The sequence below is a fragment of the Pleurodeles waltl genome, chromosome 6 (genome assembly GCF_031143425.1).
Source record: "Pleurodeles waltl isolate 20211129_DDA chromosome 6, aPleWal1.hap1.20221129, whole genome shotgun sequence".
NCBI classification, from domain to species: Eukaryota; Metazoa; Chordata; class Amphibia; order Caudata; family Salamandridae; genus Pleurodeles; species Pleurodeles waltl.
The window spans coordinates 232,496,113-233,647,426 of record NC_090445.1 but is presented as its reverse complement, the minus strand read 5'-3'; the positions used below and the strand labels follow the sequence as shown (position 1 = coordinate 233,647,426).

Sequence of the window (1,151,314 nt, the reverse complement as noted above, 5' to 3'; positions counted from 1 at the left end):
AATCTTAATAAAAAATAAATGTTTAATATTTATGATTTTTCTCATATTTATAATAACTCCACAGCATAAAGAAGATTCATGAATTACAGGCAAAACACTGTATAAATATCTACTCTACATCGGTATCATTATATTCAAGCACTGTAGAGTCTATAGCGCATAAAGGTGAAACCACGGGTTAACGTTTCACACAACTATGCCAGGTGCTCCACACGAATATGCCAAGTGCTTTACACAATTAACCATGACCACTTGGCATAGTCTATCTCACCCCACCCTCGTGCCAGCGTCCAGGCATCTGTGACCATCAGGTAAGTCTCCACTATTAATACTCAAAATGTTGTGTCCTGCCCTTCCCTTGTTCAGCAGTCTCCCATGGCAGAGCAGTTACAACTTTACCTAGGTTTCCATTGCAACCAAGACTTAAAATGCAATATCCTTTAAGCAGAATGCCAGACTTACCAAGGGCAATCACATCAGTTATAGAACAGGTACTGGTTACAATCAACAATCAATTCTAGAGCATGCTAGACTTAAAATGGAAGGTCATGTTTTATTTTCCTGCTTAAATTTTACTTACTTCTCTGTGATACAGTGATTAGCCTGACTGTGACCCACATATCCATTCGGTACCACCCCCGCCTTAATTTATTAAGGTAAGTCAAAAACAGTGGCTCCCTCGTAGTAAATGATCTTGAGGAGGGAATCAGAATTAGTAAACTGACAGCCCCTGGGACAGAACACCAGTGCTGTAATTATCAATTAGATTAGGTTGAGTTAAGATAGATTTTATCTGTTGATTGTCATAATTGTGAGAGGGGTTGCTACCTCATTTTGTCCCAATGAAGTCTCTGCTCAAGAATCATAATATAAGGGGTTGAAACAATGACTTACATATGTTTTGGCTGTATTAGCAAAATGCACAATTTTCAATCCCAAACTCAATTCTGCGTATTGTGAATTTCCACTGCTCTGCAGTCAACTATTGTTTTTTACAATCACAGCGAACTTCTTGTCACGAATGTCACTAATCACTATCAATCGCCGTTTTGTGGAGCACCTACTTCTTTGTGCATAGATTTGGATGTCATTGTCATAGCAGTGATTAAATAACATTTTATCCAATGCATGTGTTTCCAATTTACTTATGTGCTTTAGTATATTAGTTAAATTATTACTAGAAGGGGTGGGGGGCACTGTTTTTTACTTACATTACTCACCCAGGTTCCTAGGAATACCTGGAAAATTGATTCCTCTCCTTTAACTTATTAAGGATCAGCATCTATCATTGACTACTTGAGACAAAATGTTTCAGTGACTATATGCAGAAGAATAAGTGGTTCCGTCCATAGGGCGAACAAGAAGGAACTCAATCTTGCCCAGTTCCACACCAAATACTGAATAACTACAGTATAGTGCTGGTGGTTTTCTGTAGATAAAGATTTCTCCTGTCTGTTAGCAATATCTACAGCTGTTATGAAATCAAGCACATACCAATTTACATTGCTCATGAAACCCTAGTGTGGTAATAGTGGCATTCAAATTCTTGCTCAATGCTAAATTAATGCTACCAAGAGGTGGCCATCTCACACACATAAAGCCTCACTGTCATACCTTGCACCATAGAAGGGAGTTCTGGAATAGCTTGCTCTCTTCTGAAAAGTTTATATTTTTGTATCAATTTGAAGGTCCAAAGTGTTTTCTCATGATTCAAATTTCTGTATCGACACAGCAATTTTGTTTTGACTTCGTCTCATAATCTTCATTGGAAATGGGTAAGAAACATTTATGTTTGCATTCTGTAAATGTGTTGAAGTTTTCATGCTCACTGTGTGGACTGGGATTCCTTTGTCATTCAGCTCTGTCATTCACAGATTATTTTTCTTTTTGTTAATAACCAATTTCAGACTTGGAATTTGGCATGTGTGCAGATTTCTTTCATTGTGCTTTTCACCAATAGTCTGTGCCAATATATTGGAGAGCCCTTTACTGAAGATAGTGGAATTTATTCATTAAATGTATGGGCCAGTGTAGAAGCTGATTTAAATAAACACAGATGAATGTCAAATTTCATTGGCAGCGTTATACGTGAATTCGCAGGGCAATGCATATACAAACGTCTGGTAAGAGGAACAGTCATCAGGTCTTGAATGCATGATAACCACAGAGGCATGAAAATACATCATCCAATCATGAAACAGAAAAAAGGTGATTTCTTCATTGTAATAGGCAAATACTTGGTGTGATGTTGGTCAGAAGCTACAAAGATTATACTACCATTAACTATATAACCAATAAAAGACAAATGACATGTGACAAGTGTGTTAGCAGGGTGATACAAAATGGCATTGGGTATGATGTCCACATGCCCAAGGGCTGGGACTTTCCAAATTATTGATAAAACAATTTCTTCACAACCACTGTACAATCAAACTTGGCTTTGATCTATGTGGACATCCAGCTACCTGGCTGTTGCTGGGAGAAAGAACCAACGTTTGTCATGTGCGGTGTCTTTTGAGCAAGCCTTGTGTTACGAGCGATTCAGCGGGGTGCACAGGCTTATTTGCGGCGATCCCAATTCTGCACACACTATGCAGGTCTTTGTTATCATTGAATATCACAAAACGTGAACAAGACAGGATGGATTCCACATAAGATAAAACATGCTTTCACACTCGTACGTGTAACATTGTTTTAGATTTTCCCCAAAATTTTGAAATATTGCATGTTTGTGGTATTTAATTATCCCTTGTGTATGCTGAAAGTGTGTGTTTAATGCCAGCTTTTAATCACTAACAAAGTTCATCACATAAACTATTGGCTCCACAAGAAGTTCTTAAATTATGCATTTTTAACTTTAGTTGTGATAATACCACAAGTAAACCACCTTCATTTAAAATGGACCCAGAATGTACCTCTTTTTCATCTTAGACTTCTTTGCAAATAGATTTATTTGTATTGATCTTATTATAAGCTCCCCTTTGTTTGCCCTTAAATGCTTATCTTTTACTAATGTAATCACTCATATTATACATATCATACATAGCTTGATTCAGATTTTTTATTTGATTAGTTTCTTCTACCCAAAATACTGTGGCTTTGGCGGATTCACCCATGATTTTAATTCTTTTTTAACCAGATTTTTTTGTGTAGGATGCATTCATAACAGGGCAATACTCCTCTTGCCTTGAGTGCATCCCGTTGTTAGTCTTGAATTTTTCATGTATGTGTGGGAGCTTTTCACTTCACTGCTTTTCATAAATTTGGCCACAATACAACCTCATTCGGAAGGGGCGGGGGCTAACATATCAGATAATTTTACAACTTAATGGAGCACAGATGAGTTACCCGACCAACACCAAACATGACAATTTTCCACAATCCTCCCTTTTATTAAAAAGAGTTGATTTGAGTGAAATGGCTATGACTTTGAGATTGAAAGGTAAACGCTCACTTAAATTTATTCTTCAACCATATGTTGATAAGGTTGCAATCAAAAATCATGCCTTGAATTCCTATCCTAATATTTCCTACGTAAAACGGATTGTAGAGGTCTGCAGATGATGACCATAGACAAGATCTTGTGACAAAGAATAGCTACAGAAGAGGATATTGCACCCAGAGGTGGCCTGTCTTAAAGGGCGCAGGGGCCCCGCCCACCCCACAACCCCTACTTTTTGGCGGACATGACTAGTGTCTGTGGGACTGAGCAAAGGTATGGTATGTTCAGGTAGGGTAACCCTGGCCTCAGTCCTGGCTTCAATTTTAACCCTGAAGTGCCAGAGCCAAGTGTATAAGAGTGACGCCTTGTCACAGAGTCACCGACCCCATACCACTTTGTCATGAGTGAGGGGCTGCCTATGGTCAGCCAATGAGAGGAGGCAGCAGTCTCAACCTTTCTGAAACCACCACTGATTCCCTCCCCGAGAACCTGCAGCAAGTACGTTTTGTTTTTTTAATATTTGGTGCTTGCTTGCGTGTGTGTATGTGTGAGTGTGTGTTTATTTATGAGTGTGTGCTGTGAATGGGTGTGTGTGTGCATTGTGTGCATGTGAATGTATAGGTGTGAGTGTGAGTTAGTGTGTACGTGTTCGTCTGTCCCGTCTTCCCCTCCAATTACCTCCCGCCACTGATTGCAGCTGAGCCTGATAAGAATGATTTCAGATGTTCCAAATCACCAAAAGGCATAAAACAAAAGGGGGCACTGAGTTGTAGTTGAAGAGGAAACTGCAAGAGTCAGCCCAGCTACAGTTGATGTTTTTTGGGATTTTCAAGATTTTGCTGTTTCCAGCAATCTATTTTTAAAGATCAAAATGAAACAAGAATTGGCAAATTGAAAAGGTGTGAGTTGTAATACCAGATGCTGACTTGATAGGTTTGCCCCTGTTTATTTTCCCACATGACCACCAAGTACATACCTGAAAGACAGCCATCTTGTGTTTTTTTTTCTTATGTGTTGCAAAATCTTTACATGATGACTGCCATGCATCAGTGTGTGAACTCAGAGGGCATCTTAGATTTTTTTATGCTTCATGAATGCTTCACACATGATCAGGGATCATCTTTGAATGTTTTTATATAACAAAAGAAAAAAAAATCAGAGTATGGCCATCATGTCTGCGCACATACGCTTGGCAGCCATATTGGGATTCTCGTTTTTATTAATCTCGATAACTAAACAATATTATTGGCTTTACCAATGCTTGTGACATAAATCACCAAGTAATGGCAAAGCCAAAAGCATGGACAGCAGTGGGTAGCAATAGGTAGTTGCGGGACTCAGACCTGCTGTGGGAGTACCAAAGTTCTAATCATAATTAATAGAGGTGGGCGATAAATTCTGCTTCGTCTGAGGAGTTGGCTGCATTTTGGCCACTCTGTGTTATGCTTGTAACACAGAGTTTTTTCTCATGTGCGGCTCACATAAGTTGGTGAGCGCAAGCAAGAATTGATGTCCCCTACTGTAATTTTAAGGTACTAGGAGTGCACCCTGCAAGATTTTCTGAATGTGGGTGGTCACAGGCGGTCACAACCATTCATGTTGGAAAAGTTGCAGCGCAAGTAAAAAATCTACATGGGCAGCAGCAAAATTAACTTGTGCAGCAGCGCTCTCAGGCGCGCCACGTGGTGCCGTTCTTGCTGATTTTTCAGCGCAGAAAGAGCTCCCGCAGCTAAAAACCAGTGGGAGCAGCGTGACATGATAATTTCTATCCATTTGTGGAACTCTATTAAGTCTTGCAGAGGATTCATGCAACTCAGTGTAATTCCACAGATTAAAACTCCGTGAGTTGCGCCCATCCCTAATAATTAATCATTTTTAGAATAAACACATCTGAAATTATATGGGATTATTCAGGCACAAGACACCTTTGAGTCAACCACCCTTATGACTGCTACTCACTCGATTGTGTCAAGGTGTTAGATTATCTTGGTGCCAGCTTCTCTGACAACTCCAAATGTGCAGCCATATTGATAACTGTTACTTCTTCTATGTCAATGTTAAGACGAGTATGTCCCCTTCATAGTATACAGACATGTATCCTCTGCTCAGACTGACCCAACTGCATGTGAAATTGGTATCTTGAATATTTTTTGGCTCTGCACACATGCTTATGGAGCGTGTGCCCTCAGCTAGTTCTTGAAAATGCCTTGGGACAGACACTTTTCTATGATTTGCAAGCACCCCAAGTGTGCCCTCGGAATTCAACATAGGACATAGGACATAGGACTACTATCCGTGTCATGGGTTGGTCACATTAAGTGGCAGCGGCAGTCTACTGAATTTTGTGAGTTAGTAGTCCTGACCAGACCTTTTTCCGGTGCCAGTAATGAGTGTGTTCTACTGCCCACACTCGTGTGCCCCCCAGATTGAACTGCAATTCTGTGTGCATGTGGGGAGCCTGTGTATATAGTATATGTGAAGGTCATGCCTGACAGTGAGACTGTGTGCTTTGTGAATATGAGTGCTGGATTCTATGGTATCCATTTTGGATGGCCCCTGATTTAGCATGGCACAAGACTGAAACTGGGAACAGCTATCCCAGATAGTGGAAGTGTACTCTTTGTATTCCTGTGGCTGTTGAATACTCTTGCTTGGAGCAGTATCATCAGTACTTGCTGATGGAAATAACACCTTGGACAAACATTCTGTCTGAACTATAGCTAGAAAATGTCTTTGAAATTGAACTACCTAAACCGGTTCCAGGACCTTAGAAGAGGGTTAATTTATTTCCCCTGTCAGGAAAATGAGTATAAAAGTGGGACTCAAGCTACCCCACTCTGTTCCAGTTCTAACTACTTCTTGACCAAAGACGTGAGTGCTTCACAGACTACTTGAAGAGCTGCTGTATGACCAGAGCCGGTGTCTGCATGAAAGCCAGTCTCCAGAGGTGAAGGTACACCACCTCCATTCTGCAGTGAAACTAACGATGTGCCCAGCACTTAGACACCTGTCTGCCTGCTCAGAGAAGGAAGGAGAGCGCCTTGCCCTGCAGGAAGGGAGACTATTCAGGAGGAGAGGCCCAGGCATAAGGAACACCCAGAAGCAGCTGACTGCTATCAGAGTGAAGACATATCCTTCCTGTGTTGTGAGGATTCTCCCAGCTTCAGCATGCCGTTAGCTAGGCAGACCGCATGTAGAAATAAAGCCTTCCAACCTTCCTGCTGCATACCCAAGGACTGGTGCTGCTGCTTCCCGACGTTTGATGCAACTGATGAGGGAGCTGTCATCGAAGCCAAAGTGGAAGCCCTGCTTTGACCCAGAGGCTGCAACAACCATAGACAAATGCCCGTCAGATACCAAGTACTGTGTCACCGGAGCCAACTCTGAAGGTACAAACCAATTGGTGCACATGCCGGTGCCACACAAACTAAGGCGGTCATTCTGACCGCGGCGGGCGACAGTAGCCGCCCGCCATGCGGTCACCGCCATTTGGCCGCTCCGCGGTCGAAAGACCGCGGAGGCAATTCTGGCTTTCCCGCTGGGCCGGCGGGCGCCCGCCAAAGGAGCGCCCGCCGGCCCAGCGGGAAAGGCCCTGCAACACAGAGGCCGGCTCCGAATGGAGCCGGCGGTGTTGCAGGGGTGCAACGGGTGCAGTTGCACCCGTCGCGATTTTCACTGTCTGCTATGCAGACAGTGAAAATCATGCTGGGGCCCTGTTAGGGGGCCCCTGCACTGCCCATGCATGTGGCAGTGCAGGGGGCCCCCAGGAGCCCCACGACACCCGTTCCCGCCATCCTGTTCCTGGCGGTAAAAACCGCCAGAAACAGGATGGCGGGAAGGGGGTCGGAATCCCCATGGCGGCGCTGCTTGCAGCGCCGCCATGGAGGTTCAGCCCTGCCAGGGGTATTCCGGCGGGAAACCGCCGGATCCCCTTTTCTGACCGCGGCTTTACCACTGCGGTCAGAATGGGCACTGAAGCACCGCCAGCCTGTTGGCGGTGCTTCCGTTGCCCGCGGCCCTGGCGGTTTAGGACCACCAGGGTCGGAATGAGGCCCTAAGTCTCCATGAGCAGGTAAAGCTAGCCCTGGGAGTGTGAAACTGAATGCTGAAGTGAGCAAACAGAGGTACATCTGAAGCAAGAACACTAACACTTTTAGCAACTATTTGAGCTGATCTACAAATTGTCTCCACAGGGTACACGGGGTAATCACTAGTAAAATGCACCTGGACTACTACATACCTATGCCTGCACTTTTGTATAGGTCACCATAGACATTAGGATAGCCTCCTAGAATGGGGAGGACTCACCATAGTTGGTGTAATACTTGACGCACCGACCTGTAGCAGAGCCCTCTTCAACTGTGCTAATATTTAATTTTGATGTGGTAATTAAAGTACTTTGTTTCTGCTAATATAAGCATTCAGCTGGACAAAATATTACTGTTTCTGTCTGTTGAATGACTGTTGTGTTCTGATCTGTTGCCCCACACGCTACCAACCCTGAAAAGTCTTTGCCTGCTAGGTGTTGCTATCTTGACAGTCAGGGAAGGGGTTACTTGGCCCAGTTTGGAGAGCCACACTAGGACAGATATCATGACACCAGTAGCAAATGACCCGCAAACCACCTCAATTGCAGCTCAATAGCCCCTGTCTTCCTCCCTTTTCCACCCACCCCTGAAGGGGGTCTGACACTCATCATCAGCTAGACCTAACGAACAACTTGGTGTGAAGTCATAGGTCCTTCCTAGGAGGTTTACCTGCTTTACGCAGTGGCAGCAGAATGTGATATTGTAGAGGTTTAATATTACCCGCATTCCTATGAAGGAAGCAGTATTTTGACATCATTGCTAAAAATGATAGGCCTGCTCTCAAGATTCCATTGAGGATGACATTTTGTGTGTGCAGTAATGAGGATGGAATTGGGTGCGTGTGACAGTAAGAATGGAATTGGGTGTCTGAGGTAAAGAGTACTGAGAATGGAATCAGGTGTGCGTGGTACCCAGGATGGAATTCGGTGTGTGAGAGATGGATTTAGGATGAAAATGGGTCTGCATGGTCATAAAAATTGAATTGGGTGATCCTTTTGCAGATGATGGAATTCGGTTTGTGTGGTCCTGAGGATGGAACTGGGTGTGCATGTTTTGAGATGCAATTGGGTGTGCCTAATATGAGAATGGAAATGGGTGTGCCTGGTCCTGAAGGTGGAACTGGGTGTGCAAGATACTGAGGATGGAATCAGGTGTGCATGGTACTAAGGATGGAATTGACTGTGCATTGGACTGATGATAAAAATGTGTGTGTGTGAATTGGGTAATTGTTGTTTAGAATATAAAATTAGCTGTGTGCAGTTTTAAGAATGGAGGTGGGTGTGCTTGGTACTGAAGATAGAAGAGAAATGAAGAGGAAATGGTTGTGGGTTTTACTAACAATGGAATTGGATATGTGTGGTAATCATGATGTAATTGTGTGTGCATGGTCCTGAAGATGGAAGTGATTGAGCATGTACTGAGGATGGAATTGGATATGTTTAGTATTTCTCAGTAAGTGGATCCACTGTATCTAAAAGCTTGTTGTGGCAGGAGACCCAGACCTACTCAATACTATTCTTTGGTTCACAGGAACAAATTGCCTTTTATTTGTTTAGTTGAATCTTGAAGCAGTTTGCAATGAAATAGACAAATGACCATAAAGATGCATGCTCTTGAACTCTTAATCTTCAGACTGAGAGTCTTACCCCTTAATCTTTAGGTCACATGTGACACCTCTACTTTTGGTGACAAATGTAAACTTACTAGGATCTAATACAGCGATAGAGGTAATTGGGGTGCTGAATAGGATAGGGATCAAACATAGGCTTAACCTTGTCATCAGAAAGACTGGCACTGGTCCTGGGATACTCTTGCATTTAGGGGCAGGGGCAATAGACATCTTGACTTTTGATAGGTCTGGCCCAAAACAGAAAATATTAAAATCATTTACTTTTCCTTGTCTGAATCAATAAGTAGTATAATTAGCAGAATTGTAATTTTGTACATTCTTTAGAACAACACAATTAGGTTATTTATTTGTCTTACATTCTTCCTTTACACATAAGGGTCAAATGATTGAGTAAGTGTTGTTATCTGTGGGTGTTTGAGAACCTCTAATCACAGTAGCAACAAAGTCAGAGATACATTTGTATAGAAGGTTCTTGGCCCTTATGAGAATGCACATGTTTCGTTTTAGAGAAAATGTATCTATTTTGGGTATAGTTTGAATTTCTCTGGTTACTAACACAGACTCTTAAAAGACTGCACACCTTCAAAGTGGGATGTGTGAGTCTGCTGCTACCAGCAGGTGGGGGTCAGGTTTTCACAAACTTCACAAGTCCGAAGCGAATATTCTTAGCCATGAAGTTTAACAGAGAAATATTGAAGAAAGAATATATGTTCTTTTTTTATCAATTCGTCCTCTTCAAATTCAGAATCATATGAAATATACCAGGCCGTTTATAACTATTGCCATCTTCATAATCTCAAAAAGCAACCACAGCGTTATTCATACAAATATACATGTGGAAATCCAAGTTCTAGAAATCAGAAGGGTCACACTCAGATAAGCTATAATTTTCATTTTTACTTTTAAGCAGAACACCAATCTGACTTCTATATGCACAATACTGCCCCCTTCAAATGCTTTTGTCAGTGCTGCCTCAGAAACACGTGAACAGATGTCACAGGTACAAGCATGCGGGCAGTCATGGGACCTCTAATTAGTAAATTGCTCTCATGCTGAAGCTATTCTCCAACAGCAATACATGCAGATCATTGTGGTGTCCATGTCATGTCTGTAAACAAACTGTCAGTGCGTGAAATATACTGTGCCAGTACAGGGAACCCAAGTAGCAGGAAAGGAAAACACTGCCCAAAAATCAATCCAAATGTATAGAAAGAAAGCAGATGGGAAGCATTACAGTCAGAAAGCCAGCCCAACATGCTACCAGATACACAACAGCAAACACCTTTCACACAAATGTGTACAGCAGAATACAAAAAGGTGAGACTTTGAGTACTTAACTCGTAGCTGAGCAGCAAGAAAAGAGGCGTTTTTCTTCCTGGTGTTGTATATACTAAGATCATGACTGATTGGTAGTTTCGCTTCTGCTCAACCTGTAGTTTGGGACCCAGGGTTTGCTGGGAAGTATAGTTTTTAGTGATTCGTGACTGCTATAAAAACATAGCAAGTTGCAAAAGCATAATATGAGCCTCCAATCTTGTAATAAAACTAACCAGAAAAAAAACAAAGCGTTTACCAGCTACCTATAAGTTATGTCTTCTGTCTACCAATCTGTGTAATCGATTCATGCCGCCCAAGCCTAGATCCAGACCGGACACTTAACCATTCTGGCATTTTGCTAGTGGGCTGCATAGTAGGGGGGCTGCTTTCAGAGCAAGGTGGGCTGCCATTATCGAACCATTAAAGTCCCCATAGCACCATTCTAGTTACAACCTATTGCTGCTTGGTGCTGGTGTGAACATTTTCACCATGGCTGATTTTGGTTTCCAGCCTGGCCCTCTCCAAGCCCCAAACCTCTCCAAGTCCTGTCCCCCATTTCGTAATCTTGCTTTTGATCATGTCATCCCAAATGTTCTATCGCTCTATGATGTCGTATAGTTTTAGGCACCATGTTCCATGGGCTTGTGGGGCTTGGGCCCCGCCAATAATTTAACTTAAGAGCTGAAGGTACCGATCAGGGTTTTTCACACTGTTTAGACAGACAAGGTGTAAAATGGAGATATCAGTATCTCTAAAGGGGCAGGAGATTCGATGACATAAGGCTGTAGGTCCAAGCCATCTCTCACTTGTAGCATCCTCACCGACTCAGCATCAAAACATTCAACACAGGATGCCTGCTCACCTTGATGAAAAAATGCCCCATTTAAAGAAATCCCGCAAACTTCCCTTTGGTTTGTTTTAAAATGTAATAGGCTTGAGTCATTTATAAAGCCGGCTACATCTTACTATTTGTAAATATGGATCTGGTTTAAAATAGGTAAAATAAATGTTAAAAATTATTTTCACATTTCCTTTTGTGCAAATAGCTGGCTTGTTTGCACAGTGCTCAAAATCGGGAACTCTCTTTAGGGCAATTGTAAAAAAAAAACATAACAAGGTCATGAAAATTGAAGATCGCTGGGAGCAGTTTATATATAAAAATAGAAATTGTAAACATGTCACACTCCTCCATAATATACACAGCAAAGCATTTACCTGAACTATGACTGGAAGAAAAAGGTTGCAGCAGCTCTTCCTGGGCTGATGCGACATTTTTGCGCATTGTGGCCCCTATTTATACTTTGTGCCAGCGCTGGTTTGCATCAAAAAAATGTATGCACCATGCGGGCGCCTTATTTAAGGAATGATGTTAGCTGGCGCTGCGGACTGGTCAGAGTAAAAAAAAATTACTCAAACCAGGCAGCGCCGGCGTAGGGGAAAATGGGGGTTGTGCGTCAAAAAATGGTGCAAGTCAGGTTTGAGGCAAAAATCATGCCTCAAACCGGACTTGTGCCATTTTATGACACACAACCCCCATTGAAATGACTCCTGTCTTAGCAAAGACAGGAGGCATGCCCCCTTGCCCAATGGCCATGGCCAGGGGACTTCTGTCCCCTGAGCATGGTCATTGGGCACAGAGGCATGTAGGGGGGCCCAAATTAGGCCCCCCTATTCCACTTTAAAAACATTTTTTTAAATACCTCAACTTACCTGTACTTACATGGGATGGGTCCCCCCCATCATGGGTGTCCTCCAGGGGTGGGCGAGGGTGGCAGGAGGTGTCCCTGGGGGCAGGGAAGGGCACCTCTGGACTCCTTCCATGGTCTGAGACCATGGAAGTGAGCCCACAGGTCCCTTAACGCCTGCCCTGACCCATGCATTAAAAAACAGCGCACATCAGGCTGTGCGCCATTTTTTAAGGCCAGTCATCTCCTGTGCGTCCAAACGACGCAGGAGTATAAATAAGGCGCACAGGCCTTAAAGTCATTTTTTGGGCGGGAACGCCTACCTTGCATGTCATTAACGCAAGGCAGTTTCCCGCATCCCAAAAATGACTCACACAGAGGAATTTTGACGTCCGCGGGCTCGGGCATCAAAGTTTAAATATGGTGCACGGTTTGCGCTGAATGTGCATCCAAATTTTTGACGCACATTCGGCGCAAACAGAGTATAAATATGCCCCTGTCTGTGCTAATTGTTCCCTCATCTGCGTGGTTTTAGTGTTTGATCCCTGCTTTCAGAGTTCAAGGGAGTGCAGCGTGGGTGTCCAGTGCTTGTTGTTTAGCACAGAATAAGACGAATAACTACATGGAGTATTCATGGTCCTGGGGTCTAACAGCGCTTGTTCATTCCAGTGTCTTGAGCGTGGGTTCTCACATATGTAGATAAGTAACACTGTGGTCCACGCTTGACATCGTTCTTTGAAGAAGCTGCTCGTATGATCTGAGCCCCACTATTAATCCAGTGAAACTGGCTCCCCGGGCTGCAGTCTCTACTCAGCGGCGGTGTGTGGACGTGTTTGCTGAAGGTAATCCCAGCACTGCCCCCTTGTGGCACCACAAGGAAGTGCACTTCCAGCACAACTGCCTTATCTCATGGAAGGTTTATCCATGTCTTGGAAGCGCTGTTTCCTCGTGCAAGGTCAGCGAGAGGCGCGCGCTCTCATTTAACACTGACATCCCCTGAAGGGCCTTTGCCTTCAGTGTTAACGAGTACTGATATAATGAGCGATAATAGGGCTGAAAGAAGGCGAAAACATGATCAGCATTGTATTCTTTGCATGTGCCTTGAGCCAATTCAGTTAGCAGTATGAGATATATGTAAGCCCCCTTTAGTATTACTAAGAGCCCCCACGTTATTCTCTATTTTCCTGTCCTAATTTCTGTACCAATATTGTCTGCACTGACTTCCTGAGTAGTGTCAAACAGCCTTCTGACAGCGTGTGGCGGTATATAGATAAATGTTCATTGTTAGCACTTGTTCTGCATTAACATTTTAATATAAGACATTAGTGAAATAACTATTGTTAACCAAGAAGACATCGTACGAGCCCCGCCTTCCTCATTTTTCGCTACCATTTTCCCAGTGTAATTTGTATATAACTTAGGCGCTATATAACCCACACTCACACAACACAGAACACACACACACGTTTACAAAGGGCTGTCCCTGTAGAACATGGATATTATTTGTCGATGCAACTGAACTTACTTTATCGACCTTAGAAGAAGGAAAGTCTGAGCCTGCCCCCTCCTGATTACATCCCGGGCGCATGAACCCGGCAGCACGTGGTCAACCATCTGAGTGTTACTATTACATAATTACAACAAGATTCCGGAGAGCCGGTTTGCCCAGAGCCTTCTCTATAGGGTTTCTAGTCATGCGGGGTAACTTTTTTTTAGGTGGATATCTTGTGGCCCCAGTGCCAGCAGGTTGCGGGGGAGTAACACAGGCCACTGCAGCCCCTGCGCCCCAAAGGCCCCCAAATCTTCAGGGGGCCCTAATCCCACAGGAGGCCTCTATCCCTACCCTCTAACCCCCATCCTGGCCAAGGCCTATGAATATCTGAGAAACGGAAGGTTGTGGGGGGGCACTTCACATTCTCGGGGGAGGAGGGGCATCATTTTACGTCACGCCATTGTCTGGCTGCTATATAGCTATGAGCGCCCCAAGGACAAACAGGCCTGTGCCCGTACACTGATGGTGCGGGGGGGGCAGGTAGCGCGACTCTTTATTGTTAATTGACCTCATAGCGTATAAACCGACATTTGTATGGCATCGCCGTGCGTTTATTGCTTTTTAAACGTTGTCTTCGCAGACGAGGTATGATTATTTTTTTTATGGCGGTGTGCAGTTATTGTGGTGTGTAGTTAGGGGGGGAGGGTAAGATTCATTTTTTTTTTGTGGAGGTGTGCAAGTATTGGGGTGGGTAGTAAACGTGGAGGGGTACCCCACAGCTCGGTGCATCTCAGGATCTGTGCATCTCAGACACCTAAAGCTTTGCCGACAGGCCTTTCGCCAGTAAAGACCGTCGGGGCTGGACCCCAGGCATCTGGACGTCAGGCCCCTAAAAGCAGGCGTGGGGTTCATAACGTGTCCATTTGTGCATGCATGACAATAAATAAATGAATGAATGAATGAATGAATGAATGAATGAATGCTGCTAAGAAGCAGGTGGGTTGTGGCGGAGCCAGTCACAGGTCAGGCTGTGCCTCTGCGAGTCCTCTGGGAGTCGGAGAGCGACAGTCACATCCCAGGATATGAGAGGCCGCTCTCTGCACTGTGCCTGGGGAAGACGGAGCCACATCAGACAGAGTCTTGTGACACGCTGCCTGGTGTTTGACTGACCCTGTCCCATCCTTACCTGCCTTTATGAGGCATGGACCTGTCTGAAAACCCCCCACTTCTTCGTAGTCCCAGACCCAAGTCTGCCGCCGCCATGAATATCTGAGCAATAGGTTGCAACCATTTTACAACGAAACCAGGGGTCAAGCGTGATATGGCCTGGGGTCTCCCTGTTGCAGCGGGGTCCCCTTGCCCACTGCCTCTCACTTGCTGCTCCCAGTCATAAAGAGAAGAAAAGAAAAGTTGTCGGGGAGGGAGGGGTGCTGCGCAGGGGGAGGGGTGGGCCTGTCATTAGCTCTGACTGTAAGATGCATCTCTTACCTTAGGCCATGCCTTCCCATTGGCTGGCAGCTGTCTCCCAAACCTTCTCCTGAACACGAGCTCCTCTGTGATCAGTGCAGAGAAACAGAGGCAAAAAATTACATTCACACCCCGGCCCCCTCCCTCGCCCAAAAAAATCTTCCCGAGACATCCCCTCCTAGAAGTCTAGAGACAGTAAGCGCTCCAACCTGACAGGACTCGCTCGCCTCCTGCCCTTCACTGCTTCTCACAGCGCCTGGGATTTTTGGAGGTTTTTCGGGTTTTTTGAGGGGTGCCTCTGGTGTTTTTTCTCCTCCTTGGATGCTCGTCAGCCGGGCTTCGTGAATTTCGTTCCCCCGCCCGGGAGCCCCCATCCCAGGACTGATGGATATCCTGTACCTGCTGGGAATATTGGTCTCCTGCGTGGGGGGCGGCACCCGGGTGCTGGCCGGGTACCCCATCTGGTGGTGAGTTCCCCCGTGCTGGGTCTTGGATGTGGGTTTTGGGTGGCGGGGGGAAAGGGTTCTTTGTCCCGTTTTCCGTTGTTGAATGATTGAGTGTGTAGACATGCATAGACCTGCGAACTGCAGCGCCTCGAGGCGGATTGTCTTTAAGTGAGTAGGCGCACAGAGTTCACAGGGGGTATTTTTGAAGGACTCTCCCAGCTTGGATGTATTTTTTTATATAGCCAGTATTCATGGCCAGTAAAGGTGCTGCCTTTTTTCAGCCACGGGGCACACTAGGATTTGCAGGGAAATCTGAGGTTGGACAAACTGAGGGTTTCATTTTGTGGAGGTATCATTTCGGAAGTGAGTCGTAAGTGTAAAGCGTGTGAGTACCAGCGCATGTGAGGTACTGTGCATGAAGGGTGTAGGTACTTGACAGTGTGTGAGTGTCCGATTAGGAGTGAGTGCCCTGCTGTGAAAGAGTGAGTATCTTCGTGCATGAGTGACTGTGAGCGTGTGTGGTATGATAGTAAGAGAGTGAATGACTGTGTGGACATGAGTGAGAGAGCATGGGTGCAAGAGTGAGTACACCAATGAAGTATGTTGGCGTGCTTGGGTGTGTGAGTGAGTGGCTGAGTGCATGCGCGTGGGAGTGAGTGCGTGAGTACGTAGTTGAACATGAGCGCGTGTAAGCCAGTGACTGCCTCCGTCCACGTACTGTTTGTTGTGACAGGCGGCTTTCTTCGAAGCGCTGAGAAGCAGACGAGGATCAGACTGGCGCTAAGTCCAGCGTTCACCATACTGCCCAAGGCCTCAGTGTTCAGGAGGAGAAATGGGAATATTCGGGGGGGGGGGGGGGGGGAGGACTGGTCTTCTCAGGCGGTTCCTTTCAGAATATTACTTATTTATATGGGGAATGTCCCCTGTGGGCCACCATTCGCCTCAACTATCGATTAACGGGTAAAGCTTTGAAGAAAATGGACTTTTCAAGATGATTGTCTTTATGAAGGATTAGTTACACCAGGGAGGGCGACGCCAACCTGGGCAAAGATAGATCCTTACGTTTGTCGAGTTGTGTAGCGCTCACTACAGTGCGCAGTGTTTTTGAGGCGCTGGCTGGAGGAGAGGTTTGAGATCCTATGCACATTGATTACATTGACAGTCTGTGACGAGGGTCACTGGAATTATGCGATTCTCCGCTGTCGCGTGTTATGTAGAATTATAGATTTGATGCATTTATCACATAATCCATCACCTGCATAATTTGCAGATTTCAACGAAAACAGTTTATAGCTCAAACGGATCAAAAGTTACTAAAGAAAGACCCTCTGCAAATGCAAACAAGTCAATGTTAATGGATAATTTCTGTATTTCCGTGTTCCCCTGGTAGTAATAAGGTGGACTCTTTACCTACACAGTATAAATGTGTGTTAAAATGACAAAATAGTGGAATAATATTGCTACATAACGTGCTGCTTTGTACTGTATAATTTGCCCTTTCTGCCAATTACCTTAGCTAGCGCTGCCGCATAATTTGGTGCTTCACTGCTTCATAACTTCAGTGAATCTGTGTATGAACTAATGGGAGCAGCATAGTGTTCGCTTGGTAGGCAGTGTTCCACCCTAAATAAACGGTGTTTACATCAGATGGCGCGCAGGAGGTTGTGGGACATTGATCCTGCGTAGTGGTTGCAGAGACATTGACAGCCTTGGTTCCATTAACATACTAGGTCCTACTGAATGTGGCATAAAGGGCATTTACTTGGTAGGCATTACGGGGGGGGGGCGTAGCAGGTTGGGTGGCATTGATCCTACATTGCTGGGAGTGATAGCAGAGACATTAACAGCCTTGGTTAAACTAACTCCTTATCACCAAACGAAAGCAGCATAAGTGGTGTTTTCATGATAGGCATTAAGTGGGGTGGACCACAGTAGGTTGGGTGGCATTGATACTGTATGGCTAAGGGCAGCAGTGAAGACACTGACAGCCTTGGATACACTGATTGCTCTAGCACAAGCCACCCTATTATTTGAGTGTGGAGAAGCTCATAGGTTTGCAGGTAGACCTTCATTCTCGAAACAGTGACTGTGGGTGTTATTGAGAGTTTGGCAGATGGGATACTCCTTCACAAACGCCATGGATTACAAACTGCATTACAAGGGTGTTACAGTGTATGGAACTTGCAATACATGGATGGAATAGTCCTCTCATTTTGACAGAATATCCTGGCTGCCGCACTCTGAAAAAGGCTCGTAGTTAAACTGTGACATATGCGAGCAAGTATTTCAGACTCTCAACACTTCATGCTGTGGAACAACCATTCCTTCCATAGGGAGATGAACATGGTGGCTTTGAAAAGTTATTTTAATTACAGGAATTTTCATACAACAGTAAATGCTAGAAAATAGAATTAAGCCCTTGTATCCATGCAATGCAACTAGACCACTTATTCCCACCCGGAGGAAATGGGAAATATTTACGGCATTGTAAGGGAAAGTGTCAGAAGGAAATTTGTCAGTATCCCATGTTCCCAGAAGTGGAAAGCTCTAGGATTTTGGACTAAAAGATTTTAGAAAAGGGACATTTCTTGCAGTGTAAATTATAATTTCTCTATAGAGGGCATTTTCAAAGCTATTATATGAGAGATATGCTACTATGTAATATGCAAGATAAAGCACTGAGACAGGAAACGGTTTAACAGGAAGAGAGTCTACAACACTCTTCAACTGAAGGAAAATGATGTTATGAGGACAACTTCTTCTGTGGGGAGGGACGAAGAGACACTCAAAACGAGTTGTCATTTTGGAATTATTCTTAAAGTGCGGTCAAAGCCGTAGGGCTGCGATTGATGATCTTCAGAAAATGGTCTTAAAGCATACATTTCATAGTGTGGGATGGTGCAGAATCCTTCTAGAATTCCTTTGTGAGAGACTGTACCCAAAACAGGAATAAATTACATAAAGCGAGAGGGTGGGGAGTTTGAAACAACGTTCTTAAGATTGCAACTTTTTCCTCTGAGAAGGATGATGCAGGGCAATAAAATCTGGGCTCATTTTGAACATCACAGTAAAAATTGATTATTTTAATGTGGAATGATATGGTGGGACTATTGAGGTTCAGTCCTAGGAAATGTTCTCGATGCACAGTTTATTTCCTTAAGGATGGATGTTGGGAGCTGCCAATGATGTTAGCATTAAAGGAAAATTCTGGAAATATTAATTATTTTCCCAAGGATAGACAGTGAGGGAATATAAATGAGGTTGATATGAGGACAAGTATTATCAATTTTCACAGTGAAGTGTCCTTGAGGGCAATAAATGATGTTCGAACTAAGGGACTTTTCAGAAAATCAGAATTATTATTGCAGAGTCAGGCGGTAAAGTTATAAAGGATGTTCTTGAAATCAAAACGGCTAAAGAGCGTGTTATTGGGGGAGACGTACTCATGTCAGATGTCACTTGTATGTGGGGCCATGGTGGATTTACGAAAAAAGGTTCTTTCCGAGTTTATAATTTTTAAGCAGCAGAAACTCCAGTTGCAAATAAAATGAATGAGTGTAAGGAGATCTTTTGAGGTAATCTAATGAACAGCTTTCCTTCCAGAGGCAGGGGCGTGTTAGCGTGAGTGGAATGGTGACATGAATGTTCATTAAGCAGGAATAGTTTCACCAGAAAGGACAAGCAGGGGCTGGCAGGTTCGTTAGGAGAAGAATGCTGTTTTAAAGAAACAACAACGTCCCTGAGATGTGATACCTGGAGACTGTGAGGGTGCAGTGGGAATGTAGCACCATGAGTAGGACTTTTTCACAAGGTGGCAGAAGTTTACGGCATTGCAGTCAGCAATATCTCAGACAGGTCTTGTAATTCACAGATGTTCATTCACCCATCTGTCTGGTGAGCATGACCGCGCGAGGCAAGTGTTTTTGGTGCCCTTGGCAAAGATGCATTATGTCTTGGCCCGTCACTGGCAATGGAGCCATATTTGATGCATTGTGCAGTCTGGCGTGCCAGGTTGCCAGGACTCTATGCGGCTGCCTAGAACATTCTCGTCTTGCCTCAGCTCCAGGAGCCATTGAGGGAGTCAGGCCTACCTGATGATGATGCAGCTAGTAGGAGTGGCCTACACTTGAAGAGTAAGGTCATAGAGCAGAGGGCTGCCATACTCACGGGACATGGTTACCCCCAGTGTCCGCTCGTCACTTGTGTTGGAAGGAAGTTTCTCTTTGAGTCAGTGCTTAATTTGTAAATAACAACATGCCGGTGCTCAAAGCCCTCCTCTTAAACATGCGGCTGCTGCAATCAAATGTGCGGGCAATGAATACTGAGCAGCATAATCCTGAAGCCATCTTGGGCCTCTTTAATCCATTTACAGCCACTCCGTGCCCCTCCAGCTCACTCTTGCAGCTTTCTTCTTTCTCCCATTGTGACGCTTTTTCGTTTTTCTCTTCCTCCGTCTTTCCCATATGTGTCTTTTGCTCACAGCAAATGCTTGGAGCAGAAGAATAAGCACCGGCTCTCAAAAATAAGTGCCTGCGGTCAGTACCAGAAACAACAAGCACAAATTAAGCACTGCTTTGAGTATTATTTGTCCGCCTGTATGCTTATCTCAGTACCTCGACCGCACAGCTTTGTCATATCGTTACTTCCACCTGGCCATTACTCCGACTGTCCACTACTCTGAATGGACACTAGTACAACGGACCATTGATAGTTGATTGATAAAACATTTGTTTAACCTGACCACTACTTTGGCTAATTATTATTGTTACCTGACCACCACCCCGCCCAGCTGTTACTGTGGCCTGACCCTTTTTGACCTGGCGTGGACTTTGTCAGACCATTTCTTCGACGCCCATTCACTGCCATTACCAGTAGCTGATATTATTGCTCAATGAATTGCTCCTGTTTTATGGCCCTGGGAAGAATCAACTTCTGATCAGGTCCTGCCACCATTCAAACCTATAACACCTGTGTGAAACACTGATCTCTGCCGCAGGCGCTCAACTTCTTGAGCTACACCCTAGCTGTCTAATATGCCAAGGGGTGCAGTATTAGTTAAACCAAGATGTCTTATATCTTATGTTTTTTGTCTTATATTTATCGTTATTTATTATTAACTACAATTAGCACAATATTGTCAACATTAAAAACAGTGACATCTTCGAGAACGGTGCAGTGTGCCAGAAAACTGAAGCACTGACGTTTTTTGTTCATTTCTGAGCCTCTGCATGCGAATCCCGGCTATGCCCACATCCTTGCTCATAGGAGTGATGTAGGTCGTTGAGAGAGCAAAGCGCTGCAAAGTGATGCAAAGCATTCAGCGGCGGCTCTTCCGCTAAGGCGGAGGAGCGTCGTCCCACCGCTTTCAAGAGAAGGAAAAATAAAATGATAATAACTGAATGTTATCATTTTATTTTTATCTGAGAGCAAGGTTAGGGTGGGTTTGAAGGGGCTGGAGGAGGAGTGGCATGTGATTCATTAGTGCTTATGTCTGTTAGGCCGGCCGTGTTAGGCTGAACAAACAGACATGCGCACTTATCATTTAATCTCCTGGTTTTATTACACAGCTGGGAGGAGAAAGTGCTCAGAGTCCAACTCTCTGTGTGAGCCCAGAACCAGGCCAATCACACCAATCACAACGCTGCTGTCATGCTGGTGACAGCAGCATCATGATTGGCTGAGGGGAGTGTGGGAGCCCGTGTACTACCTGGAAGAGGACAAGGCTACTCAGGATGAGGACAGAGGAGATCAACCCATCTCCTGACGGAGCAAGTAAGTGTTTTTTTTAGTTATTAAATTTTTTTCATTTTCTTTATCCGCCTCACCTGGCCACCACAGTTCAGTGGCAGCCGCCATTAAAAGCATTATATGATCTACTTGTCATGGAAAGGCCTGCGCGAGTGCACATGCAAACCTTAGCAAATCTAGACCAGTGTGTTTGTAGGCTGAGCCTCTTCTCAGAAAGACAAATGCGTCTAATACCGTGAGTGACTCCATCAGTGACTTCACTCCACAGAGCTGGGACCACTGGGAGATGATGCTTCCTGGGCACTAGTCTGTTAATGGCAAGTCATCTTAGTGTAAGGACGAACAGAGAGCTGGAGACTAAGCAGAGTATGCATTCTGGGACTTGTAATCCTGGCTTTACAATGGAATAAACGAAGAACCCAAATTTAAAGAAAAAACTTGGACTGGAGCAGCTTGTCACGCATGGACCTGGGAAACTTGGCAGCCTTGTCAGAGAATGCAGGCAAATGAGCACTGCTTAGACATTCTGCAGTGAGCTGTCATCTTCTGACAATTTAAGAGCACTAACGGTAGCGATAATAGCAAGTAGAAACAGGTAATAAATGGGTCATTAGAGTTCAGCCGGATGAGGTGAGCGCCATGCTTCGACCTGCTAAGATCCTGATATGCAGGACAAGGGCTTCATGCAAATGACTATTTGAAAAGCAGAGTATTAAGAAGTTTGCTCAATCAGAGGTGGTTTGGCTCTGCTCTCAGTCTGAGATCCAGGGTGCTGCAGGGTTTAGGACCGGTAGTGCCAGATTACACCCACCATTCTTGTACCATTTGTAAGAGCTTTGTAGCGCCAGATGATGCAGTGCTGAGAGAAGGCGCCTTGATGGGAAATTGGGTGGTTTCAGCTTTTACAAATATACTGGGTCGTTCCTCCGGGAGGCTTTGTGGCTAACGCAGAGCGGCCACAATTTGGTCACCTCTTGAGGATCATCTGTCCGGAATATCAACTCTGTGTTAGAGAATGTCTCTCACGGGAACGACCCTTGACCTCTCTTAGTACATCCAGTGTTAAAATATGTACAGACAGCAAACACTGCAACAAATTACCTATACCATACATTTCAATAGGGGTTCATACGTACGTGATACAACTTGTTGTGGGGGTAACTGAGAATTATATTTCCATATGCATGCACATGAATGTGTATTCCTCTGTTTTTTCTGATTATTGTACCACCACTTCCTTGGCCAGGAGCAGCCTAGATGCAATGCAATTAAAAACACTGTGCCATTGAAATCTTTCTTACTCCCTCTCTCAATCAGTACTCTGCATTTTTAGGTTCGGGACCATAGGCCACCCATAGGTGTGAGAGGCAACAATCCTACCACATAAAGGTTTGTCCAGAAGTCACCTATGTCTTGGTGCGAAAAGGCCACAGAAAAGTAAGAAACTGTGGTACAGAAGAAGCTGAAACTACAGTGACACCCTTTGACAAGGAGGAAAACTGCATGCACCTCTGTTATCTCAGTGCTTGCTATGCATGGACAGGCCAATAGGTGTCACTTGAGTTTCTGCAATATGCCTGGGACTCTTCCTATCGTACCAGACTGTTGGAGAATGCCAAAGCACTCCTCTATCGAAAAGCTAAAATCCAACGAGACCTCAACACAACTAAAAAGGCAGGCAAGACGCAAATGATCAGCTGTCTAGCGAGGAACACTGGTCCATGGAACAGCCATTCGCTTGTTGCTAGAGATTAAGTGCAAGCACTGTGAGTTTAACTATGAATTCCATCCACACTAGGCAAGAGTGGTACATAAAAAACCTAATACAATATACATATTTGTGGAATGCACATTCACCTCGTGGAGTAGCTTGACTGTATTGAGAAATAATCTATGTTAATTTTTACAAAGGTCCATTGTAGTGATTTTATTGCCCTTAGAAAGATGAAAGGCTGAACCCCTGTCTACGGGTCACACACAGATACCTGCAATTGACGCATAAGTCCATTGAGCCACCTGAGCCAGGGAATGGCCATGCCTGTTCCTTTGTCCAGTACTAAAAGGATGCCAAAATATATTAAAGGGCGAAAGGACAGTGGTCTTCAAAAAGTGGGGCATAGACAAGGAAAACAAGGAGTCAGTGTGAGGGACAAGATGAGGATAGTAGGTGATAGATGGACAAGACACCTTAGGAGGAGGAAAGACTGGATAATGGAACACTGAGTTAAGGACACAAAGCAGCACTCATCATGGATGACTGAGCAGGATAGGCAAACAGTGGCCAGCAAGATAGAAAGAAGAGACACTTGGTGTCTGAGGGAGGAAGAAGCAAAAAGGAACTTAGGAAAAGTGAGAAAGGACAAACTCTCCACAGTGAAAGAGGGGAGAACGCAGCACCTGGGCCGATGATAGAATGAGGCCAGAAAAATGACAAAGCACCCCAAGGTAAAAGGGAGGATAGAAATGTGAGACCCAGGCAAGGAGAGAGGAAAGAGCTAACTGGGGGTGAAGGAGATAGGAAGGGCAAGCGGGGGAGAGAAAAGAGCTTGCTTGGGGTGAAGGAGAACAGAAGGGGAAAATAAGAATGGAGGCAATGTTGAGGCACGCATGCCTGATGCTGTGGAAAGTGATAACAGTACCCAGAGCGAGAGAGGAGATGCATAATGGGGTCAAGGAGGCAGGACAATGGTACTGAGGAAGGGTGAGACAGAAAAGCCTCTCCGGGGATGAGAAGGTAGAACCAGGGATGGCCAGTGCAGAAGACAAAGACGAGGAGGGGTGAGAGTAACGGGCTCCAATTTCCCCTGGAAACAAAGATTGAGACAGAGGCAGAAGGAATCCTATCAAGTGGACGTGAAAGGGACTCGAGGCAGATTTTCATTAGAACTTTTAGAAATGTGTTTAATTACCTGAAACTAGTCCCTTGAACCCCTGGCTGAGCAGCCCCACCCCTGATAAGAGAAAATTACTAGGCCTAAGATTAATTTTGATTATGTTCTATTGCATGTAGTGCTATTTCTTAGCGCAAAATGCATTCTCGCGCTCATTTTGGATGCAAGGGGACATTTTGTGCTAAGAAAATTATGCTAAAAGCAAAATTACCCTTCTCACCTAACTCCTTCTAATCTCAGAGGCTTTGTATGTATTATGTAAATTCTTCCTACCCCTGTGAGTAGCTACTCAGTCCTTCTTGGCTGATATCTGTATTTTGAGCAGTGTGTAGCCCCCCGTCGCAGCCCCAGAGACCTCAAACTTGAAGTGCGGCTCATTAAACTGGAACTAATGGCCTCTCACTCTCGCTCCCCATTTTATTCACTCGCTCCTTGTACAGCGCTTCAGTGCACTATAGTGTGTGCTGAAAAATGTTTTGGGGAAAAGTACTGGCACAAAAACGTGTCATAATTGTAGCATACTTTTAGTGTATGTAACCTATTGCTCGTGTTTATAATAAATTTGCTTTTTAGCATGTTGAATAAATTAAAGAATTGCAAATGGACTTTTTTGATAATAACAGGTTAAAGTGTTAAGACAAAGGCTTTGTTTAATGGTCAGGGTCTGCCTTGAAGTTAGGATAAGAGATGGCTTTAAAGTTAGGGGTGGGGCTAGGATGAGGTTTGGGACTAAGGTAAGGCATATGGCTAGTACAAGAGGAAGGGATGGTGTAAGGGCCGGGGTTCAGTTGGGTTGAGGAAGGGTAGAGTAAGGCACACGGTAGGGTTAGGGTTGGGGTTTCTGTTAGGGCATGGGATTAACTTGCGATCAAAGAGCATAGGAGGTAAATTGTCGTTTTTACCTCAACATTTTGTATTTCATTTTTAGGGGCGAGCGCAAACACGCCGTCCCTCTTCTAATCTCTCTTTAGGGAGATTTTAACCACACCCATGTTATGTCAGTCACTTTCATTGGTTCGTGGGCTTGCCTTTTAAAATCTTTTAAAATCCGCTTGTTTTCATTCGTAAAAGGCATGCATACGTCATGCCTTTTCCGGTGTTTAGCCCTCCTCAAAAGCACTGGTAAACTACTGGAAACACTCAAGGCTCCATGTTTTCCGTATGGTTTCCGGACTACTTTTTCTCTTTATTTTACGTAGCTCAATCACGCTCGCTTTTGTTTTTTTCATTTAATGTGGCAAGGAAAGTCAGTTTAGGAGTTTACAACGCTAATAGCTCTAGCTCGATGTAATGCGAGGCCCGGTGCATTGCAAATGCTTGTTAAATACATGTAAACCACAACATTTTTGTCATAACTCTCTAACGTTTTCATTATTAACCAGATCTTCCTTTTTAGACTTTTATCACACGCAATCCCAGCTTTGTGCTATCTCAGTAAACGTGTACATACATACACACGCTATAAAAGGCTTTTCTGGACTCTGCTCATTTACGTTTGAAAGACAAGAAGAGCCACACTGTCCATCCCAAACTGCTGTCTAGAGGTGGTGGAGACACAAAAGCGTTGGCTGCCATGTGAGAAGATGAGGGCCGGACTGGCCTTTGTTCCTCCGGGCATTTGCCTGGTGGGCTAAAGCCCTTGGAGGCCAGTAATGAGAGCCAAGGACCTCCTGGTGCCTCTGTAACTTTCTCCCGCTCCCTAAGGTAAACTGCAGCAGACACAGGAGGTTTCAGGAGAGACACAGGCCGGGAGGGAGGAGGAAGGCAGTGAGAAAGCGAGAGTGGAGAGAAGGAGAATGGATGGAATAAGAGGGAGCACATGAGGAGAGGAAGGGAGAGAGGCTGGTTTGATAATTTCTACCCCAGCTGCTTTTGCTTCCCCAGTGCAGCCCGGGAGGAGATGAGGCTTCTCAATCCATGGTGCCCACTTGCAACATTATAGCCACGAAATTTTCCTCCCTTTGTCCTGATCCACTTTTATGACAGGCAGCACTAATAACTCTGTAAAAAAAAAGGGAAAATTATACTTCTTTTTAAAAAATAATTCAGCTTACATCACATTTCAGACTGCTGTGTGTGTGGTGGGGGGCGGGGGGGAGTTTGTATTGGACCAAAAGACAATTGAATGAATGTTTACTAAAAAAAAAAAAACTGTTGTGAATTGCGATTTTGACCCATTTCGAGACAAAAAAGGACCAGCAAAAATGTCAAATATCAATAAGCCCCAAAATAGTGTTCATTCTTTAAAAAAATGCTTCAGGGAAGGATTACTCACTGAAAAAAACAGTTTGTGCCAAAATAACATCGGTTTAAAACTAATATTTTTTACTTATTAATAGAAATAGCATCTCGTGATTTAAAAGTATAATCTCATGGAGAAATTCGTACTCTGACAATTCAGTACATTTTCTGGGGGAGCAGGGGGGCCTTGTTCACTGTAAGCAGACAGAACTGAAATATGAAATCCCCCCCTCCCAGGCTTGGTTGTTTGTCCATGCGGTGTCATAATTTTGTGTATAATCGATACAATTCTAAATTAAAGGGCCTTGGAAAAGTAGCTATCAGGCTGTTTAACATAGTCTAAATTGAGCCCACCAGACTGAAATGCCTGCAATTCCACATGAAGACACAGAAAGTGTGTGAAACAGTAGATAAGCAGCTGGATGAGCTAGTACCAGGTATCCATCCATCCATGTGTGAAATTCATGTCATCAGATGACTTCATTAATGGCTGATTCAGTTTTCCATCCTTTCAGCTTCGTAAACTGAGTACAAGTAGCCCTTCATTCCTTGTCCTGTCCGGCACTCCACTGGAGTGCCTGTGTCTTCTTGCTCTGTTCCCCATTCCCTGTGTACTGTTTTCTCCTTCTCGCCTTTACGCCCTCACACTTTTCTACCCCTGGCTTGTTGTTGCATCCCCAAACGCTCCGAAGAACAACCAAGGAATAATACTCCACCTCCCCAAATTAATAAAGCATAGGTACATAGTGATTTAACATTATCAAAATATTCTTTCAATAAGCACAACTCTAATGGAGTCCGCTACATATATCAAAACTTGATTACTTTTCATTTATTATGACCAAATGTCATTACTTCAAACAAAACACATTTTATGTGAACATGATTCTTTAGTTACATATGTTCATTTCTTCAACAAATAAATTTAAACACAAAATACAAATTCATTGAATCCCCCTCACAGCATACTCAGCTGGCCACCTCATAAAATAGACATTCTCATTCATAGTTCACACATCCCCATAGACACCTTACCATAACATTTCTGTATATCAATTACAACAGTGTCCAACAATTTTTAACCTAAATTCTAATTTACTGTGTATGCTATACAAATACAATTTTTTTTTTTTTTTCTTGATGGTTCATTCCCATCCAGCATATTGGTATACTCCATTCTTGCTTAGTCCTTTCCACACATTATCTGGAACCTGCTGTACCATTTCTTGGCATCCTGTAGTGGTCCTATAACGGCTTCATTCTTGTGCCAACACTCTGCGCTCAGTTTTTTTTCCATTACCCCTAACCTCCGTCACTTCCCCACAGCTCCCTGCTCACTGTCTGTGTTGCTTTGGCTCCCATTATCCTAATGAGGCTGCTGGATTCGGGCAGCAACATCACCTGAATTCTGGGTAACTGAGTTGAATCCCACACCTCCCGACAACTGTCACCCTAATCTGTTTTCGGCTAGCTAATAGCGCCTCATCTCCACCCAAGAGCAGGGATGATTTGTGACAACAGGGCGCATGACGTAATGACTTTTCAGGGAAATCGTGGGGAATCAGATTTCATCCTTTCTTTCAGTTACATTAGTCTCACACATGCTAAGGCAAACAGAGGCAGAAAATGGTTCAATAAGATTTATTGAATCAGTTGCATCTTAGATAAAATGGCATGAAATGCAAAAATTAGAATGATGAAACATAACAGAAGCCAAATGGTGTCAAGAAAAGTGAAACACAGGAAAAGACTCACCATACTGTCACTATACATAATATATGCTATTCCTACCTAAGCTATGTTGGAGCACAGCATGATAAGCCCTTTTCTGCCCTTCAAAATTCCCCACGGGAAGACATCTTCCCCCAAACATGAGCTAGGAAGCTTGTTGTCTATAGAGACACCATCCCCTTGTAGGCCAGGGAACCGGTGGTCTCCGCAAGCAGCTGCAGCAAAGTCAATCAGCATGCTGTCATGGTCATCTGGCTGGAATCTCCTTCTAACATGCATGGGACAGAGAAGTGTTTTGATAATAATACAACTGATGCTCTGAGAAAATGTCCCTACGTAGGATGTGTGCGTTTCTGTGAACGTTAGAGATGCTGTGTACCACTTATGCTGGCAACCCTATCTCGCTGCAGCTTTGAGGAAAGCACAAAGTGAAAAGAATGTCTTGCTAAGAAACGCAATGCTTTCGTAGGCAAAAGAACAACTAAACAAAGCAAAGTAAATAACACCACAAATGTGGCTGATTGTGAAATAATAGAAATGAAGCAGAATAAAATGTTACTAGGCTAAAGGGCACAAGCAGCAGGCCTAGTTGCTAAAATAAAGTGCTCAGAGAAATCACTAAAAGGCTATACAACACCTGTCAACATTGTTAACTTGCTCCCCAATTCCCTCTTGTCCCCATTGGCCCCCCTGGCCCTGTGCTGCTCAATGTTTGCTGGCAAAGTTTACTTGCTCCTCCACCCCTCCCGCTTCTCTGTTGGTATCCCATCTGTTTGCTTTATTGTTATTATTTTTTCACTTTGTAGGACACCCTAGTAACTGCAGTTTGCTATAGAGACACTCCTTTTGTAAAATACACTTTCAAACACCTTTTTTTTTTTTTTTTTTTTAAATTTATCACTACAAGGACGTCCTCTATCTTGGAATGGTAATTTAAAAAAACAAAACAAAATGGGCACAGGATACAGACACATGCCTGAGTGGTAGCACCTGCTCCTGTAAGTGATCACACTGGGTCACCATAGCCTCATGATGCACATTTGTGCATGCACGATGATGGATCCATGGCTATAAAACATTAGACTTCTTTTTTTTGCCAGTGATATTGAGCATCAGCAATAATGTTTTTTCATTTTGCTTGTGTTGAACAGCATCGTCAAAAACCATCAGCACAGCCAATAGCTCTGAAATGGCAGACAAAAAGTGAGATCAATTGACTTTGCCAATGGTTGTTTTCGTATATCACTTCATATGCATAGCAGCAGGGTGGCATGTAGAGCTATACAAACCACATTATAATTATTAATATAAAACAGTAGCAAATAGAAATATTATGGGAGGCCTCCAAGGAATGTTGTGGGATGCCTACTGTAACATAATTGTCTAGATGAGTCCTTTAAAGGCACCAGTAAATAGAAAAAAACAACTTTATCCAATCCTGCATTGCTAACAATCAATAAGGATTCCAGAATGTCTTTTTGTTTCACCATCTCTGTTGTGTTTCAAAAGCTATCCTAATTTTATTTACCAGATTACTTCTTTAAAAGGGCCATCTAAGGAAAATAAAAAGATGATTATTGCCAAGCAAGCTGGTACTACCAGCTGTCAATAGGAATAATGATTTCAATATGTCCCTCTGTTCGATAGACTGTATTGGGTATGGAGACTTTTTGTGACATCGTTCACTAGATCGGCCTCGTACCCTTCTTGATGGCATCAGCAGGGAATCTGCCAGCACAATTTGTGAGAGTTAAAAACCTAAATGTAGGCAAGGCTGTTCCTTCATTGCTGTTTCCTGGGGGCATTTTATAAGCATGATAATAAATTGCTGGGCGTGTGGCAGAGCCTCTACCTGCACCTTGCAGCTGCCGAGGCGCGAGGCCAACAGACCAGGCGCAGATGTGCATTAAAGCCCTTAATCACATGCCCTGGCTTGTACTGCTCTTTACACCTTCTTGGCTGTGTCTGAAGCTTGGCTTGTTCTTCAGAGGATGAGCAGTTTGGCACACTTGATGCGTGCCAGTCATGGTGTTACGATATGGGATGGCATTGCCACAAGGAGTACGACGTTAACGAAAAATCCAGTTAGCCAGTTACAAATGGCATGGGATTACCAAATATAAACACAATTCCGGTTAATTCCAGAAGAGCGTTGGCATTGGTTACTTGTGTTCAATGATTGCCAGTACTTTAAATGGGCTGATACTGTTCAGTACTGAGTACCGGCACTTTTTTATTTTGAGGGGGGAGAGTACCTACACTTCTCAAGAAAAACGTAATACTTTCAATTGGGGAGTAGGGGCACTTCTCAGAAACAAGCAGGTAAATTTGTAAATTCGAAGTGGTCTTTTATGTTTTTCCCTTTCTGAGGGAGAATTGGATTCCATTCTGAAACATTCAGTCGTCAACCCTCCTTCACCTACCATGGATGCAAATAACAATAGTGCGAGCTTTGTAATCATTCTGATTGGCTGAGTATTCAATATAACAGTGCTAATACACATTGAATGCCCCTTTAAGTAATTCATTCACTAAGATATTTATGTATTTAATGAATTAATTATTTGTTTGTTTGTTGTAGTTTTATATAGCACCAACTTGGCCCAAGGGCATTAGACAACTTTCCATGACAACCCAACTACATTACATGTTTTTTAATTTCTTTCTTTTTTCAGTGGCTGGGTCATTAAGGGATTTCCCCAGAATCAAAGGGTGTTGAACTGAGGCCGGGATTTGGGCCCTGTTTCCCAGTTCCAAAGTCGGGAGCTCTGGCCTTTAGACCACAACTCCACTTCGAGCACAGCAAACTTTAACCTGCTGCCAAAACATGTCTCAGCCTGCCAGTGCTCCAAAGCGACCTTGACAAGGAGTGCACTATACAAAGCACCATAATAAACAAATAGGTATTAAGAGGAGGACAGTACTTAAGATTTATAGGTGGGAGTAAAGGGCACCATGCCACAGGCACAGTCCCTTTTTAATTTATTTTCTCTCCCTCTCTTCTTTGAGCCACCTACTAATGTATACAGTATTTCTAGAATGATGCAATTGGGAACTGCATCGAATGTGGTTGACAAGTCGAGTAAAAGGCCAGTCATCTTCATGCTTTGCTTGCTCTGTCATCTTTATCAAGGGTGACTCCGTTCACCTGCCTGGTGAAATTTTTACTGTCTGTCACTCTGTAGATCCAACACCTCAGTTAGGCAGTGACCACTTTTATATCATAATTGTGGAAGAGAATGGGATTCTTGCTGATGGTCTACAGCTGGATTGTCCAACATTGGTCAACAAGGGCTGGAGCCAGGCCAGATTTTCAGAACAATCATTAAGTAATTTCTTCTCGTTAAGATTTACCACACATAAATGTATTTTATGTGTATATCCCGAAATTCGGACATGTATCTATATACTTGATGCTTTGGGGGTTATTACATAGGTGCGGGTTTGGGTGCAGTGTTATACCCTTAGTTAGGGTTGGGTTTAGTGTTATTTCGTTGACTTGTATTGTGACTGGGGTTATACCTTAAGTTGTGTTTGATGTTGTCCCCTCAGTTTGGGTTCGTTATTGTGTTGTTCTTTTAGCTTATGTTAAATTTGCTTTTATACTCTAGGTTTAATGTGGTATTTACCCTAAACTTTGGGTTAGTGTTGTACAATAGAGATGGTGTTATATGATTGGTGTGTTCTAGGTTGGAAGTTAGCTTTTAGCTTTAGATGGATTTGATGTTACTTCTTTAGTTTCTATTTTGTTGGGTGTTTACCCTAAGTTAGTGTTTGTGTTTATCGCCTTGATTTGGATTGGGTTTAGTGTTATGCCCTTGGCATGTGTTGGATTAGTTTTTAGATTTTACCTTAAGTTTGAGGTTGGTGTTGTGCCCTAGATTTGGGTTGTATTTGGTGTTATACCCTTGGTTTGTGTTGCATTTGGTGTTGTATTTTTACCTTACGTTTGGGGTTGGGGTTGTACACTAGATTTGGGTTGGGTTTGGTATTTTACTCTTGGTTTGCGCTGGGTTTAAAGTTATACTTTTGTTTGTTGTTTTTCCTTAGTTTGTATTATGCTATGAGTTGTACCATAAATTTGTGTTTAGTATTATCTTGTTGGGTTAGGTTTGGTGTTATATCCTTGGCTTTTGTTGGATTTGATTTTATACATTAAATATGGTTGGTATTTAATGTTCTACCATGTGTATAGTCCCCAGGCTTTGATTACATATTCCATGTAGCATTTAGTCGTTCTTCTAATCCTATATGTATGTCATATTTGAAATGGAAAAAAAACAATTTGTTTCTAGATTCTCCTGCTGTGGCTGCTTTTTTTAATGGTATATTGGTGCTGTATTTTGAATAGCTGACTAGAGCAGTCGTTAGCACCACTGGGAATGGAGCTTTCTAAGTAGATGGTATCACCTATGGGAAATGCTCTACAATTCCTCCAAGTACCTCCTTTTGTGGTCTTGAATTCCCCTCACTTTTAAAAGTTATTACTGCATAACAGTTTCACAGATTTTGCATTGTGGATCAATTTATTTTAGAAGTGTCTTAATTCATTCACTTTGAATTGCTTTGGACAACTTACCTGGCACGGAAATAGAGCCATTGACCAGGTCTGTTGCTTGGGCCCCAATTTTCTCCTCAAGGTTCACTACTGGAGAATAATGCGCGCTACACACCTTATTTTCGAATAGACTTCTCAGTGTTCACTAGAAAAGGAATAATCTTACAAATTCTGGGAAACACTGGTACCCAAAGACCATTTCAAAGTAAAATGTTTTTGCAAAATACTGTACATTGGATATTCCAAGTGCATTATATCCTTTGTAATAAGGAGGACAGGATAACTGTCACATCACAGAGTCACCCATCTGCAAAACTCTAAATCAGGTCCTCGCTCTCCATGTTTATAGTTCTTTTTGTTTATGAATCTTTTTCGTACTATTCAGCCCAGGCATAAGGAGCAGAAGTAGCATGAGATGAGCAGGTGGTCACTGGCTGTAGGTGGGGTGGAACAGGAACGTCTACAGTCCTCTCCGCTGCGTCATGCATTCTGTAAGGGAAGGGAAAAGGGGAGGAGTTCCAGGGGGCGGAGCTTTGACCGAGCAGGGGTCTACCCTTAACGCAAAGGGGTAGGTTGCTATTTTTTCTGCCCATTTGATAGAATTAGAAGAGTATGTCAAGATATGAAGTAGGTTGTATTTAGCACAATGCAGATGAGTGAATTACTCTTCTTGCGCTAGAAAACACTCAAAACAAGGTGGCTCTGACCTTGTGTATTTTACTCATGTAAAGCCCTCTAAAGCTCTTGGGCTAAGTTTGTGCTATATAAAGCTGAAAAACATAAATAAAATAGGAGTTTGAAGTCAGACCACTCCTGTTATGGGAGGCAGTGAAAGCTTCAGAGGTGGGTTAATGGGACCAGCTCTTTCCATGTTAAAGATGAGCCGGGCTCATGGCTTTGTACTCTTTGCAGTTCGCTTGTTGCCTGGAGGGGAGTTCCACGCAAAAGCATGAACCATGAGGCAAAAAAATTAGGGACAAGATACCCCAGGAGACAGTTTTCCATGCCCTGATGCAACTACCACCCTGTCGCTGTGTAGCAACAAGTGTGTAGACCGTGATACAGTGTGTACTTCCTAGACCTGTTTCATTTTGTCAGTGAATGCTGTGGTATCAGTAAATTCCTGCCCAGTTATAGGTGTCTCTTTTTCCAGCATCACGGTCTTTCTGCCTCGATTACCATGAAGGTGATAGATTACAAGCATTGGCAAAGCCAATAGGTTTAGCCTTTCTGACCAATTGGCTTTGCTAATGGTTTTTAGCTACACTGCACAGCATCCCCGAAGCAGGAGGGTGATGAGGAAACAACATGAGGGTTGAGGAAAGTAACACGGAGGCGCAGGTGGGGAGAAGCAACAACGAAGAGCAAGAAAAAGGGCACAGGTAGGGGAAGCAATGGGGAGGAGCACCCGGGTGAACGCAACTGGAAGGAGGATAGGGGAAGGCATACAGGTGATTGGGAAGATCGCGGAGTGCAGGTTAGAGAAGTACACAAGGGAGACAACTCAAAAGTGCATGCACTCTCATGGAGTGCCTAACACATAAGAAAAAAATAATTATTGAAAAGCAGGCAGTGGAAGCAGAGATGCAAGCCAAACATGAGATTGTAAAGAGGTAATGCTGCATGGAAGGAACAAGCACAAGAATGACACTGAGACACGGATTTGAAGCACGCAAACGAGAGTGACAAGAAAACCAACCAATGATAAGCAATGGGTGGGATCCATGCCCCTCTTCTTTCTTGGTACAACAATATGTCTTGCAAAAGACTGTCTAGTAATCTCAACCTAAAAATCGATAGAATGGATGTACGTTGGAAGGGTTCCAATGTGTGTCCACCATGTTCTAAGTGTGCTCATCTCCCTGACCCAAAAAGTGTCTCTCTGTCCTAGTATGAGAGAATTCTCTGTTGCAGTGTGTGTATTTCCTGTTTCAGCTAAATAGTTTAATTGTGGCCACTGTGACCTCTGAACTCAGGTCATCTGCAGTAAGAGGTAAATGCAAGTATTCCCAGACAAAACCTCTGGGCCACACAAGGAAGTGACCAGCACGTACATGTGAAAAGACAGATTTGTAGACGTGGTATTTATGACAGGGAGACAATAAGACAAAGGCAGAGGAACGGAGGAGACAGAGAGAGACAGAGGACAGACGAGAGAGAGAGTGGGGCATTGAGGCTTAAAGCAAGAAGACGCGAGTCGGAGTGAGAAGGGTGAGCCTGAGGGAGAGAGACCGTGGAGAGAGGCTTGCGTGGGTGAAAGACAAGGAACGAGAGAGTAAACGAGACAGGTGTGTGGGGTGAGTAACGGGAGAGGGGAGATGAACAAGGTGATGGTGAGAGAGAGAAGACACGAACATAACAGAGACATTCTGGCGACGAGGAAGAGGGGGTGGGAAGAGCCTGTGTATTGTGTTGGGTGTCTGCGCGTGCAGAGTGCAGCGGAGCTTAGAGACGTTTGTAGAGTGTATTAGAGGGAAGGGACACAGTCAATAAATGAGGCGGGGCCTATAAAACCAAGCCCCCCAGAGCAGAGCGCGAGAGCTGCGCGATTGGACGGCGGAGAGAGACAATGGCAGAGACGGGGAGTCTCAACACAGGACCGAGTCAAAAGTTCACATTCCATGAACCTGGAGCCGGCCTGAGAGCTCCGCAGGCCCCACTCCCACCTCTGAGAACAAAGACCTCATTTCCAAACGGGACGGGCCACTGAGGGCTCCCGTGGATGATGGCGGGCCGGAGGGCAGCTCTGGAAACACCCCACCCGCCTCACTGCACGGCTGCTTCACAGGTCTGGATACGGTACACTCAATCGCTGTGTGTCAGGGCCTTACAACCAGCCGCAGCTGAAGCGCAAGGGGGTCAGGGGTGTGGCTTCAGTTGGTGCAACAGGTGCAGTGGCACCGGGGCCCAGAGGCCTGACGGGCCCACTGAACCCCGAGAAGAGGCAGAGGACGGAACATATCCTTTCCTTGGACTTGGGCCCATGGCGCAGCGGGTACGCTACTGGTGGAGGGAGGAGCATTTGGCGAGGATCACGGAAGGTGGCAGTAGAAGCTAGGACTCTTAACAGGAGAACTCACACATTTATTTAAACAACGACTTGCATAGGAACCAGTTTCACCAAATTATTGATGGGACTCAGGTTATATGAGCAGTTCCACGGGGAGGCGAGATGACACCTTTGCAATGACGATGGTCCATGGAGTGAAAGCATCTACCCTGAGTCCATTACATAAGCAACATATTTATTTAGCTTGTGTAACTCCAGTCAAGCAGTGGTGGATGCCCAAGCTTGGCCTCCCTGAACCCCGAAAGCAGGGATCAAGTCCCAATAAAAACAGGGGGGGGGTAGAGCAGTCCATGTGAATAAACTGTAATTACAATAGCATTATGTAGCTCTTACTACCACTGACAAGGTGTTGAAAAAAAGTGTCACCTCATCAAAAAAGGGCCACCACAATTAGCAACATGTATTATATATGCATGTAAATATAAGAGTCACAGTGCATAAGTTCATGTATAAATCACATGCCGGAATCTAGGAGGTTTGGTTCCATGTTTTGTTTTTCTGGAGCCCAAAAGGGGTCCCGTGACTGTTAGAAAATGTGAAAATAACATTTAGGTTATTTTACTAGTGTAAATCAAATACATACTTTCCACGTATTGATGAGCTGACCTTATGAATGAGCAAAAATGACATTTTAAAACAACGGGTACAATTACTTGGTCCATTTAAAAAGGGTTGTTTTTTAAACAAATAAATGTTCGGACTCAAAGATGTGATGCTTGGCTGCTAAGGGTATGAAAAATGATGGATGGCTTTGAAATGGAGCCTTACATCTCTGATACCCCACCACCTCTTTCATGCCTTGTCTTCCTGAAACAAGGTGCCAGGCACTACATGGGTCTCAGGCACGCTCAGCCAGAGCCAGAAAAAGGCAAAAAGCCATCGATCAACCCTCGGGCACTTATCAAAAATTATTAGAGGTCCAACTTCCACAAGCTCTTATAACCTAGTGCTTTATCCAGACTCGGCATAGTGGCGGGGCAGGGTGGGAGGCAAAACAAAAATACAAATATATATATATATATATATATATATATATATATATATATATATATATATTTATAGAAAATCTACTTACCTCGTCGGCATGGCGACTAGATTGTTCCTGAAACCTGCGAGCTCACACACACTTAATAACAACATGAGGCTACATGAAGCCAGCACTCTTCACTGGCTCCCGGTGGGTGCAGGTAACAAGTTAAAGTCCTTTGCCCCTTTATTGTGCAACATTTCAGTGAAGCACTAATATACCTGCAGACACTAATACCACTCTTTGAACCTAACAAGGATCAATGACTTTGCACCTAATCACCCAATGAGTCATCAAGCAGGTGAAACGCGCACCAATGACTCCTTACATCTGAACTATTTTGGCTCGCCTGCAAGGTAATTTCAAGCAAACTGCACTGAATCCAAACTTGAGGTTAGAGCCAAAAATGTGCCTCAGGAAAAGTCTAATTCTGAACTATTCCCGGACGCCTAAAAGAATGTGTCTCTGGGATATCAAGGTAGACTCTACCTCTGTATCAGAAGGTAAGAAGGGATGCATTTTCTTTACCTGTGTAAAGGTTCTATCCACCTTGAAAAGATAGATAGATAGATAGATAGATAGATAGATAGATAGATAGATAGATAGATAGATAGATAGATAGATCATTTATAGAAGCATGGGCTCTGGAAGTAAGTGTGGGGGGTGCTGCAGCACCCCCAAAACAATCATGCTGTAGTTCAGTAAGTGAATGAGCAACAAAGATGCATTTCAATCTTGTTTTTATTTTGTCATCTCTGCTGTGCATTGAGAGACAGAGGTCAAATGTCAGACTGTCTTCTGAGGAATTGCTGCATATTCCTTTTAACGTAAAGACTGCAAAGGTTGAGGATTTTGTAAAGTGAACTGTCTGACAATCTTGCTGGAGTACACAATGATTGTGAAAGAAAAGGCTGCAGGGTGTCGGTTTCTTCTTAATACCCAACAACATTTAAATGCCTATAAACAAACTGAACAAATATTTCAACATAGATCAGTATTTAGGAAAGGACAAATAAAGTATGTTTCTTTTGTAATTCTGAAGTGTGATGAATATTTGCTCTCACCTGATTTTCACACATTTGTGCGCTGTATAGTTTTAGCAGTAAAACTGCATATCAGAGCAAATTATGTGGCCATTTGAATGGAAAATGTGCTGTCAGTAAGTGGCAGTGTCCTACTACGTCACGCTTTACCAATATATTTGTGGAAGTGTGCTCCAAAATTCACCATTGGCTACATACCACACCATTACCACTTTCCTGCTGAATAGGTGTGTCTCAATTGCTGAACTTGGGCCTGTGTGAAGTTTGTATTTTTATTAGATATGTATTAGTAGTTGAGTGACTTAACATTGTTGGCACCACCCCCACTGTGAAAACTGTTCCAGCACCACTGATAGAAGGGAGCAAGAACCCCAGACACATAGTCAAGTATACTTAAAAAAACACTTAAAAAACTAACAAGGGGTGTGTTACAAAAAGGCTGCCATCTAAACAATCAAATGCTTTTATAACTAAACAGAGATTGTATGATTGGGACAAGAATAATATCTTTAAGCACAGCAAGAACAAGGGCCAATGTTTTGGTCTCTCAATGTCATTTGTACACAAAACCCAACAAAAGCCAGTTAACCTGTATTCCAATTACAAACTTCATCCAATGTGTATATGATAACACCTTTTTCTGGAGTGATAAAATCACGAACTGTTTGGTGCCCTCTTGACTGACTTTTGGATTCCTGGTCATTTGAAAGACCACTTTGTACTATGCTTTGTGTATTGGGTCCTATTTTTTGTATTTCAATGGATAGTTCCTAGATGATTAATAGTTGCTCTATTGGGTATTTAAACTGAGTAAGGATGTCACGTTTGTCCTGAGGAGCTTCTTGTGTACAGATGACAATGAAAGACCGAAATCTTGAGAGAATCACAGAAATGGCAGACAGGTGCCATTTAATTCCTGGGATGTAATTCTGTTAGCCTCAGCAGGTACGCTGACACTATGTCGCCATGATTAACAGGTGCCCAGAAACGTCCATGGGTTTCTTTGGTAGATCAGGATATGGACTGTGATAACCATGACCACTACTGACAACTATACGGGAACGTATCTCAGCCGTCACTAATGGTTACCAAGAAAGGCTTCACCCAGGGAATAATGGACATATATACATTATGTAACACAGCTGTCTTTTCTATGCGTTGCTGCCCATGACTAAGCTATGGCAACGGGATATCATGAAGGATACGGCAGGATTTAACGAAATGCCCAAACGTGATATCTTGAAATAATAATCCCAGGGTTGTCCTAATATAATGACTTGAGGAACTTGCATCATGTAGTGTCTTGTGCAAATGCCACATATTGCACCACACTGTTGATCATAGCACTTTGTATTATGCTTTATTTTTGATCGGTAACAAGATTACGCTTTAGTGAGACAAGTAGCTGATAGATAACCGAACAAATTGGTTAGATGATTATGCTTCTTTGCTGTTGTACAAAACATTAGAGCCCATATTTATACTTTTTTAGCGCCGCATTTGCGTCGTTTTTTGACGCAAAATCGGCGCAAACTTCCAAAATGCAATTGCATTTTGGAAGTTTGCGTCGATTTTGCGTCAAAAAACGACGCAAATGCGGCGCTAAAAAAGTATAAATACGGTTAATGTCAAGTAAAAAGCCCCTACACACTTTTTTTGTGTACCGATTTTTATGAAGCACTTCAGGCATATACAATGACAAGTAATGTAGTCAGATCTTCTTAGTTACATGAGCACTGCATTCTGAATTTTCGAATCGTGTGTATGTATACACAGAATATCTGAGCATCGGTTCTTTTTAGAACTTGAACAGTGATAACAAAGTGCGGAAGTCAGAATAGTTACATCGTCTTAGAGATAACAATTTGTACAAGGTACCACAATTGTTGCTTTCATCACCGTCATTGCAGCCACCCATCCCCCAATGACATTTCTAAGGGGCTACGGTATATGTTAACAGTGAAATGACCCAGGTCTTTGGACTACTCCACCAGGGGGTCAGTACGAGCTGAGGGACCCGAGAGGTTCCTGGCTGAGGGGGCACCATAGAGGGAATAACCAACAAGAGGACCATGAGCTAATCTGGGAGCTCCTCTTTCTAAACTCGCAGATCATGTAGTAACACCTCTCAGTCTACCTCAGTGGGAATGCTACTCAAGCACCGCGCCTCCTCCTGCCTGAGCACCACAGTTTTGGCCTTCCCCCATGCCAACAGTGCCGCTCACCAATAGAGCATGCCCGAGAAAGTGTGGGCCTTCCAATGCACGGCAGTGGTTCTACAGCCCATCAGCAAAGCAAGAGCTATAAAGCAGTTGGACGCCTTTGCTCCTTTTGGATGTTTACGGAGGCCGAGCAAGTTGCCCTCAGTGGTGCATCTACTGGTCCACTCCATTAACTCTGTGATGTCTCCAGCAATATAATTCCAAAAGCGCTCCACCACTGAACAGGTCCAAAACATATGGGCCAGGCCAGCGGCGGGGTCCTGGCATCGGGGACACGTTGGAGAGGAGCCAAACATTTTATGTAGGGACTCTGACATAGGCCCTTTGCAATATGTTGTGCTGTATGTACTGAAATTTCACGTTTCATGATACTTTCCTGGGATACATTAGTACTTTTTCCCCACTCCTTATTCAAGAGTTCCCTACAATTATCTAGTTCCCAGCACCTGCAAGTCGGTAGTAAGGGGTCACGGACAGTGTGTGCTAGGGCTCGGGTAAACCAAGTGAGGGCCACTGAATATAGCGTGGAGCTTGTGTACTAAGGGGTGATGTTCCAGTTCTGTATCTGGAATGTGCCATAATTGTGTTAAGGCAGCTAGAAGACGACTATGTGCTAGGAAATGTCAGGTTGGTATGTGCCAGTCTGTGCGCAGTTGGTCAAAGGGTATGGTTGTCTCATTTTGAAACAGAGCTCCTCGAGTGCTTACCCCAGCCGGCTCCCCGTGTTGGAGGCCCTCTCTTCCCAGCACTGCACGAAAAGGGTTAACGAAGGCTAGCCTAATTTTGGGAGAATATTGTGGGATGGGAGGGATTATTCTGAGGCTCCGCCTAGAACTGTCATATGTGACCATTAGTAAGGTATTGGAGTGGCTTGGGGGAGGAATGTTTCTTGTGCCACCAGTCGAGTGCAAGTAAGCGAGGTCTGTCCCAACCCTTCCAGTAGGCATCCTGCAAGCCAGCGGGCAGGCCACTGAAGCTCAGCAGCCAGGTAGTAATGTTCAAAATTGGGGCCCTCTTTTTCTACTGGTAGTTGAAGTTTGTGTAGTGCAACACGGCATCTCCCTTTGTTACAGATAAAACTACCCAATGTGGCTTGGGCATGTGAAAGACACTCCTAGGGGTATGCATTAGAAGATTATGGAAATAGTATAGTAAGCAAGGGAGCAAAACAATTTTAGACAAGGAGATTCTCTCCTGGACCGTACCCGTGGGCATGCCGCAAAAGGCCATCTGGGGCAGAAGGAATCAATGGCTCTGGTTAGGCTGCCATCTATGAGGTCCTCAGTGTTATGGTAGATGTGTATCTCTAAATTGTGGAAGGTGCAGGGCTCCCAGCACAGCACATGAGTGTCCACTAGTAAATGCTGTGGCGGGCAATCGGAATGTAGGGGGAACAGCCAAGATCTGGTGCAGCTGACCCCCAGGCCTGAAGCTGCTCGGAATTCAGAGAGGATGGTAAAGCCTCTGTACACTCAATTGTACCAAATGTGGCATGAAGGGAGGATGAAAGGTTGAGTCTTCCCCTCGGGAATTGAACCTGTGAAGGCACATTTTCTATGGAAGAGGCTGAAAGAGATTTTAGCAGCAGGAAGAAGATATGGATTGAGATCCTGGTATACACACAAATGCAAAGTGGCCACGTAGCAAGTGAACCTTTCGTTACTTTAACCATATCCATTTCATTCATCTATAAAGGGAATTTGTGGGAATGAAGAGATAGCACCACAGTTTGGAATAAAGTGTTGTAACAAAAATGATCCGGGTAGAAAGATATATGTAGATCTTCCATGATGAAGTTAAATTAGAAGGTACACATCCCACAAGGTACCAGCTGGGTGCACCATGTGTAGAGCATGTCTCTCAACCTCACATACCTCACCCACCACCTCCCATACAGGCCTAACTTCAACCAACAACATATATCAACTGTGCACTCAGAAAGGGCACTTAGAATCCAATATGGATCGGAGAGCTGTGCAACCCCATTAGGGGTGTCAACTTCTTTATAAATGCGACAATACAAAACAGTACCACCACCAGCTGAAGGGCCCATAGAACACAGACTATTAACTCGTGCCACGATATGCACTCTCAAAGGCACAGCATAAATACACACTACGAAAGGACAAGATACTACAAATCAGGCATAGCATTGCGACCCTTTGATTTTTTTAAAGAGCAGATCATGATGCTGGAGACATTTATAGAGCCAAAGGGAAGACAATCAAGATTAAGAATAAAAAAGAGGCAACGGCATTTAATCCTCTAAGGAACTGTAGTAGCAATTTAAGCACACTTGAAGCTTTACAAAAGACCAACAGTCTTAAAAAGCTCTCACAATGGCTGGATGTCAGAATATATTTAGCAAAAAAATGGTCTGAGAAATATCATGTCCTAAACATTGTTTACAAAAATATCAGTCCACTGAGTTTAAATTGTTTATAGCTAACTTCAATGGGGCGATATTTAGAACACAATAGTTCTGTCAGATGATATTTTTTTATGATGATCTTGTGTCAAACCTCTAATACTAATATTATCAATGACCTTTGACCCAATACAGGAATCCACACTCTTCCCAAATGCATTGGTATTCTATGGTTATACGTAAAATCTTTGATTTGTGTATTGATTTACTGATTCATTTATTTTGGAGTTTTAGGTAGCGTTACATGTCACCTAGGCCAGGCCAGACTGCGGAGACAAAAAATATACTGTAATCAGACAACAGTGCACTGAAAATGCGGTATTTTTGATTGGCTCTTAGCTCGTTGATATCTACGCAGGCAATTCATAGCTAGTACCTGAAAGCCTCATTACAGTTTCAACCCAGATAACACCCCCCCTTCATCCCACAACTGCTGCCTTTGAACATCACATAGAAAAAAGAAACAGAATGTTCACCTGGCTCCCCAAATGAGCCTACATTGGGAGAGATGATGCCCAAATGAGCCTACATTGGGAGAGATGATGCTGGAGAACGCTGCTTTAGAATCATTCACTTTCCTGTGCAGAAGGCTGAATAAGTACAGAAAAATGTTTGTTCCCTCTGCCAATGCTTGTTTATTCCTGGAATAAATGAGTCCCTAAAATCACTCCTTTCCGTTTGTTAGTATCACACATTTAATTTGTTCAGTCTGTGAAACGTCTGTAATTCATGACATGTTTCACAGTGTTTGAAAGTAAGTCTCATTTTTCTGTCTGATTTATGGGATTTATTTAAAATGTTTTAATTATACAGGCCAACATTTTTGTAGATAAGAAATATACATTTTAAATGTGTTTGATCATTTGCTTTTATTTAACTCACAAAACATTTTGAAGCCATTGTATATTTGTGAATGGAGATGCAGGTACTTACAAGAAGAAGTGTGAAAAAACAAAAAAGAAAAATAATAATGTCCAAACAGTAGCTAATTTAAGGATCTTATCGCTCACTGGAGCGCAAATCTATTTATTTTAAATAGATTCCTGAATTGCTAAAAAAAAATCTGCACACATATATTTCAATGGAAGATTAAAAACACAATGTTACTATTTCAAAATTGATGAAGTGTTAAGCCACCAGGAGGATAGGTAAACAGATGTGGAAAGAGGTTACTGGGCCTAGGTAAGGATTTCTCTCATTAACTATTTTTAACCCCTTTAAAATATGTTATGCCACTAATGACTGAAAAACTATACTTCCACTCTCTTTTTTTTTTAAATCAGCTTCTTTCATGTCTGTTTAACACCTCAATGCTCATTTACTTCAACTTGCTCAATTTCGTCTAAAGCTCCTATAACACGACATTCGGTGTGATACACTCTGTTATGAATACAGAATGTTACAGCTTTAGCTGTTCTATAGGACGCTGTGGGGGGCTTCAGAAGAACCCCGAGGAGTCAATAATTGACAGGCTGCTGGTGTTGTTAGAAGTACAAGGTTCATTCAGGACAGCAGACATATATATCATGATGATGGAGAAGATATGTCTAAATTTATAGAAAATGTCCTCTCATTTTAGCTTCCGGAGCACCTTCCCTAATTTCCCTGAAATTATTAGAGAAAACTGTTATCGCTTAAACACGACTCATCAAATCCTGGCACAGGATCAGTCTTTTTCACAGGTTAAAATTACTTTGGAGCGCACCACAATTCCTAAAATTACTATGGCAACACCAGCAAATTATTTATATTGTAACTAAACTTTGCAATTACCCTTTCTTTGTGCCCCTTTTTGTGCCCCCAGACCCAGGCATTCATAACAATGCATTTCAATAGGACAGAATGGTGGAACCTTATCCCAAACAAAATCGAGCAGGTATTGTTCTTGTAACCTTCCACCTAAATAGTGCCATGAAAAAAGACAAACAATTTTCAAAATTTCACCTCAAATTTTAGGGGTATGATTCACAATAGCAATATTATCCTGTGGACGGCGCATTCCTGGATGTTTTCTGACTCCATCTCAGTCTATAACTACCTGGAAATAGCCTCAATGATTAATTGCTTTGCTTAAACAATGAGAACTCCAAAGTGCCTGAGAGTTTTAGCTGGGTCCTTTAAATGAGCTACATTTTCCATTTTCACTCCCATAGAGACAATAGATTGAGTTAAAAGCCTGTTTGTAAAGTGTAGTTTTTAAGAGTTTGCTGTGCTGGAGGTAGTCAGCTTCTGTCCAGAGACAGGGCTAAGATTATCCCCTGGTTTCAAACCTGGTGAAAAATAAATCTGCAGTTTCCACATAAGTTATCCTGCGTTTTGACTTTTTGGTGAATATTTTCCACCCCAGAAGCAGCTAAATCTAAACTTGGTGGGCAGTCTGCAAAAGTGTGTGGGGGGTGGGGGGGTGATGGTGGAACCGCTGCCACCTCAGTGGTTTATCGACCCAACCTCCAAAGAATGAATGATGCTGTTAGCCAGGTATCCCCCAAGGTACCACCTGGTTCCCTGTTACTCAGATCAGGAACTACTGCAAGAGGGAGAAAAAGGCGGGTACTGAGATGCTTAAAAACAGATACATCTGTTTTGTAAAAGAATGCTGTTAGGGTCTTATTTATTTTACAAAATGTGTAGCCACACCCGGAATTCACAAACCTTTGTGAGAGTGCTTTGGGAAACCTGCGAAAGTGATATGATACCAGGAGTACACTTGAAAAGATTATTATTACTCCTTATGTGTATGTTTAATTGTATATCATATTCAACTGTGCAGTGAAAAGGCGTTCACAAAAGTACAATGTTGCCAGAGGCCTTTCCCCCTACTTTTATATCCATAAGAAACATACCTCATATGAAAACCCATCCCCTGTGGCCCCCACCATTTCGGTGGGGTTCCCTGCCCTGCCACGGGATGTTCCTGCATTGACAGAGGTAAATTGCCCACTCTTTTCCAGATAGCAGTGGGTCCAAAAAAAGTTTGTGAGTACCCTTAAGCAAATACTTTTGGGGCATGTACAAAGGTGCACGGCATTCCCACCCTGAAACACTGACCGCCTTACTGGTGTATATTTACTCATATAAAATCTTTCTCATAACATTTTGAGAGTGTACGACCTCGGTTTGTGAAAGTCTCAAGTAGTTTTGCACTTGTAAAAAGGTTATCTGCTTGTAAAGCTTACATATGCAAATAGTTATGTAAATCTGACCCCAGAGAGGGTCATCCAGACCCCAGAAGGAGGTCTGACAGCCTGTGGGGTAGAGGATAATCCAACCACCCTCCCTACACCCTCCCACGACCTGCAGCAGGCCGGGCCATAGTTTGAGTTCTCTGCCTCTCTAGCAGTCCTTCCTTGACGAAAATAATGATGGGCAGCCTTTCATGGCATCCCACTGGATCATGGAGTTTTCTCCCTGACAGTAGGGGACATTGCTTTATTTTCCTTCCGGGTCAGTCATACCTCTCATGACAGTCTTGGTCAGGAGGTTAATACAGAACACCCACCCTACGTACGGTGGGCCTCCCAGCATTCATTAGACGCCAACCCTGTGGCGAAAGGGCAACCATTGAACGTCCTGACACAGCGCTGCCTGCCAGGAGACAGTAGTTACCCCTCCTCTAACAAAGGGGGGATGGCCTCGGCTTTGGAACAGATGGCGCACTGCCAGGGTATAGTGAGGTTTCCATCCCACCCATCCTTACATGAGGCCCTGCATCAGTCACCAAGAGTACTTTGGCAATACCTCAGAGGTGTACCAGGAGCGTCACGGGCCCCGATGTATGGACGAAAAACGGGGCACGGGGGGAGGGGGGCTATTCCCTGCTCGAGCAGTAAAAGCTATAATTGGACCTCAGTGCGAACCTCACACCTCTGTGCACAGGTACCACTGTACCTGCTGCACAGTTGGTAGCCACGCCCCTCAACGGCTGGTGGCTCAAACATGAAGCTGTGTCACTTTGTTACAGCACAGGTTTTACGGATTTTGAAGCTGTGTGACCCGTATCATTGGCATGGGATTATGTAAGAAAAATTGAAAATAGCACCAGGTGACTCAGTTGACTGACCTGATAGATTTTATTAAATAATATTACATTTGGATTGTCTGGTATGAAACGAGAGGTATCGCTACAAAGGTAATAACACTGATCATTGTGAAACAGGTTGTTTTGTTACGTGCACTGGGACGGTTCATTTTCACCTTTCCTAGGGCCCTTTAATGCTTGGGGTATCATGCCATCTTTCGTGGTCCTAGTCTGCTGAAGCTGTGTTTGGTTGTGTATAGAGGCGACTCATATCAGAGTGTGGCCAGAAAGATCACAAGCCACTAACAGAAATGGATTATATTGGCTAATGGTCAATAATTATTATTTTTGTTGTTTTATACAGCGCCAAGTGCACTAGAGCATGTTACATAAGAACTAGATTAAGTTACACCTTTTAATTTATGTTACACATTCAAATTCTAGGATTCGCACTGGCCAGTGTTTATGTGGTCTGATGAAGTTGTGGTTCATGGTGTTTAGAGGTGAATTCTATCAGATAGTGTCGTGCAAGTTCAATAGAAATTGATTATATTGGCGAGTGTCTGGTTACATCCTGTTCTGGACTTGTGTAGTGCGTGACGTGTATGGATGTGAATGCCAATGTTGCCTGATTAGCAATGTGAATATAATGTAACAAGCTGTATATCCCATGCATATGTATCTATTATGTACCACAGTTTTAGTAACATGCTAAATACTCTATAACAGACCAGATCATTTTAATCATTTTTTCGTTAGAAATCCAATACTAAACAATATACTGATCATTCCATTACGAACAGAACGTTGTGTAGCAATTACTTCTTGTTAGGTGAAAGGAATGTTACATATATCTTTTGGGGAGCTTGGAATGCACCATATTACATTTGATTGCAGTAAAACGTTCCCGGTTCGGTTATTTTTAACGAGATTGTATTAGCGTCCCTCATCAACTTACGTCTCAGTGGACCCCCTGGTGCCTGGTGATGTTGGGCACTGGATGTTGATGATTTTATTTGCGCTCTTGTGTGATGTTCTTCCGTTCCGGTTCCAGTCTTTATTCCTTCAGACTTGTCTTTGATTCGTGACATATCACCAGACAAGTAGGCTCGAGATGGCTCACTGCGGAATTGACTCAGTAGCCCGCACCTGCAAGTTACAACCCGGGCTTCCTCCTTGCTCCCTCACAACTAGTACATAAGTGGATGTGGTTTAATTGGGGTTGTTGAAAAAGCAGGAAGTAAGAAAAGAAACAGGAAAATAGAGCGGAGTAGCTCGGCGGGAGCCAACATGTGCTTTAAATCAGATCCGAAGCATGGTAATGCCCACGAAAGTGATCTGTGTGTAAATCTTCTGTTGATCCTTCCTAATCCACCCGATCAGGAATATTGTTTCGTATCATCCCCAAACAATGCCAAACCCGTAGAAAGCACTCAGGGCCATATTTATACTCCGTTTGCGCCGAAATTGCGTCGTTTTTTTTGACGCAATTTCGACGCAAAACTAACGCCAACTAACGCCATATTTATACTATGGCGTTAGAGGCGAATAGCGCCAAAGTTCCCGGAATGTGCGTCATTTTTTAGCGTGAACCCCTTCCTTGCGTTAATGATATGCAAGGGAGGCGTTCCCGTCTAAAAAATGACTCCCAGGCCTTTACGTGGTATTTATACTCCCGGGCAAAAGAGACGCCCGGGAGTTGGCGTGGCTAAAAACGGCGCATTTGCGCCACTTTTTAACGCCTGCTCAGGGCAGGCGTTAAGGGGCCTGTGGGCTCAAAATGAGCCCACAGGTGCCCTCCCATGCCCCCAGGGACCCCCCCTGCCACCCTTGCCCACCCCAGGAGGACCCCCAAGGATGGAGGGACCCACCCCAGGGACATTCAGGTAAGTTCAGGTAAGTATAATTTTTTATTTTTTATATTTTTTTTTGGTGGCATAGGGGGGCCTTATTTGTGCCCCCCTACATGCCACTATGCCCAATGACCATGCCCAGGGGACAGAAGTCCCCTGGGCATGGCCATTGGGCAAGGGGGCATGACTCCTATCTTTACAATGATAGGAGTCATGTTGATGGGGGATGGGCGTCGAAAATAAATGGCGCAAGTCGGGTTAAGACGATTTTTTCGACGTAACCTGACTTGCCCCATTTTAAGACGCCCATGCGCCATTTTCCCCCTACGCCGGCGCTGTCTGGTCTATGTGGTTTTTTCCCACGCAAACCAGGCAGCGCCGGTCTGATTGCGCCGTCTAACGCCATTCCATAAATACGGCGCCCGCATGGCGCTTCAGAATGGCGTTAGACGGCGCAAAACTTTTTGACGCTAAACTGCGTTAGCGCAGTTTAGCGTCAAAAAGTATAAATATGGGCCTCAGTGCTACAAAAGGCTGTGTTTGATAGTGGCTGGTAAAGTACAGTTATACAGTTGTACCACTTCATAGCTCTAAAAGCTCGCTTCACTGTTATTCAACAGGCGCTAACCTTACCGACTTAGGAAGGATAAAAATCCAAGCATGTCCCACTTATAATCAAACATGTATCAGAATGTATAAAGCATTTTATCAGGGAGCTTCAGACCACTTAGAGGGACATGTAGCTTTATTCCCTTTGTAATATATCCAGGTGTTTGACTGCCATTATTCCCTTTGCAATATACTCAGGTGTTTTGCTGTCCTTATTCCTTTGTAATGTATCCAGGTGTTTGCCTTTCCTCATTCCTTTGTAACTTATTCAGGTGTTTGACCGTCCTTATTCCCTTTGTAGTGTATCCAGGTGTTTGCCTTTCCTTATTCCTTTGTAACATATTCAGGCGTTTGGCTGACCTTATTCCCTTTGTAATGTATCCAGGTGTCTGCTTTTCCTCATTCCTTTGTAATATATTCAAGTGTTTGGATGTCCTTATTCCTTTGTAATATATTCAGGTGTTTGACTGCCCTTATTCCTTTGTAATATATTCAGGTGTTTGTTTTTCCTAATTCCTTTGTAATATAGTCAAGTGTTTAGCTTCCCTTATTCCTTTGTAATATATTCAGGTGTTCTGCTGTCATTATTCCCTTTGTAATATATACAGGTGTTTGCCTTTCCTTATTCCTTTTTAATATATTCAGGTCTTTGGCTGTCCTTATTCCATTTGTGATATAGTAAGGTGTTTTGCTGCACTTATTCCTTTGTAATATATTCCGGTGTTTGCCTTTCCTTATTCCTTTGTAATATATTCAGTTTTTTGGCTGTCTTGATTCCTTATAATAAATGCAGGTGTTTGACTGTCTTTATTCCCTTTGTAATATATTCAGGGGTTTGGCTGTCTTTATTCCTTTGTAAAATATTCAGGTGTTTTGATGTCATTATTCCCTTTGTAATATATTCAGGTGTTTGCATTTCCTGATTCCTTTTTAATATATTCAGGTGTTTGGCTGTCCTTATTCCCTTTGTAATATAGTCAGGTGTTTGGCTACCCTTATTCCTTTGTTATATAGTAAGCTATTTGCATTTCCTTATTCCTTTGTAATATATTCAGGTGTTTGGCTGTCCTTATTCCCTTTGTAATATATTCAGCTGTTTGGCTGTCCTTATTCCCTTTGCGATATATTCAAGTGTTTGGCTTTCCTTATTCCCTTTGTAATATAATCAGGTGTTTGACTGTCCTTATTCCCTTTGTAATATATTCAGGTGTTTGGCTGTCCTTATTCCCTTTGTAATATATTCAGGTGTTTGGCTTTCCTTATTCTTTTGTAATATATTCTGGTGTTTGGCTTTCCTTATTCCTTTGTAATATATTCAGGTTTTTGCCTTTCCTTATTCCTTTTTAATATAGTCAGGTGTTTGGCTTTCCTTATTCCTTTGTAATATAGCCAGGTGCTTGGCTGTCCTTATTCCCTTTGTAATATATTCAGGCGTGTGGCTGTCCGGATTCCTTTGTAATATAGTCAGGTGCTTGGCTGTCCTTATTCCCTTTGTAATATATTCAGGTGTTTGGCTGTCCTTATTCCTTTGCAGTATAGTCAGGTGTTTGGCTGTCCTTAATGCTTTGTAATATATTCAGATGTTTGTCTGTCCTTATGCCCTTTGTAATAAATTCAGGTGTTTGGCTGTCCTTATTCCTTTGTAACATATTCGGGTATTTAGCTGTCCCTATTCCCTTTGCAATATATTCTGGTGTTTGGCTGTCCTTATTCCTTTGTAATATATTCTGGTGTTTGGCTGTCCTTATTTCTTTGTAATATAGTCAGGTATTTGGCTGTCCTTATTCCCTTTGCGATATATATTCAAGTGTTTGGCTTACCTTATTCCCTTTGTAATATAATCAGGTGTTTGACTGTCCTTATTCCCTTTGTAATATATTCAGGTGTTTGGCTGTGCTTATTCCCTTTGTGATATATTCAGGTGTTTGGCTGTCCTTACCGCCCTGGTAATATATTCAGGTGTTTGGCTTTCCTTATTCCCTTTGTAATATATTCAGGTGTTTGGCTGTCCTTATTCTTTTGTAATATATTCTGGTGTTTCGCTTTCCTTATTCCTTTGTAATATATTCGGGTGTTTGGCTTTCCTTATTCCTTTGTAATATATTCAGGTGTTTGGCTGTCCTTACTGCCCTGGTAATACATTCAGGTGTTTGGCTGACCTTATTCTCTTTGTAATATATGCTGGTGTTTGACTGTCCTTATTCCTTTTGTATTATATATTCAGGTGTTTGGCTTTCCTTATTCCTTTCTAATATATTCAGGTGTTTGGTTGTCCTTATTTCTTTGTTATATTTTCAGGTGATGGGCTGTCCTTATTTTTTTTGTATTATAATCAGGTGTTTGGTTGTCCTTATTCCCTTTGTAATATATTCAGCTGTTTGGCTGTCCTTATTCGTTTGTATTTTATTCATGTGTTTGGCTGTCCTTATTCCTTTGTACTATAATCAGGTGTTTGTTTGTCCTTATTCCCTTTGTCATATATTCAGGTACTCGGCTGTTCACCGAGTTGCTCGTGGTATTTAGCAGTTCAAATCAGATTTACTTTCTCGTTTCCAACCAACAAAGGCGATGAAGTGATGATGGTATTGTTTACTGGTAGGAGTCTCCCTGTGATCCCTGCAGCAGGCGCTATACCCGCTGAGATGTAATGCACTCGGTTTTATTTTAACCAAACTGTTATCAAACAACCCGATTAGAAACCCCGACACAGTGCGCGCAGCGCAACGGGACAAAACGATACACCAGATCTGGCGGGCTGAGGCTGGCGGGCTGACGCGGCCGTTTACACTAGTGCACGGAGAGGAGCCGTGACAAAGATAGGGTCGGGACGGGACCCTCCTTCTGTTTGTGTCAGTCCGGGGTACACCTGTCAACACCTCCCGGGCAAGGACTTGGAGGGGTCACGTTTGTACTAGAGAACACGCTTGATGGCATCCAGCACTGTAGCGTTGCTTTTGGGTAAGGCGCCGTGACGCACCACAAAGTGACTCTAGCGCTGCACGAAACGCTAAACCAAAAACTCCAGATAGTGCAAGAATGACCGTTTATACATGTTTTCACAATTTCGCGCCAATCAGCGCTATATAGTCGTTTTGATGAGCTGCTTGACAGTGCCCTGACTTATTTTGCGTAGCGCCTTCTTATACACGTGTTCTCGGGGAGCTATGAGTGATTGGTGAAGGCACCTGCCTACTGATCAGCTGACAACACTTGAACCATCACTTCACTCCAGTAATGTCAACATATGCACGGTTCATCCATCCCGAATACACACGCGAACCCACAAAAGTAGTGTTGTAAGTAAACCCCAGATTCATTTCCCGGATATCGCACAACTTGCTCCAGTTCAAGTTGCAAATTACTTTCTACACCCTAATAAGTCAAACGCGATCAAGTTATTTTTCGGCCCCTAGCACCATTATTTTTTTAAATTATATGTCGATGTCTGACTTGATAGAACTAGCAGCTCGTCTATTAAGCGCTTTACGATTTTCAGATGCAATAGGTGCTACAGACTGGATCTGAGTGAAGTAGACGCTACTCCATGAGATGAGAAGGGCACGAGCAGACGAAAGAAACATTGCAAACACCCTGCACCCTCGCCGCGGTGCAAAACAGTGCAAAAAAGACAAGCACTTTGCGTTTTCCTGCATTATTAATTGTCGGCACCTTCGCTTGCTATTTTGATGTTGAGGTGCGGTGGACGAATGGCACCCGACCAAAGGCGAACTATCTGTCATTCAGACAGCGACATTCTTTGTCCACAATTTGCGAACCCCGCGCCCACGTCCCACCCCCCACTCTGTCCTACCAACCATCCGGCCTCTCCACCTGCCCAAACTGCCCAACTCGAGAAAGGAACCCTTTCCGAACGGATCTGTGACATAAAAACGAAACGATTCCGTAAAATGCGAACTCCGTTTCTATAGATAATTGAGCGAAAAACGCGTTTCGCGAAAGCACATTCAATTTTCGAATAAATAATGCAAATTGAATAAAAATAAATCGATCGTGAAAAAAAGTGTTTGCACATCTACACCCTGCGGCAAATCGGCATTAAATAACAGCGTGGCAGACCGGGTCATTTTGATATTTTCAGTCAGAGTGGCGGCTTCCAGATGAGAAAAAATGTCCTTCTACCCGGAAAGGGCACTTCAAGTATTGTGCCCTGGTGTCCGGCACTTGCGTGATAAAGAACTGAAGTTCGCGTTGTGAACCCAGCTGGCAACAAAATGTCATCTTCGGGACGAACAAACTCTGTGACAGCATTAATGGCGTTTGTGTCGCCTACCCATAGATGGTCACTCAGTTTTTGCGCCTTTAACAATTAAGGATCCCGGTTTAATGATAGTTTTATCAGTGTTACTTAATTATATAATTTTTTATTTTTTTATTTTACACATATTTGTGTTTTGTTCAAGCACAAATTAAGCCCCGTCTGATATATTCCCAGATCTATTTAACTAACAAATACTGGGTAGACACTGATGTCTGTATAATTTTGCAATTACTAGCCCCATAAATTACTTGCCTAAAACATTAATGTTCTGACACCACCTCAGTTGTCTCTCTGCAGCCTTGTACCCATCATTAGAGTTCACATCCCTTTAAGTCCATGGGCTGTCAGTGTGCGACGTTATTGGACAGTATTGCACGACAGCATGGCGAGGCACTGAAAAGAAAATCTAGTTTCCATTCCAAATAAATCAATTCAAACAAGGAGACTTATTGCTTTCTATCGTTATTTATATGTAAAAAATGTATAAACGGGAAACTGGGAGCCTTAATAATTGACAATGGTATAGGACATGCTGAAAGAAAATTACTTGCTTTTTTTCATAAATTATACAACGCTAGCTTCGGGTGGAAGCCGGTTCACAGAGGCGTGGAGGTTACTGGAAGCTGGTGAGAATCCCTGCCGCAACCAGCCTCCCACAGACCTCGGAGGCGACCAGGAATAGCCGGATCTGAGCATTATAGCAAGTGCTGCTTGGCTGAAACTGAATTCATTGTCTTTCGTGGTCATATTTCACAGCTGACTCAGAAATGATTGCAGTCAGAGGTGGCCACTGAAGGGTTCCAAGTGATCTGCAGGTTTCAAGAAAAGCTCTGGAGCGGGAACTTAACCCACTGAGCTTTTCAGAAGTGTATCTGTGCTTTCATGCCTAACTCCCAGGCCCTCATTATGAGTGACCTGCTTCATTGCAATAAGTGCAGTAACTGCTGTTATCACACAGATCGCAATTATGAGTTTTATAAGAAATATTAGCAGTTTCAGTATGACAATATTAATTGTGGGGAAATGCCCGGTATTCACTGGAACATGTGGAATTTGATGCACAAAGATTCTGCAGATGTTGTAACCCACTGTTTCTACACATAACATCATTTCGTGCTGCTCCGACAAACCTCCCTGACAGCCGGCTCTCAGGTCTGGTGGGGGGCAGAGAGGGCAGCTTCAGAGTGGGCGGTGGATCACGGAGGGCGGTGGGTTCAGTAGAAAGCAGGGGCAGATGATGTAGGGGGTCATACATTACATTATACTGGGTCAAAATGGAATAACTGGAATGGTTTCCATTCAGGGTTCTAAGAGACATCATAGGTCAACATTTTCTTTCATTTTTTAGTTGATGTCACACTCTTTATGCAGCCTTCTTGCTGCAAAAGTGACGTTTGGGTGTTTTTACTGCACAAAATGCACAAAAACCTATTTCTCAGGGAAATTTGAAATATGGGACATATTTTAGAGTTTCCTCTGAATACAGGTTTCATCAGCACAATAAGAGATAAACAATTCTACAGAGCTTTGCCTTTGTCACAGCCACTAGTATTAAGGGGTAAGGTTATTTAAAGTATGAGGAAAGGTTATCTAAATTATTTGTCCAAAAAGCTAAATTATGTGGCCCATTCTTTGTTAGTATTATTATTACCCATTTTAGTTCAATATAACTTTTTCTATGAGATAAGTAAATTATGTGGCAAATGTAATTAAACATAATTATCTGATAAAGGCTGCAGCCAAAAGAAATTATAAATCATTTGGCCCTCTCAATTTTCATTGTTTTATCAACAATTTACCTAGGGGAAAAAAGGTAAACATTTTAATTCCAATCAGTGGCCTTTGTTAGCAACCCTTTCAAGAAAACTGTTTTTCGAGCTAACTGCCCACAAATAAACATTTAATATAAAAATGCATAAGAAGCAACTTAAATTAAATGGCTAAAATACTTAGGTAAATACATTTTGTACCACATTTGCAAAGTGTAATATTGTATTTATTACCACTGATGAGGAAGGGATGGAGCATCATGATTTACTTAAGGTTTCACCTCTCATACGTAATGTCCCTTCCCATTCCCAACACTTAACAATAGGAATAAATAGCATATTACACTCTGCACATCTGCATATATACTGTGTGTGTATTCATGTTATGTACTGTTCAAAAGTTCAGATACAAATGAAAAGTTCACAAAAATGTATTTCAAATGATTTAATAATATTTAAATACAGACATTATAAAATTATGTCAAACTAGACTTTCACTGTGCAGATAAAAGTTCCTATAGCGTAGGCTGTATCAATCTATGCTATTTCACTAAAAAGTTCCTATTTCACTAAAAAAGTTCCTTAGCTGCTGTGTGGGTTAAACAGTTATATTTTGGAGAACAAAATACATGAAATGAACCCATTATATTTACAAACAAACCACAGCCCAATACAATGTGAGTCCATGCAAATGAATTATTTAAAAAATGAATTTGCTAGATTTAATTAATAGTCGACATGCAACCTACCTATTGCCACTTTAAATTAACCCCTATTGTTAATCTACGAAGGGCATTTCTTATGAGTGAGTCTGTGGAAAACATCATCTACTTTACAGTGTTTAGTAAACCTAGGCAATCTTGTGTCACAGATGATTTCTCATTTAATTACAAGTGATCTAGACTTAAGCTTCATAAAGATGCAGATTTTTTAAATCTATTTTCTCCTTAAAGTAATGGTCATCCCTGAATGTAAAGTTAGCTAATCAGAACAAAGGCACATGTTTAATATGCTGGACCAGTGTCTCAGCAAGAGCCATCTGTGATGTCCTAAAACAAATCTTAGAAAGCTTTGTCTAATCAAATTCCTTTATGTTTGTTAGAAACTTTAGTACTCAATATTTTGGTGATATATTCTAAGAGCATAATTCCAGCTCTATTCCAATAGTTTGCAGCACGGTACAGCTTTGAAGGTATGGGGCTGTTCTTACCACCATGGCTTCAACTTCAGAATAATATGATGCCCATTCTGCTATACATTTCACAGACATTCTTCATATGGTATCATATGTAATTGCAATTGATTTCACAAGAGCGCTGGACCAAAAGCCTATCCAAGTTATCGAAATGAGCTAGGACTGCGAAGGTGAGAGAAACCCTTGACTTTGTTTTACACCAGTGTGATCTTCCTGATGAAGTGGAGATGCAAGCTGAGCCCAAGATTATGGTATTCTTTCATCATCTCCAATTTCGTTCCTGCTAGCTACCACAAGTGTACAATATTTTATTGACAGAAACACATAATTTTTGTTTGTCAGCTCTGCTTCCCAGTTTATTGATATCACAGCAGGCTTTTAGAGCATCAACTCATCTAAGGAGTCCTACTAAATTTGAACAAGATCATCAGCAAACAAGAGGGAACTAGAATGAGAGCTTCCAATTTTGGGTGAAAGAAATGTGATTTAGTCAGTAAAACTGGAAGTTCAGACAAAAGTAGACAGGACAGCGTAAGAGTCAACAAACAACCCTGCCTTCAGCCTTTTCTGATCATTATTTTGTATATTAATATCCCATTTAATATGACTTCTATTCTATCCAGTTGGATTGAAGCAGGAGTAGTTGATTTAGGCTTGACAGCAATCAACTGAATAAAAGTAGCTTTGAACTTTGAATGTAGACTACACTTGGGTGTAATAAATCTCTGAGCCACATCCCAAAGCACAACACATTGGTCCATTTATAGACTGCCAGGTTGGAAACAAGCTTGTTTTGGAGATGAAGCATTCATTTATAGATAAATTATGAAGTCTCTCCAAAACAAATTTTGGAAAGATATTTTGGCCATATCCATTAATGAGATAAAATGATAAAATGCAGGGTCATTTCTACTACCTATTAAAAATGTTTAATTATGGGTCCTTTTCAGGAAAGGGAATTATGTCATTAAAAATGATCCATTTGTTGAGTGAGTATACATTTTTGCCTACCAATCAGGATTTCCCATGCAAACAAATGCCAGAATACAATAAGGTCCAGCTGCCCTGAAGAAGTTGATTGACTTGATAGTTTTAACAATCACTTCCATCAACCCCAGAAGCGCGTCATGAAGACTATAGGGAAACATCTAACAAAGGGACTCCAAAGTCCCATCAACAGAAAACATTTGAATCAAGAACATTTTGTTATATGACACTCCAGAGACTGGCAGTATGTGCCTACTCATATCTGTCCTCAGCTAAAGCAGATGAAGATCGCCTGACAGTTATATTCAGCATCTCTTCTAATTTCAGTAAATTCTGATTTTTCTCCTTTGTAGTCTTGAGGTACAGCTGTTTTTGTCCCTTAAAGGATCTTATGCTCAAATCACTGTTTTCTCTTCTCAATAATCTCAGGCTTGTTTTTTTACCCCGTTTTAAAGCTTTGCACTCTTTATCAAATGATGTTTTACAACTTTTAACTTAAGTGTTTGCCCTGGTGTGGTCAACTTGAAGGCTATTCAAGTGTATCTGAAAATAGTCTTTGAGCTGCATTATTGTATTGTCATATGAGCAAAGAGGGTCCATTTCCCAGTCATCTGGTTTTATTTCAACCAGGTTCTGGGGTATAACCAGTTTGTTTAGGGCAGATTCACAATATTGTGTTCTATGAGGTTTTCGGTATTCAGAGCTAAATCCGGAACATACACTTTCTTGATACTGAGATGAATAGATGGTCACTATCATTATAGTCAATTAAATGAAAAGTTCTACAAAATTAAAAAAGATCAGGAGAAACAAATACAAAATCATTCAGAATCCGGCGCTTTCTGTTTTAAATGTTTCTCCTGCATGGTGGTCACCTGGAGAGTGGCAATTTGTACTCACCAGACGGAGATTTAAGAAAAGATCTAAGCTCACTAGATGGTATTTTCCCTTGAGGATATAATAGGCTGCCATTAATTAGCAGATCTTAGATTCTCAAGTTCCTGAAGGTCTAATTTTGCATTCAGATCATCCTCAGGAGCCAATGTGCATTTTGGTATTTAGATCTCAAAAACAGCAAATTAGGTTTCAAAAGTTTCAATTAATCTTCAAAGTTATTCTTTGTAGCATTTTGATAAATATTACACCAAATCAGTTGCTTATAAATAATACTCAGATAACTAATATCAATCGAGAGCCCGTGGTTACTTAGGGCATCATTTGCAAGCCCCTTGTGCTGCTGCATCATTTTGTTGATGCAGTGCTAGCAGTGCTCTACACTGCTCCATATGTACAAACTGATGCATTTGGCCCAATGCATCAGATTGTAAAATCCATTTCTCACATTATACCTGCGCCAAGTATAATGTATGCTGGGTAGGCGTTCCCACAGAAAAAGCTACGTGGAACTGACAGATTGAAATTTACAACTTTTCACTGCATCACTTTATGACTTCACTGCATCAAACTTTTACAGCTTGCTCAGATCATGCATGAAATTGACAGAGGGCTTTTTCCAGTGGGACTCTCCTCGCATTTCTGGAGTTGGATTAGTTTAACAACGCAACTTCAGCAATGCGTCACTTTAGCGCCAACAGATACATCAGAATTTCTGACGCATCTGTGAAAACGTGCACCAGGGAGCTCTGTATTTTAAATACAGTGCATTCTTAGTGCCGTTAGGAGTTTGCAGCAGGCACAAGAAATCTGACGCATCAATGATGATGCATCAGTTTTTGTAAATGAGGCCATTAGTTTTCAGTTTCTTCATCTTTGCATTTAATTTAGTGGAAAACCAATATCCCCAACCCTCCTAAATGTCTGCGATCATTTATGTTGTTTGGCTTATTGATTACCTTTCTTCCCCAATTTAATTCTACGCCATTACTAAAAGTTATTTTAGCTATAAACACCGGTATCTCCTTAGATGAGGCCAGATTTGAAAATCTCACATGGAGTGATTGCTTCATGCTTACAATGGAATCATTGCACATTTTTGCCTCATCAAACACTCTTCCCAATTGAGGTCCTGACAATCCAGAACATTTCCATTCCTAATTTCTTTTGTATACTCAGAAACCAGCAGCTCATCAGAATGAATAATTTGTGATCCATTAAAACCAAATTGTCAGCAGCTTTGTGATATTTTGTGGATTTCAAGATTGAGTATCGAGTACAGCACTACTTTTGTTATTTCTCTAGCGGACTTAGGGTCTGATTTACAGTTCAGAAGATGGGTTACTCTGCCACAAACATGATGTAAATCCCATCCACTGGATATAATGAACTTGTAATACTAGACTGTAGGATTAGATTTATTCAAGCAAAAATTTACATTATTTATGTTGGTTCGAATATCTGACAATAGTGTATTCTCATTTCTTTGTTGGATATTTACCGACTGGAGGGATTCTAGGATCTCTTTGTGGGTAGATTGTGTCAACATCAGGCAGTGTAGAACAGGAGTAGTTGTATTTAACTTCCATGCAGTTTCTATTAAGACCCTGGCCGTCCTTCATTGACCATATGATTTTGCAGGGAATCTTTACAAGGGGCTTGGGGTGGAGGAGAACCAAACCATCTTCCTGTGTCCTCCAATAGGACGAGTGAGAAGCCAGCTTGAAGTGTGCCTGTTTCACTTCATCACAAGCTGGAAATGGACAACTCACAGAAGCTGTTGATGCTGAGGACTTCAACTTACAACTTCTTCCTAGACTTACATTTGAATGCTTTTTGAGCCATTGGATTTTCATCCCAGAAAAAAGTGTTTTCACACAAAATTGCACATCGACACCACCAAGAAGAAAAGTTTTCTTGCTGCTCCTGTGTTCCTCTACCAACGTGTCCAAGGGTCTCCTGATTTTAAGCACAAACCATATACCCAGTAGTGGATCAGCTCCTTGGGCCACGGCCACAAACCATGGCAGAGGGAGCCATGGAAATGGTGTCTGTGGCAATGACAGCAGCAATCAGGCCGGGCGCTGAATTGGATTGGCCTGGATAGCACACTCCGCGGAAAAAAAACCTGGTGTTTGTTGTAGTGGTGGGGCATTGCGGTGTGATGGCTGGAAGTGATAGAAAGATGGGAGGAGGGCAGGCTTTGATTGAATGCGAACAATCATGCTGAGGAGCAATAAGGGCTGACTGCAAAGTTTTGAATGGGACCCGAGTGAGACCAAGTGGGATGGATGAGCTGCTGTTTGGATAAAATTAAGTCAGGCAGCTCCCTGCTGCACCCTCGGAATATTGGCACCCCGGGCTTGGGCCCAGCTCGCCCAATCCCAAGACCGGCCCTGGCGGCCACACACACAGACGCCGTCGGGATGACTGGCAGCTTCTGCGGTCTCTACGCCACACTGTCACAGCGTCACACGAAGGAGGAGGAGAAGCAGCAACAATGTATATGTGAGAAAGTGTCTGGGCTTCGCCTACCTCAAAGGGAGAACACAATAATATATAATGCCAAACACAATACTCAATATACAATAAGGGTTCAATGAGGCAGGGATCCTGCGGTGAGAAAGATCCATCTCTAGACATGTAAGTGCGTACAATGACAGCAGTAGTTAACACAGACAGTTATAAAACCAGCACCCTAGGCTAAACCATTATAACATGCAAAGAAGGCTCTAATGTTCTCTGAGCTTCAAGGTGCACAAGCTCTAATAAGGGCAGTAGACCATCCTGTACACAGAAAAGACAGAGCAGTAATGAAATGCAGTACTGATACTGTATCCAGAGTTACTAAAATGGATGGGTAGCGTTTGTGATGCTCTAATGATAACTGTTAAGGAAACTGGAAATTCGTAAAACTTCCAAAAAATGGCATACTTTGTGTCACTTCAGGTACATAAAATTACTTACAAACCGGTCTGTGAAGCTTGGATTAAGGCAACAAACAGCAAATGTAATAACAACAACAGTGTCAAAAGTACCTGCAAAGCGAGGGGACAGTGTCTCGGATTCCGTATTTGGATGGTGGACTACAATGGCGGTATGCTGGCACCGGCGCAGCGCTTAATTTGTAAATAAAAAGGTGTCGGTGCCGAAAGCCCTCTGCTGCAATTAAATGTATGAACACGGAATACTGAGGCAGCGGAATACTGAGGCAGCATAATGCTGAAGCCGTCTCGGGCCTCTTCAATCCATTTAAACCCACTCCCTGTCCCTTCAGCTCACTTTTGCAGCTTTCTGCATTTTCCCATTGTGACGCTTTTTTCGTTTTCTCTTCCTCCCTCTTTCCCGTATGTGTCTCTCGCTCGCAGTAAATGCTTGAGGCAGAAAAATAGGTGCCGGTGCTCCGCACCGGAAACAACAAGCACAAATTAAGCACTGCCCCGGCGGTGCCACTGGCACACAGAGGCAACTGCCCAAGCGCACACGGACAATTGCGAGGACCCCAAGGTTTCCTGCATTAAGCCAGCTGACTAGTCAACGAGATGCTAAAATAAAGAATGGCGGGAACTTTATTTATATAACATGCCTCAAAGGTACAACACAGCAAGTGCCTCGTGTTTCCAAAAATAGAAGAAAAAAAAATCACAAATGCTACCGGTTCCGAGCGAGCTTCTTGTGCCACAAAAAGGGCTCTAACCATAGTTTAACTTTAATTGGGAGAGCAAATTTGTAGTGCATTCGCTTCAGAAATAAATCCAAGCCACCACATATCTGTGCGCCCCTGTACACGTGTGTGTAATTAAGTGTGTGCGTAATGGATAGTCCATAGAGTGGTACTATGCCTCTGGCTTTAGAGTAATGTGGGGAAGAAGAGGGCACCATATGGACTATTTTATAATAAATGAATCAAATAGCAAAACCACTTCTAGCTGGCTTCTAAATGCTGAAAGCAGCCACCCTTTGTGTGTGTGCGCTTCGTCGTGGTTGCACTTTAGTGGTATTTAGTTCAGGGTTACTTGCACGTGACAAGTTATGTTGAGTGAATGAATAAATAAATGAATGAATGAATAGGTTAACCGAGCTTTGCTGTGTTGCATTAATATTGCCTTGAGGTGTAGCTTGGTCAGTAAGGTTGGGGGGTGGTGGGAGGGGGGGCTTCAGATTTTCCAGCAATCACCCTGGTATATAATGTTAAAATACATTATAAAACAAGCAGGGCATATAGAGGGGCTTAAGGAGCAGTGGAAAGGGAGGCGGATTGGTAGGACTACTAAGTGAGAGAAAACAATATTTTGCAAAATAGCCAACATTGTTTTTAAGACTTTCAAAACAGAGAGGGAGACAGTGCATGTGCGTTTTTGTTGTCTGTGTGTATGTAAAGATTCCTGGTGAAATCCAACAGATATCTCACATACCTGACTGGAAGCACTCTTACCCAACTATTTACTAGAAGATACATTTATTAGGGGGGTGTAAGAACCAAAACACCCCTCTCTGAAGCTACACCCCTGCTGTTGGGTAATGCTAGCAGACTTCGGGCCTGCTTTAGAGTTTGGCAGATGGGGTTACTCCACCACAAACGTGACAGATATCCTGTCCGCCATATTACGATCCCATTATATCCTATGGGAAACATAATAGAGTGGAGTGGATATCCGTCACATTTGTGACGGAGTAACCCGTCTGCCAAGCTCTAAATTAGGCCCTTTGTTTTCTATTTGAGTAGATCCCCAGTAGTGTGGGTGCAGTTCTCTGCCCATATACACGTGTGCTTGTAGGTGTGTTGTAATGGCTAGTGTTCTTTGGAGTGTCTAGCCAGAGATCCTTCTGAGTTTTACCAGTCTGCCACCTGAAGGATTGCTGTGTGAACTGTCCGGCTTCAGATAGGTGTATGAGATGATTGATTAGTCAGTCTAGTGATAGAGTGTTAGATTTGTGTTGTTGGTTCAGTGTTTTATGAGTTTTCTTAGAGTCGTTCCGTGTTTTGTGAGGACCTGGGTACTGTAGGACTTATCTAATCGCTTATATGTTTTCTATTTTTTCTTCATAGCTGACTGAATTTATTCGAATGGTGGGAGAACCTGCCCAGTGGAAGGCATCACAAGTGTGCCTGGCTTTTTTATTATTCCATCTCTGGTACAAAACAAAAAAACAGGGCAGATATCATTCTAAACAAATTCCATTCTAAAGTGCCCCAATGTTGTGTAAATGTCAGATTATGTGCTATACAAATGGCTGTTACGTAACCCATGTGTCTTAGGGGCTAAATTATTGCAAATAGGACCAGCAGACACACAGCACAGCCCATTCTGTTTTTACTAGAGTTGGTACACCACTCCATGTCACCAGGGCACCAAGTTTCCAGCATAATCTTGGAGTTGTATTTTTTTTTGCTTCATTTTAGGAGAATATCCTGATTACAGTGGTATGTGAAAACATCTCATGACTTCCACAGTAGCACCATAATAACATCAAGCCAACTGGTGACACTGGGCCTTATTTCCCTTATCTGCCAAAAGTGAGAGTGCTTTGAACATGATAACATTTAATAATAGGGTTGATTTGATTTCATATAATCAACTATAAGGCTTCCCCAGGAACCTATCACACTGACTTCAGAGTTGTTTTCATTCATAATTCAAATTGTCCTGTCGATGCTGCTGTTTATGGCACATGTTCTGTGTATAAGATAGGCGGCAGATTTAAGAAAAGTGGCACTGCACCCAGTGCAGCAACATTTTTATTGCGCCCCTTAGCGCCTCCCTACCCCCACCATGTGTGCGCTGTATTTAAAATACGGCGCACCATATAGCAGGGTAAGGGGCAATAGCGTCAAATTTTTGATGCTATTGACGTACTGTTAACCCTGAACAGAACATAAGGGCCCATTGTAACCAATGGTGTGTCGCCTTTTAAAGCCTGCTCAGAGCAGGCGTTAAAAGTAGCCGCAAAAAAATGACACAGTGGAATCTCTTAGATGCCACAGTGCGGCAGTGTTGCGGTCGCCCTAACGAGGAAATGCCTCCTTTGCATAAATTATGCATGGCGCAAGCATAATGTGGCGCAAAGGGTTACAAGGTGGCGCCACTTTGTAAATATGGCGTGGCGTTTTTGCCATAATATCGCCACATTAGCATTAAAAAAATTATGCTAGTGTGGCGATATATGGTGCTAGGGGCTTTTAAATTTGCCCCATAGTTTTCAAGCAAGCATATAAAAAATGAACACGAAAAGAAAGCAGAGAAAAAGAGAAGCTTAGAAAATAAATGTGTGGAAAACCCTGAGCTGTGACTCAACGAGGATGTTGATAGAAAACCGAGTATTAGAAAAGACAGCAGATAAATGCGAGCAGAAACAACGATTTCTAGACAAAAAGTGAATTTAAGATATAATTATAACCTAAGCTGTCTGCATACTAGACACACGCCTGAAGATTAGCAGGAAGCCTGCAGCGCAATTCTTTGGAACAGCCTGACTCATTCCTCTGTCACTTTTGATAAACTGAAGTCCAAGTACAAGTTTTTATTGAAACATTTCTGAGGAAAACTTTGAGTGGGGATCAATGTTCATTCGTGGTGGCTAAGAACGAAATGGCATTTTATTGTATACCTTTCACTTAAAAGTGAAAGCTCTGACTTTTTATTTTTTAAATGTGAAATTACATGTGAGTTTGACCTTGCCACTGTAGGGTGTGCAATTCTTCTTGAAATATTAGTAGCCTGAGCACCACAATCAACCATCAGCAAAGCCAGTAGGCCTGATTTTAACGTGCTAAGGCATGTAAGCACAGGCATGCACACATGCACAGAGCGTTTGTGCTGTGTTTCATCCCTTTCTGCAACTTGTATTGGCTCCTGTGTGTTTACCTGTTTTTTTAATTCCCCCAAGTTTGCTTGGTGTAATAAGTTGTTGTCCAGCAGGAAGAATTTGAGGGGCGATTTGTGGGTGTCTCCACCTTTTATCTACTGGAGGTTGAAAGTTACAAGGATGTATTCTCAAGATTATCCATTTGATCGGTGCTATAAAAAAAAATATATCGAGAAAATCTCTTTTTGCTGCAAGATGGGCGATATAAGATGTTCCCCCTCAGAGAGTTTGGTGTTGTGTTTTTAGCCTTCTCAGTGGGGCATCCGAACAAGAAGGAGTTTCTTGAGTTTGCACTCACTCCAGATAAAAGCAACTCCCCACCAGCTTATATTTTTCTACTAAGGTCAGGGATATGTATCCTAATGGTAAAAGTGTGAAAAGGTGAACCTACATTTCAGGAGAATAGTAGGTGTGATATGTAGGAGATGGGTCACTGAGTTGAGAGGAGGTTATCCAGACAGAGGTCTGTTTATCAAAGAGATGATGAGTGTGGTTTGCAGACTTTTGATCACTTAATGTCAGTGATCAAGCTTCAATCTGATATAATACAAAAAACAAAGTGGTTAATGCCAAAGAGTTCGCACATCCAATTCAAATCAAGTGAACAGTTGTAAGAAAATTTCACTTATAAATACCTAGATGAGAAGGGGGGGGGTGCCAGCCTGGTGTGACACCCAACCACCAGGAGTGTCAGAGCACTGATCGGAGAGCCAATCAGACCTAAGCAATGTTAGTATAAGCCAGTGTACACCAATGTAGTCCCACGCGCAAAAACAAGGATTACAATCCTCTCTCTCACAAGCGCTTAATTAATAATTATTTTTTTCTGCCATGACTAACCGTTGTTTTTTTGGTTTTTTTGGTCTCCGCCTCCGTCGGACTCTCTTATTTCTGGCTACCACCGCCGTCGTTCTCGTTTATTCTCAGCATCTCGATAACAATAATAAATGCTTAGCTAATGCTCCTGGGTATTTCCGTAGACTTAGGTCACCAAACCTTTGACCAAGACGAGGATTACAATGCTCTCTTTTATAAATACTTATTCTCTTCTCCTACACTAGTCATTGTTTTATTGGCCTCCGCTTTTTTCGGACTAAAGAAATATTTTTTTGTCCTTGTTTTGGCCACTGCGCCGTCACTCATTGTCACTTACAACCTTTCAAGAGCGACTCACACACCAACTAATGCTCCCGGTCATATCGAGAGAAACCGGTCACTCAGTTATTTGATTTTTACTCCTCTACATCTCTTTTATCACAAGTTTCCACCCCGCTTTTTTTTTGTGAATTTTCTTTAGATTAACCTTTACCTGATATTACCTATTTTTACCTTACATTTTTCATTTTTCAGATGTATAGTCCAGCTTCTCTGCATTTCAGTTTTTTCGCTAATTAGGTTACTCCCCCGTACCTACCTGTGTATTTTTATATAAACACCCCCTTACCAACGTAAATACTATATAAATACTACATTTATACACCACCATGCATGTGAAATCCGGCAACTTTTAGACCTCTCCTCTCTCATTCCCAAAAAAACATTAAACTTTTTTCTTTCTAGGCTTATCATGGTCACAGTCTATAGAATCACTCTACTAAAAGACAACTTACAGTCGGCTTTTGTAACTACAGCAATCATTTGCTACGGACCAACTTTTCTTTTCCGACGGTAAACGGGAACTTATTTGACTATTCCTTTGCCTGAATTTTTTGTTCCAAACAACATGTCCTTAGGTATGTTTACTATAGTCCTTAACTGTTTTTTTAACTCTTCACTTGGGTTTTGGTGGCACCAATAACACAACAACCTTTTTAAATAATACATGCACGTTTAGTGATTATATCACATCCACTTTGGCATTTTCTATGATCTTCTAATTTATACTGGTCTATACCTCACACGGAAGTTTCACAATGTTATCATCTTTCACATTGGTACTTCCCTTTCTATTAGAGGACATGATTTTCATCAACGTCTCTCGCTTTATTTCATTTCCTCTTTTTATTTTAATTTTATTTTTACAAAAAATTGCCTGTTATCCTCTTTCAAAGATTCTTATTATCAATATCGGTCTTTGCTTACTTGAGCTACAGCCTTGAGAAAGTCAATGTGACGAAACGTGTCGGCTGTTTGTTGGATACACTACCTATTGAAAGGAATAAACATCGATCAATCAAATACCAGCGTTTTTGGACTTTGATTTTACTTCTCCACTTGGATTTACACGTTTGGACTACATCAGTGTGCCCTGGCTTATACTAACAAAGCTTCAATTTGATGTCAAGTTGTTACTTTTGGCCCGTGGACAAGAGATTTGTGCTGTGATCAGAAGTAAGCAGTTGTAGTAAATATGCTGTAACTAATCACATCTCTCATGAGAAGCATGTGTCGTAGAGTCGTTCTGTGAAGAGTCAGTTTGGGTGCTGCTGTTTTGGTGCAAATTGACTTATTGAGAATTTGGTTTGCTTGGAACCCCTTCATAGACACCACTGCGATCAATAATCCTGGAAAATTCAAGATGAGAGCGGTGCAGTGGTGTGTCAACATCTGGAGGTATAGGTGGAGGAAGAGTACATTAATGGTCACTTGGTTGATCTGCTGAGAATGATGTTCAAAGGCAAAATGAATATTTAGGCCTTGACAGGCAGCCCACAGTCCCACCAGAGGGGAGAGGTTATAACGTGGATTTCCAAGCAATGATCTCCATGGGGTGAAGAGAGGCTTCCCAATAGAGAAGTGTATTTTACTACAGGGAAGTTTGCTGAGCACACACCATGTTCAATGATCCTACTCTGCAAACTTTTTTGTGCAGGATAAAAGAAACTCCTGATCAAAATGTAAATGGCTCTGACATGCAACGAGCCTTTTCACTGCATGTGGGGTTCCATTAAAAAAATTTCTTACCCATTTCTGCCACACATCACTGAGTCAGAAGTTCTTTGATGGACAGACTACTGCTTCAAGGAGTACCACCAAAAGAACCAGGGGAAGCTCCACCAATGGTAATCCAGAGGTTCTAAGGCTCTAAGTAGCGTGGCAACTGTGGGGGTTTGGTGGGATGGGGGGACCTCCAGTTTAGGATGTTCCTCCTGCACGCCAAACCATAAATAAGGCCCTAAGTCTGCAAATGAGCTAGTTAGTACTTGGGCTCTATTGTGAGCCCATGAAATAGAAACACCACAGGGTCGCTGGCACTGAGCAGTATCTCACGATGAGATGCATTTATGCAGAAACATTATAGACCTCTTTATTGTTGTACATGTGGAAGTCATCCCATGACTATTTCACCACGGCCTAGATCCCCAGATATTCTGATTACGATCCGTGTGGTGCCCACGTACATAGGACATTTGTGTAGTTCATTGTGTTCTGTAAAATTGTTGTCTACAGTTTTTGCAAATCTCACAGTTCTTTTTGGTAAAGTCTCATTTTTTGATGTAATCACTGTCTCACTTCAGAATAGGAGCGGGCACTTATTTAGCACAGACAAACTGTATTGCCTTTGGCGATTAAATAACTGATCTTAAACTGAACAAGAGTCAGCCCTGTCGAGATTCCAATTTGTGGCATGAAGATCAGACACGATATCTGCAGCAGACTACCAGGGAACACGTTTTCCTCCTGATGGGAATCCCTCTTCCTTCTCTTCTTTCATTTTACTGATTATTATCTATAGGCGCTGGAAGTAGGGATGTGGGAGCTGCTGCAGCACCCTCAGATAGTCGGGAAAAAGTTCAGGGACAAAGTAGGTAGGAAAGTGGCATTCCATTTGTTTTTTTTCTAGGAACATTTGCTGCATGTTTAAAATAGTCTATTAGAGGGTTGGGCAGTTATTTCTGGCAAAAGACGCAGGCCTTCATTACGACTTCAGTGGTCTTTTTAAAAGACCGCCAAAGCTGCTGCAGCCAGCATACCGCCAGTGCGCCTACTAGGAAAACAGCATTTCTGCCCGCTGGCCCAGCGGAAAACTCACCCCAACATTGACACTGGCTTGTAATTAAGCCGGCAGCAATGTTGTGGTGCATAGAGAAAAAAAAGAACAAAATGTGCTTATGCGCAAGGGTTCCATTCACCCGTGCAGGCTTCTCCACTATGAAGCACTGCACACAAGAGGAATCGCAGACCTTTTAAAAGGCCTTTTGAAGTCCTTGGTAGTATGTCTGGAAACCAATGCCTAGTGCAGCTTTCCAGGTACACTCCACGGTTTGTCAGTGAATATCAACTAAACAGAGAAGTAAGCCTAGTTGGAGGTGTACATCTCTGCCCACACTTTTCCATCTATTTTCATGAATCGAGATCATTGTATTTTGCGACATAGCAGGCAAGGGTATTATGTCATTCCGCTCCCTTTTTCTGTTTGGGGCTTGGCGCCAACCAAGAAGACCTTTTTGTTTTGGTAAACTGTTTTATAAAAACAGACATAAGGGGGTTTTCAGCCAGGCCTTTTCAGCCATTGGTCTGTTCAGTTGTCATTCACCTTCTGTTTCCGTCCACTGCAGCTTACAACATGGCCAATGGATCACTCCACTTGAGCCATTGGTTCTTTTCTTTGTAAGAAATGGCAGCCTGCTGAAGCAAAATGTTGTCACCAACATATAAAGTATTCCCTTTCAGTACCAGGGCCTTGTGGGTCAGTGTAGGGTTTTGGATTTTTTTAAAAAGTATTTTACCCGTTCTGAGGGTATGGCAAATCACAAACACTGCTACTGGCAGTGCTTTAGTAGGCATGTTTTATAATGGGCCTTCTATCTATGCCACAGGACCGTCTCTGAGTAGGTATGCATGTGCACACATGGACAGCCATCTTTGAATGGGCTTTCAAGCCATTCCAAAATAGCTAACCTTGCCTGTGCACACCTACACACATAATTGTGGCTATCTTTGAATGTTTTTGTCAAACTGCATTTACAAATACATTCAAAGACATCAGCTTGTGTGTGCACTGCCATCTTTTAATGTCTTTAGAAAACTTTATTACAAAAATGTTAAAAAATAATTACCTGTACGTGGGCATATGTATGGTGCGCACAGGCTTCCCAGTCATTGGCAAAGTCAGAAGGGTGGTAGCCAGTAACAGAAGGATTTCTTTGTCAATGCTTGTTACACGTTTACACTTAATTTATGTGCTGAGCAAGTGATAAATATGTGCCAAACGCCACTTTCCCCCCCACGTTTCACACCAAAGCTGCCTATGTGATGCTGCTTTATAGCATTAGCAATACAAAAAACATACCCTTTTACCACCATCAAAACATTGGTGTTCAATACACAGGCAGACATATGAAACATGCACTTGCCACACTTGGGATTGCAATACTTTTTTGTTAAGAACTGGTGTGTGTCAATAGCAAGGTGAACTAATCAGTATTTCCTTCAACCTAGCAAGACACAGGCATATCTTTAAATAAATGTTATTGCTAATTACTTTGTGGCCAATATGTCAGTGGGCAGAGTAAGTTAATGAAATTGCATATGTGGAGGACAAAATATCCTGGACATTGCAAACATTCACGAATTTAGTGCATCTCTGAACTTTTCAACGTTATAACTGAGGCAAGTAAAAAGTACTTGACCAGCGTTAATGCAGCTCTATTGAAACCAAAGTGCCATTCTGCTTGAAAGATGCACTTACTTTGCATCTCCACCACTGATGTGTAGTAAGCACATGAATGTACGTATGTGGTATTTCCATAGTACTAACCTAACCAAGAGGCAGTGGATCACTGTACATGGTCAAAGTCCAGCATAAAGTCAGAGTGATAGGAGACATAGGTTGTTTATGGACTGTTAATACATTCTGATTTAGTTTTCTTTAAAGAGCTGATTTTCCAACTCTTTCCAAAATTGGAGCAACTTTTAGTCACCTCTGAATGTTGTTCTAGATCCCCGGTGCATAAACAGAAAAGTCCTTCTGCTTTGCTTTTTTTTTTTACACACTTCTTAGTCTGCAGTCTGATGGTGTTCTATATAAGGGTGTGTTGAGAATAACCAGAGAGGGTGAGCTGGCCTAGAAGAAAAGTGGGGGTGCTGGTCATGATGACTTTGCCAATTATGCAGCTAGTTTTGAAGGTGGTGCAAGTCAGCGAGGGAGCCAATGGAGTTCCATCGGCATTGGGGTTATGTGATCATATGCCTGCAGGCCCTGGATGAGACATGCTGTGGTGTGTAGGCTGCCCTCAAGGGTGTCAGTATTTGGTGCGTGACAGGTTATGGAATAGTGTGTTACCACCATCCAGATGCAAAAGTACAAGGGCCTAAACAAGTTCTGAAGTCACTTTCGGAACAAAAATGGTTTAACATTCCTTAGAAGAGACAGATGGTACGAAGCTATCTTTGTTTTTTGGCAATATGTTCCTTGAGGATGAGGTTGGTGTCCAGGGTGAATCCAAGTCACTTGACTTTCAGTGATAATTGGTTCAAAGCCATTAAGGTTCATCTCATTAAGGCAGGTTTGTACTGTTAATTGTTTGCTGTTTTTGGAAAATAAAATGAATTGTGTTTTAGATGGGTTGAACTTCAGGTAGAGGTTGAACATCCAGGTCTGGATGATGTGCAGGCAGTGTTCTAGGCATTGCATATCTGAAGCAGAGAAGACTTTCAAGTGGAGTAGTGTACCACCCACTTATTCGTGAATCTTGATGTTGTTATATGTGAGAACAGCACCAAGCAGCACCTGTGCAAAAAAGATATGCTATCAAAAAACAACAAAAAATGCTAACACGGACACACTCAATACTCCATAAGATGGAATTGAGAACAATTAGTGCAAAGATAGGCACAGGGGGCCTTTGCGGGTGTGTCCTTTTTCTTATACGGTTGATGGTATTCTGTCAATATGTGGCAATGCTGCAGTCCCAAGTATACACTATGGGATGGTATTTCGTATTGGCCATACTCTAAGAAGCACATTTTCTCATACAGTATACACTGAGATATATTTCTCAATTGAATTGCAGCATTCATGGGACATTATTAATACAGGCACAGTAATCTGTATGGCGTGCTTGAAATAAAAACAGACTTGTCCTGATGAACGCACCAGGGCTGGCTCCTCCATTAGAGCGGGGAAGCATTGCCCCCTCGTCCCCCGCCAGCAGCGGCAGCTGCAAACCTTTAAAAGGAAATTATGATAAATAATGTTTATTATTGTTTCCTTATAAAGGGGAGGGGCCATGGGGGTGACAAGAAGTGAGGGGGAGAGCACGGCACTCCCCCTCACTGTGCATGTATGTTTGGCCGGCCGTCCATCTCGGGCCAGCCAAACACACATGCGCAGTAGGCTCTCTCCAGCCCAGCAACACAATTGCCAGGCTGGAGAGAGCCTGCACAGGCTCCCAGCCAATCCTGACACGCTGCTCTGAGCAGCATCAGGATTGGACGCAAGGCAGGCTGGGAGCCTGTGCCTGCAGCAGAGAAGAGGTGGATGGAGTGGTGCAGCGAACAAGGTGTTTGCTTATTTATTTATTTTGTATTTTAATTTTTATTACCACCGAACCCCCCCACCCTTGTGCGGCCCGCCCAACCCCTTCTGCACAGGGCGAGCCGCAATTGGAACACACCTGACCATTTGGGGCACTGAGTGTAGAAACATGCAGACCGCTGGAATACAAAGAATTAATCTAAGAATTCTTGGTGTTTTTAATCATGTGATAGATTTAGTGATAACCATAAAGTGTTTACATTTTTTTTTAGTTTAGTGCGGTTCGTTAGGTTTATGCTTGACGTCAGGAAACAGCAGTATTAGTTAAATCAAGACATAAGATGTCTATATATCTAACATAGGTGGTGCATGGTTGACTTAGATGTTGTTTTGCCCATGCTAGCTGGGGGAACTCCATAAGAAAGCATGCCACACTATGTGACTGAATGATCTACCTCTTGGGTGAATAAGAGCACCCAAGCAGTAGCATATCACCTTGAAATAGGGTTTCACACCACAAGTGGCCTGTTTAAGATGGGAGGTCACAACAAATGAGTTTATTGGGAGATTAGGATAGGGACTGTTCATCTGGAGTAGTAGGTTTGTAAAAAAGTGTCCATTTGTGTTGTCTTGTTTTAAAAACAAAGAACAGTAAGTTGTGAAAAGTAATTAAGACCTCACTCTTCCTCAATCAAAACTGAGTTTGTTTTTCAGGTTCTGTTTCTTATGATGCATTTTAGTTAAGAAAGTACTCCCCATAAAAGAATTAACCCAAACACATTTTTACCATATATTTTTAATTAAGGCTCCCAGTTTTATGGTATTTATTTTATTGACATTTCCGTCTGTATTTACCCATATTTATTTATTTTTACTATTTTTTTCTGTATATATCTATTTTTGTTTTGTATTAACTGTAGAAATTAAGTTGCAACTGGTGTGTTTCCACATTTATTTAACTGATAAATGTATACTTGTGCTTGAATGTCCAAAAGGTTTCAGTGGTATTACGTGCAATAACATTATCTGAAAACACTTGTATTGTAGTATAGCATATATAACTGCAGATCTGCACTTAATTAAGCTTATATAGGAAATTTATTGTCTTCTTTTTATCTGCCCACCTCTCAGTCTGTACCCCCTACTGGCCCGGCATTTATAATTGACAGTATAGATAATCATCCGTATTTTTCAAGATTTAAAAACAAATATAGACAAGAAAATAAATAGTTTTCTCTCTGTATTTATCTGTAAAAATCACTAAAAACGGAAAACTGGAGCCCTATTTGTAATATGTTCTCCAAAATGTACCTCTTGTACTTTAAGTAGTTTTGCAGCCTGTGAGACTTTAGTATTGTGAAGTCAATGGCCAGCAGTCACAGTCTGAAAATTGTTCCAGCAGCACTGTTCTCATCCTCCATTTCCTTGTAGGATCTGAATGTTTTCTGAAATACAGAAAACAGGTGAACCATTTGCCAGAGTCCTGTCACATCTTATCAGATCTGCCCGGAGCAAAAGCACAGGAGATGGGAGGTGAACTCATTGCCTGCAGGGGGAAGGGGCTGGGCATCCCAAAACATGCCAGACTAAAAATCCCCATCCAAAACAAAGCCTGCTTCAGAAAGTAGTGATGTGGTGTTCCAAAACAGGGAAACCCTGCCCAAACCAGACTGCTCTAGGAAGCAGATACGCAAGACCATGCCCAAGAACTAAAAAAGCTGCATACTTAGCATGTCCTACTCCAAGAATAAAGAAGTCTATTAGAACCCTGTCTCATTTCGAGAATAAGTAAAACTAAGCCATATCTCAAACCAAGTGCTATAATAAGAATGTTAAAAAAGAAAGGTAAGGTCTGTCCCTAGTTAAGGTCCAGATGTACTAAGGTTCTGGTTTCAAAAACTGGTCACAATTAGCGATCAGTCTTTATGCAACCCGAAACTCATCTTGCAACACAAACTATTTTCTTAAAGGTCGGTTCACCAAATAAGGATTCGGATTGTGTTACAATTTATGTAAATACTAATTAATTAATGTTATTAATTAATATTCTTAGTCTAATTGGTCACTATTGCAATAGTGAGTGGCCTGCAAGGATAGCAGACAACCGCATTTGTGATTGTATTTAAATAAAGTAAACTTTTGGGGGTAAAAGCCATTCAACTTCTATAAAGGAAACAGGCTGGTTTGAAAAATGAAATATACTTTATTTAAATACCTAACGCTTTTTACCCTAACTCACACAGATAAGGGGTCCAAAGGGTTCCCCTTCTCTTTTGTAAATAGGATCCCAGCTAAAATAGAGAGTCAGAAACATTTTGTTGATTTGTAACTAGTTGCAAACCATTGATACATAGGGTACCAGTTCGTAATTTGAAAGGGACATCCACAGCATGCCCCCTACAATTTGGTAACTATTTGTAATCTTATTTTTGAATTTGGTAAAAGTTTATTGACTCCTAAAATGGGATCTATACATAGAAATGCCTATTTTGTGGTTGCAAGCACTCGTGGGATGAGTTAGTACATCTGGCCCTAGGTTCTGTAGAAAAGACCAGCAATCCCTCATTGTGAACCTCGGACTATGTTTTTTTTAAATAAACTTTGGTTTCCACATTTATACAGAAAAGTACAAACCAGTTTCCTAGTAGAAAGTAATTCAAGTTAACACAGAGTTAATATTGAATAATGGCATTGTGGTGAAAACAGCAGCATAACACAGGGAGCAAGATGCGTGGAGCTCTTACATCCAAGCATGAGCCTGTGAGGTAGCAAGCAATGAAAGGTACAGGAAGCAGATATAAGGTGCCCCCATTGTGCTGGTCTTCTCACAGTCTGCAAGTAATCATCCATATGCTCGTGGGTTGCCAGGGACGCGCTCTCCTGCATTCCGCTCCAAGTCCTTCTGTTGATTGAGCAGGTATGACTTCTAAGGCTGCCATAAATCTCTAGGCCTGGAGGCAGGAGGCAACAGTTCTGCACATACATCTAATTGTTCATTATAGTACATGAGATCAGAGAGCTACTGCTTAAACATAGGGGTCCTCTTTCTAACCTATCTGCAAGCCACCACTCTCAAAAGAGCTAGTTCTACAAATGTCCTATGCACTGATGTTCGATCTTTAACATTGCCCAAAAGGGCCACCAGAGGCTCCAACTGTATCACTTCATCTATTATTTGGTATATGGCTCTGATTACCTCCTCCAAGTAGGCATACCCACTGGGACAGCCATGCTCATGGTAGAGGTACCCTGCCCCAGGCATCACACATCTAATGCAGTGGTCATCTTTGCACGGGTGCAGAATTTCATAATGTATAATCCTGAAATGACTGCTGGGTGAAGTCAGGCCCATCTAGGTGCATCAAAATCAACAATGTTCTTTGGAGATCTCGTGCCCCAACTCCTTTTCCTATTCTAGTCTGTCCCCTTGGGGCCATGACAGCACTTTATCCTAAGCTACCCTGTAAAGTGTTGGGATTAGGTGTTTGGTGGACGTAGCAACCAATAATCTAACGCAGCTAAGGTATGGGGGTCCTTTGGAAAACTCGGGAATGCAAGCCTACAGCTGCCACGAGTCGACAGTATGCAAAGGTATCTATTGGGGGAATTCTCTAAAAACTCCGCCACGGAGTGAAAGACACCCTGCCGATAGAGGTCACCCCATGTGAGCAGAGCCTTCAACCCGAAGGCAGGATATGCCTCTCATGCATAGCCGGCAGCAGGGAGTGAAAAGCTAGCAGAAGTCTGGGGGAGTACAACAGCTCTATCCCCGCCTTTTCACCCAGTCATTGACATGCTCTTGTCATGCATCCCACCACGGATAGATCAACTGTAGTTTTGCTGGCTGGTGTCCCTTTAAAAGAGGGCGGGTCACCAGGAACCTCTTGGCCTTTTTTGGGATGCACAAAACTCCTATTCCTATCTCTGCCCTGCTCCATCCCAAATAATTCAATGGATAGAGGTAGGTGTATCCATCCAGGACATATGCCACTAAACCAACAATCCTTGTGCGAAATGAGGGCCTACTCCCAGACACTGAACAGTCCTCACATAAACCACAGCCTGTACCAATACACAATAGAGGCCTAATGCAAACCATGCAATGCCCAGTGAGTAGAAAAGCACTATTCCATATTCTGCTTGGCACCACCAAGCAGAAAGCATTCTCCAAGCACAAGGTTTGTTGAATGAAGCAAGATGTCCTATCTGTAATGAGTATCTGTTTCAAAAAGCAAGATATTCCTTCTTGGAACCAGGATCTTCTCCAAGAAGCATGAAAGACCTCTCTACAATCAGTCACTGCATGACGAAGCAATAAAGCCATCTTTGTTCTGAGGGAAGAAAAACAAATCCCTCCATTCTAGGGTCAGCTCAAGAACAGTGGTGGCCGGTACCCTAAACATTTGGTGGAGCAACCAACCAAATTTTTAGGTTACCACCTGCATGCGGAACCGCAACTGACAGCTCTGGCGCTGAGGCTGATCACAACATAAACATGGAAAATGAAAAATGAAAATCCACTTACTTCCACTGGCTCACCTCCTCCAGTCCTTGTGAGTCCCTCAGCGCTCTGACTGCAGCAATGGAATTCTCTACACCAATCCAGACACTGTTCTCATGCTGCTGATAATGTTCAGCAGCGTGAGAGCAGTGCCAGGATTGGCTGGAGCAGGCTGCCTCGACGCTCCTGGAGGCATTGGGGGCCTGTGCCTACTCTCCACCTAGATGTCTTAGACAGCTGGGTTAAGAGGTTTACATTGCACATGTCAGGCTGGTCGCTGCAAGACATGGGGCCAAAATGACAGGCGCAGTGTAAGCCGGTGGAGTGAGCACCACTTCCCTGCTGACCGTCAGCAGCAGTGCCCCTCCAACCACAGCTCGGCTGGGGAAAGGGACAAATAAAATGGTAATAAACATATTTTATTACCATTTTATTCTTCACCTTTGCGGAGGCGATGGCAGCAGGGGGGCAACGCCTCTCTGCTCTAATGGAGGGGCTGCCGCTGCTCAAGAAAACTCTATTTGGAACCAGTATTTGGTCCCAGAAGAAGAAAAAGCCCTCCATAGAACCAAGAAAGCAACAGAGTAATCACTGAAACCAGGATCTACTTTACAAAGCAAAATCTCTCTTGTTGAATCCAGCAGGAATTGAGGAAGTGTAAAAGGCCCATTTATAATCAGAGTCCACCATCTATGAAACCAGGAAAGCAAGAAAGTCCTCTCTGAAATCAGGATCTTCTCTGGCAAACAACAGACCACCCTCAAAACCCAGTGCATGCTCTAATAAATAAGAGTGATTTCTGGAAATAGTGTCTCTGAAAGCAGGGATTTTCTACAAAGTAAGAAATCCATCTCTGGAACTAGAGTCTCTGAAAACAGGGCCTGTTCCATGAAGCAATCAAGCACTTTCTGGAACTATGATATGCCTAGGAAACCAAGAACATCCTCTCTGGAACTCGTGTCTGCTCTAGGAAGCATGAACATACCAGCTGGAATTAGGTTCTACTCAGGGAAGCAACCCCACACTTCATGAAACCACAATATACTCCAGGAAGAAGGAAGATCTGTGTTATGGAGAGACAACAGCAGCCGGAATTACTTAAAATAAATGTTCTTTTATTTAACAGTATAATAATAAATAAGGCCCACAAGCAATGGTACTGCAGAAAAATCCAGCTTCTCTGACAAAGTCACTCTCCAACTCCAACTGTCACTTTTGCTGATGCAATTGACTGTGAGTGAACTTATTTTTCCTTTTGTGTCTCTCCTCCTTGCTCATGACAGCTGTGGCGCTTTGAATCGGCTTGCTTATGTGAAACTGTTTTACTTTTCATTTTCAATGTATGTGGGAAGAAAAGTCCAGTTAGGAATTTACAACAATAGTTCTAACTTGAGCAAACGCCAGACCCACCGAATTGCAAATGGTGTTTCCTTTCTGGATCATATTTCTTTCCATCAGTTGCCACCAAATGCACTGTGGCAGTATTTCCATTTCATTGCTGGCTTTCCTGGATTGTTCAAGGACAAAGCTAGTCGGTTTTTGCATAATCTTGTGCCATAATGCTCAGCAAAATAATTATCAATATATTTTAAAACAAATGTGTTTCTTTACATTGACTAGAATACCTCGTTTCCTTTTGTATAGGTGTTTCTGTCAAATAAATAACTGCTGAAAGTAAGAGTACTTCAAGTGCAATATAATAAAATGTTTTTCTTTGCCTACGGTATCCAGAGATCCGTGTTTCCTTTATGAAGTCAGTTTCTGCCAAATAAACGATTGCCGTTGGTGGCGGTACCTCAACTACGCAATCGCGCTACAAACAATGTACTTCCTTCAAAATATAACTGCACTACTGGGGTTACGAATTACATGCATTTTTTGTTAAGGATTGATTTATGTTCAGATTCAATATGAGGCACATTTATCCCACGTTGCGTGACCTAGGTCACGTTGCGTAATCCACATACAATGCATCACAATATCACTCTGTCCTCCTGACGCCATGACAGTGAGTAGCTCCCGCCAATCCGACCCGAGCGTCATCTCGAGTGGTAAACGCGAGCGGGCTCCTTCACACCCAACGGGAAGCACGAACAGCTCAGTTGCACTCTTGAATACCTTAACGCCGTTGAGCATCCACTCTACCATCCATAAGTCCGTGCACTTAAAAAGGCTGCACATTCACTCTGCCGCAAGCTTTAAAACAAAGTATACTTGCTGTGAATTTGCAGTCTCCGTTTGTAATCCCGATTTATTTTTTTCCTTTCAAATCCAAAGGTTCTTGCAGCTAGTTGTCGTTGCAGTCGACCTACCAAATGCCATCCTCGTTGCCAATTGGTTATGGAGAGACAACAGCAGCCAGGGTTACTTAAAATAATTTTCCTTTTATTTAAAAGATATAATTATGGATAAGGCCAACAAGCAACGGTACTGGCGAAACATCAAGCATCTCCCACAAGTCAATCTCCAACTCCACCTCTACATTCTGTGAACATATTATAAATACCTCCTCAACGTTCTACATTCTTCATGCTTACATCATCCCTTGTAAAATTTTTATCAATATTTTAATGTATGTGTATGAATGAATATGTAAATGTATGAGTGCCATGTATACATGATTGTATGAGTGCAATGTGTATGTGTGTGAAGTATGAAAATGTGTTTGTGTTCATTCCAACTGTATCAAACAACCTTTTGTGTAGGAAGGGCTTCAGGAACCAGAGTCTTCTCCAGGAAGAATGAAAGCAGAAAATACGAACGACAAGGCCCAACCAGTTGCAGTCAGAGTTTAGTGGCTCCCTAGGTAGCATTTCTTAAAATTGTGTCCAATTACAAATGCATGTGAATATGTGTGTATGTGCGTGTATACATGTGTTTACATCTGTGAATATGTTTACATGGGACCTAGAGGTAGCTTCAATATGAACACGTACATAAGAATTGGGAAAATTCGGCAAATTCGTTTACAAGAGGCATCATTCAGTTAGGATGAATTTGTTCTCATCCTCCTAACAAAGGTAAGCATGCCAGAGCAGTGGGGAGGGAGAAGACAGGGAAGGAAGAGTAAGAGACGAGAAAGGAAAATTTAAACAAGCATTTGCAATGCAACGGGTGTCGCATTACTCAAGTTAGAGCTATTAGCGTTGTAAACTCCTAACCAGAATTTTCTTGCCACATTAAATTTAAAAAAACAAAAAAAAAAACGATTATGCTGTGTAATAATACACAGTGCGATCATGCTGCGAAATAAAGAGAAAAAGTAGACCGCAAACTATACGGAAAACATGGAGCCTCATATGTTTCCAGTAGTTGGTCGGTGCACTGCAGGAGGGCTAAACACTGGAAAAGCATGACGTATGCATGCCTTTCATTAATGAAAGCAAGTGGATTTTAAAAGGCAAGCCCACAAGTCAATATAAGGGACTGGCGTGATAGGGGCGTGGTTAGAAGCCCAAAGAGAGATTACATCAGGGGACTGAGCGCTTTGCGCTCACCCCTAAAAATAAATGTGACCTGTGCTGTGAAAGTTAAAACATGTTTTTATTATGGGACATATAAAGTTTGGCAGTGCTAACATATGATCATCTATACACTTCTATGAATTGGAACTTGAAAGAAGGGTCAAATAACATCCATCTTTGTTCTGTCTTCGCATATCTCCCAGAAGGTCTCCAAGTATTCAGTCAATGTGGCTAAATCAAATTTTAGGGACCTTTCGTGCAGTTTCGTCTTCAGCAAAGGAAGACAGCAATAATATCCTGCGTCACATCATACCCAATCTAAAGAATGGCCAGAACAAAAAAAACAAACATATCCAGGGATAATGTACGCTCTTGACAGCGCTACATTGGAATATCCAAATAACAAGACTACCACCATGATATCCACTCCCAAAATATCCCATGAAGAATGTTGTATTATGAACTGTGCATTAATTCTCAGTCATTAAAGTCATGGCCAGCCATAATGCACTTAAACCAAACATGTGGCCATTGCTGCTATAAAGGAGGATAAGCCAACATTTGTACAGCACCACCTGGTGGGGGTGCCAAATTACTACAAAACACAAAAACATACCTTTTCCATGTATTGCAAGCACTCCACCAGGCAAAATCCTACTGTGCCTAGAGCTCTGAAAATCTCCAAACACTTCCAGGTCAAATAGCAAAAACACAGTAATATTCAGTACTAGAGTACTGCACCTTGAATGATTTTTCAGAAGTACCAGTGTATTTATGTAAACATCATCTTTGGAATACCTCAGGACAAAATAATCATGCTTGCCCATTTACTAGCATTATAAAATATTCCCAATGTAATACACCGTCAGTGCATCTAGCACCAGGTGCTGTCATAAGGCTCATATAGGTATTACCCTCCATAGAGTACCTCAACCCACAGCCTAGAATGTAATGTCAGTGGGCTGGGGCATGAAAAGGACTAGGACCTCCCACCACCAGTCCTGACCATCTGATAGCAATGAGCAGTAGGTAAAACTAGTTGGCACTGTACCTCCTCAAATGGGAGCAAGTTTAGAATACAGTATAGTTCTGAGGAAGAGGACCGCCCTAGGCAGCGATTAACTATGGGATTGCATAGGACAACTAATTTGGCCTATGGACTCTTTCAACCCTGCGCCAGATTATTGCTCCAGGTTTCGGGGAGCAGGGGGTAGCGAGGCAGTATGGCCTGCTATGGTAGAATCCCAATAGGCTAGATGCGAAGTTCTGATGTTCTTTAATTTTAGGCATAATACCCAGCTTCCATGAGCTAAACCTTTGGAGGCAGAAAAAGCAGGGCCACGTGTGCAGAAGTAAATCTAAGACTAAAAAACTTCTTTTTAAAGAAGGACTCCCTCATGCACCTGGCATTATTAGAAAAACACAGCTCTAGCCAAAATATGTTTGCTGTTTGTGGACCATGCTTACGAAGGGTGCTTGATCAGAAGTTGTGGTTGTAAAAGAAATTGATGTGCCTAATATTGTCTGATAAGGGAGATTTAAAGATCTTTTAAAAGGTTTGTTTCAAATAAAGTCTGAAATGTATGCAGTAGCTTTTAGGGATTATTTAAAATGCCCACTTTTTATGAATAACTGCTGACCCACTGAGCCATTAAAATTAAAAATGTGTATTTTTAGTGAGAGGCATCTGGTTGGGCAAATTTCATGACATTAAGAAAGGATCAGCTAAAACTGAGGTAAATGGGCTGGGCTACACAGAAATGAGGTGAAGTGTTCCCCTTGTGAGAATAATGCACAATAATATAACGATAATTGTTTGCCATGTACGGGCCTGGTCAGAAAGACATTTTGAAGTGGCCGCAAACATTTAAAATTGGAACCTTTAGGGAATATTTCTATCCTATTACTACAAATAGAAAGGATTGTTCCCTCTTTGCACTTTTACTAGGAAAGTCGGACGTTTCAGAGCCATGTCAAAAGAGCATGTAAGAGTGAGTAACAGAGTACTCCTGCACAAATACTTTCCATACTCATAAATGCTTTTGTGAATTGACCCCATCATGTTGACCTGCCCACAGCTTTTTCAAATAGGTGAGTGTTTCTTGGATGCTGCTGGAGAGCTAACTAGAGCTCGCTCCTGGAAAGCCGTACTGTCACTATTCTATGGAAATTTGTTAGTTTAATGTGACTTTCAATACGCAGCAATTATACATGACAACGGGTGATATGGTATTTTTTGTAAAACATTCGTATGACAACTTGTTTGTTAAACAACCTTTTAATGTGTGAAAATAAACAAACGACTAAACTTAAAAGTCAGAATGTGGAATTACCCATCACTTCCTAATGTATCTCAGCCTCTCTAAAGGGGATATTACCGAACAATGGCCTTCATTACAGTATCAAACACACGAAGAAGGGAATTTAAAAGGCCCACAGTAAAGCCAAATGGACATCGCGAATCGTAAACGGTTTGTGGCTAGAAAGACTTAAAGCCCCTCTGATCTCTGCATCCGACCCACAAAGCCAGAGAGTTGAGGGCTCAGGCAGTGCCTCTCAAAGGGCCATGAAGTGACTTTGAGATGCACAAAGATATTTGGGTTTGTATGTTTAGTTAAAGTATGAAATTAACAAAATATGGTTTTACACTCATAAATATTTACTCACACGTAGTTTTTCATGTGGATAAATCTTCTACAAGGGGAGGAGAGTGGGTTTCCAAGGTGCATTTGAGCTGAAAGCTTGGGAACACTCAAGTCCAAATGTTTTTGTGAGTTTAAAACATTTTCCTCTACCAGTTTCCACCATGGGAACAGCTGGAGATTTGCTCATGTCAAAGACAGGGTTATATCCCTTTCCAGGATGGGAATAGGCACCGAACACCCCCAAAAGTGATGAGGGTGCTGGTCAAGGTGTTCTACATGGAAGAAAAATGCTTTTGTTGTATATCCGACCAGAGTACTATAGTCGTAATACATCAGTGAAGGTCAGTCCAATGCACTTGATCCAGAGTGATACGGGGGTAATGCCACTGTGATATAAAGACCAGTGTATCCAGCACTAAGTTTATAATGGTAATACCGCTGACAAAATTCAGGTTCAGTGTATCCAAACCATAATGTTATAGTGGTAATATCGTTACAATATCCAGGCTAATGCATTCAGTCCTGAGTGATACAGTGGTAATACCACTGTGATATCCAGTCAGGTGTGTCCAACGAAAAGTGTTACAATGGTAATACATCTGAAATATACAGGCCCATTATATCCAACGATAATATTATAGTGGTAATATCATATTATACAGACCAATGTGTTCAATCCAGAGGGATATGGTGGTATACCACGGTGATAGTATTATCTGTTATTTACAACACATAGACTGGGCAGAATGCATTATGAGGCACTATATAATGATTAAAAAATATAACAATATTAGTAATGATTATTAATATCATTAATATATTAAAAAACATATATAGTATACTGTATATAATATGATATATGCACATACATATATATATGTGTGTGTGTGTGTGTGTGTGTGTATACACATATATATGCATGTGTGTGTATAGATGGATAGATAGACAGATAGATAGATAAGGACTTAAAGCCCTTTCTGACCTCTGCATCCGACCCACAAAGCCAGAGAGTTGAGGGCTCAGGCAGTACCTCTCAAAGGGCCATGAAGTGACTTTGAGATGCACAAAGATATATATATATATATATTTCTATAGTATAGTTGTTAGTGTGTATAGAGGTTGATGGAGACTTGTCTCATGGTCTTCTCGTCCTTTATTTCTGGATAGGGATTGGACTTGGATGGGGTGTGTGTTCCCTGGGTAAAGATGACGGAGTGAAAAACCAATGTTTATAGGTGATGCAACAAGTCTCCAAAATGATGTATACTTGCAGTGGAGGCCAGTGTGGCTTGAACTGGCAGGAGGTGATGTGTTTCGCTTACCTTTTCTAGGCTGGCACATGTCGTAGGGGTGGCCACAGAACTAGCCAAAGAATTCCACAGTAATACAAAACCACTGCCTTGCAGCAGACAGCCACAGTTCAGTGACAAGTTCTGCTGCCAGTAACTACTTGGTTTTTCTACGAATAGCTGCAGGTGATACGAGATTTGGAGCAGGAAGTCAGGACTGCCAGTAACTCATAAATTAAAAGGTAGGAGGGAGGCAGGAGGAGAGGTGGGAAACTGTCTGCTGATATCAGCAGGTCAGTACTTGCAGCATCTCAACCAGCAGACAATCACTTCCAGTCCAAAACGATGCACTGTGAACAGAAGGAGCATCATTTTCTTAAAATAAAACAAGCAAAAATACAATATGTTGTTTTTACTAGAAGTACCCAATTTGCACCACCACATCAGCTGCATTTACATTCCACAACTCCAGTTTCACACAGTGAGCAAGCCTGTACAAAGTAAACTAGGATGAGGTTAGCAGTTTGCTAGATATGTATCTATAGCTATATGTTTATATCTATATATTACACAGTAGCAGTCACCACTGAGCAGTTATAGTGAGGGCAGGCTTTCCATAGGAGCAACTTTTTTTGCTTTGCTATGAACTTTGGTGCCATTTGACGCATTTGCACAAAACTTTAGTAAAAAGAAATGTTCATCAACCTCATCTTCTTTCTGGAAAGTTTTGGGATGATCCATCAAGCGGGGGTGGGGCGCGGGGGTGGAGTCAAGAAAACCGAGAAAAAGAAAGGGTCCCAAAACACCATCTCCCCATGCAATTTCCACAAGGAACTTTGAACAGCACTACAGCCAAAATTGCTGAACTGAATTACCCCAAATTTGTCAGACAGCTAAATTATTACACTGAATCAGTACAGTAAAGTACAGTAGTTCAGTAGTTTGGGGAACATTAAGGTTCAAAATGTATAGGAATCTGAAGGGTTGGGCTCGCAGGAGTCCCACAGGAGTCCAGCGGGCATGCAAATTCATCAAAATGAAGCATTATGGTAGACAGGGAGCTCTCTTTTGTTATGTCAGTTCTCATGGGAGCTCGCACTCTGTTGCACGCTGATTGGCTGGACGCATCCTAAATACAAATGTTGCTGCTGCCATTACAGGACTTGGGGACTCCTGAAAATAAATAAAAAAAGGTTTAAGAGGGAGCAGAGTAGGGGTACCTGACCATCTGAACCTTGTTTTATAGTCACATTACTTTTGAAACGTTTTTTGGGGAGGAAGGAGCGATCCCACTGGAGTTCCAATTTCCACAGGAGCAGGTGTTGGCCCCTAGACCCCTGTGGGAGTCCCATGGGAGCCAGCACGGTCCTCTGGACTCCTGTCGGGACTCCCAGGACAGCAATTTAAAAAAGGGGTGGGTGTATGTTAGAGTTGGGAAGGCTGACTGGTAAGGTGGTGGAGGGTTGATGTGCGCAGCAGGGGTTGGCATAGTTAGGTATGGAAATATAATCTTACTTTATGTTGGGGGGAAAACCCTTGTAATTCGCTGAAAAAAAACAAAGGTTATAGTGGTGTTATAAGTAGGTATGTTAATAATATCTTACTTTACATTAAAGACCCCTCAGAAATTCACTGAAATAAACAATGGTTAAAGTGATGTTAAAGCGAAGTGAAAATGTCAGTTAAAACATAACTTTAAAAACTAAAATAACACGAAAATTCACCAGTTTTAGTTAAATTAAGTAACTGTTTTTTGTGCAGCCGCCGTGCACTGCGTATGACCTCACATATTACAACACTCATGATGTTCTATGACATCACTGATGACAGCTGACATTACATTGTTGATGACATCACTGTGCACAAGTTAACTATAACTGGTGAATTTCAATGTTTTTTTTTTTAGTTTAAAGTGTTATGTTTTCACCTATAGTTATAGTTTTCACCTTACTATATTGTCACTTTAACTTTTGTTTTTTTCAGTTAATTTCTAAGGGTTTTTAATGTAAAGTAAGATATTATTAACTTTAACATAAACTGCATTGGTGTTTGATCTGATTTTATTTAGTGTTTCTGTATCTGAACTGTTCCTAAAGTGCAACATAAACCCAAATGCATCATAGGCCTCCACCATAAAATACACACACCAAAGGTGGAGACATCAGTTGATTTCATGAAGAAGGCTGATACCCACCGAGATCTGTATCAACCTGAAAATATTTTTATTTTAAAGACTTCATTGCATGGCACCTTCACAGTTTATATTGTGCTATGATTTTAAAGCATGGCTGTCATTTCCATGTTTTTTGTTAATCTAAAATGGGCATGAATGTTTGATTCGCACGTGGTGATTGAGGCATTTGCAGTGGCCTCACCTATAAAAGTTTTGATAATGATAAGACACTATTGCGTACATTGGGGTTTGCCCTTACAACAATATTTCTATGCTAAGGCCCTGGATTTGGAACACAGACTATGAATGAATGCCATAGCTAAATGAAATGCTGACAATTGTGTATCTTTTTAACTAATCAGACTACCTTTACAATAAGGCTACACTATGACTGTGGTACCCATATGTTAATGTTTAAACTTTTAGAGGAATTTATTGTCTACTAGAAATGCCTGCAGTATCCCTGTGAGGTGGCATTACAGTGGGGTTTCTGTGATAATGGCTGCAATGTGTACACTGCAATTTAATATCACTCATGAGTGGTTATGCTTCAATGGACACTATTATGCTCAGGTTTATCTAACTTAACATTCCTGACTTATGTTGGATCTGTTATTTTGCAACTACATAATTGTAAGGGACTTCAGCAGTAATCCAAAGGATTGGTCAATGTATGAATGTATGATATTGTCGGCCTCAGACGATAGTACTCTAGATTAGGAAGAGTACAATGGCTAGGGTAACATTATTACAATGATTATGATCTAGGTGTGGTGCATTACAAGAGGATATTACACTGGTGCCTGTATGACAATTATCTTGACTTGCTGCATGGACCAGCTGCTACTCATCAGTAGCCTTTGCCCATGTATTGTTACTGTCTGTAATTCCCGATTAGACGGGCAATAAATCAGGAATTAAAAAGTATGCTTTGAAACCCTACGAGCATTATTTTTTACCTGCAAATATTTCAATGGAGTAATCCTGGCAAAATGTGACTGGTAAAAACAGCCCTGGAACTGTGCTAAACATGGGGGTATTGGTATGCAAATAGTGATTTCTGCTAATATTCCAGATTTTGAGGTTTAAAATTCATAATCCCTCAAGATTTTTTACAGGGGAGATACCACAATGATCTTCAGAGAATCCTTCCAGGGCCAGATACTCTGAGTCTGCTTTGCAAAAAAACTCATAAGAAGGACCTATGACTGTATGTTACTGTTTTATAGAATTATTCAAGAATAGGACAGGTCTTCATTTAATCAAAGGGTCATCATGTTGTATGGCTTGAGTTCCCTGCCTTCTGATACATAATTAATAAATTATTCAAACACTGGAAATAGGAGTTGAGGCGAATCAGGCCACACATTTACATTCAAATTATGTTATAAGCTAAGTCAGTGTGCCCGAATCTAGAAGGCCCACCCCTTCGCCTTCTTATGAGGGAAACCCGATATAAATTCTATACAGGATTCAGCCAGCACACAATAATGTTATTATTAAATTCCAAATAGAAAGGATAATCATGTTATTGTTAGATCCATATAGCAAGGATGATCATCGACATTAAATTGTCTTATTTCAGTGTATCCAAATCCGAAACACTAGAGCCATAGGTGATGTTCAAAATCAGCAATTCTTTATTCATTAATCTTGATGGTTCTCATTGATATAGGAATAGCCAACACGTTTCGTCCTGCTGGACTTCATCAGGGCTAAAAACATACAAAATATTTCACAAATTAATAACCATCACCTACCATCACCAATTAGTGTATATACATACAGTCAAAAACCATTATCCTATTTCCACACCAAATAACTACATTTGATTACTAGACTAACATTATTGTATCTTAATTCGTCTAGAGGCATGCAAAAAAATGTTGTCCAACCATGGAGCCTCAATCATTAAATAAGGGAAGAAAAAACATTGTTATTACACCATATTACCATTCCAAGTTAAAAACTTGTTATTCTCATTTTTATTTTTGGCCCGTTTTCCTCTTAATGCCATATAAACCTCCCAACCTCTAAATTATCTCTATCATTGCTATTTGATTCAAGTTTTCTTGTCAGACTTAATATACACAGACAGGGCGTCTTTTTCTCTATTGATCTCCACTAACTGATACTATTCATAATTGCTAGATGTCATAAAGCTCTGATGTTTCGATACAAAATCACTACCACATTATTTTCATGTATATTGTGGCAGCCATATTATGTCTACGTTTATTATCTCGAATAGAGTATCAGCTAGTGGAGATCAATAGAGAAAAAGACGCTCTGTCTGTGTATATTAAGTCTGACAATAAAACTTGAATCAAATAACAATGATAGAGATAATTTAGAGGTTGGGAGGTTTATATGGCATTAAAAGTAAAAAAGGGCCAATAAAAATGAGAATAACAAGTTTTTAACTTGGAATTGTAATATGGTGGAATAACAATGTTTTTTCTTCCCTTATTTAATGATTGAGGCTCCATGGTTTGACAATTTTTTTTTGAATACCTCTAGACGGATTAAGATACAATAATGTTAGTCCAGTAATCAAATATAGTTATTTGGTATGGAAACAGGATGAGGGTTTTTGATTGTATGTATATACACTAATTGGTGATGGTAGGTGATGGTTATTAACATGTGGAATATTTTCTATGTTTTTAGCCCTGATGAAGTCCAGCAGGACGAAACGCGTTGGCTATTCCTAGATCGATGAGAACCATCAAGATTAATTAATAAAGAATTGCTTATTTTGAACATGACCTATGGCTCGAGTGTTTCGGATTTGGATACACTGAAATAAGACAATTTAATGTTGATGATCACCCTTGCTATATGGAACAATAATATGATTATCCTTGCTATATGGAATCTAATAATAACATTATTGTGTGCTGAATCCTGTATAGAATAATTAATAAATTAGTTTTAATAATCAACTAGTATTGCTCCTTCTTGTCTCACTTCTCTGCTCGCCTTATTTGCTTCTTTTTATCTCATTTCTCTGCTTGTCGTACAAATGCCTTCACATATCCTTTCGCTTACTGGATGAAAAAAGGACTCTAAAAAAGAAAGAAAAAACACAAACAGCAGGAAAAGTGAAAAATAACAGACCAAAAAATACATTGCATAAAATCCACGAATTGCTTCAAATCCATGCATAATCCAAGACCAATGGATTCCAAATATATCTCCTATGAAAAGTATCCTCATTTCAAACTGCTTCCACAGGGCAGCCTAAAACAACCTGGGGCTTTGAGTTCCTAGGTAATTTTTGTTAGGTTTGAAATGTTAATTTTAATAAAAAATAAAAAAACTTATTTGGAAATGCGTATTAGTAAATTTTTTCAACTAAAGCTACCTTTCATTATCTAATATGAATTGCGTGCAACCCTCAAGCCATCTAGTAACCCGGTAAGGGATCAAACAGGTATTTCCTCTAAAGAGTATCCATGCAAGTCAAATTGCTGCAAAAATATCCATAAAGAAGCAAGGCATTTTATGTCTTAAATTATGTTTGTGCAAATAATAAATGTTCAGTTTGATTCCAAAAATAGCTTCCAATTCTTAACACAGAATTCAAGAAACATGAAATCGCATATTAAACATAATTTTAACAGTTACGTTGTAGTAAGTTACTTGATTTTTTTTAGCATAATAAATATATAATATTTTCTTTTTTGTGTCTTTAATGTTATGAGTTTATATTTTAGATGGGATAGCTTTACGATGGACCAACTTTAGAAGTGTTATTTGAAGTACAAACATATGGATAGGAAAGCACCTCGTTGGATCTGAAGATGATGTGTCACATGTTATAAGCATTTATAGAGTCCCAATCGCCCTGATTTGATATTTGCAAGATGTACTAATTCCGTGTTAGGAGTCAGAAATGTTTTTTCTAGCTGCTAAAATGGGATTGTGAATGCAAATCAATCCAGTATCTAGAAAGGGTATGCTGCAGGCATCTCTTCCAAATAAGAAATTGGTATGCTTATGCTTCTATGTTCTACAAATGAAATCCAGTTGCAGAACATTGTAAAGTTACTGAGACCTCAAAGGAGGTAGTAACCCATTTGCAAAATCAATGGGGTCGGGGTCCCTTCCCCTCTTTAAATTATAAAAAAAGTTTGTTGGTGAGTATTCAGTGGTCCACTGCCAACTCTAAAATAAACAAAAACAAAAAAAAAACAGCTTTTCTTTTTAAACACAGCCATTTCCTTCTAGGAATTCATTCATTCGTTTATGAGATAGATCTGACTGCGACCCAATAGGATTCAGAATTTTATAAAGCAACCTTTAATACATATGTCAGTTTGTAAAATACTTTAATGTTCACATTTTCCAATTAGTATTTTTTTTAACTTCGCTTATTGCCGTTTATCAGCAAGGTACACACAATACATCAACGTGAAGCTTGTCAGCTGCAAAGAGAACATTCACAGGCTGTGGTGGTTAATACATCAACGTGAAGCTTGTCAGCTGCAAAGAGAACATTCACAGGCTGTGGTGGTTAATACATCAACGTGAAGCTTGTCAGTTGCAAAGAGAACATTCACAGGCTGTAGTGGTTAATGAAACTGTAAGACCTTAGGATACCAGAAAACATGTGTACCTAATCAGAGTTACTCTGTAGTTCGTGTTTTTTTTTTAGCTGTGAAGGAGTGGTTGAAAAGTGGTTTTCGGATTTTAGAGCATTTCTAACAGTCTTGGTCAAATGTCATCTGCGTACCAAGTTTGTTATATGGCCCTAGCACTAATATTTGGAAACAAAGTACATTTTTTAAAATGTACTGGCTACTCAAAGAAAGCTTTCTATAGATGTTCAAAATTGAAGGCATCATTCTGCCACGAGATAGAGTCATGTTCTCAAAACTCAGACACTTTAGGGCTTCTCCTACAATAACAATTGACAAGGTGTCTGATTTCATGAATCTGGAGTATGTCTTCTGGAACATGTAAATTCTACCTATTCCATTTTTCTTATGTATTTCTATAGGGACTTATGCTTTTGACACGAGATAGAGTAACTAAATAAAACGATAATAAAACAATAATATTATAAACTTTAATCAGTCCATCAAAAGTCAATAGCAAGACACCTGTCCCAAATGTCTTTTCGGTAAATTCATTTTTTAAACATAAAAGAAATAGATAGTAATTCAGACCAGAAAACTAAAAGGGGGCAGAAGAAATGCGTGCAGTAAAAATCCCAATAAATTAATATACGTTCATTTAAGTGTATTCGGCCTCTCTTAAAAACCAAACTGGCAATCAGAAATAATATTTTATAAGGTGCTTGCTATCCCACCTTATACTATTGTGAAACGCTGTCAATCATCCATCTCTCTGGTACTCCGTCTAAGAGTTTGAAAATGATGAAATGCTTAGTCGGGGCCCGCTTGGATGTCGAACCTGTGGCGAACATGTAACAAAGAGAATTCAGTAGCAAGGAGGTAAATCACTGAGCTGTCTTAACCTGCGTCAGTTTTTTATCCTTTTTTTATTTATTTTTTGCTAGACAACATAAACGTTGCCGTGGAAATAGGCATCCTTTTTGACTCTTGTTCATTCCATGTTCAACTTAGCTCGTGGCTGTGAAAACAGATTCTCTACAAAACATTTTAAACGTGAGAGTGCAAATGTCAGTTTAAAAATGTAACAAAATGGAAACATAAGGAATATTTTTCAGCTATTCATTAAAGGATACCTGTCAGGCATACGTGATATTACTATTGTATAACTGTATGTTGAATCCTGTGTAAGGATGCGGAGTGGGTAGAATTCCCAGCTCGGCCTGTTTTTCCCATCCTGGCCAGTGTTTTTTCTGAGGCGGCCAATAAAAAAAGGAGGCAGTCCTAGTATTGAAAGGGTCAATGTGTACAAAATGAAAGTTTATGAATGTTCACACTCCGGTGAGTTTGGTGGCATTCACAAACACATCACCGACCCCCTCCCATCGAAACAGTCCTAGATTTACTCCAGCACATAGCTGGGAAGGCAAACAAAGTCCCCTTACCTTCATGAGTGCAGGTAAAGGGGCCTCTCACTTCGGGAAAATGTTTTCCGCTGCCTTTACCCAATGACGAGATATAACCTGCACATAACTGCTCATTGTGGAAATAGCAAGTCATTAGACATTTTAGCTGAAGCAGAGGTTGATCAATCAATCAATCATAGCATTTGTAAAGCGCACTATTCACCGTGAGGGCCTCAAGGCGCTGGGGGGGGGGGGGGGGCTGCTACTGCTCGAACAGCCAGGTCTTGAGGTGTCTCCTGAAGGTTAGTAGGTCCTGTGTCTGTCGCAGGTGGATATGAATGGTGTTCATTGGATGCGTGGAACGGTGGCGAGGGCAAGGTCAGCGGAGCAAAGCTGGTGGGTTGGGGTGTAGAAGGTGAGCCATCTGTTGAGGTATCCTGGTCCGGCGTTGTGCAGTGCTTTGTGAGCGTGGGTGAGAAGCTTGAACGTGATTCTTTTGTTGACGGGGAGCAAGTGCAGGTCTCTCAGGTGGGTTGTGATGTGGCTGTGGCGGGGTATGTCCAGGATGAGGCGTGCAGTGGCGTTCTGTATGCGTTGCAATCTTTTCTGGAGCTTGGCCGTGGTTCCTACGTGGAGGGCGTTGCCGTAGTCCAGTTTACTGCTTACGAGGGCTTGAGTGACCATCCTGGTTCCAGTGGGGATCCATCTGAAGATCTTCCGAAGCATGCAGATGGTATTGAAGCAGGAGGAAGAGATGGCATTAACTTGCTGGGTCATTGATAGCAATGAGTCCAGGATGAACCCCAGGTTGCGTGCGTGGTCGGTGGGTGTCAGTGCGGTTCCCAGTGTGGCAGGACACCAGGAGTTGTCTCAAGCGGAGGGGGTGGAGCCGAGGATGAGGACCTCAGTCTTGTCGGAGGGCAGCTGTTCTTCATCCATTCGGTGATGGCCTTGATTCCTTCGTGGAGGTTGGGTTTGGCAGTGGTGGGAGGCGGACTCTGTGGGTTCTGCCGGTGAGGAAGGAGGTGATCCAGTGCAGGGCTCTGTCGCGGATCCCTGCGTCGTTGAGGTGTGTGCGTAGGGTGTGGTGTCAGACGGTGTCAAAGGCGGCCAAGAGGTCCAGGAGGGTGAGGGCCACAGTTTTGCCGTTGTCAAGTAGGGTCCTGATGTAGTCAGTGGCGGCGATGAGGGAGGTTTCAATGCTGTGGTTGCTGCAGAATCCAGATTAGGATGAGTCCAGAGTATTGTTCTCCTCGAGGAAGCAGGTCAGTTGTCTGTTGACAATCTTCTCTATGACTTTAGACAGGAAGGGGAGCAGGGAAATGGGCCAGAAGTTCTTGAGGTCCTTTGAGTCCGCCCTGGGTTTCTTGAGGAGAGCGTTGATCTCAGTGTGTTTCCAGCTCTCTGAGAAGGTGGCGGTCCCGAAGGTGCCGTTGATAATCTTCCGTAGTTGGGGTGCGATGACGGAGCTCACTTTGTTGAAGCTGTGGTGAGGGCAGAGGTTGGATGGTGAGTCGGAGTGGATGGTGTTCTTAATTTTAATGGTGTCGTCGTCGTTGACGTGTGTCCAGGAGAGAAGGAGGTTGGTGTGGCTGGGGGGCGGTGAGTCTGTGGTGTCAGTGGTTGACAGGAGGTCTGGGTATTGAAGCGGTCATAGATGTCGGCGATCTTACAGTAGAAGAAAGTGGCTAGGGAGTCGCAGAGGTCATGCGATGGCGGGATGTTATTGGAGTTGGAACCGGGGTTGGAGAGTTCCTTCACGATGTTGAAGAGCTCCTTATAGCTGTGTGCGTTGTTGTCGATGTGTTCTTTGAAGGAGGTTCTTTTGGCGGTTTGCTTGGATTATTGGAGGTTGGCGATGAACCAGATGGCCTTTCTGTTGGTGCGTCAGTTTGAAGGTTTCTTGATCGGGGCTGAATGTTGGCACAGTCATCAATCCATTTCCTGAGATTGCGGGCGGCTGTGTCGGTGGTGTCGATTGGTGGGTTCCGGGAGAGGGTGGTGATCAGCTGGTCTTCGGTGACCTTGTTCCAGCTGCAGTGGGGAATCCGCTGCAGGTGGTGGTGCATTGTGGGTTTCTTGAAGTTGAAGTGGATGCAGCAGTGGTCGGTCCAGTGGAGTTCGGTGGTGTGGCTGAAGGAGACGTGTTTGCTGGCGGAGAAGATGGGGTCGAGCGTGTGTCCTGCAGAGTGGGTGTCGTGACAAGCTGCTTGAGTCTGAGGTTGGCGAGGTTGTCGAGCAGGGTGGTGGAGTTGTTGTCGGTGTTCTCGAGGTGGAAGTTCAGGTCCCCAAGGAGTATGTAGTCTGTGGATACGAGGGCGTGCGTGCTGACGACGTTGGTGATGGAGTCGCTGAACTGCTGTTGGGGTCCGGGTGGTCTGTAGACAAGGGTCCCTCTGAGGGTAGTGTTTGGATCGGTGTGGATCTGGAGCGGGCGGGGAAAATGGCATGAAAAAAATGGGGCGGGCCGCGGGGGCAGCAGCGGCGGGGATACAGTGTGAGAGAGAGGAGAGGGCGGTACCGCAGGGCAGCAACGGCGGGGGAGAGCGAGGTGAGAGAGCGGAGTGAGAGGAGAAAGAAACGGGGAGGAGAGAGTGAAACGCAGAAAGCGAAAGACAAAAGGAACACAAAAAAGGACAGAACACCGAAGGAAAAGCACACAGAGTGAAACAGAGGCAAAAGAGGAATAAATGTATGCGGGTGCAGCAACACTGACCAAGCCCTCTCACCTAAATATTTCAGCTTAGTCCCACCTGTTCCGAGATTTGAGCTCGTCAAGAGTTAGTTCTCCAGGGACCCCAGACAAAGCCTAGTTTAACTGACTAGTCTCTAGTTACTCACCTCTGAACGTTTACCAGCAGCCACAACCGTTAAGGAGACTGGACCATGACATGGCTATAACACAGGCCCCTTCAGGCTGTGGGACAGTACGAGCCCCTGTGCTTCAGATGGCCCAAACATTGGCATTCCCCAGCAGTGCCTTACAGCCCCGGGAGCCGGAAGAAGGACATGGCCCTTTCATTTTCAATCTTCTAAATAAGGCATTCATCTCTGAATGGTAAAATGTTTTTGTGGCGCAATCGACATCTGTAAATAGCAGGGTATTTTTTTAAAGTGTACTATTTAAGCTATGTTATATTTTGAGGGGTAGTATGTGTAGCCTATAAATAAGCCTCAAACTTGTGTTGACGTCCTTACCCATCCGAAACCCCTCGAGCCACTGTAAAGGTTGAAACACTTGCCCATTTTGGGTATGTTTTGATGCACTCTCATCGCCTTTCCTTACCACAACCTCGAACTGTAAATTTGTAAATCGAGGTAAATTTATTTTAGGGCAGCGGGTGAACTATTTAACTTATCACAGGCAACTGGTGGGGGACGGTTTGCCCCTTTCTGAACATCTATAACTCTCAGTGTGTATCTGCGGCATTATATGGAGCCGGGATATGAGGTTATCAGGACCTTACCACCTTGCAGGTGGAGGAAAACCCTATTTGCAGACAGCCCTGGTGCCTGCCCCCAGCGAGCTCGCATGTTATTACGCATTCAGAGCTCAGAGCCTAATCTGCAATAATCTCTGATAAACTCAAATTAGCGCCGCTTACTTTGGGTATGGCTGTGGGGTTAATACCGATCCAGGTCCAAACAGAGATATTATTAGCGCCTGCCTCAAACTGGACAAGGGGTTTTCTATTCCCTGGCTGGCTTATGTGTAGAATAACCTTAAAGAAATAAATCTACCACATGTTTTTGATGCACCTCGCACTTTGAAAAGGCGGTGAAGCGCCGCATTTTAGACTTTTGACACTCCCAGAGGGTAGAAACTGAGTCAAGGAAAAGTACTGTTAAGGATGATCTCGGCCTCTGCTCCTGCGGGGCCGGTACGTTACTCTGCAGTCCGCTCTGCCCCTGGGAGATAGCCTTGTCATTGCACTTTAGGGCTGGTACGCTGCAGGGGCGTTTGGATTTTCCAGCCAGTTGTGGTTTTTCCTGCACTTTGTTTTCTTTTTTTAAATTTTATAAAATGCATTTTATTTATTTATTAAGCCAATTTTAAAATTCTTATGGTTTCGCAAGTGCAGGGATGCTCTATTTTTTCTGCAGTCTCTACAGGGTTATGAGATCTGTTAACGTGTTTGAGCCTCTCTTAAAGCTGCGGTGAGCTGTAAACAATCCATGGGTGGCTCGGTGCAATAGGAATCGCTCAGTTTCATTGTGATACTGATTACGGGCAGTGCTTCGAGGCGGCTGTGTTTTCTCAAGGAGGATCGTGGTAAAACATGTAGCAGTCTAGTGCAGCAGATGGATTAGCATTGGTGGCTTTTATGCTGTTCTGTAATTTTAAATATTTTATATGATACATCATATGAACATTTTTTTTATCTCAGTATCTTTTATGGCCACCTTTTGTGCTGAATAAAGAATTATATATTGAATATTGTCTGTTCTAGTCAATTCGATTGTTCAGGTGTCTACTTACAGTTTTAAACGAACTGTGAAGATCATTGGGTGCACATGTTCCTGTGTGCGTGTGTGTGTGTGTGTGTATGTATATATATATATATATATATATATATATATATGTATATATATATATATATATAATATTTGCTTTAAGGACTAGTCTTAACAATTACCCACTTAAAAGTGATATGAGCACGATTTTAGGCAGTGCCCATCCAAACCTCTGCCCCATAGTACAGCGATTACCACCAGAGGTAAGGGAACAGATCGGCTCAATGTCCCTTTAGCTTTGACTGTTTTATTTCTCGAAAAATCACTTCCATATAAAATATAAAATGTTATGTCTCATTGGACATCAAGGGCCCCATTCATAAAGCCATTCGTCACCGTAAGTTTACACTGGTGGTCAAAAATTGCTCCATTTACCCCTGATGGCAATCCAGAACAGGATAAATGTCATATGGAAATGGTTTTACTACTGTGTAATAGTACACTACAAATGGGTACAGTTATGTAGTAGTAAACCCTAGGCAAAGAGCGCTGAGTAGGAAGTTCAAGGTGTGGTTTCCTTTGGACTCGTTTGGAGTATCTGACCACCCACAAACCTGTGAACTTACAGCCTTGGAAATGGTCAGCGATTTACTCCAGCACAGTCCTGGAGTGACTTTTTTCCCCACGGTGGAAATGCTTTCCACGTGGAGGTAAAAAACAAAAATACAATGAAAGAGAAATACGTGTGCATTTGCATGGTAGTCTACATTTCCCCAGTTCTAACATATACCCTGGATACAGCGCAACATTGCGGAACTAGAAGATGCCATTTAACATAACCAGACTGCTTGAAGAAGTTCGAGAGATCACTGTTCCTGGCTATGACTACAGGCTCAGGACTCCTATTTATGGATGCCACCTAGGGGCACGTATTGTCTCTTCACCATGTCAATGATGACAACGCCTGTGTTAGCCACCATTGCTCAGATAACCTAGTTGCGACAGTACAATGTTAACATTCATGTTAAATCTTTTTTTTGGAGCCCAGGATAAATTATTTTTTGACGTTCTGGCACTTTCATTTCCCTCGCAATAATGTCTTTTTGGGCCATTTGTGCAAATCTGGAAGTATCTTGTGGGCATTTGTGCCAGAGGCCCACAGTGGTCTTACTATAGCATCAGAACTGATCAGGATGGATTTTCTCTGAGCATGCAGTAATTATGTTTCCAGACTGCTGTGTAGTGCCCTTGGTGGAATTACAGCTGAGCACTAACGACTGACTTACTGCACATCCTGGCCCATCTGTATGAAGCCTTTGCATAGTCCTTCCATCACAGAGCCATACAAGGCCTGGTCTGTGTGGCCTTGCATCGCTTTGTAAAAAAAATGTAACACAAGGCAGTTGCTTGTGCTACGTTATGTTACATTTCTACTTGGGAGGCGTTCCGTGAGTGGTCCATGGGCGATCCCATGCATCCAAACATGAATTTTACATATTTCCATTTACAAGGACGTGTAAACCTGGGGAAATATATTTTTCTCTTTGTTATTTCCTCCTTCCATGTGTGCTACACACACATAGGAAGAGGAAAATGCCTCTAATGATTGTTTTGGGGTAGGAAAGAGTCCCTCCCTGCTCATAAACAGTCCTGCCCATTACACAGACACCCTCGCACTGTGGTGTAAGTGTGACTGTGTTGGCACTAGGCTGGACACAGTGCGTCAGCAACTTTGCTGGCTGCCCTGCGTTGCGTGAACGTTTAGTAAATGTGTGACATTAATGCTAGTTCATGACCAGTCCCTTATGACGAGCCTAGAGTAGAGAGGAGGAGCCTCTCTTCCGGTGGTAGGCAGGGAGGAGGAGGGACATGGAATGTCTCATTTACCTTTAGGGCCTTTCAGTTTCAAAGAACGCCGGTGAGAGGTTGTCAATCTTTAAAAACAGGTAGTGTGAAGACAATGGGTGATGCATAGACTAAGGGAAAGGGTGGATGAGACGGCTCGAGGGTGGGGGCTGGATGAAGGGAGGCAGAGATCTGGGAGGAGCCGCCCACGTGCTCTAATCAACCCAGCATCCGATGAGTCCGGCCAAAGTCACGGAAGAGTTAAAACAACATATATCCTGGTTCCTATGTCTCAGAAATAGAGGAGTGAAACAGCTACCTCTCCGTGCAGTGACCACACATGTCACATTACAATTACTTCTAAAAAGAAAGACATTTTTTTCACTTGCAATATCCTTTCATAGCATCTCCTCGAAGGCTTTTATCTCAGGGATTATTTCCTGGTCAGGGCAAGGCTCATTTTTAATGTGTTTTTTTAACATTAGTTTCCATTTTACTAATCGCGAATTCCATTTCTGATTCTCATCATTATTTAATACATTTTTGTATTTTGGGGTTTAGTTGTCCTTTTTGTATTCATTTTTTTCATTTTCATAAATTACCATTATTATTTTTTGCTTCAATTTAATTGATTTATTAGGATTCTGAGGGAACCCCCTGAATCACCCTAGTCCTGAGCCACCATACCCATTTTTAATACAATACCCTCATTATCATTGTTACCAATTAGATTATTGCTAAAATACAATCCGCACGAAATATTTTTTTTAATTAATGGATTGATACCATTATTTTAATTAATATAATTACTAGCATGTACATCGGTATATATTTATAATGTAATACTTTAAGCATGTTCAAGAACGAGGAAATGGGGGAGGAGGTACTGGTATCCCACGTGGAAAAAGCCATGAGGGTTCAGCTGTACAAAGAGGCAGATGTTTGGATGGGAATTGCCTAAAATCGTGCTCATATCACTTTTGAGTAAGTTAATGTTAAAACTAGTCCTTAAAGCAAATACCATACGTACACACACACACACAGACACACACACGCAAGAGCTCACACTCAAGCACACACACGTGGGCACATGGCAGGAAGAGGAAAAGTCTGCGAGGAAATGGTAGGTGCCTTGTACTACAGCAAGGCGTTCTTGGGATTGTAGTCCTAGTAAAGTTCAAATAAACTAATTAGATCACAGTTCTATATTGCCGTGTGTTGTAAAAGAAAAACTGGACTGCAGTTGGATATGGGAGTCACGTGGTACCCACGGGTATCATGTAAAGATGGCAACTGCTACTCTGGGGTGAATCTTTGCTTCTCATGTGATTGATGGCTTATTAGAGTCAGAACACATTTAGCATTCTATAGCTTTAGTGCCTGCTTTTCATTGTGTGTATCATCAATACCTGTGTAAGGGTTGTTTTAGGCAGAAGTCTTGTGATATCAGTTGCTGCAAACTTATCAGGAGTCAAAAGTTAATGTGCTTCTGCCATTTTTAGGTCAAAGCCTACCAGACAGCACAGCTGCCTGGTTTGCTAACAACGTCTTGGGGACATTTAGAATGTTTTCCTGGGAATGCATCCACCCATTGCTTACCATTAGCTTTGTGTTTTTTAACTCACATTTGCTTGCTTTTTATTTACTGGCTTTGTTTTAGGCTGTCTAGCTTAAGTTTATCCCTCCCGTAGCCCATACTCTAGTTAGGGTATCCTTCAAACAGTGCTCAATTTTTGTAAACATGCCTTTAAATCTTTTTTTTATCTTGTGCCATTTGCTGTGGATTCAAAGACAGGTCGATTCCAGGATATTTCTTCCAAGGGAGCTTGGTGTTTACTTTTCTTTTTCTGACTTCAAAGTAAGAAGATTTATGTGACAACCATGCTGTCTACTGGGGGTGTGCTTGACTAAAGGCTGTATGATGTTACTTTTTTCTATCACCTAACAAAATGTAAGTGCCTGTAAATGAACTGTGCAGACATTTCAGAAGATTTCAGAATTAGGGAAGCAAAAATGTAGTACATTTTTGGTAATTCTGAAGTGTGGTGGAAACAAATATAAAATCCAATTAAAAAAAAAAAATCAATACAATAGATGATGACAGTTCCACACATTATCGTTTGTGCGTTGTATACTTTTATCATAAAAACTTTATGTCTGTGAAAATGTAATGGTCATTTCAATTGAAGATGTGTTGTCTGTAAACCATGCTTACTCCACTTATACCACCTCACTCTACTCTACACCACTCCACACCACTGTACTCTACTCTGCACCCCTCCACACTATGCCACTGGACTGTACTGCACCACTCTACCCCATGCCAATGCACTCTACCTCACTCTACTACTTACCATTGCACTCATCACACACTCTACACCTCTGCAGTCTAGGCCACTCTACTCTACGCCACTCCACTCTACTCTGCAACACTGCACTCTAGGCCACTGAACCCTATTCCAATGCACTCTACTCTTTCACTCCACACCAGTGCACTCTATGCCACTCTACTCTGCACCACTGCACTCAGCACTACTGCCCTCTATGCCACTGCATTCTACCCTGCATCACTACACTCTGTTGCACACCACTCCATTCTACGCCACTTCACTCTGCTCTACTCAAACAATCTACTCTGCGCCACTCCACTCTCTACCGCTCTAATCTAGGCCACTCGACTCTACTCCGCACCACTGTACTCTATGCCACTGCCCTTTACTCTACCCACTGCACTCTAAGCCACTGAGCTCCACGTCAATGCATTCTACACCACTTTACTCAAAACCAGTGTGCTATGTGCTACTGCACTCTATGCCATTCTACTCTGCACCATTGCACTCTATGCCACTGCATTCTACTCTGCACCACTCTCCTGCACTATATGCTAATGCACTCTATGCCTCTACATTACTCTACTCTATGCCAATGCACCCTACCATTCTCTACTTTACTACGCAACACTGCATTCTCTGCCACTGCATTCTAGGCCAATGCATTGTACACTGTACCACTCCACTCCACTGCACTCTGCACACTACTCTATGCCATTGCACTCTACCCTGCACCACTCCATGCCACTTCACTGTACTATGAAACAATCTACTGTACGCCAGTGCACTTTATGCCACTACACTGTACTCTACACCACTCTGCACCACTGAACCCTACACCACTGCACTCTATGCTCCACTCTACTTTGCACTATTCTACTCTACACCACTGCACTCCATGCCACTCTACTCTAAACCAATGCACTCTACACCACTTTACTGTATGCCACTGCACTCTATGCCAACTACTATGCACCCCGGGACTCCACGCTACTGTACTCTACAACACTCTATGCCATGGCACACTACGCTACTTTACACCATTGCAGTCCACATCACTGCACTCTACGCCACTCTGTTCTACTCTACACCATTGCGCTCTACACCACTCTACTCTGCAAGACTGCAGTCTCCGCCATTGAAGTCTATGGCGCTCGTCTGTACTCTGTACCAATGCACTCTATGCCACTACACTCTACTCCTCTTTACTCTGCATCACTCCACTCACTCTAATCTACAGGGTAGCACTGCACTCCTCTGCACTATACGCCACTGACTCTACACCTCTGCACTCTACCCTGCACCACCACACCCTGCACAATCCACGCCACTTAATTTGCCACTTCACTCTACTCTGAAACAATCTACTCTACACCATTGCACTCTATGCACTCTGCGCCACTGCACTCTACGCTGCGGAACTCCACTCTGTGCCACTTCACTCTACACCACTCTGCACCACTGCACTCTGTACCACTCTATTCTCCGTCATTGAACTCAATGCCAATGCGCTCTACACCACTTTACTCAAAATCAATGCACTCTATGCCCCTGCACTCTACACAAATCTTCTCTGTACTTTATGCATACTTCACTCTAGGACACTCCACTCTATGATACTCCACTCTGTAACACTCTGCGCTATTAAACTGTACTTTACTCTGACACTGTACTCCACTCTAGGCCACTCTACTCCACTCTATAGTACAACACTACTCCACTATCATGCTCTATGCAACTCCCTGACCACTTTATTCCACTCTATTCTATGACACACTACGCCACTTTATGCTACTCTCCTCTACACAACTGCACTCTGGCACTATATGCCACTCCACTCTACAACACTCTACTTCACTGTATGCCATTCTACTCTACTACACTACTTCACTCTGCCACTCCACTCTACGACAATCTACTCCACTCAAACACTCTACTCCACTCTGCAACACTCTACTCCACTCTATGCAACACCATCTATGCCGCTCGACTCTGCTCTACTCACTCCGCTCTATGCCACTGCACTCTCTGCCACTGCACTCTAGGCTAGTTCACTCTACACTGTACCAGTCCATGCCAGTTCACTTTGCACACTACTCCATGCCATTGCTCTCTACCCTGCACTTCTACATGCAACACCACTTCACTGTAATCTGAAACAATCCACTGTATGCCAGTGAACTCTATGCCACTGCATTCTACACTACTCTACCCACTCTGCACCAATCTCTATGCCACTGCACTCTATGCAGCTCCACTGTACTCTACATTGCACCATTCTACTCTACACCACTGCACTCTATGCCACTCTACTCTAAACCATGGCACTCTCTGCCAATGCACTCTACACCACTTTTCTGTATGCCACTGCACTATGCCAACTACTATGTACCACTGCACTCTGCAACACTCTGTGCCACAGCATGCTATGCCACTCTACACCATTGCAGTCTACATCACTGCACTCTACGCCACTTTGTTCTACTCTGCACCGCTGTACTCTACACCATTGCTCTCTACACCACCCTACAAGACTGCACTCTCTGCCACTGAACTCTGTCACTACACTCTACTCTGCACCACTCAACTTTACACCACTCTACTGCACTCAATGCCAATGCACTCTATGCCACTCCTCTCTAATGTGCATCACTCCACTCACTCTAAACTACAGCACTGCACTCCACAGCACTCCGCTCTACTCTACACTCTACCCTGAACCCCTCCACTCTATCCTGCACCACTCCACTCTATACCACTTCATTTGCTACTTAAAAATACTCTGAAACAATCTACCCTATGCCACTGCACTTTACGCTACTCTACTCAGTACCACTGCACTCTAAGTTGCAGCACTTCACTCTGTAACACTTCACTCTACACCACTCTACGCCACTGCACTCTGTGCCACTCTTCTTTCTGTCACTGCACTCTACTTTAATGCGCTTTATGCCACTTTACTCAAAACTAATGCACTCTTTGCCCCTGCACTCTATACCAATCTTCTCTGTACTTTATGCCACTTTATTCTAGGCTACTCTACTCTATGATACTACACTCTATAATACTCTACCCCATTAAACTCAATGCCACTTTGACACTGTACTCCACTCTAGGCCACTGCACAACACTATTCCATCTATGCTACTCTACAACACTACTTCCCTCTATCACGCTTTAGGCAACTCTCTATACACCACTCCATGCCATTTTACTTCACTCTTTTCTATGACACACCACTCCAATCTACACTATTCCACTGCCCTTTGACATTCTTTGCCACTCTAGTACACTACTTCACTGTATGCCACTCCACTCTACAGCAATCTACTCCGCTCTAAAACACTCAACCCTGCAACACTCTACTCCACTTTAGGTTACACTCTCTGCGCCACTCCACTTTGCTCTACGCCACTCCACTCTATAAAACTCCACTCTGATACTCTCCTCCACTCACTTCTACAGCACTCTACTCCACCCCCTTCCACTCTGTGACACTCTACGTCCTTCATATCACTCCATAACACTACGCTACCCCATGCCACTCAACTCTACTCTATGCCACTCCACTCAACTCTACACCACTCCACTCCATAACACTCCACTCTACTCTACTTCATGGCACTCCACTTTATGACACTCCATTCCACTCTCCATTACACCACTAACTTTTAGCCGTGCTCAAGAGCAGCCACGCTGGTGAACAAAAGGCTAAAACATATTGGTAAAGCCAATAGCTCTTGTATAGGCAAGACCTATTGGCTTTGTCAGTGCTTGTTATATAATGACTCCACTGTTCTCAAGCTATCTTGTTTACATATTAACATTAGAAAATCAGTTTATGCAATACACAGACCTCATGAGTTTCATACAGAGAAATACTGAAAGTGATCCGCATTTGCAAACGTTTAGGGCAAAACATATATTTTAAATGTTCATAATGCCGGGGAATAAAAAAACTGCATAAATGAAAACAGAAGGATATGGAATTGTGATAATTAATTTCATGTGGAAAGACACGGACTATACTGTTGCAAGGGGATGCTTACGACACGATGAGATGAAGGGGCCTGTGGCCCATAAGGTTCTGCAACACTGAAAATATTTTATACTGACATATCTTTTTATAGTGCCAAAACACTATGAGTCTGTAGCAAGTGTTGTGTGAATGCTTCATGTCATTTGAGGTGCTGTGCACTCAAAGGGTGGGACAGTGAGTGTTCACTCTTACTCCCCCAAGTAAGGCTCAGAGTCTTGTTATGGAAGTCTGTTTTCACTCTCATTTAGAGTTAATTGTACCACACCAGAAGCAGTGCTTAATTTAAGCCAGTGGTTTCCAATGCTCAGCACTGGCACTTGAGACAGTCTGCCACAAGGTGACACTGTCTGAATAATTGAGAGATGAATACAACAACAGTTAATTATTAATTCAATATACCTTAAAATGACTTACCTGCCTTCCAAGCCATTCTTATAGCTTTGAGGGGCTGGGAGTTTGAATTTTATTACCCATTTCCTGCTAACTCAAGTCTGCGTGATACCAAACAGTTTTTAATTAGATATTAAACTTTAACTGGATCTCGCAAAAAAAGTTGAAATATGTTTTACCCATGACCCCATGAATTCCTAAAATGAGCCAGCTTAGAGAGACAAGAGGTAGAGATAGGCATAGCGATAGGAAGGATTAGTTAAAGAGATACGACAGACAGAGATGAAAGAGAAAAATGTCACTTTCCCGGGGGACCTCTTTGAAGGTGGGGGCCCTGGACAATTTCCCACTTTGCCTCTGCCTTAAAATGTCTCTGGAACAGTTTGGTATTCATAGACATCTTTTTTAAACACAGTACATACATACTTTGCATTCTCAACCTTTTTCACACTACTTTCAAGCTTGTTTTGTTTTAGTTTATTCACAGAAATACACAGAGTAATTTATTATATTAAAAACCTAGAAATTATCCAAAGACGCTATGTCGATTTATCAGAGGATCCTATCAGTCAGTGTGTGTGTAAAGAGCAATCGGTCCATGCTGGTAAAGAGGATGTTTTGTTCTATCCAGGAAGAGCTCTCTAACATGGATGATCTGTGATTTGAGCAAGCAAGGCCTGAACAGGTCCCCATTCCCTGGGCCGAGGGGCATTGAGCTCAAGTAATCTCTACACATTGTGTCCTCCCAGATTATCCTCCACAATTGTCTCTGGATGTGGATGGGGAGCGACGAGATGAGATTTTAAGCTCTTTCTAATGAGGTTGTCCTAGAGAGAAGCAGGCCTGGAGCAGCAATGCATGGCGCATATCCGCTCGTCTTTAGAGCGTCTTCAGAAGGGGCTGCGCGAGGAAGGCTGTAATCCTTGGAGGGAGGTGGTCCGGCCATTGTTGGCTAAGCCTTCCTCAAAGACCCTCCAGTGTATTGAAGGCCTAAAGTTCTCAGATCGGAAGAGTGGTTTGTAACCAGGCACTACCACCACGAGACACAAAGACTTTTGGAAAGACCGCCATACAAGGGGTCGCGTCCCAACGTAACGGAAAGACAGAAGTGGTGTTAGCACCTTCTACCTCATTGGTAAGGCCTATTCTGGAGGCCTATAAGGTAAAATATCTGAAGACAGGGAAGAGGGAAGCTCCCTAGAAGAACCTTCTCTGACATTGATAGTGAACCTCAAGCTCCTCCCAGTCTGTGGCCCAAACCATATACAGACCCACTTCCCTCTCCCTACCTTTATATTATGTACAGCGCTTCATTGCTGGAAGACTGGTTAGCGCTATATAAGTCTCAGTGTATATACAATACAAGGTGGTGCAAGGTCTGAGCTAGAAATTGTTTCAAGAATGACTGTACAGTCTGGGAGAGGGGAGCTATAAAAGAGTTTGCTCTACATCCCAGAGGTATAAAGTTCATGTGCGGTTCTAGAACAAAGTGGCGATGAAATAAGAAGTACTGTAGAGGGGCTGCCATGGTTAGCAAGTCACCGCTGCTCTTTTCCCAAAGGTGTGAGTCAAGCACAAGCGAATACACCCCAAAAACGATGCGACAGCCACGGGAACCTTTGTTGAGACTAAAGTGAAAAACGTATTTTTTTTTAAGTCTACTAGGTGACTGAATTCTCCCAGATCGAATCACGTTTTAAGACCATAGATTTCACTGCTTCGCTCAGAGTGGTGCTTAAAATCACGTACAGAAAATGCAGCGTTTCATCCAGATAGTGCCTGAATTAATGAAATGGCTCATGCAAAACCCAGCATTGAACGCAAATTGCATGAACCATGTAATGGGTGCTAAATGCGCCCAACTTCACCCTCGGGGCCAGATTAACAAAACTGTCATGCAACGCAGCACAGCATCCAAAGTTCCTGTGCTGCGCTGCGTGAGCAGGAGAGAGGACAGCGCTATATCTACAGAGATATGTATGGCACTATCCTGCTCCCTCCCGAGCAACGGTGCAGAATTATGCTACAGAGTGCCACGCACACACCTTTGAGCCATAGTGCAATGGAGTCTGCGATAGTCTAGCTCAGTTTTTGTACTGTAAAGCTACTGTGCTGTACAGTGCACACACATGCAAAGTCATAAAAGAAAGGAGAAATGAAAGTATTTCTCATTTTAACGCCTGCTTTCTTTCAGTGCGTTAATTTATGCACAAAACCCTGTCCACTACTGTTAGTAGATAGAATTTTGCGTCAAAAAACATGGGTAGTAGCACAGAAACACCCATGTCCCACCCATGGAACGCCCCCTTGACACAAAGAAATGATTTGCACAGCTTTGTGTTACTTTTTCTTACAATCCAACGCAAATACCAATTTGCATTGGTTTGTAAATCCCAAAAAAGATTTAGTGTCAGGACTGTGTTAAAAAAAATAGTAATGCAAACCCGATGCAAAACCTCTGTAATCGTGGGCCTCAGTACTTTTGACTTTTCTACATTACAGAAGGCAACTAAGCCCCTACATCCTTACTTCGCATCCACCCCCCACTCTCGAATTTAACATTGTGCCTTTCCTTACTGGCTGCTACATAGAAAGACTGGGTTCTCCATGTCTTAAGATGGCTTCAGTCAATTAACTGCTGTTGCTTTCATTTTTATCACTTGTTTTCTAGCTTTTAATTATAGACTCAGCCATATGGGATGATCATACTATGAGAGTAAAGGCAGAGCTGGCCCAGATATCTGGTAACTCCACACACTGAGTTACCAATATCAGTAACTCCAGGAACTGAGTTACCAAGTATAACACATGGTATTGGATTATGAATTACCAGGAAATCGGTAATTTCAGTTTTGATTTCCTAAATTATTCCTCAGTTACCCATCGTTTTTTTATGCAAAGACGCTAATTGCTTTTATTAGTTGGAGTGTCCTGATAAAAGACACCAGATCTGCAGTGACCATGGATCTTCTGATCTCTCGTAGGAATGTTAACTCCCTGTAATTTGTTTAACTGTGCCTCTTGATTTCAGATTTTTTTTATTTAACCAGTACAATTTCAATTGTGTTATTCACTGGGCATATATAGTTAAATGTTCGAAAAATTATAGGCAGCTGGATCCAGGTGAAAGCGCTGATACTGGTCAACTGGATTTACAAGCAACCAGTCCCTGTTCCTTCCAGCAGTAGGAGCTGTGGCAGTCTTCGGGTCATAGAGAGAAATTTTGACTTGTGACTCCTTCCTGCAAGAAGCACGGTGGCAGACAACAGACCTTGGTGGCGGTGGGTGGCAAGACACATTCTATTTAATAAAATGAAGTATTGTCACAAACTTAAGACCTGCGTAGCGAAAACTACGTCTTCTGTAGGTTATTCCATCAGGAAGTACTGTCTGCCCTCTGTTTGCTCCCTCCTATCAGCAGGCACCGTTATAGACCTCAGCCTGAGTAACCAGGCCATGTCCTCTCTGCTCTATCATGAGGCACAATGACCATCTTCAGTCCTGGGGAGAGAGAGTGTTCTTTCTTTATTCCTTCCGAGCTCCAGGTTAGGATAGAGCTGAAGACGCACCTCTTTGAAGAACACCACATCACGATGCAGTATCAGTCGATGTCTGCTCCCAGAACCCAGCTTCTATCACTGAATCTTTGCCTTTCACCGTGTACAGCACTCTACTGCCTTTTTACTGGGTTTCTGCTATTAAGGTACAATATACATGCATACCTGCATACATACATACTTTGTCCAGCGGAAGGCACTGTGACAATCTTCAGCTCAGACCTGTGGCCACAGACCTTCCAGTAGGAGGCTTCAGACCTGAGGGAAAGAGGCCATGCTGTCTCTTCTCCGTCCAGCAGGAGGCGCTGTGACAGTCTGCTGACCTGGGGAGAGAGGCCATAGCTGTCTCACCTCCTTGCAACAGGTGGCATTGTGACCATCTTCTGCTATAGGGCGACCTTGGTTTCTTTACACCTTCCAGTAGGAGGCATTGTGACAGCCTTCAGACCTGGGGAGTAAGACCATGTTTTTCTTCTCCATCCAGCAACAGTCACTGTCACTGTCCTTGGACCAGGGGATTGAGACCATGCTGGCTCTTCTCCATCCAGCAGGAGGCACCGAGACCATTTTCTGTTTGGGGAAAGAGACCATGCGTTCTTTACTCCTTTCCACAGGAGGTACAGCACTGTGACAATGAGACCATCAGAAGTGGCCAGTGAAACCATACGGTTTCTTCTTCATCCAGCAGGAGGCAGTGCGACAGGCTGCAGACCTGGGGAGTGAGGCTGTCTTCTGTACTCCTTCCAGCAAGAGGCACTGCCAGCGTCTTCACTCTGGGGAGAAACCATACCTACTGTTTGAAGCCAGAAGTACTGAGGCATCTTCATACCTTGGGAACAAGACCATTTCTGTCCTATCAGCTCATGGCGCTGTGGTAGTCTTTAGTAATAACTGAGACTGTGCCGTCTCGATCTTACCCTTTAGGAAGCACTCTAGTTGCCTTCAGACCCAAGGAGAGAGGCCATGCTTTCTTTCCTCCTTCTGTTAAAAGGCACCGTGACAGCCTTCAGACCCAGGATGCGACACCGTCATTTAGGCTTTGACACTCCCGGCGGCTTAAGAAAGGTGCTATAAGCCTCGGTGCACACAAAGAAAATGGCACCAGTCACCTGGTTTTGTAGTAAACAAATATTTTTAGTTCAGTGGGCCCCTTAGACACCTGGTGTCACTGCACCTGCTGCACTATAGATAGCTTCGCTCCTAGACATTCCACAAGACATCAGATCTGGGGAACTAGACAGTGCCTTCTGTCCTGTTTCCAATAGGAGACGCTGTGGCAGCCTTGAGATCGGGGGAGGGACCATTTCTTCCCTGCAGTCACCTTTACATGCAGTGCTGGGAGGGGCGGCGGGCCAGTCGTACAGATCTGTAAGTAACCCGAAGGGTTTGCGGCGTGTACGGTTGCTAAACACGTCCCACTGGTTCTCGCGAGGGTGCCTGGGTGTGTTTACAGGTAACTGGAGACATGTGAGCGAGACTGAGTGCCCTGGAGGAATGTCTTCTCCAGGACATTCCATCCCGCTCCCAGCCCTCCGCGGCGCTCCTCTGGCCCAGGGACACAATTAACACGAGGCTAAACATTTACCACCAGCCAGAAGATCACTACTGTCGACATGCACGAAGATCACATGGGGCGCCTGCCCCCGCGGAGGTGGTTTCTCCGATTTCACAGCGATCTGCTGGGTACGAATGGGATAAGATACCACCTTCTTCGCCGAGGCTCGAGTTTCTCCTTGACTCACTTGACTCACTCTTGTCATTGGCTGTGTTTCTCTTCTTTCAGTTGCTGTTGTCCCATCGCCCCTTTCCTCCTTCTCCGCCCTCTCTTACCCGAATGTATTTTCTCTAACTCGTCTTCATTATCTCTCGTTCTTCCTTGTTCCCGCTCTTTTATCATGTCAATTTCATTTAATTCTTCTATTTTTGTCTCCTGTCCTTGGTCCTCTCTTTTCCCCGTCCCTCCCGCTCTGTTCCATATTTCCTGCCTCTTTGCTACCCCTTTTCCTTTACTCCCATTCTTTATCGATTTTAATTCTTTCTTACCTTCTACCCCCTTGCATTATCCAGTTTTGTCCCTCACTTTACATTTGTCATTCTGTCCCCATTTTCAATTTTCACACCTTCATTCACTTCCATAATATAGTACCTTTCATTTAGGTATTTCTCCATCCTGCTTGATCATGCTTCCATCTCATCCCTTCCTCTCCCTCTTCCCTTCCAGGAAGGGATTCCCTAGGAAATGATGGGGCGTGACAAGGTCACTGAGGATGTGAAACATCTTAGAATCTCCCTATAAGCTACCACTACACATGTGAAAACAGATTCCATTGTAGACAGGTAAAACTTTCAAGAGCTTTTTATAATGTAGCATGAGCAAATTATATTCATTTCCAGGATTCCTTCTGTAAGGTGTAAACCTTTGCAAACAATTGTAAGATCAAACTAAAGGTGCTTTTATCATTTATGCATTCATAATACACAGGATCCCGCAGTCCCTGTATAAAAGCGTGTCTCTAATTTCCTCAGTACAGGGGATTTATCACACACCTCATAGTCCGAGATGCAGAAATTACGTATCTGCTCAACTGTAACAACTTATTACAGTTGAGTTCTGACATCACAGTACCTGCTGCGTTAGCTAACAGAGGTCGGTAAAGGTAGGTCAACAAGCATAATTAAAGGTGCAGTTTCAACAAGCATTATCAAAGCCAATAGGTCTTGCCTATAGGACCTTTTGGCTTTGTCAATGCATTTTAGACAAGCTGCAGAGTCCTGAGGCTGCTGCGCAGTGTGGCCAAAAAAACAACCTCTCGACCAAAAATGTGATGAGATGGCCGCTGCCTTGTTTTGTAGGCATGCTTATTCATTCAACACACGTGCATGTCTACGAAAGGTCGCAGGGTTTTTTTTTTTAAACGACAGATAAATGGGCTGCAGGATCGGGCTACGGATGGAGAGGGGGTGAAGCAATATGGTGGTTGGGTGGAGTAACATGACAGGATGGGGTGAAGCAACATGGAAAAGGAATACTATATTATAGTTTGCAGGCCTAATTGCATAATTTTGGCTAACACAACTGCACTCACATTACATCACCTTGTTTATGAAAAACAAAACCGCTAAAGTAATAAATATAAGACAAATCAAAGTGAATGCGTCAGTATTGCATCTCAACTCACACTACACTAATGGGAATGTTAAATACCAACCAGATTTTCGATAAAAATAAAATAAAAAATAAAAACACAAAAGATGAAAAGAAGTTTATAATTTGGAAAAAAAGAGGAATTTAAGTTGATAATTGATTAATGTTAGTGCTAGATGCCAGTTTACCAAAAATATATCATATATCTGCACAATGTATCTGTGGTGATATTTTTCATTAAACACAACATGATGCATGAAATTCTAAGTGCCATTTAGACCCACGCGGGCAGTTCAATCGCCCATAGGTCATCAGAGGGTTTGCCCTCTGCTCCTACGGTGGAGGACCTCTGTGCCTTTAGTGGACCCATCGAAGGAACTGAACATTGCTGAGCAGCTGCCATGCTTGTTGCATCAACTCGGAAAATAATGTTTTCAAGAAACAACCTCCCAAAGTATGAGTTTGTTTCTTGATAACAAAAAAAGACTCAAATGCATTGAGTCATTGCTTAATTACTCTGCCCCGAGCCGCCATTCTTCGAATGATTGTCCAGGATATGGTCATGTAGAGCTGACCAGAGGTAGGGAGACGTGGCCGTAGGAGTGACCATCACTGTGACCTGAAGGCTGAGTGGCTGACAGGCCACAGGCTCCGATGTTTATACAGAGCCAGCGGAGGTCCTAATGCTGGAAGCCCATTGTTTTCTTCACTCTAAATGAGCTTGTAGCTCACTTAAGTCTAAATGATGTCACTACCAGTATTTATCAAGCAGTAATCATATTTGTTGGGTCGCTGAATGATATACTATTTCTCCGATGCAGATTGCAACCCCGAGAGGAACTCACACAATGGATGACTAATGGCTTTCAGTTTCTGCCACAGTCCCAGATAAGAACACTCGAGAAAATACACACAGCGCATTAGACACAGCAACTGCCACAAAATCGATCTGCACAGTGTGCAAAAGCATAGGAGAAATGGACAGTCAAGAACAACGGCCACAACTTCTACACAGGGATAACTCGTTTCAGACACATCCATACACACGCAGTCACACATCTTCTCCTGCAGAGACACATGTGAATGGAGGGTAACAGCAAGGTGGCGAGGGGGGTGTTGAAGGTGGGAAGAATGTGAATGGCATGAGTGATGAAGGAGAAAGTGTCTAACAGAGGGAACAGCAGTGGGAGGAAGAGAGGGATAAGCAGTCGGCGAGATATAAATAAATACATTCCTATGTAAAATGTATAAAGCGCATTATGTCACCAAAGCTGGTATCCTGGCGCTATATTCCAAGTACTATCTTGCCATGAGTGCACATTCCAACTTCCGACAGCAGTTACAATTACTTCAAGAAGAGCCAGGTCTTCAATGCCTTTCTAAAAAGCAGCAGCTCAGATGAGGCCCTCAATGAGTGCGGAGGATCGTTCTATAATGGAGCACCTTGAACTGAGAAGGCCCTGCCCCCGCCTTGATCTTCGGTAGGTATGAGTGCCGAACAAGTCTGTGGATTGTATCCTTTAAATCCACCTTGCACAGCCACAGGGCCTTTTCCTTGTAGGGCCTTGAAAATAATGCACATGGCCTTAAACATAATCCTCTGCTTCAGAGGGAGCCAGTGTAATTCCTTCAAGGTAACACTGGCCAAGGATCTGCAGGGTCTATTCAGTGCCAGTTTAGCCGCACCTACTTGTGCTCTATAGAGTCGCTGGACCGGGTGGTCGGGTGCTCCGAGTAGTAGGGCGTTGCAATAGTCCAGTCTGCTAAGAATTACACTCCAGACCACCATGGCTCTCGATTGGGAGGTCAGCAGAGGAATCACCTTCCTTAACACACGTAATAGTGGGTAACACGTGCCTGCCACTTTAGTCATGTGGTTCTCCAGAGACAATTTATTGTCAAATGCAACCCCAAGTTTACGGACTGTGTCTGATGGCAATGGCGTCTCGTCAGATGAGAAAGGCCAAGAATTGTAGGGAAATGTCATAGGGGGTTCTACCTGGTGAACAGCATAGGAACTCAGTTTTTATTCCCATTTCATTTCAATGAGTTGACCTTCATGCACTCACTAATTTTTGTCATGGCTCTCTAGAAAGCTGTTTTTGTCCTCTCCTGATTGTTGGTCAGAGATAGAACCAATTGAATGTCTGCATAACTGACCAACTTTAAACCATGCTCCTTTATAAGGGTAATGAGGGGTTTCATATAAAACAACAGATAGAGCAGGTCTGAGAGACGATCCCTGCAGCACCCCCTGATGCAAATGTTTGTATTCAGAGCAATAAGGAGGTAGGGCGACTTCCTGGCATCGATCTGCTAACTAGGATTCCATCCTTTTCAACACTGTACCATGCACTCCAGTTGCAGCTAGTCTACCCAGGGGGATTGTGTGGCAGATCATTGTCAAAAGCAGCCAACAGATCACGTATTATTAAGACTGCTGGCTGTCCACCATCCTCCCTCATCTGCAGCTCATCAAGGGTAGTAATCAAGGCCGACGCGGAACCATGACCAGGTCGGAACCTGAACTCCTCATCCTCAAGAAGAGAGTGGGATTCCAGGAAGTAGGATAGCTCCCTACTCACATATTCCTCCACTATCTTCACTGAGAAAGGAAGGTGCAATATGGGTCTGTGGTTACTTGGAATTAGCAGATCCACAGAAGGTTTTTTAAAAGGGGTGACTAGCACCTTCTTCCATGCAGATGGTACTGTCCCAGAATCCAAGGACTGATTACACAACTGCAAAGTAGGGAGAGCCAAATCAGATTCATACTCTTTCCATAATCTAGGAGGTAAAGGATCTAGTGGTAATCCTGAGGTTATAGGCCTAGCTATGAGTAGAAAACATTTAATTGAGATAGGTTCGAAAAAGAAAAAAAAAATCAAGCCTATTGACCCGACACTCCATTACTTGTACTCTATTCTGAGCCTAAATTGATGTAGTTTGTGTAGGAGAACCTATCATCCAATATCCTGCTAATCTTCTTATCAAAGAAGTTAGACAGATTATCGCAAAGCTCCTGTGATGGAATGACTACATGTTTAGTACAGTCAGGATTAGATACTTCCCGAAGGATATCGAAGAGAAGAAGTAGTGATGGAAAGATGCGAGGAGCAAGGGAAGAAGGAGAGGGTGGGGGGAAAGAGTATAATTTCACCCAGTTTCAAATTGTGCCCCTCAAATGAGTTCCAGTGAGGAGAGGTAATATGGGGAAATAGAAGACGTTAGGGGTAGATGGGAAGGGGGAGTAGCGAGGAAAGGACATGCGTGCCACAGTGAGTCTGGGGGTGGGGAGGGGATCGGGAAACAAAGGTCAAGAGAGGGTCTGTAAGTGAGGGGTAAAAGCCCCAATGGTGAGCGTTAGCAAATGGAGGGCGAGTGACTGGGGTGAAAAGAGAAGCGCTGAGTGAGGGGCGAATTGAGGGACCAGCTAAGGGGTCAGTACAAGGAGGGTGATCCAATAACAGATAAAGTACGGTGTCAGGTAACGAAAGGAACTAATTGAGGGGTTAGGACAAGTATGGTGAGTCAGTAGCAAATAAGGTGAGGGGTACTGAGTGGGAGTGGAGAGAGGGATGATGTGAGAGGTGAAGAGGTGGGTGGTGAAAGGGTGAGGATAGGCTCTGATAAAGTTGTAATGAAAGGGTCTGTGAATGAGAAGAGGCTGTGGAAGGGCTGCAAACGCAGATGGGCAGAGAAGCAGCAAGTGAGGGTGAAGCAGGAGCGAAGAGTGAAGGAAGTGGGTGAGACAACTAAAGACTGGTGAGGAGAACGACAATGAATGAAAGGTACTAAGAAAGGGGGAGAGAAAAAGGGGGAGAGAAAAAGCGGGGAGAAATAAATCAAGAGGCAGGAGAGAGATAATAAGAACAAGCATTTGTAATGCAACGGGTCTCACATTTGCTCGAGATAGAGCTATTAGTGTTGTAAACTCCTAATCAGACTTTTCTTGCCACATAAATTGAAAATTAAAAGTAAAACTGTTTCACATAAGTGAGCCGATTCACAGCGCAATGGCCGCCATGAGCATCAGCGTTGAAGATATGCACAAAAGTAAAAAGAAGTTCGTTCGCAGTCAAACTTATAGGCAAAAGTGCAATTACCCAGTGGGTCGCAAATTGCGACCTACCTCACTAATAATGATGAGGTCGGTCTATTTGCGACCCACCAGGAATCTCAAAATAAACTCAATGGAGTTTATTACATTTGGAATTTCTATTTCCTAATTGCGATTCGCATGGAATCGCAATGAGGAAATCACAATTCCAAATATTAGTACATGTGGCCCTTAGTCTCCTCTAGCCTAGAAAACAAAAAAATAAATGTGTAATGTAACTGGTGCTACTGTAAAGTGCTGACATTGGTGCTAGAAGAAAAAAAAGCCCAAAAAAAAGAAAGAAAAAAAAAAAGCAGTTCATCAATCGCAGTGGATCGACACTAATTAACTTCAATAAATCTGTACTTGGTCCATGCCACACACACACTAAAGAAAGTGGTAAGCAGTGGGCGGGCTAAAAGCTCTTTTTTTTTTTTTAGACACGAGATCATCACCATAGCGACAGCGCATGTATGCTGCCTGCAGGTTCAAACTAAAAACTAAAAGTGGCTTTTCTTCCTTCTTCTCATTTTGTTTAGATGAGCAGCAATAAACTAGAAGGAGATGGTTATAGCAACATGTTTATTTTTTGCACGCCTTAGGTAATTCTATAATGTTTCTACACATTCCAAGTTACAGTGCTTAGATTTTAGTCTGACTAGTACGAAATTGATTCTAATATCTTTTGCAGCAAACATCTAGCTGATTTTTTGTAGTATTTATTTTCCACTAGAAATTCCACTTATATTCTTCATGTTTGCAAATATGCTATATCTCTCATGTGAAAGAGCAATGTACAAAGGATTTAAGTGGTTATGGGATAGGTGATGGTGTGACCATATATTATAAGGAAGAAAGCACCTCCTGAATATTTCAAGACACCTTTGAGTTTCATGACTTTACAGAGGAACTTGGCCTTCAGCCTTGGTCATCGTTATGATCATGGAACTTCTCTGTGATCAGCAAAGTGTACTTTATTCCATATCTAATGCATTTTGCTAACATGACATACCAAAAGCCACTATTCAACAGAACCCTCTTTGCATCACTAGCTTTATGCAAAAATCAGATTTCACACAGACACGCCCCCACACACACACACAAACAGGCAGGGGTGCACTATTTATTACCATTGCTGAGTGCAGGGCGGGCTCATGATGCACCCCTTCAACAATAGTAATAAATAATATATAACAATTTTCATGTCTCTATACATAGTTTATGCCATTACATTTTTTCATGTATACTTGGTTTGACAAAAAGGGGTTTAATGAAAACCCAGATGACATGGGTTAAATCTGCGCAGTAACGTAATACCATTCTAAAGATACCTCATAATTTTTAGGAGAGTTGTTTTCCTCTGTAATTTTTACATGCCATCTAAGAGGCAGCAAACAGCGTTTTTCTCTTGTCGATTTGCCATACTCTAGTAAGAAACCTAAATATGATCTTTGCACTGTCATAATAAATGTATCAATGTACAATTATTAGTACAATTGCTCTAAATAACGTGTTATTGGTAGCATATATGTTCACTGCCATCACATAAAAATATTTCATATATTTTCACAGAAAAAAACAAATTTAAAAATTGAGATACTTTTTTGTCTCAAATGTGTAAAACCACAGAATTCACCATTTACGGTTATGAAAGCACACAACACATGCCTAAATTCACGTCTCACCATGTTGTTCTCCCATTAAACTTGTGTATCTGTGCCGTTAGCAAATAGGTGTTTCGTGCATGGCCAACACCCTAGGTTATGGTATGTGGTATGGGCTTTCATGACAAGTGAAGTTGAGTGGTGTTACACATTTGAGCCAGAACCAAAACTCAGTTTTTAGTAGATATTTTTTTCAGTGAATGTAATTTTTTATTATGTATTTAATTTGCAACTGTTTCTGCGCACAACTTTCTACTATGCGCAGTGGGGTTTTGGTGTCGGACCTGGCCTGTCATCAGTGGCTTTGAGGGAGTTGAAGTTGTTGCTGCGGCCTTTAAGAGACACCTTTCAAAGATAGCGGTTGTGCACCAGAGGGGAGTGGGAGCCAGAAGAGAAGCAGGAAAAGCCACACACACCTCAACTAAAGATTAAAAATTGGCAACACATATGCTAATGGACTCTGTATATTATCTGAGAAACGGGGTCTGCAACCACAAACATAAAATATGGGACTAATATGTAGAGAAGAAAGGACTAGATGGCTTCTATGTGCAATAAGCCCTTAAGAAACAAGGTCTTCTTCACCTGTGGGATAGGCTAGGGTGTTACAGAGTGACTAGATACATAATGCTTTTCACCGGTTTAGCTTCTGATAGAGACCAACTTAAGGAAGCGAAAGTGGCTCACTATTTTGTATGGACGATAGGCCCTCCTCTTACATACACGGACGACACTTTCACCAACGCACTATTATCAGTTCAAAAGCAAATTAGACATTAAGTTGGTCTGGAAGACGTGCAGTGCTCTAGAACAGTGATTCTTAACCTGTGGTCTGTGACACCAACTCAGGATGTCCATAACTGATTAGATAATCAAATATTAGCAGTTTAATAAAGTATAGATAAATAAGAAACCAAATGTACAATTGGACATTCAAGAACGTTATGTAAACATGAAGTCATTTGATATTGCAGACTAAAAGTTACATTGATATCTTTAGGCTTGTGGAAGTAGCACAAGTACAGCAAACTGAATACCCTCTGCCTCTTAACCACCATTGAGACGCTGAACCAGCCAACCATCACTGTACACCTACACTTCCAAATTCAGACCAACCCCAACACCTCTGTTCGTGGCACGCTCAGCTACAGACCACCCGGACCACGGCCCCAGTTCAGTGAAAACTTTCACTGACCTCATCACCCCCCCACCACCCCCATGCACTCGCCTCCATTAACTACATCCTATTCGGCAACCTCAGCTTCCACCTTGAAAACCGCAACAACACCAACACCTCATCCCTCCTGGACAACCTCACCACTCTCGATCTCAAGCAACTTGTTAACCTCCCCAACCACTCAGCAGACCACACCCTCGACCCCATCTTCTCAGCTGGAAACAACATCACCATCTCGCACACCTCTGAACACCATTGGACAGACGACCGATGTGTCCACTTCACCTTTACGAAGACCACTGCATGCCATCACGTCCCCGCCACCCGCCACCAGGCAGAAACTAGAGGAATGTCACTGGAAACCCAGCTTACTGGTGCCCTCAACCACTCCCCACCCCCTCCCCACTGGACGCCACAAACGACTCAGCACACAACCTGCACTGCTGGATTACAGAATGCGCCAACAACATGGCCCCAATCAGGAAACACACCTGAAACCAGCACCAGAGGAAACCAAACTGGTTCACAACAGAACTCCAAGAATCCAAACACAACTGCAGACGACTGGAACAAAAATGGAGGAATAGCAAAGCACCCGCAGATCGCACAGCCTACAAAGATACAATCACCATGCACCACCAGCGCATCCGAGCCTCCAAGAAAGCTGCCATTCAAGAACATGTCAGCACCAATGCACACAACAGCAAGGAGCTATACACCATATTCAAGGAGTTCACGAACCCCGGATCAGACACCTTAGACATCCCCCCTCAAGACCTCTGCAACAACCTTGCCACCTTTTTTCACCGTAAAATCCAGGACATATATGAAGGATTCAAGAACCAAAAGCAGCCCCACCGCCCACCAGCATCACCAAGGACCCCACGCCACAGACCCTGAATCTCTGTACCCCTGTCCCCACAAAAGACACCTGGAAACTCATGAACTCCATCCATTCAGGGGCACCCTTGGACCTGTGCCCACATCACATCTTTAACCTGGCCAGTGCCACCATCGCACCAGAGCTCTACTGGATGATCAACCACTCCATCAAAACCACCACCTTCCCATCCAACTGGAAACACGCAGAAATCAACCTGCTCCCGACTCAAGGGAGATGAAAAATGACAGATCCATCTCGCTGCTCCACGTCCTAGCCAAATTAACAGAAAAGGCCATCAACATGCAACTGATGGAGTTTCTCTAATCAAACTACATTCTGGACCCCTAACAGTCTGGATTCAGAAACAACCACAGCACCGAGACAGCCCTTCTCGCAGTCACAGACGACATCTGCGTCATAATGAACCACGAAGACACTGCCGCCCTCATGTTCCTCTACCTCTTCATCGCATTCAACACAGTCTGTCACTCCACCCTCTGCACCACACTCCATGACGCCGGCATCTGTTGCAAGCCACTGCAATGGATTTGATCCTTCCTGACCAGAAGAACCCAGAGTGTCAGACTCCCACCATACACTTCGGCACACAAAGAAACATGCTGTAGAGTACCCCAGGGATCCTCACTAAGCATGACCCTCTTCCACATCTACATAGCCTGCTCGCGAAGATCGTCAGACAGCACGGACTAAACATTGTCTCCTAAGCTGATGACAACCCAGCTGATCTTCTCCCTGACCGACGACCCATCAACAGCCAAGGGAAACTTCCTCAATAGTATGAGAGCAGTCGCCCCCTGGATGGAAGCCAGTTGCCTCAGGCTCAACATGGACAAGACAGAGATCCTTGTACTCGGGTCCACCCCTCCACCTGGGACGACTCCTAGTGGCCAGCCGCCCTAGGAAACGCTACCACCGACCACGCACACAACCTGGGCATCATCCTGGACTCAACAATCTCTAAGTCAACGCCATCTCTTCTGCCTGCTTCCACACCTTGTGTCTCCTTCGAAAGATCTTCAAGTGGATCCCCACTGAGACTAGGACGGTCACCCACGCCCTGTTCAGCAGCAAATTGGACTACGGAAATGCACTCTACGCCAGCATCACAAAGAAGCTACAAGCAAGACTACAGAGAATCCAGAACGCAGCAGCCAGACTCATCCTGGACATCCCCCACCACAGCCACTCATCCGCCCATATCAGAGACCTCCACTGGCTCCCGGTTGACAAATGCGTCACCTTCAAGGTATTGACTCACAACTATAAGGCACTTCACAACATCAGACCAGACTATCTCAATCACCGCCTGACCTTCTACACCTCTGCCAGGCAACTCCGATCCTCCCATCTTGGCCTCTCCGCCATCACTAGAATGAAGAAAAGCACAGCTGGAGGAAGATCCTTCTCCTACCTCGCAGCCCGGACATGGAATACACTCCCTCTCAAACTCAGACAGGCAGCAATATTGAAGCAATTCAGGAAGGATCTCAAGACCTGGCTCTTTGAATGATCAGCATGTCCACCACAGCGCCTTGAGACCCCACGGGTGATAAGCTGTGCTTTACAAGTACTGATTGATTAATTGAATGAACGATAATTTGCATCGATTTTAGCATAGAGAAAACCAGATCATGCACTAGACCCGAAAAAAGAAAGTGATATGCTGGAGTCTACTATATTGCTTCTTCTTTTAATATTAATATTTACTACATTTATACAGTGCACTCAATGATTTGCCTGGTCACTACGTGCTGATAACATGTGCTAATTATGTCTGAACTCACTAGTACTGATTTCATCAACCTCAGATAAATGAAAGACATGGTGGACCTGCCAGGATTCAAATCTATGACTTTTAGGTTAAAAACAGATTGCAGCAATGTATGCATTAGTCCACTGAGCTATCATGCCCGGAGAGAAGCATGACCTGCTTTTTGAGTTCTGGGATAGAGGTGCTCCTGAGGTGCCTCTGCTACAGATGGAGGACCTAGTGCAGCAGGAGAGTCTTCTTGAGCTCCAGGGTAAAGGTCTTCATAAGGAGCCTCTGCTGGAGAACGTGAACATGCTCCTTGAGTTCTGGAGTGGAGGTCGCTGTGAGTGGCACCTGCTAGGGAGCATCTACTCCCTGAGTTCTGCGGTACAGCTAGGCTTGTAGGGCCTCTGCTGGAGGACAGGGCCTGTTTCTTGTGACCTGTGGTAAAAGTAATTTTGAGGAGGCCATGCTAGAGCAGGAAGACATGCTCTTGTGTTCTGTGGTGGCGGTATTGTTTAGGAGCCTCTGCTGGTACATGAGACTTTCCTTGAGTTCTGGGGCATGAGGGTATTTTCCCGAGTTCTGAGGTATTAGTCTTGTTAAGGAGCTTCTACTAGAGCAAGAGGACCTGCTTCTTCAGTTTTGGTGTAGAGTTACTTTTGAGGAGCTGCTAGAGCACGAAGACATGCTCTTGATTTCTGTGGGAGAGGTATTTTTAAGAAGCCTCTGGTAGAGCAGAAAGACATGCTCCTGAGCCCTTGGTAGAGGTCTTCTTGAGGATGCTTTGCTAGAGCAGGAAGACATGCTCTTGAGTTCTGTGCTTGAGGTATTTTTGAGGAGGCTTTGGCAGAACAGGAAGACATGCTGTTGAGTTATGTGGTAGAAGTAATCTTAAGGAGCCTTTGTTAAAGCAGGAGGGCATGCAGTGGTTGAGGTGAGTTCTGTGATGGAGGTATTTTTGAGGAGGCTTTGCTAGAGCAGGAAGACAGGCTCTTGAGTTTTGTGGTGGAGGTATTTTTGAGGAGGCTGCTAGAGACAGAAGACATGCTCTTGAGCTCTGTGGTACAGGTCTTCTTGAGGAGCCTCTGCTAGAGCAGGAGACATGCACTTGAGTTCTGTGATAGAGGTATTTTTGAGGTGTCTCTATTAGAGCAGGAAGACATGCTCTTGAGTTCTGTGGTGGAGGCATTCTTGAGGAGACTCTGCGAGAGCAGGAAGACACGCTCTTGAGTTCTGTGTAGAGGTATTTTTCAGGAGGCTTTGCTAGAGCAGGAAGTCATGCTTTTGAGTTATGTTGTAGTGGTTTTCATGAGGCGCTACTGCTGGAATAGGAGGGCATTTTCCTGAGGTCTGAGGTGGATGTCTTCTTTAAGAGTTTCCTAGAAGAGGGCCTGCTTCGTCAGCTCTGCGATAGATGTTTTTTTGAGAGGCTCAAGCAGAAAGAACTGTTTCCCGAGTTTGCTGCAGTTGCGGTTACCTGGCTCTTACACATTACCATAAGACATGTTTATTGTTTCGGTGCAGGGAGGCCTAGTAGTGATTTGCCAATAATATATAATTTTCAGTCAATCGCCGAACCTAGAATTAGAATCCAGGGAGCAGGTCAGCAACTTGGCCTCCAACCCACTGCTCCTAATGTGATTGGCTATCTTTCCGAGAAGCATTCATAAAAACTGCTCAACATGAATGGAGTGCTTGATGCATGGGCACAGTGGTCGCGTCACGTTTGCCTGCATAGCTCTTATACAGACAGTGCTTTAAATGGGCGGGTACGGTCCGGTACGGAGTACCTGCACTTCCTTAATTTGAAAGGTGGAGTACCTGCACTTCTCAGCACTGCTCCAAAACATTTAATGGGAGAGTACTGACAGTTCTCTAGAGTAAACAGGTACTCCACAGGGTGAGTACCGGCGCTTCTGTTTTTCCCTTTAAACCACTTCTTATACTGCTATAACTCTCCTGCAAAGAGAGGGGCAGCTGCACAGCTTCGCACTGACAAAGATAGGAACAACTAGCGCGCGGAAATGGAGAACACCATGACTGAACCTCGTTTTATTGCTCTCGCGGTTCTCCTCGCCCCTCCTCCTTCGTTAACTCCTCACCCCTCAAACTCCCACTCATTGACATCACAAAGGGCGCAGAAAGCACCACACTGGCGAAAGTGAAAACACTCACCGCCCTCCTGTCTTGGGACGCATTGACTAACGCGCACCACAAACACGTGTTTCACAATGGCTGCCTCAGAGGGGAAGCGAAGGTCACGAGAGATCACCGGAGACAGACAGGAAGCAAGCTTTTGCGATGCTCTCAAGGCGCTGTCGTGGCCCACAAGCACTTACCTTCTGAAATAATCTACAAAACCAAAGCACTGTTCCTGTGCCCCACCATTTGAAACTGGCTTTCCCTGGAATCTACTCCCCCCTATCTTTTTCTAGATTGTTACCTTACGCGTTTCTATATGGAGCAATCAAGAGCTCTATGGTTCGTATGCGATCCAGTCCGGCGTTTGACGTGCATTCTGGGACTTGTAGTTCTATTTTATCCCATTATAAAATATGGCTATAGATACCACAATGAAAAGAATAAAATTGGGTGATACAAACGACTCACACATGGCCCTGGGAAAGTTGAGAGCCCTGGCAATCATCTGCTATTTGCAACGCCCATTGGTGTTTGAAAATCTAGCAGTGGGCTGTACCAACTGGAGGAAAGGGGTGCTTATGTCTCTCTACCTTTAACCCAACGTATTCATGCAAGCCTCATTGTTTACGCACTATTTTTATTGAGGGCCGCATCGCCATTATGCAAGTGTAACAGTATATGGAATAAAAACCCTCTGCTCTACATTATAAGGATATTGCAAGACACCAGGTGCTCCATGACCATAGAGATAAATGAAGCCAAAAGCTGAGTTCCTTTATAAGATCATGGAACACTGAGGTGATTTGCAATATCGTTTTAACATATGGCAAAGGGTATATTATTCCTTATAACACATGGTCGCACCCTTACCCACCTGCAAACCACTTAAATCCTTGCTGCCTTGAACTTTCATCTAAAATAGTTTTTGTGTTTTCAGATGTGAAGAATAAAAATCTAATATGTAATGCATAATAAACACGCAAAACTTTTATTAATTTGCTGCAAAGGATACTAGAATCAAATTAAAAAAATGCTGTAGTGCAAAATGTATAGAAACATGGAAAGGTTATACCATTCCTGTACCAAAAAAATAAACATGTCACAACATCGTTCGCAAGCATGACATCATCATCACCTCCTACGCCGCGAACACCCAACTTATACTCTCCCTCACCAAGGACCCCGCCAGCGCCAAGACCAACCTACAAGAGGGTATGAAGGACGTCGCAGATTGGATGAGGCTCAGCCGCCTAAAGCTGAACTCTGAAAAAACGGAAGTCCTCATCCTCGGCAACACCCCGTCCGCCTGGGACGACTCCTGGTGGCCCACGGCCCTCGGCACCGCACCGACCCCCACAGACCACGCCCGCAACCTCAGCTTCATCTTGGACCCTCTTCTCACCATGACCAAGCAAGTCAACGCCGTGTCCTCCGCCTGCTTCCTCACCCTCCGCATGCTCCGCAAGATCTTCCGCTGGATCCCCGCCGACACTAGAAAAACCGTGACCCACGCCCTCGTCACAAGCCGCCTGGACTACGGCAACACCCTCTACGCCGGGACCACAGCCAAACTCCAAAATCGCTTGCAACGCATTCAAAACGCATCGGCACGCCTCATCCTCGACGTACCCGCAACAGCCACATCTCCGCACACCTGAGACACCTGCATTGGCTCCCAGTCAGCAAAAGGATCACCTTTCGACTTCTCACCCACGCACATAAAGCCCTCCACAACAAGGGACCGGAATACCTCAACCGACGCCTCATCTTCTACGTCCCCACCCGCCTCTTCCGTTCCTCTGGTCTCGCACTCGCTGCCGTCCCTCGCATCCACCGCTCCACGGTGGGTGGGAGATCTTTTTCCTTCCTGGCGGCCAAGACCTGGAACTCCCTCCCCACCAGCCTCAGGACCACCCAGGACCACCCCGCTTTCCGGAGACTCCTAAAAACCTGGCTATTCGAGCAGCAGTAACCCCCCCTTTCCCCTAGCGCCTTGAGACCCGCACGGGTGAGTAGCGCGCTTTATAAATGTTAATGATTTGATTTGATTTGATAAATATCTGGTTTCTGCTTATCAATCTGCCTTTTAGAAAAACAGATTAGAAAAAGGAAAAGTAATTTCACTTTTTCTTTGCTTAAAGTGCAACTGTGACACACCTTGGCTGTTGGCACTGGCAGGAGGTAGTATGAGATCTGAACTCAACGGTAATAAATTATTATAGTTGTACCAGAGATATCACAAATTCCCTGTAATAAGGATACTGGAAACAAATTTTTTAATAGTATTGGAGACGCCCTTGTATTATATAGCATTATTTTCCACAGCCAAGAACAATACTGGTTGTTAAAGGGCCTCTGGCTGAAGTGTAGGACAGCAGTATGGGTAGAATCAATGGAAATATCTCTTAACAATCGTCCTAGATGGGAGCAGAAGGCCTCTAATGTTATTAAAACATTCCACACACTCTGGGTAAATTGTACACAGGGAATCAGAAGGATAAGCATTCAAATGTTAGAGAAGGCCTATAGTGCCATTTTTTGTCCTCATCCACTCCCCTGTCTGCAAAACTGCATTATATTAATGCTGGTAACTGTAATCCATGCGGGTAGAAGCACAACTGGAAGAGGTGAAGACATCCAATGGGACCCTTTTTGGAGTATCTCACTTACTTGTGATCTTCCAGTGCACAGTTTTCTGTATTTCCTACATTTATGTACATTTTGTATAAAATATGAATTCCTCTTAACCTGTCTTGCCTCGTGGACCAAGTTGTGAAGGTGTCACCTTATCTCTCTGAAGTTTATTTTTTAAACTGTGCAAAGTTAAAACAAAAACAAAACAAAAAAAACAATAAAACGCTAAAACGTTTTTAATGGAAAACTTTGTAGCATGGGGATTTTTTTGCTGGACAGTTTTGCGTGAAAATTGCAAATGGAAGGTGAAATGACAAGAGGCACCAGCACAGTGTTTGGTGGGCATGAGAGGCAGGTGCCAAAGAGTCCTCGATGATGTGAATAGCAGGCGGAGGGAGAAATCACGACAGGCCCCCCGTTACAGTGTTCGATGAGAGTGAATGGCAGATGAGATGACAAGCTTCACCAGCACAATGTTTCATGGGCATGAATGGCAGAGGGGCTGAAATTGTGTGAGGCCCCAGCACATGTTCAATGAGTGTGAATTGCGGATGGAGGTTGAGCTGACAAGAGTCACCCGCACAGTGCTCAGGCATGAATGCAGGAGTGAGGGAAATAACAAGAGGCACTAGAAATTACAAGAGCCACAATGTTGGATGGATGGGAATGATGGGAGGAGAATTAAATAACAGGACGTCCCAGCACACTTCTTGATGGGTATGATTGGTGGATATGTGACATGGTTCCTATTTTGGGAATAGGACTGCATAGTTTAGGGTGACAGCACCACCCATTGTGGGCGACTGAGTTAATCTCACACCATCTGGAAGCTGTCGGCCCGACTTCTGGCTAGCTTGCAGTGCCTCATCCAAACCTAAAGGGTGACGATGATTTGTAGCAACCTAAACATGACACTCGGGGAAACTCAAGGTGAACAGATCATACCCATTTCTCTCAGTTACACAAAGACTCACACATACCAAGGAAAACAAAGAGATGCAAAACAAGTTTCAATATATTTATTGAAGCAACTGCATCCGATTATAAAAAAGCATGGGCTGCAATAATTAGGCAGATGAAACATAATGTAGTGATTATTAAAATCAGATTGAAGAAGATAAACACCCCCACCAATGTCAAAAACCTGAGGGCACAGAGGTGGTAAACATTCTGCCTATCCCAATCTATGGGAAGGACTCCGGTCCCATCTGCCTGATGTCTGCTGGCAATCCTCGTGGTTGGCTGAAGAGTCAGTGCCAGGATCAGCAAAGCTCTCAATGGGATGGTGTATGTCGCAGGATGGTCATGACTGGAATGCCCTCTGCCCCCCTTAGGCCTATGCAGTGTTTATATAACAAATGCTGCAGTGTTCTAAAAACAGGCCTGACGTAATAATATGTCTGAAAAATGGGGACTGTCTCCTAAACTCCTGGAGTGGCAAATTGGAATATCATGTACCCAACATGACAGAATTAAGCAGGGCATAAAGTGAAATGTGTGCAAAGGGCTGATAAAATGTGAGCGCTAACAACTATCTCTTGTCAGAAGCAGATGATTAAAATATAAAAACAATGGGCTAAAAGCTGGCTGCTAAAAAATATGAAATTAATATAAACATGTCTAATTTTTAAAGATACAGACTACATGCCTAAGGCTAAAATAAGGGATTCCAACCCAGGCACTAATGTGAACCCACAACAGATGAAGGGTAAAGTTCAAGCGGCGCCAGTGCAGAGTTTGATGGGTATGAATGGAGGATGGCAGTTGAAATGGCAAAAGGCACCTGCACAGTGTTTGTTGGGCACAAATACAAGTGGGATGAGATAAACAAAGACACCAGAATGGTGGGTGGCAGGGAAATTGCAAGAGGTTGAATGGATGTGAATCATGAATGGAGGGTGAAATAACAAGAAAATCCAACACAGTGTTGGACGGGCATGAATCGAGGATGGAGCATGAAATGACAAGAAGCACCAGCACAGTGTTTGGTGGGCATGCACTCGGGCGAGGGTGAAATAACAAGAGGCACCAGAATGCTGGATCGTGGGTGAAATGACAAGAGGCACCGGCAAAGTCTTGGATCGACGTGAATAGACGATTGAGGGTGAAATAACAAGAGACAGCAGCACAGTGTTTGATGGACCTGAATGAAGCATGGATGACGAGAGGCACCAGCACGGTGTTTGATGGGCATGAATCCAGCTGAGGTGAAATAACAACAGCCAAAATACTGGCAGATGTTGCGTGAAACAACCAGAGGCACTAGCAGAGTGGTGGATGAATGTGCAGGGTCGATCGAGGGTGCAATAAGAAGACAGCAGCACAGTGTTTGTTGGGCATCAATAGAGGATGAGTGGCGCCAGAAGAGTGTTTCATGGGCGTGAGTGGCTGATTTCGGGTGAAATAACAAGAGTAGCTAGCACAGAGTTTGATGGGCATGAATGGAGGAAGGTGAACGGAAGGCACAAGCACATTGCTGGATGGTTATGACTGCAAAAGAACAGACATAAAAATGAATTTCTTACACGGAATAGGATCAACATCACCAAACATTCTGAAATACTTATTGTTGGTGATTGCTCGTCCTGCCAGATTGGGTTAACAGACATTTTGGGATTTGTTTTTCCTTTTCATGGGTTGGACCCTCCAGGTCATGCCAGGGTGTTCATATGATGCTCGTCACAATGAATTACCCAGACATAACAGGCAGCCTTGTACTTTCGGAATGTCTGATGGTCTAGGAAAAAAAAAAAGTGTTAAATGCTGAAATGTAGCACCTTGATCATGCGCGATGGCCATCTAGCGCTAGTGGGCAAGGACATGTGAGGGACACGCACACTCGGCTTCACTCTGAGATATTACTGTGGATGTTGCACATGTGAAGGGCTTACTTTGCAAGCAGTGAAAGCTGCGGGCCTCTCTCCCTCGTCTGCAGATCCAATGCGGACCAGGCAAAGCAGATGTCACCCAAAATGAAGAGTCTTCAGTGAGCAGCCTGCGCCTGCTCTGAGGCTACCGTTCCCGGGGAGTCAGAAGAGATCTCAGGCCTCGTGCCCATCGTATCGTAGGGTATTTTCTGGGAAAGAAGGGGAGCTTAGGCCTGATACCTGCTGAGTCCCTCCCTGCCACAGCTACGGATAAGTTAGCAGTATGCACCCATTTCTTTACTGGACTCTCACCAGTGTGTGGCATCCCCAGATCACTCCTAAGGATGAGATGGGGGCCGAGATCAGACTGTGGACTTCCAGCGGAACAGAACCTGTGCGCGTGACCAGGTAGTTCAGATACATGTGCTAACAGTCCTTCGCCTCTCACTGAAGCAGTACTCTAAGTGTTAGTATGGGGCTGGTTACGTGTATACTCAGTGCTTGTTCTGTTGCTGGAGTGGTAAGTCTGTGTGCCAGTGGGTAGTTGGTTACATGCATGGTCTGCAATCACTCTAAAGGAGGAAAGGGAAATACAGCCCTGCTGTCTACTGGGCCTTTTTCCTAGGACTGGAGAGACGACCTGTAAGTGTCAGAGAAAGGGAGTCTGTCTTTAGTGTCCATTCACTCCTTGGTTTGCGCTGTAGTGAGCACCATTAGTGTCTACTGTTGGAGAGGTTACCTCTATGTCTTAATTTAGGTGCACTCTGCATCATTGGTTTATCTCCCTAATGAGTGGCCTTATGAAGCAGTTAACAGGGTCATCTCACTGTTGCAAATCCCAGTCACAGAAGGGTCACATTAAGGATGACAAGGGGTCAATTCTCGTGCTCTTAAGTTTATGGTCTGGCTCAGTAGGGATTACATCGGTCAACATTTTGTGTTTACCTTCTAGAGGTCAAGGGGAACGTCATGTGATAAATCAATTTGCTATACATGGTAACTGGAGCTATAATTACTGTATGGTTGGTATATTACCACAATTAGGGAAATTAGTGTCTGTGACAGATGCCAAAACTCACTGGCCAAGTTCTGTGTGTGACTAATAAAAATGATTATGTTTCTGCATGTGTGATTATATTGATGGCCAGCACTGTACTCCAGTACCGAAAGTCTAGGCAGTCTTGTCAAATGTCCAAAGATTTTCAATATCTCTACATGAGATTAAAATGTTCATATAATTATTTACGTTGTAGTTATCTTGGTAAATTGGCCTGGGGCTTGCCCTGTTGACCAACGGTGGGAAGCTTTGCTCTATCCTGTCTCTGGAAGACTTTATATTCCTAGGTCAGCACTGAACCACCCAATCCAGAATAATGTTACTCCTAGAAGGTTAAAAATTACATATAGTCCATGGGATTATGCTTACCTCTATGGTTTCTCACGAAGTGGTGAAATTACTCAGATGAAGGTTTGATTGCCTCTTGAAGTTAGAATGTGTGTAGAGAAGCACCCCACCATTAAATTCTCCAACCTCTAATATTTCAAGATAGAGGACGATGTTGGATGCTAACAAATTGTGTTTCTTGTTCCATTAGGTCTCTTGCCCTGGGACAACAGTATACTTCACTTGGGTCGCAACCCATCCTCTGTGGCTCGATTCCCGGACTCGTCCCCAAGCAACTCCGCTTTTGCCGGAACTATATTGAGATCATGCCCAGTGTTGCTGAGGGGGTGAAGCTGGGCATCCAGGAATGCCAGCACCAGTTCCGCGGAAGGCGGTGGAACTGCACGACCATCGATGATAGCCTCGCGATCTTCGGGCCTGTTCTAGATAAAGGTAGGAGGCATCACTGGTCGGGTATGGTTGTTTTCCAGGAAGAAGTGGTGAGTGCTGTAGGGCAGAAGGCTCTACTCTTGTACATTTACGTACATACTCTTCAGCAGCCCTGAACATGCGCCATACCTGCTTGTGGGATGGATTGTCCCACTTGTTCTTTATTCTGTTGCTCTTTCCATATAGTCTTGGACAAAATCTGCACTTTAAATGTGTACTTGAAAGAAACAAACACGCATCACCCTTGCTGAAGAACTCTCATGCTCGGGGAAATCATACTTTATACATCAATCTCATGTAGAGCCCTATTAGAGGTGAGTACAGGAGTCATTACATGAAGCAACTTTTTAGTATTAAAGACAACCTGAGGTTAATCTTCCATTAGCCCAACCCTTTCCAGAGAAAAACCAAAATTAACTTTAACATTCTACTAACTCCCAACAACTCTAATCTAAAAAAAAATGTGAAAACTTAAATTAAATACAACTTTGCATTTTAACAAATGCAGCACTATTGATAAACAAAGCAATCTCTTTGGAAAAATACAACCCTAACCTTCCACAAACTCAGCACAGACTTTCGACAAGATGAGCAATAACTTTCAATAAACTGCATCCTAACTTTCAGGAGCCTAAAACTAAAGTTAGAGAAACTCAGTCAACCTGCATCCTCAAACCTAAAACTAATTCTAGACCCAACCATAACCTACCATATACCCGTTGTTACTATTCAACTATAACCTTACAGAAAAACGACATAAAACTTTGAATATCTCACCCAATCACACAAGCCCATCCTCAGCCAAACATTTCACAAACTCTCTTCAGCCCTTGCTATTCCTCCAGGCCACCCAAATCCTACCTTTCTAAAACTCCGCCTGAGTCATATCCTACAAATTCACACTGACTTCATCTTTCTCAGAATAGCTTCTGTGGTCCCTTTGCTTCATCTAAATCTAAGCTTGCGATTTTTACTTTGTCTGTTTCTGAGCAATCGTGACACGGAATTGCCCGGTCCAAGCACCCCTCTAGCGGCTAGCCTGACTCTAACTGACCCTCCTGCCTGATATGATAATGCTTGGTCCGAGAGCTGGTGTAACTGTGACATGGCTGTGGCTGGCCCTTCTGCCCAAGCATGTTGGCTGTGTTTCACTAGGGTAGATTTCCTTCCTCTCATTGACCCATGTAAAATGCCTTCCTGCTTGACGTGGCTTTCTGGATCATTCGTGGGCTGGAACATACCAAGTGACCAATCAGGGTGACTAAAAGAGCAGATTCTGCACGGGGTGTTTGGTTGCTGCCCCACACCAGAATCTTCTGTATTTGAAACAGGGGGTTTGGGGAGATTAGCGCCATCTTAAAACGTGCTCACGAAGCCTAAAGAGAGAGAAGAGGAGGCATAGAATGAGCTTAGCTCCATGAAAGGGGGCTAAGCCTTCTCCCCCACTGTGAGGCGCGGCCACAGCGATCTTCCCAGAGCCCTGGTTATTTCAATCCACGACGCCATTCACACGCCCTTTACTCAGATTTTGCTCCGAAAGAAGAAAAAAAGGCCCATGGACGGGGATTTCCCACCGGGCGCTGCGCGGGCTAGGAGGGGACAGTGGGGCAGGCCGGGAGCTGCCCGTTGCCACGGTTAGGCAGGGAATGCCAGCCCTTCGGACTGGTCGCGGTGGCCCCAGGAAACGTCGTGCATTGTTGTAGTAATGCAGTGTGACACAGAGGGAACAAAGGCAGATTGAGTGCCCCAGCAGGTAACTGAGCGCTGGAGGGGGACAACCGCACTACTGTCAAGCAACTGAGTCAAGACTAATCCCCCTCCACACCACTTTCACTTCCAAGCCACTATCCCTCTGATAGCAATCACCCCACCTCCCCCCACACACACACCACCACACCACGCACGCGCACACGGCTTTCTATGTACACCTCTGTGGTGCTGTAGGCTTCAGTCACCATGAATGATTGGTGGCCTCTGCAGGGGATATCGGAGCTCAGTGGCCTGGCACCATAGGAACAGCCATGATCGTTACTCCTCTCGCTCCCCTGCGCTTCTTGGCCTCTTATGATCTGTGTTTCTCAGCTAGTGACTCCAGGTCATTTTGCACGTACACCACACACGCACGCCTAATTACGTGCATGCTTTCGTTGGCTTTGTTCCTTTGCATTTGAGTTTTTGAAACGTTAAAGTAGAACTTTGGTAGAAATTCCAAGAGACCTCTCACAGATATGTTATAATTCGTCGAAATATCCGAGTTAATTATAGTTGCATGTTTGAACTGGTTCATGTGTATCTGTTCGTCCCACTTGTATTTTGTGCCAGTTTAGCTTCTTTTATTTATTTATTTATTTTTTGCTGTTTTATATAGCGTGAGCTCGACCCGAGGGTATTGGAGCGCTTTACATGAGCACCAGTTACATTACACAGGGGGACATTCACTTTTGGTAGGCGCAGGAAGATTTAAGTCAGTGGTTCCCAACCTTTTGACTTCTGTGGACCCCCACTTTATCAGTACTGGAACCCGGGGACCCCCACTGAATCATTATTGGAATCTGGGGACCCTCTAGTGAGTCATTACTGAAAGCTGGGTACATAGGGGGTCATTCCAATGTTGGCGGAGGCCGCCCGCCAGAATTCCCCCCTCCGAAATACCGCGCCGCGGTCAAAAGACCGCGGCGGGTATTACAAGTTTTCCCCTGGGCTGGCGGGCGGTTGCTGAAAAACCGCCCGCCAGCCCAGGGGAAAACGACCTTCCCACGAGGATGCCGGCTCGTAATCGAGCCGGCGGAGTGGGAAGGTGCGACGGGTGCAGTGGCACCCGTCGCGTATTTCAGTGTCTGCAAGGCAGACACTGAAATACTTTGCGGGGCCCTCTTACGGGGGCCCCTGCCGTGCCCATGCCATTGGCATGGGCATGGCAGGGGCCCCCAGGGGCCCCACGACCCCCCCTACCGCCATCCTGTTCATGGCGGCTTTCCCGCCATGAACAGGATGGCGGTATGGGGGGTCGGAATCCTCATGGCTGCGGAGCGCGCTCCGCAGCCATGGAGGATTCACACGAGCAGCGGAAAGTCGGCGGGAGGCCGCTGACTTTCCGCTTCTGACCGCGGCTGAACCGCCGCGGTCAGAATGCTCGTTGGAGCACCGCCAGCCTGTTGGCGGTGCTCCCGTGGTGGCCGCCAGGGGTCAGAATGACCCTCATAATCTGTTCATATTTTTTTATTTTCTGAACAGCCGCGGACCCTCTGAGGAGGCTTCGCGGACCATCAGGGGTCCCCGGACCACAGGTTGGGAACCACTGATTTAAGTGATTGGCCCAGAGTCATGGTATGTTGAGCCGATCGAACTGGTTCCCCAGCTCCAAAGTCAGCAGCTCTGGCCATTACGCCACATCCTCTCCCCAATTTTTCACTCTGTCGGTCAACCAGAAATTGATCAGCTTGAACTTCCACCATGGGATTTACAGAAGTGCAGGTAGACTTTCCAGATATATCATGCTCTGCTTCCTGTGGAACCACTCCAAAGCAAAGGAAAATACATTTTTTTTAAATCACAGTCTTATTCCATAAATCAGAACCAAGAAACACCCCCACCATGCACTCTCATCACGCCCATGGACGTCATTTAGGGGTTGCAGCTGCGACCCCCAGCTTGCCACGTGCAACCCCTGGCACTGCCTTTGCGACCCCTGGCCTCGGAGGTGGCATAATCAGTACCTGGAACACAGGGAAACTTGTTCAATGTTGCTTGGGCTTTCACTTACTTGTTTTCAATCAGTTTTTTATAAAATTTCACTAATAGTGAATAATATATTATTCACTATTTCACTATTAGTGTAATTAAAAAAGGAGTACAGTTAGCTGGAATATGACCTCTTTGCTAGCTGAGGTAAGTAAAGAACACTTTTAAGTGTATGTTGTGTGCATGCTGACGGGTGAGAGTGTACTAAAGAGAGAGTGTGTATGAGTGTGTATGTGTGTTTGTGTAAGCATATGTGTTTGAGTGAAAGTGAAGATGAAATGGCGTATGATGTCACTTCTGCTACCCCTGGCGTATTGGTGAATTGACTTCCATGAACACGTCTCTAATAAAATAAGCATTGGTAATGCGCTCGCTTAGGCTCTAGTACACGGAAACGGTTTCCACCAAATGTCAAAAACAAGCAGTGTAGGCATAGTTTGGGCAGGAGCAGTGCAAGCTTCCCTGACACCAACAACAGGCAGAGGGCAAGGGATAACAGCAGCAATGCAAGCCTCCCTCACGCACACAGAACAGGTCCAACACTGGTCTCAGCATCCTTGACAACAGTGCACACTTCTTCTCACACACACAGAACAGGCACAGCAAGGACAGAAGCAGTGCAAGCTTCCCTGACATAAACAACAGGCACAGGGCAGATGACAGCAGGATCAATACAAGGCTCCCTCATGCACACAGAAGAGGTCCAACACTGGTCTCAGCATCACTGGCAGCGGTGCACACTTCCATAACACACGTAGAACAGGCATAGCATGGGGAGCAGCAGGGCAAGCGTCCCTGACACCAAAAACAGGCACAGGGCAGGTGACAGTGGTAGCAACGCAAGGCATCCGTGCACACAGAACAGGTCCAACACTGGTCTCAGCATCCCCAGCAGCGGTGCACACTTCCTCTCACATACACACAGCAGACACAGCAGGGGCAGAAGCAATGCAAGCTTCCCTGACACCAATAACAGGCACAGGGCAGGTGACCGCAGCAGGAATGCAAGTCTCCCTCATGCACAAAGAACAGGTCCAGAACAGGTCTCACCAGTGCATGGTTCCTCACACTGGCAGGCTGGGTCCCAGACACGTAATTTCTGATCGTGCAGAAGGTGCAGTGGCACCAGGCCTTGGGGGTCCGCTGAATCCTGATTATTGCTGATTATTGATTGATATTGATTATTTTATAATTCAAACAGCAGCCGGGGACCCACTTCCTTCCTTGCACTATGACACCCGAGCCATCGGCTATGCTTCTGCCTGGCATATCATGTAAACCTGCAGTCGAAGTACATCCCTGGCAGCAGTGCACAATTTCTGTTACACACACAAAACAGGTACAGCATGTGCAGCAGCAGTGTAATAAGCTTTCAGAGAGCTCGTTTGTGCGCCAGTGCCTCAGTGTACTTATGGGGTGTTGAAAAGAATGAGTGATTTAATGAACCAGAAAGGAGGGGTGAATGGGAAAATGGCAAGGAGTGGCAGACTAGATGAAAGGACTCAGAAAACTGATGAAGAAAGTGCGGCTATGTATTGATTTTAGCCCTGGATTCAGGAGCTAGCTTTGATTTGCCGTGACTATGGGTGAGTTTTCTGATGCATTTAGGGAGACGCAGCCTAAATTGGTTCGCCTTGTGGCCACAAGTAATGGACACCGGAAAGAGTCCCTTATCTTAGCCCGGTTTTGTCATAGGAAACCGAAGCACTCTCTTATCTTAACCTTGATGCCCAAGGGTGGCCAGGACATTTTGGCAAATAACTGTTTGGATTCAAGGCACTGGGCACCAAAAACGCCTCTCCGTTGGAGTTAGAATTTCATTATGCCTCTGTGATTCATCGGCTTGTGGTTCCTGGAAGGTAAAACTGTGAATCACTGAAAAACAAACCAGGCCTTATCAAGGTATCTGCAAGTCACAGTAGAGAGACTTAGATTTCCCAGTCACAGTAGGGAGACTTAGATTTCCCAGTCACAGTAGGGAGACTTAGATTTCCCTAAGTCTTGGTAGTCCTGGAAAGGCTGTAGCTCTGTCCTGGATATTTGCCTTCCGGATGTTCTTGTGCTTGGTGGTCTTTGCAGCCTCTGGCATCTGCGGCCGCTTATCTGTGGCCTTTGAAGGTCATCTGGCGATCGGCTGTTCATAACTACTGGTCTCACTGCAAGTACAGCAAACACTGGCAAAGCCAGTAGGGCTTGCCTTTTAAATGCAGAGCAAAGTTACTGGCTTTATCAATGGTTGTTGGTTCTGACGTCGTTTATGGCCAAAACCATTTCAAGTTCGCTATTTTGAGTGCACAATTCTGCAGACACAAGTTGACATCTTGAATTTGTTTGGAAAAGTATAACACGTGATTCAAAGACTAACACCAGTGCAGATGACGATCATCGTGGAATTTTTTTTACCCCTTCCATTTTGAAATGGTGAATTAAGAAAACAGGCTGCAAGAAGATACTGTGTAAAAAGAAAAAAGCAAGCTGCATGGTAACAGTCTTGCAGAAAAGAAAAGAAAAGAAAAGAAACATAGTAAAGAGGGGAAGTGTGGTAGAGGCAAAGAGAATGTGAGTGAAGAAAGCAATGTACTCCTATGGGGGTGCTGAAAAGAAAAAAAATAGTCTCCTCACACCAACAGTGGAAATATACTATTTATCCATTCAGACCAATGTAAAGAAGAAATGCTCCAGAGACAGGACAAACACAAGAATAAGGAAGAAAGCCATCAAACAAGGAGCATGATGATTGCATTGTAGATAGCAGGTCTTCAGCAATAGACAGCCATAGATATCTGTTGTTGAAAACCTAAAATCACTGGTGATGGACCTCAACACAGCCTGGTGGACGTCAAAAGTGAAAAGGTAGTGAGCATCAAACAAACACAGTACTCTAGGGTCATCGATTTGTTCTGAGACTGGAGGTTCCAGCAAGGTTTCCTTCCTTTGAAGATGAGGGTTAGGGCTTTGAATTAATAGACCTGTTGCTGTGAGTGTGCCTACCAGAGTGGGTCACCACTTAGACCTGTCATCTACACTTATCCCCAATGATTGGGATTCTGCTGGTCAGCTTATTAGGCCCACTCAGTGCTTAATTTGTGCTTGTTGTAGCCGGTGCTAAGCACCGGCACTTATTTTTGAGGGCCGGGGCTTATTTTTCTGCCTCAAGCATTTACTGCGAGCAAAAAAAACATATGGGAAAGAAGGAGGAAGAGAAACACGAAAAAGCTTCACAATGGGAGAAAGCAGAAAGCTGCAAGAGTGAGCTGAAGGGGCAGGGAGGGGCTTTAAATGGATTGAAAAGGCCCGAGATGGCTTCAGGATTACGCTGCCTCAGTATTCCATGTTCGCAGATTTTATTGCAGCAGCCGCATGTTTATGAGGAGGGCTTTGAGCACCGGCACGTTTTTATTTACAAATTAAGCACTGGACCCACTGCAAGATTATCTAAAGACCTGTGGAATAAATATGTGCAGGAGGCTTAGTCTTCAACTACACAAACATTGGTACCAGGGATCCTTGTCTGCACCATCCATGAGTTGTGCTTTCATATTGCACACAGTGCTTATTTGTCACTCAAAAAACAAGTCTGTTATGAAGTGGAATGCTCTCATGTCTACATGTGCTCATCCATACGCTCATTGCCAGATTACCCAAAAAAAAAAAATCGCCTGCCGTCCCAGTGCAGGCGCAAACTAGCTCCTGCACTTTGGACAGTACAACAGTGAAAGTCATCCATAAAATGTGGATTAGTGGTTTCAAACCACAAGGTGTCTTTCAGTGGATCTGTCTGATTTTAAACAGGGATCGTGTACCCCACTCCAGAGGCAAGTTACATGCAAGATGGATGTCTGTGGGAACTTTAGATCCCGATAGACCCTCAGCCAGGCACCTTCAGGATATGTTGGTTGCCACTTCATTGGATGAGCATTGTTGGAGTGTTTGCCATTACAGCCATGTTGCTAATTCAGCGTGGACACAGGGGCCAATACACTCCCTCATTTGGTGTGGGCCCTAACTCCATGTAAATGAGGGAAGCTCCCTTGTCATCACGTGGGTGCAAAATGTACTCTTATTACAGAAGAGACCATGCAAATGTCTGTAACCCGTTCTGTAACACAGAAGTGCTCCAGAGGTCCAAAAAACATGAACAAATACCCATTGTGGAACCAGGGCCTTTTCTGTAATTGGCACCAGGTCAGGACCGGGCTGGCATCAAAGAGCTGTGTGCAGGACAGTGCAGGTGAAACTTGTTATTCAGCAGCGAGTGCAAACAATTAGAAAGCCCATTTCAGCATGAGTTCTGCCGAGGTGATGGGTTTAACGATGACATATCAGTAGTCCTCCAGGTCAGGACTGTGGTGCAGAGGAGGGGCTGTGAAATAAGGGTATCCATGAAGTATTGGGGTGTGGTATGTGGTCTGAGGGAAGGTTGGCATGGTGCACTTCACAGCTCATCTGTGTCTACATGATGATCTCAGTCCTGGAATGTCAGTAGTACTCGAGGTGAAGACTGGAGCCTTGCTAGAGTTGTGCACTAGAGGCATCAGTGATGCTTAAAGTGCAGGTTCAGCGTTTGATACAAGTGTTGTGTAATATGACATCCACTAATAGCACTATATATGTATGCATGTGGTACTTCTATAGCACAAAGCTAAACCAATGGACAGTGAAGCACTGTATTAGGTCAAAGACAAGCCTAAAGTCAGCAAGTGAGAGGAGAGGTAGCTGGTTTGTTGACAATGTTTTGTGATGTAGCATTTTTGAAAGAGGTTTATGCTTTAATTCAGATTTCTGGTAGGGATGTTATGTCGCGCATCCACAGAAGTGTTGATTAAAATAGATCTCTTAAGTGAAACCGTCAATGACATGTCCATGGTATGTTGCGTGGTTAAGTAAATGTAAAGTTGGCTAGCCATGCGGCAGTCTGATGGGAGAGCTAAATCAGTGCGCCTCATTCATCCACCAGTCTGTTTGTGCCACATTGTCCAACATCCCTGCACTCTCCTACCCCAGGGGCCAATCAGCTTCTAACCGTACATGTGATAAAAGGTTTTCAAAGTTTTTGTGGCTTGAGCGGTGCCCTGAGGGCAGCACTTTCGGCAGTGCAAAATACTACTTTTCAATCTTTCCTAAATTTCTGTGACCTATGGGCAATGCTAAATTGTAGTTCTACACTATGTTTGTGGAACGTCCCAGTATTTGATTTTCAAAATGTGGTCACCCTACAATTTGTGGCTGTGAATGAGGATTGTCCTTTGTGCCATTCAGTGCCGGCTCATCCTGGCCCACTAATACGTACCTTAGTTCGACCTCAGTTGACAGTTCACAGATGTCGTAAACGTTTGTATTTCAGCAAGGGTGATTTTGTAACTTTGTATCATCATGGCTCCATGCCAGGGCTTTCCTATTACAAATCATCGTAGTATGGAACTGTAGTCCATACGGTCCACTTGTGTACCAGAACCACAAACCCCAGAATGCAATAGTTATTGAATAAAAGCCAAGTGTGGAGAAAATTGCCCTGTTACATGATGCCATATACTTATTCATTTGAGGTAGGGTGACCAGTCGTCCCGGATTTGCCAGGAGAGTCTCTATTTTTCGCCAACTGCCGTGGCAAATTTGATTCAGGTCCAGGTTGTCAGAAAGGGTCAACTGAAAACAGTGGGGGACACGTTTGTGTGTTCCAAAGCAGGACTAGATATCAGATCTTATTAGAAAACAATTTAATTAACAGCTATGATACTGGGGTTAAAAACTGCTTATTTCCTTTAGTGCCTCGCCTGTGTGTCTGTGTTACTGAGCGCTGTCATTCTGTGCCCCTTGGTTGATGTATCATTATACTATTTTAGCAGAATGTCTAATTTTTTTATATTCAAAATCTGGTCACTCTAATTTAAGGTATTATTTGATTATTAAATGTAGTCAGTTTTCACTGCCAAATGCCAGTTCCCATTGAAACAACAAAGGACCCTTAAAAGAGTCAAATCCCAACCAACCATTCTTTTCTCTATTTCCGCCTTGAATTCAGCCACTCGGGAGTCAGCCTTTGTGCACGCCATTGCGTCAGCGGGGGTGGCGTTCGCCGTCACCCGATCCTGTGCCGAAGGTACATCCACCATCTGCGGCTGCGACTCGCACCACAAGGGCCCTCCGGGAGAGGGCTGGAAATGGGGCGGCTGCAGTGAAGATGCTGAGTTTGGCGTGCTGGTGTCCAGAGAGTTCGCCGATGCCCGGGAGAACCGCCCAGATGCCCGCTCCGCTATGAACCGGCACAACAACGAGGCAGGCAGAACGGTGAGTGGATGCCTTATATATAATCTCATATATTGCATTTATTGATATATGTATAATGTTTTTTTTGTGTTTAGAAATCTGAGAAGTTAATATTTCATAGTAATTTTCATATATGGCCATAATTTGATTTATTGTTTCTCTATTTAACACAGTTTGTATATTGACATGTACTTCTCAATAAACATATACAAAAAAAAAAAAAACGGTGAGTGGGCTTCAACCCGCATTCATGGTCCTCCAGTCTAATGTCTGTTTATGGACCTTGGTTTGAAGGATTGCATGGCCTCCAGTCTAATGGAAGCACGTGCGCAATCTTGTCTAGTAAGTAAGTGGCAATCACTGATTCAAGACAGGAGCAAAATGTGATAAAGCCTTTAAGCTAAGGGAAAAAAATTTTCTTTTTTTTTTTTTTTACAAATGGGCCACCGTGTGTCATGCAACATCGGCTCTATAGTCACACACTCTTTTATATTATGTTGTGTGTATTTGTAAGGCACACTGTCACCTGTGAAGGAATCTTGCCGCTGAGCAAGTGTGTGTGTGTGTGTGTGCCTAAACTTGGCTAAGGAGGGGGAGGAGGGGAAGCATTAATCCACAAACAGGTCTTCAACTTCTTGCAGAACTCAAGAAGAGAGGTGGAGGCTCTGAAGTGTATTGGCAGGTCATTCCACACTTTAACAGCAATGTACCAGCAGGCCCTGCCTCTGGATCTGTTTCTGTGTATTTGTGGGATGTGGGGGAGTCCAGCAGAGCTCTGGGGGTTGGTCAGAAGAGATGTGATTGTTCAGATAGTTAGCGCCTGTGTTGTGTAGGGCCCCAAATGTGTGAGGAGTTTGAACTGCACAAGTTTGTGTATCGTGAGCCAGTGAAGTTCTCTGAGGTTTGGTGTGATATGTGTTCTGCGTGGGAGGCTGAGGATTCTGAGTTCTGGATAAATGTAGACTTCTGGTGAGTTACTTGATGATTACGGTATAGCAGATGTTCCCATAACCCAGCTTACTGCTAAGGAGGGCGTGGATGATAGCTTATCTAGTGTTGCATGGCAGACATTTGCAGACTTTCCTCACTACCTTTAGGGTGTGGAAGCAGGTTGCTGTGACTGTGTTGACTTGCGTGGTCATGTCCAGTTTGCAATCAGTGATGATGCCGAGGTTCCTGGCATGATGGTTGGGAATGGGTCCAAAGTTGGGAGGCCACCCAGTTGGAGTCCCATGCTGAGATGTTCTTGCCAAAAATCGCTCCTTCTGTCTTGTCACTGTAGAGCTTCAGACAATTGGACTTAATTCAATTGACAACATTGGTCATGCAGGCAATGACTTGGGTCCTTGTGTTGGGGTCTTGTCCGAGAGGGGGAGTATGAGTTGCATGTTGTCAGTGTAGGTGAGGATGTTAATATTGTGTGCATACATGACACTAGCCAGAATGCTCATGTATTTGTTGAAGAGAATACGGCTGAGTGACAAACATTGAGGTACTCCAAAGATGAGCTTGCGGACTTGCAAGGAGTATGGTGCCAGGCTGAAGACTTAAGTGCCATCTGTCAAGCAGTGGCAGATATAGCCGAGAGCAGGCCCTTGGATGCCAAGCACATGTAGGCGTCTGATGAGGACTGAGTGGGAGACCATCTCGAATGGGATGAGGGCCTCCATATCACCTCTGGCAAGGATCATTTGGATGTTGTCTTTGGCAACCATGAGGGCTGTTTCTGTACTTTTGGTTGGTCTGAAGCCAGACTGCGTGGCATCGAGGACCTGGTGGTTGCTGATGTCATCAGTGAGGCATCTGTTGATGAGTTTTTTCTATAAACTTTGCCAGGCACAATAGGCAGGATCGGTCTGTAGTTGGAGAGCATGGCTAGCTCCGTGGAGCGTGTCTTGAGCAGGAGAGTGACAGTGATGTGTTTCCAAGCATCCAGGAAGGTGGCAAAGATGATGGAAGCATTCAGGCGGTGTGTCAGAGCTTCACTGATAAGTAGGAGTCCTTTACTGAAGGTGTGATGGGGTCAAGTGTCTCACTGGGACCCAGAGTGGATGTCCTTCATGATAGCCGCCACAAGGTCAGGGACAGTTTGTCAGCCGAAATTGGAAGATGCATTATGAGGGAATGGGGTCTGGGTGAGGGTCGAAGTTGCCATAAATGGAGGTGATCTTGTTGCAGAAGAATTTTGAAAGAGCATATTGCTGAGTTCCTTTGAGGAGGGATGCTGTTGGAGGCGGCTGCAGGTATGGTGAACTATTTAATAATGGCAAAGCTTTCTGTGCTTCTGAAGGTTCAGAAGTCAATGCGGTCCGCGAGTACTGTGTGCTTGGTCTTCCAGATCTGTTGTTGGTGTCATTTCAGAATGGATTTGAAGACGTCTTTGTCTATGGTGTTGTGGCTTACTCTTCGCTTGTGCTCCAATTGCTTGCAGTGACACTTCATCAACCTGAATTCCTCTGTGTACCAGCTGATGTGTAGTGGTGTTCTTGCCATTTTGTTGTGCTGCGGGGAGCAAGAGTGTTGGCACTTATGGTGATCAGCTGTTAAAGTTCTTAATGACTTCTGGCAGGTTGCGGACGTGTTTGGGCCGGTGGGCAGAGAGTGCTGAATTCCAGTCTTTCTCTGTGATGTTTTACCAGCTATGGCAGGCAGTTCTGGTGGGTCTGTGGTGGTGCAGGACGGGGATGCTGAAACTCATAAGGGTGTGATCTGTCCAGCTGATTGGTGGTGGCTTGTTGACTGTGACCCAAGTGAGGAATCAATATCACACGATGAGCACAGTGCAAGCAAAAAACGGTGCCGTAGCAAGGGTGCCATTGGCCTAGTGTAAGCAAGTATGATGGGCCTCCTGACTGCCGTGTAAGTAATCAAAAACAGCAAGAATTATGGCTGAGTGGGGCCCTATGGCCTTTGGATCCCAGTGCTATTGCATCTCCTGCACAATTGGCAGCTATGCCCCTGGCTGAAAATCCTTACACAGAGTAGGTTTCCAGCTTGCTTGTTGAAGGCTCTGCAGGATTAAAACCCATTGTGCATTTTAGAACTTCCTGTGGTTTCCGAAGGCTTAGCTTCTTGTATTGCGGTAGGGTAGGGAAAGACTTCTAAGACCAATATGGCCCTAAGCCCCGCCCCATGTCTACTGCCCTGCCCCCTCAAGGGTTTTAAAGTACTGATGACCCAAAAGAAACACCCCCTCTCACAAGCTCCACAAGGCAAAGGGCTTAAAATGATCAAATCAAGATGGTCATAATGTTAAATGACACACCTGACTGGAGGAACTGGTTGTGCAAGTTGATTTAAGATGGAACCTGTGATCAGCAAAAAAATATTAGACCTTTTTATGAGCATTTCTTAACAATACCAAAGAGCTAAGTGCTGGTATTACGTCCTCTGCCATTGTCTTGTGCATCCAACATCAAATTCAACTCAAAGTTCATCAGTAGAGGGCATCATCACTAGCTGTGTATTGTTTTTTGGAACAGCCGGTTTGCACATGTATGGCCTTTTAGAGCAGATGTACGCCCATGCTGGTATTGTGGCTGCTTCTGAGTTCACCCACTTAGTATAGTACTTTCCGGCTCCCTACATGTTTCTTGGATTTTGTTTGCTAAATATTCAATCAGATGAGCGGTTCCACTTCCAGATGAAATGCATCTGGTCTGGTGGTTGTGTGGTCTGAAGTGCCCACTCAAAGGATCTATGTCGGAACTGGTCACAGGTTCAAATTCTGGTGGGTCCACTCAACTTATTATCCTTCTGAGGTTGATAAAATGAGCACCACTGAGATAGGTAGAAATAAAAAACTTCTATTCGGAACCCAGATAGCCCAAAGGGTGGCCATGCGTCTGTCTTGCAGACCGTTCACTCCAGCAGTGTGGTTCACTAGTCATGATCAAGAGACCGAAGAGACGTGTACACTACACACAAGCGAGTTTAGGACTGGTGTAGGAAGGGGATCATCACGCATGTCTTAGTGCAACACTTTTCAGGGACACGATGGAGAGGTAGGCTGGTGGCCTTTTTGGAAGCCTGCTTGTTTTCTATACTTGGGCCATTAACTTACTCCAGCAACATATGGTCTGCAGTGCCACCTGGGTGCTTGGTGCCTGTTACAAAAATCCACTCAACACTGATTAAGGTGAAGGTGTCAATAAAGCACCACAAGACACGTAGGGGCCAATTCACAGAGGCATCTATGAGTATGTGAAGTAGTACTACAGAGTAGTACCTTGCATACTCATGAATGCCCTTGTGAATTGGGCCCCAATGATGAACACCCTTTTGGTAAAAGTGCAAAGAGGGCACCGTGCTTTCTATTTGTACTTATTCCATTAAAAATGAAATGTTTACTGAATGTTCCCTTTTTAGATGTTTAGCGCCAATTCACAAAGACATTTAATAATAAATCCCAGAATGCATTACATTGTTAAATAAAAGCCGAAGACTCTTAACATGAAGTACTACTTCATATAGCTTTGTGAACTCCCCCCTTAGTGTGACATCCGGTCTGGTTAGAAACAGCTCACGTGATTTCATGCTGAGCCCACTCACATAAAATACTTTGATTTGGACCATCTTTGCATATCATTTTCTCACAATTAAAATGTTAAACATTGTGATCAAGCTAAAGCAATTAAGTGAGGATTGAGAGCATTTCTTCAAGAGCTGCTGGCAAACTAATATTGAATGGTGTTTTCCAATTTATCACAATAGTTATGAGTGAACAACTTTATAAATGCACAAAACATTTTAAGGGCGAGCAGAAGAGGACACCTGCAATCAGGCCTGAGAGAAACTTTTCTAGGGTCCAAGTCAGTAACCTACATCATGTGGAACACCTCGTTCAAAATAAAAAATAAAAAAATGCCTATATATATATATGCACTAAAAAAATGCCTATATATATATATGCACTGCAAGAGAGGAGAAGCTGCATGCACCATATATATATATGTATGGTGCATGCAGCTTCTCCTCTCTTGCAGTGCATATATATATATAGGCATTTTTTTAGTGCATATATATATATAGGCATTTTTGTATTTTTTATTTTGAACGAGGTGCTATATATATATATATATATATATATATGGTGCATGCAGCTTCTCCTCTCTTGCAGTGGCCTTTCTCGTTTTCTCGTACAATAAATTCAGCATGTAAAATAAAAATAAAAATGTGGAACTCGAGGGACCCAAACCGTCCACAGGGGTAGATTTATGGTTCGGGAAATTTAGGGAAACACAATCATGTGTTCCTTATATTTGTGCATAATAGTATCTGACATTTCAAACATTACAATGTTCAGCTCCGCCTGTAAAAAAAACATTTTGACAGTTACATTGGAAGAACGATGCTATATTTTTTAGAGAAACGTGTAAAGAGACAGAAGAGACTTCAGGTATTCTCCCAGGATACTACCCCCTCCCTGGCCGTCTGTTTGAAGGTCCCACTCCATAGTTCAAGACAACTGGGCCGTAGTAAGATGTTAATTACAAAAACATCAAGCTCCAAAAATATGTCAGTGTAAGACTAGTGTATAAAATTCGATGAAAATCGTGTGCATTACACTTTTGGTAGTCAATTGTGGCTTGCTGGTATCTCGCATGACTTTTTTATGTGAGTCTGCACCTCGTGTAAATTAAAAGAAAAAGTGTTGCGAGATGCCAGAGGGAAGCTGAAATAAAGCAGCGCAACATCAAGGAATGTGAGATTTTGCATAACACGAAATTCAGGGATTTCACCTGTGTAATTAATATTTGTCCAACCCGAGTCCGTGTTGAATGAATGTGGCTGATTTCAATATGCCTGTTTTTGTGTCTCCCAATAGACAATCTTGGATCACCTGCATTTAAAGTGCAAATGTCACGGCCTCTCTGGGAGCTGTGAGGTGAAAACCTGCTGGTGGGCGCAACCCGACTTCCGGACGATTGGCGACTACCTCAAGGACAAGTATGACAGCGCTTCAGAGATGGCGGTGGAAAAGCACCGAGAGTCCCGCGGATGGGTGGAGACTCTCCGGGCGAGGTATGCCCTCTACAAACCTCCAACCGAGCGAGACTTGGTCTACTACGAAGTTTCTCCCAACTTCTGTGAGCCCAACCCGGAAACAGGGTCATTCGGGACCAAGGACAGGACGTGCAACGTGACCTCGCATGGAATCGATGGTTGCGACCTGCTCTGCTGCGGGCGGGGACACAACACGAGAACGGAGAAGCGCAAAGAGAAGTGCCGCTGCATCTTCCACTGGTGCTGCTACGTCAGCTGCCAGGAGTGCGTGCGGGTCTACGACGTCCATACCTGCAAGTAGATTGGGTACGTTAAGCTTCACGCCTGGTTCCTTCCATCAGGTTTCAGCCTCAATGTGTCTAATGCGGGGCAGAATATTCAGGGCAACTTCCGGTTTTCTTCATTGATGTTCTCGGCAACAGATGCAGCTTTATGCTGCTTCGAACGTTTAGCCAAGGCCAATTGGTATGCTGGGACTTACGCATACTATTTGTATGCTGCAGTTTCGCTTTTGTAGTATAGGTTCAGCAGTGCTTTAAATGGGCCGGTACTGTCCGGTACTTAGTACCAGCACTTTTTTTTTTTCAGAGGGAGAGTACATGCAGTTCTAAAAAAAAAAAAAAAAAAAAGTAATACTTTTAATTGGAGAGTACCGGCATTTCTCGGATACAAGCAGGTACTCTTGTTCAGAGTACTTGCACTTCTATTTTTCCATTTCAAGCACTGAGGTTCAGGCAAACATGGCCAGTTGGTAACTCTGCATCAGTTTGCTTGTTTATATGTTAAGACATCGCGTGACCTTGTCAAGGAAATGTACAGCTATGCAATACTTATTTCTCGACTGACCACATAATAGAGCAAGCCATACACAGAAACTACAAACATTCCAAACTGATAAATTCCAAAACAGGTTTAGAGCTTCGAAGTTAGAAATAAGGGTTCTTCCTTAACGAGACCAGATGTTACATGTAGAAGTCATGTCACTAAACTAATGATTCAGGCCAAATCATACATCCCAGCCTAAGAAAACAAAGGTTTTTGCAACAAAGCCAGAAAGCGTAAGATCATGAATTCCAAAGTCAACCATGTTGCAGTCAACAGTGCTACTAACTGCTAGAAGGAATAGTGCCACAACTTGTGAAAATATAGCTTAGATTCAACCTAATGCCATAATCACATGATCCCTGTTAGGGTGACCCACTTACTTTGCAGAAAAGCTGTGGCTCTTGGTACGTGGAGGGAAAGGAAGTCGAGACAGATCAGCAGCAGGGAAGTGAGTAGAGACAAGTCTTACCAAGATTCCGCCACTCAAAGCATTGTGCTTAAGCCTTCTCCGCAGCAGCTCCTCTGGCTTGTAATGCCCTTGCAGGCATGCTTGTCTCTGTTCAGCACTTACTAACTTTCGTAAGCATGTAAGATCACAAAGCCATCCACCTTGGAGGGATGTACTGAAACAATGAACTCGACCTGGAGGGCTCATACGATAAATGACTGATCCTGGATGCATCTCCTGTGCAAAATAGTTCTTCACATCACTAGAATGCAGATCGCAAGATGGGGCTTGAGAGTGAAACAGCCCACATCACACAAAGACAAGAATGCTTTAACAAAAGTATTAAAGCCCCAGCATTCTAACCACTTTTCACATTATTTCACATGCCAAATTATTGATCATATACTTCTCCAATTCCCAACTGTGCTATCATTTGATGACTATTACAAACAGCTAGGGGGAAATTATAGATCATACATTTCTCCAATCCCCCAACGGGGCTATTATTTGGTGACTATTACAAACAGCTAGGGCTTCCCTTATCAGCACTGAACCCGGGTATATTGGCAAAGCTTCAGTTTTAGCCAATTAATTAGAGCAAAATGGAATTTATATAGGGCTCTCCAAGGATATTGATTGCTTTCTTGTCCACTTGAAAAAAGTTGACGTTTCAAACCCTAACGATTATTACATCTGTGGGTCAGCATTAGGGTGCATAAGTAACTGGTGAGCATCTGCAGGAAAATAAAGGGGGAAAGTTGCTCAAATCATGTCCCAAAACAGGTATGGGTGGGAAGAGGTAAGTGGGCTTACAGAAGCATTTAAGTCATTTCAAAAGAGCATGGCCATATAGGATGGGGCATGCTAGCAGTGTGAGCAGATACACCAACCTGAAGCTGAATCATGACCTACACATAATGGGTCTTTAACCAGTGCTGTCTTTATTACGGGTTCCAGCAGTGAGGCTGGAGAAACAGAGGTTCAGACAGAGTTCTTTCAGAGCAATTAAGTCTCAGGAGCAGCAGTTCACCTGATCTGTCTCCTCAAAGAAATATACACAATACTCAGAACTTCAGTATCACAGCATCCTGAGATGGCACCCATTGCTTCAGCCTCAGAAGAGACACACCTTTGAGGACCAGCAGGCAAAGCGGTGGACCTTGTGTCTTTTTTTGCCCAATTTGATGAGTCCTTGCCTGAGAATGACTCACTTGGCTAGATGGTGCCTTAAGGGGTGCCCAGAGACATTGTTGAGGCACCGATCCTCTACCTAGGATCCCTGCCAACAGGAGCAGCGCACCACAGGAAACTGAAGGCATTTGCTGCACAGACCATGGGACCTCAGGTGTAGCCTTTACTTATACCACAGGGGTTTAATGAGAGGAAGACTGTAACGCTAGCCACACACCTGCTCAGGCATTGCAGACTCCAACCCGTAATTGATTAAATGAGAAATACAACAATCGGGACTTGCTCTCCCTCCACAAGAAACCTTCCTAGTATGGGCTTAGATCGAAATAGACAGGGGTCCCTGATATAGTCTACACTTCTGCTCTGGATGCCAGTGGCAACTAAGGAAGGACTGGTGACTAGCCTCGGACATTGTGATCCTCGATCTATCAGAAGTGCCTGAACACTGTCAATTTGAAAGTTCACTAATCTTTACACTGCAAAACTCAAGAACTCTTTGAATGTGCTCCCTTTGGAAATGGCTCATGTCATTGTCCTGGAAGAAATCCCAGGCCTCCAAAGAAGTAGACACAATAATGAGGGGGATTCATGGTTGAAGCTTTGTCGTCATGGTCACACCTCGCACACAACGCTAAAGCTCAAACATAGTTTGGGACCCAGCTGTGAAGCACCATACATCAACACCAGCCGCTGTGTCTGTGCTTATGAAGGAGCTGCTCTTCGCCCTACAACTCTTTTAGAATTTAGTCTTTGAGGAGATAAAATGATCGGACCTATGGCCTGCAGGAGCTAAACTCTGACCTTGCTGAGAAGATAGACACTCTAAAGTCAGACACAACCTTGGTGGACGAGAGGGTATGGAGATGAAGGGGAAAATCACCTGGAGGAAGCCAGAATGACAAGAGATAAATCTGGACACCCTATATGCACAGGAAGGGTTCATGATGTTTCACTGTGAAGACCTAGAGAATTGCTCCAAGGAAGGATAACATCCAGGTTACAGGCCAGGAGGAGGGAGTGGACAAAATTGATTTATATACTTCATGGAGTGGGGGTGTCCTTTTTATTGCTGGGAGATGATTACTGAGACATACATCCGGAAAGGGTCCACGGGGTTGGCCAGGAGCAAACAAAAGATACTTGGTGCAAAGACATCCTGGTGTCAAGGTGAACACTCAATTGCCTTTTAAAAGTATGAATGCTCTCTCTTCTAGGATATCACACCCATCACCCTTTATCCCAGAAAGTACTTCCATCCATTCACAGAGAAGTGACAAAAAGTCAAGATCATCAGAGAATGATGGATAGAAGTGGAGGAGCGGGGACAGAGGGCAAGGTCCTCAGGAGGGGACACTACGAGTGACCTGGGATTTACTCTAAAGACGATACAATGCATTCATGGTCAAAGACTAGGTCTCAGTGCAAGCGAGAAGCCAGGATGAAGGCTAGAACCTGATTTGGAGAAGCCTAACTCTTTGTTACTTTCTAAACCTGGTAATACCTGATAAAATGAGAGTGAACTATGGGTGAAGGCATTGTTAGTTCAACGATTATCTAGGATGGACTGTGATTATTTAGGACGGAATTAGCAGAGGCCCAAGGGATTACATTTGAGAATGGTGGCTTAGTCTTTTATTTCTTTGCAGGTAGCAGACAACGCATGACAGGGCCAAGAGGAGTCTGCTATCAAAGAACCAATATTCTGGCACGAAGGAGCAAACTTGGTTGCACTTCCCAGGGGACCCCTGTTAGGATTGTTTACTATGTTCCACATTAATATGTGGCACATTTAGGTTGGCATTGTAATATTTTACTTTTTTGGTTTGGATAGGAGAAAGAAGTTTTGTTGGGCGTTTTGTTAGTCTCCAAAATAAGATCACATGTTTTCTTGTACCAAGGGTCACATTTCCGATGGGCAAGAGAAATAACCCTACTGGAGATACAGGACACGCACAATTAAGATGAATGTGCTTCTATATATCAGGTTCTCCCTGTACAAGTAGACCAGAATGTATTTTTTAAAATGTATTCATGTTTTTTTAAAGGAGGGTCGACACCAGACAGCATACAAGGTGCTGAAACACCCACGGTTGAGGGTGGGAGGGCAATCAGCTCTTCTGATTTATAATTACATTGCAGAGGAGCACATTTAAGAATGCTTGGTTCTTAGAGCAGTCTGGCCAGACATCGAAAGAGTGGACACTGCTGAGACTCTCTAAGATTTAACATGGATACCAAACCCTGATAGACCCCGCAGTGTTTGTCTTAGCAATCCTACACATGCGACCCTCGCAGCCTGGGATACAATTAATACACAGATGGGCCTTACCATGTTCCCAACACTGTACACGAATACACTCCAATCTCTCTGTCACCCCTGCCTGAGGACCCTTTGATAGCATGGGATGAAACGTTGGGTCACAATTGTGTACTTGTTTGATAAATACAGAGTTAGATGATTCAGATGCTGAAAGGAGCCCTAACATTCTAAATTCTTACCAATAAATGTCTTAACATTTTTTCCACCCATACACGTTATGATCTATAGTGAGTGGCTTTTAGTGCCCTTTACTTTTCCCTCAAGTGCTCCCCAGTCACTTGTTAGCCCAGATCATGATAGCGAACTTATTATCCAACGTTGACTGTTTCCAAGTGAACCTAAGAGCAGTCAATGTCCTTGAAGGACCCCATTTTAAAGATATCAGAAAAAAAACAACCCGCTTCATTCAGTTTCTTTTCTCAACAGTTCTATCTCAATTGCTTGATGCTGCCCTATTGTGTTAGCATTCCACCCTGCATTACAGACCGACCTGAGCACTGCCTCATAATCTGAGAATTGATCAAATTATCTGTTGGAAAAATTGGAACACACGACTGTCTCTCCCTATTGTACATAATTTTTATTTCGTATTCATTGATTAAAAAGGAAATGCAGTTTATTTATTCACTCATGTATACACCCTTTGTGGTGGTATATTGTCCAGATAAACCATTGTTCTTTGTAATGGTATTTAATGAGTAGTTGTCTTTAGAACTTCTTGTTATTCACTGCTGCTTTTTGTTTTTTCCAGAAGTCCTTTGGGAGAAAGTAACCTGAGTGGACGGGAACAATTATGACAACCCCGCTGGGATTTTAAAACCTGCCTCATGGGCTTGAGAGATTTTGGCTGCAAATTTAGCAGGATAAATATTTGAAGTCTAATGTAGAACGTCAGCTGGACTTTTCCTGTTCAGTAGGAGCTTCTTCCAACGTGGTGTCCTTTTGGCTCTCAAATCACACACACTTTACCACCCGTTGGTTGGATTGCTTGTTGGGAACTGCTTTTGGAAAAGGAAAGAAGTCCTGTTGAACAGGATCTTTTAGGATGGTATCAAAGAGTTTACCAACATTCTCCACACATATTTAAAGATGTTATGAACCAAAAACTGTCTTGGAAAAATTGGGCTGGGGATGGCTGAGCATGGAATCCACTGGTTCATATGATGGGGGTTCTCTTCTGTTCAGAAATCTTTATTAGTCTCCAGTAATCCGTTTCCCTTGACAAACATTGGATAATAGCAATTGTGCACTGACCACATAAATCCCTTTAAGGCTCATAATGTGGACATTCGTAGTGCAAGGGGTTAGAGCAACAGTTTGAGCAAGAAACCATGAGCGGAGCAGTGATAGAGGCCCAGAGAACAAAATGCGTTCAGTTATCCATATAACTTGGTCATCACGAGGAGCAATGCTTTGATAAACCCATGAGATTTCCATGCCTTCATTTCACATGGTAAAAACCATTGCCATGATTTTATATCCTTGTTAAGAGGAATCTTCGGCTAAGATCTCAAGGTTTGGCTAGTTAACTGTTAATAATGGACATTGCTTTATACCCGAATAGAAACCTCAATGAAAAGTTTGGGACCTGTCTCGTATATTGTACCATGCACATCTTCACCACTTCTGCTCGCAGTGTCCCAACAAATAAATGTTCACCCATTGTTGAGTATTAAGACCATCTATAATAGAGGCTGGGCATCAAGGTGTGCATCTGGATCACTACTGGATTACTGGGGCACATACACCAGAGGTCCTCAAGTTTAGACCAAGAACCACAAAGCTATCACTGAACAAAGTGCCAGCTGTGCCAGCTGCACCAGCTTCTTAATACATGGATTGATTTTCTGTGAACTTGAACCCTGTCCCACCGAAACAACAACTAAAGCGCTTAAGAACACCTTCAAATTGCTACAATTTATGTGTGACAATTGTCTAGCAGGCGGCCTGTTCGATAAATATATACCACTGAAAATACACATCAATGTCCTCTTGGCTTAGGGTTAAAGTCTCACAGCTGATGGAAGAGACAGAAATTTTAAGACTGAAACCAGGCTACGTGGTACTGCAAGAGATTTTTTCTGGCAAATGATCACTTGTACATTGTGAGCAGTGGATGACGAGGGCCCCAATATGTCAATGGAATGACGAGGGCCCTAATCTATATAGGTATGGAAGCAACAAGTACATTAATGTGACGAATTGACCGGTTCTTTAATGTTGCTTTTTTTTTTGTTGTGCACCATATACCTTCCCATTCTTTTCCCAAGTAGACTTTGTGGTCATTGTCCACTTCTTCGGTACATGCATCAACATGGCACTGGTCTTTCATCCTGCAGTTCTCTTACCGGTAGGCTGATAAGTTAGCACTGAGGGGTCCCCCTTCACAGACATTCTGCATCCAAAGCTTTGTACAGAACCTGTAGAGGCTGTTCATCCTTCCTTATTATTATATATTCATAAATGGCTCGTTTTTATAAATATTATTTATTATACTATGTATATACCTTGGAGAGTAAACTGAGATGATATATTATATAAAAATATATATATTATATATATATGTATGTATTTGAAAGAAAAATGGTCCTACATTTTTCGTTTTCTGCTAAATTATTAAAGAGAAAGTATCTTTCGGTCTTAAGATGTGTATTGTATGTTTATCATTTTCATTTTGTATTGTTAACATTGCGCTTAAAAATTCCCGACAACTATGCATGCCTTTTAGGAGTACATTAATTTGCCCTGAAGGAGAAGACTGAAAACACACTTAGTAGCCGAAATCAGAAATTTCGCCTATAAAAAAATCTGACCTAGGTTGCAAGAAGGAGAGTCTGATTGGGTTATGGAGCTGCCCAGTACTTTCCCCAGAGTTTAATGTAGACTATTTTTAATTGTTAAATGGTTAACCTTGCATTGTGACACCAGTGGATGAAGAAAATCTGCTAGTCAGGTAGACTGTGAATTTGTTGGTTTTCAAGCAATCAGCAAATTCTATCCTACAAGTTTTAATCAACATCTTTAAAAAAACATTTATTTCCATTTCTAACCCAAACTACGTGTGGGTGTATTGTACTGGGAGAAAACTAAGCGCTCTGGGTAGCAAGGTGAATATCAACAAAGAATGTCGCATCTCGAAATGGTGCACTCTTGAAAGACCACACCCAAAAGGTCTTGATAGATGCTAAAAGCACTATTGCAAATATAAAGTACAAGAGGCACTCATTATAACATGAAAAATAATAGTACTCATGAGTCAGTATACATAGGCAATGTTTTGTCATATATTTCTGAAAATTAATAGGATTATTTCCAACATAATCCCCAATTACAGTATCACTGTCTAAATCCAAATAGTAGAATTAATTGATCTGTTGTTCCAAGATTACTATGATCCAAAGTCCAAGTCCAGATTTCTCTAATCAAAGTTCAATCATATTCTTCAAAAGATGATGTAGCTTATTATTTAAACTTTAGCAGCCGCATCCAAATTGATAGCCTGTCCAGATTTTCTCAAATCAAGGTTCAATCATATTCTTCAAAGGATGATATAGCTTATTATTTAAATTTTAGCAGCCGCATCCAAATTGATAGCCAACACATGTTTCGTCCGGGAGTTTCCCAATGACTTCATCAGGGCTAAACATATATGTAGATGCGTCCTATATCATAAGTATTCCTTACAAGCGAATCCCAGAATAATTCCATTAAGCAACTTATCTGCTGATATCAGTTATATCAATCCACCTTCCAATGAGTCAAAAACGTCAACCCAGTTGAGGGCTAGTGACTAGGTTGGCTCCAAAATGACCTTTATTATACCCTTACAGCTTCCGTAGCAGGTTATACCAGCCATTAAAGGGTTTTATGTATCGCATTAGGATTGTTTAATATGAGGCTGTTTCAAAATTCTGCCGTAACAGGACAGAATGGTCTAAATAAAACAAAAGTCTTTCAGGACCCACATGGGGTTTAAACTCCCCCAGACCCCCACGCCTCCGTGGGGGTCTAAAATTCAGAAGAATGTATGATGGAACAACGAATGCTGGAACCACACATGCCTGAACAACGCAGTCGGAACAACAACTGTGTTGTTACCGCAAATGCCTTTACAATGATTTTTCATTCTAGTAAAGGCATGTGTGGGAACGGCATTCGTGGTTCTAGCACGCAACCCCCAACCTGTCCTAAGGTCCAGAAGTACCCCACCGCTAATACTACAACTACCCGACCCCACACCCCTAAAACAAAACTACCCCGGATACCTCCCGCCCACGCTGAGCCCTAAACCCTTCCCGACCTCACACACCCGCCTTAAAAACAACCAACCCCGCCCCTAAAAACAAAACTACCCCAATCTCCCACCCCCAAAAACCAATCTACCCCGACCTCCCACCCCCAAAAACCAAACTACCCTGACCCCCACCCCCAAAAACACTAGCTATCCCGATCCATCCCACCCCCAAAAAACAAACTACCCCCACCCCCGAAAACCTAACTACTCTGATCCTCCAACCCCAAAAAACAGACAACCCCCACCCCAAAAACAAAACTACCCCGGATAATTAGCCCTAAACCCAGCCCGACCTCACACACCCGCCTTAAAAACAACCAACCCACCCTTGAAAACAAACCTACTCCGATGCCCCACCCCCAAAGACCAATCTATCCGACCTCCCACCCCCAAAAACCAAACTACCCTAATCCCCACCCCCAAAAACACTAACTATCCTGATCCACCCCACCCCCAAAAAACAAACTACCCGCACCCCCAAAAACCTAACTACCCTGATCCCCCAACCCCAAAAACAGACTACACTGACCCCCACCCCACCCCTAAAACAAAACTACCCCGACCCCCCACCACCAAAACAAAACTACCCTGACCCCCCACCTCGCCCCTAAAAAAGCAAACTACCCCGACCTCCCCCACCACAAGCCTTTAATCCACACCCATTCCTAAAAACGACCCCAACCCTGCTCTAGCCCCACTTACCTGACCACATCCTCTCCCGATGCACTCTCCCTTTTTCTCAGCCTTAACCACACATGTGCATTGTTCAGCACATGCGTGGGTAAGGCAGAGAAAAAGGGAGTCGTCGTTAACGCAATTGTGGTTCTGTTTGCATTAACAACGTAGTCGTTGTTCCGGATGTTCCCCAACTCAGAACCTTTGTTTCAAAGCTCCTGCTGTGTATGGTTAACAGTTACTGCCATGCAGGTCCATGATAGTAACTGACAAATACGAAATACGAAAATACGAAATAAAATGGCCTTTTTTTGTATGTACAAACCACAAATTGCGATTCTGTAACTCCCTACCGAATCGTATTTTGGGTATGTGACCAAAGTCTCACTCTTCTGCTAAACTGAGACACAGGAGAAGAATTCCCCCTTCCCTCCTTCGCCAGCTTCAGTGATGCTTTGAACCTCTCTAGGACAGATCCCCCCTTCCACAGCCTCTGCCTCGCTCACTCTCATGTGCATTCCACTTATCCTGGACAAGCAGAGGCGCGGGAGGCAGAGGCTGTAGATTAGAACATTTAAAAGTTACAGGGGCAGGCCCATAGCAGTGATTGTTGCCTGATGATACTCTACTGCCTAGGTGAAAGAAGAAACAAACTGACCCTTTCATATTTTGTAAAGTGTCTCTTTTCGTAGGGTATATCAGACCCCGAGTACTGTTTCCATTTGACATCCTTACCCATAGTCCTACTTCCATAAAACGTGTAATGTTAATCTGCCCTAGAACCAGCCTTTTATCTTCAACTCTGCCACATCATCAAAATAACAAACACAAAATAAATGCTAAATCAACCACTATCCCCCTTTCACACTGCCAAGTGTCTAATCAGTGCAGCACTCATGAGAAAAATATACTAGTGTAACACCCTCCCAGTCAGTCCTCTGCAGTAGCTGCTTGTACCCAGAACAAAAATGTCACAGGAGCCCTTTTTAACATCCAAGTACAAACACCATCCAATTTTGCATACAGGCTTGGTGGCGTTCCGCAAAACCCTGGAAACTATGGACCAGATATGCAAAGCCTTTTTTTCTGTAGAAAACGGCCTGATTCCCAGAATCGATCCATTTACAATGGCGAAAAATGTCCTTTTTTGTATGTACAAACCACAAATTGTGATTCTGTCATTCCCTACCGAATCGCATTATGGGTATGTGACCATGTGTTCTTCAGTCACATGGACATAAGAGAGATAATCAACAGACACATTCGATTTTCCTGATATGTGTTGTAATTTGAATTGGTATTCCAGTAGCTTGCAAACCAATTTTGCAATTCTTGGAGAAATCATGCCTGAACCAGCACCTTAAACAATAGTAAGCAAAGGCTTTTGGTGGGTGCAGATAAACTTCTTACATTTTCTAACAGCCCATACACAAGCCATCAACTCTCACTTAATAACTGAGTACTTTGCTTCTACCACTCTGAACCTGCGTGAGGGAAGAGCAATAGTTCCGTCTCCATCTTCTGACATTTGACTGAGAACTACTCCAGGGCCCACCTGACTAGCGTCAGTGGTAACAATGTATCTTAATTTTTCATATAAAGATTGCAAGGAAGATATCCTCTCTATCATTTCAATACACACTTGCCTCACATTCTGCATTCCATGAAAACTCAACGTTTCCCTTAACCAATTTACGCATAGGCTCAACTTCTCTGCATAACATTTGATGAACCTGGCCTGGAATTCACACACACCAAGGAAGAATGTGTTCTTATTACTCAGTGTTGATGACCTGGAGATGCTTGTGGTAAGTGACGGTTTGGGCTGTACACCATCTTTCTCAATAACGTTCCCCCAATATTCAACACTAGCTTTGGAAATTTACACATTTTGTTTTGCAAAGTGAACACACACTTCCGATGTCTGCACACAACTTGTTTAATCAGGGAAACAAGCTCATCGAGGGCCCCGCTTCCTTCAGATCTTCTGTTCATCATCCACTACATCCTGCAGAAATAATATTCCCCTTCAGGAGTGATGAAAGTGGTGTACTACCTAGAATACCCATGGAAAAGTATCTGTAAGCAGAACTGAAATCTAGTTGTGTAAACATTTGAGATTTTCCTAATGCCATGCTCAACTCATTCATTGGAGGCAAGGAGTGACAGTCTGCTTCAACATTTCAATTGAGTTGGAGTAGGTCAGTACATAGGTTGATACTGCTGCTTTTCATTTTAGCTCAGACAGCAATAGACAACCACTTGGCAGTGCCACCTGGTTCAATGACCCCATTCTTGCACCACTCATCAACATCTGCCTGTACTTCAGATCCTGCTGATATAGGTACATTGCAAACTTTCTGTCTGACAGGAAGAGCATTGTCCATTAAGATGATGCAATGTTTAAAATGATTCAAACACCACAAGTTGTTGCTAAAAACATCCTTATATTCATCACGTGCTAAATAAAGTAATATCAAACTCCTGTACACTAAAAATTAAATATGGTATGCATGGATTTATTAACATCTTAAGTTTCTACTGTTCTGTTTACCCCAAAATGTTGATGTTGTTGTCCACAACACATACCCTCAATGTGATGTTCCTTTCTTTCAAGGCAGGCCGTGCTTGAAATACCCTTCTGAACTGATTCTGTGGCCACCTTTGGCCTCGGGTATGCCGTGAAGTAAAATAGTTTTTGTTGTTGAGTCGCTGGTATGTTTCCTTAGATATTATGGAGATTCTTGAACCAGTATCAACTAGGACCTCCACTTATCACCACTGATTGACACGGGAAGCTTTGTAGGATGTAGGTGGTTCCAACTCCTTTCAACATGCACTTAAAGGAACTCATTGGAGTGGGTATGCACCATAATGTAGGAGTGGTAAGCGCACGGCCCACCTCAGACTTCAGCACCTCAAAAAGAGCGCGTTCACCAGACTGTTGGCAAACCCACACAAATGCAGTGGGTATAGGTAGGGATGGTTTCAGATGCCTATCCTTAATGCAAAAATGGCATGTAGTAGTGCGGGAGACAGAATTGGAGAACAGTGATAGTTCAGAAATATATGTTTATTCACCAAAAAGGAGCTCTAACTACTGCCACTCCAACAGACATCATTCCTACTATGCATGAGGAAACATGCACATATGCAGAAGAGGAAACGGGGTAGGAGATAATGGCCTGCAACATAGAATATGAATACAATTGGATATAAATGAGAGCAATTAAAGGGTTTAACATTGTACACACTGCTCCTCTGATTTAATGTGTGGCTCTCACTGCAAGTGTTTTGGCGACAAGCAACAGTGATTTACCTGTAGTTGATCTTCAATCCATTATGTGATGTTGAGCTCACATATCTGACTGTGTTGAGGTGTCAAGCACCAAGAGTGCAACACATCCCGTCATGTTAGCCATTAGCCATGTTATACACCAGAGTAGCTGCTGTTCAGCATGGCTTAAAGCTAGTGGCATAGTGGTGTGGAGTAGAGTAGCATAGGAGCAGTGGCGTAGAGCCCAGTGGTGCAAAGTACAGTGCAGTGGGGTACAGTGCAGTTGTTTAGAGTGCGTTAGCGTAGAGTGCAGTGGCATGGAGTGGCATGGGACAGAGTAGAGTGGCATAGAGTGCAGTGGAGTAGTGGCATACAATAGAGTGGCAGAGAGAGCAGTAGTGTAGAGTGGTGCAGTGGCATAGATTGCAGAGTAGACTCACGTTGCAGGGAGTGCAGTGGTGTAGTGTAGAGTGGTGCAGAGTAGGGCAAAGTGCTATAGAGTGGAGTGATGCAGAGTAGAGTGGCATAGACTGCAGTGACATAGAATGCAGTAGTACATAGTACATTGGTGTATAGTACGGTGGTGGAGAGTGCAACACTGCAGAGTAGAGTGTCAGTGCAGTGATGTTGTGTGGAGTAGAGTGGCACAGAGCAGTGGCGTAGAGTACAGTGGTACAGAGTAGAGGGCAGTGGCGTACAGTGCAGTTGTTTAGAGTGCATTGGCGCAGAGTGCAGTGGCATAGAGTGGCATGGGGTAGAGTTCCATAGAGTGCAGTGGAGTGGAGTAGAGTGGCATACAATAGAGTAGCAGAGAGTGCAGTAATGCAGAGTGGTGCAGTGTCAGAGTGCAGAGTAGACTCATGTGGCATAGAGTGTAGTGGTGCAGAGTGGAGTATTGTAGAGTGGTGTAGAGTAGAGTATAGTGCCTAGAGTGCAGTGGCATAGAGTAGAGTGGTGTAGAGTGCAGAGTTGCAGAGTAGAGTGTCAGTGCAGTGGTGTAGAGTGGTACAGAGAACAGTGGCATAGAGTACAGTGGTGCAGAGTAAAGGGCAGTGCAGTTGTTTAGAGTGCACTGGTGTAGAGTGCAGTTGCATAGAGTGGCATTGAGCAGAGTAGAGTGGCATAGAATGCAGTGGAATAGAGTATATTGGTGCAAAATGCAGTAGTACAGAGCAGAGTGGTGTAGAGTATAGTGGCAGCCATAGCAGTGTTGCAGAGTGTCAGCTGGCAGTGGTGTAGAGTGCATTGAACTAGAGTGCAGTGGTCAGAGTGGTATAGAGTACAGTGGCGTAGAATATATTGTTTCAGAGTAGAGTAGAGTGCAGTTGCATAGAGTGTAGAGGTGCAGGGTAGAGTGCAGTGGCATAGAATGCAGTGGCACAGAGTGCAGTGGCATAAAGTAGATTATTTCACAGTAGAGTGAGGTGGCTTAGAGTGGAGAAGTGCAGGTTAGAGTGGAGTTGCATAAAGTGGCATAGAGTGTGATGGCATAGAGTAAAGTAGTGTAGAGTGCTGTGGCATAGAGTGCAGAGTAGATTAGAATGATGTACAGTGTATTGATGTAGAGTGCAGGGGCATAGAGTTGAGTGTTACAGAGTAAAGTGCATTAGCATAGAGTGTATTAGCTTAGAGTGCAGTGGCGTACAGTGCAGCGTTGCAGTGGCAGACAGTGGAGTTGTGCGGATTAGATTGGTGTTGCCTAGACTGGAGTGGTATGGCGTGCAGACGAGCAGAGCGCAGTGGTGTAGAGAGGCGTAAAGTGCAGTGGCTTAGAGTAGAGTAGTACAGAGTAGAGTAGAGAGGCATAGTGTGAAGTAGCATAGAGAGCAGTGGCATAATGTGGAGTGGTTCCGAATGGAGAAGAGTGCAGTGGCATGGAGTGGCGTAAAGTGGAGTGATACAGAGTAGGGTGCAGTGGTGTGGAGTGGTGCAGAGCAGAGGGGAGTGGAGCATGCATGGTGTGGTAACACACTGCCATTACAGACAACACATTTTTGATTGAAATGACCATTACATTTGCACAGATATACAGTTTTTCAAATCAAACTATATTGTGCACAGACGATGATGTGTAGAAATTGCATCACCTAATGCAATGATTTGTTTTAATCATGTAAAGGTATTTGTTTCCAGCACAGTTCAGAATTAACAAAAATGTGCTTGATTTGTACTTCTAATTCTGATATTTTCTGAAGTCTATTTAAATGTTGTCATGCGATAGAAAAAACTCTTTCCTAACCCCAGTATCCAGCAAGATTGTCGCATAAATCCTCTCACTTTGAAGTCAGAGAAAGGAAAGTCAACACTAAGGGCCAGATGTAGGTACAAAAAAATTAGCGACTCGCAATTTGCGAGCATGTGCGACTCGCAAATTGCGTGTCGCTAATAGGAAGGCAGGTACAATTTCCATGGACAAATTGCGACTCGCACCCGGAGTCGCAACGCAGATAGCGAGTCCACTGTCTGCGAGGTCGCTGATTGCGACCGCGCAAAAAACGGACTCGCAATTTGCGAGTGGGTGTCGCAAATTGCGAGTACCATGTAAATTGATTGCAGGTGCTGCAGAACACTCCAGAAACCACTCCAGAACACTCTGGAAACCCTTCCTGGCACATGATGATGACATCACAGCCAGGAAGTTTACTAATACACCTGGGAGGAGGGAGGACCACACCCATTTTAAACTGCTGAACAGCTAACAGGAGGAACAGCAGCTACAAGGCCAGAAACACCCAGAAAGAGGAAATTAAAATTTTCTGAGAAGGAGCTGGAGGTGCTGACAGAAGAATGCTGTCAGCACTATGATGATCTTTTTGGGAAGGCAGCCCTCAATGTGCCAGACTCAACAAAAAAACAACTCTGGTTGGAAATTCAGGAAAAAGTGAACTCCCTGGGGGTCAGCCACAGGAGTGTGGATGAGATCAAGAAGAGGTGGTGTGACCTCCGCTCCCGGACCAAGGAGAGGGTGGCAGAAAGGCTCCGGGAGATGAGAGGCACAGGAGGGGGACCATCATCCGTACCACCACCCACACCCCTGGAGGAAAGGGTGGAGGAGACCCTGGAGCAGGAGGTAGTTACAGGATTCGGAGATCTGGACACCTCTGAGCCCACAACATCAACCGGTGAGTACCATGTGATATGCCTGTACCCCCATCAATGCCATACCCCCACCCAACATGTACACAGGGGCATGCACAACCAAGATAGCTCCATTTCAGGGTAGCAAACACCAGAATGATGCATTATGGGCAATGTAGTCAAGTAGGCAGTCAATAGGCAAATGTTTATTAGGAAGTGTGCAACAGAAAGTAGACACTGACAGTCTGTTCCCCATGTCCCACAGGTCTCCCACAAGACACCACCACAAGCCACAGCAGCCAGGTGCCAACAGTCAGCCAGCCCCATGAGGAAAGCACAGGAGCTGCCACCACTCCCACCTGCACCACCAACACCATCCCCTTGATGACTACACCTGCTGCAACAGTGGTTCCGGAGGCTGCGCCAGCAACAGCCAGGAGTGCCACGGTACAGCTCACAGGGCATCCACCGCTGCGCAGGCGACGCAGGTTGAGGAGAGCAGGGCGGCAGGCTGAGTCCGGGCGTCCATCGACCACCATGACCGAGGCACAACTGCTACGTGGTCAGCGCCTGCAGAACCAAATGTTAGGGAGAATTAGTGGGGTTCTGTACCGCTTTGTAAGGAGCAACGAGACCAGCATGCAGCAGCTCCATGCACAATTGGACGTCATAGGCACAAACACTGGGGACCTAGCCCTGTCCATGCGGGAACTGGTGGCTGGACTACTGTCACAGAGCGAGGGTGGGCGGCGCAGGGACCGCCAGCTGCTCCAGAGGCTGGACAGGATGGCCTCATCAATTGGCAGACTGGCAGTCAACACCACTGGCCTGTCAAGAAGGACAGTCGGCCTCCAAGTGGAAATGGGCCACTTTGCAGGGGATGTGGCAAGAGGCCTGGGCCAGATCACCCATGTGATCGATCTAATGGAGGCACGGCATGTGTCCAGGGGTACAGGGGACACCCCCCAGGACAGCGAAGAGGGCTCCACTGTAAGCAGTGTCTCTGCTGGTGACACTAGGGTGCTCCGGAGTGGGAGTACCAGGCAGAGCACTGCAGAACAACCTGGGACCAGCCAGGCTGGCAGAGGCCGCCATAGGTCATAGACTAAACCCTGTCCCTGATGTTGGGGCACATGACGGCAATGTGCCCCATGCATGGTTGGCTTTTTGAAGTCCCTGAACAGTTTGTCATTGTAAATAGTTCAATTTCTGCACATATTAAATAGTTTTTTTGTTCCACTTAACAAATGGAGTTTTTGGTCAGTATGTGAGTATGGTTGAAGTTGACACATACCTTCCAAAGTATTGTGTTGCGATGTGTCCCCGTCTCAGTCTGCCTTGATTTGCGATGCTCCTATCCCCATGATGGCGATGTGGTTGCTCCTGCTCTTCATCCTCGGAATCTGGGTCTGCAGGGGTGAGAGGTAGCCCACGTCGGGTGGCAATATTGTGCAGGATGGCGCATGCGACAACAATTTTGAATGCTGTAATGGGGGTATACTGGAGGGCACCTCCACTGCGGTGGAGGCATCTGAACCTTGCTTTCAGCAATCCGAAGGTGCGTTCAATCAGGTTCCTGGTCCTCTTATGTGCACTGTTGTATCGCCTCTCGCATTCATTGCTGGGTGTTAAGAACGGAGTCATTATCCATGGCCGTAGTGCATATGCACTGTCACCTGTTGGGCACAAACAGTACACTGTTAGAAAGTCCTGGTTGGTGTGCACATTGATCTGTGTGTATGTCTACAAGGTGTATGCAGCTCTACCTAGGAGGTATCCGTCTCCAAACTCCCCACGTTCCAGGCGTTGGTGTATCCCACTGTGCCTAAAAATGTAGGAGTCATGGGTACTGCCTGGAAATTTTGCGACAATGTCAGTGATGACATAATGGGCGTCACAAACAACCTGAATATTGAGTGAGTGGGTACACTTTCTGTTGCGGAAAAGATATTCCAGGTTTGCAGGAGGGCATATTTGAATATGTGTCCCATCTACACACCCTATGACATGGGGAAAGTTGGCAATCCGGTAAAAGTCCAGCTTGGTGCTGTTAATTTCTGCCTCATTCCTGGGTAGGTATATGAAGTGAGACGTGTGTGAGTAAGGCATCTAGGAATGCCCTGAGGAACCTTGATAGTGCACTTTGAGATACCCCACCTGCTACAGTAATGACCCCCTGATAGCTCCCCGAGGCCAAGAGGTGCAGTGAGCATAGCACTTGCACATGCGTAGGGATGGCGCAGCCGCGCAGTGTCTGGCGTTCTAGCTGTGGTTTGAGTAATTCAATTAATTCAAGTATAGCTGCGCTGCTAAGTCGGTATTTGTCGTAGATTTCCTCCTCAGTTTGCTGAAAAAGAGTCTGCCTTGTTCTGTAAATCTTCTCCTGTCTCTGGCTCCTCCTCCTCCTCTGCTGGGCTGCGTGGGCTCTCCTCCTCACTGCTATCAGGTATATCTCCGCCATCTTGAGTAACCCAGATGCCTTCTGGGTCTCCTTTTATACTTTGGTAATGATTACCACCTGCTCTGAGTTAGTGGTAAATGGGACATGCAAACTGGGCATTTTACGACTAGTCGCAATTTGCGAGTTGCAATTGCATATGGTTTGCGACTCGCAAATTGCGACTTCCTATTTGCGGGTCGCAAAATGGGGTCGCACATTTTGCGAGTCGGTAACGGCTCGCATCGCTTTTTGCGAGTCGGAAATGGGATTTTTGCATCCTATTTTGCGCAGTCGCAAATAGCGATTCGGGCAATTTGCGACTCGCAAACCTTTGCTACATCTGGCCCTAAGTTCCCACCAAAGACAGAGCCTGACATTTGACTTTGTTCTTTGAATGCACAGCAAATATGATAAGATAAGAACAAGATTTACAGGCCTGTTTACAGAAAGGGAGCACTCGGCAGGATACTGTAAATAAGGTTTTGGCAAGGGAAGGGACGAATTCAAGCTGCATAGCCTAAAACAAATAAAGCCAGCAATTTGAAAGCAACAAATTGTGAGTTACAAACCACAAGGCCAACGGCAAGCAACGGGCAGAATGCATTCACAAGGAAGCACTATGAATTTACTTAAAGTGACAGCTGTGGGATACTTTGTGGGGAAAGTCCAGTATTTTAGTCCATATCTTGCAGAGGTTTGGCTACATCAATCACCCAGGTAGTATGACAAGAAGACCTGGAGTGGTTTCCATATTGCAGGATAGGTCTGTACACCCATTCCATCAGTTTGCCACCATTTCCTATGATACAGAGCTTCTGGCACACCTCTTGTAGGGTTAGTGCTATGTAGCAGACATGAAATAGGGCATTTAATGATTATTTAAGGTGGTTGTAAGTAAGGAGTTGACCGGGGTGAAGATGGTAGTCTGCCACAAGGGTTTGGAAATTTAGTAGCTCACTGTTCAGAAACAAAGTCCCCAATTTTAAGACACCTGCAACATGCCACTGATGGAGTTGCTCTGAGCAAAGCCATCCTGTGTGAGTGGGAAGGCTTAGCAAAGGTAGTGCAGGAGCATAGGGTTTCTTCGTGTCAGTGAGTTTACAGGTTCTGGCAAGGCAAGAGAAAGCCATGCATGATAACCCCTGATGGTGATCCATAGAATGGTCAGTAGGAAACGATGAGTAGTGCATTAAGCCTTCCTAAAAAGTCTTTACTGGTAAACCCCATCTCATGCAGGGAGGGGGGCAGAAAGCCAGTGAGAAACCCATTGGACATCTGCAGCTGAATAAAAGCATTCTAAGTCCAGAAGATCTAATCCACCCGCAGTCACAGTTCGCTTTAGAGTGGAAAGAGCTCCCGATGGGGCAGCAGCGACCAAATCAGATGTGTGGCCTGTCTGAAGAAGGAATGAAGGACGAGCAGGGGAAGGTTTGCAAAATAATACTATCATTGGGGTAGCACACCATCTTCGCTAGTGCCACATGGCCTCTACAGAAAGCAGAAGAGAAGACCAAAAAGTATACTGGGCTTGGAGGGACCGTTCGCTCTGCAGAGATTTTCATCCTGGAAATCAGTGTAAGAATGGTAGATATTAATCACTAGGTAGGCCATCTGAACTACCGTCAGAATCTTTTCTGTATGGGGAAAAACGCTGTTCTGCATTGGAACATAAATGTGATTTATATGCTATGGGTACCGTGTCACCCTCATTGAAGGTGACATAAGTAAAGCCAATGGCACCAGCAATTATTCTGATGACCAAATTTGTTTTATTGTCACGTGTGTGCAAGTGTTTAGCTTCTAGCATGTTCTGTTGCATCTCCCTAAGGATGCGTGTGTGTTCAACCGTCCAGTGTCTGCTAGAAAAATTGGCCTGAACCAAGTCATAAAGTGGCTTGATACGTTGTGCATAATCTGGAATGTACGTTCTGCCAAAATTAAAGAAACCGAGTAATGACTGTAGTTTCTTAAGTGTGTTAGGAGGGTGCAGTTGAGCACATTTCTCCAGAAAGTGCGGGCCAGGCTCTTTCCCTCGTTTGATAGCTCATATCCCAGGAATAATACACTGAGAAAGGCGATCTTGCTTTTCTTAAAGTTGAATTTGTAACCGAGGTCTGCAAATCCCAAAATGATCTGATCGACCCTTGCAAGATGAATGTCGAGGTCGTCGTCTGTGAGATATATGTCATCCACATAGGATAACGCCTCGGAACCAATATCATGTAATATTGATGTTACACGGGCTGAAAATAGCCCCGGGCTATTTTTATAGCCTTGAGATAAACGACAAAAGCGTTTCTGAGAGCTAAATGAGAATGCACTCAGGTCCCGACTTTCATGTGCTAAATTCTGGCAGAAAAAGCCATTAGATATGTCTAATGTTGTTTTATATTTTTTACGCACTATATTGTTTATTAGTGCTGTGCTGTGTGACTTTTGTATAGAATATGTGTGTGTATGACTATTTAAATGTCTATAATCAATGACTATTCTATATGAATGGTCCGGCTTTGCAACGGGGAATAACGGATTATTCATTGCAGATGTACAGGGCTCAATTACTCCCCGGTACTCAAGCTGGGTAAGGATTTCCCTCACCGGAGCTTTCGCTTCATTTTTGACAGGATATTGTGGCTGAGGTTGGGGTGTAGACCTAACGGGAATAACATGGCAAGGAGACTCCTTGTCCCAACCTACATGATTGCGATACAGCGCTAAAGCCCATTCAGCATCATAGACTTATTTTTCTGCTTCCGGAACAAGATCGGAGAAAGAAGGCAAAATGGCATTTTCCCCATGCGGGAGCTTACGGATGTGTTCAGGTGGCCAATCTCTTTCGGCTGGTAGGATATCACTAGTAAGTTCATCCCAAAATATGACACTAATGGTGCGCTCCACTTCTCCCTCTATCTGAATTTTTAAATCATAAACCCTGTCGGGGGGAGAACGCGGCCGTCCGCTGTTTCAACTGCGATTAAATCACTAGTTGCTGTCGCATCCAGATGATCTTTCAGACTCTGGCGACATATCGTGACCTCTGCTGCGCTGTCTAACAGAGTCACTGCCCACGTCTTGTTCCTCAACAGTGTTCTCAAGTATACTGGCATCTTTTGCTGTCAGTGCTGCCACCTTTTTCTTTTTAAACTGTGGCTTTTGCTGAGGAGTCTTTTCTTCTTTTTTAATGGTAGACTGCTGCAAGTCTTTCTTTTCTTTCACGTATTCAGGACGTCAATCTGGACGGCCCCCTCTCTCGATACGTCTATCCGGCGCTTCCTGAAAGGAACGAGAGGGATGTGAATCAGTATATCTGTCAGGAGTTTTCTATTCTCCCTATTTCTGAGATTGTCTCTCCTTTCGGAGTTCGCTGGGTGTGGAGAATCAGCTCTCTTATTTCTTCTATCTTTGAAATCTTTTTGTTTGTCCCAGCGCATCTTAGGGCCCTCTTGTGCCTGCTTAGTACCTTCCTTATGGGTGGTACCTTGTAACTCCAATTTCTTTGGCTTGGCTCCCAAACTATCCCGCCCTATACTAGTATAGGTATCGGAAATAATTTTCGGTAACTGTCTCTCTTGTTCCTGGTGTGGAGTTTCCGGGAGACGCTGGAGTATCGCCAGCGCTACAGCTTCCCCTTTAATATTACTGAGTATTATTGAGGAAACCGCGTCAAAGTTACGCATTAAGTTTATCCCCAAATCCAAGGCCGGTGCAGCCCTGTTCTCATTTTGTATTTGTTTTTAACACTTCCAGTAAATTGTCAGGTGTCGGGGTACCATCTGTGGTAGTGTATATCGCAGCGAAGACTGTACCCCATGTGGCACAGTCATCCACCGAGGGAACCATCCCAAAGTGCAGGCACATAGTGAGGGGTCCATGCTTTTCCTGTGGTCCCATATGGGGACACACAGCTTCCAGCTGATTAGTTTTCTGGGCAATCCAGAACGGTATTTTTTCCCGTTCCGCTGGAACTTTACCCATGATAGTGTGCACTGTTTGTGGATTAATCCCAGTAGCCAATTGTTAACCACCAGGTGCTGGCAGTGCTGGACGCGCTGGTGTTGTGTTCAATGTTCGCATTACGAACTGAACTAATCTTCTATATAATGTCACAAATTCATTATATAGATCTCGCAGATCTGCTATTGGCATATTTTGAATGGCTGGGTGAGGTGCGTATGTGGCAAACATAGGCCATTTTGGCCAGTCATTACTTAAGGGACCTAGCCTCACTCTTTGTAATACATGTGGTAGGGCACCTTCAAACCAGTTCTGATGCTCTTGATAGGTGAGCGATATTTCATGATACCGGTATGCTCAGTACCGTAAAGGTACGTTTGCAATTTCATACAGGGAGTGCAGAATTATTAGGCAAATGAGTATTTTGACCACATCATCCTCTTTATGCATGTTGTCTTACTCCAAGCTGTATAGGCTCGAAAGCCTACTACTAATTAAGCATATTAGGTGATGTGCATCTCTGTAATGAGAAGGGGTGTGGGCTAATGACATCAACACCCTATATCAGGTGTGCATAATTATTAGGCAACTTCCTTTCCTTTGGCAAAATGGGTCAAAAGAAGGACTTGACAGGCTCAGAAAAGTCAAAAATAGTGAGATATCTTGCAGAGGGATGCAGCACTCTTAAAATTGCAAAGCTTCTGAAGCGTGATCATCGAACAATCAAGCGTTTCATTCAAAATAGTCAACAGGGTCGCAAGAAGCGTGTGGAAAAACCAAGGCGCAAAATAACTGCCCATGAACTGAGAAAAGTCAAGCGTGCAGCTGCCACGATGCCACTTGCCACCAGTTTGGCCATATTTCAGAGCTGCAACATCACTGGAGTGCCCAAAAGCACAAGGTGTGCAATACTCAGAGACATGGCCAAGGTAAGAAAGGCTGAAAGACGACCACCACTGAACAAGACACACAAGCTGAAACGTCAAGACTGGGCCAAGAAATATCTCAAGACTGATTTTTCTAAGGTTTTATGGACTGATGAAATGAGAGTGAGTCTTGATGGGCCAGATGGATGGGCCCGTGGCTGGATTGGTAAAGGGCAGAGAGCTCCAGTCCGACTCAGACGCCAGCAAGGTGGAGGTGGAGTACTGGTTTGGGCTGGTATCATCAAAGATGAGCTTGTGGGGCCTTTTCGGGTTGAGGATGGAGTCAAGCTCAACTCCCAGTCCTACTGCCAGTTCCTGGAAGACACCTTCTTCAAGCAGTGGTGCAGGAAGAAGTCTGCATCCTTCAAGAAAAACATGATTTTCATGCAGGACAATGCTCCATCACACGCGTCCAAGTACTCCACAGCGTGGCTGGCAAGAAAGGGTATAAAAGAAGGAAATCTAATGACATGGCCTCCTTGTTCACCTGATCTGAACCCCATTGAGAACCTGTGGTCCATCATCAAATGTGAGATTTACAAGGAGGGAAAACAGTACACCTCTCTGAACAGTGTCTGGGAGGCTGTGGTTGCTGCTGCACGCAATGTTGATGGTGAACAGATCAAAACACTGACAGAATCCATGGATGGCAGGCTTTTGAGTGTCCTTGCAAAGAAAGGTGGCTATATTGGTCACTGATTTGTTTTTGTTTTGTTTTTGAATGTCAGAAATGTATATTTGTGAATGTTGAGATGTTATATTGGTTTCACTGGTAATGATAAATAATAGAAATGGGTATATATATTTTTTTGTTAAGTTGCCTAATAATTATGCACAGTGATAGTCACCTGCACACACAGATATCCCCCTAACATAGCTAAAACTAAAAACAAACTAAAAACTACTTCCAAAAATATTCAGTTTTGATATTAATGAGTTTTTTGGGTTCATTGAGAACATGGTTGTTGTTCAATAATAAAATTAATCCTCAAAAATACAACTTGCCTAATAATTCTGCACTCCCTGTATGTGTGGAATGTATGTGTTCTTTGGTCTACCTCAGGAAAGGTGACCCAACAGTAAAATGTTTCTGTTTGGTATGCCTCATTAGCTTCTGTTATAAGAGTAACATCCCGCCCTTATCTGTAAGGCCATGCGTTAATAATTGTTGTGTTAGTGCATGTCTAGCATTTTCAGGAATGTCTATGGCAGCAGCCATTTTTGTTTGGGAAAAAAACGGAACACCAAAATGGGGAGTATTAATACTTTTATGAGTTCGAGCTCGAACAACCTACAGCTTAATTAGGTGATACCTTTTCAGCTGAGGAGGATTTTCCCAAAGACCACGGATGTCTCCGTAGAATGGTACTTAGGGTACCTGTTGTCTGTGAGACAGTGATAGTCGAGGTATCCGTAAATTAGTGCCTAAACACCATCGTTGGTGGCGCCATGTCGTAGTTTGGACTCTTGCTTTAAACAAGACTGCTGGTTAAAGGATGACAGTACTTTTCCTTGTAGGCGACTATGCCTATCCTACAACAAGTCACAACTGTTGTCCCAACCTTACCGGCTCACTAGCAGCACCTCACCAGAAACACAATAGGAAAAGGTGATTTGTGGCAGCCTGTACGCATGGACTCGAGAATAAGACATCTCAGGGAGTGTCGTGGTTAAACGGAGATTACCCCTTTCTCAGAGATATATCATGTCTCATACAAACACAGGCAATGACAAAGATTCAGTAGAGTATCAATAGTTTTTATTTAACATAACTGCAATTTGCGATAAGTTGCATGGGCTGCAATGATCAGGATAATGAATAATGCAAGAAACAGAATTGTGAAGACGAGAGTCATTATTAGAAAGACCCCCACCATCTTGCAATGGATAGAAAAGACATACACAATGTAATATGCCCTAATATCCTAATGTGAGAGGCCTAGCCTCCAACCTAAAGGAGAGCTGGGTTTGCTAAACCTAATCTGCCAATACCATGTCCATGAGAGGAGCCTCCAACCCTTGCTACCTTGGAATGAGGTCTCTATCTCAGACTCCGCAAGGACACGAAGACTGGGTCAGCGTCAAGACGACTGCAGCATCGGTATCAGTGATGGTAGCGATGCCCTCTGGCTGGAATCCCTCTGATTATGTCTAAAATGCGATGTATTTATACAGATCTACCAGGACCCCTGACGTAGGTGTGTTCCCAAACAATAGATAACAGACATGCTTGGGACGGCAATTAATATAAACAATCCCTCGAAAGTATAGAGAGGGAAAATCTCGAAGTGTGAACACCTACTGTTTGTTTGTCTTTGTTGCTTGATCTTGACGCCTTAGCACGGTGGCACTGATAATGCAAAGCATAACAAGTGGCATAACTATAAACAAGGCAGCCATCTTAGAAGAATTAAATAATTAAATGGGCTAAGACAGAGCAATCTAAGTCGGTTAAAAGTCAATAGGTGACGGGGGCACGAGTCTGCAAGCCAGAGGCTAAGCTAACTCCTGTTATCCCATTAAAACGAACTAGGATTCACTACACTACCACCAGTGGGTGCTGGTGGTGGGGGAAGCAGCGATGTCGGACCCGGCGCCAGAGGAGGTCGACTGTGGGACTGGTGTCAGTCCGGATCCGCTATCCGATCCTGGGATCCCCAATGGCACCGAAGCCGCCGCCGTCTAATCCTATGGGGCCCCTGCTGACCCTGTGGGGCCCAAAGACCCACCTGAGGGTGCAGCATGCCCAAGAACAAGGGGCATGGCCTCGTAAAACTCTTATTTGAGTGGGGGTTGCTCCGGTCCCCGGAAAAGGGGGAAGACGGGGAGTCAGCCCTGGTGACGGCTCCGCAGAACCGCACTCGGAATGTCGATGTTTCCTAGACGCCTCGTCTGCCAACGGGCGTAGCAAAGTCAAAGTCCGCTTGGACTTCTTCTTCTTGTGCCTCTTACCTGAATGATTGGATGACCTCGAATGCGAGGAGGAGGACTTGGGGCTCCGGGAGCAGTGCTGCGACCTCCTCCTGCTGCGGGACCGGGACCGTGACCTCCTCAGAGTCGCACCAACCGAAGACGGCTGTCGGTCCGCTAGAAGTTTGAGGGATCTCTCCCTCAAGGCCTTCGGAGCCATGGCCCGACAGTCGGAACACAAAGTTGAGTGGTGATCCTTCTCCAAGCACCAAAGACACACTCTGGGTGGATCCATAACCGACATGGTGCTATGACATGCACCACATGGTTTGAACCCAGTCTTTCTAGAAGACATGTTCAAACAATCAAGCCGAAAAACTTCGACAACCGTCGAAGAAAAAGGGTAGCTTTTTCTGGATCTGTGCTTAACCGGCGCGGAAGGAAAAGAACTGACTGTACACTCGCCGGGGTGGTGCGTATATAGAAGATCGTGATGTCACAGACAGCTCCGACGCCGATGACGCCACGCGGAGCCGGACGACACACGCGGATCTGAACGACGCCACCTGACGGTGCACGCAGGGTACTGCTCAGCAGAAAAATTCCGGATTCGAAGCTGACGCCAGGGAATTCTAAGTTAAGAAATCTGCAGCTAGAAGTCTCTATCAGATCAATTTATTCAGGGATAGTATATCTCTAAACAAATTGATATATTTAAGTCTGGGCTGTCTATCCCAGGCTGCCTGACTCAGCTCGCTCTGAAGCAGGAGACGGAAGCTAGGCAGTAAATTTACTTTCTGCAATGTGCCACATGTCGCAGGGCTTACCTTTCTAAAAAACTTCATTGCCATTGTAGTCAATGGTGGTATCCAATATAGCCCAGTGACACTGTCAGCATCACAGTATTGGGCGTCGGAGTCTACAACCCTGCTTGAGGTCAGGTGTCCGCCATTCAGGATATGGATCCCATCCTTTCCCATTCATCACAAGGTTGGACTGGATGCAAGCATGTGTCATTTGGTGCCTTGTCCTCTGTAATAGTAAGTGTTATAATGTTAATCTTTTGTTTTGTATATTGTGCTGAGATCCCTGGTCATGCTAACCTTTTCCTCTGGGGAATCTAAGGCCCCTGCTGCAGGTTGATGACCCTCTAGAAGTGGAGCTGCTGTATTTTGTTCCCCGTGAAATTGATCCAAAAGGTGAGCAGGATTTTTGTTCCCTTGCAAAGCTGATCCAAATGTCCGAGTTAAGTGCAAAGGGAAATATATGTGCTAATAGCAAAGACAGGTCTGTATGGCGCTAAACTCACCCTATCTTCAAGCCTTTAACATTAATGCTAAAAACAAAAAAGATTGAAAAAAAAGTTAAGGTAATGCATGTCAGCGATTCAGTTAGTCCTTTATTTCACGTTTTACTTAATCTTAAATTTCCCAAGAGTATTAGCTATTTCATCATGACGTCTTTCAGTATTTTTTCGTGCATCTTATTACTCATGTATAGTGCCTACCTTGAGCTCTGCCAGATGTTTATGGGGGGCTTTGATACAGAGCTCTGGCACTGAGGCTGAAGGAAAAGCAAAGTGCTTATCAGTTGAATGGTCTCTCTGCAGAGCACACAGTACAGTTCTCTACTCTCATTCTACCTGGAACCGGAGTCCAGTTGCAATTGTAATTTTGTGTAAATGTGTGTGAAGGGGTAGACAGATGTCGAAATATTTACAAGGCAAAAATAAAAAAAAACATGCTTAAATGTAAGTGAGTGCAGTGTATTTTGGTGGTGGTGAAGTGAGGGAGATGCGAGGAAGTGCCTTCAAGGGAGAGTGAAAAGAGGGTGCTGAAGAGGAAAGATATGAGGACGAAGGTGTGCAGATGGACAAGATGCACAGAGAAAAAGGGCAAAAAGATCTAACATAAAGAGGACATAAATGAAGGTCAATACTCCCTCCACAGGCCTCAATATTATTCAATTCACAGTCTCACTATTTCAGAATGTAAGCATTTCTACTGTTAATTATTTATAACAATCATTGTTGTTACTCGTGTATCTTAAACAACCACTGACAAAGTCAATAGTATTGGCAGGTTTTAGGTGTAAGTCAGTTATTTTGTTATATACCTGGATGCAATATTATTTCAGAGAGAAACCAAAATACTGGTAGGATGTCACAGTATGGGAATCACAGAAATGTATTTTAAATGTTCCCTTTTAGAGAGCCCCCACTTTTTTCATCCCACTTAAAGACCTGTCTGCACATATTTCCATCTGACTGATTGCAGCCAGCAGCTGTGGGTGCTTCTCAAAGTATGGTTAGAGCATTTTCTTCTAAAGTAGATGCTGCATCAAATGCAAGACACTGGGCAAGCACAAACCTTAAAGGGGCTGAAGTTGTTGCGCTGTACAATTTGTGCAGTAACTGTTGAATATATTATTGCAGGAAGATATTGAGCAGTTTCAAGAGTATACGTTCCCACTGTTTTATAAACCTTGCTTTCTCACTAAATTAATTTGCTTTAAAATGCACAATTTGTCACTCTTTTTTCATTTTTTTTCTCAAGAAGAGGACACTCCCAATAACCCCCAGACCACACATTTGTCCATTGAGCTTTCTCTCTTTACTCGCTACATAAAAGTCATACCCAACTTTTTCGCCCCACCATTTTCAAATGGCACCAACCGCCATTGCGTATATATTTATCTAGAGATAAAGTAGAATCATGTGTCCACAGGATTGCACAGGAAAAAAGGCAGTTGGTAACAGTGTCTTACACAGCGATAGTTATTGTTCTGGCCTAAAAGGAGGCGCCCCTTATGGGGAATCAAGGGTCATAAGAAACTGATCAGACAACACCCTATTCTCAGCAGAAGAATGGAAGTGTTCAATAGACTTAAGAGGGTTTCCCCTAGAAAGGTACTAAATGAAGCAAAATTGAAAGCAAAACAAAGAGATAGAGATGATATCTCATTTAACACTAAAAAAGAAATATACATCAAAGACAACCAAGTAAGGTTTATCGCTCATTTTTGTAAGAAGTCACACACTTTGAGATCACTAGGTAACAAACACTGGAATATTCTTAAATCTGACACAATTTTGGGATCCATTATTGGCACACATGTTTCCACCAACTATGGGAAAGCTGAAGCTCTCCAAGACATGATGGTTCATAGACACTTTGAAACCCCTGAACAACAAGCATGGTAAGAAACATCCAGAGGTTTTTTATTCATGTGGAAATTGGAAAGGTTGAAGAAATAGCATCATCTGACATATTCGCTACCTACAGGCAGAACCAAAACAATTTAAAATGTATCACATGTGCCTCAGACTTTTCACCACTATGCAGGTATCTCCAAAGCCTTTGGTAACGACTCTCCTTGAGCCACCTTTTTTTGACCAATCAACCCCAACTATGCCAAATGTGGCAGTATAATGTCCCCAGCAGAAATGTTTGCATGTACAGATTTTCATACCAGTTGATGTCAGCATATTGGATAACATAATCATTCTGACATCATAGTAGTTGTTATCAGAATCTGTTCCAAATTTAAAGTCTAGATCCTACCACGTGGTAAGGGCAAGGTATCAGAGTCAGTGGGATTCCCATGAGATTGCACAGGTTGGTGCAAAGTGAAACTTTGGTCGGGGTCAAGGCCCTCATCAGGTGTTGATGATGTCAGTGTTGATGGAATTGGGACCAGTGCAGGGAATGGCACTGGGGCCAAAATGGGCACTGGAGTCGGCGCTGAACTCAATTTGGGGCCAAGGGGCACAGAGGATGGACCTTTCCGGCAGAATTCTGATTGGAGGCCCCTAGACTAGAGGGAGCTGGAAAAGTGCTGAAGATTTGCAGCATAGCCTCTTTGAATGCTTCTATTTGTTGCAACGTCGCCAACGGACCTGGAAAGTCAGGATGCATTGGTACCAGAGTTGGAATCAGTTCTGATGGAGATCAGAACGAGATAGAGTGGCAAGTTGAGATCCTTGTGCCCACTTTTCATGCATGGATTTCCTATGTTTCTTCTTTGACTTACCCAAAGACTTTGACCGTGACAAGGACTTGTTGCTGGAATGAATTTGGGAGTGGGACGAGACCTTACTTTTGACACTGGTCTGCTTGGCAACATAAGAGTTTGGTTTTGCCTTCCTGTAGAGCTTTTGGTTTCATCTAGGTGCAGTTGCCACGGGCTTTGGAGTCATGGTCCGACCCCAAGCACTACAAACTGACTTTGTGTAGGTCCATCACAGACATTTGTTTGCAACAGCCCCTGCATGGTTTGACCCATTTGGATTTATTGGGTGATACTTGCCTTGCACATTGGATACATTTTGATAAAGTGTGGTCAAAGACCAGGGAAAAGCTCAGGATACACATCTGGAGGTGTGGAAAGAAAGGAAGTGATATCAGCTCACAGGGATCGAGCCTATATGCAGCTATGCTCATCACTTTTGAAGTGGAACAATCTGGCAGAGCCGCATGATGCCATCTGGCGGTGCAGAGGAGAAATATTCTGAAAGTTTCCAAATCCAGTCTGGCCAAAGGGATTATATACAAGGTGAGGAATCTGTGGTCAGAAGTATCCATCAGAAGTGGCTCTACAGCGTAGCAGTAAAATCTTATGCATGTTGTATTTGGTGGTCCAGGAGTAGCCTTAAGTAAATGAATGAGAACCTTGGGGGAGGGCGACTCCTCGTGTGACTCCTCTGGGACTGGAGATACCATTAAGCATTCTTGCCTTCTTCTGTCAGTATGGAAATGAGGACGGGATCTAGCAGAGAGAAATGCCAGACACACAGCCATGCTCAGAGGAAAACCCTATAGGTACGCACAATGATGACGATACACCACTGAGTCTTGTTATGAAGCTGAACCAAGAGCAATTAAGCACAACCAAACAGTCTATCCAACTGGGGGCACTGAGCAGGCATATATATTTCACAGAAATCCACAATACAGTCACCTGAGTCCATGTATCTGTTCCTCATTCTTTTATTGCAACCAATCAGCTGCAGTAATCCAGATCATATGTATACATATTTCAGAATAGCTTTGGACCAAAATACAATAAAAAGGTTTACATCATGATATCCAAAGAGATAAATTAATACAATTTTGTGTTGCATTCTGTGTTGGTGTCACTTTAGCAAAACGGGAAAGGACTTTGCATATACAAACACAAATGAGGAAAGAACAAGAGCACTAGCCACTTAAAATACAATGCACGTCACTTACAACATCAACAAAAATCCTTCCAAAATGGTACAAAGGAGGCTCTAAGCAGAGTTGTGACACATCAGCTCAACAAGCCTGGCAAAAACAGGAGCAGCTTTTGTGTTTTTGGGCTGAAAGGAGGGGGAGCATTCGCCAATGGGGCTCCCATCAGCCAGTGGCTCCGAGTTCATGGAGATGGCTTTAGCTCCCCTCGGGCAGGAGGTGATCAGGAGGCTTGGAAGGTGGAGGCTTATGCGAGGGGTATTGCAGCAAATAAAGTGAGCTGGGTTAGCAGGTAAGCAACATTCACACTTGGTTACTAGCAGCAAGGAACACATTCCCTTCTTCTAGGGATTCTGTTCCACAGAATTTGAAAAAGTGTGTGCACATGTGCAGGATATGCGGATCTGTTGAGCAGAACAGTAGCTATGCTCTTCTAAATGAAAGCCACGCCATGTGCGATTGTCCTTACTGAGCATGTCAAGTACATCTTCAGAAAGAGAACACTGAAGCTAAAGCGGAGCAGAGCACTGGAGTTTAGCTGTTGTTCAGTTCTCCAGCTCTCATTAGTCGCAAGCTGTAACTATATTTGTCAGCAGATCAAAAGTGTGGGCCAAGCTACACTTACAACCACTATCTACACAGAAATTAAGTACCTGCTACTATAAAAGGTATACTCTAAGCTAAATCCATGCTTGTTAACAATGGGGCGACCTACGATTCTATGTTGCACTAAGTGATTAAAGGGCTTAAGTAGCGGATTTCATATATGTGATCTTTTCTTAGTAAAACGCATTGTTGCAAGACTATTCGCAGGCGTGATGGATGATTCTAATCTGTAGCAAAACATACTTGCAATGTTTAATAAACCCTGAATGCTTCCTATCCAGTTTTTTAATACCCTGTTATAGACAGCTAATGTAACTGTTCACTGCTATAAACCAACTCATTCAAAATAAAGCTGACATGTAAAGCGTGTGATGGAAATTAGATTTACAAAGAATAAGAAAGAAATGCTAGAAATCCATTGAGTTCATCGCAATCAGACCATGCGACAACAGCCAGGAGAGTTTGCATTAATAAAAGTAAGGAATGCAAGAAAGGAGAGATTACCCAAACTATTCGTGCAACTTCAAATTAAACTACAGCTGTGTAACGACGCTGATAACAGAACGACTAAAATCAAAGAGGAATAATACATACACAAAGGATGGCATCTCGTGCTATATTGTTGGGGAGGTAATTACCTAGGAGTGTCTAAATGGGGCGCTAAGCCGGCAGATTGCATCCTGAGGACGACGCCAGGTATTTCAGTTCCCGAGCCTGTGGATAGCAGGGAAGGAAGAAATAAGAGATCCAAAACAATATACCCGCGCCAAAAGCCGCTTTCAAGCTCCCCTAGGTAATGCCGGCTTCTTCCACGGTTTGATAATCTTCATAACTAGCCGTTTTGGGCTGGAGTCTGCACTGCCGCTGGTCTGCCTGTTTATTGGACATGCGGTGCGTTACAAGCAATATATACATAACGAACGGAATAATACAATGGGCTCCTCTCGCACCACACAAACACCACACACTGTGGAGCATTACAGAACAACCCCACGACAGCACTACGTCTCGACTGTAGCCGCAGATCACGGAATAACCTACAGGACCCCTTCAATGAAGCACTGCCCATGCCACACAAGCCTGGAGAGAAGAAATGAACACACAACATAACCTTTATTTTACTGTATAAAATCTAGCAAAGGACACGACTAGTGTAAACTTCATTGGCGTGGACATTACTCTTGGAGATAAAAAGAAACAGATAAGCAACGATTAAAAGCAGCCGACACCAACACTGTTCTTCTGCACGATTTGTATTTCGAATACGAGGCCCTGGAAAGAAGCTGCCCCCTGCTCATATCCGAAAGAAATCTACACAGCCTTAAGTCCGCAAACACAATTACCCCAGGGAAAAAGACGTGTAGAGCAGCATTTGATTGAAACCTTCTAAGGGATAGAGAGTGGATGATGGGAATGTATACGAGCTGTGTGTGTCCGGCCGCCACCAAGCCTTGGGGCAGACTGGTATCTGGCATTGCTCAGGACACTGCATGCGACTGTCAACCTACACAAGAGGAGGCAAAGCACGGCATGTTTCCTCCCGGCCAAGTGAGGGTGCGAAGATGTCTCTGCTGCAAGAGAAGGGGCCACTGTTGGTTTAGGAGAAGCCTTCAGGTGAGGTATGAGACCGCCCCCCTCCCCCAAAAAAACTTGCTTCAAGTCATCGTCAGGATGAAAGGGTTCCCTTATCCTTTACCAAACTGTAACCAAATGAGAATGTCCATTACGTGCCAAACAAGCAAACATTTTTACAGCAGAACATCTGCCAGACAACACCAGAATATTACAGACATGAGTAAACGAGGGGCTGGGCTATTGCACTAAACATGCACAAGTCCGAGTGCTTGTTAAAGGTAGATGAGCATTTCGCTTTGTCCTCCGAGGGGCGCCCACAGGCAAAGATCCTCCCACGTTCTGCGCCTCAGTTACCACCTCCTTCTGCCACTGGGGGGCTCCCAACTATGGCAGCAATGGCTTTACACTCAATCATATCCACGGCGACTCCTGAGAAGATAAAAAAGAAAGTGAGACTAAGGCTGGCAACACCTCTTTATGCTTCAAACAATGTGATAGGTCCAACAGAAGCAAAGGATAGTACAATACAATCAAATATAATGTCAGATGAAATGGTACGTGCATTAGGATGTGTCCTAAGCCCTGCCACATTGAGGCTTTGGTTTTAAAGATTACACATGAAAGTCTTGCCTTCTAAAAGCATTAAAAAAATAATATCAAACGAAATTTGCACACGTCATAAGAATACAAGTGACAACACATGATTCTTTACTTAAGGATATGGTACTTACTTTCGGTAGCACTCTTTCTGAGATGGAATCTATCTAGTCGCAGAGTCCTGATCTTCTGAATATGCTCCAGGTGTCAGACTGGATCCAGAAACTTTTCAGCAGTACCTCTGTGCTGATGAGCCTATATGGGTGTCACTCCTGTATGTGGATGTCAGTTGCATTCAAGACTGTCTGAGCCCTCAGACGTAGAGCTTGGTAAGACCAGAGTGCAGATGGAATCCACTCACAGAAGGGGAAGGATGGGCATGTCAGTGAGGCATCTGGGGCTAGAGAGAGTCTTGACCAGAAAGTGTTATTGAAGGTAAGTAACTTGTTCTACTGATGGAGACTTCTAGCCGCAGATTTCACACCTTTTGAATAGATACTATTCCAGTACCTATTTGGAGGTGGCTCTGTGAATAGACTCAAAGCAGAAGGTCCTGCAGTACAGAGTGGGAAAAATACCCTTTTTGGTGAACTGACCTCCAGATAATAGCGCTTTGTGACCATATGTAGGGACACCCATGTAGTCGCCTGACATGTCTAGGACATGGACTCCATGTCGTAACGCACTTGTAGCGGCGTTGGCCCTGGTAGAATGAGCACGTACACCTCCCGGAGACTGCTTTTGAGTCAATGCATACCATATCTTGATGCAGAGCACAAACAAGCAGGAGATGCCTCTCTTCTGCACAGCCTTTCCTTTTTTTGCTCCAGCGAACCCCACTAAGAGCGGATTGTGTATCTGGTGGTCTTTGGTAGGATATATATATATATATACGCTCAGTGCTCTCTTAGGATCCAAGCCAAGGAGACTCTCCTACTCCTCAGAGGGATGAGGCAGACTGAAGAACGCTGGCAAGGTGTTGTACTGATCAATGTGGAGCGGTGTCACAATCTTAGGCAAGAAAGATGCCCGTGTCCACAAAACAAGTTAGTCTGGGAAGAAAGTGGTGTACAGTGGGTTAACACAGAGAGCTTGAAGATCACTTGCACGCAGCACAATGTTATCGCAATGAGGAATACTGTGAGGGTGAGAAGCTGCAAAGAGCTATGAAGCAGCTGAAATGAAGTTCACATAAGTAAAGTGAGGACCAAGATAAGGTCTCTCTGGGGCATGACAAAGGGAGAGGGAGGAAACAAATGCTTAAACTGTTTCAAAAATCGCATAACAGCTGGAGACTTAAATAAAGAGGGCTGATCCGGAAACTGCAAAAAGGCTGAAAGAGCCGAAAGGTACCCTTTTACTGTGCCCAAAGCAGGGCTTTGCTGGGCTAGGAATAAAATAAACAACAAAACGCCAGATAACTTGGCCTGAAGGCGGGTCACTCTGTCATGTGCAGTCCCATTGACAGGTGAACATAGTTTGTGTCAAGGGACTCCTGGCTGTCAAGATGACATGAACCACCTCCAGAGGAAGGTTGGAGGTGTTCAGCTGTTTCTGCTCAATCTCCAGGCATGAAGGTGGACATTGTGAAGGCCTGAGTGCAGAATGCTGACCTGCTGCTGCCACAGCATATCCTCCAGGAGAGGCATCCTTGGACACCCAAACATGCAGAATTCCTTCTTGGTTCTTCTTGATCCAGCTCCTTCCAGAGGTGCAAGGCCTCCTGGCACAGGGTTCGTGACCCTGCCCTGTTTGCTGCAATACCACATAGCGGAGGTCGGTGAGCACTTATACCAGCCTTCCTTTGATGGACGGAAGGAAGGCCTTCAGCATCAAGCGGATGGGCCTCATCTCCAAAAGTTGATATGGAGCCGGGACTCCGCTGGAGACCAGAGAGCTCTGAACTCCACCTCTCCCTGATGGCCGCCCCACCCTAGCAGCGATGCATCAGTCATCACTGTCAGATGTGGGTAGAGAAAGGAGAGCAATCTTCCACTGACTCAGTCATGGTCCAGTAACCACCAATGCAGGTTTTTGCAGTTTCCTCCGAAATATGGATGTGGTTGGAGAAGTCCCCTTGATGTTGGGCCTGCAGGCTTTATGGCATGCTCGACCAGCAGGACTCAGGAGGTCGTCAGTTCCTACAGCCTCCAAGTCGATCTTACTGAAATCCAGGACTGAGGCTGGAAGATCAGAATGATAGCCTAAATATCCTGCATTCTTTCTCATGGGAAAGGCACAAAAACAAACCATGTCCAGATTAGCTCAGATGAAGATGAACGTCTGAGAAGGTGTCAGGTGTGACTCGTTAATAGTGAACCCTAAAGATGGCAGAAGACTCACCACAGTCTGAAGGGGGCTGACGACTGACTTGGGCAAGCTCATCTTCAACAGTCAGTAGTCAAGGTAGGGGAAGACTGGCCCTCCTAAGCAGCTAAGCATGACGGTGAATGATAAGACTAAAGTTAATAGCCAATCGGATGGAATCAGTGGGACCCAAGCCACAATGAATTGTGATTTGGTTGCGTCCCGACCATCCTGGATGGCCTGTACAAGGACATGCCCGGTGTAGGAAAGTACCATCTTGCCTGGCATGTTACCCCCATTTTTCACTGTATATATGTTGTTTTAGTCTATGTGTCACTGGGACCCTGCCAGGCAGGGCCCCAGTGCTCATAAGTATGTGCCCTGTATGTGTTCCCTGTGTGATGCCTAACTGTCTCACTGAGGCTCTGCTATCCAGAACCTCAGTGGTTATGCTCTCTCTGCTTTCCAAATGTGTCACTAACAGGCTAATGACTAAATTTACCAATTCACATTGGCATACTGGTACACCCATATAATTGCCTAGTATATGGTACTGAGGTACCCAGGGTATTGGGGTTCCAGGAGATCCCTATGGGCTGCAGCATTTCTTTTGCCACCCATAGGGAGCTCTGACAATTCTTACACAGGCCTGCCACTGCAGCCTGAGTGAAATAATGTCCACGTTATTTCACAGCCATTTACCACTGCACTTAAGTAACGTATAAATCACCTATATGTCTAACCTTCACCTGGTGAAGGTTGGGTGCAAAGTTACTTAGTGTGTGGACACCCTGGCACAAGCCAAGGTGCCCCCACATCGTTCAGGGCAAATTCCCCAGACTTTGTGAGTGCGGGGACAAAATTACACGTGTGCACTATACATAGGTCACTACCTATGTATAGCGTCACAATGGTAACTCCGAACATGGCCATGTAACATGTCTAAGATCATGGAATTGTCACCCCAATTCCATTCTGGCATTGGGGGGACAATTCCATGATCCCCCAGGTCTCTAGCATAGAACCCGGGTACTGCCAAACTGCCTTTCCGGGGTCTCCACTGCAGCTGCTGCCAACCCCTCAGACAGATTTCTGCCCTCCTGTGGTTCAGGCAGCCCTGCCCCGGGAAGGCAGAACAAAGGACTACCTCTGAGAGAGAGTGTAACACTCTCTCCCTTTGGAAATAGGTGTGAGGGCTGGGGAGGAGTAGCCTCCCCCAGCCTCTGGAAATGCTTTGATGGGCACAGATGGTGCCCATCTCTGCATAAGCCAGTCTACACCGGTTCAGGGATCCCCCAGCCCTGCTCTGGTGCGAAACTGGACAAAGGAAAGGGGAGTGACCACTCCCCTGACCTGCACCTCCCAAGGGAGGTGCCCAGAGCTCCTCCAGTGTGTCCCAGACCTCTGCCATCTTGGAAACCGAGGTGTTGGGGGCACACTGGACTGCTCTGAGTGGCCAGTGCCAGCAGGTGACATCAGAGGCTCCTTCTGATAGGCTCTCACCTCTCTTGGTAGCCAATCCTCCTTCCTAGGTAGCCAAACCTCCTTTTCTGGCTATTTAGGGTCTCTGCTTTGAGGAATTCTTTAGATAACGAATGCAAGAGCTCACCAGAGTTCCTCTGCATCTCCCTCTTCACCTTCTACCAAAGGATCGACCGCTGACTGCTCAGGATGCCTGCAAAACCGCAACAAAGTAGCAAGATGACTACTAGCAACCTTGTGTCGCCTCCTCCTGCCGGATTTCTCGAATGTTTCCAGGTGGTGCATGCTCTGGGGATAGCCTGCCTCCTCCCTGCACCAGGAGCTCTGAAGAAATCTCCCGTGGGTCGACGGAATCTTCCCCCTGTTAACGCAGGCACCAAAAGACTGCATCACTGGTCCTGTGGGTCCCCTCTCAGCCTGACGAGCGTGGTCCCTGGAACTCAGCAACTCTGTCCAAGTGACTCCCACAGTCCAGTGACTCTTCAGTCCAAGTTTGGTGGAGGTAAGTCCTTGCCTCTCCACGCTAGACTGCATTGCTGGGTACCGCGTGATTTGCAGCTGCTCCGGCTCCTGTGCACTCTTCCAGGATTTCCTTCGTGCACAGCCAAGCCTGGGTCCCCGACACTCTATCCTGCAGTGCACAACCTTCTGAGTTGTCCTCCGGCGTCGTGGGACTCCCTTTTGTGACTTCGCGTGGACTCCGGTTCACCTTCCTTCCAAGTGCCTGTTCAGGTACTTTTGCGGGTGCTGCCTGCTTCTGTAAGGGCTCCCTGAGTTGCTGGGCGCCCCCTCTGTCGCCTCCTCCAAGTGGCGACATCCTGGTCCCTCCTGGGCCCCAGCAGCACACAAAAACCTTTATCGCGACCCTTGCAGCTAGCAAGGCTTGTTTGCAGTCTTTCTGCGTGGGAACACTTCTGCAAGCTTCATCGCGACGTAGGACATCCGTCTTCCAAAGGAGAAGTCCCTAGCTCTCTTCTTTCTTGCAGAACTCCAAGCTTCTTCCAACCGGTGGCAGCTTCCTAGCACCCTCAGCTGGCATTTCCTGGGCTCCTGCCCACTCTCGACACTGTTGCGACTATTGGACTTGGTCCCCTTGTCTTACAGGTACTCAGGTCCGGAAATCCACAGTTGTTGCATTGCTGGTGTTAGTTCTTCCTGAAGAATCCTCCTATCATGACTTATGTGCTCTCTGGGGGTAGTAGGTGCACTTTACACCTACCTTTCAGGGTCTTGGGGTGGGCTATTTTTCTCACCCTCACTGTTTTCTTACAGTCCCGGCGACCCTCTACAAGCTCACATAGGTTTGGGGTCCATTCGTGGTTCGCATTCCACTTTTGGAGTATATGGTTTGTGTTGCCCCTATACCTATGTGCTCCTATTGCAATCTATTGTAATTCTACACTGTTTGCATTACTTTTCTGGCTATTACTTACCTAAATTTGGTTTGTGTACATATACCTTGTGTATATAACTTATCCTCATATACTGAGGGTAGTCACTGAGATACTTTTAGCATATTGTCATAAAAATAAAGTACCTTTATTTTTAGTACTTCTGTGTATTGTGTTTTCTTATGATATTGTGCATATGACACCAGTGGTATAGTAGGAGCTTTATATGTCTCCTAGTTCAGCCAAAGCTGCTTTGCCATAGCTACCTTCTATCAGCCTAAGCTGCTAGAAACACCTCTTCTACACTAATAAGGGATAACTGGACCTGGCACAAGGTGTAAGTACCTCTGGTACCCACTACAACCCAGGCCAGCCTTCTACACCCGGGATTTATTGGGACACCAGGGAGGACAAGAGCCAATGGGTGTGAGAGTAGTAGCCCAGGAGACAACTGGCATTCACTAAATGGAGAGTCTGGCTGGTTGAAAAGAAAATGTTCTTCTTAAAAGGCTCCACTTGCTTGGATTATTTATCGAGGGAGTAGTCAGGAAAGTGTTGGGGTTAGATATTCTTATGGAGAATTGCACAACTTAACATTGGGGGAAGGTTCTTGAGACAGGAATGCAGAGTCCCCGGGGTAGGGCAGTGATTTCCATTGACTGGGGAGGTCACAGCAAGGCTTAGCCAGCTGCCCAACATGGTATCTGTTAGTGCCTCATTAAAAGGCAGAGAAGATGTCTGCCCCGGCTAGAGGTACATCCATATTATCCTCCAAGGCGGGGAGCTGAGGGTCAAGGACCTCAGAATCCCTATCAATCACCATGGCACAGGAGGAGAATTCTTCAGTTGGTGATCCAGGTGGTGAAAGAAGACCTGATTCAGGGGCAGTGTCGAGACTACTGGCCTTCTACAAGTCATCATACCAACTGTTCTCAGTTTTCGGCTGAGAAACTCATCACCAGCATCATAGTCACTGTCCAGGTCTGTGCTGAAAAGGGACTGCAAGGTGTTTGTTCTCCCTTGTTGAAGTAGCAAATCAAGCGTGGAGAGCATCGCCTCGACAGCAGGTGGGCATGGCCATGACCGAGGTCAGACTGGTGCAGACTTGGAGTTAGAGAGTACTATAGGTATCTCTTTGTCTAGTGTCAAAGTTCCAGAAAAACCAGCGTGAAATGCGGTGCTGGAAGTAGGGTCGGAACCAAAGCTAGAGGTGTCATGATGAGCAAGGAGGGTCCCATTGGTGCCAAGGTCAAACCAGCCAGTAGTACTCCAGAGGTAAGACCTCTTGGCTTGCTGGGGCCCGAAGGTGGGCTAGAAGGAGTTAGCAAAGATCCGGGATCAGTTCAGGGATTGGCTCCGAAACTGACGGACTCCGGAAGCAAGATTTAGAGCCACGTGTCCCCCACCAAATGCCTTCTCAGAAAAATGCAAGAGGCTAGAGGGGGCCAAGCCCCGCTTCAATTTTTTATGTTTCTTTTTGAACTTATCAGACCTGCCAGGTGATGAACCAACAGGATTATGCCCTGATATTCCAGCCATATCCAGAGACGCAGGGCTTCTTGACCAAGGTTTATAACTGAATTAAGATGCACTGTCACAAAAGAACAGACTACATTCCACCAATTAGGGTAGAGGTCTTTTCAGTCACCACATCCATTAGTCTTACAGGAACAGTAGCCCTCACTACCATTGGGTGACATGCTTCATCATCGGGCCATGCTCCTTGTCAGGCCAGCACTGCAATACCTGACGGGCCCTACTAGAGGGCTCTTTGCCGGAGATCTTTTAAAAAAAGAATGTTGGTAATGTTGGTAGTGAGTGGATGTGAGAGGGGCTGGGAAAACGGCTAACATTGGCTAAAGAAGCCCAAGAAAACTATCTTTGATACAACCTGGCACCCCTGGCAAGGTTAAAAACAAAAAAAGGGGGAAGTACAGAAAACAATGATCTGGTTCCCTACCAAAAACTAAATGTATGTCTACTACTCTGATTAGAGATTTAGAAATTATGCGACTGTGTGTGTGTGTGTGTATTCCCTACACTACAGAACTACTAGTCATTGTCAACACGTTTCTCTCCTAATACAGTCACACGGATCAGGTGGCGATTCTTCAGAACATGTTGTTGTGCCTAACCCTAACTAAGAGAGCAAAAAACTCTACTCCTGTTGCCTATGTAAAAAAACACTGAAATCTTACATTGGAATCATAAACTTCTGAATGTGGAGACCTCCTAAGTCAGGTACATGGGCCCCTTGAGGATCGCATGGATGCTGGCCACTCTTCTATCAAGACAATTTAATCGAAGAGCACCATGGTCAATCTGACCTACTCCATCGTTAAACCTCCCCAGAAGGGCCCCTTTTCATATTGTGGTGGTGAAGTGGGCCGCAGCCCCTGAGCGTTTGTTTAACGCTTTTAAAGGTGCACAATCCTAGGACGATTAATATAGAAGCCCAGAATATGGGATATCCCGGGAACAAAGAAAAGAAAATTGTATGGAGACGATCATATACGTTAATACTCAAGTCTAAAAATATTTATGCCCTGAAGAAGTCTACATCAAGTAGACGAAACACGTTGGCTGGTTGTATCCATTTGTCATATGAATTGGAAATCTGATGTGAGGAACACAAATAAAAGAGAACAATTAAATATATTGGACATTTGTGATTGTTATATTGTAGATGGTGCATTGCCATTTCTGACTTTATGACGTGTCATCTTTACACCCACTGGGCAGCAAGTGTATGTGGCAGTAATACATTGGGACTTCTAATGTGCAAGTTACACTTGGGACAGGGTGGGGTGCTGGCATTGGCCCACTGCTCTCTTTTTTTTTTTATTGATTGCTTTCTTATCACAAGGAATGTACATGTTCATTGGAATAATAAACTACAATGTATATGCCTTGAAAAAGACCAGAGGACAAAGACGTGTTGGCTATTAAGTACATTTATGGTGATTTCAGACTGGAATTTCAAGGAAAAGAACTAAAAAAAAAAAAAAGCATTTTATTTTGATTTTCCTGTACACACTTACATTTTGAGGACAGAAAACCTTTAAGTATTTTTGAAATGTAATTGTGTAACTAATTCTGGACACAGCCTAACTGATGTAATTTCTTGTGGTGTTGTCAAAGTGAACTGCAATAAGATTTAATTTCCCATATTGTTAATGGAAGTCAAACAGCATGAGAGTCCACTTCAATTACAGGTATATCTTAGGTGGAATATTCCCAATGAAAACAAGTGTAAAAGGGTACACAGGGAAAATAGTGCTGAGTGCCCTCACAATCCACTAGTTATGTTATGAGTATTTGTATGGCACGCATATCACCCAGGAAGATATCCTGGCACATAAAGGAGAGTGCCCTGAAGGGAGGCTATTGGAAAAGCCAGGTTAGGTTACCCTCTCTGGTGTACCACACAGTATACAAAAGTCATTCTGGAGGAACCAAACACATTTGAGTAATAGTACATCAGTCTATTAAATTTATTTCCTTAAGAACCATTTACGTGTGTATGTTTAGTACTTTGTACAATATCCATCATGTCAAGTAGAACAGAAGGATGTACTGTTTTTTATCCATGATAAATTCTACATCACAAAATAAATTAAATATCATATATCATTCATGGACTAATATCCACGTTCTGGTGCCTTCAAAAAGCCTTTTTGTATAAGTATAAGAGGGCGGCCAGTCACTACAGCCTGCAATGAGGCAGTGAAAAAGTAAACTTATAGTGGTTGCTGTCAGGAGGAGTGGTTTACGTGGTGATACAAGGGTCTTCTATGTATTGTTGTAAATGGCTCTGAGCTTTAAAATGTTTAAGTACTCCTTGCATACTATTGTATCATCCAAGATATTTTGAAATAAGAACCAGGTATGCAATGAAAGGAAGAGCAGAACAAGTTGTTCATCTACAAAGGCAAGATATCATTGAGACACTGAACGCTAGGGTGCTGCATCTTCTATGAAGTTAAACAATACAATATACTGAAACCAAAGATAATGATTCTAAAATACACAAATACCATTCCATGACTGAAGTTCACTTTTACTTGGGCATCATAATTCTATGTCAGGACCAGAGGCAAGGATTACGCTGTTCTTTCTTCACTTTATTCATACAGCAGCCATTAGCATGTCAGACCCTGTGTCGTGGTTACCTTCACCCAAACTGGCATCATTGTCTGGGGTAGGTGGAGTGGCAGAGGGACACCATGGCCTACCGGGCTCTGTGCCCCCGTCCAAGGTTGTAAGAGACTCTTCCCCATCCAAGGCAACAGTTAACTGGTAATATTTAGCTTGTTAGGTAACTAAATCAGTAACAGTTAATAGGCAATATTTAGATAAAGAAATTATGGCATGAAGGCCTAGAACACTTAACTGAAGACTGCTGGAACAGCAAAGAAAGAAGAGGCCAGGAGCACCTTCAGGGGTTCTGAAAGGACAATACTGAATTTTGATTGGATCAACTGATTTTCCTTTTCCCAGGGTTTCATGGGAAATGTAGGTTTGTTTTTATTATTATTGTTGTTTCTAATGGCTGCTGTATGAATAAAGTGAAGAAAGAACAATGTAATCCTTGCCTCTGTGTCCTTAATAGAAATGAATTTTTCTATCCGGTAGCTAGGAAATTTTTCATTCTGCTCTTTTCTTTTTGCTCGTTGGAGTTTGACACACAAGTTAGTCACCTAGAGTGCACACACTACTAAAATAAATTAATATTGCTACTTACGCTCCCTCTTCTTTCAGTAGTGCCAGGAACTTGCTCACACGATAATCAGGATCCATCTAAAGACAAGAGTGAATGTTAGTATCTCTGCTGCAAACAGCCATTTAATCTGAACATGCAAGTATTAAAAGGCAGAACATGTTTTGGGAAACATGACCCGGCCTGGAAGATGAAAAATATATGAAAGTCTTACATTTATTATTGTTTTGAATAACTTACCATTAGGTGCAAACTGGAGGATTCTCCTCAGGATGTGCAGTCCACACCATGAAACAGCATTGTGTTGCATAAGGAGGAGTAAATCATTTCCTTCGCACCCCTTTGTTCACACTGAGGAGATGGGATATTGAATTCTTTTATGGGATGGGACATGAGTGCCCTCTCTACCATATCTTCATTTAATACTTTACCATCATCAGATGAATCATTAAAAATAGTTAGAATGGAGAAGGTAGGTGTGTCCTACAAAAGCACTGGGAGGCCTGTGCAAAAGGACAACATTATAAACTCGCTATAGTGAGTAAAATAAACTTCCTCACACATCCTTAGCCACAGGTCCTGCCTTGACATAAGCAGATTCAGAAGGATGAGAAACTAAACATTGATTTGGCTGCTTTCAAAGCCAAAACAAATATTCAGCTGAGAGGGCTGAATTATTCATCATGAAGCTAACAATCATCAGTAGTCACTTTGTAAAGAGCAGTGTTAATATATCAGTTGGCCAGAGTGCATGCCACAAAAAGGGGGGAGTAGATTGTGCAAGAGTATATCAGTGTAATGGGAAAACGGAGAGGTGCCTGCCATGCCTATGTAATCCAATGAGCTATGCCTTGCCTCAAAACCAGTTGTGTTTTGCAGGAGTTTCTTAAGGGGATAAACAAGTGGCCTGATTATGTAAAATCCTAAGATTTGTCTATTAAGAATTTTAAACAACGTTTGACATCCAAAGAGCTTAATCTTGTGCAAGGTTCTGGAAAAAATGTTGGTAGATGCATTTGTCTGTTAAGGAAGAAACGTAGACGTCTTTGGTAAAAAATACGGGAGGGTTCCAAGTCAAACTCTGTCCTTGTAGAACTTGTTCTTTGATGACGAATGCTCTAGCTCTCCAATTCATCTTGCTGAGGAGATGGCTAATGTGAGAGGTGTCTTCCAAGAGAGCAATTAAGATTAATGCCTTGGGATAAATTCAGTTTTCATCAGGACTACAACATGGTTTTCAGATATGCCATCGGCAGAAACGTTTGAAATAAACCAATAACAAATTCTTTCAAGAAAATGTTGGAAAAAATCCATTGTTTTTCAGAAAGTCTTGTATATCTAGAGACTGCTGCTAGACCCACTGCAAGTGAAGATTACTTCAAGTTGAACTTAGAGGATGGAGCAATAAAGGCAATATCTCTTGAGGAGCAAATGTAATGCGTTGACAAAATATAGATTCTTCGCCATTCAAAGTACTGGTCTGTTATTTTGCAGATTTCTCTCTAAACCACTCTGATGATCTGTTGCCCTTGGGAATGTTCAGAGAACCGTATTAAAAGTTTTCATCAGTCAGCGTTTTAATTGCAGGGATTATGAACACAATCCCTGTGGTCTACAGTTATTAAATGGCCATTAACATTGAATCGTATTAGAGTCTCTGTGGTCAAGTTCCACAGGTCCAAATACCAGAATTGTCTGGCCCAAGAAGTTGCTACCAGAATAATCTTGAGTAAAAGCCTGAAAATGTCTTTCTGAAGAGCACTGAGGCATTGGTGATGCTCCTTCTTTTGTGCCCTGGTATGTCGTTTCTTTATGAATTTCACTGCATGACTGACCATATCTCACAATATACAGGATCCAGTTGTTAGATGTAGTGGTTTGCCAAGCTGGAACATGTATTTAAATATTAACATTTGATTGACACAAAACTGATGGTGGGATTCCTGAGAGAAGTCACGGTCATCTGGTCTGTTTCTGAGACCTGCTGGGTGGGGTATGCCTCTCTTTCTGCTTTGGTGTGCCTTCGTGTTGTCTGAGGCTTATTACAGGAGTATGGTTTGGTCTGCTTCTCTGTTGTCTCTGAAGCATGTTTTACTGGGGAGCAGGGCTCAGTGGATCTGTATGCGCCATACTGTCTGAACGAATGAAAACTCTGTTTCATACTGACACCCTCTTCTCAGATAGAAGTAAACACTTCAGTATGTGGAGTAAGATGTACGACTGTGGAGCACTGCAAGACGATGCTGTTACTGTCAGTTTTTATTCACTGTAAAGTGTTAATATTGTGTTTTCTGAAGAGGATTTTTCTGTTAAAAGGCAGTTTTTCATACAGGATTGTGACAGGAAACAAACTGGGAGATTCAGTTTCAGTGTGGGCAATTGGTTACCAGAAAATAATTAGTGCCTGATTTAGAGTTTGGCGGACGGGTTACTCAGTCACAAACGTGATGAATATCCCGTTCGTCATGTTATGATCCCCATAGGCTATAAAGGGATTGTAATATGGCAGACGAGACATCCATCACGTTTGTGACAGAGTAACACCCCCCTCTACCAAACTCTAAATCCGACCCTAAGTTACTCACCTTCAGTAATGGTCTTTCTGGTAGAGACTCTATATAGCTACATATTCCTCACCTTGTAATTCGCCAGGTATCAGACTGGATATGGAAACTTTTTTATAGTACCTCTGCGCGTTGGAGGGTGGCACCTTGCGGTTCCACACTGATGCCATACTGCCCCAGAAATGACGTGTTGGGTCTATATAGGTGACATTCCTGCACGCTGACATCAGTTGCTTTCAAGACTGCTCATGACCGAGACATGAAGGCCCAAATGCAAAATGATAAACCAGAGTGCCGATTCCTAGACTTTGGATCTTATTAATTGACAGCATCCAAACACAGAACGACGAGGATGGGAGTGTCAGTGAGGACCAGCCAGAGTCTCTACCAGAAACACTGTCACCAAAGGTAAGTAACTTGTTCTTTTGACAGAAACTTCTAGCCACAGATTCCTCACCTTGTGAATAGATACCAAAGCAGTACTGAATAAGAGGTGGGTTGTGAATGGACTCAAATCAGAAAGTGCTGCAGGACTGAAAAGGCTAAGTGCCCTTCTTGACCGACTTTACTGTCCAGGCAGTAGTGCTGAGTAAACATATGGAGGGATACTCACGTAGCCACCTTACAGAGGTAGCAGCTTTGGCCCTTGTAGAATGTGTGAGCAGACTTTCCAGAGACTGCTTTTTGGCCACTGCATAGCACATCGTAACTCAGAACCCGATCCAGCGTTAGATGGCCTTCCCTTTTTTCACTGAGGTGAATCCACTTAGTGGTCTTTGGTATGATTTATGTAGAAGCTGATCGTTCTCTTGAGGTCCAAGCCATTAAGTCTCTCCTCCTCCTTAGAGGGGTGAGGTAGAACATAGAACACTAGCAGGAGGTGTGGGTGGTTACACTGGAAGTACATATAGATAACTCATGTGATGAGCTGATGTAATCGAAAAGAGGAACACCATCTTCAAGGTCAAGAGAGGCAGCAAGCAACTATGCATAATCCCGAAAGGCGTACACATGAGGAATGTCAACACCAAGTTACTGTCCACTGTAGCATCATAACTGGTTTGGGCGGGAACATTTGTCAAACCTTTAATAAACCTCATCAGAACACATGATTTAAACAAGGATGGTTAGTGTGGTAAATGTAGAAATGTCCAACAGATAACCTTTTACATTGTTCATTCCAAAGCCTTGCTGGGCTATAAATAGTGACCTTGAGGGAACTCTAATGTGCAAAATTATGGACACTGCTCATTCTCAGTGGTGGTGAAAAGCTCTAGCCAGGAGTGTCCACAATGAACAGCCACTCGTGATCTGCCATACAATGTCTGCTCAGTTTGTCTGCTCTGGCACCCAGGGACCCACGTCAGGTGGTTGGTGACCAGGAAGATGTCCTGGGTATCCAGCCACCACCAGTGATACAAAGCCTCTTGTCACTGGATCTAGGACCCCACACTGGCCTTCTTGTTTCAGTGCATGGCAGTGATGTCTGTGAGAACCCACACCAGCTTCTGATGGAGGCCAGGAAAGCCTTCAAGGTTAAACAGCTTGTAGCTTCAAACAGGCTGATGTGGAACGGCCCTCCACTGCAGACCAAAGGCCTCTGATCTCCACCTCCCCCAGGTGATTCCCCTTCCCAGCCCTGTAGTGATGCTTCCATCACCACTGTTGAGCCCTAGCTGGAGAAGGGAGAGTGGACTGCAGGACATATTGTGATGAGTCAGCCACCACTTCAGTACATGAGCCACCTTCACCAAGACCTGGTCAGTGTCAGAAAGGTAGCCTTGATGCTGGACCATTGTAGGGCTTGAATGTGCCATCTAGCGTAGTTGACAAGAAGGATGCATGAGGCTAACAGACCAAGAAGCCTCAGAGCCACCCTCACCTAAATCCATGATTGAGCCTGAAACATCAGTATCATAGTCCAAATGTTCTAGACTGGTTGCAGTGGATGAAAAGCCCTGAAATCCACCATGTCCAGGATGGCCCCAATGAATGGAAGCCACTGTGGAAGAGTCAGATCAGACTACGGTTCATTAGTGGTAACCCCAATGATCTAAGGAGTTCCACCACCGTCCAAAGTTGACCCATGACTGACTGAGGTGAGCTCCCCTTTAGCAGCCCATCACTGATATACTAGAATACATGAACATCCAACCACAGAAGATGGGCAGCAACCTCTGCCATCACTTTCGTGAACACCCAAGAAGCCCGGATGAGACTGAAGGGGAGCTTGGCAAAATAAAAATGTTTCAGGCTCATCTTTCTCTGCAGAAAACACCCGTGGGATGGCAGGACGGATATATGAAAATACATGCTCTGTAAGTCCAGAGACATCACCCAGTTTCTCTTGGTCAAGGGCAGAAAGGATCTGAGCCAATGTGTGCAATTAGATTTTTCCCTTCTGCAGAGAGGCATCCAAAGCTTGAAAGTCAAAGAAGGCGTTAGGTCCATGTCTTTTTTTGGGCTCAGTAAATTGTATGAAAGTGCCTCTTTTGACATGGTCACCCCTGCACTTTTTGCCTGGTTTCTAGTGCAATTTCGACTGAAAGTGCACTGGGTCCCTATTAAACAGGTCCCCAGTGCCAGATCTTTTTCCCCAAAACTGCAGTCGTTTTTCCCAAATGGCAAATCTTTAGCTACCACTGGAAGTCCCTAGTAAATGGTACCCTGGTACTGAGGGCATGGGGTAGTAATGGAAGGCCCCTGAGGGCTGCAGCACGAATTGTGCCACCCTCAGGGACCCTTTCACTAAATGCAACCAGTGCTGCTTTCACAGGCTGCATGTCTTGGTGCTGAACTAAAATGAAACACGACATGGCACACAGCCTGCATACCCCGTCCCCTTTACACTGCAGGCATAGTGTAAGTCGCCTCTCTAACAGGTCTTCCAGCCCTAAAGGCAGGGTGCATTATTTTAGGCCTGCTATGTCTCTGTCGATTATCAGACATATTAAGTGAACGGAGAAGACATTTTATGTACATGTGCTGGACACTGGTAATTACGAGTTCCCCAGCTACATGATGGCTTCACTGAAAATAGGGATGTTTGGTATCAAACATCTCATATTAATAAAAACTCACCGAATCCAGTGAAGGATTTATTAATACATGCACTTAGAGAGCACCTTAGAGGTATCCTCTGAAAGCCTACCAAATCCTTGAGTAGGCACTGACTAGTCAAAACCAGTGCAGCAACTTTAGACAGAGCTGTGGCACCCTAAGGGGAGAGCCAATGCTCTTGAGGGCTCAGAACAAAGGCCTGCTCTGGGCAGAGGTGTGAACTCCTCTCCAGGCAGGATGGACATTCAAGGGAGGGGAGCTTCAAAGGCCTTGCCGTCTTTGCAATGAGACCCGGGTCTCTCAAGATGGTGGGAGATGACCAACCCCCCTGTCCTGACCCCACTTCTGGCAGCAGCACATGAGAGAAAATTTGTTAAATTAAGAACAGTGTCCACTTTATGCCAGTCCCACCCCTAAGGGAGATGAGTTGAAGTGGACACTACTTTTTAAATTCCTCAATCTCGCATGGAAGAAATTAGGCCAAAAGGGTTAGGGCTATGCTCACTTCATAAAGGAAGTGTTCATAAGAAGGGTGCAGTCACCTTAAAAGTGAGTAGCCCATTAACTACCACCTGGCACTCCAAGAACGCCCCAAATGGAGTATTTAGGTGGCACCCAAAAACCCTAGAACTCAGATACCTGTCAACCTAAGAAGAGCTGGATACCAAGAAGTTGCACCAGCAAAGAAGACTGAAGACATCAACTGACTTGGTCTCAGCCCTATCAGCCTGTCTGCAGCCCTCGAAGAACATGCACTCAAAAGATGACTTGTCCTGAAGCCCAGCGACTGCCAAAGCCCTGGGAGGACTGCCTGCCTACATAAAGATGAAGAACTCCCATGGACAGCGGACATGTCTAAAAGAAATCAACTTCCAAGAAGGAGAAGTCTGCCTGAGGAACTGCAAAATCGCCTCTGGAACCACCTCTGCACTAGACGCCCACAGCCCGAGTCCCAGTGGCCCACCAGACCTGTGAAGGTTCCCCAGAGCTTCTGAGCAAGAGTCCACTGTGGGCTGACCTTTGCCGGACTCCACAGCAGCGCCTGCAGCCTAAGTCTGAGGACTCCCCCTGACTGCAACCTGCCCGGTAAGCTGTTTCTGATGTCAAAAGACACCTCTGCACCCGGTGTCCCTACGACCCCTGGCATCTTTACTTACCTGGGCAGTTGTGGGTTGTCCGTGCCCGGCCTCCTGGCCAGAGCCTGCAGCCTGTTTCTGAAACTGATCTCCTCCGTTAGATAACATTGGGCACCCAACCCTGTGTTGCCACTCTGCACCCGGCCACCCCTGTAGCGCTGAGGGTGTAAGTTTGGTGCCCTTGTGTCCCCCTTTATACTTACCTCAACTCCAGGAGATCGACCCCCATACCCTGCCTTACTCACCTGTGAGCAGCGCTTAATCATTTACCCCCTGTCTCCATTGGTTAACATTGGGAGCCCAAAGCTGTGTAGCACTCCACACGCGGCTGCCTTATGCCCCACCCAGTGCTTACCTCAATCCCAGGAGACCAGCCTCTGACACTGCTTTTACTTACCTGTAAGCAGTGCATCGTCATTCACCCCCAGTCTCCATTGATTAACATTTGGGCACCCTACTCAGAAATTGACCTCTGCACCCCGCCGCCACTGCGGGTGCACTCTTGGTACCAATTTGAACCTTGTCTGGTGTTGACCTAAAACTCTGAAGGCTGTATTTGTAAGTTGTGCACTTACCTGCAAAACTGCATTCCTGTTTTCCTCCCATAGGTTAACATTGAAGACTCTGAAAATTGCTTTGTTGATTTTTGAAACTGAAAAATATTTTGAATTTAAAACTGCTTACCATATCACGAAATTCTTTGGTTTAAAGCCTATATAAAAGCAACTACTATTGTTTTTAATTGGCCCTCTATATGGTGCACTAAAAAGAAGTACACCATGCAGAGTCCAGTGGGTTCCCAATTGGTTTACAGAGGCAAAAGTAGATATACTAACTCTCCCTTTTGAGGTAGTGTAGGCAAGCAGTTAGGATTATCAGAGGGCAGTGCTAAGCATCTGTTGTACTCACAGAGGCAATTAATGAGACACACACTCAAAGAATAAATCTGGGACCAAATTAACACTTCTTTAAATATATATTTTGAAACCAAAAACTTTGCTCACAAGCAAGTACTGTTTATGTTATGAATTTTCATTTTCACAGTTAAGTTAAACGTTCAAACCTGCGCCTTTACGCACAATGCAATCCTAAGGAAGAAAAGTCAGAGATGCATAAAGATAAACAGTCGGTTTCTGGGGTTCACCTTCAGGGTTTAGGATCATAGTGCACCAAGGTCCAAAGTGCAACCAGTAGTTTGTCAGGACATGCCCAGATTTCACCAGGGGCAGACTGCTGGTGAGGTTGTAGCTGGGAGCACTACAGTGAAGGGAAACAGGTTGCACAGGGAGACTGGGGGACAGGTCAGAGAGTTCCCAAACAGGGGCTTGAGTTGCAAGGGATATTGGAGGAGGGGGCACAGCTGGTTCTTCAGGACCCGGGCCAGACGGCTCGGGTGCAGAGTGGTTAGAGTGGCTGGGCTGGTGCGCAAAGATGCACCTCACAGTTAGGAGCCAACAGCTGGCAGGTGCAAAACAGAGACTGGTGGGTCACTCACCAAGTGGGTTTCATTGGTGCAGACTTCCCTCGATGGCTGCTTGGTCCTGGTGCAGTGGGAATCTGGAATGGACTCTCACTGTTGATGCTTAGTGCAGGGTGTATGGTACCCCAAGGGTTGATGCTGCACAGCTCTGTATGGCTCTGGTGTCTCCACACTTGTTGGGGGGACATATCTGGTCCTCCACAGCATGAGTACTTTCTCCTGGTTGTCTGCGGAGTCGGCCGGGAAGCTGCAAGGCAGTGGACCGGACTCTGTTTCTCAGTTCATGTGGCCCGCAGGGAAGTAGCTCCTCTGATCCAAAGGAGAAAGGAGGCAATTTTTGAAGTGCTGGCAGAATATCAGAGCCTTTGGTAGTTTTACAGCTTGCAGGACAAGATATGCTGTAACGACTGTCGAGAGAGTTGTGAGCAGCTCTGCTGTTCTCGCCAGTCAGTGTTTCTTCTTTGTCCTTCTCTTGATCTTGGGTTCTGGGGTGCCACCGAAATACTCAATTTAGAGGCGTTAAGGGGAGTGCTAGGTACCAGCCAATGGGTTGCCTACATTTAGGGTTACTACACCCTCTATATGGCCACTTCCAGTGGGAAGTGGGCATAACCCTGACCCTAGAAAGCTAATTCCATCCAAATCAAGATGGAGGAATTTAGAAAATTAGTAAAATTAGGAAGTGTGCCCACATCAGCTAGTCCAAATTTGGGTGGGACTAGCATGATGTGGGCACACTTCCTAATTTTACTAATTTTCTCACCTGTCTTGCCGCCAAGAAGGAAGGTCAGAACAGGGGGGTGGTCATCTCCGCCATCTGGCGAGACCTGGGTAGCATAACAAAATGCATCTTGGTCTTAGAACCTTTCCGCCCTGGAATGCACATCCTGCATGAAGGAGGCATCAACACCTCCGCCCAGAACAAGCTTTGTTCCAGGTCTCCGAGAGCGTAAGCTCTCACCTCAGGAGGTCAGAAAAGTGTCTATGATGGCTGAACTGGTTGAGACCAGTAGGTCATCACACTATCAGTAGGTAGGATTTTCAGGAGGCACCGCTAAGTTGCTCTCCAGGAGCACGTATTAAATCCATCACTGGAATCGGTGAGGGTTTATTAATGAGATGTTTTGATACCAAATATCCCTATGTTCAGAGAAACCATCATGTAGCTGGGGAACTCGTATTGACCAATGTCCAGCATATGTATTTAAAATGGCTTTCCTGTCCACTTACTATGTCTAAGAATCGACAAAGACATAGCAGGGGCATTTCTGCTGTGATATAATACACCCTTGCCTTAGGGCTGTAAGGCCTTCTCTAAGGGTGACTTACAAATATCAGTGGTGCAGTGGTAGGAGACAAGTCGTGTTTTTACTTTTGTTTGCACCAAGACACGCAGTCTGCAATGGCAGCACTATTTGTGTTTGGTGAGGGGTCCCTTAGGGTGGCACAGTTCATGCGGCAGCACTTAGGAACCTTCTTTAGTACCCAGGCACCAGGGATACCATTTACTAGGGACTTACAGAGGTTGCTAAAGGTTACGCCAACTGGGGGAACTAACTGTAACATTTTGGGAAAGATCTGGCACTGGGGACCTGGTTAGCAGGATCCCAATGCCCTTTCAGTCAAAATCACACCATGTACCAGGCGGAAAGTGGGGGTAACCAGGCCAAAAAGGGACACTTTCCTACAGATGCTCTTCCAAAATGTGATCTGGTGTGGCAAAGCTACTGAGTGGGAAGGAGATTAAATGTACAATTTGCAAGACTCATCTGTCAGGCATGAGGAATCGCCAACTGGGATGAAGTGCTGATTTATAACCCCTTGACCCTCTGGTTGGGTATGCATCAATCAGAGCCAACTAAGGTTGTTTGTTGGCCTTAGGAGCAAGGTAAGAAGAGTGGAAGGGCAGGTGTGCCTGTTCACTGTCTGGCGATTCCACATTCATGGCCCATAATGACTGGGATTTCTGCTGCAACACTGAAAAGGCAGGTTGTATCTACCAATATGCCAGCCCCCTTGAATGGCCCCTCAACTTTCAGAGCTGGTGATGAAATTGTTTTGCAGGGGTCAACAGCCAAGGTACGTGCTGTAGTTCAGCTATCTTTAAAGAATTCCAAAGCAAAGTCAGTCTTCCTCCATCAAAGGGCATTTCCATTAGGGATGCTGACCAACGCTAGGAAATCTGGTTGATCTCATCAAAGCATGTCTGAGAAGACTGATTCAGTCCCTGGTACCCAAGCCTGTGCAAGTGACATACTTGGCTATGTCATGTGCATTATGGATCGTGTGAGCCAAAAAGGCCCAAAGATCCTCTGGGGCTGCCAGCAAGATCTCGCTGCCATGTCTCAAAGGGCATATGTATAGTTCTCAATAGACACAACTGCTTTTAAGGACTTCAGTGCCAGGCTGGCAGCAAGAAAGCAACCATTTCTCAACTCCTGTCATCGCTCAATCTCCATGCATGAAGGTGGAGGGTGTGCAGGTTCAGGTGTAGGACCCTGTCATGTTGCTGCAATGGATAATACTCCCGAAGAGGCAGCCTGAGCGGAGGACCAATGCTTGTATTCAGGAGTTAAGGATACTATACTTTCCATGCCTAATCCGATGCCACTAGGATGACTTGGGCCCTGTCGGTCCAGATCTTCTTGAGAACTCTGGACAGGAGTGGTACTGGTGAAAAGGCATACAAGTCCTATATTCCACTTAAGGAGTAATGAGTCTCAAAGCAAGAGATGCTTTTGAAACTCCAGCGTGCAGACGTGCTGACATTGTGAGTTCTCGGCGGTGGCGAACAAATCAAGCCAGAGTTCTCTCCGTTCTTGGAAGAGACCCCGTGCCACCTCTGAATGTAGTCACCATCCGTGATCTCAAAGGCATCTACGGCTGAGTTTGCCCATCATGGCATTCAATGAGCCTGTGCTGCACGATGAGGAAGATGTTCTGGCGCTCCAGCAAAGTTCAGAGGCTTAGAGCCTTGTGGCTCATGGTCTATGACGCCACGCCATACTGTCTGTTGCAATACCAAATGGCAGTGGTGTTGTCTGAACACCTGAACCAGCCTTCCCTTGATGGACTGTAGGAAGGCATTCAATGTAAAGCGTATTGTTCTCAGCTCTAGAAGGTTGAGGTGGAGCTAAGATTCTGCCAGGGACCAGATTCCTCTGATCTCCACCTCTCCCAGGTGGCTGCACCAGCCCAGAAGTGACACGTGTTACCAAGGTCAGCTCTCGCTGGGGAAGAGAGAGGGGCCGGCCTAGGACCCAATAACAGTCTTTTAGCCATTGTTGCAGATCTTTTGGAGCCTCCTACGAAATCTGGGCCTGGGCGGAGAGATTCCGATGGTGCTGTGCCCACTGGGACTTCAGATCACATTGCATAGCCCCCATATGGCATCTGCTGTGCTTCACCAGCAGGATGGGGGAGGCCATCAGACCGAGTAGCCTTGGAGTCAGTGACACTGAAATTCAGGATTGAGGCTGAAACATTGGGAGTGTTGCCCTAATATCCTGGACTTTATTTTCGAAGGCCGGATGTGGAACTGCCCTATATTCAGACTGGCTCATGAAGGAAAATGTTTGAGAAGGCGCAGCTTTTGCAGATTGACAGTAAACCCCAGCGAGTACAAACGGTTCGTCATAGTCTGGAGGTGAGGGACAAATGCTGGGGTGATCCAGTCTTCAACAGCCAGTTGCTGAGGTGGGGGAAGGCCGGAACCCCTGCCCTCTGAAGAGAAGATGCAACCACTGCCCTCGCTTTTGTGAACACCCGGGGGGCACTGGTGAGGCTGAAGAGAGCACAGCAAACAATGTGCTCATGGCCCACCATAAATCGCAGGTAACACTTGTGGGCTTACAGGACGGCGATGTGAAAATAAGTGTCCTGCAAGTGCAATGCAACCATCCAGTCTCTAGGGTCCATGGCAGACAAGACCTAAGCTAACGTGAGCATCTTAAATTTCTATTTCCGTAGAAAGACATTAAGAGAGAGTGCAGACCTAGAATAGGACAAAGACCTTTGTCCATTTTCTGCACCAGAAAGTAGTGGCAATAGCAACAACAGTTTGCTCTGGACGCAGGCTCCCTCCTGATGAGGCCAGAAGAACCTGCTCTTCCTGACAGAACAAAGAGACATGGTTCTTCATCAGCCATTCTTAGGATAGCAGCAAAGGCGGAGTGGATTCCCTGAATGGAAGGGCGTACCCCTTGTGCAAAATTTGAAGCACCCACTTATCACAAGTAATAGCAGAACATTGGGTGAGATGGTGCATGATCCTACCTGCAACAGGGTGGCTGTGCTGGATGGAGGGCACACTAAAGCGGCTTAGAGGCTGCAGCAGCCAGAGGGGTGAGGGGCAGAACAGCTAGTGTGGGTCTGGCTCCCACGTCCTTGTTGGGCTCTGCAACCTCATCCACAAAAGGACGGAGCAAGCTACTGGACTGCCGGGTATGACTGGTATTGCAGAAGCCCATATGTGCCCCGACCACGGCAGGAGCAAAAGGACTATTGTGGAGACGGGGCAGTCAAGGAAAGCCTGAGAGACCTAGCGATGACATGGCTCTCCTAAAGTGCTTGAGTGCTATGTCTGCCTTGTCACCAAATAGGCAGGAGCCAATGAATGGCACGTCATTCAGGGACGACTCAACATCCTCCAAGAACCCAGCCAGCTGTGACCAGGTGAGGCAGCAGTCTCACTGTAGAGGCCATGGCTCTACCAAGGGAGTCCATGGAATCTGTCCGACTCCAGATAGCAAATTTCACTGCATCCCAACTGCCCACTAGCACTCGCTTGAAGATGGCTCAACCCTCCCAGTGAAGAAGATGTGTAACTGAACCACACAATGCATGGGAATACTGGCCCAAGTGGCATGCGGTGTTCACTGTGTGCAAGACAAGGCTGGTGGAGGTGAAAATATGCTTTCCAAAGTGTCCAGCCTCTTGGATTCCTTGTTCGGTGGGGTGGGAAGAAATGCATTTGGGTAGATATTTGCTCTGGAGGCCTGCACAACCAGGGTCTCATGTAAGGGGTACTGGGAGAGGAAGGCTAAGTCTTGTGGGACAGGGTGGTGGCGTTGCGCTATTATTCGTTGCACAGGAGTCCCTATGCAAGGTATGGCCCAGGCCTCGGGAGAACGTTGGTGAGAGCTTTTCTGAAAGGGAGCACCAGTTCAGCTGAACCAAACTTTGAGTGAAGCACCTCTGTCAAGATGTTGGTCTAGACCTCAATAGCTGGCACCTGAAGGTTAAAGGCCTCTGCTTTCCTGGGTAGCACAGTGGTGAAGGATGTGCCTTCCTCTGAAACAGGGCCCAGAGAGGAAAGAATGCCAGAGTCTGGTAAAGTGTCCAGACCACTTGCATCACCCAAGCTCCTCATATCAGTTCTCTTCAGGATCAGGGTCCTCCTCTAGGGCACCAAATCCTTCCCTGTCATCTCCCCCCACAGGAAGGAAGTATCTATCTAGGGGCGGTAAGTCCAGGGGTAGGTATGACCTATAGCATCAACATCAAACAACACCAGCTCGGAATAAGGAATGATGATGAAGTTGTTGTTAAGCAGTGCCAGAGGCCAACACGGGTATGGAAGTAGCTGAATTTGAAGGAAGGCACTGTGATAGCTTTGGTCCACATCTGAGGGAGGATCCAGAGGGCCCAGCTGACTGGCCGGAAGTAACCCAGCAGAGGCACCTCTCGGTTCTGTGGGGCCTGAAGGCATGCCAGAAAGTCGAAGGCCCAAAGAAGGCATGCATGGAGTCATAAAATTCTTTAAGTCTGCCTAGCGTGGGGAATGGATGGGGAAGTCGAAGAGTGATTTTACTTTTTCTTCTTGTGCCTGGAGATCTACCCTGGGAAAGGGAACGATGCAGAGTCTTCTGTCGTGCCAGCCACAACGCCAGCTCACAAATAGCTTAAAAGTCAACCTGCACTTGACACAGGGCTTGTGGCACCAGAGACAGACTGAGTCGGGAACAGACACCAACATCTGTCTGTGACATTCGCCGCAATGTTTAAACCCTGTAGGTTTTGTACGGGACATGTCCCTAGCACACTGGGCGCAATAGCGTCAACAAAAAGGTTGAAAAAAGTTGGTCAAAAAATGACCGAGGTAAATCTCTGGATCCAGGCTATTGGCGCAGAAAGAAAGGAAGTGATGTCAGAGGGGTGGTACATATATGGCCAGCATGATGTCACTTCTGACATGGAGCTGATCGATGCCATCTACTGGACTGCGGAGGTACTGCTCACGATTATCCAGATCCAGTCTGATGCCTGGGGAATATTCCAAGATGAAGGAATCTGCAGTTAGAAGTATTTTTCAGAATGAGGCTCTGTTCAGTTCTGTGGTCTCCCTCTGGGCGAAAACCACCATGGCAGACATGAGCAGCAAGAAAGGACCTCCCCCCCCCCCACACCCGTACAGGCCTTCGTGGCCCCCTCTGCCCTCCCTATCACGCAGGACTATATGGAGAAATTCTTGGCAGACATCCGTCAGGAGATTGTCTCTTAGAAAACTGACTTTAAGAGCTGAATTAATAACTTCTGCTGGAACGTGGCGGTGGTGGGAGACAGGGTGGACGACCTGGAACGCGCTGTTGACTCTCATGCAGCAGACCAGAAGGAGCTTTGGAGAAGAGTCAACATGCTGGAAGAGCAACACTCCGAGCTCAAGGCCAAACAGGAGGACATGGCGAATCGGGGTTGGCACAAAAACCTGCACATCCGAGACATCCCCTGTGGGGCAGAGGGAGAGGATATCATGTCCATCACCAGGGACCTCCTGAGGGCCATCCAAGGCGACTGGTCGGGCCTGGTCCTCAACAAGGCACGCCCGGTGGCGGCCATGCTGGGACGGCCCGACACACCCCCGGACATTCTCACCAGGGTCCACTTTTTCTAAGACAAGGAGGCAGTGCTCAAGGCTGCAAAGGGGGAAAGCTGACATTGTGTTTCGTGGTCCCACCGTGCATATTCTCCAAGACCTCTCTCCTCTGACTATGATGAAAAGACATGACTTCAAACCTGTGAGAGAGCACTTGCGCACCCAGGTAAATCAAATATAATTGGGCCCATCATTTTGGCCTGCTCTTCACCTGGAATGGAAAACAACGCATGGTCTGCTCCCTTGCTGGGGCCAAGACAGTTCTCTGTTTCCCAGGGGACTCCCCAGCAGAGATGCCTCGCCCTCCCTTTCTGCAAGCCTGGACGCTTGGCAGCCCAGATGGCAAACAGTTCAACAGCACAGCCACAACTGCAATAACAAGGCTGCACAAGCTTCCCACACGGCGAAAGCAGACATCACGCACCTCTAAAAGATGAATAAGGAGACCTCACACTCCTTGGCTGAGGAGAACTCATGAATGTGGAGCAAGCGCTCACCCTGCTCTTGGCTTGCCTCTGACACCCGCCAATCCATCGAACCTCATCACATGCAGCAGGACCCCGGGCCTGGCGACTGGACTCTTAAGGCTTGTTTCTCACCCACTGATCTTTCTTCTTACCTTTACAGTGTTGTTTCACTCTACAAACTGCGTCCTTGTACCTTTTCTGGCCTCTCACCCCTCATACTGGGCTTTCTTCCGTTGAGGGCGACACCTCCACAGGGTCGGTAAATCCTTTGTTGATCCTGCATGGAGTGGTTCACTAGGTTGGGCCTCTTTGGCCCCTTTAGTTACCCCTTACGCCACCCCATAACCATATGATCCTCGACCGGTCTTCATGCTGCTCCCACACTCTTAGATGGAGCTTTTGCGACGGAGGGGTGCACTCCCCCTCAATCTGCTGCTCATGGGGTGGTTGGGCCCTGCTTTCGATGCACGCTGCCCATCTTGATTCTGACATGGGTTCTACACATGATTTGAAGATATTGTTCCTTAACGTCCGTGGGCTCGACTCCCCCAGCAAACGGCAATAGGACTGGTGCTACTTTAATCAACACAACCTCAGTGTTATTTACCTGCAGGTAATGCACCTGCTCAGAACTGACTGCCACCGCACGGTGCACCCTAGATACCCTCTCCAGCACTGGCCATACACCGACTTCCAGATGCTAGGCGTCGCCATCCTTTCCAAAAGGGGCTTCTACACAAAAGCTACCAAGATGACTAGAGACTTTGGCAGACGGTTCCTCACCTTGACGATCGAGAGGGACAGAGACACACTGATTATCCTCAAACTCTATGCTCCGAACCAAGCACAGGATATATTCATTTGCCAGACACTTACAGAACACCTGAAATCAGTCAAGTGTGACATCATTGTGGGGGAGGGGAGGTGTGTGACTTCAATCTGGTCTGTGATTCCGATGAAAACAAACACTACACACATACAGGGTACAGGAGGCATGTCCGGGCTACTTAAAGCACTCACAGACACAGGTCGGGTCGACTTCTGGCACTATTTCCACCAGAATGCAAAAGATTACTCCTTCTACTCACAGGTGTACTTATCCTATTCTCACATCGGCTACCTGTTTGTCACCTCTTCCTTAGTGAGAAATTTAACATTGGTGCGGATTTCTATCACCAATCATGCACATGTGGAGCTAACATGGATACCGCATGGGGGTGTTTCACATGCTCACCTGCGATGGCCACCCCCCCAACTCTTCCGATGATCCGGTAGATAAAACGGCCATAAAAGATGCTATTTCTGAAAACTTTATACTTAACTCCCTTTTTGACATCTCCTCCATACCTTTTGGGATGGGATTAAAGCCACCATACGTGGATTAATAACCTCCATTTCCCTAGCCAGGTCTCGGAGGTACGCCTGCTCAATGCAAAACTTACGGCGAACATCCTCTCCCTACAACGCTCTGACAAACAGCACCCCACACAGAGGGCCAAGCAGCAGCTGACCATACTGCGTGGACAGCCATGGGCACAAAGCGTTAGAAAAGCAGAGTGCTCTCTTCTAGCACTCAAAGAAAAGTACTATGTGGGAAGCGATAAGGTGGGTTCCCTCGAAGGCCGCGCCAGCAACATGCTATATCCCACATCGCTAAACTCAAAACCGAGTACTCTGAATGGGCTATCGGGGAGTCAGATAAACAGAAGGCCTTCCAAGCCTTCTATCAGCACCTATACTCCCCAGGGGGAGAAGACCAAACTAAGATAGTCACCTACCTCCAGAACTGTCCTTGTCAGCTGCTTGACCCCTCATTAGCTTGTGAACTGGAGGAACCGCTTCCCTGACCGAGCTCTGCAGTGCCCCAAAGGCTAATTCCCAGGCCCAGACGGCCTTACCACAGCCTTTTAAATGGTCTTCCTGCTGCAACTCCAAGACCAGCTGGTCAAGATTTACAACTGCTTTATACAACAAAGGGCAGGGGTCGGACAATATTTGACACCTTACCCATCTGGTCAAAAAGGCACACCGACATGCCCTTCTCTCCCTCAATGCTGAGAAGGTTTTTGACAGAGTGAGTTGGGCCTTCCTCAGAGCGGTCCACAAAAAAACAAGACTGTGACCAGTCATGGTCAACAGGATCACAGCCTCATACTCTGCGCCCACTGCCTTCATCTGACTTAATGGCCAGACAAACCGCTCTTTTCCACTGTCAAGAGGCACTCAGCAGGGCTGCCCCTTGTCACCCTATTGTTTGCTCTTGTGGTAGAGCCCCATGTCATTTACCTTCAACAATCCTCTAATATTAGAGGCATCCCCTTTGGGGTGCAAGGCCACAAAGTAATACTGTATGCAGATGACCTTCTTCTTGCCCTGACAGAGCCAGACACCTCCCTCCTAGCCGTGGTCCAAGCTCTCCAAATTTATGAGCAGATATCTGGGTATAAGGTTAATCTGGCCAAGATACAAGTGCTGAAACTGATGCTCCCGCTGTAACACCTCCACTGCCTACAGGCACAGACCCCCTTTCAGTGATCTTCGCATTCCATTCAGCACCTAGGCTTCACTATCACAAGCTCTCTAATCACCTGGACATGGGCTAATTGGCCACGCTATCGTTAAGCAATACTTGAAGACCGTCGGTGCTTGAGGCCACTCCAAATACCATGGTAAGGCCGCATCAGTGTGGTAAAAAATAACATTCTTCCTTGGCTCCTATATCTTTTCCAACTGTTGCCTATTTCCATCCCCTTAGGCGACATTAAACATAAATGTCCACATGTATCCACCGCATTTCTCATGCTTTCAAGAAACCGGGGAGGGCTCACCTGTCCAAACATCCAAGATTGGGCTGCCCACCTACGCTTCATCTCCGAGTGGGTCGTACGACAGACAGAACACTGGGTACATATGGATTGGGCCATCGCCTGTTGATCGCTCTGGGACCTTGCTTGGCTTCCAAAGCAGCTCTGTCCTCGTAGTGGTTACATTGCCACCGCGCCAGGCACAGTGCTGGAGAGATGGGGCAAATTAGCTCTTGGGAGGGACCTAACCACATTCTTGTCTCCACACACTCCGATTGCGTGGAACCCAGATTTTTTTCCTACCCTCCTTCACAATTCAATCCCAGACTGGGTCATGGGTGAGTGCAGAATCCTGAAGGACTTATTTCATTGTTCGACCAGTGCAAAACAGAATTCCACGTCTCCGATTCTGCCCGTCATCAATGTTTTCAGCTACAGCATTAGGCTCTCCATCCTCCCAATGCACTGGCAGCTACCCGCTTCTTCACCCCTTTTGAAAAACTTGTTTGCAGCTTCGAAGGGACTTGTGGCTTGGTGTCCTAGACGTACGTCTTACAACAATCACGCCTCCTCCCTCGACACCAGTACCAGTGGAAATGGGCCCCGGACAATACTCCTGGACACTACCCAGAAACAGTGGGAGCTGCTCTGGAGAGAGATCCCACAAACACATAGAAGAATTCCTCAGCAAGAGACAGCCTATAAGGTAATGGTCCAGTGGTATTATACTCCAGCTTGCTTAGGTTTTTATCTGTCCCACGGTCAAAGCCTTGTGCTGGTGCTGTGGAGCACAGGTGGGCGATTTCCACCACATATGGTGAGTATGACCCTCTCTTACTACCTTCTAGAAGGATATTTTAAGCCATAAAAAGGGAACACTGGGATATCCTATCCCTGCACACTATCATGCAATTGTACTGAGAATACGCCCTACTTCGCTAGAAGCAATGACTCACGCAGATTGGTATCTTGTACGCCACATTATTGGCACTGCCAAACAGCTCATAGCTCGAGTCTGGATGTCCTCTTCTGCTCCTCCAGCAGTGTCCTGGTTTAAACAACTGTGGCACACAATTACATTGGAGCAGATGATGCATAAATTATCTTTCACAAATAAATAAATTCCTCTGCTAATGATCAACTCTTATTGACTACATGTCCCGCTTAGAATATTCATGCTTCCAACCCCCCAGGCTTCACACCCTTCACATGTTTGACTCGCTGGAGTAAGGGAGAACCTTCCTCCCTGACCCGTCCGAGGGCCTGCAGCAACGGGACCACTTCACGCTTAGAGCCCCTCTCCCCCACACACACTTCTACTGCTAAGGGTATCCAGCTGAAGACCCCTCAAGCATTTTCGGCTTCACCCATTTCCACCTCCCTCCCTACCCCCATTTGTTATTCTGTTAGACCTTTTGCTTGGGCACACACTGACACCGGAACAATACACTACATCTTCTCCTAGGACTTCAGGACTTTGTGAATATGCCACCAACTGGCATACTAAAGGCCCTCTACCCCGTGGTCTGGGATGGCTTCAAAGTACTCTACATATTTCTCTCCATGTTCTGCTAATGCTATGCAAATGCCTACCTGTGCTCTTATTCTATAAACTGCAAATATGTTGTAATATAGTTAAAAATTAAAAAAAAAAAAGGCTGAGGAAAAAAACAATATTTTGACAAACAGTTATAACCACTCTAGACGAGTTAGTGATTATTTTCTAACCAACCTTTTCAAACGAAAATGTGCACATGGTACCTCCACTCCCCATTTGATCATGTGTGTCTTTTTAGATTGAATGTAAGTGTAGGACCTCTTGTGTACTTTTAAGTACAAGTCTTCTGGAGGCTTAAAGCCATTTTATTTGTTTGTTTCAGTGTCATTTAAAAATCCTTGTTTGCTAGTGCTCAGTCATGCTTGTTTGCCCCTCCTTTTTAGGGTCGAGCCTGCTTTGCATGCGCTCGTGCATGCGTATAGCAGGGAGACTCTTTAGTATTTAGAAAAGGGCTCCGAGCCCTGTCAACTTCACGTCAGTGCTTTTTTATTGGTTCGTGGGCTTCCCTAATTAAATCGGCTTGCTTTCATTAGTCGAAGGCACACGCATAGGTCATGCCTTTTCCGGTGGCTAGCCCTCCTCGAGCGCAGCGACCAAGTACAGAAAACATGCGAGGCTCGCTGTTTTCCATCGGGCTGGTGGACTTTTTTTTAAACTAATTTACGAGCCCGATCTCGCTTGGCAGAAGTCGAGCGCTTTACCTACTTGATTTCACTTTTTCGGGTTACGTGCATAAATGCACTTTTGCCCGATAGGTGAAAAGTCGGGTTAGGAGTTTACAACGCGATCGGCTCTAACACGAGCAAACGCGAGGCCCGATGCATTGTAAATGCTTGTTCTCTTTGGGAGCACAGCCCAACTACTGTATAATTACGCTTTGTTCTGTTTATCTGTACTTCTGAGCCTTTCCTGCCCATGTCTAGCAAAGCTTACCTTTTCATTTGCAAAGCATTCTTGCTCTCAGCTTAGTTACACTACAATGCTGCTTCAGCAAACAGAGCTGTAAATTAGGTTGTTATTTTGGTCACACTTGCTGAGCATTCAAACTGAGATCATAAAACAAATGTCCTTGTTGCTGCTTGTTTCATTTGTATTGATTTTCCTCTGCATTAGCATCCTTTTACACTGCTCATTTAAACTGAAGCTTTTTATGTTTTTTTTGCGATGTCCCTAAGTTTAGCTTTTTCGAGGGGAGACGTGTTGGATCAATTTTCTATCGCTGCCCTTCCTTCAGAATGAAAACGTTCTCTTTCAGGGAGGGTTTACTAATTTTGTTTATGGCAACAACCCACTTGAAGGAAGCAATTGGGAATAAATTAGGACGTGTATGTAACAAAGTTGTTTTATGAACAAAGGTTCCCGCTGGAACATATTAAAATGCATACGTGATGACGCTGTATAATCAGCACACAATGTTTTGGGGGTCCGTGGGAGCAGAGGCACACACGATTGTGCTACAATATTTTTAGCGTTCATCAATGACTTGTTATGTGTTACAAGCAGATCTACTCACCCTGTCCTGAGGAGACTGGAAGACAGATGGGATAGGACGCCGCTGACGGTTCTCATCGGCAGGAAGGTGGAAGTTCCTGCGGGCCAAGGCTCTGCATATTGCATCCGCGGAAGATTAGTTTGTGACACCTTGTCAACATAGTAGTAATGGAACAAGCTGGGCTGGTGCGCTTACTCATTTTGGATCCGGAAATAACAGAATTGTGTGGTTTGTCGGTCTGGATATCCTCCTGCAAGGGAACCCCTCCTACCTAACCCATGCAGCCAATGAAAACCATGCGTAACCTCGTTGGCCGCTGTGATACAATACATGTTGCTTTGATCACGTGATCAGATCCTGCTTTGTATAACATATCGAGCAAATGTGGACAGGGGTTTTCGTTTCAAGGATTTGTTTACTACAAATTAGCGTACCATTTTTTACTGTGTAGTGCACAAAATATGTGGTTGCTCTACTGTTTGCTTTAATAGCTGAAATGGCCAATTCTTTTTTACGTTGTACATTGGATTAGCTGGTTCTTTCTTTATTACAACTTGAAATGCAACCTCTAGTGTTAAATACAATGAGAATTGTAAACATACCATTGACCCTTTTTCGCCGTTACACCTCAAACTGGATTTGCTTTTGGTAAAATTCATATTATTATCCCACTCAAAGGCATTCATGTTGTACGTATCAACAAGGTGAAAGGTGGAGTCAGCCAGGGCAGTGATTTACTGCCACTGCCAAGTTGTGCACAGCCTTGGCTAAAGTTGCACACCTTTGGCCATGTGCTGCAAAATATAGTCTTGCAAGCCCATTGCCATCATAAGCTCTATGTACCATTCATCTCTCTTTCACTGCACATTTTAAGTCAACATGCACACCTACTTTTTGCAGTCTGCGAGCAACAAAGGGCAGTATTGCGCATCCTTATTCATACTATTCGCTGGCCATGCCCAGGTGGTTGCCCTGCAGCGGCCTCCGCTCCTGTTATTAGTTTAGCAGATGGGAGCTGGAAGGGAATATATGCGGAAGCACAGGAGCCAGTGCGGCTAGCAGCTCAGTAGCCTATGGGCCCAGGTCTCTTGATGATGGTGAACCCTGTAATATCAGGGATAATTCAAATGTGTGCCCTTCTGGCTCTTTTATGAGGTTCCACCTTCGTGGCTTCTGTGTGGAGAGATATACAGTATAGCAGTACATCTTGTTAAGTTCGGTTCGAGTCATCCCTGGGAGGGAGGATGCACTCCACTGTACGGTGTCATGTGCATGAGGTGTAATAACACGAGTTTGCAGTTTTCAAGGGGTTTCCTTGGGACGGAGGGACGAGGGGTGGTTGGCGAGGCGGGATGGGGTTTTGTCAGCTACTCTTCACACTTATCTCACCCTAATGGCGAACTCACACTTTAAAGCACTAATCATCCTTATAGGCAAAATCATTGCTGTGCTTAAACTGACACATCGTTAAATGGGTTTAGGACCAGAATATCGTAAACTAGATATCATCTGCAAGAACTCTCTTATTCTAAATGTGCTTTGCAAAAATATCACTTCATTCACTGTTAATGGCACTAAATGTTTGTAATCGATATTTAGGGCACAGTATGTCTGTCTGACGTTATTCTTGGTCCATAACATCTGTGCCAATAACTTAAAAGAATGAAAGGTTCAATTTTTTTAGTGCATTACATTCATCCCGTGTGCCAGCCAAACATGATTTCAGTGATGGAAATGTTATGTTCGGCTGTATCAGTACCACCCAATACTATGCAAACCTAATTCCCTAGATTCAGAGAAGATTCTGCATTTCTGTCCTACAGGTTTAAGTAATAGTAGTACCCTGGAGAGATTTCCCACTTGAAAAGGAAGAAGCAGACAACACGTGCACTACCTATATTCTAATCTTTGTTGTTTGAAATGGAAACAAAAAACACACTTTGGCCAATTCGCTGCTATGTGTTATATCGTCCCAGGAAAACGCTATATCGCACTGAAGAGACATAACCAGCCCGAAACCTATCTCGGGTTGTTTGTGGCTCTTCCTGCAGTTCAGGAAAAGCTTTTGCTACGAGGAGCAGGGTCCGTACTGATTTGCAAATGACAGGCCCCTCTCTGGAGTGGACAGTGAGTAAACAACAGGGGGTTGGAATTCTACCAAAAGTTATTGCCAGTGCTTTTGACTATTTTCTAGCATTCATTCACCTTTTGTATACTTGCTACCAAAATTTGATCTTGACTTTATTCTACTTTGATCTTCCATTCTAGTTGGTAGAGTTTAGCACAATCCCACTAAAACAAAATTGCCTTTACTTCTATCCACACACAATGAGAAATGAAGTAAACGTGGCAGCTGTGTCCTTTTATTAAAAAGCCACACTTGCGTAGCCATGACACACTAAGAATTTGGTGACACACACCCCTAATCCAAGAGACAGCCTGATGCACAATCCAGAGTACGCCTCCATGGCTATTAGTCTGGTAGCAGCAGTGTTTTCTATTAACACAATAATTAAACATGTAAGCACTGGAGGCCAGGAGGAACGCAGTGCAGAGGGCTATCACTCTACCCATCCTGGTACCGGCGGGACTGGCAACTTTAGAAACAACTTTTTCCACATAAAGGACAGTGAAAGCATGAAGCACCATCTTGTGTTAAACTGGTATTGCTGTTGTTGAATAGCTTTTGTGTAGTGCCCAGTCCACCATTTGTATGGCATCCCAGTGCCTTTTGTTAGTCTGTGGTGTAATTTTCCAAGCATTTCAATTGCTGGCTGGTGCAGTTTTCTCAAGATGTGAGGTCAAGATAATGACTGTCATTTTAATGGGTTGTACTTTTTTTCGTCGGGTGTGACCAGAGGACTGCACCAGATTGCTTACAATTTATCTCTGTTGGCACTGGTGCCTATTGTTGGGCAACTGTACGTATGTGGGAAGTATCTGATGATGAGACTGGTGCTGGAAGCCTAAATATCCAGTTAATTATATGTTCAGGCTGTGTGTGGGGGGACAAAATAATGATATATAAAAGATAATGAATAATGGCAATAGCTTACATTTTTGCTGCAGATAGAGGAAGAAGGCAAATGGAAGTGATTTAGTTATATGCAGGGTCACTGGAATTATGTGGCAGAAAGGACCAAATTATGTGGCAGCGTTGACAAATGTATGAGACAATAAAAGTCAAGTTATGCATTTACAACGCCAATAGCTCTAACTCAAGCAAATGCGACACTTATTGCATCGCCAATGCTTGTTACACTTCTGACCCCTTTACCACCCACCGTTCTATTTATCTCGGGGTATGCGGCCCCGCCCCCTGCTCACGTTTATTTTTTAATATTTTCAGTGTCCTCCGCCCTTGCGCTCTCCTTCAGTCTGACTTTCCGCTTTCTTTCCCCCTCTGCTGCTTCTCTTATTCTACAGTTGCCCTCTTGCCTCTCTCTCTGCTTCAGCGTGTTTTCGGTTAATGCAGAAAGAAGACTGCAAGCTTCACCGTAACCTGCTTGCCTCTGGCCTTTTAATCTCAAAAGCAACTCATCAGCATAACAAACGCTGACAGAATCACATCTAAACACTTCAAAGAGACACTCACACTGTAAAAAACACACCGTGACTGGAACACCACAAGGCAAATCAAATCCTCACCTCTACCACGAACACATACCACACACCATTACAACACACTGCAAAAGGATTACCAGGCACGGAGTACACGCACACAGAAAAAAACAATCTAGACATCACACAGATCATTTAAAACCAGCACCTGCAGCATGCATCCAACATACACAACATGTACAGACATGACATTCACCTGACTTACATTACAAACAGCTAACTAAATTACACGATCAGAACAAAAAAACAGCCTGGCAGTACTGCAAAAATGTTTTGACATAAAACAAACAATAGCATAGCATGCACACGTGACAATAACAGAATCTCTGCGCTCCCACAAGTGCATTGAAGCAAAGAGACTGGACACAAACACACAGGCAGAAACATAAAAATATAAATCCTTCAAAACAATGACACGCACACACACACACACGCATATATTAAACAGAACTCAAAGCCATCACTCATAAAACACACATCAACGATCCCTCAGAAGTACAACCCCAAATGACAAAGATCTATTGAGACCGAAAAGCCTCTTCAGTTGCTTTATCATGTTTGGGTAAGGTTGTGGCCTATTAGTTTGGGGCAACACTTTGTTGATTTGCACAAAATGTGGTCTCCTATAATATTATAGAAGGGCTACAAAACAATGGAAAATACAGTTGAATAAACTCTCAGTGGTCTGGAAACACTAGGTGATGCTTTACATCACAGTCTTCTCCATCGGTAGACTATCTTGCTTGTACTTGGTAACAACCTAAACTGAATTGCCTTTGGACCCTTCTAGACTGTGGAAACACTTGCAGAAAAATTGATACAACCACAAAGCAGCTTTGAGCAGACAGCAAACAGTTGTTTATATGTAAGTACGACCGAAGCAAAAAGGCAGCAACGTGCAGTACAGTGTAAAAGTCATGCATAAAGGCAACAAGAGATACAAGAGGTATATGGGTTGTAGATGGTTAATGCACTGTGATGTAATTTTCTTTTAAAAAGTGAGTCTTCAACTCTTTCTTAAATTGGAGCAGCGGTGTGGCTGTCCTGATGGATTAGGAGATGTGTTAGATTCTTGGTCTGCCGGGTCTGGTGGCTTAGTGGACTAATGCGTCCACTATAGGGGCCTGTGTTTGACCTCATGGTCACAGGTTCAAATCCCGGCAGGTTCACTCAGCCTTTCATCCAAAATTCTGAGGTCGATAAAATGAGTACCATTGAGTTGGGTAACAATAAACATCTGTTATTCAGCGCCAAGATGCCTGCGGGTGAACGTGCGCTTTACAAATACACATGTTATGTTATGTTATGTTGGTGCACAGATTGAAAGGCCTGCTTCCTTTTTATTTTTTTTGAAACTCTGCTAAGACTGCAATCTGCTGTGGTCATGTCTGCAAGTGTGCCAAGAATCACCAGAGATGGTGAGCTTATCTGCAAGACAAGCAGGGGTGCTTGTTGTGATGGCTTAGTAAATGATGCAGCTGGTTTTGACGAAGGAGTAGGCTGCCAATTGGACAAGTAACTTACTTTCGGTAATGCCTTATCTGGTAGAGACAATATCTAGTTGCAGATTCCTTACCTTCCAATTTCCCCAGGCATAAGCCTGGATATGGAGATTTTTCTTGAGCAGTACCCCTGTGCACCGTTAGGTGGCATTGATCAGCTCTGCGTCCGTCATCTGCTCTGGATGTGACGTTGCGGGTCCTATATAGGTACCATCCCAGCATGCTGACATTTTCTTTTCATGACGTTCCACGCAAGAAGAACACCGACCACCTGTGTGTCAAAACTAGGGCCCTGAAAAGGTTGTCCCTATCCCTAGAAATCAGTTCGCAGAGCGGGAAGGATGGGTGGGTCAGTAAGGAATCTGCAAGTAGATATTGTCTCTACCAGATAAGGCATTACCGAAGGTAAGTAACTTGTCCATCTGATAGAGACATCTAGTTGCATATTCAATACCTTAGAATAGACACTCAAGAAATACAACCCCTGAGGTGAGTATGCGAACTAAGATCATACTGGAAAGTCCTGCAGGACCGAACGGGCAGAGTGCCCATCCCTTCGGACCTGACTGTCTAGGCATCAATGTTTAGTAAACGTGTGCAGAGATGCCCACGTTGCAGCCTGACCGATATCAAGACTGGTACTCCGTGTGCTAATGCAGTGGTCGCATCTTTTGAGCACACAAACGCTCCAGGGGCTGCTTTATGGCCAGTGCATAGGAGATCTCAATGCAGAGGACAACCCACTTGGAGATAGTCCATTTCTGAAATGCTCAACCTTTCTTCACACCCACATAACGGACAAAGAGTTGATCATCCATTCAAAACACTTCGGTACAATCAAGGTAGAACGCCAATGCTCTTTTTGGGTCCAGGTGGGGGAGTCACTTCTCTTCCTTAGAAGGATGTGGGGGTGCGTAAAAGTAGGCAAGGTGATGAACTGGCCCACATAAAAGGGTGTAACCACTTTTATCAAAATGGAATCCCTAGTTCGAAGCAACACTTTGTCAGGATAGAGGGAAAGGTATGGAGACATGTCAATGCCTGCAGCTCACTCACCCTGTGGGCAGAGGTAATGGCCAAAAGAAAGGGTGTTTTCAAAGTGAGACGACTAAGAGGACAATTGTGGGGCGGCTAGAAAGGAGCCCACATCAGAGATCTCAAAACTAAATTCAAATCCCATTGAGGCATAATGAATGCGGAAGGAGTAAACATCTGTGTAAGACCTTTGAGGAACCTATTTACAATAGGAGACTTAAACAAAGAAGGTTGATCAGGCAACCTAAAAATAAGCTGAAAATGCAGGCAAATAACCTTTGAGAGTGCCCGTAGCAGAGCCCTGCTGGACCAAAGAGAGCATAAACAACAGAACCTCAGAAAGAGGGGAAGACAAGAGGTCAACAGATTTGTCTGTGCACTATGCCTCCAATTTCTTACAATGACAGGTGTAGATTGTTTGGGTGGAGCGACGCCTGGCTGCCAAGATTGCGTTACAGGCGGAATGTCAAAAGCTGTCAACTGCTGCCGCTCAATCTTCATGCAAGGCGGCGGAGAGTAGACACGTTCAGGTGGAGAACCCTCCCCTGCTGCTGCAACAGAAGATCCTTCCGAAGGGGCAGTCTGATCGGAGGATCGCTGGCTATGCTCAATAGCTATGGATACCAAACTCTCCGTGCCCAGTCCGGAGCCACAAGGATTACTCGGGCCCGGTTGTTTTTGATCTTCTTGACAACTTTGGGCAGAAGTGGTATGGGTGGAAAGGTGTACGGGAGGCCTGAGTTCACTCGAGGCGGAAAAGGTCTCCGAGCAATTGTCACCTTGGAAACTCCAACGGGCAATGGACAAGTTACTTACCTTCGGTAACGCCTTATCTGGTAGAGACACAGACTAGCCACAGATTCCTTATCTTAGAATTCACCCCCAAGCGTCAGACTAGATCCAGAAATGTTTCCTCAGCAGTACCTCTGCATGTCGGTAGAGGGCATCGAGTGACTCCACAGCGACGTCGTCCACGGACATGACGTCAGCGGAGTCCATATATTTCCTCCTCTGACGTGCTGATATCAGTTTCTTTGGTGACTTGAAGCTGCAGAAAAATGCGGAGCTACAGAGAAAATGACAATGGAATAGAAAAACAGTGCAATAATGTATATGCCAACAACAAAACACCTAAAACCACCGTAAGCAAGACTGAAAAGTACACAGTTCACAAGTGGGAAGGATGGGTGGGTCGATAAGGAATCTGCGGCTAGTCTGTGTCTCTATTAGATATGGCGTTTCTAAAGTTAAGTAACTTGTCCATCTGATAGAAACAACTAACTGCAGATTCCTTATCTTAGAATAAGATACCCAAGCAATCCCAACCCATGCAGAGGGACATGAATGGACTACACCAGTCTCGCAAGAACAACCCGGTACACAGAGGAAAAACCAGGCTCGAGACAGAGTGGGTGAGAGAAAAACATAAGTGACTTAGACAAGACAAGTGAACTGCCTTGTCTCCAGGGAAAAGATAAGTCATGGTTGGGAAGGAAAAACCTCCGCTGGAGGGCAGGCAGCAACCACCCCCCTAGGGGAGGTACACTGTGAATAAACCAGCAGGATGAGGAAACTGAGCCCTGTAAGGGGCATCATAAGAGACACACACACACACACGAAATAAAAAGTGTAAAAGAGGCAAGTAGAAAGACTAGCGTAACTGTGACATACAACAATCTCACAGGCAGAAGGAGACAGTCCAGTCAGAGAAGCAAATGAGGACTGGATGGTGGGCTCAGACGGAGCAGAGAAACAGCACCAGGCCAAAAAAGGGCAATAAATTGGGAAAGACCAGTAAGGCCTTGCACAGTGCAAAGTGTATAGACATACAATAGGCAGGGTAAAGATAGAAGAGGAAATAGAGCACTGAATGAGAACCAGAACGACAAGATAAAAGGAGCAGACGTTCCAGTATGAACTCAGAGCAAAAATGGATGCCAGAAAATCAGCTGACGGGAAACTGGGGGTTGAATTATCAAGTCAAAGAACTGTGCAATAGGAAGCACAGATTACAATGGAAGTAGTCTAGTAAAAAAGTAAGAGGGTTGGCGAGATGCGAAGCCCTGGAGAGGGATAGCCTGCTATACCAAAACAGCAGACCTATCCACCAAGCTAGAGCTCCTTAAAATTACAAAGACACCAATTTATGGCACCCTGTAAGGAATATGAAGGGAGGAAGATATGGCATCTGAGACCTGTGAAGGGACAAAAGTCCAAAAAGAGTGAGGGTCTGAGAACAGGTCACAAAGGACGGAAAAAGACATTGAAAGACAACCATGGCCCATGCCAAGGAAGAAAGATAGGAAACATGCAAGGTGTCAAGAACACCAGCAGTAAGAAACAACTACAGAACTATCCTGGAGGTAGAAGGATAGAGGGTTTAGGAGAGAATGACAGGAGTAATGGCAAGTAATAATGACCAAATAGGGAAGAAACCCTAGAAGCATGCCCAGAAGGAGACCAACTCATGTGGTCCATCGAAATACCAAACAATGGAAGTAATAACGACAACAGGACCGAAAAGGTATTACACCTCCCAGGCCATCCCTATGAACAATGAAGGCGAGGGACTAAAAGGGCACCAAGCAAGTCGTAAAACTAGCAGAAGCCAGTAGTGGAAGTAGCACCACACCCTACCTTTGGAAATGGGGGCAGGGGGAAGGGGGAGTAGAAAGTGTTGCCAGGAATGAAATAAAAGAATAAAGGATACCTCTGAGAAGGCAAAAAAGAGGAACCGCACAGCCTCAAGAAGAGGGAGTATGAGAAAAGAATCCACAACATCCTGTGGAAAAGAAAGCAAGAAGTCGGGAAAAAATGCATGGGGAGGACCCAGCTCAGGATGTGGACAGAGGAAAAAACCCATAGTGAAGGGTACAGTAGTACTACAGTATAAAAGCAAAATGCTAGATATTTTGTTTCCACTTTTTTTTCAAGGCAACCTAAAGGCACCTTGATGGCATAGGAGGGATATGAACCCTTGATCTATAGGTGTCTATGACAGCAAAAGCAAAAGACTTGCCCCTGAGCTCAGCTCCTGGCTGAGACTGGGAGCCAGGGCCTCAAAAGGCAGAAAGCACAATCATCGAGCGAGATCGGAATGGACCTTGAAGAAATGTGAACAGTGAACACCAAATTTCTGCAGCCCCTGACAGCAGTGGTGGGAAGTGAACCCCTGTCCTGGGGAGTCTGCCAGAGGCAGAAGACCTTGCCGAGCCATAGATCCCATAAGGAGTGGACTCTGCAACAAGCACAACATGAGCCCGTAACAGAGGAAAAGCAGAACATGAAAAAGAAACCTTCCTAGGTTGGGATCCAGAGACAAAGACCCTACCAAAAGTAGGCAAGAATTGGCTCCCGAAGAAGTACAACAATATATGTCCACATGGGGAATAGAACAAGACAAATGCTTAAAACAGCATCCATTACCAAAAGCTCAAAGAGCGAATGTCAAACTCAGTCTCTTAGTAACAGAGATGAATGACAAAATGCTCAGGGTAAATCAAAGGAGGCAATGTACGCCCAACAGAAAGTAACCCACGAATCAAGGTAGAAAAAGACCAAGCGAAGGCGGACTTACCACCAGGAAGCAGGCCAAACGAAAAGAGGGCAGACTGCCCATCCCAAAAGTAGAGACATAACAATCATGGCGAAGCCTCGCCTTGGGTAACAAAAGGGAGAGTTGAAACTCACCAAGAAACTATAGAGGACCATGCTGTTATGGCTGAGGAAAGAACCCCCTGTACAAAGGCGGCTGCACCAGCCGAGGCACAAGATATGCTCCGGAACCACTGCTATGCTAAAAGGAGCAGTAGAATAGAAAAGCGCTGTGTGCGCTAAAGGGAGCGTAAAAAGATCCAACGGGAGCGACCAAAGCACAATCAAAATAGGAGTCTGAAACGACTCAACTAACATAACAAACACCAGCACAATAGAGAAGGGGTGAGAATGCTCACACCTGAGAGGAACATGACAGTTCACAAGAAGTCGCAATAGACGAGGACGAGTGCTAGAAGAGGAAGGACACTAGTCCCCACCATGGGAATCACGGAAACGACAAGGCAGAACCTGCATGCGCCCCAAAAAGCGACTTGCCATCAAATGGCATATCAAGGAGAGCATCTTGCACTGGAGATGAGAAGTTGGAAGCCGCTAACCAAGCCCTGCAACTTATGGCAACAGAAGCTGCCATGATCCATCCAGCGGAATCAGCAGAATCAGTAGAATCCATACTGGATCGAACTGCAAGTCGAGCAGCCTGTTGACCATCACTGATCAAAGACATCAGAGCAGGGTGAACATCATCAGAAAGCGATGGTAGTAAATGTTCCACAGAGTCCCAAAGAGCATGGGAAAAGTGAGCCAACACACAGGAAGTGTTGATGGAACGAAGAGCGGCACTAGAAGAGGCGAAAATGCACCTGCCAGCAACATCTAGTTCCTGAGAGTCCCTGTACGGCAGAGTAGGTGGAACCTGTTCCAGAGCAGGAACTCCCAAAGCAGTTCGAGTAACAAACCCTTGAGGGTTAGGGTGATGGCAAAGACACTAGGGGTCTACCTGTGCAGGCAGATGCCTGTGTGAAACAGAACGATCCACCAAAAGACCAGAGACAGGCTGAGTCCAGACACCTAGAAAGATGTTGTAAAGAGCCTTGCAAAATAGCAGAATTGATTCGGCGTCAGACTGATCCAGGTTAAAAGACAGCAACGGATCAATAGACAATTGCACCATAGAAAGATGCAAGTTTAAATCATCAGACACCCGCCTCAAAACATCTGTGAATGCAGTGATGGCTTCCGTCGCCAAGCCAGGGGATGAGAGCAGGCTAGACGCTGAGGAGGAGTCCAGACCACTAGCATGTCCCAAATCAAGCACCCAATTCGAGGAAGACCTGGAATGGGCCCCAGAAGAGGAGCATGAGGAAGTGCAAAAGGGTTAGAAAGTGGACCCAGGGCCACTCAAGGTGTCAACATCAGCCAAAGCCTAGTGGGGGGAGGCTTCCTAGGAAGCGGCATTGTTAATCTCCGGAGAAATCAAAATAGGTGCGTCGAGCTAAGTTGACAGATCCAACGGCGCTGTGAGGGGCGTTGGGACAAGAGGATCAGGCGAAGGAGACGGAGGCCGTACAAGGCCGTGCTCCACCCCGACTCCGGATTCAAGAGTGTGAGCAGGCACCGAGGCCGAAAACCACCGGTGAAGACCCTGCCGAAACACTCACAACCTCCATAGGGCCCAAAGGCGCTCCAAAGGGAGGGGAAGGACCAAAGATAGAATGGAGGGACGCATAATATCGTATTTGGTGCATAGGTGCTCCGGTGCTGGGAAACGGCGGAAGGGATGGGGTTGACTCGGGTGTGGACTCCACTAGAAGAGAACACGGAGGCAAAGACGCTGAAGAGCGTGCAGGCACCTGGGAAGACCTATATGGAGACATCAAGGGTGCAACCAAGGTTGACGGAACCTTCCGAGAACGACTCCTGGAGCGCACCCGGGACCGCGAAGACAAAGACTGACTGCGATGTCGGCGCGAAGAGGACTTGTCTGCCCGTGCTACAAGGAGCTCCATGACTTCCAAAGACTTCTGCTTCAGACGATGGCAGGCGTCGCAGTCGTCGGCGTCATGATGAGACCCCAGACACCACAAACAAATGGAATAAGGATCTGAGGCCGACATCTGTCAGGAACAGAATCCACAGGGCTTAAACCCAGATCACATATACACTATTACTGCAATAGATATTTGTAATAAAACAAAATACCCGATGCTGGGTAGAAAAAGCCAAAAGGCCCCGAGGTACTACGATACACTGGATCTGCGTTGCTGCCAGGAAAAGAAGAGACTGACGTCAGCGTATTGGAGAAGGGAATATATGGACTCCGCTGATGTCATGTCCGGGGAGGATGTCGTTGCGGAGTCGCTCAACGCCCTCTACCGACACACAGAGGTACTGCTGAGGAAAAATTTCCGGATCTAGGCTGACTCCTGGGGGAGAATTCTAAGAAAAGGAATCTGCGGCTAGTACTCTCTATCAGATACTGCTGACACTGCGCGTTCTCTGCTGAGGCAAACAGATCTAATCAAGGCTCTCCTCACTGCTGAAATTTGGATTTAGGTACAGTCTGGTGTGCAGGCTCACAGTGTAATGTAACACTACAGCTGCCGTAGTGCTACGCTGCCTGCACTAGTACAATCGTGATCCCCACCAAAAACAGTCTGAGATGCAGCTTTGTCACTTTCTGTAAGAAATTGTTTCACTATCTTTAGAGCAGAGAGCCAGTATATGTTTTTCTTTTTTATGACAATCTGTTCTTTGAGCATGAAGTTGGTGTGGGGTTAATCCAAGTGACTTGGCAATCGGTGAAACAAAATACAATGACAGAATGTAGTAGATCAAAAAATATAAGGGTCTGGAAACAACATGTATGCAGCACATAACGTGCATGCTAGCATACAAAACTCAAACCATCTTCAGAAACAAGTGTCAAAAAATAGAAAAACAAAAGTACTTCTTTCTGATATTAACTCCTCGGGTGCCCAGGACGTAACGGTTACTCGTTTGAACTGCTAGTGTTCCCCCCGATGGCCTCACACCACTATCCCATGGGCAGGGATGGAAGGGGAATCGTTTCCTCATCCCCGTACCCCACAGTGGTGATCGCGCACTGACCTCAGCTCAGCTTCCACAGCGGATCGGAAGAGAAATGCTCCAATCACATGGAGGGGACGAGAGAGCGTCAAAGGAAAAGAAAGGCCTCTCCTTTCCTTTGATCTCTCTCAGCATTTCTGCTGTCCAATTGCGCTGCTATCGGGCAGCAGAAATGCCCACTAAACACCAGGGATTTTTATTTTTTATATAAATGTGTAAGGGGAGCGGCCCAGAGGGGCAAATCATTTTTAGGCCTTTTCTGCCCCCGGGGCAGATCGGCCCATTTTAATTAAGTAGATCTGCCCCCCCGGGGGACAGAAACCTCTAGACAAGAGGGATAAAAAATGTTTTGTTTGTTTTATTATTTTAGATGTGGGGGGAAGACTCCTTAGGCAAGGGTCGCTCCCCTGGGGGCAAATTATATTTAGGCCATTTCTGTCCCCGTTGGGGGCAGAATCCTCTAGGCACCAGGGATCTTTTTTTTTAAAAAAAAATTATTTTATTTTTAGACGTGAGGAGCAACCTCTTAGGTAAGGGTTGCTCCCCTGGTGGACAATTTTATTTTAGGCCATTTCTGTCCCCCTCTGGGGGCAGATCGGCCTATTTGTATTAGGCCGATCTGCCCACAAGGGGGGCAGAAACCATTAGGCACCAGGGATTTTTTTTGGTGCCAATTTCACGCAAGGGGACGACCCCTTCGGCAAGGGTCGCTCCCATGGGGGGCAAATTTATTTTAGGCTTTTTTGCTCCCCAAGGGGGGCAGAAAGCCCACAAGAGACCAGGGAAGATTTTTTATTTTAAAAAAAAGAGGGTGGGGCTATGGCCATACCCACACCCCAAATAAATGAGGCCAAAGTTGTTCTGCCCACCGGTGGGCAGATGGGGCAATTTCCCCCCGATCCACTCCCCTGGGGTGGCGGTGGGGGTTTGGGGAAGAAGTTGGGGGTGGGTGGGGAGAGGCGGGGAGGGGGGCTGGAGGACAGAAACCTCTAGGCACCAGGGATCATTTTTTATTTTTATACGTGGGGAGCGACCCCTTAGGCAAGGGTCACTCCCCTGGGGGGAAAAATCTTTTTAGGCCATTTCTGCAGATCGGACTATTTTTATTAGGCCAATCTGCTCCCAAGGGATGCAAAAACCACTAGACACCAGGGATTGTTTTTTTTTGGGTCAATTTCACGCAAGGAGAGGGACCCCTTAGGCATTCATTTTAGGCTATTTCGCTCCTTAAGGGGGGCAGAAAGCCCACAAGAGAACAGGGAAGTTTTTTTTATTTAAAAAAAAAAAAAAAAAAAAAGGAGTTTAGGGATTCGGCCATACTCCCGCCCCAAATAAATGGGGCCAAAGTTGCTCTGCCCACCGGTGGGCAGATGGAGCAATTACCCCTGATCCACTCCCTGTGGGAAGAGGGGTGGGGGAAAGGGGCATGTGGGTGGGTGGGAAGCCTACTAGATGCCAGGGAATTTGAAAAAAAAAAAAAATTGTGGGGTGGTGGCTACCAACCAGTATGGGCATGGTTATGGCCCCACCCTAACTGAAGGGGGTAATAGTCTTTCAGCTCTTCCCTGAACACTAAAAGATCTTATCCCACGGCAAGCAAGAGGACATTTGATTATTTTGAGTTTTGGTTTTACATATGGGCCATGAGAGTTTGGCTAACTCTCAAAATTGTCCCATTAGTAATGGTGAGGGGTGCAATTTTTAGACTTTGTGATGCTGCCAAGTAGAAACATCCACAAGACCTAGACACATCTGAAACTAAACATCTGGGTGAGTCCAGGTGGTATGCCTCACATGCACCCTGCACCATTTTCTTACCCATAATGCCTTGCAAACCTCCAACTTTGCTGGAAATCACACATTTTCCCCACATTTTTGTGATGGAACCTTCCGGAATCTGCAAGAAACCACAAAATTCCTACCACCAAGCACTGTTGCATCTATACCCATAAAAATTCTGCCCCACTTGTCAGCCTAAAAATGTGTTTTTTTTCAAACTGCCCTTTTGGACCCACATTGGTTCCCCATCAATTTTGACATGTTTTTAGCTCCTCCCTGTCACAGGCACATGGCCCACCTCCATAAGTGAGGTATAATTTCTACCTGGAGACTGAGGGGAACATTGGGTGGTAGGGAATTTGCCCTGGTGCATTGATCCTACACAGAAATGTGGGGAAAATGTGATTTTTTAGCTACATTTGAGGTTTGCTGAGGATTCTGGGTAAGAAAACATTGGGAGATCCATGCAAGGCACACCTCCCTAGACTCCCTTGGGTATCTAGTTTTCAGAAATGTTCGGGTTTGGTAGGGTTCCCTATATGGTTGCTGAGCCCAGGACCCAAAACGCAGGAGCCATCCTCCCCAAAAACAGGTAGTTTTGTATTTGATAATTTTGATGTGTCCACATAGTGTTTTGGGGCATTTACTTTTGCGGGCACTAGGCCTATCCACACAAGTGAGGTACCATTTTTATTAGGAGACTTGGGGGAACACTGGGAGGGAGGAAATGTGTGGCTCCTCTCAGATTCCAGAACTTTCTACCACCGAAATGTGAGGAAAAAGTGTTTCTTTGGCCAACTTTTGAGGCTTGCAAAGGAGTCTAGGTAATAGAACCTGGTGAAAGCCCCACAAGTCGCCCCATCTTGGATTCCCCTAGGTGTCTAGATTTTAAAAAATGCACAGGTTTGGTAGGTTTCCCTAGGTGCCGGCTGAGCTAGAGGCCAAAATCAACAGCTAGGCACTTTGCAAAAAAACACGTCAGATTTCAATGTAAAAATGTGATGTGTCCATGTTGTGTTTCCTGGCGCAGGCACTAACTAGGCATACCCACACAAGTGAGGTACCATTTTGTATCGGGAGACTTGGGGAAACACAAAATAGAAGAACAAGTGTTATTGCCCCTTGTCTTTCTCTACATTGTTTCCTTCCAACGTAAGACAGTGTGTAAAAAAGAGTTCTATTTGAGAAATGCACTGTAATTCACATGCTAATCTGGGGACCACGGAATTCAGAGATGTGCAAATAACCACTGTTCTCAACACCTTATCTTGTGCCCATTGTGGAAATACAAAGGTTTTCTTGATACCTATTTTTCACTCTTTATATTTCCGCAAATGAATTGCTGCATACCCGGTATACAATGAAAACCCATTTCAAGGTGCAGCTCATTTATTGACTCTGGGTATCTAGGGTTCTTGATGAACCTACAAGCCCTATATATCCCCGCAACCAGAAGAGTCCAGCAGACGTAACGGTGTATTACTTTAAAAAATCTGACATCGCAGGAAAAAGTTAGTAAAACGTGGAGAAAAATTGTTGTTTTTTGCACACCAATTTCAATTTTTTTTATTTATATCAGCTGTTATTTTCTGTAGGAAAACCTTGTAGGATCTACACAAATGACCCCTTGCTGCATTCAGAATTGTGTCTACGTTTCAGAAATGTTTAGCTTTCCTAGATTCAGCATTGGTTTCACACCCATTTCTGTCACTAACTGGAAGGAGGCTAAAAGCACAAACTATAGTAAAAATGGGGCATATCCCAGTAAAATGGCAAAATTGTGTTGAAAAATGTGGTTTTCTGATTCAAGTCTGCCTGTTCCTGAAAGCTGGGAAGGTGGTGATTTTAGCACCGCAAACCCTTTGTTGATGCCACTTTCAGGGAAAAAACCACAAGCCTTCTGCAACCCCTTTTTCCAATTAAAAAAAAAAAACGAACTTTTCGCTTCATTTTGGCTAATTTCTTGGTCTCCTCCAGGGGAACCCACAAACTGTGTACCTCTAGAATCCCTAGGATGTTGGGAAAAAAATGGGTGCAAATTTGGTGTGGGTAGCTTATGTGGATAAAAAAGTTATGAGGGCCTAAGCGCAAACTGCCACAAATAGCCCAAAGAAGGCCTGGCACCTGAGGGGGGAAAGGCCTGGCAGCGAAGGGGTTAATTTCAGTGGTGTGAGGACTGCGCTCGGGTTATGAAAGTAAAGGGGCTGACGAGAAAAGGCAGAACTTCAGAAGGTCCACTGTTTTGCAACAGTTCTTTGATCAGCAATGAAGGGGAAAGAGGAAAGGACAAGATTTTTTGAGCTGACATCGTCACCGGAAGCGAACAAAGCCCAGCAGAGAGTTTACAGACATATCTGAGGTCATGCCGCAAGATTTTAAATACAAGGTTGCTGGCTCCAGCTCCCGCAACCTGGTCCTTGCAGGTCTGTGCCCATTGCAGAAGTGTAATATGTGTGAGCAAAGCTTTACTGGCTCGCCTGTTGCTTAAGAATTAAAAGCCGGGAGACAGAGGGAAAACAAATAAATAAAAAAAATGCCTTTATTCCCCGAGGTGACATCCAGTCGGAGCAGATCCTGCATGCCATGCAAGTTTTAACAGGGTGGTGCAGAGCGGAGGGAGGTAGTCCCGGCTGTGCTCCACTAAACATTTCCTCTTGGACCTGCGCTATGAGCTGGTTCACAGTACTAGGCTCACCTAAAGACTCTGGACGGGGCGCATTCGCATGTGAAGAGGCAGTGTTTCAGGCTAGCTGCGAACCCGGTCTTCACTGAAAAGGCAACATACATTTTCAAAACGTGAAGTGAATATATTCACCAAAAAGACGTTGAGGCCTTTGATTCATTGCCGCTAGCGCCACCCACTACCACCGTAGGTGCCAGAAACAGAACAGGACGAACCTGGGTTATATATAATGTGGGGGGAGCAGCTCTTCCTACACAATCCCCCAATGCAATTTTGAAGGGAAAAAAACACACAATAGGTTGAGGTTTCCAGCACAATGTTTAAAGGAACGTGCTAAAAATTCAGAATTCCCAAAGGAAAACCTATTATTCCAATAGTTTTAACGTGTGCCAGGCCGCCTTAGCCTTCCCAAGTGCGTTGGGGGCTCACCATCCACAAGAACAATGGAGCTTAAACAGCAGGTATTTGCTAAAATTAAATAATAAAAAAAAAAAAAAAAAACTTACCTTTTCGCCTCCGTCCGTGCCGCGCTCTTCTTCCCTGCTGGCTGGCTGCATGCAGGCACAGGCTCCCAGCCTGCCCTGTGGCCAATCCCGACGCTGCCCAAAGCAGCGGTCAGGATTGGCTGGGAGTACCCTGGCTGGGTGCTCCCAGGCAGACTGGGAGCCTGTGCAGGCTCTCTCCACGGGCTGGAGACAGCCTACAGCACGTGTGTTTGGCCGGCCCGAGACGGCCGGCCAAACACACATGCACTGTGAGGGGGAGTGCTCAGTGCACGTCACCCGTGGCCCGCACATTTCAAAGAAAACAATAATAAACATGGCCCATACGGAGGAGCCGCCACAGATAGTTAAAAGGAACCTGCTTGCATGGAAGGGTCAGCAAGAAAAACAAGCATTTACAATGCAACGGGTCTCGCGTTGCTCATGTTAGAGCTGATCGCGTTGTAAACTCCTAACCCGACTTTTCACTTATTGGGCAAAAGTGCATTTATGTACATAACCCGAAAAAGTGAAATTAACTATGTAAAGCGCTCGACTTCTGCCAAGCGAGATCGCGCTCGTAAATTAGTGAAAAAGAAGTCCACGAGCCCGATGGAAAACAGGGAGCCTTGCATGTTTTCTGTACTTGGTCGCTGCGCTCGAGGAGGGCTAGCTACCGGAAAAGGCATGACGTATGCGTGCCTTCGACTAATGAAAGAAAGCAGATTTTATTAGGGAAGCCCAGGAACCAATAAAAAACACTGACGTGAAGTTGACAGGGCTACGAGCCCTTTTCTAAATACTAAAGCGTCTCGCTGCGATACGCATGCGCGAGCGCATGCAACGCAGGCTCGACCCTAAAAACAAATACATACAGCAGTGATAAGCAAATCTTACATGCGCACACAACAATGAGGCTACTCAATTAGAATTAGTCCTCCAATATCATCTCTACACACAATTCTGAGACATCATTCATTTTTGTCTGCCAGTTCCTTTAAAAAAATACAGATGTCCATCGTGAAACACAAAATGTCTACTCAGGATTAATAAACCCAATCCACTCTCACCAAAAAGGTATTTTTTGGTCAGAAATACCAAGAGATCTAAGGCACACGTTTTAACACATATGCGTGCATTTTACATGATACTACACCACAGAGAAAATAATAAGTTTCAAATATGAACAGTAAAACCAATGTATAGCATATGAAACCATTTACCTTTAGTTTTTTACTATTTGAAAGCATGTTTACTGATACATGCATTATGTTTTAAATATAAGCTTACGTTTTGCCACAAATCTTCACTGATCATCAGTGACAGGGGCATGGGCCTGTATGTCTGGCTATATGCACGTTTTGCCACAAATCTTCACTGATCATCAGTGACAGGGGCATGGGCCTGTAGGTCTGACTAAATACAAAAACATTCGCTGTAAATCGTATATTTTACAAGTGCATATAACATGCACTGCAAAGTTTGCATCTGGTAACTTCAGATCAGGACTTGTGCTCACAGCAATAGAACATCCTGTAAGACATTAATGGGAGACTGCATGGATAGAATCTGCCTTTCACCCGTGTATAGTGAAGGTCTGTGGGTACACTGTGTCTCTTGTACCTATTTGTTAAGAATCCTGCCACTTCCAAAGCCTGTGTGTGCAGCTACCTACAGGTTGTAATCTGAGCGTTTGGTCCTCACGTATAAAGAATACCATCACCCTCACAAGAAAGGGGATGGATAAAGGAATGGAAACCGCTATCATCCTCTTAGATCTGAGTGCAGCATTCGATACGGTTGATCTGAATATCCTTAAAGATAGATTGAAAGGAAGTGGAATCTTTGGAGCCGCCTTAGAGTGGATTCTTTCGTTCATCCATGGAAGGTCTTTTCAGGTACTGGATAGATCGTGTACTTCTAGGTGCACTTTCAGCAACTGTGGTGTTCCACAGGGGTCTGCTCTGAGCCCGCTACTCTTTAATATCTACATGCGGCCTTTAGCAGAGATTGTTGAGCCATTTGGACTGAACCTGGTGTCCTATGCAAATGATACTCAATTGATTGTTTCCCTCTCCAATACTCATCCGGATATGGGGACGGCACTGGGTCCCTGTCTGAAAGCAGTTGCTGCATGGATGTCAGGAAGCAAATTGAAGCTCAATGATGAAAAAACTGAGGTCATGTTCTTTGGGCTAACAAAAACTTCCTTAATCAATCCTAGCATATCAATAGGAGTGCCCACCCTCCCGCCCCCTAAATGTCTCATTAAAAGTCTTGGGGTATGGCTGGATCCCCAACTCTCAATGTCACAACACGCCAATAGAATAGCTGGAACCTCCTTTGCCCTGCTTAGGACTCTGAGGAAGGTTTTAACTATACTGCCTTTACTTGCCAGGAGACTGGTCATTCAGGCACTGATAGGTTCTCGTCTTGACTATGGCAATGCCCTGTTTGTAGGATCACCAAGATATGTGATACAAAGATTACAGAGGGTGCAAAACGCAGCTGCACATTTGCTTTTAAATACACCTAAGCAACATTCCATACGAGCCGGAATTTCGTCCATACATTGGCTCCCAGTGGATAAAAGGATTCAGTTCAAGAGCTATATTCAATCATGGCCCTGAAATGCTCAAAACGCTGGCATCTGTTTACATCCCAACCAGACTGCTCAGATCCTCCTCATCTATGCTGGTCAGAGTTCCAACAGTGAAGAAAGCAAGATGGGGAGGAAGGTCTTTGTCATATCAAGGTGTTATACTCTGGAATAGCCTTCCTCTCAATATTAGATCAAATTCACAAGAGATTCCTTTCAGGAAGGCTTTGAAAACCTAGTTATTTAAAGCTTAATTCCTATACGAATATAAAGTCCGTGTTGCAGTATAAGCGCTACGAGGCCTTTGGGCAGTTTAGGCGCTATATAAGCAATTATAACATAACATAACATAACAAGCATCTGTTTGCAGCCACCCCTAGTGTACAGAATGTGCATTTGCTGCATGTGTGACGTTGGTTCAGCATCTGTTTAAATTGTTGGTGTTGTACTTATTAACATTGTCACATCACATAGCAGACGTGAGCTCCTGCTACATAATTTTATCAGCACATGCACAGAGTACCGATTGCAATTTGAAACCCCCTGCTGAGCTGAACAAATGTAAATAGTTGAGATTGTGCTATATATCAATGTATAAAGGTGAACTGCTGCTACAAGTCAAAAGAAAGGTTGGCTGTGCTCCACACCAAAAAGAAGAGATGAGCAGCACACCAAGGCCATACAGAAGGCAGAATGTGCGCCATATAAATTTAAGTAACATAATGGTCCAGAGGTGAGCTGGCAATATAAATCAAAACGCGTTGAGCTGGTGCTACATCATTAGTGCATAGATACAACACGCTGTTTCACATCAAACTATGGAGGTGAGCTGTTGCTTTCTACTGGAAAAAGAACTGGTGCTCTACACACCTCGACTTCCACGAGCCTTACATCGTCTTAGCTTTCAACAGTAAGCTCACCTAAAATACCACCATCCGATGAGAGCACTGGAGCTCACCAGGTGTCTCTGTGGGTAGAGGAGGTCGGTTCTGAAGCAGAGTACTGCAGCAATGACAGATCTGGGATAAATCTGTCATCGCTGCAGAACCAGACTCCTCTACCCAGGCACACTTACTAAGGGTCTTAGAAGGCAAAGGATCTCTTCCGGTCCACCAGTGTAGAAAGTGCAGAGTCTGCGTAGCAGCCAGCCTAGAATCTGGGGTTGCAGTGTGCAGTGCCATGGAGGACAAAATAAGGGAGCAGGATACTCTATTCTGTACATGGCCCATCCACTGACACGTTCATCAATAGGCTAGGGCATGAGCCGTTCTATTTCCACTGCAAAGTTTCGCTTCCGCCTTCCTCAGGTAGTACAATAGTACAAGACTGTTTGCTCGGTGGCTGCACAGCTGACACTGCTGGATTTTCAAAAAGCATCATGACTAAAGATTACATTTAGAATATGGAAGCAGTGCAGTCCTGAGACCTCTTGAGGTATGCAGTAACCAGGTGGTGTTGTCAGTGATGTTCAGTCCATCTGGATGCAACCATTTTAAACAGTACATCCAGAAGTTGACTCTGGAATCCAGTAGTTCTTCCTTTACGACACATTCCACAAGAAAATTCTTCAGAGCTAACAGTAGATGGGTCACAATTTTAAAATGACTGGCTACAGGCTAGTCAGGTTTCTTATTAATTATTGCTTATTTTTTATTTCTGAATCGTGTACGGAGGACGTTCAGTGTTTGGCCTACACATTGTTTTTAAAGCTTTGGCGTAGCCACTAAATCACATAACCAATGCATGTTGATTGTCGTGTAAGACTCTGTCTTATTTCATAGGTTCTCCTTGTAACAGAACTTTTTACTTTTGATATTTCTAAAAGGTACTCACTTGTGATGCACTTTCTTGAATCACACCAATGAAACCTGCATTTATTACAGCTTGTTTGAGTGCAGCTCTCATGATACGAGCTCTTAAACTCGTAAACTATATATATATATATACACCAACAAGACAGCTTTAGAACTCATTCTTCCAAAAGGACAATGATACATCAGGGGTGGGACTAAAACCATGTTCTCGGTATAGACCAGTATGTTCAGTAAAGCATTTTCATAATATTAGAGCATGGACACACATAGTTGGCAACCAAAAATAACATCACATCTCCATGGCAGCAGTGCAAATTTTAACATCTGTATTTTGTGGTTTGTGAAAGGATGTGAACGAGGTTAATGGAAACACATTGATTATGTATGAAAACACCAGCTACATCTTAAGCAAAAGTAGTGCAATTTTTGCCCACACACAAGAGTTCCATTCAAGAGCGCATTCTAAACACTGTGAATGATGTGCAAAAGCACTGAAGCAAAGGGCCCAAAGACCTAAAAGATCAGGAATGCCACTATCCTACACCCACATGAGTTCACTGTCTGCCACTAGATCAAGCAGCACCATACAACAGAATAAAGTATGGTGAGGATAAAGGGTCTCAAATTATTAACAGACTCACATTTTTTCCGGTTGGAAGGTAAAGTGGTTATGAAACACGTTCTTCCCACAACATCACATACTCCTGAAGTGTGGCAAAAACGTGTGAAGACCTACAACTAAACTATTAGGTGCAAAATGAATCGTCCTTATGGGGTAACAGGAGATGGAGAATAACATTTATCCGTTGGAAAAGTTGGATTAATGCAGGGATTTATATAAAAACATAATTTGGTCTTATAATGTGTTATTATTCTTTGAATATTTGAAATATAGAAAAATATTCACAATAAAAGAAGTATAACTATCTGAAGTTGAGTTCCTGGCTAACCTCATTATCTGAAATTGTTATTGTGGGAACTGAAATGCCTCAAGTTTGTATTAGGTGATTTGCTATAATTTCCTAGCCACCACATATGGTTCCAGTATGAGCTGTCAGAAACAAATGGATGATAAACCGTTTGAGATTCTAAATGGTGAGATTGGACATCTAAGTCAATAGTGCCATTCATTTCAACTTGAAAAAATCTCTCTCTCTCTCTCTATATATATATATATATATATATATATATATATATATATATATATATATATATATATATATATATATATATATATGGAAAATGTCACTTACCCAGTGTACATCTGTTCATGGCATGTAGTGCTGCAGATTCACATGCTACGCATACCTCTTCCGACATCTAGTGTTGGGCTCGGAGTGTGAGAAGCTTTTTTTTCATCTAAAAAGTATTTTCGGAGTCACGGGATCGAGTGACTCCTCCTCTTAGTTACAGTGTGCATGGGCATCGACTGCATAGTTAGATTTTTTTCACGTAAAGGGTGAAGGAAGGAGTGATAGAGTATAAGAATATAAAGAGATGTCCATGCAAATGTATATACATATGTACAAATGTTAAACTCGAACGACTACAGGCTTCCGGGGAGGAGGGGGGTGCATGTGAATCTGCAGCACTACATGCCACGAACAGATGTACACTGGGTAAGTGACATTTTCCGTTCAATGGCATGTGTAGATGCAGATACACATGCTATGCATAGACTACAAAGCAGTTAGTCCTCCTAAAAAATAGCAGTGGCTAGCCTGTAGGAGTTGAAGTGGTTTGAAATAGTGCTCTTAATATAGCCTGGCCTACAGTAGCCTGTTACTGTGAGAAAACATCAACACAATAGTGTTTTGTAAATGTATGAGGAGTTGACCATGTGGCAGCTTTACATACATCAGCCATTGGTATGTTTCCTAAAAATGCCATTGATGCACCTTTCTTTTTTTGTAGAATGTGCTCTAGGAGTGATTAAAAGTTTTCTCTTTGCTTTGATGTAGCATGTTTGGATGCATCTAACAATCCATATTGCTAAGCCTTGTTCAGATATAGGATGACCTTTATGCGGATGTTGAACAGCAACGAAAAGTTGTTTTGTTTTCCTAAAATCTTTAGTTCCGTCAAATGTAGTACACAAGAGCTCTTTTGAGATCTAAGGTATGAAGAGCTCTTTCTGCCACAGAATCTGGCTCTGGAAAGAAGACTGGCAATTCCACTATTTGGTTGATGTGAAAAGGAGATACTACTTTTGGTAGAAATTTTGGATTTGTCCTGAGGACAACTTTATGTTTGTGTACTTGGAAGAAAGGTTCTTCAAGAGTGAACACCTGTATTTCACTAACTCTTCGTAAAGAAGTAATAGCTACAAGGAAGGCAACTTTCCACGTTAAAAATTGAATTTGACAAGAGTGCATGGTTTCAAAAGGTAGGCCCATAAGTCTGGTAAGTACGATATTTAAATTCCAGGAAGGAACAGGTGGTGTTCTGGGTGGAATAATGCGTTTTAATCCAACCATGACGGCTTTAATAACAGGAACTCTGAATTGAGAAGTGTGTTGAATAGTTTGTAAATAGGCAGATATTGCAGTAAGGTGGATTTTGATGGATGAGAAAGCTAAATTTGATATCTGCAAATGAAGTAAATAGCATAGAATATCTTGTATGGATGCTGTAAGTGGTTCAGTGTTTTTAGATTGACAGTAGTAGACAAATCTTTTCCACTTGTTTGCGTGACATTGTCTAGTAGTAGGTTTACACGCTTGTTTTATTACTTCCATACATTCTGATGGAAGCTTTAGGTAACCAAATTCTAAGACTTCAGGAGCCAAATCGTCAGATTTAAAGCATCGGGGATTGGGTGCCTTATTTGACCCTTGTTCTGTGTTAACAAGTCTGGTCTGTTTGGGAGTTTGGAATGAGGTACTACAGACAGATCTAGGAGTGTTGTATACCAATGCTGACGTGCCCACATTGGGGCTATGAGTATCATGGTGAGTGATGTTTGACGTAGTTTGCTGACCAGAAAGGGAAGCAGTGGGAGAGGGGGAAAAGCATAAGAAAATATCCCTGAACAATTGATCCATAGAGCATTGCCCTTGGGTAAGGGATGTGGGTGTCTGGATGTGAAGTTTTGGCATTTTGCGTTTTCGCTTGTTGCGAATAGGTCTATTTCTGGTGTCCCCCACTTTTGAAAGTACTTTTGAAGTACTCGGGGTGAATCTCCCATTCGTGAGTTTGTTGGTTATTCCTGCTTAGGATATCTGCCAGTTGATTGTCTATCCCTGGAATGTATTGTGCTAACAGATGAATGTGATTGTGAATTGCCCATTTCATATTGTTTGGGCTAGTAGGGACAGTTGAGATGAATGTGTCCCACCCTGTTTGTTGAGGTAATACATGGTTGTTATGTTGTCTGTTTTTATTAGTACAGTCTTCTGTTTGAGAAGAGGTTGAAACACTTTTAGGGCAAGAAATACACGCAATAATTCTAGGTGATTTATGTGAAACTGTTTCTGTTTGGTGTCCCATTCCCCTTGAATGGTATGATTGTTGAGATGAGCTCCCCAACCTATCATGGATGCGTCTATTGTGATTATGGTCTGAGGCACAGGGTCTTGAAATGACCGCCCCTTCATTAGATTGCCGAGATTCCACCACTGAAGGGACATATGTGTTTGCCGGTCCATTAACACTAGATCTTGAAGTTGACCGTGTGCCTGAGACCATTGTTGTGAGAGGCACTGTTGTAAGTGCCTCATGTTTAGTTTTGCATGTGGAACTATAGCTATGCAAGATGCCATCATCCCTAGAATTGTCATGATGAATCTTCAGTATATTGTTGATTTGGCTATATTTGTGGTATAAGATTTGGAAAGCTTGTATCCTTTGTGTATTTGATATGCTAGGGATTTTGAGTGTTTAGAATAGCACTTAGGTGAGGTTGTACTTGTGCTGGTTGAAGGTGTGATTTTTGGTAATTGAGAGTGAACCCTAGTGTATGTAGGGTTTGTATCACATATTGAGTGTGTTCTTGGCATTGTGTAAAATTGCTTGATTTTATTAGCCAATCGTCTAGATATGGAAAGATGTGAATGTGTTTTCTTCTTAAGTAATCTGCTACTACTGCTAGACATTTTGTGAACACTCTTGGAGCTGTTGTTATGCCGAATGGCAAAACTTTGAATTGGTAATGTTTTCCTGCTATGGCGAACCTGAGGTATTTTCTGTGAGCTGGATGGATGGGTATGTGGAAATACGCATCTTTGAGATCTAAGGCAGTCATGTAATCCTGTTTTTGTAGTGGTGGAATGACATCCTGTAGAGTTACCATGTGAAAATGTTCTGACAGGATGTATAGCTTGAGAGGCCTGAGGTCCAAGATGGGCCTGAGGGTGCCATCTTTTTTGGGAATCAGGAAGTATAGTGAATATACTCCTGTTCCCTGTTGAGAATGTGAAACCAATTCTAAGGCTTGTTTTAATAGTAGAGATTGCACCTTTTTGCAGCAGAACATTGTGTTCTGGGGACTATTTGTGGTGACGTGGTGGTATGTTTGGAGGAGTGAAGATTAATTCTAGGCAATACCCTTTTCGGATAATTGATAACACCCAATTATCTGTGGTGATATTTTGCTAATGAGAGTGGAATTGCCATAGTCTTCCCCCCACAGGAGATGAGTGGAGGGGTGAGAAGGAAGTCACTGCTTAGATGGTGTAGTACTTTGTTTTGAGGCTTGGAACCTGCCTCTGTTCCTGAAATATTGTCCTCTGTAGGACCCTCTAGATACCCCTCTTTGATATTGAGTTTGTTGTCCCTGCTTTGCCTGGGAGGTAGATGCGTCGGAGAATTGTGGTTTAAATCCTCCTCTAAACTGTCGGTCTACAAAAGGAGGCTCTATATGGTGTGGTATATAATGCCCCTATTGCCTTAGCAGTGTCTGAGTCTTTTCCCAGTTTCTCTATAGTGGTGTCTACTTCAGGGCCAAATAGATGTTTCTTATCAAAAGGCATGTTAAGTACTGCCTGTTGTATTTCTGGTTTAAAACCAGAGGAGCGCAGCCATGCATGACTTCTAATTGTAATGGCAGTGTTGACGCTTCTTGCAGTTGTATCAGCAACATCGAGGGCAGACCTTATTTGGTTACTTATAGCCTGTCCCTCTTCTACCACCTGTCGCACCCTTTTCTGATGCTCTTTTGGGAGGTGCTGTATAATATCCTGCATCTCATCCTGATGGGCTCTATCATATCTAGCTAGCAGTGCTTGAGAATTGGCAATTCTCCACTGGTTGGCCACTTGCGTGGCTACTCTTTTGCCAGCAGCATCAAATTTTCTACTTTCCTTATCAGGAGAAAGAGCGTCACCTGATGACTGGCTGTTAGCTCTTTTTCTGGCCATGCTGACTACCACTGAGTCCAAAGGAACCTGGTCTGTTATATAGTCTGGGTCCGTAGGGGCAGGTTTATATTTTTTGTCAATTCGAGGGGTAATGACTCTAGCTTTGACAGGTTCACTAAAAATTTGTTCAGCATGTTTAACCATTCCAGGCAACATTAGGAGACCCTGGTATTTGGAGTGAGTGGAAGACAGAGGGGGTTATTCTAACTTTGGAGGAGTGTTAATCCGTCCCAAAAGTGACGGTAAAGTGACGGATATACCACCAGCCGTATTACGAGTTCCATAGGATATAATGGACTCGTAATACGGCTGGTGGTAAATCCGTCACTTTTCCGTCACTTTTGGGACGGATTAATACCTCCTCCAAAGTTAGAATAACCCCCAGAGTGTTGAATAAATCTTCTTCCAGGGGTTCAGAATGCATAAGCACCCCATGATAAGCCGCTGCTCTAGAGACTACCTGAGTGTAGGCAGTAGTGTATTCTGGTGGTAAGGGTTTGGAGGGGTAGAGGTCAGGATAATTATCAGGAATGGGATCCGGGTCATAGAGATCCCACGGGTCCACTGTATCTTCATGCGAATATAATGAGTGTGTCGGAGAAGGCAGTGGTGGTGGACTATTGTGAGATGAAAAAATGTTGTGGAGAGTGAGGAGGAGAAGTAGGGAGAGGTGCTGGTTTCTCCTTTTGTTTCTGCACTTTTGCTGGTGGTTGAGCAGAATCTAACTCCTCTTGAAAGGCCAGCTTTCTTTTAGTCTTTAAAGGAGGTGAAGTGAGGATTCGACCAGTCTCCTTATGTATATGGATTCTCGATTGTCTTTCATCCATAACCTCCAATTTTGGCTCAATCTCAGTCTCTTCTTCTGAACCTTTGTGAGATTCTTGCAAGGGCTTTGAGATTTGCTTTAGTTTTCTCTAAAGTCCTTGTTCCTCTGTGTATGAGGATTTTTTCGGCTCCGAAGTTTGGATCTTTTTCCGTCCCGAAAAATAATTTGGTTGTTTCGGCTCCAAAGCAGGGTGTGGAATTTTCGACTCCGAAGAGTGAGTGCATTTGCTGGACTCCGAGGTGAACGTTTTAACCAACTTGCTTGACTCCGAAATGGACGGAGGAGTGGCCTATTTCGGCGCTGATCCAGAAGGTCGGTCGCCGACAGTCTTTTTTCGGGTTAAACCATGGCCTTCCGGCAGTGGTGTGCCCAAGGCCTTCGGATGTTTTTTATATGAGGGCATAGGGGCAGACGTACTCACATGCCGGCCAGCCGTGATGGGTCTATCATCGTCTGATTCTTGCTCGGAGTTGGTGTCTCGGATGGAGACTGCTGTCTGCGCCTGCTCTTCCTCCATGACGTCGAGATATTCGGTGCTCTTGGACGCCATTTCTAGTCTTCCGGCCCTGCAATCTCTTAAGGTCTTCTTCGATCAAAACGATCTACAGGCTTCACAGTCTTCCTCTCGATGGTCCAGAGAAAGGCATAAATTACAAACCAGGTGTTGGTCTATGTATGGGTACTTTGAGTGGCACCGAGGGCAGAATCGAAATGGAGTCCGATCCATCAGGCTTTCCACGCGGTAGGCCGAACAGGCCTGAGTCGGGCACACACGCCCTGAAGGGCGAAATTTAGATTCCGACAGTACTACCGGTTCGATGCTAGATGGGAAACGCGATCGAAACAATACCGACGAATAACTAGGTTTTCTAAGGTTTTCCAATTCAATCTAATTGTGGAGTCAATGCCCTTGCGCACTGTAACCGAGAGGAGTCATCACTCAATCCAGTGACTCCGAAATACTTCTTCGAAGAAAAACAACTTGTAACACTCCGAGCCCAAAACTAGATGTCAGAAAAGATATGCATAGCATGTGTATCTGCAGCTACACATGCCATTGAACATATAATGAAAATGTCACTTACCCAGTGTACATCTGTTCGTGGCATTGGTCGCTGCAGATTCACATGTGTGGCACAGTCCGCTGCCTGGTGTTGGGCTCGGAGTATTACAAGTTGTTTTTCTTCGAAGAAGTCTTTTTGGTCACGGGACCGAAGGACTCCTCCCTCTTCGGCTCCATTGCGCATGGGCGTCGACTCCATCTTAGATTGTTTTCCCCGCAGAGGGTGAGGATGGAGTTGTTTGGTATAAATAGTGCCCATGCAATGGAGTGAATATGTATGTACGTTAAGATTTTCTAATAATTATTTACAAATGTTCAGATGTTTAAGATTTATGATCTACTTCTAAACGGCTACAGGCTTCCCGGGGAGGTGGGAGGGTACATGTGAATCTGCAGCGACTAATGCCACGAACAGATGTACACTGGGTAAGTGACATTTTCAGTTCGATGGCATATGTTGCTGCAGATACACATGTGTGGCATAGATTATAAAGCAGTTACCTCCCCTAAAAGCGGTGGTTTAGCCTGTAGGAGTTGAAGTAGTTTGGAATAATGTTCTTAGTACAGCTTGGCCCACTGTAGCTTGTTGTGCATTTAGTACGTCTACACAGTAGTGTTTAGTAAACGTATGAGGCGTAGACCAGGTTGCAGCCTTACATATTTCGCTCATAGGAATGTTTCCTAGAAAGGCCATTGTAGCACCTTTCTTTCTGGTTGAGTGTGCCTTTGGTGTAATAGGCAATTCTCTTTTGGCTTTAAGATAGCATGTTTGAATGCATCTGACTATCCATCTAGCAATGCCTTGTTTGAAGATTGGATTTCCTATGTGTGGTTTTTGAAAAGCTATGAACAGTTGTTTTGTTTTTCTGATTAGCTTAGTTCTGTCAATGTAATACATTAGTGCTCTTTTGATGTCTAATGTATGTAGTGCCCTTTCAGCCACAGAATTTGGTTGTGGGAAGAACACTGGCAATTCTACTGTTTGATTTAAATGGAATGGTGAGATTACTTTTGGCAGAAATTTTGGATTTGTTCTTAGAACTATTTTATTGTTGTGTATTTGAATAAATGGTTCTTGTATGGTAAATGCCTGTATTTCACTTACTCTTCTGAGGGATGTGATTGCAATGAGAAATGCGACCTTCCAGGTTAGATATTGCATTTCACAGGAATGCATGGGTTCGAAAGGTGGACCCATGAGTCTTGTTAAGACGATGTTAAGATTCCATGAAGGAACTGGTGGTGTTCTTGGTGGTATAATTCTTTTTAGCCCTTCCATGAATGCTTTAATAACTGGTATTCTAAATAGAGACGATGAATGAGTAGTTTGTAGGTAAGCAGATATTGCTGCGAGGTGTATTTTTATAGATGAAAAAGCGAGATTTGCTTTTTGCAAATGTAGTAAGTATCCTACTATGTCTTTAGTAGAGGCATGTAATGGTTGTATTTGATTGGAATGGCAGTAGTAAACAAATCTTTTCCACTTAGATGCATAGCAGTGTCTAGTGGAAGGTTTTCTAGCTTGTTTTATGACCTCCATGCATTCTTGTGTGAGGTCTAAGTGTCCGAATTCTAGGACTTCAGGAGCCAAATTGCCAGATTCAATGATGCTGGGTTTGGATGCCTGATCTGTTGTTTGTGTTGTGTTAACAGATCTGGCCTGTTGGGTAGTTTGACATGCGGTACTAGTGAAAGGTCTAGTAGAGTTGTATACCAAGGTTGTCTTGCCCATGTGGGTGCTATCAGTATGAGTTTGAGTTGGTTTTGACTCAACTTGTTTACTAGATATGGAAGGAGAGGGAGAGGGGGAAAAGCGTACGCAAATATCCCTGACCAACTCATCCATAGAGCATTGCCTTGTGATTCGCGGTGTGGGTACCTGGATGCGAAGTTTTGGCATTTTGAGTTTTCTTTTGTTGCGAACAAATCTATCTGGGGTGTTCCCCAAATTTAAAAATACTTGTTCAGAACTTGGGGGTGAATTTCCCATTCGTGGACTTGTTGCTGGTCTCGCGAAAGGTTGTCTGCTAGTTGGTTTTGTATTCCTGGAATAAATTGTGCTATTAGGCGAATGTTGTTGTGAATCGCCCACTGCCAAATTCTTTGTGTTAGGAGGCACAATTGTGTTGAGTGTGTTCCTCCTTGTTTGTTTAAATAATACATTGTTGTCATGTTGTCTGTTTTGACAAGAATGTATTTGTGTGTTATTATGGGTTGGAAGGCTTTTAACGCTAGAAATACTGCTAACAGTTCTAGGTAATTGATATGAAATTTTGTTTCGTGTATATCCCATTGTCCTTGAATGCTGTGGTGATTGAGGTGTGCTCCCCACCCTGTCATGGAAGCGTCTGTTGTTATAACGTATTGAGGCACTGGGTCCTGAAATGTCCGCCCTTTGTTTAAATTTTTGCTGTTCCACCATAGAAGCGAGAGGTATGTTTGGCGGTTTACCAACACCAGATTTTGAAGTTGACCCTGTGCCTGTGACCATTGTGATGCTAGACACTGTTGTAAGGGTCGCATGTGTAGTCTTGCGTTTGGGACAATGGCTATGCATGATGACATCATGCCTAGAAGTTTTAGCACATGTTTTGCTTGTATCTTTTGGTTTGGAAACATAGCACTTATTACCTTGTGGAATGCCTGCACTCTTTGTGGACTTGGAGTGGCAATTCCTTTTGATGTGTTGATGGTTGCTCCTAGATATTGTTGTGTTTGACACGGTTCTAGGTGTGATTTTGTATAGTTGATGGAAAACCCCAGTTTGTGAAGGGTTTGTATGACAAATGTGGTGTCGTTTGCGCATTTTTTTACTGTGTTGGTCTTGATTAGCCAATCGTCTAGGTAAGGGAACACATGTATCTGTTGTCTCCTGATGTGTGCTGCTACTACTGCTAGACATTTTGTGAACACTCTTGGTGCAGTTGTTATTCCGAATGGCAACACCTTGAATTGGTAATGTATTCCTTTGAATACGAACCGTAGGTACTTTCTGTGAGAAGGGTGTATTGGTATATGAAAGTACGCATCCTTTAGGTCTAATGTGGTCATGTAATCTTGCTGTTTGAGCAGTGGAATGATGTCTTGTAGTGTGACCATGTGAAAATGGTCCGATATGATGTAGGTATTTAGTGTCCTGAGATCTAATATTGGTCTTAATGTTTTGTCTTTTTTTGGAATTAGAAAGTACAGGGAGTAAACTCCTGTGTTTTTTTGTTGTACTGGTACTAACTCTATTGCATCCTTTTGCAGTAGTGCTTGAACTTCTAGTCCTAAAAGTTCTAAATGTTGTGGTGACATTTTGCGTGTTTTGGGGGGGATGTTTGGTGGGAAGTTGTGGAATTCTATGCAATAGCCATGTTGGATTATTGCTAATACCCAATTGTCTGTTGTAATCTGTTGCCAAGATTGGTAGAATTGGCTTAGTCTTCCCCCCACTGGTGTTGAGTGAAGGGGTTGCGTGACTTGAAAGTCACTGTTTAGGTGGAGGTGTTTTTGGAGTCTGGAATCTTCCCCTACTCCTTGGGAATTGACCCCCCCGATATCCCCTGAAACCTCCCCTTTGGAAGGAACCCTGATATGGTGTGGTTCTTGTTTGTTGGCTGGTGGTGTCTGTGGGTTGGCCACGAAACCCCCCTCTAAATGGAGTTTTTCTGAAAGAGCCTCTGCTCTGCGGGGAGTAGAGTGCGCCCATGGCCTTGGCCGTGTCTGTGTCCTTTTTAAGTTTTTCAATGGCTGTGTCCACTTCAGAGCCAAAAAGTTGTTTCTCGTTGAAGGGCATATTAAGGACAGCCTGCTGGATTTCAGGTTTGAAGCCTGAAGTGCGTAGCCAAGCGTGTCTCCTTATGGTGACAGCAGTGTTGACTGTTCTCGCTGCAGTATCGGCTGCGTCTAGTGAAGAGCGGATTTGATTGTTTGAGATCGTTTGTCCCTCTTCCACTATTTGCTGCGCCCTTTTTTGGTATTCCTGGGGAAGATGGTCTACGAGAAGTTGCATCTCGTCCCAGTGTGCTCGGTCATATCTGGCCAGCAGCGCTTGTGAATTTGCGATGCGCCACTGGTTGGCTGCCTGTGATGCTACTCTTTTCCCTGCCGCATCAAATTTTCGGCTTTCTTTGTCCGGAGGTGGGGCGTCGCCAGATGTATGTGAATTTGCTCTCTTGCGAGCTGCCCCTACTACCACGGAGTCAGGTGGTAACTGCGAAGTAATAAACGCTGGGTCTGTGGGTGGTGGTTTGTATTTCTTATCCACCCTTGGGGTGATGGCTCTTGATTTTACAGGCTCTTCAAAAATTTGTTTTGCGTGCCGTAACATCCCTGGTAGCATTGGGAGACATTGATATTGGCTGTGTGTAGCCGAGAGGGTGTTAAATAAAAAATCATCCTCTATAGGATCGGAATGCAGTTGGACATTGTGGAATTCTGCTGCCCTAGCCACCAGTTGCGAGTATGAGGTACTGTCCTCTGGCGGTGACGGCTTTGTGGGGTATGACTCGGGATCATTGTCCGGCACTGGGGTGTCATACAAGTCCCAAGCGTCTTGATCCTGATCGTCATGACTTATGGTAGTTTGCGCTGGTGAGTGCATTTGTGGCGGTGTTTGTGCCGGCGATGCCTGTGGTGGAGAGGGCGGAGGCGTGACTTTTTTAACCACTTTGGCTTGTGGTTGTGCGTCATCCTTTGGAAGTTCGATCCTTCTTTTCCTCATGATTGGGGGAAGGGTTGATATTTTCCCTGTGTCGTGCTGGATGTACAGTCTCTTTTGTGTGTAGTCCGATTCTACACTTTGGAGCTCTTGTCCAAATCTGTGCATTTGGCCACTTATTCCTTGTTCCTCTGAGTAGGATGAAGGTGTGGTATTTTTCGGCGCCGAGAGAGAATCTTTTTTCGGTTTCGGCACCGACAGAATTTTTGTTCCTTTCGGCATGGATTCTCGGTGCCGATGTTTTTCGGTGCCGGTATCTTGTTTTTGTCTCTCGGAGCCGCTTTCTCGGCTCCGAGGTTGCTCCATGGCGGTCCCTCGACCGGAGTCGGGTGTCTTCGCTATGGGCGTGCCCTTTTTCGGCGCCTTCGACGGGTCGCCTGTTTTATGGGTCGAGCCATGGCCTGTTGGCAGTGGCGTCCCCTGGGCTTTCGGTTTGTCGATGGATTTACTTTTCGACGTCTTACTCACGGTTTGTTGCTGTTGTTCGACGTCGGAGTCTCCGGATTCTGATTCCGGAACCGAGAATGTTTCCTCTTCCTCGTCGAAACGTTGTTTTGTCGACGTGGACGCCATTTGTTGACGCCTGGCTCTTCGGTCCCGGAGTGTTTTTCTGGACCGGAAGGCTCGACAGGCTTCACAGGTATCCTCCTTGTGCTCGGGGGACAAGCACAAGTTACAGACCAAGTGCTGATCTGTATAAGGATACTTACTGTGACATTTTGGGCAGAAACGAAACGGGGTCCGTTCCATCGGCTTCGATGTCGCACGCGGTCGGGCCGACCAGGCCCCGATGGGGGATCGAAACTACCCCAAAGTCTTCCGATGATCGGTGTCGATGTACCTAACTATCCCGATACCGAACGGAACAATACCGACGCTTTCTTCCGAGATTCTGACTAACTTTCCGAACCGAAACACGGAGCGAAAAGGAATACGTCCGAACCCGACAGCGGAAAAAAACAATCTAAGATGGAGTCGACGCCCATGCGCAATGGAGCCGAAGAGGGAGGAGTCCTTCGGTCCCGTGACCAAAAAGACTTCTTCGAAGAAAAACAACTTGTAATACTCCGAGCCCAACACCAGGCAGCGGACTGTGCCACACATGTGTATCTGCAGCAACATATGCCATCGAACATATATTTTCATGGTTGTTTTGAGTTTATGGTTGCAGAGACCAGAGGGGTGCATTTTGGATGTCCCTGGGAAACATACCACAAAATGTGTCTTTTGGTTCAGCCTCCTCAGACAGTGATAGAGCGTAGCTCACATTCTTCAGTAGAAAGATGTAGCCTCGGACACTGAAGTGTTGGATGATGGAGACAGGGCAGCAGTAACCAGTTGTTAGCAAGGGCTTCTTTATCATCCCATGTTGAACACTGGCTGATAGTGTTTGTTGATTAGATAAGCAAGATCTCCTTTCTTGTGCAGATGGAATCCTCAAGGGCCTGCCCATTTGACTCTCCCCAGTGTGCTACTCCAGAGGTGTGGTAGCAGCCAGGTGGAGAGTCCACACTTAATCCGACTTATGTTCACACTTAATCTGACTTATGTTTTGGGTTCTTCAGTTTGGAAAGCCAATTGTCACTACCTTCTGATAGAGCTAACACCTTCAACAAAGACTGCTCTGTAGAAAGCAAATGCACTTTTGAAAGGGAAATGCTTCAAACCAGTTGCAGAACATACTGTGGTAGCAACATCCCCTTTTCAAAATGACTGTACAGAGTGGGCCCCGAACTATTTCACTTGTTTCTAGTTCCACGATCATGCTGGAAGAGCTGTGGGTCAGCCTGGTGCCTTGGAAGCATGTCTGCTGAGAGAGGGGAAGAAAAGCCTCACCCTTAAGGGAGAAGACTGCCTGAGAAGAAACCCAGCTGCTGTGATGGGGCATGGAAGAGCCCAGAAGGGTGGAGTAAATCAAGGGATTCAAGGACGTTTAACTGGTGCCGACCCGAGGCAGTGGGTCTCCCAGTCTTCCCATCATTTTTCAAACCAAGCTTTGTATGCCTCCACAGCTGACAAGTCAGCCTGAGAGCATGACCATCAAAATGACCACAACATTGAAACCTACAATCAGGTGAGAGCTGACTTTCCTGGGAACTGACAATGCAGTGGGAAGGCTTCTGACCGCCAACACAGGGGGAGCTCCTTCTAGTTTGGTTGGTGGGGCCACATGGGACTGTGCTGCTGCCTTTCTGGAGCCAATGCATTCCGCAACCAATACAGCAAAAAAGAGCATCTTTACACACTGAAGCCCAGAAAACCTTTTAGTCGTGGTACACAATTGACCTGACCAACAGGTTATAGAACCAGGAAGGCTGCCACATGCCACTGTGAGCTCCCATATTTGCCATAATCTTGCCTAGGCATGTTCTATGTGAATAAAATCGTTCAGCACCCATGTTAGAACCCTGTGATTAAATGGCCATAGTTTGTGTAGTATTACGTTTTAGTGTGCAATAAAAGTACATATACAAAGAAACACACTGGTCTAGTCAGTGATTATTGTCTCTAGTGCATAAATGTTCTAGTTCTGCATCTCTAACCCCCTAACTACCTCTCTGAATAGCCCTTGACTGCTTGTCCTCGCAAACATGATAGTCAAGTGCAGACAGGGTGCACCTGGCACCCAGTTTGCAGTGCCATCGTTGATCACGCTCTGGTACATCAGCAGTAAAAGATCCCAACCCCAAGAGTTGTAGCCTGCCATCCACTGCTTTCTCCGTGGTCCTGGTTCTGACAGCAGTTACTTGTTACGTCAGGTGAACAGTTTTTCAGATTCTAAAATTGAACACATGATTTGCCTATTGTGACAGTACTTATGTTTAATAAAATGCCTTTAAAAAAGAGAGAGAGAAACTACAATGTGAAGGTAGGTCCTTGGGGATTAGGGCTCTGAAATTCAGGAACAGCCTCAACCCACAGCTCTGAATGGAATACATCACTATCAGTTCAGGAAACTCCTGACACCATTTCTATTGGGCCCTTCATCTTAATGAGGGTGACCGAATACTGTCAGATCTAGATTAAGTTGTTGCGCCTGCCAGGACTCTCATGCTATCAGTTCCTTTAAATGTCTTGCTATTCCTTTCCTATTCAGCACTCTGAAGCCTAAGTGACATGTAGTGCTCTATAGAATTACTAAATAAAAACACGAGTTCACTTTCTATGACGAATTACAAAATATTCACATTTTGTACTGGAGACCAGTGTAACGTGACCCAGAAATGTGCTTCAGCTAAAATATTCCTTATAAAGTAGAAGAATGGTGTAACTGGCAGAGGCTGCATCATTCCAGCTAGATCAGGAAATGTATGGAACCAGGAGACGTTGCATTATTTCCTCAAGAAGAATGATGTCATGCAGAGCACCTGAATCATTCCCACTGAGGAAGCTGGCTTTGTACCGGCCCTCTGCTGACAGTGATCTGTTATGCTGAAAACATAATGTGAGTGGACAATATAACTCATAAGACTGCTGTGATGATGCCCTTAAGTCAGAAAGAATGTCAGTTATCAGCAATGAAGTATATCACCTATTTATCCACAAGTAAATGATTAGACACTGGCCGGTCCCAGGAGGTGTGCCCTCAAATCGGGTGCTAGCATTGGCCTGATCGCCTTAATCACTGATCAGGACTAGGACTTCTCACCTGCAGGGACATCTCGATGAGCATCAGCAGCTTCTTGATCCCAATGTTAACCATGGTGCCTTTGACCTGCTGTGCGATCACAGCTCGCTCGTTGTCCTTGAAGTTACCCAGGAGCTGTAATGCAAAGGAAGTAGTTAATAATTAGTATACAGAGTGAGACACTTACATACAATACATCTAAGGGACTTGCCTATATGAACAAATTACTTATCTTGGGTAACAATGTATCTAGTAGAGAGAGGATCTAGCCTCAGATTCCTTACTTTAGAATCCTCCCAGGCGCGAGCGTGGATCTGGAAACCTTCTTCCCCTAGCACATCTGCGAACTGGCAGAGGGTGTTGCCCAACTCCGTAACAACTTCCACCGGATGCAACTTCAGCAGAGTCCATATAACTCCCTAGCTGACGTCAGTTTCTTCCATGACTATTTTCTGCACTCAAAACATGGAGCCACGCATAGAAACTGTCTATTGAAACAGTGTGCTTTGAACAAAAAGACACTCATGTCAATTAATCACTGAATTGTTAATTCTAGGTGTTGATTTCCATAACAAAAATCTTCTGAGACAAAAGAGGACTCAGTTCGTAGAGCGGGGAGGATGGTTAAGGAATCTGCAGCTAGATCCGGTCTCTACCAGAACCAGCATTACCGAGACATCTAGCCGTAGATTCCTTACTTTAGAATCAGATACCCGGAGGAGGGACTGCGAACTGAGGCTTTTGAAAAAGTCTGTAAGACAAAACCAGTCTAGAACAAGAGAAAAAGACTGGACAATCATAATTAAGGTGAATAAAAATATGTTCTATGACATCAAAATTTGTAGAAGGAACCACGGGTAAATAAAAAACTTAAGACATGAAAAACATGGGAATAAGCTTATCCATGTTAGTATGCCAAGAGTGTCTCAGAAGCGACCCAACAACATTGAACGTCTTCTATCCAGAAGAAAACTGGTATAGTACAAGAGAAATAGACCATGCATTCATAATAGTATCTATGAGTAAAGACATTCTTGTTAGTACAAGAACTGTGTAAAAACCACATTAATAAAAAGTAATGAAAACATTAATAGTACAGATATAGCATTATCCATGATCGTTATCATTAAAAGTATGTTCAAAGAAGAAAACCAGTCCAAAAGAATTCAAAAAGACCGGCCATTCATAAGAATGTAGGTGATCCCTAACACATTTTACAACGTAAAAGCCACTCACAATGAGTTATGAACATTTAAAAACAAAGAAAAAAGAAATCCATGTTAATAGGAGCAATCCGTGTTAGGGGAGAGGTAACAAAATGAATAACAAGCTACTTGCTCCTTTAATGGGATGTGAATCCATGCACAAACTCCCCATCAAAACTGTGGAAGGGCCACAGTAATTACATCATAAAGACAAGGAAAACAAGGATAAGAACACTACCCTTGGCCATAGGACAGTATCGCCAAATAAGCTAATGAGGATAATGTATTTGTTCTTATATGTAGTCAGAAATTACATGTTCTACTCTGTCGGAACACAGATCAGTATAACATGCCACTGAACAATACCCTTACTACGTAAAGATATATTCTACCAGACCTACACTATAAGAGAAAAAACAGATAATTGCACTCTTTAAAAAGAAGATGAGGTCAACAATAGCAACCATTTGGCACATAATTAAACTTTTCCCCCTGGGAAAGTAGCTAGAGATGATAAAAACATCCTCAAGATATTCTTAATGTATATACTTACTGACATAGGAGTATAACAAATAATATTATATATATATTATTTTCAGCAAGTATGAGAAATGGGCCTGGTTAGTGTAGCGGAAACCAAGGAGAGTGTGTGAGTGTTATAATGAGTAAGACTCATCTACAGAAGAAGTAAAAAGGGTGTCAAAAAAGAAGAATTGTTTTTATATGATTCTGCAATAAAATTAATATGTTTTATGACAACACCTCTCAAAGTGTAAACCCAACCTACGACAACTATAGTCGGGTAACAGATCAAAACAGTTGTAACTAGAAGAAGTATTAACATATAACCCTTTCAAGCACAACAGATATAAATATCATCCTAGACAAGAAGACTAAGTACCCCTGAAGAGGGTAAAACCCTTCTGAAAAGAAGGAAGTCTCGAGTAAAAACGCCCAAGCGCACAACAACTCATAAAGAGACAATATATTAATTATTCCGTACCAGAAACAGAATAGAATCTACAGTGAGATACATCTCAATGAAGGGCCATGACAAATTGATGTAGGCCAGGGAAAGAAAAGAATAATGTTCAAAGAACATACCCATAAATGTCTACGTCAAAGTGCAGAAATTCTGCCAAACTGCAAAGACTATCTAATATAAAAATTAAGGACCAAACAAGGAAAGTCTTAAAGTCCCCAAGAAGATACTTTCTGACTTCTAAAAATTTTAATCTATCAAAAGTAGAAAAACTGCTGTTACCATAACATAGGTAAAAGTAGCCGTACACCACAGTTAGTGTAGATTACAGCTACCTTATGTGATAGCACAAAAGGGGCTTAGAAAACAGACACCCTTAGTACGGTATAATCATTATAAATAAACCTCCTTGAACAGGAGTTAAACAATATAGTAACACTCCAAAGGAGCTGGTACTATTTCAAGTTCCCTATAGGTCAGTGCTTTAAATGGAAATATAGAAGTCCAGGTACTCACTATTCAGAGTACCTGTTTGCATGTGAGAAGTGCCGGTATTCTCCCATTAAATGTACTGCAGCAGTGTTGACAAGTGCAGGTACTCTCCCTTTTAAATTAAAGAAGTGCAGGTACCTGTCAGTATCTACCCATTCAAAGCACTGCCTGTAAGGGAAAACTGGTATAATTTCATAATCTCACAAGTGAGAAAAAGTACAGAGGGGCAGCTCTGTATCTTCAAATGAAGGTGCAACAGCCTACAAGGTAAGGAAACCTGACTGTACATACATATATTAATGCTTACTAGCATACCAGCAAATACTCAAATACTCCACTTAGAGTATGGTATGTACCATAAAGGTAACAACTTCTAGGCATAAGCTTTTCTATAGAGCAAAGTAACAACATCACCTTATATCAGGTGTAGTAAAAAGTGATAGCCCTCTAAGAGGCTGCTATTGACAAACTTGAAGTGGAAGGTCATTACTTTACATCAAGTAATGATGATAAAGAAAGAAGCCTTGAACGTCAGGCATGTAAAGCTCCACAGGGTTTCAGGGCACCATATCACTCTAATGACAAGTTAAGAACAATTAGCACCTGTCAAGCAGGAACACCCATTGGGTGCCCCAAACAGGTTATAACAGATATATAAATACCGAAACATTGGTCTTCTGTGGAATATTAAAGAACAAATAACACCGTACTAAACAGTACATAAGTTATAAACTAGCCAAAAGGTACAGAGGAACAAAGCTCATGAGGCGCTCCACCCCTACCGTCACGAAAAACCCTTCAAGCTGAGTCTGCATGTGCACCAAATAAATGGCATGTCAATCAATTGAGCTTGTACTACCTCTTAAAACTCTGAGGTACACAACCAGGGACGGCAGATGATCAACTGAGGAAGCCATAGCTCGACCCACAGAGTCAGTGGTACCCATGCCACAGCAAATGATTAGTATAGCTGCTTGCTGGCCATCCTGAATCATAGGAGTAAGAGTGCTCCTGATTTCCTCCGGAAGCAAAGGTAAAATGTTCACTAGCGAGTCCCATAAAGAATGAGAGTAACGTCCCAGAACACAAGCTGTATTAACAGAGCATAGAGCAGAACTTGCGGAAGACAAAATATGCCTGCCACAGATGTCTAGACTCCTGGACTCTCTATCAGATGGGACATGTGGGAGAAACTCCATATCATGGCAAGTTAAAGCGGTCTGTGCCACCAAACTGCGAAGAGTAGGATGTCTTATTGGACAAGCCAGATCACCGAGGGCAGGTCGGTGTCGGTGGGATATAGCCTCATTAACAGGGGTCACGGTATCAGGCTTAGGCCAAGCTCCCAACAAGACATCATGTAGGGCTTTGTCATAAGGAAGCACTGGTTCAACCCTTGTTTGGCTTTGATGGAGGACATCAATTAGGGGATCTGAAGATAAATCCACTGAAGGAAGAGTCAGACTCAACACTACAGCAACACTCTTCAGCATGTCTTAAAAAAAATTAAAAATAAAAATAGGAGGAGCTCGCCTCCATAGCAAGTCTAGGGGGTGAAAGTAAGCCTTAGGCTGGAGAAGAATCCAAGCCACTAGCCGCAGCTAGGTCAGTTAACCAGCTGTCCTCTCTATGAGGTTCCAAGTCCTCTACCTCCTCTCTACCATCTTGCTCAGTAGGACAAACATGAGTAGACCTTTGTGGAAGAATATCCAGGATAACAGGCTTGAATGTTCCTAATGTCGACCCGTGCCGAGAAGGCAATTCCTGGATGTCGATTTCAACCTCAGACAGAGTGATTCAACTTCAATTGCGCCGTCAGCAGAGTCGTCAGTCGGCTGATTGGATTCCGGTGCCGAAAATGGGTACCCCATAGAGCTGTGCACCATCACTGTAAAGGCTTAGTCAACTAACGCTGCAGGACTAACTGAAGCCGAGGGCAAACCCGCTAGCGGCGTGGATACAGTCAAAGCACTTCGCGTCTCCTTGGGACCCACAGGCATTCCAGAGGGACGTGACTGACCAAAGATAGAATGAACAGAAGCATAATATTCATGGATCTGGTCTAGAGTCACCCTGCCTCGTGGAAAGGGAGAAAGATGTGGGGTAGACACTGATCTCTCCTCCTCAACTGAGGAATGGTGGGAGGTCGTATGCTGTGAATTCAGCAACTTCCGTGACTTCCGCATCTACACTTACCACCGGACATCGATGGAGAATGGCGTCCATAAGAACGACTCCTTGAACGGCCCTGCAAACGGATGTCAGTCTGAGAAGGAGACTTAATTTGACGGGAAGACAGGGATGACTCCAACATCCACACCATCAGAAACTTCATTCAATGCTCTTTCAGAGCCTTCGGCTGAAGTTGCCGGCAGGAGTCGCTCTCTTCGGCGCCATTGTGCTTACCTAGGAACCACTTACAGACCGAGTGGGGGTCCATAGTCGACATTTGCCATCCACAGGACCCATAGGGTTTAAACCCGAAGACATAGAAATCACAGTGTTTCCAGTACGACGAAAACAGTGAAATAGGCCGAAAACGACCCCAACAACCGTCACTGGATGCAAGCGCATAAAAGAAGGAACTGACTTTGCCACATCGGTGAGGGAGTTGTATGGACTCTGCTGACATCACATCTGGTGGATGACGTTGTTACGGAGTCGTGCAATGGCTTCTGCCGGTGTGCAGACGTGCTATGGGATAAAAATTTCTGAATCCAGGCTTGCGCCTGGGGAGGATTATAAAGTAACTTATCTACTTTCAGATGAAGTTTAAAAGAGATGCTGAACCTGCTTGCTCTGGCGATCAAAGCACCAGCCTGCCAGGAAATCTCATAATTATTTATTTGCCTAGTCCACAAATGGACTTCTGAAATAAGTTCCCTCTTGGTGTGCACACATTACAACACAATCAGCAGGGTAATGTCTCTTTCAGTGCCTGAAATGTATGTGCAAGAACATATCTAATAACAAGCTCCTCCTACATTACAACAGACACAAGCCTTTGTGAGAACACACACACCCACACACAAAATACATACATAGAGCCCGCCCTTCCCTGCCACTCTACTATCGACTGTTATGCTAAAGGAGCAGCATGATCAGTAATAAAATATATTTTCATATAAACTCATCATCATATAGCCTCCTGCGCTTAAAGAATTGATAAATTGCAAGAGGTAAGCTTAAGGATATCAGAAACACCCAACGCTACTGGTCACATAAAAATATTTCGGTGCTGCATGTTACATCCCCAATTATGTACAGAAGTTTACATTCTGTGTAATAGAAGAAATAAAGACCATCTCCAACTATCAGCAAAACTACGAAGTATTACCAATACATTATTATTTAAGAAGACATACTTTCAAAATGAAAACAGAGTATTTTTTTTCCAATTTTCAATGCAATCTTAAAACCAGAACTCGATAACGCTGCAGTAATGAGATGTAAAATTACACAAAATAAGGGCTGCTTTAGAATTTACTTCTGTGATAATTAGCTGCACAGCAGGATATCCAAGCAAAATCAGTAGATCCAGACACATCTACATGCTGTACTCCTGTTGAGTGCTGTGGCCCACATCCACGACCTTTGATGTGACAAGTCACCACATCCTACCCAACACTTTCCACACAGTAGTGTCCCACGCACACCGTTTATCATGACTGTATCTAGCCCCTAGTACATTGCTGTTTCTCACCCAACAATCTAGGTAACACTGTATCCACCACAGGTGCCATCTGCAATGCCTTCACATGCCTCTAAACAGTGCAGCTTCTCCACTGGCAACTTCTGGGAGCCACTGAATCCCGCCCCTTAACACTAAATAAAGTCAGAGAGTATATACAGCCTCCCCCACTGGCCAAAGCAGTGTTCATGTGGTATCTCTGTGGCACATATGTGCCACATCCCTATTCGCAAGGCAGGGACATACCAGGCTTCTCACTGCGAGCATTACTGTATCGCACAAGCACATCATAGCTCTGTGGCCTAGACTCTCCTCCAAACACTGTCTCCCACCCTGATTTCTGGACGGGACTGTTGGACACACGCACCTCGCTGGCAGTACAGTGTCCCAAAGTGCTTGATTTCCTTGGCATTTTTTTATCTGATATTACTCTTTCTGGTCTGTACTTGACTGTCTTTCAGGCCGTTTCCTGCCCGAGTGACCTTTCCAGACTAATGCAGGCTTATGGATATAAAACAGGACTTCAGAGGAAGAACTTATTACTGCACTTTATTGTGTATGCTTTCTGTATTGCTACCGCCTCAGATCTTTGCTGAGATATTCTCTTGAGGTTGAACTCACCTCCAGTGCCTCCATGAGTTGCGCGCCATTGGAGATGTTTGGCACAGTGATGGTTGTGCTGAATGCATCAAGCATTTCCATCTCTTGCAGGACATCCTTGCGGCTGGTGGTTCCAATTATCAGCAGCTTGCGACCCTGGGGAAAGCAAGAGAATAATAAATGAGACTATAAAAGACATCAGTGTTTGAGCAATACACTTTGGTCTATAAACCATGTGTTTCCAACCAGTGGATCGCAAGCTACCAGTTGCTCACAGATACCTTCAGAATAGCTCAAAGCCTTACGTTCATTTTTAAATAAGCACAGGGTCACATTGTCTTTAAAAAGGTATGGGAAAGCTATGTTTTACATTATGATCATCAGGCTCCAGATAGCAGGGCCTGATAGTGAGTAGTGCTTGGGTGAAGAACTAAAGTACTGAGATATTTAACTCTTAAATTAAATAAAAGTCCTTGTCAACCCAATATTGGAGTGTGAGAACACAATGAAGTTTCTGAATGCTTTCAAACAAGAGAGCATTAAAATGAAAAGTTACCTTAATGATTAACATAAGTCTTCATTTTAATTTTCTCCCATTTCAAAGCATTGCATTGACAAACAGCAAGCCTCTTGCTCCTAGTGGCTAGTACACACCGTGCCATTTGTAACTGAAAAATACAGTCATTTCTTTAACGGGAGAAATTTAAAGTGAAGAAAGTATTTTTATGAAACATTAAGTCACAATGTTTTTCTCGACTTTCAATTAAGCTAGTTACATCCTAATGTTTTATGAAGCATGCTTCTTCACTTTAAAGTCCTCCAATTTAAACAAATGGTTGTATTTTTCTTTTAGAAATATTGCACCGTGTATGCAGGCCACTGGGAGCAAGAGGTCTGCTGTCTGTAAATGTAACATTTGGAAATGGGAGAAAAATGTAATTATGTGTTTTATGAAATCCATATAAACATAAGATGAACTCTTCATTTTCAGTTTCTCTAATTTCAAAGTGGTGCCTTCACACACAACAGTCATCTTGCTCCCAGTGGCTGGTAGATACAGTGCCATATTCATAACTGAAAAATATAGCCATTATTTTAAGTGGGAGAAATTTAAAGCAGAAAAATTTCCATAATATAAACAATTTTGCAAAATATTTGTCTGCACTTTACATTTCTCCCATTTAAAAAAATGGTTGAATGTTTGTGTTTTATATATATATCGGTGTGACATATGATGAGAGGTAAGTCCTGTGCCAAATATACATCTGAGACAGGCTCTCAGTCATGCATACACATATATCCCATTCATCACACATATGTTCATACATCCCCCAAAGACCACACTCCCACTGACACACATTGCAGCCCTGTCATAGTGCCCCTAGTCAAAGTATTTTGTTCAAACCATAGTATCTGGCTCTAGGACCATTGGGTTTAAAGTCAATGAAGCTGGGTGTGGGGGGTGTCTGGTAACATTGAGCGAGTTGCTTAGCCTTCAGTAGCTCACAATGATTTTCATTGGTCAGAAATAGCTCTCACTACAGAGGTGACCCCTACTCCAAATGGTTACGGCAAGCATCAAAGAAACAAACAATCTAAGGCCCAACCTGGGCCGATAGGCTGTCCATCTGCCGCTTTACACTGCCAAGACTTAAATCAATGAGGTAACATGGTCGTTAGAGTTACTTGTTTGCCCTATACTATTGTTTTTGTCTTTTTCTAAATCAACTGATCCACTACTGCTTAAATGGTTGTCCTCTGCATTCACTGGTCTAGCCATATGAAATACTTTCTGATGTTATTCCTGAATCTCCTCCACATCAGTATCATACTGTCACATATAGTCTTAAGAAAAGAGTTCAACTGAAAAATGCATGACATTGATCTTGGTGGCATCTATGACTTTAAACTAAAGTCAGCAAAACAGTCTTATTGTCAAACGGTCATCTCTAACCACTACTACAGCAATACCGCATACTCCAGGATGACCAAGCAACTCGCCAGAAGACTACAAACCATCAAAAACTCACCAGCAAGACTCATCCCCCCACACATAACTCATATCACACCACACTGCATGGAGCTCCACTGGCTCTAGATACACAAACATGCTCACTTCAAACTATACAACTTAGGCCCCACCTACCAGAACAGTGGCAGCTCCTTCCACCAACCACCCAGACACCTCGGCTCTATTGGACTCATACTCACTCACACACACACACACACACACACACACACACACACATTCCACACATACACAGATTCAGAACAGGGAAATTAGCATTCTCTTACATCGCTCCTAAAGCGTGGAACAACATCCCACTTCATTTAAGAACTTCTCCTCGCTTACTGAATTCTGCAAGAAGCTGGAGACCTGGCTTTTCAATTAACCAACCTATCCTAGGTAGGGCTGGTACACACACTTGCTAACTGCCAGAATACCCTGGCGGTAGATTGTGTGGTTTACAAATACACAAAACATAACTCACTATTTATATTGTCTGTGCTCTCACTTAAATGGTCTGCTCTCTTCCCCTTTGCCTGATGTTTCTCTATGATCCTCTAACGCTTGATCACTCTTGCCTCCTATTTCAACTTTACAATCAGTAATACTCAAGCTTCTTTTCCCAAAATATCACTCTCATAACCAATGTTTCCTCTAGTTTTTTCTTCTGCGTGCGGCAAAGCAAGATCTTTGTGTGCTGCAGTCTAGGCTATGAACACCAAGGCACTGATCATGCTTGCAAATGCTGCGCTCACCAATACAAATCTGTGGCAAATACCACTCCAAACTCTTGGTTCCAACTAGAGAGAAAACACACCTTAAATAGGGTCTTAAGACAGTTTTGCAATGTTGATAAAAACCCTCATGACATGAATTATTTACTTTGTGGTACCTACACCTCATGTTTAAAAAAGACAGGACTCAGAAGGTTCTACCATTATAGGAGTTTACTGAACAGTAGGGTTGGGGCAAGTAATCAGAAGAATGAGGCAGTCATCATCAAGTAGGAACTAAGATCCGGGCTGGACTGAGTGAAATATTCTTAATTTTTCCCCACTGTAATTTGCTGACAACCAAGACACATTGAGCAGCACTCACACAAGTTGTCAGCTTTCCGTTCCGAGCAGGAATCTGAAGGCAGTGAAGGGGCTTTCTTATTTACAATTCTAACGAAGCCCAAAACAAAAGCCTCATTTAAAGGACCATCTGCCCTCCTTTTCGTCAAGAATGATAGTGGGTGGGAGCCGCCTGGAACCTAGTACCTAGATGCAAATGCAGTGGAGGGGCAACAAAGGAACACAGCTTATAACTTTACAAGTAAAGTACTTAAGAGGTAGGGTTTTTACTTTTCTCACCCATTGTATATAAGCTATATGCACGCACTATAAGACGGTAGGCATTATGCGTTAAGAATGCATAGCTGGGAGAAGCAAAGTCAGGATATAAAGTCTAACAGTGCTTGGGGTTGTCTGTAGCTATAAGACATCACTACTATGCAAAGTAACCCTTGTAGCAGCTTTCTATGAAAAATTGTGAACGAAATCAGTAAGGTGCTAAACCCATGACTTGCAGTTTGCATGCAGCTTGTTAATGCTGGTTCATAGCTCACTGTGCTATAATTTGATTGCAATTTATGAACTGCAAGTAAGAAAAGAATGTGTGTCAAAAGCAAAAACACACTTACCTATCTACATAAAGTACAAATATGTGATCTGCATGCTGCACTACGTGCTTTGCAGGAGAAACACTGGTCCTCTATGCAACACTGAGTCAAAACTGTAACTAGACAAAACTCAGATATCTCCAGTAACTGCATTAACCACCAGAGTTATCTTACCGTTATTATGCCCCGAGATTTGCAGGGCACACAAGGATCTCTGCAAAAGGTGCCTTAATTCCATAAGATGCTTTAAAATGTGTGGTGGTATGTAGCCTCAAACAGTGCTTTCGTCCATGGAGGGACTGCCCACCTAAAGCCTGAAAGTAGCTCTCACTTAAATACAAATAGAAAGGCTTAGAACTGTGTATGAGGCTTTTTACCAGTGCCAGTAAATCTTGCTAAAAGTGGAACCAGCCTGTACTTTGACAGTCTTATCCATATTAAGTATTTACTGACAACAGTTTCAGTCTATAGCATTTACATAATTCTTCTTTGACTTTTGTCAGTCATCACAGATACAGCGGATCTTATTACAATTCCTGCGCAACATGAAACAGTGCTTAACAGGATATGCTTTATCAAGGCAAAGAACTTCAGGAAACAAGACTTTCCTATTCTGTTGTAGGCTGTACGAGGAGGCCCATGGTGAGCAGTCATTGACAGTATACTTTAGGGAAGCTGCACAGTGTGCCACATGCGCTTGCTGAGTAAGTCATAGTTCTAATTGTGCGAAATATGGTGTTTACCGATTAAAAAACTGCTAAATGGTAATTTTTCACACACACTTTAACATGTAATGTTCTTCTTCACGATGTTTATGCATCTTTGAGCCGTAAGGTCTGAAGTAAGAAGAGACATCACTGGTAGTTTCCATGTTTCTTATGAATTATGAATATTTTTACAAGCAATCTACAGTGAATTTCTTCATAAAGTAGACAAACGAGAATCCTTTGTGTTCTTTTCTCCTTTGATCTTATTTATTTGATATTTTAAAGGCGTTTTGGCCATTTGGTATCTTGTTCAAATGTAAGAACACTAGATAAACCATTTAAAAAAACATATTTAGGTTAATGTAGTATAAAGAAGAACCTTTATAATATACCTATTTGGACAGAGCTGAAGCCAGGAAGGCTAGTAGGGTGTTTAATCATCTGCTGAGCATCTGCTAGTCTTTAGATAACCCTGAAACACCAAGCAATATGTATACATTTTCATACACAGAAGAAACTCATAGGTTAATCCCAGTACCCGCAGTAGAGGGATCATCTTCTTCCAGGTCATTAAAAGCACTGTTTTCATTCCTGGCATGTGAGATAATCTAATGCATCCTGATTGCTATATTCTTCACTGACTTGAATTGAAGTAAGTAGGCTAACTCATCTGAAAACTATGATTTGTAGATGAAAAGTTCAGGCCTGGAGTGAGGTGGTCCTTTGTGTGGGGAGACCTACTCCCCACCCACGAGTGCAAGTTACCTGCAGCAATCACTGTTGTTAGACTTGCTTCGGAGGTCTGCATCGAAGGCCTGCAGCAATGCATTATCCCTGCTTTGAGCATATATTATCTTTTTTTCCTGAGTGGCTGGATGTGAACTATTCGGGTCATTAATACTGGTCTTTATTCGCTGCAGAAATCATGAACGTGCATGAAAAGGTGGCAGCTTGTTAATAGAGTGGAGATTGGTTTGTTTTGTCGAGGGTAAGAAGGATGTTTTTTTGACAGTATAGAGATGGGAACTGTCTGTGATGATCCTATTGAGAAGGCCGAAAGCATGGTTTCTGGTGCTTCTCAATGACTGAGAGGAGATGGAGTAACTTCCCCGATATGGATTTATTTTAGAGGAAAGATGGAACTATTCACTGTTTGAGGCAAGATGGGGCAGTTTGTGGTGATACTTATTGACAGGAGATGGATCAGTTTGTTGGCAAAGCAAAGATTGGGGAGGTCTGCGATGAAACCTAGCAAGAGGAGAGAATGGAAGTTTGTTGACAGAGGCAGTCGTTTATAATTTTTCCTTGAGTAGGGATGGGGCGGGCTGTGTGCTAATACTATCTTTTAAAGCAGTTGATATGTGGGCTACGGCGGCGGGACGGCTGTCACAAGAGTGGCCTTGAGCTGCCCTTCACCCAGCGAGGCGCCGGCCGTGCTCCGTGGGAGCGCGGGGGGTGTGCAGGCGTCACCGCGAGCGCCTCCCACATGGCCTGTGTGACTCATCGCGGGGTGAAGCGGCCGCCTCGGGCCTCAGAAAGCCCTCGCTCCGTTCTCAGAGGAGCCCTTTAGTCCTTCCGGACTGCCTGCTGCGACAGCCCCTTTCAGACCCGAGCTCCCGCTGCTCCCCGATCCTCCGCTCCCTCTGCACGCACACAGACTCCACACAAACACCCCGAGAGCCTTTCAATTTCTCATCACCCTTTTTGTTCCAACGTGAAGTAAAATGAACACAGATACCAGCCTTTTTCAGCTTCTGGACAAAAACACCGATCTCTCGAAAATCCTCATAATGAAATGTGAGGATAAAGAGTCCAGGAATGCGGAGTACGTCGTTCAGGAAGCACAAGCGAAAGTAATGCACCAGTAACCGTAAAATACCGAGAGATGGGGAACGCACGTATTCTGACTGGACTGCACCAGAAAGAGTCCGAGCTTAAACTAATAGGATAAGGAGGCCGGAGCAGAGAGTGGGATGAATTATGTGGGGGCAGGGGTTGGGGGGGGGGGGGGGGGAAGGGGGAAGGAGGGGGGAAATAACTGGAAAGGGTGGGGCGAGAAAAGCCAAACCGCAAGGGGAGAAGCCTGGGAACGTCAGGCAGGGAAGATAAACAAAGAGGAAAACATAGGGAAGAAGAGGGGCGAGGGAGTGGAATTATTAATACCAACTCAATGGAGGGGCACTCATTTTAAGGATTTCGGAATAATGCGGCTAAGTGGCACCGCTGATATTAGAACCTGTAACGGCAGGATTAAACAAACATCTGCGCAGTGGATGTTGCGGTCCATAGAGCCATTCATTGATGAACTCATAGAGCACTATTCCAAAAGCTGTGCCAAGCTTTTCCCTCCTAATCCTGAAGGGTGCTCGGAGCTGCCAACGGTTTCAAAGGTGACATTGCATATTCTTCTTTACTAACTCAGGAGCAAGACTTCGGTGAAAAGACAGGACTCCCTAGTTATTTCGAAAATCTGTGAGCTGTTCTCATGATAGTCGGGCTTTAACAACTAAGGAAGGGATCAATGTTACCACAGGGGAAAACAACTGTTGCCTTAAGGATTTCAGCACCACGGAGAGCTCCGTGCAAGGCAGTACAACCATAATAATTTTCCACATGTGGGGCTGACAGGTCGCAACCCTTGATATTCAGTTTTTCACAGACCTCTGTCTTCTCTGGAACAGCACAGTTAGAGAAAAAAACAAAGTAAAAGCTAAAATAAATATATATTTTTTTATATTACGTCGATTTTAAAATCATTACCCTTGGCTTGCTTGCCATTACGGTTAAGGGCCACTGGTGAAGAAAAACTACAGTCCTCCATCGTTAGATCTTTCACATATTCAAATGCTTGAATTATTCATGACTGGGAACCCCTGGTAGTCAATGTTAACACAGCAGTATTCCAATACAGCAACTAACATTGAAAACAAATGTAAATCAACCACAGAAGTACCAGTAGCCCATGCATCTCACGTTATGGCCCAAAGTCCAGTCAATCAGGTGGATAGAGCTCCAACCCTCCTCAGAAGCACCGACTGTCAGATGTCGAAAACTCATTTCTTTGCATTATTGGTAGCCTATTGAGCGCATTTGAATTATGAAATATACCATTGAAAGAGAACTATGCTTACAGGTAAGTCATACTTTCTTTCGAAGCACTGGATCCTTCATAGAGTCACATGCCTAAATTAAGATTACCAAAGTAGTGTATGAAGTGATGCATAATGCATAGGCAGAACTGGAGCTCACACAAATGAAAGAAATTGCTTGGTACCGCCTATCCAACACAGTCTCTGATCTGGATTGGATGTACAAGCTGTAGTGGTTCATAAGGGGGGGGGTGCATAGACGCCCATGTTGTAGCTGTGCACGTCTGCAAGTGGTATACCAGCGAAGGGTTGGTGGCTGGTATGCCTCTCGTTGAGTGAGCTCCTACTTTTCAGCCTTGGAATGAGACAGAAGGGAATGCAAGAAAAGATTTAGCTAGACATGCATTGTTTTAAGATGGGAGCACATTAAGTGTTGTTGCAAAATACTAGAAAGGTTGGTCTGATTTAATAAACCGAATTCTGTCTATGTAGAATTTCAACTATAACAAAGTAGTGTGTTGTTCTATTACTCCACCGTTTTTGCCTTGGAGACCTTGGAAGTGGGTAGACTAATGGCCACGCTCCTCCAGGACAGAAGTTTCTGGTACTTGAGAAACAGCTTCAAGGTACTCTAAAGGGACACATTTAAATCGCTATATGGGTCTGAGGGCAAAAACAACTTCAATGTGAGAAACTCCTCTTGTTCTAAAATTAGATGTGTTTTCCTTTTTCAATTCTAAGGGATAATGCAACACATTTAAATACATCCAACCCTGAGTAGATTAGGGCACTGACTTTCGGTCTTGTATAATTACCAATGACCAGTGCTTAATTTGTGCTTGTTGTTTCCGGTGCGGAGCACTGGTACTTATTTTTGAGGGCCGGAGTTTAGTTTTCTGCATCAGGCATTTACTGCGAGCAAAAGACACATATAGGAGAGGCGGAGGAAGAGAAAATGCGAAAAGGGGTTTAAAGAGAGAGAGCAGAAGGCTACAAGGGTGAGCTGAAAAGGCAGGGAGTGGCTATGAATGGCTCAAAGAGGCCCGAGAAGGCTTTAGGATTACTTGATGTTCTGTGTTTTCATATTTATTTGCAGCAGCCCCGTGATTCACAGGACGGCTTTGGGCACCGGCAGGTTTTTATTGACAAATTAAGCACTGCTGCTGACCCTTTCCAGGCAGAACAGATAAGAAGCATGTCTACCACCACCAGAACCTCATTGCTTCCCCTATTGATGCACATAGTTGTTTTTTTAACCTTGACATGGGCAACTTCTGGTAATAAAGTTGGCCCAGAGTTCAGAAAAGGGGATCCATTTGTTTGTATGGCCAACATCAGACTCTGAGATCAGAAGATCTCTAGCAAGGGCCCTGCTGGGTATTGCAGCGCCCACTCAGCAAGGAGCACAGCCAGATGATGAAGCACACCACTTTGGTGGGTGAGGGCCAGTGCATCCTATAAAGGATGCTCATAATCACCATCCCCAATTCACTTACCTCAGTGCAGTGTTGGTGGATTACCAGAACAGCACAGTATTTTGTTTATAGGTAATATGTTTGGGGAGGATGTGTGCTAATTGCCTCTCCAGCCCCCTTTTTCACACTGGGCATCCGAGAAGCCCAGACACAGTTGATCATCTTAACGGTGGTCTCCGGTCCGGTCAATGCAAAAATTGAGGGCCCTCTTAGGGTGAGGATGATGGAGCCATTCCTCCTCCTTAGAGGGGTGAAAAGACGGTAAGGTGATGGACTACCCGATGTGGAAGGGCGTAACTACCTTTGTAGGCATGTCACTTTCATCCAGGGGACCTATTTGTCCAGGAAGAACAATGTATATGGCTGCCAGAAGAACAGGGCCTGGAGCTCGCTCACTAGCTTTGCAGATGTAATGGAGTCAAGGAACATCATTTTAATTGTCAGCAGGTAAAGGGGACAGCTGAGTATTGGTTCAAATGGAGTGCACCTCAAGTAAATGAAAATCACATTAAGGTCCCACTGTGGCATCACAAAAGATGTTGGTGGGCACATGTGGATTATCCCTTTCAAGAAACGAATCACAAGTGATTTGAAAAGTGATTGCTGATCTGGCAAATATAAAAAGGCCCAAAGATACCCCTTGTTTCCACTGCAGGCTTTGCTGGGCTAAAGGCAGACTAAACAACAAGATGTCACACAACTTTGCATCCATAGGTTGGATGTTGTGGAGAGGACACCAGACAAGAAGCTTTCCTAGTGTTGAGTATACCATTACCATTCTGGTGGATGGACGCCTGGCTGCAAAGAAGAGACCAACCATTTTAATAGGTAGGGTGATGAAAACAATCAACTGTCACTGTTCAATCTTGACGCAATGAAGTGCAGGTTGCGTAGACTCAAGTGCAGGACACAGCCCTGCTGCTGCAACAAGTTTTCCCAAAAGGGTAGTCTGATTGGAGGACAAATGCTCATGGCCAGAAATCCTGGGTACCACGCTCTCCTTGCTGAGCCCTGAGCCACTAGGACGACTTGGCCTGGTTTCTCTTGATCTTTTACAGCACTCTTGGCAGGAGGGGTAGGGGTGAAAATGCATACAGAAGTCCCGAGCCCCAGATGAAAAGGAAGGTGTTTCCAAGGGAAAACTGCATTGTGAAAGATCTTGCCAGGCGCTGGGCAATCAGGAAAATGCCCTGAGCTTTCAGCCGCTTCCAATCACGTAGAGCCTCCTGGCTCAAGACCCACGTCCCCACTCCGTCCTGTTTGTTACAACACCTCATAGTGGTTGTGTGGTTCCTGGGAACCTGTACCCACTTCCCCTTAATGGATGGGATGAACACTTTCAGTGCCAAGCTCATAACTCACAACTGCAGCAGGTTGATGAGGGGGCCAGTATCCGTCCGAGTGCTCTGATCTCCCCAACCCAGCACTGATGGAACCATTGCCACTGTATGTTCTACCTAGATGGGGCAGGAAGAGGAATCTGCTGCAGGTCTGACTGTGGTTAAGAAGCTAACACTGCTGGTCTTCCGCAGTCTCCTGGACTAATTGAGGCAGAGGGAAGGCTCGGAAGAGCAAAGCATACAGAATGGCTCCAATGAAGAGAGCTGTTGTGAAGGAGTCAGATGCAACTTTAGCAAGTTGGCACAAACCCCAACATCAACAGGCTGGCTGTGATCTGAAGGTGAATTATGACTGTTTGAGGCAAGCCTGTTTCAGTAGCCAATAGTCATGATTTTGGAAGAATGGCACCCCAGCCTCTGCAGGTGGGCTCCAAACACTATCACCTCCAGGAACACTCATGGCGCACTAATAAGGCCAAAGGACAGAAGAGTGTTCTTGGCCTACCTAAAACTGCATGCACTGTCCGTGGGACTGCAGGGCGGGAATGTGGAAATAGGGATCCTGCAAATCCAATGCCACCATCTGTTTTTATGGATTCAGGGCAGACAGAATTTGGTTCAGGGTGAGAATTTGGAACTTGTCCTTCCAGAAGAAGGTGTGCAGAGTGTCAAGATCTAGGATGGGATGAAGGCGTCCATGGCTCCTCTACACCAGGAAATAACAGGAGTAATAACCAGAACTGATCTCTCGTGCTGCCACCCTTTCTATGGCCGAGAGAGCCTGAACTTCTCCTCAGAGTATAGAGATGTGGTCCTACTTGAGGTATTGCGGTGTAGGTGGCATACACACTATCTTTCTTATCACAGCTGGTGGATAACAGTGTTCAACAATATGGCGCACCCACTGGTTGGATGTGATGTTTCTCCACTGGAAAGGACTAGGAGCCTGTTGCTGCTGAGACATGTCCTGATGTTGCCTCTGTTTGTATCACCTGGCAAACACTCAAAAGGGGAAGAGTCATCATTATGGTCGTAAGCATAAGCCTGGGAAGATTCTGGGTCCAAATATGAGTAGAGGTGGGTGGTTTTCAACATCAGGGGTGATGTAACATGAGTTTCAGAATCCGATAAAACTATCAATTCTGTTTCCGTCATCTGGGATGTTGAGACCAAGGATTGTGGCATCAGTAACAGTGCCTGATATGGCGTTGGATGTTGCACAGGAGCTGGAGTCAGTGAAGCCAGGATTAGAGACAAGACTGGTCTCGAAGCACAGTCGAGTGATGCAGTCGGCGGTGGGGATAGATCTGCCGGCATTAACTTGACTGGAGGCCATGTCAGATGTACAGGGAATGAAGGCACTTGAGGGATCTGGTGAGATATCAAAGATTTTGTCAAAGACCTGTTTAAACTCCTGAACCCGTTGAGGCTTCGCCAATGGCCCAGGGAAGTCTGGGTTCATCAGGATCATTTGCAGATCCGACTTCAAGTAGATAGGGGAGTGGGAAACGACTCATTGGCCTCGAGGTACCTGGTGTCTCAGGCGACTCCAAACAGTGGGAGTGGCAGGATGAAGGAGACACATGCTTTAACTTCTTGTGTTTTTTTAAATTTTTGGGGCTTACCTTAACTTCTGGACTTGGAAGATAAATGGTTACGAGACCAGCCCCACGAACAAGAGGGTGTCCCTATCTTTGCCCAGGACTGGGCCTTCTCCGACTTCCGTCGATGTTCTGCAATGGTAAATTTGGCTTCCCTGTCCAGTATAGCCTTCTTATTCACCTCCACACAGCATTCACTCGAAGCAGTGTTGCGCCAGGAACTGAGGCATAAGAGACCTACATTGTATCTGTTATCGACATGTGATGAATGCAGTCCCTGCAAGATTTAAATCCTATGATTTTTAGAGGGGACACACGTCTTGCACATGGGATACATTTGAAGGTAAGAAAAACTGTAACACTAACAGGATTTGATGGTGCTCCGGATCTGCATCAGAAGGCAGAGAATGAAAGTAACTGACATCAGCATGCACGGGTGGAACATATATAGTGGCCCGATGTCACATTTGGGGTGGCCTGGGTATGATGAGATGCCACCAATTGATTACTATCAAAGTTCTCCGAATCCAGTCTGATGCCTGGAAGAATCCACAAGGTGAGGAATCTACGGACAGAAGCCTCTATTAGGATGACGCTTTTCATTTAAGAGGGGGCATTTTGGGATTACTGTCCATACGCATGTCATCAACAAGGATGTCATTGATGGAGATGTTATAGTCGATAGAAGGCGGTAGAGGGTTTGGGTGACACTGACTGGGTCTTGGCAGTCATCAATGGGTCTTGGGCACTGTCAAAAGAGGAGCTGACAACAATTTATTTGTTAGCTGCAGTGTTTGTCATTGAAAGAATGTGTACAGTTTTAGCTGGATTTGACAGACCTCTTCAAGATAGCATTAGAAGATGTCACTGATGTTCTGGATGTTACCTAGACACAGGGCTTATCACACATCTGGTATTTGCTGAAAAAGACGTGTGGGGCTTCAGAAGCAGAAGAGGATAGCTTTATAAGATCTCCAGAGATGTCAGGATCACGTTTGCACTTTTTGGACTTCTCTAGAGAAGCATGTTAACAGACTCATCCCAGGTGAAGAGGTTTTAAGTGTCAAAACCAGCCAACCCTCTCTCTTCCGTAAGGTTCTGACACTGAAATTCTTACATAAGGAGCATTTTCTTTGCTGAATGTTCATTGTTGTGGAGACTAGAGATCAACCACAAAACATTACTAGCCCCACAGGTGTCACAAGGGTTGGAGAGACTTTTCTTCTTGGAAGACTGTCATGATGATGAAAAAAACAGGTCTCTGGTAAAGTCACCCAGCCTCAAAAGGAAGTACAAGACTCATCTTCTCCAGGAGGGCATGCTACATGTGCTACCAGAGACAGAAACTTGAAATTCTGCTGGAAAAATACTTCTGGAGAAGAACAGAGATGGTTCCCATCCATTCACCAGACTTGTGGTAGAAAATCTAAGGGTTGATGCTGTGAAAGATGGTTTGCCTGAACGGCTGGACTTCAAGTCATAAAATGAGATGGATGAGCTACGGGTAGTTCTTTTGTTGTTTTCCATTTGGTGTCAATGTTAATTGCTATATTGGAATACTGGTTCTTTCAAACTGACAACCAAGGTTCACCAATAATTCAAGCATGTGAATATAAGAAAGATCCAGTGCTGGAGAACAAAACAGTGTTATATCTAGGTTCCTGATGGTTGTGATTATAATTTGCTGATATGTCTGGGTTCCTGAGATGTATGGCACTACATAATTAGGGTTAAGGTTCAAAGGGGAACAAAAAATGGCTAACATCTCAGGCCTGGAAATATTGTTTTTATTGCACTCATTTTCTGTCTGCTTTGCAGCTTCCCAGTTTGGTTAGGCAGAAGACCATGAGTGTTCAGTGATTAAGCCGCTACAATAGGATCTAATCCACATACCATGTGCAAGTATAACCAATCAGGACCTCAACATAGATATGCGAAGCACAAATTATGCACTACAGCAGTGGTTCCCAACCTTTTGACTCCTGAGGACCTCCACTGAATCACTACTGGAAGTAGGGGACTGCCAAGCAATTTGTACAATTTAAATTTCACACATTAAAACAGTAATTCGCAAAAAAACAAAAGCAAGTACACACCAAACAAATACTCGAATTACTAAAGATATAATGATTTTATATTGAAAAAAATATGCAAAATTCAAAAAAATGTAATGGGAAGGTTGGCGCTGAATCTCAGTGACTAACTGTTCAATGTTTGGTTTTATTTAGGAAAGCTGAATCCTCAGGTAAGACTCTACATTTCCCAAACAATTTCTGGTTTTATTTTTTAGGTACATACGATCTGAGAAAGATCTGAAATAAATATGTGGTGAGGAAAGGAAGTAGGGAACCATAGGGGCCCTCTTGAAAGGGGTACTCGTCAGGGATGCCCACTATCTCCTTTACTATTTATTTTGGCTCTTGAACTTTTCTATACCAATTAAAACTTTTGAACAATTTACAGGGTTTCAACTTAATACACACATTAAATTTATGGCATATGCTGATGATATTCTTTTGTGCATGTCTCATCCTGACACTTCTCTTCCTGCATTCCTTGATAAGCTCAACTTATATTCTGATGTATCTGGCTATAAACCTAATCTAGACAAAACAGTGGTCTTACCACTTAATGCTCATTGCACTAGCTCTGCATTTCTTGATGCAAGATTATCTTGGAATTCTTCTAAGATTAAATGCCTGGGGGCATGGTACTGCAATACGATTAAGGATACACTAAAGACTAATTCAGAAAGCTTACCTGCAAAGATTGTAGACAAGAAATGGTCTCCGTTATATCCCATGTGGTGGAGCTGCATGGACACCATTAAGATGAAGCTTCTCCCTATCATTAACTTCTTCCTTCTGATGCTTTCTATTAAGATACCTAAACTTTTTTTTAGTTCAACTGATAAAATTCTATCCAAGTTCCCGTGGCACCGTAAACAACCCTGAATCTTTATCTCAAAATAAAAACTTCCTAAAGTAAAAGGTGGGGATCATTTTCCTGACTTTTTAACTTATCACAAAACTTTTGGCATTAAACAAATACAACTCTATTTATCTACAATCAATGATGCACCTCAAAAACTATGGTTCTCTTTGGAAGAAACATTTATGTCTCCCTTTTCCCATAAACACATTATATTTATGTCTAACCTCCCAAAACTCTGGTTGCCCAGCACTATCTCCTATTCAGTCAACTTACTGAAACCTTTTTTTATTTCGCATCTTACCCCCATTAATCAATTCTTTAACAGTCCTATTTGGCACAATAGTTCTCGTAGGAATCAAGGTAAAACATTGTGTTGGAGGGCTTGGATGGCTAAAGGTATTCTTCTCATTTCCCAATTATATCATAAAGACTCTCTCATCCCTTTTACTACTCTCAGCAACTTATAATCTCCCTATTCGCATGAAATCCCAATATTTCATTCTTTCTACTCTGGTCCAAGAGGCACTCAATAAACTTATACATCACAATCATTCTTCTCTTGCATCATCTCCACACCCAATCGTAACGTCTAATTATCCTAGGGCAGCTGGAATTTATAAACTTTTAATAACGTCTGTTCCACCTAGACTCAAATCACCTATTGAGACATTGTGGGAATCAGATCTTGGTGTTGTTTGGCCAACTTTTTTATAGGATAGAATGTGGTATAAGATACATTCCACTGCACGTACTGCAAGCTTCATGCAGACCCTATATATTTTTTATAATAGACTTTTCTACACTCCTCTACGCCTTTACAAACTCAAACTTACACAAAATTACAATTGTTGGGGCTGCCACACTCAGCAAGGTACTGGCTCACTTTTTTTTCTTGTCCATCCCTATCTACTTTTTGGTCCTCGATATGGTCTCTCATTTCAGCAAAAGCTCAAATCTCCTTACCAATGTCATATCAATTACTGTTTTTGGGTGGCATACACAAAATTTGGAGTTCATTCAAGCCTCTTGCTTTCTATTGCAATCTCTATTATTACTTCTCACTGGAAATCTTCGGAGAACATTACTCTCAGACAGCAGTGGAATTCTATATGTTATCATCATAGACTTGACATCTACAAGCTTGATTCAAAAGGAACTTTCTTCAAACGTCATCAGCTATGGTTGCCAGTAAGTAACTATGTCTCACGCACTGCGAAGGAAATGGATTTTTCTCCTCCGTTTTAAAAAAATGTCAATATATTTCCTGTTTTTCTTCTTATACATACTTATTTCATCTTACATTCACTGTAACTATTGTCTATTACCTCTCTCTCCAGATGGCTATCACCCGATTCTATCCCTACAGCTCCTCTCCCTTTACCTTTCTTGTTCTTCTTTCTTTATTCAAACTTGGAGTCTTTGATACTATATTGCTGTATATGCCTAATTCATTTGCATGTTTAATATGCATTTATAAGTACAATATTCTTTATTTATATATATCCACAACTGCATATGTCTGTTCTGGCAATGTTAAGTTAATGTTCTTGTATTTGACTCAATAAAAAAAGTATTTAAAAAAAAAAAAGCATAGGGGCCTCTCATCTCTCCATAGTCTCTCTGTCACGTGTAATTCATTTGTTTTATGGCACCTCCCATGTAGGGTGTGGTAGCACTTTACAGGGGACTACAAGGTGTAGGATTCACATGTCATCCACACTGGAAGGCATTTTCAAATAGTGCTTGGTCTGGAGAAGCACAAACTCAGGATTTAGAAATTAACACATGGGTATTGTTGACTTTAATAATAAGAATGTATTTCTACAGAAGCAAACTTTTTTAGCAGCATAAGGAAAATGAACAACTAAAAAAAAAAAAAAAAAAACGAGTTTGTGCCATGCAGTTTGCATGCAGCTCTTTAATGGCAGTTCATAGCTCACTGTGCTAGATTACAATTGAAACTTATGAACTGCACAGTAACAAAATCATCTCTGTGACAAAAGCATTAACCCACTGTGCTAGGCACAGAAAATACTGTTCTTTGCATGATACACATTCTTTGCAGCAGGCATATTAACCATCTGCGCTACCTTAGATGAGTCAAAATTGCCACGAGGCAAAACTCGCATGTCTCTCCAGCAGGTACATCAATCACCATCCTGCTGCTTTTATTTTTGCCTGAAAGATGCCCGATGTACAAGGAACTTTGCAGTGCTATTAAAACTGCTGAAAAAAGGAAGTAATAAACATAAAAACTGCAAGTGTTTCTTTCAAAGGCGCAAGTTGGCCCAGGCCCAGGCCTGCAGACCCCCTGGGAATGTGCCACAGACCCCTTGGGCGGCACGGACCACAGGTTAGGAACTGCTGATCTAGAACTTCATTGGCCAAAATATATTTCTTAGACTTTTTGTAGTATATGCTGAGAAAGTCAGCCTGCACATTCATTTTCCATGGAACCTGAATTGCTAATAAGCTTAGGTGAGCTCCTCAACCCATAAAGGAAGCTTCTGCTATAATCACTTGAGCTGGCAGTTGTTTCTGAAATGGGATTGCTACTAGCAAACTGTGGTTTTTGCACCTTCATGCAAGGGCCCTTTGTTCATTTCAAGAAAATATCTGGAGTATACTCCTAGACCTTTGTTGCCTGACGGAACAGGATAAATGGCTCTTTTTTTAAACAGTACATATGCTTCTCTCTTGATTGCAGTAAGCCTGTGGTTCTAGTTTGACCGGAGGACGGGTGGAGTTGAAATGTAGAAAATAACCACAATCTACAATATTTAGCATCCTTATTTTCTCGTGGCAATATCTTGTTGCTGCTAATTCTGTAGAATCGAACACAGGACTAATAATATGGTTGGCCATCAGTGAGTTTTCATGTAACATTTCGATGTAATCCTGTTGTTGGTGGTTTTGGTAGATCTTCAATGAAAGATTGCTTTCCTCCACAAAGCTCCCTTTGATATTGACCAAGAAGGGATGAGGCACTTGCATTTTTAAAGGGTGGTAGTAGTTTAACATACTGTTTTTCCAACAGCATCTATGCATTTACTTTCACACTTTAGAGCAGTGGTGGCTGCTAGGCATGAAACTCTGACAATCTTGAAGAGTTCCATCGGGCGGTTGGTGCTTTCCTTGATGTGGATGAGTCGGGCAACCTTTTTTTCTTCTCTGAGGCGGAGATGATATTTGTTCAGAGCGTCTTTGAAGGTGGTGCGGTCTGCGAGGTCCCTGCTACTGCATCTCCATCTTTTTAGCTGTTTGCATTCTCTCTTGAGTGTGCGGAGTTCGGGGGTGAACCACCTAACAGGCTTGCTGGATCTTCTGGAGGTGGAGTTCCTTGCAGAGGCATCTTTGTTGGCACCGGTCGAGGATTCATTCAGATAGGTTGCAGGCATCTTGTTGAGGTTGCCGGAGAGGATGGGTTTGCTGGAGTGGAGGGCGGTGGTCCACTGGCTCTCTGTGATTTTACCCCATCTGCGGTGAGGGGGAAATTGGGGTGCAGTGAACAGCTCTGGTCTGCTGGTTATGGAGAAATGTACCAGGTAGTGGTCGGACAATGTGAGCTCCGCTGTGTGGGAGAACTTCATTTTATTGCTCGCTGTAAAGATGGGGTCCAGGATGTGTTCCACTGTGTGTGTGTGGGGCTGGTGACTAGTTAGGAGTCCGATGTCGATTAGGTTGTCTAGGATATTGGTGGAGTTGTGGTTGTTGGGGTCGTCTAGGTGGAAATTCAGATCTCCTAAAAATATGTAGTCTGTCGAGTCGATGGCTTGGGGGCTGTGAGGTCAGCGATGGCCCTGCAGAAGGCGGGGCTTGGCCCCGGGGGTCTGTATGCAAGGGTTCCCCTGATCGTTGTTCTGGCATCCATTTGGATGAGGAAGATTAGGTGTTCCATGAGGTGAGATGTCTTTTCCTCAAGGTGGTACACAAGAGGTTGTCCTTACGCATGATGGCAATGTCTCCTCCGTGCTTATTGTGGTGGTCTTTGTGGATCTGTTTGTAGCCTTGTGGGGTGGCACTGGTGATGTCAGGGTTGAGGGGGGTATGAGCCAGGTCTTAGTGTTGAATATCAGGTCTGGGCTAAGAGTAGTCCCATATTTCCGTGGCGTGTTTGCAGAGGGATCTCGCGTTGAGCAGTAGGCATTGTAGTTGTTTCTCAGGCTTGCAGAGCAGCGGGGTGGTTCTCGGTGTTGCAGGTGATATGGTCTTGAAGGCAGGCGAAGCATCCGACTGTGGTCCGGGGGAGGTGATGCAGCAGAGTTGTTGTCTCGGTACCTGGGGGCCAGGGTCTGGAGCTCATCAGTGAAGTTTTAACGGGTCGTGGGAGGGCTTGGGTTCCTGGTGCTGGGCGTGGGAGGGCACAGACGGGCTTGCCTTTTGCACGTCCACTGCATGCGCCCACTAAACGGCTGCGCTGCAACTGCTATTAAGTCCTGGGGTGAAAGGGGTGCACTGGGAGGAGAGTGGGCAGGGAAAGAGCAGAAGAAAACGGCAGGAAAAAGGCTGTGGGGGCCAAATGCGCTACACACTAGGGGCACAGGCAGGGGAGAAGGGACAAACCAAGAAGCAACCTGCACTAACCGAAGCAGAGTTGACAGAGGTGACCAGGCAGCAAGGAGGGACTGGTTCAAGGACCTACTTAGTGGGGTTAGGTTGAGACCGCCATTAAGTAGGTCCTGGGGTAGGAAGGGCGCAGTAGGAGGAGAGCAGGTGGGTAAAGAGCAGGAGAAAACGGCGGGAAAAAGGAAGCGGGGTGGGGGCCAAAAATGCTGCACACAGGGGGCACAAGCAGGGAAGAAGAAAGAAAACCAAGCAGCAACCTGCACCAACCCAAGCAGAGCTGGCAGCAGTGACCAAGCGGCGAGGGGGAGCTGGTTCAAAAAGCTGGATCTGGAAAGGAGTACATCCCAAAAAGAAAAAAAAGAGGGGTGGCAAGTCAGTGGTATTAGCGCACATCCTACATGTAGCTGGAATGATGGTATATAGAAAATGATGTAGATGTGTACAATCCGTGAAGAACAAATCTGGTTACAGATAAAGCACCTCTTACAAAAATGGTGGGCAAAGTATAAAAACAAAAAATGAAGTAATTTCTAGCTGCATACACTTTTTTGTGAAATCAATGGGACAAAATGGTATAGTTACGGCTAAGCACTGCAGTGCATAACCCTGGACTATTGTACATTTTACATCTGTATTTGAAGAAGCAAATAAGACCCACCGGAATACAATGTGACCAAAGGTCCATAGGTCCGCTACCTAAATCGTCCAAAGAAATCTACATGGAAATACACCCCTCAGGATGTAATATTAAATATGGTCTTTTGTTTGATTTGTGGACTCTTCCGGACAGAGGCAGAGTTACATACAAGTGTACGAATTTCAACCTATCTTTGCAAGAAAGAAATGAGCAAAGTACTAAGGTAAGTAGAGTTTATAATAGATTTTCCATGAATCAAACTTTCCTTCTTTCCGCTAATTTTTAGCATCTCTCTGCTGAATGTTTCGCCCCTCGTGTACTAAGGTTAGTTTAGTTCTATTGCATTACGGCATATTTTTCCAATTAAAAAAACTTAACAGGGTACCCCGAAATAAGCTTTAAGGTTGCAATTTATCAGTCCCACTTTAACCCAGTCAAGGTGCAGACCCTTTGAAATGTAATTGATCATGACAAGGAGAAATGCAGTTATAAAGTTGGTGGTTTCATTAACCTTGTTTTTTCTTCTGGGTCTGTATGAGCAAGACCTTCCTCCACTGAGGCACTCTGCTGTCTGCCACTCACTTTAAAACAAGCATGAGCGTCAGGAGAGCTGTCATTATTGACAAGTCATTGATCATTGGCTTCTAGCATATGGACCAAACTGCTGAACGGTACCGCGGATTCAGGAGGACAAGATTCAGCCGATCTTAAGCTTCTAAGGTGCCTTACTCATTAAAAAGTACAAAATCACATAAAACATTCAAGTAAAGTTGGTTCGAGGGAAAGGTGATAAATCAGGAAAAAAAGGACTACTAAAGTGTCCATTTGATTAATGCTTACTTTCAGAGTCAAGGGTTGACTCTACGAAAGATCTGTCATAGCTCTGCTTTAAACATTTCCCAAATTAGACGAGTTGTGACTCAGGACGGAAGAAAGATAGAAACTTTAAGAGCTAATCTCAAAGTACAGGTCCAAACACAACGATTTTCCAGACAGAAAAAAATGCAAATGAAGATTAGCTATGATGGACAGCAAGCCACCCATCTGAAATGCAAATGCTCCGGTTGCACAACCATGGCAATCTCACAGAAGTTCCAAACTTTCTTACCTGTGGGGGGGCTTTTTTCAACAACACCAAAAGTGCCTGCAGAACCAGATTTGAGAAGCGAGGTCCGATAGGAACATAATCTAAGGAAAGATAATGTGAATAAAGTGAGATGGCACACACATAATCTAAACTACTGAAGAGTGTCTATGTGCTTATATTAATCATTTATGTATATTCTAATGCCTCGCCTTTTGACTCATATATTCTATGAATGGTTCTCAAAACGGGAAAAACACTAAGGGGGTCATTCTGACCCCGGCGGGGGGCGGGAGCCGCCCGCCTGGAGGGAACCGCCAGAATACCGCTGCGAGGTCAAAAGACCGCCGCGTTATTCGGGGTTTCCCACTGGGCTGGCGGGCGACCGCCAAAAGGCCGCCCGCCAGCCCAGTGGGAAACAGCCCTCCATGAGGATGCCGGCTCCGAATGGAGCCGGCGGAGTGGAGGATGTGCGACGGGTGCAGTAGCACCCGTCGCGAATTTCAGTGTCTGCTGAGCAGACACTGAAATTCAAAGTGGGGCCCTCTTACGGGGGCCCCTGCAGTGCCCATGCCATTGGCATGGGCACTGCAGGGGCCCCCAGGGGCCCCACGACACCCCTCACCACCATCCTGTTCCTGGCGGGCGGAACCGCCAGGAACAGGATGGCGGTGAGCGGGTCGGAATCCCCATGGCGGCGCAGCTGGGCAGCGGAAAGTCGGCGGTACACCGCCGACTTTCCGTTTCTGGCCGCGGCTGTACCGCCGTGGTCAGAATGCCCGGCGGAGCACCGCCAGCCTGTTGGCGGTGCTACCGCCGACCCCGGCCCCGGCGGTCAAGAGAATGACCCCCTAAATATCTTCAAGAGTTCAGTCTTTCATTTGCAATACAAAAGGTTTTGGCCTTATTTCTTGTTTATAGTACAAACATTTTTTTTCCATACGTTTCTAATTCCCTATATAAATAACATATATGACACATCTACCAGTAAAAACTTTACAAAGAACATAAAAACTTTCAGGCACTTTGTTTTCCCGTTTGGATTATTTATGTGGTACATTCTTGGTGAAAACGAGAGTGGCATTTATTCTTATAATAGATAAGATAAAAGTAGAAGTATCACAACTTTTTTGAAAGGCAAACACAATCTCTACCAGTTTATATTTTAAAATGCACCTGAGGGCGGCAAAGTGACATAGCAACATACAGTCCACTCCAATATATAGGATGGGAAGAGGCACACACTTTTTACTGAACGAAACAAATTGGTTTTTCTAGTTTAGAAATACTTAGCATCTCAGGAGTCAATTACACTGTCATGAGAAAGATCATGGGCCAAGCTTTAATAGACAAGGACAACAACTGAGAGGCTCAGGATGGTGCTGAAGGATTCAACTGTGAAGAGGACACATATGGGAGATGGTGTCAGAGTACAAATACAAAACTAAAAACTGTCACTCAGGAAGGCTTCATGAAAGACACCTCAAAGGTTTGCATAGGCCACTGATTTCAAGCCCTCATTATGTCCTTCCGGAACATTTTTAATCAGGTATTTATTTAATTTCCGTCTTTAATACTAGAATCAGGTTGTGGTTGTTAAGACCAAAAGGAAATGCGGCTGGTAGCTGCATAATTTAACAAGTATTTGCAATGCAATGGGTCTCGCATCTACTCGAGTTAGAGCTATTAGCGTTATAAACTCCTAACCCGACTTTTCTTGCCACATAAATTGAAAATTGAAAGTTAAACACTTTCACATAAGGGAGCCGATTCACAGCGCCACGGCCGCCATGAGCATCAGCGTGAAGAGATATACACAAAAGGAAAAGAAGTTCGCTTGTAGTTAAACTTATCGGCAAAAGTGCAATTAGCCATGTAACAGGGGCGATGGCCAAGGCGGTAACAAAACCTCCCCAAGGAGGGACAAAGGTATACCATTTACCAATGTAATCAAAGGATTTTTGAAGGGCAAGCCCACGAACGAGTGGTAGTGATGGGTGTGAGGTGGGCGTTGTTAAAAGCCCAGATACACACCAACACGTCGGAAAAGCAGCGCGAATGCGCGCTGCAATGCTCGACCTAAAAATGAATTGAACCATGTTTATTCCCTCATTTCTGGGCAACCAGTCAGGTCACGCCTCACACATTCAAATGTCTTGGCCCAGTGGACGCCCTGCTTGAAGGTAAAACCCAGCAGCACCACAGAATCTGCAGGCACCAAGGTTAGGCTCTTAGGTACGGCCTCTGTGAGCCAACGGGAAGCAAACAGAGGGGGGAATCATAGAAAGCTGGGGTGGATTCGCAATAATCGGAGGAGATAGCACCAGTAGCGTAAGAAAGGCCCCTGCAGCCCCCGCGGTGCAGGGGTCCACCAAGCTCCAGGGGGTCCCCCATTACAGTGCACTGTTCATGGTCGGCAGGCCTCTGACTGGGTCGGGGGGAAGGGGTGGATGGGGGTGGGCCCGCTTAAGGTACTTTGCAGGGGGGGCCCATCAAGTTTTGTTACGCCACTGACTGGATGGCACAAGGTCAGGAATGGACTATATGACTTGAAGAGTGGGAGGTGAGGTGAAGGCCGAGGGGGACCAACGTAAAGGTGACATCCAAATGCAGGCAAGATTAAGAGTGAACAAAATAATAGAAATAAAAAGACTGAATATCTTTATCCTAACTGTGAAGAGTTAACATACTGTATTTTTTCGATCTGGGTGGGCAGAGACACTGTCTCCGCCATAAATACCACTAGGTCTTCTTATCTCCTGACCTCAGATGGTTCAGTTGAAGTATAGTGCAGCAAATATCCCGCTTGCAGCTTAAACAGAACTGAAAAGTGAGACACAACTATATGTATACATCACCACTTATAAATGGTCGCATGGTTGGGCAGGGTGTGGGGGGTGAACGGCGACATACAATTTCATATGCACTGGATAACAACCTATTGACATTTACTTTTTTCTGATTTACTATCTGTTTGGTAAGTATTACGTGGGAAGGGGTCCCATGGTTTCTCAGGCACTAATACTGTTTGCGACCAAGATGACCGTCAGCTAAGCTTGCATGAAACATCATGGTTTATATCGCTACTGCAGTAAGATTGTATATCGTTATGGTTAATGTCCCTGACAGTTTCTACCTTGTACTCAGGCGATTTGGGTAATCTTCATCTAGATCATTCTATGGTAAAGTGGATTACTTTTGCAACACTGAACAATCCATTACCTTTTGAAAGCTTAATTTACAGTGAGAAAGTAGTTATTTTACTTTTCTGGCAGTAGTATGTCAAAGTTAATGTCTAATGCTCCATCTGTGCTGATCAAAACGTTCTGAAGAAGGCACATCAGTCACTAGTAAGGGAATTAATAGACTAGGGAAAGGCTAACCACGCTTTAAGACATCCAAGAATCAATCTCTGAGGCTCATCAGGTACACCTAGTACCGCCTTTACATAATTTGTTTTGTAACCAGCAATCCAGTGACATTTTCAAGAACTTCACTCCATCAATTACCTTTCACACTTCGGCATCCAACAATGGAACTAATGAACAAGTTACTTACTTTTGGTAATGCTCTTGCTGGTAGACACTCTCTCCTGATGCAGATTACTCACCTTCTGAATATTCCCCAGGCATCAGACTGGATTGAAGGTAAGTAACCTGTTCTTCTGATCTACTAAAGCAATACCTATACAGAGGTGGGTCTGTGAATGGAGTCAAAGCAGAAATCCTGCAGGACTGGGATGGTAAAATGGCCCTACCAGCGAACCTGACTGTCCAGACATAATGCTTTGTGAACGTATGTAGGGACGCCCACATAGCCCCTGGCAAATATCTAGGACAAGGACTCGATATGCCAACACAGTAGGCCTGGCAGAATGAGCATGCAGTCCTTCCTGAAACTAGATTTTTAACTAATGAGTAGCAAATCTTAATGCAGCGCACGATCCAGCGGGAGATGGTTCTTCTCTGCATTTTCATGCTTTTTTTGCTCCAGAAAACCCCACAAAGAGCTGATCGTCCACTCAATGGTCTTTGGTATGATCTGTGTAGAAGCTCAGTGCCCTCTCAGGGTCCAATCAATGAAGTATCTTCTCCTCCCTAGAGTGGTGAAGCGGAGCACAGAACCCTTGTATGGTGACGGTTTGACTGATTACATTACAACTTTTGGCAGGAAAGATGCTGGTGTGCACAAAGCCAGTCTGTCTAGGAAGAAGGAAGTGTAATGTGCTATGACACAAAGCGTTTGAAGCTGACTCATACGCTGTGCTGAGGTGATGGTAATTAGGAACACTGCCTTGATAGTAAGGAGCCGCAAAGTATAGCTGTGAAGCAGCTCGAATAGAGCCCATATGAGAGAGGTCAACAACTAGATTAAGGTTCCATTGGGGCACAATAAAAGGAAAAGTGGGAAATGAATTACATCCCTTGCATGACTTAAACAATGAGGACTGATCTGGTAAATGTAAGAAGGCTGAACGGGCTGAAAGATATCTCTGAACTATGCCCAAAGCAAAACATTGCTGGGAAAGCAACAGAACAAATATCAGAACTTCAGATAACTTAGTCTGTAGTTGGTCAATCCAACCACACTACAAATTTATCCAAACAACAGGCATATACAGTCTTTATTGAGGGCCGCTTGGCAGCCAAGATGGTATCAACCAACTCAGGAGGGAAGGTAAAAGGTGTTCAGCTGTCACCACTCAACCTTCAAGCATGAAAGTGGGGTTTGAGGAGGCCCTGGTGTAGACCCCTACCCTGTTGATATGACAGAAGGTAATCCCAGAAGGGCAACCTGATTGGAGGACATATGCTCAAGCACAGGGGTTCTGGATACCAAAATCTCAGTGCCCTATTCGGAGACACTACGACGACTTGCGCCCGGTCTGTCCTGATCGTCTAGAGAACTTGAGTCAGGGGTGCTATCAGTGGAAAAGCGTACTTGTTCCACTCAAGGTGGAACGCATTTTCAAGCTAAAGCCTCCTTGGAAACTCCAATGCACAGAAGTGCTGACATTGCGAGTTCTCAGCTGTGGCAAAAAGGTCAAGCCAAGGTTCTCCCCATTCGAGGAACAGACCTTGCACCACCTCCAAGTGTAGCTGCCATTCCTGATCAGCCAGGCGTTGATGGCTGAGCTTGTGCTCCCTGGCAGTCCATGATCCTGGCAGGTGGTTCACCACAAAGAAAATTACATAGTGGTCCAGCAATTTTTAAAGGCACAAGGCCTCCTGGCACAGGGTCTGTAACACTATCCCATCCTGTTTGTTGCAGTACTACATGGCAGTGGTGTTGGCCCTGAGTACCCGTACCAGCCTCCCCTTGATGCACAGAAGGAAGGCTTTCAACACAAGTGGCGGGCCCTCATCTCCAAAAGTTGATGTGGATCTGGGACTCCACCGAAGACCAGAGGCCTCTGATCTAACTCTCTCAGATGCCAGCCCCAACTCAGAAGCACTGCATCGGTCACCGCGGTCAGCTCTGAGGGGGAATGGGGAGGTGTTTGCCACTGTGATTTCAGCACGTTGCTGGTGAACCCCAAAGATGACAGGAAGTTTGCTGTAGTCGGGATGTGGTTGACAACTGCCTGTGTAGAGTCCACCTTTAACAGCTAGTAGTCAAGGTAGGGGGAAGACTGGCACACCTGATCTCCAAAGGTGTGCTGCCACCACCACCCCCACTTTAGTGAACACCCGAGGGGTGCTACTGAGACCAAACGGGGGCACAGCAAACTAAAAATACTCCTCTTCCATCGTGAACTGCAGGTAGCGCCAATAGGCTGGCAGGACAGAAATATGGAACTAGGAGTCCTGCAAGTTCAATGCTACTATCTAGACTCCAGGGTCAGGGTCAAAAGAAGACAAGACCTAGGCCAGGGTGAGTATTTTGAATTTCTCCTTCTGTAGGAAGGCGTTAAGAGGGCTAGTCTTAGGAACAGTCAGTGCTAGGGAGAACAAACAAAATGAATAATTAACTATTGGAGTGAGATAATAGGTTAAACTTTAGAACACTGTGAAATGTTAGTTTACACAGCATACTCCTGCAACTATTGACTGCTGAAGATGCTACAGGTGTACAAATGACACTGACATTTGCTGATCATACAAAATATCAGCACTTTCATCTTTGCAATCATTCACCCAAGTGTTAAGATCAGAATTTAATGTGACTACTCTATACAGCTCTTGCCACTTTACTTAACAGGCTATCCTTCAGGGAGCACCATTTAAGAATCACTATGGTTTGCAACAGCAAACAATAGCAAACCCCCATGTCTTACTTTATGACACCACCTTCTTAAAACATGCCTTGTTGTTATACATGGTCAGCCTCTGTACGTTCATTCCATCCCCACATTAACCTTCCTGCGCACATACACGTCACCCAAAATGTGCTCACCTTTAACCTTTTAATCCACTCGAGCACCCTCAATGACTCTCTCTAAATATTCTTTCACCTCCATCCAGTCTTTTTTGCTTAGTCACAGTCTCCCTTTTCGCCACCTATTTCATCTCGCACTCAAGCCACACACACATCCAAAACACATACTCTCAATATCTGCAAACAACCCCTCCTCCCTCACCTTTGCATCCTCATGCTCACCTTCCTGTTCATTCTCACCAGATTCACTTTTTCCTGCCTTTAGGTCACACACAAGCCTGACGTTACTCTCTCCCATACGCTCACACTTTCTAAAATAAAAATGGCAATATTCTCAGAGCATAACTCAAACATGAGACTTCAAACATCAATAATACAGATTCTCTTCTAGCTGACTAAATGTCAACCCTGACATAAGTGATGTTGAGGTTCTCAGCAACCAAGCCAAGGGTAGTAAATGATGTTGAATGGAACATCCAGTGAGGGTGCTGCTGCCCCTTTAAGTGAACCCTAGGGAAATCTAGGAGTATCAGATGTTGATGAATTATGTTATGAGCTCTTAATTTTCTGATTTCATGGTCGCAATACAACCAGAAAATAATCTTAAGCAAATCAGTATGAAGGTAATTAGAAGAACCATGCAGAACCAGACTTGCCTCTCAACCCATTAACCTAGGGAAAGAATATAAATCTTCAATGTACATGAGGTTGGGAGAAACCAGAGAATTCAGAAACTGATTTCATAGCTGTAAGGGGTAGTTTCAAACCATGTTAAGTACGTCACTCACCTAAGAGCCGTTCAATGTCATCCACCACCACACAACTGAGCTGGGATTTGTATGCATCTTCAAAGATCTAGAAAAAGAAAAATCAGTAAAGAATTAATTGTTTTAGGAGAGGCCTGGGAGGGATACCCTAGCACCAGTACAATACAAACTGCGAATCAAGCAATCTCTGGGCACTAGGAAAAAACTAGGACTTGGGTTTGTTGCCCTGTTCTCTGGGGTATATACCTGACACTACTTAAGCCAAAGGTCTGACTCCGCATCATGAGCTTCTCACAGTTCACACTTAGTATCACTACTACACAAAAAATTTAAGTGAACAATGTTCTTTACCTTAGGTAATGCCATTTCTGGTGGACACTCGTATCTGCATTTTCTTCTCCGGAATACTCCACAGGCACCAGACTGGACCCAGAAACTTTTTTTTTTTTTTAACCCGTTCTGTGCCTTGGACGAGGTGACCTCGTCCAAGGCTACAGTTCCCCTGTGCCTTGGACGAGGTCACCTCGTCCAAGGCACATGGGAACTTGGGGGAGCGCTAGCGCGCCCCCCCTGTGCAATCCTTTCCCCCCCAAGGCGGGGATGGAAGGGGAAGACCTTCCCCTTCCACCCCCGACAATCCGATGATGTCAGCGCGTGCACAGCGCGCCGACGTCATCAAGTGTTGCCGGACGCGCTGGAAGCCATTTGCTTCCAGCGCGTCGAGGGGGAAAGGACCCATAAGGTGAGTCCTTTCCGTTTTTGGGGTTTTGGGGGGGGGGTGGAAACAGACACGGGGGGAAAGGAAAGGGTTTTTCCTTTCCCCCTGTGCCTGTTTTCACAAGATTCCTGCTCCACGATCGCGGGCAGGGCCCGCAATCGTGGAGCAGGAATCTCCACTAGACACCAGGGATTTTCTTGGCTATGTTTCTTTTGGGGGCGACCCCTTGGGGGGCAATTTTTTTTTAGTATTTCGCTCCCCCCCGGGGCAGATCTGCCCATTTTTCGGTGGATCGGCCCCCGGGGGTGGGGTGGTGAAATCCACTAGACACCAGGGATTTTGTTTTGTTTTTCTATTTTGGGGGCGACCCCTTGGACATTTTAGTATTTTACCCCCCCTGGGTAACACAATAAAAACAAAATCCCTGGTGTCTAGGGGATTTCGGTCCCCCCCCCCCCCCCGGGGGCAGATCCGCAAAAAAAATCGTCGATCTGCCCCCAGGGGGGGGGGGGGGGGGGGGGGGGGGGCGAAATACTAAAAAAAGAATAGCCCCCCAGTGGGGTGACCCTTGCCCAAGGGGTCGCCCCCAAAAGAAACTTTACACTAAAAATAAATCCCTGGTGTCTAGTGGATTTCGCCCCTCTCCCCCCCCGGGGGCAGATCTGCCGAAAAATCGGCAGATCTGCCCCCAGGGGGGGTAAAATACTAAAATGTCCAAGGGGTCGCCCCCAAAATAGAAAAACAAAACAAAATCCCTGGTGTCTAGTGGATTTCACCACCCCACCCCCGGGGGCCGATCCACCGAAAAATGGTGGGCAAGGGGCGTTCCCCTGTGGGGGCTATTTTTTTTTTCTGTTTCGGCCCCCACGATGGCAGACCAGCCATTTTTTTGGACGATCAGGCCCCCGGGGAGTGGAAGCACACTAGGCGCCAGGGATTGTGTGGTGTGTGTTTGGGGGCACCCCTTGGGCAACGGCCGCCCCCCTAAAGTGGGGAAAGTTCGTATTGGCCATCTCTGCCCCCTTTGGGGGCAGAAACCACCAATACGCCAGTTTTTTTTTTTTTTTTTTTGTGCTGGGGGTGCCCCCTTTGAGAAGGGTCGCCCCCTAAAGGGGGCACAGAGGTGTTGCCCATTTCTGCCCCCCTTGGGGGCAGATTAGCCAAATTTTTTACACCCATCTACCCCCGAGGGGGGCAGGATCCACTTAGGTACCAGGGCCAACTTCTAAGTTCTTGGTGGTGGGGTGTTTGTCAACTGGCGAAGTATTTGTATTTGTGATTATAACAATTTATTTCTTCTTTTTCTTCAAGTTCAATGCTTTTGCTTCCTTTGCTGTGGATCCTTGCGGTTTTGGCAGTAGTTGTCCTGCGGTTTGCATAGTTGCATGTTTTAGGTAAGTGAAAGCAATTTACTCCAAAGGAGTATTGTTGACATGCATGAATGACATGTTTGTAGGTGGTGTACTAAATGAAGTATTGTGTGTTTGACATTGTCCTTAGATTTGAGCACAGTGATGTTTGTGTTGTCATATGTCTAATTTGCTTTTTTCTTTTTTCTTTTTAGTGGGATATCATTGGTGATTGCTGTGTCTGTGCAGAGTAGTTGCTTGGTGAGTAGCTTTTTCAGGCAAGTGAGTGGTATAGTTTTTTGTAGTACATAACTCTTTGTGATAAAGCTACACTTTGTTTATTACTTATTTTAGTGCTAGTTGTTGTTGGCAATCCATTTGTTGTTAGTGAGGATCATGGCTAGCCGCAAAGTGACCGCTCAGCAGGTTGTTCGCATGCTCTCTGAGTCGTCTTCAGACCATGATTACGACACTGACTCTGCATCTGAGGCAGAGGAGGAAGCAGGAGATTCTGGAAGTGAGTTTTCTGTCCGAGAGTATTCTTCTGATGAGGAAGCTACTCTCAGTGCAGATGAAGGGCCTGTGTTAGAGGAGGACATTGATGTGCCAAGAGTGCAGCAGCCTGGGGCTGAAGGGTTTCTCATTAGAAGACCTGACACCTGAATTGCCCCAAACATGGAGCAGCCACAGTTACCTGCATTTACTGGTCTCCCAGGGTGTAGAGTTAATACGGAAAACGTTTTGCCTGTCCATTTCTTTCACTTGTTTATGGACAATGTATTTTTGGAAGAGATTGTGGAGCAGACAAATGTGTATGCAGAGCAATATTTGCGGGACAACGCTGCCAGACTTAAGCCTCAGTCTAGAGCTACTCAGTGGGTTCCCACATATCTGGAAGAGATGAAAAGGTTTTTAGGTTTGACTTTTTTGATGGGGTTGATCAGGAAGCCGTCACTGGCTTCTTATTGGTCTACTAGTCCCTTGATGGCAACCGCTATATTTCCTGCAACTATGACACGTAATCGGTATTTGCTTCTTCTTCGTATGCTGCATTTTGTAGACAATGCTTTAGCCTTGCCACGAGATCACCCTGATTGTGACCGTCTTTTTAAGATTAGGCCTGTCCTTGATCATTTTGTGGATCGGTTTTCAGAGGTCTATGTTCCAGGCAAAGAGATAAGTGTGGACGAGTCTTTGGTCCTTTTCAAGGGGCGTTTAGTTTTTAAGCAGTACATTCCTAGTAAGAGGGCACGGTATGGGATTAAATTGTATCTGCTGTCAGAAAGCAGTACAGGATATGTGTATAATTTCCGGGTGTACACTGGTAGGGATTCCAGTATTGACCCTCCATGATGAGAGTACTTCCCCTGTGGCTGTTTGGGGTCAGGTTCCGGAAGTGCGCAAACCTGCATGCATTTTGGACTACAATAGTCACATGGGTGGTGTTGATAGAGTAGATCAGAGGTTGGAACCTTACACTGCTCTTCGTAAGTCTTATGTGTGGTATAAAAAGTTGGCCCTACATTTATTTCATTTGGCTACTTTTAATGCCTTTATTGTATACAAGGATTGTTCACCTGAGTCAAGGATGACATTTGTTAAATTTCAGGAGTCGGTGATAGAAAGCCTTATTGTGGTGGAACCGGCAAGAGTTCCTAGAGTAGAAGTGGTGGAGGATGTGGCTAGATTGAAAGATCAGCACTTTCCAGATCACATTCCTCCCACTCCCAAAAAAGACTTGCCCACAAAGAAATGTACAGTATGTGCCCGGAGATTAATCCGGAGGGAGAGCCGGATGTACTGCCCCGAATGCCCTTCAAAGCCTGGGCTGTGTGTGCCCAGCTGTTATAGAAGTTACCAAACCCAAAAAAACTTCTGGGAAATACCGTGAGCGTAAGCTGTCCGTTTTATATTTTCATATGTTTCACGGTTGGCATCTCTGTCATGTATTTAGTTAGAGCTTTTGTGTTTGTAGTTTTGTGCTTATTTTATAATTAGTGGTTTCTTTGTTGTTTATAAACAAAAAAAAGTGATGGCGGTGTGCGTGGGGAGGTGCTTAGCTGGCGGTGTGCGTGGGGTGGCGCTTGGCTGGCGGTGTGCGTGGGGTGGCGCTTGGCTGGCGGTGTGCGTGGGGTGGCGCTTGGAAGGCGGTGTGCGTGGGGTGGCGCTTGGAAGGCGGTGTGCGTGGGGTGGCGCTTGGAAGTCGGTGTGCTTGGGGTGGGGCTTGGAAGGCGGTGTGCTTGGGGTGGGGCTTGGAAGGCGGTGTGCGTGGGGTGGGGCTTGGAAGGCGGTGTGCTTGGGGTGGGGCTTGGCTGGCGGTGTGCTTGGGGTGGCGCTTGGAAGGCGGTATGCTTGGGGTGGGGCTTGGCTGGCGGTGTGCGTGGGGTGGGGCTTGGAAGGCGGTGTGCTTGGGGTGGGGCTTGGCTGGCGGTGTGCTTGGGGTGGCGCTTGGCTGGCGGTGCCAGCCAAACGCCAGTCCACACTCCCATTAGCTGGTGTGATTCTTGTATCAGGCATGTGGGCGTATGTAAGTGATGGGCCCTTGAGTAGCGCGGTCTGTCGATGTGAGTGTTGTAATGTGCTGGGCCCGTGGCTGGCGGTGTGAATGGTCTTGTCCGTGTCATGTATGAAAGGTGTGTGAATGGACTGTAAAGCGGTTGGTGCCTTGTCGCGGCTTTACAGCTCACGAGCTGTGAGTCATTGGTTCAGTTTTTTGCCTTTCAGTTATTAACAGTGCATTTCATTTTCGGGAAATCTTTTGTTAATAAAATTTGATCCACTGAACCATCACTCACCCTCGTGCCAAATCCAACCAGTATGTGTGGTAAAAATGACAAAACCTGCTCCGCTGTAATCAGGCGTTGCAGCACACCTGTGACACGCTAGGTGCCTCGGGTGGGACCCCGATGATGGAGTATGCCACCAACTTGGTTGGTGGGTGAGGGGTCTTTTTCACATAACCTAAGTGTGTTTCTTTTCACAATTTTAGTGTTTGGCACATCACGGACGTATGTGCACACATCAAAATGATATATTACAAAAATACCTGTGTTTGGGGGGGAGGGCCCACCTATGTTTTTGGTCCTGGGTGCGGCCTTCATCTAGGGAAACCTACAAAACCCAGACATTTTTTTAAAACTAGACACCCCAAGGAGTCCAGGGAGGTCTGGCTTGCGTGGGTCCCCCAACATTTTCTTACCCAGACTCCTCTGTAAACCTCAAAATTTGCATAAAAAAGCATATTTTCCTGACTTTTCTTAGTAGGATCACCGCTCCAGCACAAAATTCCTACTCCCCAGTTTTCCCCTCAGTCTCCCAAGTAAAATGACACCTCACTTATGTGGGTCCCCAAAGCAGAGTCTGTCTAAAGATGTATAAAAGAATATGTCCTTATAAACTCGCTGTGCTATCCCCTCTATCTCTACAAGTTTTGGGCCTTATTCTGTTGCAGGCACCTGGGCCACCCACACAAGTGAGGTATCATTTTTATCGGGAGACTTGGGGGAACGCTGGGTGGAAGGAAATTTGTGGCTCCTCTCAGATTCCAGAACTTTCTGTCACCGAAATGAGAGGAAAAGGTGTTTTTTTAGCCACATTTTGAGGTTTGCAAAGGATTCTTGGTAACAGAACCTGGTCAGAGCCCCACAAGTCACCCCATCTTGGATTCCCCTAGGTCTCTAGTTTTCAAAAATGCACAGGTTTGGTAGGTTTCCCTAGGTGCCGGCTGAGCTAGAGGCCAAAATCTACAGGTAGGAACTTTGCAAAAAACACCTCTGTTTTCTTTAAAAAAAAATTGGATGTGTCCACGTTGCGCTTTGGGGCATTTCCTGTCGCGGGCGCTAGGCCTACCCACACAAGTGAGGTATCATTTTTATCGGGAGACTTGGGGGAACGCTGGGTGGAAGGAAATTTGTGGCTCCTCTCAGATTCCAGAACTTTCTGCCACATAAATGTGAGGAACATGTGTTTTTTTAGCCACATTTTGAGGTTTGCAAAGGATTCTGGGTAACAGAACCTGGTCAGAGCCCCACAAGTCACCCCATCTTGGATTCCCCTAGGTCTCTAGTTTTCAAAAATGCACAGGTTTGATAGGTTTCCCTAGGTGCCGGCTGAGCTAGAGGCCAAAATCTACAGGTAGGCACTTTGCAAAAAACACCTCTGTTTTCTTTAAAAAAAATGGGATGTGTCCACGTTGCGTTTTGGGGCGTTTCCTGTCGCGGGCGCTAGGCCTACCCACACAAGTGAGGTATCATTTTTATCGGGAGACTTGGGGGAACATAGATTAGCAAAACAAGTGTTATTGCCCCTTGTCTTTCTCTACATTTTTTCCTTCCAAATATAGAAGAGTGTGTGAAAAAGACATCTATTTGAGAAATGCCCTGTAATTCACATGCTAGTATGGTCACCCCGGAATTCAGAGATGTGCAAATAACCACTGCTCCTCAACACCTTATCTTGTGCCCTTTTTGGAAATACAAAGGTTTTCTTGATAGCTATTTTTTACTCTTTATATTTCAGCAAATGAATTGCTGTATACCCGGTATAGAATGAAAACGCACTGCAGGGTGCAGCTCATTTATTGGCTCTGGGTAGCTAGGGTTCTTGATGAACCTACAAGCCCTATATATCCCCGCAACCAGAGGAGTCCAGCACATGTAACGGTATATTGCTTTCGATAATCTGACATTGCAGGGAAAAGTTACAGAGTAAAACGTAGAGAAAAATTGATGTTTTTTTCACCTCAATTTCAATATCTTTCTTTTTCAGTTGTTATTTTCTGTAGGAAACCCTTGTAGGATCTACACAAATGACCCCTTGCTGAATTCAGAATTGTTTCTACTTTTCAGAAATGTTTAGGTTTCTGGGATCCAGCATTGGTTTCATGCCCATTTCTGTCACTGACTGGAAGGAGGCTGAAAGTACAAAAAATTGCAAAAATGGGGTATGTCCCAGTAAAATGCCAAAAAGTGTGTGGAAAAATTGGGTTTTCTGATTCAAGTCTGCCTGTTCCTGAAAGCTGGGAAGCTGCTGAGTTTAGCACCGCAAACCCTTTGTTGATGCCATTTTCAGGGGAAAAACCACAAGCCTTCTTCTGCAGCCACTTTTTCCAATTTTTTTGAAAAAAAACGAAATTTTCACTGTATTTTGGCTAATTTCTTGGCCTCCTTCAGGGGAACCCACAAAGTCTGGGTACCTCTAGAATCCCTAGGATGTTGGAAAAAAAGGACGCAAATTTGGCTTGGTTAGCTTATGTGGACAAAAAGTTATGAGGGCCTAAGCGCGAACTGCCCCAAATAAGCAAAAAAAGGCCTGGCACAGGAGGGGGAAAAGGCCTGGCAGCGAAGGGGTTAATCAGTGCTCTTGTGCGCTGCTATATGGTACCGTGCGGTTCTGCAATGGCTCCATACTGCCTGGCCGGATGTGATGGTGCAGAGCTGCTCTTAAGCACCACCTCTGCACACGCAAATCAGTTTCTTAGCTTTCCCTTCTGCGACCTCAGATGCAGAGTTAAAGCATCCACCAGAGAGAGCTTTACTGGAGTTAAATAACCTGTTCTTCCGATGTCAAAAACAGCAGATAGAGCCAAAATAAGGAACTGTTTCTTACCTGTAACTCCAAGTCTCTCATAGGGGAATCTCTATTGAAGTCATAAGCACTGAACCTTCGGTAACGAACTATCTGGTAGAAACATATTCTAGTTGCAGATTCTTTACCTTTGAATTTCCCCAGGCGTCAGACTGGATCCGGAGATTTTTCTTCGAGCAGTACCTCTGCTCGCCGTCAGGTGGCATTGGTTGACTCCGCGGGCGTCGTTGGCGCTGTGACAGTCGTATATAGGCGCCCCCCCGGCACGATGACGTCAGTTTCTTTTCACGACTTTCCACACCAGTAGCGCGGAGCCATAAAGAACACAGAATGGTGCGCCAAAACTAGGGCCCTTAAGGGAAAGTTCCTGCCCCTAGAAATCAGTTCGCAGTGCGGGGAGGATGGGTGGGTCGGTAAGGAATCTGCTACTAGAATATGTCTCTACCAGATATTTTGTTACCGTTACAGATGTAACTTGTACATCTGATAGAGACTTCTAGTTGCAGATTCCTTACCTTTGAATAGATACCCGAGCAATACCATCCCCGGTGGTGGGCTGCGAACCAAGATCACACCAAAAAGTCCTGCGGGACCGAAAGGCCAAAGTAGCCGTCCCTTTGGACCTGATTGTCTAGGCAGTAGTGTTTGGTAAAAGTGTGCAGAGATGCCCACGTTGCTCCCTGACAGATATCCAGGACTGGAACGCCCTGTGCTAGCGCTATGGTAGCAGCAGTCACTCTGGTGGAGTGAGCTCGCAAACCTTTGGGAGGTTGCTTTTTAGCCAGAGCATAGCACATTATGATGCATAAGAGTACCCATCATGAAATGGTCCTCTTCTGCACCGCCTTCCCCTTCTTTCCACCCACATATCCCACAAAGAGTTGATTGTCCACCTGGAAGTATTTGGTACGATCAAGATAGAACGCCAATGCTCTTTTTTGGGTCCTGACGGTGGAGTCTCTCCTCTTCATGAGAGGGATGTGGGGATGCATAAAAGGTAGGCAACGTGATGGACTGTCCGACATGGAAGGGTGTCACTACCTTAGGTAGAAAAGAAGCCCTCGTGCGAAGCACCACTTTGTCAAGATGTATGGCACGAAAAGGTGGCTTAGATGACAGAGCCTGGAGTTCACTAACTCTGTGGGCAGAAGTAATGGCAACTAAAAAGATAGTCTTTATAGTTAAGAGACGTAAAGGACAGTTGTGAAGTGGTTCACACGGGGTACACAAGTTATGTTAATATCAGTTGAGATCCCATTGGGGCATGATGAATGGGATAGGAGGAAAGAGATGCGTGAGGCCTTTAAGAAACCTCCTAACTATGGGAGATTTAAATAAGGAAGGCTGATCTGGTAACCTCAAGAAAGCAGAGATAGCAGAGAGATATCCCTTAAGAGTGCCCAAGGTGGAACTCTGCCGGGCAAGGGAAAGAAAAAAAGAGAAGAACTTGAGAAAGAGGAGCAGATAGAAGAATGACAGATTTGTCGATGCACCATGCCACAAATTTCTTCCGACGACAGGTGTATACAGCTTTGGTTGAGGGATGCCTGGCTGCCAAGATAACGTCACAGACTTCGGGTGGCAGGTCAAAAAATGTCAACTGTCGCCGCTCAATCTCCACGCATGAAGCCGTAGAGTTGACAGGTTCGGGTGGAGGACCCTCCCATGCAGCTGCGACAGAAGATCCTCCCGAAGGGGCAGTCTGATCGGAGGAACTATGGCCATGTTCAAGAGCTCGGGATACGAGAGTTTTCGTGCCCAGTCCGGAGCCACCAGTATTACTGGGGCCCGGTCTTGCCTGATCTTCTTCAGAACTCTGGGGAGAAGTGGTATAGGTAGAAAGGTGTACAGGAGGCCTGAATTCCACTTGCGATGAAAAGCATCAGCGAGCGAGTGACGCCTTGGAAACTCCAACACGCTAAAGAGCTGACATTGCGCGTTCTATATGGAGGCGAACAAGTCTGACCAAGGTTCTCCCCACCGCAGGAAGAAACCTTGTGCCACCTCCGGATGGAGATGCCATTCGTGATCGACCATGCATCGTCGGCTGAGTTCGTCTGCTCTGGCTTTCAAGGAGCCTGCCAGTGTTGAACCACCAGGAAAATGCCCTGATGTTCCAGCCAGGTCCAGAGGTGGAGGACCTCTTGCCAAAGGGTCCACGATCCCACTCCGCCCTGTTTGTACTCCGCCCTGTTTGTTGCAATACCGCATGGCGGTGGTGTCTGTGAACATCTGCACTGCTTTCCCCTTGAGGGAGGGAAGAAATGCTTTCAATGCTAGTTGAATCGGTCGGAGCTCCAGATGAGTGATACGGAGCCCGGTTTACGCCGGAGACCAGATGCCTTTGATCTCTGCCTCTCCCATCCCAGGAGTGACGCATCTGTCACAACCGTAAGATCTGGTTGGGGAAAGGAGAGGGATCTGCCCTGACCCAATCCTGATTCATTAACCACCACTGCAGGTCTCTCGCAGTTCCTTTTGAGATCTGGACCTTGTCGGAGAGATTCCGCTGAAGCTGCGCCCACTGGAACTTCAGTTCCCACTGCAGAGCCTGCATATGCCGTCTGGCCGTTTGAACTGGCAGGGTGCAGGAGGCCATGAGGCCCAGCAGCCTCAGAATCATTCTCACCGAAATCCAGGACAGAGGCTGAAACATCGGTATCATAGACCAGATATTCTGGACTTGCTTTTTGGGAGGATATTCCCAAAACTGCACTGTATCCAGAACAGCTCAGATGAAAGGAAGCATCTGAGAAGGAGTCAGTTGTGACTTCGGCACATTGATAGTGAACCCCAGTGGATGCAAAAGGTTCGCCGTAGTATGGAGGTGGGAGACGACTGTCTGGGACGAGTGCGCCTTCAACATCCAATCGTCGAGGTAGGGGAAGACTGGGACCCCTAACCTGGGCAGATGAGCTGCCACCACTACCATCTATTTTGTGAACACCCGAGGGGCACTGGTAAGGCCAAAGGGAAGCACGGTAAACAAAGTGCTCGTGACCTACCATGAATCATAGGTAACACCTGTGGGCTGGCAAGACGGGAATGTGGCAGTATGCGTCTTGCAAGTCCAACGCTACCATCCAGTCTCCGGGATCCAGGGCAGATAGGACCTGAGCCATTGTCAACATTTTAAACTTCTCCTTTTTAAGGAAGAGACTTAAGGACCAAAGATCTAATATAGGCCGAAGACCTTTGTCCTTTTTCGGAACCAGAAAGTAGCAGGAACAGCAACCACGACCTACTTCTGGCAACGGAACCCTCTCTATAGCTCCTTTGGCCAAAGGGGCTTGGAATTCCTCGCGAAGAGGCGCCATATGATCCTCCGATATCTGATTGTATGAAGGTGGCATGGCTGGAGGAGGTGTCTCGAAGGGGAGGGAGTAGCCCATTCGGACAATTTGGAGGACCCACCTGTCCGAAGTAATGGATTGACACTGGGGATGGGATCAACGTCGATTGTGGGCCCAATCGACATCAGGAGCGTCGATGTCTGACCCAACGCCAGGGTAGGTCGCCATGGCATGACCGGTGTTGGGATGCCTCCGCGATTGGATCCGGAGGGGCCCTCCAGAGCCGTGGCCGAAGCCGATGGCTTTGAAACCGAGGGAATCCCAACCGACTCACCTATGCCGGAAGGCGCCGAAGGTGGGTCAGACTGCCCAAAAATTAGGCGCATGGCCTCGTAAAATTCTTTTAGTTGGGCAGGGGTGGCTCCGGCTCCCAGGAAGTCAGGGAAGCGCAGAGCCGACCCAGATGAAGGCTCCATTGATGGAGGCCTAGAGCGTCGAGGCTCTTCCCACGTCGCTTGTCCTTCTTTGACTTCTTTTTGTGACCCGAATGTCCCGATGGCTTGGAGGACGAGGAGTGGTGGTGACTCCGTGGCCAGTCTCGAGACCTTCCACTTGAACAGGACCGTGAGATCCGCGGAGTCGAGTGTTGAGATGCCATGAGCTATAGGGACCGCTCCCTCAATGCTTTCGGGTTCATGGCCTGACACTCGGGTCACGACTTCGGGTCGTGATCGCGCTCCAGGCACAAAAGACACACGAGTTGCGGATCCGTCACCAACACAGTTCGGTGACAGGATTCGCAGGGCTTGAATCAGGTCTTGCGGGACATTCCTCGACGATTACAGTAGATGTGTTATACTATTACTTCTGGCAGTATTTTCGAGAATGTCCTTACGTGGGGTCCCCATGAGCATACTAGTTGGACTTTGTTTTCCAGGCACCACCAGGTGGCTCTACAATTCTTTGGTCCTGATGAGACCACACACCACATAAGGGATCAAAACGTCATTGACACATACAAACGAACTGACTATTCACTCCCTTTGATTCATACAAGGGCCCATCTCATTTGTTAATAATTTTTCAGTGTGGTTGCTTTGCTTTATGGAAATATATGTATTCATTTTGGGTAATGTCTGTATGATTGTGTTTTTTTTTTTGATCCCTTGTTCACATGGGAAACCGAGCACATCACATTTTATGCACTTTGAAGAACAGAGTGATTTTTTCACACGATTGCTTGACTGTTTTCATTATTGTTGACATCCTCAAACAGTTTTCTTGTGCTTGTTGATGTGCCATTGGCATATCTATGTATTAATTAATATAAGATTTATCCATATGCATCTCTGATGAAAATTGCTGTTTTTTTCAGGTTTTCTCCTGGTTCTTATTGAGAAGGGTGATACCAATAAAGCAATATACTGTGCATGCTTTAGGAAACCACGCATAGCTTATCTGTCTGCAGCAGGACTTACACAGCACTGCATTGGAGAACTGAAGTTGCAGGAGATTGCCCATGCCTCGACACACATCACAGGTAAGCCATTCTTCCTCCCAGGACCCCAGTCTCCTCCATGTCTTCTGCCACCTCCATCAGTCAATCTGTCTCTGTGTCCTATGCGACCGACCGCTAATATCATTCTTGCATAAACTGTGCCCATCTATGGTGATCGGCCTTCCAGCCAAAGCTCTCGTGTCCCATTCTGTACTCCTCAGTGTCCTTTGCTACTGCAAGTGGACAAGCCAGAGCATGAATTGAGCCACACAAATACTTGCCATGTAAACCGTGTATCAAACATCTTATAAAAATATACTAAGGGCTTCAAAATTAAAAAAGAAATGTATTTAGTTAAAATGTGCAAGCATTTTGTTTTAGATGACAGCAGTTCTCACCTGAGGAGGAAGCAGAGTTAGTTTTTAAAAGATGGATTTGAAAGAATTATTGAAAGGTGCAGAAAGTGAATCCTGATATAACAAATACATTATTTTATTTTCAGAAATTAAACAAAAATACTCAAAGGACTCAGCAACTGCTTCAAAACTAGGTTTGCAATTTACAGGTCGGAGCCTGCAATCTTTGTTAAAAAACTGAATTGTCTCTTAGCAGTCATGATAGCTGTTCACATGGGCCAACTCCGCAGCATACATTTTATCAACTTCAGAAGGATTAATAGTTAAGTTGACAGAGATTTTGTTTGATCCTGTGACCTAGAAGTTATAGATCTACAGCATCTGATCATGTCTGAAGTAGGTATTTACACTCTACTGCTTACAAAGCTCACCAGACATCACTGGTTATCCTGTAAAGTTAACATACATTCAGCCCTTCTGGACCTACACTGAAGACCTCTGATGTACCTGGTAATTTCAGTTTGGATCGTCTAATTAGAAATGTTTTCTAACTGTTGGGAGGGCAGCCAGCTTGATGGCAATATGCAAATGTTAACCTCAGTCTTCAAGATATCATTGCCTGAGATTAATTTTGAACCTGATGAACAGCACTCTAGTTGAATTTTAGTGGAAACAGAGAGGTGGGTAACGCTCCTCCCTGTATTTTACAGAGGAAGGACCCACATTTTCAATTTTGAAATGGGATCCATGAAAAGTTCAGCTGGTCCTTGGTATGAAGAGTGTTCCAATCGTATCCATAAACGTACCACGATAGTGTGAAACTGAAGGATTGAACATTAAAAACAGGTTTTCATATTGGGATGGGCAACATAAAGGAGTTCTAGGATGTAAGCACTGCACGTATAAATGGACAGATTCAGAGTAGGTACTTAGTGAAAGAGAGAATTACAGTAACACACTGCGTAAATCATTGTACATAGTTTTGGAATAGTTAAAGAGGAGAAATGGCACCTTAAAAAGTCTGTTTGACCTTGAAAGCCAAAGTATCAGACATTTTAGTTTTAAGTAACTTCAATAAAAGGTATCAAAATGTGCAAGGAGGAAGAAAATAAATTAACGAAGAAGCAGCAAGGAACAAAGCAAAAAAGGGGATGCAATAGAGTACAGATAGGATGGAGAATGTGTATATCAGGACAAACCCCTCAAGTGGAAGCATCAAAAAGGAAAGGAAAGAAAGCAAGAAAATGGTAAGAGCAAAGATGATATGAAGAAGATGTGAATGATAGGAGCAAATGGAATGAGGTGGTTAGGGAAGGAGAACCGAAAAGGGCTAAGTACAAGCATGAAGAAAATTGTGAAACCTAGGTAGAAGTAATAGAAGACAAAAATAATGAGGATAAATAAAGGGGTCGTGGATGGAAGCCAGAGCAAAAACTTGGAGAGAAAAATAAATTAAGAGGCACAAGAAACAAAGATCACAACAGAGTGAAGGGAGTAGAAAAGGGATAAGTGAGAGCAACTAAACAAAGCAGGTGATTGTACAGAGGAAGTAACATGGGAGTGGACTGACCAGCAATGCAAAGAGAGGGACAGAGATGAGACAGAGAGGACAGTGAAACAGATGGATTGAGTAAGACAGAATAAAGGAAAGATGAACAGGCAATAAAAGGAAGGATGAAATGAAAGGGCAATACCTTCTTTATGGCCTGACACTTGGCTGTTTCAGAAAATCCAATCATCTTCTCAGGTGAGCAGATTTTGATGAATGGAAAGTTGGATTCTTCTGAAATCTTTGCTGCCAGGGCAGTTTTTCCACTGTGTGGCGGGCCTGTGAAACAGGAAGGGGGGCTAGTGATAAAGGCCTTCAGCTAAAGAGCACTCAACAGACCGAATATGGATCTGAAAATACAGTATGCTCCTAGATCTGGAAACTGTAGCATACCTTCCAGCAGGACGCTGACCAGTGGAGTACGGTCGCTGTTCTTGGTCTGCTGTACCAGTAGCTCCCCATCCTCCATGACACGGGTGACAGGGTCTCCCCACATGATGATGCCGTTCATGATGTAAGAAGCGTAGTCCTCCTGGTTTGTACCGAAGGCCTTTGGGATTAAGGAGACAAGAGAAACATGTCACAGTAACAGCAAAAGCAACACCAGGGATGCTTCAGGAATAGTGGAAGCGAGATTCAGGCCTCAATCGCTAGTTATGTGGGGCATCATAAAAATTCTACTTCCTCTTGGGCTATTGTAGCAACATGCGTTTGGGGTTAATTATCTGTTTTCCATATGACAGTCACGTTGCATGTGTGTGACCACTGTTTTCAGAGTGCTCTTTCACACACTGGTTTGTAAACTTTACTCAGAGGATAAATACAGGTTGTATAAGTAATGGATTTACTCACAGGTTTAATATCATTCTCCAGTGATGTTATGAAGTCACCTCTTGTGACCTGCAGGCTCTGTGCCTTCTCTGTATCCACCTCCACTTTGGCGCTGGCCTGAAAGAAATAAGTAACAGAGTTCAAGTCCACATCATGGAGAAAAACATCAATAAAAGGCTCAGGAGTTGTCTCAAGTGTCCTACTTCGGATCACACCACGCTTCCCTACCCAATAATAATACACATTGCAGGTCCCAATTTTTTAACAGTGAAGATGCAGTACAGGTAAGGACAGGCATTTGAAATGTACATCCGGATGGATGCTTTATAAGTCTACATGATATCAATGAGCCTAAAATGTTGAATCGGTGCTACAAAGTAAGACAATCCTAATATCTTTTTTAAAATCCAAGATTCCGGACTTAACACTGGAAGACAAGCATGTAAATCTATGAAACATCAAATCAAGGAAAATAGTTTAATTTGAATGTAAATATGATGAGTAATATAAACTATTTTGAAAGTGATGTACTAGCAAATCTTCCTACCTTGTGATGATAGGATTGTACTTGTTAAAAAATGTAACTGAGTATGTAAGACTGATTATAACAGGATGCACCAGAGGTTCATCTTGCCATGATTATTCAAACTATTGACCTATGAGGCTGTTAAGCAGGAATATGCCCCCCCACCCCTTGCTTCCCTCATAAAGGGCAGTGGGATGCCTCATGTCCCAACAACACTATGGTGCACACTTATCTGTAAGTACAATGGCAGAAGCACTGTGTGACTCGGTACTTTTGCAATTAGCTGTCAGACAATTAAGGAAAAAAGGGCAATCTAACAAAGGTAAGATTCCAGCTGTCCAAGACCCCACATAAACCCTATGAGATGAAGAATGACAAGGGACCCTTGTGTGCTCAGGGCAAGTAGTCTGTGTTGTTGATCTAAATGGCCTATTCCTAAACAACATTTTTAGCTGTTCAAACACCTGCATGTAGATTCTAGGAAATCTTGCAATAAAAAGGAACAGGTCATGATCTGATGAAGAGATGATTCTTATTAATAAATTTGGTGCAGAATTCCGGAGTAATGACATTCATATTAACCCACAAAACTACACACCTTTCAGAAACAACCTTTACAAGAAGTTACATGACATCATTAAAACGGTTTTAAACATTTTCACATTTTTAAATGTGGCCAAAAGGTAAAGTTCGCCTTTTCTTTAAGGAAAACAGGCTACGTTTTAAAAAGAAAAAAGATTGCTCTATTTAAAAGCAATCACAGATACGGTGATGGCAGTGAAGCATAGAGGGTTTCAAGTTGTAACCTACCTCATGCATATTAATAAGGCAGGTCAAACAGCAACCTCCTACCAATTGGAATTTTGTGAACCAACATGTTTTACCATGTCAGTTTGCAAAAAAAAAATGCATTTGATTAAAGATGGTGTGCACATTTATAAGGCGCAGGTCAATACTGCATTCTTACACAACTTTATATGTGTAGAGGGAGAAGTCGAGTCCGTGACCTTGTTCTCCAACACACAAATATAACTATTCTTGCAGTTGTGGCTCCCAGATCCCTGCAGTTTTAGTAGTATTGTAAAGCTGCTTCTTTGCTCCCTGAGAGTTACAAAATAAATTATCCTGCAACATCCGAGGTAAGGAATTCAGCAAGCATCAGAAGATGTTCCTGGTTTTGCAGGTTGTATCCTGCAATCACTGAAGCTGCATTAATCTGAGAAAATGAAAGGCAAGAGTTAAAGTGAGACTTTGTCCTATGACCTACTTGAAAGATGGAGGTGGTTCAGAGTTTTTAACTTTCCCAAAGAGTCTCACCATCACTTGATGGAAGCCTCTAAATGGTACCTGTTCCAGCTAAACATGGACTGTTTAGACACAGCATGCCTAATGATCAGTTTTAAGGAGCTGAAGGAAAAGGTTGCGCTTGTATTCATTTTATTATTTTTTGCAGTTGAGAGGCAAGAAGCATGTGGCATAGAATCAGGCACAGTATTGTTTTGTGATGGATTATATTACTATACCAGCTATTCCTTAGGTATCGCCGGTCTTGATGAGCTGGTACTGACCAGGTCCCTGGAAGGAGACTGACAACTTCAAAATGAAGAAATCTAGGCCCCACCTTCCAATTACTCTCACTGCACTATTCGCACACTTGATCTAGGGCAACAGGACCGAAGTTCCTTTCACTCTGAGGTAAATGGAAGTATAACAATCCTAAATCTTAGGTCCAAGGTCGCAAAATGAAAGAAGTCAGTTTTTGACTGGTAGTAAGCCAAAGATATGTCATTTCATGATCCACCCTATTAAGTGATCTTCTATTGTGAAGAACTAAGCTGTTTTCATCTGTACTAACCCCTTCCTCAGCATAAGCTGAAGATGGTTGCCAACCAAGATTGCATGAATTCAAACCTTTAGCCTGCAATAATTTGCATGTGTGCTAAAGGGAGGCAGGTTTCTTCATTCATTAGAAAGTAAAAGATATATAAAATATATCTCTTCAAGGCAGAGGAGCAGTGAAAGAACAAACAGAAACAGCCAAAAATTGGAAGTGCTAGGTGGGTGGAAGAAAAAGGAAAAGGGCGGAAACAGGCGGTGATATGGATGGGGACTTGTAGAGACAGTTAGTGACGTGGGGGTGGGGACTGGCTGAAAATAGAGAAAGACCATGTTGTGGAGCTTCTGAAGGTTTTGGATTGGAAGGTTTCAGTTTTTAAATACGTTTCTCTCTTCCTGTCTGCAAGTGCATGCCCTTCCCCAAAGAGCAAAGAAGATGGCGAACAGGACGAGCTAATACTTTCTTTGCAGAAGATATAGCTTTTATTTTTGTAACAGGAGCCTTCTTTTTCTAGGAACAAAAAGTAATCTGCAGAATGTGTTTTTAAAATGTATTGTCCAGTGTGTGACAACCACTCTTTTGTACAGATTTAGGCTGTGTAAAGGCCTCAAAACCTACAATGTCAGTTTTTAGTTTAATTTTCGCCTCATAGGGATAGCTATGCAATACTGTTATAAGCAAGCCCTGCCTCATTTTTTTTAATGAAAATGTGGCTTCTTCTCCGCTCGTAAGGCCGTGTGTGTACTAACCCCAGTTTTCTTGAGTGGTGGTGGGCAATGTAAAATAAAAAAAAAAGCATAAGCGTTGGGTTGGACTGACTAAATCAAAAGACTAATTTTGTTTACTATATTTATATATTTGTTTTCTTTTGTGGCATTGTATTGTAAGGAGTTAGTCGTGGACTCTTACAGAATGAAACATTTTTGGGCATGGTCTTTAGGCAAGCAGTGGCTATACATTATATGGCATACCCTGTACTAGACTGACATTTTCATACATTGGCTTAATCACTATTCTACAGTTATAGGCACAGTTCTCAATGAATAAGATACAGCACACATTGGCCAATCAGTTAGCCATCTAAAATTACAATACACACAAATTACAATTTACGAGCCTCACATTTCAAGAGAATGTAGTCAGAGGCGTCAAATGAGACTGAGATATATTTTAATAAAATGCTACAAATCTGAGCTGAAGAAGAAAGTATATATGTATGCTTTGACTGGCAAAGCTCTGACCATCAATAGCTCCTTTGAGACCGCCACCTTCTCGGAGAGCTGGAAGCACGTCGAAGTCAACGCCCTGCTAAAGAAACCCAAAGCGGACCCCGAAGATCTCAAGAACTACCGACCCGTCTCCCTCCTCCCCTTCCGGGTGAAGGTCATGGAGAAGATTGCCAACGGCCAACTGACTCGCTTCCTGGAAGACAACAATACGCTGGACGCCTCTCAGTCTGGATTCCGGAAAAACCACTGCACCGAGACCGCCCTCATCGCCGCAACCGACGACATCAGGACCATGCTCGACAAAGGTGAAACTGCGGCCCTAATCCTCCTGGACCTCTCGGCTGCCTTCGACACTGTCTGTCACCACACCCTCCGTACACACCTCCACGACGCAGGAATCGGCCACAAAGCCCTGGATTGGATCACATCCTTCCTCTCCGGCAGAACCCAGAGAGTCCGCCTCCCTCCCTTCCTCTCTGAAGCAATCAAGACCATCTGCGGCATTCCCCAAGGATCCTCGCTCAGCCCAACCCTTTTTAACATCTACATGGCACAGCTCACCAACATCGTTCGATCCCACAACCTCAACATCATCTCCTACGCCGACGACACCCAGCTGATCCTCTCACTCACCAAGGACCCCGCCACCGCCAAAACCAACCTCCACGACGGAATAAAGGCCATCGCCAACTGGATGAAGAGGAGCCGCCTAAAACTGAACTCAGACAAGACGGAGATCCTCATCCTCGGCTCCAACCGCTCCGCATGGGACAACTCCTGGTGGCCAGCCGCCCTTGGAACCGCACCAGCGCCCACCAGCCACACACGCAACTTAGGTTTCATCCTAGACTCAGTGCCCACCATGACCCAGCAAGTCAATGCTGTCTCATCCTCCTGCTTTAATGCCCTCCGCATGCTCCACAAGATCTTCAGATGGATCCCCATCGAAACAAGAAGAACGATCACCCACGCCCTTGTCAGCAGCAGACTGGACTACGGCAACGCACTCTACACAGGAACCACGACCAAGCTCCAGAAAAGAACTGCAGCGTATACAGAACGCCTCCGCACGCCTCATCCTCAACATCCCACGCCACAACCACATCTCAGTCCACCTAAGAGACCTACACTGGCTTCCCGTCAACAAGAGGATCACCGTTAAACTCCTCATCCACGCTCACAAAGCACTCGACAACGCTGGCCCTGCCTACCTCAATGACCGACTCAACTTCCACACTCCCAACCAACAACTCCGCTCCGCCAACCTTGCTCTCGCCACCGTCCCTCACATCCACCAAACTACAGCCGGCGGCAGATCTTTCTCCTACCTCGGTGCCAAGACCTGGAACTCCCTCCCCATCCACCTACGACAGACCCAGGACTTGCTGACCTTCAGGAAACGCCTCAAGACCTGGCTGTTCACGCAGTACCACTTCTGTCCCTCCCCCCCCCCCCCCCCCCACCTCTCAGCACCTTGAGACCCTAGCGGGTGAGTAGCGCGCTTTACAAATGATTGACTGATTGATTGATACAAATCCTACCTCATTTCAGATGAATACATCTCGGGCCCAATTCTTAAGTAGTTAGTCGGGAGGAGTTATTTTATCCCTTTTGAAAGTAAGTAGGAGAGTGATATGTCAAGTTTAGGAGGCATACCATTCCATATTCTAGAGTCTGCTTCGAAGAATGATCATTTTAGTGTTTTTTGAAAGTACGAATTTCTATGGTCTAGCCATTATGCATTTTTACTTTTATGATCGTTTTTAAGGGCTTTGGAGGGTACTTTGAAAGGATAAAACAAGAAAATGAGCTTTATCTGTAAATTCTGACGAGACACTAAAAGGAATGAGGCTTTAGATCCAACTTTGGGATGAGATGAAAGGGGACTTTGCTTTGGATTGGTTTAGCAGTATACATTCTCTAGAAGCAGTGTTTCTGTGCGGGGGATGGGCTAGGGTGTAGTCAATGACACCAGGGCATGTGTGTCTGTTAGATTAGGAATCCGAAGGAGGTATTTAGGAAAAGTGTCTCAGAAGGTGACTATAAAAAGTGCCTATTTGCATGCACGTTTTTCTTGCTGGGTATTTCCTTGGTCTGTGATTAAACCTTTTACGTGCCAAGTGGCTAACTACATTATTATGCCACCAGGAGCAGGTGTATGCACTGACAGACAAAGAAGCACACATATGCCATAGGACAGAATATGGCCTGGACAATAGGCAGCTTCACCTCGAAGACCCTAACAACGACAAATCCACAGCGCTCATCCAAAACCTAAGCACCATCAGCCTCAATCAACTGCTCTCCGCCCCCAACCACATTGCAGGACACACGCTGGACCCAATCTTCTCCACCAACGGCATAACCAGGTTCACCCACACCACTGATTTAACAAGGAGCGACCACAGTATAGTACACTTCACCATCGACCTATGGCTCGACGCCGCCACCAACCCTCACACCCTACCGCAATGCAACTGGGCAAAGTCACAGAAGCCACCTGGACCACTGCCCTCCAAAACACAATACCTGCCCTGGCCAACAGCTTCGAACACCAACTAAGAAATCTCTCCAACTAGCTTGCCACCACGGACACCGTAGCACCTCTGAAAATATTCCCAAACAACCAACCCACCAAGCAAGCCTCCTGGTTCATCCCCAAACTCCACGCTCTCAAGCAGCAATGCAAGACTGGCACGTCAACAAGACTCCCGCCAGCCTCAACTCCTTCAAGTCCACCCTCAAATCCTACCACGTCCTACTCAGGAATAACAAGAAACAAGCTCTCAAATCTCTCATCGAAGCCAGCTCCAACCGCCCCAAAGAACTCTTCAACATTGTTAGAGAATTCTCCTGCCCCGCCGCCAATACGAACACTGTCCACCCCTCCCAATCCCTCTGTGACAAGCTTTCAGACTACTTTCACTAGAAAATCATCGATATCTACAGCAATTTCAATACTAAGCTCTCCAACCCTGACATCCCTCACACCCCAACCAACACCACCTTTCCCCGGATCTCCGAATAGAAGCAGCTATCCAAGGAAGACACTTCCAAATTCATGACCGCCATCCACTCTGAACCACCCTCTGACCCCCTGCCCATACCACCTCTGCAACTGGGCCAAGCAGAAATCACATGTACCCTCATTGAGAACGTGCAACCCCTCCATCACCACCACCATCCCTGATGACTGGAAACACACCGAGATCAAAACCCTACTAAAGAAACCCTCGGCCGACCCCAGCAAGCTCAAGACTTACCGCCTGATCTTGCTGCTCCCGTTTCCCGCCAAGGTCCTGGAAAAAGCTATCAACAGCCAGCTCACCCACCACCATGAACACAACCACCTTCTGGACCCCTCCCAATCTGGTTTCGGACCTGACCACAGCACAGAGATAGCACTGATCACAGCCACAGACGACATCAGGAACATATTAGACCTCGGTGGCACAGCAGCCCTCATCCTCCTAGACCTCTCGGCAGCTTTCGCCAACTTCTGCCAACACACCCGGATCACCAGACTTCATGCAATCGGCATTCAAGATACAGCTCTCAACTGGATCTCCTCCTTCCTCACCAGCCGAACGGAGAGGATCCTCCTCTCTCCCTTCATCTCCGCCCCCAAGAACATCAACTGAGGTATCCCGCCGGGCTCCTTCCTCAGCCCTACACTCTTCAACGTCAACATGACTCCAGTAGCGGACCTCATCCACACCCACTTCCTCAACATTATCTGGTGACACCCAACTCGTCCTCTCCTTCACCAACGACGCCTCCTCAAGCCGAGCCAACTTCCAGGACACCATGGCAGACATCACCACCTGGATGAAGGACTACTGACTCAAGCTTAATTCGGACAAAACAGAAATCCTCACCTTCGGACACAAGCCCTCCCCAGAGAACGACACATGGTAGCCAACAGCCTTCGCCCCACCCTCTCTGACCACACAAGTAACCGTATGATCATTCTGGACACCCACCTCACCATGAGACAACATGGCAGCACTGTGTTTTTTAACACCTTCTGCATGTTGCAGAAGATCTTCCACTGGATACCACTATCTACCAGGAAAACAGTCACCCAAGCCCTCGTCACCAGCCACCTTCACTATGGCAACTCTCTCTACGTCGGGACCACCAAACAATTCCTGGACGTCTCCAGATCATCCAGAACACCGCCACCGGAATAGTCCTCGGCCTTCCAATGAAAACCAGCATCACTCCCCACCTCAGGGCCCTCCACTGGCTCCCCGTACAGCAGAGATGCTTATTCAAGCTCCTCATGCACACATATCGAGCCCTGCACAACACCGGATCTGCCTACATCAAGCAGCACCTCAAGTTTCACCAGCCCACCAGAGGTCTCCACTTGGCTGCCCTCACCTTTGCCCATGACCCTCGCATCCGACATGAATGCCTCACAGGACGTTCCTTCTCTCATTTTGCCGCCAAATCCTGGAATGACCTTCCCACCCACATCCAGACCGCCCCATCCCTGAAGGACATCAAGCAACAGCTCAAGGCCTGGCTTTTCAACCATCACCACCACCAGAGGGATCAACCCCACCGCACAAAACCAGCACCTAGAGACCCACCTGGGGTGACAAGCCCCCGCTCTATAAGAACATCCCAATTGATTGATTAAACCTTACTTAAAGACTGTTCTGTTACTCTAAAGCCTCCTGTTTTTGTTTTTCTTTTTAGTTCTATGCTCTGTTGAATAACTGCAGACATGCTCCTGACTTTTCTCACTCTCCGACTTCAGCTTGCATCTCTGTAAGCATGTTGTGGTCAGAATGTTTCCAAACCCTTACTAATATTCTCTACTTTTGTTGACAGCCTACACCAAGTATCTATTTCTTTGACACGTGGGTACTGTCACCTTTTTAGGGTCGAGCCTGTGAAAGCAGGCACTAGTGCATGCGTCTCGCTTGCTAGAAACTTTTGTCTACATAAAGGGCTTAGACCTCTCCTGTTGCTTACCATGTGTGCGCTTCTGCTTCACTGTTCTTTGAGGTGTGTCTAATTGATTAGACCAGGCAAAATATCACTTTGGATGGTTGCTGTGGAGCACGGACCAAGCACAGACTGATGAAACATAATCAGTGCCCGTCCGTTGCTCTCAATGTGACCGAGGTACTATTTCTTAACCCATGCTGCTGCGTTCTCTATAGTGTTTTCTTCACATAATGGTTCTGCACAAGTCTACACATGAATAAAAGAGGCACAATTCTCTAGAACTGGTGTGCTACCACTCACCTCATTAATATTACTGGGATGGATATAGGCTTGTGCGTTAATGCGAACAGCAATAATGAGACTGCAAGTACTCACATTCACATTCCCAATGTGTTGACCATTGCTAATCCTTCTTTCCTAAAGCTCATGGGTCACAATCGCACATAAATTGACACACTATGATAGGGAAATTGGGACAAACAAGCGTGGGTTTCTTGAGCGCCTGTATGCGCCTCCCAAAGCCTGCACACATATAATGGAATGGAATGGCATGGCATGCCATAATGGAAGCTGCCAGTGATTACAGCTTGCAGTTTCGTAAATATTTACGGTTGTCCTCTGCTGTGGGTCACCATTTCATGCTTTTTGACTGCATAGGAAGCCCAAAGCAACTGTGCATTCCTTTCCAAGCAGTAGGAGATGGAGACCCCCCCCCCCCTCTGTCTCACCTTTCCACTTGACACTCAGCAAGGATTTGCAATATGTGGACTGGATGCTAAGTCGTTTTACACATCAGGACTGCTGTTTCTAGTGTTCGACTGACAAGGCAAAATTTTCATGCCATATACCTCAAAGCTTGTGTTGCCATTGGGCCGTTGACTCAATGTGTGATCTTGCACATGGAGCAACAAAGAAACTTTGACCGTCTATGTGGGAAGAATGACCTGCTACACAAATATATTACCTTAAACATTTCTGATTTGTACGCATGGTACAAGATAATACCAAACACTCAAACATTATCCAAGTAATGTTTTAAACTTAATTTTTTATTTGGCTGTATTGCTCTGGAAGCTCCCTCTTAGTGACTGTCGTCGGATATGAACCCTTTCCACATTCCCCTGCCCTCCTAAGCTCTTCCCCCAGTTGTTCATCACAGAATTCAATCGTTTATCTGTACTTTTGGTGGAACTAATTTGAAACATATTGGTCCTACTCTGATTCCTGGGGATGCTTACGGGGGGCATTGTTATACCCTCCTCCCTATGCTAGATGAGTAAGGAAAGTGTGCTTGAGGTATGAACAGACAGAAGTGAAATTAGAGGACCTCCACTTGTTGCTGAATCTTTGATCATATCATACACTTCCTATTAGTGATGACAGCGTCACGACTTTGTGCAAGCCTGTCGCGTTTGCACGTGCAGTAGCAATTGCAATATGCAAACATAATACTCACCTGATGCCTTCCACATGACCTTACACATCACAGATTACATCCTCGATGGTATTACATACATAAATGCAGGTGACCTCATATTACATGACCAGCTAAAATGGGAAGCAATATTTTGAACCTGACCGTTTTAAGCTGTAGCTTAATGAGTTTTTGAAAATTCTGACATTTTCTAGATTACCTCTATGGTGATAAACCTCGTCCTGCTGTTTGGATTGAGTGATGTAAGCAAATTGTTCTTCTTTTACTCTTTAAATTGAGTCCAAGGACATTGGGATTATGTGGCTGCAATGCTTTCCACATAATCATGTATTTGCCATGCTTGCCAGCATTTGATGCATAATTTTCAGATGTCACCAAAAAATTGTTTCTAGCTGAAACGCATCAAGAGTTACTAAACAAAAGTGCAAAAGGTATTTCTGCGCCATGGGGCATAATTTGCAAAGGCTAATTGGTCATTTTGGGGGTCCTGCTGGCCGTATTCAGCTGTTAAACCAGTACTAATAACGTGCACCTTTGCCAAGACAGTATTTATAGTTGTTAAAAATATAACATAACAAAATAATACTGCAATGTATTGTGACACGTTATGTAACCTAATATGGTTTCACTGCTGCGTAATTTACACGACCTTCTTTGTAATTCTGTCTTCCACTACCGCATAAATCGTGGCTTTGGTTGAGCTCAGCTGAAAGGTGGAAGATATTGTGCTTAGGTATTTGCCAGCATGGATTGGGACTTGAGTAACACAGCCATATGATAATTAATGTGGCAGCATAGTCCTACATAACAGGATTTAGTAAGTGCTATCAGGGTCTCTCGTTAGCTTTGATTTTTAATTGAAGCTATCTGGTTCGTGCTTAAGACTGCAGTGCTTGTTTGAGGGACATAATAGCACCAGCTCTTGCTAAACATTTTGCCACTAACTTTTGGTTATGCTGAACAGCAGCCATGCTGGTGTACAACATGGCTAAAACACATTGGCAAAGCCCTTAGCTCTTGCATAGGCGAGACATAATGGCTTTCGAATGCTTGTTGTTTCTGTGGCAGCTAGACACTACTACATCAATCAGCTCCCTGTGGTAGTTAGGCACTGCATGTCGAAGCAGGCTTCGTCATACTATTAACACTGTTTGCTGTAACTTGTTCCAAGTTTATGATGCACGATACTTTCCATCTGCAGTTAGAGGGCTGAAAAGTTTTCTTTGGGAGCAGAATATTATCAGTGAACAAGTGTCACAGGGAACTTCCATTGTAACCAGTTTGGTCTACAGAAAGCCTCAGGCAAATCTTAAAGTTTTAGGAGGGCCTGTACCACTCTGGGAATGCGCTGCTTTGGGAAAAAAGATGGAAAGGAACAGCTTGATTCAGGTGAAAAATTTTAAAAAAATACCCTGGGATACATGGGTACTTCCATTCCAAGTACAATTTTATCAACGGAGAAAAACTGTGAATGCTCGGAATCCTAACGGCCTCAAACTTACTAACCATTGTAGTCAATATCGTTTACCCAAAGTAATCTTTCTTCAGGATGAGGGAATAGTTCAGAGGCTCCCATGTTATAGATGCAAAACTCTTATTCATTAGTACAAAGTAAGCCAAGAGTGTTTCATGGTGCCTATGAGATGGTGGAAAAAACATGCCCATAAACTCAACAAAATGAATGTAAAGAATGCATTACTGACTCTGACAAAGCAGTAGACTTTGTATATCAGGATGCACAGATAGATTTTGCTGCAGGATTTCAGAGAATTAAGATGACCCTGTCTCTAAACCCCTCTGACAAGGCTCGCTTTGTTCCAGCCCAGTGGTGTAACACAAAATGATGGAGCTCCCTGCATTATGTTAAGAGAGGCCCCCAGTTCCCCCATATCTCACAGATATTCATTGACCTTGGGCTGAATTGGGGCCATTGAGGGGTTGAGAGGCCCCTGAAGGGTTGGGGCACTCTGCGACGCAAGAGCTGCAGGGGCCTGTGTTAAGGCAGCCGGCACTTGGAAAGGCATTGCGGGTCAGCCCTGCTCTTTGCTTTACTATCTCTACGGTCCAGACAAGGGCAGCCCTGGGCCTGGAGACACATCTTACTGCCAAGCTAAAGAAGCAGAACCCTCGTCACTCAACAGTATCCGTTACACTACAACAAAGCGGGAGAAATGCTTTGTTAGGAGCCCCTTGGGCCCAGGTGAGCAGGGGAGGAACGAGGTATCTCGTGTGCGGCCAGAGTTGCGACTGCTGGGCGGCTCGTCATGAAAATGAAAATAAACAAGAAACCCAAGTACTCTTCTCCAGGGCAGGCCCATGCTACCCCAAAATGCCACAAAACGAGGTGGTGAGGCTTATAAAGGTAAGTCCAGGTGCAACGACTGCATTCAAACCAATGCAAGCTCCTGCACATGTACACGTGTCAGCCTCACACACGCGCCAGAGGCCTCAACACAGAGACTATTCTAGCCAGCACAACTACTCCACCTCCAGTGCTGGGGTCCACCGGCACTCTTTTGGGGAACGGATCTCATGGTTAGTAATTGGTCTTTCACCCAAAGGAGGATAGAAACAGGAAGGGAAAGACAGAAAACAGTGACAACGAGAGAAAGCAGAGGTGAAAAGGAACCTACAGCTGTGCAATGCAGGCGCAGGAAAAGTATACTGGTGGATGAAAAAAGGCATGACGTGAAGTAAAGATTAGACGCCCTTGTGATTAGGCAACCCCGACATCTGCAACAGCGCCAGCAAGATTCTTAAGAAATGTTGGCCCCAGGCCTTATTCTTCTTCAAAATAAAGCACTGCCAACTTCTGAACGAAGCTTCCCGAAGACCGCGCAATAAGACTCAAAGACCACACCGCTATAATATAAACTCCTTGTATGAAGTAGTACAGAAAGTGAGAGATGCCCACTACTTTCACCACCCGTAGAGGAACTAGAGACATGCTTTAGTAATGTGGCATCGCATGAAAAAAACCGCAGACATGAGGAACTATGGAGATGCTCTCGTGGCACGAAGAGAAAAAGCACACCTGCGGTCACTGCATGAAGAGGACCTACTGACTAATGAATGCTGTCATTACATAGCGATGCAATACTGACATGCTATCATCACATGAATATTAACTATGGGCATTCTATTAGCAAATGAAGATTACATACTAGCTCATATGAAGAGGAACAACACACATGCGGTCATCGCATGAAGAGGAACAACAGGCATGCTCTCACCACGGGAAGATTAACTACGAGCAAGATTCCATCAAATGGAGAGGAACTATGCACATGCTTTAGCCAAAAAGTGCAGAGATCGCACTGCACACACGACATTGTGTGGCTGAATAGCGGGTGCGTGCAGGGGCCGGGTGAGGCAGGGCGGGCCTGGGCCCTAAGACATTCCCCAGCACTGCTGAACTTGTGTCACTTTTCCCGCGGGCGCGGGTTTCGAACTCGGTACATTGGTTAAACACTGCAGTGTCCCCTCCTACTCGACAGCGCTTCAAGGGAAAGGCAGCAGAAAACAGAGCACCGACTTTACCTGCAGAAGGGGCGTGCTTCGGGCCTGCCTCGGCTAAGGCCACTGGTTCAAGAGGTGGCACATTACCCTAGCCTGACATGTCACTGTATATTCCAGTGGGAACGTGAGCCCCCTTGGCCTCGCGGCGAGGAGAGGAGGGCCTTTGATATGGCCTGCACACCGATACTCCGGTATCAGCCCCCTGCATTGTTCTCAAAGTAATTTGGACAGTTTAGGGTTGCTTTAAAATTAGAAGTAATGAACTTTGTGTTTTACAGAGAAAAAAAGAAATGGTTTAAAGTGTCAAAGAAAACCAGGGTAAACACGTCATCAAAAGGCCGGGTCATGGGGTGAAGTAAGAAGAGAAGGTGAAAAGAAAGGTAACTGCTGCAGGTGAAGTCCGGCCCCAACTTCTCTCTGCACCTCATGGATGCCTTAAATGCCATCTGGTCTTTTTTGCAGAAACCAGGCTGGTGTTGCACATTAAGTTCCCATTCACAAAGGATGGGGGCTAGCAATTAGAGCTACACAATTACTTTGGGGCGTTGCCCAGACTTATTTGAATATAGTGGGTAACCAGTCAGCAATGGTAAAGATGAGCTAGAAATTCGGGGAAGAGGGATTCTCAACAGATGAGATTGAATAAAGCACCCCACCCATTCCTTGTTTAAGTGGTCCCTGTTTTTCAGGCAACAGCCATCTTGGGCCATAAATACAATGTGCGAAGAACAGCCTTAGCATAGTAGAGCAGTTCGCTGAAAAAACATGCCTGGGTGAAGGCCAATCTCATAAAAAAACTTTGTTGACTTCAATAGGATCAAATGTGAACTCTATTATGTACAAAGCTTGCTCGTGCCAAGGGCATACAACAGGATACCAGCAAGCAACTTGCAATTGGCCTCTTCGCACCCCATTAAAAAATGAGCTTTCAAGAGACTTAAGTACCGTGGAAGACCTTTGAAGGTTCAGGACCAAACCTCTAGAACTCTTTGGTCTCAACACCCTTCAAAATCCAGCTGCCTTCCACTCGCTGAACTCCTGAAACTCCTGAAAATGAGTATTTCGGATTAGTGCTTAACTAAGCACCAGCTACATCAAGACACATAGGTGAAGAATAGGGAACCTAGCTATACCTGACTGATGAGGCCCAACTAAGCTGAAACTGGCAGGGGTTGCTTTTGTTTCCTGGTCAGAGGAGGCGTGGCCGGACAGTTCAGGATGTCCATAGAGGCACAGTAAGCAAAAAACAAACATGGAATACAGCCCACAGTAATTTCCATTGGCCAAGTTTAGTTCAAGCATTCTGTCCATCACTTTGTTTGTTTTTATCATAATGCCTGATATAGGACCAGACCTTGAATCTGACTGGACTCTAACCCCTAAACGTATTCCTCTTGAATACCCTGCATGCTTTTCATGCAGCACTCTGAAGCGGTCAAGGCAGCTAGGAGAGCTGTACAAAACAACTTATATGGAAATATAGTTATCAAATGTCTCCACGTCACTGGTGACACTATGTTGAAGCATTACCTATGCGTTTTGGATGGTGTAGTCCTAGTTCACCTTAACTGGGCTAACTAACGGTCTACATTACATAGGTTTGTAGGAGACACAATGCGCTCAAGTCATCTGGTAACCTGCTTTTCTGACATGGGACAGTTGAGGGCTAGGTAGAGGAAGCATTAAGATCTATTCTTCTCCGTTTAGAAGAACTTGTGCTTTTAGGAAAAAACACAGCCGCATTCATGTCTTCTGTGCGGTGTGAGAGGCTTTTCTAATCTTTAATGAGGTTTGAAATGAGATCTAACAGGGTGTCTGAGAGCAGGCCCTGCACAACCCTTGATTTATTGATCGCAGCATAAAAGCAGAGGATCTGAGAGCCCACTGAACACTGCCCTAGCACCTTTCCAACAAGAAAGCGCAGGGTACCAACACCTTTGAAAGAGGATTTAATTCTTCCTTTTAAACTCTGACTGCCTGTCCCAATTTTAAAAAACCCTAATACCACATAATCCGTGTGCGCAGCCACCCCGCCTCCCCACCACTACAGAAGGGCAGGGGAAGAAGAAAGAACAGCAGGCCTTGTGGCTGACACCTGTACAAGCTAAGCGCAGCGCATGTCAACACTATCGAATATCAAACCTACCCTTTGGTTTTTTTTTTATCTCACAGCTCTCCTTACCTGGCCTCCTGCAGGCCTTATCACCTCCAGCTTAAAAATACACAGAGGTTTAATGAAATGTGTGACGTGGGCCCAAGAGCACTCTGCGCACTCGGCGCATCAGTGCCAGTGCGCTCTGTACTGCAAGTGCCCTCTGAGCCGCAGGGAAAGGGAGGGACACTATGAAAGGTGGGTCAGGCATATTGAACATATACCTACACGCACCTGGGCAAACATGCTTGCCACAGACCCCGAGTCTGAAATGCAGATTTCCAGCAATTAAGTATAACTAAGTCTCAGAGTTTTCCATTTTAATATATGAATGTAGAAAACAATGTTTTCTATTGGTATTTACAATTTTTTCCAAAGGGCAATATAGAAATGTTACATCTTCATTTTAGTCACTCTCTATGCACTGTCATAATTTCCACGTCCATAGCAATCCATTTTGTCAGCATGATGCGCTTAACAAAACAATGATATTTTCAGGTAAAGCTTATATTGCTGCAGATGTGCTTTTGGGCAAGCCCTAAACGCTTATGTTTTCAGGTGTTTTTGATTTAGTGTATATAAACCGTATTTAGACACTAACGGCAACAGCCATCAAAGTGTTTATCAGTTCAATACATACGGTAAAAAAACTAGTTGCAATGTAAATTTTTCTAACACCTCAAAATACACATGGAAAACACCAATTAGATACGACAAAAATTGCTGGAATACAGACAGAAGTTAAAAAAACATTACAAATGTACAAGGGCAAAAGGGACAGTAGCCATAACAGGCACTGTTTTCGTAGGTAATGTAGAAATGATGGCCTAAAAATACAAAAGAAAAACCCTCAAAATAATCAATAAATGGATCAGTTGTTAAACTATCTTGCCCAGTTCACCGATTCAAGTCGGAAGCCCACCTCCCCTATCCCTAGTGATGAGGTCGGTGATCAACCACACCAATGGCAGTAATACATAAGTGAGGAGACACCACTGGACTGATCTCAGCTCAAATTACTCACTCTCACTGGACTAGTTATCAAACCGCACTCAGTTTTGCAGAGGTCGCCAATGAAAGGAGCAGATATAACTTTAGCCAACTTGACATTATCAGGCAAATTGGCTGAAGGTTACAATGGCTGCCGAGAAAGGTCAGAACTTAGTCACAAGGCCCACTGTGAGAGCACTTGCAAACTACTACCTTCTTGTGCCTCACTCACTCAATGATAAACTGGAATCTCCCAGAAAAGGGTAAAGTAAACTGCCTGGCCTGTGCTGGTCTACAGTTCTGTAGACCTTCTTGCCTGAACATTGCTCCTCCTCATTCCAACGAGGCCAGAGGATCTCCAAGACTCTCATTGAGCTCCACTTCAACACAACTGTATCCTCTTTTCATCTTCCAACACATGTGCCACAAATGACAGAGGCTTTTGTCCTTCAAAGTAAGATGGAACAACTTAACTAGGAGGCAAACTAGTTTTACAAGGGAACATATAACTAAGGTTATCCAAGGTTCTAATTGCACCTGTACAACCACTCAATTAAGACTGGTAATTCACCAACATGCGGCAGGCTATCGCAAGCTGACGCAAGGGCGGCAAATAGCATCCTGCTGATAGGCATGATAGTTTCACCCCTTATCTTATGTGGATTTATAGAGCTCATGGCTACTGTGAGGCTTGACAAGGGATGTTAACGTGTGCATCAATTAGTCAGCGTATAGCCAGATTCTGAGAAGTTTCCTAAATTTGATTTCAGTGTGCTCTATTCTCAGTCCAATAGGGACTGTATTTTCACAGTTTGGGGGATATATAGGAAAAAGATCTGCCTCCCCATCTGGCCTTTTGAATGCAAAGGACCTTCAGCAGACCAGATTTAGAGGACGTTAATGTCCTATTGGGGGTATAAGGAATAAGAAGATCCCTGATCATTTTGGGTCCCCTGTGATTTTGCCCTGTGAGTAATGCACAGCGTCTTCAATGTTACTCCTCTCTCCACTGGGAGCCAGTGCAGAGATTTCAAGGCCTCTTTGTCTGAAGTGAGTTTGGGCAGCATGAAGATTTTCCTGGCAGCAGCATTTTGGACCACCTGGAGTCTCTTTAGGACTGTTTTGGGTGAGCCCACATACAGGGGGTTGCCATAGTCCGAGTGCGACAATATAAGTGCCTTGACCACTATTCCTCTGGATAATGTAGGTAGCAGGTCCAGAATTTTGCGTAGTATTCTCAGCAGGACAAAGCATGTACATGTCAGTTTTTTTTTTTACCTGTGCTTCCATAGACAAGGATCTGTCCAGCCATATTCCTAGTCTTTTCATAGGGTCCGATAGCAATGGCGGGGTCTCCTAGGCTATTCGACCAGCCTAGTGTGCTCAAATGAGATGCATTGTTCCCTACCATCATTACCTCTGTTCTTTGTTTAGTTGCAGACAGCAGCTTGTCACCCATTGAGCCACTTTCTCCAGACAGGGACCCAGCCGCTGCTGGAGGCCCTTACTGGGGGCAAGGGAGACCACGAGCTGCCTGTCATCAGCATAAGATATGATAGACACGCCAAATTACCTTAAACCTCTAGCCGCCATGGTTAAGGAGATATTAAAGTGAGTGGGACTTAATGCAGACCCTGCAGGACCCCAAATTTTAGGGGGTACACCTCCGAAAAGCACAGGGGATCCCAGATCTGAAATGATCTATCTTTGAGAAAGGAGTGGAGACATTTTAGGGCCTGGTTCTTTACCCCTATCTCACTCAACCTGCGCGCTGAGATGTCATGGTCGTCCATGTCAAACGCAGCACTCAGAGGAGAATAATAACTGCCATTCCCGCCCTGTCTAGAATTCGTTTTACCTCCTCCATAACGAACAGCATGGCTGATTCCGTGCTGTGTTTAGGACAGAAACCGTTTACCTCTAAGTGCTGGGAGAGGTGCTGGTTGATATGCTTCTCGAGGACTTTACCCATAAACGGCAGTAAGGAGATCGGTCTGTAATTCCAATGCAGAGCGGGATCAGGGCTTGCTTTTTTAGCAGCAGTTTAACTTCCGCAAGTTCCTTTCCCGAGGGACTGAACCTGTGGTTTAGAAGATCCTGGATGATAGGCAATATTTCTTGTCTTCCTTCTCATAAAATATGAGGTGGGGGGAGTCTGATTTCACTTTCCCCAAAAGAGCCAGGAGTGTATCTTCAGTAACTGCTTCTAATGTTGTGAATGGTGCTTCTCTCCCCTTTAGAAGTTCACTATAGATAGAGGTGACTTTGTTCCAAACGTAGGCCACAGGTTCATTGCAGTGCCACTCTGAGGGTAATGGGTGGAGGGTTTCCCGATTTGAGGGTGTTAAGGGTTTTTACAATCTGAAACAGATCCCTCAGGGTATTAGCTGCCTTGACCAATAAGGCTTCGTAATAAGCCACTTGGACCCTTCTTATCTCCTGGTGGTAAAAGCAGGTGGCAGCCCGATAAGCCACCTCAGCCTCACTTTCATATTTACATCCATATTTTCTCTCCAACCTTTTGCATCCTTTTTTTTTTTAAAGAGCTAAGTGTTCATTGAACCATGTGGTGGACTTCTCTTTGCTACCTTTTTTTGAAGTGGATACAGATATTGCGACGTCAAGTGAAAGATTAATTCAGCTATTTACTCTAGTATTGGCTACCTCAGGGTCAATATCTAACACAGGTCTGGTGTTAGCACGCACCAATATGCAGGGCTCTTTATTCAGTTCAGTCCATCTACGGCCAAAGCTAGGCTGACTCTTAGCTTCTGACCCCGAGGGGGGACCTTCCAGAGTTAATGCTACAAGGGCATGAACATGCCATGCCATTTGTTGTATGCTTTAACTTTAAGGTGGGCATTGTTACTAAACACTCGGTCTGGCAGGTGACTTTTGATGTGTGTAGGCCCTTTAACCCTTTAAGGTAGAAGCATACCGTCTAGGTCTTGTAGGAATTTTGACACTTGGGGGTTGCTGATTTCCTCAAAGTGGATGTTAAAATCTCCTACCAGTGAGCAATTAGCTTTTTTTTTTATGACAAGAGCTGCCACTATCTCAGGCAGCGTTTCCGTAAAACTGGAGCTCGGACCAGGTGGTCGATACAATAGGCTCTCCGAAAAGGAGAGAGAGATGGGGAGATTAATAGAGATGCTTAGATTTTCACAGTAGGGTATGTCAAGGGGTTGTATACACATTTGTAAGTATCCTTTAGGATAATAGCAATAACTCCCCCCTTTTTCTGCAAACATTCTCTCCAGAAGATATAGTATCCTGGGAGGAGTTCCGGGTAGATGTCCGGTATGGAACAGTCATGCAGCCACGTCTCAGTGGAAACCAGGAATCAAACTGTCCCTCCTCCAGAAGTGTTTAAAGCTTGCACGTATGGAATGGGAGGGATCTACAACCGATAAGACCAAAATTCCATGTTCTGCTTTTATCGTACTTCATCCTCTTGACTCCTTCACGTCCAGTGTGACGTTATAGAGGGAGCAGTGACATTCCCCGGCTACAAATCCAAGTGGGGTGCAGGACTGGGAGGGAGAGATGGGCCTCAAGGAAAGTAGAGTGTCTGCAGTGTAACTGACCTTCATTTTGGGGGTCAGACCAGGGGTCCTGGCACATGTTCCAGTTCGGGCGTTGACGGGCTTGTTTTTGGTGCGCCCGTGGCAAGCCACTGGCACGCCCGCTTCCCAACTGACATTTACGGTAGTCAGCTAATGGAAACTAGAGCGCTGCCCTCGGAACGCGTCTCTGTGGTGCAGTCGCCGCTCTATACTACTTTATAGCCTTTAACAAACAGGAGAGTAAAAAGAAAACTCTTTGAAACATTCAGTCATTAAAAGGAATTCACATAAAAATTACTCAAGGTATTTAACAGTTTTAAAAGGATTTAAAAAAGGTTTAACACACAGCAAAACGAGCGATCAGTGCAATGCCGTGCTTACTCACACGCGCGCCTGCTCCCCAGCTGACATTTATGGCAGTCAGCTCCTGAAAACTAGAGCACTGCCCTCAGTTCGCGTCTCTATGGTGCGGTCGCTGCTCTATAGTACTTTATAGCCTTTAACAATTCCCCAACACTCTCACAACAGGAGTGTAAAAACACCTCTCTTTAAATATTTTAAAAGGAATTCACATAAAAAATACATAAGGTATTTAACAATTTAAAAAGGATTTTAAAAGGATTAACCCACACCAAAACGAGCAATCAGTGCAATGTGATGCTCACTCAGCATTGAGACACAAACACCACTGAGGTACTGCCAATAGACAGACAGTGAATGGGCAGTAAACATAATGTAGCAGTATGGAAACCTCATGAGATTCTGGTGGAAAAGCGAAGACAACTCTGCTCGTGCTCTGCCTACTTGAATACCCACCCCTTGCAGTTTGCAGTCTTCCATTGGTCATGCTGAGCTAGTGAGTCAGTGGTGTACAGGTGTTGGGTGGAACATGTCTGTCTCCTCCCCAACTTCCTTGGTTGGGAGAAGTCCTTAGATTACAGTGGGCCTCTTCACAAGTTAATAAACTGCCTGTGAAGGCCACTGGGGGACTTCCTCTTGTACTTGAACAGCTTTGGGTGCTGTCAATTCTGGAAGCCCAATTGTGCTATCTTTGGGTCCCTGCAGGCCTCGAAAAATCTACTCGCCCAAGCCCAATCGCTATGGGAGTCAGATTTTACCAGGTCGTGCTATTTATAAGACCACTGGTCCCTGGCAAGTGAACTTAAGCTGGAAGGGAACCATGTGTTCTGTTTATTTTATCTCGACACATTTGCTGTCTGTTCAAGGACAGAGGCCAAAGTTCAGTTTGTCTTTTTATCAATTGATGCTTTTCTATAACCGGGAAAATGGTGTTTACTTTTCTTTCCCTTACTATAGTTAGAGAATTTTGTAAAGTGAGCTGTCTGACAATCATTGTTAAGCAAAAGGCTGTACGATGTCAGTTGTATTCTAACATACACATTTAAACAGCTTGCAAAGTAATAGTGCACATAATTCAAAATATATCAAGAACACAAAATAACTTTTTTGGTAATTCAGATGTGTGATACAAACAAAGGCTTAAATAGAAGCAAAACAAATAAAAAACAGTTTACTTGGTGATGTGCAAATGACAAATATTTGCAGAAAATTTATTTCCAGACATCATTGTTAAAGCACTACATAGCTTTATCAGTAAAACTGCACGTTAGTCGAAATTTTGTGGCCACTTCAATGGAGAATGTGCTGAGTGCAAATAACAGTGTGCTACCACTGTGTGCTTTAGTTATATATTTATTAGTAGTGATAGTTTTTAAACATGATTTGAGAAACATTCCTGCTCCTCCCCTGATGACAATGCTATTAATGAACTAAGAGGCACGCCAGGGTTTATGTGTATCGTATATGTAGGAAGATTTGTATTATATCCAGATAAAAAGTTTAGTCTATTAAATCAAATCAAATATTTTTCTATACAGCAGACACACTGGACTGAAATTCGAAGGTGCTCTCATATGTGGTAATGAAGAAATTGGCAGCTCAATATTAGCCCAGGATCACATAATTTGAAACCAGCTTGTAGGTCAAGAGCATTACAGTTAGGTCGAGAACAATATTTAAGTCCCTAGACCTGCAGGTCTGGTAACATTTTTATGATTTTTCAAGGTCTGCTGACCTGAGAACTGCAACAAAGACATCATGAAAAAAATTTAAGTAGTTTAATTCAGAACAGGTGGCCCAAACTGGAACACAACTTCCAAAGCAACTGACAGAAATAAAATCCTGCTGCAGTATTGATATAAACATTGAACAACATGTTTTAGATGTATGACAATATAAAATTCTAAGAGAAAATGAAAATGGCAGATCACAACAATACAGTTTCACTCCTCCAATAGGTTCTAGAATACCATTCACAACTTTCAGTCACACACAGTCTTGCTGGTAGTCCAGGTGTTGCAGGAGGTAACCTGTGTGGACCTTAGGTCTAAATACCTACATTGTATTAGGTCCATCTAGGTAAACAAGCACTTAATGTTTCTGAACATTGGTAGAAACTATGTTCATCCAAAGAACATGTTACTTGCCCTGGGTATCGCTTTTCTGCTAGAGATTCTCTGACCTTGTGAATTTCCAGAGGCGCCAGATTAGATCCAGAAAATTTAGCTTGCATTTCCCTCACGAGCCGTCCAGTGGCGATGAGTGACTCTGCATCATCCAGTGGGGTTGTGCGACTCCGCATTGGCTCAGTCGCCCCCATGATGTGTACTGTGGACCCCCATATATATATGCCACCTCTGTGTGCTGACTTTTCTTACTGATCCCTGTCCGCACCATCAGACACAGAACCTCTGAAATCAAAATATGGTAGTGTGCTTCAAAGTTGGGATCTTATTAATGGACTAAAGGAGACTGTGCCATAGTATGGAGAAAAGGGTAGGTTGGTGAGGAATTTGAGGTTAGAGTCTACCAGAAAAGGTGTTACCAAAGGTAAGTAACTTGTTCTTCTGATAGTGATTTCTAACAGCTTATTCTTTGCCTCGTGAATAGATACCAAAGCAGCACCTCCCCACATGGAGAATAGAGTAGGTGGGATGGCTTAAACCAGGTAATCCTGCAAAACAAATCACATGGAGTGCCCATCCTGAAGGACCTGGCTGTCGAGGCAGTAGTGTTTCAAGAAAGTGTGGAGAGATGCCCATGTAGCTCCCCTGCACTTTCCCAGAACTAGCACAGCACGCACTACTTCAATAAAAACAGATTTGGCTGTGGTGTAATAAGCGTACAATCCTTCTGGGGGTTGTTTTTTAGCCAACCCATACCAGATGTTGATGCATAATACAATCCATCAGGAGATGGTTCTCTTTGCACTGCCTTTCCCTTTTTTGCTCCAGAGAAACTGACAAGACGTTGATCATTCTTTCGGTAGTCTGTGATCTGGTACCAGAGGTCCCAAAAAAATGGAGCCGCCCTTCTTACTTGGAGGGATGTAGAGGTGTACAGAAGGTCTGCAAGGCAATGGATTGCCCTACGTAGAAATGCGTTAGTACCTGTGGCATGAACACTGCTTTTGTGCAAAGAACTAGCTTGTCTGAGAAAAATAAGTTGAATGGTTGTGCCACAGACAGCACCTGCAGTTCACAGACTTGTTTAGCACAAGTTATGGAGTCAGAATAGTTAATAAATGGAGAGGACAGCTGTACATTGTGCATAGTGAGGGGCAAATTAAAATCCCACTGCGGCATAACAAATGATACTGGTGGGTACAAATGGATTAACCGCTTCAAAAAACGCATCACAATCAGTGACGTGAAGAGGATAGATGATCTGGCAAATGTAAGAACGCCGAAAGGTAACCCTTAGCAGTTGCTACAGCAAGGACTTGCTAGGCTAAGGAACGACAAAACATGACAACATCAGAGAACTTTGCATTTAAGGGTTGGACGTTACAGGAGGAACGGCAAACAAATTTTCCCTAGTGTGTGGTCTACACAGTCTTGGTGGATGGACGCCTAGCTGTCAAGATAACATCAACCACTGTGCAGATTCAGGTGGGAAACTCTGCCTTGCTGCTGTGACAGATGGTCCATCCGAAGGGGCAGCTGGATCGGAGGACATGTGCTCATGGCCAGGGGTTCCAGGTACCACATTCCCCTCGCCCAGTCTGGAGCCACTAGGATGACTTGGGCCAGTTTTTCTTGATCTGGTGCTGTCTGTGGTACAACCATCCAACTGATCTTTTCCAGTACTCTGGGAAGGAGAGGAAGGGGTGGAAAGATGCATATGGGTTTAGTTCGCCAATGATGGCTGAAAGCGTCTCGGAGGGAAACCTGCCTTGGGAACTCCAATGCACAAAAGCTTGGACACTGCATGTTCTCTGTGGTGGCTAGTACATTGCGTCAGGATTACTCCCAATGCTGGAAGATGTCCTGGGCCATATCAGAGTCAAACCACTATTTATGATCCACTAGGCAACGTTTCTACTGAGAATACTGGCTTAAGTGAGGAAATTAGGCTGCTTCATAACTAACAAGCATTCACAATAGGTTTCCCTATGTAAGAGCTATTGGCTCTGCCAATGTGTTAAGCCATACTGTACACCAGCATGGCTTAAAGTTAGTGCAGTTGAGGGGAGTAGTGTGGAGTGGTGTAGAGTGGAATGACGGAGAATAGAGTGTTGTAGAGTGGACTGATATACAGTGATGTGTATTGGAATGGCTTAGAGTAGAGTTGCCTAGAGTGGAGTAGAGTGGACTGGTGTACAGTGCATTGGCCTAGTGTTGAAGAGGATAGCGGCGTAGATTGCAGCAGCGTAGAATTCAGCATGGTGCAGTGCAGTGTTGCAGCTCAGAGTGGTGCACAGTAGATTGCAGAGGTGCAGACTGTAGCGGTGCAGAGTACATTGGCATCGATTGCAGTGGTGTAGAGTGACATATAGTAGAGTGGCCTAGAGTGGTGCAGAGTGGTGCAGAGTGGAGTGGCGCAGTAAAGTGATGCAGAGTACGGTTGTGTATTGCATAGTAGAGTGATGCAGAATTGAGTGGTGGAGAGTGCAGTGTTGCAGAGTAGAGTGTCGTAGAATGTAGTGGTGGAAAGTGGTGTTGAGTGCATTGGCACAGAGTGGCGTAGATTACAGTGGAGCAGAGTAGAGTGCAGTGGCATAGAGTGCGGTTGTGTGGAGTGGTGCAGAGTAGGGTGGCACAGAGTGCAGTGGCATAGAGCAGATAGTTTCAGAATAGAGTGAAGTCGTGCAAGGTAGAGTCCAGGGGCCTAGAGTTAAATGGCATGAATTGATCAACAAAGTGCAGGGGCATAGAGTGAGTGTAAAATGCTTTGGCGTAGAGTGGAGTTGTACAGAGTAGATTGGGGTGGCCTAGACAGGAGTGGTGTAGAGTCAGCAGTGAAAAGTGCAGTAATGTAAGGTAGAGTGATGTAGAGTGCACTGGCACAGAGTAGAGTAGAGAGGCATAGAGTAAAGTGGCATAGAGGGGAGTGGTGTAGAATGCAGTGGCATTGAGTAGTGTGAATTGGAGAGGTGCAGAGTAGAGTGCAGGTCGTGGAGTGGTGCAGAGTAGAGTGGGGTGGCATAGAGTGGAGTATGCATTGTGTGGTAGCACAATGCTGTTACACAAAACAGTGAACCATTACATTTGCACAGACATGCAGTTTTACTAATAAAACTATACAGCCCGCAAATGATAATGTGTGGAAATTGCATCACCTAGTGTAATGATTTGTTTATTCATACTGAAGCATTTGTTTCTAGCACACTTCAGAATTAACAGAAATGTGCTTGCTTTGTGCTTTCATAATGCCAATATATTCTAAAATACTTGCACAGTTCATTAAATGTTGTGCTAGAAAAAAAAAAACTTTCCTACCTCAAGTATAGAGCAAGACTGTCACATAAATCTTCTCACTTTGAAGTCAGAGAAAGAAAAGCAAATACCAAGCACCCGCAGAAGACAGATGCCTAACATTTGATCTCTGTTGGAGGCAGCTCGGTCAGGTTGGCTATGCAGCTGGCCGAGCCAGGCGGAGCAAACAACTTCTGTCCAGGGTGGTCAGGTACACCCGCAAGATAATCTGTGCTTACCCTTGGGTAGCTTGACACAGAGCAGTCAGGCTTATTCCCACGGCAATATGTAAAGCGACACCAAAGCACGTTCCCACAACACCCTCAGCTGAAGAACCCCAAAAAGAGACTCCACACGGGTTGTATGCATAGAAAACTTGGATTAAACACACACATGGTCAAGGCAGTACAAATACAATGTGATCTCCGCCTATAGGTCAATGAGCATACAACGCCTAACAATCGACACGGTAAACGTAGGCGTGAATCTCAATGAACAAAGCAACACATGATAATAGGCCCCACTGAATTAAGTATCAATCTCTGTATATGCATTTGCAGAAAACACACCTTTCCTCCTCAACCCCCAGCTTTCAGCACTTGGCCTACCCTCGCATCCCCCACAATCAGTGTAATACGTGTAAATCAGGGTGTGCCCCAGGGCTGGCTGTAACAGCAAAAATGTATATCGCAGTACTCACACTCTCCCACCCAGACCCACGGCCTCAGTCACGCTAGTAAAATGCTATGTCAATCCTAGGACCTCTCCGGCAGAACCAGAGTACCCAGCAACACCACGGTGCTGCCCCAGCACTCACTTGTTCTCACTCCCTCACATCCACCCTGTGCCTAGACACGGGAAACGGATATTAGTTAGAACAGGTGCGCAAGCACACACTCTTGTAGTCACTTGCTTTCGGCACCCTAATGCTGTGCCCTGATAACTAGCAAGTGGATGCCCTCCTGCTTTCAGACTCCCTGTGCTCCAATCTACCCTTCACCTGCCACCAAACACTCCAGTTGCCCTCACCCCACCGCAACCCTTAAAGTATTGTACTTCCCTTAGGCACCTAGCCACTCCAGGCAACTCTCCTCAGCTTTCAGGGTTAAGGTGGGTGTCAGGAAAAACAAAGGCCAGCAAACAAATAAGGCAGAGGCGTTCAGGCTCCAAACAGAAGGTACCATCAAAGGTCTACATAACACAGGGGGAGGGTCCCCGGGACAAGTCGACAGACGCTGAGGCGCCCAGCCCCACCAGACAATCCAATGTTGCAAAACAGTAAGCAAGTTCAGCACTTAAGGATGGAGAGACACTGTTAAGGCGTGTTGTTTCGACCCGCTCCAGATTGTACCAAACAACTTACCAGGTCCGTGCCTAGGGACTGGAGACACCCTGTCTGTGACCCAGGAACCACCACTGGCCCCCAGACAGCTTCAATCCAATGTAGAAAGTGCTCAGTGCCATGTCCCCACAGAAGAGAGGACATTACTCAGGGATACTATGACTTGGGGTTCCCTGAGACACAAGGTGGTTATAACCAACTCCTGGTTTCCTGTACCCGTCGGGATTGAAGAACTCTGTCCAGTACCCTGTGACCTTAGCCGTACCAGACTCTCACTCCGGATTAACACATTAGACGAAGGTTCCGTCATGCTGCACTAGGCCACGTGCAACATTCATTGGGATGTACTCACATCTCTATGAACGGGAACAGCACACAATGAGCATGCAACCGAGATTTCACACAAGAGAAATGTTTCCCACTCAACCTCCGTGAAGCACTAGCAGGGTTCCATAATAGTGATCCGTTCACTTCACAAGCCTTCTCAGGGTGCAGTGGTCCTCACTTTCAAGGGCCAAACACCAGTCGTGAGCATAGTACTTTGCTACCACGTACCTGATGCACCCGGTCTCCAGATTTCTTCCTTAGGCCACGCACACACTTCTCCTGCCAGGTGGACTTCGGCACAGTATACGCGCAACAGAGAGCACCGCTCTCCAGATATTACCGATTACGATGTAAGTCCCCCTCTAGAAGTCTTTGATGTCACTGAGACCTCTGCCAAAAACAGGGGGCAAGCCAACCTGCCCTTGGAAAGCCACTCTCAGAATGCAACACAGAATGCAATCAGCCACAGACCAGACTCTTATTCTGGAAGGGTGTGCAGATCCCCTCCTTGGGCAGTTATCCTCCTGGGCACCCAGATTTCTCTGGCAGTGCGCCGACACGGTCCAGACGCACTGGTTCCGCGGATCCATAGGTAGTAGTTTGAGTTGCAGACCTTGAGTACTCCTTTTCATACTAGGTAAATGCTTTGAAGTTGGGGAGGGTTCAAAAGGTATTCCTTTGAAGCACAGATGTCACCCCTAAATTTCCTCCCTGTCTGCTCTGGGGACCTAGAATGCAGATCCGTATCTTTAAGGGTGCCAGGCTCTGGCTCCAGGAGGCCAAGTGTCACAACCCCTCCCCCATCTATCTGACCAGGTATCAAATGGCAGGGATCTGACATGCTGGATGCTCGAGTTTTATAGCGGTCATCTGGGGAATGCGCAGATGTGCTCTTCCCCCGGGACCGATGGAATGAACCCTAATTTATGGGGCACCAGAACCAGCCCCAACCTAGAAATGCTCCCTTCCCTGAAGTGGCAGTTCTTGGGGAGTGATGACAAAACTACTGTTATCAACGGTGCAGGTTCGTCATCTCGAGTTCAACGATATCAAATAGTAATAGGTTGCTCCCCTGCAATCCAACAGTGCAACCGGACTTAATAAGTCTTGGCTTCCCTGATTACTAGATGGGAAGAGCAACTCTCATGGGTAGTGTGAACACGCATGGGTGTTCGGCACTTCAGGGCACGCATGCCCTGGAGCGCGCATCCTTCTGCTAATGCAGGTGACACTTAATCTACAGCCATGAATATGGTGCTTGTGCGCCATGCTTAGTCTGAGCACACAGGCTCTGTTCGTATTAGGAGATACTCAGCGTGAATGTGGGCATTGTGGTCATGATGGCCATGCACACACTCCTTGCCCCACACAGGGGGTCGGTGTCTGTGGCCCATGGCCACTCAGCAAGGATCCGACTGAGTGAGTGGACCCCTCCCCTTAAATTGTAAATAGTTATGTCATATGTGAGGTCATAAGCAATGCATGGCGGGGGCAAAAGTAATAGCTAGTGCTTCTAACAATAACTGCTGAATTGCTGTGTTTGTTTTAGTTCAAATCATTAATTTGTCACTGAGAAATTCACCTAACTATAACATTACTTTAACATTTTTTTAGTGAATTTTAAGGTATTTAAAAAAAATTATAACGCTACTTTAATCTTTTTTTTCCCAGTGAATTTCTAGGTGTTTATTAACAAAGTTGTACTTAATTTCCATACTTAAATGTAACCCCCCTGCTGTGCATAAGACTGTGCAACCCCTACCCCCCTACCCACAAAAGCCAACCTTTGGCCATGGGCAGTAGGTGGTTTCCCCATAGGGCCTAGCCCTGGGGCTGCATCGCCCAGAGCAGTTTCCTTTTCAATTAAAGGAGAGGGGTGCTGTGCCCCATCCCCTCCAAGACTTGTAAAAATAAAAGAGATGGGGCCACGTGGCCCGCCTCCCTCAGCCATTACTGCCTCGAGGACGCGATCCCCTGGGGGCCACTTACATGGCCCCCCTCCCCAAGCGTTGCCAGGCCATAGGGACCCCAACCCTCATGGGCACTCTTAAATAAAAAGGAGGGGGCCCGCGTGTCTCTCACCTCCACGGGCTGCTTTCGGGCCTGAGGGCCAATCCCCTGGGGCCTTCTGAAGGGAAGGGGGATAGGGGCTAGCATGCCCCCGGCACAAATTTGGTCCTGGAAACCCCATCATCTGGGGCTTGGCATTTTTTTTGGAGGCAGGGAGTGCAACACAACCTCTCACCCCGGACCAATTTTAGCCCCAGGGAACCCCATTCCCAGGGCTGGGGGGACATTTTACATGGGGAGGGCAGCACACAGCAGTACACAGTCCATAAACACAGCTCCCTGGGGTGGGCTCCCTGGGGCATAACATAATTAAGTGCGGCTGAGCCGCCATTTTGTTTTGTTTTTTACCATCCTGCAAGAGTCTGGCAGGATTGCAGCATTATTTGCCAATGTATTTTCTTTTTGGCCCTGGAGGTCCCTCTGGGTCCCCACCATGGGTCCTGGGTGGTCAGGGTATCCCTATCCTACACCCATATATCTTTATGTTTTTTAAAACTTCAGGACAGGGGACTATAAGCACCTGAGTCCTGTAATGGCTACCAGCAACATTTTTCTGCTGTTGATGTCAGTCAATCAGAGCACTTGTTTCTGCTGGAGTCTGACTCCCGCTGTAGTGAGGCGGCCCACGAGAATAAAGCTCCCTGAGCCAGTCAAATGCTCTATTTTTAAATTGATGCTCCCACGACAGTCTCGCAAGACTCCTGCTGACCCAACAGCAAGAAATCCACTTGGAAAAATGGAGCTTCTATGGCTTTTGTTTTAGCAATATGACACTAGATGTTGCAAGTGGAGCTGAGCTCAGCTCTGCCACCCATCCTGCCAGTTGATTGCAAACCAGACAAAACCTAATTCCACTATTGTGTGGCTGTCTGGGAGGAATAAACAAAGTCCAGCTGTCAACTATACCCAGTCATGTGACCCAGGAACAGGCTGCAGGCTCCAAATCGTTAGGGCAGGAAAATTACAACTTTGTAAAAGTGGCAGTCTCACAATTATACCTTAAAATCTGACTTTACTGTTAAAGAGGATTTTTAATTACTCAGACACCAAACATGACATTCCCATCTGCTCCCAATTGAAAGTTATCACTTATTAAATGTAATAAATGTACCTAACGTATCCTACGGGGCGACATAAGCCTCATGTAAAGTAGCAACCGGGTCCACCCCTCATTCCTTTACCAAACACTACTGTGTTTATGTACTGGCCAGGCAGCAAGCTAGAGTTGGCCAGGCTGTCCTACCTACACCTTCCCAGTCTTCTGAAAAGTCCTCAGGCTATGCAACTGGTTTTGGGAAGACTGCTTTACAGTCTATGCGCAGTATGTTTATCTACAACAACATATGCTATGAACAGAAAATGTTACTTACCCTGTAAGCATTTGTTTGGGGAATTTAGTGCTGTAGATTCACATGCGCCCACCATCCTCCCGGTCGCCTGAGGTTGTTGCAGATATTCTCTTCTTGTTATATTTAATTTCTTTGCTATGCATGGTCACCTTTACTATGTTCTCTGTACTCCATCTCTAGTCTTGCTCTCTGTCCTGGAAAGAACAATCGAACTTTGGAGCCAATACCCATTTGCAATAACAATAATAGGTGAAGTTACTAGGTCCTGTGACTCAAAAAATACTTTTTTTAAAGAAAAACAAGTTTTACATGTCCGAGCCCAACACTAGGTAGCAGAAGTATGCAAGACATGTGAATCTACAGTACGACCTGCCCTGCTTACAGGGTAATATTATATATATTTACTTATCTATTGTCGCTCCTTCAGGCGCATTTGCCTGCGGGCTCCTGACCGCTAGTGGTGCTGAAGGCAGAGCTCACAAATTCCAAGATATATATAAATATATATATATATATATATATATATATATATATATATATATATATATATATATATATATATATATATATATATAATAATGGTTGCCACTAGGTAGCTATAGTTAAGTTTGCTGTTCCACAGGAAATTCCATTTAATTCCAGCTCCTCTTCCAGTATCATACAAAGACGCATACATATATGTATATATATACATATATATATATATATATATATATATATATATATATGGAAAATGTCACTTACCCAGTGTACATCTGTTCGTGGCATTAGTCGCTGCAGATTCACATGCTGTGCACATCCCGCCATCTGGTGTTGGGCTCGGAGTGTTACAAGTTGTTTTTCTTCGAAGAAGTCTTTTCGAGTCACGAGACCGAGGGACTCCTCCCATTTCGACTCCATTGCGCATGGGCGTCGACTCCATCTTAGATTGTTTTCCCCGCAGAGGGTGAGGTAGGAGTTGTGTATGCTAGTAATAGAGCCCATGCAATGGAGTGAATGCGTATGTACATAATGAAGTTTCAAGTAATATATTTACAAATGTACAAATGTTTAAGATCTACTTCTAAACGGCTACAGGCTCCCGGGGAGGCGGGTGGGCGCATGTGAATCTGCAGCGACTAATGCCACGAACAGATGTACACTGGGTAAGTGACATTTTCCGTTCGATGGCATGTGTAGCTGCAGATACACATGCTGTGCATAGACTAGTAAGCAGTTATCTCCCCAAAAGCGGTGGTTCAGCCTGTAGGAGTTGAAGTAGTTTGAAATAATGTTCTTAGTACAGCTTGACCTACTGTTGCTTGTTGTGCAGTTAACACCTCTACACAGTAGTGCTTGGTAAATGTATGAGGCGTAGACCATGTTGCTGCCTTACATATTTCGTTCATTGCAATATTTCCTAGAAAGGCCATGGTAGCACCCTTCTTTCTGGTTGAGTGTGCCTTTGGTGTAATAGGCAGTTCTCTTTTAGCTTTAAGATAGCAGGTTTGAATGCACTTAACTAGACATCTAGCAATGCCTTGTTTTGAAATTGGATTTCCTGTATGAGGTTTTTGAAAGGCGATAAATAGTTGTTTTGTCTTTCGAATTAGTTTTGTTCTGTCAATGTAGTACATTTGTGCTCTTTTGATGTCTAATGTATGTAGTGCTCTTTCAGCTACAGAATCTGGCTGTGGGAAGAACACTTGTAATTCTACTGTTTGATTCAAGTGGAACAATGAGATTACTTTTGGTAAAAATTTAGGATTGGTCCGTAGAACAACTTTATTTTTGTGTATTTGAATAAATGGTTCTTGAATGGTAAATGCTTGAATTTCACTCACTCTTCTTAGAGATGTGATGGCAATTAAAAATGCAACTTTCCACGTTAAGTATTGCATTTCACAAGAGTGCATGGGCTCAAAAGATGGACCCATGAGTCGTGTTAAGACAATGTTGAGGTTCCATGAAGGAACTGGTGGTGTTCTTGGTGGTATAATTCTCTTTAGGCCTTCCATAAACGCTTTTATGACTGGTATCCTAAACAATGAAGTTGAGTGCGTAATTTGCAGGTAAGCTGAAATTGCCGTAAGATGTATTTTAATGGAAGAGAAAGCTAGTTTAGATTTTTGCAAATGTAGTAAGTATCCTACTATCTCTTTTGTAGATGCGTGTAAAGGTTGAATTTGATTATTATGGCATTAATAAACAAATCTTTTCCACTTATTTGCATAGCAGTGTCTAGTGGTAGGTTTTCTAGCTTGTTTTATGACCTCCATACATTCCTGTGTGAGGTCTAAGTGCCCGAATTCTAGGATTTCAGGAGCCAAATTGCTAGATTCAGCGATGCTGGATTTGGATGTCTGATCTGTTGTTTGTGTTGTGTTAACAGATCTGGTCTGTTTGGCAGTTTGACATGAGGTACTACTGAAAGGTCTAGTAGTGTTGTGTACCAAGGTTGCCTTGCCCATGTTGGTGCTATTAGTATGAGTTTGAGTTTGTTTTGACTCAACTTGTTTACTAGATATGGAAGAAGTGGGAGAGGGGGAAAAGCGTACGCAAATATCCCTGACCAGTTCATCCATAGTGCATTGCCCTGAGACTGATGTTGTGGGTACCTGGATGCGAAGTTTTGGCATTTTGAGTTTTCTTTTGTTGCAAATAGATCTATTTGTGGCGTTCCCCACATTCTGAAGTAAGTGTTCAGTATTTGGGGGTGAATTTCCCATTCGTGAATCTGTTGGTGATCCCGAGAGAGACTGGGCCTCATTCAGACTTTGGCGGGTGGCCGAGGCAGCCCGCCAAAGTCCCGCCGACAAATGACAGCACCGCGGTCAAAAGACCGCGGCGGCCATTCTTACATTTCCGCTGGGCCGGCGGGCGCTCTCCAAAAGAGCGCTCGCCGGCCCAGCGGAAATGCCCCTGCAACGAGGATGCCGGCTCCGAATGGAGCCGGCGGAGTTGCAGGGGTGCGACGGGTGCAGTGGCACCCGTCGCGATTTTCACTGTCTGCTCAGCAGACAGTGAAAATCATGGTGGGGCCCTGTTAGGGGGCCCCACGACACCCGTTACCGCCAGCCTATTCCTGGCGGTGAAAACCACCAGAAACAGGCTGGCGGTAAGGGGGTCGGAATCCCAATGGCGGCGCTGCAAGCAGCGCCGCCATGGAGGATTCCCTGGGCCAGGGGAAAACCGGCGGGAAACCGCCGGTTCCCCTTTTCTGACCGCGGCGTTACCGCCGCGGTCAGAATGGCCCAGGAAGCACCGCCAGCCTGTTGGCGGTGCTTCCTCTGCCCTCTGCCCTGGCGGTGTTACACCGCCAGGGTTAGAATGAGGGCCATTGTCTGCTAACTGATTCTGAATCCCTGGAATAAATTGTGCTATTAGGCGAATGTCGTTGTGAATCGCCCAATGCCATATTTTTTGCGTTAGGAGACACAACTGTGTCGAGTGTGTTCCTCCCTGTTTGTTTAGGTAATACATTGTTGTCATGTTGTCTGTTTTGACAAGAGTGTATTTGTGGGTTATTATGGGTTGAAATGCTTTCAGCGCTAGAAACACAGCTAACAGTTCTAAGTGGTTTATATGAAACTGTCTTTGCTGAATGTCCCATTGTCCTTGGATGCTGTGCTGATTGAGGTGTGCTCCCCACCCTGTCATGGATGCATCTGTCGTTATTACGTATTGTGGCACTGGGTCTTGAAAAGGCCGCCCTTGGTTTAAATTTATACTGTTCCACCATTGAAGCGAGATGTATGTTTGGCGGTCTATCAACACCAGATCTAGAAGTTGACCCTGTGCCTGTGACCACTGTGATGCTAGGCACTGTTGTAAGGGCCGCATGTGCAACCCTGCGTTTGGGACAATGGCTATGCATGAGGACATCATGCCTAGCAGTTTCATTACTAATTTGACCTGTATCTTTTGGTTTGGATACATGGCTTGTATTACATTGTGGAATGTTTGGACTCTTTGTGGACTTGGAGTGGCAATTCCTTTTACTGTGTTGATTGTTGCTCCTAGGTATTGCTGTGTTTGACACAGCAGAAGGTGTGACTTTGAGTAATTGATTGAGAAACCTAGTTTGTGTAGGGTTTCTATGACATAATTTGTGTGTTGTGAACACTGTATTTGCGTGTTGGTTTTGATTAACCAATCGTCTAGGTACGGGAACACATGTATTTGCTGCCTTCTGATATGTGCAGCTACTACTGCTAGACATTTTGTAAAAACTCTTGGCGCAGTCGTTATTCCGAATGGCAACACTTTGAATTGGTAATGTATCCCTTGGAATACAAACCTTAGGTACTTTCCGTGTGAAGGATGTATTGGTATATGGAAATATGCATCCTTTATATCCAGTGTTGTCATGTAGTCTTGTTGTTTGAGCAGTGGGATTACTTCTTGTAATGTAACCATGTGAAAGTGGTCTGATTTGATGTATGTATTTAATATTCTGAGATCTAGTATAGGTCTTAGAGTTTTGTCTTTTTTGGGTATCAGAAAGTACAGTGAGTAAACTCCTGTGTTTAGTTCTTGTTTTGGTACTAATTCTATTGCCTCTTTTTGGAGCAATGCTTGAACTTCTAATCCTAGAAGATTTATATGTTGTTTTGACATACTGTGTGTTTTCGGTGGGACTGTTGGAGGGAATTCGAGAAATTCTATGCAATAACCATGCTGGATAATTGCTAGTACCCAAGTATCTGTTGTTATCTCCTCCCAATGTTTGTAAAATTGGCTTAGTCTTCCCCCCACAGGTGTTATGTGATGGGGATGTGTGACTTGTAAGTCACTGCTTATTTTGAGGACTTTTGGGGCTTTGGAATTTTCCTCTATTTTTTTGGAATTGTCCCCCTCTATATTGCCCCCGAAAAATTCCCCGCTGATATTGGCTTTGGTAAGTGGGCCTTGTTTGTGATGTTGTGGTTTCTGTAGGTTGTCCTCGAAACCCTCCCCTAAAAGGTGTTTTGCGAAATGTGCCTCTGCTCTGCGGGGAGTAGAGTGCGCCCATGGCTTTTGCTGTATCAGTGTCTTTCTTGAGTTTATCAATAGCAGTGTCGACTTCCGGCCGAAACAACTGCTGTTCATTAAATGGCATATTTAGCATGGCTTGTTGAATTTCCGGCTAGAAACCTGACGTGCGCAGCCATGCGTGCCTTCTTATTGTTATTGCAGTATTTACTGTCCTTGCAGCTGTATCTGCTGCATCCATTGAAGACCGTATCTGATTATTAGAGATACTTTGTCCTTCTTCCACAACTTGTTGTGCTCTTTTTTGGAACTCCTTGGGTAAGTGTTCTATCAAATGTTGCATCTCATCCCAGTGAGCTCTATCATATCTTGCCAAAAGTGCTTGTGAATTGGCAATGCGCCATTGGTTTGCTGCTTGTGCTGCAACCCTTTTGCCCGCAGCATCAAATTTGCGACTCTCTTTGTCTGGAGGTGGTGCGTCCCCCGAGGTATGAGAGTTCGCTCTCTTACGAGCTGCCCCGACATCTACTGAGTCTGGTGTTAACTGGGTTGTAATATAAACAGGATCTGTTGGCGGTGGCTTGTACTTTTTCTCCACCCTTGGAGTTATGGCTCGGCCTTTAACAGAATCCTGAAAGATTTGTTTTGAATGTTTTAGCATTCCTGGGAGCATAGGTAGTCTTTGGTATTGGCTATGAGTGGAGGATAGCGTGTTAAACAAAAAGTAATCCTCAATTGGTTCGGAATGCAAGGTGACATTATGGAAAGCAGCTGCCCTTGCGATCACCTGTGTGTAAGATGTACTGTCCTCAGGAGGGGACGGCCTGGCAGGGTACGAGTCTGGGCTGTTGTCCGATACTGGAGCATCGTAAAGGTCCCATGCATCGGGATCATCTTGACTCATGGCAGTATGAGTCGGGGAGTGCATCAGTGGAGGAGTTGCTACTGGTGATGTGTGCACTGATGGTGGTGGAGACGGTGGTGGAGTTGTTTTCTTTGCCACCTTTGCCTGTGGCTCCTTGTCCTTTTTTTGAAAGGCAAGTTTTCTTTTTATTTTAATTGGGGGGAAGAGTGGTTATCTTCCCTGTGTCTTGATGAATGTGGAGCCTCCTTTGAGTATAGTCTGGCTCTACAGCTTGAAGTTCCTCTCCAAATCTATGTTTTTGCATTTGGGAGGACAATCCTTGTTCCTCTGTATAGGAACCTGTTTTCGGCTCCGAGGCTAGATGTTTCGGAACCGAAACTTTTTCGGACGTCTTTTTAGGCTCCGAAGAAACCTTTGTAATTTTCGGCGTGGTGGTTTCTCGGTGCCGAATTTGTTCGGTGCCGCTGTCACGTGCCGAAATTTCTCTGAGCCGATGTCTCGGGTCCGAGATTGCTGTGTGGCGGTATCTCGACCGGAGTCGGATGACTTCGACACCAGCGTGCCCTTTTTCGGTGCCTTGGCTCGGTCACCTATTTTTTGGGTTAAGCCATGGCCTGTTGGCGGTGGCGTCCCCTGGGCTTTTGTTAACTTCTCGTGAGTCTTATGTTTCGACGTCTTACTCACGGTTTTCAGCATTTCTTCGGCCTCCATCTCTTCCGAGTCCGACTCGTGGATAGAGAAAGCTTCCTCTTCCTCCTCGAAAAGCTCTTGTCCTGTCGGCGTCGACACCATCTGCAGTCTTCTGGCACTTCGGTCTCTTAACGTCTTTCTGGACCGAAACGCTCGACAGGCCTCACAAGTATCTTCCTTGTGCTCTGGGGACAAGCACAAGTTACAGACCAGATGCTGATCCGTATACGGATACTTGTTATGGCATTTTGGACAGAAGCGGAATGGGGTCCGTTCCATCAGCCTTGAAGTCACACGTGGCCGGGCCGACCAGGCCCCGACGGGGGATCGAAAAAACCCCGAAGGGCCACCGGAGCTCTTCAAAATTCGGGGTCGATCTGTTGTAACTAACCCGATACCGAACGCAAACAATACCGACGTTTGTTCCGAGATTCTAACTAACTTTCCGACCCGAAACACGGTGCGAAAAGGAACACGTCCGAACCCGATGGCAGAAAAAAAACAATCTAAGATGGAGTCGACGCCCATGCGCAATGGAGTCGAAATGGGAGGAGTCCCTCGGTCTCGTGACTCGAAAAGACTTCTTCGAAGAAAAACAACTTGTAACACTCCGAGCCCCACACCAGATGGCGGGATGTGCACAGCATGTGTATCTGCAGCTACACATGCCACGAACATATATATACATACATACATATCACTTACCCAGTGTACATCTGTTTGTGGCATGTTCCACTGCAGATTCACATGCTATGCATAGGTCCTGCCATCTAGTGTTGGGCTCGGAGTGTTGCAAGTTGTTTTTCTTCGAAGAAGTCTTTTCGAGTCACGGGATCGAGTGACTCCTCCTCTTCGGCTCCATTGCGCTTGGGCATCGACTCCATCGTAGATTGTTTTCCCGCAGAGGGTAACGTAGGAGTGATAGAGTGTAAAGAAAATAGATGTCCATGCAAATGGAATAGAGATATATATACATATGTACAAATTAATGTTTTAACTTAAACGGCTACAGGCTCCCGGGGAGGCGGGAGGGCGCATGTGAATCTGCAGCGGAACATGCCACGAACAGATGTACACTGGGTAAGTGACATTTTCCGTTCGATGGCATATGGAGCTGCAGCTACACATGCTATGCATAGACTATAAAGCAGTTTTCCTCCCATAAGCGGTGGTCAGCCTGTAGGAGTTGAAGTTGTTTGAAATAGTGTTCTTAGTACAGCCTGTCCTACTGTGGCTTGTTGTGTTGCTAACACATCTACACAGTAATGCTTGGTAAATGTATGGGGAGTTGACCAAGTGGCTGCTTTACAGATTTCTGTCATTGGTATATTTCCTAAAAATGCCATTGTTGCTCCTTTTTTTCCTGGTGGAATGTGCTTTTGGTGCTACTAATAGCTGCCTTTTGGCTCTAGGTAACACGTTTGGATGCATTTTACTATCCATCTAGCTAGTCCTTGTTTTGAGATAGGATTACCAGTATGTGGTGTTTGGAATGCCACAAATAACATTTTGTTTTTCCTAAATGATTTAGTTCTATCAATGTAATACATTATAGCTCTTTTAATGTCTAATGTATGCAGCGCTCTTTCTGCTACAGAGTCTGGCTGTGGGAAGAAGACTGGGAGATCCACTATTTGATTGATATGAAACGGTGAAATCAACTTAGGTAGAAATTTTGGATTTGTCCGAAGTACTACTTTATGTTTATGTACTTGTATGAAGGGTTGCTCAATAGTGAAACTTGTACTTCACTAACTCTCCTTAATGAAGTAATTGCAACTAGGAATGCTACTTTCCATGTTAGGTATTGAATCTGACATGAACGCATAGATTCAAATGGTGGACCCATGAGTCGTGTGAGTACAATATTTAGATTCCATGAAGGCACTGGGGGTGTTCTTGGTGGTATGATACGTTTTAGTCCTTCCATGAAGGCTTTGATAACTGGGACTCTAAATAGAGAGGTGTGTTGTATATTTTGCAAATACACTGAAATAGCAGTGAGATGTATTTTGATGGACGAGAAGGCTAAATTTGCTTTTTGTAGATGAAGCAAGTAACTTACAATGTCTTGTATTGATGCTGAAAGAGGGGCAATCTGTTCAGATTGACAGTAAAACAAAAACCTTTTCCATTTGTTTGCATAACACTACCTGGTAGTGGGTTTTCTAGCTTGTTTAATTATTACCATACATTCTGTTGGAAGATGTAGATATCCAAACTCCAAGACTTCAGGAGCCAAATCGCTAGATTGAGTATTGCTGGATCTGGATGACTGATCAGTTGTCTGTTTTGTGTTTTGTGTTTTGTGTTAACAGGTCTGGTCTGTTGGGCAGTTTGATGTGTGGTACTCCTGACAGATCTAACAGTGTTGTGTACCATGGTTGACGTGCCCACGTTGGTGCTATAAGTATCAGTTTGAGTTTGTTTTGACGCAGTTTATTGACTAGAAATGGGACGAACGGGAGAGGGGGAAAAGCGTAAGCAAATATCCCTGACCAGTTGATCCATAGAGCATTGCCCTTGGATAGAGGGTGTGGGAACCTGGATGCGAAGTTTTGCCATTTTGCGTTTTCGCTGATGGCGAATAGGTCTATGTCTGGTGTTCCCCAGTGATGAAAGTATGTTTGAAGCACTTGGGGATGAATTTCCCACTCGTGTGGGTCCTTCCTTGTTTGTTTAGGTAAATTCATTGTAGTCATGTTGTCTGTTTTGATCAGAATGTGTTTGTGAACGAGAAGAGGTTGAAAGGCTTTGAGTGCTAGGAATACGGCTAGCAATTCTAGGTGATTTATGTGAAGTTGTTTGTGTTTGTTGTCCCATTGTCCTTGAATGTTGTGATTGTTGAGGTGTGCTCCCCATCCAATCATTGATGCATCTGTTGTAAGTGTGGTTTAAGGCACAGGGTCTTGAAATGGCGGCCCTTTGTTTAAATTTGTGGAATTCCACCACTGAAGCAATATGCATGTTTGGCGGTCTATCAACACTAGATCTTGAAGTTGACCATGTGCTTGTGACCATTGTTTTGCAAGGCATGGTTGTAAGGACCGCATGTTTAATCTTCCATTTGGACAATGGCGATGCATGATGCCCAACAGTTTCATGACAAATTTGACTGTGTACTGTTGGTTTGACTGAATTTGTGCTAATACATTGTGGAATGTTTGTATCCTTTGTGGACTTGGGCTTGCAAGTGGTGTTTGCGTATTTAGTGAGGCTCCTAAATACTGTTGAATTTGCACCCGTTGCAAGTAGGATTTTTGGTAGTTTATAGAGAACCGTAGAGTGTGTAGGGTTTATGAATTACATAATGTGTGTGGTTTTGACACTGTGTATGACTGCTGGATTTTATAAGCCAGTCATCGAGATATGGAAAGACATGGATGTGTTGCCTTATTAGGTAGGCTGCAACTACCGCAAGGTATTTTGTAAATACTCTGGGAGCTGTTGTTATCCTGAAGGGTAACACTTTGAACTGATAATGTTTTCCTTGTATTACAAACCTGAGATATTTTCTGTGCGCTGGATGGATGGGAATGTGAAAATACGCATCCTTGAGGTCTAATGTTGCCATGAAATCTTCTTGTTGTAGCAGTGGGACTACATCCTGTAGTGTTACCATGTGAAAGTGTTCTGATAGGATGTAAAGACTGAGAGTTCTGAAATCTAGTATTGGTCTCAAGGTTCCATCTTTTTGGGGAATAAGGAAGTACAGGGAGTAAACCCCTGTTCCTATTTGATGTTGTGGTACAAGCTCTATGGCTTATTTGAGTAATAGTGACTGTACTTCTTGCAAGATGGAGATTTGTTGGGAGGAGAGTTTGTGTGGTTTTGGAGGTATATCTGGAGGAATTTGTGCCAATTCTATGCAGTAACCATTGCGGATAATACCCAATTGTCTGTTGTAATGGGTAACCAATTTTTGTGGAACGTTTGCAGTCTTACTCCCACAGGTGAAGTGTGATGAGGGAAGATGTGGAGCGAGTCACTGTTTTGTGTGTGAGGTTTGTTTTGTTGGCTGATATTTTCCCCTACCTCTGGGGAATTGGCCTTTATAAGTTCCTCTAAACCCACCTCGTTGGTACAGAGGCTGGTAAGATGGTTTGGATTGTGAGGTGGATGCCTCAGATGTTTGTGCTCTAAAACCACCCCTGTATTGAGGCTTTCGAAATGAACCTCTGTATTGTGTAGTATACAGAGCACCCATGGCTTTAGCGGTGTCTGACTCTTTCTTCATTTTTTCAATGGCCGTATCAACTTCAGGGCCAAAAAGCTGTTTCTCATTGAATGGCATGTTAAGGAAAGCCTGCTGGATTTCTGGTTTAAACCCTGACGACCAAAGACATGTGTGTCTCTGAATGGTAACAGCAGTATTGATTGTCCTAGCTGCTGTGTCTGCTGACTCTAGAGCTGACCTAATTGGGTTGTTAGTAATAGCCTGCCCTTCCTCGACTATTTTCTGTGCCCTTTTGTTGATCTTTGGGGAGATGCTGGATGATATCTTTCATCTCGTCCCAGTAGGCCCTATCATACCTAGCCAGTAGTGTTTGGGAGTTGGCTATTCTTCATTGATTAGCTGCTTGTGATGCTACTCTTTTGCCAGCAGCATTGAATTTCCTGCTCTCCTTGTCTGGTGGTGGTACATCACCAGATGACTGGGAGTTGGCCCTTTTCCTTGCCGCACTGACAACTACAGAATCAGGAGGTAGTTGTTGGGTAATGAATGCCGGGTCAGAGCGAGGTGGCTTATATTTTTTCTCCACTCTGGGAGTGATGATCCTGGGTTTGACTGACTCTTTAAAAAATTGATGTGCGTGTTTCAACATGCCTGGAAGCATGGGAAGGGACTGGTAGGTAGTGTGAGTGGAGGATAATGTATTAAAGAGAAAATCATCCTCAAAAGGATCGGTGTGCATGGCTATGTTGTGGTACGATGCCGCCCTAGCCAGAACCTGGGTGTATGCAGTGCTATCTTCTGGTGGTGATGGTTTGGAAGGATAGCAGTCTGGGCTATTATCGGAAATGGGATCTGGATCATAGAGACCCCATGGGTCGACATTGTCGTGTTGTGAATCTGCAGAGTGTACTGGAGACTGTGCAGGTGTAGGAGTAGTAGGTGGAGAGACAGTCCGGTAAGGAGAATGAGGAGGAGACTGATGAGGTGAAAATTGTGGAGGTGGAGTTTTTTTGCTTAGGCCTTGGCACTTTAGCTGGTGGCTGATCAGTGTCCAATTGTCCTTGAAAGGCTAGCTTCCTCTTAGTCTTCAAAGGAGGTGCAGTTAGAATCTTGCCAGTGTCTTTATGAATATGAATTCTGGCCTGCCTTTCATCAATTTCCTCCATTTGTGTGAGTTCCTCTGAAAATCTATGGCTTTCTTTCAGTTGTTTTGAAAGTCCATGCTCCTCTGTGTAGATGGGTCTTTTCGGCTCGGAAGCCGGTTTTCTCGGGATCGAAAGACCGTGAGTGGATGTTGGCCTCGCCTCCAAAAGGGATTTTCGAGGCTTCGACTCGATGGGTCGGTGTTTGCCTGTTTCGAAGCCTGTGCTTCGGCTCGAGTCCGAAGGCTTCGGTGGCATGGCCTTTCTCGGTGCCAAAGTTGTTGCTTGGTCACCGGAAGTCTTTTTGCGGGTGGAGCCATGGCCTTCTGGCAGTGGCGTTCCTGAGGCCTTGTGTTTGGGCGTGGATTGGACAGGGGCAGGCGTACCCACGTGCTGTCCTGCCGTGACCGGTCTGTCCTACTCTGACTCCTGCTCTGAATCAGACCCTCGGACGGAGACTGTGGTGTGCATAATCTCCTCTTCCTCCACGTAGAGACGTTCGGTGCTTCTCGGCGTCCTTTCCAACCTCTGCGCTCTTCTGTCTCGTAGAGTCTTCTTTGAGCAGAAGGATCTGCAGGCCTCGCAAGTATCCTCTCGATGGTCTGGAGATAGACAAAGGTTACAGACGAGGGGCCTGATTACAATTTTGGAGGAGGTGTTAATCCGTCCCAAAGTGACGGCAAAGTGACGGATATACCACCAGCCGTATTACGAGTCCATTATATCCTATGGAACTCGTAATACGGCTGGTGGTATATCCGTCACATTAGGGACAGATTAACACCTCCTCCAAAGTTGTAATCAGGCCCGAGATGTTGGTCTGTATATGGGAACTTGGCGTGGCACCGAGGACAAAAGCGAAATGGGGTCCGGTCCATGAGGCTTCCACGCGGTCGGTCCGACCAGGCCCGAGTTGGGCACGGGTGCCCCGAAGGGCGAGTAAAGAAGTTGGATCCGCCGGTACCGAAGTGTCGATGAGAGATGATACGCGATCGAAACAATACCGTCGAATTAGAGAGTTTTTAGGACTTTTCCGACTTGAACTACCGGAGTGAAAAGGAACACGTCCGAACCCGATGGCGGAAAGAAAATCTACGATGCAGTGGATGCCCATGCGCAATGGAGCTGAAGAGGAGGAGTCACTCGATCCTGTGACTCGAAAAGACTTCTTCGAAGAAAAACAACTTGTAACACTCCGAGCCCAACACTAGATGGCAGGACCTATGCATAGAATGTGTATCTACAGCTACACATGCCATCGAATATATATATATATATATATATATATACATATATATATATACATATATACATATATATATATACATATATACATATATATATATACATATATATGTGTGTAATAATGGTTGCCACTAGGTAGCTATAGTTGGGTTTGCTGTTCGATAGGAAAGGCATTTTTTTTTTTTTGCTAATACCTTTGGCACCGTTTGTTGAATCTCCATGAAACTTTCCAAGAAGGTGTTACGTTTTGACTAGTTTGTGCATGGAAAGCTTCTGGGTGATCTGTCAAGCAGGGGCAGAAAAAAAAAACTGGAGGGTCCCAAAATGTGAAATCCCCATGCAACATCAGAAAAACGCTGCTGGCAGCCATTACAGGACTCGGGAATTGGTCCCCTGTTCTGAAATTTAAAAAAATATATAGTATCAGGGGGCAGGGTAGGGATACCATGACCCACCTAGGGCCTGTGGGGCGGGGAGTAGAGAGGGACCCACCCTGAGGCAGAAAAAGGCAAAAAAATGTTGCGATCTAGCGAGACTCTCTCAGGAGTGGGGAAAAAATGCCATTACCCCGAAAGCCTACCCTCTGGCTTCGTTTCATTAAGGGGAGGGGGCTGTGTACACTTGAGATCTGGTTACCTGCCCACAGTAATGCAGGCACAGGTAGGGAAACGGATCAAAATATTGCTCCCATCTGCAGAGAGCAGCACTAGGAGTTGTTTCCTATGGGAGGGAGCAATGCTGGCTCCAGCTACATGCAGGAAGCAGGCTGGGGCTGTGGGGGTCCTGAGGCTTCCCTGGCTGCCCCCAACAACAGTATAGTGGGTGTCTTGGGTGGGCACCAGGGCACCTGTCTTCAACAGTGGTGGGCCCTGGGGACAAGCTGTGTGCCCTCCTCCCCCTAAAAAAGTATTCCAGGCTGTGGGGGATGGGGTCCCTGGGGCTGAAATTGGCCCGGGAAGGGGGGCTGTGTGCCCACCTCCCCCTAAAGAATTAGACTCGGCCCTAGAAGATTGGAGCTGCATGACCCCTACTCCATAAATAATTAATCTGGGCCCCTAGGGGTTGGGTCCTAGGGGTGGAAATCAGCCCAGAGAGGCGGGCCACATTCCCCCTACACCTAAATAATAACATGGGGGGCCTGGGGATGGGGTCCACCTAAAGAATAATTCCGAGCTCCAAGACCAAATTTAGACTGTGGAGGGGGGCTGCGTGCCCCCTCCCCCTAAAGGATAATGCCAGGCTTAGGGGACGGGGTCCCAGGAGCTGAATTCGGTCTGCGGCGGGATGCCGTGCCCACCACCCATACCGATAATGGCAGACCCCGGGGATGGGAGCAACATGAGTCTCCTCACCTATATTTAAAAGAGTGTCCCTGGGGGATGGAGTCCCAGGGCCTAACAAGGCTTAGAGAGAAGGGCCACACAACCCTTTTTCCCCATTGAAGAAAAATACCCCACCCTGGGGATGGGGGTTCCCAGGGCCTTAAGAGACTCGGAGATGCTCCGGAGCAGGTCCACGCGGCCCCCCTCACCTTTATTCAAATAACTGGCCCTGGGAGATTGGGTCCCCAGGGCTGGTAACAGGATGCAGCCCTCCTCCTCGTTATTTTTAAAAATGGCCCAAGGGGATGGGGTCCCCCAAGGCATAACAAGGCTTAGAGGGGGCGGGGGGGGGACCGCATGGTTCCCCTCCCTTCTTTATTTAAATAAGTAGTTCCAGGGCATGGGGTCGCCGGGGGTGATAACAGCTCGGGGAGGGGAGGCTACGTGGCCTCTCTCCCCTTTATTTTTAGAAATGGCCCTGGGGGAACAGTTCCCAAGGGCCTAACAAGCCTTGGACTGGTGGGGGGAGGTGCACTCCCATTCAATTAAAAAACAAACGGCCCTGGGGGATGGGGTCCCCAGGGCCAAGCCCTATGGCCAACCCCTCCCCCCCAACTGCGCCAGCTGAAGGCTGTGCACAGCATGGGGTTCGCTGTATGGGGGTGTTGGCTGCAGGGACTGGGTTACATTTACGTATGTTAAGTATTACTTTACGTAAAAAAATGTAAATTCACTATAAAAAAAACAATGGCTAAAGTAACATAGTTAGGTGTGATAAAAGAGTCCTCTTTTTATTAAAAAAAAAAAACCTCAGAAATTCACTAAAAAAAACAAAGGTTAAAGTAACGGTATAGTTAGGTGAATATATCAGTCATAACATTAATGTTTTGAACTAAAAAAATAAATGGAAATTAGCCATCTATAGTTAGCAGTGCCCCCACCATGCACTGCTTATGCCCTTACATACGACATCAATCATGACATGCTCTATAGCATTATATACGACATCACTGATGACATATGAGCTTCTTTTGCACACATTGTGGTTTAAATGGGCATATCATTAGAGCTATGAAATAAAGTGGTAAATGGTTCAGAATAACATGAAGCAGGTTTACTGCTGTCATATATACAACCCACATAGGTAAACCAAGCTTGTGTTATTTGCAACATTGGCCCTATGCCATAACCTTTATGAGTAGCTGAGTCCATGTTGACTAAGAATCACAGATGAAAGGGTAACCTATCTTAGACATGATGTTCAATTTGTATTCACCGGATCAGGGAAAACCAGGTTCCTCCAGATACTCAAATCTCTTTTCCTTAACTAACCACTGGATTTACTTCTTCAACATTCCTTTTCTTTCATATAGACTCGACTCTTTGGGAGAGGGTGGCAATTGAGGTTGCATTTAGCACTTCAGGTGGTGTCAGCACTGCTCCAGGGCCTCCTAGACTCCGTACTGCCCCCACCCTTAAGGGCATTGTGCACCCCACAGCACATCTCATCCAGGGCCTGAATAAATATGACCACTTCACTCACATCCACTGGCTCTGTGTACCTGTCTGTACCATCTTCAAAACCAGCTACATCATTTACAAAGCCTTCATGATCAGCACCCCTACATATGTGGCTGACAAGTTTACAAACCCTTGTGGCTTTTGGCACATCTTCTGCCACGACACTATCAAACTGGAGGCAGAAAAGAAAATAACAAGACAACTGAAACAAAATCCTTATTTTCATCCAGACCGACCAACTGTGTTCCAATTTAGGAAAAAACATGAAGACACACCTATTTAAAGAACACTGCAGTAGGACACAAGGTGTTAGCAGAAACAGTGAAGATCCAAAAGAATCGGGATCCCACATTAAAGATATCACAATTATTGTGTAGTTTCAGATTACGTGCAAGCAATAATACATCGTATCTGCTTGTTCAGTTTAAGTGCATTTATTGGTCGATTTGATCGAGACTTGGGGCAAACTGGTCCATCCCCCAATTGATTACCCACTGTTAAATAGCAAAATAGGGCAGTCTTGAGGAAGGGAGAATTGGACCTTGGTTAGCAGAAACAATACCTGATAAGTGGCCCATATGATACTGTTGTACATAGGAGAGTTTAAAAAAACTGCAGCACTGTTTTCTTAGAGCAGGAACATCGGGCAGGCAGCAGCCTAAGAAAGCTGTGATTTCATTCACACCACAGTTGTGACAAGATTGGATTGGTCTTTCCCACCAGAGAGAGTTTACAGTCACACAAGAATGACACATCTATTACTTTAGCAGGTAAGCCAAAACTGCTCAGTTGTCACTCCAGGCACGGACGTGTAGATTCTGGAGATTCAAGTACAGGATCCTGCCCTTTTGCTGAGACAGTAGGGCCTTCTGGACAGGCAGATGGATAGGGGGGAAACTGCTCAGCCTCAGTTGTTCAGGGAACAATTCACACCTGGCCCAATTTGGGCCTATTTAAGGGACCTGGGCCTGATCCATCCTGACTTTCCTCAGATCTCAGAACAGGAGAGGCAATGGTGGAAATGCGCAAGAGGTCCTGTACTACACTGAATGTAGCGTGCATCCCATAGGGACATTCTTGGAAGGAGTATGAGCCTGGAGTAATCTCAACAGTCTGTGTTCTTGGCTGTGGTGAAAGGATCCACACTGTCCCACTGGTCGAAGATGTCCAGACCCACTCCAGGATAAAGACGTCATGTGTGATCAGCCAGCTGATGTCAGCTGAGTTCGTCCATCTTGGCATTTAATGGTTCTGGAGATGGACTCAAAGGAAGATCGCTCAGTGTTCCAGCCATATCCAAATGCACAGTGTCTCTTGGCATAATATCTAAGACCCTGAGCTGCCCATTTATTGCAGTACCACATGACAGTCAAGTGGTACATCAGGACTTGCACAGACCTTCCCTTGAAGGCTTTTACAGTCAGCTGAAACTCTAGGTGTCTGAGATAGAATTTCCGTTCCACTGCAAAGCACTGATTCTACATATCCACCTCTTTCAAATGATAGCCCTAAGTTGATGCATACATCACTACTGTGAACTATGTATGAGGTAGGGAGACTAGTTTGGTGCATGTTAGTGTCAAGTTGACATCACTAAAGGTCCTGGACTGTCTCCAATGAGATGCAGATGTTGTCCAAAGGGCATCCCTTTGTTGTGAGATTTCACTGCAAACCCTGTATATGTCTGCAAGCACTAGGGACCAGAAGACTTCACAAGACTAGCAGTGTCAACAACCATTACCTTCATAAACACCCAAGAGGTGAAAGTGAAATCGAAGGCTAGAACTACAAATTAAAAATGCTCCAACCCTACCAGGAAGTAACCGAAAGTACCACCCACTGGACTGCAGAAGAGGCACATGAAAGTATGTATCTTGCACGTCTAAGTGTACGATTCAATCCCCTGGGTCCAGGGCAGAAACCCCCTGGGCTATTGTGAGCATTTTCAATGTGTTCTTCCATAGGCATTTTCTGATTCCTGTCCTCTATTAATGGTCCTTTTTCACCAATAGCAACTTTATTTGCTGAAAAGAAGAATGCAGCATATCCGCTGAAACTTGAATAGGAATGGGTGGGTTACAAGGAGGAAATTATAGGAATGGAAGGGTGTAGGAAGTTGGCTCTGTATGTACTATTTCAAAGTAAGAAATAGCATGCACAGAGTCCAAGGGTTCCCCTTAGAGGTAAGATAGTGGCAAAAAGAGATAATTCTAATGCTCTATTTTGTGATAGTGTGGTCGAGCAGTAGCCTTATCAGAGGGTAGTGTTAAGCATTTGTTGTACACACACAGGTAATAAATGTGGAACACACACTCAAAGACAATTCCAGGCCAATAGGTTTTTATATAGAAAAATATATTTTCTTAGTTTATTTTAAGAACCACAGGTTCAAGATTTACAAAAAATACTTTAAATGAAAGGTATTTCACTTAGGAACGTTAGGAACTTTGAATCAGCAAAAAAGCATATACAGTTTTCACACAAATGGAAATAAGCTATTTTAAAACTGGTCACAGTGCAATTTTCAACAGTTCCTGGGGGAGGTAAGTGTTTGTCAGTTTTGCAGGTAAGTAAACCACCTACAGGGTTCAAAGTTGGGTCCAAGGTAGCCCACCATTGGGGGTTCAGAGCAACCCCAAAGCTACCACACCAGCAGCTCAGGGCGGGTCAGGTGCAGAGGTCAAAGTGGTGCCCAAAACGCATAGGCTTCAATGGAGAAGGGGGTGCCCCGGTTCCAGTCTGCCAGCAGGTAAGTACCCGCGTCTTCGGAGGGCAGACCAGGGGGGTTTTGTAGGGCACCGGAGGGGACACAAGTCAGCACAAAAAGTACACCCTCAGCGGCACGGGGGTGGCCGGGTGCAGTGTGCAAACAGGCGTCGGGTTTGCAATGTAGTTCAATGGGAGACCTAGGGGTGTCTTCAGTGATGCAGGCAGGCAAGGGGGGGGGGGGGCTCCTGGGGGGGGCCACCACCTGGGCAAGGGAGAGGGCCACCTGGGGGTCGCTCCTGCACTGGAGGTCGGATCCTTCAGGTCCTGGGGGCTGCGGGTGCAGTGTCCTTACCAGGCGTCGGGTTCTTAGAAGCAGGCAGTCGCGGTCAGGGGGAGCCTCTGGATTCCCTCTGCAGGCGTCGCTGTGGGGACTCAGGGGGGTCAACTCTGGCTACTCACGGGCTCGCAGTCGCCGGGGAGTCCTCCCTGTAGTGTTGGTTCTCCACAAGTCGAGCCGGGGGCGTCGGGTGCAGAGTGCAAAGTCTCACGCTTCCGGTGGGAAACGTGTGTTCTTTCAAAGTTGCTTCTTTGTTGCAAAGATGTTTCTTCTTTGGAGCAGAGCCGCTATCCTCAGGAGTTCTTGGTCCTTTTAGATGCAGGGTAGTCCTCTGAGCTTCAGAGGTCGCTGGACCCTGTGGAACGCGTCGCTGTAGCAGTTCTTTTGAAGTGGGGAGACAGGCCGGTAGAGCTGGGGCCAAAGCAGTTGGTGTCTCCGTCTTCTCTGCAGGTTTTTCAGCTCAGCAGTCCTTCTTCGTCTTAGGTTGCAGGAATCTCATTACCTAAATTCTGGGAGGCCCTAAATACTCGATTTAGGGGTGTGTTTAGGTCTGGGGGGTTAGTAGCCAATGGCTACTAGCCCTGAGGGTGGCTACACCCCCTTTGTGCCTCCTCTCTGAGGGGAGGGGGGCACATCCCTAATCCTATTGGGGGGATCCTCCATCTGCAAGATGGAGGATTTCTAAAAGTCAGAGTCACCTCAGCCTAGGACACCTATGGGGCTGTCCTGACTGGCCAGTGACTCCTCCTTGTTTTTCTCATGATCTCCTCCGGCCTTGCCGCCAAAAGTGGGGCAGTGGCCGGAGGGGGCGGGCAACTCCACTAGCTGGAGTGCCCTGGGGTGCTGTAACAAAGGGGGTGAGCCCTTGAGGCTCACCGCCAGGTGTTACAGTTCCTGAAGGGGGAGGTGAGAAGCACCTCCACCCAGTACAGGCTTTGTTACTAGTCACAGAGTGACAAAGGCACTCTCCCCATGTGGCCAGCAACATGTCTGGTGTGTGGCAGGCTGCTAAAACTAGTCAGCCCACACTGGTAGTCGGGTATGGTTTCAGGGAGCATCTCTAAGATGCCCTCTGGGGTGTATTTTGCAATAAAATGTACACTGGCATCAGTGTGCATTTATTGTGCTGAGAAGTTTGATACCAAACTTCCCAGTTTTCAGTGTAGCCATTATGGTGCTGTGGAGTTCGTGTATGACAGACTCCCAGCCCATATACTCTTATGGCTACCCTGCACTTACAATGTCTATGGTTTTGCTTAGACACTGTAGGGGCATAGTGCTCATGCACCTATGCTCTCACCTATGGTATAGTGCACCCTGCCTTAAGGCTGTAAGGCCTGCTAGAGGGGTGACTTATCTATACCTATAGGCAGTGTGAGGTTGGCATGGCACCCTGAGGGGAGTGCCATGTCGACTTAGTCATTTTATCCCCACCAGCACACACAAGCTGGCAAGCAGTGCGTCTGTGCTGAGTGAGAGGTCTCCAGGGTGGCATAAGACATGCTGCAGCCCTTAGAGACCTTCCCTGGCATCAGGACCCTTGGTACCAGAGGTACCAGTTACAAGCGACTTACCTGGATGCCAAGGTGTGCCAATTGTGGAAACAAAGGTACAGGTTAGGGAAAGAACACTGGTGCTGGGGTCTGGATAGCAGGCCTCAGCACACTTTCAAATCATAACTTGGCATCAGCAAAGGCAAAAAGTCAAGGGGTAACCATGCCAAGGAGGCGTTTCCTTACAAAGGGAATATCTATTTTGCAGCACCCACCGATCTGAAGTGATGGAAATGTTGAATTCTGCCTTCTATCTGCTGTGCACAGGCTTGCAAAGGGAAATCAAAGCACATTGGAAGCCACTACAGCCGGTGAGAAGGAGGCGGAAGATTGCTACCCTTGGTGGTGTTCACAACCCCGGCCACCACCCTGTCCTGAGATGTGAAAAGACAGTCTGTTGCTAAATTGATTATGAGGGCTGCCTTGGTGACAAGCTGCTAGACACTGCAAGTAGCCTCTGAATTTTCTGTAATGTTGGTGGAACTGGTGGACAAGTGGAAGCAAGCCTAGGCACAGGACCATAACAGAGCTGTCTATAAAGCATTCTAGCACCGAGCATGTTCTCAAGAATCTGTATCTATCAAACAGCATTCCAATTAATAGTGCCTGGATGTCAGAAAAAAACCAGAACTCGGATCCAGGCATGACGCAGGAGCATGACAACTTTGCCCATGGCAAGACTTACACAGTCCAGTGACAAGTCCAGCCTTCAACACCTATTTTACAGTGTTATATTCGTCCTGAATTGTTTGAGCAAAGGCTATGCAGAATTCGTTGGGGACAGACTGCAAGATCTTCTTAGTTATGTCCCGAAGTGCATGCTTATAACCACTATACAGACCTTAGGTAAGGACCAAAGAGCCAAACTGGCAGAGGAAAATACTCTTGTTGACTGCGTCAATGCACTTTGATTCTGAATATGGCAGCACAGAAAGGCACACGTTTGGGATTACCTTGCCTGTATCACTATGCTGGATGCTGGGTGACAACTGCATGGCTAAATCACCAGGGATGGTCTATTTCATCCAACCACTGACCTACTGACTGGGGTAGTCGAGCACAGCTTCGTCCAATCAGCTCTTAAAGTACCTCCTAGGCCCTCAAAGAACGGCAGCAAGAGCTCAGACATGGCAGGCCCATGATGTAAGATTTCTGTCAACAGATTTGCTTTTGTTTCAGTATCAGGTAGTTGTAAATCAAGATTGTCTGCAGGGCCGCTGATAGTCCACCACAAAGAAGGCACTTTCCTCTCGGTGTGCATTCTGCGGAAAACCTAATACAGTCTCAGGAGAAATGTACAATCAGACTAGAATTGTTTTTAAATCCATGTATAATCCAGCATCAGTATAGTGAGAGGGGATATAATTGTAAGCTTTTTGTGATGTTGCGTCGACTGCAGTGAAGCATTCTGAACTGTGTCCTAATTGGAGACAAACAGGGCCTCCAGCCTCTTATATTACAGGAGTCAAGGCAGAGGCTGTGGATTATCCAATTTTGGGGGTTGTACTTTGGTGATTCATACAATAAAATAGATCTAGCCTGTGCCAGTATTGGCTCCGGATCATAGACTCATATCAGTGCCAGGTAGAGAACAGGGCCATAGGAGTAATGATCAGTGGTGGTGTGGTAAGGATCAGTATGACACCAGGGGCTGGAGTGGACCTGTGGTCTGGTGCCACAAAGGAACTGGCAGAAGACACAGCAGGGTCAGTAAGCACCAGGGAAGGATTCACCAGCAGAAGTTTGACAGGTGGTCTCCGTGACTCCATGGCACCCAAAAGAGCTCCTGAGGGACTCAAAAGCAACCTGCAAATCTGCAGCATGGCCTTTTAATGGACTCTGTCTGCTGCAGGGATGATTAACACCAAGATAGCTGAGGTGTGCCAGGTCATCCTCAGAATGGACTCAAGAGTCGTAAGGCACCTGTTGGTCCTTGAAATGGCATTCCCTGTGAAAGTATTACTTCTGGATAATTCCCGAATATTGAGGTTCAATTTCACCCCTGTAGTAGAAACAGGGGTGTCAACTGTAGGCAGTCATCAAGAGAAGGAACCTACACTTCAGCCTATTCAGCATTTTGTTCACCTTCAAATGTTCCTTGGACTTAGGCTTATCTGAAAACTTGGACTGAGATCAGGACTTGGTGAAGGAATGGCCACATGATTTGAAGTGGGAAAGGTTGCAAGACCTGGAGCGGGATGGCCATCTTGAGTGTGACCTCTTCCTCTGTTCCTGCTCTGTTTGCCTTTTATCAGAGTGGGTTTGTCACGCAAGTTTGAATGTGACTGAACCTATGCACAACAAACAACATTGCGCAGATATGTGATGGCATCTGCTTCCTATCTGCTAAGGGGCTAGGGAGTGGAGAAAGACATTTTCCATGGCACCAAATCCTCGTAAAGGGGTGCAGCCACAATGGAATTGCCCGCAATGAGCAGAGGAGGGGTCTATATGGTATAGCACAAAGCTGTTTCAGAATCAGACAGTACCATCTGGATTTGTTGTGCAAAATCTGGATACAGTCTGGTGCGTGGGATTATTCTAATGGCAAGGAATCTGTGGTAAGAAGTAACCATCAGAATTAGTTGTTTCACAATAACAAAGTTTTATAAACTAATTTAAGTCACTTTAAGAAGTATATTGAAGGAAGCTTTGCATGCTCCTTTAGTCATACTCATTACAATACGTTTGCAACTTTAAGCACAATTTTGCACCCTTACGGACTATTTGTCATGTGAGGTTTGGACAAAGGATTCCCATTTCTTAAAACCTATTGACTAACGACCCTGCCGAATGGTACCCCAGTCCTCAAGGTACCACATACTTTGATCATGACTTCACTCTTAGATATATGAGCCTCAGGGGCATCTTCCGTAAACTTAACAGTTAATAACTGGCCTCTTAGACCACAAAGCAATAAGGCATTGAAAAATCTCGATCAGGACCAGAACATTGTGAGATACGGTCCCATGAAGACTGTTGTACCCTTCGGGCTCCTAAATAGCTCCATTTAGTAACTGGAAGCTGAAGGAGAGAAATAATTGCTGTAAGGTACTGCAGAACCATTAGCTTTGCAACCTTGCCCAATAAACTCTAGTCCTGCATCAACTGTGTTATTCCCAATTTTTGAATATTAATGGACTTTTGGCCTGAACACTTCAGCAGGAAGCAAACCTTCTGACCTACCATGTACCCTACCAGGCACGCTTTAAAGTTTGCATCTAGTAGTAAACAATGTGCTTACCCTGAAGACCGAAGCCGATCATATCATTTCGCTCCTCAGAGTTTGGGGTGGGTTTGTTGCTATAGACTAATACGGGCTTACTCTATTTTATCCATATCACAGAAATTGGGTTGGTTGAGCTGTTGCTATATGCTAACACTGCAAGTGTTGGACACTTGAGCTTTTGCTATCCTTACTCCATTTTATCTGTTATATTTTTCTAATGGTGTATTAAAGAAGTACTACTTTTCAAAGAAATCCCTCTAGCTAGACAGCGTTTGTGTGTTTCTGAATGCCATTGTGTTAGAAATTGGGTCTCTAGTTGGCAGTGGTATACACCCTTTTCCAAGTAGAGACCGCAATACTAGTCAGGGTAGGTCACTACACAACCTAAATTATCCTGTGCTCACCCTCTGGTAGCTTGGCACAGAGCAGGCAGGCATAACTTGGAACGCAATGCGTAAAGTACAGTGAAAACACCACAAAAAGTACTCCACACCAGTTTAGGAAAATAGATAATATTTATCTCAATAAAATAAGACCAAAATGACAAAAATCCAATATGCACATTCACAATATCACTTTTTAAAGGTTTAAATGAGTCTCAATCCTTAAGAATCAGTGGTTGTATCCTTTCAACACACACGACCTGGGATGCATCAAAAATAACGATGCAAAAGAGCCGCAGAAGAGATGTGTTTAAAAGTAAGGCGATGCGTCAGATTTTCCAGTGCGGCAGAGATGATGCGTCATTTCTATCCACGTTGCACAGTGATGCATCGATTTCCAGAAAAGCAGTCTTGGTTCCTCACTGCGATGCAGGGGTACTTTATCACCCAGGGACAATGTGTGGAAAATCCAGTAGGAAGGCGCATGTGCTGCGTCTATCTAAAAGGCGATGTGGCGTTTTCCAGCCATGAGGCAGGCGCTGCGTTGACTTCTGAAGGCGTTGAGCCGATTTTTCAATGCACTGGGATTTTCTTTTCTTTGGTGAAGTATTTGTTGGCCTGGAGGCTTCAGAACAGAAGGCAAGCTCAATCCAAGCCCTTGTAGAGCACTTGTGGAGGAAGGCAGAGTACTTCCAGCAGGGTCAGGTGCCTGCAGGCAGCAGGGCAACAAGCAGGAGAGCAGTCCTTTCAGCAAAGCAGCCCAGATGAGTCCTTTGGACAGCCAGGCAGTCCCTCGGACAGAGTCCAGTTGCAGGTCCAGAAGTGTCTGAATTGGTGGGGTCACCCACCCAGTATATATACACCCAAAAGTGCCTCTGACATTGAGAAAACTTCAAAGAGTGGTTTTGAAGTGCACAAGTTCCCCTTTCAACCCAGCTCTGTCTACCAGGAGCCCTATGGGGGTTATCAGTCCTTTGTGTGAGGGCAGGCCACCGGCCTCTGAAGTATAAGAGAGGGCCCCTCCCCCCTTACTGTCCAGAGAAACTGTCTGTGTGCAGATGAATGCAGATGCAGCAGATTGTCCTGGTTTTATGGCTGTCTGGGTGGAAGGCACAAGGGGAACTGTCAACCAGCACAGACCAGACATGGACTGGAGACAGGTTGTAAGGCACAGATGGCAGTAAGTGCAGAGAAAAGCCTACTTTCTAAAAGTAGGCATTTCTGAAATAGTAATGTCAAATTCAACTTCACCAGTAAGTAGGATTTCTTACTACCATTTATATCATATCAAATATGACAAGCCTATTCCACTCAGATTAGAAATTACCACATATAAAGCATATGAGGGGATCTCTAATGCTGGCCTATGAGAGGAGCAGGCTTCACAGTAGTGAAAAATGACTTGGGAGTTTTTCACTACCAGGACATGTAAAACTTATAAATACATGTCCTGCCTTTTACTTACGTAGCACCCTGCCCCAGGGCTTACTTAGGGCCTACCTTGGAGGTAATTTATATAGAAGAAAAAGGGAATTTAAGGTTTGGCAAGTAGTTTTGAATGCCAAGTCGAAGTGGCAGCGAAACTGCACACACAGGACTAGCAATGGCAGACCCGAGACATGGTCAAGGGGCTTCTTATGTGGGTGGCACAATGAGTGCTGCAGGCCCACTAGCAGCATTTAATTTACCAGCCCTGGGCACATCTAGTACACTTTACTAGGGACTTATAGGTAAATTAAATATGTCAATTGGGTATGAGCCAATGTTACCAAGTTTTCGGGGAGAGAGCACAAGCACTTCAGCACTGGTAAGGTATGCAGAGTCCTAAAACTAGAAAAAAGGGAGATCAGAAAAATGGAGGAAGGCAGGCAAAAAGATGGAGGAAAACCACCCTAACGCTGTCAGATCTAACACAGTGTTTGTCATCCCAAAGCTCAACTCACATCCTTGATTAACTTTAATTTGCAAACACGGCTAACAACTGAGAATACAGGAAAGAAAGTGGGACCATACACAAGGAGGAGCTATGACAATATAAGGTTTTGGTGGGTTGAGAAAACCACATGTGGCTGCTGTGACTAGGATGACTGTATAGAAAGTTAAGAGCTGATGCCAGCACTTAATATTTCTTAACTGGCCTGTAGTTCGCTGTCCAAGTTGATCAGAAGGACCAGTGAAGGAAAGCAGCTCTGGGAAAGACATTCAAGTCTCTCTCGTGCTCTATGCCCCCCTCCTTCTCTCCCTTTTTTTTCTCTCTGAGGACTATTTGTTGCAATAAACCCTGGGGAGCTGCAGAATCTCTTTGAAGGGCCAGTGGCAGACTTTGCTCTCAAAAACTCGCATCCAGTAGATGCAGCTCACTTGGGAAATGCCAGACTGGTTACTTCTCAGTTTTTTGAGTTGTAATCAGTACAACTCATTGGGGTAGTAATCAGACTTCGTTGCATATAATGTTTCTTCACAACTGAAATGCAAGGGACATCAAATTCCTTAACTGCCCTTTATGTTATGCCATGGACGTTTAAGGCCATCTGATTGAGATTTTATGGACTGTAGGAGGTTTTCTCTGGCATACTTATCGCAATGCTCTTCGCATGCTCTTTTTGGGTACTTTCCCAATTACTCCCATATTTAGAAGCACCTCCACTTCTATCTCGTCCTCTTCCCAGTCTCCTGCTCTGGGCAACCATGTATCTAGGAGTTCAAATACATCTTCAATTTGGGTCGTGGCAGCAGATGGGTGCTGACTATTTTGGAAGGTCTGCAGCAGCAAAATCTTTTATAGCCTCTCTGATGTCATCTGATGTCATCAAGGCACTGGGAGGTTTGGTTCGAAATGGCATAGACAGGCAACAACAATGACCACTTTACAACATCACCAAATGTGTAAACCAAGTAGATTTCTGCTTCACTGGGTATTGATACACAGGGCCTTTCAAATCATTTAAATCAGAACTATTGTAATTGTTCTAGGCTAAAAAATGATTTATGCTATATATTGGAGACCTAGGCACTCAATAATGTATAACAATATAGTAATATGTGAAACTCTAACAAACACAGTGAAGTAATTCAATGATTAGTAGATCAATCACTGAGAAACTGTAAATTGACTCAGTCCAACAAACATCAAGTTGATTGACGAATCCATCCTTTAATGAAACAATGAAACAATCACCAGCCAACACGTGTTTCGTCATGGGAGTGGGTACTCCCCGTGACTTGGTCAAGGCTGTAAAGAACCCAAAATACAGAATATATGTAAATTATAAATTCAAAAATGACAAAGCATATCAACACATATTGTGTACTTGAAATTAGTTAACATAGCAAAAAATAAAGCAAACCACAGAACATAAGTTGTCAACTCTTCATTACTGTAAAATTAAACTCTGAATCCATAAATTGATTAAGTAATAAATGTTAAAACAAATGAATCTATAATAAAATTCACATCCATCACAGCCCAGTGTGACAAGAGAGAAAGGAAGACCAAGGCAACACCCAAGTTAACCAAATGCCAGTGAAGAAAGTTTTACTAAACTCAATATTATAGTAAGTGTAAACAACAACTATAAGTGACTCATCCCAGTGTCACCCAAAATTAATATACACTAAAGACCAAAGTACAGTGTCTCAAGAACGTATAAGCCCCAGTGAAAAATTGTCATACCTCGATTCTAATAAGAAAAACGCTCTGTGCCGCTAACTCATAATAAACATGTACCGCATCTTCTGAAATTAAGATAAGATACGAGGTATAACAAGTAGTTAACTATATATAACAATCTTGTGCCTGTTAACACCAACAACAAACACCTACCCACTTACGGCCATCTGGCCATGTCGACGTGAAGTTATAACAAAGTGTCTACGACGTCTCTAATAACAAAAGTAATATTGAGAAATCAATCAGCTCAAAAAGCGTGTTACAACAAGTTTTAATATTAAATGCGTTCCCCGTATAACACCAATATTATTAGTCTTTTACCTAATCCTTGTGTAAACTTCTTACAAAAAATGATTTATGTTGAAGAGAGATCCTTAATAATACAGGTGGAATTGCTCAACACAGCAAATGGATCTACCCGCCATATGACATTTTAAAACAAAACCTTAACAGACTTTTTTCACATTAAAGCACATTCAAGGATTACTCCTAAAGTAAACAATGTATCTTGAAAAAATGAAGAACATTTTGTGGGATCGTCCTCTAATAATGGGGGATATTATCTGAAATCCAAAAACCACATGTGCGTGCAAAACTCAATGAGCACCAAGGCGCTTAAAATAAAGGCTGCCTTCTGGCAAAGACTGACATTTACAATTACAAATCAAGGATCGCTTTGCTAATAAACTATAATAAACAGATTCTGCAAATACACTAGAATTAAATTGAAATTCCACTTTCGACATCTGTGACTCTCACCTCACAAACCAATAAACATATTATTTACGAAGGGTGCAGTGTTTCCTGATTTACACAGAACCCGGCACTATGAGGGTTTTGTCCCTTCAGGACAGCACAAAAAATGACACCTATACTGAGGAGCAGAAGGGGGGGCGCGGTGTGAGAGAAAGCAGTGGAAAGCTTTTGTATAAGAGGGTGTCCAAAAAAGGGGAGGGTAATAAAGCGGAGTACGAAGACTGAGGTGCCGCTGAATGGTCTGTGAAAAGGGAGGGAGGGAGGAGGGACGTGCAGAGGCAGATAGAAATTACGCGAAAGAAAAAGAGGCGAGAAACGGACACCATGAAACACAGGGCAGGGGGAAGTCACTTGAAGAATGCCTTTACCCACATACTGTGAATTTACTGCGGCGCCACATCCCACCTATCAGTTACTGCGGGACACTATACAGCATTACTGGATGTTGCACTCGTCATCCGCAAAGACGAGAGCAGGGGAGACGTGCAAAGGAGAGGCAGACGAAAGGGAATACCTTAAGATGTGCGCTGCTAAGTTTGATATAAATCGTTGGGCACGGTGAAGGGCAGCACCATATGGAGCTATGTCCCTCTCCCACGGCCATACTTTGTCACAACTCGCATACTCAGTGAATGCCGCAAACTGCCTCAGTGAAGGACAGCGGCTGACATGCTGGGATCTGCAGGTCACAAGTTCAAATCCTTGAAGGATTCTTTCCTCCGAGGTTGGTGAGCGGAGTATTACACTGGACACCTTTTATGTACAGCTCTTAGAGTCGAAGTATGATGCACTATATATAAAAACAGGTTATTAAGTGACAGCTGTGCTACTCCTTAAATCTTTTCAAGTAGTTTAAGATTTCTGCTTCAGTCCCTGGCAAACTGATGACATTCATAGTAGTGTTTGAGAAAGAAACAGAACATTCTCAAAAAAGAGGGCAAAACATGAGGAATCTGAGCACATAAAGTAATAAAAGAAAAGTGTGAGGAGAATGGACAATGTTAGCACATGAAAAGAGAACACAAAGGGGAAACGAGATTAATTCTTGAGCCGATAGACATAAAAGTGGTGTATCATACTTCCAACATGATGGTGTGCTTAGTTTTTTACTGAAGGCTACTGTAATGTGAATATTAAATAAACAAGAATACTGATGACAAGGCATACAGGGAGTGCAGAATTATTAGGCAAGTTGTATTTTTGAGGATTAATTTTATTATTGAACAACAACCATGTTCTCAATGAACCCAAAAAACTCATTAATATCAAAACTGAATATTTTTGGAAGTAGTTTTTAGTTTGTTTTTAGTTTTAGCTATGTTAGGGGGATATCTGTGTGTGCAGGTGACTATCACTGTGCATAATTATTAGGCAACTTAACAAAAAAAAATATATACCCATTTCAATTATTTATCATTACCAGTGAAACCAATATAACATCTCAACATTCACAAATATACATTTCTGACATTCAAAAACAAAACAAAAACAAATCAGTGACCAATATAGCCACCTTTCTTTGCAAGGACACTCAAAAGCCTGCCATCCATGGATTCTGTCAGTGTTTTGATCTGTTCACCATCAACATTGCGTGCAGCAGCAACCACAGCCTCCCAGACACTGTTCAGAGAGGTGTACTGTTTTCCCTCCTTGTAAATCTCACATTTGATGATGGACCACAGGTTCTCAATGGGGTTCAGATCAGGTGAACAAGGAGGCCATGTCATTAGATTTCCTTCTTTTATACCCTTTCTTGCCAGCCACGCTGTGGAGTACTTGGACGCGTGTGATGGAGCATTGTCCTGCATGAAAATCATGTTTTTCTTGAAGGATGCAGACTTCTTCCTGTACCACTGCTTGAAGAAGGTGTCTGCCAGGAACTGGCAGTAGGACTGGGAGTTGAGCTTGACTCCATCCTCAACCCGAAAAGGCCCCACAAGCTCATCTTTGATGATACCAGCCCAAACCAGTACTCCACCTCCACCTTGCTGGCGTCTGAGTCGGACTGGAGCTCTCTGCCCTTTACCAATCCAGCCACGGGCCCATCCATCTGGCCCATCAAGACTCACTCTCATTTCATCAGTCCATAAAACCTTAGAAAAATCAGTCTTGAGATATTTCTTGGCCCAGTCTTGACGTTTCAGCTTGTGTGTCTTGTTCAGTGGTGGTCGTCTTTCAGCCTTTCTTACCTTGGCCATGTCTCTGAGTATTGCACACCTTGTGCTTTTGGGCACTCCAGTGATGTTGCAGCTCTGAAATATGGCCATACTGGTGGCAAGTGGCATCGTGGCAGCTGCACGCTTGACTTTTCTCAGTTCATTGGCAGTTATTTTGCGCCTTGGTTTTTCCACACGCTTCTTGCGACCCTGTTGACTATTTTGAATGAAACGCTTGATTGTTCGATGATCACGCTTCAGAAGCTTTGCAATTTTAAGAGTGCTGCATCCCTCTGCAAGATATCTCACTATTTTTGACTTTTCTGAGCCTGTCAAGTCCTTCTTTTGACCCATTTTGCCAAAGGAAAGGAAGTTGCCTAATAATTATGCACACCTGATATAGGGTGTTGATGTCATTAGACCACACCCCTTCTCATTACAGAGATGCACATCACCTAATATGCTTAATTGGTAGTAGGCTTTCGGCCTATACAGCTTGGAGTAAGACAACATGCATAAAGAGGATGATGTGGTCAAAATACTCATTTGCCTAATAATTCTGCACTCCCTGTATATTTGAAACTGATATTAAAAAACCCAAACAACATCTACTAACTACAAAGGTTGCAAATGTTGACACAAAGCTAGACACTTTCCTTTCTACACAACTGAGAAGTCTGATTCTGCTGGTAAAAGAGCTGCACACATAACGGAAGTGGATGGCAAGGAGTAAGAGGACCATGACCATGTGCTCCTCTGTTATGTCTCCTCTGAAGCGGTCCTAGGGAGGGTTAGGATTCCCGGAGTACAACAGAAGCCGCTCTGGGCACTTGCCTTAATGTGCCGGTTCATGGCCGTAGACTGGGCTGCTCGGACCAAGCCCTCCAGCTCAGCACCACTGAAGTTCTTCGTCTCCTGGGCCAGTTCATTAATATCGACTTCTGGGGCTAACAATTTGTGATCTTTCATCTTAGACGTGTGAATATTAAGGATCTGAAAACGGCCCTTTTCATCTGGTAAACCTGTTAGGTTAGAATAAAAGACGAAAATGAAGCAGCTTCTTAAAATCATCTTTACCCCTAAGCTAGGTTAGAGTGCCACTTTGAGCAAAAACAGCATATCATTTTCAAAGCCTACAGAATAAGGTTTATTAGCTAGATTACTGGACTCGTTTTTTGCACAGCAGCACTCGGTTGCAAATGCACATGAGATATCTTACAAGATACACACATTACACTTGGTCAAACTGTATTCATCATTAATATCTTCTAAGGGGCACATACATTATCTCCTGTCCCCATCCCCATCCCCAGCCCCAGCCACAAAATAAAATACTTGGAAGCTTTCTTCCTCACAATGGACATAAGCAGGACATCGTTATAAAAAACAAACCAAGCTCTCTGACATGCGCTGCATCAGAACTTACTTTGGTCCACAGAAGAAAGTTAAAGTAAGGATGATTTAGGTAGCTAAGTTTGACTCCTTCAGAGAGGACGGGGACACAAAGAGGCATGCAGATGGAAATTCCAATTGATGTCCTATGGGTCAGCCCTTCAGCATGAAATCAAATTATGAACAGCTGTGAAAGAAAAAATATCTTCCTGACCATGTAAATATTCAAGGGCAGGGGGGGCCTGGGTTCACTCCTCACCACGCTTTAGAATCCCCAGTGGTTACCTGGTCTAAAGGATAAACTCCTCCTCTCTCACTTAAGGTGGTTTCTTCGGAAAGAGTTAGAGAGGATTACACAATAAACAGGCGATGGAGACATAGCTCACCTCTCACCACTGGTGAAGATTATTTATCCAGAGAGGTGCCCAAGTAAAACTGCCCTTCGCCCTGTAACACAGAGCTGGTTTAATTCACTCAATAAGAGGGTAGGACATAATATCTTATCCTTCAGCTGCCAAAAGTGTACTTCTTTTCCAGATTCCAGCAATATCCCGCGTAACTTTAATCCACACAAAGATTACATCACAAAAATTAATTAAACAACTAGTATAATTACCTATTTCCATTTTCACCTCCAACCTTCCAGGTCTGAGCAAGGCTTCATCTATCAAGTCTGGCCGATTAGTCATGCCTAGAAACAACCATAGAAAACTGGCATTTAGAGATCTTACTGTAAACACTTAGGGACAGAGACATAACTGAAAAATTATGTTTCTGTTCTTATTTCATGATGTGCCCTTTAAAATGATGACCTTCTCTGACAGAGTGCCTGTTGCCCTACCTGAACCTAGGCATTTCATTTTCGCTTACTTCGCCCGTATTATAATGCTAGAAAGGAGAGAATTTAAAAAAGTAATGCTGTCTCCAACGAAAACATGCTTGATATCTACAAATGTTAACTCAGATTAATCAGGAAACAGAGTTGGAAAACTGACTATACCAATCACATTGTTGATGACTATTAGGCTGCATATGCATAAAGAAAAGCATGAGAAAGGGCCATTTTAAAGAACTGAAACATTTGCAGCTCATCGGAAAGTAGTGCTGTACAGAGCTAATGATATATAGGAATTGTATAAAGCGCTGTGTGGTTACTTCAGAGGCCTTCATGGATTACAGCACAGTTTGTTGGCGGGGATGACACTGGAATCAAACCACAGAGGGTACCAGACTACGTACGAAATTCTTTGCTCACAACCCCTCTTCATTAACATTATCTCAAGGTATTTCAATTCTATTATACAAGTCACGCTGTCGTCTTGGACCAGAGCTACAGCAATAGTTACGGACATGTAAAAGCGAAGTTTAATATTATGAGAAGTGAGATGATAAACCTAACAAAATAAATCAGTGCAATTAGACACACATTATATACATAATTACGTTATCTGCATTATTAAATAATCAGACCGCAGTAAACAATAAATCTAACATCGGGGATTATCAAAAGACTTTAAAGGCAATAAAAGAGAAATACTGGGACCTTGAACAGTCCAACCTTATGTTTTCCACAGTGGTCATTCGGACTGTAAGTAATCAATGAATACAATGCATATTGTATTATCTTTTAACTGGAACGCTTTTTCGTCAGCGGTGAAACTGTCATTACGCTGGCGTGAACCTGTGTAATTTTGCGGGACGCTTGCTATGCAAAATTCCATCAATTATACTGTTTATGTCATGTTGAATAATTATGCTCCATTCATTGCAAAAGTTTAGAATGTGCATAGGGCAACAATGAAAATGAACAGAAAACAAGTAGCTTTTGTTTGCAGCACTTCTGTTATTTTTTAAAACGTGAAATGTGTTCTCACGTCCAAAACGGACCACGCATTTCACACTCAAATGTAGCACCACCTGCCGCTTTTGAATTTCACCTAATACTTTTTCAGAAATTGTATGTAGCTGCTCAAAAGCAAATGAAGTGAGTTTCGCACAACCCGACCTTATACCTCTATATCCAAGTTCACAATACCTGCACCCCTTGCTGTCGGTCTCAATACCAAGGTATGTATCTGTGATAAGATTCTGTTGCTATTGCTTTCCACCTGGTTACATGGAATGGGCTTTGTGGTGTTGTTCCAGTGACTCCAGGTAAAACAAACTTGTCTTCCAGATAATATGTGGGAATTAAAGGTGCGCTAAGAAGTGTTGAATAATCAGCTAATGGGTGAGAGATGTATGCACGATTCTTTGCCTGGAAAACGGCATCAACAGTGAAATAAAATGGCTGCTAAAGAGTTAAGGCACAAGACAAATGTAAAGGTGTTGGTGCAAGGATGATGTGGATTGACTAAGGACATTTGGTGAGGGTGCAATAAATCTGACATACTTTGGAAGAATGAGCAAGGTTTTCTAAGCCTAAACAAGTGATGAAGGTAAAGGACACCAATGTAGTGCTAGAAGATGGACATTTATGGAAAAATCTAGTTATCGGAGGTTCCCAATGAAGTGAAAAGGAGTTTATATTACCATGTGGAAGACAAGATGAAGATGAAACAGTACACAATGTTTCTTACATGTAATCCTAGTTCTGCATCATAGAGAGCTTCACTCCAGTCATGAACGTAGAATACTCCAGCATGCGTGAGGAGATCCCGGAATTCTTCGTAGGCAAACATTAACATATGCATGTGCACAAGGTAATAATCTCACTTTCAATTTCTCAAATGCAGGCATGACCACCTATGTCCTAACAGGCTAAATGTTTTCCTAGTTCTTTCTTTTCAAGTCGGTACCACATAACACAGAATTACAACATGAAACCAAACATGCATACTACACTAATGTGTGCAAAATAAAGTACAGAAAAGAGAAAAAGATAGATTAATAGGCTGAATGACCAGAGAAGTGAAAACATGCACTTTTCCTTTGGGAAACAAGTAGCTTCCATCTCCCACCATCTTTTGTACAGGCAGCTGCTTCTCATCTTCAGCTCTTTTAGAGGAAGTATGCTGAATTTGCTAATATAAGAATATATATAGTCACCATTAAAAATATGAGAGACCAGGGAAGAGACAGTGTTGACTAGGACTTTAGTGACTATACCTACAATATAGAACTAGAAGTACAAGTAACGTTTTGTTCTGAATTGTAGGATCTTTACTAATAGACATAGAACAAAATAGGAAGTCCAGCGTGAAAAAAAAACAAAACGTGAGGGCTCTCATTCTGAATGGCAACACAAAACTTAAAGCTTTTTAGTAACCAACAGCACTTCATGCAAAAAGATTCCTCATAGCAACTCGACCAACTACTGTATCAGAAGTATCATGATCTAAAAGCATCATCTGAAAAGTAATGTCTGGTGAAAGTTTGGACAGATTTTCACATAACTGTCCTACATACATTTAATTTATCTCAGCCAAGAAGCTGTTTTTCCTTGTGTGTGCTGTGCTTTTGACATACCAGGTAGTGGCTTATTAGTCAACTGATAACATGAGGCAATATAATAAACTAACCATCTGAAAATAGACTGCTTCGATGTCACCAAATCAGAATGGCTAGGTCCATTGTTGAGAAATAGTTGATTGACTTACTTAGATCTTTATTTCTGTCCAAGTAAAATGTCAAGACTCTTATTATACCTAGGGAATTCAGAAGTCTTTCTGATGAAGTGTAAAGAAAACTGGTAATTAAACTGTCTAATTATTATGAAAATCAGGCACACATTTCAGAAAAAAAGGATGGCTGTGTCCTGATGACTAGCCTCGCTGGTGAAAAAAAATGTAAGCTTCTACTACAGAGACAGTTTGAAGCTTGCTGACTCAAAGTTGTGGTAAGGCCACTAGAACAAATACTTTTCAAATCAGATTCTGCAATGATGCCTCATTTGTAAACTTAAAAGGTAAAGCAATCAATTTCGATAGTACCAGGTTAAACTCCCATTGTGGAGAAGGTTGCCACCTAGGAGGAAAATTCCACTTTAAGCCCTCCAGATTTTTTTTATGATCAGAACTCTGATGAACAATCTTTGTCTGTCATGATGTGATGCCACTCTTAGATGGCTCAATACACTCCCACCAGAGTGGCATAAGTAGGAGAGGAAGTGAGGGAGTCATCTTGCCTGAGACTAGTTCTTCCCAAAGGAGGAAAAATGATACTGTTGTTACTGTCTGCTACCTCCTGCAGATCTTCTTTGGTAAGAAGGTAGCTATTGTTTGAATGGAGACTGGTTTAGAAGACTACAGAAGGATTGAACTCTCTATTCTGAATGGTAAGGATGGCCCTGGAGCTTACTAAAGGATTTCTTTCTTTCTTCCAGGCACACAACTTTGCACATCTCAGCCTCATGCCTCATCCTCTGGATGAAGGCAAAAGAGGAAAGAACCTGTGAAGGACAGAAACAAAATAATAACAATGAGCCCCAGGCTTCAGTGGTGTTAGGTGTAGCCAGGAAAAGAGTTTCAAAGAAATTATTTTGCAGAATTCTAAGAATCCTAGATTTGCTGAGTCAATGGAGGCACCAATTACATGATTAAATGCCAGTATTCCTTCTACTACAAGTTCTTTACAGTTCAGCCAAAATTCCTTCAAAGACTTTCTTCAAAGCTGTTAATTATCACCTACATTGCTTATCATGCTTCCCGAGAATAGCTGTGGTGCTAGCTGTTTCAAGGCTGCTAGAGCAGTGCCACAAACCTTTTGCCTATTGGCATCAATCTTTTTACTATCCCTGTTAAGGAAAGCTAACATCCAAGGTGCTGAAGCACGCTTCTTCCTAACTGCTGAGGCAATTACAGAGTAAGGTTAGGGCTCCTCCTGCAACTTAATAGTGTCATGATCCAGTAGCTTGTATTTTTCAGTAGTGTTGGTTCGCTATCTTGGTGGCAGCAGGCAACAAACTTCTGCTCTGCAGGCTCAGTAATAAAAGGACACCCTGGAGAACTGTGATCCCTAATGGAGCAGAATGCAAAGAAGACCCAATAGGTGAAGTAAGTGTTTAACAAGAATGAAAAAGCTGTGTCAGAAGTACCATGTCTAAGTCGGAGTATCATCTACTGGTGATGAAAGACCGTCTAGGAAGACTGAAAAAAGAAATGCATCCGAATGAACTGACATCTTTCTAGAAGACATCAAGGTGTATCTCTGGACTCAACAATGGACTTGTTGACGTTGACTGATGTCTGGGGGAATTTCAGAGCTCTTTTTGTCATTTTCTGCCAAACCCGGTAGCCTTTCACGGGGGGAAGGGGTGGAAATCAGGCCACACAATATTTATGTGGGTCAGAGGCAGCGTTCTTCCTCTCACAGAATAACCATTTCACGAAGAGTGAAAGCATTTAAAGAAAAGTTCCCTTCTAAGATGGGAAAAAGAAGGCGGAAATTAAACAAAGTTCTAGGATGTCGAAATAAGAAAAGAAATGAAGACTTCTAGGGGGAAAACGTCAAAAAGGAGGACGTGAAAACCCCTGAAGTTTTCGGAGATCCATTCTGCTGGAAACTGAAAAAAATGAGATGGAGAAGCACCTGCCAGCACAAGACATACTGCAGATGGAAGCTGTCAATTTCTTAAAGGAACAATGCACTTTTTGTTCTCTACGCTTTCAGCATATCAAGCTACATTTTTTACTTATACAATTTCCTTTGCAACAATGTTGAGAAGCATGTGTGTTTTCATCCTGCAATTCATGCAACAATGTTGAGAAGCATGTGTGTTTTCATCCTGCAATGCTGTCTTATGTGTTACGGACTTGAAAAGAAGGAAACTGGAAAAAAAGAACACAATTTTATTCTAAAGAGGTTATGTCAGCATTTGAGAAATGGCATCTTACTCCCTTCTATGCATACAAATTTGGTGTTTGTATCAGAAGAGTTCCAGGATCCGCTGCAGACATAAATGAAAATTGTACACTTATCACAGAAGATCCTATGATCCTATGATGCAGAACAGACCATGTCCCAAGAAATGTGAATGCATTCATGGATGAGCACACATAGGTCCAAGGATTTGAATTATGAGGTCACATTGTAGTGGTTTCTGCAGAGTTTGTGGGATATGTGAGTCGAAGGTGTGTGTGTGTTTTGCAGTGACTTGTGTGGACTGGAAGAAAGGAGGATGTGTTTGGTCTTTAATGCAGCTTGGAAAATTATAGGTTGAGAAAGTACTACTAGAACATATTGCAAAGGGAATTCTTTGTTTGGTTGGAGCTACCTGCATGAGAAAACTGTTCGTTGTCCAAGGAGTGTGTAGCTTAAAAAGAGTTTCCTTACTGGAAAGTTATTAACATTTGCCAATTTGGCTGGAACAAACACTGAGTCGGAACAGACTAGGGCAGTGGTTCTTAAACTGTGGGTTCACAATGCCTATTGAGGGGGTCCACGGCTATTGATAAAATTAAATAACATTAGCAGATTGCTAAAATATGTGTACACATAAAAAAGCGAAATTGAAAGGTTTAAAACGTTCTGTGTATATGAAGAAATTAGAAATTGGACACCAAAACTTTAATTAGCATAATTCTGTTGGTTTGAGGGAGCAGTGCAAGTACAGCAAATCTAGCATGACTAGGCCTTAACTGAAGCAGCGATCGTATGCACTGACCTGACAAAAAGAGAGCATGCCCTATGAGCAAAAAAGACAACAATATGATATATCAGTAGTTCTTAACCTGTAGTCTGGGGACCTCTAAAGCTCCGCAAAGCCTACTCGGGGGTCCACGGGCGCCTAAAAAATTAACAGATTAATAAAGTTTATTTAAATAAAGGAGGAAAAAGTAAAACTGACCTTTTTGAAAATATTCTGTAAATGTGAAGGATTTTGAAATTGGAGACTAAAAATATACTTGATAACAGACTGATTCCTTGAACAGTGCAGGTGCAAAACGGAATATAGTATAGAAAATAGGTTGCTTTAATTTAAATTTAGAAACGCTCCTACTCTCCCATTAAAATTATGATTGTTTTATATTTATTTGTGAAGTAAATAAAATGCTTAATAATTTGTGTATTCTTATGTTGTTTAAATCATCGAAATTAGGCAGAGGATCCCGGGCTTCCAGTAATGAATCTGTGGGGGGTCCGCAGATTCCAAAAAAATAGTCAGTGGGGGTCCTCGGATTTAAGTAATGATTAAGTGGGGATCCACAGAAGTCAAAAGGTTAAGTACCACTGTGCCAGAGCCTAGCATATCACTTTATATTTTAGAAATTAAATTAGATTTTGAAAAGCTCTAACTTTCCCATTAACCGTAAATTTTAATTTAGCACGTTATGACTGATTTTCAAGCAGAAACGCAGATTTGAAGGCAGTTCCAACACATGCTAAATACCTCACACTTGGGTAACGGCCTTTACCAGGTGTGGTAAACCCTCCATCCTATTTCACACTACTTAAAACTAAGGCTAGGAGAACTATAATCCCTTACTTGTTTCTGCTACAGAAATATCCTGCCCACCCCCATGCACAGCCCACGTGCATCCCCAGAGAAAAGCATTCTTTACCAATAACCAGGATGTTGTTGAGCTGCTCCACTCCATCGATCTTGGAAAGCAACTGGTTAACAACAGTGTCATGGACGCCGGTGCTTCCCGCCATGCTACCTCTCTGCTTGCAAATGGCATCAATTTCATCAAATATAATGATGTGAAGTCCACTGTTTGCTCCAAGCTAGAATAAAAAATGGAGAAAGGTGGAGCTAATCAACAATATAAGTTTTAAATTATTGGTCACAATCTCTCAACATTTACCACAAGAAAACCTGTTGAACAGTCTTATGACGTTCAAAGCAAACTTCAAAGGATAGCAAAGGCTTCAATAAGGATATACAAGTGCTGGCCAACCATAACTAAAATATAGGCTGAAACACAAGATATTGTCTTTAAGATCCATCCGAGGGATTACTGCCCAGTAGCTACTTCTACATGTCTATACGTCAATGCCGTTTTCTGTTTCTGTAGGAAATCTGGCTTGATGTTCTTTTGCTAAAATTCTCAACTAAGCAACTTAGATGTGCCTACAAAGCTGGTTATGTAGTTAGTGATTAGAACTACCTCCATATATCGGCAGCAGCTTTTTTGAATGTGCTTAGCCTAGGAGTGAACAACCAACCAAGTTTGGACTAGCACAGACTAATGCTGCTGCCTGTAACACTTACTCCAAATGCAACACACCAAATGCAACATGTCAATCCTAGGCGCTGGAAATAGAGGTATGGGTGTGCTGCAGCACTCCCAAAATAACCATGCAGGAATTCTGACGGTGAAAGGGCATTAAAGACGACTTTAAATTTTGTTTTTATCTTGTCACATTTGCTGTGTGTTCAAAGACAGATGCCAAATGTCAGTTTAGTCTTCGGACATATTGCTGCCTATTCTTTTAAGATGGAGCCTGGTGTTTACTTTCTTCTCTAGGAACAAAGACTGAGGATTTTATCAGCACCTCACAGACAGTTGTTGAACCCATCATATGCTGCACCAACTTTGCTGAAAGGGGACTCTACCGTTGCATTCAACCTATATGAAAACAGAATTGCAGGCTCAACGAACAACACACAAAATAAAATCATACTCAAGCATCACGAAATCTATAGTCTGTATACTTCGTTATGAACTTTCTCTGTATCATGAGGGGCTGTGGTAAGTATAGTAAATATGCTTTAATGCTGGAATAGCTTCAGCCCAGTCCAACCACCACCCTCCCGATTCAATCACCGCTCTGAAGTAGGCAACAGAAGCCCCAGAAAGCTATTGGCTAATGCGTGCGTCTACACAGCTTCACGGATGGGCGGGCTGGGCACAATACATTCCTTTACTGACCTTTTCTGGTCCTGCCTTATCTTAGAACAAGCTGTCATCACAACCCTGTTGAGCCAATATACTGTAACTTCCATTTTCACAGGTGCCTAGATGCCAACAGAGAGCCAGGAGATAAGAATTTCAATGCAAGGGAGGTCGGGGCAGGCAGGTGTAAGAGGGCGTGCATATTCTCATTAAAACTAGTCTCCGTCATTTGTCTTTTGTGTCCAATCATTCTTTAAAAAAGAAAACATTTTCTGGGTTCTGGATGACGTGGGCCAGGAGCAGTGTGACCGAACCTTTGTCTCAGAAACTAGCTAGCTAAAATGTGATGCAGGGATACGAGTCTTTCACCGGCAAACCGGGATGGCTGGAGGGACAGCAACGAACCCGAGGAGACTGCTGGGCTGGCGCCAGGGTACCCACATGGGTAACTGGACGTTTCAGGCAAATTAGGTGGGATTGTAACTATCTCAACTTCAAATCAATGACACAGGCCGCCAAACGCTTCTACCACTGGCCGCCAATGAGGAATAACACCGCAGCTCCACTTCTCACATCCTGGCTTCGGGCTAGTGCTTCAGTTCAGCGGTACTGAGCTATCCCAGGTACAGGGTCTGATTTGGAACTCGGCGGACGGATTACTCCGTCACAACGGTGAAGAGATCCCGCCCGCCATTCTATCAAATGAGATTTAGATTTCGGCGGATGGAATATAAATCACTGTTGTGACGGAGTAACCTGTTTGCCGAGTTCTAAATGAGGCCCCTATACTGTCCGGTGTGCGAGTAAGACATGTCTGGGCCTTGAAAGCAGAGCATCTATAGACGCAGCCAGAGCTGCTCCTCACTAGGTTTGGCTGGTAGACAGTACTGGTACAAGTGAGCGGAGCTAGTCACCTCTAGGCGTGGATGGTAGAAAGTGCTAGTAAAGACGTACAGGGCTATTCACAACCCCTGGCTAGATGGCAGACAGTACTGGTACAGTGGTAAGGAGCGATTCACACGTGGGTCTGGACGGAGACAGTACTGGTACAATGCAATTGATCCCTAGACCTGCATGGTACTAATACAATACAGAGATATGAAGCTAATCACACCAGGCATAACTGGCTGTATCGATACAGGGGTACAGAGCTCTTCACCCATCGGTCTGTGCACTAGTCTGTACTGATGAAGGGCCTAGATGGTGCCCTTTACTGATACATGGTGCAGATATATAACCTGAACCTGGATGTTTAACTGTACAACTAGGACAACAGTTCAGAGACACTCATCCCTAGGCCTCTACAGCAGAATGCATTCATTGACTGGTACAACACTATCTTAACTTGGATATTGATATAGACTACACTGGTAAAAGAATAAGAAAATGCTACTCACATGTGAGTCTGGGCAGCAGACCATATTAGCACAGGGATAAGGAGCTATTTATCCCTAGGACTGAGAAGTACACTGCAATGGGGAAGTGGTTCAGACATAAATCACTTAAGTGCCTGTAGAGCAGAATGCACTAGCTTATGATAAGTAAGGAAAATGTCACTTACCCAGTGTACATCTGTTCGTGGCATTAGTCGCTGCAGATTCACATGCTGTGCACATCCCGCCATCTGGTGTTGGGCTCGGAGTGTTACAAGTTGTTTTTCTTCGAAGAAGTCTTTTCGAGTCACGAGACCGAGGGACTCCTCCCATTTCGACTCCATTGCGCATGGGCGTCGACTCCATCTTAGATTGTTTTCCCCGCAGAGGGTGAGGTAGGAGTTGTGTATGCTAGTAATAGTGCCCATGCAATGGAGTGAATGCGTATGTACATAATAAAGTTTCAAGTAATCTATTTACAAATGTACAAATGTTTAAGATCTACTTCTAAACGGCTACAGGCTCCCGGGGAGGCGGGTGGGCGAATGTGAATCTGCAGCGACTAATGCCACGAACAGATGTACACTGGGTAAGTGACATTTTCCGTTCGATGGCATGTGTAGCTGCAGATACACATGCTGTGCATAGACTAGTAAGCAGTTATCTCCCCAAAAGCGGTGGTTCAGCCTGTAGGAGTTGAAGTAGTTTGGAATAATGTTCTTAGTACAGCTTGACCTACTGTTGCTTGTTGTGCAGTTAGCACATCTACACAGTAGTGCTTGGTAAATGTATGAGGCGTAGACCATGTTGCTGCCTTACATATTTCGTTCATTGGAATATTTCCTAGAAAGGCCATGGTAGCACCTTTCTTTCTGGTTGAGTGTGCCTTTGGTGTAATAGGCAGTTCTCTTTTAGCTTTAAGATAGCAGGTTTGAATGGCGATAAATAGTTGTTTTGTCTTTCGAATTAGTTTTGTTCTGTCAATGTAGTACATTAGTGCTCTTTTGATGTCTAATGTATGTAGTGCTCTTTCAGCTACAGAATCTGGCTGTGGGAAGAACACTGGTAATTCTACCGTTTGATTCAAGTGGAACGGTGAGATTACTTTGGGTAAAAATTTGGGATTTGTTCGTAGAACAACTTTATTTTTGTGTATTTGAATAAATGGTTCTTGAATGGTAAACGCTTGAATTTCGCTCACTCTTCTTAGAGATGTGATGGCAATTAAAAATGCAACTTTCCACGTTAAGTATTGCATTTCACAAGAGTGCATGGGCTCAAAAGGTGGGCCCATGAGTCGTGTTAAGACAATGTTGAGGTTCCATGAAGGAACTGGTGGCGTTCTTGGTGGTATAATTCTCTTTAGGCCTTCCATAAACGCTTTTATGACTGGTATCCTAAATAATGAAGTTGAGTGCTTAATTTGCAGGTAAGCTGAAATTGCAGCAAGATGTATTTTTATGGAAGAGAAAGCTAGTTTTGCTTTTTGCAAATGTAGTAAGTATCCTACTATATCTTTTGTAGATGCGTGTAAGGGTTGAATTTGATTATTATGGCAGTAATAGACAAATCTTTTCCATTTATTTGCATAGCAGTGTCTAGTGGTAGGCTTTCTAGCCTGTTTTAGGACCTCCATACATTCTTGTGTGAGGTCTAAGTGTCCGAATTCTAGGATTTCAGGAGCCAAATTGCTAGATTCAGCGATGCTGGATTTGGATGCCTGATCTGTTGTTTGTGTTGTGTTAACAGATCTGGTCTGTTTGGTAGTCTGACATGAGGTACTACTGACAGGTCTAGTAGTGTTGTGTACCAAGGTTGCCTTGCCCATGTTGGTGCTATTAGTATGAGTTTGAGTTTGTTTTGACTCAACTTGTTTACTAGATATGGAAGGAGTGGGAGAGGGGGAAAAGCGTAAGCAAATATCCCTGACCAGTTCATCCATAGCGCATTGCCCTGAGACTGATGTTGTGGGTACCTGGATGCGAAGTTTTGGCATTTTGAGTTTTCCTTCGTTGCAAATAGATCTATTTGTGGTGTTCCCCAAATTTGGAAGTAAGTGTTCAGTATTTGTGGGTGAATCTCCCATTCGTGGATCTGTTGGTGATCCCGTGAGAGATTGTCTGCTAACTGATTTTGAATCCCTGGAATAAATTGTGCTATTAGGCGAATGTGGTTGTGAATTGCCCAATGCCATATTTTCTGTGTTAGGAAACACAACTGTGTTGAGTGTGTCCCTCCTTGTTTGTTTAGGTAGTACATTGTTGTCATGTTGTCTGTTTTGACAAGAATGTATTTGTGGGTTATCATGGGTTGGAATGCTTTCAGCGCTAGAAATACCGCTAACAGTTCTAGGTGATTTATGTGTAACTGTTTTTGCTGTATGTTCCTTGTCCTTGGATGCTGTGTTGATTGAAGTGTGCTCCCCACCCTGTCATGGAAGCATCTGTTGTTATCACGTATTGTGGCACTGGGTCTTGGAAAGGCCGCCCTTGGTTTAAATTTATACTGTTCCACCATTGAAGCGAGATGTATGTTTGGCGGTCTACCAACACCAGATCTAGAAGCTGACCCTGTGCTTGTGACCATTGTGATGCTAGGCACTGTTGTAAGGGCCACATGTGTAACCTTGCATTTGGGACAATGGCTATGCATGAGGACATCATGCCTAGTAGTTTCAGTATTATTTTGACTTGTACTTTTTGTTTTGGATACAAGGTTTGTATTACATTGTGAAATGTTTGTACTCTTTGTGGACTTGGAGTAGCAATCCCCTTTGCTGTGTTGATTGTTGCTCCTAAGTATTGCTGTGTTTGGCACGGCTGCAGGTGTGACTTTGCGTAGTTGATTGAGAAACCTAGTTTGTGTAGGGTTTCTATGACATATTTTGTGTGTTGTGAACACTGTTTTAGCGTATTGGTTTTGATTAACCAATCGTCTAGGTATGGGAACACATGTATTTGCTGCCTTCTGATATGTGCAGCTACTACTGCCAGGCATTTTGTAAAAACTCTTGGCGCAGTTGTTATTCCGAATGGCAACACTTTGAATTGGTAATGTATCCCTTGCAATACAAACCTTAGGTATTTTCTGTGTGAAGGATGTATTGGTATATGGAAATATGCATCCTTTAGGTCTAGTGTTGTCATGTAGTCTTGTTGTTTGAGCAGTGGGATTACGTCTTGTAGAGTAACCATGTGAAAATGGTCTGATTTGATGTAGGTATTTAATGTTCTGAGATCTAGTATCGGTCTCAGGCTCTTGTCCTTTTTGGGTATCAGGAAGTACAGCGAGTAAACTCCTGTGTTTAATTGATCTTTTGGTACTAATTCTATTGCTTCTTTCTGTAGCAATGCCTGAACTTCTAGTCCTAGAAGATCTATATGTTGTTTTGACATATTGTGTGTTTTCGGTGGGACGTTTGGAGGGAATTTGAGAAATTCTATGCAATAACCATGCTGGATAATTGCTAAGACCCAAGTGTCTGTTGTTATTTCCTCCCAATGTGTGTAAAACTTGGTTAGTCTCCCCCCCACAGGTGTTATCTGTTGGGGATTTGTGACCTTGAAGTCACTGTTTGTTTTGAGGAGTTTTGGGACTTTGGAACTTTCCTCTGTTTCTTTGAAACTGTCGTCCTCTATATTGTCCCCGAAAACCTCCCCGCTGATACTGGCTCTGGCAAGTGGGCTTTGTTTGTGAGGTTGTGGCTTCTGTGGTTTGCCCTCGAAACCCCCCTCGAAATTGTGTTTTTCGAAATGTGCCTCTGCTCTGCGGGGAGTAGAGCGCGCCCATGGCTTTGGCCGTGTCAGTGTCTTTTTTAAGTTTTTCAATTGCAGTGTCCACCTCCGGCCCAAACAACTGCTGTCCGTTGAATGGCATATTCAGCACAGCTTGCTGTATCTCTGGTTTAAATCCTGATGTACGCAGCCATGCATGCCTCCTTATCGTTACTGCTGTGTTGACAGTTCTAGCAGCTGTGTCTGCAGCGTCCATTGCTGATCGAATTTGATTATTGGAGATATTTTGTCCCTCTTCGACCACTTGCTGCGCTCTTTTTTGAAACTCCTTTGGCAAGTGTTCAATAAGGTGTTGCATCTCGTCCCAATGGGCCCTATCATATCTGGCTAGCAAAGCTTGCAAATTTGCAATACGCCACTGGTTTGCTGCCTGTGCCGCCACCCTTTTGCCTGCCGCGTCAAATTTTCTACTCTCTTTATCTGGAGGTGGCGCGTCTCCTGAAGTATGAGAGTTGCCTCTTTTGCGCGCTGCTCCAACTACAACAGAGTCTGGTGATAGCTGTTTTGTGATGTACACTGGGTCTGTTGGTGGCGGTTTATATTTTTTATCTACTCTTGGAGTAATGGCTCTCCCTTTGACAGGCTCTTCAAACACTTGTTTGGAGTGTTTTAGCATTCCGGGCAACATTGGCAGACTTTGATATTGACTGTGCGTAGACGACAGTGTATTAAAAAGGAAGTCATCTTCAATGGGTTCTGAGTGAAGGCTGACATTGTGAAATGCTGCTGCCCTTGATACCACTTGAGTGTAGCCTGTACTATCCTCAGGTGGCGAGGGTCTTGCTGGATAGAATTGAGGACTATTGTCTGACACTGGTGCGTCGTAAAGGTCCCATGCGTCAGGGTCATCTTGACTCATCCCCGTATGTGTTGGGGATTGCATCATTGGTGGAGTGGCTACCGGTGATAGTTGTGGAGAGTGATGTGGGGATGGTGGTGGTGTTATTTGTTTAGCCACTTTTGCTTGTGGCTGTTTGTCCTTGTCCTTGTCTTGGAAGGCAAGTTTTCGTTTCATTCTGATTGGGGGAAGAGTGCTGATCTTCCCTGTATCTTTCTGAATAAAGAGCCGCCTTTGCGTGTGATGTGGCTCTATTGTCTGTAATTCTTCTTCAAATCTGTGTGTCTTCATTTGAGAGGACAGTCCTTGTTCCTCTGAATAGGAAAGAATTTTCGGTTCGGAGGCCGGATGTTTCGGCACCGAAACCTTTTCTGCTGCTTTTTTCGGCTCTGACAAAATCTTTTTGCTTTTCGGCGTAGTGCCCTCTCAGTGCCGACCAATTTCGGTGCTGCTGTCTCGGTGCCGAATCTTTTCGGAGCCACTCTCTCGGGCCCGAGATTGCTGCATGCCTGTATCTCGACCGGAGTCGGATGACTTCGACACCAGCTCGCCCTTTTTCGGTGCCGATGGACGGTCACCTACTTTTCGGGTTAAGCCATGGCCTGTTGGCGGTGGCATCCCCTGGGCTTTGGCAGTCTTTTCGTGAGTTTTTTGTTTCGACGTCTTACTCACGGTTTTCGGCGTTTCTTCGGGATCGACCTCCTCCGAGTCCGAATCCTGTATGGAGAATGTTTCTTCCTCCTCCTCGAAACACCCTTGTCCTGTTGGCGCCGACGCCATTTGCAGTCTTCTTGCTCTTCGGTCCCTGAGTGTCTTCCTCAACCGAAACGCTCGACAGGCCTCACAAGTATCCTCCTTGTGTTCTGGTGACAAACACAAGTTACAGACCAGGTGTTGATCTGTATAAGGATACTTGTTATGGCATTTTGGACAGAAGCGGAATGGGGTCCGTTCCATCAGCCTTGAAGAGACACGTGGCCGGGCCGACCAGGCCCCGACGGGAATCGAAAAAAAACCCGACGGGCCACCGGAGCTCTTCTCAATTCGGTGTCGATCTGTTGTAACTAACCCGATACCGAACGCAAACAATACCGACGATTTTTCAGAGATTCTAACTAACTTTCCGACCCGAAACACAGAGCGAAAAGGAACACGTCCGAACCCGATGGCGAAAAAAAAACAATCTAAGATGGAGTCGACGCCCATGCGCAATGGAGTCGAAATGGGAGGAGCCCCTCGGTCTCGTGACTCGAAAAGACTTCTTCGAAGAAAAACAACTTGTAACACTCCGAGCCCAACACCAGATGGCGGGATGTGCACAGCATGTGTATCTGCAGCTACACATGCCATCGAACATAATATTTACCCTTGGTGTGTGATAGTAGACTGTAATAGTTCAGTGGAACAGAGATATTCACCACAAGGCCTGGATAGTGGCCTGTTCTGGTGAGGCTTGAGGGGAGCCTGCAGTGTCTCAGGACTAGGGAAAGGGTTGAGGGAATTTCAGAACCTCGCACATTTACGAAGGTAAGAACGCACAATTTCTGTTAACAATTGATTGGGTGGCAGTAGATCACCCTTTTTACAATTGGCCTCTCCCTCTTCTTTAAAGGTACATTGTAAGGAAAAACTACCCAGCTGTCGACCTGGATATTACACAAGAGTAAGTATCTACTGTTGCAGGCCTGGATAATAGGTTGGAATCGTCTAGTGCTACAGAGCTATTCTCTTCTGAGCATGGATAGCAGATTGTACGAGTTTAAGATAAGTAAATAAAATATGTACTTCGTCTTGGACAGTAGACTGTAATGCTACACTGGAACTGAGGTATTCACCACTAGGATGGGATGGTAGAAAATTCTGGTACAGAATTAGTCATCACTAAAGCTGGAGGGGAGACAGCATTAGGTCAAGATAAGGGGTGATTCAAGGACATTCTACAGCCTTGCACAGTTACTAAGTAGGAACCTTTTTTAAAATATTGACTGGGAGGTAGTACTCAAAACAGGCCTCTCCTTTCTTCTTAAACAAAACGTTACTTACCTTAAGTAGCTCCTTTTCTGGTAGAGACTAACTACAGATTCCTCAACTTGTTAATACTCTCTGGCATCAGGGTGTATCTGGAGAATTTTCAATAGCAATTCCCTTGTGAGTTGATAAATGTTGTGCAGCTGCGCATTGGATCCATCCCACCAACAGAGGCAATGTCGGGCCACTATATTTGCATCACCCTAACGCACTGGGGTCTGTTTCTTTCTGATCTCTGTTTGTGCCGTTGGACGAGGAGCTGACAGAAATCAGAATTTGGAGCTTATTAGTATGAGTCCATTCCACAGAATGGGTGGGTCACAGTGAGGAACCTGCGGTTAGATGGGAGTCTCTACCATAAAAGGCGTTACTGAAGGTAACAAATTTGTTCTTCTAATAGAGACTTCTAACTGCAGATTCCACACCTTGTGAACAGATACCAAAGCAGTACCTCCTTTGTGGTTGGTCTGTGGAACAACTCTGACCAGAAATCCTGCAGGACAGTTTGGGCAAAGTGCCTGTCCCGTTGAATCTGGCTGTCCAAGTAACAGTGCTTCGTGAACGTATGGCCGCATATCAGCCTGACAGATCACCAAGAGTTGGATACCGCGCATCAGCGCAGTGGTAGCAGCATTTGTTCTGGTGGAATTAGCACGCAAAGCCTTCTGTGACTGCTTCTTGGATAACACATTCCCCTTTTTGGCTCCAGATAGGCCCAAAAAAGTTGTTTTGTCTAATCTAGGCTTCTCCAACTAATATATAGCCTTGTCAGCAACCGTAGCTCTCCTGCTACCTGAAAGTACCTCTCCTATGTGCAGCCCAGTCTACTAAATATGAAGATTTTGCACGGTTGCATTTATATATGTGTACCAAAATTGATAATCGTGTACTCAGGACACAGCTTACGTGTCTAGACTAATGGTTCGAGTTTTTTAAAAATATATTTAAAGTTATTTGCGTGATAAATCACACAGTGTTAATAATATTAACTGCAATGCACATGGAACCAAGTTAATTATAATATTAACAATGTAGAGACATTTCACATTGACAAGGCATTAAAAAAACAATTAAAGCTGGCAACTGTGCCTGATGCACTCAGGTGATTACTGCTGGCAATTGTGCAAATTGCGGCCACTAATTTGTCTGATGCGACACTGTTACTACTGTAATAATATTAGTAGTTCAGGATGGTTTTATATGAACATGAGTAGATCTTTTTACTGAAAAGTTTAGAGACTCTTGGTCTAATCAATGGTTTCTGATCAGATCAATGTAAAAACTGAGGACCCTCTTAGGATCAAGACGGTGAAGCATCTCCTCTTCCTTGGATGAATGAGGTGGAGTTGACAAAGAAGTTAAGGTGATGGACTGTCCCACTTGAAAGGGTGTGACTATTTTCAACAAGAATGTTGCTTTTGCCTGGACGGCCAGCTTGCCCGGAAATAAATATGTGCATAGCTTCTGGACGGACAAGGCCTGGAGTTTACTCACCTGCTGAGCATAAGTTATAGCAATGAGGAATGTCGTTTTTATAGCTAGCAGGCATATAGAACTGCTGTGCAAGGGTTCAAAGGGAGTGCACATCATGTAGATGAGAATGAAATTAAGATCTCACTGCAGCACTACAAAAGGTGTTGGCATGAACAGAGAACCATCCCCTTCAAGAAATGGATCATAACAGGTGATTTGAAAAGAGAGGGCATATCTGGAATATTCAAAAAGGCCAATAGGGCTGAAAGATAACCTTTAATTGTTGCCACAGCAAGGACATTCAGGAATAAGGGGAGACAAAAAAGAATGTCACCAAGACACCAGAACGCACATTCCTTCCAGCCTTCTGCATATACAGTACTGGACACCTGGCTGCCAGAATGACACCAACCACTTTGGGAGGAAGATTTAAAGCTATTAACTGTCACGTTATGGAGGTGTAGGTTGTGCAGGTTGGGGTGCAGGCGACGATCTTGTTGCTGCGATAGGAGGCCCTCCCAAAGGGGCAGTCGAAGTGGAGGACAAATGCCCATGGCTAGAAGTTCTGGGTGCCACACTCTACTCACCAAGTCTGGGGACGTTAGGATGAATTGGGCCTGGTCGTTCTTGATTGTTTTGAGAACTCTAGCCTGGAGAGGTAAGGGCAGTCAGGAGTCCTGAGCCATAGTCACTGCAAAAGGCATCCTCAAAGCAGAATCACTTATGAATTTTAACAAGCAAAGGTTTGTACAATGCACGTTCTCTATGGTGGCAAATAGATTCAGCCAGGAATCTTCCCGTTAGTGGAACATGACCTATGCCACTTTTGAGTGCAGTGCCATTTGTGATTCGCTAGGCTATGCCGGCTGCGTTTGCGCACACTGGCATTTATAAATCCTGCCAGATGATGAGCGATCAGGGAGATGCCTATAGTGTTCAGACCCTTCCTTAGAGCCTCTTGGCACAGGACCCACAACCCCCATACCACCCTATTTGTTGCAGTACCACATTATGGTTGTGTTGGCCATGAGATCCCGCACCTGTTCCCCCTTGGAGGTTGGTAGGAAAGCCTTCAATGCCAAGCTAATCACTCGCAATTCCAGCAAGATGAAGTGGAGGTTAGCCTCGACCAGAGTCCTCTGATCTCCACTTCTCCAGGTGACCACCTCAAACCAGCAACGATGCATCAGTCACGACAGTCAACTCTTGGTGGGGTAGGAAGAGGGGTCTTTCCCAGGTCCTGTAGCGGTCAAGCAACCACCTGGATGTAATTTGAGAGGTTCCCTTGGTGCTGAGCCCACTGAGACTTCAAATCCCATTGCAGGGCCCTCACGTGCTATGTGGCATGCTTCACAAGCATGATGCAGGCGGTCAGAAGGCCATGAAGTCTCAGAGGCGATCCAACTGAGACCCAGGTAAGAGTTGAAAGACTAGGATCATAGCCCAAATGTGCTAGACTTGCTGAGGCAGAGGAAAGGCTTAGAAAAAAACCATGTCAAGGATGGCTCCAAGGAAGGGGAGCCATTGCGAAGGAGTCAGGTGTGACGTCAGCACATTGATTGATGGAAATGCCCAACAATGTCTGGAGGTGTTTTAAAACTGTTTGTGGCGAGTTCACATTTAGAAGGTAGTCATCGAGGTAAGACAAGACTAGACTCCCAACCTTCACAGATGGGCTGCGACCACAGCCATCACTTTTGTGAACATCCGAGGTGCACTGGTAATGTCAAGGGGAGCATGGAGAAATGAAAGTGCCTACAACCGCAGGTAACATCTTTGCGTTTGCAGGATGGGGATGTGGAAATAGGCGTCCTGCAAATCTAACACCATCAAGTCTCCTGGATCCAGAGCAGACAGAACTTGTGCTAGGGTCCATTTTGAATTTGTCCTTCCCAAAAAAAAAAATACAGAGGCCTTCATCCCTTTTTCGACTAACAGAAGTCAGTCCCAATCTTTGATGCTGGCACATCCTCTATGCCTCCCTTGAGCAAGAGAGCTTGAACCTTTTCCTGGAGTATGGACAAGTGGCCCTCTAAGAGATGTTATGGTGTAGGTGGCACACTCGGTGGGTGTAACAGGAAGGATAGTGAGTAACCAGGTTCAACAATCTCAAGCAACCATTGGTAGCATGTAATGCTTCTCCACCAGGGAAGAAAACTGAGATATTGACTCCTACCAATTGATTGTGCGCTGCAAGGGGTGACTTGAAGCACCTTTGCTGCAGCTGCAGATAGGAGAGACAGTGGGGGTGGAGTGATTGGCTCTGGGTCTGTGTAGAAAGTGATCCCCTGCCTCTATCTTGAGGACTGGGAGACTTGTTATTGCAGGGGCGCATTCTGGTGCTGTAGCTGCTGGTGTCCCCTATCAAAGCCCTCCACCACAGGCAGGCCTAGGCCTAGGCCTAGAGACTGGGTAGTAGTCTTGCTCTCTTTAAATCTTTCCACAGCAGATTCCACTCTTAAGAGCTTAGAGCCATCAAAGGGAATATTCATTAAGGCTTGCTGGACATCATTGGAAGAGACAGTGGAATGAATCCAAGCGCAGCGCCTAAACACCACACTGGTCCCAATCACCCTACCCAGATAGTCAGTAGTGTTCATTGCTAGTGAGCGGAAAAATGCGTTCATCATTTGTTAGCATGCGTTTGGACTTTCTATCAGACACAGTGGTCAGAAACGCATTTGGGTTAATTTTGATTGTGGCTATGTGCACCACCGAGACTTTAGATGGTGGGATACTGCAAGAGGAAATGTGGGTTCCCAGGGGCAGGCCTATGCTACTTTGCTACCTGCCTGTTGATTGGGGGCAGGATTCTGGCTTTTACCAGATGCTCATAAGCACATCAAAAAGAGCCTCATTAAAAAAGTGAAGAGGTTTTTGGTTTGTGTGTCCTAGGTTAATGACCTCAGTCAGAATATTTGCTTTGACCTCTGTTGTCGGTAAGGTGAGGTCTAATCCTTCTGCTGCTCTCCTGATCACATTTGCAAAGGAGGTGGATTCTTCCACTGCCATGGCAGGATTAAGGGTGGAATGGCCAATGCCTGAGAAGTATCCAAGCTACTGATATCGTCTAAATCATGAAAAAGATTCTCATCCTCATGGTTGCCATAATCTGCACCACTGTCATCAAATTGTTGAACCTGTTCAGGGTCCGAATGGGAGTAAAGACGCTTTGTTTGCAACCTCTGGGTGGGAGGCAAAGAGGAGTCTTAGAGTGTGACAAAACTATTGTCTCCACTGTCTCAGATGGTGCCGTTATTGAGGCTCATACTGGTGGCAGAACAGAGCTCAAGGAGAGGGCAGGCCTCAGGTCAAGTGGCACAGCCAGGAACAAATCGCAAGGAGTAATCCGACTGGAAGTCATCTTTATTCCTTAGGACCCAAAAGGACTCCAGAGTAATTCAGAGGGTTACAAAAGATCTGGTTCAGGGCTAGTCTCAGCTCATTGTGGCGTCGACAATGGCCTGTGGAAGCCGGGGAGCACTTGCAGAAATGTCAGAATCTGTTCTGAATTCAAGAAACAACTCCATGGCTTGGATGTACCCGAGTTGTCACATGACACCGAACTGTGGCAGGACAAAGTAGAGCCATAGTCTAACTTTTTTGGACTTACCTAACCTTTGTGATTTTGATTATGATCAGCTGCTATATTCCCCCTCGGGAGCAAGAATACATCCACGTTTTTGACTGGGACTTCTTTGACTTCCTTCAGGGTTCAGTGACAGCAGGTTTGGCTTTGCTGTTGCAGATTGTCTTTCGGTTCATCTTTGAGCAGCAGTCGCACTGTGTCAAGTCGTGCTTGGGGCTGGGACACCAGAGACAGACATCATGGGTGTTGATCACCAACATCTGGCGATTACAGTCCTTGCGTGGCTTGAACCTTGTACTTTTAAGTGGGGACATCTCCAGAGCACACTGAAAGTATTTTTTGAGAGAAAGGAATTCTGTCAAGCTGACAGGATTTGAAGGAGCTAAAAATCCACTGAAGTGAACGCACGGAGGTAATGCAGATATACTGACCCCAACATCACATTCTGGAAGGAACAGGTCTGACATTAGGTCAAACAATGCCTTCTAAATTCTCCATATCCAGCCTGGGGATATTCACAAGGTGAGGAACCTGTGGTTAAACACCTCTGTCAGAAGTAGCAAGGTAAGGAAACACTAGCGGCCCTTGATATTAGATAGCAATAGTACAATTTAGTGGCACAGAGCTATTATCTTCTGAGCCTGGATGGCAGACTGTATTGGTGTAGTGGTAGAGTTTCTCTCACTGCTTGGCCTGGAAAGGTAATGGCACTGGTACAGAAGATATGGTGGAATTCATGTCTAAGGCTTGAGAGTACAAATAGCAGAAAAGAGTGGGACAGGGATACAGTACAGTGTAATTTAATTCTATGCTTAAAAAAACCTGCACAGTGGCATGCTGGTTCAGTGCCATTCACCCATTTTAATGGTAGAACAAACTGGTTATGAAGATCAGAGTGATGAGTGTCTAGCCCCGTTTGAAAAGGGTTTTACTAGTATACATCCATAGCACTATATACCTATGTTGAATGGCGCTGAAGGGGGATCCATCCATTGTTTGAATTGAAAGATGTTGTACTCCAGTGCACTTGTAAAAATAACTGGTTCAGACCCATTTATCACTAGAAGTAGGTGGAAGAGTAAACAGGTACAGACATTTAATGTCTTGGCTGGACGGAGTAGCACAACGCTGCAAAACACTTTACCATTAGGGCTAGATCGTAGAGTAAATGGGTAGGAAGATACAGGCTTCAGGCTACGGGTAGTAGCGTATACTAGCGCAAAGACAGACCCATACATTTCTAGCGCTGAGTGACAGAATTAATGGATAAAGGGGTAAAGAGATAGTTTCAAGTTAGGTAGTAGAGTATATTAGTATTAAGTGAGACCCCGTTTCTTCTCTAGCTGACTTCATTTCAAGCTAGATTTAGAGTATACTAGTACAGAGACACAGACCCTTTTATCTCTTGCGTGGGTAGTAGAGTAAACTGGTAGGAGATGCAGACTTCATTGCAAATTCAGTAGTAGAGTATTATAGTACAATGACAGACTTTTGATTATAGCACCGGGTAATAGAGTAAACTGATAAAGGGATACAAAAAAGGGAAACAAACTTAATTTTACGTTGAATAGTAGAGTACAGTAGTACAAAGACAGATATCCTTTTATCTCCAGATCAGAATGGTACAGTAAATGGATCAAGGGCTACAGACTTCATTTCAAATTGGATAGTAGAGTATTCTAGTACGAAGTCCCTTTCATCTCTAGCACTCTCTGGTTAACAGATAAATGGATACAGACTTCTCTTCAAATTGGATAGTATACTAGTACAAAGACACAGGCCCTTTCTTCTCTAATGCTGGGTAGCAAAGTGCATGTTGGGTGTAGTTATTGTTTGGTGGCATCTTAACTTTCTGAAACTCTTAAAGTACTTTACGGTTGGAATGTAATAGTGGCAACATTCTTTAAGTGGCAGTTACTGCTTGGTTGTGGACACCAGTGAAAAAATATATAAACTTAGGAAATAGGATAGGCAACCCTGACACACTGGGGGTCATTCTGACCCCGGCGGTCTTAGGGTCGGCGGGAGCACCGCCGACAGGCCGGCGGTGCCCCGCAGGGCATTCTGACCGCAGCGGTTCGGCCGCGGTCAGAAGAGGCAAACCGGCGGTCTCCTGCCGGTTTACCGCTGCCCTTAGAATCCCCCATGGCGGCGCAGCTTGCTGCGCCGCCATGGGGGATTCTGACACCCCCTACCGCCATCCTGTTCCTGGCGGTTCGCCCGCCAGGAACAGGATGGCGGTAGGGGGTGCCGCGGGGCCCCCGTAAGAGGGCCCCGCAAAGTATTTCAGTGTCTGCTAAGCAGACACTGAAATACGCGACGGGTGCAACTGCACCCGTCGCACCCCTGCAACTCTGCCGGCTCAATTCTGAGCCGGCGTCCTCGTTGCAGGGGCATTTCCTCTGGGCCGGCGGGCGCTCTTTTGGAGAGCGCCCGCCGGCCCAGAGGAAATGTTTAAATGGCCGCTGTGGTCTTTTGACCGCGGTGCGGTCATTCAACGGCGGTACCTTGGCGGACGGCCTCCGCCGTCCGCCAGGGTCATAATCAGGCCCACTGTCTTGCCATGTGCTTTATTTCGGTGCAATAGTATAAAGAAACAAACATTGCAACTCTTGTGCTGTAAGGAAGAGTAAATGTGTACAGGTAGAAAGACTTAGGCCCTAATTCTAACCTTGGCGGACGGCGGAGGCCGTCCGCCAAGGTACCGCCGTCAGAACACCGCACCGCGGTCGAAAGACCGCTGCGGTGATTCTGACATTTGCCCTGGGCTGGCGGGCGGCCGCCAAAAGGCCGCCCGCCAGCCCAGGGCAAATCAACCTTCCCACTAGGATGCCGGCTCAGAATTGAGCCGGCGGAGTGGGAAGGTGCGACGGGTGCAGTTGCACCCGTCGCGTATTTCAGTGTCTGCTAGGCAGACACTGAAATACTTTGTGGGGCCCTCTTACGGGGGCCCCTGCCGTGCCCATGCCATTGGCATGGGCACGGCAGGGGCCCCCAGGGGCCCCGCGGCACCCCCTACCGCCATCCTGTTCCTGGCGGGCGAACCGCCAGGAACAGGATGGCGGTAGGGGGTGTCAGAATGCCATGGGGGATTCTAAGGGCAGCGGTAAACCGGCGGGAGACCGCTGGTTTACCCTTTCTGGCCGCGGCTGAACCGCCGCGGTCAGAATGCCCTGCGGGGCACCGCCGGCCTGTCGGCGGTGCTCCCGCCGACCCTGGCCCCGGCGGTCTTAGACCGCCGGGGTCAGAATGACCCCCTTAATCTCTTGAGCGTTTCCAGTCTCTAAAGTTTATGCCTTCAAGGTGATACCCTCCTAAAACAACAGGGCTTTTCTGTGTGAATGGGTATGTGAAATGTTTGGTATTATGCATGTGGTGCATATTGGAGACATACTTCTGGTAAAAACCGAAAAGTCAATTTAACAAAGTTGGGCTGTACTGGGCGTATGCTAAAGTTCTGCTTAATGTGGTCTGTCATGACTTAATATGTGCCAGGTCAATTTGTGAAGTGCAGCTGTGAGCATGGGAATCCCAACTATGAGGTATATCTCTGCTGCGTTCAGTGAATCAGTTTTGTACACATGGTATTTCTGAGACATGTTGTGTGATAACAGCCTATCTGAACTGGACTAAATTGTGCGTATGCTAGCTGAATGTGATCTGCTACATGTTGGTTGTTTACTGGTTAGTACTGTTAAAAGCATAAATATCATTTGTAGGCACCTTAGTGTACTGTTTGGATCTATCTAGTGTGCTCTCTTTTAGTGTCATGTGCAAGGTATTTTGATTATACACGGTATTACTTTGCTAGCGATGGCCATCCTTATGCTACTTTGAGGAAATATTGAGGCTAAACAGTATCCCAATAATTTGACATGTTTGCTAATATGTTCTATTACTTCAGTTATTGATCATGCATCAAAAATCTAAGATCACACATTACATTTCAGAGACTTCCATCAACTTGTTGTCTTAAATATATCTGCTGTTCGTCTTGTGAACTAAGTACGTTTGTTGGCAGCGATCACATTAAGTCAGGACTTCACTGTCATGGATGTGCACCACGTTTGCTGTTCAACCTCAGGCATCATGTAATCAAAGGGTCCTGGTTCTAGGAATAATGGGTTAGCACCGGTAATAAAATCAATTCACCTAAAGGATGGGGTGAATCAGTAGGGCAAAAATGAGTCATGGCAATGACTTGGTTATTCCGGTTTCCTGGGGAATTTATCAAAGGATATTAAGACTTCCAATTCAAATAGGAGCACACAGTCAAACCTAAATGTCTAAAACACCCATGTGTAACTTACCCTCTTCTGCTCATCCTCTGCGTCTGCAAAGAGCTTGCGGATGTTGGCCTCAGACTCGCCAACATATTTGTTAAGGATTTCAGGCCCATTCACAACCTTGGGCTCTCGGGCATTCAGCATCTTTCCAATCTGACGAGCCATCAGCGTCTTACCACATCCAGGGGGTCCAAAGAGCAGGATACCTTTCACATGCTTGCATCCTAAGACACGTGGAAAGAAAGAAGGAATGATACGTGAACATGTATTCTGGGGTATCGACAAACAAACAAACAAACAATCAGGGGCTGTACAAGCACAAGCGATTGGGGAAGGAAACAATGTGTGGCAATCCAGGACTGAGGTGAATTGGCAGGGCTGTCCCAGCTCCACATAGGAGGGAAGCCGTGCATGTTACAGATGAACCATGTAGTGAATCAACAGCCTTTGTTATGGGAAACTTCCTAGAGAGGATGCTGCAAGTGAAACTTGAAGAGCACAGGCCAAGCTGAGTGTTCTGCTTAGAATGTCAGGGTCTTCAAGTGAGCAAGAAGTAACAGCATTAATACAGAAAGTTGGTAATTAAAGGCTGCCAGTAAATGGTTCAATGCCAATAATACAAATTTGCCCTGCGTCATAAGATATAACTAATGTGGAAGATTTCGGTCTAGAGACCGATTTCTACTTAACTTAAGGGAAGGAAGCACAAGACGCCAACAGAGAAATGAGGACACAGGGTTGCACTGTAGACTGGAGAGGAGACACAAGGCTGTGGTGTACAAGGAATAGTGGACACAAGGATGTGGTATATACTGTAGTGCTGACACAAAGCCTAAATAGACATTGGGGCAGGGGGGTAGGGGGGAGGGAGCAGAAGGTTGTGGTGGATATGGAGAGAAGATACAAGGCTGTGCAGACTCTGGAGAGAAAACACCAAGTTGTGGAATATAATGGAGAGGGAACACACTTTTGTGATATATATTTCAGAGCTGACACAAGGGTGTGATAGATAATGGAGGACACAGGATGTGGTGGATACTGTAGAGGGTCACAGCGATGTACTTGATACAGGTCAAAGGACACAATTGTGATGTATGCAGCATATCTGTCATACTGCTATGGTGGAACTGGGGAAGTAGTAATTCATACTGCAGACACAAATAGGTAAAGGGGAGGGGACAAAGGGTTGTGGTGCATACTGAATAGAATACACCAGATTGTGATCTATCCTAAACAGCTGTGATAAGGCTTTGACAGATACTGGAGAGGAGGATACAAAGCTTTGGTAGATACTGGAGAGGGAGGAAGGTAGTTGACTCTGCAGAACTGACAAGTCTCCAATTTATACTGGCAAAAGGACACATGGCTTTGATGGAGAGAAAAAAGAAAGCAAGCTATAGTAGACGCTGAAGAGGAAACACAACAATGGTTAGTAGTGGATAGAGGCTTCAAGACTAATATATAGTACACAACCGACAAAGTTGTGATGGGTAGTGGAGAGGTTTCTCCAAAGATGTGATGTATAATTCAGGGTAGATGTACAGAAGATGGATACTGGAGAAAGGACAAAGTTATGGTGGATACTGGACAGAAGACAATACATTGTGATGTATATTGCAGATCTGATATAACACTGTGATTGATACTTTAGGATGACACATGGCTGGGTTGATCACTGGAGAAAACACATGAGGCAATGGTGGATGCCTGAGGGGGCACACAAGGCAGTAATGTACACTGGCGGCAGCAGTAATAGTGCTAGGCTTTAAAAAGCTAAAACAGAATGTATGAAAAAGTTACATGTCCCCTTCACTTTAAGTGAGTAGGATATCAGAAGGGGATGTCCCTCTGCACCTTGAAATACTTACTATAGCTCACTTATGATAACAAATAAGACAAACACATCTAGGGTTGCTTTTGCTCTGAAAGGAGAAAACGTAGCCCAGCAGATGAAGCTGAACTATATCATGGAGTGAGACCATACTCATGTTCATATCACTGTTCCTATCATATGGTCACATGTTCCAAAGGTTTGTTGTCGCATTGTATTGTTTTCCTCAATTTAGGTGGCGTCTACTGGAGAGGTGATACAAGGTTGTGGTTGGTACTAGGAGGACACAAGCATAGGGCTTATACAGGAAGCACATGGATATGTTAGACACTAAAGAAAGGACAAGAAGATGTTGTGTTTATGAGAGGAGAAAGGACAAATTGGCACGACTGATACATGAGAGGAGACACTAAATGATGGTAGAAAAAAGTGGGATGGATGCAGGAGAGAGGGGCCCTAGGGCGTGGTGGATGCAGGAGAGGTGAACATAAGGTGTAGATGGCAAGAGCTGCACAAAGGAGAAAGGATACTGGGGTGTGGTTTACAAAGAACAGCAGATCTAAAGTTGTGAAGTATGCGGGAAAGGTGCATACCAGGAATAGAACAGAGAAGAGGTTTATACAGGGCAAGGCAATGTGATGGATATCACAACATGACCAAAAGCCTGTGCAAAGTAAGGATAGGGAAACAAGAGATACAAGATTGCTGCTGCTTCAGACAAGGGACCCTGTGCTATGCCATGAGCTCTAATTACTGAATTTTAACAGTATCTTGTGCTGGGAGCGTTAGGTAGAATGCATAACATAGTCTATGTGGGCCAATATACAGGCAGAAAGCAGGACACCTGGAAACCCCATGTGGTATTACCAATTCAGACGAGTGGAAATAAGGGAGAAATATAGGTTGTGACCATTTGATACAAAGTAGGAAAACCAGGAACAGGCACATACTTCCAGCCTGGTGGCACAGGTATAATCTAAAAGAATGGAATGATTAACCATATCAAACGTTAACACCAAAGAGAGTGAGAAGGGACAGCCCATTCCTCATCTCTAACTACATGCAATATACCAACAAAGAGAATGAGCTTACTACCATATCGAGTATGTCATCAGTATCACTTTGCTACCTTACCACACAAAACCTCTTGTTTTGATGAAATAAAGTTTTGTTTTGAAAAAAGAACCCTCACCCACCAAACTAGTTGGTGAGATGCTTCATCATAGGGTGCCCACCTAAGATGCCGAATGCGTAGCTGGGTTTTGAAAAGTGCAGTGAGTATGGCAGTGAAGATGTTAAAACTACCTCCAGGATGTCCACCCAATTTGGGGAAATTTTATTTGCAAATGGACGGATCCCATGGGGTGGGATTACAAAACAGGGATGGATGTGGCGTGATCTCTCACATCCTAGTGCTTGGACAACATGTTTCAGCCAAAAAACGTTCTCCAAAAGTCACAATGGCTTTCTTCAAGACCAAAGTGGATAGGGCCAAGAAACAGGCCTAAGGAAGGCATTTATGGCTGTTTATTCGTAGCTTACATTATTTCCCAAGATGTTCGTATTATCTGTAAAAAGTAAAGTACAAAGATAGACATGAAGCATTCAAACATAGTAGATATGCAAATAACATCCATGGTGAGCCAGTGCAAACACAGAAAAAGTGCATCATGCCACATGTTCTACATCCCACTGACCAGGTAAAACCTGGCTAAAACGCACATGTGTAGCTCAAAACACATGCATTTGGTGGGATCTGTATATAACCACACACTCTTGATAGCTTTATCATGAGTGTGAAAGCTGTTAATATCAAGGGCTTTTACAAGAACAGCACTCTTTAAAATCCTTGTCAGCGCTCCCCAATGGTAACAAGTGGCGAGTCAATAATATATTAACAGCACAGTATAACAGTGAACAAGCAATCAGGCAGAAAAGCATGACTTTGTGCTGACATGCAGTCTCAATCTACCCGCAGTCGTGTCAACTATGTTATTAGTATGGACTGCATCTTAAGAACGTCAAGACAACTCACACACACACCCTGCATGATAACTCGTAAGAAAGTGCTCCACACACCAGGGGAAAATCCCCTTAAATAATCCTTCTCGCATTGCTACCAATTCCGGCAGCATGGATCCCTGTGGGGGATGGTGCCTATAGTCACACCCTATAGTGAGAATCACAAAGGGAATATAGTTAGTATGGAGGATACAAGCATCATGGTCCTAGGACCGAAGCAACTTCCTGCCTGAATTCCCACCCTTACCCTGACTTACTTCGGCAAGGTCATCTGTCCATATGTTTTACCTAATCTGAGCTAGCACCAGGTCCGAATTTTGCTCCACTCATGGATTAAATAGTAAAGGCTGCATCCAGGGAACCTCCCTGTTTGCACTCCCCTTCTTGTGTCATGCCCTCTGAACGTCTGACCTGATTGTTTCAAGCCCTGAGTGTCAAGTTAACGGGTGCCGCCCACTGTTCAGAAGCGTCAGCTTTAACACCCCTCACTAGCTATGGGTCCGGCCTCTGGGTTGTGCGGTTGGTTCCTCGAAGTGCCAAAAGACTACGGACAGGGAATATGTGGCTAGCTTGCCTCATATCTGCAATATTGAAACAAGAAACTGGAATCATGGTGGTTACTTAAAAGGACCTAATGTGTGCCCAATCATGTGGCATATGTACAAATCGAGTAAAATATTTAACCAAATACCCAAGGAATTGCCAATAAATAAGACAAAATAAGAAAAAAATAACCGAGCATGTTAGGAATCAACTGCTACAAATGAGTCCAAAAAAAGGATCATTTACCAAAAATAAAACGTAAAAACCTCTGTGTGGAGCCTTTTACTGTTTCCTAAACACTATCCAATACTTATAAATAATGGAAATAATATTAGTGTTGGACGTAGTATTCTGGAGGATCGAAAGTTAGTATAAACTAGGTCGAGTGTATCAAACCCCGCTTGCACCAAGTGTCTACATCATATCTATAATAACACTCGTGTGTTGTCAAATGATGCCTGATCTAGTAACCATCCCTCAGAGAGGAAACTATCTAGCAGGTACAGTGTTCCATGGTATATTGTCATTAAGCCCTCTTTTATATGTAGACAATCGATACATCCATTATTGTTCCTTTTCAAAAAGGCAGCTCTGTAGGTTCTCCAGGTTGACTTCCAGTTGCTCAATTATCACCCACCAGATGCTATTAGGCATGCGTCCTTCCTTCAGGAAATGATCCTTCATTCTTGGGGTGTTGCGTTTACATGTGAAGTTACTGCGATGTTCACAAATCCTGGTCTTCACCGTCCTGTTGGCCATGTCTATGTTCCGCAGCCGACATGGGCATGTTATCAAGTATATTACATGAGTGGAATTTCAATTTGTGTGTCTTCTGATCGCCCAAAGTTTCCCAGGTTCCAAATTCAACATTCTCATGGTGGAAGTCCAGTGGCATATGCTACAATTGCCACAAGCATAGTGCTCAACTATTTCTGGTGGGCCCCAAGTACTCAGCACAGTATTCCTCTGTACCTCGGGCTTCTTTGGGAGTGTAGAAACTAGGCAGTCCTTCAGACTCATTGCTCCCTTGAAAGAGAACAGTGTTTTTCCCCGTTTAAATTTCCTGTAAATTATATGCACCAGTGCTTGTTTATTGCTTTGGTCACTTGATTGGAGATAGTACTGTCAGTGGTGACGCACGTTAGAAGAGTGGTCTCTTCTCATCGCTCTTTCAATTGGGCCTCCCTGTTTTGGTTATGTGCATGTTTCCTGGTGATCCTGATAATCCTTCCGGGGTATTTTTGGTCTCGTAACCTTTGCTACAGTTCCTCTCAAGTCTCAAAAAGTGACCGGAAGGTAAGTTTTCCCTTAACGCTCTAGGGTGGAAAATGTTGAACTGTAATAAGGTGTTCTTGCTTGTTGGCTTATGATAAGTTTTTTTTTTTTGTCTGGAGTCTCTCCTCCTCTGCGAATATTGTTATATCCAGGAGAAAAAAAAAAAAGAAAAAAAAAAAAAAAAAAATCGCACTAGTGTCCACAGTATATGTAAACTTAAAACTGTTATCCAGTTCATTGGTCCATTTAAAAAAAGGGCCCAGCATCTGTTGTTGGCATTCCCAGATGACTAAAACATCATCTATGTACCATTTCCATTGTTTGATTCTTCCTCTATGGGGATTGTTATCACCCAAAATGTATTTCCTCTCAAAGTTGTACACATAGGCCCTCATTCTGACCTTGGCGGTCTTTTCGCGAGACCGCCGAGTTACCGCCGCGGTGAAGACCGCCGACCGCGGCGGTATGCCGCTGTGCGCATTCCGACCGCTGGGAGCGTTCCGCCGGGAAACCGCCAGCAGCCACACTGGCGGTCGGCGGAAAAGTGGAGACATTAAGTGGCACTTGCTTGCATTCTGATGTGATACGCAGATGGGAGGATTCTATTTAATCAGGAACCATGCTGACAACTTGAGAAATCCTGCATTGCGATAAAAAAATTCTGCCTTCTGGTTGAAGATTTTGCTTAAAGCCTTTATGCCACTTGCCAGTATTCCAAAATATAAAAAAGAGCCTTGCAAAGTTATCTTGGTGACACTGATTGGGCCTCATCTGTATTTGTTTACAGATCTTCTCCATCTATCAGACGTTCCATGCAATCAACTGAGTAACCAATAGGATCTACTTTCTACTGCGATTTGACCTTGAAAGTATGTTCAAGCAGAATAAGATATTTAGCGTGGTACACACTTAGGTGCTCACCTGAATAGAAATGATTGTCCCTAGTAGAATAGGACGGACTGAAGAATACGTTTCTGGCTCTGTAGCATTTCCAGGGCATATGAGGCAGAAAAGATGCTGGTAGAAACAACAATAGGCATTTGTCAGTGTCAGTTGGACCCCTCAAAGCATTCAAGCTTTAGGTTCCAAGCCATGGTATGGTGTACACTGGGGTTACACATATTGTAATCTGCAAATTATGTAATGTACATGAGATGGCATATTGCTGTGGCCTGCCTCCATCCCCTGCGAATCGAACAGCACCTTTCCATAAAGAAAAGAGAGTCTCCTTATTCTGATCTGTTGAGCGGATGATCTAGCCAGTTTGAACTAAATAGTACGCTTAGTACTCTCAAACATAAATAAGTGCCATACCTTTCTGATTCCAGGCAGATGACTACTAAGGGCGTGTGTCGTGGGTTCTGTAATCTGCATCGTGCCAGGTGTTACCACTTTGATACAGGCTCTGACTTGCCATCAATAATACGACCAAACTACCATCTGTTCTTGCTTAATTACTGGGCCATATGTTTTGCTGAGCTTAACTTGGTATGTTATGCATTACATTATGCCAGCCTTGCTTCACTACCGCATTAGTGATTAACATCCAACATTGCAACTAAGAACCATACTTCACAATTTGAAGTGATTCCACCGACCCTAAGAACTGCGATTCCACCTTCACTCTTGATTTTCAGGTGGAAACTGACAACCTCTAAAATATAGTTAAACTGACAAGAAATTGATCAGTCCATTTCATGGAGTGAATTAGGGGGGCAGAAATCAGAAGCAGCCACAGGCGGACCATGGTATGGCCTTGGACAGATACTAGCTGTTAAAATAGCCCTCCGGTGCAGAGAAAAGAACAATTCTTTTTACCCAGTCTTGCATCGCTAACAATCATAAACAACTAGTGCCCTAGAATGTTCCTTTGTATGATGATATCTGCTTGGGATTCAAGACCTATTGTGACACCATCCATGAATGACCCCTTTGATCTAACCTCAGATTTATATACTTTAATATTCTCTGCTCACCTGAATTTGTTGTGTGTCACATACCACAAGTTTGCAACGCCAGCAAAGGTTGGATGAGCAACTACAATATGACAAACCTCGACTCCAACACAGCAATGGCTGCTTTAGATACAGGGAGCTCCGAGGGTCAATGGTAACTCCGTAAAAACAGGGCCAAGATCTGTATCCGTCCGAGAACAACGACCCTACTATCTGACATGCACTTCACCCTTGCTCACCGTGGTCGGACAACCGGTAGCTATCTTACTCTTATATTCAGAAAGGCCTTGTTGAGCCCATGTGCTAAATCGAGTGTAGACCACCACGGTCTTCCAGTCACAAGACTGGTTGGTTTCCCACTCTAGCGCCTCAACAGTAATTGCAAACCAGGTGTAGATACACTGGCTTGTGTGAGGCGCTGCAGCGCCACGGCTGCTACACAAGACTGCGTGCTGGCAGACTTCTACAGCTCTTAAAGATTGTTATTCAACTTTAAGGGAGCCAGATAACTAGAAAAAACACACAACGTGCCGACGTTAAGGCTCATTTTACACAAGAGTGAGCAAGATGATGATGAACGAGAATGGATTCCTGTCAAATTAGTGTCAGGGTGAAGGCTGGTAATGTGTGTGTGTGGTGGAACAAGATCTTCTGTGTAACGGAGAAGAAGTGTGAAGCAGGATTTGCGCGATGAGTGATGCCTGCGGGGGAACCCCAGCACACCTTTCAGCTAAAGCCAGACCCGAGACAGCCCCAGCGCTGCAGGGAGAGGGGGAACGCGGAGGACAAGCCCAGGCACATTGGACTGCACGGGCCAGGGAGTTCCTCATGGGACACATGCAAGCTGGATTTCTATGTGAGCATGCCTCTCCCACATCCCTACCCTTCCCCCGCCTACTGAGGGATGTACACCTGCACCGCGGCCTATAATGAGACCAGACGCGCCAGCAGGGAAGAGCCCAAGTGCTTCCCGGCTCTGGACGGTTACGCAACTCTCATTCCAATCTGCGCCATCACTCCAGTGACCTGCAGCCGGTATACTCTTGGTAAAACCGGAGGCTCGCACGCGACAGCGAAGGAGTCTTGTGATTGGGTAAAACCTGCACTGCTTTTCCTCAACTATAGGCGATGCTCCACGTTGTGTTCTAACTAAAAAGTGAAATATTCCCCCATAACTCAGGCGCAAATATCCTCTACTGCGAACTGTATAAACTACTTTCGCCCAAATTGACTCACTATGAACGCTTCATAAGTCACACCTACTCATAATAATATGGACCCAGCGTTGAGCAAAATCAATCTCACTAAACCGGTATCACATATCTGAAAAATCAATTAATTCGTAATAGTTCGTGTGACCTTATGCACGCACAAAGGTCAAATCACATACCTTTGCCATATAAAAAACTGTAGCTTCTGACTAATTTGACCCAGCCAGGATCATTACTGTTTCACATTATAGACCGGTCTAATGAGACGGATCTAGGTCTGCCTTTACAACATCTGCACATGAAAGAAAATCATGGCATAAACCACAGGTGCAGATGCACTGAGATATATGCCATTTATTGCCTTTATTGTGTGTGGGGTGGGGACCCAACTCACACGAGGTGAAGCAAATGGTAATAAATAGATTAGACAGAGGGCATATGTGGTTTACGCATTGGCATTTTTCTTGTAAATTTTTTTTGTAAATCTTTTTATTGGAGAATTTGTATTTATACAATATTGCATACTGCCCAACGCACAGTATGTCAACAATAAGCACCCATGTTAATGGGGGGAGGGTAGCGCAACCCCAAAATAACTACATAAAAAAAAAAAATCCCTGTTTTGCTGCGCCGCTCCACCTCCAAACTGCTCCTCATCTGCAGGAACAGGCTAAGGCTCCCAGTCTGCCCTGCATCCAAACCTACTGCTGCTTTCATGCTGCTGGCAGTATGAAAGCAGTGGTAAGATTGACAGAGTGTCCTGGCTGGGCGGTCCGAGGCAGAGTAGGAACCTCTGCTTTCTCTCACCAATCCAGCACTGCGTTGCTGGGTTGGACAGAGCCTACTGCGTATGTATCTTTGGCCGCCTGAAACAGACAGCCAAACATACATGTGCACTGAGCGGGGAGTGCCCTCACTCCCTGTCACACCCGTAGCCCACACCCCTTTTGCAGCAAAAGCATAATAAACATAGCTTATTATGTTTTTACTGTAAAAGTTTTGCAGCTACTGCTGCAGGCGGGTGGCAACACTCCTCTGCCGTAGCGAGGGAGCCGCGCCCCTGTGTATATAACAATCATCAGGCTATAAGGAAATGGAAGTTTTTAATCAATCGAACCACATTTCTTATCCCTTGTGCCATAGGATACAGTCTTGCTCGAACAGAAGAACCCCACCACCCACGACCACTACCATCACCAAAGTCAACAAAAACGATCCAAAGGCTTCCATCTGGGAGAAAGTATGGTGCTCTGGAGGCCCTTGCCTATAACTCTGTATATTGGCTTCCATTTAGCACCAAACGCCATTGCCAGGACAATCCTTGGAGTAGGCGTGTGCTTTATAAGTCGCATTTCATTCATTCATTTCATATTTTAAGTCAAATGTTCCTTGGCTGAAATCGTTCAGAGCATATGATATCACTGGGAGAGTGTAATGTGTCCTTCTCCTCCAATGAAAAGCAATCATTGTAGAAAAGTAGGATCATTCTGACATGGTTGCCCCCATTTTTTGCCAGGTGTCAGTGTGTTTTGAATGTATTACACTGGGATCCATCCATCTAACCAGGACCCTGGTGTTAGTGTTCTGTTCCCTAAATTTGGTCCGTAAGTAAGTCTTACACCCCACAATTGGCATACCCCTGTAAGTCCCTAGTACATGGTACTTAGGTACTCAGGGCACTGGTAAACCAGGGGTCACCCCATAGGCTGCAGCATGTATTATTCCACCCAAGGGGGCCTATGCAAACTGTCTACAGGCCTGGCATTGCAGTCTGTGTGAAATAGTGCATGCACCTTTCACCCCCCCCCCAAAAAAGAGGTTTATCTTATATCCTAGTCACTGCACTCTGATCCTATAAATCACCCCTAAGGTATGCCCTTCAGCCCAAGGGCAGGGTGCATTCTTCCATCAGTGGCCGCTGCAAATCTCAAGGGGACGGGCGGGGGAGGGACAGGGGGAGAAAAAAAAAAACACTTAAAAAAAACCCACCTTATATTTTTCCCCTCGCTGCCACCTCCTGCTGCTTTGGTCCTCTGGTCTTCTTGTGGTGTCCCAGCATTCAGTGGGGCACCAACACAGGCTCCCCAGCAATCCTGGTGCTGCTTTCATGCTAAACATAGCATGAAAGCAGCGTCAGGATTGGTCTGAGAGGCTTGGATTGCCACTCAGAGACAACCCTGGGGTCTGTGCAGTTTCTCCAGCACAGCTGTGATTGGTCTGAGAGGCTTGGATTGCTGCTCAGACACAACCCTGGGGTCTATGCAGTTTCTCCAGCACAGCTGTGTACACTGCCGGGTTGGAGAAACCGAAGTGCGCATTTGTGTTTGACCGGCCTGAGAAGGCCGGTTAAACTGACATGGTCACTTAATGTACTCCACCACCCCACTCTGAACATGCTGCTAGCTGAGCCAGCAGGTGAAAGATAAAATGATAATTGAATATCGTTTTATCTTTCATCTCCTGGCTTAGCCAGGGGGGCGATATTCCTACACCACTGCGATGGAGTCGTCCCTGCATGGTTTTAAGTGTGAGGGTACCCCTACATGAGCAGAGGCACCACTACAAACCTCAGACTCCATTTTCTGGGCTTTGCAAGTGTGGGGAAGCCATCCTAAGGTATGTTACGTCCAACTACATAATGGCTTCACTGAGCCTGGTCATGTTTGGTATCAAACGTGTTGGAATCTTGCAACTATACCGGTTCCAGTGTTAGCTGAATGATACTATGTATTTTTGGGGTTCCTTAGAGGATCTCCCATGTCTGCCTGTCCAGGATTGCAGGGTCTGCATGCAAGCCAGTGCTGCAGACGATCCCAGTCACTGTTCATCCCTCCTGTTGCTGAGCTTAAAGCGGGCAGGGGTAGGCAGAACAAAGGATTTCCTTTAGATGAGAAGTGCAATCCCCTCTTCTTTAGAACTAGGTATTTCTGGGCTGGGGCGGGGGTGCTCCTGAGCACCACCAGACTGCTGTGAAGAGCCCATCTGGTGCCCTCCTTGCAAAACCGTTTTCCTGCAGTGCAGGATCCCCGCTCTAGCGCAAACACACACAAAGGACAGAGGAGTGACCACCCTCCTGTCCAGCTCTTCCCCTACAGAGGTGCCCAGAGCTCTGCCAGGTGGCCACTTGATTCTAAAAACAAAAAGAACGCACAGTTCCCAAGGGAATGCAGACCCTCACTACCAATTAAGGCAGAAGTCAGCCAGTCCCTGCAAGCATTATATACTCGGAACAACAGCCCTCACTCACCATCCGCCGACATGCTTCATCATCGGGCCATGTTCCTCGTCAGGCAGGCACTGCAATGCCTGGCGGGCCCCACTTGATTTTGCCATCTTGGAAATAGGATGAGCGGAGGCCCCTGGGAGCACCTGACTGGTTAGTCCAGCCGAGTAGCGTCCCTGACAACCCCCTGATAGGTGGGTCACAGCAGAAGATGTCCAACCCCCTTCCTGGGTTACTTAAAGGCTGCCCTGAGGGTGGGACCCCAGATTCATCTTAGATTCGTCTGCAAGATACTTCTTCAAGACACTTCTGCAACCTGGAAACTAAATTCTGCTGCTGGACTTCACCGGGACCCAAAACAAGACTGCAACGGGTAGGAGGGCTCCTACCGCAACTCTGTCCCCAGGTATTGCAAGGACTCTGCAACTTCAGTGGCCATGTATCCGCCCATGTCACGAAGATTCTGCCTGCACGAAGGACATCCAGAAGGACTCTGCCTAGGAGTAAAGGAGTCACACCCCTGCATTCGCAGGCACCTCAACATCAACAACTGGCTTGTGGATCCTGCTGTCCCACTGACTCTTCAAGGCTTTGCAACACAGGTGGTGGTTATGTCTCTCACCAGTAGTCTGACCTGTCTTCCTTGCAACTGGGAAGTTGGCGGTCCCTCGTTGGAGCTGCTGGAATCCTTCTGCTTCGTCTGGATGCTGCAGTTGCATCTCCACAACCGTCAAACAGAAAAGCATCCACAAGAAGGGTGGTCATTGCCCTCCTGCACGCCAAGGCGGCTCTGGGTGGTCTGGACTCTGTTCCCTTGTTCCACAGGTACTCCTTCTCCGGAATCCACACCCGGGCTCCACAGACCTGGTCCAAGGGTCACTGTAGCAACTGGACAGCTGAGGCCTCCATTGACTTCTGACACAACTTCACCCCTATCCACCTGGGCTCCCTGGTGTAGGTACTCCACTTCTCTGGGTATCCATAGGTGGGGGCACTCTTGAACCTTCCTTGTCCCAACTGGTTTCCTCTGGGTCCTCTGGGAACGGTCTGAAACACGAAAACTCTAACCACGACTTCCCCATGTTATCCTATGGACATCTGACCCGGGGTAACATCTTTGCATACGGGAGCTTGGGGAATCCTAGCTACTTACCTCTGGTGTTTTAGTACTTCCACAGTATCTAAGATCCTTGGGTGCCACTCTTACTGCCCCATTAGGGGCCTGTATATTTTTATGTGTATATATATCTGGTTAGGAGATATACCAAAGTTAGTTTAGTGCCTCTGTTTTAATAAATAATCCATGATTTTTTCTAACACTGGTGTTCTTTCTTGTGTAAACATTACTGACTGACTATTGTTTTATTTGCAATTGCTTTACACCCTCTCCGATCTGCTTTAGCTGCTCTCCACAGCTACCCTATGAGAGCTTTGGTTATTTAGAACCACTTACATTATCACTAAGGGTTGGCTGGTCTCAGGGTAGGGTGCCTCACCTATAGTTGTACACCATATACTAAGCCAGCCTCCTACAATCATTAGTGTGCCACACCTGAGCACTGCAGCACCATATGGCAATCCTTTTTGGACATAATTTCTAGTTTGGTGGGCCTCAGACCAAGGAAGGTAACCTTCGGGACAAAGATCTCATTTAGCAGTTGCCAACCTTTCCAAAATAGGACAGACCAATGGCACTCGCACCAAATATGCATTCTGTCACCTCTGGTCCTGCAACCCATCCAGCAATTGGAATGAACATTCAGGAACAATGAAGGTAAACATAAGGGAGAATAGTGCCAACCAATTCATATTATATAATGAATCTCCCTACCTACCAAAAGATGACTTAGAGGAAAATGAATGCATGTCCCTACTTAGCCATTCCCACTGTTTTTGCAATATCTGTTTGCTTATTACTTGCTCTCACTCCCTGTTATGGGGCCACGTCAAGGGGGCCTACAGAGCAAGCAAAGTTTGGTAATGATTAGATATAGTGCCTCTAGTGACCACAAGCCTGGGAAACAGGAATTCCAGTGCAGTCTTAAATCAAGTTGCATTCAATCAAATGTCAAGATTAGTGAACTAGCGGATGAGTTACTCCATCACAACGGTGACGGATATTCTGTCCGCCAATATCTAAATCCCAGGATATCCGTCATCGTTGTGTCAGAGTAACTCGTCCACCAATATCTAAATCCAACCCTTAGTTTCAAAACTACATATACTATAGTTGGGCCTTTTTGGAGTGGCTGACATCAGTTCTGCACTGTAAGAATGTATTGGATGTGGAGGCCTCAAACATGTTCACAAGCATCCTACACTCCTCCTCCATTCTGAATGAAATCAGGGAACTCTGCTGCAGGGGCAAATTCATTATTGTAATGAATGTAAGTGTACAGCGACGGACAGACCACCAGGACACAGGCTTTTATTAGTATCCCAAACCCGTAGTGTTGTGGCAGCTGGTGCATTGATGTATGCATTTAGTAGCCTAATCTTTTTGTCCAACCAGATCCCACAGAGGCCTATGGACAATAGCGTGGTCCATATGCATCCAATTCTTCTGGGATTCTGCCATGGACCATTCTACCGCTATCCTCAGTAGGGATGCAGCATAATACAGGGAAATATTTTGTAGGACAAACCCATCCCACCTTTCTGCTCTGCATTAGGAGTCTTTGTGGGACTCTTGGCACCTCCCTACTCCATACAAATGATATTATTTGATGCTGTGTTTGCTTAAGGTATCCCTTATCAACCCAGATCAGGAGTGTCTGAAGCACGTACAGTCAGCACAGGAGTGCATTCATTTTGATGAAGTTATTCTGGCTCACCCGTGATATAATAAAATGGCCCCAGGAGAAAGTTACAGCGAACTTTGGACAGCAACAAGTGGTAATTAGATTGGGATAGGTCCAACGGGCTCCTGGTAATCCGCACTTACAGGTAGATGATAAATTTCTTGAACCAGCGGAAGGGGAAATCCTTATTGCAGAGGAGCTACTTTTTCATGAAGTAGCTCCTCTGCATGAAAGGCTGAGAAAAAGGGCAAACAGAAGTGGGGACAAATGGCACTCCTAGTGTCCCTACTCAGCCTTAAGTCCTGGAATGTCTGCCACTGAGAACAACCCCGGCCTGGGGCTTGCACAGGTGGAAAAAAACATATTTAAGAAGCAGACACCAATGCCCATGAGCTGGAGGACGAGCAGTAAAAAATTACCAATCTACGCAAGTGGAAGGCACGTCTTGCATATATCTGCGTGGGAAGAGAAAGGGAGGCAATGTGTTGGTATCGATCCGGAAGATGTAGGTGATGCGTCAGCTCTGAGCCGCGCAAAGTCGGATAAGCATCGGGAATAGAGGTGATGCATCAAACAGTCGGCAATGCAGTGTTCCCAATCCTCGCAGCAGTGGTGATGCACTAGCAGAAATACATTGTCCTTGATTCTGGCAGCAGCAATGCGTCAGAATCAATGGAGATGCACCGGTTCAGAGGAGTGAAATGGAGTTGATGCGTGGATTTTGGACTGGAGCAGCACTTTATATCCACTTCCAAGGGCTGAGGACTGGATTGGCACCACTTGGCAGGGCAAGACTCTCCAATAGCAGAGTCCAGATGCTGCAGGTGAGGAGTTGGAAGTCTTTTGTGTCCCTGAGACTTCAGAAGAACAGGAGGCAAGCCAGCAAGCCCTTAGAATCACTCTGCTTCTGGGTTCAAGTTTTGTGGCTCCAGTCCTTCTTACCAAGGCAAGAAGGGCAGCAAGTCAACATAGCAAAAAAACAATTCTTCCAGATGAGAGGTCCAGCAGAGTAGCAGTTCTTGTAGCAGCACAGCAGTCTTTTGTTCTGGCAGAGTAGCCACAGGTCAAAAATGGTACTGAATTGGTAGGGCCAGAAGTCCAGTTCTTACACCTAGTGATGCCTTTGAAGTGGGGGCCACTTCTAAGAAGGGATTTGAAGTGCAGAGTCCTCCCTTCCTGCCCTCACTACAGGGGGGTTAAGCAGTCCTTTGTGAGGGGGCAGGGCACATCCTATTCAGGCTTACGTGTGAAGCTGTACTCGGCTCCTCCAGCTCATCCTGCCCAGGATGGCCCATCAGGATGCTGATGGACCATCAGTCATACCTAAGCTTCCTTTGTGTGTGGCGGTCTAGATGGAATGCACAAGCCTAGCTGTTACACCACCCCAGACGTGCATTAGAGACCGGCTGCAGGCACACAGGGATAAGAGCAGAAAATGTCAACTTTCTAAAAGTGGCATTTTCAAAATTATCACAATAAATCCGACTTTACCATTAAAGAGGATTTATCCTAACAATTCTATAGGTATAAAACATGACAGATCTACCCTTTCCTAAGCAGGAATTCTAGCTTATTAAATGTAATAAGTAATCCCCAACATTATCATGTAGGAGGGGTAGGCCTCCCAGTAGTGAAAAACGAATTTAAGAGTTTTTCACTACTAGGACATGTAAAACTTGAAAGTATATGTCCTGCCTCTCATTTAGAACCTACCTTAGAGGTGACATATATGTAATAAAAGGGACGTTTAAGGCTTGGCAAAGTTTTTCATGCCAAGTTCACATGGCAGTGTAGCACTGCATTCAGGCTGTAATGGCAGGCCTAGTGTTTGTTTCTAAGTGCTACTTAAGTGGGTGGCACAAGTGCAGGCCCAATAGTAGCATTTAATTTATAGGTCCTGGGCATGTGTAGTGCACTATACCAGAGACTTATAAATACATTAAAGATGTCAATTAGGTGTATACCAATCAAACCATATGTTAGGGAGCAAGCACATGCACTTTAGCACTGGTCAGCAGTAGTAAAGTGCACAGAATCCTTAAGCCAGCAAAGACGAATTCAGCAAAACGTGGAGGGAAAAGGACAAAAAAAAAGCTTGGGGGTGACCCTGCAGAGAGGGCTATTTCCCACACTGTGTATAACAGGGGAATTGCAAGGATTTTCTTAACTGTAGACTTATCAACCAAATGGATGGTAACCCTTATAACATCATCGGTCAGGCGCTCCTGTACAAATCCACTGTGGTCCGGATGAACCAGAGAATCACAGACCTCACTGAGGCAAGCGGCCAGGATTTTCGATGCATCGGTATTCAGAAGTGCAATGGGGCTGTACTTTCTTGCGACTTTGCCTGGATTGCAGTGGACCAAATTGAATGCTTGCTCCATTGTGGGAGTTGTATAACCTACCTCAGCACACCAGTTGCGCAGTGCTGTTAAATTAGGTATCAGTTTACAAGGGATTATGTTATAAAATTTAGATACAAATCCATCAGTTCCTGGGGCTTAATTACATTTCAAAGCTTTTATTACCGACCTCACCTCCTGTTGCTGTATAGGACTACCCAAGGTGTCCCTCTGAATCCCGGTGATCCAGGAGACTTCTATATCACTAAGGTATGCTGACTGTTGGGGTACGGGACCTGCCTCCCCAGAGTATAGGTCAGACTAGAAGCAAAGAAACTCTTTGGCCTTTACTATCTCTTCTGCCAATTTGCTACCGTAGAGGTTAGATATTTCTTGCACGTAATCCTTTTCATGTGTGCCTTGCAACAACCTAGCTCGCTGCATGCCAACATTGCTCCCCATAACACAGAATCCCTTCTTTAAATGCAACAGGCCAGGTTCATCTTTATTAGTGTAGTGCAGACAGAGACATCCTCTTGCAGTGATCAGTTTCTGTGTGTTCTGCATTGTTGGGTTCCCTGCCTTCTGTCACCACAGCTCTTGTACTTCACACTCTAGTTTCTGAACTTCTTGGTACTAAAGATTAGCTAGCTGTAGCCGTGATTAAGTAGCCCTGGATTACCACTTTGAAGGCGTTCCAGACACACCATTTCCCATGTTCAGGTTGAAATGTTCGTCAATGCGTTGGCCAATGTCTTTACAGGCCCCTAGGCTGGGTGTAGGTACCAGTTGTGCAAGGCATCCCTTGCCTCTAGGATCAAACATGCAGACACTGGCACATGGTCTGAGACTGCTAACACCCCTACTCATGCCTCCCGGACCTCAGGTAACAGTGGTGTGGTGACCAATATGGAATCAATATGGGAGTGCATTCTGTGGACATGGGAGTAATATGTGTACTCACAGTCAGATAAATGCAACTCTTGCCCCATGCCTCGGAGGCAGAGCTCTGCAGGTGTATTTTTTAATTGTCTAAATCAGGCACCAGTCTATCCCACTCAGCCAGCCATCCTATCGCTCTGGGGTCCCAAGACTCATTAAAATTCCCAGTGAGGATAATCTGCCCCTTGGCCACCCCACAAAAGAGCTGCATCCTGGGAAGCGTTTGGGCATATTCTGTGGTTAATGTAAGCAGCTGTCCAAGGAGTGTCCCATATCAGAATTAGACTACAGCCCTCATTGTCAACCCTGGTTTCCGAGACCTAAAATGGAAAATTGTGCTCGATTAGAACAGCTACCCCATGCTGCTTGGTTGGTGCAGAAGCAAAGAAGGCTGTGGGATATGCTCTGTGTCTAAAACTTGCCTGTCTTTCAGTAAGTGTGTCTCTTTTAGGTAAATGATAACTGCCTGCTGGTCCTTAAGACCCTTCCAAACCAACTCCCTCTTGGTAGGGGCATTAAGGCCCTTGACATTTCATGAGCACCATGACAGTGAATTAAGGAAGATGGTTTGTTATGTGTAAGTGGGCTGATCAATGATGTAGGTGATTAACCACAATATGTTTACGTTCCCTGTTTGGAGCAAACGTAACAATAACCTTACACAATTAATGTAAGACAAAGTACAGGTCCAAACCTCCTGCAGGTTCGTCTCCCATGGCTTAACAATTTCCCAATCGCTGTATTGTGGGGGCAAGAGAACCCCTCTTCCCGGCAAGGCTCTCAGGCTGGCATGGGCTCCGGGTTAAATCCCAGATCTAGTGATGGTCAGCATGGTCCCCTTACCTCTTCCGGCCAACCCACGGTCCTAACTAATCATTGATGCCTCTTACTGTCCCCAAGACAATCATGCCGCATGTGGCATCTGTGTTACACCTACGGTTGCTGTCAGTTTCAGCTGTGGAACCTATCCCATCGGCACCAATGTTTAGAACTACAGGCTAGGGATGTGAAGCATCAGCTCATCACCTGGCAGGGCTGTCAGTGTCTTCAAGTGGTAGCTCAGAAGGTCACCCGCTAGAGCCGTTCTTGATCCCGTGAGCCCCGCCATGAAGAGGTGTGGCCCCTAGGGTGACTCCAAAGGGCCGAGTCCCATCTCTATGAAGGTGTCCCAGTATTGTTCCTCCACTCTGAAGTATCTAATGTGCCCTCAGATTTGAGAATTTCCAGCAAGTGTAAGGCCTGAGTCCTCTCTGTGATATATTTTTGTTTGCCTCCTAGTTCAAGAGAAAGACAGAATGGATATGTTCACCAATACCTAATGCCACCTTCACACAGTTTCTGGGTGGCCTTCCTGAATTCTGCTCTGTGGAGTGGCCAAAGCGATATCCAGATAACTGAAGCATGTGTGTTCCTGGAATGAGACGCTGCCAAGGTCTTGCACTTTCCTTAGAAGTTGCTTCTGGCCCAAATAGTAGTGAACCGTGACAAGGATGTCTCTTGGTTTTTGTTGCTGGCCTGTGTCTAGGGCCAGCGCTGTGGACCCTGTCAAGGCTCATCTCACAATACCCATCTTTCAGTATTTCCGAAAACATGGCTATTACAAAGGCATCCAAATTAAACTGCAGAACTTCTTCGCTCAGGCCCTGAGTGATTCACCAACGTTTTCCACCTTGACTTCAGTTGTTGATCTACTGTAAAGGTAAGAGAGGACATAGCAGCATGTTGCTCTACTTTTGTGTCAGGCCTTACTTCAGCGTCTAACATACATTGTCCTACCAAGTCAATGTTTAAGTGCAGTTCTTCTAACAGTTCCAGTGTGAATGTACGAAGGCTATCTAGGTCTTTTTTGTTAGGACCGTGTCACCCATATCTTCATGCATTTCCCACAATCCAGGGGTGTCCTGGTCCCTAGCATCAAACCTTAGATTGTCCAGGTAGGAAAGCAGGATTGCCTTTGTTTTCTACTTCGGGGGGCATGCAGAGCTTTCCTGTGGCCCCAGTCCGCCTCTGTTTTCTGTGGGGACGTAGGCCAGATCCCTAGGATACTGCTCACCGCCCAGACGACACTACATACGGTTGCTTTCTGCTTCCTTGCAGGGTAATGAGTCATCAAGAGTATAAGGGTCACTGCGTAGCCGTTACCAGGTTCGGACTTGGGAGGGAAAGGGTGTTGCTGTAGGCTTGGGAAGAAAGGGGTGTTGCTCTACTTCATGTGGCCTTCCAAGAAGCTGGGCTAAATTTTCCCTGTGTCACTCAGCAATCTGTTCTGGGCGCCAGAACACAGCGCTCAGCACCATGTTACTGTTCCCCACGAGGCAGGGGATCATGTCAACTCCAAGCCCTCACACCTTGCTGGGTATTCACTACTGCCAGCAGTGCCAAAATCTATAGGTCACATTGGCATCATGAGCCTGCGTTCTTGTACCTGAGCTCCCCTACACCAAGCTCAGCTACCGTTCGGCGCAGCCGGATCTCCAGCAGCACCCATTGTCTTGCTGCGGTCCAGGACCAGATACTCCCCCTCCACCTATGGTGCTCTCTCTCAGAGGGGAAGATCAGGCAGCTGTTGGGTGGTGTGGCACCCCAAGGACACCTTGGCAGATGCCAGGAGAAGGAGGTCAGACCAGGAGCCAAGGAAAAAAGCATCCAGCTAGTCTGCCATTTTGGTGGCACCCCTTTAAGTATTTCTTTTAACGAAGGGTATTGCATCAAAACAAGGATGCAAGGGGGTAGATTTGTGCAGCAATGTAAAACCACACTGGAAAAGTCTCATGATCATTGGGAGTTCTGCTGTGTAAAGTAATTGTTACATGCAGTCTCTGATGTGGTAAAAGGTGTTTTTCTCATGTCAGTTTTACTGTGGTAAAAAACTTGAATTTGACCTTTGCACCCCAGCAATAAATGTGTGTTTATTAATAGTTAGTCTAATAAACGATGTTATATGGCCACATTTATTTACACTGCCATGGTGCACATATTATATATGCTACCTACTGATAAAAGCCAGTAGGTAGGTATAGGTAGGACCTACTTACCATAGGGAAAGCATTTTTTGTTTTGCCTGTAACTTTGGTGTCATTTGATGAATGTTCACGAAATTTTCAAAATGAGTTTGCCACTCACTCCAGCTGCTGTCTTGAAAGTTTCTGGGTGATTCGTTAAGCAGGAGCCAAGAACGAGGGGGGGTGGGGGGGGGGGCAGGTGAAGAGGGGTTCCCACAGTGCATTTTCCCATATGCAATTTTCCATAGGGATTTTAAACATGACTATAGGGTGACCCGCTGAACAGAATTACACCAAATGTTGCAGAAAGCTAGATCTTGGTCCACAAAGAGTGCTTTTTGTAATTTGGTGTAAATCCATTGAGCAGTTTTGTAATTATGAAAGACAAAAAATTATATATATCTGGGGGCGCAGAGGGTCTATGAATCTGAGAGCTCTCCTGGTGAGATCTGATTGGCTGCCAGCGCTTAAACCAGGAAGTTCCGGCCGCCATGTTGGGATTCTGGCCTCAGTCAGAGTCCAAAAAACCCCGCAAAAAATAAAAATAAAAGAGGGGGGCAGGGTGTGAAATATCCTGACCACCTAGGTCTGGTAAAGGGCCAAAAACGTTATATATATATGTAAAAAAAAAAAAAACCTTTTTGACATTTATGGAGGATTCGCAAATCCACTGCAAAAATTAAAGAAAAAAGACAACTGTGGTTTCCTTTTTTCAATTGGACCCCCAGGCAGGTCAGGTTCTGGGGGGGGGGGGGGGGGGAGGACTTTTATTATAAATTTTGGTGGAGGGGGCGTAAGCGTTCCTACCCCCCCACCCCCTTGGCTGTGAAGCAGGAAAGGAATCAGATGAAAAAATTGCTCCTGTCAGCAGGGAGCAGCTTGTTTTGCTGCTCCCTGCAGGTGGGAGCAATGCCAACTCCCACTGAAAGCGGGGAGCCAGCTGGAGGCACAAGGGCACTGAGAACCCCCCTCCCCCTGCAGCCCCCAACAAAGAAGAAGTGGGTGCCCTGGGTGTGCTCCAAGGCACCCACACTTTACTGGCTAGGCGCCGGGGATGGGGTGCCTGGGGCAATATTGGCCAAGGGAGGGGGCTGCCTGCCTCCCTACCCATTCTTAATGTGGCCAGACCCTGGGAGATGGAGTCCCCCACGGTCAAAATCGGCCAGGAGAGGGGGTGGGGTGGCACGCAGCCCCCCCCTTCCCAATTATTAATTGAAGTGGTCCGGGGGGGATGGAAGGCCCCGGGGCCAATATTGGCTCAGGGAGGGGGTTTACGTACCCCCCCAAAAAATGTGGCGGGCCACGGTGGATGGGGTTCCTGGGGCCAAAATCTACCTGGGAAGGGGGATTGCGTGGCCCACTCCCAGGTTGACTGCTTTTGGGGTGTTGGCCACACAGGGCTGGCCGCAGGCCAGGCCCTTTGGCCAACTCCTCACTGCGCACAGGGGGGTTGGCTGTTGCAGGGTGTATGCAGGGGTTGCCTGCAGGGATGGGCCACAGGCCGTGAGCAGCAGCAGTTGGATTAATGTATTATAATTATTCTAATAATCTGAAGAAACTATAACTCATACCCTTTAAATTACGTTATGTATTACTTCATCTACTTGAAATAGGTGGTCATGTCACCTTCACAGGACTATCCTTTAACAAATTACTGCAGTGTTTATGTCATAAATCAAGCTGCTGGCATGTTGTTCTACCATCAAAATGTCGAACCTCTAACCCAGGACAAACCACCGGCATAGTTATGGCCTTCTGCGTTATACAATGGTTTCTTTCTGTATTCAGTTGCAAAAATCCTAATAAAACATTCAGAAATTCAAAAAAGAAAAATCGGCACAGAAAGCATGACTGGGGTTCGTTCACTACTAGCAACAAATGAAGTGCTCCTTAAAAAGAACAGTTCATTCCCTGCGTAACCACTATACAGTGTTATAATATATCACTCAGGAACCTCGTGTAAACTTCATCTATCGGCAATAATCCCTCATGACGATGCGGGCAAGACTGGTTTCTGAATCCCTTTCATAGAGCAGCTCATATTATGCCGTTTCAAACGCTCTTTCCTGAGAAGGGAAACTTTCCCTTAAACTACAGATGCCCTGCACAGAAGAGGGGCTCCTCAGATTATGCTTAGAAAACAGAGTGATCGCTTATAATTTATAACCCACACAGGCTAATTTTGATTAAGAGGGCATGGACACGTCGCACTTGATATTAAGGCCCAGGAGTGCACAGCTGTGCTCATGGGCAAAGCTCGATCGCCCAATCAGGTATCAGGAATAAACAATTGCACACATTGTCCAGCCGGTCCAACCAGAAACAGAATGTTGTGGGAGGTCTCTGCATTTACAAGGATCACGGGGACAACTGCCACCACACCTCAGGATCGAGGAAGTGGTCTTACCCACGTGACTAGAGTTGGATCAAACCTGCAATTAAATATCTCAACCACCCGCATGAACATTCCTCTCCTGCCTTCTTTTCGATTACTTCAGCTTTACCTCCAAGACCTTTCTTGAGTATTGCTACTGAGTGGGAGTCGGTGGACCTTACCAGGCCTACCACTACTAAAGATACACGGCCGCATCCATGTAACAAATCCAGCTTATTTCATTTTATCAAAACTCCACCTATGTCCGAGCAGAAGCATGCATTTTGCTTTCATCTGTATGAACTCCTGTCAACCTTTCCCCACATGCTTTGAATGGACAGGTGCTGAGTACCCGCACCTCTACAGACTGAAAGGGAGAGTACAGGCACTTCTCAGTAGTGGTGCCGTCCCATTAACTGGGCACAACCTGCACTTCTGTAGATTGAAAGGGAGAGAACAGGCACTTCTCAGTAGTGGTGCCGTCCCATTAACTGGGCACAACCTGCACTTCTGTAGATTGAAAGGGAGAGAACAGGCACTTCTCAGTAGTGGTGCCGTCCCATTAACTGGGCACAACCTGCACTTCTGTAGATTGAAAGGGAGAGCGCTGGCACTTCTCTGTAGTGGTGCCGTCCCATTAACTGGGCACAACCTGCACTTCTGTAGATTGAAAGGGAGAGTACAGGCACTTCTCAGTAGTGGTGCCGTCCCATTAACTGGGCACAACCTGCACTTCTGTAGATTGAAAGGGAGAGAACAGGCACTTCTCAGTAGTGGTGCCGTCCCATTAACTGGGCACAACCTGCACTTCTGTAGATTGAAAGGGAGAGTACAGGCACTTCTCTGTAGTGGTGCCGTCCCATTAACTGGGCACAACCTGCACTTCTGTAGATTGAAAGGGAGAGTACAGGCACTTCTCTGTAGTGGTGCCGTCCCATTAACTGGGCACAACCTGCACTTCTGTAGATTGAAAGGGAGAGTACAGGCACTTCTCTGTAGTGGTGCCGTCCCATTAACTGGGCACAACCTGCACTTCTGTAGATTGAAAGGGAGAGCGCTGGCACTTCTCAGTAGTGGTGCCGTCCCATTAACTGGGCACAACCTGCACTTCTGTAGATTGAAAGGGAGAGGACAGGCACTTCTCTGTAGTGGTGCCGTCCCATTAACTGGGCACAACCTGCACTACTGTAGATTGAAAGGGAGAGCGCTGGCACTTCTCAGTAGTGGTGCCGTCCCATTAACTGGGCACAACCTGCACTTCTGTAGATTGAAAGGGAGAGCACAGGCACTTCTCAGTAGTGGTGCCGTCCCATTAACTGGGCACAACCTGCACTTCTGTAGATTGAAAGGGAGAGCACAGGCACTTCTCAGTAGTGGTGCCGTCCCATTAACTGGGCACAACCTGCACTTCTGTAGATTGAAAGGGAGAGCGCTGGCACTTCTCAGTAGTGGTGCCGTCCCATTAACTGGGCACAACCTGCACTTCTGTAGATTGAAAGGGAGAGCGCTGGCACTTCTCTGTAGTGGTGCCGTCCCATTAACTGGGCACAACCTGCACTTCTGTAGATTGAAAGGGAGAGCGCTGGCACTTCTCTGTAGTGGTGCCGTCCCATTAACTGGGCACAACCTGCACTTCTGTAGATTGAAAGGGAGAGCGCTGGCACTTCTCTGTAGTGGTGCCGTCCCATTAACTGGGCACAACCTGCACTTCTGTAGATTGAAAGGGAGAGCGCTGGCACTTCTCTGTAGTGGTGCCGTCCCATTAACTGGGCACAACCTGCACTTCTGTAGATTGAAAGGGAGAGCGCTGGCACTTCTCTGTAGTGGTGCCGTCCCATTAACTGGGCACAACCTGCACTTCTGTAGATTGAAAGGGAGAGTACAGGCACTTCTCTGTAGTGGTGCCGTCCCATTAACTGGGCACAACCTGCACTTCTGTAGATTGAAAGGGAGAGTACAGGCACTTCTCAGTAGTGGTGCCGTCCCATTAACTGGGCACAACCTGCACTTCTGTAGATTGAAAGGGAGAGAACAGGCACTTCTCAGTAGTGGTGCCGTCCCATTAACTGGGCACAACCTGCACTTCTGTAGATTGAAAGGGAGAGTACAGGCACTTCTCAGTAGTGGTGCCGTCCCATTAACTGGGCACAACCTGCACTTCTGTAGATTGAAAGGGAGAGAACAGGCACTTCTCAGTAGTGGTGCCGTCCCATTAACTGGGCACAACCTGCACTTCTGTAGATTGAAAGGGAGAGAACAGGCACTTCTCAGTAGTGGTGCCGTCCCATTAACTGGGCACAACCTGCACTTCTGTAGATTGAAAGGGAGAGTACAGGCACTTCTCTGTAGTGGTGCCGTCCCATTAACTGGGCACAACCTGCACTTCTGTAGATTGAAAGGGAGAGTACAGGCACTTCTCTGTAGTGGTGCCGTCCCATTAACTGGGCACAACCTGCACTTCTGTAGATTGAAAGGGAGAGTACAGGCACTTCTCAGTAGTGGTGCCGTCCCATTAACTGGGCACAACCTGCACTTCTGTAGATTCAAATGGGGAGGGCTGGCACTTACCAGTAGTAGTGCAGTCCTCTTAACTGGTCAGTACCCGCACTTTTATAGACTGAAAGGGAGAGTACAGGCACCTCTTAGTAGTGGCGCAGTCCTATTAAATGGGCAGTACCTGCACTTCTACAGAATGAAAGGGAGAGTACTGAGACTTCTCAGTAGTGCAGTCGCATTAGTTGGGCAGTATCTGCACTTCTACAGATTGAACGGGAGAGCATTGGCACTTCCCAGTAGGGTGCAATCCTACTGACTGGCCAGTACCTGCGCTTCTATAGATTGAACTGGGGAGTACTGGTGCAGTCCTGTTAACTGGGCAGTACCTGCGCTTCAACAGATTGAAAGGGAAAGTGTAGGCATTTCTCAGTAGTGGTGCAGTCCCAATACCTGCGCAGTAGATGCACTTCTTAGCAGCAAACGGGTACACTGGGATAGTGACTACCTGCACTTCTACATTTCCATTTCAAGCTCTGCTCATATTTGGAGTGTAAGAGACTTAGCATTCCGTGTCAAATGGACAGTTTTTGCAAGCCAGAGAGATCCCTTGATAACACAGCACTTCTCCTCGAATAACAGATTTACTCGTCACGCAACAGGGCTGTGCCACAGGATGTGCAGCTCGTAGATGCTCATATCTTGAACAGCGGTACTGCCCCCGGATTACATCTCCTAGAGCTTCACTGTTGTGCGCTCTCGTGAGCACTTACAGTGGAACCAAGTATACAGCGGTGACACCCCTATGCGAATATAGCTATTGCAGCGCTAGGTATTGCTGCCTGGGGGTTCCCCTGGATATACCCCTCTCACATAAGCATGCTGTGGGGAGGAGCCATGAGCTTTGAAGGGACTTCACAAGTGAGCACACGACTCGTATACAAGAGGGTGACTCGGGGCACAACTTTTGCAGAATGTATGCATCAACACTATCCCCAAGGGCACTTGTCCAGGTGGGTCATGCTTTAGTCAGTGTAGGAGGGGTAGGCGAGGGGGCGGATTGGTAGGAGAATGAGAATGGCATTAGCTATGCTCCACTGACGGAACAAACATCATTCAGTAGATGGGCTTCAAGGTTGCAAACTGTTTATTTCCGTGTGTATACATCTCTAGTCTAGGATGTGAGCCTGCGGAGGGCTGCACCCCCTAGAGGTACCTCAGACAGTGATGCACTTCCGCACCGCTGCGCAGCCGGAAAGACGAAAGACAGCGCATAACAAAGGTCCTCAGGCTTTAAAGAGAAATACCTGTCTCACACGCTGAGTCATTAGACAAGTCCTACAGCAGTCCAGGAAGTCAGTGTCTAATCATAGCTCAAGTTAGGGAAGTCCCGATGAGTACAGCAACATTTGTATGAAACTTTCTGTACTACCTTGCGTTATATCCTGGGTATACTAGTATCTGCTGGATTTGTTAACCATCCATGCCAATTAGTTAACACCGTTGGTTTTACAAGTACACAGCATTTAGTTTACCTTAGCCTTCTTCCTGAGAGCGCGCCGTCCTGTCCATGCTTCTGGGATGTCGGTGGTTGAATCTGCGGAAGTTGGTGTGGAGCTGGAATTGGTGGTGTGGAGCTGGAATTGGTGGTACAGAGCACGTTCAGCTAGGGCTACTGTCTGATTGTATGCTTGACCCCGTTTCCATCTTCATCCACGTGGACCTTTAATCTTTCCTTCAGATCACACAATGTGTGAGGCGACGAGCGGAATTCTCCAGCAGCCCAGCTTGGAACAAGTACGGTTCTCGCGGGGTTGAGGCATCACGGTGCCCAGTGCTTTAAATTTTATTAGTTGCGTATTAAAGTTTTGACAATGTTATAGCATGTGGAAGGACACATTTTAAGATAACTCAGTAAAAAGGCAAAAGAAAAGCCCGTAGGCGCAACAGCAGGTTCTCAATCTGTACACATTGAGTTAGCATGTAACATCAACCGCACCACGGGCATCAAGTGTCTGCAAAGTTAGTTTCATGGTCACCCCGCCCCTCGACTGCTCTAGAATTGCAAGTGTATATATATTTTTTTTCCTTTCAAATTTTTTTATTGAATTTTCTCCTTTTGTTTGTCCTTTCTTTTATAGAATTTTATATATTGTATACAATGCATTGATTGTTATGTTTTTTATTAACTAAAACAATAAAGATTCACTAAGCACTTTAAATGGAAAAATAGAAGTGCAGGTACTCTGTACCAGAGTACCTGCTTGTTTCTGAGATGTGCCGGTACTCTCCAGTTAAAAGTATTACGTTTTTCTTGAGATATGCCGGTACTCTCCCTCTCAAAATAAAAAAGTGCCGGTACTCAGTACCGGCGAGTACTGGCCCATTTAAAGCACTGATGGTGCCAAACTACTTCAGGAGGCTGGCTTGCACCCAGGTCTGGGCTGGCATCAGCTAGGAAGGTGACCACGCATCGGCCGGCAAGTTCTCGCCGTTCTCATGTGTATTCTGTGAAACGGTATTAACACTTTCCTGGGTCAGCCTTAGTCAGGCATACCTCGCTTGACGTTTGATGGAAGCTAAACGGCCAGCGTCACCATGTTCGGCAGCCATTTTGTGAGGTTGGCCTTTTATTTAACTTGCTTCAGACTCTGATATCAGCACATATGGTGTCAGGATTTCCAAATGGGAGAACGCTTATGGCAGAACAGTGTAACGGTTAATTTTGAGAGGATCGTTCAAGGTTTTGTATTAAAGCAACCAAATCCATGTAAGATTTAAGAGCACTAGTCACACACCTAATTATTTGGAATACTTTTTTTCTCCCCAGAGACTGTGACGTATTAATAAAATTAATGTATTACTATCTTCCTATTTAGGTCGAGCATAGTAGCGCGCAAGCGCTTCTTTTCCGACGCATTGTTATGTATCTGGGCTTTTAACCACGCCCACATACGCCCATCACTATCACTCGTTCATGGGCTTGCCTTTCAAAAATCCTTTGTTTCTGTTGGTAACTGCTTTACGTTTGTCCCTCCTTAGGGCGGTTTTGTTACCGCGTTGGCCATTGACCCTGTTACATGGATAATTGCACTAATTCCGATAACTTTGACTGCCAGCGAACGTATTTTTCCTTTTGTCTCTCACTCTTCGCGTTCACGGCGGTGCTTTGAATAGGCTCGCTTATGCCAACTGTTTTACTTTTTATTTTCAGTATGTGTGGCAAGAAAGTTCCAGTTAGAAATTTACAAAGCTTATAGCTCTAACTCAAGCAAACGTGAGATCTATTGCATTGCAAATGCTTGTTTACGTACTAGTCTTTTGACTAATTGTTCATTTACCTTCTGTGTGCTCCCAACTTTTGTTTTTATTGTTTAAGGAGGTTTTTGCTTTTTGCTCATCAATGTAAAGAGTATTTTAGTGCACCAGTTACTCTCATATCATATCAACTTTGACAGAACAGTAGGGCAGTGTGTGGCACACCCACAACCCAGTCCCTTTACTTCAAAATCCCGGCAAACTGCTTCAGGAGTTTTGGTAATTATTAAATTGTGACCATGTAGTAAAGTGTCAATCTGTAAAGAAGAATGCATTACTTTTTGGCTGTTGTGAACTGCTGGCAAGGACGATTTTGATCACCTACCAGAAGCAGAGGCTCCTCAAGCTTGGATGCATGGAAGAGTATGTAGAGCCTAATGCCAGTCTAAGGATTTTAGCAACTGCAAGTGATGTCAAAAGCAACGTGGACACCTATTTACAAGATCAGCTTACTCCAGTGTGTATCCGTAAAACAGAGGCGAGAGAACCTTTATGCTGTTGCAATCCTTCCTTGTTGGAGGCAGTTAGTACTAATACTGCTACTGTTGAAAGAGTGTGTGACATGGTGTCAGAGCTGTAATAATGAATGGAAGGAACGATGGCAAGGAATATGTTTAAAAATTACAATTGTGGTTGACTTGCTTCAAAAAACACGTGGGAAAAGCCAGTAAATAGTCCAGCTGTCGTTATAAAATGCTTAAAATGTGCAAAAGTTAGTCATTCCTCCAAAGTGTGCAGATAAAGAGAGAACTGTACTAGTATGCAGAATTGAGCATATATAACTCAAGTTATTGTGGATGATAGATCTTCGCAGAAGGAAGTGTGTGACACTTTGGGGAGTGGTATTTTGACTGTTTTGGATGGGAGCACTGCAGGCGGACCGTTCTGTACTATTGGTGTAGGTGAGGTTGAACACAAAAACTATCTTAGTTGACCATCCTTACAATCACCTCTGGGAAAGTAAGCAACTGAAGCACACCAACACTAAACCTAAGGCTCTGGGCAATTCTGCAATTCAGATGATGGGCTATATTGAAAATCTATTGAGTCTTAAAGATCGTGGGATACTTACAAAATGTATGAAGCTAATAATGCTCAGAATGGTTTTGGAAGACAAGAGGAAGGCAGACTGGGTGTCACTCTAAAGCCTGGTACGCAGGAACATATTACACTGGACTCTACTTGGTGCCAGGAGGTTTTACGGGTTGAATCTCATGTTAATGATGAGGATGTATGTTTGGATTCTTTATTGAATGATTTCTAAGAAGTATTCACTGATAAAAACAGATACGTGAATGTCTTCAAACATAACATTGTTGTTCTTAAAATAATGGGACTCCTATTGTACAAGAGGTCAGAAGAGTTGCTCTGAGTGTGCATGATGATTTAGAGAAATTGTTAAATGACCTGGGTAAGGAGGGTATTAGTACTACAGTGGATGCTTCTGAAAGGTTTTGCAATGTTGTAACTGTACGTAAAAAATGGGTGAGATAAGAATGTGAACGGATTTGCAGTCACTAAATAGCATCGTAGCAGACTGCCAAAAATTTACCTATGATTCAGGAGATGTTGGCGCAGATGGGTAACAACAGAATTTTTAATGCGATACGCCTTAAAACTGCCTATAATCAGATGTAACTGGCTGAAGAATTTCAAATCCTGACAACATTCATGACCCCTTTTGGGGCATTCAATTATGTAAGTATTCCTTTTGGAGTCTCTTATTTATTTTATTTTTTTAGGAATTATATTTTATTAAGACAGTCTACAACATGATGCCATTTTATGTCAAGTCTTAAGTATTTTGTCTGAATGAGGCATGAGTGTTCGTAAGTACAAATCCAAATTTGCTGGGAATGAGCTTGACTACTTGGGTCATTGCATTACTTGTAAGAGAACTGTTCCTAAGGATGATTTTATTCAGGCAATCTATTGTGCACCCATATGCTTTAAGTAGGATTCTTTACACTTACTACTAGATTTGAATGAATATTATGCTCACTTTGTATGTGGTTTTGCAATGATTACAGAGCCACTTGAACTATTTGGGGAGAATGAAAAACGTGTTTCTGGTGATGATCAAGAAAGACCTTTTTTGAAGTGAAAGATTTGATTTGATTGTGAACTCTTCACACTTTGAAACACTACTTATCTGATCAAATGTGTGCAGTTACTGTGAATGCTAGTGCGATGGGTCTGGGTGCTTTTCTGTGTTAAAGAGCAGGAAGACATGAAAGAACAATTGCTTTTCTTTCTCACACTTGTGAAGGTTCTGAATGCAAGTACGGCGCCAATGAACGTGAAGTGCTTGTTGGTCTGTGGGGAGTGCATAAGTTGAAAACATACTTGTGGGGTCTTAAATTCGTTTTATATACTTACCATAAATCATTAATCCAGTTCATGGAAGATAGATGGGAATAGGCAACTCCTCTTTGTGTCTGGTAAGACTGATTTAGAGACTGCAGTTTGATTCTAAAATACGATGCATTCGAGGGAACTCCAATGTTTGGACTGATTGCCTTTCCTGCTTACCCGGAGTAAGATCAGACTTGAATGCATTTGATGACATTTTTAATTCGGAATGGTTTGTGAGGTGAAGCAACCAAATACTGTGCTGGTGTTGTTTTCCTCAAGATTGCAAATGATTATGATTGCCAGACATGGATTACAATAATTAACTGCAGCTGGTCAAAAGAGGCTAGGTCTGTACCTTTAACTTTGGAATGTTTCTATCAAGTCACTGAGGAGGTAAGCGTGGAGAATATATTCTTGTGAGAGGATGTTTGTTTGTACCTCAAAATCACTCAGGAAAAAATATTGTTTGTATCTAGGAAGGTCATCTTGTTGTTACTGGTATGAAGAGGATACTGAGAAGTCAATACTGGGGGCCAGGATTGTCGCATGTCAATGTATGCAGAGAACGTTTGGTTTCTGATGAACACTGGCTTCTAAAGAAAACACATGTAAACTGTACTCCCAATGCCTAACTATCCACAGGAGAAAATTGTTATTGGTTTTCTTGGATATTTGGGTCCCTTCCGTCACATTTAAAGCATGCAATAGTACATGTGGATTATTTTTCCAACTGAATCTCCTATTTCTTTATTAGCAAAATTATTACCTAGATCCCAATTAAAAACTAGAAAGGTTTATCCAAAATGACAGTGGCCAATAACTGAACCCAAATTGTTTCAGGCAGAAGGAGGCATTTTCTTAAGGAGTGCGATATTGTGCACCTTGCTGCTGCTTTGTATGCACCACAAACGGGCTGTCTTGAAGAGCAAGAAAAGATTTTAATTCAAGAAGGAGTGCAGACTGCGCTCTCTTTAAAGGTTTACTAGGTTTTGTTGCTAAGGGCAAGTCGTGTTTTTTTGCCCCTCAGCTTGTGTTCAAAGTGTGTAAGCTGTATTATTAAAGGAGAAGGATTGGTGGACTATCAGTAGAGTGAAACCATTACAAAATGCTCAAGCTGCTATCATGTTAAAATCTGCAGATAACTGTGATGATCATAATCCTCATTTGTTGCAGGATGAACACGTGAATGACAAACCTGTTGATCTCATTGGGAATGCCACTGATCAAGTCTACTACATATATTAAGTAGAGTTTGTCTAAGGAGGGCGATTTTGATGAACGGTGTCTTGAAAATTTGGACATCCAGCCTACTTCCACCAGTCCGTAAAAGAAATATTGCTCCAACAAAAAAAATCCATGTCTATGTCTTCCTCTGATATTTTAATTGGGGTATTTGTTGTGGTTTTGTTTTCTGTCCAAGGGGAAGGTGTGTTATATCCTGGGTTTAATGGTTTATACTGGAATTGTTATGCATGCATGTTAATTTATTAAATCTTTGGTTTTACAAGTAGACTGTGCTTACTTTTACTTACCTTTCTTACACACTTTAACCCTTTTCCATCTTCAACTCCATGGAACTTTATTCTTTCCATCAGAATGCATGACAATCTGGCACCAAAAATGAGCATGTTGATCAACCACATTGTTAAAACAGGGCAGCCGGAAGCGTCTAGATCAGTGATTCCCCAAACAGGGGAATGATCCCGCACAGTGCCACTCGTGCAGGCCAATTTTGCTGATAAACTTGAATGTCACATCTGTACAAGCATCTTTGTGCCACAATTAGACCCTGAACAGTCAAGATTCATACAAGGGCAACAGCGTGGAGACAATACGAAAAAGATGACACGTTATGGAGACGCTGAAGAGACAAACAAGAATATCTGTCTCCCTTAACTAAAAAGAGAAAAACCTTTTTACAGGGTTAATTGAACTGAAAGAACATACGAGCTGCATTAGATGTTGGGACCAGATGTAGAAGTGGGAAACTACCAGAACCCCAGTGCACCATCCGAGTGAATGGTATATCCTTGAAAGACATCTCAATTAAAAAGAGACAGCACAAGGGTGCTCCTTATTGTCCCAATTATTTGTACAAAGTCTGAAGCCCTTTGCAAACTACATCCACCATAATGACAATATCAATGGGGTGCAGGTAGGAGATGATCAGCTGAAACTTACAATGTTTGCAGAGGACAATATATTTGCAGTTTAGCACATTGCACTTCCCTTACCACCCACATGGTCTGACCCGGAGCAATTCTGAAAAATATTGTATTTCAACATTAACCTACAGAAATCTAAGCCACTCTCACTTAAAGTGCTCCCAAATTAAATGAAAACACTGAACACAGCACTTCCGAACAAGTGGGCATCCAAGGACATCACCTATTTTGAATCTAGATAGCGTTTTCTACAATAAAGACCTGTGACCTTTAACTATACATCCATATCACAGGAAATACAACAAACTCTGCAGTCGTCATTTGGGGACACAGCCGGCTTTCTGCAGTAAAAATGGCCGTTCTATCTAGACGAAAATCCATTTCACACTTTCCTCTTACCAGTTCCGCCCACATCATAAAACAACTCCAGATTGGGATAAATACCTTATATGTGGAAAGACATAAAAAAAAAAAATCAGAGTAGCAGCAAAATTTCTATACATACCGGTGGAAAAGAGCTGGTGCTTCCCTGATCTTGTGTTTTATTTTCAGACAAATGAAATGATATATATATATATATATATATATATAGTGGAGTAGGGCAAGATGTACGTGAAAAAACAGTGATGGTTTACAGACCATAAAATATTGTGGACTCAACTATGGATACCACCTGCTGGCTTGCAAAGACGCAGGAGCTTGGAAGTATACGCTTCTCCAGTGACAGGAGGAACAAGGTGGCTACATCAATGAACTTCACTTCATTACGGTCATCCTTTACATCTATTGGGTTTAATCCTGTTTTTCGGCAGGTAATGATGGAAGGGATTTTTTTTTACAGTAGGACTAAATAAAAAGTGTCTAATGCTTGGCTCACTATTTAGGAGAGGTCATATGACGAGTGTTCAAGACCTCCGGGCAAAACGGACTACCCCAAAAAATAATTATTACACTACCTGCAAATCAGCACTGGGCATTACTTCCCACAGATAAAACAGTGGAACCCTGGGAACTCTTACCCTTCAAGAAGTGGAAGTCTGGAGGAAAACATGACAAACTGCTCATCTCTAAAGTACACACGTTCATCTTGACATCTATTCCCAAGGGAAGTCGTCAGACCAGAAAAGCTGGTAAATGGAGCTGGGAATGTAGCTAAGTAACAGTGGCTTGAGTAAAGGATTTTTAAAGATCAATCAAGAAAGTCTGAAACATTTCAAGAAAAGAAACTCTACATAAAGTTACCATGAACTGCTACGGAACATCCAGGAAACGCCATGCTTGGGATAACAGGTTGTCAAATGTAAGCTGGCACGGTTCTGGATCATTTGTGGCACTGCCCAAAGACAGGTAACTACTGGGATGACATCCTGAAGCCCACTGATTGTATGTACAATGATGTTGGCAGCCTGTCAGAGGCCGAAAGTGGCTGGGCCCGATCAGTTGGCCTGTTCTTTATTTGAAAGCGCAAAGGCCCTTTGGTCCTGGTGCTGCCGCTTTTGCTAATATCCAAATTGATACAATGCACAGTATCCGTCTAAACAGGTAAGACAGTGGAGTCTCCATTGGAAGAGCATGGCCTTGGGCTTTGATCGCTGGTTGGGTGAGTGGACACTTCCCTCCTTCTAGTTTTACTTTTTATTCCCCCATTTTCTTTCCTTGGCTTTTTCTCCAGCCCTGTGTTTGGTTTAGGCTGTAATCGTATTTTACTGTGAGTAATCAGCATGGACCATGGGGAATGGCAAAACAACACTAATCGGGTGGTATGAAATAAACACAAAAGAGGATATTGAGGTTCGGGCTGTTCACTTTCCAACCTGTCCTCCATTTCAGATGGAGAATCGCTTCTTCAGAATGCCTCCACTGATGGTACTATAATGAAAGAAGGGGTGATTACAGAAGAGGAGAGTAGTAGCTTGAAGAATGGACATGGATTCCCCTCTAAAGGGGCCTTCAACAAGACAGTGACCGATATATTTTCTAGAAAAAGCTCACAGTTTATAAAAGTTTGCTCAAGTAAAGTGATCAGCACCCAAAATAAATGGCACACTAACAAAGCTAAACGTTGTTAAAAACGTTTTCAAACTTTATTAAATTGTAAGCCAGAAGTTGCTAATATTGTCAACAACAGAACTATCAAGTTATCGGAACGCTTCTTATAGGAGCCTGTAGTCCTATTCCATCAGAAGAAAAGTCAAATGATTCCCCCAGTGGTTCCTATTGTTCCATGTTTCAATTCCTCTGCTCCACTGCAGGCCCACAGAGAGGAACCCTTGGCGGGGAGAGCACAGGAGTGTAGTTTCATAAAGACCATAATAATTTTGCAGGAAATAATGACAGAAAAATTGTCTACAGGACCCTGCGAGCCCTGGATTGCAGAACAGAGTGCTAAAATACATGATTTACACAAAATGGTGAAGACACTAACTGGGGTCGCTAAAATTAGAAACAATGGTACTAAAGCAGTCTCAAGACGCAAAAAGTCTAATACTAGGGAATTCTCCAGACAGCCCATACATTGCAACCCAGAGTACAGGCGATCACTGGTACCATTGTACAGTTATGATTACAAAAAAACGTATGGAGTGCCAGGATAACCAGGTTTCTTGGTGACTCTATAAAGAACGTTGAGCAGAAAGTTGGTGCTAAAAGCTTGACAAAATAGCCACGTTTTGAAGGAATGCCTAAAGAAGCCAAGTGTGGCTGAGTGGTAAATGCTAATAGCATCATGCAGGTAATTGTATAATCTGGCCAAGCACATGGAAAAGCTGCAGCAGCCACTCTATTTATACTGAATTTCCAGTAGCTGTAATGCTCGATGGTCTTTGTGTCGTTTGAGGCCATTTTTTAAACATGGGGGCCTGGCCATTGGAGAGATCTATGGACAATGTACAAGGTTTTGAATTTAAATATGTTGTTTTGGGAGTCAGTAGAGATCAGAAAGTAAGGGACAGGCATAAGGAAATCTGAGGTTCACCATGAAGCGACTTGCTACTTCAGGCTGGACAGTGTGATGTTTGTGTAGTACGTACTCTGGAATTCTTGTGCAGAGAGAGTTAGGAAAGGCGAGGCACGAGCCAGTATGTGCTGAGATGGTTTGTCCTTTACAGTTGTTGCTTAAAAGGTTTAATATTTTCCTACTATTCTTAGATGGAAGGTGCAAGAACAGACCACGGGAGAGGCTTGGTTGGCCAAGAGAAGCCCTCTGTCAATGTTGACCCCAAGATGTTCTATACATTTTGGTAGAAGATAGAGGGTAGTTCCCGTTTCAGCGAGCCAGTACGTTTCGAGCCAAAGGATGTGTTTGCCTTTCATACCCAGAATTTGAAAATATTTGAAAGAATTCACTATTCCTACAATTCCTATACAAATATCGCATATCATACTATTCCCCAACAGGGGTTCATTAATAACCTAGTGACAATGATACAGACACATGGATGCATACCAAGTCAAACCTGAGCAATGGCAGTAAACGAGGGTTTTCAAAAATATGATGCACTAATATCGAGTAGACTATTTAGTAAGAGCAAGGGTCTGTGGTGGTCATTAGAGTTACATAGTAGGGGGTCCATAAACTCCCCAATTCGGGATGCTGAGAAGATGAGTATGGCCGTATAAATACATGAAAACAACTGGATAAAGCATGTCAGGCTTGTCTATTTTATGATCACATACAACATATGCTGTGCAAAAAGTGTTAGCCTGCAAGATTGTAAACTTGATTACATTCACTTGCAGGTGAGGAATCAAGCTCTGGATGACGTTTATTGGGTGTGTGGTATAGATTGGTGGCTTCCACACCATCCTCAAGCCAGTCGAAATGTTACCTCCTCCCCCCGCACCCACCTCTCATACTTCCTGACAAAGAGTCTCTCCCTCACAATACACATCGTATAACTGCTGCATATTAAGATAGTCTTATCCGTCAAACTTTGGATGAACGCAATCAGGCATGCCTTGATACGAGAGACTGAATGCCTTTGAGTTGGGAGGATGAAGAACGGTTAAAATGCATCTTCCATGAATACAGAAAATGTCCGTAACTGAGCGACACAGAGGGCAGCACTCAAAATGCCTCGTATATAATGTGGAATCCCCAACTCTGGTGCTGCTGGATGAGACAGTGACAAGTTCTAAACACATTATTTCAGATAGTTTGAGAAGTATTCTATTGAAGGGAGATTTTAATATTACATTGAATAAGCCATTAATAAATTTGTAGAACTCATAACTGACGAAGACAAGATTTGGGTTATTCCACTATCCTTGTCTCCTGTGGCAAGACATATTACAAGAGTAGCTCTAGAAATCTCCCCACTAACTTTCATGCAGGGAATACGGGCAAGTAATGGCAGATTTAGGTTCGATATCCTGGCACATAGTACTTTCACCTGGAAAAAAAATACTGTTCTATTGATCGAGTTGTATGAGATCAATCAAATTGGGATTTAAAAAACATATGGAGGTGATCAGGCACACTGATCACAAGCCACTTGACCTGACATAACATCCAATTAAGGCCCACTAGATTAGTTCATCAACACAGGGAAACAATGAGTAATACCATTCATTTAGCTTTAACAGCAAAAGGCTCAACTTGAGCAGCATTTCATAGGGAAATATATTGCCTTTAATACACAATGCCACACTCTGTTTCATGGAACCGTCTTTTGATGTGATACTGGCCACAGTGCCTTATGCGCAATTGCACAAAGATATGACAGATGCCATCCTCCCCAGTGGTTACCAAACTTGGCAACTGCCGGAAGTAAGCCATTGGTTCATACTCCTGGAACAATGCAGCTTTAAGGAAAAAGAGCTACAGGCGGCAGTGAGAGACAAAAGTAGGGAAGACATCAAACCATATTGCAGGCAAAAATGTCCTAAAGATAACTGATCAGATTGGGTGTAACAACTATGGTCAGAGCTACTGTCAGCAGCAAGGCTTCAACATTCACATAACATTTGGCATCTGTTAGCAAATGTAGGAAAAGCAGTATATCCATTCCAGAATCTCATATCATAGTATTTATATATTTTCCCATTTTATGCTTGCAATGCATATGAATCCGAAATTGATGTTGTAGCACGTTCAACCTCTATCCCCCAAAGTTTGTTGAAACTTTTCACTATGGAGAAAGCCATATTAGAACATATGAGCCAGAAGGGAAGAATGGCCCCTGACCAAAATAAGAACCCAGTGGAGTTGTCCATATCTGAGCCACTCATTTTGGGCTGTAATGTTGTCAAATTAGCTAATGTAATAAACCTTGGTGGCCCGATTCCTTCCTCCCTGAGTAGTTGCAGTGACCCCAGGAATTAGTAACCTATTAGTCTAATCGACAGCAATCGAAAATCTTATGGAGGATTATTTTTTCCAGTTTAAAACCATGAATAATGAACAAAAATATTCTCTCCGATTCCTAGGCAGGGTTCAGCAACAGATCAGCACAGTAGATCAAGTCTTCAGGTTACAGCTTAATGGACAAAAATCAAAAGAATGTCTCTACAAGACATCTTTGTGGTCCCAAATTCTGCATTTGACGACATACTACTCCACAGGTAATGGACTGTGCTCAGATACATAGGCGTGCCTAAAGACCTATTTGACAATTTGATTCATCTTCATGACAACAATTTTGAAAAAGGGAGGTGGGAGCCCAATGAAGAGACTATTGACTTCTTTCCACTCAAACAAGTCGCACGCCTTGTACCCACCCTATTTACATTATAAATGAATCAAGCTTTGGTATACCAGAGACTGGTAGGCCAAACAATCTCTGCACTATGTTTGTAGACAATAGTATTGAGACTGCAAATTTACTAAATAAATGTGCTACTTTCTTTTTGTATGACAAACGTCTTATCATTAATCCTATCACATACATTTTATGGCAGCAACCCAAGTTAAGATAAGTCCTCACTAGATAGAGTTTGTGTTATTGATTATCTGGGAATTATGATCTACAATTGCCTTACATAACAAACAGATCCTCAAATGCATGGGCACATAAGTAAAGTGCTGGGGCGCCACACAGCGCTTTGTAACAAATCTGGAAAAAAAAACTATTTTAAATGCTAGCGATGTACAAAGCCAAATATCAAGCAGCAGTGGTGTATGAACCTGAAATTTGGGGCCAGAACAACATTTACATGCTAGCTTGTGTCAGACAATAAGTTCTTTAAAAAATCTGCTGGATTTACCACAAAGTGCACTGAATGTGTCCTTACGCTATGAACTTGGTCACATAAATAGCAATTTTGTGGTTCATCTGAAACCCTAGTTCTACTGAGACCTGATAATGCAATACAGGAATTAGGTCGCTTGTAGAGAAGCTCTCAATGAGGTGTTCGGGTTAAAAAGGGAGAATCAAGCTGAAATGGCTCAATTGAGTTAATACACATCTTTAGCTTATCAGTAGGTGTTACATATTGTCTACTTTCTAACAGATTACAGTGAGTACATATTAGCTCCTTAAATTGGTATTAATTCGAGATGTTTACCAATCACAGAGCAGGAAAGCTGACTCTGTTGTACTGAATGGTGAGAGATGTACATACATTTGAACATTGTCTAGATTCTGTTGAGACCCAGCAGTCTCAATATAAAATGTTGATTAGATGTTGTCACTACTTTCATTATTGTGTACATGGAGATCTCTAAGGTACAATGCAGCATTCTCACTGTACACTAGCCCACAAAAACACCTGGCCCATCTAGTGAAGAATATAGGTACTCATTGTCACCAGGTAGCTCTAATATGGCACATGATTTTTCGACCTATCAAGTTTATTATTTCTATCCTGAGGTATCTGTAAGGGCACCTAAAACAGACACAATTTATCAAGACAATGTGTTTTGAAGATATAATGTTTGCAAATGTTTTAAAAACATGAAATTCAGTGGTTATTACAGAATCTTCAGATGTATACGACATGCCTGCATTTGGCTTAAAGACTGCAGTAATCCGTTTATTTGTTTAAGTTTTATGCAGTACATGATACGTTTTATGGATTGCTTTTTTACCTAAATATTAATTTATACAATTTTAAATAATCCTAACAGAACTCACACAAGTTGGGTGTGCAGTCCGGGGACAGACCCATCTTAAAGTCGAAGTCCACATTTCTGGTAGATGTGAGGTATAGTCAAACGACCAGAGACATGGCTTCAACCTGGCAGTACCTGTGGTGGGGTCGGGTGGGCAGACTGTGACTATTACAGGTGTCAAGATTTTTTTGACACCCAATGTCAAACCCAGTGTGTTCCCTTATAAGGCAGCAGTGGTTAGAGCTGATGTAGACAAGAGAAGACAAACATCTCAGCCATAGTTAGAGAATATCTTGTAGGATAGCAAGGTTTCCATTTAACAATTCTTGGTTGATGCCCTAGAAATGGCAACAATCCTTAAAAAAATGTTCCCTAAAAAGACACATGATCGAAGGGCAGGTCAATATTTTTTTATTTCTCTCAACTTTCTGCTACTTTTTCTCTGCTTCAAAGTACTTCACTTTGACTAGGTAGAACAACAGTTAGAAGGGCAGACTGATAAAGCTCTGCCACGTTTGTCTATTTGTCTGCTGATCTAGTAGGAAATAATGAGACTTTAATGAGTAGGACGATAAAGCCATTGACATGGAAGGGACGAAGAACAAATCACCTCTTCTGGCACTTCAGTAACACTACTTCTGGCACATGCATTTAGTCCTATGACCAGCATATTGAAATCCTCATGTTGTAAATTGGTGATTACAGAGGTGAAAGTCCCTAGAACAATGGCCATGTGACAACTTGCTATTGATTTTTCCATTTTGCCTGACCTGGTATGTTTTCTTCCGGTGGAGTCACTGGTCACAAGTCCACTGACAAGTGCGCTACATGGTTTGGTCAGTTGCACACCAATGTAGTACTAGATTTTGTTACGTAATCAGGGAACAACCACAGAAGTAATGCTTTTAGCATTGGTGACTGTGGCCCCCTGACCAGCACATGATTAATGGTGGGTGGCAGCTGATTAGTAGTCATGGAACAAAAGTCTTCTTAAGTGTACTGCAACAAGGGCACTACCTACAGGCTTATCATCTGTAAACTCATTTAGTCCCTCATAAATGGGCCACTGATCCCCGCTCCATGTATGTGCTGTCATGAGAGTGCTTGTGAAGTACAGTACCTACTTGGGAGTTCCTCCATGTGTATGCAGTCCCCAAGCTTCCTTGGTGCTTTTTAGGGTTTAGTGGTAGTCAGTACAGCTGCTTCACTACCCTGCCTGTGCCCTAGCTCTGATTACCACTTCCCCACTACAGAGACTGGAAGCCAACTTTATGTATGATTTAAAATCACATTCACTGGTCGTTTTGTGTTCCTGTCCACAGCAATAAGCCTGCAGGTCAGCTCAGACACTGACACAAGGGGTATAACCCTCAAATGAAGATGGTGGCCAAGGACCTGGCCAAAGCTGCACACCTTAAACAACTAGATTGGCTACTTGCCCTAACCTGCCTCCTGTGTCCTGTCCTGATGGACAGGAAACAGCATCTAGCTGGGACCGAGACTGTGACCGGTCTCCCGCAGGTGTCTTGTTATAAAGCTGTGGCGTAGACATCAGGTGGAAACATTTTAGCAGGATTGGCATCCTCAAAACGTTGAAACCCACCTTTGAATTTGAGTGGCTACTTGGCAGGGAGGCAACTTCCACCATACTGGTGGTAACATGACCCTTTTGGCTAACTTAGATGCTAACCTTTTACTTCACAGACTTACACGAAGGAACAGGCAGAATCTTTGACCATCTCTCCTAGAATGCAAAGGTGTGCCCCAGGACTGAAGTGCAGGATTGCAGCTGCAGCTTAGAGAGAAAGAGGTAGAAAGGGTGTGTATACCCAGTCTTGGACGTGCGCATGCCCTAAGAAAACTAGCCGCAGAGTAAATATAACACCCTGGAATAAAGATGAATGCCATGTGACATTCTGAGGTTACTAAGCAGGTTTTTTTCGTGAATAAAGTCATATTTATTTGGCACAAAAGTGGTTGGATATTATATTTTTTGTCAGGGATACATGTTCTACCCTACACTACTCTCAAAGAGTAAGCGTAGACTGACATCCCTATGCCTGAATGTCAAAGCCCAAAAAGGGACATGACAATTCAGTGGGCTTGCAGTTTTACCAGGCTTCTGTGGCTCCAATGACAACTGAAATACTTGTCACAAGGATTACCTAGTCGTCCTTGAGTTCACCAGACCTCAGAGAATAGCGCAGAAAGTGGTGACACAGAGTGAGATACTCTGCTGCAAGCCTTAAGGAGGTGAGGAACAGGCAGATCATTAATGCTTTTCGAAAAGCACAGATTTTTTTATCTTTGTGTTTTGAAGGTTGCAGAAAGCAGTTCAGGAGCTTAGGACATGTAGACATCTTACCCTGAGCCTGTTGTACGTAGTTTCATTGAATGAATAGAAGGTCAAGTGAAGCAGATCACTAGTGGCGGGTAGGTTTGTATCTCATGAAAACCCCGATGAGAAGAAAGTATGATAACACGTTTGTCTTAGTGAGTAAATTCTATCTTAAAAAAGATTCAGTGAATGCATACCCATTGGAGGAGAGCCAGCAAATATTTTCAGACAAGAAAGCAACCAGTTCTGTATAAATTATGAAGAACTCCTTAGTAATCTGTTCAGCTTCCAAGAAGAGAGTTGAAATTTGTGTTTTGCACTTAGTTGGGCCTCTCTGCATACGCAGCTCTGAGGCAGAGGGCTTGAACATAGGAAATGATAAAATTTGGTGTTTACCTCCATATTCCTATAGCCCTGTTTTTGGTTTCGAGTTTGTAATTTTCTTGCTTTATATTTCACCTGGTGAACTGATTAACCACATTTCGGTAAATATCGTGATGTGAAAAGCATGATCAACAGTAAGGTTGTAAATGTTTCCACATTTCAGACTGCAGAGCTTGTATTTACGAGTACACCAATAAGGGTGTTTGGTATGTTGAAGGCGTGGCATGGCTGTTGTATTCACTATGTGGCTGTGAAAGTGGGTAAAGGACTTTCTGAGCTCAGGATGGAGACAGAAGTTACTGTACTGTAAAGGCTGGAATCATGGGCCAACTCAATAACCAGTAACTTGCTGATGTCTGAGTTTTCAGATGTGTCATTCAGAAGGAGTATGTTTACCCTCCCAGCTACCCAGTGAAACCCTCAACTTCTGAGACTGCTCCAAGTCACAGGGGGCTCTCCCCAGAGTAAGAATGTCACTCACCAGGAAACAAATGCAAGTGGTCAACATTTTACACTTTGGTTTGAGATAAAAGGACTAGGATTTTCGCAGAACCTGCTGATGCAGTTACCATTCTTGGGATTGCCACTTTACGGTCTGCAAAATAGCTTATGTTTTGTATTTCAAGAGAGAACAGCGTTTAAGGCCAAATGTACTAAGCCTTTAACGGCCGCAAATACTCCGATTCTGTGTTTGTTACTGGTAAAATGCATTTATTGAATGTCCTAAAACCAGTAAACCTTTATGGAATCCGAAAACAGCTTTGTGACTGCATGCCCATTAACAATTTGTAAGGGGCGTGTTGCAGGAGCGAATCGAGTTGCGAAACAGAAAAATAAAGGACTCCCGAGTTGGGGCGGCAATGCATGCACAACACAAAAGAGAAGGGATCCCCGGGAACCCACTTCTCCATGTGAATCTTAGAAAAAAAGTTTAAAGATTAAAAAAAAAAATATATATATATATATATATATATATATATATAGCCGTTTCTTTAATGTGCTTGCATGTGTGCGTGTGCAAGTAGGGTATTACACTGCTGACAATAAATACTCTACGTGACCAAATGTTCAAGGTATCATAGCCCATAAACAAAGCACGCCAAACAGCCTTAGGAAGGTTGTAGCCTCAGCTGCCCAACTCCTGCTTCCTTATCTCTCAAGGAGCTATTCCTGCCTGATGCTGCTAATAGAAGCGCTTTTGCTAGAACATCGACATTTTAAGACGGATATTCTGGACTTCGGCTGTACCGTGGACTGTTCTCGTTAATGCTGATGTGATCTTTGACATCTGTTCCTCTGCTGGAGGGTCCATATTCGTATGGTAGCCTCATCAGCATCTATTCCCCTTTCAAGCACCCTGTCAATCACGTGTGGCAGAATGCCTACCTGAAATCAAAAGCATGTTAACATGACGTTCTTTCACTTGCAGAGCATCCCGTTTAGCCTCCATTAAAACAGGACGCCGCTTGAGTGCTCAAAATCTTGCTTTACCTCCTGCACACCTGTGTTTTGGTTCTAAGTGAATGCGGCCATCTTGTCCCACACTTCCCTGTCATAGAATAGGATATATTGTGATGCACTGGCTATACGCAGGGCAAGCGAGGCCTATAGTCTAAGGCTGTGCACCGCTATCCCCTCAAAGTTTATCTTTTGGCTCCTACTGTTGATGTAGGTTTACGAGGAGGATGTATTTGGGCAGGTGTAAAGGTCTGACTGGCTTTACGGCTGCTGGTATCCTGTGCTGGCTCAGGTTTGCTGTTTACCAAGTGTATAGCAAGGGTTAAGTGAACAACTGTTGACATGAGTCCCCATAAGAAAAGTTACTTTGAAAAGGAATATTTAACTACTGGGAAATATAGCAAGTTAGACCAGCACGTCATGAGGTACACATTAATTTGAAGGAAGTTTGACATTTTCAAAGAGCAACATAACATTACTTAACTAGGAGCTAAATCCCTTTTTACCAAAGTATGTTCCACCATTACATTCTCTACCTCCTATTCTTCTATATAAAGGTCAAAAGACGAGGTACTTTTTTTTGTTGCTTAAAAATTCCGAGTCAGGTTTCAACACCTTATGACTGGTCTTCATCACACTTTGCCTTAATTTACCTCCAAACATCTACCAAGACAGCACTTCTTCCCCAACCATGAATGCGGATGCCTTAACCAGGAACTGTGGGCAGAAACTGATGCAGGCATTCTTGATCTTGAGGGAAACAGCCCTTTTTCGACCATTTGAAAGTCTATGGTTCTGAGAGTGATAGCTGTAGCCTCAGCCTCAGAAATGTGAGTCAGGCACTTCAGCAAAGAGGCAGGGAATGTGGAGGGAGGCAGAGGGCAGTGCATCCACCTTTTGTTTACAAGACCTTCAGGAAGAAGCCGAGCAGGTGAAAGAGGAGTGGCAAACTCAGGATGCCGTAGAACTTTGTGTCACCTCAAAGAATTGATGGACTGCAGATAAGGAAGGGTTATACCTCGTCTTCATTTAGTAATATCAGGAGATATTTGAAAAATAGACACATCATTTTAAGAACGGAAAGATCTAACATTACTCTCAATGATATGGCTCCTGAACCAACTGAAGCACATTTAATACTGGAAGAAGGGAGATGCTTAACAAAGGGTGGTACCTGCAGACCACTTAGGAGTCATTTTTAAGGTAGACGCTATAGAGTCATGCACACGCAAGAGATGCTCGCCTTAAACCTGCAGGAGATTCATACAGCTGATCTGCTTTTGCAATACCTCGAGCCACTGCTTTGAGTCTTTAGCGAATTAATGGTAAAAAAAAAAAAAAAAAAAAAAAAGAGTTCACAGCCCCAGTCATTTTTTTTAGTTTGAAACACACACTCGGCACTCTGCTGTGCATGGCTAACGAGGTAAGTGCTCATATATTTCCTGTGGCAGAGCTCGCCTGAAGGTGCTCGGGCGACCTCTGATGGCAGAAGGGATGGGCGGGGCTTCTGTGGCCATCATTTCACCTTTGCAGCCACACACCTGCACAGGAAGGTCTATCACTGGCTCCTGTATTTGCCCTTGTTCTCGGTACTTTTCCACCTTTATCTCTCGCATACATTTCCTCCCTTCCTGTCTCCTTGTCTCCGTCTCCCTCGCGGTATCTCTCTTCCAAGGCCGTACCAGAGAGGTTATTTACGACCTGATGTCCAGAGGAGCAGAGCTTTGCCAGGCTGTGAATAGCAGCAGGGTTTGTGGCTTTCACCGCCGATCATCGCATTCCCTCCCCTCATAAATTAGACTCGGATGAGCGGACGCCACGTTGGCGTTTAAGAACCACTACTGTGGAGGAGCAAGTTATGACTAATCCAAGGAAGGAAAACAAAGTTACTGAAATATTGGGGCGAAAAAAAGATCGTCAGACATGTCCGAGCAGCACCGGAGTCTATTTATTAAGAATGAGAAACTGCAACTAGCGGGATTGGTGGTGTTAGAGCAGTTTCTGCCAATGAAAAGGCTCACATGTGGGGGAAATGGTCATATTGTATAGCCATCGAGGCACTACAGGCTCTATCTACCAACCTCTCTTGCAGGTATCCCACAGGCCGTGGTGTGCGTCTCTCCCGATGCCCGCGCTCAGCCTGCGAGGACTGTGCCACACATGCCACTGGAGGGGCTCGCCTGTCAGTAGGCTTCAGCCTGGAGCAGGGCACCGGTGCCATCCTGCAGCCATGTGTTGAGATGGATCGCCTACACTACAGGTTACTAGACTACTGGTGACATCCTGCAGCACGTAGCCGACACCCACAGGTCTACTGCACATTAAATGGGATTCTTTCCAGATGTTCTAAAGGTACAGAAGAGGGCAGATACCCGACGCGTGAGGACTGTCGTCCAGTCAGCTCTGTTGGTGTGGGCAAATGTTTGTATGTTGAGGTGTGAGGCTTGAGGCTCTGTGGGGTGAAGGAATCTCAGTACAAAATGAAGTAAGACTGAATTTCCACCTTTCAAAAATGATTGTGCCTGATAGAATTTTATCCTAGAAACGGACCTTGGTAGTTACAATGCTCTATACTAGGAAGGATGGCCTTCATAAAGCTCCTTCTCGAATGTGCATTTGGTGTCAGGAGAAGTGAAGGAGGCAGAAGCCTATAATTTGGCAAGACTTGGTCCAACGTATCATCATCTATCCTTAGTCAGTCATGTGTTGCTTCCCATGTGACCTTCAGTTAAGTGAATTAACATAATGACCACAAGTGATCCTAAGCGCACATCTCGAATAGATCTGCTGATAAACTATTCCGAGATTGAGTAGTCCAGAACATGAGTATTAGCAGCTCCTGCTTCTCATCTTTCTGTACAATGTTGATGTTCGATCTCTGGGGAGGTGCCAGAGTTACAGCTGACCCACTCCCTTGCAAAGCCTGGCCTGAAAGCACCAATATCACATTCCTACACGTTTGAAGTTTGTGGGAGCGTTGCCAGGGCCAGATCCTGACCAATCGAAGATCCTGAAGTGCAGCCCTTCTAACTACCACCTTGTCCATTCTGCTTCCCCCTTTGCCTATTACCAGTAAACCAGTGCTTCTTTTGTGCTTGTTGATTCCGGTGCGGAGCATCAGCACTTATTTTTGAGGGCTGGCACTTATTTTTCTACCTCAGGCGTTTCCTGCGAGCAAAAGACAGACACGGGAAAGACAGAGGAAGAGAAAAATGAAAAAGTCACAATGGGAGAAAGCAGAAAGCTGCAACAGTGAGCTGAAGGGGCAGGGAGTGGCTGTAAATGGATTGAAGAGGCAGGAGATGGCTTCAGGATTACGGTGCCTCAGTATTAAGTGCCTGCACATTTAATTACAGTAGCCCCGTGTTTAAGAGGAGGGCTTTGGGCACCGGCACATTTTTATTTACAAATTAAGCACTGCAGTAAACAATTAATAAAGGCCCCCAGTTGTTAAAAGTGCAGTTACATTTTCACTCCCCGTGAGGCTGGTCTGTACTTTTTAAACAGAAAAAGATGTTCTTAAAAATGCTGCCTCCGATAAAGGAAAGAACTCATCGTTGGATTTCCAGTAGAGTCTTTTGAATTGATACTGAAAGGGGCTAATGGCAAATAGCCTATTATGTTTATAAATAAACAGTAGTCTGACTACTGTCCCACAGGGTTCGCTTTGCTCCTTTTATATCTACCTCCTCCCACTAGTTCTATTCTGAAAGAACTGGGTGCCACCGCCTATCTGCAGACGAGAGCAAACTGAATAGCAGATTTCAACGCTCCCAGCAATTAATGGTTAGGGTCAATGCTATTATGTGCACCATTACTAAATGGATAGACATAAGCTACCTCATGTTGAACCCCACCAAATTTGAATTCTGTCCAATATATAACAAAATCAACTGGTGGGAAAACAACTTCTCGCATCTGTGCCTGGACTATTGCCCTAACCCCGTGCTTGAAGTTTGTGAACTGGGAAAAATCTTAGGCTCCAAATTTAGGGCCTGATTACGACCTTGGAGGATGGGATACACCATCACAAACGTGACGGATTTCCCGTCCCATGTAATACAAGTTCCATTACTTCCTATGGAACTTGTAAAACGGCAGGTGGGATATCCGTCAAGTTTGTGATGGGGTATCTCATCCACCAAGATCGTAATCAGGTCCTACGTCTAGAGTCACAAACCCCCAAGGTTACTAAAGCATGCAATGTGCAGATCAAACTGCTGAGGCACGTTATGCCATTCCGCATTTCCTCGCAGAAGATTACCATCACTTTTGAGCAGTCATGACCTAACTAAGGGAACGCTGCCTATCTGGGACTACCAATAAAAACAATAAACAGACTCCAAAAAATCCAAAACTATCGTAACATAGTCTCCTTACATATTCTCCTTAACGGCTGTATTGTACTTCAAAAAATCTTCTATGGCAAAGCCGCTGACCTCTTTGCCTTCGAATTCAAAAAGTATTTCTTGGGCAGAAATCTCAGATCTGCGGCCACACCTACCTTGGTGCCCCCCTTTCATACTGGTCAGATGGGGAGGCAGACCCGTTAGTGTTAAAGGAGCCACTCTTTGGAGTAAAATCCCAAAAGAGAATAGGGAGATTCCAGAGCTGCTAACTTTCAGGAAAGCTATTAAACCCTGGCTGTTGAACATGCATGGATTCTTTCCTGAGTTTAAAACAGAGTATGAATAGGTGCCACAAAAATACATAAACTTTATAAATACACAAATAAATAAATAAATAAATACAAGTGCACTAAACAAGTATCTATTTCGCAGACAGATGGGAAACAAAGGTTCTAGCAACCTGGTGGCTTTGCCAAAAGCATCCACAGAACCACCCAGCACAGAGCGGGCAGAGATGCAAGCAGTTCCCCCAAAGCCTTAAACGGCCCATGGTCAGCGGAATGGAAAGCTCGGGAATTGCGCAGATCCCTCATATTATCATCTGTAAGGCCAAACACAGGCCGCCTTCAGGCACTGCAGTATGTCCTGGCCTCCTTGGCCGTTTCAATCACAGCAAGGAGTTCTTGTGCTCTACCGAGCTTCCCAGACCTTTCACAAATTCAATAACTGACGCTTGTTCAGCAGACTTGCCCTTTACAGTTTTCTTGAGAAGGCCAGGCAGCACATTTATTTTGAAGGCACTAACATTCAGGTGATGACGGCCATGACATGCGAGATGAGCTTCTCTGTCATCTCTCCCTAATCCTTCCAGGGTCCAACCTTTAACTGCTGGTACAGGTGCACAGGTGTGTCCTGGAGAGGGCACGGGTTTGCGGGAAAGAAAAGCAGATCACAAGATATGAAGAGGCAGTGAGAAAAGGGTAAAAAGACTGAGAGCCCCAGGAAGCGGTGGATAATCACAAACTTGTAGTGACACTGAATCCCAAGGGCTGCCATCAGTCAGGAAGTTATGACGTACTCACACAGTACATCATGAAAAAGAATAAAAAAGGTTCACAGCGAGAACCTTCGAGAGATGCATTATATATATATATATATATATATATATATATATATGGATATACACACACACACATATATCTCCACCAACAAAACGGTCCTCATTGCAGCGCGCATTTCATACTGGTGCAGACGTGAGGAATGGGCCTTTCCTCTTAATTTCTTAAACAAACAATTGAAAACAATTGTAAGGTTGCACTCCAGGAAAGTTCATATGCTTTTAATTCAATCGTGTACTCCACAAAACATCAACACTATCACCACCGTGCTAATTTGAGCGCCCACCGTGTGACTCCTGTTTTTAACACGATGGGCGCTCAAATTAGCACGGTGGTGATGTTTTGTGTAGTACACGATTTAATTAAAAGCACATGAACTTTCCTGGAGTGCAACGTTACAATTGTTTGTTTAAGATATATATATATATATATATATATACACATATACATATATAGCTTTATGATTTTGTACAGTATGTATTAGATCTATAATCTGCACAAAGGATCATACATAGGAATCATTGACCAAGCAGAAAAGTACATATTGTTGGAACAGACATGGGGTCAATGAGTATAACACACATTGGATTGGAGCTCAGTATGACGGCCCAGAAGCTCGCTCGCTCGCTCGCTCGCTCTCTCACACACACACACGTGTACATAGTCAGGACCGCATCATATGGGGCAACGGGGGTGGCGGTGTTGTTGCTGCTCGTTTTTGAATGCTCTAAGTGGGGTTGGTTTGAGCGGAGGGAGGGTCGGGAGTGCACTTCTTGACACATCTTGTTTAAGTGTTCTTTTTCTTGGAGACAGGAGGCTCCAGAAGTTGTTTATTGGAAGTGGGAGGGAGCGGGCTCTCTCTGAGAGTAACTTTGCGTGCCAGGTATGCGGGTGGTCAACAACTTAGGACAATAGCCACTATGCAGCCCAGATTCAACATGTTTGGTGCTTCCCTGGGAAAGGTTAGAGTGATGTGGTGGTTCCTGATATTATCCATGGAGCTGTGTGTAGGGCAGTTTGCAGTTGGTTCCAGGTGAAGTTTGGTAAAGCCTCTCAGTAATGCTGGAGAAACTAGGAGGTTCGTATCAACTGCCATTTATAAGTAACTATAAAAGCAAACTGCTCTTGATTATGAATTTCAGGCTCAGCTATGGGCAAAAGCGCATCTCAATTAAAAAAAAAACTGTGGTGGCAAAGTAAAGATCTGGTGTAACCCATGTAACCTATAGTTATAACGTGTTGGAACTGAGTCTGTAAAGTGCACGGTCATTTACGAGGCATTATACCGAAACAGTCACTATTCTTATCCTTGTGGAAAGTGGACTTTACTATTGTATGTGGACGAATCTGAAAAGTTTTTCAGGAGCAAAATGTGTTTTGTTTTAATTCATACATTTATAGAGGAGAACAGCAATACAAATCCCTTATTTCAAGTAGTGCACAATCCCCTGTGCAAGTTGAACACCTCGCCAATCTCGATACTGCAAAGCTCAGCATTTATCAGACACATAATCTGTGCTTTATTCTGAGTTACAGAGCAGAGACATGGCTAAAGGGCAGGAGAGTTCAATCCTCCGAGGAAGCCCCAGTGTAGCCTGTGATCCGTGTACCTAGGTAGCAGCCGCTCTGAACTGTGGTCTGTGCTAGGCTTGCAGACTCATCCGACTGATAGCAGCTCTTCTGAGCTGCACGGTCGGCTGCCAGGAAAAGCAATGGGTAAGAATAAGGATGACAAGTTGTGAGCAGCTGATTGTCCAGCCGGTCTGCCAGAACATCTTCATGCACTTCCTTCATGTGGATAGAAGCCCCTAAGGTCTAAGGAAGGAAATGGTCTATTAAGCAGAATGTTAGTACCTATTAGCTCTAGCTCTTATTAGTTCTATCACAGCAGACCTAATTGGCAGCGACGTGTAGAGTGAATATTGGGATGTCGGGCAACTGTAGAAGACATCATCCTACTCTGACAGGCCACTTATCTCGCATCGTCTGGAGGAGCATTTATTTAGGAGAATCACGCGTAATTGACCTTGTAGTGAGTATATCACTCTCCAGTCAGAGATGTTGTCTCCACTTAAAAAGGGGGCACTTGATATAACCTTAGAAATATTTTCCAGTCTTGGTGTAGGAAGGCAAGCTGGAGCATGGTTTAGGAAGACTGATGTGTCAAGTTCCTAAAATGCTAGCATCGCTGGAACTAATACAGCTGACGATGTAGAAGTATCAAGACTGACAAAAACAAAAACGATTCTTCTTAATTCATTCGGTTAGGCAAATTACTGATCTTGACTTTGTGTTACCCTGAAAAAGGTTAACATCTTGATAATGAAGAAAACATTTTATATAAACTTGAACATCCAATGGAACATGTAAAACAATCTTGTGACGCTCTCAGTAGCTACATAACCTTATTTAGCAAACAGTGTACAGAAAATGCCCTGCATGGCAAGTATGACACATCCTATGGATGTCAGTAAGTGTTTCAGTGGAAATCTGTGTGTCATGTGTTTCCTCAGCAAAGGTTCTTTGGAAGTTTAAATGTTTTAGTCAACAATGAATTTGACAGTAATGAAAATGTCACTTACCCAGTGTACATCTGTTCGTGGCATCAGTCGCAGTAGATTCGCATGTTCTGCAATAGCTCGCCATCTGGTGTTGGGCCGGAGTGTTACAAGTTGTTTTTCTTCGAAGAAGTCTTTCGAGTTACGGGACCGAGTGACTCCTCCTTTTGTCTCCATTGCGCATGGGCGTCGACTCCATCTTCGATTGTTTTTCCCCGCAGAGGGTGAGGTAGGAGTTGAATTGTAGTAATAGTGCCCATGCAATGGAGTGACTAAGTATGCACCTATTTAAGGTTGAGATGATACATATATAAATAATTGGAGGTAACTTCCAAACTGCTACAGGCTCCCGGGGAGGCGGGTGGGCACATGCGAATCTACTGCGACTGATGCCACGAACAGATGTACACTGGGTAAGTGACATTTTCAGTTCGATGGCATCTGTCGCTGTAGATACGCATGTTCTGCATAGACTAGTAAGCAGTTATTTCCCCAAAAGCGGTGGATCAGCCTGTAGGAGTGGAAGTAGTCTGAAATAATGTCCTTAATACGGCTTGACCTACTGTGGCTTGTTGTGCGGATAACACGTCTACACAGTAGTGCTTGGTGAATGTGTGAGGCGTAGACCATGTGGCTGCCTTACATATTTCTTGCATTGGGATGTTTCCTAGAAAGGCCATGGTAGCACCTTTCTTTCTGGTTGAGTGTGCCCTTGGTGTAATGGGCAGTTGTCGTTTAGCTTTAAGGTAGCAGATTTGGATGCATTTAACTATCCATCTGGCTATACCTTGTTTTGAAATTGGGTTTCCTGCGTGAGGTTTTTGAAAGGCAATAAAGAGTTGTTTAGTCTTTCTGATGTTTTTTGTTCTGTCAATGTAATACATCAATGCTCTTTTGACATCTAATGTATGTAGTGCCCTTTCAGCTACGGTATCTGGCTGTGGAAAGAACACTGGTAGTTCCACTGTTTGATTTAGATGGAACGGTGAAATAACCTTTGGCAAAAATTTAGGATTGGTCCTTAGGACGACTTTATTTTTGTGTAGTTGTATAAAAGGTTCCTGTATTGTAAACGCCTGAATCTCGCTTACTCTTCTTAGGGAAGTAATGGCGATGAGAAATGCCACCTTCCAGGTTAGGAACTGTATTTCGCAGGAGTGCATGGGTTCAAAAGGTGGACCCATAAGTCTAGTTAGGACAACATTTAGGTTCCATGAAGGAACAGGTAGTGTTCTTGGTGGTATAATTCTCCTAAGGCCCTCCATGAATGCTTTAATGACTGGTATCTTATATAGGGAAGTTGAATAGGTAGTCTGCAGGTATGCAGATATTGCTGCAAGGTGAATCTTAATGGAAGAGAAAGCTAGGTTAGATTTTTGTAAGTGAAGCAAGTAACCCACTACATGTTCTGGAGTTGTGTGTAATGGTTGTATTTGATTAATATGGCAGTAGCAAACAAACCTCTTCCATTTACTTGCATAGCAGTGCCTGGTGGATGGCCTTCTGGCTTGTTTTATGACTTCCATACATTCTTGGGTAAGTTGTAAGTGCCCGAATTCTAGGATTTCAGGAGCCAGATTGCTAGATTCAGCGATGCTGGATCTGGGTGTCTGATCTTTTGGTTGTGCTGTGTCAACAGATCTGGCCTGTTGGGCAATTTGATGCAGGGTACCACTGATAGGTCTAGCAGCGTTGTGTACCAGGGTTGCCTTGCCCAAGTTGGTGCTATCAATATGAGTTTGAGTTTGCTTTGACTGAGTTTGTTTACCAGGTAAGGAAGGAGAGGGAGAGGAGGAAAAGCGTAAGCAAATATCCCTGACCAGTTCATCCATAGGGCATTGCCTTGGGATTGTTTGTGTGGGTATCTGGATGCGAAGTTTTGGCATTTTGCGTTCTCCCTTGTCGCAAACAAGTCTATCTGAGGTGTTCCCCAGAGTTTGAAATAAGTGTTCAGAATTTGGGGGTGAATTTCCCATTCGTGGACCTGTTGGTGATCTCGAGAGAGATTGTCTGCGAGTTGATTTTGGATCCCTGGTATAAACTGTGCAATTAGGCGAATTTGGTTGTGAATTGCCCAATGCCAAATTTTCTGTGCTAGCAGGCTTAACTGCGTGGAGTGCGTCCCTCCCTGCTTGTTTAGATAATACATTGTTGTCATGTTGTCTGTTTTGACGAGAATGTATTTGTGAACTATTACTGGTTGGAAAGCTTTTAGTGCTTGAAAAACTGCTAGAAGTTCTAGGTGATTGATATGCAGTTTTGTTTGATGTACGTTCCATTGTCCTTGTATGCTGTGTTGATTGAGGTGTGCTCCCCACCCTGTCATGGAAGCATCTGTTGTTATTACGTATTGTGGCACTGGGTCTTGGAAAGGCCGCCCCTTGTTTAAATTTATGTTGTTCCACCACAGAAGCGAGAGGTAAGTTTGGCGGTCTATTAACACCAGATCTAGAAGGTGACCCTGTGCTTGAGACCACTGTGATGCTAGGCATTGTTGTAAGGGCCTCATGTGCAGTCTTGCGTTTGGGACAATGGCTATGCATGATGACATCATGCCTAGGAGTTGTAATACCATCTTTGCCTGTATCTTTTGTGTTGGATACATGCGTTGTATGATGGTGTTGAAATTTAGAATTCTTTGTGGACTTGGAGTGGCTACTCCCTTTGATGTGTCTATTATGGCTCCTAGGTATTGTTGTACCTTGCGCGGCAGAATGTTGGATTTTGTAAAGTTGACGGTGAACCCGAGTTTGAAGAGGGTTTGTATGATCTGATTTGTGTGATTTGAGCACTGTATGAACGAATGGGCCTTGATTAGCCAGTCGTCCAAATATGGGAACACATGTATTTGCTGCCTTCTTATGTGTGCAGCGACTACCGCTAGACATTTGGTAAAGACTCTTGGTGCGGTTGTTAATCCGAAAGGCAGTACCTTGAATTGGTAATGTATTCCTTTGAATACAAACCTTAGGTATTTCCTGTGCGATGGGTGTATTGGTATATGGAAATAAGCATCCTTGAGGTCTAAAGTTGCCATGTAGTCGTGTAGTTTTAGCAATGGCAATACTTCTTGTAGTGTGACCATGTGGAAGTGGTCTGATTTGATGAAAGTGTTCACTACTCTGAGGTCTAGGATTGGTCTCAGCGTTTTGTCCTTCTTTGGTATCAGAAAGTACAGTGAGTAAACTCCTGTGTTTATTTGTGTGTTTGGCACTAATTCGATTGCATTCTTTTGCAATAGTGCCTGCACTTCTATCTCCAGGAGATTGGAATGGTGTGTTGTTAAATTTTGTGCTTTTGGTGGTATGCTTGGAGGGAATTGTAGAAATTCTATGCAATAACCATGTTGGATAATTGCTAGAACCCAAGTGTCTGTAGTGATTTCCTCCCATGCTTTGTAATAATGACCTATTCTTCCCCCCACTGGTGTTGTGTGGAGGGGGTGAGTGACCTGTGAGTCATTGTTTAGTAGTAGGGGTTTTGGGGCTTTGAAATCTCCCTCTATTTCTAGGGAATTGCCCTCCTCTATATTGTCCCCGAAAACCTCCTCTATACTGTCCCTGGTAAGTGGACGGTGTTGCTTGTGAGGTGCTGGCTTGTGTGCTTTGACCCCGAAACCCCCCTCGAAAGGGCGTTTTACGGAATGTGCTGTAATTCCCTCTGCTCTGCGGGGAGTAGAGTGCGCCCATGGCTTTGGCAGTGTCTGTATCTTTTTTGAGTTTCTCAATCGCTGTGTCCACTTCTGGACCGAACAGTTCTTTTTCATTAAAAGGCATATTGAGAACTGCTTGTTGAATCTCTGGTTTAAATCCAGACGTTCGGAGCCATGCATGCCTTCTGATAGTTACAGATGTATTAATTGTCCGTGCAGCTGTATCTGCAGCGTCCATGGAGGAACGTATCTGGTTGTTGGAGATGGTCTGTCCCTCCTCAACCACTTGTTTTGCCCTATTTTGGAAGTCCTTGGGCAGATGTTCAATGAGATGTTGCATCTCGTCCCAGTGGGCTCTGTCATAGCGCGCAAGTAGTGCCTGGGAGTTCGCGATGCGCCACTGGTTTGCAGCTTGTGCTGCGACTCTTTTACCAGCTGCATCGAACTTGCGGCTTTCTTTATCTGGGGGTGGTGCATCTCCAGATGTGTGAGAGTTGGCCCTTTTCCTAGCTGCTCCTACAACAACAGAGTCTGGCGGCAGCTGTGTAGTGATGAAAACCGGGTCCGTAGGAGGCGGCTTGTACTTTTTTTCCACCCTTGGTGTGATTGCCCTACTTTTGACCGGCTCCTTAAATATGTCTTTTGCGTGCCGGAGCATACCAGGGAGCATAGGCAGGCTTTGGTATGAGCTGTGGGTGGAGGAGAGTGTGTTGAACAAGAAATCATCCTCGACCTGTTCTGAGTGGAGGCTTACGTTGTGAAATTGTGCTGCTCTAGCCACCACCTGAGAGTACGCGGTGCTGTCTTCTGGTGGAGATGGCTTTGTAGGGTATGCCTCCGGGCTGTTATCTGACACTGCGGCGTCGTATAGGTCCCATGCGTCCTGATCTTGGTCACCCTGGCTCATGGTGGTGTGAGCTGGGGAGTGTGATGGAGTTTGTGCTGGTGAAACGTTAATCACGGGCGGAGGAGAGGGTGGTGGTGTAACTCTTTTCACCACTTTTGGTTGTGGTGCTTGTTCCGTCTGGAACTCCAACCTTCTCTTTCTCCTAATGGGGGGAAGGGTGCTTATTTTTCCTGTCCCCTGCTGAATAAAGATACGCTTTTGCGTATGGTCCACATCAGTTGCTTGTAGCTCTTCCTCAAACCTATGCTTTTGCATTTGGGAGGTTAGCGAGTGCTCTTCTGTATAAGAGCCTGAAGCTGGGTCGCTTGCAGTTTGTTTCGGCATCGAAACTTTGTCTGCGTGGTTTTTCGGCTCCGAGGTGACTTTTTTCCTTTTCGGGGCCGAAACCTCTCGGCGCCGATCTGTTTCGGTGCCGCTGTCTCGGCGTCGAGCCGTGTCCACACCGGCATCTCGGTGTCGAGGCTTGTCTCCAGCACTTTCTCGGTCCCGAGAAGGCTGCGTGCCGGTGTCTCGACCGGAGTCGGACGATCTCGGCACTGTTTGGGCCTTTTTCGGTGCCGACGGTCGGTCACCGAATTTATGGGTCGAGCCATGGCCGGATGGCAGTGGCGTCCCCTGGGCCTTGTAAATGTTTCTTTGTGTGGTTTTCGACGTCTTACTCACGGTTTGTGTATCGTCGAATCCTTCGGAGTCTGAGTCTTGGATCGAGAAGGTACCTTCTTCTTCCTGTTCCTCGAACTCCCGTTGGGCTGTCGGTGCGGACGCCATTTGAAGTCTTCTGGCTCGACGGTCTCGGAGTGTTTTTCGGGACCGGAACGCACGACAGGCCTCGCAGGTGTCTTAGCTGTGCTCAGGGGACAGGCACAGGTTGCAGACCAAGTGTTGGTCTGTGTAGGGGTATTTATTGTGGCATTTGGGGCAGAAACGGAACGGGGTCCGTTCCATCGGCGTTCTTCAGCACGCGGTCGGGCCGACCAGGCCCCGACGGAGGATCGAAAAACTACCCCGAAGGGCACCGGAGCTCTTCGATCTTCGATGCGGTGTGGAATCTAAGTACGCCGATCCCGAACGCAACAATACCGACGAAAATCTTCCGAAATTAGCTAATTTTCCGTTCCGAAACTCGGAGCGACAGGAACACGTCCGAACCCGATGGCGGAAAAAAAACAATCGAAGATGGAGTCGACGCCCATGCGCAATGGAGACAAAAGGAGGAGTCACTCGGTCCCGTGACTCGAAAGACTTCTTCGAAGAAAAACAACTTGTAACACTCCGGCCCAACACCAGATGGCGAGCTATTGCAGAACATGCGTATCTACAGCGACAGATGCCATCGAACACTTTATTTTGCACAAGAGCTCAGAGTATCCATAGAAACTGAATTAGAGCCCGAAATAAGTCCCTTTGTTGCAGTGGCTAAAGGTCCATGGGCTCTTTTCACAACTTTAATTTGTTCCAAGACCGCCTTGTTGGTTCTTCAGGCCATGTCTTCAACCACCTGGTGGGGTCTTTCAAGTGGGCACTATTTGCTATGACCAATGTTTGAAAGACTTAATTTAAAAGTCATACACATTTCAAAACCCTGAAAAAAGCATCTATATCTTTTATTCCCTTTATGCCATCAATAATCTTTACCAACAAAATCTTATGGTCTTGAATGAAAGAACTTTAGGCTTGTGCTTGTATGTGGTATCACTTAGGATACCCCACATGCATTTACGTCAACATCACCAGCCGCACAGTCCTTAATGTGTACAAGATATTCATTCTAGGGATCTGGAATGGTAGCCAATAGTCCCCCTTTTCTCCAGATGCATTAGATGTGGATATCCAAGCAGCCAGCTGCAGAACAGGAATTATTTGTGTTCATCACCTGACCCTCCCATCCAACTACACCTGCTACTTTTAAATCCCCAGGCCCTTTTCTCCGCAAAGAAGGGAATCACAAGCTATTCATGTCAGAGAGACAAGAGAGGGTATTACAGGCTCCCAGCACAAGAATCAATATGTTGAATAGTTTGTCTTTGATGGTATGTCCTGTCTCCCTTTCTCCAGATTAAAGGCAAGATTAGTTAACATATCAAATTGACTGGGATGCTGACAGGGATTCTGCTGAGGATCATCAGATGACTCACTACCAGGACCCAAGGAAGATAAACCTCTATAAGAGGGACCACAGAATTGGCTTCAGCAGTAGCCAACCTGCCTTAAGAAGCTGCAACAGAACTTCGAAACAGTGGCAAGTGCTAAAGAGGGAAAAGCAACTCATGGATCTCATCAACCCAGAAAAACAAACTGGAGAAAGGGTCCCACAGGGACAAGTAAAGCTAGAACTAAAAACCAAACCTGAGAGTCAAGAAGTGTGGCTTATTTTACTGAAATCCAGTGTCTCTCTAAGCAATTCACAGATGTTCTGTAAAGAGAGATATAAAGACCAATCGCTGTGGCTGGAGGGGGTAGGAAAGTATCCCTTTTGGACATGGTCACCACTACTTTTTGTTCACCGATATGCATTGGCTTCCTGCTAGACAGGTCCCAAGTGCCAGTGCTCCTTCCCTAAAACAAGGTAAATTGTGTACAACTGGCACACACTCTTGTGCCTCTGTAAGTCCCTAGTAAATGGTACCCCTGGTACCTAGGGCCTGGGCACTAGAGAGGGTCCCCAAGGAATGCAGCATGTATTGTGCCACCCTCAGGGACCCCCCCCCAAAAAAAAATTGCATGCAGCCTGCCATTGCAGACTATGTGTCATGGTGCACGCTACAAGAAAACACGACATGGCACAGACATTGTGTGCCATTCACCACTCACTGCATCTAGATATATGGAAGTAACCCCTACAGCAGGCCTTAGCGCCCTAAAGCAGGATGCATTATATTTGATGTGAGGACATATCTGCAAGAGCAGATATGTCCCGTGATGTCTAGTTTGATTACTAGATGTTGCAAGTGAACAGGGAAGCCATCTTAAAGTATGTATTGAACACTCATCACAAGTTCCCCAGCTACATAATGGCTTCACCGAAACCTATGGAGTTTCGTATAAACCTCATCTTAATAAATCCAGACTGATGCCAGTTTGGGATTTATTCTGATGTGCACTCAGGGGGCACCTTAGAGGTACCCCCCCTAGTCCTTTAGTGTGCTGGCTAACTGATCTTGACCAGCCTGCCACTACAGACGAGTTTCTGACCCCTGGGAGGTGAGAGCCCGTGCTCTCAGAGGCCAGAAACAATGCCTGCTCCCAAGGAAGTTTTTATTACCTCCTCCAGCATGATGGCTAGTGACTGCATAACAAGATCAGGGATTTCAAAGACCATACTGCCTTTGGTATGCCACCCGGCTTCAACCGGACTTGGGAGTTGCCACCCCCTCCCCCGAGGCCCATCTGGCACCAGGACAAGTGGGAAATTAGTCATTCAGTAGGCATGCTCTACTTTTGGGCTAGTCACACCCCTAAGATGGGCTACCTGAAGTGGACACTGAAGGAAGGGTTTCACCATCTTGTTTTTGGTGAAACTAGGTATTCTGGGACATGATTATGCTCACTACCTACAGGAAGTGGTCATAAAGGGGGTGTAGTCACCCCAGGGGTAGGCAGCCCACTGGCTACTACTCTACACTCCCCTAAATACCTATAATTGAGTATTTAGGTGCCCCCCCTAACACCAGAAGAATTGATATGTCTGACCCAAGAAGAAGATAAAGAGGAACTGACAAAGCAAGAATTGTGGACTATCGGTGGGCTTTTCGCGCAAAACCCTGCCTGCCTGCTCCTGTCTTGACACTTGCGACATCCTGACTTGTTCTGCAGCTGTGTAGCCTCCAAAAGCCTCGGAGAGCCTCCTTCACTTCATCAAGCCATCAGCATCTCCCTTGAAGTGGAGGAGCCACTTCCCTGCAGTCACCAACGGCAACGTCCAGTACACCATTCTGCTGTCCACCAGAGTCACTGACACAGCAGCTGCAGAGGAGAAGGTCACAATGCCCCAACAAGTCAACCCTGTCTCCCTACCAAATGTAAAGACACCAGGACGCACCAGAGCTGTCCGGGTTACTGAGCCCTTGCAAGCAATCAAAGCTTGTTTGTAGTCCAATCCAGACTCCAACACCATAACCGAGGACCAGCCATTGAAGGACGTCAGCAAAGCCAGGGACATCACTGAGAGTGACCCAGCTGTCCTTTTCTATCCCTCTTTTTGCAGGTCCACCCAAGAAATTTGGGCGCCTTGATGCAGGTGCATCGACGACAAAGACCCGCTGCACCCAAGCTCCTCCTCCGCCTAGTCCACGATATCCGACAGAGTTTCTTGCTCCCCGGATCCCCACTGACCGAGCCCCTCTTTGGGAGCTCCGCAGTCTTTTTCTAGTTGGCCCCCTCATCTCCAACTGTGCAGTGCTCAAGGCACCCAACCTGACCAGCACCACTGCACCCGGACACCCAGGGCAGGTGAAGCAGTACTCCTGGTGATTTTAGTGACCTTGCCCCCCCAGCACAGTACAATCTTCCGGGGCTCCCCGAGAAGTGTCTGCAAGGACGCCATTGCAGTAAATGTACTTTCACGTTCTTGAAGGGTAAATGTTCGTTTGAGTAAAAGTGTTTTTTACTTGCTAAATCAATAAAATTACAACAATACTTATCTTCTTTGAGGTTTTCTGGTATTGAAACATAATATAAACAAAGTAACTATTTTCCTAAACATTGGTCTCCAGTTCCTTCTTGAGTGTGTGTCTCATTTATTGACTATGTGTCCAACAAATGCTTAGTACTACCCTCTGATAAGCTTAACTGCTTGCCCACACTACCACAAAAGAGAGCTTTTGGGATTTTTACTTAACTCCTGTAAACCAATAAGGGTCACTTGTACTAGCTGCATAGTGAACCCTTACATTTGGTACACTACATAGATAGCCAGCTTCCTACAATGGGCTTGTGCATTATGTGGAAATATTACCATTTATGTGGCAGTTTCTAAGTGAAACTTTTTGTTAGCCTGCTATGGGTTTTAATTTAAAATGATAGTTATCAGTGACATTTTTACAGCCTGGGCATCTGCGTTGTAATGTATGTACCTAAACGCAACCCTACGACATCCTGTTTCATCAAGGCCTTGACTTCTTATTGTGTGTACTCTGAGTCATTAAAGCTCTGGAGCCCAAATTCCATCACAGACCAAATGTGATTAGTTGGGAATACACCTTGGGGAAAAACCAGGACAGCATCCAAGATTGCAAGTTTGGGACCAAAAGAATATAAATGTTGCTTTTCATTAATTACTTGAAACAAGATACTGGTATCAAAGTCATTTAAAAAAAGAGGAAAACATACAGGCCAAATTCTCAATGTCAATAAGTCATTCATGGCAATGCTCTGTCCGATCATTTGGAAGCAGAGAACATTTTTCACCAGTATAGCAAACTGAATTCATTAATTTAGATAATTTTTCATTAATTTAATTAATTTTCATTAACACTTTCCCAATCTACCTGCAACTAATCTTTCCAAAGTTAGGCATTATCTATCACATGCTTTTTTCTTCTTATCCATCCTTGGTTTGGTACAAAAGGAATGAAAGCTAAGAGATTCTGCAAGTTAGACCTCGCATGTTTTTTACCATGCAAACCTGCGTTTTATAATCCAAATGGGAAATATCTTGCAACATCTAAAGATACACAGAAGATTCCTAAAATATCTTATAGCTACAAAACTACAAGTCTATTTCTAGAGAGAAGCCTCAATCTGAGTTAAGAACATTGGTGTCTATCTATGATATCAAACCAGATGTACTGGTGACCCATCGTTTGTATTAAAGTGGAATCCCATAAAGTGCTAAAGCCAGAACATTATCGAATTTACATACTTTTAATACTTCTATTCTCCAGATTTCATTCACATGTTGCCCATTAATCAAACAATACTAGTACCTTACCTTTTACTGGAGCAGGCATGAATTGCAAGACTGTTCAATAAATCCTTTAGAAATACTGCAAAGGGGCTATCCAGTAATGTCATCATTTAGAAACAGTTCTATCCCCCGGCTAATAGGCTGTTTTAACTATGAAAGTGACGTGTTGTGTTTAACCGCTCCACAATAGTATATAGTATTATTATTTCCATGTTTCACTCATTAAAACATCCATTTGGTGTATACCGTATCACACTCCATCCACAGCATTTCCCTGTGACACACTCATGTTTACAATATTCACCTATCCAGTAAAAGTATATTCTATTTATACGAAACCTTGGATTAGTATGAAAGAATATGTCATCAGGGGACACAGACTGCATCAAACAACTCAGCTTAATCCTGTGTAACACTAATTCTGCTGTACAATAGCAATAATTAACAAGCTTTTAACTCTGATGTCTAAATGCTCTCGACATATGCTTGCACAAGCAGTAATTTTTAAACCAAATATACTTTTTCCGCCAAGGGATCAAAGTTATATAAAACACAGTCAATCATCCATAAAAGGCAATATTTTAGGTGCATGACCTATGAAGGAAATTCCTTCAAATCGCTTTAATATTCTTGTTCCAACTCTGGATCACTGTGTGCCTGCAACGGGCTATGTACAGCTTTGAGCCTCCTCAGGTCATTGGCATCAGCAACCTGTGCAAAATGATTCTGTGTGCATTTTGGTGCCAAAAGAAATCTCACATGGTCCTTCCTAGTGCAACATGATCAACATGGAGTTTCAAACATCATTCATTTGAGACTATTCATTTTAGTGTTCATACCCATTTGTTCCACGATATCTGGGGGGAAAACACGGGAGGCAAATGCACGCCGAAAGATGTCAGAAAACTCCCTGTCCAGACCACCGATGCCCATCCGCTCAAAGTTCCAGTCTGGGTTGATGATTGATTGTCGACCTTGCTTGGTCTTTGATTTACCTGTTAAAAATAAAATAAAACAGTGAACATATGTCTCTCCTGCAGCCACAAACTCTTGCTTATAACAGGGGCCACCCAATAACCGCCTATAACCTAGGCAGTACAAACCTAGAGTGCTACAGTGGTTCTACACACAATAACGTAAAATTAAATTAGTGTAAAATGTAACTATATGCAGAAAAGTCACAACGCTTTGCTGTCAACGAGGGACGAGTGCTGAAGCCACGCTGAGGTGAGAGCTGGTTGAGAATTTACTGCACCTCATATGCAGATTACTCAGTTTGGTCAGACTGACCGTGAACTGCCCTAATTAACTTAGGGCCAGATGTATCAAGCAGTTTTGCCCATTCTGTGTCTATGGGAAAATGTGTTCGTACATATGGCCCTTAGTGCCTACCCGGCCTGACTTCTCTATTCCAATTTTTTATGTTGGCGACCATGGACATCAGGGGTAGTAAGCGCTATATAAATACTATTACAATACAATACAATACATATAAAGGCATGTAGATGTCAGAGCCCACTGATCGATTTCTGTACTTTACCTTCAGATAACTTCTTTTGGTGAGACTCAGTCTTAACCTACACCTCTATTCCAAATTGAGATATCGAGCCACTGTATTGTGTCAACCATCAGCTCTCTCCATTGTTTGAGACTTTTAGGCCACATGTGCTCCACATTTGCTAAATAATTTATTGCCCTGATGATGACCTTATGGGGGAAAATGGTCAAAACGTTATCGCACCACTGATAATTGGATGAACAAAATAAAATCTTTGATAATTATGTCACAAAGATTCATTCAGGTATTAATATCATTGGGACTGCATTGTCACTAACCACTCAAATTCATATTAGCTTTCTTTCAACACGACCCACGTGTAATTATTTAAGCACTTTCTAATCTTCTTAAAAAATTAAATATGGCAAATTATTTTCTCGAAATTTTGAACTGAGTGTTTTCATCATATGGCCTTTGCTTTTGATTTGAAATTATCTGCATATGAATAATTCTTACATGAACTGTATTCTGAATTTGTGTGTAGAACCACTACATCATCCCTTGTCTGTTGCATCTACGGCATGCGCCTCGTGTAAGCAACCTTGAGAAATGTAAAGAGGCATGGTAGGTTTTTCTTATTACTTTGTATTCAATAACTTAAACAACATAGGAGAAATTAGGAGATACTGATAGAGTGGCAGCCATGCAATGGCAATAACTTCTATTGGAAAAATAACGAAATCGAATGGCTGTATGAATGTGTATCATGAGGTTTTTACCTTCAGGATCCTAATCGTACCGCTTGAACTTAAGTTAAAACACAGACTGCAGACTTAAGAAGAAAAATAAGGAAATGTAAGAGGAAAGACCTAGGGACGTACATTCTCAGATGTTAGTACATCTCTCTCACCATGCCTTCATTTAATGTTACAAATAAAGGCATCCTATTCAGCTTGTTACTGAGCTTCTAATCCCTGGGATGATTATGGCACAGACTTCAGTGCTCCTTATCAGGGAGGAGCAGTGACACCAAACGTGACACCATCTTTTACCTTAAGGGGTACCAACCTTAACTCCCTTTAAGAACGTTGTCTGGTTTGTGACAGCGATAAGTAGATGTTCGTGGATTTTTGACTGAGTCGTGGTCTAGCAACCACTTCATAAAGTGGAGTTGGCTCCCATAAGTGGGAACCTCTTTCCCCCAATTTACGTCCTTGGGGAAAATGCCTGTATTGAGCAAATTAGCCCTATGTCACAGTGTGTGCGAGAAACAGAATGAGCAATTTAGATGGAGGAGGTGTGCTAGCTAGCACAGTGTGTGCGGGAAATCCACCTACGATTCCCCCAAAGCAACCTTTGCATAAAGTATGGGAAAGAGTCTGGTCATCAAAGCTACATGAGCACAGAATATACATCCACCCCTATTCCTGGGCGAAAGTACATGCGCGGCCTCACCCTGAAGGGAGGGCACTTAGGTCTCAGTCCCCAGGGTGCGTTATGCAGACAGCAATCATAGGCCCTATGATTAAGAAATGTCCTTTAGAACTCAAAGTCAGTGTGAAGAGGACACGTCACCTCTGTTTTCCAATGATGATAGTTTCCAACCAATCAGAACGCTTGATCTCACTGGAGGATACATTTCTTTTTATGCTCTAATTAGCTGATTCTGAGATGGATGCACTCTCTCGGTGTTTGCTATGATTCTTCATCCCGTTGCTCTTTAAAGCACTCAAAGATCTGCTTCAAGTTTCATAGCATATTCAGACTACCTTAGAAATGAGAGACAAAGGATGGTGAATTGGCTTTAGTGTGAGATGGAGTACGAGCCTGGCAATCAAAGAGGCACCTGATGCTGCACTGCCATCTAGTGACAGACATCAAAGCACGGTAAAGACCTGAATTGAGGACTTCTGTAAATAATTACGGATAAATAGAAGGCAACACTCACAACCATGTTTCACTGACAATTGGATCTGGCTCTTGTTTTGGATGCTGAAAAGATAGCATGCAAGGTTACTATGTGAAAAGTTGATAGTTATATAGAAGCACATGTTGTCCCAACGTGTAAATGGAAGTAAATAGACTCTGCAACAATAGGTATAGAGGTTATTGTTCCTGTAGAAGACTAAAGCTTCATCCCTTAGAGTAGGGCTTCCAGGTCTTTTACTTTTACCACTTGCAGTCCCTGCACATGAATCAAGCCTCCGGCCTTAAAATGCATCCTCCTGATCCTTCACTATTAGGAATTACAGCCCCGATGGAAGAGTGAGACCTCCCCCCATACAGGAGGATCACCTACTCCATTAATAGTTCACATTCTACTGCTCGTGCCAAGCCTCTTTACATGCACGAGAACCTTACTCTATTAGTGCCCATACCTGTGCGGAGGAGTTAAGCCTCGCCACTTATAAAAGCATCTCAGGAACCTACTGCTAGTGCTAAGCCGTGCCTCCTGATGTGTATGAGAACCATTCATCATTAGAACTCATGGGCTTTTGACTTATCAGAGTCAGCAGTGCAGGCTAACCGCAAATTTGCCTTTGCCAAGGCTTGCTGGTGAATTCCTGCACCAACACCTGTCTGCAATCTTCACTACAGCGTGGGAAAACTTCGGCATCCATCAGGAACTCTTCTCCGGCTCCAGGGTTGCAGTGCTGACCTGTTCTTCCTCACCGTCGACCAACTCCTGCAAGTACAGCTGGGTGGGTAGTAGCTTCTTCTCCTCCTAGACTCCACTGACACTTTTGGACTTGGTCCCCTCTCTCCACAGGCTTCCTCTCCAGGAATTCACTGCTGGTTTCATGCAGTCTTGTCTGGGTGTCTTCTTTTCCTTCCTTTTCGGTGGTCTGGGGAAATTCCAGTGATTTACTCCTACTTTCCTGGTCGCTGGGGGAGGACGGGGGGGATACTGTGTTGTTACTTACCTCTGTGGTTTTCTAGTACTCCCAGCTCCCCCTACACATTCCACTCACCTAGGTGGGGGTCCTGTGTTTCCATCCCATTTTTTTAGTATACGGTTTGGGTTCCCTCTAGGGGCACTATTGGTTATTGCTATTTGCACTGTTTTCTAACCTTTTCTGTGCCTATTACTGTTTACTAGTGTATATGAACAAGTTACTTACCTTTAGTAACAAATTATCTGGTAGAGAGTCTATCTAGCTGCAGATTCCTTACCTTAGAATTCTCTGGCGTCAGCTTCGAATCTGGAATTTTTCTGCTAGGAAGTGCCCTGCGCTCACTGTCGGGTGGCGTAGTTCGGATCAGTGTGCGTCGTCCGGGTCCGCGTGGCATCGTCAGCGTCGTTGGAGCTATCTGTGACATCACGGTCTTCTATATAGGTACCACCCCGGCACGCGTACGTCAGTTCTTTTCCACAAATTTTACGCCAGAAGCGCAGTCATGGAAGAACCAACAATTATTTACTTTTCTTTTGATTATTTGAGCAAAAAGACATGCCCTCGAGAAAGGGAAAAAAATATGAAAAATATAATGTATATATTCGTAGAGCAGGGAGGCTTGGGTGGGTGTAAGGAATCTGCAGCTAGATAGAGTCTCTACCAGATAATTCATTACTGAAGGTAAGTAACTTGTTCATCTGATAGAGACTTCTAGCTGCAGATTCCTTACCTTAGAATAGATACCTAAGCTATAACTCTTGGTGGTGGGCTGCGAAAATATACTTCACACAAGGAAGTCCTGTAGGACCGAGCAAGCAAAATGCCCCTCTCTCCTCACCTGGCTATCCAGGCAGTAGTGTCTTGCAAACATGTGCAAGGAAGCCCACCTTGCCGCCTGGCAAATATCATGTACCGGCACGCCTCGAGCTAACGCAGTGGTAGCAGCTTTCCCTCTGGTAGAGTGAGCTCTCAAGTCCTCAGGGGGCCGCTTCTTAGCCAAAGCGTAGCAAATTTTAATGCAGAGAACGACCTAGTGTGAAAAGGTTTATTTCTGGACTGTCTGACCCTTCTTTGCACCAACATAACCCACAAAGAGTTGGTCGTTCACCCGGAACTCTTCTGTGCGGCCAAGGTAGAACGATAACGCTCTTTTTGGGTCCAGCCGAAGGAGACGCTCCTCTTCTTTAGAGGGATGCGGTGGAGCAAAGAAGGTGGGCAGGGTGATATTTTTACCCAGATGAAAAGGGGTCAACACCTTGGGGAGGAAAGAGGCATAAGTTCTGAGGACTCCCTTATCAGGATATATCGTGAGATACGGCAGTCCTGATGATAAAGCCAGCATCTCACTCACTCACCTGGCAGATGTTATCGCCACTAAGAAGGCTGTTTTGCTAGTGAGCAGCCAAAGAGGACAATTATGCAAAGGCCCAAAAGGAGCACACATAAGAAAAGTGAGCACTAGATTGAGGTCCCACTGGGGCATAACAATAGGCGTAGGTGGAAACACATATACAAGCCCTTTTAAGAATCTTTGTACAATAGGAGACTTAAACAAAGACTGTTGATCATGCAAGTGAAGAAAAGCTGATAAGGCAGAAAGATAGCCCTTAACCCTAAGGAGGAACCCTGTTGGGCGAGTGAGAATAAACAGAAGGATATCAGAAAGAGAAGAAGTAAGGGGATCAATAGACCTCTCTGTACAATATGATACAAAATGTTTCCAACGGCAGGCGTAAACCATCTTAGTAGAGTGGTGCCTGCCTGCCTGCCTACCAGAATGCCATCACAGACTTCGGGAGGGAGGTCATAAACCATCAACTGCTGCCGCTCAATCTCCAAGCATGAAGTCGCAGAGTTGACAGGTTCGGGTGGAGAACCTTCCCCTGCTGCTGAGACAGAAGATCCTCCCGAAGAGGCAACCTGATTGGAGGATTGATGCTCATTTTGAGAAGCTCTGGATACCAGACTCTTCGTGCCCAATCCGGAGCCAATAGGATTACTTGGGCCCAGTCGTTCTTGATTTTCTTGAGAACTGTGGGCAGAAGTGGTATGGGCGGAAAGGCATACAGGAGGCCTAAACTCCACTCGCGACGAAAAGCGCCGCCTAGCGATAGCCACCTTGGAAACTCCAACGCGCAATACTGCTGACATTGTGCGTTCTCTGCGGAGGAAAACAGATCAAACTAAGGCTCTCCCCACTGCTGAAAGAGTCCTTGCGCCACCTCCGGATGGAGACGCCATTTGTGATCCGCTAAGTATCGCCAGCTGAGTTTGTCTGCTCTGGTGTTCAGAGAATCTGCCAGATGTTGAACCACCAGAGTTATGCCCTGGTGTTCCAGCCATGTCCAGAGATGCAGGGCCTCTTGACAAAGGGTCCACGACCCCACACCCCCCTGCTTGTTGCAGTACCACATTGCAGTGGTGTTGTCTGTGAACACCTGCACTATTTTCCCTTTCACAACATGAAGAAATGCCTTTAATGCTAGCCGGATCGCCCTGAGCGCCAATAAGTTAATATGGAGCCCAGATTCCGCTGGAGACCAGAGGCCCCTGATCTCCACCTCTTCCAGATGGCCGCCCCATCCCAGAAGTGACGCATCTGTCACTACTGTGAGATCTGGTTGAGAAAGGGAGAGGAGTCTGCCTTTTACCCAATCGCAGTTCACTATCCACCACTGCAGAGCCTTTGCAGTTCCCGCAGAGATCTGAACCATGTTGGTAAGATTTCCCTGATGCTGTGCCCATTGGAACTTCAGGTCCCACTGCAGAGCCCTCATATGCCATCTGGCATGTTTGACTAATAAGATGCAAGAAGCCATGAGTTCCAACAGGCTCAGAGTCTGTCTCACCGAAATCCAGGATAGAGGCCAAAACATCGGTATCATAACCTGAATATCCTGGACTCGCTGCTCGGGAGAATAGACCCGATGCTGCACTGTGTCCAGAACAGCTCCAATGAAAGTGAGCTTCTGAGAGGGCGTCAGGTGTGACTTTGGCACATTTATAGTGAACCCCAGCGAATGCAAGAGGTTTGCCGTCATCTGGAGGTGGGTGATGAGAGCCTGGGGCGTCTGAGCCTTCAACAGCCAGTCCTCCAGGTAGGGGAAGACTGAAACCCCTGACCTGCGCAGATGAGCTGCCACCACCGCCATCACTTTCATGAACACCCGAGGGGCACTGGTGAGGCCGAAAGGGAGCACGGTAATCTGAAAGTGTTTGTGGCCCACTTTGAACCACAAGTAACGCCTGTGGGCCAGCCGGATGGGGATGTGAAAATATGCATCCTGCAAGTCCAACACTACCATCCAGTCTCCTTGGTCTAGGGCAGACAAGACCTGAGCGAGAGTGAGCATCTGAATTTCTCCTTTATGAGGAAGAGATTGACGTCCCTTAAGTCCAGGATAGGGTGAAGGCCCTTGTTCTTTCTGGGAATCAGAAAGTAGCGGGAATAACAACCACTGCCTACTTCTGACATCGGGACCCTTTCTATAAATCTCTTGGCCAAGAGAGCCATAACTTTCTCGTGGAGCAAGACCAAATGATTCCCCCATCAGCCGTTCTTTTACCAGAGGGACAGAAGGAGGGAAAGGCTGAAAGGGGAGGGAATAGCCCTTCCGTATGATCGGCAAGACCCATTTGTCCGGTGTGATGGACTGCCAGTGAGGGAGATGAAATTGAATCCTCCCTCTAACTGGACGGACAAGGTCTTGCAGAACCATACTAGGAGGGCTTGGGCGCTGCGGAGGGGGGCTGTGTGGTGGCCGACCTCTGGGTCTGACGGTACCACAACCTCGTCTTCGCACAGGATGTTGTGAAGCCGGAGGACGGTGGCTAACTTGTGGCTGGCGTGGTACCGCGCCCGTTCCGAAGCCTCGAAAGGGACAGAAGACAGACTGCTGACGAGCTGGTGCAGAAAGGCCCAAGGATATGGCAATAGCTCGGGAATCCTTGAACCTCTCAAGCGCAGTCTGCCTTCTCACCAAAAAGGCAAGAGCCATCAAAAGGCATGTCCATAAAACTCGACTGGACATCCCCTGAGAAGCCAGTAGAACGTAGCTAGGCGTGGCGACGAAGGGCCACTGTCGGTGCAATCGCTCTACACACCGAGTCGGTCATGTCCAATCCACACCTAATAGTAAACTTGGCTGTATCTCTCCCATCCTTGACAGCCTGGGTGAGAGTGTCCCGTACGCCCTCCGGGACCTGGGGCAGCACCTGTGCCACCGTATCCCATAAAGTATGGGAAAAAAAGCCCAATAGGCAAGAGGTGTTTACTGACCTCAATGCCAGGCTGGAGGAAGAAAACAACTTCTTTCCAAGTTGGTCCAGCCTCTTGGATTCCCTATCCGGAGGGGAGGAAGGGAAGGCACCACGGGAAGTGGATGCTTGGACCACCAAGCTCTCCGGGGTGGAGTGTTGAGTCATTTGGAGCAGGCCTACGGCAGCGGCCAACTGTCTTATTCACAGGAGACCCTGTGCTGGGTTTGGACCATGTTCCCAGAAGGACATCCGTTAAGGCTTCATTGAAGGGCAACATCAGCTCCAATGTAGACACCCCCAGCTGAAGCACCCCCGTCAGGAGATTCGTCCTGTCTGCGACCGTAGGCAAGTCTAGGTCCAAGACCTCAGCTGCCCTACGCACCACCATGGCATAAGAAGCCCCTTCCTCCGTAGCTACATTGGGAGGAGAGAACATGCCAGCATCTGGAGAAGTATCCAGTCCACTGGCTTCCCCTAGATCCTCATACCAGTCCTGTTCATGCTCCAGTTCACACTGTAAGGGGTCCTCCGACCCCTCCCACTCCTCTCCTGTGCCTGGCTGTTCAGAATAAGGCTCAGGCAACGTTGCAGAAGTATGAATCGGCATCGTACGTCGTCGTTCTGGCTCCGGATCATCTGGCATGAAGATGGGGCTACCACCACCAGTGGGCGCCAGTGGTGGAGGAAGCGTCGACGTCGGGCCCGGCGCCAGAGAAGGTCGACTGTGAGATACCGGCACCAGCTTGGATCCACTATCGGATCCTGGGGTCCCCAACGGCGCACCAAGGCCGAAGCCGCTGATGTCGAACCCAATCGGGCTCCTGCTGACCCTGCGGGGCCCAAACATCCACCCGAGGGTGCAGCCCGCTCAAAAACAAGGCACATAGCCTCATAAAATTCTTTAATTTGAGCGGGGGTCGCTCTGGTCCCTGGAAAAGGAGGAAGACGCGGAGTCGGCCCTAATGGCGGCTCCGCAGAGCCGCGCTCGGAACATCGACGTTCCCTAGATGCCTTGTCGGCCGACGGGCGTGCCGAAGCCGCTTGGACTTCTTCTGTTTGTACCTCTTACCTGTGTGCCCTGATGACCTCGAATGGGAGGAAGAGGACTTCAGACTCTTGGAGCGGTGCCCCGACCTCCTCCTACTGTGGGACCCTGACCTCCTTGGAGTTGCGCCGACCGAAGATGGCTGTCGGGCCGTTACAAGCTTGAAAGATCTCCCTCTCGAGGCCTTCGGAGCCATGGCCTGACAGTCGGAACACAACGTCGAATCGTGGTCCTTCTCCAGACACCAGAGACGGTGTGGATCCATGACCGACATGGTGTGATGACATGCACCACCCGGCTTGAATCCTGTCTTTCTCGAAGACATCTCAAACAATCAAAAAACCTCAACAAAATTGTCAAAGAAGAAAGGTAGCTCTTCCTAGATCTGTGCTTAACCGGCGCAGAAGGAAAAGAACTGACATACGCGCATTGGGGTGGTGCCTATATAGAAGGCCGTGACGTCACAGACGGCTCCAACGACACCACACGGAGCTGGATGACGCACGTGGATCGGAACAACGCCACCTGACGGCGCGCGCATGGTACTGCTCAGCAGAAAAATTCCGGATTCGAAGCGGATGCCAGTGAATTCTAAGGTGAGGAATCTGCAGCTAGAAGTCTCTATCAGATAATTAGTGTATTACTTACCTCGTATTGGAGTGTTGTCTCTTTGGTATTTTGTGGTATTGTGTACCAAAAAAAGTACCTTTTATTTTTGTAACACTGTTTTCTTTCATGTGTGTAAGTGCTGTGTGACTACAGTGGTATTGCATGAGCTTTGCAGGTTTCCTAGGTAAGCCTTGGCTGCTCATCCACAGCTACCTCTAGAGAGCCTGGCTTCTAGACACCGCCTACACTTCACTAAGAGGGGATACCTGGACCTGGTATGAGGTGCAAGTACCTTAGTTACCAACCCCACACCAGGCCAGCTTCCTACATTAGGACGCTATCATTCAGAGGCACTGCAGATTTAAAGGACAAGGTGGATTTAAAAGCAGATTACTTGAGACTGCTTTTGTACAAAAGATAAAGTTTCCTTTAAAGTGTTGTTTTTACTATTAGTCCATAGGCTCTTTTCCAATATCAACTTGTAGCCAAAGGGCACATAGTGGTAAGACCAAGTTTGGTTTCTATATATGTTAAGCCACAGCTGCATGCACACATACGTCAGATGTGCATGACATCTTACCAGCTCATGACAGTTCCTTCTTGAAAAAATGAGCAAATCTGTGTGTATTTTTGGGCAGTGACTGAAGGATAGGCAGAAGAGTGCAGATAAAGGCAATGAACCTATGTGCCAAAAGCAAAGTAGCCGCTATCAACCTTTATCTTGTCAACTGGTGGCAGGGTTACGTACTGATTGGATGGCCTCTCAACGATACCCTGATGGTTCAGGTCCTAATAGGCTAGTTGTGAATGGCTTTGTGCCACCTGGTGTCTTCACTTTTAATTATACCCCCTTGGTTTCAGGAGAGACTGTGTTGCCTGAACTTCTGGAGGAGCCATACTCTTGTATTTTTCTTGCAAATTGTTATTTACACTTGCTAAGTGCATGGCGTTTTTCCTTTCAAATGGGGTAGATGGGCTGAACAACAGGGTTTGTGAACATAAGCCTGTATGGTCAGGTTGAGAAAACTACAGTGTTTTTCATTTCAACTGAAGTAGCTGGGCTGACAGGGTTGGAGAAGATGGACATGCATAGTCATATTGGGAAAATGACAGACAATGCTCACAGGAGGAACTTGCCTGAACTCCCTGGTTCATATCTAAGGAGACACCAGAACAAACTGATTTGGTCCACTTAATATACAACAAAGGGTCTGCTAGCTTCTCTGGGGGCTAGGTGGCTGAGAATCCACAACAATGGTAAAAAAAAAATTAGATCACCTAAAACCAACCATCCAAAATGAACTGGAGTCCCATCACAGTAAAATATGAACTTTCAGGGAGGCAGGGGGGGGGGCCAGGGCCTATATTGAAAATGTCTAAGTTGTAGGTTAGCCTACCTCAGGCGATCCAGTTTCCAGAACAATTAAATAATTAAGGAGAGCCATCCCATGTGCAACTTGTCACAGAATTAATGTTTAATGTAGGTGGGAGCTCTGAACAGGAAAACATCTAAGCTTTTCAGTCTTAGAAAATACAGATGCAGTCACCAACAATGTCAAGGATGTTAAAAATGTGGGGTGAAGAGGATAGAAGATCAACACTCTCCTACTCCTGGATTGCTCACTTAATGTAAGTGTCCACCTCCATACAAGTAAGAAACACTCCACACCACCACATGCAATGTTCTATATGGCTTATATACCAGTACACTACATAACGTACTAAGAAACCATTCCTTGTGAACTATCTTTTAGCCTTGTAATGCTATCGCTCATCAACAATTTTTGGTCGTGACTTCCGTCGAGCAGTGGGTTTCAGGAGTATTTTACGTCCTTAGACTTTTAAGATGCAGGTTCCCATTCCCCCGTGGATAGAGAAAACAGGGCATCATTCTCTCCCTGACATCTTTAAACCACCCCACCCCCCCTTCCTTTACCCTCCCTAGACACTCATATTTAAACATCCGACTTTGGTTCCTGTCTTCACTTGCCTGTGAATAGAGACAATGGGACATCTTGTACTTGTATAACCTTTAACTGGGGTAACAGGGAGCCCTGAGTTATACAGCCTATGCTTCCATTAAACCATGTCTTCTAGACCCTCCATTTACAATACTTTTTGACAAGTCTGTTCTCTATCACCCGGTCTTTCATTTCCTGCTTTTTAATAGGGCATAAAGAAACAGGATCACTTTGTGGTTCCTCCCAGTTTAATCAGTGACGCCTATACCTCTCTCAAGTGAAGCGGACTGTTTTCAGATATGACGGCTAAACTATAATGATGCTTCATGGGACTCTTGCCTTCCTCTTTTTGCGATCTGAAGGCGAGTATATCTCCATGTTGACTACCTAACCTCCCTCACTGTCACCCTTGCCCCAATAGTCACCTTAGTTACGGCTATAGGCATGCCAACATTCATGGCTTCTCTGGATCGCCATGATAGCGGATTCTGAGTGTTCCTTCCAAACTCGATGTGTGACCCTGGCCCCGGGGAACAGGTGTAAGTATTGACTTCCTCTATCATCCTGTTCAGTCACCACCTGTGTCGGCCAAGGAGGGTCAGGATACAATGTCCTAGTGTCAACAGTCTTCAGATTGTTCCCCTACAGTGGAGGTGATAAAGAAGTCCAAACATATCTCTACCTCATATCAAAGGATGAGAGGGTCCAATGACTACGTCCTTTGAAGGAAGGACTTTCTAATGGATTGGGGCAGCAAACTGCATCACAACAAGTATGCATGACTGTTGCAAGTTAAAAATCATAACAAGGGGGGGTGTGTCCAAGATGGCGGAGCACTAGGACGTGCCCGCTAGCGCTCTGCCGCCTCGATCCAGAAAAGTGCCTCGCGGCCTGTGGGGGGGAAGCCTGGAGGCTCCCCCCACATTGTGAGGCTCCCCCGGGTGTTTTGTTCCGCTCGGCTGCAGCCGGGTCCGGGCTGTGCCGCTCCCGCGAGGAGAGCTGGGCTCGGCCCCGGAGTGGCGCAGGAGGCGGCCTGGGCAGCAGGACGGGCCTCTCCCCGGCGGTCCTTCCGAGCGTGGCGCCGAGGGACTGAGGGCCTGGGGGCTCACCCTGGGCCCCACAGCAGCTGGATTGCGCCACGGGTCCCGGCGCTTGGAGAACTGAGCGCCCTGAGGGAGAGGGGCGCTCCCTCGTGTTCTGCCGGACCGGGAGCGGCAGACGGGGCCTCCGCACCCTGGCGCCTTGGAGTGGGGCCTTTTGAATTGCGGGGCCCCAGCAGAAGGTAGGGGCCCAGAAGCTCAGCCTCCGGGCTATTTTACTCCACCATTTGAACTTTTGATGAGCGTGGTCCTGCAATCTTTTGGAAAGGCACCAGGAGCGGACTGCTGCAAGTGGTGATTGCTAGGGGTCGTACCTGGGCGCGGTCCCGGACAGGGCAGGCATATACTGATCAGCCCCAGACGGAAACCCTGGAGGCCCTGCAGGATTGAACCGGCGAAGTGTGACCAGGCCGGTGCGCCATGGCGACATCAAAATCCAAGCGCGAGCGCTCAGTGAGGGACATGCTGGCAGGGACGCGCCTGACATCTGGGACTGTGGCGGAGGAGACTACCTTAGCTTTAACGACAATAAGCATTGCAACACTGTGGGAGGCACTGAAATCTGTCTTGAGGGGCGAGGTGATGTCCCTTTCTTCTAGGGACAATAAGGCAAGGAGTCGACTTAGGGGGGACCTAGAGCAGCGAGTGAGGGTTTTAGAGCGCTCACATAAACACACCGGTGCTCCTAGAGTATGGCGAGAGCTCGAGAAGGCGCGACAGGGCAGAGTACGCGGTAGTCCACCTCAAACAAAAGTACTATGTAGGAAGCAACAAATGCGGTAAGTTACTGGCACATAGGTTGAGAGCGCAGCATGCAGCATCAATGATAAAAATGGTGCGCTCCCCTTCTGGAACTGAAGCGCACACGAGTGACCAAATAGCGCAGGCTTTTGCAGAATTCTATCAAAATCTATACAGGGCTGAGGAGCCCGGTACCTTAACTCCAGAATCCTTCTTAGATGACATAGCAATCACCCCCTTGTCTTTGAGAGAGGCAACCGCGTTAGATCTACCTATAAGGGCAGAGGAGGTTATATCAGCGATCGCCCGGCTGCAGACCGGGAAGTCACCTGGCCCCGATGGTTTCTCTGCGCTTTTTTATAAATCCTTCTGTGTGGAACTTGTTCCCGTTCTGGTTCGACTCTTTAACTCTTTTCGTCAAACGGGCGCTCTTACGCCTAGTATGTTAGACGCTACCATGGTGGTTATCCCGAAACTGGGGACGGATCCTGAGGAATGCGCCTCGTATAGGCCGATCTCCCTCCTGAATATTGACGCCAAATTATTCACTGGCATTTTGGCACATCGCCTCAACTATTATATGCCGGGGCTTGAGGATCCCGACCAAGCGGGATTTATACCGCATAGACAGTGTAGCGATAATACCAAGCGACTGCTTCACCTCTTGGATAAAACCGAACGCCCTCGTAGGGCGGCGCTCTTCCTATCTATCGACGCTGAAAAGGTGTTCGATAGGGTTTACTGGCCATACCTGTTCAAGGTGCTTGAACGCTTCGGAATGGGACCAGGCTTCATGGCATGGATTCGCTGCATTTATCAAAGCGCCTCGGGCGGCGGTTCGAGTTAATGGGACACTTTCTTTGCCGTTCGCCGTCCAAAGAGGGACCAGGCAGGGGTGTCACGCTTTCGCCCCTCCTGTTCGCGCTCTACATGGAGCCTATGGCGCAGAGGCTCCGGGACAACCCTCAGATCACGGGCGTGAAGTTTGGGGGGGATGAACATCTCATATCGCTATATGCGGATGACATCATCCTTACTCTGGCGGAGCCTATGACCTCACTACCGGCGCTAATGGGTGTTTTAGAGGAATTTGGACGGGTCTCGGGGTTTCGAATGAACATGCTTAAATCGCAGGCTATGGGCAAGTTTATCAGTGCGGAGCAGGAACGGGACCTGAAGGCCCGATTCCACTTCACATGGTCCTCCTCGGGGCTCCCATACTTGGGGATCGAGCTGGGCTCCACAGTCGCCCCCGCACAGCGACGTTGAACTATGCGAAACTAACCCGGGAGGTGCAGCGCGACTTAGAGACATGGGGGAAACTTAAATTGTCCTGGTTGGGTAGGGTCGCGGCAGTGAAGATGACCATCCAACCACGTATACTCTATCTGTTTCAGGCGCTCCCGCTAGAGCCTACGCCGCGGACGATAGCGACCCTCCAAACAGCGGTTCTAAGATTTATATGGGAAGGCGGCGCGGTTATCGCAGCAGGTCCTGTATCGCCCCAAGAGAGAGGGGGGGCTGGCGGTCCCCTGTCTCCTTCAATACTTCCAAGCAGCACAGCTGCCTTTCCTCTTGGAATGGAGCCGACCATCTTCTGAGAAGCATTGGTGTTTTATGGACCAGGCAGTGGCTGGCTCTCACATATGGAAGGAACTCTGGCTTAAGCGCCGACACAGGGCGAAGGGATTGTATATATCCCCGGAGGTTTCGATGAGAGTGTGGGATCGGGTGGCCGGCAGGGTGGGCTTGACGACCTTCCCGTCCCCCAATGACTCCCCTGGGCGCGAACCCCGATTTTGGCCCGGGCCTACAGTCTGAAGCATTGCGTCGGTGGTATGAGGGGGGATGCAAAAGGGTGGGATATTTATTCGATGAGCAAGGGGTTATCCCCTTTGACCAGCTGAGGGAGCTATATGGCCTAACCGAGGCTGACAGGATGATGTACTATCAAATAAGACACTGGGCCCTGCTTCCAGCCAATAGGATATTAATAGATAGACCGTTAACACCGTTTGAAAAATGGATTCTAATGAAAAAGGGTGATAAGCGCGTGGTTTCTGAGCTTTATGTCCTCTTACGGGGGAGGTCCGTTCAACCAAGGCTAAGGGTCAATTGAGATGGGAGAAGGAACTAGAGAGGGAGTTATCGGAAGACGAGTGTCTTTTATAGGGCGCATCATACAGCTTATAACTCAGCAGGTACAGAGACAGCCTATAAGGTAGCCTCCTCCTGGTATTACACCCCAAATAGGATCCATGCTTGGGATCATGACAAATCTAGTCTTTGCTGGAGGGGCTGTGGGGGAGGGGGCTCCCTTGTGCATTTACTATGGCATTGTCCCAAACTACACCGGTACTGGAAGGACATAATAGACACTGTGGACAGGGCTTTTGACACTCATATCCCTAGATTTCCTGCCTATATCTTACTGGGCCTTCCCAATCCTCTCACTTTTCCCCTGAGATCATTGAAGGGACGGCAGATGGCTTTAGCCTTGAATGCTGCAGTACAGCTGTTGCTATCTGTGTGGGGGACAGAGCAGATCCCGACAACAGTCTCGTGGCTGCACAAGCTCTGGTTTATCCTCGCTATGGAAAAGCTCACCCTGACTTCTCAGCAGCGGAGCAGGGACTTTAAAGAACTTTGGCAACCATTCTTATGTATCCTATCCGGGGAGATTTCAGAGCTGACATGCCCAACTTATCTGAGGGTTCTGAATTTGAATTGAGTGCAGGGGATTGCACCTGCAAGGAGATGTATATATAGGACTAGATTTATATGGTATAAGAGCCTGAGATTGTTTGATCACTGTATTGTTAGCCAGAGGTGGGGAAACATAGTTGTATTAAATCTTTAACCGTCTTTTTTCTATTGTTTCGCATGAAGTAAGCTAATAACGAGCCTTTTGGCAATATTGTGATGTATTGCATATGTGATGTTCTATAACTGAAAACTAATAAACAGATTTGATCCATAAAAATCATAACAATACATATTACAACCATATAAATGTACTACCAGTGTAAAACAGATAAAACACCACAAAGATCAATGAATATTGGTCTACTTGACTATCCCTGGTTAGCCTTGGGTATAATTGCCCAGGCAGACCAAATATAAGATGCCACTGAAATAACTATTAAAACAGACTATATCCTATGGCACAGACTTATGTCATCATTTTAACTAGTAATACCATAGGTCCTGAATAGAAGCATTAGCTACCACTGGTGGATTCTCACTTTTACAATCATATTGGCCATCCACATCTTCAAACGCATTCCCTTTAGATATATTAATATAATCACATAATGGCAGAATACTTAGTCTGAATTTAATACACAATGTGAAGCATACTTTCGCTTATATGATGCCCAGAAATGTTTTACAGTCAACAGTTTCCTTGAAAGTAAAGTACCTAAACACCAATAACCATACTTATTATTTCAAATAGATGTATCATGGTTAACAAACCAATATTCTTCTAAGCTCAGCCAAATGGTGTGGGCATTTAGAAATGATGAATTAAGAAATAGGTCCTCTATTCTTATTTCAATAAAATTACTCCTAATATGGGATTGTCACTTATTTTTTGCGCCCCCAAGAGGTGCAATGTCAGGGTGTTCTAACATCTATAGCAGTGCGGGGATTCCTATGTACTGTGACAAATAGTATCAGTACCTACCTGTAAAACCAACTTCAAGAAGCATTTTATTTTTAATGGGAGGGACATTTATGTGTCCACATAATTTGGTACTATACGTTGGTGCAGCTACCTCATTCATCTGGTAGGCTTGTAATATTGCGCTCAGCAGCAGCCAACCAATCTTTTACTTGCATCAAAAAATGGTTCTCGTGGTTTGTAAAAGACTGCCTGCAGCTTAATGTTTTTGCTCTGCCCAAGCTAACCTAGTGTTGGGATGGTAAGTCTTCTGCATATTTCTGGAGAGCGTGCTTCCCCTGCCTTATGGTGATCTACAGGTAAGTCACTTAAAAGTTACTGCATGGTTTCTGGATCCCTACCTCAGTGAACATGACAAACATGTATGTTACTGTGGGCCTCCCTATTTACACGGACTGAGACCCTAGGGCTTAGCTCTAAGGTCGAGGGTGGCATGCACAGTGGACCCCTATTTCACAGAGGGTGGCTACTGCCCTCTCTCTACTAAGGCTGTGGTAGACGGACAGTGGTGGCAGCAATAAATCTATAGTCAGGGATACCTGTATCCTTGTACCCTTGGTGGAGGGGGCGGAGGGGCTACTAGCCACCCTCCTAATCAAGTTTGTGCAGTCTTCTTTGCCTGTGGTCCTTTTGCCTTTGTCTACCTAGGATATGTGTTTGAGAGCCAGTAGGTTCCCTAGTGGAGAATGGTGAGGTGAGTCATTGTGTTTAATGTGAGCTGAACAGTTCTGCTTGACATTCCAGCTCCTACGGGCCCCTCCCTATTCCTTGGAGAAGCTTGGGGGGCTGGGATAGACACTTGCTCTTATCTGTGTTTAGCTGCCGTAACTCTGCTAGGAGGGATGTTGGCCAGTGCCTCCTGGTCTAGAGTTAATTAAAATTTCTCTCTGGAGAACAGCCCTGGCTGAAACCAAGAGCCTGTCTTGAAGCTCAGTAACTCATTCGAAACATGTCTTATTCAGGCAGTGAGCATGACACAGATAGACCCTCATGATTGGAGAGGCACCCAGGATCCAAAAGTAACAGATCCTCTGATTGGATCAGCCTATCAATCAGAGGTGATAAAAGTCTGGCCTGAGTGGTCAGTGGCGGTTCAAAACTGTTCTTCGGTTCTAACAAGCATCTACAGAAGCCAACTGTGGGCCCGCAAAGTAAAGGCAAGGAAGCTTGCACACCGCGTCTGAACTTGAGAGCTTTCTCTGTGATGGATAGATTCTGCTGTGAAGGAATTTGCCAGCTGTGAAAGAGCACAAGGATCAATCAGCAGCCTGAATGCAGAAGCAGAGCACCATCTGTGTGTGGCGTATTTGCTTGGAAGTCAAGGAAACTGCAAACAGTTGTTCAAGATAAGGAAGCTTGAAGCACATCAACAGAAACAGAGGGAAACGGGGAAGCTTGATTCCACCAATCCTTTGAAGGAGAGAACTTTGCCCAGACCCCTCACCTGTGCTATTGCAGCCTGTTATTCTTACAGTTACAATCTGTAACTGGGGAAGAGTGTCCTGTGGTACAGGCCACCTACCTTTCTCTTTGTGATACATGGGGGTACAAGGGTGTACTGGCACTTTGGCCAGCTAAAATCCTCCTACAGCTGGTCAGTGGCTACTAGTCTAGTGGGGCTCCAGTAAACAGCGCCAAAACATCAAGCACCTGTGATAAGATCCCTGACGCAAACAGAGCGGTGTCCTTGCTAAGGACGGGAGGGCACTTCTGTTCTTTGGGTGGTGGGTTCTGGGGCTGATCTGAAACATTTGACTTCACATCATATGCTAAAACTACACCATTGCCATACAAGGACTGGTATCATGACTCAAGCAAATGAGAGCAACCCCGTGCAACACGGCCTGTAATATGCAATGCTAATTGTGTGTCTACATGCTAACTGTGTTTGTATAGAGCTTAGTGTCTAGACACTATAATACTGTTTGAGTTCAGAACTCTGGCCCAGAGGGTTATAGAGATGTCTGGTTTTCACTGTTCATCCTAGTTTAATGTGCAGTATATTTCTCTTATGTGTATTAAAGTAGTTTTCTTTTAAAAATATAAACAACAGACTGGACATTGATCTTATTAGCTGGTAGTACAGTATACCCTGTATTGTGAATGTCTAAACCCACCTCACCTCCTTGAGTAAGCCTTGGAACACGCTGCCTCGCTACCTATGAGAGAGCAAGCGCTGGAGAGGGGTACTTGGTTAACCAGTTTTGGGTCCACTAGTACTGAGACCCCAGGACACCAGTGGGGGACACTTCAGTTGATGTGATTGGAGCGGGGTAGCCCCTGAGTGCCCTGGTGGCCAGGAACGGAATCTAACACCTAGTATGGAAATTAATACCCAGATGGTAGAGGTGGGCAAGCTAGCTCAGGCATGAGTCAGATGCCTGGCTCTAGCTCAGCTCCCAAAATAAGTCAAGCTTTCATGTGCATTCTACCTGCCACCTCTGCTCTATCCTCATGTGCCAAGAATTTATGACAGTATTAACCTATGATGTAAAAGAGGAGGGAGCCCAAGATACCCTTCTAGTGTCTGAATTGCTTAATGGGAAACTAGAAAACTTGAGATTAATCACACCTTCCACGCTTAAGCAGATTGTGGGGTTTTAGGAAAATCTCTCTTTAATTTGATTTCACTGACTATCATGTTGTTTCATGTATAATATGCATCTAGGCTCCGTACAAGGTGCACATGAAAACTGAGTTGCCTCACGAACGACTCCCTACAGCTTTATCAAACTCAGGAACTAAGAACACAAGGTCAGAGCATTTGTTTCATGGGACTTCGTCCACTTGATACACCAAGGTTCTTAGATCGTCCTTATTATTACTACAACAGGGCTGCTTAAAAAGTATGACCCAGTAATACAACTATGCACATTTTCTGGGCAATTTACTTTGCCTAAGTAGCCCCAAGAGTCAACGTCCCAAAACAGTTCAAGCTTCCCTTCCTCACAAAGTACAACTGGACCATCAACAGTACAAGCTTCTCTCACAGATATAGGTCGGGCAGAATCAGTGGAACTGCTCTTCTTCACAGAACAGGTACAAAGGGCCAGATGTAGGTAGATTCTGAATTGCGACCCGCAAATTGCGAGTCAGAGCGACTCACAATTTGTGAGTCGCAATTCAGAATGTTGGATGGTGTCCATGACACCATCTGCGACTCGCAAGGGGGTAGCAAAGGCCCACCTCATTAATATTCATGAGGTGTGTCGCAATTTACGACCCCCTTGCGAGTGGCGGCATTCACAGTGATGGTGGCCTGCTGCGGACAGCAGACCACCATGTCTGTGACTGCTTTTTAATAAAGCAGTATTTTTTTTTTTTGTAATGCAGCCCGTTTTCCTTAAAGGAAAACGAGATGCATTACAAAAACGAAAACTTTTGTTTCATTTTTTGAGAGCAGGCAGTGGTCCATAGGACCACTGCCTTCTCTGAAAAAATGTTTGCAGTTCCGTTCACAAAGGGGAAGGGGTCCCATGGGGACCCCTTCCCTTTTGTGAATGGGTTACCACCCATTTCAAATGGGTGCAAACTGCGATTGGTTTGCGACCGCGGTCACGAAGCAATCCTGCATTGCACTGCGACTCGCAATTAGGAAGGGGACTCCCCTTCCTAATTGGGACTCGCAAACCCGTTTTGCGATTCGGTAACCATGTTACCGAATCGCAAAACAGGTTTTGTGCATTGCAAAGTGCATTTTGCACGTCGCAAACAGCGATTTTCGCTGTTTGCGATGTGCAAAATGCTTCCTACATCTGGCCCATAGAGTGTAGTAGTGCAAGTTCTGCTTCTCCAAACAGTTACAACGTTGGCAACAGCAGTGCAAGCCGCCCTCCCTCACAAGACGGTCAGATTAGGCAACAGTCTCTTGTATGTCTGGTCCATTCCAGGAAGAAGCAGTGCTGGTTTTGCTTTCTCACAAAAAAGGTACACCATAGCCACAGCAAAACAAGCTTCCTTCTCACACACAAGGCAGCCTCAGTGCAAGCTTACCTTCCCTGCAGTACAGATTTGGCATGGCAGCATGCTTTTCTATCCTCTGACAACCTGCTTCCTTGACTTTCCTCTAGCATGGATTTAGAATCTGCTGGACGTTGGTTGCTCTGCTTCCTTGGGTTTTGACAAACTGAGGAGTAGCCATAACCAGACCGGTAGCCAATTAAGTCAGTGTTATTTGGAGGGCCCAGTTATCTTCGCTTTAACAACATCCAAGCTTGGCACACACCTGCCATAAGGAGCAAACTCTGATCCCAGCCTCTGCGCGACGGTGTTAGAGGGTCGCCTGCTCGCAATCTCTAGCTTTCCAATACCATTCCACCGAGAGCAGCATGTTGTTTTCGGCTCTTTCGGAACTGTTCTTCAGCCTTCGAGCTCTGTTTCTTGGGGCTTTATCGCTGCACACCCTCTTCCATTCACAATCTCACCGGTTGCTGTTACTTCTTGCATAATTCACAAACCTTTAGCGTGCACACAATGAATCTGACCGCATGTTCAATAGCACTTTCTGTGCATTTACTGGCATTCACCCTTCGCCCATCTCTGCAGATTTTTTCCAGTCTGAATGAGTGGCCTCCAGGGAACTTTGCTCTCTTCTTGGAGACATTAGGTTACACCTGGGGCTCTCTAAGCTCTCTAGAACATGGCTGTCCCAGTGGTTAATTTTTAAAACAATAAGTGCCAGGGCCCTTGCCAGGAGGACTCAGCAGCTTGCACCATCCATTGCCAAAGTCTGCGCAGCCAATCACAGTACCAATATAACTAATCATAACACTCCTACAAGAGTGACAAGGCAGACTATTCAAGGCGCCCAAAGCTTGGGTAGCAAGTATTAGTGATTGTTCGGTAACGATTTATCTAGTAGAGCCATATTCTAGTTGCAGATTCCCCGTCAGGTGGTGTTGGTCGACTCCACATCTGTCTTTGGCATTGTGGTCGCTGGATATGACATTGCAGGTCGTACATAAGTGTCACCCCAGCATGCTAACCTCAGTTTCTTTTCACAATGCTCCACACCAGAAGCGTGGAGCCATGAAGAACACTGATACTGGTGTGCCAGAACTAGGGCCCTGAAAGGGAAGTTCCTGTCCCTAGAAATCTGTTCGCAGAGCGGGGAGGTTGGGTGGGTTAGCAGGCAAGGAATCTGCAACTAGAATATATCTCTACCAGATAAATCATTACCAAACTTAACTAACTTGTTAATCTGATAGAGACTTCTAGATGCAAATTCCTAACCTTAGAATAGATACCCAAGCAATAACACCTCCAGAGGTGAGTCTGTGAACTAAGATCATATTAGGAAGTCCTGGAGGACCAAAGAGATAAAGTAGCCCTCTCTGCCGACCTGGCTGTCCAGGCAGTAGTGCTTAATGAATGTGTGGTAACGCAGTGGTTACAACTGTAGCTCTAGTAGAGTGAGTGTGCAAGCTCCACATTTTAATGCAGAGAACAACCCATCTGGAGATGGTTCTTTTCTGCACTGCCCGACCTTTTGTCACACCCACATATCCCACATAGTTCATCATCCCCTTGGAACTCTTGAGTACGATTGAGGTAGCACGCCAATGCTCTTTTTGGGTCCAGGCGGAGGAGTCTCTCCTCTTCTTTAAAGGTATGTGGAGGTGTGTAAAAAATAGGCATGGTGATGGATTGGCCTACATGAAAGGGTGTAACAACTGTGGGGAGAAAGGAAGCCCTAGAACAAAGCACCACCTTGTCAGGGTGGCTGGTGAGGAAAGATAGCTTAGAAGAAAGAGCCTGCAACTCACTCACTCTGAGGGCCGAGGTGATAGCAACAAGGAAGGCTGTTTTTAGGGAAAGCAGGCCAAAGGGGCAAGTGTGAAGTGGCTCAAAGGAAGCACACCTCAAACAAGTGATAACCAAGTTCAAATCCCACTGGGGCATCATGAACGGGAAAGGAGGAAAGAGATATATAAGACCTTTAAGAAATTGTCCAACAATATGGAGTGATGGTCAGGCAAGCAGAGGAAAGCAGAGATGGCAGACAAATAACCCTTTAGGGTGCCCAGAGCAGAGCCCTGCTGGATCAAAGAAAGAACAAATAAAAAAATAAAAAACCTCAGAAAGAGGGGCAGGGAGGAGATCAACAGACTTGTTGGTATACCATGCCACAAATCCGTTCAGGCGTATACTCTTGCTTGAGGGACGCCTGGCTGCCAAGGTAAGATCGCAGACTTTGGGCAGAAGGCCAAAAGCTGTCAACTGCTGCCTTTCAATCTACACACAAGAAGGTACAGACTGGACAGGTTCAGGTGGAGAACAGTCTCCTGCTGCTGCAACAGAAGATCCTCTCGAAGGGGCAGTCTGATCAGAGCATTGATGGCCATGCTCAAGCACTCGGGATCCCATTCTCTTCTTGCCCCGTCCAGAGACACAAGAATTACTTGGGCCCGGTCATTTTTGATCTTTTTAAGAACTTTGGGCGGAAGTAGTATTGGTGGAAAGGCATAAAGGAGGCCTGAGTTCCACTCGATACAAAAAGCGTCTCAGAGCGAGTGCCGTCTTTGAAACTCCAATGCACAAAACAGCTGACACTGTGGGTTCTCTGGGGAGGCGAACCGATCTAACCAAGGCTCTCCCCATTGCTGAAACAGGCCTTGAGACACATCTAGATGGAGACACTATTCGCGATCGACCAGGGATTGATGGCCGAGTTCGTCCACTCTGGCGTTCAAAGAGCCCACCAGATGTTGAACCACCAGGGATATACCCTGATGTTCCAGCCATGTCCAGATGTGCGTGCCTCCTGACAAAGGGTCCACGACCCCTCCCTGCCATGCTTGTTGCAGTACCACATGACGGTGGTGTTGTCCATGAACACCTGCACACCTTTCCCTCTGGGCAAGGGAAGATATGCTTTCAATGTCAATCTGATCAACCTGAGCTCCAAAAAGGTTGATATGGAGCTCCGGCTCCGCCAGAGACCAGATGCCTCTGATCTCTGCCTCTCCCAGAAGTGACACATCTGTCACTACTGTTAAATCTGGTTGGAGAAGGGAGAATCTGCCTCTGATCCAATCATGGTTCGAAAGCCACCACTGCAGGTCTTTTGCAGTTCCCTCTGAGATCTGGACCATGTCGGAGAGATTTCGCTGGTGCTGCGCTCACTGGAACTTCAGATCCCACTGCAGGGCCCTCATATGCCATCTTGCATGATTCAATAGCAGGATGCAGGATGCAGGAGGCAGGAGGCCCAGCAGCCTCAGAGTCATTCTCAATGAAATTCAGGATTGTTGCTGAAACATTGGTATCATAGCCTGAATTTCATGAACTCGCCGCTTGGGAGGATAGGCTCGAAACTGCACTGTGTCCAGAACAGCTCTGATGAAAGGGAGAGTCTGAGAGGGAGTCAGGTGAGATGTTGGCGCTTTTATAGTGAGCCCCAGCATATGCAGGAGGTCCACCGTAGTCTGGAGATGAGAAAGTTAGTTTGGAGCAAATTCGCCTTTTTCAGCCATTCATTGAGGCAGGGGAAAACAAACCCCTAACCTATGCAGATAAGCTGCAACCACCACTACCACTTTTGTGAACACCCGAGGGGCGCTGGTAAGGCCAAAGGGGAGCACGGTAAATAGAAAATGTTTGTTGCCTACCACGAACCGCAAGTAACATCTGTGGGCAGGCAGGACAGGAATATGGAAATAAGCATACTGAAAGTCCAACGCTACCATCTAGTCTCCAAGGCAGATAGGACCTGCGCCAGAGTGAGCCCTTTGAACTTCTCCTTCCAGAGGAAGAGTTTGAGGGTCAGAGGTCTAGGATAGGGCAGAGGCCTTTGTCTTATCTGGACACCAGAAAGTAGCAGGAGTAGCAGCCACAACCTACTTCTGGCACAGGGACCCTCTCTATGGCTCCCTTGGCCAAGGGAGCCGTAACCTCCTCATGGAGAAGTGCCAAATGATCCTCCGTCGTGTGATCGCAGGATGGTGGCATGGATGGAGGGGTAGTCTCGAAGAGGAGGAAGTAGCCACTTTAGACTATCTGCAAAACCCACCTGTCTGACGTGATGATATTCCAGCGGGGCAGGTGATGGCGAATTCTGCCTACTGGTCCCTGGTGGGGAAGCGCAAGATCAGGAAAGCTTCAAAGCTGCCGCAAAGAAGGGGGGGGTGGGTCGGGGGTTTGACAGTGGGGAGGTGGACTGGCTAGACCGTTGGCTCCCAAGTCCACACAAACACTGGATCCCACGTCCTCAGCCACACAAAGGCTGCGCAGCATGCGTGGCACAGTGACTGGCAGGGAACGGATATGGCTGGGCGCCCATTCCGCAGCCACAAAAGGGGCAAAAAGCAGACTGAAGGGGGGCTGAGGGGCAGCTGTGAAGCCAAGGGACTGAGCCGAAACCCAAGACTCATTAAAGCGGTCAAGCGTTGAGTCAGTTTTGTCCTTGAAGAGAAGTGTGCCATCAACCGGCATGTTCATCAGAGTAGATTGGACATTCCCTGAAAAGCCAGGTGTACGTAACCAGATGTGGCGCCTCAAAGCCACAGTCGTAAAACCGATCTGCTCAGAGTAGGTCGTTTCCAGCCTATATCTGATGGTGAACTTCGCGGTGTCTCTCTCATCAGCAACAGCTTGGGACAGAACGGCCCAGGCATCCACCAGGACATGTGGCATCACTTGTGCGATCGTGTCCCATTAAGTATGGGAGTAACGGCCCAAAAGGCATGTGGTGTTCACTGACCGCAATCCTAGGGTGAAGGAAGAAAACAACTTCTTCCCAGGATGGTCCAGCCTCTTTGATTCTTTATCCTGGGGACTGTCCTATTAACAGGGGCCCCTGCGCTGCTCTTGGACCACGTTCCCTTCAGGACATCATTGAGGGCTTCATTAAAGGATGTGGAAGCACCAGGCTGAAGCACCTCTGTCAGGAGGTTAGTCCTGACCGCCACAGAAGGCAGCTCAAGGCCCAAGACCTCAGCTGCTCTTCTCACCACAACTGTGTAAAAAGCTCCCTTCTCCGTAGCCATGGTAGGGGAGAAAGCATATCGGCATCAGGTGAGAAATCCAACCCTTTGGCTTCGCCAAAGCTCCCTTCTCCGTAGCCATGGTAGGGGAGAAAGCATATCGGCATCAGGTGAGGAATCCAACCCTTTGGCTTCGCCCAGTCCATAGATCTTCCAGATGGTATTCTAAAGGGTCCAGCGACCCTTCCATACCCTTGCCGATTTCAGACCCTTAAGAATAAGGGTCTAATTCCAATCAAAGGCCCTGCCGTAGATGGAATCGGCATCAAGCAACATTGTTCCTGCTCTGTGTCAGAGTCGGCGATGAATATAGTGTTGATGCCACCTGCGGGCCCGGGTGATGTCAGGAGCCTGAACTGACAACGGGGAAGGTCAAGGTACGACCGATGCCACTTCGGATCCGGGAGCAGATTCTTGGGCGCCCCTCAGAGTAGAGGCTGAAGCTGCCTGCGTAGAACCCGAAGGGGCCCCTGCCAACCCAACGGGGCCTGAGGGCTCACCAACGGGGCTGGCCTGCCCAAAAGAACAAGTTACTTACCTTCAGTAACGAATCAAGACTGGTGCCTGAGGGAAAATTCTAAGGTAAGGAATCTGCAACTAGAAGTCCCGATCAGACATGAGGCGCATCGCCTCATATAACTCTGAGTTGGGCAGGGGTGGCTCCGGCTGATACAACGTCCACTATGTCTTGCTTAGGTTGCTTGAGAGGCTTTTCCCATCCCTCCTTCACAAGACTCAGAGGACCCCTTACAGGGTGTCCAAACAGAAGTTCAAAGAGGCTGAACCCAAACCTCTTCTGAGGAACCTCCCTGTATGCAAAAAGGAAGCATAGCAAGAGGACATCCCACCTCCTTTTGAGTTTCTCCGGGAATGCCATGATCATGACCTTAATGCTCCTGTTTAATCTTTCAACTAAGCCATTAGTCTGGGCGTGATAGGGGGTGGTGAACTTCTAATTCACACCACATTCATCCCACAAAGATTTTAGTTATGCAGATATGAAATTTGTCCCTCTATCAGAGACGACTTCTTTAGGAAACCCTACCCTGGTGAAGATACCTAAGAGGGCATTGGCTACTGCAGGTGCAGTGGCAGTCCTAAGTGGACTTCCTTCTGGGTACCTAGTGGCACTAGAATAAATCAGTTCCCAGATACAGTAGGTGGGTCAAGGAGACCAACTATGTCAATCCCTACCCTCTCAAGGGGAGTCCCAGTGGGATTAAGGGAACCTTAGGATGTGTGCCTGTCTTGCCACTGGCTTGGCAGGTCACACAGGAGCAACACAACTCCTCCAACTCTCTCAGACATTGGAGGCCAGTAAAAATGGGCCACTAACCAGTCCTAAGTCTTGGACTGTCCTATATGTCCAGCCAGTGGAATATCATGAGCCAAAGTGAGGATGAATTCTCTGTACACCAATAGGACCTGTGAGTACCACTAGTGTCTCCTCATTTTTGCCTGAGGCCCTCAAGGGAAGGGCAACTTCTTTGCTCCTTGCAAAGCTCTTTCCTGGAGGGTCCCCCCCTGCATTGAGTAGCTCTGCCAGGTCAGGCCAGGCCTCCTCAGTTGCAGTTCACTCCTCAGGCATCATGGCCTCACTCTGGAGTGAGTTGCCCCCCTGGTCCTGTGTGGAAGTAGAGGCTGGATCAGTAGTCCTCTTGCCCTTCTTCTTTCTCTTAAGGTGCTAGGCCATAGTTCCAGGCTCCGGTTCCTTGTCTTTGCACCAATGTGCAGCTTGTGCCCTTGCGGACACACACACACCCATCAGGGAGACCCAGCATTTCTGCATGGACCCTCTTCTCAACCTCTGCCCACGCAAAAGTTTCCAAATCATTTCCCAACAGACACTTGATGGCAGGAGAGACAGCCACCTTCTTTACTCCTTCCCTATTCTAGGTTCACCAAAGCCATTGGATGTGACCAAGTCTCATTATCAGTGCTAGTAAGGTGATTCTCACCAGGGATCATCTGGTCTGGGGAAAACAGTTTGGCTGTCACCACAGTGACTCTGGCACCTGTATCCCTCAGAGCCTCTACCTCAGTCCCACTGATTCTTGGCTACTATCTGTACTTTTCCAGGCAAGGGTTCAATGTCCACCCCACCCAGAGAGACTAAGGTAGCCTCAGTATGGTCTCTGGCCTCTCCCAGAGAACACTGCTACTCCCAACACAACACTAACAATGCCATTGGACTACCCTTCAGAGGGTGACTTCTTGGTGCAAACTGAATCACATCTCTTATGCCCTGGCTGACCACAGTCAAAGCATGTCCCAGCCTTCTTGGGATCCCAGTTCTTACCCCAATGCCCCTTGCCTTTAGTCTGGGAAGTCTCGGGGCACACACTCCTTGCAGTCAGTACTATTCTCTTTCCCCACTCAGAAGTTTGTGCACCCTTCTTGGAGTCACCTCCACCTAGGGGTTTGGTCTGGGTTACCATGGACCTAACCCACTTGTCAGCTATCTTTCCCAGCTCTCTGGGAGAAGACAACTCCGAATCTTCCAGATGTTGTCGCAATTTTTCTGTGTAACAAATAGTCAGGATAAGCTCTTTCATCAAAAGATTATATAGCCCTTCACAAGTGTCAACTTTATTGCTCTTTATCCAGCCCTCTAGCAGTGCTTTGACTGAGGAGTCTACAAAGTTCACCCAAGTCTGGTCTAGGCCTTTTCCGGTGTCCCTAAACTGGACTCTGTACTCCTCCGTGGTGAATCCAAACCCTTCAATGAAGGTCTCTTTCATATGGTGATAGGACTCAGCCACTTCATTAGGTAGGGTCAGAAGTCTAACTATGCCCTTAGCTAGGAATAACTCCCAAAGTACAGAGCCCCAGTGCTGTGGGCAAACCTTCCTCATTCTGCAACATCTCTCAGATGCTGCAAACCATTTGTCTATGTCATCTCTTGCACTATATGCTGGGACATTCCCCTTGGGGATCTTAGGGTAACAAGAACCCTCACTTTCCTTACTTTCTTTGCTGCCTCCATCTCTAGGAACTAGTCCCAATCTAGCCCTTGTCTCTTCTAAGGCTAGTCTCCTTTTCTCAAGTTCGAGCCTCTTCTCCTCCAGGGAGAGTTGCTGAAGCTTGTTATCAAAGATCCTACTCCTTCTACCAGTGGGGGGTTACTAGAGTTACTTATGACACTTCACACTGGAGAGGGGGGTCTGGGGAAGGATAGAAAGTCAAGGTCCTCTCAACATTCCTCTTCACTTACTGTGAATAAGCCCTCCTCCTCTCTCTCTCAGACTCTGGTTCTGAGGAGGATGCTTCTTCTCCATTGCTTTCCTCTTCAAAAGAGTTGAAGGTCTCTACAACATCTCCTCTCTTGGCAGCAGCTCTAAAGCTGTTGCCCCTAGCTTTGCACATTGCCTTCGGAACATTGATCCTGAGGATGGGGTAATGGAGGCTTAGGGCCCTCTTCATTGTGCACTGGTTTACCTAAGGAGTTGGGAACTTTGTTAACTTTTTTTTTTTTAACTGTTTTACCTAACTACCTTAGCTTCTTGAAAAATTATTTTGCAGCTTGGGGGTCCGCAACTGCTTAGAAAATTAAATAATATTAACAGATTACTTCCCCAGCTTTCAGTATTGACTCAATGGGGGTCCCCGGGCTCCAGTAATGATAAAGTGGGGGTCCACAGAAGTCAAAAGGCTAGGAACCACTAGTCTAATGGAATGGGGATGTAACACAGGGCCCTAGGAATTCCAACTACCCTGCTATTTAGAAAAGTCTTAAAAATACTTTTGGGGTGTGAAAGTCAATTGAGGATTTATTGTGTACTCAAAAATATACTTATCTCTCAGTGGTAAGGTGAAATACAAGTTCAGGATCCGCAACGCTGTATCACCAATGTAGCAAGGTGAAGGTATTATATGGTATGACTGGGTAGTCTTACCATGGAATACCAACACAATACCCAGTAGTAGACCTCTGATTCACTCTCAGCAAACCCTAGTTCAGTCCAGGTAGTGTGACAAAGAGCAGTCAGGCTACTTAGAGGAACATGTGTAAAGCATTTCACATTACCAACATGGACGATAAGTAAATGGCACAACTTGACAAAAATCAGACACCCATTTAGAAAAATAGATTCGATTTTAATCATAATTTAGTCATCAAAATGAACTTTGTAACTTTTGTACAACCGGAGTTGTGAATTTTTAAGTCTTTGTGAAATACAGTACTTTGCAGATTTAAAGGGCTTCCATTGAAGTCAATGGGGAAAATAGCAGTGTGTGTTTGGGCACTTGTAGGGTGAGTTCCGGTAAACCTACGGGAACATAAGGTTCTGCAGGGACCTAGACCAAGATTTAACAGTCAGATTTTTGTTACCTTGCCCAGAGAGTCTGGTTGCAGAGGTGACTTGGCTGTCCTTGGTGCTGAACCGTCTGCAGTGGCTGGTGCGTTTTGCACTCCGTTGCAAAACTGGACTTGGGGGTGGACTCTCACTCTACCCTTCGGACGCAGAGGTCTTTGGGGGCCAGGACAAGTAATCAACGTTTGGATCTTCACCACTTCGTCTGGTGGCTCTGGGTAAAGAAGTATCTCCTCGCTCTCAATCAACGGGCTGGTCGTGCCAAAGATGCTTTGCTGCTTCCATTGGAAGTCACATCCTCCAGGCTGCAGTCCCACAGGAGAGGGGTCGCTGGTGACATTGGTCTATATGCTGGGGAAGGGGTGGGGGGGTTTGTGTCCTGGAATACGTGAACGTCGTGTGGCTTTCGGTTTCTTTGCAGGTGACAGACAAGCATCGGTAGCTGCAAGGGTGGTCCATGGGCTTTCTGGAAGCTGGAGGTCGTTTGGCTGGTAGTAGAGGCTTGAAACTTGGCACGGGCCTCACTCCCATTCCTTAGATGCTGGACACGGAGTTTCTTTGGGCTCAGGCACTCCGAGCCCGTCGGTTTGCAGTTTTTTTTTTTTACCTCAGCTCTTCTTTACTCCAGCAATTTACAGGCGACTGGTACCACCAGTCAGCGGAGTCTTCCTTGGAGTTTCAGGGTCTATAGAGGTCCTTCTGGTCAGGCGCAACAAATTTTCTCTTCCAGCACACGTCGGGCACTCCGTTCCAGTACTGGTTTCCCTTAGGTCACTCTGTATCCTCTTCTTCACGCTGGGGCTTGGGGTCCAGATCCTGTTGGTGCAGATGTCTGTGTTTCTTTCTTCATTTCTAGGTAAGATCTGAGTTCTTGTGCCGGGGGGGCCCTTAAATCAGGTTTTAGGGGACGTTTAAGGGTATGAGACACATTGGCCCATGGGCTACTGTCACTGCGCCGATTCTGCCAATTCAGAGACGACTTACTGTGAGAGTATGTCACTTTTTTACCCAGAACCCACTACTCTTAGGGCGGAGTTATGTACTGAAGCAACAAATCAGCCATCACCAACTGAACAGGCATAGAATAACTGAAGAGATTTGGCACATACCATTATCCAACGGAGGACTCTAACATAGTCCACCACTGCACGTCTCAACTATATTTGTACTATGACGCTTTATGACATCTCACAATGGCAATCAGATATGGGATGATAGTAACAAAGCTCACCCCAGCAGATCTCTCCATCATTGCTCCGTCCAACCTAGGACTGCTTCAGCCCATAAACTTTAAACTAAAACTTTCAGAATGGACAACCCAGTGTAGTAACCAGCAGAGTCTATAATCTAAAAGAAATGCTATAAAGGGGTCTGCAAAGGTGTTCAGTTGCCAACTTACTGGAAGCCATAAACTGCACCCTATCGCTCACACCTTTCACCCAACACACGATACCTCTGCAAACACTTCCCACCTAGGATCAAAACACAGAAAATAGTCTTCCAATCACACAACCTGTAGGGCGTTGCGCGCTAGCCATGAAGGCAAGCGCTTCAGCGCTACACGTAGGGATAGCAAGCGCTTAATAATGTTACAATACACCACAATATTGTCACAATTGCTGGACTCTAGAGGCGGGACTCTCTGCACCCTGTTCTACCGATCACAGTTGCTGGGCACTGGTGAACGCGAGTTTAGACTTCCAACTAAAACAGTCAAGGTCGCTGAATTTCAATGCTTTGTATTTGCTGACACCTACTGGCCACATTTGGTACTTGTCTTTTTTTGTTCACAATGGATGTAGATGATCCACGTGTCTCTCAGGAGATAAAATTAGGCAAGCTTCTCAGCAATTAGACCACAACGACTTAATGATATTTAAAAAAAATCATGGATAGGATGAGGCTGGAGTATGAAAGTTTTCTTCTTGCCCCCAGGTTTGTGAGGAGGGACGGTTGACACGGAGGGGAAGCTCTCCTAGATCGAAGTGTATTTCCCTCCCAGATGCAGTGAAAAAAAGCATTGAAGAACATTCCTGGACCCCCGGTTCCGACAGAACGCTGGCCACAGCAGGCATCATTAAGAACAGCCAAGGATGTTCACAGCATTTCACAGCCAAAGATTTACAATTTCAAGTAACACAAAAGCAGTGAGTGATGCGTTGCAGTGTCGCAGATCAGGCCATCCACGACACTTCAGAGCTGAAGTTTCTCAGTTCGTTTTACAGCACCAGCACAGGGAAGGGGAACGAGAAGACAAGGGGAGAGAAACAAGGACAGACAGGGAGAGACAGCTATAGCAAGAGAAAGACAGTTCTCAAAGAAAGTCGGAGAAGGGATGAAGAGATGGCGAGCCAAAGACAGCAAGAGGCGGAGAGGGAGATGACAGGGACGGGACGGGACGGTACACAGATGTGGAGAGAAAGGCGTGGGAAAAGGGAAAGAGAGGGAGAGAAAGACAAGTAGAAAGAGAAACACACGGAGAGAAAGAGACAGATCAAGAAAGAGGGAGAGAAGGAGAGAGACCGGGAGAGACCGAGAGTGAGAGCGTAGTTACAGACAGGGAGAGTCATAGGAAAAGACAGATGCAGAGATAGTTAGACAAGGACAGAAATAGAGTGATGAGAAAGTGAGAGAGAAGGAAGAACCAGAGAAGTCAGACAGGAAGACAGAGTAGGTGAAATAAAGACAGAAACTTAGGAAGAGAGAACGGGTGAGACGAGGGAGGCAGAAAAAACATGAGTGACAGAAAAAGCTAAGTGTGGCAGAGAGAGGGAGAAAGATGGATAGAGAAATGTTGGGGGAGAGAGCGCAAGAGAGGCAGAGAGCAAGAGAGGGAAATAGCAAGAAACAGAGACAGAGAACAACAGACACAAAGAGACACTGGGAGGTAAGAGGCAGGCAGATGGACACAGTCAAGGAGTGATAAAGAAAGAGACAGTGAGAAAGAGGAAGACAGAGAGAAAGAGATAGGGGGTTCATACAGACACTAAACCAGGGAGAGAGGAAACAAATGAAAAGAAAGACGCACTGTCAACTGAATCTACATTTCCTTCTATCTGTGTCTGTCTATATCTACCTACTTGTGCCGTGTCTACACATGCAGAAGCATATCTGTCTCTACCTCTGCATCTCTAAAGCTGCCTCTCTCTGTATCTTAGCTATCTACTCGTCCATCTATGTATCTAGTGATCTACCACTATACTTCTCGTCTGCCTCTGCCTCTCTCGGTTCTGGTCCCTGTCCCTCTTTGTGCCTCTTCCTGTCGTTATGTCCCACCCCCTTTTTCTCTCTGTCCCACTGGCTCAGGCTTTCTGCATGTTTGCCATTTTAATCACGTCAGTCCCAGTATCTGTGAGAACACCAGTGCATTCTGCTCAAGCTGACCCGGCATCTGCATGGAACGCAGTCTCAGCCCCTCTGGATAGCTTGAGGGGAAGCGGTGTGAGGACTCATCCAATCACAGGTCGAAAGTCACTTAGTGATTATAGATTCAGACTTTGCTTATGAAAGATAAGTGACATCAGCCGTGGCCCGTACTTACAGGCTGAGGGGCCATGCCCCCATCATCTTTTGCCTCTCAAGAAGAGTGTTTATCAGGCTGAGCAAAGGTTAACATGACAGACATTGTCAGGTCAGGCAACCAGGAGCCAGACATGGGCTAAGTGCGCAGGCACCTGACTGCCTGAGCTGAATTCACTTGGGCTGAAGATGTCACAGCTTTTGTGGGCGTGACCTCCTCAGCTCACCAAAGGTCCTCATGGCCCTCCTTCTTGGTGGCGAGAGGTAGCATAACTTATTGCCACAGACCTAGGCGCTTCAGTTTTAAGCCCTGAAGTGCTCACAGACGAATGTCAATCAGTGACTCATCATCACATAGTGGGGTGGGGTCAACAGTCTCAATGACCCCATGCTACTCTCCCACCTAAGGCCAGCCAATGAGGGAAGGCAGCAGTCCAAACCCCCCTGGTACCTTTGAGGCAGAGTTGCAGATAAGCAAGTGTTTTTTTTGTTTTTTTTTTATTTAAATTAATGTTTGGTGTGTGCATGTTTGAATATTTGGTAATGAGTATTGTGAATGCATGTGTGTCGTGTGTGTGTGTGTGAATGAATGGTTGTGAGTGTGTATGTGTGTCCTGTCCGCACTCCTCCCTCTTAAAGTTACTGGCAGCCCCTGAGTGACATCACAACAATTCAAATTTTCTGATACCCTATTGTAAAGACAAAATCACAGCGCTGGCACATATGTACAAAGCTACTGGGTCTATGTGCTGTGTCTTCTCAGCATCAGTGCTCCAACACAACAAGGTCTTTGTTCTGGTTGGTACGTGCACGCCTGTACAACATCTGTGCTCCAACACAACAAGGTCTTTGCTTTGTTCTCCTTAGTTCATGCACGCCTGCGCAGCATCTCTGCTCCAATACAAGGTCTTTGCTCCGCTCCGGCATGCATGCACAGCATCTGTCCTCCAACAAAATCAAGGTCTTTGCTTTTTTCTGGTTAGTACATGCATGCCTGCACAGCATCTGTACTCCAACACGGAAAAGTCTTTGCTCTGTTCTGATTGGTACGTGCACGCTTGCACAGCATCTGTGCTCAGACACAATGAGGTCTTTGCTCTGTTCTGGTTGGTACACGTATGCCTGCACAACATCTGTGCTCCAACACGACGAGGCTTTTTCTCTGTTCTGCTTGGTGCATGCATGCCTGCACAGCATCTCTGCTCCAACACAACAAGGTCTTTGCTCTGTTCTGGTTGGTACATGCACGCCTGCACAGCATCTGTGCTCCAACACGACAAGGTCTTTGCTCTGTTCTGGTCGGTACAAGCACACACGCCTGCACAGCATTTGAGGTCCAACACAATGAGGTCTTTGCTCTGTTCTGGTTGGTACATGAATGCCTGCACAGCATCTGTGCTCCAACACGACAAGGGCTTTGCTCTGTATTGGTTGGTACATGCACACCTGCACAGCATCTGTGCTCCAACACGACAAGGGCTTTGCTCTGTATTGGTTGGTACATGCACACCTGCACAGCATCTGTGCTCCAACACGACAAGGTCTTTGCTCTGTTCTGGTCGGTACAAGCACACACGCCTGCACAGCATTTGAGGTCCAACACAATGAGGTCTTTGCTCTGTTCTGGTTGGTACATGAATGCCTGCACAGCATCTGTGCTCCAACACGACAAGGGCTTTGCTCTGTATTGGTTGGTACATGCACACCTGCACAGCATCTGTGCTCCAACACAACAAGGTCTTTGCTCTGTTCTGGTTGGTACACACAGGCCTGCACAACATATGTGCTCCAAAATTAGGAGGTCTTTGCTCTGTTCTGTTTGGTACATGCACGCCTGCACAGCATCTGTGATCCAACATGACAACGTCTTTACTCTGTTCCGATTAGTACAAGCTATGCCAAGGGACCGCCTACAAGTGGTCAGGCAGGTCCTGCTGCTTTAATATTCATTAAGCATGATCTGTTCAGTAAATAGTTGCAAATGGAAGAAAATGTAATGATGGGGGTCAGAAAGGAACAGTAGAGTTTCAACTATGCCCTCACTTTCACAAAGGGACAGTGGCAATATGGGGAAAAGAATCCAGGGGTCCACTGGATTATTCTCTGCTCCACCATGATGCAGACAGCCACCAGAATCCAGTGGATGTAGTCAGTCATGTACAACTTCCGGTTTACAAAGCATTAACGGCTGCTCGCAGCAGTCTATGCTTTGTGACTCCAAGCGCTGTCACGTAGCATTGATGCATGTTCTTGCAAGCTACAAAGGGAGTAAGAGCGGGCAGACATTCTTTAACTGCCCCATATGCTTGCACCTAGCAATGCACTTTCGGACATTGAAAACTGCCACTTTGCATCAGCAAAGGCAATTGCAGTGTGCAGCACTGCTTTGGTAAAAACAAAGTATCTCCAATGCATGTGCCCAAACTCTCTGAAGTACATATAAGAGAGGTGTAAAGCTAACCCTTAAACTTCTCCTTGACTCACACCTACCATTCCAGACCCCCGACTGACAAGATCTCTAACCCTACCAGCATCTCAGGACAACACTGGGTCATCGCACTGGCATTTCACCACCATCCGGACGTTCTAAACTACAGCGCAAGGCCTAGTCACTGATCACCTTCACCTCCCTGCCAAAAAGATTATCCATAAGTAAAGAAAGCACTGTCTCTCAGTAGATGTTTATACAAGCCACAGAACCGACACATCCAAAAGTAAGAATATTTAGAAAAAAGAAACACAAGGGTAGTAAGGGTACAGAGTGCCGCACTTAAAGGTAGTAAAGCAATTATTTTTAACAAATATCTTAAGAAGAAAGCAAAGTCTGGTGCAAACTGGCCGAGTGCCCTACTACCCAAAAGGCACCAAACGGGTAACAAAGTACCCACGGGAAAAACTGGAACGAATTGGCCAAAGCACACAGAATATAGTGTCCAATAGTGTTGCAAGGATAAGGATCCCTGATAGTGTAATGAAAATCAGAGTAAGTATGAGGTTGAAGAAAAGTCCTGGCTCTCATTGGTAGATGATGTCTTTATTCGTGAGTGTTGTAGAACATAGCAACATCATAGATAGACAGCCTTAGTAACATCATAGATAGACAGCCAACACGTGAAAACAGGAACTTGCTCGCTGGTGGGACATCACTACTCTCAAACGTTACTTAGAACTTAAACAGGTCCCTAGGGGACTGCGTGTTATAATCTTTCCATCCTTTGAAGACCTCGACCCCGACTTACTTGGGGAATGGGAACACCTTATCTCCTCCACCTCCTTCAGCATGATTAACATATTGATTAAACATGCTGATAGAAAACGTACCAAACTACTACAGGACATCGCATCCCTGGAGGAAGAGATTAAAAATCTCAACCTCCCGGAAGCCACTGACAAGAACCACACCATTATGAGGGAAATACTTACTGGGTATCAGCTATACATAAAAGACAAAAAAATGCGCAAACTGGTCAGAGATGACAACGACTACAGTAACGGTAGGATTTACACTTTTGCACGAAAATTTGACCAGTTCAACAAAGACTCCAGCATCAGACCCACTAAACCCAATACGCCTGCTGGGTCAACCGCGGGTAGTTTATCTGACATCTCCAACCTATCTAGTGACTGTAGTGAAGCACTCACAGAAGGGTCCTCTGCCAGTATACATCCACTAAATACAACCCAACAGTCGAATTCTTTTTTAGAGGAACTTGGCAGATACAGAAAGGGATTACGACAGAACTACAACAGGTCAGGCTTAAATACAAACCCACCCGCAGGGGGGGCAGGAAACACCACAGTAAACACCAGGGAGGGAATGACAACTCGCGCTACCACCAAAACCCAGAGACCCTGAATGGTCCCCCTCAGCAACTAACCTCTAATGTTTCAGAGGAAACAGTACAGGTCATGAATCTTTCCAATTTGCAACTTTCTGTACATGAAATAAATGTTTTGAAAAAAGGTCTGGGCTTCTGTCCTACTTCTAAACCTGACTATACTACCATTCATATAGATCTCTTCAAGTTCATACGCAATCTCAAGCTCAAGAAGTTTTTCCATGACAAGCCAGACATCAACAAAACTGTTCGTGTTACACTACCAACCTGCAATCAATCCATTAGGGACCTGCAGGACATCCATACGGTTCTCTCCCTTGACAACACTTCCTCGCCCTCACTCAGCTTTAATGAATTACTGACTGAACTTAACATCGCACCTAACTTAGAAGTGGACAGTGGGCTCAAACCCAGTTCCACGTTTGTCCCCATTTTACCACCGGACAATCATATTGATGTCTTTTACAAAGCCATCAGTACAGAACTCTACAACTTAGAGGACAAGACTAACACCTGTACCTACAGACCTAAAAGGAATCTCAACCCCAATGAACTCCAAGCACTACACAAACTATCCACCTATACAGATATAGTTATCAGGGAGGCAGACAAAGGAGGTAACGTTGTCATTATGAACAAAATTGATTACATCGCAGAAATCAACAGGCAACTCAGTGACACTCAGGCTTACTCTGTGGTCCCAACCAACCCTCTTCCTGACATCACCAACTTGATCAGAACCAAACTGACGTCCTTGAAAAATCGTTGTCTCCTGACCGATCTGGAATACAGATTCTTGCTCATTGAGGCGCCACGTGCCCCCTGCATATATATCCTACCCAAAGTCCATAAACCAGGAGGATTTCCTCCAGGTAGACCTATCATCTCAGGTATTGGTTCTCCCACGGAACACATTTCTGAGTACATTGACTCTTTCCTCCAACCTTTGGTACGTAACTTACCTTCGTACATACAGGACACTAGGGACCTCTTGTGTCAACTTGAAGACATCGAATGGACGGATGCCTGCATGTTTATTTGTCTTGACGTCAGCTCACTCTACACATCCATTCCCCTGGAAAGGGGTCTAGAAATGCTCCAACGTGCACTCAGTGCTCGGGATGCAACATTGTATGAACATACACACATGCTTCTTGAACTCACGCGATTAGTGTTAGAGAACAATGTTTTTCTGCATGATGGCAGGTGGTTTCGACAGTGTCAGGGTGTAGCTATGGGAGCTAAGTTCTCCCCATCATATGCCAACCTATACATGGGTCAATTTGAGAAAATACATCTTTGGTCCAACTGTCCGACGCATCTCACCCAGCACATTCTATACTGGGGCAGATACATTGATGACATTCTTGCCATCTGGACTGGCAACATCCCTGACTTAAACATACTCATAGAACACCTCAACATTAACGACTTTAACTTAGCGTTTACTCATAAGGTTGACACTACTCGGATTGAATTTTTAGACCTACTGCTATATACTACCAACAACAAGATTTTGTCTAGACTTTACAGGAAACCCACTGCCTGCAATTCTATCCTACATGCACAAAGCGCTCATCCCATCACACAGATCAGGGCCATCCCTTACGGTGAAATGGTTAGGATTCGACGCAACTGCACTGACACTGAGGTTTTCAAACAAGAACTCGCAAACCTGACCCACCGTTTCCAATCTAGGGGTTACTCTAATAAACTCATCTCTGGAGCCACCAAACGCATTTCCAACAAAGAACAACACGAGCTACTAATCAAATACCCTAAAAAACCTGGCCATAAGAATTCCACTAGCCAGAGACCGGTCTCGTTTATCACCCAGTACAGCCCAGCTAGCAAGGCGATACTACGCATTCTCAAGAAACATTGGCACTTGTTAATGCTGGACACATGTCTCAAAGACTCACTAGGCAGATCCCCTACCATCGTACATAGCAGGGGTCGGACTCTCAGGAATATTCTGTGCCCTAGCTTTCTCTGCCCCCCCTCTCCCATACGCCCTCTGGGGTGGATTCCAGAGAAACCCACTGGCTTCTATAAATGTGGCTGCTGCATATCCTGCCAACTGGCCCTCAACAAAACCATTTCCTTCTCATATAACACCAGGACAACGTACCACATCACGAGTTTCATTAATTGCAACACTAAATACACAGTGTATTGTTTGATATGTGTATGTGGTATGATCTACATTGGAAGCTCTATACGCCCACTGAAAGAACGCATTCAGGAACACATCAGGGCCATCAGAAATGTCAACATTAACTATCCCCTTGCCGTTCACTTCAACAATGCACACGGGGAGAGGGATCTACTTAGAATCAGATTCCATGGCATTACCCAGGTCTCCAACTCACCAAGATGTGGTGACAGAACCAGGGAACTGCGCAGATGCGAGGCCAAATGGATCATTAAACTCCGCGCTGTTGAACTAGGCCTCAACACGGACCGCGAATTACACTTCTTTCTGACATAACCTTTTGTTCCTCCTGCCTGAGGTTCCCCATTTTTTCATTGTATTGTATTCTCTCATGTACAATCCCTATGCGTGATCTTAACAATTGTACACAACTCTATCATTATTTTCCACCATTTTTAGATTTACTTCTGTGTTCTACCAATCAACGCATGTATTGTGTACAAGTTGTTGTATTGTATTTTCTCATGTACTATCCCTATGCGTGATTTTAACAATTGTACACTACTCTATCATTATTTTCCACCATGTTTGGATTTACTTCTGTGTCCTACCAATTCACGCATCTATTGTGAACAAGTTGTTACTCGTGAACTTTGTCAGTATATTCCATGTTTTCAACCCTACTATGCACAATGGCCTTGGTCATGCTAGGCATCCACTTATTCCTTTTTTATAGAGATAATTGTTGTATCAGAGCATTACATCTCATGGTCTTGCCTGTCATTTTTACCATTGCCTTCGGCTTACTGGTACGTCCACTATGTCTACTCTTGTACTTATCTAACTATGTCCTTATCTTGTTTCTTTTCACTACCCTTCAAATTATCATCCTCCGGCATGTTGCCTACGTTCTCAACCCTCTCTCAATTTTACTTATATTCTCTCCTTATCTCATCCATATATCTTGCTCTTTTAATAGATTTTGGCCCTTTTTTCACTGTTACCTTAAGGGCCTCGCACCACCAATCACCGCATCACCAGTCCCATTACCTATTTTAGGGCTTGTCTCTATTTCATCATTCCACAGTTCGATTATTCGTTTCTAACTTGCTCCTCGATAGCTCCTTATCTTCAATTGTGCTCCCTTCAGTTCTTTCCTATCACACGGACTTTTATTTACACCTAAGATGGCCGCCACATTGTCCTCTTTAGCCTACAATTTGGTCCTTCTTCCATTTCCACAACTCCGCTACTTCCTGTTCATTATAATGAGCGCGGGTCCATTACGACCATCAGATGCTCCTTGGCTGCTTACCGCGCCTCTCCGGCCTGCCTCCACAAGGTATGTCCTCCAAACTCCCGAGTTTTGACGTACTCGGCTCCGATTCCTTTAACAGGCATTTCCTTCACATTTGATGTATTTCGGTTTGTATATATTAACGTATATGTTCCATCATTTACGAATTAGCAACAAGTTATGTCCTCCAACTCCCGAGTTTTGACGTACTCGGCTCCGATACCTTTAAACATGCATTTCCTTCACATTTGATTTATTTCAGTGTGTTTATATTAGCATAGAAGTTCCATCATTTACGAATTATCAAGGCCTGACTTTTCTCATTATTTACTCCACATCCCTCGATCCCGTCCCATCCTCCAATAACATGCTTTACCTTCTAACCTTTTTATTACTTTGTCTCGGCTTTTGTTCGCCTCTCACCCATCATTGTCATACGATCACCGGGTTACCTACGCGCTACCTAATATATCTACAATACCATGACGCTTTTCCTGTTCGGGCGCACTTTTGAACAACGTTTAATGCCCTAACCTCACTACCCTGCTTTCTTAACTCATCTCGCACTGCCGCTTGGGTTCGCCTTTTTCACGTTTTTATATGAACCACGTACAGCATAAGATATTATCTCTCATGCTTATACTATAGCTTATACTAGCATGCGCTTTAGAACCCTATTCTGTGAACACTTAGCCCAGGACATTTTGATTGACTTCGCTCTCCCTTGCTTCCCACACTACTTTTCCTGGACACATTTCCCATTTCACCAGCGCTCACCCTATAGCCCCATGGGACTTGACTCAATACCGGCTTCTCACCATAAATCCATTACTACATTTCCCATTGGACATTTTCTTGCTTCTGTTCCCTACACCCCAATTCTCTCTATTTTTATCTTTCTTTTTTGACACCTTGTAGGTTTTGTCTCATGGCTTATCAGGGCCTGCTTATACCTGAACTTACCTACGTACCCAACACCTACTAACCCTGCTGCTCCTCGGGCAGCCATACTACTTTGAATTTACTAAACTATCAAGGTATGTACCTAGTGATTTTTTCTAACCTCTAGTTTATACTCTTACTACTATGACTTCTCCTCCAAATCATTCTTTCCTTTTTTATTTTTCTTACCTCGGTCCCACGGACACTCTATGATCTTGCTCCTCTACTGTCCATTTACAACCTACCGTATCGTGTTCACTACTATTATATTTTTTTTTTCTTTCCCTTTCCAGATCAATATCACCTATTCTAGCCCACATACCTAACTAACATTGAGCGTTCTAGCCTTACGGCCCAGGTATGAACTATTGCTCTCGCTCCTATAGGCTCCCATTTCCTTCCTCTCTCTTAAACACTTACCTACTTTGCACCGCTCCGTCTCTTCTGATTTGGTGTTTTTATTCACACACGTTTGGTCTCTCTCAAATCCTGCCCTACTCTTGTATGTACCATACTTCACCTCACAGTTTATATAAACGATTTCACACATCCTAATTGTCTACTATCAGAGGCATACAGGTTCTTTATATTTACTGTATGGTCATTTGACTTACTTTATCTAATATATATTTTTTTCTAATTGGTGTCCCTTTCACATATGTCTGCTTGTCATGTTCACTGAGATACACATTTTCTCAAACTCTTACACTAGTCACTGGTCTCTGGTTCTGGTATCTTCTCTACATGTTCACCAATGAGTTCATTACTGATTCCGCAAACATGTATATACCAATTATTGCTTTTTTCACTATCTTCTTGCAGCCTTGATGAAGTCACTTGTGTGACGAAACACGTGTTGGCTGTCTATCTATGATGTTACTAAGGCTGTCTATCTATGATGTTGCTATGTTCTACAACACTCACGAATAAAGACATCATCTACCAATGAGAGCCAGGACTTTTCTTCAACCTCATACTTACTCTGATTTTCATTACACTATCAGGGATCCTTATCCTTGCAACACTATTGGACACTATATTCTGTGTGCTTTGGCCAATTCGTTCCAGTTTTTCCCGTGGGTACTTTGTTACCCGTTTGGTGCCTTTTGGGTAGTAGGGCACTCGGCCAGTTTGCACCAGACTTTGCTTTCTTCTTAAGATATTTGTTAAAAATAATTGCTTTACTACCTTTAAGTGCGGCACTCTGTACCCTTACTACCCTTGTGTTTCTTTTTTCTAAATATTCTGTCTGATTAGGGTTAGCCGCACTTTAGGAACTGTACACTATATTACTGTATCATTGTATTTCTTCTGATCGGAAGTTGTAACCCATCATTAGATTTTATAACATGGCTTCGTTTGATGATAACCGGGACACCTTAGCTGCTGAGTTATTTTCCAGGAAACCCCTGGCTGCACGTACCACAGACTCTACTACCGCCAAGGAAGGATTGAGACAGAAATTTATCAAACTAGAGAGACTAAGAAAACAGGAACTTGCTCGCTGGTGGGACATCACTACTCTCAAACGTTACTTAGAACTTAAACAGGTCCCTAGGGGACTGCGTGTTATAATCTTTCCATCCTTTGAAGACCTCGACCCCGACTTACTTGGGGAATGGGAACACCTTATCTCCTCCACCTCCTTCAGCATGATTAACATATTGATTAAACATGCTGATAGAAAACGTACCAAACTACTACAGGACATCGCATCCCTGGAGGAAGAGATTAAAAATCTCAACCTCCCGGAAGCCACTGACAAGAACCACACCATTATGAGGGAAATACTTACTGGGTATCAGCTATACATAAAAGACAAAAAAATGCGCAAACTGGTCAGAGATGACAACGACTACAGTAACGGTAGGATTTACACTTTTGCACGAAAATTTGACCAGTTCAACAAAGACTCCAGCATCAGACCCACTAAACCCAATACGCCTGCTGGGTCAACCGCGGGTAGTTTATCTGACATCTCCAACCTATCTAGTGACTGTAGTGAAGCACTCACAGAAGGGTCCTCTGCCAGTATACATCCACTAAATACAACCCAACAGTCGAATTCTTTTTTAGAGGAACTTGGCAGATACAGAAAGGGATTACGACAGAACTACAACAGGTCAGGCTTAAATACAAACCCACCCGCAGGGGGGGCAGGAAACACCACAGTAAACACCAGGGAGGGAATGACAACTCGCGCTACCACCAAAACCCAGAGACCCTGAATGGTCCCCCTCAGCAACTAACCTCTAATGTTTCAGAGGAAACAGTACAGGTCATGAATCTTTCCAATTTGCAACTTTCTGTACATGAAATAAATGTTTTGAAAAAAGGTCTGGGCTTCTGTCCTACTTCTAAACCTGACTATACTACCATTCATATAGATCTCTTCAAGTTCATACGCAATCTCAAGCTCAAGAAGTTTTTCCATGACAAGCCAGACATCAACAAAACTGTTCGTGTTACACTACCAACCTGCAATCAATCCATTAGGGACCTGCAGGACATCCATACGGTTCTCTCCCTTGACAACACTTCCTCGCCCTCACTCAGCTTTAATGAATTACTGACTGAACTTAACATCGCACCTAACTTAGAAGTGGACAGTGGGCTCAAACCCAGTTCCACGTTTGTCCCCATTTTACCACCGGACAATCATATTGATGTCTTTTACAAAGCCATCAGTACAGAACTATACAACTTAGAGGACAAGACTAACACCTGTACCTACAGACCTAAAAGGAATCTCAACCCCAATGAACTCCAAGCACTACACAAACTATCCACCTATACAGATATAGTTATCAGGGAGGCAGACAAAGGAGGTAACGTTGTCATTATGAACAAAATTGATTACATCGCAGAAATCAACAGGCAACTCAGTGACACTCAGGCTTACTCTGTGGTCCCAACCAACCCTCTTCCTGACATCACCAACTTGATCAGAACCAAACTGACGTCCTTGAAAAATCGTTGTCTCCTGACCGATCTGGAATACAGATTCTTGCTCATTGAGGCGCCACGTGCCCCCTGCATATATATCCTACCCAAAGTCCATAAACCAGGAGGATTTCCTCCAGGTAGACCTATCATCTCAGGTATTGGTTCTCCCACGGAACACATTTCTGAGTACATTGACTCTTTCCTCCAACCTTTGGTACGCAACTTACCTTCGTACATACAGGACACTAGGGACCTCTTGTGTCAACTTGAAGACATCGAATGGACGGATGCCTCCATGTTTATTTGTCTTGACGTCAGCTCACTCTACACATCCATTCCCCTGGAAAGGGGTCTAGAAATGCTCCAACGTGCACTCAGTGCTCGGGATGCAACATTGTATGAACATACACACATGCTTCTTGAACTCACGCGATTAGTGTTAGAGAACAATGTTTTTCTGCATGATGGCAGGTGGTTTCGACAGTGTCAGGGTGTAGCTATGGGAGCTAAGTTCTCCCCATCATATGCCAACCTATACATGGGTCAATTTGAGAAAATACATCTTTGGTCCAACTGTCCGACGCATCTCACCCAGCACATTCTATACTGGGGCAGATACATTGATGACATTCTTGCCATCTGGACTGGCAACATCCCTGACTTAAACATACTCATAGAACACCTCAACATTAACGACTTTAACTTAGCGTTTACTCATAAGGTTGACACTACTCGGATTGAATTTTTAGACCTACTGCTATATACTACCAACAACAAGATTTTGTCTAGACTTTACAGGAAACCCACTGCCTGCAATTCTATCCTACATGCACAAAGCGCTCATCCCATCACACAGATCAGGGCCATCCCTTACGGTGAAATGGTTAGGATTCGACGCAACTGCACTGACACTGAGGTTTTCAAACAAGAACTCGCAAACCTGACCCACCGTTTCCAATCTAGGGGTTACTCTAATAAACTCATCTCTGGAGCCACCAAACGCATTTCCAACAAAGAACAACACGAGCTACTAATCAAATACCCTAAAAAACCTGGCCATAAGAATTCCACTAGCCAGAGACCGGTCTCGTTTATCACCCAGTACAGCCCAGCTAGCAAGGCGATACTACGCATTCTCAAGAAACATTGGCACTTGTTAATGCTGGACACATGTCTCAAAGACTCACTAGGCAGATCCCCTACCATCGTACATAGCAGGGGTCGGACTCTCAGGAATATTCTGTGCCCTAGCTTTCTCTGCCCCCCCTCTCCCATACGCCCTCTGGGGTGGATTCCAGAGAAACCCACTGGCTTCTATAAATGTGGCTGCTGCATATCCTGCCAACTGGCCCTCAACAAAACCATTTCCTTCTCATATAACACCAGGACAACGTACCACATCACGAGTTTCATTAATTGCAACACTAAATACACAGTGTATTGTTTGATATGTGTATGTGGTATGATCTACATTGGAAGCTCTATACGCCCACTGAAAGAACGCATTCAGGAACACATCAGGGCCATCAGAAATGTCAACATTAACTATCCCCTTGCCGTTCACTTCAACAATGCACACGGGGAGAGGGATCTACTTAGAATCAGATTCCATGGCATTACCCAGGTCTCCAACTCACCAAGATGTGGTGACAGAACCAGGGAACTGCGCAGATGCGAGGCCAAATGGATCATTAAACTCCGCGCTGTTGAACTAGGCCTCAACACGGACCGCGAATTACACTTCTTTCTGACATAACCTTTTGTTCCTCCTGCCTGAGGTTCCCCATTTTTTCATTGTATTGTATTCTCTCATGTACAATCCCTATGCGTGATCTTAACAATTGTACACAACTCTATCATTATTTTCCACCATTTTTAGATTTACTTCTGTGTTCTACCAATCAACGCATGTATTGTGTACAAGTTGTTGTATTGTATTTTCTCATGTACTATCCCTATGCGTGATTTTAACAATTGTACACTACTCTATCATTATTTTCCACCATGTTTGGATTTACTTCTGTGTCCTACCAATTCACGCATCTATTGTGAACAAGTTGTTACTCGTGAACTTTGTCAGTATATTCCATGTTTTCAACCCTACTATGCACAATGGCCTTGGTCATGCTAGGCATCCACTTATTCCTTTTTTATAGAGATAATTGTTGTATCAGAGCATTACATCTCATGGTCTTGCCTGTCATTTTTACCATTGCCTTCGGCTTACTGGTACGTCCACTATGTCTACTCTTGTACTTATCTAACTATGTCCTTATCTTGTTTCTTTTCACTACCCTTCAAATTATCATCCTCCGGCATGTTGCCTACGTTCTCAACCCTCTCTCAATTTTACTTATATTCTCTCCTTATCTCATCCATATATCTTGCTCTTTTAATAGATTTTGGCCCTTTTTTCACTGTTACCTTAAGGGCCTCGCACCACCAATCACCGCATCACCAGTCCCATTACCTATTTTAGGGCTTGTCTCTATTTCATCATTCCACAGTTCGATTATTCGTTTCTAACTTGCTCCTCGATAGCTCCTTATCTTCAATTGTGCTCCCTTCAGTTCTTTCCTATCACACGGACTTTTATTTACACCTAAGATGGCCGCCACATTGTCCTCTTTAGCCTACAATTTGGTCCTTCTTCCATTTCCACAACTCCGCTACTTCCTGTTCATTATAATGAGCGCGGGTCCATTACGACCATCAGACGCTCCTTGGCTGCTTACCGCGCCTCTCCGGCCTGCCTCCACAAGGTATGTCCTCCAAACTCCCGAGTTTTGACGTACTCGGCTCCGATTCCTTTAACAGGCATTTCCTTCACATTTGATGTATTTCGGTTTGTATATATTAACGTATATGTTCCATCATTTACGAATTAGCAACAAGTTATGTCCTCCAACTCCTGAGTTTTGACGTACTCGGCTCCGATACCTTTAAACATGCATTTCCTTCACATTTGATTTATTTCAGTGTGTTTATATTAGCATAGAAGTTCCATCATTTACGAATTATCAAGGCCTGACTTTTCTCATTATTTACTCCACATCCCTCGATCCCGTCCCATCCTCCAATAACATGCTTTACCTTCTAACCTTTTTATTACTTTGTCTCGGCTTTTGTTCGCCTCTCACCCATCATTGTCATACGATCACCGGGTTACCTACGCGCTACCTAATATATCTACAATACCATGACGCTTTTCCTGTTCGGGCGCACTTTTGAACAACGTTTAATGCCCTAACCTCACTACCCTGCTTTCTTAACTCATCTCGCACTGCCGCTTGGGTTCGCCTTTTTCACGTTTTTATATGAACCACGTACAGCATAAGATATTATCTCTCATGCTTATACTATAGCTTATACTAGCATGCGCTTTAGAACCCTATTCTGTGAACACTTAGCCCAGGACATTTTGATTGACTTCGCTCTCCCTTGCTTCCCACACTACTTTTCCTGGACACATTTCCCATTTCACCAGCGCTCACCCTATAGCCCCATGGGACTTGACTCAATACCGGCTTCTCACCATAAATCCATTACTACATTTCCCATTGGACATTTTCTTGCTTCTGTTCCCTACACCCCAATTCTCTCTATTTTTATCTTTCTTTTTTGACACCTTGTAGGTTTTGTCTCATGGCTTATCAGGGCCTGCTTATACCTGAACTTACCTACGTACCCAACACCTACTAACCCTGCTGCTCCTCGGGCAGCCATACTACTTTGAATTTACTAAACTATCAAGGTATGTACCTAGTGATTTTTTCTAACCTCTAGTTTATACTCTTACTACTATGACTTCTCCTCCAAATCATTCTTTCCTTTTTTATTTTTCTTACCTCGGTCCCACGGACACTCTATGATCTTGCTCCTCTACTGTCCATTTACAACCTACCGTATCGTGTTCACTACTATTATATTTTTTTTTTCTTTCCCTTTCCAGATCAATATCACCTATTCTAGCCCACATACCTAACTAACATTGAGCGTTCTAGCCTTACGGCCCAGGTATGAACTATTGCTCTCGCTCCTATAGGCTCCCATTTCCTTCCTCTCTCTTAAACACTTACCTACTTTGCACCGCTCCGTCTCTTCTGATTTGGTGTTTTTATTCACACACGTTTGGTCTCTCTCAAATCCTGCCCTACTCTTGTATGTACCATACTTCACCTCACAGTTTATATAAACGATTTCACACATCCTAATTGTCTACTATCAGAGGCATACAGGTTCTTTATATTTACTGTATGGTCATTTGACTCACTTTATCTAATATATATTTTTTTCTAATTGGTGTCCCTTTCACATATGTCTGCTTGTCATGTTCACTGAGATACACATTTTCTCAAACTCTTACACTAGTCACTGGTCTCTGGTATCTTCTCTACATGTTCACCAATGAGTTCATTACTGATTCCGCAAACATGTATATACCAATTATTGCTTTTTTCACTATCTTCTTGCAGCCTTGATGAAGTCACTTGTGTGACGAAACACGTGTTGGCTGTCTATCTATGATGTTACTAAGGCTGTCTATCTATGATGTTGCTATGTTCTACAACACTCACGAATAAAGACATCATCTACCAATGAGAGCCAGGACTTTTCTTCAACCTCATACTTACTCTGATTTTCATTACACTATCAGGGATCCTTATCCTTGCAACACTATTGGACACTATATTCTGTGTGCTTTGGCCAATTCGTTCCACATCCAAAAGTAAGAAGCGTGGTGGCTTACTGTTAAGAAATACCTCACTATCATAAAAAGCTTCAACACTCAGCAGCTTTCACACTTGATGCTTTTATCCCCCTGATTCATGATCCATTGCCAGCAAAGGCTACCAGCAAAATGGAACTGAGTCCACCAACCTCAACCTACCAGTTCAGAGTCAAACCTATCCAAGACACTCCATGCCAGACCTTTATGCCACCTCGTGCCATCTCCGAAGGAACTTATTTTCAGTCAGTGACCACCTTGATACTCTGGTTTAACACTCCAGCAACAAGAAGCGAAAACATTAGAATAAGGCCACATGCATGACCTAGATACTCACAATCTACTATTATAAAGTCTCATGTTGCTGGCTTAAAATAAATAAAAACAGGCTGTGCAAGGGCTTACCGTCACTGATGATCTAACTTCAAGGAACTCCAGACCTACTACACACATCTTCTGAGCACACAGTTGCCCAGTGCACCATCAACCGAAAAACATTCACTGGTGCAGTGATCTACCTTCCTTCTTCATAGAACTGGATGAATTCATAAAGCCACACAACATCTAAAAACATTAGCTAAGAAAACCTATGATTGCAGGTGACTTCATCTGTAGGTCAACAATCCGTAGACAGGTTTTGTACAGAAAATCTAAATAATCAGGTGCTGGGCTCCCATCAGGTGGTCAGTGGGATAAATACAAAGGTGGTAGTACACTGGATCTAGTACTTCTACATGAAAGAAACGAAACCGCCAACGTGTCCGTGCAGTCACACTTCCAATCAGACCACCCCTCGGTCCCATTCCAACCTGCTACACCATCTCACCCCCACACAAATCATCCATCACAACTCATCCCAGTCATACACTATAACAATGTAATTATAGAGAAATCGGAAGCAACCTATAGCGCAAGCATCCCGATCCCTCTGGTAAAATCTATATCACAATTTGTTTCCGATTACACTTGACAAGTGTAGACCTCTCAAATCTATAAGGTCAAATGAGTCATATTCACCAATAAATGGAGAGGTGGTAGAGCTGAAAAGAACAAGCCCCATCTTCAAAGTCGAACCTCAAACTGAATGGCCAGTGGAAAAAGATCCACTGCAGGACACATAGTGGAGGTACAAGTTACTAGAGGAAGTCAGAAAAGACTCTCTCATTAAACTCATTTCGAGGCCTTAAAGGAAACAGGGGATGTTTTACCAGAAGGTGCCGAACCTGGACACCTAGAATTCTCAACTATGTGACCCAACAGCACTGCTAGGATCGTCTGAGAATCTAAAAGTCAAGATTAAACAAAATGCATTATTCTGTCTCTCTTACCTCAGTGTCTTCATTACCTCAGTTTTATGTTGCCCTCTTCTTCAGCATTCTACCGCATGACTACCCAATGTTGAAACTAGCCTAGCAATCTGAACTGCCCAACCTGTCTACAGAGCCTGTTGTGTGCCCCAAGCAGTTTATATCCTTTCTTGAGGTCGCCTTACTCGTGATCCTCATCGCCTCTAAAGGAGATATCCCTTTTTCCCCGAAATACACCATCCTGCCTCCTCTGAAGAACCCAAAGGTCAGTCAGAAAGTTTTGGCTAACTATCTACGCTGCCAAAGTAAAATATAGGGAAACAGGTGAAAAGAAAGAAGACATCAGACGTTCCAGTAATTATGACAATCTACAGAATCTAAATGATAATGGGTTTTCCAAAAGCCAAGCAGGACTTACCAATCAAAGTGAGGGAAGAGCTGTCTGCCTTTTCAAAGACAACTTGGCTGTTTCCAACCACAAGGCCTGCTTCAATCTGCAAAAGCAAGAACAGCAATTAACAGTGTAGCCTTGTTCTCCGTCACAGACTCTTTTGTCACCACAGAGCCTAGCACAAGAGTGCTGCAAACATAGGCACCAGGTCATTCCTAAAACACTGCTCCTGGGCAGGGGGAAGGGGAGCAGGTTGGGGGGGGGGGGGGGGGGGTGTACACACACACACACACATATATGTGTGTGTGTGTTTATATGGAAAATGTCACTTACCCAGTGTACATCTGTTTGTAGCATGTAGTGCTGCAGATTCATATGCTGTGCATATATCGCCATCTAGTGTTGGGCTCGGAGTGTTACAAGTTGTTTTTCTCCGAAGAAGCTTTTTTCGAGTCACAGGATCGAGTGACTTCTCCTCTCGGTGATAGTGCGCATGGGCATCGAGTCCTTTGTTGGATTGTTTTCCCGCAGAAGGGTAAAGTAAGGAATGAAGAATTGTATATGTACAAATATATATAGTAAGTAAAGAAGATGTCCATGCAATGTATATACATATCTACATCATAATAAAGTACGACAACGGCTACAGGCTTCCAGGGAGGATGCATGTGAATCTGCAGCAGTACATGCCACGAACAGATGTACACTGGGTAAGTGATATTTTATGTTCGATGGCATGTGTAGCTGCAGATCCACATGGTGTGCATAGACTGAAAAGCAGTCCCTCTCTTAAGTGAGCGGTGGCTAGCCTGTAAGAGTTGAAGTAGTTTGACATAGGGTTTTAAGCACTGCTTGACCAACATTTGCTTGTTGTCGAGATAACACATCCACACAGTAGTGTTTAGTAAATGTGTGTGGTGTGTACCATGTGGCTGCTTTGCATATGTCACTATTGGCATATTTCCTAAGAATGCCATTGAAGCTCCTTTCCTTCTAGTAGAATGTGCTTTAGGAGTTACTAATAGTTGCCTTTTAGCTTTAAGATTTGAATACACTTTACTATCCATCTGGCCAATCCTTGTTTGGAAATGGGATTACCCTTATGAGGTTGTTGGAAAGCCACAAAAGATGTTAAGATTTTCTAAAGTCTTTTGTTCTGTCTATATAATACATGAGAGCTCTTTTGAGATCCAGAGTGTGGAGAGCTCTTTCATCAACTGAATCTGGCTGTGGAAAGAAGACTGGCAATTTCACTGACTGATGTGAAATGATGAAACCACTTTCGGTAAAAATTCTGGATTTGTTCTAAGTACTATTTTGTGTTTGTGTGCTTGGAAGAAGGGTTCTTCTAAAGTGAATGCTTGAATTTCACTTACTCTTCTTAAGGAAGTAATTGCTACCAGGAAAGCAACCTTCCATGAGAGAAATTGAAGAGCGCAAGAATGCATGGGTTCAAATGGTGGACCCATAAGTCTTTTGAGCACAATATTAAGATTCCATTCAGGAGCTGGTGGAGATTTAGGCGGAATAACTCTTAAGACCTTCCATAAAAGCTTTTATAACAAGAATTCTAAACAGAGAGGTATGTTGTCTGTTTTGGAGGTAGGCTGATATTGCTGTTAAATTAATTTTAATAGAATATGCAAGATTGACTTTCTGCAAATGAAGCAAATAACATACAATATCCTGTACTGATGTTTTAAGTGAATAAATGTTTTTAGGTTGGCAGTAATTTACAAAACGTTTCCATTTATTTGTGTAGCACTGCCTGGTTGTAGGTTTATGTGCTTGTTTTAGAATGTCCATACATTCTGATGGAGGCTGTAGGTATCCAAATTCTATGAACCTCAGGAGCCAAACCACCAGGTTGAGCATACTAGGATTGGAATGCCTGATCTGACCCTTGTTTTTAGTCAATAGGTCTGGTCTGTTTCGGAGCTTGTGATGTGGTACTACTGACCGATCCAATAGTGTTGTGTACCAGTGTTGACGTGCCCTAATAGGAGCTATGAGTCTCATAGTGAGGGAAGTATGACGGATCTTGTTGACCAGAAACAGAATTAACAGGAGAGGTGGAAAAGCATAAGCAAATATCCGTGACCAGTTGATCCATAGAGCATTGCCCTTGGAATAAGGGTGTGGGTATCTGGACGCAAAGTTTTGGCATTTTGCGTTTTTGCTTCTTGCGAAAAGGTCTAGGTTTGGTGTTCCCCACATCTGAAAGTACTATTGAATTACTTGTGGGTGAATCTCTCATTTGTGTATTTGCTGTTGCCACCTGCTTAAGAGGTCTGCTAGCTGGTTGTGAATCCCTGGGATGTATTCTGCTAGCAGGTGACTGTGATTGTGAATTGCCCATTTCCAAATTGTTTGTGCTAGAAGGGACAATTAGGATGAGTGTGTTCCCCCTCCCCCCCTTGTTTTTGCAGATAATACATTGTTGTCATCTTGTCTGTCCTTATTAAGAGTGTTTTGTGTATGATCTGTGGTTGGAATGCTTTGATGGCTAAGAACACTGCCGGCAATTCCAAGTGGTTTATGTGGAAAGTTTGCTGGATTGAGTTCCAGTCCTCCTGTATTGTAAGATTGTTGAGATGGGCTATCCAACCTGTCATTGATGGATCTGTGGTGATTATGGTCTGTGGCACAGGGTCCTGAAATGGACGCCCTTTTGGTAAGTTGGTGTGATTCCACTATTGCAGAGATTTGTAAGTTTGGAGGTCCAACAACACTAGATCCTGTAGTTGACCCTGTGCCTGAGACCATTGTTGTGAGAGACACTGTTGCAGTGGTCTTGTGTTTAGAAGTGCATTGGGCACTATTGCTATGCATGATGCCATCATTCCCAATAGCTTCATGACAAACCTTACTGTGTACATTTGATTGACCTTCAATTGGGATATGAGAGTGTGAAATGCTTGGATTTGTTGTAGATTTGGGTAGGCTAATGCTGACCCGAGTGTTCAGAATTGCTCCTAGATAAGATTATTGTGTTGTATAAAGGGCTCCCATGGCCTTTGCTGTCTCAGAATCCTTTTTTAATTTGTCAATGGTTGTATCCACCTCCGGTCCAAAGAATTGCTGCTTATTAAAAGGCATGTTAGGGACCTCTTGTTGTATTTCAGGCTTAAAGCCTGAGGACCTCAACCAAGCATGTCTCCAAATTGCAACGCTAGTGTTTAGTCACCTGGCTGCCGTATCAGTCGCGTCTAGTGCTGATCGGATGTGATTATTAACAAGGCTTGTCCTTCTTCCACTACTTGCTGTGCTCTTTTCTGGTCTTCCTCTGGAAGTTATTGCAGGAAGTCCTGCATCTCATCCCAATGTGCCCGGTCTTACCTGGCTAAAAGAGCTTGGGAGTTAGCAATTCTCCACTGATTTGCAGCCTGAGTTGCTACTCTTTTTCCGACTGCATCGAGTTTGCAGCTTTCTTTATCAGGGGGAGGAGCATCTTTGCCCGTTTTCTGGCTGCACCGACTACGATGGAATCTGGTGGTAACTGCTGTGAAATAAAGACTGGATCAGTTGGTGCCGCTTTATATATTTTTAAATCTATTTTAGGTGTTAATACCCTGGCTTTCGCTAGTTCTTTGAAAATGTAATCGGCGTGTTTTGAAATACCCGGTAACGTTGGCAAAAATTTATATTGCTTGTGAGTTGAGGAAAGAGTGTTAAAAAGAAAATCCTCTTCTATTGGCTCAGAGTGCATCTGTACACTGTGATAGGTGGCTGCTCTGGAAATGACCTGACTATAGGCTGTGGTATCCTCAGGTGGAGACGGTCCTGTGGGATACAAATCAGAATCATATGGCTGGATTGGGTCAGAGTCATACGTATCCCATGGATTGATGTTGTAAATACTATCACCCATATAATCCCCATGTGAAGAAGCATGAGATTGTGTGGGTGAAGTTGGTGGTGGAGGAGAGGGAAGATAAGGGGAATGCAGTGTAGAAAGCTGTACAGTCTTTGGCTTTTCTTTATGTTGATAGATTTTCACACTGAAGGGCCAGTATCCAAACTCTCTTGGAATGCTAGTTTCCTCTTTGTAATACGAGGGGGAGAGACAATAATCTTTCCAGTCTCTTTCTGGATTTGAATCCTCCTTTGTTTCTGGTCCATGGCCTCAACAGTAGGTCTAATGTCTGTTTCATCTGCCTCTTGTTATGAAGATGAAACCTGTTTTCTGCCCCCTAATGAATGCTCCGAAAGCTTAGTGGCAGCATACTTCATATGGGCTGAAAAAGTGATCTAATCGGTAGTGAAAAGTGTTTTCGGCTCCGAAGAGGGGCTTTGATGTTTCAGCTCCGAAGAGGAGCGTGGATGTTTCGGCTCCGATGTGGTACAAAGCTGTTTTGGTTTCGAAGTGGAAGCCTCCATCTTTCGACTCAACGCCAAAACAGGCGTGACAGTCTGTTCGGGGGCGTGAGTCTTGGCCTTTTTCAGTGCCGAACCCGAAGGTCAGTCGACCACCTGCTATTTTCAGGTCCAACCATGGCCAGCAAGCATTGGTGGACCCAAGACCTTCTGTGATTTCTTAGTTTGTTTTTGATGGGGAGGGGCTGGTGTACTCACATACTGCACTGCAGGGAGTACCTGGCTGTTCTCATGAATCTCAGTCGGAGTCAGAGTCTCAAATGGGGATTGCAGTCTGTGCCTGCTCCTCAACAAAGATGTCAGGCGTTTGTTTGGTGGACTTCGACGCCCTCTCCAACCACCTTGCTCTCCGATCTCGTAAGGTCTTCTTTGATCAAAAGGACCAACATGCCGCGCAGGTCTCTTCTTTGCGGTCAGAAGAAAGGCAGAGGTTGCACACCGAATGCTGGTCGGTGTAGGGAAACTTGGCGTGGCACAGAGTACAGAATCTAAATGGAGTCCGATGCATGAGCCTATGGAGCAATAGGCCCAAAAAGGCCCAAGAAGGGTGCGGGCACCCGAAAGGGAGTTTAATTGATCCCGATACCACAATTGGATCGAGTGTAGTCAGAAATGTGTTTGAAAACGATACAGACGTTAAGGAAAAGGAAAGAGAAGTTCGGATAGTACTAAACCAAAAGTACCAGAGCGAGAGGGAATCCGTCCGAACCAGACGGTGGAACCAATCTAACAAAGGACTCAATGCCCATGCGCACTATTACTGAGAGGAGGAGTGACTCGATCCCCGAATCGAAAAATGCTTCTTCGAAGAAGAACAACTTGTAACACTCCGAGCCCACCACTAGATGGCGATATCTGCAGCTACACATGCCATTGAAAATATATATATATATATATATATATATATATATATATATATATATATATATATATATATATATATATAGAAAATGTCACTTACCCAATGTACATCTGTTCGTGGCATGTTGCGCTGCAGATTCACATGCTGTGCACTGTTCCTGCCATCTAGTGTTGGGCTCGGAGTGTTACAAGTTGTTTTTCTTCGAAGAAGTCTTTTCGAGTCAAGGGACCGAGTGACTCCTCCCTTTCGGCTCCATTGCGCATGGGCGTCGACTCCATATTAGATTGTTTTCCCCGCAGAGGGTGAGGTAGGAGTTGTTAAAGTAAGGATACTAGAGGTGCCCATGCAATGGAGTAAATGTGTATGTACATAGAGTATTAAAGTCAAAATTATTTACATATATACACTTTCAATGCAACTAAAATGGCTACAGGCTCCCGGGGAGGTGGGAGGGTGCATGTGAATCTGCAGCGCAACATGCCACGAACAGATGTACACTGGGTAAGTGACATTTTCCGTTCAATGGCATGTGTAGCTGCAGATACACATGCTGTGCATGGATTACAAAGCAGTAATCTCCCCAAAAGCGGTGGTTAACCTGTAGGAGTTGAAGTTGTCTGAAATAATGTTCTTAGTACAGCCTGTCCTACTGTGGCTTGTTGTGCTGCTAACACATCTACATAGTAATGCTTAGTAAATGTATGAGGTGTAGACCAAGTGGCTGCCTTACAAACTTCTGTCATTGGTATATTACCAAGAAAAGCCATTGTGGCGCCCTTCTTTCTAGTGGAGTGTGCACTTGGAGTAATGGGTAATTCTTTTAGCTTTAAGGTAACAGGTTTGTATGCATTTGACAATCCATCTGGCAATGCCCTGCTTGGATATGGGGTTACTTGCATGTGGTTTTTGGAAAGCTACGGACAATTGTTTTGTTTTTCGAAATTGTTTTGTTCTGTCAATGTAATACATTAGCGCTCTTTTTATGTCTAACGTATGTAATGCCCTTTCTGCTACTGAGTCTGGCTGTGGGTAGAAGACTGGGAGTTCTACCGTTTGATTTAGATGAAACGGTGATATGACTTTTGGTAAGAATTGTGGGTTTGTACGGAGAACCACCTTATGTTTATGTATTTGTATGAAGGGTTCTTGAATAGTAAACGCCTGTATTTCGCTAACTCTTCTAAGTGAAGTGATGGCTATTAGAGAGGCTACTTTCCAAGTTAAAAGCTGGATTTGACAAGAATGCATGGGTTCAAATGGTGGGCCCATGAGTCGTGTTAACACAATATTAAGATTCCACGAAGGCACTGGTGGTGTCCTTGGGGGTATGATTATTTTTAGTCCTTCCATAAAGGCTTTAATAACTGGGATTCTAAAAAGCGATTTTGTATGTTTAATCTGCAGATAAGCAGATATTGCCTTGAGATGTATTTTAATGGAAGAGAAGGCTAGATTGGACTTTTGTAAGTGTAGTAAGTAAGTTACAATGTCTTGTGTGGAGGCGTCTAGTGGCGTAATCTGATTAGCCTGGCAGTAACAACCAAATCTTTTCCATTTGTTAGCGTAACAATGTCTGCTTGTGGGTTTTCTTGCTTGTTTAATGACCTCCATACATTCTTTAGAAAGGTTTAGATATCCAAATTCTAAGACTTCAGTAGCCAGATTACTAGGTTGAGCGATGCTGGATTCGGGTGTCTGATCTGTTGTTTGTGTTGTGTTAACAGATCTGGTCTGTTTGGTAGTTTCATGTGGGGTACCACAGATAGGTCCAACAGTGTGGTGTACCACGGTTGGCGAGCCCACGTTGGTGCTATAAGCATTAGTTTGAGTTTGTTTTGACTCAGTTTGTTGACCAGATTAGGAATGAGCGGGAGAGGGGGAAAAGCGTAAGCAATATCCCTGGCCAGCTGATCCATAGAGCATTGCCCTTGGACTGAGGGTGTGGGTACCTGGATGCGAAATTTTGGCATTTTGCGTTTTCTTTTGTTGCAAATAGGTCTAGGTTTGGGGTCCACCAGCGGTAGAAGTGATCTTGTAGTATCTGGGGATGTATTTCCCATTCGTGAGTTTGCTGTTGATCTCAACTGAGATTGTCGGCTAACTGATTTTGAATGCCTGGTATATATTGTGCTATCAGGTGAATGTTGTTGTGAATTGCCCAATGCCAAATTTTTGTGTGCTAAGAGACACAGCTTTGACGAGTGTGTGTCCCCCTGTTTGTTTAGATAATACATTGTTGTCATATTGTCTGTCTTGACAAGTATGTGTTTCCGGGCTAGAAGTGGCTGAAACGCTTTTAATGCTAGAAATACCGCTAGCAGTTCCAGGTGATTTATGTGAAGTAGTTTTTGTTGATTGTCCCACTGACCTTGTATGCTGTGATTGTTGAGGTGTGCTCCCCACCCAATCATGGAAGCGTCTGTTGTGATGATGACGTGAGGCACTGGGTCTTGAAAAGGCAGCCCTTTGTTTAAATTTACAGGGTTCCACCATTGAAGCGAAGAGTGTGTTTGGCAGTCTATCAACACTAGATCTTGGAGTTGACCCTGTGCCTGCATCCATTGTTTTGCTAGGCACTGCTGTAAGGGCCTCATGTGTAGTCTTGCGTTTGGGACAATAGCTATGCATGAGGACATCATGCCTAGTAGTTTCATCACAAACCTTACCGTGTATTGTTGGTTTGGTTGGATGCTTGATTTTACATTTTGGAACGACTGAACTCTTTGTGGACTTGGAGTGACAATTGCTTTTTGTGTTTTGAGTGTTGCTCCCAAGTACTGTTGTCTTTGGGATGGTTGTATATGTGATTTTTGGTAATTTATAGAAAACCCTAGTTTGTGTAGAGTATCTATGACGTATTGCGTTTGAAAATTGACATTGTTGCTGAGTGTTGGCTTTTATTAGCCAATCGTCTAAATATGGGAATACGTGCATGTGCTGTCTCCTTATATGAGCTGCTACTACGGCTAGGCATTTTGTAAATACTCTGGGGGCTGTTGTTATTCCGAACTGTAGCACTTTGAATTGATAATGTTTGCCTTGTATTACAAACCTGAGGTATTTCCTGTGAGATGGATGGATGGGTATATGATAATATGCATCCTTGAGATCCAGTGTTGTCATGTATTCCCCTTTTTTAAGTAAGGGAACTACGTCCTGAAGTGTTACCATGTGGAAATGATCTGATTTGATGAAGAGATTCAGTGTTCTGAGATCTAAGATAGGCCTTAATGTTTTGTCCTTTTTTGGAATAAGGAAATACAGGGAGTAAACGCCTGTTCCTTTCTGTTGATAGGGTACTAGCTCTATGGCTTGTTTTTGTAGCAGTGCTTGGACCTCTATATGTAATAGGTCTAAGTGTTGTGGAGACAATCTGTGCGGTTTTGGTGGAACATCTGGAGGGAATGTTGTGGATTCTATGCAATAACCATGTTGGATAATTGATAGGACCCACGTGTCTGTGGTAATGTGTGTCCAATTGTGGTAGTATTTGGTTAGCCCCCCCCCCCACTGGTGACAAGTGTTGGGGCAGTGTGCCATTGAAGTCACTGTTTGCTAGGGCTTGGTTTGGCGAGCTGGAATTTCCCTCTTCCTCTTGGGAATTGTCCTCTGTAGGAACCACGAAACCCCCCCTCTTTGGTATTGCGACTGGTAGGTGGGTTTTGTTTGGGAGGTGGATGGTTCAGATGTCTGTTGTCGAAACCCCCCCCCTAAACTGTGGTTTCCTAAATGTGCCTCTGTACTGTGAGAAGTAGAGCGCGCCCATGGCTTTGGCCGTGTCCGTGTCTTTTTTCATCTTCTCGATCGCGGTATCCACCTCCGGCCCAAACAACTGATGTTGATTAAACGGCGTGTTTAGTACTGCCTGTTGTATTTCTGGTTTAAATCCAGAACTTCGCAGCCATGCATGCCTTCGAATCGTTACACCTGTGTTGACAGTCCGTGCTGCTGAATCTGCAGAGTCTATGGCAGACCGTATTTGATTGTTCGATATGGCCTGTCCCTCTTCAACTACTTGTTAAACACGTTTTTGGTGTTCCTTGGGCAAATGCTGGATGATGTCTTGCATTTCGTCCCAGTGTGCCCTGTCGTAGCGTTCAAGTAGGGCTTGTGAGTTTGCAATTCGCCATTGATTGGCTGCTTGTGATGCCATTCTTTTCCCCTCTGCGTCGAACTTTCGACTCTCTTTATCAGGTGGTGGGGCATCCCCTGATCATTGTGAATTCGCCCTTTTTCTTGCAGCCCCCACAACCACTAAGTCCGGAGGGAGCTGTTGAGTTATAAACACTGGGCCTGACGGGGGCGGTTTATATTTCTTTTCGACCCTTGGCGTGATAGCCCTCCCTTTTACAGGCTCTTGGAAGACCTGCTGAGCATGTTTGAGCATGCCCAGTAGCATTGGCAGGCTTTGGTAGGATGCGTGAGTGGATGCCAGAGTGTTGAACAGGAAGTCATCCTCCACCGGTTCAGAGTGCATTGTTACGTTGTGCAACGTAGCTGCCCTGGCTAGTACTTGCGTATATGCTGTACTGTCTTCTGGTGGTGAAGGCTTGGTCGGATAAAACGCTGGGCTGTTGTCCGATATAGGTGGGTCGTATAAATCCCAGGGATCGGCATCATCTTGAGTCATCCCAGTATGTGTGGGTGACTGCGCCATCGGTGTACCCACTGGTGACAAGTGTGGTGATTGCAGTGGGGATGGTTGTGGTGAGAAATGTGGTGGTGACTTGTCTCTAACCACTTTGGCTTTGGGCTGCAACTCAGTCTCTTGAAAAGCTAGTTTTCTTTTTGATTTGGGTCGAGGGATGGTCTGTATCTTCCCTGTGTCCTTCTGGATTTCTAACCTTTGTTGTCTCTGGTCATGTTCTTCTAAATCCAGATCTTGCTCAAATCTGTGCTTTTCTTTGAGCTGCATAGAAAGACCTTGCTCTTCAGTGTAGGAAGAGCGTTTCGGCTCCAAAGCCGTTTTTTTCGGTACCAAAATTCCCAACGATATTGTCTTTTTCGTTTCCGATGAGCTTTTTCGAGGCTTGCCCGACTCGATAACTCAATGCCGACTTTTTCCGGTGCCGGATTCTCGACCGGAGTCGGAAGTCTTCGGCAAATATTTGCCCTTTTTCGGTGCCAATGTTATTTGGTCACCTTCTTTTCTGCAGGTTGAGCCATGGCCTGCTGGCGGTGGCGTCCCCGTGGCCTTGAGTTTTTTGGTGTGACCCTGGGTGTGGGACGGGGCAGGTGTACTCACTGTTTGCTGCGCCGTCGAGGGTCGATCACCGTCGAATTAATCTGAGTCCGTTTCTTGGATGGAGATTCTTTCTTCCTCCTCCTCCTCCTCCTCCTCCTCCTCGACGTCGAGATGTTGTTTCGGCTTGGACGCTATTTGTAGTCGTCTTGCGCGTCGATCCCTTAAGGTCTTCTTGGATCGAAACTCTTGGCAAGCTTCACAAGTATCCTCTCTGTGTTCGGGCGACAAACACAGGTTACAGACTCGGTACTGGTCTGTATAAGGATACTTTGCGTGACACTTAGGACAGAAACGGAAGGGGGTCTGGTCCATTAGTCTTGGACGACGGGTGTGGTCGGGCCGACCAGGCCTTGATGAAGAGCGGAAGCCCCGAAGGGCCGCAGAAGCGGTCTTGATGTCGGTGCCGATACGCTAAAACTAAACCGGTACCGAACGAGAACAATACCGACGAATTTTCAATTCTGATCTAACTTTCCCGATTTGAAATACGGAGCGAAGAGGAACACGTCCGAACCCGATGGCGGAAAGAAAAGAATCTAAGATGGAGTCAACGCCCATGTGCAATGGAGCCGAAAGGGAGGAGTCACTCGGTCCTGTGACTCGAAAAGACTTCTTCGAAGAAAAACAACTTGTAACACTCCGAGCCCAACACTAGATGGCAGGAACAGTGCACAGCATGTGTATCTGCAGCTACACATGCCATCAAACATATTTATATATATCTCAAATCTCTAGAAACGCAACTAATTAGAGTGCTGCTTAACATCTTACCACACTGCTCTTCACGGGTATAGGATTTTTTTTTCCCCAAACAGGGTGTCCACCCAGGTCAGACATGTAAAATGTTTCATAATATCCACTCCTTGCTTTCAGGTATACTGTTCTTCACATACATTGGCCATCTTGCAACAATACTTCTTCAGACATCCCATTCAACAAACACAGCTAAACATCTTAGAAAACAGCAATAACAGAAACCTGTGACCGACTTAAAAAGCTGTTACAAATAGGAATAAAATCCTTCACCTATATCTCTTTACTTCTTGCAACTCTGTTCCGCTGACAGCACGTCTTACTCCTCAAAATACATTAACATTTTCTTTCTGCAAGAGTCTTTGCTCTTGGGTGATCCAATGTCAGTTCTAAACAACATGATCCAGTGCATATTAGAAAGAAATTTAAATACCAGGAAACTGAGTGACTAAAGGCAGTTAATTGAGCTAATTCGAATAATAATCAATGGCATTCTAGCCATTTCTGGCTCTTACTCTCTTTTTGTTCAGTGTAAAACGTTACCTCCATTACCATCACACCACATTTCCTGCTAAAAGGAACGCTGACTTTCAAGCATGGTAGCTGTAAGAAATTTGCCCTTTTGTCAAGGCCACCCCAAAGTGTTTTGCCTTTTGCTGGACCCTATATTTTTTTGCTAGCTATACTGCTCTGTACGCTTTACCCCTGCTGACCAGTGATAAAGTGCCTTTGCTCTCATTTTCAACATAGTGACATCTGGCACACTCATAGTTGGCATATTTAACTTATCTAGAAGTCCTAGTATATGGCACAAATTGTACCCAGGGTCTACAAGTTAAAATGTCACTAGTGGACTGGAGCATCCGTTGTACCACACCCTACAGTGGCAGTGCAAACATGACTGCAGACCTACCTTTTTAGACTGGCTGTTGCAGTTTTAAACTGCAAATTCAACCTGTCAAAATAACGCCTATTAGCAGGTCAAAACATTACTTTTAAATATTTATAAGTCACCCAATTGTAGGCTGTACTGTCCATGAAATAGGAAGCACATTATTCAAAAGTAAGACAAGTAGGAATTTAATGTTAAACGTGTCATTAAAGTAGAAAAGCTGCAAAAGCTATTTCCACTGGCAAGGCTGGGTGTTTCCTAGATACACTCTGGCATTTAATACTTACATTTACATTTAATACTGATAATTTTGGTTAGAAAACAGCTAGAAAAATAATTAAATATTTTTAATAGTGGAAAAAACAAATCACTAGAGGAGTGGAATTTTTTATAAATATTAAGAATGTATTTTTAGAAAGTTATTGTTTCCTTGCTTAAAGCCTCTGGAGGCCCATTTGCATTTGTTCTCCCACTTCTGCTAGCCAGTAATTAGCATCTGAATAGGTGTGAATGGATGTGAAATGCCACACAGGAGCAAATAAGATGATATGAATGAGCAGAGATTACCTCTCTGAACCTGGCAGAATATGTAAGGTGGGACTGTTAGCATCTTTCTAGTCATTAGTGTGTCAAATCCTGCTTTAATGTCAAATCCTGCTCAACAGGTCCGAAGGGTTTTTACACATACAACTTGGGATGCACTTCAAAGAGGCCTCCACTGTCACAGGTAAATATTGGTTGACACCTGGGCAGGGCCCTTCCTTAGTACCCCAGGCAGGTAGGCTCCAATCAAAGTGAGGAGTTTTTTTTTTTACATTACAGTGTCAAATCTTGCCAGAGTGTCAAATCCTGCTTGGTGGGTCTGCAAGGGTTTTTTATATAACACTTCGGGCACACTCAAAAAGTGAGAACAGGATGCCAAAAATATTATTGAATATCCACTGTCTGGTTGCTGGAAAACCCTGTTTTGTCCTAGCAGACATCTCTTTATTGGGGGTACAGTGACTGCTTCAAACTGGACTTTAGTTTTAGATGTGGGAGGACACTAAGAATACCAATACACTGCCCATATGCAGCCCCATCTTGAAAATCCCCAAAGTGGGTAGGGTTGGCCCCATTGGTTAGGGCATGCCCAGGAGTCATTCCCACCCCATAGCTCGTGCGAGGCACAAATGTGGCACCTCCTGGCACCCACTTCAGAAAACTCCTGGATCTGATGAAGCTCAGAAGAGGACTTAATCTGCTGTCTCCCACGCGAGAAGACCCCTGAAAGGACTGGACCTGCACTCTTTTCTACCCCGGACAAAGAAGCGTACTCCAAGGGGCATAATGCTGACCTTCTGTTAAAGTTACAGGGAAACAACTAGCTACAAGAGCCCATTTCCTGCAACTCGTCAGTTGACCAGTGCCATCTGGACCTGGAATGGACCCTGCTGTTTGTCCCTGCCTGACACCCTGTGTGCCTTCAAGTACCACACCTGTCGTTCTGGGGGAGCTTTAGAACTAACTTGTGTGGTGGATTGCGACTTAAAGGACTAAAGTCATAAGGTAAAATCTTTGATTAGGACAAACCTGGTTGGTTTATTCGATCAGTGCTCCATCGCAGTCAATGTCAAATTGTGCCTAGGTCCAGGACTACCACTACTACTGACTGTCATCAGCACTTTATGCTTCTTGGCACTTTTCCTACTTCAAACCTTAAAAACTCATATCTACGGTACTCCTTACTGTTGTGTTATTTTGTTTAATAAATATTACTATATTTTTTTCTAATTAAGATTAGGATGTTAATTGTTTTGCATTTCGATTTTATAACTGTTTTAGTAGTGCCTAAATACATTAAAACATTGATCTTAGTAAAGTACTATCTGTATTGAGCCATAGCTACCAGGGGTTTGAGCTCCAGTTAATTTAGTGAATTTGAGGGTTCACCCTGACAAGGATTGGGACTGTTTTTTGAGTTGGGCCAAAAAAAACACACCTCTAAAATAATAATCACATTTCTTACAGTAGTAAAATTAACAGTTTTAAATAATTACATTGGCATGTTCAGAAAAATAGCCATCCTTTTAACGAGGGAATTCAACAGCTAAGCTCCCTGCGAAGAAAAAGACACTGAAAAAATGTTCAAACAATGATTTGATCCTCCACCTTGCATTGAGTGGAAGGCACACACGACTGTATTATTACAAGGATTAAAGATTGGTCCATTAGAGACTGTAGATCAATCAGTGCTTTGTAAAGCTTAGCTCCTCTTACACAGAAAAGTAGACAGTCCTATGGTTTAGTCAGCTATAAGGCCATGAAAAGGGTCTTACAAAAGAATGATGCAAACATTTTAGTTAAGCTAAAATACAACAAGTCATACATTGGAATGACCAAATTCAGTCACAAATGAAAGATTTTAAGATGTCTTTGGAGGTGTCTGATCCCAAAATGTTTTTTCCTCTTTTCTGTAGCAATTCAGAAACTCAATGAAAAATTGGGGATACTTCCAACCTTAACAGCGATGCAGTGGTTTGTAATGGTTTTTCACAATCAAAATGTTAATAATATGCACATTCATTAACACATGCCTTCCTTCTAGCTACACGATATTAACAGATTTGCTTTTGGCCTTCAACAACATCAGTTTCTCATACAAAGGGTGGACTAGATAAGAATTAAGGACAAAATAGTGGTAATTAATGAAATAATCTCTCTCAAATTTAGACAGTGGCTATGGCTCTGTTTCATCTACCTACCTTTTTAATGTTCACCTGTTTCTTTTGACCTAGCTTACCTAGTCACATGGATTAATCTATTTCACTAACGTAGATACATGCAAGCCATCTTGAAATGAAAATTACTCGCAACCTACACCTAAATCCTGTCAAAGCAGACATCTTGGCAGTGTTAAGACCTCCCTGGATAAATGTTATAGACCCCAATTGGTAAACGGTGGCCTGGGAGTCATGTTCGATGCTGATCTACTACCAGCTCTATAGCTACCAGGTGTATTTAAAATGATCGCTTTCAAACAGAAAACCACCAGAAGGACTCTTCTATATCTGGTCTTTCAACATCATTTTCAGACAGTGATTCACTGTCTTATTCACTCTACATATTGTCAATGACTGATCACAGCTTCTCAGACTTGCCATGAAAACTTTACAAAACTAGAGAATTTTGATGGATACATGTTTCTGTAGACTGCTCACTTTATGAATATCTCCCAACTGCTAGACGGGTTCTGGAAACCTTATTCCCCAGCAAGAGGCGGCCAGAGTTGCCAAGTGGCACCATGTGGATTCAGTCACACCCACTGCCGGATGTGGCAACATCAGAGTATTTAAGGTGCCATCTGGATCTTTGGTGTAAGTTTTTTCCATGCCACATTGACGTGGGTAGATGGATAGAGTTCTTCTTGGTATTTCACTGATGAATGTCCTCATATGTTCGGCGGTGAGCTGATTAAATGTATAGTCCTGAGATTTCAGGGTTTAAATCCAGTTACGTATGTCACAAGAAGTTGTTCTTTTTGGACCTACAAGTATGTAGTGTCTTGAATTCGACCATTACCTCTCGGTCTGTGTCTCCTGTTCCTTGCGTTTGAGACAAAGCTATTTTTGGCAAAGGAAGCATTAATTCTATAAAACAATTCTTAAGGCTGCCCAAGCCAGAACTAGCTTAAAACCAGTTCCACCACTCATCACACGTCCAGAGATAAAGCACACATCCTTAGATGTGAGGGTTAACGACCCTGGATCAGAATACATTTGTCTGCTTGCAGCCCAGGAAGAACAGGTTGGTGTTAACTCGCCATGAAGCAGCCATTAAGTATCTGGGAGTGGATAGGAATACCTGGCAGAACAGAGGACAGCCTTGACACTTCTTTTCAACTGGCACAGACAAAGAGGCCTGCTCCTATTCATTCCCATAGCCCTCTTAGAAAGTCGAGCTCTAGTCACAATGGGCTAGAGTACCAGTTTGAACCCTGTCAGGTGGGAAGAGAGATCTACTAAATAGGAGGTTAAAAAAAAATTTTTTAAAGAAAAATGCCAGGGGGAATAGGGTTCTGCCATTTTGAAACGAGGGCTCCTGGCTAATGTTACAGTAAGGCGAACAGGAATTGCTCCAAAAGGAGGTGAGCACAGGAGAGCAGCAGAATTGCTCCAATCAGTAGCTAGTGCACAGCTAAGATTGGCACCTCACCAACACCTCTTCAAAACATTACTGGACCTGGGAACACTACCCAGGCCACTGTGGAAGAAAGACAACTCCTGACTGCTCCTGGAAGAAGAGGACCCAGGGACTATATAACAGCTCTTTAAGGCTCAAGTGGTTGGCCACATTTTTGTCTTCATTAGGGACAAAAAAAAAGCAGAAGGACTCCTAACTCCACAAAAGCCTAGCTGATCACAGAGGGCTTGACACTGAAGGATACCTGCCTGAAGAGAAACTGGTTGTCTACAACCACGCCCTGAGGAGCTAAAGGTAGAATTATTGACCAGAAGGACCTTTCCCAAGAGCTGAAGAAGAATGAGATTCTGTCAGGTACTTACGGTTTTTCCCTGTGAGGTTGCACCAAATGCAAACAAGAAAACCATGTATGTCTTTCTCTGAGCTTTTCGCCGTTCTGAAAACTACTTCAGCAGGACCTCACAGTAAAGGTATCCGGCCTCATAGATTCTTGGGCAGCCACAGTTTACAGCCATGCCCTGCTGGAGGATTCCGAGAACCTTAAGAGTAACTCAGAGCCTTATTTTGTTTGGCAGATGAGATACTCTGTTGAGATGTAGCAGTTATCCAGCCCACCGTATCACAAGTGCCAAGAGACTATAATGCACTTGTAATACGGGTGATGGGACATCTGCTGCATTTTCAAACAGGGTATTCTATCCACCAAACTCTAGAAAAGGCCGGAAGTCCAAAAAATAAAATTGTGGATTGGGGCTAGACAGCAACCCTATTTGACCTGCAATGCAACCTCAGTGGCTATGAAATCCAGCTTTGCCTCACTGAGTTATTGGTGCCAAAACCAATATCTTCAGCAGGAGTTCGACAACGATGCATCGGACTTCAAAGTAGCATTTCCAGCTTCAGTCTTGGACCTTGTCCTACTGAAGGATTCGGTCTCCGATTTAAGAGACTCAAGTCCAAAGGGGAAATCTTACTAGAACAATCCGCTTGGTGCATCCAGCATCGCGGTCAGCCTAAAATCGCACCTCAGTCCTGTCAACTGCAAACTGTTTTTTTCCAGTGGTGCTTTATTTTTTCTAGGTTCTTTTTGCCTTAAATAAAAAAAAATTAAAAAAACATCTCTGCTTCCACTTGTCGTTTTATGGGCCTGATTTAGATTTCGGTGGATGGGTTAGTCTGTCAAAACAGTGACGGATATCCTGCGTGCAGAAATATAAATCCCATTATTTCCTATGGGATTTATATTTCGGCTGACGGGATATCTGTCACCGGTGTGACAGAGCAACCTGTCCACCGAAATCTGAATCAGGTCCTGTAAGTCTTTTTGTTCATTAAATTTTCCTTTTTCTAAATTAGTTCGCTGTTTTCTTGACTTTAAAACTGTTGGTACTGCTTCAACTTAAATTGCATTCTTTTGAGGTTTGCTTGCTGCTTGTACCAATTACAAGGGTTTGAGAAGAGATTCGCCAAATACTGTGGTTTAGCCTAACTAGGCTGTGTTCATTAAGCTGGCAGTGCTCATATTCCATCTAAATTAATAACTTAGTTTCTGATACTCTTCCAATCAAACCATGAAGAACACAGCTTGATTTCAGTGGACACCAAGCCTCGGTCCATGGGCACAGAAGTCGCAATACACATTCATGCTTGGTTGACTCCAGAAACTTCTCTGGAGATGGACATGCCATTCAATGGAAAGTGGCTATTCGGCGAGACGTTTCACTCCTCACTGAAAAGTTTCTAGAACTGCAGAGTCACAGCTTTCTTTCTGAAACATGCATCTAATGTGAGGCAGTGTCGCAACCAACACAAGAAGTTTTGGGGATACTCCAGGGCCCAAAAGTCCTAGCAGGGACACCTTGTTCACAAATACGGCCCCCAACCAATGTACAACCCCTTTTGGGCAGGTGTGAATCTAATTCAACTCATTACCAATGGCATAGCTAGTCCCTGACATATTTCTCTGGCATAGATGCCTCACAACCTGAGTCCGTGAACATCTTTAAGCCATCATTTCCAGTGGATAGTCTGGTCTACCATTCTTCCACCACTTGGGAGGCAACAACAAGAGATCTCTGGGTAATCCAGCTAATCCACTAGGTCTGAGCTCCACCTTTTCTATCCCATTCTCCAGACGCATCTCTTTCCACCAAGACGTACTCTCTACCACAAACCACTAAGTCAGAGGCAGACATTCTTGACCTGCTCTAAAAACAGGCCATAGAGGTGGCTCCTCTAAAGGAGAGGTGCATTGGATTATATTCCATCCAGTTCTTGGTTACCAAGAAGGATAGAGGTCTGAGAGAAACCCTCAACCTCAGCTTTTCAAAATTGCTCATTATATAGCACACTGTTTTTCTCAAGCCAAGGTCTGCTGGCCCTCAAAGCAGGTGATTTAATGGCACTTGTGGACCTACAGGATGCCAATTTTGATCTACCAATCCTCCGATCCCACAGGCATTTCTGGAGTTTTACCATGGGGTACCCAGCCCTATCAGTACATGGTGCTACAGTTTGACTTGATGACCACTCTATCATCCTCATTTATAGTTGCCCTCACTGACCACAACTTTTCCTCACAGTAACTGCTCATGCGGTGTGACCAATCTACATGAGCAGTTTATGGATTCTGCAATGAGCTAGTCCCTCATTTTCTCCCAAGGATGCAGTTTTCTGGAAGAAAGAAGATTCTCACGTTGATGCACCTAATAGGTGGTTGTCTCTGCAATCACAGAAGGAAGCAGGAATTCTGATCGCCCTAACTGTATTTAAATAAACTGGCATAATGTGAAATTATAATTAGAAAAAGCAATGTTCTATTTAACATTTAGGAACCTAGGAAATATTCACAATAGAAACACCAGATGGCAAGGTAATATGTTTTTGCTGACACTGAATTCCATATTCTAACCTCCTGCAGAAGAGCTGAAACCAGTGTAACAAGCTACATCCTCACTCCTAATGCAGCTTCAACACCCTTTTCAGTGGCAATGCTTCCATTTTATCAAGTTTTGCCCATAGTCCTGCCTTTCTCTCACATATCCATAAACGGGTTATTATTAAACTACTTACCTTCTGTAACACCTTATCTGGTAGGGACTATATCTAGCTGCACATTCCTTACCTTTGAATTCTCCCCAGGTGTCAGACTGGATCCGAAAGATTTTCGTGAGCAGTACCTCTGCACACCGGTATGTGGCATTGATCGGCATCCGTTATTGGCGTCATCTGCGCCAGATAGGACAAAGGAGGTCCTATACAGGCGCTACCAAGGCGCGCCAAAGTCAGTTTCTATTCACGACTTTCCACACCAGAAAAGCAGAGCCATGAACAACATTGACTATTAGTGTGTCAAACCTAAGGCACTGAAAGGGGAGGCCCTGCCCCTAGAAAGCAGTTTGCAGAGCGGGGAGGAGGGGTGGGTCGGTAAGTAATCTGCAGCTAGATATAGTCTCTGCTAGATAAGGTGTTACCGAAATGAAGTAACGTGTCCTTCTGATAGAGACTTCTAGCTGCAGATTCCTAACCTTTAATAGATACCCAAGCAATACCATCCCCGGAGGTGGGTCTGCAAACCAAGTTCAAACAAAGCAGCTCTGCAGGACCGGACGGGCAAAGTGCCCGTCCCTACGGACCTGACTGTCCAGGCAGTAGCGTTTGGTAAACGTGTAGAGAGATGCCCACGTTGCTGCCTGACAGATGTCAAGGACTGGAACTCCTCACGCTAACGCAGTGGTTGCAGCCTTAGCTCAGGTAGAATAAGCATGCAAACACTGTGGGTGCTGCTTTTTGGCCAGTGTGTAGCAGATCCTAATGCAGAGTGTGACCCATCTGGAGATGGTCCGCTTCTGCACTGCCCGACCTTCTTCGCACCCACATACATACCCTACAATGAGTTGGTCATCCACACGGAACTCCTTTGTACGATCAAGGTAGAACGCGTACGCTCTTTTTGAGTCCAGACGAGGAGTCACTCCTCTTCCTTAGAAGGATGTGGGGGGAGGTGTAAAAAGTAGGCAAGGCGATGGATTAGCCTACATGAAAGGGCGTAACAACTTTTGGCAGAAGAGGTCCTAGTACGAAGCACCACTCTGTAAGCTTAGATAGAAAGGTAGGGCAGCGTAGATGATAAGAACTGCCGCTCACTGCGGGCAGATGTGAAGGACAAATTTGAAGATGCTCAAAAAGAGCACACATCAAAAAGGTTAGAACCAAATTCAGATCCCATTGGGGCATAATGAATGCGGATGGAGAAAAGAGATGTGAGGAACCTCTCAACATTAGAAGACAATCAAAGAAGGCTGATCAGGCAAACAGAAAGAAGCAGAAATAGCAGACAAATATGCCTTAAGAGTGCCCAGGGCAGAGTCCTGCTGGATAAGGGAAAGAATGAACAACGGGACCCCAGAGAGAGGAGTCAGTAAGGAGGTCAACAGACTTGTCTGTGAATCATGCCACAAATTTCTTCTAACGACAGGAGTATACCGGTTTGGTGGCGGAACACCTGGCTGCCAAGATTACATTACAGACTTGGGAGGAAGGTCAAAAGCCATCAACTGCCACTGCTCAATCTCTACACAAGAAGGCAGAGTGGATAGGTTCGGGTAAAGAACCATCCCCCCTGCTGTTGCAACAAAAGATCCTCCTGAAGGGTCAGTCTGATCAGAGGATTGATGGACATGCTAAACAGCTTCGGATACCAGACTCAAGTTCTGAGCCACAAGGTTTACTTGGGCCCGGTCGTTCCTGACCTTCTTGAGAACTTTGGGCAGAAGTTGTGTGGGCGAAAAGGCATACAGGAGGCCTGAACTCCACTCGAGTTCTCCGAGCGATTGCCCCCTTGGAAACTCCAAAACGCAGAAGTGCATTCTTGGCAGAGGCAAACAGATCTAACCAAGGCTCTCCCCACTGCTGAAAGAGAGCTTGTACCTCCTCCAGGTGGAGGCGCCACTTGTGATCCGCTAGGCATTTTCGGCTGAGTTTGTCTGCTCCAGCGCTCAGAGAGCCTGTCAGATGTTGAACCACTAGGGATATGCCCTGCTGTTCCAGCCACATCCAGAGGCGCAGCGCCTCCTGACAAAGGATCAACAACCCCATCCCACCCTGTCTGTTGCAGTACCACATGGCAGTGGTGTTGTCCATGAACAACTGCACCATCTTTCCCTTGATTGAGGAAAGAAAGGCTTTCAATGCCAGCCGGGTCACACGGAGTGCCAGCATGTTAATGTGGAGTCCTGTTTCTGGCAAAGACCAGATGCCTATGATCTCCAATTCTCCCAGAAGTGGCGCATCTGTCACTACTGTCGGATCTGGATGGGGGAGGGAAAAGGATCTGCCTCTTGCCCAATCGCGGTTTGTTAACCACCACTGAGGGTCTTTCGCAGTTCCCTCTGAGATCTGGACTATGTTGGACAGATTTCGCTGGTGCTGTGCCCACTGGAACGTCCGGTCCAACTGCAGATCCCGCATATGTCATCTGGCATGAGCCGATCAACGCCAGCTACCTGCACGCAGGGGTACCGCTCGCAAAAATCTTCCGGATACAGACGGACACCTGGGAAGAATTCAAAGGTGTGGAATCTGCAGCTAGAAATCTCTATCAGATCAACTGGTAAACTACTACATCAACAACCTGCTATCTAAAGTATCCAACTCAAAATATTTCTTGTCCTTTATTTCTGAACTGCATCTACACCTTTCTGACCAGCTGAACTACATACAGATGCCTCACACCAGGAGATCTAACATGGCACCCTGTCCTGCTGCATCATGTAGAAGCTGGTGCTCTCCTCCTTCTAGTTGTATCCTTTAGTGCCTAGAAGCTGACAGACAAAGAATCTGATAGGCCTAAACATCAAGCATCAGAATGTTGGGAAGAGATGAGTGACCATTTGCGTATGTGTTTTTTTATAGAGATAAAAAAGGCTGATTCAAGGCTGCATCCAAGAAAAAGCAAGGAACAAATCCTCTAGAGCACTAAGCAAACAACACTAAGATACCGTAAGTAGATGACAGTCAAACAGAGTGAGCAAATTAGCAAGTAGCCAATAAAATGACAAACATGCTAATGCAAATAACACTGAAAACAGGCATAAGTCAATATCAGAGTAAGAAAACCAGTGCAAAAATACTGTACGCATAACAATGCCAAAACAATGAACAAGGGACAACGCCAAAATAAAAGCAACCTCCCGATAGTAATGGTAAACATTCTGTGCCGTTAGTGTATACTAGCAGGTGATCCTAGAGGATATAGGAGTGCATTGAGGGCATGGACTATGGGGTTTTAGAAACACTGGAGACTCTTAAATGACACGCTTTTGTAGGTCAATCATGGGTTTTGGAACCTCTTAGCTGAAAGCAGGCATATTTCTTTGGTAAAGGTGGGAAAGCTACTGCAAGGTCGAGCCAGATACCTGGCTCTTGCTCATTTAGAGGTCCTCTAGGAACTCTCAAGCCCAAAACGTGCCGCACTTTTATGTGGCTTCTCCCTGGCACCATGTCCTAACCTCATGGATCAAGAACTGAAGATGAAGCATTAAGCTTTGATGTAAACTGGGTGTCAGAAAAATATATCCATCGAGTGGGTGTGAGAAATGTACAATATGAAATAAGAAATCCTGTGATCAATTCCGGCTTCCCTGCTCGCAAACTGTGTGATATGAGGAACGTATTTTATTTCACTGAGCCTCTTTTTAATTCATTATCATATATGAGAGGATGTGCACAGAACAAAAACCTCATGTTTTATGTAATAGACTATAATTTTATCATCTATAAGAGACTTGCCTACTAATTCAGTAATGTCATTATTATCAGGGTATGGCAGAGGGAAGGAATGTTTTTAAGTTTATATTAATGAATACAACTCAATACGGTTATATAATATGAAGTACTAAGGTAAAATGCTTCCTTGTTTTTCCAATATGGAACAGAGTATCATAATTTTTTCATTATATTTCTTGCATTATTCATATGCAAGATATTTTCAAGGCTCGGGTCCTGCACGGGGTCTCAGAGCTGAGGCAGACACCTAGGTTAGCTCTGGTTTCCGTGTTAACTTGTTGGCTCGCCCACCTCTAGTTTTTGTCCCCAGACGCAATACAATTCCCATGAGTTGGTTGAGTGGCTCTGCTAGATACATTTTCAGAGTTGCCTGTATGACTGTGGCAACTATGTTGCACTGGTGGTTGGATTACTGGCAGGGGCTTGTGGGAGTCCTTCCTATTCATCCTCAACAGTGCTGCTTATTAGGGGAAGGTAGCTGGGTGGGTCCAGAGCACATACCCCGCTGAGCACACGGGAGTGGGGTGACATTTGCATTTTATTTTAATCTGCTGGGAGAAATGGATAAAAAGCAAGTAGAGGTCAAAACCTAACATTTGAGCGAAGAAATTACCACTGGGAGAGGGAAATCATGATATTTTGATCCAAATTTAAGATACGCAAGCAAGATTTCACGTACAGTAGCATGCCACATGTACGGAGTAGCATTCTCCCTACAGATGGTGTGGTTCCAACTTACAACAACTAAAACCAATGGGAAAACAAGCAGTCATACTTGAAATAATTATTACCCTGCAATTCATACAGCCTTTTTCACTGCCATAGATTCCGTCCCCTTACCTGAAAGCCATCGTTGTTGCCTTCAAGCCTTTGTTTTAATAGTACAGAATCACTGTTGCCTTAATAATTTTCTGTATATGTTGTGCATGTTGGTGATGCTGCCCAACAGACAGACTGCAGTCATGACGAAAAAGGGCATGCTTTATGCACATGAATGCACACTTCTAGTGCACTGTATCGTTACATAAGGGTCAAGGTTGAACTGTAAATGACTGGCAAACTGTTTCCACTACCACCACCACAAACTAAGCAGATTAAAAATGTGGACCAACACCAGGGAAAACACCTTCTGCCATCTAAAAATAGGAGGCTGTGTGTACATGTGCAGAGTAACAGAGGTTCAAAGCTTAATGGCCTTACCCATCTTGTTGATGCCTCAAGCCAGATGGCAGATAAGAGCCTTTCTGTGGTGCTTGTGAAAGCAGAGACTCATACACAAGAGGAGTCTCTTGGGTGTAGATCTTCAAGTCAGGAATCCAGAAGCGTCCCTGTAACAGCTCAATGGCTCATCATTTCATCTCTCCACAGGTTCAGGCTATTGTAGTCACGGATCTCTCCTTGCTGGGCTGGGCCTTCTAGGCACCGTGAAGGTGCAGGGCCTCATGTCATGTCATGAGCAGCACCTGCACACAAACATGCTGGAGCTGTGGGAAGTCCTACTTGCAATGAAGGCCATCCATCTCAAGGAGTGCCAATTAGATTCTGTCTGACAACATCTGTTATATCAACGGATAGGGCAATGTAGGGTTATTGACCTTCTGTTGGGTGGTCAGTCTGTGGCAGTATGCTCGCCATGGGATATTTTTTCTGGTGACAGCACACACTGCAGACTCTATCAAAGTGACAGCAGGTTCATTGAATCACATCTTCTTAGAGGAGCACAAATGCAAACTTCAACCTGAATTAACGGATATAATCTTCTCCATACAGGGTGTCCATATATGGATCTCTTCACCACATGCCAGGGCAAGAACTGCCCTCGGTTTTGTGCATACATTTCCCTCAAAGTGGCTCTCTGGGGAATTCCTTCAAGTTCACTTTGTCATGAGGACGGCTATACATGTTTTCACTGATACACATTCTATCAAATGTCCTGCCGAATGTATGGAAAGATCAAGCACAGCTGATCACTTAAGATGAGATGAAGAGGATTTGGTAGGTTGATCTGTTCCCACTCAGCATTCAGCCCCCTCTTCCTCTCCATGTAGAGGATAACGTCTAATATACAAAAACACTGGAGATGCACAAGTGGAGAATGAGTAATGTCAGCTAGAATCCTTTTACCTGCCCTCTGACGTTGCAGACATAACCATGGCTTCCTGGAAACTGCTACGAAATCAATTTATGGGGCTCTATGCAATATAGTTTGTTCAATGGTGTAAGTTTAATTATCTGAACCAGCTTCAGTCGAAACATAATTGAGCATACATTCTACATAAGTGGGTTGTGACAGGAGAAAGAACCCGCCGCCCTCTACATTACAAACACTTATTGACATAATCAGCTTAAGGGCTACAGCAGGAACCTTGCCCTTAGTTCTGTGTGACATGTGGTTCATACCTTTTGTTGCTTGCCAGTTGCGCTCTCTCCTTTCAGGATACTAGGATCCATACCCTCAATGTCCTTCACCACCAGACCGAAAAGCTTATCGCAGAAGTGGAACACGAGCTGTAACAAAACAGAGAAGGTGATTGAGTACAGAATATATTGTATGTGCACCAATTTGTTTTGTGCTATTCCATTTGCCTCTGTCTCTTTTCCACCCACAGTGTACGTGATTATGACCTTTACTGGTGTTCCTTGAAAATGTGGATAGGTATTACCCTAATAGTAATGGACAAATTAATATTTGCAGAATTAAATATGCACATTTCTATCTGCATCTACTCAATTGGTCTATCAGAGTTTTTTGTAATAACAGCTTTGTCCTACTAGTCAATGAAAAATATCAATGTGAACTCTGTATTTCTTTTAAATTTCTAAAACAAACATTGAGAAGTTAGTTAAGGGACAGAGTTAGGTTGAGCTTTAGGCTGAGGTTAGAAGAAAGTATATAGACAGGGATAGGGATAGGGATAGACTGATGGTGTGGGCTAGGGTCTACTTAGTGACAGGGTTATTTTAGAGGTGAGGTAAGGGGAAGACAGGGTTAGGATAATGGCTTATTTTGAAGTCAGGAATAGGGTGAGATCTTAGGTTAGGCATAGCACAAAGTTAAAGGTTACAACTTGAGATGGGTTTATGAGCAGAAACTCTGCAATATATAGGGTGCAAGAATGATATCATTGGTGTTGTAAAACTCGGACATCTAAGAAGCAGTCGTATGACAAGTGTTGAACCTCATAAAATCTCAGGCGTCAGATAAATGAAAGTGAGTTATATTTATTAGGAAACAGCGCAATTAAGTTTTATAGCATATCTTCCATGTAACTATGTCTAAGCTTGTCCAGCCTCAAATCTGAGATCGCAGCTTCGAGTTGCAGAGAACAAAGACCTATTTTGATCACAACCATTGGGAACCAAGGGCTGATCAGTTTTAATAACAACTCTCTGAAAACTGTATCAGTCTTAAGGCTAAGGTCAGAACCGTCATGAACAAGGGCCATTTTAAACCTAGAAATCACAGCTCTGAGGAACATGGACCAGGCCAGATTTAGACATTGGCCCGGCAGTTCAGACCAGATTTAGCCAATGAAGTTGAAGGCCGATCAGAGATACGGTTCTTCACCCGGAGAAGGAAGGTGAGTTCAGGTTTAAAAAACACAACACGAAGGAAACTGTGCTCAGCTCAGTATTAAAAAAACACAACTCATTGGAATAAGGTCTCCCTCGGTCTAAGAAAACACCTCTTAGAAACCATCACTCCCGATTTAGGAACAGGCCAGCATAAAAAATGCAATTTGGGACAATTGGGCTTATCATGAAGAGTTAAATCAAAACAATGGGAGATACAACCATTAACTTTAGATCAAAGATTGTTAGAATCCAACCCTGAGACACCCGAGCCACCCTACAGTTATAAACTAATATGAACAGTGCAGGACCTGTCCATGGTTAGAGAAAACTCCTCCAGCCAAACTTTACACCAAAATCCCAAGGAAACAGACAATACGTACTTTTATCATACCATATGGAAGCAGGGTCATCTCTGTTTAAAATCACATGACGAGAATCAAGAGTTAAACTAAAATTAGACAATAACCACAAGCAAAAGGGTGCAGGGCACATTAAAACAATATTGTTGAACAAGCTCTTTTTGATGACATGCCTGGGGAAGGAGGCTAGATGTAGATCATAGCCCAGAAGGATCAAGGAATGGGCAGTTTGAAGGCATAACACCGAGACACACAAGTCCTAACCAGGTTCAGAGTATAATTGAGAATATTACTATATACACTCTGTCACTTCTTTATGTCGTAACATGAGTATGATATAATCCATGGAAAGCACTCTACAATGGACTGACTAGCTCATATATGGCACTAAATTTGAACACTGTAATGATTAAAGATCACATGATAGATCAATTCATTTAAAACTTTAAAAACAGAATTGAATTTGGTTTAGGAAAGGAATAAAATGACCCAGATTCATTTCAACAGAGATTCGGTTTAAAGATTTTTCCATCAGAAGACTTATTTTTGTCACATTCTTAATAAGCGCCCTTTGATGACAAAAGATGAAAAACAGCCACTGTACCTCTGGAATGTATCAATTGGTTCAAGAAGAACATGATAAAGTTTACCTCTTAAAAGTAGAAAGAAAGCAGGCAGAAAAAAATGACTTGGAATTACACCCTACAATATGGAATTTAAGATGTACTGATTTGCTTGGCCACTAAACGACCAATGTGTAAGTTAGCTGTCAGCTCTTTTGGTGTGCAGGGTGTGTTTGAAGAATTTAAGTAGCAGCCACTCTAATCAAAGATCATTCCGATGAAGATCTGCATTGCCATTCCATAAACATATTCGCTATTTTACTTTAAACGAGGCTCGATTTTGTGCCAACTAAAGGCTGACGTACACGAGAGTGAATTTCCGACATAAACATCTGAGGGGTACAAAAATATAACAAGTTAAATCGAAATAAACATCACAATTTCATACATAACTTGTGCCAGTACTGTACATGACCCCCCACTGCTGACCATCCAAGATGGAAGATCTGTTCTAAAAGAGCTGCCTGAAAAGAAAGGTCTTTAAAAGTTTCATAAAGATAATATCAGGGAAGGCTGAGGCGCTGGTAAATGCCCTTGTACTGCAAGGGAAGCTACGCCATCCAGTCCTGTTTGTTTTTCCACGACACAACCTGTTTTCACAACAGTTTGCTCAAACAAAGAGAGTTGATTGAGGATGCACCATATTTTTGACACTATCAACAGAGCACAAGGCTTTGCGGATCAAGAGATATACTTCAAACACCAGCACCCATGGTACGGAGCGCCACTGCCTCAAACAGCAGGTTACAAAGAAAATGGTGCTTGGCTGCAGCTGAATCTACAGCTTATGTGCACTGGCCTTTCACCTGTACCTGTGGTGGGAAGGATGCTGCCCGTGCTTCGGCGTCAAAAATATCCAGTGCCCCAAGCCTGAGTTCCTTAACTCCTTATTCAGCCCTCTAAGAGTAAGCGACATTGTAAAGGGAGGTAGGACTATGGAGTAGCTGTTAAATGTCTTGAACATGCCTTTGCTGTATCAATGGCATCCCCATTCACAATAGGGTAGCTGAGGCACAAAATGAGGGTTCCCCGTGCGTGCTGCTTTCGTCCTGTTTTTAAGGCAGATGCTACCACAGCCAAAGAGGCAGCTGAAGCACTAGGTAACACACATTTGCTTCCTGAAAAGGTTGTATGGGTCTAGCAGCTCTGCCGCCACATCTAGATTACCCGTGCTTGGGGTGTCCCCATTATAATCCACACCCCTTTCTCCGTCTGGTGACTCACAGTTTGTGTCTTCGGCTGGCTGTGCGCTAAAGCAGGCGACCCCAATTGTGGTATTTAGCCGGTCTCTCTGGTGTATGCATTCCTATCTCCAGTCGAAACCTGCCCTCGCACTCTCTTCAAAGCCTGTGCACAGGCCTTCTACACTGGTTGGCTGTCTCACAACCTTTGAACCACAGAACATCAGCTTCATTGGCTCTGGTGTCCCTAGTGTTAGATAAGGATCGGTCCCTATGGGCCAGCTGCTTATATTAGTTTGTGACGTGGCTGGCCTACCTTAACAGTTCTTTCAGCCAATGTGGCCTCATCAAGATCAGCAAGAACAGTATGGTACTGTTGTGTTTATTTTGAAGAATAGCGAGAATGCTCTAAGACTGAAGGGCACAGTCTTTACCATTATCCTTGCAGTACAATTAACTCGAGGCACACATATTTCGGGGTAATTACTTCAAAATAATAAAAAAGGGAAGTGAAAATATACAGAAGCAAGATACACACAGTTAAATCCCATAGAGCTAGATTGTGAGTTCCTACCAACTCTGCTCACTGACCACACGTGTTATATGGCAGAATCGCAGGGCCCGCTCACCATTTAAACTGCTGCGACTCCCAAAAGATGCGGGTGCTTTGACCCTCCCAGACTTCCAACCCTACTATAAAGCAGCACAATTACGAGTCATTTCAGAGTGGTTACTCTGCGAATCTGACAAACACTGGTTCCACATGGATAGGGCGATAGTGGGGAGATTTATATGGGATGTATTGTGGAAGCCGAAGGCAGACCGCCACCCAAGGCATACTTGAGCACCCCGACGAAAACGATCCCTAAAGTTTGGGACGAGGTGATTAAGTCCACAAATGGACTACTTTCCCTTCTCCTTTTCTGGCGATACACAATAATCCGACGTTGCCTCCAGCTATCCTGCCAGGCCCTTTTGAGGCCTGGAGGAAGGAGGGCTGTCTCACCCTCTCCGATCTCTTTCCAAACTGTGATATCTTAACTTTCAAACACTGGCAGCGGAACTTCCACCTTCCAGACTCAGAACATTACCACTACACACAGTTGAAACACTGGGCACTCCCCCTGACATCAGACTAGCTGCCACATAAGATCTTACGCCTATTGAGCAATTTGTTAGAGGGGTGGGGACCTCCAGGGGAAACATTTCCTTGTTGTACTCTTTATTGCTCACTACCTCCCTGCTTCCCAGCCGCGCCACATCACTTTCTGGGAACACATTCTTGAGGAGGAAAGTTCTGAAGCAAAGTGGTGCAAACTATGGAGGGACAATGCGAAATGAATCACTCTATAGGCATGAGGGAGGCACATTATGAAATACCCCTTGACTGGCACCCGTATCCCACCCACCAAGCTGAAACAAATCTTCCCCAACACTTCTGATTTATGTTGGAGGGGGTGTGGGTTCCGAGGTGATTTTCGCCACATGTGCTGGGACTGCCTGACGATTCGTCCACTTTGGACTGAGATCCTTGCCCAAATCAAAGACATATTGGGATATCCCTGGCACCACGGGGTTTGCTCTGTTGGGTCTGCACCCAACTAACACCAAACTAAAGGCAATGAAGCCATAATGTGGTTGTGCCTGGACGCAGCTAAACTGGCGCTGGCCGCGGCTTGGAAGAGGAAGGAGGCTCCAGCGCGGACACCATGGCACACCCGCTTCTAGCAAGCTCTCACAATGGATGAATGGCACATTTTAAAAACTTTGAATTAGCTTGGGAGCCTTAGTGCCTTACCTCTCCAGAGGATTTTTCTGGAAGATTTAAAAAACTTTGAATTTGCTTGGGAGCCTTAGTGCCCCACCTCTCCAGAGGATTGCTGCTAACTGCTTGTCCCACGTGTACAAGGGAGCTTCATCTCTTCCAATTCTAAAGGTGGAGAATGGGGCCTGCTTAGAGAAAGGCTGTGTCTCCCCCCGACGACTGACACACGACTGCGGTCTCCGGCTGGTGGGTGCCTTGTAGTTTGGCCAAAGCTGTGTAACATCTATGTACCTTAGTTTTCTGTTTATCCCATTCCATTGTCTCTTCTTCTGTTTCTGCCCCTCCTCTTTGTTGTGGAGATGGGTTTGGGGGGTTGTTTATTACTTGGGGGGGAGCGGGGGTAAGGGATTCTACGGGAACTGTTTATGGCTTGATAAGTTTGGCTTGGCAGCAATTTCAACACATAATTGTAATGTTTTAAAAGTGATCATTCTTTACGATAGAGACTGTTCATTATAATGGCATACGTGTCATAATGATGGGATATATATATATATATCTATATATCTATATAGATATATAAATATATAGATATATATAGAGCACATCTTCCTGTTACTTGTTATATATGAAAATTGCAACAAAAACTGTTTTGACAACAGAGTTAAAGCAAACAAGTAAATATATATAATATAGAAAGTTAAAGATGCGAAAAACAAACTAAATTAACAAACACGAATGATTAAAAATCAGAAGAGGGAAGGGTTATAAGGGCTAAAGGATTTGCGGGATTTCTCCCGTCAAAAAATAAATCCAGGCACATAAAAAAAAGAGTCCACTTAAAACCAAAAAATAAACAGTTGACGATGGCTCAATACTGCCATATAACGGCAAAAATGAAATTAACATCAGATGAAGACGATTAAATCCATCCGATGTTTTTATGAAATCAGATTGAATAAACTGGCGTCCGTATTGAGTTACCTGGAGATTACTCTCGCTTTAAGTAAAAGATGGTAAGTATATAAACACAAGAAAGCTCTTAACGATGCACCTGAACGTGGAACACGCTGAACATTAACTGCCGCTTCTTGTCCAGTAAGAGCCGTTTTAGGGCTTCTTGTCTGTAATACGGCTCTCCTGGATTCCCGTTCAAAGGCCACTAGCGGGATAATGGCTGGAGAGTCTATGGACGCACAAGATGGCACTGTACAAGTGTTTGCTGTGTGCACTGAAGGCAAAGACGGGTTTCACTTTACCAAGATCTCGAACGAAGCAAGGATCTCGCCGGTTTTGCAAAAGAAACCGTAAACAGTATTTACTAAGTCTTCTGTAGGTTTTCTGGACACACCTCAGCACGAGGTCCTCCTGGACTCCGAGCCCAAAACAATTCCAGCTTTTATGTGTCTTCTGCCTGCCACCGACGCCCTAACCTTATGCATCACTAATAAAAAAAAATAGCATAGAACTTGGATACTGAAATGGAAGAAAAGGATAGTCATCTATCGGATGAATTGCATAATGTGAAACCAGAAAACTTGGGATCAATCCTGGCTTCCCAACTTAAGCAACTCGTGCGATCCTAGACAAATATTTTATTTCACCAGGTTTCCTCTTTCTTTGTTATCATATATGAGAGCACCTTCAATTACTTCAGTTCAGAAAGTGCGCTGGACAAAATCTTATTTGATTTGACTATAATGTTGCTCCATGTCTAATAATTTAGGTCACCTATCGCGTGCAGGTTACCACTGACTTGCCTCTTAGTTCACTAATGACATTGTCTTGCGGGTAGGAACGTTTCTAAGATCATGCACTTAAACTCTTTATATAAATGCCTTCATTTAGGTATATTATCTAGTGTAACAAGGTGAAGCACTTCTGCGTGTTAACAAATACACTTTTTTGAATTGCCAAGAGTATCATTTTTACCTGATTTTTGCTGCATGATTTACATGCCAACTACTTAAGGAATCGACGTAGTGTGCGAGCCACACCCCTTTACATTTCCAATCGTCAACTGGTGACTGCTGTTTTAGCATGCTTTTACGAATATGAGATCGGGCAGGGAAGTTGAGAAGCCACCCGAGCAGGGTTCACCCCCCCCCCCCCCCCCGCCAGGGTGACCGGACGGTCCCGTTTTTCTGGTAAGAGTCACAGTGCCCGGTCTCTTTCGCCAAAAATAAAGAAATGTCCTGGTTTTTGGGAAGTGGCTAGATTATTTATAGAAATGTCCCGGTTTTTCAGTAGTGTCTGAGTTGAGCATGCGAACTGTTGTAAAATCGTGTGCGCATGCTCACTTTTCACTGCTTGAGAAGTTGCAGCGTGACGTCGCTTAGGTGAGCGCTGTAGCATGGAGGGAAATCCAGAGAGAAAAGAGACATTTTCTCTCTGGATGTCCCTTCTCTTTATACAAGGCAGTAACAATGTTGTTGTGCCAACCATCGGGACAAGAGCTCCTTCGAACCAACAGTGACCAGTACAACCTTGCCCTGCTCACAGGAGTCAGAGGTCACCCCCTGCAGCAACATCCAGTCAGTCACCTACGTGACACTGCTCTCCCCTTTTACGCAGCTCAGAAGCAAGCAGCTGCTAAAGGTAAAAGGGGCCTGGAGTGGAACCATCCATACTGGTAGCCAGTGTAGTTTGAGTGCTTGGGCTGGAAAAGCATAAACTCAAAATTTTAAATGTAACACCACAGTTAAGGGTTCTCTTTAATAATAAGAATTGATTTCTACCAAAATGAGCCCTTTTTGCAACATTAGGATAACGAAAAGCTGGGAAAAAAATCATAACACTCTAATCTATACCTTGCAGTTTGCATGCAGCTCTTTAATGACAGGTAATAGCTCGCTGTTCTATATTAGGATTCTAACTTAACAAAAGGATTTTTCTGACAAAAGTAGTAAGCCACTGACCTATTTGCATTATATGCATTCAAACCACGACATGTTCTTTGCAGCTGGCACATTATCTTTCTGTGCTACCTTAAAATGTCCACTAGAGAATCCTATCTCTCGCCAGCCAGAACATTAATCACCAGAGTCACCAGCTATAGCAAATGTTGAAGCAAAGTCTGTTAAAAACAACTAAGTTTACAGCCACTAAAAGACCTCTGATTTCTCGTCTGTTATTCTTCATATGTGTCTGTGGAAGAAGAGGCTGTCATTTTAGACCTTTTTCCATGGCTATGAAAGCTGTTACGTAGTCCTACTTTTATGTCGATGGTTGCTGCAAATGTAGTCCTACTTCTATGTCTATGACCTGTCTCGGTTTTTTTGTTTTGAGAATCTGGTCTGGGGGGCAGCATGCAGGGGTGGCTGCTGCAGGGAATGTTTGTGGTAATATCAGGAGAGTCAACAATAAAAATATTCCCACCAGATCATGAAACAGACCCACAAACAGCCAAAAAACTGGCCCACATACTCAACTGCCAGACTGTGCTATAGACCAGCCCGACCCAATACAGAGACTATAAAAGGCAAATGAAATAACTCTAACCAGACCACCGCGTCTGCAAAGAGAGCAGGTCATATCATGACGCAGTACGAAGGCGAGGGCATGATCCAGTCAGATGACAGGTGCCAGCATTCATGATGGAAAGCGCTGGAACAGAGAAGGTGCTAGGCACTGTGCTGGTGGTATGTGTGTGTCCCATTCCCAACGTCCTGTCAACAACCCCAGCATCTTACGGCTATATCCATTAAAGCTCATGTAATATTTTTTTTGTCCAAGACCTGCCTAGTGGGTCGCGTCACATTAGTCACTCAGAAAGATTCTACCCTCAACTACTCGAGAACTCCTTCTTAAGACTGGAATTGTCAATTCTAAGCACTTATTTGTGGGAGTTTTGCACATGCCCACAACTAAAGAAGCAGTTGATTCACCTAAAAGTTCATTTTAGGGGAGAATTTAAAGGCTAGGACAATCAGCACTAATTTACCTCTGTTGGGCAATAAAACCCTTCCTAGTCATCCACCGCACTCATCGTTGTCCTAATAATGTCCCGTTCTCGATATCTTGGTAAGAAGAATGACCATGAATCAGAACCAGTGCTTGAAATGGAAAAATAGAAGTGCAGGTATTCTATACCAGAGTACCTGCTTGTTTCTGAGAAGTGCAGGTACTAGCCCTCCAAAAATAAAAAAAAGTGTCGGTACTCAGTACCGGACAGTGCCGGCACATTTAAAGCACTGCTTAGAACACCTATATTCTGAAGCCCCGTAAAGACACATGAGGCTTCCTTCCCTGCCCTTGTTAGTTCCTCCCATCACCGTGACTGCAGTGGCAGTGTCCTGCATGTGTGGCATTACAGCAATCCTTCAGATGAAGATGATGAAGGAGATGTCTCTACTGGACTCTGCTCACTGGAAAAGTGATTACTTCTGCATGATTTGGACCTCACCTGCTGCCCCACGGAGAAGGCCTGGTTGTTGAACTGCTGAATAAATTCTCCTGCCATCTTGTCCGAGTCATAGGGGTTGGAATCAACACTTTTCTTCTGCAGAAAGTCAATCTCGATGGTCATGGTGCCGATGCACTGCTTGGTCTTGTCAAAATTATACAGGCAGACTTAGGAGAAAAAGAAATACATGTTAACTTTGCAAGCGTCATCTTTACACAAATCTCAACGTAAACAGATTAAGACACAGAAGAAGACTACATACACTTCAAAGCTCCCTCATACCTCACCCACTGCAATAGTTGATTAACCACTTTGCCACTCTGTATCGCTAAAGGGATGGGTTGCCTGAATTGCGCCAGGATCTCTGACTAGCAGCTCATGAGGTACCAGTAGTTTTCTATCTGCTAGGAATTTGGAGTCCAGCTCACTAAGTCATTCAGGGTCTGAGGTTGAGCAACACTACTTAATTAAGAAGGAAGTACTGCACTGCTTCTGACTCTTGCAGTGACAGGCAAACTAATGGCAAGGTCACATGCACACACATATAGTGGATGGGAGTAGATGGGAAGGCGGCGAGTGTCAGGCAGGCCTGCACGATCTTAAGCAGGACTTTGTGGGGCGGATGCAAGTCCATCTAAAGAGCTCATGAGAGACGGGGTAGGGGCGTGTACTTTTAAGTGGGATGTGTGTCTGGTTTGGATACCATATCCGGCAGAAAATGTCTACCTCTGGTGCCAATATCTGATACCTGGGGGCTTTGCTGCCTTCATGCAGTGATCATCTCTGGTATAAATATGACCATTCCTGATATAACGCTGGCCATATCTGCATAGTGATGCATATTTGTGATTCTTCTTGACATATTTTGGACATCCATGGTCTACGTGTCTCCCTTCAGCATAAAAGTAGGCAAAGGTTACATTTTCAGCAACCTGAGCATAATGATGGCCATCCACCAAAATAACTAAGGAAGGACATCATTGGCCTTTTGAGTATCCGTGGTCTAATCACTGCCACACATGTCATACTGGTGGTCATCCCTGCCATAGTTGTGGCCATTCCTACAATATGGTGGGCAGCCTAGTAAAGAAATGTCTATTCTTGACACATTGTGGACATCCCTGAAATTACGGTGTCCAAACCAGGCATAATGGTGCCCATTATATGCATAAAGTGGCCAACCTTGGCTTAACCATGCCACATCTGGTACTATGGTGGCAACAACTTGTACAATTGTCATACTTGAAATATTGTGGCTATCCGGGGCATAATGATATCCAGCTCTGGCATAATGTTGGCCTTTCCTGATGTATCATGGGCAGCTTTAATCTACTGACGCTCATCCTTAGGGGAGTGGTGACAATATTTGGCATATTGTGGTCATCCCTAACATTATGATGAACATGTCTGCTATTTGATGAAAAGGTAAGATGCAGGCAAATGACACTGCTTGATGAAATGAGATGCTGATGTTTGGGGCCCAATTGAACATTCACTAAAATGACAACTGTTCATGTGGGTGAAAAGAATGATTTAAGAACTTTTTGCTCAAGGTTAAATGTATTTATTTACTAAACATTAAGTGCACATTTGATGGCAACATGGGTGTATTTTTTTAAACTAATGAGGTGATGTTTGGAGACACAATTATTTTATTTTCAAATACATTTATAGGTGATAATTAAATAGTAATAATTTACGCAGAGTATGTGAGATTAATTTCTGATGTAATTTTCTTTGTACCCGAGAGCACTTGATGTTACAGTTATTTCATTACTCTTACCAATTTATAACATGTTTTATAATTTTACTGCTGCCCACCCTGCGTAAGTCAATTGGGTGGTTACTACTAATCATTCTGCACAAGACAGGCACTAATCATCCTGGTCTATTGTGGTTAATATTGTAATGCGGGCAATATTTGTTAGTAGATCGGGATGATTTTAGTTGGTCAGAAGTATCTCTCTTTGTTCAAAATGCTGGAAGACTGCTTTAGCGCAATAGTCACCCGTACTCAGTTCACACAAAACTCTCCCATGCAAGTAGGGAGACTACTTGACTCCATGCCATCATAAAAGCATGTTTGCAATTGCAGGCTTTCTGCTTAGAAACAACTGCAATCTGGTGCTTCTGGTCAGTTAGTTCAAATATGAACCAATAATAACGTTTTTAGATTAGACAGGATTCTTGAACAAAAACTAAAGAAAGATAACCAGTAATCTAGGCAGCATGGAGCCATTATCAGCCTACGTGTTGGGCGGCTGCCCTCTCAAAAAAGCTGCTCTCAATCATTCCGAGAAGCCTCTTTCCTTCCTCACTGTCCTATTTCATTTGCTAGGAACTCTTCTCACTGTTTATCATGCAGCCCCTAATAAACACTCTCCCCTCATTCCTTTCCATTCAGATGTTACCCTTCCTACAGGATGGCATTTACTTGTTATTTGCAAACACTAGAAGCAGCAGGATGGCGTTTCGGAAAGATGGACAAAATCTATCCTTGTGACATATTCCAACGAAATCTATTGCGAGTAACCGTTCTTCACTATCTCAAATGAGATGCATACCTCAACCATATCCCCTCAGAAACTAAAGGTTTATACTAAGAAGTGTAAACGAAATGTAGCCCCTGGATGCAGAAATGAGGATCAGGGAAAAGATTCAGATATGGTGTCTCGAGAGGGACACAAAACATTACTAGCAGCTTCAACTATTAGCACGTCAAAAGCAGACGCGCTCTATACCCTCAACAGAGTCCTTACACGGTTTTATGATCTTAGGCGGGAACTAAACAGTTACAGTGGCTGTTTCACTGTGTTCCCATGAATTTCGGCAAGTGAATGAACAGGTAATGCATGTTACTAAGCACCTTTGGTATTCAACTAGAATCCATTTTGAGTAAGCTGACACCAGCTCTCACTAACTGTACAAAACCCACCCAGCTTTGAAAGAAGCTGATACCTTACCTGCTGAAAGAGAGGAATTTAAAGTATCCAAAAGAGAACACCCTAAAAAGCTTTAAAGAAGCATAAAAGCCTTGCCGGAACTAGTCTAAAGGGGGATCTCTCCACACTGTGCCAGAAGTCAAAGAAGTTTTAACAAGTCTAGCAGCTGCACGTCAGACCATGTGGCATGGGGCACGCTGTAAGAGGAAACAGCTATGCGGAGTTTGAGCAATCCAGGTCCTAGTTTGTTCTATTTTAAAATGAAGAAACTGACAAGCTCTTCGCAGAAGTGTTAGAAAAAAGTGTCAAGGTTAGTTAGACCCTTTCTGAATGTCAGAGTTCACGAATGATCTTTAAAAGCTCCCTTTGCTTCTTGTTAGCCAACAGAACTCTTGGGCATCACATTCTTCTGCTGACCCTACTGGGGTTCCAGCCCAAGGGTGAGAGATGTCCTGTTGTACAGACTATAACGTGAGTTCACAAATACCTCGCCCCTTCTTTTTCATCTCTGAGGGAGCAAAGTAAAGGCGTGAACTGTGAGAATATGGAAAAGGTGAAATGAGTTAGAAGGTTAAACACAGGCAAAGGCTTTGCCACTGCAGAGCTCATGTCTTTGCCAATGCTACTCACTATTGTTAAAGAGAAGAAATAAAATTAGGTGTTATGATTTACACTTGTGCGTGCATGCATTATCACAGATGCACACGTGCGCCTCATGACGCTAACGCAGCCTCTACTTGGTGATGTATACTCCGCTTGTGTCACCACACTTGCTGGTGCATATGTCCTGACAAAGTAGTAATTTTGTGTTTTTTGATGTATTGTTTCAAAATGGTGGATGCCCATCTTGCAGTTGTAAACATAAACAAGCATTTGCAATGCAATGGGTCTCGCATTAGCTTGAGTTATAGCTATTAGCATTGTAAACTCCTAACCGGACTTTTCTTGCCACATAAACTGAAACTGAAAAGTAATACAGTTTCACATAAGCGAGCCGACGGCCACCATGAGCGTGAAGGAGACATACAAAAGGAAACAGAAGTTCACTCGCAGTCAAACATATCCGCAAAAGTGCAATTATCCATGTAACAGGGTCTATGTCATGCAAAGCACTTGACTACTGCCCAGTGAGACCACGCTGCGTAGGAAATAAAAAGAAAAAGTAGTCCGGAAGCCATGCAGAAAACATGAAGCTGCATATGTTTTCAGTCGTTTACCGGTGCTGTAGAGGAGGGCTGAACACCGGAAGAGGCATGACGTATGCATGCCTTTCACTAATGAAATCAAGTGAATTTTAAAAGTTAAGCCCACGAACCAACCAAACTGATGGGAGTGACATGGACATGGTTAAAAGCTCACAGAGAGATTACAACAGGAGCCAGAGCGATTGCACGCTCAACATTAAAAACTAGCAAAAAAGGCAGTTATCTCGGCTCTCCTTCTAGCAGTAAAAGACTCTAGGCGCCATAGGTAGTCACCCGATACTGCCTCCATGCTGGCATCCGCTGACAGCATTGTAAATATTCTTAATAGTTTCAATCTTCTCACTACTCCTATGGAAACCGTACTACACCCACCGTCTTGTTCACGCTATATATAACTGCTAATAAAAGAAATCCTCATCATTTTTGGCAATTAACAGTTTTGCTGGATTTGACTTCATACACACAGAAATAATTGTAGCAGTATTTTTTGTTTGAAGTCATAAGATGGAACATGTTATATTGCTAAAATAAATGTAAATAAGTAGGGTTTTGGACAATGGAGTGGAGAAACTAACAATGTTATGTTTGGTGTAATTCATCGCACCTGCACTTCACCTCCTGAAGCTATCAGAATTTAGATGTGCTAATGTTTGCATTCTGTAATGAAGTATGATACAACTGAGCAGTAAAAGCATTTGATTGCTAAGAGAAACATGTGTTCACAGCAGCATTTTTCCAGTGTGATACTAATCACTGACTGTAAGAATGCTGTCACACGATACACCACTGGAATAACACGGAAGTCCACATTCAACTTCCTACAAAATTCTGATTAGTTTAAAGTGAAGTAGACAAGAAAAGAGAAGAAACCGGAGTATGAATAAATCTACCACAGATGGAAGACATCTAGATGTACTGAAGCGCGACAGGGCGTAATACTATCATCATCAAATGGGTACGAAGTACAGATGATTTGTGTGTTAATTATTCAATGTGCTCTGTGGTAAGTAAAGCTCAGTGGACGTCAAAAGACTCCGAACCACAGTGCTCTGACAACATTATGCACAGGGCAAGTCTTCCCCGGTGGGCGGGAGCCTTTTGAGGCTTGTGAAGAGACAGTGTTGCTAGGGTGAGGGACCTTGGGAAAGACAGGGAGAGAGAGAATGAATGAAAGAAAACGGAAGGGGAGAAGAGAGGAATAAATGAAGAAGGGACACAGGTGAAGTGAAAGGAATAGAGGGGAAGCGAATGGGAAGGAAGTTGGGCTGGCGTCAATATTTTAGACAGGGCTGCTTTTGGTTCCAAGTCTGACCCTGATAACACAGCAATAAATGCAAGCGACATCAGGGTGATTAGTGCTCCAATTGGCTGCATTTGACGGACAGATTTGCCAACCCTGGCAGAGACCCGTGCAGAGGCAGCTCTTCGAGTAAGAGCATGACTCAGAGGAAGCAGCATTCCACGCATTGGTCTTTTGGGGGAGAAACCACATCCTAGGATAATGCCGCTAAGTTACAATTGCAAATAAAATACAATTTGATGCCAATAGTGTCTGAAAATGTAAGTCATAAATTGTAACTGGAAATGGAGATTGACGTTCTTAATGAATATCGGGGAAAGCAGTTGAATTGGGCGTAATTTATCATGTCTGCACTGGGAGGCGTTTAAACGATCAGTGGTGGAGCTCAGCCAGAGTAAAAGCACCCGCGGGACAGGGATTATATTCGGGCAGCAGAATTTTCAATGCAATGTGTTTTCTTGACTGGGACGTCTGCGGGTTTTGGAAAAATTCCCTCATTAATGTGACATGAGGTTTATATTCTTTTAAAGAGGCGAAGATCATGGGTTTCTTCTTTACTGAAAACTCCAGCAGCAAAGAGTAACTACAGAGCATATTCAACATGAAAGAAAAATGTTCCAACACAGCCATCATAAAGGTCCACACACTAGCAGTGCTATAACCTCACTCAATCGCCAACAATCCGCACATCACCCAGGGTATAAGAACCCTTTCAGAGCAGCAAACGTCATATTCTCTGCAACCATAGGGAGACAAAAAAATAGATTTTCAACCTTTGTAGGAATAAAACAAAGACATTATCCATTGCTTTAGGATCTCATGCCGTGAAACAGACTGGAGCCACTGAAACATCCAGCGCTCTGGTCAAATGCTATTAGCCTAAGAAAAAAGTAATTCATAAACACATGCTATGTAGGCACAAGTGGAAGGGTACAAGTACTAGGGCCATGCTCCAGGGGAGTGTACAACTGTGGAAAAGGTGGGACAAAGAGCAAGGATTGACAAAGCAGAGACCCCACAAAGAAGTACAGAAGTATATACTAAAGTATATACAAGAGGTCTCGAATGCTCGACCCAAAAAAAGAAATAAAATGTGCGAGGAAAGTGCATTTATAAAAAGAAGCGTCCCGCAACAAATTGGAGCTGCAGGACCTCCTAAACAATGAAAAACAAACCATTTAAAACAGAAAAGGGGGGGGAGGAGTTCGGGAAGCAATGGAGCAGCAGATCGCTTAAATGCAGACAGTGTCTGGTGGCAGCAGTGAGGAAAAAGGGGCAAACGAGTTACAGGATGGGAACGTTAAGTTATAAAAATGAGCATAGCAGGGAGGGGCTGGGGAAGCAACAGACGAGCTGAAAGGTAATAAAGACAACGTGAGGAGTGGTGAAGGGCGAAAGCAGACAGATGACAGAAGCGAGCAAGAAAACACATGCACTGAATGGAGTGCTAAAATAAGAAGAAAAATACAAAAGGTCACCAATTCTAATGCATTTCTCATCAAGAGAATCTATATAGTGCAAAGATATCGAGTAAAGGGTGAAATTGCTTAGCAGAAATTAGCAGCTATTAATTATTTTGTCGCTTTTCAGTCTATCCTTTGTAGCTTCCAACTCATCAGCACAGGCCAAAAGTGAATGTGATAAGTGAAGAGATCTGTCACTGGGAGTGCGAAAAGTGGGACAGAGTTGCTGACAGTACTGTATATAATGCGTTAAACAGCTCTCAAAGGAGCTCTGTGTGCCAGCTCTCTGGGAACACTATGATCTCAAACAAGAAAAGCCTATCATTCAGCCCCAGAGACACATCTCTGCGGTAAAGCACTGCAGAGGATTACACACTAAAAAATGGCAGAACAAAAGTGCCTAGCCAAGAACATTTGAAAAATAGGAGCAATGAAATTCTCAACACTGCAATGTGCCTGTGTGCAGGGTGGCTCCTCCGCAATGGCAGAGGAGCATCGTTCCCCTGGCCAAGAGCCAGAAGATGAAAATAAAACGATAGTTCCACCAGCAGAGGAGGGAGGGGCGGGGCTGTGCCACAGGAGGTGGGAGGAGGGAGGAAGGGAGTGTGCACTAAATGCGCATGTGTGTTCGGCACGTCGCTTGAGGCCAGCCAAACATATGCTCACTTAGGTTTTCCAGCCTGGCTGTGTTTAACAGCCGGGCTGGAGAAACTGCACAGACCTCAGGGCTGTGTCTGAGCGGCAGTCCGAGCCGCTCAGACCAATCCTGGTGCTGCTTTCATGCTAGCTTTTGCATGAAAACAGCTCCAGGATTGCTGGGGAGCCTGTGCTGGTATCCTAGTGAATGCTGGGACACCACAACAAGAAGAGCGACGAGCGAGGAGGCAGGAGACGGCAGTGGCAGAAGGTAAGTGTCTTTTTTTTTTAATATATTTTTTTTGTTCTTTCCCTCGTCCCCTTCGTCCACCCCTACGCATTGAGATTTGCGGTGGCTGCCGCTGCCTGTGTGTCAGACACCCACCTACCTTGTCACAAGCGAAGAGGCAAAGCATGGTGGTGACTTTAGAGACTTGGCTCTCTCCAGCTACATGGACACTAGCAGTGTTAACTCTCAGTTCAGGCACTGGCATTTTGTGCAGCTCGGAGCCCTGACGCCAGCAGGGTGTGTCACACACAGTTCTGACATAAGCAGAGCTCTCCAGCAACACGGACACTAGCAGTGTGTTTGTAGCTCTCCGTTCTGGCATTAGCAGGTTGTGCAGCTATGAGCCCTGATTCCAGCAGAGTGTGTCATACACAGTTCTGACACAAGCAGAGCTCTCCAGCAACATGGAAACTAGCTGTGTGTTTGTAGCTCTCAGTTCTGGCACTAGCTATGTTACCCTGACCCCTGACATCAGCAGGGTGTGTCACACCAGATTTGACACAAGCAGAGCTATCTAGCTACATGGACAATATCAGTGTGTTTGTATCTCTCTGTTCTGGCACTAGCAGGTGATGCAGCTCTGTGTCCTGATGCCAGCAGGGTGTGTCACACACAGGTCTGACAAAGCACAGTGTGCAGAGCTGACACTATCAGGCTGTGCTGTTTTTGTTCTTACAAAGTGTACAACTCATAGTACTAGCACTAGCAAGGTATATGCAGCTTACACCTCTGGCGCTAGCCAAGATCATGTAGCTCTGACACTAACAGTCTGTGCTGCTGTCACACTCCTCAAAGTCTAGCACTAGCAAGGTATGAGCAGCTTACACCTCTGGCGCTAGCCAAGAGTATGTAGCTCTGGCTCGAACAGTGTGTGCTGCTGTCACAATCCTCACAGTCTAGCACTGGCAAGGTATGAACAGCTTACACATCTGTTGCTAGCCAAGAGTATGTAGCTCTGACACTAACAGTCTGTGCTGCTGTCACACTCCTCACAGTCTAGCACTAGCAAGGTATAAGCAGCTTACAACTCTTGTGCTAGCCAACAGTAGGTAGCTCTGACACCAACGTTGTGTGCCTCAGTCACCCTCCTCGCAAGGTATGTCCAGCTTACACTTCTGGCGGTAGCCAATAGCATGTAACTCCCACACTAACAGTGTGTGCTGCTGTCACACTCACAGCCTAGCACTAGTAAGATGTACAGCTCTGATCGTACCTCGGTATGCAACATAGTTCTGACAGTAGCAAACAAGCGTGCAGCTCTGACAATACCAGGGTGTGCTTCACCCAATCCTGACAATAGTAGGTTGTGATGCTCAAGCACGAGCAGTGTGTGCAGCTCTGATACTGGGAGGGCCTCACAGTTCTGACATCACCAGTGTGTGCTACTCTCGCACTAATAAACTGCAGAATCCACATACCTAACACCAGCAGAGTGTACTAGAACTCTAACACTAGGTCAGTATCTTATTTAAATTGCTTGTTTCTATGCTACTTTACCAGGTGAAAAAACAAAAACATTGAGACAAGTTTCTCATCACAATGCTACAGCAGGTAAGCACATGGCTCAACAGTGAGGTAAACTAAGAACCATTATAACAAGGGTATTGGAAAGGAAGAAAGAGGGTAAATTAGAGGATTGTTTAAGGATACAGGGCTGACTGAAAGAGCACGAATAGCAGGGGGTAGTAGAGGTGATCTAAATGACTAGGTGGGGACAGAAGGAGGAGAGGGCAAATGGAATGTTGAGCAGGTGATAGAATGAAGGAAAGAAGGAGAAACAGAAGGGTGGGTTGGGGGAAAAGTTGGCTTAGGAGGACGGAGTAGCAGGAGTAGGCAGGGCAGGGAAGAGTTTCTTTTGGAGTCGAGTTGAGATTGAATTGCAAAATAATTTCATATTACGAGTTCAGTTTGCAGCAAGTCTTGGAATTGAGATTCAATTTCAAGATAATTTCATAGTAGAAATTCAGTTTGTTGCAAGAATTAATTTAGCTAACAGATAAGGTGAAAGGATTTTAGTCCCTTGTGGAAGGTTGGTTGGTCTTCTTGACAATAGGAGAGTGAGTTCCACTGGGTTGGAGCTGTCCTGGAGTAGGACTGGAACTAGGCTGAACTGGGTTTTTGTACTTTTTGGATTCAAGACTAGGATGACTCTGCTTCTTAACTGTTTGCTTCCTCCAGAGCTTTTTATGGCGGAGTGTAGGCAATTTGAGTGGGGGGAGTGGATGGTTTTCAAACCAATACGTGACAGTTTGAACTATGTCATTGCACACTTGACATTATAGGACATTTTTTGGAGTATGAAATTATTATTCTGGCATCAGACCAGCTCTGAATGTCCTTTGGCCATCCAGGAAGAGGCCTCTCATTGTCCAAATAGGGTACTGCACTTTGGCTATCAGCCTGCATAATCGTCTGCCACAGCATGGCAGATTGTCCACTCCAAGGCAGAGTCCGGGTTAGGGCATTCAAACAGAAAATGGCGAGCATTGCTGTGCTCAATGCCAGAGTGGTTTTTCAAGACATTTGCCATGCAGCTACATGGAAATTAGGCATGTGTTCACCAAGCACTGTCTACCAACTGGATGTGAGCAAAGCAGCAGTCTCAGCAGTGGAGGAAGGCAGTTTTCCACAATCTGTTTAATCAAAGATAAGCCTGCCTATCTTTTTATTCAAATGTTATGTACTGGTTGCTATTTGGATTCAAGCATGGGAATATGTTGAAGAGTCATTGCTGGAGAATAATTAGTTACTTACCTGTAACTCCAGTACTACGGTGTTGGACTTTTTCCATATTCTCACGTACAACACTTCACCTCACTGGCTGAAGTTTGAATTGTTTCAAATGAGGTGGATGCATACTAAGCATTGGAAATTTACACTCTGTTTAATGCTGTTTAAAGTTACCAGGGATTTCTAGCCTGACGATGGGGAATGATTCAGGCATGTGAATACATGAAGCATCTATTGCTGGAGAATTTATTCTCTCTCTAAAGCCAACATAATGGTTAGAGTTGGAGACACCAATACCTGTTTTACAAAAATCCAGCTAATAGGAAATAAGAATATGCCATGGAGCTCACCTTTATATGGTGAAACAAAAGACTGTTTTTTACTGCAAACGCTACTGCTCTTACCGATTAGCTACCCTAAATATACCTAGTTTAATAGAGGAATCACATCCAACTATTTAGCTCTCTTCTTTCAGATAGTTTCTGCTCCAACCTTAATCACACTGAGCTACTATTATGACCTCCCTAGTGCCGCTGGTCTGACACTCTCTCCCTCCTCTGAGCCTCCCACTGTCATTAATTTTTCACAGATCCTTCTGGACTCTTGCCTCTTCATCCTTTTACCAAATTACAGAAAAAGCATCCAGAAACTCTCATTGCTAATAAGGACTGTTCAAGAGACAATACATTAAAAACTGACCTCATCTTTATCTCTCACATCACCTTTCTATGGGTTCAAACATTCAGTAAAGAACCAAATGTATCTCGTAACTTCAACATCCCTTCTGGATATAAATTACAGTTTACTCTTCTTGAAGTTACATAATGTTTCAATCTCTATCTTTGAGACAGGACAATTATTATACAATCTTCTTGTTAATATGTAGCTGTTTGATGTAAATTTCATGGCCTTGATTGGAGTCCACAAATCTTCTTGTCCCTTTTTTCACTCTCACACCCTCTCTTCCTACCTCCCCTCTCTGCTACAGCCCTCAATCTACCAGTTCTGTCATAAGCTACTACCTCTCCTTTTAATGCAGAGCCCTTACCTTTTACTCTTGCTTCCATTTCCATTCTACCTCGTCACTTTCTGTCCCCACCTCCTCTCTCTTCATTGAATGTTGATTCCCAGCTCAACTCACATCAACCAGTAGCCCCACCTTTGTTACTCATCTCTCCTGTTTTCTACCTAGATACACCCCATTCGACATTCCTAGCAAGGCAGAATATAAGCTTGATGCACTACAGCTAGATATCCCCTGGACTTCATCCCCTCTCATAGCCTCCACAATACCTTGTCTCTCTTTCCTAATAATATCACACACATCTTTCTCCAGTAAGACATTTCTAAGCAGAAGCACACTACTTATAACTTCCTCCACACAAATCTCCATTTTCTTTCCATACATACCCTTGATTAGGGATCTTATTCACACTCCCAGTCCTGGCACACTAATAGCTTGCCTGACATCGCTTTAAGTGTGAGTAAACAGAGAACACTGCCTTTTAAAAAAGAACAACAAAAATCAATTGTTTGCTAACACTTCTAAGCTGGTGACAGGAGCCTCTTCTGAAGACACTAGCTTTCTCACTCACACTGGACAAATTCAGTCCAGCGTCACATACCACCTTATATTAACCCCGGTGCGGGTGTCGGGCAATAGCTCACACCTCAGCCCCTCCCCAGTCCATCCGTCAGTCACTGGCTAACACTGAGGAGGGCTAGAAAGGATCCTCTGGTGCTTCCACCAGGGGATTACTTTTTTGTAAACAAAGGGTGAGGGAAGATGCAGAATTGCTTTCACATAAGCCCCCGCCCGCCCTGCCCGCCGCCGATCTATGATGCCAGAGTGTCACGAGGCATGCTGACATCACAGATTACCACTGCCTGCAGAGGAGACAAGAGGTAGTTCTTGCTCTGCACCCGGTGGGGTTTTGGGGGCCTCAGTGCCTCCCCAGGTTTCAGGGAGGCATGGCTGGAAAGGGGAAGGGTCTCCCTTGTCGAACAATACATTCATAAAATGTTTTCTTGGCTGTGGCTCAAAATCGCCCTGCTAGGAAAACCATTAGGGACCTATGATCGGCCCTTTGCACCCCCAGGGGTAGTGAAAAACATAAAAAAAAAACAAAGAAAGAAATTGTCAGGGGGTCCACACTCCTACCATCCGGGTGTAATAGCATCTGAGGGAGAGTTAAATGGAGCAGAACCTGGAAGTGATTTTTCAGTCTGCGAAGTTCCATCCGACGACTCGTCTTCCAGCTATTCTGAGGGACATGTTGATGGCAGTCATGATGTCCGTTTGCAAGCACAGTCTATGCAGCAGAGCAATGGTAGCAGGGCTGACCAACCAAGAGAGCAGGCATGTGCAGCGCCAAGCACAGACTGAGTGCTCTCTTGACAGCCCCCCCAATTTAATGCAGCCCCAAATATCCCCATTCACTGGTGACACTGGATTAAAGTCAACACAGCAAATTGTTTGCTGATTGACTACATTGATCTCTTTTTGAAGCAAACAAATTTGCGTGCAGAACAATTTTCTGAGGGAGCATCCATCACCTGTAGAATCCTACTTCACTTGAGGAGCTGACGTCATTTTTGGACCTTATGCTCAAAATCAGGTTAGTGCACAAACTAAGCTTGCCGTCCTACTGGTCTGCTCTCACAGATCAACACCCATCTTTGCACGATACATGAGCAGAGATCGTTTTTTAATATTGCAGCGTTATGCTGCATTTAAATGAAAATATTGCCCCAGGACCATCCAGATCATGACAGGTTGTTCAAAATTCAGCCTGTCATGGAACATTTGTCTACCAGGTATCCAGAGATTTATACTCCTGGAAAGAATTTAGACATTGATGAGTTCTTGACCCTGTACAAAGGGCGGCTGCTGTTCAGGCAGTACATTCCGAGCAAAAGAGCTCACTATGGCATCAAGAAGTACATGCTGTGTGCGAGCTCCACTGATTATGTATACAGCTCGAGTGGAAGGACTCCACTCTAAACCCTGATGGCTACCCTTCCATGTTAGGAGTCATGGGAAATATTGCCTGGGACCCTGTACAACCACTTCTTCATAAAAGTTATAACCTTTATGTGGACAACTTCCATACAAGAGTAAAGCTGTTCGGTGAGCTGTACAAAGCTGGCACTGTGGCATGAGGTACAGTTGATTGTCGTTGCAAAGGATTCCCGCAGGAGTTTGTATGAAGCTTCAAAAATTCCAAAGAAACGCTCACAGTCAAGTTCTCTAATAGGCGTGTTGTGTACATGCTCACTACAATTCATGATGAGAGCACTTCCCCAATCACAGTTTAGGGTCAGATGGTCTAAGTTCACAAGCCCACCTGTATACTTCAGAATGACCAGGTTCTTTAGCCATACAATGTGAGTCGTAAAATTTGCACTTGGCATTAGAAGCTGTTAACCCATCTGATCCAGATCGCAACATACAACGCATATTTTGTTTATCCTCAGACCACCACAGAAAGATTCATGCCTTTTCTTAACTTTCAGTTGACCGTCATTGAAAGTCTTACTGCAAAAGAAGCAGCAGCCTTCACTTCATAAGCTCTGGAGGTAATGGCAAGGATGCAGGATCGACACTGCCAACAGCATTCCTGCAACAGCTAAAAGGACTCAACCATGTTGTCACTCCAGAGTCTGATATAAGCAAGGAAGGAGGCAGGAGAGTAGTTGTTACTGTCCCCAGTGCACATCTCAGTCAGCCCTGGGTTTTCCTACTAGAATTATGATGTACCATACAAAAGTGAAGTATTGGGAGACTGACTGAGGTGGAGCTGTCTTAATTTATAACTTTTAATGGCTGTGTATGGATACCTACCTTCCATGGGCCAATACTTCAGTAGACAAGCAGCTGTAGAATTCTTTTTCCTCTACGTGAGGAAATCATTGACTTGCTTATGGCCATCCTGACATCTTTATCCACCATCAGATCATGGAAGGTGTTCTGTTCGCCAAATGACAAGTGCCTTATAGTATCCACACTGCACATAATGGGGGACATAACATAACCCATGTGGTCATGGAGTACCCTGTGTGGCAAAAACGTAGTCTTCCCCTGCACATTTGCTTTAGTTTCAAAGGTAGATTTGCTCACTCAGTTCAAGGACTGTGTGCCTTGCAAGGCAGTCTCGGACAACTCTGACTTGGATCCACCAACTGAAAGGAGCTGGATTTAGCAAAGTGAGTGCACTGAAGGTGCATGAAAAACAGGTCTTCTTGAGCTTCAAGTAGCTAGCAACAGAAGGCGCTAGTAAAGTTTCACTTGACAGGTATAGAAGATTAGTCAGGACTTTGTAGGGGACATAGATATTTAATTAAAGGTAAGAAAAGCTAAGGCTGGGTGGTGTGTTTTCACAAGGATATAGCACAGGTACAAGGCAGATAACCAAGGTAGTACAGATACACATGCAATCAACTTCTTCTTCACCAACAGACTCAACCTCACCGGTGCCGGACTCCCCCAGATATTGAACTGAAATGGACACCAAAGGGGTGACTTCAGGCCCCAGAGTTCCTTGTGCCTGGGTGGCACTGATATCAGCATGAAGAGCAGGAAGACCTTAACCCCCTAGCGCTATAAAGGACTTTTCTTTCACCCAATGCGTGAGAAGCCAAAAGGGGGACTTCAGGCCCCATAATTCCTTGTGCCTGGGTGGCACCAACATGCAGAGCAAAGGAGAGGAGGACCTTGACCCCCTTGCACTATAAAGCGTTTTTCTTTTACCTGCTGTGCAGGAGTGCGCGAGCCACAGGCGGGCCCATCCTGCGCCGATCATCGACTGGCCATCCCCTTGGTTTTTAATTTTTTTTTTTTTTTTTTTTAAATACCTTTATTATTTTAATACAAATTTGGGTTTGAGTCTCCATGACCACCTTCCTTGCATTTAGAAACCATTTATTTTTTAAAGCTGTGACGCCAGGCCCTTTTTGCAAAGCCTTGTTTGGACTCCTTTGACTTTAATGGGCTAGTCTACTGTATTTATATTTTCCTTTGTTCACTCTGGCTTTTATCAGTTTTAAAAAAATGTTGTTACACTGATGCACTTGATTGCATTTTGTAATTTCTTGATTGTTGTGAATATGGATAAGAGAAAGGCTGATGAGGGGGGGGGGGGCTGTTTTTCCCTTATCTGCTCTGACATCCTTTATGCCCAGTGAATATTGTTCTGATGGATACAACTACCTGTGGATTCCTCACCTTATGAATTCGATCCTTGCGCCAGCATCCGATGGAAAGTCTTCTTCCTAGCGGTCTACGTCGACGAGGACGTCATAATGGCACGGCTCCGCGTGACTCCGTCTGACGTCAGCGTGCCAATAAGAGGTCCCCGTCGGCGTACTAACGTCAGTTTTCCTTTTTTCCGTGCATTCGACTTCAACGGTTTTTCTTCCTGGCCCGCTGGTTACTGTAGCGATCTCTTGAAGTTACAATGTCGCCTCCGAAGAAGTCCGGGTTTAAGCCGTGTAGGGAATGCGGGGGTCGGATGTCAGTGACTGACCCCCATTCGGATTGTATTTGGTGTTTGAGCTCTGAGCATGATGTGGAAGGCTGTTCTTCGTGCTAGAGCATGAATCCGAAAGCTCTGAAGGAACGAGAAGCTAAGCTCTTCTTGGCCAAGGCAAAGAAGAAGGAACACAAGAAGGTTTCTTCCCATGCTTCTCCCCAAAAACATAAGAAGCGGCGTCATCATGACTCTCGGCGCCGTCATGACTCTCGGTGCTGTTCGGAGCGGAGCCGATCGAGGAGTCGTTCGAGGTCTCGTTCGTCACGGCGCCAGAAGACGTGGGAGATGAGTCCTACGGTCACGCCTCAGCCGGAGAGTCCGAGGTTGTCACTGGCGCCTTCAGTCTATGAGGTCACTCAAGGTAGTCCTCATTTCTCACCGGCACCGAGGGATCCTGATGTTCCCCAGACGTCTACACAGCAGTACCCAGCGTTCCCGACTCCAGGGACGGATCCGGCCACATTTTTGAATGCAATGTATGCTGTGTTTCAAGCCATGGCCCCTGCTGGTGCACCAGCGGAATCCTTCGCCTGGGACTGTGGATCAGTCGGCTTCTCGTCCGACTCCTCAGCGCCATCCGGCGTCATTGGTGGCCTCATCCAGACCGGCTCCATCTCCTTCTGCACATTCGGCGTCGAGGAGGTCATCTGCCGACTTCGAGCCGGCGCCGGTTGAATCCGGGAGCCTTCCGGAACCAACTCAAGGTCTGAGATCATCGGCGTCGATGGAGTCCTTGTCGACGCCGGCTCTGGAGACGCATTTAAGATCTCGAAGGAAGGCGTTGAGGCTTCTGGAGGAAGAGGAATACAGAAGGCTTGAGGAAGGTGAGATAGAGCCTTCTGATGATTTCCAAGGACTTGCCACTGCAAGTGGTTTGGATACTTCCCCGGAGTGGGACATTGCTTCTCCGGGGGAGTTTACTGAGGAGGCCTCCTCTTTCCATGCTGTGGTGAGGAAGGCGGCTGACTATCTGGATTTGCCTTTGTCCTCTGCAGAAGTCAAGACTAACCTGCTCACAGAGATTCTTCATCCTTCTTCCTCCAGTGCTGACCCCTTGTTGCCTTTTAATGAGGCGTTGACTGAGCCTATTATGGACCTGTGGAAAAAGCCGGTGACTTCTCCTGCGGTGAACAGGGCAGTGGCGAGAAGGCATAGGAGTGCCCCAGGAGATCCATCATTTCAATCTCGTCACCCGACTCCGGAGAGTTTGGTGGTTCAGGCATCATGTTCTGCGAAATCTGCCCCCGGTACATTCCCTGGTGTTCCAACAGACAGAGAATCCAAGAGGATGGAGCAATCCTCGAAGAAAATTTTCTCTTCTTGCAGCATGGCCCTGAAAGCTACCAATTCCACTTGTGTGCTAGGCAGATACATTCATGCCCTGATGGACTCTGCGAAGGAGATGGCAAAAGATCTGCCACAGGAAGTGCGAAAATCTTTTGGGGCCCTTTTCTTGGATGCGCAAGCGGCTGCACAGCAGATTATTCAATCTGGCCTGGATACTACGGATTCTATAGCCAGGGCCATGGGAACATCGGTGGCTACGAGAAGGCATGCCTGGCTAAGGTCTTCGGGTTTCTCGTCGGATGTACAATCCACTTTAATGGACCTTCCATTTGATGGGGAAAAGCTGTTTGGGGACAAGGCAGATTCTGCCCTTGAACGGTTTAAGGACTGTCGGGCTACAGCTAAGTCCCTGGGTTTGCAGACCCCTTCTGCTACATTGTACAGGCCTTTTCGTAGGTTTCGAGGGTTTGCTAGAGGTTCTGCCTTTCGTAGGTCTCAATCTTATGCCGTACAACCTGCCAACCCGCCCTATCGTGCCTTCAGAGAGCGAGGTAGGGGCAGGGCTAGAGGTCCAGCCCAGCAGCTCTCTTCTTCTTCATCCTCCTCGGGTAGACAGCAACAGAAGCAGCCCTAGTTTTCCCCACTTTATCAGTCACACTTCTCCTGTAGGAGGAAAATTGAGTCTTTTTCTGCAGCAATGGAGGTCAATTACAACAGACTCGTGGGTGCTAGGAATTGTGGAAAAGGGCTATGCTCTCCCCTTTCAGGAGTTTCCTCCTCCCTTCCCTCCCCGTCCCTCCTTTTGTTCAGAAGAACATCTTCTGTTGTTGCAACAGGAGGTTGTAGTCATGTTGGCAAAGGGCGCTATAGAGTTGGTACCTTTGCAGGAAAGGTGTCAGGGGTGTTATTCAAGGTATTTCCTGATTCCCAAAGTGGACGGTCGTCTAAGGCCGATCCTAGACTTGAGGATTTTGAATTTGTTCCTCAAGCAGGAGAAATTCAAAATGCTGACCCTAGCGCAGGTGCTGTTGGCGTTGAACGAAGGAGACTGGATGGTGTCTGTCGACTTGCAGGACTTTCATGTTCCCATAGTCAAGTCGCACAGGAAGTATCTCCGTTTTGTGGTCGGATCGCAGCATTACCAGTTTGCGGTCCTCCCGTTTGGTCTTACTTCAGCACCCCGGGTCTTCACAAAGGTGATGGCAGTTGTTGCAGCACATCTCAGAAAGAGGGAGGTAGCGGTTTTTCCCTACCTGGACGATGGGTTGATCAAAGCCAAGTCTCCAGAGATTGTGTTGTCTCATCTGCGAATGACAACACAGTTGTTGTTCGATCTGGGTTTTTCGGTGAACGTACCCAAGTCTCACCTAGAGCCCTCTCAACGCCTCCTGTTCATAGGGGCAGTATTGGACACGACAAGGTTTCGGGCCTACCCCCGCCTCAGCGGGTGCAGGACATTCAGGCACTGATTCCTTTGTTTCAAAGAGGAGCGGTAGTTCCAGTCCTCAAAGTCTTACGCCGGCTAGGTCTGCTTGCTTCTTGCATTCTGTTGGTCACTCATGCCCGCTGGCATATGAGGGCTCTTCAGTGGTGTCTCCACAGACAGTGATTCCAGCACAAAGGGGATCTCAGGGATTCAATAAAGTTCTCCAGGGACGCTGTAGCGGATCTTCATTGGTGGTCAGTGGATGGCAACCTTTCCCAAGGGAAATCGTTTTCACTACCACCTCCGGTGGCCACAGTGATATCGGATGCTTCCACTCTAGGGTGGGGAGCTCATCTGGGGGACCTGGAGATCAAGGGTCGTTGGTCTCCAGTGGAACAGATGTTGCATATCAATCTGTTGGAATTGCGGGCTCTACGTTTGGCGCTCAAGGCCTTCCTCCCTTCCCTTCGCGGACAGTCAGTTCAGATCCTGACGGACAACACTACCGCGATGTGGTATATAAACAAGCAAGGAGGAGTGGGTCGTATCTTCTTTGCCGAGAAGCCCTACGACTCTGGTCATGGGCTCAGGACCATCGGATTTGCATGATGGCAAATCATTTGGCCGGAGTGTTGAATGTACGTGCGGACGTTCTCAGTCGTCACTTTTCATTAGATCACGAGTGGCGTCTCCATCCGGATGTAGTCCTCCACATCTTCGAGATGGGGTACTCCTCAGGTGGATTTATTTGCCACTCGGGAGAATGCGCATTGCCCGTTATTCGGCAGCCTCCAGTATCCGATGCAAGGGGCATTGGGGGATGCGTTTCAGATGTCCTGGAACGGCCAGTTGCTTTACGCGTTTCCCCCCATACCCTTGATTCCTCGGGTTTTGAGGAAGGTTCGTCAAGACCGGGCCCAAGTCATATTGGTAGCACCGGACTCGCCGAGAAGGGTATGGTATACAGACCTACTTCAACTCTCTGAGTGCCCTCCGCTCCGTCTCCCGCTCAGGGCAGATCTCCTCTCTCAATCGCAGGGGCAGGTTCTACACCCCCACCTCCAGAGCCTGCACCTTCATGCCTGGAGATTGAACGGGGCAACCTGAGTTCTTTTTCTCTCCCACCGGATGTAGTGGATGTTATACTATCGTCCAGGCGACACTCCACTAAGTCTATTTATGCCGGAAGGTGGGCAAAATTTGTGTTGTGGTGTGGAGAGAACCAAAAAGATCCTTTAAAGGCCCATCTTTCAGATGTACTTTTGTTTGTTCTCAGTTTGGCGAAGAAAGGCTGTGCTATAGCTACAGTTAAGGGTTATTTGGCAGCTCTGTCGGCGTTTCTTTGCCTTCCGGATCAGCCATCTTTATTCAAGTCTCCCATTGTACATAGGTTCCTTAAGGGTTTGGTGAATAGCTTTCCTCCTACTCCTTTTCACATGCCTCAGTGGGACTTAAATCTTGTTTTAACATTTTTAATGGGTTCGCCTTTCGAGCCCATGCATTCATGTCCATTGAGATATTTAGCTTTCAAGACTGTTTTCTTGATCGCGATTACTTCTGCTAGAAGGATTGGTGAGCTTCAGGCGCTCTCCGTTAAGCCTCCTTTCACTGTGTTTTTCCCTGATAAAGTGGTTCTAAAAACCAGGGCTGCTTTTCTGCCGAAAGTTGTCACCCCTTTTCATTTAGGGCAGAATATCACTCTTCCTGCTTTTTACCCTCCTCCCCACCCGTCTAAAGAAGAAGAGAGACTCCATAGGTTGGATCCTAGGAGGGCTCTGAGTTTTTATCTCGAAAGAACTAAAGACTTTCGTTTGGATGAGCAACTGTTTGTTGGGTATGCTGGTCAACAAAAAGGCAGAGCTGTACAGAAAATAACACTCTCCAGGTGGGTCATATTGTGTATAAAGATCTGTTACTCTTTGGCAAAAAAGGTCACTCCTGAAGGTATCAGGGCCCACTCCACTAGGGCTAAATCCGCATCCTCGGCTTTGGCGAGGGGAGTTCCATTGATAGACATATGTAAAGCGGCAACTTGGGCGTCCCTCCATACTTTCGTGAAACATTACTGTTTAGACTCCGAAATGAGGAGGGACGGTCACATTGCTCGCTCGGTATTGCAAGATTTCTTAGTGTAATCAGGTGGGCACCCACCACCGAGTGCAGTACTGCTTGGGACTGTATTCATAAGGTGAGGAATCCACAGGTAGTTGTATCCATCAGAACAACAAGTTACTTACCTTCGGTAACGCTTTTTCTGGTGGATACACTGACTACCTGTGGATTCCTCACGGTCCCTCCCGCCTCCCCGTTGCCTGCCTGGTTACACTCTTATCTTGCAGTATTTAGGTTTATATTTATATATATGAAAGCGCATATATATGTATATTTATATGTATATAGTGATATTTCTCTATTTATTTTGTATATTTATGTATCCCAGCTTTCAATAAGAATGGATTATTTAAATGATCAAGGTTTTTGTGTGTGTATATCTTTCTATATTATTTATCAATTTTCATGGTCGGTTTACTCCTATTTGCTTTAAAAGCATGAAAAAAGGGAGGTGAAACTGACGTTAGTACGCCGACGGGGACCTCTTATTGGCACGCTGACGTCAGACGGAGTCACGCGGAGCCGTGCCATTATGACGTCCTCGTCGACGTAGACAGCTAGGAAGAAGACTTTCCATCGGATGCTGGCACAAGGATCGAATTCATAAGGTGAGGAATCCACAGGTAGTCACAGTGTGTCCACCAGAAAAAGCGTTACCGAAGGTAAGTAACTTGTTCTTTAGCTCCACATTTTAGATTGCATCTGCCTACAACTTATTGACCATCATTTTCTGCAGAGTTTAGTGAACATGGACGCAAGATGCATCACAATTGCCGGCTCCTCCATCCAGTACAAGTATAATATTCACCAAAACACCAGGCTTGACCTTTCCTCTCCCCCCGGCCCGCCTTCTACTGCGGGTGTCCAAAAAAGGTCTGTGGCACCTTATACTCACTCTAACAGCCAATCTGTTTGCACATACATGCGTAACGCACAAGCTGTAAGTGATATGATCTTGCACACACCCCTGTCTGCTTCAAGCACTTCTCTTAATGAAACTGTCTGACTACAATGGTCTGAGCATGAAACCAGTAAATCTATTGACCCTTTACTCAGTGTTCTTCCCAATTACCCAGATCTTCCTTTTAATTAATATTCTATGCATCTTTCTGACAATGTTGACTGCTTGGCTGCCAACACTGACATCCGTATCCTTTCACCGAACATTGCAGGCGTTCGTGGCAAAAGTGCTGACCCCGCCTGGAATAACCTTTTGGACACATTTCATATAGTCCTAATCCAGGAATCCTGGATTGCTCCCCCGCTCCATAGAGTATGGTATATTACATACTGTAACAATGCTACTCCTTTTCCCAGTAGAAGGCCTCTTGGTGGACTGATCCCTTGGGTGAAGATATCCCTTCACTGCCAAGTTAAGAAACTGGATATCGTTTGCCCCCAATGCCCAGGGGTTAAATATCAAGTCATCTCAAAGAAATTCTGTTACTATCTTCAACATTTATAGTTGCTCAGTTCCCAAAAATAAAGAGTCACCTCTCTAGCTATTTTAGATAATTAGATAATTATCTATTTTTCTGCAGGAGTTTTTCTCGAACCTTCCGGGCAGGAGATTTTAATATTATCTACGCACCCCTAGATTTAGTTACACCTATCACCTCAAGTGAAGACAACACCTTGAGCATCCCCTCTCTGGAAACCCACCTGGTCAAAATCTGGAGCACAGCAGCCATTAGCTTGCCTCAATAACCCTCTCACATGGACTTTGAGCCTGTAATGGGAGGTCGAAATCAGATAGAAGTACGTCTTACACACTTAATAGGGATAACCAGAAAAGTCAAATATACTACTGTATTTTAGACATCAGGCTGGGAACTACTTGACTTTAGGATGTTACCTAAATGGGACAGCAACCACAACGCTCTTGAATTGACACTCCCTGGCAAACTACTTGTTGATCTATCCCTTCCATTGACAAAGTCTCAACCAGACTTCAATCTTACAAATAATAGGAGAACCACTACATTCCAATCTAAAGTACACAATCCAGCATTACTGACCAAAACTTAAACAACATTTTCGGCCATCTTGGCCCCACTTGATCAGTTCCCTAACTCTAATATATCAATGATGGGGAGTCATATCTCTGTTTTCTTGTTTTTAAAAAACATATTTGTGAGGCCTTCTCGGGAATCCTGTAACAAGAGCCAAAATCCACTGCTTGGTTTGACAAAGAGTGTCACCTGGCTAAGACATATCTTATCCAGGCGATCAAATCCGATAATCCTGACTTCATAAAAGACGTTAGATATTCTTATAAGCAAGTCCTTAGGGTGAAACAAAGATGCCGGAAAGCAGCTAACTGACAGGCTTTATCAGCTGCTGCTCAGACTAGATACGATGCAGTGTTCTGACAGATAAGAGCACATGGCTCAGTTTGTGCTAGTACCCATACTGATCATTCTGCCTCACCATCCAGTTGGGAGAAGCAATTCCTGGAGCTATATAGTAATAACATAATAGCTGCTACTAATTCAGGTGTTTGAGTTTATGTGCCTCCTGTAGATGATTCTTTATCGTTCACCTTGGCAGACACAAAGCTGGCCACTGAGTCCCTTCAATCTGGGAAGGCCCCAGGGCCTGACACTATCCCGAGCGATCTTTAGAAATCAGAATTGGACAGCTGGGCTTCTTACAATAACTGCCTTTCCAATATCTTACAGCGAACTGAAATTCAGGCCACCTGGGCAAAGGCTTACGTTATCCTCATCTATAAGAAAGGCGACAGGAACGATCCCAAGAACTACAAACCTATTAGCCTTCTTGACAACCTGCAAATAATCTACTGCTCTCAGTTACTTGCTAATATCCAGGATTGGATGGATGATTCTTAAATTCTCACTCCTTTCCAAGTTGGTTTCCGCCGTAGGACCAGTACTGTTGATCAAGCCTTACAATTCTCCCTTATTACTTGGAAATATATTACCTAGTCTGAGAGGGCCGCTTTGGACCTGGTCCCAAGACATATTCTCTGGGAAGTCCTTGTTGATATGGGAGTTCCACCATTAAATCCTAGATTCTATTGTCAGACTACACCAATCTACTTATGCTCATGTCAGATGAGGGTGATGTGGTGAATTGACTGGACCTATACCTGTTCACAGGGGCATTTGACAAGGGTCTGTCCTGCCCCTAATACTATTTTCACGTTACATTAATGGGCTTGTTGACTACCTTAGCAGTGGCTGTATTGGTCCCCCCAAGTTGTATGGCATTAGGATACCTGCCCTTCTCTTCGTGGATAACCTTCTTTTATCAAGGAACCCTTCGGGTCTCCAAAATATTTTGTCCTGGTTCAAGCAATTTTCTATCACTAGAGGCCACTACATTGATAGCATTTAGACCTTACAAAAGTTGCACAAACAAACCTTGTTTAGCCATTGTCCCTTTAGATTCAGCTAAGATATTTGACTATCTAGGATTAAGGGTCGTCAATTCACTTTCTTGGGCCCCACAGATTCTCAAAAGCAGTCTGATTATCCAACACAGAGCTGCTGGTATTTAAAAAAAAAAAAAAAAAAAAAACAGATCATCTCAACTCAAGGCAGTTTCTCCGGCCTTAAAAGTATATAGTGAGGATCCCTTACCGAGTCAGATACATTTATCAATACACACATAGATACAATGAAATTTATGTGAAAGTGTAAAATTATTTATTGTGAATTAAGCAAACTAAAGATAAAATATAAAATCAAGGTTATATCAGGGATAACATTTAAGGTGAAGGGAGCAACTCTCAGCAGTTCTCGAGAGCAGACAAAAACGTGCGATCAAAATCATTCAACTAATACCTGGTTATGCCTATGCACAGCTGAAAAGCAAAGCCTCTTACAGTGCAGCATATTTTTTGCAATGCAATTGTTACTCTCAGGCAATAAGAACCAGCACAAAGAAATGTAACAAATATTAATGTACCCCTGCTACGCTGGGAACCTTTGTGCCTTTATTGTTACTGAGCGTTTTGAACCTGCTCCGATAATCAACACTTTTAATCAGGCATCCTGGTATTGGTGAGTCTTGAGTATACTAATTCATACTTCTCTGTTTCCAACATTGTGGTATTCATTAGGGTTCTTTTTTGTTTATACAGATAGATGTTTCTTGAACTTTCCATCCTGGATGTCACGACCAAGTGGTATTTGTGAATGTGAATTATACCCATTGTAAGGTACTGTTTACCTTGGTTGCATTTGTTTATCTCACAAGTCACAAGGTTTTGACGAATAATTGTACCTTAACCCATTTGTTTATCAATTAATGGTTCTTTGAGTAGTGGTACATTACTGATTGGGCACAAAAATTCTACATTCCTCTGTGTTGGTTCCTATTGACTGAGACAAATAATTGACAAAAAATTGCATCTCAAGTCACTTGCTTATTGATGATTGGTTCCTTGTACGAAAAGTGGTGCTTTACTACTTTTTTGCACCTCAAGTCACCTGCTTATTGATGACTGGTTCCTTGTCTGAGAAGTGATGCTTTACTATTTTTGACTCAGAAATATTACATTTTTTTTTAACTGTTCTTATTGCCTGAGACCAACAACTGCATTGCAAAAAAGGCTTTCCTTTCCTCCTGTGTATAGACCTACCCATGTATTAGTGGAATGATGTGATCCCACGTTTTTGTCAACTCTCGAAAACTGCTGAGAGTTGCCCCCTTCACCTTAAGTTTTCTCCCTGATATAACCTTTGCTTTTGTATTTTATCTTTATTTTGTTTAATTCACAATAAATAATATTATAATTTTACACTTGCACATAGATTTCATTGTATGTATGAGAGTATTGATAAATGTCTCTGACTCAGTAAGGGATCCTTGTTCTTGATAATATACTTATAACCCAGGTCCCTTTCTATAACTCTGGGTTCCCCTTGTTTTTTAAAATCTTTTTAAAAAGTATATTGGGCCAAAGCCCAGTCCGCTGTGTTATACAGTTCAGAGCTCTGGGGTGTCTCTAACTCTAGTGTGCTGGCGACTAAAGAGCTTAGGTTTCCTAAATCCTTACTTAACCTCCCGTCCAGTTCACCTACCATATCTATAATCCTCAACACCGCTCTCAAGGGTGTCAATCATTTAGCTGTACTGAAACCTCTTCTATATTTCGTGAGACTTTTGACTCACAATGAATTAGACCCATATGCATCAGACCCCTTAGAAGTTAAAAATTTAGACACCAACTGTGAGGTCAAATGGTTTTCACACCTAAAGGTGTGGTTCAATGAGCAAGGCCTTTATACAATAATTATACAACCCTGTCATCTATCAGATTTAACACTAACGGCTTATTAATGAAAGCATACTGGGACCAGGCTGTGACTCGATGGCACATATCTTTTAGGACGGGACCGCCTTCAGATTCACTTTTATTACAAAAACCGATTTCCAAATTCAAAGTGTTCACTGATAATATTTTTCCTCCTCTTGCAAAAACACTTAATCAAATTTAGATATGGCACACTAGCCTTAAATGTTTTTACATATAGATGGTCCTTAGCGCATGAAGATTCTTTGCAGTGCAACAAGTGGGGGTGTAAACTTGAAGATACTGACCATTTTTTACCTTTTTTGCACCTCACATACAAGTCCTAGATGCTAATGGATTTGGCCTTTGTGCCTTAATCTGGGTTTAAAAAGCTACAAAACTGCCCTTGGGATTCTTAAATCGGCCACTTCAGGGTGTGTTGTTTTTGCTCTTAGCAAACATCTGTTTACAGCATGGCTGATCAGAAACAGATTTTTAAATCTTCTGTTGTTGCACTATTTTGCACTTTCATCTCTTACCCACTGCTCCAAACGCCACTCTCTTAACTCTCTCACATTATTTTGCTCCTGTCAGTTATAATTTTCTTTAGCTAGCAATTCTTATTGAAAGACACATGGTTTGCATAGGTGCAGTTGACTGATCGCACTTCGCGATTATGTCTACAATAGGATTTTTCCTGCCCCCCTATTAATCACAAGGTTTTTAATTGTTATTTCTTTCCTAGATAAAGGCTTACTTTTAGATTACTGGATAATTGTTATTTAAATATGGCCAAGGTACGGTGATGACTGCCTTTGCCTACCGGCATCTTATTATTGTACTGACATTTTATTGGCAACTTAACTTTTTGGTCTACATTTTATCTATTACCTTCTGTATGTCTAGGATGTGTTTTATTGACTGAAAATTGTTTGTTTGTACTTTTATGGCGCTCGTCCGACTCCCTTATTCAACTAAGAAGATGAGTACAAACCATACAGAACGCAGCAAGCAGCCTCCTCCCTCAACCTCCCACCATGCACCCACCCTGCACCTCAAATAGCTTGACTGGCTCCCCATCCACAGCTCTTATGAAAGTCCTGACACACACATTCAAAACCTTACACAGCAGTGGCCAAGCATACCTCTAAATTGCCTCAGATTTCAGAAACTTTCCAGACACCTTTGCTCAGCTGGACGTTTACTCCCACATATCCTAAGCATACGCACCATCAGAACAGAGAAAAGTGACTTCCCCTATTTACTCCAAAAGGGCAGAATGACCAGCTCTACAGATCTGTGCCACCTCTAAGATTATGGCATTCCACTCGAAGCTGAACACTTAGCTCTTCAACTAGGTGAATCTATGGATCAGCCCCGACTGCTCATGAGTCAGTGACAGGATACCCTCCAGGGTGATATTGTGCTTTACAAACACACAATCTGCAATCTATGCTACATGTATAGGTGCCATTTGTGTCCTGCTTTCCATGTTTATCCTTCGTCAGAACTTAGTAAATGTTCAGTTTGCCATATTTCAAATGCATTACAGTTGCAGCACTACACATAACGGTGGATGGGATATATGCCACATTCACACTGACAATCCGTGTGTGGATAACACTAATTTGCTTTGTAGTTTAGGACGTGCTCTTTAGGGAACTTAAACATGCTGGGGAAGACTGTCTACCTTAGTTTTAAAGGTAGATATACTCACTCAGTTTGAGGAATGTGGACTTCAGAAGGCATTCTCAGACACCCCCAACTTGCATCCACAAACTAGAAACAGATGGATTTAGCACAGTGAGTGTGCTAAAGATGCATGAAAGACGTCTTCCGGAGTCTCATGTGGCTGTCATGGGAGCCGTTAGTAAAGGTTCACTAGGCATGCGTCCAGTAATGCCTTTGAATGTAAATGGGGGTGTGTGGGGATACTTGACAGGTAGTAAAATGCAGTCAAACTTTTTTTCATTTGTGAAGGTTGTTGATGCACCAACAGTTGACATCTCCAGCCATGTGTGTAGAAGTTTTCTTTTGGTGTGTGTGTATGCAAGTTGGTTGATAACTGGGTGAGAGTTAGTCTGATTAGGGATTCTGTCCTGGAGTGTATGAATGTGATGGGCTCTTAAATGCTGGTGGTATGTTGATGCACGTGCACTGATGTGTTCGGTTGGGCCTGTGCCCGACAGTATGAAAGTCTTGTGTGTGGTACATAAATGGTGTGTGAAAGGCTTATAAAGTGGTTGGTTCTTTGTTGTGGCTTTATAGCTTACTGTGGTTAGTATTTGTTTTTTGAAGCTAGCAGTTCTGGAAGTGCCAAAACCAACCTGTATGAGTGGTGGTTTTTACTTTAAAAGTTTAGTAACAACCCCTCTGTTTTTTAGACAACCGAACACCCACACCTACTATAACTTGTATTGTTCCCAGTCACTTTCCCAAAATGCCCTGCAAAACTTAAAGGTTTGTGTACATCTGTTCCGATCTGCAAATTGCATAACAACCCAGACTTTCCACACGTCTCCACATCAAAATGGAACTCAATTTTTGTGGGTAGCTGTAGCGCCCACAATTGGAAAGTGCTAAAAATGCAACATGGACACATTACATTTTCCCACTGAAAACTACCATCTTTTCGCAATATGGGTAGCTTTCGATAGTAGAGCTCCTCTGTGCTGCCGCCCAGAGAAACCTACCAAATTTGTACATTTTCTAACACTAGGCAACCAGGGGACTCTAGGGATGCATGACCTGCATGGCTGTCACTAGGTTACCCAGAAGCTCTTGCAAACATTAAACTTTGGTTAAAAAAAAAAAACACACAAAAAATACATTAACTTTCCTAACATTTTTGTGGCAAAGTTCTGGAATCTGCAGGGAGCCACAAATTTCCTACCACCCTGAGTTGCCAGACATCTCCTGATAAGAAATGCAACTCTGCTGTTGCGTGGATGCAGCCAAAAGATCACAACACAAAAAGGCCCTGAAGAGCTATGTTGAGAGATAAGCAACAGGGGTAGCTGAGGTATTTGGGGCTGTGCTGTAGCACCACCCATACAAAACTACGAACTACAGACATTTCTGAAAACTAGACAACCAGGGGATTCCAGGGCGGTGTCCCTTGTGTGAATCCCACAAACCTTTCTTATCCACAATGCCTAGCAAACCTCAAACTTTGCCTGAAATCACAAATTTTCCTTATATTTCATATATTGATGGAAATTTCTGGAATCCACAAAATTCCAACCACCAAGTGTTACCGTAATTGTGACAATAAAAACGCTGCACCAGTTGTGTGGCTGGGCATAGTGCCTGCGACAAAAATGGATAAAACTGAGGTCAATGGGAGTCCTCTTGCAAAAAGGGCTCAGCACTGAGAGGGGGTGGGCAGGACCAGCAGTTAAGGGGTTAAACAAGGCAAAACCTGATTTTTTTCTCATCACATCCCAACAACTCAACCCTGGCATAAGCATGGCTAAACATCTTAGATTATAAACCCTCTATCTTGGAACACACTACATTATTATGATTAATGCTAGATCAATAATATGAACCTTAAATCCAGTGGAATTATACTGAGTAGACCTTCCTTGCTTGACAAACATATCAAACAAATGGGTAAACAAGTGATTCAGTTTCTAGATCTCATCCAAGATACACCTCAGTCGCCTGAAGCCCACACTCCATGTCACAGCCCAATCAGCCTAGGAACCCAGGAAGTATGATCATTTAACACCAATCCTGTGCTCCCAAAACGGATTGCTGATCAAAACCAGAGCAACCTTAAACTGACCTGCATCATCCATACAGCTCTCACCTCTAACACTCAAAGTCATTTAACATATACACTGGTCCCCGAGGGAGGGCTACAAAAACTCTGCTCTTTATACAGTCCTATGCTGCACCCCCACCCCCAATCTGGAGAACGATAATCATGCTCAAGCAACCCTTCTCCGGGAGTGCATTGAAATTGTGGAACTCTATCCTACCTGCAATCAGAACTATTCCCTCCAACAAAATCTTTACAACTGAATGAATTATAGTGATTGCTAAGTGCTCAAGGAAATTCGTAGCCAGTATTTCACTTTTAAAAAAAAAGAAATCAGAATCATGCGATGTTGCTGGCCCAGTGTTAAAAAAGTGATAACCTGTGGAATCACGTTCTCCTGGATCCATTTGGACCTAGTAGACCCTGTGATACACAATGAAAATACAGGCCTGTTTCTGTTGAACACATTAAAATGTTGAATTAACTAGGCCTTGAAGAAATGTCTATTGTACTTGAAACGCATTATGTTGCAAGGCTTGCTAAACTGATGGCCATCATGAGACACCACCGCATGCTAGCTTGCGAAATCCTCACTGCTAAAAGTACTAACGTATGCACTTATGGTTCCTCTTTTTCCACATATAGATGTATCACAAGACATTTGATTCAGAGGACATTGTGCAAGCTTCCTGTCCATGATTCTAACCCTTATATGGAACATCACGTGTGCTATATAGAAACATTTAATCATACGACATTATCAAGAACCAATGAAAATGTATTCAAATGTCTGCGGTTTAATGCTATAAAAGATCATGCATTACTTCTTTGGGTAGACTGTTCGAGCTGGATTTTGCTCGCTCAAGTCTCCGTGTACACGTATTTCTTATTGTGTCTTATTAGAAAGGAAGAGAAAGTAAAGGAGGAGGTAGGATGGGTGTGTGTGGACAACTTGTACCGGAAAAAGGTGAAGCAGAGCTACTGGAAGCATTTAACATAGGAAGAGATGAGGGTTATGTACAGGGGGAGAAGAACATAGATATATCACAAATATCCCTTTCTATACATAAGGAGAAGAAGGGGTCATGGTGTTTTCGATACCTCAAAGGCAGCATCCCAAGACCAAATACATTTTATGATAAGGTGTGTCGAATGGTTACACCAGTAATGAAATGCCCTAACATACACCTCCCCAACCATAATAAGAGCAGCATAAAAGTAGGAGAAAGCACCTGCTCCAAATACTCTGATTTGGATAACATACGGAAGGGCCCAGAAGGTTTGTCTATAGGTCTCTCAGCTCCAAGGGGAATATACATAGTATGCGGGACATCTGCATATTTTAGACTGCCTGCAGGGTGGCAGGGCTCCTGCTACCTGGCGTTCGTACTACCCCGAATGTTGCATATAACAAATTTGACCAATGCAACACAAAAGGCACCGGGTAGGGTACGAAGAAGAAGGGCACCTACTTGGTTGGATAGGTTCATAGCAGTGGAAGGAATAGTTGTAATGCCATTAGGAATAGCGCATTCAGAATATCAAATACACAGATTGGCAGTATTGGTAGAAACATTAGCAAGTTCTACTGCAGCAGCTTTAGGTAACATTACTGAAGAACTTACAGACCTAAGAGCTGTTGTAATACAGAACAGACTTGCATTAGACATCATTTTAGCAAGAGCCGGTGGTGTATGTAACGTGATCCATCAGGAATGCTGTGTTTTAATACCAGACAACAGTGGGAATGTGAGGATGGCAATAGGGAAAATAGAGGTGGTAGAAGAAGGAGCAAGGAAAGTGGCGGATGTGACGGAAATAGGAGGAATACTAAAGGACATCGCAGCATGGTTCCGTGGTTGGGGATCCTGGCTGATAGAAGTACTGGTGGTGGGAATAGTAGGATTTATAACATTATGTGTGTTGATAAGGGTGTGTCCTTCCTGTTTGAACATGTTAATGAAGAAAATGTGTCATAAGGACACTGAGCACCATCATAAGAGAAGGCATGAGGATGAGACCAGGGAAAATGATGATATTGAAATGACACCTGTCCATCAGGATGATTAAACGGTAAATGAGTGTTTTCATTGGGTATCAGAGGGCGGAATGTGGAATCACGTTCTCCTGGATCCATTTGGACCTAGTAGACCCTGTGATACACAATGAAAATACAGGCCTGTTTCTGTTGAACACATTAAAATGTTGAATTAACTAGGCCTTGAAGAAATGTCTATTGTACTTGAAACGCATTATGTTGCAAGGCTTGCTAAACTGATGGCCATCATGAGACACCACCGCATGCTAGCTTGCGAAATCCTCACTGCTAAAAGTACTAACGTATGCACTTATGGTTCCTCTTTTTCCACATATAGATGTATCACAAGACATTTGATTCAGAGGACATTGTGCAAGCTTCCTGTCCATGATTCTAACCCTTATATGGAACATCACGTGTGCTATATAGAAACATTTAATCATACGACATTATCAAGAACCAATGAAAATGTATTCAAATGTCTGCGGTTTAATGCTATAAAAGATCATGCATTACTTCTTTGGGTAGACTGTTCGAGCTGGATTTTGCTCGCTCAAGTCTCCGTGTACACGTATTTCTTATTGTGTCTTATTAGTTCTTATTAAAAGTAATCTGAAGAAGAGCGGCTGGTCTCGGTTTGTTTCCTGAATTGTCTGGATCTGAAATACTCTGACTGGACTTCGATAACTTGGCTTCGACAAACCGAAATGTCCATTGCAGGATTATATGAGCCTGTGAAAGTCAAAGGCCCATGGTCTGATGGTGACTGTATAGCTAGGATAAATAAAACATTAAATCTGATCCTTTAGGTATAGCTTCTGAGCAGGCATAGATTCCTTTTTTAAACATAGCTGTAATAAACATATTAAATCTATGTATACCTACAAACTATGAAACAAACAGTAGAACCGGAGATATGCAATTTCAAAGTTTTAGTTACGAATAGCACCTAAAAGCATGAAGTGCCACTTGAGGCCATTTGGTCGTGTTATAGCGGGGGAAGGTCACAAGTTCGGGGCCTCCACCTTGGTGCCCAGGCTGGATATAGGGACAAGGTTAGTCCAGTTGAAAAAGTTACCTTCTCAAAGTCAGGCACAAAGAGTCCAGTTCGCAGTGGTGAAGGCCTCGCGGAGCAGGGAGAGAGTTGTGAATGATCGCCCCTGTAGCGTGAAGAGCTGGTCAGGCATCACAGATGGTCCTGCTGGAGCTTCATGTTGGAAGTCATCGTAGGCTGAAGCGTAAAGTTGTGTTTACCGGAGCTTCACGGTAGTGGTCATCACAGGCGACAGAGTCTCCACACAAACGGGCCTGTTTGTGGTAACGAAGAGCCCAAAACTTCAGGATTTCTCTAACTTAAAAAGGACTGCACTCTGATGCAAGTCAAGGGTCCAGGACCAGGGGATGGCACCTCTTAGGGATCGGGTATTCACTCTAGCAGAGGCCAGCAGGGCTGAGAAAAGTCCAGTTGCATGTCGAGTTGCAGTGGGGCAGGTGGGAAGTTGTAAGGAGGCTTCTGTAGCTTGTTGTGTTCCTTGGGTGGAGGTCAGCCAACTGACCATTGGAGTCACTCAGGTCTTCCTGGGAACAAAGAGATGGTCCAGTTCTCCTTCAGCAAAACCGTCCCGAGCAGCTGCACAGTCTTCTGAGGTCCAGGAAAGCCTCTAGCTGCAGGGCAGTGCACTGGTAGCATCAGGGCAGTCCTCTGGGGGTCCAGGCAATCCTCTAGCAGCAGGTCAGTGCTCTGGGGAACAAGGTAGTCCTTCTGGAGCCTTCCATAGGTCCAGTAGTGTACTGTAGAGGAGCTTCAGGAGATCCAATATTTATGCTTGGTGCCAGCCTTTGAAGTAGGAGTGACATCCTGGCTACTCCCACATCTAGTACTGGAAAGTTTCTTCCTTACTCTGTGAAGGTTCCAAGTAATCTAGGTTGGCAAAAGGATGGTGTCAAGTCGCTTTGTGTGTGTGCGCTGGGGGGCAGCCCCTTGAAATGTAAGTGGAGCAGGGAAAAGCTCCGCCCCACCTACCCTGGCACGACGGCTCACCCAGCCAACACCTAATCCCCTTAGTTTCACTGTCAGGGAGGAATACACAAAAGCCAACTGCCAAGCTATTCACAGCCATGTGATCCAGGCTGCAAGCACCAAATGTTCAGGACAAGCAAATGTCAACTTTCTCAAATTGGCATTTCCATAATTGTGACTTAAACTCCGAATTACCATTAAAGAGGGTTTCACGTTACAATTAATTTGAGTCCAAACTTGACATTCCTATCTGTTTCCAGTCAACATTTACCACTTATCAAATGTAATAAGGAAACCCAATGTTATCCAATGAGAGAGAGATGGAGGCCTTAGAGTAGCGAAAAACAAATTTAGGAGTTTTTTTACTACCAAGGCATGTAAAACGTAAAAACACATGTCTTAGTTTTTAAATGCAATGCACCCTGCCACATGGGCTGCATAGAGCCTACCTCAGGGGTAAAGTGTTTTAAAAAAGAAGGTGTAGGCCTGACTAAAGGTTTATTTTGCCAGATCGATTTGGAAGTTTAAAACTGCACTACAGGCTGCAAAGGCGGCCTGAGACATGTTTTAAAGTGCTACTTTAGTAAGTGACAAATGAAAAGTGCAGGCCCACTAGTAGCATTTAAGTTACAGTCCCCAGTACATGTAGTACCACTTTACCAGGGACTTACAAGTAAAGTAAATTTGCCAATCAGGTGTGGACCAATTTTACCATGTTTTAGGGAGATAGCACAAGCACTTTAGCACTGGTTAGCAGCTGTAAAGTGCGCAGAATCCTAAAGAAAAAAAAAAGGAATCCAGAAAACATGAAGGCGAAATGTTTGGGGGAGGACCACACCAAGTATAACAGGTCTAACAGATATATATTTTGTGCGGTACATCTGGAAAGTAGCCAGTTGTTGGAGGATTTTCTAAATGTGGTCAATGGCGGTTAAATGTGGATTTCTAGAGAAAGATATTCAACTATTTTTGCTTGAAAGGTTCTAATTCCACATTCAGAATATTTTACTGATGGGGCTTCAAAAATTACTTTGTTCCATTGTTTTTATTGCAGATGAGGACATATCTCCTGAATTTATTTTCCAGAAACTTTGGACCTGTTTCATAATAGATTTTGTGCATGATGAAAACAGATTTGAAGACAATGTGCTTTTCAACTATTAGCCAGTGTGGTTGGTGACAGTGGTTTGACAGGAAGTTGATTTTTTTCAGACTGAAAACGCATTTGGCTAGGGGGTTTGGGGATTTTTTGTAGGCAGGGTTTGTTTTTGTTGGGGGGGGTGACAAAACAGGCAGAATTGCCGTAGTCCATTCAAAACTGTATTAAGGCATTAGGCACAGTAACTGTGTGAGTGAAAGAAAGAAAAGGGAATATTCCGTAGTAGGCTCATTGGTGACGGCAGAAGGTTTAAGTCATTTGAGAAATTTGTTTGTCAAGATTTAGATCTGAAAACCAGATTATACCAAGGTCCCTGAATATAGTAAACCCTTTAGAGTGTTGGTCCCCAGAAGACGGTCACAGCAAAGCACCCCAATGGTTTATCTTATTTTGTACTGGAATTATTTGTGACAGAGGGATTAAGTTTGAGGTCGTTTTAGCTTGTTGAAGTATCCACATGGGGACTAATCTCGTGAGGGGCTTTTCTCGGCCATTTCTTACATTCATAATTCTGGATGCTGTCAGTATACAGGTAGCTTATCACATTAATCATCTTTACTAGTGATTTAGGGCTGAGTAAATGTATGTTAAATTATAGAGTTGACAGGGAAGATCCTGGTGGGACTGCCCAACAAAAATGGAATGGTGGCAAGGACAAAGGCCTCTGTTGAACTTGCTGAGGTCTATTGGATATTAATGATTTTAGCCAATAAAGCACAGTGTCTTTGATGGCTGAATTTTATAAACGTTGTAATGTCACATCATGGACAATAATCTCAAACACAGTGGATAATTCCAGGAGTACAACTATTTCTAAGCCTCCACTGCTGGCCAACATCTTGAGGTCATCTACAACTGAGGTGATTACTGGTTGAGTGCCAAACCATGGTCTGAAAACTGTTTGCATACTATCTAGCACACTCTTCTTTTCGATAAACGCTTGAAGTTATTAGTGGCTACCTTTTCCAAAAATTTGGCCATGTTATATAACAGTCAGACTGGGCGGCAGTTAACTGAAATTAGAGTTGATTTTCAGTCAGGGGCAAACAATAGCTGTTTTAACCCCTTCTGTGCCGCGGACGTAGTGGTTACGTCCTGCGGCACAGTGCTGCTGTGCCGAGGACGTAACCACTACGTCCTCGGCACACAGCCCAGAGGGAGCGCTCTCGCTCCCTCTGTGGGGTTCCCCCCCACCCCCCCAAGTCAGGAATGGAAGGGGAAGCCCTTCCCCTCCCACCCCCGACCCCCCCCCAACCCCCCCTGTGACGTCAGCGCGCGAGCGAGCGCTGATTAATCACAGGGTCTCCCCCATCGCGCTGGAAGCAGAGCTTCCAGCGCGATTGAAAAAGAAATGCTTTTGCATTTCTTTTTCAATCCCATGGGGGAGGCCCCGAGAGGCTTCAAAGGGAAGGAAATGTATTTCCTTCCCTTTGAAGTCTCTCACAGGTTTCAAAAGCTGGATTGCTTGCAATCCGGCTTTTGAAACCCCACTAGACACCAGGGATTTTTTTTTTCTTTCTTGAAATTGGCAAAGGGAGCGACCCCTTGGGCAAGGGTCGCTCCCAGGGGGGCATTTTTTTAGGAAGGCCTTTTCAGCCCCCCCCTGGGGGCAGATTGGCCTATTATTAGGCCGATCTGCCCCCAGGGGGGGCAGAAACCTCTAGGCACCAGGGACCATTTTTTTTTTTTTTTTTTTTTTGGTGATGAATTCTTTTTTTTTAGGTGGGGAGCGATCCCTTAGGCAAGGGTCGCTCCCCTACGGGGCAATATATATTTAGGCCATTTCTGCCCCCCTTGGGGGCAGATTGGCCTATTTTGATAAGGCCAATCTGCCCCCAAGGGGGGCAGAAACCATTAGACACCAGGGAGTTTGTTTTTGCGCGCGAATGTCACGCAACAAAGCGACCCCTTTGGCAAGGGTCGCTCCCAGGGGGGGCAATTTTTTGGGAAGGCCTTTTCTGCCCCCCCTGGGGGCAGATCGGCCTATTATTAGGCCGATCTGCCCCCAGGGGGGGAAGAAACCTCTAGGCGCCAGGGCAAATTTTTTTTTTCTGTTTTATTTTTTTGTTCTTTTTTTTTTTTTAGAGATGGGGAGCGACCCATCAGGCAAGGGTCGCTCCCCTGGGGGGCAAATTGTATTTAGACCATTTCTGCCCCCCTGGGGGCAGATTGGCCGATTTTAGGTCAATCTGCCCCCAAGGGGGCAGAAACCACTAGGCACCGGGGATTTGTTTTTTGGCGCCAATGTCACGCAGGGGGAGCGACCCCGTAGGCAAGGGTCGCTCCCAGGGGGGGTGGGGGGGCAAATTTATTTTAGGCCATTTCTGCCCCCCCGGGGGACAGATCGGCCTATTATTAGGCCGAACTGCCCCCGGGGGGGGGGCAGAACACTCTAGGCGCCAGGGCAATTTTTTTTTTGTGTTTTTTTTTTTTGTTGTTTCTTTTTTTAGAGATGGGGAGCGACCCATCAGGCAAGGGTCGCTCCCCTGGGGGAGCAAATTGTATTTAGACCATTTCTGCACCCCTGGGGGCAGATTGGCCAATTTTAGGTCAATCTGCCCCCAAGGGGGCAGAAACCACAAGGCACCGGGGATTTGTTTTTTGGCGCCAATGTCACGCAGGGGGAGCGACCCCGTAGGCAAGGGTCGCTCCCGGGGGGGGGGTGTGCCGGTTGGGGGGGCAAATTTATTTTAGGCCATTTCTGCCCCCCCGGGGGACAGATCGGCCTATTTTTAGGCCGAACGGCCCCCGGGGGGGGGGCAGAACACTCTAGGCGCCAGGGCAATTTTTTTTTTTGTGTTTTTTTTTTGTTGTTTCTTTTTTTAGAGATGGGGAGCGACCCATCAGGCAAGGGTCGCTCCCCTGGGGGGGCAAATTGTATTTAGACCATTTCTGCCCCCCTGGGGGCAGATTGGCCAATTTTGGGTCAATCTGCCCCCAAGGGGGCAGAAACCACTAGGCACCGGGGATTTGTTTTTTGGCGCCAATGTCACGCAGGGGGAGCGACCCCGTAGGCAAGGGTCGCTCCGGGGGGGTGGGGGTTGGCGCGGCAAATTTATTTTAGGCCATTTCTGCCCCCCCGGGGGACAGATCGGCCTATTATTAGGCCGAACTGCCCCCGGGGGGGGGCAGAACACTCTAGGCGCCAGGGCAATTTTTTTTTTTGTGTTTTTTTTTTTTGTTGTTTCTTTTTTTAGAGATGGGGAGCGACCCATCAGGCAAGGGTCGCTCCCCTGGGGGGGCAAATTGTATTTAGACCATTTCTGCCCCCCTGGGGGCAGATTGGCCAATTTTGGGTCAATCTGCCCCCAAGGGGGCAGAAACCACTAGGCACCGGGGATTTGTTTTTTGGCGCCAATGTCACGCAGGGGGAGCGACCCCGTAGGCAAGGGTCGCTCCCGGGGGGGGGGGGGTGGGGGTTGGCGGGGCAAATTTATTTTAGGCCATTTCTGCCCCCCCGGGGGACAGATCGGCCTATTATTAGGCCGAACTGCCCCCGGGGGGGGGCAGAACACTCTAGGCGCCAGGGCAATTTTTTTTTGTGTTTTTTTTTTTTTGTTGTTTCTTTTTTTAGAGATGGGGAGCGACCCATCAGGGCAAGGGTCGCTCCCCTGGGGGGGCAAATTGTATTTAGACCATTTCTGCCCCCCTGGGGGCAGATTGGCCAAATTTAGGTCAATCTGCCCCCAAGGGGGCAGAAACCACTAGGCACCGGGGATTTGTTTTTTGGCGCCAATGTCACGCAGGGGGAGCGACCCCGTAGGCAAGGGTCGCTCCCGGGGGGGGCGGTGGGGGTTGGGGGGGCAAATTTATTTTAGGCCATTTCTGCCCCCCCGGGGGACAGATCGGCCTATTTTTAGGCCGAACTGCCCCCGGGGGTGGGCAGAACACTCTAGGCGCCAGGGCAATTTTTTTTTTTTGTGTTTTTTTTTTTTTGTTGTTTCTTTTTTTAGAGATGGGGAGCGACCCATCAGGCAAGGGTCGCTCCCCTGGGGGGGGGCAAATTGTATTTAGACCATTTCTGCCCCCCTGGGGGCAGATTGGCCAATTTTAAGTCAATCTGCCCCCAAGGGGGCAGAAACCACTAGGCACCGGGGATTTGTTTTTTGGCGCCAATGTCACGCAGGGGGAGCGACCCCGTAGGCAAGGGTCGCTCCCGGGGGGGGGGGGGGGGGGGGGGTTTGGGGGGGCAAATTTATTTTAGGCCATTTCTGCCCCCCCGGGGGACAGATCGGCCTATTATTAGGCCGAACTGCCCCCAGGGGGGGGGCAGAACACTCTAGGCGCCAGGGCAATTTTTTTTTCGTGTTTTTTTTTTGTTGTTTCTTTTTTTAGAGATGGGGAGCGACCCATCAGGCAAGGGTCGCTCCCCTGGGGGGGGCAAATTGTATTTAGACCATTTCTGCCCCCCTGGGGGCAGATTGGCCAATTTTAGGTCAATCTTCCCCCTAGGGGGCAGAAACCACTAGGCACCGGGGATTTGTTTTTTGGCGCCAATGTCACGCAGGGGGAGCGACCCCGTAGGCAAGGGTCGCTCCCGGGGGGGAGGTGGGGGTTGGGGGGGCAAATTTATTTTAGGCCATTTCTGCCCCCCCGGGGGACAGATCGGCCTATTATTAGGCCGAACTGCCCCCGGGGGGGGGGGGGCAGAAACCTCTAGGCGCCAGGGGAATTTTTCTTTTTTTTCTTTGTTTTTTTTTTTTTAGAGATGGGGAGCGACCCATCAGGCAAAAGTCGCTCCCCTGGGGGACAAATTGTATTTAGGCCATTTCTGCCCCCCTTGGGGGCAGATTGGCTGAGTTTAGGTCAACCTGCCCCCAAGGGGGCAGAAACCACTAGGCACCGGGGATTTGTTTTTTGGTGCCAATGTCACGCAGGGGGAGCGACCCCGTAGGCAAGGGTCGCTCCCGGCGGGGAAGGGTGGGGGTTGGGGGGGGGCAAATTTATTTTAGGGCATTTCTGCCCCCCCCCCGGGGCCGGCTGAGCTACAGGCCAAACACCACAGGTAGGCACCTTGCAAAAAACACCTCTGTTTTCTGTGAAAAAATATGTTGTGTCCACGTTGTGTTTTGGGCCATTTCCTTTTGTGGGCGCTAGGCCTACCCACAGAAGTGATGTACCATTTTTATCGAGAGACTTAGGGGAACGCTGGGTGGAAGGAAATTTGTGGCTCCTCTCAGATTCCAGAACTTTCTGTCACCGAAATGAGAGGAAAAAGTGTTTTTTGGGCCAAATTTTGATGTTTGCAAAGGATTCTGGGTAACATAACCTGGTCAGAGCCCCGCAAGTCACCCCATCTTGGATTCCCCTGGGTTTCTAGTTTTCAAAAATGCACTGGTTTGCTAGGTTTCCTCAGGTGTCGGCTGAGCTACAGGCCAAAATCCACAGGTAGGCACTGCTTTTTATAAAAAAATGTGATGTGTCCACGTTGTGTTTTGGGCCCTTTCCTTTCGTGGGCGCTAGTCCTACCCACACAAGTGAGGTATCATTTTTATCGGGAGACTTGGGGAACGCTGGGTAGAAGGAAATTTGTGGCTCCTCTCAGATTCCAGAACTTTCTGCCACAGAAATGTGAGGGACATGTGTATTTTTAGCCAAATTTTGAGGTTTGCAAAGGATTCTGGGTAACAGAACCTGGTCCGAGCCCCGCAAGTCACCCCTCCTTGGATTCCCCTAGGTCTTTAGTTTTCAGAAATGCACAGGTTTGGTAGGTTTCCCTAGGTGCCGGCTCAGCTAGAGGCCAAAATCTACAGGTAGGCACTTCGCAAAAAACACCTCTGTTTTTTTCCAAAATTTAGGATGTGTCCACGTTGCGCTTTGGGGTGTTTCCTGTCGCCGGCGCTAGGCCTACCCACGCAAGTGAGGTATCATTTTTATCGGGAGACTTGGGGGAACGCTGGGTGGAAGGAAATTTGTAGCTCCTCTCAGATTCCAGAACTTTCTGCCACAGAAATGTGAGGGACATGTGTTTTTTTAGCCAAATTTTGAGGTTTGCAAAGGATTCTGGGTAACAGAACCTGGTCCGAGCCCCGCAAGTCACCCCTCCTTGGATTCCCCTAGGTCTCTAGTTTTCAGAAATGCACAGGTTTGGTAGGTTTCCCTAGGTGCCGGCTGAGCTAGAGGTCAAAATCTACAGGTAGGCACTTCGCAAAAAACACCTCTGTTTTTTTCCAAAATTTAGGATGTGTCCACGTTGCGCTTTGGGGTGTTTCCTGTCGCCGGCGCTAGGCCTACCCACGCAAGTGAGGTATCATTTTTATCGGGAGACTTGGGGGAACGCTGGGTAGAAGGAAATTTGTGGCTCCTCTCAGATTCCAGAACTTTCTGCCACAGAAATGTGAGTAACATGTGTATTTTTAGCCAAATTTTGAGGTTTGCAAAGGATTCTGGGTAACAGAACCTGGTCCGAGCCCCGCAAGTCACCCCTCCTTGGATTCCCCTAGGTCTCTAGTTTTCAGAAATGCACAGGTTTGGTAGGTTTCCCTAGGTGCCGGCTGAGCTAGAGGCCAAAATCTACAGGTAGGCACTTTGCAAAAAACACCTCTGTTTTTTTCCAAAATTTAGGATGTGTCCACGTTGCGCTTTGGGGTGTTTCCTGTCGCGGGCGCTAGGCCTACCCACGCAAGTGAGGTATCATTTTTATCGGGAGACTTGGGGGAACGCTGGGTGGAAGGAAATTTGTAGCTCCTCTCAGATTCCAGAACTTTCTGCCACAGAAATGTGAGGGACATGTGTTTTTTTAGCCAAATTTTGAGGTTTGCAAAGGATTCTGGGTAACAGAACCTGGTCCGAGCCACACAAGTCACCCCTCCTTGGATTCCCCTAGGTCTCTAGTTTTCAGAAATGTACAGGTTTGGTAGGTTTCCCTAGGTGGCGGCTGAGCTAGAGGCCAAAATCTCCAGGTAGTCACTTTGCTAAAAACAGCTCTGTTTTCTGTGATGTGTCCACGTTGTGTTTTGGGGCATATCCTGTCGCGGGCGCTAGGCCTACCCACACAAGTGAGGTATCATTTTTATCGGGAGACGTGGGGGAACGCTGGGTGGAAGGAAATTTGTGGCTCCTCTCAGATTCCAGAACTTTCTGCCACAGAAATGTGAGGAACATGTGTTTTTTTAGCCAAATTTTGAGGTTTGCAAAGGATTCTGGGTAACAGAACCTGGTCCGAGCCACACAAGTCACCCCTCCTTGGATTCCCCTAGGTCTCTAGTTTTCAGAAATGTACAGGTTTGGTAGGTTTCCCTAGGTGCCGGCTGAGCTAGAGGCCAAAATCTACAGGTAGTCACTTTGCTAAAAACAGCTCTGTTTTCTGTGATATGTCCACGTTGTGTTTTGGGGCATATCCTGTCGCGGGCGCTAGGCCTACCCACACAAGTGAGGTATCATTTTTATCGGGAGACGTGGGGGAACGCTGGGTGGAAGGAAATTTGTGGCTCCTCTCAGATTCCAGAACTTTCTGCCACAGAAATGTGAGGAACATGTGTTTTTTTAGCCAAATTTTGAGATTTGCAAAGGATTCTGGGTAACAGAACCTGGTCCGAGCCCCGCAAGTCACCCCTCCTTGGATTCCCCTAGGTCTCTAGTTTTCAGAAATGCACAGGTTTGGTAGGTTTCCCTAGGTGGCGGCTGAGCTAGAGGCCAAAATCTACAGGTAGTCACTTTGCTAAAAACAGCTCTGTTTTCTGTGATATGTCCACGTTGTGTTTTGGGGCATATCCTGTCGCGGGCGCTAGGCCTACCCACACAAGTGAGGTATCATTTTTATCGGGAGACGTGGGGGAACGCTGGGTGGAAGGAAATTTTTGGCTCCTCTCAGATTCCAGAACTTTCTGCCACAGAAATGTGAGGAACATGTGTTTTTTTTAGCCAAATTTTGAGATTTGCAAAGGATTCTGGGTAACAGAACCTGGTCCGAGCCCCGCAAGTCACCCCTCCTTGGATTCCCCTAGGTCTCTAGTTTTCAGAAATGCACAGGTTTGGTAGGTTTACCTAGGTGGCGGCTGAGCTAGAGGCCAAAATCTACAGGTAGTCACTTTGCTAAAAACAGCTCTGTTTTCTGTGATATGTCCACGTTGTGTTTTGGGGCATATCCTGTCGCGGGCGCTAGGCCTACCCACACAAGTGAGGTATCATTTTTATCGGGAGACATGGGGGAACGCTGGGTGGAAGGAAATTTGTGGCTCCTCTCAGATTCCAGAACTTTCTGCCACAGAAATGTGAGGAACATGTGTTTTTTTAGCCAAATTTTGAGGTTTGCAAAGGATTCTGGGTAACAGAACCTGGTCCGAGCCCCGCAAGTCACCCCTCCTTGGATTCCCCTAGGTCTCTAGTTTTCAGAAATGCACAGGTTTGGTAGGTTTCCCTAGGTGGCGGCTGAGCTAGAGGCCAAAATCTACAGGTAGTCACTTTGCTAAAAACAGCTCTGTTTTCTGTGATATGTCCACGTTGTGTTTTGGGGTATATCCTGTCGCGGGCGCTAGGCCTACCCACACAAGTGAGGTATCATTTTTATCGGGAGACGTGGGGGAACGCTGGGTGGAAGGAAATTTTTGGCTCCTCTCAGATTCCAGAACTTTCTGCCACAGAAATGTGAGGAACATGTGTTTTTTTAGCCAAATTTTGAGGTTTGCAAAGGATTCTGGGTAACAGAACCTGGTCCGAGCCCCGCAAGTCACCCCTCCTTGGATTCCCCTAGGTCTCTAGTTTTCAGAAATGCACAGGTTTGGTAGGTTTCCCTAGGTGGCGGCTGAGCTAGAGGCCAAAATCTACAGGTTGTCACTTTGCTAAAAACAGCTCTGTTTTCTGTGATATGTCCACGTTGTGTTTTGGGGTATATCCTGTCGCGGGCGCTAGGCCTACCCACACAAGTGAGGTATCATTTTTATCGGGAGACGTGGGGGAACGCTGGGTGGAAGGAAATTTGTGGCTCCTCTCAGATTCCAGAACTTTCTGCCACAGAAATGTGAGGAACATGTGTTTTTTTAGCCAAATTTTGAGGTTTGCAAAGGATTCTGGGTAACAGAACCTGGTCCGAGCCACACAAGTCACCCCTCCTTGGATTCCCCTAGGTCTCTAGTTTTCAGAAATGCACAGGTTTGGTAGGTTTCCCTAGGTGCCGGCTGAGCTAGAGGCCAAAATCTACAGGTAGTCACTTTGCTAAAAACAGCTCTGTTTTCTGTGATATGTCCACGTTGTGTTTTGGGGCATATCCTGTCGCGGGCGCTAGGCCTACCCACACAAGTGAGGTATCATTTTTATCGGGAGACGTGGGGGAACGCTGGGTGGAAGGAAATTTGTGGCTCCTCTCAGATTCCAGAACTTTCTGCCACAGAAATGTGAGGAACATGTGTTTTTTTAGCCAAATTTTGAGATTTGCAAAGGATTCTGGGTAACAGAACCTGGTCCGAGCCCCGCAAGTCACCCCTCCTTGGATTCCCCTAGGTCTCTAGTTTTCAGAAATGCACAGGTTTGGTAGGTTTCCCTAGGTGGCGGCTGAGCTAGAGGCCAAAATCTACAGGTAGTCACTTTGCTAAAAACAGCTCTGTTTTCTGTGATATGTCCACGTTGTGTTTTGGGGCATATCCTGTCGCGGGCGCTAGGCCTACCCACACAAGTGAGGTATCATTTTTATCGGGAGACGTGGGGGAACGCTGGGTGGAAGGAAATTTTTGGCTCCTCTCAGATTCCAGAACTTTCTGCCACAGAAATGTGAGGAACATGTGTTTTTTTAGCCAAATTTTGAGATTTGCAAAGGATTCTGGGTAACAGAACCTGGTCCGAGCCCCGCAAGTCACCCCTCCTTGGATTCCCCTAGGTCTCTAGTTTTCAGAAATGCACAGGTTTGGTAGGTTTACCTAGGTGGCGGCTGAGCTAGAGGCCAAAATCTACAGGTAGTCACTTTGCTAAAAACAGCTCTGTTTTCTGTGATATGTCCACGTTGTGTTTTGGGGCATATCCTGTCGCGGGCGCTAGGCCTACCCACACAAGTGAGGTATCATTTTTATCGGGAGACATGGGGGAACGCTGGGTGGAAGGAAATTTGTGGCTCCTCTCAGATTCCAGAACTTTCTGCCACAGAAATGTGAGGAACATGTGTTTTTTTAGCCAAATTTTGAGGTTTGCAAAGGATTCTGGGTAACAGAACCTGGTCCGAGCCCCGCAAGTCACCCCTCCTTGGATTCCCCTAGGTCTCTAGTTTTCAGAAATGCAGAGGTTTGGTAGGTTTCCCTAGGTGGCGGCTGAGCTAGAGGCCAAAATCTACAGGTAGTCACTTTGCTAAAAACAGCTCTGTTTTCTGTGATATGTCCACGTTGTGTTTTGGGGCATATCCTGTCGCGGGCGCTAGGCCTACCCACACAAGTGAGGTATCATTTTTATCGGGAGACGTGGGGGAACGCTGGGTGGAAGGAAATTTGTGGCTCCTCTCAGATTCCAGAACTTTCTGCCACAGAAATGTGAGGAACATGTGTTTTTTTAGCGAAATTTTGAGGTTTGCAAAGGATTCTGGGTAACAGAACCTGGTCCGAGCCCCGCAAGTCACCCCTCCTTGGATTCCCCTAGGTCTCTAGTTTTCAGAAATGCACAGGTTTGGTAGGTTTCCCTAGGTGGCGGCTGAGCTAGAGGCCAAAATCTACAGGTAGTCACTTTGCTAAAAACAGCTCTGTTTTCTGTGATATGTCCACGTTGTGTTTTGGGGTATATCCTGTCGCGGGCGCTAGGCCTACCCACACAAGTGAGGTATCATTTTTATCGGGAGACGTGGGGGAACGCTGGGTGGAAGGAAATTTGTGGCTCCTCTCAGATTCCAGAACTTTCTGCCACAGAAATGTGAGGAACATGTGTTTTTTTAGCCAAATTTTGAGGTTTGCAAAGGATTCTGGGTAACAGAACCTGGTCCGAGCCACACAAGTCACCCCTCCTTGGATTCCCCTAGGTCTCTAGTTTTCAGAAATGCACAGGTTTGGTAGGTTTCCCTAGGTGGCGGCTGAGCTAGAGGCCAAAATCTACAGGTAGTCACTTTGCTAAAAACAGCTCTGTTTTCTGTGATGTGTCCACGTTGTGTTTTGGGGCATATCCTGTCGCGGGTGCTAGGCCTACCCACACAAGTGAGGTATCATTTTTATCGGGAGACGTGGGGGAACGCTGGGTGGAAGGAAATTTGTGGCTCCTCTCAGATTCCATAACTTTCTGCCACAGAAATGTGAGGAACATGTGTTTTTTTAGCCAAATTTTGAGGTTTGCAAAGGATTCTGGGTAACAGAACCTGGTCCGAGCCACACAAGTCACCCCTCCTTGGATTCCCCTAGGTCTCTAGTTTTCAGAAATGCACAGGTTTGGTAGGTTTCCCTAGGTTGCGGCTGAGCTGGAGGCCAAAATCTACAGGTAGTCACTTTGCTAAAAACAGCTCTGTTTTCTGTGATGTGTCCATGTTGTGTTTTGGGGCATATCCTGTTGCGGGTGCTAGGCCTACCCACACAAGTGAGGTACCATTTTTATCGGGAGACTTGGGGGAACATAGATTAGCAAAACAAGTACTATTGCCTCTTGTCTTTCTCTACATTTTTTCCTTCCAAATATAGGAGTGTGTGTAAAAAAGACATCTATTTGAGAAATTCCCTGTAATTCACGTGCTACTATGGTCACCCCGGAATTCAGAGATGTGCAAATAACCACTGCTCCTCAACACCTTATCTTGTGCCCTTTTTGGAAATGCAAAGGTTTTCTTGATAGCAATTTTTTACTCCTTATATTTCAGCAAATGAATTGCTGTATACCCGGTATAGAATGAAAACGCACTGCAGGGTGCAGCTCATTTATTGGCTCTGGGTTCCTCGGGTTCTTGATGAACCTACAAGCCCTATATATCCCCGCAACCAGAGGAGTCCAGCAGACGTAACGGTATATTGCTTTCGATAATCTGACATTGCAGGGAAAAGTTACAGAGTAAAACGTAGAGAAAAATTGATGGTTTTTTCACCTCAATTTCAATATTTTTCTTTTTCAGCTGTTATTTTCTGTAGGAAACCCTTGTAGGATCTACACAAATGACCCCTTGCTGAATTCAGAATTTTGTCTACTTTTCAGAAATGTTTAGGTTTCTGGGATCCAGCATTGGTTTCATGACCATTCCTGTCACTGACTGGAAGGAGGCTGAAAGCACAAAAAATTGCACAAATGGGGTATGCCCCAGTAAAATGCCAAAATTGTGTTGAAAAATTGGGTTTTCTGATTCAAGTCTGCCTGTTCCTGAAAGCTGGGAAGCTGCTGAGTTTAGCACCGCAAACCCTTTGTTGATGCCATTTTCAGGGGAAAAACCACAAGCCTTCTTCTGCAGCCACTTTTTCCAATTTTTTTGAAAAAAAACGAAATTTTCACTGTATTTTGGCCAATTTCTTGGCCTCCTTCAAGGGAACCCACAAAGTCTGGGTACCTCTAGAATCCCTAGGATGTTGGAAAAAAAGGACGCAAATTTGGCTTGGTTAGCTTATGTGGACAAAAAGTTATGAGGGCCTAAGCGCGAACTGCCCCAAATAGGCAAAAAAAGGCCCGGCACAGGAGGGGGAAAAGGCCTGGCAGCGAAGGGGTTAAAGGTTAAAGGAAGCTTCCCTGTTCTTAATTATGTATTCGAATAAATATGATGGCAGGAGCAATGGCTAACTTAACAATTTTATTTTTGTTGTATGTCAAATATTCAGAGGGAAACCATAGGGTTTGCTTGTGGTTATCGTTTTAGTCCAAGAGAGGTAAGGGGAATGCTTCTGATAGACAAATGGTCATAATTGTGGTTATAATTAATTTTGGTTTCCTCTAGCATCAGGATAACTTGTGTAAGGTTATTGGTCACTTTGTCGTGGAAGAACACTGAAAGAGTATCAACTAATTACTGTGAAAAGAAAGATATTATTCCTTAAGAGGTTTTGTGAGCTATGTTTTCTGCAGAGATTATCTTCTGGTAAGAATACTTTTTTCGTTCTTCTTTCATAGTGGTTGCATCTGTGCATTTGTTTAAATCATTCGACCTTTATGGCTAAGCTATACGATTTGAGTCATCTTATTTTCAGTCTTTTCAGGTTATTGTATCTCACCCAACCAGAAGGTCACTTACAGCGGCTGATAATTGAACTAGTCATTAAAATTCCGGTCCCGCCTAAAAGACCACTAAATAGTTGTGTAATTTGTGAGGCAGAACGAGCTCCAGCTACCAACAGAGTAGGGGTTCTACCGGCGACCAGCAAAAAAGAAATATTCAAAACAGTAATTCTTAAACAGTAAGCACGCGTTCCCTTCTTCCACAGAATATATAAAGAGTGCATCTTTTATCCCTATGACTCACAGTGAGAGATGGAGAACAAAGAGTCCCCACGAAGTCAACCAAATGAAGCATACCACACAGTTAACTTCATTAATTCCAAATCTTAAAAGGCATGGAGTATGATATACCAGCATGCAGTCCTTTGCATCTACTGAATAAAACATAGGCACTTAGTTTGGAGGCTTCCCAGTCGTGCATATTATCAGCAAGCTACCAGCGAGTGAATTCCCAAAGTTCCTAAAATATTTAGAAATAAAACAGTAGGCGGGTTACGTCAACAGAGCTTTGTGCATGAGATGTAGAGGAAGTAGGTTATTCATTTGGCATCTGCTGGTCTACAATAATTTAATTCTTGATTGTATATCATGTTGACAATTCTGGGGCAGGTAGCTTCAGTGTGTTTACTATTCATGCGAAAGGGATGAAAAAAAGACTATAAATGGCTTACTCAAAACAGAGCCTGAAACCAGTGATGTATTGCACTTTTACAAATCAAAAAACAAAGCTCAGCAATTCTGATATATTTGGAAGCCCAAAATTAGCATCACATCTGTTGCTGTGAGCTCCTATGCCTAACACCTACTGACCCACCACTCCCGGCAGCCTTTTTGACACCCAGACCCCATGGGTAACATGTAGAGAGAATCATGCCTTTGGAAACAAAGAGTATGCAATCACAGAAACCTCAGAAGGGGTAAAGGCCTTGGCCTCCAAAACATTCTCCATGATACTCCAGTGAACATAGTATATCTAAATTGCACATTTTCTTTATAGTACTGTCTACAAATCTACAGAAATCTAACAAATGCAAGAGGTATGATTAGACATTATGAGCCACATTTGCAAATTCACTAACTGTTTTGTGTGCATGCATTTTGCCCCTATAAATACTTCGCTCCTATGGAATAAGTCATAGTTGTGGCAGGAGCTGATTCCAGCACATCTTTATTTCAAAAATAGACCACGGGAATGTGCACCTGGTGCAACTTCAGTATCCCTGTAGCAGTCCTACTTAATTCTGCTTATTGGATAAAAGTAATGCCCTTCAATACAATTTATAGGCTGCCTAAAAATAAAGGTGCCAGCACAATTTCTGGTCTCGAGCCTGCTTTGATCAAATGCTTTCACGTTTTGTCTGAAGCTCTCTAGGTATAAGCTCTTCTTTAAGACCAGCAGGAGGTTGTTCCATCATCTAAGTCCAGCTGCTTGCAACTGCCTGCAGCCTGTTTCGTTGAGGAAACCAACAGAGCCTTGCCATAGGGCTTTAGATTTCTACACAGAACATAGACTGGAATTGCCAGGGCCAGTTGGCTAGTTATATTTGTGGATCATGACCAAAACGTAGTATTTCACTCAATCTGCCACTGGAAGGAAGCCAGTGTAATTTTTGGCCAATGTGCTCCCAAAGCTTAACCCTGAAAACAGCCCAACCCAAGCATTAATGATTTTCTGGTTCTACTAACAACCTTCTGGGACGTACCATGAAAAAAAGCACCTGTAATCTAATCTGGACCAGGTTAAAGTGGCTCAGCTATTTTCAGAAAGAAACAACTACAGCTTAGTGTGTATTAGCACAAACAGTACTTGCCTGCTCTTCCATAGTAAAACGGTTGTCTAGGACCACTTATAGGTTTAAAACTTGTTGGAAGGCTGACAGCACAAGCTCCTACTGTCATGCAATTATCGGTAGTGTAGATTGTGCCCACTGAAACCCTCAAACCCATAAGAAGCAACTCAGTTTTGCTAGAGTTGAGAGCTGGCCAACTTTGCTTCAACCATTTGCAAATATCAACAGTCAAACCTATTAGATTATTAAAATTCTTCTAGTGGTCGAGACCACTTTGGTGTCATCAGCATATGCAAAGTGCCCCTGTGAAGGCATTAGATTGTTAAAAGGTTTCATATAAACATTAAAACGTAACGAGGACAGGAGTGAACCGCGCAGAAATCTGCAATAGACCTGAGTGGCGAGAACATATTTGGGAAGATTATATGTATATTTAATATATTCTTTCGACTTAATTATTCTGTGAAGATACTCTTTTGCATTGCACCCCATGCCACCAAAGGGGCACTTTAAATCATTGTCTGATTTAAGTCTGCTACTTTGATATTAGTTAATCAAAAACTGAAATAATGGCTCAGAAAGCTGAAAGCCACAGCACTGGTTATTAACCACTCTGACCATTTCAACAAGACTTGATTTGATTGTTAAAGCGTGATGAAATTGGAAAACGTTTCAATGCAATGCAGTAGTCATCTCAAGAAAAAGAAGTGTTAATTTTGTTATCATTGGAACAACAGCATTTTGAAGACGATGTGGTCATTCTGACTGGGCATGAGTGCAATAGGGAGAAGGCAACATGACTAAAGTGAATTTATACTTTAAGGATTAGGCAGCAGTAAAGGGAGCAGCATTCCAAGGTATGGGAATGCTACAACAATAAGGTGAATTGCTGAGGTAAACATGATGGTGAAATCCAACAGCAACACCCTGAGAAGCCAAGATGATTCAAAGCCTGAAGGATCAACCAGCAACAACAAATTTTCCAGGTGACGGAATACTAAATTAATCTACTGCCACAAAAAAAAACCAGAATAACTGAGGCAAGAATTCAAGAATTGCTGAGCTGAATGTTTTCATGTTGAATCGGTCTTACCAGAAGTTAGTGCGAGACATAGGGTCAAAGCTTAATGCAGGGCCCCGTGGATGGCTCTTCTATTTTTATAAGGTGCCATAAGCACTTTTTTCTAAGCTTTTAAGGCTTGCTTGCAATTAAGATTCCATAAATAAAGGCAACAGAAGGGCAGCAGTGTCCTGCAAAGCACTGGGCCTGAGGCACTACGCACCTTTGCCCACCCACCAAACCACCTCCCCAACACAGCATACTCCCCCATCAAATCTAGCTTTAAAGGGAAAATTGTCACAGTGAAATATTGTGCAAAATATTTTTGCAGTTGTAAGAGAAGGATTATAAAAGGTGCGTTTGGGGCCTCTACAAGCAAAGTTAGACTAACTGAGATGAATAATCACATTAAAGAATGAAGAAAAATGGGGAGCATGGTGAAAGAACATGAATGAAAATGTTTCTAGCAGTCTTTGGAAAATTTCTTAAGAGAAGGCAAGCCAAAAGTAGGTATAATCAATACAGGGAGAATATTAAAAGGAAACACAAACAACGGGATAAAAAGAAAGAGAGTTCTAGATAACCATTCAGTTGAACGGCAAGAATAAAGGCGTTGGAGGAGTAATGGAAACTCTATCCAATGGGGTGCTAATAATGAACATGCCCCTTGGACTCCTCAATACAACTGACCAATCCATCACGTGCCAGGAGAATCATCCAATAGTCACCTTGTCATCGTGAGAACATCCCTCTAAAGGAATGCAGCATAGTAGTGTCTACTGTGAGGCACTGCAATGATTGTGGCATACTCATGTAAGTAACCAGAGGACACAATAAAATTATCTGCCTCAAAGGACCATACATTCCTAATTCACAGATTTGTTCTTAGTACTGCTCTCTGGTAGGCAATCGAAGCAACTTGACAATGATGTTTTTGTCATTTAAACCATTTATGCTACCTTAACGACCTAAACTCTGCCCAGTGACTTGTCCAGCTCTCTTCTGCCCCTGGTTTCCATGACTACGTCCCTCTTCTGGGTCCAGAATTTTGCACAATCTTTGGCTTTGATCTCAGCTATTTGCTTAGTAAACCTCTAATAAGCAGAATGAAGACTATTAGTATAGTATAGTATAGAATAGTATAATATAGTAAACTACTGCCCGTATGAACACTGGTACTCATTGTGCAGCCCACCAGACCATTTTGTGTGGCCCTCCTAGTAAACAAGTCGTCCTCGGCACGGAGATTAACGTGAACTGCTGATTGCCTGGGGTCACGCTCGCTTCAGAGCTGGAGAGAATAGGTGAGGGTCAGGTGAGCATGCGCAATGTAGAGTTGTGTAAGCTCACTGCCGCTGGCCACTCTCAGCGACTTCCCATCTCTGGCAAGAAGGAAACTGCATTTAAAAGTCCGCTGCTGCGCTGTATGCATCTTTACTTCTGCAGAGCAGAAGGTCCTAAGCTAGCCTGCTCCAGCTGTGCTTTGTCCAAGCCAGCTTTATGTTCACAAATGGAATATGAGAAGTCTGCAGTCAAGAAGGTAAGGGTGCCCAGTCACTTCTTTTGAAGGGTTAAGTCTTTTTATTTTTTCATTTTAAAAGATATTTTTTGTATTGCTGTAACTGTCCTGTTTTTACTTCGGTGTCGAAGCCACGCCATTTACTTTCAAGTGCAGGGATTTCTTCTGTAGTCCTCTCAGCTTGGTTGGTGACCAGCGATGTCTCTGATCATAAAACAAGCTGCAAGGACCATAGAAAAACCTTACATCTATTAAAACAATTTGGTGTGGGTCTAATAAAGTGAAAACGTAACAGTTAAGCGATTTGAAAACACGTTTTCAATTAAAAAAGCACAAGACTTGTGGTCCACAAACCGGGTCCCCCATCTGACTGTCGCTTACCACAGAAGTTAAAATATGAGCGAAGGCCCTTGCAAATACCCCGATTAAAGTAATCTGCATGCTAGTTAAAAAGGACCAACGGGCTTTATGCCAAACCGTGCTCCTCGGCAATCATTAGAAGGGTTCAGAACTCGATGGGTCTACAGAGCAGATTACAGGGCCCACTGGCGATATTTATCTGATTTTGACTAACTCGGTGGGAAGGAACTACTCGTTTCTCCTGCTTGACAGATTACATTTTGGCCCTAAAAATGTGTGTGGTTACTATACACTAACCTGATGATACAAGTAAGGGTGGGGGAAAAGCATATCAGAGGTTTGGAAAGAGGGAGGCACAAGGCAGGGCTATCAGCTGTCCACCTTGCTCTTCGCTATTTCAAAGTGTTGCATTTACAAACAGCAGTCATCTTGCACCCAGTGGCCTGTAGAGACAGTGTCAAAATTATAACAGAAAAATACAGCCATTTGTTTAAATAGAAGGAATTTAAAGTGAAGAAAGATGCTTCATAAAATATTAAAACGTAAGTGGCTTAATTGCAAACGGAGAAAAACATTAAGACTTAATATATCACAGAAATATTTTTCTTCACTTTATATTTCTCCCATTTAAAAAACGACTATTTTTCAGTTATAAATATGGTACAGTGTCTGCTGGTCATAGGGAAGAGACACCCGCTGTATGTAAATGCAACACTTTAAAATGAGAGAACATTGAAATGAAGAGTTAACTTATTCATGAAGTTAACTCTTCATTTTAATTTTCTCTCATTTAAAAGCATTCAGAAACATGGTTGTGTTCCAACGCTCCACTACCGAGTCGATAAGGACTTTTATTTTAAGAGTTAAATACTTATCTGCTTCAGTTCTTCACCTCTGTGCCTTACCATCAGTCATACATCTGACACCAACATATATCTGACTCAGCACCAGTGTCTGCAGTCTGATGATAGTTATGTAAAGTAAACACAGCCTTCCCTTATCTATAAAAGGAAAATGTGACCATGTGCTTTTAAACAAAATGAACTCAAGGATACGAGCTACTCTGAAGGCGTATGCAAGCTATTGGTAGTTTGCAAACGACTGGGTGTGGACGCCTGGTATAGAGATGCATCAAATACATGCCTGTCACAGGACATCTATAACATCTGACACTAATGCAAAAATTAAGTTCACCACCTTAGTTATTTGGCACACAAGGAGGATGTGTAGGAGGATGTGTGGGGGAGTGTGTTGGGGGAGTGTGTGTAATCCGTGCTTTCATTTCTAATTTTATTTTGCTATGGGTTATTTTTAATTTAATGTTTTCACAAACATATGCTTGTAACTTTTAGAAGGTGGTATTTTAACTTTTTAACATTTTTACACTTTTAATGGTTGCAAATATTTATTTAAATAAAACAGCACATCTACTTTGGGCTTGGCCAGTACTGTAAACTCCTCTTCTCTGTTTTGAAGAATTTTTCACATACTTAATACTCCAGCATTGTGACAAAAACTGGAATTCTTTCCTGCAAGGCACAATCTTTGTGCTTTAGGTCTGAACTTTCCGGATGAAATTAATACTAGTCACTAGGTCACAACTCATTATCATGATTTGTGGCCGAGATTCAAGAAAAACACGTTTTTTGCTCACAAATGGTCTAGCCAACTAAGATCCTCGATGAAACCGTATCTTTATCATCCTTCACAATAACAATGACAAGGACAATGACAGACTTTGTGATATCAACATTATTCTGCTGTTAGGTAGCTAAGGTTACCAGTCTTTTGCTTGTGATAACGTCCAAATTGTTTTATGCTGCAGTTACCATTAAGTAGCTCCAGATTCCTCTTTGCAAACTAGTTTCACAATTTTTCTAGGACAAGTCAAGTACATAAACTTGTTCTCACTCTTAGGGTTGCGTAAATTCATCAGTACACTTGAACGCTGTATGGCATAAATGTTTTTCCCTGTATAAATTTCACTCAGAATTTCACAGATTTCCAGAGGCTTAGGAAGCGTATGGCTATATTCTTCACTAAAGTAGCGCCAACTGGTAAGCTTAAAACTAGCAACTACATTGGAACAAATTTAGCATTTGGCATAAAAACAACACTATGACTATTTCACGGTTTGAGAGCTCTTAGTTGTGCCTAAAATGGTTTGTGTAGGTTCCGTACTAAATAAGCATTTCTTACCTTCAACATCCTGCCCAATGGAGAGTCCGGCCCATTTCCGCTGGAAAACAACACAATCACAGGTCAAAGAGATAACTGGATAACTACTAGTCAGTTTAAGAATTTTAATCGCATCTTTGAACAAAATGCTTATACTAAAACCACTGTAAAAAGGCACTTAATATAAAAGTGTTAAAATAGCAGATATTATTACCACCCAAACTCTGAATAATTTATTGATCTTGAAAATATAAATGGCAGAACTGGCCCTGTTGGAATGTGAGCTGAGTTCCCCACGTCTCCAAGTCTACATGATGTGAACATTTAGAACTTAATCTGCTGAACTCCTTTTAGGGATCACTTGTGGAAATACAGGCACACATCCAGTAAGTTTGGACTTGAAGTGAGATACATAGGTCGATCTAGACTGCAAAAACTCTGGTGGCCTAGAAGACTGATAATGGAGAGCTCGAAATAATAAATTACTTTCCTTTGGTGGTGCTCTTTTTGGTGGAAATACTATCCAACAACAGATTCCTCACCTTGTAAATTGCCCCAGGTGCAGAAATTCAGAAAACTTAAAAGCAGTGCTCCCGCACACCAGTAGGTAGTGTTGTGCGACTCCATGCTGATGCTGTTCCGCTCTGGAAGTGACTAACGGAGCTACATATATGCACCACTCATAACGCCGACAAGTGGTTTTTCGTGAACTGTTCCGGAAACTCAGACACAGAGCCCATCACCAAATTGAACAAACCAGTGTAATGTATTTTAGATTTTAAGCTTTTGAGATGGGAAAGACCACTGTACAGAAAGGGGAGGGGGAGGGGATCTGCAGTTAGCTCAAGTGTTCACCAGAAAGAGTGTTACAATAACAGAAGGTATTCTTCTGATGGATAATTCTAACTGCAGAGTCATCACCTTTTGAATAGGATTCCAAAGCTGTACCTTCCAAGGTGGTGGGTCTGTAGAATAGCCCAGGCTAAAAGGTCCTGCAGGACGAGAAGCCAAAATTCTATCTTGGCTGACCTGGCCATAGATGCAGTAGTGTGTTGTGAACATGTGCATTCATGCTCATGTAGCTGCCTGACAAGTATCCAGGACATGAACTCTGCATGACAACACAATGATAGCAGCCCTGGCCCTGGTGGAAGGGGCTCTTAGACATTCTGGAGGCTCATTCTTAGGCAATGTTTAGCAGATCTTAATACAGAGAACTATCCATCAAGAGATGGTCCTTTTATGCACCACTGTGTCCTTCGTTCCACAGAATCCCACAAAGAGCTGACCATCCACCCAATGTTCTATAGCATTACTGATGTAAAAACTGTGTATTCTCTTAGGGTCTAAACAATGGAGTTTCTGTACCTCTTTTGAGAGATGAGGTGGAGCAAAGAAAGTCAGAGGCGCAATGGCTTGCCCAACATAAAAAAGTATCGCCACCTTCTTCACGAATGGAGTTCGAGTCCTACACATCAATTTATCTGGATAACAGGTTTTTGAAAGGCTACACTGAAAGGGCCTGAAGTTCACTCACTCAGCATGCAGATGTTATAGCAACCGAAAAGATAGTTTTTAGATGCGAGTAGGTGCCATAAATAACTGTGCATTGGTTTTAAAGGGGTATACATTAGAAACATGTGAACCAGATGCAAGTCCCACTGTGGCATCACAAAGGTCTTGGGTGAACAAATGTGCTATAAACCTTTTAGATAACAAATCACAACCAGTGATTTCAATAAGAACAGTTGGTCTGACAAATGTAAAGGCCAAAATGGCAGACAGGTAAGCCCCATTTGTGCCCAGAGCAAGACCTTACAGTGCAAAAAACAAGGCAAACAAAACCAACGGGTCCAACTTGTGGGTACTGCACCGAGCCACAAGCTTGTCCCAGAGCCCCGCATACATATATAGATTTAGTTGAGATGTCTGGGTACCAAATGCCATTGAGGGTGCAGGTTGCACAGGCTCAGGTGCAGAATCCTGCCCTGCTGCAGTGACAGAAGGTCCACACCCAGTGGCAGCTTTATCGAAGGAGGGATGCTGAAGCCTATGGGTTTCAGGTACCACACTCTTCTGGCCCAATTTGGAGCTACTAGGGTCACTCGGGCCCAGTTGTTCCTGATCTTCAGAACTCAGAACAGGGGAGGTAACAGCAGAAAAGCACATAAGAGCAGGAAAGTATGTGCTCCAAATCAGATAAAGTGTTTCTCGGTGAGATAGCCTTCTTGGGAACTCAGATGCACAAAAGTGTTGTCAACAATGAACGTCTATGGTTGGTCACATCATACCAACTTCAACAACTAGGGATCTTTTTAGTTAACCATCTTGGGACTTTTGCTCTCAACACTATTGTCTGAGAAAGCGCGAGCAAGCTCCTGGGGCTGAGAACGCAACCAGAACAGTTCTTATAATTTAGGAGAAATAAATGGGGTGATAGAAGAATGTTAACTAAAAAGATCCCTGGATGTCAAAGTTTATTTGAGGTGACTGTAGACATTTGTTGTTGATCAAATCGAATCCATCTAGCAACACCAGTAGGAGACTTGTCTCATAACGATAAAAGAACATCAGGCCCATAGGGATTTAAAATCATTGAAATAGGAAAATGATGGTTACTTCACCAATCGAACCTATTGGGAGTATTATATAATTTCTGGAGTTCCCTGTTACATCTCAACGTTATGGGAGATTTTGCAACTACGATCATGATACATGTTTTAACAATACTGAATGGGGAAGAATATAAAATTATGTCCAGAAGGAGGTGGTTTAAAAGATGTAATGTTTTTGGTCACCAAAATGTGTTGACGATTATAAACAGGGACATAATCCATCAGCGCTACACAATTTTATATGATTGATCAACTCATGATTGCAGAGTGACGTATATGCGGGATACTTGCAACTCTAAAAGGGTAATAAATGAGCTTTTAAAAAAAATATTTTTCTCCAAGTTATATGTTTTTATCTTGTGTAAAATAATTAGAGGGTGATTTTAATGAATATGAATAAATATTTAACCAATAGTTTTTGGAATTTTATGTGGTTTGTATTCACAGTGCTTTTAGAATATAAAGCCCTGCTGGTGTGGTATAAAGAAGACAAATGTAATGCAAGAATGAAGATATGAATGGATGGTGATTGGTGACTGAATACTAGTTTAACCTAGGGGAAAATTATTTTACTTTGGTCAAAAAGCCACAGATCCATCCATACTGAGATCCAGGAAAGAAGCTGAAACATTTGGATCATATCCAAATGACATGGACTCAGTGGTCCAGATGAAAGGCTCAAAAGTGCACAGTATCCAAGATGGCTTTGATAAAGAGGAGCCTCTGCGAAGGAATCAGGTGTAACTTTGGCAGGTTGGCAGAGAACTCCATGATGTCAACAGTTTGCTGTCATCTGGAGGTGGACTTCAACAGTCAGTCGTTGAGGAAGAGAAGACTGGAACCCCAAATGACGGGCAGTGGCCACTACCATCACCTTTGTGAACACCCGAGGAGCGCTGGTGAGCCCAAAAGGGAGCACAGCAAACTGAAAGTGTTTGTGGGCCACCTTTAAACACAGATAGTGTTTGTGGGCCTGCAGATTGTGAAAATAGGCATCCTAAAGGTTGAATGAAACCATCAAGACTTCAGGATCCTGATCAAGGGTAGGCTTTTAAAATTTGTACTTGTGTAGGAAGACATTGAGAGGGCCAATTATCTAGGATAGGACAGTGGCCTGCATCCTTCTTTGGCACATGGAACTAGCGGCAATAGCACCCAGTCCCTACTCCCAAAAGCCATCACCCTCTTTATGGCTCCTTTGGCCAAATGAGCCAACACTTCCTGAAATAAAATAGACATATTGTCATCTGGAAGTGGGCTCATGTCAGAGGCAGGTGCAGTGGGTCGGGAAGGAATGGCAGGGTATAGCCCCGTTGGACAATATGCAAGACCCATTTGTGGAGTGTAATGTGTTGCCACACCCCTGCAGAAGTGGCTGATCCTGCCCCCTACTAGATGGCTGTGTGTCGGTAAGGGTGCACTAAAGGGGCTTGCAGATGGTAGCCAGATGGGTAGAAGACTGGGATATGCGCTGTCCCGGGAGGTCGTTCTCTGTTGGGCTCACATCCTGACCTCACAGGCTTGGTGTGCAGGTGGTGGGGCCTGACACTGTCATTATATCCTGCCCCTGGCATACCCAAGAAACGGATTACATTGATGGGGGATTGTCTGAAGGGAGCTGAAGGCCTAAGAAGCATGCCTAGGCCCAACTCTGCTTAAAACGCTCAAGGGGGGAATCCGCCTTCACACCAGCTTGCATTGACCAACTGCAAGACAAGTCTGGCCGAGGAGAACATAATCTTTCCGAATGAGCCTACTCATTTTGGCGTGGTTGAAGAGGCATTAGAGTTCACTTTACTGGTGAACCCCTGTACCACCAGACTGCCAGGTGTTGAGTGCTGTGTTAAGAAGTCCAGGCATCCTGGAGCACGTCTACCTGGCAGCTGACTGGGTGACCAAAACATGGTACAGCCCAGGTCCCCAGCAGTGTGTCAGTGATGGCTTCACTGAAGGGCAGAAGAGGGTCGGCCAGTGCCCTGCCAGGCTGTAGGATCTATGTCAATACATATGTTTTTACCTCCTTAGTGGGGAGGGGAAGGTCAAGGACTCCTTGGAGGGGGAACAACCTAGTATCTATTTAGATGTCAAACTCACTGGCATCCTGCAGGTCCATGTACCATCATTATCATCATCATCATCTGATGAGGCAACCTCCTAACCAACCCGACCTCTATTGTCTTCATTAGGCTGACTCTGGTCAAAGTCAGAGCCAAGAAGTTGGTGTAATGACCATGCATGATTGCACAAAAGTAGGATTGTGTCTGCATCAATGGATAACAGAGGCTGTGGCACGTCAAGACATCGCCTTGATCAAGATGACGCTGACATTGAGTTGGACACTACAATGGATGGCAGGTTTTCCTCTGGCTTCGGTGCCAGCATTGAATCTCAACGAATCGGCACTGATTTCAGTGCCAGCCTTGACATGGAACATACAGAGGGTTCAGGCGGCTCCAAGGGGAAAACAGTCGGCATTAACCAGACCGGGAGCCTCTGCGGATCCTTGGGGCCCAAAGGTGCACCAGGGGGACCCAAGACTGACAAAGGAAACAAAGCATGGTCTCTCAAAAGCCCTTAACCTGCTGCAACATCACTGATGGACCTGGGAACTAGGGGTGCATCAGGACCCGGACTGGAATATGCTCACTGGTGGAACAGGAGTAAAACCTGGAGGCATGGTGATGCCCTTATGCATTCTCTGAGCAGCAGGAAGGGGTCAAGTTCCACTTAGACGTCTTATTTTCCTTTTTCAACTTAGCCGAAGGCTTCACTAGTGGAGAAAATCTGCCTAACTGCCAACTACACCCAGTCATTGACCAGAGACAGGCTGCGGGCATCCAATGGGACTGAACTGACCTTTTGGCCAGCATCCGTTGCTCCCCCTGCTTGGCCACCGCTATTGCTGCTGCTGGCCTCCTCACAGAGCCTGCCAGCTCTGCGTTCGAGTCGTTGTGTCTAAGGCATTTGTCAGGTCTGTCTGTTTTTCTTCCTTTTAATTCTTTTGCCTTTGCCTCTTTTTCCTCCTTGTCTCTCTGGTTCACTCTCCTTTTCTCTCTTTCACGCGCCTTTTCTTTCTTTCACTCTCCTTTCGATCCTTGCCGCGGCCACCCTCCCACCTCCCAGCTGACCAGCCCCCCTCCCTTTCAGGATGGCCGCTGCGCAGTGAGGGGTGACTGAACTGAAGTTTTGGCCAGTGTCCATTGCTCCCCCTGCGTGGCCACTGCTGCTGTTGCTTGCTTCCTCACAGAGCCCGTTGGCTCAGTACTCAAGGCGTCTGTCTGTTTTTTCTCCTTTTCATTCCTTTGCCTTACTTTGCCTCTTTTTTTTCCACGTTGCCGCTCTTGTTATTATTTTTTTTTCTCTCTTTCACTCTCCTGTCCCTCCCCGTCGCTGCTGCCCCAAAGGCCCCGCCCTCGTAGCGGTTTCCCATCTTCCCGCCTCCCAGCTGACCAATCCCCACCCTCCCCTTCTTAAGAGTGGCTGCTGCGCAGTGAGGGGCCACTGAACTGACCTTTTGGCCAGCGTCCATTGCTCCCCCTGCGTGGCCACTGCTGCTGCTGCTTGCCTCCTCACAGAGCCTGCCAGCTCTGTCCTCGAGACATCTGTCAGGTCTGTCTGTTTCTCCTCCTTTTCATTCTTTTGCCTTATGTTGCCTCTTTTTCCTCGTTGTCTCTCTTGTTCACTCTCCTTTTCTCTTTCACTCCCCATCGCTGCTGCCCCATGGCCCTGCCCTCATAGCGCTTCCTGCCCTCCGCCCTCATAGCGCTTCCTGCACTCCGCCCTCATAGCACTTTCTGCTTTCCCGCTTCCCAGCTGGCTAATCCTGCCCTCTTCTATTCTTAAGGGTGGCCGCTGTGCGGCCGCTCCGATGGCGCCCCAAAGGCAAGCCCATCCACACCTGGACCACTCCCAGCACCATGGACCCTGGATCTCGCATCACTCATTGTTACGGCACTAAGACCCTCCACATCCTGAACCCCGGACGGCGGAGCAACTGCTACTCGGCCTCCCCCAAGGACACTCACAGACCCTTCTCCTGCCGTTACTGCCACCTCGTTTTCTCAGCACACCATACTCAAATCCTCACAATGCCAGAACCATCTCCAGACCACCTCAAATGCATCCTCCTTAATGTGCGCTCCCTGCACAAACACGCCGTGGAGATTTGGGACCAGATAGACACCCCCCACCCGGACATCGCTTTCTTCACCGAGACATGGACTAACATAACATCTGGTCCTGACATAGCCATCCCCAGAGACTACAAGCTGCAACCCAAGGACCACTCGGACTACGACCAGCGTTCAGCGACGCTATCATCGACCTCATACCCTCCCACGCTCTCGCCTCCAGCAACTACCTTCTCCTACGAGACCTCAATTTCCATTTCAACGATCACAGCGACCACAACACTGCAACACTACTAGAGAACCTTGACACAATCAGGCTCAAGCAACTGGTTACCTCACCAACGCAGACCAACGCACACTGCTGGACATACTCCACCCCATTTTCTCCGCCAGCAGCAACGTCACCATCAGCGACTCGACCCAGCTACACTGGACCGACCACCAATTCATCCTTTTTTCCATCTCTACACACACAACACACGCCTACGCAACACACCCCGCCCACAGAAAATGGAACCAGATCTCAGAAGACAAACACGAGCACCCTCAGCAACTCTCCTCCCCCAACACAACAGATGCCAACACCTCAGCCCAGAACCTCCGCAAATGGATCACCAACTGCGCCGACACCCTGGCCCCTCTCCAAACGACTACAGGGAAACACTCTTCCAAAAATGCCAGCTTGTTCACCCACACACTCTAGGAATCAAAGCACTCATGCAGGAGGCTGGAGAAGAAGTGGAGAAACAGCAAATCCCCTCAAGACATGGCAACCTTCAAAGCCACAAGATCCCACCACAGCCTGATCAGATCCAACAGGAAGAATGCCCTGAGGGACCGCACCAGCTCCACATCTCGCAACACTAAAGAACTTTCCCACATCAAAGAATTCACCAAACCAAAAGCCGAGACCACTGAGATCTCTCCATCTCAGGAGCTCTGCGACAGACTGGCTACCTTCTTTCACAGGAAGATCAATTATGATCGATTATGACAGTTTCGGACACCAACACTCATTGAACCCATCAACTAAACCCCCGCCAGGGTCAGCCAAACCCCCTTGTTTCCTGAACACCTGGACTCCCCTCACAACAGAGTAGCATCCACTCCAGAGCCCCGACCGACCCCTGCCCACATTACATTTTCAAGACGGCCAGCACACCAATCTCTGTATGACCATCAACTGCTCCCAAGAAGCAGCAACCTACCCCGAAGATTGGAAGCACGCCGAGATTCGCCCTCTACTAAAGAAACCCACAGCCAACCCAAGTAACCTCAAGAACTACCGCCCCATCTCACTGCTACCCTTCCCTGCATAAGTCGCACAGAAGGCTATCAACACTCAGCTAAGACAACACATCAAGAACAACAACATCCTGAATGTCTCCCAATCAGGGTTCAGAACCAACCACAGCACCAAAACCGACCTGCTCGCAGCCACAGATGACATTCGACAAATCCCCCACCCCTACGGACCATGCATGCATCCTCGGCATCATCTTCGACTCAACGCTCACCATGACCAGGCAGGTCAACTCCTCCACCTCCACCTGCTTCCACAACCGCTGACTCCTACGAACTGCCGGAAAACAGTGTCACACGCCCTCATCACAAGCAGACTTGACTACGGCAACGCTCTCTATGAGGGAACCTCCAAAAAAAACCTGAACAAATTACAACAGAACCAGAACGCCACTGCCAGACTCATCCTAGACCTCCCCTGCCCAGAACACATCAAATAACATCTGAAGAACCTCGACTGGCTCACCATCGAGAAGAGGATCAACTTAAAACTCCTCATACTCACCTACAAAGCCCTCCACAACGACGGACCCAACTACCTCAACAATCGCATCAACTGGTACTCCCCTCTCAGACCCTTCCGCTCGTCCCAACAGTCTCTCACCAACGTACCCCGAATACAGATGTCCTCGGCTGCAGGATGATCTTTTTCATACTTGGCAGCAAAAAAGCTGGAACACTTTACCACCACACCTCAGTCACTATCGCTGGCTCAGTTCAGGAAGGAACTCAAGACATGGCTCTTCGACTGATCTGTGGGGCCACTCCTCAGCGCCTTGAGACCCTATGGGCGAGTAGTGCGCTATACAAGACCGTGATTGATTGAATGGCTAAGGTAAGAAAATTCCAACTTTCTAAACGTGCCATGTTCAGAACTGCAATTTAAAATCAGACTTCACCATATGTTAGGATTTCAAATTGTGAGATTCTGGAGAAACCAAACTTGAAGGCGTTATCTTTTCTCATTTGTAAATTACACTTACAAAATGTAATAAGGCAACTCTAGTGTTATCTTATGGGAGAGACAGGCCTTATAGTAGTGAAAAACGAATTTAAGAGTTTTTCACTACCAAGACCTGTAAAACATAAATGTAAATGTTCTACCTTTTAAATGCATTGCACTCTGCCCACTAGGCTGACCAGGGCTTACCATAGGGGTTACTTTTATGTATTAAAAAGGAAGGTTTCGGCCTGGTAAGATGTTTATTTAGCCAGGTCGAAATGAAAGTTTAAAACTGCACACACAGACCCTGCAACAGCAGGCCTCAGGCATGTTTAAATGGCACTTAGTGGGTGGCACAATCAGGGCTGCAGGCCCACTAGTAGCGTTTAATTAAGAGGCCGTGGACACATGTAGTGCACTTTACTAGGGACTAAGTACATTAAATATGTCAACTGGCGATAAGCTAATATTACCATGTTTACAGGAGAGAGCACAACCACTTTAGCACTGGTTAGCAATGGTGAAGTGCGCAGAGTCCTACTACCAGCAAAAACGAGGTCAGAAAAAGTGGAGGAGGAAGGCAAAAAGTTGAAGGGAAGACAACTCTAAGGCTTACAAGTCAAACAGCTCCACTTCAAATGTCATCTGGGCACAATCGTCATAGGCCCTGGAATCATGCAAAGAACCTAAGTACCGGAGGTGCAGCTTGTGGGGATCTGTCACAGACATCTGATGCTACAGTCCCTAAAAGGTCTGAATCCCTCCATTTTATGAGGTGACATCACCTGAATACTGGAATATTTACTGGGAGAAATCCCTTCACAAAGTGAAGAAGGAAGGAGTTGATGTCCGGCCTATAAGCTGCTCTGTTCTTCACTTCCAGAGAGGAATGGTTTTGCCACAGAGTCACACTGTGCCAGCTACTGGTGCGCAGTAGCACTGCTTTTAAGTTTTCTGGATCCAGTCTGGCATGTGGGGAAATTGACCAGGTGAAGAATCTGTGGTTAGAAGTATTCATGAGAAATCTGAACTTTCAGGATTAGCTGCCAATGAGACCCGAACACTATAAACCTTTCCAGTGCAACACTGGAAACAATGCTGTACCAGCAGCTAAGCTCATTATGGTTTAGACACAGCAAACCGAGGAACATCAAATTACATCTGCAGCGTTGGCACAGTTAACTCTCAGGTGAGAGTAATTTCAACATATGTCACAGGTCACAGTCAGTGCAGAAGGTACTGGCCTTTTCTAGGCACACCTGCTATGTCAGGTTAACACTTAAGTGTAAAAGTCAACCTGTTTCCAAAGGAGGGAGACAAGAGCTTATTCATTGAGCTCCAGCCACTTCCTTGGCACTGAGGTATCACTTCAAACCACTGGTGCCAGGAAGCAATTTTATTCTCAGCACAAAAACTGAGGCATCCTACAACTGTACTATGCAAAGGTAAAAACGTATGGGGGTGGCCGGATATATTCCAGAGGAAGTTCTGTTGGGTTGGTAGGTCATGTCTTAGTATTAGCACATCAGAGATTCCAAATATCAGGTGGCTTTCCATTTCCAAAATATCTGGAGGATTTTCCAAACGGCCTGATTTTCCAGCTAATGGGCAAGCAAGAAACAAAAGACTTTCTGATCACTTGGGATATAATGTACACAAAGGCTGTCATCAATGACTCTTTCTTGGTATATCAGACATTCACCGGGCTGTGGCAGCTGAGCCTAGAATCTTTGAACAGGTGCAAGTTGTGGACAGTGAGGTGACATTTCTGAGCAACACCTTTTAAAAAAAGTAAAGTACAATAATCGCAAAGCGTTTTTAGCCAAATAACAACCCAACACTATGGAATAATATTGTAAGCTCCACAAGCCAGCTCACTGGTCTTAATGATCAGACAGTACACTCAAAGTTAATTTCTTTCCACTGTTTTGTATGAGACAAGATCAACAATGCCAACCAACAAACCAATTCACCATTATATCCAGATCTGGAAAGGGCTCGCACAAGAATAAAATTAGCAGCGCACTCCTTTGCAACAGTCCATTATATGGAATGCCATCAACAGTCATGTACAAAAGTCACATGTACAGTCCAAAATATCACTCTTCCACAAAAATGACCATGCAACCTAAAGAGGCTGTGTGACCAGGCTTCAAATGCAGACCTGCAAGAAGAAGTTGCTGCGTGAGAAGGGGCGTGGCCTTGGAGGGGGTAGGGCTTCATGCTGATAACCCTTTGAAGCCCATCTGCTCTATGCCCTGCCCCCATTGACCTTCTTCCCCCTCAAAAAAAAAAAATACAAAGGTTGCTGGGTTGGTGCAGATGTCCTGGGATGTTTTCACACCTCTAAGTGGACATCAGCTGCTAACAGCCTCCAGAGAGGAGCTGGAAATCCACACTTTTCAGTAGTTTCCAGTGCCTTTTGCCTGCCACCATGTGATTTTGGCTCCCCTTCGGGCAACCGTGTGAAGAGACACGAAATTGTGTGACAAACTTCGGCACCGTGTGAGTTGCCTGGTCTGCAAATGTTTTGAACCACAGACACCAAGAGTTCACAGTATCATAACATCTTATAAAAGCATTTCATTAAAAAGGACTTCAAGCATCAACTGCACTTAAAAAGAATTTGTGACATCTTTTGAATGTGACATATCTAGTTATACATTTGGGAGAAAACAATGAACTGCTGTACTTTGGAAGCTCAGAAGCAGACTTCTACGTACCTGTGGAAGGCTGAAGGCAATAGTGCCAGGAAGCACAGAGGGATGGGTTTTTAGAGTGAAAATGAATTTGTGGTTGCCAGCGGTTCGCACTGTGACATGCCTGAGAAATGAAAACAGGACAAAGTCAACATTTTCTGTAAGACAGGAGCAACATATGTTTAAAAAATGATAGAAATCAAATCATGTTTCTCTCTGAACAGTTCTCCCCACCCACTCAAAATATCATCAAATTATACCATGCAAAATAAACAAATGGAAAGAAAGAGTCTGCTAGCCACAAACTAGGTATAATTCACGGAGACAAAAAAGAAGACAGCACCTACATGTAAAGTAGTAGGTAGTGGTATCTACTACCGCTCTGCACAACTCTTAGCAATAATGTCACTGATTAAATATGGAATATTCAACACAGTATTGTTCTCAGCTGGCCAGTCAAGCACAGCATGGTTAGTCCTGCCCATCACATGACACAGCCAGGCCACCATGTTCAAGCATGTGCACGTGCTTGAGATACGCAAACAGGAAGTCTTAGGGAAGGGATGGAAAGAGAAACTATAAGCACTGAAGTAACAGGATGCTACAAGGGAAAAGGAAATGTGGTCAACTTAAGATAAATGCAATTTTACATGCAGTATAACATTTGTAAGATAATGGTGGTCATTACATGGTCTCCTGGAAACAGCAGCTGTATGGATGTCCACAACCGGGGTTTCTAAGGTGAGTGCTGCATTCCATATCTGCAGTGGTCATGCATTGGCCCTTAGGAGTAACAGGGGGGTTAAAAATACAGTTATGATAGGAGGTATCAGTCGCATCACACTGTTGTCCCATTGGCAGGTCAGGCTGGTGAGGTTTTTAAGAGGGAGTCTTGTGAGGTGCTTTCAATGGTAATTCATTATAAAGTAAACACTAAGGCCTAATTTTGGGGAAGGGAGTGTCATGTCTGGTGTAGGAGAGTGTCTATTTTTTGACATGGTTACCCCCTACTTTTTGCCTGGTACCTGATGTGATTTCGACTGAAAATGCACTGCGTTCCAGCTAAACAGATCCCCGGTGCCAGATCTCTTTCTCTAAACTGTACAATTGTCTCCCCAGTTCGCAAATCCTTTAGCACCCTCTGTAAGTCTCTAGTAAATAGTACCCCTGGTACCTATGGCCTGAGGTGCTAAAGCGGGGCCCAAGGGCTGCAGCACCAATTATGCCACCCTAAGGGACCCACTCAGCAAGCATTAACAGGCTACCATTGCAGGCTGTGTGTGTTAGTGCAGACAAAAGTGAAAACACGACATGGCACACAGCCTGTGTGCCATGTCCCCTAACACTGCATGCAATATATGCAAGTCACCCTGACAGCCCTAAGGCAGGGTGCATTATATTACACATGAGGGCATATCTGCAACAACAGATACGCCCCTGCTATGTCTTTGTCAATTCTCAGACATAGTGGCCAGGGATGCCATTTTAAATGCATGTGCTGGACACTGGTCAACACGAGTTCTCCAGCTACATGATGGCTTCAATGAAGATAGGGATGTTTGGTATCAAACATCTTGTATTGGTGAACCACACTGATGCCAGTGTTGGATTTATCAATACAAGCTCCCAGAGGGAACATTAGAGGTGCAACCTGAAAACCTACCAGCCTCTGGTGTGCTTACTGACTGGTTTCTACCAGCCTGCTACCTGAGTCGCTGCTCTAACCCCGCAGAGTTGAGAGCCTTCTGCTCTCAGAAGGCCCAGAACCAAAGCCTGTCCATGAAGAGGATGTAACACCCTTAAGGTAGGCTATTGTGAGGTGGACACGATTTTTGAGAAGTCGCCATCTTTGTGATGGCGATGGCATACTGAGGAATACTGGGACAGAGTTATGCCCACTTACCACAGGAAGTGATCATATGGTGGCATAGTGACCCTAATGGTCAGTAGCCCATTGGCTACTATCCTACACCCCCCTAATGTCTCTTAATTCAGTATTTAGGCCAATCCTTGGCACCAGAGAAGCAAATCCTGATGACCTGAGAAGACCAAGTACACAAAAGAGCCGCAAAAGCAGAACAGAAAAAAAGAAGTAGCTGACCTGGTACCAACCCTGCCGGTCTGTCTATATCCCTCATTGAAATCTGCCCCAAAGTCGACTCATTCTGAGGCTGTGACTCCAGAGACCCAGGAGGACTGCCTAAATTTGAAAAAGGCTTATGACCTTCTGTGAACAGCAGAACTATTCTCCAGCAAACTCCAAAAGAAAGGACTATGAAGACTCTGGAACCACCAAACCCCAACACCTCAAGTCAACACTGCACCACCCGTCTCTGACCCCAGCTGAAGTGGACTATCGGTGCCAACAAGGTTCCCAGCTCTCCAGAGTGAATCCATCGTGGGTTCAACACCTGCAGCCCCCCCCCTTTACCACGACCGATCCAGTAAAGAAAACCCGGCATCTAAGAACACCTCTGCACCTATCACCCATGAGACATGGCGAAGAGGACCAAAGGTGCCTACCTGTGCCAGAGCATCATGAGGCCTGAGCTCCGCTGTTGGTTCAGCTCGACTGGCCTCCTAGCCAGAGCCTGCAGCCTCTTCTTGCAGTGACTAATCTTCATTCAAAAGCATTGGGCACCTCATGCTGTTTTGCACCCTGCACCCGGCTGCCTCGATGCTGCTGGTGGTTTACTGCTGGTGTTGCCTTGGAACTTGCCCACTACTCACCTTAACTCCTGGAGACTGGTCGCTGTACTCTGTTTGCAGAACTTGTTTTTCATCCCTTACATTAACATTGCAGAACTCAGAAATTACACGGTGTCCACTTTTTAAAGTGAAAAGAATTCCTATTTAAAAATGAACTCACCTGAACTATTTTTCTCTCACGCCTAAACATATATAAAGATACTATTTTTATAAATTGGTATGGATCTCCTTTTTATGTTGTGTGTCTCATTTACTGGCTATTGTGACTATTTGTAAATGTCATGTACTCCTCTGTGTTAAACCTAAGGCTGCTCGACCACACTACCCCTAAATAGAGCAGTTTGGAATTGCATAGCAAGCCCTGTCCACTCACCAGGGAACCCCTGGACCGTTTACATGGTATTTACATACCACCTAAAGGCCAGCTTCCTACATCTGGTGACAGGGAGGCAGTCCGTGAGGCATTAAAAGTTCTTATGTGGGCTGAGCGGGAAGACTTGATTTGCCCTGGCATCCTCTCGCAAGCATGAGTGGGTCTCATTAGGAGAGTAAGGTCGCAGCTGCTGCACTGGCCTGCTCACCCACCCGGTCAAAGGAAGTGGGGAAAGCATAAGCTGAACAAAAGCATGTTGGGAAAGGGGCAGCTTCGCCACAATAAGATGGTACCTTGGATTCTGAGTACATACCTAAATTGAGTAAAGTAGGGGCAGATGCATCTTCCTACGGTCATGCCCATGTTTCTGGGACTAAGGGAAGAAGGCTGGCAAGCATTGGGGTGTGGCCCGGGAAGAGGCATGAGGAAGCACATGCCTTCGGGTGGGGTCAGCATCCCCAGGAGGGACCATGGTGACAGGAGACGGGCACATGCTGCCTTAAAAGAACACATGGTGGTGCCTGATGGGTCAATGATTAGCAAATATGGTGAAAGTATACAATACAAATACCTGCACAATAGAAGAGAGAGCAAGGTTTTAATGATAGGCAAGGCAAGGGTAAAAAAAAAAGAAAAAGTCAGGCCGTGGCTTATTATGAGGAGGATGCAAAGACAGCACATTGGCAAGCAGCAAGTATAGGCAAATAAAAGAGGTTTAGACCAGCAATATGGGGTTATGGGCTAGTACCTCGTGTTGGAAGGGCACCTGAGGTTTCTCCAATGGCGATTACTGAAAGGGTTCAGGAAAGTGAAGGGCATTGGGTCTGGATACCTAGGTTAAGGCACCAAGCACACGGCCAGCAACACAGTGTAGGTGACTATTGCAGGACCACAGACACCTCAAGTTGGGATGACCTAAAGTGGTATGCCGGGAAGATGCTGGATGTGCAGTCCAAGTATGATTTGCATTCAAAGGTGAGGTCTGAAAAAGCCAGTGGGCACCAGTTTGATGGGAGCAAGATGTTCAGTGCAACCATCCCAACACTGATGGAAGACAAAAAGGAGAAAGAACTGTAGCGAATCACCAAAAATTGACTGATTGATTGAACGTTTGATGGGAGTGCGGGTGATGGTGAGTGCAAAAGTGGAAGTAAGAATAATGAGGCTCGGGGTATGGAAGAAGCAACTGAATTGGATTACGAAGAGGAATAAGAGGAATTGGAAGAGAGGGAAATTCTACATTGTTAAGAGGAAAAAAATTCAGAGGCTCATGGGGTAAATGAGATTGGGGAGGGGGGAAGAGTAAATAATATGTCCACGAGAAGTACTGTTTTTCAGGTACTAAGCAGGGGAGGAGTGTCAGCAGATGCCAGGCAATTTAACAGAAAAGACAGTGTTCAGCTTAGAGCTAGAGGGCGGAAAGCAAGCGGCACAAATCAGCATTTGCAACCAGTTGAGAAGGGTTAGTGGAGTTGCTGGGATTTAAAAGAAATCAAAGTTACACAGTTGGTAGACAAGAGTATTGGCAAAGAGGTGGTAGACAAAGGTGTAGGGACCCATAAGCTTACTGGGTCTTTTTGTGCAAATAAACCAACAGATCTATACTATAAACAAGGGTGCTGGTAATAAACAGAAAGGGAAAATTGTACAGATAGTGAGGTTGAGGCAACGGAGACTGATGGTAAGTTGCAGACAGAGGGACTGAAATGTTTGCCTTAGACAGGTTAGCAATGCCATTGGGTGCACATTTGTCATCAGCGAAGGGAAGGGAGAATTTGTAGCTGTGTATATGTTATTACATAGGGAAGAGGAAGCCAGCGTAAAGTCCAAAGAGTAAGTCTGGGCATTAGAAAAACGCCTTAATGTACCTACCACCATTGAAATGTGCACACCGGCCTTTCTGATATATACAAGTGTATGTTGTGAAAAATTCTCTGGAGAGGTCGGTTTTCATCTTTAAGTACATTGATATAAGGAAAGCACAAATGGATTTTGGTGGCTATGCATGGCTGCACTACTATGAGGAGTTCAAAGCCAGGCTAAGTCTGAAGGTAGGCAATTCATGGGGTGAGGTAGATAACGAGCTGTAGTTAAAATGGATGTATGTCCACCTCCCACACTGCACAAGGCTAGAGGTCTGACAGTGCAGTATCGGCCCTTTCTTCGTAGGCCCATTAGCGGGTGTAGGTTCATGCAGTAGGTTGCCCACACCCAACTCAGAAGTATGCTGGAGCTTCAACAGCAGATACGGTCCAGGGAATCCACGCAAATATAAACACAAATGTGCGCAGTGCAGAGAAAAACATGAGGTTTTGAAATGTTCTGGGGAACAGGCAAATTTAGGTTCCAGTAGACATAGTAAAGGAAGATAAAATTAGCTCAGGCAAAAAGGAACCACACCAATTAAAGCTGATGGATTGATTTCATGACTTCATAGCTAGTATTTTATCCACAGATAAGAGGCCTTGATTTTAGATTGGGGGATTTGAGAAGGCTTTCGTTGTGATATCAGAGACCAAGACAACGGAGGTTTGCTGACAATTTAAAAACTGCTTAAGACCTACCACAAGTAATACAGGACAAGCTGAAAAAAACAGGTTGCAGAAGGGCACATTGAGGGTCCACTAATTACTACCCATTAATGATTTACTGGTTTCTCCATTGGGTGGGGTGTCAAAGAAAACCCCTGGGGAATTTCAAATGATACATCACTTGTCCTGGCCAGAAGGCTTCTCAGCAAGTGACTTTATTGCAAAAAAGAACACCATGGTGCAATTTGATTCTGTGGATGTGGCCATGTCATTGATTAGGCAGTGTGGCTTTGGAGCAGTGTTGACAAAGTGCGACATAAAAATAAGCTGTCCGGCTTTTTCCAGTCCAACCACTTGATTTCTCTCTTTTAGGATCACAGTTCGACAGGAAAGTGGATAACGTTTTACCCATGGTTTGTGCATTATCTTGCAGGTTGTGTGAATGTTTCAGTACTTTTCTGCTATGATGCTTTTCTGCATGAACCAACTATGAGTGCCTTACACACTATTTGGAAGATTTCCTGTTTGCAGGAGTTGAAGGTTACTGGACAGTGTGGATTGTCATAGCACCGTTTTCAGGAGATTGCTGAAGAGTTTGGGATTCCACTTGCACCACAGAAGACAGGAGGCCCAAAAACAATTTTGGTGTTTCTGGGCATGGAACTGTCAACATGGAGGTTTGACTGCCTGAGACCAAGATAAAAGAGTTGTTAGAGCTTTTGGATGAGGCCATTGAGGGACCCAAGTTACAGCTTCGACAAGTGCAGAGGTTGTTCGATCATCTTAACTTTGCCAGTAGCATTGTCAGGGCTGGCAGGTCATTTATTTTGTATTGGCAGGAGCTAAACTTCCATATTACAGGATGGGAAACTCAGCATCAGTAAGGGCAGACTTAGAAGTCTGGAGAATGTTTCTGAAGGACTTCAATGTAGTGACCAGGCGGATGACTATTTTTACTGGCAAATTACATTTTTTCAGGTGCAGTAGTTTTTGGCCCTTTCTCAGAAAGCAGGTGGTGCTCGGGGCGCTGGCTGAGACACTGGATAACAAAAGGCAGAAGCTTTGCATTCTTTCAATTTGTGTCTACTGTTAGCAATTCTAGCTCTGTGGAGGGAAACAGGCTGGCTAACAAGACAGTAAGATTTCATGTTGATAACACAACAGTGGTAGCCCTAGTGAATGGTCAAAAGGGTAAAGGAGAATAGGTTGCTGAAGTTGTTGCAGCATTTCATGTTCGGATATTTAATGCTCAACACATATTTAGAACTAGACATGTGCATGTGTGAATAATAACACTGCAGAAGCATTGTCTCATTCACAGAGGCAGAGATTTTGTGGTTTGGTATCCGGAGCAGATCTGAAAACATAGGTACCCCCAGCAATATAGGAACTAGTGGAATGAGGATACTGAGGTTGATTGAGAACTCATCGGCGCAGAGCACTAAACAGCTTACAGACAGGCTTGGGAGGAATTTCTCAACAGCAGGGCCTGTAAAAGAGGACAGAGCATTAATGAGCTGGCAAACAGAAGAGGATGTAGTGAGGTTCACGATGTTCAATATTGACAAGGGAGTTACAACAATTGCAGGGAAATTGTCAGGATCAGCTTTTATGGCAAATCATTTGGGCGTCATGACCGATCAGAAGGTGAGATGGGTCGGTGCCTACTTCAATGATGGGCGAAAGAATAGAGTGGCTAGGAAGAGAGAGACAGTGACCATAAGGAGGTTGGTTGGCTGGTTTGGTAAACACTTTGTCTCAATTGTGTTCGTGGGATTTTGAAATGCAGTAAATTAAGTTATGTATTTTATGGTTGTTCTTTGGTGCATTTCACATTTCAGAGTTGCTGGGCAGAGACTCAGGAGGAGGTCCGAGAGTGGAGAATGCTGAAGTAAGTTTTGGTCAATTAGGTATATATTTAAAGACATCAAATACTGATCAAATGGGGTAAGGGGCCAGGAATATTCTGCATCAATGGTCACGCTTCAAAGAGTTGGGGGGGGGGGATTAATTCAGGATTCTTTTATTGCCATGAGGATGGAAAATGGCTTCTGGCTGAACACATTTTGGCAATAATGAAGAAAGGATCATTACACATTGGAGAAAAACCGATGGAGTCTGGTACACATTCCTTTTAAATTGGGGCAACATAAGAGGTGAATAGACTGGGTTTTTGTTTAGCGAGGTTATGAAGTTGGGTAGATGGTTTTCTGCCTGTTGATCAAGGACACTAAAGTGCATAATTGAGTTTTTTGATTTCAAAATGTTGTCTTTACAGCGAGGTAAAACAAAGTAAGGACCTGCAAATAAGAGCAGTAATATATGTGATCGGGTGAGGTGGGGGACACAATCAGAATGTGTGGCGAGACCCAGTATGGCATATTGCTACGTGTGGATTATAAGTCATTCCTTTCTTAAAGGAGCAGCAAAGCAGGTGGAAGTGCATCCTTTTGGAAAAAACATGGGGTTTCCGGTCCACGAAAATTAAAATTGAATGGCGGGGATGGAGGGGAATTAATTGGAGTCCGCCATTGGTATCAACTCTTGCATGTGAGGGACCATTTCCTGACATGTTGTTAAGTCACCTTCAAGAGAATGATTTGCTGCAGTTGTCTGGTTTGAGGATGTTGAAAGACATGAAGAAACATTTGGAGATGATTGGTCACATGTGGTCAGGCAATTATCTGTTTTGTACAGCTTTGGCGGCACAGAGGTTTGTCGGGGAGCTGTGAAGTGCACTGCAGCGGAAAGGCATAGGAGAAAAGCAAATAGTGAAAAGTGCATTTTGCCAAGGTAGAAAAAAACTGGGTGGTAGAGCATGTATATATCAAAAGTGAGGACTTCAGGTGCTGTAGGCAAGACGGGGTGATTTTATCATACATGAGGAATTAATTGTACTTGCTGGAATTAAAAGACAGCTTGGCAAAGTAGTTGGCAGTGCCCCTGTGGTATTATTAAACCCTTTTTCATGCTGTTGAGGCAACAGTCGATGTCAGAGACAGATTTGAGGTTGTTGGGGCATCAGCCTCTGCTGTAAACACATTAGAGCATCGGAGGTTGGGGGGTAGGAGGTGTTAGGAAAAATGCTTGTTTGTGTTGTTTTCCTGGATGGCAGGAAAGCATAAGGATCACAAAACGGTCCGGAGGAATTGGTGCATGGCGAGGCAGACCTTGGCAGAGGGAGTACAGGGGAGCAATGGTTGGTGCAGGTGCGAGTTATGGTGAATTAAATGATAGGGGTATGGTGAGAAAGGTTTGGATGGTGTGTTTGTGGGTTTGTTCATGTTGAGGGGATGATTATTGAGGGAGGAGCTAGTTTGAACTTTGTAATAGTGAGGCGTGGATGCTGACATTTGTGTTATGTATTTAAGTTTCGACTGTTCACCTGTCCAAATAAAGCGGCATTTTGTTCTATTCATCTGGCATGGTTATTATGCGCGGTTTTTGTCCGGGGTCCCCTCTAAAGTGTCATCTCTTTTTACGAAGGATAGATGTTTCGAGAAACATCAGCCCCTAGGTGAAATCATCATATTTATTTTGGGGGAGGACAGAAAACGGCACGAGAGAGCAGGCAAACGTGCATTACCTCCCTGTATGTTTATTATGCTTTTATAGGAAGACGTATAGAGAAACATGCATACAGAATCAGACTTCCATATATCTGTTTACATTACCCAGACAGGTCATCGCCGTCTGCTCAGCAGGCCTGCACTAATGGGGTCAGTTTCTGTGGCACGTGCTCAGCATACACCTGTGTGTGGAGAATCTGGAAGGGCTTCACTCACACCCTCTAGTCAGCCACTGGGTTACCTAGATAGAACGGGCAGCATTTGCTCAGTGCACTATGTCGAAGTAATCTGTTGTAATGCGCATTTAGGAAGTTAGTGCTACACTCACGATCAACTTTGAAAGGATAGGAAACTGTGAATCTGCAGGATACTACGTTTTTGGAGTAGACAGGTTTCTTGTCCTTTCAACAAACTTGCTTCACCTCCCTACTAAATTAATTTTAAGAGTGCTTTAAATGCCTTGGAGTTTCCAACACATTCTGTAAATCAGAACAGAGTTGCTTTTTGCGAATTCCCCGGTGGCGTCAGTTGTGGAGTGGGGGTGCCTGGTGCATGGCACTAGAGAGTGGCTCATAATACCGCTGTGGAGGCCTCATTCCTCGACTATCCATGCATGCTGCAGGTCAGAGTTGTATGGTGAAACCACCACTTATTTTCCCTTAGTTATTTTAAGATCTTCTTAGTTTGAACCAGATTCAAAATGCTGTCTTTACAGGGAGGTAAAACAAACAAAGGAAGGACCTGCAACTAAGATCAGTAAAATATCTGTGATGGGGTGGGGGCACATTCTAGGGATAAATACAAAAAAGAGTAAATTCAAAAACACATCAAAGAATATAATAATATGCAATGGCACTCACATGAGAAGGCGGAATGACTAAAAAGCAAGCAATGTCGAGGATTACATTTGTCATTTCTATACATAACAATATAGAAACTATTGTGGGAAAAATTTACAAAGGTGGGAGAGCAAGTAGAGGAAGATAAGAAAAGGAGAGAATAGAGGGCCTGAGAAGCCAAGGGTGGAGCAGCTCAGTCATGAAGTATTGTAGCCCTAGAGGCAGAGACCCATGTGCCCTAAGAATGTCACAGTTCTGGAATATTAGAGCACGATGGAAGTGAGGCTAGAGGAGCATTGTGAATGTTTTGTGAATGTCTTGGCATGGACTGTCTTCTTCAAATCAAAACAAATGTGCAGTATAGTGTGCCTCAGTTTTGGGTATTGGTGTACGGGTCAAAACACAAAAACAGGTGCCTAGAGAAATCATACAGTTGATTTAAGTACTGAGAAAACTGCTGGTATATTGCAAGTATGGATGTTTTGCAAAGTGTTAAATTCCAATTCAGTTCTAATTCACAAAAAGCATTAGTGTAGTGATAATGAGTTTTATAATTCACTGTAGATATTAGCATTAGAACTGGCATGTTGAGAGTGGGACAAAATGCAGAAGTAGCAGTTCAAGTCCTCAACTGAAACTTTGATAAGCAGGGTTGTATAGGGACCAACAATAAGCCTGGATACCCCCAAATAAAGTGGCCCACATTTGCAGATCACGACCTTTCAGAAAACATTGTTTAGTTAGTCGCAAGGGGCTAATTATTGGAGAAAAGTGTGATAATGCAAGCATTTTCTACAATGACAATCAGAAAAAGCAGCTCTTGTTTCTGCTTCCTCTTTTATCATACCAATACTGAATAATAATCCATTACTCGTTACTGATGCAATATAAAATGCCCATCCTCTCTACAGCCTGAGGAAGTAAATGCCTGTGATGGCTGGTGTAGGCGCACACCAAGCACCAAAGAGTACGGGTGAGGGAGGTAATTCTAAGCATAAGGGGTACCTGGGCAAAATGCTGGTACTTACGATGCAATTCTTGGCATATGGGACTATGATGGGGTCGTCATGTTGGATGAAATTCTTGGAATAAGCGCCCAAGACTAAATGTAGGTGCTGGCATACTGTATGTTATTCTTGACATAAGGGGCACTCAGGGCTAAGTTCTGGTGATGGCACACTAAACTAAACTGTTGGCAAATGGGATACCTGTGGCAAAATGCTGACGCTAACAAGCTGGAGATAATTCTATCAATAAATAATCTATATTTAATCACTTAAAAGCAGATCATAAAATATATGAAACATACATATAAATACACCATAAATACAATAGATATTGTAGGACAGAACACCAAAATAGAAATACCTTGGCAGACATAAAAGCAAAAAAAAAATAAAAAAAAAAAAAGAAAATCACATTAAAAGATAATTAAATTACGCAGTCATATTGCACTTTTATAAATGAACCCACAGCTGAGCATACGTCAAGGCAATCTAATTGTTGCAAGTAAAGCAGTGCCACTCTGCACTTACGAAATTTTTACTTGTGTAAAAGAAGCAATAAATAACGTTATGCAAAGGAAAGATCAAACTTACAAAAAACAGACAAAGTGCAGCAAAGTCTAGGTAGACACCTAGTCACATGGGCAGACACATTTGTTAGAGGAGCCGAATTGACCTTGTGGAAAACATAACACCCATCTGATGGATCCCAATCCAAATCGGGACAACTACATAAGGTCTCAGAATCCTGAAACCATACCCAGATAGGGCACCACCCCCAGTATAATTTTTTACATTCATAATTACTTTATCAGTTACTCAGAAACAACAAAGCAGGTACAACACTAAACATCAAGAAAAAGAGAAATTGTTAAAATTACCAGTGTAGTTTGTACTAGATAGTATTCCCTAAGAGTGGGCTTAATTAACGGTCTACCCTTCCTGGGTCCTTCTGTCTGCTAAAAAGCGATCCCGGATCCACCCCTGCTCCTTCTTGCAAATATCAATAGGAATCTCAAAGAAGGAAGAGCATCGAAGAGCAACTGTTGTGTCCTTAATATATTTCAGACAGGGGATGTGATTCCCATAGGCACCAGAGAGGTAGTCTTGGATTATATCTCTATTTAGACTAGCCTGCACGTTGCACCAAATTGAGCGCCATAATAATAAGGGGGCAAGTTTGATTAGATCCTCAATCTAATCCATGTCCAACTCTTGGTGAGTAATACAATGGGATGCTGTCAAGAGGACCACCAATATGCAACAGCAGACTATTATCTTCAATTTGAATACAGCCCACATCCCTGTAACCCCAAAGCCCCGCTCTATAGGATAATGTAGAGATACACTTCCTTTTGTAGATCTCAATTATAGGGTGTATGGGCTTTTTTCCCTATGAAGCAAGTAAGGGAAAATATTGTACCAACAACTTGTAGAAAAGATTTTTCCTGCTGGTGACACAAGTGCAAGAACTATCAAATTTTAAATCAAGATATGGAAACTGGGATACTTTCTCATTCATACTATCACTGATGCTCAAGCAACAAGTTTTTACGTTCTTGGGACCGGAAACCATAGTAAACGTTTTAGACAAATTGGATTCCAGGTCTGGTTGTTACATAAAGCAAACAAAAGGTGGCAAGCAATGAGTTAAGACCATTAGCCATCCTGGCAAGCAACACACCATCATCTGCTTACAGCAGTGCAGGAATTGTTTTTTTTTGGTTTACCACCAGGACATCAGACCCAAGGTTCACAAGGGCAGTTTCTAGTCCATTTACATAAGGCAATAACAGGATAGGTGCCAGCACACAGCTTCGACGACATCCCTCACCCAGCCAAACACCCCCCCCCCCCACCAACCTTACAGAAGCGGAAGCAGTGCATTCCTCTCCCTCCTCATATCTCACAGAGGCAACTAAGTCTTGATGTAAGGATCGCAAAAATGCCACCAAACCCACTTTAAGACCCATTGCAGTTAGACTATCAATGTTTGTTCTATTTACCTTTGTAAAAAGCACTGGGTAGGTCCATAAATGCTAGGTGGAGAGAGGTACAAGGTTAAGCGTTGTTCTGTTGTTCCAAGCCCTTTGCTAAACCCATGCTGGATCTGGGAGAAGATTTTATTCTATTCTAATCTAGGACAGTTTGCCCAATAATCTTGACCGTAGAGTTGAGAAGGGAGATTGGCCGATAACATTTTGGGTCCTGCGCATTCCCCTTTTTGAACACAGGCACAATTGTGGATGAGTGCCAACAGGTTGGTATGCAAACCTTACATGCGGAATTTATGATATTTGCAAGCAGGGGACCACAAAACCCAGGATTTTCCTTATATAGCTCCACAGGGATCCCATCGGGCCCAGAGACGTTTTTCTAGGGGCTGTTAATAATAGCATCAAACACCTTCCCAGAAGATAATGAAATATCTGGGGGGGGACTGGACAGCCACCATTCTCTCTAGCCTGGTAAGAGTAGATTTTATCAAAGTGCTGCATCTACTCTTCAGGGCCAATATGAACTCTAAGTCTATTGGAAAAGCTGAGAGGGGTGAGGCATGTTCTGCCTTCCAGAAGGCTTGACCAAGACACTTGGGGTAGCATAAGTAAGGTTCAAACAAATTCACTCAAATGTTTGGGCGGGTTATCACCTGACTATTTCTTTTTGGACAGGAAAAAATAGGTTTTGTGACCTCTGTACTAAGCAAATCCTTAGCATTTGAACTGTATGAGCTAGGCAGCACACTCACCACCCTGCTCAGGTTCCAAATGTGATTGTCACTCAAATTGATGGCATTATGAAACAATTTAATTACATGCAGGAACTCATTGGCCAAGGGTGCTTTACTCTCACCAAATCTCCAACCTTAACCTTAGTTGAAAAGTAGCAAGTCTCAAATCATAATTAAGTTTTCTTTTGTTGATTTTCTCTTGAGACAACTACCATTTGTCTGGCACTGGAGTACTCTCAAAATCTTTGCTTCTCTTCCATCCTGGACATAACAGATTGACAGGTTTGCAACACCTAAATAATTCAAAAGGCATTTTGCTTGTGATGGAGTGGGGAGTCTACCTGTATAGTTTAAAACATCTTCCATGACTCTTTTGAGTACAGAGGCAGCCTGAATTCACCAAAAGGTAACTTGATATGATGGTATGTCGCTCCTAAGGTCTAGAGTAGAAAAGACCACAGTGCCATCAAGCACGGCTAGCATTTCAGCAGTACTGGAACATGGATATTTGTCAGCCACCACGATCTTGAAAAGAGCCCCGCATATCAACGCAAAGCCTGGTCTCTCCAGAGGCCTTATGAGCAAGAACACCAGGCGCTAGCCACTCAGTAGCCTCTGTCTCAACAATAATACATTCATCTTTCAATTTGTTGAGTTCAGAAAACATGGAACTACGCAAAGATAATGGTACACCACAAGCTTTACATGATACTGGTTTTGCTCCTTCTTTGAGTACAATTCTGTGCGTATAGTTCATTAAGCACCCCAATTTGTCAGTAAACACCTCACCAAATTCTTCCATTTGGATCTAACATAAGACCCATATCCCCTTGGTGAATCCAACTTACTATACTGTCTCCCTTACAAGAGACATATACTTAGTGAGCTGTGAAGCGACCTTTGTACTCTATATCTCCCCAAAGTAACCTAGCAGTTTTATGGGCTGACCACCAAATGCTAACAGCCTTATAGCTCGCCTAAGTAATTTAATTTTACCTACCAGGTTTTCTAAGTAAAATTTCATTTGAACTAGCAACATTTTGCTCCCACCTCAAACAGCATTTGGACCGGTTGGATATTTACAAATATAGTATCTACAAGTACCTACTAGGCCTTCTTTTTTATACAAAGATCAATTTTAAGTATAACCTCGCCACAGTGTACCTCACTGTACTCATACTCATCTTCATCATATACTTCCACTTACTTTGCTCGTGTCTTTCCTGGAGACGTTCTACAATATTTTCCAAAATGTCCTACTTTGTCACAACTGCGACATTTGGCAGAAAGAGCAGGACACATATTATTTGCTGGCTGTCCATTGCTACCACAATTGGAATTATTAGCTTTGCTCATAATTTTTTGCCACCATAATTAATCTTTTTATCATCATTAGCCTTGTCATGGATTGATTTGTTAACAGGTATTTTAGCAATGCTTTGTACTTTCTCAGATTAATCGGAAACATCTTCTTTCTTTAGAACATCAACACAAGCAAGGGAATGTTCAATACTTTTTGTAACCATTAGTATTTCATCTATCTTGGGATTATCTTTTTGCCAAAGTTTATCCTTCATCTTTTCAATGTTGCAACCAAGCATAAACTGGTCTCGAATAGGCTCTTTCAACACAATATCAAATTTACAAGTTGCAGCCAACATACGTTAATCTGTGACATACAACTCCAACTCTTCGTCCTTTGCATACATATACCGAAATGATAGCGTTGTAGAACAGTGCTTATTTTCGGTAAGTAGTGTTTATTAAGCTTAGTTAGGCAAATTTCAAATTAATTGAAACTGTTAGGCTCATCCTCACTTAATTTGGGTAAATGTTCAAAGACATCCTGTCTTTTGGACGCTAGACAGTGCATTAATAAAGAAGTCTTCCTTTCTGCACTTAGACACACCGCATACCCACGCATAATGTAGGAAAAAATTCTTCCACTTAGACCATTTTATAGGTGGATCCCCCGGGGTGGACAAAAAGAAAGGCGGTGCTGGTACATGTTGCATTTCAAAGGCAATTTTGCAAGTGGACCAGACAAATTAAATAGAAGCAAATAATACTAAGTGAGCAATTAACCCACCATAAAAATGTGTGAATACAGAAATATGAATAAATTGATATTTAGGGCTATCTTCTGATACTAAACAATACAATTCCCAAAATTTGGTTTGATATTATAGAGAAGTGGGGCAGATGGAGATTACAACATAGCATATCATATTTAAAAATGCTTTTTCCGTCAAAGGTAAAAAGCTTAAACATATAAAATCACAATATAATTTACTTAATAATCCTGTGTGTGTGTGTGTATTACAGTTACCAACACTTTGACATTGGGGATGCGCAGTCTTAACGAATACATAGAAGTGTGTGCATCACTGGTGATCTGAATTCACAAAGAATTTGCCGCTTATGCATCAGTGTGCTTGAACCTGAAGCAGTTTCAAAGTGTGCACTGCAAGACGCACCTTACTTAAATTGTGTGTGCATCACAGACGAATTTCAGGTTCCCCAAAGGAAAACGTGCGTTACAGACGGGTGCTCCCTGTTGAATCTGCGGGTGCATCACGGAAACATCCACAAAACTGACGTGTAAATGAGTGTGCATATCACTAAACGACGTGCTATGCACGACTTCAAAAGCAGAGTGTAGAGCTCGCGTGCTGCTGTGGAAAATCACACCAACCCTAAGGCATCTTAATATGACCTCACCCGTTGCTCTACATGGTCACTTACCTAGAACTCTGAATACCAGAGGGAGCCTGTGCTCAAAAGGGATTCGCAAGACAAACAGGAGGCAGGCACAAGGTAAGTCATAAGAGCATACCGACATAATCGGTCACTCTTGAGGAGGATTGCACATAGAAGATTAAATACCTCCAGTTTGCCACATAATGCACCTAAAAAATAAAAAAAAACATGTTTTTTTTTTTCACTGTTTTATATAATGTGCTTGCAACAGGATCTTGTGTCGAAGAATATTTTCCCAGCCAACCTTGTAAGGAAGAATTCCTCTCACGCCGCCTTTGAGTGTTGAGATGTTTCATAACGGGTAGCCATGCAAAAGTTGAGTTTGTTACAGCGAACGGAGAGTAGGAGAATGGTAGATGACTTGGTTCTTGCGAGAGAGCGCACAATGATATAATTTTGTTGTTGCTTGTTTGCCAATGTGAAATTGAGCAAATCTCACACGGTGAGTGCAGCATAAGAAGAAACATCTCATCCACTAAGCGACTGACAGGCAACTGAGTAGTTTACGTTTGTGTCGTCTCAGCATCCCACAAGTGAATTCTATCACCGTGTTCTATCTATGTTGTCATCTTATCAAGACAGCAGATACCACAGTTTTGTAATGCTTTGCATGGGCAACGTGTCGGCAGTGAGATACGGCAACATGATGGGCAGCCACAATCAAAGGACTTAGCAGATTTGGCAAAAGGCTTTTAGAAATACTGTCTGAGCAAGAGAATTTCAATTATGGCAGAGCAATTCTTGTCTAAGCAATGGTGTAACGGATTGGTTTTCGAGGAATTTCAAAGATTCAAACAATTGGAGATTAAACAGACAGATATATCTGGGGATTCAAAATAAATAGGGACTTTTAGGGGTAGATCTTTTTGCAGACAGGTTAAACACACAGTTTTTCAGCTGGAGACCAGACCCAGAAGCATACGGAGTGGATGCTTTTCTGAAAGATTGGAGGGGATTACCACCCTATGCTTCCTCTCTGTTTGCAATGGTGCCATGAGTTCTGCTGAAGATATGCAAATGCAAGGAAACATTAGTGGTTATAACTCCATTTTGAGGTCACAAGCTTGGTTCCCAAACATGATGGAATTAGCAATAGACTACCCGGAGTTGATACTGAGATTCAGAGAAGTAATCCTAGGAACAGGAGGAGAGTATCACAGTATGGTAGAACAGGGACTTCTGGAATTGATGGCATGAAGGATTTCAAGAGACTGTGGGAAATGCTGGGGTTTTCGACAGAATGAATTATGTGGAAACCGTTTATCGTACTGTCGTGAATGTCTATAGGTTGGCTCTAGATACAGGTCACTGTTTGATAAACGGTGTGCCTGTCGGTCAGAATTTACTAAGAAAATAATGTGTAGGATGAGGGTGCTGAACCCACCTGTGGTGAAATATGCTTCTTTATGGGATGTTTTATTTAACGTTTTTTCTTTACACAAGGTCCAAGTGAATCCAGAAGATAGTTTGGATGCTACTCGGATGTTTCTTTATGGAAATGTTAGACAGGTGTTAGAGGTCTTAGTCATTCGAGGCAATAATCGAAACCCGACTCTAAATCAGGTCCCTGGAAACTGCAGCTTCTATTTTGTTTGAAGGACTTCAGATGTGAGGGCTCTGGATGTGATAAGGAGGGCCTATCAGCCGGAATTTTGTTTTTACATTAAGAGGAGAACGAAAACCCTATCAAAGACTATATTCTACCCATATTTTGATTTGAATGAAAGACTATGCATGGTAAAGCACTTGAAAGAATATGGAAGAAGGACAGAGCTTGAGGAATAATGTTGCACAGTTATTATTTTCATACAGGTGGCGGTTGCAGCACTAAATTTGGCATCATGGTTGAAAGAGGTGATGAAAGAGGCAGGTTTAGATGGGAAAAGATTTGGAGCACATTCAATTAGAGGTGCTTCAGTCTCAAAAGCATTCGTGTTGGGTGGTGGCCTGCAAAATATTTTAATATCTGCAGATTGGTCGAATGAAAACATGTTTAGAAGTTGCTACTTTATACCTATTGTGAATACACTTGACAAAGTTTTAACTGCACTTTAAACTTGTATGATATTATCATCTGTGTCCTGACATAAAATGTATATTTTTCAAAGCCAGGTGGGCAGAAAATCTAGATTTTATTAAAGAAACAGAGACTAAAATAATCCCACCTCAGTGATAACTCACCCTGATGGAATACACCTTTTCGGGTTTCTTTCAGAGTAGATGACTACAGAGAGGGAGAGTAGGTGTGACAGATTAAGAACCTTTGGATTTGGAATTCTGTTCTTGAGTTTTGAGATTTGTCTTCTTTGCAGCATTTGAAGAAGGGAAATTGTTGTGTGCTGCTGAAATTTGCTGATGGAATGTTTTAAACCTCTAAGTTCTCTCTAGTGTTGCTACTGTGAGCGGGCAATAAAAGGAGTACTGCTACCTGAGCAGAAACCACTCCACCTGCATCCCAGGGTCCCTGCCGTAGCTATGGGGGCTGCACTTCCTGAGCATTGGGGGAAACCTGTTGAAGAGCATTCCGGGCAAGGTAGAGGCCCTGAGCAACCAGGTATTGCTGAGGGAGGCATTATACAAGCTTCTAGCCTAAGGTGCAGACCCAATTTGGGCTAGGTCTTAATTAACCTTTATAATAATGACTTTGCTGTTGAGCATTTTCAGGTGCTGTAGGCGGCCCAGCTCCTTGAGCAGTGAGCCTTCATGCTGTTTGTTCTTGGCTAGCAAGGTGCGGAGGTGCAGCAGGAACAGCACGTTCCCATTCACATCCAGCAGCTGCAGGTCCCACAGTCCACCCACCGCTGGCAGCAGCGCTGGGAACCAGTTGTAGGGGAGCAGCTCCCACCGCCTCTGCATGGAAACCAGGAGCTCCGGAGACGGCGTGTGCCTGTGTAGGCTGAAGTGGGACAAATCCAGCGCCAGCCTCACCGGGGATTCAGCCCCCCTACTACCTGCAGATCATTCTTGGCATTAGGGAGGGCAACCATGGCATATGGGTAGGGAAGAGGGTCAGGCAACCATGATAACATTCTGGGCTTGACAGACCAGTTGTAATTTTGACCTGTGGGTCACTATAATATAAAATTGAAGTCAACAGTAAAATTCTGGCACTGTAATATATGGTATGTAATTCATGGCATAGGAGGCATTCATGTCATACGAGGGGGCATCCATGGCAAAATGCTTACCCTGCCATATTAAATGCAATTTTTACCATATGGTTCTGGCACACTGAAGGGAACTATTGACATACTGAGGGAGCCACTGCATATTTTTTTTTTTTAATGGGATCAACTTCTATAGAGACTGTTCAGCTTCAGTGACTTGGCAAACCATTTAAGTACTTCAGTTTTAATGAGCGCTGTTAGAAATGGGGTCTCTGGTTGGCATTCAGTTGGCACTCTGTCCAAGCAGGAACCCTCACTCTAGTCAGGGTAATAGAGATACACACTTAGGATAGCCCCCGCTCACCCCCTTGGTAGTTTGGCACAAGCAGTCAGGCTTATCTCAAAGCCAATGTGTAAAGTATTTGTACCAACACACACAGTAATACAGTGAAAACAATACAAAATGGACACCACAGCAGTTTAGAAAAATAGCCAATATTTATCTAAATCAAACACGACACAAAACGACAAAAATCCAACATACACAAGTCAAAATACTAATTTTCAAAATAATAGAATCTTACTCCATAGAAAACAATGGAAACGTTGTTAAACAAAGTACGGGCGAGCGTGCGTCGGAAAAGTCAGGGATGCATCAATTCCTTACTCGCAAGTTAGGCCGTGCATCGTTTCTTCTCCAGTCGGGTAGGCAATGCGTAATTTTTCTCTCCAGCAAGAGAGCAAAGCGTTGATTTCCAGACAGGGCACCTCGGATCCGCACAGGTTCACGGTGATTTTGACACACAGCAATGATGCATGCGGAATCCAGCCGCACGGAGATGGAAAACCGCACTGCGGGGTTTGGTTTGTTTTCAGCGGCTGCAAGCAGGTGTTGTGTCGTTTCTCCAGCCAGGATACAGGTGATGCGTTGATTTCCCTGCCGCGATGCAGGTGGTGTGTCGATTTCAGCAACAAGGCAGGTGGCGCATCATCTTTGATGGCCCTGAGGCTTCAAAACAGGAGGCAAGCTCAGTCCAAGCCCTTGGAGACATTTCACAAGCAGAAATATACCACAAAGTCCAGTCTTCGCCCCCTTTCTCAGGCAGAAGCGGCAACTGCAGGATAGCCCAACAAAGCACAGTCCCAGGCAGGGGCAGCATTTCTCCTTCAGCTCTTCACCTTGATAGAGGTTCCTCTTGAATCCTTGAAGTGATCTGAAAACCTGGGGTTTTGGGTCCACTACTTATATCCCTTTCTGCCTTTGAAGTAGACAAACGTCAAAGGAAAGTCTCTGTAGTTCACAAGATCCTGCCTTGCCCACACCTGGGCCAAAACACACACCAGGGGGCTGGAGACTGCATTGTGTGAGGGCAGGCACAGCCCATTCAGGTGTAAGTGACCACTCCTCCCTCCACTGTAGCCCAGATGGCCCATCAGGATATGAAGGCTACACCCTAGCTCCCTTTGTGTCATTGTCTAGTGGAGATTCACAAACAGCCCAACCGTCAGTCTGACCCAGACAGGGAATACAATAGCAGGCAGAGTCACAGAATGGTTTAAGCAAGAAAATGCCCAACTTCTAAAAGTAGCATTTTCAACTGACAATCTAAAAAGCACCTTTACCAAAAGATAATTTTTTTTAATTGTGAGTTCAGAGACCCCCAAACTCTATTTCTATCTGCTCCCAAAGGTAAACTGCACTTAAGTTATTTAAAGACAGCCCCCATGCTGACCTATAATAGAGATAGTCCTTGCAACAGTGAAAACCAAATTTGGCGGTATTTCATTGTTAGGACATGTAAAACACATCAGTACATGTCCCACCTTTAACTTACACTGTACCCTGCCCATGGGGATACCTAGGGCCTAACTTAGGGGTGCATTATGTGAATGAAAAGAAATGGTCTGGGCCTGGCAAGTGGGTACACTTGTCAGGTCGAATTTGCAGTGCAAGACTGCACACCCAGATACTGCAGTGGCAGGTCTGAGACATGTTTACAGGGCTACTCATGTGGGTAGCACAACCAGTGCAACAGGCCCACTAGCAGCATTTGATTTACAGGCCCTGGGCACCTCTATTGCACTTTACTAGGGACTTCCCAGTAAATCAAATGTGCCAATCAGGGAGAATCCAATTCCACCTACAATTTACACAGGAAGCACTTGCACTTTAGCACTGGTCAGCAGTGGTAAAGTGCCCAGAGTACCAAAAACACAGTCCAGCACACAGTCAAAACATAGGAAGTAGAGGCAAAAAAGACAATTTCCATCCATACTATAGCAGTTTCCTTCTTTTGCCACCTTTTCGCAGATCTACATACTGGGGCTGGAGGCAGCAGTAAGCAATAGTTCCAGGGCTGGAATGCCTTTGAGTCTGTAAATCTACTAACTTGCATGTTTTCACCAGCTCTTCTCTAATCTTTTCCCATACTGAGAAATGATGGAAATGTATTCCTGCAAATGGCAGAAGTAAAAGTTCTTCCATGGTTGACGGAAAAAAGTGGTTGAAGGGAAAGTGAACTTCTAAACGCTCGATAGATTTCACCTGAGCAAATCTACACATGCATATTTGTTCATGCTAAAATACAATTCACAAATATTTTCTGGGGGTACGATTTCTTGGTCTACTTCTGTAAATTCTTGTGAATTCATCAAAGCCACTAATTCAAAGACATATACCATGGGTGCACTTTTGTGACTTACTTTAATTAGGTCTGGTGCTAACCAAGACATTTTGGGCCTGATTACAACTTTGGAGGAGGTGGTAATCCGTCCCAAATGTGACGGTAATACCACCAGCCGTATTACGAGTTCCATAGGATATAATGGACTTGTAATACGGCTGGTGGTAAATCCGTCACTTTACCGTCACTTTTGGGACGGATTAACACCTCCTCCAAAGTTGTAATCAGGCCCTTTGTTTTTTAAAACTTCTTGTTCTCTATCTATGGGTTGGCTAACGGAGTGATCTCCTTCTGCTCTTCTAGGAGCATATTGGCACACAGTAGTTTTGCTCAGTGCCATGATTTACTGTGTCAATCAGTGGCGTAACAAAACTGAAGGGGACCACCTTACAAAGAACATGGAGGGCCCCCCAGATTCACTCAGGGCAGGTGCTGTGCTGGGGTGGGGAGCTCTAGAGGGGGCCCCCAGCACTGCAGGGGCTGTGGGGCATTTGTTTCGCCACTGGTGGCAATGTGTGCTTATTGAGACCAAAAAATGTGTTACAAAAGCCATGTCATAACAAGACGCACATTGACAAAATCATAAGACTCACAACAAATGTTGGATCGGTTGGCTTTGCCAGTGCTGGTTTATTTTCATGCTTCCCATAATCTTGTTGAAAATGGTTACAGTGATTTTGCATCAGGAATATTTTTTGGAAATAATAGCACGCATCAACACATTTTACTAAATTACGCGTCAAAGAAATAACACCTAAAATTTCGTAGTAGTAAAGAAATTATTTATCTACTTGCATTTTTTTCCTGAACATTTTATTTTGAAAGCAAAGAATCGTCACACTTGCTTACAAGTTTCTGAAAACATTTGCATCTAATCAGAGAGTATTCTGGGAGCATTATACTTAGCCTCATATTGTTAAACTTTTCAAACAAGTGTTTACACATTTTGTTTTCTACTGGAACTACTGTCAGTAGTGCAGTGTGGCCTTAAAAGTTTTTTTTACAGTGCTAATAATAAAGGTTTTCCCATTAATGAACCATAAATACAAGTGCTGACAGCATTAACATATGAACACACATATTACCTGAACTGCAGATAGTTCTCTTCCCTGCATCTGGCAGCCAAAGGTTTTTTGCTGCAGGGGGTTAGGCCTACTTATCCCAAGGACAAAATAAAAATGAAAACTTGTTGCCCTTGACCCCAAACAATATGTCCCGAGTGTCGGGCTATAGGAATTCCACATCCCTGCAGGCAAAGTAAAAAAAAAAAAAAAAAAAGACAAATCCAAAACAGACCTAAGCAATTGGGAAAAGATGAAAGAGTACATATGTTACCTGGGAAAGTCTGCCCATTAGGGTTTGGGTGAGGCTATGTGACAGCCAGGAATTGGGCTGACAGTCTGGTGGTGTGGAAGGACTCAGTCCCCTACATTCTAAAAAGCTGTCATCCTACAACGCAGTCTTATTAGTAGGAACTGTGTAACAGGCCCATGTGCAGATTTTCCAGACCTATATGAGAGCATCAGTAGAAGGTTTCTAGTCTACCAAGATCCTGTAATAACATTGGGAGGTGATTACAATCTCATTCTTGACACATTTATGTATAGGCCATATGTTAGCTAACAACCACCTGGCTGTACATCAGACTTACTCCAAACATCTGTCAGCTTGCAGTATTCCATAAAGGGAAGGACTGAGTGCCACTGGCTAGATGCACACTGCAGACCACCGCATCATCAATTTCCAGACCCCAAGAAAAACACAAGGTAAATAGTCACAGCTTAGAATAAAGTTCAGGCATTTTTTCAATTTGTTAAAGCTTTTTGGAACAAGTTCTGTGAAGACGTCCCAAAAAATAATTAAAATCCTACCATTTCTATATCAAGGTTAGCCTAAGTCAAATCTAGGTGAAGGAAAAAAGTAAAATGGCAAAAACAATTTGGGAGAAACATAATCAAAGACAGAGCTGGAGCCCAGCTTGCTTGCTATCATTAATGCATTCTTAGGCTACAATTGTGTTCCCAGGTGACCTAGTGGAGGATTAGGTCTTCACCTCCAAAAACTAAAATCGTCAGGTTAACCTGTCCCTACTGAAAATAGTCTAAGTACATTGCAACACAACATAAACTTCCAGTCAAGGTGATTAAAAACACTTGACTACATAACTGCAGTCTGGCTCCACAAATGGGGCCCAATATCAAATATAAAGAACTAAAAAAGAAGTACCAACAGGGCTTCCACCTATGGCAGAGCAAGAGACTGAAACCCTTGTAGTAGTATACAATGCCCATAAGGTATTTGCCAACACTAAAGTATGCCTACCTCTGCTGCTGACATTCACATCAGACTACTAGCCTCCCAAAAGGGTATAAGTCGCAAAGTTCATATGTTTTTCTTCTAATTTTCCACCCAAAAGAATGGTGCTCACTCAGAATTAACATGCAGTACCTGTCCCTGTAGAGACACCTTCCGCAAAATATCTACACTTCAATACAACCAGTCTTGTAAAAGACCTACTACAATTGAAGACTTGATGTCCTGAAAGCACTTTCAACTCAATGCCTCAACAAACATTCTCAAAGCAAATAGGTATTACCTTTTGGCTTTGCCAATGCAGGCCTAGTGGGATTGCAACATTTTTTTTCTGGCTGTTCAGCATAAAGAAAACATTATGAATACTGTCCATGGCAGAAAGCATCAGCAAAAATAAATAAAAACGTGCAATGTATATGTGTGCAAGCATGGTGACGTTTCCAAGACTGCTAACTCTCGTTTTGCAGCAGTATTTAAAACAAATACTAAAAAAAGTTTTAGAAATGTTGTTAATCTAAAAGGGCAGCCGAGTACCACATTGCAGCTATGGGACCCACAAATGATCAAGTTTAAAAAGAAAAGGAAGAAAATGACAGGGACTGTAGCAATAGTGAAGCTAGTGTGGGTGTGTTGGAAGGTTATTCAGCTGGTTTTGGGGACAAAAACAAAGAGTGGCAGCAGCTGCGGTGGGACAACAATCTAGCATGGGGTGTTGTGTTAAAATAAAAATAAAACAGAGTTGTACACTAAAGAGCGAAGGGAAGCAAAAGACAGACTTTGGGTGTACCACACAGGGAAGGAAGAGCTAGAAAACACATCCACTCCCATGCAGTGCTGGGAGCGAAAGAAAAAAAGTAGTTCCCGGATGTAAACCTGTGGAAGAACAAAAGTCATCCAATCAAAGAAGTAATGAAGATATCCACCAGGGCAGGGAGAAAAACACAGGAGGAGAAAGAAAAGCCATAAAATTAGCTGCATGCAAATGATTTGGGCAAGAAAGTCAACCAATTGAAAACCATGGTCTGACCCAAAGCCCACTGTGTTGGCCACAGGAGATTTTCAACAACAGGGGACTAAAATATTTCTGTAGGAAGACCTAAAAACTGAAGTGCACCACTTCAACAACCGCACCCCAGTCTAATACTGTATTCTTGAGCATACGAACTCCACCCTGAAAACTGATGTGAAAAACACCTATCAGACATCTTTAGTGGTTCTGGTGCTTGCATTCTAATTGTAGTTTAATTGCTTTCTCTTTCACTGTCTGAACAGTCACCAGAGGGTTGTTTAACAGGATTCCATGGCCTCTGCTCTCTATTTAATGTGCCTCCTGGTTGGTAAGCCCCAGCCAGAGGGTTGTTTAACAGGATTGCATGCCCTGATGCTCCCTGTTTAATGTGCTTCTTAGTTGATGAGCCCCAGCCAGAGGGTTAACAGAATTCCATGCCCTCTGCTCTCTATTTAATGTGCTTCCTGGTTGGTGAGCCCAACTAACTGTTGGGGTGGGGGGGAGGAGATTGGGAGGAGGGGGTGCGCCACTTGGGTCACCTCCCCCGCACTTCACACCATCCTAGTGGCTAACAGAATACATGAGCCCACTTAATCTAAAAGAATTAACAGAGCTGTGGCTTAGTCGCCGTGCATTCCAGCAGAAATGCTCTCAGCCAGGGAGCGCAGTTTGCAACAATCAATCTTTACATCAAAAAATGTCATTGGATGTGCCAGGTGCAATATATGGTAGGTAGTCCTCTGAGTTATGGGTGGAGACAGAGACGTGGTCTAAATCAGTGTCCCTTTTGTCGTCCTTGTCGAATACTGAAGGAGGGTGAGAGCCTGCTACACTGAGTGCTGCTACCTCCTCCACCACTTTGTTGTTTCTGCTGAACCTGCGAGAAGAAGGAGACCACCTCCCCCCCCCCTCCCAGGAGGTCATCAGGTGGCTGTTTTATTATTCCTGGTGATACCCTTTGTGCTCTGGGGAAGACGGTCGATCCAATACCATAGTTGTGGAGGGGAAGTAAAGAATAGCATCTCTTTCCCATGTATGACTCAGAGTCTGGCCGGAAACAGAATGACATAGGATAGCCCCAGAGCTCAAAGGCGGATGTTAGCATCAATAAAGGAGGCCCTCTGCTTCTGGATGCCCCTGGTAAAGCCTAGAAATATCATCACTCTCTGAATTTCAACCATAATATCCCCTTTCAGCCTGGCATGGGTTAAAAGATGGTCATGATCCTTGTATTGTAGAGGTTTGGTTACTACCGGCCACTGAGGCACTCCAGGCAGTGCTGGTATTCAATAGGCCTGTTCAAGGGCATAGAACTGGGAGAATCCCTCTAGGGCCACTTTGTCTCTAAGTCATGTCTCAAGAAAACCAGTCATGTTTGCGTTGGGACACTATATACATTCCAGAAGTTCTATGATGTGAATATTGTTCCTCCGGCCTCTGCCCTCAATGTTAGAGTCTTAACTCTGCCCTCCTTGTATGACATCCGTTCTAGCATGGAGGACACTTCAGGGGAAATGTCATCCAATGAGCACTCTGTAGTGGTGATCCTTTCCGCTAGTCTACGACTATGGTCTCTTAAAAGCCTCAGGTCAGTCTCCATGGTGTTGATTTTCCAACTCTAGTGACTCATGCAAGGCGGTGATAGCTTGTAGTATGGTGTTCAATGTGGCAGCAGGGTGATCACCCATCTTTGCTCCAGCACTTATTGCTTCTCCCTACATGCCAGAAGAGAGCGACTCCTGAAATGGGCCAAGATCACTTACATCTTTCTTTTTAGTGTTTTTACCCATTGTGTTGCTCCCGTGTCCCGTCCGAGGCAACCCCAACTGTGTCTCTACTGTCATCACTTGGCTCCCTAGGTCAACGGTGAAATTAGGGGTGTAATCTACAATCCTCAAAGCTCTGATAGTACTGTCACCATGGTATCTGTCCAGCAATGTACTCAGAATGGAGAAACTCATGGGCCTCTCCTTGAAGGGTGCATCAATGGGGTCTAGATCACTGTTGACATGAAGGAGAGCAAGGGGGGACACTGTTCCAGAGAGGTCCCCCTCTGCCTAGTGGCCACAGGCAACTCACACAGATGCTGAAGTAGTGATGGCCCGGGCGAGGGCATGCCACCTCTCCCAAAATGCAGTTGCCAGTCTAGGGGGGCCAAGTGGGCCCATATGTGCCCTAACTGTGCAATGTAGTTCAACATTGCCAAGTGCACATGAAAACAAGATGTTAGAGTGTTCATCATCTCAATCTCGCCCCAGCCTTTCAGCCAGCAGCTCAGTGATATGGGAAGAAACAGGTGAGGGCTGTTATGGCATGCACAGCCCACTACCATCAGGCACCCGCATCTGGCTTGCGGGGCAGCAGTCGCGGCAGTCCCCTCACCTCGCTGCTTGCCACCTCGCTGCCTCAGTAAGTTTGGATTGCCACCGCTGCTGCTGGGAACTCCAGGGTCCTTGACGTTGCAGGAGTGCCCTCCTGTCCAGATTTTACCTTCTCTGCACACTTCTCTTCGCAGATCGGACCTCAGTGTGAGGTCCGGTCAGCAGTTGTGTCAGCTTAGAGGGATTTAATTCCTGTCGGGCCGCGCCACCACCTTGTTGAGTGGCCATCCAGATCCCCACCAGAGAGAAGAAAAATTGCCCGGGCTGCACTCAAGCCCTCAGTAGCTGCGGTGGCCAATGCCCCCATTGTATGGCAACACCCCTCACTAGTTGGCAAGGGGTCTGTGGGCAAATAGTAGGCAGGATGGCACTACATGGTGGAGTTTAGTGGGGAGCGACGCAGCTCCCGTCTTACCCTACCGGCGCCCAGCCACACTCCCTAACCCTTACCTCTAACCACTGCAAGATGGTGCTGTGCAAAGGACAATGAGAATCACAGGACATTTGAAAGGTAGGCTTAAGTAAGATCTGAACCTTCTGACTTGGAACTGCATTAATGGATTTTGTAGTGGATTTCCTGGCAGCCAAGATGAAATATGTTACTTTTTCGACAAGGTAGAAGGATGCCAACTAGCAAAATGCAATCTCCAAGTGTGTAGGAACAGTGGAAGCAGATGGGGCTAGAGGACCTGACCATCTTGCTACAACAGCAGGTCCAATCAGTGCAGGAAAGGAAGAGGTGGTCAAATGCAGTGTGACAGAAGACAGGCATAACAGGTCCTCCATGCCCAATATGGGGCAATCAGAACTTCCATCCAAAGTGGAATTGGCCAAAAGGTATAGTGGATGCCCTGCAACCAGTTGAATCTGAAGTCATATCCCAAGGAACTATTTTGAGGGAAGGGTATGACATAACCGAAAACACTTTCTGTTCTGGGCCATGGTGAAGAGATGAACAATAGGGTGCAGTTCCCATATGTTGTCCTCAAATGAGAAACAACTAATAGCACCAGTGTTAGACTTGGCAGCTCTTGGTGTGGTTTCCCCAGTCTTTTCACTTCTGACCTCCTGTTTTTGAGCCTATGCTGAATTTCGTTTCTGCTGTTTCTAGGACTCTGGGCACTCTACCACTGCAAATCAGTGTTAGAGTGCAAGTGCTCCCTGTCTAAATTGTATTGGTTTATCCATGACAGACATTTTGATTTACTAGTAATTTCCTAGTATAGTGCATCATGCGTGCCCAGAGCCTATAAATCAAACCCTACTAGTGGGCCTGCAGCAATTACTGGTCTGCCATTGCAGTGCCTGTGTGTTCCGTTTTAAACTGCACTGTCGACCCGGCAAGTGCGCCCACTTGCCAGGCCCAAACCTTCCCTTTTATTACCTGTAAGTCACCCCTAAGATAGGCCCAAGGCAGCCCCATGGGCAGGGTGCAGTGTATTTAAAAGATAGGACATGTACTGGTGTGTTTTACATTTCCTGATAGTGAAATACTACTAATTTAGTATTTCACTATTGCAAGACCTATCTCTCCTACAGGTTAACATGGGGATTGCTTGAAATATATTTTAAGTATAAGTTCCAATTGGAAGCATACAGAGATATGGAGTTTGGAGTCACAGAACTTACAATTTAAAAACATAATTCAAAAACCAACTTCACCAAAAGATGTAAGTTTGAAAATGTCACTTTTAGAAAGTGGGCACTTTCTTCCTTAACCATTCTGTGCCTCTTCCTGTCTGCTGAATACACGTCTGGGTCGGGATGACAGTTGGGCTGTTTATGCATTCACTCTAGGCAGACACACAAAGGGAGCTAAGGTGTGCCCTGCATATCCTGATGGGTCTTCCTGAGCTAGACCGGTGGGAGGAGCAGGCTTTTGAACCTTAAATAGGGCTGTGCCTGTCCTCGCACAAAGCAGTCTCCAACCTCCTCAAGTGTGCCTGGGGCCAGGGCAGGGAAAGGGAGGGTTTTGTGCACTACAAAGGTTTCTCTCTGAAGTTTGCCTGCATTAAAGACAGAAATGGGTATCAGTCCTCGAGCTCTGACACCACATAGTTAGAACACTTCTGAACTGAGGACATTCTGCCAGGAAGAAAAGCTGGATGCTTTAGGAGGGACTGCGACTCTGCATGTTGCTTTTTGTGCTGGTCTGTTGCTTCTGTCCTGGGAATGAAAAGACTGGCCTTTTCTACATCCTGCTTTCCAAGGTTCTCCAAGGGCTTGACCTGAGATTGCCTCCTGTTAAGTCATCTCAGGGCCATCAATGACTTCACCTGCCAACATGTGGGCTCTCTTGCTGAGTCCTGACTTGCCGAGGGGTGCCAAATCCGGTTACCATGCCTTTGGGACTGAGTTCTGGTGCAACCCAGAAGAAACGGAGCCGCAGTCCTCAATGAGTGTGCGGACCACAACCTACAACACAGGCCCCAACACTGCCACAGCACCTTTGAAGCCCGCAAACGCGTAAGTCCAGAAGTCTGTGTCACCCAACTCCGCCACAGCACCTGTGGCGCATGTGTGAACGCGACACCACCAAGTTGACGCCTCACATCTTGACCTGCTGGATTCGACCCCCGCCTTGTTGTGAGGAACCAACACCTCGCTGCCAACCACGCATCACCTCCTCTGCAACCGCAAGGAACCAATGTCTCATCTGCCTGGTGCCAGTAAGGAACAGATGCCACACCAGTTCTAGCAAAGCCTCACCTCCCCAACACTGTGCAACGTCTGTTTCCTCATCATTTTCCAGGGTACTGTAGCCGGGGCCTATACGACTCTGTAGCCAGCTCGTGCTCCCTCGCAGTTGGTACTCAACTGTTGGAAGCAACTTCACCAAGTCGTTGTGATAGCGCCAGTTGGAGCAATGGTGTTTTTAAGCACTATCCGACATTTAATCTTCAAAAATGCATATCTTTACTTGTGCATGTTGGATGCTTGTCGTTTTGGTCTTGTTTTACTCAGATAAATATTGGCTATTGTTCCAAACATGTGTGGAGTACTTTGTAGTATTTTCTCTGTGTTACTGTGTGGGTGTGTACAAATACTTTGCACATTGCCTCTGAGATAAGCCTAACTGCTTGAGTCAAGCTACCAAGGGGGTGAGAGCAGGGGTTATCTTAGCTGTGTGACTCTCTTACCATGACTAGAGTTAGGGTCCCTACTTGGACTAGGTGCAAACCACTGTTAACTAGAGACCCCCATCTCTAACAACCAGCCTCACACTGAGGTAGTACGATGAGTCCCTACCAGAAAAAGTCCATGTTGCTGGGCCCAATGCCACAGGTTAACCACCTCCCAACATAGGGTCCCCCAACGTACACTGCCTTTTATTTTGATGTAATGGATGGTGGTGCTATTTTCCAACAGGATCTGAATGTTAAACCCCAAGATGGAGAAAAGAAACAATGTCATGGCAAGGTTAAGTTCCCACAGCCCAAGCACATTTATGTAAAGGTGATGCTCTCAGTTTCATGTTTTTGTTGCATCAGGTCATAAAACGTCTGCCCAGTACCAGGTTTATCTGTGGCCCAAAGTGTATTTCAATCATTTCTGTCATCCCATAAACGTCCCTGAACTCCCCCTGCCACACTTTACACCAACTCCGATCAACAGCTCTGACACTGTTTCAAGTATATTTTGTGCGAGTTGCTTGGCCTTTAGTAGTTCACGACAATTTTCACTGATTGAAAGTTGCTCTCACTACAGAAAGGTTTGGAGACCCCTGCTCTAGGGTAAATATGCACTTCACAATGACCTTTGCAAATGACATATTTCAGATCAGATAATGCTGTCAATACAGAAAATATACTACATACTTTGCTGATTGTAACAGATATGTTGTAGAAGGATATACTCACAGGCCTGACTGGAATTCTTTCTCATGCACTACTGCACAGTTGCTTAAGGATAGTTCATCTGTAGGGCACCTCGCTGCTTGCATAGACTACGGGAAGAAAAAGAGAAACTTTGATGAATAATAAAATAAGCAGATTAAAATGTCCACCTTTAGTAGGAGCATGCCCAAAGATGGAGACATATGGGACAAAGAGAAATAAGAGCAAATATTTGGCTTTCAATCAAAATATGATTTTTTAAAATTTAGTTCTGCATGTCGCACTGCAAAAAGTAGAGGGAGTGTGGATGTAACCCCGACTTCCTTCAACTCACCAACTCCACCGTCCACAATGAAACACACATTCATACTCAACAGGCATATGCAAGATACATTTAAAAAAAAAAAAACACAATGGTAGGAAAAATGCAGCTACCTAAATATGCTTGCAATAAATTAATAATAAAAAAAAGAAAAGTAAACAAATAGGCACAGCGAGAGGCATTTATTATTTAATGGTAATTTACATACTTTACTATTGTTATAAAGTTCTAACATGGCCTTCAAACTTAGAATTAAAGTGTTGGTCATCTTGGGATGATAAACCAACAATACACTATGAACAATACGATTCCAAGATGGGTGGTCAGTAAGTACAGAACCAGGTGGCCATTTTGTAATGGTACCTTGTATATTATTGGGCATCACTGTATGATATATGCACTATTGCACTGATTCAAAAAATGGTAAATTGTTGCTGCTAAATGTTTGGCCACTTGTGGAATGGTTGAGTTATTACACACTATGTGCAACAATACTCCAAAATTGTTTCCCAGATTAGAAGCAATGGTTTCATAAGAAGGACACTGCAGATGACATGGGAGGCAAGCAAGGAGCCCTGCAGCACTGTCTGAGTAGCTGCTGGGGCTCTAAAACTAAACACCACCAAATAAATACAATACAAAGAAGGAATGGAAGATCGATGTATAAAAGGAAAAAATGGACAGAAGAATTTGAATGAAACTCAAACAAACCAATGTCTGAAGATGGTTGGCTCAAAGCCCCTCTGTGTGTTCATGTGTATGTATACATTTTTTAAGGATTTCTGTTTTACCAGTTACCTCTGCATAAATTCCTACTTTTGCCTTCACCATGACTGTGTGAAAGCTGGGACCATATGTCTGAATGAAGGGCTCTTTAAAACAGGGTAGTTACATGTAGTCACGGCTTGCAGGAGGGAAAAGGGTCGGGGTGTGGTGGCACGGGGGGATGACAAAAAAAGTAATAACAATTTAAAAAAAAAATTTTTAAACGGAAAAAAAGAAAAATAAACATTTTCTTCCTCACTGCTCCACTCCTCTGGCTCCAGTACATCAACGGCTTCCAGCTTGCCCTGCGGCCAATGCTAACGCTGCTTTCCTTTTTTTTTTTTTTCATAAATCTGTTTACTAGCTTTTTTAAACTTTACATTTTGTCATAGTTTGGCATTCGTTTCAGTGCAACATATTTTAGTGTGCAATGCTCACAGTGTTAAGTAGTGTTTAGTACATTGGCAACACAGTTGTACGGCATATGTTACATCATGTTTTTGCAATTGTTCATCGCAGTCGCAGCGCTTATTGTTATAACATTGTTTTAGTCACAAGTATCCAGTTATTGCGCTTTAGATTAAAAAGCAGATAATATGAATTTTATATAGATTAACCTTAGAATAAAAAGAAAAGGAAAAGGAAAAAAGAACATCAATAACTTTTGCCGGGATCAGACACCTATGTGATTATTTTGACAGGACTATTTTCGTGCCGGGTTGGGGATTAATTGTGACAGATCAATTTGGAGGCAGAGGGGGTTGGGTCGTTTATCAGGTCTGGTGCATGCAGTTTTCCCGCCCCTCAATGTCATAGTGTGTCCAGTCGTCTTCTGCATTCTGTCCCCTTATATGGTGTGACCTTCTCACCTCTGGATACTAGCTCGCTTTAGTCCGGTCCCTCCTCTGTCGGGTGTGCCTCCATGCTATGCATCTAACACTGCTTTCATGCTGCTGGCAGCATGAAAGCAGCGTTAGGATTGGACGGAGCGTCCTGGCTGGGCGCTCCAAAACAGAGTAAGAGCCTCTGCCTTCTCTCTCCAACCGGCAACACAGTGCCGGTTGGAGAAAGCCCTGTGCGTATGTGTGTTTGGCCGGCCTGAAAAGGTGTGGGAGGTTGGGGGTGACACTCCTCTGCCATAGCTGAGGAGCCGCCCCTAGTTACATGTCTGAAAGGCCCTAGATCTGGGATAAAGAGAACAGATCTAGTCCAAGCAAGTCCCTGACCCTCTAGAGTAAAAGAAGGCTTGCAAAAAGACAGCCAGTTTTTATCTGCAAACGCCTAACTGCATTCAATCTGAATGGAAGTGGATCAGCTCTTATAAGTGCTACACTGAACTATAAAGAAACTGATTGAATATACAGTGAACAAGACCCTACATTACTCCTCCAGGGAATCCCTAATAATATTGATTTACCCCGAACCCAACTCCTCTTCTGTGATCTAGGCCTAGTGGTGGCTAAGCGAGATGTTGCCCGCTACTGGGGATCTGGGGAGTGCCCCACATTGCAGCAATGGAAAAGAGGAATGAACATGTATTTGGCACCTGATTAAGGCAACCTACCTCTACAGAGGCTGTCCTTGCAAACCTAGCAAGGTGTTGGGCAAATGGTTGGAATACTACTCGTTGGGTGTGCCAGAAAAAGATGGGCTGTAGAGTGGAGGCGAGTCTTGGGGACAGTAAATGTGCTTTTTCCTGAAATGGTTACTATTAAATGTTATTCTCTCTCCTCAGTAAACCTACATGGATGACTGTCGAATTGGGGTGGAGGGCAGGGGAGTTATGGGCTCTTACCTGTTATAACATTGGCATGTGGATATTAAATGGGTTCCACAGCACTATTATCTACCATTTGTCCATGCTATGTTGTCAATAAAAATAAAATATATATAGTAAAAAAAAAAAGAATATATAGTGAACCATAACTTCATGAATTGCTGCTGCTTCCTGAATGTTTCAGTCTCCGTGTTACCTATTCTGCTAAAAGTGTGACCTAGGCTGAACTCTTCCGAGGGTCCTGCTATTCAACTGTGCCAGATGAATGAAGTTCTGTTTGCATGAAGACAACTACCTCCAGCCAACCCTGGACATTAAAGGAAGACATCCTAGAGCACAACACCATCCCTCAGAGAACCCCTGATAAGTAAAATAGATGTAAAACTAAACCGACTAACATAAATGAGGAGGTGGAAGTGAAGAGTATCACTAAGATACATAATAAGTAGTATGTGCACCATCCACATAATCATCAAGGAGACATGCAGACCAGAGGTGTGGAATTCCTATTATTGGATGTCCAGGCCATATTGGAGGGAAAAAGAAAACAAGTTTTCATGTTTATTTCATCCAACAGACAAGCAGACCAAAACTTCTGTAGCACAAATCCTTTGGCTGCCAAGCTGCAGTGTGCAACATGCTAGTGGGAAAGAGGACTGTCTACAGCTAGGGCAAGATGTACATCTATGTGTATAAGGTGTTCAAAATTGTATAGCTATTTCATTAATGCACTATTACCATTGGGGTGGGCACTGTAAAAAAAAAGGTACACATTTGCATTGTATAACAGTTGGTGGCTATATAAAATACTACTTGATTATACACTAATATATACACATGTAGTGAAACAAAAAAAACTAACTAAAGTCACAGGCAGATTTGCTAAACTATCATGCAATTTTAAAGGGCAACTTTACATACTAATTCTCTAAAATAACAATCAATAAAACATATTTGCATGCTAGCATATTAAGAATAATGGAAAATCTTTTTTTTTTTAACTCTGTTTTATTGAGTTTATAACAACAACTGAAGATAAAAACAAAACAAACAAACAAACAAGCAGTGCATTGTCATACGTGAAATCAGAATGTCCATTGTTCTCCTGAGCGGAGGTTGATGATACCTGTAAACAAAAACATGGATCATATCCATCAGACCTAGCAGTATCTCCCCTCCTCCCCTTCCACAAGGACCTCCTATGTAACCAAATTGTTCATACCTCATCATAACAGCGATACACAATTACCACAAATGGTCATCAACTATATGCCTAGCATAACATCATGCAGTCTAGGATCCTCATTCGAGCTCCAGTCAGAGCTGGAATCTTGGGTCCCCTTGAAGCGCTCCAACAATGTACTCCAGGCCGTTATGTCTTCCAGGGCCCATTCTTCCCTGCGTGTCAGTCTCATGGTTTGTGTTTTTAGCCAGGTAGGGGACAGGAGTCACCGACCCGCCACCCGACATTAATACGTGCACCAATGCCTCATCTCCCAACATGCCAGCAAACAGCTGCTTCCCCCAATTATCCATCTGCATCATCCACTTAGCAGCATGTTGTAAATGCGCCGCAAAATAAGACAGTCTAATATTAGAGAGTGCCAACCCTCAATCTTCCATATCCCTTCGTAACGTAGGCAACGCCACCCTGCTCCGACAGCCAGCCCAGACCAAAGGGATCAACAAGTTATCCAGGCGACGAAAAAGTCGAGCTGTCAATGGAAACAAAGCATTCTGAACCAGGTAAAGACATCATGGCTAGAACACCATATTGGCCACCGCCGCCCTTCCCATCATGGATAGACGCAGCTTATTCCAGAACTCTACAGAGCGCTCAAAACCCTTCACCATCCATTCCACATTGTACTTCAGGTGTGGCATTGCCGTATGCCTAACCCATATGCCCAGATATCAAACCTTTCAAGCTCCCACCGGAGCCCCACCTCAGGCAGATACTCCAGCAGGACATCGCACAGCGAACCCAGGGAAAATAGCAGTGACTTCTTCTGATTTACCCAAAGCTCAGATATAGCCCCAAATTCTTGTATTAACTGCAATAACAGAAGGACTTAGATACCTGGCTCTGAGGAACAGCAATGCATCATCAGCATAAAGGGAGACAACATGTGTGGCCCGTCCCACCTGAACACCCCAGGCCCCCAATTTCTCACGCAGCCAGGCCGCGAGCGGCTTGACTGCTAAAGCAAATAGAAGCGGTGACAATGGGCAACCCTGCCTGGTACCCCGTCCAAACAACCGAGAGCTACCGCTCACCCGAACACATGCAGTGGGAGCAGTGTACAATAGATGAACCCAAGCGCAAAATTGAGGGCCAAATACCATTCCCTGCAGAACTGCCAGTAAAAAATCCCACTCCAGAGTGTCAAAAGACTTCTCTAGATCTAGTGATACTTTAACCAATTTGTCTACCGCCCCTGCTGTTTCATGTAAAACATGTGCCAAATGGCGCAAGTTGTAAGTTGTACTGCGACCGGGGATGAATCCGTATTGATCGTCGTGTACCAGGCCTCAGATCATGCCACATAGTCAGGTAGCCATAACTTTACACAGAATCTTGACATCCGTAATAACCATAGTAAGCAGACAATATGAAGAAAGATCATCAGGGTTCCCCCCTCCCCTTAAGCATTAGACAGACAACACCCTGTCGCATGGTCTCAGGGAGAATACCCCTATCCCGAACTTCCTCAAACACTGCCAACAACTTCTCCCCCAGCAGAAGAGGAAACGTTTGGTACAGTTTGATCGGGAAACTGTCCCCACCAGGCAACATAGACTTGGACAACGCCTCCAATGCCACACCCACCTCTTCACCTGTTATCTCAGCCTCAAGGCTCTCCATACAGTCCGGCTCTAGACACGGAAGTCTCAACCAGCCCATAAACTCACCTAATCTAACATCCGAGACAGGAGGACCGGCCCTGGACACAACCTGCCAATGCTATACTAATACCTGAAAAATGTCCCTGCAGTTAGTGACCTGTACCCCCTCCGCATTCCTAATACACAGGTTGGGAGGCGAGTCAACCTCCCGCTTAAGGAGCCATGCCAACAGTTTACCGGACTGGTCACCCTCCCTGTGAAGACGCTGTCTATACGATCTAAGGGTAACCTTATCCAGTGTGTCCCAGCAATCACTAACCTTCTTTAACAGCCAAAGCTGCTCCTGCTCAAGCTCTGGGGTTACCGGCGTCTGATGCTGTGCTACCTCCAGTTTACTTTCCCAACCTGTGAGCTCCTGTTCCATTTGTTTGTGCACCCCACATGTTGTGCCAACACACACTCCCCTTAAAACCACCTTCATGGCATCCAATTCCAAGCCCCTTGAGTTTGTCGTACCCCAATAAAGATCCAAATAATCCTTAAGGGCCACCACCATTTTCTCACGACAGCCAGCCTCCATTAGAAACGAGGGAGGCATACGCCACCCGCCACCCACGAGACACATTAGTATCAGCTCCCCATAACACATGCATCAGCACTGGTGCATGATCAGACAAGAACCTCCCTAAATGCTTGACATCCAACACCTGTGAACAAGTCAGTCCGCCCAAGAGGAACTGATCCAACCGGTTATATGTACTGTGTGTCTTAGAGTGACAGGTGAATTCCCTCACCTTCAGATGCGGTTCTCACATTCCATCCCAGAGATGCTTAATCTCTGTGAGAGATCTTGTCATCAATGGTTTGGTTCCCCACTTAGGAGAACGATCTGCCTCACCATCCAATATGCAATTATAATCTCAAGCCCATATCAGAGGGGAGACTGCCCCCTCCCCCAACAGTTCAGGGTAAATTGAGGGATAATCTATATTAGGTGCGTAAGTATTTAGACTGGTGAGAGGCCTTCCATCCAAGGTGCCGTGTAAATGTATATATCTACCTTCCACGTCAGCTTTGCTGTAGATATGATAAACGGGACCCCAGGGGCAATTCCGAACAACACTCCCCTGGCATATAATGAAAAGGATGCAGAGAACACCTGACCCCGCCACTCTCTGGACAGTTTATGGATTCCTCTACTGTCAAATGAGTTTCATGCAGACACGCAATGTGAACCCTATGTCATCTTAGGTAGGAGTGCACTCTGTAGTGGGTAGTGTAACTCTTCAGACCCCTAACATTCTATGTCAGTATATTAATCTGTCGACCCATGTTAAGATTGCATATCCACCCCTCCCACTAGGGCCCTTCCTCCAGCCTCACGCCCAAAAGAAGAAGGCAAGACCAGTCCCATCCACCCATCTCACACTCATCAATGCACTACCATAATAAACATCAAACTGTTGAGAACTTAAATATACTGTAAATCCATATATACGTACGCTGCCAGGACAACAGCCCAAACCCCAACTCCCAAGAAGGGAGTGAACACCCCCTGATCCCACCAGCATAGGCTGTGCCTTCCACCCCATCCAGATATCATCTAGGATAAACATTTCCCCCCTCATCCATATAGTAGACAGACATATAAAGCCCCTTTAAACAACTTCTGAATGGGGTTCATATCTCCCAGTCAAGCAGGGTGCGGACCGCAGGCCATCCACGCGGACCCCACCCGAGCCGCACAGGCAGTATCCCCGAAAAGGTCCACATATTCAAGAATCAACAGATAGCAACCCATCCTCCATGTCCGATGGGCCAGCCAGCACAACCACCTGCTCAGGATTGACCACCGCCATAGTACCGTCATGCTGTACTTCAATTCTGCTACGAGAATCAGAGTCAACACATCTCTGCGAAGAGACACGGGACGGGCCATCTCCACGCCTCCTCCAGTTCGCACTATCCATTCCAGAAGTACGAGCCGAACCGCCTCCAGACCTCCCAGAAGGACCCAGACCAACCCTGTCCCATATCTCCAGACTTCCTCAGGATGCTCAAAGAACTGTGTTTTACCTCCAGAGATCACCTTCAGCTGTGCTGGGTACAGTAACATATATCTGATGTTCATGGCACAAAGCTAGGCCTTCACCTCCAGAAATCCTTTTCGGGATGACTGGACCTTGTTTGTATAGTCTGGGAAGATGGAGATCTTGTAATTCTTGTAGACAGCCCTATCGGTCTCACGGGCGCTCCGTAGGATACAGTCTCTGTCTTTATAGTTCAGGAAGCGTGCTATGAGGGCCCTCAGTGGGGCCCAAGGCCAACGAGGAGCAGCCAACGCCCTATGAGAACGCTCCACCACAAACACCCTGGACAACCCTGCCGGCTGTTCAACAAAGCTTTCCACTGAGGAGCCTTCCGCCCTTTCCGGGAAGCTAAGGAGGCGCATGTTGTTCCGGGGAGATCTGCCCTCTGAATCCTCAAGCCGTGCCTCTAATATTCCAACAGTGGATGTGATCTGAGCCATCTACTTGTGCAATACTGCAAGTCCACAATGGACCCCTCCGCCACCTTGACCTTTTCAGATACCTTGAGAAGGTCAGCTCGCAGAAGGTTAACCTCAACAGCCACAGTTTCTATCTTACCCTCCAGAGCCACTCTGGATCCCTATATGACAGCCAGCAGCTCCGCACGTGTAGCCCCCCCACACCCCACCTGTGGCTGACTCCTCCAATGCCTCTCCCAGCCCTCCCAAGAGAGTCTGCCACTGTGGAAGCGGAGTAGATGAAGTATATTGCTCCATCTTACCTCCACGCAGGACAACAAGATGTGGTACCACCAGCGGTATACAGATCCACTGTTCAGCCCAATTGTGCATTGCAAGGGCCCCCAGACACCCTCACAGCCCACTCCAGCCTAGCATGAGTCAAAGGTGTACCCCCGCACATAGGATCCCAGGTCCGAGTCTGCTCCTCAGCTCACGCTCCAATAGCGGAAAAACGAGCACCCCCTCCGCTGCAGAAAAACCATTCGGCAGGCCCAGATTGGCCTCCCCATTCGCCGCTCACCAGCAGGCCCTGGAGAAAAGCGCGCCAGCCCAGGCCACTCACACACGACCCAGCCTGGGCTCCAAGTCACCTTCACCCCCGGCTCCGCAGACCACCGTCCCGCAGAATCAGTCCTCTGTACGTGCAGGGGAACGATGTATGGGCAGAGAATCCAGAGCTGGGGGGCCAAACGAGCCCTCCTTCACCTCAGGGGGTCATTGCAGGGCGAGCAGCACCAGTGCACCCCCAGATTCTGGGTGTCCTCTCCGCCAGCTCCGGGGGATGGGGGGGGGGGAACAGCACGAAGTAAAGTCTTTCCACACACCCCACCTTATCTTTTGAAGGGGTGATCCTTCCCACCTTGGAAAATGATTTACTCTTGCCCTTGTCAAGATTACATTTCCATCCTTTTCCACAGTGGAAATTGGTTTGAAAGGAGTTAGTGAATGCCCTCAGGCATATAAGTTTGCAGTTGTGCACGAATTCAGAGGGCATTCCAGGCATTAAACTACCAATACCCACCTACTTCCAAGACAGTGTGAGCGCACCCACAAAATCTTTTTGCAGGGACATCCTCTTATGAGTGCAAAGGCAACTTTTGCCTGTGTAAGCCACACGTCACACGTCTTAATTACATCAAGAATATTTTGACTCCTGCAGAGTCCATCAAGTTATAAAATGTTAAACCAGTCGATCTAGCGCTTGGTGTATGCTCACAATTGTGGGAAACAGGCGAACTGAGGTACAGTAAGATGACGTTATTTGGAAAAGAAGTACATAATGTGCTTGTGGCGTTGTCATTAGAGGTTCAGAATCTCTCCACTGGAACTCTGGATTACTCATGGAGCACCCTAGGGGAGAATGCCGTGGGGCAGTTGCAGATGTGGAGTAAAGAGCTTGGGCTGGTGGATGGAGGTTCCCGTAATAAAGATTTCTGTTTTCTGCATATGTGGTGCTTAGAAAGCAACAACATTTGGCGACAAGGGAAAAAGCCAGCCACCAAGAAACTCCCTATATGAGTTTCCTAAAAAATAAATGGAGATAAATACCATCAACAATTTCCATGGATGAATGGGTTGAGAGAATCCTCTAGAGGAAGCACTTTTTCTTGAGAATCTCCAACTGTTAACAATTGTTTCAGTGGTTGGTGAAATCCTGTGGTGATAATTTCCATCATTTAAATGAAGAGGTCATTCTTACCTGCACTGGTAAACAGCTAGGAATGATGCTGGAAAATGCCATCCCTAGAGGAGGGTGTGTTGGAGAGCGAAAGGAAACTCTTTGAGTGGTGACTCATCTTCCCTTGGAGACAATCCGCCTTGTCAGAGAACTAGTTTGTGTAGCTCATGCAAGCAATAAAAGAGCCAGAAGGCCTGTTGTTCTAAACTTGGCTATGGAATAGTATGTGCAGATGTTTCTTGTGCAATTATATCTTGCTATATACTCAATTGTGAGTTGTTCCTCTACCACGCTTCTTCCTCACTTCCAGTACCCTATTTCTGAAAGGCCCTGGGCCTCTTTCTCTCCAGCTGCCCATCCTGATCATTCTCACATCATTTCACAAAGTCCATCTCTCCTGCAAATGGTTCATCCCCCTAAAGTGTGTGTCTCCCTACCTCCACAAGTTCCCTAGTCTCATATCTCCCACTCTCCAATACTTCCTTTGAAAATCCCTCTTCAGAGACAGCCACGGTCCCACTCTACTCCAACATGTCTCCATGTGTGAATAATAATTATCCTGACCCTTTCAGTGACCATCAAATCTACTGTAATAAGCAAGGCACAGTCTGTGATACTTATAAACCATTCTTCTCTGCACCAATGCTTAAAATGTGGCGACTGTGTCTTCATGAACAATTTCAACCTGCAACCGTAAGTCTGCTGTGTGCTACCTTGTCTTCTGAATGTTATGAGCTGGTTATGCCAGAGTGCATTTCCTGCAAAACTGCTGTCACCTTTGGCACGAAAATGACATTACGAGTACAGTTCGTTCAGGAGAGGCCAAGGACTAAATCAACATGGTGTTTGAACTCCTCACTATTTCGCCAGGTATAATACAGAAGGGCAGAGTGTGAATGGTAAACACAGCAGTAAAATATATCCCAAATCCAAAACTACTCATGAACATTAGACTTACACCCTACATTCTTCCAAGCGACAAGTGACACTTACATCCACAAAAACTCAAATATGCACTTTTATTATCTCCAACAACTCACGTTTTTCTTTTTACATCTTGGAATACATTTTATGCGAGTTTTAAGCACTGATATGGCCATGTGTTGGATAGTAAGTCTTTAGATTGTATTTTAGCTTTTACGCTGCACATTGCAGGAAACTGAATGTCTCAACAGCTATTCATGGGTTTTTCATAGAAAGAGTGGTTAGCATTCAATGTGAAATATTATGTCAAGTACTATTAGCACATGCTGTAGCCTGTTTCGTGTTTGTGTAATGCCACTGAGATGGATGGTGCTCCGCCTGCACTCAATTTTCAATACTGTAAGAATAGGAAGTGAAATTTTAGATTGCATGTGAACACTCCATCGCCATTTCATACTAAGGCACTCCAAATGACAATGTGCTTGCATTGATCACATATATATACACATACATATATATACAGACCTATAATCTTTAAGATAGGCCTGGTTTGCCAGCCCAAGATGGCAGCCGCAACTCAGTGAGGATCTGTCTGAGCCCCACGAATCCTTCAAATATCCTGCACATCCTTTTGCCATTGAAGTCCACACTGCGTGACCCTGGAGTCTTTAAGTGTTGTGTGGGTAAATAGCATTGCAGTAGCTGCCCATGCTACACCCAAGAGTACACTTTCACGGCGGGGACCACAATGGTGGACTGGCAGGCCGGGAGGCGAGGTGTGCTACAAGAAAGAAGACTGACTGGCAAATTGTGGCTCGGCCAAGGGTTGACATAAAAGAAGACCCTGAATCACTGGACTGAGATGCTGGGAGACCGCGCTGGGATACAAAGTGGCCCTGGCCCTGTGGTGACAACTGAGGTCTGCCAGCAGAGAAGAATATGAAGGTGGTGCTGCAAAGCCTGGCAGGTTCTAACTGGGCTTAGAGACGGCTTCCTGGCTCTCACCCCCCCCCCCAACCTACACCCCCTTCAAGCTTCAGGGTCTTTTAAGGCTGCTTTTTGCTCAGCAGTCAGACGGTAGGCCGCCTGGGATTGTTGGAGGAGGAGAGATGAGGGCCTGGAAGGACCAGAAAACAACTTACAATGCATTATGGTTAAGGTCGGTGTCAACATCTCAGGACTACACAGGGGAGGATTGACAAATTCACCACACCTGTGGCTGAGTCACAGACGCAGTCTTCGGAGGTCACTGCAGACTCACCTTAAGTGAGTGTGGAGCAGTCATCATCAGATCACATTATTCAGAGAGTACAAGATTTCCGCAAAACTCTTGCGGGGCAGATAGACTGCGTTGGGCTAGAGGTGTAGTCTCCCATCAGGGTTTCTGCAATGTAGCGAATCAAATGACTGAAGTGGAAAGCTGGATCTCCACAGCTGAGGACAAATTGTGAACTGTCAAATCTGACTTTTCACAACTGGAATGAAAAAATTGCGCTGTTGGAAAGATGCGCTGAAGACACTGGAGGCAGATCCAGGCAAAATAACCTGCAACTGGTGGGGGTTCAGGAGGGTATTAGGGGCTCGCACCCTGACTAGTTCATCGCTGACTGGTTTAAAACATTAGCAATGGCAGAACTCGTTGCCTGCTTGGTCACTGAGGTACACCCCTAGGTACACCCTCTACCCCATCATTCTGAAACATTTTAACTACCTGGACTGACATGAGCCATAAAATAGCAAGAACTAAGCTAATAGTCACCCAGGAATCTTTGAAAATCATGTTTTTTTCCCATACTAAACCCATCTGGTTCAGCAACAAATGAAGACATTTATTGAGGGTGAAAGCAAACTTTGCTCAGGGCAGGTCAAGTATCCTGCAAAGCTCGAAACAATCCACCAAGGGAAACATACTTCTTTGAAACCCCTGAGGAGGCCTGGGACTGGGTGAAGGAGAGGAAATGCCTGCCCTCTCCCTGCAATATCCTCTCCCACCTCCAAGCAGGGAACAACCTAATTCTGAGCCAAATCACAATCAAGCCTCACCCCCTAGCAAGATGTAAACAACTTCGAAGGTGGCCAAAACATGTGCATGGGAGGCATGGGGTGGGCACAGATGGCAAGACCTCAGCTTCAGATGGCAGAAGCCTGGAGACCCTGGTGCACAAAAGTCTTAAGGCTTTAATACTTTACTGAGACACTATGAATTTACAACTGAGGTCAACTCGGACTATAGCATTAGTGTCTGCCTTGCCTAGGTGGTGATTTGCCCTGCTGGCGTCTTCTCAGTGCTTCCCTTTCTGTCTGTCTGTTGGCAATAAGTTTATGATGAGGCTGGAGGAAGTTATCTTTATCTTCTCAGATTATAAATGGGCTGTAGTTTGCAGGGTGACAGAAACCTCCGTTTTAGAAGGTGGGAGGAGGTTGATGGGATTAGAATGTTAAAAGGCACCCCCCACACTTATCTCATGATAGGCAGTAATGGATTTTGTCCTGGAATGTTACCGGGCTCAATAATATGAGTGTATGAAATTGGAGTATTAGTTGACACAAATACAATCACAACCACGGACAGCAGAACCACTAAAATCACTAAATAAACTTGTGCTTAACCCTCTAGTAGTTTGGCACAGAGCAGTCTGGCTTGACTGAGAGTCAACTTGTATGCAGTACTAAAAAAATAATAAAGTGAAAACACAAAACAAGAAAAATACGGAGGCATTTTGGGAAAAATAGAGCAAAATGTATGCCACTAAAACAACAAAAATCGAATATGTAGAACAGGAAATATGAGTTTTTAATGTTTTAATTAAAAATAGCACCAAAAAGCACAAAGCACCAACCACAGATATCTAGTCGCACTAGACCCAGATCAAAGTCAAAAGATGAGACTGACTGCAATGGATTGGCATTTGGACACAAGGAGCAGGTGTGTCCTGGTGGAAGGTTTACCTTCAGACTTACTACTTTTTCTACATAAAAATTTCTAATTGGCAGGATAAGTTGGATTCCATGTGAGGGCTCTACAATGGCGGATTGCTGAAGAACAGGGTCCCGGTGCAGTCATCTAAGACAGCAAGAAAGCTCCGAGTGGAGACGTCCAGAGTACGTGTCTGGAAAGGCCTCCATGACAATCAACTTTGGCTCAGGTTCTGAGTCTGTGAAGCCCTCTGCATTCAGACTTAAAACATTTTCTGAAAGTCAGATCTCCTTCAGTGAGGCAAACCTGCAAGCTGAGGCCAATCAGAGATTCGGTGTCAACAGCTGCCACTTTGACTGCTAGCCCGGTCTCTGTCAGTTCTCCAGGCAGAACGTTGGCAACATGTTTCTAAGTCCCACTTTTTGCAGTTTTGGGGGACAGGAGGACCATACTCAAACACCAGCCCAGGGTCCAGGATTTAGGGGGGCATTCCTTTGGGGTAAGGACTCACTCAGAGGCCAGCAGCAGCGTCCAAGGAGGTTCAAATGGAACTGTTCAGCTAGGCAGATACAGGGAGAGAAGCTTCTGGAATCCTGTGTCTCTGTAGCTTAAACAGAAAGACAGCCAACTGACTCGAGAAAGCTGGTCCAGTCTTCCTTCAGGCTTCATATAGCAGGGCAATCCTTCTGATCTTCACAGGTACAGGAGTGTTCTGAGAAGGGTACAGGGGATGCTGTATGTATGCCCACTGCCAGACTATGAGTGGGAGAAACCCCTGACCACTGCCTAACAATGGGGTATAAGTGTAAAATTTCCCAGGGGTAACCCTACCCACCTTTCCAGCACTTCTTGTCTTCAATTGTAAACACATCCCCCATTTCCCTAAATTCAACCTGGCAGAACCTTTATTCCCAGAGCTCCTTGTGCCCACCCAGAGGTGTGGCTATGATAAGGGGCACAGTCGGCCCTCCCTTGTGGTCACTCCAAACCAGTTCTGAGGAAATCCTGGTGGGTTTGGGGACAAGTTATCTAGAACATAAAAAGGGAGGCAAGCCTAGGTGTGAGCTAAATCTGCCAGTAACAGGGTAGGCATCATTTTAAGCACAGGAAGGGGTGAGCCAGCCCCCAAGCCATCATGCTCAAGGAAGAAAAACACTTCCCCACACCAAGCCATTTTCCCACTCTCTGGGAGCAATACACATCTCATCACAAGGAACCATCAGCAGTTAGGTGGCACTGGATGCTGGCAGAACGTCCGTTTTGGCTTTAGGCAGGAAAATGACAACTTTCTAAAAGTTTAATTTAAAAAACTAACATAAAATCTGACTTGGCTATCAAGTTGGATTTTAAATTACTAATAAAATGACACCTTGAACCATTTTCTAGCTATTTCCAAACTTGATTTCACACCAATTAGGTGCAACAGTGTAAGCCACTGTTCGCTACGGGACAGCCAACCTTGCCACAGTGAAAAATTACTTTGGGGATTTTTTTACTGCCAGGGCAAGTAAAACATTAAATATACATGCCCTACTTTTTAAATGCCATGCACCCTGCCCTACTGGTGTTCAGAGCAATATATTAGGTGGGGACTTAATACATTTAAAAAAAGGAAGGTTTAGGCCTGGCAAAAAGTTAATTTTGGCAACTGCACACCCACGCTTCTGTGGCAGGCCTGGATACATGGGTACAGTGCTACTTTAGTGGGTGGCAGAATGCTACTAGCAGAACTTAATTTTCAGGCCTTGGGTACATGTGGTACCATATAGTAGGGACAAAAGATGCCAATTAGGGGTATACGAATTCTAAGGTGACAATTAAGGGTACACAAATTCTAACATGTTTATAGAGGAGAGTCCTATGGCCAGCAAAATTGGTTTAGCAAAAGAACACAAAAGATGGGTTATCTCCAACAAAGATGAAGAGGAGGCAGTCATGAACTATGCTAAAAGGCATGGCCTCAAAGTCCTTACTACAGGAGATATTTCTGTTGAGAAAAAAACTCCAATTCTCTGGGAAGCTTCAACTGCACCAGGAATACCATGCTGGCCTTGCAACAGGGCCTGGAGGAGTAGCTATACTCCTTTGGAAGCTGTTCCTGCATATCCTTTCCCAGGTGAACAGTGATCCCATTGGGTGCTTCGCGATGGTCTCAGTATCCTCAGAGAGAGGGACCTGGGCCATCACGAGTGCCTATATTCCCCTTACATTGACTGAGAACACACTAGAGTCCCGTACTGGGCTCCTGTGGGCTACATTATACTGGATGGCAATGTCAAAGCTGTAATGGACCTCCACCTTAATGTGCAAAGCGTCAGGCTGATGCCCTTGTCTCACAAATGAGACTGGTTCGTTAGGACTGTCTGATGAATGGAGGAAGTGACCACAGATTAGACAATACTCCTTTTACTCCCACTCTCACTCCTCTTTCTGCATTCACTATTTTTTCATGGCTTTGGTTGACATGGTGGGAGTGCAGGTCATGCGGGTGCTTCTATGGGGACTGCTGGACAATTTGCCGGTGGCCTGCACACCTTGGACAGCCAAATGGTACAATGGGGGGGCAACGCCTAGTGGTTGACAGACAATGGCTTTGCAGCCATATTCAAGACAAAATCACCACCTATTTTTATTTAAATAAAGGCTCTGTACTAGAGACTGGTCTCTGGCAGGTGTTTAGGGCTCTTGCATACAGTTCGGTAAAGTCTCTTGACACTGGGAGGAAGAAAGATGACAGCCTTGGAACTGACCCCAAATAGATGAGCAAGCATCCTCTTCTGGGGTGGCAGCAGCTGGGTTAGCATGGTGTCAGGCTTCTGAGGGTAGCCAGACTCTCCTGAATTGCCTTCCAACGCAGGATTTATGAGCTGGAGGACAAGTCTAGTAAATTATTATACTGGCTGGCAACCCACAAATTAGAAACTAGAATAACTGCCTCCATTTGAGGTCAGGACAGGGGTTAAGTGCTGGGAGCCAGCTCAAACATTGACTCCTTCGCAAAATCCTACAACCAGCTTTAAAAGTACCAGAGCCAAGCAGAACAAGAAAGTTCTCACCAGACTGTAGATGACGTCATTATACATGCTCTAATCTAGACATACAGCTGCAAAATAGATGCCCCAATTTCAGGAGGTAATTGCCTCCATGCCGACAGGGAAGACATCTGGCCCAAATAGGTTTCCCATAGAATTTTTTTACTTCTCGCTGGTATCCCACCTGCAGGCGTCTTACGAAGTGGACTGGCAGACGGGTGCTTTACCACCCAACTTATGGGGTCAGACAATAGCATTTACTCCCAAGCCAGGCGAGTATCTGAGCAAGTGCTCCTCCTACAGGCCTGTTTCACTGCTTAAGATACTGTCTGGAGCGTTGGTCTTAATACTTATTGATTTTGCAAAGGCATTTAATTCCGTACGCTGAGCCTTTCATGCTCTGGATCCTACGAAAAAATTAATAACGGTCTATTTTTCCTTAGATACACCCAGATCCTGTATAAGGAGCCATGAGCTCAAGTTAGGATTGGTGGGGTAGCTCTGAGTCTCCTTTTCCGATTGGACGTGACACATGCCAACAATGCCCTGTTTCTCTACTCATTTTTGCACTGATAATTTTGCAGATTTATAGAGATGCATCTGGACTCCAGGTCAAGGGATCTTAGTCATTCTATGTTCTAGTCACCGAAAATCACCTAGATTTTTCCAGCCTGAGTCATGCAAGGGCAGGCACTAAACCAGTTTAAATACCTAGGTGTGCATGCTTCCGAGACCAAAAACAGTGCTAGGACCTCAAGACTGGTCCACTACTGTGCAACACTAAGATGGATCTTGAGGTGTGGGGAGCACTACCATTATCCTTAATGGGAAGGGGTGCACTTTTCAAAATATTCCCCCCTCCCAAATCCTTCACATGCTCCGAAACAACCCGCATAACCTCCCCACCACAATTTATTTTTACAAGCAAACACTCTTGGGGAGGTTCCTTTGGGCAGGGACCCGTCATGGGTGTCACTCCTCAAACGTACACAGGCACCATATGATGGCAGTGGGTGCATACCAGATGTCCATCTCTATTACTGGATATCTCAGCTTGTTGCTATCAACAGCTTGATTTTTAGAGACCGCAATGACCAGCAATTGATCTCTTCCAGAACTTGAACCTTCATAGTCTGTTATATGGACCCCCTCATGCTCCATGAGCTTCCAGAGATAACCAGTCTCTCTCGCTTACATGCCGACATCAACCCCTAAAACATACTAAGTGGAACATTTGGCAATCCACCAGGCTAACATGGGATGGGCCTTAAGGTAATCAAACTATCAGACACAATAGGAATCTCAAAATTAGGGAGACACACATCAAAGCAGTAGCTGATCTCAGAGTTCTCTTTGCACAAATCTCAAATCTAGAGGTACCTGCACCACCAGCATGCCCTTTCAATGCACAAAGATCTACTTTAAGCTATTCTTGAGTTTAACCCACTCGAGCCAAAAATAACAATGGTGCAACTGCTCTACCAAAAAGGGCATATCATGGATTTATAGATTACTTGTGAATAATACCCCCGATAAATTGAGGGACCTAAGGTCCAGATCAGGGGTATCCATACTTTTCCTTAATAGTTGCAACTTGCATTCGATGAAAATCATCCCGATCTACTATTATTATGAGAGTTGTAACAGCGACCACATCAGAAAAATAAAAATTAGTGGACACCTGTGATGACCTCAGTTCATCAGGCATAGTTACCAGCAGTAATGTAAAAAAGGGTTTGTCAATGTGGAACGCATCTACCTGCATAAAATATAACAGCAGTGCTTAATTTGCGCTTGTTATTTCCGGTGCGGAGCACAAGCACTTATTTTTTAGGGCTGGCGCTCAATTTTCTACCTCAAGCATTTATTGCGAGCAAAAGACACATATGGTAAAGACAGAGGAAGAGAAAAATGAAAAAGCGTCACAATGGGAGTAAACAGAAAGCTGCAGGAGTGAGCTGAAGGGGCAGGGAGAGACTGTAAATGGATTGAAGAGGCCCAAGATGACTTCAGGATTAGGCTGCCTCAGTACTCCATGTTCGCACATTTAATTGCAGCTGCCGCGTATTAAAGAGGAGGGCTTTGGGCACCGGCACGTTTTTATTTACAAATTAAGCACTGCATAACAGCCATAGCTGCAATGCCCCTGGACCAAAGGTAATACTATGAGTGAGAAATCTCCCCAACGCCACATGATTTAGCACTCAAATAGCAGCTTTAAATATATTTGGGAAATTCAACCATTTTTCTAAAACATCAGCTTATGAGTTCAGAAAATACATAATTTTCTTCATGGGTTTCATTTTTGTTTACATATATTAATTCATACAAGCAAAAGCTTCTTATTTAGTTGGTTGGTTTACACATTGGAGAGCTTCTTCTAGGTAGCTGAAGAGCTACAAGGAGCTCATGAACTACTTGTTGGAGAATCCTGGTCTAGATAGCAGTAGGACATAGGCGACCTAGACAATGAGAAGTGTAAGACATGACCTCCTCTTGACTAAGATTAATTCAATTAGAACGTATTATGATTGTGCAAAGATCTGGTTAAAGAGAGGAAGCAAAAGTCCAGATGCCCACACTCTCAAGAAGACAAAGGGGATTACTTTCAGAAGCTCTGGTTTTGTCCAAATGTGAACCACTGCTGGTGCTTAATACATAAAACTTTTGGAGAAATACTCTACCTCCGTGTAGCACTGGATCCTAAACATGCAATCCTTGCTATTAGCAGCGAATGGGAGGGTACCCACTAAGACATATCCTTTGTTGCAGTTGTGCTACTAGTAATGAGAGGAAGTTTGGTGTGGTATAGAGGCAGCAGTTTTGATGTTTATCATTTAAAAAATCCAGATGTCACTAGCGTAAATGGTATCACTCTCTCTAACATGCTACGCTAGTTTTACAAATTGCACACCATGCATTTTGCAATAGTCTTATTGAGAAGGTGGGTGACCAAAGAAGAAGGTTTCATTCTTTATTTTGTAAACTGTATGTTCTGTGTTGAATGTGTGCCTTTTTTGCTAGAAAAGAAAATTCGTAAGTAAAGATTTGGAAAGGTTTTGCTGAACGAAGGCTTTGGAAATTAATGGAAATAATTAAGAAAACAACCATGTGTAAAGAATAGACTAATAGATCTGAGCTATTTGTTACGATATGGTAACTTAGAGTTAGAGATGTTTACACTTACTGATTTACATAATAGCATCCTGCTGAGGTCAGATAAGAGAAATCCTGCTACATTTGTGATAATACAGCCAAGGTTTGCAGTCGTTGCTTTCCAGAAAACTTTACCCATTTTGGAAGTTCACTTGGAGCTTATTTGCAATCAGGAGTGGCATCTGCGTCAGTCAGTTTCAGTCAAATGATTTCATGGAACACAAGTCCTAAAGTGGTCTGGAACGGTCATTCAGTTTGAGCACATCACCATTCCAGACTGCATTAGGATTCGTCTTGCAGGACATCAATTGATTTAAGCCGACTGAAGGATACCGCTTCTGACCACACATATACTCCAAGTCAAGTGTCAAAAGTGGAAAGGTTTTCTAGAAAGCCAAGACTAAAAGATCTAGCTCTTTGCCTACACTTTAATTTATTGCGGATTTAACAAAGGGGTGAAACACTTTAGCGGTAGCTCTTTGAACAAAGAAACAAGAATAAAAGAATTCAACAAGCAACCTCGCTGCCTAATTGTATTCACTAACATACAATATTTCTGCTTTCACTTGCAAGTACTTCTCTTATCTGACATAGATAGAATACATGTATGTAAATCAATAAGTGCAAGCATCCCTAACTCCAAGCTAATTTACAATATCATGATGGCATGTGTATCTTAAGCTTGGCCTTGTCACCTTAACATTACTCGCAGGATTCTGCTTGGTAATCCCACAAAGACAGTCTATGGCCAACAGTAGGATTCTTAGCTTTTCATAATCAAGCCAATTTTCATAAAACTGAAATATTGTCAATACAAAGAAGGACATTGTGTGGTTCATGAAGTGTTTTTAAGAAGCAGCCTGGTTCCATTCATGTAAGCAAAATCCTTCTTCCAGCCACAGAGTCTCTCAGCAGGATCTCCCTCAGTGATATCTCCAGAGCATGATTACCTAAGACATTAGGAGACGAAAGAGACATAGGGTCCAGCTTTGAAGGACTGCTTAGATTTTTCTGCTAGACTGGTTTACAACGTTTCATGAACAAGGCTTACAAAATGTAGAATATTTCAGGTATTTGGCGGTGTAGCAGGTACAGACTTGGTTCAATGTGAGGCTAAGAAATTAACAAAGAAAATCAACTTGATAATGTGCAAAAGAACTAGGGCCTTGCTGTTCTATGAAATCTAATCGTCAATTCAGAAGAAGAAGAAAGATCAGCAGTGTGGAAAAAAATTAACAGCACATTAGAAAATGTAAGCATAATTTATTTAACAAGTGGACAGCAAGCTGCAGACAGAGGCAAACCAAGCACCTCTGTAAGGAAGATGAGTAGAGATGGGTAGAGTTAATGGTCAACCTCTAAATGAGGCATTAAGTTCCCTCCTCAAATAAATTATAAGTGTTTATTTGCAAGGAGCTAAGTTTTTTTCTTGAACTTCCCGACAACTGTCCTCAACCACAGAATACTGGAGAAAAGAGAAACAAATTATCTGGAACATATCTTTCTGTAAAGTGTCCTAAGTTTAATGCATGTTTCACCCTATCCTTTGAACCTATGTCAGAACGTAGAGTTTGTTTATTGGGAAGGTGGGTAACCACAGAAGAAGGTTTCATTCTTTATTTTGTAAACTGTATGTTCTAGGTTGAATATGTGATTTTACATTATTTGTACACTGTTGTGAAGTGCTCCACTCAATCAATCTCAATCTACCATACTTTATTCGGTTTGTTGACCATCAAAGTTGACAAATATACATTCATAAAAAAATGAAGTACTACAAAAATTAAAATATCATTACAAGTTATTGATGATGCATAAAATACAAAAAGAAAACAACAATTCCAAACTCACTTCTTAAAAACATCTGATTAAAAACACATCCACAAATATTATACAAAAAACAATCTCTCATTTTGTAATAGTCACAGTAATTCAAATATGAGTACACTAGTGCAAAAAGTCCCACGCATCCATAGTTCCTCTAAGGGATTTGGCCACAATAATTTTGCCCTAAAAAATCCCACAGGGATCAAGTCATAATAAACTGGCTACAACAATTAGACTGAAACGAAGGGACAGTCAAAAAGCAAGAAACAGTGAGCAATTGACTTAAGTCGTAACTGCTTTGTTCACACTATCACCGAGAGGACAAATGGCAATGAAGTACCTAGTGCAAAACGACACAAACATTGTATCAACAAAAGGATGGTGCAAAATCACAATTATACAGATAGAAATTGTTTCAATAACTTCTTGCGCTTCATCCAAACATTCAACAGAAATCGGCTGATGGAAAAAACTACTGGGCCTGATGTATCAGTCCTTAAAATTCATTGCACATCAATACAATGACTGGCCCTCAGGGTCAGGCAGATCGTGCAAAGCCATCTTCTATGCTTACAGTACTCTGGGTAAACAAACCTAATATGTTCTATTGTTTCTGGAGCTGTGCCAAAAGCTGGACAAGTTACAGAGACCTGGTCTTCACACCATTTTATAGTGAAAGATCTTGTAGGAAGGCAGCCTAAACTGAACCTCACATATGGACTCTTGGCCAATGGCTGAGTAAATGTTATCCATATAAGAGTCAAAAGCCTAGGTTGGCTTTTATACCTAGAACTATTCAGTCAGTTGCCCAAAGTTTCCCCTTAGATTTTGTTTCTCAAGCACATTAAATCAGAATAACTATTTTAAAATCATTATATCACCCTTACAAATGGACTCTGGTACATTCCATAATCTGAGTAATCACAATTTGTTTTTACACTACTCATGTATGAAAATTAACTAAGGAACCTTTGCAGCATGATAAAAGGATAATAAATCTCTCAAAGAGTCCCTGTAGTCTGTTAGCTCAGAGGTCACCCAAATACAAATCCAGAATAGCAAAGGTTTCAATCGAGCTAATTCGAACTCACGTTTTATGCCTATGTTGAAATAGTGTGGAATAAGGGGAGTACTTGCTGGTACAGAGACCAGCGTTCTTATAAAACTGTTCTCAGCTACGGACAGCTTATAAGTATCAGTATATCCCCAAACTTCCACTCCATATAAGGCAGCACTTTGGGCTTTAGCTCTATAAGCCTCCAAAGCTGGGGAAAAGGGACAAGTGTAAATATTCTTTTGAAATCTAAGTATGGTTTTAGATCTATGGGATATTACAAGTGAACCTTTGTTCATTTATGACCCCCACTTGTATTTATCAGTCACGGTCACACCAAGATAGTCAAAACTATAAACTTTATCCAATCAATCTTTGCCAGCCTTAACAATACAACTTTAGTTGCATTCTTACCAAAAACCATGAGCATGGTTTTCATCATACTGAGTTCCAGTTCCCCATCCACACAAAACACTAAAACTGTATCCAACAGATTTAGAAAACCCTGTGGGGTTTTAGATATTGATAAGGAATCATATGCAAACACCAGGAAGGGTCTTCTAATCCCATTCAAAGTGATGGAGTCATTAACACACCTCAATAAATCCTTAACCATATCGTTGATGCATAAAAGTAAACAGTGAGAGTGCCAAAATGCACCCTTGGGGAACCCCCCGGGAGACTGAAATGTGCTTTGTCAATTCCCTGATGTCACCCCACCTGACCTGTGCAGAATTCCTTTCATGCAATCTAAGAAATAACTGAATTAAACCTCTTGGAACCCCCATGTTTACTAAAACTCTCCAACTATTTTCTCGTGAGAGCAAATCAAACGCTGCACGCAGGTCAACAAATGCCACATATAATTTGTGGCTGCTAAGCAGAGCATATTTCCAATATAAAAGGGAACATTTTAAAACCTGGTCTAAAGTGCTTATCTTTGCACGAGCCCCTGCCTGGAGGGGTGACAATATCTGCTCACTATCCCTCGAATGTTGCAATTTATTCACTATCTGCCTAGCAAAGATCTTTTGAAGATTATCTATTAGGCTGATCGGCCTGTAGTTGTTAGGGCAGCCGGGACCACCCTTTTTGAAAATAGGAATTATCTCTGCCCCTCTCCATGTTTCTGGAATCTCTCCGCCCTCTGCTACTGAATTTGATAAAATGTTCACATAAAAACACCACAGCCGAGGTTCTGATTTATATAGATCACCCGGAACACGATCAGGACAGGGTGTCTTTGATGGCTTCAAACTATCAACAGCAAAAAGGGTATCCACTAAGCTGAAGATTACTTTAGTATACTGATCCTCTCCCCTTTCTAGCTTGCCACTGTAGGAGCAGTCATTCACCTCAAAGCAAGATTGTTTAGTTGCGGGATCAGAGGCATACAGTTTTTGCTAAATGTTCTTCCTACTTCTCTAGTTTAATGTTACAACGTCTGGGATTAGTATTCCCAGTAGACCTATGAGCAATAATATACCAAAAGGTCTTTCCATCATTTATTTTAAGAGCCTGGAGCAAATGTTGCCAATTTGTATCCTCCCAGTCTTGTTTGGTGTGGGCAATGGCTAACTTATATCTCGAGCGCGCTGCACAAATATCTGAGCAATTACTCCCTCTGACAGCGTTTTTTAATACTTGTCTAGCCCATCCACAATCAGCTGAATACCATTTAGGATCCTTAGAGGAGGTTGTTGACTTCCATGGTCCTGGCATAGATATTCAATACACCCAAATTCAAACCAGTAGGAAATTTAAGCACTATACCCATCAGATCAAGGGAATCAATATTCAATGACTGGTGAGTGCAGGCCATATCAGTTTTTGCCAAAATCATCATGCCTGCCCTGAATTCTTAAGTGGGAGAGCTCTTAAATTATAGGTAACAAATCGATTGATAGAAACCTCTTCCATTGCCCAGGGTTCCTAGAATAAGCAAGCATCATAGCCCCCTATAAAAGACAACCATTCTTGCTCAGTAAGTTTTGACTTGACACCAGCCACTTTCCAAGAGATCAGTGAGATACCGTTCTTTAAAAGCAGGGTTTGAGAGGGACACAATGCAATCATCTAAGATGAATTATAGACCAGTACTAGAGTCGGATGCTTCACCACACTTCAGCCTATTACAACAACTAGTTTCAAGGCTACATTCTACTGAGTGAACATTTGCTCCACTCCACCTGTATCACACATAGATACTATACTGGAGTATAATAAGCAGGACAGGCACAGCACAACCATCAGCAGCAACAAAAAATTTACTCGCACACATTACCTGACCAACAGCAAAAGTAACTTTCAAAAGGTTTTTTTCTTTTTTAAGCACACACATACTTGCACAACAAGAACAAATAAGCAGCAGTGTAAACATTTCTCCTGCAACCAGAAATGGCACCACACAGGCTGCAGCAGAGCAAGCTTCTTTCACAGTCACAGAAAAGGCAAAGTACAGTCACCAGGAATACAAGGTTGCCTCATGCACAGCACAAAATCATGGGGCAGCCGCAGGCCATGCTCCAGACCTGAAGAAAAGGTGCACTACGGGCAGCAGCAGTGAGAGCCCCTGAAGCACAAGACATGGTTTTAGTGCAGGCAGCAACTGTACAGGCTTCTCTCACACACAAAAGAGCCAGGACAAGCTAACAGACAAAGCTTCCTTAGACACAGAGGACAAGAAGAACACAGCAATAGTACACGATTCCCTAAAACATACACATACAGCAGATTTTTAACAAACCTCATGCATAACGTGTGCTATTCTGTTTGCATAATATTGGGTTTTTTTCTTTCTGAGCTTGACAATGAAGTTTAGAACGGATGAGGAAAGTGAAGAGGAATGTGAGAGGGAGTACAAGAGTGAATCTCCAATGATCATAATTGAAGCTTGCTTCGTGGAGACCCCAGGCAACTCTGATGTTTTGTGTGTATGGTATATAATTTGACGTTCAACTTCCAGATTGGTTTCACACTGTTGTATACCTGGAGAGAATGACTGGCCCCTCCAGGCTAACGTATTTCTGAAGGGTTGCATGCATTTCAAGAATTTCAGAACAAAGTACTTTATTTCTTGATGAGCGTTAATTTGTGAGAAAAAAAAAATCAATCAGTTCTGCCATGCTTCCAGCAGTGTGTACTGTATCAAAACACACAGACAGGAAATAGTCTATTGATAGGCAGGAGATGTGAAGCCTCATGCAAGTGCCCATCTCATACGGGATCACTGAAATTCATATCTGAATTGTTCAGTCAACTACAATGACTCAGTTTTGTTGCTCACAGCAGTGTTTTGCTGACGTATTTCAATTATGAACAATAATATATTTCTTCTTTAATGTTTATCTACAAAGTATAATACTACATAAACAGAAAAGATCAAATATACCAATTAGGTACTTATAGAGCAGTAAACGTAAGGATCATGATTCCCAACATTAGGTACTACAATAGAAGAACCTACAGGATACATACCCAAACACTGCAATTACACAGCTGAGCTGTAGATCTTTAGAGATAAAAAATGTAGAAGGCTCTAAAGCTAGAAATGAGATGTATGTTGTCCACAAGCATTTCCTTTTTAGGACGAGCGTAAGCGCACAGCCTTTTGTATTCTTTAAGTATACTCACTGTGGGCTTAAAGCCATTTCATTTGCTGATTTCAGTGTCATTTAAACATCCTTCCTTGATAGTGGTCAGCCATGCCTCTTTGTCCCCACTTTTTCTCTTTGGGAGGAGGGACCAACTACTGTATAATTACGCTTTGACCTGTGTTCGGCGAAGCTTCAGTTTTCATTTGCACAGTATTCTTGCTCTAAACTTAGCTTTGCTGTAAACAGGCTGTACATAAGGCTGTTATCTTCTTCACATTTGCTCTTCCTCAGCTCTCTGTGTTGAGTGTGCCTGCGTGCGATGCCAGTCCGTGGGAGGAAAGAGGCCCGCTTGTTTAATTACTTTTTCACTTTGGAGGCTTTACATGAGTACCGGCTACATTACACAAGGACATATTAATTTTTTGTAGGTGCAGGGAGATTAAGAGATGTTGAGCTGATGCTGTGACTGGAACTCTGGTCTTCAGTTCCAAAGTCGGCAGCTGTAGTCCTTACACCACACCTTTTCCCTGTTTGAGCAGGTTTCCATGGAGTGCATGAGGCATCCCAGTTCTTTTAATTGTTGCAGTGTGGCACATGTTTACATATGGCGCTGCGCCATTACAATCTGCCAAAACCACAGAGTCCGGACTGCAGCTGAATAAAAAAAAAAAAACACAAAACTAAAAAACACACAAGTAAAAAAAAAAAAAAATGCAATTTTTAACGTCAAGAGCTTTAACTTTCAAAAAAGCGAGACCAATTGCTTTGCATTTCATTTTGAGCACTGCTCTTAGTTAAAAAATAAAAATAAAAAAAAACGTTCCCCGATTGAAACCCAAAATGAGGCTTGAGAGGGTAAATCCTCTGCTGTGAGCACCAGAGAAATTCCAAGTCTGATACTAGGGCGAGCTGGAAATGTTAGTGCCGTAGAGGCAATACAAGGATGCATTCATCAAGTTAATATCACAGAAGGGTTCCAGGTGCCAGTCAGAATGCAGCGTTTTTTACACTGCACTCCAGACAGCTGTATAGTCACAAGGCCGAACAGCAACATCACAGTACAAGTCATTAAACACCAGATGACAGAACGCAACATGCCTTCATCTAAATGCTTGGATCTGTTCCTACATCCAAGCGCTAGGATAGGCCAGGGTTAAAATGTTGATTAAGAATCTCCAAAGATACTCTGTATTTTAGGCTGGGAGTCCCTGGGAAACCCCTAGATCTGACTACTTATATTTTTGCCAACAAAATGTATTTTTGCCATCCTAGACAACAGGGTGCTTTTGTAAGGCTACGCAGGGCCTTTTGTACACATGTGAACAATTAGCTTTTCGAGGCCGTGGCACTAGCTCCTCTGTCTGCGATGTCTCTAAGGCATGGGGTCAAGGCACAACCTTGCCCTGGGAATCCCCAACCTCAACCCCAGGTAGCCTCCTTTGTGGCACACATGGGCACAGGAAACACTGCTTTGAATTAGTTATACACAGTATAATACAGACTGAGCAAATACTTAGCGCTTCCTTAACAGTAGATATTAACATCAGGCCCAGAACTACCCGTGAAGAATAAAATGTTGAGTCAGTCCTGCAAGGATTCCAACACATGACCTGTAGTTTACAAACACGTCAGCACTAGATTAGGTATATAATTTATTACTGGGAGCCATGGCCTTTGCTTGAGTGTTTCACAGTTTAAAAAATTGTTATATGGCCTGCAATGCGCCTGTCCCATGATGGCAATTGTGACTACTAACAAGCACCAGTTAGACAAGTGTGCTAGTGCCTTTCCATCTTAAGGTCAATTACAATTACTCACCTCCCTTGCAGTGAGACGAGAGCAAGCCCATAGCCCCTTACCTCCTCTTCTTACTCAGTGGTAAAAAGATAGCTACTCACGCTCTGAGACACTGATAGAGGAAGAAGGTAAATGGAAGTGCTTTCATTATATGCAGGGCCACTGGAGTTATGTGGCAGGAAAAGACCAAATTATGAGGCAGGGTTGACCAATTTATGTGGCAAGCAAAGTCCAGCTATGAATTGACAACGCCAGTAGCTCCAACTCAAGCAAATGTGACACCAATTGCATTACAAAATCTTGTTTAATTTGGTTCTGGGTAGAGTAGGATGCATTGACCATACTAGGGCCTGCATTTAAGGCACCTGGGAAAAGTCGAGGATGCAAGGCAAAGCACTTGGAGATCTTCTGGCTGAACAAGCAAAAATAAAAAGTTGGATGAACAAAGCAAGGAGAGTGATAGGCGAAAGGGTAAGTTGTTAATGAGAACAGTGATCTCAGACAGTGTAGTACCCCATCACATTGTAGATACTTATAAGCACAGACATTTTAATGACAAAGGAACAGAGAAATCCCATCAACAAATATGAGAGGGTCTGAACAACAGGTTCATGCTTAAGCCAGGTATTCCGCCCAAAATTCTTTTATGTGGACTTTTACCTGCAGCTGCATCTGATTTTCTGACTAAATAAAGCCATACTTTAAATAAGGGGATGAATATCTAGTCACCTTTCCAGACGCAGCTTGAAATTTTAAACAGACTCCTGCTCACACCATTTTGCACAAACAACATACAGAACAACTGCATCAGAATTCCTCTGGGTTGATAAAGACTAAGTACAGCAGGAGAGAAAAGCAGTTCAGCTACTTTTCCCCTTAACCAGCAGTAGAGACATCTCTCCCAGGACGTATTAACTTATAATAGATTCCATTCGGAAACCATTTCCCCACTGGGGATACCGCCAGCCATGGTTCATCACTTAGGTTGTGTACACTCGAAACTAGTGTGAGAAAACCATCACTATTCCCCTAAGGTGAAAGAGCTGTGTTCGATGGGATGAGTCACGTACAGCAAAAAGCTTGCCATGTGGATGGATAAATAATGGTTTGGAACAAAAGGAGGTCCCACGGTTGAAAATATTTGCAAAGCCTTTGCTAACATTCTGATTGAGATAGTATGTTATGTTACATGTTATGTTATATATTATGTTAGGTAGATGTGTAGAGCATGCTGCCATCAAAAAGGGTATCCTGGCACTGAACAGGTGTAAGCCTAACGACACCTAAGGCATAGTGGGTCTACTAAAAAAAGTCAGGTCTTCAGTTTCTCACAGAATTCAAGTCGTGAAGATTGTGTATGTGTAGAAGCAGGTTATTGCACCCTTTATAAGCAATGTAGGAGAAGGCTGAACCACCAGATATGGTTTTCCATATGCATAAGATGTGTGCAAGTAGAAGACAGGACATGCAGAGGTGTCTGGAAGGCTTGAAAGAGCAGATGCAATACTTGAAGTATGCGGAGACTAAATTGTGCACGTTTGTGTGTATGAAGCCAGTCCGGCGTGGGAGGTTGAGTGTGATTCTGGCTGTTGAGTTCTGAATGGTCTGCAGCCTTCAGGCGAGTTATTTGTTTATCCCAGTATAGTGTTCCCAGAGTCAAGCTTGCTTGTGACTAGGGCATGAGCTACAGTTTTCCAGGTGCTGATCAGAAGCCATTTCAAAATCCTCCTCAGCATCTTCAGGTGATGGAAGCACAATGCGATGATGACTTAGTGTTGGGTGGTCATGTTGAGTTTGCCATCTATGACGATCCCAAGGGTTCATGGTGTAGGTGTTGGGGGTAGGTGTCAGTCCTAGCTCTGTTGGCCACCAGGTGGAGCTCTACAGTGAAGTGATCTTTGCAAAGATTGCAATTTTGGTCTTGCTGGTGTGCAGCGCAGACAGTTGCTCTTCTTCCAGTAAGCTATGTCACTCATGCAGGCAATGTTCTTGACCTGGGTACTGGGTGTCTTGCCCGTGAGGGAGGGAATGGGTTGAATGCTGTCGGCATAGAAGAGGACATTGATGTCATGAGAGCGAGTGATGCTGGCTAGAGGGATCCCGTATGCATTAAAGAAGGTCGAGCTCAGGGAGGATCCTTGCAGAGCTCTGCTGATGAGGTCATGGGCATCCAAGATGTACGTTACCTTTCCAGTCAGCAGATTCATCGGAGTGTACACCCTTGGATCCTGGATCTATAGGTGGTTGGATGAGGATTTGGTAAGAAATCATATCAAACGCTGCAGAACCTCCCAGGAGGATGAGGAATGTAGTTTCTCTTCTATCCAGAGGACACTACAGTGACTATCAAAAATTGCATACAGAATACCAGAAAAACAATTTCCAAAACCAACATAAACCAAAAATATTTCAGCATTCATATACTTTATAAGCAAAAAAGGCAGACTATTTAAAAAGCACGTTTTTCAACTGGTGCTCAAAAAAGACATATGACTGGTTACTAAATGGAAGTGTTTGAATCAGAAGTTTCAAAAAATAGTTTCTTACGCACTGGGACTCCTCCAAGATCAGGGCACCACAAGGTTATGAAGAATCAACAATTAAGGTACCTCAGGCAGATCCCTTTCATGCAAATGGTATCAGTAGTATCTGGCATGTGATAAAGACCACATCTGGATAGAGAGTGCCTTTTGCATTTAGTTCCCGCTACCACATAGTCTACTGCATTTTAACCTGGCTGGAGGAGCAGAAGAGTATAAAGAAAGACTTTAAACATCACCCTTCTGTACAAATGAAATTTAAATCTGTCCAGATCTTTCTGAATATTGTGGCTATCATCGTCTTACTGCATGGTCTCACATGGCTTGGACCATACTTTTCTAAAGAGCAGTGTACGGTATGAGGGGCTCCCAGTGACAGCATGGACTGAACTCACTACTTCAGCTGTTTAACTTCTATAAACTTTGACAAGTTATTTTGATTTCTTTACACCTCAAATATTAAAATGTAACCAGTTTGAACCCTTAAGGAGCTTACTTATGCCTATCTTTCCATGCATTGGAGCGAATTAATGTTCCTATCATACAACCCAGAGCAATAAGAGAGGAGAGCAGCAGGAGAGCATACCTTTAAAGATGCAGGGATCCAGCTGAAGTCTTTAAGACGAATTAGATAACACCAATTATTTCGCAAGTGGCAGTAAAATGGTTTCCAATGGAATAAAAATGTAATTCTACTTTCTTATTGAAGTACTTGTAAGTGTATAAAAATATTTTAATTTTGAAATCTGGCTCAGATGAAAGTATTCTGCATTCAGAGTCCATTTTTAAAAAGGCTCTACAGAGAATCAATAGATGCCCCATGCTGCAAAAAAATACCCTGTCATATGAGGGCACTAGTGCAAAGGTGCCCCCGCCCTTCACGAATAGCAACAATGAGGCATGTTTCTGCTGCAGACGTAAAGGAACTGTGTAGTGACGTTTTAGCACAACTTTCATTGCACTCTTCGACAGTAGTAACATATAAAAATGTCCCACAAGAGGACTATTTTTGCACTATTCTTTCATGGGACACCCATCACTTATTTTGCCACGCTTACTTTTCTTTCGTTCACCTTCGTGCGGAGGCATGCGCACTTTCAGACCCGTTGTAGGGAGGAACCAGCCCTTGGGATGCAGAGCATCTTGTTCTCGCCAAATCCGCGCGACTCATAGTGAGGGATGAGGGTGGCTTAAAGCGTGTCCAGGTGGCCCATGCTGTAAGGTAGATTTTAAAAGCAGCATAGCAGGGATTCCACAAGCTATGACACAGACTGGTCCGAGTAGCACCAGGGGAAAACAGCAAGATGAGTCACCTTTACGACAAAGAAAAGAACATCCTGTGCACGAGGAGCAGAATACTCTGATGCAGCTTGGTGCCACAATGTCCTTCTTAGCCATGTATCCTAACAGTAGCATCAGCCTTAACCAGCATGAGTGATAGAAAAGCTGGCCTAGTTAGGGATGCTAAGGAACAGTTATAGCCAGGTGCAAATCTATTACACTACACAAAAATTACAAAAAGACCAACAGCAAAGCAGCACGTAATAAAATAGAGAAGCACAGCACTTTTGACTTAGGTGTGCAGAGTTCATGCCCATAATTCACAATTACAAAGAAACATCATGGAAAGGTTCTGCATCAAAGTGGCACAGAAAACTTGGCAGCCAGAATGGCGCAATTCCAATTTGCTAATACAGCCGCAAAACACACTGCACTTTTCAAATCCCAAAGTACACTATACTTAATAAATCCCAAAACACAATGTATTTATTAAATTCCAAAATGCCGTGCTTAAAAGACTGACGGAGGAACCAATCAGAGCGCACAAGGCCAATGATGCCCTCTGTCCTACTTTAGAAAATGAAAGCAGACACCACCTTGCAAAAGTGAAGGAAACAGGCAAAAGGTGAGGAAACACAAAGTTCTACACCGACCTCTTCTCTTCCACGGTTGCATGACGGGCAGCAACTTAAACGGATAAAGTCTCTTGGACAGAGATAGCTACAAGCTTGAACCTCCAGGTCGTAAGCGGTCCCATAAAGTCATCAATGGGGCGAGAAACTGTAAGTAATAGAAAACTGGGAGAAGGGGGCAGTCTGAAGCCCAAAGGCTCATTGTTATCGGTTTATATCAACAACAACAATCTACGTCTTCACCAGCGACCACTGAACGTTTCTATTTAAAAAAAAAAAAAGCCCACACTGGAAAAAGCTACATGCCAGGTGTTCAGAACAAAATGTTTGTTATAGCTACAAGATAAAGCTGTCCCAATCTGTGACGATACACGATCAAACGTTTGCAGAGATGGCATCTATATCCGAATAGGATTCCGCAGAAGTCTGGGTTCAATAGTGTTACACAAATCGTTTATTTATGAACGTCTCTTTCATAACCTTACCCTGCTAGTTATCAAGGACTGGCTTTTTATTTTTTTCACGTTACCCAAACTATTACTGTCACGCTGACCACTACTCAAGCCATGATTGTGAATTATGCTGTTTCCTCAATATTGCCCCAAGGCAACACTCGAAATAAGGATGGTGCAAAAACATATGTCTGTTGAACGAAGCACCATGAGGCTGAAAGATGATATAGCGAAAACTCAAACTAATGTACCTATCAAACATGCTCGGCTGTTAACAGCAATAGAAACCGTATTTTGCAAATTAGAAGTATGTGCAAACTGCACATTTCAAGGTATTTCTTATCTTCAACAGAGCAGACTGTAGGAAAATCCATTTGCAGGGTGATTGCCCCAGTGTGTGACCGCTGGCATGTTCTCCGAGTCCTCCGAACAAGCTTCAGCCTCGTGTATCTGTTGAAATTGAACGCTTTCATTCTCCCAGAGCAACACCTACTACTGCTAGGACGACCTGGTGTTCAGTAGATGACGGGAAGACATTAATAAAGACCCATTGTACAGCAGCCTGCAACATCTGTCATCTACGTGACAGGACAGCAGATGATTTCCCCCACAATTAAATGAATCTGTCTCAATAACATACAAATAAATCTATTCTATGACATAAAATACAAATCCCAAAAATCAACCTATGCAGTGATTAACAAAAATCAGATATCTGAACCAGAAATGTTTCATCGAACGTGGCTCATCATTTAATGGAACATAATCATAGCATAGTTCAAATGAAGCTCCAGATTTACCAGGCAATTCACATTTCACGGAAGTAAGGTGACCTCACCCACAAATTTCTACACAAAGAATTGTGGTGGACTAATTGTTTAGGCACCTTATACCAAAAAAGGACTCAATGAAATACAATCGTTAGATACATTTTAAACACTAACACTATGAGATGTAAGAAACAGAAGACATGCTTTTTGGTCATCATGTGACGAATTGAAATGTGATGACTGCACTCAGAGAAATGAAGACTCTTTACTACGGCCATTACGTATGCAAACTGACATACAAATGGGTGAGAATGAGTAACGTGTATATAGATAAACACTACGAGAAAAGCAAACTGTTGGTGCACTTGATATTCTTTATAAAATAACTGTGGGTAATAGAAGATTTGTGTTTTGTTTTTTCATGAGCTATTACAAGAAGTGAATTTATATGCATTTAATCTTCTCAAAGAACGAATTTTGTTCTGAAACAAATTCAGCATACAATGTATTATTGAGACTGATTTGACAAATTCAGTGGGATTAATATGAAAAAAAAAGTCATGAAGATGTTGAATTAAACTGAAATATAAAAAACAGTGGAACAATTCCACAAGCATGTGCCTTCCCTAAATCAGAACAAATGGTCCTGAATTTAATGTACAAATAAAAAACACTGGCCATCAAGTACACAGCGCACGGTTTTAAAATAACTGCCAACTTGCAATATGGCAATTACTGGGATGCAAAATCTAAGGATGTCCGTTTTTCCCTCTTAGAAATCCTGGGATTCTTTGGTGTTACTTACTGCTGAGGAAGAAGTAACATTCTTCCCTCTTGACAGTCAGCTGAAATTCCCTCCAGGTGATGACCGAGCAGACACCAACTGCTGAGGTTTCGGAAGATGGAGCAAACACACATCTAGCAAAACTCTTTGTTTTCATCCTTGTTGCCATGCTAAGTGAGAAAGCTAGTGTTGTTACATAGAAGATTGTTAAAAGTAACGAGCATTCACGGTCACAAGCAGGAGGCCAGGAAGTCTGCCCGCAACTGACAACTGTCAAAACTTGATGTATCTTGTGGCGTGACTAGCTTAGAGCAGAACGACACATACATTTATTGGCAACATGATGATCTCCCACTAACGTCTCTTATATCCCCAAGTGTAGCATACACCTCATTCACACAAGATGCATCCCAAGGTGGCAGCCCTTTGTGACCGCTGCGAGGTGGGGTTGAAGGTGGTGAGAAGACAAGTGTTTCAGCAGCTTTCAAGATGGGGTGTTTTCCACAGTTGGGGAGAAAGCTATTCTAACATGACATCTTTATAGAGCTGGAGGTTTTCTATTCAGATACTGTCCATGACATAGCTGTGTTCAGCATGGTGGACAACTGTAAGTGACCGGAGTTAACCTGTATTAAAAGTATAAGCGTCTCTTTGTGATGAACTTTGTGGGTGATGAATCAATATTCAATTGAGATCACAAATCAAATGGGATTCTAGTGGAATCAGTGCAATGTACATGTTAGTTTGGTTATTAGTTCGGCTTATAAATGCAAGCCATACCATATAAAATGCATAACACAAGAAACATTTCACGAAAATTCCATAGCTATAAAAAATAAAAAAGTGATGAGTTATTTTTCAATCTGGAATGGTAAAATGAATGTTTGGTCCATGGTGGAAAGACCTTTCCTAAATCCATCATATACATGGGAGAGCACGCTTTCTTCCACCGTCAATGTATTTACTACATTACATATGATTATCGTGAAAATCTCTTCAAGAATAGAAGGCTAATGGATCAATAGAACTGTGAGTTGTTCACATTTTGTTTTGTGTAGGGGAACCTTCAACTGTTGTTCCAGAAGAGTGGGACTGATGTTTGTAGCACTGGAATGGAATATATTTTCTAATATTGGGATAGACCAATTGATGTTTGTAATTAGATTTCCTCCAGGCGCTTTTTCCCTCTTCAGAATATCAAATCACAACCAGCATACATTCATTAAAAGAGCTAGCCATTTTCATTTTACTGAAATTGTGGGATGGTAAGGAGGTGGATTGTTCTTTCATTGTATTTGTAATATTTTGGAAGAAATTCTGGAGAAGGTTTCATAGTTTTTGTGAGAAGACTGATACCAGGGAACCCTGAAAGGCCCTTGTCCTCTCTAGACTATGCCTCCCTTGCCTAAAGAACTTTGTTATGTCTTAAGCAGTTTTTTTTAAAAAAAAGTCATCTGCTCTCTAAATTGCTCCCTTTTTTAGGGTCGAGCCTGTGTTGCATGCGCTCGCGCATGCGTATGCAGCGAGACGCTTTAGTATTTAGAAAAGGGCTCGGAGCCCTGTCAACCTCACGTCAGTGTTTTTTTATTGGTTCGTGGGCTTGCCTAATAAAATCTGCTTGCTTTCATTAGTGGAAGGCACACATATGTCATGCCTTTTCCGGTGGGTAGCCCTCCTCGAGCGCAGCGACCAAGTACAGAAAACATGCGAGGCTCGCTGTTTTCCATTGGGCTCGTGGACTTCTTTTTCTGTAATTTACGAGCGCGATCTCGCTTGGCGGAAGTCGAGCGCTTTACATAGTTAATTTCACTTTTTCGGGTTATGTAAATAAATGCACTTTTGCCCGATAGGTGAAAAGTCGGGTTAGGAGTTTACAAAGCGATCAGCTCTAACATGAGCAAACGCGAGACCCGTTGCATTGTAAATGCTTGTCTAACTTTCTTGTACTTTTTCTCATCTGCTTTGACTGCCGTTTCAGACACTGGAGGCTTCTTGGCTTAGCTCCTCTCCTGGATAGGCTCTTACTTCCTCTTACCCATCTGCGTTCCACCTTAAAGCGAGCAGCTTCTATTTTAGGACTTTCCATTTTTCTAGGTTCAGCTCTACATGTTGCTTAGTTTGGATTAAAACGCTTTTGGGCTCACCCTTAAAAACCTGAGTTATGTCATGGAGTGCTTGGGTTGACATGTTGGCCTGTCACTGGTAAATACAGGGGTTATGCAGGTTTCCATACATTTTTTAAGTACCTCTTGGATGGTATTCTTAGTTTTTGTCTACAGTGATTGAGTATTTTTTGTGTGCGTGTGTGTGGGTGGGGGGGGGGGGGGGAGTGGTGGGGGGTCGTTGCTAGTGTGATTTCTCCAAAGCAAATCATGCTTTTCCAGATCTGACAAGTGTTGATTTTCAGTGATGGTACAGATTCTTTCCTCTAGCCCCTCCCATTTTTCTTTAAGTGCGTCCAGAGGCTGAGCCTTCTTCGGCATCTTAAATTCTAGAACCTCTTCTTTAAGGTCTCCTCTCTGTCCATCAAGCTGGGTATCTCCCAAGTCTTTGTTTGAGTGGTTTGCTCTCCATTGGCACATGCAACTCTAGTACTGAGCATGTGTGAGAATGTCTGTGGACACCATTGGCCCACACTCCCCTCTCCAGTCCTTAGCTTCTTCGTTGTTCACAGAGTAAGGATTGCCAGTGGTTGGAGTGACTTCTATATGACAGACTCCTCCAGCAGATTGCTAAGAGTGTCTTCTTCTTTACTCTTGATAGCAGCTAGACGACAAACGCAGCTTACAGTTCACTGAAATGTGTCTTCCTTTCCTAAGCAGTGAGCTAATCTGTTTCCCGATATAAATTTCCATTTGTTTTCCCCTCTTTTTTTTGGGGGGGGGTCATATTTTCACTGCTCATTTGTTCTTGTGCAAACAGTTTACAGGGAACTTTGCAAAATAGGACTTTTGATTATTCTTGCTATTTCCTGCAGGTGTATAGTGGCTAGGTTACGTTCCTTCTCTCGGTGCCTCTGCATTCCTTTCAAGGCCATATTTTTTAAACTTGATGCCAAGGACTTTTATTCTTTGGTCACTGGAAACTGACTATTTGAAGATCTTCCTCTGTGTCCCATACTGACGGGAAGACAATAATTTTCCTGATATGAAAGGTTTTGGGTAACAGAAGTATGGCCCACTGGTGATTTGATTTTCTGCTCACTTCTCTTGGATATGCTGTTCCTAAACAGCTCCGGCATATTCAAATTACACAACGTGCACTAACACCTATTTTGACCTGCATAATGCACCCTCTATTTTAGTATCTGTTTCCACAACAAATATACGAGAACCTGAATCCACACACAAGAAATATAAGAGAAAGTTATTTCAAATTAAAGTATATTTATTAGTTGATCCTGTACAAGGCCAACAACTGTTTCATAATTAACCTCGCTTCATCTGGGCCAGAAAGTTTCATTAATGTGGCAGTGTAAAACCAAAGTAAATACACACAAATCCAAGAGAAACTGCTATGTCACTATCAAATTATCAGTATCCACAGTTTTACTAAATTTGATGGCCCTGTTGAAGCAGTGTTAACCGTGAAATAAGATTTGGCCTTCTATAGATTCATCTCTTAAAGATACTTTAATTTTTAGGACCTTTCTTGGACCCCTTATACATTTCCAGTGTGCGAGCTCTGGATGTTTTGGAGCTCTCGTTAAAAATATCCTCTGAGACGGAACAGAAGTCATCTTTACAGAGTCTCTAAATGGGCAGCTTTTGAAGGCTGAATTGCAATAGGTCTTGCTTTTAAGACTTACAGTTGGCTACGATGCCCTTACTTTGCATTAATCCTACGATATCTTCCCTCCTCTGTCGCAATATTCACCACTTCCCTCTCCGAGCTTGCTGTAAATGTTGCAAGAGCTTAGCATATACTGATATTTTACAGTGTAGAGACATCTTAGCTCTCTAAAATTGTATGAGTGGTGATGTAAATGAAGATGAAGTGTTGGGGCGCTGAGAGGGGGTTGAAGGGTTTGAGATAGTCTTGTAAAATAACTGAACTTCACAAACAAATGCAGGAGACGAAATAAAGAAATTCAGAATTTGAACTTAGAAGATATGAACAAGAAAAACTACGAAATTGTTAATGACACTATGCCAAATATCAGGATGAAGTACAGAATAAGAAATTTCTTTTTAGCATGATAAGAGGAATTACAAATGGCATTTGAAATAAATTAATGGTCAAGAATAGCTCACTTATATGATCAGCCCTTTGCTTCTTGTTATGCTTGCCATCATCTCCTACTGTGAAATGCTTTATATTTAATATTTTATATGTACAAAGTAGTCCAGTAAAAGATAAAAATATTGGCACACATTTCTTTATGGACCAGTTCTAAGCAATGAACACTTGGACAGCTACCAAAAGGCCACATTACAAGCAGTCTGACCGCAGAAAATAAATGGATAATTAAACATGCTAGACCATTCTCATGAACTTCAGCTGATCAGATCTGCTTACAACAGTACTTAAGGCTTGAATTTATATTCACAAATCACAGTTTCAAGTAACAGTCTTTGCTGGACTCTCAAAAGTTAATAAGTGAGGGGATCTTCCTATGTCTGATACTGAACAGTCGTGTTCGTTGCAAGGGAATTAAGGGATGCAACAAAAGTCAACAGTGGGCGGGATGTTGTTTTGCATTTCTTTTCACATTGCCTCAATTCAAGGTAGAGATAGTGATGCTCTGATGGGGACTACCAGATGAAGTGCATGCAGGAGTGGGATGGAATGTAAGTAGTTCAGAAGAGGCTACCGCTAGGCTCACTGGTAAGTCTTGGGCATTGGGCTTAAGTAGATGTGTGCAGAAGGGTGATGGGATGGCCTTGAAAGGACGCAAGTGGACCACTAGAAGCCTACTATTGCAATTAAAGTCAATGAGTGTCCATGAAGAGCTATTGTGGCCACTACTGTAGCTGTTTTCAGAAGGACAGGTATCAATGGACAAGTCAAGCTCTGTAGAAGAATGGTTGGTCAGATAAATAAAGTTGTCGAGACACGTGATACATAAGATGTCTTCTTAGAGTTCAGCACATTCCAGAGGATGGTACTGGTAGGTAGCACAGAAGGTTGAAAGTCCATAGGTGTCCTATTCTGCCATTTTTTGAGTGGCCCTCGAAGTTCCCACGCAATTTTCATTTTTGCCTATAATTGAGTGCCCTCTAACGTGCTACAAAAACAGGAACTGAAGTGCAGCTTGAGGGGTTGCTTGGTTTCCCAGGACAGGGAGACCATAAAACTGACGCCCCACCATTGCTCTCAAGAGAGAAACACCTTCAATCTCTCTACTGTCAAGCCCTCACTGGTGGCAGATGCATCCTATCCCTGCACAAAGTTCAGTGAACAACCCCGCCTCCCCAAGGATAAAATGGAGCATTGTTTTTTTGCCACAGAGAAATAACAGGGTCATCCCATTTCCCATTTTCTCCAAGGAGGTGTTTGGCTCGGATATGCAAAGGTTTCAGCCAGAACAACTTCTTGGATTTAGGCCTGATTAGGGAAACCTTCCCAGAACTCGAATCAGTTGGTGGAAGGCAACTTTAACCATGGCAAAGTGATCGGCCATCATGAAGTTACTGATTTCTGTCTTAGAAACACCACATTACTACGATTTATACTGATTTTACGGCTCTCTAATTCTGAACTGTTTATTAAAGAGTTATTTGTCTTCAAGAATTTTATAATGACTGTGTTGAGCACTATATGGCCTCCTTCACACAACTTTTCATTCCCCTCTAACATATAGGCCTTTGGGTTCAACCTGCCAACCTGGCACCCTGATCAGGAGGTGAGTTGAAAGCAAAATATGGTCCTCTTGTGTTTGGGGAGCTCACTCCTTTCAATCTCAAAAAGGCAGACTTGTACAGGTCTGCATTTCCAGGTAAAAGGCGGTGGATGGCCATGAGATGAACGAGAAAAGGTGTGCACCTCTTACTGCTAAGTGAGGAAGTACTACTTCTAAAAGCATCCCTTACTCCGCAACTAAGTATACAGAGAACTAGCAATACATTTATATGTAAGTACAGTGACAGCGAAGCTTTGAAAGTCTGGGATTTATTGAAAGTTGCAAAAAGTCCGAAATCCTACCTTTTCCCACTCATGTACCCAATAACTTTAGTTCTATAACACATGTCGAGTATGGAAACTATTACATCTGCTACCTACAACAAGATGAGTGTAAACAGTGGACGTTCCCATGCTCCTCTCACCACACACTCCCCATTTCAACTTTATATTCCCACTCTCATCTCCTTCTCTTCTACTTCCCTTACACTTCTTCATTTCAACTCTTCATTTTCACCCACCACTATACACTCTACATACCATCTTGATGGTGTAGAAATAGAGGCAGGTAATAAATATAAATATCTGGAAATGTGGTTTGTTGATAAATTGACATGGGCAAACCACATCAAAGCATTGCAAGCAAATGCCCTTTCAACTTTAAGTGGCCTCATAAACTTGATAAATGTTTTGGAAGGCCATCTTTAATACTTGTATTAGCTGCCTATCACGTAATGAGTCAGACACAATTTCAATATGGAGCTGAAGTGCTCTGCTCAAGTGGAACAATCACCTGGAATCTTGAGGAAGCAAGAGGTTTGAAAAGACTATTGCCTCTACTTATCTTCCTCGATGATCCAGGCTGTCAGGATAGAAACAGGCCTATCAGCTTGGAAGCACTTAGCTTATGCAAGCCTGATTGGATTTTGGAATACAATATACCAGGCTGACTCCATAAAATCTCAACTTTATGTCAAAAGGAGATTTTTAAAAAGTGGACTAAAATGGGTCATGGCTGTTAAAAGGTTTCATGATATATGTAAAAGATTGGCGATAACACACAATGTAAAAAAAAAATAGCAGGAATCCGTAAAATTGTGTTGACAAGGAGTTTTTTTTTTTTTTTTTTTTAATAGAGGAGAATAACAAATACAAATGTGGCCTAAAAACTAAAAGCGAAATTCCTCACATTACTCTAGATCACTTAAGGTTTGCGCACCAGAGAAAAACATTGCTAACACCGTGTTAAAGGAAATATGATGTTAAGGAAAGAAATCAAGCAGCAACCCTGCTTATGGACATGATGTATTTGGATGCAACATGTTCCTAGGGAGGTATATAACTTCTCTAAAGGAAGTGTTAGCGAGGTACTAAATATGCTATGTGTCTTTTCCATTATGAACTGTTCACGGAACTATTTATATTGTTTTTAGTATATTAATAAGTATTGAGTATTTATTGTGAAATACTAGACATGCTTTAGAAAGGCAGGGATAGGATTGCCCAATAAACATCTTTTTGATGTGGCAGTAGGTCTTGCATTATTTTTACCTTGTATTAAAAATGAATGGGAGGGAAACAGATTGGTTAGTTGCATTTCTATCAGACGCGGGCTGATTTTATGGGGTAATGTTTTGGGGTTTTTATTGTACTGTATTTGTTTTATGGGCCTTTGCCCTGATAAACATATTTCTCAATAAAAAATAAAATAAAAAAAATCATCTTGTTTCACTATGCATACCTCACACCATAAAATGGCCAAGCATGTGTTTAATGATAGTGTAATGACGGCTCCAAAATAAGCAAATAAATATGTGAATCCCTGTTATTGTGGGATTATTGGGAGTATAATGGCTGATCCGGACCCTCACAACCCTGCTGTGTTTCCCTTGAGACGTTCATTGTCTGTCAACCTTAGCAATGCTGACACACAGGGAGGCTCAGACAGAGCAAAATACGTATATTTAAAACAACAATGACGTTCGTATGTTTAAAAGCAGTCTAGCAGTGTCATGTTCTTGAAGCGGGCACTGCTCCACCGAGCCTAGCGGCCGGGAGGTGTCCGCAGAGCTGTTCCTATTTTTCAGGAGACTCAGAACAACTTCCATCGCTCTGGATTTGAGTGGAGGGGAAGGGGAAGGGAGAGAAAAATCCAAATAGGTTGCATCGGTTGCCAGGGAAACAAGCAACTGCTACTGCAAACACCTCTGCATTAGCAATTTTAAATAGGAAGCACCGAGTGTCAGATGAGGCTTCAACTCTAAAATTCAGGCGCTGGAAGAAAGCTAGAGGCTATTCAACGGCAGGAAACCTTAACCAAATCAGGAAAGAAGAAGAGCTCCAACTTAAAAACATCTAGCATGTCTCTTGCTTAAAACATTCCAAAGCCATCCTTAATGTAATGTGCTCCCGGACGAGACAGAAATATTTTCTCTGTTTAAAGACATAATAAGCAACAGTCAGGTCAGAAATCACATCTTCAAACAAAAAGTAGATACCGCAACTGTTGTTCATAGCTCGGTAGCGGAAGGACATCCAAACAAATTCACCACAGGCCGCGCTAAGCATGCACGTATATCTTCACAAGCTGAATTCAGAGCAACACAATGTGTTGGACATAATCATGGGGACAGGGGTGCCCTGCCCTCCTCCCCCATAGCCCCCCTCCCAAGATTCTTATAACAGTACAAGCCTGACCAACGGAACCAGCTGCCTGAGAGTATATCGCTCGAGCTTTGGGCCCTAACCATGGCACAGGCAGGCAACCATATGGTCAGTGGAGGTAAAGATTTATGATTACCGAGATTGAAACTAGCATTGGCAAGCACAGGCCGGAGCTGTAGCATCAAAACACACACGCCACTTTTTCAAGTGGGAGGACTGCTCCAGAACAGAAATCCACTCTTTGGGTGGCAGCAGAGGAGGAGAGGTGTTATGGCACTGCCTGGGGTCATAATACTGATAAATCTATCCACAGTAAAAACACAAAGCCATCAACACACAACTTTGAAATTTCATCGAGGTCAACAACTCTCTGGACATCGTCCAGTCCAGGTTCCGCAGCAACCACAGCACGGAGACAGCTCTTCTTGCAGCCACCGACGACATCCGATCACTTCTAGACCGCGGCCACACCGCAGCGCTCATACTCCTCGACCTCTCAGCAGCCTTCGACATGGTCTCCCCCAGCTCACTATGCACCAGACTCCACGACATAGGAATCCGCGAACCAGCCATGAAATGGATCCAGTCCTTCCTCTCTGGAAGGACTCCGAGGTGTAGGCTCCCTCCCTACACATCTACACCCACAGGAGTCCGCTACGGAGTTTCCCAAGGATCCTCTCAGAGTCCAACTCTTTTCAACATATACATGACCTTACTCGCAGCCATCGTCAGAAGCCACGGAATGAACATCGCGGCATACGCCAATGACACACAACTCATCATTTCCCTCACCAAAGACCTAGACACAGCCAAAAGGAATTTCCACTCTGGAATGTATGCCGTCGCCACACAGATGAGAGGAACCTTCCTCAAGCTCAACTCTGACAAGACAGAGCTCATCATCTTCGGAAGCGCAACCTCAGCATGGGACGACTCCTGGTGGCCCACATCTCTCAGCACCCCGCCTTCACCGACTGAGCACGTCCGCAACCTAGGCATCATCCTTAACTCCTCCCTATCTATGACCCCACAGGTAAACTCAGTCACCTCCTCCTGCTGGCATACCCTCTGCAAACTCTACATTTTTCAAATGAATCCCAGCAGACTGCCGCAGGACAGTCACCCACACCTTAGTCACAAGCAAGCTTAAATACGGAAATGCTCTCTACATCGGCACCACAACGCGAATCATCAAAAGCTGCAACTCACCCAGAACGTCGCCGCCAGACTTGTCCTTAACCTCCCACACCAAGAACATTTCTCCCAGCACCTGTGGACCCTCGACTGGCTCCCAATAGAAAAACAAATCACTTTCAAGCTACTCAGCCACACATACAAAGTCATACACAACGTCGGACCGACCTACTGAACCACTGCGTCTCCTTCCACAACCCCGCCAGATCCCGCCGCTCAACTGGCTCTGCCTCTATCCCTCCAATTCGAAAACCACCGCCAGAGGACGATCCTTCACCTACATTGCTGCAAAGAGCTGGAACAACCTGCCCGTATACATCAGACAAAGCCCATTGCTCACCATCTTCAGGGAGAACCTCAAGACATGGCTCTTGGGATGAGGCTCCACCGAGCTCCTTCAAACCCTCACGGGTGAGTAGCCACGCTTTACAAAAACTGATTGATTGACAAATACACAAATCAAAGAAGCACAGCAGTGCATACAGAAAAGCGGATTGCACTCAACTGATGGCAAGTCTACAAGGCAAGTGATGGTAGAGTCAATACTTTTAACTAGGCAACTCACACTCCAACATCCACAGTATACTATTGACATAAAAGCAGACTGCGAGGATTTACAGTGGAAGCAAACAAACATCACAGAAGGTTTAGAACAAAGACAGCAAAAAACACGCATACTTGAGCAAGGCCTAAGCCTTGGAGGCACAGGCAGACCTTCTAGGCTTACATATGCGTGTCTCAACCAACACGACAAAACTGCGATTTTTATAATAAAAAGTGTTTGACGCTTTATGGTGTATGACTAAGGATATAACCTTCTGCTTCCTGGCATACCACACCCCCCCCATCCCTAAAAAGCAAGATGCGCAGTGAGTGCTTCCATGTAGGCTGACAAGGAGAATCCTAAAGAATCATCCATTTACCTATGAGAAAACAGGTCACTCTGTTTCTAACCAACCGAATGGCAGAATTAAATATTTATGATTAACGCACCTGAATTAAATAACCAAATACTCCATACCTACCCTTGCTTCCTCACAGTTTCTACGACTTTCTATAGGAACTCATTTGATATCTAGGCTGGGCTATCTGCAGTACAAGCTGGACTGCTTTTAGAAAAAATAAAAACAACAGTGGCAAACATAGGCTAAAAAGGAAAAAGGAAAAATTCGAGTGAGTTTCATTGTTGTGGGACTAACCCGCGGTAGGGGAGGACCTGTGTCCCCCTTCAGATTACTCTATGTTCCCTCACCCAGACCCCCACAGGGGGGGCGCCCCACAGTTTAAAGAATAATAGTTTAGAGCCGCTGTGTATTTACTTTGTTGCCACAACATTTTAATTTCTGGTTCATGCCTTTTCTAGTTTTGGGAGTGCTTACTTCATTCATTTGTCCATTAGCTCTTATGAAGTATGAACATGCAAAGCTAGTCACCCTTCTGTATCAACTTGCTTCACTTTGCTGTCATGATAACGTTTGCTGGGTGGTTATTTTTGTTCAAAAACTAAACACGTGCATACACAGTCTTATCCTAAAGTTGCAACAAAACAAACGGCCACCTGGCACACGTATCTACTGTGCAATGACTGCTGAATGGCCTTTAGATTCACCACTTAACAACGAAAACCTCATCTTCTGTTTCTTTTCATAACACTTTTTTTTAGGGCACTGCTTTACTCTGCTAATACAGTCTCTTCCGGAAAGCAGCACTACTTCCCGCTTGCACGTTCTGTAGCCCAGTACGTTGCCCGGTACGGGATGCGTTATTTAGGAAAGCTGGGGTTAACACACACACGAAGTCGCCCAAGTATTACCAGACAGTGCTGGCCATCCTCTCGGAAATGTCTACACTATGGCTTCAAACAATACCTTCTCCTAGCTGCTGTGCCTGTGCACACACTGATGCTGGGATGACTTTATCAGCGTGCATGTATTTGCTGACAGAGTAAACCGAGGGACCTACCACGGCAAAGAACTTTTTGGTTTCAGGATTCACCGTTGAAGATTTAAGTAGGAAAAAAACCGCACCCATCACACTAAGAATGATCTCTTGCTCAACAGAAATGTAATATGAAGGGCTGTACCAGCTGCCTCATTTGGTTACACCAACTTCATTAGTAAAGCTCGTTGACACTTTAAGGCAATAATAAGGGTGCTACCAGTACTGGGACACCAGACTGCCCCTAACAGTATTTATTACGTATGCATCACTGCCAGGGTTGTCTCTTCAAGGGTGAAAAATATTCTTGTGACAGCCTCCGTCAGGGCAGCTATAGAAACGCTGGCACCGCTGGTCGTGGTATTTATGGTGGCTTGGAGGAGTATGCCATCCAGTACCGTTACATACGTCATAGCGGTGGCCCTGAAGGTATAAGACATGGCTCGTTGGGCAATCAGTGCCGTGGGTGACCAGTGACGTGGTGGCCTCGATCTTGAGGCTAATGGAAAAATATGTCCTCTAACCGAAACATGCATGCCTACTCCTGATTGGCCCTTTCCTCTGTCATTTATGGGTTGAGCGCCTCTCCTTTAAAAACCCAAATCACGTTGTGCTTTTTAGTGTCCTCACAGCGATTCGTTTGCCCTAGTTTGTGAAAGCGCCGCAAGAATCAGGTGCCTAAAGTAGTAGGGAGCAGCCAGGGCCGGGACGTGCGTACCCTCCGGCACGCGCTCCGGTCCAGTCTCGTTAACTCATAAAATAATTTCTGGGATGTGCTGGAATTGATGGTAATGTGATGAACTATTCCCTGCCGCTTAGAAAACAGGAATAAATAACTAACAAGGCATTCGGGCAGCTGTCCTTCAGCACCAGCAATGAAATAAACATGAGAGCCAAGGGCTGCAGTCAAGCAAGCCAAGTACTGCAACAGCTGGCTATGCAGCCCGTGGCAAGGACACGACGCCGAGCTCGCGCTTCTGACAGGCAGTAGGGCGGGGCACATAAAGTGCGTGTCTTCTTGGGGGGTCTGACGTGTGACTGACTCCCTCAGAACTGACCTCTCAGGAAACCTCTCGAACAATCTGCTCATGGAGTATAATGTTCTGAGAACTACTGAAATACTACTGAAGCAAAGAGCACTCTGTCTTCGCCTTGGCGTCACAAAATGGCGCTCACTCCAACTTGTAAGGGGGCGAAAAGGTCAAAAGACACAAAACATTTGTATTAAGCGCAAGTGTGTTAATGGGTCCAAGAAAATAGCCACGAAAACAAAGACGTATAGCTCAGAAAGCTAATAACGGATTCCCAGCTCATTAAAAATAGAACGGCTGCAGCAAGTTCTGCAAAACATTCAGAAATAAATATGCAAGTGATAAAGAGGCGTTTCATCGCAAAGTCAAGACTGTACTGAGGTGCCTGCATAGGAATAAACCAGCACAATACACATCAGCATCACTGGAGCCCGGCGGCCCTTTCTTCGCAACGTTACATGTAACGTGGTCCTATTTAAAAGGTGTACAATAAACGATGCTTTTCAATAAAACACTCCATCTGCAATTTAAATCCACTGTGCACATATGACAGTATCCATGGGTTGGCGTCAGATTATAAAAGCCACGCATGCTTACTCTGCCCATCTGCGACCTGGTCTTTCCTCATCGCGCTCCAAAAAAAAAAAAAAAATTTAAACCCTCCCCCCCAACCTTGTTGCGAGTTTGCGCTTTGCAAACACCGACATTTACGTAAACCATACATCAACATACATATTCTAACTGCTTGCTAATTACTCCAAATTTCGTGGTTTAGTTTTTAAAACAAAGAGAAGGTAACCTGGCCACATTATGGTGATATTAGAAGCATGTAAAACTTAAGTCCTAAATCTTAGAGTTTTAGATCCACCAGAGCTCGGGGCGCAGCCGCAGCGCTCTGGAACTCTGTTCCAGTCGAACTAAGATGCGCGGAAACTACACCGAAAGTTCCAATCTCAGCCGTGCTCATCTCCCGCCCGCTTCACAGTGCTTCGAAGCTGTATTCCATTTTTGCTAGCACGGTATTCTTCATTGCAGATGCAATGCATGACATTGTTCCACCGTCCAGCACAGAGGTACATCGATCTGAGCGTTACATGAGAATGCTCAAATATATAAAAGAAATATTGAAAGCAGACTCGAGTAGGAGATCTAGCCGAAGCAGACATCTTAAAATGCAGTGGATTTCAGGACCACGATCCTGTGACTTGTAAGCGCTAGGCGGGCATTAACGTGATATCAAAGTAAGGTGGTATAAGTAGGGCTTACAATCCATGGCACACAAAACCAGCATCACCTGGACCCGACAAAACTCTGGCCGCACTTGGGTCCAAAGTCGACGTTCTGGGTGTGCTATTTGTTTCTTTAGAGGCCCTGATCAAGTAGCTAAAACAGAATGAACCAGCTAACACCAACCAGCGAGTTTAAAGACCATACCTGCACATCTGCCCACTGCATCAACCTTTCACCTTCACGAACACTGCATCCACTTGAGATCGAGGTAGTCCAGTGCCAAGGTGAGGAGAATCCCTCCAACCTTGCTGGACTGTGTTTTTTTTTTTTTAATAATGCATTTTTTTTTAACTCTGCTTTCAACTTTAAGAAAAAAGAGAACCCTCCAAAAACAAGCACTGCGACCCACTTTCTGCCTTTCCTCAAAGCAGAACAGAAATGGCCGTTCTGTTACCAGTTTGCTTTATCGGTTTCCAGCATTATCGATGAGAATTCGGGCCCCTTATAAGCCCGAGTGATAAATGAGACAGTTTCCCTGATGAGTCAAGAGGCTGACACCGTATAACATGGGTTGCAGTGTAGCCCACGCTGCCTCTCCAGGGTTTCTATTTCTGGAATATTCAGTGCGAGACGATTTTAACGGACAGAAGAAAATCATTGTATCGCTCCCTGGGACCTGAGGATGTGTTAATGCTTCTGAGATGATTACTGCCGCAGCAATCTTTTGTAGGATGGCAAACAACAGGCACAGCCTGCATTCATTTCGGACTCCTGGGATCTCCAAAATCTTCTGAACATTTTGTTCTTTTCTGTGGTTGCTCTTGTATAGTTGGCTCTTATGGGATACGCTTGTCTACAGAACCTCAAGAACAGTTTATCGTTCTCACTCCGACTAATTAAGAGCGCTGAGATACTACTGTAGCGTGATCTACACCAACTGAGGACAGAAAGGTCTATTATGCAGTCAGGAGTTATCTACACCCCTGAGATCCATCGATCTCGTAGATGTTTGAAATCAGGGTCCCTAGTACTCCTACCAAAAATATAAATATTCTTGACTTGACACTCGATCTTCCTAGCTGCTGTCTTTTTACTTTTCACTTCTTGTGCTATGTTATCGACAATTTATAAGATGGCAAGGACAAAAACAGTTTCTAACTGTGCCTATCTGGCCTTGGGGGGACATGTATGGTTCTCATGCCTCTTTCTCACCACCCTCTTTTAGGCCTGACATAGTGAAAGTTGTAGCCGTTTCATTAGCATCTTGCAATCAATTAAAACAAACAAAAAAAAAACAATAATACAATTGGCTCCCTGGATGACATTTGTATCTGTTACATGTGCACATAACTAACACGGAGTGCAGTTCTGTGCCATGGTTCCTGGGCCAAAACTAAATGAAGGCAACGCTTTTTCCTATATTTTTGTTAGTTTAAACACACAAAAAATACTAAAATAAATGATCTCCAGCTTACCTTAATTCGAATCTGACAGCACATTTTCCTAAGGCCAGTAGCAACAATATCTTCCAGTGATGCACGTTAAAAGTGAACAGGGTTTCTATACCTCTTCTAGTACACCTGCCTGCTATGAAGCACCAATACTATTCTATTAAAATTGTGTGTGATAATTAACTAACTAAAATAAATAATTGCAATAACTTGGTCACTATGGTAGGTAAGGGCAGGTTTTCTTTTTGCGGCGTATGGTCGCAATAAACAAAAATAAAAAATAAAACATATATATATATATATACACATACACACACACCGCACCAGCTTGCCAAGGCTAAACCTATGGGCTTTGCCAAAGATCCTCTCCTTTTTTTTTAAATCTAAAAAGAGGATCTGAGCTTTTAAAAATCCTACGACCAGATGGCAAACAGCAGAAATTACACTAACAGAATTCGTTCTGGGTGATGGAGAAATTAATCATCACGGGCACACAGAAATTATCTCCCTCTGCACACTAATCGTTTGAATAAAGGAGACAAGGGATTGCTCACTCTGCACAATGACATTCAATTTGCAAATATGATTAGGAAGCTACACTGCCAACCGAATGAATATAGTCACAAAACCAACACAGCACTGGTAGCAGCACTTTAAGCTACTTGCACGGTTCCTCCTTCCTCACACAAAATTAATCTATCTCACGCCATGACTACACGATACACAAGTCTGTAAAATAACCTATGGAGGGGACGAGAGGAGCGACCAGCCCTCGTGTACTGGAAGGAGATGGCTCCTCTGAAGAAATCCCAGACAGCAAGCAAGAAAAGGTAACAAGAGTGCCCAATGTGGGTGGATGAGGATCAGAACTCTGGATGGTTTTCCTGAGACAAATCCACACTAAATTAATCTAAATCGAAATCGTTTACACTGTTGTGCGTTACTTGAAAATGTGGACATCTTCCGGCCTTGTGGATCAGAAGGACATTGATGGCTCGGGTCTATGTATGGGACGGTAGACTCATTGACCTCTCTATGTTACGTTTACCTTTGCGATTAATAAAGTTCTTCAGTTTTCATGCAGTGGGTTTACCACTCCCTGTATGGTCTAACTCAGAGCGTACATGGGAGTTCAGTTTCAATGGCAGTTACGGTTTTTTCCAATCTAAGTTCTCCCTTTCTCAACATTTATTCTTTCCTCTTTATGCAATGGTGGAGTTTGATTATGCCTATTCAAACCAGGGCTATTTCTGAAGGCTTATCTATAATACGTGAGAGGGAAGCAGAATCCGTATAAATCTACTTATTAAAATTCCTATACATGAATGATTGATGTTGTAGCTCTCTGGTATAGTACCTTATGACAATAGAGTGGCTTAACAGCAGTATTGGTAAAGATATTAAAAGAAAGTATCCGCAAGACCCTCAGAATTTTCCAACTAGTGCATACCGAAGACTAAACACTTCCAAAGAAACTGTCTGGTTAATATTACTAACATAATGACTGAAAACAAAGGAGAGTTCAGGGTCTTGGAGTGAGACCTGTGGTGAGTGTAGATTAACAACCTTTGGAGCCATACTAATATCATCTGAAGCTTCCAAGCCTACAAGAGTGCAGCAAATACTACAATCACTGGAATCAAAAAAGTCTACCTTCAAGTAATGTTTAACAGAGCTGAAGTTTACAAAGCAAGAAACCAGAGAGCAACAGCAGAGTGAAATATTTCTACTCCACTACTTTTTCTGCTATCTTGTTGATTCCATTAAGCTTGTTCCTGTTAAAACGTGCTTGTTACGGGGCTGAATTGTGAAACGTGTAAAACAAAAGACTATTTGGTGCTGTAAGGAAAGGTCATTTTTGCAGCATTGTCCCCACTTTTTGCTGTATCTAGTGCTGATTTACCGACAGAGTACTGTGGCTGACATCTAGCGCCTAGTGTGTGTGTGCTCTGACCTCTAAAGTATATGTGCAATTGGTTAATACCGGATTGGCATATTTAACATACCTATATGTTCCTTGTATATGGTACGCTGTGTACCCAGGGCCTGCAAGTAGAATGTCACTAGCAGACTGCAGCACTGATTGTGCCACCACTACAGTGACAAAGTGAAAACATGACTCTAGGCCTGCCACTGCAGCCTAGTATGGCAGTTTAAGAACTGCCAGATCGACCTGTCAAAATAATCCTTTTACTTGCCATAAACCTTCCTTTTTATTACTGTTAAAACACCACTAAGGTAGGCACTAAGTGTCCACAGGGCAGGGTGTATGCGATTTAAAAAGTTTTGCATGCCCTGGCAGTGAAAAATCTCCAGTCGTTTTTCACTGCAACATAAAAATACACTGGGTTATATTACAAGTAGGGCCACTGGAATTCTACGGCCACAGCTTTTTTTCACATGATTATGGATATGTTGTATTTGCCACATAAGCCTTTATCTGCTGCATAATTCCTAGATTTTAAGAAAAAAAAAAATTATAGCTCAAACCAATCAAAAGTTACTAAAACATGGCGATGCTTACATCCCTGCCCCCAAAGTTAAGTTTACATTTTAGCAGGTTTCTGCCCTTCGTGAATCACAAAATAGTTCCTCGTTCTGCTTCCAAATCACACATAACCTTGCTGGCTGCAAACGCCTCCACAGACATCTGGCTACAAAATGAGTTCAGACCTTGATTAATATCTTTCTGTTGTTGATCATTTCTGGGGTCAAGTCGGGAGATGACACATTTCTTCTGTTCACAGGATGAAGACTAGTTCCCTTTTCCTGTCAGAGTCTCTTCCGCTGTATTTCACCAACTGTAAGAAAACGACATGGGGTGACATTTTCTCTTTAGTCTGGTCTCATCTTTGTCATTTTTTACCTGTAGCAGCTCTTGATGTTCGATCTCAAAATGTTCATCGATAAAAACTGGGTCAGGTAGTGAGTATTCTCAAATTACACCCACATGAGACAATTGTGCCTCGTACAATTCTCCCTTTCGAGTTATCCTCATGATCCTAAATGATCCAAAGATGCAGGTGTTAAGGCTCAGCAGCGCCTTGGCGAGTACCATCGGAGGACTGGGTTAGCACTCTAGTTCCTCGTCGAGCTGAAAGAACTGAAGCACATGTGCAGTGATTTAAGGCTGTGGAAGGTAGGACTGTTTCCTACTACGCTGTCCCCCAGGGACCGCTGCAGTCAGTCTCACCGAAAGACCTTGCTAAGCCTTCTTTTCTCATTGCACATCTTCAGTGTTTCATTCTTTTGGGAGCAGAAGGATTTGCTCCATCACTGCTTGTCCTCTACTGGAAATTTCCAGAGGTACCATTTAAGCTCAGTCCTCATGGCTCTTCCTTCCTTTCTCCATCACCAGCCTTGTCTCAGCTCCAAGGAGAGAATCTGGAAACTCCTGCTATCTTATTGTCACATCACATTACATTATACAAGTAAATCCTACTAGGATTGAGTTTCTCATGTTTTCTTCCTTGGTTAATCGTATTTTATTATATACACGTTTGTCTACCCTTTCTATTTTAAGTAGCTCTCCTTCTTTCCCTTTCACAGTGAAAGCTTTGGCTTTCAAACTGAATTCCTTCTCGTATTAGAAAACGTATCTCCTCCAGTTATTTTCTAATGTATCATTTGAAGAAGATGCAAAGCATTCATTCCCAGCTCCTCCTTTGAGATAATTCAACTCATGGTCACCACCAATGCTTTGCAGTCTCATTAGCAGTTTATTTACTGTCTTCTTTCTTCCACTCTGCAAACTTGATCATGGAGCCCCTGTTCCATTTAAATGTATTTGATGCTTCTAAGATTTTGAATTGTTTTAACAGTGTGGCACTGCACTCAAAGGGCTGATCGAAGGTGTGTTCAAATATCTGAAAGACAAGTGTAACAGATCTGCAGGTAATATTATCCCACATATCAGTGGCATCGAGTACTCCCAACCAGTGATTTATTTATCTCTAAATTTCACAAAACCAAACATGCTTTCTCTTCTTCTGCTCCTCAGCTTTGAAAGTCACTACCAACATAGTTGATGCGGTAATTTTGTCTTATTGTGTTTGGCTCAGCACCTAAAAACGATTTTCTTGCTCAGACATCTGCTGCAAGGGATGTGGGGAACAAGGCAATCTGAACCATACCTGGTGGTATTGTCCACAGATTCAAATCATATGGCATGAGATCTTAACTCAAATACAGTAGATAACACATCACTTTCCCCCACTGCCATCGGACGGCCCTTCTTGGCCACCTGGGAGCCCCAGGGACTTATCCAAAACGGATATCTCATATCCATTTCTTAAGTCTTAATATGTTGAATTGTTGTATGATTTTATGCACAAGAAGATAGAAAACAAAGTGATTTAAATATTTTTTGAGTTAGCCTACCCTGACTTCTAACACTCTTCGTTTACCTTCCATGTCTTTATGTAATTAGTGACCATGATCTGTGTTATTATTCCTAGGTCTCGTGTCTATTCCCTTTTAAAAATCCCTTCCATCTCTTCAATTCAGCGCGTTTCTTTCAAATGCATACTTAGTTCCATTTGATAACAAAGCCTAGAAAAGAGAGAGAAACTGAATAGTATTTGCTGAGCTAAATAAAGCAAATACCCCATATGTACGGAGGAACCTTCGTAGACACAATCATAGACAGCACACTGATTTGTATTTCCAGTGACCTAGTACAGTCTAGATTTGCTCATAGGATGAGCACACAAGTGGAAAGAGAAGATATCTCACACAGTGGGGCTCAGGGATTCCAGAAAACAACAAGGTCAAAGCCAGAAAGACTGTTTTCATCTAGACAACTATGATAGCTCTGGACTTGATAATGAGCATGCACTGGGCTAAGATGGATCTTATAGCACAAATAGAGACTAACACTATGCATAAACCACTTAAATATCATTCCTCAGTTGCCCAAAATAAAAAGCATTGCAGACTACACTTACACTGGTCTGGGGGACTTGCTGAAGACTTGAAGCAATGCAATTAGTGCTTTGCGATGTGAACTATGGGTGAACGTAGCTGATAAAAACATCAGTGACAAGGCTCAGACACAAGTTTAAACTTGTCTGGAGGATGGGGGTGTGGAAAATCAAAGCGTATAAAATTACTGCACATTCTGGAAAACTCTACATAGATAAATGGTAAAACATATGTAAGAAATTGGGTTATAAATGGACCTACTCAAACATAATGCTTGTCTGGGTGAACCACGAATCACTAAATAAACCGGTGCTTAACCCTACGTCAGGCACAAAGAGCCAGGCTTAAGTGAAAGGCAATGTGTAAAGTATTTATGCAGCACTCAAACAGTAATAAAATGAAACACAATAGAATAAAAATCCCAAACAAATTTAGAAAAATAAAGTAAAATGTATTAAATAAAATGACACCAAAACGACAAAAATAAAATCAGTAGAACCGAAGATATCAGTTTATTTAAATATTAGATGAATATTAAGTTGCAATAGTACCAAGAAGCACAAAGCACCACTCACGGTTATCTGGTCGTGCTGGACCCGGATAAAGTTACAAGGTCAGGCCGACCATGATGGAACATAGGTCAAACAGGGACCAGGTTAGACTGCTGGAGAGTTACCTTCTCAAAGTCCGCACAAAGAGTTCCATTTGCTTTAAAGGGGCTCCAAGGAGTAAGGAGCAGGTTGAGCATTGTGGATGTTCATCGCTGTAGCTCAAAGAGTCAGTGGTAGCTGGAGATGCATGCTGGTGATTGCTGTGGGCTGCTGCCACAAAGTGCAGGTCTGGAGTTGCTGGTCATGGATGGTCACGGTCGGTGCAAAAAGCAGGTCTCTCTGGAGCTTCACACTGGTGGTTTTCGTGGGCAGTTGATTCTCGGCACACGTGTCACTTTGCAGTTGTAAGGAGTCCAAAACTGCTGTATCTTCACCTTTTCTTCAAGAAGAGTTTACTCTGATACCAGCCAAGGGTCCATCAGTAGGGTGGGGGGAGGAAAGCAGGTGCACATCCTTGGGTATTTGGAGTACTCTAGCAGAGGCCAGCAGCAGAACTCATGGAGGTCCAGCTGGTGCGGGTCATCTTAGCAGTTTCAGCAATTCCGCTGGAAAAGTGTTGTGTCTCTGTAGCTCAAACAAAAGGTCCTTGGAGTCACTCTAGAGGGCATGGGTTCAAGGCAAGCAGGACAATCTTTCTTCTTGAGTCAGCAGGGCAGTCCCTCTTTCTCAGACAGTGGGGATGTCGGTCTTCTGAATCTTCCAAGTGTCCAGGAGTGTTCAGATGAGCAGTCTCAAGTTCCCACTTTTATACATTGTGCCACCTTCTGTGTGTGGAAATCTGCTGACCTACCCCCAAAACTGGTTCTGGTCAGTTATTCCCCTTCTCTTGTGTGTAGCTCCAAACAGTCTAGGGTGGTAAAGCCAAGAGCAGGCCTAGCGTCCAGTTCCTTGGTGTGCTCTGAAGGCAGGGTCCTTTGAGGTGTAATCAACGCAGGGTACAGCTCCTTCCCGGACATACTGTCAGGAAGACCTACTTCCCTCATACCTTGGTCTTCTTTGTCTCAATGTTTGGAAGTAAATAACAACCCACAACAAGAGAGCCATACACAGTCATTTGACCTACGACACAGGCAGAAAGGTACATTTGGTTTGGAACAGAAAAATGGCACCTTTCAAATAGTGGCATTTTCAGAGTAGTAACTTAAAATTCGACATTACCACTAAAGAGAATTTTAAATTACAACTAATAAAAATCTAAATGGCATGTCTCTATCTGGTCCCAACCTAAAGTTAGCACTTCAGTGTAATACGATAACTCAGTGTTCCTCTATGGGAGTGATAGGCCTTACAATGGTGAAAAACTACTTTAGGAGTATTTCCACGGACAGGACATGTACAACTTAAACCCACATGTCCTACTTTTTAAATACCATGCAACCTGCACTATAGGCCTTTAGGTCCTATCCTTTGGGTGACTTATAAGCAATAAAAAAGGTTTAGGCCTGACTAGAGTTGCCATCACACAGCTACTGTGTCATTAAACCTCTGACAACACTGCCAACTAAGCAAGATAATCCTGGCCACCAAAAGCGGGACGACGGTAGGTGTTTACGATAGTACCTACTCTGCAGTACACAGGTGTACTGCCGTATTTAGACTGTTTATCCAAGCAATGTAAGAAAGGTAAATCAAAGTGTCTGTTCAGAAGCACTCCTGATATAAACCGCTCTGCAGACAGATCGCGCTTCGTTTTCTCACAGGACATTAAAGATTGATTTCACACATTCTCAGCTATTACTTTGATACTATAGATAAGGTAAAATAGAATGCTTCCTCTGGCCTTGTCAGAATATCGATTCAAGGCTCTTTCAGTAAGAAATCAGCCTCAGGTCATCTTCAAATTACCAGTGCAGCTGCCACAGTGAAACTGAACAGGGACTTTGGTTAGAATGGGCTTATTTTTTTAATATGAATTCGTTTTTCGTCCACTGGACTACATTTTCACAAAAATGTGGTTGCACAGGGCACCTACGTGCTCAATGAATGTAGTCAATAGAGTACCTATTGTCTGGCCCATTAAGTGCTTAACTGTCAATAACATTTCTTATCGGAGCAAACTAGAAAAGGCAGTTCAGCATTTACTTCAAGTGTCATTTTACGAAAGGACAGGGGCATAAAGATGAGTTCAAAAAAGCTCACCAGGCATTTTAAGAAACTCATAACCTTCAACCACTAACTATAGCAAGCACTTGACCCTTTAAGAAGAAAAACAAAAAGGCGGAAGGGGGTCAGTACGGGGCTCAACTCTGAAGGTCCACTCTCCACTGCAAGAGAATTACATACGGAATAAAGTGTAGAGCAAAGGGTCAGGAAATGGTTCAGTTACAGTCTGCACCACCCTGCATTACCATGTTGAGGTCAGAGCAGGGCAAAATGCCACTGTAATTAAATACGGCATCAGCCCTGTGTGCAGAATTCCAGCGAGGAATTGCATGTGACAAAGAGGGGAGGTTAATCCTGACCGCAGGTCACGACTCCCTTATGAGTGTATTCTACAGCACAGTGGGGAGAAAAACAAACTGCACAACAGAGTCGACCTTGACTACAAAGGCAGGATCTCAAAGCTCTCTGACCAAGCCAGGGTCATCTGAACTGGGGCGCTCCGTGAGGGGCCCATGACCAAGAAGCTAGCAGTTCATGCGCAATGCAAGAAAGACAGGACTAAAGGATTAGCACCTAGAAATCAAAGGTGGACTCGATCTTCAGATTACGGCCAAGACCCAAAAAATGAAAAATATAAACCGAAAAAGAAAACAGAATTTACGATTTTAAAAAATTACTTTTATCATGTCTGAAAAAATGGCAAATGGTATGTTAGTCACTCAATTTAACATCACAATGCTGAAATACACAGAATTAAGTGTGAAGTCATTCAAAGAGGATCCTCCAAAAACATAATTCAAGAGCTTTGGTACCTGCTTTCTAGCTAAAGAAGGAGAATGTTATAATCTATCTGACCGCACAGGGAAAAACGCTGTAAAGTTAACTTTGCTTTTTGTTTAGGGGAGGGTGGCTATCCAAAATGTCCGATCGGGGATGTAATGACTTAGGGTCCCCTGAAGCTCCTTTATCATCCCTCACCATCCTGTGCTCCCCCCCCCCCCTAGAATTCAGGCACTAAATACGGTCTCCAGTGTGCTGGGGCCATCTGCTGAGAGAATCTGATGATGTGAGCAGCCTTCTAAAGCTGGGGCTGGCAGCACGGCTGGACCCCAAGAAGGCGACCGGGTTCCAGTGAGATAGCTCTGAAGCACTGAGGAAACAGTTGGCTCCTGGGTCCCTGGCAGTGGATATGGGAGGGGAGAATACTACAGCACCGGTAGAGCAGTATGACGCCGGAATGATTAGAGATGAGTGCAGAGACCGCCTTAGCGCAGAAACTGCCCTGACAGCAACAAGGGCCACGCTGGGGCTGGAATTAACGTGGGTGCCCTGGCGTGCCTGGACCGGCACGGTGAGAGAAGCCCACCTGCCTGCTGTGTGCAGAACATACCGGTCGATCCAAACAGTGGATTTGTAGAGGTAATGCCACCGACTCCCCTCCTCTGACCTCAAAATTCGAAGTGTGGACCCATGGCAGCTGGTTGTGCCTGACAAATGCATAGCTCCTACAGACCAAGTGCTGTGATATGTGCAGTGAGCGAAACACACATGATGCACTCCGACCAAAGTGGGGACTACCCAATAGAACCTGGGAGCAGTTGCCAACTGCACAGCGTCTGGTGCACACCAGAATGATACCTACAGGTCGCGCACTGGACTGTTCTGCAGCATAGACTCTCTGATGAACGCTCCCCCTTCACCTACCAGTATCACTGGCCTGCCTGCCTCCAATGGTGCTGGGGGGAGAATAAATAGCAAATCTCATAGGTGGAAGGGGACACAGCCTCCCGGGGACATAAAACATTAGTAGATTTGCACACTGTTTCAGGCCTCAAGAGTGGCCCTGCACACCCAGGGTTTCTGATGCACAGGTCAATCATGGGCTAGGATAGAGCCTCTCTAATGATGCAGCAAACTAAAATGGCTCAATACAGAATGTCGGTGGAAGCAGAAAATGGAGGACGGGTGATGGGGTTTGGAGTGGGGGTGCTAATGATCAGATGTGTTCCCATCAATTAGAGTCATCTAGGGCTTAGATCCTAATGGCAATCGAGTGCTCATTATTTTGCTTTACTTCAGACTGAGACAAGACAAAATGAAAGGAATGCCAAGAATTCAGCACTCTTAGTCTGAGTAATATATTTATTAAGGCACTTTCCAAGGATCGTATAGGGAAAGCGTGCAGGCCACATGCAGCTACACAAATACACTTCCGAAAATAATCACAGCAGTAAAATAATAAGGATCAAAGAAACAAACAATGAAAACACACTAAAATCATGGATAATATATCTACATATAGTGATTACATATTCATGCACAATGCAAAGCTAAAAATAAGAATTAAAAATGCATCACCATGGGACGAGATAAGGACATCATCTCTTTGTCAACTTCAAGTCGGGAATCCAGATGACTACCTAAAGAGAGAATCACCCTCAATGGGAACGAACCAGGCAAAGGTGTCCCATTCTCAGGATGAGTTCAATCTAACCCCTGTTGTCAAATTTCCCTCTTAAATACCTTAAACAAGCTAGAGAAGAGAATTCTATAACCGCCCCCCTCCCATACTGTAAGTTGTTATTCAAATACTAGCTGTACCAGCCCATGTTGAAAGAGTATGTTTGAGATTGGCCACATCCCAAGGTGCACTCCCATGACTAAACTGTTTCCTGCCATACCGTAAACATTCTTCTGGTACATCCTTTTCTTTCCCTCACTCCTCCGTGTTATCTCCCTGCCTTTGTGAGAAAGAGAGCGAAAACACGTTGCTGACGGTGATGGTGTATGAAGCTAAGTTAAACACAAAATGGAGTCAGTGGTCAAGACGGAGCTGGTGGTTAAATACAAATAGGATTACACTCCAAACAGACCCAAACACAAAACAGGCACAATATCCATTGAGGATAATCTGCTGAGAGTTCACCTACACAAAGTGAATGAGCGTTCTATGGCAACGGAACAACATGTGGCTCACTAACAGAGGTGAAAGAGCTCCGATCAACCCACACCCTTAAGGCCCAAAAAATGTAATTTAAGGAGTGGCTTGATGATGTATAGGACAGGTCCACGAGATGCCCCTTGCGCATTGTGGGCTTCCCAGAACGGATTGAGGGGTCACTCCGGAACTATTCCTTGAAAGCTGGCTCAAACGTATAACAGACCCTGACAAAGTCTCCCCCATGTTTGTTGTTGAAAAAGCACATAGACTTTAAACCCTGGGGTACCCCAAGAGCTGTGATAGTCTGTATACTCCACTACAGGGAAAGAGAGTATCCGGAGGTGGGCTAGAAGCCGGAGGGAGCCCAAGTTTAGCGATCACATCATTCGCATCTTCCCAGACTACATAATGAAAATGCAGGACCAGAGAAAGTCATTTCTGGAGGTGAAACAACAGCTGCTCGTAACATGCTCCTGTCCCCTGCCAAGTTGAGAGTAACCTATCAGGGATGGACACACTTCCTCACAAATCCAGAGAATGTGCGAGATTGGCCTGAGAGTGTTGGCACAGCGGGGACACCTAGGGGGCCAGGACAAGGGTAGAGCAAGTAGAAGGAATCACAGCAGAACCAGCGCATTAACAGAAAAGGAGAAGACGGGGCATGATGGTGGAGCATCCTGCTCCCCAGGTCGAGCTCAGGTCGAAGGGCATTATCTAACTTTTTAATGCCGTGAAGCCTTCTGCTTCTGCTACCCCCGGTCAGAGGGGAGAGGAGAGTCCCTGGTAAATGTCCTGAGAGATGGCGAGCCCAGCTGGGGTGGTCATTATTGTACGAGACTGCTAAATGAAGACCAAGTTGGACTGCAGCCTGAAATGATGGCTGAGTACAGTATTGACACAGAACACTGAGTTGAGCATGTAATAAGTAGTGTCATATAGGCCATCAGGAGGACACAGGGAAAAAGTACTGTATAAGTGTTGGGGGAGTTACATGATAGTTACTGTAACTTTGCAGAGATGGAATGTTAGTCCTGCAGAGAGATGCCATTGGGTAGTGTCAAACCCTGTAACGGTCAGTTGCATTTTGAATAGTGAATAGGGACGCTGATTCCCACAAACACTGCATATTGGCTGAATTGTGGGGTAAGGAGATTTTAGGCTTAACCCCTGCTCAGAGATATTCCTAGGGGGAGTTTAACATCACAGTGGAGTCCCTTTGAGGAGCCACCTAGTTCAAACTTTGTTTCTTTATTCCAAGTATTATGGGAAACACACCAATTTATGTGTTTTGTGGGGTGTTTACCAAGGGGGGTGGGAAAGGCTGTTAGTTTCTCATGCATGCAACAATTCACACTTATTTAGGACTCACTTATCTTACATGTGGTACATCTCTTGCACAAATGTCTAGACCCTAGTCTGGATTGTACCACCATATAAGGTTGGTAGACATAGGGCCACAAAGACCAACTGAGCAATGATTTATTGTGATGACTAATAAGTTCGTAGGAATACTCAACATAGCCTCCTAAAATATTAAGGGGCTTAAGGACTACCCTAAAAGATACGAGCACACACATTTTAGGCTTCATGGAATCAAACTGGCATTGCTGCAGGAGACGCATCTGATCGATGGGGAGGCAGCTAAATTGAAAAAGAAGTTGAGGGGACAGATGTTTTCTTCAACATACTCCTATGCATGAGAGACTACGATATGGATGACCCTAGGGGTCCTCTTTCAGCATAGGTACACCCACGCAGACGTAGAGGGTAGGTTTGTGCTCCTGAACGTTTTTGGATGGGGTGAAAATATGTTTCCTAAATTCATACAAGCCCAACATCAATGATAAATCGTTTTAGTGGACACTCTTGGAACTCATTTTGTCATACAATGACCTGTCTCTCTTCTGGGTGAGAGATTTTAACTGTATTTTAAACAAATAAACATCACACAAAGCCAGGGATGACCACCACATTGGCGTAAATCACGGTGAGATTTAGGTGCGTTGATGTTTGGCAAACAATGCACCCAATGACTAAACAGTACTGGTGCCACTCATCAACTCATGACACTTACAGTAGAGTAGATAGAATTCTAATGTCCAGAGAGCTCTGTACTGGGATCCATGCAACAGAGTATTTAAATAGGTTTCTGTCTGATCAATCTCCCGTACTGACTATGGGGGCAGTGGGCATCGTGAGATGCATCATGGCTGGAGGCTGAACCCAGAGGCCTTAGGCGATATAGCATTCCGGGCAGATATTAAGGAAGCCATAGAAGCACATCTGGAGCACATCTGGAGCACAACTGGGTAGCTAGAGAAACACAGGTGACTGAGTGTAAGGCTCTAAAAGCAGTGTTTGAGGGAGTGTCCATCTAAGACTGATGGTATCCTGCAAAATCTAGTGCAAGCCATTACCTTGCAATAAGCGCAACAAGCATAATTACAGCTGCAACAGAGCAAAGACTCCACAGAGACATGAATCCTCCTAGAACGTAACTGTGACACAGCAGCAACATGAGTACCTTAGACAAACATACATTGAAGGAATATCAGCAAAAGCTGAACAGGGAGGAGGATAAACCAGGTGATTTACTGCCCTGTTTCCCCCCTCCCTCCGCCGATACCTTCTCTAAACAAACAAGAAAGGACTGCAGTGGTGACACACGTGAGCATAAACAAAATGCTGGTATATTATTTGCCACTCCTATACAGGAGACCTGGGGTTGGGTAGGCGTAACATAATGAGGATAGCCTACAGATACCAAGAACATCCCAAATAGACAGGGCAGACTCCCACAGATGGGTATACATGTTTGAGGTTCTCACCAAGATGGGCTTTGGTCATAAAACGTTAAGCTGGATTCACCTCCTCTATGGAAACCCAATGGCATGCGTTATATAGAGTGACATATGCTCACAGAAATGGACTATGGGGGGGGAGAGGGAATGAGACAAGGATGTCCCTTGTTGCACTCCTCTTTGTGCTAGCAAAGGTGCCTCTTGCTATCAGACTGCGACAGAGGATGCAGTCCTGGGGGCTGAGAGTGGGTGACACCTAGCAAGTTGTCTCAATGTACGCCATTGACACCCTGATGTATATGACCCGATCCTAAGAATCCATCACTATCCTTCCATGGGAGCTGGATCTCTTTGCGCGATCTCAGGCCTCTGTAATAATAAATAGAAGATCATACTGTACCTCTCAGAGGGACTGGGGGACACTCCCCACTCCGATTTACCAGATGTCAGGATTCAATGGGAACAAAATGAGTTTTGATACCTGGGGGTGTGGGTGACTAGTACCGCCATGATCCACTGCCATTGTAATTTGACAGGGTCTTCTAGGGATTTTAGGCCTCAATCGCCTTCTGGAACTCACTACTGCTTTGTATATTAGGACGAGTGGCATTAGCGAAAATTATGGTCTATCCCATTGTCTATATGTATTGTAAAATGTCAAATACCCAATCCAGAGCGTGGTTTTTGAGAAATAGACAGTCTTGTTGTTTTCTTGGGGTGGGTAGGGAATGGAGCAGAGTTCAAATGGAAGTACTGATGCTGGACAAGGAGAAGGGAGGGCTGATCCTCCTTGTTTTGGAGCTATAATATATCACCTCTTGGTTACAGCATGAAGCTAAGTGGTGCGATGAGGTGAACTGGGATTACAGACTCCTGGGGATACTGTAGAGGAGGGCAACCTCCCATTTCACCTGATGAGAAGTGCAAATCTCCTTGACGGCACCTCCTGAGAAGTATAGTAGGTGTCTCTGGGATGAGAGCATGCGTTCAAATGGGTAATGAAACGTTCACCTTTAAGTAGATCCTTGCAGATTGAATGGCTGCAGCCATTTTGTCAGGTCCGGGAAGTGATGTTGCTGACTGCCTGGCAAAATGGAGGTTAACTAACACCGGGTGACCTATATCCGAGGGATGCATTTCTAACCTTTGACGAGGCTAGGGTGACCTTTGGGTTTCCTATGGGACAATTTTTGCGATTTGCCTAGTTGACACACTGTTGGGGAGGGGTGGACTGGCTTTCTGACTACACAGCTGCCCTCCTCCACCTTAGAGTTGCTCCTGGAGGGTGGTGGGGGAGCAGGCTTGTGTCACACATCTATAAAACACTAAAAGATGATAGACCACCCATGCCATGGAGGCCGCAGTTGGACTGGGACAGGGATTTGCCAGCCCCTTGACAGACGCAGAATTGATTAGGTCATGTGTATAGGTTCAAGAGGTGGCCAACAACACTAGATTCGAAGTGACACACTTCAATTATTTACATCACACATATCTGGCCCCTCTCAGAATACATACGATATACCCCAACAGACCCTTATCAAGCCCCAAATGTGATGAGCAGGAGGCCAAGTTCCTGCACATTGTCTGGACATGTTACACATTGGTGGGATCCTGGGAAGAGGTGCTGACTAGGCTCAAACAGTTGACAAAAGGTACTCCCTTACAGCTAACAATACAACGCTGCCTACTGAGTATTGTGCCCAAGCAGGGGAAAACGTCCCACAGATTTGCAATCCTGGGTCTTCCGTTGGTAAAAAGCAAGGGCAATATACTGGCTGTCGCACAGGGAACCCAGACTGTCAAAGTGGTGTGAGGATATTTGGGAGGTCACCCTTGCGATTAAGGCAGCTTCAAAAGGATAATAAAGTGGAAGATGACCTTAAGGAGTAGGCGCAGCTGTTACATTGGCTGATAATCCTATAGCCCGATGAGGAGGTGGACCAATGTCGCAGGTTTTGCATGACAGGGGGCAAGAAGGAGGACCCTTCCGAGTCAAATCATGAAATCAGACAGAGTGGACTTAGGATGGGCTCTGCCACTGAGACTTCAATCAGCCCAGAAACGGAAGACATGAAATTAAGAATGTGGGCACGGGTGTGGGTGGGGGAAGGCTACTAAACTGGTGGAGGCCTGCGACAGAAACATATGGATGGTTATGTACATCGATTAGGCAACTTTAACCGAACTGTGTGCGTGAGCAGTTATTTCTATTAGTCTTTACGACTGCTGTGTTGGGCAGCTTCACATGTCCCAAATACGGAGATGTAGCAATCTCGAGCACCTTAAAGCACAGGTAATTCCTGTGAATACATATGACAAAACTACAGGTACCCCACTGAATGAAAACATTTTCCTATGGTACCGGGTCTCAATGAAAAAATGTTGCTCCCACAGGTAACAGCGCTGTTGAGATCAGAAATGCCTACAACTTGAATTTTCAGTGTAAAGGAATTTTAGTTATTCGTTTATCCATTTACTTGTTGTTTGGAAATAGGTTCATAGGGCACTCTGAGAATGAAAATTGCCCCTTTGGAATATAATACAATGCTAGAGACATGAAGGTGTTGTGTCAGTTGCGTCACATCATGCATTCCATTCCATTTCTGAGAAGCGCTCTCAGGCAGCAATGCGGGGGTAACCAAGGCCAGGTTTGGCTTGTGAAATAATAGACATACTTTGGAAAGAAAAACATAACAACCTGCAGAAACAGCCAGGGCCATACACGCTGTGCATCTCTCCAGGAACTCTTGAAAGTAATTCCTCTTGGCTTCTTGCCTTCCAGAAAAGTCTACAACAAGTTTGTCCAGGTCCCTCACTGTTCATGTCTTCTTAACCTAGATGAGGAATCTGCACAATGCATTCACTGCCTTTTTCATTAACAAACTGTGTTCTACTGACTCTCCAGGGCCTCGCCTCTAAATGTCTAATCTCAAATTGTGAACCTCAGCTCTTAAAGTAGTCTTCCTCATCACAATTCTTAGAGACTTGTATTTTTTATGTTTTAGAAATATCTCCATTGTATCCCCACTTCCAGGAAACGTTTACGTTAGTGAGGCTCAAAAACTTGTAGTTTAAGTTAAGCACATTGCAGTCACCCGTTTCTATATTCGAGTAGCCGATACTTGATGAGCCAAGTAAGATCAGTCATCCGTCAAAGACAAGTGTCATTGTAGGAATTCTGCCATAGCAGATATTAATGCCAGCATTCGGTCACATTCCATGAAAATCCTGGGTAGCACTGGATCTATTCTGGAGCAAATGAAAAGTCAATCCCTAGCCAAACACCCAATGAAAAAAAAAAAAAAAGATCATTAAAAATCCCAATTAAAAAGGCTTGAGACACAACGCCGCTCTTGAAAGCCTCCCTACAAATGAAAGCAGTGCTGTGAGAGGGATTAGCAGCCACTGCAGCAAAACTCATCTGCTGTCATCCACCATCTAAATTTGGCAGCAAAGATTCTGTACTCTGGCACCTCACCAGGCAGCACCACCCACAACATAAATTCTGTCGTGCAGCATCAAAATGGGATTTGTGTATTTTAAATGTCATTATAATAATAATGTAAACGCGGTAAGACTCTGTTGCTTATTTGGATGTTTACGAATAATTGTGGACTTTAAGACACCCAGTTAAATAAATGTAATTAATTTCTACTGTGCTTCAGGTCATCAGTGGAGACGTAGATAGGCAACGACAGGAAAATATTAGACTAGAAATATATTTGCAAATTTCCATTGATAAGTTTAATATTCACAGTGTAGGAGCCAGTGTACACAACTGGTTGACCATTCAAGCATTTTTTTTTCATTTACCAAGGAAATGAGGAAAATTCTTAGCCTTCTGAGCAGTTTTATTATTGTGGGCACTGCTGGCTATTTTTTAAACATGCCGATTTCAGAATCTGGCGGATTTGTGCGTTCAGTGCTAGAGGAAGGAGGGTGACATTCTCAGCTTATGCGATAAGTGTGATAGGATTTCCTGAAGATAATAATTCGTTAACAGCTACACCCAAGCAGAACCGAACATCAGCCCCTTAAGCACAAACAGCAGCCTGACACATACAAGGTCCAAAACTTAAACAGCACTTGCTGGCACCTATGTAGAGCCAGATCACCATCATATAGCACACCAAGCTAGTCACATTCTTGAGCTCACCAGAGCACCCAATATCAGAGTATTGCAACCTTCCTCACGCCAGCCCTACACTGATCAAATATTTGTGTATGTACACACGAAATACTCTATCTGAATCTTTTATTTAACTGAACGCTCAAACCCTCACATCACCAGCCATACGATAATACATCATAGTATTTAGCCAGTGGCATCCTCAGACAATGCTAGAGCTTCTCACATCCATGTCTAAACTAACACACTGGGCTGAGCCCCTCTGCACCCTATCCCTGGGTGTCTTACATCACTAGGCAACCCCAGAGGCCCTACAATTAAACTGTGCTGGTGTTTGTAAAATACTTTTACACCCCATGCAAGTATCAAAGCACTTTCTAAATGGGTGAGTAAGAAACTTCTGTTATGTTATGTTATAAACACATATGTAGCGCACTAATCATCTATGAGGGTATCCAGGCGCTTAACAGGTGGTCAACAGCTGTCGCCGGAAGGTTAATCAAAGAGCCATGTTTTTAGATTTTTGCACAATTCGAGCAGCGCAGAGGAGGCTCTGATGTGGTGAGGGGGGGATGTTCCACGCTTTGCGGGAGAGATGAGAGAAGGCACGGCCTCCGGCTGTGACATAGTAGTTGTGGGTTGTGTTTGCCAGTGAGAGTCTGGCTGAGAGGAGGTGCCTGGGGGTGTGTAGAAGTGTATGCAGCAGTTCAGGTATGGAGGACCGTTGTGTAGAGCTTTGCATGTGTGTGAGCACTTTAAATTGGGTGCGTTTGTAAATTGGGAGCCAGTGCAGTTCTCTTAGGGGTGGGATAATGTGGGTGGGGCGAGGGAGGTTGAGCAGGAGTCTTGCTGCAGTGTTTTAAATGGCTTGGAGCCAGTTGAGTAACTTTAGTGATTTCTGCATGGAGTGAGTTGCCGTAATCAAATCTGTTGGTGATCAAGGCCATTTGTATAACTTATAGAGGGCTTCATACCACTCTAAGGTTTACAGTGCTCACCAATTTGCATCAGGTTAGTAGGCACCTTTCAGAACCTAAGGTTAAGAGGGTGTCAGCGAGGTCCATAATGCAAATTCTGCGCAAGATGTGTGGTTTGACAACGAGGTGTAAGCATGCAGTGTGAATCATCGCTGCGCACAACTATGGGGGCAGGAGTTGTGTTGCAGCACACTATTAGAAGGGCACTTTGGAGATAGAGGCAGATCACAGTTTACTTATACTGACCAGTGGCTCTTCTTAATTTAGTACAGTCCCTATTATGTCTCTCGAAAAAGCCAAGTCTCTATTGCCCACCAGAACTTCGGGTATTTGCTCGCTTCAAAACTTCCAAGTCTCAACAAAGAAATCAAGTTTTTGTTTTTGTTTAATTAGAACAGATATAGTGCCATTGTGGATGAAAGTGTTTTCCATTGGCTACAGAGCCTCACTTCTGGTTGGAGGAAGATGGGTCCTGTTCACTAGATCACCTTGAGCAACGCAGAGCTTAGAATGAAATTCTTCTAGCCACAGGTCCCAAGACACTATCGACAACACTGAACACATGCACTTCCTCATCCACATTACCAACAACTTCACCCTCAGAGGTACACTAATCTACAGACCACGCCCCGCCTTCTGCGACACCATCGCCGACAGCATCAGCTCGCACGCCCTCATCTCCACAGACTACATCATCCACAGTGATTTCAACTTTCACTTAGAAAACCTACAAGACCACAACACTACCTCCCTCATAGACAACCTCACCAACCTCGGACTCAAACAACTGGTCACCGCATCCACCCACTCAGCAGGACACACACTCAACGAAATTTTCACCGCAAGCCAACACATAGCCTACACCCACACCACCGAACTCCTCTGGACTGACCACCACTGCGTCCACTTCTCCTTCACCAAACCCACCACACACTACCATCAACACACCACACCCTACCGCATGTGGGACAAGATCCCCACAGAACAACTAAACTCCCAACTGGCCCACAACCCCCCCCCCCCCACGCCAACGACCCCAACACAGGAGCACACAACCTCTCCAAATGGATCACTACCTGCGCAGACACACTAGCCCCCCTCAGAAAACACATCGCCATACGCAACATCAAGAACCCCCCATGGTTCACCCCTGAACTCCAAGACTCCAAGCGCAAATGCCGCCAAGCTGAGAAAATATGGCGACTAGAACCTTCCACAACCAACTTCTCCACCCTCAAAACCACCATTCGCACCCATCACCAACTCATACACACCGCCAAAAGAGATCACTACATGACACACCTTGACATCAACTCTCAAAACAGCAAAGAACTCTTCACCATCATCAATGAACTTGCAAACCCAAAGCCAGCAACATAGACACCACACACACACAGCCCCTATGCGATGCCCTTTCCAACCACTTCCTCCACAAAATCCTGGACATCCACAACAGCTTCATACCACACACACCCACCACTCACCCAACCCAACCCCCACTCATGAGCCCCCACCACACTCTCCACTTGGACCCCCACTACACACGAAGAAACCAAAAAACCATGAACTCCATCCACTCCGGTTCCCCCTCCGACCCCTGCCCACACCGCATCTACAACAAAGCTAGCCCAACCATCGCCCCATACTCTGCAACACAATCAACTCCTCTTTCGACTCCGCCACCTACCCAGACCCCTGGAAGCACGCGGAAATCACCGCTCTCCTAAAAAGAAAAAACCAAGCCGACCCGGAGGTCCTCTCCAACTACCGCCCCATCTCCCTCCTCCCTTTCCCCACCAAGGTTGCAGAGAAATTAGTCAACGCCCGCCTATCCCACTTCCTCGAAGCAAACAACACTCTTGACCCCTAACAATCTGGGTTTCATTAAAAACCACAGCACGGAAACCTCCCTCATCGCATGCACTGGCGACATCAGGACCAAAGTCGACAAAGGCGAGACCGTCGCACTCATCCTCCTAGACCTCTCCGCAGCCTTTGACACCGTCTGCCACCACACACTCCGCATACGACTCCACAACATAGGAATTCGCCAAAAAGCCTTAGACTGGCTCACCTCCTTCCTCACCGACCGGACCCAGAGAGTCCGCCTTCCACCCTTCCACTCCAACACTACCAAGATCACCTGCGGAGTCCCCCAAGGGTCCTCCCTCAGCCCCACACTCTTCAACATCTACATGATCCCCCTAGCCAACATCCTCCGAGCACACAGAATCACTATCCTCTCCTATGCAGATGACACTCAACTCATCCTCACCCTCACCCGCAACCCCACCACCGCCAAAACCAACCTACACGCTGCTCTCCTCGACACCGCCAACTGGATGACCACTAACCACCTCAAGCTCAACTCAAACAAAACCGAGATCATCATCTTCGGCCCCAACAAAACCACATGGGACGACTCCTGGTGGCCCACCGCCCTAGGCCCCGCACCCACCCCCGCAAACCACGCATGCAACCTCTGCATCATCCTTGACCCCTCTCCATGACACAGCAAATCAATGCTCTAACCTCCTCCTGCTTCCACACACTCCGCACTCTAAAAAAAAATCCTTCAAATGGATTCCCCCAGAAACCAGAAAGACAGTCACCCACGCACTCATCAGCAGCAGACTGGACTACGGTAACGCCCTCTACGCCGGCACCACACTCAAACTCAAACGCAAACTCCAGAGAATCCAGAACACAGCTGCACGCCTCGTCCTGGGCCTCCCCCGCCACGAACGAATCTCACCACACCTCAAATCTCTTCACTGGCTCCCCATAGACAAGAGAATCACATTCAAGATCCACATCCACGGACACAAATCCCTCCACAACACCGGCCCAACCTACCTCAACGAAAGAGTTAACTTCCACACGCAACCTCCAGCCGACCTCGCCCTAGCCACAGTCCCCTGCATCCAACGCACCACCACAGGTGGCAGGTCTTTCTCCTACCTCGCCCCCAAAACCTGGAACTCCTTCCCCACCGACCTTCGCAAAACCAAAGACCTCCTGGTTTTCAGAAAGAACCTCAAGACATGGTTGTTCGATCAGTTCCCCCCCCCCCCCCCAGTGCCCTGAGACCCTCACGGGTGAGTAGCGCGCTCTACACATTTTTTTGATTGATTGATTGACAGGTAACCATTAAAAAAAGCCTGAGGGCAGGGCTGATATGGTTACGTTTGCTCAAGTACTGGGATTGTCTTGCTCCAGCATTCTGGATCTATTGTAATTTATTAGTAAGGGTTTATAGTAGTCAATGCGTGACACCACTAATGATCTAAAGGTTGGGGAGAGGTCTGTGAAAGAGTCCCAAGTCAGGGTTTCATCTAAAACACCGAAAATGTTTTAGATGAAGGATGCATTTTTGGTCACTTGGTCATTAAAGAGAGAGGTTGGTGTTTATGATCACTCCTATACTCGTTCAGAAGTGTCTGGGAAGATAGGGTTTCCTTGGGTCAGTCAGTTGTGGATCCATATTGCATCCATACTCAGCAAGTACATATTCCTGTTTTTCAGGAGTTGAACATGTGGTGATTCTGTAGCATCCTAGATCCCTTGCTCTGAAGTAGTGGTTAACTCTTGACATGCCCCAAAGTCAAATGGCTTTTCCAGCTTAAGGGTGGTCTGGGTGTTGCCAGTGTAACTGCAGTACGGGAGATAAAAAGTGGCAGCGATTTCTTGGAGTGGGGAAAGATGAACATTAAGAAAAAGGGCAATAGATAAGCTTTGAAGGGAAAACACTAAGTTAGTAACGATTTTGATTTGACTTTCTTCCAGGCAGATCTTGATCCAGTTAACCCGAAGAATGTGGAGGATGAGACAAGCACCAGAAGAATTTTCGTTATCTAAAATAAATTCAGACAAGGGGGAAGAACTTCCTTTGCATCCTAAAATTATTCTGTTTTTTTAATTATGTGACAAACAATGTGCACAGGGTGCTGACGTCACACAATGAAAGTGAAAACAGTGCAGCGATTGCTTTCACTTTGATCACTGTTCAGAGGCATTTCTCAGCCTCCCCCAAAGCATCAATCAATCAATGTAGGAGTGGTATTATCCCCAGCGAATCACTGCTTGAGGTTTACTGCAGGAGGGTGATCACCACGTAATGATCCACTCACTAGACACCAAGGATCTGTGGGTGGAAGGGGGCATGAGCAAAAGCTCCCCACCAGTAAAAATTGTGATAACTGTCTTTTTGCACTTCTGGAGCAGTGGGAGTTCGGGGAGGAGTGGAGTTATAACTTCCAAATCTACCCATTCCCCCAAATAGGGGGAAAAAGCCCACTAGTACCAGAGAGCATATTCCTGAAAACAAAAATGGGCAACCACAAACTACAATCTTTCACTCTCAACTTGCTCTGCCCAGCAGAAAGCCCACTAAAAACAGGATGATTTTTAAAAATTAAATAAAATAACGGGGTAGGACAATATATTGCACCTCTATAGTCCCAACAGTCATTCTGCCCCCTAGGACATACAACATACCCACCCCCACGGCAAGTGAGAAGACAACTGGATTCTTTTGGGTGTACCTTTGAACATGGGCAGGGAGGGAAAGGTTAAATCATAATTTCCCATTACTAGGCAAGATGAATGGTTGCACTATTTGAGTTTTGAATAAGCCAGCAACCAGGAACCCCCTACAAATCCTGGGCATTTCTGAAACCTAGAGACTGAAGGTAATTCACAGGGTCGAGTGGCTTGAATGAAACCCAGCAAGTTTTCTCACCAAGAATTCCCTGCAAAGGTTGAAGTATGAGTCAAAAAGGTTATTTTCAAATTTTTAAGACAGAAAACGAAGGCAATTCTTTGCAAATGGCCAAAGTCTTATCATACTACATTCTCACACTTTAAGCGCTGCCCTTCCATATATGGGTGGGCCTAACACATCATAGGAATGGACCAAAACTGTAACCATAAGATGTCATTGATACCATACCGACTTTAAGTTCTGAACTGTTGCAGGCTAAATTACCAACTACAAAAGTTTAGTACCATTCTTATCGAGAGAACTCTGAGAACACAGGATGGTAGGAACTGTTTGAATCCCTGAAGATTCTACACCTTTCTTCACAGAAACATGAGGAAGATATGTGATTGTTGCGATTCTGAATAAGAAACCGTAGCAGGATTGACGCAAATCGCACCACCATGGACTCTCCTTGATGCCTAGTTTTCAGAAATGTCTCCGTTTGATACGTTTTCCTTTGGGGCGGCCAAGCCTGGGCCAAGACACCACACTTAGCAACGTCTGCATAATGGGGCAATTTACAAGGTGAAATTTTGATGCCTCCTCATTGTGTTTTGGAGCCTTTTCCTGTCACAGGCAATATGCCAAGTCCAACCATGAAAGTAGGATACTATTTTTTATTGGGAGAAGTGTGGGAACACAGGATAGTGGAACATTTGTTACTATCAATTGAATTTCTCTTCATTATTGGCTTCCAAATGTAAGCCAGTGCTCAAGAAAGCCCACATTTTTCAGAATGCCCTCTGTCTTACATGATAGTAAGGGTATACCTAATTTCATAGCTATACAAAGGGCCTCTATTTCTAAATTCAGTATCTTGGGCACATTTCAGAAATACACAGGTTTTCTTCGTACCCATTTTTCGTTAGACTTCACAATATGAATTAATGCACAGTAGATACACAAACTTCTTCTGATGGTTTCTCAGGCTGGTGAGGCTGCAGAGTCCATGGGTGAAGTGAGGCACTGGGCTAATCAGATAACCCTGTTTAAATCCCTACTCCTTCTAGTCTTAAGGTGGACCGGAGAGGTTTGTGTAGATGGAAAGAGGAAATAGAGAATATGTAGAGGCTACGAAGAAGTCAGGCTTGCAGAGAAAGAGCGATATAGTTGACAGAGAACATTATAGAGGAAATACACAAGTCGGCCATTAGAAAGGTGATGACAGAATACAGGGTATAGTTCCTTTGAAGGTCTTCTAAATTATTTTTTTTTTTCAAAGGCAGTAGGGAAGGCTGAGAGATATGGTAATGTGGAGAGGATCAGGGTTCAGTTGGGCGTTTGCAGTCATTGCAAGGTGAGAAAAGTCAGTATCTTAGGTGTTGAAGGTAGCAACACGGAGCATGCGTGAGGGGAGGTGGAGGTAAATCAGCAAAATGTAGTTTATTAAACTGATTTTTTAAACTGTTAGAGAGAGCTAGAGGTGAGTTCTCACAAGTTGGAGGAAAATAATTCAAGAACAGAAGTAAGGTGAGTAGAATGAGCCAAGAAGAAGGAACAGAGAACAAGGGCGGGGCAAGAAAGGAAGAGGAAAATGGGGTGGAGAAAGCAGCATGGGGTGTGAGAAGGTGGGCAGAATTAGGCATAGAATGGTTAGGAAAGGAGTTAGAGAAGACGTTTCTGCCAAGGAACAATAGGCCAGAGAGAGGGTGTTGTTGCAGCCTTGGGACATTATTTAGAAAATATGAATAGGTCTGGATAAGCAGAATCTTGAACTACCAGGATCACGGGGATCTTTCCTGCCAGACAAAAAAAGTGCTAAGGTGCCAAGTAATTGTCAAGCACACCACGTTGAAAAACAAACAACATCACAAGACCATTAATGCGTCCCTCAAATCTCCCTTTACAGCACATGGTCCTTCACATCACCACATGACGTCAAAGTGCTATAAATCCAAAATAACAAAGACAACAGTATTTAGACTTTGCTAATAGCCAAATTATAGATGAATCTCTGACAAAACAGAAACTCTCCAAGTTATTCGTATCTCCATGTAATCATGACACCCCATCACAACACCTCACTCAGCTCTCTACAATAATTAGACTATCCTACAATGCCCAAACCCTCACATCTCCCAGTAAACATGCAGCACTGGATTCATACACCACAGTATAATCATACTATCCAGGTCCATTCGAGCTTCACACAACTGACAATGGCATCCACAGACAGCTAAAGAAAATAACCTTCCCCAGATCACTTTGCTGCATGTGAACATTCTGTCAGGCATTCCCACCGCCTCCCCGAGGTCTATATTTTAGAGTGTCTGAGAGTCTGAGTGTTTTGATCAATCCTGTAATGCAATATTCATTTTAATCACTTATGGATGCAGTATTCTGCCAAACGTGCATGGGCTATGATCCAATTTTGCCACTACCCATGTCAGAGTTTTGCTTATTTTTATCTTTTCAAAAGAATTGTTAAAGTCTTTCTCACAGACAAAGATTAAAATCAGATTTCCTTTCTAAGTAAAATATTCGGACATAATACAGATTTTTAACTCGAACTGACATATTCTGGAGAACTGACTTTGGGACTTTCATGGTTTGGCCGTAAGATACAAGAAATGTTCATGTGATCTTGGGAAAATAAACAACTTGGGATAACAGATTCTAACAAAAACATTCAGTCAAAGTTTTTCTTGAACATTTTCAGGGGATGTCTGCGAGATGACTTGGGCCATATTATAAATTGGGCAGAATAGGGTGGGTCATTTACTGCGCATGGTAAATACCCACACACTAGGGTGAGATATTGACTAGGTTTGGTGATTATCTCCTGTTTTTCAACTTGAAGCATAAAATGCTGCTACATTATTAAACATACCAAAGTCGAGAAACTATACCTTTTACAGGTCATTTCCCCCAATCAATTCCAGCATGTCTGACCTGCTGGAATCCATCTAGGAAAACTGTGAAAGTGCAATAATTATCACACAATTCTTAATTCTGATTTCTGAGCAAACATAGTTTGAATTATGAGGGCTTCCCTGTAATGGATGTTTGCTGCTGAAATATGCAGTGATTTGCTGGTTAATAGCTCAAATCTGACAAAGCCTTCCAAGTTTGGTAAATTGAGTACCATGAAAAAATTGGGAATTAACACCTTCTCTTATTTAGAAAGGTGGGAAACTGCAGTGCGGTATTAAGCACTAATGATACATATCATAAATATTAAAATTGTATTAATATCACTATATTTGTATTAATATCTTTGTTAGTATTATGGTTATTATTATTTTGTATAAATCAAATTGACTAATTCCACTTGGTGAATCAGCTGTCGGAAGGGTGGGGTGAATTCTCTCCACTGCCCTCTTACCTTCCTCTAGAGTATTTCAGCTCTCATTCTTTTGTCACTCTATTTTTACACGGCCTTAATGTTTTCCCCAAAAAGCTCCCTTTCTACCACATCCTTCAGTTAGATTTTGTATACACACTCAGCAAATTTTCTACCTTCTCTTCTAAACCCTTTTTCGGGTTATGCTCTTCCCTTCTCCGTAACTAGTTTTTGCTTAGGGCTTTGACAAAAAACAGGAAAGGGGATAAAGCAACACAATGCGTACTTTCTAATTAAGAAAATAAAATGACTTATAACGAAAATAAAGTATGCACAAGTATTTATATTTCAAAATTCTATTTATCCAGCATTTTCCTCCATAATAGTATTTTTCAAAGGGATGGTTTCTCCATGTTTTTCTACTAACATGATGTCTTAAATGTGCTTTCTCACTATGATGAGTAAGAAGATACAATGACATAATTATCAAACACAGTCTCCGTGGACAACTATAAAACTTACCTTTAAGCCTTAAAAGTTAAACAAAAGGTAGTATTAATACTCATACTAATATCAGTTGTACATACTACATCTTAACAACATTGCCACCAACGTCATTGTCTCCCAATTAAAACATTGTATTTAATGAACACCTAGGAGCATTCTACTACTCGTTTAAGCTACAAAACCCCTGCTGGCATATAGGAAAATACTGAACACCTCTCCTGACCAATACCCCAAACTCCATCTGACAACTACAACTCCAATTAGTCATCAAAAGCCTTACAGAAAGCTTTAGATTTAATCAGACTTAAAACGTGTCTCAATCATTATGGACACAAGAGTCAAACTGAGGCTTCAAAACCAATATTTCTTAATGGATGTGAGACTGCTAGGAGTGGAGATGAGGATTCTTCTGAAACTATGACACATCTTCATCAGGATAAACATTAGATTCCTTCACTGGCCTAAATACCCATCATTCATGATGTACACAAGCCTCAAACTGAAGCTCCAACAACTATCGCTCATCATGGGCATTAGGTTGCCGCGAGGTTACGAAATATTAATACGAACATGAAAACTAGTCTCATGTGCTACAATAATCAACCCTCAAACATTAGACTCAGCTGAGGCTACAACACATTACTATGAGGACTCAATCTGAGACCACAACATTCCCCTCTCACAATAAATAGGAGGTTCCATGTCAGATACGACACTGATCTCTCATGAATGAACATGAGGTCAGGCAAAGCTGCTGTCTATGACCTTCACAATGGGCATTAGAAACTCAGGCTTTGACACCACACTCTATTGTGGACATGAAAATCTATCTTTCATCATAAAAGGCTAAATGTTCTGCAGCAGATACAACATATAGCCTTCATGATGGGTATTAGGCTCAGGATGACAATGACATTCAGCTGAGGTAATGGTATGCCTATCATGAAGGAATTAAGACATCTGAGGCTACAACGCACCAGCACCATGAATGAAATGAAGTTCCATCTGAGACAACACATTACATACGAAGGACACATGACTATAAACCAGGCTACAACACACAAACCTTAAGAAATAGGAGACTTGATCTGAGGCTACACCACCCATCCCTCAGGATTCACAAGGAGTTCAGTCTGAGGCTACAATATTAATTTGTCATTATTAACAAGAAGTTTACTTTGCGTAATGCACTTCAACATGAGAGCCGCTAACCCTCACTTTTCCACTGCCCAAGACCAAGGAGTGAGACCAAAACCAATTAGTGGTTTCATGAGTTAACCTCTCTATTACAAATCTCCAGTAAGCAAAGCAACCTTTGGTCATTCAGACAATGAACCCCATTGAAATTGTGGAGGCATATTTAAGTATACAAAATAGTGACAGGACAGAAACAAAAGCACCAACATCCTAGTTTGACTTAAAGCTTTAGACATTACAGCACCACTTTTAGAGCAAGAACTGACAGCATCATTGTGCCAGAAGGCCACAAATGCATGCAGAACAGGATACATTCTATACATCATATACATCACCCCTGCCACGGGCATCAACAAGATCATTGAATGGTGAAAACATCAAAACTTGCCATGGTCTAAAAAGAAACACAACCTTTAATGCAAATAGAAATGAGCAAGACCCGCAGTTGGCTGCAAACACATAGTACCAGGGCACTGCAAAGCGCACCGTCCCTGCCGGGGTACCTAACACCAGGCAAAGCCCCCTAAAACAGCCCCCCTAAAACAGCCACATGCAGGCATTCCGGAGTTAGGGCAGAAAGGTCCAGGACAACCAGAAGGTTAGTCCTCCTTCCTGCCAGCCCCATGCCCCTTCAAAACAACAACCCACCAAGGGATCAGTCCATGTAACAGCCCATTACGTGGGATCTCCCCCTTTTCCCTGCAGCTAGGAGTTCCACCACACGGCGAAAAGGCAATTGGTGAGTTCGCCCCCCCCACCCCACCAGCCTCCATATCCCCTTATGCGTGGCCCCTAAGATACGGAACAGCTCGCCTCTCTCAAGCTGAAGCACATTTTGATGCATCATGCCCCCAGAAAGGTCTGCCAAGATCATGGAGCACCAGTTTGTTCAACTTCTTGATCGAGTTCTTCATAGCTTTAGTAAGTGGGCCCCCCTGGCCACACAGACCCTGGATCACCTCCAACCAAAGTGCTTTGGTCCCCGGCAATGCCTTTTTTTAACCTTCAATAGTGCAGAGAACAGTGCCTCATGCAACCTGCGTCTCCCCGGTGGGACCATGTCAGTACCCCCTGCATCCACCACTAAAATGTCTGGCACGGGAATGCTCCCTGCTTCGAGTGCCGCAAAGAGGTGTCCTGCAACCGCTTCAATTTGAGGCCCCCAATCCGCAGTCAGTGGTGCTTAATTCCTGCTACCAATTGGGTCCTCTCCATTCTAGAACCACAAAATTGCTTGCCTGCCCTGCGAATGAAGTAATGACCACCAGCACACATGCAGCAAACTGTTTCTGGGGGCTGTGAGAAAAGACATAAGGCAGTAACTTTTGGAGAGAGTGCCTAGGATACACTGGCAGAGCATGTGGAACTATGGGTGGGATTCACAGCTCTCTCTCCCCCTCCCATCTCCAAAAGCCAAGTGGGGCCTTACATAGCGCTCAAAGCACCAGACTGCCATCTACCAACCCCTTTTACAGCTTTGGAAGAGAACTCCAGGGCTGCTGCCATCCAGACCGCCCCGATTCAGAAGGAATGGGAGCTGAAGTGATCAGCCCCCTACCTTAGCGTGGCCAAAGTGCGTTGGCAAATGCATGAAAACTGGAAGCGTGTCAGTGGGGACCCGTCCGCATGCACCAATAGAATGTGATGCCTGTGTAGGGGGCGCCAGCCGAGGTAAAGCTGGACCTGTGCCAAGGGACAACAAGGCACCCCCGGGGCTGCGAAGAGATGCACTTATACTCCCTTTCCCAAAGAATCTCTCTTGGACCTCCTAATCCTAAGTCTGATGGAGTCCCCCACCACCAAGATGTCTGATCGCTCTTGGATGCTGCAACAAACCCAGAGATCCTGAGCGCCCCAAAGAAAGCCAGCGAGTAGACCAGGGAAAATAGCCGTGACTCAAAAGGAGATTAGCATAGTAGTACGTTAAGTATACGGGAAAACTGAGTCATCCTCCTGTCCTGTGCCACCAGAGACAAATGCTCTCAATCTTTGAGAGCCCTCCTCACTTTTACAACCTTTGTGGGGTCCACTAGTTTTCGGAACCCACTAAAGAATGCTAAGGCTGAGAGCTGCCTCCTGACCAACGCAACTAACTTGTCCCGCTAACTCTGCATCACAAGGAATCATAACACGCCCTCTGGGGAGAACCTCCCAACCCCATCGCCCTGGCTGAAGGAAGTTTTGTACATGCCATGCTGCATCATATGCATGCTTTCTCCTAGGGGTGAGGGATGCGGCTAACCGGTCCAGGACACTGGGTCACCAAGCTTCCACAATTCCTCTGGGAAACAAATCAACACCTTTAACCACTAGTGGCCACAGTGGTCTGAACTCTGCCAGCTTAAAACGGGACAAGGAGTCAGCAACAGCATTCTCCACACCCAGCATATGCTTTGCCAAGTAGTAGACAGATGCGAGGTAACTTCGGATAAGGGTCTTGAGGAGTCTAAGAACAAAAGGACATTTTGCATTTGGATTATTAATGGCTGCTACTGATGACATGCTGTCTAATCAGAAGGCTATTCTGCTGTTGGCCAGAAGATCCCCCAAAATGTGCAGCGCCACTACAATTGGAAACAGCTCAAGGAAGGTAATGTTCTTGGTAAGCCCTGACGCCACCCAATCAGCCGGCCAATGATGCATGTACCACTTACTGCCCAGGACTGCACAAAAGCCTACGCTCCTCGCTGCATCCGTGTATATGTCTGCATTAGACTGTGCTGGTTGGCGCCACAATAGCATCCGCTTAAAATCAGCCAGGAACGCCTTCCAAATGAGCAAGTCTTCCTTGAATTCGTGTGACAGCCTGGTATGATGGTCGTTTCCCTTGAGGCCAGACACTAACCTAGCAATATTTTTGGAAAAGGCCATCCCCATAGATATGACCGAGGAGTGAAGTTCAGCTGCCCCACCAGGACCTATAGCTGATTAACTTGACTTTCTTGGCTGTGGGTCATGAATCGATCAATGCTCGGAAAGTTGCTACTTTGTCCTGTGGAAGGCTACTCACCACCTCCACAGAGTCTATCTCTACACTCGGAAAGGAGAGTCATGCCATTGGCCCTTCCATTTTCTCCAGAGCCAATGGTACCCCCAGAAAGTGTGCTAGCTCATGGAAATCCAGCAAGGCCTTCCCACAACCCAGGGAGTGCAGTGGACCCAGGAACAAAAAATCGTCCAAGTATTGCACAATATCATCAGATACCACTAGCTCCTGCACCGCCCACTCAAGGAACTGCCTAAAAGCCTCAAACAATGAACATGCTATTGCACACTCCATAGGCATGCACATGTCTACATAAATACTGGGCTTCAAAGGTAAACCCCAAGAAACAGGAGTCCTCTAGGTGGATGGGTAAAAGGCGGAATGCTGCTTCAATATCCGATTTTGCCAATAATGCCCCCTGCACCAGCTTTTGCAGTTTGGCCAGCACCTCGTCAAAAGAAGTGTAGCTCACAGTGCACTGGTCCTGTTCGAGGCCATCATTCACAGACAACTCCACAGGGAAGGATAGATTATGGATCAAGCAGAACTTACCCGGCTCCTTTTTTTGGAACTAGACCCAAGGAGGAGCAGACCAACCCCTCCACTGGTAGGGTGTTGAATGAACCTACCACCCTCCCAGCCCAAACCTCCTTCAACATCTTTTTCCCTAGCTACCTCAACTTCAACTGCTTGTTTCTGGGGGACCCAGATCTGGACGGAATACGAAAACCATCTCTAAAGCTGTAATAAAGAAGGTGTGTATTCTGACTATTTTTGTATTTACCCAGAAGTTGAGCAAGGATATGCAAGCAAATGGGGGAGTGGGTTTTGACTAGCGTGGTGAGGGCGTTAGTAGGCCTTGGCAGGCTGGTCCTTTGGCTTTCCATGCTTCTTAAAACGCTTGGTTTCTGGATGTCCCTGGGAGCCTCAAAATGAGAACAAGTGCTTGATTCTCCATGATGAACCCTCCTTTCTGATATACTGCCAACAGGCCAACTTCTTGTCCCCACCTCCTCTCTTTGCCGGAAAGGCATGTTGAATTCAGTGTGCCAAATATTAATCTCCATCTGGTCCCACTCAACCTCCGGCCTGATTGCCTTAATTTGCCTGGACTTAGTTTCATATTGCAACCACGCCTGAAACTCAGAGGCCGCTTTATGAATAGATGATATTTACTCTAGTAATTATGGAGCTAAGGTGGGGAAATACCCTGTCAGGATAGCTGCATAATTGCAGAAAACATTCACCCAGTTCTTCAGTGACCATTCTACCCATATCTTCTTAGGTTTTTTCTCCCCACCCTTTCCTGGCTTCACAGGGGGAGAGGTTGCCAACTGCCCTGTGGACTCACACTCTGTCGTGGGACCTGCCCGTATCTGGCTTCGGGCCCTGTCCGATGGGACCTACAGGGCATCATTGTAGCACGCCGGTACACTCCTCTGCCTCTTGGTGTGCACCAGTTTAGGGTGCTGGTCCTTCATGGGGCCCTCTGACACAATCTTCAGGGTCCAATCAAGACCATGCACCTGCACTCCTTTCCACAGTTCCCCGAATGAACTAAGCTCCTGCTGGGTGTTTCGGATATCCGCTACAGGATGTGAGACCTTTCCGGTATTCAAAGTACCTTGACTGATATCGCCGCATTCCACTTCACTAGAAAGCACACATGGAGGAAGCACACATGGAGAAAGCAGAAACGGGTTAGCCACAACATCGTGACTGCACACTAAGCCTAACCGCGTTGCTGCCAGCTGACAGCAGGCACTTACTGGCTTGCATACTAGCCACTGGATCCACCCCTGCATGCAGCACACTCCCTCATGCCCTACTTGAAGTCAGGAAAACCACGGAGCTTGAAAAGATCACAACCCCATACATGAAGCCATAAAAACATGCTAGGCATCCACTTGCCTCCCGCAAGTATTGCATGCATTGCTTCCTTGACTTGTGGACACAGGGAGCTGGGTGATTCAGCCACCGCCCTGATGACCTTCCGAGTGTCTTGTACACACTAAAATGTAGGAGCTAGAAGCCGATGAATGCACAACATACTGAAATATATGCAAACCATCTTTCGGTTTAGCTGGGGCACTGTGGCTATTAGCTTGACCAGCCGTCTGGGGCACAGACTCAAAACTAAGTTCAAAATATTAACGAGATACAGGCAATGGTATAGCAGAGCTATGTCATTAAAACCAATCCATTTAACTCTGAAGGAATCAGCCTCAGGGACATGCTGCTCACCACCCATCCTGACACATCACATGCAGAAAACTATTTGTTTCTGGCCTTTCATGAAGATGATTTATATGCCACTACACCCCCTGCGGCCACTCCCTGCAGCACCAGCCACATGAACTGGGTAGGCGCTAGGGGCGCATGGTTGGAAATCACGGAATAGAAGCCACTGTGAAGAGACTTGCGTTGCACTAACAGGACTGGGGGGCTGGAGATACCCTGTGCCTCTGTCCTTCCTCCTCACTAACATTCCTGGCTCCAACCATCAGGCAAATCATAAATAAACACAAATAAAGTATTATCACAACAAGGAGTAGTCAGTGCAAATAATCATGGCCCGCCCTCCAGGACCAACGTTTAGAGCACCTCATGGCATACCACCTCCAGCACCACAGACATTGCTTGTCTGAAAACAAGCTGTAAAGCAGAGACTGTCTTGATGGGATTCAATCTCGTGACTTACATATCACTGCCAGCCAACTGTGAGTGTTCAACTTTCTGAGCAATCCTTTGTTGGCTACATCCCATAACAAATACACTGGCCCCTGGGCAGTAACCAATAGCGCGTGCTGCAGCACCAGCCCTACCTAATCCTCCCAAAGCTATTGGGGCTACACCGCTTCCATTACCAGTTCTAATCATGCTGCCCCCCTGGGCAGTGCCTGAACCACGTTCTGAAAGGCTATTCCTAAAACAGTATTCACCCAGATATATCACTGCAAATGAGGCTACATTGTAGTCCACTGCCACACTCCCGCCATCAACTGCCGGATTCAGGCAAATTCAGCCACTTGGGTCACCACCAGAAATCCATCCGTTCTTGGCTCTCCCAGCAATCTGCTGCTAGTCATCCACTCTCCCTGGAATCCTTCCGCCCTCCTGATTCCGCCACTCTAGGTCCTTGTCACCTCCACGGGTACTGGCCAGGGAAGAATCTTGTGTTCTGCCTTCCACCATCCCTTATACTGCTCCTGCCGCCAGTGGTCACCTCTAGATGACATCATCACATTGCCATGTCAAAGCTAGAAGCAAGCAAAAACTAAACAAAAAGGCCTCCTTTACTGCTTCAGCCCATGCTGCGACTAATGGCGCCCCTTATGCTAGCCGCAGGGTACTCCAGCCAACTACACTACTGTTGAATTCAAATATTCAGAGTCATAAAAAGGCTTCCAAACATTTTATAGGCAATGCTGCATAGTACCTGCCTTCACCCAGGCAGACAACTTCCCAACTCCTCACATTCTAGAGCTGAAACTATATAGCAGTCAATGACTTGCAGCAATATAAGACTGCAAACGAAATACTTTAAACTAACATGAACTTAAAAAGTATACAACACATCTATCCCCTACTAATAATGAAACTAAACAATAACAAAGGGATTACACAGACCCAAAAAGTCAAAATCCAAAACTAAACCTTAAAACTAAACAAAATCTACATATTAATAATTAAATCTTCGGTTATGATTGTTAGTTTTGACCCTTGAGGCCACACTTACAAAAGGTTTTATACCTCCAGAGGTAACTTCCTGAAGGGTAGTTTCTTTTGAATCACAACAACATTGGGCCACTCTCCTGACAATCCAAATGTTTCCATCTTGAGTGACCGTGCTGTTTTTATTAATTTTACCAACTTTCAAATCATTACCAAATCTTGTCTCACCTTTGGCCAACACTCCAGGCTTACAAATTCTGATACAATCTCCTACCACAAATTCAGGTTCTTTGAATTTTCACTTGGCATCAGAGGCACACTTGGCTTTCTCCTGTTTCTTCTCAACCCTTACAGCCACTTCTTTTACATCAAATGCTTCTTCACCTCTTTGCCTCTTCTTAAACCACCACAGATCCAATTTAGAGACAGGATCTCTCCCTTTAAGTAGTTTAAATGGACTAACGTCTGCGGTGGTATAAGGTGTGATACAGTACTACCACAACTTTCCCTTCAATTTGTCTTTCCATTCACCTCCAAAACTGGGTGGCCACACAACACTCTTCAAGAACACGCGGTTAAACCTTTCCACCTACTATTCCTCTGAGATTCATGAAGGGCAGTAGTAACATGCCGAATATTACAATACCTAAGCAAGCTTTCCATGTCATGAGATTTCAACTGCACTCCATCATCAGTAATAAGTACTTCTAGGTATCCCTCATTAGAGAATAATTCCTTGAAAAACTCAATCACTGCAGCAGTGGTAACCTGGGAAACACATTTAGCTTCTGGTCATTTGGAGTGGTACCCCACCAAAACCATGGCAAATCAACATTCCTGTAGCAAAGAACTGAAAGGTCTAGCAATGTCAAAACCGACCTTCTGCCATGGAAATGTAGGCCATTCCACAAGATACAATGGTGCTGTTACCACTTTAAGCATCTTTTCACAATTGGCATATACTTCACATTGCTGCACCACTCTGTCCACCATTCTGTCAATACTTATCCACCAAAATGCAGTTCTTATCAACCTTTTCATTGAGGACATGCTCAAATGTCCCTCATTGGCCAAAGACAAAATCGGATCCCTCAAACCAACAGGCGCTACACATTTTCCTTCCTTGAACAACATCTCATTTTCCATTTCCACATTTTCTGAAACTTTCCAATACGGAAACAATTCATTTGAAATGTGTTTCTTCTTTGGCCATCTTTACTTAACATACATCATTACAATCTTTCATAAGGAAATCTTCTTCCACACTCTTATTCCGCATTTCTTCATCTAAGCCTTTGAACTCTTCACCTATCACATCAGCAATACTGGATACTACCTCCAAATCCTCTTCCTCCTTCTCCACATGAGCTTTCTTTTCACATGGTAATCTGAATAAACAATCGGCAGTGACATTTTTTTCCCAGGTACGTACTGCACCATGAAATTATATACTTGCAAGATCTGGGCACCAATCTTGCAATCCCTGCTGGAGCCTTAGACCCACCCCCCAGATTAAATTCCAACAAGTGGTTTGTTATTTGTCCTCAAAGTGAACAAAGACCACCACAGCCCATAGACATGCCAGCAATTCCTTCTCGATTATCGCTTTTCGTCTTTGTTTCAGAAAGGGTGCGAGAACCAAACACTACATTCCACTCCTCCTTCTCACACTTTTGTGACAACACACTTCCCACCCCGTATTCACTCGCATCCACAGTAATGATGCATTCTTTGTGCACGCAATATGGTTTCAATGTGGGTGCCTCAACAATCTCCAACTTGATCAAATCAAATTCTTTCTGCTGTCTTTCAGACCACATGAATCCTTCGAGTTCCCTCAATGATTCCATCTTAGCAGCAAAATCTCTAATAAATTTTCTAAAATATCCCCATAGCCCCGCAAATGAGAGCAATTTTTAATTTGTTATCTGGCACAGGTGCTTTGATAATGTCTTCCACCAATGATTTCTTGGACACTATCTCTTCTTTTGACAAGGTATGTCCCAAGTATTCCACTGACTCTCAGAAAAGATTACACTTATTTTCTTTAAGTGTCAAACCATGTCTTATAAACAATTCACATACTTCCTTTAAATCTCCCACACGTTCCTGTTCATTCATTGAAAAGACAAGAATATAATCTACAAGAATATGATCCTGGGAACACTCAAGGAAATTTTCCATACCCTTGAAAACATGAAACATTCCTCTTTGGAACACAGATGCCACCAGCACTTGGCCAAACGGCATTCCTTTGAACTGGAACAAAACTTAAGGCGTGATAAATGCTGTTAGACTTTTACAGTCTTCAATTAACTCGATTTGATGATAGGCTGACCTAGGAACAAGTATTGAAAATATTGTCTCCCTTTCTAACATGCTGACTTACTTTGTTAATATTCAGCAAAGGGTGGCAGTCAACCACAATATTAGAATTAAGTTCTATAATCTATGCATAATCTCAAAGTCTTATCTGCTTTGCGTGCTAAAACTATAGGCAAGACCTGTTCAGAGGATTCAACCTCTTCAATGACACCTCCACGCAACATCTCATCCAGTACTCTTTCCAATACAACCCTCACATTGATAGGCACAGTTCTTAATCTCCGTTTCACTGGTATTGCTTCTTTTTTTTTAGTTTAATGTGGGGAGTATAACCCTCCAATTTTCCTAATTTCTCAGTGAACACCTAAGCAAACCGAGAAATTAGCCATACAGAACTCTCCGATTCACTAACCACCAGCACTGGTTCTTTACTGTGCGGGTTTCAACATTATGTCTAGTTTCAACTGATCCCTCCTTCCCAAAACATTTACACCTTTTTCTGCCACATACAACTTAATCTGTGCCTCCCATCCCTTAAAAGCTATATCTACCCCAGTATGACCCCTCATATCAATAGTTGAACCATCAAAACTCTGTGCAAAAATGTCGGATTCTCTCAAATCATCTCGTGCCATGACATCACTAAACTCTTAAACAAAATACTGCTTAGTAATTAATGTCCATGGAGACCCTGAATCCGCCATAAGTTCTAAATCCTTCTTAAGAATTTGAACTGTGCATTTGGGAAGATTTTTTTATGTCACTGTTCTCCCCCATTTCCTCAACAACGTCCATAGATAATACTATCCCTTTTTCTTTCTCAGACCTTGCCTCACAATCAAATTTCACATTAGTCACTTCTCTCACACATGCCACCTCTGTTTGGATGGAGAAGTAGTTTTCCTTTTGTTAAGTAGTTTTCCTTTTGTCATCTTTGCACACATGCGCAAAAAAAAAACATATGTCGACATTTGTTGCACTGTTTCCCAATGGCAGGACAAAGAGATGAAGAAGCTAAATGGTTAACATTGCCACACCTATAACAGGTAACCTTTTTGACACACACATTTACTTTCTGCTTGCTCAGTTTTACCAACTACACACACTTCGTCTGCCACATTCACAGATTTTTAATTATTTTCCTGTATAGATTTAATCCATTTCTCAGATTGCTCAAATGCTTCTGCAGTAGTAATGCCATCTTGTAGATTAGCCCATTACCCACAACTGCTCTTGTATTTTTTTTACTTCTTGCATTTATAATTGTTTGGTCCCGAATCATTTCATCTGTAAAATTGCCAAAGCTGCAATTCATAGAGAGCACCCTGTAAGAAAATCATCAAATTACTTTCCCTCTCATTGCGCTCTGATATAGAATTTAAATCTGTTCAAAGCTACACTAGATGTAGGTTTAAAGCTGTGTTGCATTCCCAATAAATCTTCCTCAAACACATTGAGATCTCCTTGCTCCCCTTGTGGAATCTGAGGGAAAGTCCTAAATGTCACTTGCCCTTCCGAGTCTAAACAATGTAGTAATATGTTTTTTTCTTTCAGCCCCCATTTTATCCCCATTAATAGCCTTAAGGTATGTTAGAAACTCCTCCTTTCAAAGGGCCCAAGGTATCGGTGAGGGGGAGGATAAATCACCCTTATTTTGTTAAAATTTAGCTGGGGGTTCAAATTGCATTGTTAGGACTAAAGAAATAAAAACAACCAATAAATGAGTTTAGGTCACTTTAAAACATCATTCAAGTGGATGTTCATAGGGGTAAAAAAAAAAATCCTGGAAGAAAATAATGTATAAGATATTTCCTTATACTTGCACAGCTGTGCACATAAGCATAATTAGTAGAACATATAGTTTGCCATGCGCATCTGCGAGGAAAAGAAAATGCAGTACACTATTGAATTATTATTGATGCGCAGCTACGCATATCAGCGTAATGTTTCTTTTACCAGTATATTTTTAATGAAGAAGAAATGTCACCATCTCCTTCAATACTTACGTGCAGCCATGCAAATCGGCATTGAGTGAATTTCCACAAGTCTCCAAGTACTTATACGCAGCTGTGCGCAACGATGTAGTGTTCCTTTATTAATGCAAGGTTTAAGGTGCGCCTCAGCATTGAAAAAATGTAAGCGTACTGAATTATTTCTTTATTAGTGCTGGGTTTGCTGTGGGCATCAGCATTAAAGGAATATTAGTGCACCGAACAATAAGGCATGATAAAAGTGGCAATAAGAAATGGTAGTAATGGTAACACCAGTGCACTTGCCACAAGTGTCTAAAAGTAAAAATAGAGAAGTATGTGGTGGTGCAATATGGCCCAATTGTCTTACTACCACAAGACAAAAAATGTTTGTATCACAAGGATACATAACATGTCCGTATTAGGTAAGAACCACAGCACTCAATCACAAATATATACAGCAGGTTAAGTAGTTCACTGGATATATGATAATACATAAAACACAATCTTTAGTGCAACACGAGAATGCAGAGAAGTGAATATTCTGCATGTACCGAAATTCGGTTTTGGAGTCAAACTTTCCCAAACCCCTTCTCTAGTTCTGCTCAGGATTTGGATTTTGTGCCGCACCAGCCCCCCCTCCCAAACCACAAACGACTGATACAGCGAACCACTGAGATTTTGTCCATTCTGTGAAGAACAGAACAACTAACTCTATTTTTTTCTAGGCAAGCATCTCTAAATAATTGATTTGCAATTTGGACTCCTCTTGTGACCATGTACCTCCAGTCGAGATTGACCACACCGGACGCCCCAACTCGAGCGACTTGCATCTGATTCTAATACAAGATCTGTGGCTGACGCAAAGATGGTCTTGCTGTTTCAGGCATCTAAATGGTTTATCGACCATTTAATTTCATGCAAGATTCTTTATCTAGAGTTATGTTGTCTGAATAGGCGAGACCCTTCTGTAGATGCCAGATTTTTAATCATTGAAGGGCTCGATAATGTAACAGACCTGGAAATATGGCTTGGATTGAAGAAGACAAAAGGCATACTATCCTTGCAAGGGACCCGAGGGAAATCTGAGAATTGCGTAATGTTTGAAGAATCTCTGATTTTATGGACTTTATTTTTGCTGAGGGAAGATGTAAGGTAGCTGAAACCGATTCTACAACAAAACTTAAGAATTCTATTTGCTGAGCTGCAATGAGAATGGATATCTCCTGGTTGATTATACAACTTGGTCTAATAGAAGAGAACAAGTTAGCTGGACTTGAGCTTGAAAAGAAGGAAGATTTTGGTTAATAATTAAGATATCGTCTAGGTAGATCACCAACCTGACTCCTTGTGCTCTGAGGAATGCTACTACCTGTTTCATGCGATTTGTAAAGCACCATGGAGCTGAGGAGAGACTGAAAGGGAGACAGCAAAATGTAAAGGTTTGGTTTGACCACTGGAACTGTAAATGCTTCCTGGAGTTTGGATGCATAGGGACCGGGAGATACGCATCTTGTAGGTCCAAATGAACCATCCAGTCGTTTTGGAGTAGAGAATCTCTAAGATATAAGATGGTCTCCATTTTGAAGTGCTGGTAAACGACAAAGCAATTCAAATGTTTTAAGTTGATGTCTGGACGCATCTTTTTGTTTTTCTTTTAAACAAGAAATACTAAGAGGAGGAAACCTGAACGGTCAAGATGGCAAAGTACAAATGCTTGTTTTTGAAGAAGAGCTCGAGCTTCTGTCGAAATGAGGGTTGACATTTCTGTAGAAAACCAGGGAGGGTGAGAAAGAACAGATTTGAAAAGCTTCTGCGTAAAGCTCGATAACATAACCTTGAACGGTGTTTAGTACTCATGGGTCGGAGGTAATCGAATACCATGTTGGAAGAAAATGTAAGAGGCGGCCCCCTACGAGAGGAAGGCCAGAAGGGCGACTTGCCAGATTGAGTGGAGTATCTGGCACTCTTGTTTCCCCCGTTACAGAATCCTCTTCCCCTCTGGGGGTAAAACTGTGGTCTGTACTCCTGGTACGACGAGTTGAAGGCACCACGGGAACCTTGGTGGTTGTATTCATGGCTGGCAAAGCGATTCCTGCCACTGCAGGCCCTGGTGAAAACCTGGTTGGAGAACATCATTTTTAGAGACTGTTGGGCTTTGTCAAGGAAAGCAAATGTAGCTACATATTTGCTGAATCCTTTAATAAAAGGGTCCCCAAACAAAAGGCCTTCCGCTTTGATGCCTGGGTCGGCCACAGCAAGTTTTACCAGCTTTGGGTCTAATTTAAGAAGGAGTCCTTTTCCGCGCTAGTGGGTAAGGGCAGTGTTGGACCCACAAAGATAATTTGACTGGGTTGATGAGAGTGTTGTCCAACCTGGCTGCCTCAGCTGGATCAAAAATGCAAGTTAACAGCCCCACAATGTCTAAAAGTTTGTCTTAGCATGTGGACCATGCCTTGTCAACTCCTTTACAGGGGTCTTCTCTAAATCTTGAGGAAAAAGGTTAGAAGTAAAGGATCAATGGAAGGGGGGTATAGTAATTTTTGAGGAAAGGAAGGGGCGAGGGCATTCAGACTTAGTTTAGCTCTGGTCTGCTTGCCCAAAGGGGTGCGTAATCCAAAAGAGACAATCTCCCACGTGGTCTGCAGGAAACCACTCTGGGATGAGGGTGGTGAATATCATTTGGGTCAAACATTAGGAAACCTTCAGAGTCTGTTATTAGAACTGGTTTTGAAACCTCTTGGGCCAAATTCTTCAATTTCTTTAATGGCAGGGGTGCAAACGGGTTCCAATTCCCGTTATCGGTCTTCCACTGTTCAAATCCGCATCTCCCATATCATCATTATTGTCAGGTATGTTAGAAGTATTTATAGGAGAGGCAGTATGCTTAGTTTTAGTTTTACATTTGAGAGACGATTTGTTTTGTATGTTCCCCTTCTGTAAAGGAGGCGTGTGAGGAGCCACGCCATCTGTCTTGTGCGAGGAATCCTCACTAACCAACAGTGCCACTTTAGGTGCTTTTTTTTTTTTTTTTTTTTTTTTTTTTAAAGAAAAGGGGGCGTTCTGCTATCCCCGCAGTATGGGCCAAAATCGCCTTAGAAACAATATTATTTACTGAATTTTCCAAATGTTTTGTTAATTTATCCATGGAGGCAGAAACTGCCTACTCAACTGACACTTCGATAAAATCATTCAAATTGTCTTTTACAGACGCCTCATCATCAATTATGCCATGCATTATACAGGGAGTGCAGAATTATTAGGCAAATGAGTATTTTGACCACATCATCCTCTTTATGCATGTTGTCTTACTCCAAGCTGTATAGGCTCGAAAGCCTACTACCAATTAAGCATATTAGGTGATGTGCATCTCTGTAATGAGAAGGGGTGTGGTCTAATGACATCAACACCCTATATCAGGTGTGCATAATTATTAGGCAACTTCCTTTCCTTTGGCAAAATGGGTCAAAAGAAGGACTTGACAGGCTCAGAAAAGTCAAAAATAGTGAGATATCTTGCAGAGGGATGCAGCACTCTTAAAATTGCAAAGCTTCTGAAGCGTGATCATCGAACAATCAAGCGTTTCATTCAAAATAGTCAACAGGGTCGCAAGAAGCGTGTGGAAAAACCAAGGCGCAAAATAACTGCCCATGAACTGAGAAAAGTCAAGCGTGCAGCTGCCACAATGCCACTTGCCACCAGTTTGGCCATATTTCAGAGCTGCAACATCACTGGAGTGCCCAAAAGCACAAAGTGTGTAATACTCAGAGACATGGCCAAGGTAAGAAAGGCTGAAAGACGACCACCACTGAACAAGACACACAAGCTGAAACGTCAAGACTGGGCCAAGAAATATCTCAAGACTGATTTTTCTAAGGTTTTATGGACTGATGAAATGAGAGTGAGTCTTGATGGGCCAGATGGATGGGCCCGTGGCTGGATTGGTAAAGGGCAGAGAGCTCCAGTCCGACTCAGACGCCAGCAAGGTGGAGGTGGAGTACTGGTTTGGGCTGGTATCATCAAAGATGAGCTTGTGGGGCCTTTTCGGGTTGAGGATGGAGTCAAGCTCAACTCCCAGTCCTACTGCCAGTTCCTGGAAGACACCTTCTTCAAGCAGTGGTACAGGAAGAAGTCTGCATCCTTCAAGAATAACATGATTTTCATGCAGGACAATGCTCCATCACACGCGTCCAAGTACTCCACAGCGTGGCTGGCAAGAAAGGGTATAAAAGAAGGAAATCTAATGACATGGCCTCCTTGTTCACCTGATCTGAACCCCATTGAGAACCTGTGGTCCATCATCAAATGTGAGATTTACAAGGAGGGAAAACAGTACACCTCTCTGAACAGTGTCTGGGAGGCTGTGGTTGCTGCTGCACGCAATGTTGATGGTGAACAGATCAAAACACTGACAGAATCCATGGATGGCAGGCTTTTGAGTGTCCTTGCAAAGAAAGGTGGCTATATTGGTCACTGATTTGTTTTTGTTTTGTTTTTGAATGTCAGAAATGTATATTTGTGAATGTTGAGATGTTATATTGGTTTCACTGGTAATAATAAATAATTGAAATGGGTATATATTTTTTTTTTGTTAAGTTGCCTAATAATTATGCACAGTAATAGTCACCTGCACACACAGATATCCCCCTAACATAGCTAAAACTAAAAACAAACTAAAAACTACTTCCAAAAATATTCAGCTTTGATATTAATGAGTTTTTTGGGTTCATTGAGAACATGGTTGTTGTTCAATAATAAAATTAATCCTCAAAAATACAACTTGCCTAATAATTCTGCACTCCCTGTAAGAGAGCTGTCAAACTCCAGGATCAAAATAGTGAGAAAACTGCCTCAAAATAAAAACTGGTTCATAAAAAAAAAAAAGTTCAAACCAAGCAAATAAGGAAAAAGAGGGCGAACCCCACCTATTTGGGGGGCGGGGGGGGGAGAAGGAACAAATAAGGGAGAAGCGGAGATTGGAGGAGAGGGTGGGAAGTGGCAGACTAAGCAGCAGTTGGGGAAAACAGACAGAGGAAATAATTAATGATGCTGGAAAATGGAGAAACTTTTAAAGATGAAAACCTTACCAGAAAACCAAAGAGGTTGTCAGCTCTATGCGGAAAACACAAGGTGAGCAATATTGACATCTCTCCCAACCGCTATCAAAAATGGCAACTGCGGTCTGAGGAGGGTGTCACAGATGATCAGGGCGCGAGGAAAGGAGCGCTCAAGGTGGTGCGGCAACAAGTCGACTGGTAGAGGGACAGAGAACTCAATGGCATGTTCAATATATATTTACCTAAATGTTTATATCAGGCATACAACAATAGCGGTATAAATTGTTAGTATAGAGACATAAAAAATACTTATCTTGGCTACAAGCAGCAAGAAAAGAGGGCTTTTCACGTTACATTAAGAACTACAGGGTTCGTTAGTTTAGGACTGGTATTTCTGTGGACTACGTTTTACATCCCATTGGCTATTTACATTTGCCTCATGGGATTTGTAGTTTTTTTAATTTTGTCTTGAGTGCTGGTGTTTTTACATTTCTGGCAGAAAAAGAAAGCATAATACTCACCTCCGTGTCTTTGATAAAATGAAGACTTTCCTTCATAAATTACTAGGAAAATCTACATTGCCTTTGATTCCTTTTGGGGGAAATATACACCACTCCTTTCGCCTTTGTATTTTGGATACGTGTTTATATGGAGTAAACCAAGTCAGAAAGTCAGGTGTGTTAGAATTCATTTTGAATTGCTTCGTTTCTTTTACACGTGTAAGTTTGAGCTTTTGTTGTCTCTGAACGCACTGTCTATCACATATGTTATCTTATGTATATTTGTTTAGGTAAAATAAGCCTGGTTCCACGCCATAGGCTTGCAGCTGGTTTCTTTCCCTAACTGGGGCACTGTACTCATTATAATTGTGTGTTCAAATAACTAACTGACCTCGGCTGTGGTATTTTGGGGAGGGAAAGGCTGATATCTATACCTTTGAACCACGTAATCCTTTGAAGGGTCTCAAGAATGTGGGGAGTCAGGCAGCTGCAGAAGGGAGGCAAGGACAAAGCTGGGAATGGAACCAGTGTGTGGAAACTGATTAACTCCTTAAAATATCTGTATGACGTATATCATTATTTACACATTTTATGTATCCTTTGATGTATGAGTATAAATATCACTGTTAAACGCTTTATGCCAGCACACTTTACTTCGGGCCTGGGATGCCAGTGGTAAACCTGTCCTCTTTGCTGCAGCAAAAATAAACAGACCTTTGGTCATTGATTTTTCACTCCGGCTCTCCGTGTCAAAAACTCCTTTGTAAATGCATTTGTAAGTATCTGCAAATATGTGCATTTGACAATTTGGCGCCCGAACAGGGACCTTCCAGTGGATATCTTCAGTAGCTCTGTCACGAGACGTGCTGCCAGTGGGGGGACGCCGTTCCGGAGGTGTAGATTCCAGGGGCCCCTGCACAAAGACTTAGTTTCAGAAGCAGCTGCATCTTATCCACCGGGCAGGCCTCCCCCCGCTTTCTCATGATGTCCCAGCGAAGTCCCTGAAACATCGGTGTTTATCTTGACGGATTAGTCTGACACGGGCGGCCGGAGAGAAATCCAGGAAAAAGCAGATAGTCAGGTAAGACTGTTCCTCGCTGGCTATTTGTCTGCTTTAACTTGCATTTGAGAGAACAATTGTTTTTGGATAACTTATCATTTTTGGGAATTATTAGTTCTTGGTAAATTTGCATTTGTACAAGGTACCATTTGACAATTTGTATTACATGTGTTTTTCTTGTTTGAGTAATTTGCCCAGGCCTGGAGCAATTTGTAAGTTGGTAAATATTTGAAAAAAGGTTTTTTTTCTTCTTCGGTGCACATTTGAAAAAGGTTTTCTTTGGTGCACATTTGAACAAGGGTTTCTTTGGTACATGTTGCATTTTGAAATTTGGTGTGTGTGTTGTCTTTTGAAAATTTAAAGGGTTAGATATGGGAAATAAGAAATGTTGGCAAGGGTTATGTCTTTGTTTTCGCCGAAATCATGTGCCACGTTTAGATAAAAGGCAACCGATCCCAAAAGAGGGAACACCAGGGTGGGACATGTTAAAGGATTATGGTTTAGAGAACAATTTGTATAATAGTATATGGCGCAGATATACTAGACATTGTCCTGACCTTCAGTGGCCAGAGGATGGGTCTTTTGATTTAAAGAAACTAACCTACCTACAGGAATGTTTGTTTCATAAAAAGGCTAGACAACATATGTTTGAGGTGTACAGAAAATGGGAAATGGAAGCCAATAAAAGAAAAATTAAATCAGATAAACTGATAGAGAGGGAAAATAGGAGAACCATCATGCAAAAGGCCGCCCTTTATCACCAGTCCCAAACCCAGAAAGGGATTGAATCTGAAGATAGAGTCCATAGGGCTCAGGTGGAGGGAAGTTATGTATCAAAGCCAACAGAAACCAAACATGCATTAGAGGAAGATGAGGTAATGCTACAGCTATTAGATAATAGCCCTACTGCACCTCCACCTTACACACCCCCTGCAGTAGCCCAACCTATCATGGGGGCACAGCAGCAGCAGCAAGGGCAAGGGCACAATTTGGGAAATCCAGGTGCACCACTACAGCAGCATGTGCCACAACCACCACAGCCTCTAGCCCAAGCTACCCCAATAGCCCAAGTCCTAATCCCTCCACCACCTGCCCCACCACTACCAGCCAGCACTGCAAGGTTACAAATAATGTTCCCTGCCCCTAATACCCCAAATGGACAACGCCGACAGTGCACAGCCATACACTCACTTTCACCCATATGGAGCACACCTATTAAGTCGATTTCGCCCCCTAGTACTCGCTCCACTATTGGGGATGGGGAAAAACGGGTTATCAAGAATCAGTCAGAGAACTGGATGTCACATCCTATTTACACCCACACCGATATTATGGACACAATACAACAGATGTCACATTTTGGACAGCAATTAGCACTGCTGTATATGATTGAAAAATTGGAGAGGGATTGGAAGTCTTGTATTACAGATTCTACCCCTCTCCCTTATGAACAAGAATTAAACCAATTATGGCGGGACAGTATGGCTTGTATTCTTGATAGTAACAGCATAAATGAGGGAGTACGCATTTGTGTCATAGCCAGGGAAGATGTTCTAAATAGATATGACAAGGGGTACCCAATGAGGGAAGTGCACCCTGATATGCCCACTGCAGCTGCAGTCGCAGCAGCAGCTGCCGCCGGACGACCAGCTCCCGTGCCGGTGGCCCAATTTGTTCATATACCATGGAAAAGGGAGGAGGTAATGGCTATAAAGAAAGACTTGCCAGACCCTCGAAAGAATCCAGCTGGATTCTATCGGGACCTTAGAACTGCCATTTCCACCACAACCATGACACTCAAAGACATTGACTATTTTTTTGGTGTTTTATTGGGTCCTGAAGTTTGGCATAAAATTAGAAGAGTAGATGATGCACCTACTTTGGGAAATACATGGGGGGGTTTAGAAGCACGAGAAGCACAAAGGGCACCAGGAACCCTGCCGCATCAGGATATTTTAGATTTACCTAACCGGATATTGACTAAGTTAGAAACTGTTATACCTCTTCAGACTGTGGATTGGGGAAAACTTGCCACTTATAAACAGAAAATAGGTGAAGATGTCCCAGATTATTTTACTAGAATTGAACAAGCTTTCATAGATTTTAGCGGTCAAGACCTCGCCACCGTAACAGGTGTCACACTATTTGTAGAACGCTTTGTTAATGGCCTTCTACCTGAAATATCACAAAAATTAAAAGCAACAGAGAGTTCGTGGATGACGAAGGGACAGGCAGAGATTTTGCAGATGGCACAATACTATGAGAGCAGGTACAAGGAAGAATTAGAAAAGAATGAGAAGTCAGTAAAAGAGTTGAAGAAAAAGGTATTATTACAACAGGCATACCCTCAGCGGGATACAACCCCTCAGCAAAGGGGTGGCCCACCAAGGGGACGGGGAAGGGGTCGAGGCCGAGGTGCATCTGCACCACCCCAAGACCGCCGATTAAATATCAACCAATGTGCCTACTGTAAGCAGGATGGACATTGGCGTGATACTTGCCCATTACTGGAAGGAAGACAAAGTATGTCACTTCATAGAGGGAACGCGGCAGGTAATGCACGAGGACGAGGAAGAGGTAGAACTGATCAGAATTCGCAGAATGAGAATCAGGTCCCGCGTAACACTAATATTTTTGACAATGCATTTGAACGACAATATTATGCTGATGATTTCTTTTCTGAATCCTACAATTATTAGGACAGCCACAGACAGGGCCAGGGGCGAGTAAGTATTCCTGTAGATCAAAATGGTCCCTACATTGATGTAAAAATCGAAGGAGAGGGCCATAAGTTTCTTCTAGATACTGGTGCCACCAGAACATCTATTGCACATTCTGCAGTCCCCGGGGCTCCCCTGTCTGGGCTTCATACCACATCAATTGGGATTTCTGGAATCCCCGTGGTGAGCCCCATCTCAACACCTATGAGAGTAACTGTAGGCCCATTTACAGTACACACGCCACTCTCTTTAACATCAGGTTGCAATGAAAACTTGTTTGCATTAGATTTGTTAAAGAAATTAAATGCAGTTATTCACTGTTCAATGGATGGTGTCTATGTAACTATGGATAGTGTTTCCCCAACTCGGTGCATGTTCTCACAGGAATACGACTTACCCCCAGAGCTAAAGGAAATAGACCCTCGCTTATGGGCCAAAGGCAAGAATGATGTAGGCATTATGGATATCGACCCTATTGTAATAAAAATCAAACCAGGTGCCCGGTTACCTCGTGTTCCTCAATACAAATTACCTAAATCAAGCGAAAAAGGGCTCAAGGCAGTCATATCTGATCTTGTGCATGCAGGTGTCATAAAGGAAATAGTGAGCAGCCCATGTAACAGTCCAATCCTTCCTGTTGTAAAGAAACGAAATGATGCTAATAGATTAGATGGTGAGCAATCATTTACTGATAACACAGTATATCTACTAGTTATTGATCTCCGAGAAATTAATAAAATAGTAATTCCCCAGTTTCCCGTGGTCCCAGACATGAATAGTCTTTTCACCATGATCCCACCCTCTGCGTGTTTTTTCACCGTAATCGATTTGAAGAATGCGTTCTTTAGCATTCCAATTGCCGAAGAATCTCAATATTTGTTTAGCTTCGCGATTTTTGGTAGATCATTCGCGATGACAAGAATTCCACAGGGATTTGTTGAGTCCCCGAGCATATATAGTCAATGTCTTAAACGTCAATTAGACCAATTCAATCCACCTTCAGGCTCTGCATTGTTGCAGTACATTGATGATATTTTAATTGCCTCAGATTCCATGACACAATGTAAGACTGATACTGTTGCATTATTACATCATTTAGCACCTCTGGGCCATAAGGTGTCCCTTCCAAAATTGCAGTATTGTAGAGAGGAGGTCACCTATCTAGGACACCTCCTCTCTAAGGAGGGAAGGAGATTACATCCAGACAGAATTAAATTGGTTCATACAATGACTGCACCACGCACCCCTTCTGAAGTCCGAGCATTTTTGGGATTTACATCCTTTTGCAGACAGTGGATTCCAAATTTTTCACTTATAGCAAAACCATTGACTGCTCTGACACTTTCAGATGTGCCCTCTCCTGTACCTTGGACTGACAAATGTGAGGAGGCTTTTCAAGAATTAAAAAAGGCGATGTGCTCTGCTCCTGTATTGAGTAATCCGGATTACAGCAAACCATTTGTTTTATTTGTGCATGAAAAGCATGGCTGTACATTGTCTGTTTTGACACAGGACCAAGGTGGGAGACAACGCCCTTGTGCATACTTCTCTTCCACCTTGGACACTGTGGCGCAAGCTTTGCCTACTTGTCTTAGAGGAGTGGCTTCTGCAGCAGCTGCGGTGAAACAAAGTGAAGGGTTTGTTGGTGGCAATCCGCTCACTGTGATGGTTCCTCATGCCGTTGATATTTTGTTAAACAAGACACAGACGCAGCACCTCACCAGTGCTCGTCTAACGGGTTACGAATTAACATTGTTCAGTCCAAATATTACTTTGAAGCGGTGCAATGTCTTGAACCCAGCTACGTTACTACCCCTCCCTCAGGACAATGTGGAATTTGATCATAATTGCATTTTTGCCACTGAGGAAGAAACCAAGGGACGGGTAGACTTAACAGACACTCCCCTATCTGACCCACAGGGAGAGCTGTTTGTAGATGGGTCTTGCTTCAAGTTACCAGATGGTACGACCACTGCAGCCTATGCCGTCACCACAGTCAAAACAGTGGTTGAATCTCATAGAATCCCGCAAAATTCGGCACAGGCTGCAGAATTAATTGCCCTCACCAGAGCTTGTGAAATAAGTGAACATCTTAGTGTTAACATCTACACTGATAGCCAATATGCGTTTGGAGTAGCTCATAATTTTGGGCGACTCTGGGCGAATAGAGGCTTTATCACGTCACATGGCACTACCATTCAGCATGGCAACTTGATTGTGACACTTTTGACTGCTCTCAGCCTGCCCCGTCAGGTCGCAATCATTAAGTGTAGTGCCCACAAAAAAATTACTGATGATATAGGACGAGGAAATGCTTTTGCAGATGCTACAGCGAAAGCAACAGCACGAGCACCATTTGACAATGCATATGTTGAGAGTAGCATCAAGGGAGAGCCCCAGTACGAAGTATTAGAAAATACCATGCAGTGTGTGAGAGATATTCAAGCAGAAGCAACAGCAGAGGAAAGGGAACAGTGGGAGAAGAACGGTAGACTAGACAGTGAGGGTTGTTACACAGATGACACAGACAGAAGAAGATGGATGTTACCTAATTGCTATGTACACGCTATGGTTACTATGGCCCACAGTCCTGCACACATCAGTGCCCAAGGCATCAAGACAACTTTGGACCATGTTTGGAGTAATCCTCTGATATCCAAAGCTGCTAATAACCTGGTTAAAAGTTGTATGGTGTGTGCAGTGCACAATGCAGGAAAAGGGACCCCTACGCCCCCTGGCCACTTTGCCCCTCCTGATCTCCCCTTTGAAGCTATACAGATGGATTTTATCCACATGGAACCGTGTAACAAACTGAAATACGTGTTAGTGGTAGTATGCATATTTTCAAAATGGATAGAGGCCTACCCATTAAAAGACAATGGTGCCCTCTCTACCGCCAAAATATTACTAAAAGAATATTTTCCTAGATACGCCTTGCCACGATTAGTCTGGAGTGACAATGGCAGTCATTTTTCTAATGAGGTAATGGAGAAGGTCTGTACCGCCCTTAACATCAAACATCGATTTCATGCTGCAAATCACCCACAATCAGCGGGCCTTGTAGAAAGGTATAATTACACCTTGAAGAGCAAAATAGCTAAGATTTGTGCTGAGACCAACTTAAAATGGCCAGATGCTTTGCCCCTAGCATTAATGTCCATCAGGATGACTGCCAGTAGCAAGTCACGATTATCCCCCTATGAAGTTGTCATGGGAAGGCCAGCCAATATCTGGGGGGTACCACGACCAAAGAAGCTTTCTGAAGTGCAATATCCTTTGTTTGTAGATTACTGTAAACAATTGACTAAAGATTTGCGTTTGATCCACCAACAGGTCAAGGCCAGCCTACCGACTCCTCTTGAAGGCCCTGGTCACCCTTTTAAGCCAGGGGATTGGCTTATGACAAAGAATTTTCAAAGAACCAACAGTCTTCAGCCCAGGTGGCGGGGGCCAGCCCAGGTACTGCTTGCAACACAGACAGCGGTGAAAGTGGAAGGAAGGAAAAACTGGATACATGCTAGCCACTGTAAGCGTGCACCAATTCCACTACAAAGTACTCTAACAGCAGAATTACCGTTGTCTCCTGATTACAGCGAACTAGGGAGACAGGAAACACCTCCACAGGTTTCAAGTGCTACTTCTGCTCCTGAGGTGACACAGCAGCCCAGTGACGAAGAGTTGCTGTTTGAAGATCAACAAACTCATCGATACAACCTGCGTCCTCGCCCATCCAAATGAACAGAATTTTGAAGGTGCGTAAGGTGGTGACCCCTACGAAAAGCTACATTTACATCACCCTGATAGCTCCTAGCTTGGAATTGCAAACTGAGGTCTCTTCTGAATGGCCAAGGAATCCTTTGCTCAGCAGAATACTGCACGCCTGCCTTCGTGAAATACAGTTCCCCGCTTTCACCGCCACCGGCATTTCCGATGCCATTGATGTACCAGCATTAAAACGAGCTATCCTCACTGTTGTTACGCACACTTTGGGCGACGAGGTTGTAAATGACTGTGATGACTAAATTTTCAGCATGAACAGGAACACGGGTGACTAGCCTGTGCAACGACACCAGAACATTGGTCAGAACAATTGTCTCAACAAGAACACAAGTATAGTGGGATGCAGCTTGTGCAACGCTATTCAAGCAGTGGATAAATGGAGTTAACAGTTCTGTGACTGGCGAGAAAAAAAAAAAAAAACCAAGTACCAGTTCTACGGAAGCGGCCAGCCATTAGGGTTGGTGCGGTTTGTAGTCCCAGCGGTAAAAAAAAAAAAAGGTGCCCTTTTTCCGTTTAATACCCAAGCACATCACTGATCTGGTTGAAAATTGCTGGCCTCCGCCCTCATTTTTGCTGAGACACTGAACGAAACTGACAAACTATACTGAAGACGAACTTTGAAGTATCGCGACTTACTCACTGGGAGTTGAGACTCACCAGGAGTTAAAACTCGAAAAGGAGAAGATAAGGGACCTAGGATCAAGCCAACATCTATTGTCCTGTATTTGGAAAAAAAAAAAAAAAAAAACTTGTTCATGGACCAACCAGTGCAGCCTAACTGCTAGAGTGGAAAGCACGGTGGTGCTGAACCCTAGTGGGTGTGAACATTGAAGGAAAATTCACTTATCTGTATCTATACGTATATGATTATTAGTATAGTGATATCAATATTTTGCATTTACATATTTGGTAATTGTGTGGGTATATTTTTGAACACGCGTAGGCGGTTGAGACGAGTAAAACGGTATCATAGAAAGGTTGTAGGACCAAGGAGGAGAGCACAATAAAATTATGAAAATATATCCATTTGGCAGGACAAATATCCCTCTAGAGAATAGGGAAAAGTGGCCTTATAACTATTTCTACAAAACAACAATGAAGTACCTAGTGACCCTTATGTTAATATGTATAATGTCCAGTGGTGTTGCATCATTATTGCAAAATCCTACCTTACATCCATTGATAAAGGTTCATGGAAAATTAGCGGAGACATTAAGTCTCACTGACTGCTGGATTTGCCGGCACTTGTCTAGACACCCCGAGGATCCTATAGGCCTTTATGAAGTACCAGTATCACCAAGCGAATATGAAAGAGGGGAAGTGTGTCTTGTACCAAATACCACTTGGAGATGTGACCAACAAGAATATCAATGGTACCCTAGGTGTGCGGTGCTCCCTAATACCCAGGCAGAATACAAGCTCTCCCCGATGCCTGGAGAGAATGCCACACTTAAAATGTTTCCCATATGTTTTGGTACCTATTTTTATGGGCAAAACCCAGAGGCAAAATACATGGGAAAGATCCCTCCTGAACAGTGTGTTTACACTTTGTTATTTGATATAAAAACAGGGAATTGGGATCTTGAAGGAGAGGAGAAAATAGACAGAAATTGGACAGCGTTAATTAATGGGACTCATCAAAATTACACTGTAAATTATTGGAACCTGACTGTGGGAGAAAATGAGATTCTAGTAGATCCAGAAGGATTGTTATATGATCCCTCCAGAGAACAAGATAGAAATGGGAAAAATTCACCTGTAATATTGTCCCGGGTTTTCCTTGGCCCCCTCTGGACGGCTAGATGTTCATATGTTGCACCCTGGGCAAATGTATCATTGCTAAATACAATCTGGGAAGATTACAAATATTGCAATAATTCTGAGCATGACACCCCAGAGGGTGTAGGATTGCCCCGAATAAAATACAGCATTATAAATTCACAAATCCAGGGAGGCATGTACTTTGTATGTGGAAGAACTGCATATAAAGTACTACCTCTAAACTGGGAAGGGATATGTTCACTGGCATATTTGGCACCCAACATTACTGTGATATCAAATATATCATCTTCCCAGCCCCTTAACATGGGGAGTTTTGCACATAGGTACAAACGAGGGACACCCATACTGGAGGAGCGAAAGAATTGGGTATTTCAAGTATTACATGTTCTTATTCCCGGATTTGGAATTTTCGATTTACAACTGGCAATGATGAATATGTCAGCTGAATTAGCCATTGCATTTAATGCCACCAGGGAGGCCATAGGAAGTATACAGATAGAGATAAACTCTGCAGCCCAATTGGCGATACAAAATCGGCTTGCCCTAGACTTGATTACAGTACAACAAGGAGGAGTATGTGTTTTAATCCAACATCAGTACCAGCAAAAGTGCTGTTATTTTGTCAACAAGTCATCAGAGATAGAATTGGATATTGGGAAAATAAAAGAAGCAGTACAGGTATTTGAAAAGGGGGGCCAATATGAAGGAGGCGATTGGAGTTTATCATGGTTATGGTCTTGGTTTGGGGGGTGGGGCTGGTTGTTTAAAGACATACTTTTTATAATAATAGCTATTGTATTAAGTTGTTTATTAGTACAGTGCTTACCTGCTCTCTGTTCCTGTTTAAAACTGTGTAAACTTCCGCCAGTGAAAATACTAGAAACCAATCGAGCTATGATGCAGAGAGAAGAGATAAATTCCCTAATGGCTATTGACCCCACTGTCCTCACTACAGATACTGGTTGCTCATACCCATCGGTTGTTTATGTCCCCATGAATGCAAATTTCAATGAAGTAGGAGTAAAATTCAACATATATGAGGAAATTTAGAATTATTCAAACGTTGATTATGTTCAGAAGAAAAAAAACTCAAAAAGGGTCGATTGTTAGAATTCATTTTGAATTGCTTCGTTTCTTTTACACGTGTAAGTTTGAGCTTTTGTTGTCTCTGAACGCACTGTCTATCACATATGTTATCTTATGTATATTTGTTTAGGTAAAATAAGCCTGGTTCCACGCCATAGGCTTGCAGCTGGTTTCTTTCCCTAACTGGGGCACTGTACTCATTATAATTGTGTGTTCAAATAACTAACTGACCTCGGCTGTGGTATTTTGGGGAGGGAAAGGCTGATATCTATACCTTTGAACCACGTAATCCTTTGAAGGGTCTCAAGAATGTGGGGAGTCAGGCAGCTGCAGAAGGGAGGCAAGGACAAAGCTGGGAATGGAACCAGTGTGTGGAAACTGATTAACTCCTTAAAATATCTGTATGACGTATATCATTATTTACACATTTTATGTATCCTTTGATGTATGAGTATAAATATCACTGTTAAACGCTTTATGCCAGCACACTTTACTTCGGGCCTGGGATGCCAGTGGTAAACCTGTCCTCTTTGCTGCAGCAAAAATAAACAGACCTTTGGTCATTGATTTTTCACTCCGGCTCTCCGTGTCAAAAACTCCTTTGTAAATGCATCTGCAAATATGTGCATTTGACAGGTGTGAAGAACGCCTTGCTTAGAAGTGTTCAGCAGCTTGCAACCTACAAAGGGCGGCTCTGCTTTTTGCGGCTGTTCCTACTGCATTAACATCGTTATTGTTCTTATTGTGTCTGTGGGTTTATGATGCCTTAAAATGCTCTGAAGCACCATTAAGGCGGTTTGATGTTACTATTAAAAAATACTTACATCAATATTAACACTGGATGCGGTAGAGTCGATCAAGAGGCTGCAACCAATGCAAATCATTAGCTGAACCACCCCATTAGAGATGTAAACCCATGTCCCAGTCCTTGAGTCGTTTTATAGGTAGAAACTGGAATGAAAGGCCTTTGGATGGGGAGGAGGGGTAGAGCCGGGTAAATAAAACAATTGCAAAGTGTTGACATGTACAACAAGCGGTTCCGAGGCTCACAGATTAAATCTTTCAGGGAACTAATTAGACAACTACCTGCCACACTACCGTCCTAATCCAAGGAAGGTGGGTTTCAACTTTCCACACACCTCTCTGCTCCCGCACACCGATCGCCTGCGTTCCCTGAAATATTATTCCCGTCTTAAAATAATCACAAAAAATGAGGCACTTCAAGGATTTTTTCGAAAGCGTGAATTTACGCAGATTAAGAAATAGGAACAAGGACCGTGGGTTGGTCTGAGGCTCGCCTGATCGGCCTAGGATGCCAGGCTCGCGCCCCGTGAGCGTGCCTCTGACCTGCAGTGTGCCAGTCTACGCGAGGCGCGCGGCCTGCGCAGCGCGTGACACAAACCGCTGCAGGAAAACGAGGACTCTTTGGCAAGATGCATTACACATTCTCGGCCTTAAAAACTTGCCATATGTTCGGCTGACATCACAAACTGGATTCCTGTACCAGTCTCTACTTCGTTCCTTCCGGACTCTGCACTGCCTTGGTAGCTACCGTCTCCCTATAGAAATGGCTTTGATAAATAAATCACACTCCGTTTCTAGCTGCATTAGCACCTATCTTGTCGGAAACCAAGGCGATTCAGCAAGTCTGAAAGGGGAACATAAATAATATGAAGGATGTCAGTCATCCAGTCCAAATAAATCAAGTCCTCCTTCTAAACCAGTCACTCAAGCCCTTGATAAAGTAGGTAAATCCAGCTATATGCGTACAGCGTTTCATCCCCTGAACAAACAGAAATGAATCCCTAAGTGTCGTGACCTCAGCTGACCAGACTGCAGGCAGGTGGATTAGAAAGGTTTACGAGGCTGAGCGAAGAGGCAGGATTCCAAGCCTATCGCAGACAACGTAAGGACCATCAGCATTAAATACAACGTCATGTTTTACCAATTTTAATGTATAACAATCATGGCAATAGTGTGAAACTCTCTTCCTGCAACTGTACAAAGTGTTAGTGTATGTATTCTCGTAAGAAGCCAGGATCGCCATATTTAATACAACATTGACAACTCAGCGCATGTTCACTTTTTATGCACATCGTTAAAACGCACCACAGCAGTTATGGAAAATATGGAAGCTGTACCGTAACAGTGTATGTCCGTAATATATACATAATATTTCACTTTACAATATTCCATTGCTTAACTACCACCCCCACCCACCAAACACTCCCTGCATGATCCCCTCCACAGTTCCCAAGCATGGTCCATACATTGTTTTCACTTTCTTTAAATCATGCACATCGTAAGAGCACATATGGAACGATCTGGCTGCCCTGGATAGATTTAGACCGAGAAAAGGAACCCCACGGTAAAATGTTCTATGTAGAGAACCTCCGCCAAAACACAAGAGTGTACACACAAACCTGACCAAAAGGAAGGGGAGAGCCATTTCGTTTCATAACACTAGAAATATAAATTGGATGGATGTGTAAATCAGAAACAGACTGAATTTGGGGAGTTTTTATTTTATTTTTAATTGTCGGTCGTTTTCTCACAATTTACGAACTTCAAGTTCAACTTCTGGTCTAACTTCCCCAACGCTTGTTTTAATATCCTCACTTAAACTGCCATTTTATCTCTTATGGCATTTGAAGCATGGCATTCTGCATCTTCAACTGTTTTAGTAAAAAAGATGGACCTATACTACATATAGAAAAGTTTACCTCCTTGCTAAATCGTTTTCCAGCATAAGCTCAAGTATCTAGTGTGTTCTTTATCTATGTTGGTTCGCCTGTAGGTGGGTAAGCTTGGAATGCAAACTAGAAAACCGAAAAACAACCCAAACATTAAAACAAAATGCTGATTTTGTGTTAGTTTCCCAGCCTACTTGTTGCGAACCTAACACACTGGCATTAAGCTGTTCATACTTAAACTAGAATCAAACAAATGATTTAACATACATACAAAATTATGAAATAAATGGAAATGTTTTGTTTGCCAAAAGAAATTGTAAGCTATGTTTAATTTTCATTACTATCCAAATCATTTCACAAAAATCCAATGAACCAAATCGGTCTTTTAAGTTTTTTCGAGTGAAGAGCAACGCTGCCAACGCCTCGCTTGAAAGCATGGACTGACCAGATGCACGGACTCAACAACCAGCCCCAGAACATTACATTTTACAGATCTTATGCGCTTGAAGAATGTATGTTGAACCGTTTTCTGCCAAATTAATATCTTGGCAGTGCATTCCCCTCTGTAGACTTCATAGGAGCTTGGGAAAGACCATATATTAAGGTCACTGGATGGCATCTGCACCTGAGAGATACCAAGATAAAAAGCTAATATTTTATTAGCTGAGATCTGCATATGGCCGATATAATAAAGCAATTATTTTGCTGGCTTGAATCTGCGCAGACAGGTAGCATTACAAAAATAATAATTTCAAAAAGGTCCTACTCCAATGCCACTGACTATCTTAAATGCAAGTTTCAGTGATTCAAATCTGAATTAGGCCATTAAGCAAAGAAAGTCACATTTTTTTACTCCAATTTTAACCAGCCCACTTATGAGCTATAAAGTTATTAATAACTTTTAATTCCACCAGCTAGTTATACTGGACACGTGCCAAAATATGAATATAAAAATACGCCATTCTTTAAAAAAAAAAAAATAATAATGCTAAAATACAAACATTAAGACAGAAAGGCTCAACGATGCCTAAATTACATGTGGATGAAACGTGCCTTCATCCCCCCTAAGTGGGGTATAAACGTTTTTCATTTCTGCCACATTTACTGTGAATTATTACACTTTAAAGATGATCTTACCTTACTACGTGCAAACCACGTGAGTAAGTTAATGTTGTTGACTTAAAATCTGCAATGGTTCACAGACAAAAGACAATTCAACACAATTATAACCTGGTTCCTGTTTGGCAGGCAGTGGAACATGAGCCATTGGGCTCATTGCCCAGTAGCCATAATCATCGACACCCGTCACTCTGGATGGTCTAATTGAGAGGGACTGCAGAGGTAAACGTTTTCTCACTATGCAAGGAAGGAAGATATGAAGGGGACACATAGACTCTGCTCAGATGTGAACCATTCCACGCGCAATGAACTGTAGCTGTACAGGGGACTTATGCTTCTGTTATTGCTAATGAGCCCAAAATACCAAGTACTTGAAATACAAAAAAAACTATGCTCAAGACTTACCCACAATAATGTATTGGGAAAATCCCTGCAGATGACAGACATTCAACTTGAATGGCCACCAGACCTGAAGAGAAAAAGGCTTAACTCAAGGCAAAAATCTCTGAAACTGTAACCAGAGAATGAGGGCTCAACGGGCTCGAATAACTTTTAAAAAAGTCCAGTCATACAAGATGAGGTGGATGAGAAAATGGGAATAAATGATTTCACAAACAAATCTGTGGATTTTTAGAACATATGATCAAGCAGGAGCTAAAGCTCTAAAATCTGAAAAGGTGACTCACAGAAGGCTCAGATCCTTTGATATGAGCTTTCCAAATGCCTCAGGAAAAGTGGTGTCCTGTTTTTGCCCTGTGGCACCTGGAACGAAATCCCCAGTCTAAGAAATTGTGTGGTGTTACCACTATACAAAGAAGGAGCTATGACAGTTCTAAATTCTTTAGGCTAAAGAGTCAAATCCGAACTGACGGTCACGCTATAGAGAAAAATCATTCTGATTCACATCCAGAAGGCAAGAAGGCTTTAAGCCCTTGCTGGGAAGAGTACATTAAGTTTTATTCTTTGATCTCAGGTGAATGCACATTCCAATAAGGCTAAGATGTACTGGCTTGAAGTGATTCTCAACATATACTCTATCCTAGACCTCACGCATAAGGCACAGATTTGAATGAAGTCCCACGCTTGATCAATAATATTGTAAGCTGCATGCATCAATATAGTTCATGGTGGCTCAAGTTTCCAACTCACTGATGTTTTCGTCCAAAAAACGGGCGAAATCAGTGGAGGCTCCAAGTTAGAGTTCTTTTATGGAGAGGAGAACTAATGTCAGTATCAAATTAGAGAATATTTCAAGCTTAGCTTTGGGATACCGGTTTCAAGCAAACATTAAACTTATGAAAACGTTTCCTTCCAAGCACTGTAGAATCATGTTCTTTGTACAAAAACGTGGGGACTTTTAGGCAAGATAAATAATCTCAGTACAACCTAGCAATTTTCTGGAAGTTATACCAACTCCTAACAGGTGCAGAAATAAAAAAGCAATAGTATACAATTAAAAGATGAGTGTTGTAAAATTAACATGCAATACATTTCTTGAGTGGTGTTCACAGGGAAGGGCTAGGGTCGCAACCTGAAGCAGCAGACAATTTGGGCCACATATACAATATGTTTATGCCAACATGCAATTCCAGCACCTGATGCAAGACAGTGAGCAACCTCAAAAACCATCCATATGAAAAGAACATTGTGGGGGATAATAAGTGTGACTATGATATGTGTGAACAGGGTTTAATTAAAATGAAAACAACAACATAACCCACCAGAGGCCAGGTAAGCATCCACCAACGGAACACCAGAACCCCCAAAACCCCAGAATAGAACATTCTCTCACACTACATTATTGCTCCGCTTTTAACTCCGTATACCACAAAAAATATTCCTAAGAAAAAACACGGTCACAATAGCACATCTTGTGGAAAGGGATCTTTATTAAATTTGGCATGGTTACTTTTTTCCTCCCTCAAACAGTGGGCACTTAAGAAAGATGACTTTGTTGCCTTCACCAGGATATTAAAGATAGAAATGAAAATACTGGGGAGAAAGAAAATGCATACGAATCTAAAACTGAAGAAGATGAAAAAAACAAGCAAACTCAAAGTGTGTTCATATCTGAGTTCGAGAGGTAGGGAGAAACATTTCCTTGAGAACAATGTAGTCAGTATACATCAAGAACTGTACAGGGATTATCCCTAACACTTTGTGGTGTGACAGGCGATGTACCCATACTCTTCAAAGAAACGCCCAAAATACAAAAAAATACAACAACAAAAAAAAACTCTGCAGACAGATCACTTGCCGAACATAACATTATAGAGAAATCGGGAGGATCGTCGACAGAGTCAGGTATCCGATAGGAACGACAAATACCATGCAAGTATGACGTTTCAATTAATACATTAAGCGCCTCCGGGAGTAGTGTTTTCTATTCCTCTCCACTCCCGCCTACCCCCTATTTTTTTATCCCTCTACTTCCGCCTTCCCCGAGTTAATTGTATCCGTCCCTTCCATAGATTTATTTCCATTTCTCTCTTTTAGTCGTGAGCTAAAATCATCTTTTATTCGTACAGGTAAAAGGGGAAGGCAAAACTGCTTAACATAAACTTTATGTAGACTAAACACTGAGAGCCTTAATAGATTCTGTTTCTCTTTGCAAGCATAGCATCCTCCTCTCCTCTTAATGTCGATCTTTTCACGAAATACCAATAAAAATTCTGTATCTCAACTGTTTGACCATCTTTTTAGTCAGACAAAACGATAAAGTGGCGGAAATCTAAGTATAAACCAGGCACTGCAGGAGAGGACACAGAAGGATGACTTGGGAGTCAGCAGTCACTTTTAGGCTCAAACTCCCTACTGGCTTTGGCACAAGCATTTGTCGCCGCCGCCCGTGGACTGGCCTGGATTAATCTCATTAGCTTGGAAGCCCGTCCGCTTCGGGATCCGCAGGGACGAGGCTACATGTTTAATGAGCGCGAGGTACATGCAGTTTTTATAATTCGCTGCAGTCCATCTTTACAACCCCTCCATCCGCAGGCTATATTTAGAAAGAACAAGAGTGCCATGTTAACTGTACTCTCTCATCTGCATCACATCCCGGGGAGTGCAGGCAGGCTTACAAGACAGGTGTGAGCAACTGAAGCCTGCTTCGAAAAGCTACAACGGAGAAGGAAGATCTGGGCCTGGTCTCACCACGATGGCCACGGGCCACTGCTTTTGTAGAAGAAAAATGGAAGCAGAGAGGGCAATCAATCAATTTAGGTCTAGGTTGGATACTCCATTTGTACAAGTTACTATAGTATAACAAATTGGTTGTTTTATGTACAGATTCAAACGCAGTTACTAAAACGCAATCTAATGGTATCGACCTTAGAAGGATGAAAGGTTCAGCTCACCAGGGAGGCATTTGTACTGGAAACCTTCAGGTCACACCAGATGCCATCTCCAAGGGCTTGTTCGCTAAGTGCCAGCTATAAACACACACACCACAAAATACATACATCACAACAGCCAACAATCCCTCCACAAAATTCCTTTAAAAAAAAAAATAAGCCTTATTGTATCTCCTAATGAAAGAACCCACTATAGGGAAAACAAAGGTGTGCTTTTAGGGGGAATAAACAGAAGGCAGTGCAAAACCGACTCTCACGGCATGCAGCGGATTAACCTTCAGTGCGCTACTACAAGGACAACACGTCTTCCTATACTTGCCTTGCCATCCTACCTGATACCTAATGTCAGGTCCCCTGTCGATGAGGCATTAAAGTAAATCTTTAAGGATACTCTTTTTCCTAGGTACAGGAAGATTTTTTTTTAATAATCTCTGACGTTTAACACACAAACTATGCTACAGCAAAGTTAATTTACATTTTGCACAACAACATATACAAGTATGTACATGGAATTTCTGTAGAGCAAATCTAGCCAAAAAGGCAGCAGAGCGCTGTACATGGTCAAAGCCAAGCATAAAGCCAAAGAGTAACGGCAGAATAAGCTGAGTTGTGGACGTTTACTGCATGGCGATGTAGTGTTCTTTAGTAGGAGTCTTCAGCTCTTTCCTAAATTGGAGCAGCACTGGGGAAGTCCAGATACTTCTCTACCCACAGCCTTCAAAAATTATTTCAAAATCCTCCCTCCAGTACTCCCACCACATACCTGGATCCCCAGGCCATTACAAAATTGGAGTCAATAAATCTACGAGTTCCACTCCCAAAATACAATATCCTTCTCAAGTAAAGATATCAAATATCAACATTTTGGAAAAAATCTTAGATGTTTTCAGTCGTCTTTAAACTGAACACCATTTGTTTCCGTGTCTCTCCCTGAACAATCTGCATTCACTATTTACAGCTGTATTAGCTACAGCTTTAATACACAGGAATTAGGCGCCACCTAGCGAGGAGGTAACATCTTTACGATCCATATCGGTTGGCAGGAAGGATTATTTATTCAGGTTAGGGCACAGTTACAACCACCGCTCTGAAACTTGTGTCAATTAACTGCCAGGCTAACACAAGCGCACAGACCCAAACATCCCATTCCCAAAGCCTCCACACTCAGCATTTCCTGAAGAGGACCACTTCCATCTTGTCAGAGTTGAGCTTCTGGCAGCTGGACCTCATCTAGTTTGCTGCTTCAGGCATGCATCTGGTGAACTTCATCTGGTGCTGGAGGGGGAAGAGGAAGAGCTGGGTTTGATGTGGAGTCAGTGGTATCAGGTGATACTGGTATGTGGGGCTATGTAGATGTTGAAGAGTGCTGGGGTGAGGAGGAGCCTTAAGGGGCGCATACATTCAAAGGTTCCTCTCATATTTACATCAGAAGAAAAAAAAAAAAACATACAGACTGTCCTTTCAGGTACCACCTTAAAAAGGTGCACTGCTGCCTTCCCTTACCAATCTTACCTACTGCTCCGCCCAGGAATTAATAGACATCCAATAACATAATACCCTAAAAAGTTCCCATGCTATTGCCAGTATTTTCACTTTTCTGGCCGATGTGAAGCGCGTTGGAATACATTTGGCTAAGTCACTGTTTACAAATCCCACAATTAAAAAAAAAGCGAGAAAGTGCATAAACATGAAGGGATCAATGAAACAAACTGAGCGAACTGATGTATATGCCCTACTCGCTGCTGTACCCCTTCTGGCACACAGTCTGCTTGCAGGCGGGTTGACACTTTATACTTCTTACACATACACACAAACGGAAAGAAGAAGGCAGGGTAATAGAGAAATAGTCCGCATACATGTCCTAGTCATGAAACGGTATTAACAAGGTTAGACACACTAAGGATGAGCTTTTCTACAGCCTCTCGCTGCTGAACTCCGGTTCTTTTCATTTATGTTTGCGCTACATAAAACCCCACAGACAAAGGTGAGTAGCGTCTACTCATACATACTTCCTCTGACGTAATAGTTGCCTAAGTACACTCACGGCCCTGTAGGTGCCACCTCAATGGTGCTTGAAGGTGGACATACATAAATCATTGCATGCATCTGCTGAAATCTACAGAAGTGGGAAGCTTCACTTGTAATATGTTACTTGTGAAAAAGCGACTTATTCCTAGCTAATGTCCAATGGCGTTTCGTGGCACTATATAAATGCATACTTATTATTGCACAACTCGAATAACTTAGTTTATCATCCACGTGTGGATGAAAGGCGCAGTGGGATCAAATGCAGTTCCCTGCAGTCTTTGCTTTAGTCGGGTCCACTCAGCCACTAGACCCTGCTCAGTGCATACTGCGAGCCTGTCCTCCACTCACAAGTGGAAACTGCAATGGCCAATATGTTTAGTCTACTCCTGCACCAACATAGGCCCTGCAGTGAAGAGTGCCTGCATCACTTAATCTGAAACCTGCCAACTCTAAGGGACAGATGGTACAGAGAAGTCGGCTCTGCATCACAGGGCAGTGCACCCTATTACATAAACGTGTGTGTGCAGAGGATTCACGTATGCAGGCTAAACTAGAAAATGAGCCACGAGTGGGGTAACCCGGCCATCGGCGAGCAATCGCAGCAGAGAGGGTCTACCTTATACTAAAAAGAATGATATTGTAATTGGAAACCATAATATCTCCCCGGCCGACCTCACACATGCGGAGCTCTGCAGATCCAGCCAGATCAGGGCCATTCACAGGCACGAGGCTCCCTTGGGGATCTACACCAACCAGTTCATAACTGAGGCTCCCAATCCTCCGTTGTCACCAATTTTACACATAAATAGAAAAAGAAGTGAAACCATCCTGTTTGCCAGATCAAAGCAAGTGTATAATGACAAGAAGGAGTTCTAAAAATGAGTACTTTCCCTAATGAGGTTCAGATTGCTGCAGAAGTGCACTTGAAGTACAGTGTGAATGTTTTCATGTGAATGTAGGGCTATGCGAAAACCTTACAGACATCAAACTGTGAGTGTACTTTTAAAAACTAAACAAGTGTGGGAATACACTAGTTGCAAATTAATGTTTCACCAAACTGTAAATATGCGTAAATACCAGTAAGATGAGGGAAAAACATAGATAAATACAGAAAGAAATGCACAAGAATACATTCCATAATACCAGGAGTAATAATTATATTCCACCAATCGGATGGATGATTAATATTCACTGAGACAGCCGTCTTCATTTATAATTTTGAATCTTTCCACACCTCAAAAAAACAAATCTTACATGTAGAACTCCTGTTAATTATTTCACTTTGATTTTTTTTTTATTTTACTGATGACGATCGGTTATTTTGACCAAGATACGTGTTTTTTTAACACCACTATAGACTCTACAATAATATTCTAAGACATTTTGTAAATAATTGTTGGCAGTATTTTCTGTCATTTATTTCGAGTCATTTAACCGTGTAATTTCTGTAGCAGCAAAGTGGATGTTTCTGTTTTGCATTCCCCTCGTGTTTCTTTACTTCACTTTCCAGCTCTGACCAGGAATCCCTCAAAAACCACAAGTGGGTAACCATTTTTGCCGTGTGTTATGTCATTTATAAATAAAAAGCTTTGGACTTTCTACGGTGGTTCTTATTATCTAGAAAACAACTGACGTTGTCGTCCCTTTTAGCACAACTCGTGTTCTAGGCTGTGCAGTGATGTCAGGTTTTCAGGGTTAAACCCGTCAAAGGCTACAATAATTTTAATAAAATTTATAAAATGCGTTCGCACAGCTCAATGCAAAACATTCAGAGCAACATTCAGAGTCTGTACCTTTATCGCGTGAATATCCTGAACATCTGCCCCATTAATACTACATTCTAAGGTAGATTGCGCAACAACGCTTGGTATGCACATACACCTTCCAATATGAAACAAAGCAGCATAGAACATGTGATTTTGTTTGGTAAGAAGCTGTTTAAGAGTGAGCAGAATCACTACCAGGCCCCATCGTGTGCACTAAAACTCAGCTACAAAATACTAAGTTCAAATCAAAATATTAATTGCAACTTTCCAGTAAAATCAACAATATTCTCATCGCACATTCTAGAATAAGACATTCTTTATAGATATGTTCAGAGTTGGCTTATGTAAGCATTACTGAACAGCATCGCCAACTGAATCCTAAAGGCGACCACGTGCCACAGGCAGGGAAAGACCAGAGCCAGGATCGTGGCACCGTGACTATACGGGTGAGACACAGTGATACTGGCCAAAAAGTGAAGTTGAGCGTTAAGGGGATTCAATAAGTGACAATCACAGAACAATGCTGCATTAGGCAAAGGAATCAATGCAAACAAGAGCAGCCACGGGCAGACCCTCGCAAAGACGCGTTTCCATTAGTTCAGCCAGGCTCACAAAAATTCATTTGTTATATTAGGCATCCCATGTGAAAGGTTGGTATACCCAAAGCGAAACTGATGTTTTGCACGTTAGGATTTGATAATAACAAAACGAGGCATTGCAAGAATGTCGTGTAGGAGGGGGGTGGCAGGGGGAGAGGTTGTCTCGACAAAGAAAATTTGGGTAGCAGGACTAAACATATACATGGAAGTGGAGAGAGTAGTCCATGAGAAGAGGATGCCCACGGAAATTCGATAAGGTTTGAGGAAACTGTAGGGCTAACTGTGGGGTATACTGAGGCGTACAGACAACCCAAGCAGCTGGGTACATGAGCCAGGGTCTTCTCAGACTATTTGGAAAAGCAAGGGCTTAATGTTCGGCAGGGACACCCTTATATTCAGAGATTGGCGGGGGAGTTGAGAGTTGGAGAGGGACTATAAACCAAGCCCTAAATTCTCAGAGACAGCATTTATCAACTGTGCTGCCTGTAATGACCTACTGTGCAATAGATACAGTGTATTATTTGATGTTTTGGGGAAAAATAATCAAAAAGCAGTTTTGAAAAATATATGTATATATTTTTCACATACAAGCCATCTAGGTGATTCAAACTTTCACCGCACAAAATCTTTAATCAGTGAAATTACCCACTTCTCATAAAAATATGCCTTCAAAATTATAGTTGTTTAATAATGCAAAATTTGAAATGCAACAATCTGCAACTTTTTAAATCACTAAAGTGCACCAGATGGTCACCTAGGCTCCAGAAATATGGAGCCTAAATGACAATCTGGTGCACTTCATTCAAAGTATTTTTAAACTTTGTGTTTTGTGAGATAAAGTCTGAATCACCCGAATGGCTGTTATGCAAGAATCAATTCATAAAGGCAGAAACCACCAAAACAAGAAGTACAACCCGAAATCCAGTGCTTAATTTGTAAAATAACACAAGTGCCAGGGCTCTCATCAGGAGGCCACAGCAGCTTATATCACACCGTGTCCCTGCCATGCTGCCAATGATAGCAACAACACAACTACTAATCATCACACTCCTACAAGTTTGACAATTTGAATTATTCCAGCCCCCCAAAGCTATAACAATGATTGGGCGGCAGGCAATAGTCTTTTTTTTAATGTAGATTGAATTCATTATTAACTTGTGGTCATCTTTAAAGTAGCCAGATAATGCCGCCTTCTGGCAGACTGTGACAAGCGCTGGTGCTGACATTTAAGTGCCAGTGCTGAGCACAAGAAACCACCGGCTCAAATCAAGCACTGTGAAGTCCAAGTACAGCTGACCTACAAAGCCATCCATTTAGGAGGTGCTCATCAAACCACACAAGGCCCGGTCAGACTATAATGGTACCAATTGGGGCGTGGCTGGAGGTCACGCAAGATGGCCGCTGCTCTTTAGAGCTCTGTGAGGCTTCAGCACTTCCTGGAAAGAAGGAGATGTTTCACATCAAAATTATTAATTTCTTCAGCATTTTTGAGCACCTGAGCACTGCAGCTGCATAAATATGCCTTTATTTTACAGAGACATGAGTTCTGAAGTCATTTCAGAGACTTCATGTGAGTGCCTGAGGTAATTATTTATCTGCATCATTCCATGTGATTCTACAAATCTAGTTTCCTCTGCAATGGAATATTTATTACCACCATCTGACAGCCAGCTGAACTTTTGACCTCTCTCTTCAAACACATTTAGCTGAGTTTTTCAACTTTCAGTATTCACTGGCAGCTCTTGTCAAGGAGCTCTTTCAAATTGCTCTTCATAACATTTTCCTTTTCAGAAGGTTCCCTTAAAACTAGTCACCAATTGTTTGACTACAAATAATTTAGGATTTTCTATTTATATATTTTTTATTATATTTTGCTATGTTGTTGGAAACTTCTGGCAGCAGCTTCTCATTGTAATATAATTTCATCAACGCCTCACCTTGCTGGCTTCCTATTACCAAATTGCTGCTGGCTTTTATGGGGAGACCACATAATTCTCAGATTTGCCAGTCATCATCTTTCTCCAAGTCTAATAATCGTCTTCGAGTGGTGCGCACACATAACACTAAATCTTCTCTACCATCAACTTGAACAATGGATAGTGCTGCAGTCTTTTTAAAGGATGGCGCCTCTTCATCTCATGCTGCTGGTGCAGTTGCGAAAAAAACATCTAACACCTCCTCCGTCAAGCGCCCAAAAAAAGACCTTGATTCTCCCTCAAAATCACCTACACATCTTACTCTAGATAATGTCATGGAGGAATTGCGTGCACTAAAGCCCTTTATGATGGACACTAATGCCTCTTTGCAACGTATTGAGGAGCAATGGTCCCAACACGAACAACGAATTTGTACTCTGGAACAGAGAGTCAGTAGCCTTGAAGATTGTAACACTGTCAATCCTCAGATCTCTAAAGACATAGCTCAACTTAAAAGGCTTACTGAAAGCTTAGAAAATAGAAATAGGAGAACGCCTTTTTGGGATTCCAGAAGGTTCTGAAGGCTCTAACATGATTGCATTCCTTCAAAAAGCAATACCTTCAATTCTTCGCTTGCCTCCTACCTCTCCCCTCTCTATCCAACGGGCACATCGTTTAGGTCCACAGACTTCAACTGGCCCTCGTGCACATCCTAGAGGAATTATTATTCTCTTTCTCCAATTTACTGACTTGATGCAAATACTCTCGGAAGCCAAAAAGATGGTCTCTTTGCTATGGTCAGGTCATAAAGTATTTTTCACACAAGACTTCTCTCCTGCTACAGCTGCACGTCGCAAACAGTTTTTGGACTTGCGTCCACAACTCAAATCCTTGAATATTCGATATGGTCTTCTTCACCCATGCCTTTTCAAAATTACATTCAAGGACAAATCTTACTCGTTTGAGGAACCTTCAGCACTACAAACGTTTATTAACCAACACAAAACAGAAGCAATGTAACTAGGAGCATCTGCAATTACTTGAAGATATAATTTAATTTGTCTTTAATGTTCTTCTTTTTTTTTTATTTCTGGACAGTTTTATAGTAATGGTTATGTTTAATATTTATATCCATGGTTTTCCATCTCTGCATCTTCTTATTTTCTTATATATATATATATATATATATATTTTTTAGATAGTGTTCTTTGTGCAATCCTCATGTTCCTCTCCCAACCGTATCCCTTTCTCACCATCCAAACTGTTTTCCTACACGTTCCACTGTTAAGCTTTGATTTTGATTGTTTTTCATGTCACAGTCCTTTACTGTAGTTATTACGTTATTTGGTCTCCTGAATGGTACATTTTTCGTTTGTATGTTTTTTTTTTCTTCTTCCATGAAACTCGCCTTCATATGTTTTAATATCTAATATCACTTTTCTTGTGCTGAAGCCACTCTTGCCTGTCTTTTCAGGTTCTCCGCTGTCCCTCTACCTTTCGGGGTATTCACTTTCTATCTTGTTTTTGTTAGCTTTCGTGGACTTTAGTCCCTGTATTGCCACATCCATGTATATACAACTTCTGGAGGTCATCTTCCTCCTTTTCTTTTTCTTTACTATCTTGTGTCTTCCTCATTTCTTTGCTTTTGCAATATTGATATGCCTAGTTTTTTCATTGTTACAGCACTTGTTTATTAATACTTCTTGTTATGCAACTTAGAACTGTTACTTGGAATGTTAAGGGGCTTAAACACCCCATTAAACGTCAGCATGTCTTATCTCACCTAGCTCGTTTGAAATGCCACATTGCTTTGTTGCAAGAGACTCACCTCAACGACTCTGAGGCAATTAAGCTTAAAAAACAATGGGTGGGGGACGTTTTCTACTCCCCTTCCATCACAAACAAAAATGGGGTATTTATACTCTGTCATAAATCTCTCAAACCTACCATAATTTCACAGCATCAAGATACAGAAGGTCGCTGGGTACTTGTTACATTTACAATTGACAATATTTCTCTTACTATCCTTAATATATACGGCCCCACACATCCAGATCCAAATTTTTGGAAGAATCTTTCACATATTGTCTCTGAACATTCCTCAAACAATTTACTAATAGGTGGTGACTGCAACCAAATTCTCGATCCATTTTTGGATAGACGTTCCACGTCACGTTTCATTCCACATGCCTCCCACAAAGCTTTTAAAAACTTTATTTTACACCATTCTCTCTCTGATTCCTGGAGACTATGCAATCCTGACCTCTTGGAATACTCTTTTTATTCTCCTACCCACCATTCCCATTCCAGGCTTGATTATATCTTTCTGAGTAAAGGTTTATTGCAACATATGGTCAACTCTGAAATCGGTGCTATTTTGATCTCAGACCACGCACCTGTGATTACTGACCTTGATCTTTTTCTTAATGGTTCTAAAACATCTTCATGGAGGTTTAATAACTCTCTACTTTCAGATGCTACTTTTATCGCTTCCTACAGTAAGTTTATAGAAGCACTAGTCTCAGCTAAAATGGAGTTTAACCAATATACCACTGAACAAGCATGCGGCACCCTCCTGAAAATAAATGCCAGATATTGTGGTGGTAACAATAAAGCTGGTTCTCTTCTAGCTCGATATTTGAAACAAAGAAAAGAAAAAACAGCTATTAAATCTATCACAGATAACAATGGTGTTAAACACTTTAGAGATAAAGATATAGCATTGTGTTTCGCTTCTTACTATAAGGACATGTACACTCCAGAACACATACCAACAGTTGAATCTCTCAACCAATATTTCTCTAATCTCAAACCAAGGGACCCATTGCAGATTGACCTCTCATCTTTAGACCAACCCCTACAACTTACCGAACTATATACAGCTTTACAATCTCTCCCCAAGGGTAAGGCTCCAGGCCCAGATGGCTTCACAGTAGAATTCTTTATTCAGTTTGCTAAGTCTCTTTTCCCCAAACTCTTTCAATTACTTAATCATTTTATAATGTCAGATTCTGCATCTGGCTCATTTACGGAGGCCATGATTTGTCTTATTCCCAAAAAAGATCGTGATGCGACTGACTGTAAAAATTATAGACCCATACCTTTAATTAATACTGATTGTAAACTCTATGCCAAAGTTTTAGCTCTCCGTTTACTCCCATATATACCTGACCTTATTGATTCTCATCAATCTGGTTTTATCCCTAATAGAAATATAGCAGATAATTCCAGTACCTTTTTAAATATTATTAACAAGGCATCTAAACTTAAGATTCCTCTGGCAGCTTTATCATTGGATGCAGAAAAGGCCTTTGATAGGGTCTACTGGGGTTTCTTGTCGAAAGCATTGGAATGGCATGGACTAGGTACTAAATTCCGACATTTTATATCCATTCTTTATTCCTCACCATGTTCCTCGGTTATAACAAACGGTATCCGATCTCCTTTTTTCCCCTCTTAAAAGGGGTACTCGTCAGGGATGCCCATTATCTCCTTTACTATTTATTTTGGCTCTCGGACCTTTTCTATACCAATTAAAAATGTCTGAACAATTTACGGGGTTTCAAATTAATAATGCACACATCAAATTTATGGCATATGCTGATGATATTCTTTTGTTCATGTCTCACCCTGACACTTCTCTTCCTGCATTCCTGCATGAGCTCAACTTATAGTCTGATGTATCTGGCTATAAACTTAATATAGACAAAACAGTGGTCTTACCACTTAATGCTCATTGCACTGGCTCTGTATTCCTTGATGCAGGATTATCTTGGAATTCTTCTAAGATTAAATGCCTGGGGGTATGGTACTGCACTACTGTCAAGGATACATTAAGGACTAATTTAGAAATCCTATTGGCAAAGCTTATAGATCTCACACAGAAATGGTCTCCGTTATATCTCACGTGGTGGGGCCGCTTGGACACCATTAAGATGATGCTTCTCCCTATCATTAACTTCTTCCTTATGATGCTTCCTATTAAGATACCTAAACTATTTTTTAGTTCAATTGATAAAATTCTATCCAAGTTCCTGTGGAACGGTAAACAATCCAGAATCTCTCTCTCGAAATTAAAACTTCCTAAAGTACAAGGTGGAGTTAATTTCCCTGACTTTATAACTTATCACAAATCTTTTGGCATTAAGCAAATACATCCCTATTTATCTACACTCAATGATGCCCCTAAAAAGCTATGGTTCTCTTTGGAAGAAACATTTATTTCTCCCTTTTCCCATAAACACATTATATTTATGTCTAACCCCCCAAAATTCTGGTTGTCCAGCACTATCTCCCATTCAGTCAACTTACTGAAACCTTTTTTTATTTCGCATCTTACCCCCATTAATCAATTCTTTAACAGTCCTATTTGGCACAATAGTTCGCTTAGGAAACAAGGTAAAACCTTGTGTTGGAAGGCTTGGATCACTAAAGGTATTCTTCTCATTTCCCAATTATATCATAAAGACTCTATCATCCCTTTTACTACTCTCTCAGCAATTTACAATCTCCCTATTCGCATGAAATCCCAATATATTATTCTTTCTACTCTAGTCCAAGAGGCCCTCAATAGACTTATACATCATAATCATTCCTCTCTTGCATCATCTCCACACCCGTTTGTAACTTCTAATTATCCTAGGGCAGCTGGAATTTATAAACTTTTAAGAACGTCTGTTTCACCTAGACTCAAATCACCTATTGAGACATTGTGGGAATCAGATCTTGGTGTTGTTTGGCCAACTTCTTTATGGGATAGAATATGGTATAAGATACATTCCACTGCACGCACTGCAAGCCTCACACAGACCCTATATTTTATTTATAATAGACTTTTCTACACTCCTGTACGCCTTTACAAATTCAAACTTGCACAAAATGACAATTGTTGGCGCTGCCACACTCATCAGGGTACTGACTTTCACATGTTTTTTTCCTGTCCATCCCTATCTACTTTTTGGTCCTCAATATGGTCTCGCATTTCAGCAATAGCTCAGATCTCCTTACCAATGTCATATGAATTACTGTTTTTGGGAGGCGTACACGATATCTGGAGTTCATTCAGGCCTCTTGGAAAATTGGTGGACCTTTTGCTTTCTATTGCAATCTCTATTATTACTTCTAACTGGAAATCTTCGGAGAACATTACTCTCAGACAGTGGTGGAATTCTGTATGTTATCATCATAGACTTGACAGCTACAAGCTTGATTCAACAGGAACTTTCTTCAAACGTCATCAGCTATGGTTGCCATTAAGTAACTATCTCTCACGCACTGCGAAGGAAATTGATTTTTCTCCTCCTTTTTAAAAAATTTCAATATATTTCCTGTTTTTCTTCTTATATATACTTATTTCATCTTAAATTCGCTGTAACTAATGCCTATTGCCTCTCTCTCTACATGGCTATCACTTGATTCCCTTTTCTATCCCTAAAGCTCTTCTCCCTCTTTCTTTCTTCTTTCTTTATTCAAACTTGGAGTCTTTGATACTATATTGCTGTATATGCCTAATTCATGTACATGTTTAAATATGCATTTACAAGTACAATATTCCTTATGCATATATATTCACAACTGCATATCTCTGTCCTGGCAATGTTAAGTTAATGTTCTTGTATTTGACTCAATAAAAAACATCTAAAAAAAAAAATAACAAAAAAAAAGACTATAATGGTACCATTCAAAGACAGTTTTCGTAACTTGACTGTGAGAACAGGAGGGCCTATTGCACTGATTCCTACGGAGGCTTGGGCACGGATAGGTGGAAAGATCTGGAACGCTGTAAAGTGTAACAGGTGCAATTACTGAGCTGCATTTGTGGAAGTTAGGATGCTGTCAGAAAACAGACATGGTAATAAATAGTAAAGCATGGCCGAGATGTGTCCAGAAGCATTATCAGGCAAAGTTAAGATGCCTACATACTTTGTGCACCACCAAGGACAGGCTGAAGGCAGACTTTGGCCAGGACACAGAATTAGGGCTATGAGTAAATATGTGACAGAATAATACTAAGTCAAGTTTCCCATAAATAGCAGACAGTCAAACAACTGGTGTTGGAAATGACCCTTCCTGCAGGGTCATGCCCAGACTTTTTGCCTCCCTTATCCCCCTTTTTTGTTGATTTTGTTTTTGTTGGCTTTAGGATTCCGCTCACTTTACATATGCTAACAAAGTGCTAAAGTGCTTAAGCTCTTTCTCTAAATCACGGTAACAATGACATCTACCCAAATGGCATATTTAATTTACTTATAAGTCCCTAGTAAAGTGCACTTCCTGTGCCCACGGCCTGTAAGTTAAATGCTACTAGTAGGCCTGCAGCATTGACTGTGCCACCCACTTAAGTAGCTCATTAAACATCTCAGCCCTGCCACTGCAGAACCAGTGTGTGCAGTTTAAACTACCATGTCGACCTGGCAAAATAACCCATTTGTCAGGGACAAACAAGTCACCCCTAAGGTAGACATTAGGCATCCCCAAGGCCAGGGTGCAGTGTATTTTAAAATGTATTTTTAAGTTTTACATGTCCTGGTAGTGAAAAACTCTTAAATTGTTTATCACTACTGCAAGCCCTAACTTTCCCATAGTTTAATATTGGAGTTACCTGATTACATCTTCTAAGTGTAATTCACAAACTGGAACACATATTTTTTCGAGTTTGGGGTCTCTTGAATCCCAATTTAAAATTATAACTTATTCTGAAGTCAGATTTTAAATTGCAATTCTGAAAATGCCTCTTTTAGAAAGTAAGCATTTTCTAGCCTTCTTGCCTTAGCCATTTGTTACCTGCTGCCTGTCTCTGATCACATCTGGGGTGTGGGGGAGGCAGGGGGGCTTTGTGTATTCTCTCTAGACGACCACACACACAAGGGGAGCTTAGGTGTGACTTGAGCCATCTTGGGCAGGATGGGAGGGAGGAGCTGGACACAACCTCACTTACACCTGAATAGGCTGTGTCCCGTCCAGACACAAAGGGCTGCATACCCCCTGTAGCAAGTATGGAGCCAGAGAAGGAAGGACAGGACATCAGTGCAATTCATAGGCATCTCTTTGAAGTCTCCACACTTCAAATACACTACTGGGTGTAAGAACTGGACCTAAGACACCACCTACTCAGTACATTTCTGGACCTGTGGATCCTCAGCCAGGAAGAAGAGCTGCTGTGCTGCTATAAGGACCACTCTGCTGGACTCTTGCTTTGCTGTGCTGTGCTGACCTACTGCCTGCTATCCTCTTGCCTGAGAGTGAGGACTGGATCTGCCTCTCTACAACCAAGAGTGACGCTAAGGGCTACCTCACTGGCCTCCTGATCTGAAGTCTCAGAAACATTACAGAGTCTGCCCTGCCAAATTGTGCCAACCTAGTCCTGGGCACTTAGAAGTGGACCTAAGGTGCTTGCTCCAGCGGAATCGACACACTTCTGCCATTGTGTAGGCAGAACCAACGCATCGGTGCTGTTGCATGAAACACATCCAGCACATCGCCTTCGGAACACACATCTGCGCTTTCTTCAGTGCAAGTTCATTGCATCTCCGTTGATGACAGCCTCAATGACACCGCCTATATTCCGCATCGCAGCCTCTCTGCTCATCTGACTCAACGCATTGCCTAGACGTCGACAAAGCCCACTCTCAAATCTATCCGCATCTTGGCACGACACATCACTATTGCTGCATGGAGGACACAAACATCTCTTCGACTGCGTGGAGAGAGGTAGAAAAAAATATATATATATATTGATGCGTCTCCTCAACAGCATGGTTCAGAACTGACGCAACGTTTTTGCTGCCAGGATTAAGATACTTTGATTCAGCAGGCTCAACGGGGTCTCTGTAGCTGGCCTGCGCATCATCGCAGTCAGCCTGAACTTTTGACTCTGTCCCTATCTGGCGCGGCCAGATATCCCAGCTTGGCGCTTTATGCTTCTAAGCGCTATTTTACAGTTTATTCTTAAAACAAAATCATAACTTAATTTCTGCTTATTGGATTTTTGTTGTTTTGGTCTTGTTTTATTTATTAAATTAAGTTATAATTTTCTAACCAGGCGTGGTATCTTTTTGTGTGGTGTTTTCACTGCTTTGCTGTTTGAAGTGTTGCACACTTTACCCATTACCTTAAAGTTAAGCCTGACTGCTTTGTGCCAAGCTACAAGAGGATGAGCACAGGTTCATTTGGGGTTTACTGGTGCCTTACCCAGACTAGGACTGTGATTACTGCTTGACCACGGATCACACCCCAGTCAACCAAAAACCCCATTTCTAACAACTGGGCAAGTAGTTTTTGATAAACTGCAGGAGACAGGACTGACTCGCATAAGCGCTGACTTTCGAAAGGCTGTGAGGAGAGGAGTTGAAAAGATGGCAGCCCAAGAAATATGATCCCATGTTTATGGCAACACACATAAAGACCTGTTACAATGGAGAAACATGGACATGTTCTGGCATGACTATCATAGGAAGAGCCGTGGAGATTCTAAATAGCACAAAGATGAACATGTATATTGTGTTACGGCCAGAGCTGCCTACTCTGAAATTGGGGAACTAGGTTTGAGCTATGGCATCCATGCAACATCCAGGGATTATAGGCAAATAACTTAACCGCCTCCTGCCTGGAAAAAAAATTAATCTGACCTTGTGCAATGTAACTGGTGCTCATGTACAACACTCCAATACCCACGGAAAATGTTTGCACTATATAAAACTACAAAACAAAAAAAAAATGAGATGGGCATGGGGATACTGTCATAGAGAATGGGAAGGAATTTAGATAAAATGTAATCTCAGATTGTTTTTAGAGACAAGATAAAGGGCTGTGTCGGGGCTGCTGCCAAAGATTAGTCCGGAAGTTAGCCTTGGAGGTACCATCATAACCAAGGTACAAGGGGGAGTCGGGGGTACTTTCGGAAATGAGCCACAAGCCCAGATTTTGGTGATATGATCCAAGAGAAATCATAGACTCTATTGGGAGAGTGTCAGACACCACATAAAGTAAGGTCTGTGTATGCTGTTAGACATAAGGTCAGGTCTGGTGGGGAGTCAAACAGACTACAGAGTTCCCTTATAACAGTCATTTCAAAGATGAGCCATTAATTAAGGTCGGTGTATGCTATCAGGTGTAAGGATGTCACTGCATGGGTGAGGATGCAATCAGCAATGAGCCAAGGTGTGCCATCAGAATCAAGCAGTAAGGTCAGGTCTAGGTGCAATATCGCATGAAAAATTAATAAGGTTTAAGGATGCTGTCAATAAGGAGTCATTAGGTACAATCTGGCCAAATGATCTAATGGCAGTGTCAAAAACAAGCCATTTAGTCATGCCTGAGAATCCAGCCAGTGAAGTTGTGCATTTGCTAACAGATACACGGAATGGTCAAGCCTGCATCCGTCAAAGATGAAACACAGAGTCAGATTTGGAGCTGCTGTCAGAAGAGGTGCAGGACACGATATTTAGGCACTGAAACAATGTGGCCTTTCCACTTACCACCTCCTCTGTCCCACCATCAAACTAAGAGAACTCTTTATCTGCATAGTCTTTTTAAAATTATCATTGAACAATGCTAAGCAATGGTTATCACATACAAAGTGCCCAACTTGGAACAAAATCAACTATAAGAAGGTTGGGGAAAAGGAAACACTGACGGAGATGTAACAGCAAGATGGCCTTTCAGTATTTTCATGAAGAGATGGTTGGGATCATTGATGAGAGAATTCAGGGGAAGCTTATTACAAATGTTGCTTGCTGAGCATAATAATGTTCAATGTCCTACCGTGCTACAGGTCCAAGCCATAAGTTTCAAAGGTGGTATAGGTCCATAACGGTTGGTTAGTCTAAAATGCAGGAATTTATCCCGTGACTTTACAAAATGCGGGGCTCATCCACTTGACATGTTCCTTGATCAAATTTGATAATGAAGTTCCATAAGAACTCAAGAATACTCGAATAGCCTTGAGAAAGCCCCAGGTTTATGAACCACTAGAGAGCGAAACACGTGTTGGCGCTGGTCTTTCATCCATGTACGTCATAGTGATGCTCTGTCTTTCATCTATGTACCTGTAAATAAATTTTCATTGGATCTATTGACCTGGCTGGATATGCTAATTTAATCAGAAGAATTCGGACGTGCAGCTATGGACTAATTATTTGTAATATGGGTTTATCAATATCTTGTTGATGAACTATACCCATTGAGGCTAATATAAGGGGTCGACACCTCCTTGCTAACCCATATCCTTTCCAAATAAACAGGGCATTTAATAAGAGTGCTGGACCCCTTGGAGTGCATAGGTTCATAAGTACTTAATGCACAACAAGCTGTAACAAATGAAGAAGCACCAAGCTACAATTGTCCTATGTTGGAAATCAGAGGCAACCTTTTAACTAATACTATCTGCAGCAAGTACATCTGTAGTGGCCTTATTAACTGTTGTAATATTATGGAGCATTGGTTAGGAATAACTTCCATCTAAGAAGGTCTATGGCAACAGTGGAAATAAATGGGATAGCATTCTAAGAAAGTACGAAGGCCTTAGTGTGTGTACCACTAAGCTTTCAATGCTTTACAGAACTAAAGGTGCCCTTGTAATACTTGTAACTGGAGAGGTAGACTTTCCCACTACATAACTCCTTGAATCCAGAAGGAAAGTCAGTCAAAATAAGCCAAAGAAAATTATTAGATTTTAAAAAGAGGTTTGGGGAGGGTACTGGCCTCAAGAAGGTTGACATTTCCAAGGATAAATTCATATCTGGCTACATTGAGAATGTCAACAGATTTCTCTTGTGGATGGGCAACAAGTGTGTTTGAAAACGTGGTTGACTTGTTCAGTTTTATCAAAATCCAACTGGGAAGCCGAAGGTAAACACTATTTCCTCTTCCCAGGCTTACAGAATTGAAGAATCTTAGAAGTCACAGGTTTAAGAAACAAGTCAGAGACGCAGTAAAGACATGTGACGTCAGTCTAAGAACAGAGTTCAATATTATCCCACGATTATCCAATAAATGAGGAAGCAGTACTTATCTACAGTGCATCGCTACAACACAAAATGCTCATAAATGTATCTCTTTTTTTAGGCAATAATGTTAAAAGTCACTCAAAGCCTTAACTTCTGCAGGATGTAAGTCACAGACATACTGCCAATTTCATCAACTCATCCATGAGGAAAAGGATCACCTGCAGCATTAGGTGTGCGGCAAGAAACATGTGTTGCCCCTCCATGTTATCCAGAGGGCATCACTGGCACTGTATCAATCAAGGCGAGTTAATGCCTCCCACATCACCTAACAGTAATCAATATCAGTAACTTCATCTAAGATACATCAGTAAAAGCTGTTTCACATCTGGGGGAAACCAGAGGCACTTGTGGATTGTTCATACTAAGTGGGTCACCTGCATGCAGTGATACTCAAAGTACTGGCCGGGGGCTGCATGCAGCCCTCTTGACCTTTTCTTGCGTCCCAAGTTGAACAGTATCACTACGCTGCTGTTTACTATCTGAAGCACTAACATTCATAAAGATATTAAATAAATGGCAGCCATTTATTTACAGGCGAACTGGAGTAAAAAAAAAAAAAAAAAAAATACAGAAGGTGGCCAGTACCACTTAACTTTAGGAAGACCTTCATGAAGACTTTCATTTTTAAAGACCTCTTCAATAAACGTTAAAAAAATATGGTAAAGTCCCTTCAAAACGTGCAGCTTATTAACATGCTGAAGCGTTTCACCTTAGGACATCAGATGTAAATCAGTGCAATGAGATTTTTTTTAAAGAAAGTGACAGTTTTCAAACATTAATTTAGAAACACTCATGCCTTCCCCCAACCTGACAACAATGCCAATGGTGAACTATGAGGCAAGTTGGTTGTTATGTGCACCCTCTGGCCGGCCTGGGTTGCCATTCTATAATGACATAATTATAGTTAATGAAATCAAACACAAAAGAAGGTTTTGTACAAGACACATCCTGAAGTTTTGTATTTCGAGGGCTTCCTATACGTGATAATGAAGAAAATGGAAGCAAAGTGAAATAAAACACTTGCCTAGGATCACACAATGTGGTCAAGTGGGTAATCCTTGCAATTCAGCCACTAGATGTAATGAGATGTGTCCCTTACGCCCACCTTACACCTCCCGCACCCCTGACCGCCACCCTGCTGGCATCAATGCGGCCCTCGGTCACATCACAGGCCGAACTTTTTGGCCCCTAGGAAAATGTTTGTGAGTACCCATGATTGTGCGAGTGTCTGTGGCCATCATATCTCTTGAAGAGTGTAAATGCAAACCTTGACACCCACCTCATCTGATGGGCGTCAATGGAAGATACTAGTAATTATCTTCATGACAGCCACATCACCCAAGAAATGGTACAGCAAGTATGTAAGGAAGGCATGCATGTCTTTGGGGGTGTCACCAACACTGCATCAAGTAAAATATTGTCAGTATCCTTCATAATGAATGACATCTACATCTGTAGAAGGTGTCGAGGGTAACAGTGTCAGCGCAGAGTTGTCAATGGAGGCCTCTTCACCTAAAAAGAGGCGGTCGTTTCACTTGAGGGATATTGGGGGCAACCATCACCAGTTGGAACTGTCAGCATCACCCACTTCACCATCATGATGGTAGCTTCACTAAGAGGAGAGCCAAGAGCAACCAACGCCTCACTTGTGCGATGTCACTAGTAGCCATCACATCGGAGGTGTGCCAGTGGAAATTTAAAGAACTGAGTGGCCACCAGTGGTGCAAGTGACACAGATGTGTCACTTGCCTGGGGTAGGCAGTGGCAGTCAAGCTACTAAAGGACTGCCACATGTATCACTTTGGAATGCGACACTTGTTTTACATAAACAGCTGCAATGGCAACAGCCTCACCTGAGACAAATGCATCTCTTGGCGTGTCCGAACAACCTGAGCCCTCAATGGATGCCAGTGGCTCTCGTACTTGTCTCGGGTGGGCAAAGAGAAGCAGATCAAAGCCAAGGTCATACAGGGTTGCAGGAAGGGCAACAATGCGGCAGTTAAGTCTGGGCAACATACTAACATAAGCATAGATTACATACGCCTTCCGGATCCGCATCCCCGCGATAAGGACATAGTGCTGACTGTCCATTCCTTCCCCACTCACAATGACACAAGGTGTCACCTTCCACCTTGCTTCCTGCCGCCTCCCCTTTCACATCCCAACACATCATTTTTTAAAGGATGACTTTGCTCGACAGCCCCACACAAATTTGCTTAAGACTTACCCGCGCCGCCATCTTCCCGTCCCAACCTGTCCGCCTCCGATTCTAGGACTGCACTGACAGGGCGCGTTCTCGAACGAGCCGCTTTCCCGTCTCTGCGCGTAACCGAGCACTAGACTGCGCATTGGGGCGTGATTACTATTCATTGCCATCTTACAGTCAGGCAAGCGTCAACGTGGTAGAGAGGAATACGTTTTAGCCCCGCCCCGTCCCGTCCCTTTAGCGTGGACCCGCAAATCGCCTAATCCCGCCCTAACTGGCAATGACGCATGCGCAATCTCAGCAAAACGTTTATGTTTTTTGACAACTATCGTGTTGGCGGTGAAAGTGAAAGTACGAGAACAGCCTGAGTGAACTGACGTCTGAACTCGGCGCATAGAAATGTACGATATTCTAAAAACTATTTAATACTCCTTTTTAATCTAGCCAGTATATCTTGCTTAATTAGATTTTTAAAACTGACTTTTGCCCAGTCTACTGAAATTGTTTTCGTCAAAGACTGTAGACCACTAGCAGAAAATGAAAAAGCCTCACATGGACAGCCCTCCCGAGTGCCTCGCATCTCGGGTTAGTCTAATAGATATTATTATTAGTAATATATGCACATCCCAACAAAGACCCGCCATTATCACGCATACGCATAGCAGTTGGCAGAGGCTAAAATGAGCAAATAAAACGACCTGCCTATACTTTTTTTAGTTATGAAAGACCATTCTTCTACTATTTGTGGTAAGACAATCGTGCCAGGACGGTTAATTTGGATACTTTAAATGCTTCAGCAGAAATGCCATTCAGCCAGTCTCCTGTGCTGTGAAACCAAAGCCTGGCAGACACCTAAACAAGCCTTCTTACCAAGGTGCCTGCTTGCCTGAAATAAATGCAAATGTGCGCTACCAGTTAATCTGGAAATGTAAAGGGACATCTGTAAATGTAAAGGATGCTTGGGAGCAGGTATTGGCTTTAATTGGCTGAATCACTCAAAGCTTTGTGAAGACAAAGATGTATTGTTTTTGAGTGGTAGAGCAAAGAGTTAAGATGTGAAGGGTGCTTTTAATTGTAATTGTATTTATATAGCACTTACTACCCCTGGAGGTCTTGGAGAGACAGTAATGTAAAAAAACAATTGCATTACATACAGTCTGGGTATTACTAAAGTCTATATTTTAGAAGCACCGGTTTATCTTAAACCTTTTTGCGCACTTTGTAACAGTCTATCTTATGCTGTGTGTAATGCGAGTTTAAAATAATGGCTTACATATTCACAGTGACCACGTATCACAAAAAAATATACAAGTCACCACTCTCCAGTGCACCAACCAAGATTTAAGTCTGTGACTGTCTGGTTATACACAGACCTCTGCAGTGCATTAACTAATAGAGGTTTCAGAATGTACTATAGTGCATTTCCTCCTGAGTAACAGCTTTTTGCATTTATTTTTCATTTAAGCTGCACATAATTTTATATGTAGGTACCTGACGGTGAAAGATCACAACAACGTACAGAATATTTAGATTTTTTAGCTGCACAATTGACCCCACCCCTACTCTCACTGACCCCACCCCCACTGTATACAGCATCACGGTTCCCATATATTTGTAATGCACTTCGACTGCTGCATCCTGAGTGAATCAGATGGACTCTGTCCCACTGGAGAGCACTGTTCCCCTGGAAACTGGGCTAGTGATTCTCCCTTTGCTTGCAATAAAGTCATCTGTAATTTCTTACCACCCACGTGCTGCGCAGTCTCCATGTTGCTCACCTCAGCAATGGCTCTGATACACCTAAAGCAAGAAAGCGCTGAGGAGAGCTAGGGACCCCCCATTGTCCCACCCCTCTCTGTCCTGTCCCAATAGCAGGCAGGTTGTGTTTGACCCCTCGCTTCTAGCCACAAATGCGGAAACCTCTCCTGGGTGACTAAATGTTTCTTTCTGGTGATTTAGAACTTCAAGGCAAACCCCCTGTCCTCTATAGCTGAGAGCCCCGGCAGAGAACAATATGCAAGCACCACCTATTAATCATGACACGCCACACAGGTAAGAAGTGTGCTCTTTACTTTACTGCCCTGCTTGTCAGCATGTTTAGAAAACATATCCTCAAACTAACAGCTTTAATAATAAACTTTTATAATATTGAGAGCTTCGTTGTGAGACGCATGAAGGTTATTTGGATATACACCTATTCCCATGTCACAATGGTGTTTCTTTATAAGCATGTTTAAAAGTTAAATACTCTGGAGACAACATTCTTTTTTCATCAGTCTTTTCTCTTGCTGAAATCGCTTTACAGATAGATAGGACACCTCATTGCACCTGTAACATTTAAGTAAGGAGTGTACTTCTTAAAGAGTAAGGGAGGTGAAGATTAAGGGAGCAGTGAACAAAATAATCCAGATAATCTTACATTTGCAAGTGTGCACCATAATGTAATTGTTTGTTTTCCGGTTGCCACCAGAATGTAAAAGAACCATAACATTTTTGGGAAAACATTGTTATTTTTGGCATTTCTACTTTGCTTCCCCTGATTAGAAAAAGTGTCACACATAATACATTGAAGTGTCACACATAAACCCACAGAAAACTTAGAAATGTCACTCATAAACAAACTTGAAACCTGGCAGCTATGTTGCCATCTTGGTTAGGTGAGTCTTCATTTTCTATGCAGCAGAGTTTCACAGCCCAGCTGCAAGTAGTAAACATTATTAATAACGTAATTCTAGTCACTATCTGTTATGAATACTCTTCACAACAAAAGGTAAGTTGACATTTTCTTTTATTAAGTATGAGGGAAAAGAATGCCAAAACGTCCAACTCCCTGAAGATTCGAGCCTTAACTGAACAAAATCCCTAATGACAGAATACATTCCATATTTTATACTGCAAAAACATTCTACCTCATGCTGTAGCATAATATTAAATATGAATTCAAAAGTAAACACAACACATCTTCCCCTAAATAAAACAATACAAATTAATTTAAATAACAACTACTAAATATGAAAACCTATCTTGGTAACACTGAAGTGGTATAATAATACAAATTAAATCTAATAACTATAACTAAATAGAAGTGGTTACATCAGTATGTGCAGTAAGTCAAACAATATAATTATGCATCTAAGGTGGACGTTTAATTTCCTGCCCCAGCCTAGTATTAAATTGCATTCCAATTTCTGTTTCGACAGAATTACTACCTTCACTTACCACGGTCTCCTTTCCTACATCACCACTCTCATCTTCTGCACTATCCACATCTGCCTTCCTCATACCATCCCATTCATCCTTGCCATCCAAATCTTCATATTCACTAAGCCAACTGTAACCACATTGTTCAACTTCCTCAACTTCAACCTCTGCATTTGAATTATTCTTGTACTTTTTACACTTAACAAACTGACTCATGTTTCACACTTGCCGATCACTCAGCATTGCTGAATTTTTGAACTCTTCTAAGATTCCTAACAGATTAAAACATTTACTTTCACCTTTCCTGTCACTAGTGGGCAATTTAACATGCACCATCTTCCTTTTCTTTACTATACAATCTTTAGCCCCACTTTTCCTGTCCACATATTCTTTGCATATGCCCTGTGCCTTTAGAATGTTCTTTTTCACCACCTCTGGTGACCATTGTTGTAATCTAGAATTCACCGCCTATCCTTGGTTGTCCTTCATAAATGGTACTCTACCTCCTATAATTGTAAATGGGCTGTATCCCGTAATGAAAGGAGTAATGCAATACATCCACAGCAGTTTCTTAATGCACATCATCTTATTCAAATTTGTACTTGTTGTCAGTTGCAATGACCCCTTTACTACACGATTGAATCTTTTTACTTCGCCATTGCCACTAGGATGATAGACTGAAGTGAAGCTATGTTCACTCCCATTGTGCCAAAGAGAGCTTAACATCGCCTCACTTCTAAACTGTCTACCATTATCAGTATTTTTTTTTTTAGGTAATCCTTCTCTTTGAAAAATATCATCCAGGAATTTCGCCACATTCTCAGCATTAGCACAATTCACAAGTTCAACTTCTGGACATTTAGAAAAGTAGTCTATGGCAACCATGGCGAACCATGACTTGCCATTTTCCCCTTCAACAGGCCCCATGATGTCTACTCCCAAAGCTTCACATGCCATTTCTGGACATGGCACAGGAAACATCTGTGGCTTCAACAATACGTGTGACATGTCTGAATCCACACATAAGTCACATTCTCGAACTGTTCTTTCAATATCTCCATCTATGCCAGGGCACCAATAATTCTCTTTGATCTTCATCCTGCTTTTTACAATCCCTAAGTTACCATCATGACACAATTTAACAATAGAATCTCTTAAATCCTTAATACCAAATTTAATGACGGTCTCATTCATTACCTTCAACTCATCACTCACCTCTCAGAAATTCCTGCAACTCTAATCCAACAGCATCTTTTCAGACCAACCTTCTCTACAAACTACTTGATGCTCTACAGGGTGACATCTTTTGGTAAGCATTTTGCCACTATTCCCTAGTAATAGCATTATTCCTTCCATCGCCCATCCATGCTACATTCACTTCCTTCCAACTGTCAGTGGCAAATTCTTCTAATGGTAAAGGTAACCAGCTTAAATACAGGGGTGTGTAATTTCATAAAATATCTACTTGTCCATGGGACATGTCGCTTCATAAATCTACTTGTCATATTACAAAATCCATGTGTCCATTTTGTGCTATTGTAGTGCAGCGACAAATTATGGCAGTAATCTCATTATGTAAGAGCTCTGATAATAGCCTCTCTGATTATGCCAGGGCTCATACTGTAGTAGGATATGAATATTAGCAATTGCCTTATTTTGCTACCTTTCTGCAGATCTGCATACTGGGACTGGAAGTAGCAGTAAACATCAGTTGCAGGTCTGGAGTGCTCCTTTGGGTAAATTGCAAACCTTATAACTTGTATGTTTTAGGGGTTTTCACCAGCTCTTCTCTAATTTTTTACCATGTTGGAAAAGGTTGGAAATTTACTCCTTGACAAGGGCAGAAGTTAAATGTCTTCCAGCTTTGGGAAAAAAAAGTGGTTGGAGGGAAAGTGAACTTGTAAACTTGCTCAACAGAGTTTCGCATAAGGAAATCTACTTGTGCTAAAATAAAGTTCACAGATATTTTCTAGGAGTATGATTTCCTGGCCTACTAGCGTTAAATTCTTGTGAATTCATGAAAGCTATACATCTACACTAACCTAAGGACATATACCACAGGTACACATTTGACATTAAGAATTAAGGGACAGATGTAGCAAAGGGTTTTACCCATTCTGTGTCTATGGGAAAATGTGTTTGTACATATGGCCCTAAGCATCTTATTTGGTCTGGTGGCAACCAAGATCTTCCATAATTATTAAACTTTTATCTCTAATACTCCTCTTTCATAAGGAGCATATCAGCACCAGAAAGTTTTGTTCAGTGCTAGGAACTACTGTGGCAATGTGTGCTTTTTGAGACCAAAAAATAGGCCTGGCAGCTCCCACAACAATAAAGTCTTATAAAAATCATGTCAAAACAAGAAACTCGTTGGCAAAACCAAAAGGTTGGCCACCAATGTTGGACCTATTGGCTTTGCCAATGCTTATCTATTGTAATATTTCCCATAATTTTGTTAAAACTGGTTATGTTGATTTTCCATTACTAACATTTTTGTTAACCCCTCATGTGCCTTGGACGTAACAGTTACGTCCTGGGCAGCACCGCTCGGGTGCCCAGGACATAACCATTACGACCTGCACCCAGACCTCAGGGGAAGTGCTAGCGCTCCCACTCCGAGTGCCTCCCTCCCACCCCCCCTAGGGCAGGGCAGGAAGTGGAATCGCTTCCCCTTCACATCATTAAAGGCCGCCTGACACTGTGGAAGCCATTTGCATCCAGCGCGTCAAGGGAGGAATAGGTGAGTTTCTCTTCTGGCCTGTGGGAGGTGGGGGGGGGGACACTAAAAACAAAGTGGCATCGGGGGAAAGGAAAGGGTTTTCCTTTCCCTCAATGGCTCTTTCAGCATACAATCGGAGAACAGGAATGCCCACAAGGCACCAGGGATTTGTTTGTGTGTGTGTGTGTTTTTTGTGTGGGGGGCAGCCCCTTGGGCAAGTGTCGCTCCCTTAAGGGGGTATAATGTTTTTCGCTGTTTCTGCCCCCTTTGGGGGCAGATCAGTGGATTATTTTTAAGTCAATCTGCCCCGAGGGGGGGCAGAAGCCACTGTGATGCCTGGGATGTTGTGTGCTTTTTTTTTTTTTTGTGTGTGGGTGGGGGCAGCCCCTTGGGCAAGGGTCACCCCCCCCCCAAAGGGTGAAAAACTCTATCGGGCAGTTCGGACCCCCTTGAGGGCAGATCGGCCTACTTTTTTTAGGCCCATCTGCCCCAATGGGGGCTGAATCCACTAGGCACCAGGGATTTTGTTTGTGTGTTTTTTGTGTGGGGGTGCGGCCCCTTGGGCAAAGGTCGCCTCCCTAAGGGGGCATAATGTTTTTCACCATTTTGGCCCCCTTGGGGGCATATCAGTGGATTATTTTTAAGCCGATCTGACCCCGGTGGAAAGTGGGCAGAAGCCACAGTGACGCCTGGGATGTTTTGCGTTTTTTTTTTTTTGTGTAGGGTGGCCCCCTGGGCAAGGGTCGCCCCCCCAAAGGGGGAAAAACACTGTTGGGCACTTCTTCCCCCCTGAGGGGCAGAACGGTCTATTTTTTTTAAGCCCATCTGGGGCAGAATCCACTTACCGCCATGGATGTTGTGTGTGTGTGTGCACACGCACGCTTTGTGTGGGGGGTGGCCCCTTGGGCAAGGGTCACTCCTTTACGGGGGCCAATATGTTTTTTGCCATTTCTTCCCCGCTTGGGGGCAGATCAGCTAATTATTTTTTTAGGCGATCTGCCCCGGGGTGGGGGGAGTGGGGGCAGAAGCAACAGTAACGCCAGGGATGTTTTGCGCTTTGTTTTTTTTGTGTGTGGGGGGGGGCCCTTGGACAAGAGTGTCCCCCCCCCCCCCCCAAAAGGGGAAAAAACACTGTTGGGCAGTTCTGCCGCCCTTGGCCTATTTTTGTAGGCTCAATCGCCGCCAAGGGAGGCAGAATCCACTTAGCTCAGGGATCTTGTGTGTATGTGCTTTGTGTGGGGGGTGGCCCCTTGGGCAAGTCTCACCCCGAAGGTGGCAATATAATTTATTTTATTTTTTGAGGGCAGATTGGCCTATTTTTTTTAGGCAGAAGCCACCAAGACGGCAGGGATTCTTTTTTGTTTCCTTAGTTTTTTTGTGTTGGGGGGTGCACCCTTTGTCAAGGGTCGCCCCCCCCCCAAAAGGGGAATGGCACTGTTGGGCCATTCTGCCCCCTTTGGGGTCAGATCGGCCTATTATTGTTTTTAGGCCCATCTGCCCCCAATGGGGGCGTAATCCACTTCGCTCCAGGGATCTTGTGAGTGTGTGGGGATTGCAGGGGTGGCCTCTTGGGCAACTGATTCAGCACAGTACTAGTGGCCATTGCTGCCCCCTTGGGGGCAGATCGGCCTAGTTTTTTTTAGGCCCACCACTAGACACCAGGGAACATTTCTAAATGTTTGGTGGCGGGGTGTTTGTCAACTGGCGAAGTATTTGCATTTGTGATTATAACAGTTTTTTTTACTTTTTGTTCTAGTTCAAAGCTTTTGGTTACTTTGCTGTGGCTCGTTGCGGTTTTGGCAGTGGTTGACCTGCGGTTTGCGTAGTTGCATGTTTTAGGTAAGTAAATAAATGTACTCCAAAGAGTATTGTTGCCATGCATAAATGACATGTTTGTCGGTGGTGTACTAAACACAGGATTGTGTGTGGAATTGTCCTTTGATTTGTGCACAATGATATTTGTGTTGTTTTATGTCTCATTTGCTTTTCTTTTTTCTTTTTAGTGGGCTATCATTGGTGATTGCAGTTCTGTGCAGAGTAGTTGCTGGTGAGTCTAGCTTTTTCAAGCAAGTGAGTGGTATTGTTTTTGAATACATAACTCTTTGTGATAAAGCCACACTTTGTTTATTACTTATTTTAGATAGTGCTTGTTGTTGTTGGCGCATTTGTCGAGTTACTTTCTTAGAAAGGATCATGACTAACAACCTGCCGCTCAGCAGGTTGTTAGTATGCTTTTTGAGTCATCTTCTGATCATGATTATGAGACTGACTCTGCATCTGAGGCAGAGGAGGAAGAGAGAGATTCTGGCAGTGAGTTTTCTGCCAGAGAGGAGTCGTCTGATGAGGAAGCCACTCTCAGTGCAGATGAAAGGCCTGTTTCCGAGGAGGACACTGATGTGCCAATGGTGCAGCAGCCAGTGGCTGAAAGGCTTCCAATTGGAAGACCTGAACACTGGGTTGCCCCAAACTTGGAGCAGCCACAGTTGCCTGCCTTTATTGGTCTTCCAGGGTGTAGAGTAAAACGGAAAAAGTCTTGCCTGTCAATTTCATTGAGTTGTTTATGGACGATGTATTTTTGGAAGAGATTGTTGAGCAGACTAATTTTATATGCGGAGCAGTATTTGAGGGACAATGCAGCCAGACTTACTCCTTAGTCTAGAGCTACCCAATGGATTCCCACAAATCTGGAAGAGATGAAAAAGTTATTGGGTTTGACTTTTTTGATGAGGTTGATAAGGAAGCCGTCACTGGCTTCTTATTGGTCTGCTTGATGGCAACAGCTATATTTCCTGCAACCATGATTCGTAATCGGTCTTTGCTTCTTCTTTGGATGCTGCATTTTGTTGACAGTGCTTGAGCCTTGCCACGAGATCACCCTGATTGTGACCGTCTTTTTAAGATTAGGCCTGTCCTTGATCATTTTGTAGATCGTTTTTCAGAGGTCTATGTTCCAGGCAAAGAAATAAGTGTGGACGAGTCGTTGGTCCTGTTCAAGGGTCATTTGGTTTTTAGGCAGTACATTCCTAACAAGAGGGCACGGTATGGAATTAAATTGTATATGCTATGGGCGTGGCCAACTGCCAGGAGATGGTGCACGCTTGATCTCTTCGCTCCGGAGGGGCCGCTTTAACTTTTACTTACAAGCGTGCCATCCCGGGCGAATTAATGCCTGGAGGCGACAGCTGATCTGGGGACGGCCCCGCCACGGTGAGCCGGGGCCTCAGATGAGGCTGGAAACCGCCGGCGGGCGATCGAGTGCGGCTCGAACTGCCGAGGCGATCCCGACCGGTTGTCTCCCAGCGCAGGAGACCGGAACCGAGTAGCCCCTCTGGAAGGAGGCAGAGACTGGACTGGGAGGTGCCCAGCCCTGGATAAGACGGCGCGATCTGGAGGCGCCCGGTGAAAGGAACTGGGGGCAAGGAAAAACCCAAAGAAAATTAAAAGGGCAAAAAAAAACAAGAGAGTAAGTGGACTATATTAAAGGGACAAGAAAAGAAGAGCTGCAGAACCCAGAAAAAAGAAGGGGGAAAAAAAAAATAAGGAAACAAAAAGGAAAGCATGAACTGTTGAAAACAGAGCCCAGCGACAGACGCAAGGCGTGGATTTTCCCAGCACAGTGATAAACAACCGAGGACACCCAGTGCGATCGGCACGGATCTACCCAGCGCCTGTCCGGGGACTGAGATCGGGCCCGTGCTTACCGAGGTACGTGACCACGGGGGAAAGAGGGCCTACAAGGAGACTCGAGCCCGCGCCTTGGGGGTACGGCCCTCCCCGCCCAACTTGGCCGATGCCCTCCAAGACTTGTCACAAGAGGAAAATCATGGACTCCACGTCTCCACCAGCACGCAAAGAAATGGAAGAACAATCCCACCCGCCATCCAACGTACAGGAAACCCTGGACAGAATACTAGGGGCGAATGAAGACACGAAGACGACACTACAACACGATATCAACCAAGTGGCGGTCGAAGTAGGCCTCTTAAGAGCAGAACACCATAAACTGGCGGACAGGGTCAAGGAAACGGAAACCATACTGGCAATCGTTGAACCGAAACAGAAAGACCTAGCAGCCGAGGTGACCTCTTTGGCTGCCAGAGTAACACGACTAGAACAAAGGGCTGAGGACGCGGAGGGCAGAAACAGAAGGAACAATGTGCGTGTGGTGGGCCTACCTGAAGGGGGCCGAGGAGGCTAGCATGGTGGACTTCCTCGAGAATTGGTTTAGTACAACGGTGGCGCCTGGATGCCTAACGCCCTTTTACACGCTGGAGCGAGCGCACCAAATGCCATCGAGGCCTCTCGCCCCCGGCAGGCCGCCCCGAGTGGTAATTGCCAAATTGCTGCACTACAAAGACAGAGACACTCTTATACAGAAAGCCAGAGAGATGGGCCCGTTTAAAGTAGCAAATGGAGAGGTGACGCTATTCCCGGACTATACCTTGGATGTTCAGAACAGGCGAGCCTCATTCCTAGCAGTCAAAAGAGCCCTGAGAGACGAAGGGATTCAATATTCATTGTTGTATCCGGCCAGACTGAGAGTGATACTGGAGGGGTAAACCACTTTCCTCCAAACCCCGGAGGAAGCATGGGAATGGCTTGAGAAATGAGGACTCCAGTTGGAGCGGCCCACTGATGAGAACACGACTGCGGGCCGGACCCGGACAGATCGACCCCGCCACTGCGGGGTGCAGAGTCCACTAGAATAGCCAAAAAGCTCAGTGAATGGCTGGACACCTGGGGGCTAGTGGATACCTGGCGGGAACAACACCCAAATGACGACGACTACTCATATTATTCAGGCCTCCACCGGTTGCATACTAGAATTGATAGAATGACTTGCACTGCGGGCCTTGCGCGTTATGTGACCCACTCAGAGTACCTTGGTTGCACACTCTCAGACCATAACCCCTTGCTGGTGACACTGAGCATATTAGAGGACAGACCCCCAATCCCATCATGGAGACTATCCCCCGCTGCGTTAGAGGATCAATCGTACAGAGAGGCCCTTAGTTGCCACTTGACAGAACATATTAGGATTAATAGTGGATCTACCACATCTAGAGCCACAGAATGGGAAACGCTTAAGGTGGTAGCGAGGAGCTTCTGCCTGGGTCAGTCGATGGGTGTGAAACGCACACTTGAAAGGGAATTGACCTCCTTAGAGAAGAAAATGCATGAGTGGGAAGTGAGACAGAATTCTGGAACCCAAGAGAACGAGGAATATAACCGCGCCTGTAAAGAACATTCCCAGATCGAGGCACAGCTCAGGTGCCACAACACACAAAAATAACTAACATCAGTACAGTCAGAGGAGGGTAGATCAGGAAGACTGCTAGCCTGGCTGGTACGCCCAGGCGGAGAGGTAGAACCCATCACAAGTGTACAAGACAAAGAGGGGCTATGCAGGCGAAGCCCAGGCTCAATTAATTATGCTTTTAGGGGATATTACATGCACTTGTACAGGAAACCCAACGACCTGGGGCTGGAGGCCTTTCAGGACTTCCTGCAGCGAGTCGCACTTCCGGCCTTGGACCCAGGGGGGAGGGATAGCCTGGGGGGTCCTGTATCAGCAGAGGAGATAAGCGAGGCTATATCGCAGTTGGCTCCCGGAAAGACTCCCGGTACTGATGGCCTCCCAATGGACTTCTACAAAAAATTTAGGACATTGCTGGTGCCCCAGCTGGCCGAGGTATACGCGGAGGCATTGCGCTGAGGTGAATTACCAAGCACATTACGTGAGGCTCTAGTGGTGCCGCTACCTAAAACAAAAAACAGGGAAGCACCAGTGACCGACTTCCGCCTTTTATCAATGCTGAACAGTGACTTTAAGATCCTCAGCAAGATTATGGCCAACAGGCTGCTCCCCCTAATGACCACACTGGTGCATACAGACCAGAATGGTTTCGTCCCTGGCCGCAACACATCGCTGAACTTAAGGCGGATCTTTGCTATCTTGCACATGCCAGCAGCAGAGAAACCTCCGGCAGGGGTCTTGTTAGCAGTGGACTTCGAGAAAGCCTTTGATTCAATTAGGTGGGACTACCTCAGGGCTGTGATGCTTAAGATGGGACTAGGTGAAAAATGGGTGAAATGGGTGAACTTACTGTATTCCTCCCCGCTAGCTAGGGTGAAGACAGGCAGAACGATATCCGATACATACCCGGTATACCGAGGAACTAGGCAGGGATGTCCCCTATCCCCGCTGCTGTTTGCCCTGACAATTGAACCTCTAGCGGCCCAGCTGTGACAGGAAGGAATCAGTAAGGGAATTAACTGGGGTCCAAACGAACATATCATTTCCTTATATGCGGACGATATACTGGTGTACCTAAGAGATGGAACCAGTGGTCTCCCATGGGTTTTCAAGACGCTGGGGGACTTCGGGGAAGTATCGGGACTTCACCTTAACCGAGGCAAAACACTTGTATTCCCCGTGTTGCCAAACTGCATGTGCCCCGAAACGTGCCCAAAAGATGTGAACTGGGCCCCCCGGACTTTCAAATATCTGGGGATCCAAATATTTCATGAGCTGGCTGACCTCCGAGAGGGCAACTTAGGTGGGGCGCTCCGGTCTCTGCGCTCCTCGATTGAGTTCTGGCGGTCGCTGAAGCTAACAGTGATGGCCAGAGTGGCATTGTCTAAAATGGTGATGCTGCCCAGCCTCCTCTACTTCTCTGCTAACTTACCGTTATGGATCCCTCCTACGTGGTTCCGTGAATTAAACGCTCTGCTGCGGGAACTGATGTGGGACGAGGGTCGTAGGCGCACAGCACTGACTACCATGTGTAGACCGACACAAGCGGGCGGACTAGGGGCTCCGGACTTCGAGGGATATTATTTGGCATCCCAACTGCAGTGGGTGACCGGCTGGATGGTGGGCAAAGGGCACCTGGACCTATCTACCTCCCATGGTTCGTTAGACATAGACCGAATAATAACACGAATGATAGAGAAGAGGGCCCCCCCCCCCTCCCCCCCGGGAGACAACGTAATGACTAAAGCTGCGACGACGTGCTGGAAAAGATGTATGAGTAGAACCGGAGTTGGACCACCCTACTCACCGGCGCTGCCACTTTCGGTCCTAGTGGCGGAGCTGAAGGGAACCAATTCCGGGGGCCGAGGGATGGGCCCATGGAGGAGTGCGGGAGTGACAACAGTGGGAGAGCTTTTCAGGGGAGGTAAACTGCAGAGCTTCGGTGACTTGGTGGGAAGGGGGGTCCCTCAGGGGCAATTTCTGATGTACGGGAGGTTAGTGCATGCTCTGAAAGTTCATTGGGATACGATTAATGCAGAACCCGGGGTCCACGGAGTGTTGCACCTCCTCCTGACCTCGGGGGAAGAACCCCACTTGATTGCGAAAATATATCGAGCCCAGATAGATTCCGCACTGGACCCCATGCATTCACTAAGGGAGAGGTGGGAGAAAACGATTGGGCATGCAATGTCAGATGCAGACTGGAACAGAGCTCTGGCTTACCCCCGGAAGATCTCTCGTAATATACCCTACTACAATATATCCAATATAACTATCTGCATAGAATGTATCTTACCCCTCACCGATTGTTCCGTATATATGGGGGGACCCCCAAGACGTGCCCCAGGTGTGGTGAGGGCGAGACAGACTTCGACCACATGATGTGGAAATGCGCAATGATTCAGCTGGGCTGGAGGGCAGTGATAGAGCGTATCTCAGGGCTATATGATACGGAATTTCCGTTCACCCCCGATGTCTGTCTGCTGGGCCTAAGGTCGGATATCCCAAGAGGGAAGATTAGGAGTCGCTTCTTAGATCTTGCGCTGGCCCTCTACAAGAGATTCTATAAGAGATTAATTATGAGGGGCTGGAAGGCTCCTAGCCACCCCTCACCTACTGAATGGAAGGGCGACGTCACGAGGTGGGCCAGGGCGGAACTACAGGTCTTAAAGTCCGAAGAAGCAAAGGGCATCCAACAGACCCCCATAGCCCCAGGGTGGGAAGAACTAATATTGAGCTGGGAAAGCGCAGAGAAAAGGCCATCAACTCCCAACACAGCACCAGCAGAAGCAGAACACTGAAAGAGTAGAGAAGGGAGAAAAGAGATACACCTACAACACCACCTATGGGGGGGTGGAAACTACATCAATAAATCAGATAGACGAGCACTCTGACTGATCAGGATAAACCACAAAGGGCAGCGCGAAGTTAGGCACACCCAACTACAAAAAGCTGGAGATAGTGCAAATGGTTAGATGGCTGTCCCCCCAGGCATAGCCTCCTTAAAGAATGACCCTCCCTACCAAACACTAAAAGCACCCACAGAAAGCCACCAAGTGTGTACATAGTTTAATGTTAAGCTGAAGCTGTTATGAGAGCATATAAAACAGATGGGTAACATAGAGCGACAAGGATCCAGACACTCAAGGAAAACAACACGTGAACTCCAGTGCTAACAGATTACAGAATTCAGTTAAAGATATAGATGTACATTAAAATAGGACACAAGATATGTGTAAACGCATGTAAAGAGATGTATCCTTCTAAATACTGTGCATAACAAGGACTAGATGATCCCATCAATGTATCTGTGGAATGTAATCAGCAATCTGTTAATAAAAATATATTTAAAAAAAAAATTGTATATGCTGTCTGAAAGTAGTCCAGGATAGGTTTATAATTTCTGGGTCTACACTGGTAGAGTTTCCAGTATTGACCCCCTGGTTGTCCTCCCACTTTTGGAGTTAGTGAGAAAATTGTGTCGGAACTTGGTAGAGGACTGTTTAACAAAGGTCACCATTTATTTGTATGTAGATAACTTCTACGCAGGAGTTAAGTTGTTCAAGGAATTGTTGAGAGTGGACACTGTTGCGTGTGGCACAATCCGCTCTAACCAGAAAGGCTATCCAAGGGAGGTTGTCTGTAAAACAAATTGAGAGGGGACAGTGCAGTGCCTTGTGGAAGGATGAGCTGGTAGCTCTGAAATTTGTAGAAGGGAGGGATGTGTACATACTAAATACTATCCATGATGAGAGTACTTCACCTTGGCTATTTGGGGTCAAGTTGCTGAAGTGCACAAACCTGTGTGAATTTTAGACTACAATAAGCACATGTGTGGTGTTGATAGAGTAGATCAAAGGTTGGAACCCTACACTGCTGTTCGTAAGTCTTACATTTGGTATAAAAAGTTGGCGATTCATTTGTTTAATCTAGCAACCTTTAATGATTTTATTGTGTTTAAAGATTGTTCCCCTGAGTCAAGGATGAAATTTGTTAAATTTCAGGAGTCAGTGTTAGAGAGCCTTGTTGTGGTGGATCATGCAAGAGTTCCTAGAGTAGCAGTGGTAGAGGATTGATTGAAAGATCGCCACTTTCCTGATCAGATTCCTCCTTCTCCCAAAAAAGACTTTTCGACTAAAAAATGTAGAGTCTGTGCCCAAAGAGGTATCCGGAGAGAGACTCAGATGTACTGCTTCGAAATACTTTGAGCGTAAACTGCCTGTTTTATATTTTCATTTGTTCAGTTTCACAGTTAGCATTACTGTCATGTATTTAGTTAGAGCTTTTGTGTTTTTGTAGTTTTGTACTTACTTATAATTAGTTAGTGGTTTCTTTGTTGTTTAAAAAAAAAAGTGATGGTGGTGTGTGTGGAGTTGCTCTTGGCTGGCGGTGTAAATAGTGACTTGCTGTTGGCCACTGCAAAACACTGCCAGCCAAACGCCAGTCCACGCACTCCCATCAGCTGGTGTGATTGCTGTATCAGTCATGTGGGCGTATGAAAGTGATAGGCCGTTAAATGGCGCTGCCTGTTGATGCAAGTGTTGTAATGTGCCGAGCCTGCGGCTGGCAGCGTGAATGGTGTTGTGCATGTCATGTATGAAAGGTGTGTGAATGGACTGTAAAGCGGTTGGTGCCTTGACGCAGCTTTACAGCTCACGAGCTGTGAGTCATTGGTTCAATTTTTGGGCCTTTCAGTTATTATCAGTGCATTTCATTTTTATGAAATCTCTTGTTAATAAAATTGGATCTACTGAACCATCACTCACCCTCGTGCCAAATCCAACCAGTATGTGTGGTAAAAATGTCAAAACCTACTCTGCTGTAATCAGGCGTCGCAGCACACCCATGACATGCTAGGTGTCTCGGGTGGAACCCGGATGATGAAGCATGCCACCAACTTGGTTGGTGGGTGAAGGGTCTTTTTAACATAACCTAAGTGTGTTTCTTTTCTCAATGTTAGTGTTTGGAACATCACAGAAGTATGTGGATACATCAAAATGATCTATTAGAAAACTACCTCTTTTTCCTGCCGTTTTTGGTCCAGGGTGCGGCCTTCATATAGGGAAACCTAATAAACCCAGACATTTTTTAAAACTAGACACCCGGAGGAGTCCAGAGAGGTGTGGCTTACGTGAATCCCCCAACATTTTCCTACCCAGACTCCTCTGCAACCCTCAAAATTTGCTTTAAAAAGCATATTTTCTTCACTTTCCTCTGTAGGATCACTGCACCAGCACACATTTCATACCACCCAGCGTTCCCCTCAGTCTCACAAGTAAAATGCTTTCTCACTTGTGTTGGTCCCCAAAGCAGAGTCAGCTTCAAAATGTATAAAATAATAAAATGTGCTTATTAACTTGCTGTGCTATCCCCTCAATCTCTACATGTTTTTGGGCTTTTTCTGTTCCAGGCACCTGGGCCACCGACACAAGTGAGGTACTATTTTTATCGGGAGACTTGGGGGAACGCTGGGTGGAAAGAAATTTGTGGCTCCTCTTAGATTCCAGAACATTCCATTACCGAAATTTGAGGAAAACGTGTTTTTTTTTTTTTTTTGCCGAACTTCGAGGTTTGCAGAGGATTCTGGGTAACAGAACCTGGTGAGAGCCCCACATCTCACCCCATTCGGAATTCCCCTAGGTGTCTAGTTTTTAGAAATGTCCAGGTTTGGTAGGTTTCTCTAGGTGCCGGCTGAGCTAGAGGCCAAAATCCACAGCTAGGCACTTTGCAAAAAACAGGTCAGTTTTCGCTAGGAAAATGTGCGGTGTCCATGTTGTGTTTTGGGACATTTCCTGTTGCGGACGCTAGGCCTATCCACACAAGTGAGGCATCATTTTCATCAGGGGACTTGGGAGAACGCTGGGTGGAAGGACATTTGTGGCTCCTCTTAGATTCCAGAGCTTTCCATCACCAAAATGTGAGGAAAAAGTGTTTTCTTTGTCAAATTCTGAGGTTTGTAAAGGATTCTGGGTAATACAACCTGGTGAGTGCCCCACAAGTCACCCCATTCTGAATTCCCCTAGGTGTCTCATTTTAAAAAATGTACAGGTTTGGTAGGCTTCCCTAGGTGCTGGCTGAGCTAGAGGCCAAAATCCACAGCTAGGCACTTTGCAAAACACAGGTCAGTTTTCTTTGGGAAAGTGTGATGTGTCCATGTTGCATTTCCTGTTGCGGGCATTAGGCCTACCCACACAATCGAGGGGCCTGGGGGGACACAGAATAGAAGAACAAGTGTTATTGCCCCTTGTCTTTTTCTACATTTTTTCCTTCCAAATGTAAGACAGTGTGTAAAAAAGACATCTGTTTGAGAAATGCCCCGTAGTGCACATGCTAGTATAGGCACCCTGGAATTCAGAGATGTGCAAATAACCACTGCTTCTCAACACCTTATCTAGTGTTCATTTTGGAAATACAAAGGTTTTCTTGTTACCTATTTTTGACTCTTTATATTTTACCAAATAATTTACTGTATACCCAGTACACATTGAAAAACCATTGCAAGGTGCACCTCATTTATTGGCTCTGGGTATCTAGGGTTCTTGATGAACCTACAAGCCCAATATATCCCTGCAACCAGAGGAGTCCAGCAGACGTAACGGTATATTACGTTTGAAAATCTGATATGGTAGGAAAAATGTGGAGAGAAATGGCTGTTTTCTTCACCTCAATTTCTTTTTTTAATTTATTTTAGCTGTTATTTTCTGTAGGAAAACCTTGTAGGATCTACACAAATGACCCCTTGCTGAATTCAGGATTTTGTCTACTTTTCAGAAATGTTTAGCTTCCTGGGATCCAGCATTGGTTTCACACCCATTTCTGTCACTAACTGGAAGGAGGCTAAAAGCACAAAAAATAGTAAAAATGGGGTATGTCCCAGTAAAATACCAACAGTGTGTTGAAAAATGTGTTTTTCTGATTCAAGTCTGCATGTTCCTGAAAGCTGGGAAGATGGTGATTTTAGCACCGCAAACTCTTTGTTGATGCCATTTTCAGGGAAGAAACCACAGCCCTTTTTCCCATTTTGTTTTTAAAAACAAACTTTTCGCTGTATTTTGGCTAATTTCTTGGTCTCCTCCAAGGGAACCCACAAACTCTGGGTACCTCTAGAATCCCTAAGATGTTGGAAAAAAAGGACGCAAATTTGGCGTGGGTAGCTCATGTGGACAAAAAGTTATGAGGGCTTAAGCGCGAGCTGCCCTAAATAGCCAAAAAAAGGCCTGGCAACTGAGGGGGAAAAGGCCTGGCAGCGAAGGGGTTAAATGCTAGCATGTATAAACACATTTTACTAAATGATGCTTCAAAGAAATGGCTCCTAAAATTTCACAGTAATTTAGCAAAACTCTTTTTTTCTTAGTTGTTTTTTTTTGGGAACATTTTATTTTGAAAGCAAAGAATCATTAATCTTGCTTTCTGCATCTGCAGACATTTGCATTTAATCAGAGTGTATTCGGAGAGCATTATATGTAGCCTCATGTTTTTAAACTTTGGAAACATGCACATTTTTATATTGGAACTCCTGTCAGTAATGCAGTCCGAGCTTATAACTTTTCCTTAGAGTGCTCACCCTAATAAAAAAGGCTTTGCGTTAATTAACCACAAATACAACTTCGAACAGCATTAACACTTGAACACAAATATTACCTTAACTGCAGACAATTCCCTTCCCTGCTCCATAATGTGTTACAGTAAACTGGCAGCCAAAGGGCTTGTGCTGCAGGGGACTGGGCCTACATGTCCCAAGGACAAAATAAACAATAAATCTTGTTTTCCTTGGACCCAAACAATATGTCCTGGCTATCGGACTATAGGAATTCCATACCCCTGGAAAGAGTCTGCTTGCTATTTTATTTGTGACTCCCGGAAGATACCGCAGAATGTACCCATAATCTAATTATTTTATGGACATTCTCGCGATCCTGGGTTTTCCATTAAACAATCCTTTTGAAGATAACACTTTAAGCAGAGGTTTGTGGTTACATCTTATCTCAACTTCAGATCCTAAAACAAATTTTCTACAATGTTCTAAACCCCACAAAGTAGAAAGAGTTTCTTTCACTAAGGCAGAGTATTGCTGTTCTGATGGCGATAAGGCTCCTGATGTGAATCCTATAGTGACACAACATTGCCCCAATACCCTTATTACTAGCTTCAGTGGTTAAGATACATTTAAGTTTAGGATCAAATCCATGTAAATTATTTGTCTTAATGATATTCTCTTTAATCTGGTCAAAATCACTTTGTAGCATGTATGACCAATTGAACTTAACCTTGTTTTTGTAAAAGCTGGTGTAAATTATACTTTTCTGAAAACGTCTCGACAATCTTAGCATAGAACTCCACCAGCCCTAGAAATGACAGCAAATAATTTTTATTTGTAGGTGCTTGTTCATTTCTTACTTCATTTAAGAGCTATTTCTTAGGTTTGATCCCTTCTGATGTGACCTCAGGTCTTAAATAATTTAATGACTTCACCCCATACTTTCGCTTAGAAAATTCAGCTGTCAAATCATGTTCAAAAAGCATTTCAAGTACCTTACACAACCTAAGGTCATGCTTTTCCTTGCTTTCTCCCATGACCAAAATGTCATCCTGAAAAAATATTGTTCCAACATGTTCTTGAATAATTTGTGCATTCATTTCTGAAATGCCTCTGCCGCTGAAGCAGGGCCAAACGACATACGTACATAGCAATAACATCCTTGGAGAGTCATAAAGGGTGTCAAGCTTTTGCTGTCCTCAAGAAGTTTAACCTGGTGGTATGTTGATGACAAATCTATTGAAATAAACCATTCCATCCCTTTGTTCATCGCTAAGTTTTGTTGAATTTTGGTAGCAGGAATTTTTCAATAACAATGTTACTTTTAAGGTACCTGAGATCAACACACAAGCAGATCTTACCATTAGCATGCCTGGCAGCTACCAATGGAACAATCCGCTCGGCGACATCTACTGGTTCAAAGATCCCTGCTTTGTCATGTTCAGTTTTTGGTTTGCATCCTCTCTTAGAATCCACAGTATTTCTCCAACTTTTTGCACTTTGGGGCAGCATTATTTTTTTTTTTTACAATCTTGTGGGAATAGCCGTTTAACGTACCTGTCTTTCATGAAAATACTTTTGGGTAAGTGTCTTTAAATGCTAAACCATTCTGTTAATTGCTTCCTATAACTGGTACCTGTTCTTGACCGTTGGTATCAAGAATGGTGTCCAGTGCTCTATGATCAGCACTCCCCAATACTGATGGTGCCTCTTCAGCTACATAGAGTTTAACCATTGTGCTTCTCCCTTTAAATTCAAAAATCAACCTCCTATATCCTACAGTCATAATGGGTTCCCTGGTAAAACTCTCAGGAGATACATCTCGTGGTAACAGAAAACTTCCTAGAACTCCAGCAGACTTTTCCTGCCAAACCCTTTTGTCTACAATACTGTAGGGGGAGTCCGAATCCGCTACAATTAGTACTTCCACTTCTTCAATTCTCACATTACACGCAAGTTTATTCATTGACTGCTTATGAAGGGTGGCTATCTTTGTCACTATCTGTAGGTTCCTTAATACCTAGCACACATTAATTTTTTATAATTAGATTCCGTTCCTGACACATCCAATTGGGACTGTAAGTCTGAACCTACCTTAAGTCTAGCCTCACTCTTGATGGACTTCCCTTTTCTACACACTTTAGCAAAACTCCCTTTTATTCCACACTCCATGCACTTTTGATTTCTTGCAGGACACTTTATACTGTAAGATATTTGTTACTACACATTTAGCATTTCCTTTCTTGGTACTTAGCCATGGCCTTTTTATTTTCTTCCTGACTTTGTATTTCCCCTTTTCCTTTCTGCTTTACTCTACAGATCACATCTTCAGGATCATCTTTGGAATTGGCCTCTGACGCTTTTGTGCACTTATTAGAAATCTCTGCTTTTTTACAACATAAATTACATCACTCAAAGGTGTATCACCATATATCCATAACCTCTCTTGAATATGATCACTATTCACATGCATAATTATCTGATCCCTAATAAGTTCATCATGTAATTCACCAAATCTGAAGGTTAAGGTCAGTTTCTATACAGTTGAGACAAACTATTCAATAGGTTCCAATTTTATTCTGTTTCCTCCTGAAGAAGCTGTGTCTATCAATCGCAGTACACACTGACGTGGAATAATTCTTGTCCAAATCCCCCAACACATGTTCAAAACCATTAGGTTCATCAGAACTGTGAGGTGTCTTTTCTATAACATTATATTGTTTAAGTCCTTGAGGTTCTAAAAATGTAAAAGTATTTTTTTTTCTTTAACTGGGATAAATCCTCATGTTCAATTGTATCAATATAATTAAAAAAATACTCTTTCCACTCATGCATTTTATGGACAGATCACCTGGAAATGCCAGGAATGGTTGTGGTGGCGTCAACGAAAATGTAGGCGATGCACACATGATTATTCCATTAATACTATAAAATTTAACAGTCTCTGAAATAGGCAACACAGTGCTTACTTATGTATCAGATGGATTCTTATACTCTTTAGAAAAATGCCACAGTGGAGATCTGTTTGTTCCATTCAACATTATAAGCGATAGTAAACGGCTTCGTAATACCAACCACCCCTCTATTTGGACAAACACTTGCACATGAACCTGAAATGTTACTATTATGTGACTCTTTGAAGTAACCACTGATTCTTAAGCTTACGGTCAACCTGAATAGACTAGAAATGTATTTATGATTCTGTGTCAGGACTGGAGGCGAGGATTATGCATAACGTTCTTCACTTTATTTGCACAGCAGATTCAAAGTTCATAACAAAGAAGTAAAAATAAACAAAAACTACATGTACCATGAGGCTTACAGTATCAGAGTCTGTAAACAGTCCAATCACAACACAGTCCTGCCTATAAGTAGATATTACGTCCCTTCCTGTTCCTCTTTCTTCACTGCTCATCAGTTAAGTACAATCTTTATTAACGCTTTCCCTTAACAGTACTTATTAATATTGTTCAATATATTTCTGTTTTCATTTAACTTAAAACGCGGTAGGCATTGGCCCAAGCGCTCGTTTTTAGTATTTTTTCCTTTGCGGTTCGATGGAGGCGCATGTGCTCAGCTCGTCGTACTGTCAGGCGCGTCAGCTGTTTCTGAGAGGGCTCTCTCTGAGCTTTTCAGCTGACGGCTATGCGCGCTTCAGGGAAATGCTGACCGGAATTTCTTTGTATTCCTGTCACGCGTTGTTCCTCCCTGGACCAACCCTCGCTTTAAACACCGTTGGTGTTTATATTTAGATAAATTGCTCCACCTTGTGGCTATATTATATATTTTTATTCTCTTTTTCATATTTTCTTTTTATTTAACATTTAGAGCACCTACAAGGGGGCTGCCCATTTATTATTTGGGTGACTATATATTTTTTCCTTAAGATATTTTTTGTCGTAAAATATTTCAATTTTTTTTTTTAAAAGGAGGAATTTCTTTTTTTATTTTTACTATACTCTTATTTTGAGTTTCGTGCTGTCAACCTCATAATGGACCAGTGAATTGGTAATGAAAACGCTTCCTTTCAGGATGCACAGCAAAAGTGGCCTTCCCGAAGTCTTCTCCCAGAGGTGAGTCAAGCGCTTTCCATGGCTATTTCCAATGTGCGTGCACCTCTTAGAGAACCAGTTGATAAGCTTGCGAAGAGCATTCCACGGTTTTTAATGACCCCCGTTCATCCCAGACCAGGTCCTAGTGGAGTTAGATCAGGGGGAAAGAAGGCCTAAAAGCATGATGCAGTGCATTTGAAAGGTTTTGATAAACTAACCGAAACCTTCCATAAGAGTGTGCGCATGCTAAAGCATTTGCCCCACTGGGAGTAAGATCAACCCGGAGATATGAGCGACTTCGCCGCAAAAAATTCATACTCTTTGGGGTCCCCCATCGAGGGGAGGGTGTTTCGGATGCCGATTTTTCCTCAGACGGGGAACAAGAATTGAGTAGACCTTGGCATCCTAACTCGGTTTCCCGTGATTCTCCTGAAGAAGACTCTGACATGTTTAACCCTTCAGAAATGTATCATCCCAGGACTTCTGAGTGGGTTTCTGAACCTAACGTAGATGACTATGTGTCTGATAAAATACGCCAACCCCTAGAAAAGGAGGTCAGAGCAAAACTTAGGGCAGAATGTCCCAGACCCTCTTTACCAGGCAAAGTGACAGTCACTCCCAACATAGATAAAAAGATATGTACATTTTTGAGTAAATATATTAAGGGTCCTAAAAATGGTATTGACAGATCTTGGAGAAATTGCCAAGCTAAACCTCTGGACGTAGTTGGCCCACTTACTCAGATTACCCAGTTAGCGGAGCATCCTAAACAATTTGGTACCCCGATCTCAGTGGAAGTTATTGCTGGTTGGGCTCAAAGAGCTATTTGCCTCTTGGGGAATGCCAACTGTGCTCTCGCAGCAGAACGCAGGAGATCCCTGCTTATTAAAATTGACCCCAAACTTGGTGAATTGGCGACATCTGAAGCATGCGCTATAGCCCAGGGCAATCTTTTTGGGGAACCTTTTGTCAAGGAATTAGGCACGTTTGTGGCAACCTTTTCATCTCTAGAACAGTGGTTCCCAACCTTTTGACTTCTGTGGACCCCTACATTATCATTACTTGAACCTGGGGACCCCCACTGAATTATTATTGGAATCTGGGGACCCCACACTGAGTCATTACTGAAAGCTGAGGGGCCTAATTTGTTAATGTTATTACATTTTCTAGGCAGTGGAGGACCCCCTGAGGAGGCTTCACGGACCCACAGGGGTCCCCGGACCACAGGTTGGGAACCACTGCTCTAGGCAAAGCCCAAAACTACATTAAAAAGATCTTCCCTCCCATGATTTTTGCTGGGGCCGGAAGAGGAAGGGGTGGCTCCTCTGGCCGTTTTTACCATCAAGGCCCCTCTAGAGGATACCCAAAAAGAAACAATTAAGGAACATTCTACCCCTCTCGAGGTTCCGGCAGAGCCAAAGGCAACCGCATCAGAGGAGGAGCTAACGCACCAAGAGGCGTTTCTGCCAAGCATTATCCCTTTTTCCCCTCCAGATCTAGGGGAAGATTTCTGAGATTTGCTCACAATTGGGAGACAATAACAAAGGATCCTTGGATCCTTCAAACAGTTCGTGGTTTTCAGATAGAGTTCTACGGAACTCCAATACAGCAATCCTGTCCCAGACCTTTAGTTTTCCCAATTCAGGAGATTAATATCATAGATTTAGAAGTGGAGGATCTCTCTACAGAAAAAAGCCATTTGCAGATCTGCTCTTCACCCGAACGGGTTTTTAAGCAACATGTTTTTAGTAGAAAAGAAAGAAAAGGGGTTTTGTCCTGTAATAAACTTGAGAGATTTCAACAAATGTTTAGTTTATCGAACCTTCAAAATGGAAGGCATTATTGAGAGACATTCTACTTCTGAACGATTGGATGATCAGATTAAAGCTCAAAGATGCATATCTTTCAGTCCCCATTTTTCCTACTTACCGGAGATTTCTTCAGTTTTTGTGGAAAGGGCAGGTATACAAGTTCAAAGCTCTCCCTTTCGGTCTATCCTCAGCTCCTTGGTATTTTACCAAGCTCATGAGACTGGTAGTAGAATTTCTTCGTACAAGGGGATTAAGGTTGATAATTTATCTGGACGATATTCTGTTGGTGGACCAGTCCCTAGCTCAGCTCAAATCCAATCTGAACATGACTATTGCACTTCTCCAAAATTTTGGCTTTGTGATCAACAAATCCAAATCACAGCTAAATCCATCCCAACAAATAGTTTTTCTAGGTTTCCTCATAAATTCTGACGAAGCTTCTCTCAGCCCTCCATTATTAAAGCTTTCCAAGATTCGGAAAGAACTCAAGAAGGGAGAGAATTCCCCTCCGTCAACTGGCCAGGATTGTGGGACTTCTAGCCTCATCAATCCACGCCATCGTCCCAGGTCCTCTTCATTACCATGCATTACAGAGATTAAAAGCTTCTCATCTCTAAAAGGGTCTAACTTACTCGGAAATGATTTCCTTATCTCCAGAAGACAAAATGGAACTCCAGCGGTGGATAGATCACATGGAAGCCTGGAACGGCACGTCAATATTTGCTACTTCTCCGGACATGACTATAGAATCAGACGCCAGTCGTCTGGGATGGGGAGCCAGATGTGGAGAAATATCCACGAGCGGCAGATGGTCAGAGGAAGAACTCTCTCTCCATATCAATTGTCTAGAACTTCTGGCTGGATCCTTTGCAATCAAGTCTCTCACAAAGGACAAAGGCCCTCATTCTGACCCTGGCGGATACAATCCGCCAGGGCCAACGGGCGCGGGAGCACCGCCGACAGGCCGGCGGTGCCCCTAAGGGCATTCTGACCACGGCGCTAACGCCGCGGTCAGACAGGGAAAACTGGCGGTCTCCCGCCAGTTTCCCGCTGCCCTGGGGAATCCTCCATGGCGGCGCAGCATGCTGCGCCGCCATGGGGATTCCGACCCCCTTCCCGCCGGCCTGGCTCTGGCGGTTCTTACCGCCAGAACCTGGCCGGCGGGAACGGGCGTCTTGGGGCCCCTGGGGGCCCCTGCAGTGCCCATGCCCATGGCATGGGCACTGCAGGGGCCCCCTAACAGGGCCCAACTAGGCTTTTCAGTGTCTGCGATGCAGACACTGAAAAGCGCGACGGGTGCTGCTGCACCCGTCGCACGCCTTCCACTCCGCCGGCTCGATTCCGAGCCGGCTTCCTTGTGGAAGGCGCTTTCCCGCTGGGCCGGCGGGCGATCTGAATCAGATCGCCCGCCGGCCCAGCGGGAAAGTCAGAATACCCCTCGCGGTCTATTGACCGCGGGCGGTATTCAGGCGGCTTCCGACGGGCGGGCGGCAACTGCCGCCCGCCTAGGTCAGAATGACCACCAAAGTGTGTTGTTCCATTCTCCTGAGGATGGACAACATATCAGCGGTCCACTATATCAATCGCCTGGGGGGCACTAGTTAGAAGGCCCTCTCAGAACTGGCGAAAGATTTCTGGCATCACTGCTTTCAGAAACAGATCTCTGTAGTGGCAGAGTATCTTCCAGGGATCAAAAACACTGTAGCAGACTGGAACTCCAGGAACTTCACAGACTGCACAGATTGGAAATTAGATCAACTAATTTTTCTAGCCCTGATGGAAAGATGGGGGCCTTGCAATCTAGACCTCTTTGCTTCCCATTTGAATCACCAACTGACGAGGTATGCCAGCTGGAGACCAGATCCGGAAGCGGTAGCGATAGATGCTTTTCTTCAAGATTGGTCAAAGGATCTTCCGTATGCTTTTCCCCCATTCATAATGATTCCCAGAGTTGCAGCTCAGGTAAGACGTCGAACTGCATCCTTGATTCTGGTGACTCAGATTTGGAAATCTCAAGCATGGTTCCCGACACTAATGGAATTGTCTTCGGATCTCCCAATCAGATTACCATCATTCCCTTTGATACTTCTCGATCATCAAGGATCTCCTCACCCATTAGATCTCCAAGGCCACATTTGTCTCATGGTCTGGAGGATTTCCGGGGACGTTGGAAAAACAGACACCTTTCAAAGGAAGCTAATGACTTAATTCAACAGGCCTGGTCCACAAGTACTACATACTGGCCCTCATTATGAACACAGCGGTGTTTACCGCCGTGTTCATGCTGGTGGTCATTTCACTGACCGCCAGCCCCCCTGGAACCCTGCCGCCCGCATAAAGAACATTCTGCTGGGCCGGCGGGCGGAAACATTGTTTTCGCCCGCCGGCCCAGCAGAATGCATGGACAGGGCATTGCCGGTGGCTCCACATGGAGCCCCTGTCAATGCCTCTGTGCGGCGGGTGCAGCTGCACCGGTCGCGCAGATCACTGCCCGTAAATGGGGCAGTGACCTGCGCGATTGGGCACTGCACAGGGGCCCCTGCACTGCCCATGCCAAGTGCATGGGCAGTGGAGCACCCCTTCTGCCAGCCTTTCCCTGGCGGGGGAAGACTGGTGCCAGAAGGGATCATTTTCCGAGGGGCAGCGCTGCTTGCAGCGCTGCCCAGTCGCACAATGATTCCCTCCAACGTCAGGCTGCCTGTCGGCGGCAGCCTGGCGGTGGAGGAGGGCCGCCTATGGCGGACCTCCCTGTGTTGTTTATATGGCGGTTCAGACCACCATGCCGGTGGCGGTCTTTTCACCCGCCCCCGGCAAGGCGGTCTGAACCGCCGGGGATCATAATGACCCCCTTAGATTGGCTTGGAACCAATGGAATTGTTGGTGTGTGGAGAAACATATTGATCCCTTGGGGGCAGAATTTACGTATATCCTATACGTCTTGGCGGAGCTGGCCCTCTCGGGCCTAGCTTATCATACTATTAATACCTTTAGGTCAGCCATATCTACAGGACATATCTCCATTAATAACAAACCAGTACGTGAACATCCATGGGTATGTAAATTAATGAAGGGCATTCGTCTTTCTAAGCCCCTTGAACCCAGATATTCAGGATTATGGGACATTAAAGTAATTTTAAATTTCCTCTCCCAATGGCACAACAATCATCTCTTATCTCCTAAACAAATATTGGCTAAATTGGCTATTATACTATATCTCATTTCCTGTAAAAGAGTATCTGATGTTAGAGCCTTAGATCTATCTGCTAGAACCTTTACCCCAGAAGGTGTTACTTTCACTATTTCTAGGAGAACCAAAACAAATATCAGAGTGGTCTCTTATCCTGCTTTTCCAGATCATCGGAAATTATGTGTAGTTAATTGTATCAAGGCACCTGAAGACATTAGACTGGATGTCAGACCTGCAGGTGATAATCAACTTCTGATTCCCTTACAAAAACATTTAAAGCAGTTTCATCCCCTGCTATTGCAAGATGGGTCATGGCAGAGGAAGGTATTGACATTCATAGATTTGGAGCTCATTCCACGAGAGGAGCAATGGCTTCTAAAGCCATACAGGTAGGTGGTAGACTTGAAGACATCATGAATGTAGCAGATTTGTCAACATAATCCACCTTTGAAAAATTATATTTTAAACCCATTTTAGAACCTGCATCTCTGGTTGTCAGTAAGCTTTAAACATGCATAGTCCTTGCCTCGGGTCCTGACATACAATGAAAAATTTCCTTGCTAACGAGAAGGAAAGTTTCAATTCTATTAAGGACACAGAGGTAAGGATTATCCCACCCAGTCATTTGATCTCCATAAAAGCCTCTCCCTCCCTTCAACTATTACTTCTCTTATTCCAGCAAGTAACCATTTATTGCAGTGCCTTCGGTGCTTTATATTCCTGACTGTTGAATACAGATGAGTCTTTGCACTGTTTCTCATTCTGAAAGAAATTCTTTCCCTCCAGTATTGTATTTTTCTTCTGCAACATAATAAGGTTGTATAAAGAACTAGATAACGTGTTTATACTTTATTTTATTTACGCAGGCAATAACCAAGGAATGGATTAACCTACCTTCTCCATTAACTTCCTCGAGTGAAGAAGAGGAACAGGAAGGGACGTCATATCTACTTATAGGCTGGACTGTATTATGATTGGACTGTTTACAGACTCTGATACTATAAGTCTCATGGGACATGTAGTTTTTGTTTATTTTTACTTCTTTGTTCTGAACTTTGAATCTGCTGAGGAAATAAACTGAAGAACGTTATGCATAAGCCTTGCCTCTGTGTCCTTAATAGAATTAAAACTTTCCTTCTCGTTAGCTAGGAAATTGTTTATTCCCCAGTATGGCTGCCAAGTACTGCATGACCTTCGCCCTTTGTAATGACACGGTAGGCAGACTAGAATCAGGCCCAGGTATGATCAGAATTCCAATATGGCTGCAACGTACTGCATGACCTTCACTACCATTCCTGAATGCTGGAGCACAGATTTAACTTTGGACAATTCTAATATGGCCACGACGTGCAGTGAATGACATCGTGTGATGGTATGCGTGCAAGTGAGTAGCAAGAGTTATTGCATACACGCACTGACAGTCTCCATGGTGACTGATTCAGTCCAGTCCTTGCACACTGTACAGCGCATGTTAATCGTGTTAGCCCAAACTTCCACCCGCGATAGGAACCTCCTTTTGGTGTCCTCAGCCCGGTGCATGCCTTCAAGAGCAAGCCTCACTGGCGTCGCCAAGACAGATGAGGCAGGATGCGGTGCGTCCAAGCAGCCTCTTCCAGACAGGTTCGTCGGGAGACAGCTCATCGCCAATTTTGTTATGAATGCTCCTCACAATGAAAGTTACATTGAAAGCTTCTTTATTAAAAGCATAAAGGGATAGAAGAGCCAACACATCCAACCAATTCCCTGAAGATTCAAGCCGTAACTGATCTGAACACCTAATGGCAAAATACATCCCCCATTCTATACTACAGAAACATTCTACCTCGTGCTACAGCATAATAGTAAGTACGAACACAAAAGTACACATAACACTATTGGTAGATGCTTTCTGTGTTGTGCAAACAGCAGACCAGCTGGGTAGGAGTAGTAGGAAGTTAGATGCAGAGTCTCATGTCTCACTCATTGTGAGACTCACACATTTGGAGGTCAGGTTGAACTCACGCACAAAAGGCTAAGGCCCTCATTATGACATTGGCGGTAAATGCCGCTTACCGCCACACTGACGGCCGCCAACATACCGCCGCGGTGGCGGATATCCGTTCTCCATATTATGACATAAAAACAACAATCCGACAGAATACTGCCACATACACAAATCCGCCAGCCCAAAGGTCAGTGATAAAGTGTCAGTACGAACACCCATAAAACAACGCCTACCACATTATGACACTCAAATCACCACAGCGGACATTCAGTGGTGGTAAACCATTGGCGGTACATACCACCGTGCTCAGGATGGACACCCACACACAAAACAACACTACATTGGCCAATACTAAAAACACACCACTGACACTCATATACACACCCCCACACCACTATAAAACACCCACCCACATTACCTACAACCCTTTGCCAACACCAAAAGACTGCAAGAGCTAGCCATCGACATCACAGAGACAACTACACACACACCACTTACACCCATACACCCCTCACGCACCCCACATCACACACCCCACCACATTACTCAACACACTCTCACCAACACACAACATACAACACCCATGGCCCCACAGCGGCACCCCTGTTTCATTGAAGAGGAGTTAAGGGTCATGGTGTACGAAATTGTCAGGGTTGAACCACAGCTGTTTGGAGCACAGGTACAGGTACAGCAGATTTCCATTGCCCGGAACTTGGAGCTATGGTGGAGAACCGTGGACAGGCTGAACGCGCTGGAACAGCACCCAAGAACAAGGGACGACATCAGGAAGAGGTGGAACGACCTACGGGGGAAGGTACATTCCATAGTAGCAAGGCACCAGCTCGCCATACAGAGGACTGGCGGTGGACCCCCACCTCCTCTTCCTCAGCTGACAGCAAGGGAGGAGCAAGTCTTGGCATTACTGCATCCTGAGGGACTCACTGGAGTAGCTGGAGGACTGGATACTGGTAAGTCAATATTTAAGACCTATCACCCCTCACCCCCAATACCTGCATGCCGTCCCACATCCTCACCCTCACTACCATCACCACTCCATTCCACGCACTGCACCTACACCCCAATGCCAACCCCTGCATACTATACCAATGGATGGACAGCCCTCCCAGCCCTGCATGGACACCCATCACCAAAGCATGCACAGCATAGGGAAACTAACAATCCCATAATACATCACCATACACAAACAAAAGGTGGCAGAGCAACAACAACCATAGAGGGGAATTCAGGGATGTACAATATGTCATACACATGAAGCATAATACATCACTTACTTCCCCACGGTACCCCAGCCAATGTCAGTGGAGAGGAGGTGCCACGACTATCCAGTCCCCCAACAGAAAATGCCCCCAGTGATGACAGTAACTCTAGACTTCTGAATCTGGATGACTTACCTGGCCCATCAGGGACCACTGGGCAGCCGGTCACCCAAGCCCACTCACAGACCACCGCAGAGCGTCCCCCATCAGGATCCAACACCACAGCACCCACCCAGCGTACCCACACCTCTGTCCCCAGGACACGTCAATCAGCAGTGTGCCCACCTGAACAGGGACCCCAGTCCACACCTTGCCCCCAAGACAGTCAGGGAATTGGGGTCAGTGGCAGTGGGCACACCGTTCAGGGGACAGATGCACAGGCCAACAGGGACACTGGGAGGACTGGTGTGTGCCACGGGGAGGAAAGGACCAGAGAACAGACTCTCCAGGAGGCACTCTCCAAGATCCAGGGAGCCTACCAACATTCCAAGGACACGATGGGCCAGATCCTAGACAACGTGCAGGAGAACAGGCGGCTGCAGGAGGAACAGTATCGGGGATCAGGGAGGACTTGCAGGCCATTAACACCACCCTGATCTCCATAGCAGGGTGCTGGCAGACATGGCCAATATCATGAGGGAGGCAACAGCACAACTGCGGGGCCCTACCATAAGCCAGTCCATTTACAAGCCCTCCACTTCCACTGCCGCTAGTGGGCAGGAGGCCCCGCCACAGGACCAACTGGCCACCAGCACCCCTCCCCCTGCAGAAGGTGAACCACCCCACAAACGTTTCCTGCGACCCAGACAGAAGCCAGAGACACTTACCAAGACCACTGCCAGGAAATGAGACTCTACTGATTGTCCCCCTTTTGTCCCACCCTGTAACCTTGTCCACTTTGAACTGCTGTTGCACCCCTTCCTATGGCCCCTTGGTCACTGGACCTGTGCTACAAACAGACTGGAACAATACCCTGGACTTTTCTCCATCATCACCCCATTCCATTGCACTTTCTCCTCAATTTATTAGCACTACAATAAATACCCTTGGACACAACTCGACTACTTGTATGTCATGTGTTGAAAATGTGTATTTATGGACACAGTTTCATCCATTGCAAATGAACTGTACATTGTGAGTGCATCAAAATAATGACCTGTAGCTGGCTGTAGTCAGCACATCATTACACAGTTGTCATATCACCAACATCTGCAGAATGACAAACCATAGGTGACAGTAAGTAGAGGTAAAAGAAAGTGAATGCCATCACACCACAGCCCCATAGAATACACCAATAGTCATAGAAATGTTACGTTGCACTATCTCACCTGTGTGTCATTGGAAGTATTGACAGGTAACTGATGTTCTGCTGTCCTCATCCTCAGCCCCTTTATCCTCACTGTCATCAGGGTCTACTGCTGCCACAGGGGCATCTCCAGTCTCCTCATGCAGAAAAGGTACATGCCGTCTGAGGGCCAGGTTGTGCAACATGTAGCATGCCACTACTATCTGGCAGACCTTCTCAGGTGAGTAGCAAAGGGATCCACCTGTCAGATGGAGGCACCTGAACCTGGCCTTCTGGAGGCCGAAGGTCCTCTCGATGATCGTCTGGTTCGCCCATGTGCCTCATTATAACATTCTTCAGCCCTTGTCCTGGCATTCCTCACGGGTCAGCAGACACAATAGGTTTGGGTAGCCAGAGTCACCTGCAAGTATTGAGGGACAACATTTAACCACACACAATCCTATGGGGTTGACACATAGAGGCATACACTAACACTAACATACAGTGGGTGGGAACCAAGGCTCAACTATTAGCCACACCCTGTGCCTCTGTAGTTGGCCTGTCACATTTGGGATGCTGCTATTTCTCAGAACAAAGACATCATGCACTGACTCTGTCACTTGCAAAGAACCAGTTGCCAGGAAATGGAGCACTGATAGCACTTGCACAAGAGGGGGGATCCCAGTGGGATGACCGATACCTGTTATCAGGTCAGGCTCCAATTGGGCACACAGCTCTGTGATTGTGGCCCTGTCCAGTCTATAGGTGAGTATTATGTGCCTGTCCTCCAGTGTAGCCAAGTCCACCAGAGGTCTGTACATGGGGGTATGTCTCCACTTCTTATTCATCTGCAGCAGTAGGTATCTAAGGGATACAATAGTGAGTGGGGTGTCACATTGGAACAACAAAACCACAACACAGTCTACATGGTGCACTTATGTATTGGGACAGTGCAAATGGCGAAGTATGTGCCAATCTAATCTGTGACGCAGTAATTGTCAATAGGACTGTTTCCCCCCCCCCCCACCAAAAAAAATGGTGATGTAGGGACAGGTGGAAGTGAGGTAATTCCGCCGACATTGGGCATCATGGCGGAAGGCGGTCTTGCACCGCCATGCAATTCGTCATTGGATATTATGGGGCTGTATGGAGTACAGTGGCCAATGGGGATCTATGCCGGCGGTGACGGTGTCACTGCCGCGGACATGACCGAAATTTTCTATCGCATTCCTCACTTGTTTCCTGACCTTCAACAGGAGAAGACCTATACTGCGTGTGCTGCTGTGACCTGTATCCGTAACCTACCATGGCCCGTGTGACCGGGGAAAGGGCCCCAGCCTTCACTTTCAAGTTGGAGCGACTGGTGGATGGGGTCCTACCCCAGTACGAACAGCTGTATGGGCCTCCAGACCAACAGATGAGCACATTTTGGGCACGATGCACGTGAGAAGGATGCATGGAGATGTGTGTGCAAGCATCATGTAAGGGGGTTGGTGGTGTGGGGGAATGTCTAGTGGCTGTGTACATGGTGTACGCTGGGTTATGTATGTGCCAATGGTGATGGAAATGGGTATGGTGGTTTACTTGTGTGACAGGCTGGACTGTTTGTTTAATGGTGTTCTCCTGTCTGTATTGCCTCTGCAGGTCAGCGCCCATCAAAAGAAGGGAATATGACATGCCATCGCCAAGGACGTGTGGACCCTGGGGGTCTATAGCAGGCGGAGCACCCACTGTCGGAAACGGTGGGAGGACCTGAGATGCTGGGCACGTACGACTGCGGAGGCCCAGCTGGGGATGGCCTCCCAACGAGGAAGGGGGTGCCCGTTGGACCCAGACCCCCTTGATGGCCCGCATACTGGCGGTGGCCTACCCTGAGCTGGATGGGCACTTGAGGGAATCACAGCAGCCACAAGGGGGTGAGTACAGTGGGTATCATTACATATTTTGGCTTGTGGGGTGGTATCCGGGTGGTGGATGTGTGTTAGTGGGTGCCACTAAGTCTGGGCCAGACATTGCAGCGTGGGTCATCTGGAGGGTAATGGGTGTATGGCAAATACAGGTAACCTAGCTTGTTAGCATGCTATTTCAGCCAGGGTATCGTGGGTCCCAGGAGTGCTGCAGTTGGCGGTGTATGGTCCTCATCTTGCCTTGGTGACTAGCCATTTCACTGGTAGTGCAATACATAGTGCTAAAGCCAGTTCCCTGTGTGTGACGGTGATGTGCATGCCAATAGTGGTGTTGGTGCAGTCATTGTCCAAGTGTATCCTTTGTCTCTCCCCCACTTTCTTGTTTTATCATCCTGTCCTTGTGTGCATTAGCATTATCTGGCGGAGGAGCAGGGGCACCAGTGACAGGGGGAGCTGCATCCCACAGGACCCAGGAGGCAGAGTCCACCGATGCCGAGGGAACCATTGGGACGGAGGGTGAGGGGAGCACCACGGTAGAGACTGGAGGAGACAACACAGACTCAGATACCTCCTCCGATGGAAGCTCCCTGGTGGTGGTGGACACCTCTGTGACCACCAGCTGCAGGTACAGCCGCCACCCCCATACCAGCACCGCCCTCCCAGTAGCCCCTGAACTAGTTGCCCGTGCCCACTCACCCAGGAGGGTGGGCATCTCCTTCACCCCAGACACCTCAGGCCCTGCCCCAGTGAGCCCTGCTACCCTGAGTGAGGGGGCTATTGACCTCCTGAGATACATCTCTGTACGGTAATCAACTACTGTGAATGCCATCCAGGGGCTGGCATCCCAGATGCAGGAATTCAATGCATTCCTGGAGGGCATTCACAGTGGATTTGTGGCCCAACAGAGATCCATTCAAGCTCTGGCCTCCTCTCTGATGGCAGCCATTGTCCCTGTTTCTACTGTCCCCACTCCATCTACCATTTCCCAGTCTCATTCTCCGCAACCACAACCCATCCCAGGCACACATACTGATGAGCATGCACACAAGACAACACCAAAGAATGGCACAGGCAGACACAAGCACTACACTTCATCCCACAAGCACTCACGCAAACACCAGACAGTTGCAGACACAACCACATCCACTACCTCCACTGTCTCCCCCTCCTCCCCCTCCATCCCAGTCATGTCCACACTCACACCTGCATGCACTGCCTCAGCATCCACCACCAGCATCACCACACCAAGCAGCACACACACCTCACTATCAGACATCTCCACAACATCCATCCACTTGTCCCCTGTGTCCTTTCCCACTGTGTCTGTCCCACCCACCTAAAGGACCCAAACGCAAGCACTCAGACACCCAACAGTCATCCACCTCACGCAATCACATTGCCCATGCACCTTCACCCAAGTCCAGCAGAAGTACACCTCCAACAACCACTCCCTCAACCTCCTCTCCCATCCCCCCTCCTCCCGCCCCTGTCCCTAAGAAGCTTTTCCTTGCCCAACTTGACCTCTTCCCTCCCCCCCCATCCTGCCCATAGAACAAGGGTGCCTACCAGCCAGCCCAGCACCTCAACCAAACAGTCCACGGGGACAGTGGAGGCACCTCCTAGTCGTGGAGACAAGACTGTGAGGGATTCCACTCCAACAGCCAGAAAGGGGAAGGAAACCACAACACCTACAGCCAGGAAGGGGAAGGAGCCCACAACACAAACAGCCAGGAAGGGGAAGGAGCCCACAACACAAACAGCCAGGAAGGGGAAGGAGCTCACAGCACAAACAGCCGAGAAGGGGAAGGAGCCCACAACACAAACAGCCAGGAATGGGAAGGAGCCCACAACACAAACAGCCAGGAAGGGGAAGGAGCCCACAAAACAAACAGCCAGGAAGGGGAAGAAGCCCACAACACAAACAACCAGGAAGAGGAAGGTGCCCACACCTCCTGCCAAGAAGGGAATGAAGCCCTCAACTCCATCAGAGGCTGGGAGGGTGAAACCACCACCCCCACCACCACCTGTGGTTAGGGAGCCCTCACTGCCAGCAGAGGCAGGTCAAAAGGCACCATCACCTGTTGCCACAGAGCACCCCTCACCACCAGCTGAGGCAGTGCAGCCATCACCACCAGCAGAGGAAGGCCAGGAGGAACCATCACCTGTTGCCACAGTGCAGCCCTTACCTCCAGATGAGGCAGTGCAGCTATCACCACCAGGAGAGGCTGCCCAGGAGGCATCATCACCTGTTGCCACAGTGCAGCCCTCACCCCCAGATGAGGCAGTGCAGCTATCACCACCAGCAGAGGCTGTCCAGGAGGCACATCGCTTGTTGCCACAGTGCAGTCCTCACCTCCAGATAAGGCAGTGCAGCCATCACCACTGGTAGGGGACATGTAGGCCACCCTCCAGGGACTGCTGCACAAGGGGCCCCCTCCAGAACCAGTGTGCATGTTTTCCAGCTCAGAGACTGTGACCTTGCACTCCCCAGCAATGGGGCATGGAGCCCCCTCCAGAACCAGTGGGCATGTTCCCCTGCTCAGAGACTGTGACCTTGCACTCCCCAGCAATGGGACATGGGCATGGAGCCCTCTCCAGAACCAGTGGGGAAGTTCCCATATCCGGCTGAGGTGTCCCCTCCCACCCCCCTGAGGAGACTGCCCACTTGCAAAATGATGCCCCTGCAGTGTTCTATCCTGATGATGTCAGGATACAAGTTGGGCCTAGGACTGTGCCCTGTGGCCATGTGTGCCCTTATGACTTTGGACTGGGTTTTGGCCCTTTGTGAACATCTGTATATATTTGGTTCGTATGGTGGGTTTTGCTATGCTAATACATTTTCTGTACATCCGTACTCTGGTCCTTGTGTTATTCTGCTGTGTGTCGTGTGCCATTGTTTTTCACCTGCAGCTGGTTGTGTGTATGGTGTGTGTTGTGCTTGTGTGTGTCACTCTCGTTTTCCTCCCTCCCTCCCTTGTTTGCTAGGCTGCTATACTCATCTTCGTTGACGTTGGTGTTCCAGGTGGAGCATAACGTAGAAGATCATCAGGAAGACTTGCAGTTCGGGTTCCATGTGGTGTTGTTCTTCCGTGTGTTTCCGATGGTGAGTCCTTTCTCTTCTGTGCTCTGTTTCCGCCAGGCTTTTGATGGTGTTGGTACCACCCTGGAAAAGGTGGCTTGTGTCATGATATGGTGGGTGGTACTTTGTCTTTTGCCTGGCTGTTGATGGCTACCTCCGTGGTGAGTGTTGTTTCCACCCTTGCAGTTGGTGTGTTACATTGGCTGTCTATGGGAGATATCACCGCCATTGTCATAATTTGGCGGTAATTACTGCCAGCCAGTTGGCGTTATTACCGCCACTTTATCACTCGCCGCCAGGGTCGTAATGAGGGCCTAAAAGTCTCACCTGGTAAAGGCTAGAACTTGAACACTAAGTGCAACTCTATTAAGCATACTCTGCTGTTTTAAAGCAGCTCATGAAAGCTGAAAAGTCTTCAGGAGACAATTTAACAACAATGGATACTTTTCTACAGGCCACTTCAGTTAATGTTCAAAATAGCTTTGATACATCAGAGTGGTGCACTGTTACTTTTGAAATTCCAGAATCTGCTTTTGTGTAGTTGCATTCATTGTTTTCGTTTTAACCTGGTTGCTCAGTTCTAAAAGTCAGCAGCTCTTGCCATAACACCTTCTTGATGTGATACCACATCCTCCCCAATCTTCCCTTTTTTGATGTGATGGAGTAAGTCAGTAGAGATAAGGAGAGTTGAGAAAGAATACTTAATAGGTGGGAGTTGCGTGAATTTGTGTGAGAGGGGAATATTGACTTATGCGTTAGCATTTTTTTTATTAGATTTTTCAACAAACTAACAAAGACAAACAGTAAGTCATCATTGCCATTGGGAGGGCACAATTCATACACAGTGTCATAGGAGTACTATCGACATTTCTATACAGTGAATATATAGTACACCAATCACAGTTGTAGAAATTCCCGCCTATTAATCCAGGTTTAGATTCGTGAGTAAGTAGGTCGTGAGTGGGTCCCTTCTATCCTTGAGCCGTGATGATCTGGGAAGTTATTCTGCATAGATTTCCAACTGATTTCTACAATAAGTCATATCTGTCAGTCATTGTTTAAACTTGGGTGCATGTCATGTTTGTCAATACATAGCAATACAGCATTTAGCAAACATTAGCGCCACTGCCACAAACCTTCGATTAGCGGGTTCTAGTCATTTGACCAAACGCAGCAAGCACATTTGTGAGGTGCGTTCAGCCGTCTACGGTATCATAATACGTTGGTCACGTCGACCCTGAAGTTTTGAATCAGATTACATTCCCACGCCATGTGGAGAAAATTAGCACCCTGGTCTCCACAACAGGCACAGCATGCATCTTTTCACAGTTGATAATGGTGTAGCTTGGCGGTGTGTAATTCATCTGCTGTAGATATTTAAAATGGATAATTTGAAAATTGCAGTTTGGTGTTAGTAACTACATTTCCCAGCGGCCACTGGAAACGCGAGGCTTCCGCTGGTGGCGCTCGGGCCGGAATCTTCCGGCTCGGGCTCCACCATTGCACTCGCCCGCATTCATGCCGGCGCCCCGGCTCAGCTGGGGCGCCCGCGGGTGCGGTAAAGCACATCGAGGCCAGCAACGTAAAGAGGCCCGCCCTTGCACTCGATCACATTCTTTGCCGGTGCGCCCGCCATTACGGCAATCATATCGAGGCTAGCAACGCAACGAGGCCCGCGGCGGTGATTAACCTCAATTGAACTCCAATTAACGCGCAAACAGGGCGCACCTGGAATATCTTACAGCCATAAATAGACCGTTCTCCCTCAGCCACTTGTCTCAAGCGGTCCAAGGAGAGGACGAAATAGGCGCACGGCGAGCGTCCCCTTTGATGTAGTGAGTGGCATACCGGATCACAGGCAGCACAGATAAGCCCTTATTGCTTTTAATCTTACTTTTTATGTCTATTGTCTATAGCCACTTCGGTTTCTCTTAACCAGTATTTTTCTACCAGCAATAGTGGGTTCCTAATGGGAACTTGCTCCCCCCTAATGCTCCCTCTGTATCTATTCTGCCTACTTCTGTTCCTCTCCTCACTTCGTCTTTATGTTCATCTCTTTCCCTTAGTGTGTGACTATAAGGGGACACTCCCCCTCCTGGATACCAGAGGCTAGCAGCCTCTAAGAAAAGGGTAAGAACTATAATTCCCTGCAGTGATAGGACTGTCCACTTGTGTAGATATACCCACTCAGTCACTCCACGCATGTATTTTACCTTTTTTGAACATATGTGTTTCGTGCATGAATGCATCCCCTTGACACGTGTGTAATTGGTTGGTTTTGCAGTGCTGTGTGCCACCAGTGTGCTAATTATTTGTTTATCCCCCATAGGCCGCCTCAAGGTAATTCCTTGGGTAAGGTAGATCTTTCATTTTTCATTTTTTCACTCTTTGATTTCCACATAGAGTATTTTCCTCCAACGTGAGACGTAGGGATCCTAGGCCCTGACGAATGCCCCGAGACCTTCATTGGCTCACTTCTGAGGGCAGAAACATGTTGGCTATTAATTAGTTAGGTGACCCTGTGAGTCCTTGTCCTCACAGAGGTGTCCCAACCCCCCTTTTTAACTACACCAGTCAGACACCACTATTAAATGTGTTGCTCTTCACAGGTGTCTGCTTAGGTGTTTTTAGTTTTTTCAGTAGATTAGCTGGATCCCGATCTTTCCAGAAACAAGTTTATTTACGCACTCCCTCCTGTTCCTTTAACAGTGAGGTTGAGTCCGCCCAGGTGGCACTGTCCTACCTGGGTGGGTCTAGGTGGTCAAATGATGAAGCATGACACTATATAGTGTGTGAGACCACCTAGTCCGTAAAAGGAAATCCCTTTCCCCCCCCCCCCGTTGTTCCTCTCCGTATATGTACTCGGCAGTTTCCAACTGACATTCCACTGACATTACCCTTCCAAATAGGAATACATACAACCCAGGGCTACGCTGATATCCGCGACGTCCTCTTTTAGAGAACCCCGTACTTTCGTGTGTATTTTGGTGTTAGTAACCCTCTTAATGTGCAACAAAAATTCCATTCTGCAGTTATTAATAGTACACTAAAGCCCTCATTACGACCCTGGCGGTTGGTGATAAGATGGCGGTAATACCACCAACAGGTCGGTGGTAACTACCGCCAAATAATGGCCATGGCAGAAAGATCTCCGAAAGACAGCCAGTGTACCACACCGACTGCCAGGGCGGAAACAACAGCCACCACGGTGGTAGCCGCCTACATCCAACCATATTAAGACCCTGCAAACCGCCACCTTTTCCGGGGCGGTACTAATGACATCAAAAGCCTGGCGGAAACTGAGCTCAGAAGGGAAAGGACTCACCATAGGAGACACAGGGAAGAACCACGCCACCATGGAACCAGAACTGCATGTTTATCCGATGATATTCGGCGTTCTGCTCCACCACGAACACCAATGCCGGCGAAGACGACGATGAGTACAGCCGCCTAGCACACAAGGAAGGGGGGGAGGAAAAAGAGAGTGACACACACAAGCACAACACACACCCCACACACACACCATACACACAACCAGATGCATTAAAAAAACAATTTGACCCCGTAACTCGGCTGAATAATGCAAGGACAAAACGTTTTCACCAAAGTGTATGTAATGAGATCAACACAGTAGGAAAAATAAGTTAGGCAAGATAATAGATATATGCATATTTACAGAAAAACTGACACAGCCCAGTCCTCAATTTGCGTGGGCCACATGGCCACAGGCCAAAGTACAAGGCCACACATGTCACCTGCTTTAACACGGGGAGAACACTGCAGGGGCATCAGTTGGTAAATAGGCAGGCACCTCAGGGGGACGGGAGTGCACCTCAGCCGGGGGATGTAACAAGACCACTGGTTCTGGAGGGGGCAACATGCCCTGTGCTTGGTCCTGTGGAGTGCAAGGTCACAGTCTCTCAGGTGGGTGTCTTTCCCACTGGTTCTGGAGGGCGCAACATGCCCTGTGCTTGATCCTGGGAAGTGATGGGCCACAGTCTCTCAGGTAGGTGTCTTACCCACTGGTTGTAGAGGGGGCAACATGCCCTGTGCTTGGTCCTGGGAGTGCAATGTCATAGTCTCTCATGTGGGTGTCTTAACCACTGGTTCTGGAGGGGTCAACATGTCCTGTGCTTGATCCTGGGGAGTGATGGGCCACAGTCTCTCATGTGGGTGTCTTACCCACTGGTTCTAGATGGGGCAACATGGCTTGTGCTTGATCCTTGGAATTGATGGGCCACAGTCTTTTGTGGGTGTCTTACCCACTGGTTCTGGATGGAGCAATATACCCTGTGCTTGGTCCTGGGGAGTGCAAGGTGACAGTCTCTCGAGTGGGTGTCTTACCCACTGGTTCTGGAGTGGACAGGCCGCACAGCAGCCCATGGAGGCAGGATTACATACCGTCCGCCTGCGGTGACGGCTTGCCCTTCCTGCCTGCTAGTGCAGGCTCCTTTCTCTTCCTGCCTGCTGGTGCATGCTCCTTAGCCTTTCGGGTGGCAGGTGCAGGCTCCTTTCCCTTCTTGCCTGCTGGGGCAGTCTCCTTCCCCTTTAGGCTGGCTGGTGCAGGGTCCTCCCCCTTCAGGACATGTGGCTGTGTTCGTGATACCCTGGCCATATGTGCAGGACGGAGCGGGGGAGAGGTAGGGAAGAGATCAATGGTGGATAGGAACAGTTTTTTAGGGACATTGGGTCGGGAAGAGGGAGAAGGAATGGGAGTGGAGGATGAGAGAGTGGTTGTTGGAGGTGTCTGCTGCTTTTGGGTGCAGGTGCAGGTGCATGGACTGTATGCTGTTGTGAGGTGGATGGCTGTTGGGTGTCTGAGTGCTTGCGTTTGTGTGCTTTAGGGGGGGACAGACACAGTGGGAAAGGGCACAGGGGACGTGTGCATGGCTGTTGTGGAGGTGTCTGCCAGTGAGGTGTGTGTTCTTCTTGGTGTGGTGATGCTGGTAGTGGATGATGATGGACTTCATGCAGGTGTGAGTGTGGACGTAACTGGGAGGGTGGTGGAGGAGGAGGAGGAGGAGGGGGAGAGACAGTGGAAATAGTGGATGTTGTTGTGTCTACAACTGGATGGTGTTTGTGTGAATGCCTGTCTGTTGGGCTGCCAATCCAGTGTGAATGCCCTCCAGGAATGCATTAGATTGTTGCATCTGGGCTGCCAGCCCCTGGATGGCATTCACAATGGTTGAATTGTGAATCTGGATCTCAGGGGGTCAATAGCCTCCTCATTCAGGACAGCAGGGCTCACTGGGGCAGAGCCTGAGGTGCCTGGGGCGAAGGAGATGCCCACCCTCCTGGGTGAGTGGGCAACTTGCTGAGGGGCTTCTGGGAGGGCGGTGCTGGTACGGGGGTGGCGTCTGTACCTGTAGCTGAGGTGGTCACAGGAGTGTCCGCCACCACCAGGGATTTCCATTGGAGGAGGTATCTGTGTCTGAACTGTCCCCTTCAGTCTCCTCCTGGTGAGGGCACCAGTGGGACCCTCGCCCTCTGTCCCACTAGTGCCCTCACCATCTGTGGACTCTGCCTCCTGGGCTCTGTGGAATGCAGCTCCCTCCGTCGCCGGTGCCTCTGCTCCTATGCCAGATGATGCTAATACACAAAAGGACAGGATGTCAAAACAAAAAAGGGGGGGAAGAGACAAAGGATACGCTGGGTCAGTGGCTGCACCAACACCACCGTTGGGGTACACAGCACCCTCACACACAGTGAACAGCCCTACACAATATGCATCACACTACCAGTGAAATAGTTAGCCACCAAGGCATGGGGAGGGCACACACCACCAAATGTCTCACACCTGGGACCCACACAGCCCTGACCAGTAGTGGGTGCCTACGAGCTAGATAGCAAGATTTGCCTTTCTGAACCCTAGCCACCAGGGGACCTACGCTGCAATGTCAGGCCTGGCCTAGGGGCACCCACTGACACACATCCCCCACCCGGATACCACCCTACCATGCGTAAGTTATAATTATGGGCACTGTACTCATCCCCTTGTGGCTGCTGTGATGCCCTCAAGCGCCCACCCAGCTCTGGATAGGCCACTGCCAGCATGCAGGCCATCGGGGGCTCAGGGTTCGACGCGCACCCCTTCCTTGTTGGGAGGCCATCCCCAGCTGGGCCTCCACCGTCTTCCGTGCCCAGGGTCTCAGGTCCTCCCACCGTTTCCGACAGTGGGTGCTCTGCCTGCCATAGACCCCCAGGGTCTGCACCTCCTTGGCGATGGTCTGCCATATACCCTTCTTTTGATGGGCGCTGACCTGCAGAGACAATACACACTGGAAAATAGATTTAGACAAACAGTCTTGCCTGTTACACATATGGCCCACCATACCCGTTTCCATCACAATTTACACACACATGGCCCAGCACACAACCTGTATGCTGCCAAGAGGACATCTACCCACCCCCCTTAGATGAGGACTTCACACACACAACTCCATGCATTCATGCCACATGCATCATGCTCACAGTGTACTCACCTGTTGGTCTGGAGGCCCATACAATAGTCCGTACTGAGATAGGACCCCATCCACCAGTCTCTCTAACTCCTCTGAAATGAAGGCTGGGGCCCTTTTCCCGGTCATACGGGCCATGGTAGGTTCCAGACAAAGGTCACAGCAGCATATGCAGTGTAGGTCCTGTTGTTTCACCGAGAATGTGCTTCTAAATCTTCATTTTGACCTGAATGACCACTAAGACTTTCTCCATACTGAGGCACTTCGTGGTGAGGGTGCAACTTCATCTTTTTATCATGGATAATCGCTGCTCTGCAGATGACAGGCGCAATGCCTGTTTGTCCAACTTCTCTATGAAGTTCTGTTGTTAACAGTTGATTTTACCATCAATGGATTGCAGGCTTTGTTGCATTGCTAACAATGTGATCTCCAGCATGGTAGCATCAGCTGACCACTGTCTGCTAAAAAACTCTCTATATTGTAGCCCCACTTGATGATTTCTTCCACTGTATGCTTACAGCGCTGCCATCTTGCGTCGCGGCCTAGCCTTCCGTGGGCAAGTTCCAGACAAACTTATCAAATTTGCACCGTAGCAACACAATATTAACCAGTATAAATAGGCGGCATTCTGGGCAGATTTAGTAACAATTTTTAGCCGGATGGCAGTATTCAAGTAGGATTTTGGCCCACGACTGGCAGAGCTGCACTATAGTTCAGCCATCTTGCTATGGCCTCTGTAGCGCCCCCATGCATCAGCAAATTTAATAGTGTACCACTCATGATTGTTCACTGCACAAATGTAACCTGGCTTAACAGCTATAATAAATATTTTTGATGATTGTAAGATACATCTATCACATGTTTAAGAAGTGGCCTTTAATTTACAAGAACAAACTACAGTCAGCGGTGTACAATAATTTTTATTTTCTTCAGTTGGGAGGTCAGCTTTTTATCTGTTAGTGGGAGTTCCTTTCTACTGATCATCTCCTCTTGTTTTAACTTCCCTTGGAAGACGTTGTAGTTTTCTGGGGCTGCTTGCGAGGGCAGTGGACATTCCTGTCTATTGATTGCCCCACCTTTCGTTTGACTTCACTTGACAGACATTGTTGAGGTAGGGGCTCTTTGTGGAACATGCTAGTATTACAGGTGTGTCATAACTAAAATAGAGACCCTTCTGCAGTTATTCCAACAAGGAATGTTTTGAGTGAAAGATTTGTTGAACCATCAAGTGTAACCTGTGTCTCGTATCTCTCTTCACTGCCACTGTACCATGTTCAGCACCCAGACAGAACCCTGGTTAAATGAATCTGGTGTTGGTCAAGCATCCTGGGCACTTGGCCTGCTAGCAGCTGTTATTACTGAGCACATTCTAATTATCGCTTGGGCAAGGGTCAGTATTGGTTTTGGAAGCCTTGTATTTGTATTTGGTAGTGTATATATAGAGAGAGCACAATCCCCTAAGGTCTCTAGCCTCGGTGGCAACGCAGGGTTTTTAGCTTTTTCTTGAATTCAAGATGAATGAATGTCTGTCTCAAATTGAGAAGGAGAGTGGTCCAGGCACTAGGGACTATGTAAGAGAAGGATCAGCTGCCAGCTGTTGTTTTATAGATTACAAGGATCTTTCAGTATATATTCAATTGTCAGACTGAATTTGCTTATGTAAAATTATGGAAAGAGGGAGTGTATGTTATGATGTATAATACTCAAGACTCTGAAATAAATATGAAACGCTGCTGGTAGCCACTGTAGCTGGGGAAGAAGAAAAGCTGCCCCTACAAATGGGGAACTGAGAGTATTAGCCTGGAGTCTTAGTTCTGCATACACTGTAGATGGTGTAAAAGAGCTTCTGTGAGACCTAAGTAGTACTGAATTACAGTAATTGAGTCAAGGCACGACGAGTGCTGTGATTTCATAATTGCACCTCTACCAAGAGATGGGGCAAACAGTAAAGATAAAAGGTTCATGCTCAATGCTAAATATATGACCAATGTGATTGCACCACCATCCTCTGTGTTCAGACACTCAAGGGTCTCTGGGCACATATTGGAGGGTGTTTTGACAGCCACCTGCCTCGCTGTCCATACTTAGGAATAAACATCTATTTTGTGATACGTCTTCATTGCTGAGAGGACCCACGGATTCAGTTCTAACTGGAATTTTCTCTCTGGGTAATAGTCCTGGACTAGAACATGATATGAGATTGGAAAAGTCAGGTTCAGGAGCTTCTCTCTTTCTGCTCTCTTAGTCATTGTTTATCTGCCTATGTAACTATATGGGTTATGCACTGATTAGCTGGGGTTTCCACAAGCCATGATGGGGAATGGGGTCACTTTCTATTTACTCTTCCTAGAAGTAGATGATGTTCTCTTTGATACAAGAAATGTGAATTTCTTTGTTAAGCATCCATATGTAATATTCAGTTTCTCTGTTGACGGGTGGCCACCTTCGTGGGCTGTTGTAATACCCTAACTCTATCTTTTTTGGATCAGCACATGGATGGTTAACCGCTTCACTACCATCGAGTTAGCCTCTCTCAAGTTGATTTGTACTGTTTCGACCTCAGCATTTATGGTGTGACCATACATCATTGCCAGAGGTTTTGCCCATCCATTAGCGTGCAAAGCCCGTGTTAATCAGAGATGCACCTTTCTAAGACAAAATACCAGCCATTTGTTCAGGGTTTTTTTTAATTCGAAGCGGGCCTGGCGCTATTGCTTCATTACATTTTTTGGGGAAATATGATTTTTTAAGCATGGCAGTTCTGCCTCTAATGTGGTTAATCATAATTTACAAATAGTTTAGACAGCAGCAGTTGTAGCAATTGGGTCCTGCACATTTAGTCCCTGAGGATTGTTCACATTGTGGAAGGACCCACAGCCAGCCAGCAAAGCAACTTCTAAGCAGGAGAGAGCCTCAGAAGCACTGGCTGAAGGGAAGTCTCGCCCACACCGCGCAATAGACCGAGTGGACAACAAAGGACATGGCATGCTGTTGTCCTTTTGGTAGATTCCCTGGGATGGTGCAGGGGTTGGGGTCTTTAAACATGGATCAGTTTCGAGGTTATGGTGATGTCTTCCTTTTCTGAAAACCTATATATGAAGAAGTCAAAGCAGGATCGCAGGAACTCACTTGTCTTACGGTCAAACTTCAATCCAATTGTTGTGAGTCTAAGAAGCATAACATGTTCTGCAACTGTGGTAGGATTAATCAAGATAATCACTGTTTGTTTCCAAACACACTCCCACTTAATCAATAGGTTATAATTGTGAAATATTCAAACGTGCTGAGCTGCTATGACCTCTGTCCAAGGTCACAGAAATAACTTTATAAATGCTACAATGGCTATCAATATAGTCACAGGTCACACTAAAAAAGCGGCTCCAGGGGAGGGGAGGGACAAGTGCACGAAGAGGAAATAAAGCTCACCCAAGCTAACAAATAAGAAGCAAAAAAGCAAGAAATGGGTGGGCTATAAGCCCACTGCAAGCTTACATACATCTTGCAACAAACACTGCATCTACTGTCCAAACGGCAAGACCTAAACAGGCAGAAGCAGCAGATAAGACAGCGTGAAAGCTGAACTAAATTACTTGAAATGCATTCCTCTTTCTTTGTGCTCATCCATCGCCAAATTTATATATTGGGACATAGCTCCACTAGCCGCCCAAAACTCTGGATTCTGACTGGATGTTTGACTTGTTATGGCGATCTGAAGAGAAAATGAGATTGAGTTCTCCTCCTATCCATCCAAGACCAAATATGTTTGGAAGGAATTACTGGGATGCCTTTCTCTACTGCCCTGCTTACACACATCTGGGGTTATATTAACGTTATTTAGCATATTCTGCGGATTATAACGTGGTCTAAGATTTGTCCCGTGATTAGCTGTTTGCATGTTGTCTTTTTAAAGTTTAATTTTCAAGCCTGTTGCTTTGTTCCTAGACAGTGCCCTGACCCATGGCTTCAAATGGCCAGGTGAGCATTCGGTCATAGATATGGGTGTCAGGACCCATCTCCTTTGCAAGTATCCAATACTGATTTATACACAGCATGTCTCTTTTCGTAGCACTGGGATTGGCGTGATACAGGCTTATGAAAGTACAAGATGACTGGCAGCTTTGACATGGATAGTCCTGACACTCTGTGCTGCTGCCTTGACAAGATAGTGTCTTGTACTGTAATTGTATTGTAATTGCATTGATTTAGCCCTTACTACCTCTCACAAGGCATTGAAGCATTTGAGGAGGGGGGCAGCATGCTGCTCTGGAACACAATGGTAATGATTAATCCAATGGTTAATGGTTTTTGAGGTTAGTTTTGTTATTACTCTTGTGGTCCAGGAAACTGTTCACTGTCCGTGTTCCAGTTTCTCTGCAGTAGATTAAATTGATGGAGCTAGATATGCTCATTAGTGAGAGCTATGTGCGTTATTGCGAGTGATTGGTCGGATTAATAGATAGGCTGGAGGAGATTATATTTTGTTAGATTGCAGGGGTATGGTTTTATAGAAGGATAGGTTGTGATCTATGAAATGAGGTCTGGGTATTTTGGAGAAATGCAATAACGGGGATTAAGGCAAACATGTTTCAGGAGGCTGTACTTAGAGAGTAAAGGCATGCAGAGGATGGAGTAAGGGGAGGGTCATTTGAAAGAAAACAAGGAGAGGCAACAGATGGGCATTCAAAGTTGGTCCATTTTTCATGCTAGGTTTAAGGAATACAGCAGGGCTTTTTTGATAGCTTGCAATTTGCGAATGCAAAACTATATAAAGAAACCACATTATTTGCATGGGAGATAGTGCTACATTAGGTACTTTTGATAGGCACTTGAAACTGAGAAATGCCTGTCCACAGCTAGACTACTTCTGGACCATTGGTATAAAATAAGAGAATAACAAGGGTCAGAGAGAGAGTAGGCGCCTGAACCCTCTTGTGTAGAGTTCCACTGTTATGTGAAACCGGGAACCTGGCACTGACATACTGTGTGCATATATAGTGCATGTGCATGTACGGTGAACATGTGACACATGTATGGCAGTAGAAGTAGCGTAAGCGTGGATGAGTACTGAATCCAGTTAGATGTGTCTGTTGAAGCGTGGTACACAGTGGAGGATGAGGATTGTTCCCCAGTGAGTGGAAGTGTATTGCCTTCATTTATGTGGCTGGAAGGGTAGAGATCCTCACTTTGAAGTGACGATGACGGAGACTGGGCTACTCTTAGGAATTCCATGAAGACTCTGTTAGCAAGGGCTACTGATAAGTCTTTGTATATCCAAAGATTAGTGGAGGGCTTTCATTTGAGACCCAGCTTCTTGTGCACAATGTTTTACCCTGACTTACCTAGAAGGATGGTGTGTGATCTATTTTCTTGCTGGCATCTGAGCACAGCACTGTAGGTGAGATGTTGTCGGAGGGGAATACTCTGTCACAAACATGGCAGATGTCCCATCCACCGTCTTACGATCTCATTATATCCTGTGGAGATGGTAATACAGCAGATGGCATATCCTTCACATTTGTGATGGAGTATTCCATCTGCCGAGATCTAAATCAGGCCCTTAGACTGTTGGATCCCCATCCAAAGCAGATATAACTTTTAAATCATGGCCAATGTGTTTCAGTTTGATATGGAGCTAAAATATTTATTGAGATAAAGTATTTGAAGTGTGTCTTCTGGCAGTTATTTCCAAGATAACTTTATTTCTAGTCACCTTAGTCTCTTCTTTGTCTCACTGTATAATCTTTCCCTTTTTGCACACTTCCTGCCTTTCTTCAGATACACTTATTGTCCAACAGAAAGTTTTGCCTCATAATGTCATATTTTTGTTGTGAGTCCTTGATCCGACAATTTCCTGATCCCAACTCACAAAACTATGCTTGCCCATACAACTGTCGGGCACACCTCTTGGCAGCTTCATTTTGTGCGGTCCCTTTAAGGTGGAGGGCGTAGCCTTTAAGGCTGCGCACTGCACGGTGATAACCGTTCATCCTCTGTATTCCCTCCCTCCGTACTCACCTGCTGGACGTTTTCAAGTGTTTTAGTCTGTGTCCTTCTCTCCTGTCCTCAGCCCAAGCACTCGGCGTCCCCCGTCTCTCTTTGGATCCTGGCTGGTACGTCCTCCTGCGTTGGGTTCTCCATGTCTTCATCTCTTCGAGTGATGCACATCTGGTCTTCCTGGAATCCTGGTGAAACAAACAGAAAACTCAGTTACTAAAAGCAGCAATCTCTACATGCTGGTAAAGTGTGATACAAGGTCTATTCAAACCATAAAGTATACTTATCTAATGGAAGTTGTTTGAAGGAATTGGTAATGTTAACGGCTGTTGTTTTCTACAAGAAAAAAGAGACAATTTATTATTTCATTAAGGCTTGATGAACTTATACAATTTATGAATACAAGAAGGTGGTTATTTCAACCATTGTTTATTTGCTACACTAAATAAGAGACGTATAATTATTTCCAAGGTTTGATGAACTTGCATACAATAATTTAACATATAGGCCCTCATTACGACCCTGGCGGTGAGTGATAAAGTGGAGGTAATACCGCCAACAGGCTGGTGGTAACTTCTGACAAATTATGACCACGGCGGTGATTACTCCCATAGACAGCCAATGTACCACACCAACCGCCAGGGCGGAAACAACACTCACCACGGTGGTAGCCACCAACAGCCAGGCGGAAGACAAAGTACCGCCCACCATATTAAGACACTGGAAACTGCCACGTTTTTCTGGGGCAGTGCCAATGCCAACAAAAGCCTGGCGGAAACTGAGCTCAGAAGTGAAAGAACTCACCATTGGAGACACATGGAAGAACTACGCCGCCATGGAACCCGAACTGCAAGTGTTCCTGATGCTTTTCTACGTTATGCTCCATCTGGAACACCAACGGCGACAAAGACGATGAGTACAACCGCCTACCACACAAGGGAGGGAGGAAAACGACAGTGACACACATTCACGATACACACCCGACACACACACAACCATACACACAACCAGCTGCACAACTAAAACCAATGGCACACAACACATGGCATAATAAAACAAGGACCAGATTTCGTAAGTACTGACAACGTATTAGCATAGCAAAACCCACCGCACAAACCAATTATATACAAATGTTCATAAAGGGCCAATGCCCAGACCAAAGTCATAAGGGCACACACGGCCACAGGTCACAGTCCAAGGCCCAACTTGTATCCTGACACATCTAGAGAGAACACTGCAGGGGCATAATTTTGCAAGTGGACAGGCACCTCAGGAGGATGGGGGGACACCTCAGCCGAATACGGGAACTTCCCCACTGGTTCTGGAGGGGGCTCCATGCCCATTCCGCTTTGCTGGGGAGTGCAAGCTTACAGTCTCTGAGCTGGGGAACATGCCCACTGGTTTTGAAGGGGGCACCATGCTCATTCCTCTTTGCTGGGGAGTGCAAGACCACAGTCTTTGAGCTGGGGAACATGCCCACTGGTTCTGGAGGGTGCTCCATGCCCATTCCTGTTTGCTGGGGAGTGCAAGGTTACAGTCTCTGAGCTGGGGGCCATGCCCACCGGTTCTGGAGGGGACCCCTTGCACAGCAGTCCCTGGCGCGTGGCCTACGTGTCCTCTGCTGGCGGTGATAGCCACACTGCCTCAGCTGGTGTGGAGTGCTGCTCTGTGGCAACAGGTGACGGTGCCTCCTGGCCTGCCTCTACTGGCGGTGATAGATGCACTGCCTCAGCTGGTGTAGAGTGCTGTTCTGTGGCAACAGGTGGTGGTGTCTCCTGGGCTGCGTCTGCTGCCACAGGTGGTGGCAATGGTGTTGGTGGTTTCACCCTCCCAGCCGCTGTGAGAGTTGAGGGCTTCATTTCCTTCATGGCAGGAGGTGTGGACTCCTTCCCCTTCCTGGCTGTAGTTGTTGTGGGCTCCTTCCCCTTCCTGGCTGTAGTTGTTGTGGACTCCTTCCCCTTCCTGGCTGTAGTTGTTGTGGGCTCCTTCCCTTCCTGGCTGTGGGTGTTGTGGGCTCCTTTCCCTTCCTGGCGGTAGGTGTTGTGGGCTTCTTCCCCTTTCTGGCTGTTGGAGTGGAATCCCTCACAGTCCTGCCTCCACGACTAGGAGGTGCCTCCACTGTCCCTGTGGACTGTTTGGCTGAGGTGCTGGGCTGGCTGATTGGCACCCTGATTCTATGGGCAGGACAAGGGGGGAGGGGGAGGGAAGAGGTCAAGTTGGGCAAGGAAAAGCTTTTTAGGGACGGTAGGTGGGAGGAGGGATGGAGTGGCGGTTGAGGGAGTGGTTGTTGGAGGTGTAGGTCTGCTGGACTTGGGTGCAGGTGCATGGTCAGTGTGCGTGTGTGAGGTGGATGGCTGTTGGGTGTCTAAATGCTTGCGTTTGTGTCCTTTATGAGGGGGGACAGACAGGGTGGGAGAGGACACAGGGGACAAGTGGATGGATGTTGTGGAGGTGTCTGCTAGTGAGGTGTGTGTGCTGCTTGGTGTGGTGATGCTGGTGGTGGATGTTGAGGCAGTGCACGCAGGCGTGAATGTGGATGTGACTGGGATGGAGGTGGAGGAGGAGGGGGAGACAGTGGAGGTAGTGGATGTGGCTGTGTCTGCAACTGTATGATGTTTGCATGAGTGCTTGTGGGATGAAGTGTGGTGCTTGTGTCTGCCTGTGCCACTCTTGGGTGTTGTCTTGTGTGCATGCTTGTCTGTATGTGTGCCTGGGATGGGTTGGGGTTGAGGAGACTGGGACTTGGAAATGGTAGTTGGAGGGGAACGGTAGAAACAGGGACAATGGCTGCCATCAGAGAGGAGACCAGAGACTGAATCGATCTCTGTTTGGCTGCCAATCCACTGTGAATGCATTGCCTTGCTGCATCTGGGATGCCAGCCCCTGGATAGCATTCACAATGGTTGATTGCCCTACAGAGATGGATCTCAGGAGGTCAATAGCCTGCTCACTCAGGGCAGCAGGGCTCACTGGGGCAGGGACTGGGGTGCCTGGGGCGAAGGAGATGCCCAGACTCCTGGGTGAACGGGCACGGGCAACTTGCTGAGGGGCTACTGGGAGGGCGGTGCTGGTATGGGATGGCGGCTGTACCTGCAGCTGGGGTGGTCACAGAGGTGTCTGCCACCACCAGGGAGCTCCCATCGGAGGAGGTATCTGAGTTTGTGTTGTCTCTTCTAGTCTCCGCCGTGGTGCTCCCCTCACCCTCCATCCCACTTGTTCCCTTGGCATCAGTGGACTCTGCCTCCAGGGTCCTGTGGGAAGCAGCTCCTTCTGTCACCGGTGCCTCTGCTCCTCCGCCAGATGATGCTAATGCACATAAGGACAGGATGACAAAACAAGAGAGGGGGGGAGAGAGACAAAGGATACACTGGGTCAATGACTGCACCAACACCACTGTTGGCGTACACAGCACCCTTACACACAGGGAACAGGCCTACACACTATGCATTGCACTACCTGTGAAATGGCTACTCAACAAGGAATGAATAGGGGTACACACCGCCAACTGCAGCACACCTGGGACCCACGCAGCCCTGACCAGTAGTGAATACTAACAAGATATGCAAGCAGTATTTCCATTTCAGACTCTTAGCCACCAGAGGACCTACGCTGCTTTGTATGGCCTGGCGTAGGGGCACCCACTAACACACAACCACCACCCGGACACCACCCCTCAATGATGGCTTCAATAATGGTCACTGTACTCACCCTCTTGTGGCTGCTGTGATGCCCTCAAGTGCCCATCCAGCTCAGCATAGGCCATTGCCAGTATGCGGGCCATCAGGGGGGGTCAGGGTCCGATGGGCACCCCTTCCTCGTTGGGAGGCCATCCCCAGCTGGGCCTCCACGGTCTTCCATGCCCAGCGTCTCAGGTCCTCCCACCATTTCTGACAGTGGGTGCTCCGCCTGCCATAGACCCCCAGGGTCTGCAACTCCTTGGCGATGGCACGCCATATACCCTTCTTTTGATGGGCGCTGACCTGCAGGGGCAAGACAGACAGGAGAACACCATTAAACAAACAGTCCAGCCTGTCATACAAATGGCCCACCGTACCCGATTCCATCACCATTGGCATACACATAGGCCAGCGCACAATGTGTACACCACCAAGAGGACATCGACCCACCCCTCTTACACGAGGCCTTCACACACACAACTCCATGCATTCATGCCACATGCATCGTGCCAACAGTGTACTCACCTGTTGGTCTGTAGGCCCATACAGCAGTCCATCCTTTTGGTAGGACCCCATCCACCAGTCGCTCCAACTCCTCAGAAGTGAAGGCTGGGGCCCTTTCCCCAGTCACACGGGCCATGGTAGGTTCCAGACACAGGTCACAGCAGCACATGCAGTGTAGGTCCTCTCCTATGGAAGGCCAGGAAACAAGTGATGAATATGATAGAAAATGGCGGTCACGTCCGCGGCGGTGCATACCATTACCACCGGCATAGATCACCATTGGCCACTGTACACCATAGGGCCCATTATAACCAATGAGGAATTGCATGGCGGGTCCCTACTGGCACAGCGCACAACATCAGCAGCATTACCTCACGTCCACCTGTCCCTCCACACAGGACAGGCTTTCGCCATTTCGGGGGGTAGGGGGAGGCCTATGGATTAATGCTGCATCACAGGATAAATAGGCACATACTTTACAAATTACACTGTCCCATAACATGTTTGCAGATTTCGGACTGCTGTTGTGGCTCCATTGTTCAATTTGTGACAGCCTCCTCTCTCTTTTGTCCCTTAGATACCTATTGCTGCGGATGAATAGGGGATGGAGACATACCCCCGTGTACAGACCCCTGGTGGACTTGGCTACACTGGAGGACAGGCACATTATCCTCACCTATAGACTGGACATGGCTTCAATCACAGAGCTGTGTGCCCAATTGGAACTTGACCTGAAATCTGCTATCCATCACCCCACTGGGACCCCCCCCTTGTGCAATTGCTATCAGTTCTCCATTTCCTGGCAGCTGGTTCTTTCCAGGTGACAGTGGGCTTGACAGCAGGAATGTTACAGCCAATGTTCTCAATAGTGCTGACAAGAGTGTTGTCTGCCCTGATAAAACACATGTGCAGCTACATTGCATTCCCCCAGGTTGAGGATTTGGCCACTGTGAAGGCCGGATTCTATGTAATGGGACATATCCCCAATATAATTGGGGCGATTGACAGAACACATATTGCATTTGTCCCCCCGCCAGAATGAACAGGTTTTCAGGAATCATAAGAGTTTCCACTCCATGAATGTGCAGATGGTGTGCTTGGCGGACCAGTACATCTCTCACATCAATGCTAAGTATCCTGGGTCGGTGAATGATGCCTTTGTCCTGAGGAATAGCAGCATCCCAAATGTGATGTCCCAACTACAGAGGCACATGGTGTGGGTAATAGGTGAGCGCTGGTTCCCACCCAGTATATGTTGGTGTATACCTATGGTGTTTGCCATATAGGATAGTGTGTGGCTAAATGTTGTCCCTTAATATTTGCAGGTGAGTCTGGTTACCCAGACCTATCATGGCTGCTGACCCCTGTGAGGAATGACAGGACAAGGGCGGAAGAACGTTATAATGAGGCACATGGGCGAACCAGAAGGATAATTGAAAGGACCTTTGGCCTCCTTAAGGCCAGGTTCCGGTGCCTACATCTGACAGGTGCATCCCTGTGCTACTCACCCAGGAAGGTCTGCCGGATAGTAGTGGCATGCTGCATGTTGCACAACCTGGCCCTCAGATGACATGTACCTTTTCTGCAGGAGGAGGAGACTGGAGATGCCTCTGTGGCAGCAGTGGACCCTGTGGACAGTGTGGATGAGGAGGCAGAGGATGAGGATGTGAACAACAGAACATCTGTGATCCGTCAGTACTTCCAGTGACACACAGGTGAGACAGTGAAACTTTGCATTTCAATGACTTTGGTTGTATTCAGTGTGGCATTGGCATGCTGGTATTTCCCACTTCTTTGCCCACTTACTGTTTCCTCTAGATATTCATTTTGCAGATGGTGGTGATTTGACAAATACTGCTGGTGTGATCACAACAGCCAGCTACAGGTCATTAATTATATGCTCATTATATGTACAGTTCATTTGCAATGGTTGTAGCTGTTTCAATCAATACATATTTGAAATACATGACATACTCAAAGTTGATTTTTATCAAAGGGTGTTTATTGTAGTGCTAATATATAGAGGGGAAAGTGCAATGGGATGGGGTTAGGATGGAGGAAAGTCCAGGGTATTGTTCCAGTCTGTTCTTAGCACAGGTGCATTGTCCAAGGGGACATAGGAAGGAGAGCAATGGTAGTTCAAGGTGGACAAGGTGACCGAGTGGGGCACAAGGGGGACAATCAGGAGAGTCTCATTTCCTGGCGGTGGTCTTGGCAAGTGTCTCTGGCTTCTGTCTGGATCGCAGGGAACGTTTGTGGGGTGGTTAACCTTCTGCAGGGGGATGGGTGCTAGTGGCCTGTTGGTCCTGTGGCGGCTGTTCAGATGACTGGCTAGTGGCAGGGGCCCGCTGGTGTGACACTGCCTCCCTCATAATGTTGCCTATGTCTGCCAGCACCCCTGCTATGGAGATCAGGGTGTTTTTGATGGCCTGCAAGTCCTCCCTGATCCCCTGATACTGTCCCTCATGCAGCCGCCTGTTCTCCTGCACGTTGTCTAGGATCTGGCCCATCGTGTCCTGGGAATGTTGATAGGCTCCCAGGATCTCGGAGAGCACCTCCTGGAGAGTCAGATTCCTGCTCCTGTCCTCCCCCTGGCGCACAGCAGTACTACCAGTGTCCCTGGTGGCCCATGCCTCTGTCCCCTGAACAATGTGCCCACTGCCACTGACCCAGGTCCCTGATTGTCTTGTGTGTGAGGTGTAGCCTAGGGTCCCTGTACAGGTGGCCACACTGCTGATTAACGTGTCCTGGGGACGAAAGTTTGGAGACGCTGGGTGGGTGCTGTTGGTTCCTGATGGGGGTGGCTCTGTGGTGGTCTGTGACTGGGCCTGGGGGACCAGCTGTCCAGTGGTCTCTGATGGGCCATGTAGATCGTCCAGATCCTGAAGTCCAGAGTTACTGTCATCACTGTGGGCCTCTTCTGTTGGGGCACTGGATAGTGATGGCACCTCCTCTCAAATGACATTGGCAGGGGTACCTGTGGGGATGTAAAGTATGTGTCATGCTTCATGTGTATGACATATTGTACATCCCTGGCTCCCCCTCTATGGTTGGTGTTGCTCTGCCAGCTTTTACTTGTGTATGTTGGTGTATGGTGGGATTCTTAGTTTCCCTATGCAGTACATGCTTTAGTGATGAGTGTCCATGCAGGGCTGTGAGGGGTGTCCATGCATTGGTACAGCATGCAAGGCTTGGCATTGGGATTAGTGTGACGTGATGGTGGAGTGCATGGGATGGAGTGGAGTGATGGGTGAGAGCATGTGATGGCATGCAGGTATGGGGGGGGTGATGAGTGTTGAAAGTTGACTTACTAGAGTCCAGTCCTTCTCCGACTCTGGCCCTCAGGATGCAATATTGCCTGTACCTGCTCCTGCTGTAAGTTGTGGGGGAGGAGGTGAGGGTCCACCTCCAGTCCTCTGTATAGCGAGCTGGTGTCTTGCTGCTATGGAACGTACCTTCCCCCGTAGGTCGTTCCACCTCTTCCTGATGTCGTCCCTTGTTCTGGGGTGCTGTCCCATGGCGTTGACCCTGTCCACGATTCTCCGCCATAGCTCCAACTTCCTAGCTATTGATATATGCTGCACCTGTGCTCCAAATAGTTGTGGCTCCACCCTGAAGATTTCCTCCACCATGACCCTTAACTCCTCCTCAGTGAAACCGGGGTGCCTTTGTGGTGCCATGTGTGTTATGTGATGTGTGTTGGTGAGGGTGTGTTGGGTAATGTGTTGGGGTGTGTGATGTGAATTGCGTGAGGGGTGTATGAGTGCGAGTGGTGTGTGGGTCTAGTTGTCGCAGTGGTCTTGGTGTCAGTCTTGTGCCAATGATTTGTATTCGTAAGGGGTTGTGGGTAATGTGGGTGGGTGTTTTATAGTGGTGTGGGTGTGGTGTGTGTATGGGTGTCAGTGTTGTGTGGTTTGAATTGTCCAATGTGGTGTTGTTTTGTTTGTAGGTGTGCATTGTAAGCGCGGCGGTATGTATTGCCAGTGGTTTACCGCCATTGAATGTCCGCAGTGGTGATTTGTGTGTCATAATGTGATGGGCGTTGTCCTGTTGGCGTAACGGTGTGGGTTTTGGAATCGGCAGTTTATCACTGACCTTTTGTCTGGCAGATTTGTGTATGTGGCTGTATTCTGTCGGACTGGTGTGTGTGTGTCATAATATGGTGAACGGATATCCGCCACGGTGGCGGTAAGTTGGCGGCCTTCAGCGTGGCGGTAAGTGGGATTTACCGCCAGTGTCATAATGAGGGCCATATCTTTAGTGTTCTAAATTCTGAAGTCTCATTATTTTTTATTTATTATAGATGCTGGAAGACAATCCGTACATTGTCAAGTGGGAGGCAGGTGTCCACCTCAAAACTGGCTTGGTCCCTTTGTCCCGGTGGATCAGGCTTGGTCATACTTTGGTCTGCTTGATTCGCAGGGAAGTAGGGAACTACTTGGTGTCCCTTTCACTCCACACCAGTTTAGAAAAATAGCCAATATTTATCTAAATAGAACAAGACGAAAATGACAAAAATCCAAGCAAAGATATGAATTTTTAATAGAAAAAGAGTCTTAATCCATAGAAATCAGTGGATGTGTTGTTTTAGCACAAAGTACCTGGTATGTGTAAAAAATTAAGCCGCAAGGCGGATGGTGCATCAGAAATGCAAGCAATGCGTTGATTCCTTACTCGCAGGTGAGGCAGTGCATTGAGTATTTACTCGCACCGGATGCCGTTCGTTGATTCTTTTCTTGCAAGGGAGGCCGTGCGTCAATTCCAGGTGCACAGCCTTGGGTCCGTGCAGGGATGTTGAAAACTTTGACGCCCAGGATACATGCGTGGAAATTTCTGACACACTGTGCAAAGAGTCCGCTGTGAAAACAGGCACTGTGTAGTTTCTCCAGCGGCGAGGTAGGTACTGCGTCACATTTTCAGCCGCGGGATGGGCCGTGCATTGATTTTTCTGACGTTCACACAGCTGTACGTGGATTACCCCCCCACCCCTCCCAACCACCCCCCACAGGTTACCAGCATCCACTTCTAAGGGACTGAATTTGGCACCACTTAGCAAGCCAGGGCTCCCAGCAGAAGAGACCAGGCACTGGCAGATTAAGTCTTTGATGTCCCTGAGACTTCAGAACAGGGGGCAAGCTCAGTCCATCAAAGGGTTTTTAAAGAACGTGTTTCTGGAAGATTCTACTAGTAATTGTCTAGTGGAGTGATCTTAAGTCTCAAATTTGTGTTTTTTATTTTGTACTAGGTACGGTTGCTATACAAAGTAGGTGTGTTTTGTTTCATAAGAACATGTTTCAACACAAAATCTATATCAATGCTTCAGGCCTGGCACCTGATGGGTTCACTCATAACTTTTACCTCTGTATAGGTGTTGCCAGCCTTGGAGAAACTTCACAAGCAGGATTTCAGAAAGCAGAGTCCAGTTCTTTCCCTCTTCAGGCAGAAGGAGCAGAAGCAGGCCAGCACAGCAAATCAACAGCCGGAGTGGCAGGTCCCCCTCAAGCATCAAGCTTTTCTCCTTGGCAGAGGTTCCTCTTAATCCAAAAGTAATCTGAAAATCTGGGGTTTGGGTCCACTACTTATACTCTTTTCTGCTTTCGAAATAGGCAAACTTCAAAGGAAAGTCTCTGTTGTTCACGAGATCCTGCCTTGCCCAGGCCTGGCCCCAGACACACTCCAGGGGGTTGGAGTCTGCATTGTGTGAGGACAGGCACAGCCCTTTCAGGTGTAAGTGCCAGCTCCTCCCTCCACACTGCAGCCCGGGGGACTCATCAGTATATGCAGGACACTCCCAAGCTCCCTTTGTGTCACTGTCTAGTGGGAATTCACAAACAGCCCAACTGTTAGTCTGACCCAGACGTGGATTCCACAGGCAGGCAGAGGCACAGAATGGTTAAGCTGTAGTGTGGTCATTTTTATGTATCCTTTGCACATTTGCTTCAGGCGTTAGGCCTTTGTGCACTTTGCCCTGGATGTATTTTATTCCTTTGCTTGCAGCATAGAGCCTCTGTGCACTTTGCTCTAAATGCATTTTAATCAGCTTCGTACTGTTATTTTTCAAATAGCCAGTTCTACGGTCTTGTTTTATTTTTTATATCACACTGTTTAGCCTACTTCAGCACTGGAGTTCTCAATAACACATTCTTGCTCACTCTGGGCTCCAGTCAAGGATACATTCTGGTACATTGCCGATAGACGTGGTAGGAGTTTAGTCTTTGGATACATTCTTGCGTAGGGACGTTTTGTGATCACACTGACATGTTAGTTATAAAAACACTTCCTTGTCCTAATACACGGAAGAGGGAGATTCCGACCAGGGAACCACAACTAGACACTGACTGCCCTGTTGCAGATGCTGAACCAGATCACAGGCCTTTGCTCAGGTATGAGGGTTGATGTCTTCCCGGGGAATCTGAAAGGCAAGTTTGTAGCTTAACATTCTGTGCTCGAAATAGAACTTACTTAGAGAGAACGGAATCTATTAACACTATGATAGCGTTGTTTTTATGTTACACTCTCATCGTGACTATTTCAATCCTACTGTGTTGTATGGTTCTGGTTATTGCGGCTCACGCCTTATTAACTAAAATGCAGTCGTTTTATTAAAAACAATCTATAAAACCTAAACTGCCTTTGTCATTTGTATATGAGATCATACTGTAAATGAGAGAGCTGGTTGTGACCTGAGTGACTACGACTTCCCTGAGAAGGTCTAAAGATGTCATGCGCTCGGCTGCCCAGTCATCCCTTCCCCTTGGGAGAGATGAGGCACTGCTAGTTAGCCGGAGCAAAACCGGATTAAAGGTGACAGAGGTCCTTCTAGGTGGGTCAGACTCAGTCCGTCACACCAGGAACGACCCTGTTACCTAAAAATCCAGTAGTCTCATTTAGGATAATGAGAGCCCATGCGACAAAGCAAGACAATGCCTACTTTCTAAAAGTGGCATTTTCAAACACAAAATCTAAACACCAACTCTACCAAAAGATGTATTTTTAAATTGTGAGTTTAGAGACCCCAAACTCCACATCTCTATCTGCTCCCAATGGGAAACTGCACATAAAAGATATGTACAAGCGGTTCCCATGTTAACCTTTGAGAGGGATAGGCCTTGCAATATTGAAAACTGAATTTGGCAGTATTTCACTATCAGGACATGTAGAACACATCAGTTCATGTCTTACCTTTTAAATACACTGCACCTTGCCCATGGGGCTACTTATGGCCTACCTTAGGGGTGACTTACATGTAGTAAAAGGGAAGGCTTGGGGCTGGCAAGTGGGTGCACTGGCCAAGCCGAATTGGCAGTTTAAAACTGCACACACAGACACTGCAGTGGCAGGTCTGAGACATGTTTACAGGACTACTCCTGTGGGTGGCACAATCAGTGCTGCAGGCCACTAGTAGCATTTTATCTACAGGCCCTGGGCACCTCTCGTGCACTTTACTAGGGACTTACTAGTAAATCAAATATGCCAGTCATGGATAACCAATCACCAATACAATTTAGACAGAGAGCACTTGCACTTTAGCACTGGTTAGCAGTGGTAAAGTGCCCAGAGTATCAAAAAAAGCTAAAATGAATTACAGCACAGGATCCAAAAATCAAGGGGTCAGAAACAAAAAGTAAAGGGAAACTATGCCAAGAGCTGCCAGGTCTAACATCCCTAAAGCATTTTCTCTGCTTCAGCCTAAGGCTACCAGTCCAACTGTTGTTAGCTAATTGTAAAATTCCTTTAAGACCTCAGTTAACCCTCTCCACCACTCCATTGCCACTAGAATGGCATAAAGCTGTAAACTTATGGTTAATGGCAAAAAAATCTAAATAATCCACCATTTCAACAAAAATAAAATGAACACGATTGTCAGTCAGAATCACAGCTGACAAACCTTCTCTTAACAATATTTCCTCAAGAAAATCAATCACACTCCTAGTAATATGTAAAGCAATTTCATGTCACAGACAATTGGGGCATCCTACCAAACTAAACAGTGGGTTAAAAGACTTCTGAAATTTGACTGCCTTTTAACATTCTACACACAGCCTTACAACTCTTTCTGTCTCCAGATTCTTAGGCCAGCAATACAATTCTTTCAGTATTTGCTTAGTACTCATAGTACAAAAATGTAAAACCGGTAATAGGGTAAATAAGGAACACAGCCTGTGGCCTTAATTCCTCCTGTCCCACTACCCCACTGTGCATTACCAAATCATCAGTGATCAAGGAAGAAATTATGGAAAACAAAAAATTACATGTACATGTACGTTCTACTCCAGTTGGTTTCTTTATGTTCAAATATGAAGTACTTCATCATATTCCCTCATAAGAACATCTCAGCGATTTGACAGTAAAACAGCCAGCCCGTGTTTGGGGAAACACCCTTTCCTTAAGACTGAAATAAACAAAATCTTACCTAGGACCTAAACTTTGCTAACACTACAGATAGTCAAATCATATACAAGAGAAAGCACAAAACATACAGAACAAATATGAAAAATCACCATATTTATTTATTTATATGGTTCTCTTATTGTATTTTATCTCTCTCATAATCCATTATATGCAGGGACTTCACATTTAATAGTTATATTTCTTACTTTCACTTTTATCATGAAGAAAATGAAATAAAAACTTTCCATATCACAACACCATCATAACAAATTACACATCACCCCACTTAATAAAAAATGAAAGACATGAAAATCATACTATGTTTGCAACTCTTGCATCAATTAAGTTCCCATAGCATTAATTTGCATTAAATCAATTTGTTAAAAATGTTTCCTTCCCAAAATAAATTTGAACCCACTAACCCTTCACTTGAGGCCTTCTATCATTGCTAATGTGAAGATGAGTAATAAAAGACTTTCTACTTCTGAAATAACCAAAATCTATATTATCATGTAGAAACCAACAATTTTGTAATCCCTAACTTGATTTACCAGGGTGTTCTCACAATTAATCTAATGGAATATAGGAAACTTATGCCATAGCAATTGATTTTTCTGAATTGATTCAGACACTTCTGTTCTTCCAAAATAACTTGATTTAACACAAAATGAAATCAAAATCAAATAAATTAAAGATTTAGGAGTAAGGTAAGCAGTTCCTTGTCTAGATAACTCAAATGTCATACAATTCATACAATTAGGCCATATTACCCTCTAAAGATTGGTCAATGAATACATTCTTTCCAGGCCCATTAAAAATACCACAGCCCGATTATACTTGATCAGATTACAGTAAGGTAAACAGTTCCCTGTCTATATTTAAACTCTTTGGTATGGTACTGTTTTTAATGTATCAACCCAAAAGGTTTCCCTTATTCTCAACAGGTGTTCTAAGTCTCCCCCTCTCAATTTGGGGTTTACTTGTTCAATTCTTATACAAACTGGTATCTCTGTGTTGAGACTATGTGGGTCACAATTGAGTATCATACATCCTCATTTTTAATAGCTCTCACATAGTTTTTCCATCATTCCTTCAGTTTTCTCACTGTACTCACATACGTTACATCACAAATGCACAAAGGATAAACATATGCTCTTGTATTATAATAAATAAATCACTTGATATCATACCTCCTCATGTTGTCACTGTCAGTGAATGTTTTGGTGCCACCCATTACACACTTACAGCAATCACATGAACCACACTTATGGCACCCAGCAGGCAAAATTGGAATCCATTGATTATCTCCTTGTATCTTCTTAATCTGATATTTGTATCAAATTACGCCCAAATGTAAATGATACATGAATTTCTTTAAATCTTGATCAACCTTCACTAAAGACCAATGTCTGCTAAACTTTTGAAAATAAACTAATTGTCCATATTATACATCAATATGAACTTTATTTTTTCTATATGTTGTTTTCTCTCTGATTTACTCTTCATCATAAGAAAGTCTGATTTCGCCATTCTAACCACTCTCTATTTCTATATTTTGCCCTCTCCACTGTCTCAAGTCTGTACCTTCTCTCAAGGAATCTGTTGGTATTATATCTTCCCCTTTCTCATTCTCTGACTATATACTGTAAGAAAAAGAAACAAAGTGATAAAGGATTGTTTAATCTTTCAATCTTGAATAGGTGTGGTGTAATCAATATCACATTTTTGAAACTAGGGGAAACTAATTCAAACTGAACACATAAGAATGAGGAAATGTGGTATAGTGATTGTATTTACATGAACAATGTGATACAAGAATTGCTAGAGCTAACATCCACAATTCTTATATCTCTAGTTGGTTGATAAGGGGATATTTGGCAATTGGTGTAGACAATGAATCTGTTGACAACTGTTTATATTAGGAGTTTGTATCTATTAGCACAGTTTATATTTCTATCATGTATAGATAAATCATAGAGATGACAGCTATGAAAATTTAATTCATGCAAGGGTTGCAAATGTGGTATTATTTTCATGTCTTTAATTTTTGGTTAAGTGGGATGAGGTGTAATAGGCTACGATGGTGTGCTTTCAAGAGTTTTGATTTAATTTTCTTCATGATAAATATGAAACATAAGAAATATGAATATATATATATTTTATTTTCTTATTGCGCTTTCAAAGTAGTATGACACAAAACACTGATACAGCCGGCAAAATGGGCAAAAGAAAAGGTATAAAATCACATCAACATTAGAATCTGATGAGCAGACACATTTTGCCCAATAACAGGTAATACCAACAATACCTTGCCAATGCAAACAGCGTATAGGCGAACAAGAGGCAAATAGCCCAAGTATACATGCCCCATCAGCATCGAAAAGAAAGGGATGAGAAAGGATAGCCAGAAAGGAAAGAAAGAAAAGTAGGAAAAAAGAGAGAAGTCCTTGTATCTATCACAGCCAATCCGAGCCAGCCGAGCGTATTCTTATGGTAATAAAGGTGGAAAGGGTGGAGAGCAAGAAGGAAGGGGAGTCACCAAGGCAGGCAACACTAAATACTAGTTATCTACACATAAAGTCTGCTGCCCATGTTCAAGGAAGGTCCGCAGAGGGGACCCCACATCCCTTGGTCAAGAGTTGGGTGTCATCAGCTCCCATTAAGCCACTAATTGCTCCTGGCAGTACACAGCATCTCACAGCCAATCCTGGCAACGAGGGGCCCAGTTTCTACCCCAGCACATTGCCACTCTGTACTTCGCCAGCACCAGGAGCAACCCCACCAATCTCCTGTTCCCAGGGGAATCTCCCTAATTTAGCCCAAAAGAGCAAACGTAGGAGATCTCTGTAATTTGTGCCCGACCATATCCTCCAGCGCATTCAGCACGTCTGTCCAGAATCCCACCAGCACCCCACAGCCCCACGCCAGGTGCAGGAAATCCGCTCCCCGCGGCGCACAGCTTTTGCAGCGGTCATCAGACTGAACACCCATCCTCTGGAGACTATATGGCCTGTAATACAAGCACTTCAGAAATTTAAAATGTAGTAGGCGTAATCTACGCTCCCGCATATACATACAGCAATATCTCCATACGCCATCTGACAGGATCTCCCCCACATCCAGTTCCCATTGCTCTCTTGCCCTAGAGGATACTGCAGGTGCTGTCGTCTGCATACATACACACAAGCTGGTAATAAGGCAGTGGGGAGATGAGGACCTATACAATAACTCTAACTCCTAGACATGACTCACCGGAGGTGCCGCAGGGAAAGTGGGGTATCTGGATTGCAGGGATTCCCTGATCTGAAGGTAAGTGAGCCAATACTGCATGGTGTCACACGGCGCGACGCCACACTAAGCGCCACCTCGGAAGAGATAAATAAGTTCTCAGGGTATCAGGAGCCCAAAGTCGTCAGTTGCAATTCCGATAGACACCCGTCTAATCGGCTGCCTCCTAATACACGCAGGTGCACAACGTCTCTCATCTACGCTGAGGGGGTGAGCGGCACTCCGTCACCAGCCTGCCGTAGGAGCACCTACCAGGCCTGCAACGTACACGCCACCGCATCCACGGCCCGCAACTCAGAGCGAGTCATATCGTATAACACTCCAGACAGTCGGGCAGGCCAAATCGAATCCTGCTCTGGAGCCAAGTGCGGTAAGTATTTTATAGGGTGCATCCAAAAACGTGCATAGTGGGCCTGTGCACAGGTATAATAAAGTTACAAATCCGAAGCAGCCAAGGCGCCTGGCTCGAACAGCAGCATGCGCATCTCCCACGATATCCTGGGTTGCTTATCAGCCCATACCAAGGAAATAAGGAAATATGTAAAGACCGAAGCCTCTTCCGGAAGCTGGAAGTGAGGACAAGAGGGTAAATAGATAGAGAAATTTGGGTAGGACCACCATCTTCGCAATGGCTATACGGCCAGTCAGCGAGTACGGAGCGCCATGCCCCGACCTTGTCTTCCAGCAATCCAATGTCCCTACCGTAATTGGCTGACCATAATTCATCTAGTTCCCTGTATACCCAGATGCCCAGATATCAGACCGGACCGTCGGCCCAGCTCAGAGGATACCGCGAACAATACTGCACCGTGACAGCCGACAGAGACAAGACCACAGACTTAGACCAATTGATAGTAATCCCAGAGATCTGACCGAAACGTATATCTAGAAGTATTTTGAGATGAGCCCGCGGGTCCCGTACATTTAGAGCAACATCATCAGCATACATAGAAATCAAGATTGGGTGTTGTCTAAATGCCATACCTCTATGGTTATGGTGTTGTTTCAGCTGTGCAGCCAGCGGCTTCATCGCTGCCCGCAAAGAGGAGGGGCGAAAGGGGGCAGCCCTGTCCGGTACCCCTATACACCGGGAAAGGATCCAATGTCATCCCATTCATTCTCAGCCGCGCCACTGAAGCCAAGTATAAGAGGCAAATTAATTGAATAAATCTGGAGCTCATGCCCACCCGCACCAGTAGGCCAAACAAATATGGCCATTCTAAAGAGTCAAACGCCTTAGTGGCGTCCAAAAAGACAGCCGCAGCTTGGTCCTCGGGAGGCACCATCTGCACTATCGCAAAGAAGGTACGAAGATTGTACAAAGTCGAGCGACCCGGCACGAAGCCGGATTGATCCGGGAATCACGGGAGAAGAGGCTGCAGGCAAATCGCCAGAAGCTTCGCTAAGATCTTGTTATCCAGATTTATGACCGACCGTGGTCTATATGAATCGCAAGAGCGCGTATCTTTGCCCGGCTTCAGTATAGTGACTATAAGGGCTTCTATCAGCAACAGCTGCAGGGTGTCGCATTTAAGCGCCTCAACGTACACATCTAATAAATGCGGGCCAGTAAATCTGCATATTCCTTGTAAAAGGCCGTCGTGAGCCTGTCGTGGCCAGGGGCCCTATCCCTGGGCAAACCGCAGATGACCTGTACAATGTCCTCAACAGAGAATGGCGCATCCACATATTGACAGTGCATATTCTCCAGCCACAGCAAGCTAATATCCACAAAATAATCTGTATAGGGCTCTGAATCGAAGCCACCTGAGGCGGAATAGAGGGAAGCATGGAACTCAGCCAGCACCCGCCCGACCTCATCCGCACCCGCCCGAAGGACACCCGTTGAGTCTAGCAGCTCCACAATATAATTTCCAGCCCATGGTCGACGCAGCATTTCCATCAGCATTCTACCAGTCCACTCGCCCTCTCCATATCGTTGCGCTTTAGCCTCTTTACCAAGAAAGAAGAGCTCACGGAGCGCACAGACGTGTGCTTTGAACCTGTGCTGACTACGGCGCCTCGGAAGTGAAACCTGAGAGTTTCCGGTTCGTTCTGAGTTTGTCACGTTGCATCGCACTGTGAGCGCGAGCCGTTGACCGGAGCGTGGTGAGCTCCGGAGCGGTTCCGGACCTGGGCCTGGACCCTGGGTGCTGCTGGGATCTCGGGATCTCAGAATCTCCAATCCCAATCGCGTCGTACTGTGCCTGTGCAGAACGGAGAACGAGTCCACCCTTGAGCCCCTAGTGGCACAGGTGCTCATCGCCTGCGGGCTGTGTGCTGGGAGAGCGTCAGAGCCCTCGCCGAGACAGACCACAAGCGCGATCCCAGCGCAGGGGGAACGGCAGCACAGGAGGAGGTGCAGGTGCAGGAGGAGGAGCGGTCGTGCAGAGAACCGGAGGATTGAGGATTGGAGCAGGGGAGCGGCAGACGGAGCTCGAGAGGAGTGGACTACGTGAGCAGGAGGCAGTAGGCAGCAGGTAGTTGGCCTCTGGACCTTTTTTTTTTTTGTTGCCATTCTTGCCTCTTGTTATTTCGCCGCCTTGCTTCTGCACCTGCCACTAGCCTCCCAGATTCCCGGTTAACCCAGCTCACCCTGCCTTCGCCATACGCTGCCTCACACCTCCTCATATCCTCGACTTGTAACCTCTTCCATTTACATGCAGAAGGTGCTCCAGCTGCTGTGACTGTTTCTGGGACTGCTGCTGGGCAGCAAGGCAGCTCCCCCGCCGGCAAGGGCCCCTGTAGCCTGTAGCCTGTAGCTTTGAAGCCCAGAAGCGTGAGTTGAAATAGGGGAGAGCGGGTTGGGAGTGTTGAGAGTCAGAAGGGCTGGTAGTAGCGCTGGCCCTCCACTTCCGCCCGATCCTGTTTCCCTTTTCAGCCCTTCTGCTTCTTGGAGAGCGTGAATACAAGTACAGGAGAAAATAGAATGACTTCTAAACGTACAAGAAGGAGTAGGTCTTTCCATAGCCGTGCCTGTAAAAAAACAAAATCAAACCCCCTGAGAAATAAGGGGGTGCAGCAATTAAATATAAAAAGTCTGAATTCTATCCGTCCATTCCTTTCGAAGGAACCCTGCAAGAAAATAATGGCTAAGGCAGGAAATACATCTGGTGTCAATAATAATTCTCTTCAAGGTCTCGCTCAGTGTAATGATCTGACTGCTTTGATGGGCAAGGGCAGCACCGTCACCGGTTTGCTGGTTTTGTTGCTTCCCCCCGTGAGGGGGTTGAATCAAGTCAAAGTTACAGAATTTACCCTCCCTGATGTAGATCCGGATGAGGTGCTTGGCATCAGAATAGCTTCTTCGTCTATACCAACGACGCCCGTAGCAGCACAATCTAACATTGATTCCCCTATGTTAAAGCTATTCAGTAACACCCCCTCGGATCACTTTCTCTCCGATTTAACTCCATCTGATCCCCCGGATTTAGCATGTCCACCAGCACAACATGTAGTCCTTTCTGAATCTCTCAAGTGCCTTGAAAGAATCTTATCATCCATTCTGGAACCTTTGGAGAAATCTATAAAAAATTCACACCATACGCAAGACATCCTCGTTTCCATTCTAAAAGTCTTACTAGCAAATCAAGATATGAGCCACTCCCCTGCAGAGCTGACTATGATTACGACAATAAAAAAGGAAGTGTGTAAGAGGTTAGGTCTAAATACAAATGGTATTAGCTTGCAGCTCCCAAGTGCTGAGGACTTGAAGCTCACAGATGATAAGCTCTCTCACTCAGATAGAGGAATTCAAGCAGGACAACCACAGTTGGTTGAAGGAACTACTACAACAGTAATTCAGGACTTTGAAGAGAACAAGATATATTCTCTGGATAACCTGTTCTCAAATACGAACTCTCTGCTTAATATTTCCCCACCGGTTCATGTAGTCCAGATAAAGGAAGATGCCCCAAATTCCAGAGCAGTACCATTTCCAATCTTTCTTCCCAAAGATCATCCATCAATAAAGCAGGTGGAACAAAATGAAAATGACATGGGTCAGGCTAGCAAAATATCTGAAAACTCTAAAATGAGAGGGATCACCACCTTAAATGCCTCCGAGACTGCGCCCTTATTAATCGCAAAGTACTCCTTTATAGCCGTACGGACCTCCTCTCTAAAAACTGAATCTTTTAATGCATTGCGTGGCAGTCTTCACAAATGTCCCTGGGATCCCCAGTCACAGCAAAACCGGAGAGTGATCCGACAAGGTTTGAGGCATGTGTTCGATAGTGTCCGTCCAGAGCTCCACGTCCATGGTACCAAGCCATCTGTCAAGTCGCAACCAGCTACTATGGACAGTATTAACACAAGTATGTTCCCTATCAGTGCCATGTTTTGCCCTCCATAGATCAACCACAGCACCTTCTGTCATGATACGAGCAAGCGCCCCCATGGCTGCCACATGCTGAGGCCGCTCGGCTCTCACGATCCGCCTCCACATCCAAAACCACGTTAAAGTCACCACCCCATAGTATCGACCCTGTCCCCAGAGAACATATCAAACACCACACCTCTTCAAAGAACTGCGGGTCATCCACATTGGGACCATATAGTGACACCAGGCGAAACAGCCTGCCATGCAGCGTATCATGCAGAAGGACACAACGACCTTGCAGGTCGATAACCACCTTCTCAGTGTGCCATTGCAGACCCTTTCAAATCAAAATGGCAACCTCTTGCGCATAGCTCGAATGCACAGCCACATGGCACTCCCCAATCCAGCCAGCTCTTAACATGTGTTTTGTGGCAGCCGTCAGGTGAATCTCTTGAAGCACACAAACATCAATCACATGGCGCTGCATGTATGCAGAGAGCAATCGCATCTTACGCCTGTCGTTCAGCCCCGAACATTCCAGGTCATACAATTCACATATGCTGCCCCCTTAGGAATCATCATAGCAAGCACCTCATCTGCACCACAGCCGTTACATACCTAGACACCATACAAAACAGCGCTGAGGACAAGGAGAGACAGCGATACAGAGGGAAAAAGAAAGCATGGAATGCAATAAGCAACAAGACCTCACCTCCCACCCACGCTGACCTCCCAATCGGGCCCACCCTGCAAACCCACCCACACCCAGACACATATCCCACAACATAGTAACAAACAACTTTATTGGACTCATCCAGTGGGGCACCAGCATGGCCATTTGTTAACCACCCACTTGGGGATGGGTGGGCAGGCGCTCTCGCAGCGCTGGTTATACTACAAGACAGGCTGCACCGAAAATAGAGTCTCAGTCAAAACTCAACAAGCCCTAAATCACAGTGCAGAACCATCGGCGGCCCACAACAACAAAACAATTTCAATCATTGTCGATAAGTGTCAGGGCTGCCGCCAGCAACCTGCGAACATTCTGGAGTCGCCTTTTTAGGGACAGATTTAGCGTACTTGATGGGCAGTTTCGGGTCAGTGAAAAAGTGCAGCTTGCCCTTCTGCTGCATTCGCAATTTGGCAGGATAGATGAGGGAGTATTTGGCATCTGTCTGGCTCAAAGTGCGTTTAGCAGGTAGGAACACCCTACGGGGTGCCTGTACCCCAGAGGTGTAGTCTTGGAAAATGCTCAGTTCGTTGTTGTTATAAATCACGGGACGTCCCTCTCTAGCTAATCCAAGTATTGTGTCTCTATCCCTGAAGTTCAATAAACGCACGATGACTGGGCGTGCCAGCGTCCCAGGCGACGGTCTTGGCCCCAGAGACCTGTGGGCCCTCTCTAACAACAACACCTGGGATAGCTCGCCAGGGAAGAGCGCAGATAGCATAGTCTTCACATAATCCACCATGCGCCCCGACTCCGGAAGACCCAAAATACAGATACTATTGCGGCGTGAGCGGGTTCCAAGGTCCTCATTCTTGTTCCGGATTACCTCCAACACACGTTCCATTTGTAGTAACTTCTCCTCGTCTCCACGTCGACCGTCCTCCAGATCAGAAGTGCAAGATTCCACCTGCTCAAGGCGTGCATCATGGGCATCCACCCGTTCTTTTAAACGATCCATTTGTTCGGTCAAGTGGTCTAACTTGGCATCGATACTGGCAAACTGTGCTTAAGATCCAAGAACATAGCCTTCACTGAGGGCGCCAGATTGTCCTCCTTCCGCAGCAGATCATCCGCTGACCAGCGGGCCTGACTGCAGTTCTTTTTCCCTTCAAATGTGAGCTTAGATTGCCTCTGGTCCGCCTTCCCCATCGTCTCAGGGGCGCAAACAAAAAAAGAAAAGGGAGGGAGGGAAAAGCGTGTTGAACAAAAAGTGCAGACCAGCAGCGAAAATCGGGGGATGGTGGCTCAGCCCTCCCACGCTCCAGCAGGCACGTAACTACACACATCGCTTCCCCCATCCGCAAGCCCCCAGAAGCCACCGGCACACCCCGTCAAACGCGGCCACCAGTCAGAAGTCAGGACCAAAAAAAAGGAAGGGGGGGCAGTTATCCGTCGCCCACCCCATCCCCCAAAATAGCCACCAGGTAAGCAGGGGTCGCAAGGAACCGCTCCAAGCCCGCGGCCCCCTTGGTCCGACCAGCTGCCCCCACCTCAGGAAGACGGAGGGGGGGGTACACAGTGCAATGTGTCCAGGGCCCCCGCCAGCCGCCGCACGGGCAGAGCACACCGCCACGGGACCAGCACAGCAGCCCCAAGCGCACCAACTCACTCACCTGTGAGGCAACGCGGCCCAACCAACACGGCTGATCAGGCTCCGCAGGCCTCCACTGCCGGGGCCCAGCACGGCCCAGGGCATCCAGCCGCAGAAGCTCCAAACGTCTCCCTCAGGGGACCGCCTACCCGCACTCGCTGTTAGCGGCACCCCCCGGCCGGGCACCAGAACACCAGCCGCATGCAGGGCCAGGTACCGCCCTGAGGCCTAAAGCACAGGCTGCGCCACACCAGCCGACGCACCCATGGGGCCTGCGGCCTGAACGCTGCCGCTGATCCAGCCCCACGGGAGTCCAACGCCAGGGGCCCAATGCGGCGACCGAACAAATAGCTGCGAGGCCTCCTGCTATGGTTCACAGGGGGGGGGGGGGGCATCCCCGACCACCACGCCGCTCGCAGGATCGCCTCGCCCCAAGCAGGCCGAGCACTGCTGCGGCCCGCGTGAAGCGCGCACAATGCCAGACACCTCTCTAAAGGGTTGTGCAGGGCCAGCATGGCTCTCACCGCTGAGCCAGCTCCATTTCTGCATTCTGTGGCTCCTCAGGGCTTCCCAGTGTTCAGCAATTGGAAAATGTTATTCCGGGCAGCCGATCTGCCAGGATAATTGATGTATTTATGCCCCTGCCCTGCAGAGCCTCACAACATGACAGCCATCTTGCAGGACGGCCAAGCCATGCCCTCCAAAAATATGACTATTAAATGTAAAGTCCCTGCATATATTGGATTATGAGAGAGGCAAAATACAATATGAACTAAGAAATATGGTGTTGTGTTTTGTATTTTTTTGTGTATGTTTTATGTTTTATTTTGTGTATGTTTAGAATATCTGTAATGTAATCAACTTTTAGGCTCTTTGTAGGATTTTTATTTTTTTGGTTTAATTTTCAGCCTTAAGAAAGGGATGTATCCCCGAAACATGTGTTGGCTGTACCATTGTCAAATCGTTGAGATATTCTTATGAGAGAGTGGGATGAGGAACTTCGCACAAAATTAAAATGTCACTCATGGAACAGGTTAATAATCTTGTCTCTCAACTTAAATAGAGGAATCACTTTCTCCCTTCTGAAGAAAAAATTGTCTAGCAAAAAATTCTAGTTACCCCTTAATTTCCACAATCCTCTCAGTGCCAGATCAATCGTGCGTTTGCAACATCCTTCTTCACCATAATCATCACCTGCTACAATTCTTCATCATCTTTATATGCTGCATATCATTCACTTCACCATTCACTACAATCACAACTGACACACATGCCACACTGAATTAATTCCAAGGATCTTTATTAATCCTACATAAGATAGCTGCAATATTCTGTAACGGCAGTCCTCGCGGTGAACAGAGAGCACTAATGCGCCGGACCATCAAGTGCATGTGATGCAAAAGAAGCAGGTTGAGGCTGATATGCTGATCTGCATCCAGTGAGTCGTAACACAAAACCCAGAGATCTCGTTTGCGCTATAGTTTCAGCTCTTGCGAGGATGGCAGTCCTCTCGGATGAAGCTGTTTACAAAGAGCCATGTCCACCTCAAAATAGATACCTGTTATTAGTGCTTACCTGCTTTTTAGGTCGAGCGTACGAGCGCTCTGGCCTGTTGCAATCTGTCTATGGGCTTTTAACCACGCCCACCACTATCACTCTTTCATGGACTTGCCTTTCAAAAATCCTTAGTTATCATTTGTAAATGCTTACGTTTGTCCCTCTTTGTTACCGCCTTGGCCAGCGATCCTGTTACATGGATAATTGCAAGTTTGCCGATACCTTTGCCGATACCTTTGCCTGCAAGCGAACTTCTTTTTCCTTCTGTGTCTCTCCTCTGCGCTTATGGTGGCTGTGGCACTTTGAATCGGCTCGCTTAATCAACTGTTTTACTTTTTATTTTCAATTTATGTGGCAAGAAAAGTCCAGTTAGAAATCATTGGTGGAGTCCCGCCCCACACACTAATCCGCCGGGAATGCAAAAGAAAACTGCTGCAGTGCTTTAGGGGATAGCCTCGGACGTGGGAACTTGGACCAGCGGCCGGGATTGGATTGTGGAGAAGAGGGCATCGCCGGAGGATATGGGCGCGCCTGTGACCTGCTACCTGAGCATTGAGGGGCACTGAATAAGTGGTTGGCTGTGTTTCCTGCCCCACCCCTCCGGGACTAGAAGCGGGAAGCCCAGAGGCCTGTATTGGCCTGCGAGGAAGTCTGCTTGCAAGGGAGAGTGGGGCCACAGTTAAGGTCTTCGCTCAGGGCTTGGGCCAGGCCGCATCGAGGCTTCTGACCGAGGTGAGCCCGGGCTGGCAACCCTGGAAGGATATTCCTCCTAGTAAACTTGTGAACAAAGAAATGGCTGGGGGGTGAGCCAACTCGCAAAGCCCCATTGAAGTGTGTATTACAGGTGCCAGGAGAGGGCACTGATATCATCCGCATTACATTGAGCAGCAGCTGAAACACTAGGGGCACCCTGGGGCCATCGTGAGGACCAAGCATGCTAGACAAATGGCCACAGCGACATAGTAACAGCGAGGGTGGATGGGGGGCAGGTTTGCCACCGCAGAACACCATAGAACATTGATATTCACTTGTGGGGCCCCTCTTGCCTTCCTCTTGCTCGGAGTCTTCATACTGTGCACTGCCGAGGAGAGGGGCTGCGGGGACCTGCAACGTCCTCGGAATTGGCTCCATAGTTTAACAACATCTGTGATGAAGCGGGGCTGTGAAGCATTGTAGAGTGACAGTGCCCCTCCCCAGTGGCTGAGATACAGGTAAACAACAGTGCAGTAAACTGGGGAGCTGCCCTTTGAATTTGATGGTCTATGGGCAGTGATGTAGCCTTGATGGACAGTGGGAGGAGATCTTCCATCGGGATGCTAATAGTTGGCCGGTGCTGATTGCTAGTGCCTGCAGGACCTTATGTGGATCGGAGAGCCTGGGACGGATGGACCAAGCTGAATGTGTAAGCAGCTGATTGGGACATCCTTGGGTGGCAATAGCAGAGGCAGTGGTTGATACGCAAGCTGAGGGGCCTGTTCCCCTAAAGGATCGCTGAGTAGTGTGAGCGATCAGTTGCCCACGGGAAGGCGATTTGTGAACCACAAATCTGACAATGGGGAAGGACAAGGTGGCAAAAGGACAGCAGAAAAACACCATTACCCAATACACACAGCCACAGGGTCTGCCTCAACGCACCACATACCAGACAGGCATGCAGATGTTGGAGCCGGTAGAGGAACCATTATGAGAAGCACTGATGGACGCAATTCAGGGCTCTGATAACATACTGGAAGTGCAGACCTTTGGAATTTGTCGGACAGGGTGACAGCCGGTGTTATTTCGGGCCACGGCGAGGTGAGAAGTAGGTTTTTGGCGGGAGTGCCGCTTTGAGGAACGTGTGACTATAAGCACATCCCCCTCCCGGAGGACCTATGATGCAATTAGCACAAGCACTGAAAATTTGCCCAGCAGAGCAGAGCATTGACAATGATGGATAGTATTTTTTTTATTTAATTTAATTGGTATGTATCACCTTACCACAGTAAATAGTAAGAGTACTTCCACTAGTGGTAGGCGCACAAGGAGTGGTACTAGGGAGATCACTTTGGTCCTGAAGAGGAGTTTAGGGGTAAACTCCGAAACATGTAGACCACTAAGGAGGACAGGTACATAATATACCCACCCTCCTGACACCTCTTTTTAATCATACCACCCCTCTGAGACATATTAAACTAGTAGTATCATCCAGAGGGGGGTATTTTTAACTTACCAAGACCCCACCACTCCTATTCTTTTCTAGCATCCACATCACTGATACCAACTGTGCTCCCGCGTATTCCGTCGGTCGCAGCATGCCTCGTTCTGCAGCAGAACGGGAAGAAACCCAATGATGAAGCATGCCACCAAGGGGTAACCCTGGTGGGTGAGGGTTTTTCTAACAAAAAAACTTTTTTTCTGTGGAAGTTTTTCCTTTCTGGGTTGGGACTCTAAATACGTTTACTGAAGCTTCAAGGAGGATAGACCCTCCCCTTTAACCCTCCTTCTCCCCCTTTGTTTAGCACAATAAATCAACAGCCTTTGTCAGGATGTGGTCACTCTCAAGGAACAAGTGGCTAAGCTGACAGCCACCACTAAAATGCTAGAGAATAGAGCGGAGGATGCCGAGGGCCGATCTTGCTCTAACAACCTGTGGCTGGTGGGATTTCCCGAGTGGATGGAGGGGGGCTCGGCTGAATCCTTCCTGGAGACATGGCTCCTCAACACACTCAAACCGGAGGGCTTGTCCCCATATTTATGGTGGAATGGGCACACAGGGCTTTAAGTGAGGCACCCTCTGCCAGGGGTACCACAGAGAGCCCATATTGCAAGGAACACAAGTTCAGAGCAATGGGACTGTCATATGGACTGATGTTTCCTACCCGGCTTTGGGTGGTCACACAGGGTATAACCAACTTCTTTGACAGGCGTGAGGAAGTATGGGCATGGCTCAAGCAATGGGAAAAAGTGCCACCAGGAGAACGGGCGCCATTTGTTTCCCGGGAGGGGCAGACGTGGGGGGATAAAACAAACTGGAGCATCTCCCAGGGGCAATCAGCTGGAGGAGATATGGCATCCTCCAAGTGAAAACAAGAAGAACAACATGCAGCACGCTCGCAGAAAACGCACTAATCCCTATGACTGTCTAGTGATTCACAAAACACAGTGTACAAGAAATATTTGGTTCTAATATCTTCAGGCATGCAACTCCACCAAGGCTCCTGCTGCATAGAGAGCCAAAAAAGGGGCTAAGCTAGCCCCAATGCATAAAATCCAAATAGGCGGTGCACCGCCACATACACAAGCACGTTGTAGACAGTGAAACAAAAAGTCCAGTGCTCCAGTGGTGAAGATGTGAAATCTTTCTTTTTAATTCTTTGCAAGTCCAATACTTAGTGATCTTGCAGTTCTGTAAATACAGCAAATAGTACAATGAATAGACAGCCAACGCTTTTTGCCCAATCAAAGGGCTTCTTCAGGGCACACTGGAGTCCAATCAGTTCCAACAGTAAAAATTGTAGCAACTAGTTCTACGCCAGATAGATTGGCGATCATTGGATACGCGTCCAGAGTCAAGAAAGTAACCCGGTCCGATCGACCGTGGGAGTGGATACTGGGCCCGCGGAATTATCACGCCGGTCGCAAAGACCAAAAGTATGGCATCCTCCATTGAGGTGCAGGAGGCCAGCATGCTTCCTGAAGTACAGATGGAGGGGACCAACCAGATGGACTCCTAAAGCAGTGGGTAGGAGGTCCTTAATCCGACTGCTGAACTTCAACTTGAATAATATGGTGGACTGATCACTGGGGAGAAGGCATGGCCCTGGTGGCAGACTGTAAATATGGTGCATGGAGGGTGACGAGAGGACACAGGACATTATGGAGGAACCATGTACAGTTGACAAAGGAGTGTCCAGCTTAAATAGGTACTTGAATGGAACTGTGAACGAAGCTCTTACGAGGAGACACACTTAGGATATTGTTAGGGCAGCCGGAGTGAGACCTGGTGTGGAACTCTACCCCTTTAGGAGTAGAGAAAACACTATCTAGACTCGCTTCTGCTCTGAGAGGAGTATAAATTAGAGTGGTGCACTGTGCAAGGTTGGTGACTAGGAGTGGAAACGATGTGCAAACCAGTTTAACTGTAGCAGGAGGGGTCCAAAGGGTGCCTGTGCTAGTGTAGCACAGGATGGTGGGCAATCATGACCTGTTTGTATGTTGTTGTCGAATGATTGTCCGGGGTGGGAAGGGGTGGGGGGAGTTCTGTTCTTGTTTAAGATATGTTACTGATCATAATATGTATAGTAGAAGTACATACAAAGGGACAATATGGACAGAGAGGGAAGTTCACCCTAGGCGATGTCCAGGGATGACGCATCAGTGGGGGGTGCTTTCACGGACCACCACAACACAGTTACATAAGATTGTCATATGGAATGCCAGAGGCTTGGGCTGTTATGTGAAGAGATACAGGGTACATGCATATTTAAAGCACATTGCAGTGAGTATAGTTTGCCTACAAGAAACTCATCTTATGGACAGCGAAGCAGACAGAATTTATTGGTAAGGTGTGTAGACTGAGCAGACAATTACAGGGTAAACTAGGGGATTTGGAAAATGATGGAAGTCCAAAGGGAGAATGCGAAGAGATCAGAAGAAGCGGGGTCGGTATTAGTGATCTGGAGGTGTCTGGGTGAGTCGTAGGATCGACTAGACAAGTTCACCTGCCAGGAATATAGATAGTGGTTACACTGAGAGGGGGTAAATCAAGGAGATTGCTTGCATGGTAACTGAGGCGGGAAGCAGACAGAGGCCCTGATTCTTACCTTGGCGGGCGGCGGAGGCCGCCCGCCAAAGTACCCCCGCCAGAACACCGCACCGCGGTCGTCAGACCGCTGCGGTGATTCTGGGATTTCCACTGGGCTGGCGGGCGACCGCCAAAAGGCCGCCCGCCAGCCCAGTGGAAATCAACCTTCCCACAAGGACGCCGGCTCTGAATGGAGCCGGCGGAGTGGGAAGGTGCGACGGGTGCTGTTGCACCCGTCGCGTATTTCAGTGTCTGCAAAGCAGACACTGAAATACAAAGTGGGGCCCTCTTACGGGGGCCCCTGCAGTGCCCATGCCATTGGCATGGGCACTGCAGGGGCCCCCAGGCACCCCACGACACCCCATACCGCCATCCTGTTCCTGGCGGCTCTGCGGTATGGGGTGTCAGAATCCCCATGGCGGCGCAGCGAGCTGCGCCGCCATGGAGGATTCTTATGGGCAGCGGAAAACCGGCGGGAGACCGCCGGTCTTCCTCTTCTGACCGCGGCCAAAGCGCTGCGGTCAGAATGCCCTGCGGGGCACCGCCAGCCTGTTGGCGGTGCTCCCGCCAACCCTGCGCCGGGGTCAGAATGACCCCCAGAATCTCTATCATGGCACACTGCCGCAGGGATGGAACTCAAGCCATGTCCCAGTGAGCTAATAATGCTTTGCTGGGGGAGACCCTAAGTAAGATCTATGGAGGGGGGGAGGCAGCTAATGCAAAGACGGTAGAGAGTTTCCTCAGGAGTGTGGACCTGCCTCTGCTATCACCTTTGTCGAATGAAGAACTGGATGTACAGATCACGCTGGAGGAGGTCAAGAAAGCAATGGGTTAATTGAACAGAGGAAAGACACCTGGGGGTGATGATGTCCCTACAGAATGTTATCAAACATATGCCGCACAATTGGGGGAACCATTGCTTGAAGTATTTAGAGAGGGGGTCAGGTTATTGTTCACAGAGCCTAGAGCCAGGGTACGCAGTGGGGGAAAGCTATCTGAACAATGGAGCGTAAGGAGGGGCACATGGCAAGAATGTCCACTGTCGCCGCTGCTCTTTGCCCTGGCAATGGAGCCATTTGCAGCAAAGCTTTGGAAAGATATGAGTGAACATAGCATGGTGATGGGGGAGGTCACACACCTGATATCCCTATACGCAGTGATGTGTTGTTTTAGCTGCAGTGCCGGGTGGAAAAATTTGGCATAGTGGCAGCAGGCCTGCGCATTAACTGATACAAATCATTGTTGTTCCCTCTAGGGGCCCTAGCAGGTTCTCACGAAGATGAATTTAACCTCCCCCCCCCCCCCCCCCCCCGGCCTTGAAATGGGAAACAGCTTAGTTCTGCTATCTTGTCATTATAGTCGAACATACCATTGAGGTTCAGCAGCAGTACTGTATCAAACCACTGGTTTACAGACTGAGGAAGTCCGTCAAATTGTGGACCTCAATGCCATTGTCCATGCCAGGGAGAGTTCCGGTGATGAAGATGGTATTCTTACCCTGATGTTTGTATGTAATTCAGAATGCCCTTTATACACTATCATGCAGCCTGTTCAAGACGTTAGACAGCTTAATGGTTTCCCTTGTGCAGATGGGGAAGAGGAGTAAGGCAGTACTACTACAGCTTAAGTGGGACCAGTTGAAGGGTGGCATGGGTCTCCTAGATTTAGAGCTATATTATTATGCATCCAAATTGCAACATGCTGCAAAATGGGCCCCTGGAGAAGACAACTGGAAGACACAATTTTTGCATGGCACATACAGTGAACGCTCTACTGAAGCTTGGCAAGCGCGTGCCACCCCGCACGCTTTACCTGATTCATCAGGTGGCAGAGTTTTGGGAACGAGTAGTCACTACGGTGTTTAAATGACCACCCTTTGCTAGGGGATTAGGGATATAGACACTACTCCCATTTAGTCACATCGAGGAGGACATGTCTGTGGTGAGATGGAGGGAAGGGTAATGCGAATCATTGGGAGATTTATATCCGGAGAAACCAAATTGACAAGTACAGTGTGGGAAATTTGGAAAGACTACTAAAAGCATCCCTGCAGACAGACACTTTACATTTGTTGTTGACAGCAGGCTTGCATATGGTAACTCATATCTACAAAACACTTAAGAAGGATAGGGCCTGGGGAGACCCGGCGGTGTGGAGGACGTGAGGAGAGGATCTTGAGACACCCCTTACGGATCATTACTGGAGCACAATCTGTGTGCTGGTTAAGACAATCTAGTGCAACACCAGATTTAAATTGCTGCATTTTAATTTTGTACTTGGCACCTTCCTGACCCCGGTTAAGCTCAGCAGGATGTAGTCAGGCAGAGGGGTAGATTGTCTAAGGTGTGGAAGGTGGGGAGCCTCCTTCCTACATATGGCATGGGAGTGCCCGAAGGTGCAGTATTATTGGCTCAGGATGATTGCGAGGCCGAGGGCGGTGACTGCACTGACAATTGAGGGGAGGCCCAGTGAGTGCCTCTTGGCATCATTTAAAAGCCTAGAGGGGGTAAAATGCATTGGAAACGTACGCAGCTGGCATTAGCCTTTTCTAAGTGAAGAGAAGAGTCGCTGTGGGGTGGCTGGGTGTCAGGACCCCCTCCAATACACTGTGGTGCAGGGATGAAGATGAGTGGATGATTGCTGAGGAAATACACATGAGGCTTAGTCACGGGGATGACAAGCTCCTGGAGGACTTGGAAACATGGGCTGCATTGCTACAAAACATACACACAGAACAAGATGAGGAAGAAGGGGGGGAGCACGGTCTTAGGACTCGGCCTGCTCCGGCACGCATGAACACACCCTGGGGGCTCAGGCATCAACTGGGACTGCCATGGGCTCTTAATGACCACTGGTTGGCTAAAGGGGGGAGGACGGGAGCACATGGTTGCTCAGTGCCCCAAAGCAGGACTCCTCCCCATGTCAAGTGATGAATAGTTCAGTTAACAGAGACAGGGATAGGAATAGTCAAAAAGGGAATCGGGCCTGTGAGAAGGGAAATTGATGTCTCTGTAATGTATCAACTCTACTGAAGAATGAACACAGTTGAAGTACCATTAGCTGTTTTTCTTTATTTTACTTACTGTTTCTGATGTTTATACTCACTGTTAACTTCACTATTGAAGAAATATATGGTACATAGATAGAATGTGGATGCAGTATGATGTACTGCATGGAATGCGGACAAAAAATCAATAAATAGATGTTATAAAAAAAAAAGATTTTACCTCCCTAGTGGTAAAAAGGGAAGATTAGGTAAGGTTAAGGTGACATAGTAATCAGTGAATAGGGTAAGAGAAACATAGTCTAACTTCCAATAGTTTATTTCTTGATATATTCTTATTTTCTTTGTAGGATACACATGAACCATACCATACTATTACCGAGGATGATTAGCCAGAGGATGTAGACGAGGCATATACACAAAAAGTAGCCAGATTATACAGAAGACCTCTCTCTATATCCAATTCCCCTTCCTCTGGAGACTGTCTTAATCCAGAGTGCAGAACTGCATTTGAACTGAGGCAGGCGTTTGGTGAAGTGGGAGCTCTCCTCTTTGGCTTCACCTTACTCTGAAAGAATCACACAACCTACCAGGTTAGTGCTCAGCTGCAACGCATTCTTTGCACCCAGTACATATTGAACCTCATACACAACATCTTGAAGCCTCATAGATAGCCCTACATTTTCTTGATGATGCTCTAAGCATGCCTTCAGTACTGAGCAATTTAGTCACCAGTTTGTCATCAATACTGCATTAATTTTGGTTATATATAATTATATATAATAATTACTAAAATCTTCAAGAGCCCATACACAGACCAGTGTTTCTCTCTCTGTTACTGAATACTTCGCCTCTGTTGGAGACAACGAGCGGGAAGAAAAGATAATAACTATTTTCTTTCCAGACTCATCTACTTGAGAGAGAATGCTGCCTAAACATTTTCTACTGGCATCTGCCATAACAAAGAACAGAACTTTGGGATCAAAATCATGTAAAGTAGTGTCTTCAATAATGGCTCTTTAATCTCTTCAAAAGATATTTTCCATTTATACGCCACTTAAACTTTACCTCATTTCTAAGTAGACTCCTTATATAATGAGTTTATTCTGGAAATATTTTCACAAATTTAATACATAACTCTGCCATTCCCTAAAACGATCTAAGATCATCCTTGGACTGCAGCGGGTGAAATTTCTTGCCTTACCAATTAATCTCACGGGCAGGATAATGTGAAAACAAATGTAAAATCTTTCTGTATCATGTTCGGAAACTCCTATGAAGTGCAATGTTAGCAACCACATATGAAATCTTAAATATATCAACCATTTAATTATATATATATATATATATATATATATATATATATATATATATATATATATATATATATATATATATGTATATGTATATATATATATGTTATTTTATACATGTTTAAAGCTCCTTGTGACGTTTAATATGCTTGTAAACTTTAATGGCTCTAGTAGGTCCGGAACCTACAGCGATCAGTGTTGTGCCTTTCATATTTTCCAACAGCATCACCTTATTTTCAGACCTGGCAAGGGAAGCAGGATTTTGTGAGAATAATCAGGCCAGTATTGTGTACATGAATGACATCTTCTCCTCAAGGCCATTTTGCGCTTCCTTCGGGAGTTTCTGACACCCGCACATTAGATATGTTTTTGCTGAGAGTAACCAGTTTCTGTCACATGATCATGCTTCATTGACTTGTATTGAGAGAAAATGTGTATACTGTATACTAAGTTAACTTGATATACATTTTAGCTCTGAGCTTCAACGAACATTTTTCTAGAGAGAGCTCTTGTCAATTGAAATGCCAATTGGTTTTGATCTTTCGTTTTGCTGCTTGCTATTTTCCAATAGTTGGAATTTAGGCATCCCATATGTTGTGTTGTGTTTTTCACAGATGGTGCTTGTGGTGGCGGAAACTGACTTCATGAAGGAAGAACCAGGGAAGCACTTGACAAAGATCCACACTGCAGTCTGAGGCGCCAGAGTTATGGGATAAGTTTCTCTAGGGGAACTGGGGTGGTAATTGGCTTAAATACGAGTACAGATCAGACTAAACATTTTATGTAAAAGTATAACAGCGTTTACAGTTTTTTCGCTTGCTCGATTGGCTAATAATGTTTGTAACTAACATATTGTCAAAAAGGGTGAGGACAGTTGTCGTCCGACTACGAGATAATGGGGGCGAATGAAGGAAAATTGTTGGGCAGGTAGGATGGGGTCCAGAAAAAAGAACATGAGTATGAGTCTGACCCGATGGTATAGAGCAGAGTACTCTAGAAATAGTGTGGTTAGGGGAAAGATGGGCAGAAGTGCAAGTACCTGGAGCACAGACTTTTAAAGGATAAACGTGTGAAAGAAGCCATCTTATCTAGCCACCCAGTCCCTTCACAAGTGTCTCCAGGTATAGACTTAAGGTTCATCAAGCGCAAGGTGATGTTTGGGTGTGAGTGCATGATAGTTCCGTCCCCCACCACCATGCAATCAAGTAGAAGAAATAACCCAAGGGAACCTATCTCGTTTTCCATTTCCTTCCCTACCTCATTTCACAGGATGAGACGTGGACACAAGGCCTACAGATCCTTCTCCCTTTACCCTAGTAGAGTGTAAACAAATCATAATGGGGGCCAAGCAATCTAAACATAGCGAGCTCCTAATCAAAGGGACTCCTGCCCATAATATGTGCCAGAAATATGGTAAACAAACATGCAAATACTCAGGTTTGGGGGAACTCACTAATCAGGACTGGAAAAGTCATTTTCAGAGCGTGGAACTATTAATCGAGAGAGAATAGTTAATTTGCAGAAAAGACTGAAAGATCCCAAAAATGAAATAGATGTTGAACAGTAGCTACTCTTCATTGAGTATTATGTGGAAGCACACAAACACAAGCTTCAATCTGATGTTTGGTGTATGAAAGATACACAGGAGAAGTTGGGAGCAAAATCTGACTCTTGTGCTCCAACTACTCTAACTCCTCACTACCTATTCACCCAAATCACTGAACCACACTAGAAGAGCAAGAGTGAGGATAGAAGGGAGAAAGATTTGTTGGACATATTCCCAATGCCATACAAAAGGGCTGGGGTGCAGCCTGGAAACCAAGCAGTGCCTGTAGGACTGCAGGTGACTAGAGCACAAGGCGGTAACACACAAGGGAGCACTGCAATGTGATTGGCTGGCAGTAAAGCGACCAGGTCGGAGGCTGATTCCACTATAGTGGGTCATTCAAGTGTACACGTGTTATTCCTAGGGGCAAAGGGTCTGCAGGATCCTAGTATTATGATCACTCTTGAAAGCTTGAGCTTGTCTAGATTGTCTTTCACTTGTAGTCATCCAAGTGACATTGATGATGATAGTTTGTCTTCTTCCACCCTTCTCCCTTTTGTAGGACTAGCTAGTAGCTGGGTGTAGAATCGTAGTCCATTTTCTTTGGCATCTTCCCTCTGACTTAATGAGCATAAAGAATCAATTCCCTAGCAGTCAGAAAAATCCCAAACTATTTCAAGAAAAATTGCATTTTGATTGAGTTACAGACCCAAGTGGGCAGATGTGAATCAGTTTGTGCGATTGATTGTGCCAAGTAAAGTATGAAAAAGACTATTGAAGAAAGTGCCAGGGCCAAGAGTAGAGCCTAGGTTTGGTGTGGAATTAAATGCGGCAAAGAATGAGCTGTTGAATGCGATTCCGGATATATGCACAGTAAAAACAGGTCTAACATTTCCAATATTAAGCATAATAAGAGTGTGGCTCCAGCAGACTTAAGGATGTGCTTAAAATATATTCATGTATAGGCTGTCATACAGAGTTGCCTCATGAAACTGTCCTTGCTTCTTTTGTGCAGGGATGGTTGCTAAATGTTGAAAATCAACTGACCTCTGTATTGGACTGCAGACTAAGATGAAAGCAAAGTTAGTGATCATTGCAAACCACTGTGTCACGCCACGGGTGAAATAGAAAGTGCGGAATTGTAATTGCTGTTACTCAAATTGCAAAACATGTAGCAAGTGATTAAAGGAGAAGGGCGAAGAGCCCCACAAAGGGGATGGAGGGCGCCTATTCAGGGAGATGGGAGATTTGCATAGGGAAACGGAAGGGGGCAAGGAGAGCTCCCAGGATTAGGAGATTCTTATTTCTTGTGTGGTCAGCTGGGGCATTTGATGCAGGACTGTCTCAATACCATTTCTAGAGCAAATGGACTCCTAGAAGAACCTGATTATCATAAAACAACCAGAGAGATTCTGACTGTGTTATGAATACTTTAATACCTGTTGATCAAAAGCACCCTTATGTAAACTGTATCATCAATTCTAAACATGCCACTTGCCTTATTGGTACAGGTTCAAGTCACTCGGTGTAGGAGGCTGGCCTGGTTTGTAGTGGGTACCTTGGATACTTACACCTTATACTTGGTCCAGTTATCCCTTATTAGTGAAGTAGTAGTGTTCTAGCAGCTTAGGTTGATAGAGGTAGCTATAGCAGAGCAGTTTAGGCTGAACTAGGAGACATGCAAATCTCCTGCAATACCACTTATAGTTACACAGTGCTTATACACAAGTAAAGACAATACTCAGTGTTACCAAAAATAAAGGTATTTATTTGGGCGACACAGTACCAAAAATATCTTAGAGACAATACTCCTTCTGGAGGTAAGTATTATACACAATATATACACTAGACACCCAAATTAGACAAATAAATAGTCATAAAACAATGCAAACAGTAGGAAATCCTATAGAATGCAATGGGAGAAAATAGGTCTAGGGGCAACACAAACCATATACTAAAAACTGGAATGTAAATCACAAGTTCCCCCCTAGACAAGTGTAGTGTGTGCAGAACCACTAGGAGAGTAAGAATACAGTAAAGGTAAGTAAATTACCCCACCCAGAGCCCAGAAAAGCAGGAGTAAAGTACTGCAAGTTTCCTTAGGACACACTACACCTCCTTTTTGTGATTTTGCAGCAGCCAACCAAGTCAGGAAAGAACAACTGCTGGATTATTGGACCTGAATACCTGCAATGGAAGGGGTCCAAGTCCAGAAGTCGAAAGAAGTTCCAGGAAGGAAAGGAGCCCCTACCAACCCAGAAGTGGGTGCAAAAGAAGAGTCCCAGGTTAGTCAAAGACTGCAGGAATGCACCCTAGGAAGATGCCAGCGGGTTCCTGCATGATGCAAAAGAAGTCCCACAGCATGAAGATTGTTGCAGACGAGATTTTGTGTCGGAAGTCGCCAACAAGCCTTGGCTACTACAAAAGTGCATTTTTCATCAAAATGGCACTGGATTGACCCAGGAGGGACCTGCGGGCCTCAACTCTGCGTGAGGAGGAAGAGGGGGCTCTCGGCACTCAAAGGATGTGCAAAACGCGGTTGATGCAGCACAACAAAAGAAGGTCCCACGCCACCGGAGAACAACTCAGCGAGTTGAGCGTCGCAGGGTGGAGTGATGGGAACATGGGCCAGGCTGTGCATGAAGGAATTTTGCAAAGAGTGCAAAGAGGCCCCAGGAGGTGAAGAAGACACAGTACACAGGGATACCGTCATTCTCGGGGAAGGCAAGGTCTTACCTCCTCCAAATTGCGTCAGCAGGACCTCAGGGCAGTCTATGTCGATGATGTCCACCCTCAGTGTCCTTAGGAGCACGCTCATCGTTGTGAGAGGAGTCCCACAGTACTAGTCGTCGTCTTGGAAGGTGCCTGCTTGGAGTAGGGGATCCACAGGAGATTTCTTTGGTTCTTCTGGTGCAGGATTCAGACAGGGAGTCCCCAGAGGGTGCACACCGTGGTAACTATTGCAGTTGCTGACTTGGAGCTGAGGTTGCTGAAGAAAAATGTCTCTTGTGGACACTTTGTTGCAGTTACAGCGTTTCTTGGAGCAGGCTGCGGTTGATCCGAGGTCAGAAGAGTCTGAAGTTGTTGCAGAGGATTCCTGAAGGAAACTTGCAAGCAGAATCTGAAGAGAACCCACAGGAGAGACCCTAAATAGCCCTGAGAGGGGGATTGGATACCTTATCAGGTATGGACCTATTAGGAGGGGTCTCTGACGTCACCTGCTGGCACTGGCCACTCAGAGCCCTACAGAGTGCCCCCACACCTTGCAAAGCAAGATGGCTGAAGTCTGGGACACACTGGAGGAGCTCTGGGCACCACCCCTGGGGTGGTGATGGACCCTTTCCTTTGTCCAGTTTCCCACTAGGGCAGGGGAGAAGGGGTCCCTAAACCGGTTTAGACTGGCTTATGCAAGAAGGGCACCATCTGTGCCCTTCAAAGCATTTCCAGAGGCTGGGGGAGGCTACCACTCCCCAGCCTGTAACACCTATTTCCAAAGGGAGAGGGTGCAACAACCTGCTCCCAGAGGAAATGTTTTGTTCTGCCTTCCTGGGACTGGGCTGCCCAGACCCCAGGAGGGCAGAACCCTGTCTGTGAGGTGGCAGCAACTGTAGCTGTAGTGCAAGCCTTAGAGAGCTGGTTTGGCAGTACTGGGTGTCTATGGTGGAGCCCCCAGGATGCATGGAATTGGCTCCCCAATACCAGATTTGGAATGGGGGGACAAGTCCATGATCTTAGACATGTTACATGGCCATATTCGGAGTTACCATTGTGAAGCTACATATAGGTATTGATCAATATGTAGTGCACGTGTGTAATGGCGTACCCACACTCACAAAGTCCGGGGAAATGGCCCTGAACTATGTGGGGGCACCTTTGCTAGTGCAAGGATGCCCTCATACTTAGTAACTTTGCACCTAACCTTCAGCAAGTGAAGGTTAGACATATAGGTGACATATAAGTTACTTAAGTGCAGTAAGAAATGGCTGTGAAACAGTGTGTGCACTATTTCACACAGGCTGCAATGGCATTCCTGTGTAAGGGTTTGTCTGAGCTCCCTATGGGTGGCAAAAGAAATGCTGCAGCCATTACGGATCTCCTGGAACCCCAATGCCCTGGGTACCTAGGTACCATATACTAGGGACTTATAAGGGGGGTCCAGTATGCCAATTGAAATTGGTAAGTGAAGTTACTGGCCTACAGGGACAAATTTAAAAGCAGAGAGAGCATAAGCACTGAGGTTCTGATTAGCAGAGCCTCAGTGACACAGTGTAGTGCTTTCCTCTTAGCTAGTTTTTAAGCACTAACATAACACAACAGAAATGCACTTCTGAGTTCAAAGAAGACTTTTATTGTTGTTAATTCTTCCCCAGCCACAATATTTATGAATGACGAATTAGTAGCTTTCAAGCCCGCGTTAATCAAACAAAATATATCAGTTTGCAATATACACAGCAGGTTATATTTATAAGATATTGAATGCAAAGCAAAACAAATACTTCACCGTGTGGGAAACTATTTACAGCTTCATCTTTCTAAGGTCTGCAAGCTGATGACCCCCTGTCAGCCGCGAGAAAGAGATTCATCTACCCACACGGGATTGCTGGCAGCTGGCGCCAAGCTCCAGCACGAGGTCCGGCAGATTCGAATCTAACTCTCTGCAGCCTGTTACATTTGTTACAACGGTGTGCCCCCTCCTCTCAGACCTGGGAAACTGAGCAAGCCTTTTGGAGACTGGCCAGGTCTCCAAGACTACTCCTGTTCCCAAGCTCAAGCGAAGAAAAACAACACCCATGTACCCTCTCTTATCAGGTCTAGTCTACTGTGAGAAAAACATCTTGGTTCATAAACACAGCTTGGAAAAATACAGCTTGGAAAAATACAGCTTGGATTCTCAACTGCAATGTCTAACTCCACGTTAAAGGCAATAGGCAGCTAACCTAAATATCAAATTCAATGTCATGTTAAAGGCAATAGGCAGCTAACCTAAATATCAAATGCAATGTCTAGTGTCATGTCAAAGCCAATAGGAATATCATGTCAAAGCCCATAGGCAGCTGAGCTGAATATAAAATGCAATGTATAATATCATGTCAAAGCCAATAGGCAGCGGAGCTGAATACAAAGTGCAATATATAATATCATGTCAAAGCCAATAGGCAGTTAAGCTGAATATAAAATACAATGTATAATATCATGTCAAAGCCAATAGGAATGCAATGTCAAAGCCAATAGGCGGCTAGACTGGATACAGCATGTCAAAGCCAATAGGCAGAATACAGAATGTAATGACTAATGCAATGTCAAAGCCCATAGGCGGCTAAACTGAATACAGAAAGCAATGGCTAATGCCATGTCAAAGCCAATAGGCAGAATACAGAATGTAATGACTAATGCAATGTCAAAGCCCATAGGCGGCTAAACTGAATACAGAAAGTAATGGCTAATGCCATGTCAAAGCCCATAGGCGGCTCAACTGAACAAAACATACCATGTGCTACTGGTGAACATTGAGCAACTAATATGCGCAGTGGTGAAACACAAAGTCATTGGTCAAAACAAAATTTAACAAATGGCAGTACACACAGTTAGGCACTACACAGGCATACACATTAGGCCACAAACTATGAGCACTGGGGTCCTGGCTAGCAGGATCCCAGTGAGACAGGCAAAACACACTGACATATAGGTTTTTATCTATGAGCACTGGGGTCCTGGCTAGCAGGATCCCAGTGCCACAGTAAAAACACACTGACACACACTCACAAACAGGCCAAAAGTGGGAGTAACCATGCTACACAAGAGGCTACTTTCTCACACTCGGGCCTCAAAACTTAAAAATGTCCTTCTTTACCTCACACGGGTTTGTCTATAGATGTAGTTGGTATTTCCAGTCAACAAGTTCCCCATCACGTTACTGACCTTTTATCCATTTCTGTCGGATCCATTTCACTTAATCCCACTTCTCTAACAAACCTGAAGTTCAAGGACATCCTCTGAAACTAAACTGAATTGTGTTTTGCTCTTCGAATGGGCTGTTCTTGAATATACGTCAATGAAAAGAGTGCAAGGTGCTTGTATATTATATGAAAGTTTGAATCAAGCCCTTTTGTTATCTCCCCTGATTTAACCAAATTACTACCACTAGTAATGTCCACATTGCGGTCCACAGGGGCCAACAATGCAAGTCATTTTGTGTTGAAATCTGCAAAGATGAATTTCAAACCACAGAGAAAGTTCCCAGAATACCTTAGTAGCCATTAAACGCCAAGGCGAAGGCTGGCATATGCTCCATTATAGCTGATTTGATCTAGCAAGGGTTTTAGTACCTATTGTTAGTAGATGTAACATTTCAATTGAGGAGAGTCAGAATCACTTTATTGTTCACATTCTGAGGGTCCCAAATGTCATGGGCTCGTCTCATACAAGGATTTACCGAGTGTCCCTCCATCGGTTCCCAAGCCCTAAAAAGGGATTTGGACATGTTGGTTTTCCACTAGTGGGGGTCTACTGTAATCCCATATGTTAACAATTTACTACTGGCATCTGTTACTCTAGATCTGTAAAAAGAGGACTCATTTTATCTTCTCACCGAATTGGCTAAGAATGGACATAAGGCTTCAAAGGAAAAAGTATGGTTTTGCATACCCAAAGTTCCATTCCGATGATATCAGATATCTGCTGGCAAATGCAGCCTGTCCTCTAAAATGAAGACATTCATAACATGCCCCACCTGGTAAGTGTTTCCCAGGTGCATACCTTTTTAGGAATGGTGGGGTATTGCAGACAATGGAATTTGAAATATGTTGAAATGACGCATTTACAAAGAATGTATTTGAAAAAAACACGAATGAACACTAGCAGTTTTCTAGTGAAGCAGAAAATGCATTTGTAGAAATAAAACAAGGGTTGACTTCCATGCCAAACCTAGGGCTCCCTGGTTATGCTAAACCTTTTAGCCTGTATTGTCATGAAAAAAACGTATTTGCACTTGAGGTGCTGGTACACCCAAAGGGATAAAGAAAAATCCATTACTCCTCAATTTGGAATCCTTGCTTACCATCTATAGTGGCTACTGCAAATAATGTTGAATCCTCTGAAAATATTATGCTTAGTTGTTTGCTAATGATTTCTGTGCCTTATTCTATGGTTGTGATTCTCCTCATTACAAAAATCACAGCATCTCTCTATGCCACAGTTGTCCTGAAATGAATATTTTTATTGCCTGCCTCTAATATTACACGTGTACGCTCTCCTGCAATGAACCGCGCTTTTCTGATGCCTACCGGTAAAGATGGAGTCCCACTTGTCTGTATTTTGATGACTGCCCAGGATAGTAAGTCACCTATTCATTTAACTGATGTGCATCTCAGTGAATGCAAGCTAATGTATTTTGTGGCTGGATCCTGTCTTAGAAATGTTGATGGTACTCTAGTTGCTGGTAAAGCTGTTTCCACTGTATATCAAGTTGTTAAAAGCTGTAATATACTGTAGGCGGGCGTCGCTCGCCTCGCCTACGAACATCCAGACTTGGCGTTCGCCCGACGCCTTCCCTGACTTCCGCCCACGTCGTCAAGGAGACGTGTGGGGGCGGAGACGGCAAACGGCACCCGACTTCCGGGTTGCCGGATCTTTAAAGATGGAAGACGCCGCAAGAGAAGAGGAGGCGGTGAAACCGGAGCCGAAGGAATTCCCTGCTGACAACAAACAAGGAGAACAGGAGCCGAGAGCGGACTCCGGCAGAGAGAAGACGGCCGGAGCAATGAACCCCAGAGGACACGAAGTAGCCTGCCACGGCCCAGGAGGGTCGTGGCTAAACAAGGTACGGGCCCTTTTTAAGGGCAACAACAGTAAGGGGAACGAAGGGGAGGGGGAGAGGGAAGGTGGGGAAAGAACAGGAGGTGGAAGCAGGGAAGGATACCCAGGCCACCCTCCCACTCACTTCTAGATAAAGAGAAACCTCCCTCCCTCCTCCTCACAAAAACCCTGTTTTCTGCACTAAAAGAAGAACTCCATAAAAATATTAGAGTTTGTTAACCCCTCACTACTTCCCTCACAACCACCCCCTCCCCTCACTAATCACAGAAGCCAGTAGACCAAGGGAGTATCGTCCCACTTACCTGCTGTATCCTCTGTTGTTCTTCCGAGGGAAACCGTGGACCAAGGGGAGGACCTCTGAAACTCGCCACCTGAAAGAGAGAAGATTAAAGAAACCCTTAAGGACCTCGGGCCTCCCACAGAGTAGAAGAAGAAGAACAAAAAGGAGGAAAGAAAGGATACTATCCTATACATGTGTTCACCCTCTTACAGAATCTAAAATAAAGCAAGAAAAACCCCTGCCAAGGGTTACAAAACTCTGCGTCTGCGTTCTCTGTATCCCAGGCCATAGCCCCAATCCCCCACATATACCTACAGTGGAATCCGCCAAAGTTGCAGATCTCATGACTCTCGTTGAGCTTTCCAAGGAAAAGACTGTTACTGTGTACATGGAGTCATGAAGTCGCTTATGAGTTTTGACTCCTATAGATGGAAATAGGTTTCTTGACCTCATTAGGCAACCCTATAAAAACGGGCAGTATGCTCTGAATCTTTTGGACGTCATGCAATATCCGGATGGCGTAGCAGTGATAAGGTGTGCTACACACCAACACCGTCATGATTATGTTTCAGGGGGCAATGTCCTAGCCAGTTCAGTTGCTAAGAATGCAGCTTTATCTGAAACTGGTGAAGTTGCCATACATGTCATGAAAATTGTCTATATCCTGTACCGATGTTAGACCTGGCATCTGTAGGGGTGGTCTTACCCCAGACCTTTTGCCTTTCACCTTCTGTTTTTTGCTGTATCTTTTGGTGCCCTTAGAACTCTGAGCACTTTACCACTGTTATCCTGTGCAAAAGTGCATGTGCTTCTCCCCTAAACATGGTAAACACTAGTGTATCCTCAATTGGCATATTTAATTGACCTGTAAGTCCCTTGTAAAGTCGTATACCATATACACAGGGCTTGTTAATTAAGTGCTACTAGTGGGCGTGCAGCACTGTTTGTGCCATCCACTCAAGTACCATGTAAAGATGTCCCATGTCTGCCATTGCAAAGCCTGTGTGTGCGGTTTCAATTAAATTCAATTCATAAGTTTCACTGCTGATTTGACTTAGCATTTAAAACCTCTGGCCAAGCCTTAATCTCCCATTTTATCATCTATGTCACCCCTAAGGTAGGTCTTTTAAATGCACAGACCTGGCAACTTGGATTCACCCTTCTCACTACAAATGAGTAATTCCTCCGATATAAAATGATATTCCTGCTGCTGCATCAAGACACCAGGCTATCCCCAGGGTATCTGCTGAAACTGTTTCTACTGCGGCCTCGTCATCTGTACCTACCTGTTGCTAGGTCGAAGTCTCCATGCCCACCTTCTAGGCCTCCTGAACCATCACATGATGATGCACCAACAGCAGTGCTTAATTTGTGCTTGTTGTTTCCGGTGCTGAGCACCGGCACTTATTTTTGAGGGCCGGGGCTTAGTCTTCTGCCTCAAGCATTTGCAGCGAGCAAAAGACACATATGGGAAAGCCAGAGGAAGGATAAAAAGAAAAAGCGTCACAATGAGAGAAAGCAGAAAACTGCAGCAGTGAGCTGAAGAGGCAGGGAGTGGTTTTAAATGGATTAAAGGGGCCCGAGATGGCTTCGGGATTACGGTGCCTCAGTATTCCGTGTTCGCACATTTCATTGCAGCAGCCTCGTGTTTAAGAGAAGGGCTTTGAGCACCGGCACCTTTTTATCTACAAATTAAGCACTGACCAACAGCCTATAATTGTTACTACCTATCTTCAGTAAGCGGCTTCCTCCTTCTGGATATTGGATTCCTCTTTGTGTCTGGCGTGCTGTCTTCCTTGCTAATTTGAGCATCTGGCTGGTAGTAGGGTACATCCTTGAGGCGGAATGGGCAATTTTTCCAAGACCGGACTGTGCTGAACCTTCCCTTCTATGGAACCACCGATTGGCTTACAGGGGTAACTCATATATGTGGTTGCTCAAGAAATACTGGCTGACCAATACATTATTTGTTTCAGGCTTTACATGCACAGGTCTGTTTATATAGGAGATAGCATTCCTTTGGTGTGACTGCTCATCAGTGTTAAGGATGCTATATTTCAACTTTTCAGCTAGACTGCCGGAGTGTGCCAACATCTTCCTCTTCTTTCAAAGACCTTGAAAAGTTCCTTTATATTTTTTAACTGCAACATTCCAGACATGACTGATCTCGGAATGATTGAGCAATGATTGATTTGCAAGCACCAGAGGGAAAATGTCTCCATTATCTTTGTTGGACACAGTAAATGAGAAAATGTGATTTCCTGACTGCATCGCACTTGTGCTGGCCTGCTGCTGGGTCCTACCGCCCTGTGCACTACTTTTGTCCCCAGGGGCTGGGTGTTGTGGCCCCTGCCCCATGTAACCCTTGGTTTCCCAGTGTGAGGACAGCGCTGGCTGGTGAAGCCCCTGCGCTGAAGCCTAAGCGCTTTGCTTTAGTCTCTAAAGCGCACGAGGAGCACTGTCTTTTTTTCCACTGGAGCACGTGGAGTAGCGCTCTATTTCCTGCCTGGATCACACTTCAAGAGCACTGTGTGTTTTTTTTGGGTGTCCCTGAGGAAACAACCTCTGCTGCAACCCGAGCCGGCGGTGATGTTGGAGCACGTCAGACGCATGCCCAGTAAGGTGCCCAGGGGCACGACTGAGGGAAGGCGGGAACGAGCACGCTCTGGGGTTAGTATCCCCTTGGGCACAGGAACGCTTATAGCGATTCCCCCGGGGTACCATCAGTAACTGCTTCTAGGTGGAAGTCACCGTGCGGCCCGGGCCACCCTCCGAGCGTATCACCGGGAGGCAAAGGAGCTGCCAAGCGCTTGCCGGTGAAGGACCGAAGAGGATCGTGGCCCTCCAGCCCGCCCGGGGGAGAGGTGCCGGAGTCTGGGGCTGGCTAAATGGGGCGTTGGGTTGCGCATAACCGAGCCTTGGAGAGCTGCTCACACAGTGTAGAGAAGCCGATGCGGTCCATGGAGGCGCCACCCGAGTAAGCAGCCACCCAACATGTATGCGGATGGCTGCCCTGTGATTTCCCCACATGGGTGGGACCCCTCCTGACGGCCAGGAGTTTTGTCTGCCTTGTGTCTGGCAGTGATTGGGACGATACCCTATGGAAGATTAAAGGAACCCCGGAGCTCCACAGCTTCACACGTTAGGACTGGGGGCTACGGCCTATCTGTGATATAGCTCAGATGCATGTCTGGAGCAGCTTTAGGACTATGCTGATGACAAGATGGGTAGTTTTGGGGAATAATAATAACCCGCCATATGGGAATGCTCCAAGCCATGCATGATTTCAGTGATGAAGGCCAGGCATTCTTGCTTACCAGTGACCCATGCATTGATAATAAGATGTTTTCATGACTGGCCAATTGTTTTCTGATGTTCCTTTTATGGGGATTATGATGATTCTATGGCATTATTTTAGTAATGTTTTCCTGACTACTGCTTGTGTTGCAGAATAACAAGTAACCTATGTGTTTTATGTGACTACTGCTGGCTGTTGCAGAGTAATAGTACTGTGTAATGTTCTGACAACTGCTTGGGTAGCAGGGTATTACTGACATGATGTGTTTGATCTAACAATGTTGTGTACAATAACGTTTTTTAAATTTAACTTGGTGTTGTATTTCCTTTGTGGCGTGATAGTGCGTCAGGTGTGTTGTGTGTGTTGTGTAAACGCTTTACACATTGTCTCTGGGATAGCCCTGACTGCTCGTGCCAAACTACCAAGGGGTTGAGCGTGGGTTATCTTGGGTGTATAACTCCCCCACCCTGGGTGGGTTCTGCCTGGTTTAGGTGCATACCCTAGCCAACCAGAAACCCCATTTCTAACAGATACTACACCATCTACTTAAAAAATACAACTGGATGGACAGAATGTAGCAACAAAAACCTTACGTTCAAGCAGAGATTACCTTATAAACTTCCAAATTCATACCTTCTCTTTCTTGAAAGAAAATTCTAAGGAGGATTACTACTGAAAAATGGGATAATACACCACTGGGACTTCTAAATCATACAGCCTATCAACATAAGGGATTCCAAATACGGAAATGCACTTACTCATGGAACAAAATAACAGAGATACCACTAAATCTGAAAAAGAGATCACAAGCTAGAAACTAAGAGAAACAATTATTTCTTACAGAAAGAAATAGTGCTAAAGTTTTAAAGTTATATGTATTTGCAGATACGGAACTTGTATTTATTAAGTTAAACCAGATGGACAGAAAATCATAAGAAGAATGTCACAATGAAAGAGAAATTGGAAAAACAGCTACAACATTTTAGAAAGAATTAGAATTGGAACTCTGAAATACTCTACTCCTTTTTAATGGATTACCAGATTCTACAACATCATGCAGCCTACCAAGGGCGATGTCTTTATAAGGATTTTCATATAGTGCTATCCTATATGCATAATAATGGTATTATAAAGGTGTTATGATACAAATACTTACCTCAAGCATATTTCTATTCCATAGGTTAATAAGCATAGGCAAAATAGTTCAGTATTTAGCTGTAGTAAGTGTGATGCATAGTAATGTTAATTTAAAATAATGTACTAATCTCTTATGTTTTTTTTGACAGTCTATATGATTGCTTTTTCCCCCACTGTTCAGTGATGAGTCTCTATACAACACTTCATTTATGGTGTAAAAGTATGGAAGCTGAGAACAGCAAAAAAAGGAAAATAAAATGCTTATATTATATGTATAATTGCGTTACAATGATATCAATTTGTGTTTTATTGTTAACAACAACTTTTTCTTTACAGATTGTGAAACTTTAATTTGCAATTTTATATTATGAAGCTTTAACTTCTATTTATGTTTTCTTTTTTTTACACAGATAAATAGACCCATTTATTGTAGTAATTTTGGTATCTAGGTATGTCTTTCTCTGTTCCTTGACCATTCACAACTATACTGAACCAGGCATAGGTAATTGGAGTGATACACTAATACACAGTAATAAAGACAATGACATATCCACATGTATACTTGTACATAAACTAACTCACCCAGACATACACTCATGCATACACTAACACACCCAGCCATACACTGATGCAGGCACTGACACGCCCATTCACACACTCATACATACATTGATACTCCCAGGAACACACAGACACATACACTGACACCCAGCCACATACCAATGCAGATACTGACACACACAGCCAAATAATAATGCATCCAATGATACACCCAGGCACACACTGATGCATAAACTGACACACCCACGACACATTGATGGAGACAGTGACAAACCCAGGAACCCACCAAAGCAGACACTTACAAACTCAGCCATACACTGATGCAGGCACTAGCACACCTAGGCACACAATGATACAAAGAGGCACCAGGCACACACCAATGCAGACACTGACACACCCCGCCCAATCACTAATGCATTCGATAACACATCCAGTAACGTACTAACGCATACACTGATACACAAAGGCACATAACAATGCAGAAGCTGACATTCCCAACTAAACACTTATCCATCTAATAACACACCCAGGCATACACCGACCATACACTGACACAAATAGACACACAATCATGTATGCACAGACACACCCAGGCACACATTGAAATACATACTATCACACCCAGGCAGATATCCTTACATACCAGTAACTCACCAACCCAGTTACTTACACACCCACTCACGTAGACATATATATATATATACTATACTAACACATATACTCACTCTCCTATACAGCCATTGATACAAGTACACATTCACCGGCACACACACTAACTTACCCATATAGATACTGACACAGCCTGTAACCTACTCAAAGAGCCACTCACAGTATCTCACTCAAGCATAGAAGCACTCAGTCACTCACTTACCACTAAAACTACTGTGAAAACCACTCACACATACAATTACTCACACATCCACTTGTTTACCCATACCGCTGCACAGAAACCCACCAACTCAGTAAAACAGCCAGTAACCCAACTGTACAGCCACTCACACAACCACTCACATACAAATGCCGATACACACAAATCCACTCAGATGACATACATTACAAATACTATCACTAATCACCACCTCTGGAAGAGTACTGATTTAACTTATGCAATACTTTAGTATGTATCTTTAACTCACAAAATGTTGTTTACAAACTTACACAGACTGGATCATGTCAATTTGAAATGTCATCTGTGATGTCATGAGTGATGTCACTGACCATGTCATGAGTGATGTGATTTGTGAGGTTAGCAGCAGTGCATTGCGGAGGCGTAAGTTATATTTAGGGATGGTAACTGTAACTGCTGAAGTTCAATGGTTGTGTGCCAGTAACTTAAGTACCTAACTATAACGACCCTGTAACCTTTGTTTTTTTCAGAGAATATATATATACACCACTACACATTTATAGTTAGGGCCTAGTTTCTATTCTATAGAAAAAACTTTCTTTGTTTTGCTAATAACTTTGGCACCCTTTGATGAATCTTAGCAAATATTTTCCAAAAATACGATGCTCACTTTAGCTGCTCTCTGGAACGTTTTGGGGTGATCTGCCAAGTTGGGGCCGAGAAAAAAGGGGACAGACCCAAAACTCTTTTTCCCCATGCATTTTTCCATGGGGATTTTGGACAGGAATAGCAGCCAAACCACTGGGCGGAATTACACCAAAAGTGTTCCAGCAAGTGACAGATGTGAAACAGCTGTCACTTGCTGGAAGTGAAGGTTTCCTCTGTTTCCCTGTCTCCAGAGACGCAGGCTGGGAAACAGAGGAAACAATTGCTCTCACAGACAGGGAGCTACATGTTCAGCAATTCCCTGTCTGTGACAGTAATGTCTGTTCCCCGAGGAGCCCGCTGGGACTGTGGGGGCCTTGAGGCTCATCACCCTGGTCTCCAACCATTTTGACTGGGGGCACCCAGATGACATGTCCAGGCCCCGGGGGATGTGGTCCCCAGGGCTGAGAACGGCCTGAAGAGGGGGACCTTGCAGTTCCCCTCTTCCCCAAAAAATAAAATGTTTAGGCTGGGCCCGGGGGGATTGGGTCCTCAGGTCGGAGATTGAACCCAGGGAGGGGGCCGCATGACCTCTGTCCCTGCAAGCCGGTGGCTTCATACAAGGGAAGGTTGAGTAAAGTTCGGTCTTGGAAAAATTGCCCATTCCGCTGGAAGGATGTACCCCACCACCAGCCTCCGCTCCCCCCAATTTCTTTTTAGAAGACCAGTCCCTGGGTGTAACGGGGCAACCATCTTCCCCACCTACAAGACGGTGGTTGGGCTGACAGAAGAGTGCCCCTGGGGCACTCTGGAGAGTGCTGCTTGCCCACGCACGTGCGTCCACCCGGAAGAAGAGGCGACGCGCGGCGGGGAAGAGAGAGCAGAGGAAGACACCGAGGGAATCCAAGAGAACGCCACAAGTGCAGGAGAGGACGTTTCAGGAGATCCGGAAGATGTTGCAAGAGAGAAGGAGGACACCGCAAGACGAGGGAGCGGTAAAGAAGACCAAGGACCGTGGAAAGAGACTCCTGAAGTCCCAGAGGGAATCCAGACAACAACAAAGGAAGAAGATATACCGGCCACAGACGGAACAAGCCGCCATGTCCCAGGAGGGACGTGGCTAATGCAGGTATGTGCCTGCATACTGGGTCCAGCCACATACTTCATAAGAAGGAAGTGGGAAGTGGGAGGTGGAGAAGAAAAGTGAGGGGGGTGGGAATAAAACAAAACCTATTGTAAGTCCCACTAAGCACAAGGGGACTATCATAATCAACCTGACTTGTACACCCAAAAGCAGGTCAAAGACATCTGTGTTCTTTTTTCTGTTTTGTCCTTCTTTGACTGCACTTTTTCACCAGTACACTCTCTAAAGCACTAAGTAGCAACAAAAAGGGTTCAAAGTGAGTTCACCAATAGGCACCATTCCTCACTCCCCCCCGCCCCACCAGGATATAGAGAAAAGTATTAGATACATAAATCACTTACCTCTTGTCCTTCTGTCTGTTGTTTTTCCCTCTCTTCCATCCTTAGGGAACGGCGACATTGGGACCCGAGCTATACCTGGGAAAAGAAAAACCAGGGACAATTAAAGGAAGGGGTCAACGGAGAAGACAATTAGAAGAAAGAGGAGAAAAAGAAAAGAGACAAGAGGAAAAGTTCTAAAGGACATAATTTAAGTTAGAATAAATTGTTAAGAGAACCTTTAAAAGACGAACCCTAACCAATAGAAATAAAAAGAAGATTCACTTTACCATTACATTTTAAGGAGTTGTCTGGGAGTTTAATTTCTTGTCAGCCCCCCTGATCTGACCAGTACCCAAGTACCCACCACATATTGGTGTCAGAAGTGGGATTTATTCCCTAACAAACAGAGGGAATATGGAGGAAAAACCCTCCCTACAAGACATGATTAACCAACTTGCCGCAGGTCAAATACATTTACAGATAGTTTGGGAAGAACAGCTACGAGAGGCCCGGAATGATAGAGAAACTCTACAAAACACGTTAAAAAGCCAGCCTACTATAATTGCAAACAATCAGTTGGTCCATGAAATGGCTCTCCAAAAATCGGCTGACACTGTCGCCACCACCGGGTTCATCCCAACTTACCCAGTTCTCTACTACAAAAGTTTCAAGAGGGAGAAGACCCCGATGCCTTTTTAACAAATTTTGAGAGGGTGGCGGCATCGGCGAACTGGCCTCAAGATAGATGGGGACAGTATGTGGCACCCCTGCTGACGGGAACATGACAAGCCGCCTATCAGGCGGTAAATCCAGGGGGAACAACACCATATACGGATATAAAGAAGGCCACTCTTGAACAGGTAGGCTTTGACACCGAGTACTATTGTATATAATTAAGGAAAACAAAATAGATTACAATGGAAAACCCTGAGCTCTGTACTATAGAGTACAGGATTTGGGTTTAAAATGGTTGAGTCCCATTGGTACGAACAGGGAGGAAGTAATACAGATAATCTTACTACAACAGTTCTTGGAAGCCCTACCACTTCAAACTCTCAACTGGATTAAACAACATCCTAATGTCACCACAACATCAGCCATTGATTTAGCATGTGCTTTTCACCGAGCTCCTGATTAGAATAGCTCCCCAAAAAGGACAGCCCCTATGAGGAAGATCAGCTGTCTCCTCTTCCAGGCCCCGACCAATGAAAAATCCCAAGGACGGTCCTATTTCTCGATTACCAGATAAGGAACCTAATCAAACACCCCAATGTTATTATTGTGCAGAGTGAGGACATATTGCCCATAACTGTCCTCACAAACTACCCAAACCTGAGCCAATGGAAATAGGAATTACCAGAGGTAGGGTAATATGTACAGCCTGAAGTGTTTCCCAATGTACTAAGGAAATGTTAGTGAATAATAAACCCACCAAGGTGTTGGTTGACTCAGGGTGTAGCCAGTCAGTGTTTACAGCTGAATTATTAACAAAGGAGCAATGGAGACAAAACAAATCTGTATCCATCCTCTGTATTTTGGGGGACATGAGGCAATACGCAATAGCTGAGATCCATATACAGTGGAGGGGACAGGAAGAACTCCTCGTAGTGGGGCTAATGCCCTGTCTGGTTGAAGATATCATTATAGGAACTGACTATGTTGATTTCCCTGAGTTATTAGACAATGTACGTGGAAGCCATAAGATCGACTCATGGCTCGAAGAAACTCCATTTGCTCAGGCCACCATTAGCCCGGGTAAGGGAAAAGTAATATTAAGCAGACAGGACAAAAGAGAACAAAAATTTTTTTCCTTATGACTAACAGTTCTGATTATTTTCCTTTATCCCCAACAAAGAAAAGCGTTTTATCAACACTACCACCTTTCCGGGTCATTCAAAGGGATGATCCCGCATTACAAAATGCTTGGGCCTCTGCAGTTAGCGAAAGAATAGGGCAGGTGGGTCCATATTTCATTACTCAGAACGGTCTACTTTATAGGGTTGTAAAACATGACAATAGGGCAAAAAAAACAATTAGTGGTACTCAACCCATACCACGTACAGGTACTGCATTTAGCACATGGGAAAGTAGGGGTGGACATTACGGTAGAGAAGAAACTGAAGAATATCTTCTCCAACGTTTCTACTGGCCTGGGATTTTTTCGGACATACGTAAGTTCTGTACACTATGCCCAAAGTGTCAAGTTGTGAACCCAGGAACAGACCGGAAAGCTCCCCTTTACTGGTTATTGACGTCCCTTTTTCCAGGCTTAGTATGGATGTCATGGGACCCTTAACCCCTTCATTTCGAGGGTATATGTACATTCTTGTTCTTGTAGATTATGCAACAAGATATCCAGAAGCCATCCCTCTTACCAGTATGACCACCAAAAGTGTGACTTATTCCATGATTGTTTTTTTTTCTGGGGTAGGATTTTCGAAAGAATTGTTGACAAATCAAGGTACTCCGTTTATGTCTCGCCTCATGTCCCAAATATGTCAAATACCAGGGGTGAAACACATTCACACCTCTGTCTGTCATCTACAGACAGATGGGTTGAGGTACAATCGTACCATCAAAACGCTATTAAAGAAAATGGTATCTGACTCAGGAAGAGATTGGGACAAAAAGTTACCTTTAGTTTTATACGCCATTCATACTCACGTTCAGGCTTCAACAGGGCATAGCCCATTTGAATTAGTTTTTGATCACCAACCCCGAACCCTTTTAGATATGGCCGCTGAGAAGAGGGAGGAGAAAGAGACAGAATGTAAAGATATTCTAGAATATACTCAACAGTTAAAAGACCATATACAAACGTTATGGGATGATGTCAGAATCCACTTAGAAGAATCTGAAGAGAAACAAAAGAAGCATTATAACATAGGTACCACCATGACAGAACTAAAAAAGAGGGATAAAGTATTAGTCCTTTTGCCGAGCTCCGAAAATAAATTATTGGCTAAATGGCAAGGACCATATGAAATACTCGAAAAAATAAACCCCGTTACCTACTGATTACAAATATCAGAAACAGAGGAAAACTCAAATCTACCACATTAATTTACAAAAAAAAAATGGGAAGAGTATGACCCTCAAACCCCAACCATAGATACCGTTTTAATTGTGAATAATGTAAAACCACTCGAGATAACTCTATGTCCCCAACTCAATAACTTGTGCGAATGGCTCCTCCACATTAGTCCCGATCTATCTAATAAATACTGAACTGACCTATTAGAGGTATTACAACAAAATCGGAGGCTTTCGTCACTAACGCCTGGGAAAACCTCTTTGATACAGCACAGGATTATCACCAAAGAAGGGAAAGTTGTCTGGTTAAATCCCTACCGCATACCAGAAGCTCGTAGGAAAGTGGTTGAACAGGAAGTACAGAACATGCTAAACATGGTTATAATCAAACGCTCCACAAGTCCATGGTGTTCCCCGGTAGTTTTAGTCCCAAAACCCAATGGAACAGTCCGTTTCTGCATTGACTTTAGGCAACTGAACAACTTGTCTGATTTTGATACTTACCCAGTACCAAGAGTGGACAAATTAATTGAACAATTAGGCAAAGCACAATATTTGTCCACACTAGACCTCACCAAGGGATACTGGCAAATACCACTAAATCCCCAAGATAAGGAGAAACCGGCTTTCTCTACTCCCTCAGGGTTATATTAGTTTACTGTACTCTCATTCGGCCTACATGGAGCCCCTGCCATCTTCCAACGGTTAATGGACAGACTACTAAGAACCCACATGGGTTATGCTGCAACATATTTGGATGACATTGTCATTTATAGTGAAACATGGGAACAGCATTTACTGTTACTTTACTTTATTAGAAGCAGGATTGACCGCTAACCCAGACAAATGTAATTTGGCAAGGGACTCTATTGCCTACCTCGGATATCATATAGAAGAAGGACAAATACGGCCTCACCTCGACAAGGTTGAGGCTATCACCAAAATAACCCCCACCTCAAACAAAGAAAGAAGTACGATTGTTTTTAGGGATGTTGGATATTATTGTTGTTTTATTCCCAACTATTCCACCCTCGCAGCCCCTTTAACTAACCTTCTAAACAAGGAGCAGCCTAGTAAATTCAGGGGCTGACTACATCTCAAACCAACAGCTATCAAACCCTAAAAAAATATCTGACAATCAACCCTGTTCTACGTTACCCAGATTTTACAAAACCTTTTTATTTGAAGATATTGGATTAGGAGCATTTCTGTCCCAAAAAGACGAAAGCAAGATATCACATCCCATAGTCTATATAAGTAGGAAACTGCTACCAAGAGAAAAACATTATCCTGTAATTGAGAAAAAGTGTTTGGCGATCTAATGGGCTATTGAAAGTTTACAATATCACTTACTGGGACACCACTTTATGCTAACTACGGACCATGCTCCTCTCACTTGGTTAGCCCGGCACAAAGATACTAACTCCGGGATATTGCCTTGGTTCATGTCGCTTCAACCTTTTATGTTTCAGATTCAACATCTCCCAGGGTCACAATTGATCTCTGCAGATTATTTGTCCAGAAATCGTATAGAGCCAGTACTCGATCAGACCTTTACATGGGGGAGCGGTATGTAACAGGGCTGCCACCTTCCCCACCTACAAGACTGTCGTTGGGCCGACAGAAGAGTGCCCTGGGGGCACTCTGGAGAGTGCTACGTGCCTACGCACGTATGTCCCCCCGGAAGAAGAGGCGATGTATGGCGGAGAAGAGAGAGCAGAGGAAGACACCGAGGGAATCCAAGAGAACACCACAAGTGCTGAGGAGGACATCAGAGGAGATACGGAAGAGGCTGCAAGTGCAGAGGAGGATGTCGGAGGAAATCCGGAAGACTTTGCAAGTGCAGAGGAGGACGTCGGAGGAAATCTGGAAGACGCTGCAAGAAAGAAGGAGGACACCGCAAGACGAGGGAGCGGTAAAGAAGACCGAGGACCGGGAAAAGAGACCCCTGAAGTCACAGAGGGAATCCAGACAACAACAAAGGAAGAAGATATACCGGCCACAGACAGAACAAGCCGCCACGTTCCAGGAGGGACATGGCTAATGCATGTACGTGCCTGCATACTGGGTCCAGCCACATACTTCCTAAGAAGGAAGTGGGAAGTGGGAGATGGGGAAGAAAAGTAAGGGAGGGGGTGAGAAGAAAACAAAACCCAATGTAAGTCCCACTAAGCACTAGGCGACTACCATAATCAGCCTGACTTGTACACCCAAAAGCAAGTCAAACCCATTTTCGTTCTTTTTTCTGTTTTCTTCTTCTTTGACTGCACTTTGTCACCAGTACACTCTCTAAAGCACTAAGTAGCAACGAAAAGGGTTCACAGTGTGTCCACCAATAGGCACCATCCCTCATTTTTTCCTCCCCCCGCCAGGATATCGAGAAAAGTATTAGATACATAAATCACTTACCTCTTGTCCTTCTGTCCGTTGTTTTTCCCTCTCTTCCATCCTTTGGGAACTGCGACATCAGGACCCGAACTATACCTGAGAAAAGAAAAACAAGGGACAATTAAAGGAAGAGGTCAACGGAGAAGACAATTAGAAGAAAGAGGAGGAAAAGAGACAAGAGGAAAAGATCTAAAGGATATAATTTAAGTTAGAATAAACTGTTAAGAGAACCTTTAAAAGAAGAACCCTAACCAATAGAAATAAAAAGAAGATTCACTTTACCACTACATTTTAAGGAGTTGTCTGGGAGTTTAATTTCTTGTCAGCCCCCCCAATTCTGACCAGTACCCAAGTACCCACTACACTGGGGTAATGGGGACCCAGGGGCCAATACTGGCCTGAGGAGAGAGGCCACACAGCTCCCTGGGGGATGGGGTCCCCGGTGGTGAAATCAGTTGGAGGGGGCCACACGGACCTGCTGCCAACTCCCGCTGTGCATGGTCAAAGGCTGTGCACTGCGAAAGGTTGAGTGGTTATAGGGGGTTGACCGATGTCCGCAGGGCCTGTCCACAGGCCAGGTCTTGGGGCCAACTGCTGCCGCGCACGACCAAAGGCCGTTCGTAGCGGTGGCTGGATTAACATCTAGTGATGAAAATTACTTTACATAAAAAAAAATAGAAATTGACTGAAAAAAAAACAAAGGTCACAGGGACGTTATAGTTTCGAAACAGAATTAAAAAAGCATAGAATTTTACTTAAAAAACAAAAGATTACAAAGGAGGTACCCTAAGGTAACAATAACATGCACCATCGCCATGCACTGCTCTAACTACAACAGGTAAATTTCTATGGTTTTGTACATTTAAAATGTGAGCCTAACTATAACGTCCCTATAACCTTTATTTTTTCTGGTGAATATATATATATATATATATATATATATATATATATATATTCATACACATGTACAGAGCCACTCCTGCGTTCTCAGATCACTTCTACCCACGCAGGACTCACTGTTAATCAAAAAATAATTCCTTCGTTTTTAACTCCAGAAAACGCCTGCATTCCGAGATGTTGCTTAGAAAAGTTTATTTAACGCTCACACATATCTACCAACAAGGTCTTCGTCAGAGCACTTTCTGGGCTCCGGAGAGGTGGCGGTCCCCGGGGTTTCTGTTGGGGGCATGGGGGGTACGGCCCCCCACATCACATTTCTCTGAAGTCCCGGAGAGGTGGTTGTGGGGGGAGGAGGGCTGAGCGGCCATCCCCATTAAAATTTTAAATGTCTCCGGCACCTGGTCCACCCAGGGCTTTAGTGAACCAACTCCAGGAGCCCGCGCTTGTATATATATTTATTTTTCTGTGGATCCACTGCGATTCCGGGTGAAAAGTTTTTTCTTTAAATACCTTTTTGCTTTTGGTGGGGGGGGGGGGACCATTTGAGATCCCAGCACCAGAACTAAGGGGTCAGGATGACTCTAGACTGTCCCCTTTTGTTTGTTTCATAATTTTTTTCATGCCCAACATGGCAGCCAACAGTTCCTTGCTGAAGTGTGGGCAGCCAATCAGATCTCAGCACGAGATCGGGGGGGTTTGCGAAGCCTTTGTGTCCCTGTATATATAAATGTGTTTTTTCTTTGATTACTAAAAATCTACTGAACAGAATTACATCAAATAACGAAAATGTCTTGCTCAAAATCCCTATGGGAAAATGCATAGGAAAACCTGTTTTGGGGCCCCCCATTTTCTCGGCCCCTCTTGACAGATCACCAAGAAGCTTTAAGGAGGACAGCAACTGAATTGACTGTCGTATTAGTTTTGAAAAATTCAGGGAGATTCATCCAGCGGCACCAAAGTTATTGGCAAACCAAAAATGTTCTTCTTGTGGAAACTGGGTCCTAACTATAACTACCTACTGGCGACTGTCAGTAGCTAATATATATATATGTATATGACCGTGATCAAGACCGGGAAGGTCGAAACGTGTTGGTGTTTGTTTGGGGTCCTGTTATGGAATAAAAGAAGTCTGATTTAATCCTGTGAGTGCCGCATTTTTGACTTAATTGTCAAATTGGTGTGAAGATTATTGATGGGAGTAGGTCACTCCCTGTTGCAGGCACCATATATATATATATATATATATATATATATATATATATATATATATATATAGGTTATAGTTAGGTTCAGATTTTACACGCAAAAAAACTTAGAAATGTTGCTGTTATAGTTAGAGTTATTTCTAGAAACTATAACTTATGCTCTAAGATAACTATAACTCGCGCCCTCACCATGCATAGTTTTCTTATTAATTATTTTACTGCAATTGTTGCAGTGATCTCATCAGTGATGTCACACAAAATGTCATGGGTGATGTAATATCTGAGGTAATTAGCAGGGCATGGCAAGGGTGCAAGTTATAGTTATCTTAGGGCTCACGTTTCTTGAAATAACTCTATAACAGCTGAATTTCTATGGTTTTGTGCATGTAAAATCTGAACCTAACTATAACGTCCCTGTAACCTTTGTTTTTTTTTTATGTCTAGGGTTTTTTTTAATTCTATTTCCTAACTATACCATCCCTGTAACCTTTGTTTTTTCACTGAATTTCTATGTTTTTTTTTTGCACTGAGGGGTTGACAGCATGCATCCAACCACTGTGTGTGCATCCAACAGCATGCTGTGCACAGGCTTGGAGGGGAAAGCAGGGAGAAGACACATAAAAAACGGGTGTTATGCGTGCCTGCTGCTTGCTTTTTGCTCATTCTCACTGCTTTCTTCTTGCCCTCATATCCGTTTTGTGATTGCCTGTTGCTTGCCTATGCCTCGTTCTCACAGCTTTCTCCTTGCTGTCAGCCCCAGTTTTGTGCGGGAATGAGATGACCGCTGAGATGAGCCAGATGGTGAGGATGATGCCCTTGATTCTGCTGGGGGTCCTCTTCAAGTTGTACTTCACCGCCTGGGTCACCGAGCAGTTCCAGTCCAGGCTTATTGTGCAAAGGTGGACAATGAACAAGTTGCAGAACAGTTATGCCAAGTAGATATCACACCAGACCACCCCAAAGTACCAATAACCCCTGAGTTAATTTGCCAAGGAGAAGGCCATAACCAGGGCCAACACAAGGATGTCTGTGCAACCCAGGGAGAGCACGAACAGGTTCTGGTGGGCTTTCGGAGCCCTGCTGGTGAACACTGCAATGGCCACCAGAACATGCCCCAAAATGTTGAAACCAATGAGAAAGCTGACCATGGCTGCCAGACATACCACAGAGTAGAAGCAGTAGAACGTCCCTAGCCCTGGTCACTCAGGGGCCACTGCAATATGTTGGCCCAAGTCATATTCCCCTGCACATCCGTGGTGGTCCAGAGTATCACACAAATCCCATCTTTAACTAAGAGTGCCTACTTTCCCTCAATGCTCCCCCAGAGCCACGTGGGCAGACTTCCGGCTGATATAAAAATTTCCTCACATGCTGAAGGTTTTTCCACTGCTGACTGCTGTAGGAAGTTGGCTCTGTATGTTCTGTTTCAAAGTAAGAAATAGCATGCACAGAGTCCAAGGGTTCCCCTTAGAGGTAAGATAGTGGCAAAAAGAGATAATTCTAATGCTCTATTTTGTGGTAGTGTGGTCGAGCAGTAGGCTTATTAGAGGGTAGTGTTAAGCATTTGTTGTACACACACAGGCAATAAATGAGGACCACACACTCAAAGACAATTCCAGGCCAATAGGTTTTTATATAGAAAAATATATTTTCTTAGTTTATTTGAAGAACCACAGGTTCAAGATTTACAAACAATACTTTAAATGAAAGGTATTTCACTCGGGTATCTTAGGAACTTTGAATCATCTCAATAGCATGTACAGTTTTGGCAAAAATGGCAATAAGCTATTTTAAAATTGGACACTGCAAAATTCAACAGTTCCTGGGGGAGGTATGTATTGGTTAGTTTTTCAGGTTAGTAAAGCACTTACAGGGTTCAAAGTTGGGTCCAAGGTAGCCCACCGTTGGGGGTTCAGAGCAACCCCAAAGTTACCACACCAGCAGCTCAGGGCCGGTCAGGTGCAGAGGTCAAAGGGGTGCCCAAAACGCATAGGCTTCAATGGAGAAGGGGGTGCCCCGGTTCCAGTCTGCCAGCAGGTAAGTACCCGCGACTTCGGAGGGCAGACCAGGGGGGTTTTGTAGGGCACCAGGGGGGACACCAGTCAGCATAAAAAGTACACCCTCAGCGGCGCAGGGGCGGCCAGGTGCAGAGTGCAAACAGGCGTCGGGTTTGCAATTGGTTCCAATGGGAGACCCAGGGGTCTCTTCAGCGAAGCAGGCAGGCAAGGGGGGGCTCCTCGGGGTAGCCACCACCTGGGCAAGGGAGAGGGCCACCTAGGGGTCGCTTCTGCACTGGAGGTCGGATACTTCAGGTCCTGGGGGCTGCGGGTGCAGTGTCTTTACCAGGTGTCGGGTTCTTTGAAGCAGGCAGTCGCGGTCAGGGGGAGCCTCTGGATTCCCTCTGCAGGCGTCGCTGGGGGTGTCAGGGGGGTCAACTCTGGCTACTCACAGGGTCGCAGTCGCCGGGGTGTCCTCCCTGTAGTGTTGGTTCTCCGCAGGTCGAGCCGGGGGTGTCGGGTGCAGAGTGGAAAGTCTCACGCTTCCGGCGGGAAACGTGTGGTCTTTAAAAGTTGCTTCTTTGTTGCAAAGTTGCAGTTTCTTTGGAACAGGGCCGCTGTCCTCGGGAGTTCTTGGTCCTTTAAGATGCAAGGTAGTCCTCTGAGGCTTCAGAGGTCTCTGGACCCTGGGGGACGCGTCGCTGTTGCAGTTTTTCTTGACGTGGGGAGAAAGGCCGGTAGGGCTGGGGCCAAAGCAGTTGGTGTCTCCGTCTTCTCTGCAGGGCTTCAGGTCAACAGTCCTTCTTCGTCTTCAGGTTGCAGGAATCTATCTTGCTTGGTTCTGGGGGCCCCATAATACTCAATTTAGGGGTGTGTTTAGGTCTGGGGGTTAGTAGCCAATGTCTACTAGCCATGAGGGTGGCTACACCCTCTTTGTGCCTCCTCCCTGAGGGGAGGGGGGCACATCCCTAACCCTATTGGGGGAATCTTCCATCTGCAAGATGGAGGATTTTTAAAAGTCAGAGTCACCTCGGCTCAGGACACCTTAGAGGTTTTCCTGACTAGCCAGTGACTTCTCCTTGTTTTTCTCATTATCTCCTCCGGACTTGCTGCCAAAAGTGGGGCCGTGGCTGGAGGGGGCGGGCATCTTCACTAGCTGGGATGCCCTGTGGCGCTGTAATAAAGGGGGTGAGCCTTTGAGGATCATTGCCAGGTGTCACAGTTCCTGCAGGGGGAGGTGAGAAGCACCTCCACCCAGTACAGGCTTTGTTCCTGGCCACAGAGTGACAAAGGCACTCTCCCCATGTGGCCAGCAACATGTCTGGTGTGTGGCAGGCTGGTAGAACTAGTCAGCCCACACTGGAAGTCGGGTATGTTTTCAGGGGGCATCTCTAAGATGCCCTCTGGTTGTATTTCACAATAAAATGTACACTAACATCAGTGTGCATTTATTGTGCTGAGAAGTTTGATACCAAACTTCCCAGTTTTCAGTATAGCCATTATGGTGCTGTGGAGTTTGTGTTTGACAGACTCCCAGACCATATACTCCTATGGCTACCCTGCACTTACAATGTCTAAGGTTTTGCTTAGACACTGTAGGGGCATAGTGCTCATGCACCTATGCCCTCACCATTGGTATAGTGCACCCTGCCTTAGGGCTGTAAGGCCTGCTAGAGGGGTGACTTATCTATGCAATGGGCAGCATGAGGTTGGCATGGCATCCTGAGGGGAGTGCCATGTCGACTTAGTAATTTTCTCCGCACCAGCACACACAAACTGGCAAGCAGTATGTCTGTGCTGAGTGAAGGGTCCCCAGGGTGGCATAAGACATGCTGCAGCCCTTAGAGACCTTCCCTGGCATCAGGGCCCTTGGTACCAGGGGTACCAGTTACAAGGGACTTACCTGGATGCCAGGTTGTGCCAATTGTGGAGACAAAGGTACAGTTTAGGGAAAGAACACTGGTGCTGGGGCCTGGTTAGCAGGTCTCAGTACACTTTCAAATCCTAACTTGGCATCAGCAAAGGCAAAAAGTCAGGGGGTAACCATGCCAAGGAGGCATTTCCTTACAACTGCGCTTTCTTTCTTTGTCCAAAAAAAGAACATCTTCATCTCAGGAGATGCTACCAAGATCCCATTTTGGTGATTGAGAGGCTTCCTGGCTCCACAGGTAAATGTCTCTCTCTCTCTCTCCCTCCTGCTTCCGTTCGCTGACCCCTCCCTCCCCGACCCTAGTGCTGCCACTGGCAAAACATCAGTGGGCGCTCACGGATATCATATTAGTGTCATGCAGTGCCAGCTAATGTCGTATCAAAGGGCACTCAGCACAGAAGGCTCCAGAGGGAAGAGAGAGCTTCTGAGCAATGTTACAGCTTCTCAGGAAAAGACATAGCTAGAATTGCACAGTTTCAAACTGAGATCTCATGGACTCTAGCATCTCATCACCTCAGCAGTTTCTCATTTGTCTAAACATTTGAATCTACGGCTGATAATAAAATATGTATGCTGTTTAGAATCGGATCCTTAACATACTCATTTAAGTTCCTTTTGAATGTTTTCTTAGCAATAAATGTGGTTTGCTTTGATTTTTATGCTTAAATGGCAGTGTGGCATCAAGTGTTGGGTGTTGCAATATAAAGTATACCTCCAGATGACAGGCTTGTATCGTGAACCACTGCAGGTTAGAGACAAATTACGCCATTGTTTCCCTGCAGCTATGCACGATGCACAGTCTTCTATGCGGAGTTATTGAAGTTTCCAGAGTGCATAAGCTCTTGTATATATTGAGACACTGGGTCCACTCGGCCCCTCACCTTACTTATTATTAAGTATGACCCGGGGACCTGGCCCACCCGGAAGCAAAATTAAAAGCAAGCGTGGGAGACCGCGTTTGCTTTTTTTTAAAATGATCTTTGAAATTTGTGAATATTTGCGTATTTCGGCATATATTTAAAACAAAATGCTGTTTTGCCCTTGGGGACCACGGGACCAAATCTGGGGGGGTAGGGTGACGGTAACCTGCCCCCGTTACTTTTTATTTCCTTTTTTGTGGGGGGGGCTCTGCTGAAACTGGGTCCCAAGGTGGCTGCCACCACTTCCTGGTTGAAGTGTTGGCAGCCAATCAGATCTCTGCACAAGATCAGGAGAATTTGTGGCATGTTCATGCCTCTAGATATACAATATTTGTTCTTTAGATTTGTATCTCCAAATCTACTGAATGGATTTACATCAAATAAAAAAGGGGCACTTTATGGAGCAAGAGCCACCTTTCTGCCAAATTTGTTGTAATTCTGTCAAGCAGTTCGGGCTGCAGTCGTGTCTAAAATGCCTATGGGAATTAACATGGGAAAAACACTTTTTATGACCCCCCACCCTTTTTTTTCGAACCCCATTTGATGGCTCACCCCGAAACGTTCCATGTAGAATAAGACCCAACTTGAGACTTTTTTGGGGGAGAATTTCGTGAAGATTTGTCAAACTGGACCAAAGGTGTAGGCAAATTAAAAAAAAAACTTTTTCTGTACAAACAAGGTCCTAACTATAACTACATACTGGCGACCGCAAGTAGGTAATATACATACACACATGCACCCCCCCCCCACACACACACATATATTCACTTTAAAAAAAAAGGTTACAGGGACGTTATAGTTAGGCTCACATTTTAAACGTACGAAACCATAGAAATTCTCCAGTTATAGTTATTGTTACCTCGAGTAACTATAACTCGTGCCATGAGGTAAGTATAACTCACCCCCCCTCCATGCACAGTTTTTTCATCAAAAATGTTACTATAAATAGTACATTGATATTACCAATGATATTATCAATGTCAAGAGGTTGTAATTTGTGGGGTAATTAGCAGCGCATGTCGAGTGTGCCCCCCTTCCCCTTGCTGTTTTCGGCCCGAGGACCCCATCCCCCAAGGCCCGGCCTGCTAAAATATTTTTTGAAGGGGGGAGGGGCCACATGGCCCTCCTCCACGGGCCAATTCAGCCCGAGGGCCCTCTTTCCCCAGGGCCTGGCATTCAATAAATGGCGGAGGGAGGCCCGCGCCACTCCTCTCCCGGGTGAATTCGACCCGGGGACCCAATCCCCCGGGGCCCAGCATGAATATATTTTTTGGGGAGATGGGGAACCACATGGCCCCCCTCCCCTGGCCGATCTCATCACCGAGAACCCCATCCAACGAGGCCCTATCTTCTAAATTATTTGTTTTATGGGGAAGGGGGTCCGCGCCGGTCCCCTCCACCAGCTGGTTTCGGCCCCGGGGACCTCATCCCCTGGGGCTCAGCGTTAATGTATCTTTTTTGGGGGGAAGGGGGGTGCGTGGCACCCCTACCCCGGCCTCCTAAAATGAAGTTGGGCGGGGGTCCACCCCCCACTGATTTCGACCTCAGGGACCAAACCCCCGGGCCGAGCATTATTATATTTACTGTTTTTGGGGAGGGTAACACCTCCCCGGGCCGATCTCAGCTCCAAGGACCCCTCCCCGTGACCTGGCCTTCTAAAATACTTTTATTTTGGGAATTGGGCGTGGGATCCCCCAGCCGATTTCAACCCCAGGAACCCCATCTCCTTGGGCTCGGCATTAATGTATCTATTTTTTGGGGGGTAGAGGCGCAGCGTTGCCCCATTCCCCAGGCTGATCTTGGCCTGAGGACCCCCATGCCCTTGGGTCCGACTGTCAACACCAGGACAGTGCGCGCTCTACGGGCATCTAGAATGCAAAAACCCAACACTCGCAAGATAATGTAATTTATGCATTGTGATGATATGTTATTGTATAACCTTTTGCATTGCAGAATTCCATCCAAAAGATTCATTTTTAAGGTGCTTATAAATGCTGTACATTTGCAATGTATTGCTGCAGACATTCAGAGTGTGTTAGGCTGTGGTCCCTTTCCAGGGCCTTCTAGAGACTTTCACTGCAACATGCCTGGGCGTGGTTCTAGGCTGGGCCAAGACTCTATAAAAGAGAGTCAGCCCAACTTCCAGTGCTCACTATTCAGAGGTCCCGGTGCAGAGCAGCAGCTTCTTCCTGAGCTCCTGTCCCGGCAGCCTATTTGGATTTTCCAGTCTTCTGCACTCATCTCTCATTGGTGATCACTGTTTCCAGGCGGTAAGACGGTGTTTGGACATTTCCCAACACCGTAATTGAGAATTTTCATATTCTTGATTTTAATTCTTAAATGAATAACAGATTACTTGTGTGCTGCCATTTTTTTTTACATTTGTATGGTGGTTTGCAAATAGGGAGGACGCGCAATTTATTCCATAAAGATTTGACTTCGTTATTACATTGTTGTTCATTGCGCGCTGATATTTCTTGACATTTACATGATGTTTTACGAGTTGGCAAGACGTGCAACTCGTTTCATGAGTATTTAACTTTGTTGTTCATTGCGCGCTACCTTTTTTTGACATTTACATGGTGGCATTAGAATCGGCGAAACGCGTGATTCACTTCTCGTGTGTAATTCATGCTGTTCATTGTGCGCTACCATTTTCTGGCATTTACATGGTGGCATTCGAATCGGCAACACGCGCAATTCTTTCCTTGAGTGTTTTTTCATGTTATTCATTGTGCGCTACCATTTCTTGGCATTTGCATGGTGGCATTTGAATCGACAAGACGCGCAATTCTTTCCCTGAGTGCTTTTCATGTTGTTCATTGTGCGCTACCATTTCTTGGCATTTGTATGGTGGCATTTGAATCGGCAAGACGCGCAATTCTTTCCTCGTGTATAAATAATGTAAATTACTGTGCGCTACTATTCTAAGACATTTTCTTGGTAGCATTTCAAGTTGACACGTTGCATGATTTATTCCTTGAATCTACGTTGTGTGATTTCATGGTGCACAATCCTTTATGGTGTTTAATACTCATATAAAAATCTGCAATGTGCACAATTCACTTCCCAATGTTTTTTATGAGATGAACACAACAATACCAGAGTTCTAGATGTAATGCTGTGTGTTCCTGATATATATTTTTAAAAGGAGATTCATATGGTTGTTTAGAAATTGCTCAGAGTGTTTCCTGATTCTCATGCTAAAGAGAGTACTCGAATCTGAAAGTCCTATTTAACTTTTCCTGTTTCCTCCTCAGGCATTCGGTCATCTAAAGCCTAGTCAGTTTTAGGACTATTCTAGGGTTGTTCATGTTTTTCGGAAAAGACGAAGCTTAGAGTTGTAGCATGGTACTGATTTCATGAGATGTCATTTTGATGTTGTGTTTTAACCTTTTGCTTCCTACAGGTCTCCTTCCCAGCTGTTCACGTCCTAATCCCCTTTTCCCCACTTGTACTCTCTTAGACTCTGTGATAAATCTAATCAGAGTATTGGAGCTGTCTTGTGGTGGAAGTGTTGGGAACGTGCACAGACCCCGAGGATCTGGTGACTCTGACAGAATAGTGAGCCCACAAATTATTATCCTCCTGGTTTGTGTATGTTCTCAGCATGGCCACACTGGACGAGCTAGTCAAGGCTATCACCCAGCTCCAGTCAGAAGTGGTATCATCAAAGGATTTGACAAATAGTCTAGCTGAGAGGGTGAGTCAGTTACAGAATAAGGTTGAGAAGAAAGAACAAAGTCCCACAGGTGTTTCTTGGCCAGGTACTTCTTCTCGGACTTCTGGAGGTAATCCGACTAACATTTCCCTCAATGTTTCTTCAGCCATTCCTTTAGCTCCCCAGAACGCTTCTCAGATGATCCCTTGAAAGCGCAATCTTTTCTGGTTCAAGTGGAACTTCACTTCACCTGCAGACCGCATACTTTCCCCGATGCCCAGTCTAAAGTAGCTTTCTTGTTGTCATATCTGTCTGGAGATGCAGCTACCTGGGCTATTCCTCTTGTGCGTAAAAATAGTCCCCTGTTGTACAACTGGAAAAATTTTGTTCGGGAATTTGAGAGAGTTTTCGATCGTAGAACTGTAACACAGTCAGCAGATCGTGAATTATTAGACTTACTCCAAGGGAATCAGGACTTAGGGGGTCATTCTGACTTTGGTGGGCGGCGGAGGCCGCCCGCCAAAGTCCCGCCGACAGAATACCGCTGCGCGGTCAAAAGACCGCTGCAGTAATTCTGAGTTTCCCGCTGGGCTGGCGGGCGACCGCCAGAAGGCCGCCCGCCAGCCCAGCGGGAAACCCCCTTCCATGAGGATGCCGGCTCCGAATGGAGCCGGCGGAGTGGAAGGGGTGCGACGGGTGCAGTTGCACCCGTCGCGATTTTCAGTGTCTGCTTGGCAGACACTGAAAATTTTGGTGGGGCCCTGTTAGGGGGCCCCTGCAGTGCCCATGCCATTGACATGGGCACTGCAGGGGCCCCCAGGGGCCCCACGACACCCGTTACCGCCAGCCAGGTTCTGGCGGTCAAAACCGCCAGAGCCAGGCTGGCGGTAAGGGGGTCGGAATCCCCATGGCGGCGTTGCCTGCAGCGCCGCCATGGAGGATTCCCTAGGGCGGCGGTAAACCGGCGGGACACTGCCGGTTTCCCGTTTCTGACCGCGGCTGTACCGCCGCTGTCAGAATGCCCAAGGATGCACCGCCAGCCTGTTGGCGGTGCATCCGCGGTCCCCGGCCCTGGCGGTTTTTACCGCCAGGTTCGGAATGACCCCCTTAGTGTCATATTTAGCCAACTTTAATCGGCTGGTTGCTGAGACATCCTGGCCTGAAGAAAAACAAGCGGCCTCGTTTTACAGGGACTCAAAGAGGAGCTAAAAGACATCTTAGCGCAAATCGACCCACAACCTGCAAACTGTCAAGATTTTATAAACCTTGTCTTGAGGCTTGATCATCGTTTAAATGAACGAAAAGGAACGCGTATAAAGACTGAAAAACATTCTTGGCATGCTCATGATAACAAAGACTCAAGAACTCTGAGAGAAAGAACGCCGGAACCGATGGAAATTGGAACCATCAGGAGGCCTATGACCAAAGATGAAAAGGACCTACGCAGAAAAAATGGGCAATGTCTCTATTGTGGGCGGAAAGGTCATTTCGCCAAAGATTGTCCAATCAAAACAAATAGCAAGCGAGTCCCAGTTCAGAAAGTTGCAACCAATGCATCAGTCGAGTCGGAAAATCTAAAGCACCCAAGTTGCAGAGAAGGGTTGCTCTTGGGTGTCACCGTGGATCCTTCACAATCCAAACATCTAAAATTGGGAATAAGAGTTCAGGTCAAGAAAAAGACCTATTTCAAGAAGGCTCTAGTCGACTCTGGGGCTACCGGAAACTTTGTTGACGCCCAATTGGTTCGTGCATGGGGGATCCCATGTATTGAAAAGAAGACCCCAGAAACCATCCAGGCAGTTGATGGAAAACTCTTGACTGGAGGTCCGATAACTCTTCAGACTGTCCCCTTGACAATAATTTGTGAAGGTAAAAATCAAAGAAAGAAACATAAAGAGGAACTCATCCTTGACGTGATCCATGCTCCCCAGTATGGGATCATCCTTGGCTTGCCATAGTTAACTCATCACAATCCAGAGATTAATTGGGCAGAACGAAAGATCGTGTTCTCATCAGTGCTATGTAAAGAACATTGTCTCCAAAGGACTCAAGAATCGGAAGTTCGCCATTCTTACATAGCTACCGCCGCAGAGAAAGAAGTTCAGTTGCCCAAACAGTATTCGTCTTATGAAGATGTATTTGATGAGAAGGAAGCAGAGAACTTACCTCCTCATAGATCTTATGACTGTCAAATTGATCTAGTCCCAGGGGGGATACTTCCCAACTGTCGTGTGTATGCCCTGTCAGAACATGAAAATCAACATTTACGAAAATACTTGGATCAATTCTTAGAGAATGGTTTAATCCGCCCCTCTAAGTCTCCCACAGCTTCTCCTTTGTTTTTTGTTCCAAAAGCGAACGGAGAGCTTCGAACTTGTATCGACTATAGGGGCTTGAATAAAATCACCATCAAGAACAAATATCCTTTGCCTTTAATTCCGGTCTTACTGGAACAAGTAAAGAAAGCAAAAATCTACACGAAGCTTGATCTTCGAGGTGCTTACCATTTGGTCAGAATGAGAGAGGGTGACGAATGGAAAACGGCATTCAAAACAAGATATGGCCTTTTTGAATACACCGTCATGCCTTTTGGTCTGTGCAATGCTCCAGCAGCATTTCAATTTTTCTTAAATGACGTTCTTAGAGAGTACCTCGATATCTTTGCCATAATTTACATTGATGACATTTTGATCTACTCAGACAATGAGAATGAACATGTTCAACATGTCAAGAAAAGTTTGGCAGCCCTTCGTAAACACCATTTATATTGCAAGCTAACCAAGTGTGAGTTTCATGTTACTACAGTTGAGTTTTTAGGGTTTATCCTTACCCCTCAAGGTATGGTGATGGCAGAAAGGAAAGTAAAAGCTGTATCTGAATGGCCCATCCCAAAGACTGTTCGTGATGTACAATGTTTCCTGGGCTTTGCAAATTTTTACCAGAGGTTCATCAATCATTTCTCCCAGACAGTGGCTCCAATTACTAAGTTATTAAGAAAGAAAGAAAAATGTGTATGGTCCCCAGAAGCAGACCAAGCCTTTTCAACTTTGAAAGAAGCTTTCTCCACTGCCCCAGTCTTGACTCATCCAGATGCGGATCGACCTTTCATAGTGGAAGCTGATGCTTCAGATGTGGCGATAGGAGCAGTCTTGTCACAACGAAACAAAGACACTGGTCAGCTTCATCCTGTAGCTTACATGTCTCAGAGGTTGAACGAAGCCGAACAGAACTATGTCATTGCTGAAAAAGAGCTTCTGGCGATTCGTGATGCCTTTAAAGAATGGAGACATCATTTGTTGGGAGCTAAATATACTGTCACAGTATATACTGATCATCGCAATCTTCAATTCATGAGTTCTGCCAGACTTTTGACTCCTCGGCAATTACGCTGGATGCTGTTTTTTGCCGAGTTTGATTTTGTGGTAACCTTCCGGCCTGGTAAAGATAATCGCAAAGCTGACGCCTTGTCCCTCCAAGAGTCTACCACATTGCCTGCAGTTCAAACCTCCAAAGCTATCATTGCTCCTGACAAGGTCCTATGTATCATAAAAACAGAAGATTTCTTTGAAGACATCCGCAATTCATTCACTGCTGAAAAATGGCAGGCGTGGTCCCAAGCAGATCCGAAAAGATCAATCAAGCAAGGATTACCCTTTCACGATGCTCGTTTGTTCATGCCCACTACCAAACTTCGCAAGATAGTGTTTCATTGGTTGCATGTTATACCTACAACAGGTCACCCTGGTACTCCTAAAACTCTTGAATTAATCCAACGCTATTTTTGGTGGCCTACCTTAACAAAGGATGTAAAAACAATGGTAAACAACTGTGAAGTCTGTGCTCGCACTAAAACAAGTCATTCAAAACCGAAAGGGTTGTTACACCCACTCCCAACCCCAAGTCGTCCGTGGGAACACATCTCTTTAGACTTTATTACAGGTCTGCCAGTGGTTCAACAGCATTCAGTAATTCTGGTGGTAGTAGATAGTCTCACGAAATATGGACATTTCGTTGCCTGTAAGAAATTACCCACCTCTAGTGAACTGGCAACTATCTTACTGAATAGAGTGGTTCGTTATCATGAACTGCCAAAAGTGATCCTCTCCGATCGGGGATCGCAATTTGCCTCCAACTTCTGGAAGACATGGTGTAAAACACTCCAAGTGACATCTACCCTATCTACTAGCCACCATCCTCAAACAGATGGTCAAACGGAGAGACTAAATCAGACTTTGAAGCAATACCTACGTGCTTACGCTGAAAAAGCACTTAATTCATGGACATCAATGCTCTGGTTAGCTGAGTTAGCCTACAACAACTCCTTCCACACGTCTACTGGCGTTACACCCTTCTTTGGTTTATTTGGCTATCATCCTGACACCTTGCCCATGACAATTCCTCAAGAAAGTTCTCTCACTCCAGCTGTGTCAGAAATCATTCAACATTTGCATCAAACTCAGAAATCGATTCAACAACATTTAGAAAAAGCCCAAAAAAAATACAAAAAGCATTATGACAAGAAACATTGTGAGGGACGTAGTATCAACCTGGTGACAAAGTGTGGCTTTCCACAAAACATATAGACTTCAAGAAGAAGCACATGTCCAACCCCAAATTTATAGGTCCTTACACTGTTCTTCAGCAAATCAATCCTGTGACCTATAAACTACAATTGCCAAAATCATTACGGATTCATCCAGTGTTCCATACTTCCCTCTTAAAAAAGGCAGTCCAAAAGGTCCACCCTCCTCCAGCTCCTGTTCTAGTACAGGGGGAAGAAGAATATGAAGTCAAGAAAGTGTTGGACTCTAAACTGAGAGGGCGTAACCTATGGTACTTAATCTCATGGAAAGGTTATGGCCCTGAAAGTAATTCATGGGTTTCCGCATCTGATGTACATGCTCCAGTACTTGTGAGACGCTTTCATCGTCTCACTCCAGATAAACCAGGCCCTAGAGCGCGCCTGGGAGAGGGGAGTACTGTCAACACCAGGACAGTGTGCGCTCTACGGGCATCTAGAATGCCTTAGGTCCAGAGCTCGCCCCCCACGTCCGCAGCACCAACCTGCTGTCTCCTGCCTCTGACCCCCGTCCACGCTGCTGCTAGCGTGTTCGAGGCCCTCCTCCACCCGCAGGCATCCTCCTGCGCCTCATCCCTGGGGTCTAGTGGGCTCTAGCAAGCTTCACTCGACCCGTGTGCCGCTTTCCGCCGTCCTGTAAGTGTTTTTCTATATTTTCAGCGCCTTGCCTCCTTGCGCTTCTGCCCCCGTCGTGCCCCTTCTCATTGTGCCACTTTTCGCCGTCCTGTAAGTGTTTTCTATTGTTTTTCAAGCGCCTTGCCTCCTGCGCGTCTGCCCCCGTCGTGCCCCTTCTGATTATGCCACTTTTCGCCGTCCTGTAAGTGTTTTCTATTGTTTTTCAAGCGCCTTGCCTCCTGCGCGGCGCGTCTGCCCCCATTGTGCCCCTCTGATTGCTGTGCCCCGATTGTATTTTGTGCCATTAGTGTATTTTTGTGACTGTTTTCAAATTGTGCCCGACTTTTCTGTGCCTTGTTTTTCTTGTTTTCGCCCCTTGGGCACTCCCCCTTGCAGTTCTCTCCCTGCCGCTGCCTCCCTGCGGCCCCGCCCCCCTCGCGCCCCCATTCGCCGCTCCCTCCCGCCTCCCAGCTACTCCTCCCTCCCCCCTCCCTTATTAATGGCTGGCGCTGCCCGTCGCGAGTGAGCAACCTCTGACCTGCCTTAGGTCCAGAGCTCGCCCCCCACGTCCGCAGCACCAACCTGCTGTCTCCTGCCTCTGACCCCCGCCCATGCTGCTGCTAGCGTGTTCGAGGCCCTCCTCCACCCGCAGGCATCCTCCTGCGCCTCATCCCTGGGGTCTAGTGGGCTCTAGCAAGCTTCACTCGACCCGTGTGCCGCTTTCCGCCGTCCTGTAAGTGTTTTTCTATATTTTCAGCGCCTTGCCTCCTTGCGCTTCTGCCCCCGTCGTGCCCCTTCTGATTGTGCCACTTTTCGCCGTCCTGTAAGTGTTTTCTATTGTTTTTCAAGCGCCTTGCCTCCTGCGCGTCTGCCCCCATCGTGCCCCTTCTGATTGTGCCACTTTTCGCCGTCCTGTAAGTGTTTTCTATTGTTTTTCAAGCACCTTGCCTCCTGCGCGGCGCGTCTGCCCCCGTTGTGCCCCTCTGATTGCTGTGCCCCGATTGTATTTTGTGCCATTAGTGTATTTTTGTGACTGTTTTCAAATTGTGCCCGACTTTTCTGTGCCTTGTTTTTCTTGTTTTTGCCTCTTGGGCGCTCCCCCTTGCAGTTCTCTCCCTGCCGCTGCCTCCCTGCGGCCCCGCCCCCATCGCACCCCCATTCGCCACTCCCTCCCGCCTCCCAGCTGCTCCTCCCTCCCCCCTCCCTTCTTAATGGCTGGCGCTGCGCGTCCGCGCCGCTGGCGCGCCAGAAGCAAGCCCGTCTGCGCCCGTCCGTGCCTGGACCGCGCCCAGCGCCATCCCCCCTGGTCCTCGCACCCCCGCGCCCCATGCCTTCGTTACTCGGCCAGCGAACTCCTCGCCTTCAACCCTGGCCCCTCCACAGAGTGCTTCCAGGCCAGCCCGAAGCACACCAAAGGACCTTTTTCCTGCCGCACCTTCAACTTCACCTGCAACAGAACAACGAAGCCAGCAACAACCAACACAAACCACCTGCACTGCATCCTCCTCAACACACGCTCCGCACGAAAGCACGCCATCGAACTCTGGGACCTGCTCGACAGCACCGCCCCAGACGTAGCCTTCCTGACCGAAACCTGGTGGAACGACTCCTCGGCCCCTGACATCGCCATCGCCATCCCTGCCGGCTACAAGATCACCGGAAGAGATCGCACCAACGGAATCGGCGGAGGAATAGCTATCGCCCACAAAGCTACCCTCAAGATCCATACCCACACGGACGACACCCTCAAAACAGCCAAACACCTCCACTTCCAGATTCACACGGACCCCAACACTACCCTCAGAGGAACCCTCATATACCTTCCTCCAGGACCAAGAGCCCTCTTCAGCGACACCGTCTCCGACCTCGCAAGCACCCACGCCCTCGCCTCTTCAGACTACATCCTCCTGGGAGACCTAAACTTCCACCTGGAGAACAACAATGACGTCAACACCGCATCACTGACCACCAACCTCTCCAACCTCGGACTCCGTCAACTGGTCAACACTCCCACCCACATCGCCGGCCACACCCTTGACCCACTCTTCACTTCAAGCAACCACATCTCTTTCAGCCACACCTCCGAACTCCACTGGACCGACCATCACTGCTTCCATTTCTCATTCAAGAAAAACACCGAACACCACCGCACCCCTCTTCCGCCTCACCGCCGCTGGGGAAAAGTCACCGAAGACCAACTCACCAACACCCTCGCCAAAAAACCACCACCCGACCCCACCGACCCGGACTCCGCCACCATCAACCTCCAGCAATGGATCCTCAACTGCGCCAACATCCTAGCCCCACTCAAGAGACCCACTGCCAACCAAGAAAAGAAAAAAACAGCTTAGTTCACAGACGAACTAACCACCTCCAAACGCACCTGCCAGAAACTCAAGAAAAAATGGATCCTCGAACGCACACCCGAGAACCTTGCTACCCTCAAGGAAACCAACCGTAAACACCACCAACTGATCCGACTCGCCAAGCGCTCCCACTTCACAGAATGCCTTAACAACAACGCTCACGACTGCAAGGAACTCTTCAGCATCGTGAAGGAACTCTCCAACCCCAACGCCAACGTCAACGACATCCCTCCATCCCAGAAACTCTGCGACGATCTCTCCACCTTCTTCTACCAGAAAATCGCAGCCATCCACGACAGCTTCAACACCTCACCTCCGCCAGACCCCACCCCCAACAACTCCTCCCACGCCGACCACATCACCACCTGGACCCAAGTAGACGACGCCGAAACCCTAAAAACCATGAACTCCATCCACTCAGGATCTCCCTCTGACCCCTGCCCACATCACGTTTTCAACAAAGCCGACGTCGCCATCGCCCCCATACTCCGCAAGATCATCAACCTTTCCTTCAACACTGCTACCTTCCCGGACAGCTGGAAGCACGCAGAAATCCAACCTCTCCTCAAGAAACCTAAGGCTGACCTCAACGATCTCAAAAACTTCCGACCAATCTCCCTCCTCCCTTTTCCAGCGAAAGTCATCGAGAAGATCGTCAACACACAGCTCGCCCACTACCTAGAAGACAACTCCATCCTAGACCCCTCCCAATCCGGGTTCAGACGAAACCACAGCACAGAGACTGCACTCCTCGCCGCCACAGATGACATCAGACTACAAATGGACAATGGCGAAACCTCAGCCCTGATCCTCTTAGACCTATCAGCCGCCTTCGATACAGTCTGCCACCGCACCCTACTAACCCGTCTTCATGAAGCCGGCATCCAAGACAAAGCCCTCAACTGGATCTCCTCCTTTCTCTCCGGCAGAACCCAGAGGGTCCGACTCTCACCTTTCCACTCCAAAGCCACCAACCTCATCTACGGCGTCCCCCAAGGCTCCTCACTAAGCCCAACACTATTCAACGTCTACATGGCCCCCCTCGCACAACTGGCCCGCCAGCACAACCTCAGCATCATCTCCTACGGCGACGACACCCAGCTCGTCCTCTCCCTGACCAAAGATCCTCTCACCGCCAAAGCCAACCTTCACGAGGGACTGAAATCCATCGCCGAATGGATGAGCAACAGCCGCCTAAAACTTAACTCCGACAAGACGGAAGTCCTCATCCTTGGGCGCACCCCATTGGCCTGGAACGACTCGTGGTGGCCCACCGCCCTAGGCCCTCCACCCACCCCAGCCAACCACGCACGAAATCTCGGCTTCATCCTCGACTCTGCCCTCACCATGTCCAAACAGGTCAACGCAGTCTCATCCTCCTGTTTTAACACCCTCCGTATGCTCCGCAGGATCTTCAAGTGGATTCCAACAGGAACCAGAAAGACGGTAACCCAAGCCCTCGTCAGTAGCAGACTCGACTACGGCAACGCACTCTACACAGGCATCCCAACAAAAGACATCAAACGACTCCAATGCATCCAGAACGCATCCGCCCGCCTGATCCTCGACATACCCCGCCGATGTCACATCTCCCCTCACCTGAGGGACCTCCACTGGCTCCCCGTGGACAAGAGGATCACCTTTAAACTCCTCACCCACGCACACAAGGCTCTACACGACACCGGACCCACCTACCTGAACACCAGACTCAACTTCTACGTTCCCTCACGTCAACTACGCTCTGCCAACCTTGCTCTCGCCAACGTCCCCCGAATCCAGCGCTAGACCTCTGGCGGCAGATCCTTCTCCTACCTCGCCGCCAAGACCTGGAACGCACTCCCGACCTCACTACGCCAGACCCAGGACCTCCTCACCTTCAGGAGACTCCTCAAGACATGGCTCTTCGAACGACAGCAGCCCCCCCCCTAGCACCTCGAAACCCTTACGGGTACATAGCGCGCTTTATAAATTTTTGATTGATTGATTGATTGAAAAACCCAACACTCTCAAGATAATGTAATTTATGCATTGTGATGATATGTTATTGTTTAACCTTTTGCATTGCAGAATTCCATCCAAAAGATTCATTTTTAAGGTGCTTATAAATACTGTACATTTGCAATGTATTGCTGCAGACATTCAGAGTGTGTTAGGCTGTGGTCCCTTTCCAGGGCCTTCTAGAGACTTTCCCTGCAACATGCCTGGGCGTGGTTCTAGGCTGGGCCAAGACTCTATAAAAGAGAGTCAGCCCAACTTCCAGTGCTCACTATTCAGAGGTCCCGGTGCAGAGCAGCAGCTTCTTCCTGAGCTCCTGTCCCAGCGGCCTATTTGGATTTTCCAGTCTTCTGCACTCATCTCTCATTGGTTATCACTGTTTCCAGGCGGTAAGACGGTGTTTGGACATTATTCATTGTGCGCTACCATTTCTTGGCATTTGCATGGTGGCATTTGAATCGACAAGACGCGCAATTATTTCCCTGAGTGCTTTTCATGTTATTCATTGTGCACTACCATTTCTTGGCATTTGTATGGTGGCATTTGAATCGGCAAGACACGCAATTCTTTCCTCGTGTATAAATAATGTAAATTACTGTGCGCTACTATTCTAAGACATTTTCTTGGTAGTATTTCAAGTTGACACGTTGCGTGATTTATTCCTTGAATCTACGTTGTGTGATTTCATGGTGCACAATCCTTTATGGTGTTTAATACTCATATAAAAATCTGCAGTGTGCACAATTCACTTCCCAATGTTTTTTCTGAGATGAACACAACAATACCAGAGTTCTAGATGTAATGCTGTGTGTTCCTGATATATATTCTTAAAAGGAGATTCATATGGTTGTTTAGAAATTGCTCAGAGTGTTTCCTGATTCTCATGCTAAAGAGAGTACTCGAATCTGAAAGTCCTATTTAACTTTTCCTGTTTCCTCCTCAGGCATTCGGTCATCTAAAGCCTAGTCAGTTTTAGGACTATTCTAGTGTTGTTCATGTTTTTCGGAAAAGACGAAGCTTAGAGTTGTAGCATGGTACTGATTTCATGAGATGTAATTTTGATGTTGTGTTTTAACCTTTTGCTTCCTACAGGTCTCCTTCCCAGGTGTTCCCGTCCTAATCCCCTTTTCCCCACTTGGACTCTCTTAGACTCTGTGATAAATCTAATCAGAGTATTGGAGCTGTCTTGTGGTGGAAGTGTTGGGAACGTGCACAGACCCCGAGGATCTGGTGACTCTGACACCGGCCTTCTAAAAAAATATATTTTTTAAGGGACGGGGGTTTCTTTTTCCCTGCCTGATTTCAGCCCCAGGGACCCCAACCCCGAGGGCTGATCTTAATATATATAATTTTTGGGGGAGAGGGGGCCACACGGGCGCCTTCCCGGCTGATCTCAGCCCTGGGGGCCCCATCTCCCAGGGCCCAGCCATCTGAGCTGGGTGCCCCACGGGGCACTCAGTGTGCAATGGGACCACGGGGAGCCTGAAGGTCTCCGCTGTCCCAAACAGTGCTGTCACAGAGAGGGAACTGCCAAAGATGCAGCTCCACCTCTGTGAGAGCAATTGTTTCCTCTGCTTCCCTGGCCGCAACTCTGTGGGCAGGGAAACAGAGGAAACCTCCGCTCCCGCCAAGTCAAAGCAAACAGCTATGTCCCAGAGATGGGCGTCCTGGGACATATCAGGAGCAGCCCTGGAGGCTGGGGATCCCCAGGGCAATATATGGCTCATCGAGGGAGGCCGGGCGGCCCCACTCCAGCTTCCCGGAGGGGTGGTGATCCCTGGGGCTCCATGACAGACCCCCCTTCATTATCTAAATTCAGGCCTGGGGAGGTGGAGGTCCCAGGGGCTGCAGAAGGGCCGCGTGGCATTGATTATATCTTAAGTCCCATGGAGGTGGTGATCCCCAGGGCTGCGGGGCTGGAGTGGTCACTGTCCCCACATTCATTGTGAATTAAGCCCTGGAGAGGTGGCTTTCCCTGGGCCACGGATGGACCCAGCGGGCCCGCCCTCATAATAATAAGCCCCGGGGAGGCGTTGGTCCACAAGGCATAAAAATGCCCTAGGAGGGGGATCCTTTATTGTACCTTGCCCCAGGATCTGAGGCTATATTAAAACAATTTTTGCTGTGGATTGGTGACCGCATCTCGAATTCGCGGCAACTTTTTAAAAAACATACATTTTTCCCCTAGGACCCCAGCAGCAGAGCCTTCTTATTTTTTACTTTTTTTCTGAGACTCAACTGAAGACGAGTTCCAAGAAGACTGCCAACACTTCTGTGTTGAACGGAGCTTTCATGACCCTATATATACAAATTCGGTTTTTCTTCAATTTCTCAAAAATTACTGAACGGATTTACACCAAATAACAAAAAGGATGCTTTCTGGACCAAGAGCTACCTTTCTGCCAAACTTGGTGTAAATCCGTCCAGTGGTTCGGCTGCTATTCCTGTTCAAAATCCCTATGGAAAGTAACATGAAGAAAACACATTTTGGGACCACCCTTTTTTCTCAGCCTGCGCTTGACAGATCACCCCGAAACTTTTCAGACAGCAGCTGGCGTGAGCATCAAATATTTGGGGAAACTTTTGTGAAGATTCGTCAACCGGCGCCAAAGATATAGGCAAGTTAAAAAGTGCTTTTCTATAGAAAGTAGGTCCTAACTATAACTACCTAGTGGCAAATGCCACTAGGTATCATAAACATAGATACAAACACACACATATATATGTGTATGTATATATATATATTTATATTGTTATTAGGCTAATATTGTGACGTATGCACTGCTGCTGCAAAAAAAGGGCACTGCCAAATACTTTTACGGAGTTTCACCTGGAAATAGAGCAGGCCCTGTGAGTCCGCAGGTCGCGGGAACACAAGGCAGTGACGCACAGCGAGCGCTGAGCTGTGATTGCTACTTGTCAGGATGTTGAGGAAAGTAATAACAGTGAGACTAATAAAGAAATGATTAGAGTGTATTCTATTGTGCCGTTGCAAAGTACATTTTCCCTCACTGAATAAAAAGGCGGGCTATGAAAACAAACTAAAAATCTGCCTGTGTCATGTTCATATACTCCTTTGAATTGCAATGTCCTAATAATTTTATTAAATACGTATGTTGTTTTATATTAGCATGAAGCTTTTTTTGACATTTAGTATGCGTACAAACTCTCATGGCTGTAGAAGCCACAGAGGTCAGTAAAACCTGGCTGGTGAAGCAGGACTTTGTGAAAATAATAGGGCCGGTATTGTGTAAATTAATTATACTTGTGAGAATGTAGAGCCAGTAGTGTGTAAATGAGTTATACCGTCTTCTCAAGGCTGTTTTGCTCTTCCTCGAGGGAAAAATCTCGAAACCTTTGCATTAGATAAGTTTTCGTTAAGAGAAGCAAGATTCTGCAAATGATCATGCTTTATTGAGTTGTATTGAGAGACTGGGTTTATATGAAGTTTAGCTCTTAGCTCCAACTGAGGCTTTTCTAGCCAGAGCCCTGGTCTGTTGAAATTACCATTGTCTTTGATCTTTTGCTATGCTGCTTGCTATTTTGTTTTTAAACAGTAGTTGGTCTTTAGGTTTCCTGACTTCTTGCATTTCATTTTTAACTATAGTTAACATATTGCTCTGAAAATGTTCACTTGTTTAATGTTGCAGTCAAACCTTTCCTTTCTAGAACTTCCGGTACTTTTTTAAAGCTTCACGTCATGCTTTTTCTTATTACCAACAATCACCAAAATGTTATATTGAAAACACCCTGCTCAAGCATGTCATCAAGTAAATCCATCAAACCTTTAGAAACACCGCCGCACACGATGCCAGGCCAATAGGCATGCAATGGAACTTAAAATACCCCAAAAAAGGTGTCAAAGCTGTTACCTGTCGACTGCCTGGGTGCAGGTTAATTTGGTGAAATGCTGAGGATAGATTTAAAGTGGAAAACCAGGCATTTAGATTGAATGAAAGCATTTCTTCAGTCCTTGAAAAAGGCAATTGATCAACAACATTATTGTTGAGGCATCTCACTTGTACACAGAGGTGATTTTCCACTTTGGCACAGCAAGGAAGAAATCCACTCTGATGCCTTTACTGGTTTGATTACGTGATACTCATGCAACTTATCGAATCCATTTTAACATCGTCCCTTACAGTAAGGGGAATAGTTCTAGCTTTATGGACATTTATAACTGAATTGGTTTGAACTTGATGCAATGTAAAACAGCTTCAATTTACTAATGTTTTCTTCAAAACATGAGGGATCTCTCTCGGTGCCCATTTTTAATACCTTCACCATCACAGACGTATTCAAGGCTTATGAATCTATCTAAACAAACACTGCAGGAGACTTAGTGGGAAATCCTGCAAAATAGGGGGATGCTGTTGGAGGCCGAATGTTGTGAATTCTATAGGAGATGGAAGCAAACGAGAATACTCGCGGGTGTGCTGGACGACCGGTAAGATCCAGTGGAGACGACTGGGAGAGGAGCTATGGGGGTAACTGAGCAGTTATACTGCTGAGATAGCTGCTTTTACTGTTGGAGACAATCCTGTGCTTTGGGGTACATAGAATATACTACTGGAGCGATTCCTCAACTGGTGGATCATGAGTAAGTTTACAACGGGGTTGCTGAAGGTGTCACACATAATACATAGAAATCTAATACATATTACATCATGAAGGTGACACATATGCTGACCGACATCTAGGCACCAAGCCTCCAATCTTGACTCTATGACTTCTGGTTGTGTTGTGTCCCGTAGATGCGGAGCAGGGTGCAGGCTCTGCACCCCAGCATGACTCTAGCCAGGTAGTGGTATTATGTACTCCTGCACTGCTCCATTCTTGCATTTCTGGCACGGCTCCTGTCTGCTGGCATGCTCAGAAACAACTGGGAGAGTCAGGGAGAGAACACACAGCTACACTCTGCATAAGGCTGCCTATGTGCTGCTTATGTTACAAGCAAATAATGTAATCCCATAGGGTAGTGCTCATTCTTCACCACAGCCTCCTCAAACACTGCTGGCATCAATTCTCCTTCGCCAGCTGACACCTTGTCGGATTCTACCTGCCCAGCCTCCGCTCCAAAACACTTACCGAAAGGAAACCTTGAAATGTATTTTATAGCAAAAGCAAAGGATCAAAGGGAACGAAATGACTTAAATGCCTGCGGAACAGGAAAAACACCTCTACGAACTCTGAAAGAGGAACTAAAAACTACCGTTGCTTTGCCTTCCTGCTATACACATTGTTGTTGTTTTTTTTTTTTTTTTTAACCTTTTCTCTCTCTGCCCCTTGCCTTTACCCTTCCACGGCTTACTTCATTTTGTCTTTCTCTGCTCCCGTTTCATTAGGGATCAGCCAAGCCTCACCATCCTGCAGCCTAGCTATACCATCGAAGAAATCAGGAACTCCAAGGTCTCTACACAGAAGCCTGAATCCAAACTTCAAACTCCAGACGTTTGCAATCCAGGTTTAGGGATTTTATGGGGTTTCAAATACCCCTTGGCTGTTGGTCATAGAAATTGCCTAAAGCCCAGGCACTCCCAAGCTCCAGTGCTAGCCTAAGTCCTGTTGAGTGGCCCAGCCCACTCAGATTGGCCTGTGAGGTCTAAGCCACCTACAGACTTATGAAAAGGAGTTAACGGGGGAGGCGTTGATTTGTGGGTGTCTGTATTACTTCTATATCCTAAGTTCGTTTTAGTGGAATTTGCTGCCTTTTCCCTTCATGCAGGTGCCAGGCCCCCCAGGGTTCAGAAGAAAGACAGCCTCCCTGCCTCTCCAGAGCGATGGGGAAGCCGTTTTTCAGCACAGCTCCATGGTAATTCTTGAATTGTTTCTCAGTGGCGATTATCCTTGGTGTGACAGTGACCTGTCATTGGCATCTTTAGAACATTCTTCTCAACACTGTCCCTCGAATAAAAGTGGCGTTTTGCAAACATGTTGGGTTATTTATGACAGCATTGTGGCTATCCCTTGCATGCAATTGGTCTATCATGGACATATTGGGAGCTTTCTTGATAATATTGTGGCAATTCCTAGCATAATGGGATCCCATATCTGAAATGTGGGTATTCCTGACACTTTTCTGGCTGCCTGTCTATGGGCAGGTTGTTGGCTTTATCACTATTTTGGCTATCCTGAGCGTGATAGTGACCCATACTTGTCACATTGTTGTAATGCCTTGCAGCATTTTGGCTGTGCCTGATGTAAGAGTGGCCCATACTTGGCATATTGATGACATTTTTGTACAATATTCTGGCTTTCCCCGGTATAATAATGGCTCATCCTTGACATCCTGTGAGTGTTTGTGACATCATTTTGGCTATATCTGGCACAGGGATGGTCTTGAGTTATTGTGATGATTCTTGCCGAAGGTCTGTCTACCGCTGACATCATAATGGTGAAAATCTCTGTCATATGAAGGGCATCCCTGGTACTTGAGGATGGTAATGGGCATGACCGGCAGGCTCTGTCCATGTGTAACTGGCTGGTTAAAATGATAAACTAGTTTCGGGATTAAACATCTATAGTAGTCTTAATATGGAGCAAATAAACACACAAATTGCCATGTTCCGTCTTTCAGCAAAGAGAAATTAACTCCAAACGTGTCTGGGTCACCTTCGTCGCTGGCAGATAACCTGATAGACTGCTGCAGGCAAACAGCAGAGGTTAGACCTCAGTATGACCAAGTACAGACCCTGGGTGCTCATTGTCATGCACAGTAGGACAGTGGGCCAAACTGAGCTATTGGGTCTCCATCCTGAGACACTTTGTGCAACAATAATGCCTTAGAGAGTGGCAATGCTGTTTGTGATTATCACAGCTAGCACTAATGTTACATGGGGATGGAGTGCAAGAGGGTTGTCCCTGCAAGGAGCCAGATTACAAACTGTGGCCATTTAAGAGACTTTACTTTTGTCTCCAGAAGCAGACAGCTAAGCCTCGGGTGTCTACTGCCACCTTGTCATCTTCAACACTGCGAGGTGGCTCACTTTTTCCATTGAGAGTAAATAAAAAAATAAGGCTAACAATCAAACTGAGAAAACTTTATTGACAACTCAAAACAATTGTTTTTTGACAGCATTACTGTGAAAAACATGCATCCTGGGACAAAATGACAAAGAGAGGGGACAATAGACATGGCAGGGCTGTAGCAAAATGGAATGAGCAGAGGACACAGTGTGGAGACAAAAGGAAAAGTAAGACGTGCATAGTAAAGAAAATAACAAAAAGAGGGAAGAGAAAAGAAAATGAAGGGGGAAGAAAATAACTTTCCTGATACTAACTTAGCAACATTTTATGAAAGGTTGTTATTCACAAGTTCACTTTTTTGTTTTGTGCCCGGGCCTAATTTTGATCACAATCCGACTGCCAGAATTCAGGATTTCTTAAATGTAAAAGCAATAAACATTATCATTGATCATGGACAGGTGCCATATCATATATACCTCTCTATGGCCATAACCTCCACTGTCTCTTTCGTCTTGACCTTAAGACAGGCGGTTGTTTACTACTAGCTCAAAGCATGATGCTTCACAGCAGACCTCCCCAGTTCCATGACATGGTAATAAAACAGATTATTCACCAAGTTATCCTCACTGCCCTTCTCCTGACTCTTTTTTCCTTTGCTTTTTTCCTTGGATTGGTTGATGTTTTGAACTCACTTGCAGACTGTGCCTCAGTTGTGTTTTGTTATCTCCACTGTCTTCTTTTCCCTCCTCAAATTCACAAAGGAGCTATGGCGGTGTAATGATATCAGTGTTTGGAATAAATATTTTTGTTGCGCCGCAGCCCGAGTGGAACGTTCTGCTCGGGCCCGGCTGGAGCCGCGGTTCATTTGCTTGGCCGCAGGGCGTGCCACGCCCCTTCTTACTGCTATTCTCTCGCACGAGGCCATAGATTGGGCATCGGCCTCGGCGAGTTCGGGGTGCGACATTAGGAGTGGGCACCCCACCTCCAATCCCTCACTTACCTGGTGATGCTTGTTCACATAGGAGCCATGTTCTTCTTTATCCCAGCATGCCTTTCTCCTAACCTCTTTCCTGCATGCATTAGGATCCTTTTCCAAAATGGCGCCTTCCTCTATATTCTTCTATGGTCCTTTCCCAATCCAACATGGCATCTTTTTTCTTCCTGTCTGTCACTTCCTGTTTTAGGGTATATAAGGAGTGAGATTCTTGCTCTCCTTGCGCTGCAATACATCCTTTGGTGCTGATCATGCTCCGGTTGTTTCCTTCAGTCTTTTTCTTCGCCTGTTCCAGTTTCTTCCAGTATTTGTTTTCTTTTATTGGAAGACTTACCTTTTTGTGCTTATTCTCTGGTCCAGGGAGTTCCAGTCTCGTGGTTTTTCCCTTTGTTTTTTTTTCCTCTGGGACTCCTTCTGGAGGGCACGGACTGCCTTTTGACACCCCATTGCCAGCAGCACTGTGGCTACCAGAAAGGGCCGCCTTTACCTTGATCATGGCAGAACCTGCAAGGATCCAGAACGCTCTGCAGTTCCAGTTGGCCTGAGTCATAAGCGACAAGTAATCCGTGAAAGATTGCAGCGCTAAAAGAACCAGTCTTTGTCAAGCAGTATGGAGAATACCTCAACGGCTGCTGCAGAAACCAACTAGTCGCTACTCCTAACCATTCAACAACAAGCCCAGGAACTGCAACAATTACGAAATGAAAATGCGGCTTTACGACAAGCCTTGGTTTCCTGAACAACAGATGTTCCCACTGTCTCAGCTAATACACCACGTTTTTCAGGAGATCCCAACAAGTTGCGTGAATTCCTTGATGCTCTGACAGTCTATTTAGCATTCTGACCGTCCCAATTTGCGCAAGATAAAACTAAAGTGGGATATTAAATTAGTGCCCTGTCTGGTCCTGATTTGGCCTGGGCAACTCCTTTGGTAGCTTTCAATGACCCTGTGCTGTCTAACTATTTAGCTTTTGTTGCTGCCTTTAAACAAATGTTTGAACACCCGGGATTGGAGTCATCTGCTAAAGAAGCTTTATGTGATATCGAGCAAGGTACCCAGGATGTTCTACAATATATAACACGTTTTAGACAACTGGCAGCAGAGACTAAGTGGGTAGAACGTACTCTTGTAACTCTTTTTCGTAGATGTCTTCGAGAAGAGATAAAAGACAAACTAGTACATTCAGCTAGAGTGGAAGATTTACGAAGCTTAATGGATTTAGCGCTTTCCATAGAGTATCATCTACAGGAAAGCAGATTGGAAAAGAGAATCATGGACCATCTCATGCAGGGAACCCACGTACCATCATCCGTCGTTCTGAAGAGTCTTGACCTGAATTAAGAGAAGCAGCAGAAGGAGAACAAATGCAAATAGACACCGCTTGTGGCCCTGTAACTGCTAGTGAACGCGAAAATAGACGAAGAAAAGGCTTATGTCTTTATTGTGGAGCTTCTGGCCAGTTGCTTTGTACCTGCCCAGTACATCCTGTAAAGTCTTCGAGAAACGCCAATTCCTGTCCTCTATGAGAAGGGAGGAGATGGGATTCTCTGAGATACCTTCTATTTGTTCTTCCAAAGAAGACGCAACTGCCTTGTTTCTGTTACCAATTACACTGCAGTTACCGGATGGTCGGGAAGAAAGGGCATTGGCATTATTGGACTGTGGAGCCAGTGGAATCTATCTGGATGAGAATTGGGCCATGAAACAAAAAATTCCACGAATATCTAAGGACATTCCAGAACAGGTTCATACAGTTGATGGATCTCTATTAGCATTCGGTCCTGTCATCAGTACTACTCCTATCCTATGTCTACACTTTGGAAAACATCAGGAACACGTCTCTTTTGATCTGATTTCCCCTTCTAATCATGCAGTAATCCTAGGAATTCCTTGGTTTACACGGCATAATCCTTATATCAATTGGGAAACCAGAACAATTTCTCAGTCCTCCCAATTCTGTCATGACCATTGTTATGCCTCAGACACATATTGGTCACCAAAGAAAATGTTATCAACAGTACCAGAAGTAGGGCGTTCCATAAACTCTATTCAAGGGGTACCTAGTCACTAACTGGATTATATAGACGTGTTCCAAAAACCCACAAAATCAGTACTACCTCCACATAGAGAATACAATTATTTCATTTCCCTGGAACCTGGTGCTGTTGTCCCCTTTGGTAGGATGTATTCTCTTACTGAACCTGAAAAGAAAATACTCAAGGAATACCTGCACGAAAATATACAGAGTGGTCTGATTGCATCCTCTTCTTCCCCCGCTGGGGCTTCCCTCTTCTTCGTGCCTAAAAAGACGATGGATCTACGTCCCTTATAGACTTTCGTGGATTAAATAAAATGACCATAAAAGACCAATATCCACTACTTCTCCTCAGAGATATATTGAAAGCAGTCAGAGGGGCGTAGATATTTTCCAAGTTAGACCTTTGGGAAGCTTACCATCTTTTAGGAATAAAAGAAGGTGATGAATGGAAGGCCGCTTTTCGTACACCTTTTGGTCATTACGAATATCGGGTAATGCCCTTTGTTTTAACCAATGCCCCCTCTATTTTTCAGAGATTCATGGATTCGGTATTTTCTGACCTTTTAAATCACACCGTAGTAATCTACTTAGATGATAGCCTAATATATTCCAGACATCCTCAACATTGCACCAGACATGTAAAGCAAATGCTAGACAGGCTTAGGCAACAGCAACTCTTCTGTAAACCCGCAAAGTGTGAATTTGACAAGACTGAGGTAAAATATTTAGGATATCATATTAGTGAAGTTGGTATTTCCATGGATCCAGAGAAAGTTCAGACCATCCTAGACTGGCCACCCCCCTCGTCTATCAAGGAAACCCAGTGTTTTTTAGGATTGGCCAACTTTTATCGCCAATTTATTTCAGATTTTGCTCAACAAAAAAGCCAAATCAAACAAACTCTTAAAAAAGAGAGTTTCAGAAACGGTTTCATTTGGACAGATGTGGCTGAGAGCACATTCCAAAACCTAAAACGTGCTTTCACCCAAGCTCCTATACTACGGCATCCGGACACCAGTAAACAATTTATCGTAGTCACTGATGCTTCAGAAAGAGCTATAGGGGCGGCATTATTACAAAGACAGGACAACTACAGATTAGAACATCCAATCTTTTATCTGTCCCATGTGTTATCTGATTCTGAGCACAATTATTCGGTTTTGGAACGAGAACTTCTAGCTCTAAAAACAGCCTGCAGGGAGTGGAGACAATTCCTTATGGGCTCTAGGGAACCATTTGAAGTGAGAACAGACCATTGAAATGTACAATGTCTACGAAACTTTCAATGTCGGAACAGTCGCCAAGGCCGTTGGGCTTTCTTTTTTAGCCAATTCGATTTTTATATCACCTATATTCCTGGTTCTCAAAATATTCTGGCAGACACCCTATCACAACGCTACCCTGAAGGTAGCAATTCCCCTTCACAACACCTCATTGAACCACACAAAAATATTGGTCTAGCACAGTCTTTCCTTGATAAAATACAGTCTGAGTACTCAACCCTCTCAGAACTGGAAATGAAAGAGCTACGTCCAAAATTACGCAAGCTTAAAGGGTATTACTGCCATAAAGATGTGTTGTTCCTACCTACTAAGATAGTACAAAGAAAAGCACTACAAATGTGTCATGACTCCCCTGTGGCTGGCCATTGTGGTATCTAAGCCACACAGGAATTACTCCTTCGTTCCTTCTGGTGGCCTACACTTAAGCAAGATACTGAGAGTTACGTGGTGTCTTGTCCCATCTGTGCTCAAGCAAAAATACCCCATTCTAAGCCTGCAGGACTATTTCAACCTTTAACTGTTCCACAAGCCCCTTGGCATACCCTTTCAACTGATTTCATGTGTTCATTACCACCCTCAGCCAGAAATCGAGTTATAATGGTGACTGTGGATTCCTTTCCTAAGATGGCCCACTTTATTGCCTTAAAGAAACTACCCACATCCAAAGACTTACGTCAAATCTGTATACAAGAGATTTTTCGTCTCCTTGGTCTCCCTCAGGTTATTGTTTCAGATCGTGGCCCTCAATACATATCACATTTTTGGAAGCATTTCTGTGAAACCCTAAATATCAAGGCAGCCTTATCTTCTGGATTTCATCCTCAAGACTAATGGGCAAACGGAACGCCTGAATCAAGGACTCAAACAATATCTACGCTGTTTTTGCAATACCACTCAGAGTAACTGGTCCACGTAACTACCCATTGCTGAGTTTTCATATAATAATACAGTACATAGTGCCTCAGAAGCCACTCCTTTTTTTTTCTCATATGGTTTTTATCCCAACTCTTTTCCTGCTATTCCTGAAGACTCTGCTACACTTCCTGCAATCACCTCCTTTTCTCGGAAATTACGTAAAGTTCAACGCCTTATATGTTCTAACCTTTTGTCTACCAAACAACAAATGAAAAGGATGGCTGATAAGAGACGATCTGAAGCTCCATCTTATTAAATCCAAGACAAAGTCTGTCTTTCTTCCAGATTGTTACCACTCCGTCTGTCACAAAATAAGTTCAAACCCCGCTATTATGGACCCTTTTCAATTCTTCAAAAGATCAATCCAGTGCCCTTCCGTCTTCGTTTGCCTCGAACATGGAAAATACATCCAATATTTCTAGTCACTCAACTGAAGCCCTATAAGCCTGACCCTTTTAATAGACAATTCACCTGTACTCCCCCTTTGTTAATGAATGACGAACCCGAATATGAAGTCCAAGAAATATGTGATTGTCGTATATTCCAAAACCATCTCCAATATCTCATTCATTGGAAGGGTTATCCTCTTGGTGAGTGTTCTTGGGAAGATGCCTCTTCTGTTCACGCCCCTCTTTTGATTTGTCGTTTTTTCTGTCTGTATCCAAACAAACCCGGGGCTCCAGGGTGGGGACCTACTGTCGTGCCGCGGCCCGAGCGGAACGTTCCGCTCGGAGTGCGGCTGGAGCCGCGGTTCATTTGCTCAGCTGCAGGGCGTACCATGCCCCTTCTTAATGCTATTCTCTCGCAAGAGGCCCTAGATTGGGCATCCGGCCTCGGTGAGTTCGGATGCGGCGCGCCCTCGACATTAGGAGTGGGCACCCCCCCAAACCCCTCACTTACTTGGTGATGCCTGTTCGTTTCTTCTTTTTATCTCTTTCTTTTCTTTGTACACATAGGAGCCATGTTCTTCTTTATCCCAGCATGCCTTCCTTCTAACCCCTTCCCTGCATGCATTAGGATCCTTTACCAAAATGGCACCTTCCTCTATATTCTCCTATGGTCCTTTCCCAATACAACATGGCATCTTTTTTCTTCCTGTCTGTCACTTCCTGTTTTAGGGTATATAAGGAGTGAGATTCGTGCTCTCCTTGCGCTGCAACACTTCCTTTGGTGGTGATCACGCTCTGGTTGTTTTCCTTCAGCTTTTTTCTTCGCCTTTTCCAGTTTCTTCTAGTATTTGTTTTCTTTTATTGAAAGACTTACCTTTTGTGCTTATTCTCTGTTCCAGGGAGTTCCAGTGTAGAGGTTTTTCCCTTTGGGATTTTGTCCTCTGAGACTCCTTCTGGAGGGCACGGACTGCCTTTTGACATCCCATTGTCAGCAGCACCGTGGCTACCAGAAAGGGCCGCCATTACCTTGGTCAAGGCAGAACCTGCAAGGATGGAGACCACTCTGCAGTTCCAGTTTGCCTGAGTCATAAGTGACAAGTAATCAGTGACAATTTTGGGGAAGAGGTTACCACCTGCTGCACTTTTGAAATATGTTTCACTTATTGAATACCCTTAGTATGATGGACCCTTTCATGACTAGGGGATAGTAACCTTTTGGGGAACGTTTATCTGACAGGTTTTTGATAGACCTTCTGCGCCTCCCCAAGTTTTTGATAGCCTCCTCCGCCTCCCCTCCATAAAGTCAATCTGAAAACCCCACCTTCAGTTCCCTGTCAAGGAATAAAGTGTGTGAGATGCCTTAATCCCAATATCTCCATTATTCAAAACACACCTTTTTATGTCCTGTCTCTGGGGCAGGTAGGAAGATTTCTTCTTCAGGAAATCATTGGTCCCTATTGACGTGGATCAGTATTTCTACGATTGTTGTGGTCATGCATGTCTCGCCCTTTATGGCTTTGTTCGGGAAGTGCATGCCCACACATTCTCAGCTGGCACTGTTTGGCTTTTCACTTGAATAAGATTGAAGAGACCCAGGTCTTTATGAGCTATGGTGCTGCTATGATCCGAGCTTATTCTGATTGCTCTGTTTCATGCTCCACCTATTGTTGGAGGTGGATTTTCTTTCACTCAATGTCACATATTGGACTTAATTGTAAAAAGTCTCACTGGGTTATATATAAGATATATGTTGATGGCACCAATGCCTAACAGAATAAGGCGAGTTTGTGTAAGAACTTGGATTTTAGTTATGAAAAATGCTTTCTATCAACTTTCTTTCAGCCATGAGTAGGTCCGGAAGATGAAACAAGTGCAATCTGATGAGTTAACTTTTGATGAGTAAATTGAAGAATTGATCTTAAAGTACAGCATGGATGATACAGAATGAATAAGGAGACGTTTACTGATTAGAACAGCTGATGAAGAACAGCTGATTACCAACTGGTTGTAATATTTGTCAGGAAATCACTGAGTAACACAGCCAGAGAAAATCCTACCAGAAGTCTATCTTTTGTGGCTACACTGAATATAATTATAGGTTAAAATTGTGCACGTTTTCATGCTTTGCTGCGGTGGATCACCCAAATTGTACAGCTAATTTATTTTGACCTATCTGTTTACAACTGTAAAACTGTATATAGGTGTGCGATATGAATTGTTCTACATTTGCCTACCTTTACAATTCACTTTGGGATACAGTCATGTGCACTTCTCCAACCGAGACAGGACATGTCCCAGAACTGACCTGAGCGCTTCACTTCAACACACTTGTAAATGTAGAGAATGGGCATTGCATGATTGTCTGTGCAATCACTTTAGTATAGGAATAGTAGCACTAAAACAAACATTTATTGATGATATTCACTAGGATTGTGTTACACAAAAACTAAATTTGGTGTAGGAGTCTTTGAGTGGGTTCCCCTTTACGAGACCAATGTATGCCTTTGGGTCAACTTGCAGACAGCATTTGTTAGTTGCATCTTCCTTTGTTAGGACACCAGTTCCCGCATCGCTCAGCACCACCTTTTCCCAAAAAGTACACATATTTTTTATTATATATTTTTGAACAAAGACACGACTCCATGAACACACAAAATAAGCACACCCCTTCTCAGTGACCCCATTTTGTGGCTGAAACCTAGGATTTGCATAGGAAGGTGGCCTGACAGTTATGGTAGGGTTTACACTCAATGGGGGTACAGGGTTCTGGCTTCAAAGCAGCAGATATGTTGAAATATGAGCTGATAATGATTAGTCTGTGTTGCTTGAATATACAAAATTTGAAAACATCCAGATGTTGATGTACTCGCAAAGAAAGAAAGCAGAAGGTATTCTTCGCTAGTCCTGAGATGTCTTGCACACTTCACATAATCAGTTGTTTATTTTGAAGGTAAGATGTTCTCATGTTTAGAGGTTTTCCTTAATTGTTTGTGGTCAGACTTCTCAGGCATTGTGGATGTACTGGTCATGCTCCTGAACACGGGCAAAACAAAGCTAGAACACTCAAGAAAACAGCTTTGTACTAACAGTTGTTCAATGATGCGCTGAGTGTGTCAAACCATCAACACCTCACCCTGCCGGAACTTGTTGCCATTTTATTGGCATGGAAACAGTGTGTGCGTGGTCCAATGGTTGTCCTGGTCTGGGGAAGATCCCAATAGGGCTAGGGGGGTGGGACTTCTGGTGGCCATTCCTAATGCAACTTGTGGTCCCTGTCCGCTGTTGCTCCAACATCAACAGCATAGACCCTCGCCTGTGGTGGCCAAGGGGACCCTTCACTCCACACTTTGCCTGTACTATGATAAACTGTTAGAACTTGCCTTTACTACGTCTGTTACTGGAAGGGCCAAGGTGGAGCTGGTAAAATATGTTGCTTGCCCTGGGAGGATCCCCAGAATCACCAGACGTCCATAAAATGTGGTTTGTACAGTGTTGCACTGTGATCTACACTGCAAACTGCGCTGAAGAACTGTATGGCTACTTAGCCTGACAAACACCTCAAGTCCTTGGCCCTCATCCTCCCGCTGCTAATCTACTTGGAGTTAATCCCAGCCAGGCTTGCTTGCCATTCTCAAGCGACTAAAGTGACACATTATTGCCCTTCCTGTTTACGCACCGCAGGGGAAATTAACTCTACAGCCCTACTGCCATCAAGACTAGTTAAAATATCATCAATGAGCACAATTTCTCATGTCACAACTCTAACTTCCTGATTGGATGGCACGTTTTCTACAGTGGACTGGCTTTAGGGTTACTTATTTCTATTTCATACTGCAAATGCCATTTATATTATGCATCAAGAACGAGGTTCTACTTTATTTCCCTGTTTCAGATGGCATGCCCCGCCCCAGCTGTGTCATTCTGCTCCCGCACTCCAGTTTCTCCGCGTGAGGGTCAATCACCCACATCCATCTGTACATCATGGCAGGGACCTCTCTTCAATCTGCCCTGTAGGTGGCCGAGCCCGACCCTTTCTATCCATGTCAAACTCTAGCTCTACCCCACTAGGCCAGTCACTCCTTAGGAGGATGACCAGCAAGAAACTCCTGTTCGTTTCCCACCTCATCCAAAGAGTGCCAACCACCTGCTACACTTCAAACAGCAGAAGGTGGCCAGAGACAACACGTGCATGTTGGCCACTTTATTTCTTGGACGTTTTCATTAGCACAAAGAAACCAAAGTCAGTAAAAATACCTCAAAAACCTTATATGTAGCATATGCAGCACTAACACCTTTAGTCGTGCTTGACAAAAGGGGCAGTATTTGTCAACGTCTGATTCTTATATACATCATCTTCGTACCAGCTGCGGATTTGGTTGTTTGTCGTCTCTCTAGAGTCCGCTCGGCTGCCTGGTTGAAAACACAGGTTTACATTACTCTAAACTATAGAAAGCACTGGTGACCATTCCGGGCAGGGATATTTCATACAGTAATGGGAGCCTCCATCTGCTCGTGCAGCGTGCTGCGCAGTGACGCAGTCATTAGCTGTGTCTCGACCGACAGAAAACCGTGACTGGCGCCAATTTCTCAGATTATATCACTGAAGGTTGTCTCCTCCTGGCTTCCCATCTGCTCTTGTCACTCGTGGTAGCTCTAGAAAGCTGGTGCTTTCCAAAACCAAGGCCCACACTGGATTTTATCGAAAAACAGCAATGTTGTAGACTAGACCGTACATTATCCCACACATGAATTCACTGTAAAGCCTGCTTGTGCCTGAAGGTCGCTTTTATCAGTATTGTTCAGGACATGCCGTGCACAAAACTCGAATATAGTAAATTTACAAGAATAGTAATTTGTAAGATATTTAATATCAGCCCACTACAAGTAAGCATTAAACACAAATAATTTGAGCCGTGTTTGTTGTTAGCAGCATTGTCAGAGACATGAATTACATTTCTACATTTGTATGTCATTCATGGCCCATTTCTGAAAATTTCGTTGCTGCTCCCATGAATACACAGACTGATATACGAAAAAGGTCTGTAAAGTACATCTAAATTGCACTGGTCATAATACTTTTGTTGGTTTGTAGGAAAGCTCCACGTTATGGAGTAAGGAAACTCACGATTTAAATAGGCCTTAAAATGGGTACAGACTATTGACTTTGTAGAATGCACAAAGCTTTCCCTTGTTAGGCCTGAAACCCTGCGATGGAAGCAGGTTTCCAGACGGGTTGCTGGAAGTGTGGTGAATATCAAGATTTGCCACTATCTGGAGGTGCGTCCAATTGAATATAATGGATTATTGCACATGAGGAAATTAATTGTGTTTCGGCAATGGCACTTATTTTTATTTACGCTGGGGAATATATTTTCCCCGTCGAGAAACCCCTTTTTCGGCACCCCACCCGTTTTGGGGGTGGCACCGCCCTGCAAACAGCAGTAGTAAATCACAGCGTTTTACCAGGGTAGAAATCATTAGAGGACACTTATACCAACTAACTTTTATGTTTTGTGTGTGTTCCTAATCTTTCTATGTACCCCTCCTCTGGATCACCAATTCTCAGCCCCAATGCTACACCACTGTGGGGTGCAATTGAGTAATTGTGTCTACGATTAGAAGATCACCTTTTATAAATACTGCACATTTTTACAAATCGAGCCGTTTGCGCACATGACGTGAATGCACACGTGCAAACAGTCCAGTGAATCAGAGGGGACATTTTTAGTTGGAGGAAGAGACAGTAAGAGATATGTGGTTTTTATTACTTCCTGACACCAACCCATTGTTTTGAAAAGGGCTTGACAACCATGTTGAACATGTTACTATCTGATAGGGACTTCTAGCTGCAGATTCCCTACTGTAGAATTCCCTGGTGTCAGCTTCGAATCCGGAATTTTTCTGCTGAGCAGTACCCTGCGTGCGCAGTCGGGTGGCGTTGTTCAGATCTGCGTGCGTCGTCCGGCTCCGCATGGCGTCGTCAGCGTCACTGGAGCCGCCTGTGACATCACGGCCTTCTATATAGGAATCACCCCAGTGCGCATACATCAGTTCTTTTCCTTCAGCACCAGTTAAGTGACGATCTGGAAAGAAGCTTTTGATGTTTTTGTCAAGAATTTTCGATTGTCTGAGCGATGTCTTTGAGAAAGACTGGATTTAAACCATGTGGTGCATGTCATCGCACCATGTCGGTTGCAGATCCACACCAGGTGTGTCTCTGGTGCCTTGAGAAGGACCACAATTCAAAGTCGTGTCTGACTGTCAGGCCATGGCTCCGAAGGCCTTGAGAGAGAGATCTCTCAAACGTCTAGCGGCCCGGCAGCCGTCTTCAGTTAGCGCGACTCTGAGAAGGTCACGGTCCCGCTCTAGGAGGAGGTCGCGGCACTGCTCCAGGAACCCTAAGTCATCTTCCTCGCATTCAAGGTCTTCGGGGCATTCAGGTAAGAGGCACAAAAAGAAGAAGTCCAAGCGGACTTCGACTTCACTACACCTGTTGTCCGACGAGGCATCTAGGCAACATCGACGTTCCGAGCACGGCCCCTGCTCAAAATAAAGAATTTTACGTGGCTATGCACCTTGTCTTTGAGTAGACTGCACCCTCGGGTGGGTCTTCGGTCCGGGGGGGAGGGGGTGTCAGCAGGGGTCCCATCGGATTCGACATCGGTGGCTTCGGCCTCTGTGCCGTTCGGGACTCCGGGATCCCATAGCACATCCGGACCGGCGCCGGTTTCTCACAGTCGACCTCCTCCGGCGCCGGACCTGACGTCGACACTCCCTCCACCACTGGCGCCCACTGGTGGCAGTAGCTCCACCCTCATTCCGGATGATCGGGAGCCGGAATGACATTGTGCAACGCTGATTGCCGATTAGGCCCAGATCAGAGCCTGAGGCTTATTCAGAACAGCTAGGCACAGGGGAGGAGTAGGAGGGGCCTGAGGACCGTTTAGAATACGGATTGGAGCATGAGCAGGAATGGTATGAGGATCTTGGGGAAGCCAGTGGACTGGATACTTCTCCAGATGCTGGCATGCTCTCTCCTCCCGCGGTGGCTACGGAGGAGGGTGCATCTGATGCCATGGTGGTGCGTAGGGCAGCTGAGGGCTTGGACCTAGTCTTGCCTTCAGTGCTAGTCAGGACTCATCTCCTGACGGAGGTGCTTCAGCTGGGGGATGCTACATTAGAGCCAATGTTACCTTTCAATGAAGCCCTCACAGATGTCCTTCTGGGAACATGGTCCCATTCCAGCACAGGGGCTCCTGTGAATAGGGCAATCGGCAGCCGCCATAGACCAGCTCTAAACGACCCTAGTTTCCTCACCCCACGCCGGAGAACTTGGTGGTCCAAGCATTCACTTCCTGTGGTGCCTTCCCTTCTGCCCCTCCTAGTAGGGAATCCAAGAGGCGGGACCAACTTGGAAGGAAGTTGTTGTCTTACTCCAGACTGGCATTGAGGTCGGTAAACACCTCTTGCCTATTGGGCTGTTTTTCCCATACTTTATGGGATACGGTGGCACAAGTGCTGCCCCAGGGTGTACGGGACACTCTCACCCAAGCTGTCAAGCATAGGAGAGATGCAGCCAAGTTTACCATTCGGTGTAGCTTGGACACAACTGACTCGCTGGGCAGGGCGATTTCTTCGACAGTGGCCCTCCATCGCCACACCTGGCTACGTTCTACTGGCTTTTCGGGGGATGTCCAGTTGAGTTTGATGGACATGCACTTTGATGACTCTCGCCTTTTTGGTGAGAAGGCAGGCTCTGCGCTTGAGAGGTTCAAAGATTCTCAAGCTACGGCCAGATCCTTGGGCCTTTCAGCGCCGGCTCGTCAGCAGTCTGTCTATCGTTCCTTTCGAACCTTTGGAAGGGGCGCAGTACCACTCCAGCCACAGGTTAGCCACGTCCTCCGGCTTCACAGCATCCCCTGCGAGATCAAGGTCGTGGTACCGTCAGACACAGAGGGTCTGGCCAGAGGTCAGCCACCACCTGGCCCCCCTCTTCAGCAGCGCCCAAGCCCTCCTAGTATGGTTCTGCAAGACCATGTCCGTCCAGTTGGAGGGAGGATTCAATTTCATCTCCCTCACTGGCGTTCCATAACATCAGATAAATGGGTCTTGCAGATCATACAGAAGGGCTAATCCCTTCCCTTCCAGTCTTTCCCTCCCTCTTTCCCTCCAGTAAAAGAACGGCTGATGGAGGATCATTTTATCTTACTCCGTGAGGAAGTTACGGCTCACTTGGACAAGGGAGCCATAGAAAGGGTCCTGAAGTCAGAAGTAGGCAGTGGTTGTTGTTCACGCTACTTTCTGATTCACAAAAAGAACAAGGGCCTTCACCGTATCCTGGATTTAAAGGACATCAATCTCTTCCTCAAGAAGGAGAAATTCAAAATGCTCACTCTTGCTCAGGTCTTGTCTGCACTAGACCAAGGAGACTGGATGGTAGCGTTGGACTTCCAAGATGCGTATTTTCACATCCGCATTCTGCCCGCCCATAGGCGTTCCTTACGGTTCAAGGTGGGCCACAAGCACTTTCAGTTTACTGTACTCCCCTTCAGTCTCACCAGTGCCCCTCTGGTGTTCACCAAAGTGATGGTGGTGGTGGCAGCTCATCTGCACAGATTAGGGATTTCAGTCTTCCCCTACCTGGACGACTGGCTGTTGAAGGCTCCAACGCCCAGGCTCTCATCACCCACCTTCAGACTACGGTGGACCTCCTGCATTCACTGGGGTTCACTATAAACGTGCCAAAGTCAGACCTGTCTGCCTCTCAGAAGCTCCCTTTCATCTGAGCTATTCTGGGCACAGTGCAGTTTCGGGCCTATCCTCCCGAGCAGCGAATCCAGGATATTCAGGTTATGATACCGATGTTTCGGCCTCTATCCTGGATTTCAGTGAGACAGACTCTGAGGCTGTTGGAACCTATGGCTTCCTGCATCCTATTAGTCAAACATGCCAGATGGCACATGATGGCTCTGCAGTGGGACCTGAAGTTCCAATGGGCACAGCATCAGGGAAATCTTACCGACATGGTTCAGATCTCGGAGGGAACTGCAAAGGATCTGCAGTGATGGTTAGTGTACCGCGATTGGGTCAAAGGCAGACTCCTTTCCCTTCCCCAACTAGATCTTATAGTAGTGACAGATGCGTCACTTCTGGGATGGGGCGGCAATCTGGGAGAGGTGGAGGTCAGGGGTCTCTGGTCTCCGGCGGAATCTGGGCTCCATAAAAACTTATTGGAGCTCTGGGCGATCCGGCTAGCAATGAAGGCATTTCTTCCTGTTGTGAAAGTGAAGATAGTGCAGGTGTTCACGGACCTCACTGCCGCGATGTGATACTGCAACAAGCAGGGCAGTGTGGGGTCGTGGACCCATTGTCAAGAGGCTCTACGTCTCTGGATGTGGCTGGAACACCAGGGCATAACCCTGGTGGTCCAACATCTGGCAGATTCTTTGAACGCCAGAGCGGACAAACTCAGCCGGAGATGCTTAGCGTATCACGAATGGTGCCTCCATTCAGAGGTGGCGCAAGGACTCTTTCAGCAGTGGGGAGAGCCTTGGTTAGATCTGTTCGCCTCCGAAGAGAGTGTGCAATGTCAGCAGTATTGTACATTGGAGTTTCTAAGGCAGCTATCGCTAGGTTCAGGCATCCTGTACGCCTTTCCGCCCATACCACTTCTGCCCAGAGTTCTCAAGAAAATCAAGAATGACCAAGCCCAAGTAATCCTAGTGGCTCCGGATTGGGCACAAAGAGTTTGGTATCCAGAGCTTCTCAAAATGAGCATCAATCTTCCAATCAGGTTGCCTCTTCGGGAGGATCATCTGTCGCAGCAGCAGGGGAAGGTTCTCCACCCAAACCTATCAACTCTGCGGCTTCATGCGTGGAGATTGAGCGGTGGCAGTTGATGGTTTATGACCTCCCTCCTGAAGTCTGTAATGTCATTCTGCCAGTCAGGCGTCCCTCTACTAAGATGGTTTAAGCATGCAGTTGGAAACATTTTGTATTGTATTGTACAAAGAGGACTATTGATCCTCTTTCTTCTTCTCTTTATAATAGCCTCCTTTTCATTCTGACACTCTCACAACAGGTTTTCTTCTTAGGGACTCTTAAGGGCTATCTTTCGGCCTTATCGGCTTTTCTTCGCTTGCCTGATCAACAGTCTTAGTTTAGGTCTCCTATTGTACAGAGATTTTTAAAAGGGCTTGTACATATGTTTCCACCTAAGCCTTTTCTAATGCCCCAGTGGGACCTTAATCTAGTTCTCACTTTCCTTATGTGTGCTCCTTTTGAGCCTTTACATAATTGTCCTCTTCGGCTGCTCACTATCAAAACAGCCCTCTTAGTGGCGATCACATCTGCCAGGAGAGTAAGTGAGATGCGGGCTTTATTATCAAAAACGCTGTATCTAACAATATATCCTGATATGGTAGTCCTCAGAACTCGTGCCTCTTTCCTCCCCAAGGTGGTGATTCCTTCCCATCTGGGTCAGAACATCACCCTGCCCACCTTCTTTGCTCCACCACATCCCTCTAAAGAAGAGGAGCGTCTCCACCGTCTGGACCCAAAAAGAACATTGTCGTTCTACCTTGACCGCACAAAAGAGTTCTGGGTGGATGACCAACTCTTTGTGGGGTACTTTGGAACAAAGAAGGATTGAGCAGTCCAGAAACAAACCATTTCATGCTGGGTCATTCTCTGTATTAAAATCTGCTACACATTGGCTAAGAAGCAGCCTTCTGAGGGCTTGAGAGCTCACTCTACAAGGAGGAAAGCTGCTACAATGGCATTAGCTCAAGGCGTGCCGGTTCTAGACATCTGCCAGGCGGCAGCGTGGGCTTCCTTGCACACGTTCACAAGACACTACTGTCTGGATAGCCAGGTTAGAAGAGAGGGGCATTTTGCTCGTTCGGTCCTACAGGACTTCCTTGTGTAAAGTAAATGCACGCAGCCCACCGCCAGGAGGTTATAGCTTGGGTATCTATTCTAACGTACGGAATCTGCAGCTAGAAGTCTCTATCAGATGAACAAGTTACTTACCTTCGGTAACAAATTATCTGGTAGAGACTTACACCCACCCAGGCCTCCCCGCTCTGCAAATATATACTATGGGGATCATTACGACCTTGGCGGATGGCTGAAGCCCTCCGCCAAGGTCTGACCGCTGGGCAGCCGCCAATACGGCTGCACTCGCGCCACGGCCATTATGACCATATAAAACTGGTTTCCGTCCGCCGGCCCAGCAGGGATCTTGGCCGCAACACAGGAGCCGGCTCCAAATGGAGCCGGCGGTGTTGCGGCCGTGCGACGGGTGCAGTTGCACCCGTCGCGCTTGTCACTGTCTGCATAGCAGACAGTGAAAAGCTGCACAGGACCGTGGCAGGGGGCCCCTGCCCTGCCCATGCATGTGGCATGGGCAGGGCAGGGGCCCCGCGACTCCTCTTTCCGCCAGTCTGCACCGCCATGAAAAGGCTGGCGGGAGGGGGACTCGTAATTCCCTGGGCAGCGCTGCAAGCAGCGCTGCCCTGGAGGATTACTCCCGCCGGGACTTAAGTGGTGGGAAACCGCCGGTCCCAGCGGTGTGACAGCTGCGCTTCCGCCGCAGTCGTAATCCCAGGGATTTCACCGCCAGCCTGCTGGTGGTGAAATCTGCCAAAACAACCCTGGGTTGTAATGACCCCCTATGTTTTTTCAGTTTTTACCCTTTCTCTAGGGCATGTCATTTTGCTCAGACAATCAGAAAAAAGTTGGTTCTTCCATGACTACACTTCTGGCGTGGGAAGTTGTGGAAAAGAACTGACGTACGAGCACCGGGGTGGTGCCTATATAGAAGGTCGTGATGTCACAGATGGCTCCAATGACGCGGACGATGACATGCAATGCCGGACGACGCACGCGGATCCCAACGACACAACCCTCCGGCACACGCAGGGTACTACTCAGCAGAAAAATTCCGGATTCGAAACTGACGCCAGGGAATTCTAAGGTGAGGAATGTGCAGCTATATAGAGTTTCTACCAGATCATTTGTTTCCAAAGGTAAGTAACTTGTTCTTGTCGGCCCAAGCCAAAGGAGAGGAATTTCATTTTTATTATCAAGGAAAGGTAGAAACAGCTTTATGGTCATCATTTTTGTCATCAGAGAAAAAGACTTGCCTGGCACCATCCTCTACTTCTGAGAGCCCCATCGTGAGGGGTCCAACCAGTATTGGGGTGCAGTAATACCACCTGGGCAAATACTGATAGCTGATGGTGCAGGGTGATTCTGGAAGGTGAAGAATTAGCCTGGAGTGCACTTTCTGATCCCTTTGCCAGTGCAAGTGTCATGAATTGCTGGTGAAATCTGCATGAGGAAACACCTTGGCAGTACATTAATTCCATGCAACTCAGAATCCTGGGATGAGGGCTGGGCGGGCCATTCTGCCACTCTGGCATTTCCTGGTGCGCTGTAGGCTAAGGGTGTGGTTTCACAGCAGGATGGGATATCCTCACACAATCAAACCCATATATCACTAGTCTAATTGCAGCCTCCTGCCTTTTGGGACTGGTCAGAGCATTTTTGACAGAGCTTGATTTTGGATTCCAGTCCTGCCTTGAAGGTTTGGCGGCAGACATTGTTTGCCTGATATCTGCATTTCCTCAGGCTGGGGGCCTAACACTTCTGATGCCAACTCTGAAAAAAATGACATTACCCTCCTTCAGCAGACTTGCCTATGGTCTAGCATGGGGTGTGCACTCTTCTTCATACACACAATGACCTTTCCTTACGTGAAGCCCTACGTCCTTTCCATTCAGATTTTAGCTCTGAGTTATCACTGGGACATGAAAAGTTGTGGAAACAAACTAAGGGTCAGTCAAGTGGTTCTCATCGACGCACAAGAGGGCTGGAGCTGGCTAATGCAAGAACCACCGACAAAGATGATGGTGCGGGTGGTGGCAGAATTTAAGTGGGAATGGGTTTCCTTGACTAGGTCTATACCTCAGTAAACTGTCCTTAAATTCCATCTTGGGTGAGGCAGACTAACACACTCATGTTATGCTCTTGATGGCAATCATCATTTTTGACTTGTTGCCCACCTCATCTCCCTATTCCTTGCTTCTGCTGTGTTGGTAAGTGTGCTTTCCCCTCACAAGCTAAGGTATAGATTCCTCCTACGGAAGCAAAACATGATGTAGGTCTGTCATTAGCGCAGAGGCCCCACTGTGGAACATTTTAGGACAAGCAGGCGCTAAGGATTTCATAAGTCTTGATTAAGAAAGAAGGATCCAGGACCCTTGGCTAGGCTGAGCTCCTTCCAACGAACCGTCACTCCAGGTCCCAGTCATCTACCCTCTGGGTTCTAGAAGTAGAAGCCCAGTTGCCATGGACAGCATCAGCCTTAAAGGCATTCATATAAATATAACACATCCCCTTTCCTTAACTTGAACATTTACATGGTACTATGTTATTGAATCTCAAAATTACAAAATTTACCACAACAATAAAACACTACGGGCCAGATGTAGCAAAGGGTTTTTCCCATTCTGTGTCAATGGGAAAATGTGTTTGTACGTATGGCCCTACATTTTTTATTTTATTTTTATAAATACATTTTCTTCTAAGGGCCTGTGTAATCTCTCAAACTTCGATTTGTTTTCTTTTATTAATTTACTTTGTTCTCTTACACCCAGTTCCACTACATCCTCCTTTTGGTTATTAAGAGAAAATTTTGCATCCACCTTTCTCCTACATTCTTTCCATGCTAGATCTTTACATCTAGTCACCCTTCTTGTATTCCACCATTTACCATCCAACAACTTCAACATGTTTCCTTTCACTTCTCCCACTTCTTTAGGTTCAGAAAACTTGTAGTTTGCCTTCCTTACCATTTTTCCAGAGCACGTTCTGATGCACATACCAATCTTATACTTCATACCACTCTTCATGACTTTATATTGTGCCTTTCCTCATACATCTTTTGATACTTCGCCACCCTCTCAATCAATTTATGCTGATCAGATCTTCCCTTCCAAGCTGGTACTTCTACTGTACATGGCACTCTTCCTTTAAGTAACAGAAATGGTGCTTCCCCTGTCACTGAGTGAGAAGTGGTCTTATAATTCCGCAGCATAGCCCTAACTTGACACTTTCACAAGGAATTACTGGATAAGGCTAGTTGAATGCTCTCACCCAAAAGACGGTTGAAGCGCTCAACCATACCATTTCTCCTGGGATGATATGCAAGTGTTCAGTAATGCTTAATACCCCACTTTTTAAGAAAATTCTCAAATTCTTCTGAAATTAATTGTGGTCCATTGTCACTTAAACTTCTGCTGGACATCCTTCCCTCCTGAATATGTCTTCACAAAAATCTACTAGATTACTGGTCCTCTACTCTATCAGAAATTCCACCTCAGGCCATATCGAAACATAATCCATCATAACAATGGTTATCCTGTTTGATACACCAAGACTTTCAAATGGACCACAAATGTCTTTCGCTACTTTCTCCCATGCTTTTTTTTGGGTAAAATTGTCAGACAAATCGAAGATTCCTGAAAAGCATGTGACTTATCGCTGACCGTACAAGGAATACATTTTCTCAAAAATCTTTCTATTTGTTTGTCCATTACTGGCCACCAAAATTCAGTAGGTGCCTTCCTTATAATGGCTGTCATGCCACCATGCCCTTCGTGCAGTAATTTCAACAATTTATCTCTTAAAGTCACAGGTATCCCTAACTTTAAACCTCTCATCATCACTCCATCAACAACCAAAATGTCTTCCCAAATGTTTTTGAAAATCTCCAAATCTCCAACCGTTTTCCATTTTTGTGCTTGTGGTAAAATCTCCATTAATTTTACTAACTGAGGATCTGACTGTACTGCCTCTTTCCATTCTTCATTTCCCCACATTAATCTGAAATTTCTGCTACCATTCACTCCTCCTCTTCAACTTCAACATCTTTATCCAATGGCAATCTTGGCATACAGTCAGCATTGATGTTTTTAATCCCTGCTGCGTATTGTATCTTAAATTAAGTATTCTTGTAATCGGTAGAGACACTTTGGACACAAGATGTGGCTTTACTTGCACCAACTCTAGAAAACAATTCCTCTAGTGGTTTGTGATCTCTACAAAGTTCAAAATTTGTGCCCCAAACAAATATGAGAAAATGTTGTACCCCCCACCAACATGCCGCTTCCTTCTCTAGCGTGGAGTAAGTACTCTCCACCCCTTTCAAGGTGCGCAATGCAGAGACTACCATTTTCAGTTTCCCTTCATGTTCCTGTGGCAAAGCCGCTCCTGATCCAAAAAATACTAGCATCCGTCACAATTATACTTTTGTCATTAGGATCGTATGGTTTCAAAGTCACTGCTTTCACAATAGATCACTTTGTCAGTGCAAATGCTAGTTGATAAGCTTCAGACCATTTGAATACTACACCTTTCTTCATTAAAACACGCAACACTTGAACTTTGTCCCCAAAATTGTCTGCAAATTTCGTGCACTATGCTGCCAAGTCTAAAAACGATCTTAGTTGGTCCTTGTCCTGTGGAGAAGGTTCATTTTCTATTGCCTCAACCAGATTTAATTTAGGTCTTATTCCATCTTGATTCAAAGTGTGCCCCAAATAATCCACCTCGTTCATGCAAAACGTACATTTACTTTTACTTATCGTTAGTCCTGCATTTTCCATTTTGTCTAATACTTTTTCATTGTATTATCATGCGCTTGTTTATTCTCACCCCACACCAACACATCATCCTGGAATACCAACATATTCTCCAGATCTTTTAATACGCCCTGCATTATTCTTTGGAACACTGCAGATGCAGTAGCTAGCCTAAAGAGCATACGACTAAATCAAAAAGCACCCTTGGGTGTGATGAGAGACGTCAAATGGCGAGACCCTCTGTGTAAACATACCTGGCAGTAGGTATTCGCCAATTCTAATGTGGTAAAATATTTTTCTCCTTTCACACTCATTAGCATCTCATTTATCCTCGGCAGTGGAAGGGGATCAATCAAGATACTGTCATTCAAGTCCCTCAAGTCCACACACTGATCATTCCATTCAACTTTCTTGCGATTACAATAGGACTTAGCCCCTCTGAAGCCTCAATTGGCTCAATTACTGTTTCCTTGCACAATCTCTGTAATTCCTCTTTTAACAACCCTTTTAATGCAATTGGAATATTCCACACTGTATGCACTTTTGGCCTCACTCCCTCCTTAAGCACAATACGATGCTCAAATTTCTTGAGACATCCCAACTCATTTTTAACTAAGTTCAGAAATGTAGTTATCCACTTGTTTTCTTTCTGATCCTCCATTAACAACACTTGTATGGGGTGATTACAGTTTAACATAATTCCTAAAGCATGCTGCTCTTTCTACCACAGCAATGAACTTCCTTGTTCTGCCACATAAAATTTCCCTTTTGCTTTTTTTCCTTGGAACTCTAAATTTGCCCACAAATATTCTACAACTGGAAGTTTCACACCACACTATCCTTCAGGTTCTACATCTGTAGGTTCTATTTTAACCCCATCCAAGTTGTCCTAGAGTCTTTTTGTCAATTGATGTAAAAGGTGAGCAAAAATCTGCCCAACTTGTACATCCTTCCTATTCATTCTTGTTGTACACTTTGGCGGACATTATACCTCTTCTTTTCCTACATACTGTGCACACACCACCTGTATTTCTTCTCCTGCCAAAACTAAAACTTCAACTTTATCTTCCCCACTTTTTCAACCCCTCTTCCAGGCAGGATGACTCACATTACAGATTTCCTAAATTTACCCCTATTAGATGTTCTACATGCTCTTGCAAAGTGTTCTAACTTTTTCCATTTGAAACACTTGCTGTTGGAAGCAGGGCATTGACTTGCCTCTGCAGCGTGTTTAGTGCTTCTGCATCTGAAACACGCCTTAGTTTTTTCCTTTTCGCCCACTTTATTCAAACCCCTTATATAATTTTTATTGCCCTTGTGTCCAATTTTCTTTTTACCCACCACTTCATTTACCAACACACTTTCTTTTTTTTCTCACCCACTTCCACCTAGTTCCTTTACATACCGGGATATATTTTCTATACGTCTAGCCACATCAATTGTTTTGTCTAACGTAGGATAACGCAGCCCCAACAACTTTTCTCAAATCTTTATGTTCTGTAACCTGTTAATAAATTGGTCTTTAATTATCTCATCTTTGAGATCCTTAAATTTGCATGACACTAGCTAGGTGCCTTAAAATTGTAATATATTGGTCTATGGATTCACCTTGTCTTTGTGCCCAGGAAAAAAATGCATGTCTCTCAACTCTAACACAATTTTTTTTCCTGTAATTTTCTTCCAGAGCTTTAATAGATATTTCACATACCTCCCCTTCTTCATTATCTGACTCATCCACTCCATTCCTGATACTGATACTAATACTTGACATGGGTGATGTATTTAAAACTTGCCTTCCTTCAACCCCTAAACAATGTTTAAGAATTGCCAACGTCCTTTTCTACGCAAACATATCTCCTTCTACGGCTTCCAAATAAGTCTCAAAAGTTTCTTTCATGTCTTCCCACATCGTACTCCGTTCACCTGGTTCTTGTAAAAACATTGGTGTTGGTGGTATTGACTGCAATGCCATGTCTTTAAGCCAGTATTTTTCCAAAACCAGTAATGTTTCTTAATAAACTGTATAATTCACTGTTTATATGTCACTCACAGTAGTGCTTCACATTTTGTTCCTATCACATGCAATACAATGCTTTTACTCTGCTAAGTTCTCTGTGTGGACTTTTTCGAAAAAAGTGTTCTTCCCTTAAAACAATGTATTGTTATTTTTCTAAATATATTATCCAAAGTACTCACTTTAGTTCACAAGCTGTGCTTATCAGCAGCATTTACATCGACTGTGCACAATTATGCTGTGCGCATCAGCGTAATCTTTATTCCTGTGCCCTGCTAATTTACTTTAGCAACTTCTATGCTGTGCGCATCAGCGATATCCCCATGCGCTCCACCTTAATTTAATTTATGTAGATGCAGTGCGCATCAGCGATTTTACGATAAGCAGCTGTGCACCCACCTGACTTCACATCGCTTCAATGTATGTTGTGCGATTCAGTGTTTTTCCCCACATAGGGGTGCTCGGCTTGCTACTATTTGCTGATGAGGCAGGATGTCAGGACGTTGGCACAGTATCCTCGGCAGTGCCCTCTCTTTCCTTCCTGTGTGCGTAACGTGACGCATCAGCACACGCCGTGCTCCACTCCTGCAAATTCACGCTATGCTGCACCTCTTCCGCTTCTTCTCTTTACATAGTGCTGAACCATGCCATGGTCTGGTACGCAACTACTGACCATGCACTTTTCAAATCGCACCACAGTCAGTGAGCCGTTCCCCTATACCAGTTTGCGTTTGAGCAGTTACAGTTGAAATTTCCTTCTGATGCCCCAATAACGGCAAAGTCATTTACCTTTTCTGCAGTCACTGCCGTCCTCCATGCCCATCAAATCCTGACAATCCTTGGCAAAAGCGAAGAGAGAAGTACAGAGGAGTCCTGGTGGATTCTTGCAAGTCGTAATCTGAGGAGAAGCTCACAGGAGAGACCCTAAATAGCCCTGAGAGGAGGATTGGCTACCTAGCCAGGTATATACCAATCAGGAGGGGTCTCTGACGTCACCTGTTGGCACTGGCCACTCAGAGGCCTCCAGAGTGTCCTCACACCTCTGAAAACAAGATGGCAGAGGTCTGAGACACACTGGAGGAGCTCTGGGCACCACCCATGGGGTGTTGATGGACAGGGGAGTAGTCACTCCCCTTTCCTTTGTCCAGTTTCGCGACAGATCAGGGACTTGGGTTCCCTAAACCGGTGTAGACTGGCTTATGCAAGGAAGGCACCATCTGTGCCCTTCAAAACATTTCCAGAGGCTGGGGGAGGCTATTCTTCCCCAGCCTGTAACACCTATTTCCAAAGGGAGAGGGTGTAGCACTCTGCTCTCAGAGGAAATGCTTTGTTCTGCCTTCCAGGGTCTGGGCTGCCCAGACCCCAGGAGGGCAGAACCCTGTCTGTGAGGTGGCAGCAGCTGTAGCTGTAGCTGCAGTGCAAGCCTCAGAGAGCTGATTTGGCAGTACTGTGGGTCCATAGTGGAGCCCCCAGGATGCATGGAATTGGCTCCCCAATACCGGATTTGGAATGGGGGGACAATTCCATGATCTTAGACATGTTACATGGCCATATTGGGAGTTACCACTATGGAGCTGCATATAGGTATTGACCTACATGTAGTGCATGCTTGTAATGGTGTCCCCGCACTCACAAAGTCCGGGGAAATGGCCCTGAACTATGTGGGGGCAACTTTGCTAGTGCAAGGGTGCCCTCACATATAGTAACTTTGCACCTAACCTTCAGCAAGTGAAGGTTAGACAAATAGGTGACTTATAGGTTACTTAAGTGCAGTGAAAATGGCTGTGAAATAACGTGTGCGTTATTTCACGCAGGCTGCAGTGGCAGTCCTGTGTAAGGGTTTGTCTGAGCTCCCTATGGGTGGCAAAAGAAATGCTGTAGCCCATATGGATCTGCTGGAACCCCAATGCCCTGGGTACCTAGGTACCATATACTAGGGACTTATAAGGGGGGTCCAGTATGCCAATTGGAATTGGTAAATGTAGTCACTAGCCTATAGTGACAAATTTAAAGGCAGAGAGAGCATGAGCACTGAGGTACTGATTAGCAGAGCCTCAGTGACACAGTTAGGCACTACACAGGCATACACATTTAGGCCACAAACTATGAGCACTGGGGTCCTGGCTAGCAGGATCCCAGTGAGACAGGCAACAACATACTGACATACATGTAAAATTGGGGGTAACATACCAAGAAAGATGGTACTTTCCTACACCATCTTACTCTTCCGCTAGCTTTTCCCTCTAATGTTTTTCTCTCTTTTGCTCTGCGTTGAAGTGTGATGAGGATAAATAAGTGCTGGTGCCCAAAAATGAGTGCTAGTGGGCCCCACCTTCAACTACCAGCTCAAATAGAGCACTAGCACAACCTTGAAAAGTATGTTCCCTTAGCACTAAAGATTTTACTGCTTCATGTTCTATAGCAGGAAATTGGTCCTTAGCTCATTGATGGAATTACTATTTAAGACCACTAAGAGGAAGAAGGACTTCACAGTACATTGAATGATGCTGAGCATATAGAGACCCTTTTAGGTGTACCCTGTGCTTAATTTGAGCTGGTGGTTGCAGGTTGCACCCTTCAGCACTCTATTTTGGGACCCAGTACTTATTTTTTCGCATCAACCTTGACCCAGAGCAAGAGAGAGAAAAACACACAAAGGAGAAGGAAGAGAAAGACCGAAAAGCTGTGACACAGTGGGGGGAAGCAGGAACCAGTAAGAGTGAGATAAAGGGGCATGAATTGTCTGATGATGGATTAAAGAAGCAAGAGGTGGAATTAATAGTACGCTCCCTTGATATTTGGCACTCCTCATTCAACAGCGCCAGCCACGGCCCTCTGAGCAAAACTTTGGGCTCAGCACTTTTTCTTTTACAAATTAAGCACTGAGTGTACCTACATTTTAGAATAAATACAAAAATACAGCATGTTTTTTATGGGCCTGCCTGCTAGTCCCAAGGTGGATCTTCGGGACAGTTTATGAGGGTATTTAACCAGTTGGCACATGCACCGTGCACTGTCCATGCTGTGGCCATTGCTGTTGTTCATTGCTCCCTTCTGAGAGGTAGTGCTGTCACGACTCACGTGCTGCTTACGCCTGGAATCCGCAGATCGAGTGGCGTGGGTCTTGAAGGTTCGGCTTTGGCCCAGAAAGGGGCGACTCTTTCTAGTAGCCACGGTGCTGTAGGCAATGGAAACGCCAAGAACAGACCGTGCCCTTTAGAAACAGCGCCAGAGGGAAAAAAAACCTAAAAGGGGAAAAAACATCCAAACAGTAGATTCCTGAAACAAGAACGAAAACCAGGAATCAAAAAGAAACAAAAATGCAGGTAAACACGAAATTTGACAAGATTCAGAACCGAAGGCAAAGAATCAGGACCGAAGACACAATCAGAGCAGATAGTGTTGCAGCGCAAGGAAAGGAAGAAAACAGAGCCCTTAAATACCAAGAAACAGGAAATGACCAACAGGAAGTAAAAGGACACCATCTTAGATAAGGAAAAGTACATAGGACAGAATAGAGTAGGAACCATAGAGAATAGGGAACAAGGAATGCTGGGAAGAAAAAGGTAACATGGGAAGGGGGAAAAGACATAAAGAAAGTACAATAAAATGCCCCAAAGAAGAAAAGAAGAAAAAAGAACAGGTAAGGAGGGGTCAGGGGGTACCAGAGACGCAAGGAAAAGCAGAGCGAGGCCCCAAGCAAAATCTGGGGCCTCGCGAGGTGCACAGAAGGCTCTGGCGCGACGGCGTCCTGAGGACGCGCTGTGCGGCGCGAGCTGAATGCTCGGCTCGCGCCGCATGGGGCGGCGCGACAGTAGGTCCCCCCTCCAAAGGTCCAGGTTTGAAGGGAAACAAATGATGAAAACGAGAAATCAGAAGAGGTGCGTGAACAGAAGAAGCATCTTCCCAAGAGCATTCACTCAGAGGATATCCCTTCCAGTGAATCAAATACTGAAGACGTCTGTGAAAAAGGTGAGAGTCACAAATTTCCTGAACCTCATATTCAGGTACATCATTCACCAACACAGGAGGAGGACAAGGAAACTGACGAGAGAAAGGGTCAGGTACATGAGGTTTGAGCTGGGACACATGAAAGACCGGATGAATCTTCCAAGTATGAGGCAAGCGAAGACGGACAGTGACAGGATTGATCAACTGAAGAATACGGAAAGGCCCGTAATAGCGAGGTGTGAACTTATTAAGAGAAAGGCGTGAGGGCAAGAATTTGGAGGAAAGCCAGACTTTATCTTGAGGGTGATAATCTGGAGTGGGTCCACGTTTCTTATCTGCGATCTTCTTCATATATCTCTTGGTGTTCAATAAATTAGATCTAATTAGCCTATGGATTTGCAGAAGACGTTTGGAAAAAGATGTAATCGCAGGCAGAGGAGAGGTAGATTGAGGAGAAGTAGGAAAAGAGGTAGGATGATAGCCATAGGAACAGAAAAAAGGAGTGACCTTGGAGTCACTATGGACAGTATTGTTGTAGGAAAATTCGGCAATAGGGAGATAAGTGTTCCAGTTGCTTTGGGTAGAATTACAAAAACAGCGAAGGTATTGCTCTAATCCTTGGTTCAGACACTCGGTTTGTCCATTGGTTTGAGGATGGAAACCGGATGATAGTGCTATATTGATATTTAGTGTCTTGCAAAAATATTTCCAAAACCGGGAAATATACTGAGGTCCTCTGTCAGATACAATGGTATGTGGAAGTCCATGGAGACGGAAAATATGGTCAATAAATATCTGTCTCAATTCTTGGGATGTAGGTAACTTTTTTAGGGCAGTGAAGTGAGCCATTTTAGTAAAGGAATCAACAGTGACCATGATAACCTGGTTTCCAGCTGATGGTGGAAGTGAACACATGAAGTCAGTAGAAATAGTATGCCATGGAGCTGGTGGAACAGGCAAAGGCTGTAGTAATCCTGCAGGTCTGGTACGGGGAATCTTGACTTGAGCACATATGGGACAAGCCTGAATGTATCTTTCAACATCTGATTTCCAGGTTGGCCACCAGAAAGATCGCGAGAGAAGTTCTTGTGTGGCCTTGATGCCTCTATGACCAGCAACTGGCGAATCATGGCACATCTGTAATGCCTTGTCTCGAACTCTGTTAGTAGGGAGGAATAACAGATTCTGATGATAATAGTATCCTTCCTTCTTGCATAAAAAGGTCGTAGTTTCTCTACTTCGCTGTTAGACAGGCTGGAGTACTCCAGTTGTACCTCCTCCAGAAAAGATTGAGCAACTCCAATGATCTTACTAGGTTCCAGTAGATACTGAGATGGGGAAGGAGTACAATCTGGATAACGGCGAGACAGAGCATCAGCCAGAATGTTTTGGGATCCAGGAATATAGGTGATGTAAAAATCATACTGACTGAAGAAAAAGGCCCAACGGGCCTGGCGACTATTCTGGCATACAAAATTACGTAGACATTGTAGATTACGGTGGTCTGTTCTCACCTCAAAAGGCTCCTTGGAACCCATCAGAAACTGTCTCCATTCTAGGCAGGCTGTTTTCAGAGCTAATAACTCCCTTTCTAGTACCGAGTAATGTTGTTCTGCTGTAGAGAGAATAGGGGACAAATAGAAAACAGGATGTTCAAGACCATCATCTTCTTGTTGTTGGAGTAAGACAGCTCCAATAGCTCTTTCAGAAGCATCGGTAACTACAATAAACTGTTTGTTGGTATCTGGATGTCTTAAGATGGGGGCTTGAGTGAAAGCCTTCTTTAAATCTTGAAAAGCTGTTTCAGCCGCCTTAGTCCAGACAAACCCCTTCTTTAAATTTTCCTTCTTTAAAGTATGAGTTATATGGCTGGTCTGTTTAGCAAAGTCTAGAATGAACTGCCGATAAAAATTAGCTAATCCTAGGAAACATTGTGTTTCTTTAATAGAAGAGGGAGAAGGCCAATCGAGAATTGCTTGTACTTTTTCTTGGTCCATAGCTATGCCGGTGGGACTTAAATGATAACCCAGATATTTGACTTCCGTCTTATCGAACTCACACTTTTTGGGTTTACAGGATAGTTGATGTGCCCGGAGTCTTTGAAGGACTTGTTTCACATGGGAAGAATGGAGTTCGGGATGTCTGGAATAAATAAGTATATCGTCTAAGTAGATTACAACTGTCTGGTTCAAGAGATCAGAAAATATTGAGTCCATAAATCTTTGAAATATTGCGGGGGCATTCGTAAGACCAAAAGGCATGACCTTGTACTCAAAATGACCAAATGGTGTCCTGAATGCTGTTTTCCACTCGTCTCCTTCCTTAATACGTAAGAGGTGGTAGGCTCCCCGAAGATCCAATTTGGTAAAACGTTGAGCCCCTCTGACTGCCTCTAGAATGTCCTTGATGAGGGGCAAAGGATAACGATCCTTTATAGTTATTTTATTCAGTCCTCGAAAATACAGGCAAGGACGAAGATCTTTAGTCTTTTTGGGTACAAAAAAGAGAGGAGCCCTGCCGGAGAAGACGATGGAACAATAAGACCACTCTGTACATTTTCCTCCAGATACTCCTTTAGAACTTCCTTTTCAGGTTCCGTGAGAGAATACATCCTCCCAAAGGGAACGACGGTTCCAGGTTCCAAGGGAATAGCACAATCGTACTCTCGATGTGGAGGTAACACAGGTCTGGATGGTTTTTGGAACACATCTTGAAACTCTAAATAGTGTTCAGGGACTCCTTGGACTGTATTGATGGAATATTCCGTAGTACTTTTAATAGGTGTTAATCTGTTCGGTGACCAATATTTGTCGGAAGCAAAACAGTTCTCATGGCAAAACTGTGAGGACAAGGAAATAGTCCGGGTTTTCCAGTTCACATACGGATTATGGGGGTGATTCTGACCTCGGCGGTAAAATGCCCTTACCGCCGGTCATAAGACCGCCATAACACCGCCGCGGCCGCGGTCAACCGCCACGGTCATTCTGACCCACAACGGCCAAACCTCCAAAAATCCGTCCTCCACTGCAGCCCGCCACATCGGCGGGCAGCGATAAACTGGAGATGACCAAACCTCCACCGTCACGCCAACAGAAATACGCCCATGCCATTACGACCCACGAATCCACACGGCGGTCATTCAAACGCGGTATTCCATTGGCGGTACACACCGCCGCGGTCAGAATACACACACATCACCAAAACACAGCCACATTGGACAATTTGAAATACACACACCTGATACACATACACACACCACTCCCACACAATCAACCAACTATAAAACACACACCCACATCACCCACAAACCCCTGCGACCATAATTACTGAGAGAAGGAGAGAGAGACACAGCAGACAATCCATAGCAAGACACCCTGAGGCACACTACACCATCACACACACCACATAGTAGCACAAAGCACCACTCACCAACACACTCCTCATCACATACACCACCCCACACCTCACCCACACCACCCCATGGCACCCCAAAGGCACCCACACTTTTTGGACCAAGAACTCCGGGTCATGGTGGAGGAAATCCTAAGAGTGGAACCCCAGCTCTTCGGCTCGCAGGTGCAGCACACCAGTATAGCCAGGAAGGCAGAGCTATGGCAGCGGATCGTGGACAGGGTCAACGCGGTGGGACAGCATCCCAGGAATAGGGAGGACATCCGCAAAAGATGGAACGACCTACGGGGGAAGGTCCGATCGATGGTCTCCAGGCACAACATCGCGGTCCAGAAGACTGGCGGCGGACCCCCACCCACCCCTCCCGAATTTACATCGTGGGAGCAAGAGGTCTTGACCATCCTGCATCCTCAGGGCCTCGCAGGAGTAGCCGGAGGAATGGACTCTGGTAAGTCCCATCTCAACTACTATATCCCCCCCACCCCACCAGCATGCCAACCCACACCCCCACCCTCACCCCCAACCCCCCAGCACATATCCTCCCTGACAATGTCTCACCAGCACAACCCACCCATCCCAACACCAACTCCTGCATGCCAACACAAATCATGGGCACCCATCACCTATGCATGACCACTGCACTAACCCCTCCCCCCCACTAAATACCCTCACAACACCTCCCTCAAGGGAATGCCTGCACTGGGGAACAAGGGCACCCATAACACGCACGCTATTGCACACACAGAAACAATAACCAAACTCTCTTACCCCATGCAGGACCCGAACGACAACACACCAGCCAGGAGGGTCCAGAAGTGTCCATCCCACCACCGGAACAGGCCCACACTGAGGATAGCAGCTCTGTCGACAGTGAACCTGATGACCAGCCCGGACCATCGGGGACCTCTGGGCAGTCGGTTCCCCTCAGGCAGCCACAGGCCACACCAGACCCGACCCCCTCTGCCGACACCAGCACAGCTCCCACCCAGCGGGCCCATGCCTCTGTCTCTAGGACAGCTCAATCAGCGGTGTGTCCGCCACTACAGGGCACCCAGGCTAACCCAACACCCCAACAACAACAGGGACCTGGGGGCAGTGGGAGCGGGCACACCGGCCAGGGGACAGAGGCCGGGGGAAACCGGGCAGCTCGGAGGGCTGCTGTGCGACAGGGGGGGGAGGAGAGGCCCAGGGAACCCACTCTCCAAGAGGCCCTCACCACCATCATGGGGGCATACCACCACTCCCAAGAAACGATGGCGACGGTACTGGCCAGGTTCACTGAGATCCAGGCACAGCAGGAAGAACGCTACATGGGGTTCAGGGAGGAGCTGAGAATCATCGGGACCGCAATGGGGACCATCGTCCTGGCCCTCCACAGGATAGAGGACGCGTTGCGGGACCATGGTGCACCACACAGGGCCCCTGTCACTAGGCCGGACCAGGAACAGCCTACCACCTCCGCCGGCGCTAGTGGACAGGAGGTCCCAACACCTCGACAGCCCCCCAGAACCCCACCTCCTGCTGAAGAACAACCACCCCGTAAGAGGAGCCTGAGACCAAAGAAAAAGACAGAGTAGGATGTCAAGACCCCCGCCAGCAGGACATACCCCCTGAACTCTTCCCACTGTCCCACATTGCCACCCTGTCCAACCATGAACTGCCTATGCTCCATCCTTCCACAGGCAAAAGAACAATGCACCTGTGAGACTGAGAACTGGACTCTGCCATGGATATTCCTCCACCCCCACCCATCACCCTTAGAATCACATGTACCGATATCTAGCACTGTAAATAAATCACATTTTGCACACTAATCTGTTTTGAGTCATGCTGTCTTATTAACAAATGTATTACATATTACTGTTCAATTTCTGTTCTGTCAATTAGTCATGACAACATACCAATGTCAATACGCTGTATTTCATGGGCGAACCAAGCAGAAGTCAGGTACTGAGTCAGACAGCACTGAGAAGGGAAGGGAAAGGCAAAAATTACTGAAAAACATCTGTGGGGAACTACAGAAAGTACAGATGCAGGAGGCTAGAAGCAATTGGGAAATGGCGTGGGTGATTCTTACCTGGGTGTCACTGGAAATACTGTTGTATCACTCTATCCCTATTGTCTGTGTCGTCCTCTGAGTCTTCCTCCTCTTCACTCTCCACAGGCTCCACGGCTTCTACAACACCACCATCTGGACCATCCTCCTGCAGGAAAGGCACCTGGCGTCGCAAAGCCAGGTTGTGAAGCATACAGCAGGCCACGATGATATGGCACACCTTCTTTGGTGAGTACATTAGGGATCCACCAGTCATATGCAGGCACCTAAACCTGGCCTTCAGGAGTCCAAAGGTTCGCTCAATCACCCTCCTAGTACGCCCATGGGCCTCATTGTAGCGTTCCTCTGCCCTTGTCCGGGGATTCCTTACTGGGGTCAGTAGCCACGGCAGGTTGGGGTAACCAGAGTCACCTATTAGCCACACACGTTGTCTCTGTAGCTGCTCCATCACATAGGGGATGCTGCTATTTCGCATCACATACGCGTCATGCACTGACCCTGGGAACTTGGCATTTACATGGGAGATGTACTGGTCAGCCAAACAGGCCACCTGGACATTCATCGAATGATAATTTTTTCTGTTTCGGTACACCTGCTCATCGTCTTTTGGGGGTACCAAAGCCACATGGGTCCCATCAATGGCACCAATGATGTTGGGGATATGTCCAAGGCATAGAAATCACCCTTCACTGTAGGCAAGTCACCCTCCTCGGGGGAAATGATGTAGCTCTGCATGAGTTTCATCAGGGCAGACAACACTCTGCTCAAAATCTTAGAAAACATAGGCTGAGACATTCCAGATGACATGGCCACTGTGGTCTGGAATGACCCACTGGCCAAAAAATGGAGGACTGACAAAACCTGCACCAGAGGGGGAATCCCTGTGGGTTGGCGGATGGGGGACATCAGGGCTGGCTCCAGCTGGGCACACAGTTCATGGATAGTGGCACGGTCAAGTCTGTATCGAAGTATTATATGGCGTTCTTCCATTGTCGACAGGTCCACCAGCGGTCGGTACACGCGAGGATTCCTCCTTCTCATCGCAAGTCCCAGCGGACGGTGCCTAGGAAGGACAACATGGAGCACAGAGTCAGCCAAACCACAGGTACGTACAGACAGCTTGCACAGTTAAAGAATGGCAATGGGTTGAAAGGCGTGTATGTGTGGCAATGCAAGGCCTAGGCCTGTGTGTCGCAGTCAAAATTAAGCCATGTGGGCCCTTGAAATGGCGGCTGCCTGACCTGTGAAGTGGGACAATGGGATGTGAGGTCAATGCGCTGGCGGGGCACACCGTGGCGGTAGGCGGTCGAAGACCGCGGCGCAAAGCCGCATTGGTTAACATTGAAGCCTATGGGTTTCAGGAGCCAATAACGATGTGCGCCGGCGGTCGCGGTACGCACCGCCGCGGTACGCACCGCCGCGGACGTGACCGCCATTTTCTATCTGCTTAATCACTCGAGACCTGATCATCCACAGGAGAGGACCTATACTGCAAGTGCTGCTGTGACCTCGGTCTGGAAGATACAATGGCTGCTGCGACTGGGGAAAGGGCCCCTGCCTTCACGTCTGAAGAGTTGGAGAAGCTCGTGGATGGGGTCCTCCCCCAGTATGCGCTACTCTACGGTCCTCCAGACCAACAAGTGAGTACACCGGGTGCTAATGGAATGGGCTATGCCTGTGTGGATTGGGGTGGATGTAAGTTGGTGGGGTGGGGGGCGAATGAGGAGTGCAACGCCCGACAGATGAGAGCATGTGCCATATGGCAAAGTGGGTGGGGGGGGCCAATTACATCTAACATGCAGGTCATTGATGATTTCCTCCTTTTCACCCTGTACATGTCAAATAGGTCAGCGCCCATCAGAAGATCGACATTTGGCGTGCCATCGCCAAGGAAGTCCGGACCTTGGGGGTCCACAACAGACGGGGCACCCACTGCCGCAAGAGGAACAAGGAAGACCGCAGAAACACTGCTGGGGATGGCCTCCCAACCTAGGAGGGGTGCCAGTCGCACCATGACCCCCCTGATGTCCCGGATCCTGGCGGTGGCCTACCCTGAATTGGATGGGCGCTTTAAGACATCACAGCAGACACAAGGGGGTGAGTATCAGCACATTCTCCTATCTTTCTGCGCAGTGGAGGCGTCTGGGTGGGGGAGGAGGGCTGTGGGTGACATTAGGCCAGGGCGCTTTCTGTAGTGTAGTCCTCTCCCTTAGGCATGGCCCTGTGCCCCCGGCCCCCACCTCTGTAGGGTGACAAGTACAGCCATTGAAGGTCCAGCATCTCCCATGTGCGCGTTTGACGTCTCTTGGCCTGTTGTCTTAGTCAGTAGTACTGAGTAGTGTACCCCGAATGCGCGGCTTAGTGCATTAGGCACCTGTGTCTGTCCTCTCCGCCAACGGTGTTGACATTGCATGCACTCAACCTGGTCTTCTTTTTTCTCCCCCCACCCTTTCTCTTCATCTTCTTGTGCATGTGTGCATTAGCATCATCAGGCGGAGGAGATTTGGCATCGGAGCACGAGGGAGCTGCAGGACACAAGGCCCCGGTGGGCCCAGGAACAGACACCGAGGGCACCAGTGATCCGGAGGGCGAGGGGAGCACCACGACGGGGACCGCTGGTGAGAGCAGCGAAAGCGACACGTCCTCGGATGGGAGCTCCCTAGGGGTGGCGGCAACATCCGTGCCCCCCGCCTCTACAGGTACAGCCGCCACCCAGCGCACCAGCCCCGCCCTCCCAGCAGCCCCTCAGTCTTCGCTCCGTGCCGGTTCGCCCAGGAAGGCGCGCGTCTCCTTCGCCCCAGGCACCTCAGCCCCTGCCCCTGTTGCCCCTGCTGCCCTCAGTGCGGAGCTCATTGACCTGGTAAGGACGCTCATTGTTGGGCAGACGACCCTTTTGAATGCCATCCAGGGTGTGCAAAGGGAGGTGCAACAGAGCAATGCGTACCTGGAGGGCATTCATTCGGGTCAGGCTGCCCATCAACGAGCGTTCACTGCTCTGGCCTCAGCACTGACGGCAGCCATTGTCCCTGTTTCCAGCCTCCCTCTTCTGACTGCCTCCAGCCTGTCTCTGTCTCCTGTTCCTCAGCCTATCCCATCCACACCATCAGACCAGCCTGCACACACCTCAACACCCAAGAGCAGCTCATCCAAACACAAGCACCACAGATCCCGCAAACACTCACCCGAGCAACACCCAGATGCAGACATGCCAACAGCCACTGCCACCCCTGTGTCCCCCTCCTCCTCGTCTCCCTCCTCCCTCCCTGTGACGTCTACACTCACACCTGCATGCACCCCAACATCAGCCAGTGCTTCCATCACCACCTCACCCTCCAGTACAGTCCACACTCGTGCAGTCACCACCCCCACTGCCATGTACACGTCCCCTGTGTCCTCTCCCACTGTGTCTGTCACCCCCTCTTCCAAGACACACAAACGCAGGCAGCCACCCACCCAACAGCCATCCACCTCACGACAGCCTACAGCACCAGCACCTTCACCCAATGACAGCACACCTGACTCTCCTACAACCACCTCCTCTACCTCCACTTCCATCTCCACTTCTCCTACCCTTTACCTTGGCCCTAAAAAAGTTTTCCTGGCTAACCTTAACCTCTTTCCCCCCGATGAGCTCCCCCATCCATCTTCAAAGAGTCCCAAGAGCACCGCAGCCACCACCAGCCCAGCTTCGGGTGTCACTGTTGTGCCTGGGTTCTGGAGCCCACTCTTTGCCAGCAGTGACACATCGATCAGCAGCAAGGACACGTCCAGCCCCCCCCCCGGCAAGAGGACCCGCAAAAACAAGGACCGCCGTGCGAGGACCGACAGGGCTGCCCCCAAGGAGCAATGTGCGGCCACTTCACCACCCACACCATCTAGGGGAGGCAAGGGCCCGAGAGCCCCATCAAAGGAGCGGAAGGGCAGCAGGAGCGCGGAGAAGGTGGACCCCACATGCCACATCCCAGCTGGGAAGGAGGACACTAAGGAGGCCAGGAGTCCGTCCCCGAAGGGTCCAGAAACGTCACGGTCCGAGGGCGACTGAGCAGGGAGTCGAGGCCAGGTCTGGCTCCCTTGACCTGCTGGATGAGCACGGCTGAACAGGGCCCGCGGTGCAGAAGAGCACCGCTGAACAGGGCCCCGCCGTGGAGATAGGCACCGCTGAACAGGGCCCCGCCGTGGAGAAGAGCACCGCTGAACAGGGCCCGCTGTGGAGAAGAGCACCGCTGAACAGGGCCCGCGGTGCAGAAGAGCACCGCTGAACAGGGCCCCGCCGTGGAGATAGGCACCGCTGAACAGGGCCCCGCCGTGGAGAAGAGCACCGCTGATCAGGGCCCGCCGTGGAGAAGAGCACTGCTGAACAGGGCCCGCGGTGCAGAAGAGCACCGCTGAACAGGGCCCCGCCGTGGAGATAGGCACCGCTGAACAGGGCCCGCGGTGCAGAAGAGCACCGCTGAACAGGGCCCGCGGTGCAGAAGAGCACCGCTGAACAGGGCCCCGCCGTGGAGATAGGCACCGCTGAACAGGGCCCGCGGTGCAGAAGAGCACCGCTGAACAGGGCCCCGCCGTCTCAAGCACCGCTCCGCTGGGCCCCGCCGTCTCAAGCACCGCTCCGCTGGGCCCTTCTTCTCAAGCACCGCTCCGCTGGGCCCTTCTTCTCAAGCACCGCTCCGCTGGGCCCTTCCTCTCAAGCACCGCTCCGCTGGGCCCCGCCGTCTCAAGCACCGCTCCGCTGGGCCCCGCCGTCTCAAGCACCGCTCCGCTGGGCCCTTCTTCTCAAGCACCGCTCCGCTGGGCCCTTCCTGTCAAGCACCGCTCCGCTGGGCCCCGCCGTCTCAAGCACCGCTCCGCTGGGCCCTTCTTCTCAAGCACCGCTCCGCTGGGCCCTTCTTCTCAAGCACCGCTCCGCTGGGCCCTTCCTCTCAAGCACCGCTCCGCTGGGCCCCGCCGTCTCAAGCACCTCTCCGCTGGGCCCCGCCGTCTCAAGCACCGCTCCGCTGGGCCCTTCTTCTCAAGCACCGCTCCGCTGGGCCCTTCTTCTCAAGCACCGCTCCGCTGGGCCCTTCCTCTCAAGCACCGCTCCGCTGGGCCCCGCCGTCTCAAGCACCGCTCCGCTGGGCCCTTCTTCTCAAGCACCGCTCCGCTGGGCCCTTCTTCTCAAGCACCGCTCCGCTGGGCCCTTCTTCTCAAGCACCGCTCCGCTGGGCCCTTCTTCTCAAGCACCGCTCCGCTGGGCCCTTCCTCTCAAGCACCGCTCCGCTGGGCCCCGCCGTCTCAAGCACCGCTCCGCTGGGCCCCGCCGTCTCAAGCACCGCTCCGCTGGGCCCTTCTTCTCAAGCACCGCTCCGCTGGGCCCTTCTTCTCAAGCACCGCTCCGCTGGGCCCTTCCTCTCAAGCACCGCTCCGCTGGGCCCCGCCGTCTCAAGCACCGCTCCGCTGGGCCCCGCCGTCTCAAGCACCGCTCCGCTGGGCCCCGTCGTCTCAAGCACCGCTCCGCTGGGCCCTTCTTCTCAAGCACCGCTCCGCTGGGCCCTTCCTGTCAAGCACCGCTCCGCTGGGCCCCGCCGTCTCAAGCACCGCTCCGCTGGGCCCTTCTTCTCAAGCACCGCTCCGCTGGGCCCTTCTTCTCAAGCACCGCTCCGCTGGGCCCTTCCTCTCAAGCACCGCTCCGCTGGGCCCCGCCGTCTCAAGCACCGCTCCGCTGGGCCCCGCCGTCTCAAGCACCGCTCCGCTGGGCCCTTCTTCTCAAGCACCGCTCCGCTGGGCCCTTCTTCTCAAGCACCGCTCCGCTGGGCCCTTCTTCTCAAGCACCGCTCCGCTGGGCCCTTCCTCTCAAGCACCGCTCCTTTGGTCCCCGCCGTCTCAAGCACCGCTCCGCTGGGCCCCGCCGTCTCAAGCACCGCTCCGCTGGGCCCTTCTTCTCAAGCACCGCTCCGCTGGGCCCTTCTTCTCAAGCACCGCTCCGCTGGGCCCTTCCTCTCAAGCACCGCTCCGCTGGGCCCCGCCGTCTCAAGCACCGCTCCGCTGGGCCCCGCCGTCTCAAGCACCGCTCCACTGGGCCCCGCCGTCTCAAGCACCACTCCGCTGGGCCCTTCTTCTCAAGCACCGCTCCGCTGGGCCCTTCCTGTCAAGCACCGCTCCGCTGGGCACCGCCGTCTCAAGCACCGCTCCGCTGGGCCCTTCTTCTCAAGCACCGCTCCGCTGGGCCCTTCTTCTCAAGCACCGCTCCGCTGGGCCCTTCCTCTCAAGCACCGCTCCGCTGGGCCCCGCTGTCTCAAGCACCGCTCCGCTGGGCCCCGCCGTCTCAAGCACCGCTCCGCTGGGCCCTTCTTCTCAAGCACCGCTCCGCTGGGCCCTTCTTCTCAAGCACCGCTCCGCTGGGCCCTTCCTCTCAAGCACCGCTCCGCTGGGCCCCGCCGTCTCAAGCACCGCTCCGCTGGGCCCCGCCGTCTCAAGCACCGCTCCGCTGGGCCCTTCTTCTCAAGCACCGCTCCGCTGGGCCCTTCTTCTCAAGCACCGCTCCGCTGGGCCCTTCCTCTCAAGCACCGCTCCGCTGGGCCCCGCCGTCTCAAGCACCGCTCCGCTGGGCCCCGCCGTCTCAAGCACCGCTCCGCTGGGCCCTTCTTCTCAAGCACCGCTCCGCTGGGCCCTTCCTGTCAAGCACCGCTCCGCTGGGCCCCGCCGTCTCAAGCACCGCTCCGCTGGGCCCTTCTTCTCAAGCACCGCTCCGCTGGGCCCTTCTTCTCAAGCACCGCTCCGCTGGGCCCTTCTTCTCAAGCACCGCTCCGCTGGGCCCTTCCTCTCAAGCACCGCTCCGCTGGGCCCCGCCGTCTCAAGCACCGCTCCGCTGGGCCCCGCCGTCTCAAGCACCGCTCCGCTGGGCCCTTCTTCTCAAGCACCGCTCCGCTGGGCCCTTCTTCTCAAGCACCGCTCCGCTGGGCCCTTCCTCTCAAGCACCGCTCCGCTGGGCCCCGCCGTCTCAAGCACCGCTCCGCTGGGCCCTTCTTCTCAAGCACCGCTCCGCTGGGCCCCGCCGTCTCAAGCACCGCTCCGCTGGCCCTTCTTCTCAAGCACCGCTCCGCTGGGCCCTTCCTCTCAAGCACCGCTCCGCTGGGCACCGCCGTCTCAAGCACCGCTCCGCTGGGCACCGCCGTCGCAAGCACCGTTTATGGTTCACTGTGCCCACCATGCCTCCTCCTTGACCAGTGGAGACTGTCATCCACCTGATGGACTGTGGCTTTGCACTCCCCAGGATGGTCCAGTGGGCAGCCCACCCACTGTAGAGACATTGAGAGACTGTGGCTTTGCACTCCCCAGGATGGTCCAGTGGGCAATCCACCCACTGCAGAGACTTGAGAGACTGTGGCTTTGCACTCCCCAGGATGGCCCAGTGGGCAGCCCACCCACTGTAGAGACATTGAGAGACTGTGGCTTTGCACTCCCCAGGATGGTCCAGTGGGCAATCCACCCACTGCAGAGACTTGAGAGACTGTGGCTTTGCACTCCCCAGGATGGCCCAGTGGGCAGCCCACCCACTGTAGAGACATTGAGAGACTGTGGCTTTGCACTCCCCAGGATGGTCCAGTGGGCAATCCACCCACTGCAGAGACTTGAGAGACTGTGGCTTTGCACTCCCCAGGATGGCCCAGTGGGCAGCCCACCCACTGTAGAGACATTGAGAGACTGTGGCTTTGCACTCCCCAGGATGGTCCAGTGGGCAATCCACCCACTGTAGAGACATTGAGAGACTGTGGCTTTGCACTCCCCAGGATGGTCCCGTGGGCATGGTGGCTCCTCGTGGATCTGGCGTCGTGGACTCATGTGGCTGTGGTGCCCCCCCCCCTTCCCTTCCCCCTGAGGTGCCTGTAGTTTTTACATCTGATGCCCCTGCAGTGTTCTCTCCAAAGGACTCAGGTCTCCTGTGTGGGCTTTGCCCTTGTTTCTCAAGACTTTGGCCCACGGACATGCTGAAATCGTAGGTTGTGCAGGACTTGGTACTTCAGTTATACACTGATGTGTGTGTCATTAGTTTTGTTGTGGATATCTTTCATGGTTTTACGCTAATTTTCTGGAGCTTTTTGGTACATAAATATTTATTCATAATATGATTATGTCCTAGCATTTTTCAGGGGTGTTTGGGTGGTGTCACTGTGACTTGGTGCGCTGCATTGGTGAGTACATAGTTGGGTGGGGGGGGGATCGCATATGTGTGTGCCCGTAACCTTTCGTCCTCCCCCTCCCGTGTGTCGTAGGTGCAGTACTCACCGTTGTCGTCTGCGCCGGACTTCGTACTCGTGGTAGATGAGAAGGTAGACGAGAGCAGGTAGGATGTTTAATTCGGGTTCCATGCTGTCCTCCTTCCTCCTGGAGTGCGTAGTGGTGAGCGTTTTCCCATCCGTAGTCTGTTTCCGCCGTGTTTTTATCGGCGGTGCTCCCGCCCCGGAAAAGGTGGCGGATTGGTGAGTTGGAATAGTGTGGGCGGTACATTGTCTGCCGCCTGTCTGTTGGCGGTGACCGCCGCGCTGTTTGTTTGTACCGCCGTGGCGGTCGGAGTGTTGAGGTGGCTGTCTGTGTTGGCGGTTCCCGCCAGGGTCAGAATCCCATATTTTTTACCGCCAGCCTGTTGGCGGGTTGGCCGCCGCTTTAACACCGACCGCCAGGGTTAGAATCACCCCCTATGTCTTGTAAACCACGGAATTCCGAGAATGATGGTATGGTTGGGAGATGAAATGAGATCAAAGGAGATGTGTTCTTGATGATTACCAAACTGTAGATTTAATATCAAGGTCGTAGTATCGACTGGACCAGCGGATATCAGGGATCCATCCACTGTGTGCACTTGTTCAGGAATGTCTTTGGGTTGTGTTGGAATCTGTTGATTAGTGGACCAAGTCTTATCCATGTAAATACCACTAGCACCACAATCTAGTAATGCCATAGTCCTTTCTTGACGGCCATCAGGTAGTTGTAATATGACAGGTAACATGAACAAGTATGTCGTATTGTCATTAAATGAACTGATGGAAGGTATAGCCGATGATCCCGTCCCCTCCCTTCTTACAGAGGACGGGAAGTGGCGTTTCCCGAGGGTCTTGGTGGACGTACAGGGCAGGTACGAAGCATGTGACCAGCAGAACCACAGTATAGGCACAATCCTTTCTTACGTCTGTCTTCCCGCTCACTAGCGGAGAGCGGCCCTCGAGTAGTATCCACTTGCATGGGTTCCCCCTCTATGTCTCTAGCAGGAGGACGAGATTCCTCAGAACGAGGCAGATACACCCGTGAAGTGCTTGGCTGGGAAGACCCTCTCTCCTTCTCTTCTCCATTCGTCGCTCTTGAAGACGATACTCGATGGAAAGTGCTTGATCCATCAGGCCACGAAGATCTTCAACTCTGGTGGAATGTACTAATTCATCTTTTATTTCTTCTTTAAGTCCTCTGCGAAACAAAGTCACCAGGGTACGCTCCACCCAGGTGGTCTCTGCCGCTAGCTGACGAAAACGTGTAATATATTGAAGGACATCTTGGGAGCCTTGCTGGATGTCACATAAGGCTTCTTCCGCTGAGGCCTCCAATCCTGGACGACTAAACATTTGTTTGAAGCGAGTCACGAAAGCAGAATAGTCCGACAATACCGGATCGTTGGATGACACCATCGGGGTTGCCCAGGCCAAGGCAGGACCGGATAATGCACTGATAAGATATCCCACCTTTGTCCTGTCATGGGAGAATTGGGTAGGTCGGAAGGCGAAGTACACTGTTAATGCATCAAGGAATTCACGCAGTTTAGTTGGTTTACCAGAGAAACGAGGAGTACAAGCGGAGATAGTCGGAACATCGCCACTGCGGAAGGCCAAAGCCTGTCGTAACACAGCATTCTCATTGCGTAGTTGTTGCAATTCCTGAGCTTGTTGCTGAATAGTATTCAGAAGAGATTGATCAGGATCTGCAGCAGCCGCCACTGTATCGTCCATGGTGTCAGAAGACGTCGGGATGGTTGGGCGCTGCAATCTGTCACGACTCACGTGCTGCTTACGCCTGGAATCCGCAGACGAGTGGCGTGGGTCTTGAAGGTTCGGCTTTGGCCCAGAAAGGGGCGACTCTTTCTAGTAGCCACGGTGCTGTAGGCAATGGAAATGCCAAGAACAGACCGTGCCCTTTAGAAATAGCGCCAGAGGGAAAAAAATCCCTAAAAGGGGAAAAAACCTCCAAACAGTAGATTCCTGAAACAAGAACAAAAACCAGGAATCAAAAAGAAACAAAAATGCAGGTAAACACGAAATTTGACAAGATTCAGAACCGAAGGCAAAGAATCAGGAGCGAAGACACAATCAGAGCAGATAGTGTTGCAGCGCAAGGAAAGGAAGAAAACAGAGCCCTTAAATACCAAGAAACAGGAAATGACCAACAGAAAGTAAAAGGACACCATCTTAGATAAGGAAAAGTACATAGGACAGAATAGAGTAGGAACCATAGAGAATAGGGAACAAGGAATGCTGGGAAGAAAAAGGTAACATGGGAAGGGGGAAAAGACATAAAGAAAGTACAATAAAATGCCCCAAAGAAGAAAAGAAGAAAAAAGAACAGGTAAGGAGGGGTCAGGGGGTACCAGAGACGCAAGGAAAAGCAGAGCGAGGCCCCAAGCAAAATCTGGGGCCTCGCGAGGTGCACAGAAGGCTCGGGGCGCGCCGTGTCCTGAGGACGCGCTGTGCGGCGCGAGCTGAATGCTCGGCTCGCGCCGCGTGGTGCGGCACGACAAGTGCACTCTTTGTCAACTCTTTAGCTTTATATTTTAGAGAACTCTTTGCTCCAAAACATCTCTCATACAGGACAGATTCATGCACTGCCTTTGCACCCAATTGCCCAATCACAATCACTCTCATTCAGCTGCCACACAGACCCACCCATGCAACATTCTGTTGCTAGTGTTGCGAGGGAACACCTTACACTGGGCACACTGCATTGTGGCTGTGTTCTGTTGCACTACTACTAAGGGGGGTAACATGACTCACACAGTTAAGGCAGTCTAGCATGAGTGCACTCACTGTTCACTCTCACAAGACTTTCACTGCAGAGTTCACTGGCATGGATTCAAACCTGGCTTTCCCCTTTCACAGCTGTTTTAGATTACTTAGGATCACACCCTAAATTCACCCGGTAGGAAGGTGAGTTTGCCCAGTGGTCTGAGGACAAAGAGAAACCCTGGGTGGGTCATGGGGTCACAATTGCCACTGCCCCAGGCCTCACTGTATGTGTTCCTCTTTATTAGGTTGAAACATTTTAAAAACCAGGAAAAGCAAATGTGTTTTTTTCTGCCCAGTTCTTCCAGGTTCAGCTCCATGAGGTGCTGCCTCTATGAAGGTGTCCTACCGGAATAGGATCTGGGCCTCGAGACATGAATACTACCAAAGGCACTGATGGAAGGGCCCAAGGAGATGTGAGAGGGATCCAAGAAAGGACCCTGGGATGAGATGGCCAATCACGAGGAACACTGAGATCAGGGGAGGGAAGTACCAAAAAGAGGTTGTTCCTAGGGTTATAAAACAGATCAAAAAGAGTAATGGATGAATTGTTTGAAATAATCTCAACCACAGGTGATTACTCATGGCTGCATTTCATGTCTTTTCATTTCATGTCATTTGTTTCTAGGTCGAGTGAGCATGCGCTTTGACCTGTTGTAAGTATTGTGGGTTTTTAACCCATGTTATGCCCATCACTTAGACTCATACGTTGGGCTTGCCTTTCAAAAATCACTTGACTGGTAAATGCTTTACGTTTGTCCTGCCTTGAGGCTGTTTTTGTCCCGCCTTGCATACTGCTCCTGTTACATGGATTATTGCATGATTGCCGATATACTTCACCGTGGCTGAACTATTTTTTTTGTCTCTCCCCTTTGTGCTGCAGGGCCGCCATGGCTCTCACTGTGCAAACAGGCACAACAGCATGAACTCAATCGGGGGTATTGGAGCGCTAGTCACATTGTTCACATTTACCTAATATGAGTCATTTCTTGTGGCTCTCCCCTTAAAACACTTGAAATTGGTAAATGCTGTATGGTAAAACGGAAATCCTCAAAGCAAAAGCAGCAGGGCATTACTTTTCCAAAACATTTTTGCTTATAACTCCTGTGGTGGTCTTAGGACAAATGGACTCCCTTCAAAACATTAACCACAATGTGTTCTTTCTGTCTACATCATCTCTGCGTCCCCACACTGTGTAAGTGAGGACTCCAAAATAATAACCCCTCCCACCATCCATTATCTGTTTAAGCTCTCTCATAACTGGAAGAATTTTGTTTTACAGCTGGAAGAAGTTTTGTTTTGAAGGCTTGGTTTGTAATATCATTGCAGTAGGCTTGCTTGCCCTAAAACGCTCTCTAGGGCTTAAGTATATGGTTATACTGCATTACTTTCTCCTGTGTTTTTCATGGGGTATACCCTCTGAGGGCTAACAATATGGTTACATGACCATGTTTCTTACAAATTATATTTTTGCTAGGGTGTCCTCGAGGGGCTGTTTCGAGCATTACAGTCTATTGCCAAAAGTTTATTTCTGCTAAAGGTTTACATGATAATTTTATATGTTTTAATATTCTCTTCTCATGAAAATTATGACCATAATTCAGACCACCTTACCATCCTTATTACACTATGACTGTTTGAGCACTCTTGGTATGTTTGGGTGACCCTTCTAGTTTATTTCTCCTCTGTGGCTGTATTATGTCTTTTTGGGGGGATTGTGTTAGCCAGCCAGCAACTCTGATAGTGGGGTGGTGAAAGTGGTATTCTATTGGAATTAGCATGGCAGATTTATATTAGGATGCTAAATAGCAACATTTTCATTGTTGGCTGCACATAGAGGAGGAAGGTAAATTGAAGCATTTTAGTTACATACAGGGCCACTGGAATTATGTGGCAGAGAGGACCATATTATGCGGAAGAAATGACCAATTTACGTGACAAGAAAAGTCCAGTTATTCATCTACACCGCCAATAGCTCTAACTCAAGCAAATGTGAGACTTATTACATTGCAAATGCTTGTTTAACTTGCCTGTGCTGTTATAGACAAGGTCAATCTATATGCAATCAGTAGACTTTGGCACAAAAAGGGACAGCCCAGACAGAACTGTTAGGTCAGATCCCCTCTAAGCAGGGAACAAACAACCCCAGTCCGGATCTTTATCAGTAAAACAGCAACAAGGGAAATAAATTATATTTTTGGTCTACTCATTGCATATCCCTTTAAATATATGGCAGGCAAAAGTATAATCCTCACTCACAAACTCATAATTCACAAAATCATGTTCCATGGAATTTGACAAGCAAAGATGTCAGTAACGACTGCACAATTCTCGCCAGGAGAATTATACAGTCGGATTGTTGTCCCACAGTCGTGACACCTGGCAGGTGTTCGCACAAGAGTGTGAGAGTGATTCTTTGCTATGTGGTGAGCACACAAAAAAGTTCCCAAACATTTGTAATGCAACATCCCATTTGTAGTGTGGGGTGGGAGGGTGCAGGGAAAGAAATACTTTAATGGAAAATAATTTTCTGTGGATAAAATAATATATATTTGTACATTTCTGTTTTTCTGCCCTTTACATTAGGGAAAGAAAAAAAAGAAGCACATTGCCGGAGATGTGTTATTGGCGAATACCCTTTGGTACTGTTGTGTAGCCATTTTAGCTATAGTCTTACACACGTTATTTTAGCAAACTAGTCCTGCCGCTGTGCACTTTAACCGAGACATTCTTTATTCAGCTTTGCTTTTATGATTTTAACAATAGCCACATTTGCGGTCTTGTTTTATTTTCTCTATCTAGCTGTTCTTTGCGTAGGCCAGCACTGCGTTCTTAAACAAGACATTTCTTTCACTCTGTGCTTTTCTCAAGGCTGCCCTAAGATAGGTTGCCAGCAAAAGTGGTACGCTTTGTCTCTAATGTTCACAGAAACATGCACACTCTTACGTGGGGATTTCTTGGAACATCAGCTGTTTTATTATAAAAACACTACTTTGACCCATGTACATTATGGGAATACAGGGCTGATTGCAGAAGCCCCCTGACATTTTGCCCCTATTTTTCACTTTTTGCTGGTGTTTTCCTGACTCTGATGGTGCCCTGAGTACTGCTACACAGGGCCTGTTCTCTGTGTAAAATCAGTATGTAAATTAGGCTAATTATAATTGGCTAAGTCAATCTACCTATAAGTTCATAGTACATGGTAGGGCATGTAGGTTTAGGGACCCTTGCATAGGTAGTGCACCCACAGGTGAACTGCTGAGGTGCCCATTGTCATTTTAAAGGCAGGCCTGCCTTGCTGGCTGCTTTTAAATTAAGGTTACATGCAAATTCGACTTCAGAGTTAAAAGTAGTTCCAAAGTCTTAATCTTCCTTATTTTTACATTTAAGTCACCCTTAAGGTGTGCCCTATGTGCCCTTAGGGCTGGGTGCCATGTAACTATAAGCAGGGACCTTATAAAAATAGTTTTACAAGCCCTGGTGAGGTAAAACAGACAAATTAATTTCCCCTCATTGTAGTGAATGGCCTCCATAGGCTGGAATGGGGAGACTTTAATAAAATGTATAAAGTCCCCTTAAGTATCGGATACCTTACGTTTGGTATCAAATTCATTGTTATAATAAATCCCACAATTTACAATTGTTGGACTTAATATAACTTGTTCAGGTAAAGAGTTTTCAACTTTACCTGAAAAGTTGCCAACTTCAGCCCTGCAGTGTTTTGCTGATTTGCTCTGATTGGCCAGCCTCTGGCTGCCTTGAAGAGGTGTTAAGTGGCTTGGCTCAACACAAAGAGATGTGCCTGGGGGAGGAGATCTTCCGTCAGCAGATGAGGAAGCAGGAAGGGGGAGGGCTGCCAAACTGGTCTTCTAAGGCAGGGAAGGACATTTGGAGAAACCCAGCACCTCCCTCACATCCTGCAAACCCAGACAATTAGGTGCCCCCTTGATTAGATTAGGAGAGGGCAGGGGAAGGGTGTATTTAAGATTTTTAGCCATACCAGTGGGTGGGCTCAGCCAGATGTTACCTCCAAAAATCACTTTCAGCCATATTAGATTTTTGAGGAATGTTGCTCCCTGGGATTGATTTTTGCCACACTTCCCAGGAAGTGGTCATCACCGGGGAAGGACCCTGTACCTGATTGAAGAACCAGGCCCCCCTGTTTTTCACCCAGGAGTAAGGATAAAACTGGCAGACCTGCACCCACACCTCATATCCCCACCAGATCTCATCAAGTAAGAACTAGAGGAAGAAGAAGGACTGCCCTGCTGGACCCCTGACCTGCACCTGGATACTGCACTCTGGAGGACTGCAAAAGCTGCACACATGGGCTTCACCACAAGAAGGACTTTGCCTGGCTTCAACTGGTTCAAGGAGGGACTCGCTGTTTGCTACAGGTGAAAACTTGCTAACCAGAGTCCCCTGCACCAACTCCTGAAGAAACTGGCCAGCTGACCTCTGTCCAGTGGTTAAAAAGGAGTTTGCGGCAGGGGCATTCTGGGAGTTGTTGTCCGCACCCTCACGGATAATCTCAGAGCTTCTGGAACCTTGGGGTGAGCTGTGGACCTCAAAAGAACCTTAAAGGAACATCTGGAAGAATATCCAGAAGTCTGGAGAACTTTTGGAAAAATGCTCCATAAAGGGACCGACCCGCCGCGGCAACTCTAGCCGGCTTGCCTCAGTCGTGACCCGGCCTGACTTGCAGGTTCATCCCGGTGAAGAAAATCTTAGAAAAAGTGACCAAGTCCAAATGTAGGAAGTTGACTAGGACCTCCCAGGCAGTGTATCCGTAGAGGGATCCAGGGACGTCGGATCAAGATTCAGGTTTGACCCGGTCAAAGGATTTTCATCTTGAAAAAATGATTAAGTCTGAAGATAAAAATCTCCATTGAGGGGTACAGTGACGTGTACCCGAGGAAGAGTTCCAGGAGGTCCAAAGGTAAACTTTTGACCGAGGCCTCCCCTGAGCTGTAGCCAAGCAGGGCTCCATTGTGGTCAGCCTCAAACTTTGACTTTGCCCCGGTCGAGGTGCGACTAGATGACCAGATTGGCACTATTAGTTTCTAAGCGCTAAAAAGCATTAATTCTTTACAAATTTATAGCTCTGGTTCCCCTTATCTGAGTTTTATTGTTCTGTTGTCATTTTAAAGGTAAAAATATAATCTATTTTTATAAATTGTTGTTTTTTGTGTTTTACTTATTTACTGTTTTATGATTTTTAAATGAATATACATATGTCTCCTAAGTTAAGCCTTGTCGCTCGTTGCCAAGCTACCAAGGGTTGAGCTGGGTTTAATTTATTGAGACCTAAATGGACCTAAGTGGAGATTAGTGGCCTATCGCTAAGTGTAGGTACTTACCTGCCCTTACCAATAACCCATTTTCCAACATACATTAGAGGGAGATTCCAGCCAGAAGATCACAACTCTATGCGGATTGCTGAGTGCTTTGCTGTAGCTGCTTATGTAGACTACAGCCCTCTTGCTCAGGTATGAGGGATGATGTCAGGGGAACCTGAAGGGCAGAATTAGAGCTTAACATGCTGTGATCTAACATAGCCTAGGTAGGACTATTCTTAATGATCATAGTGATAATATGGTAGTTTAATTTTCATGCTTTACTCTCCTTGTCATAATTTTAATCCTGTCATGTTTCATCGTCCTAGTTATTGCATTACATGCTTTATTATCTAAGATGCAGTTACTTCAATAAAACCTTACTGAACTAGATTCTGCCTCTGAATGTCCTTACATATGTGAGACTAATGTAACTGAGAGAAACGGTTGAGATCTGAGTGACCACGATTTCCCTGAGGAGTCAATTGTGTCATGCGCTCGGTTGCCCAATCTTCCCTGCTCTTGGGTGGAGATGAGGCACTGCTAGTTAGCCGGAACAAAACCTGGATTAGGCTGACAGGTGTCACCTGTTGTGGGTTCAGGCTCAGTCCGGCACAGTGCAAGTGATTCTGCCACCCAAATCCAGTAGTCTCATTAGGATAATGACAGCCTACGCAACAGTACCTTTGTAGCCACTATAAGGTATCGCTGAGCCCTCTTAGATGCATTTTACTAGTCCTAAGTAATATGTCATTTCTCAAATCTCGTGCATTAGTGGAATGCCCATAGTTCTGAAGATATACAGTCCTAGGTCTAGGTGACTGCAAGAAAAGGTGGGAAAACATAACATTGCTTTGGGTGCCCCTGAGGACTTTGTGAATCAGGTTTGGTAAAGCACAGCATGAGCAGGTATAAGATTAATGTTTTGTGAATATACAAAAATGTGTTGATAAACCGAAAAAGTAAGCTAGTCTCATGTGCTGCCTGGATTTCAGGGTTTTTAGTGAATTGGCCCCAGCACAAGGGCCTGATTACGATCTTGGCAGATGAGGTTGATATCCCGACTGCCGTATTACGATTCCATTATATTTTATGGAGATCGTAATATAGCGGACGGAGTATTCGTCACATTTGTGACAGAGTATTCGATCAACCAAGATCATAATCAGGTCCTAAAATAGCTTAGACGTGTAGTTTTCACCTTTTCCTTTTGTGAATCTGACAACCTCTGTGAGTCATTGTGGGTGCTGGGTATTTTCGAAACTAAGCCATGAACGTCAATTCACCAAAATGCTAGCAGTAACAGAAGTGACATCACACACCCTTTAACCTTTAATTTCACATTCACACATTCTTAGACATACTCACATTTAGACTTACACGTATAATCTGTCTCGCGTAAACACACCCTCACCCGCAAACAACATACATTTGAAAAGCATGTTTTTACTTACCTCAGCTACCAGGTAAGTCTGTATTCCAGTTAATTGTACTCCATCTTTTTTTACACTAACAGTGAATAATGAAATATTATTCACTGTTGGCGTAATAAAAACATTGCGAGAAAACTGAGTAGAGCCCCAGCCGACGTCTATAAGGACGACCTGCCACTTTGTTCCTGGCACTGACTTTGCCACCTCTGAGGCCAGGGGTTGCAAAGTGAGTGCCAGGGGTCGCAAACAGCAAGCCAGGGGTCGCAACTGCGACTCCTAAATGATGTCCATGAAGCAAGTAGACCCTTGTGATTCAGCATGTGCATTTACAATTATTACCAAAAAAGAAAGAAACACGTCATGTTTCCTGCCTCTGTTTAAATGTTTTAGCAACAACTGACAACATTTAAGACGTATTGTTTCAAAAGTGGTTCTCTAGTGCCATCTAGAGGCTACGGTAAAGAATTTTTTTCCTCGTTTCTTCTGGCAATCGCTGGTGCTAGGCTGATAATGAAGTTATTTATAAACGTGTTCACGAACTGTGAAGTGAACTGAAAACAACATGCTCGGTTTCCCCACTGGAGGCGTGAATAGAAAGAAATCTTATCAGCTCAGGCCTGCTTCAGATGAAATGAAGTGAATTCTGCCTCTGTAAGGCGCACAGTGTGAAACTGAGAGAGAAATCGGAATCATGTTTTAATGTTCTTTGTATTCAGCTTTTCAGGCAGTCCAGATGAGGGTATAAATAAAATGCAATGTCACATTCCATAGGAAATAAGGCAAGCATTTGCAATGCAATGGGTCTCGCGTTTACTCGAATTAAAGCTCTTAGCATTGTAAACTCCTAACCGGACTTTTCTTGCCACATAAACTGAAAGGTAAAACAGTTGTACATAAGCGAGCGGATGGCCAACATGAGCGCTAAGAAAACACACAAAAGGAAAATCCGCTCGCATTGAAAATTATCGGCAAAAGTGCAAATATCCATGCAACAGGATCGATGTTATGGGAACAAATTTTTAGTGTTCTACCGAAATAAAAGACAAAGAGTGAAGCAAAGCAGCATCCAGTAAAATATCAAAGGGGCTGGTCCACGTAACACTGATACCATGCCTGTGTACATGGACAAAGAACAGGGAAATACTCAATAAAAATACTGAAATGCTGGACTTTTTACAGGGTACCAAATAGTATTTTATGAAACTCAAAGCGTGTCTTTACCTGGGCACAGAATGGTTTAACATAAGAATGGATGCAGGAAAATGAAGCGCTTGGTGACCCTGCCACTTCAGAATGGGTGGGACTAATGGACAGGACAGGCCCATGCATTGTAAAGACCAATAGGACCACCATGGGACAGAGTAGAAGAGTCCTGGTTCTCCAAAATATGTACTGGTGGGCCCACTGGCACCCCCCCCGCACAATGTAACCACTGGGTTAAGGAGAGGGCACTGTATGGCCATAAAGATAGGGTAGTGGGTAGTTATAAAGTACGGTTTGATTTTAAGGTGTAGGTTAGCATAGGGTCAGTACACTTACTCTTGAATCTATTTTACTCAATGTTGTGGTAATCTTAGAAGCGGTAATCTAAACAGTGGCAACCCCTGCACGGGTAATTTCAGAGGTAGTAATCACAGTAGTGATAATATTAGCAGTGGTAATCACAGAGTTAGTAATCACTGTAGTAATAATCTAAGCAGTGGTAATCCCTGCAGTGGTACTCTCACAGGTAGTAATCACACTAGTAGTAATTCAGTAGTGGTACTACCTACAGTGGCAATCTCAGTGGTAATAATCACAGTAGTGGTAATCTCAGAGGTAGTAATCACAGTAGTGGTAATAGCAGTGCTAATCTGAGAGTTAGTAATCACAGTAGTGGTAGTATCAGCAGTGGTAATCCCTGCAGTGGTAATCTCAGAGGTAATAATCACAGTATTGGTAATTCAGCAGGAGTACTAACCTGGGTGGTAATATCAGTGGTAGTAATCACAGTAGTGGTAATCACAGTAGAGGTAATCTCAGCAGTGGTAATCTCAGAGGTAGTAATCACAGTAGTGGTAATATCAGTAGTGGTAATCTCAGTGGTAGTGATCACATCTGTGGTAATCTCAGCAGTGGTAATCCCTGCAGTGGTAATCTCAGAGGTAGTAATCGCAGTAGTGAAGGGAGCGCTCCAGAGACCACCTAGACACTCTGAGTGTGCAGGTCAACAATAAATCCAGGGTTAGTCCTGACCCACGGGTCACTGCAAATCCAATTTATCAAGCGCTAGCTGACTCTAGCAACAAAGTGGTCAAGGGGTGTAAAGGCAACGTTTCAGCCGGTCCAGGGTCAACTGAATCCTCCCTGTCCTTCACGGAGATCTCTTTTCCCGGTACCTACAACACTCAGTGCCGTCACGCGCAACGGGACAAAGCGCTCACACAGGCAAAGCACCTAAACTTCATGTGGTAAAGAAGTGGCCACACCACCAGAGCTGAAAACGCTTTGCAAAGTTCAGTCAGGAAGTCAGTCCAATGCTTGCAGAGACTCTGGCCAAAGTCGACACCAAGTGGGTTCACATAGAGTAGCTATGTGCAATTAAAATCAATTTTATTTTCCTGTTGAATAACTCGATCAATTTTAATACTGTGACCAGCATCACTCTGAGGTATCTAACTTTCTTTCTTTGGTAACTATGCAGTGGCAAAACACAAAATAATGGGGGACCCCTTGCAGAATACGATGAGGGCGCTGACTCTCCAATGTCTCACAGATATGGGCCGAATGCCCTGTAGGTTTGGGAAACCCAGCACAATAGGGACTGCCGGGCCTTGGCTACCCCCTGTAGATTTTGGAATTAATGCCCTAGATATTCAAAGCGATTTGCTCAGCGTCACAAATTTGGCCAAAAAAGGAAATGGAGGTCAGATATCCCCTACCCCCAAATTCTTTAACTTTGATCAGTTTAGGGCCAGCGAACGCCCTTCTTCACAATGTTTCCAAGTAAGTATTTATGTTAGGGGTTCATCCTATAAACCATAAAAGCAGGAAGAAGTATTCTATATACTCGTGATGAACACTGGGGGTCCTGAATGTAAGTAGTACTTGTGCTTCAGCAGAGATAGAGGCGGAAGAAGTGCGCACTTTATTGTAGAATGGGTTACATCCAACACAGGGGAATGAAGTTGGTGTCAGCAATAGGTTTATGTATGTAAATAAACCCATGACACAGAGCCGCACAGAAGGACAGGCTTGTCCGGTGAACAGCTCCCAGCAAAAGCTGCACCATGACAACCCCAGCCTTCCAGAACGCCACCATGTCATGGAATGAAAACAATATTAAATAAACACTACACAAGCAAATTAATATTCTAATACAATACTACACATCTTCCTTTTTTCACAAAAACAAGATTAAAGGAAACACCCCTTAAACACACACTAAGTTAGATCATCACACGACAACCTCGAAGGCAACAAAATGGGCCTTTGGAAACGAATACGTTTGACGGTTTTTGTTGCCTACACTGTAGAAGGATTACACACTGTTGAATCTTCTTGTGAAGTAACACATTCATTACCATGACCACATATCTTCCCATCGGACAAAGAGATATTTACATCTGTGCTTAACATCGAATCATCCTCTTCTCTGTCCTTAGAACACGTTTCCAGGTGGATCCTCGCTTGCTGAAAAGTAATTGGTATACCTCTGTTCTTATTCCACCACCCCTTACCAGAAAGTAACACAGCACCCTTCCCAACTTTCATAATTCTGGTAGGTTTATGAAATTTTGATTCTCCTTTGAAGACCCTTGTGGGTTTTCTTAATATAACCCAATCACCTTCTTGAATTCAATTTCCTTCACATGTCTTGTCTTGTCAAAGTATTGTTTTTGTAACAACTGCTTATCCTCAACTCTTTCCTTCATATTTTCCCTAGACACAAATTCACTTTCCTGCCCTTTACATAACCAATTTAGAACATATTTCACATTTGGCTTGCAACCTCTGAGTAACGAAAACAGCGAAACATCTATAGTGTGAGGTGCGGTATGATAAGCCCACACTTTTTCTTTTAAATAACTCACAACATCCATACCAGATGATTATGCAGTCTGAATACCTTCTTTTAAAACACGATCTACCCTTTCTACAAGTCCATTAGCTGCAGGGCTATACAGAGCTACTTGAAAGTGTTTAACATCATGTAAATACAGAAATTCTTTCAACAACAAATGCAAGCCATTGTCTGTGACTAGTTCTTTTGGTGCACCTTCCACACAAAATACATTTTTGAGAAAGTTAATCACATTTCTCGACTGTGTGGAATCCACAAAATCAAAATGAATCAATTTAGTAAAATAATCAATTAAAACCAACATATGTTGACTTCCTTCAGGCAACAATTGAAAGGGCCCTGAAAAATCAATTGCTACTTTGTGCCAATGACGTCTTGGTAATGTAACAGGTGTCTGTGGTTTATCTCTGATCACCCAACATTTGTCCATCACTACACATTGAGGACAAACATCAATACAAGATCTCACTTCTGAATCCATTTTAGGCCACCAATAAAACTGTCTCTACTTCTTACAAGTGGCTGAAACCCCTAGATGACCTAAATGTGCAATATTTACAATCTTGGACCTAATACTTCTTGGAGGAACAAATAATCCATCCCTCAAGCAGACGTTTCCTTCACAAGTTAGTTCCCACGACACTTGTTCAAAACTCTGCAACTCTCCTTCCACTCTCCCTGGCCTCCCTTCTCTTATATATTTCAACACTTTTCTTAATACAACATCACTCTCCATGGCTTTAACCCAATCATTCTCAGAAAGTTGCCCCTCCAGACCTTGTAAGGCATCCACCACCCCTACCACACATTCAGTATCCTCATCATGTGAGAAATATTCTATATTTACCGGCAAACGTGAGAGACAGTCCACTCTAAAAATGTTCCCTCCTTGAACATATTTTACATGCATGTCATATTCCTGCAATTTGGCTAAAATACGAACCAAGCGAGCAGAAGCTTTACCCAGACCATCCCCTGAAATTAAGAATACTAACGGCTTATGATCGTAAACAGATCAAATGGTTTGTCCCACACATATACTTTAAATCTTTGCACCACCCAGACACAAGCCAAAGCCTCCCGCTCAATAGTGCTATAGTTTTTTTCAGCATTCGATAATGTCCTTGAAGCAAAGGCTACAGTCGCCTCACAACCATCCACAAACTGTCCAAAGACAGCTCCCAGTCCTTTGAGGCTAGTATCAACAATGATAAAACAATCACCTGAAGGATTAAACGGTTTTAAAGCTGGAGCTCTTACTATTAACCCTTTAACATTTTCAAAGGCATCATTAACTTCCTGAGACCAGACAAATTTCACCCCTTTATGAAGCAACTCCCTTAAAAGCTGAACGACGATGGTGTAACCCACCACAATACGAGTATAGTATTCACAAAGGCCTAAGAAAGATCTAAGGGTATCCTTATCAGTGGGTGCTGGTGCTTTTTGTATTGCTTCCAAATTACTATACTTAGGTTTAATGCCTCCCTCAGAAATCAGATGTCCAAGATACACCACCTCCTGAACAAGAATTTTACATTTTTACAGTCTTACTGTCATGCCCCTTTTCCTCAAAATACCAATTACTCTTTCTAATTGTGTTATGTATTTCTGGCTCTCTTTGGTTAAGATCAAAATATCATCCTGGAAATCTTGAACACAATCTAAGTCACCAAACAAATAATCCATCATCCTTTGGAGCACACTAGCTGCTGAAGCAAGCCCAAAAGGCAACCTTAAAATATGTGTAGGCTCCAAGTGGTGTCACAAAAGTGGTACATTCCTGTGAACATTCATCTAACAGAATCTGATGATACACTGAATGTAAATCAATTAAGGAAAAATATTTTGCCCCACTAATATTTGCTAACATGTCTTGTACGTGTGGTAGAGGATGACAATCTACAACTAAGTTCTTATTGAGTGAGCTTCAATCAACACACCTCAAATCGCCTGATTTTTTCTTTGTGATGACAATGGGAGAAACCCACTCTGTAGCCCCAGCCAGTTGTATCACTCCTTCCTTAAACAAATTGTCCAATAACATTTTTTGAAAAGAGTGAAGGCTTAATGGTATTGGCCTTACTTTGTGTACTACAGGACACACTTTAGACTTTAATTTGATAAGATATTCAAAACCCAAAATTCACATTCCCTACCTCTTTTTTAAATACCTCTGAAAACGTATTAATAATCTGTCCCAACATATTTTCACCATCCTCAATGAAGTTTACCGGTAATTCACCTAATGCAACTGGTTCATAATGACCTGGTCTCAATACTAAGCCAAGCTTAGCCAGATCCTTCCAACCCACAATGTCATGTCCCCTGACAGCAACGTAAATCTTTGTGGAAATTTTCCTACCTAAACATTCTACATCACCAACAAAGTAGCCCAACATTTCAACGTCGAACTCCCCAAAAGCTTTAGGATTGATGTCTGTGCACTCTAATTTAGAGTACTTTAGCCACAGCTTCAAAAACGTAAGATCTGCTAAGATGGCAACAGGTGCACCCGAATCAGCCATGACAAAAAAATGCCTGTTGTCTATGTTTGCTTGAACCAGAGGGCCGTTCATTTTTTACATATCTCTATTACTTTCAACTGTCAGTAAAACGTTCTCAAACTTCTGTGTACAAACATCCTCATCACTCATTCCACAATACTAATATTGACTCTGTTGTTTAACCTCTTTATACAACTGATTTCCTGCCCTTCACAGCCTTAAACTGCCCCAACTTTCTGCACACATTACACCTTCTATGAAAAGCTTGACAAAACATTGGATTACTAAAGCGTGTTTGAGGCCCACACCGAAAACACACACTTTGGCTTCCCCCCTTTCCCTTGGGTTTTGTGTTCAAAGTACAAACAACAACTTCTCCTACTGAAGCAATAGAAAAATTACTCTCACAACCCGCTAAAGCTCTTGAGGAAAGAATGGAACGTTCAATGCTGTTTGCAACATCAATAACTTCAGAAAGAGTGGGATGTCTACAAGTTAGCAATCTTTCCTGAATTGTTTTTTTAAAACAATTGAAGACAAACTGATCACGGACATAAATGTCCACATTGTCTTCAGATTCACACGTTGAAGCCAACACACGAAGATTAGCAATATATTCCTCTACTGAGTCATCACTTCCCTTTTTCTTTGTAGCAAAATTGTGTCTCTCCAATAGTACACTAGTCTCTTCAGAATACTGTTTTCGCATTCTTTCTTTCGTTTCTTCATATATATCCCACCTGACACCTTCTGCAGCAGGTGCAGGCACAACCAGTAATTTGTCAAAGACCTTTTGGCCAGCCACACCTAAATGGTTAAACAGTAATGCAGATATACAATCTGATTCATATCTTGCCACTCCAATAGCCACCACATAATTTTCAAAAATATGCAACCACTGTCTCCATTTTATTATGGGTCTTCCAGAATATTGTAAAAATGGTGGTGGTTGAATAGCACTGTTGTTAGATGCCATAATCAAAGCGAAAAGGATTTCTTCCTTAATTTCTTCCTTTTTTTTTTAAATCACTCAGTAAACAATGGCTCTTAAGTCATGTACAGTTATGTCGGCAAATACAAATTTTCAGCAAGACTGGTATAGTAAAAATAAATAAATATGCAACTTCAGATAATAAAATAAACTGTACATGTTAAGTTTCACCAAGAAAGCGATCCTGTTACCCTTAGCAACAAAAACTCCACGCTTAATCAGCGCTCGGAAGAAGAGACGTTTCTGTAAAGAAGCACCCGTTGTTGCTTCTGACAACGAGAGTTCGCGCTGCACGATGCATCTGCTTCCGTATAAAAAAACTTGTCGTTGACACTAAGAAGAGCACACGTTACGTGATACATCAGACCTTGATGTGAACAACCCCATAATGCTCCACTGCAAAGGAAAGCACCAGCGTCTCCATGTAATAATGGACTATCCAGTGGCATTCCATCCACTTTGAACACCAGATACTGACCAATGAGAGTACTATCATTTAAATCCAATGACGAACGTAGGCTTCAACTGTATATTTCTTCTTGCTCTCTACTTCTTGACATAAATATAAACACCGGCTCGATGAATCCGACCGCAGTGTCAGTGGGTTTGCCCTTCCTTTTTCTTCAGCAGATGTTCCTCAAAATTGCACTGTCTCTGTGCCCCACTCCTGGTATCAATCATGTAGAATGGGTTACATCCAACACAGGGAAACAAAGTTGGTGTCAGTGATACGTTTATTTAGGTAAATAAACCCATAACACAGAGCCGCACAGAAGGTCAGGCTTGTCCAGTGAACAGCTCCCAGCAAAAGCCGCACCATGACAACCCCAACCTTCCAGAACGCCACCATGTCATGAAATTAAAACAATATTGAAGAAACACTACACAAGCAAACAAATATTCAAATACAGTGCTACATTCATCACTAAGCACTTTGAAAGAGCGCACTTTAAACCTCTCTCCGTCACTGCTGGCTCCTAACTACACCCCACCAAGAAGACAGTCTCTCAAGTTGTTACTTTAAACTGCCCCGGCTGTGAATTGGACTCTGCACTTCCCTCAGCGGCAATGAACATACAGCAATAATAGCAGCAGATGTCAAACTCTGTTCCTGTTACAGCAGAATAACTTGCCACTATCTTAAACTGTACAGAAAAGTTACTTACAGGTAGACGGGATCCTGGGGGCGCTGAGCGAGGAGCACTTCTGCTGAGGATGAGTAACTAGTGCGAATCACTGACTCCAGAATCTCAGTTTAAACGAGGTGATTTAAAAAAAATTCAAAGGGAAAGGATGGGAAATTCCGGGCTCTGTGGACAGCCTTGCACTCCAGATGCAGTGTTGTTTAACCCCCGTGAGCCGGGTACACTGGAGAGCTTTCCGCAGAGACAAGACTGCAGAATGTATCATGTCGAGGGCTCTGCAGCAGCTCGCAATGTTTACTCTGAGCCCAGCTTCTTTGGCAGGCAGCCCCAGCCCCCTCCCTGCCCACAGGAGTCTTTCTGCGACACTTGTTAATGAGCTCTGTTCTTCATCACGTATGTCCCTGTTGCTGCCTGCCTGCGAGGTTACTGCTAGAGGCTCCTGCTCAGCTCCAGAATGAAAAAAGCCCACATGCCCCTAAAAATAAAGAGAGAAAAAACAATTCAGTGGAAAACAAAACAGCCAGCCCTGGCCCCATGGACCCTCCATAGTGTGCCCTGGAGACAGGGGGCACGGAGTAGGGTTGTGTGTGTCTCACCCTTCAAAGACGAGCCAGAGCCTGCCCCCACCCCACCTCCAACCCGTCTATATAAACACAGGACAGGAAGAACAACACAAAGCGAGCAAGGCATTTTCAAGGGACCCCTTAAAGAGGCAATGCCAGCTACAGACTTGTGGGGCCCAGAGCTGCCCTTGCAGTGTTATGTGTATGTTTTCCTACATGTTTCTCATTTTTGTCCAATGTATTTAGTTTGTCTAAACAAACTCTAAGTTGCATATTTGCTTTATTTGAATGCAGGCTCATGGGATCATGCTCATACAAACATCATGCCTGCAGTCACTAATCTGCAGAGCACTCCCTTTTAAGCAGCTCTGGAGCACAGCAGCTGGTGTTTTCCAGCTATGGCCCAACAACAAGGAAATTAAAGCTCTCATTCCAAGCCAAGAATGGGAGTTAAGATAAACGAGAGTGAGCTGGCCATGGAAAAGCCCCCCCTTGATGTTGGTTTTATGTTTGCAGAGAAAGCTGGGGGGGAGGAGGGACTTGCCGAGGAAGCGTGCCTGCTCTTGAACACACACCCACAGTGTAAGGTGACCAGCCAAAAAGTAATAAAAAAAGTCCCCCACAGAAGAGATAAAGAGGACATAGCGTAATTATACAGTAGTTGGTGCTGCTCCCATAGCAAAAAAGGCAGGGCAAAGAGGCAGAACTGACCACTAGCAAGCAAGGATTTTTGATGGACACTGGAACCAACAAATGAAATAGCTTTGAACCACAGTATAAGTCTACTTAAAAGTATACAACACGTCGAACGCTTTAGTTCGACCTTAACAAATGTCACAACCACTGTGAGTAGCACCGTGCTTCCTAGAATATTTAGCAGAATTAGAGCAAATGATCACACCCTACAAAAAGTATAGGGCCTGGCATTTCAAATGGTTTTAACCTATTCTGTGTCTGTGGAGCAATGTGTTGACCATGGACATAAAGTAAAGGTTAGGCCTATCTGCGCCCTATGTAGTCTTGAGCTGCTTTCTGAAGTCTCTTGTAGAAGGGGAGGTGCGCAGGTGTAGGCGAGGTCCTTCTAGGACTTGGCGGTGAGATGGGAAAAAGAGCGACCTCTGAAGCAGTCGCGACAGATGTGGGGGACGTTGGATCTGGGCAAGGGTGGCTGAGTGGAGTTCTCTGGTCAGTCGGTGGAAGGTGAGGCAGGTGTTGATGTAGGTGGGTCCGGAGTTGTGGAGGGCTTTGTAGGCTTGCCTGAGGAGCTTGAAGAGGCATCTTTGCTGGACAGGAAGCCAGTGGAGAGCCCTGAGGTGGGGGGGTGGTGATGCTGGGTCTTCTGGTAGGTCGAGGATGAGTCTTGCTGCCGCATTCTGGATGGTCTTTAGGTGGTTCATGAGATGTTTCATAGTTTCATGTGTAGAGTGTGTTGCCGTTGTTAAATCAGCTGGAGATGAGGGCCTGCTTGACTGTCTTCCTGGAAGAGATGGAGATCCTTTGGAAGATCTTGGGGAGCATGCCGAGGATGTGGAAGCAGGCAGAGGACGTGGCAGTGATCTGTTGCGTCATGGTCAGTTGGGTATCCATAATGATTCTGAGGTTGCGTGCATGGCTGGTGGGGCGGCGGGCCACCACGTGCCCCAGGGGGAAGGTTTGCTCCCAAAGATGAGGACCTCTGTTTTGTCTGAGTTGAGCTTGAGGTAGTTGGGTCTCATCCAGGCAGCGATGTTGGTCATGGTGTTTTAGAAGTTGGTTTGTGTGGTGGTGGCGTCGTCTGTGAGGGATAGGATGAGCTGGGTGTCGACTGCACAGGAGACGAGTTTGAGTCTGTGGGTATGTGCGATTTCTGCCAGAGGAGTCTGTAGGTGTTGAAAAGGGTTGGACTGAGGGAGGAGCCCTGGGAAGCACCACAGATGATGTCTTTGGGTGCGGAGATGAAGGGTGGTAGTTGGACCTTCTGTATTTGGCTGGAGAGTAAGGAGGAATTCTAGTTGAGTGCTTTGTCTTGGATGCCAATGCAATGATGTCTGGTGATGAGAGTGTGGTGGTAGATGGTGTTGAAGACTGCTGATAAATCGAGGAGGATGAGGGCAGCTGTTCCTCCCTAGGTCGAGGAGGCATCTCAAGTCATTAGTTGCTGTGATCAGGGCTGTCTTGGTGCTGTGATTAGGCCAGAAGCCAGATGGGGATGGATCAAGCAGGTTGTTGTCTTTGAGGTAGTCTGTGAGCTGGTGATAAATGACCTTTTCCAGGACTTTGCAGGAAATGGGAGAAGCGAGATGGGGAGGTAGTTTTTGAGTTTGTTGAGGTTGGCTGAGGGTTTCTTCAGGAGGGGGCTTGACCTCAGCGTGCTTCCAGGCGTCGGGACGGCGGCAGTAGAGATGGAGGTGCTGAGGCTTTCTGTGAGGGAGACTCCGATTACTTCTCCTCTTAGGTTGTAGAAACAGTGTGGACAGGGGTCCATAGGGGATCTGGAGTGGATGGAGGTCATGATGGATATGGTGTCTTCGGTAGATAGCTGTTCCCAGTCAGTGAGTCAGTTGGGGAGGGAGGAGTGGGTTTGGGTGCGGGGTGGTCGAGGTCAGAGGACTAGGGGGCGAAGTTGCTGTAGATGTTGGTGATTTTGTGGTGAAAGTAGTCTGATAAAGTGTTGCAAAGGGCTTGGGAGAGGTGGATTGTGTTCTCTGTGGTAAAGGGGTAGGAGACTTCTATGACAATACTGAAGAGTTTTTTGTTGTGGATGGTGCTTGCCTCGATGACGGTGGTGAGTGCTTCTTTCCTGGTCTCCCTGAGCCAGTGGTGGTAGCTGTTGAGGCGGACCTGAAGGAGTCGAGGTCGGCAGGCGTCTTTTTGGACAGCCATTGTCTCTCTAGTTTCCTGCAGTGATGTTTGATGGTCAGAAGTTCTGGGTGAACTATCTGGCTTGCTTGGTGGGTTTTCTGCTGGTGGTGCTCCTCAGGGGGTGATGGTGTTGGTGGCTGAGGAGATCCAGTTGGAGACGTTTTGCATGCGGAGTTCGAGGGTGTCTGCGGAGATGGATCTGGCTTCTTTGAGGGTGGCAATCCAGGGGGGTTCCTTGACTGTGCCCCAGTTGTGGCCTGGTAGAGTGAGGGGGTCTCATCGGAGCCTCATGCTGTCCATCAATGGTGAAGAAGACTTTGTTGTGGTCAGTCCAGGTTACTAGAGCGGTGACCAACTGAGTGAGGCTGATGATACGCATGTTTTCAAGGAGTGAGGTGGAGTTGGCATCATCCAGATCTTCTAGGTAGAAGTTCAGGTCTCCCAGGGAGATGTAGTGGTTGGAGTCGATTGCCAGGGGGGCATTGAAGTCTGTGATGGAGTTGCATCATTAAGCATTGTTAAGCCAGGGTCATTGCTGCCACCATTTATTTTCAAGCTGCTCTCCTATCCATGTGTCCAGGATAGTGGACAAGCTCATCTGGTACATACCTAGATTTACTGTTCAAGAATCTCTCCCATCACTCCCATAACCTAGGATCATCAGATGGGCTTGACATAGTTGGCATTGTTGCCCGAGTCTCACACTGTGTCAGGGCCCATGGCTCATACTGCAAAATGTGCTTATAGATTTTTTAAACACGTCAGTCCTGTTGATTAATGATTAGGTAGCTCACACAGCTATAAACCCTGAATGGTGGCAGTTCCTGGAGCAGCCTTTTTTTTTCTTTCTATGGAATGTATTTTTTTACCTAAGAAACTGGTGCATGTGCTAGGTGTGGTCTACATTAAAGTTTTGATCCTGGCATACAAAAAGGCCTAAGATGCCTGCTGCAGTCTTATCAAGTAATAGTTAATAAAGGTACATGCCAGAAGTAGGTGGATATACCTACAGCTGCCACACCACAGACCCAGCAACCCTCTGGGCTATCCACGGCCTACTCTGGGGGTGACTTATAAGTATTAAAGAGGAAGGTTTGGGTCTGGCAAAAGGTTTATTTTGCCGGGTCAACATGGGAGTCTAAACTACATACACAGACTCTGCAGAGCCAGGCCTGAGACATTTTTAGGGGCGACTTAACCCCTTCGCTGCCAAGCCTTTTTTTGGCTATTTGGGACAGTTCACCTTAGGCCCTCATAACTTTTTGTCCTCATAAGCTACCCATGCCAAATTTGTGTCCTTTTTTTCCAACATCCTAGGGATTCTACAGGTAACCTGAGTTTGTGGGTTCCTGTGGAGGAGACCAAGAAATTAGCCAAAATACAGTGACAATTTTGTTTAATTACAAACAATGGGAAAAAAGGGCTGCAGAAGAAGGCTTGTGTTTTTTTCCCTGAAAATAAGATCAATAAAGAGATTGTGATGCTAAAATCATTATCTTCCCAGCTTTCAGGAACAGGGAGACTTGAATCAGAAAACCACATTTTTCAACACAATTTTGGCATTTTACTGGGACATACCCCATTTTTACTATGTTTTGTGATTTTAGCTTCCTTCCAGTTAGTGACCAAAATGGGTGTGAAACCAATGCTGGATCCCAGACAGCTAAACATTTCTGGAAAGTAGACACAATTCTGAATTCAGCAAGGGGTCATTTGTGTAGATCCTACAAGGTTTTCCTACAGAAACTAACAGCTGAAATAAAGAAAAATATTGAAATTGAGCTGAAAAAAACAGCCATTTTCTCCACATTTTACTCTGTAACGTTTTCCTGTTATGTCAGATTTTCGAAAGCAATATACCGTTACATCTGCTGGACTCTTCTGGTTGCGGGGATATATAGGGCTTGTAGGTTCATCAAGAACCCTAAGTACCCAGAGCCAATAAAGGAGCTGCACCTTGCAATGGGTTTTCATTATATACCGGGTATACAGCAATTCATTTGGTGAAATACAAAGAGTGAAAAACATGTATCAAGGAAACCTTTGTTATTCCAAAATGTGCATAAGATATGTGGTTATTTGCACATCTCAGAATTCCGGGATCCCCATACTAGCATGGGAACTACAGGGCATTTCTCAAATAGACGTCTTTTTTACACACAGTTTTACATTTGGAAGGAAAAAATGTAGAGAAAGACAAGGGGAAATAACGCTTGTTCTGCTATTCTGTGTTCCCCCAAGTCTCCCCATAAAAATGGTACCTGACTTGTGTGGTTAGGCCTAATGCAGTAAACGCAACATGGACACATCACATTTTTACATTGAAATCTGACGTGTTTTTTGCAAAGTGCCTAGCTGTGGATTTTGGCCTCTAGCTCAGCCGGCACCTAGGAAAACCTAGCAAACAAGGACATTTCTAAAAATTAGGTACCTAGGGGAATTCAGAATGGGGTGACTTGTGGGGCTCTCACCAGGTTCTGTTGCCCAGAATCCTTTGCAAACCTCACAATTTGGCAAAAAAAAACCTTTTTCCTCACATTTCGGTGACAGAAAGTTCTGGAATCTGAGAGGAGCCACAAATTTCCTTCCACCCAGCATTCCCCCAAGTCTCTCAATAAAAATGGTACCTCACTTGTGTGGGTAGGCCTTGTACCTGCAACAGGAATTGCCCCCAAAATGCAACGTGGACACATCATATTTTCCCCAAAAAACGGACCTGTTTTTTGCAAAGTGCCTAGCTGTGGATTTTGGCCTTCAGCTTAGCCAGCGCCTAGGGAAACTGAGCAATCCTATACATTTCTGAAAGCTAGACACATAGGGGAACCCAGGATGGGGTAACTTGTGGTGCTCTCTGTTACCCAGAATCCTTAGCAAACCACAGAATTTGGCCAAAAAAACACTTTTTTCTCACATTTTGGTGCTCCAAAGTTCCGGAATTTGAGGGGCGCCACAAACGTCCATCTAGCCAACGTTCCCCCAGGTCTCCTGATAAAAATGGTATCTCACTTGTGTGGGTAGGCCTAGTGCCTGTGAAAGGAAATGCCAGAAAAAACAATTTGTGGACATATCAATATTATCAGATACAAAACGACCTGTTTTTGCGGGGGAGGGAGGGGACATGCGTTTTTGGTCCTGGGCTCAGCAGCCATCTAGTGAAACCTACCGAACCCAAACATTTCTGAAAACTAGATACCCAAGGGAGTCCAGGGAGGTGTGACTTGCGTGGATCCCCCAGTGTTTTCTTACCCAGAATCCTCAGGAAATCTCAAATTTAGCTAAAAAATATCAAATGTTTCCCACATTTCTGTGTGGGATCACCACACCTGCACAAATTTCCTACCACCCAACGTTTCCCTCAGTCTCCCAGTAAAAATGATACCTCACTTGTGTAGGTGGACCAAGAGCCTGTGATAGGGAAGAGCCAAAAACATGTCGAAAATGAGGAGAAACCAAAGCGGGTCCACAAGGGCAGTTTGGAAAAAAAAAGTTTTTAGACTTACAAGTGGGACAGAATTTTTATCGGTATAGATGTGACAATGCTGGGTGGTAGGAATTTTGTGGATTCCTGCAGATTCCGGAAGGTTCCATCACAAAAATGTGGGCAAAATGTGTGATTTAAAGCAAAGTTGGAGGTTTGCAGGGCATTGTGGGTAAGAAAATGGTGTGGGGTGCATGTCGAGCACACCACCCTGGACTCACCCAGATGTTTTGTTTTCAGATTTGTCTAGGTCTCGTAGATTTTTCTGCATGGCTACGTTCCAAAGTCCAAAATTTGCAGCCCCCACCATTCCAAGTGGGATGATTTTGAGAGTTAGACAAGCTCTCATGGCCCAAATGTAAAACCAAAACCCAAAATAATCAAATGAGATCTTTTAGTGTGCTGGGTAGAGCTGGAAGACCGTTACCCCCTTCAGTTGGGTTGGGGGCATAACCATGCCCATACTGGTTGGCAGCCACCACCCCATTATTTTTTTTTAATTCCCTGGCATCTAGTAGGCTTTCTGTTCCCCTCCCTGGGGAGTGGATCGGGGGTAATTGCCCCATCTGCCCACCGGTGATCAGAATAACTTTGTCCCCATTTAATTGGGGTGAGGGTGTAGCCATACCCCACCCTCTTTCTTTGAAAAACAAAATCCTCCCTGGTGGGATTTCTGCCCCCCTTTGGGGGTAGATGGGCCTTCCAAAAAGAGGCCGATCTGCTGCCAAGGGGGGCAGAAATGGGCAATAGTAATGTGCCCCCATGGGGAGCGACCCTTACCCAAGGGACTGCCCCCCCAAACAAAACACACACACACACACCAATCCCTGGTGCCTAAGTGGTTTCTGCCCCCCTGGGGGCAGATGGGCCTAATAGAAGAAGGCCGATCTGCCCCAAGGTGGGCAGAAATGGTCTAAAACCAATTTTCACCCCAGAGGAGCATCTCTTGCCTAAGGGGTCGCTCCCCATCTGTAAAAAATGAAAAGAAGTAAAAATCCCTGTTGCCTAGTGGTTTCTGCCCCCTTTGGGGGCAGATCGTCTTAGTAAACATAGGATGATCTGCCCCCAAGGGGGGCAGAAATGGCCTAAAATAAATTTGCCCCCCATGGGAAGTCCCATTGCGTGAAATTGTTGCCAAAAAAAAACCTAGTGTCTAGTGGTTTCTGCCGCTTTGGGCAGTTTGGCCTAAGAAAAATAGGCTGATCTGGCCCCAAGGGGGGTAGAAATGGTCTAAAGACACTTTGCCCCTGAGGGGAGCGGCCCTTGCCTAAGGGGTTGTTCCCCTCCTGTACAAAAAGTAAACAAACAAAAATAAATTATCCCTGGCGTCTAGAGGTTTCTGCCTCCCCTGGGGGCATTCTGGCCTAGTAACAATAGGCCAATGTGCTCTCGGGGGTAGAAAAGGCTTAGTAATATATTGCCCTTCTGGGGAGCAGCCCTTCCCAAAGGGGCCGCTCCCCTCATACATAAGTAGTACAAAACAAAAAAAAAAACATCCCTGCTGTCTAGTGGGCATTTCTGCAGGTCGATCGCTTCACGATCGGGCTGCAGAAATGCTCACAGAGGCATGAAAGGAAAGGACTTTCCTTTCCTTTCATGTCTCTCTGCTGCCCCCAGCCCCAAGATCGGAAGAGAAATGTAAAGAATTTCTCTTCGATCGCACTGGAAGCTGAACTTCCAGCATGGTGTGGGCGGCCTCTGATGAGGTCAGCGCCAAATCGCACACCAACATCATCAGACATCTTAGGGCTGAAGGGGTGGAAAAGGAAGCAATTCCCCTTCCATCCCTGCCCATGAGAGGGGGGTGCTAGGCCATCTGGGGGAGCATTAGCACTTCCCCTGAGGGCCTATGCAAGGACCTAACAGCCAACTGGGGAATAAGCCAATTGTACAGTACTTTAAGGAGTGAGCACATGCACTTTAGTACTGTTAGGCAGTGGTAAAGTGAATAGAGTCCTAAGGCCAACAAAAATAGGTCTAGCAAAAATGTAGGAGGAGGGGCAAAACATCTGGGGGAAGACCACCCAGCAGCTGACAGGTCTAACAGTGTATGTTACATCTTTTTAGTGGTTTGGTTTGCAGTAAAATAAAAGCAAAATATCTGGTAATTACAAAGTAACTATAGCATTTATTAATGTAATTCACGTTTTTATTTCTCAAAACTTACCACTCACTCAACTCATTTACTCTTCAGTTACATCCACTTACTTGAAGTACCTGTTACTAAAAAGTTATCGATAATACCCGTCTCTTTATTAAAATACAATTGAAAATCGTTCTAACAACTGTTTTTTCTTGTTTCTTTTTTTGTTTTTTTTTCCATTAACTGTAGGTTAATGGGACCAATGATACACCAAAACAAAAACGCACCCAAAAGGGCACGAAGAAATATGCTGTAAAAAAATGAGGGTTTAAGAGAGGACACCGGTGAGCAATAACAAGCTCCTGCTGAATGTTCAAGTCACTTACCCCTGCCACGATACACATCTGGCAGTAGAGAAAGTAAATTGCATTACCTGCATATGGCTCCACGATGTTCTTCTGCTGCCGAAGATGGTTCACAGTAACATGGAATCCAGCTGCTGGAATGGTGGGGGGACCAGAAGTAGAAGGCTGTGGTCGGGTTTTCAGAAATAGAAAACTATTACTATGTTTTTTTTTATGTTAATGTAATTAGAAATCCCTTAGTTATAGTTTTCTATTTCTGACTTTCATATAATACTTTATTATAGAAAGTATACCATGGTCCAGATTTTCAGATTACACACAAACGTGACAGATACATATGAAGAACTATAACTTGCCAATGTTACATCTTTTGTCTACAACATAAAACAAAGCCTTCATACAACATATATGAAGGTACAAATCATCTACAAAAGCTAATATGGATATGCAATTGTTTTAATCACATTTCCTGGATATATGGTGAGTTATAGTTACACACACACAAATAGGCCCTTATTATGAGTATGGCAGTGCGCATACCGCCGCGGTGGAGCTGGCAGACGCACCTCAGCGGGCCCAGCAGTGAAGACTGCTATAACACAAGTACAGGGAAGGCACCTGCATAACACAGCCAAGTTAGTGTTCGTACCGCCACAGCAGATGGGCTGGCAAGGCAGACGGCAGCCATCTTCAGGCCGGCGGTCAGGCAGTATCCGCCGAACATATTACGAGGTTGCACACCACCAGGATTTCCAGGCTGGCCCCACCGCCACCAAAAGCCTGGTGGAAATGAACATTATAAAAGGGAACACCTACCTTCAGGAACACAGGCGCCGATGCACTTGAATTGCAACTCCTCCCAATACTCTGTGGCCATGCAACTCCCGGACCAGCAACGGCGACCAAGATACCAACTGTAAGTACACCAGCCCAGCACACTCTGGAGGGAAGGACATTAGTACACACACACAACACACACACGACACAGGATGCCACACCCATACACACACACGCAAACAAACACTCATACCAACACACAGACACACATACTCACACGCATACACGCCAATACCCACAACCACCACACATACATGTGGAAGGAAAGCCATGGTAGGTACCATTGACACCAACGGTATTGTGCCGCTAATATAATATAAAAGTTAAAATTCAAGTAACCAATGAACACACAGGCCCAAGGGCCAGTCCAAAATTCCCACAGTGCCTGAGTACACTGGGCACAAGGTGACCCCCAACTTGACTCCTGACTGCAAAGTGCAGGCCTCCACAGGGCAGGAGCATCAATGGGGTATGCAGGCACCTCAGGAGTGGGGCAGAGGGGACTTGGGCTTGGAGGGGGGGTCCTTTGGTCCGGGCTTGGAGGGGGGGGCTCCTTGGGCTTGCCCTTGGAAGGGTGTTTACCGGGGGGGGGGCTTGGCTTTGGGACTGGATGGAGTGGGCTTGGAAGTGGACGGAGTGGACTTGGCCTTGGAAGTGAAGGGAGCGGGCATGGGCTTGTAAGTGCAGGGAGCGGGCATGGGCTTAGGTCTGCAGGAGGAGCAGTCAACGTGACGGGGTAGAAGTGGCAGGTGGTGGGGGGCATGGCCTGGGGCAGTGGTGGACTAGGAGGTGGAAGGCAGGGGCTTTGGAAGGGTAGCAGGGCGCTTCGGGGGAACAGGGACTGGGTCAGTGGTGGAGAACAGGGAAAGCTCTTGGAGGAAACGTTTTTTGGGGACACAAGGGAGGTCAAGGTAGGGATGTTTGTGAGTGAAGGGAGTGGGTATGGTTGTTAGGTGTGTATGTGGAGGTGCATGGGTGGATGAAATGTGTGTGCTGGGGGACTGTTGGGTGGGTGAGTGCAGGTGTTTAGATGTACTGGGAGGAGGTGTGGAGGAGATGCAGGGAGATGGCAAGGGGAACATGTGAGTGTATGTTGGGGTGGTGTCTGCAGGTAGGGTGGATGTGCTGCAAGTGGGGGTGTTGACAGTCGGGCATCTGCGCCAGTGGTGTATGGGGTGCTTGAATGGGGTTCAGATAATGTGGTGATTGTGTCAGTGAGGGCACATGTGGCTAGATCAGTGACTGATGTGGTGCTGGCAGCAGGTGTGAGTGGTGTATTGACTATGAGGGGGGAGGTGGTAGGGGAGTTGGTGCAGGGTTTGGATGTTGTCAGGTCTGCATGTGCCATCAACGTGTGTGTGCATGGCGGTGGTGGTGTTTGTAGTGGTTTTGTCTGACCTTGCGTACCGTGTCTGTTGATGTGGGTGCATGTGTGTCAGTAGATGTGCCTTGGATGGGTGAGGAGAGAGGGATGTGGGTATGGGTACAGGTAGCTGGAGGGGGGACACTGGCTGCTGTCAACAAGATGGCCAGAGCCTGAAATGATCTCTGTAGGCCAGACAAGGCACTGTGAATGCCTTCCAGGAATGCATTGCACTGTTGCATCTGGGATGCCAGTCGATGGATGGCAACCACAATAGTTGTCTGCCCTACAGAGATGGACCTCAGGAAGTCAATAGCCTCCTCATTGCAGGCAGCAAGGCTGACTGGAGCAGGGGCAGAGGTGCCTGCTGCAAAGGAGATGCCCACCCTGTTGGGTGAGCGGGCACGGGCAACTGGGTGGGGACCTACAGGGAGGGCAGTGCTGGTAAGGGGGTTGGCAGACAAGGATGGTCCCACATGGGTCCGCCACCGCTAGGGAGCCTCCATCAGAGGAGGAATCTGAAGATGTAGTGGTCGATCCGGTCTCCCCCATGGCACTCCCTTCACCCTCTGTCCCACTGGTCCATCCTGCTCTGCTGGTGTCAGCCTCCTGGGTCCCGTGGGCTGCAGCTTCCCAACTCGCTGGTGCCCCTTCTCCTTCGCCAGATGATGCTGATGCTTACAAAGACAGAGGAGGACAGGGAAGGAGGGTCAATGCCAGCACAAAGGGTGACACAGGGTAGAACATCAGTGTTTGATGCTATGCCACGATACGCTATGCCCACCCCTGCACATCCTACAACTAGGGAACACCATGGGGGAAACCACAACAATGCACATGTCAACCGCTGATGGTCTGACTGATACAAACATGTACATGAGGAGTGGCATACCCGCTACACCTGTCCTGTACCTGCGCACTACCCATGGCCATTGAGACAGGCATGTAAAGTACTCCATACCCAACAGAATCCTGCACGGCTAGTTGACAGGCCTACTTGGCTATTTTCTAGTAGCACTGTGACCACTTGGCCCACTCACCCCACTACACATGCAGTGCCTGCCAGCTGATTGAGGTCCCTGGATCCACCCCTGGCACAGTGGTTGGCAAGGACTAATCACAATGGCCTGACACCCCAGGTCCAATCATCTTGTTGCCTTGAGCTGGCAAGCACATCTAGCTAGTCGGTGGCCACACAGTTCCAACATTAGAGGAGTCTGCCCTGCTATGGCATAGCCCACACCTGTGATGCCAATCCTGCCCAGATTGGCACTACCCATAGTGGACATCATTGTACTAAGCACCCACAGCACAGCTACCCAATGGTGCCCACCCAGAGCCACCATGGCAACACATGTTGCAAATGAGAGTGAGTACTTACCCCCATGTGGCTGCTGTGCTGCCCTCAAGTGCCCATCCACCTCAGGGTAGGCCACCGCCAATATGCGGGCCATTAGGGGGGTCAGGGTCTGACGGGCACCCCTCCCTTTTCGGGAGGACGTGTCCAGCTGGGCCTCCGCAGTCTTCTGGGCCCAGCGTCTCGGGTCCTGCCACCACTTTCTGCAGTAGGTGCTGCGCCGGGCATGGATCCCCAGGGTCCGCACTTGCTTGGCGATGGCATGCCAAATCACCTTCTTCTGATGGGCACTGACCTGCATGGGTGACTCAGACAGAAGGACACAGTCGTGTAGAGTGGGACAGCAGTGGACAGCATACATCACACTTTCACACCCACACGTCGCCACCCAACGTAGCTTTAGGCCCTTCCGTCATGTCTATGCTTCAGACACACTGCCACCTACCAAGGTCCCCATTCCTATATGCCCAACTCACATACAAGACAATGATATTGGGCTCACCTGCTGCTCTGGTGCCCCATACAACTGTCTGTACAGGGGCAGGACCCTATCCACGAACTGCTCCAACTCTTCCTGGGTGAAGGCTGGGGCCCTGTCTCCTGCAGGATGTGGCATATTGGCTACCAGAGTCAGAACACAGCAGCACACGCAGTGGAGGTTTTCAGTGCACGAGGTTCAGGAGTCAAGTGAGCATGTACACATGAAATGGCGGTCATGGCCTCTGCGGACATCACCGTCACCGCCGGCAGTGATCGCCATTGGCTCCTGCCTCCTATAGGCAACAGTGTTAACCAATGGTGAGTTGCACGACGGGATGATCTCACTTCCACCTGACCCATGCATGCAGACAACTGGCTGCCATTTTACATGTCCAATGTGTAATGAGTGTGTAAGTTTGTGCGTCATAGGTGACATTTGCTTAACTATGGCCACATCAACACCTTCAACACAGTCTATGGTGCACAACATAATTCCAACTCTCTCCTTTTCCCTTTCCCAGGTACAATGGAAGGTTGAGGATGAGATCATACAGACACCTGAAACTGTGTGACCATCATGGAACTGATGGCCCAGTTGGAACCGGATCTGTTGCCTGCCATTTATCATCCCAATGCCATGCCTCCCACAGTGCAGGTATTGTCAGTCCTCCACTACCTTGCATCAGGCTCCTTTCAGGTCACAATCGGCCTGGCAGCCGGGATGTCGCAGCCCATGTTTAGCAACGTCCTGAGGGATGTGTTATGTTCCCTGCTCACATATGGGCAGCTACATCCGGTTCCCCAACTGTGCAGAATTGCCCACTGTTAAGGCTGCGTTCTATGGTGTGGCACACATCCCTCATATCATTGGGGATGTTGATGGCACCCACATTGCCCTGGTGTCACCCAGGAAGAGTGAACAGGTCTTTAGGAACCAAAAAAACTTCCATTCGGTAAATGTACAGGTGGTGTACATCTCCAAGGTGACGGCCAAGTACCAATGCTCTGTGCATGATTCCTTCATCCTACGGAACAGCAGTGTCTCACACATGATGGCACCACTCCAGACGGACCAGACCTGGCTCATCAGTATGTACCCCTGCATATGTGTGCCCATCAGCTCTCAGCACTCTTGTGTCCCTGCCCTATCACCCTCCCGGTCTTGACATGCCTCTTCCCTCTGTGCATACAGGTGACTCTGGCTATCCCAACCTGCCCTGGCTCCTGACACCTGTGAGGCATCCAACTTCAGCTGCAGAGGACCGTCACAATGAGGCTGACGGTCATACCAGATGGGTAATTGAGAGGTGCTTCAGCCTGCTGAAGGCCAGGTTTCGGTGTCTGCATGTATCCGTGGGTGCCCTGCTATACAAACCACAGAAGGTGTACCAGATCATTGTGGCCTGCTGCATGCTGCAAAATCTGGCCCTGAGGGGTCAGATCCCATTGCTGGATGCAGAGAAAGAGGTAGCCTTACCAGTGGCTGATGAAGGGGACATGGTGAGTGATGAGGAGGAGGAGGATGATGAGGATGCAGCTGACTCCAGGGCAGAGCTGATTCGACATTACTTCGGTTGAGATGCAGGTATGTGATAACAATCTGGTATGTGTCCTCTACAACTGTCTACCTTGTCCCTGCAACCATCTGTTGTCTGTGACCACTGACAGTATTGGTTGCAGCTCTGCCTCTGGGTGGGTTGGGGGTGTGTGATATGTGCCCATGACTCAGGCAGTCACAGTGTACAGGTCAGGCCTATAGTCAGGCAGCTGTTGTGCTGGTGCACCATTGCCATCAACATGTATGAACAATGTCCCCTGAGCTGCCAGTTCATGTGCCATGTGTGTGCCACACAGGGGTGTTTCATCAGTGCAGCATCTATTCAGGGACTCAACATTGGGTGGCAGTGCTACATTGTTGTTGTTGTTGGCAGTGGGTATGAGGTCAGGTCTTGCGCTGGGTGCTGTGCGCGTGGGACCATTAGATTGGTATGTGTTTTTTTTTTATTGTGTTAGGAATGGACATATGGTCGAGGACTGGACTGGTAAATCTGCCTTGTATACCTGTTCCTACAGTGAATTTGTGTTGAGTTGGCATCTGGCACTCCAACAATGATTGTTGTCTCTGTCTTGCTCTACTTTCAGGACATTATAGTGGTGAACTCTGGTCCCAGCTTGGCCTGTTGCCTCCCTTGACACATATCTCCAGCCACTGGCTGCTTCACGATCAACCTCCCTGTGTTTTGCTCCCCCATCTGTCACTCCCCATTCATGTGCTGGGCGATGGGTAGCCATTTGCATGTCTTGTCAGTTCCATTCGTACTCATGACAATAAAAGACATAGGCAGTAACTGTGCTCAATTGGTGTTTATTTGGGATTGACAAGTGAAAGGGGTGGTGAGTGGGGTCATGGCTGCTGAGATCACCAGTGTTTTGAGGGCAGCTGTGTGTAGTCCAGGTCCAATCTGCTGGCCATGGGAAAATGGAGATATGAGAGTGGACAGTTGATAGGGTGTCTCAGTCACACACAAGGGAGAATGTTCATGAGAGGGTCACTTCTTGGCGGTGGTCATGGTCTGGGCATAATTTCTGGCTGGATGTCTAGATGGACATCCTCGTTTGTGTGGGGGTTCCTTAGCTACAGGGGAAGGGGGGCTGGTGTCCTGTGAGTCCTGTGGCGGGGCCTCCCTGCCACTGGCTGCCGCTGACGTGGAAGGCTCTGATGAGATGTGGCCATTGGAAGTGGCCTGCTGGTGGGTGGTGGTGGACATGATGGTGGTCAGATCCTTGAACACCCCTTCTTTAGAGGCCATGGTGGCAATGTGGGCCTGGCACTGTTGCATGGCCTCCTGATGGTATCGCCCCTGCAGCCTCTGTGTCTCCTGCATGGTAGTGAGGATCTGGGCCACTCTGTCCTCGGTCCGCTGCTATACACCCAAGACTTGGTTGAGGGCCTCCTGGGCAGTCAGTTGATGTGGCTGGCCCCAGCCTTGGACCACGGTTCCCCTCCCACTACCGTGGCCCCCTGTGCCTGTGTCCCTGGCACAGTGTGCCCACTCGTAGCAGCAGCCGGGCTTTCATTGTCTGGAGTGTGGGCCCTGGACTCTGGCCCCTGTACTATGGGGCACACCTCTGAGTGTGATGTCCCTGCAGCACAGGTTTGGGGTTCAGGAGCTGGCTGTGGTGTTGTTGCCACATGGGTAGGGGTGTCCTTTGTGTCCAGAGTGGGTCTGCCATCGGTGGACTGTCCAGTGGCCCCGGATGGCCCAGTCATGTCGTCCCCATCCAGACATCCAGTGTGGCCTTCATCCTGGGGAGGGCTGTCTGTGCCTAGCATCCTCTTCAGGGTGTCAGTGGCAGGCGTACCGGTGGATGGAAACTGTAGATATTAGTAGTGTAACTGTAGTTATTATGTCCCTGTTTTGATGCATGCAGTGGCTCTATTTGCTTCCCAGTGATGGCAATGAAAGCTGCTGCACTGCAGGCATTGATTTGGTGTAGGGGTTTGCAGCATGGTTTCCATGTGGCATGGGGGTTGTGGATGGTGGTTGGCATTGCTGTCATTGCCATGTGTTGGGAGGAAGTTGTGGCAGCCAGTATGTTTGGGCTGCGGTATGTTGTCCATGCAGTAGTTCCACTGTGCAGTGGGTCTGTGGTGTTTTGCTGTGTTAGTTGTGCTGGATTGTAGGAGCTGTGATTCTTCACATTGTGGTTGTCATCCGTGCATTAGGAGTGTGTGGGTAGGGATGGTGGGAGTGGGGTGGCATGCAGAGGAGGGAGGTGGGGTGTTTGTGATTAGTGCAGTGGGGTGGATTGGGGAGTGGTGGGGAGGCATGCAGGGCAGAGGTGGTTGGTGCTTGGGGGGTATTGATGACTTACCAGTGTCAAGCCCTCCACTGATGCCAGCCAGGCCCTTGGGTTGCATGATGTCCAGTAACTTCACCTCCCAGGATGTCAACTGAAGGGGAGGAGGTAGGGGCCCACCGCCGGTCTTGTTCTGGTGATCTGGTGCCTCAACGCCATGGAACGGACCTTCCCCCTGAGGTTGTTCCACCTCTTTCTGATGTCCTCCCTTCTGATTGGGTAGGTGCCGACTGTGTTGACCCTGTCGAAATTTCTCTGCCATAACTCTGTCTTCTTGGCTATCAATATCTGCTGTACCTCGACTCCCATGAGCTGTGGCTCTACTCTGATGATCTCGTCCACTATGACCCGCAACTCATTGTCGGTGATCTGTGAGTGCTTCTGACGTGACATGGTGTGGGGTGGGTATGTGGTGTGTGTGTCGGGTGTAGTGCAAGTGTGTGGTGATGGGGCGGAGTTTGGCTGTGGGTGCTGGTGTGCTGTGGTGTTGATTTGTGCAATGTGTGCTGTGTGAAATGTTTTTGTTGTGTTTGGGGTGTGCTTTGCGTCAAGTGTATCTGTGGCTGCTCGTAGTTGTTGCAAGGGCTTGTGGGTGTGTGTGTGGGTGTTATATGGTGGTGTGGGCGTGTTGTGTGTATGAGTTTCAGGTGTGGGATATTCTAACTGACCAATGTGGTGTTCTGGTGTGGTGCGGAACGCCAATAGTTTCCACCGTGCATGTTCCCCTGTGCTGGAGGTTGCCTCTAAATATGGAGATCGGAATGGTCTTGGCGTGGCGGGGCTGGCGGTTGCCTAGTCACTTTTTCGCCATAAGTTGGCCTGGTGGTGTTCGTTTCGTGTCTGTTTTTGGGCAGTTTGTGCTTTGTGACTCGTAATGCGGCAGTTGCTATACTGCCTCCACTGGTGGTATAGTGCCGCTATTCGCACAGCGGTCGTGCCTGAAAACTGCTGAATTCATAATGAGGGCCTGAGTATATATGTATATACATATATATATATATAATAATATAGGGCGTGGCTTGACGCCGCAAGATGGCGGGCGGACTTTGAGCAGGCTCCTGCCGCCTGACTCCCGATCTAGATATCCCGGCTCCGGGTGCAGCAATACCTCACACGCATGGGGGTGTGAAGTGGGCCAGGAGCAGGGGGGCACCCAGAGAGCCTTAAAAAAAAAAAAAACGTAGAGACCCTTATGGTGCGCACTGCGCGGGCCGGAATGTGGTGACCGCCCGCCGCGTGGCAGAATAAGAAGCCTTGGCCTGGAAGCGGCGAGAAGTCCCAAGACGAGGTGAGGGGTGGCAGCAGAGGGGGGGCAGTGATAGAGGTGGATGACCCCACACCCCTACTCTCCTGCATCATTGCCTAGTCACCCCACATTGATCCATTGTTGAGAGGCGACACGGGGTGCCCCCCTGTGGGGGTGTAAGGGATCCGAGCGGCAAGGCCTACCTAGCGGGCCGGAGGAGCAACCCGGTGGAGTGAGTGGAGGGCAGAAGTAGAATGGCGCCGCTGCTGAATTGGACTGACTGTAGTGTGGGCAGAGTGGCGGGGAGGCTGAGCAGGGGCTGGAGGCCTCCTCACCCCCCCCTTGGCTGGGGACTCTCATAAGCAGAGAGCCCCCCCCTGATGAGACGGGGACCCACGCAGATTGAAGCCTGCTGGAGGGGACGAGGATGGCCATCTAGCACACATACTTCATTTCAACTACACATAGCACAACTGCCATGCCTGGCTCTGCGGAGCTGAATACTAGCAGCAGAGCACAGTGGTCGGACTGCCCACATGTGCGTGCCCACTATGGGGAGAAGAAGAGGATCTGGTGCAGGTCCACAGGAGCGACGTGAGACTGTGCCGCCGATCGTCCCAGTGATGCGGACCGGGAGATAGTCCAGGTTCCCACCTACCAGGAGGACAAGCTAGACAAAATGCTGGAAGCCATTGAGGCCAATGGCCAGGACCTGCGGAACAGAGTGGATGCGGTGGTGATAAAGGTCACCTTACTCCGTGAGGACCAGAAAAAATTGTCTGCAAGGGTGACAAGTGAGGAGAGTAATCTCAAGGTCTTGCGACCATCGCTGACGACTATGGAAGAGACAGTCAGGTCTCTCACAAATAAGGTTCAAGGATTCCGAAGGCCGCTCCAGGTGGAATACCAGTGCCGTGGGTGGGTTCCCGGAAGGGGCAGAAGGGTCAGACCCCATCCAATTCTTTGCGGCCTGACTGGCGCAAAGCGTGGGAAAGGATGCTTTATCACCACATTACCTTGTAGAACGCACGCACAGATTCCTGGTTTGCATGCCACCTGCGGGAATGCCCCCGACCAGTATTAATTTGTCTGCTCAACTATAGAGACAGAGAAACCATACTGAAGAAAATGTGCTCGGAGACGCCGCTCCAGTACAAAAACTCCTGGGTCTATTTATTTCCAGACTATACAGTCACAGTCCAGTGCCAATGGGTCTCCTTCACAGGAGTTAAGAAACGCCTGCACCAGGTCGACCTCACATACTCCTTGCAGTTCCCAGCTATACTCAAGATATTAGCTAATGGGGTAAGCTTCTTCTTCACTGAGCCAACAGATGCCTGTGACTGGGTGAACAATGCAGATACAAGATACCCGTGGAGACATTGCCGACTGTGCGCTCGATCGTAGCAAACGGAAAAAGCGTGCAGTGCAGGAACAACCATGCAGGGCACCAATGCAAATAGAAGGAAGGGTGCCCCCACTCTGGCTCAAGCGCGACTGGAGAAGAGACAAGCCCTCTCAGCGGTGACCGCACTGTGACATGAAGACAGACAGACTGCACAACAGCTCATCAGCAGATGACAAACAGACTCTGAATCTGAATCCTGTGTCAGCAAGACTTTATCTGAAATTCTGCCGGAGGTGACACCGCAGACAGCAGGCACACTCATATAGTAAGACACGTGCTCAGAAAGCAGGGTGCACTGACTGCCCCTTGGCCACTGGGCTGCTCGCCCCTTACTGTGTGAGACTATTATCTAATGTGTTCACTTGATAGAAAGGGGATATAGCAATTTTTAATGTATTATGTTTTGTGAGTCAGGCAGCGCGTGCGCAACGAGTTCAGTCCAAGTGCACTGTCACAACCTAGCCAGCCCCCACCCTACTCCTCTGTGCCCGTTGGTCACATGATAGGGCAAAACAGAGACCCCATTGTCTGGGAATGTGCGTTAATGGTTTGGGTGTTCCCCTGTGTTCAGGGCCACCCCGGGATAGGAGTTGAGGGTGTTAGTTTAAGCTTTAATCAAGTTCCTGGAAGATGCAAGATAGGCGCAAGCATAGACATGGGCCCGCCCCAGCAGCAAGCAACAGTTAACTCCCCAATTATGCTCTTTACAACTTTGACCAAATGGCAGACATTAAAATAATGACTTGGAATGTCTGGGGCCTAGGCACCGCTCGTAAAAGACATGTGGTACAACAATAATTCGGCAACGCAGGGATCAGATAGCACTGTTGCAAGAGACACACATAGCAGGGGTCTGAGGAGGTGAGACTCCGATAGAGATGGCGAGGCCAATGCTACTGTACCATATTTTCGGGGTTTGTGCGTGGGGCTATGGTGTGGGTCGGGGCAGGGGTCCTATTCCAATCCACTGACACAGACATAGACCCAGAAGTCCGGTATGCCTTTGTAGTGGGATCATTGGATGGGAGACCCATGTTACTGGGATGTGTTTATACTCCTAATGTCCACCAAGTTGCATTTTTGCACACTTGTTAGAAATATTAGTAAAATGGGCACACCTTCCTTGGCTGGTGGGTGGGGATTTTAACAGTGTATTAAACATAGACTGTGATTGCTCACATCCCCCACTGCCGACGTCACCGGTCGTACTGGCGGCCACACAGTTCTCTCAGTGGTTACAGCATTGGGCACTTCCCAATTGCTGGTGAACACTATGCCCTGATGTAAGAGAATTCTCCCACTATTCAGCACCACATGCCCTACATGCTCGATTAGACTATGGGGGTCATTCTTACTTTGGCGGAGGCCGCCCGCCAAAGTAACCCCGTCAGAACACCGCACCGCGGTCGAAAGACCGCTGCGGTGATTCTGAGATTTGCCCTGGGCTGGCGGGCGGCCGCCAAAAGGCCGCCCGCCAGCCCAGGGCAAATCAACCTTCCCACGAGGACGCCGGCTCAGAATTGAGCCGGCGTAGTGGGAAGGTGCGACGGGTGCAGTGGCACCCGTCGCGTATTTCAGTGTCTGCATAGCAGACACTGAAATACTTTGCGGGGCCCTCTTACGGGGGCCCCTGCAGTGCCCATGCCATTGGCATGGGCACTGCAGGGGCCCCCAGGGGCCCCGCGCACCCCCTACCGCCATCCTGTTCATGGCGGGTTTCCCGCCATGAACAGGATGGCGGTAGGGGGTGTCTGAATCCCCATGGCGGCGGAGCGCGCTCCGCCGCCATGGAGGATTCAGAAGGGCAGCGGTAAACCGGCGGGTGACCGCCGGTTTACCCTTTCTGACCGCGGCTGAACCGCCACGGTCAGAATGCCCTTCGGAGCACCGCCAGCCTGTCGGCAGTGCTCCCGTGGCCGGTGACCCTGGCGGTCACCGGCCTCCAGGGTCAGAATGAGGCCCTATATATTGTGTCACACCTCCCTACAGTTATTGGTTGTAGCATCAGCGGGGGCCCTACAAGACCAAGAGTTTCAGTGAAGCAGTCGAGACGCTCTAAAACAATACCTCAAAGACAAGGGGAACACAGCATCCTCCCACACTGTGGAAAGAGAGGTGCTGAAGGCATTACTGCATGGACACTGCATTCGCACAACAGTGGGAGTTTGTGCAATGATACACAGGGAGTTAGTATCATTAGAGACTAAACTTCAGGAGCTAGAATTGCAATCACAGAACTCCCCGAAAGGCAGGGACCTACTGCTCGCAGCCATGGAAACTCATGCCCACCTTATAGAACAACTCTGCTGTCTTGACCTCAGGGCATACCAGGCGTGGATGCATGCTGAGGGAGACAAATCAGGGCACTTGCTGGCCTAGTTACTGCGTAGCTCGGCCCCCAAACCGCAGACCACAGCAATTAGACTGTCTCCCACACGCTTACTTACCAACCAAATGGACATACATGATGCATTCACTACCTACTACCATGATCTATATAATCCCCCACTACCGAAGAAAGCCCAGGCAATATAGAATTTTCTGCAGGAAGTGACCTTACCAAAACTACGACCCACTGACGCAGAGGCTCTAAATGCGCCTTTAACAACCCAGGATATCAGTGAGGCTGTACAGACATCCGCCACTGGGAAGACACCAGGGATGAACGGTTACCCCATTGAGTTCTCTAAAACCTATTTATCACTACTAGCGCCTATACTACTAGAAGTGTATCATACGGCACTGCAGGAGGGTAGACTCCCCCAGCTATTAAAGGAATGCTTAATTATATCTCTTCCCAAGCCGGGAAAGGACCTGCAGGACATGGCCTCCTATCGTCCCCTGTTAATGCTTGGGTCTGACTATAAAATACTGAGTCAACTCATAGCCTCTAGGTTATTACGCCAGCTGCCCCGACTAATACACACAGACCAGAACTGATTCATCCTGGGCAGATCTACAAAGCTCAACATACGTAGATTATATTGAATCATGGATCAGGCCTGAAACGCTGGCCATACGCAGCATGATTGGTGTTGGACCTGGCAAAAGCATTTAACAAACTGGACTGAAACTACCTGTTCTCCACTATCACTGCCTTTGGCGTAACTGGCCATCTGTATGACCTTATACTACTTTTATACGTGCACCCTACAGCTGGCGTAAAAGTAGGGTAGTGCGTCTCCCCCTATCCCAGTGATGAGGGGGACCCGCTAGGGTTTCCACCTTTCTCCACTGCTGTTCGTCCTGGCCAGGACGCCAAATGGGGGATTCCACAGTGCGGAACCATGCATGTGGTTTCCTTGTATGCGGATGACATACTAATCTACATCCGGGATATACGACAAGGTGTATCTGCTATAACCAAGATATTAACTGACTTCAGGGCAGCGTCTGGCCTAGGAGTCAACTGGTCCAAGTCTTGTCTCTTCCCCTTACGTTCAGGCTGTGCAATACAGCATCTCCGGGCGGAAACACAAGAAATACACTGGGAGGCTACCACCGTTCGCTATCTAGGCATAAACATCTACCACGCCACGCAGGATCTGTTGAATGGAAACCTCACACATGCTATTACAGCCATACGCTCACAGATGTCCTTCTGGAGTACTCTGTCGTTTACAGTTCAAGGCTGTTTGGGCTATCGAAAATGGTTGTATTACTGCGCTTTTAGTTTTTTTCATTATCTCCCTATAGATATACCCAGGAAGGTCTTCCGCATGCTGCATGCTGTGCTGGGGGCCTTTCTCTGGAACAGTGAGTGGCGCTTCGTAAGTTGTAACTCCTGGTCGAGAAAGGGGGGGTGGGAGCCCCCGACTTTGAGCATTATTATCTAGCAGCACAGCTGCAGTGGCCGGCATATTGGTTGTCAGGGAGACTGCTGGATGAGCTAGGGCAGCGTACTAGTGAGGATGCACAGCACCTGGCCCGAGAAACTTTCCTTCCATCTGCTGCACCACCGTCACATTGTGGCGCATTGTTGTCAGTAGCACACATAAGTTACAAACGAAGCATTAAAATAATGCTTGCGTTACAGATATATTCCCCAGAAATTAAACTTGCGGCATTTAGACCCTTCCGGTCAATGATAGGCCTGGCGGACATGCAGAGGTACGTGGCGGCAGGAGTGGACACAGTGGGAGCATTATTCCATCATAAAGTATTTAAGCCATTTGATCACCTGCAGAGCGAAGAGGGAATACAGCGGGACATTTCATAGCACACGCTAGATTAACAGCCCTACTGAATAAGCAATGGCGCATACATGACATGGAACCAGCCCCTCACCCGTTGGTACATGCGATCGACGTCATGGGCAGTGGGAAGAACCTAATCACTTGGCTCAACCGGACATTAGCACACACGACCACAGACCCCCTGCAGCTGCTGCACAAGAGATGGGAACTCGGTGTAGGAAGAGAGCTCCTTGATAAAGAATAGGATATAGTCCTGATCAACGCACATGGAGAGAGTATAAGGGAGATGATGGGACGTTTATGAGGAACGCAACTGTACTTAGCTCCCTATACATATAACCAAAAAACACACAAAGAAGTACGGGGTTCTATAATGAAAGACGTCAAGGGCACAATTTGTGTCCTTGGTTATTTGTGTTCCTATTTGGATAGGTGAGGTCAGTGAGAGGTCAGTGAGTAGCTGTGAGGTGTGGAGGGGAAGCGGGGGAATTTCCTTTACGGACTAGGTGGTCTCACACACTATATAGTGTCATGCTTCATCATTTGACCACCTAGCCCCACACAGGTAGGACAATGCCACCTGGGCGGACTCAACCTCGCTGTTAAAGGACCAGGAGGGAGTGTGTAAATAAACTCTTGGTCTGGAAAAGTCGGGATCCAGCTAATCTAGTCAAAAATAAAAACACCTAAGCAGACACCTGTATGAAGTTACAATTTAATGATGGTGTCTGATTGGTGTGGTTAAAACAAGGGTTGGGACACCTCTGTGAGAACGAGGGCTCACATGGTCACCTATCTATCAAACAGTAGACAACATGTTTCTGCCCCTCAGGAGTGAGCCAAGGAAGGTCTTGGGGCATTCCACAGGGCCTAGGATCCCTAAAACCCACGTTAAGAGTTAAAGAAGAAAACTCTTCTTAATTATTTAAGAGGTGTAGAGTAAACAGCCTACCTTACCCAAGGGAATACCTTGAGGCAGCCTGTAGAATATAAAACGATACACAGATCATTAGGGCAATGGTGACACACAACACTGCAAACGCACACCAACCACACACGTGTCAGGGGGATGCACACATTCACGAAATACATATGTTCATAGTAGGCAATGTTCATGCACAAAGTGAATATATAAGCACATATATCTAGAGAAACACAAGGTAGGCACTACTACCACTGCAGGGAATTACATAATCTTAGCCTATCCCTAGAGGCTAATGGCTTCTGGTATCCAGGAGGGGGAGTGTCCCCTTATAGTCAAACACTAAGGAAAACATGGAAGAAAACAAACAGGGAGGCAAGGTGAGGTAGTCCATAAATAGAAAGGGAATATAACCCATGGTTATGGCAGATTCGGAGGGGAAGAAAGTCAATCAGAAAGGCTCCCACTAGGAACGCGCATTCAATAATAAATAAAGGAGATACTGCATTGTAAAGATGGCAGTCCCAAGAAATAAATGCAAATTGTAGTAAAAACAGATAATAAGTATAAGGGAAAGGAGAGAGGAGGAGAAGAATCTTATCTGTGCTGCCTGTGGTCCATTCAGTCACACACTGCATCAAAGGGGGCGCTCGCCGTGCGCCTATGCTGTCCTCTCCTTAGACCGCTTGGTAGAAGTGGTCAAGGGTGAGACGGTCTTTTTATGGTAGCACAGGACGTGAGGCGCGCGCAATTAGCGTGGTCATTGAAGGTGGCCGTTGTAGCAGGTGTAGAGAATCACCGCTGTGGGCCTTCGATGCGTGCATAGTCCCAGCATGGAGGCCGGGAACGTGTATACCCCAGCTGTGTAAGAGCGCCGGCTGTAAGAAACTCCCCCTCCTGGATACCAGAGGCCTTTAGCCTCTAGGGATAGGGTAAGATTATGTAATTCCCTGCAGTGGTAGTAGTGCCTACCTTGTGTTTCTCTAGATATATGTGCTTATATATTAACTTTGTGCATGAACATTGCCTACTATGAACAAATGTATTTTGTGCATGTGTGCATCCCCCTGACACGTGTGTGGTTGGTGTGCGTTTGCAGTGTTGTGTGTCACCATTGCCCTAATGATCTGTGTATCGTTTTATATTCTACAGGCCGCCTCAAGGTATTCCCCTGAGTAAGGTAGGCTGTTTACTCTACACCTCTTAAATAATTAAGAAGGGTTTTCCTCTTTAACTCTTAACGTGAGTTTTAGGGATCCTAGGTCCTGATGAATGCCCGAGACCTTCCTTGGCTCACTCCTGAGGGCAGAAACATGTTGGCTACTGTTTGATAGATAGGTGACCCTGTGAGTCCTCATTCTCACAGAGGTCTCCCAACCCTTGTTTTAACCACACCAATCAGACACCATCATTAAATTGTAACTTCATACAGCTATCTGCTTAGGTGTTTTTATTTTTGACTAGATTAGCTGGATCCTGACTTTTCCAGACCAAGAGTTTATTTACGCACTCCCTCATATTCCTTTAACAGCGAGGTTGAGTCCGCCCAGGTGGCATTGTCCTACCTGGGTGGGGCTAGGTGGTCAAATGATGAAGTATGACACTGTATAGTGTGTGAGACCATCTAGTCCGTAAAGGAAATTCCCCCGCTTTCCCTCCACACCTCACAGCTACTCACCGACCTCTCACTGACCTCACCTGTCCAAATAGGAACACGAATAACCAAGGACACATATAGTCCTGATTTACCACAAAAACGTTTCAAGGAACCGTGAATTTCAATACATACAGTCCAATATATTGCATAGCGCCATCGGTGCCATGATCCAGGTGCCAACATGCTCCACCTGTTTTGGCCTTGTCCGGAATCGGCCCGCTTCTGGCAAAAAATACTGGGGGTCATCACAGAGCTAAACCAATGGAGGGATCTGTACAAAGCAGAAGGCATCCTTTTGGGCCTCTATCACCGCTGCAAGTGAGCAGCTGTAACAAATTGCTTCATTGACCTGACCCTCATTATAGGCAGGAGAGCTATTGCCATGGGGTGGAAATCACCCATGCTCCCCACATTTTCCCACTGGGGTGCTGCCCTGATAAAATGGAGTAAAGCGGAAGAAACTACACTTAGGCGGGAAGAGTCCAGAGGACTACGCTGAGTCCCAATAGCAAGCGGCTGGGGTATGTATGTGCAAGAGCTGCAAGAATACTGAGAATGACTAGTGCCTTAGGGGAGATACCTTCATGATAGAGGGAAGGAGTACTGAGTCCTCATTGGTAAAGATATTGACCCTCCCCCCCTCTTCCTGCTTCCTAGCACCCCCCGTCCCCCGGGATGCATATCACCTCCCCAGGATGGGGCCTGAGGACAAAAGTAGCCCCTCTATTACAGACTACAAATGTAGTGAATTAGAGCCCTGAGGACACCACGAAGGTGCAAATATACTGCCACACCATTCTAACAATATACAGATTTCTGTGGGACTACCCGCTCCATCCCTCTTAAGCAATGTAATATGCCTGTTTGTAACACTAATGTCACTCATAGCTATGAATCCTCCAGTTTGCCTGTTTTGCACATGTTAAAAGCTGTCTGTAAGTTCAAGGTTAGAACCAGAAGCTCCCGTCTCAATATAGCAGCATTTATGTACGTTTCCCTGTGCATTGTTATATTCAGTATCTGCCTTTTACAGTATCATTACGAATGCTTTGCATGTCTATTCTGCAAAATATTAAAATGGTTCAAAACTCTCTCTCTCTCTATATATATATATATATACATATATATATATATATATTATATCTACATATATCTATATATGTACAAATATATATATATATATATATATATATATATATATATATATATATATATATTTGTGTGTGTGTATATTGCTTCACTTCACACACACCTTCGTTTAGGGTGAAAAAAGGGTGAGCCATACCAGCAGGAGCTAGTGATCCTCTTCTTTACTAGCAGAGATGTCAGAAAAACAAACAACGCCTTTGGACCATACACCGGACTTAGTCACTTCACTTGTAGTTCAACATCACCAATTCACTATGTAAAATGAAAAAATATATACCAGAATATGGCAGGTCAACATTTTATAGAACATCTTAGCTCTCCTGCACTAAGTGACTTGCGGCTGCAGTAGCCATATGCAGTGAACATTCTAGATACGAAATCCAGCAAAGGCAGTCAGGCCTCACAGGGAATTTTTTCCCAGATGTGTTGAAGAGATGTGTGTGTTAAGATGGCAGAGGATCTCATCAAGGTGGGGGAGGCCTCGGTGTAACTTATTTTCTGACCTCAAGCATAGTGCAGCTAGGACAGTACATTTACAGAGCAGAACATGTCCTTAAGAGTAAAGAAGAAAGTAAATCTCCTAGAGAAGCTGCACAAGAAAGAGGTCAGCCAGTGGTGGGAAGTCACCTCCTTGCAGAAGTACCTTGAAGTTGATTGCATCCCACGTGTCCTGTTGATTTGTATTACTCCTACTGTATCGCAACCCAACCCAAAGATGCTTGATGAATGGGCTGAACATTCTAAATTATTTTCATAAGGGATGTTGAGAATTTTGATCAAGTATGCATGGGAAGAACATAAACCATTGTCTGATCTAATCACCCAACTCCTCAGTGAAATTAAAGCAAGTCTAGACCAAGAATGGGTGACTGGTATTTTTGAAAGTTGTGGATGAACACGTCCAGGCATTTGAAAAAGATGTTATATAAAGGAAGCAACAAAGATTCAAGAGGGAGAATGACCACTAATTTAGTTGGGTTCTTACTTTGCACACAAATTCGACATGTTGAGGAATCAAATAGCAAATTACAATATGTTAGAATCAATGGATAAAAGGAAAGGAGACTCCACCACAAGTCTGAGCTCAAATCTAGATTCGATTAAAGATTTAACTTTACCTTCTAGCAACAAGCTTTCTTTTTCCAAGGAATATCTCCTCCTCCAACAGACTCACAAACAGTGTTTTTGAAATACTCAGCATGGAAAAGGAAAAAAAAAACAACTCAAAGATGGCACCAAAGCAGGAAAAAATATCGAGAACGCCATTGGCACATAGGGCCGAGCTCAGAAAAAAGTAGGATGGCAGTGGAGGACACAACACAACAATTAACGGTAATCAGTTTATCTGACAGGGAACTTACACCTGTAGAAAGTGATGTTTTGAGGTTGGGACTGTCTTTTTGCCCCATTATACCTGAGTATAAGCCTAGTTGCAAATAGATCTATTTAGATTTGCACGCAAATTGAAGCTGTATAAATTTCACACCTTCAAAGGAGACACAGTAAGGAGCAGGGGGACTAGTACAAATATAGGGAAGTCCAATCTATTGATCGATATTGAGGTCCTTCTCTCATTGTACAAATTAAGTACCTTACTCCATTCTGACAATACCTCAGACACTTGTGATAATTGTGATCCCACATTAGTGGAGAAATTGTATAATTAATTTGTTATAGCCACTGATATAACTGTTGATACTAATTTCAAACCTGCATCTCAGTATATTCCTCAGACAACAAAAGGTAATATAGATTTTTTGTTTGTGATTTAGTGGCGAAAGATCTGTTGAAATTATGCAGACATAGACCCAGATATCATAATTTGAATAAGGAACAGTGAAAAGCTATTAAAACATTACAAAACAATCACAATATTATAATCAAACCCTTGGACATAGGATAGAATGTGGTCATAATGTCAAGGATTGATTATGTGAATGAGACGCTACGTCATTTGAGTAATAATGAATGTTTTATCAAATTTAACAAAAAATATTATGTGAATGTACAACAAAAGTAATTTGATCATTTGAAGGAATGGTATGAGGGGCAGTTGCAAACATGGGAAGAAATGCAAATAAAAAAATATATTTTCCTGTTTTGGCAACTTTGTATCTACTTCCCAAAATACAGAAGGACAAGCCACATCCCCCACGGTGGCACATAATTTCCTCGAAGAACAGTGTGTCTGAAAATACTTCCATTTATGTTGACCACTTTCTCTTCCCCTTAGTACCCAGCTTATCATCTTATGTAAGGTATGCAAAAGATTTCTTAACCAAAATTTAGGGTCTGAATTGGTAAGAATTGGTTTGCTTTGATGTTGAAAGCTTATATACAAGCATTCGGCATGAGGATAGTCTTGCAGCTTGTCAATATTTTCTGCAGGCTCAGTGGCTAAATTATTTGGCACACACCCACATGTTGTTACAAATTATTAATACCTGTCTCACGGAAAATATATTTTTATTTGATGAGGTACTGTATAAACGAGCGCAGGAAACAGCAGTGGGCACCTGTTTTGCCTCCAACTATGCAAATTTGGATGTGGGCTGGTGGGTGGAGCAGGTGCTCTGGGAGCCTGATATGTCGCAGTGGACCGACCAAATAGTTATTTGGTTAGGGTACATTGACAACATTTTCTGTATTTGTAGAGGCCATGAAAAATATCTTTTTGCCTTCACTGATCACCTGAATTCCAACAAATTAAATCTGAGGTTTACCGTGCCCTACAGTAAAGAAAACATTGATTTCTTGGATCTTCGACTGTCTGTAAGACAGAATACTTTGCAGTTGGCCCTACTTAGGAAAGATACTGCAGCTAACTCAATTTTACATGCACACAACAGTCACCCTCATAACTTTAGGAGTATCCCTTACAGTGAATTTCTCCAAGCAAAGTGCAATTGTAGCTCAGATGAAAGGTCTGAAGAGATCCGTGAACAGATGATGCAGAGAATTAAAACTAAAGGGTACTCCATCAAACATCTTAGTTTAGCAAGTAAGAGAACTGATCAGATTAGTAAGCACAAAATCTTATTTGACCCCCCTAAACGAACGAATAAAAAGACTCTGATCTGTTTCACTACTACATTTTCACAAGAGTCACAGGTACTTACTAAGATTTTAAGAAACCGATGGAATATCTTAGCTCAAGACCCAGTGTTGAGAGAGAGGACTGGGACTTGCCCCTCTTTTACACTCCAAAGAAGCATATCTCTAAAGTATATGTGGGTACTAGTTTTCTGCAACCAAAAGAGGGCACATGGCTACAAAAACCCAAAGGCTTTGAAATTTGTGGCCATTGCAAGGCATGCAAATACATTGAGAATGTCCATCAAATTATGTTAGCCAACACACACACACACACACAGTGAAAGATCACCTAACACATCACAGACAACATATACGGACCACATAGTGTATGCCATCGTTTGGCCCTGCGGGAAATGGTACATTGGTTCTTCTACCTTTCCATTGAAAATGCACACTGGCAAGTGATAACAAAAAATTACAACTTTTATAGCACTGCTAAACATTTTAATGAACCACATGCAGGGAATTGAAAGTAAGCCAAATGTTTTGTTCTAGACCATGGGTACTCACAAACTTTTTCTCGGGGGCCAAAATTGCAGTATGATTTGCGGCCGAGGGCCGCACTGAAGTGACAGCGGGGGGCGGGGTTTAGAGGGGGCGGGGCTTAGAGGGGGAACAACCACCCCACCCCCTTTTTCAAAACAATGCCCCTACCCCAGTAACACACACAGCGCGCACACATACAGCGCCATCTGCTCTCACCCCTACCCCAGTAACACACACAGCGCCATCTGCTCTCACCCCTACCCCAGTAACACACACAGCGCCATCTGCTCTCACCCCTACCCCAGTAACACACACAGCGCCATCTGCATACAGCGCCATCTGCTCTCACCCCTACCCCAGTAACACACACTGCGCCATCTGCACACAGCGCCATCTGCTCTCACCCCTACCCCAGTAACACACACAGCGCGCACACACACAGCGCCATCTGCTCTCACCCCTACCCCAGTAACACACACACACAGCGCACACATACAGCGCCATCTGCTCTCACCCCTACCCCAGTAACACACACAGCGCCATCTGCTCTCACCCCTACCCCAGTAACACACACAGCGCCATCTGCTCTCACCCGTACCCCAGTAACACACACTGCGCCATCTGCACACAGCGCCATCTGCTCTCACCCCTACCCCAGTAACACACACAGCGCGCGCACACACAGCGCCATCTGCTCTCACCCCTACCCCAGTAACACACACACACAGCGCACACATACAGCGCCATCTGCTCTCACCCCTACCCCAGTAACACACACAGCGCCATCTGCTCTCCCCCTACCCCAGTAACACACACAGCGCCATCTGCATACAGCGCCATCTGCTCTCACCCCTACCCCAGTAACACACACTGCGCCATCTGCACACAGCGCCATCTGCTCTCACCCCTACCCCAGTAACACACACAGCGCGCACACACACAGCGCCATCTGCTCTCACCCCTACCCCAGTAACACACACACACAGCGCACACATATAGCGCCATCTGCTCTCACCCCTACCCCAGTAACACACACAGCGCCATCTGCTCTCACCCCTACCCCAGTAACACACACTGCGCCATCTGCACACAGCGCCATCTGCTCTCACCCCTACCCCAGTAACACACACAGCGCGCGCACACACAGCGCCATCTGCTCTCACCCCTACCCCAGTAACACACACACACAGCGCACACATACAGCGCCATCTGCTCTCACCCCTACCCCAGTAACACACACAGCGCCATCTGCTCTCACCCCTACCCCAGTAACACACACTGCGCCATCTGCACACAGCGCCATCTGCTCTCACCCCTACCCCAGTAACACACACAGCGCGCACACACACAGCGCCATCTGCACACAGCGCCATCTGCTCTCACCCCTACCCCAGTAACACACAGCGCACACACATTAAGGAATGTTTTTTCAAGATTAATTCTGGTTTCCACACCAGTCCACGTGCCGCAATTTGGGGATCAGGGGGGAGCCCATGGGACATGTTGCGACTGTCAGATTTATTTATATAAACAGAAACTGGTACATAGATATACATACATATATATATTCCAGTTTCTTTGACAACATAAATGTATTTTCAATCATAGTCCATCCATTCTTTATGAAAAGTTCATGTTCTACAATTAATCTTTTCAAATTCCAAACACGTAATCTTCAAAGCCAGTCTTACATTTCTGAAAGTTGTGCAAAGTATTTTTTTATTTCCTTGGTAGTTCTCCCAGTCATTGCTCTTGTTTTCAGTTGCAATATCCTACATTCATTTTAGCCAGCTCTCTGCCAGTCCACCTAGAATGACATCCACTCTCCTCCTCCTTAGAACTTGATGTTGCTCTAATGGAGTTTCCAAGTATAACCACAAATTAGCCAAAGCCTTTGTGTTCGGCGTAATCCACACTTTGATCAAAAGAAGTAAGCTTTTTGAAATGCACCAATACCTGCTCGTTCATAGGCACCCTGCCAGCAATCTGAAAACTCAGAGCCTGAAGCACAAGTTAGTTATTGTAGCCTTATATGTAGGTAATACATGCCAGCCTCAGCTGCAGTGCCCCTGGCACAAAAGTAATCATATTAATAAAAAAAATCTGCCCACATGGTTTATCACTCAATCATCAGCTTTAAATATATTTTGGAAAACCATTCATTTTTCTCCAAACATCTGATTGTTAGTTATGAAAACACACACATTTTCGTCTTGCAATACACAATTGTGTCATAAATATGTTAATTCAACGAAGCAAAATGTTCCAATTTAGTATGCTGGGGTGCACACAGGAGAGCTACTGACAGGTATCTGGAGAGCTACCAGTGGTTCACGAGCTACTCGTTGGAGAGGCCTGTGCAACAGGCATCAAAATATATGTTTTTAGCATTTTCCTCATTACCATAAAATTTCAACTGATTAAATATATATTCACGTCATCAAAAAACCTTATTCAATCTTCACTAAACATCAGCATACAGTCTCATATTTCACCATTTAAACTTCAGGAAACAATCTCAATTCAAATGTTTTCAATTACAAGAAATATATTTATCTGCTCAAGCAGCAGCAAAAAAGAAGGAAGATGACTAAGGGTCTGGCCTTTTATTAAGTTTGGATTTTGATGTTCAATGTTCTAAATTCTTTAAAGAGGCTTCTGTGAGTGGTGGTAATAAAGGAGTTTGCAATAATGTTAGCCTTCGGTCTTGGCATAAAATCAGCAGGGTCTGTCAAAAATGTTGTGTAACCTCTTTTCACTGCCGCTATTGGTGTCTACTACAGTTTTAATGAACTCAATAACCACCTGCTAGCCTTATCCCTTTGTTCATATTAATTTACCCAACACTTGCAACACTGAGTTCATATCTTGCAGTAGTCATGGTTCAAGCAAGCATTTGGGTGTTGACCCCTTATTTCTGCCGTTGCGTCATCCCTCGCCTCCATCTTTCTAGAGAACGTTTTTTTGTCTCATGCTCCTCTCAGACAGGCTTTCCTGTCGACCAAAGACTACCTGCTGACACCACCATCTGCTCGTTGAATGTGATGTATATTGCCAGGCCATCAATTAGAGCTTTTTTTTGTCACAAGTTTCTAATGTTCCTGATATTAAGGCTCCAGTCATGAGTTGAGTGGAGTGGAATTCCCGTATGGAATTCTACTCCATTCAGTCATGACTGGGGCCTGGTTCATGCCCCTGAATTTACTTGGTGCTGGAGCAGTGAACCTGGTTTTCCCACAGGGAAAATTTGCCCGTTAAAATCCGTTTATGAATAGGTTGTGTTGCAACCCCGACTCGTTTTCCTGCACCCATCCAACCCTCAGGCATGGCACAGAGTATGCAGCAGCCTACAATCTCACCCGCCCTCCCTTTCTACCATCCTCCCTCCGCTCCACAGGAGACCACCTCCTCACAGTTACCGTCTTTTTAGGACAGGTGGTAATTCTGGGCGATAATCCCCATGGAAAATTGAATACCATGGATAATTGCACTCCTTAAGAACAGATCTGCACGATTATTCCCCAATTCTTTGTTGATAAACTTGCAATAGGCTCTGTTCTGGCAAGTTGTTGCCATGTGGAGCGGTTTTATGGGTGCAGATTTACATTCCCACCAGTATCGTGCAACTCGTAATCAGATCCCAAGAATCCAGGGCTTTATATTTGGCCTGTTAGTCCTGCTGTCCACCTGAATTGTGATGGTACATGCGTCTTCTGCTTCAATTAGAGAACTCAGTGCTTTTTACGCAGACCCCAAAGGCATTGCAAACCCATCTGAAGGCGGTGGAGACCAACTGCAGAGCAAAGGACACAAGAATAACCATTACTATAACGACATAAGTCAAAAACAATTCAAGTAGTACAACAGTTATTTGGTTGAAGTGAACATATATCCCTATCCTGGAGTATGGGAGGCCAACAACTTAAAAATCTCACAATGAAGAGCCAGTGTCAGAAGCGGAGGCCACCAGAAATACAAACATTAGGTTGACAAGCGAGCATGGCAATACTTTTTTGCCCAAGGTTGATAAAGTTTTTTCAGCTGTTCATGGCAGTAATCTGGCGTTTGAGGCTGAAATATGGGGCTGCATTCGCAGACTTCCAAAGAACGAGGTAGTGAAAGAGCAGTGGAGAAAACTGATGATGCTTCAAAGTATTCATTGGGTTGCACTTGAAGCATATGTTACATACAAGTAAGTTCAAGAGAGAGCAGAATAACTCAGCACAATATGCAGTCATATAAATCACAGCTTCCATGGATTATCTGGGAGTTAAAGTCGCATAGTAGAAAACATCTTCTAAGGTGTATGCAATACTAAAATGGGTCTCTGCAGTATGGACACAGGAAATCTACTGGACCCAGGGGTCCCTTTATTTGAAAGCAAACCAGTTTCTTTAAATATACCGGAGACAAGACAGCCGTCCCAGAGCAAAGAAAGACTAGTGGAAAAATAGAAAAGATTAGAACGTCTTGTTTATTAAGATATTGTATTGTGGATAGGAACCCTGTATGCAGACGTTCTCCAAAAAGAGACGTGTCTGCAATGGCAGGAGCAGTGTGCCTGCACTTGTAAAAAGTAATAATATGAAACAGACATTATTCTTGAACCTGCCATTTATAGCACCCAGAAAGCTTGGAACGTTCTTCTAATCTACTCCCAAAACAAAGTCATTTGGAAAAAGACAAATGAGGATAAGGCAGCTGCAGCAGTAAAGCTTCTTTTCCTTGCAATTGGTGCAACTCTGTCAGAAGGATGGTGGGACATTTTTTGGTATGAAGGTCCAATTGAGTGGTGGGTCCTGCTGACCTCTTCAAAGGGCCATTGATAGAGATTCGGAAACGCAAGCTGCCAGCTCAGTTATCTAATATGTGGGAGCATTGTGGGACCTTCTGGTGATACAGGAGAAATTCCCAGAATGCACTAATCTAACTTGAGATGTGTGAAACTTGGCACAGCTTTTTAAAGGGTTAGCAGAGGGTTCTGCTGATGGTGCCTGAAGCATCAATCAAACACGGCAAACTGAAGCCAGTTCTGGGCAGGCCCCATGGGCAACTGGATATTTACATCTGAATGATCTCATGCAGGTGCAAATGCCCACCTTTCCTTAACACACCTGAAACTAATCATATTGCAGCTTTGTAAAGCTTATAGAGACAAGTGGCTCAAGACATGTGTGTGTACATAAGTGATGTAGGTAGCAGGATTCTACATGTTCTGGACTGTTGGTTAGCTAAAGCTGAGACAGTGTCTCTAGGTTCGTCACAGCAGTGGCGTAGCGTGGGGGGTGCAGGGGGGACGGCCGCACCGGGCGCAACATCTGGGGGGAGGGGGGGGACGACTCGAGTGCTAAAATCCACGGGTTAGGGGGCGCAAATTACTTGCCTTGCCCCGGGTGCTGACAACCCACGCTACGCCACTGCGTCACAGTGACAGCACGGATGGGTAAAGGCCGCTACTTACTTTCTTAGCTCTCTTCATACAGTGTGTCATTGCTGAATGTTACGAAGGTGAGTCAGCAGTTTCCTCATTCTTTTCTGTAGGGTATGCTGTATATATTCACCTCCAGATATACCTCGATTGCCACAAAGACCAGGGCCAAACCATCATCTTTAGCCTGAGGCACACGTGCCTCTGTGTAAGGAAAGGATGTGGCCTTACGGCCAGGGCTGCTGAGTTAGAACTGGGGGCCAAATTCAAGTCGTGGTGTTGGCTCAACATTCTGTAATTCGGGGCACATCACTTAATCTCCCCCTGCCCTGCTGCTGGTGATTGATTGTATATCCAGTGCTGAGATATTAATATTGAATTAGGACTGGAATGGTGGTGTTATTTATCTAGGTATTCTATTCCCCATATCTGCAGATTGAACACGTTTGCTTTCGGTGAGAACACATCAGGTTGTAAACTCCATTGTGGCGGTGCATAGATGTGCTTCGCCCCTGAAGGGTTCTTGAAAGTCATTCTAGAGATATATCAGGCCGAGTGTATTTCAGTGGGATTATTTGGGGCTGGAAGTTAAGGACTAATCCCTAGTCCCATCCAACAGATACATTCTAAGAGATGGGCAAAGTGGACAGTTTCCCAGGACCCCCACCTTCCAAGGGGCTTCGGTGAAACTGAATTTTGTCTATATTTGACTTCCGTGTGCCCTGTTTCTCCAGCTAAGCCCCTGTCCCTCTGTGTCTGCCTCTAGCCCCGACTCCGTTTTTCTACTCTGTGTCATTTCTAGAATTTTGGGGTCGCTAGCAAGGCATATTTCAACAGTTTTTGTGTGACCCCGTAAAGTTCAACATCATTTTGTAGTGTCCGGCATCGTGCTGGCTTAAATTAGCAGGAAATGGGTAAGGCAATTAAAATGTGCTCAGTTCAGCCCCCCACATATGTCTTACCCAGGGCCCCCCAAAATACTTAAAACGACACTGCCACCAGAGGCGCGGAAATTATTTTTTTCACCATCTTTTGTTATTGCTGAATTCCTGCTCGAATGCTATTACCCACACTGAAGTGGATCTGCCTTATAGCACTGATTTTATCAAAAGTTTCCCAGTTTTCATTTGGGTCTCGATATGGGCCAAGAGTAAAACAGTTTATTCTCAAGCTGTTGCTGTTAAGGACTGATATCTTTAGATAACATGACAGCTATCCCATGGCTCAAGAATGTTAAGTAAACCTTGATATGGGGGAGACCCCTGAATTATTTGTACACCCTGAACCTATTGATGCTACTACTAATGACCTTTTAATGACTGAGCAACAAGTTAAAGAGAGCCTGAATCCCTCAGCGCAGGCTTATCTGCAGAAGCTATTGAACTGTATTTACTTTTTGTTTGTAGCAAACAATATAGGTTTTATTTGATGCGATTGAGGCTAAACATTTTACATTTTTTATTTGCATTTCCATCGACTGATACTTGGTTCAGAGATCTCAGGCCTAACCTTGAGATAATGTTACGAAACATAGCACTTTGCACCTTATCCTATCTTGTTCGTTGTATAAATCTCCGAGGCAATGATTTATTATTCTTTTACTTGAAGTTTTCAATAACACAGGCCATAAATCTGCAATGTGTCTTACTGAGCACCTTCCCTCAGAAAGCATTTGTATGTATTGTATTTAACTTTTTCCGTGTAGCGATGAAAATGAGAACAAACTATAGCTGTGTTAATGTGCACACCTGTATTTGATCAATTATTTCTTTTTAAGAATCTGTGATTTTAAATGTTTATTATGCGCAAACAAAAGGGATAGGGCAAATGAAAGGGTTATCCTGTCCAGAGCAACATGCACTCCTCTACCATCAGCAATTCAAAAGCAAAACATAATAATGGGGGCACCCCAAAAAATAAATGCTATAGTAGATTCTGAATACAATTGCTTTTGAGTTCAATTATTTATTGCGCTTTTATGGGTTGCACAACGCTGAATAAAGTTGTATTCGATTAAATTGGATTGGGATGTGAACTGGTGCTCCTGTAAAGCGCTCCAGTCCTCTTGAGCTGAGTTTGCATAATATAGAAAAGGCAAAAAAATGAAAACTACTTGTGCCTGGGCAAGTTTAAGACTGAGATCCTCAGAACTCAACCGCATGGATGGTAGTGTACCAGTCATTTGGCCAAATGAATTAGGAGCTTCCCTGATCCCTTCTATGACAGTAAGTAATCTTGGAATATAATTTGATGAATAATCTGTGTTTTCGGCATCAAACCAGGATAGTGATCTCAAATACCAACTTCTACCTCAGTCTGTTATGAAGGTTCCTCCTGCTTCTTCCTCACTGTACTGAACTCACGGGTGCTTTCTTGTCAAGATTTGATCCAAAGAGATTGTAAAGCTACGGAGACTGAAAAACCAAGCTGCCAGACTGTGCCTCAACCTCAAAAAAACCAAGCTGCCAGACTGTGCCTCAACCTCAAAAAAACCAAGCTGCCAGACTGTGCCCCAACCTCAAAAAAAGCTCACATCACTAGTCTTCAAAGACCTCCATTGGCTTCTAGTAGCGCAGAGAATACAATTCAGAATCCTTGATGTTTTTAAATTCCCTGGATGCCTCAGGCCTAAAATGTTTAAAAGATTTGTTCCAACTAAACACCCGATCACAACTTGATATCCAGTAATTCAAACCCGATTGCTCACGCCAGATTTAACTGCAAAGGCCCCAAGGTTCTGCGTTCTGCGTTCTGCGTTCTAAGCATTTAACTCTGAACTTCTATTTCCTCAAAACCGAGAAATCTCCCAATTTGTCAGCTTTCAATATAAAGCTTTGGAAGAAAAGCTGCCAGGCTTTGGAATTCCCTTCCTTTTAAGTGCCTTCGGAAAAACAACTTGTTTAATTCAAAGGGCTTTTAAAGACTTGTTCATGTATGCTCTGATCTTATTTGAGATATTTATTTTATTCTCAGTAGTTACGTTTGGTTTTATCTTTGTTAGAGCCAAGAAGCTGTCCCGCATGTGCGCTCTATACATATTATTAATATAATATAGAACTTCTTCTCTCACATCGCTCAAAAAGGGACGGGGCCAGACTGAATGAAACTCATACTTTGCCAGGGTTAAAATCTGACCTGTATGTTAAGAGATTGCCAGATGTTGCTATACAGATCCTCAGGTACCCAACAAGAATTGGGGCTAGCAAGAACTACTGATCCGGGGTTATTAGTGCAATGAAGTGGCTTTCTGTCACAAACCGGTACCTTACATAACAATTAAACAAATACCCTGTTAAAACATATTGTAAGCAAATTGAAGTGCACATTTAGGGCCGTATTTATACTCCGTTTGCGCCGAATTTGCGTCGTTTTTTTCGACGCAAATTCGACGCTAAACTAACGCCAACTAACGCCATATTTATACTATGGCGTTAGAGGCGTATAGTGCCAAAGTTCCCGGAATGTGCGTCATTTTTTAGCGTGAACCCCTTCCTTGCGTTAATGATATGCAAGGGAGGCGTTCCCGTCTAAAAAATGACTCCCAGGCCTTTACGTGGTATTTATACTCCCGGGCAAAAGAGACGCCCGGGAGTGGGCGTGGCTAAAAACGGCGCATTTGCGCCGCTTTTTAACGCCTGGGTCAGGCATGGCGTTAAGGGACAAGTGGGCTCAAAATGAGCCCAGAGTGCCCTCCCCTGGCCCCAGGGACCCCCCCTGCCACCCTTGCCCACCCCAGGAGGACACCCAAGGCTGGAGGGACCCACCCCAGGGACATTCAGGTAAGTTCAGGTAAGTATTTTTTTATTTTTTTTTTATAATTTTTTTTGGCATAGGGGGGCCTGATTTGTGCCCCCCTACATGCCACTATGCCCAATGACCATGCCCAGGGGACAGAAGTCCCCTGGGCATGGCCATTGGGCAAGGGGGCATGACTCCTATCTTTACAATGATAGGAGTCATGTTGATGGGGGATGGGCGTCGTTAAAAAATGGCGCAAGTCGGGTTAAGACGATTTTTTCGACGTAACCTGACTTGCCCCATTTTAAGACGCCCATGCGCCATTTTCCCCCTACGCCGGCGCTGCCTGGTGTACGTGGTTTTTCTCGCGCACACCAGGCAGCGCCGGTCTGCTTGCGCCGGCTAACGCCATTCAATAAATACGGCGCCCGCATGGCGCTTCAGAATGGCGTTAGCCGGCGCAAAACTTTTTGACGCTAAACTGCGTTAGCGCAGTTTAGCGTCAAAAAGTATAAATATGGGCCTTAAAGTACAAAACAGGTGCACCATTACAGAAAGCGCTCAACCAAATCCCCGAAAGAGGCAGTCCTAAACTCCTGGGCAACGAGCTCTGTACACAGAAACCCAACAAATCCCAGATGCCTTTGTGCCTTGTGGAGCCCCATCACTAAGGGTTTATAGCACAGTGTTACTGACTACAAATGATGACAATGAGCAGGGTGTGAATTGTAAAGAAATATTTCAAACAAGACTGAAGCCTGGAGCTTCCTGAGCTTGTGACTTACCCAGGGCTGGTTGTCCTGTGTTTCTTTCACACAGTGGCGGCCGGCAGCTTTAGGAGGGAGGGGGGCGGGCGGGGCACACACACACACACACTCATTCTTTCACACACAGGCACGCACGCACATCCATTAACAACACTCATACCATTCAAACATGCACACACGCACCAAACATTCATTTTAAAACATCACACACACTCATTCTTTTACACACGCACGCACGCACGCACATCCATTAACAACATTCATACCATTCAAACATGCACGGACCCACCAAACATTCAATTTGAAACATCACACACATACACACACACTTACCTTTGGTCTCCAGGTCCCAGGAGGGTTAGGACTGCTGCCTTCCCTCGGTCAGCCAATGAGGGAAGGCAGCAGTCCCAGCCTCGTCACAGAGTTGGATGGGGTCAGTGAGACTGCTGACCCCACCCCACTCTGTGATGAAGTGTCACTGATTGACACTCGCCCTGGGCACTTCAGGGCTTAAACTGAAGCGCCCAGGGAGAGTGTCAATTGGTGACGCTTTCCTCGTCACCCAGGGGATGGCCTCGAGGCACCTTTGCTGGGCCGAGGAGGTCACGCCCATAGGAGCTATGATCTCCTCAGCCCAGCAAAGTTCAGCTCAGGGAGCCAGGAGTCTGCGCGCAAATCGCGCATGTCTGCTCCTGGCTGCCTGAACCTGAACATGAAGAGTGTCTGTCAGGCTGACCTTTGTTCAGCCTGACAGACACTCTTCATGGGGGGCAAAAGGTGGGGGGGCATGGCCCCTCCGCCCTAAAGGACGGGCCGCCACTGCTTTCACACTGGCCGTTTTGAAACTTGGTCCTAGTAACAGCACTAGTTACAGAAATGGGTAGTGCAGTCTGGCCTGTGCAGATACAGACTCTGGTCCTGAGTACATGACAAAGTTGATGCTTAATTTTTTTAGAGGACTTATTAGAGTTCATGACTATCTGCTTGGCTGTTCTTTCCTGACGATGGTGGGTCTCAAAGCTATGAGTAGCGAAGGAGAGTTTCAGTAGCAACCACTGTACTAATGACCCACACTCACCTGTTGACTCTCCACTACAGGGAGGCATATAGGGGGTGCAGATATGCCCCCAGCATGTGCTCTGCTCCTCTCCAGCATGTGTCATCGTTCCTTCGCAGGAGAAGCTGTCTGACATTTAATCGAGGTGTGGAATTTACTACAGCATCAGGATCTTCCGCCGAAGAAAGCTGCCATATTTAACCTTGCTGTCTCTGTGTATGGAGAGGAGGCTTATCCTATACCAAAGAGAAGGTATGTCCAGGAACCTCAGATCCAAGTGGTCCAGGCGTACATCTGGGAGATATCCACCCCTGAAGCCTGAAATGGAAGACAGGAGTTTTTTAGCTGATGCCCTAGGTGTGGAAGTAGGCGTGGAAGATTCCCTGCATTTCTTAAAACAAGTACTTTTCTAGACTCTTTCATTTGAAAGGATTTGAGAGTAAATATCTTTCAGTCCCTTGAGAAAATGGGGTTTGTAGATATCATACTGATCGTAAGGTTGAAGTGGGCCTGAAAAGGGACTTTGCTTAATCTACCTCCTCTCATTGGGCAGGCCAATTTGCAGCTTATGCAGGATAGAGAAGATTACTTGTACTTCCTGGTAGCAATGGACATGATTACTATACTTTTTTCTGATTCCTCTTTTGATACATGCTTTGGCAGCAGGAGCTGATGTGGCCATGGCATGTCACCCCATTTCTCGATGCCCCCTATTCTCAGTAACCTAAGCACAAGGACAGCTGCAGACTCTTCATGGAGGGGCTGTTACACAGTACTTAGACACAGCATTCTACCTCACACTACACAGCCTAGACATTACTTTATTGCTTCTGTTTGGGAGTCAGGTGCCAGCAGAAAGTCAACTCAGTGTCAACAACTATGGAGAGACAAAGCGAATAACCCTTGTGATTGGAATGTCATAGGTAGGAGCTACACTATCAACTTTGCCACCCACTGATTCTGTAAAACCCTGTTTTTGTCTTGCCCCTGAATTGCGATGCTACAAAGGGCAGCAGGTTCTTCTGATAGCATAAAGACTCTAAGGTGCAAGTAGGAAATAATCTTGGTGAAGAGGAGGAATTCAGGCCTGTAATCAACTCCTTCGGGATGACCACTCTCCAGACCATACTTCCCCAGCCTCAGAAGGGGGATATTTTGAAATCACTGATCCTCCGTGATGCTTACTAGCATGTCCTAATGTGCAGAGCAAGAGCAGTGATCTTTTCACAGTGGGGAAGAACCATTTTGACTTTCACTGGGGCTCTCTTCAGCTCTTCCCATATGTTCATCAAAGTGTTAGCCCCAGTTGATGATTTGCTTCGTTTTCTGCGTCGATGATTGGCTAACCACTATTATTTTTTTCAAGCTTCAGTCCGACATCGGGTAGTCCTGATGTCCTTTGCCCCTCTTGTAAAAGAATAGAAATCATACCAGACCCATCTAAAAGATCTATTGTTGAACTAAGCAAGAATATACACGAAAGGAAGCGGGGTGCTTCTACTAGAAAACAGAATTGGAACTGTTTCCCCATCTTTGAACCATGCTTACTAAGTATAGAGTTTTGGCCAGAGATTGGCTGGGATTTCAGGGTTTGATATTGATCACAGCGGCACTGGTTCCTTGGATTCTCCTTGGGTTTATGCTGTCTGGAGACAATGAAACCCCCTGAGTGTAGATTAGAAACCTTTGGTTCCAGTGACTAAAAGGACATCAAGTTAGATCTGCAATGGTGGCTGTTTTCCCAACATCGTCAGTGGGGAGTGCCTTCACACCTCCCATTCTCCTGATTCTGCCTATGGATGCCAGTCGCCTGGGTTGGGGTCCACTCTTGGAGCAAGGCCAGGAAAAGGAATTCAGGTCTGAAGGTTTGTATCCCACTAACCAACAAGAATTGCCAGGCATTCACAAAGCTTCGTTTAACCTTTGCTGCATGCATTATTGTGTTTCAAAAAAACCCTTGGCTCAAAGCATTCAGGATAATGCAAGGTTGGTTTTGGATGACAATGATCGCCAAACAAGAAGGTGGGTACATAGTGGGAAAACTGAACCTCATTGCCCAGAAGCTCCTTCTCTAGTTAGAAGTACAACTAATTTCACTGACTGCTGTCTATTACTTGAACCTGATGCCAACCGCTTCTTTGTCTCTCTCTAGTTCCAAAACCTGACATTTCAGTTGATATAGAACATCTGGTAGCCTCTCCAAAGGATACTTTGCTGCTAGTATTTGTTGCCCATGTTACAGAGATGGAGGATGGGATGGCCAATGCACTTTATCTGTGATGACTGGAGATTGTTCTCCATACATTCCCCCTTTTCTGCTCTTCCTAAATGTTTTGAGTAAGATCTTAAGGGAATCTGTCTTGCAGATCTCCCTCTTCAGTTAATCCTTGGCTTGAGATTGACACACTGGAAGTAGAGAGATGGGGCCTTTTTTGCCAAAGGTTGTTACTGGCAATAAAATGTTTCTCTTCATGGTTCCAAGGGGCCAGTGGCAGTGAACAGTGGTTAGATGTAGATATAAGAAGCTTCTCCCTCATCTAGTCCCTCTATCCAGATTGCTTAGTTCTGTACGGAATGTTTTGAGAAGGGTTTGGCATTGGCTGCAACTGCATTAAGGCACTTGTGGGCAGCAAACTGTTCCTTTAAGAACATAATGCGAGTAACACAGAAAGCTCTGATGTAAGCACCTATAAAACAATATGCAAATATCATTAGCAGTGAAACACAGCTTTACTCTTGGGTACTATAACTGATTACATCATTGGAGCAGCGACATTCTTCACATAAGAATCACCAGGTGGAGCTAAATCCATAATGTTTACCTTTAGGAACTCCAACAAAATCAAATCTTTATTTCAGGCATATGTTAGCCTCATAACAGGACAAAGGCATTTCCACTTCAAGTTATCATTTTTTCTATACATTTGCATCAACCATGTCACCATACTGGGTCCCTAAAAATGTTTTTAAAGGGGAAGATTATATTTTACAGAGTTTTGGCCTCATGTACAAAAGATTCAGTAAATCAGAGGGTTTACAAAAACTTTAACTCTTTTTTTAATGTACTAAGCCCATTTAAAGATTTGGGAAAGGTTTTCTGAATTGCTAAATGGGGCTAGGAAACCATATGAAGTCACTTTGTTTTTAAGGGCATCCCTTCCAAATACTGATTCCTTATGGTATGTTTTAATCTGGTCTTAAACCATAAATATTTTACCCCCAACTCAAAGGAGGGAGTAACCCATTTGCAAATGTGAAGGGGTCCCTCAGTTGACAAAATGTTTTTTTGGAGAGTAGGCAGTGTCCATGTGACCACTGACTACTACTCCTAAAAAAGATTTGTGTAAGTTTCCATTATTTTAAAACACATCTTGTTTTCCTTTAAGAAAAATTGACAACATAAAAAAAAATTGCTTTGTATAAAAGCAACTACAAATATGGTAGTCTGCTGACCCCAGCAGGCCACCATCCTTATGGTTGTGGCCAACCGTTGTGGGTCGCAATTTGCGACCTACCCCATGAATATTGATGAGGTAAGTCGAATTGTGATCCATTACGATTCTATATTGTGTGAACAGACCTCTTAGTACATAGGTTGGTTCACAAATATCAATGCTCTTGGTAGAAATTAGTGCGCAAAATACAACCACTTTTACCAGATCCATTTTAGTACATTCCACATAAGAAATTGAGGACTGCAAATGGTTATCAGTCACAATTTATGATTTCTTATTTGAAATCGTTGTAGATAAGGCCCTCTATTTTGGGATGGGTGGGTCTCCCAAGGATAACTCTGACTGAGTTAAGTGGTGGAAAAAACAAAGGACCATGTAAAACACATTAAATTAATGAGAACTGACATATCACAGGCTCAGCTAAGCAACAATTGTGAGGTGAAGGGAAATTGCAGAAGGCTGGTCCAGATATAATAATATATGAAGAGTGGGTGTAACAGAATGTGCCAATGGACATTGCAACAAACAGTTTCTTTGGTAGCTTACTACAGATCAATGTCAACCCAGGGGTCTGGCAAGTTTTTTCTGCATGGAAAAGGCCCATGCAGCCCCAGTTCCCCTATTGCCTTCTGGTGCACGGCTGAGAGTGATTGTGATATGCTTATGTAACTGCAGAGATACAGACACTATTCTACAGACAGCAAATTGCAATCACTCTATCCAACTTGAAAATGAAATGTCCTCCGTCATGACTTTATGTAGGCTGTGCAAAAACACAGACAACCCTGACGTGGTGAAGAGAAAATGGAGGAACACTGACATCAAAAGCATAAAGTCCTTACTAGTGCACTTGCAGGTTGCATCGGAAAAAAGTGCATGGCACTTCTTCTCTCCAAGTGATGCATGGCATGGGAAAGGATTAAGGATTGGCAAAGAGTTGGGAGTTCCAAGAGTTCCACCCTTACAACATCGCAAAGACAACCCAACAGAAGAAACTGACAATCCTGCCCGGGCCCCTCTGCTCCAGCCATTGACCAATATGAGCTGATGTTGCAAGAGTTGGTAATGAGCTTTGCAGAGCTAGGGCACCCATTGATCAGCAAATGAGGTGAACTGCTGACCTGCATAATGTATGTAGATATGGGGTACTCCTGACTCGAGGTCAAAATCATCATTGTATAAGAAGTCTTGTTAGTTTGTTTGCTTTTTTCTTGTTCATTCATCAAATGTTGGTGTGTACTGAAGAGGAAGGTTAAAATTGTTTGGTATCACACATGTCTCAGAAACAGGGGACTGATAGTTGTAAAGCCATTCATGTTAAGCACTGAAAAAGTGTAACCACAGCTAATATGATTAATGCCTAAATCGGTAGTAGGCCTACCTTGATCGACCCCCACTCTGCGATGCAATAAAGATTTGGGGTACCATTCTTAGTTTAAGTTCATTCATGTGACAGCAACATGCATGCTGTGATCTGAGGATGCAGATAATTTAATACCTGCAGCACAGCGGTTCAGGGTATGACAGGCGTTCCTGTTGTTTTTCCTGTTGTTTATTGTTTTGTATTATAAGGTGCCCATTTGGACGAGTAGGTGTAGAGACTCAGTCTGATGAACCATTTTATCACACTGCGAAAAAACCATGACTACCACAGAATTGTACTTGCTGCATATTCTAAGCTGCAACAATAACAATACTGGAATACACTGGAATGGGTATATGTAAATTATCAAAGCCCCGTAATGACACATCAGGTATCTATTAAAAAACTGTAATGCTGCTCTTTGGTGGTAAGTGAAGTGAACCAAGCAAAAGCGAGTGAAACCCCTCACATCAAGGTGACAGGGTTGTGTAAACCAAAATCCTAAAGATTCCCCTAGACAAAAATTAGAACCCCAAGCAATCACTCCTTTCACAATCTATACACTTATACACATATTTTAAAATGCATCACAATTGAATACCAAAAAAAATTAGAAAACTATATATGCCTTTTTTCCTATTATCATAAACAATTCTCTCATAGGGGATCTCTGTTGATAGTCATAAGCATTTGAATAGTTCAACCCATGTGCGGTATCCCGGAGCACTTCTTTACATAGTCTCTTCTTAAGTGTAGAAGTTCACATTGCTTCAGGAAGGCCTACAGAGACACTTAAGAAAGAGAATAATATGCAGCCTAGGCAAACGGGTTACAGTGGTGTAATTCTTCAGATTGAAAAAAGGGTTAAAAACACCTTTATAAATGTATCACTTGATGTAAATGTTTACACCAGACCTCAAATGTCCTTCACACACCCTTTTTCTGACTAAGTAAGAGATGAAGAATAGAAAGCCAGTGTAGACCTATAGGCTGCTATTATGTGAGTGGAAAACAGTGACTGTGCCTTTGAGGCTGCAGAGACCACCAGTATCCCATCATGCTTAGCAGGTGGCAGTTGCCTCAGTTCTTTTTTTCCGGTACCTGGAGACAGGATCCTAGAGCACTGAACTCTGCCTTTTAAGGCTTTTTTTCTCAAAGTTCACTTGTGAATTTTCATTCAATGTTTTTCATCATTCTCTTGACTTCTAACACTTTTTCTGACAGGATTTTGAGGCATTTTTTTGAATTTATCATGCCTTCCCTGTTTGACAAGTGTCCTTCCTGTAGAAGAAAAAAGGCAAAAACAGACACCCACACTGTCTGTATCCTTTGCCTTCCATCAAGTCATCATCCAGAGCAGTCTCCTCACTGCAAGAAGTTTTTGCGCCATACCCTGAGAGAGAGGGAGAAGATTTGCCTCCATGGCAAGGAAGAGCGACGGAGACAGCAAAGACAGTCTCAAGGTGAGACCTCAGAGGGAGGAGAGGGTCACTCTTCTACCAGGGCTCTTACATCTGCCTCCGAGGGACGTGGAAGGTCCACAAAGAGAGTGCCACAAAGAAAATGCCATCTTTCCCAGTGGACGTTGAGGGACTCGACGTTGAGACCAGGTACAGCACCGACTTGCTCCCCATCGAACACTGGATCACCGTTGAGGAAACGACAGAGATCGATGTCGAGGCAAGGTAACATCTACACGTTGTCGACACATACTGTGAAGTCAATGTCGAGAAGCATGTCGACGTTGAGGCGACTAGACCCTTCGACTCTAGGGAGTGTTTCAACGCTGAGGTACCGACTACGACGGTCACGGTCAAGTCAACATTGAAGGTCCACGTCATGGTCCATTTCAACATTGAGAAGAAAAAGGAGGCGTCTATATTCGGCATCTAAATTGGAGTACTCAAGGTCTTACTCCCCTACCTCTCCACTAGTACTGCTAGATTCACCGCCTCCACAACTCCCGCCTCCGCCGCCTCCACTTCCTGCAGTGACTGCTGTGCCGCAGCCTCATTCGCACTCCTTGCCACGCCATAGGTCACGTCACCATAGATATCGTTCCAGGAGCTCTTCTTCGTCCAGGTGATCCCGACACCGTAGCCATCGTTCTCGCACAAGAATAACCTCTAGGCATCTATCAGGACACAAAACATCCTCATCTTCATCAACAAGACACTACTCACCAACTCTGACTGATTCACCACAACCTCGTGTCTCACCAGTGGACGACATAACCACCTTCCATGAGGTGTTGGTAAGGGGAGCAGCAAAATTAAACATACAGATGTCGATTCCTACACCTGCAACATCTGTCATCTTTGAGATGCTCCATCAAAGATCGGCGTCAAGGCCACTGCTTCCACTAGTGCCAGGACTACTGGAGCCTGCAGTGGAGATTTTTCTCACTCCAGCAACCACCAAGTAAGCTCCTTCGAGGCTACAAAAAGAATATAGGCCTCTAGAACAAGATCCTCTGTTCCTAAGAGCGGGTCCGCTTCATGACTCCGTCATCATCCTAGCCGATCCACCTCCTGACTCCATAGTCATTCTAGCTGCAAAGAAGTATCATGCCACAGTTTCTGCTTCTTCCGTACCACCTGATAAGGAGAGCAGAAAATTGGACTCAGTAGGACGCAAGGTGTGTAATACATCAACAACCATGAAGGCCGCTAGTGCCACCGCCCTCCTGGGTAGGTACGATAGAGCGCTCTGCGACTTCATTTGCAGATGACCTCCCCAGGGATAAGAGAGAAGATTTTCTAGAGATAGTAAATGAAGGGTCCATGGTGTCCAACCAAATAATCAGTGCAGCAGCAGATTTGTCCTTGTTGGCTGCTCATGAATACTGTCATAGTATTGTCTTGAGACGTCACTTTTGGCTCCAACTCACCTCACAACAACAGATTATGAAGCTTCCATTTTCAGGATATACCCTCTTTGGCAGCCACGCAGATGATGAAATGGCTTGCATGAAGGCAGAAATGGAAACGCTAAAAGCGGTCGGCCTAGAAAGACTGAAAGAACAAAGGCATCCGTTCAGGTCTTACCAATGCCTTTTTTACCCGCAGAGGGTTCAAGCCCCTCATTGGTACCAGGGTCGTCAGCAGACGCAGCAGCACCGTCATTACCAACAACAACACCAGGTAAAACAATCTGAAGGTCGACCTTCACAGCAACCCTTCCCCCTCTTCGTTACCCACTCTGGTATGGGAAAGCATCTCACAAAATCTGGCAGAGTGGTGAATAATCACAAAAGATTCCTTGGTGCTCAATATTGTTCAGAATGGGTATTCTCCAAGATCCACCAGTCCACCCCGACCATACTATTGAAGCCATTCAACCATTATTTACCCATTCTTCGGAAGGAAGTCAACATCTTGCTTTAGAAGAATGTAATGGAGGTCATCTCCTAAAACAGAAAGGCACAGGAATCTACTCCAGATATGTTCTGATGAAGAAAAAAGACAAGAACGACTACAGGCCCATTCTGGTCTTAAAAACAGCCAACAAATGGATTTGAAAGGTACATTTTCGGATGCTGGCATTACATCAGAGTTACCCTCAAATACATCAGGGGGATTGGCTCTGTTCAAGACCTTCAAGATGCATATTTTCACATACCCATTGCAAAGAAACACTGCAAGTTCTTGAGGTTTGTAGTGGGGCAGGACCACTGTCAATACCAAGTCCTCCCGTTTGGCCTCAAATCAGCCCCCAGAACCTTCTCCAAATGCATGGCGGTAGTGGCTACACATCTCAGGAGGCACTCAGTTTTCATCTATCCCTGTCTAGACGATTGGCTGATCAAAGCTTTGTCCTCACAAGAAGCCTAGAGTTAGTACAACTGGACTTGCAAATTACTTCTGCAGTTGGGTCTAGACATCAATCACAGCATGTCGATCTCCAAACCAGAGCAGACTCTGCAATACTTAGGAACCACTCTCTACACCATAGAGGCAAAAGTGTCTCCTTCAGAGGAGAGACTCACATCGACCCATCCGAAATGTCTCACTCTAATGAAAGCCTCTTATCCCACGGTGAGGTCAGTTTCCTCTCTGCTCGGCTCCATGGCCTTATGTATTTTCCTCACTCCGAATACACGCCTTCACATGCATCCCCATCAGGAATGTCTTGAAGATCAGTGGGATCAAGCAACAGGAAGCTGGGAGGACAAGATCTCTCCCCCATGCGTGAAACAGTCTCTGACCTGGTGGTCCTCTGCAACCAGCCTTCTTCACAGAGTACCTTTCCACCAGCTGCCACCTCCCCAAACCATAGTAACAGATGCTTCACTACTGGGATGGGGAGCCCACATGGATCATCTCCAAATACAAGGCAAATGGTCTCCGAGGGAAATGACGCATCGTATCAACCTGGTCGAGCACAGGGCAGTCCATCTGGCACTCAGAGCATTTTACCCGTCCTTCAGGACCCAATCCCTGCTTGTTCCGATGGACAACACAACCACCCTCAACAAGTATGGAGGGACAAGGTTCAGACCCTTGTCCCACGAAGCCCAAGCAATTTGGAATTGGCTCATAGCAAGAAATGTGCGGATTATGGCAACACACCTCCCAGGTGTGCAAAATGTGCAGGCAGATGCCCTCAGCAGGGCCTTGCAAAAAACCTACAAATGGGTACTTCATGGCGACATCGTCAAAGACATCTTCAGGCTATGTGGTCGCCGCACATCGACTTGTTCACCACCACAGAAAACAAAAAATTCCACGACTTCACCTCGAGGTACTTCCAACCAGGATCTCGGGGGAATGCCCTATGGATCAACTGGTCAGGCAAATGTCTCTATGCCTTTCCTCCTGTCCCTCTGATCCCAGCAGTCCTCCTCAAGCTGTCCCACTCGAGAGCCAGGCTCATCCTGAAAGCCCCGGAGTGGCCACGATAGTGGTGGTTCACAGACCTCCTTCACCGGTTAGTGTTCACATCTCGAGCTGCCATGCCGTCTGGACCTACTAACGTTAAGTTCGGAGGCCAGATGGTCCACCCCAGTCTCTCCTCTTTGAATTTGGCAGCATGGCTCCTGAGCTAGTGCAGTATGAACACTTAAATCTGCCACAAGACTGCATGGATATTCTTAAAAAAGCGAATGTCCGCCAACCTGTGCAGCTTACACCTTTAAGTGAAAGAGATTCTGCATTTGGTGTTCTTCCTACAACACAGACCCTACATCTTGCCAGGAAGAAGCCATCTTTTCTATCCCCTCTATCTGGCAAAATCTGGCCAACAGTTCTTATCCATAAAAGTGCATTTGGTGGCTCTTACTGCCTACAGTAAATGTCCTTCCTAAACCTCTTTTTTCAAGATACCAGTAATTAGATTTCCTTAAATGGTTAAAAATGGCTTTCCCTCCCATCAGACAACATTCTTCTCCCTGGGAACTTTACATAGTCCATTGACGACCAATGCAAGAACCTTTTGAACCTATTCATAAGGCGTCTCTACAGCATCTATCTTGGAATGTAGCTTTCCTAGTAACTATTACATCAGCTCGTAGAGTTAGCAAAATCCAGACATTGTGTGATAATGAAACCTATACAGTTTTCCACTCTAATAAAAAAACAATTTCTTTACCCACTTTTTTCAGAATCCTTCTACTCCGGCAGAGCAAACCCTTCACTCCCTGGATGTAAGGAGGATCCTGAGGTTTTGCCTAGATAAGACGCGCACCCTGCGCAGATCGGACCAGCTTTTTGTGAACTATGGGCTGGTCTGCACAGGTTTGGCCACTTACAAACTGTCCATCTCACGCTGGATAGTATCCTGCATACCTTTCTGTTACCAAAAGGCCAACAAGCCTATATTGGTGAAAACTAAGGCCCATTCTACAAGGGGCAAAGCAGCTACAACCGCTTTTACGAAGAATGTCCTGATTGCTGAAATTTGTAAGGCAGCTGCATGGAGATCTGTTCAAACATTCACCAAACACTACTGTTTGGACTTTGATGCAAAGGTAGATGCTCAAGTAGGACAAGCTTCCCTCAGGAATTTATTTGCCTAGTCCGATGTTCTCTCCTCTGTTCTTTCTGCCGCGTTTATTGGGAATGGGCTTGCTATTTTATTCAAATGCTTATGATTATCAATGGAGATCCTCTACAAGAGAAGGAATAGTTTCTTACCTGTAACTCCAGTTCTCTCGTAGAGGAATCTCCATTGAAGTCATAAGCAACCCTCCATCTTCCCTGATGGACAGAACAGAGAATAGTATTGGACTTACATATCACTGGTGCTTATCGTCAAAAAGAACTGAGACAACTGCCACCTGCTGAGCATGATGGGATACTGGTGGTCTCGGCAGCCTTAAAGGCACAATCACTGTTTTCCACTCACATAATAGCAGCCTATGGGGCTCTACTGCCTTTCTATTCTTCAGCTCTTACTTTTTTGTGAAGGAGATTTAAGGTCGGTGTAAACATTTACCTCAGATCAGACATTTATAGTGGTGTTTTTTAACCCTTTTTTCTAAATACAATCTGAAGAATTACACCACTGTAGCCTGCCTAGGTTGCATATTATTTTGTTTCTTAAGTGTCTCTGCAGGCCTTCCTGAAATAAGGCGAACATCTACACTTAAGAAGAGACTATGTAAAGAAGTGCTCCGGGATACCGCACGTGGGTAGAAGTATTCAAATGCTTATGACTTCAATGGAGATCCCCCTTAGAGAGAACTGGAGTTACAGGTAAGAAACTATTCCTTCCTTTAAAATCACATGTGTACAAAACATGTACACATAAAGATCACATGTAGATATACATAAAACAATGAGATGTTTTAAGACAACAAAATTAGTCTTTCCAAAAATACACTTCTACCTTTTTTTGTCACTAGTTGTCCATGGATTTAATCTGTAACATAAGGACCCCCAGTGCACAGTAGATCGTGCCTTTAATATTTGTTGATGCGTTTCAGTAGAAATAACTTATAACAACCATCTTCAGGACTACTCTACAGATATCTCTTCCCCAATTCAATCTTGTATGATATCTTTAAAAAACATTATAAATCACATTACATAATGACACAAAATGTAAACAATAATCAATGTGTTACATACACAAGATAGTGCCAGATATATCATAACAACAGATCTAATACACCCATTTTAATTACTGTTTGTTAATTCATTTTAAAATCAGCACCAGTATAATGAGTAAAAACCATATACACCCGTCCAGCATTCCGTGGTGTTCATAAAACTTTCCGTTCGCAAATCTACATCCTATACTTCTGATCACTTTATATTACTACCATCATGCTTCATAAGATAGCTGATGCTCATATACTCTGTTAACTTTATATCACCATATTTACTCACTCACTGTTTATGCAATTATCAATGATGCTGTATGCTTTCAGGTACACTTCATCCCACACGATCCACTCAATCGAGTAACTGTTAAAAGAACCTCTGCAGTATTCTAAAAAGAGCCCTCATTTTAATCTCATGTCTCACCTCGTTTTACACAATAGCGTGTAAACCTACAGGCATCTATTCAGGTTTTCCAAGAGGCCACTATTTGTGTGAGTCAACTATAAACAATCTCTCCAGATGATGAGCATTCAATACTCAAAAGTATCCCAGCTGTGTGAACTGCTGTTAGATACAGTGAGTCACAAATATGCCCCACCACCAATCTCAAAGAGCAACCTTTACCTTAAGCATATTGTCCACTCCTAATCATATAAAGAATAAAACACACTCAAGTCCCTTTGTGCTGTACAACTATTTCATCATCAATCTGAAAGTATTAGGGACATTTATATAAATAAAAAAATCCTTAAGCCTACAATGCATCCCAGCTATATTCCTCTTTGCTCTTTAACACCCTCCTTTATGGTTGACATTATAATAACAAGGTGTCTTCTTAATTATCAAGCCAAATGACAACAGGATGTCTCATTCTCCTAACTGGGATGTTAATATAAATTCGCCCAGCAACCCAACACTAAAAATAGGAGAAGAAAAAATTCAAGAGGTAGGCCAACTCCACTATGCTGTGCGTATTAACCTCACTATTATCCTGGGGCAAACTACCAGAGCCTTGCCCAGCGCCATATACCGTATGATTTTGACGAATGCCCAACTCTCATCCTTGTTCCCCTTCAATGAATAAAAACAGTTTGAGTGTGCTGGATATGTGTGTGTGTGTGTGTGTTATTGAAAGCATATTTGTATTATAAGATTAAAGCTGTGTACATTTTTCTAATTTTCTGTACTATTCAATTGTGTTGTATTTTAGAATATGTGTGTAAGTGTATAGATTGTGAAAGGAGTGATTGCTTGTGTTCTAATTTTTGCCTAGTGGAATCTTTAGGTTTTTGGTAAGTGAAGTGAAGGCAGGCAGTTTGCTGGCAGCAAAAGTTATATGAAGTAGCAAGGAAAGCAGAAAGCTGTTGGCATTGCATAATAAGAGGGACGCAGAAAATAGATGGATCAGAAATATACTAGATGGATAGGAAAGATAGAGTCCATGCCAATACTAAGGACAAACCACAATGTATCAATTATCCTTGCTTCCTCTGTACAAGATTGGCTTCTGGTGACTTTAATTGATGAAATAGACACTTGCTATACATGACAGAGAAGATATGGAGAGGGAACTCACAATAGAGGAAATCATAGATGCAATTGGATAACTCCAAAGCAGGAAGACTCTAGCCCAACTAAGTTGCCAGTTGAATTTTTTTCAAATCAACCTCAAATACATTCACTGAATATATCTTATCAATGTTTAGGGGTATAGAGTGAGATGGGCATTTGCCTGAAAATTTGCAAACCTCCACGGTGGTACTAATTCAGAAGACTATGAAACCTACATCAGAATTCACCTCTTCTTGACCAATCTCCTTGCTAGAAACTTAAATATTAGCAAGAATACCAATTGAATACATTGGAAAAGATCATAACAACTCCGGTACACCTGGATCAGTTAGGCTTTATGTCAATCTGGTATACAAGACTAAGGGGGTCATTAGGACCACGGCGGTCGTTGTAGTGGCCACTATTATGACATTGGCGGTTTGGCCAAAGCCAAACTGCCAAGTTAACACACCGACTGCCACAGCGGTAATGACTGCCGGGCTTTAGACTACAGTCACTAGGCCGCCCATGGCATTTTGACCCCGCCCACCGTCATGGTTCTGTGGTTTCTGTACCGCACGAAAACCATGGCAGTAGGCATATACACACATACATGCACATACATACACACCCATACACACACGCATTCCCACATTCACCCACGCATGCATACATTCATACACACACACACAGCAAAACTCACTAATATACATCCAGGCACACACACCCTCTCACGACACAACATGCACGTACACACCCACCCATTCATACACACACGCATTACACATACATGAACGCATTCAAACACAGTCACACACACCCCCACACACGTACACAACACCCCCCTCTCCTGTCGGAGAAACTGACTTACCTGCTTGCAGGGGGTCCTCCAGCAGGAGACGGGACGCGGCACTGCTGCCAGCAGCAGCGTCCGCCAACGGAATCTTACCGCCATCGGCCGCCATGACCGTAGCCAGAATTCCACCAGCCTGCTGGCAGAATTCCGGCTACGGTCATAATGCAGAGTATTTCATGGACTCAGCTGCTGTACATGATGCTATTGGCTAGAGTTAAGGTAAATGGTTTCCTGTCACATGTCTCTGATATATGCAGGGGCACAGAAAAAAGGAGGTCTTTATCGCCATTATTATTTGCTTTTGCATTAGAACCACTGGCATGTTACCTTATTATGGGACTTAGATGGGTAGACTCCTGAGATGCTAGAATTTTACCATATATTAACAATATTCTCCTGTACATGGCAGATCCCGAATTCTCCAAAGAAAGAATACTGCATTATTCAAGATATTTTGCAGCTATTCTTGTTTTAGTATTAACTAGAGCAGTTTCAGGATCTCTTTGACAGAGTGATGCTCCAATATGGTCAAAGTCAATATCTTTCAATATCAGTGAATATATCCTACACAAGACAAGGGTGTGCTCTATCGAGTGGAACCTATCAACAATGCTAAAAAAATATAAACCTCATGTAGAGCACTGGAGATGCCTACTGCTTTTTATCATGTACCGCCAGGACGGTGGTACCACCTGGACAAAGGTTGACCACCTTCAACCGTATTAGCGGTATTACAAGGATCCTTTCCGCCAGGGATTCCATGGCGCAGCCCCGCCACGAAATCCCTGGCGGAAAGAATACTGTTGACAGGAATTCAAATTCCTGTTGCCACAACAGGACTCCCAAACCCCCAACCCCATCACAGGTCACCCACCCCCCCAAGCAGCGAAGCCCCCCCGGTCCCCATACTGATCCCCCCATTCCCCTGATCCACGCATGCACACACCATACTTACATACATACACGCACACATCCATGCTCATGCATTCATACACACATTCACACACAGCCATGATACATGCCCCCCCTTCCCGCATACACGCACTCATACTCCCCCCGCCCCCACATACACACAGACACTTGCACACACATGCACACAAACATACACAACACCCCCCTCCATTCACACACACACCCCCATCCACGCACACAACACCCAACCTGCCCCTTTGTCAGACGATCACCTTACCTGGTGGTCGCCCGGGAGGGAACGGGGTCCATGGCACTTGCTCCGCCGCTAGTGCACCGCCAACACAACACTGCCACGCCATTTACAGTGTTGTAATACAGCGGGCGGTGTTGTGGTGACTTGGCGGTGGAGCAACCTCCATTAGACCGACGATCGCCAGTATGGCTGCTGGCAGCTTTCCACCCGAATTGTGGCGGAGAACAGCCAGCATTCATAATTTGACGGTCTTCATACCACCAACACTGGCGGGCGGGTGTGAGTTCGGTGGTCTATGAAGTAGACCGCCTAACTCATAATGAGGGCGAGGTCCATAAAGAATTCAGTAAAGGTGTACATGATATGTTACATACTATACTATTGGATGGAAGGGTCTTCCAGGGAAGCTATGAGGGGAATTTATGAGGAGGAATAGCTGTGCCAAACCTTAAGTAGTATTAGGCATCTTATCTGATAATAAGAAATGAATGGGGAATTAAGCCACAACAATAACCATTCTTGAGAGCTGATACACACATCCTAGGTAGTGAAGGATACTTGGGAGTGATCTACAACAGGAAAGTCCAACTGTTGCTCACTAAACACACTAAATTGGCGATTATGACATGGCAACACACCACTACCAGACCTGGCTGGAAATGTGTATTGTCAAAAACATGCCCATATGCTACAGTGACAGAACAGTGACACTTGAACCTGGTGAAGCATATCAAGTGAAGATCTGTTTCCCTATTAAAAACAAAAGATTTAACAGAAGTTTGACCAAAAAGGCAATTTCACTAATATATAAGACTTAGATTAATAACTCTCCTAAGACCCTCGGTAGGCTGACCTAGGTTAAAAGGTTTCTGAAGAGCAGTGAGCACTTGTCCTCCTGTCTCTCTTAAATTTGGTTTTAGCGGCTTCATATGCTTTTAGGCATTGCATGACACACAATTTAGAATTATGAGGAAATGCTTGGTAGGAAATAGTTCTGTTAGTCTTAGTCTGTCGAGAAATGGAGAAGGAAACCCCCTATGGTGAAAAAACTCTGCCGGCCACATGTAAAGCATGGACATCTGCAACTCTTTCACAGGATATGAGGCACAAAAGCATCATCAGTTTGGCCGATTATTGTTTACGAGAAAGATATTTATTTTCTGGCCACCTGTGTATGAAGGCCAAAACCACATTAACATGCCAAAGGGAAGAGTATCAAGGCTGTGGTGGCTTAGAAAAATGAATGCTGCTCATAAATTTACACACAACTAGGTGCTCTCCTATTTGTCTGCTGAAATGGGTAAGTGACCTGTGGAAATGGCTGAACGATAGTTGTTAACTGACCTACAGGATTTTGGCGGCCTCCAAAGAAGCCAGAAAGTTAATCACCAGATTGACATCAGCTTTAAAGGGATCGGAATCCTGTACTGAACACCAATGCTCCCATATTCTCCAAGATGAGGCATAGGGGGTCATTCTTACTTTGGCGGGCGGCGGAGGCCGCCCACCAAAGTAACCCCGTCAGAACACCGCACCGCGGTCGAAAGACCGCTGCGGTGATTCTGAGATTTGCCCTGGGCTGGCGGGCGGCCGCCAAAAGGCCGCCCGCCAGCCCAGGGCAAATCAACCTTCCCACGAGGACGCCGGCTCAGAATTGAGCAGGCGTAGTGGGAAGGTGCGACGGGTGCAGTGGCACCCGTCGCGTATTTCAGTGTCTGCATAGCAGACACTGAAATACTTTGCGGGGCCCTCTTACGGGGGCCCCGCGGCACTCCCTACCGCCATCCTGTTCATGGCGGGTTTCCCGCCATGAACAGGATGGCGGTAGGGGGTGTCTGAATCCCCATGGCGGCGGAGCGTGCTCCACCGCCATGGAGGATTCAGAAGGGCAGCGGTAAACCGGCGGGTGACCGCCGGTTTACCCTTTCTGACCGCGGCTGAACCGCCGCGGTCAGAATGCCCTTCGGAGCACCGCCAGCCTGTCGGCGGTGCTCCCGTGGCCGGTGACCCTGGCGGTCACCGGCCGCCAGGGTCAGAATGAGGCCCATAGTGTTTATGGATGTCATGTGCCCATGCCTGATTAATGTAGAAGGAAGCATGTGAAGAAATGCCTGGCATTTGCCAACGAATCCTGAAACCCTTCATGCTACTAAGCATATCTGGCCCGTCAGTATCAATGGGGTGAGGGTTCCCCAATAGATCCAGTAACAAACTGTTCTGGACCTGGATCAGATGTAGACAGTCGCAAGAGTTTTCCAGAGCTACAGGGAACCATGGTTGTGCCCTCTAGAGAGTAATCACCAAAATAATTTCCGCTTGCTGGCAACGTACCTGCATCAGAACTCTCGAGATTAGGCTGAAAGGAATATAAGCATAACCCAGATGGTTGGACCAACCCTGAAGAAATGCATCCGTGACTGATGTCTCCGGATCCGGTCTCCAACTGAAATACCTGGGTAATTGACAATTCAGACAAGAGGCGAATAGGTCCTTTGAACATGGACCTCACCGTCGACCGATCCAGTGAAACGATTGTGGGTGCAGCTTCCAATCGCTACAATCCTGAAGAAATCTGGAGTACCAGTCTGCCACTGAGCTCTCCTCTCCCGGAAGGTATTCTGCAATCACTGAAATCCGGTGTCGAAGGCAAAAGTACCAAAAATCCTTGGCAATCTCTACCAGTCACCCTGATTTCATACCACCCAGTTTGTCGACATGTCTGACTGCTGAGATGTGGTCCATCCACAGTAGAATGCAACAATCCGTCCAAAGGGGTGAAAGGCTCTTGATCGCCAGTAACTCCAGACAATTTATGTGGAGACGAAGTTTCTTCTCCGACCAAATACCCCTTGTAGTCAGGGATCCGCAACAGGCCCCACAGCCCCATCTGCTTTCTGACTCTAGAACAACATCCGGCGAGCTGCCAAAAATCGCCCTGCCGTTCCAGACATCCATGTGTTCGAGCCACCATGTCATCTCTGTCCTGGCCTCCTCTGATAGGGGAATTTGTTCGGAGTAAGACAGTTCCTTTTGGAGGTGAGATATTGCGTCTCTGAAGAGCTCTGTAGTGGAGAGTGCCCAGAACTATAGCTTGGCTAGATGATGATAAAAGCCCCACTATCCACACCAAGGTCCACGAAGATTGCTTGCTCAGAAGGAATTGCAATTCCTTCTTTATACTGCAAACTTTCTGCGTAGGAAGAATCAACTGGGATGGCACCGAGTCTATCTGGAAACCCAGGAACTCCATATTCTGAGACGGAATTAGGCACAACTTGATTGATCAGAAATCCCAGATCGTGAAGCAGCTGAACTGTCCAAGACAGGTGCAGGGTCAGCACCTCCAGATCTTGCTCAAGGAGAATCAGATTGTCGAGGTAAACAATCAACTCCTCCCCAACCCTCCTCCCCCCCCCAGGCACGAAAGGACTTTACCACTGGTCTCATCTGTCATCTGTTTGGTGAAGCACCAGGGGACAGATGAGAGACCGAAAGGGAGGACCTGGAACTCGAAACACTGGTCGAACCAATGGAACTGTAGAATTCGCCAATGAGGGGGGAAAATCTGAACTGTCAGATATGCATCTTTTAGGTCCAAATGGACCATCCAATCCCCTTCTTGCAGAATATCTCTTAGAGGAAGGATTCTTTCCATCTTGAAATGCCTGAAACTACCCAGGCATTGAATTCCTTTAGATTTAAGACAAGTTGAGATCCCCCGCCTTTGTTTTCCACCATGAAGATGGAAGTGATAACCCATCCCCCCATCCCACCCCACACCCCAGGGCGAGGGAGAGAGTGACAGATAGCCCCTTTGAGTAGAAGAGATTGTAGTTCATCTGAAATAACCCCTTGCTCTCGTAGAGTTAAAACAAGTTGGGTGGGAGGGTTTACCTGAGCAGGGGAGTGATAGAACTCAATCTTGAACCCTTGAACTGTCTCCAAGACCCACAGATCTTTGGTTATCTGTTGACAATTCAAAAGAAACAATCGTATACTGCCCCCCAAACTTACCTCTGAATATGGAATAATCCTCACCTGAAGTTGAGGAGTCATGAGAGCAGTGCTTAATTTGTGCTTCTTGTTTCCGGTGCTAAGCACCAACACTTATTTTTGAGGGCCGGCGCTTATTCTTCTGCCCCAGCATTTGCTGCTAGAAAAAGACACCTATGGGAAAGACGGAGGAAGAGAAAAACGAAAAAGCGTCATAATGGGAGAAAGCAGAAAGGTGCAAGAGCGAGCTGAAAGGGCAGGAAGTGGCTTTAAATGGATTGAATAGGCTTGAAATGGCTTCAGGATTACGCTGCCTCAGTATTCGGTGTTCCCACATTTAATTGCAGCAGCCGTGTGTTTAAGAGTAGGGCTTTGGGCACCGGCACCTTTATATTGACAAATTAAACACTGCATGAGAGGTTCCTTGCTAACCTCTGCCGTAGCTTCTGCGGAAGCCCTGACGTCCTCCACAATAGTGAGTGAGGTAGAAGGGGGAGTCGGCTGTTTGGCCCTGGCTATAACCTCGCCCACAGAATGAGGAGTCAAGTTGGAGTCCCTGATCAGACTTGCATTTGTCCGGCCCGCCGAAAAAGAGTGTTGCAAAACACGTTTTTCAACGACAGTTGTGCCTTGTCCATTGAGTTGAACGTGGCAGCAAACTTGGAAAGATCCTTAATAAAGGGAGCTCCGAATGGAAGTCCCTGCGCCACCTGGCCTGCCTCTGACAAAGCTAAATCATTCAGTTGTGGGTCGATCCTCATTAAGATGGAGCACCTGCGTTCTGTAGAAATCGCCATATTGGCATTCCCCAGTTGACAAATTTCTCCTTGAGCCCAGCCCACCAGAATGTCTGGATCGATGGACAGAAACACCATGTTACGGGGTGCGGAAGATGGTACGAAGGACTCTGAGACTTATTTTAGGTGAAGGTGATATTTATTTAAGAATTTGTGCAAAACTTGTTGTTTTAGATTTCCGTGCGCTTTCTTCCTTAATGTCTCTCTCTCTCTCTGTTCTTTAGAGGCTCCCCTCTTGACTGGCGCTGACTTGATGTGGACTCCCAGGTGTACCGAAAAACAAAGGAGCGGAATGGAAGGTAAGTCGGACACACAGATATCTCTAACACAAAAGTAGGATTGGGAGAGACAATGGGAAAAAGAGGGAGAGAGAGAGAGAGAGAGAGAGAGAGAGAGAGAGAAAGAGAGAGAGAGACTCGGTCGTGTGTGAGGAAGGGCATAAACACAGGTGCTGCACTCAAACACCCTTAGTGCTCCCCTGTAGATCCTTGCTAGCAATCAGGTTCAAGGTTATAGGCTGTCTCTGTGCCTCTAATTACCATCAGTGGTTTCCCCCTTGAACCCCTCTCGTCTGTTCCCCTCTCCTCCACCTTCCCCTCCCCTCCCTCTCTCTCCTCCCCTGTTCCCTGTTTGTAAAGGGCTAGTTTGTCCTTTAAACAAGGACCGTACCCTGTTTAGCCACGTCCCTCCTGGGACGTGGCGGAAAGCGCTCGTCTTCTGCGGGCGGGCCCTCTCCTCGAGTCTTGATCTCGCTTTGGGAAGCTCCGGCTTCCCAGTCTCGTCTTCTCCTGCCGCGGGCGCCGCGGCTTCTGGCACTCTGTCTCCTCCTCTCGAGTCCGTTGCCTCGGAAGACTCCTCCGCGCCATCCTCGAGTCCGTCGTCCCTCTTTATTGTGCCCGGGACCCGGAAATCCGAGTCCCAGGCGTCTGGTGCCGCCCCCATGTTGCCATGGGAACGGTAAACTCCTTCCTCCGACGCGTGCGAACGACGCCAGTCGGAGGAGTCTGTAGGCGCGGTGGAAGACACCCGTCTACACACCAGTTCCAGGATTTTTGCAAGGGATCTGGGTACAAGTCTAAAAGCTTATCTTGACAGGACCGGCAGGCCCTGTCGAGTACCTTCTTTGGGACCTTGGACTACTTTTTCATGAAGGTGACCATGGTGGGGTCAATCTCCGGGGTATCAGTAACTTTTCCCGCTAATTAGGGTCTGGGGCATTCTGCGCGGAGCCTAACCCTCACTTCCTTATCAAAACTTAACCTGATGTCTTGAATATATTCCGCTACCTCCGGACGAGGAGTCCAACAGGAGGACCGAGGATGAACAATTTCCTCCGGATTGAAACTTAGGATCTTGGGCGCTTTAGTGGCCTGATCCTGGGGTTTATTGGTTCGTCTCTGTTTACTAGGGCCTGGACAATCTTCCTGATCACTATCCAATCTGGTATCAGATGAGGCGTCTGAATCCGTCATGTAGGAGAGGTCCACTGCGTCATCCCAATTCTGGGCCTGCAAGACACTGTAGCCATGGTCCCCTTTGACTGTCACCCACAGTCGTTCAAAGATCTCAGTATGGGGCCATTTTTTGCTTTTATTTTACCTTTAGAAGGGTTACCTGGTGCAGTTTGAGGCTCTTCAGAAGGTGTGAGAGGTGGCAACCAGCCTTCTTGGTGGCGAAGCTCTCAAAATGGTGCTTAAGGGTACCTATTGCCTTTGCCAAGGCTCTATTCACTGATAATTGGATGCTATTGTCCAAGGCCCCCACGAGACTCTCTTCCAAAGGAGCGTTATCTTGAAAATATTCGTCTTCATAGCTGTATGACTAAGTGATATTAAATAAAGTAAGGTACCTAAGGACGCTGATTCAAATCAGGTAGCCTAGGGCTACAATCAGGTGTAGTGCAAAACCCAGGCAGGTGGAAACACTGGTAGGTGGTTAGTAGAGCGTGAAGCGAGCCGCCTGCAGCACTCTCGGCTGAACCTATGCAAATATATACAACCCTGCATGAATTTATCTACAACAGGGTGTGAGGGGGCAGAAAGAGCACTTTTAAATATATCAGGCCTGCACTGATGGGATACTGTCAGCCAGATTTGTCAGGCTCGTCTTCAACTCTCCCTGGGCAACTTAGAGGGGAGATCCTGACCTTTATAAGGTTCCCCAGATTCAGTTGCCTCAGGAAGACACCAGTCCTCAGAAGGGAGATGTATCGCTCCTGATCGCCGCCGCGTTTAAATTACGTGTGCGGCGATCACGTAGAACATGCACGTGTGTGCTCTGAGTCCCGAACTAGGACTATAAATAGGACGAACAAAGATTAACAGTACACATAACGCTAGTGCGATGTTGCTATAAAGCTCGCGCACCATGCTCAGTCAAGTGTCGTGCACAGATTTGAGAGACGTGTTAAAAAAGAGAAAGAGTAAATGTAGTTAACTGGCTGCGGGAGCAGCAAAGAAAGAGGAAGTGTTTTGCAGTCAGTGAGATATATAGGGGACATACTCTATGGTTGGTCATGTGATTGAAAGGGCTTATTGGAAAGTGTAGTGTTTTAATAAACTTTTCTTTAATTGGCTGCTGGAAAAGAATAAGGCCCTCATTACAACCCTGGTGGTCGGTGGTAAGAAAAATGGAATTATGACCCCGGTGGAAACCGGCAGCACATACAGCCACTTTAACACTCCGACCGCCATTGCGGTAGCAACAAACACCACGGCGGTAACTGCCATCAGCCAGGCGGAAGACCATGTACCGCCCACACTATTATGACACACCAATCCACTACTTTTTCCGGGGCGGTACCAACACCATCAAAAGCACGGCAGAAACAGTACACAGAAGGGAACGACTCACCTCTTGACACACAAGGAAGAACCACAACGTCATGGAGCCCCAACTGCACATATTTCCAACGCTGGTCTACCTACTCCTACACCAGGAACACAAACGGTGGCGAAGACGACCACGGTGAGTACTGCACCTAGCACACAAGGGAGGGGGGGAAGAAAAAGAGAGTGACACGCAACATGCAACACCCCCACCCCCAACACCATACACACAAGCAGATGCAGTAACATAACATATTTACCCCATACCCCTCAGGAATAACGCAGGACAAAAGGAATTGATTAAAGTGAGTGTAATATTAAACATTTTGATAAATACGTCCTTAAAGCAATAAACAGTATGTACAATATATACAGATGGAGGGACAATGCCCACTCCAAAATGTCCGTGGCCCACAGGGCAATAACACATAGGCCAAGACCACACTTGACTCTTGCCTCAATACGGAGAGAACTCTGCAGGGGAATCAGGTCGAAAACACACAGCCACCTCAGGGGGACAGGGAATGGGGGGCACCTCAGCCAGAAGATGGTACAAAGCCACTACTCCTGGAGGGGGCTACATGCCCTCTGTGATGTCCTGGGGAGTGCAAAGCCACAGTCTCTCTAGTGGGTGGTTTGCCCACTGCTTGGTCCTGGGGAGTGCAAAGCCACAGTCTCTCAAGTGTTGGTGGTTTGCCCACTGCTTGGTCATGGGGAGTGCAAAGCCACAGTCTCTCAAGTGGGTGGTTTGCCCACTGGTTCTGGAGGGGGCTTTGTGCCCACTGTGCTTCATCCTGCCAAGGAGGGGGTGAGTGGATGCCTTCTTCCACTGGTTCTGGAGGGGGCTTTGTGCCCTGTGATGCTGATCCTGGATGGTGCAAGATCACAGTCTCTCACCTGGGTGTCACACCTACAGGTGTTGCAGGGGCCTGGATGCACTACAGCCCATGTAGGCACCACTACACACTGCTCGCCGGCGGTGACGACTGCTCAGTGGATGGCAGTTGCGCTGCAGGTGGCTGTGCTGCCAGCAGTGGGGGTAGGCTCCAGCCCTTCCCCTGCAGCCTCGGACGGCAGTCCACTGGGGCTGCTGGCAGTGGTGCTGCTGGCAGTGCAGGTGGCGGTGCTGCTGGCAGTGCAGGTGGTGGTGCAGGTGGCGGTGCTGCCGGCGGGGGGGAGGCGCCAGTCCTTCACCTGCAGCCTCAGATGGCTGCCCACTGGGGCTGCTGCTGCTGGCAGTGGTGCTGATGGCGGTGCAGGTGGTGTTGCTGCCGGCAGTGGGGGGAGGCTCCAACCCTTCCCCTACAGCCTCAGATGGCTGAAGTGCCACGGCTGGTGTTATTTGCCCACAGATCCATCCTGCCTGCGACGTCAGTTCCCTTTACATTGGCCTTGGCAGCTGTTGTCCCCTTCCTGCCCTTGGCAGATGGTGGTGCCTCCTTGCTTCTGCCAGCTGGTGTTTCCTTCCTGCCCTTGATAGCTGGTGTTCCCTCCTACCCTTGCTGGCTGGTGGTGCCTCCTTCCACTTGCTGGCTGGTGGTGCCTCCTTCCCCTTGCTGGCTGGTGTCCCCTTCTTGCCCTTGGCAGGAGGTGCAGGCACACTGGCTGTGGTGACGGGTGCCTCCTTGGAGCCTCTCACACCTGCAGTAGCTGCACAAACTACAGTGACCGTGGACTGGGAGGCTGAGGTGCTGGCCTGGGTTCTGCCCACCCTGGCCCGAAGTGAAGGACGGGGGGGGAGGAGCAGGGAAGAGGTGAAGGGTGGCAAGGAAAAGCCTTTTACGGACACTGGGGCTGGAAGAGGGTGAAGGTGTGGGAGTGGAGGAAGAGGGAGTGGTGGTAGGAGGTGTCAGTCTGGTGTGTTTAGGTGCAGGTGCATGGGTTGGATGCTGTTGTGAGGTGGATGGCTGTTGGGTGTCTGTGTGCTTGCGTTTGTGTACTTTGGGAGGAGGGGCCACAGACACAGTGGGAGAGGACACAGGGGAAGTGTGCATGGATATGGGGGTGGTGACTGCCAGTGAAGGGCGTGTTGTGATAGGTGATGGAGGTAGTCGATGAGGATGTAGTGCATGCAGGTGTGAGTGGAGAAGCAACTGGTAGAGAGGTGGATGAGGAGGAGGAGGGGGACACAGTGGAGGCAGTGGATGTTGGTGTGTCTGCATCTGGATGATGCTTGTGTGAGTGCCTGTGGGATTAAGTGTGGTGCTTGTGTTTGCCTGAGCCACTTTTGTGTGTTGATTTGGGTGCATGCAGGTCTGAAGGTGTGCTTGGGATAGGCTGGGGTTGAGGGGAATGGGACTGGGTAGAGGAAGTGGGAGGGGGAGGCTAGAGACAGGGACAATGGCTGCCATCAGGGAGGAGGCCAGAGCCTGGAATGCTCTCTGTTGGGCCGCCACGCCAGAGTGAATGCCCTCCAGGTATGCATTTGTTTGTTGCAAATGCCCTGCCAAACCCTAGATGGCATTCAGTATGGTTGACTGCCCAACAGAGAGGGATCTCAGGAGGTCAATAGCCTCCTCACTGAGGGCAGCTGGGCTGACTGGGGCAAGGCCTGAGGTGCCTGGGGTGAAGGAGATGCCCACCCTCCTGGGTGAGCAGGCACGGGAAACTCGCTGAGTGGCTGCTGGGAGGGCAGTGCTGGTACGGGGGTGGTGGCTGTACCTGTAGTTGGGTTGGGCACAGAGGTGTTTGCCAGGGAGCTCCCATTGGAGGAGGTGTCGCTGTCAGAACTGTCCACTCCTGTCTCCGTCGTGGTGCTCCCCTCGCCCTCCGTCCCACTGGTGCCCTCACCGTCGGTAGATTCGTCCTCCAGGCCCATGTGGGATGCAGCTCCCTCCGTCGCCGGTGCCTCTGCTCCTCCGCCAGATGATGCTAATGCACACAAGGACAGAGTGACAATACAAAATTGGGGGGGAAAAGACAGAGGATACACTTGGTCAATGCCAACAACAACACCACCGTTGGCGTACACAACTCACAGGGAACAGCCCTATGCACTAGGCCATGCACTACCAGTTACAATGGTAGTCACCAGGCCTTGGGGTACAATGCCCAACGCCATTGGCTGCACACCTGGAACCCACAGGACCCTGCCCAGTAGTAGATGCCAATTAGCATTATTGAGGTTGGAGTGCATCTGAGCTTGCCCATCATGGAACTTACCCTGCCATGTTCGCCCTGGCCTAGGGACACCCACAGACCCACTTCCCCCACCCAGGTTACACCTTAACGCGCACAAAGTCATGATTCTGAATCTGTACTCACCCCCTTGTGGCTGCTGTGATGCCTTCAAACACCGATCCAACTCCGGATTGGCCACCGCCAGGATGCGGAACATCAGAGGGTCCGGGTACGACGGGCACCCCTTCCTCGTTGGGAGGCCAGCCCCAGCTGGGCCTCCGCCGTCTTCCTTGCCCAGTGGTGCAGGTCCTCCCACCGTTTTTGACAGTGGGTGCTCCGCCCGTCAAAGACCCCCAGGGTCCGCACCTCCTTGGTGATGGCACGCCACATACCCTTTTTCTGATGGGCGCTGACCTTCAGAAAAAGAAACAGCAGAAAAGGTATTATTCATACCGTCCGGACTGTTATAATCATGGCCCACCATATCCCTTCCATCCCCTTACGCACAGACATTGCCCACCGAACATGCAGCACTCTGCCCAGGACCCCTCAGCCCCCCCTCATGAGGCTTACACACACAGTACTCCATACATTCATGCCCCACGCATCGTGCTCACAGTGTACTCACCTGTTTGTCTGGAGGACCATAAAGTAATAGGTACTGGGGTAGGACCCCATCCACTAGTCTCTCCAACTCCTCAGAAGTGAAGGCAGGGGCCCTTTCCCCAGACACTCGGGCCATGGTCGCTTCAGACACAGGTCACAGCAGCACTTGCAGTGTAGGTCCTCTCCTGTTGAAGGTCAGGTACCAAGTGAGTAAACAGATAGAGATCCTCTCCAACTATCGCCCCATCTCCCTCCTCCCTTTCCCCGCCAAGGTTGCCGAGAAACTAGTCAACGCCCGCCTATCCCACTTCCTCGAAGCAAACAGCACTCTTAACCCCTCACAATCCGGGTTCCGCAAGAACCACAGCACGGAAACCGCCCTCATCGCATGCACTGACGACATCAGGACCAAAGTCGACAAAGGCAAGACCGTCGCACTCAACCTCCTAGACCTCTCCGCAGCGTTTGACACCGTCTGCCACCACACACTCAGCACACGCCTCCACAACATAGGAATTCGCGACAAAGCCTTAGACTGGCTCACCTCCTTCCTCACCGACCGGACCCAGAGAGTTTTCCTTCCACCTTTCCACTCCACCACTACCAAGATCATCTGCGGAGTCCCCCAAGGGTCCTCCCTCAGCCCCACACTCTTCAACATCTACATGATCCCCCTAGCCAACATCCTCCGAGCACACGGAATCACTATCCTCTCCTACGCAGATGACACCCAACTCATCCTCTCCCTCACCCGCAACCCTGCCACTGCCAAAACCAACCTACACGCTGCTCTCCTCGACACCGCCAACTGGATGACTACTAACCACCTCAAGCTTAACTCCAACAAAACCGAGATCATCATCTTCGGCCCCAACAAAACCACATGGGACGACTCCTGGTGGCCCACCATCCTAGGCCCCGCACCCACCCCCGCAAACCACGCACGCAACCTCGGCATCATCCTGGACCCCTCCCTCTCCATGACACATGCTCTAACCTCCTCCTGCTTCTACACACTCCGCACTATAAAAAAATCCTTCAAATGGATTCCCCCAGAGACCAGGAAGACAGTCACCCATGCACTCATCAGCAGCAGACTCGACTACGGTAACGCCCTCTATGCCGGCACCACACTCAAACTCAAACACAAACTCCAGAGAATCCAGAACACAGCCGCACACCTCATCCTTGGCCTCCCCTGGCACGAACGAATCTCACCACAACTCAAATCCCTTCACTGGCTCTCAATAGACAAGAGAATCACATTCAAGATCCTCATCCACGCACACAAATCCCTCCCCAACACCGGCTCAACCTACCTCAACGAAAGAGTGAACTTCCACACTCCCACATGCAACCTCCAATCAGCCGACCTCGCCCAAGCCACAGTCCCCCGCATCCAATGCACCACCACAGGAGGCAGGTCCTTCTTCTACCTCACCCCCAAAACCTGGAACTCCCTCCCCACCAACCTTCGCAAAACCAAAGACCTCCTGCTCTTCAGAAAGAACCTCAAGACATGGTTGTTCGAACAGTAACCCTCCCTGCCCCCCCTCTTAACCCCCACTCCCAGCGCCTTGAGACCCTCACGGGTGAGTAGCACGCTCTACAAATTTTTTTGATTGATTGATTGAAATTGGCAGTCACGACCGCGACAGTGCATACCGACACCGCCAGCATACATTACCATTGGCTCCTGGAACCCATAGGCCCCAATGATAACCAATGATGTGTTGCGCAGCGGTCATCGATCGCCTCCCGCAATGGCGCACAATGCCAGCAGAATTACCTCATTTCCACTTGTCACTCCACACAGGTCAGGTGGACGCCATTTCAGGGGGGCACAGGCCATGGCACCTAACTGCGACACTGCAGACATAGGCACATCAACGGACCTACATGTTCACATACTGTTTCTGTAAAAAAAGAAAGGCATATTAATCAGAGTATATGTTTGAATATGACCATCTGCTTACCGTTTTTCACCCTAGAGTTCAATCACTGAGGATGAATAGGAGATGAAGACATACCCCCATGTACAGACCCCTGGTGGACCTGGCGACAATGGAGGACAGGCACATTATCCTAACCTACAGACTTGATAGGGCCACAATCCAAGAGCTGTGTGCCCAATTGGAGCCAGACCTGATTTCAGCTATCCAACACCCCACAGGTATCCCCCCTCTAGTGCAGGTCCTGTCACTGCTCCATTTGGCAAGTGGTTCCTTCCAAGCGACAGTGTCCATGGCATCAGGGATGTCACAGCCTAGGTTCTCAAATGTGCTGACCAGAGTGTTGTCTGCCCTGATGAAACACATGTGCAGCTACATCGTATTCCCCCATGTGGAGGATTTGGCCACAGTGAAGGCTGACTTCTATGCAATGGGACAAATCCCCAACATCATTGGTGCTATTGATGGTACACATATTGCCTTTGTCCCACCCCAGAGAAATGAACAGGTGTTCAGAAATCGAAAGAGTTTTCACTCTCTGAATGTGCAGATGGTGTGTTTTGCGGACCAGTAAATCTCCCATGTGAATGCAAAGTATCCTGGCTTTGTGCATGAGGCCTTTATCTTGAGGAATAGCAGCATCCCATATGTGATGTCTCAACTCCAGAGGCACAGGGTGTGGCTAATAGGTGAGCCCATGGTCCCCACCCAGTTGACGTAGGTACATGAGTGTGGGGTTGTCTCTAAGGGTGAGTGTCTGGCTAACAGGTATCCCTCAATATTTTCAGGTGACTCTGGTTACCCCAACCTCTCATGGCTACTGACCCCCGTGAGGAATCCCAGGACAAGGGCAGAGGAACGTTACATTGAGACACATGGGCGTACAAGGAGGATCAATGAGCGCACCTTTGGCCTCCTGAAGGCCAGATTCCGGTGCCTCCATCTGACAGGTGGATCCCTGTACTTCTCACCCAAGAAGGTGTGCCAGATCATCGTTGCATGTTGTATGTTGCACAACCTGGCCTTGAGACGCCAGGTGCCTTTTCTGCAGGAGGATGAGGCTGGAGATGTTCGTGTGGCAGCGTGGAGTCTGTGGACAGTGACGAAGAGGAGGCAGAGGAAGAGGATGTGGACAACAGAACTACTATAATTCAACAGTACTTCCAGTGACACACAGGTAAGACAATTTAACTTCACCTTCCATTGCAGTTTTGTGTTGGACATTGCATATGGCAGCCTGATTTTCCCATTTCTATGGCCACTTACTTTACCCTTTGGCATCTCTATATCTGTGCCCCACTCTGGCTCCTGCTGTGTTTACTGCTGCCCACTACAGGTCATACCTATGTATATATAACTGTACATTTGAATTGCAATGATTACAGCTTGTTAAACTAACACATATTTCAATCAATTGACAGACTCCATACTTGTATTTGTTCCAAGGGTGTTTATTTCTGTGATAATAAGTGTAGGGGGTATTGCAATGGACTGGGTTGATGGTGGAGGAATGTCCAGGATAGAGTCCAGTCTATTGGTACCACAGATGCATTGTCCAAGGGGGCATAGGGAGTGGGGCAATGGCAGTTCCAGGTGGAACACAAGGGTTACATTCAGGGGAGTCTTATTTCCTGGCGGGGGTCTTGGCAATGTTCTCTGGCTTCTGCCTGGATCGCAGGGACCTTTTGCGTGGTGGTTGTCCTTCTGCAGGGGGAGGGGTGCTGGTGGCCTGTTGTTCCAGTGGCGGGGCCTCCTGTCCACTAGCGTCAGCAGAGGTGGAGGGCTGTTCATCGGTGTGGCTAGTGTCAGGGGCCCGTTGGTGTGCCATTGCCTCCCTCATGGTGTTGGCCATGTCTGCCAGCACCCCTGCAATGGTGACCAGGGTGGTGTGGATGTCTCTCAGGTCCTCCCTGATCCCCAGGTACTGTCCCTCCTGCAGCCGCTGGGTCTCCTGCAGCTTGGCCAGTATCCGGCCCATGATCTCCTGGGAATGGTGGTATGCTCCCAGGATGTTGGTGAGTGCCTCGTGGAGAGTCGGTTCCCTTGGCCTGTCCTCCTCCTGTCGCACAGCAGTCCCCCCAGCTTCCCTGTTGCCCTGTGCCTGTGTCCCCTGAACCGTGTGCCGACTGCCAGTGACCTCAGGTCCCTGACCGTCCTGTGTTTGTGGGGTTGCCTGGGGTCCCTGTAGTGGTGGACACACTGCTGATTGACCCCTGGGTGGGTGCTGTGGTGGTGTTTCCTGATGGTGAGGCTCTGTGGTGGTTTGGGACTGTGGCTGGGTCACCAACTGTCCAGAGGTCCCTGATGGGCCAGGTTGGTCATCCTGATCCAGGCGTGTAGAGCTGCTGCCATCACTGTGGGCCTCTTCTGGGGGCGGACTGGATGTTGCTGGCACCTCCTCTCCAGTGACGTTGTGTGGGGGTCCTGTGGGGATGTAAATGCAGTGTTATTGTTACTGCGTGTAACATCTTGTGCATGGGTATGTTCCCCTCTTTGGTTGTTATTACCAAGGCAGCTTTGGCCTGTGTGAGTTGTGATTTGGTTGGCTAAGTGATTGTCACTAGTGTGCATGCTGTGGTGATGGGGGTCCATGCACTGGTGTTGAATGCAGGGATTGGTATTGGGATGGGTGGGTTGTGATGGTGGGGTATATGTGAGGCAGAGGAGTGATGGGGGTGAGGGTAGGGGTAGGAGTTTGTGATGGCATGCAGGTGGGGGGGGGTGAAAGTAGTAAAGATTTGACTTACCAGAGTCCAGTCCTCCTGCTACTTCTGCCAGGCCCTCAGGATTCGTAAAGGGTTGTGGGTAGTGTGTGTGTTTTATAGTGGTGTAGGAGTGGTGTGTGTATGTGTGTCAGGTGTGTGTAGTTTGAATTGTCCAATGTGGTGGTGTTTTGTATGTGTGTGTGTGTGTATTTTGAGCGCGGCGGTTTGTACTGCTAATGGTTTACCGCGGTTGAATGACCGCCGCAGTGATTCGTGGGTCATAATGCTGTGGGCATATTTCTGTTGGCGTAACGGTGTGGGTTTTGGTACTAGACAGTTTATCACTGACCTTTGGGCTGGTGGACTTGTGTGTGTGTGTGTCTTTCTAGTGGCGGATTTCTAGTTGTGGGTCATAATACGTGTAGTGGTATACTGCCGCGGTTGCTGTATGTTGGTGGCAGTCAGCATGGCGGTAAGCGGCAGTTACCGCCAATGTCATAATGAGGGCATAAGGCATGGAAAGAGAAGCATAATCAGAGCCTCCAGTCCTGACATAGAATTAGTTTCCTATCTCCAAATGGAGGTGGAGCCGCGTGGAGGAAGTACTGTGTTCAGGAAGACTACTCTCAGGCTAATAAAGTATTCCGAGGATTAGCCTCCTCAGAGATGGAAATAAATGCCAAGTGAATATTTTAGGAAGTAAATGTTATGAGTTTCCTGAGGTTCTCGTAAAACTACCTAAGTATTGAAAGCAGCAGCAGCAGTGCTGCAAGCTGCCTGCAGACCTGAGACACGTTGAAGCAGAAAGCGTTTTTTTGTTTGCAGTATCTTTCCAGCCGTCTCAGACTAGCCTCCCTGTCGTTTATAATCCAATTTTCTGTTCGCAATCAATGTAGGTCTTAGCCCTGTTTACAGACAAAAAAGGAGTGCGTCATCATCGGTCCATCACAAGTGCAACGTGCTCGAGTTCTGCTGTTCCTCATTCACCAGCCAGGGAAATGCAGTCATTTGTAGATGTGGTATATGGGTATTTGACTGAGCTCAGCACATACAGCATTTCTATTACAAAAAAGGAGCACAAAAAGTGTATTAGTAATGAAAGAAAGAATTTGAGCCATAAGGGGATACAGAAACATATTAAAAATACCGACATTTGAAAAGTGGGTGGGCTGGAGGGAGACGGATATAGAATGTTAGTGGGATCTTTGGTGGCCCTGCCCCAGTGTAACTCAGTGGAATCAGTGAACCCGATTCACAAAAGCTTGCTCCTCTAGATATACTCCTATGTTTGGAGTAGATTTACGAGTTTTTTTTTTATTTAGAGAAAATTCCAAGAGTACTCCTGCAACTGTTGCAGTCTTCGAGAGTAATGACATACTCTCCACACGCAGCAATGTAACCCAAATATGCAAGAACATATATGTTTTTTTATCTTGGGAAAATACCTTACTTTCCACGGTGATAATCTATCTGAAAATTACTGGTAAATACCCACAGACGAATACATTTATGGGTGGTGTCCAAACTTTACCAGTGAACCCACATTGAAGCACCTACCAACACATCTTCCTTTAATGTTGGATTTGTGAATGTGAAAATTCTTACCATGCTGGTGGAACGTCCATACGGGTCTATCCCATTTGCAAGAGAAGAAAACATGTCTACCTTCCTAATTCTGTGATTCAGGCATAAAATTGAACCATTGTACATTTTTGTTGATCTCTAAGTTGAACTCCGGCGTGACAAAAGCTGTAAGAATCAGGTGTTAACAGAAGGTAAGGTGGAGGAGGGCATATTGTGCTGGAGTCTAAGGAGGTATATTTAGACACCATGACGTCCACGGCTCTCGAAATAGTAACCATTTACAGTAGTCAGTAATACGTGATCAAAATACATCACTACCACTTTTGCTGTGCTGACAGGCTAATCTTGGTCACATCTGGGCGTTTTTCCTTGTCCCTCAGGTAGTACAGACATACCAACTTACTATATGGAGCAGGGAAAACAGTCAGGTGCCACACAAATCTCTCTTATAACCTACCTGGAAAAGGACCCACTTTGAGAACAGACACACCTGCCAAAGTACTCTTCCTGGGTTCGCCTCACCCTCTCTCAGGAGACACACACAAGAAGTCTTCTTGAAGCCTCTAATCACATGACTTATTAGAGGCTTTTATTAGAAGCCAAACTAGTGCAGAACATACACATGGTATTGTAGCAAATAGCACAATTACAAAAGTGGCATAGGATGAACAGAATGTGAAAGATGCGAAAAGAAGTAACAAGGTGTTTTCAATAATTCTCCTACAAACCAAGTCTTTGATAATGAAAATTAGAAACTAACAGGTCTTCCATTATGAGAGGTGAGTACATGATTGCATCCCTGTTTGGTAATGGCAGGCTGCCATTGCTGACGAGATCAGACTCAGTCTGTGAGATCCAGCTGAGTTATTAGCCAGTGTCCTTTGTAGAACAAGCTCCCTGGATTCAAGCATATGTGCCTCTATGCTTGAAGAAATATATGTTGGAAAGAGAAAAGATTAAGTTAACAAAAAAGGTTCACAGTAGTCTCGTTAGGGTAGAGCCTTCAAGTGCATCCACGAGCGCACGCGTCTTGCTTGCAATACTGTTAACTAAGAAGGGCTTGGCGTACGCCTGTTGCTTGCCGTTTGGTGGTTTGTGTGGCACTCTTCTTTAAAGACTCGTAATTCGTCACTGCAGGCCAAGCATAATTTCTGTTTCTGTCTGTGGAGCATGGCCAAGCCCTGATTGATTCAGCTTAATCAGTGCCCATCCGTTGCTCCTGACATGATTGAGGTACTTCTTTTCAACTTCTAGGGCCCTGCAAACAGAAGGCATGTGACTGGCAAAAGCATGCCCAGCAGCACGAATTGCAAAGTTTTATTTTCCATAGTTAACTCTTTTCCTTTATTTTGCCAAGTCTTCTTTTCTCACTTTGCCCTCATATTTTGTTTTGTTTTTGCTCATGGCGCTGTTTTCAAAAGATGATGATTATCTTGTTCTAAATATTGCAAACCAACATTCTTGCTTATGTGTAATTTACAAAATTATGCTTTAACACAAAATTGTACAGTAAACCCCAATCCACCCTACTCCAGTCCAATCTGCCCCACCTCAATCGACACAAATCCACCCTACCTCACCTTATCCACTGCACCATACCCCACACCAATCCACCCCACTTAATCCAGTCCACCCCACACAATCCAATGGACCCCAGACCAATCCAGTCCACCTCACTCGATTCTAATCCACCCCACGCCAAACCACTCTCATCAATCCACTCCAGTCCACCACACACCAGTCTCCCCAATTCACCCCAGTCCAATCTGCCCCACTCCAATCTAAAGCAATCTGCCCCATTCCAATCCAAAACAATCTGCCACACTCCAATAAAGAAACAATCTGTCCCACACTAATCCAAAACAATCTGCCCCACTCCAATCTAAAACAATCTGCCACACTTCATCTGCCCCACTCCAATCCAAAACACTTTGCCCCACTGTAATCTGACCCACTCCTCTGCAAAACAGTCTGCCCCACTCTAAAACAGTCTTCCCCACTCCATTCAGCCCCACTCCAATCCGAAACAGCCTGCCCCACTCAAGCCTGTCCCACTCCAAAACAATCTTCCTCATGCAATTCTGGGTCACTTTAATACGAAGCAATCTACCCCACTCAAATCTAAAACAATCTGCCCCACGCTAATCCAAAACATTCTGCCCCACTCCTTTCTAAAACACTATGCTCAACTCCAATCTGCCCCACTCCAATCCAAACGAATCTGTCCGACACCAAGAGAGAGAATCTGCCCCACTCCAACCCAAAACAATCTGCCCCACTCCATACCAAAACAATCAGCCCAAATCCAATCTGCCCCCACACCAATCCAAAACAATGTGCCCCACAAAAATCTGCCCTAGTCCAATTTGCCCTACTCCAATCTCCAACAATTTGCCTTACTTCAATCTGCCCCACGCCAGTCCCAAACAATCTGCCCTCTCCAATTTAAAACAATCTGCCCCACTCCAATATGCCCCACTGCAATAAAAAAAATCTGCTCACTCCAATCTGCCCCACTCCAATCCAAAACAATCTGCCCCACTCCAAAACAGCCTCCCCCACTCCAATCCAAAACAATCTACCCCACTCCAATATGCCCCACTCCTATCCAAAACAATCTGCCCCACTCCAATCTGTCCCACTTCAATCCAAAACAATCTGCCCCACTCCAATCCGCCCTACTTCATTCCAAAACAGTCTGCCCACTGCAATCCACCCACTCCACTCCACCCCAATCCAATCTACCCAAATCCAATGCAATCCACTTCACTCCAATCCAGTCCACCTGACTTCACCCCAATCCACCCCACTCCAATTCAAAACAACCTGCCCCACTCCACTCTGCTCCACTCCAATCCAAAACGGTCTGTCCCACTCCATTCCAAAACAATCTGCTCCACTCCAATACAAAACAATCTGCCCCACTCCAATCCAAGACAATCTGCCCTCTCCAAACTGCCTCACTCCAATCCAAAACAATCTGCCCCACTCCAATCCAAAACAATCTGCCCCACTCCAATCTGCCCCACGCCAATCCAAAACAATGTGCCCCACAACAGTCTGCCCCACTCTAGTTTGTCCTACTCCAATCCAAAACACTCTGCACCCCTCCAATCTGCCTCTGTCCAATCTCCAACAATCTGCCTTACTTGTATCTGCCCCATGCCAGTCCCAGACAATCTGCCCCACTCCAATTTAAAACAATCTGCCCCACTCCAGTCTACCCCACTGCAATAAAAAATCTGCTCACTCCAATCTGTCCCACTCCAATCCAAAACAACCTGCCCCACTCCAAAACAACCCCCCACTCCAATCCAAAACAATCTACCCCACTCCAATATGCCCCACTCCTATCCAAAACAATCTGCCCCACTCCAATCTGCCCCACTTCAATCCAAAACAATCTGCCCCACTCCAATCCGCCCTACTTCATTCCAAATCAATCTGCCCCACTGCAATCCACCCCCTCCACTCCACCCTAATCCAATCTATCCGAATCCAATGCAATCCACTTTACCCCAATCCAATCCACCTGACACCACCCCAATCCACCCTACTCCAATTCAATCCACCCCACTCCAATTCAAAACAACCTGCCCCACTCCACTCTGCTCCACTCCAATCCAAAACAGTCTGTCCCAATCCATTCTAAAACAATCTGCTCCGCTCCAATCTAAAACAATCTGCCTCATTCCAATCCAAGAAAATCTGCCCCCTCCAAACTGCCTCACTCCAATCCAAAACAATCTGCCCCACTCCAATCCAAAACAATCTGCCCCACTCCATTCCAAAACAATCAACCCAAATCCAATCTGCCCCACACCAATCCAAAACAATGTGCCCCACAAAAATCTGCCCTACTCCAATTTGCCCTACTCCAATCTCCAACAATTTGCCTTACTTCAATCTGCCCCACGCCAGTCCCAAACAATCTGCCCGCTCCAATTTAAAACAATCTGCCCCACTGCAATAAAAAAAATCTGCTCATTCCAATCTGCCCCACTCCAATCCAAAACAATCTGCCCCACTCCAAAACAGCCTCCCCCACTCCAATCCAAAACAATCTACCCCACTCCAATATGCCCCACTCCTATCCAAAACAATCTGCCCCACTCCAATCTGTCCCACTTCAATCCAAAACAATCTGGCCCACTCCAATCCGCCCTACTTCATTCCAAAACAGTCTGCCCACTGCAATCCACCCACTCCACTCCACCCCAATCCAATCTGCCCAAATCCAATGCAATCCACTTCACTCCAATCCAGTCCACCTGACTCCACCCCAATTCACCCCACTCCAATTCAAAACAACCTGCCCCACTCCACTCTGCTCCACTCCAATCCAAAACGGTCTGTCCCACTCCATTCCAAAACAATCTGCTCCACTCCAATACAAAACAATCTGCCCCACTCCAATCCAAGACAATCTGCCCTCTCCAAACTGCCTCACTCCAGCCCAAAACAATCTGCCCCACTCCAATCCAAAACAATCTGCCCCACTCCAATCTGCCCCATGCCAATCCAAAACAATCTGCCCCACAACAGTCTGCCCCACTCTAGTTTGTCCTACTCCAATCCAAAACACTCTGCACCCCTCCAATCTGCCTCTGTCCAATCTCCAACAATCTGCCTTACTTGTATCTGCCCCATGCCAGTCCCAGACAATCTGCCCCACTCCAATTTAAAACAATCTGCCCCACTCCAGTCTGCCCCACTGCAATAAAAAATCTGCTCACTCCAATCTGCCCCACTCCAATCCAAAACAACCTGCCCCACTCCAAAACAACCCCTCACTCCAATCCAAAACAATCTACCCCACTCCAATATGCCCCACTCCTATCCAAAACAATCTGCCCCACTCCAATCTGCCCCACTCCAATCCAAAACAATCTGCCACACTCCAATCTGCCCTACTTCATTCCAAATCAATCTACCCCACTGCAATCCACCCCCTCCACTCCACCCTAATCCAATCTATCCGAATCCAATGCAATCCACTTTACTCCAATCCAATCCACCTGACACCACCCCAATCCACGCTACTCCAATTCAATCCACCCCACTCCAATTCAAAACAACCTGCCCCACTCCACTCTGCTCCACTCCAATCCAAAACAGCCTGTCCCAATCCATTCTAAAACAATCTGCTCTGCTCCAATCTAAAACAATCTGCCTCACTCCAATCCAAGAAAATCTGCCCCCTCCAAACTGCCTCACTCCAATCCAAAACAATCTGCCACTCTCAATCCAAAACAATTTGTCTCACTCCAATCTGCCCCATGCCAATCCAAAACAATGTGCCCCACAACAGTCTGCCCCACTCCAATTTGCCCTACTCCAGTCCAAAACAATCTGCACCGTTCCAATCTGCCCCTCTCCAATCTCCAACAATCTGCTTTACTTTAATCTGCCCCACGCCAATCCCAAACAATCTTCCCCACTCCAATTTAAAACAATCTGCCTCACTGCAATTTAAAAAATCTGCCCACTCAAATCTGCCCCACTCCAATCCAAAACAATCGGCCCCACTCCAAAACAACCTCCCCCACTCCAATCCAAAACAATCTAGCCCACTCCAATCCACCCCACTCCGATCCAAAACAATCTGCCCCACTCCAATCTGTCCCACTTCAATCCAAAACAATCTTCCCCACTCCAGTCCGCCCTACTTCATTCCAAAAAAATCTGCTCCACTGCAATCCACCTACTCCAATCCACCCCAATCCAATTTACCCAATCCAATGTAATCCACCTCACTCCAATCCAATCCACCCGACTCCACCCCAACCCACCCGATTCCAATCCAATCCACCCCACTCCAATTCAAAACAATCTGCCCTGCTCCAATCCAAAATGATCTGTCCCACTCCAATCCAAAACAATCTGTCCCACTCCAATCCAAAACAATCTTCATCCCTCCAATCTGGCCCACTTCAATCCAAAACAATCTGCCTCATTTGAATCTCCTCCACCCCAATCCAAAACAATGTGCCCCACTCCAATCTGCCCCACTCCCACCCCAAACAATCTACCCTAATCCCCTCTGCCCCACGCCAGTCCAACACAATCTGCCCCACTGCAATCTAAAACAATCTGCCACATTCCAATCTCCTGCATTCCAATCCAAAACAGTCTGTCCCACTCCAACCTGCCCCAGTCCAATCCCAAACAATCTGCCCTACTCCAATCTGCTCGACGGCAATCCAAACAAATCTGCCCCACTTCAGTCTAAAACAATCTGCCACACTCCTTCCTCCCCCAGTCCAATCCAAAACAACCTGTCCCACTTCAATCTACCCAACTCCACTCCGCCCACTCCAAGCTGCCCCACCCCAATCTAAACAATCTGCCTCAGTCCAATCTGCCCCATTACAATCCAAAACAATCTGCCAAACTCTGACCCACTCCGCTCGAATCCAAAACAATTTGCCCCACTACAGTCCGCCCCACTCCAATACAAACCAAACTTGCCTCTCTGCAATCTGCTGCACTCCAGTCCACCCAAGTCCAATGTACTGCAATCCAATTCAGTCCACCTCACCCAAATCCATTCTACTCCACCCAAATCCACCCAAATCCACCCTACTCCAATCAAATCAACCACAGTCCACCCCAATCCAAAGCAGTCTGCCCTACTCCAATCTGCCCCACTCGCATCTAAAACAAGCTGCCCCATTGCAGTTCAAAACAATCTGCCCCACTGCACCCTAAAACAATGTACCCCACTCCAATCCAAAAGTCTTCCCCACTCCAATCTGTCGACTCCAATCCAAAACAATCTGCCCCACTTTAATCTTCCCCGCACCAATCTGCCTCACTCCGGTCCATCCCACTCCAATCCACTCTAAATCACTTCAGTCCAATCCATCCCATTTCACCACACTCCAATCCACCATAATCCACCCCACTTCAACCCGCCCCACACCAATCCAATATAGCTCAATCCAGTCTACCCCACTCCAATCCAATCCAGTTCACCTCACACCAATCCATTTCACCCCACTCCAATCCATTCTACCACAATCCACCCCATTCCAGTCCACTCAACTCCAGTCCAATCCACTTCACTCTAGCTCAATTCACCCCACTCTAGTCCAATTCACCCACTCCAGTCCAATCCATCCCAACCCAACACAACCCACTCACTCAAATCCATTCCATTACACCCCATTCCAACCCAATCCACCCCATGCAATTCAAACTACTCCACTGCAATCCACCCCACTTCAGTCTAATTAGCAGCACTCCAGTCCACCCGCCCCACCTAATCCACCCCAGTCAATCCAATCCACCCCACTCCAATCCAATCCACCCTACCTCCATCCAATTCACCCCACCCAATCCCGTCCATCCCCCCTCAATGCAATCTGCCCCACTCCAATCAACCCCACTCCAGTCCACCCACCCCAATCCACCCCAATCCAGTCCACCTCACCCAATCCACTCTAATCCTCCCAACTCCAATCCAAACCACCCCATTCCATTTCAATCTACTCCATTCCACCCCTTTATCCCAATCCAGTCCACCGACCCCAGTTCAGTCCAACCCACTCCAATCCAATCCATCCATCCCCCCATTCCCATTCAATCCACTCAAATCCAATCCGGCCCACTCTTTTCTACCCCACTCTATTCCTATCCACCCTACTCTAGGCCATTGAATCCAATCTACCCCTACTCTGATCCACCCCACTCCAATGCAATCCACCCCACTCCAGTCCAATCCAAATGCACCGACTCCAAGCCACCCCATTCCTATCCAATCCACCCACCCCAAATCAATCCACCCCACTCCAATCCACCCTACACTACTCCTATCACTCCAATTCAATCCATCCACCCTAGTCCAATTTAATTCACCCCATTCCAGTATACCCCAGTCCACCGCACCCCATTTGAATCCATCCCATTCCAATCCACCCCATCCTGTCCACCCCACTCCACCCACTCCAACCCACTGTACCGCACTCCAATCCACCCCACTCTCTCCAATCTGGCCCACAAGACTATACCTCAGTCCACCCCAACCCACTCCACCCTATTCCTGCCCACTCCATTCCACTCTACACCACTATATACTATGACATTGAACTCTACAACACTCTGCCACTGCTCTACTGAACTCTACTCCCCTCTGCTCAACTCTATAGCACTCTACTCCCCCCTACTCCACTCTACAATACTCTACTCCAACAATTCCACTCTACAACACTACTCCCCACTCCACTCTATGACACTTCACACCACTAACGTTTAGCAATGCTGAACAGCAGCCAGTCACACTGGTGTACAGCATGGCAAAAACACATTGCCAAGCCAATAGCTCTTGTGTAGGTGAGACCTATTGGCTTTGCCAGTGCTTGTTTTAAAAAAATTTTTATCTACCATGACCCAGAAAAGAAAAAACACAAAAACCAAAGGAAGACAATGCCAAAAGAGGTGCAAAAAGATCAGATAGGTAGAAAAACAAACACTGGCAAATCCAATAGGTCTTGACTTTTTGGCCTGTTGGCTTTTCCAAACCCTTTGGTTGGTGTTGTGCAGCATTGGGGAAAAAGATATGATGAAGTGATGCCTACATAATGCTGCTGGTGGCCACATCATTCTATAAGCGGGTGCAAGCGTGATGACGTATGAACATGCATGCTTCACCAGGTAGGTCTGCATCTATGTAAAGGCATAGACATTTGAATGGTAAATAAAAATTAAAAAAATGTTATCGTGTGAAAGTGCTTTTTGCAAAGCAGAGTGGCCTAGCAGCAAATGGCAGCTCCTGGAATTTTATGTTGGCAATGGGAAAGCAGGAGACCCAGCTGTTTCCCTTTCCCTAGGTATGAGCTCAGCTAGGCTGACCCCTTCTTGGTGTAAATCCAGAATAGTGTAAAGGCATATTGGACAAATCTCGTGGCACTTCAGCATTGACAGAGGACCTGTGAACAGGATAAGCCACATGATGCTTCTTTACATGATCAACCAATACTTTCCTTTTTAACCATTGGGGGACAGAGGCAGGTTGGTGGCATAAGGGCCTTGCACAACAAGCACTGGAATAGATGGTTATTACGATGGCCTAAATGCTATCTTGCTTATTATTTTCTCTTGGACCAATTCTGATTTCGGTAGCTTTAGTTTCACAGGCGCAGTCTGAAGAGCCGTCTTCTGCTTAAAGTTTAGCTCATGTTAATTGGATGGCCTGCAATACGTCAGATGAATCAGACAGGGAATCCACCCCTCCAGAGAGCATAAGATCTGGCACAAAGATAAAGATACAAAACAATGTCAGCAAACTACTTAGTGCTTTGTTGGGCCTGATATAGGTTGAGGTACCACACAATCCTATGTGCAATACCCTAGTAGACAAGACTTATTTAAGAATACTTATGGCTATCTCTGCAAAACCGTTTGATCAAGGGTGAACTTCCTCAACATTCACTTGATCAGCAATTGCTTTGGCAGCAACCCTGGGCCACCGCACGAAAGGTTTGTGCTGTTCCATTGCTACTAAGCACTGCAGGCGTTTTATAACATCACATGTCTTTGACTCCTAATCCATTTCATTAATGTGCAAGGCAGTGGCAGGTTAAGAGCCCACCCGTGTGTGTATCTTTCCCTCAGATCCTCCGGTACTCTATGAGAGAATGCCTCAAGCATTACATCCTCTATTCAGGATGTTTCCTTTCGAAAGGGCGAAGGCCGATCATCCTTAGCTTTAAGATAGTTGAGGTCAGAATACCACCTTTAAAATAAAACGTTGCCTTCTTTTTATATTTCTACTTCATGAACTGGGTGAGGGGGATTTACATGCCCATCGTGTACCTCTTTTAAACAGTTGTTGTTGTAAGGTGCTCCTTTCCATTAATTGTGATCTCAGCTGTTACATCTACTTCCAGTAACACCACAGTCCAGGGAATCCAGTGTATAATGGAAACAAATATACTTACCTACGCAGTACATTGCTGAATAAGAGGTGCCATTCCCATAGGAAAACTGTTAGCCGGTATTTTAAGCTTTTCTTGAGGTGTCTGAGGATACACTGCTTCTAACTAAATATTTTTACGGGCAAACCAATAGGGTACTTTATCTCTCTTAGCAGATACTTTGCTCATAAATTTACTAATAGCCTATATGTTTATGACGGGTACAGGTACAGTATGTGTAACTATCTGATTTACATTTTGCCATTGTCTGTAACATGTATTGTCTAAGTCATCTACAGACTCTTATTAATTCAGTGATTGGGAATCCCAACTGGTCTCCATTTCTATTGTCGCATAGTCACGTGGGCCCAGAAGGATCAACAGTCCCATTCCAGTGGATTCTATCACATGAGGCAATTCCCCACTAAACCACTACATGTGTCCTTGGAATTAAATGGGAATCTTCTGACTTTCATATGGTACATATCTAGTAGAAGGTATATGGGTTTACACAAAGTGTTCTGTGGCCACTTCCGCTGGCTTACATACTACCCACGAGTGCGATATTTCTGTCAGATACGCAGGACTAGTTGTAAAGACTAGTATTACTTTGCCTCTTGTGCCATCAAGTAATCATCACCAGGCCCATCAAATTAGACCTTATCACTTTATCTCCACCCACCATTTAAAATAGATCCAGGTTACGTTTCAAAGCTCAATTAAACAATGGAATTTCCTTTTTTTAGATAAGTTTAACAAGCCCTTCAGCAAAAACATGGACTCCTTTCTAACATACCAATATTAAGCAGATGTCTCCGTTTGGGTGTATATGTGTAGCTGCTCGAGTTATTCAGTTTACAGAGCCCCACATTTCTATGGGCACCATGTCGTGTCCCCTTGGTCCCCAGGTAATATAGGTATACCAACCTGTGAGGAAAGTGGTTTATTATATATATGGTGTGGTTGTGAGACTTCACAGTGTAATAAACTCACTACTTGCACTGGATCCAGTCAGATTTGTTGAAAAACCGTAGCTCAACCAAAGAAACAACTGCAAAGCATCAAGAAGTGCTAAAAAGGTTTAATAAGAAAGAAACAAGATTTATTTAAATATCCAACACCACTTCATAAAATTAGGTTGTAATTTTAATTTCAAATAGACTCCTTAAAAACAGAAATCCACTGAAAGTTTTCAGAGATATGAATTTTTAAAGGAACAACAAATCACAGCTTTTTCATTCAGCGTAGCAAATCATTGTAAATGCCGCATTCGTGATTAACTATGCAAACTTTGGAAAACGTTTATTAAGTTGTAAACTACTACTCTGGCCCGCTGTGGGTGACCAACTCCGGCAGATAATGAGACATTTAGACCAAAGAGACTTGGGAGAACAGTTATCTTGCAGTCAAAACAGGTTCCACTCCATTTCCAGATTCTATGAGCAAACCTTCATAGACTTGAATGGAGTGGGTCCTGATGCAAGGGATACAGGATGCTGAAGATGTTGAGGATGCTGATCTGGTGACAGGTGACTTTCCAGGGACTCCTTAGTCCACGAAAATGGTTGGACAACTTTAGCTACAGGGGTCCATGTCCCTCAAAGTCCAGTTGAAGTCCAGCCAAAAACCAGTTGGTTTTGGTCACTGGTTACAGCGAAACCAGATGTTTCCTTTGACTGGTGATAGCTTCTTTGCTGGGTGACCAAACTGCACTCTGATAACTCCCCTGGGTCTCGCAGACTCAGGTGCAACTTTTGAGGGTATGGACTCAGTCTCCCAGGCTGTACATTACCGGTCAGCAGTGTTCAGGTGTTCTTGGCTTTCAACTTAACACAGCAGACTTCTTCAGCATTTGTGGCCCTATAGCTGTACCAGGAGGTCAGCCAGTGGACTCTTGGAGTCACATCTGTCTTAGGCTCAGAGACAACATTTCCTCAAGCAGGGCACTACAGTCCTCTCTTTACTAGCCCAAGGCGCAGCAGATGCAGTGCATTCGTGGTGCAGCCTCCCTTTGTGGGGCCCAGCGAACAGCATGGCAGTCCCTCTTCGGGCCAACCTTCAGTACAGATCTGATCTGAGGTCTGGATGCCAGGGGTGCCATTTATGCCCATTTCTTGCCCTGGGTGGATATGGTGACTACTAGCCAATGGGCTTTCTGGTCTTCGCCCACCTACTGGCCACTTCCTGCATAGTGTGACATCTGGCTAGCCCCATATGCACTAGTCTGGCCATTCCCAATAAGAAATAACTTCTCTTGGTGTGTGGAGCTCCCTAGCCCAACCTAGAGGTGAGGCTACCTGGGGTGACACCCCCCTTGAAAAACTGGTTTGACAATGGCTTTTCCTTCTCTGTCTGAGATGCCAGCCTGTCTACCTAAACAAAAGAACACTCTCTTCCTCGTGTGATCACATTTTGCCCTTCAACAGTGACTTCCCTTTGAAGCTTGCCTTTTGGGCTCACACCCTTTCTTGACCATTCTAACGGGAGGAGATTGTACCTCTTCCCACAGCAGATCAATTGTTTGACTTCCTGAGAGTCATTCTCACCTTCCCCAGGAGGGCAGAAGGCTGTCTCGAGGATAGAAGCTTGTGTGCAGTCATGAATGGCTACTGGAGGCTTTGGGCAACAATGTGACAACTTTCTAAAGTTGCCACTTGTGTAAAAGTTATGTTAAATTCAACTTGAACAACAAGTTTGCAAAGTTTGAAACCTTGAATATCATATTTAAAAGTCTCATTTGGAAGTTAGCATTGCTTCGTTGGCACTGTGGAACTCCATACCAATGGAGTTACTAGCCTTCCCCAGAATAAAAATGACAATGCAGGGTTTTTACTATCAGGACATATAAAGTTAATAAACCTCATGTCCATCTTTTTGATACAATGCACCCTGCCTTTGGTGCTCAGTAGATCTGACTTAGGGGTGACTTACAGATACTAAAAATTAAGGTATGGGCTTTGCCAATGTTTTAAATGACAAAGTCAAGTTAACAGTTTTAAACTGCTCTGCCAGCCTGCAATAGGGACTGGAAGTCATGCTTTTCTTTGTCACATTCATGGTCAGATCACTGGCACTGAGGCCTGTTTGGTAAGTGCACCATCAGAGTCTAAAAACCAGTCGCATCAGTCAAACTTTTAAGGGATGATCATGCAAAAAGAGGCTTTTTTCCATAGTTTTATCAGTAAAGTTGTATGTCTATGCGAATATAGTGGTCATTTCAATGGAAATGTGCTGTCTGTGAAAGAGAGTGTGCTACCATACCATGCTTTAGTAATATATTTGTAACAATGTGCCCTTACATGCAACATCAGCTCCATACCACTCTCTGCAGGATAGGTGTGGTTCATTTGCGACACTTGTTCTTTCCGTGATGCTTGAATTTTTCACAATTCCTAGGAGTTCTATGTTGTAACACTGATAGCAGCACCCCCACTCTGAAATTGTTATAACACTACTACAAATAACACATACCCACCTTGGTTGTGGAGTGCAGGCAGGTACTGAGCCCCAAAACAATATTCTCTATTATGAGAGGATCCCACTCTCCAGACCTTTTCACGGAGAACAGCAATGCAGGCCCTAATTCTGACCCCCCTAGAATGAGGCCGGGCATCTAATAACAATCACTGTGAGACTCTGCTTTGGTTGCATTGACGTTACAGAAGCAGAGGCTTCTCTCCACCTTAAAAGGCAACTGATGCAAGTGCAGGTCCTTGGCAGCTGCGGCTCCTCCGCAATGTCAGAGGAATTTCACCCTGAAGGCTCAGAGCCAGCAGCCGAAAAATAAAACAATATTTTACTATTGTTTTATTTTTTAGCTGCTGACTGAGCCAGCTTGTGCTGGGAGGAGGGGGGCCAGGCCATGGGAGGGGGAAAGAGGGAGTGGAGTGCACCTAACTATGCATGTCTGTTTGGCCGGGTGTTTTAGGCCGGCCAAAAAGACATGTGCAGTTAGACAGCCGGGTTGGAGAAACAGCACAGACTCCCTCTGCTTGAGCAAGTGGTAAACCAGCCCACTCAGGCCAGTCCCCACGCTGCTCTCATGCTTGGTAAAAGCATGAGAGCAGCGCGGGGATTGCACTGGGAGTCTAAAGCTGCTGGGACTAGGAAGAAGAGTGCAAGGCGGCTGGCACCACCAGGTAAGTTTCTTTTTTTTAATTAGGCCCCCTCCTTGGGCAAGATGGGGTTTGCTGCAGCTTTAATGAAGTAAGAAATGTGAGCAGCACTTGACGTGCAAGAGATGAGGGAGAGCAAAGAGCAACCTCTGACTCAATAGAAGAGCCTCATTCTCTATACAAAGGCCGCTTCCTCAATTCTTTTTAATTCCTGATGTCGTGTGACACCTTCAGCCAGCCAGTTCTTCCCTTTTAATCAAGAACAAACTGCATGATGGAACTCATAGTTTCAATTTTAGCATTGTAAACATATTTCTAAAACTCCCTGAAGGCAAAGTACTGTCATGTATAAAGGCAGGGCTAGTGAAGACGACACAAATGATATGGAACCACTGTGGCAGCTGAGTGGACTAATGCATCCACTCTAGAAATCTTTGTTTGACTGTTGGATCTGGCTTTCTCTGCAGGGGCACCCCCAAATCCTTTGCATTTTCCCTCTGCTTTTTGCTGAATTTGTTTTTGCTGGCTTTGGGACTTTACTACTGCTTACCAGTGCTAAAGTACTTGGGCTCGCAAACATGGTCTGATAGGCATATCCCTAACTGGCATATTTAATTCAGTAATATGTCCCTTGTAGAGTGGTATTCCATACACACATGGCCTGTGAATTAAAAGCTGCCAGTGGGCCTGCAGCACTGATTGTGCCACCCACTTAAGCAGCACTTTAAAACATGACCCAGGCCTACACCTACAGCCTGAATGCAGTGGCACATTGCAATGTCTACTAGGCATTTAAAGCCCCTTACCAAGCCTTACTCTCCACTTTTTTTATATATATGTCACCCCCAAAATAGCCACCAGGTAGCCCATAAGGCAGGATGTTGGGTAATTAAAAGGTTCAACATGTACTCTTGAGTTTTACATGTCCTGGTAGTGAAAACTCCCAAACGTGTCTTTTGCTGCTGTGAGGCCTACCCCTCCAATAGGATTACAATGGGGATTCCTTATTACCTTTAACAAGCTGTAATTCCCAACAGGGAGGTGGCAGGTATGTCATGTTTGGTACCTATGGAATTGTATTGATAAACCATCTTTTATGGTAAAATTGGATTTTTCATTACAGTTTTGAAAATGCCACTTTTAGAAAGTTGGCATTTTCCTGCCCTCAGCCCTTTGTCCCTGTAGCCTGGCCTGGGCGCATGACTGGGTTTAACTAATAGACTTTGTGAATTCCTCCCAGATAGTTACACAATAGATGGGTTAGGTGTGCCTGAATGGGCCATCTGCTGGCGGGATTGGGGGGGGGGGATAGATGGCGCTGAGGACAGCCCCACTTACACCTGAATAGCTTGTGCTGTGCTTCCACACAAAGAGGCCTAACTACCCTGTGTTGTCGCTGCAGACAGCTTGGAGCCAGGGTAGGGGAGGTAGGGAATTCCATGCACTTCAAAGACACTTTCTAGAGGCTTCTCCCACCTCCCAGAACCAGGGTATAAAAGTAGTACCTCAGACACCACCACTTCAGTTCTCTACTGGACCTGCAGAAGGACTCTGAGAGGACTGCCTGCTGCTGTGACCTACTGTTTACGCTGCCAGATTGATGCTGTACTAGAAAGGAACTGATTTGCTGCCTGGAGCCTGCCTTGAACCCTCAGAGGTGAGCCCTGCTGTTGACCCCTGCATCTACACTTACACCCAGAACTATTAGAAAAGACTTCAAAGGCTAGTTTGCTGGTCTACTGTTCGAGCCACATGGACATAAATGGGTCCCACTGTCTTGAACCCACACCAGGACCCAGTCTGAGTGAATTCTAACCCCCAAGAGGTGTCCCATCAGTCCTGGATCCTTGGTTTTGGTGCTAAAGGTGCCCAGATGGCCATTTTCCAAACCTGAGGACTTAGATAAAATTAGGCCAAAAAGTGCTCTGAAAACAAAGAGGAGACTGGGACAAACCTGCTCGCCTATCAGCCCGCGGTGCATCTCCTGTCAAATTGACCAACTATGTTCTTCACCAAAGGTGTATTGGACCTCGTGGAACTGTGTTTGGATACAATCTTCTGCCTTGTCCCTCTGGAGTTTTTTTACTTCCATTTTGGTGACTAAGTCCAAACATAGAAATTTTCATTGTGGCTTCGACCCAAGGCCATCCAACGATGCTGCTCCCTTCTCTGACACTTTCTGCAGCCTTACCCTGCTGAACTTTACCTTTTCGGATATTTTTCTTCAGATATTTTTCTAAAGAAAGTGCTCACCGGGCCCAAACCATTTCTATCTGAACCGCACTCCATTGTGGTCAGACTTAACTTTCAACTTTCACCTGGTCTCGATGTCCACGGTTGGCGCTTTGATCTTTTAGCCGTTATTTTGAACCTTAAACTATAAAAATTCATAACTCAGGTTCTACTGATTAGATTTTTGTTGTTTTGGTGTCAATAAGGCATTAAAACTTACTCAATTTTTCTAAATTGGTTTGGGTTTTTCTTGTGTTGTGGTTTCATTTTTATTACTGTTTGTGTGCTGCAAAAAATACTTTATACATTGCTTCTAAGTTAAGCCTGACTGCTTTTTGTGCCAAGCTACCCAGGGTTAAGCACAGATTAACTTGGTGACCTGCTGTTGTTGACCCTGCAAGGGATTGTGGCTGTTGCTTGACCAGGGCTCACACCCCAGTCAACCAACAATCCAATTTCTCACATTGATGTTCAGCAGTATCGATCAGGACTTGTGTTTGTGCAATACCATACCGTGATTTGTGTTACACAAAAAACCCAGATAAATAATTTGACATCAGAATGGACCCTTTTTGAATTCTCCTTAGGCTCCATTGGCCTTTTTTATTTTTCTAAATTTAAGTAACCCTACCTTCCTCTACTAACATGAAGATGGAGCTGATTAACATTGACAACCTCATCAAGGCTGAGCTGCAAAAGTTCTACAATGGGAGGGGATTGAAGGTGGGTAGGAAAGCTTCCAAAATCTACAGATAGCCCTCTGAGCCTATGAGGAAGTCAGGAGGTTGTAAGCAGTAACATTGGAGGATGATCCTGAGGGTACCTGGGTCTGAATGAGGATAAGGACCAGGACCCAGAGGAGACCCCTGAGCTGCGTGAAGGACCCCACTCTTTTTTCCCCTAGGAGGATAATCACGATGCCCATGATGGTGCAGGTAACAGTTTGTCTGTCAGGGGCCTGTCACAAGTGAAACTGGAGGACAGGAGGGAGGAGAGAAAGATGAAGCTGTAGCTCGCCAAGCTAAGGGTGGAGAAAAAAGTATGGCACATGAACTCAAACTCAAGGGGCTGGATATAAAAGTCAAGCAAGAAGAGTCCAGCAGTAGTGGTGGCAGCATACCAGCAGTGTCCAATGGACAGTTGATGGTCCGCATACCCAGGGACCTGGTGCCAGTTATGTGGTAAGAGATGATATACAGTAGATAAATGGTTCTGAGCTTGTGAGGTACCTCCGAGGGTATACAAGGTTCCAGAGGAGTACTAAGGGGTAGTTTGTTGAGGTACATCGTCAGGCCTGCCCTGATAACAGGCCCGAATCATCATGCATGGTTCCTGGGTGGAGTGCTCATTATTATTATTATTATTATTATTATTATTATATAAAATTTGTAAAGTGCACTGTGACCAATTCTGGTATCCTGGTGCTGACGCAAAGCCATTTCAATACGGGAGAAACACCAATAAAACAGCCCAAATTCTGTATTTTGGGTAAATGCAAGTTTTCAAGGCATTTCTGAATCTAAGCTAATCTGTGTACAGCTTCAGGGCGGCTGAAAGCTTATTCCATAATTGAGTAGCAGCAATAGAGAAGGCTCTGCCTCCTTGTCGACTCATGCAGATCCTGGGTATCTGCACAAGATTGGCCATAGCAGATTGCAGGTGTCTCTTAGGAACATACTGTTTTAGCTTGCGCTGCCACAGAACAGGTCCTCTCCCTTGCAGAGCTGTAAACACAATGCACAGAGACTTGAAGTGAATCCCTTGATTCACCCGGAGCCAGTGACGTTCCCTAAAAGCATAAGAGGCAGAAGATCTTCTAGGCAGATTCAGCGGCTGACGGCACGCTTTAAAGTCTCTTCATTATAAAATCAGGAGCTCCGAGAAGGATGGCGTAGCCTATAAAGATGCGCACTCCACCACAGGAAGCTGCTAACCATTCGAGTGTTTCTTGGCCCATGGCTTCCTGTGCACTACGTTCCTCATGTCGCTCCGCCCCTGGACCTTTGCTTTTTCATTGCCACCTTTTGGCTACTCAGCATCCTTGTGTCTTCTCCGCGTCTTGGGTTCCTTCGTTGCGACTGCACCATCTGGTTTCTCCCTCCCTCCTCACCTTCATGCAGGAGCTTGTGCCACCCTTCGGACCTGAAAGACAGAGAAAAGGAGACAAAGAGGAGATCTCAACAGTTGAACCATTTCTTAGGTAATGCGCCACGCGCGCACAGTATTCTTTCAGATTAGAGACACTTATCTGAGTATTTTTCCCTTGAAACTGGTATTTTGATTTCTGGTGTTATCATCTGTAAAGAAAAGAAGCACACAGACTTTTTAGAGATTACAGATATGTGAATATATATATATATATATATATACACACACGCGCATACACACACACCCAAACTGCCACATTCAGACACCCAGCCTCCGGGTCGGGGCTCGTACGGCGGGCACCACCACCGAATCAATCACTCCACTCCAGAACAACAGCCAGTTGTCAGAAATACGAGCCACACCAGCGAAGTCAGTTTCATCATTTCTTCAGGAACACACAACGCGTTTTGGCCGTCTCCCGGTCTTAATCACTGAATATTTATATGTATGGGTCGCATGATTGCAGATTAGTTTTGATTGCTTAACACTACATATTTATTTATTGACTACTACAATGTTGAATTGTCCATGGATGTTTGATGCATGATGTAATGCATAATTTGTATATAGATTTGTGTTTTTACCCATTTTTACTCACTAAACGAGTTCCTAGACAATTTCCGTAAGGCACACCTGTTGAAAGTCTAGGTATGCTGCATTGTGTTTTCAGCACATATTTACCTGTAGGAGTCTTGTTATTATATATACTAAAACTCACAAATATCGCCCTCATGTTTTAGGTATTGTCATCTGAATAGAAGTACTTCTTCATACACTTTACAAGACTGAAGAGGGGATCACCAGGTTTGGGGTTTCTTAGCAAGGAGTATATCATTCACAACTTTAATAGTTAATCTGTTTTGTTTCATTTATATAAAGAGATTGAAAGGACATTGGGTGACCCAGAAGTAGGATGTGCAGCGCTTTGGAAACACCATCTCCATCTCACTTCTCTCTTCCTTCCCCTCTTCCTCATTGGGTAGGTTAGACTTTGGGGGTCATTATGAGTTTGGCAGACGGAAAAGGCCGTCCGACAAACTCCTGCGGTCATGTTGCCGCCAGTGCGGCTGCCTTCCTGTGGGCCCCATTAGGAGTTTCCCGCTGGCCCAGTGGGAAACAGCCTACAACACTGACACCGGCTCATAATTAAGCCAGCGGGAATGCTGCAGTGCGTAGGGTGCACCAGCACCCGTTACGCTGTTCACTGTCTGCAAAACAGACAGTGAACAGTGCGATGGGACTGACCATGGGGGCCCCTGCACTGCTCATGCCAAGAGCATGGGCAGTGCAAGGGCCTTCCTGGGCCCCCCTTCACCCTGTCTCTGCCAGCCTTTACATGGCAGTGCCACCGCCATGTAAAAGCTGGCGGAGAGGGGGGCTGTAATCCCGAGGGGGCACTGCTTGCAGCACTGCCCTGGCGGATTAGGACCGCCAGTCCTTCTTGTGGAGGAAAACTGGTAGTGCTGGCGGTCTGACCGTGGCACAAACTCCACGGTCATAATGTGGCGGTCAGACCGCCACTTTTGCAGTGGTCAGACCGCCATCATGAGACTACCTGGGTCATAATGAGGCCCTTTGACTTTGTTGGGTCTTTCTGTCTGCCAGGGAGGCTGGGAGTAGTCCTCCTAGTTTCATTTCACTCTTGTGAAAAATACCATGTACTATCCTGACAGAACGGCAAGCCCACATAGAACTTTCGCCTGAGTGAAATGGGAAATTACCATGACAGACTTTGCCCATATGGTAGGTAATTTACAGAAGGAGACTCAGGCATTAACACAAATAGTTGATGCATCAAAGGGAGTGGAAAATGCAGGTCCAAGTAGTCAGAGGACTGGGCAAGGAGTAAGATCATCAGCTGACACTGTCACTCATTTTACTAGAGTGGGAGCAAGTCAGGGTTCTGAGGCCCCATCATTGAAGTCACAACCCCTTCTACCATTCCTTTGGCCCCTCCTGAAAGGATTACTGAAGATCCTGCGAAATTTGCTCCTTATGTGAACCAGTGTCAGTTACACTTCACATGTAAACCAGTGTGTTTTCTCAATGAGCAGTCAAAGTTACCTTTAGTATTATCATATTTGGAGGGCACAGCAGCTACTTGGTTCATTCCTTTAGTCGAACGTGAGGCCTTTTATTATATGATTACTCAGCTTTTAAGGCTGAACTAAAGAAAATGTTCGACCGTCATTCTTTAAAAAAAATATATATATATTTTTATTGCGTTTTCTCTTTAGATCCATTTACAACATTTTAGCATTTACATTTCAGGATATGGTAGATCTATTACACTATTAATACACAGATTAACAATAAAAACTTAACTGAGGTCTCGTCATTTTGCTTACAGGGATTTCAAATGCGGTTCCTAACTGATCACTTTTACCATGTGTGCTTAATATTCTTGTGTACCCCGGGTTGATTATGTTCATTTATTGGGTCTTGTGATTGTTCGTTATAGTGGGGGAGGCCCAGTTTAATAGCAGTATGTGGTATCTGGGTTACATTAACTTGTGTTCCTGTGTGGGGCCCTAGATCCATTCTGAGTAGTCTCTGTAGGTTGCTTCTAGTGGAGGAGGCGGGCGTGGGAGCATCCTATGGCTATGGAATTTACCTCGTCGGGCATACTCGAAGCATGGGGAACCGTTCGGTAAAAGAATGTTTGTCTTAGAGTCGCCATATGTTCCGGTTCATGGCGGTTTCTCATCACTTTTGGCCTCTAATCTTCTTATTAGAGCCCATACCTCGCTGCCTGTCTGCTGTTGGCCCTCCCTGGCTGATCTCCGCAATACCATTAATTCTGCGCTAGCCCATCTCAGAGTCATGCTGTGCCAGGTTTTCAGATCTGGCGCAGTGGCAATTTCCAGTTCATTGCTATCAGTCTTTTGTACATTACGTATGCTAGGTCTGTAAATTTGTGTAGATGCTCATGTTTCTTATCTCTCTGTCTCAGACCCAGCAAGCAGGATTTAGGGTCTGCCGTAAGCTCCAACCCCGTCAGCTCCGATACTCTCTCCACTATCCCGCTCCATTCCCTGTGCACCTGGGCACAATCCCAAACCATGTGGTAAAAGTGTGCCAGCGGGGCTTGACATCTTGGGCAGCCTGGGTCCGAACTGGGAAGCATTTGTTTAATCCTAGCTGGAGAGAGATACGTTTGATGTGTGTAATTAAATTGCGTGTAGCGGAACCTAGGGTTTCTCGACACCCCCTGTGTGTGGTGTAGCGCGTTCGGCCATTCCTCTTGCAAGATCGGGGTTGGAAGAACATCGTTCCACCTTACCCGTGCATTTTCCAGGTTGGGTGCGGGGTATTTATTCAGAGTTTTGTATAGGTTCGACACGACCTTTGACTGGCTGTCGTATTGCAGCATATGGTGCAGTGCTGCGGAGATCATCGATTCTTGGTTCCCGGTCGGCCACATCTTCTTGATGGAGTGACATATGCCGTGATATGTCATGAACTGCCCAGGGTTTATTGAGGTGAGGTCACGTATCGATTCAAAAGGCATTAATTTCCCTTCTCCGAAGCAGTCACCTATCGTCTCTATGCCTGCCTCTGTCCAGGCCTCTAACGAGCGTTTTCTTTCTCCTCTCTCCCAGCCGGGGAGTACGCCCAGCTGTACAAGAGGCGAGTAGGGAAGCGCACTGCGGCCATTTTGGATATATCTCTTCCAGCATGCATGCGCCACTAGCATAAGTGGTTTGTCGGATGCCCCCCCCGGAGACCTGGTTGCCAGCCAGGTGACCAAGGGTGCGCCGCGCAAATTCGTTAGTGCCCATGCCGACTCCGCCAGCATGGGTCTATGTATCCAGCTCAGTTTCCACTGTAGCTGTGCAGCCGCGTAATAGTGTTCAAAATTAGGGGCGCCCAGACCACCCGCAGTCACTGGGCGCTGCAGTGTAGTGAGTGCGACGCGCGCTCTGCCCCCGCCCATATAAGTTGCAGCAAAGCTCCGTTCAGGTCGTGGAAGAAGCTCCTGGGGATCAAAAGCGGTAGTGCCGCGAAGTAGTATAAAAGCCTTGGTAATATCAGCATGTTTGCTATCGCCACTCTGCCCATCGATGATAGCGGTAATTTACTCCAGAAACGTAGTGACCCTTTAATGGAGGCCAGTGCTCTCCCCAAATTTCCATCTCTGAGGTCCTCTGATCTGTGATATATTTGGACCCCCAGGTATTTGAATGAGTCAAAGCACCATTTCAGGTGCCCAGTCGGGGGTGTCTCTCTGCTTGACAGTGTCCGTGCGGACAAGGGGAACACGCACGATTTTTCCCTATTCACTACCAATCCGGACACCACCCCAAATTCGGTCAGGAGTGTAATTACCAGCAGAATCGTCTCGCTTCCTTTCCGCAAATATATCAAGGCGTCATCTGCATATAAAGAAACTATATGCTTCGCCCCTTTTCTGAGTATGCCCCAGCTGTCCTCGATCATCCGCAGGCGGGTCGCCAATTGTTCCATTGCTATTGCGAATAGCGAGGGGGAAAGGGGGCACCTCTGTCTGGTGCCTCTAGCGATCGGGATGCTGTCAGATACAACTCTCCCTGTTTTCACGCGTGCTTGTGGTTTGGAGTACAGTGTTTGCACCCATTGTATATATTTAGGGCCTATTCCCATTTCCCGCATAGTAGCAAACAAGAAATCCCACCCCAGCGTGTCAAATGCCTTCTCGATGTCCAATGAGAGCACCATTTCCTCATGCGCCCCCTGTGGAGTGCCCCCCCAGCACTCCCAGCAGTCTACGGATATTTAGGAAGGTGTTCCGTTTGGGGATGAAGCCATTTTGGTCGTCGTGTATCAAAGTGTGGATGAGGGGCGCCAGCCTATTAGCCAGTACTTTGCCCAGGATTTTACAGTCAGTGTTTAAAAGTGATAGTGGCCTGTAGGATTTAACATCTGTAGGGTCCCGCCCCTGCTTGGGTAGGACCACTATCATGGCTTCTCTTTGCGTGGGGGGCAGTGCCTTGTGGTTCCAGGCCTCCTCATATACTTTCAGCAGATGAGGCTTTAAGTGACTTGCATATTTCGCGTAGTATTCTAGTGGAAGGCCATCTATTCCCGGTGCCTTATTTCTGGGCATCTGTGCTAATGCTACGTTTAATTCCGCTGCACTCAGTGGGGCCTCCAATTTTTTACTGTCTTCCTGAGATAATTGTGCTAATTGGGATCCTGCAAGAAAGGCTGTGAGCTGTGTAGATGTGCAGGCCGCTCGTTTGGCGTATAGGTTCATATAGTATTCCCTGAAGGCCCCATTTATCTCCGTTTGCGTAGAGGCCATCTCGCCGTCGTCTAGTTTTATAGCCCCTAACGGAGACTGCTGACGGTCCCCCTTCAGGAGCCACGCCAGCAGCCTTCCTGACCTGTCTCCCTCCGACTACTGCCGCATTAAGTGATATTTATGGTCGTGCCTACGGAGTCAAGAATCTGCTTCTTTATATTTTATACGCGCCTCTTTTAATATGGTGTAGGGTGTCTCCTCCCGTGCCACCGCTATTTCAAGTGTTCTCAATTCCTTCTCTAAGTTACTAATCTCCGAGTGTAGAGTGCGCCTAACCCCCCCAAGTGGCCGACATAAAGTACCCCCTAACTACCACCTTATGTGCTTCCTATTCTGCCGCCCTTGAGCTCGCGGAGTCTGTGTTAATTTCCCAGTACTGCCTCAGCGCTGTGTCCAGTCCCTCTGCGTATGCCTGATCTTGGAGTGCTTCTGGCTGTAAGCGCCATGTAGGGATCACCGATCGAGTTCCTCCCCATTTTAGTGTCATCTTGAGCGGTGAGTGATCCGATAATGTCTTAGCCAGGTATTCTGTCCCGCTCGACAATGTGCATATACCGGCAGTACCCCAGATTATATCAATCCTTGTGTGTACTTTGTGGGGTACTGAGTAGAAGGAGTATTCTCTCTGTATGGGGTGTTGCATGCGCCATGGGTCATAAAGTCTCATATCTTCCACCCATTTCTGCAGGGGGCTCTTAGCACTTCTGTTTGTTATACCTTTCTTGGGGGGGGGGGGTTGATCTGTCCAGCGCTGCATTCAGTAAGCTATTGAATTCTCCCCCCATATGGCCGGGGCTGCAGGTTTTACTAGTAGTGCTGGGGTGACTCCAGAAATCCTGCCAGTGCATTATTGGGGGCGTAAATCCCTATGATCGTTAAATGTCTCCCGTCTAGTTGTCCCTCTGCTATTACAAATCGGCCCCCTGGGCCTAATTTATATGAGGTTCGGATAAAAAGGACGCCACCTGCTATCCATATCAGTACCCCCCCTAGCGAACGCTGAGTAAGATGTGCCTATTATCTGCCCGCCCCATTTCCCGTGAATCTCCCGTAGTTCAGGTTCCAGTAGGTGTGTTTCTTGTAGGATAGCTATGTGGACCCTCTGACGTCTGAGACGCGCGTGCACTTGCGCTCTCTTGCCCGGTGTGCCCATGCCCCTCACATTCCACGTAACTATTTCATATTGGTGTGCATGTGCATTTGTATGTTGAGCCAAGTGTTACTGTGTGATGCACCTCCACCGTGCACTTCCCGGATGCGACTTCCTTCCGGACGGACTCCCCCCCATTTCACCGTGTGTATATTTGAGACTGACGTCCGTGGTATTGTACCATGTTTGCTGAGTTGACCTATAACAAACCCCTTAACTCCCAATTTCCCTCCCCCGTACTAGCTATTTCCCTTAACCAACTACTAACACACAGTGAAGCACCCCAACCTCTACTATTTGGTGGGGTCTGTAGCCGTACGAATACCTGTGGGAGAGCCATCTTGAGTGTCAGGTGTGCCCCTTATGTGGTGCTCACATCCTATCTCAGACCTAGGCTGAGAGTATGTACATATGTAGGTGTGGGCACTCCCGATATATTAGCCCCCCACATTCCGTTTGCCCACAGTTATTAATCAGCGAACACAGCAGTCAGGGATTAATCGTTCAAAAGATACTCTTTGTAACCAACATAGCTGGCAGTTCGGTTCTTGTTGCGGTCTCTTCTGTCTACCAGACGCTTGCTGCCCTATCAGGGCTGAGGTAGCCGATTTATTGTTGCCCTTCACAGTTCATCTGCAGTTCTAGGGGTAAGCACCGGGCCCCTGAGCGCATCTGTAATCGTGGAGTCCGAGCTGGCCGATTCCGAGTCCGAGTCCGCCAGGGGGCCCGCCCTGAGTGTCTCAAAAGAGTTCTGCATTAGTATCGGGGTTTCTTTTAACACTTTTGCTCTTTCTTCCGCTGCCTGTCTCTCCGTGGGTTGACCCCTGGGGCGTCTCTTACTGTGCTTCCTCAATGTGGAGGTCATCCATTCCTCCTCTTCATTCACTCCTTCGTTAGTCTGTGCTATGCCTTTAGCGTGCATCCAGGTCCAGGCATCTTCGGGGGAGGTGAACATATGAGTGCGTTCTTCTGTAATCACCCTTAGCTTGGCAGGGAAAAGGAGGGCATATTTGATATTGTGTTCCCGGAGTCGTTGTTTAATTTTCATGTAGGAGTTCCGTTGTTTCTGTACTTCTTGAGTGAAGTTGGGGTAGGCATGGATCACTGAACCCTCATGTCGAAATGGGCCTTTGCTGCGGAATTGCTGCAGTATCAGGTCTCAGTCCCTATAATTCAGGAGTCTCACTATTAATGATCTGGGTGGTTGACCCAGTAATGGTAGTCTTCCCGGAACTCTATGCGCCCGTTCTACAGAGAAGAACTTCGAGGGGGACCCGCACAGTACTTCTTTAATTAGCCACTGCTCTATGGTTAGTTCCGAGCTCTGGTCTGGTGGGAGCTCAGGGAACCCCACGAAGCAAATGTTATTGCGCCGGGATTTACTTTCTGCTTCTTCGGCACGTCTCCATAGGATCTTCACCTCCGCATCCAGGCGCTGAATTTCTTTCTGGTTGTCCGAGACCGTAGGGCACGTCTTGCTCAGGGTATCCTCTGTTGTTTTCACCCTTTCTGTCAAATTCCGATGATCCACTCTAAGTAGGTTTAGGTCTTGTGATACTGTGTCTATTTTGAGTTCTAACGAGGATTTAGTGTCCATAATTGCCTGTAGCACTTTTTCAAATTGCATAGAGTGGGATTGGAGTGTGCTCTCAAGTGATTGCAAGGTTAGGATTTGCTGTTGTTCTTTGGGCGCCGGGCCGGGCGCAGTTCGTTCTTGATGTTTAGCTGACTTAGATTTCCCAGCCATTGTTTTTCCTTTTGAGTACCTCCCGCAGCCTGGGGGGGCAGCTTAGTTATAAATTTCTAGAGCGATTGGGTGTCCCAAGAGCACCAGTTCTCCTTCCAACGTGTGATGCCTTGTTGAGGCCACTGTAACCTGCTTGTGGGCCCTCTTTGTCAATTCAATCTGTCGGGACTTGTGCTGGATCAAGTAGAGCAATTGAGGGGGGTATTGGTGCTACTGGTTGGGTGCTTCGGTCCTGGGGTGCGCCCTTAGGGTGTCCACCCTGTGTAGAGCCCCATGGGGGATCCAGGCACCCGCAATAGTCCTCCGCCGATACCACTCCCCGCAGCGCAGGAAGGCCTGCAAGGGAGGCCAGAGTTGACAAGAGCAATGGCGCATGATGGGGGAGCCTCCTGATTAAATTGCCCCCTCAGCTGTTTTCCACCAGCCCGCGCTGTTGCCCCCTTCTCTTCCCCTCTCCCCGCTGTCTACACACTTCTGGGGGGGGTGGAGGGGATAGGTAGTTGTTCCTGGCTTTATGCGGCGAGGGGGGCTATCCCCACTTTGTTTAAGCGCTACACCCTTGGTTCAGGTGAGCGCATCTGCAGCTTTTTTTCTATCTCCTTCGCGATTCCTTCAGGATTTCCTCGCGTCTGGGCCGGCTGTGGCACTTGGACGCAGCGCCTCCCCTCCTCCGTGCCCCCCCGCCCTTGCTTCTCGGGGGCAATCCGCCCCGCTGAGGAGAGGCCCGGCGGCCGGGAGAAGGAGGGGGGAAGGCAACGGCGAGGGGAGAAGCTGCACTGGTGCACGAGCTTCACTCCCCAAGGCCTCCCCCGCCACCGAGAGCCCCCGACTCCTTACCTTCGCCCCAGCCGCCCCGGGGCAACCGCTTTTCTTCTGCCAATGGCTCCACCTTCCGGGGCGCCGCCATTACGCAGCCTCGTGGCCGCATACTCGTCCCGGTGCTTCACGCTTCTCCCGCTCCTGTGCGGGTCCGCTTGGACCAGCGGTACCGTGGACGACCCCAGGACCGGGCGCACTCCACAGGGGCTCGATCTCCCGGTCGGGAGTGCCCTACAGGATCATTTCGCCAAGTCCGAGTCGGAGCTCCTCTCTTAGGTGTCCGACTCGGTCGCCATCTTGGCTCCTCTCCCTTCGACCGTCATTCTTTATTCAATCTGTGAACACAAAGTTGCTAAATCTGCAGCAAGGTAGTAAGGATCTCATGACCTATATATCCACTTTTAATAGACTTGTGGCAGAAGCAGGGTGCCCTGAAAAAAGAGGAGTTATTTGCTTTACCGAGGACTCAAAGATAACTTGAAAGACCTCTTAGCTCAAGTTGTAGACCCCCTAGAAACCTGGAGCGATTTGATAGATTTAGTGGTAAAGTTAGATCACTTTCTCTGAAAGCCGTTGAGAAAGGGGAAGGTCAGACACTAATGTTCTGGTGTTTCGGGAGAGAAAGACAGACACAGAAAAAAACTGTGATAAATCTGAACGAATGCAGATTGGAAGTATTAAAGATTCATTATCCAAGGAAGAACGGCAAAGGCGTTGTGACATAAAACTATGCTTATACAGTTGGGGAAAAAGGCAATTTTTTGTGGGAATGCCCTTTAAAGCCAGAAAGAAATGGGGAGTCAGGAAACTAGATGACCCGAGACCTATAGAGGTGGGTTCTCAATCTCATGTAGCCTCAAACATTTTAACACAGGTTACTTCCATCCATATGTATTGCCATTTTTATGTCACAGCTCAATTGTCCTGGGATAAAGGTTATGTTAGCTTTCAATTGTTAATTGATTCAGGAGCAACATGAAACTTTATGGATAAGGCTTTAGCAGCACAATATGGGTTATCACTCTTGCCTAAGGCAGGTGGATAAGGTTAAAACTATAGACTGTAGTGGTTTGAAGTATGGTCCTATCACATACTCCACTGGTGACATAATGTTGTGTATTCAGGAGACACATAAGGAAAGAATATGATTTGACTTAATTCAAGCCCTGCAATTTCAAGCCATATTGGGTATTCTTTGGGTGGAGACTCATAACCCAGACATTGATTGGGAAAACTGTTCCGTCACTTTTCGTTCTGGCTTTTGTAAAAAGCAGTGCATATCTTTTGTTCCTAAATCTGATGATTTAAAAACCTTGGGAGCAGTTACAGAAGAAACTATCCCTCCCCTGCCTTTCTGTCTGGCTGATGTTTTTGACAAACAAAAGGCAACTAGTCTTCCACCACGTAGGCCTCGTGATTGCCAAATCGATCTCCTCCCAGTTGCTTGTATTCCTTGCAGCAGAATATACGCATTAACGTAGACGGACAACCTAAACCCTAGGGAATACTTGTATGATAAGCTTTTCATAGGGTTCAGCAGATCATTTAGTTTGCCAGCCTCTTCTCCCTTGTTTTTTGTACCAAAATGGGGAGGGGAACTGCATCTGTGCATCACTCATAGAGCACATAATGAGGTGACTGTTAAAAAGCGTTACCCTTTACCCTTAATTCCCACTTTATTGGATCAAGTGAGGGAGGCCAAGGTGTTCACAAAAATAGACCATAGCGACCCGTACCATTTGGTACGTGTCAGGGAGGGTGATGAGTGGAAGACCGCCTTCCACACAAGGTATAGGTTAGATGAGTACTTGGTCATGCCTTTTGGGTTGTGCAACGCACCTGCTGCTTACTAGTTTTTTATAAACAAGGTTTTGAGAGACTTTTTTGATACCTGTGCAGTAGCATACATTGGCAATATCTTGGTGTGCTTCTCCTCAGTGTCAGAACATGAAAAACATGTCTATGGTCCCTTCCAACGTTTACGAGGCCACAAATTGTTTGTTGAATTGGAAAAAAAAAAAATTCATGTCCCCAAAGGGTCCTTACTGGGTTACATTTGTCAGCTCAGTGTGTCGTATGGATCTCCGAAGGTTTCAGCTATCCTACAATGGAAGACACCTAAATCCGTTAAGAAGTACAAAGCTTTTTGGGATTCACCAGTTTTTATCGTCGATTCATTGACCACTTTTATACTTTGGTGGCTTCTGTTACCAAGTTGTTAAAAAAGGAAGCTAAATATCAATGGTCTGATACAGCAGAAAAAGATTTCCAGCAGTTAAAAAATGCATTAGTTAGTGCACCCATTCTTCAACATTCAGATACCACAAGACCTTTTATAGGTGAGCCAAATGCATCTCAAGTGGCAGTGGGAGAAGTTCTTTCACAAAGACATCCAGAAACTGGACAACTCCATCCAGTAGCATATTTTTAACATAAATTAAGTGCAGCTGAAGTGAACTACGCTGTGGGAGATAGGGAATTATTAGCCATCAAAAAGTATTTTGAGGAATGGAGAGATTACCTACTAGGCTCCCTACATACTGTTACTGTGGTCATAGATCATAGAAACTTAGAATTACTAAAGTCAGTTCGATCCTTGTCTCTGCGACAACTGTGTTGAACACACGTTTTTTAATTACTATGATTAAGTTATCCAATTTCAATCAGGTCATCAACATGGTAAGGCTAACGCTCGTTCTTGACTGGGATACATGCTACAAAACCAAGAGACAGATCACCCTAGTATATTATCAACAGAACAAATCTTGGGAGCCCTGTTTTTTTAAAGAAAGGTTTATAGCAGAGGTAGCTAAGGCACAAGCAACCAAAGAAACCAAGGTCATTAATCTCAATCATGATACTCAAAAGGTGAATAATTTATATTACATACAGGGAGGGTTGTTTGTTCTTACGAAATCCTTGCAACAACAGATTTTAGAATGGTGTCACACACGTCATCCTGGGGAAAAGAAAACCATAGAGTTGTTCAAAAGCCCATCGCTAAACAAAACAGTTCATACACCAATTAAGTATATGTGCTCAGAGTAAAGACACACATCAGGCACCTACTGATTCATTAACCCCTTTGACCACTCCTTCTACTCCATGGCATACCATTTCTATGAATTTTATTGTGAAGGTACCCAAAACAGAACAAGGGCATACCACAATCATGGTTACCGTCAATATACTTACCAAAATAGCACATTTCACTCCTTTACAAGGGTTACCTACATCTAAGGAACTTGCAGATATTTTTTTCACAAACTGTTGCGTGCTTATGCTTACATGCCTTCATTCTGTTATAGTGTCTGACTGTTGGAAGGCACTTTTTATGGGTTTTTGCAAATCGAAGTCAACTGGCTACCATCCCCAAACAGATGGACAGACAGAATGTGTAGAACAGTACATAAGCTGCCAAGTATTTACATAACACAACAGATTGGGATGAGTTTATAAGGGCAGCGGAATCTGCTTATAACAGTCCTATGCATACTTGTTATCAACTTTTCATTGTAACTATGGTTTTCATCCTTGCTTCATGATTCTTTATTTCTTTCCTGATTCTTGTGTGCCGGCAGTTAAAAACTACATTGAAAATATACAGGAGATACAACAGTTGACCCAAGGAGTAGGACAAGGAATCATACAAAAGGAATACTGACCGGCATTACAGGGCGAGCCCTGAATATGAAATTGGGGACGATGTGTGGTTATCTACTCCACATATTTCCTTTAAAAGACCTCACATGTTTCAGCCACAAAATATTGGTCCTTATAACATTGTGAAGAGGATCAATGATGTAGCAATGAAGCTGGATCTACCTCCTAACATGTGCATTCATCCCGTGTTTTACGTGTCCTCATTAAAGCCCATTACCCCTGATATTGTTCTCCCTACAAACCCCCTGGCCATTATGCTCAATAATGAGCCTTAATTTGAGGTTGAAGCTATTTTGGATTCAAAGCGGGTACGACGCAGACACTGTTAACTAATTCACTAGAAGGGATATGGCCTGGAAGATCACACCTAAGAATAGGAGGGCCATGTGCATGCTCCTTGCTTGCTACGTCTGTTCCATTGCAGGTTCCCTGATAAACCCAGAACTGCGGGGTGTTATAGGAGGGGTGTACTGTCAGGCCTGACCTGATAACAGGCCCTTATCATCATGCATGGTTCTTGGGCAGAGCTTATAATGCTCCGCGCTCCACCACAGGAAGCCACTTGCCGTTTGAGTGTTTCTCGGTTCTTGGATTCCTGTGCAATACGTTCCTGATGTCACTCCTCATCTAGATTTTCACTTTTCCGTTGCCTGCTGAGGCTCCTCGGCATCTTCATGTTTTCTCTGCATCTTCGGTCCTTCATTGAAATTTCAGCATCCGGTTTCTCTCTCCCTCCTCACCGTGATGTGGAAGCTCACGCCACACTCCGGACCTGGAGACAAAGAAAAGGAGACAAAGAGGGGAATTTCAACAGTTGGCCCATTCCTTGAGTAACATGCCGCGTGCGCACAGTACTCTTTCGGATTAGAGACACTTTGAGTATTTTTCACTTGAGACTGGTATTTAGATTTTTTTATTTCTGATGTTATCAGCTGTAAAGAAAAGAAGCACATGTACTTTTTAGAGCTTACAAGATATGTGATTGCACAGCTATTGAGATACATATATATATATATATATATATATATATATATGGGTCACATGGTTACAGATTAGTTTTGATTGCTCAACACTGCATATCTACTTGTTGACTCCTACAATGCTGAATTGGATGGATGTTTCATGCATGACGTAATGCATAATGTGTATATAGATTTGTGTTCTTACCCATTTTTACTTACTACACTGCAAGTTTCTAGCCGATTTCCATAAGGCACACCTGTTGACAATCTAGGTACACTGCATTGTGTTTTCAACTGATAATTACCTGCAGGAAACTTGGTATTATTATATATACAGATATCATGTTTTAGGTATTTTCATCCGATTAGCAGTACTTCTTCATACCTTTTACAAGATGGAAGAGTGGAATCACCAGGTAGATATAAGGGGTTTGTGGTTTCTTAGCAAGGGGTATATCATTCAGAACTTAAATAGTTAAACTGTCTTGTTTCACTTGCAGAAAGAGATTGAAAGGATATTGGGTGAGCCAGAAGTAAGACATGAAGTAGGACGTGCAGCGCTTTGAAAACACCTTCTCACTTATCTCTTCCTTCTCTTCCTGGTTGGGCAGGTTACACTTTGACTTGGCTGGGTTTTCCTGCCTGACAGGGAGGTTGGGACTAGTCCTCGTAGCCTCATTTCACTCCCTCAAAAAATACCAGGTGAGATCTTGACATACATGCCCACGGTGGGGACTGAGATATTCCTTACACGTGAGGTAGAGGAACAAACCAAGTATGCTCCCATGAAGGCCATGCTTCTTTCCAAATTTGGGCTGAACCGTCAGAGCTACAGGGACAGCCACAAGCTCCCAAAGCAGTCCTGGGCGGACTTCTTAGATTATTCTAGCAAGGCGCTAAAGGACTGATTGAGGGGCAGCAGGGTAGATGATTTTACTGGGCTGTGCAACCTGATTCTGAGGGAGAACAAGCTCAGTACCTTTTGCGCCAACACCTAGTGGATAGAAAGCTTGCTGCCCCCAGGAAGCTTGCTGAGGAGGAAGACCTCTGGGTCAGCACTAGAGTGTCCGAAAAGGTACCTGGGAGTGACCCCAAGAAGGCTGGTTCAGGTTCCCCTATACAGAGTGCGGGGGAGGTCAAGGTAGACCCGGACAAGTCTTGGGTTACGGGGGGAAGGAAAGGATTCCCATGTCCCTTCTGAGAAGAAGGAACGAGGTTCTGGTGGGCGGTAGCCCAGGACACCCCATTTCCAACCCTGCTGCTTTGATTGTTCCCTGCTAGGACACAAGCAGGGGGCTCTGTCTGTCCAAAGAAGCCACCCACTGGTGGGACCTCTATAAGGGAGGCGATAGATCAAAGGGGGAGGAGATAGATCATTCCTTAGGCTCCCTTAGCTGAGGGGGTGAACTCAGAGAGTAGACAGTGAGCCCTGAGGGTGGAAGCCATCACTTCTACAAGGTCAAGGTGAATGGGGTCACTGTCACTGCTCTGAGGAATACCGGGTCAGCCAAACAATGGTAGAGGAAAGACTGCTTTCCCCAGAGCAGTATGCTGGTCAGGTGTGTAAGGTATCCCAGGGGCAGGTCTTTGTCCACCTAATGGCCACGGTATCCCTAGAGTGGGAAGGTGAACTAGAGAAGGGACATAGTCCCCAGATGCCCATTAACTGTGTTCTGGGGAATGAGTTGTCACTGGTGATAGAAGAGCTAGGAGGGTCGGCCACCCAGGGCACCCTGGGCACCCTGAAAGCTCAGACATTTGGGCATACCACTCCCAACTGAAAAGTACAGAGGCCCAGATGGAGGGGCAAGGTGAATAAGGACTGACCCCTGATTCCTCTTCAGCCTCAGGGTACAGATCCTGACCTGAGTGAACAGCCTCTGGCTACCACCCCTGGACGGATGGGAGTCAGATTGGAAACAGGGTGTCTAACACCTGGGGCTGTTGAACCCCACCTCCAGAAACCTCTGAGGTCAGAGATCCTGTGGTCGACTGGGACCTGGCTTTTGATACTGACAGCTGTCAGTGGCCTCTGTTGGTTGCTGTCCTCGTGGGCATAGTTTTCCTTGGGTTGGGGACAGAAGTCTGATCCACGGGGTTCATTGGGCCATATCACTTTGTTGGCCATTGTGGTACTGTCTGCCTACTGGGATGCATCTGTGAGCAAAATAAGGGAGGTGCCGCACTGCTGGGGTTCACAGGTGAGGAGAAGGGTTCCCCATGGGTCAGTCCAGTGGCTTAAAAGAGTGTAGACAGAGGGATCTATCTGAATTCAGAAGGGCATAGGTTTGACAAGGGCCTCTGCAATAGAGGGCCATTGTCCATGTTCTATCACCTAAGCAGGGAAGTCCATCAAGGTATTGATTATTGTCCTCTGGCTTCAGGCTGGAGAGGACTGAAGGTGCTAAATGGCCAGGTCCAAAGTACCACCAGCAGTTTCACTTTATATGCCCTGGTGTGTCCAGGTGCAGAGGTGCTAGTCGAGATGGTAGCCTTGAATGCTACACCGTTAAAGTCAATGGGGACCTGAAACAAAGGCTGCAGTGGGGGACTTGGGGACAACTCAAAAATAACCCAAGGGGGGGGGGCTCAAGTGGTGCAGACCCCTAGGCCAAGAGGACACAGTCAAAAGTTATAGACCCAGGCTGTGGGGCTTGGGTGCAGAGGGTCTTGGCTGGCTGGCCACTTGCGTTTGAGGCTCTCACGGTCGGTCGATCTGCAAAGGGGAGAAAAACAAAACAGCAGGGCCGCTGTCTTTGTGGGTCTTGGGTGTCCCCATGTCCCTCGATGTGCAGGAAGGCTTCCAAGGCGGTGGAGTCTGGCCTGGACGTGAAACAAGCCTTGGCTGGTGCAAGTGCCCTGGTACTCAGGGTATTGGTGCAGGGGCCTTCTTGGGGTCTAGTGTCTTGAACCTCAGCAGAAAGATGGGGCTGACCGATGGCCAGCAAAACAGTGACCCAGGCAGATGCGGTTAGTGCCTGCAGATGCAAGGGGATGGCTCCTCCACTCCAAGGGAGATGACAGCTGGCTGTCAAAGTGCTGGACAGCCCTTTAAGTGTTTGGGAGTCTGCCCAGCCACAGGGCAAGTCGGGTTTTTGCAACTGCTAAGGAACAAGCAGCAAGTCAGGGTTTGGCACCAGTTTTTGTGCAGGTCATTGGTTCTCGCAGTGTTGTCTCTGCTTTGTCTTTCTTCAGTTGGCAGGAAGTCGAATCTGTGGACCTGGTGTTGGGGGGAACCCTAAATACTCAATTTAGTGACTAAAAGTCCTTAGATCTAAGGCAAAGCATTTGCCTGGATTGCTTCTTTCCATTCACTTGTAATACTCCTTCCCTTTATTATTTTGACAGATACAAGACAACATGTAGAGTCCCACTAGGACATCTCTATTCAGTGTCTACCTGACTATCACTTAAAACTCTTTACATATTATACTGAGCAGGTGGCAGATATCATTTTCAAAACTAACAGACTGCCTTCTCTTGATACTGTATTTGATTTCACAAGGTCAATCACTGGATCTCCAGCACCCGCCATAAACTCTATTGGACAGGGCAAAACCCTTCAGATGCAGGCACCAAAACTCCAGCCCACCTAGGGTGACTAGATAGCTCAAATTTACCGGGTGAAAACTTTTCCAGTTCTGTGTTGTGATTTAACATATTTGTGCAGTGCTTCCCAAACTGTGGGTCACAATCCTCTAGTGGTTCATCAGCTGATTTCTGGTGGTTCGTGAAACTGCAATAAATAAAGATGCCTTTACATTTTGTATTTTATCTTGCCACATTTGCTGTGCTTCAGAGACAGAGGTCAAATGTCAGGCTATGTCTTTGGACAAATTGATACTTATGTTTTTAACATGGGCATCCAGTGTTTACTTTTCTTTCTCTGACTGCTAGAGTTTTTAGAGTGAACTGCGACACTCTTGGTACTGGGAGTGTAAAAGGAAAGGCTGTAGGATGTAATTTTTTTGTAACACACAACAAAATATAGATAGCTTTAAATGATTTGCACCTGTTTCAGATTATATCAGTTTTTAGGAAAGCAAAAATGAAGCATATTTTTTGTATTCTGAAGTGTGATAGAAAGAAAGATTTTAATAGGATCAAAACAAATTAACATGTTAATTGGTGCTGCGCAAATGATAAACATTCACTGTAATTTGATTTCCACGCATGATGTGTGTGCTGTAGTGTTATTAGTAAAACTGTATGTCTGCAAATGTAGTTGTCATTTCAGTGGAAAATGTGCTGTCTGTAAATGACAGTGTGCTACTGCGTGATGCGTTTGTAATATATTTGTAAGTGTGCTCCAAGATGCACCAAAAGCTACATACTACACCCCTACCACACTCCTGCTTAATACAGTTGCTACACTTTGTGTGAAGCCCAGATTATTCACAATCACTATGACGTCTATGATGCAGCATTGATGTTAGCACCCCTACTCTGAAAATTGATCCAGCACCACTGGTGAAAAGATGCTGAATTCTGTCCCTAAGTCCAGGTTTAAAGCAAACCCTTGCAAGTATTCCTAAAACAGACTTCGGGTGAACCTTCCATTTTTTTTTTGGTGCTGTGTTTTTTTTTTTACTTCACAAAGCAACTTCAGCAGAAAATGTGCTCACTATACATGAGCTCACTCTACATGATCACACACAATCATCCCACTTGTGTACAACTTCCACACCTAAATTAAGAAATATAGATGTGGCCTAACGCTGCTGACTTTGGTTCGGGGAAACCAGGTTCAAGTCTTGATGTTGGCTGTGGAAAAATCACTTAATCTCCTGCACTTAAAATATAATGAATCTGACCACATGTAATGTAATCCGGTGCTCATGTAAAGCACTCAAATGCCTTTAAGCATTGTTTGCGCTATATAATACTGCAATATATATCTTGAGTCCAGAACGCACCACTGGGCCTTGCTTTAACACATATATGGATATGAGGCCTTACCCCATACTCTACTGCAGAAGGGGGTTTTCAAATGTTCTAAATTCACCGGTATCAACACCAGGATTTATCAGATGCCCTGTGCTTTTAGTGAGCAGATACCACAGAGCAGGAACCCTCTAAGGAATGTATTCCAGCTCCAGTGCGGCACATCGTCTGCCCCTTTTATGGGCTGATCAATATCTTGGCCACAGTCCCATAAAGACACACTGAAGGGTGAGGTCAAGTTTGTGACATTTACAAACCACTGCTGTTAGAGAGGAACATAAAAATGTAAAAAAAATTGTTAGATTGGTTATTTAAGCATTTTGAAAGCATCTCTATTCTTACATTAAAACATCACCCTTGTTTCATGTCCGTTAAAGCTAGGTGGGTTGAGAACATGTGTTATTCTAAAAATTTGGTTGTGGTTCTGAAAGGTTTGGGAAGCACTGGACTAGTGCATTCCGGGACCAGCACACATGATAACACTGATATGTATAAGCAAATCCAGGAATGGAAAAGTGGTGTCCCGGTGACGTGGAACCATCTCGTCACCTTAAGCTCACCCCATTCTCCGAGTTCATCCAGCACTGGATACTGCCCCTCTTAGGTTGACCAGATGGCTCCAAGTGATGGGGACACCACTTTTCCAGTCCTAGAATTTGAATTAAAATATCACAGTTATCAGGTGCGTTGGGCCAGTCGGCTCCAAAATGCACTGATATGTTAAAGCAAAGTCCAGAAATGGAAAACTGGTGCCCCACTGACGCAAAGTCGCCTGGTCTCACTACACACAGTGTCCAGAATGGTGTGAATCCTTGAAATAGTCTTGGACTCTACCACGATATGTTTCTTATGTTCTAAGCCAAAGCGTAAACATTACATTTTACTTCATTGGTTTTACTTGCTTATTGACTTATTTATATTTCTTTTTTTACTTTTCATTGGCCTGGTTTTGAACGGTAAATCAACTGTGACGGCCAAAGTGTATTTAACTGTGCTTTGCTCGGTTTCCTCCTGTGTCTGGATTTCTTCTGATTGGACTGTTTTGTTTATCAGCAAAAGCTTTTTACTGGCTTTTCCTTCTCCCAGTGGTCAATTTCTTTCCGTTTACAGAATTAAATACTCGTGTGCATGCAACAAACATGATTTTGACAAATAGTTAAAAGACCTTTTATTTTTTAGAAACAGACTTAATTAAACTAATTATTTTCAAGTGACATCTCTTCCGGACATTTAAAGAAAGCGGCACATTAAAGAACTCAAAATATTTAGAGGCACTTGCCCCTTGGATCATTTGGGTTAATTAACACTGTGAAGAAGGTTTTTTTCTTGTTTGCCTCTTGTTCAAAGTAGGAAACAGAACTTGTCAAACAACTGTCTGCCAAGAGGGAATATTTGAATGAAAGGCTTTCGTGTAAACATTGCCCTAGAGCAGAGAACTGTTAAAATTCCATGCACATTCAGCAGGTGAATACTTGACCTTTACGAAAGGGTGAAAATTCAGGGTGACGTGAGATATTTTTGTATAAACTTCATATCTAATTTTGATAGTTTCTTTGTGTGCATTTAGGTTAATTTAACGTAAAATCCTGTAAGAGATGGATCCCAAGGCATAAAAGGTCTCAATGACAACAAATATAAGAAATAAGTTTACTGAATGGAATTCCGTCCCTAATTATCCAGGTTAAGGCAGTGCTTAATTTGTGAAAGAATTAATGCTAATGCAGAAGTCCGGCTGCGCCTTTGGAAGTCAGTGGGCTGAATACCTAGGTTGACTAGTCTTTATTCCACCTTCTGTGTCTTTAATTTACCACCAGACACTTCCTGTCCTTTCTATAACTCTGGAAGATTCCTTTTCACCCTGGCTTTTTCTCTCTGCTACGGGCTTTCTGTCTTCTTCCACTTTCTTTCCCTTGTGTGTTTTTCTCACTCTTGCTCTGAATCAAAGTCTGATGAAAATGAGTGCTGCTGGGCCCCACTTTTAACGGCTCAAATTAAGCACTGGGGTAGGGAATGGCTACCTAACTCTCGGTTTCTGACAGACTGTGAAATATCTATGGCCACTCCTAACTCTTACGCAGACAGTTAGATCTTTCTTGGTCCTGTCGCGACTGAACTCTGCGAATGAACTCCTGCCTGACATCCTAGCATAATTTACCAGAAGACCACAGTGTGTACAAAACTCGGCATCTGGATTACTGCCACACGTGCTTCCATGGCAACACATGTCTCCTTGCCAGATCCGCGGACTACCAGTAAACAGATGGACAAAGGTCAGGACTATGCATCCCACATCACATTGACTATAGAAGGGACAGTGTTATTCCTGCAAGACAAAACTTGCATTTACCACCCACCTGCAGTCTGGGCACACATGTCACACAGCCTTCCTTCAGCAAATAACATTTAGGCACAGTACAATTCAGAGACATATGACACTACCTCCAAACACATATACACTTGACACAAGAATACACAAGTGTCTGAAAGCTCTTGAAAACATGGCTTTTCGCCCTTATTACTAGATACATCATCCGGAAACGCCATATATGGCCACCCAACCAAGCAGTGAATAACCACACGAAGGTAGACCGTTCTTTCTTCACCAAACCTGGCATCAACCTTTGCCCCATGACTACCACATTGAAGGATGGCAACAACATGCCCTTTATTAGCACACCACAGAATGTCCTCACACCTTTTTTCATACCACGTGTCCACACCTAACAACCCCACTACACATTCAGATCTTATAATTACATAGCTCTCGTCAGAAACCGCACAGCACCATCCATCACTCCACAGAACACCATTGCGTACCACTTAATGCACCACATGACACCACAATCAATCATCAGCTAAATGTTATATACTAAGCTAAACACCATATTTTCAGGAACAGAGGAACTATGCAACCAGCCCAGTAGGATGCACTCAGGAAAGTTAAAACTCACCTAAAGTAGCAACAGGGTTGCCATCCATTGGTCTTCCATCTATAAAAGGCCCTGGTGGTTGAAGCAGTGTGAGGGGGCACTCAGAAGGGAGCATTCACTTGCTGTAATTAAAGGCAGTTTAGTGCTTTAACACTTTTCAAGATCCCCCGTCGCCACTGATGTCCACAATATGCCACAAATTACTATCATTATTCAATGGCCGGCATTGTACCATCATACAATAGATGTCCTTAAACAATGATTATCATCAACCTGCCATGGTCAGCAGTGTCATGGGTGGGCACTGTTAAGTCAGAGGTACCCACAATATTCTAAAATCTACGAGCACTATCTTATGGCCAGCATTTTAGAAACGGTCAACGCTTATATGTCACTGATGCCCAATGAACCAAGAATTACCACCAATATTAATTTCACGACCAGCATTTTACCAGGGTTGTGCAAGGCACCATAGAGTGTCAAAATATGTCAAAATTAACACTATTATTCCAGGGCCGACACTTTACCAGGAGACTTGGGTGGTCACCAAAAGTATGCACATCCATGGCGACAGCAGCATTTGAGACATTTTTAAGAGTTTTTGATACTTCGGTTGCGGTGTCATGCTGCATGCATCCTGGTTCTCCAGCTTCTGGCTCCGGGCTGGGCACAGGGATCTATGTCACACACACACACACACACACACACACACAGTGTGATAACAGCACTGGGCCTGATTGGACCTTGTATTGTTATTAAAACAGATATTGTTAGGTAGAAAGGCAAATAGACACTTGATCACTCCAGACAGTTCAACAAAAATAACAAATTATTAAAATGGCAAAGAAAAGAATGGGTGAGTGACAAATGGAATGAGAAGGGTAGGAAAGAAGGAAGAAAAGAATCGTGCAAAGAAAAAAAATTGGAAACAGAAGAGTAATAAGGCACAAAAAGTGGAAAAGGAAAGAAGGGGGCAGAAGGAAAAAAGAAAGGATAGAAATTATGCAAATATGGAAAGAAATGGGAAAGGAAAGAATGTGATGGAAGGATTGATGACGAAAAAAATTACAGAAGGAAAAGAAACAATGAAAAAAGGAAAGAAATACGGAAAGCCATGAGCCTTCACGGGAAGGTAGGAATCGCTCACATTATTCACTCTAGTCAGTGCTCTGTGGTTGAAGGTGGGGGGTGTTTTGTTTTTCTGGCCACTCCCTTTCTCTCTACACTAAAAGCGCACAAAACCACACCTTGGAGCGGGCAAAGGCACCCAAACCGGTTTGGTGAAAAGCTGCTTGACCAAACCTCCTGCAGGACCACCCGCTGGAACATGTATGGATCCTGTCAACGGTCTTGAAACGAAAGTGCAAATACCATGTAACAGAAAACGGTATACTGCATCGTAAACAGGCATTACAACTGAACCTTGTAAAGAGGGTGATTAAAGAATGTCCCCCGTGCCCAAGTATTCCTCTGCCAGCGGACTTCTCAAAGCATAGTGGACTCTCTCTAGAGCTACCCTACTGCTGTAGGTGCATGGAAGTTATAGGATTCCACCACCTATCACCAGCAGGGGCGTAGGAGACACAACATTTCTGGGGGGGACAGGGACAACCTTGAGGTGGGCCGCCTGCACAAAGTTTGCACCCAGAAGGGTTGCCGTGGGGGGGGGGGCGTTGGGAGGAGGCGGTCGCCTCCGGTCGAGTCCTGTGCGGCCATCAATTCCCTGTCTGCTGGGCCCCTGGCTGCCTATTAGACAGCAACAAGCTCTGTGCTGCTGTTTGCCTGTGTGAAGTCCTAAGAGGCATGTACTGCCTGATGGGCGCAGTGCTTCCTGTCGATTCCTGTGCTGCCTGCAATGCACTGTGCTGCCTGTTAGGAGCTTTCTTTCTAGTCAGGCTGTGTCAGTCTCTGGCCCCCCGCCTGCCTGTGAAGGTCAGTAAGGCCTATGATTGCTGCTAGGTCCTTGTCTGATTTTCAAGTGGCAGTCTCTGTGCTGCCGCCTTCCTGTGAACTGCTGTGCTGTCTGACAGGGCCGGCCTTAGTGCTGGTGGCGCCCTGTGCGACATTGTTTGATGGTGCCCCCCAGTGACCACCTCCGCCACGGATTCCCTCACTACAATCCATCACAACTCTCTCTCAGATGCATTTCATTCGTTTTATAGCACCACTCATACCGGGAAATATCCCTTACAAGGCAATCAATGCAGTGCAATACATTGACCATGCTGCCATTACCACAGATATGGGGCTAGCATGGTGGGGTAGGTTTTAGGGAACAGGGTGGGGGTCATGTAGTATTTAGGACAGAGCGGAGTAGGTTTTAGGGTTCAGGGGGGCAGAGGCGTCAAGGTAGTTTTTAGGGCAGTTCAGGGTAGGTTTTAGGGTTCATACTGGGGGCTGGGTAGTTTTAAGGACAGGGCAGGGTTACTTTTAGGGCTCACGGCGGGAGGTTTAGGGTTTAGGGCAGGGGCAGTTATAAGTGATTGGGCAGGGTGGAGTATGGTATCAGATGTAAGGGGGCAGGGCGGGGAGAATTTACCATGCATGTTCCTTTACCAAACATTCTTTTACAGCAATTTGTTGTAAGGGCATGAGTAGTAAAGACGCGGTCGTTGTTGAGACCGCAATGTTAAGGCATGCATGATATACGTATGTGTTGTTCCATCATTCAGCCCTCATACCAGTCTAGGGTTTCAAAGCACTTTATATCACACAGACATTACGGTGAGACAATCATCATATATGTGTAAATCAGTGGATATGAAATGTTACATAGGACAGAGGACTACAAGGTGTTGGTGTCATAGGTCATCCATACTGGTAGCAGGTATAGTTTGAGTGCTTTATCTAGAGAAGCGCAAACTCTGAATTAAAAACATAACACCATGGTTGGGGACTCTCTTTAATATTAAGAATTGATTTACGCTCAAATTAACTTGTTTTGCAACATTAAGTTAATTAAAAAGTGGGGGGAAATCATAGCGCTCTAATCTATACCTTGATGTTTGCATGCAGCTCTTTGATGAGTTCATTGCTCACTGTTCTATATTCAGTTTTAATTTATAAATTGCAGGTGACAAAAAAGGAGCGGGCTCTCTGATGTAGGAAGCTGGCCTGGTGTGTGGTGAGTACCTATGGTATTATCACCTTATACCAGGTCCAGGTATCCCCTTATTAGTGAAGTGTAGACAGTGTCTGTAGCTGTGGATGAGCAGCCAAGACTTATTTACGACACATGCAAAGATCATGCAATACCACTGTAGTCACACAGCACTTACACACATGAAAGAAACGTGTGTTACGAAATTAAAGGTTCCTTATTACAGTACCACAAACACTAAAAAACTAGATAGGCAATACTCCAATAGGATGTAAGTAGCACACTGTTATATGTACAGTAGCAATCAGAAATTGGCATAAAAAGCAATAGAAAACAGTGAAAAGCAATAGGCAACACTGAAGGCCTAGAGGGGACCAGACCATATACTTAAAAAGTGGAATGCGAAAGCCGGGTCCCCATGCAAGGAAGTGTAATCAGTAGAGGAGAGCTGCGGGAACTGGGAAACCCCAAAGGTAAGTAACAGAATGCCCCCCAGCGACCATGAGAAAAGAGGTAAGTTACTGGTTTTTCCCCAACCCACCAAAAGGACTTCAGAGAAGAATATTGCAAAACGCAGGCAAGACTGCAAAAAACTAGAGGTGGATCCTGGAAGAGGAAGACCTGGGAAATAAGGGGACCAAATCCAGTTTACGTAGGAGTGTCAGGTTGTGACAGGAGCCACTACCCACCCATCTGTGGATGCAGGAGTTGGTGGATGGGGAGACGAAGACGGTCAGCAATGCAGCACTGGAGCAGATGAAGAGTTCCTAGGTGATGCAGTCGATGTCCCACGCCGAATGAAGAATTGCAGTGTCTGTGGTGTGGAAAACCCACCAGCAAGCCTTGGCAAAGACAAATGCCGCAGTAGGACAAAAGTGGAGCTGCCGGGGACCAGCAAGGTCCAGGGGGACTCAACCCATGGAGGGGAGTCCCAGGTGACCCTCAGCAAGGCAGAGAGTCTGGAGAAGGAGAGGCAGCCCCCAAAAAAGACCTACAGGCAAGGAGCCCAGGAGCTGCAGAGAGGCCCACGCAGCACACCTGGAGAGAGGTCCTACGTCGCAGGCGAAGCACGTTGAGGGCTGTGCTTCACAGAGAAGAGTGCTGGGGGCTGGGGCCACATGGAGCCTGAAGATCCCTTGGAGGAGATAACAACAGGCCTTGGTAACTGCAAGAGACGCGGTGCATGGGGGTACTGTCCTGCATGGTAAGGCAAGGACCTACCAACTCCAAAGTTGGACAGCTGGTAGAGATGACCAAGGAGACCACTCCAGACTACCACCCCTGATTCAGGATCCACGCAGCTCAAGAGGAGAGGAGATCCACGCAGCCTGTCGTTGTTGCAGTTGGTGCCTGCGGATGCAGCTAAGTGACTCCTTCACTCCAAGGAATTTTCCTTCTTTCTTCTCATGCAGAATGAAGACTTGCTGCCATCAGAGGAAGCACAGCCGGGCAAATGTTGCAGTTGCTGGAAGGAGCCAGAGAAACAATGTTGCAGGGCGAAGTCGTTGCTGGAGCTGCAGATTGTAGGTTCCTGTGAAGTCCAGTTGCGGTTCCAGTGGCCAGAAGTCAAACTAAACATTGCAGAGGAGTCCTGCTGGAATCTTGCACATTGAATCTGAGGACCCACCGAAGAGGGAAATCCTAAATAGCCCAGAAAGGGGGATTGGTCACCTAGCAGGGTGACCACCTAGGAGGGGGCTGTGATGTCACCTGCCTGACCTGGCCACTCAGATGTTCACAGAGGCCTCTGCCCACCTTGGGTTCTAGATGGCAGAATCAAGTGGCCACCTGGAGGAGCTCCAGGCACCACCCCTGGGGTGGTGATGGACAGGGGAGTGGTTACGCCCATTTCCATTGTCCAGTTTGGCACCAGAGTAGGGGCTGAGGTCCCTGAACTGGTACAGACTGGTTTATGCAAGGAGGGCACCAAATATGCAATCCAGAGCATACCGGTAGCTTGGCGAGGCTACCCCTCCCAAGCCTTGTAACACCTATTTCCAAAGGGAGAGGGTGTTGCCTCCCTCTTCCAAAGGAAATCCTTTGTTCTGCCTTCCTGGGCATGAGCTGCTCAAGCAGCAGAAGGAGGGCAGAAATCTGTCTGAGGGGTGCCAGCAGCATGGGCTGCCCGGAAAATCCTAGAAAGCTGATAGGAGCAATGCTGGGGATCATCTAAGGAGCCCCCAAAGTGCATGGAATCATACAAACAATACTGACAATAGGATTGGCGTATGAATCTGACATGTTTGTTACCAAACATACCCAGGTTTCGGAGTTGCCATTATGGAGCTGGTGGTGACCTATGTCCAGTACACGCGTAAAATGGCTTCCCCGCGCTCACGAGGTCCAGGAAAATGGAGCTGAGTTTGTGGGGGCACCTCTGCTCCTGCAGAGGTGCCCTCACACACAGGTACTTGCACCCTGCCCTCTGGGGCTAGGTGGGCCTGCCATAGGGGTGACTTACAGTGACCTGGTGCAGTGCCTGAAGTGAAAGGGTGCAAGCACCTTTTCACGCAGGCTACAATGACAGGCCTGCAGACACAGTTTACATGGGCTCCTATGGGTGGCATAATGCATGCTGCAGCCCATGGGGCACCCCTGATCCCCCAATGCCCTGGGTACCTGGGTACCATATACTAGGGAATTAAAAGGGGCACCAGTACGCCAAATGTGGGGTGTGTGTGGTCCAAACAACCAAATGTAATGGGAGAGAGCACTGGGGTCCTGGTTAGCAGGATCCCAGTGAACACAGTCAAAACATAATGACAACAGGCAAAAAGTGGGGTAACCATGCCAAAAAGAGGGTACTTTCCTGCATCGGACAAAATCAGTAACTCACTGACCTATTCACATTATATACACTTTGTGATCTGCATGTAGACGTTCTTTGTAGCAGGCATAGTAACCCTGTATGTTATGATGAGTCAAAACTCCGACTAGACAAAACTTCAATCTCTCTCCAGGAACACCATTAATCACCGGAATTATCTAGAGATTTTTATTGTTGCCTGAAACTGTTGGTGGCAAGGAACACCCAGCAGGTGCTTTTAAAGTCACAATATACTTGCAAACACAGCACCCCCATCCTAAGTCAGCACCCAGTGCAGCAGCACCAGTTGCATCGCCCTAGAGCTGGCCCTGCTGCCTTACCTAGCCCTGTCCATCTCTCAGGCCATCTGGTTCTTCCTGGGACCCATGCTGTGTGCTGGTCTCTCCGCTGTCTATCCAGCAGTGTCAGGCTCTGTTCCACCACAGCCTGTTAAGTCCTGTAAAGCCTGTGACCTGCCACGGTGCTGGCTTTGCATCCACAGGCCATTGGCAGGAAATGAGATTTACAGACAGCCCTTGCCCTTCAGAGCAGGCTTTCACAAATACCAGGAAGGCTGAGGGAGAGACAGGGGACCGAAATGTTGGGGGGGGGGCAGGATGTCAACTTAGGGGACAATAATTAGCACTGGGGCAGGCAAGCTGGAGACAGAGGAGAGAAGAGAGTGAGAGAGAGGCGGCAGAAAGGGGGGCCCTAACAAACATTTGCGCACAGGGTGCCACTAGCGCGCTAAAGCCTGCCCTGCTCACATCTCACAGTAACTCAACAATACTGTTTTTAGAAAGGGAGATACTCTGCCACACAGCACTGGATTTAAAAAGAAAGGGAGTTACTTGTCAATACTTTATTTAATTACCCAAACCTCCTTATCTTCAGAAGTCTTGCTGCTGTCTTCAGGGTTCGATTTTCAAGGGAAGGGAAGGGTAGGGCTCAGGAGGGACGGGATGCAGACAGCAATCAACAAAGGGCCTCTCTTCTCCCTTTGTTCTCAGAAGTGCAGACTGCAGGCGGCTGTGGTGGCAAGGTGAGAAGGAATCCCTTGTGTGCTGCAGCACAACAAAAGGGAGGAGGGCAAGTGTCCTGGAGCCAGGTCACAGGTCAAGTGCAGGGCCATTATAGGTAGCGCTTTCATGCGCTAATGACCCTGCGAAATACAGGAGAGAAGGGAAAATTCTTCTGTCCCCTCGTCCCCCCCACCCTTGTCCCCCGTGTCCCCCCCACTCCAAAATCTGGGGGGGACATATCCCCCGCGTCCCCCACACTTCCTACGCCCATGATCACCAGCAATAAATCAGCAATCCATGAATATACAAAATAAACGAAGACAACAAGATGTTCTGAACCATCCAGTCAACACGTCTATCTGTCTTACCTAACCCGCATGGACAGCACATTAAGGCCCTGATTTATACTTTTATTGCGCAGCGTTTGCGTCATTTTTTTGACGCAAAAGAGACGCAAACTGTTTACTCCGCTTTTGAGTAAAAAAATCACGCAAATGCGGAGCAAAAAAAAGTATAAACAGGGCCTAAATATCCAAAAGGATGTTGCATGGCAGAATGTATTATCAGAAGCTTGTAACTCGTCTTAGATTTCGAGTTGTGCATCTCAGATCTAGGAAAACATGGTGCAGCAACATGGTTTTCAAATTCTTCCGAATACATTTGCGAAAGGAGAAATCGATGTGCAGAATCAGTTCACACAGACAGCAATCACAGTTCATCGGGATTGCACACCTTTGAACAATGGGGACCTATAGGCATTGTGGAAAGTTTAAACGGTGATCATTGCGCTATACAAAAACTCGACAAAACAATATAACGCTGCTATAATATGAGCATTCATTACTCATTCCTCCTCTCCTTTCAGCTGTGCACACCCACACCCAATTGGAAGGGGCGCGGAGTTTCCAATCACCCTGGGCAAAGACGTTCTTCAATCCCCGTTGCCATAGTGATCTCCGTTTTAGCAGAACAATGTAATTCAAAGGAAAACCTCTTCTGCCCGCCATCATAGAATGTGTACGTTCGTGTCTGTGAATGTCGTTTAGCGCACAGTTGGCTCCATCTCTTCCAGAGAACAGAAGGGAAGAGAGGAGCATCATCTCTGGCAAGCTCAGAGAGCCTTTGACTCCGCTGTGATGGCCAGGCTCCGATACTGGTGTTTACTGACATCCTGTGACAGACGCCATGGTGCCTTCTCTGAGGGCTGCTCCACAGTCCTTTCAATAGTGCTGGGAAGGACCTTTGAAGAGCATCCAATGGAAAAAAACTACCCCATATCATCTTCCTCCTCGCCCCAGTCCTTATTTGTTGACTGGAGTGAGGAGGACAGTGAATCAGGGTAATGAAGAATACTGGTAAGCAATTGGATCATTATCCTTTCTGATGGATACAACTACCTGTGGATTCCTCACCTCATGAATACTCCCATGGCGCCAGCATTCGACGGAAATCTTCTTACTAGTCTCTGCACGTCGACGAGGACGTCACTGTCTCGCACGCGACGCCGTCTGACGTCATACAGGCAATAAGAGGTCCTCGACGACGTGCGGACGTCAGTTCCCTTTTTTCCGTGCATTCGAAACGGTTATCTTCGAGGGAGCAACTGTTACTCTTGCGGTTACAGTGTATATCTTGCTGCGTACTCTTTCTCTGTGGAAATAATGTCGCAGAGAAAGTCTGGATTTAAGCCTTGTCGTGAGTGTGGAGGCAAGATGTCGGTGACGGATCCTCATTCCGATTGCCTTTGGTGTTTGAGCTCCGACCACGACGTCTCGACTTGTGATTCGTGTCAGCACATGAATCCGAAGGCCATTAAAGAACGCGAGGCGAAGCTGTTTATGGCCAAGTCAAAGGAGAAGCATCACAAGAAAAAGTCTTCTCCAAGACATCGGCGTCATCGAGACTCCTGGCGCCGTAGAGAATCTCGGCGTCATTCAAGGGAGGCTCGTTCCAGGTCTCCGGATCGGCGCCGGAGGACATGGGAGGTCAGCCCCACGGTGACGCCGCATCCTTCGACGCCGTTGCTCTCTCCGACGTCTCCAACTTCGCCTGGACAGGCGTCGGTGATTGAGGTATTGGAGCCTCAGGTGTTTTCTCCGGCGCAGACGCCGAGGCCGGCGTCGGGGTCGCCTCCGAGTCAGGCACCCCAGTATCCGGCTTTTCCCACCCCTGGAGCCGATAGTTCCGCATTCTTGAATGCGATGTATGCCATCTTCCAACAGATGGCTCCAGGGGGTGCTCCGGCTGGGCCTTTGGCCTTTTCTTTGGGTGATCCTGCGCCTCTTCGGCCGGCACCCTTTATGCCCTTTCTCCCGTTTGGGAACGTGGGCTCGGCGCCAGTGTCGGCGCCGGTGGCCGCTCCGATGGCTTCGGAGGGATTGGCCCCAGGGATTTCCATCCCGTCGACTTCGAGATTTCGGCCTGTGACTCCGGTGGGTCCATCCGTTTCATCTGCTCTTCAGTCGGCGCCGAAGTTACCTGTGGCGCCGGATGCGGCGTCGGTGGCTTCGGAAGATCGGCGCCGATCTCCGACTTCGGCGGAGGTGTTGTCGACTCCGCGGATTGAGCAACGACTGCATTCAAGGAGGCGTGCTCTCCGGTTACTAGAGGAGCAGGAGTACCAACGAGCCCTAGAGGAAGGAGAGCTAGAGGACTCGGGTGATGGGCTGCGTGGACTGGAGTCGGCCAGTGGGCTGGACACTTCCCCTGAGTGGGACCTTTCGTCCCCGGGGGAATATACCGAGGAAGCTGCTTCCTTTCATACAGTGGTACGGAAGGCAGCTAGTTTTTTGGACCTGCCTTTGCCGGTGGTGGAGGCGAAACAAAACCTTTTGACAGAGGTGTTGCATCCGGCCTCAGCCGCGGCGGAGCCTCTATTACCTTTTAATGACGCTCTGCTGGATCCGGTTTTAGAGGTGTGGAAGAAGCCGGCATCTTCCCCAGCAGTTCACAGAGCCGTGGCCAGGAGGTATCGGACGGCTCCAACTGATCCTGGTTTCCTATCTAGGCACCCTACGCCGGAGAGCTTGGTTGTGCAGGCCTCCTGTTCGTCCAAATCAGCGCCTGGTTCTTTCCCGACGGTGCCTGGGGACAGAGACTCAAAAAAGCTAGAGGCGCAGTCGAAGAAGATTTTTTCGTCCTGCAGTCTGGCGTTAAAAGCCACTAATGCGACCTGTATCCTGGGGAGGTATATTCATGCTCTGATGGATGACATCTCCTCTTCGTTTACAGAGCTTCCCCAGGGTCTTTTGGATCTTGTCTCTGATGCCCAGGCTGCTGCGACCCAAATTATCCAGACGGGACTGGATACCACCGACTCGGTAGCCAGAGCAATGGGCACAACTGTGGTGGAAAGGAGACAGGCCTGGCTACGTAACTCGGGCTTTTCGGCAGATGTACAGTCCACATTGTTGGATCTCCCGTTTGATGGGGACAAACTGTTTGGGGCTAAGGCTGATTCGGCCTTGGAACGTTTTAAGGAGAGCAGGGCCACGGCTAAGTCGTTGGGACTCCAAGCTCCTTCTTCCACGGCCTCTTCCAGATTCTTCAGGAGGTTTCGTGGATTTGGGCGTGGCTCTTCCTCCTCTTCCTTTCGGGGAAGATATCAGCAACCTGCCTCTTCCCATCCCTATAGATCTTTTAGGGGGAGGGGTAGGGTCCGCACCAGGGGAGCCTCTCAGCAGCACTCTGCCTCTTCCTCATCCTCTGGCGGGGTGCAGCAGGGGAAGCAGCCTTAGGCTTCCACCATTTCCCACTCACTCCTCTCCTGTAGGGGGAAGATTACAGCATTTTCTCACCAAATGGGAGACTGTTACGTCGGACACTTGGGTTCTCAGTGTTGTGGGAAAAGGCTACACCCTTCCCTTTCGGGAGTTTCCGCCCCTCATCCCGCCCCGCCCTTCGTATTGTTCACAAGAACACCTCCTGTTGCTAGAACAGGAGGTAGAAGTCCTCCTTTTAAAGGGCGCGGTGGAGTTGGTCCCGGAGCAGGAAAGGGGTCAAGGAGTTTACTCAAGGTATTTCCTGATTCCCAAGAAGGATGGTCGTTTGAGACCAATTCTGGACCTGAGGATCTTGAATTGGTTCCTCAAGCAGGAAAAGTTCAAGATGCTGACCCTAGCACAGGTGCTTTTGGCGTTGAACATGGAAGACTGGATGGTGTCTGTCGACTTGCAGGATGCTTACTTTCATATCCCGATACTCAAGTCACACAGGAAGTATCTCCGGTTTGTGGTGGGATCGCAACACTACCAGTTTGCGGTCCTTCCGTTTGGTCTTACTTCAGCACCTCGAGTCTTCACGAAGGTGATGTCGGTGGTTGCGGCAGAGCTCAGAAGGAAGGGGATAGCAGTATTCCCTTACTTGGACGATTGGTTGATCAAAGCCAAGTCCCCGGAGCTTGTGTTGCGTCATCTGCAGTCAACAACCCAGTTGTTGTTCGACCTGGGCTTTTCGGTGAACGAGCCCAAATCTCACCTGGAGCCCTCTCAGCGCCTCCTGTTCATAGGGGCAGTACTGGATACGACATTGGGTCGGGCCTTTCCTCCGCCTCAGCGGATTCAAGATATTCAGGATTTGGTTCCAATGTTTCGAAATGGAGCGGTAGTTCCAGTCCTCAAGGTCCTTCGTCTGCTCGGTCTTTTTGCCTCCTGCATTCTGTTGGTCACGCATGCTCGCTGGCACATGAGGGCTCTTCAGTGGTGCCTCCGAAGGCAGTGGTCTCAACACAGAGGGGATCTAGAGGGTACTGTCAAGATCTCCAGAGATGCTGCTGTGGATTTGAAGTGGTGGATTGCAAGCAACAATCTTTCACAAGGAAAACCGTTCCAGCAGTCGCCACCAGTGGCCACAGTCATAACGGATGCTTCCACTCTAGGGTGGGGAGCTCATCTGGGGGATCTGGAGATCAAAGGTCTTTGGTCTCCAGAGGAACAGATTTTTCACATCAATCTGTTAGAGTTACGGGCTGTACGTCTGGCTCTCAAGGCCTTCCTCCCTTCCCTTCGTGGTCAGTCGGTACAGGTCCTAACGGACAATACTACCACGATGTGGTACATAAACAAGCAGGGAGGAGTGGGGTCGTACCTTCTCTGCAGAGAAGCTCTTCGACTATGGTCCTGGGCAAAGGACCATCGGATTTGCTTGATAGCAAACCATCTGGCCGGAGTCTTGAACGTGCGTGCGGACAGTCTCAGTCGCCACTTCTCGGCAGACCACGAGTGGCGTCTCCATCCGGATCAAGTCCGTTTAATCTTCCAGAAGTGGGGGTTTCCTCGGGTAGATCTGTTTGCCACTCGAGAGAACGCGCATTGTCCGTTGTTCTGCAGCCTTCAGTATCCGATGCAGGAAGCGTTGGGGGACGCGTTTCAAATGACCTGGTGCGGCCAGTTGCTTTACGCGTTTCCTCCCATACCCTTGATTCCTCGAGTATTGAGGAAGATTCGCCAAGACCGGGCTCTAGTAATCGTAATAGCTCCGGATTGGCCAAGGAGGGTGTGGTACTCCGACCTTCTCCAACTCTCAACGTGCCCGCCGCTCCGTCTCCCTTTCAGGGCAGACCTCCTCTCGCAGTCGCAGGGGCAGGTTCTACACCCCAACCTCCAGAGTCTGCACCTACATGCCTGGAGATTGAACGGGGCAACCTGAGTTCCTTCTCTCTCCCGCCTGAGGTAGTGGATGTTATATTAGCGGCCAGGCGACACTCCACTAAATCTATCTACGCTAATAGGTGGTCTAAATTTGTTGCGTGGTGTGGAGAGAGGCAGATTGATCCTTTACAAGCTCATCTATCGGACGTTTTGTCTTTTGCTCTATCTCTGGCGCAGAAAGGTTGTGCAGTGGCTACCATTAAAGGTTATTTATCGGCCTTGTCAGCCTTCATATGTCTTCCAGACCAACCATCTTTATTTAAATCCCCTATTGTTATCAGATTCTTGAAAGGTCTTCTAAATCAATATCCTCCAAAGCCATTCGTTATGCCGCAATGGGATTTGTCCTTAGTCCTGACTTTCCTTATGGGGTCCCCTTTTGAACCTATGCATTCTTGCCCCTTGAGGTATTTGTTTTTAAAAACAGTCTTCCTGATAGCTATAACATCAGCAAGGAGAGTGAGTGAGTTGCAGGCCTTATCAGTAAAACCCCCTTATACAACTTTTTATGGGGATAAGGTGGTGTTGAGGACCAAGGCTGCTTTCCTCCCGAAGGTTGTTTCACCCTTCCATTTGGCTCAGGCAATTACTTTGTCCACGTTCTATCCTCCGCCTCATCCTTCCAAAGAGGAAGAAAGACTGCACCGTTTGGATCCAAAGAGAGCGTTGAGCTTCTTTATCGATAGAACAAAGGATTTCAGGCTGGAGGATCAGCTGTTTATTGGATACGTGGGCAAGAGGAGAGGAAAGGCAGTCCACAAGAGAACACTATCCAGGTGGGTTGTTCTTTGCATTAAAATATGTTACTCTTTGGCAAAGAAGGATCCTCCTGAGGGCATTAGAGCTCATTCCACCAGAGCTAAGTCGGCCACTTCGGCCTTAGCCAGAGGTGTTCCTGTGGTCGACATCTGCAAGGCCGCAACTTGGTCGTCCCTTCACACTTTTGCAAAACATTACTGTTTAGATTCTGAGGTTAGAAGGGACGGCCATTTTGCACGGTCAGTGCTGCAGGATTTCTTGGTTTGACCATTTAGGCACCCACCGCCGGGCGTGGTACTGCTTTGGGACTCTATTCATGAGGTGAGGAATCCACAGGTAGTTGTATCCATCAGAAGAACGAGTTACTTACCTTCGGTAGCGACTTTTCTGGTGGATACATTAGCTACCTGTGGATTCCTCACGGTCCCACCCGCCTCCCCGTTGCCTTTATGGTCTTGCCAAGTAATCCTTGAGTGCGCTCCTCTTGATCTTTGAGGGTGCAATAGATGTATATATATAATATATTTATATATATATATAGGTATAGGTGTATATATCTTTATGTATATACTTGGTGTGTGTATATATTTTAAAAGAAAGAGTTTTATATATATATATATATGTACATAAAAAAGATTTACAGTTATTCATACAATGTGGTGTATTTTTACAATATAATGGATGTTGCTTTGTTCTTTCATTGCATTGCCTGGTTGTTCTCATGCACGTAAAAAATGATTGGTACTGACGTCCGCACGTCGTCGAGGACCTCTTATTGCCTGTATGACGTCAGACGGCGTCGCGTGCGAGACAGTGACGTCCTCGTCGACGTGCAGAGACTAGTAAGAAGATTTCCGTCGAATGCTGGCGCCATGGGAGTATTCATGAGGTGAGGAATCCACAGGTAGCTAATGTATCCACCAGAAAAGTCGCTACCGAAGGTAAGTAACTCGTTCTTCAGGGGAGAAGTGACGAAATTGCACAACAAGAGACTTCGGCTTCTCAACACAATCCTGCAGCATGGTTGTGGCCTCGGAGCCTTCCATATCTCACAGATACTCATTGGTCCTGGCCTGACTTGGATGCCCCTTCAAGAGTTGGGACCCGACGGCACCATAGGGGCTGTAGTACTCAGCATTACGCCCTTTACACCTGATCAAGACAACACATTCACCTCATTGTACTATTTACTTACTTTTAGGCCTCCGTAATGCATGTCCCGGTCTTATGTGCGATAATTATTGCACATGATTTAAACCAACACCAATGTGTAGAGGATTTATCGTGTGCAATAATTATTGCCAATTACAAGTTTTGCCCCTGAAATGGGGCATGACATGCAGATTTTGGTGCTTTTGCATGTCCAGGTATTTACCAGGCATTTTCCCAGATACATATTGGCAGGTGTAGCCTGCTGCATTTTACCCAGTGGACGTGTTTCTTATCCTACCCAATTTGTGTAGGGGTAACAAAAAACACAAAACTCATAATTACAATATGTGCAGTAAAAGGAGTTAAAACACGTATTGGAAGTTATCGTCCACCCTTGGTTAAATGGCTTCAAACGCTTTTAAAAAATAACATAATTTACTTAAAAATGTAAAAATCGGTGAAATTATAAATTGTTTTATTACTGAAAGCTGGGATTTCGAGTATTAGCCATAATGCTTAAATCACGGTAAAACGTGAAAATTCGTCCTAGACAGTGAGGGGGTTGTCAAACAACAATGAATGTTAAAGTGCCACCCCACAATATGCTATGAACTGTCTTGTTATGCTTGGCAGTCATCTCTCTTACCCTTTTGATCCAACTGCTGCCCTCCAGGTATCCCTCTTGGTGATAGTGACTTCAGTTCACCAACGACGTATGTGTGTAATTTCATGCTGCTTTTGCCCTCCTTGAACAAGCTAATGTAGGGCAAAAGATGCCCCAACCAACGCAGTCTACTTGCGCACACAAGAAACCTTGTAGGCTTTAGCCTGTGCAAGAGCGCCATTGGGATGGGATGGGGCACATTGTTGGGAACCGGATGTCCTTGTTGCCTGTCCCTTCACACCCCTCGAACCAGCAGTCTAAGACTCCACCAAAGAGAGGTAAATGAAGACCCTCGCTGCAAAGCAAAGCTAATTGTAAACAAGCATTGGCAAAGCAAATAGGTCTGGCCTCCAACACGTGGTAGCTGTAGGCACATAGACGTGGCTGCAGTGCCCAGTGACAGAGGTACACAAGGCAGTAGCAGCTTGGCAAGGGAGCTGTCAGGTGATCATGAATGCATTGAGGGGCCACTGCAGACCCACAGAGTGTAGATGGCATGGCAGGAAAAGGGGAATAAGTAGAGCTAGAGTCTCAGAACAGATAGAGGGGAAGGGGGCAGAAGAAGCAGACAGAGATTGGGGACGGGGTCACCAGAGCAGAATAGGAAATATAAGTGGAACAAGGAAGAAGTAAAGGGTCAGGGAGACTAAAAAGAGAGAGGGGACAAGAGTCCACAGGGACAGGGGACAAAAGGATCAGAGAGAAGAGACAGAGTGTTAGCTCAAATGTATTACTGATAGGAATACAAGGGCACTAACATTTTCATAAATGTGAATGTATACTTTGAAACGCATAGAAATTTCTCTCTGTACTAGAGTAGTGCTGTGCCCTGACTCAAGTCCTGCAAAGTAAGGTGTTGTCCGTTGTTCAAAGATAGACTTGAAGCAACCCCTGCATAAATTTGTCCAGCAGGATGGATAAGGAACCAGAGAAGAAGCCTTAGCCTTCTCGAGCTGGCTTAATACGGCTAACCCTTTCCTGTAATTTACCATGACTATTGGCGATAACCAACTGCCGTTTTTGGATCTACTTATTTATGAAAATAATGGATCCTTAGCTACTGAGGTCTACTACAAACCCACGGATCGCAACAACCTTCTCCAGTTTCAGAGCTTTCACCCAAGGTCTCTGAAGGAGAATCTCCCCGTGGGGCAATTCTTACGCCTAAGACGGAACTGCTCGAACCTCACAGACTATGCAAAACATGCCAACAAACTTTCTACCAAACTGCAAGAAAAAGATTACCCCATACACCTTGTCAGAAGAGCCAACAAAAGAGCTCGCAACAATAACAGAGACCAATTGTTGCAACCCCGCATCAACAAACCCAACACGGAACAGATAGTGTGTGTAACTACATTCAACCCACTATCCAACAAGATCCAGAAAATCATTAGAGATGACTGGAAGATCCTGACATCTGGAGGCCTCCCCTTCCAACAACCGTTGCAAGCCTATAAAAGAGCCACAAATATACGTGACATGGTGGTCCATACTAGACCCACCTCTAAACCATCCTGTAAACAGACAACACTATGGCATCTACCACCCCCTACAGGACACTATCCGTGTGGCAATTGTAGTATATGCCGGTTTACACAGAAATCCATGACGGTGAACCTCGGTCTGAAAACCCCGTGGGTTTTGAAGTCACTCACTAACTGCAACAGTAAAAATGTGGTTTATTTGATCAAGGGCCCCTGCCAGCTAAAATACATCGGAATGACAACGAGGAAAGTGGGCATCAGAATCTGCGCGCACAGGAGCACTGTCTGCCGTAAAAGCGATGCAACTAAGCTCACAAGTCATTTCATTCTGAACAACCATTCGCCAGATGATTTATTTTGGAACTTTCTATAACAATTACCACCCATGACCAACAATATGACACAGAAGTTATTTCTCTATGAACAATGCTGGGTCTGGAGACTACACAGACACTAATGGTTTGAATGATGAGATCCCGAGGTTCTCACTTAACAAATGATCTTGTCCACCATTATCTTTGTATACAGAAATACTATGCCTGGTAACCATCTTGTGGTGCAGAATAGTCGCCCACCTCTTCTCTCACCCTCTGCACTTTCCTTGGTGCTTCCTCTGCTCTTTTCTCCCTCCATTCCTCTCCTTCCCCTCTGCCCCCCCTTATACCCTCCCCTTGCCCTCTTTATTTCCTTCCATTCCCCTTCCTCCCTTACCCCCCACCCACCTTTCCACCTTTCTGCCCCTTTTCTTTCACACCAACCCCTTGGCTCCCCCTTCCCCTTCTTCATCTCTTTTTCTCTTCTTTCTTCCTTGTCTTTCCCTTCTCCCTCCTTTTCCTTCTGTTGCCCCTCCCGCGATCGGCGAGAAGGGCTCCCTTTACCGCTAGCAAGGCTGGGAACTTCACTTCCCAGCAGCCTGCTAGCAGCGCGGCGTCATGTGACGTTCCGTCACGTGACGTCGCTCCACTGATGCCGCACACCGGCTCCACGATTCAGACTCGGCTACACAGCCCAGGCCAGCGGCGGTGATTGCGTGTTTTGGCGCGCTGGCCCCTATTAACTCTATTTCTAACACCTGGGCAAGTGGTGGTGATTGCGCAAATTGACGAGCTGGGTTCAATTAACTATTTCCTTCAAATACCGCCTTCCCCCTGGACTTTTCCCATAAGCGGTCCAGCGAGGGGACGGAGTAGGCGCACAGTGAGTGCCCCCTTTGGAGTTGTGAGTCATCGGCCCCGTGGCACAGATAAGATCGTTCTTTTTATTCTTTTATTCTTCTTCTGTTGTGTATTTCATCCTGGTCTTATTAGGCTGATTATGTCATTCTTCAGCAGGCTGCATGTGGTGTTTAGTACCTCCTATGTCTGGTCTTCCATATACAATACTTACCCCATGTTGGGACTCATTACTGTGATTCCACAACACGCCTTCATTAATTGTACTTTTTTCAGCGAGGGAATTCCCTTGTCGCTAACAATGATACATTATCTATTCCCCCAGATAGAATGCTATTTACTTAATATGTTGCCTTTCCTTTTTACTGTATTTTATTCTTCTATCCATATAGTGTGTGACAATAAGGGGACACTCCCCCTCCTGGATACCTGGGACTAGTTGCCTTCAGGTATAGGGTAAGCATATCTACTTTTTAGTTATGTCCCACACACGTGTGCAGTGCATGCATTCTGCTTACTATGTCACGTGTGTGTTTGCTTTGCTGTGGAGTGTTGCGTTTCACAATTCTTATGTGTGCTTTATTCCCCCTAGGTCTCCACAAGGTACTTCCTTGCTTAAGGTAGGCCCCTCACCTTCATTGCACCTTCTTCCACTTTCTCTCCCAGTGCACAGAGTATTTCTTTTTCCCTCATATTATATGAGACATAGGGATCCTAGGCCCTGAGGAATGTCCAGAGACCTTCCTTGGCTCAGAGAGGGCAAAAACATGTTGGCCATTGACTCTTAGATATGCAACCCTGTGATTCCTTGCTCTCACAGAGGTGTCCCCATTTTTGTTTTTAACCACACCAACAGTCACCACTATTAAAAGTGTACTTTCACATAGGTGACTGTTTAGGTGTTTTTAAGTATACCCTAGGTTAGCTGGATCCCACATTTTTCTAGAACAGTGATAATTTACGCACTCCCTCCTGTTCCTTTAACAGTGAGGTTGAGTCCGCCCAGGTGGCATTGTCCTACTTGGGTGGGGCTAGGTGGTCATATGATGAATCATGACACTATATAGTGTGTGAGACCAACTAGTCTGTAAAGGAAACTTTCCCTCCCCTCCCCCACCTCCAAACCTCGACTCTCCTCAGTATCCATCAGCATCAACTTACCTAACATGGTCTAAGAGCTACTAGGAAATTTTCCACAGCTTAGAGCTCCATGTGAACCCCGTACTTTCTTGTGTGATTTTGGATACGATATCCTACAGTCATTGGAGAGTGTGTTACAGCTTGCACACCCCCGCTGCATCAGAGAAACTAGCTGTGTGCAACAGTACACTTTGGAGCAGGGTCTGTGGCTTAGAGTGTTATCTGGTCCTGGCACCTGACTGTTTAGGGATCACCTGTACAAATCATTTCCTCCATGTAGCGTAAAAGGTGGGACTTCGTTGCAGTCTTTGGACCAGCTTTAACCAACCTCTTGTGTCCTAGTTATGTGTCCCCAAGGGATAACTATGTGCGATGTCATAATCTATATGCTGTCTCAATCCGACTTTACGTGGTGTGTGTCTTCATTCAAGTCCAAGTGTAAAAGATGCTTACATGTAGACAAGACAGTTCAGAACATACCGAATTCTTCTATGAAAAGCAGCTGGAGGTGCAGTGAGGTCCATAACTTGGGACCGAGAACTCTAAAACCTCACCCACCTACCTCTATAGACCTCCTAAAACTTAGAACTTTTAGAAGAGTGAGCACTTGATCCAGGAGCTTGTCTAGGGATATGTGGGCCAATCAGGTCCCAAGTTGCCGACTGCACTGTGCGGTCATGAAGTGAAATACATTTCTTTTAAGGTAGCCAATAGAACTCACTCTGGGGACATTCAGGTGACCCCCTCCTAACTGAGTAATTGTGAAGGGCTGTCCTGCCATCCAGTATGTGACCCTGCGCCCCTTAGACCATAATAGTTGTCAAAGAGACAGGAAAAGAACAAGCAAATTTGTATTCATTTTTTGTAGTTTAGTGCCTTCTTGTGGACGATTGTGCTAATGCCATTACCTGGAGGTGCAAAATTGCCTTAATGTAGCATCAGCCCTGGCTACCTTTCAGCAGAGACATGTAACTGAGCCAACACAGTCAGTACACCCTACTGTTGGCTTGTAGCATCCTTGCTGTAGCAAACCAGGGACGTAAATACAGTTCTGCCAGTGTTTCTCAATCCGGATTTGCAGCATCATTTTGTATTCCAGTCTTGTCACCCTCCCACTCTTGTGCCGAAGCACCTTAATTCGAACCTGCATCATTTCGGCCCGTTTTACATGCGGGTGTTGGCCCACGCAGTCTGTCGTATAATCTATTTTAACATTATTTGACAGCCTGATTTTGGAAAATTTAAAGTTCCCACCCCTTCAATATTACCGAGCAAGCTACGCTCCTGCATATGTAGCACATTCTGACGCCCAGATTTATTTCATATGCTTTAATATTTGTGTTAACGCGTCCTTCTATGTTAATTTATACACATTAGGACTCGTTTTAGGCCGATTAATCTTTTGACCCAGTGGTGAGACACCGTAAGACGAGATAACTGATCAATATGTCAAGCAATATGTCAATAATGTTGTCAACGTATATCACCACAATATTTTTCAGTTTAGACATTTAGATCACTGTTGGCGCAATCATGACCTTTCAGTCACAAATAGCCACACCTTTGTTGAAGTTTTGTGAGTTTTATTCCCTATTGATTACAATCTAACAACAGATGTATTAATCTCAAAATCAAGAAGCAAAGAAGCATAGACACTATATGGCAACTGTGATAAGATTTTGACAATGTAAAGATCAGAACCATTGAGACACTAACATAAGAGATACACAAGTCAGAATGCATAGATCATCATATAAGCCCAGTTCAGCATAGTACAATGTCAGTCACGTCCGTTGGTGTCAGTCAAGGTGAATACCTAATCTAACCACTAATTGGCATTAGCATGTTGGACTTCATGCAAAACAATTTAGAACACCAATATGGAAAACATCTATCTAAGGTTTCTAACCAAAAATACAGCAGTTGGTACCTAGAAAGAAAAAGCATTTAGTCAAATTACAATAGCAGTCATCATAGTTACCCTCCACAGAATGAGTCAGCATACAGGATCAGTCTTCGTCTTCAGGACATCAGTAAAGCGCCAACAATCTAACTCGTCTAAGAGCAGGGGACACTTCCCTCATAAGGAGGGAAAGTGTAAATGGGACAGTCTATGGATGAGGATGGTTTCGTCTAAGTCTCAAATCACCCAAAAGAGTGACAGAGTTTCTGGATGCAATCGATATCATTCCCTACCTAATGCCCCGAATCTCTCGTGCCATGAGTTTTTATCCCTTTTCCAAAATACATTCCCCCAAAATCCTATTGGATAGTCACTTCACCCCACTATCTTCAACCTATCACATTATACATTAAGTAATGCACTTGTCATTTCTTGATAGTTCATAACATTTTGATTGGTCTTCATATTGACATTTTTCGTAGGTGGCACATCCGGGGTTACTTCATTTTCTGGCACGTTCATTAGGTCAAAAGTTCTCTTTTCCATGGTCGAATGTCCTTGAAAGTGTCCATATTTTGTTGCAAAGTGTATAACTCTATACCAAAGCAGCTAGCATGCGGATGAGAAAATTTAGCATTGTTGCGAATAAACGAAGAAGAGAGCAAATGCTGGGTCATGGCCCTTTTGCAAATCAGTACACTGGAGAAACAGAAAAAAAATATGCTTTAATATGAGAGCTACACAGCTAATTCTTCGACTCACGCTAACTTAAGACTTATGGATTTTAATAAAATGCGATCTTCGTACGTGTTAATGTATTCAATCAATTCATAATGCAAACAATTATTTCTTATAAATGACATTAGTATAGGCGTACAATAATTCTTCCATGTTTAAAATACGTTTCAATGAATAATATTATTAATGTAGCATTGTTAAATATAAGCATTTCACATCTAGAATAGGTAATGTTTAAACTACGCTCTCTCACTTGTACCACTCACACCTGCAATGTGTGCTTCTTTGATGGACCTACTCACACCTCTGCCAGTGAGTGGCGGTTCTCGTCAGTAGCACACTTGCAATCCCAAACCGGGGACTCGCAGGCAGGTTAGCCGGGACACCGTCACTCTGAACTGAAGGGCCAACGCTATTCCAATACTAACTCCACAAGTAGCTCTGCTAATGTACGCCAAACGAGAGCTGAATATAATATTTTACTAGATAATAATAACCGTTTGCACTGCGAGTTGGTACAATCCGTTGCTTTGTTGAGAAAGCAATATTGTAATCTTTCATTCACCTCACTGCCAAATCATGGAATAAACTCCCCACTCATCTCAAAGGGACGCTGTTGCTTCTATGCAGGAAGAACGTGAAAACAATACTCAGTGTGTTGTACGCGGGCGCCCACAAGCATTCACAGCGCGACCCCCCAATCAGACGCACACACCAAATTCTGGCTCTCAGGGAGTCGGAAAGATTCAATTCTCCGGCCCCCGCTTTTATTGTATAATCCCCGGAACCGTCCCCACCTTCTGGTCAGGTCCCGGAGGCACGGGCATCAAACCTGTAGACCGTTACATGACAATACATCCCTCCCCAACAGGATCAAAACATTTACCTCATTAATGCTCACACAAAATCTTTCAGTCTTTGGCTGGGTAGGGGATTGGGTCTCAAGTTGTTCCTCCCACACTGGGATCTGGTCTCACTGCCTTGAGTCACCGGAGCGTTGGTCACCGGTTGTCTCAGAAGGATCGGTCCAGCTGCTGGCAGCAACTCATCTTCACTCATCAACTCATCTTCACAATCATGTCCAGGACCCTCAGTAGTGGAACAGTCTGGGAATTGGTCATCTGCTCTCTGATCCTCGGAAAACTCTACAAAAGTTGCCTTTCGAAACCATGACGCATTTCGTGGTCCCGCTCACTCCCTTTTTCTGCTGTTACCATGGTTCCAGACACCCCAGTCACTGTCCATACATAATGAAGGTTTGTCCATCTGTAAATGAAGCTGATGGGACTTTAATTTAGTGGAAAGGGTACTCCATAACCATGGAGTACCCTCTCTGCCTAACTATAAATCAGCCACTTAGTTTTATTGTGAGCCATTAAAACTTTGTTTCTGTGATGTGAACTGAGATAGATTTGCGGCCTTTCTTACAGAAAAGCCCCTCGCCTCCTCCCAACCTCGTGGCTCTGTTTCCCTCTCCATATGCTCCCACAAAAGATGTGGAATGCTGCAACATACACTCCTTATAATAAAACACATGTGTTGGCCAGGAAACACTTATTTCTGTAGAAATCTGGTTTACCAGTATTACTCTTGGCACAGGTAACCACCTCGAGATAAACAAGTATTCATGACCACACGATTATCCACACTTGCATCAAACTAGCCAGGCATGTCAAAGTTTTTGCTGGGCCCACCTAAGAGGAGCAACTACTTCTGAGTTAAAAGATAAAGCACTGTGGGTCGACTATTTGGTGCCATCTAGTGGTATAGCTGTGTGAGCTGCAAAATTGATAGATGAATGTGTACATGGATGTGATGAAAAGGTGGGGCTCATGAATGTATAAATTAATGTTTGCTAGGATGGCTAAGTGACAAGATGAAAGAGTGAGTGTATTAAGATGAGGGAATAGATGGGTGAAAACATATAAATTGTTTTTTGTTTAACCCTAGTGCTACATTTATGCCACTTCCAATTGCTATACACACCTACTGTTACTATTCCCTACTTTAACCTCAGAAGAATGGATGGTTGATTTGCCGTTCTTAGGATTCAAACTTGAGATACACAGATCAATTACTCGGTCACAAAGACATTTTGCCAGCGTGAAAGACTCAGGTTGAGTGGATTGATAGAATTGTGAGGAAGGATTGATGAGTGTAGGGATGGATACGTGAATAAACCAATACATGCTTGTGAGTGAGAGGTTGAATGTATAGGTGAAAAGATGGATGGATGCATGGAAGTGTGAGTATAGATTAAAAAGAGTAAAAGGATCAATAATGGATGGAAGTGTGAGGATGGGGGTGTGGCCGAGATGGTGAACACTTAATTTGTTGCCCCCTCCAATGCTTCACTATCCCTATTTACTGTAACATAGCTTGCACCTCATCGAGGCAAAGAAGTTGTCACTGCAAGCTGTGGAGACTAAGGGAGCCCATCAGCCCTATATTTTCTAGTCCTGGCCACACCCGGCATCAAGGAAGAAAGAGCAAATGCCAATGTAAGGTAAGTTTCATAATAATACCCAGAGGAGGTAGCCTTGCCTGGCGGAAGTGACATGCGCATTCTGGAGGCACTGTGGACTTTCTCCTTCCCGGGCAGAGGCAGTGGCCAGGTGGAGCAGAGATGAGCAAGAGTCGTATAGGCACCAAACACACCTGGAGTGGAGCAGACCTTTCAGGCAACGCGCAGGAGCCTGGGGGTTGGAGTCCACCTTTGTGTGTATCACAGGAGGCGGTCATGGCAGTGTCAGATGCTGAGCCATGAATGGGTGGATGGGGGCTCTGGGTTCTGGATCGGGACATCTACCTCACTCCTCACCATGCCATACCATTCATAGGCAATAGGCGGCTGCCACGGATTTGGATTCCTTAGGCCATTCCTTAGGCCACGCAGCAACCCAGAAGGACGTGATGGAGCATTTTCACCCTTTTCAGGAATCAGTGCCCTTCATGGTGGATGGATCTTTGAACCCAGTAAGTGGTGTGGTAGAACCGCTAACACAATTTCAATACAAACACAACTAATTTAAACATCATGACCAATGTGGCCACAGAAGGAATACTCCTGTCAGGAATAAAATTAAGGGATTTATCACAGACACAAACTCAAAGTCATGTATTGTAATGTATTTTATTGTATTGTATTGCATTAGGCACTTATAGAGCGCATAGCTACCCTACAGCATTGCAGCGCTATAGTGTACTACACATTACACAGCGGTGACGATGTTAAACATCTGCCATCAGAGCCAGGCAATCAACAAGATTGTGCGAACAGCCACGTCTTTAGCTGTTTGCGGAATGGCAATTTCAATTCAACAGTCCGCAAGGTTGTAGGCATAGAATTCCACAGCTTGGAAACATTGTACCAGAAAGGCCAGCCACCTCTTCTCACTTTCTGGATCAGAAGAACCATAACTAGGCAGGCGTTAGAAGAACACAAGTGTCTTGCAGAGATATAAGGAGTGATTCATGCATTACCGGTCTTGGGACCCATTTGGGTGAGTGATTTGCAAACAATGAATAGGGGTTTAAATTTAATTCTTTGAGGACTGGCAGCCACTGTAGTGACTTTAGAGCATGTTGGGCGGAATGAGATTTAGAGGTGTTACATAGAAGAAGGGCAGCAGCATTCTGCACCACTTGTAATTTGTTGGTTTGGGAGTGCCCAAATATAGCGCATTTCCATAGTCCAGTACTGCCAGAATGAGTGCTTGGACTGCTAGTCTTTTGGACAGGGATGGGAGAAGGTATAACATTTTCCTAAGAGCTCTCAACATCCCAAAGCAGGTAGCAGCCACTTTTGTTGCTTGGGTGTTTATGGTCAAGTCTTTGTCCAGCCAAACGCCTAGACTTTTTACCTCTGGCTTTGGTGTTGACAGGGTGCTTCAGTCATTCAGCCATCCCAGATTTATCATATTTAGAGAGGGGCTACCTAGAATCAGGAGCTCTGTTTACTCCCCATTGAATTTCAGAGCTGAACGTCTCATCCAATTAGCTACATCCATAATGCAGGAGTCAAGAGAGGGAAGTCGATTGTCCTTCACATGGCTCACTGAAAAAATAAGTTGGGCATCGTCAGCATACAATACTAGCTAGATACCATGTGCAAGGACGACCTCAGCCAAGGGAAGCATATAAACATTGAAAAGGGTGAGGATCATCGAGGATCCCTGAGGGATCCCACAGTTGAGTGGCATGAGATCTGATCTACAGTCACCATCGAATACTTGGAACGTTCTCTGATTGAAGAATGATTTAAGCCAGAGAAGAGCCTTTCCAGTCACTCTGACATTTTGGAGCCTCTCCAAGAGGATCTCATGCTTTACCATGTCAAACGCAGCACTAAGGTCCTGGAGGATGATAGCAACCACACACTGTTGATCTAGGAGTCTTTTTGCTTCTTCCACTGCTGCCAACAGAGCAGTGTCTGTACCATGGCGAGGTCTAAATCCTGTTTGAGTAGGATGAAATGAGTCATGTTCCTCAAGAAAGTCCGAAAGCTGTTTATTTACATATTTCTCAATGATTTTACTTGGCCCAGGCAAGCGTGAAATCGGCCTATAACTCCTAGGCTCCAGCAGGTCCAGGTTGGGCTTTTTTATTAGGGCTCTTATCATTGCATGCTTCCAGGCAACCAGCACCATTCCCTTAGCCAATGACAGATTAAGGACCGCTAAAAGGGAAGGTCCAATCACATCAAAGATTTTGAATAAGACAGAAGGAGGAACTGAATTCAGCTTGTTAAAGAGGGAAGAAAGTGTCTCCAGAGTGATTTCTGGGAAGCCTGAAAGTATTGCCTTGTCATTTAACTGGGCCTTACTATGAACCTTGGTTCGAGGCACTGAGTCTAAACCTTGGAGTGAGGAGAAAACATCATCTATCTTTTCCTTGAAGAACTTGGCGATATTGTTACAATGCAGGGTTGAGAGTGCTTGAATTAGAGAGTTACAGACAGGTTTTAGAAAATATTTTATAATCTAGAATATCTCTCTCACCCCATTCGAATCCATCTGTATTTTACTATCATAGTATGCTACTTTATTGGTCAGAATTTAACCCATGGTACTTCCTAACAGTTTCCCTATATTTGGCCTTCGCCATCTGCAAGTAGTTCCTTCTCCAGTGTCTCTCAGGTCTTTTACAGGCTTGTTTTAACAGTCTAACTTAAGGAGTATACCAAGAAGCTGAGCTGGTGTGCTGATGTGTGGATTGATTAGTGGTGGGACACACTAACTCCAGAGATTGAGTGAGCCAATGAGTGAACTTGGCATAGGCTATGGAAGGGTCTGTATTCATATCAACTGTAGTATTATTATGAGCGGAGGTAAAATCGTCAATGTTAAGCTTGTACCATCTTCGCTTAAATGATGAGGAGGACATGACCTTTGGGGAAGGGGTCACTGAGGACAGGTAATCCTAAAAGGAACTAGCAAATAACTAGAACTAGGGAAAATAGGGTCAAGAGCATTGTTCCCTGTAAGGCGTGCGCGCGAGCGCGCGCGCACCTTTCCTTCCCCCATTGCGCAGGCCCCTTCGGCAAGCACGCACGTTAATAAATAAGCCTTTTAGAGTGATATACGTGCTCCCCTAAGGCAGATAATGCTCATATTTGAATCTGGATTGAAGTGAATGAAAACAGCGTTTAAATGCCGCGGGGAGTGTTTTAAACATCATTTGGCGTACTTTAGCATACAAGCAAGTGATATTTATGTTGAAAATTAATGGTTAATGAGCTAGGAAATGCTTCAGAACAGTAGGAAATGTGCTCTTATCAACTTTTCCATCATTGTCATACTTCATAGTTGTTTATATACATTATCACTTTCTCAGCTCAAATAAGCCTTTTAGAGCGATAGTCGTGCTCTCCTATTGCAGAAAATGCTCATATTTGAATCTGGATTGAAGTCAATGAAAACAGCGTTTAAAGGCCGCGGGGAGTGTTTTAAACATCATTTGGCGTACTTTAGCATACAAGCGAGCAAGTGATATTTATGTTGAAAATTAATGGTTAATGAGCTAGGAAATGCTTCAGAACAGTAGGAAATGTGCTGTTATCAACTTTTCCATCATTGTCATACTTCATAGTTGTTTATATGCATTATCACTTTCTCAGCTCAAATAAGCCTTTTAGAGCGATAGTCGTGCTCTCCTATTGCAGAAAATGCTCATATTTGAATCTGGATTGAAGTCAATGAAAACAGCGTTTAAAGGCCGCGGGCAATGTTCCTCTGTTTTCTCTAATTGGGGTGTAGGTGGCACTTAACAGGTCATTTCCTTGGGGTGTGCAACCAGGTCACAAAACTGCCTTGATGCCCTATTGCATGGAGCAATGATATCCCTTTTTTGCTTTAGTGGTATGGAGAGGCTAATGCCAAAGATCTTGGCTAGTTCTGCGCTGCGCGCGCGTGAATGGTCAATTTCTTGGCGCACGTATCCTTGGCTGCAGCGCACAGAGACCGCACACTGCCGCACACAGTGGAAAAAAATTAGAGGGAACATTGGTCAAGAGGTTGATCTTTTGAGTGTGTTAGCTCAGATACCCTCTCAGCAAGCCCGATTGCCAGGAGATCTTGTTTTCATTCACTTCAATCCAGATTCAAATATGAGCATTATCTGCCTTAGGGGAGCACGTATATCACTCTAAAAGGCTTATTTATTAACGTGCGTGCTTGCCGAAGGGGCCTGCGCAATGGGGGAAGGTTGTCTACCTGATCCGTGAAATTAATATTTAGGTCACCTAAAAGTGTAAAGCTAGATTTTGAAGCTACAAAATTGGCAATCATCTTGGGAAAGGCATTTATAAATTCCTTGCCCTTTCCTTTTGGTCGGTAAATTGATATACCAGAAAATGTATAGGTGGCACAGAAAGAAATAGAGAACACTAGATTTTCACAATCAGGGAGTGGATAAGAGTTGGTCAGGCATTTGAAAGAGGATTTAAGAATGATAGCCACCCCACCTCCTCTTTTATTAGGACGGTCTTTCCTACATATATAGTAGTTGTCGGGAAGTGCCTGGGCAAGATCAGGGCCGGACTCGTCCTGTAAGCAAGTTTCAGTTAAGAACAGTCCATCCGGTTGCTCGTCCGCCAGGAGGGAGTATATATCAAATTTAGGTGCGGGATGAGACCTACAGTTGATTAAAAACAATTTAAAACTGCCCTCATACCCAGGTATAACATGCAAGTTACTATTCCCTAACAGAGCAAAGGGACATTCTAAGAGAGCAAGATGGACCCTTACTGTGCAGTGTTTCTCCTTGGATCTGTGACGTAGGTAGTGTAGCAATATGGACAAAGATAAATAAAGAGAGGGCACTGAAAGACAGGGCAATTCTAGGGGTAGATTTATCAGTTAATGTCTCCCCTCTTCCTCATCCCCCTGCTAGGAAGGGCTATAGCCTGCGTTGGTGCACTGAGGGGATATTGTTTTTTTTCTCGTGGACAGAGAGTGGCAACAGTGGGGAGCATCTGAGGGGCAGGTTACTAATGTTGGCCCCTCAGCAGGCCAATCACTGGGCTTTTGAGACCGAGATAGATCTCTTGGCTAGTAAACAAACACTGCTAGTGTGGAAGCCATAGAGCACAGTGGCGAGGCAATCTCAGTAAAAGACAAAGGCCCATCAAGTGGCAGCTAAGATTGAGCATTATAGTAGAGCACTGCAAAGAGATCTGGCTACATCACCAGAAGTGCCCTAGTCTGTGCATAGTGACAAGCTGTCATCCTCAGCTGATGCAATATTGCAGGCCATTAAAGACACTAGAGAGTCCCTCAAAGGGAAAAATTGAAGAAATCTGGTAGACATGTCCCTGTTGAGGCAAGACCTCTACAACACAGTAGAGCAGGTGGCGGTGGTGAAAGCAAGCATTTCAGTGGCATAGGATCAGGCTCAATCAATGCAGGAAATTATATTTCACCTGTTGGAGGCATGTAATCGGTTAGAAGAAATCTGATGACACTGCAGAGTGTACGTGGAGGAACAACATCAGGATAGTGAGTATTCCAGGGGGCACGGGCATGGAGAGCTTCCTCACAGACTGGCTAAAGACCTTTGTTTATGTTAGAACCTCTTCCGGTGCGTTATAATCAACAGAGACCACTGAGCACTGATGGCCGAGCCCTTTGCGGAGCTCCTCTAACCCCCATCATTGTGCGCCTCCTTAATTACAATGGCACGGACACCATCCTCATAACTGCACGCTCCGTTGGTACATTGTGGCATGAGAAACAGCAACATTTGATGTTCCCTAATTACACTTGTGCTGTGCAGCAAAGATGGCACTCCTTCATGGCTGTTAAGAAAATGCTTGGAGCAATGCAACTAAACTATGTGTTAATGTATCCCACAGACCCCATTTTGCCTTCAACGGACAGAAACTGGATTAAGAAAAGAAAGTTTGCTGAAATGGCCTAGAGGTATGACAGAGGTGCCAAGGTCAGAGGTACACCTGCAGTGCCAGAGGAAGAGATCCCATCGGCTTGGGAGGAGGCGTAAAAAGAGCCTCTGTCAAGGCAGCAACAAATGGGGAGTGTGATTCAGCAGACCAAGGCACAGCAACTGAGACAACCCACTGGCCCCATCCTTGCTGTGATGTAGAAGGTCTGCACCCCCAGACATGTAAGCTCCAGCCATGGCATACAAGAATGTGGGCTTTAGCACACAGTGGCACATGACCAATGACCCAGGTAACGCTAGCTTTATTGGCCCTCATCATGGTACTCTGTCTTAAGGGACTGAGAGGTGCAGGCATATGTACAACTTATGCCAATAACAGCACCAGCATTAAAATACATCTGGATAGTGGGGTGGGGGGCCAGCAAGGCAAATGTTGCTGCACAGCCCCCACAGTTTCAGGTACTGAGTTTAAAAGTTAAATATTGCACTTACGCCCACAGCTGTTTCGTGGGATGGAGTATGGGGTTGCCGAAGTCGGACGGGAAGGGGATTGTTGAGGATACGTTACTGTTTTGTTCAGTGCTTGTCATTCTTAGTTTCTACCAACAAACGTGCAAGATGCTATAAGTCAGGCAGATGTTCGCTTTCATTATCTTAAAATCCTGTAAATCAAGATGGCGATTCCATTAGTGATTCTAAAGAAATACGCTTCACTGCTGCCGGAGCATCAGCAGACGCTGTTTGAAGAAGCGCTTAGTACTGCTGCACTCCTTGGCATTTTCCTTTAGGGCAAATGAGCTGCAAATTTGTTTTATTTAAAAGCAGTCACAGACATGATGGTCTTCTGACCCCAGCAGGCCATCATTCTGGTGAATACAACAAATAGTAGAGAGTCAGAATTTGCAACCTACCTCTTTAGTATGTATGAGGTAGGTCAGATTCAGACCCACCACAATAAGGATTTTTAAGAGCTGATGTATTAGTATGTAAGGAAATGCCTCCTTGGCATGGTTACCCCCTGACTTTTTGCCTTTGCTGATGCTTAGTTACGATTTGAAAGTGTGCTGGGACCCTGCTAACCAGGCCCCAGCACCAGTGTTCTTTCCCTAACATGTACCTTTGTCTCCACAATTGGCACAACCCTGGCACTCAGGTAAGTCCCTTGTAACTGGTACCCCTGGTACCAAGGGCCCTGATGACAGGGAAGGTCTCTAAGGGCTGCAGCATGTCTTATGCCACCCTGGGGACCCCTCACTCAGCACATACACACTGCTTCACAGCTTGGGTGTGCTGGTGGGGAGAAAATGACTATGTCGACATGGCACTCCCCTCAGAGTGCCATGCCAACCTCACACTGCCTGTGGCATAGGTAAGTCACCCCTCTAGCAGGCCTTACAGCCCTAAGGCAGGGTGCACTATACCACAGGTGAGGGCATAAGTGCATGAGCACTATGCCCCTACAGTGTCTAAGCCAAACCTTAGACATTATAAGTGCAGGGTAGCCATAAGAGTATATGGTCTGGGAGCCTGTCAAACACGAACTCCACAGCACCATAATGGCTACACTGAAAACTGGGAAGTTTGGTATCAAACTTCTCAGCACAATAAATGCACACTGATGCCATTGTGCAATTTATTGTAAAATATACCCAGAGGGCATCTTAGAGATGCCTCCTGAAAACATACCCGACTTCCAGTGTAGGCTGACTAGTTTCTGCCAGCCTGCCACACACCAGACATGTTGCTGGCCACATGGGGACAGTGCCTTTGTCACTCTGTGGCCAGGAACAAAGCCTGTACTGTGTGGAGGTGCTTCTCACCTCCCCCTGCAGGAACTGTAACACCTGGTAGTGAGCCTCAAAGGCTCCCCCCTTTGTTACAGCACCACAGGGCATCCCAGCTAGTTGAGATGCCCGCCCGTCCGGCCACTGCCCCCACTTTTGGCGGCAAGGCTGGAGGAGATAACGAGAAAAACAAGGAGGAGTCACCCCCCAGTCAGGACAGCCCCTAAGGTGTCCTGAGCTGAGGTGACTCTTACTTTTAGAAATCCTCCATCTTGTAGAAGGAGGATTCCCCCAATAGGATTAGAGATGTGCTCCCTCTCCACAGGGAGGAGACACAAAGAGGGTATAGCCACTCTCAAGGACAGTAGCCATTGGCTACTGCCCTCCCAGACCCAAACACACCCCTAAATTCAGTATTTAGGGCCCCCCAGAACCTAGGAAACTGGATTCCTGCAACCTAAAGAAGAAGAAGGACTGCTGACCTGAAGCCCTGCAGTGAAGACGGAGACGACAACTGATTTGGCCCCAGCCCCACCGGCCTGTCTCCCTACTTCAACAAAAACTGCAACAGCGACGCATCCAACAGGGACCAGCGACCTCTGAAGCATCAGAGGACTGCCCTACACCCAAAGGACCAAGAAGCTCCTGTGAACAGCGGCTCTGTTCAACCATCTGCAACTTTCTGCAACAAAGAAGCAACTTTAAAGACCCCACGTTTCCTGCCGGAAGCGTGAGACTTTCCACTCTGCACCCAATGCCCCCGGCTCGACCTGCGGAAAGCAAACACCTCAGAGAGGACTCCCTGGTGACTGCGTGCCAGTGAGTAACCAGAGACGACCCCTCCCTGAGCCCCATCAGTGATGCCTGCAGAGGAAATCCAGAGGCTCCCCCTGACCGTGACTGCCTGTAACAAGGGACCCGACACCTGGAACCAACACTTCACCCGCAGCCCCCAGGACCTGAAGGAACCAAACTCCAGTGCAGGAGCGACCCCCAGGCGACCCTCTGCCGAGCCCAGGTGATGGCTACCCCGAGGAGCCCCCCCTGTGCCTGCCTGCATCGTTGAAGAGACCCCCGGGTCTCCCCGTTGATTCCAATACAAAACCCGACACCTGTTTGCAATCTGCATCCGGCCGCCCCTGTGCCGCTAAGGGTGTACTTTCTGTGCCTGCTTGTGTCCCCACCCCCCCCTGTGCCTTACAAAACCCCCGTGGTCTACCCTCTGAGGACGCGGGTACTTACCTGCTGGCAGACTGGAACCGGGGCACCCCTGTTTCTATTGAAGCCTATGGGCCTCATTCCAACCCTGGCGGTCTATGACCGCCAGGGTGGAGGATGCCGGAAGCACCGCCAACAGGCTGGCGGTGCTTCATATGGCATTCTGACCGTGGCTGTAAAGCCGCAGTCTCCCAGCCGGGTCCGGCGGTTTCCCGCCGGATTTCCCCCGGCTGGGGGAATCCTCCATGGCGGCGCTGCTTGCAGCGCCGCCATGGGGATTCCGACCCCCTTCCCGCCAACCTGTTTCTGGCGGTTTTCACCGCCAGAAACAGGATGGCGGAACGGGTGTCGTGGGGCCCCTGGGGGGCCCTGCACTGCCCATGCCACTGACATGGGCAGTGCAGGGGCCCCCTAACAGGGCCCCAGCAGGATTTTCACTGTCTGCTTTGCAGACAGTGAAAATCGTGACGGGTGCCACTGCACCCGTCGCACCCCTGCAACTCCGCCGGCTCCATTCGGAGCCGGCTTCCTTGTTGCAGGGTCTTTCCCGCTGGGCCGGCGGGCGCCCTTTTGGCGGTCACCCGCCGGCCCAGCGGGAAAGTCGGAATGACCCCCGCGGTTTCATGACCGCGGAGCGGTCTTCCGACGGGGTTACTTTGGCGGGCGGCCTCCGCCGCCCGCCAAAGTCGGAATGACCCCCTATGTGTTTTGGGAACCTCTTTGACCTCTGCACCTGACCGGCTCTGAGCTGCTGGTGTTGTAACTTTGGGGTTGCCTTGAGCCCCCAACAGTGGGCTACCTTGGACCCAACTTTGAACCCTGTAAGTGTTTTACTTACCTGTGAATTTAACAATTACTTACCTCCCCCAGGAACTGTTGATTTTTGCAGTGTCCACTTGTAAAATAGCTTATTTCCATTTTGGTCAAAACCGCACATGCTATTGTGATTATTCAAAGTTCCTAGAATACCTGAGTGAAATACCTTTCATTTGAAGTATTACTTGTAAATCTTGAACCTGTGGTTCTTAAAATAAACTAAGAAAATATATTTTTCTATATAAAAACCTATTGGCCTGGAGTAAGTCTTTGAGTGTATGTTCCTCATTTATTGCCTGTGTGTGTACAACAAATGCTTAACACTACCCTCTGATAAGCCTACTGCTCAACCACACTACCACAAAATAGAGCATTAGAATTATCTCTTTTTGCCACTATCTTATCTCTAAGGGGAACCCTTGGACTCTGTGCACGCTATTTCTTACTTTTAAATAGTAAATGCAGAGCCAACTTCCTACATAGTACATACAAATACTTATCACAAATTGCAACCAGTATTTTGCGATCATATAGCAGGGCATATGGCCTTAGAGGGTTGTTTAGAGTTTGACAGACATAAGCCAGTCTCCATACAGAATCCTCCATGATCACCTGTACTCTTTCCAACCTACTAAGACAGTGACTGGATGAACACATTCCTACCATCCTGAGTGCCTAGGTGAGTTCTGGCATCTATTGGTACCCCGGAGAATCAAAATTAGAGTACTTTGTTTGAATTTGAATATAATACCATAGGACTTGGGTACCAGTGTGTTATAATCTGGTATGCGTGTGATACATTCTGTGCACACCTCCATTGTTCTCTGCTCTGCTCAGCCAGTGTGTGATGTCAGGGAACGTTGATGAGGGACTGGAGGAGTGTGACAGAGAGAGTTGGCTGAGCAGAGATGATGCTGCTCCTGGTGGACTCTCCTCATTAAGTAACTTGTAAAATATCCTGTAACCTTTCAAATAAATGTACAATCTCTATTTTACATGAACTAGCTACCTGACTCCTACTTGCCAAAAAGGAGTCTTTGATTACAATACTAGCGATGATCTGGAAACAAACCTACACTTAAGGAAACTCATGAAACAAAGGAGTGAAAAGACATTGAAAGTGCAGGAGAAGAAAAGACACGCAAGAAGTGAAAAAGTAGATGCCCTGAACCCCACCAGTGTCTTAAGCCAATGGACAACCTACAGACTGAGAGGATGGTCTACTTAACTGTACACAGATGAGCATAGATGCTATCAAGCAGTCCCTCTTTTTTCAGTCAAATCTGCTGTGCCTGGTAGGAACTGTGTCAGATGTGGATTTAATGGGTTTGATATTAAACGGACTACGAATACCAAAGAAGTGGCCTACTGAACTGGGCATGCACACAGTTGGACAAAATACAAAGTTGATCTAATCTGTAGAATGGAGTGGTTTGCAGTCAGCATTCCTGGTGGCGAGTTTACTGGCAACGAGTATAACAGTATAACAGAGGAGTGCAGTGCATGTCACCAGATTTGTTTTTAGTGCTGAAATTGAGTGTTTACAATTGATTTATTGGGAGCCCCGGCACTCAAGCCACTTGATGTACTATTATTTGGAGGCACGGACCATTGGCTATATCATTAAATTTGTTGCCATGAGAAGGTGGTTGCTTTCACATCTGCACGAAAAGAGAGCGATCAGCGTGTCATCTGTTGAAGTCAGTCTGTGTCATCAAGGGTGCGTGCTCAGCTGGTAAACAAAATTTACCTCATGCTGGCATAGTTGGTGGGTGGGGTTTCCTCATTAAGTAACTTGTAACTTATCCTGTACCCTTTTAAATAAATCTACATTCTCTATCCTACGTGAGCTGACTACCTGACTCCTACTTACCAAGAAAGGAACTTTGATTATAGTACAGTTGTAATCAACAATACTCACTGCAGATATTAACCAGTTGCCACAAACTACATCGGGGTCTGGAGAAACTGCTTCACAAAGGTGGATGAATGAATGCAAGTCTGACACTGGAATGATGGATGGATAGATGGGTGAATGAATGAGATTCTGAGGATAGATAAACAGATGAAAGAATGAGAATGTGGAGAATGGATGGATGGACGGGTGGGTGCAACGGTACGAGAATGTGTGAATGATGGGTTGGGCATGCAAATGACAGTAGATATCAATGATTGATTAAACCTGTGGCTGGATGGAAGACTAGGTGACAGAATGGGTAAATGAGCATGGGACAGATGGATTACATAATGATGCTTATATACTAGAATTGACACCTTTCTCTCCGTTAAGCAGTGACCCCTGCTTGCTATTAGCCCACAGAGTGGCACCCACAGCAGCTCATCCCATGTAGCAAGATCCTGCAAATAGTGGTGTTGGTGCTGCCCAGAGGCTGACAAACGACTTACCAGAGCAGGAGCGTTAGATGGAGAGTAAGCACAGTGTTGTCAGTGGAAATAACCATACCACTGTTTGTGGGCCACAAGCATACAGTCTCAGAGAGCACAAAGCAATGTTCAGTCGCCCCGGAAATTTATGGAGCAAACCTTTAACAATAAAACGATAATTAACAATGTTTATTATTTTATTTTTAAAGGGGCGGGTCCATGGGGGTGACGAGCACCGAGGGGAGTGCACAGAGCACTCCCCTGAGTGCAAATGTATGTTTCGCTGGCCGTCTCAGGCCGGCCAAACACACATGCGCTCAAGAGCTCTCTCCAACCTGGCACTGAGTTGCCGGATTAGAGAGAGCAAGCCCAGGTTCCCAGTCTGCCTTGGAGCGCCCAGCCAGGGTGCTCCAGCCAACATAATGCTGCTCTGAGCAGCATCGTGATTGGACGCAGGACAGGCTGGGAGCCTGTGTCTGCACTGGGGTGGAGAGCGGCAGCAAAGATGTGCCGTTAAGGTAAGTTTGTATTTATTTTTTATTTTATTTCCCCACCCCCGCCCCGACACTTTGCCCAGTCGCCAGCCGCGAATGGTACACACAGTCCAAACTCACGCTCCTGACCGTGTAATTCTTCCAGAGGTAGCTTGGGTGTCCCAACATTGGCCCAACATTGGAGCAAAAGGACCAGATCCATGCCAGATTTTCATTGGATACATTTACATGTAATTATTCCAAATGGCAGTTTTTATATTTTCCGTGTTTATCCTAAAAATCTAATGCGGATACTGCCTTAGTGTGTCACCCCAGCACTTGAGCATTTCACATTCCATTTCCCTTTACAGTGGAAAGGGCGGGCCAGGAAGGCCTTGAATAAATTCTCCTGGTTAGAAATACATCTGTTAATGTGCCCTGGAGTATGCAGCTTGTACGGTTTTCAGTATTCCTTTATGGAGCAACATTAAGTGGGAAAGTAAGAGATGTAATGGCGCTTTAAGGTGATCTTTACAGTGCCGAATACGATTCTTCTTCAACCAAATAAGTAAACATTTTGGTCCACTGCCAAAGCATACATGCTTACATTGTGTTCGCAATTATTCAGCATGTTCTCTTTTTTCAGTCCCTCGGCCAGATATACAAACAGGTCACAAATAGTGGTCAGAAATGTTGCACAAGCTTTGTGTGACCTGACTGTAATTGTGTGATGTGACCTATGTGCTGCTATGTTGTATTACACAATATCCAGTCGCAGGGGGGTCACACAGTGACCTGCCTAATGATTATTAATTGTGACTGGGAATACAGGGGTGGTGGTCAACTTCAGCAAAGAACAGGAAACCACCATCCCAGCGTTTGCTCTCCGAAATGAGAATCAGTTTTTTAAGCAGCCTTTGTTAATTAAAGGCATGGTTTAAAAATAAGGTTTCCCCTTTGGGACCACATTGGGTACATTAGACAGTGCGCCACCTGGGGCTGTCTAGAACAATTTCTAAAGGGCAGACGCCGAATGGGACAGTGTCTCCTTTGCAAATGGTTTCCTCCTTTAAGGACAGCATGTAATCAATGGTACACCACAGTAGTTGTGGACAGAAGCCATTGATACATCTCGCTGTGATTCATAAGTAGATGTGCACGCCCCTTTCATGGCTATTCCCAAAAGTGATTAAAAATGAGTCAGTAAACCCCTTTTGCTATTCAGAAACAGTTTACGGAATTACAAAAAGGTTTTAATAGATTGTTGTTAGAAATGGGGTCTTTGGTTGGCAGTCAGGTTACCCCTGTCCAAGTAAGGACCCTCACTCTAGTCAGGGTAAAAGAGAATCACCCTCAGTTAACCCCCGCTCACCCCTTTGGTAGCTTGGCATGAGCAGGCAGGCTTAACTTCAGAAGCAATGTGTACCAACACACAGCAATACAGTGAAAACACTACAAAATGGCACAACTCCGGTTTAGAAAAATAGGTAATATTTATCTATACAAAACAAAACAGCATCATGTTAACGCCGTCCTTGTAACATTGTGATAGAACTTGTACACGGATGAAATTACAACAATACTGAATATACATTAATACTATTGGACCCTGGATTCAAGATCTGGATAGTTCGGTTTGTAATGGGGAATATCAAATAACGCTTGATAACCCTGAAGAAGTCGTTCGGGATGTAAAAAAGAATTTCCCATGACGAAACACGTGTTGGCTTGAATTGTATGACCACGGATGGGTTACCAATTATTTGAAGATTTTTATTTGGATCTTTGGATTTGATTGGACATTTCAAACTTGTATTAAAATTTGATGTGTTGTTTTTTCAAGATTACTCACTTGGGTTATATGTGTATTACAATTGTTCATGACTGGTGTGCCGCACACTGTATTAAATATTTATCTAAACAAAACAAGACCACAACGACAAAAATCCAACATACACAAGTCAAGATATGAATTTTCAAAAGAATAAGAGTCTTAGGGCCAGTTGTAGGTAGCTGCAATTTCCGACTCGCAAAATGGTATCCATCAAGAAAAAGCAACTTCATTTTGCGACTCGCAAATGAAGTCGCACTGCAGATTGCGAGTCCGCTGTTAGCGAGGTCGCTTTTTGCGGCCTCGCTAACAACGAACACGCAAATTGCGAGTGGGTGTTGCAAATTGCGACTGTGCCGCAAATTGCATGCAGGTGCAGCAGAACACTCTGGAAAACACTTCCTGGCTCTTGATGATGACATCACAGCCAGGAAGTTTACTAATACACCTGGGAGGAGGGAAGACCACACCCATTTCCAACTGCCGAACAGTTAACAGGAGGAACAGCAGCAACAATGGAGGAATCAGCCAGAAAGAGGAAGATCAAATTCTCAGAAAAAGAACTGGAGGTGCTGACGGATGAATGCTGCCAGCACCATGATCAACTCTTTGGGAAAGCAGCCCTCAGTGTTCCAGAGCTGGAGAAAAGGAGGATTTGGACTGAAATCCAAGACAAGGTGAATTCAATGGGGGTGAGCCACAGGAGCATTGATGAACTTAAAAAGGGTGGTATGACCTGCGCTCCCGGACCAAGGAGAGGGTGGCAGAGCGCCTCCGGGAGATGAAAGGCACTGGAGGAGGCCCATCTACCGTACCACCACCCACACCCTTGGAGGAAAGAGTGGAAGAGACCCTGGAGCCAGAGGCAGTGTCTGGAATAGGAGAGCTGGACATGTCAGCGCCAGGGCCATCAACCAGTAAGTACAATGAAACATGCATGTACACCCATATCTGCCATACCCCCACCCACCTAGTACACAGCAGCATGCACAACCAAAATAGCTCCATTTCAGAGTAGCAACCACCAGAATGGTGCATTATGGGCAATGTAGTCAAGTAGGCAGCTGATAGGCAACAGTTTATTAGGAAGCATACAACAAATGGTAGATACTGACAGTGTGTTCCCTATGTCCCACAGGTCTCCCACAAGACACCACCTCCAGCCACACCGTCCAGGGGTCAGAGGTCAGCCACCAGGCAGCACAGGACCCAGGAGCAGCCACCACAGGGACCTGCACCACCCCACCACAGTCCCCTCCAGATGCACCAGTGGCCATAGTGGAGATAGAGCCAGCACCCGGTCCCAGCCACAGTGCCAGCCAACAGGACCCAGATCCACCACCGCATCGCAGGCGACGTGTCCTTGTCCCTACAGTGTCACAGGGAGATGTAGGGGACGCCTCCATGTCTGCCACCGAGGCTGCACTCATTGAAGGTCAGCGCCTGCAGACAAGGCAAATGAGACTGATTTCAGGGGCCATGCAGCGAATGGAAAGGAATCAAACAACAGGGCTGGCACAGGTCCGCACAGAGCTACAACACCTGAACAGCAATGTAGGTGACCTTGCGCTCTCCATCAGACAACTAGTGGCTGAACTTGTCACGGAGAGAGAGGGTGCAAGGCGCCGTGACCGGCAACTAATCCACCGACTAGACCGCATGGCTGCCTCCATCGTCCGCCTGGCTGTAAATACCACAGGGCTGTCACGCCGCACAGTCAGCCTACAGGTGGACATGGGCCACTTTGCCAGCGATGTGGCTCGTGGGCTGAGACGCATAAGCCATGCTGTGGACATGATGGAGGCACGACAGGTGGCTAGGGGCGCGGCAGACACGCCGCAAGACATTGAGGAGGGCTCTACTATAAGTAGTGCATCTGTCACAGACACCAGGGTGTTGCGTAGTGGAAGTGCACGGCAGGGACCTGCAGATGCTCCAGGCACCAGCCATGCTGGGCGTCCCAGGCGTAGGATGTGAGCTACGCACTGACAAACAATGGAGGCACATGAGGTTAATGTGTCCTCATAGCAGGTGGACTTTTACAGCCCCTGATCAATAGTTCATTTCAATAGTTTATTGGTTCATATCATTAAAGTTCTTGTTTGTTCCACTTCACACCTGGGCTCTTTGAGTGTGACATTCGTGTGTGTGGTGACAGTTACCACGTACCTTACAAAGTATTGGTTTGCAATGTGGTCCCTGTCTGCCTTGATTTGCAATGCTTCTATCCCCATGATGGCGATGTGGTAGCTCTTGCTCGTCATCCTCCGAATCTGGGTCTTCTGGGGTGAGATGTAGTCCACGTCTGGTGGCAATGTTGTGCAGTATTGCACATGCGCCAACAATCTTGAATGCTGTTATTGGGGCATACTGGGGGGCACCTCCACTTCTGTGGAGGCATCTGAATCTTGCCTTCAACAGTCCAAAGGTCCTCTCTATAATATTTCGGGTCCTCCTATGTGCACTGTTGTATCACCTCTCTGTCTCATTGCTGGGTGTTAAGTACGGGGTAAGTATCCATGGTCGTAGTGCATATGCACTGTCACCTGTTTAGCACAAAATGAACAATGTTAGCTGGGCATAGATGGGTTCCACATTGACCTGTGTGTATGTCTGCAAGGTATATTCAGCTATACCTAGGTGATATCCGTCTCCAAACTCCCCACGTTCTAGGCGTTGGTGTATCCCACTGTGCCTGAAAATGTAGGAGTCATGTGTACTCCCTGGAAATTTGGCAACCATGTCAGTTATAACATAATGGGCGTCACATACCACCTGGATGTTCAGTGAGTGGGTACACTTCCGGTTGCTGAACAGATATTCCAGATTTGCAGGAGGGCATATTTGTATATGTGTCCCGTCTACACACCCTATTACATGCGGGAAGTTGGCAATCCTGTAGAATTCCAACTTGGTGCTGTTGATTTCTGCCTCATTCCTGGGTAGGTATATGTATCTGGACATGTGTGTGAGTATGACATCCAGGAATGCTCTAAAGAACCGTGAGAGTGCACTTTGGGATACACTACCTGCCACAGCAATGACCCCCTGATAGCTACCCTAGGCCAAGAGGTGCAGTGAGCATAGCACTTGCACATGTGTGGGGATGGCGCTGCCGCGCACAGTCTGGCGTTAAAGCTGCGGATTGAGTAGATCTATTAATTCTAATATTGCTGCACTGTTGAGTCTGTATTTATCATAGATCTCCTCCTCAGTTTGTTGGAAAAGTGTCTGTCTGGTTCTGTATATCCTCTCCTGTCTCTGGCTCCTCCTCCTCATCTGCTGTGCGGCGTGGGCTCTCCTCCTCCTTGCTATCACATATATCTCCGCCATCTTGAGTAACCCAGGTGCCTTCTGGGTCTCCTTTTATACTTTGGTTCTGGTTACCACCTGCTCTGAGTTAGTGGTAAATTGGAAGTGCAAAATGGGCTTTTTGCGCCTAGTCGCAATTTGCGAGTGGCTATTTCGTATGGTTTGCGACTCGCAAATTGCGACTTCCTATTTGCGGTTCGCAAAATGGGGTCGCAATTTTTGCGAGTCGGTAATGGCTCGCGTCACATTTGCGATTCGGAAATGGGATTTTTGCATCCCATTTCCGATTTTGCGGGGTCGCAAATTGCGATTCGGGCCATTTGCGACTCGCAAAATTTTGCTACATCTGGCCCTAAATCCTCAGAAAACAGTGAGAATGCTGTTGTTACACAAAGTTGCTGGTTAGGGTAAAAAATAAAGCCGCACGGGAGAGCGTGCATCAGAAACGTTAGTGATGCATTGATTCCTTACTCGCAAGTGAGGCCATGCGCCATTTCCTTCTCTGGTCGGGTCGGTGATGCATCGTTTTTCTCCCTCGCAAGAGAGCGATGTGTTGATTTCCAGATGGGGCAGCTCAGATCCTCGCAGAGTCGAGTTGACTTGGATGCCCAGGGACGATGCATGGAAAATCATGTCGCACAGTATCAGAAAACTGGGCTGCGTGGGGTTTGCCTCATTTTCAGCCTCTGTAAGCAAGTATTGCACGTCGTTCCTCCAGCTGTGTTGTGTCGATCTCCTTCCCGCGAAGCAGGTGGAGCGTCGATTTCAGTCGCAAAGCTGGCAGCTCGTAGTTTAGCTGCAGCATCTTGGAAAATGCATCGTAAATTTCCCTGCACGGCGTTCTGTGCGTGGATTTTCAGTTCTTAGCTGCCAGCTTCACCTCTCAAAGGCTAGGGACTGGATAGGGCGCCACTTGGCAGGGCAGGAGTCTCAGCAGAGAGTCCAGGTGCTGGCAGGGGAAGTCTTTGATGGCCCTTAGACTTCAACAACAGGAGACAAGCTCAGTTCAAGCCCTTGGAGTTCTTCTCAAGCAGGAATGCACAACAAAGTCCAGTCTTTGTCCCCTTTCACAGGCAGAAGCAGCAACTGCAGGATACCCCAACAAAGCACAGTCACAGGCAGCACTTCTCCTCATCTCTTCAGCTCTTCTCCTTGGCAGATGTTCCTATTGATTCCAGAAGCGATCTAATTTTCAGGGGTTTTGGGTCCACTACTTATACTCCTTTCTGCCTTTGAAGTAGGCAAACTTCAAAGGAAAGTCTCTCTTGTTTGTAAGATCCTGCCTTGCCCAGGCCAGGCCCCAGACACACACCAGGGGGTCAGAGACTGCATTGTGTGAGGGCAGGCAGAGCCCTGTCAGGTGTGAGTGACCACTCTTCCCCTCCCTCCCAGCACAGATGGTTCATCTGGATATGCAGGCTACACCCCAGCTCCCTTTGTGTCACTGTCTAGAGGAGAGGTGCAAACAGCCCAACTGTCAAACTGACCCAGGCAGGGAATCCGCAAACAGGCAGAGTCACAAAATGGTTCAAGCCAGAAAATGGCTACTTTCTAAAAGTGGCATTTTCAAACACACAATCTAAAAACAAACTACTAAAAGATGTATTTTTAATTTGTGAGTTCAGAGACACTAAACGCCACATTTCTATCTGCTCCCAAAGGGAATTTGAACTTTAATAATATTTACAGGCTGCCCCCATGTTAAGCTATGAGAGACATAGGCCTTGCACAGTGAAAACTGAATTTGGCAGTATTTCACTGTCAGGACATATAAAACACATTAATATATGTCCTACCTTAAACATACACTGCACCCTTCCCATGGGGCTACCTAGGGCCTACCTTGGGGGTGCCTTACATGTAAGAAAAGGGAAGGTTTAGGCCTGGCAAGTGGGTACACTTGCCAAGTTAAAGTGACAGTTTAAAACTGCACACTCAGACACAGCAGTGGCTGGTCTGAGCCATGTTTACAGGGCTACTCATGTGGGTGGCACAACCATTGCTACAGTCCCACTAGTAGCACTTGATTTACAGGCCCTGTGCACCTCTAGTGCACTGTACTAGGGACTTACTAGTAAATCAAATATGCCAATCATGGAAAGCCAATTACACATACATTTTACATAGGAGCACTTGAACTTTAGCACTGGATAGCAGTGGTAAAGTGCTCAGAGTATCAAAAACAGCAAAAGCAGAGTCCAGCATACATCAACATTCTGGCAAACAGAGGCAAAACGTTAGGGGAGACCACGCCAAGGATGCCAAGCCTCACAATTTGGAATTGTAATTTTGCTGCTACAAAACCTGATTTTGTGAATCGTTAAGGTTTATGACTACAAAATAATTTAGTACATCTGGCTCATAGATCTTTTTTCCACCTGGCATTTTTGTGTGGAGGAAAGAGATGGAATGCAGTGAGGTCATTATGTAACATCCAGAATCAGAGGTCTGGCTCTCAACCAAGACGATAAAGAGCATCAGGGAATCAGTGACCCCAACCAACAAAACTGCTAAAGAATACCAGGAGCAGTAGCAGGTGTCAGCTTCCAGATGTCTATGTCAGACACTCATTTCAGGTAAAAGAATCAGGTGCGTGGCTGCTCTCTAAGCGATCACACTGTGATAGACATGTCACATTGATGCTAATGCTCTGTCACTTCCCTTGTAAATTGCTTCTGTTCCCATCATACAGACACTCAGGATGAATGCTGCTGCTCCAGCGGGGGTTGTTTGAGTGGGAGGTCCCTTTGGGGATTCTTTGTAGAGCTGTCTGTCAGGCTTACACAGATTCTACAGCCTGACTGCTTGACATCAATACATGATTCACTGGAGTTGCAGATCAGCAGGGACACGCATCTTTATCTGGTTTGTTCTTCAGTGGATTCTTTAAGGGCTCACAATTGGCTAACAGGAAAAAGAAAATTTCAGCAGTACCAGACATGGTAATTCATGAATTCCTTTGAATCCTGATCCTCAAGAACCTGTACACTTCTTAGGTTGAACGCACAAGAGCTTTTCAAAATGTTGAAAGTATTCTGTGGACTTTGAACCACGCCCATCTCAAGCCCATCACTTTCACTCATTCGTGGGCTTACCTTTCAAAAATCCCTTAATGCCATTAAATGCTTTACGTTTGTCCCTCCTTGGGGTGGTTTTGTTAGCGCCTTGCAGACTGATCCTGTTACATGGATTATTGCACGATTGCCTATATACTTCAGCGTGGGCAAACAATTTTTTTCTTTTGTCTCTCTCCTTTGTGCTCCCTGGTGGCCATGCCGTTCGCAGCACAAACAGCACACAACAGCACAAAATCCATCGGAGGTATTGACTTGCTGGTCACATTGTTCACACTGTTACCTAAACAGAGTGTTTTTGTGGCTCTCCTTTTCCCGCTCCATAGCTTTCACAAAAACACTTGTCATTGATAAATGCTTTACATAAAAAACACAGAAATCCTCAAAGTGGCCCAACACAGTGGGAGAGCTGATACTACAATATTCATTGCACTCTGGAAACTCGCCCCATAATGCTTTGCAGGCTACTAGTTTTAGAGAACATTTTTGCTCATAACTAAGCCTTTAGTGGTCCTAGGACATTGGGACCACCACCAAAATGTTCATGACAGCATGCTCTTTCTGTCTACATCATGTCTGGGTCCCCACACTATGTTTGTGGGGACCCCAAAATAATAACAGCTCCCACCATTCAGTGTCTTTTTAAGTTCTTTCATGGCTGGAATGTTTGTTTTGCAGCTGGCAGTAATTTAGTTTTAATGGCCTTCAAAATGTGTAATGCACTATGCCCTCTAGAGGCTACATATACAGTTACAGTACATTACCTTCTGCCATCCTCTTTTCATGTGGTGATGTTCTCTAGAGGCTAACTGTATGGTTACATGACCGTGTTTCTTACAAAGTTCTAGTCATAGTGTAATAAGGATGTTAAGTAGGGCTAAAACATGGTCCTACATTAGTTGGCAGGGATAATGAGCACTGCCATGAGGGTTCCATTGATGAGGCGTCCCTTTCTAGGCCCTGACATCCAACTCCTGTCCCTTCCCCCATGGTGACCTTGGGCCCTCAGGAGTCAGAGGATTACTCCAAAATCCTGGATCCAGATTATTTAATCCACCCCTGATCAGCAGAATAGTTTCCCTCAGAAAAGGTGGGCAAATACATGGCAAGCCGCCTTAGAAAGACCCTAGAAAAAGAATTGCAGGCACAACTCCAGGCTGCATGTCTCCGCTATTCTCTGTCAGGCAAGGTGGCCCTAACACCGTAAATATCAGAATGGCCATGTTTCTGCAGAAATATATATGTGACCCTAAAAAGGGTATTGACAGGTCCAAGAGATCTTGCCGTTACAAGCCCCTGGACATTATTGGGCCCCAGATGAAGATACTGGAATTTGCAGAGGAGACCAAGGCCTCTGGTACCACAATCCTCCAAGGTTCTATCTGGATGGGCATAGTGGGCAGTGATATTCTTGAGTAACGCAACCTGCGCTTTGCCTATGGAGTCTATGGAGTGGCATTGCTCCCTCCTGATCAACGTGGACCCCAAGCTGGGGGACCTGGCGTCTACTGAGGCCGGCGTGATGGCTCAAGGGGGGCTTTTCAGGGAGCCTTTCATCAAAGAACTGGGAAAGTTTGCTGCCACTTTCACCTCATTAGAAAAGGCATAGGTTTCCATAAAGAAAATTCCACCCCCAAATTTTTGCTGGGGCTGGTCATGGCAGAGGGCTCTCGGCCGGCCACTTCTACATCCAAGGCCCTCTTCGGGGCCAAGGCTACCAGAAAAGCCAGGACCAGTCCCGCTCCTGGGAATTCTTTCCCTCCAGAAAAGTACAGAGAGGACACAGTGCCAGGGGCTCCTCCATAAGGCAATTCCATGGCATCCAGCCATGTGAGTGTGCACATTTCTTCCCAACAAAAGATAGGTAGTCGCTTGGCATTGTTTCTGCACAATTGGGAGGCTCCTACTTCCTAGTCATGGGTCTTACAAACAGTCCAAGAGTTTCACATTGAGTTATATTGTTCCCCCATCCATCATTCACGTCCACTCCTGTACATTTGTTCGGGGGACAAGGAGGCCTTGTTAGATCAGGAGGTGGTGAATATGCTCTGGAAGCACACTATTGCCCCAGGATATCTCCATCCGCGAGGCTTCCTCTGCAGTACTTTCCTGGTGGAGAAATGAGACAGAGGTCAGAGACCCGTGATCAACCTAAAGGAGTTTAACAGGTGGTTGATTTACCACTATTTCAAGGTGGAAGGTATCCACCTCTTCCGAGGCTTGTGTGGACAGAAGATTGGGTGTTGTGCCTTGATCTCTAAGACGGGTACTTGACAATTCTGATTTCCCGCCCTATCGCAGGTTCTTGCAGTTCCAGTGGTGGCATCAAGTGTACAAATTCAAGACGCTGCCTTTCAGCCTATCCTCTGCCCCTAGTGTTTCACCAAGGTGTTGAAGCCGGTAATAGAAATGGAATCCCTCAGGGACTCAAGGACCAATGCCCGTCCAGACTTAAGTTTCAGTTGCAGAAGGCAGTCAACCTGCTGGAAAGCCTGGGGTCTACTTTCTGACTCCATCCAATCAGGCAATCTTCTCATCAATGTGTTGGAGAAGACCCTAAGTCTGCCATCCAGGAAAATGGCGAAAATTTGTTGAGAGTTGAAAAAGACTCTGTCCAGGCCCACAATCTTGCTGCACCAAGTAGCCCAGGTGGTGGACCTGTTGTCCTCCTCCAATCAGCTAATTTTCCCTACCACTTGCATTGCAGGGTTCTCCAGAGGCCTCAAGGCCTTCTATCTACTCAGAGACCAACAGTATTTCGAACAGGTTCCTTTGATGAAAGAGCTCAGAACAGATATGAAATGGTGATTGGCTCAGATGGAGGCATGGAATGGCCAAGCCATCTTAGTATCAGACCCAGTGATTGTTTTTGAATCCGATGCCAGCAAATCCAGATAGGGGACACCCTACAGGGACTCATTCATAGGAGGTCCACTAAGGAGCAATTACTCCACATAAAGTGTCTGGAACGTATGACGTATTCTTTTGCTGTCCATTGCTGGACCCAAGACAAGGTGAGTTGTTGTGTCCTCCTAAAGATGGACAACTCAGCAGTCTGTTGTATAAATCATCTAGTGGGCACCAAATTGAAGGTCTTGGTGGATCTGGCCAAAGACCTCTGGGTTTTTTCCCTGTCCAACAACATCTCAGTCATGGTGCACTATCTTCCGGAAACCTCCAACAAAGTAGCGGACTGGTACTTGAGGGAGTGCTCTGACATGAGTTTGTGACAGTTGGATCCACGGGTCTTCAAGAAACTGGCAGAGCTGTGGGGGTCTTTCTCAGTGGACCTCTTTGCCTCACATCTGGGCCATCAAGAGACCAGATACTTCAGCTGGAACCCGGAACCCCTAACAATGACAACGGATGCCTTTCTGCAAGATTGATCTAAGGAGAGGGGACATGTGTACACCCCTCCCCCTTTGTGATGATTATGAGGTTGTCCACGCAAGTAAGAAGGCAACAAGCGACCTTAGTCCTGATCACGTGATTCTGGAGGTCTCAAGTTCAGTTTCCGGTTCTTCTGGAACTATCCTGGTATTCTCCAATCCTTCAACGCCACGCTCTAGCTCTCCTTCAAGATCCTCTGGGCAATTGTCACCCATTAATCCTGCAAGGATGAATGCCTCTCATGGCTTGGAGGATTATAGGGAAATATGGAGAGTCCCAGGACTTTCACAAGAGGCTGAAAGAATGTTGGCCACAGCATGGGTGAACTGAACGACTAAACGATACAAGTCCACATGGTCTAAGTGGGTTTGTTGGTGTATTCAACAAGGTGAAGATCCCATGGGGATCGCAGTTGTCCCTATAATGAATTTCTTGGCCTCTCTAGCTTCACAAGGTCTATCTTACGGGATGATCAATTCGTACCAGTTTGCCATTTCTGAGGGCACTTGCCAATACAGGGTTTTCCAGTAGGAGAATTTCCATTAGTGTGTAAATTAATGAGGGGAATTTGTTTGGCGCTGCCTCCAGAACCCAGGTACTCATCCCTGTAGGATGTCAATACAGTCATACATCTCTTCCAATCCTGGCAACGGAATTAATTATTATCAAGGAAGGAACTTTTAGCAAAACTTGCAATGCTGATATGTTTAGTTTCTTGCTGTAGGTTTACGGATTGTGACAGGCCGGACAGGGCCGATCCGCACACTGTCCCTACTTGTGCTGATGCTTCTTCGGCTGACCCGGATGTGTCTCCGGGTTCAGCCAATCACGTGGGCCAGAGTCCGTCGCAGCGGGAACCTGGGTTGTTAAAGGGCCAGGCAGCGCATTGGAAAGGGAGGACAGCGGTTGTGCGGAGAGGAGATGGGAGTTTAGAGACGGGGCTTCCAGAAGAGGACGAGGACGGGATTGGAAAAGCCAAAGGGAACGAAGTATCGAGGGGGCTCACAGGACCACCGGCATCCCTCGAGTGCGGAGCAAGAGAGAAGACCAGGACTGCAGCGGTCCCACTCGGGGACGAAGAAAGTCAACTCCGGGGAGCAGAACCCTACTACCTGCCACGCTTCAGGAGAAGCGTGGCAGAGTCAGGTACGGGCCGTGGGGGTTCACCACTGAAGGGCTGTAAGGGACACAATATATGAAAATAAGCACGAAAGGGTTGGAGGGCACAAATTGGGGAGGACCAAGAGGGAAAAGAGGGGCGTGTATGTACAGGACAAGGATACAGTGAGAGAAAGGAAAGTGAGAACGAGAAACTGAATCTACAGGGACAGTAGACTCAGGAAAAGAAAAGAGAACACAGGAAAAGGAATAAAAGAAAGAAGCAACCAACCCAGAACAGAACAGAGAAAAGCAAAAGCAGAATTGAGAGAGAGAAAGAGAGAAGAAACTAGTACACAGAAACACCCCCCCTCCCCATAAAAGACCAGGAAAAGAATCAGAAAAGAACAAGGGATAGACAGGGACAGAGACAGAAAAGAGAAAATAAGGGAAGGGAAACTCCACGATCACTTACCGAGACTATTCTTCTTCTTTTCACAAATGTTTCCCCAGAGACCTATGAAGAGTACAGAGAGAAGAGGAATCGACCATTAAACCCTGCTTGAAGGAGAAGCTTGGAGAGCAGAAACATAAAGCAAAAGACTTTCATCACCATAAACTGTTCTATCCAAACAATAAATACCACTTACCTATATAATCAACGAGTCCTGTGTGATTGATAGCGCCCATCTTGCAACACGGATGTTTTTGCGCTGGATATCACAGGTCGAGTTTTTACTCCCCAGGGTGTCCCTTTCCAGATCTCAAGGAAAAGAAAATCCAGTTAAAAAATTGTGTCTTATCTGGCTTTTGATAATTGTCCTAAATTAGATGTGGTTCAATGTTTCAAGGTATACAGGAATATGACAGAGGAAATTCGTCCCCCCTGGGGAAAGACAGTTGTTAACTGCTCTCAAGAAACCTTTCAAAGCAGCCTCTTCTCCCACAATAGCTCACTGGGTCATGCAGGATATCTCTGTTTTTCTCAAGATCCAGAACTGTTGAGGCCAGATACATGGTAACAATTGTTTTATGAAGTGTACACGTCTAGTAATGTAATATATACTGGTGTTGGCCTAAGTCATCATAACAAATATATTTGTCACGGAATTATGGTTGCATTCTGCTTTTTTTATGACCAAAGGTGATTAAAGACAAGTTTGGAGTTGCTTCTGTCACACTCAAGAAAGAGGAAGTGGATCAAGGCATGTCTGCTCATGTTGGACTAAACTGCGTTTGATTGGTTGAGACTTTTCTGTAGTCCTTTCCCGTTGCTTTTTGGGAAAGGTAGTTTTTTTGGTTAATGTTGAAGTCTGCTGGAACGTAATAAAGGGAGAAAGTTGAGCCTAATCCTCATCTCTGTATCCTTAATAGAACTAAAACTTTCTGTTATGGAAGTTAGGACACTTATCATTCTCCAAGTGAGCGTACTGTAAGATTTTGGATTTCATTAAAAACAGGAATGCTAATATTATTGAGAAGTCTTTTATTGCTTTTATTTATTAAAAGAGGTGAAAATTCTGTTTCAGTCAGTCAAAATCCTTTATTTCCAAGAAATAAATTCTTACAGAAATATTACATGTAGCCTAATTGACATACATAAATACAAATAGCATACAATCTTTACATGACACCTAATTACATCAAATCCACTGACACATTTCATCAACCTGTAATGAATACAAACAGCATACAATTTAAAATGTCTTCTCACTAAAACTCAGTAGAAGATCGCAGCGCATCATCAGATACCTATTAAAACATTTGGAAAAGAGAACAAATTACCAAGGGCATTCAGCTCATTTTTCGAGCTAAAACGTTTTAAACTGGAATGTGCAAGGCCGAACTATCACAATTCCCAAGATCCCATTCAGTCTACCTCCTGACATGTTCAATATCAGCCTATCTGATATGGACAAAACTCAGTAGAAGGTCCCAGCCCGTTATCACATAACTAATAAAAATATTTGGAAAAGGTAATAAATTATGCAGGACATGCAGCTCATTTTGCAGACTAAACTTCTGTTTCAAAGATGAACCTACTTTGAAAGATGTCATTACCATGGCAAAGTGTATTGAACACATGCTTATTTATATGGAATGACCGAAATGTGAGGATAGAAACATCTGTGACTACTGTGGAGATCAAAGAGCAGTAAAACTGTGCAAAAACACAGTCACTTTTAGAGTTAGTGCTTCCAGTGTAGCATGTTTGGTCACATGGCAAATTGTAAGGATCATTTGGCTTTGAAAGCTGTGTGTAATTGTTGTGGCTTGCAAAGGCATTTTTAAAAATACTGCAGAAGCGAGGAAAAGAGAAGGAGGAGATCATGGAGGTGAGCTAGCAAGTTCTGCTTCAGGTTGTCAAAAGGTATTTAAGTAATTCCACTGACAAGATGACAAATTAGGATGTGGAGGTTGATATCATGTTTGATTCTTGCTCAAGATTGAGTATTATTTCCCTCCAAGTGTACAAAAACTGCATGAAAACAGAGTTTTACCAAGAAAAAATTGAAATTTGTCCTAGGGGTTATGGTGGACATCTGATCAAATTAGCAGGGTTTCTCATGCTCTCCCATTTACTCAAGGCAAGGTGTATGTTGTCGTTTTCCTAGGATTTTCCTAAACAACGCCCCAAAATATTGGGCCCCAACGTGTGTTGCCTTGCCAGTTAGTCCCATCAGACTAAGGTAAAGAGAGGGATTGTGCCTTTAGTAGCCAAGATTAACAGGATGCCACTCAATGTTCAAGAATCAGGGAAATGTGAATTTTCAAGATGGTATGAAGAGGGTGTACTTGTGCCAGAAGACGCAACACTGTGGTTGGCTGCTGTGGTGGTGGTATGAAAGTATAGAGGGGGAGTTAGACGTTGCATAGACCTCAGGGGATTGAATAAGGAGGTTGTAGTGGACGGTCTCCCTCTCCCTGTGCTAATATAGATGCTTTCAGTGTCAGCGGTGCTGAGTTGGGTGGCAAGTTCTTCACAAAGCTAGATTTAGCCTCTGTGTACCACTAAATCAAACTGCACAAAAGGTCTCAAGTGGCAGGTCACTGCTACTATTTCTCCCATGGAGTCCTTGAAGAGTCTCAGGAAGCCGACTGGGTTAGTCTCTGTGACATCACTGTTTCAGAGAGTGATGAGCAAGCTGATGGGTGACCTTGTGGGAGTTTAGTGTTTTCAGGATATTGTACATGGCTGGGAAGGACACAACCTTAGGGTCCATCAAATACTGAAATGATTTGAAGATGCACATATAATGCCAAAGGTGGATAAATGCCGATTTGGGAAGGATGTATTGACACATCTATGTCACTAGGTTTCTGGTTGGGGATGAAACCAATGAGGGAGATATTGGATTCCATATGTAGCTTGGCCGCACCAGTGAATAAAGGTGAGGTTTTGTCTTTTCTAGGCACTGAAGAATTGTATAGTTGGTACATTTCTAATATTATGGGTAAGTCTCTGATTCTAGTCTAAGCAGTTTGTGTAGGGGTAGGAAATAAGTAGGTTTTGAGTGGAGGAAGGAGTGTCAGGCAGAGTTTGATCTGTTAAAATAATGACTTACTAGCACTCCCCATCGTAACTCATTTGTACAAGAAAGACCATTGTGCTGACACGAGTAGGAAGGGATTAGGTGCAGTTTTATCACAGTAGCACAGTAAAAGTGAAAGGGTGATTGCATGTGGTTTGAGTAGTTTGAGGGGTGCTGAATTTGCCAGTTGTGTTATTGAAATGGATGTTCTTGCTGTTAGTTGGGCAATAAGAAGTTTTTGGGATTTCTATGGGGAAACACCTTTGTTGTTCGGTCTGACTAAATCCATTTAAGGAAATTCTTACATGAAAGGATCTTGACTCTGTGTAAGTTTGGATTTGGCAGTTGGTTATTTAACTCCAAGAATATACATTCAGGGGGTCATTACGTCCCTAGAGGTCCGTGGTTACCGCCAACAGGCTGGCGGTACTTACCGGCATATTATGACAATTTACCACTCCGACTGCCACAGCGGTAACTGCCGCTGGGCTGGCGATCTCCATCCCCAGCCCGGCGGCCTTCATTGTACCGCCTGCGGGATTATGACCCCGCCTACCGTCATGGTTTTCAAAGCATTCGTAATGCCACGAAAACCATGGCGGTAGGCCATATCAGTGACAGGGAATTCCTTCCCTGTCACTGATAGGGGTCTCCCCCCCTTCCACTCCAGTTAAGACCCCCAGCCCCCTAACTCTCCAGACCTCCCCCCACCCTCCCCATATTCACACCCCTTCACACACACACACACACGCATACACACACCCATTCCAACATGCATCCACACATGCATACATCCATTCACACACACATCTGCACACACTTTCATGCAAACACGCATTCACATAGCACAACATACATGCACTCACACCTCCATACATGCACACATGCATTCATCACACAACAAACACCCGCATCCACGTACACACAAACATTCACACACACCCACAACACCCCCCTTCCCTGTCCGAGACCCGACTTACCTGTAGTCAGGGGGTTATTTCTAATAATACGTCTGGCGGCGGTCTACTGGCGTGGCGCTGCTGGTGGCAGCAGCACCACCTTACCGCCATCCGCCGGCATGGCCACAGCCGGATTTCCACCCTTCTTGTGGCGGAAATCCGGTTGTGGTCATAATATGACGGACGGCTGGTAGCCATGGCGATGGTCCTTTGGCAGCCACGGCGGTAGGTGGTTTTTACCGCCAGTGTCAAAGTGAGGGCCTCAGTGTTGAATACATCACTGGTAACACCAATGATGTAAGGAAATGCCTCCTTGGCATGGTTACCCCCTGACTTTTTGCCTTTGCTGATGCTATGTTTTGAATTGAAAGTGTGCTGAGGCCTGCTAACCAGGCCCCAGCACCAGTGTTCTTTCCCTAACCTGTACTTTTGATTCCACAATTGGCACACCCTGGCACCCAGATAAGTCCCTTGTAACTGGTACCTCTGGTACCAAGGGCCCTGATGCCAGGGAAGGTCTCTAAGGGCTGCAGCATGTATTATGCCACCCTAGAGACCCCTCACCCAGCACAGACACACTGCTTACCAGCTTGTGTGTGCTAGTGAGAACAAAATGAGTAAGTCGACATGGCACTCCCCTCAGGGTGCCATGCCAGCCTCTCACTGCCTATGCAGTATAGGTAAGACACCCCTCTAGCAGGCCTTACAGCCCTAAGGCAGGGTGCACTATACCATAGGTGAGGGTACCAGTGCATGAGCACTGTGCCCCTACAGTGTCTAAGCAAAACCTTAGACATTGTAAGTGCAGGGTAGTCATAAGAGTATATGGTCTGGGAGTCTGTTTTACACGAACTCCACAGCACCATAATGGCTACACTGAAAACTGGGAAGTTTGGTATCAAACTTCTCAGCACAATAAATGCACACTGATGCCAGTGTACATTTTATTGTAAAATACACCACAGAGGGCACCTTAGAGGTGCCCCCTGAAACTTAACCGACTATCTGTGTAGGCTGACTGGTCCCAGCAGCCTGCCACACTAGAGACATGTTGCTGGCCCCATGGGGAGAGTGCCTTTGTCACTCTGAGGCCAGTAACAAAGCCTGCACTGGGTGGAGATGCTAACACCTCCCCCAGGCAGGAGCTGTAACACCTGGCGGTGAGCCTCAAAGGCTCACCCCTTTGTCACAGCACCGCAGGACACTCCAGCTAGTGGAGTTGCCCGCCCCCTCCGGCCCCGGCCCCCACTTTTGGCGGCAAGGCCGGAGAAAATAATGAGAATAACAAGGAGGAGTCACTGGCCAGTCAGGACAGCCCCTAAGGTGTCCTGAGCTGAGGTGACTCTAACTTTTAGAAATCCTCCATCTTGCAGATGGAGGATTCCCCCAATAGGATTAGGGATGTGACCCCCTCCCCTTGGGAGGAGGCACAAAGAGGGTGTACCCACCCTCAGGGCTAGTAGCCATTGGCTACTAACCCCCCAGACCTAAACACGCCCTTAAATTTAGTATTTAAGGGCTCTCCCTGAACCTAGAAACTAGATTCCTGCAACAACAAGAAGAAGGACTGCCTAGCTGAAAACCCCTGCAGAGGAAGACCAGAAGACAACAACTGCCTTGGCTCCAGAAACTCACCGGCCTGTCTCCTGCCTTCCAAAGAACTCTGCTCCAGCGACGCCTTCCAAAGGGACCAGCGACCTCTGACTCCTCTGAGGACTGCCCTGCTTCGACGACGACAAGAAACTCCCGAGGACAGCGGACCTGCTCCAAAAAGACTGCAACTTTATCCAAAGGAGCAGCTTTAAAGAACCCTGCAATCTCCCCGCAAGAAGCGTGAGACTTGCAACACTGCACCCGGCGACCCCGACTCGGGTGGTGGAGAACCAACACCTCAGGGAGGACCCCCGGACTACTCTACGACTGTGAGTACCAAAACCTGTCCCCCCTGAGCCCCCACAGCGCCGCCTGCAGAGGGAATCCCGACACTTCCCCTGACCGCGACTCTCTGAAACCTAAGTCCCGACGCCTGGAAAAGACCCTGCACCCGCAGCCCCCAGGACCTGAAGGACCGGACTTTCACTGCAGAAGTGACCCCCAGGAGTCCCTCTCCCTTGCCCAAGTGGAGGTTTCCCCGAGGAAGCCCCCCCTTGCCTGCCTGCAGCGCTGAAGAGATCCCTTGATCTCTCATTGACTTCCATTGCGAACCCGACGCGTGTTCTAACACTGCACCCGGCCGCCCCCGCGCCGCTGAGGGTGAAATTTCTGTGTGGGCTTGTGTCCCCCCCGGTGCCCTACAAAATCCCCCTGGTCTGCCCTCCGAAGACGCGGGTACTTACCTGCTGGCAGACTGGAACCGGTGCACCCCCTTCTCTCCATTGAAGCCTATGCGTTTTGGGCACCACTTTGAACTCGTCACCTGACCGGCCCTGAGCTGCTGGTGTGGTAACTTTGGGGTTGCTCTGAACCCCCAACGGTGGGCTACCTTAGACCAAGAACTGAACCCTGTAAGTGTCTTACTTACCTGGTAAAACTAACAAAAACTTACCTCCCCCAGGAACTGTGAAAATTGCACTGTGTCCACTTTTAAAATAGCTATTTGTGAATAACTTGAAAAGTATACATGCAATTGAAATGATTCAAAGTTCCTAATGTACTTACCTGCAATACCTTTCAAACAAGATATTACATGTTAAATTTGAACCTGTGGTTCTTAAAATAAACTAAGAAAATATATTTTTCTATACAAAACCTATTGACTGGATTTGTCTCTGAGTGTGTGTACCTCATTTATTGTCTATGTGCATGTACAACAAATGCTTAACACTACTCCTTGGATAAGCCTACTGCTCGACCACACTACCACAAAATAGAGCATTAGTATTATCTCTTTTTACCACTATTTTACCTCTAAGGGGAACTCTTGGACTCTGTGCATGCTATTCCTTACTTTGAAATAGCACATACAGAGCCAACTTCCTACATTGGTGGATCAGCGGTGGGGTACAAGACTTTGCATTTGCTGGACTACTCAGCCAATACCTGATCACACGACAAATTCCAAAATTGTCATTAGAAATTGATTTTTGCAATTTGAAAAGTTTTCTAAATTCTTAAAAGTCCTGCTAGGGCCTTGTGTTAGTCCCTGTTAGCATTTCTTTTAGAGTTTAAAAGTTTGTTAAAAGTTTGAATTAGATTCTAGAACTAGTTTTAGTTTCTTAAAAAGTATTCCAACTTTTAGAAGCATAATGTCTAATACAGATGTGAATGTGGTGGAACTCGACACCACACCTTACCTCCATCTACAGATGAGAGAGCTAAGGTCACTCTGTAAACTAAAGAAAATAGCAATGGGCTCCAAACCTACCAAACTACAGCTCCAGGAGCTGTTGGCAGAGTATGACAGAGCCAACCCCTCTGTGGATGGCAACACAGATGAAGATGATAGTGACTTGGAGGGTGATTCCCGCCCACCAGTCCTATCTAGGGAGAACAGGGCTTCTCAAGCCCTGACTCCAAAAATAATAGTCAGAGATGCTGGTTCCCTCACAGGAGAGACCAACACCTCTGAAATCACTGAGGATAACTCCAGTGAAGAGGACATCCAGTTAGCCAGGATGGCCAAAAGATTGGCTTTGGAAAGACAGATCCTAGCCATAGAAAGGGAAAGACAAGAGATGGGCCTAGGACCCATCAATGGTGGCAGCAACATAACTAGGGTCAGAGATTCTCCTGACATGTTGAAAATCCCCAAAGGGATTGTAACTAAATATGAAGATGGTGATGATATCACCAAATGGTTCACAGCTTTTGAGAGGGTTTGTGAAACCAGAAAAGTGAACAAATCTCACTGGGGTGCTCTCCTTTGGGAAATGTTCACAGGAAAGTGTAGGGATAGACTCCTCACACTCTCTAAAAAAGATGCAGAATCTTATGACCTCATGAAGGGTACCCTGATTGAGGGCTTTGGATTCTCCACTGAGGAGTATAGGATTAGATTCAGGGGGGCTCAAAAATCCTCGAGCCAGACCTGGGTTGACTTTGTAGACTACTCAGTAAAAACACTAGATGGTTGGATTCAAGGAAATGGTGTAAATGATTATGATGGGCTATACAATTTATTTGTGAAAGAACACCTATTAAGTAATTGTTTCAATGATAAACTGCATCAGCATCTGGTGGACCTAGGACCAATTTCTCCCCAAGAATTGGGAAAGAAGGCGGACCATTGGGTCAAGACTAGGGTGTCCAAAACTTCCACAGGGGGTTACCAAAAGAAAGGGGTCACAAAACCTCCCCAGGGGAAAGGTGGTGAGACAGCCAAAAATAAAAATAGTAAAGAGTCTTCTACAGGCCCCCAAAAACCTGCACAGGAGGGTGGGCCCAGAGCCTCTTCACAAATCAATCCTGGGTACAAGGGTAAAAACTTTGATCCCAAAAAGGCCTGGTGTCGAAACTGTAGTCAGTCTGGACACCAAACTGGAGACAAGGCCTGTCCCAAGAAAGATACCACTTCTAACTCCCATCCAGCTAAAACTGGAATGGCCAGTCTCCAAGTGGGATCAACAGTGTGCCCAGAGCAAATCAGGTGTCACACTGAAGCTACATTAGTCTCTGAGGGTGGGGTGGATTTAGCCACACTGGCTGCCTGGCCCCCTAACATGCAAAAATACAGGCAGGAGCTCTTAATTAATGGGACAAGTGTAGAGGGCCTGAGGGATACAGGTGCCAGTGTCACCATGGTGACAGAGAAACTGGTTTCCCCTGGCCAATACCTGACTGGACAAACCTATCCAGTCACCAATGCTGACAATCAGACTAAAGTACATCCCATGGCAATGGTAACTTTAGAGTGGGGAGGGGTCAATGGCCTGAAACAGGTGGTGGTCTCCTCAAATATCCCAGTAGACTGTTTGCTTGGAAATGACCTGGAGTCCTCAGCATGGGCTGAGGTAGAACTGAAAACCCATGCAGCCATGTTGGGTATCCCTGAACTGGTGTGTGTCAAGACTAGGGCACAGTGCAAGGCACAGGGTGAAAAAGTAGAGCTGGAGTCTGGAAAAATGGCCCAGCCTACCAAGAGACAAGGAAAGTCAGCTGGGAAACCAGCTGCAACACAACACCAAAAAGAGAACCTCTCTTCTCAGGAAGAAGTTCTGCCCTCTGAGGGAACTGAGCCTATGGAGCTGGAACCTTATCAGGTTGAGCTCTTGGGCCCAGGGGGACCCTCAAGGGAAGAGTTGTGTAAGGGACAAGAAACCTGTCCCTCTCTTGAAGGCCTTAGGCAGCAAGCTGCTGAAGAGTCCAAAGGCAAGAAAAATGGAACACATAGGGTCTATTGGGAAGATGGACTCCTGTACACTGAGGCAAGAGATCCCAAACCTGGTGCCACTAGGAGAGTGGTAGTGCCTCAGGGTTTCAGAGAGTTTATTCTGACCTTAGCCCATGATATTCCCCTTGCTGGGCATTTGGGACAAACCAAGACGTGGGAGAGGTTAGTCAACCACTTCTACTGGCCCAATATGTCCCAGAAGGTTAAGGAGTTTTGCCTCTCCTGCCCCACCTGTCAAGTCAGTGGTAAGACAGGTGGGCATCCAAAGGCCCCCCTCATTCCACTTCCAGTGGTGGGGGTCCCCTTTGAAAGAGTGGGTGTGGACATAGTTGGTCCACTAGAACCTCCCACAACCTCAGGAAATATGTACATCCTAGTAGTAGTGGATCATGCTACTAGGTATCCTGAAGCTATTCCCCTTAGGTCGACTACTGCCCCTGCAGTAGCCAAGGCCCTCATTGGTATCTTTACCAGAGTGGGTTTCCCTAAGGAGGTGGTTTCTGACAGAGGTACCAACTTCATGTCAGCTTACCTAAAACACATGTGGAATGAGTGTGGAGTGACTTATAAATTCACTACACCATATCATCCACAAACTAATGGCCTTGTTGAGAGATTCAACAAGACATTATGGGCATGATCATGGGGCTCCCAGAAAAACTCAAAAGGAGATGGGATGTCCTCCTACCATGTCTGCTTTTCGCTTACAGAGAGGTGCCTCAGAAGGGAGTAGGATTCTCACCCTTTGAACTTCTGTTTGGCCACCCTGTAAGGGGACCACTTGCTCTTGTTAAAGAAGGCTGGGAGAGACCTCTTCATGAGCCTAAACAAGACATAGTGGACTATGTACTTGGCCTTCGCTCAAGGATGGCAGAGTACATGGAAAAGGCAAGTAAAAACCTTGAGGCCAGCCAACAACTCCAGAAGTTGTGGTATGACCAAAAGGCTGCACTGGTTGAATTTCAACCAGGGCAGAAAGTCTGGGTTCTGGAGCCTGTGGCTCCCAGGGCACTCCAGGACAAATGGAGTGGCCCTTACCCAGTACTAGAGAGGAAGAGTCAGGTCACCTACCTGGTGGACCTGGGCACAAGCAGGAGCCCCAAGAGGGTGATCCATGTGAACCGCCTTAAGCTCTTCCATGACAGGGCTGATGTAAATCTGTTGATGGTAACAGATGAGGACCAGGAAGCTGAGAGTGAACCTCTCCCTGATCTCCTCTCATCAGACCCTAAAGATGGCTCAGTAGATGGAGTGATCTACTCAGACACCCTCTCTAGCCAGCAGCAGTCTGACTGCAGGAAGGTCCTGCAACAGTTTGCTGAACTCTTTTCCCTAACCCCTGGTCAGACACACCTGTGTACCCATGATGTGGACACAGGAGACAGCATGCCTGTCAAAAACAAAATATTTAGACAGTCTGACCAAGTTAAGGAAAGCATCAAGGTGGAAGTCCACAAGATGCTGGAATTGGGAGTAATTGAGTTCTCTGACAGCCCCTGGGCTAGCCCAGTGGTCTTAGTCCCCAAACCTCACACCAAAGAAGGAAAGAGAGAGATGAGGTTTTGTGTGGACTACAGAGGTCTCAACTCTGTCACAAAGACAGATGCTCATCCCATTCCTAGAGCTGATGAGCTAATAGACAAATTAGGGGCTGCCAAATTCTTAAGTACCTTTGACTTAACAGCAGGGTACTGGCAAATCAAAATGGCCCCTGGAGCAAAAGAAAAGACAGCATTCTCCACACCTGATGGGCATTATCAGTTCACTGTTATGCCCTTTGGTTTAAAGAATGCCCCTGCCACCTTCCAAAGGTTGGTGAATCAAGTCCTTGCTGGGCTGGAATCCTTTAGTGCAGCTTATCTTGATGATATTGCTGTCTTCAGCTCCACCTGGCAGGATCACCTGGTCCACCTGAAGAAGGTTTTGAAGGCCCTGCAATCTGCAGGCCTCTCTATCAAGGCATCCAAATGCCAGATAGGGCAGGGAACTGTGGTTTACTTGGGACACCTTGTAGGTGGAGGCCAAGTTCAGCCACTCCAGCCTAAGATCCAGACTATTCTGGACTGGGCAGCTCCAAAAACCCAGACTCAAGTCAGGTCATTCCTTGGCTTGACTGGGTACTACAGGAGGTTTGTGAAGGGATATGGATCCATTGTGACAGCCCTCACAGAACTCACCTCCAAGAAAATGCCCAAGAAAGTAAACTGGACTGTAGAATGCCAACAGGCCTTTGACACCCTGAAGCAAGCTATGTGCACAGCACCAGTTCTAAAAGCTCCAGATTACTCCAAGCAATTCATTGTACAAACAGATGCCTCTGAACATGGGATAGGGGCAGTTTTGTCCCAAACAAATGATGATGGCCTTGACCAGCCTGTTGCTTTCATTAGCAGGAGGTTACTCCCCAGGGAGCAGCGTTGGAGTGCCATTGAGAGGGAGCCCTTTGCTGTGGTTTGGTCCCTGAAGAAGCTGAGACCATACCTCTTTGGTACTCACTTCCTAGTTCAGACTGACCACAGACCTCTCAGATGGCTGATGCAAATGAAAGGTGAAAATCCAAAACTGTTGAGGTGGTCCATCTCCCTACAGGGAATGGACTTTGTAGTGGAACACAGACCTGGGACTGCCCATGCCAATGCAGATGGCCTTTCCAGGTTCTTCCACTTAGAAAATGAAGACTCTCTTGGGAAAGGTTAGTCTCATCCTCTTTCGTTTGGGGGGGGGGGTTGTGTAAGGAAATGCCTCCTTGGCATGGTTAGCCCCTGACTTTTTGCCTTTGCTGATGCTATGTTTTGAATTGAAAGTGTGCTGAGGCCTGCTAACCAGGCCCCAGCACCAGTGTTCTTTCCCTAACCTGTACTTTTGATTCCACAATTGGCACACCCTGGCACCCAGATAAGTCCCTTGTAACTGGTACCTCTGGTACCAAGGGCCCTGATGCCAGGGAAGGTCTCTAAGGGCTGCAGCATGTATTATGCCACCCTAGAAACCCCTCACCCAGCACAGACACACTGCTTACCAGCTTGTGTGTGCTAGTGAGAACAAAATGAGTAAGTCGACATGGCACTCCCCTCAGGGTGCCATGCCAGCCTCTCACTGCCTATGCAGTATAGGTAAGACACCCCTCTAGCAGGCCTTACATCCCTAAGGCAGGGTGCACTATACCGTAGGTGAGGGTACCAGTGCATGAGCTCTGTGCCCCTACAGTGTCTAAGCAAAACCTTAGACATTGTAAGTGCAGGGTAGCCATAAGAGTATATGGTCTGGGAGTCTGTTTTACACGAACTCCACAGCACCATAATGGCTACACTGAAAACTGGGAAGTTTGGTATCAAACTTCTCAGCACAATAAATGCACACTGATGCCAGTGTACATTTTATTGTAAAATACACCACAGAGGGCACCTTAGAGGTGCCCCCTGAAACTTAACCGACTATCTGTGTAGGCTGACTGGTCGCAGCAGCCTGCCACACTAGAGACATGTTGCTGGCCCCATGGGGAGAGTGCCTTTGTCACTCTGAGGCCAGTAACAAAGCCTGCACTGGGTGGAGATGCTAACACCTCCCCCAGGCAGGAGCTGTAACACCTGGCGGTGAGCCTCAAAGGCTCACCCCTTTGTCACAGCACCGCAGGACACTCCAGCTAGTGGAGTTGCCCGCCCCCTCCGGCCCCGGCCCCCACTTTTGGCGGCAAGGCCGGAGAAAATAATGAGAATAACAAGGAGGAGTCACTGGCCAGTCAGGACAGCCCCTAAGGTGTCCTGAGCTGAGGTGACTCTAACTTTGAGAAATCCTCCATCTTGCAGATGGAGGATTCCCCCAATAGGATTAGGGATGTGACCCCCTCCCCTTGGGAGGAGGCACAAAGAGGGTGTACCCACCCTCAGGGCTAGTAGCCATTGGCTACTAACCCCCCAGACGTAAACACGCCCTTAAATTTAGTATTTAAGGGCTCTCCCTGAACCTAGAAACTAGATTCCTGCAACAACAAGAAGAAGGACTGCCTAGCTGAAAACCCCTGCAGAGGAAGACCAGAAGACAACAACTGCCTTGGCTCCAGAAACTCACCGGCCTGTCTCCTGCCTTCCAAAGAACTCTGCTCCAGCGACGCCTTCCAAAGGGACCAGCGACCTCTGACTCCTCTGAGGACTGCCCTGCTTCGACGACGACAAGAAACTCCCGAGGACAGCGGACCTGCTCTAAAAAGACTGCAACTTTATCCAAAGGAGCAGCTTTAAAGAACCCTGCAATCTCCCCGCAAGAAGCGTGAGACTTGCAACACTGCACCCGGCGACCCCGACTCGGCTGGTGGAGAACCAACACCTCAGGGAGGACCCCCGGGCTACTCTACGACTGTGAGTACCAAAACCTGTCCCCCCTGAGCCCCCACAGCGCCGCCTGCAGAGGGAATCCCGAGGCTTCCCCTGACCGCGACTCTCTGAAACCTAAGTCCCGACGCCTGGAAAAGACCCTGCACCCGCAGCCCCCAGGACCTGAAGGACCGGACTTTCACTGCAGAAGTGACCCCCAGGAGTCCCTCTCCCTTGCCCAAGTGGAGGTTTCCCCAAGGAAGCCCCCCCTTGCCTGCCTGCAGCACTGAAGAGATCCCTTGATCTCTCATTGACTTCCATTGCGAATCCGAAGCTTGTTCTAACACTGCACCCGGCCGCCCCCGCGCCGCTGAGGGTGAAATTTCTGTGTGGGCTTGTGTCCCCCCCGGTGCCCTACAAAACCCCCCTGGTCTGCCCTCCGAAGACGCGGGTACTTACCTGCTGGCAGACTGGAACCGGGGCACCCCCTTCTCTCCATTGAAACCTATGCGTTTTGGGCACCACTTTGAACTCTGCACCTGACCGGCCCTGAGCTGCTGGTGTGGTAACTTTGGGGTTGCTCTGAACCCCCAACGGTGGGCTACCTTGGACCAAGAACTGAACCCTGTAAGTGTCTTACTTACCTGGTAAAACTAACAAAAACTTACCTCCCCCAGGAACTGTGAAAATTGCACTGTGTCCACTTTTAAAATAGCTATTTGTGAATAACTTGAAAAGTATACATGCAATTGAAATGATTCAAAGTTCCTAATGTACTTACCTGCAATACCTTTCAAACAAGATATTACATGTTAAATTTGAACCTGTGGTTCTTAAAATAAACTAAGAAAAGATATTTTTCTATACAAAACCTATTGACTGGATTTGTCTCTGAGTGTGTGTACCTCATTTATTGTCTATGTGTATGTACAACAAATGCTTAACACTACTCCTTGGATAAGCCTACTGCTCGACCACACTACCACAAAATAGAGCATTAGTATTATCTCTTTTTACCACTATTTTACCTCTAAGGGGAACCCTTGGACTCTGTGCATGCTATTCCTTACTTTGAAATAGCACATACAGAGCCAACTTCCTACAAATGACTTTTCCAGGTTGGCGCAGGTACATCAGCTTCTTTGATTAGGATGGCTGTAAAGGTCATGCATGGTACAACAAGAGTGTGTGTGTGGTTACACGGGGTGCCATTCTAGTAGAGGACTGGAGGAAAGTGATGGAGCAGCATAAATGTTTAGCGGATTGTCAAAGTTTCATGAGGGTTGGTTGGCCAGACAAGAAGAGGGCGAGGAGCTTTGGCCTTTCTTTGATGTGTGAAATGAGTAAAGCTGATAGGGATAACCTTGTTTTGTGGACATATGGTTAGTTGTTTAGCTCATGAAGGACATGTTGGTGTTGTAAAAAACATGGAGCATCTGTGTGAAGATGTCTGGTGACCTTGACTTGGAGATGGAACAAATTGTTCGACGTTGTGGTAAATGTAGAGTCAGTGACAAGGTGTGCAGCACAAGAGTTTCTTCTATGGTATGTAGGATTTTGCAGTGCCAACCTTGGGAAGAGATTTTGCTTGATAATGTAGGCCCATTAAAAGGCAAAGGGGCATACTTGGTTGCTGCCATATATCTTTTCTCATAGTTGCCTAAGACTTTGGGAGTGAGCAGTGTTACATCCAAAACTGTCATTAACTTTTTATAAGGTTTGTTCCTCCACGAAGGGTTCTCCAACCCACTTTTAATGACTAATTGTGTTCATTTTTGTTCCAAGGAAGTTGAGGAGTTTCTCTTTTGCTATGTGATTAAGCATAAACGATGTTCCCTATACCACCCTGAAAGCAACAGTATGGTTGAGCATTTCAACCACACTATCAAGGACAGCATTCAGTTAGCCATAGTGAATAATCTTGACTGGAAAAAAGTTATTCAATAACATTTGGTGACACACAGACTGTTGACTCATCAGCCACAGGGAAACCACCCTTTGAACTTTCTTGGAGTAGAAAACCTCATTCCAAGTTGCTACCAGGTTGGATAAGCTGGAAAAGGGGATGGGTTAATGTGTTTGTCTGTTAATTAGATGGCAAGAAATGTGAAAAAAGTACAAGAAAGGAAAAAACGTTATGATCTGGTGAACAGTGTAAAATGGTTGGATGTGAGTTCACTGTATCAGGTGATGCGGAGGTTGAGGTAGCTGGGTCTGATGTCGTGGAGGGCTCTGTAGGCATGGACAAGGAGTTTGAAGTTGATCCTCTTCTCAACGGCTAGCTACTGGAGGTCTTTCAGGTGCTCTGTGATGTGTTCTCTGCGAGGGATGTTCAAGATTATTTCCAGGAAATAAATACACAAGAGAGATTATGTATGAGAACTAATTCTAACACACATGGTGATGGGAGGAATGTTTGCAAATAGTCTGGCATCTTAAACCATTGTTTTTCGGCCACTGTGCCACTTTAGACAGATGCCTGCCATATGAAGATCAGTCCTACCCTTCTTATAATGGCCCTTTGGACGACTGTCTGCTCCCCCTGAGACTGCACAACATGATTCCCAAAGGAGAAGCTGTCCTTGAGACATCTTACCTTCTGTGACTCAGTTACTATCTGAACTATCTGATGCGTTGATAACTTTTCAATAGTTTACAACTGCAATTGTGGCCTCAAACCATTGATACATACCAATGGGAATCTCAATTACAATGCAATGGTCATTTCACGACCCCCCATAATTGCACTTTGTAATGATTTACAAAATTCCTTTGAAAGTTTGAAAGGGTTTTCTAATTTTCAAAAGGGGTTTAGTACATGGCCCAAAACATTTTGCAGTTGTAGACCCTTTGATTTTGCATATTGTCGAGTTTGCAACAGCAAAGTGCGTTAGTACATTTCGTACTAACTTTTTTCTAACAAAGATGTGGATCATTCAGAGTCCAACATGGCAGAGGATTGAGTGGAAATGAATATAACTATGTTGAGCACTAAAATCACATTTCCATTAAAAATAGAGGATGGTGGACTGGCTGTGTTTGTCAAATGGCAAAATGTTTTGCAGATCCCTGGATTCCACAGATAATTCACGATATTAAAATTAACATTTTCAACAATGTTATAAAAACTTGCTTTCTAGTACTGCTCCATTTATCTCAGACACTACTGTAGTCTGGTAGGCGAACTAACGTTTCAGAAAACAGGATATGTACGTTTCATCTTTACATCCAGACAGTTTCACAAGTAACATTTCTATTCAGAAATAAAAACAACTAATGCAGACAAATTATAAATCTCTGAATTTCAGAGTATGTGTACTTTATCGATACTTCAAGATGAAAGCTATCATCCATCTTTAGGTTCCCCACAAGCAGGAGACTGCAGGTCAGGTTGTAGCTAAATAATGCTTGACTGAAAATTCCTCTATATAGGGATCACAGAAGATTCTGTCAGTTTTGGTTGTGAAGGACAAACCTACTTAGCTAACTTATGAAATCAGAGGGAGTCCATGTCGAAAAATCAGCTGAACAAATAATATATAATGGAAATCAATCCGAAAAAGGTTCAAAAACTTCATTTGGTTTCAAAAAGCATGTTCAAATATTGCCTGACTTGTTTTATTGTCTGTGGTCATGGTATGCAGATATTGTGCCAACAGGCGTTTCACCACCTGCACTGCAGTGCCTAATTAAACAGCACTGTAGTTGGAAGTGGCAAAATGCCCATGAGCAGGGTGGGGAAGGGAGCGGGTGCATGGGGCAGGGCGACCTCTGAGGGAAAAAAAACCAAGCATTTGCAATGCAGTGGGTCTCGTGTTTGCTCGAGTTAGAGCTATTAGGTTTGTAACTTCCTAACTGGACTATATTGCCACCTAAATCGAAAATGAAAAGTAAAGCAGTTGACATAAGTGAGCTGATTCAAAGTACCACGGCCGCCATGAGCATGAACACGAAGGAGAGAAATAAAAAGAAAAATAAGTTCGCGCACAGTTAAAGTATCGGCAAACGTGCAATTATCCATGTAACAGGGTCGATGGCCAAAGCGGTAACAAAACTGCCACAAGGAGTGACAAACATAAAGCATTTACCAATGGTAACAAAGGATTTTTGAAAGGCAAGCCCATGAACGAGTGATAGTGATGGGCGTGCGGTCGTAGTGATTAAAAGCCCAAAGATAGATTACGATAGACAAGAGTGCTTGCGAGCTCGACCTAAAAAGCGATCACCGTCGGCCAAACACCGGCATCGAAAGTGCATCTGTGTTTGCCCAGCAAGTGAAATGTTCACAAATTGTGGCCATTGCTGAGGTTGGGCAGCTAGTTGGAAGCGGACGCAGTGGTCTTCTCATCGTTAAACCTGAGCTTATTGTTGAGTGTAAATACTTAGTTTATATTGCGTTCTTCTTGCTCTTTCTGCACTTTGTTTTTGACATCTGCTGAAAACTGGAGTCTGTATAACTACTGTACTTCTGTTCAATGGACCAGTCATTCAATAGCATTTACTGTTAACATAAGTGATGCCTGATGCAAGAAAGACATAAGGCGTGAATCGAACCCAGAAGCCTTGTATCTGGCCAGTGGATCTGCAGAGTACAGAAAAGGAAAGGGGTCCCTCCAACCCTCTAGTGGGCCTAGTTCGCAGGCAAGGACCAGCATGTAGACCATCAAGGCCATTAAACATTGCAATTCGTTATTTAATGCTGAGATTATACTAACTGCAAGGCAATTATACTGAATATTACAAATACATTAGCAGAAGCAAACAATAGAAAGTTAAACGAATGGAAAATATCAAAGAGTTAAAAAGAACTTGTTTTTGATTTTCAGCTAATTTAGTAAAATTGTACTCTAATTTCCTCATACTTCTACGTAGTTCGGCAATTGTAAGCGCATCATTCATCAATCAACTAGCCAAGAGTTTAGGGGCATGATGCTCCGCTGACTCGTATATTGTCCCCTGGAAATTCTCAGCATCTTCCTCAAGCAACTGAAAGAGAGTGGCCCTCATTATGACATTGGCGGTAAAAGCCGCTTACTGCCGTGCAGAAGACCGCCACCACACCGCCGCGGCCGCAAAATTCTGCCACAGCTATTCTGACCCACAGTTCGGAATCCGCCAAAATTCAGACACCCACACAAGTCCGCCACACCAAAGGTCAGTGATAAACTGCCGATAACAAAACCTCCACCATCACGCCAACAGAAATACGCCCACACTATCACGACCCACGAATCCACGTGGCGGTCTTTCAGCCGCGGTAATCCATTGGCGGTACACACCGCCACGCTCAAAATACACACACATCTCCAAAACACCACCACATTGGACAATTCAAAATACACACACCTGAAACACATACACACACCACTCCCACACACTCAATACAATATAAAACGCACACACATCACACACAAACCCTTACGACCACAAATCACGAACGAAAGCCAGAGAGAGACACCACCATCAACAACACTAGCATCCACAGGCACCAACACCATCACCCACATAACTTCCACGCACCTCACACAACACCCCACTACATATCAGCACACTTATCACCCCACACATCACCTACACCACCCCATGACACGGCAAAGACACCCCAGGTTCTCGGAGGAGGAGCTCAGGGTCATGGTGGAGGAAATCGTCCGGGTAGAGACACAGCTATTCGGATCACAGGTGCAGCACACCTCCATTGCAAGGAAGGTGGAGCTATGGCGAAGAATAGTGGACAGGGTCAACGCAGTGGGACAACACCCAAGAAATCGGGAGGACATCAGGAAGAGGTGGAACGACCTACGGGGGAATGTGCGTTCCGTGGTCTCCAGACACCACCTGGCGGTTCAGCAAACTGGCGGCGGACCCCCACCTCCTCCCCCACAACTAACAAGATGGGAGGAGCAGGTCTTGCCAATTCTGCATCCTGAGGGCCTCGCAGGAGTAGGTGGAGGAATGGACTCTGGTAAGTCAAAGCTTTACTATTACATCCCCCACCCTACCTGCATGCCAGCACATAACCCCACCCTCACACTCACCCCCATCACTCCTACTCCTCACAAATGTCCCACTATCACAAACCACCCATCCCAACACCAGGGCCTGCATGACACAACAAAGCATGGACACCCATCACTAAAGCATGCCCACTGCACATACCCATAACACCCCCCTCAACCATCATCACACAAGCCCCCACACAGGAACGCTAGCACTGGGCTACACGGTCACCTACCCATTGCACACCAAGACACACAGAGATACAATAACCATGCTTTTACACCCCTGCAGGACCACTACCCAACGTCACAAGACAGGAGGGTCCAGACATCTCCACCCCACCCACTGAAGAGGCCCACAGTGATGACAGCAGCTCTGTCCAACAGGATCCAGATGACCAGCCCGGACCATCGTGGGCCTCGGGACAGTCGGTTCCCCACACCCAGTCACAGGCCACCACAGAGCTTCCACCCTCTGGTAACACCAGCACAGCACCCACCCAGCGGGCCCATACCTCCGCCCCCAGGACAAATCAATCAGCTGTGTGTCCACCACTACAGGAAACCCAGGCTAACCCACCACCCCAACAACAACAGGGACCTGGGGGCAGTGGTAGTGGGCACACGGTCTAGGGGACGGAGGCCCAGGAACACAGGGGAACTGGGAGGGCTGCTGTGCGACAGGGGGCGGACAGGCCCAGGGAACCCACTCTCCACGATATGGGCTTCAGGGAGGAACTCAGAACCATCAGTTCCACCCTGGGCACCATCATAGGGGTGCTGAAGGAAGAACTCAACACCAGGAGGGACACTGTGGCACTACAAGGGGCCCCTGACACTAGCCTGGATGATGAACCGCCCACCACCTCCGCCGGCGCTATTGGACAGGACCACCACACCAGCACCCCACCCCCTGCAGAGGGAGAACCACCTTGCAAATGGTCCCTGAGATCCAGGACAAAGACAAAGACAGAGAACAATGCCAAGACCCCCGCCAAGAAATGAGACCACCCTGATTGTCATCCTACAGTCCCACTTTGTCACCCTGTCCATCCTCAAACTGCCCTAGCTCCACTTCCTATGCACATTTGGGCAATGCACCTGTGCGACTAATATAATGGAGTCTACCATGGACATTCCTCCGCCATCACCCCTCACCATTTTACAACCCCCTCCAATATTGAGCACTTAAATAAACACCCTTAAAGCACACAAAAATCTGGAGTCTGTCTGTGATTTCAGAATACTGTATTAGCCATAACTGTGGCAAAAAGCTTTCTCATTGGTAATGTCAACATACCTATGTCACACAGCTCTAGTCCATGAGGAATCAAAGCAGATGTCACACAGTGGGACCCACATCTGTGAAATCGTAAGGGAAAGTGACAACTCAGTGACCATACACTGGGTGAAAACGACAGACAGTAGAGAGGTAGTAGTGTTTAAGTACATGTAGTAGGCAGGTTTGTATTCTTACCTGTGTGTCACTGGAAATATTGCTGGATCACTGAGTCCCTGTTGTCCATGTCTTCTTCCTCTGCTTCCTCGTTTTCACTGTCCACAGGCTCCACAGCTGCAACAACACCGCCATCTGGACCATCCTCCTGCAGAAAGAGCACCTGTCGTCGCAAAGCCAAGTTGTGAAGCATACAGCAGGCCACAATGATCTGGCACACCTTCTTTGGTGAGTAGAATAGGGATCCACCTGTCATATGGAGGCACCTGAACCTGGCCTTCAGGAGGCCGAAGGTCCGATCGATCACCCTCCTAGTTCGCCCATGGGCCTCATTGTAGCATTCCTCTGCCCTTGTCCTGGGATTCCTCACTGGGGTCAGTAGCCATGACAGGTTGGGGTAACCAGAGTCACCTGCAAATGGCGAGGGACAACTGTTAGACACACACTAACCTGGAGGGATATCCCCAGACCCAGACAACCATTCCCACTGACTAGCTTCCAGGTGCTCACCTAATAGCCACACACAGTGCCTCTGGAGTTGACCCATCACATAAGGGATGCTGCTATTCCGCAGGATGTAAGTGTCATGCACTGAGCCAGGGAACATGGCATTCACATGGGAGATGTACTGGTCTGCCAAACATACCATCTGTACATTCATGGAATGATAACTCTTCCGGTTTCTGTACACCTGTTCACTCCTGTGGGGGGGGGACCAAAGCCACATGGGTCCCATCAATGACACCTATGATGTTGGGGATATGTCCCAGGGCATAGAAATCACCTTTCACTGTAGGCAAATCCTCCACCTGAGGGAAAACGATGTAGCTCTGCATGTGTTTCAGCAGGGCAGACAACACTCTGGACAACACATTGGAAAACATAGGCTGGGACATCCCTGATGCAATGGCCACTGTTGTTT

The 1,151,314-nt window shown here is 45.2% G+C and overlaps 2 protein-coding genes and 1 long non-coding RNA gene across 4 annotated transcripts; 2 read left to right on the top strand and 1 right to left on the bottom strand.

Moving 5' to 3' along the window:
- The first annotated feature begins 15,191 nt into the window (after positions 1 to 15,191).
- On the top strand, positions 15,192 to 154,712 carry WNT3 (Wnt family member 3). Its single transcript, XM_069237977.1, has 5 exons — positions 15,192 to 15,588; positions 131,072 to 131,313; positions 141,074 to 141,339; positions 147,146 to 147,630; positions 152,860 to 154,712. Exons 1-4 carry the CDS (start codon positions 15,506 to 15,508, stop codon positions 147,623 to 147,625), a joined length of 1,071 nt encoding a protein of 356 aa, XP_069094078.1. The 5' UTR covers positions 15,192 to 15,505; the 3' UTR covers positions 147,626 to 147,630; positions 152,860 to 154,712.
- Positions 154,713 to 178,634: 23,922 nt separating this feature from the next.
- Positions 178,635 to 772,056, bottom strand: NSF (N-ethylmaleimide sensitive factor, vesicle fusing ATPase). Its single transcript, XM_069237976.1, has 21 exons — positions 771,899 to 772,056; positions 639,990 to 640,075; positions 608,144 to 608,243; positions 596,452 to 596,491; positions 541,271 to 541,437; positions 531,762 to 531,869; positions 506,292 to 506,367; positions 454,883 to 455,038; positions 390,493 to 390,692; positions 371,810 to 371,975; positions 364,924 to 364,998; positions 363,750 to 363,937; positions 301,148 to 301,243; positions 300,689 to 300,845; positions 300,441 to 300,574; positions 285,968 to 286,034; positions 278,826 to 278,905; positions 257,719 to 257,853; positions 250,749 to 250,862; positions 191,578 to 191,633; positions 178,635 to 181,485 (listed from the first exon to the last, which is right to left on the bottom strand). The coding sequence occupies exons 1-21, from the start codon at positions 771,908 to 771,910 to the stop codon at positions 181,464 to 181,466; spliced, it is 2,235 nt and encodes a 744-aa protein (XP_069094077.1). The 5' UTR covers positions 771,911 to 772,056; the 3' UTR covers positions 178,635 to 181,463.
- Positions 772,057 to 772,172: 116 nt separating this feature from the next.
- LOC138299587 (uncharacterized) lies at positions 772,173 to 855,572 on the top strand. 2 transcript variants are annotated; one of them, XR_011204790.1, is made up of 4 exons: positions 772,173 to 772,278; positions 773,837 to 773,929; positions 821,702 to 821,870; positions 855,402 to 855,572. It is a non-coding gene; the product is annotated as an uncharacterized lncRNA (long non-coding RNA). The 2 variants fall into 2 exon arrangements; XR_011204789.1 differs by lacking the exon at positions 821,702 to 821,870.
- The last annotated feature ends 295,742 nt before the right edge of the window (positions 855,573 to 1,151,314 follow it).

What these genes read in the sequence shown, in the direction of transcription:
- NSF (XM_069237976.1), bottom strand. An exon ending in GGTCAGCGTCCTGCTGGAAG is followed by an intron (nt 300,575 to 300,688) that starts GTATGCTACAGT and finishes CCTGTTTCACAG; the next exon opens with GCCCGCCACACAGTGGAAAA. An exon ending in CTACTGAAAGAAGAGGGAGC is followed by an intron (nt 181,486 to 191,577) that starts GTAAGTAGCAAT and finishes TTATCTTCTCAG; the next exon opens with GAGTCGCCGTGGATATGATT.
- WNT3 (XM_069237977.1), top strand. Translation starts at nt 15,506, where the DNA reads ATGGATATCCTGTACCTGCTGGGAATATTGGTCTCCTGCGTGGGGGGC. An exon ending in GCCGGGTACCCCATCTGGTG is followed by an intron (nt 15,589 to 131,071) that starts GTGAGTTCCCCC and finishes TTGTTCCATTAG; the next exon opens with GTCTCTTGCCCTGGGACAAC. An exon ending in CGGGCCTGTTCTAGATAAAG is followed by an intron (nt 131,314 to 141,073) that starts GTAGGAGGCATC and finishes CCTTGAATTCAG; the next exon opens with CCACTCGGGAGTCAGCCTTT.